The sequence below is a fragment of the Ambystoma mexicanum genome, chromosome 4p (genome assembly GCF_040938575.1).
Source record: "Ambystoma mexicanum isolate Mex_15411 chromosome 4p, UKY_AmexF1_1, whole genome shotgun sequence".
NCBI classification, from domain to species: domain Eukaryota; kingdom Metazoa; phylum Chordata; class Amphibia; order Caudata; family Ambystomatidae; genus Ambystoma; species Ambystoma mexicanum.
The window spans coordinates 1,005,465,466-1,006,618,898 of NC_090927.1; the positions used below are offsets into that span (position 1 = coordinate 1,005,465,466).

The 1,153,433-nt window shown below is 45.9% G+C and overlaps 1 protein-coding gene across 4 annotated transcripts; it reads left to right on the plus strand.

Annotated features, from left to right (window-relative positions):
- The first annotated feature begins 47,336 nt into the window (after positions 1-47,336).
- LOC138453590 (blood vessel epicardial substance-like) lies at positions 47,337-952,003 on the plus strand. Of its 4 annotated transcripts, XM_069606590.1 has the most exons (14): positions 47,337-47,506; positions 61,792-62,614; positions 286,462-286,570; positions 308,614-308,766; positions 444,247-444,268; positions 583,411-583,423; positions 652,654-652,673; positions 772,839-773,039; positions 785,959-786,083; positions 872,447-872,634; positions 875,990-876,098; positions 911,959-912,126; positions 920,988-921,129; positions 951,464-952,003. In XM_069606590.1, exons 2-14 carry the CDS (start codon positions 62,124-62,126, stop codon positions 951,547-951,549), a joined length of 1,827 nt encoding a protein of 608 aa, XP_069462691.1. In that variant the 5' UTR covers positions 47,337-47,506; positions 61,792-62,123; the 3' UTR covers positions 951,550-952,003. The 4 variants fall into 4 exon arrangements, with proteins under 4 accessions (XP_069462691.1, XP_069462690.1, XP_069462688.1 ...); XM_069606589.1 differs by lacking the exons at positions 47,337-47,506; positions 61,792-62,614; positions 286,462-286,570; ... (2 more) ...; positions 583,411-583,423; positions 652,654-652,673 and adding exons at positions 533,737-533,907; positions 769,737-769,827; positions 936,208-936,313 and having other exon boundaries at positions 772,796-773,039; XM_069606587.1 differs by lacking the exons at positions 47,337-47,506; positions 61,792-62,614; positions 286,462-286,570; ... (2 more) ...; positions 583,411-583,423; positions 652,654-652,673 and adding exons at positions 533,743-533,907; positions 769,737-769,827 and having other exon boundaries at positions 772,796-773,039.
- The last annotated feature ends 201,430 nt before the right edge of the window (positions 952,004-1,153,433 follow it).

Consider the following 1,153,433-nt stretch of genomic DNA (forward strand, 5'->3'; position numbering starts at 1 on the left):
ATCATGCAGATCTTCCCATGCATATTCTGCACAACTTAATGTAACAAACCAAGTGGGTGGGCCAAGGTTTGTTATCATACAACATACATCTCTGTGACGCCGGAACCAGTACTCTTTCGTACCACGCATGTTTGCTAACAGATTTGTAATGCTTGATTGTAAAACTTCATCTTTTTCTTGCACTTTTGGTAGTAATTGCGTAGCTGACATATTTTGAAAGTTGGCTCCTGATTTTCATGTGTGGTCAACTCTGTAACATAGAGTTGCTAGTTCACTTTCAAAGAGTAGGTGGAATATGTATTCCACATTTTGTCAAAATCTGGGATCTTCAGAATACATTCATAATGAGCGGTATTTTGATGCTGTTATCTGAGTGGGTCTATCATCGTACCTTCCTCCTTTGCCAGTATGAAAGAGTAGAGGAAAACCACATGCTTCTATACTTTTTTCCCATTTGCTGATTGGTGATCCTTTCGTTTGTCGCATTTGGTACATTTCTAGTGCATCTTCGATGGTGTCATTAGAGTGTATTGAATGAATTGTATAATGGTATAAAATATTGGATACTGTAGCAGGATCTAGAAGTTCAAATTGACCAGTTTCTGGTGACCCTTGAATTATTTCAGTTGTTTTCCTTAAGTTTTCTGCAATATTTATTTCTTTGTAGTATTAATTATTGTGTTTTAGATATTGCAAGGCTTGTCTAACTTTATGTAAGTTTACCAGTTGTTGCCAAAAAATGTTGTCTTTTGTAGGTACACCATTTTCTAAGACAATTAAAGATTGTTCTATTGGACGTTGCACTCCCAGAGTGTGCACATTTTCTTTTAGATCTAATGGTAAATATACTACTTTGCCGCAAATGCCTTTCACCAATTCAGAGGGAGGTAATTTTGCTATTTTTGGCTGAAGGCGTATTATTGCTTGAAATGGGTGCACTGTTGAAGAGCCTTTTTTGGGGGATTTTTGTTGTTTTATATTTTGTTTGGTTTTTTTACACATGACATACTAGGAGAGGAGGGGAAAGGAGGCTAAGTGGGGGACACCAACCATGGGGATAAGAAAGGGCAGGTGGAGAGAGGAAGATGTAGGGTGGGCTTTACTTAGGTAGTGGGCAGGTCTTCTCGTGCTCTGAGACCATAGTCTCGAAACCACTTCGAAGTCTCTCCCCCCTGCAGAGTACTGCGTCGCACTACATACACAAAACTGTGACGCTCGAAAGGTAAGGGTCATCAGCATTGTGATTGGCCTGTGAGGCAGCTGGAGGGATGCGCTCTCCCACAGGAGTGTCTCTTGTGGTGAGAGGAGCGGAAACGATGGATGTAGTAGAGGAACTCAACCTACTACGCTCCTCACTAGGTACAACCTTGCGAACGGCCCCACCGTGGAACGACCTTAGGTGTCGCTTCATAGTTGTCGTACCAAAGCTGTACGAACCAGGCCTCCCGCGACTCAGCACCATATTGCACTGGTTGCATGTGACCTTGTTCGCATGCGCCTTGGGTACGTTACCATGAATGGTAAATAACCGCCACACCCAAGACTCACGGCGAGTGCTGATAGTAGGGACTTCCACTATCTCATCCTCGTCATCCTCTTCATCCTCCTCTACATCCTCACGCCTGTTCCCCTCTTAAGGCCCTTGGGGAGGTGGTGTTGGTGGAGGGGGTGGGGGTGATCCTGAGGCAGATGTAGCACCAGGTGGAAGTAGAGGAACCATGGATGCCATCAGGTTTCAGCAAAATCTGGAAGATTGGCAGCCAAATCTTCAGTGATGACATCATCATTGATGTCATCAATGACATTTGTGATGTCATCTTTGATGTCCTGGGTGTTAGTCTTAGCAGTGCACGGTGGTGGCGTGAGTTATGGTTGCTTAGCTTACCATAACTGGCGAATTTCAGGGGTTTTCCGGTTTTACTTGGAACCATAACGTCCCTTTCTGAATTTCATAGGTTTTTGGTAGCGCAACTTAACCATAACGTCCCTTTAACAAAGTTTTTTTACTGAATATATATATATATCTATATTATATATAGATATATATATATAGGTACATTATTTTATATAATATGATATATTAGTAGAATAGCTCAGAATATTGTAGTAGTATTTAAGTATCTCCTATATGTAATGTTCTAATGTTATTATTCTAGTATGTGTATTTCATTGTAAAGATTGAAAATTGTATTTCGTTAAAATCATTTTATTTATTTATCTATTGTAATAGGGTTTTCAATAAAATAAAAGTTCACAATTACAATCAACTACAATCGGTGCTAAAAATCAGATAATATACACAAAGTACAAAATATTTCAAAAAGAAGAAGACAATACATATGCACATATACAAAGTTCTCAATTATTCACAACAATCCAGCAGCTAAAATTAATGCAATTTGATTACCGGCAAAGATTCTACACCAAAATTCTTTAATTGTTAAAGCACTTGTGTCATATACAAAACCTGAAAAATAATAGTCTTACAGTATATCCATGTTTACATTAAAAAATATGTTCCAATATTTCATCCTGAGTTCAAATCCTGCACAACCGGGCATGTTTAGATATTTTCAATCTAGCTCTGATCAAATCAACGGTAGGAAAATTATTAAAACAAAGTCTCAAACATTACTGTCACCATTCAAAACATAGCAATTTCATGAGATAAAGAGGAAGACAATGTAATGGTTTTTCAATAGACTAAACATATTCAAAAAGCTTATATTTTAAAACCTTATTTTGAGTTCTACACTAATCTAGCCATCCAAGTTTCTTTTTCACTTTGCAAGGGCAAGAGTTAATTATCTCAAAAGAGAAGCTGAAGGACAATAAAAAAATCCCTGGAAAATGTACACCAAAGAGTCAACTCTGGGTAGGAGCAGTCTTCCTCAGACAGAGCAAGGTTGCAAAATAAAGAGTGTTTAGGAGGATTTCAAGTTTTGTTCTAAAGGCTTAAGGTGTTTCAACAAACAAAGACTTCTAACGATGGTACACCCAGAACATAACAATAGCAGGGGTTGGGATGTCCTTATGTAGTTTTAAAATACATCTCCTAAAAAGACTGTCACGTTTGTGCCAAGGAAATTAAGTTGAGGGATCAAAATGTTCAACCCCATAGGTTAACAAAGGAACTATCTTAGCTGTGTAAAATCTTAAAATTCATGTCAAAGAGAGATGTTCACATTTTGTATTCATCTTTTTCAGCTGAACGGTCAAAACTAGCGTTTTTGGTCATAGATTTATGTAAATACATTTCACAGATGTTCTCCTATTTATAGAAATGCCAAGATATGTCAAATGGTTCACTGCTTGTAGTTTGACCTCAAAAAATACCAAGCAAGGCTATTAAAGTTCTTATTTTTAGAGTTAGTCAGTATTAATACATTAGATTTAGTAGGATTAATTTCGAGATCATGCTGTCATGGTCATGAAGTCAGGGACACAGGCATGCAGGGGTTGCATGCACAGGAGACCTGGGTGGACACTGTCCTGGCGCCTTCGGTGCCAGGCTCATGAACAAAAGTAAACAAGAACATCCATTTAACATCAAAAAGCTTTTATTATGGACATAGCACTTCAGATGCATTAACCTTGAACATTCCATCCATTAAGCACTTCAGATACATTAACCTTGAACATTCCATCCATTATGCAGCTACAAGTGTATTCTTGGGATTGGCTGCTAATGGATTCACAGCTATATACGCTGCCCTGATACTTAAGACAGACGCTTTGCGTTATTCTGCACTTACCAGCAGCATAACGCTCACCGTCGCCTGAGGTCAGACCTGCTTACCTTTGAAGACCCTGCTTCCTGGACATCCTGCCTCCTGCCAGCATACTTACCAACTGGGGGAAGCTGTTCTTACCTGTACATCTCTTTGGTGAACCAAGCATTCATCTTTACACTTTCCGGAACGCCAAAGTCTTCATCTTGGCACCGCAGTACGACACGCTCCATTGACGACAGCAGCGCCTGCAAGGAAAAACAGAAGACAAGGTTAGACATCGAAAAAACAGTCCGTTTAAGGTCGCGCTTCACCATACTTTGCGCTTTTCCTTAAACCATCACTTACCTGCTGTCGAACATTGCGGTAGCATCAATCTTCCACCCGGCCGTGTCTCGAATCTCACAGCTGCATTGAGGCCATCTAAGGGAAGAAAACAGAAGGGAGACATTATTGAGGGCATAAGGAGCAACCTATAAAGACCTATAAAGACATTAAACAGAACGAACAGAATCACAAGAGCTCAAGAAACACTTACCAATCATAAGGAGAAGCACAGTCGCAGTTGGACTGGGCTAATCCCTATTAGGGATCAGTGAAGGAACTAGATCCCATTCAAAGCGCCCCTGCCAGAAGTAGCAGGACGGAGAGTTTACCTTCCATAATTCACAGGTGAGCTTTATGGGCCGGCGTATGCTCACAGAAACCGTACTTTGGGTAGAAGGGTTTGAGAGGTACAACAATCACAGATTGGCGCACTCACACACTCTTATCTCCAAGCAGGATCAGTATCACCACATACCACCACTCACAGCTTTTGTACCGAGGGAGAGGACTGAAGGGGGGGATTCAAGTTCAGGGTGGGCTGCAACCATGCCCCAATGCCTCGGCAGAGACCAGGTGAGCATAACAGAACGCAAAGCCTCAAAAACTCTCTGCCTGGGCGTTATGGAAACTTCAGAAACAGATCAGTTAGCCCTATTACTAGGGGAATTACGGGCTGAAGTACATGCTTCAAGACAGGAAACCAATGCATTACGGAGGGATCTTATTGTAACCCGAGAAAGTACTGACGAATTGGCAAGACAAATGCTACAAGCACAAGCAGGACAGGTTCCACTGCCTGGAGTAACCCATTCTTCTCATTCTTCCACACCACAGCAATCAACACCGGTTCAAGTGGTTCTTCTTGGAGCAGTACCTCTAGACCCTCCCGAACGCTTCATCACCGACCAAAACAAATTAGCTATATTTATGAACCAATGTCGCCTTCATTTCTTGTGCAGACCAGGAGCCTTTCCTAATGACCAAGCCAAAGTGGCGGTGGACTCTCGTATTTAGGAGGTAGTGCGGCGGACTGGTCTATACCTTTGGTAAACCAAGATAACTCTTTACTCCGGAACTTTGGGAATTTCCAACATGAGATGGAGAAATTGTTTGCCTGTCATACTCAAGGACAAGCTCTGGATAACGAGTTGTTGTCACTCAGACAAGGGAGTCAAGATGTATTAACCTATATAGCAACCTTCAATCGCCTCGTAGCCCTGACCAACTGGCCAGAGGAGAAGAGGACTGCACTCTTTTACCAAGGGTTACGTGGAGAACTTAAGGGTGTGCTGGCGCAAGTGGTGAATCCCCCTGAGAGGTGTGCGGACTACATAGACCTGACTGTGCAACTCAATCATAGGTTGTAGAATCGGAAAATGGATTGAGCTAGATCCAAGGGACGGTCAGTTTACGTACGACCTTGTGAGAATCGGACTAATCCACATGAACAGTCTGAGCCAATGCAAATTGGTGGATTACGAAGTCCCCTTACCAAAGCAGAAAGGGAACAAAGAAGACAACAACAGCTTTGCTTATATTGTGGACATGCAGGTCACTTCCTCCGTGACTGCCCGGTAAAACCACCCAACAAAATGGTTGGGGCAACAGACAAAACTGATGAAGAGGAAGAACAGAACAATGCCTGGCAAGTGTAGGGGTCTGCTTGTCGAGCATGAAAAAGGTATCAGTGCAGACCTCACATGTAGTCCTTCCAGTGCTTTTGGTGAATCACAAGCAACCATCACAAATACATGTCTAGGAGGCATATATTGATTGTGGAGGTGTGGGTATCTACATTGACCAAGATCTGGCTGTCCGAATAGGCCTTCCTCTGCGACAGAAGCAGAAATCGGAAAATTGCACTGCTGTGGATGGTTCTCAGCTATCATCCGGCCCGGTGACACAATACACCGAGAAAGTCAAGCTTCTGTGTCAAGACGGGCATCAAGAGGACGATTTCATTGGTGCTCCTCAGTTCCAGATGATATTGGGAACGCCCTGGCTGGAGACCCACAATCCTAGGATTGACTGGCGGAAATGAGTTCTGACATTTCCTCATGATTGTGCCGACACATGTTACAAAAAAGATGACAGCAATCTGAAACCGAAGAAAGGAATAATGTTGGGCCTCATCAGCTACTTACCGCTTCAATACCAAGATTACCAGGATGTCTTCAAAAAAGAGCAAGCCAACGTTCTGCCCCTGCATAGATCCCATGATTGTCATATAGATCTTATACCCGGAGCCCAGATCCCTTGCAGCCGAATTTACACTCTAACAGAACAGGAAAACCAGCATCTTAGAACTTATCTGGATCAGTACCTGGTGAACGGTTTCATTCGCCCGTCCAAGTCACTTGCCTCCTCACCCTTATTCTTCATGCCTAAAAAGGAGGGGGACTTAAGAACTTGCATCGACTATAGAGCCATCAATCAGATCACAGTAAAAAATTGGTATCCCTTATCACTTATACTAGAGCTCCTAGATCAAGTGAAACATGCTCAAATCTACACAAAACTGGATTTAAGAGGAGCGTACCATCTTGTAGAAGTAAGAGAAGTAGATGAGTGGAAAACGGCCTTCCACACAAAGTAAGGCCTCTTTGAAGGCCAGGTCATGCCCTTCGGGCTATGTAATGCCCCCGCGGCATTCCAATTCTCTATGAATGATGTACTCGTTGAACTATTGGACATTTGCACTTTTGTTTACATTGACGGCATTCTTATCTACTCAAATTCCATGGAAGAACATGTAGGCCATGTCCGGCCAGTCTTAGAGAAGCTTCAACAACACCAATTGTATGCAAAGTTGGCAACGTTTTTTTTCCATGTAACCGAGGTTGAGTTTCTCGGTTTCATGCTCACACCACAAGGCATACATATGGACACACAAAAGGTGGATGCAATCCACAATGGCCCTCACCAACTTCCACAAAAGGAGTTCAAAGCATACTCGTATTAACCAACTTTTACCGTTGGTTTATACCTGGGTTTTCACAAATTGTACATCCAATTACCTCCTTGTTAAAGAAAAAGAAAAAGTTCCATTGGTCGACAGAAGCTGAAGAAGCCTTCCAGAGGTTGAAACTAGCATTCACTACAGCACCAGTCCTTCGACACCCACGACCAGACCTACCTTACATAGTTGAGACAGATGCTTCAAAAATAGCCATGTGAGCAGTATTGTCACAACGAGACCCTGAAACAGGACAATTACACCCCGTTGCATTCTGGTCCGGCAAATTTTCAGCCCGAGTTCAACTATGCAATCACAGGTAAGGAATTACTGGCGATTAAAGCAGCATTCAAGGCCTGGAGACATTACCTTTTTGGGGCGAGACATACGGTCACTGTCATCACGGACCACCGTAACTTGCAATACTTGAAAACCGTCAAAGCACAATCCTCGCGTTAACTTCGTTGGGCCCTCTTTTTTGTAGAATGCGATTACATTATCACTTATAGACCTGGAGTACGCAATGGGAAGGCAGACGCTCTATCACGTATGAGTGAAGAAAAAGAGTCTTTTACAGCATCCGACCCCGTGTCCATAATTCCTGAGGAAAGGATTCAAACCAGAATAGCTGCAACCACGTGTGTGGATGACCAAAGAACCAGTTTGCAATCCCCGATGGATCAATCAACACAACAGGAATGGCTGTTAAAAGGTGACCAGTATACCATCTGAGACAATCTACCGTATTTCCAAGGACGATTATATGTCCAAGACCAAGAACTGCAAAAGCAAATCATCACAAATTACCACGATTCGTTAGTGGAAGGACACCCAGGAATAGCCAAAACTCAGACTAAGGTAAAACAAAAATACTGGTGGCCAACCTGGCGAAAAGACATCGCCCAAATTATTGAAACCTGTAGAGTCTGTGCACAACACAAGTCTCGGAAACAGAACCCCGCTGGCTTACTACATTCCCTAACAGTACCACCACCACCTTGGCATTCCTTATCAAAGCTAAAGAAAACTGGAAGGAAATCAGGTATAACTGTAGGTTTCAAGGGAGCAAACCTGACATTTTATATCAAAAACACAACAAAAACGGGGCTCCCGTTCCTTGGGACGGTGTGGACACACAATTCACTGGATCATTTGGATAATCAGACTTAAAGGTAATTCTGAAACAGTGGAGAATGGATGTCCAAGGAGAATACAACCTGACTTCATAGTTCAATACAGTTAATAATTAAATTTTAATAAAAAAGACATTCAGTATTAAAACCAACTACATAAAAACTAACATGTAAAATCTAACATATAAAAGCTAACAAAGTGGCTAGTTCTTCCAAGTCAAAGTGCAGTGCTAAGTGCTAGTTGCTAAATGGCTAATAAAGAGCAAGGTGCACAATTAATTTATACAGTTTTGAACAAATACAATCTTCAGCTTCAGACGAACAAAAACCACACAAAGGGCATAAATTGAGACCTTCTTTGTTAGGTGTCTCTAGTCATGATGCTCTAGTCGGGGAGTACCTAAAGTGCATCAAAGGAGTACTATTCCTAAAGCAAACACTTCATATTAATATCTGTGAAAAGCCCAACATGTTTCATTCCTGTAGGCCTTTAGGTTAGTGATAGGAACTTCTTCAGGGGAAAGTGTGTGGGGGTCGGGGCGAGAAACGCTCCCAGCCCGAGTTGAAATGGTCGCTGTCGGCGCTTGAAAAAAAAGACTGTTGTTGATAGTGTCGAGTCTTAATCAATAATTCCCAATGGACAATTCAGGGAGATATATGTCCATACCATCTTGGTCTTAATACAAGAGAGCAGATCCAGGCCACACCTGTTTATGCAAAACACTAAAAAAACACATCTTAATTAGTGTGGTTGCTCGATAGGTACATCAGTAATCGAATGTAATTAGAAGATGTACTTAGAGTAGGTGCTTACCGCCTCTTAGTGTCGGTAAGCAGTCCTTAGGTACTGCATAGAATCATAGTGTTGCAGTCTCCAGTGAAATCCCTACAGGTATACAGAGACATAACACATTGGGCCTCATTACGAGTCCGGCGGTAACCGAGGCGGTAAAACCGCCTGGTTACCGCCGGACTCGTATTACCATTCCGCCTCCGTGATTCCTGGAATTACCGGGGCATTACAACCCCGGTTTTCCAGGAATCACGGAGGCGGGATGGTGTTAATCCCCATTCCCATTGAGTCCCATGCGACTCAATGGGAATGGGGATCATGGAAACACCAGCAGCATCTCGTAATGCTGCCGGTGTTTCCTAGTCCGCCTGCAGGCGGGCGGTGTTAAACCCGCCAGGTCAAACCTGGCCGGAACATAGCCTCTCGCCTGCAGGAGTCGGGATCAGGCGGTCCGGACACAACGGTGGCGGCGGGTTTACCGCCACCGTTATTTCCGGACCGCCTGATTTGTAATGAGGCTCATAGTCCTGTCAATCATCAATGTAAAGTGCTAACTATAATTATTGTGATAAATACTGTATATTAGTAGTCAAAGACTTGTTTAAGATCCCAAAATTAAGTTAAATACTTACTTAAAGCTTTCATCGCAATCCGGATGTCGCTTTGTGAGTTGGAATGCCAGTTTTAGTGTTGTAAAAAAGGCGGTCTGGACTTTTAACAAGCTCTGTGGAGTAAACCATGGAATATCGTGTCAGCATACAGACGATAATGGTGAGCTAAGCTGATGGTCGCTCATTAATTGTCAAGAACACAGCGGTCAATGGAAAAAAGATCTGTGTGATCGAGTAGGGGAAATTAAACATTGGAATAGGAACAGGCAGTAGTTAAGTGAACCTATGTGCCTGAAAGTTACAGAAAACTGGCAGGGGTGCGGGTTCCTAGAAGGCAGAATCAAAATCTCAACCGCGTGCTAGCAACAATTAACATAACTAAAGAGTGGGCTTGGTTGTTGCATGCCGGGTAAGTAATGGTAATGAGGTGACAGAGTACCGCGTTACACATTACCTTCAGTATTCAATACTCGAGAGCGCCATCGCGATGTGGCCGTGGCCGTGTATTCCGATGAGAGAAAGAGGCTGCTGTTGTTATGGTGGCCTTCTAAACAAAGAGACGTCCGCGGAGTGTGACTGTGCATGCATCAAAAAGACTAGTGTCTGGACTGTAACATGTGCTGGAAATGGAGATGCTGGCTCAAATCGAATTAATATATTTAGAGCCCTGTGAGTGGCATCTTCCAACATTAATAATGGTGCTTCTCTAATGTTTGATTCCGACGCGCTTGTGCTCGAAATCTGTTTAGACCAGCTCATATTCTTAGTATCTGTGTATAGTAAGGTGCCGCACATGCACGGTCAAGCAGATACTAATCTCCACTGTGACGCTTCTCTAAGGAGGCAGACTGCGGTATCACTAGTGTACTGCTTGTGGAGAAGATTCCGAGAAAAGTGTAGAGACACTAGATCCTTGTGGAAGAAATATAAGACATGTTTGACAATTCAGCGTGAGGTCAGGATCAGGTGTCACGATCACCTCATCCATTAAGGGGCCAGCATTCAAGGTAAAGCGCATGAGTGAAGAAAGATATGTTAAAACCAAGAGCAACGTCCGTAACAGCGAGGTTGCATATATACTGTGTTTAATGCCTTCAAGATATTTATGTTCTACGGTCCTCGGTATAAAAGTTGTTGAGTCTTCCTCTTGACGTTTTACCCGAAGGTAAAAAGTCAAAAAGTCATATAATTTGTGCAAGGCAATAAGATGAAAAACAGCTATATACGTAAATGTTTAAGAATTAAAACTCTACTCAAATAGCTGAAAGGTGACAATAGGTCTGAATGCAGGTAAAGGAATAACGACTCTCTGGAGGTAGTAAAAACCTCTTTATGAGAGTGTGTATTAAACCAAATAGAGTTAAAAAGAGGTATGTCCACAGATAAGATATAATAATTTCAGCTAGTGGATAATTTATTTTATAAATACACTCCAATCAATGTTTTCATTAAGCCCTTGTGGATAACTTTTGGTCAAGAAAATAGTTTTTTGTTCTTGTACACTCAGAGAGTGTTTGGCCCTCATCCCGAGGTTGGTGCTAGTCATGGCGCTATTAGCGCCATGACTAGCACCAATACCGGTACTGCCACCGTCGTGGTGCTATGGGGACTTACCGGTCCATTCCGCCCTTTGCGGGACCGGTAAGTCCCCATTTGTAAAGCCATTCCCCATTCCCATTTGAGACCCCATAGGGCTCAATGGGAAGGCAGCAATAACGGTACCGCAAATTGCGGTACCGTTATTGACCCCGTATCCCTTAACGGGTCCTGTCCATAACGCCTGGTAAAACCAGGCGTTAAGGAAGGGACCCGGTAAGGGAACTCGTAGTAGGGCAGTAAGGGATTACCGGCACCGGTCTCGTTAACGGTGCCCGGTATCCCTTACCGCCCTACTCACAATGAGCCCCTTTGTCTTTATTAGGGTCTTGTGTTTGTCCAATTTTCATAACTACTGTCCATCTTAATTCTTCTGGTTTGTGTACTAGGCTTACAAAATGGCCTACCAGGGGTGCATTAATGGTGTTGTTCCTAATGCAGCTTTTGTGCTCACCTATCCTGACTTTAACTTTTCTTTCAGTCTTGCCAATGTAAAGTCTGTTGCACGGGCACCAGATTGCATAAACTACCATCATATAGTTACAGTTTATCAACACTCTTGGTTCCCATCTTTGGTCAAGCCCTAAGTCGATGTCTTTAGAACGGATAGTTGGTGCCCAGCAATTACAGTGGCCACAAGGGCTGTGTCCTCTGGTTCTGGGTAGACCCCAACTCTCAGTTAGGGTTTGTTGAGCACTTGTCTTTAAGGATACATCATTTCTTGTTATTAGTTCTTTAAGGTTTTTACTCCTCCGGAACGCACACTTGGGTATAGATAACGGGCAATCGCCCTTTTCTAGTATATGCCAGTTGTGTCTCACTATCTTCGGAATGGCATTTGAAAGTGGATTGAATGTGCTAACAAACACAATATTGTCATTATTTGTCTTTTTCTGCCTATATTCCAGGATGGCCTCTCTGTTGTTATTAGACGCTCTTTTGTAAGCTGTTTTTACAAATTTTTTTCGGGTAATCCCTCTGGATCAGATTTTGTTTCAGATTTTGTTTCAAATTGTCCGCTTCTTTCACAAAATCTCTTCTAGTACTGCTGTTGCGTTTCATACGCAGGAATTGACCAAAAGGTAAATTTTGTCTTGTGTGTTTGGGATGGAAACTTGAATAAAGTAGCATTGAATCTTATCTGTTTCTTTATGAAAAGGTCTCACTTGGAGCATAGATGATTCTTTGTCTACAAAGATAGTCAAGTCTAAAAAATTAATCATCTCTGCGCTCACAGTTTTGGTAAATTGTAAAAAGGGATTTTGTGAGTTCAGCCATAGTACAAATAAAACAAAGTTTGACAAATCTACCGTCCAAATTAAAGAAATATCATCAATAAACCTTTTCCATAATTTGATATGTTTCCTGTATGGATTAAGGTTATTCATGATAGTATGAACTTCAATGGTTTCTACATACAAATTGGCAAGTGTTGGTGCTACTGCAGACCCCATGGCGGTACCATGTATTTGTTTGTAAAATGAATTGTTGAAGGAGAAGACATTTTCACATAATGCCATCTCTGTGCACCAAAGAATAAAGGAATTTGGTGTTTTACCTGTGGTTCTGGAGGAAAGCAGTTTTTCTTCTACCATATTCAGTGTTGCTGCTTGGGGGATTTTAGTGTATAGTGAAACCACATCTAATGTCACTAATAGGTTGTTGGTGTTGACCTTCAGGCCTTCTACCAGTCTGATTACCTCTGTAGTGTCCTGGATATAGGATGCCATTAGTTTTACATAGGGGCTGAGAAACCGATCTGCAAATTTAGAGAGTGGTTCCAGAAGTGAATCATGACCCGAAACTTTTGGTCTCCCTGGAGTATTATGTAGGGTTTTGTGTATCTTGGGCAGAGTATAGAATTTAGGGACACTGGGGTGCAAAGGTGTCAAATACTCTGCCTCTTGCTTGGAGATACAACCTCTTTTTTCCGCTTTCGAGACTTTTTGGTTAATCAGACATTGCAGTCTCTTTGTAGGATCTGTTTTCAGTGGTTCATAAAACTGGGTGTCACTCAATTGTCGCTTGCATTCGGTGATATAATCTTGTCTGTTTAGGATCAGTATAGCTCCTCCTTTATCTGCTTTCCTGATAACTATATCTGGATTGGATTTCAAAGTCTGGATGGCCTCTCTCTCTCTTCTACTGATATTCTGGAAAGTATGTGTGGCAGTTTCTTTTTCAAGTTTTTCCAGGTTCTCTAGGTCGCTCATCACTCTTCTTTTGAATACTATAGATTCTGGAGTATGACTCACAGTCGGTGGATTGAAATTAGAGGGTCGGCGTAGTCCTGTTTCATTTGTTTCGCCCGTGTAGGGATTCATAGAAAAGAATTGTTTCAGGTGAATCTTCTTGAATAACATTTCTAAATCTGTTCTGTTGCCAAATGGGTCATAGCGATTAGTAGGAATAAAGCTCAGGCCTTTTTCCAAAATGTATTTTTCTGCCTCATTAGGTTTGTTGTTAGAGAGGTTCACTAGTAGGGTATCTTGCTCCTCGTGTGTCTTGGCTCGAAGTCCCAGTTCATCTGTTCCTGGTCTAAAAAACTAGAGTTGGATCTTGAATTTCCTCTGCCTCTCCGGGGTCGTTGTGGTTGTCCACGTCGCATACCATTAGGTCTTCTGCCTCTTAGTGTGCCTCTAGTGTTGAGGTAGTCGTCTTCACCCTCTTCTGTGTTATCATCACTGGAGCCATACGAGCTATAGGAAGTATTACCAAATCGTAATCGGCGTCCTCTAGAGTTTGATTGATCTCGTTGTTGGTTCAGTTTGTAGTTTTCCTGGGTGTATGTAAAGGCTTTTTCATGAGAAGTTCAATAAGTCTTTTTTCATCCTTCTAACCCTGTCGCGGGTGGTGTAGTCTTTAAAGTCATCTATTTCTTTATTTCTTCCAATCTTTTTTTATAGATGTCTATGGATACAGGTTTCTTAATTTCGTCTTCTAATACCAACAATTCAGCCACAAACTTGGCGGTCATTTCTTTCGCTGTGTCGATGATCAAGATGATCCAATCTCTTCCACGCTTGTTAGCAATTTAGCTCCATTGTTGTATGAATTGTTTGTTTTCTAGAAATAACCTAGGTTCATTACGAACCACAAGGCCTTGGGGTAGAGTACCATTTCTCAGGTATTCTATCATGATTACACCGTGCAGTTCCGTTCTAATAAATCTTTTCTTGAGTTGGGCTAGCTCATCCCAATTGCTAACATTGCTAATGGGAGAGCTGCCGTTATCTGGGTCCAGAGCTGTTGCTCGTGCGAGCAGTTCCAACACATACTTGTCATCACAACTTTTAACTTTGTCTGCCGCCATTCTGAGGGATAGGTAATTCTTAAGATTGATGAGAGAGGGCTAAGTGTAGAGTGTGTCTCTGTAATCTAATTGGGTTACTGGGAGAAGAGGAAGGATAATTCCCACGGCCGATGGCCGTACTGGAAAGCTAAAGAAAACTGGAGGGGAATCAGGTATAACTGTAGGTTTCAAGGGAGCAAACCTGACATTTTATATCAAAAACACAACAAAAACGGGGATCCCGTACCTGGGGACGGCGTGGACACACAATTCACTAGATCATTTGGAAAATCACACTTAAAGGTAATTCTGAGACAGTGGAGAATGGAAGTCCAAGGAGAATACAACCTGACTTCATAGTTCAATACAGTTAATAATGAAATTTTAATAAAAAAGACATTCAGTATTAAAACCAACTACATAAAAACTAACATGTAAAATCTAACATATAAAAGCTAGCAAAGTGTCTAGTGCTTCCAAGTCAAAGTGCTAAGTGCTAGTTGCCAAATGGCTAATAAAGAGCAAGGTGCACAATTAATTTATACAGTTTTGAACATGTACAATCTACAGCTTCAAACGAACAAAAACCACACAAAATGAATAAATTGAGACCTTCTTTGTTAGGTGTCTCTAGTCATGATGCCCTTGTCGGGGAGTACCTAAAGTGCATCAAAGGAGTACCATTCCTAAAGCAAACACTTCATCTGTGAAAAGCCCAACATGTTTCATTCCTGTAGTCCTTTAGGTTAGTGATAGGAGCTTCTTCAGGGGAAAGTGTGTGGGGGTCGGGGTGACAAACGCTCCCAGCCTGAGTTTAAATGGTCACTGTCGGCGCTTGAAAAAATTATGAAGACTGTTGTTGATAGTGTGGAGTCTTAATCAATCATTCTCAATGGACAATTCAGGGAGATATATGTCCATACTATCTTGGTGTACAAGAGAGCAGATCCAGGCCACACCTGTTCATGCAAAACACAAAAAAAACACATCTTAATTAGTGTGGTTGCTCGATAGGTACATCAGTAATCGAATGTAATTAGAAGATGTACTTAGAGTAGGTGCTTACCGTCTCTTAGTGTCGGTAAGCAGTCCTTAGGTACTGCATAGAATCGTAGTGTTGCAGTCTCCAGTGAAATCCCTATAGATATACAGAGACATAACACATAGTCCTGTCAATCATCAGTGTAAAGGGCTAACTATAATTATTGCGATAAATACTGTATGTTAGTAGTCAAAGACTTGTTTAAGATCCCACAATTAAGTTAAAGACTTACTTAAAGCTTTCATCGCAATCCGGATGTCGCTTCATGAGTTGGAATGCCAGTTCTAGTGTTGTAAAAAAGGCGGTCTGGACTTTTAACAAGCTCTGTGGAGTAAACCATGGAATATCGTGTCAGCATACAGACGGTAATGGTGAGCTAAACTGATGGTCGCTCATTAATTGTCAAGAACACAGCGGTCAACGGAATAAAGATCTGTGTGATCGAGTAGGGGAAATGAAACATTGGAATAGGAACAGGCAGTAGTTAAGTGAACCTATGTGCCTGAAAGTTACAGAAAACTGGCAGGGTGCGGGTTCCTAGAAGGCAGAATCAAAATCTCAACCGCGTGCTAGCAACAATTAACATAACTAAAGAGTGGGCTCGGTTGTTGCAAGCAGGGTAAGTAATGGTAATGAGGTGACAGAGCACCGCGTTACACGTTACCGTCAGTATTCAATACTCGAGAGCGCCATCGTAATGTGTCCGTGGCCGTGTATTCCGATGAGAGAAAGAGGCTGCTGTTGTCATGGTGGCCTTCTAAACAAAGAGACGTCCGCGAAGTGTGACTGCACATGTGTCAAAGAGACTAGTGTCTGGACTGTAACGTGTGCTGGAAATGGAGATACCTTATCAATGGACTTCATCACAGATCTTCCACCCTGCAATGGATACAATAACGTATTAGTCGTTGTGGATTTATTCTCCAAAATGGCCCATTTCATCCCTCTGAAGGGACTCCCAACTGTGTCAACTCTCGCTTCTGTGTTCCTAGAGCAAATTGTTCAATTGCATTGATTTCCATCAATATTAGTATCTGATCACGGAACTCAATTCATTTCTGCCTTTTGGAGAAAGTGTTGTACGATTGCCAAAATCGACCTCCGGTTGTCCACAAGCCATCACCCTCAAACTGATGGGAAAACTGAACGAACCTACCAAACTTTAGAGCAATATCTCTGGTGTATGTTGCAACAGTCTGAGGATTCTTGGAAAAATATTCTCTGGATAGCTGAGAATGCATACAACAACTCAGTTCACACAAGCACAGGGCAAATTCCATTCTACACAGTGCACGGAAGACATCAGAGGATATCAGTATTTGATCTACCTGATACCCTGGAAATGGCAGCCATAAAAAACTTGCATAAAACCATCACTCAGGTTCTTAAGGAGGTGACAGAGCATCTGACCAAGGCTAAGGAAAGACAAAAACTGTTTGCTTTTCGGCATCGGAAAGAAGCTCCCGCCTACCAGATTAGAGAAAAGGTGTGGTTCGCATCCAAATATATTCCCCTGAAGGGGCCAAGAGATTTCCGCCCCAGGATACCTGGGCCCATATACTATAAAGTCCATAATCAATCCTGTGGCCATGAAATTGGAGTTAACATCTCACATGAAACTTCAACCCGTATTTCATGTCTCTCTCCTCAAACCAATGAAATCCAATTCACGGCTTAGTACTCCGCCAGAGCCCAAAATAATAGATGGAGAACCAGAATATGAAGTTAAATCCATCCTGGACTCCAAGGTGGTTCGATCAAAATTATATTACCTAATTGACTGGAAAGGTTACGGACCTCTAGACTGAACATGGGAACCCAGTGAACATGTCCATGCTCCGCGTTTAATCAGACAGTTCCATCGCAATAATCGCTCCAAATCGGGACCGGGAGGAGAACCACCCTTGAGAGGGGCCTTGAGGGGGAGTGCTGTCATGGTCATGAAGTCAGGGGCACAGGCATGCAGGGGTCCCATGCACAGGAGACCTGGGTGGACACTGTCCTGGCGCCTTTGGTGCCAGGCTCATGAACAAAAGTAAACAAGAACATCCTTTTAACACCAAAAAGTTTTTATTATGGACATAGCACTTCAGAGCCATTAACCTTGAACATTCCATCCATTAAGCACTTCAGATGCATTAACCTTGAACATTCCATCCATTAAGCAGCCCCAAGTGTATTCTTGGGTGTGGCTGCTAATGGATTCACAGCTATATAAGCTGCCCTGATCCTCATGACAGACGTTTCGCGTTATTCTGCACTTACCAGCAGTGTAACGCTCACCGTCACCTGAGGTCAGACCTGCTTACCTTTGAAAACCCTGCTTCCTGGACATCCTGCTTCCTGCCAGCATACTTACCAACCGGGGGAAGCTGTTCTTACCTGTACATCTCTTTGGCGAACCAAGCATTCATCTTTACACTTTCCGGAACGCCGAAATCTTCATCTTGGCACCACAGCACGACACGCTCCATTGACAACAGCAGCGCCTGCAAGGAAAAACAGAAGACAAGGTTGGACATCGAAAAAACTGTCAGTTTAAGGTCGCGCTTCGCCATACTTCGCGCTTTTCTTTAAACCATCCCTTACCTGCTGTCGAACGTTGCGGTAGCATCAATCTTCCATCCGGCCGCGTCTCGAGTCTCACAGCTGCATTGAGGCCACATTTCCATCTAAGGGAAGAAAACAGAAGAGAGACATTATTGTGGGCATAAGGAGCAACATATAAAGACATTAAACAGAACGAACAGAATCACAAGTGCTCAAGAGACACTTACCAATCTTAAAGGAGAAGCATAGTCACAGCTGGACTGGACTAATCCTTATCAGGGATCAGTGAAGGAACTAGATCCCATTCAACGCGCCCCTGTCAGAAGTAGCAGGATGGAGAGCTTATCTTCCATCATTCACAGGTGAGCTTTATGGGCCGACGTATGCTCACAGAAACCGTACTTTGGGGAGAAGGGTTCGAGAGGCACAACAATCACAGACTGGCGCACTGACACACTCTTATCTCCACGCAGGAGCAGTATCACTACATACCACCGCTCACAGCTTTTCTACCGAGGGAGAGGCCTGAAGGGGGGGATTCAAGTTCAGGGAGGGCTGCAACGGTTCCCCAACGCCTCCACAGAGACCCGGTGAGCGTAATACATTATTGTGCATGTAGAGTTGGCGAGCGGCAAACGAATGTTGAAGTCAATGGAACTGTGGTCAATCAAGACTAGATCATCAGCATAAGCTAAATGATAAACAATAGAAGAACATAAGCAAGGAGAAAGTTATCTAGCTACTTGAAAAGAGTCCTTGATATCAGTAATAGAAAGATTAAATAAAGACAGTGCAAGGATGCACCTTTGGCAAAGTCACCTAAATGTCTCAATTAACTTAGTCATAAGACCACTATTGTTTAATCTCACTTGGATTGCTCTATCAGTGTCCATATAACGCAACATGTCAATCAAAGAATACAAACACCTAATCTCAGAAGTTTATCATATAATAAGTTCTGAATGATGCTGTCAAAAGTGCTTGTCAAATCAATGAAGGCAAGAAAGAACAGTTGTTTCTTTAGTTTGGTTTAGTTTAGTATTTATACTGTGCCAGCGGCCCATGGGCAAAAAGGTGCACACATAAACAAGACAAGCCCAGTGGGTATTATGGTAATAACCCAAAAGGCGATACGCTCTATAGCAGGAAGCCAGTGAAGAGCAATACAAGCCTCATTAACATGGTCCCTGCGCTTTAGTTGGTTAACAATTCACACTGCACTGTAGTTTGGTCATATTGCCCTTTGATAAATCATACAAAAGACTACTACAGTAATCTATTTTTGCACTGATGACATCACGCGCCAGATGAGTACAGTTGTTTTTTGATAGAAATGGGCGAATGTAGCAGAGGCGCTTTAGGTAATAGGATGTTGTTGAAACAATATGATTTGTCTGGGCTTTCATATTCAAATAAGCATCCAGATAAACCCCTAATGCTTTAACTTTGGGTAAGACTGGAATGGTACATCATGCGATTATAAACACCTTGTATTCAGCGGGAAGCCTGCTTAACCTAAACTAAGTACCAACAATCATAATTTTAGTCTTTAAATAATTGAGGGTCAATTTATTACAAGCCATCCAATTCGGGACAATATTATATATGTTATTGATATAGTCAGCATCATGTCTATAGACCCAGATAGCTGCAATAACACCTGCGTACTGTCTGCATAGTTAGTGTAACAAGTACCTACGTCATTCCGAATTTCAAAAAGTGGCTTAGTAAATATATTGTAAAGTGTGGGGAACAAGCAGGAGCCCTGAGGGACTCCGCGCTCAAGTATTATGTAAGTAGCTGCTGCAGAGTCCCTAAAACATCTGGAGGAACGCTCAGATAAAAAAGAGAGGATCCAGCTGGCTGCACTTGCTGAGAAATTGGTTTGGCTAATGAAATAAGCCTGTTCACTCGTATCCTATTGTCTACCAAATCAAAGGCAGCTGACAGACTGAGGATCATTAGTAATGCTAGACCACCTTTGTCCATAATTTGCAGCATACTGGACGTAAGATCAAGAAGGGCAGTCTATGTATCGTGTGCTGCTGTAAATCCTGATTGTCTTTGACCAAAAAGATTATGTTTTTCTAGATAGGGATATAGCTGCATGTAGGCAGTTAAATCAATATTTTTTTGTAGAAAAAGGCACTTTTGTTATGGGCCGGTAGTTAGTGGCCACAGAGGGGTCAAGGGACATTTTTTTCAGCAGAGGAGTAATCCAGGCTTGTTTGATTGATAATGAGATTGTGGCCGACCTAAAGGAAGCATTAATAAACTTAGTGATAGGGCTTACCAGGACAGTAGGACAATGTTTAATGGTAGCTGCAGGTCAAGGGTCCCCTTTACAGGCCGTAGGTTTAAGAGATCTAATCATATCTGTAATTTCCTGTTCTGAAACCTCTGAAATCCAAAAGATCGTTAAACTTTGTTGCTGACATTGGATTACATGAAATTATATTTAGACCTTTATTAATGTCTAAAGATGGGGTACAAAACAACTTAGAGTTATCAGCTCCCAGTTAAGATGAAGGGCCGAATGGTCACTTTTATCGGTATGATACATGTTAAGGGAGTGGCACTTCACAAACATGCTGTTTAATGCAAACATATAGTCTATCACAGATCTAGAAGCGCCATTATGCCAAGTATATTGTGATGGTATATCTCTTTTTATGCTACCATTAATTTGCTGCAAGCTCTATAACGTCATCAATTTAACCCATTTGTCACCCCTCACATGAGATTGGATCATATAGAAAGACAGAGCAAAGTAAGTTGCATAGATCAAACAAAAGGGTAAGTATAAAATAACCATGTGAAGCCTGTCTTTTGTAAATTCGACTTGGTCTATATCGGCTGAGTTAAGGTAATGCTGGAATCTCAAAGAATAAAGATAAAACATTAACCCTATTTAAAAATATTTTTAGTAGTGGAAACATGTTCTAAACCCAAACAATGCTGAATTGGTACATTAGTCAATTAGATTTAATATATTGAAGGCAGTGACAACGAGTCTGTTCAATGAACACTGCAGATATCAGAGCCTTTTGTCACCAAGGTACGAAATACCCTCTGACTTCCATGGAGAGGATTATAAATAGGTAAAACAGAATCTTGTATAGATAAGTATGGTTAGGAGAGGGGCTGTTCCTCTATAGAATTAGTAGAAAGATTATGAAGGAGTTCAGAGTTATTTGCAGATAACTCTTCGACATTGGGATTACAAGGGACCACTTTGGACATCAAAGCGAATGGACTTAAAGATACAACTTCCTTTATTGTGTCAAGAACGTCCAGATTTATGTGTTTCTACTTTTCCTAATTTTTTCCTTTATATGGCGAGACTTCCTCTGAGGGTATTACAGTGTCCGAGTTAACTGTCTTCTGTTTTATGTTCCGAAGAAATTTTCTAGAACTGCGATTTATGCATCATTATCATCAATCGAGTTGTTTTTCAAGTCTTGAGGTCATTTTTCGTCTGGAAAATGGCCAGGCAGGTTAAGACAACCATCTTTTTGAAAAATAATATAGCTCGGTTTTTCAGAGGATACAGAAGGATTGTCCGTTGTTGTGTGATTTTCTTCAACCAATATTATCTTGTCGCCCTTGTCTGAATTTTCAGGACACAATTAATTTGTAATTTCCTCAGAAGCCAGTTCTATATCAGTCATATTAATTAGACTAGAACATATAGAAGTAGTCATAGGACCAAATGGAAGCAGGCTCCAGATTGGATTGATGTTGAGGAGAGTTAATCAGCTCTGGTGAGGAAAGAGGACTAGTGGTAGATCTTTGTGAATCGTTAGATTGTTCTACAAAAGAGTTGTCATGATTGGCCTCAGGAGATTCTTGAAATACAGTGGAAGGACTCTTAGAAGAGTTCATCAAATTGTGAGATGGAGAAATGGGTATAGGCAGCTGAGGATATTTTTGATTATTGTCCACATCTTTGGGTAGTAATTCTATTATTTCCACATCAGTTATCTCAGAGGTGATAAGATGTTTCAGATCTTGCAGGCCCATAGGTCTCATCAGACCCCCACACTCAGAAGTTTTTGATGACACATCACGTCTATCACGGCAAAGTTAGCTAAAGAAGCTGACATGGCGACTTTGTTTTAAAAGTTGTGATTTTAGCAGGCAGGGTCAGAAGAGACAAAGTACTCGCTGAGCGTAGCTGGATCACACGAGACATAATGGATTGTTCTACGGAATTAATTGTAGCTTGTCTTGATGTTGGGGAATCTGAAGTAGAGATTCCTGCTTTGCTGCGCAGGTGGTACATCATGTAAGTTGTACTCAATAAGGGAACAGAAAACAGAATGTAGAAACCAACCTCTTGTGGTATTGCATTACCGGCCTCACCAGCCGATCCAACTGCACCCTACTCGCTGCACTCCGCACGACGGCTTCGTATGAGGCTGCGTTTTTAAAGACTCCACCCAAGGGAAGTAGAGTGAAGAGCAAAAATAGACTCCTGAAACTTGTAAGTCCAACTATGCTCAAAGTGTACATCCAGCCGGAGAATAACACAACTTTCTCAGCTGCTCCAACTGCAACCCTGCTTGCGCACACAGTGCGCGCTTTACAAGTGGCTGTGGATTTAAAGGCTCCACCGAAGAGAAGCAGACTGAAGAGCAAAAACCGACTCTTGAAACTATGTCCAACGGACCTCAAAGTGTATACCCAGCAGGAGAAACACGCAACTGTCTCGGCTGCTCCAATTGCACTCTGCTTATTGCATTATGCAAGATACAATATTGTATTGGAGTTATTATGTAATTTTACAAATGAATTTGCATATTTTCATACCAAATTAATTTAGAATTAAAATAATGTAATTTTAGTTTTGCTGTTTAGTTCTTCAAACTCACTATATTCTGTTTTATCTATATATATATTTTATATATCTATATATTTTATATACTCATGTATGTTTATATATTTATGTATACGGTTCAATGTCATAACAATGATATTCTGAACTTATTTTTGATACGTTTTCATGTTGTATGTGATACATAAATTATATAATCAGAGGTCAAAGTGGGAGGGAACTAAAGGGTATGACGTCCCCTTACTTCTCTGGGAAATCGGCCATAGTTCCCTTACTTTATGTGACCTGGAGTACCGTTCCTGGACGGTAGGAAAGGCCACTTTAAATAAAGAAGAAAACAAAAATAACAGTTCCCCTACTGGGGATTTGAACCTATGTTCTGGTTTAACAATCATGTGTTAAACGACATTGTAGTATCTCACAAGTGCTTCCTTAGCTTTGTTTATTTAAATGGTCTGCTTGTGAATTAAACCTATTCCCATTCAGTCACGCAGCAATTTGTGAATTGCTGTGGGCCCAAGTGGCTTGTTTAGCAGGTATGTCAGGGCGGGCGTATCACTATTTTTTTTTACACTTCGACCACTGCATATAATAAGCCAAAAACAATTAACACAAAAAGTAGGCTATCAGTGCGAACATGATTGTGATTTGTTAAATGGGGATGTTGCGTAGCTCTTAGGTGAGGTTCATGGCATTCTCTTCGCCCTTTGCTTTGTGTTGTACTGACTTCCTTAGTCTTCTTCAGAACAAAAGAAGTGTGTTCTGTATTTAGAACTAGGATCCACTGTTTTAAACAGAATGCACTCTGTGAATACGCACGTATTATATCAGTAGGCTCTGAGTATTCGCTTTTCATTCTGAGGGAATGCCGCAGCACTTCTCAGAAGGAAGCCGCTCTTCGGGGGAACGTGACGTGTCTGTACTCCCTGTTTACAATTCCACGCGCCAATTAAAATAATATAAATTCTAGCATTGTACAACGAATAGCTTAACTTCGGCAGGTAGGTAGATCTGACTATTTAGAATGAAAGAAATACGAGTACAGATGTGAACACTGTTGTATGTGCGGTCACCGCCCGCCTTGGCAACAGCTCCCAGGACGGCTCTTACCCTGACTCCCCAGTGAATGCTGCTGGAGGATCCCTGCGTCCTTACTAGAAGCCTTGTCCGCAGAGCGCGCGCATGCGCGTACCTTCCTCCTCTGCCAGAGGGCGCGCTGCTCGCGCTGCAGAGCGAGTCAGTGAGCCCCGTTCTGAAAGCACGCGCATCACTGTCCCGGTGTTGTATGGTATCCTGCATCCCCATGGCAGCAAACGGAAGCAGTGTTCGTAAATCTTCGTGACCACGCCCACTTAAAATAAAATGAAAAGTTATTTGATGCTGAGCAGATTCATTTTGTGCATGTCCCAAAAGCAGCCACTAGACCACTTTGGCAAGTAAATGTCAGTTAACTTGCTCAGGAATGCACCATAAGTAACTATAAAGTAATATACAAAAAAAACATGTTGGTGTGTCAAAGACATGAAAATAAAGAACATAGTTAAAAACTTTTTCTGTGTGGCATATTAATTCTCTTGAAAGAATGTGTAAATTTGGTGAGCTAACTGATGCTTTGTTCTGGCCTTGAGAATAAAAATGCCCCATGTTAATTTCTTATCACTGGTGTAAAAACAATGGCTTGTTAAATGAGCCATCCCTTTTAAACTTCCCCCACTTTAAAGGGTCTGCCAACACAAAGCCACATTTCCGACTTTGCAGCAATTATTTGGGAGATCAGGAGGTCTGCTCAGACTGCCGACAGGCTTCTGTGATCTTCAGCAGAACCGACGCTGCTGACAGTGGCATACCACCCTTCTGTGATCGCCTTACCAAGCAGCAATTTAGGGCACAACTGCTAACGAAAAAAGGGCCTCTAAAAGTTCAATTTTATTTTAATTATTTATTTATTGCATTTGTTTTACGCCCAAACCCGGAGGTACCACGGCGTAGTTTACAGAGTACTTAGTCTTAAGGTTTACATAATGGGTAGAGTACTGTTTTACAGATACATGAGGAGTTAGCTATATACATGCATATATACAATTCTTAGCACATCATCAGCAGTAAGATTCACACATGTTGGTCTTGGGCAAGTTGAACAGTGGAAAGCTAGATGCAGACATGTGACTAGTAGGTGGTACAGTTCTCAATGAGAGGACAATGGCAGGTAGGGGTCATTTTGGATCGGATGGTGGAGGCGGTAATAAAGGTATGTCGTGGGGTTAGAATTTGTTAAAGAGCCATGTTTTCAATAATTTCTTACATGTATTGAGTGTGGCTCATTATTAATGTTTGGGGGGAGTGCGTTCCAAATTCTAGGGGCCGCTGTTGGGAAGTTGGATTTACCTGTTCTAGTGCTCTTAAAGCGGGGCATGAACAGGTGGAGATGGGCATTAGATCTGAGTGTGCAATTGGTTGTTTTCTGACTTAAGCAGTGGTTGAGGTAACTCAGTGCCTTACCAGCGATACATTTGTGGGCCAGGGTGAGCGTTTTATGTAATCTTCGATAGGGAGCCAGTGGGCTTCTCTTCTGTGGTGAGATATGTGTTCTCTTTTGTTTTCATGCCTAAGGCTGCTCTTAGTGCTTTGCTTTGGATGAGCTGCATTTTGTTTATGTTGTGTTTGGAGGTGCCTAATAGCAGTATGCTACAGTAATCAATCTTGGCTAATATGAGGGCTCTGGCAAGAGTAATACAATTGTGTTGTGTAAGGAAAGGTCTGCTTAATGAGATAAGTTTAGCTGTGTATGAAGTGGATGATGCAAGGGCATTAACGTGTTTATTCATGGTGAGGCTGGAGTCTAGGTAGACTCAAAAGGTTTTTACTTGTTTGGAAATGGTAATAGGGGTGCCGTCAGTGTTTATTGTTGTGTATTGTGGGGGAAGTTTAGCTAATTGAGAGGGAGAGCCTATAATAAGGATCTCAGTTTTTTTCTCCATTTAGACAAAGACTATTTACTGCCATCCAATTCTGGATGATGGAGTAGATTTTGTTTATCTGGATGGTGTCTTGTTTTAAATACCCTGATATGGGGATAAGTATTTGGGTGTCGTCGGCAAAGTTAGTGTAAATTACTCCCATTGCATCTAGTGCTGCAAAGAGTAATTTAGTATAAGCATTGTGTAGCGTAGGGGAGAGACACGAGCCTTGGGGAACTCAAAGGGGGACTGGGATGGGGTCTGCTGCTACATCTCCTCTGGCTACTCTGGAGGTGCGGACTGAGAGGAATTAATTTATCCAGGAAGTGGCGTCCTTGGATAATCTGAAGTTGTTAGACAGCATTTGACAAAGATTTTGATGATATACTAGATCAAATGCTGCAGACAGGTCGAGTAATAGTAGTAGGCATAATTGACCTGATACTCTGATCGCTTCCATCTGGTTTTTTAGGTCTAGCAGAGCTGTCTCTGTGCTATGGCCTGAATGGAATCCGGACTGTCTTACTCCTAGCAGGTGGTTATTTCCGAGGTGGGATTGAACTTGGGTATAAGCGATTTTATCTATAACTTTGAGAAGGAAGGGGACGGTGGTGATAGGGCGGTAATTAGTCAGGATGGTGGGGTCTAAAGTGGGTTTTTTGAGGAGTGGGGTAACCCAAGCTTCTTTGATATTGGTGCAGGATAGTATTAGTGCTGAAGGAGGCATTGACAAAATTGGTAATGGTTGTTGCTAGTATGGGAGCGCAGTCCATGACTAATTTTGCAGGAAAAGAATCTCCTTTACAATTTGATGGTTTTAGTGACGCTATGGTTTTTAGTACTTGTTCAGTGGTTACTGTGGAGAAGTGGAATTTCGGCATATCCGTGACATGCTGTACTGTTGGTAAGACCACAGAGTTTGATGGGGTAGCTAATATTTCTTTTTGTAATTGAATTTTGTTTTGCAGGGTAGTTATTTTAGAGGCTAGAGCATCCTGAATGGTAGTGCACCATGCTTTATTTGCTGTGACTATACTTGGGGGGTGGACTGGGGTTTCTAATTCTTTTATGATAGCAAATAATTCTTTGCTACTTGAGGAGGCATTAGTGATGCGCAAGTTGAGGGAATTGGCTTTCTGGGTGAACACTTCTTGTTTATATAATTTAGAAAGTCGCTGCATTTCCTTTTTGTTATTGCTGGTAGGGTTTTTTCTATAGAGATGTTCTTGTGCTCTTTTGCTTCTTCTAAGTTCTCTAAGGTCGTCATTAAACCATGTTTTGCTTCTTTTAGGCTTAGGTTGTTTGGGTTTGAGCGGGGCTATTTCATCAATAGCTGTTTTTAGGCATTCATGGTAATGCATGGCAATGGATTCTGGTTCATGGTCTATTGGTTGAGTAGTGTTCATTAATTTGTTTAAGATTGGTGTTAGATTTTCGTGGGTAAGTTTCCTAAACTTGTGCATAAGAGTGGGTGGTGTGATGGCTGCCGGAAGGGGGGGGTCCATTGTTATGATGATATTGAATTTAAGGAGCCGGTGGTCGGTCCAGGTAATTTCTAAAGAGTCTTCTATCTGGATTGTGGTGTTCAACGTTAGAATCCAATCTAGGATACAACCTTTGGAATGTGTTGGAGTATGGACCATTTGTTTAAATTGCATTTCTAGGAAGGCATTATGGAATGCTGTGGCTTTAGGGTCTGATTGGTCATTAAAACCGAGGTTGAAATCTCCTAGAAGTATGAATTTAGTATTGGGTTTGAGTATGGGAGCGATGAGCAGTGGTGAGTACAAGAGCTGGGGGCTCTGTACACTAGAAACATGTTAAATGTGGTTTTAGGATCGGTAGTTGGCTTGAGAGTGAGGAGTTCGTAACCTGCTAGTCTTTCGGTGTTGCATTCTCTGAGCTGGAGGGAGGATTTTGCTATGACTGCGACTCCATCTCCGCTGGCCTCTTGACGATCAGATCTGAACAGAGTGTAATCTGGAGGTAGTGCTAATGAAATAAATGGGCCTGAAGCCGTGTGAAGCCAGGTGTCATGCACACAAGCGCATGGAAGAAGTGGCAGCGGTTTCGATGGAGCGGCCATTGAGTTCCGGCATGTTTCTTCCCTATGGCACGGGTGATGGTCTAGTCTTTTTATGTTGTGTACGTTGCGGCCGCGGATAGCCGGGAAGTATTTACTTCTGGTCTTCCCGGCTGTCGGTGTGTTGCAACGTCTAAGCTACTGCTTTCGCTTGCCTTTGCTGCCATAACGCTGTTATCTTTTCCCTGTTCTCAGTGCTGTTTTCTGTCTCTCTCTTCCTCTCTCTGTTCCCCCTTCCTCTCTCCTCTCCCGTTCGCATCGGGGGTTTCGCTTCCTCTCCCTTGGAGCTTGCGGATCTCCGCCGCTGTGCGGCTGCCCACGGACCATCTTTGCTCTCCTCCCTGCTCTTCCTACCTTTCTTTTCTCTGGATTTTCTCACCTATCAGTGAGCTAATACTACGCTGCTGCTTCCGGCAACTCTGGGTATTCGTTCCAAGGCTAACCCTGAGACCCTGACTCCACGGACTTACCTGCGATCTGGTCTCCATCTGGAAAGAGGTTTTTTTATGCCTGTGGCTTTTTCCCCTGTTTGCCTGTCTTCGGTGATGGGGCCGCAGTGGCCACAGTTTACAGGTGGCTGCTGTGGCTTCACACCGAGGAGGGATTTCAGCATCAACCACTTGCCAATACCGGGAGATCACAAAATACGCCACAGATTCTAGTTCTACAGGTGAGGAGACGGAGGAGGAGGGAAGTGGGTCGGATGGATCTGAAACGTATTGGGACACCAGGTTTCTGTTAGTGCTATGAAGTCCAGATTATGTTCCAAAATGAGGTCATGTATGTCGATGGCATGTCCGCCTAGAAATCTAACATTAAGTAAAGCTCCTTTGAGAGGTTTTGTGTCTGGCTGGAGAAGGCTGTTGTGGGTGGTTGGCTGGGGTGTCAGGACTGGAGTTTTCTACTGGTTACGTTTAGTTTTGTTTTGTGATTGGGGTATTGTAAATTGGGATGATGGTGTGGTATAAAGGGTGGGCCCAGAGGAAGGTTGGGTTTTTGGTGTCTCAATGGAATTATGTGGGAGAGGGTTTTGGTGGTGTTTTTTGTGGTACGGGATGAGAGTCTTATTTTTCTAGCCTTGCCTAATATGGGTCTCGTGGCTGAGGTTGCAGCATCGGTTCTGGAAGGAGATCTGTGGAGACCAGCTACACCTATAGGGGGCAATGTGATTGGGGTTTTGTGTGCAGTTGGTTGAGTTATGTTGAAGGCTGGAGTGTTGGGTAGGAACAGTGTAGGGCATGGTAGTGGGTGGTGCCTAGGACAATAAATACGAGCCAAGCCTGATCCTAGCTGTATGAATGTTCCTCTTGTGCAATGGGAGATGCCTGGATTGGTGAGAGGGAGAGAGGAATGCAAGGCATTCTGCTGTTGCTGTAGTGTCTCTGAGATGCTGTTATCAATGGTGGTTTGTTGATGAGTGAACATTAGGCACGGGAGTACGTAAAGTAGCGTTACACTTAGTAGTATGGCTAGTGATTTAGGGGAACTGAGCTGTATGGACGATTTGTTTACTTTTGGTATCTGCCATTTGGGTATGGCTTGTGCGAGGGTGCAAGCAGAGTGTTGCATATACTGTAGGAGCATAGTCAGACCTGGTTAGTAGGCAAATCTGTTTGCTGAAATGGTCAGGCGTAGGGCATTCTAAGGTGTGGCTTGATTTCTTCGTGGGAGTAGGCAATAATAATGTGAAGAATGTGGCAGTTGGAATGGGATAGCAATAGTTGGTGTCTGTGTCAAGGCACAATATTGTGCGGGGGTGCTCTGATGGGTTCAGCCTATACGTGAGCAAGTCTAGATAGTGGTTCTACAATTCCATGGTTGCTAACAAATGGCAGTGCACTATGAGAAGCGGTGCTTAGATACTTAAATGTTGCGTGCATACCTATTAGGCGGTGAGCCTAGGGTGGTGCAATAATGAGAACGCTGGGTTTATGTCCTATATGAAAGTGGGGTTATGCCCATTGGGTGGTGCACAGTGGCGGAAGGGATCTCTCTATAGGGCGTTAGATTGGCTATCTGGTACATACAACATTTGAAGCATAGTCAATATAAAAATATAAGCAGCGCAGTACATATGTGTATATAATAATATCAGCCTGGAGCCTAGGAACCAGAACTTTTCGTACTGCAATCGAGCAGTCATTTTCGTCTGTTTCGCAACAATGCAAATTATTTGTTGTCTGATGTAATTGGCACATCCATATCTCAACTTATAATACACAGGCTCATCCGCAACGACATGTCTGTTCATCATGTGCACATAAGATGCTTGCAGCACAAACATTAAAAAGCAGGTGCATAAGAACTTCTGTTCAACACAGAAATACAACCCAAGCTAACGCCTTATACCTTGTGAATGGAACCTTATTTCAATCGACTTACTTACCTGCCCGAATTTATCAGTTGCATGTTAGGACTTTAGTCATTCAACCATTTATACGCCCTGAAGACGATCCAAGAGGGTTGAAACACGTGTTGGCGTTTTCCAGTTTCTCAGTGACTTTATTGATTGGCTTTTTCCAAAATAGATGTTTTTTGGATTTCACAAAACTGACTAGGCGTATTTCACTTTCACAAAATGGTTTGAGAACAATATTTGTGTTTTTTTATATGCAATACACCTTCCTATAGATTAACTCAGATGTTGTTTGTGTAGTATTTCTTTGCTTCACAATATGTTCATCTGAACATTGGTTCCTTACGTGGCTATCAAAAATATCCGCAATGCACAGCTGACTGATTGAATCAGCATCCTAACTAAAATCAGGAGTCAGCGCAGTTAGTGAGGATACAATTCCCAGTGTTGTCAATATAATAATATCCGTTGGGTCTAGCTTATATAGTAGCCGCATTAGGCAAGATTAGTCTATGTTACATGTTATCATGGCATTCTAGGACAGTATGAGACAGATTGTCTAACATTACGAGGAAAACAGTTTGCGAGGAGTCTGTGCAATGAATCAAGTAGTGCGCTCTCATGGACAGTCTCTATGTCTTTTGTTCATATATAGGAGTTAAATGCATTCTTGGTTCCCACTTCTGATTTTACTTCATGGTTTAATTTTGTATGTATTGTATCTTTAATGTATCTTGTTCAATAGAACTTTTAACATTCAAATCAATCAATAAAACATTATGCAGTCATGTAAGATCTTAGAATTAATACCAAAATTACAAAAAGAATATATATATATATATATATATATACCAACTATTCTTAAAATACCTAATATTTGATAAAACACTTAGAATAAAATACATTTACAAAATGTCATACGTATGTCTGAGAAGCTACACAGTATTTGAATTTAACAATATAAAAACCTGTAGCCATCCATGACACCGTGCAATATACAAAGTAGTGATCCCAGAATGTAGGCAATACTTCCAAACCTCTGGGCTCTTTATCGTATCATAGTCATTGACCAAAGAACCCAAATTGCACATATGTTGGCTACCCAGACGACTGCGCTCAGTAAGAACGCGTTAAGCTGCTTCAAGTAGGTGTTTTAATTTACAAGTGTGGAAGTATCTATTGTTCAATGGAAGCTTCAGCCTGGGGCGAGTTACAGACGAGAGAGGGAGTTGATTAATGTGCAAGCATTAACATCAATTTCCTAACAGCTGGATCAGGGCATTGGAGCAGATATGGCTGCTGCATGCTCCTGTATTCATGAACCACCTGGGAAACAGACTGATAAGTCTTCAATTTAGATAGATAGGAATAATTCCGATTCCAATCCCATATGTCTACTTTCTTATCGAAAGGAACTTTAAGCCAGAAGTAGTCATCGCCACTGTCAGTGTCTGGCATCCACCCAATTTGCTCAAAGAACCAATTATTCAATTTCTCAAAATTAATAGACTTATTAATGGCCTCAGTACCAAAATCTTCCCTTATCTTTTAGTCAATAAAGGGCACCTGGGAGTGTGTGTTGCCTTTAAATACAATTCACCTCTCCTTCTTAAGGCCAGTGCCCGAAGAGATATCAGTCCGAGTTCAAGTCTGAAAAATTCCATGGGGACCGTTTGAGGGAAATTCAAGATGTTTCTCCAGAATTTTCCTTCCAGAATATTTAATCATCTCAGGTCCCTCAGTGTCAAAGCTTCGATACGGTGAAGGATTGCAGGACAAAACTTTGTTTCTAAAGTACAAGCAATCCTTTAAGGCAATAACCAGCGGTTTGTTTTGCAAAACGATTGACCAACGCACCAAGATGTGCAGCTTTCCTGCATTTTGGCAGTACCATTTCAGTATAGTCCAGAGACTTTCCGATCTCAAAGCCCAGGTATGTGTAGCTATCCACATACTTGATAATACTGTGTGGTGTCGACAATGCCGGCTTCTTTGATGGCCTATTAGCATACTGCATAATTTTTGTTTTATCCTAATTGATCACGTGATCATTTTCATCTGCATATAAAAATAGTTCTCTAATTGTTATTTACAAACACATATATGTGTGTACAATGACTCCAAGATCATCTGCGTACCACAGACCTACTATGTGCTCGTGTCAATTCTGGGGGGACAGTTAGCTACGGCATGGAGTCTAGCAAGGAGGTCCACTATAGTCCACCCATTCTTCCCCCACTCCCCAAGAACCCTTCACCCAGGTGATCCTCTGCACTTGTCTACTACCTCTCAAGGAATGTTATCAGTTGTGCCAGCCAGACTCGCAGACTTCTCACATATAAATCTCTCAAGTTCCATCACTGACCCACCATACAGTTTCAGATCCTCATGAAGTCTACTGCAAAGTTGAAGTAGACTTTGAACTGCAAATTGAAGCATAGCCATGCCCGAGGCAGCGCCTGAGGACTCCTCGCTATCCACACTCAAGCTTTCTGCATCCTCAGAATCTGCACATAGCTCCGGGTTGGTAGATAAGCAATGGATGTTGTTCTGACAGGTTACTGACGGTATCACAACTTCAGGGGTCGGTACGATGGTATTCACAACTGAAGCAGCATTAGTAGCAATGGCTGCTGCATTATTTTGCATAGAATAGAATAGAAAAGCTTGAATAGCAAGTTGTTATCTATAACAGAGCCATTACAGCCCTTCTGAACGTCTGATGTTTCAACAGTGCTGGTCGTAGGCGCTTCCTGCCCTGCCCTTGAGATCTCTGCAGCTGGATTACCAACTTCATGCTGGAAGAAATACGTTATTTTCCCTCTTATCATTGTGGTTATTACCGGCAGGCATTCACCTCATTGGTGGCAGTGGGAGTTCTTTGGGTATTTTAAAACCTTTTTAGTCAATAGCTGGTTTGCCATGTCTTTCCTTTGGCAAAGAGAAATGGAACACTGTCACCACCTCAGTAGAACCAGAACTCACCCAGAAGTAGAGTGCACACTCAACATGTTCAGTCAGCATATGTGGCCCGGCTGCGTAAAGGGCGACTGCTAAAACTCTGCTGTTTGGCTGTGCTGCGCCAAGCAACTTTACTTTTCATTTCTACCTCATCAGACCTGAATCCATCTCAGTGAGTTCCCCCCTCGCACCCCCCGCCTTGTGAGAGGTGAGAGGCTGGTTACGAGCGTGTGAGAGAACCGCTGCAACGCTGTGACGCGGGCTGAAGCCCCGCCCACTTTTCGGTACCGCCCACTCCAGGAAGTGAGGATTGAAAAAGGAATCCCAGCGACCCTTGCGGCGTGAAGCCCGGCTGCGTAAAGGGCGACTGCTAAAACTCTGCTGTTTGGCTGTGCTGCGCCAAGCAACTTTACTTTTCATTTCTACCTCATCAGACCTGAATCCATCTCAGTGAGTTCCCCCCTCGCACCCCCCGCCTTGTGAGAGGTGAGAGGCTGGTTACGAGCGTGTGAGAGAACCGCTGCAACGCTGTGACGCGGGCTGAAGCCCCGCCCACTTTTCAGTACCGCCCACTCCAGGAAGTGAGGATTGAAAAAGGAATCCCAGCGACCCTTGCGGCGTGAAGCCCGGCTGCGTAAAGGGCGACTGCTAAAACTCTGCTGTTTGGCTGTTTGCTGCTTTACTGCTGCCTCTGTTGGAGTGACACAAACAATGACTCTACGAGCAGAAGGTCCGCAAACTCGAAAGAAAACTACACTACAACGCCGTTCGACAAATCCTTGGTCGATGATGAAAAGTGCTGTTGGGACCAAGGTAAGCAAATCAACAGGACGTGTGCTACTGTCTATAAACAAATCACAAACACTAGCAAGTCCAATAATGACTGGGGCCAGTAAATCATCATTAGCCTCTACATTTTCGTGCTCTGACGAGCCATTCACATCTGAAGATGCGCCAAATTTGTTAGGGCAGTCTGATATTCAATTAGATGCCCTTCAATCCTCACAAGTTAATCAAGTGTTAACCTGCTCCTATGCTTCTAAACCCACTGGCAATCCACTTCCTATTGATGTCTCATGTGACTGTGAGCATGCTAGCACCCCTGCCGCTTTTGTATCCAAAATAACAAAAGCTAATCAATCACAATCAGCTCATACTGCATCTACTATTTCGGTCTCTCTGTCAGACACAAGTTCTACACCTTCTTCTCAACCGATGACAAGGGTTTCGGCGACCCTCTCATCACTCAAGTATGGCAAATCAATGAACGACGCTGACCCTTGGAATGATAAAGAACCCCTTTCGAATCTGGTGTCTGATGAGGAACTGCTAAAAATATCTAATCTAGACTTGGAACATCCATCAACAAAAATGTTGCTTTCAAATCATGCTGTGGGCAATAAATCATCACAAACACCCATAAAGGCACAAACTTTAAATGTATCTGTCACAACTCCTCCACATCAGGAAAATATCCTTAGCGGTCTGAAAGTTAAGTCAATTTATCCTCAGTCTTCAGGAATCACTCTTGATTGTCCAGATTTTGAGAACATCAGTGGTTTAGCCTGCCAAGCACCGGAGGCCAGCCTTTCTTCCACGCTAATTACTAAAGATCAACAACATGGAAAAACCGTTGAAAATACCTTTCATCCTTCAGAACCGCCTCTCAACCCACTATCTACACATTTAGAGCGGAGTGCAGTTGCGCGTGCCAGTCGCTTACAAAGAGTAGCTGAACTAAAGAAGAAAAGCACTCACATCAAACTTCCTCTACCGGGACACTCCACTCAGAATGTAAGTACTCCGCATTCAACGAATATCCACCCTTGCGAGGAAGCCCACTCTTTGAACCCTGTGAAAAAATGTGGATTAACCAAACCACAATACAACCTTGATAACTCAAACTGTTCTTCGTCTTTTCATGAATTCGAACCACAAGCACCTGGGATATCATCTGAAGCCCTTACCCAGATTCACAACAATGTACTGGCTGCCTCAGCCATTGCTCTAGCTCCATTCACAAAAATCTTCGAATCCCTCATTGGAACAATTTGCGACCAAGGTACTGCTATATCCAACCTTATGTCTAAAATTGACAAGCTAGAACACTTTTCGAGTTTTCTTCAAGACCAAATGACAATTAATGCCGAAACTGCCACGAGATGGAAGGATAGGCTGAGTGATCTTGCTGCTAGGCATCATTGCCAAAACGACGCTCTAATGGAGGGCCTTTTAGATTCAGTGAAGTGGATGCGGAAGATTGCACCCACCCAAGTTCCTGATCCCTCAGTGACTCGACACATGTCACCCGAAACTGTTTATTCTATTCCAACCAGAGCTTCAGTGACAGCTTCAATTGAACCTATCCAATCAGGCCCTGTATCGACCTTGCCAGCATCCACTTACGATGCTCTAAAGTCAACTTCGACTATTCAGGACCCAGGTCTGAATGTGAATAACATCGCACCACCAGTAATTTCAACAGGCAAAATAGACTCAGCTCAAACTGCTATCGCAGTAAACTCATTTAACATCTTTAAGGGTTCAACAAAAACTATTACCACTACGACAGAAAGTAAACTGAAAAAGCCAATCAGAAAACAAGTACAGCCACCAAATAAAATCAAAAGTACTCTATCAAAACAATCACAACAAAAGACGAATAAGTTTGTAAGAAATCTTACTACTCCAAAGAAGTTAAGCCTGTTTTCAAGACCATCTTCAACTGTACCTGCCAAAAGCACTGGTGACAACAATCAACAAACTTCATCAGGTACTAAACTTAGCCAGCCAAAGTTCGCGGTAAAACGTAGGCGGCTTGACTTGAGTCTTTCGTCCTCTGAAACTGGCTCCTCAACCTCCTTAATTGACCTATGTAACTTATCAACTTACTCAGAAGATCTTGTAAATTCTATCTTCACTTCTGAAGAAGACCTAATTGCCAAATCATCTGAAGACCTCTTAAGGAAAGTTAAAGAGGTAGACAAATGCTCAAAACCACCACAAGCAAATTCAGTTGTTAATCATCTTACCTCTGCTCCAAAAAAGGCCCAGCAACAATCGTTAAGTGCAAGGCTAAATCCCAAACAAACATCAAATCAATTAAAACTGCACTTACTTCCAACTAAACGAAGCTCAGGCCCTGGAAACTCTGAATCCGGAAAATATAAGTGGAAACTCCGTCTCCAAAATGTTCACTCAGATGGAAACGAAGTCAATTTAAACCGAAGAAACATTTTAAAACTGCTTGCATGCATTCCACCGTTGCGTGCCATTTCATCTGATGACATCAAAATTGTGGAATATGTATCCGAAACAGCTTCTGATCAAGTTCTACTGCACATTGCTTCTGCAGCAGTAAACAATATGTTACTTCAAGCAAATGAAGACCTTTTGGTGTACGGCTTTGACCTCACTCTTGAACCATCTGCCCTGGATACAACTTCGTCATCTGCTACTAAGTTGGCCCATGAGGTAAAACGCGGAGCTGCTGCGTGTGCAGCCCTACGTCAGTCTTTAGTCTCCTCTCCGGACATCTTAGACGCTGCCATGCATCAGTCTTTTGAAAGAAGAGCTACCAACTCCAAAAGATACCCACAAGGCCCACGTAAATAACAACGACAACAAACTACCAAGCAGGAGCTAATCTTACTGTCATGGAATACCAGAGGATTTAAACATCTATTTAACACATTCCAGGAATCCCTGGAAAAAGTCTTTATTATATGCTTACAAGAAACGTGGCTACGCGATCCACCTACCTGCGACGGCTTTGTCACCCTAATAAACCCAGCTAAAAAGAATTCTAAAGGAAGACCATTTGCAGGTTTAATAACTCTTTTGAAAATCGGGAATCAGTGGACGCTGGTCAAATCCACGAACCCCAACCCGTTTGTGCAAAGCACCCTAATCAAATTCTCATTAAAAACCACGATCCCTAATCTTTTGATCATAAATGGATATTGGAATCCCGCTATGATTTCATCGACAGCCTTCATTCAGTCTGTTCTGAACAAAATTGATCATACTTTTTTAAAGTATGAAAATGTTTCAGTTATAATATGTGGGGATCTAAACTGCAGCTGGTTTAAATTTGATCCATCTTCTAAACTAAATGTTCGGCTGCCAGATTCTGATGTCATTTCAAGGGGACAACAATGGGCGAAAGATCTTCTAGATCGTAACTGTTACATGTTAAATGGATCAATTCGGGGCGACTCTCCTGCAAACCCCACATGGCACAGTACGAATCGGAAAAACACGTTGGATTACATCTGGGCCTCGTTTGATGTACTCGAAAAAGTAAACTACCTAAATGTGCTGCCAACGACATTAAGTGATCACGACTTGTTGCGACTAGCCTGGTGGGAGGACCTGGGCAACTCTCTAGAAAAACATCCTGTTCCACTTCAATTAAATGCTGCAGGAAATAGATTGAGAGTAAGTGGTCCAAAGATCAGCCACTTAAGCCTGAATTTGCATACACTTCAGACAGTAGAATATACTCCACTCATGACAGACTTTATCCAGATAAATCTTAACTCAAGAGTTGTCGGAACAACCCCGAAACATCTATATAGTCCAGAAATAGCAGAGGCAAAAAAATTACTGAGAAGAGACGTCAAGTTGATTAAAAGAACACAATGTGATCAAACCTCCAAGGTTATAGAGGTAAAGAGGCGACGGCAAGTCTACCGCAATTGGCTAAGATCACACCTTATAATAATCGATCAAGGACGAGCGGAAACCATGTTAAAACTACTGGCTCAGAAAAACATCCGTGACATCTGGGCTATCTTAAATAAAGGTCGCTCGAAATCTAACTCAGCAATTTTCAATGAAATATCAAGCAAAAAATGGCAGGACCATTTTACTACAATATATGTAGACTCTGTATCAGAATTCTCTATACCTTCTACTACACCTATCTCCAGTTGGAATATTATACCGTCATGCGATGAGATTGAGCTCGCAATTTCTAAGCTCAATAACTCCAGAGCTGCTGGCCCAGATCAAATCTCAAACTTGACGCTTAAAAAGCACAGAAAACACTGGGCCGTATTCATTCATGAACTCTTTTCTCAGATTGCACTCTGTAAGAAGATCCCTTCTTCATGGACCAAGGCCATAGTGGTCCCAATTTACAAGAAGGGCTGTCGGGCTGATCCGGTGAACTATCGCCCGATCGCCCTTCTGGACACAATTGGCAAGATCTTCGGATCCTTTCTGCGCCAACACCTGGTAAATTGGGCTATCTTATCTGGCAAATTTGACCTTCGTCAAACAGGTTTCACCAAAAACGTGGGAACTGACGTAAATCTCACACTTCTGTCGCTCCTGAAACTGTCAGCAATGGAGGCGAAAAAAAAAATCTTTTTCGCATTTATCGATCTCCGTCAAGCCTTTGACGTTATCAATCGGGCTAAATTGTGGGAAAAATTACATCTGTGGGAGTGCCCGAACCATCTGCTAGAACCCATCATTGCCCTGCACTCGAACACTTCAATTCAAATCAGAATCAACTCCCAAGGGGACCTCACAGAGTCAATAAGAACGTTTAGAGGCGTCAAGCAAGGATGCCCACTTGCAGCAGACCTCTTTAAACTCTTTATTGCTGATCTTCCTGATTGGTTAAAATCTGCCCACTGCTTTCCCCCGAAACTCAATGGTCAGATCATAAACCATCTGGTGTACGCTGATGATATAGTGCTGGTAGACCAGACACAAATTGGCCTTCAACATCTTCTTTCTCGCCTGAAAGAGTATCTATCTGCAAATGAGTTGACTATAAATACTGAGAAAACAAAAATCTTGTGTATTGGTCGATCCATGACGAAAAAAGACAAAGCATTCCGATGGCACATAGATGGAAAAGTACTTGAGGTCGTTCAGTCGATCCGTTACTTAGGCGTCATGGTCAATGACTCACTTTCAGAGACTGCTTGGATTGAAGACCTGATAGCCAAAATAAAGATCTTAAGCCTTCAAGCGGCCAAAATCAATGCCGACTACGGGAAATTCTCCATCATCCCGGTCATAATGTTTTATTTACAAAAAGTCGTCCCAACAATCACCTTTGGGAGTGAAGCTGCGTTGAACATTAACTATGAGGTCTGGAGTCGACTGGAAGGAAAGTTTTGGAGACGGGCATTGAATCTTCCAAACTATATTCCAATATCAGCATTAAGATATGAACTAGCTTTAAACTCTATCTACATGTCAATAGTTTGGAAATCCTTAACACTTTTGCGTAAGATACATCTTGGCGCCTCTACTTCTACTTCTGCCTATAATATACTTCAATCAAGCAAAGATGCGACAGAAAATGTGCTAATTAATGCATGGAGGAGCAAGTTAAATCGAATCATAATTGAAGTAGGCACATCTGAGGAAGAGCTAATTCAACGTCCCCAACATGCCAAAAAGAAACTAGCAATTTGGGATTGGATTATAACCTGCAATAACCGTTCTGCTCTTAAATCCACGCTACCCCCTTCGAGAAGCATAGTCAAGCTTCATTGTCAACCAAAATTTCTCACGCACTGCCCATCGCGTCATCATAGGGCACAATTTCTGAAGCTCCGTCTAAATGCTCTACATACCAATGAGATGCTCTGGATGCGTAGGAACAAAGACTCACTCGATAATAAATGCCGCTTCTGTAATACATCAGCAATCGAGTCCTTAAAACATTTAGCAGTAGTATGTCCCTCGCTAACCAACCTACGCGAAATACATCTAAAGGATTTCAAATCACTAACTAACGATGAAGACGACTGGTGGGACTATGCTGTGGCAGGACACAACACCAAGTTGTCCTGTAATTTAATTAATTTTTTCGATGAAATTTTAAACTCAGCGCCCACATGTCAGATGACCTAGGCAACCGGATAATCGTTTGACTTTAAAGTGGAATTATTAACCATAGTATTGGCAAAGTCTAAGATAAAATGAAACGTGCAAAAGAAATGATCATTTTATTCTTTCGTCTGTCTTAACGAAATGTAACAAAAACATGATATATTATATCAGGTTGAAGTTTTACAATAAAAAAAAATGTGGCTGGCTCTGGCAGATTGAAAATAAATAAGAAACTACAAAAAAATCTTCCACAGACACAAAGTGAAATGCAAGCTTGCAACGTGTTTTTTGCCCTCATAATTTCTAACAATCCAACTATCACACTTAAATTGCTTATTAAAGCTTTGTATAAGTCTAAGTAAAAAGCGCCACCGCAATGGTCACTGCCAGTTACCTATTCCCATCATTAATCACTTCCCGTTGTAAATGGTCTGTGTGACGAATCAAATTCCGGAGTACCAGTGGTGAATATCGGTTTCAAAACCATCAATCAGCCGCACACCTCTAATACACCAGAATGGATCTTAACAAATTGGATTAAACAAGCATACAATTAAAATGATAAAGCTCTTTGTTTGATTTTGGTAACGTGGATGGAACGGCAGACTTATCTCCTCTAAAGGTTGTGGATCGCTGGTTAGTTGCAACACAACGAAAATACAACTATTATCCAATGATAAAAGGAGTGTCCAGTGAAGGTTGTATACAAATATCTACTTTATTAATCATTAATCCTCGCAGTCATGGGTCATGTCATCCTTTAAGGTGGACGGCCCCCACTTGTGGAGTGTGTTGCAGGTAGCTGCCTTGTCCTTAGTTGTATATTCAGAGACCTTCTGGCACTCCCTATCCAGGAAGCTTGCTGCAAAGCCTAGCAGGGCATGCTGTGTGCTGACTTGGTACCAGTTCTGGGGGGGCTGGAGGGTCCTCTGAGTTATTTTCTCCCTCTGTTCCCTGGGAGAAGTTTAGGGGAGGGATATTGCTTCCCTCTTTGGATATACTGGTCTTCCTTCACTGGCGGAAGATGTAAGGCAGACTGTATCTTCAGCTAGGGTCCAAGGTGGAGTCTTAAAATGATCTGCCAAAAGAGGAGCTCAGCCCTCTTTTAAAGCCATGTGTGCAGTGATTGGTGTAGGCTAAGCCTACCTTAGTGAATCAAACCTGGGGTCTCTGCCAACAATCGTCTGTATGCGTGAGGTCATAACAAAAGTGCTTTGCAACAGGAAAGGTAAAGGGGTGAAAACAGGAAGGTGTGCCCCAGAACTAAATTGGCAGAACCCTTCCCTCAACATAAAAAGAACCAGGCTCACTCCCTTGTGCTACTAAGTCCCACCCATCTTCCTGTCTTTTGAGTTCAAAGATTCACTTGTCTTAACTGTCCTCCCTGTGTGGTCCCTGTCCCTGTTAAAGCGACAGGTCGCCCTTGAAGCTGCGATGAGACCAGACTCTCTGGCTCCTGCAAACCACATTCTTGTACCTTATCAATGAGGTCCACATTGTGGGGTGGCCTACTGTAAACAACCAGATTAGGTCCAGGTCTGAGGACCAGATTAAACATAAAACAGGATGACCACTTGTCACATTGTGAGTTAACCCCAGGGAGACAGGGGGTGCAAATTACCATAGGTGCATTCAGGCCATGATATCTTGCACCCCCCACAATCAAAAGGTATGGAGTGTCCCTGGAGGGGCTAGATTGTGCCTCTACATTGGTTGGGAGCAGATTAAACACAAAACAGGATGACCACATGTATCAGTGTAAATTAAACACAGGAAGGCAGGGAATGCGAATTACCATAGGTGTATTCAGACCATGATATCTTGCACCCACCACAATCAAAAGGTATGGAGGTGGCCAGGGAGGGGTTATATGGTGCCTATACATTGGTTGGGACCAGATTAAACATAAAACAGGATGACCACTTGTGTTAGTGTGAGTTAATACCAGGGACGCAGGGGATGCGAATTACCATAGGTGTGTTGTTCACGCCATGATATCTTGCACCCCCCACAATCAAACGCTATTGGGGTATTCCGGGGGGGAGGGGCTAGATGGTGCCTCTACATTAGTTAGGACCTGAGTAAACACAGAACAGGATGACCACATGTGTCAGTGTAAATTAACCACAGGAAGGCAGGGGATGCGAATTACCATAGGTGTGTTCCGACCATGATATCTTGCACCCCCACAATCAAAAGGTGTTGGGATGTCCAGGGAAGGGCTAGATGGTGCCCTTACATCGGTTGGGACCAGAGTAAACATAAAACAGAATTACCACTTGTGTCAGTTTGGCTAACCCCAGAAAAACAGGGTATGTGAATAACCATATGTGCATCCAGGCTATGATATCATGCACCCCCACAATGAAAAGGTATGGTGGTGTCCAGGGAGGAGATAGATGGTGCTGATGCATTCGTTGGGACCTGAGAAAATATAAAACAGAATAACCACTTGTGTTAGTGTGAATTAACCCAAGAGAAATAGGGGATGCAAATTACCATAGGCGCAATCAGGCCATGATATCTTGCACCCACCACAATCAAAGGGTGTGGGGCTGTCCAGGAACCTCTACTTCGGTTGGGACAGGATTAAATATAAAACAGGATGACCACTTGTGTTAGTGTACGTTAACCACAGGGAAGCAAGGGATGCGAATTACCATAGGTGCGCTCAGTCCATGATATATTGCACCTCCCACAATCAAAAGGTATGGGGGTGTCCCGGGAGGGGCTAGATGGTGCCTCTACATTAGTTGGGACCAGATTAAACATAAAACAGGATGACCACTTGTGTCATTGTGAGTTAACCCCAGGGAGAAAGGGGATGCAAATTACTGTTGGTGTGTCCAGGCCATGATATCTTGCACCCCCCACAATCAAAAGGTATGGGGGTGTCCAGGGAGGGGCGAGATCGTGCCCTTACATCATTTGGGACCAGGGTAAACATAAAACAGGATGACCGCTTGTGTCATTGTGAGTTAACCCCAGGTAGAAAGGGGATGCAAATTACTGCAGGTCTGTCCAGGTCATGATATCTTGCACCCCCCTCAATCAAACGGTATGGGGGTGTCCAGGGAGGGGCTAGATGGAACCTCTACTTCGGTTGGGACTGGATTAAACATTAAAAAACAATGATCAATTGTGTTAGTGTGAGTTAACCCGAGGGAGGCAGGGGATGCGAATTACCATAGGTGCAATCAGGCTGTGATATCTTGCACCCCCCACAATCAAAAGGTATGCAGGTGTCCCTGGATGGTCTAGATATTGCCTCTACATTGGTTGGGACTAGATTAAACATAAAACAGTATGACCACTTGTGTTAGTGTGAGTTAACCACAGGGAGGTAGGGGATGCAAATTACCATAGGTGTGTTCAGACCATGCTATCTTGCACCCCCACAATCATCAAAAGGTATAGGGGTGTCCAGGGAGGGGCGAGATGGTGCCCTTACATCATTTGGGACCAGAGTATACATAATACAGGATGACCACCTGTGTCAGTGTGAGTTAACCTCAGAAAAACAGGGTATGTGAATTACCATAGGTGTGTTCAGGTCATGATATCATGCACCCCCACAATGAGGGCACTGCTGGGGTCTCTCCCTGCATATATATGGGGTGAAAATGGGGTTGAAATAAAAAAAGTCAACATTTAGGGGGTCACAGTAATTGGGGCACAGTAATCACATAGATCAGTCTTAGAAGCAGACACAGAATTGATCGTTGTAGCTGTAATGGGAAGGGGGGCTTTCAGTTGGAAAGGCCCCATTTCAGTGCTTGTTGGCTGACAATGCATGCCGAAGAACAGCACTTCTGAGGTCAAAAGGACAGTAATCAGGCAGACTCTCACTAGTCTGTATTTCATCCCCCATATGGATAGCCCATAATTTCAGGGAGTGGCCTGGAGCCTCATTAACCCAATGGTGTTGCATCCATGACATAGGACACCCCATGCCAGTCTCTTGCAGTAGTGTGTCATAGTGCACCAAGCCGGAGGTGACCAGGGATCTTAACAAACATTACCTAAAATACTGTTGACAGCCCTTCCCAATGGCACATGTTGAAGGGAGACCCTATGTTGCCCCCCCTGCATTATGACAGAGTTGTGTGACTAACTGAGCCCCATGACATATAACGATGCAACAGCCCACCACACCCTTTATCCTTAAGAGAGTCTGAAGCAGTGCTTGCTCATGTTTTGATGTTGGAATCAGATACAGACAGGTTAATTAAGCCATTAAAAATGTTATGATTGGCTGTTATGATATAAAGACGGTTAGGCCGTTGGTAAGACACAGTACAGCTGTGGCCTTATACAGATCCAGTTACTCACATAATATTTACAGTGGGACAAGTTTGGGGCTGATACAGTGACAAACCCACCAGCCATCCTCATACAACTACAGCTCAGGCCCAACTGTCACACATGGAACACTGGTGCATCAACATTCTCCCAAATTGTCAATAAACGCTTTCATCAGCATTCCATCAAGCATACAGATGACCAACAGGAAAAGAGAACAACAGGAATACAACACAACATTCAATTGGCACTTTATGAGTTGTAGTCAGGGTCGGATTGGCCCCTCGGCCTCTCGGCCCGTGGCAGGGCCGAAATCATCCCTGTGGGAGTGGGGGCCGGTTTCTGCCCACGCCTGGGCAGGTTTGAAAAAAGAAAAATCAAATCTGTGCCTGAAGCAAGCCAGCAGCCTGGGTTGGGGGAGCCAGTGTGAGGAGGGAGTAGGCGGGGTGGAGGGAGCAAGGCAGGCAGAGTAGTTCAATTGTCGGCCATGGGCCGGGTGGCTGACAGGGAAGAAGACACTGACTGAGAGGGCCTGCCCCGGCTGGAAGAGCGGTAAACCCGAAGTTGCAGTAATAGCATGGTTTTTTTTCTGCCGGTTTCTCTGTTACGATCATCACAAGACATTCCATCTCTTTGTCCTCGGTCACTTGACAAAATCCTTGTGCCTAAAAGCTTCTATACAGTGTACAAATATTTGACCATAGCACATCAAGTGGCCATTGACTTCATGTCACAATCTGGTTCCCCTTCCTCAATCCCCTCCTCACATGGATCTGATGAGGGACTGTCTGAAGAAACCTTCCTTGTCTTCGTCTATCCGCTTAACGCCTCTTTCTTCCTTTGCGGTCGTAGAGGTATGGGCGGACTCCCCCGGAGGCCACCTTGCCCAAGTGAGGAACACTGTGGGCAAAATGGGAACTCCAGGGAGCCAACCCCAAACAGGGAAAAAATCCCTCAGGCTAAAAAAAACCCTGATGTGGTGACGGGTCCTCACTCTGGGATAGTCGATGTGATGATTGTAAATTGTCGTCGACGTGATGATTGTAAATTGGTGCACTTTGAAGAGGATCCGGTAGTGGAAGTGTTTCCCCGCGGCAGCAATACCAAAGGTTGTCTTGTCTCCTGTGTGACAGGGAAAAAACAGACTTTGAGGCAATGAGGGGAAGAAAGGCAGGTAGTTAGGACCTCTGGAGGAGCGGAACAAACAGAAGTCATCCAGGAGAGCGAACAGGAGGAAATGCTACAGTACCCGCAAAACAGGAAGAATGGGAGAACAGTAACCGGCTCGGTAAGTGAGGAGAAGAAGAGATAGAACAGGAGGATCGAAGCGGAATGGAGGTGAGGGACAGCAGGATCCTGGAAGGGCGCTGGAGCCCTGGCAGGAAGACTACATGAGTGAGCGTACCGGTGGGACTGCACGGTTGCAATGCTCCGATCCAACTGCAATGGCAACTTTCATTGAGGCAGCGGCCATCTTGGTAATAGACTAGACCACTGTGGTGGACGCAGGAAGAAACATGACGGCACATTAATGGCGGCGCCATCGTGTCCATAGGCACCATGGGTGAATCCTGACACTTCATTGTGCTACAATGAATGCTTTTTTGGAATCTGTCTCTCTTTCCCATCTCCCTGGAATGCTGTTCAGGATGTTTGTTTGCATGTATGAGGTAACGAGTGCTCAGAGTATGGGATGTCCTGTGAGTGCGCTGACCTGCAGATTAACTTATTTGGTCTGCTCTTAAATATCAGTTACCAGTTTAATGGTATCCACCACAGAATAATTGCTCATTTTACTATTGCCGATATGATAGCTCAGTGGGTTGAGCACTCACTGCTGTGATGTGTGTGTGATCTGCCGGTTCGAATCTCAGCAAGGCCATCTCTGCCTTTCATCCTTCTTAGGTCGATAAATGAATACCAACACAGGTTGGGTGATATTGTATGCATATTTGTTCTCTAAAAAAGAGCTTAAGCGTAAGTGCTATACAATAACATATTATCATTTGGCCTTGGACGCCTGCTTGCATTCACAGTAATTTGACAATATGGATCTATGCACACAGATATTAATGATAAATACGATGATCCATTCTTGTATGAAATGTATATCACATTAGTGAAATCATAACCATATTTTTCGTAGTGTACTTAGGAACAATGCTATTTGATGGCACTTGCTGTTTTGTCAAAGGGTGAAAGGTTGTGGTTCATCACTTCCTGGGATGTCACTTTGGGGTGGGGTCAAATGACATCACTTCCGGTGATGTCATCAGAGGTCAAGGATCGTGAGGCGAAGAGTGGGCCACTTTTTTGAGGCGAGCGGTGGCCACTTTTTTTGTGGGTGTCTGGGAGTATTTTTTGTCCCAATCCGACCCTGGTTGTAGTGGGTTGTCATAATGCCCTACCAAAGACACAAGAGTGTACACAATTCCGTGATGAATGGTAACTAAGAACTTTATGGAATGACCACTATGGGAAGCATTGGTGGTTGAGTGGAAGAATTCATTGTATAATAAGCCCCCGTCTGCTTGCTGCATGGGCTTTTTAAAAGCCCTTAATGCACAGTACAACTTTCCTTATTTTGACTGTAGTCTGTATACCGTTTTAAATAATAACATACTGAGGAGTCTATGCGCAAATGTGCAACTGAGCGAATGCTAGGTTGTTCCCAGCTCCTGCTGTGGGGAAGCCGTGTTAGTGCTCACCCCATATTACTCTCCCACCGTATTAACGTTGTGTGCCCTTCTCTACAACATACGATGGGAACCCCCTAAAATGGGAAGCCGTAAAGTATACCAAGCGGTGTGATATTCGGCTTCCCATGACAGGGTGAAGGCCCTGAAGCCACGCCCACCTGGCAGCTCACGCCCACCTGGTAGCTCTGAGGGCGGGCTACTGGCTGAGCGTGGCTCCGAAGATTGCCAACACTGCTGCCTCATGCTGCCATGGGGATGCAGGACACCACACAACACCGGTCCTTCTCTTGCGTGCTCGTGTTTCGGAGCCCTCCCTGCCGGCCGACCGTCCCGTGCTGTGGGAGAAGCGGGGAGAATAAGGGCGCACAGTAGGACCCGCCGTCACCGGTGCAGGCACCGACCGAGCTACGGGGCAGAAGGTGAGACTAGAGTGAATTCTGTGATATACATATCTTCATAATACCGGGCTGGACTGTGATATTACTGCGAATAGCTGGAGACTGCGATATAAATACAGCAAACACAGGGGCGCTGCTTATAAAGTTGGCAGGAAACGTGACCAGCGTTCTGTATGGAAGCCGACCCCCACATGCAGAAAGTGGGGAGCGCTCGCTCTGCGTCGGGTTCTTATGCCTGCACTGCCAGCCCCGGCGCATCCTCCCCTGCTGGGTGGCTGTCCCGTGGTCGCCACCCTCCGGGTGTAATCCTACACCTGCGTGACTGCGGGGGCAGCACCTCAGCCTGAGGGTGCACGTGGGCCGGGAGGACAGCTGCGGTGCGGGCGCAGGCAGCTGTCACTGCTTTCCGACAGAGGGTTGCGGGGCTATGTCCAGGCTCGGGCTGGCATATAGGGCTATAGGGGAATGCCAAAGGGCAGGCCCAAAGTGCTATCATGGGCAAGGTTTTTTCGGGCAAAGTGGGGAATGTTACCAGAACCTCCCCCCACCTCCCTCTTTCTTGGGTACTACTGAAACACTGTTTAAAAACTAATGCATTGCCATTTGCGATTGTGGGCCAGTAAAGTTGATCCAATTTACTCGACAAATATTCTTTACAATGCACAATTTGCAACACATTTTACCAGCCCCTGGGTGGGGGTGCGGTGGGCGCTGGTGCAAGCCATGTGATCTGCTGGCTGCAGGCCTCAGGGCTAGCATACCCTCTTCCGCGTCTGCCAACGGGCTCTGCCTGGTCTTGCAGCCTCTGACCCTGGTGACACAGCGCGCAATGTGTTGCATTGCGCCCTTCCGTGCAATTTCCCTCGGGAACTGCTCTCTAGCACACCTGTAAATGGGAGGTTTGTTTCTAGACCCCTTCATTCCTCGTATCACACTCGATAGCTGGCACCCAGCTTTTGTGTTCCTGCCTCTTTCTTGCCAGTCCATGTTCCCTGTCTCCCGTTTGCGCTCCCTGCTTTCGCCGAGTGGAGGTGCATAGCCCCCCAGACCACACACTCACTGTCCTAGATCCGCCAGCATCGGGCGCACTTCTAGGATTTGATAGTTCCTGCGTGTCGATTTCACGACAGGAAAGCGATAGAAACAGCCACACCAGGTGCCTGCTTGTTTTTTCTTTTTTTTGTTGAGCTCACTAATGAACACGCGTTTTCGTTCTTAATCACCGATAGCCGTCAGCGCTTTTACATCGACCTGCTGGGTTCAGTGTACTATTGTGTACCACTGAACTTGGTACGGGCGACGACCGAAGGCGGAAGTGAGAACCAGAGCTAGCGGTACTCTGGGTGGAGTGGTGGGAAGCGCAGGGCAGGGTAGAGTTTGCCCTTTGGTTTTTAATCCTTTTAGGCTCTTGTTGCAGTGTGGCTCATCTAGACAATGCATGGAATAATACACCAAAACAAGCATTGGCAAAGCCAAAGTGTTATTAACTGGCCATCAATGGTAGCAGGTGCAAAATGTGAGCACCTGGTCATATAATAGCAGTGCCTGCAAATGCCTACATACGCCAAAACGGTTGGTTTTCCAATGCTTGTTTTTAAAGGGACTTCAGTGAAGGAGACGCATTGTGCATATACATCGATTGGCTCAGGGCAGAACTGGTTAAGATATTTTTATTACACCAGTAGAATGTTTACAGCGGCCATTAAGTCATTAACTCTCAGCAAACCGCTTTAAAAAAAAAAAAGCAGCAAAAGCAGCAGGAGACTCGAGGACTCCCCGTTTCATTTTATGTTTGCAAGAACCTTAATTAGATGTATTACGAGAGTTGTATTGGTAAATTGTGTATTAAGTGCATATATGTACATATATACACATATTTTAAGTTTAAAATGGGCTTACCTAAATACATTCACATTAAAACACCAAATACCATCTACATGACAAATCAACATTTTTCATCTGAGCAGGGGATTCACTTCAGAGTCCTTCCCTCTTCTCTAAAAAGAGGCAGCATTTTTCAAGTGCCGTTGCCATGAGTGAACCAAGAAGCAAATTACTCTGGGAGAGCAATCGATGCTCATTAAAGTAATTTATGAAGCAATGCTACAGCCAGTTAACCTAAGAGTTAGGTGCGTTTGCAGAGCTTACCCTGAGAACTAAATCACGTTAAGTGGCTGACTGAAATGTTGAAGTATTTAAGGACTGAAATTCATGACAGGTAAGACACAGAGGCTACACATGTTGCCCAGGCAGCATCAGACACTTGTTTTAAGCAGTGAAGCTGGCATTTGAGCCCAGTCTACAGTTTGTCCCTTGACTATTTTATTTCCCAGTTCTTGTCATACATCAAAATTCAGTTATGTGGGAATGTTTGACCTCCATAAACTAAAATAATAAATGTGTTATAGACCTGCCATGGAAAGTACACAAAACAGATACTAAACCAGCATGACAATCTTTGCAAAAAATAATTTTAGAAGTGATATGCCAAAAAAGAGCATGAGTGTAGGCTTATTTGTCGATCAAACATGGCAGCGTATATGGGCGAGTCCTAATTGCTGCAAATGTGAAGATTTGAATGCAACCACCATAAAAAAAATGTGTGAAAAAGCACAGGTCCACAGTAATTGTTTGGCACAGACTTACAGATTGCTTGCTATTCATGACATCAAGAGTTGAGAGACCTTTGCCACTTAGCTGGCTTGGTCATCACTAGGACCACTTCTACTTAATGGTCTAGCTGAAGTTAAAGATCAGCAAAGGGCTAAGGAATGCAAACCGAATGTGAAGAGCCAAACCTTTTCACTGAAGAAAGACTAGTACAATAGAAGATCTGCCCAGAATTATTAGTGAGGAATCACAGGCATTCACTAATTCCTCCTCAAGGTGAAGCCCCCTCCAGTCCTCCGGGAGGCTAGGGAGGTGAGTCCGCTCTGCATAACCCCCCTTGGGTTGAGGCAAGTGGGACCTCACCGGAAGAGACTCCCGCTTTGGGCACAAAGACTCCCATTCCTGCGAGGAACTCCGTACAGCAACTAAAGTAATTGCATGCATGGGACTACGTGATAAACTGAGGAATGTGGCATCCTTATCTTTGGCTGAAGGCAATGCAAGATGAAACCTAATGGCACCGGAAAAGGAAGATGTCTCTTTCATGAGAGACGCATATATAACTGTGCCGCGATGGAAGAGGATGGAGGAGAAGCCTGAGGCGCTGGGAAAACCCCCTGCCATCATTACGCTGCGTGGAGGCTGAGCTGAATTTAGTAGCACAGCCTGTGACTTCTGAAGAGAGCGAGAGAGAGAGAGAATGCAAGGAGGAGATGCCGGAGAACCGGCGCATGGAGAGTCAAGAAGAGTCTTGCGTCTAACAAGAGATGAGCAAGCAACCCAGTGGTGCTATGACCACAAGCTGGACGTGGTGGGCAGGACACCACAGAAACAACACTGATACCACCTGTATAGAAAGCGAGGGTTGCTTCACACCGTTATCAATAGTACAAAGCAGGAGTCTGACGTGGCCCCAAGAAGCCGAACAGCAGAAAGAGATCAGTCCCCAGCTAGAGCGGAGCCCAACCTTTACGCTCAAGACAAGTAATTAAATACACAACAATCTTATTTAATAACTTGAGGAGAACCATCTCCGGTTCCGGAAGCACCTCAAGACCTTCCTCTTTTCTTCTGCCTTCGCTCCCCCTCTCCCCTGCTGATCTGTTTTCTCTTGGCACCGTGCACCTGGCCACCCTCTGTCCTTCGGGCCCAGGTACCTGCTCATCCTGCCACGCTCCCGCACTGCCTCCGGGCCACCCCTTGCACTGGGGTCTGTATCTGTACCCACACAGCCCCCCCTTTTTCTTCCTGCACTTATCAGACCTACCCTGTCTGCTGCCTTAAATCTAGCACTTGCAAATTTCTGGCTGCATTACCACTGTTTGTTGCCTTTATTATCTGTTTCTCCTCTGCTTCGCACTTTCCACTCCTCCCCCTTCCATGCACTTTTCCCCTCCCCCACTCCCATGCACTTGCGCTTTCTCAATGTCACTGGGCCTAGTAAGATCACTGTTTTGTTCTCCCCTGTTCCCCTCCCTTGCCTTGTCGCGCTCTGAAACACTTTTGTGCGAGCGCAATAGAAATAAAATATCAATCAATCAAACCTCTGGCCCCTGCCAAGTAAGAGGTACCTGGGGGACCGGGAGGAGCGGGAAGACCACAGGATATCGTTATTTAGCAGAAGAAACTCGTCACAAGAACGAGAAAGAATGGCTAAAATTATGTGATGAGAGTTGGATACAAATAAGGAGTGACCAAGAAAGGGAATATAATTATTATTTGAAGCTGTCTCCTCGTCCCAGTACTCAAGACAAGTAATTAAATACACAACAATCTTATTTAATAAGCAAAAGCCTCGAAGAGAGAGGATGAGCACATACAGTTGTTGTATGAGCAAAACGTGGAGCGATATCCAAGCCAGAGGGGAAAAACTTGGCAGAGAGATACTGCATCAATACATCTGGGAGTTAACCAGTAAAGAAAGAGACACTCAAAAGTGTAGAAAGGGACAGAGAACTCCCCCCTCCCCCAATCAGGTGTTCAAGAGGAGAAGGCCTGGAAAGAGATTGCAAATAACTATCTGAATAATAAGAACAGTTATTGTAAAAGATATTTGGAAAAGGGACCAGAGAAAGCTGGAGAAAGGAATGTGCTCTGGCGGAGCTACAAGAGTTGATCACAGAGACTATCTGATTTGCTTAAAGGTGGCATAAGACTCAAGACTATTGAATGAACTGGAGGGGAGACCAGGTGAAGACAAATCATTCCTGTGGTTTATTTACTTTAGTTAGCATTAGTGGCAGCATCAGATAGGGTAGTTTGGTCAGAAGACATTTTCTTTTGACTTTAAGACAGCGGACAAGCACCTTTAGTTTCTTTAGATAGGTAGGGTATTCCCTTTGGTGATAGGGAAAGTTAGGTCTTCTACTCATTTCATTAAAAAAGCAGAACCATGTCTTCCGAGTGTCCGACTCCTTCTTCCGACCTGCCACACATTGTACTGTCTGGCGGTGAAGAGACTCTCGAGTTTGATGTCAGCCTCTGTCTAATTTGGACACCTAACTAGCTCTTCTGACTAGGGCATCATGCTATTTATTGGGGACTAGCTGGGGTACCCGGTGTTGCCCCTGTCCTGATCGAGTGGTTTCTCATCTGCCCTGGAGGATGTTGCTCTTGTCCTCTTCTCAAAGTCTTTCTTCAGTTTGCTCTGGTGTCTCATCTGCCCTGGAGAAAGTTGTTCTCGTCCTCTGGTTGGCAAATCATGGTGCTGTTTGTTGTGTTTCAGAAGCTCTCGATATTGATTTTCGCTTTGCATCAGATGGAGCTTTTCCAAGTGATGTTCGTTTTTTGTGCAGCATGTTTCATTCACGTTTGAGAAAATGTCCAAGAAAGATTGATTGATTGTGCTCTCTTCTCTTGAATGAACTTTAGTAAACTGTAACCTTGCCATTTTCCATATTTGGAGTGGTGTGATAAAAAAAATTACACACATCCACATTTTTTTTGTTGCATATAAGGTTTTTGCATCCAAACATAGACTACGATCTTGCCCGAGGCAAAAGAGGAATCCATGCAAAATTTGGTAGACGTGGGTTCAACGGTGTGGATTTGTATAGCCGGACAAACATACACATATACATACATTCTGCTTTATATATAAAGATAGTAAATAAGTCTGCACCAGAAAGAGTATTTTAGTATTTAAAACGATTGGTTTTTTTTGCATGTGTGTGGTTTCATAGCCTAGTAAGTGTTACTTTTAACTGTATTTATTTTCACAATCACCTCAGCGAGAGGAACAGCTGAACTGGCCTTGCCAGTATTGGGTACCGTAGCACCGCATAAATGAACACCCCTCAACAAGGGCCTAACTCACTGAGCTACCTTCTTAACCATGGTGGCACGCAAACCCGTACAAATGCACTTAAACATTGATTATTGTATGTGATCATTGCTATTACATGGATGTAATACAGTGAACACGGAATGCATCACAGGTTAGTTTGAGGCGTTTGCTTCATGACCGAACAATGCATTATCCTGTTTAAGTCTTGTAAAAAAATAAAGAATCGACTTCTTTGCATGGGCCACAGACATCAAGTGCTTAAAACAGCAGAGGGCCTGATTTACAAAACGTGTTTTTCAATGGGAAGAACCCACTGAAAAACGCGTTTGTAAACCAGGCCGAGTCTCGCAGTGGTGGAGCTGTGATGTCAGCGCGTAGAGCGCAGCTGAGAGTGTCACCATGGGAGCTGCCTCTGATTACGCTCCTTTTGTTGTCAGCCGCGTTTTTGATGCGCTAATGGATGCTGACCTTCCCCCTCAAGCACCCTTTAACTTGTGTGCTGCAAAACCGCACGCACAAAGAAGAATGGAAGTGTTTCCCTTGTGTATTTCATATGCGAATCACTGGAGTGGCAGGAAGGCAGTGCACCTGCCACACCCCACAAGGACCGGGGCAGTTTGCCCATCTGCCACCCCCCTCGTGGCCTCCCTGGGGGGCAGGGAGTGTGGTGGGGTTAACAATCATGGTCTTCCTGTGTTGTTTTCGATTTTGTCCTCTATGGGCACAACACATTTCAGCTTAGATGCAACTGCTATGAGGGCTTTGGGAAGTTGCCCTCTTCCAAATTCTAGATTTGGGTAAGAGAGGTTGGCATTCGGATTATTATTTTTCTGTTCACGTGGATAGGACATGGCTTATTCTTTCACAGCGTTCTCCTCTGTTTCAATTTGTAACATTTTAAGTGTAAATATGACCTGAGTGTTTTCAACAAGAGCACATTTCAGTGTTTGGTGGTAAAGTCACGGCATTTTAATGTAACATAATACATTTGAGCATCTTCCTTTGTACAGGGTCTGGAAAATCCTTTTGTAGATGCCAGCGATAATCATCCAAAGTGGTCTAGGAGTAGCTGTGTTTATGTATACAATGAATCTGCTCTGAGGCAGCAAATAATTAAAAGGGGGGACACATTAATTCCCAGATCCAAGGGAAAAGCTCTTTGTTTCTCCCTCACCCGGTCTCATACCTCCCTTAGCCCCCTCGCCCCTTCCCACCTACTCTCCTCTTTCTCACCCATATCGCCGAATGAGGTCTTTAGACAAGTTCTCTCTATGAAAGCCTCCTCCAAAGAGGTGTGGTCCACATCTGCTCCAGAACTATCAAGGACAAGTTGGACAACATTGCCTCCCTTACTCCAGGCTTGGCTGATGTCTGCAATCACTCCTTTGCCACTGGCTCCTTCCCGCCTCTCCTCAAGCACTCCCTTGTGCACCCTGTCCGTATCTCCATTACCTCCTTCCTGGGCAAACTCCTGGAAAAGCTGGCCATCTCCGTGCTTACTATCCACACTGAATCTGTTGGTTGTTTCCATGACTACCAGTCTGGCTTCAGAGCAGCCAGAGGCATGGAAACTGCTCTGCTGAACAGCCATGAAGACTTGCTCTCAATTCCAACTCTCCTTCCATTCCCATCCTACTTGACCTTTCCTCTGCCTTTGATACAGTCAATCATGCCACCTTTATAAACCAGCTCTATGATACCATTGGCAACACAGAACTGTCACAGGATTGGTTGACCTCCCTCCTCTCTGATCAACCATTCCAGGTTCACCTGGGCCCTTTTCTCTCTTCCATCACACTCTGCACCTGTGGCATCCCTCTGGGCTCTATCCTCCCGCTGTGGATTGTAAACATCTACCTTGCCCCTCTAGCCCATTTGATTTCTGACTTCTCTCCTCCTTCAAGCTTCCCCCCACTTCCCCCTCATTCCCAAATCTATAACTGCTATTCAGGCATGGTGTGCTGCTAACGATCTCTGCCGTAATGCCAGTAAGACTGAGATCCTTCTCATTGGTACCCCAGCTCCCTCCTTCCCTCCTACTCTCTGGCCGCTCTCCGTGGCCCCCCTCCCCTCACCCTCTTGTGAGTCAAAAAACCTTGGTGTCATATTTGACTCCTCTCTCTCTTTCTCTCCTCACATCACAGACCTTGCCAAGAAGGCCCACTTCCAGCTGCACCTTCTCAGAGGCATTCTCCCTTTCCTCGCCTTCCGCCAGAAACTCAGTCTCCAGAGCTCTGGTCCTCTCTAGGCTGGACTACTGCAACAGCCTCTTCCTCAATCTGCCTTAATTCTCCCTTCATCCCCTTCAACTAATCCAGAATAGGACTGCAAGAGTTATCCTTGGCCTCAGGCCAAGGGACAGTATCTCTCCAGCCCTTAAATCTCTCCACTGGCTCCCGGTTGCTGCGAGGATCAAGTTCAAGATCCTCTGCATCATCCACAAGGCTTTTTGGGACCTGGTGCCCCGCTACATCCAAGCCTCTCTCCCTAAATACCTCCCTGCTAGAGATCTTTGGTTTTCTAGCTCCAACTCTCTGCAGATCAGATGCTTTTCCAAGCAGAGAGTGGGAAGGGGGGGGATCTCTCTCTTCCATAGGTGTCTCCCTCTGGAATGGCCTCCCTGCACCTCTCAGACTTGAGCCGTATCTCCTTAAGTTCCAGAAGCTTCTCAAGACCCTCCCTGTCTCTTCCTCCTTCCCTCTCTCCCTCCCCTGTTAATGCCCTCTCTGCCTCATTTTGACTGGCTGCCTGGTTCCTTCTGATTCTTAAAGGGCAATAGGCCCTCCTCAACCAGTCCACCCCTACACTTGGTCTCCACCCTGCCCCTCCCCCCCTAACCTGCACTTGCCCTCCTGGGTTCCCTTCCCCTGCACGATCCTGGCTGGGCCTGCACCCATATTGAGCCAATCCTTGCACTTAGCAGTGGACATTATTTCCCCTGCACTCTCATCATTCCCCTGGTACTTGTCCACCTGGTCTCCTCTTAGCACATGCCTAACCCATGGGCCCTCTTCCTCAGCAACCCCCCTCCCCGCCTCCCAGCAACTGCGCGCTTGCACCTTCTACCTTCACTTCCTTTCCCTCCTTAGCATTAAGTGCATTCTGCTCTGACCGGCACCCCTTCCCCACTCGCCTGATCATCTTGTTACTGCACTTGCAGAATCCGAATGACACAAGGCATACTAGGACAGTTTTTGTTTTTCTTCATCCCTGTTCCCTCACCCCCTCTTTTGTCTTATAGCGCCTTGAAACACCATTTGCTGTATAGGCGCAGTATAAATACCCCATAAATAAATAAAAAACACATTTTGGCATTCAAAGTTCTGTCAGGCCATGTAAGAAAAAAACAGATGCATAATGGGGTTAATGAGTGCTTTTCTGCTTGTTCAGCATTCTTCCCAAAGCGTGCCTCTTTAAACAGGGCATGCTCTGCCGGCATCCCCCTCCACATCCACAAATAAGCTAGAAAGATGCAATTGTTTTTTGTACATGTTGTTTTACTGTACACAAACTCGACAGAAGCCTAAGTGGAGTCATTAGATACAACCAGTGCTTCAGATAAGATTTTGAAATGGGAGTATTTTACTCCGTTTTTTAAAGTTGGGAGTAAAATGATTTTTTAGGGAGTAAAAAAGTGAGTCACATTCCCAATGGGAGTATTTTATAAGCAAGTAAAATATTGTCAACTGTAAAACTGAAATGATTTTCTAATAAATATTTATTTGCATGTAGGTATTCATGCACATTAAAAGATTTTGCCTCTTCAGATTAGGAAGTATTAATAGTAGTTTCTTGCAGCAGAGGGGGTCATTCCGAGTAGGGCGCAAAGGGATACCGGGCACCGTTAAGGACATCGGTGCCGGTAAACCCTTTGCGCCCTACTACGAGGTTCCTTTGCGGCCCCGTACTTAACGCCTGCTTTTACCAGGCGTTATGGATGGGATCCGCAAAGGGACTTCAGAGCTAATAACGGTACCTTAATTTACGGTACCGTTATTAGCACCCTCCCCATTCCCATTGAGCCCTATAGGGGCTCAATGGGAATGGGGATTGGCATTTTCAATGGGGACTTACTGGTCCCGCAAAGGTCGGACTAGACCGGTAAATCCCCATTGAACGAGGGCGGACACAGTACCGGTAATGGTGCTAGTCATGGCGCTGTGACTAGCACCAACCTCCGAATGAGGCCTTATGTGTACTACTGGCCTAAACATATCCATGGAGCTCTGTGGCTGAAAGCAGGATGAAAAGCTTCTATGTGTTGGTTTCCTATTTTTTGATGGGAGTATTTTTTACTCCCTCTTTATTGTTTGGTAGTATTTACCTATTTTTAGGGAGTAAAAGTGCCCGATACACCCCTTATTTGTTGGGCTGACTACAACACCTATCAAGTAAAATGAAGCAGCTTGCTATAACAGTAAAAAGAACAGTCACAGAGCTGTGTACATGGTTGTAAAAAGTAGCAAAACTACTAAAAGTACAAAACAAACGTAGTGCACATCAGTTCCTGGTAGTACTGCTTCACTTCAACATCTGAAAGCGGCATTTTGAACTCTGCTCTGAGAAACTATGGGCCTCATTCTGAGTTGGACGGTAAGGGTTTACCGGCACCAGTAAGGATGCCGGTGTTGGTAAACCCTTACCGCCCTATTCCGAGGTCCCTTCGCTTCTGACCACACGTCCTTTGCGGGTCCCGCTAAGGGACCAGGGCACTGATAACGGGCCCACTATTTGCGGGCCTGTAATTAGCGCCTTCCCCATTCCCATTGAGCCCTATGGGGCTCAAATGGGAATGGGGAATGATTTACTGAATGGGGACTTACCGGGTCCTCCAAGGTCAGAATGACCCAGTAAGTCCCCATTCAGCCAGACCAGACCCGGGTTTGGAGGCAGCCAGAGTGCTAATAGCACCATGGCTACCTCCAAACTCGGAATGACCCCCTATGTCTCTGTGTCGTCTGGCCTGGCCAGACCGACACTAGCTCCCACACGGCCTCTCTCATGCATTGCACACAGAAACGAGGCGGACCACAGGAGTTACAGAAACACGTCTTTATTTACCCAACTCAAACTGTTACTACCTTCCCCCGCCGCCCGCCCTTTCCCTTCCCGTTACTCCTACTCACCCTCCACGTGACATGGGAGCTCAGAACTGTTAAAGCAACAACACCACCCCCCCCCAGTACCCTTGAATAGTACCGGGAATAGTTGCTCGATCTTTGCAGCCGGATCAAGGCATGTGAGCTGCGGTGGCTCCGGGAGATCTACCGACCTTGAGCGCTGTGGGATCTCAGCGGGCCAATATGTACTCAAGCACCCACCAGCGTCAACAACTTCCTTGCCTTGCCTTGAGCGCCGTGGGATCTCAGCGGGCCAAAATGTACTCGAGCACCCACCAGCGTCAACGACTTCCTTGCCTTACCTCGCGCACACATGAGGGGCGCCAGCACCGCAGGTTTTTCCTGCTTCTTCGTCACCAAATGTGACGTCTGGCCTGCCCAGACCGACACTAGCTCCCACACGACCTCGCTCATGCGTGGCACACAGAAACGAGGCAGACCACAGGAGTTGCAGAAACACGTCTTTATTTGTCCAACTCAAACTGTTACTAACTACCCCCGCCGGCCGCCCCTCATTCCCACTCCCTCTCCACGTGACATGGGAGCTCAGAACTGTTAAAGCAACAACACCACAGTCTCCACTCCCAAATGGGATACATTTTGGACAGTTTTGCATTAATTTACAGTAAAATGCAATGAAAGCTTTCTGTTGTTTCCAGTATGAAGTAAAATATGTGATTTTTTTTTAATTGCTTAAACGGAATTACACACGCATCTATGGTTGTTTTTGGCCACATAAGAAAAATATAGCCCTCTGTTGGTCGAAAAGGAAGTACTAGCTTAAATAGTGCACATTTGCCATTGGATGGTACACTGAACACTGCACATGATTTTGTCGCCGTTTTATTTTACGCTCAGTCCAAACTGCGCCTAGCAAATAAGAGCTTAAGACAACTGGAAGCCCTTTCTTTTTTCCAAGCATTCAACACAACGTTTCTTCTGCAAGATAGAGATAAACTGCAGAGAGCCCACCTCCACTACCTGGGCTGCCTTCTCTCCCAGCATCTGATCTGTCTAGCATCCTTAAACCGGAAGTAGAATATTGCCCTCGCAGTTCATGGAGGTTTCAGGAAGATCCATGTCAACAGAAAAACATCCACGGTGTTATATCTGGCGCAACAACATCTTGCTTTCTTGCTCAGAATACATATTCCAGAAGAGACAGAAAGGCTCAGTTTACAGATGCAGCAGGACCACGTGGAATTACATCCTTTTAGCTGGTGATGTTTTCCCATATGGTTGACGATGACGTCTAATAATGCATCCACTGATTGATGTACGATTTTGTCAATACATATTGGCGTTTCCAAATGCAATCCAGCCCATGCAGCATTTTACATCTACTGCACTGCCGTTTTGCCTGTGACTCTTTTTTACTATTGGTAGTTTAGTTGTCAGAACACTGGTGTGAGTTCCCACATACAAGAAATCTCCAAACGCGTCAGCTTCGTCCCCTGGTATCAATCTTGCAACAACAAAAGGTCTTCCTGGAAAGCACGGCCATGGAAGCATGTCATCCAGGGAGTGGAATCAAGTTCATGAGCAGTAGCTAAAAGCGGTTCCTGGATGTTGGCATTACCCATGAGGCAGGAGCTGCCTCTGGGAAACAAGGAGGTAGTACAAAGTGCACTACAAACAGAGGTGTCTAGCCTCTAGAACAGATCAGGGGCTAAGCTAATGTCGGGACTGTCGGACTTGGGCTAGCTAACCTTTTGGTTGTAGCCCCTGAGCATCTATCTGGGGCAGCAAACAAAAGACCCGGGGTTATAGCCCTCTCAGCACCCACCAACCCCTAGCAACGCCTCTGATACAAATGTAACTTCATTAAGGGCTGCAAGCTTTAACTTTCTGGCCAATATATACGATCCATTATGCATGAAATGTCCTATAGATGTGTCCCTTTATTCGACTTTATACTCATTCCCCAAGCATAGAGAGTTAATATCACACATGCATGTTTGTATGGCACCAATTGGCCTGGGGAGTCAAAAGTAGCTCCTAGTAGATGTATTTTTTGTATTTCATTTATTTTGTATTACTTAAACCGCACCCAATGCGTGGCCTCAGACCACACGTTAATGTTGGTATGGCGCTAGCCAGAGTCATTTATGCTAAAGGTAGGAGCTAAAGAGCTCCCAGCACCCAATCGTTTGAACCAGGGTCATCGGCTACTAATGAAATTATATTTTATTTATATTGCGCTTATACACCAGTGTTTCAGAGCGCGACCACGACCAGGCAAAGGGAGGGGACCAGGGGAGAGCAAAAACAACGATCTTAGGAGGCCCAGTGACATTAAGAGAGCACAGGTGCATGGGAAAGGGAAAAGGGGGAAAGTGCATGGAAGGGGGGGAGGAATGGAAAGCGCCGAACAGGGGAGAGAAACAGAATAAATATTATTAAGTAAGATAAAAAAAATAAATAAAGGCGATAAACAGTGGCAGTGCAGCCAGCAAGTGGTAAGTGCTAGGTTAGTTAGATAGGGTGTATCTGATAAGTGCAGAAAAAAAAGTGGGTGGGGGACTGTATTGGTACAGATACAGAACCCCAGTGCAGGGAGTGGCCTGGAGGCAGTGCAGGAGGGTGGCAGGGTGAGCAGGTACCGGGGCCCGAGGCACAGATGGTGGCCAGGTGCACGGTGCACAGAGAAGAATGGATCAGCAGGGAAGAAGAGGGGGAAAAGGCAGAGCCAAAGAGGGAATTCTTGAGGTGCTTCCGGAACCGTAGACGTGGAATTGATTCCATCGCAATGTAGCATTGACTCTCTAAAGGCCTCACACTGCTTCACTGTCATAGGTTTAGTGGGATAGTCCAGCTTCCTCGCTAGGGCTAGATGTGTGTATAGTAAGTATCCGGTGGCCAAATAGCTAACAATTGTACTGACCCTCACCCCTTATCAGACCACCTTCATTGAAAACCTTAATGCTTCCTAGATAAGAGTATGAGTGAACAACTGTAACGTTCAATGTGTAACAACTGTAACCTAGCAAATGTATCCAAGTGAATGTATCTAAGCATACTTTCTTGGGCCGCTTATTGTAACCCGCGAGCAAGCCTCCTTAAACTTCCTTAAAGCGCCTCGTGCTTGTGGGCTGTAGTGCGCTCTACAAATACAAAACAAAAATAAATAAATAAACTATTAAATGTTTGAGGCTGAAAGCAAGATTAGAGAACCATTCTGACAGCTATGTGTTTCTGTGAGTACGAGAAGTTCAGAATTGTCAATCAAATAATTGTACACAGTTAGCAATGCATCGGCACTTCTAATCCTGTTTTCCTCTCCTATGCAGGTTCACCAAACATATGCTTGTCGAAGATTGGAACTGGGTATCAGAGCACCTGATTTCAAGTCGCCATGTTGCCAGCACCACAGAAATCAACATTCCTTGGTTGAAGACATGCTTAAGTTTGTTAGAAGTTTATGATGCAATCAATGGTCGCATGGAATCCATGCTGGTCCATTACGCGCACCACAGCAAATGAAATCCTTTATAACATCTAGGTGCGTACCGTTCCGTTCTACAAAGCAATATCCAGGGCCACAACAGCCACGTGGATAGGAACATGGCGGTGCCCACTGGAAGTATGCCGAGGACAAGTACTGCCCACTAAAGGCCCAGCCATGGGAGACAATATCACTTTTTGGGAGAGCTTGATCCTTGGACACCCTGTGTGCGGGAAGTGGAAGCCGGAAGCAGAAGGATCCATCTTCCATCTTGCTAGCGTTATGTTCATTTTGGGCTACATGGGAGGAAGCGGATACTCGGGACTCCTCTATGTCTTTATTTTCCTGAGCCTGGGGTTCCTCTGCTCTTCTTTCTGGGCGTGGCTTGACGCCTGCGCGGCGGATGTTTTCTCCTGGAACTTTGCCCTCTTTGTGATCTGCATCATACAGATTATCCACGTTGCCTACCAGCTGCGGAACGTCACGTTTGATAAGGAATTCCAGGAGGTATACAATTCCCTTTTTCAACCCCTGGGGATCTCCTTGAGCGTTTTTGGGAAGATCATGTCCTATTGCAATGCAGAAGTGGTCACTCTGGAGAAGGATCACTGTTATGCTATGCAGGGGAAAACGCCAATCGACAAACTCTCCTTACTTGTGTCAGGAAGGTTTGTGAACATTTCCTGTCTATTTTAATTTACAAATTTGTATTTTTCACATGCATCTATCTGTTTTCATCTCCCACAACAATGACTCGTTCATTGGTGATTTGTTTAGCATCAGGTGGTCGATACATAAAGATAATAACTAGCATGCATAATTTACACCATGCATAAGTTGCACTTGTAAATTACAACTGCATATGGTAGTCACAAAGACTCATGTGCAACGTATGTAAAATGTACACATTCTGCAAATGGCAAATGTAATAGGCGCGAATTTACAAAGCATGTGCACTTACACCGGAATACATAACCAAATGTGTGCATTCTTTTGCTCTGCCTGAAATATTTTCCCGGAATGCTGCCCCTCTTGCATATGGTGCTAACATCATACCAGTTGGTGCACGTTGCCAAAGCTTATGCACCACTTGCTCCATTTGCAGGCAAGATTTATAAATGCATTGACAAATGTTTGTGAATATCAATGCAAATCATGACTGTGTGCATGTCTATAAACATAGCCGCTGATTATGGAAAGTCCACTTATGCCGATCTGATTGTACTTTGAGTATGTAAATGTGTGTACTGGTGCATGCATTAAGCAGTCATAATTTACTCTTATGCAAATGCGAGTTACTTTTTATCTACACACGTGTGAATTACAACGTGTTCTTAGCAGAGGTAACACGTACGTGAAGGAAAAAAGCTTTGTGAATCGGCCACTATGTGCACACGCATAGCTAGCTATCAGTAACGCAAGGCGCTAGACTCAGACGTTTTCCACTGGGTAACATTTACACATTTAATTATTTAATTAACTCAAGCATAATTATAAATGGCCTTCCAAAAAGTGCATTCATCAAAGTGTTTATCAATTCATTTATTTCTGATTGTAAAGTACCTATAGACAGTGGTTTTGGCTGGTGACCGTTTTAAATAGAGTGGTATAAATATTTTCCATGGTTTATATAGCAAGTGCACAATGACCTTAAACCTTCTAAGTCAGATAATGGGCTGAAAGGGTACATTTAGCAGCTCAAATTCCACAAAAAATGATTGCACAACGTCATACAATGTACAGTTCTTAGTGAAGCACATACACCACGCCAAATAGAGAGCAGGTCATCAACAGTGCACAGAAGCATGTTGCAATATATTTACATGAAGGCTGTGCTCAAAGAAAGCACAAGGCCTATTTAAACACTGTATCCTAGCATAACATTCCCAATAAAAAATATATTTTCCTTCTGTGAGTTCACAATATATGCCAGGATTAGCATTATAAGAACCCATTTTCGTGCTGGCTGTGCCTAACAACATATGCCAACTTGCCACTGTAAAAACATGTTCATGCTGTCTTTGTCCAAAATATGTCAACATGCTACTTTAAGAACCTATCTTCATGCTGGCTGAGCTACATGTCTTAAAGCCTCTTCTAAAAGCTATTTTCATGCTGGATGTGCCAAATATATGTCAGCATGCTGTAAGGACACACATTCATGCTGGCTGTGCCCAATATATGGCACCATTGCCACTGTAACAACACATGTTAAAGCTGGTTATGTCCAATATATGCTACCGTGCCACTGTAATAACCCATTTCCATGCTGGATGTGTCCATTATGTGTCGGCATGCTACTGTCTGAACACATTTTTATGCTGGTTGTGCTACATTTATGCCAGGACTGCCACCATAAGAAACCATGTATATTTCATGCTGGCTGTGCCCAAAGTGTGCTATCTTTACCTCTTCATGCTGGCTGTGCCAAATATAAACCAGAATGCTACTCTAAGAATGCATGTTCATGCAACCTGTACCCATATATGGCAATATTGCCACTGTAAGAATTCAACTTCATGCTGGCTGTGCCCAAAATATGCCATTATGCCACCGGCATAGCCAGTCTTCATGCTGCCTGTGCCCAAAAGTATATTCCAGCATTTCCCACAAAAAAATCACATTTGCACAACTCCTTCTTTTCTTGTGCCTGCCCCTGCACATACATTTGCATACACATGCACACATAGCCACTTGACCTCATACATGCATACAAACACAACCACACACAGTTTATGAGAGGGGTCAATTAATGCCCCAGCCTGAGTCATGTCTCCTATGCATTCCCTGCTGCTGTGAAGCTGATGCCTAGGCTTGCACCAGCAGGGATGTGCTTTACCGTTATTAAAAAGGTGTTTGTAGTAGCCCAGTGTGCATGTCCAATGCACCATGCCTGGCTTGGGAAGCAGAAGACGGCTAGCTGAGCATGATACTTTAGGTATGCATGGACAGTAGTACTGCAGCATTCAGGATACCAGATGCTCTGCAATACCGGACACCTTAGTAGCACCTTAGGGTGCACTCAGATTTTACTATTTCTAGCTAGCTTGGCCTTGGCTCCTCCTAGTCGGTGGCTTAGCAGCACTCTGTCACTCATCATGGACAAGCCAGTACTGTATACAAAATATATACCAAGTATATTGACTTTGGGTTTTATATGGGCCAAGAGATGCAGGCCATACTAAAAGCTGTTGAAGGCCTAAGAACTATATGCACACTGGAGCTTACCCATACATTACAAAGCAACAGAGGCAGTATTCTGGTCTCTCAAGAATGCAGTTGGTGGTGGGTCACCCTCCACACCTGGACTGGGTTATCCACCCACCCAAGAGCTGCACATATAACCACTAATGATAATAATGCCAAACCCTTACCAGCAATCCCAAATGGTGAACCTACCATTATACCATTGCTAAAGGTAATTAGAATCCTTGAAACCTCCAGCTCATCCCTGACTCCATCTAGAGGTAGAATGGTCAATCAATCTATACGTATTAGGATGAAGGCCCCTTTCATACCCGAAAATTCTCAAACATCTTTGGAAGTCATACATCCACCATACCCCAGGCCTGATAGGCATTACCCTGAGAGAACTGTTTTGGCAAGGAAGGCAGAAGAAACCACTGCCAATTAGGCCAAATTTCTCTTAATGACCAATGTTCCAAAAATACCTAAAGGAACATACGAAGATAGAGACTCCACGACCAACAAGGTAATCCACTGGCTACGCCACAAATGTGGCTGCCTGTCGGTCATTAGGGATGAGGTGGTAGTCTGTAGATCTGAAGACCACAGAACACTAATTCTGATATAATCAAATTAATTCTCAGAAATATGGAGCTGGCAGAAGGTCTTCTGGCCGTGGATTTAAGATTGTTGCCCCGGGATGGACTTCAAGTGATCCTCAAATATGACTGCACTGATGACCTGTGTCAACCACAACAGGCCCTAATTCCATTAGAATTAGTCCTAACATAAGTGTAGCCCAAACTGTTGTTTCAATTTACCCACAAATGCCAGTCACCCATCTTTGCCAAACACAGCCACTAGAAGACTGACATCCTGCCTTACATGCTGATAACCCCTGCCAAGAAAAGACTGTCCATCGAGCCTCTACAGAACCACCGGATCTCTGCATTATATCACGGAACATTGCTTGGATCAAAAGTAAAATGGCAGACCAAGATTGGCATTAATTTCTGGACTGTCATCAGATTATCTGTTTCCAGGAGACCTGTGCAGTTGAATGCCACCACAATGTGGGATATGCTAGTTTCTTCATGCCGGCTCTGCAAAGCCACAGGGGCCATCCCAGTGGGGGGCTATTAGCACGGATCAATATTAGATTAAATACCATTGCAGAAATCATTGACTCTGGAACTAGTGATTTATTACATCTTAAGATATGATTCCCTACTGGGAATGTTGTTTATCTGTCCAATATCTGTGCCAGATACAATAGCCTTCCTGGGAGGAAGTTACCCATTTCAGACAAATTAAAAAAGCCTGTAATCCATCATATTAAGCAGGTTAACAATGAAGTATGTGTTCAGAATATTCCACAGAGGGATTTCAACAGGGATTTCAACAGACAAATTGAACCCATATACACAACAGTCTGACTGTTGAAGAAGAAGTTGTTCTGCGGAATACCAGACCTTGATTGCCCCCTGCAAGCGTTTGTACACCCACGCTTGCAACATTGCCTCCCTCCGTTACACAATAGGTTTCTGAGGATGTAATGGGCTACTCCTTAGAACCACCCATCTCTGGCTACTTTCAAAAAAGGTACCCAAATATGGTGCATAGATTACATCTTCCTGGAAACACTACACTGGCATTTGGCAAAATAGTTGAAGATCACCCCACGGCTGGAGAGTGATGACGACCCAGTCTGCCTCACATTAGAGTCCAAATTATCCATAAAAGTGGAACCCATAGTAAATCTACCAACCTCTGACATTGCTCTATCCAACAATTGGAAGGGGCTTAGATGGGTGGATTTTGATTATTCTTCAACGGCCCCTTGCTCTATTCTGCGCTACTACCTATGTTTTGGCTATACCACCTGCATAACGTTCATGATGCAACATCCTTAGAGTTCTTCCATCAAACCTAGGCGATACACTTCCTCCTTTTGCTCCTAACCCCACCAAACCAAATACATGCTCTACCAGGAAGCTCAACCCATGGCATAAGGAGTGTAGTCCGTAAAGCCTCCCTTTTAACCTAAATCAAATCAGATAAATGATAACCACAGAATTTCACGTCTTGAAGTACCTTAAAAATACATTATTTCGAAAAAACAGAAAGATGAGGAATTGGAGATGTGGGAAAGGCTCAATGGGGCTAGGAAATATACAGATTCCAAACGTTTCCGGCATCTAATTTCCAAACTATCCCCAGTGGCATTCATAGCCATCATCATATTGAAATCTTTATCCCTAAAAATAGCTGGTTTTCCCGCTTCAGTGAATTTCATAGCTCTACAATAGAAATTGAAACAACAGCTGCAGTAGCTCAGGACTGTTGCTGGTAGTCACACAACAGTTTGGGAATTGAGGTCATGACAGCACTCAAGTCTCAGAAATTAGGGTAGGCATCAGGCTTTGACAGAATCCCCATAGATTTAATAAAAGAGGAGCCCACCGTTTATGGTTCCCATCCTTACCTGTTTTTTTTAACTATCTGTTTATGGCTCATTACGTACCTACAAGTTGGCGAACAGCAGAAATTGTTCCCATTTTTAATAAAGGTGACTGTTTCTTTCATGGGAACTACAGACCAATCAGTCTTAACAGCTTGGCCAAGGTCTATGGGAAGATTCTTTTAAATCGTCTTGAAAACTGAGTCCAAGATAGCAGTTGTGCAAGTAGGATTCACGTGAGAAATGGGCACCATAGACCAAGCTGTTTTTCTTTTTCTTATCCTAACTAAATTTATAATTTTAAAATGGGAAGCTTTATGTTTGGTTTTTATTGATTTTAAAACAGCTGGAATGTATTGTGGGAAATGTTAGCCAATTTACAAATTCCCACAGATATACTTGCTCGATCCAAAGAATAAATGAACTTAATACGGCAGCAGTCAGATTTGGGCAGAGTGGGAAGGTCACTGATCCATTTCTAGTAGCTAGTGGGGTCCGTGAAGGTTGGGTACTTGCACCTTTGCTTTTTTTACTTTATGTTAATGATTTGGCACAAGAAATTGCTAACTCCAATGTTGATGCCCCCAAGACAGGTAGCAGAAAGGTTGTCATACTCTTGTATGCCGATGATGCTGTTCCTATCTCCAAGACGGGGGGGCTGCAAAAACAGGTCGATATTGTGGTGGGGTTTTGCAAAGAAAGAGGCCTTTCTATACATAAGCAAACAACAATGGTGATGCCCTGTCATCCTTCCTGGAAGACCAATGATAACATTACCCTGGATAGTGAACTTTTTCAGGAGGTCACATTTTATTCTAGAAATGGCAGTTGAGAAAGCAGCAGTTTAGGAACTTTTCTCCAGCCACCTCCGGTACCTTTGAAATATATATGGCTGAATCTGATTGTGTGGAAATGGGAGAGCCTCCCATCAGGAGAATTGGGGAACCAGAGGAAGAAGGACTAACTTCAGAAATACCTAACTGTGAGAAACAACCAAACAAAAGAGTCAGGGATGAGGCAAACCCAAAAGTCAGTGCAGAAAGTCAGTCTAATGAGGACTACTAAAAGGAGGTAATGGATGGTGTAGTTTTATCAATTGAAAGAATTAGCCAGACAGTTATGGAGGTGAAAAAGGAACCCAACTTGGTGAAAGAAAGAACATATCACCACGAGGAAAGAGTGACTAATTCAGATGAAAAAAACGGTTGTTTTATAGGAAAAGGTAGCCTCACTGCCACTACAATTGGATATGGCAACCAGAAAGATTGCTGACCAAGAACATTATATTAAGAGATCTAACATCAGAATAACTGGTGTTCCAGGGGAAGTAGAGAAAGGGAGACCAATTGAATTTCTGCAGAAAGTTGTGCCTCTACTTCTGGATTAATCCTTAGGGGAAACTCCTGGAGATTGAACAAGCTCATAGGGCCTTAGCACGCAAGCCACCCCTGGGCCAACTTTTCAGAGCATTTATAGTGTGTTTTCTGAGGTTTCCTGTCAATGGAAATGCAGAGGATCATCTGGGGTGACAACCATAGGATCATGTTCTTTAATGATTATGGAAAAGCTGTGGTGGGGCAAAGGAAAACGTTTAATGATATCAAACAAAGAGCTAGAGAAATACACTTAAGCTAGTAATTGATGGAGACCCTGATGCCTTTATGGACCATATAATCGCTGGAAAATTGATAGCTAAGATGAAATACTAACGTAGCTTTTTAGAATGACAGGTGTTTTACCTTAACTGTTAATAGGGTTGATGTGTTGTGCTGCCCATAGTATCACTTAGGTTACATTTGTTGTTCAATGTATGACAGTCCTAAAGTCATTGTTTTATCACATTTGTGAATTTCCATTGATTGTTGATAATTAATATATTGCTGGACACTGTTCCTTACTCCTATTGGTTGGTTTGTTTGGGTAATTCTTAGATTATCTTGTTGAATTGTCTTGCTCAAAATGGCGCTGCCAAACTAGATTGGTTATCGTTCCAATTGTGTGTGTTAGAATAATAATAAATGGGACAAGTACGTATGGCGGTGTGGTGTGTTTCATGAAGAATGTGTGTGTCTATGTCTGTACGCCGTGTGATATGTTAATTCAGTAACAGAGGAGAAGTCCGATAATGGTTCTTCTGCTCTGCCGCGTGACATGCATTGAGCGAACATCGGTAGATGCGGAATGCAGGCAAGGTGGAATTGAGTCCTCAACATAGGCTTCTTTCCCTTTCAACATAGAGTGGTGGAGAGCGATTCAGGGAACAATTGTTGTTGTAGCTGGGGCCGTGTGGAATAGATACAGTAAGTTGGCTTCTACGTTTCATATTGTTTTGCAAAGTGTTGAGAGACGTGTTTCATTGTACAGCATGTTGTTGACGCAATGACTAAATGCGCAGACTATTCCGTCCATTACTGTTTTTTTGCTGAGCATTTATATATTTCGATGTCATATGGAATGGTGAAGGTGAATTGGTGCACACGATCCCCCGATGCCATCTATACATATTCCAGTCTTCGTTTATTTTTTTTCCATTAACTTTTGTTTTGTAAAACCTGGTCTAAATGTTTTGTGTGTCTAACGCCTAGGTATTTAAAAAAAAGATATTGGGCCTCATTACAACCGACACGGTATGGAAACAACGGTGGCGGTAAACCCGCCGCCACCGTTGTTTCCATGCCGGGTGATCACAACTCCTTCAGGCGGAGGCGTCAAACCCGCCAGGTCTGACCTGGCGGGTTTAACACCGCCCGCCTGCAGGCGGACGAGGAAACACTGGCACCATCACGAGATGGTGCCCGGTGTTTCCATGATCCCCATTCCCATTGAGTCCTATCAGACTCAATGGGAATGGGGATTAACACCATTCCGCCTCCGGAATTCCCGGGTCACCGGAGTTGTAATACCCCGGTAATTCCGAGAATCACAGAGGCGGAATGGTAATAAGAGTCCGGCAGTAACCAGGCGGTTTTACCGCCTCAGTTACCGCCGGACTCGTAATGAGGCCCAATGTGTCTGCAATTGTTAATTGACAAAATAAATACGTAAAATTCTCTAATTTTCATCATTCATAGGTTGGATGCTAATGTACCAATGATGTTTCAATAAGGGTGGCAGGAATGAAATATAGAGATATTTTGAAGTATTAACACTGAGAATTGTTACTTAGGGGGGAGTAAGGTTATATTAAATATTTACTAGAGCAGAGGTGAGCAAGTAGAGACTTGAAGAAATGCTTGCTTGGACCTTCTAGCCTTGGTACTGCAATGCATCCAGTGAAATGATACAGGTGCAATGGTGCATTGCATATTCCATTGTGAATATCCTATAATTGCTGAACCAGTGAAATTAAGCGATTCATGATCCAAATAGTTGATGATGTTTAAAAAAAAAGTGTCCATTGTCATAGCTAATGTAGGAGTGGGCCTTTGATCACCGTAACCCAAAGTAGGACCACCATTTCAAGAGTAAGTGCATGTTTGTCCGTAAAGCAAGTTTATTGTACAAACAGCCAGTGGGACTAGATGACCTCCATCAAAGAGTCAAACTTACCAGAGTCTCCCTGAATCGCACAAAGAACATGCATTTTATGCAATTTGCAAAAGTTGAAACTCTCCAACAGTTGCTCTTACAAAGTCAAGCCCCACACATGATTGGTTAAACCTATACAATATAACCATAGTCCCTTCAGTTCCCACATTTTTCATTGGATACATTCATTTAAGCAACATCCTCTTTAAACCTATAATTGCATCTTTCATATTTACACTACTCCCCTCTCTGGGGTTCTTGCATATTTGGTCACAGCCCCATCTCGTAGTTACACAGTTTACACAATTGACAAACAGTATCAATTATTACAGGTTTCATCTGGGTGGAAAACCTTAACCCTACTTAGGACACACATGGGCATTCTATAGAAATGCCATTGATGTGAAGAGAAGGGAAACAAACAAACTTCCTTTTGATCTATTGTTGCTGGTTTTATCACTCAAACATATTGGTGTCCACATTTAATTCTTAACTATGCAATTTACCATTTCATACACACATGGTCCCAACCAACACTTTGACAACTCAATTTTTTTTTTTTTTTTTTTTATTGATTTGGTTGAATTTAATCAACCTTTCAAAAAGACAAAATAGAAATACAGCATTTAACATGATTTAGCATACATCAAACATGTCACAATAAATAAAAAAATTTAAAAAAAAAACTTATTTACATTATGTTACATTAATTATGACATGAATAAAACAAAGGAAGAAATAGAAGAAAAATTCACATACAACAATTAATTAAATGCTCCTTTCTGTTAAGTGTCTAATTTAAGACTGGTGAGAAAATTAACAGCTGCTATCTGGATTGCTAAGTTATTTGACCCCAACAGGACCGACCAGCATTCGACCTGTGTAATGTTTCCGAGGTATTGACAATGTCTTGCAAAGGCTATTTGTCTTTTGGAGGTAAGTGGGGCACATTCTGTAAATAGATGAACTAATGTCTCACCTCTAGGCGATTCTTGACAGAATCTGCAAACATTTTGTTCTGGGCTTACCAATCTGCGTTTTGCCCTTACTTCCAAAGTTGCCCATAGATTGAAACGAAAACGCACTATTCCTGATCTATATTTTAGGGCTGGTGAACGTATCAGATACAATGGTAATGTTCTGAGTTTTTTTGGTGGGAAACGTGCAATGTCGTTGTCTCGATACATTATACATAATTCGCATGTGTTGATCCAATCTGTTTGATAAATTTTAGATTTGGCTTTATCAGGATTCAACAACAACAGATCAATTGTAACTTCTGCTTTAGCCATTATCAAATACACACGATTTAGCCAATCTTTGATGTAACTAGATTTCTTTGCTGAGAAAATATAACACGAAAGTGTTTTAAGCAATACATTTGCGGTAGTCGACCGCAGGCATTTCCCAAAAAATGAACATAAACGCCAGTTGTAATGGGCTTCTAGAGAGGTTAGGCCAAGCTCATATCTCATCCATGAGGTAGGGACGCATTGCGGTAAATGAAGAATTGCGCGCCAATATTTTGCTTCCCACTGCTCGAACTTGAATGCAGAATCTGCGGGAAGAGTCTGCAAGCCATATAATAGCATGGGAATGACTTTCTTGGTCCAATAATGCCATGCTGGGAGGATGGAAAATTTGCCATATTTATACATGATGACACGGGCTTGTGAAATGGATGAAAGTAGCTTGGACTCAATCCTCTCTAGCTGCCCATGGGGTTTCAACTGACCCTCAAATATCATGCCTAGGTAGCAATAGCTTGGAATTACGCCGAGTGGGGTGCAGCCTATAGACCACACAAATGAGACTGGGCCTGAGCGCCTGGGCGAATATTGAATGATCTGAGTTTTAGACGTGTTGACAACTAGTTCATTAGATTGTACGTACTGATAGAACGTATCTAAAAGCCGTTGTAACCCCACCTGCATTCTAGAGATAAGCACTAGATCGTCTGCGTACATAAGCGATTGAACTTCCTGGGTCAACAGTCTGGGAGAATCGGAGATGACCGTTGAAAGGGCAAATTTAACATCGTGGATGTAATAATTGAACACCGCTGAGGCTAAGGAGCAGCCCTGTTTTAGACCACGATAGGTCGATATGTTGTCTGTTAGAAGACCATCTAGTGTAATGCGTATTCGTATAGACGTGTCATGGTGCAACGAGTGTATAATATCGTACAGGGACGCTGGGCAATCGTCTCTCAAGAGCTTTTTTAATAATAAAGGACGACTCACAGAGTCAAAGGCTGCATTTAGATCAATAAAAGCCAAGAACAACTGTTGTTTTGTCTCTTGGCACTGAGCTTTGATTGCATTCAAGGTCATGAGATTGATGTTGGTTCCCATTCCTGCCATGAAGCCAGTTTGGTTGGAATCCCTGAATTTATTATTTCCTGTCCAAGTATTGAAATCGGCTAGTACCAATTTGGTAAAGATTTTCCCTGGGGCATCTAGTAACGCAATCGGTCGATAGTTTGCAGGTTGTGACCGGTCGCCTTTTTTAAAGATTGGAATTATGATTGAGGACTTCCATGATGTAGGAATCAAACGGGTGCTTAATATGTCACTAAAGATTGTAAATAAGATCTTAGACCAAATGTCTGGATGATTTTTAAACATATGGTTTGACAACCCGTCTGGTCCTTCTGCTCTTGAAGAACTCAATTTTTTGATTAGGTCAAAAATTTGCTCAACCGAGACTTTTAAATTCCAACTGGATGTTGACACTGGCAAATATTTAGTGTGGTTATAACAAGGGTCAGCATATAGTGTTGAAAAATGCTTGATCCACATATGTTCAGAGACCCCATTCAGTTGGGCATCTGCTTGGTGATGGTATGAGTGACTATTCAGCAGCGACCACATGCCAGCCGAATTTTTATTACTCATAGCCCTACTCATGGCTTCACTATCTCGTTGGAATAACAAGGACTTGCGCCCACTGAGCCAGTTCTTATATTGGCATTTTGCAGATTTTAATGCCTGCCACTTGTCCGCACTAATTGAGAGTAAAATTTTTCTTTTAAGCATCCTAAATTCTGTCCTTCTTTTGGCAACTACCTGATCAAAGGTATGTGAATGTTTGATCGAGTCGGATTGCGGTATATTTATGGTCTGAGCAAATGAACGTAGCAAATCTATGTATTCGATGCTATTACAATGGAGGGCCCTATTCGTTATGAGATGTTCAAACTGGTTCAGGGAGTTTGCAGTCCATTTGAGACGTGTGCATGAGTTGTTTACTCCCACGTTGCCACAATAATAAGAATCTCTAGTTGGCATTGTATATTGGAACGTGCACTGTAAGGACAGGAGGCAATGATCACTTTTAAGATGGTCAATAATCTCAAAGTGGTCTATTTGTTGGAAAAGCCTGGTGTCGACATAAATATAATCTATGATACTATTTGATTGCCCTCTATGCCAAGTGTAATGCGGGGGGACATCATTATGTACTGAGCCATTGACCATATGATAGTTGCGTTCGGACATAATCAACTCCCATTTTCGAGCACCTTGAGTTTTGGCACCCAACTTCCAACAGTTGAGGTTCAAATCACCAAGTATGATGGTATACATAATTGATTTGTCAAGTGAGATTAGATCAAGCATGTCATGTAGTCCTGCAAAAAAGGTTTCATCAGGCATGCTGAGCGGATTACGGTAAATATTTACTACAGCAAAGACTAGGACTTTATTACGGATTTTTACAAGCTGTATGTGCGCACCTACAGATGCCCAGACAGTGACTGTAAACCCTAATTTAATGTTCACAGCCACCAGTAAGCCTGATGCCGGTCTGCCTGCAGTCAATACTGCAGGAATCAAGGCTATTTCATAGCTGTCCCATATCGGAGCTTTGGTGAGCCATACCTCTTGTAAGGCGATGAGGTGGTATAACATAGGCATTTCTTTAAAAGAGGAATGAAGATGTTTGTGCCCTCTTGTGTTCCAGCTGACAAATAACAATGTGTTTCTGATCTCTCCTTTTGGTGGTTAATGCCGAGAATTCTCAGATGTCCACGTTTCTCTGGATTCACCACGGGAGCCCTGATATATCTTGGGGATCATGACTGGAGTGTTCAAAGGCAAGCGAGCAAATTCTGGTTCCTCTGCCAGCAAAAACCCCATATTAAATAAGACCATTTTATTGCGCCATATTGATTGAAGCACTATGCTTGATGGAATCCAGAGTCTAACTATGGACAAGGTGTCCTCGGAGATAAATTCGACCTGGTCGATATCGCGTGAGGTGATATTACGTAATTCATCAATGTCACCAAAAATATTCAGGACACTTTGCCGATTAAGATCATACATTTGATTGCCACCCTCTCGACATTTGAGAATTAAAGTGTGGCATTGAGCTCGTCCCGAATTGGGTTGCCCTGAGGACCAGCGCTTGTTGTTACGCGGGGACCCTTTTATATTGGAGGGCCAACTTGGTCTGAGATTTCTTGCCACCTCGGGAGGTGCATTAATAGGGGTTTGATGCACATTAACTGGGTATGCTAGTGATCTTATAGAATCGCCCTGGGCTTGCGTAAACACCGATGCCACCTTGGCGGAAAGATATTCATCAACTTTCTTTTTAAGTTCATCTGTCAAAGATTGAATGCTATTGGCATTGATAGTATGTGTGTCACTGGGCATAGGCGCAAACGTGACCATCTTGGGGTGACTTACAATATCACAGGGAACTTGAGCAGGGGCGGGAAGTTGCGAGGACATAACTTCACAGGGAGCGAACCAGCACTGCTTTTAATTGATGATTTGAGTGATATCTGTGTTTGCACTGAACGTGGGGGGAGAAGAATTTGAACAGTGGTACTTTTGTCTGAAATTAGAAATGGTGTAGGTGTTTTCTGAAACTCACTTAAAGCTTGTACCAGTTGTGTTAAAGGGGACCGGGGCACAGACGGGGGATCCTGGGTCAAGCCAAAATTGGGAGAAACTAAAGGAGTACCTGCCGCATCAGGCCCTGCAGGATGTATAGGAGCAACAGTTTCCATATCACCCAACTCACAGTTAGCTATAGTTGTTTTCTTTTTACTAAGGGCTTTAAAAAAGGCAGACAAGGTGCTCTTTGGATGCTTAATTCCAATCATGTTTTTCGTTTTTTTTATTGGAATAAAGGTTTGTTTTTTATTATTTTTCTTTTTTGGTTTCTCAACTGTTGGACGTGTTAAATCGCTCAGTCCTTGTGTGTCCATCGAAACACCGCTAGATGGTACAATTATACCCTCTAAAGCCCCAGTTTTCATTTTTGGAATCAGGATTGGGATGGAATCATGATTCTCAGGCACCGGGTCTCGGCCAATAATGCCTTGAATTAAGGGCAAGGGACATGGTATCAGTGGGCGTGGAGGTGCTTCTTTCACTGGATCAGTGGAGGTTGGTAAAATGAGTGAAGTAACATCACAAAGAATCGACGGGCTGGGCAACATAACCACTGATTGGTCTAACTTGTCTTTGTGGACCTCAGTTTTGGTGAGCTGTTGCATCGAGAGCCACTGCATCAGATCTTCGAATTGGGTTGATTGGCGAGCCACTTTGGTATCCAGGGATTCGAAGAGTTTACACAGACTATACACTGCTGTGTTAATGGCTATTAATGTGGGTTGAATCATTGATATGGTTTGAGCAGCATTGTTGAGCAGCTGTGGTTTGAGAGGGCGCGGTGTTGGTAGAGCAAACGAGTTGAGAAAAGAAAGAGCAATGTCTGAGGGCGGAACAGTAGAGTCATCAGGGACACTGCTGATACGTTGCGCCTCGCTGTTCGTGTGAATAAACTCAGACGAACTTTCATGAATGGATATGACTTGAGGATCAGACAATAAGAGTGGGAAAGCAATGGGAGAAATAGACATGTTCGCATCGTATACTTTATGACAGGACTTGATAGATTCAATCATAGTTCGATCAGAAATTGGGCAAGGATTGGAGCACCTCAATGGTGTACGCTGCGAGGAACTGATTTTGCCAACTGTGAGAGGAGAAGGAGTAGAAGTCATACTTGAAGGGACAACGACAGAAGACTCTAAATGTGTGATACTTATACCACCATGTATCTCTTCAAATGGAAAGCGGGTTTGTTTAGGCAGGTTTGCAGGGGTGACAGACATAGCAGTAAAAAATGTTTGGGGTGCCACTATAGAATCCGCTGTCTTTGGTGAAGAAGATTGGGTCTGTGACATCAACACCAGTGGAGCAATAGTTGGCATGTTTGTGGTAAGCTTGTATGCTGTGTATGGAAGCATGGTGAAGAAAGATACACTTAAGGTGAGCTAAGGTGAGCAAGGGCCCCACCGAGCAACAGCTATACTTGAATATGTCACACCGCTCAACGCGAGAGCAAAAGTCAAAGTGCAATCAGCACTGAGCAATAGACAATTTTCAATTACTACCTTCGCATTTGATACTGTTGAAACCACAAACAATAAAAACCCAATTCACTTACTAATAGAATCAGAAAAGAATAATAACTGGCCCAACACCGCGGTGCGCGCACCGCGAACAGCAAACAGTACTTGAAGTACTTGCACCGGTGCGCAGCGCGGGTGCGCAGGCTCAGAGGCAGATAAAGGAAATGGAAAGGCGTGGTCACAAAAAAGGGGAGGAGTTGGTCAGTGTAGTGTAGTCCTAGTAAGTAAAAGAAAAAAAAAAGGTATAAACACGAAAAACTCGAAAGGTAAAAAAAAAAATACACTTTTTTTTTTTTTTAGATATGTTACGAGATTCAATGCAAAGACACTGTGCACAAAACGTGCTAGCGTGCTAGTGTGCTAGTGCGCACAATGCGTAGGTTCAACAGCACAAAGTGTGCGTAAGTTCACAAGCACAAACGTGCAAGTAATCCCTCCAGTTAGCAATAATAAAGTACAAAGCTCTGCCGCCACAATCACCTTTCTTCTTTTCTAAGGCAGGCACTAGAGAGTGTAACTCTCAAAGACGTCCTCCGGGCCGTTGTGGAGCCAAATCCAATGCAGGTCTCAGTCTCAGCAGTGAGCAGTGAGCAATACAGCGAGTGCTTCCAGCAAACAGTACTTGAAGTACTTGCACCGGTGCGCAGGCTCAGAGGCAGATAAAGGAAATGGAAAGGCGTGGTCACAAAAAAGGGGAGGAGTTGGTCAGTGTAGTGTAGTCCTTTCTTCTTTTCTAAGGCAGGCACTAGAGAGTGTAACTCTCAAAGACGTCCTCCGGGCCGTTGTGGAGCCGAATCCAATGCAGGTCTCAGTCTCAGCAGTGAGTAACTCAATTGAAAATACATGACCTGTTGGTGCACCTTCCACGCAAGCAACCCTTGCATCAGGTTAATTGTCCGGCCCTTAAACCCAGCCCTACCAGGTGTCTGAAATCCCTCCCTCATTCAATAACAGGCTCCTATGTACTTACAGAGATTACATCTCTCTTCTACAATAGCAGCAGCCCATAAAATAGTTTAGGTCGAAACTGACTGTGGTTCTCCCTCTAAGTCTTCAATTTTGTAAAACCAATTTCCTGGCCATACAAAGTTTCACCTGCATCAGATCCACGCTTTGGTGATTCACACAAACTCCCCACAAGGAGGGGGCACACGGCACACAGAATCATTTATTCATAATATCCGCCATATATGACATCTATCCCATAAGGCTTCCACTGTATGTATGTTCTTGCATGTGTGTGTTATAGATGTATGTGTCCCCTCATCACAATCTTCATTGACAACCTTCTATGTCGCATATCTTACACAAAAAACCCTAAAATTAACATTTATCCCATTCACATTAACTACACTATATTTGTGCCAATTTGAAACATCGCTGTCACCCCAGTCCCCAATAAGGCATGTGTAATTCAACCTTCTCTTTACCCGTGGCACCTTTAGTAACTATCCCAACATTATGTAGTAGGGAGCTGCCATGAGACAACGAATAAAAGGCAGCCTGCTGGGTTTGTTGACCTAAGAACTTAGGTTGTCACAGTGGTTTCGTTATACAATGACATAAGGCACAGTGAATCCTTGACGGGTTTGGGGACTAGTGCCACGTTGATTGGTAACTTCACTGGAATGGTTCTGGATACTTTTTTTTAGGTGTCGGTTTCCTGATGCTTGCACCGCAAGAGTTGATGGAACTGATGGATGGTGCTGTATGTTATGGAGACAGGTTTTGGGAAGGAGTTCTGTGAGTTTGGGTTCATGGAAGGAGACACAGACAAAGGATTCAAAGTTGAGCAATATTTTATTATAGAAAAGGTCTGGATGGATTAATGTCTAACTTGTCCTATCCTATGGAGGGGTTGCCCTTCCTAAAGGAACTAAGGGAAGTCTTTGTCAGTATTTGCGACTTAAAAGTCTGTGTCAAAATCCTATACTTGCCCTCCCAACTAATACTTACAATGTGCAGGGATATCAACCATAACCTAAATAGTGTTTTCGACATAAAGTTCTGAGCTGTCTTTAGCTCCAGCTTACTTCTTCAGACTCCTTTAAAAAATGTTCAAAAGTTCAGTATACAATGTTCAAAGGGTCAGTATAAAGTTCAATTTGTCTTCCATCAAACATCAGAAGAAATACAGTTTCATAAAGACCATGGTGGCCTTCTCCAAAACCCAACACAGTTTCAGGGCAACACATTATCAAGGCACCAACACCTAAGGTTTTCAGCACCCCAAGTTCAGTGTCACTACACAAATGAAGTATCTTGAGCACAACTCCAGGAGAACACAGTTTCCAAAAAAAGGCAAAGGCTTAGGGTTCCCTTCCCCATGCTCAATTGTTTAACTCAACAAAAGTATCTTACCACTTTGCTTTTCCAAATAGTCTCTCAGAGCTTGGGACTCCCTTCCCCAAGTTTCATGGCATTTGGTTTCTTGTTTTCACCACAACACACTTCCTGGATTAATATCAAGAAGTTCTGTGGTCAAGGCACAGTTTTATTTCATTTATTTGTATTTAAATTTTTTTTTATAACACGCCTAATACCGTACCTGAGTTTGGTTTCCAAGCACGGATCTGGTATTTGAACCTCTTTTACTCTGTGTGGTCTTGCTTCCAAGACCAGCGCGTTGCCCCTATGCTATTCTCCTATGCTCCGTTCACCTGGCGGGCAGAAGTTTAGGAGGCCACCCTAGTTTAGTGGAACAAGGGAACCTTCTGGACAAACCAGACCAATCTACGGTAGCTTGGCTGGAGGTCAAGAGTAAGGGCCTGAGTCACAGAATGTTTTCCTATGGGATTGCACCATTATATAAAGCTTCTGTGAATCGGGCCCTAAGTCTCAGGAGGAGTGAGAGTGATCGGAATCCCATAATGAGCCCACACAGTAAAACTCCACAGATTACCCTTAGACAGATGTATATCAAAAATACATTTATTATAATAGGCCTTTAGACCAAAACATGATTAAACCACAGTTATTTTAGACCACCGGCCCACCCATTACGGCTCACACCACCAGGAACATAATATTAACTTTTCCGTTCCACGAGGAACAGCTCTCTGGTCAAGGCACAGTTTCAGACCACAGGTCCACCCAATACAGGTCATCCAACCAGGAGCTTTCAGGCTTCCTTCAGAGTTCAAGATAATATATGGTAAACCATCCGTTGAATGCAACTTCACACTTTTACCATATTGAATTCAGCACTTGGTTATAACTGTGGTTCTTATTTCATAGTGGCTTTAGCATGGTAAATTCAATCTGATGTTCAGAATAAATTCTCTTTACTGGCTTCTTTGATTTCAATGTTCTTTAAGTTTGAATTATTTTCTTTTACTTTCTTTAGTTCAATATTCAATATTAATAGAACAATTATAAGTGAAAATCCAGTTTTGTTTCACTTGTTTCATTTCCTGTTAGCAATCTTTCCTGGGGATTTTTTCATGATTTCAAACTTTGCTCCCACTTTGTTTCCACGCACACCTCCCTTTTTGTTTTGAGGTTTACAGTTCAATACAGGATCTTTCAAGAATGGATTTTCATGCGTGTGAATGCAGGGAAACTTGTTAGGCATAGTTCAAGAGTTCCAACCAAACATGCCTTTCTTCGTTACACCTGTGTCTGGTTACTTCGTTTTCACTCACGTAAGACATACACCAGGCTATGCTTTCTTAATCTCCCCTTCTATCGTCTTCTCGTCTTCTTCTGTGGCCAGGGTCTCACCACCTGCCCCTCAGACACTCCTGTGCTCTCTTCTCAGCCCAGGGGAATGAGCACCTTTGGAACCTTGCTGCAAACTGAAAAGACACACCTCCTGGTCCCCTTCCATGGACTCTCTCCTTCTCCTTGGGGGCACAGCTCCCTCGCCATGCTTCCTTCAGCTGCTTCAACTTGCAGACCCTCAGCGTCTCGGTGCCAACTCTCCTCCAGCTGGCCTGGGCACCTGGAGCCACTCCATTTTTCTTCCAACTTTTCTGTTGATCTCGAATTCCACCTTCTCCTTCTCTTTCCCCTTCTCTCCGACCTCCCTGCAGCCCATCCTTTTATACACTTGTGTGGGCTATGGATTGGCCTTACCTGAAAGTGCAATGAAAGCCAGTAGTTGCTATATCCAATCAGCAAAGTCAGTGCCTTAAGTGCCCTTGATCAGCCCTTTCAGACGCAGATTATCCATCCTAAACCCGTTTTCCCTAACCACAATTAAGCCCTTCAGCCCTGCTCGGGATCATCTCCTTTGTCTTGTTAGTCTCTTCCAGTGTTGTCACGTTATTTATTTATTTATTTATTTATAGCATTTTCGGAACGCCCAATACCTGAGGTATCATGCTGTTTGTACAGGAAAGATATAAGAGAGAAACAGTACAGTACATGAGTACACATTAGTGAAAGGTCAGGCGCCAAAAGATGCAGTCTGGTGTTAGGTTGTGCATCCAAAAGTAGGGACTGAACAACAGCATCCCGGCGTGAGCAGTTAGACATATCAGTCAAATAACCAGGTTTTTTAGCAGTCTCTTGAATGTTGCATAGGAGGGTTTATTCCTGATGGTCGGTGGTAATGAATTCCAAAGGGTGAGCGCAGTAACACTGAAGCTCCCGCCACCTCCTGCTCTAACAAGTTTGAAGCGTGCAGTGGACAACGGAATTCTGTTGGAGCATCAAAGGAGTTGCTTCTGTTGTTTCCTTGTGATGGTGTCATTCAGGTAGAGTAGGGCTTTGTTTAGATGCACCAGTGGGCAATCGATAGGGTCTTAAAGACAATTCGAGCTTTGATGGGGAGCCAGTGCACTCATCCTTGACACTTCGGTGCGGGGCTTGAATCGTGGTTTCAAATCTTGCTGTGATCACCTAAAGTTTGTTTTTATCTCTGTCGTAGAAGAGGTGATTGTGTGGGCTGTCGTTTGCAGCTCTTCTGTGAACCACTTTATTTTCTCATACTTCAAGGCCCTCATACAGCTCAACAGATCTTATCTGGTCAGGCCTTGAGATGATCAGATAATTGGGGGGGAGAATTAGCAGTACCATTTAAAGCCCTCATTATCCACTCAGAGATTCTTAAGAGGTGGGGGAAACCTATTCAGATAATTTTGTATGAAAGTAGGAGGGAACAAGAAGAAAGGAGGACTTTGTGACAGATGTGGAAAAAGAAGGGCATTGTGAGGATAGTCAGAGACAGCTCTTTTTCCAACTACCCACTAGGCTACCTTCTGGAATTGGACAACCATGGGCACAGCACTGCAACCTATATGGAAACCACCAGAAATCGGCACATTTTGTCTACTGAGAGAAAGCGATGGTGGCAGTAACAGTCACCAATGGAAACAGAAGAAAAACAGTTGAACAATACCCACAAATGCAGTCAGAAAGTATGCCTTTAGCAGAATCCTTGAAGAAAAGAGTTAGCAAGTCTACAGTAGCAATTCAAGTGCTTAGCGAGTAAGGGTTTCACAACAAGGAATGTAAGACCCATATCTACAACAAGGCGCTGCACCTAGACATAACTATCACCATGCAAACATAAACCTGCAATGAGGAACCCATCTGCACCTTTCAGCCAACATCAATTTAAGAATGTGGACATTGTCCTAAGCATCAAAACATCACATCTACAAAGATTCTCATCTCTGATGTCAATACCATTCTGGAAGGATATATTGGAAGACCACACCTAACATAGGATGTCCCCCCCCCCAATTAACTTGGCCCACAATAAATAATTTAGTTTGATTCAGCTAGCCATATCTATGAGTCATATTGAGCCACTCCCCCTGTGCCAAGAATGAACCAAGAACCAGGCTGGAGTAAATCTTGCACTAAAAGGTTACACATGCCACCTTCTCTGTGGCACAAAACACAGCTTCAATGCAAAACACACTTTTTCCTTTTGGTAATAAACAGGTAAATATTACTTGATAAGGTTTAGATTTAAAACAAAACACAGTTTTGTTTTCAAACAATTTCATAGGATGTCCTTTGTACGTGTCAATTCCCTGCACACTTGAAAAGGCTAGCAGTTTGAAATCACATAGACTTTTAAGAATACTTTTGATGGATAGAACACTTCTTCCTCTTTCACCCAAAAGCAATACAAAATTGTTCTGCTATCAGGGAACTCTCAGTTAAGAGTTTATATTTTTCAATGGAGAATTACACTTGGTTTGACTTTGCATAGCACTTCTCTCCCCAGCAACAAAGCCCAGGCAACAGTTATATGCACCACCCTATGTTTAAAGGCAAGGTCTGGGGAGGGGGGACAGTTAAGACTTTTGGTTTGCAACCAGGGCAGCCCTTTGTGCAAAGGCCAGGTCTGGGGAGTGAGGACAGTTCGGAATTCTGTTTTTGGCCAAGGGCATCGCTTTGCACAGTTGGGAATTTCATTTTGGTACAAACACATCCCGGTTCCTTAGTGAAGTCTGGGGTTGACAGGAAAAATAATTGCACTCCAATTACTTTAAGTAACTATACCTTAAGTTCCCGTTAGGAAAGAGGGTTCGAACTCCTCAGAGCCCCCCTGCGTCAATCTATTTGGGAGTCAATTACATTCATATTCAGTAAAATATGCTAAGGGTCTACACAATTTGCCCTCCCACCCACTGTTAAGGGAAAATATTAAGGCAGGCAGGTCCCTTACTTACTCAGTTTCAGATGGATCAATCTGCTTACATTGACACACAGGGAAGATGGCAGGGCTCCTCTTTGGACAGCACAGGGGTCTGGTCAAACACCTTAATCAAAGATAGTCACCAGCATCCATCCCTCATTTGGATCTCCTTAACCATCGGGCCCAGTCAGTCTTTTAGGCTTCCCCAGTTTCTGTCTCCCATGCAACGTTGTCTCCATCAATTTGAAGCCTTTTCACCCAGGTAATATCAAATTGCTGTGTCAGGATTCACCCAGATGTATTATTATGCCACGTCTCCTTCCAGATGTTTTGGCAGCTCTCCCTTAAATGTTTTTTTTTAGGCAAGTTATGTCCCTCTCTCCATAGATCAATGGATTTTTAACCCATAAGCCATACCAAATCTTTAAATTAGCAGGTGCCCATTTATTGTTTCTAAACTTTCATTGGAGGTCTATCCCCTCTTCTTCCCCTAAGGTCCAACCCCTCTCTGCCGATAGGCCATTGGAGTTATATGTTGGAAGTGATGGGAAGAGGAATTGTTTTGTGTCTGCTTGGCCACGCGAGGGGAGCACTTACACTTGTGTCTCCCCGGACCCCTGGCAAAACTAAGTTATTAGACTCAGACAAGCAAAAGACCACACATAAACTACTTATCATAAAGCAAATGGCTCGTTACAGGCCTTTCTATTCGCATGTTATATATATATATATATATATATATATATATATATATATATATATATATATATATATATATATATATATGAAATGGGCATACATATACTAACATACATTTAGATATATATAGATATAAGGAACGTCACTTTTAGACAGGAAGAGGAAGTCACCTTCATCTTGGCCACGACAACACTGCTTAGTGCCTCAGCATGTAGCCAAAGAGATCACTCGTTCTAACGGGGTTTGAGGCGGAGCGTCCTCCATCTCAGCAGGACTGCATCACCCGGGTGTCCAAATTCCAACAAACTCTTGCCACGCAATACACTCTCCTTTTTGGGGGCATTTCCCCGCCCCCCTCAGTTGTGTCTGCCCTCGGCTGAAGAGCAGATCATAAGTCGAAAGGGACAGAGGGTGGAAAAAAAACAGCTAGAACTGGAAAAACCCAGCACCCCTCTCCTCGCATTCATTCCCAGAACCCCTTATCATGCACCTGTAGGACGCTCCGAGTCCCTGTCCATATTAGTCCTCCAGTGGACAATACAATAACTATTCCCTATAGCAAGTCCACCCGGCAACAATATTTATGTCGCTATGTGACCTTGCTCTGTTTTTGCTACTGAAATGCTTGTTTATTCTGTGAAGCCTGTGGAAACGCAGGCTTTATTACTGTGATGGTAGATGAGTGTCCAAAATGGCTGCACATCGACGCTGTGTTGTTCTAGCTCACATTTCGCCAAGCATTACAGGATTCCACCCACCCACCAGAGTTAGCATTTATACTTTATGTTCACCCCAAAATGTCACAACATGACAAAAATGTGCAATTTGCCAACTAACATTATAATATCTATATATTTATTTTCCTCTAATCATAACGGGTCTGTAGAACTGATTTTCGTTTTGGCAGGGTATTGCATGTGCAAGCTCTAGTTTTTCACCTTTTGCGCAAACATTATCATAGTTATGAATGTGACATTTTCTACCATGATATCTAATTTAATAAGTCACCATTACCCCAAATTTCATATTGTGGACATTTTCTGAAAGCTTGAAACACATTTTTGGTTATCACTTAAGTTCTGAAACTTGAATTTGGATGAAAGATATATCAACACCACTGCCTGGAAATCAGGTTTAAAATAACATATGTCCAAACCCTGTAAGTATCACGGTTCAATGGTTACTTAGTAACAGGACATGTCTAATGTAAGTCTATGGCCCATATTAACATAGATCATTTGCAGTTTAATTTCTTCAATTTAAGTTGCAGGGAGGCCACAGCATCTGTTCTAGCCTCTGGGCCTAATGTTGTCTTAGCTTGCAATACAATGATCAACATGGCATAAAATAACCAGAAATCATGTCACACTATCTGCTATGTAATTTCAGAGAAGATGAGCATGTATATTATTATTTGCACCACGCTCCAGGACGGTACAGGGCCTATACAAAGGAAATCAGAGATCTAGACTGCAGGCTGACCCCAATGTTTACTTTTAATGAGCACATTGGCTGATGGAAATGGCAGATAAGGGTGATTGTGTGGGAGATTGTCCCTGTCTTCCACTGTAAATATTCGGAGGGAGTCAGGATGAAACTAAATGAGGTAGCCCTTCTCTCTGATCTGTCATTTCTTCCACCTCTGTTCCCAAGCTTTTTTTCTATTTCATTATTTTTATGCTCACTTTTTCACCCTTTATTGCTGGCCTACCCCTTTTACTTTGTTCACTTTTCTCTCATGTATCCACCAGACCCTATAAGATTCTTTCTTGCCTATCTCCCCTCATCTCTTCTGAGAGGGTCTTCTTTCATCTATTTCTTGCTTCCTAAATCAATCATCTTCTAATTCCCTTCTCTTTGCTGCCCACCTTTGATGAGCTCTATATTCCACTCTGACTATAATGGCCTTATCTGCGCGTGCAAAGGGCTATTGTGTGCATGCATCAGAAGGATGTGAAAGGCTGAGTGTGCAAATGTGCATTTTTGGCATGCATGCAAGTATGTGAAAGACTATGGTTTGTGTGCCTGAAAAGCTAAACTGCATATAAAAGGTTAGGTGTGCGCTTGTAAGGTTGAGGTCTGTCTACATGTGAAAGTCTGCATTGCTCATGCAAAGCTGCGGTGCCATGGCATGTGTTCCTGTGGGTTTTGTACGTGTTACCATTTGGACACCATCTTGATTCAATGACCGCACCAAAAGCTACGATTATAGTTAACCCATCTATTGCCAGGTTCTATAATCTGGACCAGGCGAGTGAGGCATAGGCTAGTTTTTTAAAATTAATGCACATCCCATGCTGACATTCAACTTTCTTGACAAACGTGAACTTTGCTTTCCATTGACAGTTGGCAGGTTTATAATTTGCGTGGCTTTGTGGAAAAATACATGAAGCCTCCCCTAATCTCCATATGAATTGACATCACGGGAAGTGAAACCACAGAAAATTAGCTCACATGTATCCTTAGTAAATACTCAATGTGATGATGATAAGTTACATTAAAAAACATTTTTATAAGTAAGCCTAGAGACACTTAACTTTGATGTGAAAATTAACAAGTGGCATTATCATTATTATATATGAAGCAGTACCTTGAGTGAGCTTTTTTGTGTAGTGTATAAACTGAATGGCCTGTGGGCACTTCTAAGTCTGGCAGATAACACAGTGAGATAAAATGATTTGCTGTCAAGGCTCACACACTTAAGTTCTTTGTTAAGCCAGGATTTGAGACCAGTCTGCAACATAAGGCCTTTAAGAAATAGTTATTTGGTTTTAAAGAATACTCTGTATTGAAGAGATGTTTTGAAATGTATTTAAAAAAACATCATCCAACCTGAAAAATATATAAATCCATATAGAAATATGCTGAGAACAAATAATATATTCGTAGTTTTATGTAGCCATCCATTCATGAATGGAAAACTACAAGAATACAAAGTAATGTGAAGCTAAAAAACATCCTATGAGTTTGGGAAATGTACGTTTAAGACTTAGATAAACAGTAAAAGGCATTGTATGATAAGATCACCTTCTTGTAGTCATTGTTTGACAGAATCATGCTTGCTATTGCATATCATGTGAAAGAAAAGTGAACACATATCAGAACAATGGTTCATCAATCAACTACCACTACTAACGAGCTTGCCATTTAAATGCTCTGCCGATAGATAAGTGTGTGTTAACTATTTTCAAGGCACTAGTGGGAAGCCCTGCTGAATTTATTAAGAAAGGCGATGTCTGGTCAAATGACCAACGAGAGGCTTCCTCATTATAGCATCAGTGGTGAAACTAGCCTGCGAGGTCCAATGCCGTCTGCTGTCATACAGGTGGCACATGTTTAGCATTGAAACTAAGGATATACACATTTGCTAATCATATATGTTGAATTGCTAATCAAAATATTTTTATTTGGCAGTCTCGACTATTGAATTTTGCAAGATTAATTTATGCCTTGGATCAATCACACTTGGGGAGTCAAAAGCTGTGCTAATGGACACTGCAGAGATTCTTATCTTTCAGGCCGCATGGCTTCACCTCTGCCCTCTGAACATCATGAAGCAGTCCTGTCATTTGTCCTTCCAATCTGGAGTCCACCCTATTTCAGATCTAAAGTTTGTATTTTTAAGAGCTGCACCCACCCATGCTGGCCCTGTCATTGATCTATTGATCATAAATATCTATTAGGCATGAGCCAAAATCCCTCTAGGCAGGTCTCAAAGATATCTGACCTCCAGATAAAGAGCTAAGAAGATTTGGCACTTGAGTATTCTGCCCAGCAATCTACAGTCATGTCTTTCTTTGCTCAATAAGTGTTTGACAAGTTGCATCTGAAAGAAAATAGTCTTTTCAATTTGTGGCATATATTTTCCTTATAAAGCCTTTTTTTTTTTTTTTTAATAAATTGCACCTCGCCATCATTCTATTGCACATGTTTTGTATGTAAATTGCGGTGAGCATGTTTTGTGTAACTTAGTGCCTAATAAGCTAGCATGTTTGGGTGCAGAGCACTGAACATTATGCAATCTCAGTCTGCATTGCCCTTGCCTTATTCGCCAAACTGAAAAAGTTCATGGCACATTGTCCCTAATCTGTGACACCATTCCACAGTAGTGACAGTATAGTGAATGCCATATTTGTGTATCTGTTATGGAAAATAGAAAAGCCCTGTATAGCCACAGTCTCAAAGCTAGTGCTTACGAATGGTACCTGGCATGTCCATCTCTCATTCAAATTACTTGAATCATTTTATTTTCTATTTTTATTTATTTACTTATAACACGCCGCTGACCTGCAGGCATCTGGATGCACAGAAATACAAGGATACATACAAATGAGATGGGACAAACTCAGCAGGGGCCTAGATAGGAGGCCGGTAGGATTGTAAGATGAAAAACAGAATCCTGGAAAGGAGGTCTAGTCTTCAAGAACTAATTGAAACATCTAGTTTTTAAAGCTAGGCAAAAAGTCCTAGCATTTTGGTCCAAGTGTAAGGTACTTTGCAGTGAGTTCCAAAACTGTGCTGGCAGTACTGGAAAAGATCTTCCTAAGCCATTGGTCCGTTTGAACATGACAGTGTTAATAAAGCCCAAGATTGGTGGAACGCAGGGCACGATTAGCTTCAGACAATGAGATATGCGCTCTCAAATAAACTGGTGCATTGCCATAAAGGCATTTGTGTACCATAGAGGCTATCAGTATCTTGAAGTGAATTTGGGCAGAAATGATAAGCCAGTGAAGTGATGGTCTACTGTAAGAGATGTGCTCACATCTAGGTATACCCTTTACCACTCGCACAGCATCATTCTGGAGAATCTGCAGTTGTTTCATGCATTTTTTGCATGCTTCAACTAGTAAAGCATTGCAATAATCAAGGTGCAAGAAAATAATGGCTCAAGCGATTGAAGAGCAATTGGCTTCGGAAATGAAATGCCTAATGTTCCTCAAGAGTTTCTGGTAACGGTGGCAGTTCTTTGATAGATAGTTGGTCTGACTCTCAACAATGAGGGATGAATCAAAGAAAAACCCTGAGGTCTAAACTTTACCCACTATGTGGATGGAGCATTCCTTAATCCTGAACCATAAATATTCATTCCCTAGTTTAGCTCTTGCCGAGGAGCTGGCAAAATGCCAAAGTTAGTTTTTTGCTCCATTCAAGCAAAGCCAATTCTCTGTCATCCAGTGCTTATGACCCCATAGATGGAATTCAGATTCAATGAGTCGACGTCAGGATCCCCACTGATTTCCATGATCAGTTGGGTGTTGTCTGCGTAATTTGTAAAAGAGATCCATAAGGTCTCGAGCAGAATACAGAGTGGTCTGACATATAAGTTGAAAAGGATGGGCAAGATGCAGGCCCCCTGTGGGACACAACAGATAATGGGAGCTGGTTTGGAAGAAGCATTTTCCCTACATACTGAAGATTGTCTATCAGAGAGAAAGGATTTGATCCAATTGGTTGATTGAGTGATGCAGTTCCCTAGATCGGATAAAGTGTGAATCAAGCAGAGGCATAGGAAGGGTAGGGCCTGAGCGGGAAAGGCCCACCCAAAATCTGTAAATGCCCACTCAGCAGCGCTGTGTGGGCATTTATAAATGTAATGTCACTGCAGTGGGCCCAACTACCTTAGCTTCAGGCCCCATTTGTTAGACAATCCTGGCTAGGCCTCTGGAATCAAGCGTCGTGATCCAGCAGATCAAAAGCTGCAGATAGATCGAGGAGGACCAGGAGACCTGTTTCTCCTGGTGCACCATCTCCAGCAGGTTAGTTTGTAAATCAATCAAGGTGGTTGCTGTACTATGATCAGCTCTAAAACCAGATTGTTTACAATGAAAAGTGGAAGAAGATTCTAGGTGGGCCTGTAATTGGTTGTTGGAAACCTTGTCTAGAATTTCTAAACAAGAAATTGGAATTTGTCAAGGGCCTGAGATTTTTTGCATCTTTGGGATCTAGGCCAGCTTTCTTCACCAAAGAGGTAATGATGACTACTTTAATGACTTCATTAACTGAGCTTTAGTCGAAAGAGGCATTCACCAATCTAGTGAATAATGGTGTAAAGATACTTTTATTATCCAGGATTAGTTTTGCTGGGATGATGTACTCTTGGCAGGAGGTAGGGTGCATGGAGTACAGATATCTTTCCATCTCGAGATTCGTGACATGCTTAAATGAGAATTGTGTTTTTCCTTCTCTCTCTGCCCAAGGGTACTTGTGTACGTTGAGGAGCTGAACTAATGCTTATTTCATATTCAATTTTGTCACGGATGGCCTTGGGTTTGTTCGCAGAACCTTGCTGAACATCTACACAGTCCTGATCTGATGCACAGATAGGGAGGGGGGTTAACACTTTTGGGCTTTCGAGAGTTTTCAAAATTTCAAAACGCTTTTTGGTGTTATTATTGGCCCCAAGTATTTCTTCATTAAAGACATTTTTCTTAGCAATGATGATTTTGATTTTAATTCAGACTCAAGCACCTTCCATTTGGTTTTATTGGACGCTGTAGGGAATTTTAACCAACCTTGTTCTATACCCAGTTTCTGTTTTCACAATAAAGAAAGTTCTGGGGTATATCACTTTTTGTGGTTAGTATTTTCCCTCTCCAGATTCCTCTTGATAGGGGTGGTTTTATACTGCAATTTAGACATGGCATTGTTAAAAGTCTCAAAAATAGTTTCAGGGATATGCGTGTCCGCTGTAGTGGACATAATGTCTTGGAGACAGCTTTGTAGGTTGGAGGGTTTGATGTTTTTATAGTTATGGTTGTATACCACCTGAATAGGGTTTGTTGTTTTTTTTGTAATGCCTTTGAGGCAAATGGAAAAATGTATTTTAGAATGGTCTGGCCATATGCAGGGAGTGGTATCCTTTTCACATTCAGATTTCTAGATATTCAAATCAAAATGAAGTTTATTCGGATAAAATCCATAAACCAGTGCAAAGCAATACAGATGTACATAATTCAAAAATGTACATCATCGCAGGAAAAACAGTAATTGGTTAGGAACAATACTATTCAATTGAAACCTATTCCAATTGAGCATCCTCCAAGCGTTTTCCTCTGTTCTATGCCTTTCTCAGAAATTATAAACAAGACCAGGCATCAACTATAGATTCAGCTCGTAACAGAAAAATAAGTGTGGGACGACATTGATTAAAATTAGCTTCTCTCAACAAAGGGGCGATGGTCCTTTTCCTAATGTCCTCATAAAGGGGGCAACATAGGACAAAGTGTAACAAGTCTTCTTTTACAGCATTCAGCCAGGCAAGACCACAAACTGCTCATGGACAGGCCAGTTCCTCATGTTATCCCTCAGGCACAGGAGGTTAAAGCAGGAAACTGGTCATTGCCAAGCAGATGTGTTGTTGTACCTTAATATATAAAGCTGAATGTATGTATCTGTGTATTTTTGTCCGGCTATACAAATCCACACCGTTGAACCCACGCCTACCAACTTTTGCATGGATTCCTCTTTTGTGTTAGGCAAGAAAGTAGGCTATGTTTGGAAGCAAAACATTCACTTCGTAGACACCCTGAATTACTGATGCTCACCCAGATTCACTAGAGTAGGTACTAGAAGGAGGCAACATTTGGAAAAGTGTTGGAAACAAAATGTTTGATGTGTTGGTTATTTTTTTTAAATGTATTACTACTGTATACAGTTCGAACATGTTTCTTAAAGCATTTTTAAAGGGAATTAAAACAAATTAAAAAATCTTTTATCAAGCCACTGCAAATAAGGGAAACGGCAAGGTTACAGTTTACTTAAGTTCATTCACGAAAAGAGAGCACAATCAGTCAATCTTTCTTGGACATTTTCTCAAATGTGCTGAAGCCATTAAGTGACTGAAACATGGCACAAAAAAACAGACATCACTTGGAAAAGCTCCATCTGATGTAAAGCGAAAATCAATATCAAGAGCTTCTGAAACACAACAAACAGCAGCACGACTTGCCGACCAGCGGACAAGAGCACAACTTTCTCCAAGTCACATGAGACACCAGAGCAAACTGAAGCAAGACTTGCAAACAAGAGGACAAGAGCAACATCCTTCAGGGAACATGAGGCACCACTCGCTCAGGACACGGGCAACGCTGGGTACCCCAGCTATCTAATATACAAAGCTGAATGTATGTATGTGTGTGTGTATGTTTGTCCGGCTATACAAATACACACCGTTGAACCCACTGCTACCCACTTTTGCATAGATTCCTCATTTGTCTGGGGAAAGATTGTAGTCTATGTTTGGATGCACAGAATTCACTCTCTAGACACCCTAATTTACTGAGGCTCACCGGGATTCACTGCAGTAGGTACTAGAAAGAGGCACATTTGGAAAAGTGTCTGAGACAAAATGTTGAATGTGTTGGTTATTCCTGTGACATTTATTACTACTGTATATATTTCGAAAGTGTTTATTAAAGCATTTGTAAAGGGAATTAAAATAAAAAAAATGTAAATGTCACGCCACTCCAAATATGGGAAATTGCAAGGTTACAGTTTACTTAAGTTCATTCACGAGAAGAGAACACAATCAATTAATCTTTCTTGGACATACACTCAAATCTGCCGAAGTCATTGAGGGACTGAAACATGCCGCACAAAGAACGAACATCACTTGCAAAAGCACCATGTGATGCAAAGCGGAAATCAATATCAAGAGCTTCTGAAACACAACAACAAACAGCAGCATGATTTGCCGACCAGAGGACAAGAGCAACTTTCTCCGGGGCAAATGAGATGCCAGAGCAAACTCAAGCAAGACTTGCTGACATGAGCACACAAGCAACATCCTCCAGAGCACATGAGACACCAGAACAAACTGAAGCAAAACTTGTCGACATGAGGATATAGCACCACTAAATATGGTTTAAATTGCTGAAATTGTTAAAATTCTTATGGGAGCCACTTTGGATAGTTGCACACAAACACTAGCAACAATTTGATACTAAGAAACAATGTGAAATCTTAAAATTAAGGTCGGAAGCAATCAAAAGCTGTTTTACACGTGTCAGAATTTCCCTAAAACGAAATTCGTGGCAAAATTTTCAGTGCGCTGTAATAGCGATCACAGGAGAACTTCTTGCAGAAATACATTTGGTGTAAAATCATATTTTCTGCCATTTCCTTCCACAATATGTCACACGATCTTGCCGCCTCTTGAAATGTGCAGCCAAAAATTAGATTTACAATTCTGTGATTTTTGCGTTTTTGACAATTTTCAGTGGCAAGTTATATATCTTTAAACAAAATGTTCTTTGTGAATGTTTTAGCCACAGATGGCTGTTGGGGTCTGCCTCTATCTGTCTCCCTGCAGTTCAAAAGCAGTCTTGTCCCTGTTGTCCCTGGCAGAAGACATTTACGACCCTCCACACTTAGCCTTTCCTTTAGCTGGAGGAGGTCCATTGTTTAGTCCTGGGCTTACCAGCAATTCACACCTCCCCGTGAGTTTCAGCTGGGGGCAAGTGTCCTCCTTTTGTGAGGAAAGCTGCTATTCCAGTTTGGGTGGCTTTAGCCAAGCTTACATTTAAATGTTATTTCTGTTGCATTTTTCCTTAGTTTAAAACAAACTTGTGATTTCAAAATATCAGCTAGAATACTTATTCAAGATTTTAAACCATGGGATAAAAACAGTTACACATAGGTTACTCTCAATAACAGGCCTCTTAGCTTGTAACATTTGATTTCAGTTTATACATGTTTTAAAGTTTAATCCTGCAGGCTTCTGACAGCTGTCATTCGGGCGGCTGAGGGTATTGCGCCCAGATTTTTGACAGATTCCACAGACAGGCAACTTTTGCTGTGTATGTTTCTTTGATACTTTTAGCTTTTCAGGACATTGTGAGTTCACAATAATTTCTTATACTAAGTGAATTGTAGCACCCAGCAAGAATTCTGGATGTTTGAGGGTGTTTTGTACCAGCATTCTGCCGTTTCAGCAACAAAGAAAAAAGATTTAAAGCAAGATTTTGGGGTTTCCTTTAGCAGAGCACTGCTTTTCCCTCTGTACTCCATTTTCACTTGTTGTGGAGCCCATGTTTCAGGAGTGAGATCTATGTTCTACCACTGACAACATGCGTGGACGATTGGGCAGCCATCTTTTTGTGCTCTGCACAGTGCGATTTACAGAGGTTTCGGCACGTACAAGGGTTTTGCAGCCATTTTGATGTTTCTGGCACCATCAGCACACAGTGATGCTGCATCGCAGAGCAACAAGTGGGTTAAGACATCCCACACAGTCATCCCCTATATGGGGTGTGCCGAATTATGTATGTACAGCGTAGTTAGGGGCAGAGCTAGGGAGCCACAGTAACTTTTTCAAAAAGTTATTCTCAATTATCTCAATAGAGGCTACATTTTGATTGCCCTGCAATGCTGCCCCGTAATGAGTTGCTGCTTTAGCTTGTACTTGATACACTTCTAGCATCAAGCACTTTCACCTGCTACTTGCCGGCTGCACCACCATGGTTTAAAGCCCTTATTTATTATTTATTATTTATAATATTTATTTATGTTTTCTCTCCTCTGCTTCGTACTTTCCACTCCCCCCCTTCCTTGAACTTTTCCCCCATTTTCCTTTCCCATGCACTTGCGCTTTCTTAAATGTCACTGGGCCTAGTAAGATCGCTGTTTTTTTTCTCTGTTTTTTCTCTCCCTTGTGCCCCTCCCTTTTTGCCTGGTCGCGCTCTGAAACACTTGTGTACGAGCGCGATATAAATAAAATATCATTTCATTTCATTAAATTAGGTGGTTGGCCTTGACACATGTTCCAAAAGCGAGAAATGTCCCCAATGTTTGTTTCATTTTCATACTCTGTTTCTGCACATGGGCCAACCCCTGCCAAATTTCGGAGAAACATATACCCAAATAATCAAATTTTGAAACCCGTGGAATAATGGCACCATTGCTTAGCATATTGCGCATTTTTATCTTTTTGCACCTCCCATGACTGCATGCCATCACTGCTGACTTGCTAGTGGTACCTGTTAACTTCAAGTTAGACATAAAATCAGTGTAGACATCTATTAGCAGCTGAAGGGATTTCGGGGTACGGGCAATCAAAAACATGTCATCAGCGTATGCCAATACTGGGAGTGCTTTCGCACCTACCCGGGGATAATGATAATGACGTGTTATTTATATAGTGCCTTAATCCAAAGCTCTTTACAGAGCACATATTTACATACAATATCACCCAACCGAAATTGTTACTCATTTATTAACCTCCGAAGGATGAAAGGCTGTGCTGGGCTTGCCGGGATTCGAACCGTCAATCTGCAGATCACACTCAGATTGCAGCAGCGAGCACTGAACCCGCTGAGCTATCTTACCGGCACTGGAAAGATCTCATAATCTGCTTGGAGTCCACCAGAGCCCTGTACAGGCCATTAATATAAAAAGTAAACAATACTGGAGCCAGAACACAGCCCAGGCGCACTCACGATGTTACCCCGAAATAACCCGTGCATTGCCCCTGTTCCCTGAAGCGAACACAGGCTCTGGTGTCCTCATGAATCAATTGCAACACTTTTAGAAACTCAATCGGGCAACCCATGGACCTGAGCATCTGCCATAACAGCGCCCTATCCACCTTATCAAATTCAATGCTCAGGTCCATGAAGGCCAAATAAATAATTTCACCCTTTACAAAGACAAAGGATGCCCCTACCAGGTACAGATTGAGTGATTGATGTCTCGGGAGGATAGCTCAGGGGGCAACGTGCTCGCCTAGGAAGTAAGACAACACGGAGCAACACATGTTCGATCCCCAGGTCCGTGCTTAGAAACCTCTGGGTATTAAGCGCATTATAAATAACCTATCATATCATATCATTGATCACGTGCACCCAAGCCTGGCCTAAAGCCATATGGGATGTCCAAAAGGACTTGGCTCCAATCCTCTAAATGTTGCAGCATAACACATTGAAGGAGGTGTCCAACAAAGAAATTGGCCAGAGGGCTTCCTGGATCATCCTTTTTTAAATAAGGGGTGAACAATTGTGCTTTTCCAAGATTGAGGGTATACTTCTGTTTCAAAATACGAGTTAAAACATATTGTCAAAAGTGGAACCCATAATTTTAATTTGCACTTATACAAGTCTGCAGGGACTGCGTCTGGACCTGGGGCATGATTGTGCGATTGCTGCTTAACCTCTGTCTCCACCTTCTTCAAGGTCAGCTGCATTGAAGAACACCAATCTCCACCCTCATCCCTAGATACCTGACCCTGGAATAGGGATGTGTAGAGATCAGACCAAGATTTTGCTCCCACATAGTTTTACCTGGAAGTTTTCACCCTCTTATACGGCAACCAAGTCCCAGAACTTCGTGGAATCTTTGTTGAAGATGGCTAGGAGAAGTTCTTCCCATGCTTCATTCTCCAATAAATCTTTCCTAAATTCCACGGACCTTTTATAATTTGTCCTAGCGCTAATGACTTCTCCCCAGGTGCTATCCTTATTTCTTAAAATCCCCTTTAAATTGTTCTCCACAGTCCTGCACAGTCATCAAACCAAATAGTCAGCGTCCTTTTACTATGTTTAAAATCATGCTGAAATTGTTCTGTCAGAGACCTCCACAGTTCCTCTGACCAGAGAATGATCTGATTTGAATGAACATACTGGACAATAATGCACTGGATGTACTTCAAATTAGTAAACACCACTTTATTTTGGATCGCTATCGGGTCGCACTTTGCCCATTTTACCCTATGTTTACAATGTGGGTTAATTTCACATAAATCCAACTGTGGGAGGACGACAACAGACAAGTTAGGGCGATCCTGTCTTAACACCTGCCTCAGAGGGAAATGGTTACTGACAATTTCCTGTACAACCATGAAATCCACAATTAGATGCCAGTGTTGGATGTGCATGCAAGAATAATCGATAGTTGAGGACCCCCTGGCGCACACAAATGTTCTCACCAGGGACATCAGAGTGCGTGCATCCTCATTCCATAATTCACATGTTCCCTTGTAAACCCCTGGCACACACCCGGTCATCGGACATTTGCGGGCGGGCGATCCCGTATGCAAGGTCTTCACCCACATCAACAAGTTCAGTTGGAATCCCATTGCCCAGTTTCACATTGAAGTCTCCCCCCAAGACCAAAATTGTACGCAAGTTCAATAGATTTAAGACGGTGGACTCAAGCAAATATTTTATTGCCCAGAGCCGATTGACTTCTGAGGCATGTCGGCTATTACATGAATTGACCAGCAACAGGTTATCCCCCACTCAGGAGTCACAATGACATATTGAATAATAGAGCGTTTCACTTCCCTCACACCAATGTGATAGATTAAGGATGATTTCATCAACATTGCCATCCCCCCATAACAGCGGCCTCTTTTGTTCTTGCATGCTGGGGTCGAGAGTGACACTAATCCATCCAGGCATACAGGTTCCACAGCCCAATTTTCCTGTAAAAAAAAAATGTCATATGACATCATATGTGACACTACGTCCATCCTCTCAAATTTAGATGCAGCCACTATTTTCTAACTGAGGATGGTGACCACATTCTTTAAGAAGTGGGCAGACATTTCCCGAGCGGGATGAGGGGCCTCCTCTAACTGTGAGGGGTTTTGAGTTCCTACCTCAGGGGCCCCCAAGTCAGTCCAATACTTCAATACTTGACAGGGTCTCAAAGCGGATTGATGTAATAACTGTCCCGCTCTCATTCCGGGCACCACTTACACCTATACAAGGTGGGTGACGTACCCCTACCCTCCCTCTTACCCCCTCCCACTCGACCCGCTGTGAACTTGGGAAACTACTGTGCGGGGGATAGAAGGCAGCAAGAGGAAGTAATTTGCTTGCATTATTATTGCTCTTCATGTTGTATCAAGTAGGGCCGAGCGCACAGACTAAATAGTCCAGCATAGCTGGGGTTACTACTGTAACTATCACACAGTTGCCCTCTCCCTGTTTAGCAGTGTTACCTATCCAAAAGGCCCTTCTTGCCATCAAGATGCCCCAGGAATTGATCTTCATACCAGGTAAGTGGGTGTTAATCCAGTGTGAAGTTTTATTCATTAGTGAAATGGTTGTCTCCTCCACCCCTTCCACCTAAATTGGGACATCCATAATAACTCCCACCAGTGGTGCAGTTTCAAGCGGAAGATCAATTGCAGCTTGTTCTACCCTCGGTATCGTTGTACTTAAGTGTGCAACCAATTTAGGGATGGTATATTGCTTTTGTTCTTTGGACCCTATTACCTCGTTCATCCGTGTTCCAACCCTATTCTGGAGAGTATGCGTGGGGTCTGCTATGCTTATAGGCTTTGTGCTACCCTGGGGTGTAGTCTGGAGTTCAGACTGTGTCTCAGTAACCACTCCCGATGCCACGCCCCTGCCAATGGCCACACTCCAGGTAGAAACTGTGTGTTTGAGATCCAGGACATCATTCTTCATCCCTCTAATAAGATCATTTAGGATGCTCAGAGAAATATTGAGGGAGTTTTTTAGTGATGAAATACCATTCAGTACAGGGGCCAGTTTCTTGTCCAATACTTCTTCCAGGATTTTAAAATCACTGGATACTGAGTCCATGCTATTATCTCCCTGTAATGACAATGAATGGAATGACCCTCTACTCTCAATTCCCCTCTCTAGGTTACTGTCTCTGTCTAAGACAGGACCTAACAATGGGAAATTTGACAGATGATCTGCTGCACCCCTCAAGGACGGGTCCCTCAAATGTATGCAGGGGGGTCCCCCTTGGGGGCTGAATTTGGGGCGGGATGAAACTAATAATATATCCCCCAGGTCACTTGTATGGGCTGTTGCTACTTCAGTCACCCTCTCGGTATTCAGAATTTGCTCCTCAATTTTCCCTGCCATTTGTTTTAAATATTCAGGGTCGTTAGGTGGGAAGTAAGAGCCGTCTTGGAGCCAATTTGGCTCTGTTTGCTCTTTTTGGTTTTGCTCTCAGTCGGGAGAAGATCCCTTGTCTTGCGTTTAGTCATAATATGTCCCGTACTCAATGCACACCCACCAGGCAATGGCGTAACACAAAATGTGGGGCCCCCCCTGCAAGCCATGCTGAGGGGGTACCCCCTTACTCGGCAACAAATCATGTGTTGTGCCACACTCTGGGCCGATCTAGATTATCACGCTTGCACAATACTCACGAACGTGCTGCTGAAGGGGTATTGTGCACACTGTACTAGGAGAAAGATATAAACTTTCTGAGAAAAATTGGCTAAAAAGCCAGAGTGTTTGCAATTGTTTTGTAGGCTAACACGAATCCAGTACATGCAAGTTACCAACAGTGCAGAGGAACATAAATGTTTTGCTATTAAAAATGCCATGTCACATTGAAAACATTTCCCACTGGCTGTTCAATGTAGACCAGTGTAGACACGTAATAACAATTCAGTAAAGCATGCCAGGCCACATTTAGACATACCTAGACTGGTTGCACCAAAATTCCAGTCGAAGCAATAACACTCATCAAGAAGCAAGCACACATTCAAACCCGGGTCTCTGTGGCTTCTAACAACACGGCCAAACTCTTTAAAATCTGCAAGGAACTGGTCAATACTGTTGCGGCCTCTACCAATCCTGTACCCTCCCAGTTCCTCTGTATTGCTCTAGTCTCTCACTTCTCTGCTAAAACTCAGGACATCATGTCCTCTATCTCCTCGTCCTCTCCCTCTTCCTCTCTTGGCCCCCCTTTGGCCATCTCCACCTCTTCTCCTCCGTTCTCCTCTTTCTCTCTGACAACACCTGACAAGTTTTCTAGACAAGTCTGATCTATGAAAGTGCCATCCAAACAGGTGCTACCCTGCTCCTCCAGAACAATCATGGACCATAATGACACCCCTGGCCCTGCTTTCCCACTCCCACTCTGGCCGCCCACCTTGGGCCCTCTTCCTTCGCATTCCTGCGAGGCAAAAAACCTTGGTGTCACCTTCGACTCCACTCTCTTTCTCTCCTCACATCTCGAACATCGCCAAGAAGTCCCACTACCAGCTGCACCTCCTCAGAGATATCCTTCCTTTTCTCACTTTCCCCCAGAATCTCACTGTCTCCATAGCCCTGTTTCTCTCTAGGCTGGACTATTGCAACAGCCACTTTCTCAATCTGCCTTCCTCTACTCTACGCCCTCTTCAACTAATCCACAACAGAACTGCGAGAAGTATCCTTTGCCTCAAGCCCAGGGATCGTATCTCTCCAGCCCTGAAATCTCTCCATTGGCTCCCGTTGGCTGCAAGGATCAAGTTCAAGACCCTTTGCATTGTCCACAAGGATTTCTGGGGTTGGGGCCCACCCTACTTGCAATGCTCTCTTCCAAAATACCTTCCTTCTCGGGCTCTTGCCCCAGCTACCTTAAACTCTCTAAGGGTTAGATGCTTCTCCAGGCAGAGATTGGGGGGTCGATCTCTTTCCTCTGCAAGTGCCTCCCTCTGAAATGGCCTCCTTGCCACTCTCAAACTTGAGCGTGCCGCCTGAAGTTCCGGAAGCAGCTAAAAATATTGGGGCTGTAACTGTAACTCTACAGTCCCTTGTTCTCCCTGCACTACCCAGAGCTGCACTGCCCTGGCTGCACTTACTCAGAGCATTACTGCCCTGTTTTCCCCTCCCCTCTTCCTTGCACTTCCCCACCTCCCTTTCCTCTTGCATTTCTCGTTCACGCATTTGCACAATCTGAATGACACAAGGCCTAGTAAGATCGTTTGTCTTGTCCTCCCTCTATCTTCCATCCCTTGTCTTATCACACCTAGCAACAATTGTGTACGGGCGTGTTATTAATGACTTATATCACATCATATATCAATTTATCACAGATGCCCCAAAGAAATATACAATGCTGCAGTAAGTAACGGCTAGACTGACAGTACTCAAATGCCAGTCTAGCCAGGTAATTACACTTAGCAGGACTGCTTTATCAGAAACGCGCAGTTAAAAAAAAAAATCATACCAAACTGAGGAATGACTAGACTGGCTGGACCAAAATGCCACTAATACCACATATCATGCCTGCTTAGCCTGGATATGGACAACCATTATGAATTATCACACAATCCACGACCCCACAAATCCCCTCTCCCTCCCAACCCCTACCCCAACCTCCAAAATCAACTCATTGGCCCAGAATTACCTTCACAACCCTCTTCCTTGTCCCAGAGCGTACATATGAGGCTCCTTGCCTCATAGGTAAGTACTGGGATCAGGAAGAGGGGGACTAGGAGTAATGAAGATTACAGGTAACTAAGTCAGGCATTACCTCCATATACCTCTACTTCATCCCAGTACTTGTGTATGAGGCAGTTTGCCTCATACACAAGTACAGAGACGAGAAACAATAGAGCTAGGAGGAATGCAGATTATCAATAAGTAATCAAGGAATTAAACACAACTAGTGGCGTAACACCATTGATTTGACTGGGCACAGGACCCACCCCCTGAAATTTTGGACTCAACCTGGCTGACCTTCAGAGCAGTTGCCGGACAGAACAGCACACAGATGTTAAACGGCACCTGGGTTTCGCTGTTAACAAGGGCCCAGCAATTACTAAGGCAAAGCATTTCACTATTAGTACCTGCATTCAAATGCTTGCCACATTTTGTAGACAATTGAAATCGTGATGTGGGTAGATGGGCAACACGAGAGCGCTCATTCTCACAGTAGTCCATAAGTGGGTGCTTTCAGACTTAAAGGAGAGTGTTAACTGCTTGTAACATTGACGCTGCACTAGAATAGTCTCATTAAAATGCGTAAAGAAGTTAAATGCACCCACACAAATAAATGTACCCCTCCCCCACCACCTGTGAAGTTAGCGCCTCTCCCAACATTTGAAGGGTTAGCCCCCGAAATGTAGGTTTCGTTACGCCCCTGAACACAAGCACACACACCATTCACCATATACACACATGCACACCCAGCCATCCATACATTTAAGTGTGCACCCTTTCACCATAGAGGCACACACCCAGGCACCCACCCATAGTGCGCACCCTTTCACCATACTCAAACACAGGCTCCAAACGAGTATAACAAATGTAAAGAAAATTCATGAAAGATAATAGTCCATGGTAAGGATTAATAAAAGTTCATTAAAATTCATAAAAGCTTTGCATACTGAAAAGAGTGATCAGTGTGGCATTCCCTGCAGTAAAGTTCATTATATTAAAATTATATTAAATCAAAGCAGTGAAATGCAATCCAATATTGATCAACCAGCCACATCTGTGGTTAATGCAATGTTTAAGTTACATGGGTGTTCGTAGGAGTTCATACAAGTTTCAAAAGTGTGGGTCCCGGTGCCATACCAGGCTGTGCAGTGGCAAATGACAAAAGGCAAAGAATGGGAAAAAGAATTATGTGAAGGGCTCAGGGCATGCCCGAATGGCTTGAGGAACTGCCCTATTCCATCTCTCCTCTGAACCCCCCCCCCCCCCAATCCCCTGGGCCGCCTGACAATCAAACGGGGAACAGGTGCTGCGGTCTAAATAGCAAAAAGGACCAGTTGCCAATTAAATGCACGACCAGTCCCCTCTGGCCGTTCTCTCTCACTCGCACCAGTCAGATTATTGATTTTCCCTTTAAATATTGCTCTCAATGAGGGACAAACCAACGGGTGAAAAAGGCTGCTCAGTTGTGTTGTTTTAGCTCCGTAGCAACCAACGTTCAGAGTTTTTTTAGTTGACCAAATTAACGTGTTGCCGCATTATTGCACATCACAAGCAAAAATAAACCGGTAAACGGTAAGTTGGTAGCACAGCTATTTAAGGTGTTTAGCAGTGTGTAGAGGAGCAGAGAAACAGTTTGGCTGCAAATCACTGTCCTCCTCCAACGAGTCTTTGAAGGCGCTCGAATCTTTCGCGGCTCGCTCACTTTACCCTTGATCAGAGTTCATTGTCAATATTCAAGCAATTGGCATACCCGAGCTTTGCCGTGTCAAGAAGCGGTCATGCGGAGCCGGACTCCAGTGGACCACGGCAGACCACGTTCCTCTGCGCTCCGCGCTGGGAAGGGGAACTTACAGTGAGTGACAGCAGGCTCCACCTCCCCTTTCTATACATTACCCATTCCAGGATGTTACCTGATTTAGCAGTGGGTTCATTGTTCTCTACTTTAAAGTTGATTCCCAGAAGTACTTCCTCTTGAATAGCTGCTTCTTTATCCCTTGGATCATGAATCCATCTATTGAAGTCTCCTACTACTAGTGTAATGCAATTTGGGCCATTTGTTGTGTTAAGCAGCTGAGTCAGGTTCCCATTGAAATTAGCCATTTCCCCTGGTGGGCGGTAGACTATGACGAGATTAAACTAGCTGCACGCTGTTGGGGATAATGTTAGGTGTAGCACCTCACAGTTTTCTCAGATACTTGTTCTTTCAAAGAACTGGTAATGTTTCTTGATAATGGCAGCCACTCCCCCCCCCCCCCATGGCTCTGGGTTCGGACCCTACTCATAATAAAGTATCCCTCTATAGCCATATTAATCATAGGGCCACTTAAATTAAGTGAGCCATGTTTCTGTGAGGCAAAGAATGTCGAGGTTGTGGGTGATCAGACAATCATGCGTATCAAGCACATTTTTATTTAATGACCTCGTGTTTAGAAGTACAATCTTTAAATCCATACCATTGATCAGATTAGTTGGGGGGCTGAAGTGTGTGGGCTGTCAGGTGGCAATTGAGTTTGGTTATTACTGATGTTAGGTTGTGGATTCCGGTTCACCTGTGTCAAGGCTTCTATAGGGCATCCAGTTTTATTAGCAAAGTTGCTTAACTTAATTAATGTATCCGTGACTGGCATTGGTACATTTTGGGGAGTACTGTAGGACAAGGAGACATTGGGGATGTACCATAGCATTGCTAGCAAACGTGTCAATTTCCCCTGCTGTTTCATGTTTGTTACTTATCGTGTCTTCAAGTCTGTTTGAGGCATACTGCAAAACAATTTTCTCCTGATGCAATTTCTGGGCTGCGAGAAGCAGGGAGAGCTCTGGATGGACCCCATTGCACCGAAAGGTAAGACTCATGGGTTAACTAATAAACTATTTCCTAACGGTTGTATGTACACCAGCCGCTGAAAGAAGAAAGAGAGGTGTAATGTAGTTGGTAGTGCTTACAGGAGCCTGTAGGCCAGACGTTTTAGCCGAGCGGGACAAGTAAAGGGTTCATTTCCAATAAGGATTTACCCTCCGAGCAATAAGTATTCCAGACCGGATAGCATCTAATGGCAGTCGTAGCGCATACCGGTGAAGACCGGCTTGGCTTTGAAGCGCCTGACATTTCACTAAATGTGGCCCAGGGGGCGCTGAGAGTTGTAGTTCATAGCTGAGCTCTTGCTCGAAAACACTAGTTCAATACTGTGAGTGCTTTTTCTCTCTGCCCCTCACAAGTAACAAGTATGTATAATGGGAAGCGGTAGGCAGGCACAATTCTCAACAATAGCATAATATGAGGGTTGCTGGAAATGCGCTAACAAGTGAAGACCCAATACAATATGCACGCATAAATCAATGTTTTAGATTCTATCGATTCTATCCCTGCTCCCAGCATCCCCACCTCCCCCCCATTCCCTGTACTCCTCTGAACCCACCCCCTGGGCCCCTTCTAAAACCAACACACACTCTTTTCTATCCCTTGTCTTCATTTTTCTCTGGTCGTTTGTGTGAGATGGTAAGATTTTCCATGCTTTTCTCTGCACTTTGTAATGTAATTTTGAGTTGGTGTTTGGCTAATATGTGCAATAGAATCATGCAATGATCATAACATAGAGATTAGTTAGCACCTAAAGATACTAGTCAGGCTTTCTGGAATAATTAGGAGTGTCTTGGGAACGTACTGGAGCACATTGCAGTGTGTGAAATGCTTGCAGTTCTAAAGACATGCACATTCTAATAAGTACAATTACCAATAATGTTTAAGAAACTGGAATCTGGTTAAATAATCCATATCCAATCACTCTGAGGCATGAATCAATTGCCACATTCAGGAGCTTTGCAACCTCACTAATGGCCACTCACACTACTGAAATATGTATGTTGATCATAGACTAATGCTTGAAGCGTATTTCACTGCCAGTGCTTCCCTTCAACATTATGCAGCATCAGCCTCTCCTTTAGGTAAAGTGATGGTGTGTGTCACTTCATGGTGCACTTTGAGGAATCCACAGTCCACCATCTTTCACGCTCCTCATTTCACCAAACTATCAGTGAAGAAACTCCTACAGGGTTTCAGCAAAATGTTGTAGAGGTGCTGCAACACCAGGTACGTGGTAATGTAATGTAATATAGGTGGTCTTGTACAGTGCCCTGCTGCTACTGTTGGTAGACTCGCTGCCTGTGGATCTGTAAGAAAGAAGGGGTGGGGCTCATTAGAGGCCTGTGGTGTTGATGGATACAGGTCGGAAGTCCCTGGTTCCTGTGTGCCGATCTGCTTTCTATGGGTTTGGTGGAGAAACTTGGGAGTATGTTATTCATAGGGAAGATCCCAAGATTAGATAGATTACAGTGCTTTGGGTCTGATGAGCCGCTGATGTGGGAGAGTGTGTCAGGGCTAAAGAGGAGAGCTTAGTTGTAGTTTGGTTAGAGTTGATATGCCAGGCATCTGGTGGCCATCTCTGGAGGGTTTGGCTGTAGTTTAAAGTGGTAAATCTCCAAGGGGAGTCGGATAATCAGGGGGTGGGTTAGTAGGCCTTACAAGGCAAAACAACCTGCAACCCTGAACACCTAATGCTGGCCATTTTCAGACCAGTCCCATTTCTCTAGCTCACAATGCCACCTGTCAATCCTCTCTCTCTCTCCTGCTCTCGCTCTGTTTGTCTCGAAAAGATATGTTGGGGGTGATTTACAAATGGAATTGCGCCATTGTAAAACGCTTTTACAAATCAGGCCCACTGTATCTCATGAGGAGCAAAGGAAACATCTGCAAGTTGGCAGATGGGGGGAAAGGGGCAGTCTGGAAACCCCAGACATGACCATGAGCTACCTGCTAAGTGTTTTGGGGGGCAAGAACATTTGGTTCAGAGGAAGGGATGCTTGACATGTGTGGGCCGCAGTCACCCAATTCACCTTCCTTTGTATGTTGGTTGGCAGGATGAGAGACACTTCAAACCTCACTCTAACATGCTCAGGTGCTGTGCTCAATGACTTGCTGGAATGTATGTCCATCGAGGGCAGTGCCAGTCGAGACAAGGGGTTAGTCAGGTGTTTATCAGGGCATTGTCCCTGCTTTTTTTCTCCCAGAGGCTTACCCTCCTGTCTCCCACAAGCCCCAAACTCTTCTCACACAGTCCAAAATGAACCCCCGCAATACTTTTGGGTACACTCATGCAGACTTCTGGGACAAATGACCAGGGATTCTAGCCCCTGCCCTGATCGCCTGTTGAACACATTAAAAACACGGTTCTTTGATAGAGAGGAGTTGCATTGATGGGTAAAGGTCCCAACAGACCCCACTGTAAGCAACATCTAAGCAAGATAAGGTGAGGTTTGAGACAGCTCACAGCCTGCCAACCAACATATTACAGAAGGCGAAGCAAGCACCTGCCATTTCCATATCACAGCAGATCTTCTTCTGAACCATGCGGTTATTTCTTCTCCGCAGCCGGATTAAGGCCCCGATACTTGTTGCACACAGTACACAATGTATTTATTTGTGAAAGAGCGTGAAAAAGAGATTGAGTGTGAGCTAGAGAGAGAAAGAGACATAGTAGGATATAAAGAGGGAGAGAGACATGATTTGATAGTGGCAATGTGAAAAAGTGAAAATGGAAATTGCCTACCGATGCCAGTGTTAATAGGAGTGTCAGAAGCCCACAAGGTGCCTTATTATGCATTTTCATGCCTTGCTATGCATTTCAACTCTTTGTTTAGCCCTTTATGCCTTGCCGTTCATGCCCGGTTATGCCTCGCTGTAGGTGGCGACTTGATTGACTGCGACCCTCACTAACCTGCCTAACATATAACTTTGCACCTTTTACTACATACCTTGATTAGTCGCCCACACATTGCAGGTGAACACCAGACATTTCTACATCCCCTTCATACAATGGCACCATTCAAACCCTACACATCTCCCCCTAGGTTGTCTCACACAGCCCTCTAGCAAAGCTCGACTCATTCTTGATCTCAGCGCAGACCTCATTAGTAGCAAACCTACACCTGGGGCTCCTTTCTAGACACACACACCTCAAGTGCCCTCACCAGAATTCACCTAAGAACCTACAAGCCCCCAGACCACAGGTTATTCAGGTCTGCACGAATCAACACTTTAGGCTTCACATTGCCCCTCCCCCGCTCCACCCAATAAGGTCCCTCGCCCTTTTTACTTTATTTTATTTATGTATTTATATAGCGCTGTAACCCACGGGCATCAGAGCGCTTACGAAGAGACATGTGACTGCGTGACAGGACAACAAAAATTAAGGTTAGAGTTTGAGGCCTACACTGGGGATTTGGGTTTTATTTGAAGAGCTCTGTTTTAAGTTTCTTTCGAAAGGCTAGGTAATTTGTTTCAGTTTTTAGGTTCAGGGGCAGTTTATTCCATTTGGTGATAGCCTTAGTAGCAAAGGATCTACCTAAGTCATTTGTTCTTTTTGTGGGATGTACACATAGATGCCCTTTGTTACTGGATCTCAGGTTACGGTTTGGCTCATACCAGGAGAATTGCTTCTTTATGTATTCAGGTGCCTTTCCGTACAGACAGCGGAGGACTAGTGTTAAGGATTTGAATAATATTCGGTCCTCTATGGCCTGCCAATGGAGATCCCTCCTCTCTCCTGAAATGTATTCTCTTTTGGCTTTGCCCGTTATTGTCCATATGGCATTGTTTCGCATTTTCTGGCATTTTTTTATGTTCTTGGTGCTGGCTCCGAGAAGGAGGGTGTTACCGTAGTCGAGTCTCGATAGGATAGTGGTCCTAGTAATTGTTGTGCTATTTTATTTGTTCAGCAATGGTCTGATGTTTCGGAGTAGTCTTTGATGGTACTGACAGTTTCTTTTGAGGTAGGCAACTTGGGCATCTGCCCCCATTGATGCTTTTAGGTAGATGCCCAATGTCTTTACCTTTTCGGAAACTTTAATTACCATCTCTTTGATTTAAATGAGGAATAGGAGGTATGAAGCTTTTTTTGGCACTGGTGGACCCGAAGATCATTAGCTCGGTCTTGGAGCCGTTTAGGCACATCCAATTTGCCTTCATCCATGTTTCTATGAAGTTGTATAGGGTAGATAGTTTTTTGCTGTCTTGGCAATAGTTCCCGCTAAGTTCCAATATCAGTTGCGTGTCGTCAGCGAAATTGGTGAAAAAAACACCTAGTTGTGTTAATGTGCATAGACAACGCAAGTATCGGTTGAAGAGTAGCGGGGAGAAGCTTGACCCCTGTGGGACGCCGCAATTTACAGGCCTAGTACAGGATGCATGTTCACCCCATATTATCTTGGAATGTCTTTCTTGGAGAAAGAAAGACACCCAGTAAATAGCCTTGTGGGAGAAATTTCCTGATATTTCCAGGGCCTCCCGGAGCTTCTGATGGTCTAACAAATCGAAAGCTGCCGAGAGGTCCAGGAGTATCAGTAGGCCCGATTTGCCTTTGTCCAGTATGGCCAGCACTTCAGTTTGGAGATCCAACAGAGCGGATTCTGTACTGTGGGCTCCTCTGAAGCTGGACTGTTGTGGGTGTAGAAGATTGTTTCTATCTACATAGTTTTGCAATTGCTCAGTTGCGACCTTATCAAGAACTTTTAAAAGAAAGTTGCAGTTCGTGATTGACCTTAGATTAGAAGGGTCATGTTGGTTTAATTCTGTTTTTTTGGAAATGGTGTTACTGTAACAATCCTTATGATTGCTGGTACACTACGATTCATGAAGGAGGTATTAACCATCCTTCTGAGAAAGGCAATGAATACCTGCATGTTGTTGAATATTAATTTAGGAGGTAACACATTTTCTGGGCAAGATGTACAGTTCATGTTAGTCAATGTTTTTTCCATCTCTTCTATGGATATTAGGGTGAACTGAAATTTTGGGTTAGATGGTTTTGTGGATTCCTCTTGTTGGGGGGCTGGGATGTGAGCACTAATATTTTTACAGTTTGTTATGTTTTCTCGAGCTTTAGCAATTTTATTAAAAAAGGCTGTTTGGACTTTTTCACAATCTTCGACTGAGGGGTGGAATGGTGGAGAAAGGGATTTCGGTTTTTCGATAGATTTAAGAATTTGGAATAATTTCCCTGTGGAGTTTGCTGCTGTGGCAATTTGTTCATTGTAGTGGTTCTTTTTAGGTTCTGTGATTTTTGGTTTGTAGAGAATTTCAGTGTCCTTCCAATTCCTTTTGTTAATTTCCGATGGGTCTTTTAACCATTTTCTTTCTAATTTTCTTTTCAATCTGTTGAGTGGTAAAGATTCTTCATTAAACCAATGTTGATGGTTTATATTTGGTCTAATTTGTTTCTTTTTTTTTTTTGGGGCGTGGAGATCAAGTATTTCCTGGAAGCATATTGTAAGTCTGCACAATTTTTTCACATGTGTCTTCTTCAGTTGTGGTGTTCATTATGAGGTTGATTCCCGGTGATAGTATTAGGGGTGTGATTTTTTTTATTTTTATTTCTGCTTTGTACAGAGATTTGGCCATGTTATTTGGTTTATCCATTTTTGTTTTTAGGAGAAGTTTACTTGCGATTTTATGATGATCTGACCAGATACATGGGGATTACGGGATCTGGTGCTGAAAATGGCAGAATTTGAGCTGTGCAAGATTACTTCAAATTATATTGAAGCTTAGATTGAAGTTTAAGTATGGTCACTAATTATATTCAATGTTAACACTATTTGTTTAAGGTCATGCATTTTGATGGAATGTAAACTCCATATCTTTGTAATTAAATTATTATATGTGTGTAGTTATGATTCGAGTGCCCAGGCATTTGTTGCTAATACGTGGCATATGATGGAGTGTCTGGCCAAATAATGACAATAGCAGCTTGTGCCCGTGTAGTGGATGGCAATACATTACGTATGATGTGAGTACACAAGCAAATGACAGCAATGCCTGGCATATGGTTTGAGTGCCTGGGCATTTGATGGAAAAACGTGTCGTATGGTGTGAGTTCGTAGGCACACAATGACAATACATAGCAAACAGTGTAAAAACATATGCACATTTTTTTGAATAGTGGCCAATTTATGTGAGTCTCTGGCAGAATGTTGAAAGTACTAGGCAAATAGAGTAAGGCTCGGGAGTCAGGCTCTGTGGTGCTGCCCCTTTAAGGGTTCAGCATGCGGCAGAGTGACGTTGCACTCCGCCGCGTGCCTATAAATAAACGTGGCATTCAGAGCAACCGGGGAGCCCGAACTGCATACAGCGAGCTCCGTTTGAGTCTGTAGCGGGAGGGAGCTCACGGCATCCTGCATGGGCATGATTGACCCACAACAGTGGCGACGAAGTCGCATCCATACCCGGGCACGGTGGTGATAGAAGAAGTGAAAGTTTCCTCATCCGAGGTCATTTTTCACTATTTCCATGCCGCGGAAAGGGAAAGGAACATGCGGCTCGGCAGCCATTTTGATCATCAGGCCTGGGATGGTCGCTGACATTTAAAAGAGTTCCTGTGCACCATCCAGACCACATTTTGGGATATTTCAGCAGCAGGCAGCTGTCTCTGTGCGCACTGAACGTCGTGAGTTCAATTGTTGAATTTTGGAGTGCAAAATTTCGTCGAGTTGAGGTGAGGTGCTGGGGGAGGCCTGATGTTTTCTTTGTTGGTCCCCTAGGCCCACCCAGTTCAATCTTTGGAGCCACTGGGGTATCTCAATCATCTCCTGTGGTTCTCCTGCCATACCCTGCATATGTGTTTGGACTGACATGCTGCCTATGCCCCAAGGGTTTGTTTTTCTTGGCTTTGGTGGGGGCGAAGAACAAAGGAGCCTGCAGTTCCATCCATTTCATCTGGAAGATGACTGGGTGAGTTGGGGCCCCATCTGTAATTTTGGTGGGGTGCCTGTGCGCTCACAACCATGAATGATCAGGCTGACCAAGCTGCGCTTGTGCCTCCGCCCCCTGTGCCCCAAATGTTGGCCCTGATGAGACCACCAGGGGCGCTACAACCAATCCCTGAGTTTGACATCTCGGGTGCCCCATCCAGCTTGGGGCCCCGATGGAAAATATGGATAGATCGGCTGGATATGTACTTTTGAGCTACCATGGAAACAAATGAGGACAGTACGCTGGCAACACTTTTGTATTCTGCTGGACCTGCGGTACACAAAGTGTTTGAATCCCTTCAACCTGCGGACGCCTCATACGCTGCAGCAAAGGCTGCTCTTCACAATGACTTCTTGTCCCTGGCAAATGTGGACTATGAGCGCTTTGTGATGAGGTCTACCAGTCATAAGGACGATGAAACACTGGACAACTTCTATGGCCGACTGCGCAGGCTATCAGTGACATTCGCCTGGGACAACCCTGTCAGAGACCAGCTGATCCAGGGGTGGGCATCTGGCAAACTGCACAGGCAGGTACTGCAGGAGCCAGGCATCACCTTGCCCTGTACTCTTGAGCTGGGTCGGTGCCAGGAAGTTTCTGAGGTGAGGGCATCCAGGATGGAGGCCGGGGTGCATCCTGGCAAAACAGAAGAGGTGTGTGCTGTAGGCCGTGGCAGAGATGCGAGGAGGTCCGGGGGCAACTTCTGTGACCATGGTGTGGCCGGTGTGGTCTGGCCGATCACTATGCCTGCATGTGTAGAGCTCCTCTACCAGAGGTCCAGTCCCGTCTGGGTTTTTCATCAATCACGCCTGCCCAATGTTGCCCAGGTGGACCAGGGAGAAGAGGGCGTTCAACTCAAAGAAGATGAAGATGAAGAGGAAGAAGAGGAGAACATTTTCTTTGTGTCCAGCGTGGGTGTCCTGCGCTCTAAGAACAGGCGACAGCCGAGGTGTCTGGTCAGGGTGAATGACTCATCTGTCCCGGTGCTGGTAGACACTTGGGCCTCCGTAAACATCATGGCGAGAGAACATTATGACGCTATGGAGTGTCCCCGGCAGTTGGCCGCCCCCAAGGCACGAATATTCACATTCGGGGGGGTCGCAACCGATTCCACTCGACGGGGCCTTTGTGGCTGATGTGGGACATGGGGACTATCGAATAAGAGGTTGCTTCTACGTCACAACCGTGAGCAGCAATACTCTGCTGAGCTGCGTGGCGGCAGAGGCCCTGGGAATTGTCAGTTTCGCATACTCAGTGTATGTAGAAGACATTCAAATGTTAATGGACAAGTACTCCCAGCTGTTTGAGGGCATTAGGCGGATGGCAGGGTACCTTGTAAGACTGCACATTGATTAGTTGATTCAACCCATCGCTCTGAAACATTGACGTGTGCCTTTCCATTTGCGGGAATTGGTCGATCGGGAGCTGGACAATCTTGTCAGCCTCAACCTCATCGAGAAGGTTGAGGGTCCAACCCCGTGGGTGTCCCCCATCGTCATTACCAGGAAGCCAAAGCAGCCGGACTCAGTGAGGATTTGCGTCGACATGCGACTCCCCAATAAGGCCATCAAGAGAGAGCGGCATCTGAAGCCCACCATCGATTATATCATCACAGAACTGCAGGGTGCCCGTTTATTTTCCAAATTGGACCTAGGAGCGGGGTACCACCAGGTGGTGTTGCACCCTGACTCACGGTACATCAACACATTCACCACCCATCGGGGGTTGTACCGATACATAAGACTGAGTTTTGGGGTGTCCTACGCAGCGGAAGTGTTTTAAAATATCATGTGCAGCGCCCTTGCAGACCTGTATGGCGTCCTCAGCATGAGTGATGACATTCTAGTCTTTGCCAAGTCAGAAACGGAACACCTACAGAAGTTGGCCAAGATGTTTGAGCGGCTCCAGTCGCTTGGCCTGACTCTGCACCACGACAAGTGCGAGTTCCTCAAGACAACCAAGTTTTTTGGGTTTGTGTTTAAGGAGGGAGGCGTGTCACCGGACCCTTGCAAGGTTAAAGACATTATGGAGGCACGACCACCAGAGAATGTGCTGGAGGTGCAGAGCTTTCTCGGCATGGTCATGTACTGTGGCTGTTTCATTAAGAACTTGGCCTCTCAGTCTGAGCCGTTGCGAACCCTCACAAAGAAGGACATCACGTGGCAGTGGGGGCCGCGGGACTAGGCGGCATTTGAAGACATCAAAAGTGCCCTTACAACCAAAAACACCATGGCCTTCTTCGACCCAGCCCTGCAGTCAGAGATTGTGGTGGACGCCAGCCCATTTGGCCTGGGGCGGTCTTAACCCTCAGTAGATGCCAATTTGGGTGTCCGGCCAGTGGTGTATGCCACCAAGACCCTCTCGGAGACCAAGCAACAGTACTCCCAGATTGAGCAGGAGGCCCTGGCTGTCCTGTGGGGCTGTCGGCACTTCAGGCTATACGTCCTAGGGCAGCCAGTGACAGTAGTCAACGACCATAATCCCTTGCTGCACATCTTGGCGGGCTCATCCTCAAAGCCCCCTGCGAGGATTGAGCAGTGGATGTCAGCGTTACTGGAGTATGGGTTCTCGCTTGTCTACCGGCCCGGGAGCAACAATGCGGCTGATTATCTATCTCGCCACCCAAGAGGGTGCCCGGAAGACTGAGCGGACACCTGTGCCGAGGAGGCGGATGCGCACGTTCGACTGTTGGTGGAGCCAGCAACTCCCAACTCAGTGCTGCTGGACAACCTGGAGCTGGCGGCAGCCCAGGATGAATGCTTCCTTGTCCTGAAGTCAGCAGTGCAGCAAGGATCGTGGAAGACTGTGCTGGACAATCTTTCACAGCAGACGCAGGAGGCCAAAGTCACCCTCGAACAGCTGTGGAAAGTGAGAGATGAGCTGACAGGTCATTAAGTTGGCCCACCAGGGACAACAAGGCGCGGCCAAAACAAAAGCCTGGTTGCACCAGAAGGTCTGGTTTCCTGAGTTGGAGAGGCGTGTGGAAGAGTTTGTCACGTCATGTGTATGTGTCAGGCGACGTGACCAGCCCAAAGGGAGCCTGTCATTGAAACCATGCCTCGCGGCACGAAACCGTGGGAGGTGGTTCATGCAGACTTTGGCTCCACGACCCGGGGCACACATTTCCTGGTCGTGGTCGATGAGTGGTCCAGGTACCCTTTGTTGAGTCTGTCGCTTTTGAAAATGTGGTGGTGGCGATAGAGAAGAACTTTGCCGCTCACGGGCTCCCCAGGGTACTGTGTTCAGACAACAAAGCACCCTTCCAAGGTGAGAGCTTTGCCAGGCTGATGGAGGGCTATGGAATCCACCACAGGAAGGTCACCCCACTATGGCCCAGGGCGAATGGCGAGGCCGAGAGAATTATGAGGACTCTCAATAAGGTGTTCCGCATCACACAGGTACAAGGCCAGTGTTTGCAGAGGGCGTTATACCAGTTTCTGCGAGTGTTCAGGGCCACCCCACACACATCTATGGGGGTGGCACCTGCGGAAGCTCTGTTCAGACGGTGCACGAGAGCGCTGTTGCCCGATGTGGGGGAGAAGGATCCCGCTGTGATCGATGACCAACAAGTGGAACACGACCGGAGGCTAAGGACGGAACAGGAGAACCTTCGGAGGGACTCAGGCCTCAGCAGTTTGCTCCCGGGGATGAGGTGCTTATAAAGAACCGGCACCCACACGGGAAGCTGTCACTGACATACGAGAAGAGCTGATGGACGTGCTCGTGAAGGGGGCCATGGTGACAGCCTCGGATGGCACAGCGTCCGTCACTCGTAATTCCAGCTTCTTTAAAAAACTGGGGGAGCCTCGGGCGGAGATGACCCAAAGCTGGGACATGATGGAGGTTCCAGATGAGGGTGGGGCTGTGGCCCCTTCCCCCGGCTCTCCAGCCAGAGAGACTACCGATGAGGGAGCCCCTATCTGGGAGGCTGGCAGGAGGTACCCCCTCATGAAAGGGCGAGGGAAACCTGTTCACCTCAGGGACTATGTACTGGAGTCGTGATTCCGGATGAACCTGCCGGGAGGCTGCAGTTAGTACTGGGGTCTGGGTGGCTGTCATTAAAGGGGTCTTTTGTGGGTTTTGGTTTGCAGTGAGTATTGGTTGTTATTGAAAACAGTGTTATGTTGTTTGTTGTTATCCTCATGAAAAAGGAGGAGTGTGGTGCTGCCCCTTTAAGGGTTCAGCACGCAGCGGAGTGACGTTGCACTCCGCTGCGTGCCTATAAATAAACAGGGTGTTCCCAGCCGCATCAGAGTGACCGGGGAACCCGAACTGCATGGTTAGTTTGTTTTAGTGGGTGCATGGCTTGGACGGTGTCTTCGTTTGCGAGGGCCAGAGATGTGTTTCGATTGTGGCGCATTCATTGTCAGTCATGCGACGCGGTAGAGAATGAACATAGAGAGAGGCAAACAAACTAATTCTTTAGGAGGGCTGGGGGAGGGGAGAGGCGGATGCACCAGTCGTGGTGTTCACAGACCTGCATTGCGATTTCTTTTAGTTTTATGTTCAGTGATAGAAGCATAGCTTGCCTCGATATTTAGATCGCACTGTGTATGATCATTTATTCTACAATTGTTTTCAAATTTACCAGACACACATATGAGAGAGGGAGCACGCTAGTGTATGAACACATTGTGGAATTAATTTACAATCTTGAATTTAACAATATCCAAAATCAAAGTAACATGACATACATGATGAGAATCAAATATATGAATAGCAATTACCACTTTACAATAATTCACTTTTATGGAGCATATAAGCTTACAAAGCACTTACATAGGGGGATAACTAATATGTCTTCAATTCATGGTCGGACTGGGACAAGAATAGGCCCGGTCACCCAAAAAAAAGTGTCCCACCCCTCGCCTCAAAAAAGTGTCCCACCCCTCGCCTCACGACCCTTGGCCTCTGATGACGACACCAGAAGTGATGTCATATGACCCCCACCCCAAAGTGACATCCCGGGAAGGGATGAAACACGACCTTTCACCCCTTGACAAAACAGGAAGTGGCATCAAATAGCATTGTTACTAAGTACACTAAATTACTGTGAATCCAAGCAGACGTCCAAGGCCAAATGATAATATGTTATTGTATAGCACTTACGCTTAAGCTCTTTTTTATAGAACAAATATGCATACAATATCACCCAACCTGTACTTTGTACTCATTTATCGACCTAAGAAGGATGAAAGGCTTTTTGAAAAAAAATAAAAAGTTGGAAAAAAATATATATATTTTTTCAACATTCTTTTTACCAAACTGGCCCAGGCATGGCCAGAAACCTTCCCCCACTTCCCAGGGACGATTTCGTCCCGGCCACGGGCCGAAAGGCCGAGGAGCCAATCCGACCCTGCTTCAATACGTGTCATTAGGAAGTTTATTAATTCATTCACATCGCTCACTTAGGTCATTGGGAGATCAGCTAATAATGACCAAATGTGGCCTTACTAGTGACACAGTCCTTTCCTTAACCATGCCATTTCAAACACTGGCTTGTTTTGATAAGGACAGCAAGTGCAGGGCACCATGTCCCTCACAGGGAGTCATTTGTGACTGGCAGCTGCCACCTGTTGTTGAAGAATGAATGCAATGTATTACACTTCCCACCTGTATACATTCCATGGGGTGGGGCTGGTTCTTTTGTGCTCAATTAGAAGGGTTTTTACCGAGGCACGGATTCGTGTGTGGTAAGTGTGGGATAGCAATGTGCACTGTACGCAGATCCATTCGGAAATAGGGAACACACGGCCGAACCGTGGCGCAAACTCCTCTTTTTCAGAAATGCACTTGCTGTTGTCATTGCACTTGTGCATTCACATATCCAGGTATCGATAGATGCGCGATCACTGTTTGTGAATATTCACCACTTGCACGTTTCGGAAAGTCACATTTACAAAATCTGGCTCCAATCGTCTGCCAGGTGTGTACCCCGCAGAGAACAGCCAAGGGACGTGTCATATCCAGAGAAATGGCAATGTATTATAGATGGCAGCGTCAGCAGGGGGGTCGCTTGTTAAGTACTGTATGCAAGGTATCTTAGCGAATGAAGCGCCTGCCTTAAGACATTTGTGTCTAGCCTGTTGGGTGCAGGTTTGATTCCATGCAGGGCCTACACAGCCCTTTGTCCTGCAAAGTTCATAGTGTTCCACCAACCTGGGTAATAACAGCTACCATTACAGCACTTAGAAGCTAGAGGAATCCAGTATTATTGTTATTATTATTATTATTATTATTATTATTATTATTTATTGCCATACTTCAATACCCGAATAAATCCTCTAAATGATCTTCTTGTTACAGGCTAGGGGTGACATCATTACTGACCTGTAATAAGAAAATGATATCACTACTGTACTGTAATCAATTATTACGCTTCGGTTGTGATGTAACAATGCCTGCTGTTTGTGCCAGGACAGATCAGGAATTCCAGCTTTCATCACAGCACTTCATAAAGCTGTGACAAGCTTTTCAATTTCCTACATTGGAAATCAGCTTTCTGTGACACTTTACAGTCCCTCTTCATGTATTATAAGGAATAAAATATCCAATAACGTACGTACCTCTGCGTTCCGTGACCTTATAAAGAATCTCAGCCTTTGGCGTTGTTCCTTTATTTGGCCTTGAAACTTCTCGGTGAACTCCAATATCCTTGTAAGCTATGGTAGAGGGTAATTGATCGAGTATTTGTATTATTGCCATTATATTTATGATCATCATACTCTTTGAAGCACACATATTTCACTTCTCCCAGTGTTGGACACTTTATTGCTGCCATTGCCTGGATGACCCTGGAAGGAACAACATCTCACTTCTTCACTACCATTCTCACTTACTGTACCGCAAAAGAACGTCTCCAAACCTCATCAGTAGCTTGCAGGCCACTTCAATGTTTCCTTATTTTTGTTCACACCACAAGATTGATTTCAAAAGGGAAAGGCATAGGTGGATTCCTTCTCTTGCCGTAATTGTCCATTGTGTATTGTTGTCTTGCAAAGAAAAGTGCAGTCATCAATGTTGGTTTTCAGATCTTCACTTTAGTCTGGTGACAAGCACCTGAATTGCTGTTTATAATGACGTGTGAATCTTTGATTCTCTTCCCATTTCGTAAAGAATTTCAAAGCCTATGCTCTCATGCTGTCACAATATTCCATTGATTTTGTAGATGGCAGGCTCATTCAGCTTCATTTTCCTTTCAAGAGTAATCTGCAATGTCTGTATGCTTCTTTGTGTCTCAACCTTTAATGCAGTGCTTGAAAGAGCCTTCACTTTGTCTTGATGGCGGTTTCACAGAGCATGCTTATTAAGTGCTTGTTTGCGCCTTTGTATTGTGTGCTCACATTTTTATGTTAGACTCGCCTATAGCAGCAGAATGGTTCCTATAAATGTCAGTTCTCAAACAAGGCCGTGTCAAACCACAGAAAGTGACCAGTCTTCACTTTAATACGCAATAAGCACAAATGCTTCCTACATTAACTGACTTATGAAACATGCTTCAAGTGCCAGATGTATATATTGTATTCACTGAAAAAACATTGTTAAAGGGACGTTATGGTTAAGTTGCACTAACAAAAAGCCATGAAATTCTGTTAAAGGGACGTTAGGGTTACAAGTAAAACTGAAAAACCCTTAAAATCCGACAGTTATGGTACGCTAAACAACCATAACTCGCGCCACCACCGTGCACTGCTAAGACTAACACCCAGGACATCAAAGATGACATCACAAATGTCATTTACCATTAGATCTAAAAGAAAATGTGCAAACTCTAGGAGTACAACAGCCAATAGATCAATCTTTGATTGTACTAGTTAATGGTATCCCAACATAAGACAAAAATATTTGGCAACAACTAGTAGACTTAAATAAAGTTAGACAACCCCTATAACATCTAAAAGAAAACAATTAATACTACAAAGATATAAACATAGAGGAAAACTTAAGAGAAACCACCCAAATTATTTAAGACTCACCGGCAACTGGCTGATTTGAACGTTTAAATCCTGTTACTGCAGCAAACATTTTAGACCAGTATTCAATTCACCCACTACACTTCAAAGACACAATTGACGATGCATTACAAACATATCAAATGTATCAAGCCGAAGGATCCCCAAGAGCATATGAGAAAAAAGTGTAGAAGCACGTTTTTTTCCTCTACTCTTTCCTACAGGAAGAGGAGGAAGATATGATGAAAGGTCTGTGCAAATGAGTGCATCAGAATATACCTCTTTAAACATGTATTCTGAAGACCCTAGATTCAGACAAAGGGCCTAATTACGACCCAGGTGTTAAGGGGTTAACGGCGCCGTAAAAGGCTGCGGTGCCGTTAACCCCTTAACACCTTACTACGAGGTCCCTTTGCGGGTCCCGACCTTAACGGATGGTCTGGACCAGCCGTTAAAGTAGGGACCAGCAAAGGGACCTTGATGGCAATTACGGTACCGCAATTTGCGGTACCGTAATTGCCAACTTCCCCATTCCCAGTGAGCCCTATGGGGCAAAAATGGGAATGGGGAAGGGCCATGGAGAAAGGGGGAATTACTGCCCCACCAGCCTTGGAATGGGGTGGTAATTCCCCCTTTCTCCATGACAGACTCCGGCATGGACCATGGTGCTAATAGCACCATGGTTTAGCGCCGGAGTCCTAATGAGGGCCAAAATGTCGAATACATTTTTCCACCTCCTCTTCGAAAGTGAACTATCAACTCTATCTTATGGAGTTGCAGACGCATTAAAAAGAGGCTCTAACTTTTTAAACATATCCGCTACCCAAATGCTTCAAAAAATTAAAGACAAAGATGAAGTTTTGCAGTCAAGTATCACAAATCTCTTGGCAAACATATGAGGTATAAAGGAATACTGGTTCCGGCATCACACTGAGGTATGTTGTATGCTAAGGAATCTAGGCCCACCCACCTGCTTTGTTACTTTAAGTTGTGCAGAGTACGCATGGGATGACTTGCACGACTTCTTACGTACTGCAAAAACAAAATAAAGACGGAACAGATAAAACAAACACCAGGAGATCTCTGTTATCTTGACTCTGTCAATGCATCAATGTACTTACACCATCGCTTTATTTCCATGCTGCATTTTATCTGCAATAAAACGACCCCTCCGCTCGGATAAGTGCAACACTTCTTTTGGAGAATAGAATATCAATGCTTTTGTGTATAAAAGATGCTCCTAAATTTGGCCATGATAGTGACGCCACTGTGTTACAGTTTATTGAAAAATACATTACCTGTGACATCCCTTCAGAAACCACAGCTAGTGACCTACATACACAACTGTTACGCTTCCAAAAACAAAAATGTGGCAAATATTGCTGACGTAGATATAAAAACAAAGGCAAATACTATACCAAATTTCGCTTTTGCTTCCCTAGACCAGCTTTCAAAAATGGACAAGTAAATAGCTTACTTAATGTCTTCTGTTAGACACAGCGTGAAAGGCAAATCCCATAAGAATACATACAACATTAAAAGGGACGAAGCATCCAAGCACATCAATGATTACAATGCTATCATTGCCCTCTTGCGGCATGCAAACATAGACATACAATACTTTGCAGACAATTCCACTTCAGTTGCAAGATATGTCACAGCCTATCTCATGAAAGCTGAGAAAACAGAGCTTTTGCAGTCTTCAAGACCATCAATCTGGATTCCGAGCATGCAGAGGCACAGAAACTGCTCTTCTGAACACCTGTGAAGAACTGCATCCCTTGATTCCAACTCCCCTGCTGTCCTCATCCTCCTTGATCTCTCTTCTGCATTTGACACAGTGAACCACTCCATACTCATAAAAAGGCTCCATGACAGCCTTGGGATCTCGGAGCGGGCACTGGACTGGCTGACCTCCTTCCTAACTGACCGGTCTTCCAAAGTCGTACTGGGCACCTTCTCCTCCCCTACTTCCTTCTCCACCTGTGGTGTCCCCCAGGGCTCCATTCTTTTGCCATTGCTCTTTAACATCTACCTTACTCTGCTGGCACGCCTCATTTCCTACTTCTCCCCAGTGCTATGCTGATGACACACAACTCTTCTTCAAACTTCCTGCAGATGTTATTGCACCCTCCATCATCCCTGACTGCCTCTCAGCCACCCAGGCCTGGCGTACGTCTAATGATCTCTGCCTCAATGCCAGTAAAACAGAGCTGCTTCCTATTGGGACCCTGGCACCCGACTTCTTCCCTTCACTCTGGCCTTCTTCCATGGGCTCTCCCCCTGCTCCCTCCTCGGAAGCCAGAAACCTCAGAGTCATCTTCGACTTCTCTCTCTCCTTCCTCCCTCATACTCAGGACATTGCCAAGAAGTCCCATTTTCAGCTTTTCCTTCTGAAAGGAATTTACCTTTCCTCACCTTCCACCTGAGACTCAATGTTACCCAGGCTATGGTACTCTCTAGGCTTGACTATTGCAATAGCGTCCTCCTTAATCTACCTTCATCCACTCTGCAACCCCTCGAGCTAAACCAGAATAGCGCAGCATAACTTATCCTAGGCCTCAAGCCCAGGGACCACATCTCTACTGCCTTACAAAGTCTTCACTGGCTCCCAGTCACAGCACGGATTAAATTCAAATCCCTCTGCATCATCCACAAGGCTGTCTGGGGCCAGGGACCACCTATCTGCATGTCTTTCTGACTAAATATTCCCTCTAGACACCTGTGTTCCTCTGGCACCAGCTCCTTGTGTGCAAAGCAGTTTTCTAAATAGAGGGCAGGTGGTTGATCGCTTTCTACAGCAGGCTCCCTACTTTGGAACAGCCCCCCCTCCCTCTTTGTCTTTAACAGGACCTCCTTAATTTCCAGAAAACCCTCAAGACCTTCCTCTTTACCTCTTCCTTCCCTCCCTCTCCTCCCTGCTAATCGCACAGTAGCTTGATTGGTGTGACTGGCCCTTATGCATCCTCGGGCCCTGACCTCCCCCATCTTATCATCACAGCTGCTGTCTATCCTCTGCACTTGCTTCGGGTCACCCTCCACCACTGGAGATTTCACTTACCTTCTTCATAGCACTTCACCTTCTGTTCTCCATGAGCACCACAGCACCTATCCCATGCACCTCTTCTCTCTGCACTTGCAAGTTCTGAACACTCACAAGGCATAGTAGGTTCATCTTCCCCTCCCCATTGTCTCTTCTTATATTGTTGTATTTAATCATTTAGCACTGTTGTAATTACATAGTCTATCATCACCTGTCCCCTCCCTGTTGCCCTGTGGGTGCTTTGAAACAGTAATTGCTTCCTGTATAAGCACCTAACAAGTGAACAATAAATACATAAATAAACAAATAAATAAAAGACCTCTGGGATGACATATCATCTGCGAAAACACTATCACAAGAATTGTGCAGCTGCGGTATAAAAATGCTCTCCCATACAGAATGCCAGTGCTATGAAGCTGCAGACCATTTAACATGTACAGCCTTATATGGCAAATCTGAACATAGTGTCTAGCTGAACCTTGGATCAGCTTCGTCCCAAAAAAGAGTGCTAAAATCTTACCAAGAGATAGAAAACATAACCACAAATGATCCCAACAGCCAAGACATTTTAAAAACCAATTTAACTGACAAATACTACCCAAACAGAAGTACTGCTTTGGAAAACATGTGTCTGTATGACATTCCCCAAAACTTCTGATGGAAGCCTAGTGAAACTCACAAAATCCACTCTAATTAATCATATAAAGTTATCATTTACATCTCCACAACATAGAGAACTGTATTACATGGCCCAACTCCAACTTTTTAAACCTTGGAGAAAAGACAAATAATTATTAGGTGACTATGACTCATTTGAAGCTGCATTCAAAGCAAATGAAAGCAGTATAACAAATGACAATTTCAAACAATACAAACAAATGTTGGACAATGAACGCCAACATGAGGAAGAAATTGAAGCTTAACTAGACAAAGACACTCCTGAGGGCAGTCAACCTTCCCTTACAGGAAGCCAAGAACCACTTGAAGTACCACTCATTCTAAATGAAGCAGAAATAGCCATGACTGAGGTAGAAAATACCATGTACATATATAAACAATCTGAAGAAGACTTGTCAGTGCTGGAATTACAGCTAAATGATGAACAACTCACCATTTATCTAGAAGTCACTCAAGAAATTGAAAATGGTTTTAAGCATGACACTAAAACCTGTAGCTGTAAACATTATAAACCTCTGTTCCTGTATGTAAGTGGTGAAGCTGGTTCTGGTAAAACATTCTTAATTAAAATAATCAGTACATTTCAACAAAACGTAGTAACAACTTTTCCGCTGTAGAAACAGACCCCACTGGTTTAGCTGCATACAAAATAGGATGTGTAACTTTACACCAACTACTACTCTTGCCCATAGAACACCAAAACAAATTACAATACTACAAATGTCAGCAGAAGCTGCTACCTAACTACGCAGAATTCTAAAACAAATGAACATGCTCCTGAAAGATGAAATAAGCATGGTTTCCAAACTCATGTTGGCTTTAATTCATCTCAGAATGCAAGAAGTCCTAAAAACCAACTACAAAGAACTGTTTGGAGGAAAACACTTTATTGTTTTCAGAGACCTGTGAAAAGGTCAACCTATTTTCAAAACATTAGGACACAAACAATGCTGCAATACCCTCGGCAGCATTGGAAATGTAAATCTCTGGCAACATTTTCACTACAGAGAACTAACTCAAAACATGTGCCAGTCTGCATACCTCACATATGCTAACATTTTAAAAAGCGTTATAACTGGTCTGCTTCTTAAAGATGCAAAATCTATCTTAAATAGTAGATTAATCAATGAGATATATGGACCAAACACACCTGCTCCTGATGTCATGGAATAATTTACTCAGCAAAATCTAAAATGTATGTCTTTAATGCCAACCCTTGCAAGCTGTAGTAATTCAATGAAACAATGTTGAAAAAAGAAATGCAACCCATATTGCATATCAGCTCCACAGACAAACTAGAAATGCACAGCATGACACTTCCTATGCAACAATAAGCAACAACATGACTAAATAGCTTAGAAAAATGTATCTCCAACATAGCTGGATTGGAGAAAATATTGACTTTGTGTCTAAACTCCAGAGTCATTCTAAAATGTAACCTTGATGTAGAACAAGGTTTAGTCAATAGAGCAATTGGCACAGTTGTTGGCTTCCAAACCTATCCACATGACAACAACATTCAGTTTGCCAACATCCAAAATTGGCCAGACAATAGCACATTTCCTTCTTTTCTTCAAAGACATGTACGTACGCAGAGAGCAATTTTCTCTACCTCTTGCATATGCTGTCACTATTCACAAATTACAAAGTCTAACCCTAGATCAAGCATTGATTGACATTGGGAGCACAGTCGTTAAAGAAGATATGAGTTACGTAGAACGTTCAAGTCTGTGTACATGCATTGGTCTATTTCTAGTTAACTTTAATGCAAACAAAGTCAACGCTGACATTCCTTGCATCCTGGAATACAACAGGCTATGGGCACTATGCACCCCCCATCTCGACATGTACCCTGTACCTTAAAAAAAGAAACCTTTTGAAAGACAAGCAATACAAACAGAAGTTATAGCAGATCTTTCAACAATACAGCTAAAAAAATAACAACCAACATATTCTGCATCAAACAATACAACCACAAAACTGTCTAGTACAAAGTCAACTGCACATCCATCAGAAAAGAAAGACACACATGTGTCTTATCCAGAAAGATCTGCAGGCCCATCAAACAATACACAAACAGAACTCTCTGGTCCATTTAAATTCAGCAACACAACTGGAGTAAATTGTTTAAAGAAAAAGGTTTTTATTGCATTTTTCAACCACAACAAACAGAAACAAACCACTCAATGTTTTACATCATACTGTCTTTAGCATATCTATTTATCCACTTTATCTAATTCAACCACACCCCCACAACTCAGCCTACGCATGCCCTGCCTGAATATCTACTGTTCATGATTCTGCATCTACCTCCCCTTGTGCGGCCTTCGTGGCCTCTTCCTTCCAGTGAGATGCAAACAAAGTCACAGTCAATGCTATCCATCGTTGTATGTCCATACCAAGCTCGGCTTTCTACTCGCTAAGTGCCTTTTCCCATGCTCCAGTTTCTGGTGTGACCCACTTTTCTAATTCCCTCCACCATCTAGCTATGCTCGGTTCTCTAGCATCTTTCCATCTCATTGCTATACTCCGTTTAGCCATCACGTACATCAGATATTTAATTTTATTCAATGGTTTCTCTTTTACATTTCTCTTGTATCTGCCCAGCATGCAAGCCTACGGGGTCTGAATATCCAGCTCTATGTCTCCTTGGGATGCTTTGTGTGCCACCCCCCTCCAGAACCGTTGTGCTGTTGGGCATCCCCAAAACGTATGTACAGATCCAGCATCTGCCACCCTGCATCTGGGATATTCTTGCCTTTTCCCACCCCTAAAAGTCACAACAATGGCAGGCGTAAGATATGCTCTTTGTGTAATGTACAATTGTATCAGTTGTAACCTGGCATTCCTAGAGATCTTCTTATGGTACAACTTCACTTCTTTCCATTCTTTCTCCTCAAGCGTCTTCCCCAATTCTATTTCCCACCTCTCCCTGCATTTTAATTCCGTTCTCGAATTCCAGTCTATCAATACTTCATAGATCCTAGATATGACATGTCCATCCTCTGCCACCTCTAGCAGCATCTCAATTTCTTCATTCTCTATGGTCTCATGATTGCTGTTTGGCCATCTATCTCGCAACGCTTTCATCACTGTGTTATGCAACAGAAACTGGCCATCGTGTATACCTGTGGCTTCTTGTAACAACTGGAGTAAATTGTTATGCTAATGTGACAATGAATCTTCTTTTTCAATTGCCACCAATTGTTCACAACATTTACTTAAACAGCTCGGACCAGTTGTGTTTGCAAATGCTCTTCCTTCACAGAAATGCCACAAATCATCCTGACAATACTTACAATGTCTCAGGGTAAGGCAAGAATTGGACTACTGTGCAGGAATGAGAACATATACCACAAACACACGGGAAGATCCACAAGAATTCCTAATGTACTTACTACAAGTACATGAAACCATAAACATTCTTATAAATGAAATCTTCCAGATGTCATACATGTGGAAACATACATGCACTCTCTGAAACCATGTTTCACCAGGCCACATCTCTAATGAACAATTTGTATATGTATTAATACCAAATTCTGAATCCATTCCATTTCACCAGCTTCTGTAGAATGCAAATCATGGCATATTATGCCCTTTTTGCAATTCAACCAATTTTTCCACCATACAAATATACTCACATAGCCAATATGTAATACTAATGCTTCTGATGTACAATACAGATGGTACCAAAAATAACTGTAAGCTTCACACATGGCCAAGTATCTCTTGGAAATAAAACCTTCACAGCAGTAGGTATAGTATACAACACTGGTGCCACAACAACTTCAGGGTACTACACTGCATATGTAAAAAAAAAGAAGTTGTTGGTTTAAATGCAACAATACCTCTGTTACTCCAAAACATAGATTACCAGCAAATTTAACTAATGCCTACTTAATATTCCTTCACCCCAACTAAACTATATCACAATTAACAGTAAAAATACACCAGGAGGTATCTAACTACATCCATAATACTACCATAATACTTTTAAAAGTCAATGTAGATAGAATAAGCCAACAGGTATCTAACTACTTGAAAAACATCCTTCATTCCAAAACACTTCAAATACGCCATCTCAATTAATATATACGACAAAACATCTTCTAACCTCTAATGAAGTTAGAATAGGCCAACAGGTATCGAACTACTTCATGCACTCCCTTATTCACAACACACTTCAAACAAACATACTACACCCTTACACTCACGTAACTGTAACTGATTTTTTAAATCCAGTACAGATTTTATTTTCCAATTACCCAATGATTATTTAATGTCAAAACAACAGCAGTGTGGCATACACTAATGTTGTACTAAACATGTACTTAGAATGTACTGTTTATGGGGGTCTAAAAACATATATATGTAAAATTGTATAAACTAGTGTTTAAACTATCCTGCTTAACAAATAGTACAGTTTTTTCCCACAGAAAATAAACCAGAGATTCCAGCTTCATAATGCTATAAAACTAAGTAACCACAGCAATTGTAATCAAATACATACTCTATGAGCACTATCCCCAATTGTACTACTATCGTAAGTACCATATTCAATTACATGAATCCTCCATATTAGAAACACTTTGTACTCCCACTAGATTACCTATAAATACTATATGCATATTACTACTATGGTGATTTTGGCCATACTCCTACTACATTACCTATAATTACTATACACACATTACTACTGTGGTGGCTGGCCACTGGTCTTAACCACCACAAAACAATTAACTATATAAAAAGTACATACCATACACCGTCAACTAATAAAAATCACCCTGAACCCCTCCAATCGAAATGATGATTACCTTCATTCCACTCTCCTTCCATTTATATGCCCTCTTCCAGCCATCAAATAACCCCAAATGTCTTTTCCAAGCTGATTGCGGTGCTGTCTGCGAACTATAGTGGTATCCGCAGACAGCTACGGCACATGCCCAACCTTTTTCAACCTACAAAATAGCCCCATATCATATTTTTCCACTCCCCCATCCTACCCAGTCCTTCTTTCCACCACCAAATAATCCAAAATATGTTTTCCAGACTTTTCCCCCACTTCGCTGTCCGTGGACAGCGGCTGCTGTCCGTGGGTCCAACATGGCGGGCATTTCCAAAAATATGCCACGCCTCATGCTCTTCACCATCCAATCAGCTGGCACGTCCCATGTGCGCGGACCTCACGTCGGCCCCTGGACCAATCGGTGGCCCATCCACTGACTGAATGGGGAAGTGAGTCAGCGGACGGAACCCAGATATGTTTTTGTACCTACTTTTTGGTCCTTTAAAAAAAACTACTGGACGGATTTACACCAAACTTACAAAAGCACGCTTTCAGGACCAAGCCGCAGCTCCTGTTGCAAATTTGGTGAAAATCCGTCCAGCGGTTTGGGCTGTAGGGATGAGCAACATTTTTTTTTCTATTGTGTCTATGGCAAACTCACACATTTAGGGACCCCCCCATCACGTAGTCCCTCCTTAAACCTCACCAATCTTTGCAGAAACAATCTGACAGGGCCATACACTTAAGTTTAGTGAGGATTTGTCCAGGGACAGCAAAGTTATAAGCCGCACAAAAAGTGCTCTTTCTATGAGTTGAGCAACTTAACCATAACTACAGGGCAGGTACAGCAGACCCTGTATACCTAATTGTTTTTTTATAACACATTTAATATCGAAGAGGTTTCTAAGTGTGGACCCGTGATTCAAACCTGTGTTGCTCTGCATCGTCTTGCTTCCAAGACAACCACATTGTCAGTGAGCTATACTACCTGTGCAATTGTCAGTCTCAGTCTATATTGTTTGGTAACATAGGTAACATAGGAGCAGTCAGGTCAAGGTTTGATTAGAATTACTTTAAGTAGCTCCAGCTGATTACCCATTTCGATTCATCTGGCATACTTCCCTTGTTTCAGACATTACAGCCACTGCACCTCAACACATTTATAAAGATGCACAAGTGTAAAATATATGCTATGCTCCCTACAACTGTCAGTGGCAGCACTTGCACTTGCTGAGAGCACAACCCACTATTCCCATGCTCAAGCAGACCAGGCACTGTTTTCTCTTGTCGAGTTATTTTTCATTTCTGGAAAGAGACAATTGCATGTAGGCCTCTCTGGCCTAATCTCTTTTGTAACATGCAGCATTTCCTGTCAGAATGTAGCCCTTTTATGGGAAAAGCGTGTCTTTTTGGACTCCCTAAATGAGTAAATTTCACCGTAAGAAAATGTGGGACCCTAATATAGAAGGCTCTGTGCCCAAGGCTGGCATAAGATATGCCAGGGCTCTTAAGGGGCCATCCCAACATGATGTTTGTGTGACCCCTTTCCTTCAGCCAGGAAAACAAATTAGAGGCACCTGTGGGGTGCTTAGATTATAAAGGAGACATGCAGCAAGGGGGCTAATAGCTGCATATCATCAAAGGCCAGAAAGCTAGCAAGCAGCTGAAACACTAAATATCCACTGGAGCAATTATTCGCTTTTGCAAGCAAGGTGCTAATAAAGTCAAAACTGGTGTAAAAAGGCAAAGTGGTGAGAACACTGCTGGATACTGCAAGAGGCCTCAGGGAAGTGAAGGGTGTCTGTAACATGTGCACAGCAATGCATGCATTTAATGTTCTGAATTGTATGAAGTATTTGACTTTGTCATAAGTCTGCCAACACGGGGGCAGGTGCTCAGTGGCCCACATGGAGCTTGGTATCTTTTCAACTGAAACTATTGAAAAGCCCTGACGTGGTCCCTGTCTGTTCAATATGAACAGGGAGTTAAAAGCGACCTGCTGTCTCACAGAAGCCAGTGAAGTTTTATCAGTGCTGCAGTTGTGGAATCCCTTTACTATTATTGATCCAGGCCACAGAATTCTGAAGCTGCCAAGTATGCTGGTAGTGATAGATGCATGCTATTAGTATAATACACACGCTATATTGTTAGGGATAATGTAGCCTGTACATTTTGACGGAAGGTTAGAAATGGAACATTATCAGGAAGTAGAAACACATTTTTGGCATTGCTCAAATCTGGGTCCCCAGTGAAAGTCTGCAGTCAATCCATATGTCCAGGTTTCTCACCTGAGAAACTGGTGTTTGGCAGAATCCAAATGCATGTGGCCAAAGATCTTTTGACTGGCTGTTGCTAGGTGCACCAATGAACATGATTTCGGTATTTGTGGCATTCAACTTCGGCTTATTTTCCGCTATCCAGTAATCGATTAGAGTCAATAAGAAGCACAAATTAATCCCAAGAATCCATGGTGGCCAGCCCTAGGATTGGATGGTAAAAACCATGTTTGAAGATCCACAGTTTGTACCAGGAAGGAAGGGTACAAAGAAGTGCCACAAGGGAAAATGATATTGTAAGCCCCCCAAGAACCCTTATTGCACATCTTAATTGACTTCATGACTTATCTTCTCAAGACCAGCAAATATCACTGTGCTCTAGCACCTTGAAGCGTCTCATGTGCTAGATGGAATTACCAATAACGATCTCGGACCCAAATAACCGGACAGACTCAAAGAATATGGCAAAGTACTACTTTATTATTAGCATAACAATAAAGTAGGGCAATCTGGTGAACAACGGGCAATAATTCACACACTCACACCCAAGTGTGATTATACAAAGGTTTTATTCCTCAATATGCATCATCTATGACATCATCCTATGTGGCAAACTAAAACCTATTGAAGGGAGGGATTGGTTAAGAGAACATATGTACCTATAGTATGTATAAGTGTTAATAACTTCCTTGACTGCCCATTGTCTGGTGGGCACCCCCTGAACCACCTCTAAATATGTATAATATTGATTATAGCTGGGAAAATGGCAGCGTGTTGGTCTTTACAACATTGTATAGCATGCTGATATATAGACCCTTTGTGATTATTTGGCATGCTTTCCCAACCTTGTACTTTCTTCTCAGCACGTAAGCAAAACGAAACTCAGGTGCCCCAAGCCAAGGGTTCTCCTTTGTAGTTGACCTCAAAGCCTATTCTCTGTTCTGGGACATTCATGGGAGTGTAGGCACACCATTATCTTTGTTTGGGCTTAATGAATAGCCCTTGTTTTCAACTTCTGAATCACGTTTGAGGAGATCACAAATTTGTCCAGCTCGACCTTCTATTTACTGCTATTTGATTCAATTGAGCTGGGTGTCATTACCCTTCTTGGCCTCTGGACACTTCCTCACTCCATCTTACATAGGTTTTCTGCATCCTTAATTGTCTAATAGTGCTCTTGCAGATGTGTTCCCCATTGCATAATCTAAGAGAAATATATCTTACGTACATGGCTTATCCTTTTGACTCCCCTTGTGCCTTGCAATTATTCCTTAAGGGAACATTCTTGATCCCAGGCCAATACACTCCTCTTTACTCCTCACACAAAGCTTGTTTGTCCATCATCGAGTTCGACGTCCATCTTTCCATCATGGCCGCTCTAGCCATGTTATATTTTCCTCTGCAGAAAGCTTCTATATGTCTCATCTACCTTGCGTTTCTGCATACACTTATTAGTCAGCAGGTTACTTCTTTGCATATACGATTTCTTCATATTTGATTACATATTTCTCTTGTTACTTCAGTTACAGCTTTATTCTTTGAGTATTTACATATCGTTTCAGTGACTCTCAGTATCTTTCCTCCATGGCATCACTCTGCTCTTGTCAAATTTCATGTACAGCTCTATGATGTCCAATGGTGTGTGCAGACATCCTTCCACTCTCTCAGTGCAAGGGTAAATTCGATATGGCTTTCTGAGTATATATTGTCTCTCATACACTCAATGCAGTATTTCGATGATACCTGGTGTCCCACATAGGGCTCTTATTCTACTGTTCCAGTATGATGGAGATCAGGGGGTGGGATCTTGGGATTACATGTCCACCTGCTCCTCTACACTACATCAGATTAGATTAGACTACTGCACCAAAATGGCTAATTCAAGTCCTAATCACCATACTTCATTTGCGGTTGAATTGGGCCATATATTCCTTTCTCACATAGACAAATACCATGGGCTCCCTGACCGAATAATATGCGCTAGAGAATGCCAATTTACAGGTAAATTCTGTAAGTCCTTCTTGCACACTCGTGCATATGGATGTTGCTTGTACATCATCCTCAAACTGTTGGACAGACCGAGAGAGTAAATCAAGGATTAGAACAATAACTGCACTGCTTCATACAATGCAAACAAGAACACTGGGCTCTTGGACTACTTTTGGCAGAATTGTGCTATAACAACAACTTACATTCCTCTTTTGGCATGTCAGATTTCTGCTGTCAGTATGCCTATGACCCACATACCTACCCTTCTGACAAGTATCTCACCCGTGGCCAGCCCAACAGCCAAAGATCGTATCCATCAGATAAAAGAATTACTGAAGGAAGCATAAGACCATCTGTGCAAGGCTCAAAAACTGTATACGGAACAAGATGATTAAAAAACGCAGACCTACACGAGACTATCAGATTGGCCAAAGGGTATGGCTTAATACCCAGAATCTTGCACTTCTTCCATTTAATCACATGTTTGCACCATGGTTTATAGGTCCTATTGAAATCAGGTTATTGATAGGATATCAGGAGTCACTTACAAACTTGATCTGCACCACGCCTCCTTACAAAAGCCTGCCATCCAGGAGAACACTATCCCCCTGGTACTACCATACAACACATCTCGAAAGAAAGAATATGAGGTACAGAAATCTGTGATTTCCGATTTTGAGGAAAGCAACTGGAGTACCTGCTCAATTGGAAAGGATATGGACTTGTGGAAAGGTCTTTGGAGCCACTCAGAACATTCATGCCCACATATTTTTAGCTTTGTTCCACTGAAAGAATACATCCAAACCAGGCCATGCCTAATAGATTGGCTTAGAGGAACAGGCTGGAGGGAGGAGTGATGTCACACTTGGAATGAGCCTGAAGTCCTTAACAGTCCCAGGGAGAAAAGACTGGATCAGCTTAGTCACCTGTCGACCACCCCCCATCGCTCAGCACTTACCAATCACATGCAAAAGGTATTACTCTAGTTCTCAGGCATAGATCAATAGCACGTTGCCAGCCAAGATGAGTCGGTGTGGGGAAGGACTCGAAGAGCATTAATAGGGGAGGAGTGACCTTGAGGACGAGCTCTGTGCATTCCCAATAGGACTTCTGTACACTACTTCAGAGATCTCCATAAGAGACAGAAGTCGGGGCATATCCTTTAGTGTTCAAATTGCTGTGCTCCTGGTTCTATGCAGTCTTCTCCCAGCAACTCCAGTTACAGCCTCCAGGGCTCACCTGTAGACTTCACCATACGGCCTAAATGGGGAATCTTGCCTACGGTTACTGGTACATCACTTCCTGCTCCCTGTGGTACAAACCATATACTTTGTTAGCTATCGTTCTTCCTTTTCAGGTTTTAAACTGCCATACAAATACATGCACTTTTGCGGTAGCTCATCTCTTGTGCAGTGTGTGATCTGGGTTTTAAGGCCATTTGGTCCTAATCAACACAGTGAACGGCCTGTCCTGTCACTGGGTAGGTGGTGATGGCAGACTATCCACAAAGGACAGCCTCGACCATTTTGAATGTTGCAGGTGCCTTCTATATATGGTTAGGTCCCAGTGCATAGAGAGGACCTGGAGCTATTCAAGATAGACAACAAGAGCCAAGCAAGCATCTGAAACCAAAGTCACCAGTGACCTGAATGAGAACTGCTGTAACCAGCATTGGCAAGACGTTTGACCTCAGCCTTCAGTGCAGAAAGGCATTCAGTAGAGGTTATCCCACCTCAGTTGAACTTGTGGGACCAACCAGTCTGAAATCCATGCACTACATAGATAACTGTTCCAAAGATAGTCATTGCTGGTCAGCAGTTGGCCTGCACCTGCTACGAACTGTGCAGCATCTGTGTATTGGCTACTTCCTGCTTCGTTGCTGTAAACTTTGCTTCCAATCAGAGGTGTGACCTTGCCCATCTGCTGCCGTTTCTAACCATGAGGGCCTGCTGGAAAATCTCAAGTCTGATCACGCGTCTTGCTAAGTGCCCAAGGGGTGTCACATGGTGTAAAGGTATATGTGGATACCCCTGAATAGTCTGGGTGATTTTATGGAGGTAGGAGTAACATTTGCATAGTACTCTACCCTGCTGCAGAGTACATTTCAAGTTGACATTTACTGCAAACAAAACCAACTGTTTGCACTAAAATGGTAAATCAGTTTAACTGGGTGGTTGGCTGCATTGCAACAAATAGAAAGTGTGCTTATGACATGCACCATTTTACAGAATGCAGTTGACAATGGAGCAAGTGAATTTCCTTTAGCTAGAGTATGTAAACTAAGAACGACTTGTAGGACTAGTGGGATCAAGAATGTGTGAGGCCTGGCTAGACTATCCCCTGCATAGCTGGAGGACCAACAGGATCCTTTATGGCAGCTTTACGGGAACCCACTTCATAATATCACCTGCCTGTAACAGACAACCCAACATACAATCTTATTCTCTGCCTCCCAATTTAGCCCATTTATGTATACTCCCATGGATACCGTGGTAGGTGACCCATTTGGTGCTACCAAACATGTTTGCTAAATCTAGACTTAGTAGCTCATGCAGTAGAAGAGGACTGCGCCAGAGTTCCCATCTGCATACCATTTTAAGGGGCCAGCATGATGGGCTGGTTTCCAAAACCTGTTTTTAGGTGTGAGACTCCCCTTCCGCCTTTGCTTTCCAGAGATATGTACCTGGTTATTTGAAAGACTGTTGAGCAGCTACTGTGTCATCACATCATGGAGAGGGACTATAATTTGGATTTCAATTCAACTATTTTCCAAAGTTCCACCCATTAAGGGCTGTCTTTTGTTTTAACAGGGCTATCTGTTGACCTCATAAATTCCTTCCTGGTCACTGCTGTGCCTTCAAAGAGATGGACTTTCAAATGGAGAGCTGAGCAGAGCTTTTAGCCTTGCCTCTGATGGGGGCTGAGGGGTGATCAGTACTGGGCCTACGAATCTCCTGAGAAAAATGTCTTATGGCTAAACCCAGTGTTTCTTTATGGATAGAAAACAGGTGTTTTTGAAAGTTGCACTTCTTTTTAAACATGAGGCTTGCTTCAATACTTGACGTCAAAGCATATGCAGATTTGTCCTGCGCCATGCTATCAATGTTCATCTTTAAATTATACTTTATATTAAACTGGCACAGGCGCTGGAGTTTCACTGGTAAACAGTTCCTTTCAATCCCACATGCAATTTTATTTATTCTTCCATGCTGCACTCTTTTTTGCGACAAGTGTCTATTAGTTTTCCTAATGTAGTGAAAGGTAGGCCTCTGATTTTAGTTGTCATTTACACACATGCCACACTTCATTTTAGTCTTCCTGTTTCTGACAACACTGTTGGTGGATTTAGTAGTGTTGACCTTTCCATGCTGGCCTTTCAGTCTGCCAGTTAAATGTGTGCTTTCAGATTCCAGGACAGTATTTCTGCATTTTTAGGCCCCAGTCAGCCGAACACAGTTTCCTTTTGTGTTGGGGCTACCTTTAAACCCCACACCGCTATTGTTAATGTGTCCTATACCTATGCTAGAACACAAGTACCCTCATTATGAACTGCTAATGTTTGCCCTTAAAGTGACCTTTTTTTAATTTGTCTGATTCGAGCGAGGATGAAGGGCACAAGGGACCTCGAAGGTAGTGCCCAGAGTAGCAAATATAGCTTTGGGCTTTGAGTGTGATGGGGGAGGGGTATATGAAGGTAACTTGAGATTCCAAATTCCTTAATTTCTTTGGTCCATGTGAGGCCCCAGATGAGTCAGTGACCCCGTTCCCAAAATTCCTTAAAATTCCCTGGTTTAGCCCCAGATTGAGGACTGGTTTGGCTGGCTCTCCTGGAACCCCCTCTTTTCACTCTGAGCATTCCATCTGAACATTCCATAGGTTTCATGCAACCTAGGCTGTGATTTGGGATGATTTAGTGTATTTTTGAAGAAAGCTTTAACTTTGTTACATGGTCCCCTAACAGCACCGATAGCTATTAGGAGCTTCAAGGGCTTGCATGGAGAAATAATGCCCTGACTGTTAAAATAAGTGGGTCCATGCTCTGGCTGTACAGCACAAGCAAGTAATTGCTAGGGTTCTTAATGGTGTATTTCATTGAGTCCTTTATCCTGTATGTCTTTGTCATTATTTTACGTTGTATTGCACTGTTTCCTTCTAGGAAATCTTTGTTTTTACAAAAAGCTAATTGAAGCACTTCCGTGTCATCTTAGACACTTAATCACATATAAATATAAACAAAGGGATCCGCCTTAACTTCTGGCCTGTGAGAGAATGTGCCAAGCACTTTGCATCTTATTGTGTGCACTTTACAAGCACTTTATATCTTACTGATTGAATTTGATCATTCCACTAGATGTTTCAGCACTTCAACCCGTTCTTTGTCAATTAACTGTTTGTTAATGCTTTTCCAGTTTCTTATGCCTGAATCAGCCCTGCAATTATGCAACATATCAGTCACTTTTGCTCTCTGAAAACAAGTTACTACTCTCACCAAAAAATCAGGGAGTAAAAAAACGACAATAAAAAAACAATAGACAGAAGCCTTCCCTCTCTAAATTCCATCTCCCCAAACCCACGGATATATTCAGCTCAGTCCTGGGGAAACAGCTCTAGTATTATCGCTGCCTGATCTCAGTGGTAACTGTGAGGTAAACATTCGTCTTTTCGCTTGAACCAATTACTTGGTGCAAAGACTCAAGGATTGCAAAAGGTTATCTGTTTTAGAGTTAAAATACAGTTTTTTGCTAACATTGGGAACAGGAGTTTTACTCCCCATAAAAACATTGTACTCCCACCTTCAAAAATATTCAAATACTCACACTTCAATCGTACCTGTGTCCCTGACCTGAATTAGGAAAAAGGTGTCAAAGGGGACTCTCCACAGTTATCTCGTTTTTAATGATGACCTTGTTCCTTCACTAAAAAGAAAACAATCCGGTGTTGTCCAGGATAAATCTTCCATTTAATCTCCCATTGAAGAGCCTAACTTGGCGCAGTATTGGTAACTAACCTGTTCTTGCATGTATTGAGAATATTTTCCCCAAAATGAGTTGCTGATTCAAATCAACTCTTTCATTCTCTCGCTATAATTCTAATGATTGAGACAAGGCCTTTTGCGTCATGGCATGTCAGAGTGGATAGCTGGCCGGCAGGTGCTTGCTCTCCCACGAGGTCAGCCTCCATTACGCAAGTTGCAATCCGACCGACGCAGTAATGGTGGGCTGGCTCCACAAAGAGACCCGGGGAAAAAGTGTTGTCAGCAGGCCCAGGTGGGTGTTGCTAGGTCTGGAAAAGACCCGGGGCTACACTGATGTCAGAACTGTCAGGACTGGGGGGTAGCTAGCCGTTTGGTTGTAGCTCCTGAAATTCTATCCAAGGCTACAACCAAAAGATCAGGGGCTATAGCCCCCTTATCCCCCCCCCCCTAGCGACGCCTGTGCGTGTCACAGGCATTTCTTTCTGCATGACCCCAAACAGTTCAGCCTAGCCATAAAATAATCTTTTATACATCTTATAATTCAAAAGTAAATATAATTTTAGACTGAAAATATGCATTAAAATTGTGTCTTCTATGAATTCAGTATGTACAGTCAATGCTAACACGCCAGTGCAAGGGAATGAACACAGGGGCAAAACAATGCCCTGGTGCAAAAAAACATGATTTTTGGCAGAATAAGGGAATGCCATTACGGAACAGTCTGACCCAGCACAGTTGAGGCAGAACTAACCAATTTGCTACTGGTCACTAGGATGTGCTGCAGCTGCAAAGGCAATAACATCTGCAGTGATAATATTCTGCTGTCAGAAGATCAGCAGCCGCGCCCCTTCCTTGAGTCAAACCGTTAGTCCTGTCCATAGCTGCTGACTTTCTATTATCAGCATCACTGCTTTCCTAGATTCCATCTCTATTCGAAAGGTAAGATGATTAGGTTGCTAGTTGATCAAACATTTACAGTGTACGCTTTGATGATAACATTGTTTAAATGTATAATTGTGGGCTTGCAGGATGCTGGCTTGTGGCGCACTTTATCCGTGATAGCAGCTATGCCGTTTGATTTGAAAGTGTTCAACAACGTGACCTTGTTTGTCATGTTATGTTATGTTAATGTTAATGTTAAAGGATATTTGTACCGCGCACTATCACCACCGGAGTGTTCCCCTGGCGCTCTGGCGGCTCTGAAAGAGGAGGGGAGGTTGAGTTAGTGGGAGGAAGCTAGAAAAGTGCAAGAGAGCAGTGATGTGCTGTTGGCGGCCTCAGCCCGGTGGGTCCGTTGGCTAGGCCTGGGGTGTTTGGGGCCGGTAGTCGTCGTGTACTGTTGTGCGAGTCTGTATTTTTTTTGTTTTGTTGTTGCAGTGTAGTGAAGTTTGTGCGGTTTGTTGTGCTGTTGGTTTGTGGTTGTGTTTGGTTTGGAGTTTGAGAGGTTTATGCAGAGGGGGAAATTGTTAGTGGAATTGTTTGGTTGGCATCCCTATCCTGAATTGATGTGTTGGGCTTGTTCCCTAAAGGTTCATCGACGTGATTTAAGATGGCGATTTATGCAATGGGTTTGGTTCATGAATGAGTTGCTTGGAGTTATGTACACATTCCTCATCCCTTGGTGAAGGGCTACCAGAAGTAGGCACACGGGCTTAGCTAACCTCCAGTGCACATGCCTGCTTTTGCCTTAACGCCACTTTGGGACAGCAGTCTTTGCTGCTGCTCCCAGGACGTTTGGCAGAAGCCCACCTATGCTGCTCCCAGGACGTTTGGCAGAAGCCCAGCTATACTTTTATGATATGAATGGGGTATAGGTTCTTGGAAAGGGCATAGCAGTCAGGATGCTGCTCTAAGCATCTTTAGTGCACAGTTCAAGGTTTCCGTTTGGCATAGGTTCATAGGGCCCTCATGCCTGCCTTCAATTGTCCACCACATGGATCACATGTTATTGACAACCTCTTCTATGATCTACAAAGTACTCTTTCTGAAGAACGGGCATGTACACTAACCCATCCCCTGTAACTCGGTTGGTATACAAATGTATTCTCTGACGGTAACTCTGGCAGGATCTAGCAAATAACTCTGGACACTCCCGTCAACCCCCAAAGGCTCCTTGAAATCAAGTTCTGCACTGCCCAGTGTAACTATGACACCACTCCCCCTTCACAAAAACCTTAGGTGTGCAACCACAAATGCATACATCCGCTGCAGGCATGAATGTTGGGTACCAATGGGTTGTCCATGGACAAACCCCACATCTCAGGGCTGGGCTGTTGTCACTCTGCCATCTTGGCGGGGGCCCCATGGAGGGTCCATGTGATCCAGGGTCCAGGTTTCCCGATCCCCTGCCAAAACTTCCCCAGTGAATGCAATTTGTAGACCAAACGAGTGGCAGACTAAAAGGTATGATCGTCTGGGGAGCAGCAGAGATACAAGCATATTATATTTTAATGGGGAATATGTCTGGAGCCACGGGATTTGTCTGATTTGCATTGACATGGTTCATGCAAATCAGGGAATTCCTGCATGCATTCAGATGAGGCAGTAATGTCCCATCTGGATGCATTGGTTGTACCTGATATTGTCGTGACATGTTGGCACTTTGGATCCTAAAAGAAACATTGAGGATGGGGTGGTTAGAGTGAAAATATGAGGGAAACAAGGCTGGATTGCTTTGCTAAGAGTCGATGTGATATAGATTGGGCAAGTGTCTTCGTGTTTAGAAGATATGTGGTGCTGAACTTGCGGAGTGTGGGCTGCAGAGGGATGCACCCGGCTTGCCAGGAATCTTGATGCTGGTAGGCTTGTGGGAACACCATCAACGTTTGCCTGGGTGTAAGCATGAATACGATTTGGTGTTGTGGTCAGTGCATGGTGTGAAGATCAATAACAGGATGGGTGGTGCTTGGTGTGTGTTGGAATGTGATATATTTATGGGGATGAGTGGCATGAGGCGTGTGACCTGAAGATAGAGTAGAATCATGGGTTTGTTAGGTTGCAAGGTTTGATGGGCAGTTGTAGATCACAGATTTCTTTTTCAAACATGGCACAAACCCAGTTGCAAACATCACGGCATAGTATGGCAAACATAGCACATCACTTCATAAGTAGGCAATAGGATTCATGCATTGCCACGCTCATGTGTTAGGGGAGAGTCTGAACGTTTCAAGGGTATTGTCTGAGTTTCTGGCTTGGGGCATCACTTGATCATCCATCCAGCTTCATTTCAGGCTGGCTAGCCCTCTGTTCATCCAGGCCCCTACAATTCTGAACAGCTGAGCACCCCTGCCAAAGGTCTCAGACTGTGGTAGGACCACAGCCAGTGATTTGTGTGGTCTTACATGCCATGTGTTCAGGGTGTAGGCCAATCGCCCCACTTTACAGGTGATGTGAAGGAGATAAAGCCAGGCAGTATGTAGCAAAGCAACCATGGGAAGGGTATGATGTCAATGTTGGTGATGCTAATTCTGAAGGTGATGCTGGTTGTAGGGATTGTAATGTGATTTTGGTGGTGGGTTTTGTGGTGTTCATGTAGGGGTATTGGTATTCATGGTAGTGGGAATGTCGTTGTGGTGGTGGTGATGCTTATGATGTGAGTGTAGTTGTGAGGATTGTAGTGTGACTGTGTGGTAGTGGTGGTTATTGTGATTATCATGTGAACATGGAAATGATGATTATAGTGAAGTGGAGTATTGGTATTTATGATAGTGTGTAAGTGGAGGTGGTGCTTGTAATGTGAATATGGCAGCAAATACGGTAACAGTAGTGGGAATATGGTAGCATGGATTGTGGCATGAATATGGTGGCTGCGCTTATGTGAATGTAGTGGTGGAGATCATATTGTAAATGTCATGGTTGTGAGTCATGCCAAGGTGGTGGTGACTGTAATACGGCACCGTTCTATTGTGTTATGTTGTGGAGTGTCAATTTGTGGGCTTTACGTGGTTGTGTGGGTGTGCATTCTGTCCATTTGTGGGTTTGTGTTGTGTGTTTTTCTGGCATCATTGTGCATTGAGGTTGAAGTGTGTATTTGTGGCTTCACTTTGTGGAGGTGGTGTATTAGTGTGTGTATGTGTGTGTGTTTTATGTGTGCTTGGTGTTTGGTTCTTCGATGGCATGTTGTTTTTGAAGAAGACTGATCCAGCATGCTCAGTTTGCCCTATTTCAATGATATACCTTTAATAATAGTTGAGCTTGAAACATGAACAAAGCTCGTATTAGGTTTGAGGTGCCTTTCTAAATTGTTACCAGAATTACCACCTCACTGCGTTTTTTAACTCAATATGTAAATGTAGTAAAAGGTGAACTTGCTAGCACTTGTCTAATTGTGCTACCCTTTGTCTAATACACGTCCTTAAATTAAGTGTCTCTGTATGAACAGAACTGCTATTCTCTCAAATGAGAAAAACATCATATGTCCGGAGACATAGTTAAAATACAAAACAGTTTATTTCCAATCAAGAAGTCGTTTAGAGATAAGTAGACAGGGGGCTGATTTACAAACACATTTTCAATAGGAAAGCCACATTGAAAAACGCTTTGTAGATCAGGCCCCACAAGTTGAAATCGTGAAGAAACAAACTCAGTAGATACAAAAAAACCTGCGGCTAATGTGATTCATTTGAGCACTTCGGAGGAAAAATCATTCTCCTTATTCATTCATTCTTAAAACCATGTTATGTCCTTCTCCCTTTCAAACAACAACAAACCACAAAGGCTTGCCACAACTCTGGAATATGCCCAAACTAAAGGGCAACTACAAGTGTGGATCTTGTTCGGTTTGCAATCATTCAGTAAATTCCCCCCAAAAAATGACCCTGCCTAATGGACCAGAATACCACCTGAAAGATTTTATTAACTGCAACTCAAACTATGTGGTATACGGCATAATATGCACATGCCAGAAAATGTACATCGGCAGTACAATAAGACATTTGAAAACACGCTTTTCGGAACACTTAAGAACACCGAGAAACAAAGATCTAAAATACTCACTTGCCAACCACTTTAGGTCATGCTCAAGATGACCCAAAGGGAATTTCGTTCTTTGGCATCGAAAGAATTGCCAAACCGGCCAGAGGAGGAAACGGAGAAATGAAATTGTTGGTTTAAACACGGAAAATGAATTGTCTCATTACATCTAAACATTCCAACCTATACTTCATTATAGCACGGAACATAATGTTTTCACATTATCTCTTGCACTATATTATCTTTTGCTCAATATACCCATTGCGATTATCAATGTTAATCTGTTATAATTTTACCAAATGTGTAATGTCAGCATCATGAAAACTTGTGTACATACATTCCTTTTATTTTCTTTATCATTTTGCTTAACATTCCAGGTTGTATGCTCTTTGTGTCCATTAGAACATTGCATTGAACATTGGTGCTGATTTTGATTATAGTAAAATATTCACCACTACTATACTCTAAAGGTCCTCTCTGAGATCCCTTTGCTTTCTGTCTTTCTCTCACCGCTAATCTCTAACACCTAAATTTGAAATATATTGTAGTGCACTTACCCAGCACTATTAATCAGAGTGACTCAAGGATTAAAACACTTAAAATACACACACAACACATAAACAGACAATTTTGAGTTTCCAAGAAAACGCATAACGTTAGAATATCGGCCCCGTTTCGAAATGGCCCCTAGCATGATGATGTCACCGCGTTACACAAAAAAACGCCTGACATCATCGCGCCAGTATATATCGCGGCCATTTTGACTGGGATAGACAACATAGCGTCGGTTATCAGGCCATTTGAGATCCTAATTCGTCCATTTTGGAAACATCCAGCAAGGAGTGAGCCCAACTTTACAACTACAAGTAAGACTCATTAATGTGAATAGCCTTTAGATCTCAAGGTAACTATCTATAAATACCAAATGGACTTTACCAGTATCATTATACTTAACTAAAAGGATATTCCTTTTTGCCTCACTACAGCACCACTAAAGGGATCATAAGAGAACAAGCATTGATTATACCTCCTAATATATTTCCTAAATTGTAAGAAATTTAAAAACGATGAAGCACTGTTAACATGTGAAAACAATAATTTTTGAAATTACTATTTCCTGACCACAAAACGTGAGTACAATCTCTGTCTATCCTTTAGACACTCGCCCATTTGATATGATAAATGAGCCCCTTCCATCACACCTATTTCTTTAACTCTATCCTTTTTCCCTTGATTTTTATATTGACTGTGGCGCTGGCCCTTTAAGGGCGCTCACGTGACGGAGTGCCTCAGACCCACCGGGGAGCCCACACGAACAGCACAGATGTCTTGTGTCTGGGGAAGTGGGGGGGGCTCACGGTGCGGTGGTCATTGAAGACTGCCAACAGTGGCGACGAGCGTCATAATACACACAGGCGGTGATCTTTGAAAGGTGCGCGATGATCAGATGTGAGGTGCACCTTCCGAAATATGCAGCGGAGAGGGGAGTGACACACGCGGTCGGCGGCCATTTTGCACAATAGGCCCTGGGAGGTCACGGCTTCATAACGAAGCGACAGTGAGCCATCCAAGCCTTATTTTTGGACAGTCCAGTGGCGGATAACTACTAGAAGCAGCACATGCCATTTTTATAGTGATTTCTTTGCTGTTTCACTGTTTTTCACCGAGTGTTTGGGTGTGGAACCAAGGAAGGCCTGCTGTGTTTATACACTGGGGCCCACCTTGCTCAATTTTTGGATCCTCTACTTTGCCTGGCTACCTGATCTGCTACATTGTAGAACTGCTCATGCCTTACTGCACCTGGGGAACTTTGTCATCTGTGGGTTTTCCAGTGGCCACATCTAGGACCATTTACTAAAGGGGAATACTGATTGGTGTGGTGGTGAGTTGCGGCCCCATTTTCTTTACATCCCTGGGGTGCCTGTGCGCCACCATGAGCCAAGGACAAGCTGCGGTCGCTGCCCAACAGCCATCCACTCCTGCAGCAGCCCAACAGCAGCCACCCATCCTACCACCAAGACCGTTACCCAAGCCACCTGACACCCTACAGACAATGCCTGAGTTTGATGTCTCGGGCACTCCATTGAGCCTGGGGCCGAGGTGGAAGATGTGGATGGACAGAATAGAGATGTACTTCAGGGCCACAATGGAGACTAGTGATGACATTAAGTTGGCCACCCTCCTATATTGTGCAGGCCCTGTGGTACATGAAATATTCCTGTCCCTGCAACCAGCGGATGGGTCATATACGGCAGCCAAGGATGCGCTCCACAATCATTTTTTGCCCATGGCGAATGCAGATTATATATGTTTCCTGATGGGGGCTGCACGCCAAAAGGATGATGAGACTCTGGAAGTGTTAGCAATTGCTGACCTGAAGGTGGCCTGGGAGACGAAGCTGGGCCTGGCCATGAAAGAGTTGCAAGAGGGCCTAAACCTCAAGATAGGAGCGGTCCGAGAAGAAGTGAACCTGTTGCGCCAGGATGTGAGAACGATTGCGGAGCGCACTGGGGAACTGGAGAAAGGAGTTGACCCCGACTGTGGAGGCATGCAATACACACGCCAAGGAACTTCATGCCCTCGTGCAGCGAGTGGGCAATTTGGAGGACAGAGCAGAGCAGGCGGAGGGGCGCGCCAGGCGCAATAACATTCGCATAGTGGGGGTACCGGAGGGAATGGAAGGATCGAACCCCACGGATTTCCTTCAAACCATGCTTTTGCAGGAGATTACAGGCGGAGAGCTGACCCAGGGGTTCGCGGTCGAAAGGGCGCACAGGGCCCTGACCAGGAGACCCGCCCCAGGAGCCCCCCCGCGGCCGTTGATTGCAAAGATCTTGAACTATCGTGACCGCGAGAAGATTCTCGAATTTTTCCGGAAAGGGGGCACGATAGAAAGGAGGTCAGCGAATATAACAGCGTATCCGGATTACACGCTGCTTGTACAACGGAGTCGAATGAACTTTGGAACGGTGAAAAGGAGGCTCAGAGAGGCAGGCCACCGCTACATGTTGCTTTACCCCGCTAGGTTAAAGGTGATTCATAAGAACAGATCCCTCTTCTTTGAGACGCCGAGCGACGCGATGGAATGGCTGGATATGCAAGGTCGACCACAGGAATCGGATGCCCAGACAGAAGCGGATGGAGATAAGTAGCACGCTGCAGAGGCACCCGTGAGGCCATAGCTATGATATTGGGACTAGAATATAGTTTGATATTGTGCTTGTGTGGGGGAAGTCATGGCATCTGCCGGCGGGTCCCGTTGACTTCACTTCTCCTAAATAGATGACTGAGAGCTCCTGGGGAGCAACCTCTGCACCCGATAGTAGTACACTTAGTTAGGTCACTGTTAGATTGGTGACACCCCGCGGGGTCCTTGTTCTTGGTCACGAGACGGGTCCAGACGTGGGTAGGCCTGAGATCCAGGGATGGAGCTGGGCTATTGTTGGGGGTTGGTGGGGAGGGGGGGGAGTTGTGTGCAGTGGTGTGAGGTTGGGGAAGGGGGAGGGGGGCACGGTTCGTTAACAGAAGGGAAAGAGCCAGGAAACGACCATACATGGGGAACCTTATGGGGAGGGATGGGATGGAGATAGACCGACTAGATGGCATCGGGTAATCTCAGAATTGTGACCTGGAATGTACGGGGCCTCAACAGCTACCTTAAACGCAACAAAGTGATGATGTATTTAAAGAGGATGCACGTAGACATAGCCCTGCTGCAAGAGACCCACCTCACTAGGGAAAGGCTGGAGGTGGTCGGGAGGAAATAGAAGGGCACCGTTGTGGGGGCGGCGTACTCAGCGTATGCCAGAGGGGTTGTCACTTGGGTGGCGCCCCACGTGCCGTTTCGAGTGCTTGATTCTACGGTGGACCCGGAGGGTAGAATGGTGGTGGTAACGGGTGTCTTGGAAAACATAGAAATACACATCATAAATTTGTACGGCCCCAATAACGATACAGCAGCTTACTTTAGGACCCTCTACGGTAAACTTGGCCCCCTGGCGGGGGGTACGGTAGTGTGGGGGGGGACTTTAACAGTACCATAGACCCAGTATGGATAGGTCCAAGGACAGGGCAGGAAAAACGGCACCGGCGGCTAAAGCGCTGAGTACCCTACTGAAAGACCTAGGCCTAGAGGATGCGTGGAGAAGGCTGCATCCCACGGATAGACAGTACTCACACTACACAGCGCCACGTGATTTGTACACAAGGTTAGACTACATGTTTGTAACAGCTGGGATAGTGAGAGAAATAGAAGGAGCAGAATACAAAGCCCGAGTGCTGTCGGACCACTCACCCTTGGTGGTAGACTGGAGACACCAGCCCCCACGCCCGCAGATCCCTACATGGAGACTTAGGACCGAGGCTCTGCAGGATGAGGGGTTTCGGGAGGGCCTGAGGGACGCCATTGAAGAATATTTTGATACAAACACGGGAAGCGTAAGCTCTGTGGGCACACTGTGGGAAGCGTTTAAGGTGGTGGTGCGTGGGGTAGCTATTTCCCAAGTTAAGGGGGTACAGGGGGGGTCGAAAGGGAGCTCCGGGAGGCGGAAAGGGAGCTAGAGGAGCTCACGCCTTGCGCGAGACCTGCTCATGATAACAGAACCAAAGTAGAGGAGCTACAGTTGTCCTGCAGTGCACTCTGGGATAGACTGTGCAGACTCAGCTACAGGAAATATACGGAGAGGATACACGCAGGGGGCGATAAGCCGGGCAGATTGCTGGCTTGGCTGTACAAGAGTGAGACCCCCCGCTCGGTGATTAGTGAGATTCAGGGCGAAGGAGGTAGCATATGCAACACCCAGAAAGAGGTAAATGAGGAATTCCTTAAGTTTTACAGACACTTGTATGAGGACACGGGGGAGGATATGGGCCAAGACATACCAGACACATTGGGGGACATTGAGCTGCCCACCTTAGATGATCTAGAACGTTCTGAGTTGGACGCACCCGTCACCTCGGATGAGCTGGAGGTAGTGATTCGGAACTTGCCCACTTGCAAGGCGCCGGGTTCGGATGGGCTGCCCAGCAAGTTCTACAAAACATACCAGCAAGAGTTGCTCCAGCCACTGCTTGCCACTTTCAACAAGGCCTATGAGAAGGGAGAACTCCCGTTGTCCCTCCGTGAGGCTGTAATCATCCCACTCCTGGAACCAGGCAAGCCGGCCGTGGAGCGCGGGTCTTACAGACCGTTGTCCATGCTCAACCAGGACAGCAAAATACTCACGGCAGTGCTGGCTAATAGACTGAAGAGGGTGATTAAGAAACTGATACACCCAGATCAGACGGGATATGTTCCGGGCAGGAACAACACCGATAACTACCGGAGGCTACACCATGTCATAGACCAAACTGAGGAGGACACAGGCGAGCTGGCTATAGTATCGTTAGACGCGGTCAAGGCCTTCGACTCGGTACGATGGCCCTGGCTGAAAGCGGTCCTGAAGGGGTATGGAGTGGGACCCGGATACCTCAGATGGGTACAGTTGTTTTACAGCACCCCGATGGCGAGGGTCAAGACAGGGTCCACGGTCTCAGATTCTTGGCAACTGGGCAGAGGGACCAGACAGGGATGTCCCTGGTCACCTATGCTATATATACTGGCATTGGAGCCGCTAGCAATATGCCTGTGTCAACAATATGGGGAGGTGGGCATAAACACGGCCAGTGGAGAGCATCTGATATCATTATATGCGGATGATATGCTCCTTTATTTACGCTACCCAGAAGAAAACCTACAGTACGTCCTAGAGGTGATAGAACAGTACGCCATCCTCTCCGGTAGATCGGTGAACCCTGGAAAGTCCAGCCTGTTCCCTTTGGGTAGATATAGGAATGTCCCGGTGCAGAGGCTGCCTGTTCTGCCAATACCATGGCAGCCCGTAACATTTAGGTATTTTGGAATAAACATTTACCACAAGATCGAGACAGAACACAAGCACAACACGGAAAAGGCGATAGAGGGGATTAAGAACAGTATGGTATTTTGGTCCAGACTGCCCCTGACCATGATGGGGAGGGCGGCCTTGCTCAAGATGGTGGTCCTGCCTAGACTCTTGCACTTTTTTATAAACGTCCCGTTTCTGATACCCAGGAGCCTATTCGCGAAACTTCACAGCGTGTGTAGGGGTTTTGTGTGGGGCAGCTCTAGGAATAGGGTGGCTCTGTGGAAGCTCCAGAACCCGTGCGACAGGGGGGGGATAGGCCTGCCTAACTTCGAACTCTATTACCTGGCGGGGCAGTTGCAGTACGTGGCCAGGTGGCTCTCGACTGAAGATTCGGCGGAAGCCAGGCTCCTGCGTGAAGATACAGGCCCATACTTTCTGATGGAAGTGGTGTGGTTGGGCAGAGATAAACTGGTGGGCAAGGGGCGGTTACTGAGGTTGGGCTGGGAGATCTGGCACAGGACATGGAAGTTTGGGGGGGACTCGGAACCATACTCCCAGCAGGCCCCTTTTGCGGCTCTGTGTGGGAGCGACTCTCAACTACTTGAATCGGTCCGCAGATACTGGGAACAGGTAGGCCTAGCCACCCTCGGGGGCATATGGCAGGAAGGGTAGGCTTTGGACTTTCAGCGGCTGCAGGAAGAGACGGGAGTACATGGTGGCCAATATATAACCTACACTAGGCTGGTGAAAAAGACTAGAGAAAGATGGCCGGAGACAGTGCTCGCAGAGGATCCAGATGCCTCCCTGGAAACCATGTATGATGTATCGGAGGGCGGGCACGAAATATCGAGGATATATGAGCTCCTGCGAGCAAGGGCAGGGAAGGAGTTGCTCCAATTGAGACAAGATTGGGAGGAGGAGGTGGGAGGACCCATGACGGATGGGCAGTGGGAACGGGCCCAGAGGTACCATAAAAAGGTGTCCCGTAACGCGAGATTCCAACAGCTTCAATTGTATGTTACCCACAGGGCTTATTTAACCCCCGGGAAGATTGCAAAGTTTGGGGGATCAGCTATACAGCAATGCCCCAGGTGTGGGGAGGTGAACGCGGGACTGCTACACATGTTTTGGGCTTGCCCGGAGGTGCATATATTTTGGAACGAGGTCAAGACGAAACTGGCTGGTGGGGGGTTGTTGCTGAATGTGGAATCGGCCTGGTCATGCTTGCTTGGACTATTCCCTAGACCCCGGCATTTGAAACACATAAGCAAGATGAAGGACCTGGCCTATGTCTTGGCCAAACGTAGGATCGCCATGGGCTGGAAGGCGGCCCACAGACCTAGGGTGGAGTCATGGTGGACAGACCTCTTCTGGTGGGCGGAAGCTGAATCCGTAGTCTGGTTTGAAGCAGTCACCAGGGGGGGCGAAGAAGAAGTAGGGCCATTGCTGGCCTGGCGGCAATTGGTGGCCTCGTTGGCAAACCCTCACCAGGGTGACAACGAAACAGAGGACCCGGTTGATGGCTGTCTAGGTAGTGTGCCACCCAATGATGTTCCCGTAAACGATATGTGAGAACCGGCTCTAGTTTAAAGGGGAAGGGGGGAGTTGGGGAGTTTGAAAATGTGTTGAAATATGATGCTTTCTATGTTTTGAAACAGTTGTAAGTGTGTTTGTTTGACCTTAAAAAATAAAATAAAAATATATTAAAAAAAAAAGAGACTCTGGACGTGTTCTATGAGAGGCTGCGCAGACTTGCAGTGCCATGGGCATGGAATGACCCAGACACCATGATTCGAAACCAACTCATCCAAGGGTGTGTGTCTGGCAAACTGCGTCGTCAAATCCTGCGAGAGCCGGGCATCACCCTTTCCCGCATTCTAGAACTAGGGAGGTGCCATGAGGTCGCTGAACTGCGTGCAACCAGAATGGAGGCCGGAGTGCGCCCCAACAAAGCGGATGACATCTGCGCAGTCGGCAGAGGCCGTAGGTCTAGACGCCCGCCGGGTGTCCAAGGACCAAGAGGACAAGTAGTGACCAGTTCATGCCTGAAATGCGGATACGATCTCCCGCACCCAGCAGAATGCCCGGCTATTGGAAAAACGTGTGGCCGGTGTGGGGGTGCTGACCACTATGCCCAGATTTGTAGGGCCGTGACTCCCACAGTGGTCCCCAGAGGGCCCATCCGGGCTAGCTTCTTCCGCCCCCAAAAGGTCATTAAACGTGGCACAAGTGGACCAAGGGATGATGGCGCCCCTCCTGAGGGTGACGAAGAAGATGAAGAAAATGTGTTCTTCGTGTCCAGTGTGGGTGTCCTAAGAGCCAACTCCAAGTGACAGCCCAGGTGTAACGTGCTGGTGAATGGGGACTCAATACCGATGCTAGTGGACACTGGTGCGTCAGTTAATGTAATGGCCAGGGAACACTATGACACCAGGCAATCCCCGCCGGCCCTGGCTGCACCGAAGGCACGCATCTTCACTTTTGGGGGCGAAAAGCCTATTCCCCACGATGGTGCGTTTGTGGCAAGCGTGAAGTATGGGAACACATCAGTCCGGGCCAGGTTCTACTTTACACCAGTGAGCAACAACACCCTGCTGTGCTGTGCTGAGGCAGAGGCCCTTGGCATTGTGACATTTGCATACTCGGTATACCTGGACGACATACAGGTATTACTGGGCAAGCACGTTCCTCTATTTGAAGGCATTGGGCAGATGGCGGGTGAACCTGTACGGCTACATATAGATGAGTCCATTCAACCGGTGGCACTCAAACATCGGCAAGTGCCCTTCCACCTCAGAGACCTGGTGGATCAGGAACTGGACAACCTTGTGGGGTTAGACATCATCGAAAAGGTGCAGGGCCCGACCCTCTGGGTGTCTCCCATTGTAATAGCCAGCAAGGCCAAGCAACCCGATGCAGTGAGAATTTGCGTGGATATGCGCCTCCCCAATAAGCCAATAAAGCAGGAACGGCACTTAACCCCCACCATTGACGATATCATAACGGAACTACAGGGGGCGAGGTTCTTCTCCAAGCTGGACCTCAGAGCTGGGTACCATCAGGTGGTCCTGCACCCTGAATCGCGCTATATAACAATGTTCACCACGCACGTGGGGCTGTACAGATATAAAAGACTGAGTTTTGGGGTCTCCTCAGCGGCTGAAGTGTTCCAGAACATCATCAGTGGGGCACTGGCGGACCTGGAGGGAGTCCTCAACATCAGCGATGATATCCTGGTGTTTGTGAGGTCGGAGGCTGAAACCTGGCACGCCTGGCTAAGACATTCGAGCGCCTACGCTCACTGGGACTCACTTTGCACAGGGACAAGTGTGAGTTTCTCAAAACAACAATTGAGTTCTTCGGATTTGTCTTTAAGGCGGATGGCATGTCACCTGATCCACGCAAGGTGAGAGACATAAAGGAGGCAAGGCCACCAAAGAATGTAGCCGAGATGAGAAGCTTTCTGGGCATGGTCACGTATTGTGGCCACTTCATCCGGAACCTGGCATCCCGCTCTGAGCCGTTGAGGACCCTGACGAAGAAGGACACTACATGGCAGTGGGGGCCGCTCGAGCAGGCGGCCTTCGACGACATCAAGGGCACCCTTGCTGCTGATGATACCATGGCGTTTTTCCACCCAGGGCTACAGACTGAGATCATTGTGGATGCCAGCCCCTACGACCTGAGGGCAGTACTCACGCAAGTCGGGAATGACCCGGAGGTCCGCCCGATAGCCTACGCCAGTAAGGCGCTCTCCGAGACTGAGCAGCGATACTTGCAAATCGAGCGTGAGGCACTGGCTGTGCTGTGGGGTTGCAGACACTTCCGCCTGTACATCTTGGGAAGACCAGTCACTGTAATCATGGACCACAAGCCCCTGCTTCCCATAATGGCTGGATCCTCATCAAAACCACCGGTGAGGATAGAGCGCTGGATGCTGGCGCTCCTCAAGTATGGAGTGTCGCTGATCTACCGCCCTGGGAGCAACAACGCAGCCAACTACCTCTCTGGGCACCCGAGAGGGGTTCCCAACCGTCCACAGGCGCAGAGGAGCACGTCCGGCTGGTGATAGAAATGGCCACCCTGAACTCGATGCAGGTGGAGGAACTAGGCAAAAGGTCTGGTTCCCGGAACTGGAAAGAGGAGTGGAAGAGTTTGTGGCGTCCTCTGTGTGGTGCCAGGCAGCCTCGCCAGCACAACGTGATCCATCCATCGAGACCATGCCCCGGGGGACAAGGCTGTGGGAAGTGGTCCATGCAGCCTTTGGATCCACAACGAGAGGCACACCCTTCCTAGTAGTAGTGGACGAATGGTCCCGATACCCAGAGGTAGAGTTTGTGGAGTCGGTGGCCTTTGACAAGGTTGAGGTGGCACTGGAGAAGATTTTTGCTACCCATGGACTGCCCACGATCTTGTGCTCCGACAATGGTGCCCCTTTTCAAGGAGACAGCATCGCGGACCTCATGAATGACTATGGCATCCATCATAGGAAGGTCATCCCGTTATGGCCTCGTGCAAATGGGGAGGCAGAACGAATGTTGCGCACGCTGAATAAGGTGTTCAGGATCGCACAAGGAAAGGGAGAGTGTCTGCAAAGGGCACTGTATGTGTTCCTACGAGGATATCGGACCACACCACGCTCATCCACGGGGGTGGCACCAGCGGAGGCACTGTTTCAGCGATGCCTGAGGGACATAATACCAGAGGTGGGCGAGCGAGAGCCGGCTGTCATCAATAAAGACCAGGTGGAGGAAGAAAGAAGGGCGAGGACAGAAATGGAAAACAGAAGAGGTTTAAGACCGCCAAGGATTGCCCCGGTGGATGAAGTACTAGTGAGGAATCGTCATCCGCAGGGCAAGCTGTCTCTCACATATGAACCGTCTCCGTTGGACGTGGCATTCAAGGGATCGATGGTGACTTCGTCCGACGGAACAGCATCTGTCACCAGAAACAGCAGCTTCTTTAAGAGACTGGGTGAGCCAAGAGCGGACTCTACGGAGGACATGGACCCAGAGGAAGCACCGGATGAAGGGGGGGTCATCCCTCCCAAGTGGAGTCTTCGGCCCGCGGTGGGCCAGGCAAAGAGACACCGGCCAGAGAGACAGGCAGGAGGTACCCCTTGAGAACAGGGCGTGGGAAACCTGCACGTCTTACGGACTATGTGACGGACTAAGAAGGTGGTGCTGCGTGGTAAAGACTGTAATACTGTTTATGTGGGGTGCCACCTGGGGATCCGGGGTGGGCACCAATAAACGGGGGACAATTGGGTTTTGTTAATGTGTGCTGTTAATGTGTGTGCCATGACCCTTGCCCCTGGCCTTCACTGGCAAGTCAGCCTTCCAGTTAGGGCCAGGTCAAAGGCCTTAAAACCTCATCCAAGACTCTCCTGGAGTCAGTCCTGGCACCTTTGGCGCCAGGCTCATAACCATCATGAAGACCAAAATTAGAATGGTACTATTTACTTGGGACTATTTAACTTGGGGGGGTTCAATCAACATGGAGGCACACACATAGCTCAGTTAGAAGGAACTGAGCTATGCGGTCTAGTCTTTTTGGTGTGGCAGGCCTGGGACTACTTTACCTGGACTACTTTGGGTGTGGCAGGCCTGGGACTATTTTACCTGGACTACTTTAACTGAGAATATTTAAACCGCACCCAAACAGCAGAACATGCTTTGCGTTATTCTGCTGTGGGCAGCGTAACACTCACCGTGTCCAGTTCTTTGATTCCAGCTTACCTGAAACCAAGGACCTGCAGAGAGAGAAAGAACACTACGAAACTTACCTGGAACAGTATCCTGTCTTCAATCCATCGCCGACTTCAGTTCCACTCACCTTAAGGTACGTACTCCATCATCCAGCACCGTATGCATCCTGGAATACCAAAACCTGGAAAGAGGAGAAAGAAAGACCGCATTAGTAAGCGTTTACTCGCGTTTCCTCCCGAATGAAGAAAGCCACATAATTCTTTATTGGGTAGTCATCTCCTGGTCAATATCATTGTTGGAACATTATGGCGCTCGGCGAGGAACATCACAACCTGCAAGGAGAGAAAAGCCACAGGTTAGCAATATAAAAGGCGAAACAGCGTCGCGCATCGCGCGTTACTCACCGGACAGCATTGCGCACACCGCGCTTTCGCCTACCGGCCCATGATCATCTTCAAACTGCATGATAACACCAAAATACCTTTCCACACCTAAAAGGAAAGAAGCAAGGCATTATCATTCGAACTAAGAGGAACATAAGAACTGCATATAAAGACTGTAAAGCAGCAAACCTACGGAGTCGCAGCAGGCCTGGATTCCCACAGGCGGGGCTTACACGAGTGAAGTAACTTGGTCGCTGCTCGCCCCCCACATCTATGCGCCTCTGCCATGAGGAGCAGGACGGAGAATCCACCTTTTACAATATTAAGGTAAGGTCCAAGGGGGAGGAAGGAGTTGAGGCCAAGGGAGGTGGGAAAACATAAAGACAATCTAGTATTGAATCCAGCTCTCCTATATTGCAGACCCATCTTTAACCAGAGGGCTTACCAAGGGACCGGGAGAGGGTTCGAGAGTGCAAATCATCCGACCAGGGCTGGGTGGCATCCCCATGGATACCAGGTGAGCGTAACAATGTGTTAGTTTAGATCCTCTCTTTTCAGTTTGATGTTATGGAAAAGGAGGAGTGTGGCGCTGGCCCTTTAAGGGCGCGCACGCGACGGAGTGACGTTCACTCCGTCGCGTGCAGGTATAAATAAACAGGGCGTTCCCGGCGGCCTCAGAGCCACAGGGGGCCCACACGAACAGCACAGAGTCTCCTTGTCTTGTGTCTGGGGGGGGTGGGGCTCACGGTGCGATGGTCATTGAAGACTGCCAACAGTGACCATCAAGCACACACAACTTATATGGTGTATTTTTACAGCTTCTTTCACCCAAAAAATCCCTCCTGAAGAACCAGATCATCCTATCTGGAGAAACACGTGTCGTGGGCACTAGCAAACATTTCTATCAGTCAAATTTCGAAGAAACCTTCTCATTAGGATAATACATGTGAAGTAACATGTATTAAAAACTTTAAAAGAGAAAAGGCAAATTGCAACAATTTTGAAAACGCCATCAGTTGTGTTAAGGATCTGTACACATCGCAAATTTCTAATCTTTTTTTTTTTCATAACAAGTGGAGCAACATGATATTGATAAGTGTTATGTTTTGAACTTGCACAAATATAAACTTCAAACACTAAGAGGTTTCTACTTGATTTCTTTCTTTCCTCATAAGTAAAGGGCGCAGGGAATTATAAGGTGTTCTTATTTAACTAAGTACTTCATTAACACTGGGCAGCCTCAGTGATAACCCCACATACCGCAGCCCTTTACCCCTACAAATATAAGAAGAACTAAAAACATTCAATCTTCTCAACTCGCCAAAGGTTGCCTTTAAGGCTGCATCGTTGCATTCTCATTTTCTTATTCATTTTTGATTCTCATCAAATGTACAAAAACATGGACATTTTACACGATTATCTTAAAGGTTGGAAACAGAATGACCACCATCCCTTTGCTATAGGACGGGAGGGCAATTCTGCGTTTAAAAGAGGACCCTGCAGGGTTGTAAGTTTTCTATGGATCTTTTACATGACCACATTTCAGTGGCCGAATAACGCACATTCTGTGAGTTTTTCTGCCACACTGGCGAACTGGCATGCTGGCCGATATTCCATCATGAATGCCATGTTCTTCAGCTTTGCTGATGGCTTTACAGAATTAACAAAACCCAATGATTTCTAGTCGGACAATTATGCAAATACAGAAAGAGAATATAAATAACTTTCGACATTGAGTGAACAGATTTTACAGGTTGTTATTTTTACTTTGAGAAATATATCCTCTTTATTACGTCATTCAATTAATGTATCAGAAACATTTACAGCCAGCAATAAAATCAAACAAATACATATTACATACAAGTGGTAATAAAGCTACAGCACATTGAACATGGAACATTTAACACAACATACTCTATATAATACAAAAGTACAACAAACCCTAACATGTACTTCATAAACATTGAGCGTTACAACTGGACACAAGTGTGGCCAAGAATCATGGTTAAGGCCTGGTTAAGGCCTGTTTTGCTCATATTCTCTTGTTCCAGTTTTTCCATCTGAACTGGGAGACTTCAAACATCCCTGTGGGTTCATCTGTTGCTCCCCTTATCACCATGTGGATACCGTCCAGGACGTAAACGAGGGCAGCTACTGTCTAGTTCAGAGGTATGATATGATATGGCATTTGTAACGCGCCTATACACAAGGTGTGGATGAAGCGGTCAAAGCAGGAATACGTTAGTATTTTGCGCCTTGATGGCTCGGCGCTTATTGCGCTTTATACATGGAAAAATAAATAAATGCATAGAATACTGTATTGCTCCTGCATACACAAATGCACTCCTCCACACTCTCATTTGCTGACTAGAAAGTAGAGCGAAAACAGGCAAAATCGAATCATTGTGAATAAGGGTCACACCCATTTACCATATGCAAAATAACAATTCCTTACACTGATTCGACTCGTAACCTTGGTGTCACCTTCGACCCATGACACAACTTCCTGCTCTTCGTCTCCAAATCGACCACTGCAGCCATACTCGCCTCCTCAATAGCAGACAAATCTGTCATCTTCTTCCTTTCAATAATGCTAAACAGCTAATCTCCTCCTTAGCCCTTTGAAGATCTAACTACTGTGCCAGTCTCCTCTATGGCCTTCCCAACTATGCTTTTTTTGCCTCTGGACAAAGTCCTCAGCTTTGCGGCCTGCACACTTTTCAACCTTTCTCACTTTACCTCTACCTCATCATCCACGCATGGATGGCCTCCCATAGTCTATGTCTGAATGATGACAAGACCAAACTCATCATCCTGAGATCAAGCACGAACCTAAACAAATTGGACCCCAACTACTCCAGCTTCACCATAGATGGCAACTCTATAAAGGTTGCCAAGGAAGTGAAAACCCCTGGCATCTACTTAGACTCCACCCTCTCCTTCCATAAACAGGCCAGCTCCATGGCCTCCACCACAGCCTACACATGTAAGCTTATACGCTCAGCCAAACCCTTCCTCTCCATCCAAAGCTGCATCACCCTAGCCAGAGTCCTCATACTATCCAAACTGGACTATTGTAACTCCCTCTACGTAGGTGCTAACGAAACAAGTTATCAACAAAATCCAGATCCTACAGAACAATGCTCTCAGAGCAGCGGTTAGCTTCCCGAAAAGAGAACACATCTCGAATATTAGGAGAACCCACAACTGGCTCACCACCGCGGACAAAATCCTGCTTAAGGTAGCCTCCATCACTCACAAATGCCTTAACAATGCAGCTCCCCGTTACCTAGCCGACAGAATAACTAGATACACGGCCAACAGACACACCAGAAATAGCAACGCTAACCTGCTTACTGTTCCCAGATTCAAACGAACGAAAATGGGCGGTAATAGCTTCCATGTGAAGGCCGCCCAACACTGCAACACACTACCACCCTCCGTTAGAGCACCACAAACCTATCACCAATTTAGAAGCATCTAAATCTAGTGGCTAAAGAACAATGACCAGTAACCGACACCTTTATTGTAACTAGTGCAAATATGATCAACTTGTAACTCTTTTGATCTGTCTCTCGTATTTGTACCTGACTGTCTCCTGCCTGTAACTGCATTACTTCACTGTGTCCTTCGCAATCGCAATACCAATGCTGACAATGTAAAATAATGTACAGTAATGTAACTAAGCTGTGAATATACTTGTAATGCCTGCGCCCTCATACCTTCTGGTCCGGTGCGCCATATAAATAAATAAACAAACAAACTAACCTCCTCCGATCGTTTCCAGATTGGCTGGCTATCTTTGAAACAAAGTGTAAACTTCTCATCCTCTTTGAAACTATCCATTGACTCGCCCCACTCTACCTATCTGCTCATCTCACTCCCTACTCTCCTCCTCGTTTGTTAAGATCATGCTCAGCTCACCTCCTTGCCACCACTCGAACCCCCGGTGCTCCCTCTCGTTTCCGCTCTCTCTCTGTCCCTCTCCTTGCTCCCTTACTCTGGAATGCTCTTCCTCTCCCTCTCTGGACTACTCCTAGAACCTGTTTCCTAGCACTCTATGCCACTGCATCACCCTGGTTTCCTCTCTCCCTACCCTTCATGGACACCCTTGCCGCACTTTTCCATCACCCTGCTATCATTAATTCAGGGCTTCCTCCACCATCTCTTCCCTATTTCATGCCGTCCTGTCCCGGTCCCTGGTTTATGTTTCCATCTTCCTTGCAACATCCGGTCTTCAAGTCACATTTTCCCACCCCATTGTAAAGGACACATGTCTACCGCTCTGTTATTGATGGTAAATGCTGTGCGTGTTTTTGTGCAAAAAATGCATTGCTTTCCCTGTGATTTTTTATTAATAAATACATACATTATTACGACATTGGCCACATGTAAAAGGCATTTTTTTCAGTCCATGTTTGTGACAGCCAGTGAATATCAAAATGCATGTTCTGATACTCTTTGAAATATGTATATGCATAGGGAACATGTTGGTGCTGTACATTCCTACTTCATACTATATATTGTAGAGGAGGTTAGTAATAGTTTTCCTACAAGCTAATTTCATGCTATTCCAACGTGCTTGTAAATTGTGTTTGTGTGTAGTTCTGTAATAAGGAATGAAAGTTGCCCAGCAAGAACAGAAATTAATGTCTAATGTGACAAATTATGATATCATTGAAAACAAAAGTTGTTAAGTGGACAGGAGAAACATAGTGAGACTGCATACCATTTCTGGTGAACCTTGCTCCAAAAAATTATTTTTACCAGATATATTCTCGTGTGCCCACCTGACACATTTGACTTTATCGTGAACGATAGCCAACGGACTCATTAGCAATATGATTTTAACATTTGTTGCCAGAGGGTGATGAATTCAGAATTTAGTTGGTTGTGTAAGGGTTTGCATGAAGGATGGCACAATGTTAATCAACTGCAAGAAAATAAGGGGTTTTGGATAAATTGGCTTTGGGGAACTTGGGCATGGCCATGGGATGTCAGGTTCATCATACCCCCGGTCTCCCTGAGAGGACAGCTAATATCCTTGGCACAGAAAGGGCACCCAGGAATCTCATTAAAGAAAAGAGGCTTACGGGAGTCCTATTCCTCGCCGGCAATGGACAGAGACGTGGGAGTAGTTGTCATGATCTCTGCTTCCAAAAGGTCAGGGTTTTCCCAACTCCCTTGGAAGCAGATCCATAACCCAGGTTCCGAGTGCCAACCAGTCCCAATTGGGACCTTTTGGACCCAGTCCTGGCGCCAGTGGCACCAGGCTCATAAATATGCCCAGTCCCAGCGCTGGAAGCGCCGGGCTCATAATGCTTGGGTGGACTTACCTTCAGCAGACCATGCTGCTTACTTGCCTGCCAGTTGAGCCTCTGATCCTCTTCTGTTTGGAACTACTTTTCCTGTTGGGTGGGGCTGGGCCACTCCCTAGATTCAGAACACTGGAACTCTTCTGGAAGGCAGGAACTCTTTTCTTACTTAGGCGTGGCTGTGGAAGGAGACACCTAAGCACTACAGGAGGCTATTTAAACCACACCCGGTGGATGAATCTTGCTTTGCGTTATTCTGCAACCTCTGCAGCAGAACGCTCATCGTGTCTTCTGCATCCGGTCCTGGGCCTAAGGAAAAAGGCTTACCATCCTGAATCCAGTCTTCAGCAACACCTATAAAGACAAGAAAGAACAGGTTAGCATTCCGGCATCTGAAAGGCAAAGGCTTACCTACTCTTCGTGCGCTCCGGGGGTCTTCACACTGCATTCCGGCATCTGAAAGACAAAAGTTTACCAACTCTTCGCACGCTCCGGAGGCCTTCGGCGCTGCATCCCGCATCTGAAAGACAAAACAAGGTGCGTTTAAAGACATTGGGGAACTTTAATACTCACGTGCCATTACTCCTTTCCACATCTAATCCAGTGGGTATTCCGGCACCCTGCAGCCGCTCCGAACTCGTACCTGCAAAATAAAAAGACAGTTAGAGCGCATAGTGAAGCAGGCAACAAGCGCTTACTTACGTGCTTCCAGGCGCTTCTATTCATCACACGGGCTCCATCTTCAACTCACTTCAGCCCGTCATCCGCCATCGCCGGAACCCTGCAAAACAAGAGACATCATTACTAAAGACTTTAAAGACATTTGAATGACTCGAAACTTACCGTTCGTGCAGTAAACGACGGACAGCAGTCCTCTGAAGTCAAGAGGCCTGCGCTATCTATCCAGTGAAGAAACTGGTTACAACACCCTGCCCCGAGGGAGATGGAGAGCTCGGCATTCACTTACCTAAGGTGAGAGCGTTAACCTTTAGGGGTCTACAGGAGAGGAGAAGAGGAAAGAGATAGGGACACCCCAATAACCCCAGTTCATTAACCCCATCTTTTCTATCTGCAGACATCTTACTCTACACGTCAGGCATACAGTGCACAGGGGTCCAGCCCAAAGAGCCAACCGGGTGCTACACATCACCTTTGAAGATACGGTAGTCGCCCAGTCAAGACCGGCGCCTCTGCGAGAATCAGGTGAGCGTTACAGAACGCAAAGCCTACCGCAAAACTCTCGCCCAGGCGCTATGGAAACCTCGGATACTGACCCCCTAGCCCGGTTACTTGGGGAACTAAGGGCAGAAGTGCATGCAGCTCGTCAGGAAATGAATGCTCTAAGAAGGGAACTAATTATTTCCAAGGAGAGAACAGACAATCTTGCTAGACAAGTGCTACAGTCACAAGCCGGACAGACCCCGTTACCCGCATCAGGGGCAAATCTTCCTTCAACATCCTCTATGAATCCAGTGCAGATCAACCTACCTGGGAATGTACCTCTGGCTCCGCCCGAACGATTTTCTGGTGACCCAAAGAGGTTTGCAGTATTTATCAATCAGTGCCGGTTGCACTTCTTATGCCGGCCAGCAGCCTTTCCAACTGATCAAGCAAAAGTAGCTTTTGTACTTTCGTACCTTAGTGGCAATGCGGCAGACTGGTCGATCCCTCTAGTTAATCAAGATGATCCGGTTCTCCATGATTTTCAAGCCTTTCAGCTTAGTATGGAAAAACTGTTCGCAAGACATTCACAGGGGCAGGCCTTGGACAATGAGCTTCTTTCGTTGCGACAGGGTAATCAAGACCTTTTGGCTTATATTGCATCTTTCAATAGACTAATAGTGGAAACTCAATGGCCTGAGGACAAAAGGATTACGCTGTTTTATAGAGGTCTACGTGGAGAGCTCAAAGACGTTTTAGCCCAAGTAGTGAATCCCCCACAAGACTGTTCGGATTATATAGACTTGGTCGTTCAAATAGATCACAGGCTGCAGAACAGGAAGGCCGATCGTTCCAAGTTTGATGCTCGAGTATTTTCCAAACCGCCAACTCCTTCCAAAGGAGTAGACTCCGGGGAACCCATGCAAATAGGGGGTCTGAAAGGTCCTCTAACACATAGGGCGCGGGAAAGGAGGAAACAGTTGCAATTATGCCTATATTGCGGAAACTCAGGGCACTTTCTTCGAGACTGTCCGGTGAAACCTGCCAAGAAGGCAGTAGGAGCTGCAGTTACCAAAGTTACAAACTCTGAGCAGGGAAACGACCTCGCCCGACAAGAATAGAGGTCCTCTTGCCGAGCGTGAAAACCAGTTCCGTGACCTCGCATTTCGTGATACCTATGGTCCTCATTAGCCCTGATAATCCGGATCGATTACATGCAATTGAAGCTTACGTCGACAGCGGTGCCATCGGCAATTATGTGGATCATGAAATGGTTTTGAGGATGAATCTAACTCTTTGTCCCAAGGCTGTAAAGGACGTCATTACTACGGTGGATGGTACGGAGATAGCCTCCGGGCCAGTAACGCATACCACTCAAGAGGTGACGCTAGTAAGTCAAGATGGACACCATGAGAAGATCGTGTTCGATGTGATCAAGGCCCCTCAGTTTCAGATTATTCTAGGAATACCTTGGTTAGAGAAACACAATCCTCTGATCGATTGGCGAGCAAGAACGGTCCAGTTTCCAGAATGTGTCTCTACTTGTCACCCTCCACCTGGCGTTGCACTGGCCGCAATTTCTTCAGAGACTCCCCAGTTACCTCCCGAATACCTAGAATACCAAGATGTTTTCCGGAAGGATCAGGCTAACTCTCTACCTCCTCATAGGTCTTATGACTGCCAGATAGACCTGATACCTGGATCTACTCCTCCTTGTAGTAGAATTTATGCCCTCACCGAGCCTGAGAACCTTCACCTTCGACAATACCTGGATCAATACCTGGCAAATGGGTTTATTCGTCCTTCCAAGTCCCCTGCTTCTTCAGCTTTGTTCTTCGTTCCAAAAAAGGAAGGAGACCTTAGAACTTGTATCGATTATCGCTCCCTGAACCAGATCACCGTTAAGAATAGATATCCGTTACCTTTGATCCCTGAACTCCTGGACCAAGTCAGAAAAGCATGCATATATACAAAGCTGGATCTTAGAGGAGCTTACCACTTGGTACGAGTAAAAGAGGGCGATGAATGGAAGACGGCCTTCCGCACCAAGTATGGGCTATTTGAATATCAGGTCATGCCCTTCGGACTTTGCAATGCCCCGGCCGCCTTTCAATATTTTATGAACGATGTCCTCAGAGAGCTCATAGATGTATGTGTTGTTGTTTACATTGACGACATCCTCGTTTATTCTTCATCGGAATCTGAACATCGGAAACACGTGAAAATGGTCCTCGAAAGATTGCGTCAACACAAACTTTTCGCTAAATTGGAAAAATGTGTTTTCAACGTGACTGAAGTTGAATTCTTGGGATTCATATTATCACCTGGCGGAGTGCGTATGGATTCAAAGAAGGTCGATGCAGTTCTCAAATGGCCATCACCATCCTCCGTAAAAGGTGTGCAAAGCATGTTAGGCTTCGCTAACTTTTACCGCAGGTTTATCCCCGAATTCTCTCGAATAGTCCAGCCCATCACTGCCTTGTTAAAGAAAAACAAACGTTTTGAATGGTCTACCGAGGCGGAACAAGCTTTCCAGGATTTGAAGACTACATTTATCTCTGCACCAATCTTAAAACACCCTCGCCCCGAACTCCCCTACATCGTGGAAACTGATGCTTCAAGCCTTGCCATGGGGGCAGTTCTATCACAAAAGGACCCGGTAACCAATCAGTTGCATCCCGTGGCATTTTGGTCCCGCAAATTCTCGCCTCCTGAAATCAATTACACGATTACTGACAAGGAACTTCTGGCTATCAAGTCTGCCTTTAAGGCTTGGCGGCATTATCTGCTGGGGGCCCGACACACCGTTACTGTGATTACGGATCACCGAAACCTGCAATATTTGAAGACCGCAAAAGCCCATTCCTCTAGACAACTCCGTTGGGCATTATTCTTTGCCGAGTTTGACTTCATAATTACCTATCGACCTGGTACAAAGAACGGTAAAGCCGATGCCCTTTCTCGGATGGGAGTGGAAGAACACTTGGTCAACCCTAAACCTGTACCAATCATTCCCGAACAAAGAATTCTGGGTGTAATCGCCACAGAATCCATAGAGGAAGTTAAGGATAAAGCCAGGCAACTTGTAACTCCAGCAGACATACAGAATTGGCATCTGCAGGGAAAGGACTTTGCAGTAAAGGACAACTTATTGTATTTCCAAGAACGATTATACCTACCCAGCACAGATTTACAGAAAAAAGTAATCTCTTGTTATCACGACTCTTTAATGGAAGGTCATCCCGGTATAGCCAAGACCTCAGAAAAGATCAAGCGCTACTTCTGGTGGCCGTCTTGGAAAAAAGATATCAGAGACTTTATAATGTCCTGTGGAGTATGCGCCCAAAACAAGAGTCAAAAGGAAAGACCAGCAGGCCTCTTACGCCCTATTGACATCCCACCTCGCCCTTGGCATACGCTTTCTATGGACTTCATCACCGATCTACCTCCATGCTCCGGATACAATACGATTCTAGTAATCGTGGACTTATTCTCCAAGATGGCGCATTTCATTCCGCTCAAAGGCTTGCCAACAGCAGCAACTCTGGCCCGAGAATTTCTCGAAAACATCGTCCGACTGCACGGTTTTCCTTCGGTTCTAATTTCGGATCGAGGTAGTCAATTTATTTCTCATTTTTGGCGAAGTTGCTGTCGGTCGGCTCAAATTGATGTGAGACTATCGACCAGTCACCACCCTCAGACCGACAGACAAACCGAGAGGACCAATCAAACTCTGGAACAGTATTTACGCTGCATGCTGCAACAAACTGAAAAAACTTGGAAAGATATCCTTTGGATAGCCGAGTATGCCTACAATAACTCTGTCCATTCGGGAACTGGGAAAACCCCGTTTTTTCTTTTGTACGGCAGTCACCCTCGAACCTCGGAGTTGGATCCCCTCCAAGATCTTGAAACACCAGCAGTAGACTACCTGCATTCTACAATCACCCAAGCCTTTAAGGAAGCTGTTTCTCACCTTCAAAGGGCTAAAGAACAATACAAGAAAGGAGCAGATCAACATCGGAAGGAAGCCCCTCACTATCAAGTAGGGGATCAAGTCTGGTTATCCACCAAATATCTATCTCTAAAAGGGCCACGCACATTCAACCCAAGATACCTTGGTCCTATTCCATCACTACCATAGTAAACCCAGTAGCGGTCAAGTTGGACTTGCCCCCGCACATGAAGATACATCCGGTCTTCCACGTCTCTCTATTAAAACCCATGCAACCTCAAACCCGACTAACCAAATCTCCAAAACCTATCCTAGTGGATGGAGAACTCGAGTTTGAAGTCAAAAGCATTCTGGACTCCAAGATCTCCAAATCTAAACTATTCTACCTAATTGACTGGAAAGGCTACGGCCCCCAAGAGAGATCCTGGGAACCTGCTGAATATGTCCACGCTCCTCGCCTAATCAAAAGATTTCACCGAACATTTCCTGACAAGCCAAAACCCCTGGAGAAGCCCGGTTTGGGAGGGGCCTTGAGGGGGGGTACTGTCATGATCTCTGCTTCCAAAAGGTCAGGGTTTTCCCAACTCCCTTGGAAGCAGATCCATAACCCAGGTTCCGAGTGCCAACCAGTCCCAATTGGGACCTTTTGGACCCAGTCCTGGCGCCAGTGGCACCAGGCTCATAAATATGCCCAGTCCCAGCGCTGGAAGCGCCGGGCTCATAATGCTTGGGTGGACTTACCTTCAGCAGACCATGCTGCTTACTTGCCTGCCAGTTGAGCCTCTGATCCTCTTCTGTTTGGAACTACTTTTCCTGTTGGGTGGGGCTGGAGCCACTCCCTAGATTCAGAACACTGGAACTCTTCTGGAAGGCAGGAACTCTTTTCTTACCAGGAACTCTTTTCTTACTTAGGCGTGGCTGTGGAAGGAGACACCTAAGCACTACAGGAGGCTATTTAAACCACACCCGGTGGATGAATCTTGCTTTGCGTTATTCTGCAACCTCTGCAGCAGAACGCTCATCGTGTCTTCTGCATCCGGTCCTGGGCCTAAGGAAAAAGGCTTACCATCCTGAATCCAGTCTTCAGCAACACCTATAAAGACAAGAAAGAACAGGTTAGCATTCCGGCATCTGAAAGGCAAAGGCTTACCTACTCTTTGTGCGCTCCGGGGGTCTTCACACTGCATTCCGGCATCTGAAAGACAAAAGTTTACCAACTCTTCGCACGCTCCGGAGGCCTTCGGCGCTGCATCCCGCATCTGAAAGACAAAACAAGGTGCGTTTAAAGACATTGGGGAACTTTAATACTCACGTGCCATTACTCCTTTCCACATCTAATCCAGTGGGTATTCCGGCACCCTGCAGCCGCTCCGAACTCGTACCTGCAAAATAAAAAGACAGTTAGAGCGCATAGTGAAGCAGGCAACAAGCGCTTACTTACGTGCTTCCAGGCGCTTCTATTCATCACACGGGCTCCATCTTCAACTCACTTCAGCCCGTCATCCGCCATCGCCGGAACCCTGCAAAACAAGAGACATCATTACTAAAGACTTTAAAGACATTTGAATGACTCGAAACTTACCGTTCGTGCAGTAAACGACGGACAGCAGTCCTCTGAAGTCAAGAGGCCTGCGCTACCTATCCAGTGAAGAAACTGGTTACAACACCCTGCCCCGAGGCAGATGGAGAGCTCGGCATTCACTTACCTAAGGTGAGAGCGTTAACCTTTAGGGGTCTACAGGAGAGGAGAAGAGGAAAGAGATAGGGACACCCCAATAACCCCAGTTCATTAACCCCATCTTTTCTATCTGCAGACATCTTACTCTACACGTCAGGCATAGAGTGCACAGGGGTCCAGCCCAAAGAGCCAACCGGGTGCTACACATCACCTTTGAAGATACGGTAGTCGCCCAGTCAAGACCGGCGCCTCTGCGAGAATCAGGTGAGCGTTACAGTAGTTGACAAGGAAAGCATGGCATATTGAATGAGTGGCAAAATTCAGGCGGTGCATGCCCAGACTGGTCACCTCTGCACTGGTACCAGATAGAGCAGGGTTCTGTGACCTTTGGCTCTCCAGATGTTTATTTTTATTTTTTTAGTATAATTTAGCCTGTTGTGGCTTTTTATACAACAGCATACAAAGTTATCACTGCAACAAAAATAAAACTATTAAACAAAATACACATATATTAAAATCACAATTTGTTCAATGAACATATCACCTATAAACATGTAAACTATGGTTAGTTGGGGAAAAATAGTTCAACTACATAATAATTCAATAATTAGTTCAATGGACCGCCACTTTTTTGTCAAATGATAAATTAAATTATCATTACCTTCGTAAAAATAAATTTCATAATTTCATTAGATCAGTTTGAGTCAAGTCTACTCCAAAAGCCAATAATGTTCTTCTGAATTCTTGCAAACTTACATTGTAATATTAGATGTTTTGAACATTCAATGATCGGCTCCCTGCATAGTCATTGCTCTCTAGCAACACCTGTCTGCCCCCCCTTAATCTCAAATTAAGTAACATTGTTGAATTTCAATCTAATGTAGTTAATGCCTCTCCAGGTATGTGGGTACTCAGCTAAGTAACTACCTGGCATTGCATAACATAAATACTGGGTAATATACTCATGACTAAGCGATTTGACTGATAGGTCACTGAATATGTTCCATATTAACGTCATAGATCAATTTCTTATGATGTGCTTTGAACTTAGCAAGGGGTACAGTTTGGGTTCAAGTGAGAGAGGGTGCACTATTTGTGAGCTTCCTTATCCAGAATGCTTAGACCGATACTCGTGTATCCCGGAATCAGCAAGCTTCCAGTATATATTTTGCTTACTTACCATTAGTATACTGTTAATACTGTACATGCCTAGTTCCAAGAATAAATTCTCAATTGGAGTGTGTTCAGATAATTTAAGTATGGTTCTAAGGTATCTATTTTCCAGTAGTTACATTTTGTGTTGGTATTTAATACTCCAGATTGCGCTCCATAGAAAATAATTGGATGAATTTTAGCCATATACAAATTGATATTAGGAGTTATGAGATCTGGCAAAGCTCATAATCGTGCCTAGGTGTTTCCTTACTTCGGCGCCCAGATCCAAGCTGGATCCAGATCCAAGCTGGATCCAAGTTAAAGCTGATGTGGGTAGGAGGTGAGGATCCAATGTCGTTTGACGTGAAAGTGGTGGCTCAAAAAGTAAGGCAGAAACAGATAAGAGAAGATCCGTCTTCTGACACCAGATGTGGCATCAAGCAATCCGGGTACAGGTGGGTGATATATTCATGGTGTGCAGACTAGCTACATTTGTTTGTATGATGGTTATTGGTCCAGGATGTCCGGGATGGGTGGTGGGCTAATGAGGATCAAGAACCTGTCTGTTATGCTGAGGTGGCGGATGCCTATGGGCAGAAGGTTTCTCCCCATAGTTTAGTTAGACAGGAGAGAGGGATGGGTGTGCCCTGCAAAGATGTTGGTGCACAGATAGTTGAGGATGCCGGGTGTGTTCAGATTTGGCGGGTATGAAGGTGCATGCAGTGGTGTCATCCAGCACCGTTCCAGCAGGAACTGCACAACCCTCGACCAGATTCAATGATTTAGTGTAATATGGTACTTTGTAAGGATGATATTGGTACTAAGTGTGGTGCAATTCTATTGTATTTTCCTGGGCGTGTTTCTGTTCCAGCTGCATATGCCTTTTTGTTGTTATAGCAGTGCCTTCACTGAGAGACGTCAAATAGTTGTTTGCCTGTACCATTCTATTTCATCCTTGATGATTTCTTACAGATTCCACTTGCATATGTGTATGTGGTATGTGACTGATATTTTGCTGCACCCTGTCATTGGAATGTCCCTATTTCAACACCTTACAAGGCCTAGTGTGGTTGGAACCCTGTGAGGTTGTCACATTTGGCAGTTGGATCATGTGGTGGTGGCCCTGGGACGCCACAAATAACCTTCTGCCTAAACAACCACAATAATTCTTGCTCATCGTAGTTACTACAGTGTTGCTGTTCAAATGTTATATCTATGCTCTTGGGCCGTCTATGTATTTGTCCCGCCAGTTGCATCTTGTTTGTATTCTATATAAAGGAATTTGAGTCCAATTCACAAAGAAGTTACACTGAGTGGCTCTTACCGACCCTTGATCAATGCCTGGAGAGGGCTGTGCTATTCACCAATGTAGTTGAATAACTCAGACTTGCACATGGCGCACATATGTCTTACTAGTAGGCACTCACAGTAAGCTTTTCACAGTAACTTCTTTTGCGTACAGCATAACCTTCCCAAGGGGTAAATCAGGGGCATGCCCAAGTTATTCAGTTTAACAGTTGTGTAAACCGGTGTGAATGTCTTTGACCATGAATACATTTAGTTTATCATTTGATCATAATTGTTAATGTTTTTGCCTGTGTTCAGATGCGCCGAAATAGACTTTTCTTCTTATGTCATCATTCTTCCAAGATTATTTCCCTTCTTTTGGGACGATGTGGGGATGATTCACAAAGCTTTTTCCATAAGTACATATAATTTACCGCTGGAAAAATGTTAACTGTCCCATGACTAAGTTTCTCCTAATGGAGCAAACATTGGCAATGCCAACTGCTTGGGCTTTTGTGTAGGCATGGGAAAGGCACTTGCCAGGCACAGCTGTAGTGGTAATAACTTGGCATTGATGGTAGCAGGTGCAAAATGGTGTGAGTACCTGGGCATCTAATAGCAGTGCCTGGAAAAGCTTAACACTTATACACAAGCAAAAAACGGTTGGCTTTGCCAATGCTTGTTTTTAACAGGACTTCCCTGAAGCACACGCTGAGTGCTTATACATTGAGTGACTGAAGGCAGGCCCAGTAAGACATTTTTATTGCACCAGTAGCAGTTTTACAGCTTTAATTAAGTCATAAACTACCAGAAGACTGCATTGAAAAAACATCAGTAGGCACTTCAAGTGCAGTATTTGATGGTAAGGCTTGATTAAAGCGAGCTCAAAGAGTTCCCATGAGGAGGTGTTTTGTGCGGGGAAATGCGGGAATGGGTGGTAATTGCCATAGGGATTAGCATGGCCATGGGCAGTCAATGGGTGGGCACATAACCGAACAACACCTACAAGCTGTGTCCCTCCTCATATGCATTTCTCCCTAACTGTAGTCTAATGGCCCAAACTAAAAATGTGCTTGCCAGTGATTCACAAAAGTATTTGACATTTATTTTGGCATCTGTTTTGGTGGAAGTCATGGACAGTAGCACACTTATAAATGCATAATTTCCCCCAAAAGCAGCAACATTGGGCTTTCCCATAAGAAGGTGTACATTAATTTTTTATAAAAATCTGTATGTGTTCTCTCACATGGAGTATGTTGTTCTGAAGAAGCTATTTCACATCATATTGGGTGTAAATGGCCCTTTTTTGTCAATCAATTGAAACCTACACACATATTTTTCAACAGTAGTACGTTACACCCGGTGACCCTTTGACGTGTAAATTCCATACAGACAAGGGAAAAATATAGGCCAAAAAGGAGATTCTTTTTGAATCAGACTACTAGTCTGTCCCAGGTTTAAAGAATGCGTTTATTATTCTCTGAAATGTATTCTGTTCTGGTGCCAAGCAGACGCCAAGTAATTCCCAGTAGGTCTGGGTTCGTCGAAACACTGAATATGAAATGCATGTCAGCATTTCTGGAGACTCATATGGAACAGGTGTGAGGAACATTTAAATATCATGAATCATAAGTGGGCTTATTTTCGCATTGTTATGGTTATTCGGAAATCAGGTTGGATGTTACAGTACAGTGGGCCGGTGAGCACAGCCTTAATTTCTATAAGGTCATTTACTGGTTCATCTATTGAGAGTAGATTTGTAAGGCGACGTTTGCAAACACAGCCTCTTCGTTATCATCACTTTCAGCACTAAGGTGAAAATAAATATTAAAATGTATGGTTGAATTCTAGGCAAACATATAGCATGTACTGGTTATCCCTTTGAGAACTATAAATGATTTTTACTTCATTTGTTTAAAAATAATTGTAACGTGATTCGTTTCAGATCTAAAATATTATAAGTGTGGATAGCAAGGTTTGACTATCTGATGTGCAAGTCTGTTTTCACACAGTGTTGGAGCAGAACATCATTGTTGGGGGTCCCTTTTCTAACTCTGTCAGTCCCCTGTATACAGTGGAGTAACTTTGCTGAAAATGTTGGGGGGACATGATAACTGAAAGAAAGGGGCAGGGTGGACAAATGGCTGAATGTGGCTCTGAGGGATAACACTAAATTACTACACCACAAGAGTCCATTGCCAACGCTCTGTTATAACTTTCATAAGGCTGGTGGAGTATCTTTAAAATTCAATTCTAAAGACACGCCAGTCTTCTGAAATGTATAACACCACAGTTGCTCTTTAGAATTCACTGCATTGACAACAGTAGAAAAGCCTGCGCCTCCTCTACCTAACGAGGGCATGCAAGCAGGCTGATGGGAGCTGGTGTTTGATTATTGCCACCAGTGCACTGACTCACACAAGCACGTAATACAAAATGGAAGCCTGCAAGATTTTAAAACAGCATGCATTAGGTTGATTATTCTGATTTCATTAATTACTTGCAACATTCGGACTCATTAAAATTAAGGTATATTTTCCTGTGTTCAAATGACCCCAAGCACTAGCATATCGGGTGGGAGGCCAGACCGGGACATTTGTCAGTGGGACGCCACTCACATTCAACACCTCGAAGAGGGTGCCCAACGGCAAAGGTGTCCCACTGGCAGGACAATGTGTGCCGAGCAATTCCTGCTCAGCACGCTTACTGTCCTGGCAGCAGGACACCTACCCTTCCCGAATGGTAGAGGTGTCCCACTGCCAGGGCAATGTCCCAAGGAGCTCTGGGCAGCAGAGGGTCCTCGCGTTGCTATGTGTCAACAGAGCATTACACTGTGAGACATTAGGCACTGAAGGGAGGAAGGGGCGACTATTAGCAGGGACTTTTGTCCCTTTAGAAATGTATATGGGAGGGAGTGATCAGAAGTCAGAAGGGTGCATAATGTTGCATGCTTTATGAAATAATGACTATGGCTTTAAAACCCATGGGGGATTTGTTAGGCTTGCGTTAATCTGCATGATACTATTGTGAGTTTGCATGCAGGATGGGGAGAATAAAACTAAAGCCATACTCAAATTCCTCAACATATTTTATGACAATGTATGTAGTGTACAATCAGTTTACTATGAAGGGCTAGTTTATTATGTAATGTGGTTTGCTTCCAAGGCACTGCTATAAATAGTTATTTCGGCACATGAAATATAAAGCAAAACCTTAATACATATCTATATCAACTAAACCTGGGAAGATGTGCACAGTTGCTTAAATTGTCCACATCCCAGTTTCACCATTTAACCAAAGTGTGTGATCCTGAGCAATTCATTTTATCACATTGTGTCTTATCTGATGCTCTGTACGTGATTCTGATTCACTTCATAGTGTATGTTAATATATCATGCTATTATAATAATAAAGCCTAATGACTATAGAGTTGCTCCATATATAACAATAGTGCATTTTAGGTATTTTGCACCATAAACATATTTGCCACTTGGCTTACTTATGGCATTATTCTAAAGTCACTACCATGGTTCCTCCACGTATTAAAATACTGGTGCTGCTCCTTGCAATGTCCTTTTTTGTGAAGTCACTTCTGTTGGTGCAATCCAAATTAGGAGGTTTCCATGTATTTTGCCCCAGTGCGCCTGGACAGAGCTCTAATAGATGAGTTTGCTGCATCTGCAATGATCCTGCAGTTTTTCCTATGTGTAAAAATGCCATCTGCCACTAATGTTACCAAAAAAGTAGATAGGGCAAGGGGTGACTGCATTTTGTGGCTCACCTCACCCCCCACTCTTGCAGTGCTGGATACTCCCCTGATCCCAAATGTGATTGTCCAAAAGTGACCCTTACTAGGTTCAGCCCACAGCCCAGCCCTCCAACAAACATACATGCAGCTGAGCTCAGTTCGGCATTATGTAATGAGACAGCGCAAGCCTGGCTGAGCACCTCAGCCAGGCTTGCGCTGTCCAATTACATGATCAATGAATGCATGGCCACAATGCGACCCCCCCACCCGGCCCTCCCACCAAAAGATGTGGGGGACAAAAAGGCATGCCACCAAAGTTGGGGGGGGACTTGTCTCCCTGCCCCCCCTATAATTACGCCCATGCCTATATATGTTGCTAGAGATCTTGTGATGAGGTGGGTGGGGGGGGGGCTTCTAACTTTTGGACACTCTGCCTTTAGTAGCCCGTGCGGCTAGTACAGCAGGGGCCACCTTTCCAGCCGCTGAATGTTGTCCCTGTGTGATTTCTATCACCCAGAAAATGTGCTGGTGGGTAGACTGGTGGCAGCTGGGTGCACTGAAACTGTTCACAATACCTTGTTGATAGAGTCTGTGTGCTTTATTAGGTTTTTACCAGAAATACCACCTCCCTGCTTTTTTCAACACAGTAAAATATTTGATTAAAAAGTGAACTCGCACACTCTGCCTAATTTGGCCACCCTTTACTGGATGTCTTTAAATAGAATATTTATGTATGAACATACCTGGTGTCCAAACAATGGCAAAAAACACATGTTCACGACAGAATGTAAAAAAAAACAAAATGGTTTCATTCCAATGGACACGTTTTTCAGACGTGCAGTCACAGGTAAATAGGCAACATCATGAAGAAATGCACTCAGCTGGTGGCAGCTGTGTACGTTACTTTCGGCTACACCATGACAGAAGTCCTTCACCTCGTTAGTAGCCAAATGGCTATGTATGGTGGCCTTTTGAGTGTTAAGGCATTATCCCTTTCGTTTTGTGGCCTGTTTTACATTCTTGTGCTGCAAGGGATGGCCCACGTGGATGTTCTGCCTGTGTTGGCTATTTCAGAGCCCCAAAAGCTTCTCTGGTAAATGCCCTTTCCAGCCCGAAACATATTGTGATCTTCCAGACTTCCCAGAGCACATCTTCCTGGGCGTGCCTGAGTGTGAGGAAGTTCGGCTTGCCACCCCTGATTGGCTGGCATCCCATAATGTGAATGCCGGATGCCTTCGGAATGGCGGGGAGGCTTGGCTGTCCCCTGTGTGCATTTGTATATCTAGGGAGACTCTGCACCATACTCGCGTCCGCTTTGTAACTCACATGGAGGCTCTCCTGGCAAGATGGCGTGAATCCTGATGCTTTTGTGACTGGCTGGGCACTGTGATGCCCTGGCATTACCCTGCCTCTACCTTGCTTAAATATGCCCTGCTGTACTATCCTGCGGATTGCCTTCCTTGCTGGAGCCTCTGGCCTGTATTGCTGCATGCGCCATGCCTGCAGCCTTGGTGCCCCCTGGGAGCTCTCCTGCCCTTGTTGGGAGCCCCTGCTGCCTCGTTGGACTCCTGGCTGGATTGTTCTGCTTCTCTGCCTGAACCTGGTCATTGCAGGGCATACCGCTTTGCCTTCTGCTGCCACCCTATATCATGGATATACTGTCTGGCTGCACCTTTTGTTTTCCCCAAAGCTGCCAGCGACCTGGGCCCACTTTGGCTGTGCCTTTACTGCTATGGCTGTGTTGGGTGCCCTTCTTCATCGTGGGTTGCTAATCAGGTCCTTCTTCATTTGGGCTCCGGGGTCCTGGTTCTGACACTTTCTGGGCTAAATTCGTATTATATGCTATGATATGATATGATAGGTTATTTATAACACGCTTAATACCCAGAGGTTTCAAAGCGCGGACCTGGGGTATCGAACCTGTGTTGCTCCATGTCGGTGAGCACGTTGCCCCTGAGCTATCCTCCCGAGACAAGGGTATTCAACACCAGAGTCCCAAACCAGCTGCTAGCCAGACTTAATCCCCAAACCTTAAATCCACCTCTGAATTTGCGATTCCTGAGCCAGGAACAGTTTCCACTGTTCCAGCTCCATGGATAGGTCTCCCTGTGTCCTTGGTCCCTGACCCAGTTACTTCCTCCGTCCCCCAAGGTGTTCTGGCTATGAGTGGAGAGTGTTTTCTGTACCCCCCAGACCGCGTCTATATTACATAAATGACTTGAAGTCACAGACGCGAACTATCCTTATCCTGGTTTTGATTTCTGGAACCGTGGTCTGGAATGTTTCTGTGGTGCTCTCCAAGGCTCCTTTACTGGGTGGGTGAGGTGTGGTTCACACCATTCGCTTTCTATGGGCGACGTTTTGGGACTTGGAAAAGGTGGCTTGTACTTGCCTTTAAGTGAGAAGCGTCATTTCCTACTGGCTCCACTTGGGGCCCTTGAGTTTTCAGGGTGGTCTGTGTATCTTTAGGAGGTACTCGTGATTTCCTAATGACCCTAAAGTGGGAAATCACTGCAGGTCCCTTACAGCGTGTCTCTTGCAACAAAAGTGCGGTCACCTGCATCTGAGGGCCTCATTTGGAGTTTGGCGGTCTGGCATTAAAAAGCAGCAGTAATTGGGTTAGTGCTGGACTCATCCATATTTTACTTTCCTGATTGCTGCCCTTTTGGGCTTTACACATTGTGTGTTTATGTTTATATTTTATTTATTTATATAGCGCACCTGACCCAAGGGCATCGGGCACATCACTTAAGTTACATGGCAGATTGACATAAACATAATATGCAGGTTACATGACAGATTAACATGAGCAACATAAGCATAGTATGCAGGGTAAAATACAGTATAGGGAAAAACAAACATCATATAGGATTCTATGATCTAACGAGCAAAACGGTGGTGATAAGCAGGGCCAATCACCAAACAACAGGAATGTACAAGTAAATAAGTAGACAGTAAATGTGCAGAATATATACAAGCAGCTTTATACAATGAGGCAGAGAGCACAAGTGGAGACTCGGGGCATGTTAGTGCCGGGATATGTCTTGGGCCGACAGCCATACTTTGGCCTTGCTCTTGAAGGCAAGGAATGAAGGTTCAGCTCTAAGAGGGTTTGGGAGTGAGTTCCATAGTTTCGCAGCAAGGATGGGAAGCTGATCGCACCTGATCTTTGTAGCTTAAAGCGAGGTATGGAGACGCAGTTGGCCTGGGCAGATCTGAGAGGTCAGTTAGAGGTGTGGTAGGCAAATCTGCAGACCAGGTAGTTGGGCGCTTGGTTGGCAAGGCATTTGTGTGTCAGGGCAAGTGTTGTGAGTGACACTCTTTGTGATACTGGAAGGCAGTGAAGGCTCCGCCTGTTGTCAGAAATGTGATGGTTCCTGGGAATTTTTAACGCAGCTGTGATGGCATTATTTTGGATAATCTGTAATTTGTTGAGATTGCATTGGTTTGTGCCTAAATAGAGGGTGTTACAGTAATCGATTTTGGACATAACCAGGGTCCTGGATAATGTAGTACAGTTGGCTGGTGTGAGGAAGGGTCGGCAAGCTGTGATGAGCTTACAGGTGTAGGCTGCAGCTGAGGATACTTTGTTAGTTTGTCTCGAGAGGGATAGTGTGGAGTCAAGATATATACCTAATGTTTTGGTGTTGTTCGTAACTTTGATGATGTTACCATCAATGACAAATGATTTGAAAGAGGGGTCTAGTCTGTTGAGTCTCTGATGGGAGCACAAGATGAGACGCTCTGTCTTTTTGTCATTGAGAAAGAGTTCATGTTGAGCCATCCAGGCTTGAATGACTTGGTAGATAGTATTTACAGCTAGTGTGTCGTCTGTATGGTCACCGGTAATGGGGATGAGTATCTGGTTGTCATCCGTGTAATTCGTGTAGGTGACACCCAGATAATCCAAGATTTCGAACAGTGGTTTTCGTAAACACATTGTAGAGTGTAGGGGAAACGCACAATCCTTGTGGTACCCCGCAAGGTACTGGTGATGGTTCAGCAGTAGCAGTGGGGGAGAAGACCCTCTTGGATCTGTGATCCAAGAATGAACTAATCCACGCAGAAGCTTTATCTGAGAAGTGGGCAGCTAATTTGAGGTGACGACAGAGGATTTGGTGGTTTACCAGGTCGAACGCTGCTGATAAATCAAGAAGTAGTAGAAAGGCCAGCTTGCCTTTGTCTTTTAGGTCTTCAATCTGGGTTTTGAGGTCAATAAGGGCGGTTTCAGTATCGTGACGGGGACGGAAGCCAGATTGTCTAAGGCCCAAAGGTTTGTTATTTTCCAGGTAGTCTTGGATCTGCAGGTAGGCTGCCCGATTCAAGATTATTTGCAGGAAAGACACAGTAGTGATAGGCCTGTAATTTGTACATATGCTAGCATCTAATGTAGGTTTTTTAAGAAGTGGGATGACCCACGCATCCTTCAAGTTATCTGGGACAATACCTGTGTTAATGATGTGTTTATAAAGGCAGTGATGAAGGGGGCTACGTTATGTGAAGCCTCCTTGATAATATGGGCTGGACATAAATCACCCTGGCAGTTGGAGGGTATGAGATTGTTGATCGTATTTTCAACTTGAGTAGTAGAGAGGTGCGAGAAGCTGAATGGTTTGAGTGCGACTGCTAGGTTTAGATCTATCATGCTGGGGCTTGTATTGCGAGTCAATCTGAAGGGATATTTTTTTTGTCGTTGATTTTGGAGTGTAGCTATTTCACCAAGGAGCGCCTTCTGAATATTGGCACACCAGGTGCTATTTTTAGTACACGCATCGGGCGGGGTGACGGGGATTCCAATTCTTTTAGGATCTTAAACAACTCTTTAGTGTTAGATTTGGCTTGTAGTATTCGCCTGTTATATGTATCTTTTTTGGACTGGAGGATGGCCTCTTTGTAGTTCAAGGTGGCTAAGGCGAGACTAGCTTTGTTCATTTCAGAGGGATTGCTTTTCCAGCAAGCTTCTAGGTTACATTTTTCTTTACAAAGAACTCTCAACTGCGGTGTGAACCAAGAGTTGAGGTGAGGACGTGGTTTGGGTTTCCGAGATTTAATAGGTGCAATGAGGTCAAGGGCTTTCAGCATGATCTGATTGAACGTGTCTACCAGGACAGTGGGATCGGTGCAGGAGGAGGAATGTTGGTTGAGGGTTGGAAGGAGAAGTGGGAGCAGTTTTTCACATGTTATAGCTCTCTTATTCTTATTTCTTTTGCACATAGTGGCCACGATGTCCTGCGTGACACAAATGCTTTTTACTGGGATACTGAAGGTGATTAAGTGGTGGTCGGTCCAAGCACAAGGTTGGTTAGACTCAATATTGATTTTGCAGTTAAAGTCTGCTAACCAGTCAAGGGTTCTGCACTTAATGTGCGTTGGTTCGCTGATGCATTGTGTAAAGCCTAGGTTTGATAGTACGTTAGTAATATTAAGTGCTGTGGCATCATTAGGATCTTGGAAACCAAGTTTGAAGTCACCTAATAAGATCATTTGTGATTTAGTTTTGGTGTTGTCAGCAAGAATGTGGGATATATCTTCTGCAAATGTAGATATAGGACCGGGAGACCTGTAAACAAGGTGAAGTGTGATAGTTTGGTTAGTTGATGTGGCTAGTTTCACTGAAAGTAGCCCTGCTGAAGGAGTCTGTTGTGTGGGGGAGATACGAAGGCTAATCGAAGTTTTGTGTATGAAGACAATACCACCTTCTTTAGTTTGGTTGGTGTTGCGATCGCTTCTGGTGATGTATATCCTATGGGGATGGCCAATGAAAGAAGTTGTCCTGAGGCGGCATGGAGCCATGTTTCTGTAATAGCGATGAAGTCAAGGTCGTGTGTTGTGATCAGGTCAGCCATGTCAAGCGCGTGAGCAGTAAGGGACCTGGCATTAATCAGTGCCCCCTTGATCACGGTTTTCTGTGGGGAGGGGGTACTTGTGTTAAGTTTGGTGTTCTTGGTTATGGTGGGTAATAGAGTGGTGAGGGCTCTTGCAGAATGTATTGCAAGGTTAGAGTGTTTGGGGGTGCAGGTGTGGCGGTGAGAAGCATGCAGAAATCTGGGGCAGATTCTAAGGTTTCTTATATGTACCGTGCAGGGTTGGTTGGGAGTAGGTTTAGTAGCAAAGTGATCAAGCCAGAGGACTGGCGAATTGAGGTAGGCATTGGCAGTGGGTGGTGATGAGGCCAATACTGAGTTGGGGTAATTCTGCATGATAATGGGCATGGCAGAGATGTGCAGTTGTTCATTCAGGATGGAAGGCATGATGTACCTAAGGTGGGTAGTGCATGGGAGTATTAGGTGGGTGTGGGGTTTGGTAAGTGTTGATTCTGAAGGTAGGGCACTAAGGTATAAGGTAAGTGACCAAGTCAGGGATACTAACTTGAGAATGAGGCAGGGTGTGAGGTAGTTAGCATTGTAGGGTGTGTGTTGCCAATGCATGATGGCACACGCTAACGAAATAAGGTGTTGAAGTATTTGGATATTAGATGATGTTTGGTGGTAGTTCCCCTTTCTTTCTATTATGTTAGGATAGGTCTTTTTTAACTAAAATTTGGAGTTACTAGGGATCATTTTAGCCCATTACTGTTTACATACTGTGTTGTGTTGCTTACTTATCTAAAGAACTTATTTGGCAGTGTTTGTTTTACCATTTGCAATTATTAATAAATAGTATATATATTTAATGTGGATATGTGTATATTGTATATATATTTAGAGTGGATTTGCCCTACCTACGTTTCAGAAAAAATGTTATTCAGCTCCTAACCTCTACTGACCTCAGCTGAATTGTCATCTACATCCCACTGTAATCATTTGCATCTATCTCCACTGTATATTTTATGCAATTCCAATTTGACCATTCCTTGTACATTGTATATTATGTAATTATTTGTGATTTCAGGCCATTATTGTAACCTTATTGTAACCATGTAAGCTTCGCATTTTCTTAGCGCTGCGCCCTGCTACCCCAGGGTCTGGCGCGCATAAAAAGTGAATAAAACAAACAAACAAACAATGTTACAGCATGTCATGAGTTCTGTATGTGTTGTCAATGTGTATGACCACATGGGTCCTGCCCCCAGCCCGCCCCCTCCTAAGAGGGAAGCCACACTCATCTCCTACGTTACCATTGAGCGTGCATTGCGACTAACTCGACTGTCAACCTGCGCACACACCCCTTACACCTCTCATCAAAGAGCTGTAAAAAACTCCCTAACAGAGAAATGCCAACATTTAGGAAAATCCGAATGTATATTTAGTGAGAGGTGTTCTGTGATATATGCAATAAAATACTCCATCTCTTCAAATTGTGCTGTACCCTTTAGCTGGGCCGCTCGCTTCACATCGAGGTGACTTGTGTGGCAGGTACTGCATGCACTGACATTCCCCACTGTGTTCTTTGTCTGTGCAGCCGTGGCAGCAGCGCCCCAAGATGCGCGCGCATCTATGTCCCCTTGATGCATGGTGACCCCTTCGCATTCAGCTGGGACTAGGAAACCGTGCCTGCGTATGTGAGCAGCAACGATGCGTTGATGGGGCACTCCTCTGATTACACAATCAATATATTATCAGCAATGTGCAAATTCTAGGAAACTTATCTGTCTTATGCCTTCCTTTCTGGGACTACAGGAATCCCATATCAACATAATGCAAGTGGTCTGGGTGGCTGGAAGGATAGCTCAGGGGCAATGTGCTTGTTTTGGCAGCAAGACAACTCCAAGCAACCTGGGTTCGAAAACCTTTCCCCCGCTTAGAGGCTGGGTTCTGGCATGAAGCGGGATATAAATACGCAATTATATATTTCACTTCTTTCGAGAATATGTGCATTGCCCACAGCTTCAGCATGTACCTGGATTCTGTAACAGAATCATAAGTGCAGCCATACATGGGAGGTGCAGATTATCACAAGACATGTTTATTGGCCTCTGTTCAGCAGAACACAGAAGGGCAACTCAGGAAGGGCGCAGGATCCCAAATGACCTGTTAAGCTTTCGGTGTCATAGTTACTGCCCCTCCCCAAGGTGAAACGGATCCCGTTTCAGTTGAAAAGGTTGAAATGACATGGTGCCAGCACTGAAAACGTGGCAAAATGAAGTTTCCTGTTGACGAGGTATGCCCAATCCGAAAAAGCCCTGGTATGTCCCACTTTTGTGCAGACTGAGGCTTTATGTTTCAGAGTACCTGCTGTTCTAGTTGTTGTGCCCCTGCGCGTTAGGCACTTCTACCCCCAATGATTGCTGTGGTTCTCCGGTTTGCTGCAAACTGATGCTTCCTATTTTAAGTTACCAGCCTTCCCTTCATTTCAATCTGCACTAGGATATTTTGTTGCAACAGTCGCAGTGCTGGGCTTCCTATTTCTATGGTACTGTGTTGCTATGTCTGCACATGGGTTTGTGTCTGTGCAGTCTAATGTGCAGTCTCGGGAGGATAGCTGTGGGGCAATGCGCTCGCCTTAGAAACAAGATGACACAGAGCACCAAAGGTTCGATCCCCGGGTCAGCGCTTAGAAACCTCTGGGTATTAAGCGCGTTATACATAACCTATAATAGTAATAGTAATGTGATGGGTGCGGTCTGTACTCTCCCTGGAGGCAATGGTGTCTTTTCCACAGCTGCCACTTCCAAGGATGCGTCAAGCAGAGCACATTAGTCTATGGCAGAGACATATATGAATCTAATGGCTCGTCTGCACGGCGGCAGTCTCTATGCCTGTCATGGAAGGAAAGGAAAGGTGGCCCAAACCTATAATTTGAGAACCTGGGGCAGTAAAAGTGAACCTGCCTCATTGCATCGTAGAAGGGGCCTTTATTTCTGTGTATTTGATCCTACAAAACATCAGTGTGGTGTGTGACCCTCCCAAGTGTCTTGCCCCTTTAAGGGGATGTGTCCCTCCCATGTGTATTGCCCTTTTAAGGTGGCCATGACAGATTCATGGCGCAAGCTAATAAAAGGAGCCCCTGCAGGCACGTGCAGCAGAACGGCTGCAGACTCCCAAAGAGGAGCGACTGGTCTGTCTCTCATTTAGGCCTGCAGGCCCACACCATGGTAGCATGGGCCATGATGCCGTAGGACCCTTGTGCCAGTACGGTGGCAGAGGTCCGCATGTTCCTGGGTATGGCTCGCCCTGCCCCCACTCAACACTGTGCTGTTGCCCCATAGTACCCTGGGGCCTGCTGGATGTCTATAGCAGGCCCCCCTATGCAACAATCAGTATTAAACAAACTAAACTCTTAAACTCAACAGTACACGCCTCTTACACCCATCAGCAACAACGACCGTCCTCCTTCTCTGACTTGCACTGTAAAAGCATGCAAGTACAAAAGTGGACTCTGAGTTAGATTTTATTTTTAGGGTGCCAGAACACTCCTGGGCCACATGGATCTGGTAACCCCAACAGCCTACGTCCCCGGTCGCCAAATCCACCTTTGCTGACTCTGACCAGCCCATGGGGGGTCATTGAGTTCATTTATGATAAAATGTATCCAGGGGACAACAATACGCACCTGAGCCTCAGTCTCATAAATAGAGTGCTTTTGTATCTGAACGAGTGAAGCTCCTTTCTGGTCAGGATAGACAGGGCCTGATTCACAACCACTGCAGAATGTGAGGCCGCTCCCCGCTGGCAAACCACGCCTTCATTACAGTAATGTGCATGAATGAGGAGAGACTGGCTGCCGGCGCAAGTACCTCTAGCTACCCCCTTCCTGCATATTTAAGCATCAGGCATGCACACTGGCCTCCCTCCACACGGTCGAGGCCTGAGATCAGCACCCTACACACATGGGCTCCGTGACAGCATTTGCAATGCCTGGGCCTTTAGTTGGCCATCATTGTATTTGCAGTCTCTTCATTTCTCTCTGTTTGAGGGGCTGGAATGTAAACACGTGATAGATGCAGGGGCGTTGACACTGTGGGGAGACCTATGTTGCCAGGGGCCTAAAAGACACCTGTCATCATTACAATGTTCCCGGCGCCTGGCCTATGACGAGGGAAAGCATGTGACAGGGAAAGAGCCACAGGTCTGCTATGGAACAAGGGACAGCCCATTGCAGATCGGGATGTGCACGCATCTGTAGCAGCAACTCCCACGGCACTCTAGCAGTCCTCATTGTGTGGACTGGCTGATGCACAACATTGCATATTGGGGGGCAAAGCATTTTGCCCAGGCACATTCAAGCAGACAGAAGTTCTTTTGTGAATCATGCCCATTTAGTGAAAGGAAAATTAAAATCAATAGACGAAAGTGTATATATTTCATAAAATGGGCTACACGGACATAAGTGATTCTCCCTACGTAGTGGATCTTTGCTACTGAGTCCCACTCATGAATTTCAGGTCCCCAATTTTCACTTTTTATTAGGCAGCCTGATAAATGAGAAGTTTACTTTGCTTAATCGGCTGCCAGATAGATATCTGAAAAGGGAGACTTAGGGCGCCGTGTAGTTTGTCTTGTCGTGTGCTAACATTGTAATGTGGATTTGAGGTTGAGTCTAGGTGGATTAGGTTCTCTTTTTCGAGCTGAGTGGGATCGAGCGGTCGCCTGCAGCCCTGTGCGGCCATTGTGAGACTGCCCTTCCAGGCCCCGTTGGGCTTACAGTGAGTGTGTCTTTTTCATAATTTAACTCGGGCACTGTTGATTCCCACGCTCCGTGCGTGTTGTGCTGCCCCCTGCCCCTTCCCTCCCCCTCACTTCCTGGTCCTCCTCTGCCCTCTCCCTTCCCGCCTCCCTGCCCGCCCACACCCCCTCCCCTCCCCTTCCTCTCCTCCTCCTGCCTTAAATCTAACCCCCCCTGGGCAGCGACCCTTGCCCGGCAGCCCCCCTTCCCGGCAGCCCCCGGGCTAAGGGCCCCTTTAGGCAAAGGGCGGCTCCTACGGCTGCGGCTCCCAGTGTGTCTGCAGGTGTCCGCAGGGGACGCCAGGCACCGTTTCGCCGCTCTTTCTGGTTAGCTCCACCTGCTCTCCCAGCCCACCCACACCTGTTCACTTCATTCGCATGGTGTCTCCACTTCACTGTGTTCTGCAATTTGTGGTTAATTAGGGCTTTTTTCTCCCCTCGCAGGACTCTCAAACTTAGGTGGCCTCTCCACTGGGTTCCTAATACGCATTTACTGTGTTACTGTTGCTCTGAAATGTGGTAAATTTGGGCTTGCCGCCCATTCCTGTCCGCTTGCTCTCATCTGTCTCCCCCCCCATTCCCTCCTATTCCATGGTGCTCTCTATCTCGCCTATCTTCTCTAACTGCTTCTCCATTAACTATCCTGCTCTCCTCACTAAATCTGGTAGGAAAAAGTTTAAAAAGGACATCCTGGTCTCCAACCCAGGCCTCCCTATCGCTGACACCTACACTAGTGCCTCCTCCAAGGAAACTCTTACTGACCTCCTCTTTTCCGTGCCTTCTCCTGACCTATGAACCCTTCATATGGTCTCTGTGCTTTCTCCCTTCTCCTCTTCTCCCATTAATGGTGGCACCTGGTGGGATGTCCTCTTGGCCCCCTTCCACTCCTCTAAGGCCATCATTAATGTCTACGCTAATGGGACCGTCCTAGTCCAAGGCCCTCAGGCCAAAATCCACCTCTTTGATAGACGCTTCCCGCGCCTCATCAACTTCCTTTCCTCCCCTGCTGTCCCCTCTCCTCTGTCCTCGGCTACCTTGCCTCCACCCTCCCACCCTGCCCCCTCTCGGGCTCCTTCCTCACCTCCGCTGGGCGTACCTCTGATCTGTACCCCTCCCCGGAAGTCCTACAAGGATGGCAACCTTCTCCACATTGCCACTCTTAACTCTCGCTCTGCTGTCAAACATTCCTCTGATATCTGTCGCCTTCTTGAGGATCTGGACCTTGACATCCTCGGTCTCACTGAGACATGGTTCACGGCCAGCTCTGTCACCAGCTTTGACACACTCCTACCTGACGGTTACAAGATCCTCTCCGTGCCCAGGCCCAACCGTGCTGGGGGGGGGTGTGGCCCTTATCTTCCCTGAGTGGATTCCTGCCACTGTCACTCCTACGCAGACCTACTCCTCTTTTGAATGCCTTGTCTGCCGGCTCTCTCTCTCTCCTAGCCATTCCCTTACTGTGGCTACTATCTATCGGCCACCTGATCAAATTTCCTCCTTCCTCTCTGAGTGGGCGGACCTCACCTCCTCACTCCTGTCCTCAACCACTCAACTCCTCTTTCTTGGAGACTACAACATCCACCTGGATGCCTCCTGTCCTCCCTCTGGACTCTTTCGTGACCTCTGCGACTCTCTCTCACTCTCTATTCTCCCGTCTGGGCCGACTCATTCTGCAGGGCACACTCTTGATACCCTGATCTCTTCTGACCTTCCCCTCTCTGTCCCTCTCTCCACCCCTCTCTCCTGTAGTGATCACTTTCTCGTATCCTCCCACCTCACCTTCCCTACCCCACGGGCAAAGCCACCCTCATCACTGCCACCCTCCTTCTCGGTCATCCGACCCATGAAGCGCGTGTCAGTTGAGGCTTTCGCTGCCACCTTCTCGCCCCCGTCCCACTTCGGCTGACTCCCACCCTGACACAGCCCTCTCCACTCTCCACTCTGCTATATCTGATACTCTTGATATCCTTGCCCCTGTCATGAGAATCCGCCTGAAGCCCAAAGCCTAATGTAACTCCTGGTATGACTCGGATCTCGTCACCCTTAAACGCAAGTGCAGGGTGGCAGAGAGGAAATGGCGTGCTTCATGTTCATCCTCTGACAAACTGGCCTACCGCCTGCTCCAAAGGTAATACCGGCTCTCTGTTCTCACCAAGAAGAGAGCCCTTATCCAAGCCCGCATCTCTGCGGCATCTAACAATTTGGCCGAACTCTTTAAAATCTGTAAGGAGCTGGCCAACCCTGCTGCAGTCTCTACCTCCCCTTTCCGCTCCCAGGCCCTCTGCACGGCACTGGCCTCTCACTTCATCTCAAAAACTCAGAACATCCTGTCCTCACTCTCCTCCTATCACCTCCCCACCTCTATTCTCTGCTCTTCCTCTGGCCCTTCTGCAGCCACCCCTCCTCCCTCCTTCTCTGCCTTTCCCCTTTTTTCTGCTGACAAGGTTTCGAGACAAGTCCGATCTATGAAAGTCTCGTCAAAACGGGTCCACCCCTGTTCCTCCAAAACTATCAAGGACCACATAGACTCCTTGGCTCCTGCCCTGGCTGACTTCTGCAATCACTCCTTTGTCTCTGGAGTCTTCCCATCCCCCCTCAAGCACTCCCTTGTGCACCCCCTTCTTAAGAAACCCTCTTCCGACCCCTCCTGCCCGGCTAACTATTGCCCAATCTTTATCACTCCCTTCCTGGGCAAGCTCCTGGAGAAACTGGCCATCTCCCAGCTTAATCTCCATGCTGAATCTGTTGGTAGTCTTCATGACCATCGGTCTGGCTTCAGAGCTGCCAGAAGCACGGAAACTGCTCTCCTGAACATCCGTGAGGACCTGCTCTCGAACCTTGACTCTAACACCCCATGTGTTCTCATTTTGCTCAATCTCTCTTCTGCCTTTGATACTGTCAACCACAGCATCCTGCTCAACCGTCTCCGTGATAACCTGGGTATCACTGGTCAGGCTCTGGCGTGGCTGACCTCTTTCCTCTCCAATCGACCCTCCCAGGTCCAACTGGGGTCTTTCCTCTCTGACATCTTTTTCTCTACCTGTGGTGTCCCCCAGGGATCTAACCTCTCTCCCTGGCTGTTCAACCAGTATCTGGCACTTCTTGCCCACCGCATCGCCGCTCTCTGTCCCAACTTTCAGTGCTATGCGGATGATACCCAGCTCATTTTCAGGCTACCCTCGGCCTCCTCTTCCCCTTCCCTCCTCTCTGACTGTCTTTCTGCTATCCATGAATGGTGTGCCGCCAACGACCTCTGCCTTAATGCCAGTAAGACTGAGATTCTACTCATCGGCACACCCACTCCCTCCTTCCCTGCAGCTCTCTGGCCGGCCTCTATTGGCCCTCTTCCTGCTCCTACCTGCAAGGCAAAAAACCTTGGGGTTATCTTCGACTCCACACTCTTTCTCTCCTCACATATCTGACATCTCTAAGAAGTCACACTACCAGCTACTCCTCCTCAGACGTATCCTTCCTTTCCTCACCTTCTCCCAGAAGCTCACTGTCTCTAGAGCCCTGGTTCTCTCGAAGCTGGACTACTGTAACAGCCTCTACCTAAATCTGCCTGCATCTACTCTCCGTCCTTTGCAACTCATACAGAACAGGACTGCGAGGCTTGTCCTTGGCCTCAAGCCCAGGGACCGTATCTCTCCAGGATTGAATTCACTACACTGGCTCCCAGTGGCTGCGAGGATTAAGTTCAAAACCCTCTGCATTGTCCACAAGGCCTTCTGGTACCTTGGGCCAAAATACCTTCAACTCTCTCTTCCTAAATATCTTCCTTCTCGAGCTCTTCGCTCATCCGCCTCCAACTCCCTCAGGGTCAGCCGCTTCTCCAAGCAACGAGTTATGGGTAGATCTCTCTCCGCAGCAGGGGCCTCCCTCTGGAACAGCCTTCCTGCCTCCCTGAAACTTGAGGAGAACCATCTCCGGTTCCGGAAGCACCTCAAAAACGTCCTCTTTGCCTCCGCTTTCTCTCCCCCCTCTCCCCTGCTAAAATCACTTAACCTGCACTGAATCTGCAACTGGGCCACTCACCGATCTCGGTCCTTGGCCCAGCCACTCTTCCCTGCACTGCCTCCCTGGCAACCCCTGCACTGCGGGACTGTCTCTGTATCCCTACAGCCCCTCCTCCCTGCACTTACCTTGCACTTGCCACCAGCTTGCCCTTATTATTTATCTTGTATTCTACTAACCATGTACTGCACTTTCCCCTCGCCCTTTCCCCTTGCACTTTTCCCTTCCCCTCTACCCTTGCACTTGCGCGATTTGAATGACACCTGGCCTAGTAGGATCGTTGTCTGTCTCCCCTTGTTCCCCCCCTGCCTCATCGCGCCTTGAAACACTTGTGTATAGTCGCGTTACAAATGCCATATCATATCATATGTTCATAGGGAAGCTGCGATGTGGTTTCTTGGGGGCTGATTTTGTTGGTTGGTGGAAAAGAATAGGTACTGTGAAATTCTTTGTCCCACATAGGCATTGTGGCGTTATGAAAATGGTATCAGGGGATGCTATGAAAATTATTTTAAGTCAGCCTCCTTTGATACAATAGAGCTGTGGTGAGTACCTTAATGTTGAGTGATTCAAGATGTCGAGGATATCTTTTCCTGGTGTTTGGTTCAAGGTTTGTTGCTAGTGGGTTGAAGTTCCTCAGTAGGTGTTTTTTGAGTGGTTGATGGATTCTGTATAGAAGTTGTCTATGAATTGAAGGCAGCTTTGTTGGATTGGGGTGGATGCAAGCTGTTAATCTTGGAATGTGTGTTTAGAAAGTGACACGTGAGGATTCCCACAGAGGAAATGTGAGGGGGATCGTGTGGAGACAGGTCCAAAAGGATTTGTGAATAAAGTAATGGTTTATTGAGAGGCCACTCTCAACAAAGGGAGTTCCTTCCCTCCCCACTCAGGGTGTGACACAATAAACTGTTTAAAAGATGAAGTAATGGAAATCGCACAACTGCACACGCCACCTTCTTTGTGGTTCGCCATTAACTTCTTGTTACACAAATCAATTATACAAATACGTTAAGCAAAAAAAAAACACAAATCACAATTCTTTACTTTCTACAAATGTCACTTCAAAAAATAATTAAACTGATCAATAACCAAAACAATTATAAATGTAGTGCTGTGCAATTTTGATTTTCCAGTGGGCTTAAAAGGCTGGCAGTGGGGTTTCAAGATTGGTACAGATACATTTGGTAATTATTATTTCACTCACTTTTTTGGTTTAAAATAAATGCAGGGTGATTTAGGGGTTTGTTTTTCAGACCCCCCGCCCACCTACTTTGGTCTGTGTTGGGGAAGTCGGACAGAACAATTGGAATTATTTGGGGAATTTGAGATTTCAGACCACCCCCCCCCCTGCCACTGAAAAGCCTGTGTTATTGGAAACTGGACAAAAAAATTGGACTGATTTTAAGAAAAAAGACACCCTTCTTCCTTAAAGAAGTTGGGGTCAACAGGACAAAAAGGATTACCCAGTTAAATTATGGGCTATAGTTTTTTTTTCAGCACACACTAGGAAGTGAGTTTTGTTAATTTCGAATTTTAACAAAAATCACGCGTAGTGTTCCACCAAATGAGAAAATAATTAAATTAATCTTTTAGTTAAGTAGGCTAAGGATCTACACAGTTTTGCCCCCTGCCCACTATGAAGGGAAAGGATTTAAGGCAAGCAGATTCTCCCACCTTTTGGTTTCACAAGGCTCAGTTCTACTTACATTGAAAGCCTCTGTTTAAAGTTCAGGAAAGCCAGCTGCATTTCAGGACACTCTGGAAAGATATAGGGTAGAGGTCTGGTCACTCCACTCTTACTGATGGCCTCCCGCTCTCCAACATTGGACCCAGTCACCTTTCGGCCTTCCTAGCTATAGACGGCTCCACCCAGATGTGCTCTCAATAATCTTCTCTGGTGTTCCCTTGCAGCTATCAGATGGTAAGATGCAGCAGCACTCTTTTGATGGTAAATTTCGGAATCTCTGTCCCCTCCTCGTAGTGCAGTCCCCCTTGTATAGCAGTGCTATCACCACCAATTTTACAATCTTGGCGAGGTACCCTGCCAGAGTTCTTGCAATTTGGATTGGACAATTACCCTTCTCTCTCCTCCCCACCCCAGCCCCTCTCTATGGATTTGTTTAAGAGTCTGGAGTAGGCATATGGCAGTTTAATTTACAAGCCCCATTTGTTCTGTCAAGTTTTTGGCACAAACTAGTTATGTGGCAAAACTTCATAATGTTACTAATAACTGCCATTATATACATATTTTCTGATTCAGCTAATCCTGGGGAATTAAATAAGATGACAGCCAGGTCCACCATGTTGCACGGCCATGTGGCAATTTTCTGCCATTTCTGTAAAAAGCATAACAGTTATGAATATGTAATTCATTACCCATTTTCCTAATGTTATCATCCACCTGTTTACCAGCTCTCACATTTGGAACATTTTCAGATCAGCTAGAAACCAAGTTTTACTGGCCATTACAGTTCCCTAACTCATAGGTACATGGATTTTATATCTCCAAAATTGCCTGGAAATTACCTAAAGAAAATGGCCTAAATGTTAATCGTCCTTTTAAATTAATAGTAAATCTTCACGTGGGACACATGGCAATTCTCCTGCCTTCAGGCAATATGATCTCACTGGGTCAGCCTGTAACCAGCGTTTTTATTATTCTTTGTGTTTGCAGCTTGTTCTTTGAAGTTGGTTGCCTGTTTGAGGTTGTAGCCCCCAACCTTCACAACTTTTAGTCATGCTTCAGCCAAGGGGAACTTGTCCTGCAGTAACTGAATTCAGAGCCAGCAAGTCTGGGGAACACTGGGTTTTCCACGCCTTCAGCAGGACACTACATTGCAGTTTGTAATTAGCTGGGGGATGTAAAATCCAGACTGGTAGTGGGGGATTTCTTTGTGAAGTTACCCACAGCCAACAAAAAGGGTTTGCCTTGAGCTGACATTTGTCCATGCAAAACAAAGTGGCTCTTAAAATGTCACTCATATTTTGTATGCAAAACATAATACACATTACTTTTTGTCCACACACACCATGTCTTTTTCTCAGACAATTTTCTGCTAGCATTGTTACACTTTCACATTTAAACTGCAAAGCCGTTTTTGTGTCAATATTGAAAAATCTTGCTTTTCATGTGAAAGGGACTTCAGTTCGGGGCCTTTGAATGCACCCCACAATAACCACCAATTCTCCTCCAGTCATCTGAGTGCAGTCATTTGGTGAAACCTATACCATGTAGGAATGGTCAGGGATGTGGGGTGAGGATGCGGAGAACAAGGTCTTTGTGATAAAGATGGTGTTATTGGAATGGCAGATGAGGTTGGTGAGCTATCCTTTATGGAGAACTGCAGGGAGTGCGCTCAAGAGCATGAGCTTGCTCTATGTATGGAGGGTGGTGTGTGTGCAGTGATGTATGAGGTTGTCGGTCTTGTAGATGTCTGAGTTTTGTGTGCTTGCTCTTATGGGAGGGGAAATTGTGAGCTGGCTGCAAGAGGTGATCAGCGATTGTGCAGCTTACCTGGGTGGATCGGCAGGGCTACTGGGCCTTGGCCGTAGGCAGGCCCTGGCAAGCTAACAGCATTTAATATTATCTTTTGCCTACCTTTGAACACCCAATAGAGGACTCCCTGGGACTGGACGTATGGCTTTAATGACACATGACTAACAGCTATATCACATGATCGCCCAGTCCTACTGTGTGCTGGTTTGGGGTCTCTGTTCAGGCTGTGTCACTGGGTCGCATTGCTACAAGGAACTGAGTCACATGATTGCAGCGGATGATTTGCAGGCTCCCTGGAAATTGGGAGTGGAACCGAGTGATGATGCGATTGGGTCCTCTTGAGACATCTTATCAGTTTGCTGTAGAATGGTTCATGGGGACCAAAGTCTCCAGCACGGTGTTGTCCTGTGGGTGCAACCAGGGAGGAACAATGACCCAGTGGGAGACCAGTCACTGGTTGTCACATGAGGTTAGCAATGTTATGTGAGCACCCAGGCCTTCGGGTGTGCCAGTGAAGGGGTGCTGGTCAGGCTGTGGCTCTGAGTCACGTGTCTGCAAGGAATTGTGTCATGTGATTGCAACTGTTGTTGTATGGTCTGCTGATGATTTGCAGCAGAGCAAAGCAAAGCTAGGGTGAGTTTGGCTCCTCCTCAGACAGCTGATCAGTTACTGCAGACCAGTCTTGAGACTGAAGTCTCAACAAAAATAGCAGACAATAGATGATGTGTACCATGCTGCTGACTAAAAGCAAAATCTGTGGTTTACGTGTGAGATTCCTGGTTGTATTATAGAACCTCTACTATTAGCCTGCCATAATTGTTTTTTATAATGCGCTTGATATTGGGGAAGGTGTCTAAGCGTGAGGCCAAGATTCGAACCTGTGTTGCTATGGTTGTTTTGCTTCCAAGACAAATATGTTGCCCCTGAGCTATTCTCCTGGCCTAGAAGGAGGTAATAGTAGTTGGTCAGCAGTCACACTGATAATAGCGATTCTTCTCTGGTTATAAATATGCCAGGTAGATGACAGAGCATGTGCGCCATTTGTCAGGCTGTTGCTTGCACAGTGCAACACACTATTGACCAGCAGTGAGATACATACACGATACACTATCGGATACATAGAGTTTTGACTCACTAGCCTGCTCGCAATTCTACTTTTGTCCTTATACTACACATATCAACTAGCCACAGACAAGCTGCAGATGACACCTGCTAGAACCCCTATCTAGGGTGGCCAACTTTTTGATGTCCTTTTGCAGGACACTTGCCTACAAGGCGGTGATGACGTCACAGCGTCATTCACGTTTGGCCCACCCCATTTTTTTATTTAAATTTGTTAATTGCTCTTAACACCTTGCTTAATTGAAATGCAAATGGTTTGTTCCTGGGAGGTGATGGTCACGTTTTTTTAACTGCAAACATGACCATCAGGACCCCAGGAACAAAGCATTAGCATTTGAATAAAGCCAGGTGTCAGAGCGTTAGCAGCTCGACCTGCAGGCTCAAAAGGAGCCGGGCCACAGAGCCGCCCAGAGAAAGAAAGCAGCAGGTGGCAGCGCTGTGGTGTGTAGATGACCACTTCAGTTTGCAGAGTGGCTGTGCTGGACACAGGTTGTCCCAACTTGCTGTCTCCCAAGAGTCACACTCCAGGGAACAAAGCAAGTCGAGACAACCTGCGTCCCGCACAGCCACTCTGCAAACTGCGGGACAGAGTCCCCAATTACGGCACAATCCCACAAAATACAGACCAGTTGGCCACCCTACCCCTATCCCGTGCACACAGTAATGCCATCCACATTCTACACCCCCGCCCCACCAGCTTCTAGTACTGAGCCCTCCAGCAACCCTCGCCCCATCCTCGCTTGCAATTTAAGACCTCGCTAGTAGAAAACCGTGCAGGATACTGACTCCAGGATCTCCTTTCTGGCCAAACATTCAATACGTGCCCTACCACACACAGAGCCCAGGCTCTTCCAATGTTCACACATTAGCCCCATAGCAACGCAATCTTGCACTGTTCTTCCTGCTTCTACTAACCAAACCTAGCCATACCTGCCTAACCTCCTGATTTAGCCCGAAGTCTCAGGTTTTTAACTCTCTTTGGGTCTCCGGGGAAGAGAGTGGAGTCTCTGGGTTTTCCGGCGTAGGACCAGAGCTGCTGCGACTCTGCCCATGCCCCCATCCATTGGCTACAAAAGACTGCTGCTGGTAGCCATTCGGGTGGAGGCATGGGCGGGACACTTAGTGCAGCGAAGCACTGCTCTTCAACAGCAGTAGCAGAGCGGCCAGGTGGAGAGGCACTGCAGCAGCTGCCGTCCGCCTGGAGACTGAAGAATGGTCCGGACCCGGCATGCCCACGTTTGTTTGTACCCCACACCCAAATCTCCACCCACCATGTTAGTGTTCGGTAGCACAGGGCCTCCCTCCTTATACTTCGGATTGCAGGAGCAGCGGGCTTCGTGCAACGTGACGTCACGCACCGTTTGTAGAGCTGAAAAGTGAGCGTTGTATCAAAACACGAATAAGGCACAGTATTTGGTCGTCAAGCAGTCTCCATTACATCGTTTTACTTCCCTTTTTGTGGCCAGTAATGGACTCTTCTGTATGTAGGGTCACCGATGGTATGTGCATATTGGCGGAGCAGTGTTCGCAAGGTTGTGACTACCTCCTCCCAGTAAACAACGTGTTGTGCCAATGAATAAACACGTTTTTACTTAAAACCCTATGCACAGCAAATACCACATTTATATTTCATTTTGGAACAACCACGCACGTTTTGTAGTGATAGAGATGATATCATTGACTAATTAAAGGCTGTGATGTTGAGTGTTTGCAATGCCGGAAATGGGCAACATTTACTGTTGAAACCAACTCAACCTCCACTTTTGTGGGATGGTGGAGAGCAGAACCTATACCCAGGTAGAATCAAAACCTTTTAGAGCACATTTAGTAGCAGGAATTGTAAAAAAAAAAAACATAGGGCCTGATTCATGGAATTTTTTTGCACGGTTCAAGGCGACTTTGCAATACTGAAAAGTGACTTTGCAGTGCCGACACAAACCCTGATTCATTGGAACAGTGCAAAGTGTATGTTTGCCGTGAAAAGTCAGTGCATAGTCATTTTTGCACTACAGTTCCATGAATCGGGGTTTGTGTCGGTCACTTTTCAGCAGTGCAAAGTCACTTTGAACCGAGCAAAATATTCCACGTAGGTCTAAACACAGGCAGGTCTAAACATATTACATCTCAGCCACAGTCGTCTAACCTGCTCAGCTGTCTTTGCAACATTCTACTTTAGGAACCCCTACTTCTCCCATGCCTGCAAACAGACGTGGACTGCTGCCCTCCTTTTTCTCCCCTCAGCCCCAAAGATGCTACATTTTGACATGACAGCGTTTGCAACCGAGTTTACCTTTTTGACATGTGGGCGGGGCGTGCAGGGGGACTCTTGTATGTCTATGGGCGGGGCATACGTTTTAGGGTTTTTGATTTTCAAATGTAGGCAGGTATGAACCCAACCTAAGGTGACCAGACATCCGGGTTGGGAAATCATCCTCCATCTCGGGGTCCGGGAGTTTTTTCATTTTAGAAAACCCGCCCAGGGTTTGCATGGTTGGGTGGTTACGGTAATTAATATTGTAAGTATTTTTCACAACACTTTTAACATTTTGAAGTTGGAGGATTGGCTCGAACACCCAATCTTTCAGGTACAAGTCACAACACTTACTAAACGCACGTTATTTTGCTTCACCTGCATTCTTTTTACCAGTGTGCTGGAAGCATTACAGTCCTTGCTGCAGAGACAAAGCCACACTCAGGCAGGGAGTCGAGGCGGAGCAGTCCTGCAAGCATAACAAAAACAAAAAAACAATCATTGAAAGCTGTCCCCCACCAAAATTCCTGAGATTCCAGGATCTTTCCTGGAGACAGAGAAATGGTTAAAATTCCTGAGTCTCCGGAAAAAATTCGGAGGTTGGGCAGGTATCCTTTCACGCACTGTAAATAACTAGTTTTCCTTCATTGTCCTATGAATTTGCATCTCCTATCGTCACGAAAGGTCAAAATACCTAAGCACATTTTTTCTGGAAGAATATCTCTCTGCTAAATGTGGCGTCCATTTTGTTTGTGTGCTGCCAACTCTCTCATCGTCGTCCTTTTCGTACCTGGACAAACAATTCCTTTCAAATATGGCTGTTGTGCATGAGAACGGTAGCTCTTTCCCTCCAAATGCTGCTGGCATCCAGGATCTCCGCTCGACCTGACTTGTTCCTTTTGTTTCCCACGGGGAAATGATACCATTGATCATTTTAATTCCTCCGTCTCTTGTCTACGTCCCGACGCATCGCTCTGGCAGATCTCCCGCGTAGCAGCAGCACGCGGCCTCCGAGTCTTTTCACGAGACGGCGCCTTTCTCTTTCCCGAGCACCCAATTAGCCCAACGCAGCGGCCACTTCAACGATTTCCGAACCTGGCGCGACTTCTTTTGTGTAGGCCCTTTTCGCACTCGCTTTAATGTGGTCGTTAGTCACTAAGAGCCTGATTCATGGAATGTTTAGTGCGTTTGCCCTGCCAACAAACACCCTGATCCACAGGAGCGGTGCAAAGTGTATTTTTGCAGTGCAAAGTCACTTTACACTGGTGCAAAAGTGGTGCAGTCACTTTCCCCGAATCACATATCCCCGATTCTATCTTTTATCAGATTGGGCAGTGGGGAAAACGTATGGTGGCTTCCTTGTATCACTATTTGCTTTAGCCTTTGACTTCCCCCACTTTGTCCTACCACTTGGCACTGATTTGCAGCATTTTCAGGTGACTTTCCTCTGAGCCACTTCCCTGCTTAGGAAATGTTCTGGTCTTTTCTAAATAGGAATAGTTCTGAGGTGCTTTGCTGCCTGTTCAAATAGTCCAAAGTTTGCATATAATGCTTTGTGAATCACCGTGTGTGTGCAATTTGCACATGCACTTGGGTGTAAATAATGCAAGCCACAATTTCCCCGTTCTCATAACATTTCTTAAGATTTCACCCTTTGTATGACATTGATCTGTGCCAATCCCTCTGGAAAGACATTTTCCCCCATACCCATCGTCCTAGCGCCCGCATCCACCTCAATCTACATAGTGCCCTTTTCACTACCCACGTACAAATACTGCGGTAAGTATGGTGAACTGTGCAGCGGGGGAAGGGCTGCAGTGGTTTGGGGAACACCATCCAGATCTGCTGGCAGCTGGCATTCAGCTCATAGGGACTAAAAAAGACACATTAGCAGCAAACATTGATGGTCAGATTAAGGATGTGCACAACTGGGCACAGAGTTTGAATTAGATATGAGCACGTTACCAGTAGAGATATGCAATACATGTTTGCGGACATTTACCTTACATGTAAACACCTGGAACACAAGCTCTTTTGGCTAGATTTTGATCTGGCCTTTAAACTCTGCTGAGGGGTGCGGAGGAGTGCCAGAGGGTTCCGTAACAGCATATTTTCATGGTGCCATTACCTGTCTCCTAGAACAGAGGTGGAGATGGGGAATAATAGCGTACTGCACCTGTTTAAGGATACAGCCCCCTTAGATCCGTGTAGTGCATATCAGCCGGAGATATTGCCATGCTTAGCAGTTCAACATCAAATACATAGAGGCATGTACATACATATATTACAAATATATACACATGTGACACGTTTATAATGTAAATATATGCACATGACATACACGTGACATGTTTGAAATCTAAATATATACACCTGTTTGTAGTCTGTGTGTGGGTGTACACGACATGTATTTTAACATTTGATGTATATGACATATATGATGGATATGAGAGGTGTATCATCTTTACGCTGTATATATGCACTGGCAGCACGTGTATGTAAACCTAAAGTCATAACTTGTACTGCAACTAGCAAGTGTTGTATCTTTAGAGGTCCTGCCCTTTCTGTGACACAGATGTGTGAGGTGTTTTGTGATGAAGGTCTGTAAAAACATATGGCGCTGTCAAGTTTTACCTTTTGACCCGTGCCGTTCACGAATACTAAGGATACCGCAAGCCATTATTATAAGATGGCAATTGCCCGTGCCGCTTTCATGCCCCGTCAATATACAGGCCTCACATGAAAGTGGTGGAGACAAAGGCTGGGCCCATCAAAATCGGGCCCTCGGTCTTCCCATTGTCCTCTGTCTCACCCTCCTCTGCCGCTGCGGTTGCATTTTCTCACCAATCTTACCGACCGACCCCCATATCGACCTGTCAGCTCCATTGATCTGCCTGTAAATGATATCACCGAGGCCTCCTGGTCTGTGCTAGACCATCTCATGCACTCATCTCTGTTCATGACGTTTCCAGTGCTACATCATAACCAGTCCCTCTCCAAGGTGCCATTGTTTTCTAGCATTATTGACGGTGTGATTTCTACTACACGGAGATGTGATAGATTGCACCATTGTACAGCCTTTGTAGTATTACAATGTCTGAATTTAACATAAATGTGTACAACTCTTTCCACCTATGTGAAATACATTCCAATTATGTATGAGCTGGTTGATAGTATTGTAGTAGAGCATATACCCATCCTGATTAACACACGGTTATTTATACTACAATGTCTGTCCTCGGATACCTTATAATGTACATCTTTTTATATAGCACTTTCTAAACAAGATTTGTACATGGGGTTCCAGGATCAAAGTGTTTTTTTTTTTTTTACCGAGCATGAGTCACATTAAAGCATACATATTTTGATAATGAGTAGTTATTTATGCAACCAACATGGCACACTCACAAAGACACACTCACACGTAAGAAGTGTACCCACTTATGTGACACTCTCAGTCTCTCTCGCTCTGCCTCTCAAACACACCACACCACACCACACAAACACGCGTGCGTGCACACACCTGCACTCGCACACCCACCTGGTGTCCAAGTCCAGTGTTGTACACACCAGCACTCCCCACCTTCCAACTGATGTTACTGTTTCGGTATGGGCAACCGAGTAAGGTTTAAATGTGTGACTTGGTCACAGCCATCCAACCGTACCTCCAACACTAGATACACGGTGCAAGGACACCACCTCAAATGTTGTTTTTCTGCATTTTGTGCCTGTGTAGTTGATCTGTTTGCATGTCTCAGAGGTACACATTAACAGGTGATACACAAAGACCTATCCCTCACAACTCCGATAAAAAAAGCTCTGCATGCACACCCAAACATACACCTCAGTGCATGCCCATGCACAGGTGCACGCACAGACACTGACACACACAAATTCACACATCCATATAGGACATCTACCCAACAATGCATATACAGTTTCCCATGCTTATGCATAGAGATTTAATCAGCCAAAAATCACTGCACGCTGATATTCAGCCACAGGTGGAACCATCTATATGGCTAGGGTGACCGGACGTCTGGGTTTTCCTGGGACAATCACCCTCTGTCCTGGGGTCCTGGGAGTTTTTTCATTTTAGAAACCCCATCCTGGGGTTTGCATGGTTGGGTGGCTACGTATTTAATATTGTAATTATTTTTCACAAAACTTTTAGAATTTTGAAGTTGGAGGATTGGCTCGAACCCCCAATCTTTCAGGTACAAGTCACGACACTTACTGACTGTGCCAGAGATTGGCTGGGAAATGATTGTACAGCAAGCCATGTAATATCAATTAGAGCAAAAGCTTGTTTTGAAGTAACATGCCAAGATTCACAGACCAAACTGTATACATGAGATAATATACAGTTTATAGAAAGGAGAAGTGCTGGAAATATGATTGGGTAGTGGTTGTGGGGGTGTGTTGGGGAACGGGCGGTAATTGTTGGGCTGCGATGGGGTAGTCCCTCTTTTATGTTGTTGGTCGTCCCGGTATTCCGTTTGGAAATCTGGTCTCCCTATATATGGCAGATACAAATTTACAAAAACAAACAGGTGTATGTGCTCATCCACAGACACAACTATCACACTACTAAAAGATATGCACAAACAGATTATAATTCCAATAGGCACACAGTGATGCACACTGTCACACAAAACGTGTCCTCCTTGCTGTACATCAGCATAGACATTAATGTGATTGCTGGGGCTTAAGCATACATAAGCTGATGGCGCTCCTAAAAGCCTGGTTTGGAGACTCAAGTGTTGCAGCAGGCTGAGAGTGCTGCTTCCTGTAAATCTCTTGCAGTTCAGGCACTCTTTACGGCATTTCCTGGAAAGCAAGATGGCCGACACATGTTTAACCGCAATCACATGAAGTATTTATGTTGCACAAACATTAAAGTAGAGTACCTTTGGTCTTTCCAGGAAGAGCATTAAACCTGACTTCAAATTCAGATTTTCAACACATTCGTTACTGAAAGTCATAATTCTTTTAAAGACACAGAGGCGAAGGGTTATGCTGTGTGGCTCCTCTTTTGGTGACAGTAAAGATGAAGAGAAAGCATAATCCGAGCCTCCAGTCTTGACATAGAATTGTTCCCACCAGGCATCCCTTGGTGTCCGAGCATTCAGGGAGGCACTGACGTCATGAGCGAGGGAGCTCGGCATTGAGCCCTTTCAATCGGAGCCAGAAAACAAGAAGTAGTTATGCAAAATGCCGACCAGTGATTCCGGACATCCGCAGCCCAGAGCAGCTTAACAGAGGGTGGTGCTTCCTCAAGAGTTCACTACGAAGTTACGAGTAACCGACTTACTCCTAATGTACTCCCAACGTACTTCTGATTTACTAGAGTGCAGTTCTATTGCGATCTTAAAATCTTGCACCTTAATTGTGAGGTCAAGATAGTTAACTGTGTGCTGTCCTCAGAAGCAGATTCCAAACTAACCTCGTAGGAGTTAAGACGTTTTACTTACTGTTTAAGAAAAGGAACGCCAGCCTCCAACAAAAGAAAGACAGCGTCGACATTGCAAAGCTCAAGCATAACATGTTCTGTATTCTTTATTATAACGTCGTCGTCCCTCCCTGTCCCCCGCCCGCCGCCACCCCACCCCTCCCAGGCCCATGTCTGCACCCATCAGCCAAAAATAAAATTGAGATAACGCAGAGCTTTACATGAGCCCATGGGCAAACCCTGTTTCTAATTGTATATTTGACTATCAAACATAACAAAATATTAAGACAAATGTCCATCCATTCAAGCAGTAACTCACAAGATATGATGTAACTAGCCGAACGCATGTCCAAGTAAGATTTTAATGCTAAAACCCTATCCTGTTGTTTAATGAAGGTATACAGCGATTGAATCAGATCACCCAATCAACGCTCTGTGAGGGCCAAGTAGGAAAGGTAAAAAATGCAAACAGCATACATCAACTCAATTTGGCTCATCATGAAAGTCTCTTATAATTGGATAAATTGCGTTGGTTTCCGTTAAACCAACAGTTCCTGGTATGATCTCCATTCGGAGCACCATTGTACAACCAAGTCGCTGTACACAACGAATCGAACATCAGTCTGGGGCTCTCTCTCTCTCTCTCTCTCTCTCTCTCTCTCTCTCCTGTGTTTCGCTCTCTCTCTCTTTCTCTCTCTCTCTCTCCTGTGTTTCGCTCTCCATCTCATTCGATAGCTCAGTCTCTCTCTCTGTGGATGAAGAGTGACTTTGTCAGGTGCACGTTTGCCAGAGCCACCCCAGCCGTTGCTGAGAGCACTGCGACCAGACATAAAACACAGATACCATGAAGGAGACGGGATTTCAGGGGATCCTGCATTTTGTGGCGATTAAAAGTAACAAAAAAGCAGCGGTGACACATGCATCCCATCAGGTGGGGATAGGCTTAGTATTGGGAGACCCACTTTGTCAGCATGTGTTTCTGCAGTGTGTAGCCATCACACTATTGGCACGTTGTGCATGAGGTGGAAGGTGCTGGGACGAGGATAGGCTGTCTGGGGCTTGTAGGGGTTCTAACAGACAAGGGGCCATAGGACCAGGCTGTAGGGTCTACAACTGAGTTTGTTATTTTACATTTTTTGTTGTTTGTGTTTGTGCAAACAGTCACTTGCATGCAAATGTAAACCTTGCCTTGGTGTTTCCAGAAGGAACAGATCATTGGTTTTCATCTGAGCATGACCCCTTCCAAGAAGGAAGAACATTATGAGAAACAAATGGGGGTGTATTTTCAGCAAAGTAAGCTCTTAAAAAAGGAAATTCAGTTGTTCTAATCTTGTAAAGTGGCTTTTTGTTAAATTGTACAATGTTAATTTCTAATTATCACTTACAGTGAATGTTGTAGTCCTAATAGGAATGCTAGACTTGTCTTTCTGAGCAAAATACTATTAAAACCCAGTATAAGCATATACATTATTTTCTGATAGAAGTGTATCATTCTTACAGTCTGGCACACTCATGCACTCTTTCAAAATACTCCTTCCTGTGACAAAGGATAATGGTAAAAACATCACCAAGGAGGGCTCCTGGCTGCTTTGCATAAAATCAAAGGGCATTTTGTGAGCATCGGAATGACCACAAATCTTTATATTTGGCAAACATGTCTGTGCTATAAGGGTTATATGCTTGTATCACCAAGTACATAATGTGCACGCTGGTCTTGATGCTCAGTTGGATAGCTCAGCGGCAACGTGCTCGCCCTGCAAAGACCACACAGAGCAACACAGGTTCGATCCCCGGGTCCGTGCTTAGAAACCTCTGGGTATTAAGCACGTGATAAATAACCTATCATATCATTGCATTTTTCCCAAATGTCACCCTAACAATAAAGTGTTGGTAAGCTTGAATCATATGTGCTAATATGAACAGCAAAGGATTCAGATGTGAGAGTGAATTAATGTTATTAATGAGTCACATACGTTTGGGCCTGCAATTGTCCACTCCTTTCAGGCAGGGTCCCTCCGCAAGAGGGCCAAAAAGCATCTCATGCTAATGCTATCTAATCGGCTTTCCATAGTTTCTCTGCCTGCTGCCTATCCCCTCCACATGCTGACAACGAAAACAATGTCACTTGCCTGAGGATATAATTTATTGTGAGACACTTACATGAAATGTCACATTGTGGAACAGTGCAGACTAGCTGTCTCCGAGATCCAAAACAATTAATTATCTTTAATTTAAAAATGTCATATATTGAATGAAATGTAAATAAGCATGCCTCTCCAATCACAATTTGCTGTTCCATGCAACAGCCTAATTGGTTTAACTTGAAATACGCCACTGCTCTATATAAATTATCTTGCTCACTCATTCATAACATGTTCCAGGGCATAGAAGAAGGAGATTAAGTACACAGCGAGAAGCCACTGCAAGATTGCTCAGAACTTGGATTCATTCTGAAAGATATAATAAGGAATCGGCCTTTCTTTTCAGAATCCCTCCCTTAAACCTCATGCGAATACGCAGCCATTTTGAAATACTGAGTATTGGATTTATCCAATTATAAAACATTTCAGAAATACTCCCCCTTGACAGTGTGCCTAATCGAACTCCAGTAGTCTGAATATTTGCAGTTAGGATATTTGGTTATCTTTCCAACATGCCCCCTATAGAGGGTTGATCGAGTGACTTGATCAACTATGTATACTGAAATTGGGGTTACTAATATATTATACTTTATTATGTAGAGAGGTCGTTCACTTCTCCCTTTTCAGTCTTTTACCACGTGGATCATCTTAGACAGATTGCTTCCTCCTGTATCTTTCTTTTTTGTTTGCCCAAGGGAGAAACTTCACTCTAAGATGGCCGCCATCCTATGGTCAACCATTTGCCCGACCATTCGGGAAATCCCATGTCCTAAGGAGGAAGCTTAGTCTCAACATCATCTCTCACAAAACCCTGTAGAGGGCGAATCGCGTCAGGTGTGTTCCATGGGTCCACCCCCACCCTCCTCATTTGTCTTGCCGCATTTTAAATTAGAATTGATTGAAGAAAGGACAATATTTGTATCACTTTTTAGCCCTGGAGTGCCTCGCTATGCTGTTTTGTTGTTTTGCTGAATTGTATCTTTAGCTGCATCTATGTCAACATAGAAACATGCTCATTATAATATGTCTGTTACAAGATTGTGCATCTGTTCTGTGTTGTCCGCTGGCTCACTGTGCGCTAATACTTATCCTTGTGGTGTCCATGTACTCGTTAGCTAGCCCCAGCTTCACACTGTGCCCGTTGACTACTAGCACTCTACTTTAAACATTCCATAAAGGTACACTTACTCCTTCCCCTCATAGCACTCTGTTTCATTCTGTCTTTGGATTCAGATAACTGAGTTGAAAAACTCCCAGAAGGGGTGCCAGGTCTCCGTAAATAAGCCCTCTCCTGATTGCATGATGTTCTCAGCCACACATCTCTGGGGTGGGCCAGTTGAGGCACTGGCACCCCTTTCATGATGCCTGGCCACCCTGCAGACCCCCCTTGCAGTAAGCAGCAGGGGCCCTGTGCTAGGCCCATGTAGCCTACAGAAAATGTAATAAGCATCCCATTGTAATGAGTTCCTTTCTTGGCGACTGGAGTCGGATGAAATGTGCACACCTTTGGCCTGATTCATGGAAATATCTGTGTGGAAAATAGGGACTTTGCACGCTAAACCGCACAGGAAATCTTGTTTGCCGATGAATGCAATCGACTACGCTGTACTTATTCGTACATTGCGGGGACTTCACGCAGGCTCGACATGTCACTGGGAGAGGCTGAGTGCCTTGCGCAATACACCATACAGAGCGTGTGCGTGGCTTGCGCAGAGGGCAGAGTAGGGGGTGGAACATGGAAAAGGAGGAAGAAAAAGGGAAAATGTGGGCATTATGAGGTACGGCCCGCAGACAGTCCATCACACACCCACTGTTGCGTGGAATGATACGTATTCATGGATTCGAGCGTGCAACCTCTGGGCGGGAAAATGGGCGCACAAAGCTCATACTATCCGCCACCCGAAGGCAGGCGGTCAGAGCATTGCACAGAGGATGCACCCTACAGAGGTAAGATCAGGTGCCGAAATGTAGGGGTGCGTGTACGCAGCCGGGGTTCCGATCTGATTTAGGGGTGCACGTACACAGCGTAGCGGAGTGCAGGAATGGTTTACGGGGCTCGCATGCAGATTTTCCAAGTTTTACCTGAGTTACGATGATTCGTACCCATGTTGTCGGGGTGCTGGTAACCATTATGGGGGACCCCGCGCAGGGTCACCGAGATGCAGGCATGCTTGCGGGGGACCCCACGCACTGTTTAAAGTGCGTGTATTCGCATCTGGGGGAGTACGCAAAGGTAGCTCTTCTGGCTGTTTTTGCTTTGCATGGGTGCGTGTTGGGGGCTTTCCCGCCGTGACTTGCATATACGGTTACTTTGCGGGAACAATTCCAAAATTACTTCTGTGCCCAGGCTCGCGCAGAGTCCTTCTCGGTCAGGGGCTTAGCGGGATCTCTGCACACTTTTCCATAAATGGGGCCCATTGTCTTTAATGTGGACTGCACTATGTGACTTCTACCGTGCTACCCATGCCAAACCTTGAATCCTTCCTCATTTTATGTGTATTTTGGATTTGGTTCAGTGGATAATATGCTAGATATGCAGGGGAGCTGGTAGAGAGTAGGGTTTATCTTTGTAGAACAGGAACACTGCCTGCCCCTGCAACGGAGCTTCTTATCCAGAGTCAACTAACTTGTTTCGTGTTTCTCTGGCCTATCATTTTGTGCAAGCCAAAATACTCCGCGCTTTGATGTTCTTGTGGGCGACATTTTCCAGTGTTCAGCTGCAATAGTTGATATGACATCTCATTTTTATGTATAGCACTTCATGCCTGATTCCGCCTGCTTCTAAGCGCTGCAATCACAGGTGCTATTGCTACCAAATGTAATGGTATGTAATGTTTTCAACCTCAGAACGATGAAGTGCTGATTTGGTCCTGTCGAGATTTGTACTTGGGGGAAATACGGGTTGGCACATTGTGGAATCAGAAAATACAATATTGAGGCTTTTACACCATGCAAAGAGAAATACACCGACACAGGCTTGTAAAGATTCTCAGAATCTTTATTGCAATACTGTACAGTTTACAAAACAAAGTCCACAAATAGCTATTTGGCCATCAATACATCACAGAGACCACCAGCAGGGTTCAATGTGATCAGTGAACAGGAATTGCTAGCTGGACATCAGCGTATTTATACAGTTTCTTCATAACGATGTCCAGCCGCCTACAAGTTAATCATGTACTGGGCTAGGGTCGCGCCAGGTTCATTCCTAATTTACATATCTCGTGCATGAGGTTTACCTTTTAATACATTTGCTAACAAAAACTATTATTCTCTGGGTTTAACTTTACACTCTTTACACATTGCTTTATTGCAGGTCAAACAGATTTTTCGCATAACATGTTTAAATAGCGTTATTGTTCTTGTATACTTGTAGGTTAACATCGCCAATTCAAGTAATCCCCTGCTTCCGAGGTCAACAAAGGACAAGGTCTACATGACCCTAACATGTAGCCTGCAGGCATGTTGTACATTAACTCTCCTACAGAGGTTGAAGAGGTTAAAGTAAGAACAAGAGAACACACTTCGGCCATTTTAGGCCACAGGGTGACTTTGCACGATAAACTAAAATGGCGGCTTTAACCTAAAATGGAGGCTTTATTCACTTAAGGTCGCGACCATGCAATACGGATTTCCTCGCAAAGCGACTGGGCATAGGCCAACATATACAATGAGGACGAAACAATATTATATCAGTTTTAACAAACCCTCCTTTTGGCCTATGCAAAGCGCTAAACTACCTTCAATCACTTTGCAACTAACTCCACATTTCAAGGTCTATACACCCTGAATCATTGTCAGACATATCTATTGCCATTAGATCAGACACTAGAGTTTCTTTCAACACATACTCCTTGGAAACCTTCTCTGGGGTGTATATTTTATGCCCTAATACACTTGTTGCTTGCTCGCAACACCCCCCTAATACTGAACATATACCAGGGAGACACTGTATACAACAACAAAGGAACAGAAAACTACCCAAGATGATCAGCAGGGCCGAAAACAGCTTCCATCCCCACGACCGTAGGAGGTCCCAAAACCATGCACTAAGTTCCCAATTTCCCTCAGGAACATGTAATTCCCAACTAAGGACACGTAGATTTTGGATCGACCTAAAGTTTGTTGGAGAGGAGTCTGGTACGTAAACGCAGCAAGCGGACCACACTAATTTACATACTCCCCCGCGCTCTGCCAAAATGACATCTAATGCCATCCAGTTCTGAAGAGCTACTAATCTTCTCGCTTTCTGTTCTAACGTCATTTTATAGAGTATGTCAGTGGTCCGGTTGATGGTTCTCTCCAGTACTCTCGCTAGTCCCCTGATATCTTCTGAATTCGTAATTTGCCCAAAAAATGGCACAAAGGATTTCATGATGTCTCCTAGAGTTTGCGCTGGAGTATCCCCCTTCACACCTCGTTGTGGACGAGTCTTTGAAAATTTCTGCAGCACTGGCAATAAATACACCAGGTAATAGAATTCCTAAATAGCAGGTTCCTTGCCAATCCCTGGGCAACCATGGAAATGTCACATTACCGCAAACGAAATAGACAGGTTCACCTACTGTCATGATGCCTACCCCCAGGCATACGGACCAAGCCCATCAGCCCCGGTGTTAAGAAAGGAAGAAGGCAATAATTATATGGCAAGGGAAATGTGCACGGAATCACACAGTGAACAACTTTGAATCTAACAACGTGCATACAATACCCAAGACTCGTGTATACTAAAACCCAGGAGTGCAAATAGAATGAAACAATAATACCAATATATGAAAAAAAGGGATGTGGGGTAAGCACTTAGAACCTCCTTATGACTGAAAGGAAAGTTGGCAAACTCCTTACCCACTATGCTATTACAGATACTGACAGCGCTAAGCCCACGTAGAGGGCAAGCAAGGACAGGATCTGTGAGCTGACACTCTGGATGATACTGAATAAGGAACTTAGAAACAGTACTCACGAGGACCGGAAAGACCACTTGAATGTCAGTAAACTCACGAACCCAGATGATCAAACAGGGACCCTGAAGGCTATAACAGCAATGGGTGGAGGAAAACTAAATACATAAGACCCTAGTCAAGGGGCAAGTAGGAATAGTGATTATAAAATAGAGAGGAAAACAAAAGGCATTCACACTGGGACTAGTTACAACAGCACCCCACACCTAATAATCAATGAGAAATAAATGCAGAAGTGCAATGGAAAATATGGAATGGATCCCAATAGAAAGTAAGGATCAGGAGCAGGGAAAATGAAATCACAAAAGGAAACCTTTCCCACCCATCCAAGGAGAAAAGGCAGGAAGCTGAATCTATAAAGGGAAAGACTAATGCATCAAGTTTTTCAGTAGCAAAGGACAGCTTCAAAGAAACCGAGAACACAGGCAAATTGGGCAGCATCAAAGGGCAAAGCACAGAGAAAGGCTGCCTGCAGACAGAGGAAGACAGAAAGGGAAATCCAGAAAGCAGAAATCAATTAAGCACATAAATTCGAAATCCAGGGCAGAGGAACAAGAAACAGGAACTAGGAACTAGGCACAAAAGCTAGGAACCAGGAACAAGGGACCAGTCACAACAGGAACACTGCAACAATGACCAGCGCTGGACTGAAGTAAACTGAGGCTTTTAAAGCTGCTTAACGAGCACACCCCTCAGGTGTGCCGCCTGCTGCACCTGCAGCCACAGGTGTTGCCTTTCCTCCACCCAACCTTGTCCTGCATGGGAGGAGGTGAGGCAGTGAGCCAGGCATTCTGGGAAGCATAGTCATTAGATTAAAGTAGCATGCTGGCTGCCAAAAACCAGGAATGGATCCGGAAGGGAAGTAACTTGGAAAATAAGGTTTTACCGTTCCCAATTCATCACAGCACTGTAGCATAAGGTTCGGAGGAAATGTCCAGTAGGGAAAAAACCCTAAAACATGCCCCCAAGTGACGGGAACGGGAGCGAAGGGAGCGAGCCGTGACACTATACCCCCTCCCACGGCCGACTCCAGGCGGCCATCACCCGCACAAAACATCTTCCTTCCATGACAGGAGCGCTTTGTCCTCGGAGGTGGCACTGACGGAAACGATGATCCGCGGGCAAAAGCAGAGGGACTGGAATGAATAGAATCAGGCCGCAGTCTAGAAGAGCCATAGGCAGGTTTTCGGTGAGGAAGAGACTCATGGGTCGAAGAAAGGCATGAAGGACTTGCAGGACCCGAAGCAGAGTTGGAAGGTCCAGGAAGCTCAGTCTCTGGGAGCGAACACTCATACATCATTGAGGAGGAAGGCAGGCTGGTGCAACATGCTTTAGACAATGGTAGATGCTCTGGTAGCCTCCCTGCCGAGAGCGGACACACAGGAGGTGAGAAAATAGCAGGTTTCAGGAAATGTTCATGTTCAGAAAAAGAAGGTGGCGGCCGAGGTAGAGGTTCGGATCTTCTCCCATCATCCATCTGGTTAAAGGCCTGTGGTTGAGGGTGACCAAGGTTCGACTGCATCTGTTCCACACCTTGGGGGCCTGGAAGTCCAATGGGTTGTACAAGGCTGGCACTCCTGGTGTCAGTCATGTAGCCACCTTGTTGCACGTGGGATACAACCGCAGGGACGTTTGGCATACCGATAGGAGTGATAGACGCAGTACTTGGTACATCAGGCACACTCGCAGCAGGAGCAATAACAGGCACATCTTGAACTGCAGCAGTCATACCCTTCCTTTGGCTACTAGCACCCGGATGGTGCAGCAGCTGGGGGGCCGTGCCCGTCCCCTCCCTCAGGCTCATGTGGGATCCGGCAACAAAAAAGCTGTCAAGCGGCTGATCCAAACCGGCCCCCAAATGCGAACCGTCCAGCCCGTTATCCTTTTCGGCTACTTGTTCGGTGACTGGGCCATGGCAGATGGTATCCGTCTCCCTCTCGTAACACTCCAGGCAAGTCCAACGGCCTTGCATGTAAGGCCCTCCCGAGTCGTGATCCAGCTTGATGTTTCTGAAGAGAGAGCTGGCAGAAGTCTCAGACTCACATGTTGCATATTCGGGAGGCGCTGATTCTACAGTCAAGCAGTTGGGAGAATCAACTTGTGTAAAAGGCAGGCCTTCTGGTGATCCTCCTGAAGCATAAGAAGGGCAGGCTGGACGTTCATCCGTAATAAATGGTTGCGATTCAGGAGGTAACTCTGAAGTAGAAGAATATGCAACATGATCAGACAGAGTAGACAGGTGCACCTCCGATATTGGCAGTGAGGCTGAGCAGGATACAGGTCTCTCATGAACTGAAGCCAAACTAGCAGTAGGCTCTGGGACCGAAGACAGGCACTCAGGATGTGCTACCAGAGGCTCCATGCCTGAAGGATAATCCGCTGGATGAGTCACTGTAGCCTAAAACAGGCATGCCAGAGGAAATTCTGAGGCTGAGGGCATGCAAGCTGGAGCCGTCTCATTAGCTGAAGACAAACTTGTCAAGGTCTTTGGCTCTGACCACGTACATGGTGAAGGCTCTTGAGTGACTGGCAGACATAGCAATTGTTCATAGATTGTAGACAAGTTTGACAACAATGACTGCAGAGCCGTGGACTGGATAATCGAAGAGTCAATGGTTGTAGGAGGACAGACTGAAGTCCCAGAAGTCGACAGACACATTTGTGGCTCAGGAATGGAAAGCACCTTTAGGGCGGTTGACTCCTTGGCACCAGTAACCAAAGACTGAGCTGTACCCCTGCCGTCCCTCTCCTTAGTGGATGACAGAGAGTCTCTTCCTTTGTAGAAGTCAAAATCAACCAGAGGAATCACCATAGTAAAGTCTCTGTTAATCAGGATTTCGTCAAATGTCCATTCCTCTGTCTTAGCTTCTGATAGTGGCATATTAACAATCAACAGTTCAGGAATTGCCTGCCAGGTCTTTGGTTCAGTATACTGTGGAATGAATCCATCAAAACATGAATTCTGTACTGTCTTTGACTGTTTGTTGTGACAAGAATTGGCAGAAGGAGGAGCGAACACAGAGGTAGCATCGTTTTCCACATCAGCTTGAATGTCTTCTTCAGTCTCAGCAGCTAGATCAAGGGCAGAACCTAAGCCTACAGTAGTGACTGATTCTGTGTATGCCACCATTGTGGATTGTGTTTGGTAATCAGAAGCATGTATGTGTTCAAGCTCAGAATTATGACAAACTGCTACACAGGAAATCTTAGGTAAAGGAGTGGCTTGTAAATCTTCAGCTAACGGCAATTCCTGACAAACGGTAGGACAATTGTCAGAACCTGTGCCCTGAATAAGTGCTGTGCTAGAAAAAAGACTTTCACTCCCAATAGATTTTACATATTGACAAGTATCATGACCTACAAAAACCTCCGCACTCAGGGACTGAACAGTATTCACTTCATCAACGGATAAAGTTTGAGGTGTATTCAGAAAAGACTGTAAGGTTTTATTCTCCTCTTGTAAAGTAATGTATTCTTGTTTTAACTCCTCAAGTTCAGCTTTTAGCATGCCCCGCCTTAACTGTACATCCCTATCAGTAGGCACAGGGGAAGGCATGGTGGCATCATGGCTGGATCCTGCCCTAGCCATCCGGATGTGCACTGATTGTACATTGTCATTTACTGCTTGCAGGTTTTGTGATCTATACTCTCTCTTACCGACTTGGTCTGTGTTTCCCTTAAGCAGACTACTGACATCAGACCTCTTGGCATTTGGGACTACAGTAAGTACTTGTGCAGAGGAGTAAGCAGTAGACAGAGGGCTGAAAACAGAAGATATGCAAGGAACCCCTCCATTCTTTTTGTTTGAATCATGAAACTGTTCAATCTGAGCTAAAGCACAACCGGAATCATGGGGTTCAACAACAGACGTGCTCGTGTGTAGTAAATCTAGCAGTGTCTTGTTTTCCGCTGCTAAGGCTTGTGCGGACATAGAATCTGGATCAAAATTAAAGACAGAACTAGGATCTGGCAATGTACGACGGGCCATCCTGTGGGAAAAATACTTTGCACATAAATACCCATTTGTAACAAGGAGTTCATTTAAGTCAGGATCAGTGATTTGATTGTCACAGGTAAACTTAAGGGAAGCTTTCTGTACAAACTTGTTAGTGGCCTTGCTGCCTTTCTTTCTTAAACTGGCCATATTCAAACGGGAATAACGGCTGGTCATTCTGTTAAGAAAGAAAGAAGGCAATGAATATGGCAAGGGAAATGTGCACGGAATCACACAGTGAACAACTTTGAATCTAACAACGTGCATACAATACCCAAGACTCGTGTATACTAAAACCCAGGAGTGCAAATAGAATGAAACAATAATACCAATATATGAAAAAAAGGGATGTGGGGTAAGCACTTAGAACCTCCTTATGACTGAAAGGAAAGTTGGCAAACTCCTTACCCACTATGCTATTACAGATACTGACAGCGCTAAGCCCACGTAGAGGGCAAGCAAGGACAGGATCTGTGAGCTGACACTCTGGATGATACTGAATAAGGAACTTAGAAACAGTACTCACGAGGACCGGAAAGACCACTTGAATGTCAGTAAACCCACGAACCCAGATGATCAAACAGGGACCCTGAAGGCTATAACAGCAATGGGTGGAGGAAACCTAAATACATAAGACCCTAGTCAAGGGGCAAGTAGTAATAGTGATTATAAAATAGAGAGGAAAACAAAAGGCATTCACACTGGGACTAGTTACAACAGCACCCCACTCCTAATAATCAATGAGAAATAAATGCAGAAGTGCAATGGAAAACATGGAATGGATCCCAATAGAAAGTAAGGATCAGGAGCAGGGAAAATAAAGTCACAAAAGGAAAACTTTCCCACCCATCTAAGGAGAAAAGGCAGGAAGCTGAATCTATAAAGGGAAAGACTAATGCATCAAGTTTTTCAGTAGCAAAGGACAGCTTCAAAGAAACCGAGAACACAGGCAAATTGGGCAGCATCAAAGGGTAAAGCACAGAGAAAGGCTGCCTGCAGACAGAGGAAGACAGAAAGGGAAATCCAGAAAGCAGAAATCAATTAAGCACATAAATTCGAAATCCAGGGCAGAGGAACAAGAAACAGGAACTAGGAACTAGGCACAAAAGCTAGGAACCAGGAACAAGGGACCAGTCACAACAGGAACACTGCAACAATGACCAGCGCTGGACTGAAGTAAACTGAGGCTTTTAAAGCTGCTTAACGAGCACACCCCTCAGGTGTGCCGCCTGCTGCACCTGCAGCCACAGGTGTTGCCTATCCTCCACCCAACCTTGTCCTGCAAGGGTGGAGGTGAGGCAGTGAGCCAGGCATTCTGAGAAGCATAGTCATTAGATTAAAGTAGCATGCTGGCTGCCAAAAACCAGGAATTGATCCGGAAGGGAAGTACCTTGGAAAATAAGGTTTTAGCGTTCCCAATTCATCACAGCACTGTAGCATAAGGTTCGGAGGAAATGTCCAGTAGAGAAAAAACCCTAAAACATGCCCCCAAGTGACGGGAGCGAAGGGAGCGAGCCGTGACACCCGGGAGCAGGCATCTAGACATTTAGTAAAACCTCAGCAGCCCCGGCTAGTGGCTATCTGGGTTCAGTCCTGGCGCCTTAGGCGCCAGGCTCATAGTAGGAATCAGTCCTGGCGCCTAAGGCGCCAGGCTCATAGTCATTACTTACCTCAGGGAGACCATGCTGCAAATGACTCCAATCCAACATGAAGCCTGAAAGGGACTATTTTTCTACAGGGACTATTTTTTACTCGGGTGTGGTTCTAGGGACTTCTTACCTGGGACTACTTTTGAGGCTATTTAAACCACACCCGACCAGCCACACACGCTTCGCGTTATTCTGCATCCAGCAGCGTAACACCCACTGTGCCTGCAGCCTGCATCCAGTCTTCTGCCACGCCCGCCTCGAATCCGGAGCTCCTAAAACAAAGAGGAAAGAAAGGGACAAGGTTAGAAAATGAACTTATTTCTATTCCACACCTTATTCTAGATCCATCTTGTCTCCGGACCTGTAAAGAACATCATTTCTGCACGCGCCGCACCTCCAGCTGCAGCGCCGCGCCATACTCTCCAGTCTTCACAGCATCCTTCCCGTCGGCGCTGCCTCCATCATTTCTTCGCCGAACTTCAGCACCTAGGAGACAAAAGAAAACCACAAGGTGAGCCGAGGGAACCAACAAATATAATTCTTACCACCATAGACTTACCTGATTTTACCACCGGAGGCATCCTTTTGTGACTCTCCATATTTTCACGTGCCGCATCTGTAAAGAGAGACAAAACAACACGTTTTCCTCGTGCAACATTTACCGGACAGCGCCGGGTGACACAGACTCTTACCTGAGCGCCACCAGCTGCCACAAGAGCATCTTTTCACGAGCCAGCTGCAAGACAAGAAAGGAAGGGGGGAACAAGAGTGAACATAGGACATATTGAACGCTATGAACTTAATACTTACTGGTCCTCACCAGGAACCTCAGAGTCAATACTCTCTGGAACTCTCCCGAGCCTTCAAACCAGTGAAGTAACTGGAATCGACGTGCCCCTGCAAATCCACGCAGGATGGAGAGCTCATCTTTCAAGAATATAAGGTGAGATTGCTGTGAGGGCATTTCGGAGGTGATTAGTTGGGGAGGACTGTGGGGGTGCCATCACTTGAATCCACAAGTGGCTAAATCCATCTCTCCACTTGCAGGAGAATATTTCTATGGGTTAAGCAGACAAGATTAGGAGGGCAGATCCAGTCAGTCATCACTGGACTACGCATCACGTGGGTGGAGACCGCAGCTGTCCAGGTCCGACCGACGCCCCTGTGGGAGCCAGGTGAGCGTAACACCTACGTACAGAGGTCTGTTCTCACTAGTCAAATTCGCAACGTTGGCGCATTTTCTAAAATTACCCATTGACCGTGTTCCATTCCTCTGTATGCAGAAGGATACTGAATCGGGGCTATGGTTAACAGAATAAGATGGAGGCCTGGCATCCTTATTGCCTATAGGAGCCATTTTGAAAGAGATCAAAGACTGAAAAGGACGAGACAATCTATCAGAGGGCCTAACAGAAGCAACGTTTGGCTTACTCCTATTTGCAAAAAGCGAGCATCCCAGGGGCATCAAAACACGTTTTTCGAAACTATTCAAATTTGTACCATCAAAGTTCCCTGAGATGCTGTCATTCCATCGGCCAAAGAATAGTGCTCTAAGAGAAGCATAACAAGCAGTTGTCAGAGGTAAAGGATGAATGTACCAACCTAGCCCCTTATCCCCATGTTGCGGTAAATGTGAGCAGATCCAGCAGTTGGTCCTATTCAAAATTGCATGAGTGGCATTCATTATTAACAAAAGAGTATTATTCTGATAGTTCTGTCTATGCGAAGAATCTCTAGGTGACAAGGTATGCAATTGCACGGAAGGAGTGGGGAAAACAGATACATTTTCAACAGGTAAAAAGTCCTCTAGCGGATATGCTTCCTCCAGATACCATAACCCAAAACCAATAGTTACTAAAAACCCAGTAATTATTACAAAAACACAACAATACACTTTCGGGGTCCCATTACATGCTTGATCATTGTCTCTGCTAGTCACATATTTATCTAAAAGTTCGGTACGAGCGGTAGCGGGTGCAGGCATTGTAGTCTTCAATCGAAAAAACACCAATTGTTCGTTTGCTGGTGACTCCAGTCGCGTGTCTTCTTAATGTCTGTCCCACAACCCTTAGCCATCAGAATCCTTTCGTACAGTCGGGCCAAAAGGCAGGCCCTCAAATGATTTCCTCAATCGCACAGTCAAACTGTGCCGTACGTCTATTTTCTTGGACGTAAATTATATTTCACAATTTCTGGTGCTGAAGGATCGGATTACAGTATGTCGTCACTTCCCACTGGAGGTGGCGAGTGAACGGAAATGGGGTCAGAAAATGATTGATCCGGAAGTACCACTGTTGGAGAGTGCGGAGACAAGATGGCCGTTTTGTCTGGCCTTACGAATTCTGGAATGGTCTCCGAAACTCTCTTATCGGTTGTTGCTGTTTCGGGCATTCTGTGTCTTCTGTATCGTATGGCACGGGCTGCGGGATCCGTTTGGTGTGTGTCGCCTGGATCCAGTTCTGTCGCCCTGCTACCCGCACAGCAGTCTGGGTGACTAGCAGGACCTGGTAGGGACCCCTCCACTGAGGTGCAAGGCAAGACAACCTCTCAAAATCTTTCGTGAGGATCCAGTCCCCTGGTCGTAGACTGTGACCAGGACCCTCGTACCGTACAGGTAATGCCTCTCGCACCTGGTGATGAATTGAAAATAGATTTTTAGTCAACTGGTTACAGTAATCTGAAAGAAGCACATTCTCTATATCCCGCAACGAGCGACTTTTTGGCATACCCCAAATATTAGCAGGCCTCCCCATTACCACCTCAAAGGGAGAGAGCCCAGTCTTAGTTTGAGGGGTTGTTCTCATCGACACCAACACGATCGGTAAGGTGTCCGGCCATTTTAACTTGATGCCAGCACACGTCTTAGCGAGCCTGTTCTTTATAATGCCGTTATGCCTTTCTGCTTATCCGGCACTTTGGGCATGTCTGGCCGAATGGAATCGTTTATCAATCTGTAATCCTTCACATATTTGTAGGATTACAGCAGCGGTAAAGTGTGGCCCATTATCCGACCAGATGACTCTCGGCAGCCCGAACCTAGGAAAAAACTCTTTCAACAGAGTTTTTGCCGTGTTTATGGCTGTTGCATCTCTAACAGGGAAGGCCTCAACCCACTTACTAAATGCACAAATGACAACCAACACATATTTAAGATTGTTGCAACGTTCCATTTCAATAAAATCAAAGTGGATAACCTCAAACGGAACAGAAGGTGGAGCGAAACTTCCTCTAGGAGTCGAGGTACCTTTTCCTACATTGTGCTGCAAGCAGACCATGCACCCTTGGGCAAAGCGCTCTGCAATTTTGAAATTTTTTATCATTGGCCCATACACTGTGTAACATTTTAGTCAATTTACGCGCGCAGACATGGGTCGGACCATGAGCCATAATGACCATCATTGTTATATAGGCATCAGGGAGTAACCATTTTCCTTCAACATTGTCCACCCAACACCCATCATCATCCAATCTTCCTGCACCCTCGACCCATTTCTTGGCCTCCTCTATAGTAGCATCTGCTTGAATGTCTTTTACAGAATCGATACTTTCACCAAAAGTGCAAACATTTACAGTTTCTCTTACAGCATACATTTCTGAACTAAAATCCGTGGCAGTTTGCTTAGCTATCTGATCAGCGAAAGCATTCCCTTTTCCTATATCATCTGTAACCTTTTGATGTGCTGTACATTTTATAATAGCTAACTGAACAGGGAGTGCGAGAGCTGAAAGTAATTGCACTATTAAAGTGCCATGCTGTATTTTTGTGCCATGTGAGGTCAAGAAACCTCGTTCGGTAGGCTTTGGAAAGAAGTTGTGAACTACCCCAAAGGCATACTGACTGTCGTTATATATATTTACTGTAAGCCCTTCAGAAAGTTCACAAGCCCGAGTTAATGCTATAATTTCTGCGGCCTGCGCGGAATTATGCATAATTCTTTTGGTTTCTACAATCGTACTTAAAGTAGTGATGGCATAAGCAGCCGTGGATGTACCATTCGGAAGTTTAAAACAAGAGCCATCACAAAATAGCTCTCCTTGTGGGCTATTCAAAGGCGTGTCTTTCAAATCGATTCTACCTTTAGTCTCTTGTTCTGTCGTATAAAGGCAATCGTGTGACGTTTCATCACCATCAAGAGTATCTTGCGGGACAGGTAAAAGTTCAGCCGGATTGAATACACAACACCTCTGAATTTGAATGTGGGGGGCAAACAAGATCCATTTGTATCTTGTCAATCGTGCGGAAGTAAAGTATTGCGTTTGAGTTCTATTCAATAAAATATCTACAGAGTGAGGTACCATTAGGGTTAACGCATGACCCAGGACCATTCCCTCGCTCTGTTTTACAGACGCAGCAGCAGCGACAGTTCTCAAACATCTCGGCAAAGCGCATGCAAATGGATCAAGGGCGGATGAGAAATAGCCCCACAGCCTATTCTTCCCTCCATGTTCCTGCGTTAACACAGCCAAAGCACATCCATCACGTTCATGCACATACAACACGAAGGCCTTTTCATAATTTGGAGTTTCTAAAACCGGCGCCGAACACAGCGCGGTTTTGAGCAAGTCAAATGCTGTCTGGTGTTCCAAAGTCCATGGCAATGGCAAAGAAATGCCCTTTTTTGTCAAAGCCAGCATTGGTTTAATTGTTAACGAATAGTTAGGAATCCACAATCTACAGTAAGAAGCCATACCTATCAGGGCTCTAACTTCCTTCTGCGTATTTGGGACAGACATGCCAGAAATAGTTTTTATTCGTTCAGGTGTCAACTGTCTTCCCTCCTTTGACAGGAGATAGCCTAAATAGGCGACCTCCTGACAACAATATTGGAATTTTTTGAGTGGAGCTTTGTGGCCATGTTTTACAAGATGACAAAGCAACAACATGGTGCCTTCTTTACAGGCACTCTCAGAATCAGCAGCCAAAAGGAGTTCATCTACATACTGTAGTAACGTGCAAGTAGTGGGCAACTCGAGAGTATCGAGCTGCTCTTTCAATGCCCTACTATAAATACTTGGACTCTCAGTGTACCCGTGTGGTGCACAAGTGAATGTGAACGAGCGTCCACCTAGGGTAAACGCAAACAAATACCTACTATCCTTGTGTATGGGAATACTGAAAAACGCATTTTTGAGGTCAACAACGCTAAAGTGAGTGGCAGAAGCCAGAATCATAGTATCGTTGTAAACTCAGGTACAATGGGAAATTGAGGAGCCACAATTTTGTTAATAGCACGTAAATCAATTATAAACCGAAAGGGAATCACATTATCACCTTTTTTGTATACTGGCAAAATCGGGCTGTTACACAAACTACCTGTAATTTCCCCAATTACTCCACGAAGTACAAAATCAGAGACTATACATTTCAAAGCCTGCTCGCCTTCAACTGAGATCTTATATTGTGGAATGCGAGGCAATTTTACTCCATGTTTCAGAATAATTTTAACAGGTTCAATTTGAAGAATGCCCACATCATTATCATCAATTGCCCATAAGCATTCCGGAATATTACTGAATTCTGGCGGTAAACGTCGAGTCAAAAATTGAGAGGCGAGTGATTGCTGAGGTGAAATTGTTAACCGAACTCCGTCCGAGGAGCAATGTATTACTGCATTCAATTCCTTCAACAAATTCAACCCCAGCAAATTCTCCCCACAGTTTGTGGTAAGTAGAAATGGACACTGCTCCGTGAAGGGACCCAGTGTTATCGTTACCGGCAAAGAGACCGGACAAACTACAGGTGTGCCTGAAATCCCTACTGCAACGTTAGACTGCCCTGACAGGGGAATATTTGGAACCCGTGAATGGTCAATGGAACATTTCTGTGCTCCCGTATCTACTAAAAATAGATGCTTCCTATTTCCCACCGCCATCTCAACGCAGGGACCTTTCTGATGAACGGGAATAGGCGTCAGTTCCAAATCCTGCTTCAGGCAATCCTAACGAAACAGAATGTCGTCAAAAGGAAGCTCTTCAGAGAGGTACGCGGCAGAAGGGTGATCAAAAATGTTTCTATTATCCACATTCGAAACTTGCTTATCCTGTGAAGGAGGTTGCTGTGATTCTGGTGCAAACTGACCTCTGCCAGGGCCCCCTGCACCTGGGCGACCTCTGGATCATCTACCCATGTTCCTAAATGACCTTTGCTGCAAGGTCAGACATTATGCGCGCCAGTGACCTTCCTGTCGACAATAGGCACACTGGTTAATGGTTACCGGAGCCAGGGGCGTACTACCCTGTGGAACGTACAGACCTCTAAATTGATTACCCCCTCTAGGGTTTCTAACAATCTGTTGTAATAGCACTTTTGTTTTCAGGTCACCCTTTTTTTTCTCAAGTTTTTCCTTTTCATTATTTACACGATTTTCATAAAACTGAGCCATGTGCAGTACATCTGATTGAGACTTTGCCTGCCAAGCGCTTTCGGAAGACATAATCTGTAACTGGATGTCAGGCAGCAATCCACGTACAAATTTGTCGACAAACAGCCTTTTCCCTGACTCTGTGCCTAAGTCTTGTACACTGAAATCTGAAAATACCTGTTCAAACCGATTGAAGAACTCGGTAGCACCCTCAGACTTTCCTTGGACACAGGCCGTAAGCTTGTCCCAAATGATTCTTTTTTCAGGAACTATAGTTTTTAATTTTACAATAATCCTATCAGGCAAAGTTAATATAACTTGAGGCGGTCTCTCGCCAGCTGGTCTTTCTCTGTCGAGCCTAACCATGTTATCCCATGTATCTCCTAACTCAGGTACATCATCTACAGTCCTAATCTGTTTCCACAAATCAACTGGCAGGAGCACGTGAAATAATAAATCAATATCCTTTAAGGTGAATACCGATGATTGTAAGACCAACTCTATTTCTTTATAGAACCCCATCGGATTCTTTCTTATATCAGGAATAGATTGCTTTATGGCTTTCACTTCCTGTCTTGAGAACGGGACGTGAACAAACTGCGATACGTAATGTGCAGGAATGTCCCCTGCGAGTATTCCTCGTGCAGCATCGGCCGCAATCTCAACTTTTGGGACAAATGTCAGCGGGACCTCTCTCATAGGCAACTGAGAAGTAGGTAGCTCCGAACGCTTACTAAGCAACAGAGCCAAATCGAGCGCTAAGGCAGTCGAAGAAGTATCAATCGAAAAGGCTCTCTTATAAACACTCAACAATTCTGCGGGACAACAAATGTTTCTTTTTACACACTCATTCTGCAGGTATTCTACCATAACCTGTATCACTCTCTTTTGCATTTCTAACGTATACTGACCATATGTGTCATATACGTCCTCTGGAGTCATCGACATATCCGAAATCCATCTTATCGCATCCTTTGTACAAATTCGCGCTTCCTCACCTTTTAATTCACGGCGAGGAGAAACCATTTCTGTAAGAACATAATACCTAAACTATCACCATCCGCTTCTTCATTCTGTAACTCTTCCAACTCCTTCCTATACACAAAAATCGTCTTGACATGCTCATATACTTTCTCCGCAGTATCTCTGGTCAACGCTAAGGCGTTCAAATCCTGTAACCCTTGTGGGAGATCTACATCGTTTAATCTATTCCACATTATACTCAAATGAATCCCTAACCCTTCAATAAAAACATTCTTCTCAGGAATACTTTTTACATTTTCGAGTGTGGAAAAAACATCAGCTTGTTCACCCTTCTCCATACAATGTTTAGCCCAAGCAATCAATTCATTCTTTTCATCTGGGGGCACAGTATTACGAGTCACAACCCTTGATCCCGCGCCCTGGTCTACTACAAGCGATGCGGAATCACTTGGAAGAGGAAGAGTAGGCACATTCTGAATATCAACAGGTGGAGGCAAGGGGGCAGGCAAAGGAGTGACGGCTGGAAGAACAACAGGAAGAACAACAGGGAGGACCGGAGGAACTATAGGAGGAGGAATAACAACAGGAAGGGGCAAAGCACCAGGAGGAGGGACGTACTGGGGTGGCGCAGAGGCATCGGGCCTTCGTTCATGCAAAAGTTTATTAATCAATTCATCTGACGTATGAAAATCTTTTGAAGGGTACATTTTTTGAATGCCTAATTGAAACGCTCTGTCTGTGTTCCTAACTGACTCCAATTGTTTATTTTGATCACATAACCATGACTTTTCGACACTTGTCATATGTCGACGCATATGTTTCTCTCTACTCTTCTGTTGCTGCAAAGCTTCTGTTTTCCAACTGTGCAATGCGTCAAATGCTGCAGGTCTAGCCTTTTTCTTTACCAATACAGACTCTAGATATTCTATACGAGGGATTTCAAAGCTACCATTGGTTGGCCACCGAAGATTAGAGTTATGTCTTTTCTGTCTGTGCCAAATGTCATTAAATGCTATACCACCAAAGCCTTTCTTACAGTACATAGTACATGCCGGCGACCCCTCCTGTGGTGCGGGACAGCTATCTTCAAAAGATTATCTGTCGCTGCGGAATAATGCCCTGAAGCAGGCAAAAAATTTCCCAGGCATATCAGAGTTCTGGTGTTACCTGGTCAAATAATTGTGCTAGCGAGTACAATGCGCCAAATTCAAATTGTCAGGGTTGAATTAAGAATCGGGTCACGATTCACCGGACCAAAGGACTGGGAGGCCCGATCTGGTTACTAAGGACAATTCTAAGGACCCACGTGTCTGGTGATTTCGGCAAATTTACCCACCTCGATATATGGACCCTCGTCAAGACGTCGTCTCGGGCTACAGCTCACCGTTCAGGGATCGGATCGTGCTGTTCTGTCGTGGAATTCACTTCTCGTCCAGAGGGGCCGTTTCTGTTGGCACCGTCCGATCCCGGTCCGATAGCCGAGCCAACTTTCAACGAGACGAAGTCGATCTTGAGGGTCCCTATTCGGGCGCCATCTGTGGAATCAGAAAATACAATATTAAGGCTTTTACACCATGCAAAGAGAAATACACCGAAACGGGCTTGTAAAGATTCTCAGAATCTTTATTGCAATACTGTACAGTTTACAAAACAAAGTCCACAAATAGCTATTTGGCCGTCAATACATCACAGAGACCACCAACAGGGTTCAATGTGATCAGTGAACAGGAATTGCTAGCTGGACATCAGCGTATTTATACAGTTTCTTCATAACGATGTCCAGCCTCCTACAAGTTAATCATGTACTGGGCTAGGGTCGCGCCAGGTTCATTCCTAATTTACATATCTCGTGCATGCGGTTTACCTTTTAATACATTTGCTAACAAACACTATTATTCTCTGGGTTTAACTTTACACTCTTTACACATTGCTTTATTGCAGGTCAAACAGATTTTTCGCATAACATGTTTAAATATCGTTATTGTTCTTGTATACTTGTAGGTTAACATCGCCAATTCAAGTAATCCCCTGATCCCGAGGTCAACAAAGGACACGGTCTACATGACCCTAACATGTAGCCTGCAGGCAGGTTGGACATTAACTCTCCTTCAGAGGTTGAAGAGGTTAAAGTAAGAACAAGAGAACACAGGTCGGCCATTTTAGGCCACAGGGTGACTTTGCGCGATAAACTAAAATGGCGGCTTTAGCCTAAAATGGAGGCTTGATTCACTTAAGGTCGCAACCTTGCAATACGGATTTCCTCGCAAAGTGACTGGGCATAGGCCAACATATACAATGAGGACGAAACAATATTATATCACTTTTAACAACATGTCAGAGGTGAGCGCTGAACTTGCTGCGAGCTATTCACTCGGGCTACAGTATGTTGCTTGGTCTCACGTGGAGTTAAAAATAAACATTTATTATGCTATTTACCCACCACCCTCGCGTGTCCCTGGTCCCTCCATTTATTTTACAATGCAAAATAAAACATTAATATTCTCACATTTAAAAAGAACTGTGCCAAGACGCAAGCCTCCTGCTTTTAAGCACTTTAATAATGGGCATTGTATTAGTAAGAAATATAACTGCAGAGACAAAGCAGCAACAGGAGCTGTGGATAAGCACAATAAGGTGAAATGCCTAAACGTTAGCATGAATCATTCCAAACAAAGACTCAGAATAATTTCATAGCCTTAAATTGGTGTTTCTTTAGGTGTAACTACTGTGGCTTTTATTCAATTTCCGACATGACCTTATATAAATTCTATGCGATATGTACGAATCTCATTTGTAGGCTGGCAAGTTTTAAGCCGAATGCAACTAGGTAAATGATCATGACTTGTTACTTATATAGCCCTTTCGCCAAAGCCCTTTACAAAGAACATATTTACAAACAATACGATCCAACCGAAGTTGGTACTCATTTATCGACCTTGGAAGGATGAAAGGCTGAGTTGGCTTTTGCCAGGATTCAAACCTGCAGAACGGGCACAGTTTGTAGCAGCGAGCGCTCAACCCGCTGAGCCATATTACCACCATTAGGTTACAGAAGGGCAGTCAGATTACATACATTTATTGCGCACACAAATGTGCAGGTGTGTGTTCATTACTTATGATATAGGACTTTATTATCGTCAATTAAAGGTGCATCCTGCGCCTCATTTGCCTGTTAATCCCTGTGTGTCTCGCCACCCCCAAATCATATTCCTGGAGACGCCACTGTTGATACCCCATTCCAGCTGTCTACAACCTTTAACTCTCTAGATATTTTGGATTACAACTCCCATCAGCCCTAGCAAGCATAGTTAATACTGAGGGATCATGGGAGTTGTAGTCCAAAACGTCTGGAGAGCCACAGGTTGCAGATGCCTGCCCTACTGTCCGCCTAAACCTTTGCATTACAGCAAAAGCATATCCCGATGCAGCACTGGCATAGCTGGGGCCCGGCCCAATCCTCACTCTGACTAATGTCATGGTGAGGGTTAGGCCACAGTCAACTGTAGCTGGTGGTGCAGAAAGGAGACGCTGTGCCTCGGCTCCCCTGCACCATGTGTCATGCCCGCGCCGCTGGTGCAAGCATTGGCAACCATCATGGACTACTTGGTACTCATTTATCCTCCTAATACTCCATGAACAACTCCTTTTCACGCCTTGGTCTTTTATTTCCATTTGCTCAACTTTGGTTCTTTCTTATTTTATTCAATTAACTACATTTACCATAATGCACCTGGCTACAGTCCTCAATTCCTGGCTATTCTCATTCATCGTTATTGGGACCACAAACCCCAGAAGCCCTAGCGGCCAGTGCTGCTTCCACCTGCTCAGGACCAGAGAGGGAGGAGGCAGATTGTCTTCAGGTGTGCTACTCCAGGTGCTGTCAATTAGCCTGCCTCAGAACAGGGCAGGGCTGTATATAAGCAGCTGCCTGCAGGAGCACAGTGTCTTGCATCTTGAGAGCTCCCCGCTCCTGTTTGCCTTGACCCGCTACTTTGTATGCTGATCCTGTTGCTACATTATCCTGTTTTGATCCAGCGCCCTTTCCGGGCTCCCTGCCTTGCAGCCGATCTCGCTCTGCTGCCTTCTACCTACAGCCCTTGTCCTCTGGGCTCCCTGCTCTGCAGCCTGCCTCACTCCGGCTGCCTACAGTCCTTGTCCTCTGGGCTCCCAGCCCTGCAGCCTGCCTCACTCCGGCTGCCTACAGTCCTTGTCCTCTGGGCTCCCTGCCCTGCAGCCTGCCTCACTCCGGCTGCCTACAGTATTTGTCCTCTGGGCTCCCTGCCTACAGCCTGCCTCACTCCGGCTGCCTACAGCCCTTGTCCTCTGGGCTCCCTACCTTGCAGCTTGCAACCCTCTGCTGTCTCCAAGCCCTTGTCCTCTGGGCTCCCTACCTTGCAGCCTGCACCTCTTCTCTGCCTCCAGCCCTTGTCCTCTGGGCTCCTTCCTTGCAGCCTGTCTCCCTCCACTGCCTACAGCCCTTGTCCTCTGGACTCCCTGCCTTGCGGCTTGCTACACTCCTCTGCCTTACAGCCTGTTTTACACTTAGCTACCTACGGCCCTGCTCCTCTGGGCTCCCTACATTGCGGCCCTATTCTTTTGGGCTCTCTGTCTGTCGCATACTACTAATTTCTCTCTGTCCTGTTCTTCTGGACTCCCTGCCTTGCAGCCTACTACAGTCCTCCGCAGTCCACTACAGTTTGCCTGCACCTAGTGCCACTCTTGACTGCAAACCTGCTTCCTACTTTGCAGCCCTTCTGTTTTCCTGACTGCTGCTCACTTGTTCTCTTCCTTGAGTCCTCTGTACTCCACCTTAGGTTATCTACTTCAGTCTAACTGCCTTTCCTTCATTTCCTTCTGCTAGATTGCTCATTGACTTCCTTTTCGCTGGATATACCTGTTCTTGTCTTCTCATGTGTCTTATGTAATCCCTTTGTACAGAGCTTGCCTGTTGGTTTCCGGCAGGCAACCTCTGCCCCTTCCCTTGTCCCGTTTTCAGTGTTACAGACACCCACTGCTGTTGTTCCCAGCCATGAGCATACAGCGTGGGCCTCTGTTATAGCAATCTTTGCAGAAGTCTGGAGTTTCCTAAGGTTCGTGGAACACTCTTTCCCATTTCAGCATACACCCCAAGAAGGAATCTAGTTTGTTTGTATCTTTGTATCTTTTGCCCCTTTTGGCTCACAGCTACAGTTTCCTACTCTTCTTTCTTGTTGAACTTCCTGCTGTGTGTGCTTATCTGCTACCTTACTTCAGCACAGCCACCCAAAACCTACCTGGGTACCCTGTGCCACTCTTGACAGAGTGCCATTCCTGACACCATGTCATCCAGGAACCAGGAAGCTCTCCCTGCTTTCTGGTTCCTGTCGCCGTGGCACGGGAGCCACAGGCCTGGGGTGAAACAGACCAGTGGACCGAAGCTGCAGGAGGAAACAGGTGGGATGATATTTTGTACTCAGCATCTATGATAAAGCCAGCATGATAAGTGTTCTTACATGTCTACCTACATTGGAATACGTTTGGGCATGTTTTCCTATTGTGGCAAGGCAATTTTAATGGCAAAGTCAACAGGAGTATGTTCTTATGTGGGTGTACTGGCATCTATTGGCAGAGCCAGCATGAATTTCTTATAATATCATTACTGGCATAATGCGCAAAACAAACGTGAGTATATTCTTATATGGCAATAGTGGCATACATTGGTGCAGCCAACATGTAGATTTATAGGCATGGCCAGAGCATTTATTGTGGGGAAAGGCATGAAAAATTGGGAAATGCTCATGTGCAGTTTGTGACTTGCCTCTATTTGCTTTTTTCATGAGTTACCCTACAAAACCGATTGCAAACTGTCTGACCTTTGATCTATGTTTACCATGGAAGGTGTGATATATAATGCACCATTTTAACCCAATTTTCAAACAAATTATCAGGGAGAGACCCCTCCACCCCGGAACCTCTTTTCATTGGTTTGGGTTGCCTCACTACGCTTGGGTCTCTTGCATACATGTGGCAAATATTTACACTCTCTACACCTCTTATACTCTTGCCCTCTACTGTGCATGCTGGAACATGCAGTTTGCTACAAGCGAGAGAAACTGACCGGCATCATGCGAGATAGCCATGAGGTTGTTGACAGTGGTACTCTGCACAAGCCTACTGGCACTATAAGAAGGGACAGGGACTGGGTCCCTCCCAACCGACACCTTCCCCCTCTGGGGTAGAACTGGCTCTTGCTTCCACCCTGCTAGGCCTCCCATCCCAGGCTGAGATGGGTCCCCATCCTCTCTTGACAGGGTCAGGTTTTTGACCCTGTCATACCAAGTATTAGTACAAAATACGGTTATTTTCACTAATACCGTTTATTTAACTGTTGACCCTGTCCAAATTCTTGAAGTGATAGCACACTCAACATCTGGATGAAGCTCTCTCATTTGCATCTTTCCAACTTTCCTAATAATATAGCTTATTGTTACCCATTGAATATGTCAAAAAATGGGGATAGCTTTTTGGAAATTAGGACAAGGTAAATGTCTTTAAGGTTCTATGATTATTTCCCATACGCTATTTTCGTCTAAGTCCAGCTTCCCGGATCCAGCTTTGGCGATGTGGGAAAACACTTTGCATTGATATACCGCTCCCCTCTCTCCTCTCTCAAGTGGCGGACACCGCTGCAATCCACAGATGTGCCCCACCCCACTTCCCCACCCAATTTCCCTTTCTCGTGTGGGGGAACCACCTCAGCCCTGGTCTCCCACTGGAGCCTGCTCCTCTGGCCCTCCTTTCTATCAGGAATGGTTGGGGAACTGCACTCAAACGAGGTGCTGGATCCATCGGTGCATGGGCTCTTGTAAATAATGAGAGCAGAGTCTTGCGTAATGGGTATATTCCAGGTGATTTACACACATGTGCCTTATATTCAAGGTGATTTGATTAAACACTTATGTCGACCCGTGTTTCGACCCAACAAGGGTGTTTTTCGAGGCAATGGTGGAAGTGCAGTGGTTGGAATGCATATTTAAAGTGCATCATGGTCCATTTGGTGGGGCCCAAGTAACCATGTTTAAAGTCAAGTTGTTCTGAGACAATTGTGAGTGAGTCCCCATAAAGTGATTAGAACAGTGGTGTACGAATTGGATGGCATAAATGATGTTAATCGTGACCACATGAGTTAAGGATTGTTACATAATCAGTGTGTGTTAGCTATCAGGAGTAGAATGTAAGGATAATGAGCTCTGGATCAAGGGCTCTGTTGTTAACCTGTCAGGTAGACACGGAGACATGTTGGGGGGGAACCCACATGTGCTGGTGCTAGTTGACGGCGCAATTGTAGCGGAGCATGGTGACCACGGTGCACCAGAGCGGGTCAGCAGGGTACAAGCGTGTCCATGGTGAATGGAGGCTGGGCTGGGTGAGCATGGTGGAGGTATGTTCTGGCTAAGGTAGCAGATGATGTGTGATTAGTCGTGCAGGGGCTCCCCATGTAGGTAGGTCAGAGTTAGCGGAGAGGCTGGGCCAGGCGACTGGTGGTGGCTGATGTTGGCACACAAGGGGAAGAGTGTGGGGCCTCTGTGACACTTGGGTGGAGGGTCCATGTGTATGGTGCAGCAATGTATGAGCCCAGATTATGTTGACTGGCCTGGTGAGCGGCCTGGGCAGTGGTGGGGGAAGTGGGTAGATGGTACATTGTGTATGGGGTTGCTGTTTGGATGCACCGAGCAGTCAGCGTTCACAGGTGTTAGGTTGCGCTGAAGGAGTGGTACGTTCGAGGCGGAACAGGGCATGATGATTGATGGTGAGGTCTGGCGAGGTGCTGTATGCAGTGATAATGTTGGTGCCCGTGCTGTGTCTGCAGCGTGAGGTGGGTTCCATGGCCTTGTTGGTGAAGATGCATGTAAGGTGTGAGCGTAGGGTATATGTCAGTGGTGTCTAGAGCAAGGTTGCTAATCCAGCCTGGGAAGGTGGAGGAGGGTGGGGGTGCATGAGCGAAAGACCTGTGTGAGCGAGTTAAAGGAGACGAGGGCGGTGGTGGCATGAGAAAATTAATGTGGAAAGTTAAGGAGGGAATGGTTTGTGCGCTGGAGACAGGAGAGGAAAGTCTCACAGCTTCAGTTACTCTGAACTCACATTCTGGGCCACAGGGGTCACTGCAACTAGATGGGTGGTCACGGCAATCTTTCGATCCCGTCCGCCATCTTAGTTTGCATTTTGAGTAGTCAGTAATGTGCAATGTGATTGGTTGCTCTTATGGGGAATTCTGATTGGAGGATTAAATGCAGTATCCATTAAAGTTCAGACGGCTCATGCAAATGGTGTATGTTATGTCAAATGTCAATTTATAGACAAATTTGTTCAAGATCATATATGGGTAAGCACTTTGTTATGAACTGTGGGTCATCGGTCATGGGGGTGGATGTTCCTGTGGATTCTAGAGGTGGATGTGACTGTGGCAAGGGATTCTATGTGTAAGTGCAGCTGAGGTGAGCAGTGGCAAAAGTAACAGACACAAAGTGGGAGTGTCATGGTATAGCCATATGTATTCCAGACCATCGATGGGTAAGCACTTGATATGAGGTGCGTTTTAATAGGTGAGAGTGGTGAGAGTTCCTTTGTATTTTGATGGCGGAAGCACCTAGGGCAAAGGGTTCTAGGTCTGGTCCTGTGGTAACGTTGGAGTGCTGGACCCAATTGGATTAGATGCGGGCGCTTCGGACACGTGGCCTCACAGGATGCAGCATTGCTGCAACCAATGCTGAAGCAACACTTTCTGAAAGAAATCCTATGGGCAGAGGACAGGTATATAACCTAACCCTCCGGGCTTCTGAAACTGGGAATGGAGATATGGCTCAGGGCATAGAGACTCCTGGCAGCACTGGACCCATGCTCCGTGCACGTCCCCCTGATAGGAGTAATTGGAGAGCAGCAGAAGGCGGTAGCCCAGTACAGAAGGCAGTGGGGTAGCTACAGTGGGAGACTTAATGCGAGATGACGGAATGATCGATTTTCACACCCTGGTCAGCGAACACCGCATTCACGAAGGTCAATTCCTACTATACTTGGGAATGGTCCAAAGGATCAGGAGGAAATGGGAGAGTCCCCAGGCAAAGATCATAACAAATGAAACACGAGACACTACGTATGATGTATCGGAAGGAGAGCACATGGTCTCCAGACTATATGACTTGTTCCTAGAACGCTTCAGTGCGACAGGGTCGAAAGTACAAGGAAAATGGGAAGTAGATATGGAGAGGGTGTTCACTGGCATACACCAAACAAGTCTCAAGAAATGTCAGATTTAGAACAACTCAACTGTATGTAGCACACCGGGCGTACATGACACCACATAGGCTATCACACATAATGGGAAACAGAGGACAAGTCTGCCCGAGATGTACACAAGACGTGCCTGCAGATCCAGAAATTCTGGGGGGGAAGTGAGGAAAGGGTAGAGAAAGAGGGAATCCAGGTGCATTCATGGCCACCCGATTACTGCTTGTTGGGGTTGTTTCCAAGAGGCAGGGTCCAAAATGCGCACACCGCCAAAATGAAAGATTTGATCTGCATACTTGCGAAATGCAGGATTGCAAAGGCTTGGAAAAAGGTGGAAGACCCGAGACTTGAGGCCTGGTGGGTAAAACTGAAGAGATGGTCACTAGCGGAAACTACAGTATGGCACAGTGCGCTTAAGAGAGGAATGCATGGGAGAAGTGCAGGGGTGGAAGGTAGGAATGCACTGATACAGAGCATGGTTGCCCCTGACACAGGCTCGCCCAGTGAGAATGGACACAGCGAAATAGGGAGTATTCAATGAGGCCGATCCCTTGGGAACTAAACAAAGAGCACGTGACCGCACATGCGAGAACTGCAAGGTCATTGGGGGGCAGCTGAACTGGATGAAAGGAGAGAACCGAGGCCATTAAGAACAATAATGCTGAGATGAGCTTGTATTTGAAATATGCCCACATACCTGCATTGACAAAACTGAACCTGTCATTAACAATTGAACCTGTCTTATATATGCAGTGCCTCCTTTCAGTGCAGTTCCCCCACTATACCTAATCTAAACTTTAACAAGACGGTAGTAGACTGTCTTTCAGGAAGTACTCACCGCCTGCAGGACACAGTACCAACTACACTGGACAAGCGCAGTGATCTACATATTATAGTGGTCTTCCCTATCCCTCCTCTCTATCACCCACAGCCTCCACCCCCCTGAGCCTTCCTCTGCCCACCTCCTGTTCTCGCCCCCGACTGACCCCACTCCGGCCACACACCCGCCCACTCCCTCCTTACCTTATCAGACTGCCACTGTCATGCACAATTCTAGGCATGCCAAACGGGAAGGCTCCCGTTTGGGAAAGGTGGCCTGTTAAGAAGCGGGTGTCAGTGAAAATGGGCCATTGTGCCTTTGATAGATTACTGCTTAATGAAAATGATTATATTTATTATTTGAACGCTGTGTCAGCCTCTATCAGGCTATGCTCACTGTGACATGGGCACAAGACGTTAAGTACGCAGCGCACGCTGAGGAACAGAGGCCCATACAGATAGGTCTGGTTTGAACTCCAACTTTAATTTAACATGATTCCACCCCAAAGGCTTCCTGCTTTTTTGCATCACTTCCCCACAATCTGCTCCCACCATAGCCCCGCCCACACATAACGAAGAGGATGTCCAACAACGTGACACCTTCCCCCTTTTTAAACAAATAGATTAATGTTAACCCATTTCCTTAATAAGTCTTGCGGTTTGGTCTTGGCCCTGATGGGCTGTCCTTCACATGGTGGCGCTGGCCTGCATCTCGGAGTGCTGAGCTCCATGTCCCTCCATTCTTCCTCAGATGCCTTCCCATCTCCCAAGTAAGAATCATCAGACTCTCCCTGGGACCAAACCCCTGCAGGTTCAACCCACGGCTCATCTCACTCTTCCAGGGTTCCTCAGTACTCATTAAAATGCGATATGTTTCGAGTGATCGCGCGCCCCTTTTTGTCTGCAGCCGCAATCATGGTGCCTTTCACTTGTGTGATAGTGAGGGGTCCTGGTGCACCCTGGAATCTTCTTTCTGATGTTGTTTCTGGCGTACCACCACACTGTCTCCTACTTCAACTGTACTCTCTCAAGCTCCACTTTCATCTTCATTTTCTCTTTTGAGTCCCTCTCTTGGATCTCTTGGTCGCAGGGTGTGGACCCCTCAGCAAGGGGGCCTTTAAGTAACCAAGTCCTCAATTTCCATCTGAACATAAGATTGTTTGGGTATTTGCCTGTGGTGCTGTGAGGCATGTGTTGGTAGTCTCTCAGGAGTTGTTAAAAAGTTTGTTCAAAATGTTTGTTAGACACATGGGCGACCTGCACCACACTCTTGACATTTCCCATGAACTGCTCGACCATGCCGTTGGCCTGGGGCCAAAGGATTCTGAACTTTCGTTGTTTGAAACCCATATATTGTGCATAATTGGCAAAGTCTAGGCTGGTAAATGGTGGGCCGTTGTGAGACTTGATGACATTTGGAATGCCGGATGCTGTCAATATGCAATGCAGGGCTGGTATGACAGCCTCGGCTGCCATGGAGGAAATGATTGGTACCTCTGGGAATATTGAATACTCGTCTATCACCACCAGAGCATACATGCCATCTCAGAGTGGTCCAAAGAAGCCGATTGCCAGCTCTTCCCATACTACCTCTGGCAGTAGGGACATTGGTAATGGATTAAGCCGTGGAAGTGGAGCTACCACACAGCAGATGGCACAATACTTCAGGGTCTCTTCAACCTGCTTGTCTAGCCCAGGAAACCATATCTTTTAACAGAGCTGCTTCTTTGTGGACAACACCCTGCAATGCCCCTTATGTGCCACATCCATGACCTGTTGGCACAGTGACTTGGGAAGAACAAACTTGCACCCCTTCATGACAACGTGGTCTTCAGTTATGGTGAGCTCATCCTGCACCAAAGTCATGTGTTTGGCGTCGTCTTGAGACGCAGCGTCGAGATGTTTGGCCATATCTTTGGTGTGCGTCATTCTTCCTTGGTCGATGCACTGTGCAATGATGTCAAGGGCCTCGTCAGCTGCCGATTCATGTTGGAGCATTCTCCATGCTACAGGGAACCGCTTCATCGGGTGGATGACGTAATGTGGATAGGCGCCTGCAATGGAGTGTTTGGGTTGGTGGGTCCCTGCTGGATGGCATGAGAGGTAATCAGCTGGATACTTGTCCTTTCCCGGTCTGTGGAAGATGGTGAACTTGTAGTCCTGTACTCGGAGGCCACATATTGCAATGCATGGGGGCATACAGGCTTTTGGGTTTCCATTGATGGGAAGGATGGCCTGGTGGTCTGTGGCGACAGTGAAAGCCTTACCGAAAAATAAATATGAAAGTGCTTGCAGGCCCAGACGACCTCCAGGCTCTCCTTCTCAGCCTGCAAGTATTTCTGTTCCGTGGTTATCAGGCTGCGGCTGGCATAGGACTCGACTCTCATCTTGGGGTCATATTGAGCCAACGTTGCACCAAGGCCCACAGGACTGGCGTTGACACTCACCTCGGTCTCTTTAGATTAACTGACGTATGCCATATCAGTGGCAGATGCAATATTCTCTTGAATTGTCTCAAAGCTGGCTTGGCACTCAGGGGACCAGATGCAGTACTGGCTGTCTATGGTCATCTTAGAGTGGGGCGCTCACTGTAGCATAGTTCTCGAAATAACAGGAGAAATAACTTGCAAGGCCTAGGCATGATCTCAGATCCAATAAGTTTGTCGGACCCCTTTTAGGGCCGCAACCTTTTTAGGGTCGAAGCGCATACCTTGATTGGAAAATATGTGCCCAAAGACTTTCAAGTGTGTTTCCTAAACTCGCACTTGTCTTTATTCAGGGTCCCGCAGGCAGATTCCAGCGCCAAGCAGACCTGGGATATGTTTGATGACCTGGTGGATCTCCTCCTGGAGGATTTCTTCTGCCGAGGATATCCCGAGGTTTAGTAATTTCTAGTGATAGAGCCCCATGTGAGTAACAAATGTGGTTCTATAGCATGATTTAGGAGCTAGTTCCAGCTGGTGGTGTCCCTTGTTGAGGTCCAGCTTTGAGAACACGGTCGCCCCATTGAGGTGGTGGATCATGTCCATTATTCTGGGGGCCTGGTGGCATTCTCGCTGTATGGCTATATTCAAACGGCACATGTCCACACAGAGTAAAATGCACCCTCTGGCTGATTTCTTCAGGACAGGTGCAATTGGTGAGACCCACATGGTGGGCCCAACCTCCGGCTCGATGATTTTAAGGTCCAGTAAGCGCATGATCTCCTCCTCCACCTGCTTCTGGATGTTTATGAGGATTTCACGATCGTGTTATGCAACTGGTTTGACCATTGGGTCAATGTGGGGATGCACTTTGCAGTTCTGTACCTTGTTAGGCCTTTGAAGAGGTCGTGAAATGCCTTCATGAATGCCTTCATGACGCCCCTGTCTGCGGTCTGATATTTGTGGGCTAACATACTGTATAAGATGTGAACAACCCATGTCGATGGCTGTTGGTAAACTGGAGATGCACCCACTGTTGGCTTTGGTGGAGAGTATGTGTAACTGGATGCAAGCTGTGTGGGACTTGTGGGTGCAGACTGTAGTGAACATCCCTTTGCTTGGCAGTGGGGTGTTAGAACCGTATGGGTATATATCCAACATGGATGGTATCAGCTTTGACGGGTGTGGGTGTCCGTTGTATGCATCCTCACTCATGACATTTACTGTTGTGCGGTTTTTAATCGGGAATTCAGTCGGGGAGTCAGTGACTTGAAGGGCCACCAACATGGGACTGTGTTGCTCGGTGATCGCGTTGCCCAGTGCCCACACACAGCCCTTCTTCTGCTGATCATCCGGAGAAGAGGATGATTCACTTCCGGAGTGGGATCTTATTTCCACGTATTGCACATTCTGTATTGTTCTGTAGGGTTCCCTCCTGTCAGGGGACCTGTGGGACCGTCAAGACTGCTGCCTGTCACCTTCTCCTTCAGCTGAGCAATATTTCGGGTACTCATGGCCAGGCTTCCGGTCATCAGGGTGATGCTTTGGGTGTCACCGGCTGTTACTCAGTGAGTTTCCTTGTGGTGCCGGCTTGGGGGCGTTCCTACATACAGCCCAGAAGTGGTCATCGTCTCCACATGTAGCACATTTTTTACCAGGGCAGTGCAAGTGCCCTCATCGGGGAACTCGTACGTGTACCGGAAGCATGTTTTTTTGGTGCTCTTGGTTTTGTCATGAGCCACCAGTGATAATTTCTTCACAGTCTCCCTGTCTCTTGGCGATGTGGATACTTTCACTCTGCCTAAATTGACAACTTGCTGAGAAATGGCAGAGTCAGTCTGTGCTATGGCCAGGACCTCGTCTAAAGACTGTTGTTTTTGGACCCATTTTTGTTTTTTGTTCAGGAGTTTCGCATCCCGCTATGACCTGAGAGCGCAGTGCTTCATCGTTCAAGTATCGATGAAATGTGCTGTGTTTGATGCAGATGCAGAGTCACATAACAAAATTGTCAAGAGTTTCACCACTCTCCTGCATGGTAGTATGACAAATATGCCTCTCATAGTGTACATTTGTGTGGGGGGCAAAGTATGTGGCAAGCGCATCCTGGATCTCCTGGAACGTGGCTTTTTCCTCATCAACCAGTTCGAATAGGATGTCTTACACTGATACCCCTACTGCCAGGGTCAATATATTCTTTTTGTGCTCGTCGTCCATGGGGTCCATTACCCCTACATATACTTTGAGTATTTAGCCCAGCAGATCCAACGTGGGCCGAGGTTGCTGGTATCAGTCAAATGCTGTGGGCAGTTGCCTCGGAGGGATATCCACTGGCGCAATTTAAAACACCTTTGATGGGCTGGAAGGCACTGTGTCTGGTATTTCCCCATCCGGCATTATAGCAGCAGTGTGCTTTTTTCTACTGTTCCTGTTAATTGTATCTCTAGGATGTGATGGACGTCCTTAAGGGTGTTTTCTCTCCAAATGAGTGTGGCTACCAGTGGCACCCCCATACATCTTTCATAGGGGAGGCCTGATGAAGTCACTGCAGTGGCACACCAATTTGAGGGGCCAGCGTTATTATAAGGGTGGCCTTGGAAACACCTTGGATTGTCCCTACAGCCCTTCATGAAAATGGCAAGAGGCCTTGGATTCCCTTGATCAGTGTGGGGCCCCCTTCCTTGCGTCTATGCAACTTGGCCAGTTGAGCTCTTCATGGCCCCAATTAGTAGCAGTACCGTAGTCCCTCTGCCTTGCTGGTTGCATGTGAGGAGACACTTGTGCTGGGGCTCCCCGCTGAACAGCCAAGCTGTTGATGGCGCTCCATGCCGGGCATGCACCCGTTATCCCTTGGGTCTTCACAATGTCACGATGTTCGAAACAGCTAACCGCCGCTGCCTGGGAAAGGAAACAAAGTGCTTCTATCAAAACCGCCTCCCGGGTTGAAAGTGGGTGTGTGCATTCCACATTGTGGGAGGCGCTGCCTTTCACTGCTGTCGCCTTGTGGAAGAACGCTGTATCTGAAACGTTCACCGCCGCTGCCAAGACGCAGGGCTCTCCTGCGGCGAGCGACTGGGATATCACCTGCAGTTTACGGGCCAGCCAGGATGTTGGGCTCTGACACTCTTTTCGCCAAGGTCAGCCTCTGTCTGTCTGGATAGCAGCATGCAACTTGTACTCTATGCATATGTACAGAACTGGAAATGCAACTAAGCGAACAGGCAGACCATTCTCCGTGTGCAACTGAAGAGTCAAGAGCATCTAAGGCTAAACCTTCTGTTACTGAACATTAGGTCGAGTTTTTTATTTGTTTTATCGTGTTTGCACTGGTAAACTGTCCTAGTTTACAGAGCCTGTGACCCCTAATACTTTACTAGATTGTGAAGCTAAATAGTAAAGTAGATCACATTGACAATACAATTATTAATGTATTATTATTATTATTAGGGTATTTATTGAGCACAGACCTAACTTCTGGAAACAACAGAGCACTTTACAATCATAAGGGAAAGAACAGGGTTAGGGAGCAGAGAAACAGGGGTGTGGGGATCTAACCACAGGGAGGGAGGGAGGGCAGTTGTCAACAATGGATCTACAAGTAACCAGGGGTGGAAACAGTGTGGATCAGATCACCTGGTCTCAGGTATGGAGGGGAGTGGAGTACAAAAAAAATCAATACAAGTATTGGGGCCAATTGACAAAGCCCCGTTGATGTAGAATGAGAGATGAAATGTGTGCAACAGATTTTGCATCCGTGTTTCCATTCACCCAAATCCCTCGTTCATTACAACAATTTGTGTGGATGCCTAGGGTCTGGCAGTGGGTACAGTGAATATGCGCTTCAGCAACCAATATTTCTTTATATGCTATAGATGTTTTATGATGACCAACTTATGGTGATATGGACAGACGATATGTAAATCCATCAGCTGCATATATTGGAGATCTCATTATTTCCACTTCAGTACATTGGATGCCACTCTATTTCTCCCTACACTGCAAACAGCTGAAGGAAAATGTACCTTCTCAAGTTCTATTTCCAACCATACCCCCACTGTTATTTTCACCCATCTTAGCAAAAGGGGTGCCCATATGTTAGGATGTCCTCTTGCATTGCCAAATGTATTCCTTTACTTATTAGTACCCGGCTATACAAACCATGTCTATTATTTTTTGTCTTCATACCCATACCACTACTTCTGTCTTGTCCACTCAAGATGTGCCTTTCTATTGTAGGAAAAAAGAGAATGCACATACTGGTTAAATGTATATTATGAAGAGGCATTTCGAGATGGCATGCATCTGGGTCAAACCCTTCATCTAGCCTAGAAGATACTAATTGGGCTTTTACAATTCTTATTTTTTTTTTTACTATAATGAGTCATGTGATGGAAGGATAGCTGCTCTGTAGGAGTGCAGGGATGAGTAGTGGATAAAAGACCTACTGCTACTAAACCAACAGTGATCCTAATCATGAAGGTGAACAAGGTACAACCTCATCGTATACCTTCTTCGCCTCTTCGGATGGCGCAGGCGAGGGCAGGCTATACTCTCAGAAGGGTCTAAGCTGGGGCTGTAGCGACCAAAACAGCACTACTACAATGACCCAAAATAAACAGAATGTTTAATCAAAGTTCTAGAATAATAGACGCCTTTAATTTAACTAATAAAATGCATGCAACTAATAGAAACAGTAACACCCCACTCCTGTAGGAAAGAGCACAGAGAATGGAGACTTTTGTAGTGAAAGGGCACTCATGGTCTTGAAGACAGGGGGTAGACAGGCGATCATTTCAGCATCAATTTTTAAATGAAGAATATGTCTTTGGAAAAGGTATAAAGTGGGGTTGTACAAGTCACTAGGGCCCTCAAATGCGTGCCGAGGATAGGAACACTTCAAATGTCTTCATCTTGTTCCCTGTGGCTCAAAAGCATCAAGCCAGACTTTAAGGCACCTTCTGAGGTAGAAGGTCAGCGTCACGTTGGTGACCTGGGCTCCAGGATCCCACAACAGTCAAGTTCCCAAGCAGCAATAGCACATGGCACGAAGAAGCTTGGGACAGGCAGACAATGCTCATTTTGTTGTAGCTCACAGGACATTCGAGATGGAAATCGGGGTCCAGTGCAGTTCCTTGAATTCTGGGTTGCTGGGTTGCCCTGCCAAAGGTCTCCAGGGAGAAGTTAAGTCTTTTTCTCTCAACTACTGGAAGGTTAGCTAAGAGCGTCTCCAGTGAACAGGATCCTGGTTCCAGCAACCAGGCAGCAGAGAGGCCCTGGTCCAAAGCCAGCAGATTACCCCATATGGCCCATTGGAATGGATAGGGAGAAGACCGTGGGCCTCATTACAAGTCGGGTGGTCTGGAAATAATAGTGGCGGTAAACCTGCCGCCACTGTTAATTCCGGTCCGCCCGATCCAGAGTCCTGCAGACGGGAGGTGGCGTTCCCGCCGGGTCTGACCTGGCGGGTTTACCACTGCCCGCCTGCAGGCGGATGAGGAAACACCGGCACCATCGCGCGATGGTGCCGGTGTTTTTTCCCTGTGATGTCATACTCAGCGGAGGCAATCCGAGAAGCCCCAGCAAGATCCAAGATATTGAAACCCTTTAGTAGACTGTACCTCTCCCCAGGGTACTCCCAACTCTGCCCCTTCCTCTGTCTGCCTCCTCTGAGGGGTCTCTGATAATTAGCACCCTGATGAGGACTATCCCTCGCATTCTGGCCGGCTGCCTTTAAAGTCAGCACAGAAAGATTGAAGTCAACTAGCCTCAATGTCACATGCTCACAAAATAAATACTAATAAAATACCAATAATCATACAGAGGAGAAAAGAAAACATGGCCAATGCACATGCTCCCTGAAATGCTAGAGGTGCTGCTTTCTCCATGCACACGCATACCGGAATGGTTGCTTGCCTGCATTATTTTTTACTGTGCTGTCATGCACGGCAGGCTCTTGCTTACCTTGCAGCCCTTCTAGAATTTCAGTGAGCATGTGCCTTCATCTTAAGTGGATGGTTATCTAAACAGAGAGACAGACGTGCCCTAAAGAAGGATAGGCTTCTGCCGAAATGCATTGGCCATGTTTTCTGTTCTCCTCAGTTTGACTGTTGTTTTTATTTGTATGCACTAATACAAATACTAATATTCTATCTATGACTGTCGAGTCTTCTTATATTATTTCCTAATTTCTGTACAAGATTTATGGTGTTGCTGTTATGACACTCATTTTGTGAGCATGTGGCATTGCGGCTAGGTAGCTTCAATCTTTCTGTGCTGGCTTTTATTCACCCAATAGTGCTAGTTGTGTTGCTTCAGTGCTCCTCACGCCATGCATATAAGAATCTACCAGACCATACCCTGTTCTAACTGTACTAGGCTGTGCCCACTCACTCACGTTGGTAGGCTGCATTTGAAGCCCAGTACCCACCTAACCATGCAGGGAGAGATCATATTCTCTAGAGGAAGTGAACAACCCTTGTTGGGGGCATTAAAGGGAATGCTTACTGCTTCAAATGGTTTATAATGGGTCAAATGTAGCCCAGACCATCTGAATCTACACAAGAGCCATGCCATGGATGGGTCACTGGTCACCAGGTTAAAATTACATTAAAGGCTTAATGTTTGTATAATTGTGTAATCTCAGGATCCACCATATCAAACCAGAAAGGGCTTATATTTAGAGATTAATGTGCCAGCAGGCCCAGGACACACAGTTATGGCTCGGGGAAAGGGGTGCCTTTGATTACAAAGTCAACCTTCCACAAGTTGGAACTTTTAACTCCATCAGACTGCATTCAGGAGTTCACATGTGACCTTTGGCCTGCCCTGTTGCCACTTCAAAACAGCGGGGTTGTCAGTAGACGGTCCCTAGCTAGATCACACGTGTACACTTTGCTTTTTAGCAGGGAGCATTTATGAAAGGGAGTTTGGGCAGCAAAGCACCCTTTCAGAGGCAGAATTACCAGTATAATTGTATTAAATCAAAATCAAAACTTCTCGGGCTGTACCGCTTTCACAGATCGCATTCTGTCACAGAAACACTTATGTATGTAAATTCACAAGACCCCCTCCTTACATTGGTCTTCTTATGAGAAATACATTTTGCACTACTCATCACTTTCTCGACATGTAAAGAGCCTACCTAAGTTAAGAACCAAAATGTGGGCAAGCGCTGTCAGCTCAGTATTTTTCAGTTCTACAATTCCTAATCTATTAAGGCCAGAGACTGCAACCTTTGGCTCTCCAGATGTGCTCGACTATAACTTCCATCATAGTTAATGGTCAGGCATCATGGGAGTTGTATTCCAAAACATCTGGAGAGCCACAGGTTGCAGACCCATTTTTAAGGCGATTATTTGGTTTAATTATTTACATTTTGTCAGTCCTAAAAACCAGACTGACAATGTCTCATATCACTGATCTTGTGCAGAAATATGCATAATACATTTAAGACAGCTAAGGAATGTAACCTTTGGCCATTTTATAGGCAGGATGTAACCTTTGACCGTTTCATAGGCAGGTTTCTGACAAGCATGTCTTCACTCCATGTAGAATTTGCTCATGTACTTCAGCTATTAGTATTACAGAAAAGTGAGAACTGCAGACAGCACCTTTATGAAATGTGCTCAAGTGATCACTCTACCCATGTTTATTCAGCATGTGCCCCCCTAGTAATCTTTCTTTAGCAAGGAGGGTGATAGGAATGCAAGAAACATAGCTCAACTGGGGGTAACAAAGGGCTGGAGAGATGGAGAGTATGAGGCTGGAACTGAAGAGCTATGATCTATTTGGCTTGGTCGGTGATGCACAACAACTCTTGGAACATGTCGTTATTCCTCTGCTTGCTACCAATGTCTGGTGGCAGGGTGGGTGGACATGTTTTGATGGCTCTTGCTGTTCATACATTTGACAGAAATATTGGTAGATGGCAGAAAGAAGCCACGTACCATTTCTTGTTTATATGTTACTACCTTCTGCCTACATGCTTTACTCACCATGCCCGTGTGAAAACCCAATTTTGTGACATAATGTTTAATGGATAATCATGATTATTAGAAATGGTGAATGTAGATGTTTGAGTGGTTTTGGATTAATCAAAACTAGTTGCAATGTTCGAGACCATTATGTTTTAGCCCGCTATGCCAGTAGAGACCACAAGCCAAAACATGTCTGGAGAAGGGATGTGACGTAGCAGTTCGGGCTCAACTGCCCCTTTTTGGGATGGTACCAAGCCTGATTTGCATATGGTCTTTTCCCTTCTGTAATGCCATGTCAGCTTGGCGATGGTGTTAAGGGTTGTCCAGAGTGTTTGATTCATTTGGAACCTTTCAGCCATCACTCTTTAGTGTTACCGCACACATTAATCTTACCATCTTGTTAAGATGTTGGTAGTCGCCCCTTTTAATTTCTATATTTCCTGAACAGTTCAGGGTGTCTTTAATCTTCCAAAGCATATCACTTTGGTCTTCTTTGGTTAGTGTGTTTCTGATAGTGAATGGAATAAATGCCCAATGACCCATTTGAATGCTGGTGGATCAGCTTTCCGAACTCATTAACAATCCAGCTGGATATAGTCCGCCACTCCACATTTAGACGAGGAGGGAGGGATGCCACTTAACAAACTGTAAAAGGTCAATAACCACAAACTACATAAATGGTGCCTTGTTAACCAATAATGTAAAAGTTAGATGTATTTATTCCCCCTGTTTTGAGAAATTTCACTGTGCCATCACACAGGAATCTGGATACAGAATTACTGAAAGGGTGGAGGGAACTATGTGATGAGAGCGCTATGTAAATCACATAGGCCAAGTCTGATGAAAATACAGAGACAAATGCAAGTGCTAATAGAGATGAACGTGCAATTACATCTGAAGTGGAATCCTTTGACAATGGTAGGCTAGCAGGGCCCTAAAATTACCCTTTTGTTTTTTTTTAGAAGAAATCAAATTGTTTTGGATGGACAATCAAAGGAACAGGAGATCTCGAAGAAGAAAGAACACTGAAAATGCACTAAGAGGGTCAAATGTGGCGAAAAGAGTAAACCTATACAAAGTAGAAAGACAGGGAATGACCACTTAATAAGGGAAGTGAGTGGCCTATACTAAAGGGGAACAAAATACCAGGAAATGATTTTCAACATATCAGACTAAGTACTATTAGTATCAACTAAAGATAAAATAGATGCCCTTTCCTTTGGTCGGGGCTTCTTGCTGTTGAGGACAATTGACTGAGACACTCATTGACCTTTTCTGGTTTATCAGAAATATTCAATATAATAGACCTTTTTCTAACCAATGTCAACAATTGCAACAAAAGGAGGTTGACTCATTTAGAGTCTGTCCAATGACCACTATGTATTTGGATGTCCTGGATACATTGTCGAGTCTAGCGACCAACAAGACCAAACAGGCATTCGTTGTTAACACAATACCTATGTCTGAGAGTGCAAGAGAATGGTCAATACATTTAGGCATCACTGTGGAAACTGGAGTCCATTGCAAGTCAAACTTCATCCCCATGGATGATTAAGATAAGAACAAAGTGGAGTCCCTTAATTATTTGTTGATTGTTTCACCTGTCCTCAGGTGACCATCACCTATATCCATTAAAATTAATGAGCGTTGCAAACACATTTGATAAGCTTTCCTGTTAACCATCACAAATTGCCTATTATTGTGATGCATATTTTAAAATCATAAAGATGTTCAGAAACGTTTCTTATCTGTTCAGCAAATCCTGAAATCGATGTGAGCGAAAGGGTCAAGTCAAACAAGCAGGGTTTTGGTAATGCTGTGATAGTGTTTACAAATAGAAATATGATATTGCTACCAATCGATTCTGTAGTATATGAATTTCAAAATATTTTGTGCAGAGAAAGGGTTTGGCGCAGTGTTAGTCCAGTTTCATAATCAAACAACATCCAGGTGTGTATGCCTTTTATTGGACCACCTGAACATATCATGCAGAGATTCCATTGTCTTTCCAGGTCCCAGAGACTTCTTAGTCAGATGATTGGCTCACGATAAATGAGCTATAAAGAGAAACACACGCAGAGCTGGAAATCAATTTTACATTGAAAAGAACCACAAGGTATTCTCCCACTTTAAAACCTATTGTATGCAGGAAGAAGTATGCAAGGAATTCAGACCTGCATGGTCCCTTTATATAAAGGACCATAATATAGAACGAAAAAGACAAATACTCAAGCACTATGAAGAAGTTGTCATCTGTGTTAAAATAAATTTCAAGCAGTGCCATGTTATTCACCCAATGGTTTGCATGTAATGAGTAATCTGTCCAAAAACGTAAGCATGACGAGTTTAAAAAGTGGAACCCAGTATGAAAAAAACAGTAATACTATTGTTGAGAAATTACAAAATGTTAGTTTGAAAGGTACACAGTTTGAGGTTTTTAACATGTACAGTGGTCTTCAATGTACAATGTTTCAACCAGCCTCACTTTTTGCCATCTACAATGTGTATTATCATCTTCCTGGCGTCCACAGCCAAATAATTGCTTGCAGTGATTGTAATGCCCAACCGGACTAAGAAAAACACCCTGCACCAGTATATGGCAACTTAAATATTGTCGGAGGTCGGTGCGTGTTGTTGTAGCCTCGATGCTGTACTATGTACTAGGGTCATACAGTATGGCAACCAGAGTTACTTAGGCCTACTTGTATGCATATGGTGGAACCAATACAGACATATTCTCCAAACCTCCAAGGAGCCATGCCCAAATGTATGCTCATTGTGCCTCATGTTTGACAGTGCCTTTCGATCTCATATAGAAAGTGGCAAATACAAAAATATTTCACCACTATTAAAATGCAAAATTTGCATGCCTTTTGTCCAACAATGGATACCAATATTTTCTGCTCAGACATCCAAAATCTGGTTTCTAAACATTTTGGGCCTCATTACCACCCAGGCGGTAAGGGGTTTACGGCAGCGTTAACAGCGCCGACCCTTACCGCCTGAGTACGAGGTCCCTTAGCGCCATGGCGCTTTTAACACCTGCTTTTAGCAGGTGTTAAAATCCATGGCGCTAAGGGACCATGGAGTTAATTACGCCACCGTAATTTACGGTGGCGTAATTAACGCCTTCCCCACTCCCATTATGCCCTATGGGGCAAAAATGGGAATGGGGAAGGGTAAATGGGGATTGGGGACTTACCTCCCCGCCAAGGTCGGAATGGGGCGGTAAGTCCGCCAACCACCATGGCGTAAACGTAGTTTACGCCATGGTGGTAAAGTCACGGCCCAGGCGGTAACTTACCGCCTGGGTCGTAATGAGGCCCTTTGTCTAACAGTTGTATGTGAGTGGTAGTAATGGCAGTTTTCTGCTACTGTCGATGTGGTTGCCTTGAAGGCCCCAGGCTCAAAGTTGGCTAAGGTGTGTCTTAAATCCTGTGTCTATGATTAGACCAGCATTTAATAAGATGGGCATCTTCAAGTACTTCAGCTCCAATGCATAGAAACAACTGAACAATCTAGCATGGTACCCCACCAAAAGCACATTTCTACCAGATCATTAACAAATAAGACTAGGAACATCCCTAAGCAATGTTAGGACATTCAAAACATAGCAAAACATCTGCAATGAACCAGCTGTAAAAACTCTACAGGACCAAACATTACAGATACAAGGAACATACATTTGCAAATCGCTCTATGTCGTCTATCTCATCCAGTGCAAGTAATGTCCACAAGGAAAGTATGCTGTCGAGACTTGCAAGGAACTACGTGAAAGAGTGAACCAGCATTGATACACCACCTTGAATCACAAAAACGAAACACCAGTTGGTCAACACTTGGCACAGGATGGGCACACACTGCAGGACCTGTCAGTGATGGTACTGAAAGGTGGTCTCCCGAAAACCACGCAAAGAAGAACATGGAAGCACAAGGAATTAAACATTCTTAACTTGAAAAATGCTTCAACCTTATATCCTTTCCTCTTGAATGGTGTAGGGACCACAGAGATTCCAGAAGAGCAGATTCAAAAACAGGGAGTGATGATAGAACTGACTTCGGTAAAACGATAGTAGCAGATATTCCAATAGATTTTATATGTCTATATTTTGGAGCCTGAATTGCTGTTTTACAAAACATTTTTATTTTCAGTGTTCTTAGGACTTAAGAGAGGAGACAGTGTATCTTTTTCATGTTTAGCCCATGACTTTTCACTAATGTTTGGGGATATAATGAGCTGAGATCAGGTACAAGTCTGGGTGTAGTGCATTTCAAAACCTTTGCTCCTCCTTTCTCTTCTATCCAGGATAAGTGGACCCATACATTCATTAATGGATTGAAGAGAGGAATAGTATGAATGGCTTTCGATTGCTTGTACGGCATTGCCTCTAGTAGTCAGGGCTTTGATAGGGTTTAACCCCTTCCATTTAATGGGTCTACAGTGGATGAAGTAGCATCAGATGACAACTGGCTAACCTTTTATGACAGCACTACTGTGAGTGTAACATTAGTTTTACTGTGACATACTTTAGATGGCTGTACACATTGTTGATTGACTGTTGGCTTTAGATTCCTAGAAGTAAATATGAGAAGAGTAGAACGCTAGTACTCTGTCATCCCTACAGATAAGGGGTGTATCAGCCACTTTAACTACCTAAAAATATTACAATACTCCAAAAAATGAAATCTAGGGAGTAAAGATACTCCCAAAAAAAAGGATACACTTACATAAGGAGTCAACCCTCCTACTTGCTCACACAGCTCCATAAACACAATTGGAACAGAAGTGCATGTAATGCAACAGGCAGAAACGCTACTATTATTACTGCCTGATCTGAAGATGTGAAAATTCATCTTTTAATGTGCATCAAATAACAAGGTGCAAAGAAATATATATTATAAAACACATTTCTGTTTTACAGTTAAAACATATTTTTACTCACTTCTAAAACACTGCCAATGGGAATAGGGCTTGCTTTTGCACTCCCTAAAAACATCATTGTACTCCCAACTTGAAAAAATAGGAGTAAAACAATCCCATTCCAAACCCTTAGCAGGAGCACTGCTGATAAGGTATTCACATCCACCCAAGAGTGCATTATATGGATTTGGGTTGTTTGACCGAAGTGCAGTTATTCGCAGTGGAATTGACTGTAGTCAATTTTGCCGTGAATCGCTTTGCACTTCTGCCAAACAAACCCAAACGTTCCTTAAGCCACCCACACCCTTCTCCCTTACTTATCTGCTTGCTCGCCTCTGTTGCTGCAGGGTCCTTTTTTCCTTGTTTACCTTTTCTTTTCTTCAGTCCCCCGCCTCCAATGGTGAGGAAGCAGGGGACACCCCCACAACCACCCAAGGCCAAAAACCGAACATGGGGAGCGAAGGACACCCCTGCTACCCCCACTACACATGTTTGGTATTTTTTATAATCCATCAAATGGTTCTGGCCAAATTCGGTCAAATGTACCATTTGATCGATTATAAACGATCAAATTGGCTAATGCCCATTATAAAGGGCTGAATCACCTGACGACTAGCAACCTGTCCTTGCTTTCTCTTTTTTATGCAACAATAAGCATCCAGTGAATGTCATGTATTTACTTTTAGCCAAGGAGGCAAGTATACACATTGAGTGTAAACAGTTGTCAAGGATGTAAGTATGTACATTGAGCATTTGCATTTGGTTAAAGTATACTGTTACGAACATCGTGAGTTGTTTATTTTTTTACAATACTATATTTAATGCCCATGTATTATCTCTACGAGAGACAAAATATGGATAAATGATAAACAAACATGTGAGGGTACTCTTAAGTATAAATAGACACTTTTACATGGTTTAAAAGTACGATTGGATGAGCAGGAGCTAAAACCAGCTCCTGGGTATTGGGAATCTCCCAGTAGGCAGGAGCTACCGCTGGGGAACTAGAAGCAAATACCCAGCGCACCTCAAATGTAACTTCCACATGAGATGCACATTTTAACTTTTTGTCCATTAGGTATGATTCATTATGTTTAAATATGTACTAGATGTGTCCTAATTCTTCTTTATCAGCATTCTCAAATACACAAAGTTAATAAGGCACCTATTGCCTGGGGAGCCAAATGTAGCTCCTGGTAGCTGGTGGTTTCAAGCTAACCAGGCTCTCCTGGGCTCAGATCAAGAGCTAAATAGTTCCAGCTCCCCTCAATTTCGAACACTCCTATATAGCAAGTGTAAATGCTTGTTGCTTTGATGACAAAACAGCTTAGAGCATCTGATCATATATATACACATTTGCACAAGGCTAATAAGAATTGGTTTCTAGATGGTCTGCAGGTAGGCGCACACAGATTTAGTGGTCCTAATGGTGAATCTGGAAGGTCCTTTGCATGGTGTACAGCGCTATTCTCTACTGCAAAACCTACCACAAGCCAAGTAGGGTATACTATCTGCCTGTGGGTGCAGGTTAAGCTCTGGTATTGGAAGCACTGGCACTATTGTTGTACCAGAGGAAGATTTTTTGTAGTCAAATCTAAGACTCTGTTATGATTAAAGTCTTTCACTTGTAATAAAACCAGTAAGGAAAGGTAATTGATGCCATATTTAAAAATTAATTTAGCTTTATTTACATTATTGATGAGGACCCTGTCAAAGGCTAAAAAAGATCTGTGACAACATTGTAAAACCTGCTGCTCCAAGAGACTTTCCTAATCGTAGGCTTCAAAACTCAATTGGCAGACATAAATCAAGAATTTGAAATCTAAGCCAAGCACTCTTGTGTTCCTGGATGGAGCTAAACCAGTCAGTCTCTGTTAGTCAGGGGGTGTGGCATCTTTATCAGTGGATGTGTGCATTGTAACTCTTCAATGAACATTTGTCAACCATTGATAGGCTTACATTACCCAAGATGTGTGAGTTCCATACATTTTAATCTTCTTTTCTCTATCCAGATGATTTGCAATCTCTTGTTTTAAAGAGTGCCTCTGCCGGAAGTGTCATATATGCTGGGAGTGGGAGCAAAGATGCTCAGCGCAATCCAATGGCCAGAGTTTTTACTCATGCTTTTCACCATTGCAAAACACAGTAGAGTTGAAATCAATGCTTCGATCTTTCCAGACTCAGATACCCGTTAACCTTCAAAATTGAGGCCCTGTTATGAATTGCTGCATTGGGACAATCTGGGCCAAGCAATGCTACCTAATTCCCATATGCAAAGACCACATATGTAAAGCTCTAAAGTTCATTTGGATTATTTGGTGGACCAATAGCCTTTGCCAATTGCAGAAGTTTGGCTGATGATTGACTGATAACTAATTCATTGATTCAGTTTGCACTACCAAGTAAGTCTCCCCTTAAGGCATGTTACTCAAGCAAGAACATGTGATCATCTAGTTGTATTCCCCTGAACAGACCTTGTAGTGCCTGGGGTTAGTTGAGGTCTTCCTAGATAACATCTGCATTTGTTGCCTATCGTCTTGTACAGAGGGCAATTGCATTCATGCAAATGAGTTTCCATAAAAAGAGCCATCAGACTACTTGATAACATGTTTTTGCTGTAGGCATTCACTGCTGCTTGGTAGGTAATAATAACAATAATAATCAGGGTGCAAAATGTGCACTCACCACTAGCCACAGGCTAGTGATATTTGACTCTTGGTAAGTAAGAAATGGTGTGCTGTGTGGATGTATAGAATTGAGATGGTGAGTGGCTTTTTTATGACTGGCTAGGAGCTTGCAACTTGGATTATTTCCCCAAGATAATAATAGGTACTATTATTAAATAGTTTGATGGTATCTAAGTTACCTAAGAATCCCTAAAGATTTCAAGTTTGCTCTGGTTTGGTGAGCTCTTCTCTTATGAGATCGTCAGCAGTCCATGAAGCTGGAACATGTGCTCTAGCACATAAGTACAGGCCATATTTTAACAAAAGCAGCCACGAGGAGAGTCTACAGTCTTTGGCATAGATGCAGGTCACAAATCTTTAGCTGTATTAAAAAGGTACACATCACCTAGCACACTTATAGAACTCAGAGTGGCAGCCACTGTGCAGAATGTAAAGTGTTTAAGCTTGGATACACGAATGCTACACATATTGTATCCCTTCTGGCTATAAGTTAAATACAGATACATCAGACATGTTAGCCCTTAACTTACATTGCACCAAGTATCACACTCAAACATCGGGTGTGAGATGGTGTCCTAATGGCATTACATATCTAGGCATTCACATTTCTGCTTCCATCAAAGACACTTGGGCTCTAGCATCAAGAATAAAAGAGTTAACTAATTCATGGGTCTTTATTTATCCTGGTGGGTTTGATTAGAATCTAACAAAACAAAGATCTCCCCAATTATTCAGTATTCTCATTATATGTTGACAATAATTATTTCCTCTTCCTTCTTAAAATCTATAGAATTCCTGTTTACTTAAATTCCTGTGGGGAACAAAGAGACATAAAATATCCTTATGCAAACTTGAAAAATGATGGTTTATTCATAATGAATATAATAATGTACTTCAATGATTGTGTCTGGAGAGACTCCCTTTAGGCACTAATATCTTGATCAGGTATTTGTACAGGTATTTGTACGAGGCGCTCCAGTCGCCTTCAATGATTTTGCTTCTAAATTCCATGTTCCGGTTTCATTTATGCAGCAATATATAACCATCTTTGATGCAATTATGGAAATTATGATCTCTTGATACGCAAATCTTTTGCTCCCAATGTTGATAGGTTGTAACGTATGCAAAATCCCAACATTACGTCCTCATTGTTATACAAAACTCTTTCAGAAGTTTCTTCTTCGGAAACTGTGTGGGATTGTTTTCACCCTTGGCAGCAGGATTGCTCTCTACTGGATCGCCAACTACACTGGCCTCATAAATGGAATCACATCTCCAAAGTTACCATGTCAGCCAGTCTACTGCAAACTTTATACTTCTTTCATCATAGAGCTTTTGTCACCCCTCTCTTATTCTTCTAATGTGGTGCTGATCAGAATGATAGTTGTTGGAGTTGCCTACATGCTCAGGTTACCTTTAAACCTATGTTTATTGAATGTCATTATGTTAAATCATTTTGGGAAAGTGTGTGGAAGACAATTGAGATTTCTGTCTTAAATTTCTCTTTTTAGGCGGTCTAATGCTATTGGATGTCTTGGATCGGAATGCATCATACCTGTTTGATCTTCTGATTTTAGTGGCCATTCAAACCACAACGTCTAATTGGAAGAATTTAGATCGACTTCCTTATAAAGTGTGGTGGAACTCAATGTGTAACATCCATAGAATGGATAGATGTAAAGCTTCCACTCCTCTTTTATTATTAAAGCATGAGCTGAAATGCCAGCCTTTTCTAGGATTCTTAGCTCGTGTAGCCCCTACCTAAAAAACAATCAAACTAAAATCTGCGGATCATATTTCTGCAACTCTCTCCGCTCCCTTCACTCCCTTTTGTACATGTTTTGTTTTTTGTTTTGTTTCAGTATGTGTCATGCTTTTCACTTACTCAAAATTCTAAGTTTCATATATAAAGATCCCCTATCCATACTTGGCCTTCATATGATCTAATGTTCAGTCCTAACTGCAGATTTGTTGCGTCATAAATGTACTTAATAATATTCCTTGTAGTTAATACATGCGTTGTATGCTTTTTGCCTTTAATAATAAAACATTTGAACAGAAAAAAGAAGCAACCATGAAGGACCAGACAGAAACTCAGATGAGAAAAGGGCAATTCTTTCAAGCACTGATACCATTAGTGAGCAGAGAAGCAAATGGCGCATTGCTGTGCAGTGGTCCCTAGTATATGTGAAGTAACACGATAGCCAGTGATTCAGGCTTTTTAGAAGAACGCACCCTGAAAACTAAATCACTCATTGGAGCTGACAATTCTGAAATATTTGGGGACTGGCAATTTTGACAGGGTGGGCATTGAGATATTAAATATGTTGTCCAGCATCACACACTTTAGTTAAGAGATGAAGTGGTATTTCTGCTCAGACTGCAATTGTGTCCCTTAACTCGCTGTTTTCCAGTTCTTGTGCTGCAAAAAGAATTATCCTTCAGAAATGTTTGACTTTCATGAACTAAAATACTTACTTGGAAAGTACACACGTTGATAACCCAACATGACAATATTTAAAAATAAAAATGTTAGAGAAACATGTTATGCAAAAAGAGAAATATTGTAGTTTCATTTTCCCCAGCATCAAGGGAAGTATTGTAGTCTCATTTTCCCCAGCATCAAAGGAAGTTCCAGTATTCTAAACAATGTCAGCCTAAAAACCTCATCTGTTTTTCCATACTGTATTTTAAAGTTTTAAAAATGCCCAACTCACAGATTTGATGAGTGCTAGTCATGATGTGCAGAAGGCCGTTTGCAATTGTACATAAAAGCAAACAGTTTTTTGTGTCAATAAGCAGACATGAAAATAAGCCTGGCCGAGGCCTTTGACATTTGGCTGGCTCTCTTCTGTCTACAACCCTTTCCACTCAAATGAGCTACATGAAAAGAAGGAGCAAGCAATGGGCTAAGTTCCAGGGTTGTCCAACTCCAGGCGTCAATGGCCGGAATGTGTTTTCAGGATCCCGCTCATTAATATTCATGAGAACAAAATTGCATACATTTAGAATCATTGTATGCAAATTTCTCTCATCCAATATTAATGATGGATATCCTGAAAATCCTAAATGTTTCCGGCCCTTGATCCCTGGACTTGAACAACCCTGGCATCATGAATGCGACAAGGCAAACCGCTTCACAGAAGGCAGCCAAGTCCTGGACAGTGTGATAAGATGTTTTGCCCAGGATAACTGTATCATCCAGGGTCGAAGCCAGGATGTGAGACTAAGCATTTTGGTTCCGCAGTTGCAAATTTGGCTACCTAATCACCTCAACCAACTAACACCCAACTAACACATAGGCCCTCATTATAAGTTTGCCAGACCGGTAACAACGGTACCGGTAAGCTTGCCGATACCGTTGTTACCAGTCCGGCAAACTACGAGTTCTGCTCGCGGGTGCCTTCCCGCCCTCCAGGTCTGACCTGGCGGGAGTACCGGCACCCGCGAGCAGAGCATGTCCGATTGACCGGCACCATTCACGGATGGTGCCGGTGCATCCGACCTCCCCATTCCCATTGAGCCACATGGGGCTCAAATGGGAATGGAGAGCATTGTTTTCCGGCACCCGCGAATGGGCAATTACCGGGTTCAATTACCGGGTCCATCGGCTACCGCCAGTATTGTAATGTGGCCGATTATGTTATTTATTTGGGCTGGCTGTCAGTTTTTACAATCCTTGTTTGCAGGAACGAGCACTAGACTGCCAGCAAACTGATCTGGTCCAGGTTGGTTATTTTGTAGCAGATTAGGTGTTACTATCAGCAAAGCATATATACTCTGAAGTTTATCAGCCTCAGGGAGAGGAAAGGCTTAGTCGTCCAATTAGGGATATGGTAATGTGATATACACAGGTTCTGTGGAATTGGCACTGAACTAACGGTAAGTGGAATTACCATTACCTCCACTTGGTCCTGTGGGTTTACCACGGGGATTACAAGTGATGGTAGGTGGGGTAAATCCCCATTTTTACGAGTCAATGAGACTCTATGGGATTTTGGCAGAATTACCACTGGCAGTAATTCCCCCTGGCGGTAATTCCAGGGAATTTGCTGAGGTTTTTGGCAGTAAAGTGGAAGATTTACCTCAAGCAAGATGCTGGAGGTATATCCTGCACTTTAAGGACAAATTCGGGATTTGGCACAGCAGTGAAATTCCATCACCACCACTTTTTTACCGCTCCGCCAAACTCTGAGTGAGACCCACTACCTTTTGGTAGTCTGCAATTTGGTTGATTAATTTCATCAACCTTAATTCAACTTTATTTTTTATTAAGGGGTGCCCTTTCTAATTTCCCCCTCTCTACCCCACAACTCCTCTGAGCCCCACCACAAAGCCATTCTCCCCTATCAAACAACAGCATACCATATACACAGATCTCTGCATGAAGTGTTCAACACACTGAGTTATCTCCTGAATTATAGTGGCGCTCAACTTTATACATTTAGCTATAGCACATGATCAATATATTCCCCACAGAAAGGTGAAAATGTTGTACAACTTGTGCCATAGTGAATGCACAAACTGTATGTGCTACATTGAAAATGGAACACATTACAGAACTAATGATCAGGTTGTAATGTTCTTGTCAACAACAATCATGCAGAGGATTCACTCAGCACTGAATTATAAAATACCATTAGATATATTATTTATGTTTTGTAAAAAATTAGCACTGCCTTATTTGAATCAGGGACCTCTATTAAGGTGGGGGCCAGCACGCCGTCCACACATGTCTGTTCCAAAATAGCAGATACGCTATTTGAGAGCTTGGTCTGTGTTCTGACACATTTTTATCAGGTGTTCCTACACAGAAAAGCCAAATGAGGCAATCACACCATAATATACCAAAATGTCAAAATAAATATGCATTGTTTGTACTCTGTCAGAAGACATCCCAAGCACCCACAGGACGAGCACCCCTACAACCATTACCATTCAAAGAAGTCCCATTCTCGTGGTTGGGCATGGGCAACATGGTACTTCCACGCCCCACTGAAGATGAGAACAGATATATCCTGGTGATAATAGAGCTTGCCACTCAATACCCAGAGGCATTTCCAATGAGGAATAAAATCACTCAAGATATGATTAAACCTTTTGTTCTCTATTTTACCCAGCTGGGGTTTCCAAAAGAGATATTCACGGATCAAGAGCTGACATTTATATCAAACTTTATGAAAGCGCTTAAGAAATGCTGGCACTGAGAATCTTCATTTATGGACGACAAAAGAATGGCTTATACACCTCAATTGCACTATCCCTGCCTCCACACTCTTCCGTGATATTTGTAGCTCTCTCTCCCTCACTATTCTCCCTTCCGGCCCTACCTACTCTGCTGGACACACTCTTGATGCTTTCATCCATGCTGATCTCCCGCTCTCCAGCCCTCTCTCTACCCCTCTCTACTGGTCTGACCATTCCCTCCTCTCTTCCTACTTGGGACCCCTCGGCCCTCTGAATGAGCCTCCACCAGCACTGCTGGCTTCCTACACGTCCTTGGCATTCTTCATCTTGCTATTACTAAGTCTTGACATTCGTGCCCCTGTCATGAGGATCCGCGTGAAACCTGCCTCCAAGCATAACACCTGGCACAACTCTGATCTAGCCGCTCTGAAACGTAGGTGTAGAGCCGCTGAATGGAAGTGGCAGACCACAGGCTCATCCTCTGACAGACTGGCATGCCGCCTGCTCCAAAGGCAATACCGTCTATCCATCCGCTCCAAAAAGAGGGTCCACATCCAGGCCCATATCTCTGGAGTTACCAACAACACAGCTGAACTTTTAAAAATCTGCTAGGAACTAGCCAATCCTTCTGCACTCTCTACCTCGCCTCTTCCTTCCCAGGCCCTCTGCACTGAACTGGCCACCCACTTCAACTCTAAAGCTCAGGACATTCGGACCTCTGTCTCTCCTTCTCTCTCCTCCGCTCCTCTCTCTGTACCATTCCTCGCTTGGCTGCACCCCGCCCCCTCTCTTCTCCTTCTCACCTATCACAACGGATGAGGTCACTAGAGTTATCTGCTCTATGAAGGTCTCATCCAAACAGGTGCCGCCCTGTTCCTGCAGAACCATTAAGGATAATATCCCTCCCCTCGGTCCAGCTCTTGCCGACTTCTCCAACCACTCCTTAGCCTCTGGCTCTTTTCCCTCCTCTCTCAAGCACTCCCTTGTACACCCCCTCCTCAAAAAGCCTTCTGCCGACCCCTCATGTCCGGCCAACTACTGCCCGATCTCTACTACACCCTTCCTTGTGAAACTCCTGGAGAAGTTGGTCTCCCCCCAACTGATCCAACACAATGAGCTCGTTGGTTGTCTACAAGACCATCAATCAGGATTCCGAGCATCCAGAGGCACAGAAACTGCTCTCCTGAACACCTGTGAAGAATTGCTCGCAAATCTCGACTCTAATTCTCCTGCTGTTCTCATTCTCCTTGACCTCTCTTCCTCTTTTGCCACAGTCAACCACTCTATCCTCATAAAGCGGCTCCGTGATACTCTAGGTATTTCAGACCAGGCACTGGATTGTCTGACCTCCTTCCTCACTGACCGCCCCTCCGAGGGGCTTCTGGGCTCTTTATCCTCCACCACCACTCTCTCTACTTCTGGTGTTCCCGAGGGCTCTATCCTCTCGCCTTGGCTTCTCAACATCTACCTTGCTCCTCTTGCTCACCTGATCGCTGCCTTATCCCCCCAATTCCAGTGCTATGCAGATGATACACAACTTTTCTTCAAACTCCGTCCTCCTCCTTTTCCTCCTCCTCTATCATCCCTGACTGCCTATCCGCTATCCAGTCATGGTGTACCTCCAACGATCTCTGACTTAATGCCAGTAAGACTGAGATTATTCCTATCGGAAACCTGTTCCCGGCTTCCCCATACACTCTGGTCGCCCTCTATGGGCTCTCTTCCTTCTCCTTCCACTGAAGCCAGAAATCTGAGTCATCTTCGACTCCCCTCTCTCCTTCATTCCTCACATCTTGAGCCTTGCCAAGAAGGCCCAATTTCAACTACACCTCCTTGGGGGCTTTCTCCATTTCCTCATCTTCCCCCAGAAGCTTGATGTCTCTGGAGCTCTGGTCCGCTCCAGGCTGGATTACTATAACAGCCTCTTCCTAAACCTGCCTCTTTCTCCCCTAAGCCCAGTCTCTCTTCTAAGTGTAGGGGTGAATCCTATACCCCCAACTCCAAACACCAGGGTGACTATTGCACTGTTTCCACATATCTGGTTGCCTCTTGCAGCACCTCAACCGAATATCTAGGTGATTCCTGCACCCCTTCAAGTAAACCTATGGGTTGCTCTTGCACTCCCTAGTCTAAGTCGCTAAGTGAGTACTGCACAGCATCCCATGATTCCCTTATTGCCTTCTACCATCCACACTCCTCAAATCTCATCTCGTTCATTCTTCATCTCTCACCAACCACCTTCAAACTTCTCTCGCAAACTCTTCTACAATTCCCTCTAATCCCAGACTGAATTTACTGGGTTTTATATTGTGATTGCACATCCCCCTTAATGGAACTTTGGATGAGGGTTTGCACCTGTACTGATCTGTTTCTGTTTGCAACATGTGGTCTAGGTTATATGGGCTGGCAGGGGGCTTGGCTAAGTCTACAATTGGTTTGTCTACAATTTTGGAATTTATTATGGCATCTAGGCCCTCTCCAGTGCCCCCTTCAGTAATTAAAGTCCCTTGTTCCTTGGAAGGTGTTTTAAATTATATCTTTCAATGGAAAGCATGTCTGTACAGGAAACTGCAATTTTGCATCCACTGAGCACATTCAAAATGTTGGGGTAAATCCACTATCTGTGTGATGTAACAGTCATTTATATTCCCAGCATACTGGGACCATTGAATCAAATTCTTTGACTTGTGGCCTCTCCACAATATGCAGTGCAATGTTTTGACCACAACAGTGGTAGTGGATTCAATTATTAGCACATTATTTTGCATATTCGTTTACAATTAATTTAATTAATCTTTTTTAATATTAAACCTATGGGACAACATTGGGTATGCGTTCAGTGATAATACTTGGCATTTGAAATTGTATTTAAAACATGTGGTATTTACAATCTGACTGTAATTGTGGCATATGCAAATTAATCCAATGTAATTACATTTAGATCAATTTAGGCTCATTGTATTTTTATTTTAAAAATATGCATACTGTTTGTCTATTGTTTATGCACTGTTTACATGGTTTAGCCCTTTGTGCAAAGGTATTGCAATTAAATGTTATTAATGTATTACTAAGAAACATGTATTCTTTGCTTTGTGCTGTAAAAACCGATGCTAGACACTTGCATGACTTACAATGAATTGCCTTGTTATACAAAATAAAACCAGTTTACAAGCCACATGTAAAACGTTCAGTTGGTGCATGCATTCATTCGAATAGCTGCCATTGCCCTTTGGCAATATTCCTAATAGCATCTCAAGTGCAGTTACCCATGTGTGGCTTGTATTTCGTTCTTCACGTGCATTGCGACATGGGGTTGCCGCGCTGCGGGCCTCTCTGCAGGTGTCCTGTATGCTTTTATGTGGGCTCCTATCTATGGACCTCCGTTCTATACGTAGTTAGGCTTGGCTACATGCCAAATCTGTCCAAGCAGGTATGCCTGACCATTGTCCTTTTATATAAGTAAAAAGGGGGAGTCCAGCCCTTTTGCCAGTGGCTGGCAAATATTCAGCACTTTCAATTCCTACTCCTTATTCAAAGCCACCTGAGTGGCAGATGTTTGCTTTGACCAGCCCATGATCGAACCCCCAGGCCTAGGTTTTATTGGCAAAGCAACGGTTTAAACAGAGCCTTTTTCATTTTGGCCATTTCCAGTGTCTAAAGTTTCCTAGCTACTAGGACACGAGTTGCGTTGGAGATTAAGGATGAGGCTAATTTATGACTGACTGCTGTCCAGTCTTACCAGTGGAGTTGTTTTTAAATTATCCCAAGATGTTTTAATGTCCACCTACAGTTTTACCTGGCTTTCTGGAAGTAAGTTAGAAAGCATGTACGCTCTTCTACAAGCTTATCAAAAGCATGCAGCATTAGTTACATTCAAATATACATGAAAATATCTTTATGTAATGTGTGCGCAGAATTATCATTTATATAGTTTTGCTGTGTTACTTCTCGGATTTGTTCTAAATTGCACAGGACAGTTTGGACTATGTCATGTGTCTTGATTGACATCTGACATGAGTGTTTCCTGTTCTGCAGGACTAGCCAAACAACTCAGCGAGTGCTTGAAACCTTCGGAGTCATTCTGAACAATTTGTCAGGCTGAAATGTAGAACAATCTTGCTGGATGCAGCTGTGTTGTGGGGTCTGACCCCAGTAGCTGAGAATCAAATCCTACAGCCCAGCAATGGCGCTATGATTTAATTGAAACAGTTATCGTTTGCCATTTGTAACTCAGAAAACGATTGAATTAAACCACATTTCTCGTGACTGACCTCTTCCCTGAGTATGTATAGAGAACTGGTATGAGTGATCAAGCAGGGACACTGTATATAATCAACAAAAACAAGGAGTCTATGTCACATGCAGCAAACAGCCAAGAACATAGAGGAGGGAGTGCGATTGGGAGGAAAGGGTGCATGGGTCCCCCAGAGACTTGGAGGAGAAGGATGTTTAGGAGCCAACCAGATATGTAGAAGAGAGTGGCAGAAGTCACCCAGATATTAAGAGTTGAGGTTGCAGAAGGTACCCAGAAATAGGGTGGCGGTTGTGTGCAGGGAATACCCAAGACTTGGTGGAAGTGACACAGGTGACACCCCAGGTTTTGGAGGAGGAAGGAGTTTGGGAGGTATCTGAACAGTTGGTAACTGGAGGCCCTGGCAGGGGTGGATGGTGAAGTTGATAGAGAGAGAGAGAGGGAGAGAGAGATAGAGAGAGAGAAGGAGAGAGAAAGAGAGAGAGTACTTGACTACGGAATGAGAGGGACTGATTGGACGAGTCTTGGGATGCACTTCTGGAGCAGGGGAACCAAGTGGACCTCCCCAGAAGAAAAAAGGGCAAGGAGAGGAAACCAACCCAATATTGTTCTTTTCTTAGGCCAAGCATATCTGGCTGGACCTGTTCCACTTGCTTAGAAGATTTATCCCTGTAAACGTGAATACTAAGAGACATTTTTCCTCACTGAGAAGTGTGGACGGTGGGTGAGATTGTGAAGTAGGGTCACTCTAGGAGAAAGGAATGGGATAGCTCAGGAGGGAGAAGTTCTAAACGGCTAAAGAAACATGAAGTGGTTCAGCCCAAACCCAGATGCCCTATTTGTTGTATTTTCCTTAGCCCTATTTGAGTAATTACCTTTAAAAGTTCATTTATGCCATCCTGTACACTTTAATTTCTAAAAATAAATCACATGAAACAGAACATTTGGCCTTAGTCTCATTCTCTTCACAGGCCCACTTTGTAACAGCCCTAACAAGCAGCAACTCCTTTCACTCAAGGAAGTTCAGAAGAAACATAAGGTCTAAGACTATCCAGTGGATTGTCAGAAAACGTGGTCTCCCAAAGATGTACATTTAGGCTCAAACTAAGACCCACTTGTATGCATTGCAGGGTGCCAGGGTGCCCTTCTTCAGATCTAGTTCAGTAAAATCATCCAGGCATGTATTCCTTATCTTGCAATCCACTAATCAATTAAGAGTTTAACCATAGAAAAGATCCTCATGGCTCATGTATACCACTTGAGGGAATTACCACTATTCCTGCTGGTTTTCCTGAAAACATTTACCTATTCAGAGTTAACTACTGGTACAGTGGCAAAAGTATTGATATTGCTGGGATGCTGTCTGCCATATTCCAGCAACGCCATTTTTTATATGTTTGTGTAGTCATTTCCATGCCCTGCTGGCCATCATGATTGCGAGATGGAATGTTGTCGTACCGTGTGCCTGAGCAGCTCAGAGAATGTTGGATGCATGATTTGAATGAAGGTTCTATGTGCATGTCAGTTGGGGTGCTGAGGGTGGTCCGGGGGTGTCTCCTGCCTCGATATATAACTGAATTTGTGATGCAAGCAATCAAAACATAAAGACATATTTTTGTAATATGGCCTCCTACGTCATGTTATGTTAATGTTAAAGGACATTTGTACCGCGCACTACCACCACCGGAGTGGTCCCCTGGTGCGATGGCGGCTCTGAAAAAGGGGAAAGGGAGAGTGAGTTAGTGGGAGGAAGCTGGAAAAGTGCAAGAAAGCAGTGACCAGCTGGGTCCGTTGGCTTGGCCTGGGGTGTTTCTCTCAGAAACCTGGTCGACGCATCACAACATTTTGGCAACAACCTTTGAACGTTTCCTAGAGCATGTTGAAGACCCTGAAATGAAGGGAAGCAGAGAAGGGGGGGAGGAGACACCCGCATGTGCCTCGACATGTGAGCTGTGCCGTCGTGATTAAGTCTGCCTGCAGGGAATCCCAATTGGCTAGTTTTTTAGGGAGCACGATTGTACGTGAGACTTCAGTGCAGCCGAACTAGCCAGAGGCCAGCTTGCTATATTCCCTCAGGCACCGTGCGCTGACTGCGTTTGTATTCCGAGCGGCTGCAAGTCGAACAGTAGTCCCTGTTGCGTAGTGAATACGCCAATGTACGCATGCGCTGGCGGGATCGAGGCTCGCGCATGCGCAGTTAATAATAAAGACGGTCCGCTGGCAGTTGCTGCCGGGGACCCGAGCAAGTCACACGTCTCTGGCGTGGCTCCTTGTGCGAGTGTGTGAGCACACGTGTGAATGACGGCGGGGGCCCCCTGGCACACCCCTGCTAACATAACATTGGCGACGAGGATGACTCCGAAGAAATTCTCCACTCCAACGGCATTGGAGGGAAAATCGTCGCTCCGTGTCGGCACGGATCCATGCGCACGGCCGGCCGCCATTTTGCTTCACACGCAGATCACAGTGGTTGCGGCCCGCGAGGGTGCTCGTGCGCCAGCTGCATTTTTTTGAGACCAAGTTGTGGAATTTACACAGCCTGTGCGGCCATAGGGCTGTGGCATTGAAGAAAAGTGAACCTGTCAGAAAGGTGTGTCGGAGAAGGATACTGTGTCGCAAGTAGGCCCACCTGGCCATAACCAACTCGACACCCACGAAGGACTACATTCCCCTGTGAGTACCATACATCACAATGGGTGAGGAGGGAGAGCAAGAGGGTGCCATGGCCCCGGTCCCACGCAGGATGCACAGTACTTTGGCGCCCATGCCCAAATTCGATACCACGGGCCCTCCATCCAAACTAGGACCGAAATGGCTCCTGTGGGTCAAAAAATTAGACATGTTCTTCAGAGCCTCGGGGGAAACGGAGGATGAGGCGAAGATAGCCATCATGGTATACTCGGCAAGGACGGATGTCCACAGAATATATGACCTGCTCACCATCCCAGTACTCACATATGACGCAGTAAAACAAGCGCTCAGAGACCATTTCCTTCCCATGGCAAACGTAGACTTTGACAGGTTTGTCATGAGTGTCGAAAAGCACCTGGAAGAAGAGTCGCTAGACCAGTTTTGTGCAAGGCTAAGGCACCTAGCAAGCTCCTGCCGGTGGGCGAATGAAGAAGAAATGATTCGTAACCAGCTGCTGCAAGGTTGCAGTTCCGGGAAGCCGAGGAGACAAGTCCTGAGAGAACCTGGGCTGACGCTGTTGCAGATTCTGGACACGGGGAGAGCCTACGAACTTGCTGAGGCCAGGGGGGCGAAGATGGACGCAGCCACGCACTCAGGAAAGGAGGAAGAGGCATTTGCGATCAGACGTTCTGGTCCGGGGAGTGCGAGGTGGACACCAAGGAGTGGGGAAGGCTCCACGACTCCAAGCACTGCTCCGTCGTGCTCCTACTGCGGGTATGACCTGCCGCACGTGGGTGAGTGCCCAGCCAAATCGAGTATGTGCCCGGCGTGGCACACCAGGACACTATTCTAGGGTGTGCAGGGCAGCGACACCAGTAGCGGCCTCGAGGGGGCCAGAGAGAGCTGGCAGAAGCCACGCTCGGAGAGTGAGGGGTGTATCGGCTGTCGAACAGGGTATGCAAGACCTCAACATCGCAGAAGAGGAAGAAGAGGACATTTTCTTCATCTCCAGCATTGCCAAGGGCCCTGGCGAAAGTCGACAACCAAAATGTACAGTACTCATCGGAGAAGTCCCTACTCCGGTCCTCATAGACACCGGGGCATCTGTCTGTGTGTTAGCTACCGAAAACTACAATGCGCTCCCAGGCCCGCCAAGTTTGACTGAGTCCACAGCACGGATATATGCATTTGGAGGAGATGCACCCCTTCCCATCCAAGGAGTGTTCGTGGCTCCAGTATCTCATGGACAGAACAGAATTAAAGCAAGGTTCTTCATCACCAGCGTAAGCCCACATTCCCTTTTAAGTTGTGCTGCGTCAGAAGCGCTGAACATTGTGCACTTCACTTTGGCGGTATATCATGCCGATCTGGAACGTCTGCTGCAACGCTTTGAGAGGATTTTCGATGGCATAGGGAAACTAAAGGCCGACCCCACACGTTTGCAGATCGATGGATCAGTGAGACCGACAGCGCTCAAGCATCGCCGCATCCCATTCCATCTACGGGCTCGGGTAGAAAAAGAGCTACAGTCACTGGTTGACTTAGACATTATTGAAAGAGTGGAAGGACCTACCCTGTGGGTCTCCCCAATTGTGGTGGCCCCAAAGAACAAACAGCTGGGCGCTGTACGCATATGTGTGGATATGAGGCTACCCAATGTAGCAATCAAGAGAGAACGCCACCTTACGCCCACCCTAGACGACATTGTTGGCGAACTTCAGGGAGAAAAGGTCTTCTCGAAACTGGACTTGAGATCTGGTTATCACCAGTTGGATCTCCACCCCGAGTCGAGGTATATTACCACTTTTACAACTCACGAGGCTGTACCAGTACGAAAGGCTCAGTTTTGGGGTCTCGCCCGCAGCAGAGGTCTTCCAAAATGCCATCAGGGGGGCCCTGTCAGGACTCAAGGGGTCATAAACATGTCGGACGATATCCTGGTCTTTGCATGCTCGGAGCCAGAGCATTTAAAGCGCCTGGAAAACACCCTCGAGAGACTTCGCAGCCTCGGTCTGACTCTGCACAAAGAAAAGTGCGAATTCCTGAAGGACAGGCTGGAATTCTTTGGATTAATATTCCACGCTGGGGGCATCTCCCCAGATCCCAAAAAGGTGAAAGACATTCGAGAAGCAGCACAGCCAGCGTCCCCAGCAGAAATCAGAAGCTTCCTGGGGATGGTCAACTATTGCAGACAATTCATTCGTGAACTAGCCTCCTTGTCGGAACCCCTGAGGGCTCTGACCAGAAACAACGTAGCGTGGACCTGAACCGAAATGTACAGAGGGCGTTCACGGCCATCAAGAATGCCCTGTCCAGGGGCGTGGCCAGCGGGCGGACGATGCAGACGTGATCTCGCATCGCTCCGGGGCCGCCAGCAAGATCCTGCTGAAATCCTGCCATAATCACCACCTGTGAGGACCAAAATCGCTCTGATGAGGCAAGAACCACTGCGGAGCAAAACCGCCTGATCCCGGACCAAAACCGGTGCGAGAAACCCTGGCTGAGACGCATAGAAGAAACGAGGCCCGCAGCGCGCGGGACCGACAAAATGGCCGCCGTACGCGGCAACTGACCTGGGGCGCCGTGCAGCGAAGTCATCCTGAGACAGCGTGAGAGAGACTGCAACCGCGGGCGCTGGATTACCGTGCACTGGGGGACAGTGTGAGCGTGGTCGAAGTCGCTGCCTGCCTCCCACCGGCGAGTGGGGTAAATGGGGAAATAACAACCCTCTGCGGGCCGGACTGCTCGACTGTCGCTGTTGCCGACGCATCGCACGGAGGGCTGCCTACCATAGCCCACCCCCGAAACCGCCCAAACCCGGACTGAAACCGCAGGCTCGCCGTGATACGAGGGGCACCTTCTAGATCCACAGCACGGAGACTGCAACCCACACACCTGTGAGAGATCCAGTGTGAACCGAAGCAGAGGGGGACGAGGGATCGATACGCATGCTGCTGCCGAGAGACGCGAAGCAGAACTGAGCCCGCCGAACCCGCATCAACACAGCGGTAAGGAGAGGGCGATCGGTTGGAGTGGGCGACCCGTAATTCTCCCCCCCACCCCCTCGAGACAGTACAATCCCTGGGGTCACTCCACCTGTACCCCAGAGTGCGGGAGGGAAGCACCCCCAAAACATATTGCTGGAAGAGAGTGGTGGGGGACATGAGGACCAATTAAGACAACACAATTAAGGTGGCGCATAACACTCCCAGACGAGGCGTACTGGCTAACCCTCTCACCAGCGACGATCACACACATAAACGCAGAACTGCCCTTAGAATCGTGCTGGTACTACCAAGACTGTGAAAGCAACAGGGGAAGCCGATGTACCAGCCTGTGGCCGACACATAAAGGAGAAAGGGTGAAACCAAGAACCAACCCACCAGCCGATGAAGTCCACTGGTGGAATGATGCAATAACGCAAATTAGTGGAGGCATCCACGTAAAGATCAGTGAACCACTTGCCCGAGAAGGTAACCTCCTGACCAAATAAGGCCAGACGAACTACCCCGTAAACGACCCAGAAACTGCGCACTACATAACGACAGCAAACCAGACAGCTGATACAATGGGTAAGGGTAAGGCACTAACCACTAAAAAAGGGGCCAATCAGAGCACCATGGAACAATTCACGACCACCAATCTGCCCCCACCAACGGACTCAGATCCACAAAACCCTGGAGAACCTCTATCCCTAAGGGACGTGATGAATGCCATTGCCAACTCACGATCCTCAATGGAAGTCAAAATGGATAGCATCACCACAGAAGTCTCTCTGTTGCGACATGATCTCCAAAAACTCTCCTCCCGCACTGGTGAGGCCGAGACCCATATATCTGTTGCAGAGGATGACTTAAGAAGTATGGGCCAGCAAATGAACAGAGCGCTAGAACGCATCAAAGTACTAGAGTCCAGGGTGGAGGAGGGAGAGGGCAGATCAAGGAGGAATAATATACGCATACTTGGGCTGCCGGAAAAGACTGAAGGGGACTCCATGGAGCTCTTCCTGGAGAAATGGCTGACCGACCTATTCGCTCCCAAGACCCTGTCGACACTCTTCTCAATAGAGAGAGCGCACCGAGTCCCAACGGGCACACCAATACCTGGGAAGCAACCGAGAACGGTGGTAGCGAAGATCCTTAATTACAGAGATCGTGATGCTATATTGCAAATGGCCAGACAAAAAGGAGAGATAACATACAACGGCTCCAGAATAGGCCTCTTTCCAGACTTCACTAGGGAGGTGCAGAAAATGAGACAATCCTTTGACCCCCTCAAGAAGCGCCTACAGGCGCTAAATGTAAAGTATGGCCTCCTATTCCCTGCGCAATTGAAGATATACCACAATGGCACCACAGTACACTTCACTGACCCCAGAGAGGCATGGACCTGGGCTGAGGGGCATCTGAAGGGGGAATGGAACCCACGCAAGCGACTAGAACCAAGGAGAAATAGACCACATCTGAATGAGCCCCCAAATGAGACACCCCAAGAAATGGAGGCGAGACCCCAGAGAGGAAGTGATTCAGTACAAACATGACTGTGAGATGAAAGAACTCATGACACCTGAGACCCAGGCAAAAGCAGTGAATCAAAGAGAAATGGACCAAAGCTAAACGAACCCCTGCAAACACTACCCTATCAAGATATGGAAGCGATACCACGAAACTAAGACGAATAGATGAAAGAACGGACGAAGGATAAAATTACCATAATGCGAAACTAATGAAGGACCACCTAACGAACATAACAATTGGTGAAATGTATGCTGGCGGCCCCAAAACCTGGCGCGGCACTACCCCCCCGGACAAGTACGAAGAACGCATTGAGGTATTCCTAATACCAAAGAGACTATAAGTAGATAGATGTTTTGTTTAATGGGCGACAGATGCTTCAGTTGGGGAAGGAGTATAGGGCGGGGGGATCGGGAGTTACACAGGTATCCAAAGGACAACTGGCTCATCAGGACCTCATCGAATAAAAGAAGCTTGCAAATGGCAAGAACCAAACATCTACATATGGCCACGAACTCAGTGAGTAATGACTACGGCTGGACTTGAGGGAAAAAAGCTTGCCCTCATGACATGGAATGTGAATGGCCTGGGGAACAGCATAAAGAGAAGACTAGTAATGCAATATATTACTCGACATGATCCGGATATAGTGATGCTAACCGAAACGCACCTGGCGGGCACGAACTGTCAATTCTTCAAAAAAACCAAATACAAAACAGCAATCCATGCAGGCTTCTCCATGGGTTCGAGAGGTGTGCTGATACTAATAAACAAAAGAACCCCGATAGACGTAACACAAATAATCCAAGATCCGGGAGGCAGATTTGTGTTTATGCATGGCACACTATGGAACCAAACCATAGCTACAATGGTGATCTACTCGCCCCCAGCATTGTTGGCCCCCCTATTAGAAGAAATCACACCGATAATAGTAAATAACCCAGTGGATACGCTAGTGATGGGCGGAGACTTCAATGAGGTGATGAGCACCGTGGAGGACCGCACACATCAGAGAGGGGGAAATCCGGCAAGACCAACCAAACTGGCCAACTTCGCATCAGCACTGGGCCTTGCAGACGCATGGAGAGACCTCCACCCAGGCGAGAAACAATTCTCTTTCCACTCCGGTGCACACGGATCGATGTCCAGGATAGACTATTTCTTCCTCCCTGGGGTAAATATGCACAAAGTGATCGAGTCAACCCTGCAACCCCGAGGAATTTCAGATCACTCCCCACTCACGATGACGCTTGAGACACAAAGACCTCAGCCCCCACTGAAGTGGCGACTAAATACATACTACCTGGGATTCCCAGAACTAACGGAGAAAATCCAAGAAACAACCGAAATGTACTTTGAACTAAACCAGAACTCCGTGGAAGAGGCTGGAATAGTATGGGAAGCATATAAAGCAACTTTAAGGGGTGAAATATTAAGCTGGACCTCAGCACACAAAAAACTACACCAGCAGGAAGTAAAAGAAGCAGAAGCAGACGTGAGAAGAGCTGAAGAGAACCTCATAAGGTCAGGAATGACAGATGACAATACACCCCTAAAGGTGGCACAAAAGAAACTACACAATGTGGCACTGACATGCGCAAAACAAGCGCACAGAACTACACGAGCAAGAATATATGAAACGGGAGACAAAGCCAGCAGAATGCTGGCATGGTTGGAAAGAAGGGAGGATAGACACCTCTTGGTGCGACGAATAGGCATCACAGATATGGAATGGGCCTCAACAGACTCAGACATAGCGGAGGCCTTTGCAACCTATTACGAAAAGCTGTATGCTCCACCGACAACTCCGCTGGACGCCACCACATTGGACTCAGTGACCATCCCAATACTAAACGAAACCCAGAAGCTGAATCTTGAGGCTCCAATAACGGAAGAAGAACTGACGACAGCCATCTCCCAGCTACAGAACGGAAAAACCCCAGGACCGAATGGTCTTCCAGTGGAAATATGGAAGAAAATTGGCACCCGAGAAGTGGCACCGCACATGCTCAAAATGTTCCTGCAGGCGAAAGAGAAAGGCATCCTACCACCGGACCTAAGACAAGCCAGCATAGTGGTAATACACAAAGAAGGCAAACCTCCAGACGCATGTAGCTCGTACCGTCCAATCTCTCTCATTAACACGGAAGCTAAAATATTGGCCAAAATACTAGCCAACAGGCTACAAACAGTGATAACCTCCCTAATCCATCCAGACCAATGCGGCTTCATGCCACAAAGATCCACACGAATGAACATACGCAGGCTTTACTCTGCCATTGAAAGATCGGCCACTCTACAGGACCCTCTGGCACTGCTCACTATTGACTTCGAGAAGGCCTTCGACTCGATCCACTGGGAGGCCCTGTGGTACATTATGGGTAGAATGGGATTTGGACAGCAATTTACAGACTGGGTTAAGCTCCTATATAATGCCCCGATGGCTGAAGTTAGGGTCAATGGCTGGTCCTCACGAACCATTAAACTCGGGAAGGGTACTAGGCAGGGATGTCCCCTCTCGGCGATGTTGTTTGCACTTGCGATAGAACCACTGGTGATAATGCTGAGGGAATCCATGGATTGGAGGGGATTCCGCTGGGCACAGGATTGGGAGGACAGGGTGTCCCTATACGCAGATGACCTACTAATCTACCTTAGTGACCCAACGATCTCCAGTCCCATTGTAACTAACATACTAACTACATATGGAGCCTTTAGTGGGTTGAAGGTAAACTATGACAAATCCCTTATTTTTCCAATAAAAGGACTAGATGCAGCGACCCTAGCAAATAACCCATTTAAGATCGAGAAAGAGCAATTCCGATACCTGGGGATACAAATCTCAAAAGACCTAAGTCAGTATATTAGGAGGAACCTACACCCAGTAAGGGATAGATTCGTAAATGACGTTAAATACTGGATAGCCCTTCCGCTCACCCTACTGGGAAGAGCTGCTTTGTTCAAGATGTTGGCCCTCCCCCGGTTCCTATATGCCCTGCAGAACGCACCGTTATACATACCCCGAACAGAATTTCATAAAATAGATGAATCGCTCAGGAAATTGCTTTGGGGAGGGGGCCACCCACGAATTGCTCTCAGAACCCTTCAGCGCTCAGTGTGGGACGGAGGAATCGGGCTGCCACACCTGCAGACGTATTATTGGGCTGCCCAAATGTCAGTAGTGGATGATAGCCTGCATGCTGATCCAATGATACCACACAACAGAGCAGATGCCCAAGCGAATCATGGAGTCACCCCGCTAGAAAGCCTGTATCAAAAGAAAACCCGACAAACTACACCCACAATGGTGGCTCAGAGAACACAGATCTGGACGGATGCGCATAAATACCTAGGATGGGAAGGAAGAGTCACGCTGAAACAACCCCTGTGGTGGAATAAACACCTCCCGGAACTTAAAGACATTCCCAAATGGGCGGTCTGGGAGGAAGCGGGGATACAGACACTAGAAGACCTGGTACAGGATGGCGAAATCAAGACATTCCAAGTCCTGGAGGACGAATTCGACCTCCCCACCACGGAGCACTTCCACTACTTACAAATAAGGCATGCACTTACCGCAAGCGAAATAGATCTTCCAAATATACCGGAATGCACCCCGATTGAGAGGAATATAGTGATGGAACGGATTGGGCATAAAGTAACCTCCACAATGTACAATGCCATCAATTCATTTGCCACGAAAGAACTCACAGGACTTAAAGAGAAGTGGGAAAGAGATGTGGGTCAAATACAAGCGGAAGACTGGACAATGGCACTCATGCACCCCCGGGAATCAGCAATTTCAGCCAGGATCCGGCTAGTACAGTTGAAAATCCTACATAGGGTTTACTATCCCAGGGAGGCGCTGCACCAGTGGGGAAGAGCGACAGACCCCAATTGCTTGAGATGTCACCAGATGAGGGGTACCTTTTTCCACATTCTATGGGAATGCCCGCAGATACAAGACTTTTGGCAACAATGCTGCGATAAGCTTTCAGCAGTACTTGACCGCGAAATCCCGATGGACCCCAAACTCCTGATACTAGGAATAGTTGCGGATATAGAGCTATCCAGATTTGAAAAACTCATGTTTACAACGACTACGAGTCTTGCCAAAAGAAACATAGCCCAACTATGGGGCTCGCCCACACCGCCACAATACACCAAATGGGTATCAGACGTGGACATGTGTATCCCAATGGAGGTGAGAGTGTACACTACAAGAGGATGCCCAGAGAAAGCGGCCAAGATATGGCAAAAATGGGAGGATAGCTGAAGGCAAGCAAAGAACAGACATGGAGACACTGAGCGCTGATCTGTGAATTGATATAAGCCATCGGAACGACTTTGAGAATCTCTAGATGTAACAAGTTTACAATATATGCAAACAGAAACCTGAAGCCGGAAAGAAATGTATACCTGAGTGTTTAAATGTTATAAATGTTTAAAGGGTTATGTGTGGTGACCAAATGTCGACTACATATTGTTGTTGTGTTTGATGATGTCAAAAAACAATAAAAAATGTTATATCAAAAAAAAAAGAATGCCCTGTCCGGACAGGAGACCATGGCCTATTTCAATCCGGACCGCGAGTCGGATATCGTGGTCGATGCCAGCCCGGTGGGGCTGGGCGCAGTCCTCATGCAGGCAGACCATCAGGGGAGCATGCGATCGATCGCCTACGCGAGCAAGGCACTCACCGAGACAGAGAGGAGATATTCTCAGATTGAACGTGAGGCCTTGGCCATATTGTGGGGGTGCAAACACTTCCGGATCTACATCCTATGGAAGCCAGTTGTCATGGTGACAGATCACAAACCTCTCATCCCGATTCTGTCAGGTACAGCGTCCAAACCTCCACCTCGCATAGAAAGATGAATGCTCTCGCTCATGGAATATGGGGTCAGGCTACTCTACCGCCCAGGGACACACAACCCAGCAGACTATTTGTCCCGCCATCCGGGTACCGGACGACCCAGAGACTCGCAGGAAGTGGCTGACTGCATAGAGGCCATACACCTGGTGGTGGAGCCGGCACTGCCTGTTGCCCTAGCGCACCACGAGATCGCATACGAATCCAACACATCATCGTAATAAAAGAAGCCGTAGCAAGTGGGGAGTGGCGGGAAGTCCTACAGAACAACTCCCGGAGGAATGTAGGAGCGCAGAAGGACCTACAAGCGCTCTGGAAGGCGCGCCATGAGCTGTCGGTTGCAGATGACGGTCTCCTGCTGAGAGGCCACCAGATTGTGATACCAAGAACACTGGTGAACAAAGTCCTGCAGCTCGCCCACAAAGGCCCCCAGGGGATGGCTAAGACGAAAGCACGGCTCAGGTTGAAGGTCTGGTTTCCTGATCAGGAAAGCAGGGTTGAAGAATTTGTGAGGGCCTGCATTCCCTGCCAGGCAGCGAGTCCCGTGGAGAGGGGGCCACCTATTCAGACAATGGAACGGAGTGACCGCCCATGGGGGACGGTGCATGCCGATTTCAGATCCACGGGCAAGGGAACACACTTCCTGGTGGTGACAGACCAGTGGTCGCGATATCCAGAGGTGGAGCTGATTGAATCCACGGCCAGTGACCACACCATTTTAGCCATGGAGAAGATGTTCGCCACCCATGGTTTTCCCCTGGAGATATGCTCGGACAACGGAGCACCGTTCAAAGGACAGCAATTTGCTCGCTACTGTGAGGAAAGGGGGATAAAACATCGCAAAGTCACCCCCCTTTGGCCAAGAGCGAACGGTGAAGTCAAACGCTTCATGCCAACGCTCAACAAAGTGTTCCGCATATCGATGAACGGGGGGAAGAGCTCCGACGCAACCTGTTTGACTTTCTCCGAGAATACCGCACGACACCGCACCAGTCCACGGGAGTTGCTCCTGCGGAGGCCCTTTTCAGCCGGGTACCAAGAGAACTGTTACTCGAAGTGGAAGGGTGATGTCCGGGAGAGATCGACAACAACCACGTGCGAACGGAGAGGGCCGCTCAGAACGAGAGAGAGACAATGTGGCGAGGATTACCAGAGAAAGAGATTGTGGTGGGAGACATCGTGCTGGTGCGGAACCGGAGACCTGAAGGAAAGCTGTCACTGCCCTACGAAACACAAACCCTGGGAGTAACACACGTCAAGGGGTCTATGGTCACAACCGCCAATACACGAGGGATAGTCACCCGGAACGTATCGTTCTTCAAGCGAATAGGATCGTGAACACGGAAGAAATTGTCACACAAGGCCCAGGTCCGGATGCAGAAGTGCCACAAGGAAACGGTGGACCGCCAGAGACTCCTGGGACACCACAGACACCCAATGTCGAGGCACGCAGGTACCCGAGCCGGGCGGGGCGCAAGCCGCCGCAGAGGTTCCAAGACTTTATCATGGACCCTGCCTCGTAACTTGTGACACACTGTCAGTTGCAGTTTGAATAGAACACTGTTAATTCTAATGTTTGATAATGTTTGTTGTTGAAGGGAAAAGGGAGGGATGTTGCGTAGTGAATACGCCAATGTACGCATGCCCGGGCGGGATCGAGGCTCGCGCATACGCAGTTAATAATAAAGACGGTCCGCTGGCAGTTGCTGCCGGGGACCCGAGCAAGTCACACGTCTCCGGCATGGCTCCTTGTGCGAGTGTGTGAGCGCACGTGTGAATGACGGCGGGGGCCCCTGGCACACCCCTGCTAACATAACAGTTCCCCTCAGATGTCACTCTGCTGCGTGTTAATACTTCTTTCATGGAAAGGGCAGATCATAATGTGGGCCGGCGTTATAGTCAGGGCAGAGACATGCAGTCTCCAAAATCTGCTTCCAAGCTTGAACCACATCTTTGCACACGCCCTCACTTCAAAAGTGATGCTACCTGCGCCAGCTCCACTGGCTAGGCACGCTCAATGCTCGCCATCCGAGCTCCTCTAGCTCTCTGCCCTGAGTGTCTGACGTGAATTTATTTATTTTCTGGGATTGACCGAGCTTGACACTTTTCGTTGCTCGAGAGACAATATTGCAGATCCATTTAACTTTTTCAGACACACAAAAGTCATTTTTTGCCAAATTCTGACTTCAGGGCTGCTGTCCTTGTGTTAGTTTTGCCTGAATTGTTGGCAAAATGTCGCTACCGTTTCCCCAGGCTGCGCATGTTAGCACTTGCAAGAACACCTCTGGCATACCCTGCTGTCTCCTAATGAGTTTTCGCGGAGGACATCTCGCGGCACTGGATGGCGCACGGTGCCCCAGGGGTCTTGCATGCATAACAAATGATGCGACTTTCATCAATCCCTTGGCATGGACAGCCACAGCCAGTCCTCTTTTTTTCCACACCCACAAATAAATAATTGTGCGGCATGTTTGGCTCTGCCTAGATTTCTCATCCCAATTAAGGCCAGGTCACATAACATAACAAACATCTCATAAAACTCAACAAGATTACATTTTAGATGTTGAAATGTAGTCCCTAGATTTCAACAAATTATATTGATGAACAATGCCACCTTTAAAGTTTGATTTGGGGAAGTTTGTAATTTGCATAACGAGTAACATAAATGAATAGTACATATACCTCTTTTAGATGACATTGTAGAGGTCCAAATGTGGTCCCTTACTATCAGCAAAGTATACGGATGAGGACTCACAACTTTAAAGTTTGATTGTAAGAAGTTTCAAATTCACGTAAAGCAGAGCAAACCTAACATGACTTAACAAACATAGTGCATAAAACTCTGTAAAATGACATTTCAGATGCTCAAATGAAATCCCTCACTATCAATGAAGTATACTGATGAGGAATGCCACCTTAACGTTGGATGCAAGGAAGTTTGAAATTCGCATAAGAGCCAAGTAACATAACATAACATAACATAACATAACATAGATAACACATAAGACTCTACATGATGACATTTAGAGGTCCGATAAGTAGTCACTTACTATCAGCAAAGTATACTGATGAGGAATGGTACCTTACAAGTTCATTCAGCAAAGTTTGAAATTTGCATAATTCACAACGAGGCAGTTATAAAAATATCAACTTCCTCCCAATCTGGCAAATAAACAATATTATTGTAGGGCATTTGATGCTGAGTCTGAAAACACAAACCTTATTCACATCTGTCCTGTCTCTGGAGCATAGCTCAGGGACAAGGGCTCGCCTTGGAAGCAAGATGACACGGAGCAACACAGGTTCGATCCCCGAGTCTGTGCTTCAAATCCTATGGGTATTAAGCGCATTATAAATGATCTATCCTATCACATTGTGCCGGCACACCTGAGACAAGCCCAGTCTTCCCTAGTGATCGCCGGAATCGACGTGTTGGCGTTTTCCTCCCGTAAACCCTGACCTTCATGTATTCTGTGCTTTGTACACGTTCTTGAAACCTTGTAAGGGATAACATACTGCACGCTTATTGTGTGCCTGGCCTCTGCTCCGTGTTAATAGAAATACAGTAAATATAGTAAATACATTTCACTGTATTTCATCCTATGACGGAAGGTGTTTCATACCGTCGGTAGCCTGGTACTCCTTGGAAGGGTGTGGAAGACATTATACTTCGATCTAACCCGCTATTTTTGCTCATAGGGGTCATCCAATAGCACTGTTGTGTTCTGTACTCTGTGAGCAACAGGCGACCTACCATTGGTACCAAACTGGGTTACCCAGATAGCCTCAATCTGCTGCTTGCTGCTCAAAAGGCACACCACCTTGCCACTGTGGATAAATATCTCTCTTTGAGACTAGACCCCCCCCCAGCTGACCCGCCTTTACCCAATCGTGCACCCATACGTAAGGATGATTGCCCACAAGGCTTTTGCTCCAAAAAAACCAATAAGAACCTATGCACAGAAACGCCACCTCCTTTATATAATCATAGATCCCCTCTGGGCCTCTCGACTCTGGTTCTGCTGCCCAGTGGAATTACCCCTGCCAAGACTGCAAACATCAATAAGGTCAACACAAATGTGAAATGTGCCCTGCCTCTGGCTATGCCTCTGAGCAGGCTTCCCCCTACTCTGAATAATGACCAGCCACCAAATATAGTTAAAGCCTCTAGTGCTCTGCCTTGTAGATTACCTCTTAATGTGAATGATGAGACCATCTCCGTTGACCAGTTGGTGATTACTCCACAGGCTATTCCTGCCGAGACTGCAACAACTAACAAGGCCATCGCTAATCGTAACTGCGCCTTACTTAATACCCGTTCACTCCTTAAACATGATACTAACATCCATGATTATATCATGGAAAAAGACCTTAACATACTGTGCCTCACAGAAACATGGTTAAACGAAGCTAGTGGTCCAACCCCTGATGGTTATAGCACCTTCTGTCAGAACCGCCTTTCAGGCCAAGGGGGTGGGGGGAAACTATTATAGAAAGAAGCCAGCTTAACCTTTTCCAATCTCTTAGCTTACTTAATGATTGTGACATTCTTCACCTCAAATTGACTCCGTCAATGAATAGCTGCTTTTAATCTGGTTTTCTTTTACTGCCCTCCGGCTGAAACACCAAACTTTGACTAAGACCTGTTCCACCTTCTTGATAAATTACAAAGACCCAAGTGCTCCATATTGCTGGTGTGGGACTTTAATCGCTGGCGTAATGCACTAAATAACGCCACTTTTCACGTCATCAACAGTGCTCCCACTCACATCAAAGGTTGCACCGTTGATTGGGTTGTGGCAAACAGTCTCCTCATAAATACGGTGGTCACCTCTCCATTTATTTGGTCTGACCACTTTCATATCTATCTTTTCAGTCTCTACTCCTAGCCCACTTCCTAAACTACCCAACCCGCAGAAAACTGTAAAAAAACAGAACTTTACGAAAGTTACGCAGCTAGATTTGAAAGACTGTTTGGAGTGCATTATGTCAGTCACTTCTGACTCAGATTCTCTTTCTACTCTTACGGACACCTTCAATACATTTATGCTCTCTATGCTGAATAGTTAGGAATAAGTGGTTAGAGACAATCCTTCAATCAGAATTGGTTTACACATGATATGTGCCAAATGAATATTGGAAAACGTCAGGCCGAGACTAAATGGCTTAAATGCCTTTCCACTCAAAATACAGATCAATGGAAGACCCTGGAGAAAGCCTATGGGACAGCTATCCACAAAGCTAAAAAAAAACTTTTACAACAAACAAATTGAGGAAGCTAATAGCTGCTTTAAAAAGCTCTTTCAGATTGCTAAATCTTTAGAAAAGCCTAGTGCCATTTCCATAGCTAAAGCCCCCACGGACTGAGTAGGTTCTGACATAAAGTGCGCCTTTAATGCTAAGGTAGATAAGGCGAGGGACAAAATCAGGGCTAAACTCCTGGTTGAGAAAAACCCTCTCCTCTGTCCCCTGCTGGCCCCCCAATTAATATGTCAGAATGTATGTTTAGCTTTGCTCCTGTCTCTCTCACTGATATGATGGCTACCTCTTCACCATGCGTCCATCCCAGTGTTCAAAGGAACTCCTCTTTTTCTAACTATCAAGTCCCTGATTCTATAAAAAAAAAAGCCATTATCATCCCTCTGATTAAAAAGCCAGGACTTGACCCTAAGGACCCAGGTAACCTTCATCCCATTACCAACTGCCACTTCCTCCTTAAGGTACTTGATAAAAGTGCCAGCAATCAAATGCAAGCATCTGTTGAGAAATGTAATATCTTGCACCTGAGACAGTATGGTTTAAGACCTCATCACGGTACAGAGACTGCTTTGCTAGAATTACAGACACTTATGATGGAAATCTCGGATATTGGTCACTCTGGCTTGTTGGTTCTTTTGGGCTTATCGGCGGCTTTCGATCTCCTCGATCATGATCAACTCTTGCTTGTTTTAGAGAAACAGGGCAGTTGCAACCCTGATTCAATTCTATGGGTGAAATCATTCCCTCTGAATCGCACATCCCGGGTGTGTTGGGGCGAGGCCACCTCTCCCTTCTCCCCCATTTCTCATTTTTGCATGAGCCAAATTAAGCTGAGCGCAATGGTACATGGTTCACGTTGCTATGATTTTCCTAGATATAGTCAATTTTAAGCTTGTGGCCATAGCAGCACGGCACTCTGAGGGCTGATCCACTCTTCCTGGTACTTTTAGCCTTTTGTGCCCACTGAAGTCACCCTGCACACAGGCCCCGATGGGCAGTGGTCAAAGTGTACAAAAAGAAGAAGTGGAACTATGTTCCCTGCAGGCCTGCCCCCGCTCCGCACAAACCCCATCGCCAGACCACCTCCCACACTAAATCCAACCCCCAAACAAACACAGCTGCTGTTTAAGGGATTGTTCAGTGCAGTGCACTGAAGTGCAAGTTTCAACTTCTTCTTGCACTTTTATTTTAAAACTAAATCATTCTGGAATGGTTTATTTTGAAAATAAAAGCATACGGACACTAAAAGTATTTTTAAAAAGTAGAGGAGCACCGCTCCCAACTGCTCTCGGCCACTTTGACCAATGCCTCAGGGCGTTATCACTATTGACAGCTGGCTTGGCAACCACAGATTTCTCCATATGGGTTATGACAGGTCACTGCAACACCTTAACAGACAATCCTCCATAATTCAAGGGTATGCTGGAACCCAACTCAAGCCTATGCAACCACTTACTGATGAATTTCAGTACAACCCTCACAATTTATAGGCCTGTTCTTCAGAACATTGTGTTATCCCTTTTCCCGATCAGCGGTATACTCTGATCGCTCTTCACTGACAATATAGGCATATAAAGTATGTTATGTTGATTTATACCGCACACCACCACCACCCAGGGGCAGTCTCCAGGCACTCGCATGGCTCTGCAAGAGATGGGGTGGGCAGCTTAGTGAGGATAGGGTGAGAGGATAGGTTCAGAACCAGGAGGAACAGGCGTCTGTTAGTGTTTTACAAGTGGGAGTTTGTGCGGGGGGCCTCATCTGTTGTAACGGTATGGGTAAGATTCAGTGCCTCCGGTATGTGGTAGTGTTTTGTGTTGGTGTTAGTGTGTTGAGTGGGATTTTGGTGGGTTTGGTTGTGTGCACTGGTTAGATAGTGCCCATAAGGGATCCAGAGTCATGGGTGGCCGTAGCTGTAAGATTATCAGATGTCTTGGTGTTATTGAGTTGTTAATGGTTTTGTGGACTATGTGGGTGGTTCACTCCAGGTGTGCTTCTGCATCTAGATACGCTTGGTGTGAATATAGAATTGGTTCTTGGTTTGTTTATGTGTAGTGTGGCTAGCCCAAGGTCTGGTATGGAGTCAGTTATGTTGGAGTAGCAGCAAGGGGGAATGGGTTAGTAAGTTGGTCAGTTTGTTGGAGCCTCTGGCACGGCTCTTTGGTTGCCGCTTGACGGCATCTAGCCCAGTGCTTGAATGTGGTGCTTTGACTCATCTGGTCTCCCCTCCAGTTGTTTGTCTGTGGAGTTATTGTTGCTGTTGTCCTTCAAGGTTGTCATTGTCTGTTGAATAGCCGTTTCCTGAAGGTGATGTGGTCTTCTGTGGTTGTAATTTCTTTGGGCATAGTGTTCTAGATGTTAGCAATTAGACATGAGAATGCTGTTCCGCCAAATTCTCTTTTTTCATAGTGTTTTGCCTCTATTTGTAGGTTGTTGCTAGATCTTAGGTCCCTTCCTAGGTGATACTGACTAATCTTGTCTTGGAGGAATTGAGCTCCTTGTCTGTGCAAAGCTTTGTGGGTGATGCAGAGTGCTTTGAATTTGATGCACTTTTTTACTGGTAACCAGTGTAGGCTTTTCAGTGCTGGATTGATGTGGTCTCTTCTGTTTACTCTTAAGAGGATCCTGGCTGCATTATTTTGCAGCCTTTGGAGTTTCTTGGTGAGTCTTTCTGGCATTCCTAGGTAGAGGCTTTTTGTTTAGTAAATTCTTTTGAGTATTGGGGATATGATTTGAGGGTTCTGTGAGGGGAGGAACTATAGGGTGTAAACCTCTGAGCAGTGGTAGGAGGAAGGAGCATTTTTTGGTGATTGTGTTGACTTGCAGTTTCAGGGATAGTCCGTTGTCCATGAGTATTCCTAGGTTATTTATTACGTCATATTATTTTGTTCCTGGTTATGTTTGATTTGACAATCAGTTGTATGTCGTCAGCGTAGTTTTAGGTGGTAAATCCGTATGTATGAATGATTTTCATCAGTGGGCACAGGTAGATGTTGAAGAGCAGAGGAAAGAGGCTGGATCCCTGTGGGACTTCCATAGGATATACTTTTGGTGTTTGAGATGAAGGGCCATAGGTATGTTCTTCAGGGACATCATTTGGGGGTGGCCAGGGGTCACACTTGCGACCTCTGAGGTCTCCCTTGCTACGCATGTGGTCTCCCCTGCTACCCCATGTGGCTCATTGTTTCTGGAGTGGGCGGATTTCTTGTTCAGTCCTCTTAAAAAACACAAGGGGTTTCACAACTGTAACCCTTTGAGCAGTGATCCTAAATAAGAAAGTATAGAAATAACAAATACTTTGTCTTTCTGGAATTCTATCCAATTGATGGACTCGTTAAAGGTTTATTTCAGGCACACTTCAGGGGGTGAGTAACCGATTTAGTCTGTTCTTAAGCACCTCTAATTCACAATGCAGTCAAAACTTCCAAAAAGCATTTAGAGTAGAATAAGCATCCATTTTCGGAACATGTATTTTGCTTTTCCCAAGTTGCTGTTTTAGCATGTTTATTTCTGCCGTTCTCTTACGATCATCACAAGATATTCCATCTTGGTGTCCTCGGTCTCTTGACAAAATCCTTGTGCCTAAAAGCTTGTGTACAGTATAGAAATGTTTGGCCATAGCACATAAAGTGGCCATTGATTTCATTGTACCACAATTCATGCTTTGTTGTAATGTGTCTATCTTTCCTATCTGCATGGCATGCTGTTCAGGATGTTTGTTTGCATGTGTGAGGTAACGAGTGCCCAGAGTACAGGACGCCATTTGAGTGCGCTGCTTTCCCTGCGCGACTCTAAATTCTTTAATGCACAGTTATGAACCCTCTCAATGGTATGTATTTTGCCAGCCTCTGAAGCCTGAAAAGTAGATCCACGCAGGCTTGACATGTGGCCAACTTTGCACCAGACCTGCAGATGAACTGGCCCGCTGTTAAATCTCATTTACCAGTTTAATGGTATCCACTACAGAGTGTAATTTGCTTTCTGACTTTGAAAACATTCAGACACGTAATTGCTCATTTTACTATAGCCGGTAAGATAGTTCCGTGGGTTGAGCACTTGCTGCTGCAATGCGTGATCTGCAGATTGCAGGTTCGAATCCTGGAATGGCCAACTCAGCCTTTCAACCTTCTGAGATTGATAAATAAGTACCAACACAGGTTGGGTGATACTTTATGTATATTGGGTTCTACATAAAGCGCTTTAAGTGTAAGTGCCAAATAACACCACATCATTATCATTTGGCCTTCGACGTCTGCTTGCATTCACAGTAGTTTTGTAATATGGGCCTGTGCACACTGATATTAACAATACATATGGTGATCCATTCTTGTTCAAAATGTATATCACATTACAGTGATATTGTAACCATATTTTTCGTAGTGTGCTTAGGAACAATGCTATGTGATGCCACTTCCTGTCCTGTGAAGGGGTGAAAGGTTGTGTTCCATCGCTTCCCGTGATGTCACTTTGGGGTGGCGTCAAATGGCTTGACTTCCTGTGATGTCATTAGAGGTCAAGGGTCATGTGATGTCACATCTGCTTCCACAGGCATTTTGGTGAAATGATGTCCCTGATGTTCTTTCTGTTCTGTTTAAGAATGAGGTTGTTCTGTTTCTTTAGAATGAGGTAAGCCACTTTAGTGCAGATTCCTGTATGCCACATTCCATTAATCTTTTTATTAGTGATGCGTGGCTGATTGTGTCCAACGCCGCTGAAGTATCATAGTTTCCATCCCTACCTTCCATCCCCTTTCTTAACCTGTACAGGGCTTTCATATTTGGAGATCTGGCCTCTGCCAGATGAACGCCTGAACATTTTTATTCTTTTCCCTGACAACATACTAGTCCCAGCAGGTCTGTACAGCAAAGCAACTAAGAAAGGTAGTGGGTGGCTTTAGAGATCTCTCCGCCTGCCAACTAAAATGTTATGGAAGAGGAAATGAGCACCTTGGGATTTCCTACCCATAACCCTCAGCACTTGGCTTATGGTAATGAATGGGGTCTCCAGATGTACCTTTCCCCTTATCTATCGTGTGTGTGTGTGTGTGTGGGGAGAGAGTGAGACAGTGGCAAAGTGTGATATGCAGTGGCACATAACCGACCATTGAAACACTGCATGTGGACAAAATGTACATGCAAATCTCACCAAGGGTGCATGTAGTGTGCACGTAAGGTGCATGGAAAGTATTGCATAGCCCTCAACTGCAGTCAGGTATTCTAGGGTTTGAGGGACGTATTTATGGAGGTCGCTTATTTCACCTGTTAGTTCAGCACGCCCATAGTAGTTGGCTGAGTGCCAGGCCAGATTTGGTCCATGCCAGCAACTGCACATTTACTGAGATAACAAATCACACAGCACCCTATACCCAACACATAAAACTGCTAAATATAACATTCCCGTAGTATTAATGTCTCCCTGAAATTGCCACTTGCATGCAATAGCAAGTGTATAGTATACTATAGTAATGTCCTTATTCTGTAATGTACTGTTCATCATGTATGTTGAGACAGAACTTGCAGACAACCTTAAGTATTTCAAAGCCATGGTAATATCACACAAACTGTTTGTCTATAACTTTGCTCCCCCTTCATCCTTCCTCTCCTTTGATGCCCTTTTCCATTCCTCCATTCCTTTGCAGACCGAGGCCTAGCTATGCCTGGCAGGGGCACAATACACTACTTTCTGGACAAGTCTTGGTGCTGTCACTGTGATACCACTACGGTGGTGACTGACAAAGTATAAAACAATCTTAACGATACCGGTGAAATGCCTGAGCATAAGTGCTCTTCACGTTCACCTCCTGCAACCAATCAAGGTGATTTCCAAGTATAAGCAGCATAGTGTCCCTAGATTCTGGGATTCTAAATCCGCCCTCCTGAACATCTTTGTACAGGACTCGCCACAGGACCCCATGCCTTTTCCATATACCTCACAGCATATATTTGAAGGTACTTACCATGTTGTAGCACCCCTTTGTCAGCAAGGTAAGCAATGTGGACTAAAGAAATGTACATATGTTTTGGCAGAGTTCACATTTAAGCCACATTCACCTTCCCACACTCATTGATGTTCAATTATATCCATCTCTGTGACTCTTGCTTGCTCCCTCCCAACACAGCTTTCATGCTGTTCTCCATGATTTGGGCAACCTCTTGCTGGAGCTGTATAGCAGATAGTTTGCACCTTCCTTTATGCATTGACTGTCCCAATAAGGGAAATCATCGTTTTGTAAGTCCTATAAGACTCTATCAGACCCATAAAATCACCTAAACACACATTATCACTTTGTATTCATTTGGTCAGTGTTCTGTCCCTTGGATCCTTTCATTTTAACCTACTAGCAAGGCTAAAAGTTCAATAGCCAGGTCAAATAAACAAGGAGGCATAGAGCAACCCTACATAGCTGATTTACACAGCTCTAACACCACACACATCACAGTTAGCCAACGCCTTAGCAGAAGCTTTTGGTGAAAGTGCTGTAAATGCTTTAATACACCCTTCACCAAATCCATTGTTTTAAGGTAGGTCTTGAATAAGTCCAATTAACCCTTTGGAATGCTTTTTTGTATAAAGTTTCATTTGGTTTTCAGGGAAAATATAATAGTGGATCTGCCATGAATGAATATATTAGAAACTGTTCCTTTCTTGTTTATTTCTGTTGGTTGTGGTGCTTGTTTTTGGCTTCTACGCTTCAAAGCAACACATATCTACTGGAGTGTCAGATGTGCCAGTGACAACAACCAAATTAGGAATTTGGCGCATTGAGGCTGCTACATCCACTGTCTATGAATCCCATGAAAGCAGGGGGAAGACATTTGAGAATTACATTTCCAAATGATTCTTCCTAACTCAAATTCTATAGATCACATACAATTACGAGCTACATAGAACTGGCAGGCTTCTTATGACCTTTGAAATGAGTCCATAATAAACCCATCACGATGTACAGTTCTCCTGTTATGAATGAAACAGCTTCCTATGTTATTTAAATGGCAATACATCCATATGGAAAGATGTAGTTTCATATTCCAAGCAAATCCACACAGTTCTGTTTTCCTCAGAAACATGTGACCTGAACATCTGCTTATCTGTAGTGCCTGTTTCTACACAGTCTTTGAAGACCCATAAGTGGCTCTGAGAGGCAATTTATTGGGGTCAAGACAGCCCTGGAAGGTCATTTCTGTTGGCTGCCTTATCTGAATCTTCCACAATTGATCTCTTTGTATTCCTTTGCATTTTAACCTGAAACCCAGACCTGTTTTCCTGGTGGGCCCAGAAGGTTTTGAGGTCAAAGTTTCAGAGGCACAGACCTTTCAGTTCACTGGGGAAAACAAGCTGCATCCATAATTCTGAAAGAATAGCGTTTTAAATCAACACAGTGTGCTTAACATGTAACATGTATTGCATCTGCGCCTGCTATCCATGAATAAAGACTTTCTTTAATACAATAGTTGAAAAGATATGAATGAGTCTCACTTTCAGTATCATTCACACATGGGCCACAGTTAACATAAGAAACCAGTTTTCACTTCTACAACAAGCAGGCCTCTCCTTTTAAATTATGGCATTTTGAATGTTGAAAAGTAGGTGTTTTTAATCATGACAAATGCAAAGCGCTTGGCTTCACTTTAGATTTCTGGATGCATTGAAGTCAATGTAACATGCAGGTATCTGTCTTTTTAAATGAAATTGTAGCTTTTCATATTTTATGAAAACAGCATTTTCAGCCGACACATGTATTTTGCAATGCATTGGGCCCATGCAGCACTTTTAAGTTCTCAGGCACACTTTGCTTCACTTGAACGCCTGCCCATTTTGGCAAAGTTGAAAGAGGCCAATTTTTCATTTCACTAGGCCTTATATTGGAAAACAATGTTTGGAACTGTCCTGCATATTCCAATGGGTCTCAACATCAGCCAGCTTCATTCTCACAATAGGGCCTTGCATGTCCTCTCAGTCTGTCACTCCGGGGCTGAATTTGCACCCCACAAGGTACTAAGAGCACCTGTTAATACAGTGCTTAAAAATGGGAAGAATCTGTCATAATAACGGAAATTATTATTCATTATTCATATGCCGTTAATCCCCCGTTCTAAGGGCTGGAATGGGGGTAAGAGCCTGGCAGCTCAAGTTATCTGCCAGAGCGTAGCGAGGGTGGATGACCGTTCCAACCCTTGAAACGGGGGATTAAGGCTGTTAGCACCCCAGGTTGCCAAATCGGTAACCCGGGGGGCTAAAAAAAAAGGATTTTCCTTGGTACAAAGGGACATGCAATGCGTCCCGTTGTACGAAGGAAAATCCTTTTCCAAGATGGCTGCAATGGAAAGGGAAGTGGGGCACCGTGAGGAGACCCACTTCCTTTTTCATGGCAGCCTGCAGGAACAGTGAGGAATGAGCGGCGGCGGTGGCGAGTGCTGCCCCTGCAGAGATACGGTAAGTTGTTTGGAGGGAGGGGGAGAAGAAAAGAAATAACAGGACGCAGTGTAGTGGAAGATGGCGGCAGGGGAGCCGGCCGGCAGTTGGAATGGAATACAGGCTTTCACCTGTTGTTTGAGCCTGCATTCCTAGCCACCTGGTTTGCTGTCTCCCCCCGCCAGGGTGCTAATTGTTATTATTACATTAGCGAATCTGTACTATGCACAATCTCTATAAACCTCCCATACCATTATTCATGTTTTCTTCTGATCTAGCTGCGAAAGACAGTTGCAGAGAAAAAATCCTCCAAGCTAGTTTCACTTGGGTACAATTCTCTAAATCAAATCACTAATAGCAATAAAAAATCCTGGATTATGCCATTATCAGACTGCATTAAATACTTCTTGACCAAGATATGATATTTCGAGGCCTCTGCACAACAATCAACCTATATAGTAGGTCAAGAAGTAAGTAGCTTACTCAAATCAATTGAAAAAGGATTGTCAAGAATGATATCTGTGGTATGTGTTAGATATCTGAGAGCAAGATTTGTGTGGCAAGCTCGGAGGATTTCCATAAGCATATTTTATCAGAAAGATTGTTTCTCTGGGGGGCTGGGACAAACTGCATTAAGAATGGTCCATGGATTTAGGTGTGGATATTGCTAAAGCTCAGAGTGTATCAGAAGGTTATTAGCAACAAACTGAATCTCAGTCTGATATGCTGATAGCAAATAATATGTTTCAGAATATACTGGACCAAAATACGTCTGTGTGAGTTGGCCCTTTGTGGTTGTTTGTTTGTTGGGCCTTTGGTAAGGAATCAGGCTGCTTGGCCATATCTGTTATGCTTGGCACCCAGAACAACCAAAAAACACTAACCTGAATGCGGGGTCACTAGATTGTTTGTGGTAATGAGAGTTCTCTTGTAACCCCTTGATCTCTGAAAGACCATAGTCACAGAGAAACAAGACTCTCCAGGGAAACCCCCTGGGGAAGAAAACCCTGTCTGGATCAGAGCTGGGGATGCATGTTAGGCAGTCTTCAGAATGCTGTTGCTGAGTATGATTATGGATTCAGTAGACTAAGATGGAACGTAGAGAAGAGAAGAACAGGAGCAGACCATCAAGGGAGCAGAGGACGGGCATGGGAGAACTGAGAGGTTAAGAATAACACAAGGGGGTAATGCAGGCATTCTTAAAGTGCAACAAAGTAAAACCATTTATACACAGGCACACGGGAATGGAGGATAGTACTCTCAAGCACCATGCTAAGGAACTAGCGATGCACTGTCCTCATCTGTTGGCATCTCCTTTATAGGTTGCAGTGTGCCTGATTCTCCAGACCATACGTCACACACTTCCTGGAAACGTGCATAGAGTAGAACGCCAGTGCACGATGCAGGCACAATCTTGGGGGACTCCTGACATAAAGAAACAGAGGCGCCTGGACGACAACACCAACGTTGCCATAGAGACTACTGTGCATGTCATCCTTTTGGGATGATATATTTGATAGAAGTGACCTAGTCACGTGTACTATGATATTTCTTAACGTTTTAATTTGAATTTTATTGGTGATTTGTAAGGTGCCAGGCATGCAAAACAACTCCCTTTCAAGTGTGCATAGGTATAAGAGAAATACGGATGAGGAGGGAAGGTGGAATGATTCAGCAGTCATCTGTGTAAATCATAGTATAAATTCTCTCAGGTGGATGCAACTACCCTCAGAAGCTACGCCTATAGATCTATGGATCATATGTCAGCTGAGAAAAAGTTTTTGAAAATATGTAAATTGTCCAAGGAAATGACTTTGTAAGATGGGATGCATGGATTTTCCAGAAACAACAAAAAAGGAATTTGGTGGAAGTCTGTGATATCAATGAGGATAACTTACCTGTATTTAAGTAACTCTATGGTGACTTCTAATGTCTTATTTTTCTTTTTCTGTTTTGTGTGTGACCCTTGTTTGATAACTCTTAATTTGTCCTCTGTGTCTCTTTAGAAATGTTTACAAGGACAGGACTTATTGTCTTTGCACATTTTATCGAATTAATTATTTAATTGTGTGCATTACACAGTGTATGCCATGGACTTACTTTATACTTGCTTACAGATCTTATTGGTTTCTACTGCCTGCATCAATACAACAAATTCTTGGTAGATGTTTAATTTGAAAAAAAGATTTCAGATTTTAGTTAGTAAAGAGGAGTATAAAAAGTGTAGTTAGTGATGGAGAGACCACCCGCTGTGTGCTGCAAGATGGGTCAGTTAAGGTCTAGCCTGAGACAAGCCGTTTAGTGGTTTCCAGATTCTCTCCACTGCTGAGCTATACACTGTTTCCCATTGAAGGAATGTGGTCTTCAGTACCATTCCTTCAATTCGAGAGGTCCTTCTGATTTCCAAATCAACCAGGAGAGGATTCCTCCAACAGCTTGATGCTTCTTCCTACATATCACTCCTGAGTGACATGGGAAATCCTGTATAATAAAATGTTAAAAGGCTTCCATGTCATTTCATTGCGGAATGTTTTTTTGCAGGGTTTATTTACTGCAGATTTTTTTATGAAAAAACTCATCGAATTTTTATTTTTGGGGTTTCCCCCACCAAACCCCCATCCCCTTAAATTGTTCATATATTCCCAAACACCCACACCCAATTTATATATTTTTCTAACCCCCCCAAATTAATTCGATGAGTTTTTTACAGCAACAAATTTGCAGTAAAAAACTCAGCGAAAATACATCCCGCGATGAAAGGACGACGTAAAGTCTTCGTTTTCCTTACAAAAAGGCCCATATATATTCTGTTCCTCTTGGTAAAAATTTGAAATCTTCTGGGAATCAACAGAATCTAGCTTCTACCACCCAGTGGGGCATTCTTGACAATGTTGCTATTACAAAAACAATGCAGGTCCCCTTGTTACAGAACATGGGGTCCAGATTAATTAACCAGAGCTGCCAGCTATTCATTCACAAAATAGCTCCTGGTGTAAAGGTGTACACATAACTTGTAACTTATGGTCGATACTAAGGGTGAGGTGTAAATGGGCATTTGAAGGGGAAAAGATCGGGTATCAAGGCAATATGCGCAAGCTGCCTCCAGGCTCTATCCCATTTTATGTTTATTCATAAAGCTCTTTAGAGCGTATGCGATCCTATTCCCCATTTCCACCATTGGAGCAAAGAGCTATTGAGAAGGAGGCTATGGCGTAAAACTACTGGACTTCACATTGGTAAGTAACATTTCCATTCCTATAGCACTTTCCGCAAGTGTAGTCTGTTTTTGTTCACCTGCTCTTTTTTAGAAGAATTGAATTTCAATTGTAACGCTACATTTTGTTGTCAAAACGTTGCCAGTGTTCTACTGAAGGGTGTTGCATGTGATGTTAGGCTCTGAAAATGTATTATTTCACTTACCATATACGTACCAAATATGTGTTGCTAACCTCAGATGTTGTACTTTGTTAGGATCAGAGTGACTGTCGATGGAGAGTTTCTACATTATATTTTCCCTCTACAATTTCTGGATTCTCCTGAATGGGATTCACTTAGACCTTCAGAAGAAGGCATTTTTCAGGTAAATGATGGCTAGTTTTGCCACTGTCTGATCACTTTCTTGGATGAAGTTCTATTACAAGGAACTTATTTGTAGCACACTTGTGCTGAATGGTCAGCATTATCAAGGAACGTGTGATTGAAATGATATTCCTATCTTTTCTTTTCTTGTTCATATGTCCACATTGTTATTTTCCTTCTGTCATGTCTTTAGAATGTATTGATGCTATGCAATGTTGAGCTATACCTTTGTCGGGTTTTCCAAGCATGTTGCTTGCTGTTGCATTGATATTGCTTTCCAGGTAAAGATTGGGAAAATAACAACATTAACAAATATATATGTTTAGTTATTTGCTAGTGTAACATCAGTGTAAGGGCCTCATTACGAGGTTGGAGGTAGCCATGGTGCTATTAGCGCCATGGCTGCCTCCAAACTCGTTCCGACTCCGCCCTGGTGAATGGAGCAATTACCGGTTCATTCCAAGGTTGGCGGGACCAGTAATTCCCCATTCACCAGGGCCATTCTCCATTCCCATTTGAGCCGCCATAGGGCTCAATGGGAATGGGGAAGGCGCTAATAACGGTACCGCAAATTGCGGTACCGTTATTAGCTCCAGAGTCCCTTTGCGGGTCCCGTCCTTAACGCCTGGAAAAACCAGGCATTAAGGGAGGACCCGCAAAGGGAACTCGTAGTAGGGCGGTAAGGGGTTACCGGCACCGGTGCCTTTACTGGTGCCGGTAATCTCTTACCGCCCACCTCGTAATGAGGCCCCAAGTGTTTATCAGGGATTGTTAGAGATATGATGCTCGAGAATTCAATACAACAGTCAAAACTTTTTATAAACGATATGTCAACCACTTTCAAAGTAAAGTAGGTGGAGTGACATGTGTCTGTGCACTCATTTTTGTGGCTACACAGCTCAGAATACTTTGCATATATGAAGTTTTTCCTGCCCTTTTCTTAGCCACCGCGTTCCATTCCCAAAACCTCAGACAATATTTATCGACGAAAATGTCCAAAATCCATATAAATTACATGTTTGGTTAAAACTTTTGTAATTGGTCATGTATCAGCACAGTTTGTAATATGTTCGATAACCGTGACAACAGTATGAAGATAATTAATTAAAAGCAATATACATTTGCTAAACAGTGGGGCTTTTCTGAAGTTTCTGAAACCTTGCTGTATGAGTAATGCCAACTCAAACTCTGTTGGAGCAAACACCATGCAAATCTCCCTTTCCAAATATTCCTCTTACAGATGTGAGAGTTTTATCAATTGTACTGATTTCATCTGCTAATTCGCACTGAGTTCTTAAATGTTCTTCTAGCTCGGGATGAGTGGGAAGCGTTTATGGAGAGAAGACAAATGTGGCTGTCTTCCTTTCTATTTTTTCTTGTGTTCTGTGTGATTATTAAGTGTTCAAAAGGAACATCAAGGCCAGAAGTAATGGACTCAGTTATCGACGTGGGAGATGATTACACCCTGAATGGAAAAATAGACATTTTAAAGATAGAAATTCATTAAGTGTATTATTTTCATAAAGGCTTTGAATAAATAAGTTAAATATTACAAATGTGTAAAAAATTCAAAATAAATAAATGAATGCCATTTCTCCAGCATGGGGTCTGGCATGGATTCACATGCTCATGAATATTCCCCGTCGTCAGGCTGGGAATCCTCGGTAAAGAAAAAACCAGTATCAGTTTCGTTTCTGATCTGTCTTTCGTAGTAATAACCAATCACTGGTCTCTGCGTCATACTGACCACAGCCAATGACTGCCCTCTACCTAAGCACCGCCTCTGGCAGCCATCTTCAGATTTTTACCGCACGTTCATGTGTTGGGATCCTCGTGCTATTGCTCTCGAGCGTTAGTGCTATTTTTTCGCGCTTTTTCACAAAAACTTCGATTCTTTCGGTCAAAAGAGCCTCAAGCTCCACCGATCCTACATCCGATCAACGGGGACCCGTGTCGGATTCATCTGTGCCCCTCAAGGGTGAAGATTTCGTCGAGCTACACTTCGGAGGACTCCAGAAGCTTCTCAGGCCCGGTCTCGGAGATGGCCCAGGAGAAGGGAAGCTCGACACCCGGAAAGCTGTTCAGGGCCTGCCCTGGATGCCAGCTGCAGAACGTCTTCAAGGAGGACGAACACTCTTTCTGCCTTTACTGCCTTCATGGGGACAAGACGCACGTGGAGAAGGACTGTGCGTTTTGCGGCAACATGTCGGAACGGACCATGAAGGACCGCCATCAACGTCTCGCCAGCTGGCTGGAGGGTAAGAGCCCGTCTGGCGAGAAGAAGAAGAAATCTGAGCGGTCTTCTAAGACCTTTGAGGGCGCCCCGGCGACGGGGGCCCAACATAAGGCCAAGCACCGCGAGTCCGCTGGCACCAGGAGCGCCGAACGGTCGGGCTCTACGGGCGCCAGGCAGGGCGCACCCTCCCCGGCACCATCAACCACGAGCCAACGCTCTGGGTCGGGTAAGAGGAAGGCCGAGCACCCGGCGAAGCTCCTGGAGAGGCCCCGGTAGAGCTCTAAGGCAGAGGAGGAGCGTGGCAGTGCCCCCTCCCTCAAGGATAAGGCGGTGAGCGCACCTAAGGTGGTGAAGGCCTTGATCCATTCGACCAAGCCCTCTATCGAAACGGTCGCGGCGGCCCTGGCCCAGCCTGTGGAGGCTGCACCAGTGGTGGCGGCCTCGGGGCCCAGAATCTCCCTGCCTCCTCGGAGGGAGTCTTCTTTTGTGCCCATCGATAGGACCCCCGTGAAACCCTCCGTGGGGAAGAAGAAGGGGGGGCAGGGCGTCGTCGTAGAGTCGGCCTCAACCTCAGAAGAGGAGCTGATCGAGGTCTTAAGCCACGGCCTAGGCGTGGAACAAGACCAGCCCGTCGGAATGGGCCCCGACGCAGGTGACGACGACGACATGATACCGACGGGGCCCCTGCTCGCCCGTCGGATTCCCCTCTGCCAGCGCCGCAAGACAACTCAGCGGCCATTTTGTTGGCTATACAGTCCTTATGCTCCGAGATAAGGACGAGACTACCGTTACCGACGGAGGAACCTCTCCCGTCGGGGGATCCAGAACCGGGACCTTCTGGTGTTCCCCCTAGCAAGAAAAGAAGGATCCATCCACCGCCTCCTTTTCAACCGTCGCGCCCCGTCCAGCCCTCCTCCCCGTCCACCCGAGGGGATGATACGGGGACTGACACGGCAGCGACGGGTACGGACGACGAGGCATACGACGAGGATTTTCCGTCGTCGCCTCCCACCAGGGCTTCTCCGCCCGACGAGATTGGATCGTTCCACTCAATGATCGCCAGGGCATCCGAGCTTTTCCAACTCTGCCCTGAGGAGAAGAAAAAGGAAGGCTTCCTTTACCAACGGCGCGAGGCCAAGAGGAAGACGGTCCTCGCTGTGCCTCTGTTGGACGACATTTGGGATGAGGGCCTTTCCCTCCTCAAGAACCCTTCCGGCGGCGGTTTCGCTTCCTACCGTCAAGCGGCCCGCTCGTCGTCGCAAGAGGCCTACAGAGGACGAGGCAAGTCTGGCGGACCCCGCCGTCGTCGCCAAGGAGGCCAAGGCGGCAAGGCCGCGTCCAAGCAGGATTGAACCGGCCGTGGCGTCGGGCCCCCACCGAAGCACCCCGGTGGGAGGCCGGCTGGCGGGCTTCGTCAGCGTGTGGGAGTCCATCTCCACCGACCGTTGGGTGCTGGACGCCCTGGCCCGGGGCCACGCGCTCGAGTTTCAAAGAAGGTGCCCGCGCGTCCCCCCCGTGGCCAGGAAAGAACTTCACGTCCCTCAACTTCTCCTGGAGGTAAAGGCGATGCTCAGAAAGGGCGCCATCGAACTCGTCCCAAAGAGGCTTCGGGGCTCCGGAGTCTACTCGCGATACTTCCTCGTGAAGAAGAAGACGGGAGGATGGCGCCCCATCCTGGACCTGCGACGCCTGAACAAGTTCATCAAGGCGCAGAAGTTCCGGATGGTCACCCTCCAGCACGTCCTGGGTCAGCTGGAGGAAGGAGACTTCCTATCGTTGTTGGATTTGGAGGATGCCTACTTCCACATTCCCATCCTAAAGGGGCACCGAAAATTCCTCAGATTCGTGGTCCAAGGGCGTCATTACCAGTTCAAAGCCCTTCCCTTCGGACTACGGTCGGCACCCAGGGTTTTCACCAAGTGCCTCGCACCGGTGGCGGCGCAGCTGCGCCGCGAGGGGATTCACGTCTACCCCTACCTGGACGACTGGCTCATCCGCGCCAAGACGAGGGAGCTCGCCGTGGTCCACACGGCAGGACCGTCCAACTCCTCACGGACCTGGGATTCTCCGTGAACTACGCCAAATCCCACCTGGTGCCCGCGCAAGTCGCACTGTTTCTGGGAGCGAGGCTCGACACAGTGTCCCTTCTGGCCTCCCCGTCGGAGGAGAGGACCAGGACCATCTTGGGCAAGGTGCAACGGATGTTGGTGGCCGACGCGGCCAAGGTGAGGTCCATCAAGTCCCTCCTCGGGATGATGTCTTCCTGCATCTACCTCATTCCCATGTGCAGGCTCCGGATGCGCCCGTTGCAAGAATTCCTGGATGCGCGCTGGATCCAGACGACGGGCAGCTTCGAGGAAAGGATCAAGCTCGACGAGAGTTTCCGACGAGCGATACGGTGGTGGGGCACCCGCGTGCATCTGACGGCGGGCATGGACTTCCAGACCCCAGCCCACCAGGTGACTGTGACCACGGATGCCTCCCTAGAAGGGTGGGGAGCGCACACCGAAAATCTGCACGCAAGGGGACTCTGGCTCCCGACGGAGAAGTCCCTGCATATCAACGTCCTGGAGCTCCGTGCAGTGTTTTGGGCCCTCAGGTCCTTCCTTCCGTCCCTCAAGGGCAAGGTGGTGAGGATCTTCACCGACAACACCACCACCATGTTTTACATCAGGAAACAGGGCGGAACCAGGTCCCCAGCGCTGTCCAAGGAGGCGCAGGACCTGTGGCATTGGGCCGTCGCCCAAGGGATTCTTCTGGTGCCGTTTCATCTGGCAGGGATAAAAAACACCATCGCCGACTCACTCAGCAGGGAGCTGCGCTCGTGCCACGAGTGGGAACTACGGCAGGATCTGGTGGATCGCCTCTTCCGACGGTGGGGCACACCCCAGATCGACCTGTTCGCGACGGCGACGAACACCAAGTGCCGGAGGTTCGCCAGCAGGTTTCCCCAGACGAGGAGCATGGGCGATGCTTTCTCGTTCCCCTGGGAGGGCCTGTTCCTCTACGCGTTCCCTCCCTTGCCTCTGCTAATCCGGCTCGTCAACCAGCTCAAGAGGTCACGGTGCAGGATGATCCTCGTCGCACCTGCGTGGCCGAGGCAGATATGGTTCCCGGACCTTCTGGACTTGTCGGCGTCCCCGCCAATCAAGCTGCCGGCGGACGCGGATCTACTCTCCAGGGAAGGAGGCGCCATCCTCCACCACGACCCGAAGTCGCTGAACTTGCAGGCCTGGCTCCTGCAGCGCTAGAGTTTGGAGGATACGACATACCGGCCGATTGCAGAGAGGTTCTTGCAAAGGCCAGGGCGTCCTCGACTCTTAAATGCTACGGACACAAATGGAAGAGGTTCTCTGTCTGGTGCCACGCACAGAAGATTAACCCTCTACGGATTACGGCTCCCCAAGTACTGCCGTACCTGCTGACGCTGGCCAAAGCTGGTCTGGCACACGCGTCCATCAAGATTCATCTTGCTGCGATCTCCCGATACACCAGAACCACGGGCCGGACGTCCTTGTGGTCTCATCGTCTGGTGAAAGAGTTCATGAAGGGACTGTTCAGATCGTTCCCGCCGGTGAAGGCTCCGGCCCCGGCGTGGGAGCTCAACGTGGTGCTGACCAAGCTCATGGGACCTCCGTTCGAGCCTCTGCACTCGGCCCCGTTGAAGTTTCTATCGTGGAAAACAGCTTTTCTCGTGGCCATCACCTCCGCACGACGAGTGGGAGAGATCCAGGCCCTTTCCTGCAAGGCCCCGTACTTGACTTTCCACGACACGAGGGTAGTGCTCAGGACGCACCCCTCCTTCATGCCCAAGGTACCGTCGGACTTTCATCTCAACGAACCCTTGGTGTTACCTGTGTTCTTCCCGTCGCCTTCGTCGCCGGCTGAGAGGACTTTGCACTCGCTGGATGTGGCTAGAGCGCTGAAGTTCTACGTGGACCGCACGAAAGGTTTTCGGAAGACGTCACAACTCTTTGTGAACTTTGGACCTGTCAATCAGGGGAAGGCTCTCTCGAAGGCTTCCATCTCCAGATGGCTCTCCGGCTGTATCATGTACTGTCACCGGTTGGCAAACCGACCGCTGCCTGGCCGTCCGAGAGCCCATTCCACCAGAGCGATCGCAGCTACCACGGCGTTTCTATCTGGTGTGCCCCTGCTGGACATATGCAGGGCTGCTACGTGGAGGTCGACGCACACCTTCACGAAATTCTACTGCGTCGACCGGGATTCCAGGGAGGAGTCCAGGGTCGGCCAAGCAGTGCTGCGCAACCTGTTCGCCTGAGGTGAGCCTGGTGAGGAGGTAAGATGCTTAATGTTGAGTTGATGTGATGCTTAATGTTGAGCCTTTGCCACCTCCCGTGGTTGTGCATGTGTGTACTGCTATGTATTCTTTATTCATGAGCATGTGAATCCATGCCAGACCCCATGCTGGAGAAGGAACAAGTTACTTACCTGTAACTGTTGTTCTCCAGCATGGGTCTGGCATGGATTCACATGCGAACCCTCCCGCCTACCCCTCTGCGGCTCTTCACTTGGTCATACTGCCACTTCACGTGCTTCCAAATCTGAAGATGGCTGCCAGAGGCGGTGCTTAGGTAGAGGGCAGTCATTGGCTGTGGTCAGTATGACGCAGAGACCAGTGATTGGTTATTACTACGAAAGACAGATCAGAAACGAAACTGATACTGGTTTTTTCTTTACCGAGGATTCCCAGCCTGACGACGGGGAATATTCATGAGCATGTGAATCCATGCCAGACCCATGCTGGAGAACAACAGTTACAGGTAAGTAACTTGTTCCTTCTTCATCAAAAAAACAACAGTGCCCACCAAACGAACACTATCATATTATTTAAACTATGCGCTCAAAAGCATAAAATGCAGAAAGTAACTTCATCCTCCAAGTTCTCAGACAGTATGCCTCACAGGAAAACGAAAACATAGAAAGCAAAAAGATATTATAGTACGTTACAAAACAAATGTTCGACAAATTAAGAAACTACATTTAAACACCCCCAAAAAATCGGGAAAAAAGAGTACATCAACAGAATTTAAACACAAAACGTTCACCTGTATTACATCTAAGGAACTTGAGACAAGCAACGGCCTACCAAAAGAAAACCGCATACAACGAGGAATAAGCAGGACAAATATCTCTGCCAAATCCCTGCCCACAGTGTTGCTGAAACAATAAGTTTTCAATTTCTCTCGGAAATAATGAATGAGGCGTCAATTCAAAATGGGAGCAAATGAGAATTATAGAATAACTGAGCTGCTGGTGGAAGTACTGATCCATGCTCTGGGCCTTTCTAACTTGTGGGATGTCTAAGCGAGCCAGAACCATATGGCAAAGATGGTGTAGTAGCAAGGACGGATGGACGCTTTACAGCATCTGCTTTTTAAGCTAAGGACCTCAGAGTGAGTCTGTGGCCGGCTTGTTGATCCGACCTATTCAATGAAACCATGAGTGAAGTCATGTCCTCAAACTTTCTAGCTGCTGTAATTGAATTGTCAATAGAATGGAATACAGATTTGAAAGAAGGTGGACCTCCATGAAGAATGGTATTTATTGCATCCATGTGTGATAACGCAAGGGCTTGCAGTTTTGAACGAGATATATCTGCTGGAATGAAAAGCTTGATGCATTTGAGAAGGGAAACACGGTTTTACATTGTCTTGGTTATAATCTGTACATATTGATGAAGTGAATGTTTGTTATCCAAAGAAACCCAACAGAATGAGTTTATGACAATAAATTAGGGATTTGTGCATTGGACAGGAAAGGAGACATTGAATTGTGCAGTCTGCTTCTCTATAGCAAAAAACTAAATTATGTTTCATTAAGACTTAGTGTAGGACTGGTAGCTTCCATCCGAGCCTCAATCACGAAAAGTCAGCACCTTACGTTGTCAGTCTTCTCTCGGTTGGCACCATGGGGCATAATTGAGATGTGGCAGTATACTGATTAGTGGAGATGCCCCAAACATCACTAGATCTCCTAACTACGCTTTAAAACATTGAAATAATGGATGGAAAGATGGATTCACTTGTTGCCTCAAATGAATGGGGTTAGGGCTATCGTGGATGGGTCCATGTGAGCTCACTGAGTGGCGCTAAGGAGATCATATGCAAGCCACTCCAAACCATAACCTCAAGCCCATGCTTGAAAATATATTCGCACCTGAGGTGGGTGCCTGTGCCAATCATCTCACTCCAAAAGTGAGCTGAATCTCATGATTTTATCCCGTGCTCGAAGCAAGCTGAGCTCTTGACACACCACTGCTGCCATTTCTCCTCCCTCTCAGCTACGCTCCAACTCTCCCGCTCTTCCCAGGCCCACACCAGGCAGTTAGGCCCTTCAGAGTTCACCCTCTTCACCCTTCGACACCCCTGCTAACTTCCACCACACTGACCTTTCACCCGCTGCTGCTTTCCTGCCGCTGCTTGATTGCCTGTTACATGTCTACCAAGGAAATTGAGAATGAACAATTTGTAGTTCCCTCCTCCTTTTTTCCCCAATGTGCATTTTATTTGATAATCATGTTTTTACAATGTGCCAATCGACTACTATACGAATTAAAGTTAAAACAATAATATTAGCACACAAGTGGTTAGCCCCTGTGTGTTATTGGCAGTAAAACTCCTTCCTGCATACTTCACGGGTGGAAAATGCACCGGGGCTAAACATTAAAGCATTCAGCTTCGCTTTGGCCTATAATTTGAGCCCTGGGCCATGACTGACCAGTGAAGCCCACTGGAAGGCCTAGTATTACTTAAATACATTAGAAAAGAGTGACCCTGGAGAACAGTATCAAGAGCCACTGACAGATCCATTAGAACCAGCAGTTAAATGCTCCAAGCATGACATTCCTGGAAGACATCAACCACCAGATGTTGATTCACCGTTTCAGTCCAACCTCGTGGTCGAAAGGTAGACAGACCAATGAGACTAGAAAAGGACATACTGATCGATATAATATGATGCTTCAACCGAAGTACAACCACCTTTTACATATTGCGGCCTTGCCTGTAACGCAAGTGGAACATATTTTTAAGTAATCTTGTTTGCGAAAGACTGGTTAGTAATAGGTCAAAAATCACTTAGCACCTATATATCTAAGTCCACTTTGTCATTGCAGGCGGCTGAGGTGAGAGGGAAGCTGATGTTATGATGAAGGATTAAGTTCACAGTACTATTTCTGGAAAGTTTTGCTGATGAAGAAAAACTGTTGGGGAGGATATCCTCAAGTGCAGAGTGCAAACTCAGAAAATAGCCTTTCCTTTAAGACAAAGCTTCCTCCTGAGTAGAACTGGAGGTCTCTTCAACTACTGAACAGCAGTACTGAAGCCTGAAACTTCATGGTGAAAAGAGAGTTTGACATGATTCATGCATTGAACATGAAGATGCTACAAGAGCACTTAGAAACAAGAAAAGGGGAAGGCAGAGACAGGGTGCTCAATCCTGAAAAGAAGCTTACCAAAACAACTAGCGTTTGTGAGCAACAATAACCTCCTCACTCAGCGACCCATCCCAATGACATGCGCACATATCTTACCAAGTCATCTGGGTCGGCACAGGTCCTACAACATACATCACCACCAATTAAGACAACATTGCTGAACATTAGCACAACTTCACAACTTGCTGTGGATTATGACCTCCAACTCTTAGATGAATTGTAACTTCTGTTTAAACACTTACCTACAGAACCATCTCTAATGGAGCCATGTGAAACATCGCTTAGTGCTAGAACAGTTGCCTCAAAATCTTGTCAAGTGTCTCCAGTTTGCAAGTCCTTCTGCCTTATCCCCTCAACATCTAACATCAATCATCTACGCAAAGTGCTACAATTAAAATCTCTCTTCCTATCAAGGTCTACCCTGCCACTTAACCGTACGGTTATACTACAACTTTTTCAAAGCACAATTCTCTTACAGGTCATTAGAACTGAAGATATCCTAATAGTGGACCAACTGGAAGAAGAATCTTTCACCACATCGAACATTCACTTTAGTATGAACTCCACATTGGACTTTGTCCTGTCATTTGACGTTGAACTTTATAAAAAGAGGTTACTCATGTAAAATTGTCAAGGGCCCTACAAACACTTAGCTAACAACTGGTCTACCCCTGCATCTAGGCCTTTTTCGGCAGACTCATGCATGGTCAGACCACGTAAGGACACCACTCCTATGGGTACCCTACCTTCTGTGAACACAATTTCTGTGCCATCTATAAGAAGGACCACTGATGCTAGGAGCATCCGAAATGTGCAAAGCTGTCTAGAACAGTTAACCGAATCGCATGAAGATCAAACAATGGCTGCTGATGGTGTTGCAACCACACATTGTGTAGAGGCCCTAACAACATATTTTCCCAATGCTCATGGAACACTAGGGGATCTGATTACTACACAGCTGAGGATGGGCTCTTGGGAATATTAGGAATTTGACTCTAGTAGCACTTCAGGAAACATGGATGGTAAATAGATGGAAGACAATCTATTCACTCACAAGCAACAAAAGGTCCTACGGGTAGAAAGGAAAGGATGTTTACTCATATCTGTTAAAAATGTGTTTGCTGTAATGAAACTTGATATAAGCTCTGACAATGTACTCAGTGGCCTTTTAAGGTGTAGTGAATTTACCATGTTTATGATCCTCCAGATAATTAATTTCATAGTTGGATCCTGGCAACGATTGTCCTCCTACTGGGAAAATATACTGACTTCAACCTATGTTATATGTGGGGACTTTAACTCTAAAATCCCTTAACACTCCTGACTCTCTTCTTACTGATTTTTCTTCCTCTTCTATTCCTTTAAATACATACGACTCTAAAGATCTCTCATGGGTGCATCTTCTATATAGCTACAACCTCTGTATGTTAAATGGGCTATGCTCAAGCGACCTTCCCAGCAGATTTACCAGGGTGAGTGGGAAAAGTGCTAGTGTCATTGACTACATTTTCATCAATCAATAACTATTCCCACTTGTCCTTGATATGTCTGTTATGTCCAGGGAAGAGAGTGACCATGTTCCCCTGTATGCTTTATTCATGATCAACCTTCCTCACATGCTGTAAGACTCCACAGGAAACATAACCCTTAATGCAGGATTAAATTGTATTAATTGGAATCTAGCTAATCTTGACAAGGCTAACAATGTAGCTAAGAAAGTCATAGGGCATCTCATTACTCAAAATACTCTTAGTCCACATAATTCTTCCACCCTTGATTGTTGGCCTACCATCATCTCTTATTATGAGACAGCTTTACTCCAGATAACGGCTCAAATTAAACTGATTAGAAAAACCAAAGTCACAAACTAAATTTATAATCAGCATAGACACCAAGGTCGAAGACATGATAAAGCTATACAGTAGCTATACAGCTATACAGTAGGCCAAACATCAATTGCCAACATGATAGGATTCTGTCCAGTGGAAGGTTGCCCTCTGTATCCTCCTGATAATGAATGGCGTTTTTCACTTTTGGTCCCACAGCTTGAAAAGGTCATAAAAAGCATTAAAACTTCCAGAGCACTAGGCCCGGATGGATCTTGTAATGCATTATTTAAAATGAATTCACATCTTTGGGCTGAAGCATTACACCTCTTGTTCCTCGCTAGTCATACTAATTCATGTTTGTCTTCTTGGGCCAGCAGCATCATCATACCAGTACATAAAAATGGTAATCAGACCGATCCAGGAAATTAGAGAATTATTGCAATTCTTGACACACCGGATACAATCTTTGCCAAAGTACAGCTTAACAAACTTAGTTCTTGGACTGACACTAATAACATCATCCCGTTCAATCAAACTCTTCACAACATCTTAGCCTTAGTTACAACAGTTGAAGCTCCCTGGAAGGTACGAAAGCAAGTCTTGTATGTAGCTTTTATTGACTCTAGTGCTGCTTTTGACACCATTCTTAGAGAGACTTTATGGCATAAACATAGTGCCTGGAACATTCCTCTCGGGTTGTTATCCATGATTATACATCTGCACATCAATATTTGAGTCAAGGTATGCCTAGAACGCACTGGATGAGTCACAAATTGGATCCCTACATATAATGGAGTTAAGCAGGGCTTTATGTTGGCCCCCACCTGGCTGATCTGCAACCCTGACCTTTCCTCCTAAACCTGGGATTATCATCATATCCTAGTTGGGGTACGCAGATGATTTAGTCTTTATGGACTAAACACCCAAGGGACTCCAAGCTCAATTAAACTCTCTGGGCTCTTATGCTGCTTACAACGGTTTAAAGATCAATACTGACAAAACAATAATCCTGGCCTTCACCCCTGGTCATACCAAACTCAAACCATATAATTGGTATCTGAATAATCTAAAACGTGAAAAAGTTCACAAATACAAATACTTAGATAATATGGAACACATTAAATTTTCATGGGCACCACACAGATGGACTCGGTTCGGTTAAAAATCACTCAACAACTATGTGTCCTTAATCATTTCTCACGCACACCTGGTCGGCATACTATAATCACACTCCTCAAGATCTACTGAGCAAATATATTCCCAAGCATTACATATGGAGCGGAAATTTGGGCAAATAAGCATAGCTCTTACCTTGCACTATTAGAAAGAGAATGTCTGAAATTGCTATTGAATCTACCATGCTCTATAGCAGTTGACTATATATTTCTGGAACTTGGGGTCTGTAGCCTAGAATCTGTACTAATAAAAAACACTGGAAGCGTCGGCATACAATCCCTGAAACCTTGTTGTTCCTGTTGGCACTTGCCTACCACTACCTAAATCCATTCTTAAGTAAGTCCTGTCTAGACAACATCTACAAATCTGTGGCCTAGTGGCCAGCTCAACTACCTAATGAGCAGCCTTACAGATACGGGGTGTATCAGCCGCTTTTACTCTCTACAAATGGGTAAATACCACCAGAAAATAAAAATAAGAAGTAAACAATACTCCCAACAAAAAATATGAAGCAGACACATCAGATTCCTGTCCCTCTGCTCTCAGCCACACAGTTGCATAGATATGTTTGGACAGGTAGTACATGTAGTGCCACCGGGAGAAACTACTATTTCCGCCTGGTCTGAAGAGGTACAAATGTATCTTTTAATGTGCATGAATAACTAGGTGCAAAGAAGTATTTATTACAAAACCATTTCTATTTTACAGTTAACATTTGTATTCTTGCTCATGAAATACTCCCATTTGGAATTAGACTTACCTTTTACTCCCTAACAAATAATTTTACTCCCAGCTTTAAAAAATAGGCAGTATCATACTGCAACTTCAAAATCTTATCTGCAGCAGTGCTAATGAGGCTTTTAGTTTTCTCTTTCCTCGATTTAAAAAGCCAGTTAAAGGAGTTATGGAAGCCTATGACCATGAGCGAGCAATTGTCAACTTGATGTGTAACGCAAACAGTGGTCTTAAATTGTAGACATCCAGCGTGGCACCAATCTACCAGCAGAGCTATACTTTTCCGAACTCATTACACGGCTCGGAAATATCTTGAAATAAAATGTCATTTAGCAGAATCCTAAGAGATTGTAGGTGCCTGGCTTACAATTTGTCTAGAGGAAAGACTGTAGGACACCATTGAGTCGACTAAACACTTACTGGTGGAATGGACACGTTTAGACACTATACGCACATCAGTACTTGAAAGATACTCTAACAATAGCCCTTTTTTTAACCTCAACGTTACTTTGGTAGCGCTATATGTATGGAAATGACACTAACTTAATGTACTATTTAACTAATTGTATGACCAAATGATAGCGATCTTGGACAGCCTTGTAGATGATGCAACAGGATTTGAAGATGATACAGGCTTGCAGTGGGAGCCAGTGCAGTTTGATGACGGTTGGGGTGGCGTGGTCGAATTTGCAGAGTCCTTCAATGAGTCTTGCTGCAGCACGCAGGACACATTTCTGGGGTGCCACAGTAGTCGCCGGAAGGCCTTCCAAAAGGGCATTGCCACCATCCAGGTGGGAGAGGACCAAGGTTTGGAAAGCGGATTTGAAGTTGTTTTCTAGAATGAAGGGCTTGATTTTCCGTAGGAGAGAAAGTTGCTACCAGGCTGTGTCTTCGTTGCTATGTGCTGTTTGAACACGAGGTGTCTATCACTTTTGAACCCAAGAGACTTGGCACAGAAAGTCAGCTGCTGTGCAAATCCCTAGCGGTTCATAGCAGAGAGCCAGGTCTGGATATCAGGGTGTTTGGTGTTGTTGGTCAGCAGTAGGAGTTCAGTCTTGGAGGGTCTGAGCTTCAGGTAAACAATGGACATCCAGGACTGGACCAATGTAAGGCAGGCCATGCATTTATTTATTTATTTTCATTTATAAAGCGCATATCTGCCCAGGGGCATTGTGGCGCTGTTACAGCTTCTTCACTTGTCAGTCAGTCAGTCATATCATAAACTTTTTGCGTTACAGAACAGTAGCATGTCTTAGTGAGGACAGTAAAATACAGAGCAGGCATGCTGAGCTGTCATTAAGGTTACAGATGATCAGCGTATCTATACATGTTGGTTAGTTCTGATGCTAGCGGAACAGTGTGGTTTTCAGGATTTTGCGGAAGGCGGTGTAGGATCTTTAGTTCCTGGGTGTGGTGGGGAGGGCGTTCCAATTTTTGGGAGCCAGGTGTTGGAGACTGGACCCTCCCGCTTTAGTTCTTTTAAATGCTGGTACGTAGATCCGATTGGTCAGGTGTGATCTAATGGGTCTGTTAGATGTGTTGATGGTGATTCTTTCTGATAGGTAGGGTGGGGCATTGGTGGAGAGACATCTATGTGTGATGGCAAGTGTTTTAAAGAGGATGCACGGAGGATATGTTGAGGTAGATCTGTGTGTCATCTGTGTATTGATGAACGTGGGTATTGATTGGAGCGAGGAGGGTTCCCTGCGGTTCCATGTAAAGATTGTTCTTAGTGCTGTTAATTGGATTCTGTGAATTTGTTTTTTTATTGTCGTTTAAATATGTTCATAAAGTCGTAGTTGTGAGTAATGTATACAAATAAAATAAAACAATAAAAATAAAAGGGGAAATGGAGAGTTAACACCCCTGAGTTATAGGTATGAATGTTTAAGTGATGCTAGAGGAGGAAAAGAAAGCCAACCTTCAAGCTCTATCAGAATGACTTTAAATGCAGTGTTGGAAGACAGGTCGACTGATAGGAGTTACTTTACTGTACATTTAAAAATACTGCTTAATGCCAGACTTTTAAGTGCTGTAATAACAGGTGTGATTAGTTCCCAAATTGACGGTTCTGAATGTATCAATCTGCAAAGGAAGAAAGCGCTCAAACGCAGGAAGTGTACTCTATTCCACTTCTTAAATCCTTTCTAGAAAAAGCACCAGTGAGAGTGTTTTTGAATAAGGGTGGGCTTCAGAGTTTGCTTTTTGTATTGCAAATCTGAAATGTAGAAATTCTTATATTTTTGTTTTCTTTACTTGCAAAAATCATTCCAGCCCCAACCAGCGTAAGCTTTTTCCAACTGGGATGCTGTATCAGGGCCATTGATTCAGTAAAGTATGACTAAGTTGAAGAGACGTGCTATCGTCCTGTAGTGGCCTAGCACAGATAGTGGTGCTTTTGTCGACCCATGTGTATGTTTTGAACCATTTAATAGCCAACCCAGCAGAGGCGCATCCTTAAATATTTTGATAATCATGAATTCAGTGTCCAAAGGGGAGTTCGGCTTTTGGGCTTGGGTGAACTGCACGTCACATGGGAAGGCAGCAGGAAAATTAACAGTAAGCATTCTACATGAGAAGGGCTCCTATCCTATGATAGGCTCTCCCGAGAAAGAATTAAAAAAAAGTAAAACAAAAAACAGAGTGAAAACGTAATAAGGAAATGAGAGACAATCAAAAGGAATGCCCACGTACTCCCCCTCAACCATAATGGTTTCTTCTTTTGCTCCTTTATAATTAAATAAATGCATGTTAATCGAAAACTTATATGTTTAAACCACACATGTAGCCATTATCGGCCATTGGTCTTTTGATCAGCTAACATAGGCTTGGTGATGTGTAAATCTTACTCCCAAATGGGGTCCTGGGCAAGATACCATTGAAAATAAGAATGTTGCACTGCCTCTATTATGAATTTGAATGTAGACCACTGGGAAAATCTTGCAAACACTAGCAAGAAACACATTAAAATAACAGCATAAAAACAAGAGAAATATAGCAAATATTTAGGATAACTGCTATTGGTTTGAGTCAGCATTATTTTCTAACATCCTCCCTAGTGGCCTTTTATCAAGATGGGAGTTAGAAAGCACCACTTTTCCCCTCGTATTTCGTTATAAGTATGATGCTTTTTCATCCTGAGATTTTTCGAGGGGCCATTTTCTATTTTTACAATGCTTGGTTTGGAGTTCACTACAAATCACATACAATGTAGCCAAACTATTTGGATGCTTCTGCATCCCAGTTCTGCTTGACCAAACTGTCTAGGCAGGCCACCCGCTAAGCACTGCCTCCTCGAGGAGGTCCTAGGCCGAGATCCAGGTGCATCCAAACACAAGCAAGCCTCGTGTGGCCATTACTCACCTGTTCACATCCAGACAAGAGGCCCTCTTCGGGCAGCCTCAGAGAAGATAACAGAAAGCAGTTTCCCATTTTCAGGGTGATTCTGCTGGTTCATACCACCCCAATACTTTATAACTTAATTATTATACCTTAACTTTCCAGCCAAGACATTCTAAATAATTAAACTGTTCTACCAATGAATTCTATTTAAGAAGGCCTACAAAATACAGAAGAAAAACACAATATCTCTCTCTCTCTTTCTCTTTCTCTCTGTCTCTCGTTCTCTCTATGTGCTTAAGCTCCATCCTCTACCCATCACCCATCCTACAGCACCGCCTCTTAACGGGCACTCCTAACCTCATGCACTCAACAGGATTCCCTCGCCCGTGCAATGCCACAGACCTTAACATTCAAACTGCAGAAAAACTACTACACGCGCAAAACCTTCTCAGGAGCTTTTCAAATCTGCTGCCCATCACTGCTGCTAGACATGGGCGTAATTTTAGGGGGGACAGGGGTGTTTGTCCCCCCCAACTTTCATTTTGTCGCCATTCATTTGGCTGGGGCACCTTTTCTTCTGATGTCATGCCCCCCCAACATTTTCACCAAAGTTCCTCCACTGCCGCTAGACGTACCCTTCCTTCTGGCATCCATACATTACACAGACTCTCCTTGTTGGTCCAGATGTGCACACTGCAAATAATAGATGATAAGTTAACCAACTCTTCTAGCATGGCCTTCCTGCTCAAAACATGGCTGAACTCCACCTCCCCCAAAGTGAACTTAAATATGCATTTCACCACTAGCAGCAGCATATTGTGCATAGCGGGGGATAACAGATCAAGTGGGGGAGTTTTCCTTTTTTAACTATCTGCTTACTACCGCCATCTCTTCGGTGGGTCCTTTCACCTAAGCTTTGCATTAGTGACCTGAACCTGGACGATTAGCAACACCACGGTCTGCCTGGGGTTTAATGAGCGTTGTCTGGCCTCCTGTCCACCTACCTTCATTTTCAGTTGTGAAGGCGATCCACCAAGTGTTCACTTTCGCTTCTGACTCCTGCATTAACACTGGGTATTTCCACAAAAGGGGGGCGACTCCAAATCTCTACCAATCTTCCTTTGGGCAAGGTTTATGGCATTTTGATGGCATTTTCCTAACATTCCCTTTCCTTGACTGCAGTCACCTTTGACTTGATGGGAATCAAGAATCTGCCTCTCTTCTGCAAAGGCTCCGTCGGGTACATTGTACAGGTCTTTCTAATGTCACACTGCAAATGGAAGAACACAACTAAATTAAACCCACAGACTCCAAAATACTGCATCGCCCAACCTGTCAGAGTTCATTGGCTCATCTAAAGCAGGCCTCCATCCTTTTCTAGGTTCTCCACATTAATGGTTACTGTTCTTGTTAGGGAGTTTAGGTCAGGTTAGGAGACCTCAGTACTGTGGGAGTAACATGATAAAATAAGTGCTTGCAGTGGAGGTGGAAGGAGGGTTCCCTCCCTTGATAGTAACATGGTTGTTGGGTGTGTCCACTTAATTTGGATTTTGCTTACACTGGGGCTAAAGGGATATGTGAGCAATGCACAGATGGGAAAACTAGGAGGAGGCAAAAACAAATCCGGCCTTTTACTGAACACAGCCTACAAATCAATACCCTATACCCTATACCCAAGACAATAACAGAATCACACACCTGAAAAACAATCACAAACTAAGAAACTATTTCTGCAGCAACCACAAAAGAAATAATATTTTAGGCTCATGCGCATAGGCAAACGGTATGTAACCTACACTGACAATGATGTCAATGGCAAGGTTCTCGCCCCACACCAGAGCGTGTGAATCCTGTACACTACTGAATTACACCTGCAACTGTGAATGCCGTTCTATGATTCACATCCATCATGGTAAAAACTGAAATGCATACATGGGGGTTTATTCCAAGCGCAGGAAAAAGCCTTGTCAAATGCACGCTTCCTACACAATTGTTACTCGTCTTTAACAAGTGACATGTTTGAAGTTAGTGGGCTTGGGAGAAAGGCGCTCAAGGAAGTCTAGCAGCACTGCATATTTTTTGAAAGTAGGCGTGTCACATTTATTGTGACATGCATCTATCTATCTATATTTATTTTTATATAGCGCTGTTCGCCCACTGGCCTCTCCCTGAGTAGAAACAGTCTATTAGCACACAAGTTTGTTGTGTAGTCTTCCAAGATCAGGCCACAATAAAATGCTTCTGATTGAAGACCAGCCTTGCTCTTGACCTCCAGGATTGTCCCATTCTGCTGGAACTCTTTAATCTCCACTCAATGGTGTCCTCCCCAGATGCTGAACATTGTGAAGATACACAAAATGAAACTGTTACTAAACAAACTCTTCACCATTTAGACTTGCATAGTTCTCTACAAAAAAAACATTGATTGTATCCTGGGTTATTTCCTCAAGTATCGTGTCCTGCACACGGAAACGTGTGCTCATATGCAGCTTAACTTGCAGAAAGCGCCCAACACTCCATGAGATGAGTTGTTCATGGCACAAGCAACTGCATAATACATTGGCCAATAGACTCTCAATAACACATATTTTGATATGAACTCATGAACGTTGACAGTGACAGTGACTGCTGCGCCGAGTTACACAATTCAATGTATGATACTAAGTATCGTCTCCATCCTCATTAAGCCTGTTACCAATGTATGCCCAGTATATTTAAAAGGAAAATTCAGATTTTCTCCTGGCACGGGTGTAACATTCTTAGAAAGTAAAACATAGTGTAACGCTATTATTATTATTATTTCAGAATAGGACAACTATTTTATAACTCGTTTTGTTTTTCCTTAGAAGTGTGAAAATAAATTATTGTATAACACAATGTGTGGGCAGTGTGTGGTCCCAGAGGCGGAGACATCCCAGAGTGAGTGGTTGCTCGACCTGGAGGTGGTATACATGGGATTCCCAGTTGACCCCCACTAATGCAAGAGGCAGTCACAGAAGCACACGCAACAACACCAATGACCACAATGGAAGGAAGGTCGGGTCCAAACCCCTTGAGAACCCATCTTATCCCAGTATTGTTGTTCCCAGAGGGCCCTTCCAACTCCATAGCCAGACCCAAAAAACCAGCAAATGAATGTATGCCTTTCCCTTTTTAGGGAACAGAGTTGCAACATTCTGAATTCACCAGTGATTGTGGAAATACATTTCTTTCTGCTGCACCACTGGCAAAAGAAAGATTTGTGTGCATGAATAAGTCTAGCTCAGACCGCAGGAGCGCCACTGATCTAAATTTACACCAGATAGACAAACAGAATGAAAGGAAACTTGTCTGCATTGTCTGTGCCAGGGACAAAACAAACACTGTTTTCCTGCTAGCATCATAGGGATTACATTTACCATTTCACACGACAAAATGTTACATTCATACTGAACAGCTTGCTTTGCGTACCAAAGCTTTTTCTGACTTTTGATTTATATGCTAGGGAGGCAGAGGGATGCAGGTCGAAGCAGGCAGCATCAACAGGATTCCTAAAGGGAGAGGAGACCTCACACATATCTAGGGAACATTTGAAATCCAAGATTGCAACAGACCTTCATATGAGCTCAAGCCAACTCCCACTTCGGCTAACCTGACCAAAGGCACGTGGCCCCAACACTGCACAGGTTCAATGTGCGTCCCCAGAAAACGCCCAAAGGGAGGAGAGATCAAACTGTAAAAGACAGCCTGTTCAGTAAAACAGTGTGTGGTGTTCAAGAAGAGATGGTGGAAGGTGTTTAGAGGAGATTTGCAAGTTAGAGGTCCTTTGAGAGCAGAGCTTGGGGGAGAGTGCTGGGGGTTGGAGGGAGAGTATTGAGGAGGCTGGAAGGAGAATATTAAGGATGTTAGAAGTATTATCAGGCTAAAGTTAATGAACAGATTGTATGGGTAGTATTGAGGAGGTTGGATGGAGGAAATATTACCATATGGAGAGAGTTAATTATGTTGGAGGTAGAGTATTGAGAAGGTTGGAAGAAGAAGTATTACCACCTGGAGGCGGTTATTCAGGAAGGCATTTTATGGGGTAGTAGTGAGGTGGATGAAAAGAAAATATTACATTCTGGAGGGAAATATTGAGGATGGAGAAGGGAATGTTTTGATGGGGCTAGAATAAGGAGTACAACCATTAGGAGAGAGGATTATTGAGGGAACTGGAGAAAGAGATATTGAGGAAGTCAAAAGGGACAGGTTATCTGAAGAGGAGGTGTCTAGGAGGTGGAAGAAGGGAACTGGTACCTTCTTGGGAGGGGAACCGAAAGAAACTAGAACAGCAGGTAGTTTCCAAGATCCGAGGAGGAGCATGAAGTGAAGGCCCCCCTCACTAAGCAGAGTGGCCAGTTAGGTTCCAGTCATCCAGGTTGGTTCCGGAAAGACTTCGGAGGTGGTATGAGTCTATGCAATCTCACCGAGGACCAGGAGGGCTACAATAGGAGTAGTAAAGTGGGGTGTGTCCCAAGGACCAGGACCCTACAAGAGGTAGATGGTCATCTGACAGTTAACACCTCAACCCTGTCCCTGAACCCTTGAGAGAGTGGAGAAGCATTGAGAGGTCCACCTCTTTCTCAGACTTCTGGAATAGAAATTAAGACTCAATTGTCTACTGGATGGGGGACATGGAAAGTACTGGCATACTTACCATGTACCCTATGCAGCAAACAACACCTGATATCCCAACTCATAATTAGGTGGTATTTTAAAACTAGGTTGTTTTTTGATATACCACGCAATTTTACCGTTATCACCATACACATAATAAGCACCCTAGTTTCCAAGGTCCTTCTGATTTCTGGGTCTACCTGATTTCTAAGCACACAGTAAAGAAAGGGAGGAAGAGTGCAAACAATTGAGCTATGGAAAGAAAGGGTGAAACTAAGGAAGAAAGAGGCACAGAAGGAAGGAAAGTAGGAGTAGAAATATTAACTTAAACTAAGCAATAGAGCAGATCCTTTAAGGTAATTGAGGCCACAATTATGACAAAATATGGCATTTAATTTAAACTTGTGAATAGGTAAGCAGTCTAGTGGAAATTGTGTCCAACACTTTGTGTGCAAACTGTTACAGGTCTGCAGCAAAAGTGACAGAACAAAGCAAATTAAATACACATTTTCAATTTTTAATTCTTCTGAACTTGCATGTTGCCGAGCCATCCGTGAACTTCAAAAATGCCCTGCTTATGTGTGCGACACTGTGTCCGAAATAATTCCACATTGTTATGTCCTGTTTTGCAGGTGACCCTCATCGCAGAGACAGACTGTCGCTATGTGGCGTGGAGGAGGAAGAAGCTGTACCTGCTCTTTGCAAAGCACCGCTACATTTCACGACTCTTTTCCATCCTGATTAGGAGCGACATTGCCGATAAACTCTATGCCTTGAATGACAAGGTTCACGTGGGGAAGGGACTTCGATTCGACATCAGGCTACCGAACTTCTACCATGTAGCAGTACCGGATTCGTCTGAACCTCACTTGACGGAACAGTTGTACAACAGTTCATCCAGGCAGAGCACAGCCAAAAAACTCTGACTCAATGCTTTTCAGATCAACCCTTTTTTTACCAGCTTTTTTTGGGACACCTGAGGATCACCAACAGAGGATACCAATTCAGGGTGGCATAAACACTGAATGACAGTACCATTTAGATATCTTCATAAGTGGACGCGGCCTCAGGTGTTTTTTTTTAAGCCATTGTATTCTCTTTGAAATTTCTCCCAACATATGAACGAAATTTGCACTCTGATTAATTTCAAATGGCTTGCTTTGAAATTCGTATTATTGTGATATTGAGTAGATAGAAGCTTTAATTTAATGAAGAACATTCAGTGTTTCCCACAGCAATGTGAAATAATGATGGGTGCATTCCAACAGATGTGATCTTCCTAAGGAGGAGTTGCTGAACATTCGTGCACACTTCCTTTGGGGAAGGACTAAAGACTGATCACGAACATGTCCTATAATTCAGTATCCTAAGGCTTGGCTGGTGACTTTATCATGGCAAATTTACAAGTACCATTTTTTACACTTTCATCTTCCTCTCTAGCTTGTACAGCCTCCTTAAAGTAACGTCAGATTTAGTTTTCGCACCAATCAAAGTTGAGTAATCTACAGACAAGTAATACCACCTGGTTGGATGCTGCTCACTGGATGATATTCATCTTTTAGACCACTCTGTGCTAATAGAGCATCCTGGAGGAATGTATCCACTGTGTACATATCCTGCACAACATTTTTTCAAAACACCTAATTGCTGATAATGATAAGTTGCAGAGAGTTCATTGTGTGTGTGTAAGCAGAATTCATACAATTGGGCGGACTAACAACTCAAAACATTGTCACACCAGTCTTAATCATTACTATAACTTCGGCATGATCAGTTGATGACAGGAGCCTATACGCTTGATAACAGACGTTGACAAATGAAAAGTGAATAGACAAGCCCAATGCTTGGGCTTGCCCCATGCAGACAACTCATAGAGATAGACTTGACCAATCTCTACCCATATTTTTCAGAAGATTAGAAACTGAGGTCTGTGAAGTTCCAATGTCTTAAATAAGCTTCTGCCTTCATCGTCATGTCATTTTATATGTAACCCCTGAAAATTGAAGGCAGCGTGCCGTGCCAGGAACGTATGTCTCTCATGCTGCTAATGCCTTGCCCTGTAGAGATGTGCATTAACAGAAAGTGACAGACCCACTTGCAATATTCTATATTCGCAAAGCTCCTCAAAAAGGAAAGGGTGGCAGTAAACCAATGTCATCCATTGCATTGAGGAAAACAACGTTTTGAATTGTCTCCAGGTAGTGCATGTGAATTGCACAATGATGTTGATCAAGTGAAAATGACGGTCCTGATCTTTTTGGAACCCATTGTTGCCTTCAATATGGCCGACCATACCACTATTGTGTGTGGGCTGGTTTTCTCAAATTGGTATTAGACACAAAGGATTGCTACGTTGTAGCTTCTTTCAAACACCCAGATCTCAAGTATCCCCCTTTAGATTACCTTTACTCCTTTACTCTGTTGGGTGCCTCACTGCACTGCCCTGTCACCCATATTCTTTCAAATTGACTAGACCCCTCTGATAACCTTTGTACAATCATTGAATCTTATGATATATTACTTACTACGCTGATGACATTTAACTTTTGCCAGGCCTCACACGTAAGTGTTATCCAAGACAAATTAGAGGTTATATTAGTGTCACTGATTCTGTGGAAACATGCAGAGGCCAGCGTTATGACAATTATCATCAAATTAATAGGTAACATGAACAAAGCATCGCCTGCTTATAAGCTGCTCCTCAGCAGATCGGTATTGTGCTGTGTGACTCCTGAGTTTGCATTTTGGCTTTGCTTCATGCTGCAATTGTGCTTGGTGCCTCTGTTTCCCCACTTTGTAATTATATTTAGGGTCTCTGTGCTTTTTGCACACAAAACCGCTCTTCAATGTTGTATCCCCTTGCACTCTGTTTGATTTTCCCAGCAGTGCGATGTGGGAGATGCCTACCATGTGCAGGTTTCTCCTGCCCTGTTTGCTTTAATTTACTGGGCACCACTAGTTGACTAGCCTGCACCGGTTTCTTCCACTCGCTCAATCTGTTTTTTTGCTGATAAGAGCTATATTTCCCATCGTGGGCAAGCACTCCCACGCTCAGGCAGTAGGGGAGTCAGGCACCATCTGACAGACTGAAATTCTTGACACTTGCAGGACTCCAGCGAGTGGAGGCTGCACACCCAACAGTCACCACGTTGAGCATGAGGTGGACCTATTTAGCTGAAGCCTCTTGTACCAGGTTCCCCAGTTTTGTGGCTGGGACCCAAACCCACTAGCATAGCCCTGACAACTTTCTGCAGAATTGCAGTTTAAGTGGTCTCTATGGCCTTCCCATTTCTTGTTGATTGCCTTGGCGATAATCTGGATTCACTTCTTCAGGGCTCTTCTGGTCTTATTGATGGCCTTCTGGACCCCTCAGTTGTGGTATGCGTCCCTCCTGGAGCAGGCGTTGATGATGCTTCTCCAGTTCCCTTCTCTGCAGTATATCCTGGTGGGCCCCAGGGAAGAGACCCACATGTTGGTGGAGCCTGGTAATATGGCCTCTTTTTGCTTTAAGGATTTCTAGCATACCAAGATGGCAGGGAAGCCTTTTGGGGAATTCTATGGCCTTCCATCTTGACTCCTAGGTGCAAAGCAGCAGTAAGCACTAGTGCTCAGACTGGTGGGGTCTGGGTCTACTGGTGCTTGGAATAGCCTCTGTATCCCATTCCAGCCACTCTGGAATATGTGTCTAAATTTGTATAGTCCCTGTTCCAATCAGGGATGCAGCAAAGGATTATTAACTGCTACCAGTTGTCAAATACAGCTGGACACAATATAGTGATGGTCCTGTCTTTTGGGCGGGGTCGCCTATTGTTTTGACTTTGCGGGGTATGAGCAGTGGCGCCCCCAACATTTTTCATAGTTGTGGCCCGATGAGGTCACTCCGGTGGCACACCAAAACAAACACATAACCGGCATGCGGGCTAGTGGGGGGGGGCAGCTTTTTTATGAGGGTGGTCATGGCCCCCCTTGGGCACCCTTTGGTGGCGCCTCTGGGTATGATAGTCTCACATCCTCTAATTTGACGTATACTTATCTAAGGGATTTATGTAACCTCTGGTCCTCCTCCGGTTCGGGGACTGGCCGGATAATATGATCTATGCCACCTTTGTTTGACGTCAGAACTTTGGAAATGTCCCTTGTTACAGATGACCTCAGAAATCCACAGACAACGAGAGGGTCGTTTTACAGTGATTTATTAAACTTTGAAACAACTGGTCTTGAAAGGCTGGAATGGTTGAAACGAAAGGGGTCCCTATAGCTCTCTCTGCCTCCTTGTAGCCTCCCTCCACCCCAGCCCAGGCATCCCTAGCCCCCAGAATGCCCCCCAACATATTCTGAAGCACGGTAACCTATACTGTCAAGGTCTTTTTTGATCTGAAAGGGAAACAAAACTGTTTTGGCTGCTTGTTTTCCTTGTGGCGTTCTCCACGCACTGGCAAGTTCTGTCTCCAGTTGGGTTTGAGGAGGATTTCGGTGACTCCCCTGCAGTCCCTTCTCACTCTCGGTTCGTTTTCTGCTGCCCAACCAATCTCCTGGGGTCAGTTTGGGTTTGGTAGGTCAGGTGTTGGGTGTCTCCTCTCTATTTGGCAGGAAAAAGCCCATACCATTCCAATTCTGTTCTTGATTCCATTTTTCTGGTAACAGTCCAGTGTTTTCTTGGTTCCGCCCAGGTGCATTTTGGGAGGTGCGGTTCTGAAAAAGACAAAAGAGAACCCTGACCAGAAGAGAGGCTGACAGACATTGTGAAAGAGACAGCGTACCAACAGTCATATAAAAAACATATTCGGGCCGCCAATTCCCTCACCCATCTTCTAGGATAGGTCCCTGTCACCCTTTGACAGGGACAAGACCCTGACCTCGCCTCACCCTGCAGTACTTCATACTAGAAGGCGGCCTGTCAGGTTTATCCAAAGGACTCTGACTTCTTCCTCATCTTTGGTGCAGTTTGCCTTTGACTCTTAAACACAGCTAGTGGTGTCCACTATCTGAGCATGTACAAGGCCAGGATGGCTTCAGTGCACCCGATCACAGCAGATCAACTACTCCTTTTGCATGCTGTTCTTTTGAACCAGTGGCTTTAGTTATGTTGGCATGGTGGCTATGCTTTGTTATGCAGGAGGGGGACTTGCACCACTTTGTCGTTGAAGCTCATTTGACAAGAGGCACAATGACTTCCAGCATTCTCTCTGCAGATGCCAGTCTGGAAGACTAAAGGTCATAAGACTGGACATGCACATACACCTTTGTGACCTTTTATCTTTGTTCACTACCACACCCATAGCTTGTGTTGTTCTCTTGGAACTTACACTAATGCAGGCCTGCGTGTCTAGCATTAAAATGCAGATCTGCCTAATTTCAAATAGAAGAAACATAATTATATTCAAGACACTTAGGCTAGTATTATCCCTTCCATTTGCGCCACCATTTTGCTGGTTGGGTGCACGCGCACCATGTGCATAGCTGACGGTCTCACATTTGTCTTTTCACTCTTGCACCCGTGCCAATGCCTGCCTTTTCTCTGGAGTCCCGCCTGTCTATCTGTGAGCTGGTGAAGTCTCTGCAGGTGGAAGGTGTGTGACTCCATTTGGTTTATGTGCATCATTTGAAAGAGGCTTTCTATAAGGCCTTGTTATGCTTTGTTCGTATTACCTGTTCTGTTGATTATGTAGCGATAAGCTGCTGGGCCCATTTTATCACAAAAAAATTGGATAATACTAGGATCATATATTATATAGAATTCTGATTTCCCCATGTAAAAGTGTGAATATTTCCATTCTTGTATGTGCAATAACAGGATAAAACTCAATCACTTGAAAATCATGATCGCTGATCATGATCGCTGTTGTGTGCCTATTCCGCCTCCTTAGTTCTAATTCTGTGTGGCACCTTCCCTGCGCAAATAAAATATCTAGAGCATAATAAATTCAAATCTATGTATGGGACCTTAAATTACATTCGCAGCAAAAGTAGGATTCTGTCATTTAAGACCTTCCAAAATGGCGTTTTGCTTCTTGGCCTTCCCCCAGCGGATGAGTGCAGTTGTGACCCGCCTGCTCTGCGGATTATGTTACGCTAAGCAAGTCTGCCTTTGGTTACCTGATTGCTTCAGCATCTGCAGCAACTGCTTAACGTAGCGGCACATTTGCTGTTGTGTCTACAGCGCGGCACTCGCGTTACACATGCTGCATGGCAAATGAATGGACTTCCGGTCAAATTGTGCATTGAATTTAAGATTATGTTTCCATGTGTTCAGTGAGATCCTTACATTAACATATGACTGAACTTCATCCAGTCAGAGGCCAACATAGACATAACAACACAAGTAGGTTTTTGTTTGGTTTGAACATAGCACTTAAACTACGTATGGTATGTTATCTTGCATTTATGTAGCTCCTACTGCCATAGTTCAGAGCATCAAATCACTTTTGTCTATGGGTTAGATCGAAAAGAAAATAGGCGCCAGTCTCATTGCCAATTCTCCAAGCTTGTGTCACTTAGAAAATGTGTTTTTTCTAATTGCGTCATTTGAGAGCTGTCATTTTCTTTCTTCTGGGGAGCAAGTGACATTTAGTAAAGCAATCAAATATAAAGGATTAAAAAGCCTTACAGTATTTCCTTTAATGATGATTCACACTTTCAGTGTGGATGTAAATACGTAAGCAGAAAGAGCGTAGAGGGTTTCTTTTATGTCCACTTGTCCGCCTGTGGTAACTGTGAAATGCACGTCCTAATGAGATCGTTAAAAAATAGTACCAAATGCAAACACAGTTCTCATGCACTGGTAAATAAATAATGGAATGTATTTTGGGAAATTTCACAAAATGTTTTTCAGCCATGTCTAAAAGACAGAAGGTTCTGTTTTCCAAAGCATTTACATTAATAATTATATGTTGAAACACTTTAGCAAAGTGGAGGAACTATGATTAATTTATGAGTCAGATGGCTAGTTTGGATTTTATTCATGGATCTGTAGCAAATACATCTCCCCTAGTGGAGTAATGAGAATATTAAATTGCATTAGGAGCAGGTACGCTGCTTGTGTCAATAAAGAGAATTCAACTTGATATTCTGTTCCCTTTCAATTGTATGCAAAAATATGGGAGCACATCACCTCAGAACAAACAATACCTGATGCTCTTTGAGAAGGTTCCCTTTGAGGAGGGTCTACAACCACGTTTGATCTCACTGTACTTTTCACAGAGGAGAACTATCTGTTTGCATATCAGTTTGGTCCCGCCCCCAATAACAGTCCAGCACGAAATGTTTAGCAATTCTCCTTCAAAATATGCAAAAATGAGTACGAACATGGCCAAATAAACTGTGCTATAGGTAGGTTCTGACTCAGGAGGGTTTACAAGCACATTTTGCTCAATCTGCTTAGAGAGGCACAGCTTCACCTGGCTGATGATGCACAACAAGCAAGAAACATGTGTCTGGGGTTGCTGTTGCTACTCCCGTTCAGAGGAGAAATGACTAGCATATCAGTGCTGGACTGCCCTTGTAGGTCAGGCCAGGCTGATATGCAAATGGGAATTTCTCCTCTGTAAAAGGTACAGTGAGCTTAAAGGTTGTTTGTCAATTCTCCTGAGTGAGAACCATCGTAGAGATCCGGTTATTTGTCTGTGTTTATTCTCAGTAGAGGGGCTCCCACATTTCTGTAAATCATTTCAATTGTATTTCGTGGCTGGCTCTCTTGTGATACACTATTTCTGCACCATGCAACCTACACGACCACAGCCCAGCTTCTTGTGGTGCTAAGAGTTCTACATCACAGCAGCACAACCAAGCTGCTATGTCTGGTGAGAAATAGGCATCAATGTATCTGTGTGTGGTCTTCACATACTAAAAGATCCTAAAAGGCTAGGCTCTAGCATTGTTGATAATAGCTTGGGTGTACTGTCGATGTCCATAAAAAAGGACTGCATTAGAGGTTAGTACAATCTGTTCAAGAGGAGTACGGCATGGCTTGAAAAAAATGCAATCATTTTGATTTGTAGAATTTGCTCTCAGGATAAAAAATGTGGTAGAGAAGCCGGAGAATTTAAAAGATAGACAGGCAGGAGGAGGAGGGTGGATCTGAGCCTATGAGGACAATGAAAGAGGAGGACTTGTGCTGTGAAGAATCATGGAGCAACCAACATGCTGACGGCCCATGGCAATGCTGCCTGTGACACATTGCCTACACTTTCTTTTAGTTTTCCAATTTACCGCTTTTGATACCTTGCAGACTCATCCTCCAAGTAGTATTCAGCCACCAGCAAGGCTTACTGAGAAAATGTATGTTTTAATGTTGCGTTTTGCCTTCTACAGGTCTAATTTCTTCAACACTGTTAAAATTGCTTTGCTGTGGTTGAGAAGAGCTGTCTTTGTGTTTATTAGAATTGTATTGCACATGTGCACTATGATGGTTCACCATATTTATTTTTGGAAGTCTTGTGAACAATTCAGAGGTTGTTTATTGATATGTGAGGCAAAAGTAGAATCCAACAAACCCTGATGGACATGTCAAGGGCCCACTGTTGTTAATACTTCCCTTTGGCACTGTGCTCCAAGAACATGGAAGATCGTATGCACTCTTGCATATGGCCACCACTGACGCGCCCTAGTGTTCCTGATCTCCCATACCCGCTTCCGCGCACCGTTATTACAGTCACCCAGAATTTATTCTCTGCATCGCAAAGCTGCAAAATGGCAATTCTTCCTTTCTGCCTCCTCCTTGTTTCTGTTGCCATTATTTCACCTGCATTCGATTACTTGTCTATCCTAATCTTCCTATCGTTTCCTGAAAACATTTTGTAACTTCTTTTTTCAACTCCCAGCTTTTCAATATTTGAACCATGAAAGGCACTCCAAGACCCTGTGGATAAGGCCAGTCTTGAACAAAAATTTTGAATAAATACATTCTCCCTCATTCTAGTTCTGTGGTCCCCTGGATTCCTTTCTATTACCTTGACTTCTTCCCAAGCCACTTGCCTTCCGTAGAATTGTGTGGATTCATGTTCTGGAACCCTGATGCTTTGAAGACTCCGGCAATGCATGAGGTAGCCACAGTATCTCGTTCCTGCCGCTCCAGCACTAGGAGGATTTTTACCCAGGCTTGGGGGTTTTCCTCAGTTGGGATGGCTCTCCCACAGCCATTGGGTTATCTTATTAATTCTCCAGATTAGAGGGCACGGTAGCTTCTGATAGGGGTAGGCCTTACCTCTTTGCGTCACATCTCACGAGTCCACCATCTTCTTTGCAGCAATCATCCTCCAGCCCCCTCTTGTAGCCCCTGCATCCCACCTGCCATCTCCACCCCAAGTGTGTGACCCACCATTTCCCACCTGCGCTCATGCCCGCCTCACTTACTTGCCTCCGATTCCCATGGTGCCTCACCGGTGCTGTCATGGCCACCATGGGAATAGTAAAGGGGCTTATTACCTTCACTTTTTTTCCATGGCTGTTTCTTTCTTTGAAATACACCATGGTGCTAATAGCTATCACCCCATTGTTTGCGGTCAGACGGGGCCTGCATTGGCCCTGAGCCCTCGCTAGGTCTGTTGCTTCATTCGGGCCTACCTTAGGCTTAGACTGGCAGGTCGTTACTAGACCCTATCCACCACCGACCATGGGCGTGATAATACAAATCTGTACCACATTTACCCTATGGCAGGACAAGTGTCATTAAGCAGAGCTGAGCCACTTAAACATGCATCATTGGTTTACAATAAAATCCAATCACAGTAGAATCCAGTCATTGTTCTGGGTGATATCTTCATGCCCATCCCCAATCCAGAAAGCCTTTGCCTCTAATGCCATTCCAGAATGTTCTGAAGTGGTGACACCCACTCATCTCATAAGCCATTCAATCCAAATGCCTAACATAGAAATGAAAGCATGGCATTGAGGCATCTCCCAGGAGAATTGAACAGCAGAAGTGAAGATATTTTCTGTGCATTGTTCATGCTCAATATTATTTCAAATACTTGCGTGACCTCGAGTAAAAAGGAACACACGGGTATACAATGCGTATAGAGCCTTATGTTGCCTCTCTGGGCAGAAAGAACCAAGCCAGTCCCACTGACACTAGCATAGAGAGCACTGGAATCTCTATTAGATGAAGTAAGAAATACCTGGGTTGTTATCTTAACTAGCAGGACCTTCGATCAAAAGGTTTCATTTTTGGATTCGTCCTATAATGGCTGGCGGGCTGTTATAATACCAATGACAGATGTACATTGTAATGCCCCTTTGCACCTTCTTATCATTACCCGCTGCTAATGCTAATTTGTATTCGGAGACAGCGCAGTACGACCTATCCTGGGCAAGAACTCTCAGAAAAGGCTACTGCTTCCACAACATCCATAGCAGAGAGATGGACGTCTGCCCCCTCCCACACACACACTAGTTAAAGCATAGAAGTGAAGCCTGTTCTTAATTCTCTTTGCCCAGGAATTAGAAATGAGTCCAAACATTCTGCTGACGAGGGGAGACACCAGGCAGAGAATACTGGTGGGGTAAAGGTTTCCAAGATCGAGCTGTGAGTCAACACTCACCAATACCATGCATTCAGAAATCAATGGAGCATGCGTAAATCCAAGTTGAGTAAAGTCAGATGGTTATCATATAAAAATACTAAAACAGATTTGGGTTAGCACTCAGAAGCTCCTTATGATTACTGTCAGGGTCCTACTTCATGAGGACCTTGGCAGGCTCTGTTTGCATCGGGAATACTGTTTGAGAACCTATAAGCCATCTGTGTTCATTTGCCTGCTTACCAACTACAATGTGAGACTGAGCTCATTCCATACCCCATTCAGGTTCCGATATTCTATATCACTATTAAAGTGATGTACTGGCATCAACCCCCAGGGTTTCACTTCTCTCTCATGAGACCCCTTATAATGTCCCAGTACAGCCCTTATCTTTCTCTCTGTGTCTCTTTGCTTACAACAAGCTCCTGCGCTTCCTGTGGAAAGTGAAAATGGGTTAACCTCCTGAATAAACCATAGACCTTTTTAAGCACAAGTCTACCTCTTCACAGTGGGGAGTGCTGAGTTTGTCAAGAGCAGCCAGGTGGTTGCAGTGTGTGCAGCAACCCCCTTAGTCCACGTGGCACCGGCCTGATGAAAATAAGTCCCAAGCCGCAAAGGTGATAGGTGCACAGCGCCCGCCCTGACAATGGGGGCAAGGGATAATGGCAGGACCCATTATGATGGTTTTAACAGTGCTAAAACATCGCTTCACTCCTGCGGCTCACCAACGGTCCTTATGTTACAAGGGTACCTTGCGCGGCACACGCACTGAGGGACCCTTCACTCCAGTTTCACCCCTGGGGAATCCCAGGATGTACCAACTCATTTCTTTTAACAAAAACAACCGCTTTACAGAACCCCTATTTCTAGGAGTGACAATGGAGAGGGTAGTTACATGGAGAGCACAGCCAGCTGTGCTAATTTAGGCACAAGAGAACAGTGAAGCAGGAGCTGGTTCACGAACAAAAGGGTGCTAAAGAATGTATGGAAGAAAGCACTGCACTGCAAGGAATCAGGAACCAACATCTAGGAAGAGGGGTATCATGTAATAATATCCCCACCAATAATATAGCCATATATATGGTTGTGGCGTAATGCCATAAGCGATATAATTAATGGGCATAATTTATGGGGTTATTGGGACCGGGGGATGCAGGGTTGTCCCCCGCTCCATTAAAAACATTATAGGGGTTGCAAGGGTGTCCCACGCAGGTTCCATGACTTAATATTCCTGCAAAAATATGCCAATATTTTTGTATGGTGATATTTTTGCAGGGATATTAACACATGGACCCGGAAGAGGAGGATCGGCTATAACAGGAACACTGCATCAACGACGAACACTGGACTGAAGCAACTTTAGGGTTTTAAATCTGCCTAATGATCGCCTGCCTTACTTGTGAGCAAATGCTAGAACATGCCTACCACAGGTTTTTTAACTTTCTGCAACCATCGTTGGCCTTGAAGCATGAAGATGAAGGTATGCTTATAAGATTCTGGGAAATATAGCAGGGAATATATTCAGAAAGGAGATGACACTAAGAGGAATCAATTCCTTTTTCAATACATTTTCTCTGCGTCTGCTACCATCAGAAGGAGGCAGAAAGTGGTAGACCTAACGGGGTTACCCCAAAATACTGAATATAATTAACTGAATGGGAGATTTGGGTGAATTTCAGCCATATGAACATTTCAAACGGCTGAAAATTTTGCTCAAATGCCCCATTCAGTGGCATTATAGTGAAGTAGGGAGAAGGGGGTGGGGGGGGTGTCCCCTGCACCCTTTTTCACTATAATGTCAGTGGGTGTGTCCCCCACACCCGATCATATAAAGTTAAAAAGAAAAGGACCCTGCAGCGCCAGTACCTGACCACGGAAGTGAATAGAAACAGATGTTGCAGGGACACAGCAAGTCGGCGGCACACAGCGGAGTGTGTTGCCGATGGGTAAGTGAAGGCAAGCCCCTGAACGCTCACACCAGAGAAAATACAACCTGCTAGGGAAGAATGGCCCAAGTTGATCTTGTAAGGATAACAAGTTTTAATTTCATGCCCAGATGAGACCAACAGCAAGAACTCTACAGCCAAGAACGTTCTGCCGAAAAAAGGTACAAGCAGAAAGATTTAAGGCAAAAACATCATCATAATGACACAATACATGTAATACATGTAGTACACACCAGCGTGGCTGATTGGATGGACCCTATAGAGGTGCTGCCTTTATCCATATTGGATGGGAGTTTATTGGTCCCAGCCCAGTCCATCCATCTTCCATCATGTGGGCAGGGCTCATCTTGTTCTCATGTCGAAGGTCGGAAAACAGATTAACTGTACTCCTACTACAGCTTGTTTATCACTCATGCCATGCACTTGGCAAGCTTCGAAAACAGAGGCTTCCAGGGCACTCTAACCTTCACCCGCACATCTCACTCACTTATCCCTCCCAGCACCTTGCAATGCAAATCACACGATTGTCACTGCAACGATACATCCTTTTGAACATTTCATGACTTGTTACTTTGGGTTGATGGTCAAAGGGCACCTGCTGTAATTGAATTTGGAGGTCGTAGTATTTAGTCAGTTATATGGGCTATAACTCGTGGTCACTCAGGAATGGGCCAGTTCGTGCTTTGGCCAAAGTGAGATAACATGCCCACCAAGAGCTGGCCTGTAATCGCGCCCCTATTGGGCACATTCCTTTTGGGTGAACAACATATCTTCGCAACACTGTCACAAACAATGAACAAACAGTGTGGCGTTTGGAGGTGCGAACTGCACTCATGGGAGCTCGGGCATGACTGGAGATTTTTGTTGCCTCGTGGATTTGTGCCTAGTGCATGCAATGCCGCCTTTACCATGCTTACTGCACAAGCCTTCTCTTCTACCTAGGAATATTAATACGTGCACAAAATAGCGATGCCGCCTGCACCTTGGGCCACACCATATGAATATGCTATAATTGATGATGTTAGCATGGGGTCTTACTGAATGGGAAAGCACCCCTTTCACTACCCCCTGGTTCATTACAGTGCGGTGAATGCATGTTGCCTTTCTTTACCATGTGTTCCTAGGGGGGCAGATGGGGCTGTTGCCTTCCCAACATTCCCCCCTTTCGTTATTTCTACAGTAACAAATTCTGGAATTGCTCTGCGCTCCCACGCCCCAGTTTCTACATCCACATATGGCTTATTCCATTTTTCTGGCACCCAGGCCCTACACACTAATCACAAACTCTCCCCCTACACGTGTACTCCTCAGGTGAACAAGTAATGTAAATGCATTCCCCTCCCCCGCCAGGTCCACCCAAACCCTTGTGTAGTTTCTGGATCATTGTGTTGGGAAATGACAGCGTGGTATAAAGGATAAACCTCATCTCCATACAGGATGGGACACATTTCATACTTTGAGTCACTTAGTGAATCATCTGTTTGAACTTCAATGTTTTTTGTTTCGCAAGGTGCTTTTGAACCCCCAATTGATACCATAATTCTTGCGCTATCGGGTGGCACAGCATCGAAGAACCAGCTGACACATGCAGAAAATAACCAGGATAAACACCAGTTGAAAGTCATGCTTAGCCAGTCATTGTCCTATATTCCTCCCTCCTCCTTCATGCGAATACCTAGGCCATGCACAGCTGCAATGATGTGGGATAGTGATGCATTTTCCGTGCCTTCTGGAGGTACGAACATGCAACAGGAATCGCCAAATGTTTGCCAAACCCCACCCTCTATTGCTGTCAACATATCAAGCACATATCTATTTTGCATTGTCATATGTCTTAATGCTCGTAACTCAACCTTGATCACGTTGAACTCATTTTCTGTGTCGTTTGCGAGCTTGACCAGTTCTCACCGCATGATCTGTAGCCATTTGGCATTGGCTACCGTCTGTACCCCTGGCAAGAATAGGGAGCCGAAGAAGGATTCTGCTGAGCTGAACAGTTGATACTCTTCTGGTCTCGGCAAGCAAAGTGGAAGAGTCTTTAGATGTGTCATTCGATCTTTTCATCCTCTGCGCTTGTTGGAACTGTCCTTTTCCAAACCGGATGTTGGGCTCTTGCGTGGACACCCAGCTCTTATCTTCTGTTTTGATTGTGGGGAAACTTGTTGGCCCTTCTGCAAGCAGTATTCCCCCCTTCAGGTGTTCTTCTGCGATTACTAATAACACTGAATGCAATGTGGTGAGGGAACAATAGCCCCTCCATGATGCTGGGAGGTTCAAGTAAGCTTGACGACCACAGATCAAGTAGTAATCCATCAATGCCGCCATTCCTCTCTTCATGTCTGTGATCAAGAGAGTCTTATTACAATATTCGCGTATGCCAATAGAGACTGTACCCCTGCTGTGGAAACAGAGCTTGTATTCTTCTTCCTTGTGCACCTGCAACAGCTTTGTGATATGCTCTGTCCTGATTTGTGCACAGAAGTTGACCACTCGTGTTATTCTGTCCTTGCTGTATGTTACCAGTCCATCTGCCAAGAAAGGTAGTGTACTGTCCTGCCAGTTATTATTGACATATTTCTGCCCCGTCACCATCAGATAAGGTAACTCCACACACTTGATGTTCCTTTGGTCGTCAGGACACTTTAAGAAATCTGGGCCCACCATTTGCAATTCCACACTATGTGCCTGGAACATTCCTTTTATTCTGCATAGCGCAAGATGAACTAAGCATTGTGCCTCTATGATTGGGACTGCTTGTGGTACTAACACCATGGGAGCCCCTGTTGGTTGCACAATGAGTGAACAAACATAACAACTTCCATTTACAGCATTTCTCCCCACACCATTCATATTGGAGTACAGGAATTAGAGAATTTGGGGTGGTGAATATCAATAGTACAGGCAGAATAACATTGTGTGCTTCCCTAGTGGTAGACAATCCCCTATTTATTGTAACCAACGTGTTCTCTACTTCTTTCCCAGACAGAGCTTGCATATTGGAGTCATTGGGCCTCATTACGACCCTGGCGGTACGGTGTGAACGGCGCCGTAAAAGGTGCCGGCGCCGTTCACTCCGTACCGCCGCATTACGAGTTCCCCTCGCCGGACACAGTAAGCAAGCTTGGGAAAATCAGGCGTGCTTACCGGGTCCCTCGAGGGGAAGAGGGAGCAAACAACGGGACATCTCGTAATAGCCCGTTGTTTGCTCCCTCTCCCATTCCCATTCAGCCCTATGGGGGCTGAAATGAGAATGGGGAAGGACCGTGTTCGGGTCCTTGGAGGGAGGAATTACCGGGCCTTCTGAACTCGAAAATGGCCCGGTAAGTCCTCATTCTGAGGACCCGGACCCCGACGCGATTTCGGCGGCAGCCATGCCGCCAATAGCGGCATGGTTACCGCCAAACTCGTAATGAGGGCCATTGACTCTATTACCATTGTTATTATTCGTATTCACATTAGTGTTAATATATGTAATTCCACTTGCGTTATTGACACTTATATGTATCGTTCCATTTCAATAATATGTAAACCTATTTCCCCCACACACACCCTTTATAGGACCTCCCCCTATATTACCATACCCCAATACACCCCCAGTAATATTAGCAATATCACACACAATCCTCCGGCAAGTCCTAACCAACAATAATCAATATAGTTCCATAGTCTTTCATTTGCATCTCTATGCCTCAGGTTCCTTCTTAACAATTTATGTACATGAGCTGCGTCTATCTTCTTTCCACCTGTAAAAGAAGCAGAAGACAACAAAAGGGAGGGACGTATGAGATGTACACTGTGCAAGACAAAAAGAAACAAGAGGAAACACAGGGGAAGAGGGTGAGAGAGAGAGAAAGAAAGAAAGACAGATAAATAGTGAGAAAAAGAGGAAAAGAAAGGGCATCTAAAAGGAAAAAAGTGTGGAGCTAGCCACTGAACGTTGGCCTGCCACTTCAGCATGCCACCACACCTGTGTCCCCTTCGGGTAGGCCGATAAGCATCACTGGGTACATGTACTGTCACCCATGTTGTAAAGACAACTGGTGCACCACTGCACTTTCTGGAGGTGCCCTACGAACATCAGAGAGGAGCATCCAGTACCTCAGCTTCTTCACTTTATCCGCGAGTGGAGTGCAAAACACAACCTCATATGGGGCCTGGAACCGGGGATTGTTCCAGCGGCGCACAAAGCTGCGGATGTAGACGTAATTCCCTGGCAACAGTGGTCTAGCCATTATATACTCAGGATCTGTTTCTGTTGTTTATACAGCATCGGGTGTCTCCGTAGTCACGGTTCTGGGAGGTGCAATCTGTGGCGGGACATATTTAATGGCCCGAGTTAGTGTCATCAAATAATCCCTGAATTTCTCTCCTAACACTGCTGCAGTCCTATGCGCATCAGAAACCCTTCTCACAGGGGACACCAAAGGGGACACATGAATATGCATGCGCCGATCAGTAACCACCTCGGGAGGTGACAGGTGATAGTCTTTGCTTGGCTGCATGTGCACAATTTAAAAAGGGCCAGGGGTAGACAGCACACCCAGTTTTTCTTCAATGTGGTGCACAATTTAGATAACTTACTCTTAAGGAGTGTATTTATCCTCTCCACAATGCCATTGGCCTGTGAGTGATAAATCTAACACATCCGATGCCTGATACCCAGTAGTCCTGTGGCATGCTGGAATAACGCATTGAAGAAATGTGTGCCATTGTCTGATCTCAAAATCTCGCACACACCCTACCGTGGGAACACCTCCCACACCAGAAACCTTGCAGCACACTTGGCATCTGGGTGCACACATGGCCCTGCTTCCACCCACTTTGAGAAGTGAGGTGGAAGATAAACTTTTGGTGGATGTTCCACTGACAAAATGCACCTCGCAAGGTGATAGGAGGTTCTCTGTATCTAGCCCAAAAAATTATGGAACAAGCTACCCGTTGCCATACGATCATGCAAGTCTCTAGGGGGCTTCAGAAAAGAATTGAAAACCTACCTATTTAAGTGAACACAACTATAGGGCAAGTACAGCCCCTCACAGCTAAATGTCGACTCTTAGTCAATAACTGCACCTGACTGCAGTTTGGTCTACCTGGTGCGGATTTAGCAATAACCAAAATCAAAATAACCAAAACCACAATGAGGTACCTCGTGTCACGACCCTTAACCAAAATCCCCTCTGGCAAACTCATTGGCCATGTGGAGTCAGGACTCGGGCCTCTAGAGCCTGGCATCCTCTTCAAAAGCCCTCATGGGGCCAGTCCTGGCGCCTATGGCTCCAGGCTCATACACCATGAAAAACAATGTGCTTGGGAACTACTTTATTGTATTGTCAGCCAACATGGAGGCATCCACATAGCTTGGTTCCTAAGAACCAAGCTATGCGGTCTAGTGTTTTGGGTGTGGTAGCCTAGGGAATACTTTACCTGGACTATTTTTTTGGGGCTATTTAAACCACACTCGAGCAAAACAACACGCTTCGCGTTACTTTGCAGCTTGTAACGTGACGCTCACTGTGTCCAGCTATTCCCTCGAACCTCGGAGAAGCAGAACCTGCAAGGAGATAAAAGGAACATCATTACCAGCACCATCTTACCTGCAGTCTTCATCTTTAAACACTCGCAGCTTCTGAGAACAGCTTCCTCGAATCTGCACGCCTCCTGGACAGAACGACCTGAAAGAGGAAGATAGAGGCAACATTAAAGAAAGCAGTAGAGACATTTCCAAATTACGAACTGCTCAAAAGGCATACCTGGCTGGTCACCTCTCGGCTGGCACCACTCCGGACATTCCACTCGCGCTGAAGAACACCGCGACCTACAAGAAAGGAAAACACAGGTTAGCAAAGGCAAGACTTCGCAGCGCTGCGCATAGCGCTTACTTACCGCATCATTGCGCTCTTAATGCGCCATCATTTACCAGCGGGGCTCAACCAAGTCAGTTCACCGTGCTGAAGCTCTGCATACCTATAGGAGAAAAAAGAGACATTTTAAACAAAGAAAGGCATGCAGGATAGCAACAAAACTAAAGAACAGCAATAAGACCTACCTGAACAATATCAAACGGGCCGGCGTCAGTGAAGTAACTGGACCGCACTCTCCCATGAAAGACAACGCGCCCCTGTGAAGAAGGCAGGACGGAGAGCACGCCTAATTCTACCACAAGGTGAGGAGAGGGCGCCAGAGTGACTGAAATCATACGGGGGTAGAGGAAGGATACTTGCCCCACTCGGTCAGTCTTGAACACAGTCCTCCTGTATTTTCCAGCAGAACCTTCCCCGCAGACCACATCAGGGCAAAGCTAAGAAGCATACCAGCGAGTAACCCGGCTGGGTGGCGTCCCTGTGGATACCAGGTGAGCGTAACACCTCGATCCATTACAATGTTCCCCCATATTGGCATAGTCTATGTGTAACTCACGGAACGGCCCAATCGGGTGGGGCAATGTGCCCCATAATGTCCCTAGTGTCATCCCTGTACTAGAACGTTGACATTTGGTACAACAAACAACCATATCAGTGATGCTCTCCTGGATATTTGGTGGGAACCAATCCTCCTGCATGTCTGCAGCTATGTGTTGTTTCGAACGATGAGATGGGTAGTGCAATTGTTCAAATGCTACTATTTGCAATTCCCAGGGCATCACTGTCTTCCCAGAGCTCTCCTGACTGCACAATAGATCTGTCGGAGACTGCTTACATCCTCTCTGTAACCACAACTCCTTTTCCCATTCAGGTGCTCTCCCTTGAAGCTCAATAATCTGGTTAATAGGTAATGCAGTATAAGGAACTGGATGCTCGTGTGGCGGTGGGACAGTCATAACATACTCAGTGGACGGTTCGCTTAACTGATATGCTGCCATTTTGGCTGCCGCATCGGCGGCTGTATTCCCCCTTGAAATTTCATCAGTTCTGTGAGTATCGGCGGCACACTTGATGACCGCCACAACAGATGGCTATGATAACACTTCTATCAGTATTTCTAACAGAACTGCATGCTGTACCGGAGATCCATCCACCCTCCTGAACCCCCCCCTCTTCCAACCGGAGAGACCCACATGTACTGTTGTTGTAATGTACGCTGAGTTGGAATAAATTGTAACATGACACCCTTGCACACTCTCAGTGCTTCGATGAGCACCCCGAAATCCGCTGCATGTGCGGAATAGTCTATCGGCAACCTCCTCATAACCACCGTCTTGTATTCCCCTCCCTCCAGTCGTAGCACTGCTGCCCCTGTCCGCCTCTGCCCATCCTCCTGATCAATTGTGGACAACCCATCAACGAAAAGTACTATATTCTCTGCTAATGCGCAATCCCCTGCTTTGGGAGCATCATCCTCCTCCCCCTCATATGTGGCACAGTCGTGTACTGTCAAGTCCTTTGTTGTCAGCATGTCTGTTAAAAAGGTGGCAGGATTCACCGTCTTACACCTAACCACGTGAATGTGAGGTTTCGAGATGATAATCTCATATGCTGATGAGCTTTGCAAATTAGGGTAGACTTCGACCTCTCCAAAATAGCGACCGATGAGTGTTCCACATACAAGGTTACGGGACACCCCATCACAATTGTGGCACTTTTCTCTATAGCAAAGTCAGCAGCTGGTAATCCTTGTTCGCACGCAAACTGTCCTTGCATCACTGCATCTATAGTACCACTATAATAGGCGAATGGCTTATGGCCCATAGTGCTGTTCTGTGTCAACACTGCAGTCATAAACTGACCATCGGAATGTGAAAACAAATAAAATTCCTGTGTATAATCCGGAGTGGCCAGCATCGGTGCCAAGCTGATCACTTCTTTTAAATCATCAAATTGTCTAATAATTTTTGCAGTCCACAATAACTTGTCCTTTTTCTTCTGTGCTTCCTGGAGGGCCTGCAACAGTGGCCTGGTGTATGCCACGTAGTCGAGGATCCAGGCCCTCCAGTAATTGCACAGACCGAGGAACTTCTGCATCTTCTTAACTGAGGCAGGTTTGGGGGTGGCGCATACCGATGCTGCCCTGTTAGGTAGTATCCTCATCCCATTCACTGATTTAAATTGCTTCCTGCTGGCAATATTGCAATTTGGCCTTGTCAACCTTGTACCCTTTACAAGCTAGTAATTGTGCAGTGCAACCGAGTCTCTTCAGCAAGGCTGTTCATTGTCACTACACACTAGCAGATCGTCTACGTACTGGAGAATCGTACTGGGCATCTGAATATTGTTGAAAGGCCCAGGCCCTTGCTGATTTTTTCAACCACTCCTTTGCCTCGGGATCCTTCCCCTCCCCTCTGAAGCACTCCTTTGTGCATCCTCTTCTCAAGAAACCTACAGCTGATCATTCTTGTACAGCTAACTATTGCCCAATTTCCATTACTCCCTTTCTTGGCAAACTCCTGGAAAAGTTGGCCATCTCTCAGCTTTACCTTCATTCCAATTCTGTTGGCTGTCTCCATGACCACCAGTCTGGCGTCAGAGCTACCAGAAGCACAGAAACTGCTCTCCTGAACATCCGTGAAGATCTGCTCTCCAACCTTGACTCTAACATTCCCTCTGTCCTCATTCTCCTCGATCTCTTTTCTGCCTTCGACACGGTCAACCATACCATCCTGCTCAACTGTCTCCGTGAAAACCTGGGTATCACTGATAAGGCTCTGGCTGACCTCTTTCCTCTCAGATCGACCCTCCCAGGTCCAACTTGGGTCCTTCCTTTCATCTATCTTCCTCTCTACCTGTGGTGTTCCCCAGGGGTCTAACCTCTCGCCCCCTTGGTTTTCAACCAATATCTGGCAACTCTTGCCCACTGCATTGCCACTTTCTGCTCAAATTTCCAGTGCTACGCTGATGACGCTCAACTCATTTCCAGGCTGCCCTCTGCCACCTACTCTCCCTCTCTCATCTCTGATTGCCTAACTGCCATTCAATATTGGTGTGCTGCCAATGATCTTTGTCTGAATGCCAGCAAGACGGAGATTCTCCTCATCGGCACACCTTCACCATCCTTTCCCATCACTCTCTGGCCGGCCTCCCATGGCCCTCCTCCTACCCCCACCTGCAAGGCTAAGAACCTCGAGGTCATCTTTGACTCCACCCTTTCCTTCTCCGCCCACATCTCTGAGGTCTCTACAAAGTCAAATTTCCTACTGCACCTCCTCAGAGGTACTCTGCCTTTCCTCTCCTTCCCCCAGAAGCTCATGGTATCCCAAGCTCTGGTTCTCTCTAACTTGGACTATTGTAACAGTCTCTTTCTAAATCTACCTGCCTCTACTCTCCGCCCTCTGAAACTAATCCAGAACAGGACTGCGAGACTTGTCCTTGGCCTCAAGCCCTGGGATCGTATCTCTCCAGCTCTGAAATCTCTCCATTGGCTCCCAGTGGATGCAAGGATTAAATTCAAAACCCTCTGCATTGTCCACAAGGCTTTCTGGGGCCTGGGTCCAAAATACCTTCAGCTATCCATCCGCAAATACCTCCTCTCTCGAGCGCTTCCTCCTCTACCTCCAACTCCCTCAGGGTCAGTCATTTTTCTAAGAAACGAGGTGGGGGTAGATCTCTGTCTTTGGCTGGGGCCTTCCTCTGGAACAGCCTCCCTGCCACTCTAAAACTTGAGGAGAACCATCTCCGGTTCCGGAAGCACCTCAAGACTTTCCTCTTTTCTTCTGCCTTTGCTCCCCCTCTCCCCTGCTGATCTGTTCTCTCCTGGCACCGTGCACCTGGCCACCCTCTGTCCTCCGGGCCCAGGTACCTGCTCACCCTGCCAACCTCCCGCACTGCCTCATGGCCACCCCTTGCACTGGGGTCTGTATCTGTACCCATACAGCCCCCCCTTTTTCTTCCTGCACTTATCAGACCTACCCTGTCTGCTGCCTTAAACCTAGCACTTGCAAATTGCTGGCTGCACTAAAACTGTTTGTTGCCTTTATTATTTATTTATTGTTATTTATCTGTTTCTCCTCTGCTTCGCACTTTCCACTTCTCCCCCTTCCATGCACTTTTCCCCTCCCCATATCCCATGCACTTGCGCATACTCATGTCACTGGGCCTTTTAAGATCGCTGTTTTGTTCTCCCCTGTTCCCCTCCCTTGCATTGTCGTACTCTGAAACACTTGTGTACGAGCACAATAGAAATAAAATATCAATATAAATATTCCCCAAATCAGCGTGCAGCATTCTGTTAAATATGCTCGGGGTCTCACAGTACCCTTAAGGTAATCTAGGATGCTCGAATCTCATCTGACCCTGCGTAAATGCTGCGAGGTTCCTCGACTCTGGATCATGTGGAATTGAGAAAAATGAATTTTTCAAATCGACCACAGTGACATATGTAGCCTCCTTGGGAATGCTGCATAAAATCGTTGCAGGATTTGGGACCACTGGAAACTCTTTCTGTGCCGCATCATTTAGGGGACGCAAGTCTTGGATCATTCTCCAATTGCCCCAAGTTGATTTTTTGACCAGATATATCACTGTATTACATGGGGACGTAGATTGCATGATAATCCACTGGTCCAGGAGAACCTGTATATTCTTTCTGATGCCTTCCTCTGCTTCGCTTGACAGTGGATATTGTCTTGCCCAGGGCAGTACCGCATCTGGTTTTAGGATTATACGCACAGGTGTTACATCTTTCAACAACCCTACATCATGTGGATTCGTAGTCCACAACTGCGGGGGCACATGCCGTAAATCTTCTTTGAAAAATAGAGATGAAGTTATTACTGCCATTAAGGGACACTGCACCATTGTGTCCAATGGATACACATTTCTAGAATTAATTCCCCCTCATTGGCGTTATTCTATAACAATTCATCATCTGTCACCTCCTTTAGCTGCACTGTTGGGTCTATACAGAGCACTGAGCGTCACTCACATCCGTCCCTATCCACCCCAAATAGGACAATAATTCTGTCTGACAGAGTCAACCCCTGCAGGTCCAGCAATAGTATCGTTTCTGCCACCACCTCGGGCTACACAGTTGCATGAATAATGAAATCAGTGGGCACTCGCCAGCACTGCTTAGAAATCTGGGGCACCACCTTCACAAGCACTGTGATACCATAAATAAACATGTCTTGGTCTATGGGAATCCCGTAAACCACCACCTCCCTTGCCGTCATGTGATTATCAACATCGCCCTCACAGCACACATCCCAGGCACAGAACATACTACTCCATGGTCTGTAAAGGATATAGTTATATTTAGCTTACTGAGCAGGTCCCTACCCAGTAAATTGATTGGGGAACTCTCAGAATATAGTAGGGGCACCCGTACTATCTTTCCTCCCACATTTACATCCAACTCCTCAGTGTATGGAACCTTGAAAATTGCCCCAGATAACCCCTGCATGTCAAGATATTATTCCAGATAGTGGAAAGTTGCCTTCCATGATGCACAATTTAGTTGCACCAGAATCCAGCATAAATATGAATTGTTTGTTTCCTATCTTTGCCTCCACCAATGGTTGCTCTTCAGGGTGGATAGTCGTAGACAGGACCGGACACATGAGTGCTCTATGTGGGCTGTCCTAATCAGGATACACGCTCGTTCCAGGTAACGAGAAAAGGTTACCTCCTAATACGGTTGTTCCCCCACAGGGAGCAGTTCTCCCACCTGGTGCCCTGATAACTGGGCCAACACCACCCTGCTGTTGCTGCAGCGGATGTCGTGCATGTCTGTCCGGCACTTGGGGCTGCTGATTAAAAGTTTGGTATTGCCCCAGAGGATACTCCTAGTTTAGATACCCTTGGCCCTGTTGCTGGTGCCCTAATACATGAGGTCTCTGGGGCCTTTGGCCCTATTTCTGCAGCAGATAATTATACCCCACCATGGACCTGCTCCTTCATTCCCTTGCAAAATGCCCCCACCTTAAACAATTCCAACATTGGAACTGTCCGAACCCACCTCCCCAGGGTGCAAACCCTCCACCTCTTGCTCCTCAAAATCCCCCTCCCCCTCGCTGCTCCCTCCTTGCTGCCACTGTGGGCTGCAATACTGTTGCCCCCTCCCGACTGTCCTTGCCCTCCGTCCACCCAGAGCACGACAATAGTGGCATTCACAGCTTGCTGTGTGCTCTCTGCTCCCTCTACCTGTACGGGCGTTGGCACGGGCACCTGGACTGCCAGATTTGCAAATGTTTTCTCTACCAACTTTGTTTCATCCCCCTGACACCATTGCACCATTTCCCTCTCCTGCTCCTTAATCCTCTTTCAATGATGCACTATTATGCTCTTTATCTCCGGCCACCCCTTTGCCACACCCACAATTTTATCCAATGCTTTCTGCACTTCCTTCGGCAAACCCCACTTTACGACAAAATAGAAAAGTGGTATTGATTGATGCCACGGCCCTCCTGTTTCCGCTCTCCATTTCTCCTGCATTTTAAGAATGAATCGAGCTGGTTGCTCATCATCACCCATTGTACATTGCATCAAAGACTGTAGATTGGGGGTGTAAGGAAAGGCCCATCGTAATGCGTCCCACACCAATGCTCTAACTACATTGGATGATGCCCCATCATGCGCATTGTCCCCCAAGGTTATCCGCGGGTATCCAGCCTTATCCCATGTATCTCCAGCTTGATCCCCAACTACGGCAACCAGTAAGCTTTTCATGTCTTCTATTGCCAGAGCCACCCCTGCTGTTTGTTTTTTGAATTTGTATATCCACTTGCTCACCACTGCTGTAAGCTATTGGAGGACCTTAATCAAATTGTTCTTATACATTTGGGGCCAAGGCACATACTGTGCCCTCCCTTCCCCCTTATGTATAAGAGGTATCTGCATATTTGCTCTACTTCCCATTGCCTTCTTCACAACACCTCTTCTCTTCACCATTGCCATCCGGCCAGCTCCCCTTCCTTCGTCTTCTCTTGGGTCCTCTGTGAACATGCCATCCCCCCCACCTTTTCTCCCAGTAACATAGTCTCCTCTCCCAATTCAATCCACCCACTCTGTAGCTTGTAATGTTGCTGACACTGCGGGCAATCCCTATCTTATCGGGTACATAGCTTGGATTAGTGTACCCTTCTGCCGGATATGGTGTCAAGGGATTTAATGCCCTTAGTCCCTACCTGCATCTCACCTTCCCCTTCTCTCTTCCCGCCCCTCTGACTTTTCTGTCTCTGCACCTCTGCTCCATCCCCTTGATCCTCGGTATCTACGAATATAGGCGAATGATTGAGAATCTCTTTTCTCTTTTGTAATTGCATCCCCTTGTATTTCACTACTAAGAATGCAAACATGTATTCCAAAATACTCTTATTATGTGAGCCCTGCCCTGAGGGCATCCCCCCTCCTCCTGTCTCTGCAATCCAATGCTTATGATATTTTTCCATCCTGTCACGATACAGTGGTAGGGCCTTATACATGTGCTCTATTGGTGATCCTCCCCCCCCCCAAGCCGCTCTAATGTGCAGCGCACGCTGCCACTTACTTATAGCAACAAAAACAAGAGAATCAAACCCCAACCCTTCTCTTTCACCCTTCCATACGCACACACACCGCTCCTAGAGATCAAGAAAACACCACACCACACAGTGACTCTCACAATTACCACCCCTTCTAGGGCCTGCTTCTTCACACACACAACACTACTACCACAAACTGAACCAATGCACTACACTAACAACTGCTACCTGTTCCAGGCCTACTACTTATATGAGACCACCACTTTGTATTTTCAAGAACCTCCTTTAAATATTATTCTGCCTCATGGTACCACCTTCCCTGCCCTTCCGAGGAGGGGATCCCTTGTCTGCCCTTTGCCTTACCTTATAATGCCTTACCGACTCGATCAACTAATAATATAATTCTTTACCCGCAATAACCCGAACCTCACCACATCACATCAATTACCTCTCTCCAAGTTCTCACACCGTTTACACTTCCCCACGCATCGGTCCCCTACTTGTTATCTCGCACATGAGTCTACTCACCTGTATGTGTTCACCCGAACTCCTCCGTCATGGGGTTCCAACACCAGCTTGCACTCTCATCAAAGCCACGCCCTGCTTTTCTTAAAATGGCGCCTACTAGACCACTCGGAACACATGTTTTGTCAAGGACGGTAACTGTAGGTGGGCACGGCTCCTTCTGGAGAAGCGGCAAGGAAAGCCTCTGTAGGTACGGGGGACGCTGGGATCACATCAGGGTCACCAATTGAAGGCAAGCCCCTGAACGCTCACACCAGAGAAAATGCAACCCGCTAGGAAAGAAAAGCCCAAATCAATCTTGTAAGGATAACACTTTTTAATCTCATGTGCAGATGAGAGCCACACCAAAGAACTCTGCTGCCAAGAACCTTCTGCTGAAAAAAATACAAGAAACATTTAAGGCAAAAATATCATCATAATGGTGCAATACATGTAGTACACACCCGTGCCTCTTATTGGATGGACCCTATACAGGTGCTGCCTTTATCCATATGGGATGGCAGTTTATTGGTCCCAGCCCAGTCCGTCCAGCACGTGGGCACTGCAGGGCGCATCTTCTTCTCACATTGAAGGTCAGAAAACAAATTAACTAAAGAGTTTGTTTAACGCTCATAACATGCACTTAGCAGGCTTCAAAAACAGATACACAAGAGTTCCAGGGCACTCTTAACTTCACCCGCACACCTCACTCAATCCCTCTGCATCATTCGACTCCACCCTCATTTGAACTATAAGTTATCCCTCCCAGCACCCGCAATACAAATCACACAATTGTCGCTTCAACAATAATACATCCTGTCCACCCTCTTTGAACATTTCAGGACTTGTTACTTTGGAGCTGATGGTGAAAGGGCACCTGGTGTCATGAAATTTGGGGGTCGTGCTTTGGCCAAAGTGACATAACATGACCACCAGGCCTTGGCCTCTAATCGCAGCCTTGTAGGGCACATTCCTTTTGGGTGAACGGCACATCTTCGCAACACTTTCACGAACAATGGACAAAAAGTGTGACAGGTGGGGGTGCGAACTGTCCTCATGAGAGCTCGGCATGACTGGAGATTTCCGTTGCCTCGTTGATTTAGGCCTAGTGCATGCAATGCCACCTTTACCATGCTTACCGCACAAGTCTTCTCTTCTACCTGGGAATATTAATATCTACGTAAAACAGCGATGCTGCCCGCACCTTGGCACACACCATATGAATATGCTATAATTGATGATGTAAGCATGGGGTCCTACTGAATGGGAAAGCGCCCCTTTCCCTGACCCCTCCCCCCCGGTTAATTGCACTGCCTCAGATGCACCTTGCCTTACTTTAAAGCGACTAGGAGTGTGCATGGGCTGTCCGCTTCCCAACGTAAGTAAGAGGGTGGGTGGGATTGGGTTATCCAAAATGGCCACAGGAGGAAAAACTGAATGTTATTTTTGAACAAATATCATATGGTTCTTTCTTCTTCAGTCATTTCGGATACTAACAAATCAGAGTAATCCGATTTAACTGAGCTAGAGGTGATATCTGCGCTGATAGGAAGTTCCTACCTTGGAACAACATTTTCTGTTAGCCACAATGTATTGCAATTAGACATTTCCATTGGGGAGGAAGTCGGACATTAGATATGGGTCTTCTAGTAGAGGTCTGCCTCAAAAATAAGTGTTGTAAAGTTGGAGGGTCAATGAGACCCACAAAGCCTGCTATTGATTGTGTTAATGGCTTGAAGTTTCACCATTTAGGCTTAGGGATTTCCGTGATCAATGTCAGTCTGTGCACCATTAACTTAAAACATGTTTGAGGTCACAAGCTTGATTCCAAAGCTAAGTGACTATGTATTTACTTCAGCAGCTTGGGTAAGTAAGGTGTCCTTTAGAACTTGGCTAGAGAAAGTGACCAGGGAAGAACGAGCTGTTGCCTTGCGCCAGTCCATGGACAAGAAAGACCTGGTACAGGAGCTCGAGTTTCTTGACGCCTGAAAAGCAGGGCTTGGAAGTTGTGGTGCCGCAGGCCCCTAAAACGGAGGGAAAGATGATTTTGCCAGTTAATAATAATGACAACCACTTACCTTTATGTAATTTTCCTATTGCAGCACGTTTTTCAGGGTCATTGTAGCAGTCCACTTTAGTTCATCTCAGCTGCAAGGCTAAGGACTAATTCGAATTGTTTCCTTTCCAGAAGCATTCATGTCTCGTATTTATAGACAAGTTTTAAACAAAGTTGATTTCAGAGTGGCAATCATGGGCTAAGAAGTTATCATTCCAGTTAAGGTAAGAAGGAGTTCTGGGTGCGTTATGAACTTAATATTGATACCTGAGAATGCTTTTGGGAGTAAACCACTACCTGGTACAAGACTCTTTAGGTTCACCAGTATGGGACACAGATGAGAGGGTTTGTTGCGAGTGACAAGAAATCCTTAGAAAAAATATGCATCTACAATATATGAAATAACAATATGCATGTTATCAGAATATCTGTATCGACATAATCAGAAATATAAAAAAAGAACATACATGAACAACAAAAACATCATCCACCCAGTGTTCACCCCTCCCTCGCCACCCTTCAACCCCTATCCTAGATCTCAAGTCCTTTCCCCTGTCTAGCTCACTAGCTTCGTCAGCAGTCATTTCTTTGGTACAAACAGGCCACATTCCCAGAATGCATTGTGAACATTGTTACAGTCACCTGTTTTCACTTATGCACTGTTCAGCAAACGCATTGCTCCCAGCCTCACTGGCCAGGGATAGTCCTCATTAGAACATTTAATGAATTCCAAGAAGGCCCCCTGAGATTGCAAAACATCTTTAACTTATAAATCATCTATTGTGAGACTATACTTAGGCAGTGTGACCTGATGAGTGGGGCCATTTCCCCATAGTCAGAAGCCTGAGTGAAGTGAAGGCTTTAACAGAGCCCCAGGGGCATTGCCCGATCAGTCATATTGCCATTAGTACCCCGGCACATCGTACCAGAGTACTAATTGTAATTTTTCTTGAGTCGAAAAACAGCGCAGCAACCGTTTCTCAAATCGAAAAAAAAAGCAAAAGAAATGGCCGTCAGGGGATTGGGGAGAAGGGACTACATGCAGTCATGCCGTCCCTTCTCCCTTTCCATGTCCGCCATTAAAACCAATGCAAAAAACAGTAAACTAAAAAAGGCAGTCATGGAAAGGGCAAAGGGACTACATGTCGCCCCTCCTCTGCCTTTGCATGGCGGCCAGTCGCGGGAAAGCACTTCGGATGCTGCAGAGGCTCAGAGCCTTCTCGGGCAGTTAAGGCCCGGGTGAGTGCCAATGAGCTTGCATTTTACAAGCTCATTGACCCTCGCCGGGTACTAATGGGATTTCTAGTGTGCTGCAATTTTAGATCTAGCCACCAACAATACTTTGGTGACAAATGTGGGATTCCTGGGGACAGCAGGATACACTATTCCGTCATTGCTGCATCTGAGACCCCCAACTGGAGAATATGGCAGTTGGAGCTCAGCTAAGTCCCTAAGTATTGAGATCACTCCCTCCCAGTATAATCACAATTTGGGGTAGGACCACTAAATATGTAAGTATGTCCCTGCATCCGTGGATCCTTTATAGCACAGGACAGAGTTACAGTGTTGAACATGTTTGATTCTGACTTACATAAGGTACCATTGTGATATAATTGTGTAAGAGTAGGGCATAGAATTTAAAGACTGCTGCGCTTATCACTAAATGATTGTAAAGGACCCTGCTGCATGTGAGAGGGTTCAAGAGAGACAGTGTCCTTCCTTTAATGGAATTACTTCTACTTGGGAACCCATTCCAGGATATTATCATGCCTTGACCCCTCTTACCCCCCACGGCTGAATCAACATTATTCCGGCCTAACCAGGAGACCTGATATTCTTGCACCTTTTTACTGCACATCGCTTCGGGATCCTACAAAACCTTGTCAAGCTTATTAGCATTTTCATTCACCTATGAGACACATTAACAGACACATTAACAGACGTTCTGCCTTGATAAAAACCCAGGAGGGTTGAAACACGCGTCGGCTGGAAATAGAATCAAATAACTTTGACATTTGCACAACTAGTTATGGTTGACTTCCTTGATACTAATTTAACCTTACATGTAAAACTAAATGTTTACCCAGCACCATTGTGACAAGGGTTCTCCCCCGACCATTGTTATATATGTTTATACAGTTGTTCCGCATACTGCAAATTGACAGTGGATTTAGCTCTTCCCTCAATATCCCCACTCTTGTCTCCTCTCCCAAACCTTTGTGTAACTTTTTATGCCATCTCGAAGATTATGTGGGTAGCCCCCTTCAGAATATGAGTTCAAGCACTTGTAAATATCTAAAATGTGTCCCCCAGTAGATGATGGATTTTTCCATTATTGTTATTAGGTTATTTATTGAGGGCAGACCTAGCTTCAAGTATCAACGGAATGCTTTACAAACATAGGGGGAACCACATGGAGAGGGGAGCAGAGAAACAATGGAGTGGAGAGATAACAACAGGTGAGGGGGAATGTGGGCAAATCGTCAGTTAGCGGTCTACAAGCAACCAGGGGAGGAATCAGTGGGGATCAAATCACCTAGTCTCAGGTAGGGTGGGAAGTGAACGGTGGACCAATAAGTTAGGGATGAGCCATTCTTTGAGGTGGAGGGTCTTGAGATCCTTCCTGAACTGTAGAAGCAAGGGACGGAGTCTGATGATGACTGGGAGAAAGTTCCAGCGCCTTGGTGTGTAGACAGAGAAGGCCTGTCTCCTGGTCCTTTCCTGCTTTGCACCGATAGAGTTCAAGTTTACACATATCCTTACTTCTGGTGGATTGGAGTGCTCCAGAGATGCTGAGTTTCTCAGTGAGGTAGCTTTAAGACTCCATGGTGACATCCATGTAGATGATGCAGCAGGATTTGAAGATGATACAGGCATGCAGCAAGACCCGGTGAAGTATGATATGGGTCGGGTGATGTGGTTTTATTTGGCGAAGTCCTTTGATAAGTCATGCTGCAGCATGCAGGACACAGCTCAGTTGTGCCGGGGTAGTTGCCGAAAGGCCTTCCCAATAGGCATTGCGACAATACAGGTGGGATAGAACCAAGACTTGAGCAACGGATCTGATGTTGTTTTCTGTGATGAAGGGTTTGATTTTCCGCAGGAGTCAAAGTTGGTGCCAAGATGTTTTTGTCTTCCTTGTGATGTGCTGTGCGAAGGAGAGGTGTTTGTCTATGTCGAACCCAAGGGACTTGGCAGAGGTGGCTGTTAGGGAGAATTCTCATAAATGCGCCAATTCCTCCCACCTTAGAGCCCTCCAGCTCTTTTGCTAAACTTTGGGACTTTGAGCTTTTTGATTCTGTTTGTTTTCTGTGTTTATTTTATTTGGTTATGGAGTTTTAGACAACTCCATAGGCATCCTCTTGTCATGTGTGTCACACAGCACCCTCAGTGCAGTGGCACAGGGAAACCTTTTCAGGCTTTCCCAAGGTTTAAATACCTTCTCTTGGATAAACTACTGTTTCGCAGAGAAAGTAAAGTGAAATTGACTTTACTAGTCTTTTCAAATTCCTAGACCCAGCACACCCTATCTTACAATAGAGTGCTGGAGGGGTTACCTAGTATCTCCTATGTCTAGAAACTCATGTAGCAGTCAAATGCTACCCTTTCCTCTCGAAATGGCTGGTGGCAGTGGTTTTACAACAAACTACCATGTTTTTCCCGACCACGAACACCAGTAGCGTTAAATCACGGGAGCCATGTTTTTCAAGATGGCATCTGAACCCCCTTTGTTTAAACAGGTCCCGGTCTTCTTTTTTCGCCATTTCATTTTGGAAAGGTCCTTCTAGAGTTTGTCTCGGTGTGCCAAACCAGGGTTATGTTATGTTATGTTATCTGTATTTGTAGAGCGCACGGTCGCCCAAGGGCATCATGCCGCTAGAGAGGAGAGCTGCTCACGGCGGAGGAGAGCCGAAAAAGTAGAGAGCTAAAACAGAATGGTCTTAAGTGCTCTTCTAAAACCAAGGTGGTTAGGAACATTCCTTAGTACTGAGGGAAGATTGTTCCAGAGTTTAGCAGCTGTGATGGAAAAGGCCCTACCGCCAACCCTTTCACGATTGAATTTTGGGACAACAAGATATGATGTCGTCCAATTGATAAATAATCTGACATTACACACTGAATCCTCCTAGTTGCAGAACCAGGGCATGAGTTAACAGAATGAGTTCTGCCTGGAAGTCAACAGGACTAATGTGCATGCCTTTAGTAATTGGATGACTAAAATGGTTTGGAACACACCATTGGTGGCCATTGTAATGCCACAACATTATGCAACTGGTAATGGTTACATGAGGAAAAGAGGGCACAATCCTGCATTAATGCTGTACCATAATGCATTATTGCAAAACAATACTCTTACATTATATGGGTTGGCTGACCCACTATGGAGCATAACATTGGTCTTTAAAAGGACTGAGATATAGAAAATGTTAAAAATAAGTGACCCTAACTCTGTCTACTGTGCACGAGCGCACAAATTCATTGGGTTCTGACTACCTGATCACAGAAGCACAGACAGCATGACATGATTTGTACAGTATTAGTGAGCCCTTAAAAAGAGTCTGCTAATAGTCAATAAGGCCCTCCCAGCAATGGCTTATCTCCAGGTATTGCGTCAGCAAATTATTAGAATGTTGTTACTTAACACAACAAAAAGAACCACCAGTCATGGAGGGCCTGCAAACCCGAGCACTCCGACACCATATCGTGCACATTTCAACAAACAACCCCTTTTTAATTCTGTAGTTCTGTCCCACTTGTCAATGGCTAAACTAAGCAGAAAAGTATTAAAATAAACAAGAAAGGCCAATGAAAAAAGACTTTAAAGGAAGCAGATTCAGAACCCAGCTCCCACAACTGCTCCAAATTCAGAGGTCGAGAGTTCAAACCCACTTTCCTACCAACGCTGTGCTCATGAAGCCTTGTGCCTAAGCTTGAGCACAGTGCATTATGCCAGCAAGCCAAAACCGTTCACATGACCAGTGCTGCTTACTTCTCGAGCCACACCCTAGCGAGAGAGTGAGAAGCTACCATTACTCTCGTCCTCAGTGTATTGCCAATGGGAAAAACTAAATACATTAACTAGAGGTCTCTCCGCCAGACAATGAGTTTGTATCGGGAAGCGACTGAAGTCTAATATAAATCGTTGGTACGCCGTACTGCTGGTTCGTTTGCTTTCTACAGAGTGTATCTTTAGGTCGAAGGCTCAAGAAACACGTCCTGGACGCTTTTTCTTTCTCCTGAGCCAAATATAGAATCGGCTTAGGCCAGACATTCAGGCATTGACAGTTTCCCAAGTCATAGCTAAGCAGGCACCGCGTTTGTAGGGTGCTCAGGCTGCAAACACGTTTCTTTTATCAGTGGAAGCCAAGGGCATAGGCTTTTGGTTTTCCTGGCAGGGGCCAAGGGGCAGGGGGGCAGAAGCAAAAAAAAAAGGCTTATTGTAAGTATAGGGACTTCAACAAAATTGGGGGAGGGGGATCTGGGGCACTGGAGCATGATGTCTACAATCTTGACATGCAAAAATATTAAAGTTGCTTTAAGTCACTAATCAAATGTTTTCAACATCATGAATAACAACGAGCTGGAAATGTGTGACAAAGGATCTGCATATCTTTGTTTATTACACAACTTATTTTATTACCTGTCTTAAATCACAAAGTACAGTGGGGTTAAGTACATTTTTCAGGTTGGCATTATATTGCCTTCTGGGACTTACAGTTTACCATTCAGAATGTGAAATGTAAAGCCAGAATGATTTTCTGTTGGCTTAGCATGTTGCTATAAGGATTTACATGTTGTCATGTTGTCATGTTGCTTTATTATGCAATATAATAATAATAATAATTTTGCATTTATATAGCGCTATAAACCCTCAGGTATCTGAGCGCTGCTTATTATTACCCACAGTGTGTGGTGCTCATTTATCGACCTCGGAAGGATGAAAGGCTGAGTTTGCACCCTGCCGGACCTGCTTTAGCAAGCTCTGCACGGATGTCAAAGCGAGTGCCCTACTCGCTGTGCCACTTGACCGGCTATATAATACATTAATTACTAGTAATAATACAAGACATTATTACTGTAGACCTTGAAATCCAACAATTTGAGCCAAAGTTTGTTATCCTGGTCGCCCCACCCACTGGAACCTGGTCCTCCCCCGCCATCTGTCCGGCCATCCCACTCCCTCCTTTTTGGATGCAGCCAGAGTACCACCAGTTCCTTTTTTCTACTTCCACCACTAGTATCGGGGCATAGGGTTACACAGGATGATGGCAAGTACACTGCTCCCCTTCTTACAGGTGTGTGCGGCACAAGTGCGCGGGGGTCATCCGAGGGAGTAGTTCCGTGCTGATGGGCCAGGCATGGGCACTTGCGCTGGACAGACATGTTGATAAATAAGGAACTAGCATTTGGTCTAATTGGTCTAAGTACATGCTCCGTCCCCTCCTTAAGGCTGAAAGAAAGATGTGCAAACGCATCCTCCCTGGCTTCTAGGCGCTATTCGGTGATACAGAACTGACCTATGTCACATACTCTACTGGGCTGGGGATGACATACAGTACACGTAGTTTTGAATGTTTACATCTTTGAAATCGGGAAAGCAGCATGATATCACATATGAACAGAGGCGTTGCTGGGGGCGAGGGGGTTAAGGGGCTGTAGGCCCAGGTCTTTTGGTTGTACCCCTGGATAAAATCTCAGGGGCTACAACCAAAAGGCTACCTAGCCCTGAGTCCCGACATTCCTGACATTAGCATAGCCCCGGATCTTTTCCAGACCTAGCAACACCCCTACATATGAAACATTACATTGTTTACAACTTCATAAAGGAAAAGACACGGCCAACTCACTGGTCTGCACGGACCTGTAAAGTCAGGATTTACATTATTTATTTTGCTGTAACTTTACAGGTAAAGACGAGCTTCGACGTGCAATCTGGAATTCCTATTTGAAAAATCAAGGCTGAGGTGTAAGCGGTAAAACTTTTTGACACAAGCAATTTACTGTAACCCTTCGATGTTAAAGGGCGCCCAATGCCTGATGGTGACACTCGAGCAACTGTGTCAACTCGAGCGAAGATTGCGTGCACGTCTTCTCGCGATAGGAGGCCATTTCGGGATAAAGATAAGCGTGTATCTGCGGCTCCGCAAAAGGGCATGCCGAGGTCACTTCGTTTCCCGCCAGGCCAATGTGCAGAGTTAGGCCCCCTGAGCTGCTCTTCTTGCATTCTTGAGGCAGCCAGGCGATAGCCATGTAGGGTAATGGAGTTGGGTATTTGTCACAGTGCTGGAAGATGCGGCATAGCTAAGCCCCTATGGACACATGTTTCTCCTAACAGTGATGCTGAAAAAAGTCCAGTGGTCGATTCCTGTAAACGCTGTGTCGGTAAAACTATACACCTTTTCAAATGCCATTGAGATATTCGAGCTAAAAGGAGGATTTGTTATTATTTGTTTTAAAAAAAAAGATGTAACGGTTTGGTCCACAAACCAAATATTAAATTCAAACAGAATGCATTCAGATGCTTTTATATGCATTTGCAATAATTAATATACTTATCACTGTGGGAAGCTCATTTTCAGTGTTAATATTTGAAGTCATACTTGTAACAAGAATCAGAAAAACAAATACCGGAAAAAGGACGTGATCTTGGTGGCAGCATCTCAGAATTGCATTGTTTTAATTTCTTCAGAACACATCCAAGCACAGGAGCAATGAGGAGGCATTATTAATCAATCATGTGTGGGAGCGGGCCATTGTCGATCCCATTCATAAAGGCCCAGGCGATGATGATCCTGAGTGTATTAATATACATGACAAAAGCAGTCGGGGCGCAGTGGATTTGCAATCCCCAGCTGTGTGCTTTACTACTTAGCCAAGCTGCATAATGTCTGTTTTATTATCCTGTTGTGTACATCTAAAGGGACTGCTAGTTAATTCGGCCCTAATAAACACTGTGGGCCTCATTACGAGTTTGGAGGCAGCCATGCCCTTGAGAAGGCTGCCTCCAAACTCGGGTCCGGGTCCGTGGTCCCTGAATGGGGAAATACCGGGCAATTCCGACTTTGGAGGGCCTGGTATTTCCCCATTCAGGGAACCCGGATCCGGACCATCCCCATTCCCATTCCCATTCGAGCCCCCATAGGGCTCAATGGTAATGGGCAGGGAACTAACAATGGGCCCGTCAATAACGGGCCCGTTGTTAGCTCCCTGGTCCCCTCGCGGGACCCGCTAAGGACGTCTGGTAAAACCAGACGTCTAGAGCGGGTCTCGCAAGGGGACCTCGTAATAGGGTGGTATGGGTTTAACGGCGCCGGCACCTTTACCGGCGCTGTTAAACACATACCGCCTGGTTCTTAATGAGGCCCTGTGTGTATTGCTGATGGTGGCTGTTCGGTTGCACATGCACTGCGTATCAATGCATGCACTGCCATTGAAATAATCCCCACAGGAGGCCGGGTTTGAGATGTCTGTCTTTGGGGGTATCAACTTGTCCAAAAGGAGAATCAGAAGCCGACTATAGGGGGACTTGATTATTCATAGACATGAGGGATAACACACTTAGATCAAACCTAACAGCTGCATGGCTAGGATGAGATGTAAAGTCTAATAACTATTTGAGGAAGTTTGGGTTCACTCTCAATTCATAGCTGAGAATTGGAGGGACATTGGCCTGCTCGGGATCATGCGCCAAACAGACCAGGAAGTGAACTCTGCTCACCTCGGTCTTAAAGTCCATGCCTAAGGAGCAGCAACATCCACTCTATAATTTGAGGAAGTCTACACAAAATAGTTTTCTTTACATAGTCAGGGATTACCCTGGCTTCCCTGGACCAGACCTGGTGACACTTAATTTTCTTCAAACTAATTACATTTAGACAGCAGTGCCTCTGCTCATACCAGTGATCGATGAAGCTGAAAATAAGCAGTTTGTGTGTAATGTGTGTATGGGATCTAGCAAGCATGAACCGAGCTGGGAAGTGATGTACATAGGAGAGGGACCAAGATGGCGGAAGGTCAGGGATGGTGTTAGCAGGGGCTACAGGGGGAGATAGGGGAGCAAGGGAGCAGAGGACTTCGTGTCTGGAGACAAGTGGGGTTGAGTGAACAGTCATTAGCTAGAAGTTGTTTGAAGAGTGGGACCTCAAGGTCTTTCCTGAGGGGTAGGGTGGTGGGGACCAGTCAGATATGTGCTGACAACTTATTCCAAGACCTGGTGGTTAGCAGGGAAGGCCTCTTTCCCAGTGTTTTAAGTCTTGCAGTTCTTTGTTTTTAGACTGACAATGTTGTGGCTTCTGATGGTGCCTGGCTTGTGGAGATGTTGAGTTTTGTTTCTCAGCCAACCAGAGCAGTGTTTTGGTTGTGACTTCTTTGCAGGCGATGCACATCTTCATGGTCACAGATCACTCACTTGTTGACTTTCCTTGATCAGAGCTCATAGTTTTATTTAATAGTAGACTAAGCTTCCTCTGCACTGGCTTGCAATGAACGTCTCTCTCTCTCTCTCTCTCTCTCTCTCTCTCTCTCTCTCTCTCTCTCATAGGAGACATGAACATGTGGTACTGAAAAAGGGCTGCAACAGACATTAAAACCACAGGCACCCATTTCACCATCAAATGTATTTTAGTTCGAAGGCAGAGAGGGGTCACTCTAACTTGCTCAGGTGCTGCGTTCAGTTGCTTGCTGGGAATTGTGCCTATCAAGTCATCAAAGAGAGCATTAGGCGATTGGGGGAGAGGGCAAAATCCATGGTAAATTCTAACCGAAGTCTACACAAGTATATCCCACAAGACATAAACTCCTCTCACAAGGTGAGCACAACAGGCCAAAATTAAATTCCCCACCCCTCCATACATGATGTTGAGGAAGGGCCATAATGTAATGTTCAGAGTGTTGCTCAAACCATGCTGGCGGTTCTTACTCAATGATATTAGGAACAGAAAAAACTAAAAGGTGAAGGGTGGAATACTGAACGTGCCCTGCAAAGTAGGCTGCACTCTCTCTGGGCCCAAGGTGGGTGCCAAAGCTGCAGGAAGTTGATGTGAATTGAAGGTGATAAAAAGGGAGTTGGGGCATCAGGGATCACCTGGGCAGACCACTAACACTGCATTCTCGAGTGTACAGCATCTCTGACCCCCTACTAGCTACAGATATCTCCCAGAGCTCCTCATAAAGCATCCTGTGAAAGTCTAGTATTAAGTAGTTATCTACCAGTTTCCAAATATTGTCATGTAAATGGCAAGGAGCTGAGGAGATTGACTGGACTAACTACAGCATCTCACACATTCTCTGCTGTTTGTATCCGTCCACCTGCAAGTAGAATTTCACTAAAAAATACTCTCTGCATCGAATGCTATGGGGTGCATGCTCCTTGGGCCAGGGGAGGGCGGGTTGCACACTTGCAGCTTAAACTGTTGGGGTGTGGTACTGCCAGGAGGGTATTTGTTCATATCCCACTCCAGTGTCACAACACCTGAACAATGATGTGGGTGCCTGGGCATTGGACGGGAATCCCTGGTAATGGGATGAGAATCCAGAATTTGAAGGAAAAGCTCAGCCATGGTATGAGCACCTGGGCTGCTGATGGCAGTAGTTAGTACGTGATAACAATACATGTCTTATGATGTGAAGACCTGAGCTCATGTAGTCCATGGAAAGATGTTGGCAACTGTTGAATGCCCAGTAAATGACTTACAGCCAATGTTAAATGCATGCAAGGACCTTCATCATTAGTATGTATGGGCTTTGGGGTCCCACTGTGGGGTCCCCTGCGTTTAATTGTAAACATTCACAAGGTAGAGGGGCAAAGGAAAGAGTAATGTTTTGTCTTACGAAAAAGCCAATGTCACTTGACAATTACGCTTTGCACACAGCATTTACAAAAGGAATGCTATGCAATGGACCCGATTTTGAATAGGAGGAAATCCAAGGGGGATTTCATGGGGATCCATTCGTTTTACACTTGCATGAAAATGTCATGCAGCGATAAATCCAAAGGCACTCTCAAGATGGATGACGACTGCACGGTGGGGATCTTATCTCCGCTCTCTGGACCGCCTCCATCTTGTCATTGCTTCAAAATGGAGCAGGGCATTATAGGGAGGTGAAAAAGCATTAAGCTTCACTTTTATGGCCTCATTTAACTCCCAGCCCTATATAAAATGAGGGCCTTTATGTGTACGCAAAAGCTCAAACTATTTTTATGATTTGTCAATGCTGATTCAGTGACGACATACTGGCGCAGTGGGAGGATAACCTCCCTTTCAGAGGTCTGCGCCTTTCAATTATACAGCTTCCTGTTTATCCTTTTCGTGCGAGGCAATGCGAGGATACACACCTTGGTTGTAATGAACACTACCTTGAGATGTCAGTATAATGTTGTGCTAGCCTACACATTGCTTTCTTCCAGAAACATCACTTTGTTTGGGTCCTGTTCTGGCTCTAGAGTTGCAAATTGCATTGGAAAGAAAAATCATTTTGTTCTTTCTATACATATTTATAAGAAACAGCAATTCTGTGCAATGCCACGTTTCTGTAGAGAACTAATGGAGCCTTCTGTGTTCCATGGTTCTGCCGAATAACAATGGGTGATACACATCGCCATGCATACGTTTTGTCTGCACCACTTGATTTAGATAACTAATGCATGACTTCAATTTAATACAAGCATAGGGATCGGGTTGGGCCTGGACTTCCTTTCTGAGAAATAGCCCAAACTCTTTCTCATTTGATGGATTTTGATTACAAACTTCTAAGCACCCTTAATGCTTTGACATGAGGAAACTGCATATATACGGCCTCATTACAAGTACAGCGGTGCAGGAAAAAAAGTTGTAACTTTGTTACCACTGCGTTGACGCCACATTACTGCACCGCCATAGTACAACTTTGGTGGTAAATCTTCCACCTTACCGCCAAAAAATTTCAAAATCGGTTGAATGACTAACGCCGGAATTACCGCTGGCGTTAATTCCACTGTAATCCTTATGGAGTGATATGGACGCAAAAAAATGGGGAATTACCCAAGCTACCGACACTTGTATCTTGCAGTAAATCTGCGGGATCAAGTGGCGGTAACAGTAACTCTGTTTAGTGGTATTTTGGTAGCTTTACCTCCGAAATACCGCCAAACTTGTAATGAGTCCCATACTCACAAAATCCTGTAAAATATTTGTTTATTTGCAGTGGCGTGACGTGGCATCATGCATCTTATTTGCCTATTGAATGAATCATCAAGCGTAGGTAGGCACCACAGTCAGCAGGTGTGCCTATGTAGAAGTAAAACAATTTAAAACATAATACAGAATTTGAGGGTGATAGGAGATGCAAAGGAGCTCCAGGGAGATATATCTATGGTCAAGTTGCACTAATAAAAACCTATGAAATTCAATGAAAAAACATTGTTAAAGGAATGTTATGGTTACAAGTAAAACCGAAAAACCTCTGAAATTCACCAGTTATGGTAAGCTAAGCAACCATAACTCGCGCCACCACCGTGTACTGCTAAGACTAACACCCAGGACATCAAAGATGACATCAGAAATGTCTTTGAATTTCATAGGTCTTTATTAGTGCAACCTAACCATAATGTCCCTTTAACAAAGTTTTTTCAGTGAATTTCAAAGGTTTTTATTAGTGCAACTTAACCATAACGTCCTTTTAACAAGTATTTCTCATTGAATTTCATAGATTTTTATTAGTGCAATTTAACCATGAAGTCCCTTTAAAAAACTTTTTTCAATGAATTGTATAGGTTTTCATTGGCGCAACTTAACCATAACGTCTCTTTAACAAAGTTTGTTTTTATCAGAGAATTCCATGGGTTTTTACCAGTCCATGCTATTTTCCTACAACTTACTAATATCATACTTACCCCAATATAGCAACGTGTTTGTCCATTTTACGTTTCACTTTAAAACTCTGCCATTTCCCACATTCTCGCATCATTTTTAACACTTCTATACTTTTTCCACTGATTTTGCTTCTGTCGATGTCCACATACGTCTGACATCATTGTGGAATCTCCGGACAGTGCCACGTGACCATGCGCTTGCGCGCGGCATGATGATGTGTCCTTGAACGCGTTTGCACTTTGCGTTCGGGTCCTTGCTACAAGGACAGTTCGGAACAGCATTTTCTGCTGATTTAGGAACTTTCCAGCTTAAAATCTACCCTTGCACATCTTCTACACCAATTCTGACTTATTATCCATTAACAATCTAGTACAAAGCACATACTTGGAAGAATAGTAGCAAAACTGCTATTTATCTTAAAAATGGCATCAGCTATTGCCATCCCTCCTCCCCAAGAGCCACCGCCATCACCAGCTGTAGGACCCACACAACAAAAAAGCACAGTATTTCCAAAGACAATGAAGAGGACCAAGAAGGTGAGGTAGAGGAAGTGCCAACCTCAAGCACCCAGAGAGAATCAAGGGCGTGATAGTTCTTTACCACTGTTTGGAATGTACCAAAAGCTAAAGTTACAAAAGTGAAATGCACTGATTGCAACTTCGTACTCAGTCTCGGACTACCTGGACATTACTCCTCTGGACCACCTCCATGCGCGATCATACCAAATCCAACTACCGCAATGTTCTCAGAAAGTTCCTTTCTTAGCAAATAGTAGGCTGTCTTCCTCCACGTCATCTTCCTCAATCAATACTGTAACCACATAGCCTTCTTCTGTGGGACACACAGTCCCACCAGCTACCTTGCAAGCAATAAAAGAGGCTGTTGATATATATCTTTGGAAGACAACAGTCCTCTGTATTTACTTCAACACACCACTCTGCAGGGGGAAGCAATTTTGACTTGCGTTTGAAGCTGTAATCAAGGAGCATGAGAAACACTGCCCACTACCTTAGAAGTAACACACGTGCAACATCTTCCCCTGTCTACCTGCCCCTCCATATTAGTGCTTGGTACCTCTTCCCTCATTTCCCTCCTCACCTTACGTTCTAACCTCTCCTGCATTTTTTTTTTAAAACAACAAAGGAAAGTTTCCTCTTGGAACCACCTCTCACAGTTTAAAAATAGAACAATAAAAGGTCATATAGACTCCATCTACTTACATTTCTCAGTAAAGTACATAGACTCAATCCGTTTTTCCATCATTTCCATTAGCAATTTGTGTTATGCTAATTGGAATAATGTGACGTTCATCCCCAGTTACAGGGACCAGAACGGGGATAACGGCCCGGCAGCCCAAGTTATCGGCTGAAGCGAAGTGTGTCTGTGTGCTCCCTGATGCTGGCAGGCTTTGGCACGTTATAAATAAATAAAAAAATAAATGAATAATGAGGGCTCCGGGCCATTATCCTCCATTGCAGACCCTGCCATGGAGGATAAAGGTCATTAGCACTCCTGGTTCCCAAAGCGGGAACCCACGGTGCTAAAAAATAGATTTTTCTTCCTACAGCGGGATGCCTTTTCCAAGATGGCCACCATGGAAAGAGAAGGCAGGGCTCTCGTACAGAGTCCCTATTCCCTTTTCATGGCAGCCTGCAGAAGGCAAAGTCGGAACCCTATGACCAAATTACCGCAAGCAGATTTTTTTCCCTTTCAAACTTATCCTACTTTCGAGTAACTTTACCACATAGCCGGTCCCAGGTGGACATGGCCACTTTAACACAATTTTTCGTCCTTCACGGTCATGGCCAGTAACTAGATCGTCCGGGTCATGACCTTATACCATGACCTGAACAATCTGGCCACTGCCCATGGCCACAGGCAATACCTCTATGACACCATGTAAACAACAATGTTGCCATGACTACGGCACCCGTTCACACTAATCCTCCCACACATACGCACTCATGAGATTGAGATGCAGCCTTAAGCAGTCCTACACAGTGGACGCTCGTTGGCACGTACAACATCCTTTGCGCATGCGCAGTGCTCCGCAGTGGACGCCTGTCGGGATTTATACTGATCCCTCGCGCATGCGCATTGCAAACTGTCCCCCACTCCCAAGATGGTACGCGGACCATTTGCAGCAACACACGGGCTTGGTCAACGCAGCACAGATCATGTGCATTTTGCCCTGCGTTCTTGCAGCTGCAGGTATGCCTTTTTCATTATGTGTCCCTTACAGGTGCACTTATAGATTACATCTTGGTGCACTCGTTCCCATTTTAATTAACACAACCCCTTACCTGTGTTGTTCCTCCTTTTTGTATCCTTTACCACCAGGGGTACCCACATGTCTAGGTGAGGCCATTGCTCACTGCTACTTGCACTAGCCGTGCAGTTACAACCAGACCACTACGGCTCAACCTACTAGAACACTTTTGCCAGCAGCCAGATCAGAAGTTGGTAAGAACTATTTTATCCACAATGGTTCACTCTTCATTCAGTCTTTTACATGCTAACAGACAATTCTTATTGTCTCTGTTCCCAGCTGACATTGCGGCCCACCTGCACCAAGACTTTCCATGGACTCCATCGACAAAACTGTTTATTAAGAACACCTACTGGATTGCAACTGGGGTGTCTAAACTTACACAATTGCAGCACGTCTTCCCCTCCTCCACCCACAGCCTGGATCCACAAACACAAGGTCAGAGGAACTCCCTTTCTTTATCAAAACACACATCCTGTGGTTTTGTCTTTGAAATTTTTTACATCTCTGACCCAACATATTTTGCTGTACTACCCTACAAGCAAGACCCAAACTAAGTAGACTTTGCTCTACTTTTTTGTTCACATGATGCAGGGTGTTACAATCCAACTGGCCCAGAAGAAGGCTCTACATCTGAAAGCCGAAACGTCCCTGTAGCAGGCTCTACCATCAACCTACCGACAGTTGAATACCTGGGTAGTTTCTTCCAGACGTAGACCAAGGATTGCCATTACCAAACTAGTGTGCAACATCTTTCTTCAACCACCCCCTCTCCCCCGGTCAACCTTTTATAATAATAAGGTTTTTTCCTTCTAGCAATCAATCCAGTTGATGTTTATTTTGGACAGTGGACTTTAAGTACCTCCTATATTCAGTACCTCTTTCACATGCTCTAGAATTACTACTAGACAGCAACTGTTCACTTTCTAACTTACACATTTTTCATTTGTTGCTTTGTTCGCTCTATCTTTTCCTATTTTACTTTTGAAATACAGTTTTCATTGAAGTCCATCAATGCACTGCAAGAATTGTATTGCAATGATTCTTTTCCGTTTTTTTTTTAATGTAAGGATTAGTTCCTCTCATGGCAAGGGTAATGTCCTTTCTATGTAAATAATGTACGCCACTTAACTCTAAGACCATTGTTTAGTTGTGTTGTGGGTCCTTATGTATGTGCATACTGTCTTTATTTTTTGTTTGCATACTTAAACTGATATGTACTACCTTAATTGTTAAAACATTATTTTATTTTATCTCTACAACATGTAAATAAACACATGAACCTTTTTTGAGATTTATGGGACCTGAAATAGATTTGTGTTTCATTCCAAATTAGCCTCATAATCTCACTGCATGTGAGCACTATTCAAAAGACTTGCATGTTGGGTCCTTGGTGATTGTCACAAACACCAATTCAGCCACATCGGAATATTATAACATACTACACTCAAGATATGTTCCAATTCTAAACCGGCGGCTACCACACCCACAGTTATACACAGGCTATACCTCAGTCACCAAAGGTATATCACTATTTTTTGTACTTACATTATGACACTTGTCAAAAAATAAAACACAGGCACATTTGCAAAGCCATGCTTTAAGGTCCTTGTCAATGCTCCTTACATGAGTTTGCTTGAAATCCGCCCATGTTTTATTTTTTCAAAAGTGTCAGAATGTGTGTACATACAATAGTCATATAACCTAGCCCCCACTTGATAAAATCCATTCAGTCTTTACACAAGCATTGAAGGTTCGGTCTATAATCTTTCTGAAATGTTTTGCCCACATTCGTCAAATGGCAACAAAGTTATAAGTCATCTAAAAATGTTGAGAACCCCCTCTAATTCAGCCCCCTCTTGAGAAAATACCACCCAACTTTACATAAAACATTTATATCTAGATTTTAAATTGTTTTGCAAACTGTTGTGCAGATTTGTCAAATGGCAGCACATTTATAAGCCTTTACAATATTTTGGGACCCTGCCTCTAAATGTGTTCCCTCTTAACAAAACAGCTCCACACTTTCCAAAACCATTCGGAATCAAGTCTAGAATAGGTATAAGCCATCCAAGAACTGCCTTTCACCAACCCTGTAATGCAGAAATAGGCATAGATGTGTTTCAGTGACACATCATTCTTTTGAAAGCCTATCATCTAATAGAAGGCATTACACCATACTTAGACTATGCTACATGCTTTACAGGATGTATAATGCACCCAGAAAGAAAACCTATAAGAAGGCATAAGAGTGGCAAAGCATAGTAAGCTCAGTGGTGGCAAGGAATTAGGAGCAATTATGAGTCACCAACTAAGAGGGCAATATGAAATGGCTATACTATAGAGAAAATGTGAGTTTACAAGTGATCCATTATTTCAATAGATCATGGCAGGCTACTATTATGCCTGTAATCCTGTATAATAGGATTTAACACTGGTACATTCAACCATTATATGAACAAACCATGGAAAGGACTAGACTGGTCCACTGATCAGTGACCATCCAAAGATGATAAACCCCAAGCAGCAGCCCTATCGGAAGGTGAAGAAGGGGCCACCACCCACATGAAACACTTCCAGACATGAGCGCCAAAGCTAGCAGGGCTGATTCTAAGGGAAGGCAAGGTTAAGCATCCGCTTATGGTGCTACCAGCGGCTGGGTGCCATATTGGTGCTACAAGCAGCAATATTTTGAAATGTTTAGGGAAAGAGGCTGCAAAATGGCACTTGATCTAATGTGACAAATAACCTTCTAAGACCCTAAATGCTAGTGCCCCATGCTGGGGTGTGGCCTGCACTATAGTAGAAAGGGCAGGTGAGACATCTACAGCAATAACCACTTTCAGAGTGTATGAGAAGCCCTCTCCTAGCACTTTGGATTTTGTAAGATTCAGTTGGGCCATTGAATAGCACCACAAACTCCAGGACCTAACTATAACGGTCACTTGCAGAAACATGCAATTTGTCACCATCATGGCCAGCTGCTGTTAATATCACATTTTATATGTAGGCTGAATTCCTCTTGCTTCTAAGTGCTGTAATATTAACTGTTATTAGTACCCATTCTAATCATATTCAATGTATTGTGGTCAACAAGATAAAAGTCTGAGTGTGCCAATACGTGTTTGTGGAAGTATTGGGAAGGGTCCCCAAGAGTCAGAGTTACCGTGTTCCTTAAGTTAGTCTCTATTTTGGAGTCTCATTGGACTCAATGGGCAATGCTGCATGCAGTGAAGCTTTTGTACGGAGTTAACTGCCTTCACACAAAAGCTGTGGAAATTGATGAGTTTCGCAACAAAACTCTTAATTAGGCAGAGTGGTAAAACTTACAGTATTTTCAAACAATACATGTTTCAATATTACCAGGCGCTTCTGGCATTCGAACTTGAGAAGTGTGGACTTGCCCCATGTTGCAGGAGTACTTCAACCCGTGAGATAGCCCCACAATTGACTTTAAGGCTCCTCAACAAATGGTCAGTAATAGAAAATATTAACAATAGTAAAAAAAACATCACCTTTGCTTTTCTGGTTCTATGAATATCACACCTGTGAATGCACATTGTTTCCCTCCTTAATTATACATTGTTGTCTTTTCCTGCTTTTTCTTTTCTTTCAACATGCTACGCTATTGCAGTATTCATTTTGTTCTGCATACGTCGGTCGAGCTTAAACATTCATTTCGTAGAATGCTTGCAAACATAGTGCAGTGATTTCTAATTTTGAGCGTTTTTTTTTTTAATTAAACCGTGCAGCCGAGTGTGGAACATTCACCTTAGCTGCTCGGCATGTCCTCCTTTTTATACATTCCTAAATGAGAACCACCACGCAGCTTCAAATGAGTTTGTGTGACTGATACCCTCATTAAATAGAAGCAACAAATAAATATTAAATGTACATGGCAGCAAGTCAGAGAAGCCTTGAAGCGATGTTCATAACAGATAGCACTACATCATACATATATATGGTAGCTGCCGTGCAGTTATGGTTAAGTTGCTCGACTCATAGGAAGAGCACTTATTGGGCGGCTTATAACTTCGCTCCCCCGGACGAATTACCAAACTTTGCAATAAAAGTATACGGCCCGCTCTGAATTTATTTGGCAAGTTTGGGGAGGTTTCATCAAGGGGGGCAAAGTTATAGGGGGGTCCCCAATTTTTTTTTTTTCTCCATAGACATAATGGATAAAATGTTTGCTCACGCCTAAAGCCCAAACCGCTGCATGGATTTTTGCCAAATTTATGTCAGGAGCAGCGGCTAAATCCCAAAAGTGTGCTTTTGTAAATTTGGTGTAAATCCATCCAGTAGTTTTTTTTAAATGACCAAAAAGTAGTCCCAAAAAATGTGTGATATTTGGCTCCCTTTGCTGACCCATTTCCCTGATCGGTCCACGGACAGGCATCTGATTGGCCTAGCGGGTGCCGTGATGTCTGCGGACATCAGACGAGTCCACTGATTGGATGGTGAAAAGCGTGAAGTGCGTCAGATTTTTGGAAACGGTCGCCATGTTGGATTCGCGGACATCCGCTGGTGTCTGCGGACACCGCGGCAGAAACATATAAAAAAAAACAACATTGCACTTGTCAAATTTATCAAACAATCTCTGGGGAGATGATGCCTTCTTATGCCTTCTTATAGGTTTTCTTTGTGGGTGCATTATACATCCTGTAAAGCATGTAGCATATTATAAGTACGGTTGTAATGCCGTCTATTAGATCATAGACTTTCAAAAGAATGATGTGTCACTGAAACAGCAAGCAGTTAGTATTAACAGGAAAAACAAACTAAAAACAAAACGAATCAGTTACTTTTCTCCAAGAAAAATATGCTGTTTAAGGTGAATACAGCTGAAGAAAAGAAGGCCTGCTGGAAGATATTTATTCCAATACTTGAGTTCTGTACATGCAAGCAAAGTAACTGCTCGCATCTCTGAACTCCAACTCCCCAGCTGTCCTTATCCTTCTTGATCTCTCCTCTGCATTTGACACAGTTAACCATTCCATCCTCATACAAAGGCTCCATGATACACTTCTCGGAGCGGGCACTGGATTGGCTGTCCTCATTCCTCACTAACCGCTCTTCCCAAGTCATCCTGGGCCCCTTTTCCTCTCCTACTTTCATCTCCGCCTGTGGTGTCCCGTAGGGCTCTATTCTCTCCCCCTGGCTCTTTAACTTCTACTTTGCTCTCCTTGCACGCCTCATCTCCCACTTCTCCTCCAACTTCCGGTGTTACAGAGATGACACACAGATCTTCTTCAGACTCCCTGCTGACCCTCTTGCACCCTCCATCATCTCTGACTGCCTCTCTGCCATCCAGTCCTGGTGCGCCTCCAATGATCTCTGCCTCAATGCCTGTATTACTCAGATCCTTCCCATTGGGACCCTTGCTCCCTCTTTCTTCACCTCACTCTGGCCTTCCTCCTACGGCTCTCCCCTGATCCTTCAACTGAAGCCAGAATCCTTGGAGTCATCTTCGACTCCTCTCTCTCATTCCTTCCTCCCTCACATTCAGGACATTGCCAAGAAGTCCAACTATCAGCTCTTCCTTCTCAAAGGAATTCTAACTTTTTTCACTTTCCCGCAGAGGCTCAATGTGACTCAAGCCCTAGTTCTCTCTCTAGACTTGACTACTGTAATAGCCTTCTACTGAATCTTCCTTCTTCCACTCTGCAACCCCTTCAGCTTATCCAGAATAGGGAAGCAAGACTTATCCTTGGCCTTAAGACCAGGGACTGCATCTCTCCTTCACTAAAAAGTCTTCACTGGCTCCCGGTTGCTGCACAGATTAAATTCAAATTCCTCTGCATCATCCACAAGGCTGTCTGGCCTGGGGAACATGCTATCTTCAACATTATCTCATTAAATACTCTCCCACTATACCACTACAATCCTGTGGTGCCAAGGACTGTGGACGTGCTGCGCTATATAAGAAATTAACTAAACTAAACTAAACTAAACTCTTTGCTTGTAAAGTGTTTTGCTAAGAAGATGGTAAGGGGGTCGCTCGCTTTCATCTGCCGGCTCCCTCCTTTGCAGTAGCCTCCAACTCTCACTGCGTCTTGAGCAGGGTCTTCTCAAATTCTGGAAGCTCCCTAAGACTTTCCTCTTTTCCTCCTTCTTCCCTTCCTTTCTCCTCTGCTAGTCTCACAGTTGCTGAATCAGTGTCCTTGGCCCTTATGCATCTTCAGGGGTTTGACCTCCCACACCAATTCTTCCCAGCTCCTGTCTATCCATAGCACTTTGCATCCGCACACTCTCCGCTCTGGAGACTCGCACTTAAACCTCCTGCGGCCCAGGCCTTGTAGCACTCAACATTCCTAGCACCTCGTACATGGCTTACCCACAAGCTCAGACTCTGCCAGCACTTACCCCCTCTTCCCTCTTCCTTTCTGCACTTGAACGTTCTGAATACTCACAAGGCATAGTAGGTTCGCCCCTCTTCCTCTTCCATCTCTGCTCTTAATATTTTGTTGTAATGTATTTAACACCCTCCCTCCCTCCCTGCCCTGTGGGTGCTTTGAAACAGTATATTCTTATTGTATAAGCGCCTAACAAGCAAACAAATAACTAAATGTGTGCTATTTATTTTGTATATGTATTAAGTGATAGCAGAAACAGATCTTCCTTATTTTACTTTTGATAGAAAAACTCAATTGTTAATAAGGAGCTTTGCGTGAAGCCTTGGTGTATATTATTTGCAAATGACAAAACAGCCATTCCAAACAAAACATTATTGACCACAGAACAAATCTTGTAATTTTAGCCAGGCACTTAGTTTGAAAAACCTCAAAGATATTTTGGGTCCTTGAAGATATTGTGCGAAGACTGAATTGGGGATTCCACTAAGAAGATTAGCTGTATTCATGCTATCCAGGTGTGAGGTTCAAGCTGCAAAACTCCTCTAAAACAGCTAGTACACAAGATATCTTTAAAGAGATATACAACAATACGCAGAAAGCTCAAATGAATGGTCCCTCCTGTGACAAGGATCTCAAATGTGTTCTCCTTTACTAAGCCATTAATTAAAAGTTCCCATTTTTCAACATGCCACACTTGACCAAGAATGTAAAGTGCATATTATCTCTTTTCACGAGACACAGAAGACACAATGCTGTGTATTACAGTTCCTTCACAGGTGCTTGGAAACATACAATGTAAGTATTCTGAAGGCTCACAAGGGAGTTGTATTATTAAAGAATGTATGAATCTTATCTTCATATCTTGTGGTTTGTGTTTGGGATAATGCAACGAAAGTGGGACAAGCAAAAAACAGAAATGAAACCGAAAAACCTTTTGAAATCAGTCTTAAAATCTGATGTTTTCAAGAGTTACCATCCTGCATAACTACTCAACTATGTTTGCTAGACAAATAAACAGAAATGGAAAATATGACTGATATCTGCAGTGAAAGGACTTTCACAAAATATTAGTTTTATAATGATATAATGATATTTTAGCATGACAAGATATTTTAGTTACCTTTGCTTTAATTTATCCAAGATGAATCTAAGACACCTCTTGGGAAGCAGCTTGTTTTGGAAAGATTGGTACTGTTAGGTTTAAGAAGATGGAATTATTATAAAATGTAATTCTAATAACTTTATACTTACTTGGCCCAATTGGCCTCCTGCGGGTGGCTTTTTGCTCAGAGGGACAAAAGGGGATATGTGATCACTTTTCCAGAAAAGGGTAGGCAGAAATGCGAAGAATCCTCCCATCCCCAACATATTCTCTTGCTCTTACCCAATCAGGCAAAGGGGTTTAATTTGGTGAACCGTCATGCAGTCTGAGTATCCAATCAAAATAGAGAAAGAATAGAACATATTTTCCTCATGAATACCTCAGAAACTGAGGTGTAATTCTCTTTAAAAGGCCACCCTCCATATAGAGAAGAGAGTGATTTGTGTGAACATCAAGAGCAGAAGGACAGAGGGTCCAAGACGTATACCAGGGATCCTATATGCACACAAACTGATTTGTAACAGAAGAAAGAAATAAGCATTCTTTGAGAATGGCTTCAAAGCTATTTTTGGGATGCCCACTGCAGTCTGGGAATGGAGCAGAAAGGAGTCCAATGATTAGGAGCAGGACCACATTGCATGCAGCTGGATCCTGGGAGTATCAGAAGGCCATTTGCTGACGTCCAGGCAGTGAGAAGAGAGTTGCCAGAGAGACTAGCCTGCAAAATTTCCTTCTACCTCGTGTCCACTAGGAACCCTTGAAAGTGAGTACACTGATGTTAAGTACAAGTGTGCCTCCATGTCACCTACCCAATTTATCTATTATGATTCTCCCACTATCTCCCATTTAATTAATTCACCAGAAGGCAAGGGCGAACAGATGAGGCCACACCAACACCTCCCAAGATACTATTCATACAAAGCCATTCCCAGAAACACCTGACTCCTTTTAGGTTTGGCTGCCACCTTTTCCCTTGGGAAGAACCCAAAAATATGAATCTTTGTGCTATGTAAGTGAGTTCAACCACTAATCTTCCCCAAATAATCAAGCACTTCTTTCCACTGTTCATGGACCACCGAGCAGAATCACAACAAATGTAGAAACACAGCATCCTCACCCCAACATCCATTGCAAGTCAGCGGATGATATGGAGAGAAATACTAAATCTGCTTTGTGGTTAGGTCATTTTTATGCAAAATATGGCAGTGGATCTGTCTGAAACTGGAATTAGAAGGGACTGGTTTGGTGTCTGTACATGCCTTAGCCTACTCCCCTTTAGACAGCTCATAACCCTAGATGGCTTTTCCATTTTTCTTATTTTGTACGCTATAATAACTCAAGATAATATCCCTGTTATGATCATCATGGTTTCTGCCATGGTACAAGTTACTGGTGAGACTTTCTTGAGACACACAGCATTTTGCTGGGAAGTTCCTCCCCGGCCCAGTATTCGGACAGCCATTTCCCAAGTCAGATCAGTTGGTAGAGCAGTATTCCACCTAACACAATGTTCTGCTCAACCGTGTTCTCGAGCAGAGTAGTCTGATGACTGGTATATCCATATACCAAGACCCTAGGTCATGAAATGTCTACCTGGATCAGTGTTGTTTATAAGGATATTGCTTCCTGTTATGTAACCAGGGTCAAAGAATATATAATGTAATTTTCTGCAAGGTAACATTTATAGTAAAACCACATTCAGAGGGGGACTTAAAGCTGGAACAAAATAGTCATCTCTCCATTCCTTGCACATTTCAGAGGTCACAGTACCCTAATGATATACCCGTAACCCTACACTTTTGAATGTGGACTCTCGAGTAAGTGCATGTTAGGGTAACCACACCGATCAGGGATGAGACACCCCAACACGAAAAGAAGGAAATATTGCATTACAAATATGTCCTAACCTCTGAGGCATGCATTCACAGGGATGAGCAGAAGGTTGGCTGCTCTTTTAATGCATTCAAATATGATGCTGGGAGAAGGATAGATACTTCCATATTTGCTGATAATGCAGAAATGGCCAGGGAATTTAATATGAAAGAAATGCTATCTGTAGTCCCTCAGGCCGTGAGCAGAATGTGTTCATACTGAGTATGGAATGGTGTGGAATGTCACCTGCAATTGTGTGTGGGCAAATGACATGTTACGTTGAGTGATGCTCGGCAGTAAAGGTGTGTGAGGTTCTGATTTATAAAAACCTAAATAAGAGTGTTCAATGTCACACAATTGCATTCGAAACCCCGTAAGGCTGAAGGACAGTGAAGTGCTTTGTGAGATACATAAAAAAATCCTCACTCAACATTGTATCTTTCCTTTTCCCTATCTCATCAACCTTCCTGTGAAGAACCAGCTTCCTGGGTTCAAATTTTGAAACTGAAGTTGTGGAGCTGCTATTACCCCGTGAGAGATGGGGTCCTTTTGGCCCAATGTCTGTGTAGATCCTATGGGGGAACAGTACAAGAGACTGGGGCATATTTCTGAGACAAATTATCAAGAATTCTGACCCCTTCCCTGACCATCTGGGCTTTCATAAGTCCAGGGAGGCCACACCCGGAACAGAACCTCTGCAAAGTCCTGTGAGGTAGGTGATGGCTCTCAACTGTCAACTTAGAAAAGAGCAATGAAGGCCTATGTTTTTCATTTCTTGGGGCACTCATGCTCTCAAACCAACAGGTCATAAGGATGGGACTTACGTAAGTCCTGTATAAAATGCCATGAACCCCCTTTTGCTTTCTTAACTGTGTACACAGCTGTGTTGCATGGGGACTCTGATGGTACTAGAATGATTCACTCGATCAGTGCTGCAATTGTCTCAAATGCCCTCGTCAGCCTCCTTTGAGTGTGGGTATTGTTTTACTCGGGGTAAAATTGCTCCTGGTTTCAGTTTTATTTTCACTCACCCCCCCCCCACTCCTTTCAGAAGCCCCACAGTTTTGTACAAGTGTGGCGTCATCACCTGGGCCCTACCCCTAAAATACCTATCATCACAGAGGATTGGGTATCGAGAGTAGTATTACTTACAGAGGTCTCCTATAGAGGTTATTCTACTGGTCCTTGCATGTCCGGTGGCTGGCCTGTCCTGTCCCCAAGAAACTATCTATTACATTATTGCAGAGTAATGGGCTTACAATTGATTTGTACCCTTTGTCATCCACCCCTGTCTTTCTAAGCTGTGATTGGTTAGGGCAGATCTCCCCAGGCTTGGGACTTGATTTGGTTCTCGGTCCTCTGTGCGCCTCTTCAAGGAGATGTGAACTATTATGTGTCTACATTTTAGCTTGTGTGTACCACCTTTGCCTATGAGAATGTGCTCCGACGTTGCACCACTTGTTGCCGTCTGCGTCTGACTTGCTGGGATCGTCTCTGCTTTCCCACCACGGGTGAATGTTCATTGTCTATCTCAGCTGTACCACATGCTTGGAGACCACGAAATCGAGCTCTTAGGCTTGCATTTATGAGGATTTATTCAGTTTCTCTGCAGCTCGTCCCCTTGTCGTCTGACGATTGCAATGTGTCCGGGTATCTCTGACCTTGGCTGTAAGCCAGCTTCGTGCAGCCTGAATCAACTCCTCATCTCATTCTCTGTGGCTTAAAGTCTTCTGTAGTTTTCCACAGACTTCATAATGTGGCTTCTACATACTCTTGTTCTACTAGATTACCTGTAAGTTAATCACATATGTTCCTACCAGGCTCCATTTATACTCCTGTAGACCCATAGGGTAATTTGTGTTAAGCATCAGCAAGCGGGTATCTCTTGCACCTTGCAGTTCTGCATTGCTGCATTTGGCTAATGACAAAAATAATAAAGCTTTCACAGTATGTATATATCTGTGTCTTGGCTATTGAACTGTGTAAGCATGTTCTTCGTGTATCCAAATGTGTGTTTGTGCAAAACAGTGCAGGTCTGTGGGTGTGCTTCATGTTTAACGTTACTACATCGTGGTGTCACAAATGACGTCAGCACAATGGTTGCTTCATGGTTAATCAAGACTGTCTATATAGGTATTTCCGTCCACAATCTCCATTTCTTCTCTTATACCTGTAAAGACATGCATTGGATTTGGTCTGTAAGGCTGGCTGAGAGGATACCTGTGAGTGTATTTGTCAATCATTGGTGCACTCAGGATTTGTCCGAAATAAGATGGGTGGCTGCAAGCGTTTCTGTCTCTTCATTGTGTCATGAATCTGGGGGTGTGGAGGGGCATTCTCTGGACCCTCTCCTCACCGGGAACTCCACTAACGTGAAATTGCACTTTTTAGGTGTAATATTATTTCTTATGATAGGCCCATTTATGGTTCTGGCCCTTCTGGATTCAGGGGCTGTCGGAGATTTTATTGACAAACATTTCGTGGAAAAATATGGTATATATCAACTTTCACTAAGCCCACAGCAGAACCTGACAGGGCAGTGATCAGGTCACCATTATCTACCGCAAATGTTTATTCAGAAACTCAATCCATAAAAGTGGTCACACAAAATGGCCATTGAACATATTTCCCTTGATGTCATCAGCTTACCAAATTTCCCACTCACACTAGGAAGGAACTTCATGACAAGACGACACAATCCAAGGATTTATTGGAGAAATACATTATCACATTGGATTCTGAATGGTGCGCGAAACACTGATGGAACATCAAACCAGTTTTATTTTTACAAGCAGCATGATTGTTACTCTGTACCAATGAGTGGAAGGATAACCAGACTCGTGGATTATTATCCTGAATTTTGAGATGTTTTTCAGAAACAGAAGCCAAACTACTTCCTTGGCATCGAATATGTGACTGTCCTATTGTTTCTAACCTGAGACAATAGTTCTGTATAGCAAAATCTATAGCCTACTGGTGAAAGAAAATATCTTCAAAATATCATCAGGAAAGTCTTGTCAAAGTTTTCATAAAACATTCTAAGTCCCCAACAGTAGCACTTATCTTTTTTGTTTCTAATACATGGGGTGATATCCTCATCACAAGTCGGGCGGTAATCCGGCGGATTTCCTGTCGAGCGGTATTAGCGCTAATGCCAAGCCCCCCCGGCGGATAGCCCGCCAGATCATGAGTTGGGGTGCACGCGCACAGGAACATGGCGTTAACGCAAATAATGCTTGATGTAGAAATTGTCCAAGAACCCATAAATCCAGTGCACCGTGCGCTACTGCCGTGTCAATAGCGCGCTAATAGCACGTGGGAAACGTGCCAACGCCGGAACGGGAAATAAAGCGGCAGCGATTTTGGAAATCACAATCCATCGAATATCACAGCCCCTACAAGCCAGCCACCTCCGGGAATAGTGAAAACTGTCACAGGAGTGCACTAGGGGCACGTCAGCCCTGGACAGGGTCAGGAAACCCAAATTCAGTAACCAGGAGCTGGCCGTACTTGTGGAGGAGGCAGTGACCCATCATGAAGAATTACATGGTGCACAGCAGCGCAAGACAAGCGGGCAGCTTCCTGCACACATCTGGCGGGACATCAACCAGAGGGTGTCTGCCGTCGGGCGCGTGCCCCGGGATGGGGAGGACTGTCGCAAGTGCCTCAATGACTTGCGTGTCAGAGTATGTGGCATACTCTCCCAGCACAGGAGTGCAGGCATGGGCACTGGAGGAGGGCCACCACCACCACCACCGAGCTCACACCCTGGGAGGAGAAGATGACAGCGCTCATCGACATGGGCACCATAGAGGGAGTTGGCGGAGCAGGCTGCAGGTGACCCCCCCCAAATGCATGAATCTGAAAGGACCACACATGCAGACCCTGAGTGAATGAATCTGCATGCAATGTGTGTGAGGCACTGCAGACACCCATAACTGAGCCTTTGTACCACCGTACCGTAGCACCCCCTAGACTCCCCTGTACGTGCACTGCATCAATACAAGGGCCAGGGGACAAACATCCATTGGCATGGCACAGCTACGTAGAGTGTGAGTGTGCATGAATAAACCCCCAGCACCATGTGCACGGTGCATCCCCATCAGGCATGTGATGATGACACACAAACATATCCGTGCAGTGTCCCTCCACGCTGACACATTCCACCAATCACAACATGGGGATTGAACACAATACAAGTGCAATGCATTATTGCTACTGCCTACAATCCCACTTGATGCCATGAAACGCATGATACTAATTCAGGCTGCCCTGAACTCAATCCACACCCTATATACCCCACATGCACACAGCGATCACCACAGGATGTCTATGACGTTGAGGAGGCCACTGCATCACAGCGCCCGAGGCAGCGCTCCTCGACCAGCACCACAACCCCGCAAAGGGGCCACCTGGAAGCAAACCAACGCCGGACCCATCCCACATCACCACACCACAGCCCAACCAGACAGCTGCAGCACCCACATGGCCGCAGGGGAACAGGTCCACCTCACCCCAACCCATCATGCAGACACTTGATGCAGAGGGAGTCACCTGTGGGTCAGAGCCCAATGAGGGACAAACACCTCCAGCTGCACCTCAGCCAGGACTGTTGCATTCACCCAGATGCAGAAACACCAAAGGAATGGCCACACCTCAGGGGAGCCCAGAGCCAGCCAGTGACACAGGTAGCACACACCCCACGTGTGCATGTGCATCGTGTCCGCACATCAGAGCCTGACGTTGACACACCATCATATGGCACCCCAGATGATAGGCACTCGGACCACACCAGTCCCATCCAAGCTGCCAACATGTCCCCATGCAGCCCCCCACCCCCCCCAGGCAGCGCACAGCTGCCAGCCCGGTACCCGCCGCACCCAGGGTACCTTTCGTCACGGGAGCTGCTGTGATGGGACGTCTGGACATAATTGAGGCCAAACAGGCAAAAGTGGAGTCCATGGCCAAAGTGCACAGCCGGCACATCAAGACCATCAGCAGAGGCATACGGCATGGCTGCAAGTACATGGCACGAGACAACGCGCGCACCCGGAAAGTGGTGACGAAATGCACCGCGGCCCTGACAGGTTTCGGCTAAAGGGTACGGGAGTTGTGCGAGGCAGTATCTGCACATGCAGAGCAGACAAGGGAATCCAACAATCTTCTCCGCCAGCAGCTGCAGGTCACCGGCTTAGTCCCATCGACCTCCATTACACCCACAGAGGAATCCCTGGAGCCTTCACCTAGGCGCCGTTCATTGCGCCACCTGAGATACCACACACCAGAGGGGCCAGGACATGGAAAGCGCCCGCGACCATCATAGATGGACATGCCATTGTTGTGGGTGCCCTGAGAACATACACCTACCTGCACTGTTGTGGGGAGTTAACTGGGGGGAGGGGGTATAGTGTGCTGAGTGTTCACTGGGGGGAGGGAGATTGTGTGCTGGGTGTTCACTGGGGGGAGAGGGGATTGTGTGCTGGGTGTTCACTGGGGGCAGGGGGGATTGTGTGCTGGGTGTTCACTGGGGGAGGGGGGAGTGTGTGCTGGGTATTCACTGGGGGAGAGGGGATTGTGTGCTGGGTGTTCACTGGGGGCAGGAGGGATTGTGTGCTGGGTGTTTCCTGGGGGGAGGGGGGATTGTGTGCTGGGTTTTCACTGGGGGGAGGGGGGTTTGTCAATCATTTAATAAATCACATTCAAAATTCATACAAAGCATGGACAGTCATGATTGTGATAAAGTGCTCTTTAATGTTCAAGTGATATGTGTCAAATGTAGCCATCACCTATATCAAAAATAATTCTCAATCAAGCCCTGTCTGGCCAACCGCCTCGCCCTCACCCCATTACTGTGTACACGTGCAACACCTTCTGGCACATCATCATCTTCACTCCCATCCTCAGGTGGCTGCACATCAGCATCGGGGGGCAGTGGCACATTCCTGCAACAGCAAATGTTACAAAAAGTACAGTTTTGCCAACTTTTTCAGGTGCATACATCAATGCCCCTCCCTTACGGTCTAGGCACCGGAAGCGTGCCTTCAGCAGTCCAAATGCCCTCTCCACACAGATGCGTGTACGTCCATGGGCAATGTTGTATGCCCGCTCAGCTGCAGTGTGTGGATGACGCACAGGGGTCATGAGCCATGTGTACTGGGGATATCCAGAGTCACCTGCAGGAGAGAGAATGCAGTTATGAGGACAAGGTTGGTGGTTCAGTGAGTGCACAAGGCTCAGTCATCAGTGAAATTGGCAGCAGGATCAAGTTTGTAGTGAAGAGGTCATGCTATCTCATTGCAATGTTGGCATCCATCCTTTGCCTTTCAGAACATGCATGGTGTGAGGTTGCCATTCAGCTGTGTATCTATGTATATGTGAGTTTTTATGTACATCACACTCATGTATTACATGTGGGCTAGTTATCATATGGTCACTTACATTGTGGTGTGTGCTGTGCTAGGGGCAGCATTGATTCAATGGAGTACTTACTACTTTCAACACCCGTGTTACTAAATGTAACAGTACTCTGTCCCGTGTCACTGGAGAAGGGGACCCTTCAATCTGCTTGTGCATGCAACATGTTGTTAGCCCCTGTGTCATTGGCAATCCCTTTGGCTGCTGTTGAGTTTGCTAATTGGCACAATTATGTACATTTCTCCAGGCATCTGATTGGCCAATCAGGGGTCAGTGTTTCAGGGATGTACATTGTCGTGAATCAAACTAGTTGTGTGTAGTGCTTTTGTGGATGTGCCTACTTTCGTGCACCTTTGGCATGACAGTCGGTTGGCCAGGGTGGGATGTCTCTACTGTGTCAGGGTGAGAAGCAACACAGCGACACACAGGAGGCTTTGTGGTAGTTGGCCTTCCATATGTGACTGTGCTGCCACATGTCTTTGCCATTCAGAGTGGGTGTGTTCTGCCGTGTTGAACATGTCCAAGGGTTCTCGTGCGAGGTACATGCATGGGAATGTTGCAGTGCTGCCTATGTCTCCTGCTGGCATGCAGGGATTTCACTGTGTATGTCCAGCGCCATCAGATATCATTTAACATGCATTTCGGACTACATTTGTACTCACCCAGCATCCATGTGTTTTGGCCTCGATGCCTTTCCATGCACGCTGGCAGGGTACTGTTGCGCAGGACCATGGAGTCGTGGGTGGATCCTGGATAGCGGGCACAGCACTGGCTGAAGGTGAGGTCAAGGCTACATGTCATCTGCATATTCATGGAATCGTAATTGTTACGGTTTCTGTAGGCTGCCTCATGTGCCTGGGGTGGTACTAATGCTACATGTGTGCAGTCCAGGGCTGCTATGACTTTTGGGACTTAGGGAATGGCATGGAATTGACCCTTCAGCTGGTTCACCTGTGCTTGTGTGGCTGGCAATGCAATGTGCTCATTCACATGGAGCAGCAGTGCATCCAGCACCTGTCCCAGCATGGCACTGAAGGTGGACTGGGCCATGCCATGCATCATGGCAACGGTGTGTTGGTAGCTGCCAGTCCCGAGATATGGTAGCACGGACACAAGCTTCACGAGAGGGGGCACTGCAGTCCTGATAGCTATACGACTGCCGATGTCAGCCTCGATTGTGTCCAGCAACTTGGTGATGGTTTCCCTGTCCAGCCTATACTCAGTCACCAACTGCTCATCAGTCAGGACCCAGGGTGTTGGCCTGATCCTGGGGATGGCTGGCCGCCTTGCTGCTGCTGCTCTACTCGTCCTTCTCCTCATCCCCACCACCACCTGTGCTCCCGGGGCCCTGGCCTGGTTAGCTGGCCTCTGTAGCTCCAGGCGCAGCAGGTAGATGTCCACATCAAGGCTCCCGGCTCCAAATGGCATCATGGTGTTGGGGATGGTGTGTTGGGTATTTGTGTGTCTTTTGTAGGCCTCTGATTTGCATTGGTTTCACCTGGGCCCTTCTTGCTGTCTCCTCCCTGCTCCTGCTGGTGTAATGGTGTTGGGGAGGGTGTGTTGTGCATGGGTGGGTCCTTTGTAGGCCTCTGATTTGCATTGGTTTCACCTGGGCACTTTTTGCTGTGTCCTGTGTTCTTTTACCGCCAGCATTTGGCTAGGGGTATTTTCGACGCTTTTCTGGCACTAATAGCACCTACGCCGGACTCGTGATTGCTCTGTAATAGCACGAATGGATACTGGCGCTATTACAGACCCTTAAATGCAGTGGTAATAGCGTTACCACCAGATTTAAGGGTTACCGCCCAACTCGTGATGTGTGGATTCCAGTCAACTGCATGCAATTAACATCAGCAACCAATATTCCTTAGCATTCATGTTAGTATTAATTGACCAACTAAAAAATCCCCCTATGTTTTCCAAGTTGGATTTATGGGGTGTGTATTACTTAGTCAGAATACATTCAGGAGTTAAAAAGAATGCAGCCCTCAAAGCCAAGTACGTGCCCCTTGTATACATCTTAATGCCCTTCAGGCTTGGCAATTGCCCCGGCCATGGTCCAACACCTCATCAATGAGGTTGTCAGAGATGTCCAAGATAACGACTATTGCATGCCTGCACAGCACATCATTTTTTATTGAAATCCTTGATTTGAATCTGCAACGTTCTGACAAGGCTACACACGTATCACCAATTTGCGAAACTAGAAAAATGAATGTTTGAGACAACAAAGGTGAATTTTGTTGTGATTTACATTCTCGAATATATGGGTATGCCTGGATGTAGAGAAAGTGAATGTGCTCCTGCTATGGCCATCACCTAGTGTGATCAAGGAAATCAAGGCTTTTATGCATCACAAAATTGTATTGGCTATTTATTAATTAATGTTTTTGAAAATGTGTTGCCCCATTTTATCTTTGTCAAAAAAGGGGCTATTTATTTAATTTGGAGAAGGAATAAGAAGAAGCTTTCAGGATTTTAAAAGAAGCCTTTGACTCAGACCCTATATTACGTCATCTGGATTTACAAAAGTAATTTAGAGAAGAAATAGTTGGCTAATTTTTCACAAAAGAACTTGGATGCTGAAGTCCTATGCCCAGTAGCACTTTCTTCTAAAAACCTATCCTGTACTGAACAGCTTTACATAATTTCTGATACATAGCTACTGGCAATCAATGAAGCCTTGGACCAGTGGAGGCATTATTTAAAGGGATCTATTGAACCAGTGAACATACGGACTGATCATAGGTTTTTAAATGTTCTCTCGTACAGACTAGGTCACAGACATAGAAAGACAGATGCCATATTAAAAGTAGCTGACCCAACCTGCAATGAAAAGGATCAGGAACTTATTTATATAAATATTGGTGATTTTGCGACCTCCTCGTAATTGATTCAATAGGTCTGGGTATGCTTACAAGGGTTCAAAGTAAAATTATGGACTGCAGAGATTCCAAATATAGGATGTAACAAAAGGGATTACTATTTTATGGTACCGGTTTAGTCATACCCTTGTTGCAGGCATTATATTGGTGCCGCACTGGTGACATGTGGCACCGTTGGCTATCCACTCAGAGACAAACAGATCTGGTTTCAGGTTCCCTTAAATATCCAAATGTAGGGTCATGTAGGGTGTGTGCCATGGCCAAACACTTCCGGTCACCACCAATCGGGCTATTATGTCCATTACTGATTCTGAAGTGGACATGCCAGAGGGTCTCAATGGATTTTATTGTAGAACTATCTACTTCCTTTGGTTGCAACACATTGTTGATGGCGGCAGATTCCCTCATAATATATGCCCATTTTTTTTAGGTCACCCACGTGATTGGTGGTAGAAGTGGTGGTTATGGTAAGCGGCTTTCAATTTTACTTGAAATGTTGGCAATAAATTTGTAAAACAAGTAAGGCTTAAAGCCAGTATGTCCTCTAGTTAACACCCACAGTCCCATAGACAGACAGTTAGGGTGAACCAGACTCTAGAACAATTTTTATGTTTTTGTCTCCCAATATCAGTACGCTAACTGGTTGTCCTTTGTGGGAGTCTCAAATAATAACATCTTAAATGCTTCTATATGGTATTCTCAGTTCTTTGCTACATTTGGCCACCACTCTCTGTTTCCAAACCTATTTCCTGAACCTGAGGCTCCAGCAGTATCCTCGCACCTCTCTAAAGTTAAGGGAGTCTGACAAAAAGGTATGAGTTACCTAGAAAAAGGTATTCAGATTCTAATCGAGGTGATGCACTCAGTTACAATGTGGGGCAAATAGTGTGGTTATCCACAAGATATTTACTATTTTTGATATCACGTTTGTGCCATGCTTTGTGAGCCCTTTTTTGTGATTAAAAAAGGTTTTAATCCTGTGGCCATAAAACTTCAATTGGCTGATCATTGTCACATAAAGTCACATGCCATGTCTCTTTGCTAATCCATCTAATCCAACATTGACAGACAATGGGGCATTGCAACCAATCATAGAAGAAAGGGGAGCAGGAATTTGAAGTAACAGACAATTTGGATTCTCGCATTACAGAGATCAAATACAATATTTGATGGATTGTCTTTGATATGGTCCTCTGGAATCATTTATTCAGGTGGCCAGGACATGGCCATCTCTGTTTGATTCAGTTCCTGGGGGTGGACCAGTGGGGGAGGATCACCTGGATAGGGGAACCCAGGGTTATGCCCAGACAAATACCCCAGGTGAGACGCGGTATGGCACAAGCTAGGGAAAAGGAGAGCAGGGCGAACTCCCTCAAACCTTTATAGGCTATCATACATCTGCCTCGCTTCCTTCCATTCATTCCCTCCTGCCCATTCCATCCAATGATCCCTCTGTACCAAACCAACAACCCATTATATCCAAAAACTATCCCCCCCAGAATCCCTGTTTAATACGTTCAACCCGAACATTCCCGGACACTCTTCTGCACATTCCCATGAGCACTCCCAACATGCTCAGGTAAAGTACTACAATTCCTCTTGTTTATTTTTGCCCCACAAACCTCACCAATCCCGTAACTCGGAGTATCATTTTCTGAAATCCCAGGGTGTTTTGACAACTCACTACCGTTCCCACAATTCCCTCTGTTCTGTTCTACATCCCGGTAATTCTTGTACATTTAGCAAACCTTCCCCATCATATCCCGTCGGACAATCTGACAATACCCTTGGTGTGCCAGCATTGTGTTTTGTGAGGACTGGGAGAAGGTCCTGTTTGGTGCTCGCTTGGATCTGTTGATTTGTGGACTTTTGCCATCAGAGTCCTGTTTCTCTTTCCATTACCGGAGTCCCTGCCTACATACACAACGCGCATGCGCTGAGTGCCAGCAGTGTGTTATGTGTTCTGCGGACTGCGGGGTAGCGGTCACGGCGGAACACTGCTGAAATCTTGAGGATTAGTAGCAGTAAGCAACCCATCCTAAAATCAAGTGACCTTGTGGTGTTGCACGGCCTTGCTACGTAACTATCCTACTGAAATCCAGGTCCCTGTTTTTCATTTTTCCCTTATACTGTCGGTTCAGTTCTTGGATGTTGGTGAAGAGCGTCTGATAAAGAGGAGAAAGTATTGATACTAAATCATACGTGTTCACATGTTCGCGTGCGTGAAGTGGGGGCTTGGTGATCTAAGCCATTGGTCACCATAACGTGCTGAACCCTCAAATCACTGGAGGATGCATCAATTTGAACTCTATTGCTATTGAACTCACATTACTCTGAAGTCTCACCTTACGTTATAACGGTTAGTGCAGGGACTGGTACAACGTCGGCGCCGGGGGACCGAAATTGAAGAAAAAAATAAAAAATAAAAGAGTATATCGAAGAAGGGTTTGCACGTGGAATAACGTAACTCCTCTCACATTATTGTGGAATAGTGGCTAAATTATATAAATGTGATGCGGTCAGGACTTGCTTATTGTTTATGCAGTCCCTTATATCGAATGGGGAGTTAACATTTGGCACGATATTGTTTGCAAAATACTGTTTATCCACACTTTAAATTTCCATACATTATTTTACAGAAGGGGTAAGTGCGGGCCTTAGAGCTTTTGAGCCCTGAGGTATTGTGGTATGGGATACATTACTCACCATAATGGTATTTCTGATGCTTGTATCTGCTTAGATTCACATGCTGTGCATAGGCCGACATCTAGTGGAAGCTGCAGAGTATTACAGTTTGTTTTTCGAAACTCGAAAATGGGCGTCGACACAGGGCGTGCCAGTAATACTATCCCTAGTGTGACGTCCACCAGATATACGAATACGGTGAGTAATGTATCCCTTCTGAGGCTTGTGGAATCTGCTTAGATCACATGCTGTGCATAGATTAGCGAGCAGTACCTGAAGAAGGAGGAGGGATGTGAGAAGGGTCATGAGCAAATAAATGTCTTAGAACCGCTTGTCCCACTTGTGTATCTGTCTTGGAATGGGTGTCAATGCAGTAGTGCTGAGTAAAAGTGTGAATAGAGCTCCAAGTAGCTGCTTTGTAAATGGTGTCAAGGGGTACATTTGCAATGAAAGCCAGAGTGGCCCCAATGCCTCTTGTAGAGTGGGCCCTCGGCGTGAAAGGCAGAGTTTTTTCAGAAAGTGAGTAACACAGCTGGATACAGTTAATAATCCACTTAGAGATGGCACCTTTAGAGACGTGATCCCCCTCTCTGCCTGTAGCTACGGAGACAAACAGCTGATCTGTTTTCCTTAGCGGTCTGGTGTTGTTTACATAGTAGAGGACCGCCCTACGCACATCTAGTGTGTGTAGTTTTACCTCAGCCGAGCTGTGTGGGTCTTGGAAGAAAGCCAGAAGCTCGATGGACTGGTTCACGTGGAATTTTGAAATAAACTTAAGTGAGAACCTAGGGTGTGTGCGTAAAACCAGTTTATCTTTATGGACAGTAAAGAAAGGATCTTGCACTGACAGAGCCTGGATTTCATTGACCCTTCTTATAGATGTAATAGCAACTAAGAAGGCTGTTTTATAAGTCAGGTGTTTGAGACTGCTTTTATGCATGGGCTCGAATGGGGGGCCCATGAGCTTAGATAGCACCAGTGTTAAGGTCCCATCCTGGTGGTGGGTTTGAAATAGGAGGGTGAAGTCTCTTTACTCCTTCCATGAAGGATTTAACTACTGGTACTTTCCACCACGACACCTTGTTATGGGAAGTGGTGTATGCTGACAGGACTGCCAGGTGTACTTTCAGTGAGTTAAAAACCAGTCCTGCATCCAGCAGGTGCAGCATGTATGTAACAATAGTGGAAGGAGTGCAATCAACTGGGTTGATTTGTTTATTCTGGCACCAGACAACAAATCTCTTCCATTTGTCAAAGTAGCAGTGCCTCGTGTTAGGTTTCCTAGATTATTTTAGGATGTCCATACACCTCTGTGGTAAATTGAGATGTCTGAACTCTATGACCTCAGGAGCCATGCTGCTAGGTTCATTGAGTTGGGTTGAGGATGCACTGTTTGACCTGTTGCTGGGACAGTAGGTTGTGCCAGCCCGGAAGTTTGATGGGTTCGCACACTGCCAATCTGCGTAAGTGTGGGAACCATGATTGTCTTGCCCACATGGGAGAAACTAGGACGAGCGTCATCGATTCTCTGTTCATCTTGTTGACCACCCTCTTGATTAGAGGAGTTGGTGGAAAAGCGTACGCAAACATCCCTGACCAGTTCATCCACAGGGCGTTCCCCTGGGAGTCTGGTTGGGGGAACCTGGATGTAAATCCTGGGCATTGTCTGTTTTCGCTTGTGGCAAATAGGTCTATAGTGGGGAAACCACACTGAGAGAAGATATCTTCTACGACTTCTCTGTGTAGACACCATTCGTGTTCCTCTGGGAGGGGGTCTCTGCTTAAAGCATCGCTAGGGAATTGAGATCCCCTGGAACATGTTGCGATGACAGGAAGATGTTCCGTCTGAGTGCCCATATCCAGATTTTCTGGGCAAGCTTGGACAGATTTGGCGAATGAGTCCCTCCTTGCTCGTTCAGGTAGAACATGGCTGTAGTGCTGTCCGTCCGGATTTGCACTGACAGATTTAGCAGGTAGGGCTCGAACGCTTGAAGCGCTCTGAATACTGCCAGAAGCTCTAGCAGGTTGATGTGATTCTTGGCCACTGAGTGAGACCAGAGACCCTGAGCTGTGTGGTGGAGATGGTGAGCTCCCCACCCTGTCAGGCATGCATCGGTTGTGACTACCGCCTGTATCTCGGGATCGTAAAAGGGTTTCCCCTTGAACAGATTCTCTCTTGTCCACCAGTGAAGGCTTTGTGCAAGTGTTGGCGAAACGACCACTAGATCGTCCCACTGACCACTTGCCTGAGACCACTGTTTTGCCAACCATTCCTGCATGGGACGCATGCGCAGGCGCGCGTCGGGGACCAGGTAAATACATGACGGCATCATGCCCAGCAAACGCATTGCTTTGCGTACCGTTATCTGGCGACCGGACTGATATTACGGAATTTGCAGCAGTATATTCTGAATTCTTTCCTCGGAAGGAAAGGTCAACCCCTCTTGAGTGTCTAGGATAGCTCCTAGGAACTGTATGGATGTGCTTGGCACCAGACTTGGCTTTTTCTCGTTTATTGAGAAGCCCAATTCGAAGAGGAGGTCGATTGTCCTTTGAATGTTCGTTCTGCAAATTACTGGGGTCTCCCCCGTGATGAGCCAGTCGTCCAGGTAAGGGTACACCGGGATTGCCTCCCTGGGTAGGTGTGCTGCCGCCACCGCCAGTACCTTGGTGAATACCCTTGGAGCCGAAGCTTTCCCGAAGGGCAGTACCTTGAACTGGTAGTGCCGACTGTTCACCTTGAAGCGCAAGTACTTTCTGTGTGCTGGGAACATGGAAATATGAAAATAGGCATCTTTCATGTCCAATGTTGCCATGTAATCCCCCTTTTTTAGGAGGGGGATTATCTCTTAGAGAGTTGTCATGCGAAACTTTTGGGGCTTGACATACTTGTTGGCAGGCCGTAAGTCCAATACTGGGCGCATTGTCAGATTTTTTTTTGGCACAAGGAAGTAAGTTGAATAAATACCCTTGTTTACCTGGTGTCCCGGAACGAGTTCTATCGCATCCTTTGCTAGCAGATTGACGATCTCCTCGAGGAGGATCTTCTGGTGTTCCAAAGAATGTATTCTTTGTCGCGGAGGATGGTTTTGGGGACGCTCTAGCAGTTCTATGCAGTACCCAGCAGATACTGTGGACAGCACCCATCTGTCTGATGTGATCCCTTCACAGGCTTGGGTGAAGTTGGAAATGCGTCCCCCTACTGGGGTTGCGTGAGAAGGGACCCTGAACGGAGCGTCACTGTTTTGGTGGAGGCGTGCCGCCTCCTCGACTGGGGCTGCCTCTACCCTTTCCACGTCTTCTCTTATGACCCCTGCCGTAACTCTGGGTAGACTGTTGGTTATTATTGTTCCACTGTGTACCCTGCCCCTGGGAATAGTTTGATCCTCTCAGGAAATTTTGGCCGCGTGGGCGACGAAAATTGCCATTCCCTCTCTGATTCGGGGGTTTATTGGTTAGCTGGCCTAGAGATTTGAGTGTTTCATACTCGTCCTTGGCATTTTTCAGCACGTCCTCGACCGCCTTACCAAACAACAGATCCGGCTCCACCGGTTTATCCAACAATGATGCTTGTGTTGCAGCCTTGAATCCAGACTGGCATAACCAACCGTGTCTCTTGATAACAGTTCCTTCTGCTATTAATCTGCCACCGTTATCCGCGGCATCAACGGTTGCCTTTAAAATGCAACCGGACACGGCTCTTCCCTCCGCCGAAACTCGTGCCAATTGGCTCTTTAAGGGTTCTGGTGCGGAGTCTATGAGTGCCGCGACTTCTTCCCACTGATGGCAGTTGTAGCTGGCCAACAGGGTGGTGGAGTTGGCAATCCTTGCCTGGTAGGCGGAAGTGGAGGCCACTTTCCTGCCCAAACCATACAGTTTCTTGCTCTCCTTGTCGGAAGGAGCTTCGGACGATGACAAGGGTGTTCCAGCCCTCTTACGGGTGTTTGTAACAACCAGGAAGTCTGGCTTCAGATGCCCCCTTATATACAGTGGAGAAGCCCGAGTGGTGAAAAGGGCGAGCTGTTGTCTGCTGTGGTGCTGCTACCTTTGGAAAAGACTTTGTTCGTGTAAAGAACTGGGAAACACTTGCCTTTTGGACAGGAGGAGGATTGATTTGAAAACACCCGCTCCAAATCGCGTAAGACTCCCAGCTCAGCTGCGAGCAGTTTGAAGTGAGCGGCATCCCCCTGCAACACGTGACCCGCGTCACGTGACTTTCGGAAGCCACTCCCCCTGCTTCAGCCTCATAAGCAGAACAGCTCGACCCTTGCGGCGAGAAGCCCAAGTGGTGAAAAGGGCGAGCTGTTGTCTGCTGTGCTGCTGCTACCTTTGGAAAAGACTTTGTTCGTGTAAAGAACTGGGAAACACTTGCCTTGTGGACAGGAGGAGGATTGATTTGAAAACACCCGCTCCAAATCGCGTAAGACTCCCAGCTCAGCTGCGAGCAGTCTGAAGTGAGCGGCATCCCCCCGCAACACGTGACCCACGTAACGTGACTTTCGGAAGCCACTCCCCCTGCTTCAGCCTCATAAGCAGAACAGCTCGACCCTTGCGGCGAGAAGCCCAAGTGGTGAAAAGGGCGAGCTGTTGTCTGCTGTTTGCGGCTGGAGGCGGCTAAAAGGCTAGGTAAGATACTAATTTCATATAACGCTTGGTACTTTAAAGTGACTGCTTGTTCATAAACTTAATTCAAAAAAGATGGATAATGCAAAACCTCGTACAAGACTCCAAGAAAAACTGGAAGAAACGTTAGCATTGAATGACAAAGGCAGAGTACAGTACAGTATTAAACCTCAACTAATTAGCACGCATATAGAGGAGAAACCAAGACCAACTAAAATCAAAGCAAATACTGTATTGAAACACGACCTAAAACACACCAGCAGTGACTTAACACAAAAAAACCTGCTTACTATAGAGGACACTGTAAATACTGAAACACATTATCCAAACAGAACCTTGACAGATCCGGTATACCCTTTAACAGTTGAAATTGTAAATCAACAGAAGTCAACAGAAGCCATTCTGGCTCAAGTCCAAGAGACACCAACCCAAGGTGATGCGGAGCCCAATCAACTACCAAAAATAAGATCAGATGATTCTTGCTTTACACCATCCTTAAAAGAGAGAGCATGAATTGCTAAACAACAGTGGCAGACAACATATCGTCCGACTCACTCTCTTTGTGATAATAATATACAGGCTCTCCCCCTTAGGATAGCACGATTGTCACTGGATATAAAAGAGATAGATGCTCTAATGGATTGTCAAGACAAAAGACAAGAGGTATTTAATGGAAAAGGTTCAACTGTCCTTACGAAACAAATAAATACCTCTACGCCAAATAACCACAAAGACAGTAAAACAACAGTAAAAACATGTACGAATGAAGTAAACGGCTATGTGAAAAATCAAAAATCTGAGACTGAGGAATCCACATCGATAAGTATGCACTCAGACGGCACAAGGGACTTGATTAATTCTCCATTGAGAATACCTACCACAATGTTGGACTTGCAAAACACTTTAACTGCAGTTTTGTGAAATGCAATGATTCCATTTTTGAAAATACAGGAGTCAATGGTCGATGCCACAAAAGATCAAGCAACGCTATTAGCGATGATCATGACAAAACAATCCCACTTTGAATCTCTAACAAATAGCTTACAAGAAAGAATGAAATACGAGGCAGAAACGTCGAGGACATGGCAATCACGCTTAGCAGACATGGCAAGAGTGGAGCATATTGAAAAACAGAATCTAATGGAAACAGTGTCAACTATAACAAAAAGACTAATAGACGAAAAAGCAAAAAAACATTCACAAATAACACCTCATCTTAACATATTAACACAAGAAACTCAAACTGAAGAAAAAGGTTGCCCAAATAAAAATAACATCGATCAAACAACACAGTATGAGTTGCAACCATTGATGATCGAAATAAACTCACAGCTAAAACCAATTACAATAGATACTAATGAATCTCCAACGTGCACACCCTTTGACATATTTGATCTTACAAAACGTGAATCAGTAGGACAGGATAACCTGACAAAACCAACTCACAAAAAAGCAACTAAAAAAATCGCAAACGGGTTCCCGTGCATTTATGAGAAAAGGGTGCAAAAATCAATAAATGACAAAATACCACAAACTAAGCAGACTAGTGCAACGAAACATACAGAGCTCAAAGCTCCAACTCTGGCTTTGGCTAATACACCCAACTCAAAACCAATTTCCCAAATAGCTAAACAAGCATCAAAGGAACCATTGGACGACCTATTAATTGAGATCAACCGTCATAACAACAAGCAGACAACAAGCCAGGGCTCAGCTACAATTGGACACGATAAGAACTTGAAAATAAGTTCAGTAATAGCAATAGAGCCTCCAATAATTGGGGATTCATCAGAAGATGCCTCTATCATTGTCAATGATCAAGAGGAGGAGTTGATTGTTATCGACGAGTATAATGACTCAATATTGTCCTCAACGACAAACTTGCAGGAATCGACAATCCAAGGGGGAAATTAATCCTTCAATTACTCTGCGGTTTCGAGCGATGAAACATGGTCCTCTACGGGAACATCACAGAATTTAAAAAACGACGATAAGCAGAGCCCTACCCGAGATTCTCTCATTATGAGACCTAAGTTTCAGAATCCTTTGAGTAGTACGTGGCCCTCTTTCAACTATCGCCAAATTCAGAAGATCTGGTGTCTTTAAACAGATCCAACATTCTCTGACTGTTGAAAGCAATCCCACAACTGGGAGATATAAAAACGAACAACATCGAAGTTATCATCTTTCCAAATAAGAAATACATGGAGGAAGCCCACATTGACTTCTACTCAGAAGAAATCATGCACCGTGTCTTAGCAGCAAACAATCTATTTAAAAAACTTGGCTTCAAGACAGAAGAAATATACGTAACCAGACTGATGGCTAGCAAAAAATCTACGAATATTACACTTCTCGACCAAAGGCTGAAAAATAACAAAAAGAATGAGCCAAATCAAAATAACGCCCAAAGTAATCATTCGAATACTCCAACGCAAGCAAATGTAGCGGAAAAAGTCAACAATTCCAGACAACCAAGGAAAACATACCTATAACAACCAAAGGACACATTAAACGAGGCACATAAAATAACCCTAATGTCCTGGAACACAAGGGGTTACAAACATCTCTTGAGAAACCAATCCACAATGTTAGTAAAACCAAAAATAATCTGCCTACAAGAGACCTGGTTAACCGAGGAGATCCTATGTGAAGGTTATATAACCTAGTTGAACCCCGCAATACCATCGAAGACAAGCAGACCGTCTTCAGGAATGTTAATTCTGATGCAAATAAATGTGACATGGTCTATAACCGCTAGAATGAACATTAATCCTTGGTGTCAATATATTACCATTAGCATGCCAGCATACAATCCCGAACACAATGATAAGAACAAGACCCGCAGAATGGAACATAGGAGTATCTCAATCTTTAACATTTATTGGAACCCGCTTGCAATCAATGACAATAAGTTAATCGATGCTGTATGTGAAGAAATTGATTCCATCATACAAGCTAACAATCGAAATGAATTTATCATAGCTGGTGATTTCAATATGCATCTGTTTGATAAAGAGGGTAATAAATACATGTTACAAGAAATGTCACCACGGGCAAGGAAATGGATGAAAGAGCTAAGAATTGCAATATTTTCTTAACCAAACAACCAATGAATGCAAAGGGGATACCATGCCCGACTTGGACACGACAAACTTCCACCTCAGTTATCGACTACATATTTGCATCTGACACTTTACAACAATTTATAACCGGAACCAATAACTTCCCAAACGAAGAAAGTGATCACCATCAAATCTCAATCTCATGGCTTGCTCACAAAACTACCAATGACCAAATACATTTACCTGAACTAGAAGTATACAACGGGCTGAATAAACTAAGAATAGGAAACCATCACGCTAGGGAAATACTCTCAACTTTTCAAGTGGCCTCTCGGGAAGATCAAGAAAAACTGGACTATGGATGGATATTAGAAAAATATAAGTATCCACAAACAAAATCAAAGAGTACTCCCAAAATCTCTCACAGCCATCAATACAATCAAAGAATCAAACAAGAAAAACAAGAACACCAAAAGAGAATACGGCACTTGAAAGCAAAGAAGGATCCAGACCTCAAAAAACAGATACAAAAAGAAAAACAAAGATACTCTAATTTTCTTTATGATCACAAAGACAATAAAATATCTGGGCGCTCTCATAAATCCTTCAAACAATGAAAAAGAATGGTACGAAAACATCGAAGAAAAGGCTAGATCCTTGGCCAGACAAGGTAGATTCTTTCATTTAAAGTATGGTACATACTCAGCGAAGGCCACAATGTTACTATACAGGCAAAAAGTTGTCCCAATCATAACCTATGCTAGTGAATCCTTAATCAATGAGAAGGTCATTAACTGGTCCGTCCTAGAAGGTCTATATTGGCGGAAAACGTTAGCTCTCCCCAAATCATTTCCGATTGCTAGGATCCGTTTTGAATTAGGTTTACAATCAATTGAATCTATAGTCACATGGAAACAGATGGACCTTTATAGAAAAATCATTTCGGATGATCTGATTCCATCACTGGAAATATTAAAAAGAAAAGAACAAGCATTTCAAACGACAGCTCTTTCGAAATGGACAACAACAATAAAACGAAAAATGCAAGTGGAAGAAATCACAGAAGGAATGTTGACAAAGAGACCCCAGCAAGCGAAAAGAAAACTAAAAACGAATGACTGGATAAAAACAATAGACAAACAAAAAATCTATAAGCGATTTCTTAAATGTGACACAGAAGTCAGAGCCTTAAATGAACTACCAGAATACCTAAGTCATTTTCCGGATAGGACGATTTGTGATTTATTTTTAAGATTTCGACTGAATATACTACCAACCAGGGACTATCTAGCTACATTTGATAAAACGGGGTCTACCTCTGTGAACTGTAGATTTTGTAAAGAACTGCAAACACCAGAAACTTTATTCCATCTAATTATGGTGTGTCCGATGTTGAAAGAAAAAAGAGAACTATTCAGAAGCTTCTTTAGAATTTCGAATAAAGCAATGACGATAGAAGAAAGATGGGCTAATCTTCTAAGAGGAAATGATCAGTGGCTAATAATTACAATAATCAAATTCTGGACTGAGATTATAAAATGAGTAGAAATGCACAGAGCAAATGAAATTTTTTTTTCCTTTTGTTTTTTATTCTTTTTTAAAAAAAATGAAAGTGAAAAAGAATTTAATGTAAAGTTTGTAAAATCAAACCAAACATTTTACTAAAAAAATATATATATATACAGTGGGTCTGATTGGGCTGCCTTGAAAAGTTTCTCAATCCTAGGGTTCACTGCTCTGGTGAGATTAGGATTAATGCGTGAAGGGTCTATTCTTCTCTGAATAGACTTCAGGATAGGGATAGCCTGAGCAACAGGCCTCCTTTCTCCCACTAACTCTTCGGCGAAGTCCCTCTCCTCTTGAGCACCTTGGGTGTCAATGTGGAAATGTTCAGCTGCTCGAGACAGCACTTCATTCAGGAGCGGCTGGTTGTCGACAGGGGCGTCGGTAACCGGGGGTTCTCTCTCTGCCGGGGAGTCTACTCTGTAGGTTTCCGGGTCTTCCTCCTCCTCTTCTTGGTCCTCATCATCCCCATAGTAGCCTGTACCAGTTTGTTCCTCCACCATGCCCAAATCTGGATCCTCACAAATGGATGTCTCTCCTTGATACTGAGAGTAGGGCTGAACATAGAAGGGGTCCGAAGACCGTGTTGGTGTTTCAAACCGGGACTTATTACTTGGAGGTATAGGATCCTTAGAGCCTGAGGGTGCTGACCCGTCAGGAGTGTAAGAGAGAAAATGCTCTGGGTTTTTTGCGTAAAAATCAGCAAATGATGACATCCTTGACATGACCCTGTCTATGTCATCACTAGACCATTCTCTAGAACTGGGAATGACTCTTTCTGGAAGTTTCTCAAACTTATCCTGACTAGACTTGGTGGTCTGAGCAGGGGTCTTAGTGATATCAGAAGACTTGGATTTGTCTGTCTGTTTATGAGGAGTGGAGTCTTTTAAGGGCGTGGAAGTAGGTTGAGGCTGCTTCCTTTGTTGTTTCCCTCCCTCCCCGTGACTGGAAGAGTGTTTTACCTGTTTTTTAGGCCCTCGGAGCCTTTCGATGCCTGGCGTCGAGGTTCGGGGGGATTGTCCCTATCCTTCGAGCGTGGAGGTAGGGGTTCGGGAACCGGCGAAACCCAGTCTGCGGGCGCCGACTCCTGGAGTGCGGCTTGGGGATGGAAGTCGGCTTCGTCTTCCGACAATCGAACTTCTGTTACCTTAGGGAGCGAGGCACTCTTGGCAATAGTGGATGGTTGCCTGGAGTCATGCGGCGATCTAGATCGAGAACGCCCAGAGGACGCCGATTTGGACCGTTCTCTATGTGCCTCTTTCCGAGAGCTCGACGTGCGCGTCGAGTCCCGGTTGGACTTCATGTGCTTTGTGGAAGTGTTGTGGGAAGCGCTCGTGTCGCCGGGGGTCTTCCCCATAGCCGCCGTGCCGGACGACCTTCCGAGGTCGGGGACTTGCGCTCGGCTGTCTTTCGACGCCATAATGCCCTCGCCGTCCGAAAGCACGGCAACGCTGCCATTGCTGAAGGCGCCCTCCGCTGCCACGGCCTCTTGACGCCTGGCGTGGTGGGCCCAACGCTTGATTGAACGGTCCTTAAGTGTTTTAGGTTTAAACCTACTACACGCTCTGCAATTTGCCTCGGGATGGTCCCTCGGTAAGCAGAGGTTGCACGTGTCGTGCCTGTCGACCAAAGGGTACTTGTGGTTGCACTTGGGGCAGAATTGGAAAGGGGTACCCTCCATACGCACCTTGTGGCAGCGGGCTGGTAAGTGTAGGAATATATAAGAGTGTATCTATATATCATAAGAGTGTAGAGTATGACCACCCCCACTCTCCCTACTTGCAGGGCCGAGGCCAGCGGCCTTCCAAGGCCCGGGCCGAGGCCAGAGGCCTTCCGAGGCCCAAATCCGTTGTGCAGCTGGCGACGGTCGATTTCTTCTCCGAGCCGGCGTCAAGTTTTGAAGTTCGGTATCTCGACGTTGGGGTGGAGAAAGGGTTAAATTTAACAATATTTGGCAAAAGTATGGCTAAGGCCAAGGAACTCCGCGAAATGCTTCCGACCAGTATGGCGGAAAAAAACAATCTGAGGGTCCTAGACGCGTGAGGGATCATGGGTACAGTGGACGTCACACTAGGGATAGTATTACTGGCACGCCCTGTGTCAACGCCCATTTTCGAGTTTCGAAAAACAAACTGTAATACTCTGCAGCTTCCACTAGATTTCGGCCTATGCAAAGCATGTGATCTAAGCAGATTCCACAAGCCTCAGAAAAATTGTTAACGAGGTTGCGTGTATTACTCCCCGAAGGTTAAGCAGACCAGTGAGGTGACTGTGGGCCGGAAAGCCCTTGACCCACTGGGGTTTAACAGCATAAAGGGGAAATAAGGTGCAAGCACTGTTTGCTTAAGAATAAGTTTATTAGAGGGGTAACTGCTGGCCTGAGAGCCTTTGAGCACCTTGGTCTTTCAAATTGACTGGTGTTGAGTATGTACGTTCTACTACCATAGCTTGGTGGTGTTATCAATAACTTATTGAGGTGACTGTGGGCATTTTGGCCTTTGAACCTCTTGCCAACCCTCCAATAGGGGAATCGTGATCTTTCTGCAGACTTTGAAAACTTGTCTTCTTGAACAGTGGGGCGACTGTGGGATTGAATCCTTTGAACCCTGCTGTCACATATTATTCGTCTTTGTGGCGAACTGGTGTGAACAAACCTTAGCCTTTCGCTGGGAGGCTATATTGGGAATTGTTGCCAAGTATAACTTACGTATAAAAATTGAAACTTCTCTTAGAAGCTGAAAATTTCGCAAATGTCCTGTTGTGAAAATGGAAAAGGTATACTTGAAATCCCCTCCGGTGAGTGGGAGGGAGGAGATGGTTCTCCAAAAGGACCAAGAAAGTGAACTTCAAAGAGAGAATTCTATCTGTACATTTGTGCCTTCACTTCTCAATTTGTCTAAATTGCCTTATAATGCTTCCATAACACACTTAGAGGAGCACGTTTTTGAGGCGGTCCTACCTGTTATGACACAGTCCTCAACAAATGAGGATACGGTGCTTTACCTAAGTGAAATGAATGGTATGCATAACAATGAGGGTGACCGCACACAAGCCTGTAATGCACAATTGGATCCATCTAGGGCCCTAGATGCACTAAAAACATTGAGATATCGCTGATGTCTCTATGTTAGCTCCGGCCATTATGGCGGAGCTTGATAAATGTGTATGTATGTCTTTGGGGCCATCCACTCCTGTATCTACACCCCGAAGACATAGAGACCATGTACATCTACATAGTAATGTTGAGATTGATATGTGTACTAATGCACCTGAGCAGTACATGGTAGATGAATGGGGACATGAGAACGTAACCAAATCTCCTGACTTGCCACTATTGGGTGATATGGCTAACGAATGTAAATTTCAGGATTTATGAGAGTTTGACCCATTCCCTATGGCCGCGAACGTGCAGGAAAAACTGACTCCACGCAAATACTCTATGAATAAACAAGAAAATAATCTCATTGATGAAACGATGTTACATCTAAATGAGCAGAATTGTTACACGTTTCACTTCTAACGCGGATTCTGAACTTGCCAGACAAGGGACACAAATTCGCTCACTTTGCTATAAGGGAGATGAAAGGGTCTATAGCTGAAATGATGGGTAAACTTAATAGGTTGGAAGGATTCATGCTAGCTCATGAGTCGTTTCGACCTAAACAAGTAGTACACATAAACATCATGACTCACACCAGCCACGAACCATCTGACCTATTCCACCCAAGTGTGATGAAGTCGTCTCAAGCATCTCAAACTATCTTGATAGAGGATAAAGCTGAGATGTATTACTATATACTATATACCCTCCCCGAAAGAAATTGAGACGATTGAATTTATTAAAGTAGCCATGCTTCACCATGAAAGAATACTGATGTTAGAAAACTTGATGATGAAAGCCAACTTGATTCCATCTAATGAAAGTGGCATACATGGTGAGCAGTCTAATGAGGAATGTAGACATAGTTATATTGACACAAAGCTCATCTGCAGATAGAAGGGCAACACTCACGTATGCCCACTCACGCCCAAAAGAAATCATCACAAGTGCTCCCTAAAACAGTCCCCAATAAAAGCCTTCAGACTCAAATTAAATCTATAGGGACCATCAAAGGGGATGTCATTGTGAGCACTTTGGGCATGAACACTCACCTGGAGTACTTATGAAACAATCTAATTTTGCATCCTTTTATCAAACAACGAAAAATAAAAGAACTTATAGAAAAGATAGTTGCGATGGAGAACATGCAAAGAGATTACTTTGGTAGGTCCTACAAGGGAAACTGAAACTAAACCCTCATATATATGCTTGAAGCATAGTAATCCAAGTAAAAGTAACCCCGCAAATTCCCAGAACTCGCTGTGTGAGCAGCCACTGAATATAAATGAAGAGACACAGTGTATTTCCAATAAATGTGAAAATCCTTGTGCCAGGGAGGTGACACAGGAGCAACTGCCCAACATTGGCGAGGATTTGAGGATAGAAGGGTCACAGACAGCATGCGGGAGTCTTTCAGTTAAGGCTAGGACCTATGAAGAAATACCTAAAGAGATGCAATTGTTTATTGGCTGGAACAGTGATGTAGTTGCACATGGTAGTGATAGAATTAATCGTAATTATTATATATGTTCCAACAAATTCCAACTTTGCGCAGCCTAAACTCCCAAGACATTGAATGGATTAAACTCTCTCTTAGTAACAACAATAGGATGCTTTGCAAAATTAAATCTCTGGTAATCACTAAAATGTTGTGGGAACAAAGAGAAAACTTCAATTTGTTGGGATACGAATTGTACGCATTTGAAAACTTACAGGATTCTACTAGGTTTATTGAATACCGAATGGAGAAGATTAAGTGTAATGTGATAATAGACACACAAGAGGTAGCGAATTTAGCTTTAAATCAAGAAATGCTTACACAATTAGTCTCAGTTGTGAATGCTCTTAAACGATTAGCATGTCTAGAACCTCTCTTAAAAAATGTGAGTTCCTCTGACACCACACAAAATCACTCATAACTCACACACTTCTCCATTTTAAGTTGGAATTGTTGTGGGTTTACCAACCTAATGAAATGTCATGCGGGTGATCCAATATTTAACACTTCTAGCATTATCCTAATACAGGAAACGATGGCTGTGAAACAACTTAATTTGGATGGTTTTACCTCCCACAGCCATCCTGCTAGACGGGGCACACAGGGCCGACCTTCAGGAGGCCTTTTGACGTTAGTTCATAACAGTATGAAGACTTCCTCCTCCTTTATATCTTCTACTAATGAATTGCTTGTTATTGATGTGCTAGTCCATCATCACCACATACTAATTATAAATCTGTACTGGAATTCTAAGAACTGTACCACAGAAAAGATAATAACTGACCTTGATGTAATTGTACAAAAAGCCTTCCTCCGTTATGAGGAGATTTCAACACAATTCTAAATGACTTCTTCTGCTACAAATTAGGTCAATTTCATCATTCTTCTAATGCTTTATCATATGAACATGGGAGATGTTGGATGCATTTTCTAACATATTGGAACTTTCATCTAGTCTCTCATGCACAGGATCAAAGTGATTTTACTTGGAGGAGAGGGAACTCAAGGTCATTGATTGATTATATTGCTGTTTTGAAAAATCTATTAGATCTACAGATGTACAGATCTTAATAAGTGATTTAAGTTTGGGCGGTCATATGATGTTAAATCTTTGAGTAAACATCTCTGTTAAATCATACATGCATACAACCAAGCTGTCTTTGATAGAAGTGGATAGACAGGCCCTATCAATTTGAGGGAATCCGAAAATGTGTAGAAACTTGACATATTTATTAAATCAAGACATGTGGAAAATAGATATGAGGGCAAATATTGAATCCCACAATTTATTTATGGTAGGGTACAATATCTCTGCGATAAAATACCATCTTCATCTTCTAGCAAAACAACACCTTACAAGTATCACTAGCTCACATCCTAACAGTTATAATATTGAAATTGCTGCATTAAAAAGTATACGCAATAGGAAGATTAGAATAGCAAAAAGATTGAGAGTTGAGGCTGAAGTAGTCTGTAAGATAAAAAGGCAAATACAAAGTAGATTTGAAAGGGACTGTAAAAGGTTGAAGATGGCAAAACAATTGGCCGAGAATAAAAAAATGATTGGGCTATTGTGCAAACGGGAACCAAAAGACATATGGGCCATACTCCGGAATCCGAGCAGAACGCAACACTCTGAGTTTAGTTCCTCGATTACTGGGGAGGAGTTGAGTACACATATTAGAGAAAGACATACTCTACTCAAAAGTTTTTCTTCTGTTCACATCAATCTGTACATCAGTAAGATCCCCAGTAAATGTCTGTGGCAACTGGATGATGTGTTCTGGGCCATTAACAAACTAACTTACTCAAAGGCCGCAGGGCCAGACGGGCTACCGCCGTGTCTTCTAAAAGATGATCCATGTTTTTGGGAAAAAATGATTAAACCAACATTTGATCTAGTTTTGTTATCAAAAGCATACCCTCTTTATGGCTTACTGCCATCAATGTACCGATCCACAAAAAAGGGCCTATTAATGATCTGACTAATTATCACCCAATCTCATTGATCGATGTACCGGCAACCCTTCTTTTAAAGGAACTGGAAAAGTGGGTAGCCACGAAACAGCTTCTATCCCGATTTTAAGTTGGATTTAGGAAAGCGATAGGCACTACCTTAAATGCCACAATCCTAGCACACCTTCTTGAAACCTCACATTAAACTTCCTCAGGGGCAATTTACATGGCATCGCTGGACTTGTCTGCAGTGTTTGATAGTGTCATTCGATCACTGCTTTGGAGTAAAATGATCCAATGTGGGATACCCGAACATCTGGTGGGACTGATAGCCTTACTCCATGATCACACCTCCTACTGGGCACGCATTAATCGCTCTGGGCTGTTGACAGACCCAATTGAGACTGAAATTGGAGTCAAACAAGGCTGTCAATTAGCAGCAATACTTTTTAATCTTAATATCGCTGATATTGATAATATATGGGAAAATCTGGACACATATCCAGTCAAATGGGGAGATGCCAGAATTAACTGGTTAGCCTTTGCAGATGACATTATTCTGTTTGATAGGACACCCTATGGCCTTCAAACCAAGCTGAATTTGTTTTCTGCATATGCTACGAAGCATAATCTTTCGACCAATCCTTCTAAATCTACAATAAGTGTATTTGCTAACAAAAAAAGGTTTGTAGGTTTAATTGGAAGTTGGATGGGGCAATATTACAACGGGCCCTTGTGACGAGGTATTTGGGATATACTCGGAGCGATGCAAACTCATTGGCTATGTGGAGTAAGACTCTAAATCTAAAAATAGTCCACCTGATTTCTCAAATGAAAATCATACAACACAGGTAGGCAAAATTTTATTTAATACCCATTATAGGCTGCTATACTTTGAAGATAGAACCCATTTCTGTATGGATTGGACCTCTGTGTACTCGACCTGACTAAAGTGTTAAACAAAATACAAGGCAGAATTTGGAAAGCAGTTTTGGGTTTACCTAAATCATTACCAAATATGATGATTCTACATGAATTAGGGCTTAACTCTTTGGCGGCAAAATTTTCCAGGAGAATGTTGGTGAATTATGGGAAAATGTCATGCCCTCCAGCAAACTCATTATATGAAGATCTTGCAAAAATGGTTGCGAATGCATATCCAGCCTCGATCAATAGATATGCCAATAAGATGAAAACACTCTTGAATCTTATTGCCACTGAGCAGAAAGATTTGTATGAACGAACAAATATTGTAAAAAAAGAGATTGTTTCAACTAGACTGGGCAAAAAGCATTGATCAGAATGCTTCTTATAAATCATACATCCTTCAGTCATAAACAATATCCACGGTTGCAATATTTGTTATTTTTTTCCATGCAATAACGCAAGAAATCTATATTTGAAATTCAAACTATCGGGATAATTCATGGAATAATTGTGCGCCGAAATTTGTGGCGTAAACTGGCGCAAGTGTGAAAAAGCTAGCGCACGTGTGCAATTCATGCAAGGCCCTGCGTGTGTTTTTCCAGGGATGTGCGCCAAATCCACGCTTACCTTACACATCACTGCGACTTTCCAAATGCGTGTGCGACAGGAACGGGGAACACGCACAACTTCTCCTAAATACACCTAAAAAGGGGGCGGAACCCAGGGAATGGGGAACAACGTGTGAAAATGAAGGTGTAACGTGGGAAGTACCGCTGGGAAACACATGCAACGTCCACACGCTAATGAACAACACGTATTCATGGAATCGAAAAAGGAAAACAAGCGCACGTCAAAACACACGCACACGCACAAATATGTTCGCCACGCGAAAGCAGGCAGAAGCGCCCCCACGCAGCATAAAAGTGCGCGCAAACAACAAACAAGCAAACAACAAACAACACACCTCCTCTGGTCCCCCTGTGATGTTCCCTTGTGCCCCCCACCCCATCTCGCACACAGGTGTTGCCTGTTTTGCTTGATTCTTCTACCCTGCTCCCCCTCAACCTCCTCCAGCCTACTTCTGCAGGAGTCTCTCCTGATACATTCTGGTTTCACCATCACAGTCTTGCGGCCAATGCTGGATTTGACTTTTATGGATTTCATTAATTCACGGTGCATCACCCTTTTTCAACTCTCATGCTTGACTTCCTTTGCATCTTGTACTTATGGTGTCCCTGAATCATGCTGCTCCCATCTTCATCTTATATCCTGGCTTGCAACATTATGTGTTACTACTGACTTATGCAATTGTATTCGCTCTCCACTCTTGATTCTCCACTCTTTTTGAATGCTTACTCTCTGTTCTCTCCTCCTTTCCCTTCTCCCTTTTCCTATCTCCTCCCCTTACTTCTTCTATGCACTTACTCTATCAGAATTGTCCCTGGACCTAATATGATAGCAACCTTATCTGTTTCCTCCACCCTCCCGTTACTGTTTTTTCCTACCCACACCCCTCCAGCACCATCCGAAATGTCGTCAGGCCTAGTATGATAGTCGCTTGTTTTGTTCCTCCCCTCCCTTTCTGCACACCTCTCCCTCACCTTTTGTTTTCTCCGGCTCTACCAGAAATGTCGTCAGGCCTAGTACGGTAGTCGCCTGTCTGTTTCCATTTCCTTCCCACTCTCCCCCTCCCTTCCTTATCTATGCCTTAGCTCTTGCACTAAATGTCGTCAGGCCGAGTACAATAGTTAATTTCACATCCTTACTGTTCATGGCCTGTAAGAATGTCATTGTATTTTGCCTTGTTCCCTCCCTTGCCTTGAAGTACTTTGAAACACATTGTGTATAGGCGCTATATAAATAAACTATCATATCATATCATATACAGCTTTAATTTTATTTTACATTTTTAAAGCACTCACACAGCCCGCGGGCATCGAGGCGCTGTTACAGGAATTGCTTTTGTTTATTTAGTTGCGTAATTGTTTTTGTCTTAGTTGTGTATTTATAACGCGCTTAAACACCCAGAGGTTTCTAAGTGCGGACCCGGGGATTGAACCTGTGTTGCTTCGTGTCGTCTTGCTTCCAAGGCGCGCACGTTGCCGCTGAGCTATCCTCCCGGGACAATCAATGTCCCATGCCCCGCAGGCTGTCCACACCACAGGGGGGACTTATTCGGCGCAAGTGGGGTACGCGTTTTCCGAGGGGTGCGCAGGCAGTTTTACACGCGATTGGCCTAGCGCGAGCGGGCTACGCGTATTCCGAGTTGTGCGCGTGCATTTTACACACGATTGGCCTGGCGCGAGCAGGGTACGTGTATTCCGAGAGGTGCGCGGGGAATGTTACACGAGATTGGGTTGTCGCTTGACGGCTGCGTGACGTTTTATGCGCGTTTTCATAGTTGGGGGGGCTGTATTCTGGTTCACAGCCCTTTGCGCCATGTAGGGGATTTGTGCGATGTTTTTGGCGTGCGGGGTTGGGGGCGTAAATGGCGCTGCTGCAGGGTCGCTGCGCCACGCTGCACCTCAGCTGGATATGGATGTTTGAATCCATGAATACGCAGTGCGTGAAAATGGGTTTGGGTACACGCGGCTGGCGCAAACTTGTGCACGCTCCCTCTGTGCGGCAGCCGAGTGCGCCACGTCTGAGCTTGAATCCATGAATTATCCCCTAAATCTTTTTCACACAAATGAAAAGATTAATTATTGGACTAAGAATAATAACGTTTTTCGAATTGATAGATGCAGATTCTGTGAAAAGTGGGTGAATCAAGAAACACTGAAACATCTTGTGATTTATTATGTATTTTTTTAAGTCCTGCGTATAACACACTTGGGGACTTTCTTTAATGTAGATCTTCCACCGTCAAGTGAATTGTTATGGACACAGTGTATGTGGAGTACAAGAAGGTCGCTGGTTCTAGCCTTAACTCGGTTCCTAAACATAATGCAGGTTCACTTAAGTGAAATGGAACAAAAGGGAGATTGACGAAAATTAAAAGATGCACTATCCTTTTTCTGTATTAACACATGTGAATCTAAGATGACATTTGTATGTTCCAATGAATGATTATTGATAATGTAACAATCTGTGAATCAGATCTATTGTTTTTAACTATATGTAAATATGTCTGTTGTTGTAGTTGCTATGTTTTATTGGAACAATCTGATTTTTTGTTTTGTATTTTATACATTATGAAGGAATATTTGTAAAGGTACCTGTGCCAAATACAAAAAAATTAAAAACATTTTTTACAAATACCCTTTTTCCATCCTACCCCATAGAACACTCGAAACCTCTAACACCATCTTTTTCCAATTCAAATACTTTTTGTTACTTTGATAGAAAATGGGCTAATGTTAAACCTGTGTACCTGACATGTCCTTACCCGAGGGTTAGGCAAAGTTAGGCAATTGACTCAAATCAAGCACACCTGACGGCCTTTCCCTTTCCCCACGGGGATACAAGGTGAAGCAGGAAAGCACAAGATGAGCAAGGAGAGGACGAAAAGTACGAAAGATTGCACAACGAGACGGCTAATCCAAGGCGCCAGTTCAAGCAAAGGAGAAAGGCGACTGGAAATGAGAGGGTGGCGAGGGGAGAAGTGACCTTGCCCTTTTCGTCCAGGCCCACGGAACCTTTGCGGATGAGAATCTAAGACCGCGGACAACAGCACAAGTGTCCTGCTGCAAATGTCAACGGTACACAGGACAAGCCTATGCCGATAAGGTGGAGCAGAGAAGACTCCTGCGCCCATGGTACCGGCCTTCACTCCAAAGAAGCCGAATGCCAAGCGGTTCATCACAGACGGTGAGTCGAGGGGAGAATCGATAAGCACTGGGGTGTGTTGAGTGAGAATCGCAAAGTGCCAACCAAGGCTAATAAACTTTAAAGGAACTGTTAGGAGTGTGAGGGGGATGCCAGCTGCAGAGGGGAAAGCGGCACATGTGGGTGCTAACTCGAGAGACTCTGTGCGAGCCCTATATTGAGAAACTACTGAAACCAGAAAGCCATATGAAGACCGCCAAAGAATGCAAAGTGGTCATACACGAGGGTCAAGCAAAAGCCCTGCATCTTCGAAAGACTTTGATTCGTGAATTGGCGTGAAAGCAAGGGAAGTGAATCCCGAAACCTTAGTTCCTGGTCGCATTAGAGGAGTTGGTTTAATGGGGTAGGGACCGGCAGAATTAGCTTCATTGTGGGAGCTCTTGTGGGACTTGACAGCAGCAGTTGCCCTTTGTGTTTGGCTATTTGAAAGGGAGGCTTGTGGAACTCTGCCTTCTGTGGCACGGTCAGAGATCTTACCCTGTCTCAGTCTGGGTGGGAGGCTTGACGGGGTTGTTGCCAGAGCCAGTCCTGCCCCAGAGGTGGGTTGGGGTAGTTGGGAGGGCCCCATTCCATGTTCCTTATACCTCCACCTCTGTCAAAAATATTGTCTGAGTGGAAATGAAAAATCATATTATTTACACAATTAATTACACAGAATTGTCTACTTAAACCATTCATGAAATAGAAGGTAACAATGACAATCTTGAATTTCAATAGAAGACTTATGTGTGCTTCACAGAAAAGAGTTAATCATGGTGTAATACAATACGACACATACAACCGTCTGGTGCTTGATTCCCAAAGGAAATTGCACCATATTGCAAAGAGCTAATAACTATCAAAGTGCTAGTGCTTAATACAAAAGCACCAGGCTACATCACTATACTACAATGAACACATGAAATCTAAAGTGCTAGTGCTTAATACAAAAGCACCAGGCTACATCACTATACTACAATGAACACATGAAATCTAAAGTGCTAGTGCTTAATACAAAATCACTATACTACAATGAACACATGAAATCTAAAGTGCTGGTGCTTAATACAAAAGCACCAGGCTACATCACTATACTACAATGAACACATGAAATCTAAAGTGCTGGTGCTTAATACAAAAGCACAGGCTACATCACTATACTACAATGAACACATGAAGTCTAAAGTGTGCTAGTGCTGATTTTGAAACGACACAACAAATACATGACATTTAAAGAAAATCCATTAAACACTTTTCCAATCAAGTCACGAGTGAAAATGGCGTAATCTATTTGGCGTTTAAATACACTTTGCTTTGCAAGTACCACATATTGAAATCCATTGAGCTCATTCAAACAATACTTGATTTAGCTGAACTTATCATGTTGCATATAAAAACACTATTAATCATTTGGCGTTTACGTGAATTTTTCTTTACAAATCCTACACTCTTTCATCAATTAAGCTTCTTAGCCGAGCCATGAACTTTTCTTCGCAAATCCTACATGTTTTCATCAATAAAGCTTCTTCGAGCATTTAAACTTAACATTCTTAGCCAAGCCTTACACTTTTCTTTGCAAATTCTACTTGCTTTAATCAATAAAGCCTCTTCAAGCCAATTAGTAATAACTAGTTTGAACGAATGAACTCCATATCAGAAACGTCTGTTGAGGTCTCGTCTTCCTCAGGACGATACCCTTTCAAATAAATACACAATAGTTTAAAGTTAAACCTCCAAACTCTTTACTCAATGAATAAAATTGATGGAAAAACATACCTATGTATGCTTTTTGTGGATCAACTTTTCGCAAGAGATTAAACCTCTTCTCCGTTGAGGCCCTTGCCAGAAAGTCATAATAAAGTGGCTTCAGAAAGCTACTATTTTTAATCCAAAGCTCACCTCACACATCCAACAATTAATACAGTGACTATTGGTAATGCAAAGGAAGATCGCTTTCCCTACCTTGCATTATACAGGGAGCATGTCCAGGCAGATGTACGCTGTCTGTAGAGAATTCTACTTGCGCCTGCGTGTTTGAATTGAGTACAACTTCTCCTCATCCCATGCCTGTACTGCACAATGCGGGCCAGCTTCTTTCTTGGCCAGTAAGACTTCCAGGTCCAGCATGCGCAGCATTGGAGGAAGAAGTGAGCAGCGTGCCTTAGAGCGAGAGAGCGCGGAGAGAGTGTGGGATGCCACAGAGCCTCTGAGGAATCCAGAACACAGAAATCAGAAACTGTAAGCAACATGGGGCGTCGCAAGGGAGGCTGCTCCAGCAACAGCGAGGGTACAGAGTGCTCACCTCAAAACTAGCATCAATCCCACAATGCTCCACCCGACCCACAAGGACAATGTTCTTACTAGCACTGGGACTGCAGCGTGGTCCCCCTGCCAAACTGGCATCCGCATCTGCTGGGAATTCCTTACATGAACTGAACAAGGAGGGTTGTGGCTTAAGACCCCTTTTTTGGCTTTTACTCACCTGTATGACTTCCTCTGGGAACAGGAAAGCCAGCGGTTAGCCCAGGCAACCAGATGAGGGAGACTGCCAATGGATGGGGAAAGCAGAGGTTAAAAGGAGGGACAGGAAACACAAAGCCATGGGTTATTTCAGTGAAGTCTAGGGAGGAGAAGGAGGACCAAGAGACCAAGTGGAGGTAGGACGGTGTAAAAGAGCATGGATGAGGATTGCTGAAGGAGTGTGCAAGGTGAGGTATTGGTCGGTGAGAGAAAGTGGTACTTTGGTTTTTGAGTGTGCGTGCAAGGTGTGTGAGTGAAGTTACTAGGGGGTAGTGGAGAGTGAATGAGAAGGTGATTGGAAGAGTGAAAGGAGGGTGGCTGTGGGAGAAGTTGTGGAGAGAGTTTCAGTGTGGATATGGGAGTGTAGTGGTAATGTGGAGAGTAGTAGTAGTGAGGAGAGAGGAGTAAGGTAGCAGTGTGGAGAGGAGAGAGTAGAAAAGGGTAAGATTGGTGGGTGGTGGTAGTTAGTAGAGAGATTGGAATATCAAAGGGAGAGAATAGCGTTTCTAAGGGAGAGAGAGGAGAGATGGTGGGTGGAGTAACAGGGAGACGAGTAGGAGGAGCAGGAAAGAGAGAGAGACCGAGGGAAATAGGGAGAGGAATACCAGGGCATGAGAGGATTAAGTGTGGTCTGAGGGTCAGCAGACATTGAGAGCAGAACTCACCTGGGACTTTCATAGAGCGTGCTACTTATGTGATGTCCCTTGGGAGTATGGGTGCTAGTTCATAGAGGAATGCAGTACAGCGATTTACGTTATATGTCAAGTGCACATTACCGGCCTATTTTATATTACGTTTGACTTTAAGTTCTTCATAGTTATTGCTGATTTTTAATTTCTATTGATGTTTTTACTGTTGTGTACTGGAAGAAATTCGGGTAATGTATCAACAAATGTTCACATATTTGTCTGTAGATTTCGAATGTCTCTACTGATCAGGGGGCCAGATAGCCATTCGTGATTTCGAGATATATATGCAGACATATTCTAGTAGAAAAACTAGATTTGCTTTCCAGATCTTTAAACACTCTGGTCATTGTTTGAGATCTATATGTTCTGTACAGCAAGCTCTGGTACTTTGATGCCTTATTTGAAAATGTCTAAAACATGTTCTATTGCTTTACTTTGAGATAATTAAGAGTCAGAAACAAGTAAATTGACTATTGCAGATTTCATTGAGGAAAATGTGAAAACTGCAATACACTACCCGTTTTGTCGCTTGAAGATGATTTTTCAAACACCAACATTCAGCCAACTAGCTGACCTTTCCCTTGTACTTCCCGTGCGCCTCCTGTCTCAATCACTCAAGGTGCAAACTCAGGTCTGGTGCCCTCCCCTCGTTGGAGGACTATTGATAGAGCTGGCATTGCTCATCTGCTGTGGGTGTGATGTCTATAGAAGATTTAGGCAGTACTTTAAGTAGAATAAGAAATCGAGGGGTGCCCTAATGAGTAGTCAAGAAATACTTGCAACACATCCAAGAAGGGTCTGAGATAGCATAAAAAAATCGAAAGTGGCTAAGGAACCTTTAATGGATGTGTGATCTATGTAAATAAAGAAATGGTCTAGCTTTTGCATCTGGCATACAAGTGAGAAACATCTGTTTAAGTTAAATATAATATAATTAACCAGTCATCAAAAAATAACTCAACTAATACTATTCAAATGCAAAAACAAAATAAAATAAAAAATAGTTCAATGTAGGCTTCAAATCCCTCAGTTCTTGGAACGAAGCCCATATTTATTGTATATTAAATAACTGTGTTCAATCATTCTAATGACAGTACTCTAATATAACAATATGTTGCAATAAATAAACAGTGCAACCTCTGTATATTATTTGCCCTGCAGCTTGTTATAAAACAAAACATCTAATTCCAAATGTTTGAACTAATGATATGCTTCTAAACATGGGGTGCTCATGACATCTAGTGGGGGAAAAAAGTATTGTCACTCATCATCTTTTCATTTACTTTTAACATGCAGCTAGAGACCATACGGGACAGGAATCATCCAGGTGGATGTTGAGGTCTCCGAGGAGGAGTTGAGTGGTCGAGGCCAGAAAGGAGGAGGAGAGGTCCACCCACTAAGAGAAGAAGGAGCCACAGTGAGAAAGCGGCCAGGAGAGAGAGAGCCTACAGACCAGGCATTCAAAGGAGGAGTAGGCCTACCTAGGAATGATGGAGGCAGGGATCCACTCTGGTAAGATCAAGGCTACACCCCCACCGGGACATTAGAACTGGGTGCAGAGAGGATCTTGTAGCCATCAAGGAGGAGGGTGTCAAAACTCATGACAGAACTGGCCGTGAACCACGACTCAGTAAGTCTCATGACTATCAAGGTCGAGTTCTTCCAGGAGACGGCAGATGTCAGAGGAGTGTTTGACAGCTGATCGAGTGTTAAGAGTGGTAATGTTGAGAAGGTAGCCCCCCTTGAAAGACTTCCGGGGAGGGGTACGGATGAGACGTATTCCATGTGGAAGTGTAGAAGGAGCCCGAGGGTGGGCAGAGGAGGAAGGAGGAGAGGGCAAGGTAGCCAAGGAGGAAGGAGGCAAGGAAGCCAGAGAAGGGAAAGAAGGGACAGCAGGAGAGGAAAGGAAGTTGATGAGGCACAGGAAGTGTCTATAAAAGAGGTGGAGGTTGGCCCGAGGGCATTGGACCAAGACAGTGCCATTTAGGTAAAGATTAATGATGATCTTAGTGGAGTGGACACGGGGGCCAAGAGGGCCATCCACCTGGTGCCACCATTAATGGGAGAGGAGGAAAAAGGAGAGAGCACAGAAACCATATGTGGAGTCCATAGATCTGGTGAAGGAACGACAAAGAGGATGTCGGTGAGGGTCTGTCTGGAGGAAGCGCTTCCTATCAGCGATAGGGAGGCCTGGGTTGGAGACCAGGATGTCCTTTTTGAATTTCTTCCTACCAGACTTAGTGAGGACAGGACAGTCAATAGAGAAGCATTTAGAGAAGATAGGAGAGACAGAGAGCACCATAGAGGATGCAGAGTTAGAGGAAAGGGGAGAAAGAGGCGTAGGGGGAGGTGAGAGGTGGGGGAAGACAGTAGGTGGGGAGTAGACACTAGGAGCAGGCACAAGAGGAGGGGTGCAAGCAGTCGAGACACAAAGAAAACAGGAACATTTTAGTAGAAATCACAATGGGCTTGAAGAGACAAATAAGAGCAGTCATATAGATGTGAAAGAAAACAAAACCAGTCAACAGAGTAAGAATGAGGGAAACTGAAAGAAAAAGGACACAGCAGGGAGCAACCAGGCAGAGCGGGGGCAAGTAACAGAACAGAGATCACAGGAACCTAAGGAGAAGAGTGAAGAACATACAGAAGAATATACAGAAGTAGGCAGTTACAAGTAAACGGCAAGAACGAGGGAACCTGAAAGAAAGAAAAAAGGGTACAACAGGGAACAGCAAGGGCTAAGTAAATGAACAATGATCAAAGGGAACCTATGAAGAGAGTGAAAAAAACAAATGGAGGTAGGAAGTACAATAACAGCAGTCAAAGATAGCAGATAGAGGAACAGTGTATCAGTCAAAGAAAGCAGATACAGGAACAGTGTAGTCAAGCAAAGGGGGCCTATATGAAGAACACAAAGCAGTTGAAGGGGCCTGCAAGGGAACAGGGGATGCGCAGGGATCCATAGGTGCTAGCGAACCAAGGATGGAAGGGGTGTGAAGCACAAGCGATCAAGGATGGCAAGGGAAACGCACGGTCGAAACACGCAAAGGTGCAAGCGTGGGCACGGATGGAAAGGGAGCACATGCGATCAAGGATTGTGATTGAACCACACGGGCAAGGGCGCAAGCTGCGAGCGTAGCAATGGATGTAATGGTGCAGAGCACATGCAATCAAGGATTGCGAGGGACCACGCGGGGTGAGGACGCAGAGGTGTGAGTGTAGCCAAGGATGGCAGGGTCACGGAGCACCCGCGATCAAGGGATTGCGAGGGACCATGCGGACTGAGGACGCGCAAGTGCAAACTTAGCCAAGGATGGAAGGTGTGCGGGGCAGACGCGATCAAGGATTGCGAGGGACCATGCGGGCTGTGGATGCGCAGGTGCGAGCGTAACCAGAATGGAAGGGGCATGGGGCACACGCGATCAGGGATTGCGAGAGACCACGTGGGCTGAGGACACAGAGGAGAAGACAAGGAAGTAAGGGGCGAAGATGGGGAGCTCAAGAGGGGCGTGAAGGAACCATGCAGGTAGGAATCAGCAGAGAAGGGGGTACACCCAGCCAAGGGGCAAGGGCAGAGGGACAGGTCGCAGGGGCAGGGGGATGCAGTCAGGGGAGAAAGGCCAGTCGGTGCAGCTAAGAAGCGCAGAGCAAGCTAATGCCCCACAACTTCTTACTTGGCAGCTGCAGACAGGAGGGTGAGTCGTCCGCACTCACTGTCTGTGCCGCAGACCCCTTTTCTGCAAAACCCCTGTGTAGCTCAACACCGCAGTCGTGTCCTGCGAGGGCTTTGCCGCAAAGGGTCCGTACCTCAGATTTTATATGCTCGTAGCGTGGATGTAGAAAATGTGCTATGTTTCATCAGGCAGCATATCCTGCGCACCTGCGCTGCTTAACACCATGGTTTTGTCCTGCGAGGGCATTGCCACAGAGGGTCTGAACCTCTAATTTTATAGGCTCGGCAGCGTGGACGTAGCAAATATGCTATATTTTGTCAGGCAGCATCTCCTGCGCACCTGCATTGCTCAACACTGCGGTCTTGTCCTGCAAGGGCATCGCCACAGAGGGTCTGAACCTAAGATTTTATAGGCTTGGTAGCATGGACGTAGCAAACGTGTTACATTGGGCAGCGTTTCCTGAGCACCTGCGTCGCTCAAAACCGGTGCTTTGTCCTGTGAGGGATGGTACACAGAAGTTTGCAAGGTGGTAATATGGTGTAGCTCTTTGACTTCGGCCATAAGCTTACTCATGTGAACCCTGACCTGTCAGTATTTCCTTGGGAAAGCCAACCCTCGAGAAATACGGTAGAAGATGTTTCCTAATTTAGATGTTTCCAGAGGTCCTATATGTCCATGCCAATTTCGGAAGAAGGGCACTTCTATAATTGGCAATGGGTTCAGAGGGGCAGGTAATGGAATGTGCGGGTTGGTCTTTTAGCATATCTCGCATGTTTGTATGAGAGTTTTGATGTCAGAGTAGATACCTGGCCAATAAAAATTCCCACTAATATGCGCCTGGTTTTTAGCTTGGCCGAAATGTCCTCCCCTAACATGGGAATGTGCAATCTCTAGCACAACCTTTCGGTGACTTTTAGGTATTTTCAGTTGAGTTTTTATTAACATTTTTGGGGAGGTTTATTTTCTGTAAAGTAAACTTAGTTCTTCTCTCTGCCTTCTTCTTCAGGAATGGCTTGTAAAAAAGCTTCAGAAAGGGCTGGATCATTTTGCTGGGCAAAGGCTAGGTTGGGATAGATGGTGGGTTCCTCTACTTTCCGTTGTTTAATGGTAGGGGATTCATCAGCTTCTCTAAAGCCTAAGTTACCACTGTCTGTTTCTTCTGGTTCATTTTCTTGGAATTGAGGGAACAGAGCTCTCTCCAAAATTCCTTGTGCAGTTTGGTCTCTCCGACTGTAAGGAAGCGTCACGTTATACACCATGGGAAGCTTTCTCCAGTAATGTGGAGATGATGGCAGGTTCCTTGGCGTCTTTACCAGAGACGTTCTCCATTTAGGACTACATTTCCCAGCAATCCTCTTTACAAACCACGTCATCACGCCTCCTGCGTGATGCGGAAGCATTGGTTCAAAGCTTCCTTGTTGTTGCCGGGCGACGCTCCTTAACCGTTGTGTTTCCCCAGCAAGGTTGCTGTGTTTGTATTTTTCTGCTTTTTCAACTTCGGAATAATTCGATTTCCAGAACTCCTGCCTCGTTTTCCTGGACCTGCTTTTGCTTCTTATCCCTTCTTGTGACGCCTGGTTCCCTTCCCCTTTTTGCTGACCTCCCGGAATTCGAACTTTGGCTCCCGCTTATTGGATTGCTTTCTCTCTGCCTTTCCATGTCAGGCACTTGGTTCCTTATAACCTTCCACACATCATCCCACGGAGCTCTTAGCGCTTGCTCTCACTGACAATTCAGAGGTACCTTGTTCAAGTCAATATTTGGACCCCGAATTACAGCCTTAGGAGTGTTCTGACACACCTCTCATACAACTCTGGGTGTTCCTTATGTGTGTTACCCTTCCCCGTGCCTTATCCTCCAATTCCATTATTTTCCTGGCTAGGATCACTGCACCGCTGTTCCCCGATCTACCTCAACCCTATAATTCACTCACCTGATATTCGCCTTCCTATATCTGCTTATTGGGATTTTTTGGTGCAGCTTTTGGGACACTTCAAGTACTGGATTGCATCGTGGTTCTTTTCTATGGATTTGTTTGGATTTTGTGATTTTTTTCTTTCAATGGATTTCACTGGGAACTTGCTTCACTGGGACTATTCATGGATTGACATTGACTCTGGTTCTATTAGTTGCACCCTTAATCCGCCCGGGTCAGGTCATCAACATTTTTCAGCATCCAAGCAGATTTCTGCACATCATCAGGTGCGTCTCCCGCACTACTACAGGCCCCCACAGCATACATAGGTTTCTGGCCCACCATTACAGAATACAGGTAAGAGTTGGGAAGTGTGTTGTGGAAAGAACAATATTTACTGTTATTCCATAACTTGACCAGTGTACCTATGTGTTTTTTCCCTTCTTTAGCTCTGTTGCTGCCCGGCCTTTTCACCTGAACCCTGGTCTAACAGGTTGTTTTTATTCTGCGACCACGCTCTCTGGGGGAAAGTCTCTCCCTGAAGGAGCCCCCTGACGTTCTTGGACGTCAGGGGATACGTCGTGGACATAACCTCCGACAGATTAAGGAGCCCAAAACAAAACAAATAAAACCACGCTGGGGAACAATGGAAGCAGGGGCCAATCCGATTACTGCGGTTATGCAGGCCCTTGCCACCCTTTGTACAGATATGGCCATGGCACATGCATTGCTCCATCAACGTATGGATGTGATGCAGAGCTTGGTACACCCACTTCCCACTGACGAGGAGTTCAGGGATGGGGCAGCTGCGGCCCCTCCTCTTCAGCCCACGGCTCCAAACCCTGCTCAGGCCCCGATTGTTTTACCTGGTCCTTTTCCGTTAGCTCCACCTGAACGGTTCATGGGGGATCCCAAGAATTTCCGGACATTTGTAAATCAGTGCAAGTTGCATTTTCTTTGCCGTCCCGCAGCATTTCCAGACGCCACCACCAAAGCTGCATTTGTGTTGTCTCACCTGGGTGGTACGGCAGCTGGTTGGACTAATCCGCTACTGGAAAACAATGATCCGGCATTGTATGATTTCAATGCCTTAGTGTCCACCATGACATTGGTCTTTGATGCTCGGTACAAGGCCCATGCCTCCGATTTAGAATTGTTGTCGCTAACTCAAGGGAAACAATCATTGTTAGTGTATTTGGCCCGTTTCAAACAGCTGGCAGCCAAAACTTCCTGGCCTGAACAGAAGAAGGCTTCAGTATTTTATAGGAGTCTTTCAGATGATCTGAAGGACACCTTGGCTACCGTCCCTTCTATACCCTCTGGTTTTCCGGCCTTCTTGGAGCTGGTTTTACAGCTGGACACATGCCTTAATCAAAGAAAAGGCGAGCGCCGGGTCCCTGATATGCACATAAGCAGATCTGAAATATCTTCAAACAATGCTTCTGGCAAACCTGAACCGATACAAATCGGAGCCATATGTGGTCGCTTTCTAAGGAAAAGAGAGAGAGGCGGATGCAGAATAACCTATGTTTCTATTGCGGTCAAACAGGACATTTCATAGGGGTTTGCCCGAAATGCCCAGTTAAACGTTCGGGAAACTCCAAAGCCCGTTCCTAGACAGGGCCCCTGGAATGGGTGTATCTGACAAGGGCCCTGAAGTCATTCCGTTTGTCTCTCATATCCATCTTCCTATGACTTTTGAGTTTTCCGGATCAGATCCGGTGACCATTCCTGTTATGATCGATTCTGGGGCCACTGGGAATTATATTGATTCTACTCTGGCCAAGAAAATGGGGGATCCAATACAAATGAAAACATACCCTGACGTTGTCCGAGCAGTGGACGGAACATGTTTGATGTCAGTTCTAGTCACAGAACAAACAGACTTTATTCGCTTAAGCACACAGGAAGGGCACACCGAAGAGCTTGTTTTTGACGTCATCATGGCGCCCGAATTTGGGGTTATACTTGGATGACCCTGGCTTCAATTGCACAATCCTTTGATCATATGGATGGATAAATCAGTATCCTTCTCATCTTCATATTGTCAGAATGCGTGCAGGATAACCGGTACTGTGGCAGTTCCCACTCCCTGTGTGGTTCTCTTGTCTGGGGTTTCTTCAATAAGCGCCATGCAGCAGGGGCCTGTTACAGTCTTACCTGGTGACTATCATGATTTGGCCGACGTATTCGACCAAACACTATCGGAACAGTTACCCTCACATCGGGAGTACAATTGCCCCATAGACCTTGTTCCTGGTGCCACGATTCCTCATGGTCGTCTATATTCATTGTCTCATCAGGAGGAGGCGGTCTTAAAGGAATACCTTGAGAAGTCACTCCGTTTGGGGCAGATCTGTCCTTCTCGTTCTCCGGCAGACTCGCCCATCTTTTTTGTGCCCAAGAAGGGTGGGGAATAGAGCCCCTATGTGGACTACAGAGCCCTAAACGAGATCACCATAAAAAATCAGTACCCGCTACCCTTGTTCTCGAAACTGCTTGACCGGCTGTCTTCATCCTCTGTATTCACCAAGTTGGATCTCCGGGGGGCGTACAATTTGGTACGCATCAAGAAGGGAAATGAATGGAAGACCGCTTTTAAATCCAGATACAGTCTGTACGAGTGCTGTCATGATTCCTGCCCCTCATGTCCCCAGCCCTCCAAGATGTCAGGCTGGAGCCAGGCCACAATCACCTACATGGCCCTCAAGGGCCTCTCCATCCCTCCAGAGACCCACTTGGAGTCAGACTTGGCGCTTCTGGCACCAGACTCACTCACTCCCGTAGGATAACATTGGGGATTGGACTTGTAGTGCATTGATGGGGACAAGATGGATGCCCCCACATATTTCGGTTGCCTGAACTGCATGTGTGGTCTAGTCTTTTGGGTGTGGTTAACCCAGAGACACCTGGGATACCCAGAGACTATTTAAGCCACACCCAGGCTGAGAAACATGCTTTGCGTTTTCTGCACCTGCAGCGTGACACTCACTGTGTTTGTATCGGTCTCCAGTAGGCCTGCATTTTTCTTCTGCGCTCAGCTCCTGCAAGAACAAGAACACCGTTAGGAACAGCCTTACCTTGCAGCACTTCTGCCCATCATTCATCGCTCCTTCTGTTCTGCAGGCATCTTCGGCGGTGTCATTCCCATCCCGGCACGCCGCTTCCTAAGGAAAAGGGAAAAGAACAGAAAAAAGGCATTAGTAAGCATTCTGCAAATCTTCGCTTATTTTTAAATACTGTACGATCTTCAAACGCTTACCTGAATCCCAGCCGCTCTGGGGGAACTTCTCATCCATCTGCAAGAGGGAAAAGACACTCCAGGTTAGCGTGGAAACATCTAGAGGCACTGTATACCGCGCTTACCCACCGCATTTGTTCTTCATAACCGGCATCCACGCTGAAAACGTCACGGCACCTAAAAGACACAGAAAAAGAACTCAGTTCAATGCAAATACAAAAGGGGTACATCGCGCATCGCGCTCTCACTCACCTTCAGCGCTACTCATCTCAGCAGCACGCCGGCCATCATCTAAGGAAGGAAACTGTTCAAAAGACTCAATATACTTACCTGTCGGACTCTTGCCAGTGAAGTAACTTGATTAGCAACGAGCCCGCATCAATCAATGCGCTCCTGCGCTGAAAGCAGGACAGAGAGCACACTATCCAAGAAAACAAGGTGAGCTGTGGATCAAAGGGAAGGGTTGGACCCCGGGGAAGAAGGGGTTCAAGCACACAGAGACAATAGGGAGTTAAACTCTACCAATTCTGTGTTTCAGGCCCAGTCTCCAGTCGAATAGCCTCCAGGGAAGTGTTCGGGGTTGTAAGAGGTCAGAACAGTGTACTTGGTGATGCCGTTTGGGCTTTGCAATGTCCCGGTAACCTTCCAACATTTCATCAATGACGTTTTTATGGATCTCTTGGATTGCTTTGTAGTCATCTATTTAGATGACATTCTCATATGCTCCAATAACCTGGAAGAACATATACAACATGTTCGTACCGTATTGGGTACACTCTGAGAAAATGCCCTCTACGCCAAATTGGAGAACTGCACCTTCCACGCCTCCACTGTGGAGTTTCCCGGTTTCGTTCTGTCTGCCCAGGGTGTTCATATGAGCAATTCTAAGATTCAAGCCATATTGGATTGGCCAGTGCCTACGTCGGTAAAAACTTTGCAGTCATTTCTTAGATTCGCAAACTTTTATCAGCGCTTCATAGCATCTTTCTCAAATATTGTGAAACCACTCATCCGGCTCACGAGTTCTTCAGTCCCCTTTGTATGGGGAATGGACGCGCAGACAGCTTTTCAGACGCTAAAAAATGCCTTCACTTCGGCACCAGTGCTGCAGCCTCCTAATCCTTCCCAACCATATATAGTGAATAGGTGATATACTGTCACAGTGATGCCCCACAACACAGTGTTTCCATCCTGTCGCCTACTTTTCAAGGACCTTGACGCCTGCAGAAAAAAACAATACCATCACTCTTCTGCTGGAAATGCATTGGAGGGACAGGGCCTCCGTATCCTTGTCCTTTACTGCTTTTTATCGTGTGTTCTGTCGTGTTTTCCGCGCAGGAGTCCATGTGAGACTCCTGGCGGTGCAGCTCTCTCTCTTTTGGTTTGGTGAACGGACCCGTGGGATACCCTTATGGCACCCGTGGGTGGGGGTGCAACCCTGTGCCCCTAGTGTATGTTGTTGGGCACCTGTGGGTGGCACGCAGAGCAGGGTATGGGCTGGTGGCAGCTCCAGGCTGAATTTCACAGGTGCACGGAGTATCCTCCATTTTGGGATACCCCGGCCCTGCCATTGGGATTCCGGATGAAAAACAAAATGGCCCCTGCGGCCTCTTGCTTTCTATTACCCATTACCTTGTTTTCCCAAAGTCCTGGGAAGCCCTGACTCTGTCCCTTCCCCCTGACTGGCTGTTGGATGGAAGTGCCGTATATGGTGTTGTTGTGAAGGCCCGGCCAGACTAGCTGGAGCCTTCGGTGATGTATGTTGTGGGTACCTCCTGTGGGTGTGACCTGGGTGAATAGATTGTGTGACGAATATGCATTCTGTGTTGTGGATGTCTAGTATCTGGTGGTTGACACAATGACTAAGACAGCCCTGCCCGAAACTGGTATGAATGCAGCTTGGAGTGTTGAATGGCTCGGTACTTGTCCCAATACACATAACTTGTTGTGAGTGTCTGGAGAGAAGTGAATGGCCTGAATACCTCGTGTGCCTGATTGGCTGCCTGCCTGCATGAATGCCCTTAGTCGTGATTGGATGCTTGAGTGTGACCCAGCGGAATGAATGGGAGATCAACAGTATATCTGGGGACCTCTCACTGCTAGGAATCGTGTTCAGAAGCTGAAGTCCACTACGACGAGTAACTTGAGTAACTGAAGCTTGACCTTGAAGCCCTGTGTCATGAGCCGCCTCACCTGGCGCATTTGGCCACGCAGACGAGTGTATTCCCGTTAGCACTTTCCCTTTCTTCCGGGTGCAGGTATGGGTCTAGTCTTTCTTTGTTTACTTCTGCTCTTAAGCCCCACCTTTCCGGGCTGACACTGCGTTGCAACTCACTGCTTTCTTCGTGAGTCTGACGCTAGTTACTTTCCTCTTACCTTCCGTTTTTCCTTGCTTTACGTTCCTTCTGTGGTTCTGTCTTTCTCCCTTCGGCCCCCCCTGGCGCCGCTTCCCGTCCTTTTCTCTGGCTTCTCCTTTCTCCCGGTTGTCTACCGTTCACACGGCCCTTGTTACCTGCTTGCGGGAACTTCGGCTGCTTACTGTCCGGAGCCTATTCCCCTTTTGGCTCCCACCTTAGGTCTTCCCATTTGTTTAGCCATTCCTCTGGACATTTTGCAAGCTTCCACGATCAGCCGTCTCTCTTGGTCCATACTATCTTCTGCTGCTGCTGCATTCTGGGAGTCAAAGTCCTTTACCGCCAATCCACAGCAAAGTCCTTACCTGCCATCTTCAAGAGGTTTTTTGCCGGCTGGCTTTTTTTCCTCGTGTTGGACTTCGTCGGAAGGGAGCCCCTCCTGCTTGCCATCACAGAAAGGCAGCAGAGTGGCTTCCGACCGAGGGAGACCCTTTCTCTTCGATCGAAGGTCTAGGAGCAAGAAGAAGAAAGAAGGACAAAGTCCGGACAACACTGTTACCTCAGGTGAGAAGGAGGAGGAGGAAGGGGATATTGATTTCTGTTGTGGCTCAGAGCATAGCACTGACTCAACTCCTGAGACCAGTTCCGAGCATTTTGAGAGATTGCAACGCCCACGAAACATCATCATGGCTATTGCCGAACAGATGCAGGAGGTTGTGGCTGCCCTACAGAGCCTTACCCAGGAGGTGCAGACTCTGAAAAAAGAAAATGCTGATCTTCGACAATCTATTGCTACTCGTGAATTACTACGTACTGAATTACCTCCATTACCACTCACATCCGGTAAATTTGATGGATCCCCCCGGAGATACAAAGACTTTATGGAAGCCTGTGTAATTCACTTTACCTTTCGCCCTCAAACTTATGTGTCCGACAAGGCTCGTATAGGTTTTCTAATATCGAACCTAACGGGCAACGCTCTGGCATGGGCAGCACCGCTAGTAACCAGTGGTAGCCCATTGCTCCAGGATTATGGTGCCTTCACCTGCCTATTCGAAACTACCTTCGAAAGACAGAAGACAGCCCAGGTAGCCGGTGAGGAATTGCTGGATATCCGACAGGGTACGGCAGATCTACTGTCCTACATCTCGGTGTTTAAACGAACGGCTGCAGAGACTGGATGGCCGGATACGGCGCAATACACTATTTTCCGCAGGGGCCTCAGGGAAGAACTCAAGGATGAGTTGGCCCGGTCCCCAAGGCCAGCTACTCTTTCCGATTTGATCTCCACGGTTCTCCAGATCGATTTTCGACTAAGTGAACGACAAGGTGAACGGCGCAAGAATCGTGGTCTGCCTTCTCGGCTAGAATCTCCTACCCCTATTTCCTCCTCACCTTCCACAGTACCCGACGAAGCAATGCAGATTGAAACCATGAGAGGTCCTTTGACTGCAGAAGAAAGAAAGAAGAGAAAGGACAACAACCTTTGTATGTATTGTGGTTCCGACAAACACATACTACGAGATTGCCCTCTTGTTCCTCCACGGCGCCAGGGAAACGAGAAACCTCGGAACTAGAAGGGGCAAGGCTCTGAGGTGTACCAACAAGTCCCTACGTAACATTATCAGTTACTTCTACCTTACCGTCCGATGACAATCAGCTTATGGTTATGGGAATACAGCTATTATCCAACAAAGAAAGGCTAGAGGTGTTAGCTCTAGTGGATTGTGGAGCGGGTGGTTGTTTCATGGACATATCCTGGGCCAAACGGATGGGTATAGAAACACAAGAAAAGGAAGAGAACCAAAAGGTGGAGGGTGTGGATGGAAAGCCGTTATGTTCTGGCCTCATCACCCATTCCACCATCCCGATCATTATGGCAGTAAACCAGCACCAAGAAACCATCCAATTTGATCTCATCAAGGCTGCACATTTTCCTGTCATACTGGGAATCACGTGGTTACGCAGACACAATCCGGTAATAGACTGGATGAAGAACCAAATGGCATTTTCTTCTGACTATTGTTGCCAGACTTGTCTACAGAAAAGGCGCTATACCAAAGTTGACACAACTACTGCGGACCCTGTGGTCAGGACGGCTTCCGAGATTCTCCCCATTCCTGTTTACCTGGAAGATCTCAAAGAAGTTTTCAACAGCGAAGGTCCACAAGCTCTTCCTCCTCACCGACCAGAAGATTGTTCTATTGATCTTATCCCGGATGCTCTAGTTCCCTTCGGAAGAATGTTCTCCCTCTCTCTTAAGGAAAAGGAAGTCCTGCGGTCATACCTCGATGAAAACCTTGAAAACGGCTTGATACAAACTTCCCGTTCTCCAGCTGGAGCCTCGCTATTTTTTGTCCCTAAAAAAGATACCCATGAACTTCGTCCCTGCATAGATTTTCGCGGTCTCAACAGTGTTACCATACGGGACCGCTACCCTATGCCACTGATAAAGGATGTACTAGAAGCGGTACAAGGCGCAGTCGTCTTTTCTAAACTGGATCTCCGAAGAGCATATCATCTTTTGCGAGTCCGTGCTGGAGACGAATGGAAGACTGCGTTCCGTACTCCTTACGGACTTTTTGAATACCGGGTCATGCCTTTTGGTTTGGTGAACGCCCCTGCAGCATTCCAAAGATTCATGGACCGCATATTTTCAGACCTTCTTTTTCTCAATACCATTATATATCTGGATGACATTTTAGTATTTTCCGCCACCGAGACAGAACACAAGACCCATCTCCGACAAGTGATCCAAAGATTGCAAGAACATCATCTGTTAGTTAATCCACACAAATGCATCTTTCAAGCCTCCGTGGTTCCTTACTTGGGCTTTCTCTTGTCCCATGAGGGAGTCCAAATGGACCCCAGAAAGGTTACCGCTATCCTGGAATGGCCAGTTCCCACCTCAGTGAAAGAAGTGCAGAGATTCTTGGGTCTATGCAATTTCTACCGAAAGTTCATTTCAGGGTTTTCAAGGACGGTTCTACCCATTACCTCTCTTCTCAAGAAAGACATTCATCCATTTATGTGGACGGAACAAGCCAATCAAGCCTTCGTCCAGTTAAAATCAGCCTTTTGCTCGGCTCCCATTCTTCAACAGCCCGACCAGACCCTACCTTTCATTGTGGAGACTGATGCATCAGCGGCAGCTTTAGGCGCTGTTCTTTTGCAAGAACATAATGGCTTGGAACACCCGGTGGCCTATCTTTCCAAGACACTGACACCCAGCCAAAGGAACTATTCTGTTCTTGAAAAGGAACTATTAGCCATCAAAATGGCATGTGAAGAATGGCGTCACCTACTCCAAGGCTCAATTTGTCCATTCACTATAAGAACGGATCACAAAAATTTAAAAGTCCTGCAACAGATGGAGTGTGTCAACTCCAAACAAGCCAGGTGGGCACATTATTTTTCCCAATTTGACTTCATCATTATGTACTTACCTGGAACCAGGAATATCACGGCAGATGCTCTCTCACGAATACCTATAGCAGGTAATCTTCCACATAACATGCCAGAATACATGTTCTCCCCCAAACAAGTGATTTGTGCGGTCTCGTCGTTTCTTCAAAGGGTTAAGCAAAATATCGCCTCCTGTACCTCTTTGCCTCCCAATGTCACCATCAGAGATGGTTTGGTGTTTCAGAAACAAAGATTGTACTTGCCTGACTCGTCTACCAGGCTACAGGCTTTGAGATGGTGCCATGACAATCCGGTGGCTGGACACCGGGGTGTCGTTGGAACCATCGATCTACTCCAACGACATTTTTGGTGGCCCGGTATGTCTAAGGAGGTCCAGAGTTATGTACAGTCTTGCTCCATCTGCAGCAGATCTAAATATGATACCAGGAGACCGATCGGTCTGTTACAACACGATCCCATTTCCGAAAGACCTTGGAACACAATAGCAACAGACTTTATAGTCGAACTACCACCTTCAGAAGGGTGTACATGTATCATGGTCACAGTCGATACTTTCACCAAAATGGCACATTTCACCCCACTTCCCGGTATACCCACTGCATCCGAGATGGCTACCGTCTTCATCCGTGATATCTTCCGTCTGCATGGACTTCCGGCCAAGATAATATCAGACCGGGGAAGTCAGTACACCTCACATTTCTGGAAGACACTTTGCAACAAATTGGGAGTACAAAGAGCGTTATCTTCAGGTTTCCACCCCCAGACTAACGGCCAAACTGAGAGAACTAATGCCACGTTAGAACAATACCTCCGATGCTACATCAATTCCCAGCAGGACAATTGGGTGGCATTGCTACCTTTGACAGAATTCTCATACAACAACAGCAGTCATAGTGCCACCTCCCTTAGCCCTTTTTTCTGTTCTTATGGGATTCACCCCCAAGCTATTAATCCTGATAATTTACAAGCCACTGCCATTCCTTCTGTGGACGATTTACTCGCCAAAATCGCTGACGCGCACAAGACAGCCTTTCAAAGTCTTGTTAACGCCCGTCGCCGATACTGCGAGCAAACCAACCCCCATCGACTCTAGTCTCCCTTATGGCAGGCAGGAACCAAGGTATGGCTCTCTACTAGGTACTTACCCCGCTGGCTGAAGAGATCTAAACTATCTCCCCGATATCTGGGTCCTTTTTCTATCTCCAAACAGATAAACCCTGTTGCATACAAATTACACTTACCTGATCACATGAAACATATTTATCCTGTATTCCATTCCTCTTTACTCAAGGAATGTAGGTCGGATCCCTTCGCTCGGTCTATTCCGACCATCGCGCCTTCCAAAGACGCCAACCCTGAAGAATATGAAGTGGCCTCCGTGCAAGATTCCAGATATAAAACGGGCAGGTTGGAATATCTCATTCATTGGAAGGGTTTCCCCCATTCAGAGGATTCCTGGGAACCGGCATCACATGTCCATGCCCCTGTTTTGGTCCGAAAATTCCATCGATCCCACCCTGGCAAACCGGGTGGTATCTCTTCGGGAGGGGGGCATACTGTCATGCGCCGCCTCACCTGACGCATTTGGCCATGCAGACGAGTGTATTTCTGTTAGCACTTTCCCTTTCTTCCGGGTGCGGGTATGGGTCTTTCTTCCGGGTGCGGGTATGGGTCTAGTCTTTCTTTGTTTACTTCTGCTCTTAAGCCCCGCCTTTCCAGGCTGACACTGCATTGCAACTCACTGCTTTCTTCGTGAGTCTGACGCTAGTTGCTTTCCTCTTACCTTCCGTTTTTCCTTGCTTTCCGTTCCTTCTGTGGTTCCCCCTCTCTTTCTCCCTTCGCCCCCCCCCCCTGGCGCCGCTTCCCGTCCTTTTCTCTGGCTTCTCCTTTCTCCCGGTTGTCTACCGTTCACAGGGCCCTTGTTACCTGCTGCGGGAACTTCGGCTGCTTACTGTCCGGAGCCTATTCCCCTTTTGGCTCCCACCTTGGGTCTTCCCATTTGTTTAGCCATTCCTCTGGACATTTTGCAAGCTTCCACGATCAGCCTTCTCTCTTGGTCCATACTATCTTCTGCTGCTGCTGCATGCTGGGAGTCAAAGTCCTTTACCGCCAATCCACAGTGAAGTCCTTACCTGCCATCTTCAAGAGGTTTTTTGCCGGCTGACTTTTTTTCCTCGTGTTGGACTTCGTCGGGAGGGAGCCCCTCCTGCTTGCCATCACAGAAAGGCAGCAGAGTGGCTTCCGACCGAGGGAGACCCTTTCTCTTCGATCGAAGGTCTAGGAGCAAGAAGAAGAAAGAAGGACAAAGTCCGGACACCACTGTTACCTCAGGTGAGAAGGAGGAGGAGGAAGGGGATATTGATTTCTGTTGTGGCTCAGAGCATAGCACTGACTCAACTCCTGAGACCAGTTCCAAGCATTTTGAGACCCTGCTGGACGAGAAGAATTGCTGTTGCTCTCCTTCACAATCTGAAAGCTTCTGTGTCTCCAAGGACTGACCCAGAGAGGACCTAGTAAGGCGCCCTCTTCCCGAGCTACGAGGGACCATCGTGCACCAGCTGATCTTTGCCAAAGCGCCCTGGTAGACAGACCTTCGACAGGCTGCCGACCCGAGACGGGGACTGCTGCGGAATCTCAAAGAGAAGCACTCGGACTGTTGTCTGCCACTGTCGACGACCGCCGTTGCCGACCGGAGCCGCCGTGCTCCTGTTTGCCTAAGAACTTCCTTTGATCATCGGACGCTCTCGTATGCATCGTCCTCCGCTTTATCCCGCTGGAGAAGACCTGACCGTCGACGCGCCGAGGAGCATCCGCCGGTGGGTTTCCTGCCACCTAAAGACCACAGAGACGCCGACGACTCGACGCCCTTGCTGGGCCACAGTTCTTCATCATCTCTTTGCGGTCCAGAACTATCGTCACCGAAGTGCCCCGCACGCCTCTTCCTTGCAGGATGCCAACGCTCTGTCGTCGACGAGCACCGCTGGGAACGAAGCTGCCACTTCACTGCCATAGTTCAACCTGTTCACCGTCGAACGTTCGACGACCCGTGACTCCTGCCTTAAAGGGAGGGCACTCAATAAGGGCCGTCGATTCCCCGACACCGAACGCCGAGTTCCTTGACGCCTCTCGACGATCCGTGGCTCCTGCTTTAAAGGGAGTCACTCAAGAAGGATCGGTCGATCCATCTTCGGAGAACTCTACTCCACCAGGTACATTGGGGGGTAAAACCTTAATAGGAGGAAATAAGACTATTGAACAATGTATGGACTGGGCTTGTGCTATATATCTTTATTTTACCAGTTGCCCAGGTGGGGTATCTCCACACAGAACTGTGTCTAGGTAACGGGGCCAGCATTCTGCCTATTGTTTCAACCATCTTACGTTCCTTCCTATCTCTATTGCTGGTATCCTTGTTATTGATCTGTGTGACATTTTAACCGTACAGTTGATGCACTTTAATGAGATTCGATAACATTGGTGGTACCACTTTCGAATTGTATATATTTATCATTGTTGATTTCCGAGTACAAAGTACGTTATTGTGATCGTGTACATACCTTTGAATATTAATTATATAAAGACTGTGTTTTCAGTAATACAGTGTGTGGACATTCTTTTGTGGGGGTTCGGGGACTACACTGTACTTAAGAACCAGCCCGCATCACCTCCTGAGAAGCTAGGCCTTGATTGCTCGTCCATTGCTACCGTAATAGAGAATCTTGGCTGGGGTCTTCTGTGCCTCTCCTCTACCATATAGAGAGAAGAAGTACAGACACCCCCTACCAGCCTTTACACTGGTGGCAGCGGTGGGATGCTTATGGTTTTAAGAATCAGTGTATAACCGTGCCACTTACAAAATATCCACACTTTATTAAATTAAGGTTTGGTTGTGTACAAAATAACTGCATTACAAGCAATGGAGTCTATTGCAAATGGTAAATTGACTCGGATGAGCTTAGAGGCTCTCCAGAGTGCTTGTGAAGCCAGGGAGTTAGACTTTGTGGATAAGTCTAGGGCTGAGCTGATAGCTGCCCTGGTGGACTACCAGACCGATGGTGAAACTCTTGATGAGGGGGGAATGCAACCAATGAGGACTCTGCCCCTGGGGTTTCTACTGAATCTGTTTCTGGGAATGCCACCATTCCTGCTGCCTCTATTCCGAACCCCAGCAATTGCTTGGAGCTTGAGTTATTAAGGATGAAATTGGCCTTTGAATATCGCAAGTTGGAAATAGATGCTGAGCTTAAGAAGGAGGAGCTGGCTCAACAAGTTGAACTCAAGAATAGGGATCTTGAACTCAAAGACAAGGACACTGAATGTCAGAGAATCCAGCTAGAGAAAGTTAGAGTGGAGACTTCAGCGAAACCCATTGAGAGTGTCAGGTCCCGAGCAACTAAATTCATGAAAGATTTGGTTGCCATGTTTGTGGATGGTTCAGATATCCTCCAATGGATTGAAGCATTTGAAATGGCTTGTGCAATTCATGATGTTGACAAAAGAGATTGGGCTAAGTGTTTGCTAAGCAGAGTGCCTCAGGCTGGGTATGACTGTATTCTGAAGCTGAGTGTGGAAGAAAGGGGTCAGTATGAGTGTATGAAATCTGCTTTGATTGCAAGTTTGGCAACACACCTACCCAATACCTTTAAAGGTTCAGGGATTTTAAGAAAAGAGAGAATGTGTCTTGGGTTGACTGGATGAGTGCTGCGCACATGGATATGATGGGGTGGATTGATGGTTACAAGGTGAAAACTTTTGTTGAAATGTCCCACCTGTTGTTTTTTGAGCATTTTTCTGAAGCCTGTTCACCGGAGCTGCGTCAGTATGTTGCTGACCAGAACATTTTGGATCCCTTTAAACTGGCTAGGTTGGCTGACAAGTGGGTCTCCCACCGGGTGTCCCCTAAGGACTCCAGTGGGAAGGACAAGGACAAAGAAAAGGGGGCCTCTCAGAAAGCTGAGGAGTCCCAAAAGCAGTCACAGTCGGGTAAACCTAAACCCTCCTCTCCGAAGACCCAAAAATCTAGTGGGGATAAGTCATCTGTGGGTGGGAATAAGAGTAGTGGTCCAGCTGCTGCAAAGCAGGCTCCCGGTGGTTCCAGTACCATACCCCACACTCCCGGCACTTGTTGGGAATGTGGGGCTCTGGATCACAGAAGGGGTGACTCCAAGTGTAAAGGTAAGGCACTTGGAGTACAGGCTGTCAGCCTGACCTACCCTTACCCCATGTCTGAGGTGGAGGCCACTGTCCTCCCCTCCTCTACAGGAATCACATTTGGTGCTCCTGTAGAGATTTCCTTAGTGTCCCTTGGGGCCTGGGACCAGTACGCAGAAATACTGGCGACTATCCCACAGAACACCCGTAGATTTTTGAGAAGTGCCCTCCAGAATAGCCAGCCTTCTACTGGTTTGAGAGACACAGCGGCAAGCATGACAGTGGTGGACAGGACCCTGCTCAAGCCAGAGGACTATGTAGGTGCTCCTCTGAGAACCACCAGGTTAGCTGGTGGGCCTCCCAAATTATCGCCTGTAGCCCGAGTCACACTCATAATTGGAGACAAGACAGCAAAACTTCCTGTCCTGGTTCAGGACAATGTCCCTGCTAACATTCTGTTAGGTAATGATCTAGTGGAGTTGGGATTGATCGCGGATGGTCTTCCCCTGACTGCTGCTGCGGTCACTAGATCATAGGTGACACCGGGTCTGGCTATGAGTCAGGTACCCGAGCCGAAGGCGCGGCCTAAGGCAAGACGAAGGAAGAGCAAGAAGGCCACCTCTGTGGAGGGAGCTCCTTCTCTTCCTGCTGTTCCTACAGCACCCATTGGGATCCATGCTCCGGACGGGCTGGGTCCAGTGGTAAAACCCGTCTCAACTCCTGTGGGAGAAGAGCCAGAAGACTCTCCTGTGGGAGAGGTTCTCAACCCAGAGGATCATCCCGATCTTCAATGCTTGTTAGCTGAGGGGGGACCCTCCCGGGCAGACTTCTGTAAAGGACAGAGAGAGTGTCACTCTCTCGAGGGTCTGAGGAAACAGGCCCTGTCCCAGGCACAAGGAGAAGTGCCTAGGACATTCCGGATTTATTGGGAGGGTGAGCTCCTTGTTAGTGAGCCCACTAAGCCTGAACCTGGTGCCCTCAAGAGGTTGGTGGTACCCCAGATTTACAGGACCTTCCTACTGCAGTTGGCGCATGAGGTGCCCTTGGCTGGTCATCTTGGTACCAAGAAGACTAAGCAGAGGCTCTCTGCCCATTTCTACTGGCCTCGGATGGGAGTAGAAGTTGAGTCCCACTGCAGGACCTGCCCAACTTGTCAGTTGTCTGGCAAGACTGGAGGCAGTGTCCTTGCCCCACTGGAACCATTGCCAGTGGTTGGCACACCATTTGAGAGAGTGGGCATCGACATTGTCGGTCCCCTTGACCCTCCCACATCAGGTGGACATCGGTTCATCCTGGTTTTGGTACATCATGCCACCAGGTACCCTGAGGCTATACCCCTTCGGACCGTTACTGCCAAGGTGGTTGCCAGGGCTCTCCTGAGCATTTTCACCCGTGTTGGATTCCCCAAGGAGGTTGTCTCTGACAGAGGATCCAACTTCATGTCTAGTTACAAGAAAACCATGTGGAAAGAGTGCGGAGTAACCTACAAGTTCTACACCTCTTACCACCCTCAGACCAATGGTCTGGTTGAGAGATTTAATAAAACTCTCAAGGGCATGATAGGTGCTTTGGAAGAGCCCCTAAGGAGGAAATGGGATCTCCTCCTGCCATGCCTGCTGTTTGCTTACAGGGAGGTACCTCAAGAGGGTGTTGGTTTCAGCCCGTTTGAGTTACTCTTTGGACATCCCGTGATGGGGCCCCTCGCCTTGATCAGAGAAGGCTGGGAAGCCACCCCTCCAGGTCCCGCCAAGCAAGTGGGGGACTATGTGTTAGGCCTCAGACGGAGGATGACACAGATGATGGGTCAAGCAACAGCGAATCTCAAGGCCAGCCAGGAATTGAACAAATACTGGCATGACCTTAAAGCATCGCAAGTGGATTGGACTCTGGGACAGGAGGTCCTCATTATGAATCCTACCAAGTCTCGGGCATTGGCAGATAAATGGACTGGACCCTTCAGGATAATCTCCAAGATGGGCGAGGTCAATTATCTGGTTGACATGGGAATCCCAGGGGTAGCCCCTCAGGTATTCCATGTTAACAGGCTCAAGCCTTTCCACAGGCGAGCCGAAGTCTCATATCTCTTGCTGGCTTCAGAGCAAGAAGAGGATGAGAGTTAGCCCCTTCCTGATTTGCTGCATAGCAACCCTCAGGATGGCTCAGTGGAGGGAGTGCATCTCTCTCCAGATTTGTCAACCGAGCAGCAGAGGGCCTAGGACTTTGCTCCAGCAGTATGCCTCTCTGTTTTCGCTGACACCAGGCCTTACACCATGGTGTAAGCACGAGATTGACACTGGTGACAACGTGCCTGTCAAGAGCAGGAGCTACCAAATGTCAGATACGGTTAAGAACCACATCCAGGCTGTGGTCGCCAAGATGTTGGATCTGGGTGTTATTGAACCCTCAACCAGTCCCTGATCCAGTCCCGTGGTCCTTGTCCCCAAGGCAACTTCCCAGGCAGGTACCAAGGATTGGAGGTTCTGTGTGGACTACCGAGGAGTCAATGCCGTCACCAAAACTGACGCGCACCCATTGCCCAGGGCTGATGAGCTCGTGGACACAAAGGTGCTGCCAAATTTGTGAGCACCTTTGACCTCACCTCAGGCTATTGGCAAATAGCTCTGACGGACCATGCCAAGGAAAAGACGGCGTTCTCAACACCAGAGGGACACTACCAGTTTAGGGTCATGCCTTTTGGGTTGAAGAATGCCCCTGCCACCTTCCAGAGATTGGTCAATCATGCTCTCAGTGGGCTGGAAGCCTTTTGTGTGGCTTATTTAGACGACATTGCCGTCTACAGTTCCACTTGGGAAGAGCACTTGACACATCTGGGTAGGGTGTTGCAGGCCTTGAAAAGGGCTAACCTCACTATCAAGGCCATCAAGTGCCAGATAGCTCAGGGGAAAGTCACGTATCTTGGTCATGAGGTAGGAGGGGGTCAAATCCAACCTCTCCCCAGTAAGGTACAGGATGTACATGACTGGGAGACTCCCACTACTCAAACCCAGGTGAGAGCCTTTTTGGGCCTCACAGGGTATTATCGCAATTTCATGGTGGACTATGGAACCATAGCCGCACCACTGACAGCTCTGACTTCACCCAAGCAGCCTAGGAAGGTTAATTGGACTGAAGACTGTCAGAGGGCCTTTGATGGCTTGAAAGAAAGTCTGTGTAGGGCACCCGTGTTGTGTGCGCCTGACCACAGCAGACCCTTTATCGTCCAGACGGATGCCTGCAACACCGGAATTGGAGCTGTCTTGTCCCAGTTAGATGACAAAAGGAGAGAACATCCTATCATATTCATCAGTAGACAACTCAAGGGTAGAGAACTTAGGTGGGCTACTGTTGAAAAGGAGTGTTTTAGTATAGTTTGGAGCCTTAGGCATTTTAGGCCCTACCTTACGGGGTCTACCTTCAAGGTCCAAACAGATAATAAGCCCCTGAAGTGGCTTATGCAGATGAAGGGTGAGAACCCAAAACTGCTCAGGTGGTCCATTAGCCTGCAAGGGCTAGACTTCACCATAGAGCACAGACCAGGGAAGAATCACGATAATGCAGATGGCCTTTCCAGAAGGTATGTTGACCGTCTGGATGAGGGTGTCTATCCTGTGGGAGATTAGGCACCCTCCACCTCAGTCTGGGGGGGGGGGGGCGACTGTGATGCTGGAAATGCATCAGAGGGACAGGGCCTCCGTATCCTTGTCCTTTACTGCTTTTTATTGTGTGTTCTGTCGTGTTTTCCGCGCCTGAGTCCATGTGGGACTCCTGGCGGTTCAGCTCTCTCTCTTTTGGTTTGGTGAACGGACCCGTGGGATACCCGTATGGCACTCATGGGTGGGGGTGCAACCCTGTGCCCCTAGTTTATGTTGTTGGGCACCTGTGGGTGACCCGCAGAGCAGGGTATGGGCTGGTGGCAGCTCCATGCTGAATTTGACAGGTGCGCGGAGTATCCTCCATTTTGGGATACCCCGGCCCTGCCATTGGGATCAGTTGATTCCGGATGAAAAACAAAATGGCGCCTGCGGCCTCTTGCTTTCTATTACCCATTACCTTGTTTTCCCAAAGTCCTGGGAAGCCCTGACTCTGTCCCTTCCGCCTGACCGGCTGTTGGATGGAAGTACCATATATGGTGTTGTTGTGAAGGCCCGGCCAGACTAGCTGGAGCCTTCCCAGTGATGTATGTTGTGGGTACCTCCTGTAGGTGGGACCTGGGTGAATAGAGTGTGTGACAAATATGCATTCTGTGTTGTGGATGTCTAGTATCTGGTGGTTGACACAATGACTGAGACAGCCCTGCCCGAAACCGGTATGAATGCAGCTTGGAGTGTTGAATGGCTCGGTACATGTCCCAATACGCATAACTTGTTGTGAGTGTCTGGAGAGAAGTGAATGGCCTGAATACCTCGTGTGCCTGATTGGCTGCCTGCCTGCATGAATGCCCTTAGTCGTGATTGGATGCTTGAGTGTGACCCAGCGGAATTAATGGGAGATCAACAGTATATCTGGGGACCTCTCACTGCTAGGAATCGTGTTCAGAAGCTGAAGTCCACTACGACGAGTAACTGGAGTAACTGAAGCTTGACCTTGAAGCCCTGCTGGACGAGAAGAATTGCTGTTGCTGTCCTTCACAATCTGAAAGCTGCTGTGTCTCCAAGGACTGACCCAGAGAGGACCTGGTAAGGCGCCCTCTTCCCGAGCTACGAGGGACCATCGTGCACCAGCTGATCTTTGCCAAAGCGCCCTGGTAGACATTCCTTCGACAGGCTGCCGACCCAAGACGGGGACTGCCGCGGAATCTAAAAGAGAAGCACTCGGACTATTGTCCGCCACTGTCAACGACCGCCGTCGCCGACCGGAGCCGCCGTGCTCCCGTTTGCCTAAGAACTTCCTTTGATCATCGGACGCTCTCGTCTGCATCGTCCCCGGCTTTATCGCGCTAGAGAATAGGAAGTGTCTCGCGGCGGTCGCGCGTGCTCTCGTGTTTTCTTTTAGAACGGGAGTCGCGTGACCGCAGCGAGATACGGCGGTTAGGAGGAGAAAGGTTGAGCTGCTGATGAGAGGGGCGACCGGCGAGCTCCGTAAATAAAAACTAACTTACAAGTTTCTCCGGTGTGGCCTCCTTCCTTCAAGTGGCGACGAGGATGGCACACGGAGCTTGCCGTGGAGCCCAGTGACGGTTCCATGTACTAGGAACACGTCGTTGGCAGTAGGGGGAGCAGGTCCGGAGACGTGAAGAGGCCTGTGAAGAGGTGGGGCCCTGAAGAGGGTCTGTCTCCGCGGCGCCTGCGAGTGTGGCGCTGCAGGGGGACGCTCTCCCCACGTACGATCGAGCTGCCATAAGAAGAAGGACTGTTTCTCCTGGTGGGTGCCGCCCATTTCCCCTTCTCATTGGATAAGGAGGTGAGGAGCAGGGAGAAGGGGGAGGTTGGGGGCACAACCAGGGAGGAGATACAGCCGAGTGAAACAAAAGCCAACTTAGGAAGAAAGTGGCATGAATAGTGAAGCCGTACAACGGTGACCCCTACTGGACATTTAAGAAATTGCAGTGTCTCAAGAAGAATTATGACAGAAGTGAAGTAACTGCATAGACATTACACAGTACTGTATGGGAAAGGAATACGGAGATGCAGTGAACCTGTCACATTCATATTGAAAATTGCATAAGAGGGCAAGCAAGTGAAGCTAGCAAATATAATAAAAGTGAGAAAACTTTGGAGATAAGGGCACAGTGACACAAAAGGAAAATTGGTGAAATCAACACTGTTACAAGAAAATGGCTGCGGCTAGTATGTCACCTCCACCACCGTTCCTGTCAGAACCTGGTGCCCCACCCATAAGGTGGGATAGGTGGAAGAAGCTGTTTGACACGTACCTGATTGCAATTGGAGGGGATAAGTTTGCAGCAGCGAGAAAAGAGGCGATCTTGTTGCACAATCTAGGAACCGAAGGCAGAAGTGTTTATGATGGATTACCTGACCTTCCACAACAAGGCCAGGGAGAAGTGGACCAATATTCCAAGGCAGAAAAGAAGTTAGAGGTTCATTTTGAGGCCAAGAAAAATATAACATTTGAAAGGCACAAGTTTTTCCAAAGAGTACAAGATCCGCAAGAGCCGGTGGAGAATTTCATAGCAGCATTGAGATCTCTTAGTCATACATGTGAATTTGGGCTGCTCACTGACTCTCTTATAAGGGACCAACTAGTTCGTTGCACAAATAACATAAAGATACAAGAGAGGTTACTATCTAAGGATGCATCACTGGAGTTGGCCATAGACATGGCAAGGAGTATGGAACAGACCCATAAATATATGACCACTATGAAGGGAGATAAGTCGGAAGGAGAAGTAGCTGCGGTGAAAGGAATTCGCAAGGCTGGCTTCAATAGAGAAATTAAATGCTACAAGTGCGGAAGTAATCGTCATATTTCCACAAGCATGTTTTGCCCAGCCAGAAATATCTCGTGTTTAAAATGCAAAAAGAAAGGGCATTTCGCGAGAGTATGTCGTGAATCTGGGATGGTGCAGAACATAGAAGTAGGAAGAAGATGGTCGGAACAAAGTGAAGAGTTGGAAATGGAAAAGTGCAACCAAACAAAGCATGTACTGGAAGTAACAGAAGTCTCGTGTAAGGGAGGTGCACCGACAGATGTATTCATGGTGGATGGAAGGGTGGTGACAATGAAGGTGGACAGTTGCTCACCATGGACATTGATGTCGAAAGCGACATTCTTGAGTTGTATGCAAGGAGATGTAACAAAATTGAAGAAGCACAATATAGAGCCATATGCATATGGAAATGTTAGAATTGGAATTATAGGGATGTTCCACGCTTCCATCAAGTATAAAGGGAGGAGCTGTGAAGCAGAAGTATATGTTACCCAAGAAGGTTCTTCACTCCTAGGATGGGAGGAACAGTGGAAATTGGGGATTAGAATACAGGCAAACGCGGAGAGACCAGTTGATGTAGCTGAAGTGAAGGACAAATGGGAAAAGGAGTATCCCATGGTGTTTCGGGAGGAACTAGGAATGTTGAAGGATTTTGAACATGAAATTAAATTAAGGGCAGGTGCCAGTCCGAAAGTGCACAGGGTGAGGCCTGTACCACAAGTACTGAATGAGAAACTCAAGGATGAAGTGGAGTCGTTACTCCAAAGAGGGATAATAGAGAAGAGCGAAAGTTCGGAATGGCTATCCCCGGTAGTAGTAGCAGCTAAGGCCAATGGAGACATTAGGTTATGTGTGGATTTAAGAGATCTGAACAGAAATATATTAGTGGATAGGCATCCTCTACCAATAATAGGAGACCAGCTATCAGTACTGAACAATGCCAAAGTGTTTTCGGTTATCGATCTCTCACAAGCTTATCATCAGATTCCGTTAAAGGAGGATTGTCAACACCTGACAGCATTTATCACGGTGTTTGGCTCATTTAAATACTGCAGGATGCCATTTGGGCTGGCGTCTGCGGCAGTCGTATTTCAAAGGGTCATGGAGACGGTGTTGAGTGGAGTAAAGAACATTATTGTGTTCCAGGACGATGTGTTGATCTATGCCAATTCTACTGAAGAACATGATGAAGTGTTAAGAAAAGTGTTAAGTAGATTGAGTGAGGCAGGATTGACGGTGAAGAGAAGCAAGTGTAAGATTGCGGTACATAGTGTGGAATATTTGGGGCATGAGATAGATGAGCAAGGGGTAAGGCCTTAAAAGAACTTGGTGGAAGCAGTGAGATGTGCACCTGTACCAAAAGATAAGGAGCAGGTGAAATCTTTCCTAGGTTTGGCTGAATATTATCATAGGTTTGTACAGGATTTTGCTAAAGTATCAGTGCCTCTCAGAATGTTACTAAAAAAGGGAGTGAGATTTGAATGGTCTACGGAGTGCAATGTGGCTTTTGAGTGCATTAAGCAAGCGGTGGGTGAAGCACCATCCATAGGTAGGTTTGACCCTAAAGACAAAACGGTCCTGGTAGTAGATGCAAGCATGTTGGGACTGGGTGCGACGTTAGTACAGTACAACAAGGACAACAATGAGAGAGTGATAGCATTTGCGTCTAGGACACTGAGAGGGGCAGAGAGCAAATATTCAGTCATTGAAAGAGAAACGTTGGCCATGTTTTGGGCAGTAAATCATTTTAAGTTCTTCCTGTGGGGTAGAAAATTTGTAGTCAGGTCGGACCACAAGCCCATGGTTCAGATGTTTGAGAGTGGGAGGTGGGCCATGGGTTCTCCAAGAATAAGCAGGTGGGGTCTGGGGCTCCAAAATTTTAACTTTGAGGTGAGTTATTTACCGGGGAAGCGAAATGTTGTGGCAGACTGTCTTTCAAGACTACCTCTTAGTGGTGAATCTAGGGAGGATAGAGAGATGGAGGAGGAGTCAGTAGTAGCAGAGGTGAAAAGTGCGGTCAGTAAAGAGGAATGGGAGAAAGAAGAGAACTCTGATGCTGACCTCAAACTAGTCAAAAGTTGGACGGTGACGGGGTGGCCAGAAAAGAAAAATTTAGATGATAAATTCAATATTTGGTGGGAAGTAAAAAATGAGTTAAACCTATGTGAGGATAGGTTAAGGAGGGGAAGGTGCATTGTTCCTCCTCATTCTCTTAGGTCGGTACTAGTTGAATTGGCTCATCAGGGGCATCCTGGAGAAGCGGCTATGAAGAGAAAATTGAGGCAAAATTATTGGTGGCCGGGAATTGACAGGTGTGCAGAAAGGTGTGTCAAGGATTGTATAATTTGTCAAACAAGTGACAAGTGCAGAGTGGTGAGAGAGGCTCCGATGATTCCAAATGTGGTGCCGGACCAGCCGTGGAGTAAGTTAGCAGTGGACATAATGGGCCCTGTGGCGGGCCTGGGAGATGGTTTGAAGTTTGTGTTTGTTGTAGTAGATTTTCATTCCAAATGGTTTGAGTGGGAAGCGGTAAGGGAAGTCACGGCAAAAGAATTGATTGGATTCTTGGAAAAAGTATTTCTTAAGGAGGGGGTGCCGGTGGAAATTGTGTCTGATAATGGGGTGCAATTTGTGTCTGGAGCAATGAAGAAGTTCCTTGCAGGATACAGTATAAAACACACAATAACTGCTTTGTATAATCCCAAAGCCAATGGGCTGGTTGAAAGAGTAAACAGGTACATAAAGGGGGGCCTGCAGATGGCAATGAAATCGAGGCAACCATGGAGGGAGGTATTGAGGATGCTGACATGGAATTATGTTACTACACCACATTCTGTGACGGGAGTATCTCCTTTTGTTTCAATGAAGGGGAGGGAGCCTGGGACAAGACTTTGTCCAGGATGGCTAGGAATGGCCAAAGTGGTAAATGTTGACCGGAACCAGATTATGAAACTTATTGCAGTGAGTCAGGAAAGGAACAAGGAACTGTTTGATGACAGGATGAGGGTGAAAGTACGGGAATGGAAGGTGGGAGAAAAGGTGTATATCAGAAATCCTAGACTAGTGAACAAGTGTGTAGAAAGTAGATTTCTGGGTCCTAAGAAGATATGTGCAGTAAAAGGTAATGTGGTAGTCCTGGAAGGTGGTGAAGTTTGGTCGAAAGGAAGTTTGGCAAAGGTGGGTGAAGGGGAAAAGAGTGAAGGTGAGAAACAGTTGAGGAAGGTGGAAGATGATAATCTAAGATTGAATGAGAAGAAGGAGAGAGGGGTGCAAGATGAGAACATGGGAAAGACAGGTGTGAAGTTTGGTAAAGATGACCTTCAAGGTTCTAAGGTCAATGTGGATTTTTCTTTTTCACATAGGGCAAGGTCGAAGCCAGTGTGGATGAAGGATTATGAAACTTGAAGGATTATGAAACTTGATACTGTAGTGCTCACTTAGTGGTTAAGAAATCCATGAGGGAAATGGATATTGAGAGTACTTAGGTCATGCACATACAGTGTATTACTGTCGTTCTTCTATTATATGATAGTTCAGATAAAATTTCTGATTGATTTTAATTGTTACTGTTAAGTTTACATTTCAGCTATTATAATTATATAAAGTATATTTGTCCTGTTTGAGGGGGAAGATATGTAGAGAATAGGAAGTGTCTCGCGGCGGTCGCGCGTGCTCTCGTGTTTTCTTTTAGAACGGGAGTCGCGTGACCGCAGCGAGATACGGCGGTTAGGAGGAGAAAGGTTGAGCTGCTGATGAGAGGGGCGACCGGCGAGCTCCGTAAATAAAAACTAACTTACAAGTTTCTCCGGTGTGGCCTCCTTCCTTCACTGTCCTTCACAATCTGAAAGCTGCTGTGTCTCCAAGGACTGACCCAGAGAGGGCCTGGTAAGGCGCCCTCTTCCCGAGCTACGAGGGACCATCGTGCACCAGCTGATCTTTGCCAAAGCGCCCTGGTAGACATTCCTTCGACAGGCTGCCGACCCAAGACGGGGACTGCCGCGGAATCTAAAAGAGAAGCACTCGGACTATTGTCCGCCACTGTCAACGACCGCCGTCGCCGACCGGAGCCGCCGTGCTCCCGTTTGCCTAAGAACTTCCTTTGATCATCGGACGCTCTCGTCTGCATCGTCCCCGGCTTTATCGCGCTGGAGAAGGCCCGACCGTCGATGCTCCGAGGAGCATCCGCCGGTGGGTTTCCCGCCACCTAAAGACCACAGAGATGCCGACGACTCGACGCCCTTGCTGGGCCACAGTTCTTCATCATCTCTTTGCGGTCCAGAACTATTGTCACCGAGGTGCCCCGCACGCCTCTTCCTTGCAGGACGCCAACGCTCTGTCGTCGACGAGCACCGCTAGGAACGAAGCTGCCACTTCACTGCCGTAGTTCAACCTGTTCACCGTCGGACGTTCGACGACCCGTGACTCCTGCCGTAAAGGGAGGGCACTCAAGAAGGGCCATCGATTCCCCGACACTGAACGCTGAGTTCCTCGACGCCTCTCAACGATCCGTGGCTCCTGCTTTAAAGGGAGTCACTCAAGAAGGATCGGTCGATGCATCTTCGGAGAATTCTACTCCACCAGGTACATTGGGGTGGTAAAACCTTAATAGGAGGAAATAAGACTATTGAACAATATATGGACTGGGCTTGTGCTATATATCTTTATTTCACCGGTTGTCCAGGTGGGGGGATCTCCACACAGAACTGTGTCTAGGTAACGGGGCCAGCATTCTGCCTATTGTTTCAACCATCTTACGTTCCTTCCTATCTCTATTGCTGGTATCCTCGTTATTGATCTGTGTGACATTTTAACCGTACATTTGATGCACTTTAATGAGATCCGATAACATTGGTGGTACCACTTTCGAATTGTATATATTTATCATTGTTGATTTCCGAGTACAAAGTGCGTTATTGTGATCGTGTACATACCTTTGAATGTTAATTATATAAAGACTGTGTTTTCAGTAATACAGTGTGTGGACATTCCTTTGTGGGGGCTCGGGACTACACTTTACTTAAGAACCAGCCCGCATCACCTCCAGAGAAGCTAGGCCTTGCTTGCTTGTCCATTGCTACCGTGATAGAGAATCTTGGCTGGGGTCTTCTGTGCCTCTCCTCTACCATATAGAGAGCAGAAGTACAGACACCCCCTACCAGTCTTTACAATCACTGAGCGGGAACTCCTGGCAATCAAGGCTGCATTCAAAGAATACCGCCATCATCTCCTTGGGCTGACCATCCTGTCACGGTCTTTACCAACCATCGAAACTTGCAGGCATTGACACGCGCCCAATGTACTAATGGCTGGCAAGTTCAGTGGCATTTATTTTTTGCTTTGTTCCGTTTAATTGTGACATATCGTCCGGGGCCTCTCCATGGGAAGGCTGATGCCCTATTAAGGTTGGGTGAAGAAGGAGGTTCTAACCCACCTGTACTGTCTCTTCTACCGAAGTGTTCAGTTATTTGTGTTTGTACAGTGTCGTCCCCTCTGGTGAACGGGATTCGGCAATGGGTGATAGACCATCCTCTGGAAGTCCAACGGGTGCAAGCACAAATTGTCCAGGGTTTGCCATATTTGAATGACCGATTGTACATGCCCGATACCAGGTCCCATGTTCTTGCACTAGAATGGACCCACGAAGCCCGGGCTGGCAGGGCACCCAGGTCAACGCAAAACATACGACCTGCTGAAGAGATGGTGCTGGTGGCTATGCATGAGAAAGGATGTTACTGATTATGTCATGAGGTGTGCCGTATGTGCCCAGTACAAATACCAGACCGGTAAACCATTGGGGCTCCTGCAAAAGATGCCCATTCCTCAAAGGCCTTGAACCATCGTAACCATGGATTTCGTGGTTGAAATTCCTCCCATTAGAGGAATGACCACGATATGTGTGGTTGTTGACACCTTCACTAGGATGACACGATTTATACCATGTCGTGGGGTGCCTACTGCCGTTTCTCTGGCTTCTTTGTTCTTTGACAATATTGTTCGGTTCTTTGGATTACCCACGGTTATCATTTCTGATCGGGGTCCCAATTTACCTCACATTTCTGGGTGGCACTCACGCAGTCCTTGGTATTGATGCACATCTATACTCCGCATATCATCCACAGATGGATGGGCAAACAGAACGAACAGATGCCACAATGCAGCAGTTTCTACAGTGTCTCTGTTTTCAGTATCAATCAAATTGGTTGGAAATATTGGGTGCTGAATTTGCATATAACAACTCGCTCCATACCTCTGTGGGATGTTTACCTTTCTATGCATTATATGGCCAACACCCACATACTTTGCCCATCCCTTACTCTGCTTCTCCTGATATCCCTGCTGCTTGCAGTGTTGCGGAATCCCTCGTCTCAATTCGTACTGCGGTCTTACGTCACCTACAGGTGGCTCAGGAGAACAATAAGCTGCAAGCAGATAGACATCGTTCTCCAGTTCCTTCATGGCAACCAGGTGACTACCAAGCATCTTCGAATCCCTGGCAAAAAGAAGTTGCACCCGCGATTCATAGGACCATATGATATTTTGTCATGCATTAACCCGGTGACCATCCGCCTTGCCATCCCATCACATTGGAAGGTGCACCCTGTTTTCCATGCATCTTTGTTGCACCTTTTCATTCATGGTACCCGGCTTCCGGTTAAACCCGCTCTGGTTACTGTACAAGGGGAAGAGGAGTATGAGGTCCAAGCTATCTTGGATACCCGAATCCGGGGCGGGGATCACTACTACCTTGGCAACTGGAAGGGTTATGGCCCTGAGGACTGGACTTGGGAACATGTGTCCAACTTTCATGCTCCTCAGCTTCTGCGTGCTTTCCATCTGTCACAGAAGCCTTTCCATGAGGGTAGGGGTGTGTCTTTGCGGGAGGGTACTGTCAGGAAGTGTCACGTTATACGCCCTGGAACGCTTTCTCCAGTAATGTGGAGACGATGGCAGGTTCCTTGGTGTCTTTACCAGAGACGTTCCCCTTTGAGGACTACATTTCCAAGCTATCCTCTTTACAAACCACGTCATCATGCCTCCTGCGCAATGCTCAAGCATTAGTTCAAAGCTTCCTTGTTGTTGCCGGGCGACGCTCCTTAACCGTCGCGTTCGCCCGGCAAGGTTGATGTGTTCATGTTTTTCTGCTTTTTCGACTTTTGGAATAATTTGATTTCCAGAACTCCTACCTTGTTTTCCTGGACCTGCTTTGCTTCTTATCCCTTTTTGTGAGACCTGGTCCCCTTCCCCTTTTTGCTGACCTCCCGGAATTCGAACTTTGGCTCCCGCCTATTGGATTGCTTTCTCTCTGCTCTTCCATGTCAGGCGCTTGGTTTTTTATAACCTTCCATGCACACACATCATCCTGCGGAGCTCTTAGCGCTTGCTCTCACTGACAATTCAGAGGCACCTTGTTCAAGTCAATATTTGGACCCTGAATTACAGAGTTAGGAGTGTTCTGACACACCTCTCATACAACTCTGGGTGTTCCTTATGTGTGTTACCCTTCCCCGTGCCTTATCCTCCAATTCCATTATTTTCCTGGCTAGGATCACCGCACCGCTGTTCCCCGCACTACCTCAACCCTATAATTCACTCACCTGATATTCGCCTTCCTATAACTGCTTATTGAACTTTTTTGTTGCAGGTTTTGGGACACTTCAAGTAGTGGATTGCATCGTGCTTAGTTTCTACAGATTTGTTTGGATTTTGTGATTTTTTCTTTCAACGAATTTCACTGGGAACTTGCTTCACTGGGACTATTCATGGATTGACATTGACTCTGGTTCTATTAGTTGCGCACTCGTTCCGCCCGGGTCAGGTCATCAACATTTTTCAGAATCCAAGAAGATTTCTGCACATCATCAGGTGCGTCTCCCGCACCACTCCAGGCCCCCGCAGCATACATAGGTTTCTGGCCCACCATTATGCAATACAAGTAAGAGTTGGGAAGTGTGTTTTGGAAAGAACAATATTTACTGTTATTCCATAACCTGACCAGTGTGCCTATGTGTTTTTTCCCTTCTTTAGCTCTGTTGCTGCCTGGCCTTTCCACCTGAGCCCTGGTCTGACAGGTTGTTTTTATTCTGCAGACCACGCTCTCTGGGGGAAAGTCTCTCCCTGAAGGAGCCCCTTGACGTTCTTGGACGTCAGGGGATACGCCGTGGGACATAATTCCCGACACTGACGCAGCTCAAAAGGGATTTCAGCAGATTGTGTCTACCCGGAATTCCAGGTCAATAAAGATGTCTATCCCGAACTTCCATGCTAAGCCAGATTTTGGGCTTAGGCGGATATAACACCCTGCAGGGGGAATCAAAACTAAATCCATAGGAATCTTTCCTCTTTTCCAAGGGGGAATAATAGCTTCCCTACTGCTACATATAGCAAACCCTATTGATTCCTTGGTGGCAATGGAAGAATTGGAGGCTCTCTGTCTAAGCTTTTGAAATTGTAGGATTCCCCAATTTGTTTCAATCAAGTCACATCCCACCTGTGACACCATATGTGAGGAACTCATGGTGACAACAAGTAAGACAGGCACAAGTGATCACAGTTCAAGGGTGTTTATTGAACAATGAATGCTGTGTGCAGGTTGGAAAAATGCCTAATCTAAACCTAAATCTGAGATGGGAGCAAGCGACGACCATCAAATGAAAAATAAGGCAGTCCTACTGTTGTGTCAAAACAAAAGGGCCTATACCTATTGCCAAATACAAAAAAGGGTGTGGGATAGTTCTCAAGAAAAGAAAGAAGTGTTCTCAAATAATAGGTCAGATTGCGTTAGCCCGGGTCTCACTTCCCCACATTCTCGACACGGGGTAAGATGGGAGCTTAGAGCACAGTACAGTCTCGGGCTTCTCCAGCACGAGACAACAGTGCCGATGGCAGGTCTCAGGACCTTCGATGGCCAAGTTTCGTCTCCTTAGAAAGTCTCTTGGCTTTGGGCCCTGATGTGTTCAAATAACAAAAACTAAAATTCCTTTAACAAATGAAAGTTCGTTTCCAAAGTTTGCTGGGTGATGGGGTCACCCCTGGGTCTCCCTCTTCTGGGCGCTGACCCTTCTCGATTGTTTATCACAGTTTTAAGTAGGGTGATCACTTCACCCCTGGTTTCCCCTCTACTGGGCGCTAATCCTTCTTTACTTTAGTTCTCAGGTGTGACTCTACCCCTGGATCTCCCTCCGTCAGGTTCGGATCCCTCTTGACTTTTAGAGGGATTTAATTCCCTTGGTTTCTCAATGTTTACTCTCACTGTGGGATTCACTCCCCTTTCTCTCACACTGCTTGTAGATCAAATTCTTTCGATTATAGGGGGATTTTGCTGGACCGTCTGTATGACCACTTTGACCTTTTTCACTGGCCTTTCTACGGCCTTCTGGTACTTGTAGTTTCTCTCATATGGGGCTCAAACAGAGTCTCTCGAGTTAGCACCCACGTGGTGCTGCTTTCCCTCTGCAGCTGGTCTTCCCTTCACACTTTTTACAGTTCATTCAAAGTTCATCAGTTTAAGTTCAAAACATGCTTCTTTGCGATTCTCACTCATCACAGCCCGGTCCTTATCGGTCCCCCCCCGACTCACCGGCTGTGTCGAACTGCATGGCTTTTGGCTCCTCTGGAGTCAAGGCAGTACCATGGGCGCGAGAGCTTCCCTCGCACCTACTTATCGGCATAGGCGTGCCCCATATACCGTTGACATCTGCTGCAGGAAACTTGTGCTATTGTTTGTGTTCTTAGGCTCTCTTCCACAAAGTTTCTGCGGGCCTGGGATGAAAAGGGCAAGGTCATCTCTCCTTGCCACGCTCTCGATTGCTGCTGCCTTTCTCCTTCTCTTGAACTGCTGCGTGGTAGCCGTCTCGTCGTGCTATCTGCCATGCACGTCTTGCTCATCCTGTGCTCATTGGCTCCACCTTTTATCCCTGTGGGGAAGGGAAAGGACTGCCAGGTGTGTGTGATTCCGATCAATTGCCTGACTTTGCCTGACCCTTGTATTGTAACATGTCAGGTAAATGGCTCTGGTGTTAGTCCGTTGTCCTTTGTGTTGTGCAAAAGTGTTAGAGTTAGAAAGGGGGGCAGTGGTTTAGAATATCCACCATGAGAGGATGGGGAAAAGGTGTAAAAGGGTAAAAGGAAGGAGTTACCACGTCTCATCCATGGGTGTCCCACTCCCACTCCCCCAGGACCCTCCATCCAGGTGATCCTCCCTCCCTCCATGGTCCACCCCCAGGAACAGGATCCAATAGCAATGGCTGTGTCGTGGCCACCTAGATGACAGATCCCCGGGGCATAGCTAGGGAGCCACCTTCAGGTTTCTCACAGCTCCCGCCATGGGTGTGTGATACCCGTCGCAATGCCTGGCTCTTTCGGTGCTGTTTACGCCGGGAACAATTAGCGTTTCTGCCAGCCCACGATGCGCGTGCTCGCGTACTTGTGATACAGCGCTATTTGTGCCACGAGTCCCAACGGTAACGCTATTTCTGCTTGGTAGAAATAGCACCCGCTTTGTGCCCAACTCGTGATGAGGCTCAAAGTGATAGGAGTGCCTTGTTCTGATTTTTCATGCCTTGCTAGGACTTTTAATTCTTTGTTATGTCTTCTATGCCTAAGCATGCCCTTTTGATGCCTAGTTGTGCCAAGTTATGCCTTAATATATGTAGCTCCTTGCTTGTTTGCACCCCTCCCTAGCCTCACACAAGTCTACACTCATCTTTACCAATGTGTTTTAAGACCGGGCACTGAACGCTGTCATCTGCTAGGAAAACCAGTCAATTTCAGGGTGCCATAGGACTTCTCCCCAACATTCCCCTAACCAAGGTGCAACAATACCAAGGTGTCAGCACATCCACGCACCAAATGGATGTTCCCAAGTCCTCTTTACTGACTGCGCCCCACACTAGCAAGCTAAAATTCCACAATCCAGCACACAGCACTTACACCAACTGTGTCCTTTGTGTTGTGCGAAAGTGTTAGAGTTAGAAAGGGGTGGCAGTGGTTTGGAATGTCCTCCGTAAGAGGATGGGGAAAAGGTGTAAAAGGAAGGAGTTACCACATCTCATCCATGGGTGTCCCACTGATATTCCCCGGGTACCCCCCATCCAGGTGATCCTTCCTCCCTCTCTGATCCACCCCCAGGAACTGGATCCAATAGCAATGGCTGTGTCCTGGCCACCTAGATGACAGATCCCCGGGGCATGGCTAGGGAGACACCTTCTGGTTTCTCACAGCTCCCGCCATGGGTGTGTGGTACACTGGCACATGGATGCTACAGTGGGTGGCTGATGTGGCACCCACTCACAGCCCTCGTCGCAATGCCTGGCTCATGGGTCTGTCCACTGGGGCATACTGTGCTGGGCTGACATTGTTGCATGAACATGAATGGGGGAGCGGTTTACTCTCCTTCTGCCTCTTGGTTGCCAGCTCCTGCCTGGGCACCTACGACACCCTCGATGCCCTCCATATCAAGCAGTGAGCTGCACTCCTCCTCCCACTGCATCACTGCAAGTGGTGACACAGTCATTCCACCATCGGTCATGATATCCTGCCTGTGCTGTGCCATCAGTCCCCGGACCTACAGGATGTTCCACCTCTTCCTGCAGTCTTTCCCGTCCCGGGTCACCTCAGTTGCCCGCATACCCGGGCAACTGCAGTGACCTTCTGGCTCACCATCTGCCAGATTTTGGTGAGGCGCTGGTCAGAGCTTTTATGCTGCCTCACACCATACAGCTCCTCATGGTGGGCCACAACCTCATCCATCAGCCACACCACTCCCCGCTGTACATTTTGGCTTTCTGAGCCGATCTTGTGCAGCCCTGCACCTGACGCTCTCCTGGGACATTGTAGCCGTTCAGATAGAGTGGATGGCTGCTGGGGGCTCTGATATTTGATGGATTGTGATTTTCAAAATGGCTGGCACAGTGCTTCCTGTTCCGCCGGTGAAGCATTTCTCGCTGGCGCTAATTGTACAGCCAAAGGACGGTACCGCTAATTGCGCTGCATTTTTCGTCAGTTGGTGGTCTTTCGGTGCTGTTAACGCGGGGCACAATTATCGTTTCCGCCAGCCCAGGATGCGCATGCTCGCGTACTTGTGATACAGCGCAATTTTTGTGCCACGGGTCCCGACAATAACGCTATTTCCGCTTGGCAGAAATAGCGCCCCCTTAGTGCCCAACTCGTGATGAGGCTCAAAGTGATAGGAGTGCCTTGTTCTAATTTTTCATGCCTTGCTAGGACTTTTAATGCTTTGTTTTGTCTTCTATGACTATGCATGCCCTTTTGATGCCTAGCTGTGCCAAGTTATGCCTTGATATATGTAGCTCCTTGCTTGTTTGCACCCCTCCCTAGCCTCACACAAGTCTACACTCATCTTTACCAATGTGTTTTAAGACCAGGCACTTAACGCTGTCATCTGCTAGGAAAACCAGTCCATTCCAGGGTGCCATAGGACTTCTCCCCAAAATTCCCCTAACCAAGGTGCACCAATACCAAGGTGTCAGCACATCCACGCACCAAATGGATGCTCCCAAGTCCTCTTCACTGACTGCTTCCCACACTAGCAAGTTAAAATTTCACAATCCAGCACACAGCACTTACATCAACTGAGCCCCCACACATAGCAACTGAACACCCTTCCCAAAAGATGTCAAACATCAGAGTTCTACACCTATCCCACCAACTTAGATATCCTAGCCTGACTGCATCCTCAAGCTACACGTGCACAAAGCTGCCCTCTGGACACAAACATCTCAATTGCTTTTGACACAAATCACATGATAACAGACCCACACGCCATACTCGGGTATATCCGAATTGCGCACAGTAACACAACTACAAAGCTGTCTTGCATGTTCCCGCTTTCCCACAGACCAAGCCCCTATCTATTTCAGATCCACCAGTGCACCAAGAGACCGTACAAATGGCAGCCGGGTGCTTTATAAGATCCAGTAACATTACATAACATAAAATGCACTGATTGTAGTAAAGGTGGCCAGTCACCCAGGATGTCAGATAGTACCACAACACTTCAAAGAGAAGAAAACACTGCAGTTTATTTTATGGTTTACATCAATTGATTAAAAAGCATGAACTTTGATCTCTGCTGTTTGTGATTGAGTGTTTCTGTTTGAACTGAATACAGGGGCCTTTACACCTGATCAATAATCAATAGCAATTTCCTAATTGTGACCTGCTGTCTGAATGCGCGGTCGACTGGTGTGGCTATATTCGAGTTCATGTGCGCATATTTATTTCCCATAATTGTATTGAATAGCTGTCATGAAACGCCCAGGCCAGCGTTTTTGGTTTCCTTGCGATCCTAAAGTGGCTGAATAGGGTGAAAAAAAGTTCTGGGGGAGTGTGATGAAGCTACCATGGAATGTCCTGTGCGTGGAGAGAGAGAGAGCCCGCCCCTGCTCCATCTCAGTGTCACTGCCTAGCAACAAACAATCAGTGTCTGAAGTGGGCGGGAGCGGTTTGGAGCGGTTCTTTAAGTTGTACTGTTCCTATGCTTTTATTTTATAAAGAAACCGTTCTGGAATGGTTTCGTTTTAAAATAAAAGTGTAGGAAGAAGTTGAAATTAGAACTTCAGTGCACTGCACTGAACATTCACTTAAACAGCATGTGTGTTTGGGGGTTTAGACTGTGCATGGGAGGGGGCATGGCGATTGGGTCTGGGGAAGCGGGGTGTTGGGGTGGCACTAAACACTCGTCATCATCCATGCACCTCATAGAAACACAGAGCCATTTTCCTTTCAACCTTCCTTTATTCTCTCTACATCATAACTGCCGTTTTCCTTCCCTTGCTCCTCCCCTTCCTCCTGCCTCCCGCTCCCTCCCATAGTCATGGGCTTCCCTCTTAAAGGGGCTCTGTCCTTTTTCCACTTACACCACCTCCCCCTCTCTTAACATGATACTTCCCGGGTCACATTTGTTCGATGAGACGTTGGGGCCTCTTTGTGGCCCGGTGGGGCCTGCCTGGTTGCTCGTGGGTCTCTTCCACGCTCTCTTGTTGTAGTGTTTCATAAGTCTTTGCTCTCTCCTCTTCCTTTCTCTCGATCTCTTCTCCTTTCATTGGTTCCTGCTCTTCAAAGTATAGCTCATGGAGGAGGGAGTCCTTTGGCGTCATTTTGCCGTAGTTCTCTGTCATAGTGGTCACCTGCTCATCGGGCACGTAGTCCTTCTTGTGGGTTACTTTGAATGACCTGTAGTGGACACTGATGAGTGCGTGCTGTAGTGCTGTCCGTTGACTGAGACGGCTGTGTCCTCTGGCGGGACTCGGTATCATGCGGATGGTGTCCGGCATTCTGCGGTCTCCTTGGTTTGGGTCACGTCGTGACTGTCCTTTGGGCTGTTCTGTCTGTGCTGCCCTCCATTGGGCGGCATGGTCTTGGGGTTTGTCTAGTGGGTATTCTTCCACCCTTGTCTGTTACGATTGCCTTGTGCTGCAGTTTTCTGTGAGTTCTATTTCCCCTCCCCCGTACGATATTTCCAAGGGCACTGGGCGGTTGTGAAGCTCATAGTCCTCTCGCAGAACGGGTGGTGTTCGTGTGTCACGTGCTGGTCCGTAAGGGTCGAGGGGGTGTGCATGCCTGAGACTTGTGGGTGGGCTGGTGTTCACGACCTTGATGTCTTTCCTGATCTCTAACCGTGCCCTAGGTGTACTCGGGTCTCTTGCCTGGGGTGTGGGTTGGCATGTCGAGCTTGTGGGTGGTCTTGTCCTGCACATTCTCTGAAGGTGACCTTCCTGGCCACAGCACCAGCATGATCGTCCACAGGCTGGGTATGGTTGTCTGTGGGTGTGTTTCCACCCTCGCCCGTGCCATTGCTCTGTGTCCGGGCCTTCTGGCCAGTGTCTTCCCGGTTTCCTCCTTCTCCAGTGTCGAGTGGGCTCAGAGTAATGCGGTCGCTCTTCCGTGAGGGCTGCGATGGCGTCGCTTTCCACTTTCCTTTCAATGGTGTCTGCCTGTGCATTAACTCTCTCGTACGTTTTTGCCAGATTGAGTATTTTCACTAGGCGTAGGGGTTTTATGAGAAGGTGTTTTCTCAATGCTGACGAGGTGCACCCTTCTATGATCTTTAGTCTTATAGCTTCTTCATCATTGAAGTTGGCGAAGTCGCAGTCACCTATTTTCTGCTGGAGACGTATGACGAACTTTCCCATGGATTCGTGGGGGCGCTGCCTGTGTTGGTTGAATGCAAGGCGTTCATAGTCTTTGTTGGATCCTACTATGAGTTTGTCGTTTACTGCGTCGAGGAGACGTTGGTATGTGGATTTGTCTGTAGCTGGGATTGTCTTGATGATGTCCTTTACCTCTTTTCCTACCAAGTTCCTAAATATGCTGAGTTTGTTTGGCGGGTCTTTGTTCCCAATCGCTCCTAGAAAGTCCTCAAATTCTTCGACCCATTCTTCCCATCTTGTTCCTTGGTTGTGGTGCGGGTTCAAGGCGAATGGGTCGGGTCTTCTCATGGCCACGGCATATGATGTGGGGGCCAGGTTTGCTAGGGTTTGTACGCCTGCATCGGCGTCTACTTGTGTTTGGTCACTCATGGTGCGGGCTCGTTGTGGTGCTCCACGTGGCAGTAGGGCCTTGGTTGTCGCTCCTGCCTTTCTGGATGGTCATGGGCCGTTGATTGGCCTGTGGCGTGGTTACTGGTATCCTCGGGTTGAGCAGCGGCAGCTCAGGCGCCACTTTACTTCTTGTGGGCTGCTGGTAGTATCCAAATGTGTTCCCTTGGTTCTCTGCAGTCTGCAGGGGTGTGAGAGGCGTGATGGTTCTCCACCTTGTGGTTGTCCTCGTGGTGATGCACAAATTGTGCTGGTATTGTCCTTCTGTGGGCCTGCCACTTTTCCTGCACCGGTGGCCTGCGTGGTGGCAGGTAACTCTGGTGGGGTGTTGGCCGTGTTCAATGTGAGGTGGCACTCTATCCACTTGATCCGCGTAGTGGGCTGCTGAGGTAGCGTTGGCAACACGTGTGGCCTGCGAGGCGTGGTCTGCGCACGTGTGCTGCTGTCCCTTTTTTTTTTGTGTGAGGCCTATTAGTGGGCTCGTGGGCTAGCGTCCCGCGGCCAGTAGGGTGTCCTGTGACACTGTTGGGCTTGTTTCCTTGCTTCCCAATTTTGTCCCTTCTATATTTTATTATATATTTTGTTGGCGCTCGCGCGAGCATTACCCTTTTCCTCGCGGCTGCACGAGAGTTATGGCACGCTTTGTGGGCTGTTCATTGCTACCACCCTTTATTCGGCATGATCGTGTGTGGTTACTGGGCTCTCGGGTTTGCCTTTAATTTTCGCTGGTGCACTTATACTTGTCGTAATGTCACTTAGCAGGAGACGCGGTGTTACTGCCACTAGGTCATGCGTTTCAGGATACATGTGTTATTTTCTTTCTATTTTACTGTCACTATGTGGGAGACACAGGGATTCCCTTTCCCCTTTTTTTTTCGACCCCCGACAGAACACCTTACTTGTTGGGGTTGCAGTTGCCGCGGTCCGTTTATTCTCCTACTCTTGTTGCCGCCGACGGATGAAGCGGACAAACAGCCAGGCCTGCTGCGCTGTTACGGTGGCTGCAGGCGTGGTCTTCTCCTCGCTGTTCGGCGGCTCCGTAGTCCTGGTGGCAGCTCCTCTTCCTGCTGGGGTCCCCTTTTGCGTTGGCCTCCACCTGCCGTTGGATTCGTTACGACGGCTCTGCTGGACGACCCTTGGCGGCTCCTCCTTCAGCTGGTCTTCCGTCGGCGGTCCTCTCTGCTGTCGGGGTGGGCTCCCGCGACGTCTTCCTTCTGCTGGGCTGCATCCGGCGGTCCTCTCTGCTGTCGGGGTGGGCTCCCGCGATGTCTTCCCTCTGCTGGGCTGCGTCCGGCGGTCCTCTCTGCTGTTGGGGTGGGCTCCCACGACGTCTTCCTTCTGCTGGGCTCACGGACCCTCCTCCGGAGCTCCTCACGGGTCTTCTTCTGCTGCGGGTGCAAGGGTCCACCGTCTCCTCCGCTGCTGGGCGCACGGGCCCCTGTTCATAGCGGGCACACGGGCCCCAGGTGCTGCTGGGCGCACCGGCCTCCACCTCCTCTGCCTCCACCTCCTCTGCTGCTGGGCGCGCAGGCCCTACCACACTTTGGGCGCACGGGCCCTGCCGCTCGCCCGGGCTCGCAGGCCTGATGATGCCGGGCACGCAGGCCCACTGCGGGCACTCAGGCCCACTTGTAATTGCAGGGCGCTCTGGCCCACCACTGTTCCTGGGCGCACAGGCCCACTGCAGGACACACGGGTCCACCACGAGGGCACACAGGCCCGTTACTCTTGAGCGTGCAGGCCCGCTGCAGGGCTCACGGGCCCCCCTCCTACTGCCGGGCACACAGGCCTCGTCGCCGCTGGGCACACGGGCCCCCGTTACTGCTGGGCACACGGGCCCTCCACTGTTCCTGGGCGCACAGGCCCACTGCAGGACACACGGGTCCACCACGAGGGCACACAGGCCCGTTACTCTTGAGCGTGCAGGCCCGCTGCAGGGCTCACGGGCCCCCCTCCTACTGCCGGGCACACAGGCCTCGTCGCCGCTGGGCACACGGGCCCCCGTTACTGCTGGGCACACGGGCCCTCCATTGTTGCTGGGTGCACGGGCCCTTCACTGCTGGGCACACGGGCCCCCGTCGCTGCTGGGCACACGGGCCCCCGTTATTGCTGGGCACACGGGCCCTCCATTGTTGCTGGGTGCACGGGCCCTTCACTGCTGGGCACACGGGCCCCCGTCGCTGCTGGGCACACGGGCCCCCGTTACTGCTGGGCACACGGGCCCTCCATTGTTGCTGGGCGCCCGGGCCCTTCACTGCTGGGCACACGGGCCCCTGTTACTGCTGGGCACACGGGCCCTTCACCATTTTCTCCACGGCGTGGGACGTTTCCCTTCGTCGCCAGTTGTTGGGGTGGCACTAAACACTCGTCATCATCCATGCACCTCATAGAAACACAGAGCCATTTTCCTTTCAACCTTCCTTTATTCTCTCTACATCATAACTGCCGTTTTCCTTCCCTTGCTCCTCCCCTTCCTCCTGCCTCCCGCTCCCTCCCATAGTCATGGGCTTCCCTCTTAAAGGGGCTCTGTCCTTTTTCCACTTACAACACGGGGGCAGCCCACACTTCAACCACTGCAGCCCGGGTGCATGTGCCGTCCCGGGGTACGAGGCAGCACCCTTACCGCGCATGACTCAGCTCCTGCTGCCGTTTACGCTCTCCCTCCCTCGCTACCTATTTGAGCCCTGTCCGCTGCACTTCCGGTCTGTGGAGAGCGGAGGAGGGAGCAGAGGCGTAGCAAGGATTGTCTAACAAGTGGAGCCTGAAACTAATGTAGTTGGGCCAACCGCATTCACATTCAAATCTGTAAATGGCCACACAGAACTGCTGAGTGGGCATTTACAGATTTTGGATGGGCCTTGCCCGCTCAGGCTCGATCCTATCTACGCCTCTGGGAGGGAGACATGCAGCCCTACACCCACCATCACCGGTGCAGACTCAGACCCAGCAACAGGCGCTGTTGAGACCGGGACACGAGAAGAGGTGGGAAAAGAGTAAAAAGGTAAAAAGCATTTAGAGGGACTGATCTGTGCTTGTTAATAGCAATAACAGCAGCGAGGAGGTGGAGGTTGCCACTTCTGAAGTTAGTCGAGGTGGAGTGCCTTGTCATAAATAGCTTGCTGATGTCTAGTTATTTTTCCATGTGCAGCTCCCGAGACACTTTTGCCAGTCTTGTCTTAAATTGATGGATTACTAATGAATTCTGTTCTACCCTCTCTCACAAAGTCTAGAATGAAGACATTTAAAAAGACACTCCTGAGTTCCATCCCCTGTCTGCCCATTGCAGACACCTACATCAACGGTTCCTCCTGACAGACTATCAATGACATTCTTTTTGCTGTTCCTTTCTGCGACCTATGGACTCCCCATATGGTTTCAATCCTCTCACTTCTCTTCCTCACCCCTTACCGGTGGCATGAGATGGGAAGTGCTCTTGGCTCACTTGGCATCTTCCAAATGCACCATTAATGTCTATCAAAATAGCAATTACATGGTTAGGGATCCCAGCCCAACTTCCTCCTTCTTGACGTGCATCTTCCACCTCTCCTCAACTTTCCCCCCTCTCTGGCCACCCCTCCCTCCCTCATACTCCCTTCCCCCAGACCCCAGTGGTGGCACCCCACACTGTGCCCTCCGCAAATCATTTAAAGGGGTCAACCAGCTTCAATTAGCTACCCTAAACTCTCGCTCTGCTATAAAACACTCCTCTGACTTCTGTCTCCTCCTTGAAGACCTTGCCATTGACGTCCTTGCTCTCATTAAGACGGGTTTCAAGGCCAGCTCCTCCTCTGCTTTTGACACTCTTCTCCATGTCGGATACTAAAACCTGTGTAGAGGATTGGCTGTGTACATCTGCAGGAGACCCCGCGCCCCTACCTCCCCTGTATTGGAGACATGAGATCGTGCCTTGCCTAACACCAACTATTGTACCAATACCTCAGCTCGTATTTGAAAGAAGATACCCATTGAGACAACCCTATCGAATGTACCCTCGAAGTGATGATAACCTGCAGGAGGAACTCCCTGCAGGAATATGAGAAAGAATTGAGCATGTGAACTAATGACTTCGTAAGAAAGTGCACACGACATCCCCAGATATTGACTGAAGATAATGTATAGATCCTGAAGAAACTAATGACGAAGTAAAGAATCGAGTGAACTCTGAAGTGTAAAAGAAGAGGATTACACGTTAACAAAATGTTGCAGAAAACAAAAGTTCAATGAATGTACAGACGCTGAAACGCAAGGTAGATCAAGTTGTAGGATCTCTAAGTAAGGAGACCTGAAAATATAGAATCAGGACAGATCAAAATAACAGATTCTTTCCTCCAAACTCATTGCCCTCTTGTGCAGCGAATGTAGGGGTACACCTATTTTGTTGACACGCCTATATATTGGGAACCAGAGTGTGAAATATGTGCAATACCAGTGAAGATACCAATACCAAGGAGAATCCTGGAAGCAAGGTTCCCATTGAGAAAACCATACCTGCATACACGACAATATGATGGCCATTTGAATGAAATCCCAGAAGAAGTGGGAAAAGTGAGCAAAAGGGAAGATTGGTGATGTCATACAAAGCAGGGCTGATGCACCCAGAAGAGATGAAGAGGCAAGAGAACATAAACATTCTATAGGTGTTAAGAAAGTGTCAAAGACAAGCAACATATCGAGATGATGTTTATGCTACAGAAACAATGAAGATATCAAGTCCTTTTACACGTGCACAGATTCAAGAAACGCAAGCAGAAAAAGTATTTTTAAGGGTAGATTGCAGCATGCAGCAAATATATATATATATGCATAGGAGTGAATAAACTATGGACGATTCCACTGCGCATTTTAGCAGAGCTTGACCCAGAGAAAGAAAGGCTTTTCTAGTGTGTCGCAGTTGAAAAACAATTGAATTACAGAGGTGAATCAAAGAAAGGCAAGGCTGGACCAGCACCAAGAAGCAAAAGCCGCTCTGGGCCTGAATGATCAGACACTGGTTACAAGCATGTGAAAAGAATAAACTCCTGTTCAGAAGACGGGCACGAGAACAATGAAGACGTCATTAAATAAGAATATTTTAAATGCAGCAGAACTCTAAAACATGGTCTTCAGTCACGTGGATGAGTGAAAATAGATAATCATGACGTGCTACGCCAACTCCAGGAGACAGAGTATGCTATACTCCCTCTTATTCCCAGGCACGAAGAACAAACTCAAGGCCAATCTTCAAAGGGTTAATTGACTGGCAGACAGCAGAGTGATGATGGATAGTAGGCTGATTGGTGGGAAGCTATGGTCTAGACCAACCCACGAGCACCTGGATGCCAGCCTGCCTGCTGCTGGCGTATGTGCCAACCAATTATAGAGGGCCACGTTGTAAAGAGCTCTATAGTTTGTGTAACCAATGGGACGTTGTGTATTTGTTGACGTTTGTAGTGACCTGCACTAGAGGAGGGCTTAGTTGCCCCACCTGATGTTAGAGACCCAATCACTTTCCCAACAAGTATGGAACGTATACCTAGATTTTCCCTCTAATCCTATCACTTTCTCAAATCGGTTTTTGTAGTTTGCTACGTAGGATGACGTTAGTAGTGACAAGTTTTTACTATATAACCTGATTTTTCGTTAAACTTGCTGAGCGAGAAGATCGAGAGAATTTTCAATGTTCTTTATAACTCCCTGTTTTAGACAATTGCAAATAAAACAGATGTGATTTGCCAACTTCCTGAGTTAGTTTGATTATTGATGCTTGAGTATCTTCTGCATTCTCATCCATCTCAAAGTATTGCTACCTCGTCTTAAAGGGCTAGGTCGATAACCCCAGTTCACATGGTAGCGGAGAGGATGGTAAAAAATCAGTCGACCTAGTAAGCTTTGGGGTACCAGAAATATCGGACATCCTCTGCCATTTAGCTGGAAGGACGTGAAGCTTCCTGTAGATAGCGGCAGTTAGTTTAAAAATATTGCAAGTGCAGGTGGGACAGGCCCCTTGGTTTCAAACTGAAATCCCTTCCCGATTTCTACAGGAAGCTGAGCGGCCCAAAGGCTGAAGCGGCTGGTTAAGGAGGCAGCGATCCCGAGAGTCGGAAGTCGAAAACGCGAATGATGAGTAGACTGAGTGAGGTTACAAAATACAAATGGGTGTTGAAGTAGGGGAAAGTGATAGGGGAAAGTAACAGAGGGATGGTTGGGGTAAAAAACTCGAGATGATGAGCGTTGAGTTATCAAGTAATTGACTTGAGACGAGGAGCGTCAAGCAATTAAGGTACATAGATAAAGGAAGATCTATATGAAAAGCCCGAGACCTACATCAATGGATGTTTAGAAGGAGCTGTTTCAAAGTCCCAAGGTGGATGGTGTAGACTAAAAACAGGTTGATCTGTTAAAGGGAACAGCTCACACTCCATAGGTGTAATTTAAGGGGCAAGAACAGTGACAAGGAGGGTGGACTGAGAGATATATGTGGGCCGGCCAAGTCTGTCAGTATTGTCTGTCTGTTTGTATGTTGTATAATATGTATATGGTGAAGAAATATTGAAAATTGAAAAAACAGGAAAAAAAGCATGGAGATTTGAAATGTTATTATTTATTTATTTTGTTGACTGACAGTGTTTAGTGAATAAAATAGATTGAAATAGAACGTGATATAAAAGGCTTGGAGCTGCGACGATTGGTCATACTCATATTGTATTATTTTTCTGAAAAGTATTTATAAAGTGTAAAACAATGGTGAGTATTGACAGTCAAGAGTGACTAGTCAAAATGGAGGATATTACTCTGCTTATACATCTGTCCGAACAGTTGCCAAAACACGCACCCAAGCTTAAGCAGTACAGTGCGGAATGGGTTAAGGGAATGGCAGATAAGAAGTTCATTAAATGGCCACAAGGAGGCTCACTAGCAAAAGCTGTTTTGCAACACATGACGACATACTTGCACGCAGCACACACAGGAAAAAAGTTAGAAAAAAGGCTAGCGAGCTTAGAGCTCTGAAAAATGTACCAGGAGGAAAGGGAAAACCCACCTCCTGAAGACTGGATGCTTAACCAGTGCTCCCCCGGCGCGACTGAAGTAAATGGCGATAGTACGAAGGATGATGGAGTGTACCCATTGAGAGAGCTTAAGGAGGGATTAGGGTACAGCAACCCAGCATATGAGTCACCTACGCATAGCAGCGACGAAAGTCCAGAAAAGACTACAGAAAGAGATGTGATTCCTAAAGTCCCTCGAGACAAGGAGAGAAGTGAACGACCAAGTACATCCTTAGACATAGGCCAAGAGATAAAAAGATAGAAAGGAGAGAAAGATAAGACTGATGAGGTAGTGCTCATACAGAACGAATGGATGGGCGTCAGATTTTTCTCAAACTTGACGGAAAGAGCATTGAGGAAGTAAGGCAAAAAGGAAGATCAGAAAGAAGATAAAAAAGACACGTAACGAGAGGAACAATTGAAAGAAGACGAGGCCAAAATAAAGAATAGACAAAGATGGGAACAGTATCAAGATGAGCAGCTGAGAAAGCAAGAAAGAGCAGAGGATCAATGGAAATATGATAACAGGCTTAGAGCAATCGAAGAACAAGATAAGCTTGAATGAAAGAGAGAAGAAGAGGAAGAACAGAAATTAAGAGATAAAAGAATACAAAGATGAAGGGATGAAGATATATGTAGGGCAAATGAGAGAAGAGAGGTGAAAAGACAGAAAGAGGAAAGAGTAAGAGAAGAAGCAAGGAAATGAAGAGAGCTTGACGAAGAGATAGAACAAAGGCAAAGGGCACGTTCCATTGATTGCACAGAGAAAGAGTTAAAGCAACCGAATCCAGTAGTAGCATGGGAAGACATAGAAGAATTCTTCCCGACACATGAACCAAGGCCAGGTACATCTAGACAAAAGAAGATCATTTTGACATAAGAAGCAATGGGGACAAAATCGATAAGGTCTATCATGATATGAGGACCAAAAAAGAATCAAACGGAAAGGGAAAAAATGATCGATTTGAAAATACGCAGTCACAAGGCAAAGAGGGAAGTTTGTATAATCTTGAACACAGAGCTTTGTCTTTGGACAGGCTAACTTTGAACAGAGACAAGAAAGAGGGAAGTCACACAAGTTGGGGACAGGATATGTCAGATGAGAACAGAGAAACCTTCCATGGGAAGGAGAGAGCTAATGCATGTAACCTTGAGGGATGTTCTCTGACGGACAGAGAAGTAAGATGGTCAGACTTGGACTTACCCAAAATACGGACGTCAGAGTCTTTGACGCGTCAGGTCGACCCAAAGGGCGATCCCATAGTGAGAGGGGGGACTCGCCACCTTACGTGAGTAGGCTTAGGAGACTACCGGGAAGAAGACAGTGTGGAACCATTGTCCCTGCTATGGACAGGCAGACGATGGGGGATGAATGTGATTTTTGGATCCCGTAGTTTCCTTTGTTAGTGAAAGGAGGGGCCTGACCGCAGTATAAACCTTGTCCACAGATGGAGAAGGATAATTTAAAGTGTAAACTCCCCAGTTTGACTTCCAGTGCTGGGAAATGGATACATGAATTAGATAAAATGACAGGAGGAAACATGTTAGCCATAGGAGACATTAAAGGTCTTCTAGCCGCTATCCTGGGGGAGAGAGCTGACAACATTTGGTCGAGACCCAGATACACGAGTGTCACTGCGCATAACACGGCTCACGATGGGGCGCTGTTTACCAATTGTAGCGGCAGTCTGGAAAGCACTTAGAGTGCAATATCCAGATACCTCAGTTATGGAAGCTATAATGGCACGAAAGATGCAGGGAGGGGAGGATCCTCCTGTTTACATTCAGAATTTTCAGGAGGAATGGAGTTTGGAAATGCGGGAACTGTGGGGGAAATCAATACCTGTATTTTACCATACATTATGTCAATTGCTGCCAGATCAAGTGCAAAGACAGCTCAAGAAATTGGTGGGTATGGAGGCAAAACAGTGGTCAGAAATACAACTGACCAATATGCATTATTGCTGATTGTTGCAAGAGAAAAGTTGAAGGAAAGATGACGTTAGGAAAGGTGAAGAAGCAAGGTTAGTGCAAAAGAAATTGTCAAAATATGTCATAGGAGGGGCGATGTTGACTAGTGGAGAAGGGCCAGGATCGCAACAAGCAGCAGCATGCCCCAAGTGAATAACCAAAGGCAGTTTGACCAAAGTAATAATGGATTCGTACCTAGGACTAGGGGAGGTTTTCGAGGCAGAGGCTTCCAGAATAAACAGGGAAATTTCCAGAATTACCAAGATGGGTTTCAAGATATGCAGAATGACAATCAAGGCATGCAGGGAGGGCAAATTAGGAGACTCCCTCTTGCATGTTGGACATGTGGAATGACAGGGCACCTAGCGTGAACATGTAGGAGCCAAGGGTCTACGCAGAATGGGCAGTTCTCAAGAGGGGGGACCGCTTATCCGCCTGCATATAGCCAACGAAGTAGGGACGGGTTTGCTCAAAATTAGACAGTGCAGCAAGCATAAGTGCTGATAATGTAACAGGCTTTGCAACCACAGCAAGCACCATTGAATCCGCTGCAAGGGCAGTCACAGCACACACCCATGCAGATACAGTAGGGCCCAAACAAGGGGCAGTTAGTGACTCCTAGGATAGGGGGTGTTACCGTTGAGGGAGGGAAACCTTTCACTGCAACGGGAATAAGCATGGACCCACAAAAGGACAGCTCACGGGGTGATGATGTGTTCAGTGCTATCTGTGACTGCCAATCCTCAAGAGGAACCGAGGGTTGACATCACTATAGGGGGCAAATCTTTTTCTTTTTTGGTAGACACGGGTGCAACACGCTCATGTATACGGGAGGGGAAATGTACATTATCGATAAATGCCATGAATGCTCAAGGTTGCACAGGAGCTACAGGTAGAGTTCCTTTTACTGAAAGATTGCCAGTCTCTCTAGGAGAATGTGATATGTCTGTGCCATTATTGTATTCAATGCAGACACCAGTTAATATTCTGGGCCGAGACTTAATGAAAAAGTTGAATATGATGAAGGTATAGTGTGTTCAATGCCAGGAATGCATTAGTTAAACGTGAGTGAATTTATCGTGGCATTTACAGGGCGAATGGCCATACGAGGTGTACCGTTAGAACCAGAGGTCTTTCTCTATGGGGTAGGAATTTTGTTAACATGGCTACCTGGTTTAGTGGGCAAGACTGTGAGAATACATGATGAATTTCTGCTCAGACGGAGGATACCTATAGATGAAGAGGGGGGATGAGTCTTTCCCTTAGAATTACAAGCAGCTACACTGTGAGGAGAGTTAGCTATGCTTGAAGGAGTTGATATTGATGGCAGGGCATGGAGCACAGTGATTACCATTGGAGAGGGTTACAGGTTGACTGACGTCACTCACAAGGATATGTTTGGAGACCACCCGTCAGATGACGAAGTAGTATTTGAAGTATCACTTATTGGATTAAGACAATAAGACGTGAAGTTCCCCAGAAAATGGTGATAGCACGGCAGTGTCCCGCATTTTTTGATGAAGACATGGCGAAAGTGCCAGTTTTATTATGGACTACAGGCCCTTATGACATAGGCCTATTAAAGGGGGTTGTAGAAGTTAAGATTAAACTGAAGCCAGGAGCAATTTTGCCTCGAGCACGTCAGTATCCCATGACTTGAGAGGCAGACAAGGGTATTTTTAAGACAATGGGCCTCATTCAGAGCCATGCCGGTAAGTATCGGTACTTTCCGGATTGGCGTAAAGTACAACACCGGGCTGGTGCAAGACTGCAAATTTCGAACCCATTCCGAGCTCGCGGACACGCGCTTTACGCCATGCCGGAAAAGTACCGAGCGGCCTGCCGCAAAATGCCCCGAAAAACCCCTACCGGCATGCTGCGACACGTAAACAACAACACCGCCCTGTAAGCATTAGCGTCAGTGCATAACGGTGACCGTAATTTACGGAGACCGTAGATTACGGTCACCGCAATAAAAAAAAGGAACCGGAAATTACGACATCGCACAGGAACGGAAAGGAGAGCAGCGGCCATCTTTAAAAACACAATCCATTGCCATCCTCAGCCACCAGCACCCTCGTGAGGGAACTAAAGTCGGGAACAGGACCAGGCACTTCACAACATGCCCAAAGCACCCAAAAGGGTGGCGGATCGCATTCGCAAGCAGAGATTCTGCCCCGAGGAACTCCAGGCCATGGTCGACTTCCTGGCAGAGCATGTCGATGTTGTTTTCAGCAGCGACATGCGGAGGGAGTCCACCCTCCGCAAGAAGAACATCTGGACGGAACTTGCACAGAGGGTGAGCGCTGTAGGCAACACCCCCGGCACCTCCAGGGACTGCCGCAAGCGGTGGGATGACCTGCGGGTGCGGGTGCAGGGCCTCCTCTCCAGCAACCGCAGACAGGCCCTGCAGACGGGAGGTGGACCAAGTACCGCAGTCCAACTTGAGCCGTGGGAGGAGACCTGTGCGGCTCTCATTGGCACTGAATCCATTGAGGGCGTGGGGACCATGGAGTGCGGGGGAACGACTTCTGCAGAAGGAGGTGAGTGTCCACAGTGTACACTGGCAATGTACATTGCATGATGAAAACTGACCCAGGGGCCATCGAAGGCACACTCTCGTGTTGCCCTCCCTCCATCCAACGCATCCCCCCATCCAACAAATGCTGAGGCAAGTGCCGCCTAATGATGGTCCAAGTGCGAGTGCATAACGCACTTCAACCATAGTGCATAGACTTGCACAGCCCATCATGTACACTGTCCAGCGTGATAGGCATATTACTAGCTAAAATGTACATAACCAGGGCACAATGAGTCACTCCCAAACATGCTTATATGTCATTACCATGCACATGTATCACTGCCATAGCTACCCCCAAAACAGAACAAACCTAAAATGACCGAAATGTCCATGCAGCCATGTATGCAAATAGGACATTGCACATTCACTAATGTTGTCCCTCTTTTCTACCCCCACAGGCACTGACCATGACAGCACAGAGCCCCAATCAAGCCGGCCAAGCACCTCCACGGGTAGTGGCAGGGTCAGGCCAAAGCCAACACCAAAAACAACCACCCCCTGCCTATGGAAAGGCCACTGGAAGCTGCCGGACCACCATCCCACACAGCATCGGCGGCAGCAACTATGCCAACCCCTAGCTTGGCACAGTCGAGCGTCTCAGGGGAGGCGGCTGCTACCGCGCCTGATGAGTGTGAGCACAGCCCGTCACCCATCTGGGGGGCCTTGTTGGAGGACGGCCAAGACACAGTGCACAGCCTGGAGCCATGCATCATAACTGGCCTCATGCAGTGACTCTGGGGATGCCCCTTCACCTGTGCATAGTCCGGAACTCGACCCGCAGGGGTATGAAGCCGATCTCCCCAGTCCATCCATACCGCCCCCTGCAGAGCATGCTGGACCAAGTGGATCTTCCGATGGTTTCCCATCTTTTGGCGGGCAGCGAGTGCATCAGTTGACGGACCTCATACAAAACTACATTGAGGACAACCGCCAGGCCAGGGCAGAATTGCATGAAGAACTCAGTCAAATGCGGCAGTCCCTCACCGACTGCACCACCAAATTGTGTAACTCTTTGACAGACAGCACGACCCGGCTATGTCATGTCCTTGGCCGCATAGCGAATGCCCTTGAGGCAGGCCATTCAAATTCCGTGCCACAGCAGGAGGACACGGCCACAACCAGTGAGGCCACGCAAGGCAGCCCGGAGAGACGCACTCGGCGTTCCATGCGTCAGCGGGATATGCCTCCCCCAGGCAAGGGGAGCAAGAAACATTAGGCATTCCTGCCACATGTGGGCTTCACATCCTACATGGGACGACTGCTCTGGAGTTGGGGGGAGGGGGAGAGGGGTGATGGTTTGTTCTGGAGTTGGGGGCAGGGGGGAGGGGTGTGATGGTTTGTTCTGGTGTTGGGGGTGAGGGGGAAGGGGTGATGGTTTGTTCTGGAGTTGGGGGGAGGGGCTGCTGCTGATGTATGCACTATTTTGTTTTTCTCCCAATACACAATTGGTGTCGCAAACTTCAACCGTTGTGGACATTCATCATTGCACATGTGTTCATTGACTACTGCCAGTGCATGGTGTACAAGTATACACAAGTCCAGTGCCCTGTGTGCCTATGTCATGACACCCTCTACTGACTTGTGTCCTGGAGATCTTGTCCACTGTAAGTACAGAGCATTACATGTCCCTCAAGTGCACTGCCTCAATGAACCTTTGTTGCCACTTCAGCCTCCGCCTTCACCGCATCGTCCTGTGGTTGTAGCAGTGCCATGTCAGGGGTGATAGCCGCTCATGTAGGGATGCACTTTTGGTCCATCTGCACATATGACATGGGCTCATTCGACACCAGATATCAGTGGATGGGTCAACCACCAGTCCTGCTTCGCCGGCACATATGTGCTTCACGCAAGCCAGGTGACTGCTTCATCTACACACATGCACGGGTATGGCCATTGTCTGGTTGCCCCATGGGCCTGTTCAGGGGGTTAATGACAGGGGTCATGTGGCTTGTTGTCAAGGGACAGCCAACAACAGATGCATTGGTAGCCAAATGAGGTGAGTGTGTGGACTGTCATGTTGGAGAACAGTACTTGGCTGTCATGGCAGGGTTTCAATGATGGCCATCTGCACATGTCCATAGATGTATTGCGCACGTTCATGGACACAAATATGTGTCCGATGCAATGGAATGCAGTGGGGGGTTGCGTCTACATGATGGTCCGTGAACGATGGTGTGGACATCTTGGGGTACATGTTCCTTTGTTGCATGCTGCTGTCCTGATGTCGGATCAATGTGGTGCTGTGTACTGTGTAGAATCGTATTTGGGTGTGATGGCTGTAGTCTGTGGATCATGGTCATCATCCTGCTCTGATCCATTCTATGGTGATTCCCAACACTCCTATGGGTGTGCCATGCCGGTGACGTGATGTCGTACCCCTGCTGCCCTCCGTTAATTCCACTCCGAGGGATGGGTCTCCAATGTGGTGCCAAGCTGGGGGATGCCACATTGTGCATGTGCAGTGTGTCTTCCAATATGCGCTTACGGTTGTGGTGTCCAACATATGAGTGGTGCTGGTGTAGTGTGATTAGCCCTTGTCAGTTGGTGGAGATGTAGTGTGTTGTGAGTGCCTTATTCTAGCAAAGTGGGAATCTGTTCGTATGTGCCATTGCACTGGTTCTGTGGCAGGTTTGTTGTCGGGGTGAACACCATACGGTGGCTTCATTGTTTCAACACAGTTGGTTCATGCAGGCACCCACCCCATGGCACCAGTGCACTTGCATGACACAGTCAGACGACTCAACCGCCAGCCAGGCAGGTCATCCTGCATGTTGGATCATGTGGCGCGGTAGCGTGGTGAAATGCTGGGCCTTTGAGTCATGTGTAGTTGTTTGGTGTCAGGCCCACCCATGTGTCGGTTCTTGGTAGCGTTGGATTCCATCTGGATTCTGTCCGCCACCTGCATGCCATGCTGGTCCACATACGACCTGTGGGTGCTGTCAGGGGCACCATTGTCATTTGGCATGCCTCCATTTGCATTAGGTCCAGCTTTATTGTTGTGCATCTCATGGGTGGTCCATGTTGGGGATTGGTACGCCCTTGTGTGCTTGGGGAGGTGTAATGGCACTTGTATATGTGGCCGCCTAATGAACGGTTGTGACATGCCACTGTGTGCTGGTAGGTGCCTGTGACATGGGTGTGGGGCACAGGCAACACCGTCACTTGTGCCAGGTTGTCACTGTACATTTGTATGGTGCTCGCTTTTCTTGTGTCTGTGGCGCAATATGGTGGTGACGGTGTCACAGTCTAGGTGGTCAGGGCTGTCTATCTGGTAGGACTTCTCCTTGAGTGGCCGGACATGCTGCGTGTGCATGGGGGCTGCTGGGGTGGTAACGGAGGCTGCAGTGGTGCTGCATGCAGGGCCTGTCTCCCCCTCCTTCTACCCCTGTGTCTACTCTGTGGGGGGCGTGGTGTTGTTGCAGGGGTTTGTGTGGTTGTGGCCTTGCTTGTTCTATTGGTGTCATCTTGGTGTGGGAGGGGGGGTGTGGGTGTGTTCCTTTTCTGCTGTGGCAGACTCCTGGCCTCCATCTGTGTTGCATGTGTGCACCTGTGGCTCTGGGACCCACTGCTCAGGGTTCTTTACTCCTTCTCTGAGATGCCTGTATGTACTCCATGCCAGTAAGGTACTTTACGGCCTTGAGGAGGCCGTAATTTACATGTGCTCCTTACTTGTGATCAGCTCCGGTTCACGCCATGCCGTTAATTTCGGCATGGTGGGGCGCGCGCGCGACCCAAGACCGATAAGTACGGCATTGTAGTTTACGGTGCCGTAATTAACGGTCTGAGGGGTCAGAATAGCATGGAGCGGAAAACCATGCCGGTAAATCATTACCGGCATGGTTTTTACCTTACCTCCATGCTCGGAATGACCCCCAATATCTGCCATGATGGATCAAGGCATTTTAGTGACGTCAGAGTCAGCATACAATTCCGCAGTGTACCCTGTGAAATAATTGAAGGGGGGGTTGTGGCGTTTAGTGCAAGACATGCACCCAATTAAACAGATTGTAGAGGCTGAGTTCCCTCTAGTCCTAATCCAGCAACAATCTTATGTAGTATGCCTGTTGAGGTGTGATATTTCACTGTGATTGACTAGAAAAATGCATTTTTCTCAATCCCATTGCATGAGGATTCTCAAGATCTGACGTCATTTATGTTCAAACAGACTATGTTAAAAAGCACAAGATTACCCCAGGGGTGTTGTGAGGGCCTATCAATTTTCAATGGAGTCCTGCAGATGGATTTGAGCAATATTGATTTGCAAAGTGTTGTGTTGCAATACGTGGATGGCATTTTAGTCTGTAGCACATCAGAAGAAGAGTGCAGACGTGACTCAGTTCAGGTAATGATTATTCTAGCAGAGAAGGGATATAAAGTGGAGAAGGAGAAATTTCAGTATTGTCAAGAAAGGTGTTATATCTGGGCAGTTAATTTCGTATGAAGGAAAGAAAGTTACACCTGAAAGGGCTGAGGCTATTTTGAAAACAGCAAAACCACACAGGATAAAGCACATGCAAAGGTTTTTGGGACTATGCAATTATGTTAGACCATGGGTATTCGATTATAGTCCATATATAAGACCCTTGTTACAGGCTCTGAAAAAGGCACAGGCAACACAGGAAAAGATTGCCTGGACTGAGGAAATGGAGAAAGGGTTTGATGAGTTGAAAAAGGCAATTTGCACAGCTCCAGTCTTAGGGACTCCCAATCCTGCTGAGGAAATCTTTTTGTTTTTCGCACACGAACGGCACAGTCATGACTGCAGTCATCACACAGAGAACCACGTTGGGGTATAAGCCTCTAGCATACGACAGTGGGATTCTCCACTCAGTAATGAGGGGTCACTTTCCTTGTGAACAATCTTTGCAAGCCGCCGCGTTCGCCATAGTGAAAGCTGCGAGCAAAGTGATGGGGTGTTCCATGACGTTATTTGTCAAGCATGCTTTATTTGCTATTTTGGAGAAACCCAAAGGTACTTTGACATCTCAAAGGGCTTCTGCCTATGAGATGCTCATATCGAATCCAGCGATAAAAAAAGTCAGATGCAAAATAGTGAACCCTGCCATGTTTATAGCAGAACCACTGGCAGAAGACGAGCATGCACATGATTGCTCAAATTATGAGGAATTTTATGATGAGATCCTGAGGTTGAAGGAAAATTCTTTAGCAGCTGGGGAAATTCTCTTTATTGATGGTTCTTCAAAAATCGATCAAAATGATGGGCAGAGATATACAGGTGTCGCTGTGGTAAAACAGAGGGCTAATGGGGAATTCGAAGTATTGATAAGTGCACGACTACCGTCTCACTTTTCAGCACAGGCTGCAGAATTAGTGGCACTGATTGTTGCGCTTGAGAAACACGCAGACCAGGAAGTAACGGTGTACAATGACTCCACCTATGTGACGTCGACAGTACACGCAGGACTAGCACGTTGGAAAAGGAGGGGCTACCTCAGTGCGGATTGCACTCCAGTGCAACACGCTACATTTTTGGACAGACTTATTAGAGCACTAGAGCTCCCAATAAGCATTGCGGTCGTCAAGTGCGCAGCGCACACTAAAGGAGAAGACTTTATTTCACGCAGAAACCAAGCCGCAGACATATTCAGTGGAAATAATGAGCTTTGACACGCCTGATGTGAATGAAAGAATGGTGGTGATGATGACTGTGAACAAAAGTTTTAATAACTTGTCTAAAACCCAATTAATGAAAGTTCAAGGGGAAGCACCACAGGATGAGAAAGATCTGTGGACACGGAGGGGGTGTTCTTTAACCCCTTCCGAAGCATTGTTGCGACAGGAAAGCACTGGTAAACCGGTGATGCCTGGAACCTTATTAAGGGTGGCGTTGGAACAGCTGCACTACCCTGCGCATATCACTAGAGAAAACCTTGCAGCTACTGTTGCGGATGACTGGTTCGTACTGAACCTGCTAGAACATGTTGCATTTTATGTAGTAAATTGCATTTTATGTCAAAGGTTTACTGCTGACACACTCTGCGAACAGTCAGCGGAGTTATCCCACGACCTAATGGTCCCTTCAAGAATTTACACATTGATTATCTCGATATGCTGCAGATCTGTAATGGATATAGATATGATAGTGGTAGTATGTCCATTTTCAAGGTGGATTGAAACAGGCCCTTGCACACACCCTGACGCCACTTGCACTGCAAACATTTTAGTATAAGAAGTATTTCCCAGATGGGGATTATGTGAAGTATTTATATCAGATAATGGCCAACATTTTTTAAATGAAGTATTCAATCAAATCAGCTTGTTGCTTAGTATCAAGCATAAGTTGTATTGTATTGTATTTTTAATTGTATTGCACTCCAAACCCATAGGCATATGGGCGTATTTCTTACAAGGTTACACAAAGCATGTTAGGAAATATGTAATTTACAGTCAGCAAGTCTGTGGGTTAGGTCATTTACAGTATTGGTTTGACTAGACAAGGTCTATAAATTTGATATAGATTTGAGAATTTACAAAGTGCAGTATGTACAGGAGTTTACAGAATACAGTATGTACAAGGAGATCAGGAATACAAGAGTACAAAGGCATACATTTATAATTGAGCGAGGGAAGCTCCAGGGTACCCGCTTAGCTAGTATATAGCTAACATGGAGCTCGGTTTGCCAGTTGGTTAGCAGAGGCTAGGAAGTGAGTAGCTGAGATTCTTGGGCCTGGAGCCAAGATTGTGTGGTCTTTCTGAATGGGTAGTAGTTCTGTTCAGTTCTTATTAGTAGTGGTAGGGAGTTCCATAATTTGGCCGCTAGAACCGGGAAGCTACTGCCTCCTGATTTTAGTAACTTGAAGTTAGGGATTTTGAGGCAATGTGCTTGCACTGATCTCATGGGATGGTCAGAGGTATTACATACAAAGTTTTTGGTTAGGTAGCTTAGTGCTAGATTGGCAAGAGCTTTGTGGGTAATAGAAAGAGTTTTGAAGGTGATCCTTTGTTTGACCGAGAGCCTATTTAAATTGCGTCTCTTCGGCTTATCACCCACAAGCTAATGGGATATTCAAGAGACTCAATGACCTGCTTAAGGAAATGATAGCTAAATTGAAGCTTACATTGAAGAAAGATGGGTTACATTGCTTGCCTCTTGATTATGGGCCTCATTACACGGATGGCGGCAACCATGGCGCTATTAGCGCCTTGGTTGCCGCCGGTATTTTACCGATTCCGCCTTGGTGAATGGGGGAATTACCACCCCATTCCAAGGTTGGCAGGGAGGTAATTCCCTATTCACCAAGGCCCTTCCCCATTCCCATTTGAGCCCCCATAGAGCTCAATGGGAATGGGGCAGGACCAAATAACGGTACCGCTATTAGCGGTACCATTATTTGCCCTGAAGTCCCTCAGCGGGTCCCTCAGCGGGTCCCTTCCTTAACATGTGGTCTGGCCACACGTTAAGGATGGGACCCGCTGAGGGACATCGTAGTATGGCGCTAAGGGATTACCGGCACCGGTGCCCTTACCGGTGCCAGTAATCCCTTAGCGCCATCCGTGTAATGAGGCACTATATGTGTTGAGGAATCAGCCAGGCTCTGACCACCATTTTATGCCCCATGAGATAGTGACAGGGAGACAAATGAGGACTCCCCTCACTCCTCCATCAAGAACTAGAAGTGATGCCCAGACAACAGCAGAATTGTTAGGTAATGAGTTACATGCCTACTTAACATGTATGACTACAAGTGTCTCTGTCATTTGAGAACAGCTCAAGGTATGGGGTGTCGGCCTCAGAACACAGATGAAGACCAAACAGCAACCAGACAAAAGGAACTATTATTACCACAGATTTTCCCAGGAGATCAAGTATTGATCAGGAACTTCATCCGCAAGTGGCATTTGCCACGGTTTAACAGTCCTTTCATTGTGGAAGACGTCACACCATCAGCAGTAAAAGTCTTGGGAAGACGACCTTGGATATTACTCGGCGACGTGAAGGTGTACACCGGAGAGTCCCCCTCACCCCTACCCCAGTCGGAAGCAAGCATCGAAGAAGCAGTTCAGCAGGTGCAGACTAGATCAATGACGAGGAAGATGGACACAGAGACTGTCCAACAGACAGATAAAGAGTACATTGGACTGTGGTTCTTCCGGGACACTCTTTGTAGCTGCTAAACAGGAAGGGAAATAAAATGCTATTGTTCTTGAACCACAGGAGCTTGTTAACATTGGACTGAGACATACTGAGGTCTTGAAAAGAAAAGGAAATGCAAGACCTGGAGTTCCTCTTTGATAATTGTAAGAGGGAGCAGTTCTCCAATTCCTTTCTCACTGAGTTTCTTTTTGAAGGCACCCATGGTAGTGCCTGATGTCCATGTTCACTTTCTTACTGTTTTTCTCTTCATTCTTCGTGCATACCCTGCGCTTGTGGGGGGAATTGTTAGAATTCATCTGTTCCTACAAGATCCTAAAAATGGTCCAATCATAAGGAGATTGCTTGCAGCCATAATAGAGCAAGTTCTCCAGCTTCCTGAGTACTGTTTGGAAAACACAAATGCCCCTATCTGAGGAAAACACTAAGAGACTAGTTGGAATGGTCTTTTACTTCTTGATTGAAGAACGCCCTCATCTTGTTGGAAGATAAACTGATGTTCATACTTTCCTGAGCGATCCTAGGAATCTAATGGCAATCAATCAATTGCTACGTGACATCATAGAGCAAGTACATTTATTTTCTGAGAGAACACAGAGAACATCCTGAATTAGGCTTTCGAAAGAGAAGACATTCAGAACTTGCTGTCCTTGGTCTTCTATTATTTACTGGAAACACATCCTCATTTCGTTTGGAGAAAGTACCACTCCTTTGTGTTCATCAGGAATCCTGTTAATCGTCCTGCAATCAGCCAGCTGCTTGTGGAGCTTGTGGAGCAGATCCAGCTACTTCCAGAGTATTTTATGATGTTGCCCAATTAAAGTTTGTTTTTTTCTTCCTTAAAAAAGATTGAGAATGGGCAACATAGACAGTAATAACAATCTGGCCAACAACGAGAGACCACCACGCAGAGCAAGAAGCTATTGCTGTGTGAAGTGGGCATACTGGTATATCATTTACACATGTATCCTATTCATTGTGATTCTTGCTCTCACTCACAGTACATACTGTTTATTATGTAGTTCCAAATAAAGCAAGGATCCCTTTGTATCTACCTATGCAGCAGGAGGGTACCGATGTGGCAACTTCTAGACAACCAAGACCTTATGTAATTATCCCTACACCAGTAGCACATGTGAAGACACCAAGTTCACTGACAAATGTTTCTATGATTCCCAGTAAGAAGGAATTATGCTGATATACTTCATGAGATGATTAAAAAAGCTCATGAGACAAGAGGGAGACCTAAGAGAAGTACTAGGGAGGATGATCATGAACTGAACGATAATCTGGATAGTACAGCACATTTGGGAAAGATGTGTTATCAGCACATGAAAGAAGTGGGAAGGAGCACCTCAAAGGAGGAAGGCTATGTATGTGCACTCCTGCCTTATAGTATGGGAAAGTCTAAGATTTTCAAAGCTATTGAAATAGATGTCCAGACAGAACATTGTCTATCTCATATTGCACTCTGTCGAACAAGAGGTCACTTAATGGGCCGAATAGCCTACCTAAAATGGGCAACTGAATGGATGGATCCAGAAGAAGACAACAATGTTCAAGACACAAAGACAAGATTAAGAGCACACACTAAAAATCACGTGATAAGATATGAACAGCCTGGAGTGAAAGGAGCTGGAATCAGATGGGAAGTAAATGGACGACTTGAGAGTCCAGGAAAAAAATGCAGAAGACGTTCGAAGATGGAAGAATAGAGGCCAGATGCAGATTTGGGGATCAGCACTTTCACCAGATGGATGGGAGGAAGATGTGATCAACTGCAGAGCATGGGTAGTCATTGATTTCTACAAACCAACCATTGACATTGTACAAAATGGATGCAAAACTTTATGGCCGAGACTTGCTAAACTATTGACTTGGATCGAAGACAAAGGAGGGTCTTTACAGATAGTGCCTCTAGAAAGTGCAAAGCTGTGTTTCAGAAACTATGGTATAAGAAAAGTTGGAGAGAACCAAAATTGTGGTCGAATTTTTGATGTGCCAGAAATGAGCATTGGAACAGCAGTGATAATGGATCGCTACTGGGCTTGTGGATCCAGAGTTTACATGAACCTGGCGAAAGACTGGGGAGGACGATGTTCTATAGTGAACGTTCATGTTGCAGCATTGGTGATTCCAAAAAGCGACTTAAACATTGGTGACTTTCTAAAAAGCAGATGCTCATCTGAGGAAGAAGAGATCTGTGGAGCTGATAAATTGAATGAAGAGAGAGAACTATTTCTCAGCTAAATCAATAGAAGCTTTTGACTCCATTCCATATGAGCACAGATTATTCAGTCAGACCTCAGCGATATTCACAATAATATTCATGTCCAGGATACAGACATATGCAAATACTAGGTAGTTACAAATAACCAGATGGGAGTTGTTGCAGACAATCACCACTACCATAAAGGGATTCAATGCTATCAAGGAAGAGCTGAGAGCCATACGACTGATGACTCTTCAGAACAGATACATCTTGGAAATGATCACAACCATGCATGGAGGTGTTTGTGCCAAAATTGGAGAATCGTGTTGCACGTTCATATCATCTCATGATGACGAAAATGGCACTTTGACAGAGGCCATAGAGAAGCTGACAAAGCTACGGGTCCAAATGCTACACAAAGTGGAAGACATTGTTGATGATAGTTGGTTTAGATCACTCTTGTCATGGGTTCCACAATGGATGGCAGATATGTTCAAGTTCCTTGGAGCCCTGATAGTGATGCTTTTGCTTGGATTCTGTGTAATCAGATTGGCTATCTCGCAATGTAAGAAGACTGCAGAGAAAGCAATAGGAATTAAACCATCCCCAGTTTTCTGCAGAGTGCCACAGGGCTCATGTGTATCACCTACCATTTACAACGCATTCACTAAACCTCTCTTCGATAAATTAGACCATTTGGGTGTCACATATACAAACTATGCGGAAGACACCCAAATACTAATTCCCATCACTGGGGACTACATCACCGATACAAATGCCCTAAACACAATCTATCACATGATCCAAGCCGGGATGGCTTAGAATGAGTTATGTCTAAATGACGATAAAACCAAGATTCTTATCATGGGCAGCCAATCTAAACTGTAAAACCTGTCCCCATTGTACCAATCTTTCAGCATCGATGGAAACCACATCACAAATGCCAAAGATGTCAAAACCTTAGTAGTCTATCTTGACTCCTCACTCACCCTCTCACGGCAAGTCAATGCCATCACCTCAGCATCATACAGCTAAACTCATCATGGCCTGCAGACCGTTAATCACAGAACAGAACAGTATCACCCTGGCTAGAGCGCTAATCCCCTCCAGGATTGATTACTGTAATGCCATTTTTTCAGGGTCTTCATCAAAAAACATAATGAAACTCCAAACTGTGCAGAACAATGCTATAAGAGCAGCATTAAACATTCCCAAATCAGACCACATCGCCTCGGTCAGAAGAAACATCCACTGGCTACCAGTGAAGGACCGGATTCAATTTAAAGTACTCACGCTCAGACATAAATGCCTCTCTAACACTGTCCCTCTCTATCTCGCCTGCTTGATAACAAAAAAAACAGTCTGACAGACCTTCCCGAGCTGCATATCTGGGGCAACTGACCAAGACTAGATACAAAAGATAAAGAGCAGGTGGCTCAAGTTTCCCCGTCATGGCGGCCAACTACTGGAATGCTTTGCCACTGGCTATAAGGATGGACCCTGCCTTACTGTCATTTCGCAAAAAACTAAAAACTTGGCTTTTCACACAGGACATCTAGTTATACTGTCCCACCTGCCAGCATCAAGGCACAACCTACCCCCATCCTCATAGGCCTCTACCAGCCATGTAATTACACCCTGGAGGGGACACAATGAGCAACAAAAGCCTGCCCATGTATCTCCTGAAACCAAATACTTAAGCATGCCTTGTTTATGTTCTGCATAACCTGTAACCAAATTCTTAAGTTTGTTGAATATGTAACCAAATTCTTACGCTCGCTGATCATGTAAGCATTATTGTATGCCTGACTGTCATGTAACCAATTCCTTAAGCTTATTTTTACTTGTAACCACATTCTTATGCCAATGCACCCAGATGCATGAGGGTTAGGTGCGAAACACAAATGTAATAATAAATAAATAAATAAATGATTGATCTCGAACCAGGATGAAAAACTAAAGAGCTAACAGGTGAAGAAATCAGAGGCCAGCATGCATGCACCTGAGGGAACGAAGTTCCTGTACCCAAAGAATCACAAGAAACATTTGGGGATGTGGATCTACTGCAGTCCAAGTGGACAGTGCATGCTTATGACTTGGAACAAGGATGAGCATGTGAAATCAGCTTGATGCCTAAAAGGAGTGATAAAAATATGGGTCCCAAAGAAGCATTTTTTCAGACAAGGATGTCTAGATGTGAAAATACACAAAGGGTACCTGGTGTGAATCTATGGTTCTCCAGGTGAGTATACACATTAATATCAAGAAATCGACCAATAGATAAATGATGACAGGATTCCGTATGTATATAGTCAAAAAACGTATAAATACATTTCCAATAATTCATCAAATAGATCACAGCCCCAACTCACACACTTTTTTCCATTCGACCTTCATTCATAACTCATACGTACCATACTCATACCAACAACTATATATTAGCATAGGTGTCTCTTATAACCATAGTCAAAATACACAACACATTTCCTAAATTACACTCATATGTTTCACAGATGTGTCCTTCTATACACATATAAGGGATGATTGTTTGTCGACACGTGTTTTGGTTGTATTTTAGAGGGTGCAGAACATCTTGCCCCGATTGTTCAGTCAACCTTCCTCAGGACGGAGGATAACAAAAAAGTTTTGTTTCCTCTGTGATGAATGGGGTGAGCCCCGTGATCTACAAATGCAATGATAATCTAATTACAATGTATTTAGCTATCCTAGTCATGTCAATTATTATACAATCAATGTAAAGTAAGGTAATTAATCAAGTTATTACCCAGTCAGGCTCACCTAGGACGAAATTTCCAGTGGTGATGCCATTAAGATGGGTACACTCTCCACCCAGTTCTATCTCGTGGATGTGGTACACTGTACCCTATCCTACAGAGTAAGAAACAAACACACACAATGGCCTGTTCTTAGATATATGATTTTTTTAAATTGTTGCAGCCTATATTGTATTTGTACTCATAACAAGAAGGCTACTTACTAATTCAGGGTTTTCAATGTATTGAATCTTGAGTGTTAGATCTCAGCTCACAAAGGTCTGGGTCTCCATGTATTCACAGCCACAGCCACACCGTAATTTCGAATGGTGTAGTCATGCAGGTTCTGATGTACACTGTCCCCTATCCTGTGGGATAGGAACAACCCGCAAACGTATGCAGTTAAGACTATGTTCATAAGTCCGGAATGGTCCATGCGTAAGTCATGTATCTCGTAATCAACAAGCAAACTTACTTAATAGGAGTTTGCGTGGTGTCTATACTTCTATATGGTGATAAAAATCCCGACCGGGTATGTATTGATGACCTGTGTCTTCTCACTGACACTCACAGGTGTCTATTAATTTCATGTGGAAATACTGCTCGTCGCGTAGTATTACTGTAATGACATGAAAGCCAAAAACGCTTTGTTATTAAATGTATCTATCGATGTTCCATGCCAATGTCAGCAAATGGCAAATGGCATCTTCAAATGGTAGATTATTTAACCACCAGCGCCTAATTGCATACTTGCATATCGGGCCATCGTCGCTACTATCCCCCTTCTAGGGTCTCGTGTCTATACTCATGTGTGTCCACTTTGCAGACATGTACATGTGTCAAGCATTCAGTTACAGCGTCCCCACTCACTGCTTTCACAGAGAACCCCATTCATATTGCCAGTTTAGTCCCACTTACCTTATTCTTCTACGCGTCTTTCACCTCAGACGATTTCAATTTCCTACCAAACACCATCACGGTGGAATCACGCATGCGCGCCTCTAGTTCTCCTATATAGAGGAGTGCCGCGCATATTCTGCTATGGTCATAGAAAGAGGACAATGTCCTTGTGTTGTATTCTTACTGCCGTTGTGATTATTTTCAAGAGACATATCATAACCGCTATTTGATATATAGACACACCTCAACAGTACGTGATACAGCGAATCTCCATGTTTTATCTCACCTGGTGTAGGATTGTCTCAATTTTCAGTGTCCGGTAAGCCAAGAGCATTATGGGAGATGTAGTCCGGTATGTGTGGATGGTTGCACTAGTCCCTGGTTTAGTGTGGTGTATACTGAGCACCCCCTGTCCATCAATTGCCATAGGGAGTGTGAACCTTAGTCCTCTAATTATTGTCTTTTTTCTCTCTTTTTTTCTTTTTCTCGATACAGTTCCTCAAAACGGTCATGGTGATGTTGATGTGTGTATTAGTCATCTTATTTGGTCACTAGAGCACTCCACTCTACGGAAATATTCAGGCCGTGGCGGACCGTATTTAGAGAATAAATCGAGCACTGCTTCAACATATGCAATGCTGTAGCCATGTCCCCACCTCTGCTTCTGTGTTTAATGGTTTGAAAAGAAACCATTTCAGATCTGCGTCTTTGTGATCTTTTTTCTTGAAGTGTTCGACAAAAGGCTTGTCACTCACGTTATTTCGTATACACGATCAGTGTTCACCTATCCTCATTCTGATCTCTCGCATCGTCTTGCCAAGTTACAATAAATTGCAGGGACATGAAATGATATATATAAAAAAATTTGTCAGGCAATTTGTGTGATTTTTAAATTCCCATTTTATGTTTCCATGTTCGAAAACATATTTGGTCTCCGTGAGCGGGCATGCAACACAGTTACCGCGTCTATGGTGTTCAATTATAGGCGTTAGACCCCACTGGCTGAAGATCGTTGTTCTTTTGGTCTATCTCGGTTGGTGTGTACCAACCTTTCACGCAAATTACTGTTTCGTTTAAATGCAAACATAGGCCTTTTGGCTAAACTGCCTGGATTCTGCACCAAACTCCAGTTCCGATGAATGATTTTTTAAATATCATTACTGATTGGGTTGTAGGTAGTCACACAGACCAATCTATCATTGGGGCATTTTTCTTTGGTGGTTAAGGATGTCTCTTTGTTGGTATTTGCTGCCCTTTTCAGATTTTCTTTTATCATTTTCCTCGTGTAACCTCGTGTCTGTCGTTGTGATTGTATTTCATAATCTTCTATAGACATACAGTTACGGCGTATATGCAAAAACTAGCCATACAGTAAATTATACTTGAGTCCCTTCGATGGAAACTGGAGTAGTGTAATAGAGTATTTTTGTCAGTTTTCTTTCTATAAAGTGATGTCTCCAGAATTCTGCCTGCTTTTTTGATCATCAAGTCTAGAAAACGTGCTTGATCCCTGCTCCACTCGATGGTGAAGTTTATATTTTCGTCACAGGTGTTTAGCCATTTATGAAATTCGAGAACAGATACGCTAGATCCTTTCCAGACGATGAACACGCAGTCTTTATAATGCTTCCAAGTATGTAGTTGTTTCTCGAATTCCGGATGGCAGTGAGATGTAGACTGTCGTATACCTGGCACATATCGTGTCTCGAAATTGGCCATGTAAAGGTTTGCTACATGGGGCGCAAATGTTGCCCCATGCTTACACCTTTTTGTTGTTTGAAAAGCTGCTTTTTAAACAAAAAGAAATGTTCTTTCGTTGCGAGTCTTGAGCACTCGAGAATGAACCCTGTTGGTGGTTTATGGGGTAAATCTCGTGTGTCTAAATAGTCTCCCAGTATATTTAAACATTCCATCTGAGGTATAGAAGTGTAGAGGGCCTCTACATCCATCATCACCAAGAGATCTTCTTCTTTGATGGCCAAACCCTGAATTATTTTGATCATATCAGTCGTATCCTTTATGTATGAAGGCATCTTGAGTACAAATGGTTTAAGAAAGTGCTCACTATATACAGACAGTGGTTCCAAGAGAGAGTCGATCACAGACACTATAGATCTGCCTGGGGTATGATCTTGATTTTTGTGCATTTTTGGCAGTATATAAAATGCTGCTTTCTTTGGGTGTTGTTTATTAAAAAAGCACCCTTCATCTGTACAGATCCATTCTTCCCCCAAGGAGTGAAATGGGTCCGCGGACCGAACCCAGATATCACTAATTTTTTTGGACCTACTTTATGGTCATTTAAAAAAAACTACTGGACGGATTTCCACCAAATTTACAAAAGCACGCTTCCGGGACCAAGCCGCCGCTCCTGACGCAAATTTGGTGAAAATCCGTCCAGCGGTTTGGGCTGTAGGTGTGAGCAAAGTTTTTTCCCATTATGTCTATGGAAAAAAAACATTTGGGACCCCCCTTAAAACTTTGCCCTCCCTTTACGAAACCTCACCAACCTTGGCAAAAGAATTCAGAGTGGGCCATATACTTTTTTTGCAAAGTTTGGTGAGGATTTGTCCACGGGGAGCAAAGTTATAAGCCACCCAAAAAGTGCTATTCCTATGGGTTTAGCAACTTAACCATAACTACTGGGCCGCTACCCCAGGCCCAGTAATGTAGCAGCCGTGTAGTTATGGTTAAGTTGCTCAACCCAGAGTGAGAGCACTTTTTGGCCAGCCTATAACTTTTTCCCCCCCTTGATGAATCCTCACAAAATGTTGCAAATTGAGGCCGATTCATGGAATTAATGTGCGCTAAAAATTCCCGCGCAAGCGTGTGAAAGCATGCGAATCGCAGCGCAAGTGCGAAAATCGCAGCAAAACCCACGCACAGCGATTCATGGAAGTCCGTGCATGTGTAAATCCATGGATGTGCGCTAAAATCCTGCGTGGCGCACGCTGGCGCACACGTCTTCAAACAGCGTGCACTACACGCACAGCAAAAGCGCACATAGCGAAGCGCACACAACAAAAGTATGCGTAACACGGGGCATAACACGAGGAATGGGGAACAACGCGTGAAAATGTGGGCGTCACGGGGGAAGTACAGGAGGCAAATGCGCGGAACGCCCACACGCACGCCTACAACACGTATTCATGGAAACGAACGGGGCTAATGCATGCGCCAAAAAAGATGCGCTAATCCGGAAACACGTACGCCAGCAGGAAGCAGGCGTACGTGAACCCGCGCAGCATAAAAGTACACGCAAACAACAAACAAGCTCAGACGCCAAGATGAATATACCGTTCCTCGCAGCAGTGGTCGTGGGATACCGCAGGAGGAGGAGGAGGATAGTCAGGCCCAGAATTTGTACACCCAAAACCAGCCTTTTTGGGATGCCTGATGACCAGGTGTATGGGAGGTACAGGTTTCCACCTCACATAATACTCGACCTGGTGAGTGAGTGGGAGGATGACCTCACATCACTCACACTGTGCTCCCAAGCACTGAGCCCCTTGGAAAAGGTGCTCAATGTACTGCACTTCTTGGCCACTGGTTCATTTCAGCGGACAACTGCCATAGTGGGGGGGTCTCACAGGCTATGCGGTCACGCTGCCTGCACCAGGTGTTGGCCATCATGACTGCATGCCCATCAGTCCGCAGGCACATATACCTGCCCAGAACACCTGCAGAAAGGCAGGCTGTTGTCCAGGATTTTTACGGAGTGGCACACTTCCCCAAAGTGCTAGGTGCCATTGACTGCACCCATGTGGCTCTACGTCCTCCCAGGGCAACTGAGCACATCTACAGAAACCGCAAGCAGCACTGGCATTCCATCAACATGCAGGTAGTATGTGATGCCAAGGGAATCATCACCTCAGTATATGCCAACTATCCAGGGTCCACCATGACAGTTTCATTTACAGAATGTCAACCCTAAACCGGGACCTAGAAGCTGGGCGGCATGGCGAAACATGGCTGCTTGGTGAGTATAAATGCCCCTGCACATGCATGCATGTCAGATACAGAGTAATGTCACAACCCCACTAATGAAACCCATCATCACCTCCCCAGGGGACAGTGCCTACCCACTGAGCACCCACATGATGACGCCAATTCGGAACCCCACCACACCACCCGAGGTAAGATACAACACAGCCCATATTGCAACCCGGGGCATACATTCGGAGTGCTCAAGTCACGCTTTCGCTCCCTTGACCGCTCTGGTGGGCAGCTGCTATACGCGCCCCCAGTAGTGTGCAGGATCATAGTGGCAGCATGTGTCCTGCACAATGTTGCAAAACGCTGGGGCCTGCCGGTGGACATGGTGGTGCCCTCACATCCCCAACCACAAGAACGGCCGCTGCCCATGGGAGGGGAAAGGGCACGCGGTGAGGCAGCCCGTATGCAGCTGGTGGCTAATTACTTCACCTAAAATCACACCCCTGTGGAGTGCACACAGCCCTGGCACATACCAGCTGACAATCAATGATGATAACATAAGGGACAGTCAACTGTCACAACCATACCAGCCTGAGATTGGTCACCTGGAATTGTTACATTGTGTGCATCCCTACTTGCCGAAAGACAACCAATGCTGTGTCACAAAAAAAACACACATTTATGCTGCTTGAATGACTACCCCCTTGCAAAATACAACATGAAAATAGCGCCATGTCACCCAACCTCTCCCCAGCTCCGCCACCCAACACACCATGGCATGTCATGCAATGTGAAAGCAAACAAAGCAATGCACAAGACCTGACACAAGTGTCACAAAGTGCTCTGTCCCAAATGGAAACTGCCCACAGACAATATGCTCCCAGTAATCAATAACAAACAGCACACATGAAAAAATACTTACCACCAACACAACACAGAAACACACCATGAAACATTTCAAAAACATGACAGTACTAAGTCAAAGTAGTGGTAGTCTTACAACCTGAATAAGCCAGCACATCGACCTCTTCCAACTGTAGAGTGTTGCTGCCACGCAAATGTGTCAGTGTACTGCATACAACATGAACTCCAACTGCAAAGGAGATGGCCTTGTGAAGACATGAGGAAGGAACCTGTAAATTAGGAGGAAGACATGGATGCACAAGCACATATCAATATACCATGCAGTGTACAATACAACAACAATACCCACTAGGGATGTACACACAGTATTGACTACAGACTGCCCACACAGCTCATGGGAGCCCAATGTCACTGTGTAAGTCACTGTCAGTTGGTCACATCCTTTGCAAGCCCATGGAAACGGGAAGCAGGAGGGGTGTGTGTGTCACAAACCCAAGCATCTAAACCAAAACTCAGGACAAGCCTGCATGTTCCCAGCTGGAATACAGTGGATGCCCACGGGAGCCACACAAGCCAACACACTGTAAAAAAAAAAAAATCTAAAATGGCCATGTGGGGGCCAGGGAGGGGAGGCCACCCAGGAGGTTCGAGGACAGGGTGCACACCAACACCCACCTGCGTGGATGTTGCAAAATAAAAAATACCTCCATGGGCTCGTGGCCTGCACAGCTATGCCATTATGGGAGAACTGCTGTCGCTCTCTTCACCATCTGCTGCTGCATCAGGAGGTGGTGGCACTATGGGAGGCAGCCCACGCAAAGCCCTGGTATGGTCCTCCATGGCAGCAAGCATGTGGTCTGGAAGGTCTGATTCTGGAGGATTAAAGTGCAGAGATCCCCATGCAGCACATCATGGGTTGCCTGCACTTCTGCACGCATGGCCTCGCGGGATTCCTGGATCTCCTCACGTGTTGCCTGCAGCTCAGCTGAGAGCGAATGTGTGAGATGCTCCAGCTGCTGTTCTGCCCTAACATTTCAGGAAGCCTCAAGTTCAAGCAGACTCTGCCTGAGGTTATGGAGTTCCACCCTCAGGGCTTCCCTGTGGCCCTGTGACTCTATTGATATGGATTTGCGCAGAGTCTCCAGTGCCGCCCGTTGGTCCCTGTTGGACGCCAACATGTCTTCCCTGTGTGATTGGCAAATGGAGTCTATTGCCTGCTGTTGTTGCTCCATCTGCCTTTCAGGGGGGATAATGGAAGTGGCCACCCTCTCCATTGCCTGAGCCGTCATTTCTACTGATGCTGCCTGTTGGGTTGCCATACCGTACATGGAGTTTTCCCATACAGTATTGCCTGGTGGCGCACGGCCACCGCGTCGGCGGGCACCACACCTGTTCGGGGCAAGGCGATCTGCACCTTGCTGTGCTGGCACTGCCTGAGGCTGCAGGACTGCATTCCCCCTTAATCTGCTGGCCCAGGAACAGGATCAGATGCTGTGGAGTGGACCCTGCATCCATAAACGCCAAAGGCGGACCTACCAACACTGACATCCCCATAGAGGGTTCTACCCCTGGTGCAGGTGAGTTGGACAGAACAGAATCCCTGCCAGAAGCACTGACCTGCGACAGCACATAAGTCTCATCATCTGACTCAGCACCTGAATAGAGGTCTGGGGAGCTGCACCCAGAGGCACCCCTCGACAGTATGGTCTGCAGTAAAAGAGTGTTTTCACCCACCACCACACCACGTCCCCCACTGGTGCCTGGTCGTGGCTGAGAATCCTCCTGGGTCTGCACCATCTCCTGAAACTCACCAGCATCAAGTGCATTGTCACCTGCGAAAACATGAAACACAAGAAATGGAAACATGCATGAGCACCATAGCACACACATAGGCCTGACAAGACAGAGATCCTGTACATGGTTTACGCATGTCCCACATGACTATAACCCTGGCATGCATGCACTGTCAATGATTTTGAAGGGGAGTCAAAAAGGCAGACAATGAGGACACCAAGATGGAAAAGCAACACATTCGCAGCATGTCGTGTAGCACTGGCATCACACATCAGCCTGTGAGTGGCATGTCCAATACACATACATGACACATGCCAGCAAACAGATGTCATGTAGCATAGCCATGGTAAATTAGACAACTACAGCGATGTGTCAGTGAATGAGTACTGTCACACATCCATGTCACATGGACATGATGAGAAGATTAATGCAGAATAGTGTTGCAAAATATGCATGTGCCGCACACTGCAACACATCCAGTGTACAATTAGACAGTGATTGTAGGCAGATGTACACATCAATGGTTGGTCACTTCAACATGACAGGAAACAACTATCCTGTTCCACATGCAAACAGGCCCTAAAAATAGATTTCAGCAGGCCAATACTCCCTCGCCCTGAATGGTTTAATTATTCACATAACCAGGTAACTAAAGTGGCACAATGTGGGGTGTAAACAATGACAGAAGCATGTCATGTATGTGGCATTAGGGATGAAAAAAGCATATGAGAAATGGGATAATCTAAACAATCATCCTGAATGAACACAGAAAAAATCAGAACATTGTTGTTGCAAGATGATAGTTCAAGTGCAACAGCAGTAATGCAGGGCTAATTGGCTACTGTGGGCAGAAGGGATACTGTCATACCCAAATCAAAGGCACGTGAATGTATTGGAGGAAGCACATGGGTGACCCATAACACTCAGGAGTACACACCCTCATCTGGCACTCAATCAGAACCTGTCACCCAAACAACATACACATGGATTACACACACATGCATGGGCACTCACCGGACAATGCCTCGTAATCAGGTAGCTCTCCCACGCCTTGGATCTGTTCCTCTGTGATGAAGGTCCAAGCAACAGACTCATGTTCAGTGAGTTTGTTGTCCTCTGGTGGAGACCCACCGCCAGTCACCAGAGTAGCGGCATGATTTGAGGTCAGCTTGTTCTTTGCTCTGCGTTTCAAGTCATTCCACCGCTTGTAGCAATCATCAGCTGTGTGCCTCACAAATCCAAGGGAACTTATGCGGTCTGCGATGGTCTGCCAGTGTGCCCTACGTTGACCAGGTGTGGTCTTGCACCCTGCAGTCACCACCATTTTGCGGCTATGTGCTGACACAAAGGTCACAAGTGCATTAAGTTCGGGGTCATTAAAGCTAGGCTTCCTTGACGTGCCAGACTCTGTAGCCGTGTCTGGGGTCTCAGCCTGTATTGCCAGAGCACCCTTCTTCCTCTTTTTCAAAGGTGGAGCAGAGCCTGAGTGGCTTGTGCCGCTCTGGTCAGTAGGGGCAGAAGCGCAGGTGGACTGGGTACTGGGAGTGTGCGAAGGCACAATGACCATAGGTCTTGGTGCAGGCATTGGCTGAAGTGTGATGTTGGCAGGGGCAACGTCAGTTTGATGGACCAGGACCGACACTGTCCCAGCTGGGAGACTCAGTTCTGGGGTGGATAGAGCTGCAGCTGCCCCTGCAGCCTCCCCACCCTGCCTACTTGGGGCAGCAGATGACATCGCTGCCCCAGATCCACGTGGCCTGGTGACACCAACTTGCACCGGCACACGTGGCTCACACTTGCTGACCTGGAAGTCAGCCTGAGAGTCATCCTGTGCGGGACAGGTGCCTCAATGGGCTGGTCCAACAAGGGCTGAGCTGGGATGGTGTCAGCGACGTTTCCCTCAACCGTGGGGGGGGAGCATGGGTGTCCCTGATTGGTCCTCCACACATGGGGGTCTAGGGGCCCCCTGCAAATCCTGGCCATGTCCCCTACCGCGCCCACCACGTCCACCTTTTGGAGGTCAGCCACCTTTGACTCCCTTACTGCTTGGTTGCCTCCCAACCATGGCACTGATGTTGTTGTGCGTATGGGAGTTGCAGTAAACAATTGTCCTGGGCAATTGGGGATGAAAGGGGTAGGGTACTAGATGGAATTCGTACCCTGGCGCTCTAACAAGGCTGTCTGTGACCCCTGGGGGAAGATGACGGGTCACGCAACGCACAGGCATCCCGAAAACAAATAGTAATGTGCACGCAACCCCTCGTAGACCATGTGCATGGAAAAATTAACCTGCACTACGCTGTGGCACCCAGAAACACAAAAATAAGCGTACGCGTGTTGCACACAGCCTACAATGACCTCTGAAGGTGTACGCGACACACAGGGCAAGCACAGGTGGTAAATGCGTGCGCAACTCACCGTCTGCCTGGAAAAAGAACATGAAAAAAACACGCGTGTGCGCGTTGGCAACACCCCTGCCAAAAGAAGAATTGTACGCTGTCTGAGGAGACAGGACAAAAGAAGAAGTGAACGCTGTTTGAGGAAACAGGCCCAAAAAAAAATGAACGCTGTCAGAGGTAACAGGGAGTACGAACTTGAAATGATGTGAAGTAATCTTGTGTGAACCGACAACAAGTACAGAATTCACCCACTTGTTCTCCACGAAAAGCACGTACAAGGAAATGGGGTCCTACACGTACCTTTTAAAGTGGCCCACACGTACAGTGTCACTTACGCATGTACGCGCTAAGGCCCTTTCCTCCAATTACATGAGCTGACACTCGGAGTGCAGTTTTTGGACGTGTACGATGAACATGCACCTGTGTTGATGGAAACGCCCGTGCGTGTCACGTCATTTACGCGCGTCGGCCCTTTCCTCGGATTACACGCATTCACATGTGGACGTGCAGTTTTTTCACGCGCGCTGAACCACTATGCCCACGTGAGGGAAAAGCCAGCGCGAGTCACGTCACAGAAGCGCTTACGCGCTAAGGGCCTTTGGTCCAATGAAACCGCGTACGTGTGCTGACGGGCTTACACACGATGGGCCTTTCCTCGAATTACACGCTGACGTGCAAGATTTTCACGTGCCAAATCACTCTGTATCAAGCTGGCCACGCAACAACACACGGAAGACCACGCTCCTGCCCAGAAGGGCGAATTACTGCCCCCCAGATCCCCAAGCACGCTCCAACCTGCCATCTGCTGCTGCCTGCTTGCCTGCTGCCCACGTGCCCTGGTATTTGGTGCCTGCACATCAGCCAGGGTTCCAGTTGCTGTGTCCACCCCTGCTGGAACAGAAGACTCCCGACTGGGATACCACCGCTCCACAGCCCAGCCCCAGGACCCAGTGGCCCACCCACACCTGCCTCAGGGGTCGCCATGTCGGGGCAAACACCATCTGAGACCACTGGCGACCCCCAGCCAGAGAGGCAGAGGGCCACCAGCTTCAGTGTGAAGGAAGTTGGTGTCCTGGTGGAGCATGTCCTGGGGCAGTATGATGCCCTCTTCGGAACATCACGTGCCAACAAGGAAGGATGGGAGAGGATCTGGGACAACATAGTGGTTGCCATCAATGCGGAGGGGGTGGCAACCCGCGACATCAAGCACGTCAAGAAGCGCTGGGAGGACTTCAGGTCCAGGACCCTCCACAAGGCCCAGCGCCTCGCGGAGGGGGGCCGGGTCAGCATGAGTGACATCCAGATGTGGGTCCTGGAACACGTATGCCCAGCGCTCCACACCCAGATCCTTCGGAGGAAGACCTGTCTGGAGTTGAGCGGTAAGTGGCCAAGCATTTTTGTGTGAGACAGGGCATGTTGCAGTGTGCTGGTAGTCTGATACATGCCTGTATGTGTGACATGGGCCATGTATGGATGTGTGTGTGCAGGGACATCATGTTCATGCATGTGAGACCAGTAATGTGCGAACCACATGGTTGGTGCATGAGTTCCAATGCAACATGGGGAGCTGTATGGCAAATGCACACATGAAAGCATGCCAGTGTCTGTTCTTGCACATGGTGGGGGTGTGAGGGATGGGTGCTGCTGTCATGTACATGTATTGTGCACATGTGTGTGTGTCTGAGAATTGTGTCTGTGACTTTGATACGCCATGGATTCATGACACATGTCCATGATGATGTGTACATTCACTCATGCAGTGCGGTCACCGTTGTATGCACTGTGTCTATCCAATGTGTCTGTGGTGTACAAGGCATGATGCATGACCCTCCGGTGATGTGTGTGCATGGGATCAGTGTGAGCCATGATGCATGTGAGTTTGAAGACAACATTTGGATTAATAGAGGCCCTTGTACATGGATGCTGATGTTGATTGCAGGCACCGTGCCTGTTTATGCAAGTGTGTTGCGTGCATTCACCCATGTGTTGTGGAGAGACAGGATGGAAGTGACGTTAGACACTGCCACTCATGTGTTATTGCTTTCTGTCTAGGCGAATATTGTACTGTACCCTGATGCTTGTGTTCTATGTCTCCCTCTACGCAGCTTCAAATGAAGAAGAGGGCGGAGACGGCGCTGTGGAGCCAAGCGGCGGGGATGCCTCTACTGGGCGGCGGCGCAAGGCCCAGCCACCCTCCCAGGACTTGCCATCATCCGGGAGCGAAGGGGCTGGTGCCGCGTCTGCCACTACATGCTGTGGCGGAAGGGCCAGGTGAGCCCCCACAGCGGCTTGCAATGGCAGAAGACGGTACAGAGATATCCAGGTTGGTGGTCTCCACAGAGGAGGAGGAGCCCGCTACTGAGCTGCACATGGGGCCTGATGGGGGTAGTACCACTGGTGCAAGTGGTGCAGTCCAGGGCCAGGGTCAGGAGGCAACACAGGTCACAGCGGAGGGGCCTGTGCATGTCCCTGTGTTTGACCCTGTAACTGCACCACCATGCACCAGCAGGGATGCCCCATCCCAGGCCCGTCCCAGGTAGGGGAGAGTGCCATGTCATCTGCCTGCCTCTCCACTACCTGCGGACGAGGGGTCCAATGAATGTATGGGCTCCGTCCTGATTGGTGTCGCGTTGTGCATGTGTGACATTCATAATGACGTGTGTTCTTCCTGGGCGGAGAACGCACGCCATCACGACCAGCAGCGTTGCGACGTGGCACTGTTGGGAGGGGCCCTGGTTGGTGGGTTCCTACATGTGACACGTACTCTGGAGGACCTCTCCTCCTCCGTGGAGACTATGCGCCAGTCGTTCTCCCTGCCGTCTTCCGGCCCAGATTCCACCAGGGCCCCCTGTGGACCTGGCCTGACCAAGACAGCCAGCTTGGTGGAGATCCCATCCCTGCCACAGTCGGGAGTCGGCGGTCCAGCAGGGGTGGACACCACAACTGGAGACCAGCTGATGGAGGATGTGCAGGCATCATCGGACAGGGCACATGGACAGCAGCAGCAGGAGCAGGCTCTAGGTGGGAGCAATGATGGCTTGGGGCCATCGACATCAGGGGGCAGGCATCGGCCAGAGGGCAGGAGAACCCTGGAATGAATGTGTCTTCCGTGTGGCTGCGGTTGGGCCAACATATAGGTGCGGAGCGGCAGCGGACAGAAGAGGCGTGGCTCACCATGGTCAGGGCGGAGTTCTCCATGCGTCGGGAGTCGAGGCGGGCAGAGTGCCTCGAGGCGACTAGCAGGGAGTTGGAACAGGCCATGCATGCCTCCCTGCGATACCTCGGTGCCAGGACAGAGGCCCGCCTCCAGCAAATAGACATGGAGTTCGATGATGCCCTGGCTGAAAACATCACTGAGTGAGCTGCAGGACTTGCCCGTCGCCATTGTAAATAGTTTATAGTGTTAGGTTTCTTTATTTTGGGGCTTTTGGACTATGCCACACACTTTTGTAAATAGTTTTTTTGTTAGGTAGGTTATTACATAGGTTTCATTTGTTTTGTTGGGCTCATGGACCCTTGGAAATTTGATTGTATATAGTTGGACGTTGGATTGATTGTTATTTTGTACATGGATTAATGGATTTTTCTTTTGGACAATGGATTGTACATAGTTGGACAATGGATTATTTTGAACTTTTTCTTTTGATTTCACCATGGATCAATGGATTTTTTTACGTTTCCTTTGGATTTACGTTGGTGAAGGGAGAGTTTGGACTATTTTTCTTTTGGATTTCTTTGTATTGGTTATACTTTTCATTTACTCTTTTTTTGCACATGCTTTTCATTTCATGTTTGCTATTTTGTTATGCTTTCATTTTATTGATTTATTTTTGTACATAATACATTTTCATATTTTAGTTCCATGTGTGGGATTTGCTCATTGGGTTAATGCATGTGAAAATGTGGGTTTACACAATCAATGCCAACAAGTGTGTGTGTGTGACGGACATGTGTTGATGTACATAGTTGACTTTTGGTTTGTGTCTTGAGATGGGCATGTCAGTGTGGGTTTGATTGGGAAATCATTGCATCTCAGTAATGGGGTGGCGTGCTGTGGTATTATGGTGTAGAAGTGGGCCATAATTGTGCATCTTTATTTCATGTAGGGGGGCATGAGTGGGGGCCTGCTAGCAGGTGCCCCTCACTGATGAGGGGTGGGGGTGCAGGGGGACATGATTGGGGGCCTGCTGGCAGGTGCCCCTCACTGCTGGGGGGTGGGGGTGCTGGAGGACATGAGTGGGGGCCTGCTGGCAGGTGCCCCTCACTGCTGGGGGGTGGGGGTGCTGGGGGACATGGTTGGGGGCCTGCTGGCAGGTGCCCCTCACTGCTGGGGGGTGGGGGTGCTGGGGGACATGAGTGGGGGCCTGCTGGCAGGTGCCCCTCACTGCTGGGGGGTGGGGGTGCTGGGGGACATGACTGGGACATGAGTGGGGGCCTGCTGGCAGGTGCCCCTCACTGCTGGGGGGTGGGGGTTCTGGGGGACATGAGTGGGACATGAATGGGGGCCTGCTGGCAGGTGCCCCTCACTGCTGGGGGGTGGGGGTGCTGGGGAACATGGTGGGACATGAGTGGGGGCCTGCTGGCAGGTGCCCCTCACTGCTGGGGGGTGGGGGTGCTGGGGGACATGAGTGGGGGCCTGCTGGCAGGTGCCCCTCACTGATGGGGGTTGGGGGTGCTGGGGGACATGAGTGGGGGCCTGCTGGCGGGACCCCCTCACTGCTGGGGGGTGGGGGTGCTGGGGGACATGAGTGGGGGCCTGCTGGCAGGTGCCCCTCACTGCTGGGTGGTGGGGGTGCTGGGGGACATGAGTGGGACATGAGTGGGGGCCTGCTGGCAGGTGCCCCTCACTGTTGGGGGGTGGGGGTGCTGGGGGACATGAGTGGGACATGAGTGGGGGCCTGCTGGCAGGTGCCTCTCACTGCTGGGGGGTGGGGTGCTGGGGGACATGAGCGGGGGCCTGCTGGCAGGCGCCCCTCACTGATGGGGGATGGGGATGCTGGGGGACATGAGTGGGGGCCTGCTGGCAGGTGCCCCTCACTGATGGGGGTGGGTGTGCAGGGGGACATGTGTGGGGGACTGCTGGCAGGTGCCCCTTCTGATGTGGGGTGGGGTGCAGGGGGACATGAGTGGGGGCCTGCTGGCAGGTGCCCCTCACTGCTGGGGGGTGGGGGTGCTGGGGGACATGAGTGGGACATGAGTGGGGGCCTGCTGGCAGGTGCCCCTCACTGCTGGGGGTGGGGGTGCTGGGGGACTTGAGTGGGGGCCTGCTGGCAGTTGCCCCTCACTGATGGGGGGTGGGGGTGCTGGGGGACATGAGTGGGGGCCTGCTGGCAGGTGTCCCTCACTGCTGGGGGGTGGGGGTGCTAGGGGACATGAGTGGGGGCGTGCTGGGGGACATGAGTGGGGGCCTGCTGGCAGGTGACCCTCACTGATGGGGGTGGGGGTGCTGGGGGGCATGAGTGGGGGCCTGCTGGCAGGTGCCCCTCAGTGATGGGGGCTGGGGGTGCTGGGGGCATGAGTGGGGGCTTACTGGCAGGTGCCCCTCACTGATGGGGGTGCTGGGGGACATGAGTGGGACATGAGTGGGGGCCTGCTGGCAGGTGCCCCTCACTGCTGGGGGTGGGGGTGCTGCGGGACATAGTGGGACACGAGTGGGGGCCTGCTGGCAGGTGCCCCTCACTGCTGGGGGTGGAGGTGCTGGGGGACATAGTGGGACATGAGTGGGAGCCTGCTGGCAGGTGCCCCTCACTGCTGGGGGGTGGGGGTGCTGGGGGACATGAGTGGGGGCCTGCTGGCAGGTGCCCCTCACTGATGGGGGTGGGGGTGCCGGGGGGCATGAGTGGGGGCCTGCTGGCAGGTGTCCCTCACTGCTGGGGGGTGGGGGTGCTAGGGGACATGAGTGGGGGCATGGTGGGGGACATGAGTGGGGGCCTGCTGGCAGGTGACCCTCACTGATGGGGGTGGGGGTGCTGGGGGGCATGAGTGGGGGCCTGCTGGCAGGTGCCCCTCACTGATGGGGGCTGGGGGTGCTGGGGGGCATGAGTGGGGTACTTCTTACAAGGAGAGGAAACCCGGTATACTACTATTCTAAAGAAAATTGGCAGTGTATACTCTGTCTATGTCCGGGAGGATAATGATAAGGGTATCAGGAGACAGAGTTATCTAGCAGGTACTAGAAGTGTGTGGTGTAAACATTTTTAGTAAAAACATTAACAAGGACCCAAAAATGGTTAAAAAAGACAGTATCAAATTTTAATAATAAACATATCATTAAGATTAAAACCTCAATTAAATAAATAGGTAAGTAATACAGGCATAGTCAAATCCCATGTGCAAAGGCAAAAATAGGGAATACATAACAGGCTCAGGGGCCAGTTAAAAAGATGTTGTAACAATCATGAGTGGGGGCCTGCTGGCAGGTGTCCCTCACTGCTGGGGGGTGGGGGTGCTAGGAGACATGAGTGGGGGCATGGTGGGGGGCATGAGTGGGGGCCTGCTGGCAGGTGCCCCTCACTGATGGGGGTGCTGGGGGACATGAGAGGGGGCGTGCTGGGGGACATGAGTGGGGGCCTGCTGGCAGGTGCTCCTCACTGATGGGGGGGTGGGGGTGCAGGGGGACATGTGTGGGGGCCTGCTGGTAGGTGCCCCTCACTGATGTGGGGTGGGGTGCAGGGGGACATGAGTGGGGGCCTGCTGGCAGGTGCCCCTCACTGCTGGGGGGTGGGGTGCTGGGGGACAAGAGTGGGACATGAGTGGGGGCCTGCTGGCAGGTGCCCCTCACTGCTGTGGGGTGGGGGTGCTGGGGGACATGAGTGGGGGCCTGCTGGCAGGTGCCCCTCACTGATGGGGGTTGGGGGTGCTGGGGGACATGAGTGGGGGCCTGCTGACAGGTCCCCCTCACTGCTGGGGGGTGGGGGTGCTGGGGGACATGAGTGGGGGCCTGCTGGCAGGTGCCCCTCACTGCTGGGTGGTGGGGGTGCTGGGGGACATGAGTGGGACATGAGTGGGGGCCTGCTGGCAGGTGCCCCTCACTGTTGGGGGTGGGGGTGCTGGGGGACATGAGTGGGACATGAGTGGGGGCCTGCTGGCAGGGGCCTCTCACTGCTGGGGGGTGGGGTGCTGGGGGACATGAGCGGGGGCCTGCTGGCAGGCGCCCCTCACTGATGGGGGATGGGGATGCTGGGGGACATGAGTGGGGGCCTGCTGGCAGGTGCCCCTCACTGATGGGGGTGGGGGTGCAGGGGGACATGTGTGGGGGACTGCTGGCAGGTGCCCCTTCTGATGTGGGGTGCAGGGGGACATGAGTGGGGGCCTGCTGGCAGGTGCCCCTCACTGCTGGGGGGTGGGGGTGCTGGGGGACATGAGTGGGACATGAGTGGGGGCCTGCTGGCAGGTGCCCCTCACTGCTGGGGGTGGGGGTGCTGGGGGACTTGAGTGGGGGCCTGCTGGCAGGTGCCCCTCACTGATGGGGGGTGGGGGTGCTGGGTGGCATGAGTGGGGGCCTGCTGGCAGGTGCCCCTCACTGCTGGGGGGTGGGGGTGCTGGGGGACATGAGTGGGGGCCTGCTGGCAGGTGTCCCTCACTGCTGAGGGGTGGGGGTGCTAGGGGACATGAGTGGGGGCGTACTGGGGGACATGAGTGGGGGCCTGCTGGCAGGTGCCCCTCACTGATGGGGTCTGGGGGGCATGAGTGGGGGCCTGCTGGCAGGTGCCCCTCACTGATGGGGGTGCTGGGGGACATGAGTGGGACATGAGTGGGGGCCTGCTGGCAGGTGCCCCTCACTGCTGGGGGTGGGGGTGCTGCGGGACATAGTGGGACATGAGTGGGGGCCTGCTGGCAGGTGCCCCTCACTGCTGGGGGTGGGGGTGCTGGGGGACATAGTGGGACATGAGTGGGAGCCTGCTGGCAGGTGCCCCTCACTGCTGGGGGGTGGGGGTGCTGGGGGACATGAGTGGGGGCCTGCTGGCAGGTGCCCCTCACTGATGGGGGGTGGGGGTGCTGGGGGGCATGAGTGGGGGCCTGCTGGCAGGTGTCCCTCACTGCTGGGGGGTGGGGGTGCTGCGGGACATAGTGGGACATGAGTGGGGGCCTGCTGGCAGGTGCCCCTCACTGCTGGGGGTGGGGGTGCTGGGGGACATAGTGGGACATGAGTGGGAGCCTGCTGGCAGGTGCCCCTCACTGCTGGGGGGTGGGGGTGCTGGGGGACATGAGTGGGGGCCTGCTGGCAGGTGACCCTCACTGATGGGGGTGGGGGTGCTGGGGGGCATGAGTGGGGGCCTGCTGGCAGGTGCCCCTCACTGATGGGGGCTGGGGGTGCTGGGGGGCATGAGTGGGGGCCTGCTGGCAGGTGCCCCTCACTGATGGGGGTGCTGGGGGACATGAGTGGGGGCGTGCTGGGGGGCATGAGTGGGGGCCTGCTGGCAGGTGCTCCTCACTGATGGGGGGGTGGGGGTGCAGGGGGACATGTGTGGGGGCCTGCTGGCAGGTGCCCCTCACTGATGTGGGGTGGGGTGCTGGGGCACATGAGTGGGGGCCTGCTGGCAGGTGCCTCTCACTGATGGGGGTGGGGGTGCAGGGGGACATGTGTGGGGGACTGCTGGCAGGTGCCCCTTCTGATGTGGGGTGGGGTGCAGGGGGACATGAGTGGGGGCCTGCTGGCAGGTGCCCCTCACTGCTGGGGGGTGGGGGTGCTGGGGGACATGAGTGGGACATGAGTGGGGGCCTGCTGGCAGGTGCCCCTCACTGCTGGGGGTGGGGGTGCTGGGGGACTTGAGTGGGGGCCTGCTGGCAGTTGCCCCTCACTGATGGGGGGTGGGGGTGCTGGGGGACATGAGTGGGGGCCTGCTGGCAGGTGTCCCTCACTGCTGGGGGGTGGGGGTGCTAGGGGACATGAGTGGGGGCGTGCTGGGGGACATGAGTGGGGGCCTGCTGGCAGGTGACCCTCACTGATGGGGGGTGGGGGTGCTGGGGGGCATGAGTGGGGGCCTGCTGGCAGGTGCCCCTCAGTGATGGGGGCTGGGGGTGCTGGGGGCATGAGTGGGGGCCTGCTGGCAGGTGCCCCTCACTGCTGGGGGTGGGGGTGCTGCGGGACATAGTGGGACATGAGTGGGGGCCTGCTGGCAGGTGCCCCTCACTGCTGGGGGTGGAGGTGCTGGGGGACATAGTGGGACATGAGTGGGAGCCTGCTGGCAGGTGCCCCTCACTGCTGGGGGGTGGGGGTGCTGGGGGACATGAGTGGGGGCCTGCTGGCAGGTGCCCCTCACTGATGGGGGGTGGGGGTGCCGGGGGGCATGAGTGGGGGCCTGCTGGCAGGTGTCCCTCACTGCTGGGGGGTGGGGGTGCTAGGGGACATGAGTGGGGGCATGCTGGGGGACATGAGTGGGGGCCTGCTGGCAGGTGACCCTCACTGATGGGGGTGGGGGTGCTGGGGGGCATGAGTGGGGGCCTGCTGGCAGGTGCCCCTCACTGATGGGGGCTGGGGGTGCTGGGGGGCATGAGTGGGGGCCTGCTGGCAGGTGCCCCTCACTGATGGGGGTGCTGGGGGACATGAGTGGGGGCGTGCTGGGGGACATGAGTGGGGGCCTGCTGGCAGGTGCTCCTCACTGATGGGGGGGTGGGGGTGCAGGGGGACATGTGTGGGGGCCTGCTGGCAGGTGCCCCTCACTGATGTGGGGTGGGGTGCAGGGGGACATGAGTGGGGACCTGCTGGCAGGTGCCCCTCACTGCTGGGGGGTGGGGTGCTGGGGGACATGAGTGGGACATGTGTGGGGGCCTGCTGGCAGGTGCCCCTCACTGCTGTGGGGTGGGGGTGCTGGGGGACATGAGTGGGGGCCTGCTGGCAGGTGCCCCTCACTGATGGGGGTTGGGGGTGCTGGGGGACATGAGTGGGGGCCTGCTGGCAGGTCCCCCTCACTGCTGGGGGGTGGGGGTGCTGGGGGACATGAGTGGGGGCCTGCTGGCAGGTGCCCCTCACTGCTGGGTGGTGGGGGTGCTGGGGGACATGAGTGGGACATGAGTGGGGGCCTGCTGGCAGGTGCCCCTCACTGTTGGGGGGTGGGGGTGCTGGGGGACATGAGTGGGACATGAGTGGGGGCCTGCTGGCAGGGGCCTCTCACTGCTGGGGGGTGGGGTGCTGGGGGACATGAGCGGGGGCCTGCTGGCAGGCGCCCCTCACTGATGGGGGATGGGGATGCTGGGGGACATGAGTGGGGGCCTGCTGGCAGGTGCCCCTCACTGATGGGGGTGGGGGTGCAGGGGGACATGTGTGGGGGACTGCTGGCAGGTGCCCCTTCTGATGTGGGGTGGGGTGCAGGGGGACATGAGTGGGGGCCTGCTGGCAGGTGCCCCTCACTGCTGGGGGGTGGGGGTGCTGGGGGACATGAGTGGGACATGAGTGGGGGCCTGCTGGCAGGTGCCCCTCACTGCTGGGGGTGGGGGTGCTGGGGGACTTGAGTGGGGGCCTGCTGGCAGGTGCCCCTCACTGATGGGGGGTGGGGGTGCTGGGTGGCATGAGTGGGGGCCTGCTGGCAGGTGCCCCTCAATGCTGGGGGGTGGGGGTGCTGGGGGACATGAGTGGGGGCCTGCTGGCAGGTGTCCCTCACTGCTGGGGGGTGGGGGTGCTAGGGGACATGAGTGGGGGCGTACTGGGGGACATGAGTGGGGGCCTGCTGGCAGGTGACCCTCACTGATGGGGGGTGGGGGTGCTGGGGGGCATGAGTGGGGGCCTGCTGGCAGGTGCCCCTCACTGATGGGGGCTGGGGGGCATGAGTGGGGGCCTGCTGGCAGGTGCCCCTCACTGATGGGGGTGCTGGGGGACATGAGTGGGACATGAGTGGGGGCCTGCTGGCAGGTGCCCCTCACTGCTGGGGGTGGGGGTGCTGCGGGACATAGTGGGACATGAGTGGGGGCCTGCTGGCAGGTGCCCCTCACTGCTGGGGGTGGGGGTGCTGGGGGACATAGTGGGACATGAGTGGGAGCCTGCTGGCAGGTGCCCCTCACTGCTGGGGGGTGGGGGTGCTGGGGGACATGAGTGGGGGCCTGCTGGCAGGTGCCCCTCACTGATGGGGGGTGGGGGTGCTGGGGGGCATGAGTGGGGGCCTGCTGGCAGGTGTCCCTCACTGCTGGGGGGTGGGGGTGCTAGGGGACATGAGTGGGGGCATGCTGGGGGACATGAGTGGGGGCCTGCTGGCAGGTGACCCTCACTGATGGGGGTGGGGGTGCTGGGGGGCATGAGTGGGGGCCTGCTGGCAGGTGCCCCTCACTGATGGGGGCTGGGGGTGCTGGGGGGCATGAGTGGGGGCCTGCTGGCAGGTGCCCCTCACTGATGGGGGTGCTGGGGGACATGAGTGGGGGCGTGCTGGGGGACATGAGTGGGGGCCTGCTGGCAGGTGCTCCTCACTGATGGGGGGGTGGGGGTGCAGGGGGACATGTGTGGGGGCCTGCTGGCAGGTGCCCCTCACTGATGTGGGGTGGGGTGCAGGGGGACATGAGTGGGGGCTGCTGGCAGGTGCCCCTCACTGCTGGGGGGTGGGGTGCTGGGGGACATGAGTGGGACATGAGTGGGGGCCTGCTGGCAGGTGCCCCTCACTGCTGGGGGTGGGGGTGCTGGGGGACTTGAGTGGGGGCCTGCTGGCAGGTGCCCCTCACTGATGGGGGGTGGGGGTGCTGGGGCATGAGTGGGGGCCTACTGGCAGGTGCCCCTCACTGCTGGGGGGTGGGGGTGCTGGGGGACATGAGTGGGACATGAGTGCGGGCCTGCTGGCAGGTGCCCCTCACTGCTGGGGGTGGGGGTGCTGGGGGACATAGTGGGACATGAGTGGGGGCCTGCTGGCAGGTGCCCCTCAATGCTGGGGGGTGGGGGTGCTGGGGGACATGAGTGGGGGCCTGCTGGCAGGTACCCCTCACTGATGGGGGGTGGGGGTGCTGGGGGGCATGATTGGGGGCCTGCTGGCAGGTGCCCCTCACTGCTGGGGGGTGGGGGTGCTGGGGGACATGAGTGGGGGCGTGCTGGGGCACATGAGTGGGGGCCTGCTGGCAGGTGCCTCTCACTGATGGGGGTGGGGGTGCTGGGGGACATGAGTGGGACATGAGTGGGGGACTGCTGGCAGGTGCCCCTTCTGATGTGGGGTGGGGTGCAGGGGGACATGAGTGGGGGCCTGCTGGCAGGTGCCCCTCACTGCTGGGGGGTGGGGGTGCTGGGGGACATGAGTGGGGGCCTGCTGGCAGTTGCCCCTCACTGATGGGGGGTGGGGGTGCTGGGGGACATGAGTGGGGGCCTGCTGGCAGGTGTCCCTCACTGCTGGGGGTGGGGGTGCTGGGGGACTTGAGTGGGGGCCTGCTGGCAGTTGCCCCTCACTGATGGGGGGTGGGGGTGCTGGGGGACATGAGTGGGGGCCTGCTGGCAGGTGTCCCTCACTGCTGGGGGGTGGGGGTGCTAGGGGACATGAGTGGGGGCGTGCTGGGGGACATGAGTGGGGGCCTGCTGGCAGGTGACCCTCACTGATGGGGGGTGGGGGTGCTGGGGGGCATGAGTGGGGGCCTGCTGGCAGGTGCCCCTCAGTGATGGGGGCTGGGGGTGCTGGGGGCATGAGTGGGGGCCTGCTGGCAGGTGCCCCTCACTGATGGGGGTGCTGGGGGACATGAGTGGGACATGAGTGGGGGCCTGCTGGCAGGTGCCCCTCACTGCTGGGGGTGGGGGTGCTGCGGGACATAGTGGGACATGAGTGGGGGCCTGCTGGCAGGTGCCCCTCACTGCTGGGGGTGGAGGTGCTGGGGGACATAGTGGGACATGAGTGGGAGCCTGCTGGCAGGTGCCCCTCACTGCTGGGGGGTGGGGGTGCTGGGGGACATGAGTGGGGGCCTGCTGGCAGGTGCCCCTCACTGATGGGGGGTGGGGGTGCCGGGGGGCATGAGTGGGGGCCTGCTGGCAGGTGTCCCTCACTGCTGGGGGGTGGGGGTGCTAGGGGACATGAGTGGGGGCATGCTGGGGGACATGAGTGGGGGCCTGCTGGCAGGTGACCCTCACTGATGGGGGTGGGGGTGCTGGGGGGCATGAGTGGGGGCCTGCTGGCAGGTGCCCCTCACTGATGGGGGCTGGGGGTGCTGGGGGGCATGAGTGGGGGCCTGCTGGCAGGTGCCCCTCACTGATGGGGGTGCTGGGGGACATGAGTGGGGGCGTGCTGGGGGACATGAGTGGGGGCCTGCTGGCAGGTGCTCCTCACTGATGGGGGGGTGGGGGTGCAGGGGGACATGTGTGGGGGCCTGCTGGCAGGTGCCCCTCACTGATGTGGGGTGGGGTGCAGGGGGACATGAGTGGGGGCCTGCTGGCAGGTGCCCCTCACTGCTGGGGGGTGGGGTGCTGGGGGACATGAGTGGGACATGAGTGGGGGCCTGCTGGCAGGTGCCCCTCACTGCTGTGGGGTGGGGGTGCTGGGGGACATGAGTGGGGGCCTGCTGGCAGGTGCCCCTCACTGATGGGGGTTGGGGGTGCTGGGGGACATGAGTGGGGGCCTGCTGGCAGGTCCCCCTCACTGCTGGGGGGTGGGGGTGCTGGGGGACATGAGTGGGGGCCTGCTGGCAGGTGCCCCTCACTGCTGGGTGGTGGGGGTGCTGGGGGACATGAGTGGGACATGAGTGGGGGCCTGCTGGCAGGTGCCCCTCACTGTTGGGGGGTGGGGGTGCTGGGGGACATGAGTGGGACATGAGTGGGGGCCTGCTGGCAGGGGCCTCTCACTGCTGGGGGGTGGGGTGCTGGGGGACATGAGCGGGGGCCTGCTGGCAGGCGCCCCTCACTGATGGGGGATGGGGATGCTGGGGGACATGAGTGGGGGCCTGCTGGCAGGTGCCCCTCACTGATGGGGGTGGGGGTGCAGGGGGACATGTGTGGGGGACTGCTGGCAGGTGCCCCTTCTGATGTGGGGTGGGGTGCAGGGGGACATGAGTGGGGGCCTGCTGGCAGGTGCCCCTCACTGCTGGGGGGTGGGGGTGCTGGGGGACATGAGTGGGACATGAGTGGGGGCCTGCTGGCAGGTGCCCCTCACTGCTGGGGGTGGGGGTGCTGGGGGACTTGAGTGGGGGCCTGCTGGCAGGTGCCCCTCACTGATGGGGGGTGGGGGTGCTGGGTGGCATGAGTGGGGGCCTGCTGGCAGGTGCCCCTCACTGCTGGGGGGTGGGGGTGCTGGGGGACATGAGTGGGGGCCTGCTGGCAGGTGTCCCTCACTGCTGGGGGGTGGGGGTGCTAGGGGACATGAGTGGGGGCGTACTGGGGGACATGAGTGGGGGCCTGCTGGCAGGTGACCCTCACTGATGGGGGGTGGGGGTGCTGGGGGGCATGAGTGGGGGCCTGCTGGCAGGTGCCCCTCACTGATGGGGGCTGGGGGGCATGAGTGGGGGCCTGCTGGCAGGTGCCCCTCACTGATGGGGGTGCTGGGGGACATGAGTGGGACATGAGTGGGGGCCTGCTGGCAAGTGCCCCTCACTGCTGGGGGTGGGGGTGCTGCGGGACATAGTGGGACATGAGTGGGGGCCTGCTGGCAGGTGCCCCTCACTGCTGGGGGTGGGGGTGCTGGGGGACATAGTGGGACATGAGTGGGAGCCTGCTGGCAGGTGCCCCTCACTGCTGGGGGGTGGGGGTGCTGGGGGACATGAGTGGGGGCCTGCTGGCAGGTGCCCCTCACTGATGGGGGGTGGGGGTGCTGGGGGGCATGAGTGGGGGCCTGCTGGCAGGTGTCCCTCACTGCTGGGGGGTGGGGGTGCTAGGGGACATGAGTGGGGGCATGCTGGGGGACATGAGTGGGGGCCTGCTGGCAGGTGACCCTCACTGATGGGGGTGGGGGTGCTGGGGGCATGAGTGGGGGCCTGCTGGCAGGTGCCCCTCACTGATGGGGGCTGGGGGTGCTGGGGGGCATGAGTGGGGGCCTGCTGGCAGGTGCCCCTCACTGATGGGGGTGCTGGGGGACATGAGTGGGGGCGTGCTGGGGGACATGAGTGGGGACCTGCTGGCAGGTGCTCCTCACTGATGGGGGGGTGGGGGTGCAGGGGGACATGTGTGGGGGCCTGCTGGCAGGTGCCCCTCACTGATGTGGGGTGGGGTGCAGGGGGACATGAGTGGGGGCTGCTGGCAGGTGCCCCTCACTGCTGGGGGGTGGGGTGCTGGGGGACATGAGTGGGACATGAGTGGGGGCCTGCTGGCAGGTGCCCCTCACTGCTGGGGGTGGGGGTGCTGGGGGACTTGAGTGGGGGCCTGCTGGCAGGTGCCCCTCACTGATGGGGGGTGGGGGTGCTGGGGCATGAGTGGGGGCCTACTGGCAGGTGCCCCTCACTGCTGGGGGGTGGGGGTGCCGGGGGACATGAGTGGGACATGAGTGGGACATGAGTGCGGGCCTGCTGGCAGGTGCCCCTCACTGCTGGGGGTGGGGGTGCTGGGGGACATAGTGGGACATGAGTGGGGGCCTGCTGGCAGGTGCCCCTCAATGCTGGGGGGTGGGGGTGCTGGGGGACATGAGTGGGGGCCTGCTGGCAGGTACCCCTCACTGATGGGGGTCGGGGTGCTGGGGGGCATGATTGGGGGCCTGCTGGCAGGTGCCCCTCACTGCTGGGGGGTGGGGGTGCTGGGGGACATGAGTGGGGGCGTGCTGGGGCACATGAGTGGGGGCCTGCTGGCAGGTGCCTCTCACTGATGGGGGTGGGGTGCTGGGGGGCATGAGTGGGGGCCTGCTGGCAGGTGCCCCTCACTGATGGGGGGGTGGGGGTGCAGGGGGACATGTGTGGGGGCCTGCTGGCAGGTGCCCCTCACTGATGTGGGGTGGGGTGCAGTGGGACATGAGTGGGGGCCTGCTGGCAGGTGCCCCTCACTGCTGGGGGGTGGGGTGCTGGGGGACATGAGTGGGACATGAGTGCGGGCCTGCTGGCAGGTGCCCCGCACTGCTGGGCGTGGGGGTGCTGGGGGACTTGAGTGGGGGCCTGCTGGCAGGTGCCCCTCACTGATGGGGGGTGGGGGTGCTGGGGGGCATGAGTGGGGGCCTACTGGCAGGTGCCCCTCACTGCTGGGGGGTGGGGGTGCTGGGGGACATGAGTGGGACATGAGTGGGACATGAGTGGGGGCCTGCTGGCAGGTGCCCCTCACTGCTGGGGGACATAGTGGGACATGAGTGGGGGCCTGCTGACAGGTGCCCCTCAATGCTGGGGGGTGGGGGTGCTGGGGGACATGAGTGGGGGCCTGCTGGCAGGTACCCCTCACTGATGGGGGGTGGGGGTGCTGGGGGGCATGATTGGGGGCCTGCTGGCAGGTGCCCCTCACTGCTGGGGGGTGGGGGTGCTGGGGGACATGAGTGGGGGCGTGCTGGGGGACATGAGTGGGGGCCTGCTGGCAGGTGCCCCTCACTGATGGGGGGTGGGGTGCTGGGGGACATGAGTGGGGGCCTGCTGGCAGGTGCCCCTCACTGATGGGGGCTGGGGGTGCTGGGGGGCATGAGTGGGGGCCTGCTGGCAGGTGCCCCTCACTGATGGGGGCTGGCGGTGCTGGGGGACATGAGTGGGGGGGGGTGCTGGGGGGCATGAGTGGGGGCCTGCTGACAGGTGCCCCTCAATGCTGGGGGGTGGGGGTGCTGGGGGACATGAGTGGGGGCCTGCTGGCAGGTACCCCTCACTGATGGGGGGTGGGGGTGCTGGGGGGCATGATTGGGGGCCTGCTGGCAGGTGCCCCTCACTGCTGGGGGGTGGGGGTGCTGGGGGACATGAGTGGGGGCGTGCTGGGGGACATGAGTGGGGGCCTGCTGGCAGGTGCCCCTCACTGATGGGGGGTGGGGGTGCAGGAGGACATGTGTGGGGGCCTGCTGGCAGGTGCCCCTCACTGATGGGGGGTGGGGGTGCAGGGGGACATGAGTGGGGGCCTGCTGGCAGGTGCCCCTCACTGCTGGTGGGTGGGGGTGCAGGGGGACATGAGTTGGTGATCACTAGTGCAACGTGACACGTGGCCTGGCTGGGGGGCATGGCCATGGTGCACAGGCTGCCTGCGGGACATGTCCAGGGGTGCAGGATAGTCCCCTGTGGTGTGGGCTGCCTGCAGGGGCCATGGAGGGGGTAGAGGGGACACTTGCGAGGACCCACACTGCTAATTCACATGTAGGACTCCCCGCGCACCACACTGGATACACGTAACCAGCTCTGACAGCAAATTTGCGTGTGAAAGTTCCCGCGCACCCCAGTTACAGACATACCCCGCTCGCACAGGGCCAATCACGTGTGAAAGTTCCCGCGCACCCCAGTAACACACGTACCCCGCTCGCACAGGACCAATCGCGTGTGAAAGTTCCCGCGCACCCCAGTAACACACTTACCCTGCTCACACAGGGCCAATCATGTGTGAAAGTTCCCACGCACCCCAGTAACACACGTACCCCGCTCGCACAGGGACAATCGCGTGTGAAAAATCCTGCGCACCCCAGTAACACACGTACCCCGCTCACACAGTGCCAATCGCGTGTGAAAGTTCCCGCGCACCCCAGTAACACACGTACCCCGCTCGCAAAGGGCCAATCGCGTGTGAAAGTTCCCACGCACCCCAGTAACACACGTACCCCGCTCGCACAGGGCCAATCTCGTGTGAAAGTTCCCGCGCACCCCAGTAACACACGTACCCCGCTCGCACAGGGCCAATCGTGTGTGAAAGTTCCCGCGCACCCCAGTAACACACATACCCCGCTCACACAGGGCCAATCGCGTGTGAAAGTTCCCGCGCACCCCAGTAACACACGTACCCCGCTCGCACAGGGCCAATCGCGTGTGAAAGTTCCCGCGCACCCCAGTAACACACGTACCCCGCTCGCACAGGGCCAATCGAGTGTGAAAGTTCCTGCGCACCCCAGTAATACACGTACCCCGCTCGCACAGCGCCAATCTCGTGTGAAAGTCCTGTGCACTCCAGTAACACACGTACCCCGCTCGCACAGGGCCAATCGCGTGTGAAAGTTCCCACGCACCCCAGTAATACACGTACCCCGCTCACACAGGGCCAATTGCGTGTGAAAGTACCTGCATACCCCAGTAACACACGTACCCCGCTCGCACAGGGCCAATCGTGTGTGAAAGTTCCCGCGCACCCCAGTAACACACATACCCCGCTCGCACAGGGCCAATCGCATGTGAAAGTTCCCGCGCACCCCAGTAACACACGTACCCCGCTCGCACAGGGCCAATCGGGTGTGAAAGTTCCTGCGGACCCCAGTAATACATGTACCCTGCTCGCACAGGGCCAATCGCGTGTGAAAGTTCCTGTGCACCCCAGTAACACATGTACCCCGCTCGCACAGGCCCAATCGCGTGTGAAAGTTCCTGCGCACCCCAGTAATACACGTACCCCGCTCACACAGGGCCAATCGTGTGTGAAAGTATCCGCGCACCCCAGTAACACACGTACCCCGCTCGCACAGGGCCAATCGTGTGGGAAACTGCCCGCGCCGGGGTGTACATGTATTCGGAGAGGTGCGTGGGAAGTTTTACTGGTGTTTTCGTGGTTCGGGGCCTGTGCGCCATGTACGGAATTTGTGCGCTGTGCATGGCGCATGGGGAGGGGTTGGGGGCATAACTGGCACTGCTGCAGGGTTGCTGCGCCACTCTGTGCCACGGCTGGTTTTGGAGGCTAAAATCCATGAATACACTGTGCGCAGAAATGGATTTTAGCGTACGCGGCTGGCGCAGAAAGTCACACGTGCACACTGTGTGCCAGCCGCGTGCGCCACTTGTGCGCTGAATTCTATGAATTACCCTGCAAGTATATAGCCCTGTCAGATTGATTCTGCAAGGTTTGGTGAGGTTTCGTGCAGAGGGGGAAAAGTTATAGGTGGGTCAAAAAATGTGTGGTTTTTCCCATAAATGCAATGGAGGAAAAAAATGTGCTCATGTCTACAGCCCCATCGCTGGACAGATTTCCACCAACTTTGCGGCAGGAGCAGCAGCTTGGTGCCGAAAGCATGCTTTTGTAAATTTTGTGTAAATCCGTCCACTATTTTTTTTTTTAAATGGCCAAAAAGTAGGTAAAACGAATTAGTGATATCTGGGTTCCATCCACGGACTCACTTCCCTGATCGCTACGTGGACAGGCTTCCGATTGGTCCAGAGGGCAGCGTGATATCCGCAGACATCGGACGTGCCCGCTGTTTCGATGGTGAAAAGCATGAGCTGCGTCAGATTTCTGGAAACGTCCACCATGTTGGATTCACGAACAGCCGCCGGTGTACACGAACATGGAGGCAAAAATATATTAAAAAACACAACATTGGACTTGTCAAACTAATGAAACAATCTCTGGACAGGTGAGGGGTGATGAGGATGGGATGGGACATGCCCTTCAAAATCCCCAAAAATAGGTGGCTTTTCAACTCCGACATCCGCGAACAGTCCTAATGTCCGGGGCAGTCATGTGATGTCCGCAAACTTGTCAGATGTTCAGGGACACATATGTCTATTTCTGAATTACAGGGTTGGTGAAAATCAGTTTTTGGATGGCTTATAACTTTGGCACCAATCAATGAAACTGCATGAAATTCTGGAATTATATTCTAGACCTGACTCTGAATGGTTCTGCAAAGTGTGGTGCTGTTTTTTGCAACACAATTTTAGACCTAAATATGCATGTTTTAGCAAGGTTTGGTGGGATTCTGTCAAGAGGGTGTAAAATTAGAGGGAGGTCTCAACATTTTTAGATGGCTTATTACTTTGTTGCAGTTTGATGAATGTGGACAAATGTTTTTAGAAAGATCATAGACTCAACATACAATGTTTGGGCAAAGTCAGAATGGATTTTGTCAAGTGGGGATTATGTTATATGACTTTTTTGTATAGTATATTTTGATACTTTTAAAAAAAATAAAACATGGCAGATTTGCAGCAAACTCGTGTAAGGAGCATTGGGAAGGACCTGAAAGCATGGTTTTGCAAATGTGTGCGTGTTTTATTTTTTGAAAAGTGTCATAATGCAGGTACAAAAAATAGTGATATAGCTTTGGTGACTGAGGTATAGCCTGTGGACATGGGCAGTGGCGAGATTGTCAACAATCTGGCTAATGCCCATGAGCATGAGAGACCAGCAATGGGGTTAAAGTGGGCATGGCCACCAGGGACCGGATATGTGGTAAAGATTTATCAAATTGGGATAGGTTTGAATGTGAAAGAAAATTCTGCTCGTGGGTGCAGGTTGAAATGCAGCATGAGATTGCAGCAAATAAGCACGAGGAGGGTCAGCAAGAACATCAAAGCATGGTTTTGCAAATATGTCCTGTGTGAAAAGTACACAACACAGTGATATAACATTTGTGTCTGGGCAATGGGCCTGGCTATCAGCAAGGAGAAATATGTACTGTTATTTGCTTTGCATGGCCGAAGTTGTAGGTTTGAATGGGGAAAAAATATTCTTCTTGAGGTTATAGCCTGAAGTGGTGGACTAGATTACAACAAACTTGAGCGATGAGCATTAGCAAGGACCTGAAAGCATGTTTTCGGAAATATGTCTTGTGTTTTATTTTTCTAAAGTGTAAGAATGTAAGTAGAAAAACGAGTTATATACATTTGGTGTTTTTGATAGTGTGCATAGCCCTCTGCAAACACAAATGTGTACTCTGTTTTGCTTATTGGGGAATGCTGCATGGCCGAAGCCCATGCCCTGTGGATTTGGGGACTGGCCATGCGTGCAAGCCATGAGCACTGGCCATTGCTTACATTATTAGGGTATAGTGGACACTGAACTAAGATGCAGGGTAGATGCAGTGAATAATTTGGGTGAGTTGGTTGTGCTGGGGTCATGGTTGAGCCTTATGCCGGAAATTGAACAATGATTTGCATTCCCAGCATGCACTGTTGATAAAGACAGACATAAGTATGTGTTGCAAAAAATATTTGTTTCTTAAAAGGAGGTTTATAGTTCTTCAATATATATGAAAAGCTGAATTATTAATATCTTACATACGTTGATGTAACACCATGAAACATTTTCATTTACAAAAACCCATCAAATTGACAGTAAACACTTTGTTAAAGAAATGTTACGGTTAAGATGCATCCCACCCTTCGGACTCCTCTGTTGCAGTAGTTCGCCAGTGGCATCCCACTTGACATCTCTTGGCATTTCCCTCCTGGGTTCTCATGAGCACTTGCCCATTCTTACTGCCCCTTCTATTTATGCACTTCTCTCACTGCACAATGCATATGTGCATTTATAGGAGCACTGTGCACAATTCTTTTGTATAAGGGAAATGCAGATGCAAAATATTTGTAGAAGATTGGTCATAGGATTATATGTACAGTTTTTGAAAGTGATTGGTGGATGGATGTGTGACAGTTTGAAAGCAGGCATTGAGGGAGTGTTGCAAATATAAAATTAAAAAGAGCAAAAGGGCTGCCCTGTGCGATCGTGTGTATGTGCCATCTGGGTCTTTTAATGATCCATGGCCTGGAAATGGGACTGTGGAGACCTGGATAGTTATAAAGGTCCATCAATTATGGTCCATATTGTATGCTAGAGAAAAGTATTTGGGGCAGAAAATAGTTTCTATCCTTCTGTATTTTTCTCTAGCATACAATTGCCCATTAGTACCTGGTGCACTGTAAAGATTGTGTGTTCTATTCACTGATTGGTCCTTTTCTGAGCCTTACTGTATGGCATTCCCACTCACGTCGCGATGGTGAACACGCACCGGTCCCCTTCATTCTTTCGCCTCCCCCACGAATGTGCTTGGTCCACCATTGAAAGGGAAAAAGGACTACATGCAGTCCCTTCTCCCTGTTTCATGACGGGCATTTTGTTGTTTACCTTTTTCCCCAATCCTTATAATGGCTGACATGAAAAGGGAGAAGGGACTACATGTAGTCCTTTCTACTGTTCCATGGCAGCCATTTTCTTTGTTTACTATGGGCACCACAGAAAGAGAAAAATGACTATGTTTGCCTGCCCGCGTGGCCATTAATAAAAAAAAAAACATTTCGGCTGCAAAACACAATGCGTCTTGCAGCCAAGAAAGAAACACCATTAGTACCCTGGTCTAATGGGCCGGGGTACTAATGGATATAAGCCCCCCGACTGTGGGCCATTACAGCATAAGGTAATGCCCCCGGGGCCTGTAATTATGGGCCCTGGGGGCATTAACTCATGCGGTCATGGCCTGCAGTTTCGGGGCTTATTGCCTTATTATTCCCATTAGCATAACAAAAATTGCTAAGGGAAATGTGGAAGAATCTTATTGAGTCTAACTACTTTACTGAGAAACGTAAGGTAGATGGACTCTATAAGATTATTCTTTTAGTTCTATATTTTTATCTGCGAAAGGTGGTTCCTAAAGGAACCTTTTTTGGGTGTTTTTTTTTTTTTTTTTTTTTGCAGGAGAGGTCAGAAAGTAAGATGGGGAGGGAAATGAGAGTTGAGGCACCAACCAAAAATATGGAGGGGCAGGTGGACAGGGGAAGATGTTGCAAGTGTTTTACATCTAAGGTAGGGGCAGTGTTTCTCATGCTCCTTGATTACAGCTTCAAAAGCACTTTCAAACTGATTTCCCTTGCAGAGTTGTGTGTTGCAGTATATACAGAGAACTATTGTTTTCGAATGATATGGATTAACAACCTCTTTTATCGCTTGCAAGGAAGCTGGTGGGATTTTGTGTCCCCCAGAAGTAGGCTGTGTGGTTACAGTATTTGTTAAGGAAGATGAGGTGGAGGAAGACAGCCTACTACTTCCTAGGAAAGGAACTATTTTTCTGAGAGCATTGCAGTCGTTGGATTTGGTGTGGCTGCGCATGGAGGTGGTTCCATAGGAGTACTTTCCAGGTGGTCTGCGACTGAGTACAACATTGCATTCAGTGCACTTCACTTTGGTAGCTTTAGCCTTTGGTGCACTCCCAGCAGTGGTAAAGAACTGCCACACCCATGAGTCTCTCTGGGTGCTAGAGGTAGGCACTTCCTTTGCCTCATCTTCTTGATCCTCTTCATTATCTTTGGAAGTACTGTGCTTTTTTTGTTGTGTAGGTCCTCCTGCTGGTGGTGGCTCTTGGGGAGGAGGGATGGTAATAGGTGATGTCATTTTAAAGATAAATAGCAGTTTTGCTAATATTCTTCCAAGTATGTGCTCTGTGCTAGATTGTTAATGGATATGAGTAAGAATAGGTGTAAGAGCTGTGCAGGGGTACATTGTGAGCTTGAAAGTTCCTAGATGAGCAGAAAATGCAATTCTGAACGGTTCACAAAGCAGAGACCCGGTCACAAAGTGCAGACGTGTTCGTGGACACGTCATAATCCTGCACACTAGGGCGTGGTCACGTGACACAGTCCAGAAAATCTGCGATGACATCAGAAGTTTGTGAACGTCGACTAACACAAAAACAGTGGAAAAAGTTGCAAAACGAGTATAGAAGTGTTAGAAAATGATGCTAGAAGGTGGGGAATGGCAGAGTTTTAAGGTGAAACTTTGTAAATTGGACATAAATGTTGCTATATTGGGATAAGTATGATATTAGTAAGTTGTAGGAAATTAAGGGTGCACTGGTAAAAAACCCATTAAATTCACTGAAAAAACTTTGTTAAAGGGACGTTATGGTTAAGTTGCACTAATTAAAACCAATGAAATTCAATGAGAAAGCGTTGTTAAAGGGACGTTATGGTTAAAAGTAAAACAAACAAAAAACAGAAAGTCACCAGTTATGGTTACCTAAGCAACCATAACTCGTGCCACCACCATGCACTGCTAAGACTAAAACCCAGGACATAAAAGATGACATCACAAATGTCAATGATGACATCACTGATGACATCAATATTACATTAATTTTAATAAACAGTCGCTACACAGGGTTGAGTTTATAATGTTGGAAACAAGATGTTAGGGGTGATTGGGAGGCCTATCATGAACTACTTAATGTATTAAAGAATGTACTCATGTAAACAAATCATTATATTCTAGTGTTGTTGTTAATAGAGGAACCCAATCATACATAAATATAGGCAATGGTTGCAGCATGCACCAGAGAAGTGCAATATTTTTAATCTGGTAATTTCCAATAGTAAAATAATAAATGCTACCTAATGTGAGTTTTTAATAATGTTAAACATGAAATAAATAGTTAACAATTGAAAATTTACCACACACGTGTGTTACTAGAATAAATACATATAAAAACGGACAATGCAGACAAATTAGAGCCACATTCAAGTAAAGTAAAATAATGAAGAAAGAAACAACAGTACCAAAAAAACCATCATGTACACAAATTAATTGTGTGTTTGGGGCGTGCTTATTACCCCATTTATGTGCACTATGAGCTCAGATTAAACTCTAAGGAAAGTACTTTAAGAATAGATAAAAAGGTTAATGTGTAGATATAAAGCACTTTTACATTTTGGAAATTCCCATTGTCAATAAAAACAAAAAACTAGCCTTATCATGTCAGTATACAAAAACAAGTGGCAAAGAAGTGTGATGTCATCAGTGATGTCATCAATGACATTTGTGATGTCATCTTTCATGTCATGGGTGTTAGTCTTAGCAGTGCACGGTGGTTGCTCGAGTTGTGGTTGCTTAGCTTACCATAACTGGTGAATTTCTGGGGGGGGTTGGTTTTACTTGTAAACATAACGTCCCTTCAACACCGTTTTTTCATTGAATTTCATAGGTTTTTATTAGTGCAACTTAACCATAAGGTCCCTTTAAAAAAGTATTTTCAGTGAATTTCATAGTTTTTTATTAGTGCAACTTAACCATAACGTCCCTTTAACAAGGTGTTTGCAGTGAATATATATATATATGTACATATATAAGAGAAAGGGGGAGGGTGATTTGGTCTGACAACATCAACCATATAATTCATTAAAAGCAACCAAAATCACTCCATAGTTTTACTAGAATAAATACATATAAAAACGGACAATGCAGACAAATTAGAGCCACATACAAGTAAAGTAAAATGATGAAGAAAGAAACAACAGTACCAAAAAAACCATCATGTACACAAATTAATTGTGTGTTTGGGGCGTGCTTATTACTCCATTTATGTGCACTATGAGCTCAGATTAAACTCTAAGGAAAGTACTTTAAGAATAGATAAAAAGGTTAATGTGTAGATATAAAGCACTTTTACATTTTGGAAATTCCCATTGTCAATAAAAACAAAAAACTAGCCTTATCATGTCAGTATACAAAAACAAGTGGCAAAGAAGTGTGATGTCATCAGTGATGTCATCAATGACATTTGTGATGTCATCTTTCATGTCATGGGTGTTAGTCTTAGCAGTGCACGGTGGTTGCTCGAGTTGTGGTTGCTTAGCTTACCATAACTGGTGAATTTCTGGGGGGGGGGGTTGGTTTTACTTGTAAACATAACGTCCCTTCAACACCGTTTTTTCATTGAATTTCATAGGTTTTTATTAGTGCAACTTAACCATAAGGTCCCTTTAAAAAAGTATTTTCAGTGAATTTCATAGTTTTTTATTAGTGCAACTTAACCATAACGTCCCTTTAACAAGGTGTTTGCAGTGAATATATATATATATATGTACATATATAAGAGAAAGGGGGAGGGTGATTTGGTCTGACAACATCAACCATATAATTCATTAAAAGCAACCAAAATCACTCCATAGTTTTCTAATGTATCCTTCCTTTGAAAAGATATCTTCTTCCTTGTAGAAAAAGTAATCACGCTTTTAATCAAGTCTTCATAAGATTGGACACTTAAGTGCCTTATTGGACGCTTCCTCACTCTTAAAATCAGATTTTTGCCACAATGAGGGCTCTGAACACCCATTTATTTTTTGACAAACATTCAAACCCAGGATTTGTGGCATCAGACCAAATACACAATAAATAGTGGTTCTTGGTAAGGAAATGACCAATAGTATATCTATGTGCTGCAAAACTTAATTCCAAAAAGTTTCACCTTTACTACAAGACGTACACATAAGATGAGTTGTTCCACTGTCACTCCTGCAGGGCCAACAGTTATAGGTATCCAGCCAGTTACAATGCCCCATCTTCCAAGGTGACCAACATAGGTAATGTATTATCCTGTGTTCAGTGTATCTCAAGTCAAGATCTATTTTCCAGCAGGATGGTCTTGTACAAATTTGAGTCCAATATTTATCTGATCATATTCTCCTTAACTCAGCTTCCCATTTGTTTTTCCCTCCTCCAACGGGCGCTTTGATTCGGGAGATGTAAGAAAACTGTTTATCAGGGAAGCAGATGAGGGTACAGATTAGTAAATCTATCCAATTCCGGCGGGTCATGTATATTATGTATAGCAGTATTCAGTGTCGTAAACAGAGTAGTAAAGACATTTTGTAATTTACCATACTGTTGAATTTCTCAAATGCTTAGTTTGTATTTAAATCTCAAGAAACGAAATAGTCATTTATTACCATCTAGAATTTGACTTAAAGTCCATGCAGCAGCATTCCCCCATGAATTCCAAAAGATCATTTGATTAGTATATTAGTAAAGCTGGATTTTTCCAAAGACGAAAATCCTTGGATAGAAGATACTTTTCTCCCCAACTAATAACACTCTGCTTCCATTCTTTTATGATATGACTAATTGAGGGAGGTGTAACTGCAACTCACCATTTATTATCCATAAAAAACAGCATTTTAAAGGGATTGGATGTATACAGGAGCAAAGTGTATATGCGCTATTATGTTCTTTTAACTTAGGACATCCAAAACCACCAACTGCAACAGGAATTTGTAATATTTTTAGAGGGATGTGTATCTTTTTTTGCCTCCCCTCATAAAAAGTTACTTAAGACTTTATACATTTTAGATAGTATCTGATTAGGTAATGTAGTGGAAGTGTGCTAAAGAGATGTAGTCATTTAGGCAATAGAGTCATCTTAATTACCCCTACCTTCCACCAAAGAGTAACTTTGAGCCTCTCCCATATTTTGCCTGGTGGCACATTAATATCTAAATATAAACCATATCTGGTTTTGCCTTGGTGGTTACTGGGATCACACAATCATGAATCCACATGCATTTGGCTGTCATACTAGTGTTAGCTTGATGAGGTGACTCGTTCATGACAGGGATGCTGTTTGTTAGCCGTCTGGCCTGGCCCACAACAGCCATGTAGCACCCTGCCCTAGAAGCATTCCTTTGACTCTCCTGAGGAGGGTCTACACCTTCCTCCCACAGACAGGAAACATGTCCAGGAGGTACCCTGGGAACCGGTGCTTCAAAGACAATCTTGACACCACTTAAGCCCTTTCACACTAGGGTGCTGATTACTGGAGTCTTTTTCAAGTAGACAGATGGTGTAGCGCAGAGGAGAGGTTTAGCCCAAAGAAAGGTTCCACCATCTTTGACTCCAGGACAGCTCCCAAAACTCCTGTCCACTCCCCACTTCCTGCTGACAAAGCACTCTTGTGACAGCAGCCTGGGTTGGACACCTGTCAAAAGGCCTGCTTTTGACCATTCCACTGTATCATTTCTGCCTTTATAAAGTGGGAGGGCACCCCCTCCTTAGATAATTCAACTATTGTCTCTGTTGGGGATATAGTCTATTACAATATCCTCTGCCACAGAGGTGAAGATAGAAACTTCCAACAAAGAATACCTATCCATCTTCTTACCATCCCAAGGGCACATTTGGAGTTAACCCATTGTGTGAACAAATCCTATTTCAACTGAGGCACTAGTACCCAGCACCAGCCACTAGGGATGACAGATTCCCTGCTAGTGCCCTCTACACATCTTCCTGGCTGGGAAGGTCAGAAGAGAGCCCTACCCTTGTCCCTGAGACCCTGGACTGGGTGTCCAAGCAACCAGAGAACCAAGCAAGTGAACTTTACCTCTCTCTGCATATCTGAGCCACCTTGGCTCTGGTTTGGGCACATTTAATGCCATACAAGCTGCTTCTTCTTTGAATTGCTTTGTGTAAAACAAAACAACGTATCGCCCATATATTGCTCTATGAATATGGATTGAATTTCTATTATCATTATGTAGCAACATGCCATGGACCTTGTAGGGTAATTATTGCCTTAGGCTCTTGATGGACTATTTTTTACCCTTTGTGTGACACTGCTGTAATGGTTACTTAATGACATGATCATGTAAACATCCAGAAATGAGGGGTGTAGTAGACCTAGGATTGGTTGATTAATGATTAATGTTCCACCACTGCCATGACATATTATTTAACATGTGCTATTGCCTGGTTAGGAACAGTTGCTAATATTGAAGTGTGGATTCCTAACTGGCTTAGGTGTTATTCTTTAAACACATTTGTGTGGTTTCACTATGTAGTCAACATTGTTACAGTATCTGAGTATTGTAAACCACATGACTATAGAAGATGGCACAACTATGGTTACAATGTTGATTGAGTATACAAGTATATTCTGTTATAGATACAGACTGTAAATATGACGACTTCAATCAAGATGACTAATAGATTGAGACATGATGTTTAGTAAACACTGTTATGATAGCAAGTGGTGTTTAGTAACATACGTGTGAGCCACTTGGATGTTGACGCCTGGCTTGTCCATGGTAGTCCACCCTTTTGACTTATATTGATAGATATTGGTTACATGTTGGAATAGTGTTCAGGGATCAGTGTCCCTTCAAAATGGATGCACGGTTAGATGAGCTTGTGAGGGTAGCCCTTCCTCTATGTTACACTGGACCGGATTATCTGGCTGATCCAAGATGGCGGACAACGCTGTTCGACAGCAAGAGCAGTTGCCTTGACGATAAATAAGTGTCTTTGATACTAAATTACCTTGGAGAGTGCACAATATTGATTTGGTTTTATTTGTTATTTTCCTTTCTAGTCCTCATTGCTCATGAAGAAGGGGTCTTTACCTCGAAACGCGTCAGCCAACACTGCACTTTAAAATTGCATTTGTAAAATTTGATGTTATTAAACCTTTTTGTTCCTGTTATAATATAATATATACGCTCCTTGTTTATTTAAACTTTGTACTGATTTGCTTAGATATTGTTCACAGATTACATTAATAATTGGCTGTTTCTGCAGTATATGAGAGTGTGCAGGGGACGGGAGGGTCCCAATATTGGATCTTCTTTGTTTTTTGCATTGCTGTATACAGATGATATTCTTTTATACATGAGGAATCCTCAAAAGCTGTTTACAGAAATTATAGAAAAGTTTGAGAAATTGGGTCTAATGTCCAGCATGAATATCAAATGGTCTGAGTGTTAACTGCTCCCTGTGAAGCATTTTGGATGTGGCGAGACCTAGATAGTAGGCCCTGTGGTCACCCTTTAGAGTACAATATTTAGGAATGAAGGTTTGGCAGAAGAGCGAAAACCTTCTGCAGCACAATCTGGACAAAATAGTGTTTGGGATTAAAATTTTTCTGGCATTTTGGAATGAGCCCCCAGTAGCCATGATATCTAGGGTGATACTACTGTAGTCCCATATTCTGTATGTGTGCCAATCCCTCCTGGTATTAATATCATTGAACCATTTCAGGAAAATAGAACAAATACAATCCATGCTGTTATGGAGGGAACACAATCTCTAGATTAGGTGTAGCCACTGTGAAATTACCTTACGAGAAAGAGGGCCTTGGATTTCCAGATTTTGAGGATTATTATGCAGCATCACAGCTGCAACATGTATTGATTGGGTGCAAGGAAGGGGGCCATCTGGAGATGATGTAATGGTTCAAAGATGGGCACAATCTACAATGCCTGTTGCTGGGAGGTAATAAAATAGTGAAGCAAGATAGCCAAAGTGATTTCAACTACGTTGATACTATGAGTATGTACAGGAAAATACAGGACAAGTGGATCTCTAGGGATACATTCCTTATTCTTATACTCCAAAACTCTATTCAAATATCTGAAGATATTAGCTAGTTTCAAACAGTGGATTGGGTTCACAAGAAGGCACTGCGATTTTATTACAAATAATATTGTAAACAAATAAATAAAATACTCCATCATTTCTTTGTATAATGATCTCTTCACCAAAATACAATAACCTTCTTTTAAAAGAAAGTGTATGCTAAACTTGCCTACATTTGTTCACATTCACTTTTAATCGTAAGTATAATGAGAAATAAATGATGTCAATCCCACAGGGTAAATTCTGTAAAGTTAAACAAAAAATGATCACACAAAATGAGAGAAAAGCAGAATACTAGGATGTTTCCTACCGTAGGTAATTTTCCACCTTCTAATGAAATTAGTCCATCCAACTATAATAAGATTTCCATCGGATATCTTCGTTTATAAAAAATATATTTCTAATGTATTCCTTTTTGAAAACTTGAGCATTTGAATGTAATGCATTGTTTTTTTAAATAAAGTTTTAGAATAAGTCATTTTGGATTTCATTTAGTTGTTTAAGTTTTTCAGTCCTTTTTTATTATTGCCCCTGTTTTGTTTGATTTATATGAGGATGTTTGATACTTAAAGTTTTCCTGTTAATTCCCATCTGGCTGAGCCGCAGCATTGCGTTGGTGTTTCAAAGTTTACTCATACTTAAGTGAAGGGAGATGTTTTGTTTGAGCAACATTTTTACAATTAAGTAAATTAGAAAGTAATCTCCAAACGTTCATTAGAATAATGTTTGTAAATGATTTGACTGATATTCAAATGAAACATACTCAAATCCAACACACAACATGTCATTGCAACATGTTTTTCATTCCATTAAATGTGACATTTATCCTTTCTTTGACTTACGGTTAAAGACACTGAGTGCAATCAATTGTATCAGTTTGAAATATGCAGATGCACAGTATTTACTGGTGAACAAGCTGTAGGGTAAAATATCCAGATGAAGGGCTGCCTGAATCTGACATCGTGTATGGATCTATAATTCAACTACATCTGCTCTACTAAATTATTGGATGAATGAGCCAAAATAATTGCAATGTATTTTAAAAAAATACCTTCTACGTTTATGGCAAAGAATTTGATTTCAATGTTTATTTTATTCAATATATTTACAAATTGTGACCTATGTGCTACACAACAAATAGCATTGTGCCTTTCTATGTGCAGTGTAAAACAGAAAGCATTTACCAGTGCTGAAGGTTCAGCACTTTGTAAATTATAGTCAAATAAACTGAATCCTGTGGTTTTCACAGGTATAGTCAACAAATGAGTCATGACCCGGCATGCTCAGTACATAGCCCAACAGTGAATGTATAAATCAACACCTGTGAAAGTCAAAAATATTAAAAAAGACAGATTGTGTTGAAAGGGAGTTTGTTATTTGCATTTCCACAGAAAAGATGCACCTCCAAATGAACAGTAACATTTCGCCAACGATCTTTTGTGAAAGTTGAGAGGATCCCGAATTAGATTCACCCAAATCACCCAAGAGAATTGGGGGGATTGTGTTTGAACTTTTTAGAAAATTATAAAAATTATAATCTCGGGTGTATAAACATAGTAGATAAAACAATATTCTGTGCATTCTAAATTGATAGCACAGCCTCCCCAAACTCAAGCATGTAGATTTTGGTGCAATCCGCTAGAGCTTATATTTCTGTTACATGCACATGCTTGAAACCCACATCACCACTTCTACACATAGGGGGGATTCATTTCTAATGTGTTTCATATTAATGTTGCATTCTATGCAGCTTTTCTCTGATATCAATACTTGTTTTTGATATTGGGAAAATGGAATGTTTTGCATTGCCATGGATAAAAAGAACATTTAAACATAATGGTTGATAAAAGCAATGTAATTTATTAAAATTAGGGACTTAAGGGGCTCACTATGAGTTTGCCGGTACGGCGGGATACCAACAAACTGTAATACTATTTCTGCCACTTGGTCTGACGGAATTACCGGCTGATTCCACATAGCGGAAACGCCGGTAAATCCCCATTCCATGGAGTCCTATAGCACTCCATGGGAGGATGTGCCAGTAATATCACCAGTTGTTTCCCGGTAGGGTGGTGGATATATCTCCAGCTCAAAGCTGGAGGTAAATCCTCCACCCTACTGGCAAACTTATAGTGGCCAGTCCAGAAAAATGCTGATATACCTTATTACTGGCACTTTATTTCCAGACCGCCAACTTGTAATGATGCCCTTTACATTGTGTTGTTTAAAAATTAGACTGGGCCTCATTACAAGTATGTCAGTAAGGCAACAAAGGCGCCGGTATTGCTACCGGCACCGCTGCTACCGTACCACCATACTAGTTCTGCTCGCGGGTGCCCTTGCAGCCACCAGGTCTGACCTGGTGGCCGTACCGGGACCCGCGAGCAGAACATGATGGTAGCACTGGTACCGTTATTAACTGTACCGATGCTACCATCCTCCCCATTCCCATGGAGCCCTATGGGGCTCCATGGGAAAGGGGATGTACCGGGCCCGACCCGCGAAAGGGCAATTACCGGGTCCGGATGGGCCGGAATAGCCTGATAATTGCCCATTCGCTGGTGCCGGACCCGGATGCGAGTTTGGAGGTAGCCTCGCCGGCAAAACCGACAAGGCTACCTCCAACCTCGCAATGAGGCCCACTGTCCTATTAAAGCTATTTAGACATTTCATACTCTGGTTGACTGACTGCATATATGCACTATTCTTTAGTGAGACTTGTACAGGCAGCCAATTATTATTTCTGTAAACCATCTATCAATGTTTATATATTTTATTTTGGTGACTTCCACAGCATAAAGTTAGGGGACCGCCTCTCACGTGATTATATTTCAATAAAACAAATATTTGATTCCTAATACAGCTTGTTTCCTGTTCCAGAATTATGGGATGTGATGGTGTATCAGGGGGTGTTAAACTAGACATGCCCACTTATGTAGATCGATCCATAGCTCTGATTGTCACGACCCCCATCCAGAAGACCCCCTGGCAAGCCCATGGGCCAGGAAGGGTCTCCACTAAAACCAGGCATCCTTTGCCTAGGCCTTTTTGGGGCCAGTCCTGGCGCCTTTGGCGCCAGGCTCATACTTGATAAAGGATTTGTATTGGGAACTACTTTATTTCAGTGTCAATCAACATGGAGGCATCCACATAGCTTGGCTCCTTGGAACCAAGCTATGCGGTATAGTATTTTTGGGTGTAGTACCATAGGAACTATTTTTCCTGGACTACTTTCTTGAAGCTATTTAAACGACACCCGACTGGGATAACACGCTTCGCGTTACTTTGCAATTCTGCAACGTGACGCTCACCGTGTTCAGCTGCACCCGCGAACCTCAGAAGAACAGCATCTGTTAAGGAGAAAAAGGACATTGTTAGCAGCAGCAGCAGCTTACCTGCAATTTCATCGCTAGCTGTCCACGGCTCTTGAGATCAGCATCTTGGAACCAGCGCTCCTCCCGAACCGACGGATCTGCAAAAAAGGAACAAACAAGGCATTAGACATTTTTACAATTTAATGAACGGTGCCGAAAAGCTTACCTCGCAAGCCGCTCCTCGACCAGCATCGCCTCAGGAATTCCATGCACCGGGTGAGCACCGCGACCTGTGGGAAGACAAGACAACAGGTTAGCAAGAGGCAAGGCATCATAGCGCTGCGCCTAGCGCCTACTCACCGCATCAAGGTGCTCTAAAAACGCCATTACTTACCAGCGAGACCCAATTCAGTCTATGCCACATATTGGACTTCCGCGCACCTAAGGAAGAGAAAAGACATTAGTTAAACTAAAAAGGCATGCAAGGACAATAATATAGCACAGCAATATGACCTACCTGAAAGACTCAAAGCGGGCCGGCATCAGTGAAATAACTCGATCGCAAACGCCCACCAAGCACAAAGCGCCCCTGCCAAGAAGGCAGGACGGAGAATACACCTGCATTAAAAACAAGGTGAGGAGAGGTCCAGTGAGGCCGCGGGTATAAAGGGTGGTGGGGGACTGTTTACCCCAGTTGTCCAGTCTTGAACATTGCCAACCTGTATTCCAGGCAGAAACCTCCCGCTGGTCACACCTGGGAACCGCAGAGAAGGATACCTGAGTCCCAACTGCTGGGTGGCGTCCCTGTAGAACCAGGTGAGCATAACAGAATGCGAAGCCAGCCAAACCAATCCACCTGGGCGCCATGGAGACCTCGGAATTAGACCAAGTGGCCCAATTAATAGGAGAACTGCACGCTGCGGTTCATTCTGCCCGACAGGAGACTAACGCTCTCCGAAGAGATTTAATAGTGACTAAGGAGCGCACAGAAGACATTAGCAGACAATACTTGCAATCACAAGCAGGACAGACACCTCTCCCTGGAAGCAGCCCGACGATGCAGAATCCTACCCTGCCATCCACTTCCTCTACTCCGGTACAAATTATGCTTCCAGGAACAGTTCCTTTGGCACCGCCGGAGCGGTTTACAGGTGATCCATGGAAATACGCAGCTTTCATGAATCAGTGTCGCCTTCACTTTCTTTGCAGGCCAGGAGCATTCCGAAACGACTAAGCTCGGGTAGCCTTTGTTTTATCATACCTGAGCGGTAGCGCAGCAGAGTGGTCTGTACCATTGGTGACCCATGATGATCCTTTATTACATGACTTTGGGGGATTTCAGAGGGAAATGGAGAAACTTTTTGCTCGCCATACCCGAGAGCAAGCAGTGGACAATGAACTCCTTTCCCGCCGACAGGGGAATCAGGACTTGTTAACGTACATTGCTACTTTCAACAGATTGGTTGCCGAAGCAAGGTGGCCTGAAAACAAAAGAACCACGTTGTTTCATCGGGGTTTACAAGGCAAATTTAAAGACGTTCTAGCTCAAGTAGTTGATCCTCTTCGAGACTGTTCTGAGTTCATAAATCTGGTCGTACAACTAGACCACCGGTTGCAAGACCGAAAAGCAGATTGTTCCAAAATGGATCCTCGGGCTGTGTATGTTCGGTCTAGAGACAATGGGCCTCATTACACGGACGGCGGTAAGGGTTAATGGTCACCGTTAATGGTACCGGTGACCGTTAACCCTTACCGCCTGATTACGAGGTCCCTTTGCGGGTTGGAGACTTTAACGCCTGCTTTTTGCAGGCGTTAAAAACCAACCCGCAAAGGGACCTGGGAGCTAATTACGGTACCGCAATTTGCGGTGCCGTAATTAGCACCTTCCCCATTCCCATTATGCCCCATGGGGCAAAAATGGGAATGGGGAAGGGCAATGGGGGAAGGGGGAATTACCACCCCACCAACCTTGGAATAGGGCAGTAATTCCCCTTTCCTCCAAGGCGGTGCCGATATTTTACTGGCATGGACCAAGGTGCTAATAGCACCTTGGTCCACTGCCGTCCGTGTAATGAGGCCCAATGTAACCCGAGCACAAGAAAGCACTGTGGAGCCCATGCAAATTGGGGGGGTGCGACCTCCATTAAGAAAACAAGAGCGAGATAAAAGAAGGCAACAACAGTTATGACTGTATTGCGGAAAACCTGATATAGATCAAGACCTGGCTGCAGAGATGGGGCTTCCCATATGTTCTAAGCCGACTACAGACAAGGTGACTAGGGTAGATGGGACAGAAATCGCTTCCGGACCCGTAACCCAATGCACAGCCAAGATAACTTTGCTGTGCCAGGACGGGCATCGGGAATTCATTTCAGTCGATCTCATCAAGGCACCTCAATTCTGGCTTATACTAGGGATGCCACGGCTAGTCGCTCACAACCCTTTGATCAACTGGCGGGACAGGAAATTAACCTTCCCCAATGACTGCTCTCCAGCCTGTTATTATCAATAATAGAAACCAGCTTTCAGTATTTCTGCAACTCCCGGAGCGACAACATCAACCCTGGGTGTAACTAATATCTTGCCAGAGGAATACCGCGATTTCCAGGATGTATTCCAGAAGGACCAAGCAAACACCCAGCCACCACACAGGCCTAATGACTGTCAAATCGACCTTGTTCCTGGTGCTCAAGTCCCTTGTGGTAGAATCTATGCTCTTACGGAACCTGAAAATCTGAAGTCTTACTTAGACCAATACCTTGCAAACGGATTCATCCGTCCATCGAAGTCCCCTGCAGCCAGTCCTTTGTTCTTCGTGCCGAAAAAAGAAGGGGATTTAAGGACCTGTATTGACTAATGCGCAATAAACCAGATCACTGTAAAGAACCGTTATCCTTGCCACTTATCCCAGAAATGCTGGTCCAGGTCAAAGATGCTCAGATTTACACCAAATTGGATCTTCGGGGAGCGTACCACCTCTTCCGGGTCAGAAGCGGAGACGAATGGAAAACTGCTTTCCATACCAAATATGGTTTATTTGAATATCAAGTCATGCCCTTTGGGTTATGCAATGCTCCGGCAGCATTCCAATATTTCATGAATGACGTCTTGAGAGAGTTAATGATGTCTGCGCCCTAGTGTACATAGATGATATCCTAGTGTACTCAACCTCAAAACAGGATCATATCAAGCACGTCCGTTCAGTCCTCGCCAAGCTCTGTGAACATCGTTTATATGCAAAGCTTGAAAAGTGTTTCTTTCATGTAACCGAAGTAGAGTTTCTAGGCTTTATCCTTACTCCCGGAAGCATCAGGATGGACCTGCACAAAGTTGATGCCGTTCTGAAGTGGCCATCACCAACGTCAGTAAAAGGAGTGCAAAGTATATTGGGCTTTGCGAACTTCTATCGCCGGTTGATACCAGACTTCTTCCAAGTTGTACACCCGATCACTGCATTTCTACAAAAAAATAACAAAACATTTGCCTGGACCGAAGAAGCAGAAAAAGCTTTTCATGAACTTAAGAAAAGTTTCACCTCAGCGCCAATCCTGCGACATCCACGTCCAGATCTTCCTTATATCGTGGAAACGGACGCTTCCAGTATAGCAATGGGAGCTGTCCTCTCACAAAGAGATCCTGACACCGGCCAGTTTCATCCAGTGGCCTTCTGGTCGAAGAGGTTCTCACCTCCAGAAGTAAATTACACCATTAGGGACAAAGAACTCTTGGCAATCAAATCTGCCTTTAAAGCTTGGCGACACTGCCTTCTGGGGCCAGACACACCATTACAGTTATCACGGACCACCGAAATCTGCAATATCTTAAAACAGCTAAAGCCCAGTCTTCACGCCAGTTGCGGTGGGCTCTTTTCTTCGCCGAATATAATTATGTTATTACATTTCAACCAGGGGTCAAGATTGGAAAAGCTGACGGACTCTCTCGTACTGGCACTGATGACATAGTTTATACAGCCCCAGACCCAGTCCCCATCATACCCGAAGACAAATTCTTAGGCCTCACTACGGCCTTAACCCAAATGGAACTGGGAAAAGAAATTCAACAAACCATGAATCCGGATGCCCTCCTTGTATGGCAAGCGCAGGGGGAACAATATTCCATCAAAGATCACTTACCCTTTTTTAAGGGTCGTCTGTACATACCCACCAAGGACTTACAGCAACAAATCATTTCAGGTTATCACGATTCTTTGATCGAAGGACACCCTGGAATTACCAAGACCTTAGGCAAGGTAAAACAGAACTTCTGGTGGCCTACCTGGCGTAGAGATGTCATCCAATACATTCAGTCTTGTGGAGTCTGCGCACAAAACAAGTCGCAAAAACAAAAACCATCTGGCCTTCTAAAACCTTTGGACATTCCTCCTGCACCATGGCACACTCTTTCCCTCGACTTCATCACTGACCTACCTTCCAGTCAAGGGTTTAACACCATTAGCCGGTCAAGTGGCACAGCGAGTAGAGCGCTCGCTTTGACATCCGTGTAGAGCTTGCTAATGCAGGTTCGAATCCCGGCGGGGCCAAACTCAGCCTTTCATCCTTCCGAGGTCGGTAAATGAGCACCACACACCGTGGGTAATAATAAGCAGCGCTCAGATACCCGAGGGTTCATAGCGCTATATAAATGCCAAATTATTATTATTATTATTATTATTATTATTCTTGTAGTCGTAGACCTATTTTCAAAGATGGCGCACTTTATTCCGCTCAAAGGAACACCCTGACGCATCTACTCTAGCCAAGGTATTTCTGGACGGTATTGTTAAACTACATGGCTTCCCATCAGTCCTGATCTCTGATCGAGGTAGCCAGTTCGTCTCTAACTTTTGGAGAAAGGGTTGTGCAATGGCGCAAATTGACGTCCGGCTGTCCACTAGCCATCACCCCCAAACGGACGGTCATACCGAGAGAACCGACCAGACCCTTGAGCAATACCTACGATGCATGTTGCACCATGAATTAAGAGACTGGAAGGACTTACTATGGATAGCCAAGTACGCATATGACAACTCCTTGCATTCCAGTACCGGACAAACACCCTTTTACACCCTATATGGTAGACACCCACGTACTTCAGAACTGGATCTTCCAACCAGCTTGGAAATGCCAGCAGTAAACACCCTTCGCACCCACATCAGTCAGGCTTTCAAAAAGGCCCAAGAACATCTAATTTGCGCCAAAGACAAGCAAAAACAATTTGCCGACCAACACAGGAAAAAGGCCCCAGACTATCAATTAGGGGACAAGGTTTGGCTGGCTGCCAGGTTTATACCCATCAAAGGAACCCAAACCTTCCAACCCAGGTACTTAGGACCTTACACCATCAAGGCGATTATTAATCCAGCGGCCGTCAAATTAGATTTACCATCCAACCTACACATCCACCCGGTATTTCATGTGTCCCTTTTAAAACCAATGCAGCCTGGTACACGGATTGGAACACCACCAAAACCCATTCTTGTTGACGGAGAACCAGAATTCGAAGCTAAAGGCATACTGGACTCTAAGTATTCAAGGGGGAAGCTATACTATCTAATTGATTGGAAAGGATTTGGACCCCAAGATAGATCCTGGGAACCCTGTGAAAACATTAATGCGCCACGTCTGATCAAAAACTATCATCGAAACTTCCCAACTAAACCAGGGCCGGACAAGAGGAACACCTTGAGAGGGGCCTTGGGGGGGGGGGGGTGTGGAGTGCTGTCACAACCCCCATCCAGAAGACCCCCTGGCAAGCCCATGGGCCAGGAAGGGTCTCCACTAAAACCAGGCATCCTTGGCCTAGGCCTTCTTGGGGCCAGTCCTGGCGCCTTTGGCGCCAGGCTCATACTTGATAAAGGACTTGTATTGGGAACTACTTTATTTCAGTGTCAATCAACATGGAGGCATCCACATAGCTTGGCTCCTTGGAACCAAGCTATGCGGTATAGTACTTTTGGGTGTGGTACCATAGGAACTATTTTACCTGGACTACTTTCTTGAAGCTATTTAAACCACACCCGACTGGGATAACACGCTTCGTGTTACTTTGCAATTCTGCAACGTAACGCTCACCGTGTTCAGCTGCACCCGCGAACCTCGGAAGAACAGCATCTGTTAAGGAGAAAAAGGACATTGTTAGCAGCAGCAGCTTACCTGTAATTTCATCGTTAGCTGTCCACGGCTCTTGAGATCAGCATCCTGGAACCAGCGCTCCTCCCGAACCGACGGATCTGCAAAAAAGGATGAAACAAGGCATTAGACATTTTTACAATTTAATGAACAGTGCCGAAAAGCTTACCTCGCAAGCCGCTCCTCGACCAGAATCGCCTCAGGAATTCCATGCACCGGGTGAGCACCGCGACCTGTGGGAAGACAAGGCAACAGGTTAGCAAGAGGCAAGGCATCATAGCGCTGTGCTTAGTGCCTACTCACCGCATCAAGGTGCTCTAAAAACGCCATTACTTACCGGCAAGACCCAATTCAGTCTATGCCACATATTGGACTTCCGCGCACCTAAGGAAGAGAAAAGACATTAGTTAAACCAAAAAGGCATGCAAGGACAATAATATAGCACAGCAATAAGACCTACCTGAAAGACTCAAAGCGGACCGGCATCAGTGAAGTAACTTGATCGCAAATGCCCACCAAGCACAACGCGCCCCTGCCAAGAAGGCAGGATGGAGAACACACCTGCATTAAAAACAAGGTGAGGAGAGGTCCAGTGAGGCCGCGGGTATACGGGGTGGTGGGGGACTGTTTACCCCAGTTGCCCAGTCTTGAACATTGCCCACCTGTATTCCAGGCAGAACCCTCCCGCTGGTCACACCTGGGAACCGCAGAGAAGGATACCTGAGTCCCAACTGCTGGGTGGAGTCCCCGTGGAACCAGGTGAGCGTAACACTGATCTAATATACAATCTACAGGGCACAAAATGTACACTCGCAACAAGCAATTAACTAGTGATATCTGACTCTTGGCGACTAGGAAATGGTTTGCTATGTGCATGTTTAGAATTAAGGTGGCAAGTGGCTTTTTATGGCTGGCTAGTAGCTTGCAACTTGCATTTTTGCCCCCTGCAATCTAGTCATGCTGTCACAGGGCATCAGGACCATGGTAGAGGTGGGTCTTGATCATGCATTGACTAGATATTTCCTGCATGGACACTGGTCATAACAGGACATTGGGCCTCATTACAAGCTTGCCGGTCCAGATACAACTACCAGTAAGTTTCCCGGTACCGTTATATCCGGACCGGCAAACTCCGAGTTGTGCTCGCGGGTGCCTTTCGTTCCAACAGGTCTTACCTGGCGGAATGAAAGGCACCCGTGCACACAGCAAGTCGGATGCACCGGCACTGTTATAAACAGTGCCGGTGCATCCGACCTCCTCATTCCCATTGAGCTCTATGGGACTCACATCGGAATGGGGAAGAATATTTTCTGGGGCCCAGGATTGGGCAAATATTGGTTCCGGCAAGGCCGTAATGACCCGGTAATTGGCCATTTCTGGGCACCGGAAAAAAATGAATACCGGCGGCAGCCGTGCCTGTACTACAGGCCCGGCTACCGCTAGCCTTGTAATGAGGCCCATTGAGTCATAGAAAGACTAAATAAAAGAAATTGTGAAAATAATAGGGCCAGACTTTGAACACCAGAAAGCCCATTAGATGATGCATTGCAAACATTATACATGATACATGACCGCCATAGCGAGGGAAGAAAAGCAGATGCTTGTGAACTTTTCTGCCCATCTCTTCTTCCAACTTAAGCTGGCGGAAGATAGATTGGCTTGGACCAATTTATGGAAACTGCCCAAAATACTCCATCTGAATTAACACTCATGCAGCATGCTAGTGATCAGTGAAAGCAAGAAATGAAACAGTTGAATAAGTCACTGAGTGACAAGCAGGTACATGCTGGATATTATTGAACAAGGCAAGACAGGCCTGCTGATCCTGCTCGACCTCAGAGCTGCCTTTGATCTATTAGATCACAAGCTTCTCCAGCAGGCTCTTGAAAAAGTAGCCAACTGCCAAGAGAAAATCGAGAGTACACTGGGAGATAAATTCTCACAAGAAACCAACATCTTCTGTGGGGTCCCTCAGGGAGCGAGCCTGTCTCCGCTTTTATTTATTTTGTACTTACAGTTTCTTTGTGAGGTACTAGATAAGATAAAGACTTAGTTCACAAACTACGCTGACGATACATAGCTAGCAGTAGAACTAAGTGGTGACTTTGAAAAAGACAGCCAGAGAGTTACTGATCTAACACCATAGAATCTTGGATGGATCGCAACTGGATGTGCCTAAACAGCAAAAAGACCGAGCTAATGATATTTGGTTCTGAATCAGGCTAGGGGCAAGCTATCTTTGAAATACAACTGCTTCAAAATCAAAGACACCCAGATACAGTTAAGACCCTGGCCATGACACTAGAGCCCTCCTTAAGCTCCGAAGCTCAAGCATCCTATCTGCGTAAAAACTATGCATACTCTCTTAGACTACTCAGTTCAATCAAGCCCCTGCTCAATGAAGCAAACTGCACTACTATTGCTAGAGCAACCATTCTGTCCCGTTTAGACTATGGTAATGCACTACTACAAGCAAAGTATGAAGAGATATCAGCTAGTACAAAACAACGTGGTTAGAATAATCAAACAGAAACAGAGAACGGAACATATCAGTGAAGATCGGAAAGAGCTACATTGGTTGAAGATTGAAGATCGAGTGCTGTTTAAATCCATGACACTAGTTCACAAGTGCCTACATGGGAAAGCTCCAGCATATCTGGAATCAAAGATTACCCAATACATGCCAGCACGTTCACTCAGCTCAGAAGCACTAGGACTCATCATAGTAAAACCACACAAGAAAGCAAAGGGCCTAGTCAGAGCCTTCCTGATCCGTGCAGTCACAATCTGGAATGGCCTGCCCATAAACCTAAAATTAGAGACAAATGCTCACATGATAAGATAAAGGGTAAAATAAGTGATCACTCCATTTATACCAATGCATTATTAAATGATGAATATAAAAATACAATTCAAAGTGAGTAAAGAGACAGCTACAAAGCTTATCTTAAAGGATGCAGATTCAACGGCTGCATTTGAACAGATGTATAATGATATAAAAATCATTATAAAGCAACAGACTCGGCACAGAAAAAAGATACTGTTATTTAGGAAATAAGTGATCAGAGTAAGGTTAATTTACAAGAGCTAGTGCAAAAAATAAAAGAAAATGCCATTGAGAGAGAATGCGGAAGAAGTAAGGAAGGATCCTGATGCTGCAGATTGAGCACCTGAGTAAAGGATTTCCAGCAGAACAAATAAATATTCTTCAATAAGAAAAAGATTCCTTGCAGGAGGAGTTACATAAAATGAAAGAATTTGGCTTCCAAAACTAGAGCATTTGATCTAGTCAGGCTAGTCTCAATGAATCTTTGGAGAAATCGCTACATCGTAATTGAAACAGATGATAATGCTTGATTGAGACAAGAAAATAAAGATGTTCAGTTAAATTCAGAATCACAATCTAAAGCTCACAGACAGATACGTTTTATGGAATAAGGGAGACTTTCTGTAATTCCTTGAGACTACTTCACCACTTGCCAGACCTTTCCAGAGACATGCTGGTGTTGGCACACCTAGCCATTGTCAGGATATAGCTGGCGCCAAACACACCAAATCCCCTTCCCAAAATCACCAGATTCACAGGAAGACTTGAGTACCCTGTCAGATACAGAGGAATATCGAAAATTTCAGTAGAGAGGAGAGGGGAATTGTACACTTAGTATGTGAGGAGTGGACACGAGAGGAAATGAGAGTATTCCCAAACAGAGAATAATTGAACCTATAAATGAAAATTACTTAAGGTAAGAAGAATTACAGCGCAATTGCGTGACAGAAAATGCGACCCAAAAGGGTATTTCCAAGTCCCCCATCTCTGCCAAGGAGTATGAGGATATTCCAAAACCCCTAGGTAGAGGGGGAAACACTGATTACGGGCGACAATATGAAGAGATGTCATATTATCCAGCCCCTCAGAAAAGATTTGAGGCCCATAACACAGAAGACCAATGGGAAAGAGTGCTGTACTGTGATGAATCCTGCATATCCCTCACTAAAACCCTGCCTTAAGTCTCCTCTGAGGTAGCCAGAGAAAGGCAGATTCTTCCTGATCCTGACTTTGGGGTGGTGTAGTGTGGGTGGATCACCTGGGAGGAGACAAGGCCCAGGGTAGTGAGGAGATTCCGTGGGATGAGATGCAGTATTTATCTTTAAAAGGGAAGAACCTTTTTAAGGTACCCAGACACGTAATGGCATATTGTCATTATGATGTGTCTGAAACCGCACATTAAGGGCCCGATTCATGGAATCTGGCACAGATATGGTGCAAGCGCCGAGAAGGATCCTGCGCAAGCCGTGGCACAGATAAAAACGTGTGCGGCACACCTATTCATGGATTTCAAGAGGCATCAGTAGCCATCGCACAAGTAATAGCAAGCTGCGTGAGGAATGCCCCAACACGCCTCGATGCATACCAAAAAGCTAGTGAAAGGCCTAAGACTGCACAAGCCACCACACTATCCCAGGCCCAGCAGCCTACTGAAATTGCACGTCAACACCTCGCAATCCCCTGCCGCACCCCAGCGTAATCGGGCGTAATCACCTCTCAATCCCCGGCAACACCCCAGAGAAAATGAGTGCCTCCCACACAAGCTCAAGCCATAAACCAGCAAAATCACACGACAACACCTCGCAATCCCCGGACGCACCCCAGTGTAATCACGCGGCAGCACCTCGCTATCCCCTGCCACACCCAAGAGAAAACGTATGCCTTCCCACGCAAGCCCAAGCTGTACACCAGCAAAATCGTGCCTCCCCTCCTAAGTGTAGGCTACACACGTTTAAAATACATTAATCCCCACACACCCTCTGAACCCAGCCTGCCCACATAACCACCCACAGCACATTAACCACTGTAGTGCACACACCATCCCCGGGCACCCTCACCTGTGACACACCTGGCAGGCAGCCCCGCCAGATGGGAAACCACCCCGCAGCCCCATCACCTGTGACAGACCCCTGCAGGCAGCCCCCTCCACAAGGGACTCCACACCCAAAGCCCCCTCCCCTGTGACACCCCCTGTAGGCAGCCACCTCCACAAGGGACTCCACCCGCCAGCCCCCATCACCTCTGACACCTCCCTGCAGGCAGCCACCTCAACAAGGGACTCCACCACCCCAGCCCCTTTCACGTGTGACACCCCCCTGCAGGCAGCCATCTCCATAAGGGACTCCACCCCCAGCCCCTTTCACCTGTGACACTCCCCTGCTGGCAGCCCCCTCCACAAGTGACACCCCCGAGCTCTTCTCAACTTTTTGGTAGATCCTTTTACATAACGTGCCATACCGTGACACAGTGTGATGTGAATTTTACATGACATATGGGATGGGTTGAGTGACACACAGGTGAGTTAATGGAAGGTTTGGCATGTTGGTAGTGGTGGCATTGTGTTAATTGTGGTGGTGAGAGAGGAATGGCTTATAAGTTGTAGGGGATGCACACAATTTAGCACTTCCAGGGGCACATTCTCAGGGTTGTTTTGTGGGCACTGTTGATTGGCCCACTGTCATCATTGAATGGCACATAAACTGTGGCATGCTCATGTGCACTCCGCAGGGGATGGGTTTTAGGTGAAAAAAGTAGCCACAAGGTGGGTACGGCAGCCTCTCCACTATTTGTCTGTGTCTGACATGCATGCATGTGCATGGCCATTTATACTCACCAATGAGCCATGTGTTGTCATGCCTCCCAGCTGCAGGGCCCGGTGTAGGGGTGACATTCTGAATATATAACTATCATGGGTGGACCCTTGATAGTTAGAATATACAGAAGTAATGATGCCCTTGGCATCACATACAGCCTGCACGTTGATGGAGTGTCAATGTTTCTGATTGGGATAAATGTGCTCTGTTGCCCTAGGGGGACGTAGAGCAACATGGGGGCAATCAATGGCACCAAGCATGTTGGGGAAGTGCGCCACCCCATAAAAAACCTGGACCACGGCCTGCCTTTCTGCCGGTGTTCTGGGCATGTAGATGTGCCTGCGGACTGAGGGGCGCGCAGTCATAATTGCCAACACCTGGTGTAGGCAGCGTGACTGCGTGGGCTGTGAAATGCCCCCAACTATGGCAGTGGTCTGCTGAAATGACCCAGCGGCCAAAAAATGCTGAACAGTGAGCATCTTTTGCAAGGGGTTCAGTGCCTGGGAGCACAGGGTGGGTAATGTAAGGGTATCCTCCCACTCTGTGACCAGGTCTAAGATGATATGAGGTGGAAACCTATACCTGCCATAGACCTGGTCGTCAGGCATCCCAAAAAGGCTGGTCTTTGGTAGAAAAATCTGGCCATGGCCATCCTCCTCCTCCTGCGTTGTCCCACGATCACTGCTGTGAGAGGGTTCCATGTGTTTTCATCGCGGGATGTTTTTTCGCTGGTTTTTTACCAGGATTTTTTTAATGAAAAAACCCATCGAATTCTTTTAAAATTATTTTAGTGGGGTTTCCTCCCAACCCCCCGATTATCTTTAATGTGTATGTATTTCCAAACACCTACACCCCATTTATATATTATTTACTAACCCCCCTAAAAATGTAATGGGATTTTTCTAAAAGAAATTTGTGGCAAAAGAAAACGCAAAAAAACATCCCGCAATGAAAGGGCGTTGTACCTGTGAGAGATGGTACATTCATTGTAGGTGTATGCGTGCATGTGTTGATCGCACGGGAATTGTATGCATTTGTTTTTGTGCGCGTTGACGTTTACGCCAGGTATCGCGTGGTGTACGTGTTTCCGGATTTGCACATATTTTTCAGCACGCCGGCGAGCCCTGTTCAATTCCAGAATCTGTTTTTCTTTTACCTTGCCATACGTGATGTTTCTTTGAATGTAACAAGCTTCTGTATTTCTTCTTTCACATTTATAAGTCGTGGCAAAGCATTGTGACCGAGAATGTCATTGGTGCAATTTATGAAGTGGAACTTAAGAGGAAGAAGAAATCTTTCTGTTGGTTGAACATTGTTTAAACAGAATTTTCCTTTTGACAAAGTGAAGGAGCCAACAATTAAGTTAGAACTTGCTTGTAAACCGGGATTTCATTGTTTCTTTATGTTGAACATTGGAGTTGAATGTAACTTGAAACCTGGCTAAGAAGAGCTCACCCAGGTTAGAACCAGAGACTGTGAACATATGAGAAATGCCATTGTTAATATTTGTTGTGTATTGCCATATATTTTCTTGGGTATTTTATGCCTAAGTTTGAGGGCCAGATATCCTTTGTTAGGGTGTTTCCTTTAGATTTGATAGGCAGGGAAATCCTCATCAGAGTAGGGATAGTGAGTCGTTAGATAAAATGTATAATTTAATAAAATGGCACATCTTGAAAAATCCTACAAAAGTGGTCTGCCTCCCATTTCTGGCCCCTCACAGGACTCATAGGAAACTTCCATTCACACATTTATACCAGGAGTGGTAAACATGCAAGCAGAAGTGGGTTCATGAAGAGGCTCTGACTTTGATGAGGGAAGTTGGACCTAGAAAAAGAAAATCACAATCACAGACTGTGAAGCAAAACAAGCAAAACAGATTAAGGCCATGAAAAGCTTTTCGACCCCTCACCATAAAAATGCGAAATATTCTGTATTGGAACATTTAGAACTGTACAAATTGATGATGGCATCATATGGAGTGAAAAATTACCAACATTGAATTGACATTCTCTCTTGAGTTTGTTGGTTTCTTTGCTGGTCTGGAAGACTAAAATCATAACAAATGGACTTACAAGGTGGCAATTCTTAAATATGTTTCCACTCGTAGAAAACCCCAACAAGCCTGCAATGAACTCGAGCACGCATTTGCCCAAATTGCTCGATGTATCAATACAAAGAGTCCAGATTTCAAAACTACATTCTTCCATGCCCTTCCAAAATACCTAGTCACTCAGTCAGTTTGTGACTCTGATGATACGAGGTCCCTCGAGTGGATAGTCACCCATGCTAGGAGGATCTATGAAGTAGAGAACCCAACAACCTCCAAAACAAAGACAAAAAAAAACCTTGCTCCAGCCACAAAAAAGATAGCTCTGCTGATGAGAACTCCTCAATTTGACTTAGAGACAGGGGCCCACAGACCTATTCCTCTGCTGTTAAAGATACTAACAGACAGAGAAGACCCTCTGCTTATCCCACAAAACCGGAGACTAACAACAGTCCTCAATGTTTAGGTTTTAGGCATATGCTGGGTTGCACATATGTTTCTCCCTCAGGGATAAATAGTCAGAACCTAGGAACAGATCCCAGGGAAATCAAAACCAACCTTTGCTGAGAGAGAGAGAGAGAGAGAGAGAAGCCAATCATCAGTCCCTAGGAACAATTACCAAGAAAATGATCCTACTCCTACTCTGGTCCAGGATAACAGATCCCAGTACCAGAGTGAGTGGAGACCAAGCAACAAACACAACATCAGTTACCAGAGTTACCAAAACTGCTCTCCTACAAGAGATAGTTCCCCTTCTAGGGAAGAAGAGGGATATGACCAAATACAACCCCACAGTCTGCAGAGTGAAGAAACATTTTCACAATTTAAGAGACATGCCAAACAATTTACAGAGATTATTGGCCAAATCATGAGATCCCATCAGGGAAATCCTGATTCTAATACTCACAGAAACCTTGTCCAGAATGAGTCGACAGGTCAGGGTGGATAATGGCAAGAGGAAAGAATCAAGCATTTCCTCCTTTCCAAATGTAGTGCCTCCTACCAAAGAACAGAGAGTCTAATTTAAGTGGAATATGACAAAGAACCTGAAAGAGAAACAAAAAATTGGCCAAGCACCCCTGAAACAAATAAGATACTACAACAAAAGGATTTTCCTTCCTCTCCAGATTTTCCTACAGATTGCACTCTGAACAGAAGCAGTAGCCTGGAACTCACAGAAGGGGGGAAGACACTGTACTATTTTAATCTCTTAATGTATTTTCATTTCTACAGATTCCCTGACCAACCCACATAGGTTTGGCCCTGAGAAAAATGCCCCTAAGGGGGTTGCCCAGCCCTACAGATAAGGGGTGCATTGGCCACTTTTAATCCCCAAAAATAGGCTAATATGCCAAAATTATTTTAATAGGGATTAAAAATACTCCCAACAAAAAATAAGAAACAGACATATAAAACTGTATGCCCCTGCTTTCACCTACACAGCTCAATGGATAAATGTGGACCAGTAGTGCACAGGAAGAAATTATCATTATTACTGACTGGTCGAAAGAAGTAAACTTGTATCTTTTAATGTGTATGAATAACTAGAAGCAAAAAAATAATTGCAAAAACATTTCAGCTTTCCAGTTAAAACTTGTTTTACCTGCTTATAAAATACTCACATTGGGAATTGAACTTACATGTTTACAGCCTAAAAAATCATTTTACTCCCAAATTTTAAAAATAGGCGTTAACATACACCCACTTCCAAATCTTATCTGGAGCACTGGGGTTGCCCAACGTCAAACTCATGAAACCCAAGAAATCAACAAAATACAATCTTAAGAAATCCACTAACTCTCAGTTTCTCTGTGAATTTGAGATGAAAGATAAAGGGTCTTTTGTGCCTATCCTAGTTCAGGGTCAGTGTGACTTTTTGGCTTTCATCGATACAGCATATCATGCAACCTTGATATCTAGAGAATTACATTATCCTCTGAACCAACAAAGAGGTGAAAATCACTGTCCTACTCTCAAACTACTGCTTTGGGAAATAGATCATATTGATGATAAGGAAATTCCAAGAGATGGGATTAATGAAGTTGAAATCAAAACAGGGCCACATAGACTCTACTATCCGGTGATAGTTGTGGCTCCTCAGAGCACACCTATTTTACTGGGAAAAAATGTACTTGAAAGGCTTTCTTCTCTGATAGATAAACTTGTCACCCGATCAAATGAAAAAAGTGGCAACTATATAATTTTGAATGCCGCCTGCCAGTTGGTTGAGAAACATCTGAGTGGGGATTCATTTCCAGAATGCTCAAGTTCCAGGCATGACTATCATATTGGTGAAAGAACAAGATGACAGCGAAGAGGCTTCACCAGAACCTTTAACAATAAATCTCCCTGTAAATAATGAGTGATTCTCCAATCTGTAAGGTAAAACACTGAAGTTCTATCCGCGTCAGACCTCCAGTGAGGATTAAGATCAACCAATGGATAATTTCAGAGATAAAATCATCAGTTTAGCAGGGACGTCATTTGGGGGCATCCAGGGGTTACAGCTGCGACCCCTGAGGTCTCCCTTGCTACCCCTAAAAAAAGATGTTTTTCTTTTTTCTTTTAAATGTAATCTCCTGGGCTGTGGCCAGCGCCATGGGGCTCTTTGTTTCTGGAGTGGTTAGCTTCCTTGTTAAGGCCTCTTAAAAAAAACAGACGGTTCCACAAGTGTAACACTTTGGGCAGTGACCCTAAATAAGAAAGAATAGGAATAATAAATAATTTGTCTTTCTGGAATTCTATACAATTGCTAGACTTATTAAAGGTTTATTTCAGGCACACTTCAGGGGCTGAGTCACCGATTTAGTCTGTTCTTAACACCTACCTGGTAGGATGGGGTAAAGGTGTTACAGGGAAGGGGATGCCACGTCTCTCCATCCGGTGTCCCACTCCCACTCCCAGAAGACCCCTCACCCAGGTGATCCTCCCGTATTGGTCCACCCCCAGGAACTGGATCCAAAAGCGATGGCCATGTCCTGGCCACCTGGATGAAAGATCCCCCGAGACTAGCAGATGAGACACCTTCAGGTTTCTTACAGCATGCAAGAGTTCTCTGTGGGCTGTCCTAGTCAGGGTAGTGTATTGATACCAGGGAATGGGTTGTTCCCCACCATGCTCACCCCTAGGTAGGGTACGACAGTTCTAGGCACTGTGTCCGTTTTTGGCATGTTACTCCAATACATGGTATTCTGCTGGGGCATTAATGGTTGTGTCATTTGCTGATGTGGCACTTGTGCACCCAGGGGTCATGGTGTTAATTGCGTGTAAGCCTGGTGTATTTTGTAGGGTATGGATGTTGGCCTCATGCGCTGTACCTGTGATTGGGGCTGGGGCGGTGGGCAATAATTGCTATAGGGGTTGTATCCCACCCCCTGCCTGCTCGCACATTCCCTTGTGAAATTTCTCCATTTCCCACATCTCCAACATTGCGAGAGTCCCATTCCTGCTCCCCCGGGGTCCCATCCCTCCAAATCCCCCTGCCCCCCCTGAAACCCACATCTCCTGCGCTGCTTGTCTTCTTGATGCCACTCAGGGTAGGGGTCCTGTGGCTCACCTCCTCACTGTCCTTGTCCTCCTCCTGGCCACAATGCTGCTATCCTGACATCTGGAGGGGCTAGGGTCTGCTCTGCCACCTTCGTTCGAGCACCCGATGGTGCCGCCTCCTCAACTGTGATCTTCACCAATTTCTTTTGCACTAGTTTCACTTCCCCTGACTGCAGCCATTGAGCTGTTTCCTTTTCTCTTTCCTTTATTCTTTTCTATCTCCACCCACCCTTTCGCTTCAAGGCCTACCATTTTCTCCAGTGCCTTCTGAACTTCCTTGGGCAAACCCCTTTTAATAATGAAATAGAAAAGAGGAACTGAACGGTCCCACTGGTCCCCTGCCACCACCCTCTGCATCTCCTAAACCTTAATAATGTACTGTGTGAGGTCTTTGTCATCTCCCATGGTAAACTGAATGATAGACTACAGATCTGGTATATCGAGTACGCTTGTTGCAGCTCGTCCCACACCTGCGCTCATCTCATCGTCTAGTTTTACTCTAGTATATCCTGCTTTAACTCACACGTCTCCTGCTTGGTCCCCCACTATGGCAACAAGCAATAGTTTCATATCCCCCAAAGCCATGGTAAGTCCTGCTGTCTGTTTTTCTAAAGCATATATCCACTTCTCAGCCCCTGAAGTGAGGGGCGGGAGCTGCTTGATCAAATTGTTCTCATCCATCTGTGTCCATGGGGCATAATGTGTCCTGCCTATCCCTGTGTGCAGCAACGGCATCTGGGTGCCTGGGTTCCTTTTGTCCTTCCTTCCGTCCAACACTTCCCTTTTACCTTGCGACCGCAAATCAACCAAACCTGTTTCTTAACCGCAGTCCCCACAAACTTTCTACCCACGGTGTAATATCCAGCATTTGCTCATTCCTTTCCTCGTCCTCAAACTCATCTGTTGTGTTCCATTCCTCTTCCCTTAGCTCTCTATCTTTACCTCTGTCCGACCTTACAGTCCCATACCCTGTGCTTCCTGCTGGCCCGCCGCCTACCCCTCCCTTTTCAATATGCACATAATTGATCGCCGAACTGTCCAATCTGTACAATATGTTTTCCGCTCGCCATTTGTCTAGCCCAGTCCCCTTTTTCCCCCTCCATCCTGCGCTGTCCTCAATCATGCCCCTTCCACCCTTGTAGCTTGCAATGATTCTTCTAGCTCTTTCTGAATTTAGCTGTGCTGGGGCGGGATAGTACTAGGTGGTGGAATGTAGGGAGGTGGGGCTGTCGCTGAGGTGGGCATGTATGTTGGGTGGGTATACCCTGTGGCTGGGCAGGTAGTGAGTGGGTAAAGTCCTCCTGTGTGCGGGGACCCAGTCGCATTCCCCTGTGTTGTCACAGATGTTGTATCTGGAGCAACCCCTTTGGTGCTCTGAGTCTCACTCCATCCGTATCCTCCCCATCCTCAACCAGCTTCCACAGTTTCAACATTTATTTTCTCTTTTGGAGTTGTTTACTTTTATAATTAGCAGCTAAAAATGTGCTAATGTAGTCCAGTATCCCTTTATTATGGGTGCCTTGCTCTGGCCAGGAGCGAGGCACCCCCCTTGTGTCTCCACCACCCATTCTTTGTGATATTTCTCGACCTTGTCCTTATACAATGGGAAAATACTACACATGTACTCTAATGGCATTCCCCCTCCCATTTTCGCAAGCTGCGTGCCCCCAAAAGCCCACCCTTTACAAATATGCGCTGCTCTTCTCTTTAATGATACTACGTCTCTATCAGTCCACTATCCCCACCTCCATGTCACCCCTTGTGAACACCCTCTTTTATCCCCCCTTTTCACATGCACACACACACACACACAATTACACCTCATACTCTTAAACCAACTTATCAATGCTGGCCCGCCTCTGGCCTCCTCCTTGTACACAAAAATCGTAATACACTAAAACAACAAGCTAAAGTTACAAACTAAAACAACAACCACTACTTCCACCGAGCCCACTAACTATACAGAGCTCCTAATTGTGTCCTTTTATCTCCTTGTTACACATTAAATTACATCATCATCTTCGCTCACTCAGAAAGGTTCCCTACGCTCCTGGTTTTCCTCTGTGAAATCCTCCTTAATATCCAAAAAATAATAATAATAAAAAGAACCTAACTCTCACCATGTGGCCTCACCACACGCTACCCTCCCTCATGCATATATCAGTCCCCCACACACACTGTACCCTTGTTGTTATCCCTCACAAGGGGTGTACTCACGTCTGTGTGTTCACCCCGAGCTCCTCTATCGCGGGGTCTCAATAAAGGCCTGCACTCTCCTAGGAGCTGATCCCGCTCCAAAGAGCAGAAAGGAATTCTGTGAAAATGGCTCATGCATAGCTCTGCAGGTTGCATGCTTTGGACTGGCCGCTGCAGGTGGCGAGGCCCCTTCAGAGAAGTTACCTGAAAGCCTCTGATGTCGCGGGGGTCACTGGTATCTCATCGGGGTCACCAAATGTAGGAAAGCCCCTCACATGCTCACACCAGGAAAAAATACAACCCACTAGGGAAAAAGGCCCTGCACACCTCTTGCAAGGATAACAAGTTGTATTCCCATAGAAAAGGAAAAAGCGCCAACTAAGAACTTGCCTGCCGCGGAACGTTCTGGCAACATCGGCATGTGCAGTACATTATAACAGTAAGCTTTGTCACTGGTGACCTCATTACATACAGTAGCAACCTGCGCCACTGATTGGAGAAACACTACACATCAGTCACCTGCTCCATAGGGGATGACAGGCCATTGGTCTCAGCCTCGTCTGTCCATCTTCGTCCACACGGGTGATGTTGTAGTCGTCACTGGTCCTCCGATGTTCATGTAACAATTATAATGCTAAGAAAACCACATCTAACTCTGTGTACCAGGGCACCTCTCAAAGGATCCACCCTGTCTCCACTACCAGGCCAACCAGATCACCGTACACCAACATGCTCTCTGTGCCACTAGTAAAAAGAGTAAAAGCGGGTGGATCCAGCTTCCACTACCTCGCGCCCACTCACTGGAATGCCCTACCTCCCACTATCCGTGGTGAGGACTCCCTCACCACCTTCCGCAAAACACTGAAAACTACCCTCTTCACATAAGGACCGACACATCAGCACGAATACTTATCATATATGTTGTAATATATGACCAAATGCAATATTTGTAACAACAGTATGATTTCTTGTACTATTCATAATGTATCAACAATCGCTATCATGTGTACCATGTAACTAAGTTATTGCAAGTAACAGCGCCTCAATGCCCCTAGGCTGCTTGCGTGCTATATAAATATAAATAAATAAATAAATAAATGAAGCGGACAGGGGAACTGGGGGGAAAACGGGTGAGGTCACACTAACTCACACACACTTCACTTGCTCCCCGAGGGGCCGGCATTCCTCCAAAGTCTCCCACCCTCATTCTGGTTTATAATTTCATCCCACCCTGCACCTCGCAGCACAAATCACGTGACCTAAGAGGGAAGGCAAAAGGGTCCTGCTTTCTGATCTTTTGATCGATCGGGTGTCCAGCAGATTTTATGGTCAAGTGTCTGGGGTTATCTGGTACACTGGAATTCAGGGGTCCGGAAACCAAAGCAGTTAGGGCTATAATTTAGGATTAGGGCTAGTGGGAGTTGAAGGCCCATGCCCACCTTCTCATGGGATCACACTGTTCAAAGGCCCCCAGACCGCCTCCCATGGCTTTGCAGGGCACATTCTTCCCAGGGCGCGAAGGTTGTCAATATTTTAGGACAATGAAGGGTTTTACGAATCTGTGTAGCTCTTGGATTTCTCATCAGTGTTTGGGATACAACCTATTCCTGCACTCATGTTCGTGGCCTAGGACTGAGGTGTTGACTGCCACACCATGTTTAGGCTGTGTGCCACAACATGGCTGCTAATATCTAAGATGGCTACAATTCCCACATGCATACTACACCTACAAGAGATACAATATTATAATCATGTAGAAGCTGATAAGGGCACCCCCCACATCCCTATTCTCTTAAATTACTGATAGTGGTATTTGCCTTATTGTGAGGCGTTTGGGGGGGTGGGAAGAATATGTCCCCTTCCCAACATTACTTAAACTGATTATGACGAGCAGGGGTTCCATGTGAATATGTTGCCTGAAAAATGTCATCAAAGAGGTGAATTTCTTTTCCTGGCCCCTAAAAAACGTTCCCCAAATATTCTAGGAGGGGTGTAATTTAAAATAATAAACCCCAATCCTAGAATATTTACAGAAAAGTGTTTGATTTTACTGAGGGTGCATATGTGAGGAAATGTCACCCCCTGGTAGTATTTTACTTGACAGGATGATCACTGGATACCTGAGCAGGACGAAAGCGCTTTGAAGAAATTATAAAAACCGACCTGCAAGCAACAGAGTCTGGCAGTCATGGCTGCTATGACCCGCTCGTTTTACACTCTGCATCTAGATCACCGAAATGACAGCGGTGAATCTGAGTAGGTATGCTTCAATCCATTGTTTGTACTGTTCTAGGCAGTGTATATATGCCGCACCTCTGGTACATGTGCATAATATTCATCGCTGTGACGTGCGGTTTGGGCCGCGATTTGTCAGAGCACCATTGTTTCGATGTATTGGTGCATATAGGCCTGACAAAATGTCCCCTCTAAACATAATGGAATATTCTCTGCAGGGCCAGTTTAAGATGTGTGGGTGCCCATTTCAACATGATGGTTGGGTGCTCCCCTTGCTTAGAATGTAAAGCAGTCTGAGGCAGCTGTGGGGAGCGGGGCATACATTATAATGGAGATAAAGATATGGTCAATAGCTGCCAATTATCTCAAGCCTACACAGAGCTGAAACACTGAATGCCTGCTGAATAGCTGTGAATGATCCTTCTTTATAAGAAAGTGGCTGACGTGGAGGAATATTTGTTGAAAGTCAGTGAAAATACTTCTGTTTTCCTCAATGGAAGTGACGGCAGGACGGGCTCCAGCGGCAGCTTGTAAGGCGAGCACTGCAAAGTGCACAGCATAAGCCCCAGAAAGTAAGCAATATATAAAGGAATATAATGCTGTGTTATTACACTGCTGAGTGGCAATATGGGGGCTGGTGCTGGAGGGCCCACTGAGGATCGAGGCCCCTTTTATTTGAAAAAGTTGAAAGGCCCTGACGCTGTCCCTGATTCTCTGCCAATGTGCTGTCCTTTTTGCTTACTAGCAAAGTATACAGCAAACATGGCTGGGAAGACGTGTAGCAACTAAGCATCTGGGCTATACAGCCATGGAGTCCTGTTAAAATAATGAACAAAAGAAGTGTTCCTATTGGTAATAGGAACTCCCGTCCCCTGCACACCATAAAAATGGAAAAAATTCCAATCAAAATTCAATTGATGTTTTCATTGGTTTGATGATTTCAGTATTCAAGTTTTGAAAACATATGAAGGTATGTATGTAAACCAGTACATTTGTCAGTACACCAAAACTTAATGTATTGTAATTAATCTATTCTTTTTTGCAAACTCTTTTTTTGTAAACAAATTTACCACACAATTTTTGTGTATCAATGAATTCAATTTACTCAAAGTTAATATAATTGAAAAATAGGGATTTTCTATATACAAAGCATGTTGAAACAAACCACATAATTAAATGAAGACCTCTACGCGTTTCGAGAGTTAATTACTCTCTTCTTCAGGAGCAATATTCTTTCCAAATAGTCAAAAAAATAATTTCGTCTAATAACTTGATGCAAATACATTTCTGAAAGTCACTCTCGGTGAGACATGTGATATCATTGTGAGTTCATGGGAACGTCATCTGTTGATGTCAGAGTTCATTCGGGATTAATCTGTGAATTATATTATGTATATGTTAGTGTTTAGAGTAAAGGTAAAAGTACTGCATACTATAGTAAATGAATCATTGTAAAGTCCTAAAACCATACCGTCTGTACCTGAATGTTGAAAAGTCTTCTCACAGATGTGAGAGAGGATCTTCTTGCTTTCACGTTATAAGAGAGGTGAAAAATGTCACCTTCGAGTCCTGCATCCGTGTGACCTAAAATTACAAGGGTAGCTATGCTCAGTGTGCGTGGTTTACAATTTCCTTTCTGTAATATGTTAACCAAAGAGGCGAGTGTACTCACCATTCAGGTATCTTTCCTGATTCCCAACGATAATTTAGTTCGGGAATCTGATACGTGCACCAATCCATCTGTAAAGATCGGAATGGTATTAGTGTGGTAAGGTATGTTTCTATCAGAAAGAAATTTCAAAAGGCTTACCTTAATAAGTCACAGTGTTCTTAGAAGTCTAGCGGCATTTCCTTGTGTCGATACCAACAGAACCTGTTGCTAAGTGACTGTTTCCTTACATAATCACATGACTCAGAAACCACTGTCATGTGATCTATGGTGCTCTTGGGAATCGTAGTTCCCGTTCATGGGAATGTCTTATATTAAGTGCACAATCTATACGAATCAATAGCTCTAGTTTTGCCGAGCTTCTGAAATAGAAGGATCAGGCTCCTGGAGCCAAATTGTTCACTAAAGTGACTAAATAAGGCTAGTTGTAAAGTCGCCGTTCCCTTAGACCATAGCGTGATTACCACAGGCTGCTGGGAATCGTAGTTAATAGTCAAAAAATGCTTCATGTTCAGTATTAATTGCACATTGATCGATAATACTGGTATTACCGAGCTTCTGTTGTCAATGAATCGAGCTCCTAAGGCCCAAATAGTAGCTTAAGCGTGAATAGTAGCTTAAGCGCTGAATGCAATTAATACCTGCCGTGTTCTTGGTTTGATATTCGCTAGGAATTCTGGGGGTTGTAGTTCACGTGTGGACCTAGAGGTGCAGACATTTTGGATCACGTGTTGGAGTCATGATATACCAAGAAATGAATCTCTCAATATAAATGAAATTATGTGACTCATTCTGAATTACTTAATGGGAGCAAGGGGACTAGTTAGGTTCCGAAAGGGTGATGTGTAAATTAAGGTTGGATGCACAACTTGTGATGTTTAGTTGGATTCAGATGGTTATTCCATTAATTCACATCGTTATTTTTAGATCACAACAGTGTAGTATTATATCTACGATCTTGTACATCAAGTGAACAATGCATTTGCTTCAATGATTTCTAAGGTCGATTAAGCAGTTACCATGTCATAGTAGTACAACATGTGTAATCATCTATACAATAGTCGTTTGTGAGAACATGATCCTAGTTCTTCAAACTTATTCTTCCCAATTCGACAGTCTTTAGGATCAATGTTTACCAGGTTACATTTTCAACCTCAAAGGTTTGCTATTGACTCACGCATTTGGGTCCTTTGGTTATTCCATTAAATCACACGATTATTTTCAGATCACAGCAATGTAGTATTATATCTACGACCTTGTGCATCCAGTTAACAATGCATTTGCATCAATCATTTCTAAGGTGGATCAAGTAGTTACCTTGTCATAGTGGTATAATATACATAATAATCTATGCAATAGTTGTTTGCGAAAACATGATCATACTTCTTCATACATGTTCTACAAGATTCAACAGTCTTTAGAGACAATATTTGCTAGATTACAGTTTCAACCTCAAAGGTTTGCTATTGACTCACGCATTTACAGAAAAACATTCCATTAGAACTCTTCATTCATTCCTTTGGGTTCTAAAGTTTCTAGTTTGTGTATCCAAACCATCTCCCTTCTTGACAATATTTGCTGTAAGTTACCTCCCCTTGGTGGTCTTGTCACTGTTTCAAGGACTACAAATCTTAATTGTGAGATAGTGTGACGTTCTTTGAAATGTCTGGTAACTGGTGATTTGATATTTGAAGTTCTTATGTTTGATTTGTGTTCTGTAACCCGATCTTTCACTCGTCTAATCGCCTGGCCAATGTAATATTTTCCGCATCGGCAAATTAGGCCATATATTACACATTTGCTTTCGCATGTAGCGTAGTCTCGTAAGTTTATCTTTTGTCCTGGGTATGGATGTCTAATCAAAGAGCCTTTCTGTAGATTATTGCAATGGCAGCAATTCAGGCAGGGGAAGGTCCCCTTCTTTGGCTTTGAGAGGAATTTTTGTTTGACTGTATTCGTTCTTTCCGCTTTCACTAAAGCATCCCGTAGATGTCTCCCTCTGTTGTAGGCCATCGGTGGTGGTTTCGGAAAAAGTGTGCATAACTGTGGGTCTAATAGTGTAATTTTCCAATTCATGTGCAATATTCTTTTTATTTTAGCACTCTTTGTAGGGTATTGAGATAAGTATATTAGTGGGGGATTGTCTTTGTCCCCTCTTTTTTGTTGACATAGAAGTTGGGTCCTTTTTTTGTTTGGCATTTTTCTATTGCTTCTCTTAGGATAGGTCCTGGAAAACCTGTCTCTTGGAATCGTGGGATTTGTTCTTTTTCAGCTTCTTTGTATGTTTCCTCCTTAGATACAATCCGTTTAATTCTTTGAAGTTGACTGAGGGGAGGGTTGTTTTTCAATTGTTGTGGATGATGGCTTGTATAGAATAAACTGTTGTTTACATCTGTCGGTTTCCTGAAGATAGTTGTTTGCAATTTTCCATTCTCTGGATAGATCTTGACGTCAACGAAGTTGATTGCTGGTGTTTCAATCTCTAAGGTAAACTTACTCTTTGTGTTGCATTCAGTAAGGTATCTGAAAAATGATTCAAGTTCATGTTTGGGACCTTTCCAAATTGCAAAAATATCATCAATATATCGTCTCCACATGGCCAGTTTGTCTGACCATGTGGGATTTTCCAGTATGAATGTTGACTGAAAGTGAAACATAAATGTTTTAGCATAGGCAGGTCACACGGCTGCAGGACTCGAAGGTGACATTTTTCACCTCTCTTATAACGTGAAAGCAAGAAGATCCTCTCTCACATCTGTGAGAAGACTTTTCAACATTCAGGTACAGACGGTATGGTCTTAGGACTTTACAATGATTCATGTACTATAGTATGCAGTACTTTTACCTTTACTCTAAACATTAACATATACATAATATAAGTAACAGATTAATCCCGAATGAACTCTGAAATTAACAGATGACGTTCCCATGAACTCACAACGATATCACATGTCTCACCGAGAGTGACATTCAGAAATGTATTTGTATCAAGTTATTAGATGAAATTATTTTTGTTGACTATTTGGAAAGAATTTTGCTCCTGAAGAAGAGAGTAATTAACTCTTGAAATACGTAGAGCTCTTCATTTAATTATGTGGTTTGTTTCAACATGCTTTGTATATAGAAAATCACTATTTTTCAATTATAATAACTGAGTAAATTGAACTCATTCATACACAAAAATTGTGTGGTAAATTTGTTTACAAAAAAAGAGTGTACAAAAAAGAATAGATTAATTACAATACATTGAGTTTTGATGTACTGACAAATGTACTGGCTGTACCTACCTTCATATGTTTTCAAAACTTGAATACTGAAATCATCAAACCAAGGAAAACATCAATAGAATTTTTATTGGAATCTTTTCCATTTTTATGGTGTGCAGGGGACGGGAGTTCCTATTACCAATAGGAACTCTTCTTTTGTTCATTAATATGTTGACTTAGGATACCAGAGTCATTTGTTTTCTCCCCCGCACCCTTTAAAATCATAATAAGTCTATGAGTCTTAGGAGCTCTACATTTACAAAGAATATACCTTGTGTTTCTTTACATATACAGAACTAATAGGGTGTGCTTTTCTCGTGTATGTGTTGGTGCAGTCCTGTTAAAATGAAACAATAAGTTCATAACTGGTTTCTAAATTCACACATACAAACTGAGCTAAATACAATTCTTCCATTGACCCGGATGTGGACGTTTGGCAGTAGATTGTGCTGTGGCAGAGGCACCTCCATTTTCCCTCCAAGACTGAGTTTAAATAAAAGGTATGGCGTGCAGACACAAAGTTCCAGTGGGTGAACACTGGTTTTGGAAGGGCTATTCCTGACACCTTTGCTCCCCATCTCTGAACCAACTCCTAAAGACAATTCTTGATTTAAACAGTTGCATAGTGCAGTTCAAGGTTCACAGAGGCTCCGTTTGCAGAGCAACTGGCATGCAGTTCAGAACATGTTTGTGCCAGAAGGTCAAACGTAATGCAGCCGTCTCCATGTAGACCCTCCTCCAAAGGTTCTGGGACAAGAACCGCACACACGCCCACATTGGATTTGTGACAGTGCAACATACAACGGCCGATGCATAGAAAACGCACTGAAAGAAGGAAACGCCGCCAGTTTGAACAGTTCCACGCTCTAACATAGGAATCCGTATCTCACGCAGTATAGTATGATATTCGGCTTCCCATGGCAGAGAATGCCCTGAAGCCACGCCCACCTGATAGCGCCGAGGTGGGGCTGCCCGGTGGGCGTGGCCCCGGAGATTGCCGAAGGCCTCGCCATTATTCTGCCATGGGGAGGCAGAATATCATACAACACCGGCAGGAGCCAGCAGCAAGGAGCGCGGTTCCCTGTCCCCGTCGCTTCCCCGCTAGGAGCTGAGAGCAGGACTCGCTGCCTCTGGGACCGTGCCTGCTGGCGGGCTACTGCCAGGTAAGTCGCTCCTCCGCTCCTCACTCACCTACTTACTCACATGTCAAGTTTGGCAAGTTTCCTGGGCTCCCGCTCGCCGGCGGAATCCTGGCAATGATGAAGACTCCGCCCGCAATTCTATATTAATGGACTCGGAGAACCCGAGTTCATTAATATAGAAATGAGGAGGAGTCTTTGTAATTGCCAGTATTTTCGCTTTAAGTTTCCTGGCGGAGCCCAGGGAATTTAAAAGGAAATTCACAGCTATTATGAACACTCCGCCGCAATTCTATATTAATGAGCTCGGGTTCTCGGAGCTCATTAATATGGCATGGCGGCGGAGTACATATATGATGCGGGTCTCTGCCACAGCGGACAGCGTGGGCAGCAACTGGCAGGAGCAACTGGCGCAGCTCTGCACGGGGGCTGTGGGGGACTACCCTCCTAAACACAACAGCAGAAACTTTAACATGTCTGCGGGAGCTTCCGTGTACTGCTCGTGTGCATTCTTTCTGCCGACGGTTATGTGTACGATCAGCAGGGCTGGGTCTGTAATGCAGTGATTTTAAGTACATTACGGGACCCAGATCCACGCTCTAAAGTAGAATGTTACCAGGGTAGCTCAGCAGGTTGAGAGACGGTTGCTGAGATTTTATATATTAAAACCTGGTTAATAATCAAATGACTTTTAGCCAGGGGAGTTGCTAGGTCTGGAAAAGACCCGTGGCTAAGCTGATGTCATAACTGTTGGGACTGGGGGCTACCTAGCCTTTTGGCTGTAGCTCCTGAGATTCTATCCGGGACTACAACCAAAAGATCAGGGGCTATAGCCCCCTTAGCCCCCCCCCTAGCAACGCCCCTGCTTTTAGCAATTCCTTATAAAAAAAAAACAAGTGCTATAAATGTGCTTGGCCAGGGCATAGGTTGGGCTGGTCACTTGCTTATATTCAGGGCAAAGGCAGGAGTATTTCTGCCCCTGTAGTGAAAATAAAAAGTTGGTACCCATCAACCCATAGTTCAATCTCTTAATAACATTACGGGACCCAGATCCACGCTCTAAAGTAGAAAGTTACCAGGGTAGCTCAGCAGTTTGAGAGACGATTGCTGAGATTTTATGTATTAAAACCTGGTTAATAATCAAATGACTTTTTGCAATTCCTTATGAATGTGCTTGGCCAGGGCATAGGGTGGGCTGATCGCCGGTTTATATTCAGGGCAAAGGCTGGCGTATTCTGCCCCTGTAGTGAAAATCAAAAGTTGGCACCCATCAACCCATAGTTCAATCTCTTAATAACTGCTGTCAGCACAACAGAATCATGTATTTGTAATTAAGCAGTTTGACAAGCATATAACATCTCTCTCTATATATAACATGTGATAACACACAGAAGAAGGGGCACACACATTACAGGGTATGTGTGTGGTAGTCCGACAAAAAAAAAGAAAACTAGTGAATGCAAGTTTAAGCAGCACTTTTGAGCTTGGAAATTACTTTTTCTTTTTTTCTATGAAAGTGTAAGATGCACATTTGGAAAGCAATAGTGTGACCAGCATGTAGAAGGCCTGCTTTTAAAAGTGATGACCCCGGTGCTCTTCCCCTATAGGAGGTATCGGGCGGGGGGGGGGGGGGCACGTTGTCTGCGAGGGGTGCCTGTGGACTGTCTGGGGAGACAGGCCTGTGGAATCAGTGCGCTGACCACGGGGGCCAGCATGAGCTCTATGGCGCGTCTGTGTCGCCCTATGAGTGGGGGAGGCTGCTGCCCTGCCTCGGGGGTAGGAGCATGTTCTGTGTGTGGGAGGGCAGCACTAGTCCTGCAGGGGTGGTCTCCTCTCTATGGGCACTGTGCACCCGGCGGCGTGGGTCTGGATGCTGTCCGAGCACCGGCGCAATGTGGGCGGCGCAGTGTGTGCAGTGTGTGCCGTGCCTGCGAGGCATCTGTGCAATATTTGGCGAGGCCTCGTTTGGAGCCATCACAATCTCTACCAGAAGCGCACACTGTCTTTTTGGGGGAGCGGACCCGGGCAAGCTTTGCAGTGTTGTGGGGTCTGTCGGCACTCCATCTCTGGGAGAAGTTTACGTGGTGTCTGGGTAGGTCTGTTGCTTTACACGTTCTTGAATGTTTGAACGTCATCTCTTTAATTTGAAAGGAAACTCCTAATTTTGCTTTTTTTTCAACTGCCCCCTCCTCAAATAGTAATCAAATCAATGTGCAATACCATTTTCACTGCTCCTATATCTGTTACTATCCTTACACACTTTAGAAACTTGGGACTGCATAGGATTATGACCAGGGGTGAACTGGGAACCAAAAGAGGCCCTGGAAATAATGTTCAAAGTGGCCCCATAGTACACATTTTCAGCAAGCCCAACCTTTTTCCTATGAGACAATTTAGATATAAAATAGGTTGCCACACAGAAGAGGCCCAGGGTGCAGAGGCCTACTGGGAAATCTCCAGAGTTCCCTATCGGCCAGTCCTGCCCTGAGGATAACTCATACCGCTTTGACAGACCCCGCGACACTTGCCTGTCCTTTCCCAGCTATCCCGGGGAATTGTGACAGCCAGGCACTGTTCACTCTCCGAGGTCTGCAGGAGGCCTGTCAGTTCGTGTGGAAGTTGAATAGCTAATTCTTTGAGACCAGGGAGCTCTACATCCGTGCCGTCAACCTCACCGCCTTACTAATATTAGGGGTCAAATGAAAAGAAGGTTTATGGGGATGTCACTTCATGACGTTTATCGGAATCTTTGAGTAAAGTCCCAGCACACAGGGTTTGTTTTACCTCTTTGTTTAACTTTGAGAAAGACAACTGAAATCCGGGCGCTGCCGCAGCTGGCTCCCTTGGGTTCTTTCTCCTGAAACAGATACCTACCTCAGCAAACTGTCTGAAGCTCACGGGGCACGTGTTTGATATGTTCTTTTCAGTGTCTGATAAGGCGCGCGGCCAGCGTTAGGACAGCTTGACAGAGAATATGTGTTGCACGCAGACAGGAGCAGCTCAGCTAAGCGGGATGTGTTTGTCATGGACCGTGGAGTGTGGCGTGTGCTTAAGAGTGCATTACAGAAAGCAGGAAGTGATGGGAAATGGTGTAATTGGGACAGTACTCGAGGCCACAGTTTGTCTTTCATATGTTCATTTCATTTCACAGATTCAAACTCAGAGGCACAACTAGCTAAAGTGATTTGATTTTCCGTTAATCACACAGTTTAAAACAAGTGACGTCCTGAAGCCAGGCTTCGTCGGATGCCTCCCTGTTGTTCCTTTCCTCCTGGCTTCAGCCAGTGCCTCAACTCACTTTCCTGTGAGGTAGCATCGCTTGTTCCTTGTCCACGCTGCCTCAGCACGTCACCAACACGCCATGCCATTCCTCCAGTGCCTTCACGCCACCCCAAATGCGGCTAGCATTTTTGTCTGTACTAGGTATTTTCCTGCCTATGGCATATTTCATCCAATGAAATCCCTCCCCACGCCACCGATAGAGCAATCTTCATTACACTTACACAACAGTTTTGTTTGGTTGTGAAAATTGTGTGAATTGCAACAGAACCTGGAGTATTCTTCTTAAGAACTGCCTGTAGAACCAATACATTTCTCGTCTTTTTGTTTGAAAACGATATTGTAAAATGCATACTTTTAACCCTTTCTTTCAAAATGTTCTTGGGGGGAGACCCAAACCCAGTGATGGAAATGGAAAAAATGTGGTGAGGGAACCCACAACACAAGGGTCGGGGTGGGGGAGGAGATTAGTGGGGGCGGTGTCCGAGGGGGCGTGGTCTAGATGGGCGGGGCTCGTAGTGGACATCCAGCAATGCTGGAATACGTTAAGAAAAACGCCAGCAACGGCAGCATTGCCTTTTACCACGGCTTTGGCACTGGTGTGTAATGCACAATGCTCGCTTTTGGCACTGGTGGGTGTGTAATGCACAATGCTCAGTACATGTACAATCAGTTGTACATGTATAGCGAGCATTGTGGATTACTCACCAGTGCCAAAGCTACGCTTTTTAAAATGTTTTATTTATTTATTTAGTTTAATATTCCAGCGCGTTTCCTGGTCTTGGGCAGCTGACTCTGGCCGGATCCCGAGATCCGGCTCCATATCTGGTGCCGGATCTCGGATCCGCCGAGAGCCGCCCCAATGACCAGCACTGCCCAAACCTTGCTAGTGTGGTTTCAGCTCGCTCGCTGGGCTCGCTGGAATGCGCCCACTCGCGGCATGCTCACCGCCCCACCACTTGACACTTCCATGAGCAGCCACTGGCTTATGTCCGTGTGGACGAGCCCCGTCTGTAAGGCACTCCCTCCTGTGCACATTAGGGCGATGCGCGCATCGTGATTCTCTTGGATGGTAGAGAGCCGAGAGCCCGTTTGGATGGGTTGCCTGCCGTGTCATGGCGTTCCCGCTACATGGATACACATACTGTCACTCGGCATCCTATTCCTCATGGGTTAGTGCCCATACAGACCACTGATGCAAGCCTTTAAACTCCCCCTTCGAAAGTAACATAGTACGGATCCCCTGAGAACATTTACATTGCTGTGCCAATAAACACCGCAATGGGAGGGTGGCATTACGGTAATACCTGCCAGTCCGAGCCAGGTAGACCCGAGTGGCCAGGGATGTTACTGGGCCGGTCAGCCCCCCACTGCAGGATCTATCGCAATTACCACCCCATTGGCTCCTCCTGGGGTGCCCATCGTGTTATTTATTTTGAGCGACTGATTGGCGCAGCTTGTGCCTGAGCAATGTGCCAGAGATGACACCGCTCCATCATCTCCCATGTCAGACATGGGGGGGCTGTAGAGTGGTGGTAAATTTGTTACCGACATTTGAATGGCATTTTTTCCCTCACCACTGAACACGGGATCAGGCACATTATGGTTAAATGTTAACACTGAAAATGCACTGAAGTGGACTTATTCCTGTTTAGCTGTAATGCTTAAACTGTAGTTGAATTAGAATAACAAATATCTAGTTCTAAACACACTTTAAAGTGTCCAGCTCAGGACAAACATCTACAGCTGAGTTTGCCTAAAACAGTGTGTGTTGGTTTCTGGGAAGAAAATATCCAAAATGCATCAATACATTTGGAAATAATGGTGCATTTTACGATCCCTCATTTAAACTGTTGACATGAACTGATCTATGTTGTTTATGAATGGTGATCTTACTATCAGATAACTGGGCCCTACAGCAGTTAACACAAGAGTGTACCTTAACCTTGGCCATGGAAACCAATAGCTAAAAACCACTTAGGCCTGATAGTGGATACATTAAACCATCAATTGCCAAGTTAAGTGGAGTATTTTTAATATTCTACACTCTGGGGAGAGGCACTGGCCAATCGGGAGGCCTGGAACATGGCCAGAATCTGCCAGTGACTGCCTCCATTCTCCCCTGGCAGCTGGCACCTTACCCCCATGTCTGCTATTTTTTAGCCATTGCACCAAATCCTGCTGTCCCCACTCTCACACCAACACCCACCACGGGAGTCCCTCTGCCCCCCATGGAGTTCCACACACTCCAACCCACTTACATGCTCGAGTTGCAGGCAGCATTTGGTCCCGCGTCATCCCAGCCGCCTGTCTCCCAGCCCTGAAAATAGTAAAGGGGTAACATCTCTTTACTATTTTCCAGTGAGCCATCTTGTTTTGTAGGTTTGGTTTATAGAAATTGGGCACATAGAGTATGCACAGAGCCCATACTCTGGGGGTGTGAATAGAGATCACCTACCATGTTCGAGGGTGGAAAGGGCTAGGAACTGGTCTGACCGCATCCTGAGGCCCTTGCTCCACTTTGCCCTAATTAGGCTCGGGCTTGTGGGCTGTTGTCCCTGTCCACCCACACACATTGGGTGACTTTATCTTAAGAACTTGGTTCAAAAGTGTGATACTAATACATATAGGAAGAAATTGCTAGATGGAATTACCTATATATTCACAAATATCTTCATAACTTTGGAATCATTTGTTATAAAATCATTAAATATACGATCTAAATGGGCACGATGAGCTTGAGCAGATGGCTATGAAAAATGTACATGGATATATATATATATATATATATATATATATATATATATATATATATATATATATATGGTTTCATGATTGAAACATATTAATGAAACCACTTTGCTTGAAGCCATAATAATGAAAGATGCAGCACAAGATCTGGAATGTTACCACAAACAAGAATGTCATTTTGTCCATTCTCACATGTTTAACAAAAGGCTTATGTCCAAAATGATTATTCTAACCCAGCTAGACCGTTTACTCCAAAAAGGTGGTGGCCAGTTTGAGGCTGGGAAGCTCACTCTTTTGACACTCCAAGTGAATGGACCAATATAAGTTAGGACAGCTTTCTTGGGTGTGCATTAGAAAAATAAACTAATCGCAGGACCATTCCAATCAGCATTGTAGTGTCGAATGATGCTACGGGGAGTGGACTTTGGCCGACTACTTAACCTCATAACCTTTATGGCAAAGGAGATAAATGGCCCTGCATCATTTTCTTGCTACCTGCAACCACAGACAATTTGGCCACAGAATGTATACTAAATTGCTGAGAAAAGGCTAAGTCATAGGACAAACCATTTAAGCCATAAAGAGTCCAGGTGACTGGGATTGCAAAGCCTTACAATCCAGAGTATACCTGCCAGACAGAGGGTTCCTAATCATCCTAGAGGCGTATTCCTGTCCAGAAGATATATTCAACAGCGTACAATGTAAGTGAACCCAGCCCCCAGTGTGTATTTTAATGTGAAACCCCTTAGCAATACAATCCTGGAGAGGCAGGCCATTTCTCTCCCCATACAAAATAAAATATGAATTTCCTGGGTTAGTTTCAGAAAGTAACAGGTCTCCTAAAATGGGTGGCCTGTGGTACATACAGAGTCACAGATTTGGCAAAGGGATTACAATACTCACTGTTCTGTGGAAGCCCAACTCACATTTCCAAAAGCAGAATATTTTGCAAAGTGTGTAAGACATTGCGGACAGGTGGGTATGGGGGCACTCTGGGAAGTCTGCTATTTAAAGTGATCATTTTTCTACTAGCCCCAGCTCCAAAGTAAAATCGAAGCTATTTAGAATTTACCTTTAATTTATTACCAACTTGAAAGCCAAAATCATGTTTGAAAGCTGTGCATATGCTCTAAACAGAATCCCTTCCTATTTCAATGCTAATATAATTTGATGTCCTTTTTCATTTGTGCAGTTTAGTAGAATATTTAATTCACTTTTCTGAATTGTTTGTGCTGAGTTAGATATAATTTTAAATGGAAAATCAAAATGTGTGTGTCTGAATGTACACATTACAATAAAGTTGCCATTGATCCATTGATTAGGGCCCCCTTTAAATCAGAATTATACAGCAATATACAGTCCATACTTTGAATATCATATATTTTGCTGATACTCTTCTCAATTTGATTACATTTTGCATCAACTAAGTTTTGAATTGGATTTCATTTGATGTTGACAAATGTTAGTGTTTATTTGTGAACGGTTAAATAAATACATTAGCATATTGTATAAAAAGCCATTCACGTTTGCTTTTTCTACTTATGGAGGACTGTGCAAACATGCAGAGTTAAACTTGACAATGTATGGTTTGATATAACTGATTAGTGAGACAAGAGTAGGCAGGCTGCACAGTTGAGACAAACGGTTCATTGTTGTACGAATTGTAGTGCTGTGTGTGACTTTCCCAGCATTGTACGCTATGGGCCCCCTGCATTTTGACAAATTCATATTTTGAAATAAAAACAAAAGGATTTGGATTACAATAGCCTCTTTCATGTCCCAGATTGTAGACTGCGATATTTATTGCAGGAACATTACATTGAGGTTATTCTCATCCATAAAATGACTGAAATTCATGTTATCGATCGAGGTTTCAACAGCACAATGGTCACTGTTTTGGAATGCTTGCTGGACATGAACTGGTCCATGCCGTGGTTGGTATGCAATTCTTGGATAATGGGACGAGGATTGCACAGTTCGTGGCTGATTCTGCTGATTCCTGCACAAGTGATTAATTCACAATTAAGTGTATATTGCATATCTGGGTGATACATGTGCAGCACTACCTGATGTGCAGGCAGTGCTCGACAGTGCACCGTGGTGCTCCTTACTGCATAGTGCCTGTATCCTGGAGCTAATTACAGAGCAGTATTCACTGCTTATTGTGATAACTCCATAATAGAGGCTGATCAGTGTTATCGCCTATTCAAATGAGGTTGTATGTTTGTATGACTGATTGGCCCAGTTCCTGGCTAGTGTGGTGATTGCCTGTAGATGCTCATTAATACCATGTGCTAGCAGTAACAGGATTTGTACTTTGCAGAAGTGATGGCATTCTATATTCGCCCCACTCCAATGTTTGGATCACTGAGTGCACGGTGCCGGAAGCACTGTTTTTCCACCTCCCCTTCACCGGGGGGATGGGGATGGGGGGGACAGTATCTTATTTTATTTTAATTTATTACATTTGTTATATGCCCAGACCCGGAGGTATCATGGTGTAGTTACAGACAAGGGGTAAGTACAATTGTTATCTTATAGCAGAAAAACATAATAAAACAATGATCGTTTTACTTACCGTTTATATACAGTGAGGGTGAAGGGCTGGTCAGGATAGGTAGGTCATCTTAGCTAAGTTCTTAAGCTTTGGTAAAGTGAATGGGAAGCTCGATACACTCGTTTGCTCTTTTTCAAATGCTAACAAAGGCAAGCATGCCTTAACACTTAAGTTTCTAATGTCTGGACTGTGCCACTGTTGGGTATACCACTGTGCTGGCTGATGGAGGGGTGGGAGCATGTTTACTCGCCTGATTTGTCGATGAATGCACAGGGATGACTGCTTTGTCAATACTTTGCTGAGGTAATGAGTACAGTGTAAACCCCGACTGGTGGCACTGATTAATGGGCAATGAAGGTTGATGTGGGCAACTACAGTACAGCATTGGCTGGCATTGTAAGAATGAGACAAATGCAAAACTAACACAAGGTGCTCATCACAAGACAGTAGTGCCTGATATGGGTGAGCACAGGTCACTACTAACTAATGGACTCACTTCTACTGTGCAACACCTGGCTAACCAGGCGGAAAGCTGCCCCTTATTACACAGTTCTTTCTTTACTGCACGCTATCTGTTATTTAGAGTGATTAGTGCACAGCCAAGGAGCTATCATTTCACAACCCTGACTGGTGGGGTGCTGGTGGCAGACACTGAACTATGGGAGAATAAATGCTCAAACGTTGATTATAAAAACATATTACTTGGCAATGTTGATGAATGGTCTGTGGGTGTGATGATTACTGAAAAGAAAACGGCTGTCTGGAGAGATCCCGACAGGACTCTGGTTCATGCTGTGCTCACTAATAGGGCTAGTTAGTACACCAGGTATGTGGATTGTTTTAAAAAAAAAAACTAGTTGTGCAAGGATAACTCTTTCCAGAAATCTACTTTTCTTGAATACAGGTCTACTTGTCAAACGTTGCTGGGTAAGATTTTGTAACACTAAAACAGAGAAACACGATGTGGGTGCCTGACGCTGAACCTTTCCAGGGGCACGTGGTGCTTTTTCAGTGAAAAATTAACACATGTACACAGTAGAATTATGCTTGAATTACTAGTGGGAATTGGTGAGCGCTCCTCATTTAAACAAGAGTTAATTAACATGTTGAACGTGAATTGGTCTTGAATTATCACTAACTGCGAATCCAGGGCATGCCATTGTCACTTCAGGTCATGCATGGTATGTAGCCGCCTGCGCTCTTAAATCAATCAATCACAAATGTCAGCATCCAGGAATCAAAACGTTTCCCCATTAAAAAACAACACGCTGAGTATAGCAGCTCAGGCGGGGTTGCAGTGTGCTTGCTGGTAGCACAGGCCCGAGGGGCACACCCAATCATGTTTAACAATCAAGTGGGTGTGTTTAGCAAAGCATATCTCTGAGCCTCAAAGAAAGGGTGCCATTTAAGAGCAGGTGGGTTCCTCCAAATGCCAAATGGCCCCTTTACTGAATAAAGTCCAGTTAAGGTGTATTATTTGGTCAAGTAGGTGTAACACCCAAAAGCTCTTTTACTCTGTAATTATGATAACTCATCAAAAATGGGGGTAATGGGCGAACACCCACAACTTTCAACTGACTCATTTGGAGAGTCTGGCTAGCATTTATTCACAGTCAAGAAACAACCATTGTTTTGCTGCCATTTCCAAATACTCCTCCACACCAACGGAAAGTTCACGTTGGACTACTGGCTTCTTATCAGAGGACCTTAAAAAAAACGGAAGGTTCAACGTTTAGAAAACACCCCTCCCTGACACCTTTTCAGTGTCCAACCTCTGCCTTCCTGTTTATTTCCCAAATCGCTGTCCAGGTCAGGGCTCCTCTAGTCCTCGCCAGCATCTACCGCAGAACAGGGGCGCGGCCGGAGAATACGGCGTAGCAAAGTATAGCTTCCATTTGCACCCACCTTCTTTTCGAGGTCCATGGCCGCCTATGTGAACTCGAGGCAACACCAGACAACTCCAGTGACGCCTTGCTTAGCCAGTCACAGGGTTACAGACAGACCCAGTGTTATTCAGTCCATTACTGGCCGCCATCTTGAAATACGTGATGAGGAAAACATTCCCTTCTTCCTAGCCACAGTGTTTTCTTCTGACTGCATTGGCTTGGTCTTCAAGTTCACACACTATTCCTCTGCCCTGCATGGGAATGCATTGCGAACAGGTGAAATGTGTTTAATCATCAACAGAAGCGAAAAGGTCGTTGTTTATGGAAATCAAGCAAAATAACAAATGGATCAGTGTTAATAAAATATATGCAGATATATTGAACTCAGCAGAAACATTTTAGTTGTAGCGACTAATATAGTCAAACATGTATGTTTTTTTAACATTGCCATTTTGCCGGTGTCAGACTTATTCCCGTGCCAATAATGACACCGTAGGGGCAGCACACAGACAGGTCTCAGAACACGAGAGATATTAGACTGCAACCGCAGGTTGTGAACTGGGAACAGGACCACGGACCAGCAGAGACTTCTTTATGGGAGGGCAAAAGGGGCACTTCCCCAGGGCCCCCACCTTGGAGGGGGGCCCAGCAAGGCTGCCTAATCTAAAGAAGTCAGTGACCATTGTTTACAAAACCTGAATAGCACACATCAGTATACGTTATGTACAGTATTCTCACCTTTCTATGGGAATTATACTGATTATGTGCAATAGCCAAAGTCGAAATGCATACTGATAAATGTGAGTGCCGCGCTGGTTCAGGAGATAGCTCAGTGTTATTGTAATACTAAATTCCAGCAAGGCCAACGCAGCCTTTCCTATGTTTGAAGTTGATAAATATGCATGTATGTTTACCTTGTTTTGTAGCGCAACAGGTGCTATTATCAGCAGTGTACCAGTACGAGATAGTGTTTGCTATAAAAAACAAACATAGCCTCAGTGTGGTGAAAGGTCTTGAAATTGGTTTCTTCAGATGGAAACCACAAATGAAAACTATAAAGTGTTAGTCTGAGAGATGATTAGGTATGCAAATTCAAGACTGCAACCAAAGCGTTTAGGCTTCTATCCTTTCTTTGCCAGCAGACGATACAGTGATCCTGGACAAATCATCTTATTTCACTGACATTACTGTACTCTCTTCCTTGAAAAGGTCTGCTTCTCACATGCTGGGGGTATTGTCTAGCCCATTAATTACCTGATCTGACCTTTTATGTAGGCCATTTCAGGGAAGGGGTCCTAGACAGAAGAGAGCGGATCAGGTATTGCAGGCCTCTGGATAGCATATTTTAAGGTCTGCTTTTTTGGCACAAAAAATGGTTTGCTCCGTTCGTCTGGCACCAACTTCCTGCGTGTTAAGTGCTTTGCTAAACAGAGTGCTGCTATGCAATCACTTTCCTCGGCTGGCTCCCTCCCGTGGAACAGCCTCCCTCTCCCTCTGTGTCTTGAGCATGACCTTAAGTTCTGAAAAATCCTCAAGACCTTTCACTTTAACTCTTTTTTCTCCTCCTGCCTTCCCTGCTAATCTTACAGCAGCGTGACTGATGTGCAGTGCCCATATGTGTCCTCTGGGCCTTGACCTCCCACATCTCTCATCCCAGCTGCTGTCTTTCTGCTGCACTTACTTGGGCTCACCCTACCTATGGGTGGTTGCACTTACATTCTTCTCCTCTTAGCACTTACCCTGAGCACTTCTCCATGAGCATCAAAGCACCTTTCCCTCACCCCTACCCCCTCTGCACTTGCAAGTTCTGAACACTCACATGGCGTAGTAGGTTCGTCTCCACTTCCCTTTATTCTCATTATTGTTTGTACTATTAACTTAATCATTTATCCTTGCTGTAATTCATTATCATCCTTCCCCTTTGGCCACCCTGTTTGCCCTGTGGACACTTCAAAACAGTTTTGCTAATTGTATAAGCGCTAAACAAGTGACCAATAAATAAATAAATAATCGGAAAGGTTTTTGTGCATGTTTTTAAAGAACAGTTTCAAAGACCTCTGTTTTGGGCCGATTTAAAGCTTTAAAATACAAAGCAGAAACCCAGATGTAATTGCTTAGGTTCACATCCATTAGTATGTTGGTACATATATACTTTCCTTGATGATGTAGATAATTAAGCTAGAATCTTTCCCATTTTGCATAATAAACTTCTATGACATTTTGTTTTAAAATGGTCATGTTAGGTTATGTGATTTGTCCACTTTCCAAGTGAGATCCATAAAATGGGATTATTTTACTTCATGGTACATACTAGTAAAGCAAGTGGTAAAGTGCAGAAATTGCAGAGTGGGCGCAAATCCCAGCGTCTCCTTTTAACTAATGTGTAATCCTGACCATTTAATTCAATCTTGCATTGCCTAATCTGTCAACATTGCCAGTCCCTAAATCATTCACAATTGTCACCCTTCGGAGTGATTTTGTTCTCAGTGTATGATCTTCAAAACAGCTTCACTCATGGTTTCACTGAATATAGTGTTGCTTCCTCTATAATAATAGGCAGCATTGACATAATGCACACCACAGCCACTTGCACCTTCCTGGTAGCTTCTAACATTCTTCCGCTATCTATGCTATGGTAGGTGCACCTTTCTCTTTGCTTCCCACTGGTCTCCTGTATCCACACTAGAGCACTTTTGCATTCTCTGAGGGAGCTAATCTGAGTCGTCTGTCTATTCTGGATTATGTGCACCTTTTAAATACGACCTGTGTCCTGAATTTATACTATGACTGGTGTACCTTCCTCGTGGCTGCTAATGGTGAAGAGTGTCCTGTACCTTCCTCATGGCTGCTAATGATGAAGAGTGTCCTGTACCTTCCTCATGGCTGCTAATGATGAAGAGTGTCCTGTACCTTCCTGGTGGCTGCCAATGATTAAGAGTGTCCTGTACCTTCCTCATGGCTGCTAATGATTAAGAGTGTCCTGTACCTTGCACGTGGCTGCTAAAGATGAAGAGTGCCCTGTCCTTGCATGTGGCTGCTAATGATGAAGAGTGCCCTGTACCTTCCTGGTGGCTGCTAATGATAAAGAGTGCCCTGTCCTTGCACGTGGCTGCTAATGATGAAGAGTGCCATGTACCTTTCTGGTGACTGCTAAAGATGAAGAGTGCCCTGTACCTTCCTGGTGGCTGCTAATGATGAAGAGTGCCCTGTACCTTCCTGGTGGCTGCTAATGATGAAGAATGTCTTGTACCTTCCTGGTGGCTGCTAATGATGAAGAGTGTCCTGTGCCTTCCTGGTGGCTGCTAATGATGAAGAATGTCTTGTACCTTCCTGGTGGCTGCTAATGATGAAGAGTGTCCTGTGCCTTCCTGGTGGCTGCTAAAGATGAAGAGTGCCCTGTACCTTCCTGGTGGCTGCTAATGATGAAGAGTGTCTTGTACCTTCCTGGTGGCTGCTAATGATGAAGAGTGCCCTGTACCTTCCTGGTGGCTGCTAATGATGAAGAGTGTCTTGTACCTTCCTGGTGGCTGCCAATGATGAAGCGTGTCCTGTACCTATGCTAGAATGCAAGTTGCGTTGTCGTGGACTGCTGATGTTGGCCTTGAAATGCTACTTATATATCATTTTTATTACAGCAAGAATAAAGAGGGTAAGGAGACTGAAAGGGAGTACCATTGGCTATTTTAATCGATGCGAGTTAACATGCCAATCTCAATCTCTCTCTTTCTCTCTCTCTCTCACTTTTATCATATCTTTTTAGTTCTTTCACTGCAACAGGTTTTCAGAGATGTCTTTTAAGGGTCACCAGAGGTCGCAACTCTGACCTCTGAGGTCTCCCTTGCGACCTCTGTGTTCTTTTTTTTGTAATGCAAGCTTCCTGGGCTGTGGCCAGCACCATGTGGCTCTTTACTTCTGGAGTGGCTGGCTTTCTTGATCAGGCCCCTTTAAAAAAGAAAAATAAGAACAGGAGTGCCACAAGTCTAACACTTTCAGCACTGATCCTAAATAAGAAAGAATAGGAATACCAAATAATGTGTCTTTCTGGAATTCTATACAATAATTGCTAGACTCATTAAAGGTTTATTTCAGGCACACTTCAGGGGTTGAGTCACTGATTTAGTCTGTTCTTAAATACCTCAACTCAGCCTTTCATCCTTACTGAGGTCAATAAATGAGTACCCACACAGGTTGGGTGATATTGGGTGTATATTTTTTCTATATAAAGCGCTTAAGTGCAAGTGCTATATAATAACACCTCATTATCATTTGGTCATGGAGGTCTGCTTGCATTCACAGTAATTTGGTAATATGGGCCTATACACACTGATCTTAACAATACATATGGCGATCCATTCTTGTATGAAATGTACATCACGTTATAGTGATATTGTAACCATATTTTTCGTAGTGTAAAATGCTATGTGATGCCACTTCCTGTTTTGTCAACGGGGAAAGGTCGTGTTCCATCGCTTTCCGCGATATCACTTCGGGGTGGGGTCAAATGACATCACTTCCTGTGATGTCATCAGGGGAGTCAAGTGTTGTGTGATGTCACTTCCGCTACCCCTGGCATTTTGGTGAAATGACGTCCCTGCAGATTTTGTTATAACTTTTACACGTCGAGAATGCACTGACATTGACATTTGTCAAACCATGACTTCCTCGCTCTTGTAATACTTACATAGCCAGACAAGAAAAAAACCTATAGGAACAGCTGACATTCAAGAGGTTTATGTTCGAAATGCATACACATAGACCTGTTAGGACTTCAATATAAATGAATCCTGCCGCAGTCGAAGGGCTAAACTGCATCGAGTACTGCGAGGCAAGCTGAGTCAAGGCTTCTCGCCATGTGCTAACGTAGTGCACACATTGTGATTCAATGTGATTGCACATTCCACTATGGGTGAAGTTTCCTCGGCGTATAGCTCTGCCCCCTCTGATGTGTATGTTTGTGCCTGCACCGAGCAGTGCCGCAAGAACATGTGACTGGGCAGGGTTACAGCGGGCAGCCCCACTCATCTGTGACAGCAGGAACATGTTCGTCATGGTTATCAAGTTTAAAGTGAGTGTGATGTTGAACAGAATTGTAATTGCCACTGCCACCTAGTGGACACCTCAACAGAGAGCATGAACTGACGCCAGAGCATGCTTCTTCAGAGGACAGTTGTTCCTGACAAGTGACAACAAACTTGTCTCCGAGGTAGAGCGGTTGGATTTCCACACCCCTGTGCACAACACCTGGTCAGAGGAGTCATTTATGCCCTGATTAACTAATATCTGTTTAAACAATTACTGCTCACTATCTGAGTGTGCATTCCGCACGTTGACAGGGTGTTTATTGAACAATGCATGATTGATGTTGTTAATTACGCACAATATCTGGACTGACTGAGAATATTATTGCAAAGTACCACGGGTGTAGCTGATTACTGCACACTCATGGCGAATGAGGTGACTATTGAACTCTGGCTATTTGATGTAGATGCGCACTTCCTGTTACTGGTAAATGGCGTCGATGACTGCACACGACTACTTAATGGAGTGTTACATTTGGAATGTTGGAGGCGTTTTGTGTAATGTGAAGTTGGGCTATTTTATATTTCTCGGTCTTAATAAAGCATGTTTTTTTTCCCATTTGAATGGCCTCTTTTCGCATTGGGCGCTGCAAGGAAAAGTCGCATGTTAGCCAAGCAGTCTGCGCGCCATACTTCCATTGTTGTCCTACTTCTAGCAGGGTTTATTTTCTTCCTTGTGCTACTTGCACATGGAACACCACCCATGTTAACGCCTGCATGTTAGCAGACCTCCCCATGCAATGGTGTTAGTTTGCACTTCGAAGTGCAAAACAAACAGTAGAGGACACCGTTGTAAATGCTTCTTGCCATTGGCGTGCGGGGCGGGGGCATTAGACTGCTTCCTATGGAATCTGCCAGCCTGTAGCAGCTGCATAATAACGATAGCAATGCAATGTAGAGCTGCAAGCATAAGCTACTAGTGGCAAGGCATTCATATTTGGCAGGTGGTCCATATACGTGTGGCGGTAACATCCATTTCTTTCTGTGGCTCTCTGCTGCACCTGCCAAATATTAGAAAATCTGCTTGTGTGTTAAGTGAGGTGTAACACAACGTGTACACCTTTTTCTGTGTGCGGTGTGCCCCTCATGTAACACTCATGGAAATTGGAAAATGGGGCGTCGGTGTGGCTGTTAAAAACATATGAGCATAAGTTGAGAATCATGTGTTCCTATTTACAGTATGAGGCTGGCATAACTAGGAGCGTGCTGTGGCAATATTCACATATTGATTATGTGCAGTGATCAAATAGGCCCGGATTTGCCCAGATGTGGAACCCGGTGCAAAATGTCTCCTTGGATTTGCAATTCAGCCATGGTTGTCCAGCTCCAGGCCTCGAGGGACGGATCCAGGCTAGGTTTTTAGGACAGCCCTCATTACTATTCATGAGATAAATCAGCAAATAATGATTCTAAATGTATGCAAATATTTCCTCATGAATATTAATGAGGGATATCCTGAAAACCTGTCAGGTTTACGGCCCTCGAGGCCTGGAGTTGGACAACTCTGGACGAGCTGCCGGGATACTCTGCACTGGCAGTGACCAGCTGTTCACAGCACTCAGAGACATACCAAAATCAGAAAAACGCTGCTCCCACTTGTCCCTTTTTAGTTTCATTTTGAATGAAAGCACATTATAAAGTGTAATTAATGTTAGACTGCTGCAGACCCAGCAATGAGCGGATAACCCGGGTGGCTATTGTATTTTAAGTGGCAGGAATGATGGTTGATTACAAATGGGAGGGATGCATAAACATTTTGAAGAAATAGTGCAGTGGCTGACATGTGCATTATTTATCGTGCTGTGCCTTTCAATGCACACATCAAACATTGCAGTGTCTCACATTCACCAAATCGATTATTAGTGTGCTCCACATTAAAGAATGTATCTTTGCAGTTCCTCACTGTAACTAAGACTTCACAGTTGCAACACTCATTATTTCAATGCATTACATTCATAGAATTGATTATTGCAGACCTTCAAATTATTTTCACCAGAATCAATTGTTCGATAAAGCTAAGCTCCAGTTAAATAAAGCATTGAGCAATTCCTTCTTCTCTCTGGGATGTTGGTCATTCATGTCCATATCCAGTTGGTAACTCATTGATATATACCGCTAGGCACCCTAACTCATGTGCTGTTGGTCCCTGTGGCCTTTGTTCTATTTGCCAGTCTTGTTACCAGGCCACACAACTTTCACTCACAGCTACCCATTAATGAGTACAAATTGACTCATAGTGAGTAAGAAATGGTGTCCTGTGTGCAGGTGGACAATGCAAGGGACAAGTGACTTTTTATGCCTGGCTAGTAGCTTGCAACTTGAATTTGTTATGCTTGCTGTAGAGCACAAGGTGCTATCTGCTGTTGCTCAATCTTCCCCATGTGCTGCTAATCACTCTTCTGGATTGGTTCGTCTCCACCTGCCACTGACCGCATGTGCGAAGTTGCTTTGATATTAAGGGCCCGATTCATGGAAAAGTGTGCATTTATCCCGCAAAGGTAGCTCACCGAGAACGACATCGCGCGGCCCGTCGTGCAGAAGAAAATCTGTGCACTTCGCATATTCATGGAAGTAACCGCGCAGAACAACCCAATGCACAGGCTGCGAAAGGAACACCCACGGCAAGCCCACACGCAAAGATATATAAGCCATGGAGAGGGAGCTTTGCGCACTCCTGCGATGCAAAATCAGTGCACCCCGCCAAGACTGCCTGCGAACCCCCACAACCAAGCCAGCACCCCGGCAGGGTTGTATAGGGTCCTCCACAACCACGTGCAGCACCCCATCAACATGCAGAGCACTTAACGTAAAAGTCAACATTTGCCAGTAAATATGCGTGTGAACCCTTGCTAAAGGCTCCTACACCCCAATACACAATTTACGCACAAACCTAAGTTCTATCGAAACCCTGATTGCGTGCTCACACCTCTATGTCAGACATGCAATCAGATCTTTGCAAGGCGAATCCCACACGCAAGTGCCTTTACGCCTGCCTTCGGGTGGCAGATAGAATGAGGGCTTTGCGTGACATGTTCCCTGCCGAGGTTGGACGGTTGGATCCATGAATACATATAATTCCGCACAATTGTGGGCATGCAATGGACGGCCTATGGGCGCACCTCTCCTCTCATCTGGGGGGAACCACAATGCCCAACAGTGGCACCAGGGACGATCTGGGTCCCCTCCAGCCCCCGCTCTGCTTTTTTTTATGTGCCTGTTTGGTGCCGGCACACAGGACAAGCACCGGCAGCCGCAGTGAAGCTCCTGTCTCCTGGGCTCCCCAGACAGGGTAACGCTGCACCTCACCGGATGAAGTTTGAAATCCCACGTGGGAGGTGGAGCGGAGCCCACCTCTTCTCTCACCTCAGGGGGGAACCGCAGTCCCCATCAGCAGAGCCAGGGGCACTCCGGGCGCCCGCCGGCCCCCGCTCTGCTTTCTTTTATGTGCCTACTCAAGCTCCCCAGGACTCCCAGGTGGTGTAACTCTGCGCTGACACTGCAGCTCCCCACAAGCTCCACTCTTCTCCTCTTGGTCAGCTGCCCCGAGGTGAAACCACTGCCCAGGGCCCGTCACCTCCACCACACAGTGCAGGAACACCATGTCCATTACCGCTCTTCATCCAACCAGGAGACACTGCTGGGCCCGACATTTCCTGCTGATTTCTCTGGAACCCTTGGGTACCAGGTTCTGAGATTTCACCTAGGGGGTCCCGACGTCAACACCTCACAGATATACAACCATTCACCCGCTGGGGGGATTCAGAAATGGGGGCTCAGTCCGCTCTTAGCCCACTGTGAACGGAGCGTGACATTTAGGCAGCTGCCATACACGCACCCCCTGGTGGCCTCCGAAGATCCTCTTTAACAGTATAATCTGACTCTGTTCGAGGAAAACTCCCAGGATCTTCAATGTGTTGATAGAATTTTCCAATGATCAGGTCCTCTTTCTGTGCAGTGATAAAATCTGCATGTGGGGTATCTTTACTCCACTGGGCAGTCGAGAGTTCACTATTCACACGAGTTTGTGACCTGGTGACAGCAGCAATTTGGATGTCCCCCCAGCAGGGATTCTGTTTCTATGAAATTCCCCTATAGAGCTCCGGTTTTAGCCAGCTGGTCAGCCATGTTATTCCCAGTCTTATCTCGCTCCTCTATTTTGGAATGACCTCTTATCTTCTTCCAATAGATGGTCATCTCATTGGAGGATACCAGATTGCCAATTGACTGGATCAGTTTGGCATGCTTTAGGGGTTTATTGTTGGCACAAAGCATAACTCGATTATTCCATTTAATCAGGTGCTCCACAAACCATTCCTGACATAATCAGAGTCAGTGATTATGATCTGTTCATTGAGTTGGTGGTGCACTGCAGTGAGCATGGCTTGATGAATGGCCATCAACCCTGCAACCTGACTACTTCAGGGTCCTATTTTATAATCAGCAGAGGGTTCATTCCCAAAGCCAGCCCCAGGTCTTTTTCCCTGTTGTTGTCAACATGGTACGAACTCCCATCCACATAAACTGTGGGTATCCCCTGATACATGTCTTCTTCATAGACCTTGTGTGGGTAAGTTAAGTACGCCTCCATGTTGTTGTTGGCCATTAGACTTTCATCCTCGAGACAGTTTTCTTGAACACAATCATGCAAATTCACCTACCCTTGCGCTAGGGGACTCTTCTTGTTTTGGCCATATCCAATCTCCACAGGAAAGCCTTGCATGGACAGAATCCAGGAAGTAATTCTGGAATTACTAATGTTTCCTGCTTGGATTGAGTCACTTTGGAGATATTGCAAGGGTTGGCGAGGAGTCTCGACAATGATGGGCTCCCCCTAGATGAATGGGCGGTAATGTTTCAACACCCACAACGTTGCCAGGAGTGCCTTCTCGCAGTCAATTTTCCCTCCACAGAGGACAACGTCTTGCTCACGTACAAGATGACTTTGTTGACCTTGTCATGCTTTTGATACAACATCGCTGTTAGGCAAGTATCTGAGAACCCTGTCTCCAAGAAGAACTCCTTGTTCTTTATGGGGTAAGCCAAACAAGGAGCCTGGGAAAGGCTTCTTTTCAGTTGTTTAACTGCCTCATCAGCTTCCGGACCCGACCTCTGCTTGGCTCCAGCCTTTAATAAATGGATTAAGAGTTGCGTTAACCTCTGCGTAGTCTTCAATGAACCTCCGACTATAAAATTAGTGAGTCCAAGAAAGCTTCTTAATTCTCGCAGAGTAATAGGGTCTTTTAATTTCAATAAGGCTTCCACCTTCTTTGTCTGGGGATTAAGACCCTCGGGGGTGATTTTGTACCCTAACAAATTCAGTCGGGTCTTGCACCACTGTGCCTTCTGAAAGGACAGTTTCACACTGGAATTCTGCTGTTAGAACCTAGCGGATTTCTGCTATATGTTCCTCCACAGTTAAGCCCTTGCTCAGAACATCATCTACATAGGTCAGGTTTCTCTTTTTGCCCAAGTTGGGCATGGCCTTACGAAGAAAGATGTTGAACTCATTGCTGCAGTTGATGTATCCAAAGGGGGTACGGTCCACATTGTCTGCTGCCCCCCAAGTAAAGGCAATCTTGTACTGGTCTTCCCTACTCACGGGTTCTGTCCAGTAGCCATTGGTCAGGTCAATGACAGTGTACACCTTTGACCCTTGGATCTGTGCCAGTGCTTGATCGATGTAGGGAAGTGGCCATCTTGGCACGTGGACCACAGGGTTCTAAGTTCTTAATAATCACTGTGAGTGAATCCATCAATGCGAGAGGTAACTAGTCTAGTTTCATACATACTGGAACCATCTCGGGGTCCATGGGAATAGTGTTTGAATGAATGGATGTGCTTCCACAGTCATATGAGTCCACTGAAAATATATCTTGGAATACCAGGAAGACGTGCTTCAGCCTTTGTCTTTGTTCCTCAGTCTCACAGTCATTAGCAAGATTGATCCTTTCCTCGACCATCTGGTTGAATCCTGGAAATACCTCAGGCTTGGCCAGTTGTGTGGAGGGATCTCTTTTGATAATTTTGACCGGGCCAGTAGGTTCCAAGATTACGAGCTAGTGAGCCTTGACTCTGAACACTACCTCCTCCCTCCTTATGTGACAGGTCCCCTCTGTCACCCCATAGGGGCAGGAAGATTACACCATGAAATTCCCCCCATGCCTAGTAACAATCATTTCTGAAGGAATACTGTCGCTGATGTCAAAACAGTTGTTTGGGATTGGTCCCATGATTTAATTATCTAAACCAATAGAAACATTTTAGGCATCAAACACCATTCCAATAAAGGTGTCTGCTCCGAAAGTGATACTTTGAGGGTCGCTGTTATCCACCAATATTAGAATGATGTCGTATTCTAGATCTAATAGAGGTGTTGGATTTAAATACAAACCTTGTTGTTGGAGATTGATATGTAAATTTATATAGGCGTCTTGATGTGTGATGTTTGAGGTTCTGCCCTCGCTTAATTTTGAGGGGAATAGTGAATTGTCACACCTATCCTGGGATGGTAACCTCTTCTCGCTCTTGAACTTCAACTGCATAAGGCAGCAATTGAGCTGACCAAAATGCTTTTTCCGTGTTGTCAAAGCCCATGGGGTTACCCCCCAGCCGGGACCAGGCTTTATTATTAATTAGGTCCAAATTGATTGTGAATCAATTGAGAATGTCACCGCCCAAATCAAAGGCAGAAGGGACATGTCTCATGATCCAACAATTATGTTCTATGCTTTTGTTGTATGACCTGCTAGGCAGGCGATGTTTGGAATTTGTGGTTTCAGACCTACATCCCATTTGTCAATCAATTTAAATATGGGAATGGTCTGATCTTTTTGGAGTCTCCTGAATAATTCTTTGCTGATGAAGCTCCTTACATTTTCACTCATAATCTGGCAAGCACCGGCTCCTCCCCCTCATTTAATTGAATGGGCAAAAACAATTGTTCGCCCTTTTTTCTGAATGCCTGTGAGACTTTGAGCAGGTTCTTCCTTGTTTCGTTTCACGGTGTCATGATCTCTGCTTCCAAAAGGTCAGGGTTTTCCCAACTCCCTTGGAAGCAGATCCATAACCCAGGTTCCGAGTGCCAACCAGTCCCAATTGGGACCTTTTGGACCCAGTCCTGGCGCCAGTGGCACCAGGCTCATAAATATGCCCAGTCCCAGCGCTGGAAGCGCCGGGCTCATAATGCTTGGGTGGACTTACCTTCAGCAGACCATGCTGCTTACTTGCCTGCCAGTTGAGCCTCTGATCCTCTTCTGTTTGGAACTACTTTTCCTGTTGGGCGGGGCTGGAGCCACTCCCTAGATTCAGAACACTGGAACTCTTCTGGAAGGCAGGAACTCTTTTCTTACCAGGAACTCTTTTCTTACTTAGGCGTGGCTGTGGAAGGAGATACCTAAGCACTACAGGAGGCTATTTAAACCACACCCGGTGGATGAATCTTGCTTTGCGTTATTCTGAAACCTCTGCAGCAGAACGCTCATCGTGTCTTCTGCATCCGGTCCTGGGCCTAAGGAAAAAGGCTTACCATCCTGAATCCAGTCTTCAGCAACACCTATAAAGACAAGAAAGAACAGGTTAGCATTCCGGCATCTGAAAGGCAAAGGCTTACCATCCTGAATCCAGTCTTCAGCAACACCTATAAAGACAAGAAAGAACAGGTTAGCATTCCGGCATCTGAAAGGCAAAGGCTTACCTACTCTTCGTGCGCTCCGGAGGTCTTCACACTGCATTCCGGCATCTGAAAGACAAAAGTTTACCAACTCTTCGCACGCTCCGGAGGCCTTCGGCGCTGCATCCCGCATCTGAAAGACAAAACAAGGTGCGTTTAAAGACATTGGGGAACTTTAATACTCACGTGCCATTACTCCTTTCCACATCTAATCCAGTGGGTATTCCGGCACCCTGCAGGCGCTCCGAACTCGTACCTGCAAAATAAAAAGACAGTTAGAGCGCATAGCGAAGCAGGCAACAAGCGCTTACTTACGTGCTTCCAGGCGCTTCTATTCATCACACGGGCTCCATCTTCAACTCACTTCAGCCCGTCATCCGCCATCGCCGGAACCCTGCAAAACAAGAGACATCATTACTAAAGACTTTAAAGACATTTGAATGACTCGAAACTTACCGTTCGTGCAGTAAACGACGGACAGCAGTCCTCTGAAGTCAAGAGGCCTGCGCTACCTATCCAGTGAAGAAACTGGTTACAGCACCCTGCCCCGAGGCAGATGGAGAGCTCGGCATTCACTTACCTGAGGTGAGAGCGTTAACCTTTGGGGGTCTACAGGAGAGGAGAAGAGGAAAGAGATAGGGACACCCCAATAACCCCAGTTCATTAACCCCATATTTTCTATCTGCAGACATCTTACTCTACACGTCAGGCATACAGTGCACAGAGGTCCAGCCCAAAGAGCCAACCGGGTGCTACACATCACCTTTGAAGATACGGTAGTCGCCCAGTCAAGACCGGCGCCTCTGCGAGAATCAGGTGAGCGTTACACACGGGACTTAATGTCTGATTTTGGACTGCTGTAAAATGTTAGGGTGTCCTCTTCCAGTGAAGATAGCCACTTAAAACTAGAAGGAAGGTTGATTTTCAAGAATGGAGAAAGGTTCCCATCACCAGTTTGTTCTCCTCCAGAGATGACTGTGATGTATGGGACTTTGTTATTCTTTAAGTGGAATTCTACTTTCTCAGAAAGGCGATCAATTAAAGGAGAGGTACAATTCAAGCTTAATAACTGGTACTCTTTTTTAGTTTTATGGGCCAGTTAGTCTGGGTCCAGAGGAGCTTGTTCACACAGTCGATCAGAGGTGATAGCCTCCTTAGGTGATCTTTCTCTAGTAAACAAGGTGTGCCCTCTAGAGTCACTGCTATCACTGGAAGTTTCAGTCGCTGTCACCCAATTTTTATTTCCAGATCTACCATCCCTTCTATGCAAATGTCATTCCCAGTCTAAATTTTGGAGTTTTCTGGAAGTGGTGTGAGGGAAATCTGGTGCCCCCACCCCCAGTCCTGAGTTTAGTTAGTCAAAGGCCTTTTTGGACTGGAGGGTGGCATGGGATGCAGTACTGACACTGACCTTTCATCTTGACTGGTGCATAAAATTGGCCTTCTTTCTCCTCCAAAGTGCAAAGAAAGTGTGAGTTATTTGACAGCACGGTGGTCATTTTCTTAATATTTAACTTAGACACAGTGTGATCTTGGGCAATTTTCTGTGTCGCAGTTCGGGAATCTATAAAGAAAACTTTGCAACTCGTAATAGGAGTCATTCAGGAATCCTCCTTTCCCCCGACTCCTTGGCTGTCCACCTTTATCTGGTGACAGTTCCCAGAACCTGTTTGGAGAAAGTACACCCCCCAAGTTTCAATTCGGTCTAGCTCACCTTTTTGGGTTTGAAGAGTTTCTTGTTCTGTGTCGGGCTCCATAGTTACCCTGTCCCACTCAGGGTCTTTTGGGACCTATTTGTCTTTTGGAGGGATCTCCCCATTTTTGAAAGAAAAATTCTGCTTGCCTGAATCCTCCAGGGATCGTTCTGTTTCCTGAGCACCTCCACAAAGTGGGCTCTTCTTTGGCCTCCCCTACTTACCCTTTGCTCTTTGGGTTCTAACAGTTTGAGGGTAGAAGAGTCACTTTCACGCTCAGAGGTTTCTAGGGGTTCTGCCTGTGTGAGAAAGGAAGCTTCCTATAGGACTTGGCATCTCCCTTCCACCCTGCCCCCCCTCCAAAGGAACCTGTGGTGTGTCGGACGTTTCCCCCCATCATTTCCCCCTTGGGGCATCAGACCTGGGTGTTGGGGAATTCTGGGAAGCAGGTTTGGGTCTAGGGTTGGACTGAGCCCTCAGCATGTGCCCCAGGTCATCGGTCAGTTGCTGGACCTGTCGATCCAGCGGCATACCTTTTCTGGGCAATAGGGAGGTCTCGAGTCATATCTTTGCTGCTCCCGGGGCAGTACTTACCTGATTGCCCCCCCCCCTTGATTGGGGAGTGTATACACACCCCGGGATTGGTTTGTTTCCCTTATACCTAGGGTTTACATAGGTGTCAATGTCTGAGGGATCATTGTTCTGGGCCCCTGCCTGACTACCACTCGATTGAGCCAGGTTGGGGGGATCCCTTCTGCCTGCCATTTTGCTTGTTGGCAGGAGGGTTACTTTTAGTCCCCCCCTGTTTCCAGATCCAATGGAGGGGTAGTTTTTACATGTGTCACCTTCGCAGCAGCAGGGTGTTAGATGGTTTGTGAGTTGTGGCGGTGTTTATACTCTCAGCAGGCTTCTGGACCTCATAGATGCTGGTGGCCTGTTCAATCACCTAATACAGTGTCCTGTGTGCATGAAAATCATGCACCAACTGAGTAATTATGTATTTGGGGAGCGCTTTGAAATATGTAGTAATGAACTCCGTACTATATTTGTGTTCACCCGCCTGGAAGTCTGAGCAAATGCCCACTTTAACTCCTGCACAAACTCCCTAGGTGCCTGATACTCCCCACATTGCAAAGTTTATGCAGCCTTACGGGCCTCCCGTGGGCATCTGTGTTGAGGAGAAATGTTTTAAAATGGCTCACTTATAGGTGGACCATTTATAATGAACCTGGTCCTTCAGTCTTGCAAAGAAACTGGAGTACTCAGGTGCGAAAGTCCATTTAGCAAATGCCCTACAATTCACATAATTTCTGATATGGAATGATGCCATCATCTGCTCATCAATTTTCAGGTGCTAATTTATTTAAGTCCATATCCCTCATTTTCTCTTCAAGGGAGTTTTAGTGGTCTGAAGTACTCACTGGATTATTCCTTACTTCCCAGGACACACTGGTCTGACCACTTCCCCTTATGTGTGCTAGAGGTGCGTACTCCTCAATCTCAGATGAAGACTGGCCTTCTAGATCAGTTTGGCTAGGCCTGGGTAAGTCTAGGTGACTCATGTTTCCTTGGGCTTGGTAGGTGGAAAGCATGAGGTCAGTCACAGTCGGCTCATAGGAAGTTGTGGTTAACTGGCATGAGGTTCCTGATGAGGAGGGCATCACCCCTGGATCACAGGGCCCTTTCCCATATACTTATTGGTCAGGGTACCTTGGTGCCTGTTTGTGTTTTTCAATTTAATTTGCCAAACTCTCACACCTGCTTCTTTTTGTCCTTATTTCCTGACGGTGTTCAGAGAGCTGGCTTTTTACCTCTGAGACTAGGGCTGATTGGCTTCGGGCACTTTACCCTGGGCCATTAATCAATCTTTCAGTTCCCTGATTTCATTCAAACTTGACTTATTTACGTTTTGTGCGGCCTGCATTGTGTGCGCATATTTAGTGGTTTGCTTTCAAAACACCAATCTCTCTCTTTCTTGCACGTTTTAACACTGCGCTGTCTGTAAAAAGGTCAGCTTCTGCTTGCCTCACACGCTTCATGAGCTCTACATTTTCTTGCCAATTTCCAGTCAGTTCCTGAGAACCTGACTGACTCTTTTGTGCATTCATTTTCAACTGATGCACCTCCTGTGCAAGGACACTATTCTCCTGGTTCAAGAGGTATTTTCACTTCACCAGATGAATTTTCTGTTGTTTTAAAGTATGTAGCTGCTGATATATCTGATAGAAGTCATTTTGGGAATCAACGCCTTTTATAATTAACAGACTGTTTTCATTTTTCAACTCCTTTATTTGAATTGAAAGGGCATAATGTCATCTAACAGCCCTCTATTATAAATCGTCTGATCATTTACCTTATATTGCAGTGCGCTCACATTTTTCACTCACTTTTTATGTGCGTTTTGAAGTGCAGAAAACTGTGCTTCTCACTCTGCGTTATTCCATGAGGTTTTCTTGTTTTTACTCGAAAATATGGTTCTACTGTGCTTGATCTTCTGATTGATTAAGTTCTTTCTGCTGCTCATTTGGAGTCTCGGTCTGACTCAGTGCACAGGCCTCACTCTTCTGCACTCTCTCTTCCACTAGCTGCATTGTGGAAGTCTAGATAAACTGTGGGCTGAGCCATTTGACTCAGTTCTTCTTGAGCATTTCAGGTCATATAAAATGCCTCTAATGCTTTGTGTCATATCCCATCTTGACACCAAAGGTCAATTCCTTCTGATGTGACATCTTGCATCATTTTAGCTTGCCAGCTCCCGTCATCTGCCTCCGTCCAACCACAACAAATGAACAGCTTAGTAAGGATGTGTCATCATCTAATTCAATTGTATTTATTTATTTTATTTATTTATTTCATTTATAGAGCATACAACAACCCGTAGGCATTGAGGCACTGTTACAGAGAAAACCCAGTAACTTCCAAGAGATACATATATGAGCATAGCCAACAAACAGATGGTATAGGTGAGATCATGCTGTGGAGCGTAGCGAGAGGGGGGATCTTTAGGCAAACTGCCATGTTTTCAGTGATTTCCGGAAGGTCCAGTAGGAGGGCTCCGCTCTCAGGGCCAGGTGGGAGGGAGTTCCATTGTTTGGCTGAGATGGGGGAAAAGTTGGAGCCTCTGGCTTTTGTGAGTTTTACTTTGGGATGCTAGAGTTGATTTGCATACAGAGATCTGGTGGGTCATGACGACTGTGCTTTTGTGAATTTCCATGAGAGGTAGGTGGGAACTGTGTTTGACAAGCATGTATGAGTGATGGGCATGTTTGTGAAGATGATCCGTTCGCTGACATGCAGCCAGTGTTTTTCTGGCTGCCGAAATGTGAGCCCGTTTGGGAATGAAGAGGGCTGCTTGGAGATCGTTGTTTTGCATTTTTTGAAGTTTTATAATGTTTTGAGCCGAGATTCCTGCCACATTGCAGTAGTCCAACATGGCACCAATGACAGCCCGTGCTATGGTAAGGCAGATGTTTGGGTACAGGGAGGGTCTGGAAGAATTTATAAGCTTAGATGTGTAGGCCACGGAGGAGGCGATTACATTCAATTGGCAGTTCATGGAAAGGGTGGCGTCTAGGTGTACCCCTAGTGCCTTAACTGATGTAGAGATGGACATCATGGCACCTTCAATTTTGAAGGCAGTGTATTGGTGGTCGAGCTTGTTGAGCACTGTGGGAAGTCCATTTTATTCCCGTTTTATCCCCGTTAAAGAACAGGAGATTGGCTGCCATTGGATGGTATTGTAGGCATGGTCAATGGTGTTTGCGTCATCTGTGTAATTGCCAGAAAGGGCTAGGAGGATTTGTGTATCATTGACATAGTTGGTGTTTGCCATGCTGAGGGAGTTAATGAGTCAAGGATGTCAGAGAGGGGCCTGGTGAAGATGTTGTATAATGTGGGTGATATGCAGAATCCTTGGGGGACCCCACAAAGGGTATGTGCTGTGGGGTATTGACATTGTCGGTGAACACTTTCATGATGCTTCCCTCTAGTAAGGAGCTGATCCATGTTGTGGTATCTTTGGAAAAGTTTGCTGAGGTGGTGGGAGAGGATTTTGTGATCTACCAGGTCAAACGCTGCTGACAAATCGAGGAGGAGGTAGGAGAGCTGGCTTCCACAAGTCTCTGGGTTCATCTATCTGATTCTTTAAGTCAAGGAGTGTGGATTCAGTACCATGGCCTGGACAGAATCCGGGATTGGCGCAGTCCTGGGATGTGATTGGTTTCCAGGTAGTTCTGGATCTGAAGATAGGCTGTTCTGTCTATGATTTTGAGAAGGAATGGGACGGTAGTAATAGGCTGGTAGTTATTGGGGGCTGTGAGGTCCAGTGATAGCTTTTTCTGGTAGTGGGAGAACCAAGGCTTCTTTGAGACTACTGGGCACTACACCTGTGTCAAAGGAGGCGTTGATGAAGGTGGTGATTAGGGGTGCTAGGGCTTCAGCGCAGTCCTTGATGGTAGTGGCTGGGCATACATCACCTTTGCACTTGGATGGTTTGAGGCTTTTTAAGATGGCCAGGACATGTGGCTCTGTGGGTGGTTGGAAGTGAAATTGCAGAACTGTAGGGATAGGGGCAGAGAGAGCCACATGGGGTTGCGGTGTGACTGGCTTAGTGCAGAGTTTATTTTGTATGGTGGCCAGTTTATGGCGTTTTGTATATTTAGGCACCAGGTTTTGTCCTTGATGAAGGGGGTGGGTGTCTATGGTGGTTCGAGCTCTCTGAGGATGGTGAAGATTTCCCTGGAGTCTGATTTAGCATTGGCAATTCTGTGGTTGAATGTGGTGGATTTTGGCCGTTCAGAGGATTTTGTTGCGTCTGAGGGTTTTTCGTTCTAGCAAGATTCTGCTGCTCTCTTTTTGTCTTGGAGATCTTCTAGGTCAGGGGTGTACCATGAGTTCAGTTGTCTCACAGGTTTGGCCTTTCGTTGGGTGAGGGGCACATCAGTTTCAACTGCTGATGTAACAATGGTAACGTAGAGATTTGTCAACAGAATTGGGTCCTTCATCTGGGTAGCTTCTAATGTTAGAGTGGGCAGCCGTGGCATGATGTGGTCTTTAGTGAGCTTACGTGAGCTGCGGGTTAGGGATGGGCGTAGAATATGAGTAGTGGTTTTAGTTTTTATGAGGTAGGAGATGGTAAAGATAATGATGTGGTGGTCTGTCCAAGGGCATGGGAGTTGGATTCAACGGCGTTCTGGCAGTTAAGGGCTGTGATCGAGTCCAGGGTTCGGTCCTTTGAGTGGGTTGGATCAGTAATGAGTTGTTGGAAGTTCATTGCTATCAGGAAATTGGCTGAGGAGGTGGCTGGCCGTCAAATGGGTATTTGAAGCCTAGTTTGAGGTTGCCATGGATGATGATTTGAGAGATGGTTTTAATATTGTTACCCAATATGTGGAGAAGGTTTTCTTCAAAGGTGAGCATAAGGCCTGGTGGTCGGTAGATGATGTGGATTGTGATGGTGCTGGTCAGAGAAGCAGTGAGTTTGAGTGAGAGGATGTCTCAATCAATTTTCCTCTAGGGAGGTGTCGAACAGCCTTATGGAAAGGGAGTCTTTGGCCACTAGGGCTACTCCACCTCCTCTGGCATCTGGTCTGTCTTTGCGAAATATCGTGTAAACTGGGGGCATGGCTCGGTGTACTGCTGGGCCTGAGCCTTCGTGCAGCCATGTTTCAGAGATGGCAAAGGGGTCTAAGTTGTGAGAGGGGTAAGGAGGGCATGGATGTCTAGGGCGTGGGCGGTCAGAGTGTGCGTTGATTCAGTTATTGGTTTTTAGCATTGGAGTGGATGTGGGGGGTGTTAGTTCTGTGGTTGGCATGTGTTGGTGTTTTCACTGGCGGTAGATTGGGGGGAGTATTGTTAGGAGGGGCATGTTGGGCGATTGAGCATTCGTTTTCTGGCATGGTGGTGTGATTTGTCTGGGCTGAGGTTTTGGAAAGCTTTTTCTGAGTGGTCAGCCTAGGTCAGCCTAGGTTGTAAGGGGAGAGGCTGGGTTTTACATTTCGGGGCACAAGCACAATCAGGGTGCACAGCATCAATACATGTGGGGGTGAAATCGGGGTGCACAGCATCAATAGATGTGGGGGAATGGGCACAATTAGGGTGCGCAGAATCAATACACGTGGGTGCATATTCAGGGTGCACAGCATCAATACATATGGGGCACGGGCACAATCTGGGTGCATAGCTGCAATACATGTGGGAGCACAGGCACAATCAGGGTGCGCATTATCAGTACATGTGAGGACACAATCAGGGTGCACAGCATAAAAACATGTGGGGGCTTGGGCACAATCAGGGTGCGTAGCATCAATACATGTGGGGGCACAATCAGGGTGTGCAGCATCAATACATTTGGAGGCACAGGCACAATCAGGGTGTGCAGCACCAATACATTTGGGGGCAAAACCAAGGTTCACAGCATAAATACTTATGGGGGTACAACCAGGGATGTTTGCAATGGTCATAGGCCGGGCTGGTTGACTGTTGAGAGGCATGTACAGAAGTTTCTTTTCGCTGGCATGAAAATGATGCACTAGTACTATGCAATCGCATCTGGTAGAGTCTTTGCAGGTGCTGGCAGCTGTTGTCAATGATTCTTGCAGCTTTGCGTGGGCAATGAAGGAGGTAGGCGCAGGTAAATGCAGGTGCTCCAATTATTTCCTAGCATTGTTTATTGCTATTGTTGCTAGGGGGTCATGTATCCCCGCAATGCATAGGTGTAGGAGAAGGATCCTCGCTGCAAACTGGCATGGGAGGTCATAGTTCGACCGCAGTATGATCGTATGCCTTCAGAGGGTGGTGTTTCTCTGGGGAACAGAGCAGGGCATAGCCAGCGATGGGAGGAGGACTGCTCCCACATGGGTCGTGTAGACTGTGTTCGGCTTCTGGAGAGCATTGTGTTGTTGGCGGAGGGCAACCGACGAGAAGGCATAGGAAGCAGCGAACTCTCAAGCGTGATGGACTTTATGCATTGGAGATATGGTGAGTGAACGTTCCCTATCTACACTTTGCGATAGCTGCCATGAGAGGCTAATGTAGCTGCAAGGCGAGCTCGGCAGCACCACAGCCTGTGTTTGTTTGTGGGTGCGCAAGCTTCATCACGGCTTTGCAGCTTCTACCTGAATATTGGGATTACGATGGTGCCGAGTCAGGCGATCTGTATCCTCAGGCGGTTATAGGTCAAAGGATCGAATCAAAAGGATCAAAATGCAATAGGGTCGAATCAAAAGGACCAAAAACAAAAAGGTTTAATTTTTTTCCCGGTCCTATTGACTCGAACCTTTTGTCATTCAATTCTTTTCACTCGATCCTTTGACTGGCCACGTCCTCAGGCATCTTGTTACTGATGGAATAAGCTGGCATAAGGAATCTAGTCGGCACAGGCATGGGGATGATTTTAGCACATTTTAGGCAGCTATACATTGTAGGATTGTGCATTGGGTTTGGGCATTCATTTTTAAAAATGGCCTTTTTGCAATTTTTGTAGCAGTTGCTTTGCATAGGGCAAAAATAACCCTGTTACTGCTTAATTTCCACTCACAATGCCAAATCAAAAATCAATTCTTAATCAATCTTAATTTATCACCTATACACCTCCCTGGAACTCAGGGGTCAAGTCTGCATGACACTTTAACAAGGCAAAAATGACTTTCCCTCCACCTTAATGCAATTACATCAAAATGAATGGTCTGTCACAATGCACTTATCATGAGTCAGAAATAGCCTGCCAAATCCCGGCCACGAGCCCCCAATTTGTAACAGTTATTGAGAGGCCACCCTCAACACAGGGAGTTCCTTCCTTCCCCAAGCTAAGTGTCACACAATAAATTGTTAATGTCCGTTCTTTTATTCAGCCTTGTCTCAGATTCATATCATGCCTCTTGGATCCCTCCCACTGAGCTACCAATGAGCCAAGAACCAGGCCGGTGTACAAGAAATATATTTGTATTTATTTGAATTGTCGGTAATAGAAATAACGACACACGCCACCTTCTTTGTGGCTCACAATTAACTTCTTGTTACACAAATAAATCACTTCAATGGGTTGGGAAAAACACAAATTACAATACTTTTCTTTCTACAGAAATCACTTCAAGAAATAATTAGCACTGGTCAATGACCCAATTCCATTTACATATGCAATGTTGTGCAATTTCGATTTTCCTGCGTGCTTAAAAGGCTACCAATTTAGTTTTACAAATTTGTGCAAATGCATATGGCAATTATTATTTCACCCACACTTTTGGTTTAAAATTTAACACAGTGTGATTTAGCTGTTTGTTTTTCAGACCCCCGCCCCCTACTTTAGTCTGTGTTGGGGAAGTCAGACAGACAAATTGGAATGATTTGGGAATTTTGGATTTCAGACCCTCGTCCACTTAAAGGCCTCTGTTGGGGGAAGCTGGACAGCAAAAATTGGGATGATTCAATTTGGGATTTCAGACCCTCCCCTACTAAAGGTCTGTGTTGGGGAAGCTGGACACATAGGATTACCCAATTAAATAACATAGTTGTCAGTGCACACCGGGAAATGAGCTTTGTTAATTTCGAATTTCAACAGAAATCACTCTGTTTTCTGCCAAGGAGAATTAATTAAATTAATATTTCTAGTTAAATGGGCTAAGGATCTACACAGTTTTGCCCTCCCCCCACCCACTATAAAGGGAAGGGATTTAAGGCCAGAAGATTCCCCCGCATTTTGGTCTGAAAGGGCTCAAGTCTACTTACATTGAAAACCTCTGTTTAAAGTTCAGGAAATCCAGCTGCGTTTCAGGACCCTCTGGAAAGATGGGGCAGGGGTCTGGTCACTCAGCTCTCAAGGAGGGCCCCAGCACTTAGGGACCATAGGACCCAGTCAGATTTTAGGCCTTCCCACCAATAGACAGCTCCACCCAGAGGAAATCTCTAGAAAATCTCCCTTTGGTGTTTCCTTGTGGCTGTCAGATGGTCAGTTTTAGCAGCTCTGTTCCCGATGGTAAATTTAGGAGCTCTCCCCCTTCCTCATAGCGCATTCACTTTATATACAAGTGATGACACCATCCATCTTCGGGAGTACCCTGCAAGAGTTCTCGCAAATAGGATGGACAGTTACCCATCTCTATCCTCCCAATCCAGCATCTCTCTAAGGATTGATTTAAGAGTCTGGAACAGACATATGGCAACTTCCTTTTGAAATCCCCTTTTGTTTTCAAGTCAACGTTTTGGCAAAAATTAGTTATGTGCCAAAACTTCAGAATTTACTAATAATTGCCACAGTATATATTTATATTCTGCTTCAGCTAATCATGGGGAATTTAATAAAACAACATCCGGGTCAACACCATGTTGTATGGCCGTTTGGAAGTTTTCTGCCATTTTTACAAAAAACTAATTGTTAGGAACATGCAATTTATTCCCCACATTCCTGATATTAGCCCCCACCAGTCTGCCAACTCTAAAATCTGGGACATGTTCAGAGCAGCCAGGAACACCTTTAAGCACGCCATTACAATCCCAAGTGGCAGATGGAGGAATTGTATATAAACAATCACCTAAAAATTATCTACAAAATTAAACATGCATGTAATCAGTGCAACTTGTGGTTTCCGGAAAAAGCAACGATTGTGACAGTCACATTTAAACAAAAGGAATCTTCATATATGCAAATATGAGCTTCCCTTCCCGCAAGCCATTTGTCTTTCTCGGCCACTCTGTGACAATAGTTTTTATTAGTCTCTTTTGTTGTTTAAAGTTGGTTGTTTGAAGTTGAAGGCTGCCAGTCGTAAAACCTGGGGCCTTTGCAACACAGAGATCTACCTCACCACATTCCTGTCATACACTGGCTAAAACATTTGCCTGCTCAGAACTGCCTTCAGAGACAGCAGGTCTAGGGAAACTTGGTTTTTGACACCCTTCGGGCCACATTTTATTGCAGTTGTAAACAGTTGGGATGAACAAATCAGGCTGGCAGTGGGGGGAGTCCTTTGTGAAGTTTGCTCAGAGGCCCACCATTTGTCCTTGGCTGAAAGGAACTCACATATTGGAATTTCTAACATCAGCTTTTATTCTTGGACATTTGGTGTGTTTTACTGATCAGAGTTCATTCTGTGTTTGCGCTGAAAGTGCAGGGCTGTTTCTTTCAGTCATTAACAAAATATACTTTTAATTGTATGGTGTTCGTTGTTCTGCTGAAAAGTGAGCCTGAATTGTCACAGTGCACAATCTTTTGATGGGTGGCAGTGTTCAGAAGGGGAGACGAACTTCCCACACCCCCTAGCAGTTCAGGAAAAGGCAAAGACTGCACGACATAATCTAAGAGATCAGGGGGGAGGTGGGTGCCTGTAAAGGCTTCTACACAATCACATTATTGCATGCTTCATAGAGGTAGTGCACATGCAGAAATAAAAGCCCTCTTAGATATTAGCAACCATATTGAAACATAAGGCTTAAACGCTGCACAGCAGCCACCATCACATGTCTAGGCCGCGAACATGAGGAAAGGAATAGGTTGTATCCTGGGCACTAATGAGAAAGGCCAGAGCCACAGAGATCCATAAACCCTTAATTGTCTTAAAAGTTGTCAGCCTTCAGGCTTTGAGAAGAATGTGCTCTTCACGGCCACGGGAGGAGGACTGAGCATCTTTGTACAATACGTTCCCACGAGAAGGATGGCACGGGCCTCCGACCCCCACCAGTCCAAATTCTAAGTTATAGCACCCAAATGCCCTTGCCTTAAGACCTCTGAAATCCAAGGTACCAACCAGCCCCAGACCACTGATCATAAATGTGCTGAACTCCTGATCGAGGCTTTCTTGCCTTCATTTCTGGGTCGTGTAATTTGTGCTTGCAAGGAGCAGGGAGGGATAAAATGATAGCCCAGAACAAGGGTGGAAAATCTTGGAGAGGTGCCAGTCTGTTGGGGATTGAGTGAAGTGTGTGAATTAGTATGATCTCAGCTTTTCCCTCCGGCCCCTGTCTGCTTGTACCATGTGCACTGCTACATAGATAGAAAAGTATTGTATTTTCTTGTACATAATTGCCAATTAGGGACCACCTCATGACTGATAACAAATGCAGCCTCACCCACGTGGAAGAAGACGGGCAAAAGCGGCTGGCACCAATGGCCTGGCATCCCCTATGGGGCAGGCGACCTACATATAGGATTTCACCAGTTGCTCGGTTTCTACTGTATGTGATGATGTCACTGATGATGCTGAATGCTTTCATAAAGTGTTGCTCATACTGATTTTGGCAGAACATTCTGCGGCAGCAGAGTTCTTCGTTGGCACTTCCCATTTTTGGGTGGAAATAAACCTGGTTATCCTTGCAAGAGGTGTATTGCGCTTATTTCCCTAGCGGGTTGTATTTTTTCTGGTGTGAGCATTTAGGGGCTTTCCTACAGCAGTTTCAGTGACAATGCTGCATTTATTTTTCAGCCAGTAATGTGATGTGCTTTTCCAATCTCCACTTGGATTACAATTTTGTTTTAGCTTTCTCTGGATTTCCACTGTAGAAAGACACCCACATAGTCTGCCCTGGGCCTTCAAACAAGTTTCATGGCAGCGAAGTGGGATTTTCTTTTCAAATGTGTTTTGGTATTTTGCATGTGAAGCATAATATACATTACTTTTTGTCAACACACACACCATATATTCTCCCTGACATATTTATGTTGGCAGGGGAACATTTTTCTCATGTCTTGCTTTAACTTGCAAACACACATGCAATGCCGTTTTGGTGTCAGTGTTTAAAAATCCTGTTGTTCATGTGAAAGGGACCTTTGAATTTCTTCTGCCTTTGTGAATTAAAATGCTGCTTTCTATTGGTAATGACGTGTAGGCCTTTTTCACATGGCCCTTCAGTTCTGTTGGTTTGGGGCCTTAGATTACACCCCACAGAAAACATCTAAAAACCTGGCTCTTCAGCTCCGAACAGGATGAAAATGATTGAAAAACACCCACACACCATGAAATGAACACACGACTGAGAAGGAGTGGGAAGTAGGCCGGAATGGACTGGATTGCAGGGAAGAAGAGAGGTGTCTGAATGGGAGGGGTTGTTTTTGAGGGTGTTCTTCCCTATAGAGGGTCAAACAGAAAAACAGCAGAGAGAGATTGGTCCGACTTAATTGGTCTTAGGATAGAGGGCCTAAGATGGAAACGGGAGAGGGGGAGGTATTCCGATCTCGGAACATATGTACCACTGGGCACAGGGAACACCTTCCCCCCTGGAGGAACCTGTGGGGGTGGTAATTGCTGCACTCCAAAATGTACTAAACGGGAAGGGATTTGGGCGGAATTTAGTCTGAACACTGGGGGAAGAAAAGGTACTGCCAATAAATAACCATACTAAAAACCCACACTTCTGCATACACCATAGTGGTGGTAATTGCAGCACACCAGAATGTACGACAGAGGAAGGCATATGAGCCACAGTAAGTCAGAATAGTGGGGGTAGGAAAGGGTACTGTCACTAACCAACCCAACTAAAAAACTCACCCTTCTGCATACACCTCTCAAACTCTGAACTAAACACAATCATGCCTCTACAGCACAACAAACCACACACACTTCACTACACCACAACAATGAAACAGGGCACACATAGCCTCGCCCAACAGCACATGGTGGCTACCAACCAGAAAACACACCTAAACTCAGTGAACGGTGGACACCGAACTGATGCTGCCAACAGCACATCACAGCTCTCCTGCTCTTTTTTACTGCTCAGTCCTAATAACCTACTCGCCCACCCCCCCTTGCTTTACAGATCGGCCAGAGCGCCAAGATAACACAGAGGTGGCAACAGTGCGCGGTATAACAACATTTGACATAAGATTACATTTTACCCAGTTTCAGCAACTGCTGGCAGAGGCACAATGGACAAATAAATCAGCTACTGAAGCCTTTATCTGCGACTGGCCCTTCATGATTTTCTCAAAGAGGCGCTTTCTCTAGTAGGTGCACGCCCTGCAAGTTGCACAACTAGGTTGTGGGTACTAGGGAACTGTGCCTTCAAAAACTAATAAGAATAGTAAACAATGTAGGTCAGAATTAGTAGGCTATGCTGATAACCCCCCAGCACACAACCTAATGCTGGTTCAAACAAATCAAAGAAAAAGTGGCCAGCACAGCAGCAAAAGCACATACTCTGAAATAAAATTCTCATTGAAATCACATTTCTGGTTCAGTATTTTTAATTACTCCAAAAACATTAATGTCCTGATATTTGTCTGACAATTCTTGAATATACGAGTCCAACACTTCTTAAATATATAATTGCGCCTTATACTCAGTTACTAACTTCCCTTATCATGCACTGATAGTATTGAAAGATTGTTGGTGAGGAGAGTCAGGATAACCATTTAAGCATCAAATTAAGCCAACGTCTAATTGAACCTTAACAGGAATTCAGAGCCAACTTCAATTTGAGCCACAACATGGAATTTGAACCAACATCAAATGTAGCCGACTCTATGCAAGAGTTTCGCCCAAACAGGCTTTTTCAAGGCTAAAGTTCATACAACATCGGACATTATAAGTGCAATATAAAATACCGTTTTCTTTTTTTATAAGAAAAATAAGATTAAGAATGTATATTTCAACAATTTAATGTCAGGGGAGAAAGCAAAAGAAAAGAGATGCTAGAATGAGGAATTCCTAGATCAATGTCCACAAATTGTTGTCTTTTAATCAGGAATCTGATTCTAAGCATGGAGGAACATAAAAGAATAATTCAATTGCCCGGTTATGCACTTAATACCTAGTCAATCCTAGTGTACGCTTTTTATTCTGTACAAGGGGTAGCCCAACCTTTAGAGGAAATATTAATGAGTCCATTGTTTGTCACGTGATATTATATAATAAACTGAGGAAAGGACATATCTTTAAAGACTCTTAATTATTCACAAGGGTTAGACAAAAAGGATAACAATTATCCAAGTGTATAAGTGAAGACTTGCATGTGATCTGCATGGAAACAAGATCATTTACACTGTATATTGAGACTCAGTTTCCTAGGTACTCCTCAGTAACTGAAACCGAAAAAAATATCTATCTATATGAAGAAAGAGGTTTTTGTATACAATATCTGTATATAGAACCTTTCATCAAAAGTAAGTATCATTTAAATGTAATGAAGAGAGAGCCCATTTTAATTTTACCCAAACTGTTTGCAAGAATAAATGTAAGTGTTGCGCTGTAGTCAACATCCTAATGACATTATTACTATTTCAGGCGAATTCCTGCTTCCTAGAAATACGAGAAATATTGTCAATCAATATCCGGGTATGTATTCGACCATTAGGTGGTGCTGTGATGTAAAAAAAAGTGGAAGAGAAAAGCAGATATTACTTACATAGAAACATGATCGAAATGAAGAGAAATCCTGCGCCGTGTTCGGCAGCATTATTGTCGCGCGTGTGGCGTTTAGTCGCCATTGATATAGTGCGTATAACTGATGTCATCACGTATGAGCATGAAACGTAATTGATTCTGACTGCATATGGGCTTGAAAAAATATTTGCACTGCTAGAGAAATACGCAGTCTAGCTACAGGAATCTGTGTGCAGTAGCAAACTTACAAACCTTGTCAAAGTGGGAAAGAGTAATTTACCGTTTCAACGTCATGGTACGTGCAGGCAGCGTATAGCCACCCTAGGCATCATAATATTATAGAATGATGTAATTACTTGTGAACATAAGAAGTGTTCCATTCTGACCGGGAATGCTCTTAAAGAGATAGCAGTACGACTGTTAATTCTGTAAAGGTATTATTCAAAATGGGTCCTTCAAACATCGTTGTCTAATGAAGACAGATTAAGAAACATGCTTTAATTACAAGCGGCTTATGATTTTTTCAATACCTGGGGCCACCATGTCTCAGTTCCCAAAATCACAATGTTGACTGGGGCAGGGGTAGTATTTTTTCATCTCCTATGTGAAATGTGCTACCAGATCTGCTGTCGGCGATGCGTTTAAGCGACAGCAGTTCAGACAGTTAATTTCTCCCACCTATAAATAGGCTGACAAACATGAGCCTAGCAAACCCTGCTCAAGAAGAGCTTAGTGAATGAAAGAAAAGTCAATGACCCTGAAAAGGTGTGAGAGAAAGCACAAACCACATGCTCCCCTGCATAAATCTCCATTGTCCCATGTATCCTATTTGACCCCTTATAACTTGTGATAGGTATGAAAGACGGTCAACTCAAAATTAAAATGACTCGTTTACAGATTCTACATGCTTTATTGCACTGCTGCAGCAGATTATCATTACCTTTTATGCAAAGCAGTAATAATTCAAGCAACAATTAAGCTTGTGCTCTGCTAACCACAAGTACTGGACAATTGCCTGATGGCCTTCAATTATATGAAGATAAAGGACGATAAAAATTTGGCAACGAATTTAGAGATGTAACCCTCTACAGACTACAGCAAACTAAACACTATAACAATATAAGTAGGGATACCTTTCCCCTCATGTATGCCTTTTTGACCAATTAATGTCAATCACATTTTTTTAATGGATTTTAGAAGACATACCGGATTAGTGGATGACTGCATTTAACAGATGCCATGGGCACAATGAGTATCGGGTCCTGGTCGGCAGGCTATGTACTGCTCCAGTTACCTCCTAGCAGCAAATTAGCGAAATCTTTGGTGGTAATTCTAATTATCTTAGTATTGAGATGATGTATTGTTTCTACTTCATTCGAAAGAACATTCAAATCATACACATTACGTTTTGACACGATTACACAAACTTTGCTTATATGCAAAGTTACATTTGTTTTTATACCGCATCATTCACCTTTTTGGGATTTTTGATATCGCTACAGGGTATTAAGATGGACACTGGTACAGGTCCAGCAGAATTTTCATATGGAAAACCCTAAATCGGGAGAAATGCAGACATTTTGGGGGGTTTTGTGGTACACTATGTTATCAGGGTTTGGACGTTGCACTGATGTCATTTCCATGGTGTTTCCGGGCTATAGGAGCAGCAATAAATGAAAAGGGTCTTTTGGTTACTAGGGCAGAGGGAAAATGCAAGATAGCTTTGCTGTTATGTTGGTATGTGCAGTTCGAAAGCACCCGGGCTCAGCAAGCAAGAATTTCTATTTCTATAGGTGATATGTAATATGTGTAAAGGGCACGTCCGGTGTCTGTATCCAGGAGGAAGCTTAATGTGCCATAGTGAGTGGAAGCATGTGTTGGAACTATGTTACACAAGTTAGTACGAGAGGAGAGTGTTGATGGTTTTAGTACATATTGGGATGGGTTGTTCAATTGCTTTGTGAGTGGCTTACTCGAAGTGCATATTACATATTACGAAGGAGAAAGAAGGAATTTGAGTGTGTTAGTAAGGGGTGCAGCAGTTGAAGTCCAAACAGGGAGTCAAATTATCATAGCCATGTGCATCCATCTTAGTGGTGGGGAGTAGCTAAGAGCAAAATTACAGCGGGGACACCTAAGTGCAAATTACAGTAGGGAAAACCTAAGACAAAAATATAGGATAGCCCATCTAGGTGTACAATTACAGTGTGGATTACATAGGAGAGCAATTAAAATGGGGACACACTAGGGTAACATTACAATGCATAAAAACCTAAGAGCAATATTACAGTGGGGAACACCTTAGGGAAAATAACAGTAGGGAACATGCAGGATCAACATTCAGGTAGAGAACACCGTGGAGCAAATTGCAGAGGGGAATAGCATTGGAAAACATCTATGAACAAAATTACAGTGGGGAACCCCTAGCGACAATGTACATGGTAGAAAACATAGAAGTAGAATTACAATTGCTAACAACTAGGGGCAACGTACAGTGGGGAGCATAACTGCTGAACCCATATGCATGCATAATTATTTGCCGGCCCCATACCCTCACCCGGAATAATTTGGCTCACACATTGTTCTCAAGTGTTGGCAATAAAAGGCTGTATGTTTTTATTGTACAGATACGGTTATGGAGATAACATTAATCACATATCATCTTAGTAACATACTTTTGGGCACCAGGTCTTGGGGTTACCCCCTCTGGCCCGTGCCCGCCTTCTCATGTCACACGACTTGTTGTGGGCACCGTACAATGCCTTGTACTTCTTTTCCTTTGCTCTTCTCCCTTATTTGTAGGGTGGGAGGGTTTTGTGGTAAAGAAGCAAAGGTTTGGAAGGCACTGAGTAAACAGTGCACCTCCGGTGTGTTTGGGTCCCCGTTCAGGGTCCACAAACTGTTTGTGTTTTCTCACAGCATGCCGCTCTGTATTTATAAGACCCAGGGGAGCCCTGTGTCTTTGATATGTATAATAGTGTGGGCTGGTGTGTTCCAGCCCCCGGCCGGATAGCCGACTGTCTGGCCCCCTGGGGGGGCAGGTCTTTGAACCTGATCGCTGCCTGACTGTTGGTTTCCTTAGGTGCTTAGCACCTTGCTGTATGGAGGAAGGGTGAGGTGATTGTTCACACCTCACCCTTCCTCAGCTTTGTGTTGCACAGACTGCGTGTCTCTTTGGCTTGGGGGAAGGAGAGGAGCAGAGAGTGGGAGAGGTTGGGCTGCCCCTCTCCAGGCCTGCTAATGGTAACAGCAGTTACCTTGCCTCGCTTTGGGCGGCCCTGCAGCATTGCCCATAACTGCTGAACCCATATGCATGCATAATTATTTGCCGACCCCAGACCCTCACCCGGAATCATTTGGCTCACACATTGTTGTCAAGTGTTGGCAATAAAAGGCCTTAGGTTTTTATTGTACAGATATGGTTATGGAGATAACAATGATCACATATCATCTTAGTAACATACTTTTGGGCACAGGGTCTTGGGTTACCCCCTCTGGCCCGTACCACCACACGTGGGCAGGTTGGCGGCTGACCACGTTCCCCCGAAAGAATCTCCTAGTGGCAACCCCTGGAGGCTAGAGTTGCTGTAATTTCTCTAAAGAAATGTTCCATGCCCTGGTTTGATAAATGGGTGCCGTCTTTGTGGAAAAGGTCCGGGTCACCCAGTGTAATGGCCGGGTGCTTTATGAAGCCCAGTCCTCTTGCTGTACAGAATTTCTCTAGCCCCCTGTTGAGTTTTCTTCTAGAAATGTCTATCGATTTGTAGCAGTTGGCCCCTTGCCATTTCTTTCTGAGTAGGATGGCCGAGAAATATATTTATGTTCCCCTCCAATTATGTGAAATGCCTGCTAGGGAGGAGCACATGTCCTCGAATACATTTCTCCTTCCAATGGCTACCAGGTCATTGCCCCCTAGGTGTATGACCAAAAATTCTGGCGGGTCTCTGTATGCGACCAGTTCTGCTAGGGTTTCGTGGATCTCGGCCCATCGTAGGCCTCTGTATACCCACCATGAAGAAATGGTGTTTCTGAAAGGTGGCCTTTCTTTGGTCTCTGCCCATCGGCCCGTCCTGAAGATAAATGAGTGGCCAACTATCCATGCTGATTGGAGAGCGGTCCTCTCTTCGCCTGTTGTTTCTGTAGGAAGGGGGAGAAAGCAAAATGAGGGAGGATGTCTATATTAGCTGTGGCCTGATGTATCTTTTGTAGCAATCTGACTTCCATCCCCCTATGTTTTTTAGTTGTTGGAGAGCTAGGCCTCCTTGCCATGCTGAGGTGGCGGCACCTATTCTGAATGAATGGGTGCCAAAACCCTTGGGGTCCCACCCTGCTTTGCTGATTGCTTTCATTAGCACCCCTTTGAATGGGTAGCGGCTTAGTGCCGAGGCGTCCTTGTGGATTAGAAACCTCCCCCCTTTGCGTGTGATAAAGGTTGTTGATACATACCGGGCAGTTTGCTGCAACAAATGTTGATGGTTCTTTTGGCCCCAGTTTTTGATTGTTGGATTTCTATGCTGACGCTCTTTTGTCTAACCCTGACCTCCATGACACCCAGGCCATTGGTAGCCTTGGTGCTGGAGGCAATGAGCTCTCCAACACGGAAAGCCCCAAAGTATTCCAGGAAAAAAAGCTGTTTTGAATAATAAGATCTCATATGGATGCCAGCATATGGCATCCAGCTGGTTTGCAATTTGTACCAGTTTGTTGAAATACAGGGGGCAGCGGGTGTCCACCTGGGGGCCCTCTATTCTATCCCATCCTTTCATTGCGTAGGAAATAAGAGCGCTCTGCGTGGGGTCTGAATCACCCTGTATTTTTGAAAAATACGAGATTGCAAATAGGTGTCTTTTTGCCCAATCTCTCTTAAAGCCTTGTTCATGCGCCCATTTTAAAAATATTTCTATGTCTTTAATCGTTATTAACTCTACATGGTTTACGCCTGTGGCTTTAAATACTGTTTATAAGCACTTACTGTTAGGAAGCCTACAGAGTTGTTGGCACCCATTTATTGAGAGGTGCCTGCTTCTTGTTGGGCATCCCGGCCATGGCTCTCTGGCACTGGCGTTGATGCCGTTATTTTTGATTTTCCATTATTGCCCAGCATTCCGCTGGTATTGGCGTCATCTGTTCCTGGGCGTGAGGCGCTAGCTCCTGGAATCTTGGCCACTGAAAGCGAGATAAAGCATCTGCAATGTTATTATCCGCCCCAGCGATGTGCTTTGCTTTGACCACAATGTTTTCTTGTAGTGTGACTGCTGTGATGGCTCATAGGACTTTTGGCACTAGAGGGCATTTGGTAGACCTTCTGTTTATGGAGCCTATTACGGCCATGTTGTCGCACGAGACCAAGAGTTCCGTGTTAGCTAGCTGCCTGCCCCAGATGTGTAATGTTAGCCAAATGGGAAATAATTCTATGAGGGTGATGTTCTTAGTCCACCCCACCTGTTGCCATGAGTTGGGCCAGTGTCCTGCCACCCACACTGAGTCTAGTATGGCTCCAAACCCCTTAATCCCGGGTGCATCGATGAAAAGGACCCTTTTTGTCCATGTGTTCAAAGGCATACGCCAAAGTGAGGTCCCGTTGAAATCTTTTAGGAAATTACCCCAAATTTCCAGGTCTTGTTTCACCTCTGTGCCTAGCCGGATGGGTAGGTGGGGTTTGGTGTATGATTTTATTTTTATTTCCAGACTTCTGGAAAATACCCTCCCTTGGGGGATTATTCTAGCAGCGAAGTTGAGACTCCCTGCTAATGATTGAATTTCTCTAACTGTGCCCTTGTTTTTTGTTGTCTGGCCTTGTATTTTCTCCAGGGGTTCTGCAATTTTTGTCTTTGGGATCTTGCATAGGCTCTGTACAGAGTCAATTTCAATGGCCAGGAAAATTATGTTGGTGGCATGTTTGGTTGTTTTATCCTTTGCTAAAGGTATGCCCCACTGTGCGGCCATTCCTTCTAATTTTGCCAGGGCCTTGTTGCATTCATCAGAATTTGCTGGGCCCATTACCATGAAATCATCGAGGTAGTGTACTACTTTGGTCCTTGGTCTCTGTTTTTGGAAAGCCCATTGAAAAAAGGAGCTGAATTGCTTGAATAGGGCGCAGGATACTGCGCACCCCATGGGGAGGCATCTGTCTACATAGAATTTGTTGTTAAAAGTAAAACTTAACCATTGCTGGGAATCTGGGTGGACTGGCAATAGTCTGAAAGCGGATTCAATGTCTAGTGTGGCCATCAGGGCGTTCCTGCCACATTCCTGTATGAGTCTTACTGCCTCTTGGAATTGTGTGTAGGATACTGCGGATTCCGTGTGTGGAATGCCATCATTTAGTGATTGGCCTTTGGGATAGGATAAGTGGTGAATTAGCCTCATTTTACCAGGTTCATTTTTTGGGGACCAGCCCTAGTGGTGATATTATGTAATCTTTGAGGGGCATGTGGTCCCAGGGTCCTGCAATCCACCCTAACAGCAATTCCTTCTTGATTTTGCTCTCCACTATTTGGGGGTTGTCCCTGGCCGACTTCAGGTTAATTGGGATGTTCTGTGACCCTCTGCCCTTAAAGGGATGGTAAACCCCTTGGTGAAACCCTGCCAGATTGCCTCGCTGGATTCCCTGTCTGGGTGATTCATGAGTGCTTCTCTAAAATTGTTTGGGTTGATGGGAGTTCTGCCTGGTGCCAAACCTGGGGTTGAAAGGCAGTGGATGGTGCTAATCCTTTGCATTTTTGGCTGGCAGTCTGGTGCAGTTGCTTGCTGCGTGGTCACCGTTGCAGTTTGTGCAAGTGTGTTTGTACCAGCAGTCCTTACCCCAGGTGCACTGGTTTTTTTCCAAAATTCCTGCATGGAATGTTGGCTTTTGGAGAGTGGTTTTTGTTCTGCCTGTGGGTATTAGACTTAGCCACCCATGGCTGGTTCTTCCGAAAGGGCTGTTCCCCCTTTTTATTTTTCTCGTTATCGTTATTTCTGGGACCCTGTGCATTTTTTCTATTTTTGGAGATGTTCTGTGAGGCCTCTTCCTCCAATGTGGGCTCAGCGTTTAACGTGTATAAGTCATTTTGGACCTCGTCCCATTCTATGGCTGGCCTCTCTGACATGCTTCTCCTAAATCTGATATCATATGCTAGCCAGGTCTTCCCTTTTGGAGTGATTTTTACTTCTCTTATTTTATCCATGTTAGCCCATAGTTTTCTGCCATCATTGGGGAATTTCTCTTCGTACATTGTTGCCAAGATGATGTAGCCAGTTGTCCCAATTCTGTTCTACCTGGGCATTTCTGGCTATGGCTTTCTCTTCTATCTTTTTGGGATCCCTAAAAGCATCTTTCCCTTTGCGTTGGGCTTTTATAAGTGAAAGGATTTCTATGAACTCTTTGGCCCATATGGCCTCTTTGATTGTGGTGTCAATATTCCATGCTAGGCATCTTTTATATCTATTCAGTATTTCAGTCTGGATGGATTTCAATTTTAATTTTAATTGGGCATTGCATATCATTGCTATGTCTGTTGGGTTGCTGTTTCTTTGCCCTGTCTGTCCCAGTGGTTCTGTACTGGGAATTTGCCCATGCTTTTAAAGCACCTGTTGGGTCTGCGGTGGCTGCATTTGGCGCAATTGTGCTGGCAGCTGTTTGCATTGCTGGCACCTGTGGCAGTGGTGTAGCTGGGGCTGCTGTTGTTGGGATCGTTGCTGGTGGGGGGGTCACCATTATGGTAGGTTCTAGGGGTATTTTGGGGTTTGTGGGTCCCTGCTCCCCTGTTTGAGGTAATTGTTTCCCCCTTATTTCGCGCAATAATTGTTGCATTTCCGACATGTTCTCGCACAATTTCACCAGTTTTATGTTACCTTTTTTAAGGCCATCTGTCACTTTCTGTCTCTTTGGTGGTGTTGTGATGTCATCTTGATTGGGTGGTATGGCTGTCCTTACCTTGGTAGGCCGTACATATTCTCCCTGACCCATGCCCAACCATAGTGTTCCGCTGCCACGATGGCTGCCATAAGGTGGGGTGATTTGGGTTTCTGTGCCGGTGTTGTGGGTTCCTGTGATTTTCATTTGGGACCCATGTTTCCTTTCAGCCTGTTTGATTAAAAGAAATTTGAAAAAGGCTGTGTTTGGCCCTGCAGGGATCTGAACCCGTGTCAGCAGTCTCTGCACAGATGTCAAAATGAGCTCTCTACTCGTCGCGCAATACATACCTCTCAACTATTTGTCTCGCAAAGGCAGGTGAAATCACCCGATTTTGTTTTTTCGCGGGTGAGACGCCCATTGGAATGAATGGGCATGCAGGAGGCTTGGCGGGTGAGTCAGCCATTTGCAAGGCGGGTGACACCCGCCAAAAGCGGGTGAGTTGAGAGCTATGGCAATAGCACCGTCTATCATGCACATTATAATGCTTGTTGTATTATTTGTGGATTCTTGTGGGCTTGCAAAAAATGCTGTTTCCCATGCTGGGTAACTGTAGAGTGTTGCCCCAAAAAATATTTTGGTTTATGTTCAGACAAACTGCAGCAGTGGTCTTTGGTGAGCTGAAATTATTTCTTGTGCCCAGGTTCGAGTTATGCGTATAAACTATGCCTTTGTTGTTCACTGCAATTAATTGCGTGTGCCCTGTTGGCCTGTGCCTTAAAAAATGCCCCAAATGCTGTATGAAACAATAGTTGTCTGCCTACTGCCTCAATTACAATGTTCGTTGTACTTTTGCGATAAGGTTTCCCCGGAACGGGGTTTCCCCGCAGCCTCTGTGTTTAAACTTTCTATATTTCTATTGAAATTGATGCGCAGCGCGCGTTCTGGGTCCGCCGGTGAGCGGCTGCCCGCGGATGTTTATCTTTGTTGCACGCGGTTAGAAAAAACAGTGTTCTATTTCATGCTCGCAGCCCAGCGTGGCGGCTTACCTGAAATTGGCGCTTGACTGAAGCCACTGCCTACGCCGGGCTGCTCTGCAGGTTCCTCCCTCCTTCCTTCGCGCTGGTAAGTGGAGTCCTGCTTCCCTTCGGTACGTCCCGGGAGACTTTCTTTGTTTGTTCAGTGTTCCCCGCTCGCTGCCGTGCAGCGGTTCATGAACAGTTCAATGTTCAAAGGGAAACAAAGACGCTGCGAATGCAACGAACTTCAGAGTTTGCTAAAGAAGCAAAGGTTTGGAAGGCACTGAGTAAACAGTGCACCTCCTGTGTGTTTGGGTCCCCGTTCAGGGTCCACAAACTGTTTGTGTTTTCTCAGAGCATGCCGCTCTGTATTTATAAGACCCAGGGGAGCCCTTAGTCTTTGATATGTATAGTAGTGGGGGCTGTTGTGTTCCAGTCCCCGGACTGTTGGTTTCCTTAGGTGCTTAGCACCTTGCTGTATGGAGGAAGGGTGAGGTGATTGTTCACACCTCACCCTTCCTCAGCTTTGTGTTGCACAGACTGCGTGTCTCTCTGGCTTGGGGGAAGGAGAGGAGCAGAGAGGGGGAGAGGTTGGGCTGCCCCTCTCCAGGCCTGCTGATGGTAACAGCAGTTACCCTGCCTCGCTTTGGGCGGCCCTGCAGCATTGCCCACAAGTGGGCAACACCCAGGAGCATAATTGCTGTGGTGAAAACCTAGGAGCACAATTGCAGTGGGTAACATACAAGAGCATAATTATAGTGGGAACACGTAAACAGTGGGGAATAACCAGGAGCATAATTATGATAAATACGTGTGATAGCGATGATATCTGGATTGAAAGAACTTTAAGGTGATCTCCCTTACCTGGCTGATGATTGGTCTATGGTATTGACAAGAGAACAGAAAAAACGGGTGTCACCCTTTAACATTGCTCTTTGCTGGCTACCCAGGCTATGCTTCCCTGAGGGTCTCGGGTAAATAGAGAGCTCTGGTTCACATGTCTTCCTCCGGATCCAGTGGAGGGAAGGGAGCCTGTGTTTTGTTGTGAGTTGGAAAAGGGACATGTGGTCGGAATTTTGAAAACAAACATATATTCAGGCTGAGTAGCATGCTGCTCAAGCTCCCTGCAAACGGGGACACATCAAAACTTCACCAAAATGCAATCCTGATAAACTCTTTTGCTTGATTTGACTAAACTAAAGTAGTAGCCAGAATTTCCCAATGAAATGCTCACCTGCCATTTAGAGCAATGTGATAATGTACAGGAGTCCTTAATCTCCCTAATTTAGCCCAAAAAGTAGAACGCTTCACAGTGTTGAATGCTGTTCGGTAGTCTAGAAAGCAGAAATAAATCTGAATAAGTTTGACCTTCCTGAGATGCTAAACGGTCCAAAATGCTTCAATTAGTTGAGGCAGAGTTGTCGTGGTGAAATCCAGTCTGACTAAAGGTATGTTCAAGTTGTCTGAAAGTTGTGGGCAGTTAAATTAATATTTTTTACAACTATCGTGATGGGTATGAGTCACTAACAAATGCACTCAGTGCAGGGCAAGCAACAGTAAGCAGCATTTAACATTCTTTTCTATTTATTTAACAGTTTATATTGGCAGTTGTTACTTCACAAATTCATTTCTGTTATCTATTGCATCCCTGTCTAATACTTGACAAGATCAGGCTCGTCCTTAGCTCATTTATAGTTCATGCATACGCATTGTATCCATACAAGGGCCCTCCCCCACCCCTTTGATATGTACAGCTGTTGTTTTTTCTGGGTTCATAAGAACCAATGGGACCAATAAAAGGGAGCACCCCTCTCACGTTCCGTCCATTGTTCTCTATAATCTCACACATTCATTTTCATAACGTAAGTCCATATACCTCCTTAGGTTTTATATTCACCACTCAATCTAAAATGAAGTATTGTCTAATGCAGCCATGTCGTTAATTTCTTCAATCCTCATTTCCACTTAAGGCTTTTGTCTTGATTTCCAATTCCTGATCAGCACCCTCTTTAGAATCCTCACTGTTCATAGTTTCTGGTACCTATCTTCTCTTTATGAGCACAGTAAAGGACCGAATAGTACCAACTGTATGCATCTACCTCCATAGAGGTCCCCAAAACCATGTTCATTATCTCTCACACCTCTGCCTATAAATCCTGCAGATCAGCTTACTCCCAGAACAAGTGTACCATCGTAACCTTCACCGTTTCACAGTTCCAGCATGTATCACCTTCCAGCAGGGCCCTCATGTACATTTTCTATGGTGTCCAATACGACATAAGAACAGATCTTTGCATCATCCACCTCACTTGCACGTCCTTTTGAGCACTGCCAAATATTGATGTACAACATAGACCATTCCTCTCTATGGATGATTTCACAGACCTCCCCATGCCATTTTTATCCAAGCTTCAACTCCCCCATATTGTGCCCACTCTTTCCATTCCAATACCCAACTGGACTTGTGATTCTGAGAATTTAGCATTTTGCACTATGGAAATTGCCTCCTTGAGATTCCCACTGCCCACTTTCCCCACACCTTTCACTAGGCATTCGTACATAGACTCACTTAGATTTGGTAGGTGAATACACATGCCCGCTGGCCTCACGGCTCACATAAAACAACACAAATGGATACACAAGCAGCCAGGGGGGGGGGAGGGGTCATCGGCTACACTCATACGTAACCAGGATTAAGGGTTAAAGTTAAAAAGAAGAGTCTTGATGGCTTCGTATTGGCAGGGGGAGGGAATTCCATTCCCTTGGAGCTTGCACATTGAAGCTTGCCCCACCAAATCTGACCAACTTGAAATGCGGTTGCAGGAGTTTGCAGGAGTTGCTCGAGTGAAGGAATCTGGTGGAGTGGGCCGCTGTTAAGGGAGGGGCAGTGGCTGACTGAAATGTGTACGTCAGTGTGAGCACCTTATGATTGATCCTGTACTCAACTGGTAGCCAGTGAAGGGTTGTTTTGCAGGTGTGACATGATCATGCTTAGCTAGGCCCTGAACGCCCCTAAGAGCACTCTTTTGGGCAATCTGAAGGCATAGTAGATTAGCTCAGGAAGTCCCTATCAGGAGGCTGTTACAATAATCTAGTCTTGTATTAACAAGGGCAGAAGCAAGAAAAGATTGGTTTTCAATGGACAAATAAGGTTTTATTTGATACAGAAGTTTGGTCACAAAGAGGAGCAGAGGTGAGAAACCTGAGCTTTCATGGAAAGTTCCACATCCAGATAGACTCATAGGGCCTCATTACGACCCAGGCGGTAAGGGGTTTACGGCAGCGTAAACAGCGCCGACCCTTACCGCCTGATTCCGAGGTCCCTTAGCGCCATGGAGGATTTAACACCTGCTTTTAGCAGGTGTTAAAATCCATGGCGCTAAGGGACCTTGTTGTTAATTACGCCACCGTAATTTACGGTGGCGTAATTAACGCCTTCCCCACTCCCATTATGCCCTATGGGGCAAAAATGGGAATGGGGAAGGGTAAATGGGGATTGGGGACTTACCGCCCCGCCTACCTCGGAATGGGGCGGTAAGTCCGCCAACCACCATGGCGTAAACATAGTTTACGCCATGGTGGTAAAGGTATGACCCAGGCGGTAACTTACCGCCTGGGTCGTAATGAGGCCCATAATGTCTAAACCTGTTTGGCAAAAGGTATCATGCAACCCATGATCTTGAGGTGGGTGTAAAGAGTGTCGAGGTTTTTCAACCAAGGGCAAGATGCGAAGATAAGGAGTTCTGTTTTCTCCTCATTGAGGGCCAGAGAGTTAAGGACCATCCATGATGGAATAGCAGTGAAAACTCTGTTTACGACTTCAGTGTCTTGGCTGTGATTACCCAATAGCTTGAACAGAATCTGGGTGTCATCAGTGTAGTAGGCGTATTGAACACCCAGACTGTCAAGGAGGTCGATAAAAGGCGTGATGTAAATGTTGAATAAGGTGCGTGACAAACACAAGCCTTGGGCTACCCCACAGGAGGTGACAATGTGGAGGCCTGTTCACCATCAACAGTACTCTGAAAGATCTTGGGCCCAGGAAAGTTCCACTGGGCAGCTGTCTCTGACCAGCAGGCAATGTCCACAAGAAGATTGTGATCAACAAGATCAAACACTGCTGAGAGATCTAATAATATCAGCAGCGCCAGACAACCCCTGTCCACAATACTAGAAATATTGGACTTTAGATCTAATTATGCTGTTTCAGTCGGTGTCTAGTCAAATTGTTGACAGACAAATGGTCAACACAATTTGGTCGACAGGACAAATGATCAAATTTTTTTTTTAGTTATCTATATTTTTTAGGTTTTCATTTAGGGAAAAAATGGGGTTTTTAGCAAAAAAAAGGGTTGGGGGGTTACCCCCCCCAAAAAAATAAAAAATGTGAAAAAAAATAAAAAAATTCGACCATTTGACCTGTCGACCTTTTGGTGTCGACCATTTGTCCTGTCGATCATTTAGATTCGACCAGTTGACCTACAACCGTTTCAGTCCAGTGTTTAGATCTAAAGCCAGACTGATGAGTACCTAGGATGTTGTTTTCCGCAACAAAGTCCTAAAACTGAAGATAGGCAAAACGGTCCAGGATCTTCAGGAGGTATGGAACATTAGTAATAGGTGCTAATTATTAGCCATGCAGGGGTCCAAGTAACTTTTTTTCAATAGACGGGTGATCCAAGCATCTTTGAGACATGCTCTAAAAACCCTCTTGTTCTGATTCTTGGTCTGCTTGCTGCTCCTTTTCTGTCCGGCTCCTGGGCTCCTTCTCTCTAGCGCCATAATGCCTCTGGGCGACTGTGCGCTTTACAAAACCACGTAACATAACAGACATAAAGGCACACAGCTGTCTCTAAAGGAAGTGTTCACAATCTTTGTGAGCCACAGGACCAAGAAATCAAGAGAGAACTTAAAGATGTTGGCGGGGCATAAATCACCAATGCATGAAGGTAGGTTTCTGATTGGATACAATCTTAAGAATGTCCAGCTCAGTACATTGTCGGATTACAAACTAGCTTAAATTGAACTCACTGGATGACCCAGGTGGAATCAGTGGGGGCCCTATGGCAATAGGACAGTCTTTCAGATGCAGTTGGCGCAAGGTAATAACTTGTTGGTGGACAGCAATTTTCCTCAAACTCATCTTGTATCCCCTGACACGAAGTAGAGTTATTTTCCACTGTGGAATTTTAAAGAGTTTTCTGGAGCTGGACTGGGCGTTAGTGATTCTGGTGTTAAGGTTGTTAGATTTGGCTTTGATGGTAGCTCTTTTAACCAGCATACAGACTCCTTATGTGCTGCCAATGTAAGGGGGCAGGGATTCTTTCTCCAATCCCGGTCAAGGACTCTCTTCTGTTTTCTAACCTCAATAATGTCATTATTGAACCAAGAATTCTCCATGGTCTCAGGCTTCGTTATTTCGGCCTTCTCAGGGGCTAAGTGGTTAATCGTGGTTTGTACAGATTGCAGGAAGTGTGATGCCAAGAGAAAAGGGTCGTCGAGGTGTTCTAGCGCTTTTAGTTTGGAAGCTAAGGAGCCTGCAAAAATAGGAGGAGTAATACGCTTAAGGTTCCTGATATTTCTTTGTACACTCGGTCAGTGCTCCAGATAAGATTTGGAACTGCCAGTATTTTACTCCCTATTTTTTAAAGTTGGGAGTAAGATTATTTTTTAGAGAGTAAACTGGAAATGGAAATGTTTTTGTAATAATTATTTCTTTGAAGCTAGTTATTCATGCACATTAAAAGATACTTTTTTACTTCTTCTGATCAGGCAGTTATAAGAATAGTTTCTTCCTCTGGTACTATGTGCACTACTGGTCCAAGCATATCCCTGGAGATGCGTGATATAAGCAGCGGCACATGGTCCTACATGTCTGTTTCCTATTTTTTGGGAGTATTTGCCTATTTTTAGGGATCAAAAGTGGCCAATACACCCCTTATCAGCAGGGCGCTCTCGGTAGCTTGTCTAATCGCAAGGGTTGGGTTGTAAGGTAGCATTATTGAGAGCATGACTATTGCGTGGTCAGATGATGGGCATGAATGAGTGCTAATGGGTGAGCTGGAGATATTATGCTTCAGTACCCGGTCTAATATGTGACCATCTCTGTGGGTCTGTTCTTCTACCACCTGAGAGTAATCTATAGTTTTGAAGGACGCAAGTGAGGCTGATACTTGAGCATCCTCCCTCTTCTCTGCCCACAGGTTGAAATTACCCATCACAACTACAGGAGATTGAGGACTAGGGGTGTAACGGTACATGTAATTTACAAATAATAGCCGTTCTCTGATCTACACCGGTTTACCATGAGGCCTGCTGTGAAGCCTTCCCCTGATTTTGCAGTTGGGTGCACATGTGACTGTGCACAGAGTAAACTCTGAAACATGTGCAGTGTGATTTCTGGCACGCAAGCTGGGAGGCTGTGTGCCTGCGCTGCTTCAGTAGCGCGACGTGCACTGAAGACAGTGGTGGTGGCAAGCAGCGCTCCTCATTGGGCTTCACAAAAAAACAGCCCACTTTGCTGCTGTTTAATCGATGCCCAACTGTCCGAGATACCAGCTACCGGTCCGGACCACCAGTCAGCGCTGTGAGAGGCTCACTGAGCAGAGCAAGTATGCAATGCTGGTGTTGTGTCTCTGAGCTTCAACTTCAACAGAGGTCCGTTTTAGAGCCGTGTGCCTCCCTTGTGAACTGGATGATTTCCAAACAGCCCTTTAAGCTGAGTAGCAGTACCCTCGAGATAGATGGGGATGCAGATTCATACTCATGCATCAAATAATTAAGACAACTCAATAGTTTGGCAAAGTGAGTCAGTTTAATGGCAAGTTCATAAAACGGGGAGTACAACGAACATCAGCAATTGCTCGATCTTCTAGCTCTCTTTACTTTTAGAAAAAACACAATATTTATAGCAAAAATTCATAATTTCTGACATACAACCTGCGCACATACTAAAGTAATTCTACATGGCAATCTTAAAAACCTAACATGCAATGTGATTGGTTATTGGAAGGTAACTTAACATAGCTACTATAACTGTTTATGGTAACGGGGAGAGGGGATTGGATAATCAATGTCAGGTGGGGCACTCTTTGTAGTTTGGCCTTGAGTCTGCTCTGTGCTCTGAGAACTTTTAAGGAGTATGGGCATGGCGGGGATCCATGCATAGGTGTGAAAATAATAAGAAAAATAAGAACAGGAGTGCCACAAGTCTAACACTTTCAGCACTGACCCTAAATAAGAAAGAATAGGAATACCAAATAATATGTCTTTCTGGAATTCTATACAATAATTGCTAGACTCATTAAAGGTTTATTTCAGGCACACTTCAGGGGGTTAGTCACTGATTTAGTCTGTTCTTAAATGCCTCAACTCAGCCTTTCATCATTCTGAGGTCGATAAATGAGTACCAACACAGGTTGGGTGATATTGGGTGTATATTTTTTCTATATAAAGCACTTAAGCGTAAGTGCTATATAATACCACATCATTATCATTTGGTCATGGACGTCTGCTTGCATTCACAGTAATTTGGTAATATGGGCCTATACACACTGATCTTAACGATACATATGGCGATCCATTCTTGTATGAAATGTACATCACATTATAGTGATATCATAACCATATTTTTCGTAGTGTACAATGCTATGTGATGCCATTTCCTGTCTTGTCAACGGGTGAAAGGCCGTGTTCCATCGCTTCCCGCGATATCACTTCGGGGTGGGGTCAAATGACATCACATCAGGGAGTCAAGGGTCGTGTGATGTCCCTTCCGTTACCCCTGGCATTTTGGTGAAATGACGTCCCTGCTTCAGTGCCTGTTGATAAGAAGAGTAAAAGTTTGTGAGAGCAGCGTACTAGACAGTTTACAAATGCGCAAATAAAAAAAACGCAGCATTTGCAAAAGAAGTGGGATAGAGTTTCTGATAACTTTATTTTTGTAGCTTTAAACGTGATGGGCCCAAACGAACACCTTTGAGAGCATGTACAAATTGTGACTCCCAAAAACATTTAAGAAGGGTTGGTTAAGTCAAATAAACTCCCTTATGAATGACTGAACGGGCTTGTAATCCCATTGAGGGCTCTCACTGCACAGCATTGTGAGAAAATATGCCATTTATTATGTGTTAACCTTTGTTGAAAGCACCACATCAATCACTGCACAAGCACTGAAGAGGGCACATACAACGAAGGTGCATCAGTAATGGGTACTAGTGCATGCTGCATTGTTCTGCACAGCCTCGTCCTTCTGTTTTAAGTATATAGACTTGTGCAAAGGTTGTATTTTATATGACAAAGTTAAACTGGATCACCAGACTACATTTGGTTCAGCGTAAACTAAAACGAGTGCATGTAAAAAAGACAACGTGTTGATGCTTCTGTGTCTGTAGTGTGAGTCTTGGTGACTTTTCCTAGCAAAATAAAATGTAAGTCAATGTTGAAGCATGTGTGTGCTATACCGCGATAACCACGGTGTACCGTATTTTCATTGGAAGGTTATCATTTCATCAAAATATCAAAGCTGTGACACCCTTATTGAGGTCCAGTGATTTCATTAAGAAGGGCCAGGAAGAGTTCATCAAACTGCAGTATTGTATTCAGTGGTTTATATAAAACGACAAAACTTACTGAAATGTTCTGGTTGACTTTGATTTTAAGGAATAAAGTTTCACAGTCTTCAATATTTGTGATGTTCACAGAGTGGCAATCAAAATGGCCTCTTACAATCACAGCCATGGCAGCCCCTTACTGTCCCAGTCTGTCTGATCTGAATACTTGATATCCAAGTGGGAGTGCCTGATAGGCCGCAGGACAGGCCGCCTCATGAAGCCAGGTCTCCATAGTGACAAATATATCAGGGTTGGCTGTAGAAATGTGATCCACAAACTCCAGTCCTTGTTTAACAAGGGACCATGGCCCTCATTACAACACCGGCGGTAACCAATGGCGCTATTAGAACAATGGTTGCTGCCGGTATTGTAAAGAGTCCGCCAATGGCAAATGGGTAAATACCGCCCCATTCCAAGGCTGGCGGGGCGGTAATTCCCCATTTACCATTGGCCCTTCCCCATTCCCATTTTTGCCCCATAGGGCTCAATGGGGCCGGGGAAGGCGGTAATTACGGTACCGCAAATTGAGGTACCGTAATTACCTCGGAAGTCCCTTTGCGGGTCCCTACTTTAACGGCCGGTCCGGACCAGCCGTTAAGGTCGGGAGCCGCAAAGAGACCTCGTAATCAGGCGTTAAGGGTTTAACCATGCCGACACCTTTTACGGCACCGTTAAACCCTTAACGCCAGGGTCGTAATGACTTCCCATGTGTTAAGTAGGGCAATGTTGAGGTGCGGTCCCTGAAAGATGTTCTTAAAAATAGAGTTTGGTTCAATCAATGATGGTTCTGACAAAACAGAGTTACAGTCCACATTCTTATCAAAATGTTCCATAACGCAATTGGGTGCAGTTGCCTCCAATTGGTTAGTGTTATTGTGTTGCAATATTTCAACCAGACCTGTGTGGGTCGTCATGCCGTAATCAAGGGCAGTTGTTTCAAGATATTTTTTTCTGGATACAGAGGCCAAAATGTGGGGGATATACACCCTGACTGAATTTAGGGGACTGAAAAAGATATACCCGCAGTACCCAGGGTCACTATTAATAGTTGTAGAGGACTAGCTGATTTCACTAATAGCCCTGGCGTGTCTGGTGCTCACTTACTGGGTCTCTATTCACTATGCGTGTCTACCGGGATGTGAAAAATCACTTTAGAATTAGGTGTGGAGGTGAGTGTGGCAAGATCCATTGGCAATAGCGGGACCGATTTTCTGCACGCTCTGCTCACGATCAGGTGGCGTGCTGGAAAAGAGTAGATCCTTCAGGGTTGTGTCGCATATTTTGTAGCGCGTTCTGACATGAAGCCAGAGGCTTCCTGGAGCAAAAGGGAATCCATAAAATCTACAATTCTACATCGTCAAATGCTTTTTCTGCATCAACCGGAATAACTTGTCAGGATCCCATGGTACATTTCCAGATTTTCAAAGAAACATTACTCTAGAAAAATTCCATTCAGGAGATTTCATCATCACATATATATGTAGGAGTAATGTTTAAGTGATGTTTGAGTGTTGGTTCTGAATTAAACATGTTACAATCTATATAAGTTTCCTTAATGATAAACTATTCAGGAAGTGCCTATTTCCCCAAGCCAAGATGGAGGTTCAGTTCAACAACAGTGATTGGAGGAGAAGTGTTGTGAGGTAGTTTGGAACTTTCACTAAGATTGTAAACTGCCTTTCATTCCAGTTTCCATTGAGGAAGGTTGCAGTTTTCATAGCTCTATGAAATTTTAGTATAAGAATATTTAGTAATCTTTAATGTGAAGAAAATCTAGAGAGAAGAGTTACTACAGTAAATTAATTTAAGAAGAAGTCATCATTGTTTCCTCAAGGACTACATACAGATGAAGCAAGCTAAGTTTCAATGTGAAATGCTAATACTTTTGATTTAAACTCAAGAAGAAGTTAATTTCTAAAGAACCAAGAAACTGTATTTATTCTGCAATTTAACAAGAACTTTATTTGTGTTAACCTGCGCGTGTATTTGAGATAGAAGAAACTGTATCCGTTTTATTTTTCACTCGCGGATGTTTTTGTGTGAAATAATATTGAAAGATTCCGGTTTGGTATCTAGTTATTTAATATAGTTATTGTGAATAAGATTCGCTTTAGATTTTAGTTTAATATTATAGAATTCGTTTCGATTGCAGGCTCTCCTTTTCTTTCGTTTTAGTAATACGTTATTATTAGAGTAAAGGACCTGCTTGCGTGAGTTGCATGCGTTCCAATTCTGGAGTTATTCATTTCCTGGTTAGGTGTACTGCGTACTAGTGTTTTCCGGTGGCGTTGTGCCGGAGTGTTGGCATCTTTTGTGTGCGCTTATCTTTGAGCTGAGTTTAAAAGTCTAGTATATCGATTTCCGAAGGCGCGGTTATTATTTTTGCTTCGCGTCTTTATTTTTTCAACTTCGTCCTGGTTGCGCGTAGCGTCGGGTTCATCTGGTCAGCTGATATTTGTTTTCAGAGCGTCAAGTCATCGTCAAGTCATCAAACTAATACTTAGAGCTTCGGAATTCTTCTGAATTAAACAAGGACATATTTATAAACATTTCTTGTTTCAAATGAGAATCACAAGCAAGAAAGTGGAAGCAATATATCAGTTGAGTTTAAATATTTTTGTGACTTACGGAACATACTAGACCGAATATTTATTCTATATTTTTTTGTTCATCTGAAAATAAAAGAAAAGTGAAAAGACTACAAGTGACTTCAATTGTAAGCAAAACATATTCTTCAGAAGGTTTAATGAATTAATAGCTACAAGCAAGTTCTATTCAGATTTTCTGCTACTTATTAAGCTAAAGAAATAACCAAGTTTTCAAGAATATAAGAATTTGGAATTACATATTACTTAGAAGAAATAAAGAAGAATATTTCAATATTGATGCCTATCAGCAATCGAGCATAGGCAGCAGGTATAAGATTATAGGTTATAATAATAGAAATAGAAATAGAAAATATATAGAAAAGAGTTATATTAATTTATGTACTTATGTGTTTAGATTTTCACAGACACTTCATACTGATGAAACTTCCATCCATCCAGTTCCAGAGAAGTAAAACACCTAGCAGTGTCTAACTATTTGAAAGCCAGTTTCTAAGAACCAGTGAAGATCTGCAGTTGTTATTTTCTCCTCCATTCCCCTTTCCCCTGGGGTTTGCCAGCTTGGTAGTTTTATCTATTATGAGATTATTGAGCAGGCATACTTTGGGGGTCTGGTGGGCCAGCATCACTCCTGCAAGAAGATTCAAAGACAGGACCTGACAGAATGAAAGGCCCACGTATTTAAATCTTGCCTGAGTGATGATGGACCCAGAGTCAGAAGTGAGTTTGGGGGCCATAGGAAAAATGTTAATGGAGATTAAAGAGGATTTGAAGTTAGCGAAAAAGGAGACAATAAATTTGGGAGTACGAATGGAAGAATTAAATAGTTATGTCCATAGATCAGATTCTCCTGGAACTTCTATGGTAAAGACATTTTTTGAACAAGAACCACCAGTTTTGCATCCAGAGTCAGATTTTAAATGGCCAACACCTGAGATAGAAGAGAAAAAAGATAAGAAGAACATACATTTAACACCAGGAATTTCTTTGGTATCAACTCCATTAGCGCCACCAGAAAGATTTAGTGGAGACCATAGAAAACTAAAGACATTTTTAATGCAATGCGAATTACATTATTTGTGTAGGCCTGAAGCATTTCCTACAGGAACGGCAAGAGTGGCATTTTTAATCTCTTATTTTACAGGAGAGGCATCAGCATAGTCAGTTCCATTAGTAGAAAGAGATGCAAGAGAACTTAGGGATTGGAACCTGTTTAAAGAAGAATTCCGTAAGATGTTTGACAAAAGAACTTCATCTTTAAGTGTAGATGGAGAATTATTAGAGTTACGACAAGGAAATAGAGAGTTAGTAGCTTATATTACACAATTTAGATCACTTGTGCAAGAGAGTGAGTGGCCAGAGGAGAAGAGAACTTCCATCTTTTATAGAGGTTCAAGAGAAGAATTAAAAGATGCACTAGCAACAATTGTAGAGAGACCCACAGTTTGTCAAGATTTAATTTCTTTAGTAATTCAGTTAGATTTAAGATTATTGGAGAGAAGGTCAGAAAAGAGGAGACATTTTTCTGAAAATAGAACTTGGAGTAGGAGTGAACAACCTAAAATAGAACAAAATTCTGGAAAAGAAGTTAAAGTACAAATAAGTGAGAATCAAATCAGAGGTCCTTTAACTAAGGAAGAGAAAGAGAGAAGACAGAAGGAGAAGTTATGTTTGTATTGTAGAGATGGAACACATTTTGTAGGAAGATGCCCACGTGCTCCTAAAAGATGTCCTTCTTTTCCTGGAAAGGGACAAGTTGTAGCAAATACCATTCAGACAGCTATACCACATATCACTCTAAATGTATCCTTATATTGGGAAGGTAGATTAAGGTGTGGAGGTCCATGTGTGATTGATTGTGGAGCAACTGGAAATTTTATGGATTTGGCTTTAGCAGAAAGATTGAGAGTGCCTGTGGTAACTAAGGAAGTACCAGAACAAGTGAGAGCTGTTGATGGTACACAATTAACATCTGGTTTGATTACTAAGATGACATGTGTTTTGAGAATGAGGATTGGTGAAAAACATTGTGAGGAAATTGTATTTGAGTTAATTGATGCACCACAGTTGCAAATAATATTGGGAATGCCATGGTTGACTTTACATAATCCATACATTGATTGGGGTAGGAGAACGGTTGAGTTTAAGTCAGAGTTTTGTAAGGAACAATGTTCTTTGTTTTCTCAGGAATGGAATCAAGAAAATATTTCAGAAGTTCAAGGAGTGTGTTTAGCTGCTGGAGTGGTTAAGGAACATATTATAGGAGCTGTGTCTGGAATATTGCCAGATTGTTATCAAGAGTTTAAGGATGTTTTTGATAAACAAGTAGCTAATGAATTACCCCCACATCGTTCCTTTGATTGTAAAATTGATCTTTAAGATGGAGCACCTATACCTTGTGGAAGGGTTTATGCATTAATAGAAAAGGAAAACGAACATTTAAAGGAATATCTTGATGAAAATTTAGCCAAAGGGTTCATTAGACATTCACAGTCCCCGGCAGCATCACCATTATTTTTCGTGCCCAAAAAAAAATAAGACCTTGAAAACATGTATTGATTATAGGGCCTTGAATAAAATCACAATAAAAAACAGATATCCTTTACCTTTAATATCAGTTATGTTGGACAGAATTCAAGGAGCTAAAATATTCTCTAAATTGGATCTTAGGGGAGCTTATCATTTAGTGAGAATAAGAGAGGGAGACAATGGAAAACAGCATTTAAGACCCGTTATGGATTGTTTGAGTACCAGGTCATGCCATTCCGCCTTTGTAATGCTCCTGCTGCATTTCAATTTTTCATCAATCAAGTTGTTCGAGAATATTTGGATGTATTTGTTGTTATATATATAGATGACATCTTAATATTCTCTAAAGAATTGAATGAACACAGAGAGCATGTTCGGAAGGTGTTGATTAAGTTAAGAGAAAATCAGTTGTTTGCAAAGCTTGGGAAAAGTCAATTTCACACTGATAAAGTGGAATTTTTAGGTTTTGCTTTATCCCCAGAAGGGTTGGAAATGGATTCCGCTAAGGTGAAAGCTGTACGAGATTGGCCACAACCAACTACAGTAAAAGATTTGCAAAGTTTTATTGGTTTTGCTAATTTCTATTGTAGATTCATACAACATTTTTCACAGATTATTTCCCCTATAACAAAATTGTTAAGAAAAGAAGTAAAATTTGAATGGAGTGAAGAAGCTGAGAAAGCTTTTAAATCTCTGAAAGAGAAGTTTATTACTGGACCTATTTTATTACATCCAGATGTTGAACAACCTTTTTTCTTAGAAGCTGATGCTTCGGATTGTGCAATGGGTGCTGTCTTATCACAACGTCATCGTGTTACTGGACAGCTTCATCCGGTAGCCTTCTTTTCTAAAAAGTTTTCACCAGCTGAAAGAAATTATACAATTTCTGATCGTGAACTGTTAGCAATTAAGGCAGCTTTTATTGAATGGAGACACTATCTTTTAGGTGCCAGGCATCGAGTCACTGTTTTGACTGATCATAGGAATCTGACTTTTCTTCGATCTGCAAGAACTTTAACACCAAGACAATTGCGTTGGTCATTATTCTTTGCGGAATATGACTTTGTTATTTTATTTAAACCAGGGCGTCAGAATGGAAAAGCAGATGCTTTGTCTAGGTGCATTCCTGGAAGTTTAAAGAATGATCTTTGTACACCTATGCCTTTGCTTGCGGAAAAGAATTTTGTAATTGCTGGAGTTGGAAAGGTTCAGGATTTTCGTGAGTCAATTTTACCGTTTTTTTCTGAAGAAGATCTTTTGGTTTGGGCAGCAGAAGATTCTGAACGTTACATTAAAGATGGGTTACCTGTTGTTGGAAAACAGTTGTATTTACCTTCTGAAGAGTTGAGAATAGAGGCATTAAAGAACTGTCATGATTCACCTTTGGCTGGTCATCCTGGAATTAAGAAAACCTTTGATTTACTTCAGAGAGAGTTTTGGTGGAAGGAAATGAAAGAAGATTCAGAAGATTATGTTAGAACTTGTGATGTTTGTATTCGTTCTAAGTCAGATCATCAAAAAGCAGCAGGATTGTTAGTTCCACTTCCGATTCCACCTCGTCCGTGGCATACCGTGTCAATGGATTATATTGTGGATTTACCGCCTGACAAGGGTTGTACAACTATTCTTGTAGTAGTGGGTGGGTTTTCTAAGGCTGGTCACTTTATTCCTATCGAAGGAGCGGCAACAGCAACTTCTTTAGCTCAGGCCGTCTTGCAAAATGTTGTTAAATTACATGGTTTACCTTGTCAAGTAATTTCAGATCGAGGGTCTCAATTTGTCTCTAGATTTTGGAAGGCGTTTTGCAAAGAGTTGAAAATAGAGATTAATTTAACAACAAGTTATCATCCTGAGGGTAACGGTCAAACCGAGGGAGTGAATCAAGAATTAGAGAAGTATATACAATGTTATCTTGGGGCTGGTCAGGTGTGGTTGGAATTACTTTGGTTGGCAGAGTTCTGCTATAATAACTCTACAAAGAATTCTACTTCTATGTCTCCATTTTTCTTAAATCAAGGTTTCCATCCACGTTTCTTGAGAGGGGTGGTGTTGAATGAAATTAAGGTCCCAGATGTTGAAAGTAGGTTGGTAGCTATGGAACAAAATTTGAGAAGAGCAGTTCAGGCTTTGGAAAAGAGTAAATTAATTTACAAAAGATTTGCAGACAGAAAGCGTCGGAAAGAACCTAATTATCAGGTTGGTGATAGAGTATGGTTATCCACAAAAAATGTACCTTTAAAGGGTAAGAATAAATTTAGTCCACGATATATTGGACCCTTTGAAATTGAACAGATTTATTCTCCTGTATCTGTGAAATTGAAGTTACCATTAGGATTAAAGATCCATCCAACCTTTCATGTGAATTTATTGAAACCCTTTAGGAATGATACCAGATTGAATGATGTTCCTGGTCCTGTGTTTTCTGAAGATGAGAATGCATTTGAGGTACAAGCTATTTTAGATTCAAGAATAGTTCATGGTCAACTTCAATATTTAGTTGATTGGAAGGGATACGGTCCGGAAGAGCATTCATGGGAGAAAGTTGGAAATATACATGCCCCTAGATCGATTAAAAGGTTTCATCATTTACATCCTGATAAGGTTGGCCCTGGGTCAGGGCATTACGGAGGGGGTACTGTCAGGATCCCATGGTACATTTCCAGATTTTCAAAGAAACATTAATCTAGAAAAATTCCATTTAGGAGATTTCATCATCACATATATATGTAGGAGTAATGTTTGAGTGATGTTTGAGTGTTGGTTCTGAATTAAACATGTTACAATCTATATAAGTTTCCTTAATGATAAACTATTCAAGAAGTGCCTATTTCCCCAAGCCAAGATGGAGGTTCAGTTCAACAACAGTGATTAAAGGAGAAGTGTTGTGAGGTAGTTTGGAACTTTCACTAAGATTCTAAACTGCCTTTCATTCCAGTTTCCATTGAGGAAGGTTGCAGTTTTCTTAGCTCTATGAAATTTTAGTATAAGAATATTTAGTAATCTTTAATGTGAAGAAAATCTAGAGAGAAGAGTTACTACAGTAAATTCATTTAAGAAGAAGTCATCATTGTTTCCTCAAGGACTACATACAGATGAAGCAAGCTAAGTTTCAATGTGAAATGCTAATACTTTTGATTTAAACTCAAGAAGAAGTTAATTTCTAAAGAACCAAGAAACTGTATTTATTCTGCAATTTAACAAGAACTTTATTTGTGTTAACCTGCGCGTGTATTTGAGATAGAAGAAACTATATCAGTTTTATTTTTCACTTGCGGATGTTTTTGTGTGAAATAATATTGAAAGATTCCGTTTTTGGTATCTAGTTATTTAATATAGTTATTGTGAATGAGATTCACTTTAGATTTTACTTTAATATTATAGAATTTGTTTCGATTGCAGGCTCTCATTTTCTTTCGTTTTAGTAATGTCATGATGCCTGCCCCCGGAAGACCAGACCAGGCCCAGCAGCCCCGGAAGCAGGCATCATGCCACTTGGAGCATGCCCAAAAGCCCCAGTTAGGGGCTGTTTGGGTACAGTCCTGGCGCCTATGGCGCCAGGCTCATAAAGATAAAGTCAGTCCTGGCGCCATGGGCGCCAGGCTCATTATGGATAACTTACCTGAAGCAGACCATGCTGCATACTCACCTGAGGCAGACCATGCTGCATGAAGACTCAAGCCAAATGAGGCTTAGGAGGGACTATTTTACTGAAGGGACTATTTTGTTACTTGGGTGGGGCTGTGGAAGAATACTTACCTGGATCTTCTTACATGGCTATTTAAACCACGCCCCGACAGCCACACGTGCTTCGCGTTATTCTGCTTGCTGCAGCGTAACGCTCACCGTGTTTTCAGCAGCTCCAGTCTTCAGCCACGCCCGCTTCAGTCCTGGGACTCCTGAAACAAGAAGACAAAAAGGATAAAGGTTAGAACAGGAGTTTTAACTTAAATCTTTACCTGAATCCTGATCCATTTCTCCACGGAACTGAAAGACAGAAGTCTTTGAAGCATTGCTTCGCATTCCTACGGCGCCGCGCTGAACTCACCTGCTTGGCGGTACTTCAACATTCCATCACGCTCTCTCCATCTCGCGGCCACCCTCCGACACCTAAGGAGACAAAGACAGCAAGGTGAGCAAGGGGACTCTCTAAGGCCATACAAGCTACCCCCAAGGACTTACCTGATTTACCACGGGAGGTACTCACCTCATCTCGGGTCAGCACAGTCAACTCTGCTTCATCGCCGTACCCCGACCCCTAAGGGGAAAAAACACAATAGACTTACCTGAATCTTACCGAGTGCCATTTGGAAATCTTCGAGTGGATAATCGGCAACTTGCAAGGAATCGGACAGAGTGAAGAGCAGACATTTGAACTCTTATGAACAATTGGACTTTAGAGTCAATACTGGAACTCACCAATTCCTCTACGCCAGTGAAGTAACTGGTCATCAACGCGCCCCTGCGGTCGACGCAGGATGGAGAGCTCATCCTTCCAAACCATCAGGTGAGACTAAGGAGGGGACATCAAGAGTGATCAGTGGGAAGACAACGGGAGTGGGGAAGGTGGGTTGACACTCAATTCCACGGGTGGTTAATTCCTCTTCTCCTTTACAGAAGAATATTCTTGCGAGCCAGACAAACTAGGCTGAGCGGGCCAGTCCAGTCAGTCATCTCGGCGCCACAAGTCACGCTGGTGGAAATAACAGCGGCCCAGTTCCGGTCGACGCCCCCGTGGGAACCAGGTGAGCGTAACAAGTAATACGTTATTATTAGAGTAAAGGACCTGCTTGTGTGAGTTGCGTGCGTTCCAATTCTGGAGTTATTCATTTCCTGGTTAGGTGTACTGCGTACTAGTGTTTTCCGGTGGCGTTGTGCTGGAGTGTTGGCATCTTTTGCATGCGCTTATCTTTGAGCTGAGTTTAAAAGTCTAGTATATCGATTTCCGAAGGCGCGGTTATTATTTTTGCTTCGCGTCTTTATTTTTTCAACTTCGTCCTGGTTGCGCGTAGCGTCGGGTTCATCTGGTCAGCTGATATTTGTTTTCAGAGCGTCAAGTCATCAAACTAATACTTAGAGCTTTGGAATTCTTCCGAATTAAACAAGGACATATTTATAAACATTTCTTGTTTCAAATGAGAATCACAAGCAAGAAAGTGGAAGCAATATATCAGTTGAGTTTAAATATTTTTGTGGCTTACGGAACATACTAGATCGAATATTTATTCTATATTTTTTTGTTCATCTGAAAAGAAAAGAAAAGTGAAAAGACTACATGTGACTTCAATTATAAGCAAAACATATTCTTCAGAAGGGTTAATGAATTAATAGCTACAAGCAAGTTCTATTCAGATTTTCTGCTACTTATTAAGCTAAAGAAGTAACCAAGTTTTCAAGAATAAAAGAATTTGGAATTACATATTACTTAGAAGAAATAAAGAAGAATATCTCAATATTGATGCCTATCAGCAATCGAACATAGGCAGCAGGTATAAGATTATAGGTTATAATAATAGAAATAGAAATAGAAAATATATAGAAAAGAGTTATATTAATTTATGTACTTATGTGTTTATATTTTCCCAGACACTTCATACTAATGAAACTTCCATCCATCCAGTTCCAGAGAAGTAAAACACCTAGCAGTGTCTAACTATTTGGAAGCCAGTGTCTAAGAACCAGTGAAGATCTGCAGTTATTATTTTCTCCTCCATTCCCCTTTCCCCTGGGGTTTGCCAGCTTGGCAGTTTTATCTATTAAGAGATTATTGAGCAGGCATACTTTGGGGGTCTGGTGGGCCAGCATCACTCCTGCAAGAAGATTCAAAGACAGGACCTGACAGAATGAAAGGCCCATGTATTTAAATCTTGCCTGAGTGATGATGGACCCAGAGTCAGAGTTGAGTTTGGGGGCCATAGGAAAAATGTTAATGGAGATTAAAGAGGATTTGAAGTTAGCGAAAAAGGAGACAATAAATTTGGGAGTACGAATGGAAGAATTAAATAGTTATGTCCATAGATCAGAGACTCCTGGAACTTCTATGGCAAAGACATTTTGTGAACAAGAACCACCAGTTTTGCTTCCAGAGTCAGATTTTAAATGGCCAACACCTGAGATAGAAGAGAAAAAAGATAAGAAGAACATGCATTTAACACCAGGAATTTCTTTGGTATCAACTCCATTAGCGCCACCAGAAAGATTTAGTGGAGACCATAGAAAGCTAAAGACATTTTTAATGCAATGCGAATTACATTATTTGTGTAGGCCTGAAGCATTTCCTACAGGAACGGCAAGAGCGGCATTTTTAATCTCTTATTTTACAGGAGAGGCATCAGCATGGTCAGTTCCATTAGTAGAAAGAGATGCAAGAGAACTTAGGGATTGGAACCTGTTTAAAGAAGAATTCCGTAAGATGTTTGACAAAAGAACTTCATCTTTAAGTGTAGATGGAGAATTATTAGAGTTACGACAAGGAAATAGAGAGTTAGTAGCTTATATTACACACTTTAGATCACTTGTGCAAGAGAGTGAGTGGCCAGAGGAGAAGAGAACTTCCATCTTTTATAGAGGTTCAAGAGAAGAATTAAAAGATGCACTAGCAACAATTGTAGAGAGACCCACAGTTTGTGAAGATTTAATTTCTTTAGTAATTCAGTTAGATTTAAGATTATTGGAGAGAAGGTCAGAAAAGAGGAGACATTTTTCTGAAAATAGAACTTGGAGTAGGAGTGAATGACCTAAAATAGAACAAAATTATGGAAAAGAAGTTAAAGTACAAATAAGTGAGAATCAAATCAGAGATCCTTTAACTAAGGAAGAGAAAGAGAGAAGACGGAAGGAGAAGTTATGTTTGTATTGTAGAGATGGAACACATTTTGTAGGAAGATGCCCACGTGCTCCTAAAAGATGTCCTTCTTTTCCTGGAAAGGGACAAGTTGTAGCAAATACCATTCAGACAGCTATACCACATATCACTCTAAATGTATCCTTATATTGGGAAGGTAGATTAAGGTGTGGAGGTCCATGTGTGATTGATTGTGGAGCAACTGGAAATTTTATGGATTTGGCTTTAGCAGAAAGATTGAGAGTGCCTGTGGTAACTAAGGAAGTACCAGAACAAGTGAGAGCTGTTGATGGTACACAATTAACATCTGGTTTGATTACTAAGATGACATGTGTTTTGAGAATGAGGATTGGTGAAAAACATTGTGAGGAAATTGTATTTGAGTTAATGTATGCACCACAGTTGCAAATAATATTGGGAATGCCATGGTTGACTTTACATAATCCATACATTGATTGGGGTAGGAGAACGGTTGAGTTTAAGTCAGAGTTTTGTAAGGAACAATGTTCTTTGTTTTCTCAGGAATGGAATCAAGAAAATATTTCAGAAGTTCAAGGAGTGTGTTTAGCTGCTGGAGTGGTTAAGGAACATATTATAGGAGCTGTGTCTGGAATATTGCCAGATTGTTATCAAGAGTTTAAGGATGTTTTTGATAAACAAGTAGCTAATGAATTACCCCCACATCGTTCGTTTGATTGTAAAATTGATCTTGAAGATGGAGCACCTATACCTTGTGGAAGGGTTTATGCATTAACAGAAAAGGAAAATGAACATTTAAAGGAATATCTTGATGAAAATTTAGCCAAAGGGTTCATTAGACATTCACAGACCCCGGCAGCATCACCATTATTTTTCGTGCCCAAAAAAGATAAGACCTTGAAAACATGTATTGATTGTAGTGCCTTGAATAAAATCACAATAAAAAACAGATATCCTTTACCTTTAATATCAGTTATGTTGGACAGAATTCAAGGAGCTAAAATATTCTCTAAATTGGATCTTAGGGGAGCTTATCATTTAGTGAGAATTAGAGAGGGAGACGAATGGAAAACAGCATTTAGGACCCGTTATGGATTGTTGTTACATTAAAGATGGGTTACCTTTTGTTGGAAAACAGTTGTATTTACCTTCTGAAGAGTTGAGAACAGAGGCATTAAAGAACTGTCATGATTCACCTTTGGCTGGTCATCCTGAAATTAAGAAAACCTTTGATTTACTTCAGAGAGAGTTTTGGTGGAAGGAAATGAAAGAAGATTCAGAAGATTATATTAGAACTTGTGATGTTTGTATTCGTTCTAAGTCAGATCATCAAAAAGCAGCAGGATTGTTAGTTCCACTTCCGATTCCACCTCGTCCGTGGAATACCGTGTCAATGGATTATATTGTGGATTTACCGCCTGACAAGGGTTGTACAACTATTCTTGTAGTAGTGGGTGGGTTTTCTAAGGCTGGTCACTTTATTCCTATCGAAGGAGCGGCTACAGCAACTTCTTTAGCTCAGGCCTTCTTGCAAAATGTTGTTAAAGTACATGGTTTACCTTGTCAAGTAATTTCAGATCGAGGGTCTCAATTTGTCTCTAGATTTTGGAAGGCATTTTGCAAAGAGTTGAAAATAGAGATTAATTTAACAACAAGTTATCATCCTGGGGGTAACGGTCAAACCGAGAGAGTGAATCAAGAATTAGAGAAGTATATACAATGTTATCTTGGGGCTGGTCAGGGGTGGTTGGAATTACTTTGGTTGGCAGAGTTCTGCTATAATAACTCTACAAAGAATTCTACTTCTATGTCTCCATTTTTCTTAAATCAAGGTTTCCATCCACATTTCTTGAGAGGGGTGGTGTTGAATGAAATTAAGGGCCCAGATGTTGAAAGTAGGTTGGTAGCTATGGAACAAAATTTGAGAAGAGCAGTTCAGGCTTTGGAAAAGAGTAAATTAATTTACAAAAGATTTGCAGACAGAAAGCGTTGGAAAGAACCTAATTATCAGGTTGGTGATTGTAACGCTCACCTGATTCTCGCAGAGGCGCCGGTCTTGACTGGGCGACTACCGTATCTTCAAAGGTGATGTGTTGCACCCGGTTGGCTCTTTGGGCTGGACCTCTGTGCACTGTATGCCTGACGTGTAGAGTAAGATGTCTGCAGATAGAAAATATGGAGTTAATGAACTGGGGTTATTGGGGTGTCCCTAGCTCTTTCCTCTTCTCCTCTCCTGTAGAGCCCCAAAGGTTAACGCTCTCACCTTAGGTAAGTGAATGCCGAGCTCTCCATCTGCCTCGGGGCAGGGTGCTGTAACCAGTTTCTTCACTGGATAGGTAGCGCAGGCCTCTTGACTTCAGAGGACTGCTGTCCGTCGTTTACTGCACGAACGGTAAGTTTCGAGTCATTCAAATGTCTTTAAAGTCTTTAGTAATGATGTCTCTTGTTTTGCAGGGTTCCGGCGATGGCGGATGACAGGCTGAAGTGAGTTGAAGATGGAGCCCGTGTGATGAATAGAAGCGCCTGGAAGCACGTAAGTAAGCGCTTGTTGCCTGCTTCACGATGCGCTCTAACTGTCTTTTTATTTTGCAGGTACGAGTTCGGAGCGGCTGCAGGGTGCCGGAATACCCACTGGATTAGATGTGGAAAGGAGTAATGGCACGTGAGTATTAAAGTTCCCCAATGTCTTTAAACGCACCTTGTTTTGTCTTTCAGATGCGGGATGCAGCGCCGAAGGCCTCCGGAGCGTGCGAAGAGTTGGTAAGCTTTTGTCTTTCAGATGCCGGAATGCAGTGTGAAGACCTCCGGAGCGCACGAAGAGTAGGTAAGATTTTGCCTTTCAGATGCCGGAATGCTAACCTGTTCTTTCTTGTCTTTATAGGTGTTGCTGAAGACTGGATTCAGGATGGTAAGCCTTTGCCTTTCAGATGCCGGAATGCTAACCTGTTCTTTCTTGTCTTTATAGGTGTTGCTGAAGACTGGATTCAGGATGGTAAGCCTTTTTCCTTAGGCCCAGGACCGGATGCAGAAGACACGATGAGCGTTCTGCTGCAGAGGTTGCAGAATAACGCAAAGCAAGATTCATCCACCGGGTGTGGTTTAAATAGCCTCCTGTAGTGCTTAGGTGTCTCCTTCCACAGCCACGCCTAAGTAAGAAAAGAGTTCCTGGTAAGAAAAGAGTTCCTGCCTTCCAGAAGAGTTCCAGTGTTCTGAATCTAGGGAGTGGCTCCAGCCCCACCCAACAGGAAAAGTAGTTCCAAACAGAAGAGGATCAGAGGCTCAACTGGCAGGCAAGTAAGCAGCATGGTCTGCTGAAGGTAAGTCCACCCAAGCATTATGAGCCCGGCGCTTCCAGCGCTGGGACTGGGCATATTTATGAGCCTGGTGCCACTGGCGCCAGGACTGGGTCCAAAAGGTCCCAATTGGGACTGGTTGGCACTCGGAACCTGGGTTATGGATCTGCTTCCAAGGGAGTTGGGAAAACCCTGACCTTTTGGAAGCAGAGATCATGACAGTACCCCCCCTCAAGGCCCCTCCCAAACCGGGCTTCTCCGGGGGTTTTGGCTTGTCAGGAAATGTTCGGTGAAATCTTTTGATTAGGCGAGGAGCGTGGACATATTCAGCAGGTTCCCAGGATCTCTCTTGGGGGCCGTAGCCTTTCCAGTCAATTAGGTAGAATAGTTTAGATTTGGAGATCTTGGAGTCCAGAATGCTTTTGACTTCAAACTCGAGTTCTCCATCCACTAGGATAGGTTTTGGAGATTTGGTTAGTCGGGTTTGAGGTTGCACGGGTTTTAATAGAGAGACGTGGAAGACCGGATGTATCTTCATGTGCGGGGGCAAGTCCAACTTGACCGCTACTGGGTTTACTATGGTAGTGATGGAATAGGGACCAAGGTATCTTGGGTTGAATGTGCGTGGCCCTTTTAGAGATAGATATTTGGTGGATAACCAGACTTGATCCCCTACTTGATAGTGAGGGGCTTCCTTCCGATGTTGATCTGCTCCTTTCTTGTATTGTTCTTTAGCCCTTTGAAGGTGAAAAACAGCTTCCTTAAAGGCTTGGGTGATTGTAGAATGCAGGTAGTCTACTGCTGGTGTTTCAAGATCTTGGAGGGGATCCAACTCCGAGGTTCGAGGGTAACTGCCGTACAAAAGAAAAAACGGGGTTTTCCCAGTTCCCGAATGGACAGAGTTATTGTAGGCATACTCGGCTATCCAAAGGATATCTTTCCAAGTTTTTTCAGTTTGTTGCAGCATGCAGCGTAAATACTGTTCCAGAGTTTGATTGGTCCTCTCGGTTTGTCTGTCGGTCTGAGGGTGGTGACTGGTCGATAGTCTCACATCAATTTGAGCCGACCGACAGCAACTTCGCCAAAAATGAGAAATAAATTGACTACCTCGATCCGAAATTAGAACCGAAGGAAAACCGTGCAGTCGGACGATGTTTTCGAGAAATTCTCGGGCCAGAGTTGCTGCTGTTGGCAAGCCTTTGAGCGGAATGAAATGCGCCATCTTGGAGAATAAGTCCACGATTACTAGAATCGTATTGTATCCGGAGCATGGAGGTAGATCGGTGATGAAGTCCATAGAAAGCGTATGCCAAGGGCGAGGTGGGATGTCAATAGGGCGTAAGAGGCCTGCTGGTCTTTCCTTTTGACTCTTGTTTTGGGCGCATACTCCACAGGACATTATAAAGTCTCTGATATCTTTTTTCCAAGACGGCCACCAGAAGTAGCGCTTGATCTTTTCTGAGGTCTTGGCTATACCGGGATGACCTTCCATTAAAGAGTCGTGATAACAAGAGATTACTTTTTTCTGTAAATCTGTGCTGGGTAGGTATAATCGTTCTTGGAAATACAATAAGTTGTCCTTTACTGCAAAGTCCTTTCCCTGCAGATGCCAATTCTGTATGTCTGCTGGAGTTACAAGTTGCCTGGCTTTATCCTTAACTTCCTCTATGGATTCTGTGGCGATTACACCCAGAATTCTTTGTTCGGGAATGATTGGTACAGGTTTAGGGTTGACCAAGTGTTCTTCCACTCCCATCCGAGAAAGGGCATCGGCTTTACCGTTCTTTGTACCAGGTCGATAGGTAATTATGAAGTCAAATTCGGCAAAGAATAATGCCCAACGGAGTTGTCTAGAGGATTGGGCTTTTGCGGTCTTCAAATATTGCAGGTTTCGGTGATCCGTAATCACAGTAACGGTGTGTCGGGCCCCCAGCAGATAATGCCGCCAAGCCTTAAAGGCAGACTTGATAGCCAGAAGTTCCTTGTCAGTAATCGTGTAATTGATTTCAGGAGGCGAGAATTTGCGGGACCAAAATGCCACGGGATGCAACTGATTGGTTACCGGGTCCTTTTGTGATAGAACTGCCCCCATGGCAAGGCTTGAAGCATCAGTTTCCACGATGTAGGGGAGTTCGGGGCGAGGGTGTTTTAAGATTGGTGCAGAGATAAATTTAGTCTTCAAATCCTGGAAAGCTTGTTCCGCCTCGGTAGACCATTCAAAACGTTTGTTTTTCTTTAACAAGGCAGTGATGGGCTGGACTATTCGAGAGAATTCGGGGATAAACCTGCGGTAAAAGTTAGCGAAGCCTAACATGCTTTGCACACCTTTTACGGAGGATGGTGATGGCCATTTGAGAACTGCATCGACCTTCTTTGAATCCATACGCACTCCGCCAGGTGATAATATGAATCCCAAGAATTCAACTTCAGTCACGTTGAAAACACATTTTTCCAACTTAGCGAAAAGTTTGTGTTGACGCAATCTTTCGAGGACCATTTTCACGTGTTTCCGATGTTCAGATTCCGATGAAGAATAAACGAGGATGTCGTCGATGTAAACAACAACACATACATCTATGAGCTCTCTGAGGACATTGTTCATAAAATATTGAAAGGCGGCCGGGGCATTGCAAAGTCCGAAGGGCATGACCTGATATTCAAATAGCCCATACTTGGTGCGGAAGGCCGTCTTCCATTCATCGCCCTCTTTTACTCGTACCAAGTGGTAAGCTCCTCTAAGATCCAGCTTTGTATATATGCATGCTTTTCTGACTTGGTCCAGGAGTTCAGGTATCAAAGGTAACGGATATCTATTCTTAACGGTGATCTGGTTCAGGGAGCGATAATCGATACAAGTTCTAAGGTCTCCTTCCTTTTTTGGAACGAAGAACAAAGCTGAAGAAGCAGGGGACTTGGAAGGACGAATAAACCCATTTGCCAGGTATTGATCCAGGTATTGTCGAAGGTGAAGGTTCTCAGGCTCGGTGAGGGCATAAATTCTACTACAAGGAGGAGTAGATCCAGGTATCAGGTCTATCTGGCAGTCATAAGACCTATGAGGAGGTAGAGAGTTAGCCTGATCCTTCCGGAAAACATCTTGGTATTCTAGGTATTCGGGAGGTAACTGGGGAGTCTCTGAAGAAATTGCGGCCAGTGCAACACCAGGTGGAGGGTGACAAGTAGAGACACATTCTGGAAACTGGACCGTTCTTGCTCGCCAATCGATCAGAGGATTGTGTTTCTCTAACCAAGGTATTCCTAGAATAATCTGAAACTGAGGGGCCTTGATCACATCGAACACGATCTTCTCATGGTGTCCATCTTGACTTACTAGCGTCACCTCTTGAGTGGTATGCGTTACTGGCCCGGAGGCTATCTCCGTACCATCCACCGTAGTAATGACGTCCTTTACAGCCTTGGGACAAAGAGTTAGATTCATCCTCAAAACCATTTCATGATCCACATAATTGCCAATGGCACCGCTGTCGACGTAAGCTTCAATTGCATGTAATCGATCCGGATTATCAGGGCTAATGAGGACCAGAGGTATCACGAAATGCGAGGTCACGGAACTGGTTTTCACGCTCGGCAAGAGGACCTCTATTCTTGTCGGGCGAGGTCGTTTCCCTGCTCAGAGTTTGTAACTTTGGTAACTGCAGCTCCTACTGCCTTCTTGGCAGGTTTCACCGGACAGTCTCGAAGAAAGTGCCCTGAGTTTCCGCAATATAGGCATAATTGCAACTGTTTCCTCCTTTCCCGCTCCCTTTGAGTTAGAGGACCTTTCTGACCCCCTATTTGCATGGGTTCCCCGGAGTCTACTCCTTTGGAAGGAGTTGGCGGTTTGGAAAATACTCGAGCATCAAACTTGGAACGATCGGCCTTCCTGTTCTGCAGCCTGTGATCTATTTGAACGACCAAGTCTATATAATCCGAACAGTCTTGTGGGGGATTCACTACTTGGGCTAAAACGTCTTTGAGCTCTCCACGTAGACCTCTATAAAACAGCGTAATCCTTTTGTCCTCAGGCCATTGAGTTTCCACTATTAGTCTATTGAAAGATGCAATATAAGCCAAAAGGTCTTGATTACCCTGTCGCAACGAAAAAAGCTCATTGTCCAAGGCCTGCCCCTGTGAATGTCTTGCGAACAGTTTTTCCATACTAAGCTGAAAGGCTTGAAAATCATGGAGAACCGGATCATCTTGATTAACTAGAGGGATCGACCAGTCTGCCGCATTGCCACTAAGGTACGAAAGTACAAAAGCTACTTTTGCTTGATCAGTTGGAAAGGCTGCTGGCCGGCATAAGAAGTGCAACCGGCACTGATTGATGAATACTGCAAACCTCTTTGGGTCACCAGAAAATCGTTCGGGCGGAGCCAGAGGTACATTCCCAGGTAGGTTGATCTGCACTGGATTCATAGAGGATGTTGAAGGAAGATTTGCCCCTGATGCGGGTAACGGGGTCTGTCCGGCTTGTGACTGTAGCACTTGTCTAGCAAGATTGTCTGTTCTCTCCTTGGAAATAATTAATTCCCTTCTTAGAGCATTCGTTTCCTGACGAGCTGCATGCACTTCTGCCCTTAATTCCCCAAGTAACCGGGCTAGGGGGTCAGTATCCGAGGTTTCCATAGCGCCTGGGCGAGAGTTTTGCGGTAGGCTTTGCGTTCTGTAACGCTCACCTGATTCTCGCAGAGGCGCCGGTCTTGACTGGGCGACTACCGTATCTTCAAAGGTGATGTGTTGCACCCGGTTGGCTCTTTGGGCTGGACCTCTGTGCACTGTATGCCTGACGTGTAGAGTAAGATGTCTGCAGATAGAAAATATGGGGTTAATGAACTGAGGTTATTGGGGTGTCCCTAGCTCTTTCCTCTTCTCCTCTCCTGTAGAGCCCCAAAGGTTAACGCTCTCACCTTAGGTAAGTGAATGCCGAGCTCTCCATCTGCCTCGGGGCAGGGTGCTGTAACCAGTTTCTTCACTGGATAGGTAGCGCAGGCCTCTTGACTTCAGAGGACTGCTGTCCGTCGTTTACTGCACGAACGGTAAGTTTCGAGTCATTCAAATGACTTTAAAGTCTTTAGTAATGATGTCTCTTGTTTTGCAGGGTTCCGGCGATGGCGGATGACAGGCTGAAGTGAGTTGAAGATGGAGCCCGTGTGATGAATAGAAGCGCCTGGAAGCACGTAAGTAAGCGCTTGTTGCCTGCTTCACGATGCGCTCTAACTGTCTTTTTATTTTGCAGGTACGAGTTCGGAGCGGCTGCAGGGTGCCGGAATACCCACTGGATTAGATGTGGAAAGGAGTAATGGCACGTGAGTATTAAAGTTCCCCAATGTCTTTAAACGCACCTTGTTTTGTCTTTCAGATGCGGGATGCAGCGCCGAAGGCCTCCGGAGCGTGCGAAGAGTTGGTAAGCTTTTGTCTTTCAGATGCCGGAATGCAGTGTGAAGACCTCCGGAGCGCACGAAGAGTAGGTAAGATTTTGCCTTTCAGATGCCGGAATGCTAACCTGTTCTTTCTTGTCTTTATAGGTGTTGCTGAAGACTGGATTCAGGATGGTAAGCCTTTGCCTTTCAGATGCCGGAATGCTAACCTGTTCTTTCTTGTCTTTATAGGTGTTGCTGAAGACTGGATTCAGGATGGTAAGCCTTTTTCCTTAGGCCCAGGACCGGATGCAGAAGACACGATGAGCGTTCTGCTGCAGAGGTTGCAGAATAACGCAAAGCAAGATTCATCCACCGGGTGTGGTTTAAATAGCCTCCTGTAGTGCTTAGTTGTCTCCTTCCACAGCCACGCCTAAGTAAGAAAAGAGTTCCTGGTAAGAAAAGAGTTCCTGCCTTCCAGAAGAGTTCCAGTGTTCTGAATCTAGGGAGTGGCTCCAGCCCCACCCAACAGGAAAAGTAGTTCCAAACAGAAGAGGATCAGAGGCTCAACTGGCAGGCAAGTAAGCAGCATGGTCTGCTGAAGGTAAGTCCACCCAAGCATTATGAGCCCGGCGCTTCCAGCGCTGGGACTGGGCATATTTATGAGCCTGGTGCCACTGGCGCCAGGACTGGGTCCAAAAGGTCCCAATTGGGACTGGTTGGCACTCGGAACCTGGGTTATGGATCTGCTTCCAAGGGAGTTGGGAAAACCCTGACCTTTTGGAAGCAGAGATCATGACAGTGATAGAGTATGGTTATCCACAAAAAATGTACCTTTGAAGGGTAAGAATACATTTAGTCCACGATATATTGGACCCTTTGAAATTGAACAGATTTATTCTCCTGTATCTGTGAAATTGAAGTTACCATTAGGATTAAAGATCCATCCAACCTTTCATGTGAATTTATTGAAACCCTTTAGGAATGATACCAGATTGAATGATGTTCCTGGTCCTGTGTTTACTGAAGATGAGAATGCATTTGAGGTACAAGCTATTTTAGATTCAAGAATAGTTCATGGTCAACTTCAATATTTAGTTGATTGGAAGGGATACAGTCCGGAAGAGCATTCATGGGAGAAAGTTGGAAATATACATGCCCCTAGATTGATTAAAAGGTTTCATCATTTAGATCCTGATAAGGTTGGCCCTGGGTCAGGGCATTACGGAGGGGGTACTGTCAGGATCCCATGGTACATTTCCAGATTTTCAAAGAAACATTACTCTAGAAAAATTCCATTTAGGAGATTTCATCATCACATATATATGTAGGAGTAATGTTTGAGTGATGTTTGAGTGTTGGTTCTGAATTAAACATGTTACAATCTATATAAGTTTCCGTAATGATAAACTATTCAGGAAGTGCCTATTTCCCCAAGCCAAGATGGAGGTTCAGTTCAACAACAGTGATTGGAGGAGAAGTGTTGTGAGGTAGTTTGGAACTTTCACTAAGATTCTAAACTGCCTTTCATTCCAGTTTCCATTGAGGAAGGTTGCAGTTTTCATAGCTCTATGAAATTTTAGTATAAGAATATTTAGTAATCTTTAATGTGAAGAAAATCTAGAGAGAAGAGTTACTACAGTAAATTCCTTTAAGAAGAAGTCATCATTGTTTCCTCAAGGACTACATACAGATGAAGCAAGCTAAGTTTCAATGTGAAATGCTAATACTTTTGATTTAAACTCAAGAAGAAGTTAATTTCTAAAGAACCAAGAAACTGTATTTATTCTGCAATTTAACAAGAACTTTATTTGTGTTAACCTGCGCGTGTATTTGAGATAGAAGAAACTATATCCGTTTTATTTTTCACTCGCGGATGTTTTTGTGTGAAATAATATTGAAACATTCCGTTTTTGGTATCTAGTTATTTAATATAGTTATTGTGAATAAGATTCACTTTAGATTTTACTTTAATATTATAGAATTTGTTTCGATTGCAGGCTCTCCTTTTCTTTCGTTTAGTAATGTCATGATGCCTGCCCCCGGAAGACCAGACCAGGCCCAGCAGCCCCGGAAGCAGGCATCATGCCACTTGGAGCATGCCCAAAAGCCCCAGTTAGGGGCGCCAGGCTCATAAAGATAAAGTCAGTCCTGGCACCATGGGCGCCAGGCTCATTATGGATAACTTACCTGAAGCAGACCATCCTGCATACTCACCTGAGGCAGACCATGCTGCATGAAGACTCAAGCCAAATGAGGCTTAGGAGGGACTATTTTACTGAAGGGACTATTTTGTTACTTGGGTGGGGCTGTGGAAGAATACTTACCTGGATCTTCTTCCAAGGCTATTTAAACCACGCCCGGACAGCCACACATGCTTTGCGTAATTCTGCTTGCTGCAGCGTACCGCTCACCGTGTTTTCAGCAGCTCCAGTCTTCAGCCACACCCGCTTCAGTCCTGGGACTCCTGAAACAAGAAGACAAAAAGGATAAAGGTTAGAACAGGAGTTTTAACTTAAATCCTTACCTGAATCCTGATCCATTTCGCCACGGAACTGAAAGACAGAAGTCTTTGAAGCATCGTTTCGCATTCCTACGGCGCCGCGCTGAACTCACCTGCTTGGCGGTACTTCAGCATTCCATCACGCTCTCTCCATCTAGCGGCCGCCCTCCGACACCTAAGGAGACAAAGACAGCAAGGTGAGCAAGGGGACTCTCTAAGGGCATACAAGCTACCCCCAAGGACTTACCTGATTCACCACGGGAGGTACTCACCTCATCTCGGGTCGGCACAGTCAACTCTGCTTCATCGCCGTACCCCGGCCCCTAAGGGGAAAAAACACAATAGACTTACCTGAATCTTACCGAGTGCCATTTGGAAATCTTCGAGTGGATAATCGGCAACTTGCAAGGAATCGGACAGAGTGAAGAGCAGACATTTGAACTCTTATGAAAAATTGGACTTTAGAGTCAATACTGGAACTCACCAATTCCTCTACGCCAGTGAAGTAACTGGTCATCAACGCGCCCCTGCGGTCGACGCAGGATGGAGAGCTCATCCTTTCAAACCATCAGGTGAGACTACGGAGGGGACATCAAGAGTGATCAGTGGGAAGACAACGGGAGTGGGGAAGGTGGGTTGACACTCAATTCCACGGGTGGTTAATTCCTCTTCTCCTTTGCATAAGAATATTCTTGCAAGCCAGACAAACTAGGCTGAGCGGGCCAGTCCAGTCAGTCATCTCGGCGCCACAAGTCACGCTGGTGGAAATAACAGCGGCCCAGTTCCGGTCGACACCCCCGTGGGAACCAGGTGAGCGTAACAAGTAATACGTTATTATTAGAGTAAAGGACCTGCTTGTGTGAGTTGCGTGCGTTCCAATTCTGGAGTTATTCATTTCCTGGTTAGGTGTACTGCGTACTAGTGTTTTCCGGTGGCGTTGTGCCGGAGTGTTGGCATCTTTTGTGTGCGCTTATCTTTGAGCTGATTTTAAAATTCTAGTATATCGATTTCCGAAGGCGCGGTTATTATTTTTGCTTTGCGTCTTTATTTTTTCAACTTCGTCCTGGTTGCGCGTAGCGTCGGGTTCATCTGGTCAGCTGATATTTGTTTTCAGAGCGTCAAGTCATCAAACTAATACTTAGAGCTTCGGAATTCTTCCGAATTAAACAAGGACATATTTATAAACATTTCTTGTTTCAAATGAGAATCACAAGCAAGAAAGTGGAAGCAATATATCAGTTGAGTTTAAATATTTTTGTGACTTACGGAACATACTAGACCGAATATTTATTCTATATTTTTTTGTTCATCTGAAAAGAAAAGAAAAGTGAAAAGACTACAAGTGACTTCAATTATAAGCAAAACATATTCTTCAGAAGGTTTAATGAATTAATAGCTACAAGCAAGTTCTATTCATATTTTCTGCTACTTATTAAGCTAAAGAAATAACCAAGTTTTCAAGAATAAAAGAATTTGGAATTACATATTACTTAGAAGAAATAAAGAAGAATATCTCAATATTGATGCCTATCAGCAATCGGGCATAGGCAGCAGGTATAAGATTATAGGTTATAATAATAGAAATAGAAATAGAAAATATGTACTTATGTGTTTAGATTTTCACAGACACTTCATACTGATGAAACTTCCATCCATCCAGTTCCAGTGAAGTAAAACACCTAGCAGTGTCTAACTATTTGGAAGCCAGTGTCTAAGAACCAGTGAAGATCTGCAGTTGTTATTTTCTCCTCCATTCCCCTTTCCCCAGCTTGGTAGTTTTATCTATTAAGAGATTATTGAGCAGGCATACTTTGGGGGTCTGGTGGGCCAGCATCACTCCTGCAAGAAGATTCAAAGACAGGACCTGACAGAAGGAAAGGCCCACGTATTTAAATCTTGCCTGAGTGATGATGGACCCAGAGTCAGAGTTGAGTTTGGGGGCCATAGGAAAAATGTTAATGGAGATTAAAGAGGATTTGAAGTTAGCGAAAAAGGAGACAATAAATTTGGGAGTACGAATGGAAGAATTAAATAGTTATGTCCATAGATCAGAGACTCCTGGAACTTCTATGGCAAAGACATTTTCTGAACAAGAACCACCAGTTTTGCATCCAGAGTCAGATTTTAAATGGCCAACACCTGAGATAGAATAGAAAAAAGATAAGAAGAACATACATTTAACACCAGGAATTTCTTTGATATCAACTCCATTAGCGCCACCAGAAAGATTTAGTGGAGACCATAGAAAACTAAAGACATTTTTAATGCAATGCGAATTACATTATTTGTGTAGGCCTGAAGCATTTCCTACAGGAACGGCAAGAGTGGCATTTTTAATCTCTTATTTTACAGGAGAGGCATCAGGATGGTCAGTTCCATTAGTAGAAAGAGATGCAAGACAACTTAGGGATTGGAACCTGTTTAAAGAAGAATTCCGTAAGATGTTTGACAAAAGAACTTCATCTTTAAGTGTAGATGGAGAATTATTAGAGTTACGACAAGGAAATAGAGAGTTAGTAGCTTATATTACACACTTTAGATCACTTGTGCAAGAGAGTGAGTGGCCAGAGGAGAAGAGAACTTCCATCATTTATAGAGGTTCAAGAAAAGAATTAAAAGATGCACTAGCAACAATTGTAGAGAGACCCACAGTTTGTGAAGATTTAATTTCTTTAGTAATTCAGTTAGATTTAAGATTATTGGAGAGAAGGTCAGAAAAGAGGAGACATTTTTCTGAAAATAGAACTTGGAGTAGGAGTGAACGACCTAAAATAGAACAAAATTCTGGAAAAGAAGTTAAAGTACAAATAAGTGAGAATCAAATCATAGGTCCTTTAACTAAGGAAGAGAAAGAGAGAAGACGGAAGGAGAAGTTATGTTTGTATTGTAGAGATGGAACACATTTTGTAGGAAGATGCCCACGTGCTCCTAAAAGATGTCCTTCTTTTCCTGGAAAGGGACACGTTGTAGCAAATACCATTCAGACAGCTATACCACATATCACTCTAAATGTATCCTTATATTGGGAAGGTAGATTAAGGTGTGGAGGTCCATGTGTGATTGATTGTGGAGCAACTGGAAATGTTATGGATTTGGCTTTAGCAGAAAGATTGAGAGTGCCTCTGGTAACTAAGGAAGTACCAGAACAAGTGAGAGCTGTTGATGGTACACAATTAACATCTGGTTTGATTACTAATATGACATGTGTTTTGAGAATGAGGATTGGTGAAAAACATTGTGAGGAAATTGTATTTGAGTTAATTGATGCACCACAGTTGCAAATAATATTGGGAATGCCATGGTTGACTATACATAATCCATACATTGATTGGGGTAGGAGAACGGTTGAGTTTAAGTCAGAGTTTTGTAAGGAACAATGTTCTTTGTTTTCTCAGGAATGGAATCAAGAAAATATTTCAGAAGTTCAAGGAGTGTGTTTAGCTGCTGGAGTGGTTAAGGAACATATTATAGGAGCTGTGTCTGGAATATTGCCAGATTGTTATCAAGAGTTTAAGGATGTTTTTGATAAACAAGTAGCTAATGAATTACCCCCACATCGTTCGTTTGATTGTAAAATTGATCTTGAAGATGGAGGACCTATACCTTGTGGAAGGGTTTATGCATTAACAGAAAAGGAAAACCAACATTTAAAGGAATATCTTGATGAAAATTTAGCCAAAGGGTTCATTAGACATTCACAGTCCCCGGCAGCATCACCATTATTTTTCGTGCCCAAAAAAGATAAGACCTTGAAAACATGTATTGATTATAGTGCCTTGAATAAAATCACAATAAAAAACAGATATCCTTTACCTTTAATATCAGTTATGTTGGACAGAATTCAAGGAGCTAAAATATTCTCTAAATTGGATCTTAGGGGAGCTTATCATTTAGTGAGAATAAGAGAGGGAGACGAATGGAAAACAGTATTTAGGACCCGTTATGGATTGTTTGAGTACCAGGTCATGCCATTCGGCCTTTGTAATGCTCCTGCTGCATTTCAATTTTTCATCAATCAAGTTGTTCGAGAATATTTGGATGTATTTGTTGTTGTATATATAGATGACATCTTAATATTCTCTAAAGAATTGAATGAACACAGAGAGCATGTTCGGAAGGTGTTGATTAAGTTAAGAGAAAATCAGTTGTTTGCAAAGCTTGAGAAAAGTCAATTTCGCACTGATAAAGTGGAATTTTTAGGTTTTGCTTTATCCCCAGAAGGGTTGGAAATGGATTCCGCTAAGGTGAAAGCTGTACGAGATTGGCCACAACCAACTACAGTAAAAGATTTGCAAAGTTTTATTGGTTTTGCTAATTTCTATCATAGATTCATACAACATTTTTCACAGATTATTTCCCCTATAACAAAATTGTTAAGAAAAGAAGTAAATTTTGAATGGAGTGAAGAAGCTGAGAAAGCTTTTAATTCTCTGAAAGAGACGTTTATTACTGGACCTATTTTATTACATCCAGATGTTGAACAACCTTTTTTCTTAGAAGCTGATGCTTCGGATTGTGCAATGGGTGCTGTCTTATCACAACGTCATCGTGTTACTGGACAGCTTCATCCGGTAGCCTTCTTTTCTAAAACGTTTTCACCAGCTGAAAGAAATTATACAATTTCTGATCGTGAACTGTTAGCAATTAAGGCAGCTTTTATTGAATGGAGACACTATCTTTTAGGTGCCAGGCATCGAGTCACTGTTTTGACTGATCATAGGAATCTGACTTTTCTTCGATCTGCAAGAACTTTAACACAAAGACAATTGCGTTGGTCATTATTCTTTGCGGAATATGACTTTGTTATTTTATTTAAACCAGGGCGTCACAATGGAAAAGCAGATGCTTTGTCTAGGTGCATTCCTGGAAGTTTAAAGAATGATCTTTGTACACATATGCCTTTGCTTGCGGAAAAGAATTTTGTAATTGCTGGAGTTGGAAAGGTTCAGGATTTTCGTGAGTCAATTTTACCGTTTTTTTCTGAAGAAGATCTTTTGGTTTGGGCAGCAGAAGATTCTGAACGTTACATTAAAGATGGGTTACCTTTTGTTGGAAAACAGTTGTATTTACCTTCTGAAGAGTTGAGAATAGAGGCATTAAAGAACGGTCATGATTCACCTTTGGCTGGTCATCCTGGAATTAAGAAAACCTTTGATTTACTTCAGAGAGAGTTTTGGTGGAAGGAAATGAAAGAAGATTCAGAAGATTATATTAGAACTTGTGATGTTTGTATTCGTTCTAAGTCAGATCATCAAAAAGCAGCAGGATTGTTAGTTCCACTTCCGATTCCACCTCGTCCGTGGCATACCGTGTCAATGGAATATATTGTGGATTTACCGCCTGACAAGGGTTGTACAACTATTCTTGTAGTAGTGGGTGGGTTTTCTAAGGCTGGTCACTTTATTCCTATCGAAGGAGCGGCTACAGCAACTTCTTTAGCTCAGGCCTTCTTGCAAAATGTTGTTAAAGTACATGGTTTACCTTGTCAAGTAATTTCAGATCGAGGGTCTCAATTTGTCTCTAGATTTTGGAAGGCGTTTTGCAAAGAGTTGAAAATAGAGATTAATTTAACAACAAGTTATCATCCTGAGGGTAACGGTCAAACCGAGAGAGTGAATCAAGAATTAGAGAAGTATATACAATGTTATCTTGGGGCTGGTCAGGGGTGGTTGGAATTACTTTGGTTGGCAGAGTTCTGCTATAATAACTCTACAAAGAATTCTACTTCTATGTCTCCATTTTTCTTAAATCAAGGTTTCCATCCACGTTTCTTGAGAGGGGTGGTGTTGAATGAAATTAAGGTCCCAGATGTTGAAAGTAGGTTGGTAGCTATGGAACAAAATTTGAGAAGAGCAGTTCAGGCTTTGGAAAAGAGTAAATTAATTTACAAAAGATTTGCAGACAGAAAGCGTTGGAAAGAACCTAATTATCAGGTTGGTGATAGAGTATGGTTATCCACAAAAAATTTACCTTTGAAGGGTAAGAATAAATTTAGTCCACGATATATTGGACCCTTTGAAATTGAACAGATTTATTCTCCTGTATCTGTGAAATTGAAGTTACCATTAGGATTAAAGATCCATCCAACCTTTCATGTGAATTTATTGAAACCCTTTAGGAATGATACCAGATTGAATGATGTTCCTGGTCCTGTGTTTACTGAAGATGAGAATGCATTTGAGGTACAAGCTATTTTAGATTCAAGAATAGTTCATGGTCAACTTCAATATTTAGTTGATTCGAAGTGATACGGTCCGGAAGAGCATTCATGGGAGAAAGTTGGAAATATACATGCCCCTAGATTGATTAAAAGGTTTCATCATTTACATCCTGATAAGGTTGGCCCTGGGTCAGGGCATTACGGAGGGGGTACTGTCAGGATCCCATGGTACATATACAGATTTTCAAAGAAACATTACTCTAGAAAAATTCCATTTAGGAGGTTTCATCATCACATATATATGTAGGAGTAATGTTTGAGTGATGTTTGAGTGTTGGTTCTGAATTAAACATGTTACAATCTATATAAGTTTCCTTAATGATAAACTATTCAGGAAGTGCCTATTTCCCCAAGCCAAGATGGAGGTTCAGTTCAACAACAGTGATTGGAGGAGAAGTGTTGTGAGGTAGTTTGGAACTTTCACTAAGATTCTAAACTGCCTTTCATTCCAGTTTCCATTGAGGAAGGTTGCAGTTTTCATAGCTCTATGAAATTTTAGTATAAGAATATTTAGTAATCTTTAATGTGAAGAAAATCTAGAGAGGAGTTACTACAGTAAATTCCTTTAAGAAGAAGTCATCATTGTTTCCTCAAGGACTACATACAGATGAAGCAAGCTAAGTTTCAATGTGAAATGCTAATACTTTTGATTTAAACTCAAGAAGAAGTTAATTTCTAAAGAACCGAGAAACTGTATTTATTCTGCAATTTAACAAGAACTTTATTTGTGTTAACCTGCGCGTGTATTTGAGATAGAAGAAACTATATCCGTTTTATTTTTCACTCGCAGATGTTTTTGTGTGAAATAATATTGAAACATTCCGTTTTTGGTATCTAGTTATTTAATATAGTTATTGTGAATAAGATTCACTTTAGATTTTACTTTAATATTATAAAATTTGTTTCGATTGCAGGCTCTCCTTTTCTTTCGTTTTAGTAATGTCATGATGCCTGCCCCCGGAAGACCAGACCAGGCCCAGCAGCCCCGGAAGCAGGCATCATGCCACTTGGAGCATGCCCAAAAGCCCCAGTTAGGGGCTGTTTGGGTACAGTCCTGGCGCCTATGGCGCCAGGCTCATACAGATAAAGTCAGTCCTGGCGCCATGGGCGCCAGGCTCATTATGGATAACTTACCTGAAGCAGACCATCCTGCATACTCACCTGAGACAGACCATGCTGCATGAAGACTCAAGCCAAATGAGGCTTAGGAGGGACTATTTTACTGAAGGGACTATTTTGTTACTTGGGTGGGGCTGTGGAAGAATACTTACCTGGATCTTCTTCCAAGGCTATTTAAACCACGCCCGGACAGCCACACGTGCTTCGCGTTATTCTGCTTGCTGCAGCGTAACGCTCACCGTGTTTTCAGCAGCTCCAGTCTTCAGCCACGCCCGCTTCAGTCCTGGGACTCCTGAAACAAGAAGACAAAAAGGATAAAGGTTAGAACAGGAGTTTTAACTTAAATCCTTACCTGAATCCTGATCCATTTCGCCACAGAACTGAAAGACAGAAGTCTTTGAAGCATCGCTTCGCATTCCTACGGCGCCGCTCTGAACTCACCTGCTTGGCGGTACTTCAGCATTCCATCACGCTCTCTCCATCTCGCGGCCGCCCTCCGACACCTAAGGAGACAAAGACAGCAAGGTGAGCAAGGGGACTCTCTAAGGCCATACAAGCTACCCCCAAGGACTTACCTGATTTACCACGGGAGGTACTCACCTCATCTCGGGTCGGCACAGTCAACTCTGCTTCATCGCCGTACCCCGGCCCCTAAGGGGAAAAAACACAATAGACTTACCTGAATCTTACCGAGTGCCATTTGGAAATCTTCGAGTGGATAATCGGCAACTTGCAAGGAATCGGACAGAGTGAAGAGCAGACATTTGAACTCTTATGAAAAATTGGACTTTAGAGTCAATACTGGAACTCACCAATTCCTCTACGCCAGTGAAGTAACTGGTCATCAACGCGCCCCTGCGCTCGACGCAGGATGGAGAGCTCATCCTTTCAAACCATCAGGTGAGACTAAGGAGGGGACATCAAGAGTGATCAGTGGGAAGACAACGGGAGTGGGGAAGGTGGGTTGACACTCAATTCCACGGGTGGTTAATTCCTCTTCTCCTTTGCAGAAGAATATTCTTGCGAGCCAGACAAACTAGGCTGAGCGGGCCAGTCCAGTCAGTCATCTCGGCGCCACAAGTCACGCTGGTGGAAATAACAGCGGCCCAGTTCCGGTCGACGCCCCCGTGGGAACCAGGTGAGCGTAACAGAACGCAAAGCCTACCCACAAATACCCACCTGGGCGTCATGGAGACCTCGGAAACTGATCAGTTGGCCCAATTATTAGGGGAATTAAGGGCCGAAGGGCATTCCGCCCGCCAAGAAACCAATGCCGTCAGGAGGGAACTGATAGTGTCAAAAGAATGAACTGATGAGTTGGCCAGACAACTATTACAGAGCCAGGCTGGACAAACCCCTCTACCAGGACTTGGGGCAAGTCCAGCTCCTGTACCATCGAGTAACCCAGTGCAGATAAATTTACCTGGAGCCGTTCCTTTGGCTCCGCCTGAACGCTTTTCCGGGGACCCAAAAGGGTTTGCAACATTCATGAATCAATGCCGCTTGCACTTTTTATGTAGACCTGGAGCTTTCCCAAACGATCAGGCAAAGGTAGCCTTTTTACTGTCATATCTCAGCGGCAGTGCGGCGGATTGGTCCATTCCACTAGTTAACAAGGATGACCCGATTCTTTGAGATTTCCAGGGTTTTCGAACAAGCATGGAAAGACTATTCGCCCGACACTCCCGAGGACAGGCTTTGGACAACAAACTTTTATCCCTACGTCAAGGTAACCAGGATCTTTTATCTTACATTGCAACTTTCAATAGATTAGTAGTGAAACCGAATGGCCTGAAGCCAAGCGAATCACATTATTCCATCGAGGACTTCGAGGAGAACTCAAAGATGTTTTGGCCCAAATCGTGAATCTGCCTCAAGACTGTGCTGAATATATAGATCTAGTGGTCCAGCTCGATCACAGATTTCAAACCAGGAAGGCTGACCGAACCAAGTTTGAGAACAGGGTGTTGCTTAAAACCCACGTAAGCTCCAAGGGAGTAGATGTCTCAGAACCAATGCAAATCGGGGGGTTAAAGGACCCCTAACCCAAAAGGAGAGAGATAGAAGACGGCAACTACAATTATGTTTATATTGCGGAACTGCTGGTCATTTTCTTCGGAACTGCCCTGTAAAACCACCCAAGAAAGTTATAGGAGCAGCAGATAAAACCATGTGAAATCTGACTCGGGAAACGACCACGCCCGGCAAGCGTAGAGGTCCGCTTGCCGAGCTTAAAGAAGGACACTCTGACCTCGCATTTCACCAAACCCATGGTCCTTGTAGATCCAGAGCAGCCATCACGCATGCACGCGGTAAAGGCGTACGTAGACAGTGGAGCCATAGGAAATTACTTGGACTGGGAATTGGCTACAAGGATGAATCTATCTCTCACCCGCAAGACCACGGCCGATGTTGTCACCACTGTAGATGGAACGGAAATCGTCTCTGGACCCGTAACTCATTCCACTGCAGAGATGACATTGCTGAGTCAACATGGGCATCGAGAGGCTATGATGTTTGACTTAATCAAGGCCCCACAGTTTCAGCTGATACTGGGGATACCTTGGTTGGAAAAACATAATCCCTGTATTGATTGGCGAGAGAAGAGACTAACCTTCCCAGAATGTGCTCACACCTGCTACCCAAGGAAAACTCAAAACTCAGTCCTGGCCCCAGTAATTCCAGTAGCCATGCAATTACCTGTTGAATACCAAGACTTTCAGGATGTCTTCCAAAAGGAACAGGCAAACACCTTACCACCTCAAAGATCGTATGATTGTCAAATAGATCTTGTACCTGGAGCACAACCACCTTGCAGCAGAATCTATGCCCTTACGGAACCCGAAAATCTTCATTTGCGCCAGTACCTAGACCAGTACCTTGCTAATGGCTTCATTCGCCCGTCCAAATCCCCTGCATCTTCAGCTTTGTTCTTCGTACCGAAAAAGGAAGGCGACCTTAGAACATGTATAGACTACCGCGCACTGAATCAGATAACCATCAAGAACCGATACCCACTACCTTTGATTCCAGAACTACTAGACCCGGTTGAAGGACGCTTGTAAATACACTAAACTAGACCTTCGGGGGGCATATCATCTGGTACGTGTCAAAGAGGGTGAAGAATGGAAGACTGCTTTTCGCACCAAGTACGGACTATTTGAGTACCAGGTGATGCCCTTCGGACTATGCAATGCACCAGCAGCCTTCCAGTTCTTCATGAACGATGTCCTCCGAGAGCTTATCGACGTTTGTGTGGTCGTTTACATCGACGACATCTTAGTATACTCTTTATCAGAATCTGAGCATGTAAAACACGTCCGAGCAGTCCTAGAGAAGTTACGCCAGCATAAATTATATGCTAAACTGGAAAAATGCATCTTCCACACTACGGAAGTGGAATTCCTTGGATTTATTCTGACCCCGAGAGGAATCCGGATGGATACACGAAAAGTGGATGCCATTCTTAATTGGCCTTCGCCAAGTTCAATCAAAGGAGTTCAAAACATGCTTGGCTTTGCCAATTTCTACCGCAGGTTTATCCCGGACTTCTCGCACATTGTACATCCCATCACAACACTATTGCAAAAAAACAAACGCTTTGTGTGGACAGAGGAAGCCGAGAACGCCTTCCAAGAGTTAAAAGCTAAATTCACATCTGCTCCCATATTAAGACACCCGCGCCCCGAGCTTCCCTACATAGTGGAAACAGATGCATCCAGTTCAGCCATGAGAGCAGTCCTTTCCCAAAAGGATCCCGAAACTAACCAGCTTCACCCAGTGGCGTTTTGGTCAAGAAAATTTTCAGCCCCCGAATGAAACTATGCCATAACCGACAAGGAGCTGCTGGCCATCAAGTCCGCCTTCAAGGCTTGGCAGCACTATCTACTGGGTGCCAGACATACCATCACGGTCATCACCGATCACCGCAACTTACAATACCTAAATACAGCCAAAGCCCAATCTTCGCGCCATCTCCGTTGGGCATTGTTCTTCGCCGAGTTTGATTTTGTAATAACCTATCGACCAGGTTGTAAGAATGGTAAAGCAGACGCCTTGTCCCGGATTGGAATGGGAGAAGCAGAAATAACTTTAGAACCCGTACCCATAATTCCGGAACAGAGAATCCTTGGCCTGACTTCCATACAGACACTGGAGAACATTCAAAACAAGATCCACCAACTCTTTGATTCCGTTGCCCTACAGGACTGGGCAAAGAAAGGTCCAGAGTACTCTGTCATCGATGATTTACCTTATTACCAAGGTCGGCTATTTTTACTGCAAAAGGAACTACAGGAACTTGTCATTTCCCATTACCATGACACCTTAATAGAAGGGCATCTGGGTATTGCAAAAACCGAAGCTAAAATTAGGAAGCAATTTTGGTGGCCTACCTGGCGAAAGGATGTCAAGTCATTTGTCATGTCTTGTTGCATTTGCGCACAAAATAAAGGGCAAAAGAAAAAACCTGCTGGATTATTGCAACCATTAGACATACCACCTACCCCTTGGCATACCTTGTCATTAGACTTCATCACGGATTTACCCCCGTACCAAGGTTACAATACCATTCTAGTTATTGTAGATCTTCTTTCTAAAATGGCCCACTTCATTCCTTTAAAAGGGATACCTTCAGCTTCAATCCTGGCCAAGGAATTCCTTGAAAATGTTGTCCGCCTGCATGGCTTTCCTTCAGTGTTAATTTCAGATCGGGGCAGTCAATTCATTTCACATTTTTGGAGGAAATGCTGCCAACTGGCACAAATTGATGTTAGGCTTTCGACCAGTCACCACCCTCAGACCGACGGTCAAACGGAGAGGACCAACCAGACTCTTGAACAGTATCTCCGTTGTACGCTACATCAGTCTGAGGGGAATTGGAAAGACATTCTGTGGATCGCAGAGTATGCGTACAATAATTCCGTACACTCAGGAACTGGACAAAGTCCTTTTTTTACCAATTATGGGCACCATCCTCGAACCTCGGATTTGGACTCACCCCAGCATTTAGAGATGCCCGCAGTGGACCATCTCCATGCTGTTATTACACAAGCCTTTAAAGAAGCAACCATCCATTTGCAAAAGGCTAAGGAAAAATACAAAAAGGATGCGGATCAGCACAGAAGTGAAGCTCCTCAATACCAAATAGGGGACCAAGTATGGTTAGCCACTAAGCACTTACCACTCAAGGGGAATCGGACCTTTAACCCCAGGTATTTGGGACCTTTTTCTGTCAAGGCAATTATTAACCCAGTGGCCGTCAAGTTGGACCTACCTGGTCATATGCAAATTCATCCCGTTTTCCACGTGTCTCTTTTGAAGCCAGTGCAACCAGGAACAAGGCTAACCACTCCACCTGAACCTATCCTCATAGACGGGGAGCCCGAGTTCGAAGTCAAGAATATTTTGGACTCAAAAAGAGTGAGATCAAAACTCTTTTACCTAATTGACTGAAAAGGTTATGGTCCACAGGAAAGGTCTTGGGGAACCTAGTGACCACGTGCATGCACCTCGTTTAGTGAAGAGGTTCCCTCGGGAATTTCCAGACAAACCACGGCCAAGGGGGAGAACGACTTTAGGAGGGGCCTTGAGGGGGAGTGCTGTCATGATGCCTGCCCCCGGAAGACCAGACAAGGACCAGCAGCCCCAGCCCCGGAAGCAGGCATCAAGCCACTTGGAGCATGCCCAAAAGCCCCAGTTAGGGGCTGTTTGGGTACAGTCCTGGCGCCTATGGCGCCAGGCTCATAAAGATAAAGTCAGTCCTGGCGCTCATTATGGATAACTTACCTGAAGCAGACCATGCTGCATACTCACCTGAGGCAGACCATGCTGCATGAAGACTCAAGCCAAATGAGGCTTAGGAGGGACTATTTTACTGAAGGGACTATTTTGTTACTTGGATGGGGCTGTGGAAGAATACTTACCTGGATCTTCTTCCAAGGCTATTTAAACCACGCCCGGATAGCCACACGTGCTTCGCGTTATTCTGCTTGCTGCAGCGTAACGCTCACTGTGTTTTCAGCAGCTCCAGTCTTCAGCCACGCCCGCTTCAGTCCTGGGACTCCTGAAACAAGAAGACAAAAAGGATAAAGGTTAGAACAGGAGTTTTAACTTAAATCCTTACCTGAATCCTGATCCATTTTGCCACGGAACTGAAAGACAGAAGTCTTTGAAGCATCGCTTCGCATTCCTACGGCGCCACGCTGAACTCACCTGCTTGGCGGTACTTCAGCATTCCATCACGCTCTCTCCATCTCGCGGCCACCCTCCGACACCTAAGGAGACAAAGACAGCAAGGTGAGCAAGGGGACTCTCTAAGGCCATACAAGCTACCCCCAAGGACTTACCTGATTTACCACGGGAGGTACTCACCTCATCTCGGGTTGGCACAGTCAACTCTGCTTCATCGCCGTACCCCGGCCCCTAAGGGGAAAAAACACAATAGACTTACCTGAATCTTACCGAGTGCCATTTGGAAATCTTCGAGTGGATAATCGGCAACTTGCAAGGAATCAGACAGAGTGAAGAGCAGACATTTGAACTCTTATGAACAATTGGACTTTAGAGTCAATACTGGAACTCACCAATTCCTCTACGCCAGTGAAGTAACTGGTGATCAACGCGCCCCTGCGGTCGACGCAGGATGGAGAGCTCATCCTTCCAAACCATCAGGTGAGACTAAGGAGGGGACATCAAGAGTGATCAGTGGGAAGACAACGGGAGTGGGGAAGGTGGGTTGACACTCAATTCCACGGGTGGTTAATTCCTCTTCTCCTTTGCAGAAGAATATTCTTGCGAGCCAGACAAACTAGGCTGAGCGGGCCAGTCCAGTCAGTCATCTCGGTGCCACAAGTTACGCTGGTGGAAATAACAGCGGCCCAGTTCCGGTCGACGCCCCCGTGGGAACCAGGTGAGCGTAACAAGTAATATGTTATTATTAGAGTAAAGGACCTGCTTGTGTGAGTTGCGTGCGTTCCAATTCTAGAGTTATTCATTTCCTGGTTAGGTGTACTGCGTACTAGTGTTTTCCGGTGCCGTTGTGCCGGAGTGTTGGCATCTTTTGTGTGCGCTTATCTTTGAGCTGAGTTTAAAAGTCTAGTATATCGATTTCCGAAGGCGCGGTTATTATTTTTGCTTCGCGTCTTTATTTTTTCAACTTCGTCCTGGTTGCGCGTAGCGTCGGGTTCATCTGGTCAGCTGATATTTGTTTTCAGAGCGTCAAGTCATCGTCAAGTCATCAAACTAATACTTAGAGCTTCGGAATTCTTCCGAATTAAACAAGGACATATTTATAAACATTTCTTGTTTCAAATGAGAATCACAAGCAAGAAAGTGGAAGCAATATATCAGTAGAGTTTACGGAACATACTAGACCGAATATTTATTCTATATTTTTTTGTTCATCTGAAAATAAAAGAAAAGTGAAAAGACTACAAGTGACTTCAATTATAAGCAAAACATATTCTTCAGAAGGTTTAATGAATTCATAGCTACAAGCAAGTTCTTTCCAGATTTTCTGCTACTTATTAAGCTAAAGAAATAACCAAGTTTTCAAGAATAAAAGAATTTGGAATTACATATTACTTAGAAGAAATAAAGAAGAATATCTCAATATTGATGCCTATCAGCAATCGAGCATAGGCAGCAGGTATAAGATTATAGGTTATAATAATAATAATATAATATAATAATAGAAAAAAAAATAAAAAATATGTACTTATGTGTTTAGATTTTCACAGACACTTCATACTGATGAAACTTCCATCCATCCAGTTCCAGAGAAGTAAAACACCTAGCAGTGTCTAACTATTTCGAAGCCAGTGTCTAAGAACCAGTGAAGATCTGCAGTTGTTATTTTCTCCTCCATTCCCCTTTCCCCTGGGGTTTGAGAGCTTGGTAGTTTTATCTATTAAGAGATTATTGAGCAGGCATACTTTGGGGGTCTGGTGGGCCAGCATCACTCCTGCAAGAAGATTCAAAGACAGGACCTGACAGAATGAAAGGCCCACGTATTTAAATCTTGCCTGAGTGATGATGGACCCAGAGTCAGAGTTGAGTTTGGGGGCCATAGGAAAAATGTTAATGGAGATTAAAGAGGATTTTAAGTTAGCGAAAAAGGAGACAATACATTTGGGAGTACGAATGGAAGAATTAAATAGTTATGTCCATAGATCAGAGACTCCTGGAACTTCTATGGCAAAGACATTTTTTGAACAAGAACCACCAGTTTTGCATCCAGAGTCAGATTTTAAATGGCCAACACCTGAGATAGAAGAGAAAAAAGATAAGAAGAACATACATTTAACACCACGAATTTCTTTGGTATCAACTCCATTAGCGCCACCAGAAAGATTTAGTGGAGACCATAGAAAACTAAAGACATTTTTAATGCAATGCGAATTACATTATTTGTGTAGGCCTGAAGCATTTCCTACAGGAACGGCAAGAGTGGAATTTTTAATCTCTTATTTTACAGGAGAGGCATCAGGATGGTCAGTTCCATTAGTAGAAAGAGATGCAAGAGAACTTAGGGATTGGAACCTGTTTAAAGAAGACTTCCGTAAGATGTTTGACAAAAGAACTTCATCTTTAAGTGTAGATGGAGAATTATTAGAGTTACAACAAGGAAATAGAGAGTTAGTAGCTTATATTACACACTTTAGATCACTTGTGCAAGAGAGTGAGTGGCCAGAGGAGAAGAGAACTTCCATCTTTTATAGAGGTTCAAGAGAAGAAATAAAAGATGCACTAGCAACAATTGTAGAGAGACCCACAGTTTGTGAAGATTTAATTTCTTTAGTAATTCAGTTAGATTTAAGATTATTGGAGAGAAGGTCAGAAAAGAGGAGACATTTTTCTGAAAATAGAACTTGGAGTAGGAGTGAACGACCTTAAATAGAACAAAATTCTGGAAAAGAAGTTAAAGTACAAATAAGTGAGAATCAAATCATAGATCCTTTAACTAAGGAAGAGAAAGAGAGAAGACGGAAGGAGAAGTTATGTTTGTATTGTAGAGATGGAACACATTTTGTAGGAAGATGCCCACGTGCTCCTAAAAGATGTCCTTCTTTTCCTGGAAAGGGACAAGTTGTAGCAAATACCATCCAGACAGCTATACCACATATCACTCTAAATGTATCCTTATATTGGGAAGGTAGATTAAGGTGTGGAGGTCCATGTGTGATTGATTGTGGAGCAACTGGAAATGTTATGGATTTGGCTTTAGCAGAAAGATTGAGAGTGCCTCTGGTAACTAAGGAAGTACCAGAACAAGTGAGAGCTGTTGATGGTACACAATTAACATCTGGTTTGATTACTAAGATGACATGTATTTTGAGAATGAGGATTGGTGAAAAACATTGTGAGGAAATTGTATTTGAGTTAATTGATGCACCACAGTTGCAAATAATATTGGGAATGCCATGGTTGACTTTACATAATCCATACATTGATTGGGGTAGGAGAACGGTTGAGTTTAAGTCAGAGTTTTGTAAGGAACAATGTTCTTTGTTTTCTCAGGAATGGAATCAAGAAAATATTTCAGAAGTTCAAGGAGTGTGTTTAGCTGCTGGAGTGGTTAAGGAACATATTATAGGAGCTGTGTCTGGAATATTGCCAGATTGTTATCAAGAGTTTAAGGATGTTTTTGATAAACAAGTAGCTAATGAATTACCCCCACATCGTTCCTTTGATTGTAAAATTGATCTTGAAGATGGAGGACCTATACCTTGTGGAAGGGTTTATGCATTAACAGAAAAGGAAAACGAACATTTAAAGGAATATCTTGATGAAAATTTAGCCAAAGGGTTCATTAGACATTCACAGTCCCCGGCAGCATCACCATTATTTTTCGTGCCCAAAAAAGATAAGACCTTGAAAACATGTATTGATTATAGGGCCTTGCATAAAATCACAATAAAAAACAGATATCCTTTACCTTTAATATCAGTTATGTTGGACAGAATTCAAGGAGCTAAAATATTCTCTAAATTGGATCTTAGGGGAGCTTATCATTTAGTGAGAATAAGAGAGGCAGACGAATGGAAAACAGCATTTAGGACCCGTTATGGATTGTTTGAGTACCAGGTCATGCCATTCGGCCTTTGTAATGCTCCTGCTGCATTTCAATTTTTCATCAATCAAGTTGTTCGAGAATATTTGGATGTATTTGTTGTTGTATATATAGATGACAATTTAATATTCTCTAAAGAATTGAATGAACACAGAGAGCATGTTCGGAAGGTGTTGATTAAGTTAAGAGAAAATCAGTTGTTTGCAAAGCTTGAGAAAAGTCAATTTCACACTGATAAAGTGGAATTTTTAGGTTTTGTTTTATCCCCAGAAGGGTTGGAAATGGATTCCGCTAAGGTGAAAGCTGTACGAGATTGGCCACAACCAACTACAGTAAAAGATTTGCAAAGTTTTATTGGTTTTGCTAATTTCTATCGTAGATTCGTATAACATTTTTCACAGATTATTTCCCCTATAACAAAATTGTTAAGAAAAGAAGTAAAATTTGAAAGGAGTGAAGAAGCTGAGAAAGCTTTTAATTCTCTGAAAGAGAAGTTTATTACTGGACCTATTTTATTACATCCAGATGTTGAACATCCTTTTTTCTTAGAAGCTGATGCTTCGGATTGTGCAATGGGTGCTGTCTTATCACAACATCATCGTGTTACTGGACAGCTTCATCCGGTAGCCTTCTTTTCTAAAAAGTTTTCACCAGCTGAAAGAAATTATACAATTTCTGATCGTGAACTGTTAGCAATTAAGGCAGCTTTTATTGAATGGAGACACTATCTTTTAGGTGCCAGGCATCGAGTCACTGTTTTGACTGATCATAGGAATCTGACTTTTCTTCGATCTGCAAGAACTTTAACACCAAGACAATTGCGTTGGTCATTATTCTTTGCGGAATATGACTTTGTTATTTTATTTAAACCAGGGCGTCAGAATGGAAAAGCAGATGCTTTGTCTAGGTGCATTCCTGGAAGTTTAAAGAATGATCTTTGTACACCTATGCCTTTGCTTGCGGAAAAGAATTTTGTAATTGCTGGAGTTGGAAAGGCTCAGGATTTTCGTGAGTCAATTTTACTGTTTTTTTCTGAAGAAGATCTTTTGGTTTGGGCAGCAGAAGATTCTGAACGTTACATTAAAGATGGGTTACCTTTTGTTGGAAAACAGTTGTATTTACCTTCTGAAGAGTTGAGAATAGAGGCATTAAAGAACTGTCATGATTCACCTTTGGCTGGTCATCCTGGAATTAAGAAAACCTTTGATTTGCTTCAGAGAGAGTTTTGGTGGAAGGAAATGAAAGAAGATTCAGAAGATTATGTTAGAACTTGTGATGTTTGTATTCGTTCTATGTCAGATCATCAAAAAGCAGCAGGATTGTTAGTTCCACTTCCGATTCCACCTCCTCCGTGGCATACCGTGTCAATGGATTATATTGTGGATTTACCCCCTGACAAGGGTTGTACAACTATTCTTGTAGTAGTGGATGGGTTTTCTAAGGCTGGTCATTTTATTCCTATCGAAGGAGCGGCTACAGCAACTTCTTTAGCTCAGGCCTTCTTGCAAAATGTTGTTAAATTACATGGTTTACCTTGTCAAGTAATTTCAGATCGAGGGTCTCAATTTGTCTCTAGATTTTGGAAGGCGTTTTGCAAAGAGTTGAAAATAGAGATTAATTTAACAACAAGTTATCATCCTGAGGGTAACGGTCAAACCGAGAGAGTGAATCAAGAATGAGAGAAGTATATACGATGTTATCTTGGGGCTGGTCAGGGATGGTTGGAATTACTTTGGCTGGCAGAGTTCTGCTATAATAACTCTACAAAGAATTCTACTTCTATGTCTCCATTTTTCTTAAATCAAGGTTTCCATCCACGTTTCTTGAGAGGGGTGGTGTTGAATGAAATTAAGGCCCCAGATGTTGAAAGTAGGTTGGTAGCAATGGAACAAAATTTGAGAAGAGCAGTTCAGGCTTTGGAAAAGAGTAAATTAATTTACAAAAGATTTGCAGACAGAAAGCGTCGGAAAGAACCTAATTATCAGGTTGGTGATAGAGTATGGTTATCCACAAAAAATGTACCTTTGAAGGGTAGGAATAAATTTAGTCCACAATATATTGGACCTTTTGAAATTGAACAGATTTATTCTCCTGTATCTGTGAAATTGAAGTTACCATTAGGATTAAAGATCCATCCAACCTTTCATGTGAATTTATTGAAACCCTTAAGGAATGATACCAGATTGAATGATGTTCCTGGTCCTGTGTTTTCTGAAGATGAGAATGCATTTGAGGTACAAGCTATTTTAGATTCAAGAATAGTTCATGGTCAACTTCAATATTTAGTTGATTGGAAGGGATACGGTCCGGAAGAGCATTCATGGGAGAAAGTTGGAAATATACATGCCCCTAGATTGATTAAAAGGTTTCATCATTTACATCCTGATAAGGTTGGCCCTGGGTCAGGGCATTACGGAGGGGGTACTGTCAGGATCCCATGGTACATTTCCAGATTTTCAAAGAAACATTACTCTAGAAAAATTCCATTTAGGAGATTTCATCATCACATATATATGTAGGAGTAATGTTTGAGTGATGTTTGAGTGTTGGTTCTGAATTAAACATGTTACAATCTATATAAGTTTCCTTAATGATAAACTATTCAGGAAGTGCCTATTTCCCCAAGCCAAGATGGAGGTTCAGTTCAACAACAGTGATTGGAGGGGAAGTGTTGTGAGGTAGTTTGGAACTTTCACTAAGATTCTAAACTGCCTTTCATTCCAGTTTCCATTGAGGAAGGTTGCAGTTTTCATAGCTCTATGAAATTTTAGTATAAGAATATTTAGTAATCTTTAATGTGAAGAAAATCTAGAGAGAAGAGTTACTACAGTAAATTCATTTAAGAAGAAGTCATCATTGTTTCTTCAAGGACTACATACAGATGAAGCAAGCTAAGTTTCAATGTGAAATGCTAATACTTTTGATTTAAACTCAAGAAGAAGTTAATTTCTAAAGAACCAAGAAACTGTATTTATTCTGCAATTTAACAAGAACTTTATTTGTGTTAACCTGCGTGTGTATTTGAGATAGAAGAAACTATATCCGTTTTATTTTTCACTCGCGGATGTTTTTGTGTGAAATAATATTGAAAGATTCCGTTTTTGGTATCTAGTTATTCAATATAGTTATTGTGAATAAGATTCACTTTAGATTTTACTTTAATATTATAGAATTCATTTCGATTGCAGGCTCTCCTTTTCTTTCGTTTTAGTAATACGTTATTATTAGAGTAAAGGACCTGCTTGCGTGAGTTGCGTGCGTTCCAATTCTGGAGTTCTTCATTTCCTGGTTAGGTGTACTGCGTACTAGTGTTTTCCGGTGGCGTTGTGCCGGAGTGTTGGCATCTTTTGGGTGTGCTTATCTTTGAGCTGAGTTTAAAAGTCTAGTATATCGATTTCCGAAGGCGCGGTTATTATTTTTGCTTCGCGTCTTTATTTTTTCAACTTCGTCCTGGTTGCGCGTAGCGTCGGGTTCATCTGGTCAGCTGATATTTGTTTTCAGAGCGTCAAGTCATCGTCAAGTCATCAAACTAATACTTAGAGCTTCGGAATTCTTCCGAATTAAACAAGGACATATTTATAAACATTTCTTGTTTCAAATGAGAATCACAAGCAAGAAAGTGGAAGCAATATATCAGTTGAGTTTAAATATTTTTGTGACTTACGGAACATACTAGACCGAATATTTATTCTATATTTTTTTGTTCATCTGAAAAGAAAAGAAAAGTGAAAAGACTACAAGTGACTTCAATTATAAGCAAAACATATTCTTCAGAAGGTTTAATGAATTAATAGCTACAAGCAAGTTCTATTCAGATTTTCTGCTACTTATTAAGCTAAAGAAATAACCAAGTTTTCAAGAATAAAGAATTTGGAATTGCATGTTACTTAGAAGAAATAAAGAAGAATATCTCAATATTGATGCCTATCAGCAATCGAGCATAGGCAGCAGGGATAAGATTATAGGTTATAATAATAGAAATAGAAATAGAAAATATATAGAAAAGAGTTATATTAATTTATGTACTTATGTGTTTAGATTTTCAAATACACTTCATACTGATGAAACTTCCATCCATCCAGTTCCAGAGAAGTAAAACACCTAGCAGTGTCTAACTATTTGGAAGCCAGTGTCTAAGAACCAGTGAAGATCTGCAGTTGTTATTTTCTCCTCCATTCCCCTTTCCCCTGGGGTTTGCCAGCTTGGTAGTTTTATCTATTAAGAGATTATTGAGCAAGAATACTTTGGGGGTCTGGTGGGCCAGCATCACTCCTGCAAGAAGATTCAAAGACAGGACCTGACAGAACTGCAATTGGTTTGCTTGCATCGCTATATAAATCCAGCAACAATCCGGTGCTACTTGCCACCAATCGCCCTATAATAAACCACTCTGTTCTTTCCCACCACCTCTTTCATCACTGTTGCTAGTCTGATGGCCAATAGTTTAGACAGCATCTTCCCATCCTCACTGATAGGCGATATCTGTCTGTAATTTGAAAAACGCTCTTGATCACTGTCTGTTTTAGATATCACACCGGCTATCTGAAAGGTCCCCTTATTCACTTTGCCTCAAGCATAAATTGATTTTCCCTCTTTTTTCAATTTGATGCAAGTTTATTATATTACTGTTCACGGATGCCCGGATCGAATCCCACGGCACCTAAATATCATCCCTATATTGATATTTGCAAAATCTTCCAACACCTGCAATCACCATTTTGCTAAAAATCTTCATTATGCAGAAAAGTACATTTCATGGCACCAGCAAGTGTTTTTTGCACTCAGTTTTCTTGGACAATGGTCTAGTGCAACCATTGTTAGTCTGTTAGAACATGGAATTTATTTCAGCTGTTTTTATCATGTTTGACATAATCCATGACATCAGTGTAGTATTCTTTAATAGAATGTTTACCCCTCGCAATGCATCTGACTCGGAATGTTTAGGTTGGAATGAGATCGGGGTTCTTAACAGTTAGTATAGAGTGAGAGTTGAAGGAGGCAGACGCAGTGCGGGGCGCCGGACAACTTGTAACTGAAATAAATATTGACCTTCATACACTTACATTCGCCTCCTGCCAGATCCTTCATTTGGCGACGAGGATGCCGGCGCTCTGAGAACCCACAGAGCACATGAATGGGAGAGCAGCTGCTCTGAGCCAAAGCGAAACGCTGCGCAGGCTTGTGCTGGTGTTTTGCATAAACAGGGCACAGGAGATACGGAGAGCGGATGCTCCGAACCAACACGCATTGTGTCGGTTTGTGCTGCTATTTCTGGTTTCTGGAGAGACCGGAGTGAAGAGCGGATGCTCCGAACCGACGCGTTAATATATGCGTTGGTTTGTGCAGTATTTGATTTAGCTCCCTGCTGGACCGGGAAAAAGTGACGCTTTGGGACTCTTAGGAGGACACACATCAAGGGAGAGCGGTCCCTCTACACAAACTTTCAACGCCAGAGATCATCGGGGATCGCGGCCAGCCAAGACTACCCGCGTATCATCACATTGCATCATCGTGTGTATGAAAGGAAAGGACCTATTGCGGTCACGTGATCTTACACGATCGGGACCAGGAAGTCTGGGGAGAGGGAGGATTGAGTGTCTTCGTCCTCGTCCCAGTATTTAAAAAAAAATTTAAAAAAATGTTTTTTTCTCTTTGTCTTCTTGTTTTCTCTTAAACAAACAAATGTTGAAGAAAACTAACATACCCCAACGTTAATTTTGCAATCCGACAGTTGCAGTTGTGGTTGACTGTTTATATACAGAAATGCAGGGCATCAGTATCCAGCCCCCTGCAAGTTTTTTACCAGCTCCTGGACAACCAGCAGTTGTCTGGTCAGAATGGAAGGAATTGTGGCTGAATTATATTCAAGCCGTAGAACAAGAAGAACTCACATCCCGGAAGAAGAAACTATTATTTTTGCATGCACTTGGATTAGAAGGTCAAAGGAAGTTTAGGGAACTCCCAGAATTGACAAGAGATGAAGGTGGAGATGCTGACGAACATGACAGAGCCATAAGACAATTAGACAAATACTATGCACCGGAAACTAATGTGGCTATAAATAGATATACATTTTACACCAGAGTACAAAAAGAAAATGAGACTATAGCGGAATATATTTCGGCACTAAGAGTATTATCGTGAACCTGTCAATTTGGCAATGGCATCACCCTGGATGAATTAATACGAGATCAAATAATTATCCATTCGAAGGATAAAATAGTTCAAGAGAGGCTGTGGATGATTGGCAATCCATCACTACCTGAAACTATAGCCATTGCTAAGAGGGTGGAGCATAGTCAATTATGTTCCAAGGAGATGAAAGACAAGAAGGAAGAGGCTGTGCAGAGCATGCAACGAAACACTACTAAGGTGGTACAGGAACAAGAAGAACAAAGCCAAGTTAATGCCCTGCGAACGAAAGATAAGGCGGAAGCTACTCCAGGAAAGAGCAATAAAGCAAAGAATCCTGAATACAGAGGAAATTCAAGCAAAGGCCATGGAAGGAGTTGGACGAAGAATGAACCTCGTACACAATATGATCAAAGATTTCAGAATTACCTGCGAAGGGATGGTAACAGGTGTTATAACTGTGGCAGATTTGGTCATTACGCTAATGCAAAACAATGTCCTGCATTAGGGCAGAAATGTGGAAATTGTGGCATAAAAGGTCATTTTGCAGTTGTATGTAAGAAAAAGAAAAGAGTTTCTGCCATTGTAGAAGAAGAGGAAGAGTCAGAGGAAGAAAGGGTGTTTTTTATACAGGAGCCTCCAGAGGGAGAATTCAAGTGCCCGAGTTGCGAGGTGGTTATGGATATTTGGAAACTTAGGATGAAGGTGGATAGTTGTTCGCCCTGGACAATAATCACCAAGAAAACATGGCAGAACCTTGTCACACGTGGCCTAAGAAGCGAATTAAATTCTCCAGACATTAGAAATCCAGGTGGATTTGAAGGGTCAAGGATATAAATGATTGGGTGGTTTCCATGTATCATTCAATTTAAAGACAGACGAGCCCAAGTCAAAGAAAGTTTATGTGGCAGAAAAAGGCATAAACATCATAGTATGGAGAGATCAAGCTGGTTTGAGAATCAGGTTAGACCCATGTACGGAGGAACAGATTCTGTTGGTCAATTGTAGTCAACAACAAAGAAATGATATGTCAGAAAAAAGGAATGGAGCCAAGTCAGAGTTGGGTTTATTAAAGGACTTTGCGCACAGAATTCGTCTCAAGAAGGGAGCTATACCGGTTAGGCACACAAAGTCGAGACTGGTTCCATTTGCCATTGCTGAAAAAGTTGAACAGGAGTTGACACTGTTGGAATCTGAGGGTGTCATAGAAAAAATTGAATCTTCGGAATGGGTGAGCCCCATCGTTGTAGCACTAAAGCAGAATGGCAAACCCAGGATTTGTGTGGACTTGAGGGACGTCAACAAGAACATAATAACTGATATATTTCCCCTTCCTATTATTTCTGAAATGTTGAATTGTATTGGTGATGCGGATGTGTTTTCAACGTTAGATCTCTCAAAAGCTTATCAGATTTCACTCATTGAAGATTGCAGAGACATTACAGCTTTTATTACACCACATGGTTTGTTTAGATACAAACGCATGCCGTTCGGTTTAGCTTCCGCAGCAGCGGTATTTCAAAGGGTGATGATGCATATTCTTAAAGGAGTAAGTGGGGTTTTTGTATATCAAGATGATATAATTGTATTCAGAAAAGGAATTGAAGAACATTATAACAGGTTGAAAAAGGTATTAAAAAGATTAGAAGATGTTGGATTGAAAATTGAAAAGAGCAAGTGTAAATTTGGAGTAAATGAGGTAGAATATTTAGGACATGCAGTAAATGGGAAAGGATGTAAACCTAAAAGGGATGCCATGGAGGCAATCAAGGAAGCACCTAATCCTAAAAACAAAGATGAGTTGAGATCATTTTTGGGATTGTGTGAATATTACAATAGGTTTGTTAGGAATTTTGCAAGTGTCACAGAACCTTTAAGAAAATTGTTGAGAAAAGATGCCAAATATGTATGGAATGATGAATGCAACAAGGCAGTAGAGTGCGTAAAAAGTGAGATCTGCAATTCTTTGGAGTTAGGAGGGTTTGAGTGTGGTAGAATGACAAAAATCACAGTAGATGCCAGTGGCGTTGGTTTGGGAGCAGTGCTATCACAGGTCGACGAAGATGTTAATGAGAGGATAATCAGTCATGCCTCCAGAGCCATTTCAGACACAGAAAGTAGATACCCAGTGATTGAAAAAGAGTTATTGGCTTGTTCATGGGCGGTAAACTATTTCAGGAAATATTTGTGGGGAACGAAATTTGTGGATCAGACAGACCATAAACCACTTATTGAAGTTCTGACGGTCAAAGGAATGTGCAGGGCTTCACCGAGGTTAGCAAGACTCAGTCTTAAACTGCAGGATTATCATTTTTAAGTGAAATATGTGCCTGGAAAAAGGAATGTTGTGGCTGATTTTCTATCGAGATTACCATTGGGGAATAAGCAGTTGGATTTGGAGTTTGATGATGAAATGGTAGCTGTTGTGTTTGAGGTTACATCCAAAGAGGCTTGGATTGAAGAGTTGAACAAGAACGATGAGTTGCAACAAATTGGCGAATACACGAAATCAGGATGGCCTGAAAGGAAGGCAGTACTGGAAACGTGTTTGAGATTCTGGGAAGTAAGGGATGAATTGTCAATGGAGGATGGATTTTTGGTGAGGGGAGACAAATGAATTCCCCCATGCAAGTTGTATGATGAGCTTATTGAGAAAGCACACCAGGGTCATCCTGGTATTACAGGCACGAAGAATAATTTAAGATTGAAATATTGGTGGCCAGGTATGGATCTGATGGTAGAAAGAATGGTTAGGAATTGTTGGCCGTGTCAGAACAGTGATAATAGGTGTAAGGTTGTTAAGTCAAAGCCCATCGACATTTACAAAGGTGATACACCATGGGAAATGGTAGGTATTGATATTGTTGGGCCATATGAGAAATTGATTGGTGAGAAGAGGTTTTTAATAGTCCTAGTTGACTACTATTCGGGTTGGCTTGAAGTTAAGGCAGTACATAGGATTGATAGTCAGGAGATTATGAAATTTATAATGCAAATCTGCAGGAGGGAAGGATTCCCCAAAGTGATAATGAGTGACAATGGAGTTTAATTTAAAAGCAGAGAGATAAGAGAGTTCGCAAAGAGGTCAGGAATTGAATGGAGGTTTTCAGCGTTATATCATCCCCAAACTAATGGGTTGGTGGAGAGATGCAATTGCGTAATAGTAGAAGCAGTAGAATTAGCATTGAGTCATAATTTGTCGGTAGATGAAGTTCTCAAGGAGAGGGTGTGGTGTAGTAGGATGTCTGTTAAGAGAGGGATGAATATTTCACCTTTTGAATTAATGAGGGGAAGAGCTCCCAATACTTTGCTTAACCCAGAGTGGGTTAATGGTAGGAAAGTTGTGCATGATGAAAAACATAGTGTGGTTAAAGGTCTAACTAAAAATAGTATGTCCAATGAAGAACACAAGTTGAGAGTCTCGCCAGGAGATTATGTGCGGATTAAGATTGGTCGAAATGTGAGGAAGGGTGACTCTAAATACAGCAGTCCAATTAAGGTTGTACAGGTGTTCAGGAGAGCGGTTAGAGTTACTGGGGGAGCAGTATGGAATTTGCATAGGGTAAGTAAATGGAGATGGGGAGGTAAACATGAAGCATGTCGCCAATTTGGTAATAAGAGAAGAGCGACTGGAGTGTTTGGAGATGATACTCTCTTTGGAATGGAGAATGCTAGGGTAATGGGGAATGTGCACAGGGATTCAGCTAGACGAGAGGAGGAAAGGAATGTACTACAAGGTGATGATATTTCTGGATGAAATGTTCTACGCAGTTCAAGAGAAAGGAGATTACCATATTGGTCCAGAGATTATGTTATGCGAAGTTAAAATGTATAGCCATAGTGAGAGTGCCAGGTTGTTCCACGGATTGTCTCATGTGGAGTTAGAGTTATGTGTGTTTCAGAGGAATCTAACTTCACATGTTCATAAGTGTTATATATTTGTAAATGTCTAAGTGCTGTTATATAATTGTATTGCAAGGTTAGAATCTTGCAACCTAAATTGTTATTGAAAGGGGGGGGTGGTGTAGTATTCTTTAATAGAATGTTTACCCCTCGATCTGCATCTGACTCGGAATGTTTAGGTTGGAATGTGATCAGGGTTCTTAACAGTTAGTATAGAGTGAGAGTTGAAGGAGGCAGACGCAGTGCGCGGCGCCGGACAACTTGGAACTGAAATAAATATTGACCTTCATACACTTATCTTCGCCTCCTGTCAGATACTTCAATCAGAAAATACATTATGCTAGAAAATGTCTGGTGGGCTGCTGAATAAAAACAATAACCTCTTTCCTTTGGATTCTCCTTACTCCAAACACCCTCCAGCCTCCAGACCTAAATCTTCCATCATGAAGTTAATTGGATCCCATGTTGGGAAATGTCTTGACCTTTTCAGCACATTTCTGTCCAATAAAGAGTCCAGACATACATTAAGTCCCCTATAAGTACTATGTTTACCCGCTGAAAGTCACTGAATACCTTTGACCTAGTGTTGAAAAAGGGTTCAGTGCATAGACGCTGCCCAGCAAATACATAGGACCCCATCTGATCTTGTTCCCTCCGCTTGGGGGCATGATTTGGGGTCCATGTCCCTACTGGAATTTCCTTCCGTGCAATACAGCAGAGTTCTATGGTGATTTGGTTCCTCTAAACCATATTTTCCATTTCACTTCCCTCACAGATGCATTTCGGATTTTATGGCAGCCAGTATGCTTTTTAAAAAAACTATTCCCCCACCCCATAATTCCTTGTCCCCTGATTCATCTCCACCCGAGCATCACAAGGTTAGGTGGAGGAAGGGAAACATCTGTAGCTAGCAGGTGCTAGCAACAATCACACCTGAGGCATGTGACAATTAGCCATCTTTAAACGCCTCAGTTTGCTTCAGTCCAGTGCTGTTATTGTTGCAGTGTTCCTGTTTGTGGCCGGTCCCTTGTTCCTAGCTCTTTATTCTTAGTTGAAAGTTCTGTGTTTCTTGTTCCTGGATTTCTGGATTTCGAATTTAGTGAGCGTATTTGTGTGTTCTGCTTCCTGTATTCCCTTTTTCCTTCTGCAGTTAGCACTTTCCTTTTCCTGCACAGCCCAGTTTGTTTTATATACTTCTTTGATCATGCTCTGTTCTGTAGTGGAAAAGTCATTTTTTAGACACCCCTCTTTGAGAAAAATTTGAGTTTTGTACCCTTTTCCTTTCTTTCTCTGGGTGGAATTATGACTTTTTGGGCTTGACATTTCATTTTCCTGGCTCCTGTTTCAAGTTTTAAAACGTTTGATTTTATAGCTTTTCAGGGTCCCTGTTTGATCTGCAGTGTGTTTGGATTTTGCATACATTCCAGGCGGTGTTTCATGTCTGTGTGAGTATTGTCTTTAAGTTACCTTATATAATACCAGCAAGAGTGTCAGTTCATAGAACCCGTCATTACTTGTCCTATATGTGACCCTTGTGCATACAGTACCTGTAACAGCAATTGTGGGTGAGGAGCTTGCTTATTTTCTTGAAATCACAAGGAGCTTCTAAGTGATTACCCCATGTCCCCTTTCATATATTTCAGTGGTATTCAAACTGTGGGTCGCGACCCCTTAGGGGTCCGCGGGTGCATCCCAGGGGGGCCCTGAGAGCTCAGCATGAAAAAAGATTTTTTTTTTTTTTTTTTTTTTTTTTTTTTTAGATTGGAAGAAATGGGCAGGGGTGGCCCACATGGGCGGGCTGAAGCATGAAACTGTCTCAGGCAACAATGAAAAAGTGGCCCACAGTTGTAAATGGATATTCATTCCTTTAGTCACAGACTGGGCCTCATTACTACTATGGCGGACCAGTAACAACGGTGCTGGTAAGCTACCGGCACCGTTGCTACCGTTCCGCCATAGTAAGAGTTGTGCTCGTGGGTGCTTGACAGCCCCCGCCAGGTCTGACCTCAGCTCGTCGGATGCACCAGCACCGTTATTAACGGTGCCGGTGCATCCGAGCTCCCCATTCCCATTTGAGCCATATGGGGCTCAAATGGGAATGGGGATCTACCGGCACCTTCGAAAGGGCAATTATCATGTCCGCCTAACTCGGCATGACCTAGTAATTGCCCATTCGCGGGTGCCAGACCCGGATGCAACTCCAGTGGCAGCCGTGCCGGTTTTACCGGCACAGCTACCGCCAGAGTAGTTATGAAGCCCACTGTTTCAATAGTACCCAAAGGGGTGCTTTGTGTTAAAATGTAAGTAAATTGTGATATATTCAGCAACAATGGTCAACATTACTAACTGCATAGTTAAGTAACTCATCAAAATGGTCCACATTGGCCAAAATGGTGGCCCATTTTGATTGGCCCAAACTAGCATTTTACATTTTTGGTACAGGCATTGCCCTATAGGCCTGTCCGAGCCTGGCGGCTCATCCATTATGGCAAGAGGCGCCCACCCAGTGGCCCCTCACCCAGTATGGAGGAGCTAAGGAGCCAGCCCAATGAAACAGTGAGCACTCCCTCAGCTGCTTTATCCAGCTAATGGAGTGCTCCTGGGCTGGCTGAACTGTCAAAGGGAAACACTGTTTCCCTTTGACAGTTCAGTTTAGTTCCCCAGCCGCACATGCTCACTGAGCCATGCAAGTGCTGGGGCGTTTTGCTTCGCCAGCATTGCATAGCTCATTGGAAATGCTGGCTGGGGCACTGCATGTCTGTGCATCCGAGCTCCCCATTCCCATTTGAGCCATATGGGGCTCAAATGGGAATGGGGATCTACCGGCACCTTCGAAAGGGCAATTATCATGTCCGCCTAACTCGGCATGACCTAGTAATTGCCCATTCGCGGGTGCCAGACCCGGATGCAACTCCAGTGGCAGCCGTGCCGGTTTTACCGGCACAGCTACCGCCAGAGTAGTTATGAAGCCCACTGTTTCAATAGTACCCAAAGGGGTGCTTTGTGTTAAAATGTAAGTAAATTGTGATATATTCAGCAACAATGGTCAACATTACTAACTGCATAGTTAAGTAACTCATCAAAATGGTCCACATTGGCCAAAATGGTGGCCCATTTTGATTGGCCCAAACTAGCATTTTACATTTTTGGTACAGGCATTGCCCTATAGGCCTGTCCGAGCCTGGCGGCTCATCCATAATGGCAAGAGGCGCCCACCCAGTGGCCCCTCACCCAGTATGGAGGAGCTAAGGAGCCAGCCCAGTGAAACAGTGAGCACTCCCTCAGCTGCTTTATCCAGCTAATGGAGTGCTCCTGGGCTGGCTGAACTGTCAAAGGGAAACACTGTTTCCCTTTGACAGTTCAGTTTAGTTCCCCAGCCGCACATGCTCACTGAGCCATGCAAGTGCTGGGGCGTTTTGCTTCGCCAGCATTGCATAGCTCATTGGAAATGCTGGCTGGGGCACTGCATGTCTGTATATCCGAGGGGGAGCTCCTGCGCCTCCTCGCACATACGGACAGAGCAGCTGGAGCAGGCCGTTTCAGCACCCACACACAGGCCAATGCAGAAGGTACGTTTATGTTCATTGTTTTTATTTAAACATGTGTATGGATGCGTTATGAGTGAGTGTATGGTGATGGATGCTCATGTGAATGATAGAGTGGTGGGATGGGGGAACCGAGGGACTATTGTGGGAGCACAATGGGCAGGAACCATGGGATAGTGATGGGAGCAGAGTGGGGAGAGCCCTGGGTGTGTGATGGGGTGGGGAGAGACCAGCGACTGGGTAGGAGTGGGATGAGGGAGCCCAGCGACTTTGATGGGAGCAGGTGACGGCGCGCAATATATACTGTCCATTTGGCATTTCTGGGGGGTCCCGACCTGCCCAAATTTTGCTCAGGGGGGCCCTGGCCAAAAAAGTTTGAAGACCACTGATATATTTGTATTCATATCATGTTCTACTTGCACATCCTGGGTGTTAATGTGCATGTACCTTGGTTCCTGAGTGCATTATTTAGTAAATTTCACTCACTGTGTGATTTTATGCACATTTCCCTTGCCATATTGTCAGTCTAGAAATACGGATACCTCTACTTTGAGACCGCAAACGCATTTTGGTGGCCGTGGGCCAACCGTCTCATACACGCTATGACAAAAGATAGGTTTTCGAGTTTGCCAATGAACGGCCATTTTGATGTAACAAGAATCGCCATTTTGTTTTCTAAACCATTGCTCATTGCTTTCTGTTCCTATTGCTTTGCAGTATATTTTCCGCTTACACTGCTTGACTGTGAAACATTGTTGTCTGTATGTGAAAAGGACAAGGCCGCAGGGCCGTGAGGATAACAAGAGTTCGCTGAAACACAAACGTAGGCAGCGCCAGGAAGAATGCCCAGCTCCCTCCCGAATGTAGCCTTGAAGCAGAGCTGCAGGGCATTTAATCATTTCACAGCTGCCAGCCTTTCTCGTTATATGGTATAATATGTTAGAATAATACCGCTAAAGGCTTGAATTATGCTTTTCTTATGGCCCCCCCTTTGCTTAGCCTGCTAGAGCATGTCGGCTCCCAGGACGCGAATAGCACCTGCGAGATAGCAAGGTCCGGAATGCATCTCCTCCCCTCGTATGTAGTTCACTTCCAAGAACAGAAGCGCTGTGTTCTATTCAATAACCGAAAGATGCCTTCGTACTCACAAATTGCAAATTGTTACTAGAATAGATGTTTGATGGTGTCATAGTGGTCGGAGATGTCCATCATCACACCAAGTTCAAAGAAACCCAATAAAGGGGGTTTGTTAAACATGTCATAGCTGATTGTTTGATATGCATTTTGTATATATGTAACTGATGTACGTAATTCGCTCTCTTGCGTCCCTCGAGGTCTAGAGATACACGTTGCGGGGCGTGAGACCGAGTTGGCCAACTGAGACTTTTGCTTTGCAATAAAACCCTAGCTTTGGGAATACAACCTCGTGTCTGGCGTCTCTATCGTGTGTGATGACTCGCCTTGTTTCCATAGACCTCGGGGTCCCCTAGGGGCCCCTTTCAAGATGGCGCCCGAATAGGGACCCTCCCCCACTTGTTCCATCGCGTAACGTTGTAATTGAGAAAGGCAGAGAACGGCGAGGACGGGACGATCGAGCCAGGATCAAGAGGTGTTCGGGGCGCCCTGTAAAAGTGATGAGAGACTCCTTTGCAGATCTGCACACATCTGATCCCTGATCGACGTGCCTGGCTAGAGAACAAGGAGGCAAGGGTCCCGAAACGAGGCAGAAGCCAAGAAACGCAGACACGACGTCCTTTGGTGCGTCAGTATACAGACGACTTGATTTATCAGGTGAGTCATTCCCTGATTCAAAGCATCCTGATATTGGTTGAGAGTTGACTTTGCAAAATCAAACGCCCTAGGTAAGGTTGATTAACCAGGGGGAAGGTTAAAACATGCCTGGGGTATTGTCCACTCTAGCAAGGTTTTTCCGTTGTGGTAGACAATCTTTGGAAGATGGCCAAATTGTACCACCTGGGGGAACGCCGGCGTATGAGATGTATGTTAAGTATGGAGTGGGTGCGATAATATTCTGTGAGACTTGGCATAGGCAAACCACAAAGCAACAGGACCATCAGTGGCCGATTAATGGTAGTTTTGAGATAGCGAGGATAGATAACCTGGAAAGGGTTTTGATAAGAAAGAAAGCGCATCCTGCAGCATTTGAGACTATTAAAGACTGGAGAAAGGAAGCAATGCTCCGATTTTTTTTAAAAGCAGAGCAAAGCATGCGCGCAGGCATAAATCAAAAGGTGAGGTAGCGGAAGAAAAATAAGAGGAGGAGTGGACTGAGAGTCTAAGAAGGGCAGGCAGGCGTGACCAGTTGAATATAGAAAAGATATACCCACAACGAGAATTACACATAGCAGATGAATTGATAGAAAATATATTGACCCATACAAAACAAGGCCCAAGAAAAGAAGTAAGACCAGACACGTCAGTAGCTATTGCCCAGACCCCGCCCGTAGCTCAAGCTCCCCCTCCGGTAGCTCAAGCCCTCCCACAACCACAGACCGCTGACGTAATACTTCCTATTAGCCAACCAGGCTTACAACAGACACTCCCTGTTCCCATTGTCCCATTCGCACCTCCCGCCTTAGACACAGACTCGGTACCGTCCGTTCCTCCCGGGGTTGAAGTTGAAACCGCGGGGGCAAGAGGCGTGACTGACCAACGGGGTGCACGAGGGTAACCCGCAGCACAATCAGCAAAGAAAGGAAGGTGGAATTGCAGCAACAGGCAGAGATGTATATAGACGGGAATGATGGGACGGCAACATTGGCTTCGATATATGACTTCCATAGAAGCAACGAAAGACAGGTAGTGTTGGAATGCACGGGTGAATATCTGGTGGAGAAATGGAAACAGCTAATTGGGAAATTACCACCGCAGCGATTGTTAGATTTGAATGCATTAGCACGCTGTAGGGAGAGGGATGAAAAAGTGAGAGACCATGAGGGTAATTCATAGAATTTCGCAGAAAAGTGTCGCAAGCGGCTGGCGCAGAGTGTCCGCGTGCGATTGTCTGCGCCAGGCACGTGCGCTAAAACCGATTTCCGCGCACAGCGTATTCATGGATTTTAGGCTCCCAAACCAGCCGTGGCGCAGAGTATCGCAGCGACCCTGCAGCAGCGCCAGTAACGCCCCCAAGAACGCCCTCGCGCAAGGAAAAGCCATCAAAATCGCTAAATCATCGCAAAGGGCAGCGCTAACCCTGGACCAGTCCACAGGGCTGCCAAACAAGGAACGCAAAGCGGGTAACGTGCATATCAGGGGTACGCGTGAAGTTATACACGCGAATAGCCAGGGTACGTGTATTACAGGGGTATGTGGGAATTATCACACGCGATTTGGCTGTGTACGTGTTTTACAGGGGTACACGGGAAGTTCTACACGCGATTCGGCTGGGTACGTGTATTACAGGGGTGCGCGGGAATTCTCACATGAGATTTGGCCAGGTACGTGTATTACAGGGGTGTGCAGGAATTATCAGACGCGATTTGGCTTGGTACGTGTATTACAGGGGTGCGTGGGAAGTTCTACACGCGATTGGCCAGGGTACGTGTATTACAGGGGTACGTGGGAATTATCACACGCGATTTGGCTGGGTACGTGTATTACAGGGGTACACGGGAAGTTCTACACGCGATTCGGCTGGGTACGTGTATTACAGGGGTGCGCGGTAATTCTCACATGCGATTTGGCCAGGTACGTGTATTACAGGGGTGCGCGGGAATTATCAGACGCGATTTGGCTTGGTACGTGTATTACAGGGGTGCGTGGGAATTATCAGACGCGATTTGGCTTGGTACGTGTATTACAGGGGTGCGTGGGAAGTTCTACACGCGATTGGCCAGGGTACGTGTATTACAGGGGTACGTGGGAATTATCACACGCGATTTGGCTGGGTACGTGTATTACAGGGGTACACGGGAAGTTCTACACGCGATTCGGCTGGGTACGTGTATTACAGGGGTGCGCGGGAATTCTCACATGCGATTTGGGCAGGTACGTGTATTACAGGGGTGTGCGGGAATTATCACACGCAATTAGGCTGGGTGGGTCCTCACAGGTGTTCCCTGTACACCCCCCACGGCCCCTGCAGGCAGCCCACAAAACAGGGGACTACCCTGCACACCTGCTCATGTCCCCCTGCCCCCCCACCCCCCAGCAGTGCAGGGGCAGCCCCCACCAGGCCCCCACTCATGTCTCCCACCATCCCCACCCCCCAGCAGTGCAGGGCACCCTCCACCAGGCACCCACCCATGTCTCCCACCACCCCCACCCCCCAGCAGTGCAGGGGCACCCTCCACCAGGCCCCCACCCATGTCTCCCACCACCCCCACCCCCCAGCAGTGCAGGGGCAGCCTCCACCAGGCCCCCACTCATGTCTCTTACCACCCCCACCCCCCTGCCACCATGGGCAGCCCCCACCAGGCCCCCACTCATGTCCCCCTGCACCCCCACCCCCCGGCAGTGCAGGGGCAGCCTCCACCAGGCCCCCACTCATGTCTCCCACCACCCCCACCCCCCTGCCACCATGGGCAGCCCCCACCAGGCCCCCACTCATGTCTCCCACCACCCCCACCCCCCAGCAGTGCAGGGTCAACCTCCACCAGGCCCCCACTCATGTCCCCCTGCACCCCCACCCCCCGGCAGTGCAGGGGCAGCCTCCACCAGGCCCCCACTCATGTCCCCCTGCACCCCCACCCCCCGGCAGTGCAGGGGCATCCTCCACCAGGCCCCCACTCATGTCTCCCACCACCCCCACCCCCCAGCAGTGCAGGGGCAGCCTCCACCAGGCCCCCACTCATGTCTCTTACCACCCCCACCCCCCTGCCACCATGGGCAGCCCCCACCAGGCCCCCACTCATGTCCCCCTGCACCCCCACCCCCCGGCAGTGCAGGGGCAGCCTCCACCAGGCCCCCACCCATGTCTCCCACCACCTCCACCCCCCAGCAGTGCAGGGGCAGCCTCCACCAGGCCCCCACTCATGTCTCTTACCACCCCCACCCCCCTGCCACCATGGGCAGCCCCCACCAGGCCCCCACTCATGTCTCCCACCACCCCCACCCCCCAGCAGTGCAGGGTCAACCTCCACCAGGCCCCCACTCATGTCCCCCTGCACCCCCACCCCCCAGCAGTGCAGGGTCAACCTCCACCAGGCCCCCACTCATGTCCCCCTGCACCCCCACCCCCCGGCAGTGCAGGGGCAGCCTCCACCAGGGACCCACTCATGTCCCCCTGCACCCCCACCCCCCGGCAGTGCAGGGGCAGCCTCCACCAGGCCCCCACTCATGTCTCCCACCACCCCCACCCCCCAGCAGTGCAGGGGCAGCCTCCACCAGGCCCCCACTCATGTCTCCCACCACCCCCACCCCCCAGCCACCAGGGTCACCCTCCACCAGGCCCCCACTCATGTCACCCACCCCCCCCACCCCCCAGCCACCAGGGTCACCCTCCACCAGGCCCCCACTCATGTCACCCACCACCCCCAGCCACCAGGGTCACCCTCCACCAGGCCCCCACTCATGTCACCCACCACCCCCACCCCCCTGCCACCATGGGTAGCCCCCACCAGGCCCCCACTCATGTCTCCCACCACCCCCACCCCCCCAGCAGTGCAGGGTCACCCTCCACCAGGCCCCCACTCATGTCTCCCACCACCCCCACCCCCCAGCAGTGCAGGGTCACCCTCCACCAGGCCCCCACTCATGTCTCCCACCACCCCCACCCCCCTGCCACCATGGGCAGCCCCCACCAGGCCCCCACTCATGTCTCCCACCACCCCCACCCCCCCAGCAGTGCAGGGTCACCCTCCACCAGGCCCCCACTCATGTCTCCCACCACCCCCACCCCCCCAGCAGTGCAGGGTCACCCTCCACCAGGCCCCCACTCATGTCTCCTACCACCCCCACCCCCCTGCCACCATGTGCAGCCCCCACCAGGTCCTCACAATCCCCAATCATGTGCGTAATGGTCAGCCTCCACAGCCAAAAAGCCCTACCAAGTAACCCATTCACCCACATGGAAATGAAAACACATGTTACACCCCCAATGTTCATGAAGCAAATGAACCCATGTCCGTCACACACATATTTTCCAATTGAATGGGAAAACACACAACATGACATGCATGAAACCAATGAGATGAAACCACACAGTGAACAATGGAAAAAAAAATGTATTGGACAAAAATACGAATGGTAAAGAAAGAAAAATAACTACAATGTAAATGTGAAAAAATAAGCTGCATGTCCGCATAAAAACACAAAAGTAGAAAATCAAATCCAAAAAATTTTGTCCAAAGTGAAATGTAAAAACTCTCCATGCAACAAAGAACTATGTACAAAAATAACAAGGGTCCATCATCACAACTGAACTAAGGAAACCTCCTAAAAAACCTACCTAAATATCAACTATATACAAAAAGTGGAGCAGTGTCCGTCGACTCCAAATCATAAGAAAAAACAAAGGAAACCTAAAACTAAAGAACTATATACAAAGGCGGCGGGCAAGTCCAGCGGCTCACTCCGTGGTGTTCCGGGCCAGGGCATCATCGAACTCCTGTTCGATGTCCCGGAGGCGGTCCAGTTCCATGGCCCCGAGGGTCATCAGGGACGACGCTGTGTCCTCCTCCAACCCCCTGTGGATTGCCTCGAGGCACTCGGCCCGCCTCAGGGCCCTCCGCATGGAGTTCTCCGCCCTGACCATTGTGAGCTGCGCCTCTTCCGCCCGCCGCCGCTCCGCACCTATGGCGTGGCCCAACCGCTGCCACACGGAAGACACTCTCTGTCCTGGGTCCTCCTGCCCTCCGGCCGATGCCTGCCCCTCCGATGTCGAAGGCCCCGAGCCTTCATGGCTCCCACCATGTTGCTGCTGCTGCTCTGCCTCTGCCCGTGCACTGCCTCCTGCTGCCTGCACATCCTCCGCCGGCTGGGGTGCAGCTGTTGATGTGGCCACCCCTGCTGGACGTCCGACTCCCGACTGTGGCAGGGATGCCTCCTCCACCAGCCTGGCCGCACTGTCAGAGGCAGCTCCACAGGGCACCCAGGTGACTGATGGGTGGGAAGATGGCACAGAGGACGACTGGCGCGTAGGGGGTCCAGTTGAGGAGGGGGTCGGAACAAGCCCCATCAGACGGAGGAATCCGGTCTGGGTGACCTGTCCCAGCAGGCTGACGTGGTCAACGAGCCATTCGAGATGACGTGCAGTCTCTCCATGAAAAGACTGCAGGTCACCTCGCATGGCCCGTTGACGCAACGCCACACCAGCCAGGACAGGCTCCACCCGGACCTGGATAGCCACGTCCGCAGGCAGAGGAAGGCCAGTTGACGTCAGCTCATCCCCTGCCTGGAAACGGGTCTGGACGTAGGCATCCCTGCTGGTGCAAGATGATGCAGGGACAGGATCGGGGACAGGATTGCACACAGGCACCTCCGCGGCGGCCTGTGCTGCCTCCTGTCCCTGGTCCTGGACTGCCCCACTAGCACCAGTGGGATCCCCACCTCCAGACCCCGTCTCTGGTGCTTGCACGGCCTCCTCCTCCACCAGACCCCCCACCAACCTGGATGACTCCGTGCCATCTTCCCCTGTTGGGCCCTGTGGGGTCCCAGCTGCCCCTCCTGCTGCCGAGGAGTCCAACTCCAACCTCCGCCTCTTGGACCTCCCCCCGGCAGCTGCGGCCTGGGACGCGGCACCGGACTCCTCACTCCCCGACGAGATGACAACACGGGAGGGGAGCCGGGCCTTGCGTCTCCGGCTGGCGGTCGGATCCCCGCCGCTGTGCTCCACAGCACCTTCTCCGCCCTCTTCATCAGTTGACGCTGCAGACAGGGAGAAACAAAACACAGGCATCAGGGCACTGTACAATGGACACATACACACATGACAGTTGCACATGAGTGGCATTGGCAAACCTCAGACATGTCATCACAATCCCCAACACACATGTCATTGCAACTCGCACACATGAGCCATACCACAGCCATATCGCAACTGCCACCACCATCCATACACATACAACAGCATGAGCAGCCAAAGGTGACCCAGACATCACATGCAACACAGGAAGTGCACCACACATGTACACACACCACCACACTTGCATGCATGTGTACACCTCTGCCAAGTGTCGCACTGTTCAGACGGGCATCCATGTCACATCTGCCAATCAGGCTTACACATACCGCAGTCACATGCATCCATGTTGCATCACTGTTGCACCCTTGTCAAATACACACACATGCACATGTACACAGTGCTCATACATGCAGCCCAAAACAACATACATGCGTGACATCACGGACATGTCTACTTACATACACATACATACAAACATGTGTGCACGCACACTGCATTTGCCATGCAAGCCTACACACACAAGCACCATCCATGTCTCACACATTACAGCCCTCGCATGTGTCAGCCCCACGGCCATGTACACCCCCACCCATACTCGACCCCATACAAACAGATGTGCAACCTGCACAATACCGAATAATCACCACACGCACTGCTCACAATCAGGATGCATGTACACTCACCGCTCGACTCCAGGCGGGTCTGCTTCTCCAGGACCTGGACGTGGAGCGCTGGGGATATGCGTTCCAGGACCCCCATCTGTTCTTCCGACAAGTGGCCCCGGCGCCCCTTGGCATCCGCTGCCTTCAAGAGGCGCCGGGCCTTGTTCAGGGTCCTGGACCTGAAGTCCTCCCAGCGCTTCCTGACATGTTGTAAGTCCCGGACTGCCACCCCCTCCGCGTTGATGGCAGTCACGATGTCAGTCCAGATCCGAGTCCGTCCTTCCTTGTCGGCGCGGGAACTTCCGAAGAGGGCATCATACTGCCCCAGGACTTGCTCCACCAGGACACCAACTTCGGTGGCACTGAAGCTGGTGCCCCTCTGCCTCTCTGGCCGGGGGTTGTCAGTGGTCCCAGATGGTGTTTGCCCCGACATGATAACCCCAGAGGCAGGAGTGGGTGGGCAACTGGGTCCTCGGGCTGGGCTGTGGAGCGATGGAATTCCAGTCGGGAGTCTTCGGTTCCAGCAGGGGTGGTCACAGCAACAGCACCCCTGGCTGATGTGCAGGCAGCAAATGGCAGTGCACGTGGGCAGCAGGCAGTCAGGCAGCAGCAGATGGTAGGTGGGAGCGTGCTCAGGGCTCTGGGGGGCAGTAGTTCGGCCTTCTGGGCAGGAGCGTGGTCTTCCGTGTGCTTACGCGTGGCCAGCTTGGTACGGAGTGATTTGGCACGTGAAAATCCTGCACGTCAGCGTGAAAATCGAGGAAAGGCCCTTAGCGCGTAAGCGCGTCAGCACGCATACGCGATTCTATTGGACCAAAGGCCCTCAGCGCGTAAGCGCGTCTGTGACGTGACCCGCATGGGTGTTTCCCACACAGCACGTGATGACAGAGCACACGTGGAAAGACTGCACGTCAGAGTCTCATCGCGTGTGATTGGTGGAAATGGCCCTACACGCAGAAGTGACAAAGCGTGTAATTGGTGGAAATGGCCCTACACGCACAAGTGACAAAGCGTGTAATTGGAGGAAATGGCCCTACACGCACAAGTGACAAAGCGTGTAATTGGAGGAAATGTCCCTACACGCAGAAGTGACAAAGCGTGTAATTGGTGGAAATGGCCCTAGCGCGTACACGCCGCGTAAGTGACGCTGGACGTGTGGCCCTGTATAAAAGGTACGTGTAGAACACGTTTTCCTTGTACGTGCTTTTCGTGGAGAGCGAGTGGGTGAATTCTGTACTTCTTGTCGTTTTACACGCGATTTACTTCACGGCGTTTCAAGTTCGTATTCCCTGTTACCTCTGACAGCTTTTTCTGTTTTTTCGCTTTTACTGGTTTACCTGGGCCTGTTCCCTCAAACAGTGTTCCCTTCTACTGTTGTCCTGTCTCCTCAGACAGCGTACAAATCTTCTTTTGGCGGGGGTGTTGCCAACCAAACATGCTCCTTTTACACGCTCGTTTACCAGGCAGACGGTGAGTCACGCACGTATCTAACATCTGTGCTTGCCCCGTGTGTAGCCTACCCCTTCAGAGGTCATTCTAGGCTGCGTGTGACACGCATACGTTCATTCTTGTGTTACTGGGTGCCACAGCGTAGTGCAGGTTTTTCTTTCTGCACACGTGGTCTAGGAGGGGTTGCGTGCACGTCATCTCCCTTTTTTGGGGCTCCTGTGCGTAGCGTGACCCGTCATCTTTCCCCAGGGGTTACAATCAGCCTTGCAAGAGCACTAGGGTACAATTACCATCTGGTACCCAACCCCTTTGACCCCCTATTGCCCAGGACAATAGTTTCCAGCCACTCCCATACGCACATTTACATCAGTGCCATGGCTGGGAGGCGAGGATTCCGTAAGGGTGGCAAAGGTGGAAGAGCCACAAGTGGTGGCCGTGGTGGATCCGGTAGGGGACGTGGTCGTTACTTGCAGGGTGAGCCTGTCCCCCCATGTGTGGAGGACCAGTCAAGGGCACCCATAATCCCCCCCCCCTCCCGTTGAGGCTGATGTGGCTGACACCATCCATGCTCAGCCCTTGTTGGACCAGCCCATTGTGGCACCAGATCTGGCTGACTCCATGGCTGACTTCCAGGTCAGCAGGCCTATGACACGTGCGCTGGTGCACGTTGATGTCACCATGCCACGTGCATCTGGGCCAGCAAGGTCATCTGCTGCACCAAGGAGGCAGGGCAGAGAGGCTGCAGGGGCAGCTGCGGATCCATCCACCCCAGCCCTCACACACCCAGCCAGGACAGTGTCGGTCCTAGTCCATGCTGCTGACATTCCCCCTGACACCATCACACTAGAGCCAATGCCTGCACCAACTCCCATGCTGAGTGTGCAATCCCACACTCCTGATACAGAGTCCACCAGGGCTCCTGCCCCCAGTGTCCAGAGCGGCGCAGGACACTCAGGATCACCACCACCTTCCAAGCGGAAGAGGAAGAGTGCTCGTCCGGCACTGGCTGATGCCCCAGACACGGCTACACAGTCCGGCCCATCCAGGAAGCCCAGCTTCACGGATGACGAACTGAATGCACTTGTCGAGTATGTGTCCGGACATGACAACGAGATGGTCATTGTTGCAGGATCCAAGACCACACCTGCACAACGCCAGGCACACTGGCAGACCGTTGCGGACATCGTAAGTGCCCTTGGAATCGTGAGGCGCACAGCCAATGATTGCTATAAGCGCTGGAATGACCTAAAGCGCAGGGCAAAGAGTAAGCTGGCCTCAAGTCATGCCGCAACTCTAGTGACTGGAGGTGGGTCTCCAGTAGTAGACATGGAACTCACTCCACATGAGTCAGTCGCTGGGACCTACGTCACGGAGGAACAGATCCAAGGCGTGGGAGATCTGGCTGATTACGAGGCATTGTCCGGTGAGTGCACATGCATGTGTGTGTCATCCATGTGCATGGTGTGTGTGTGAGGGCTTCTGTTTATGTGCCAGGTGAGAGTGTGTGCGCCTGAGTCGTATGGGTCAGCCATGTGCTTCATGCAATCCTTCCTGCGCAGCTGCATTTGGCCATAGCAGTATCCCTTCTGCCAACAGTAGACATTTAGCCCAACTGCACGCCAGTTGCCCTTGAAGTGTCACCTTGCCACAACATAGTTGCTTATTTTTCACTGTTCATTCAGTCAGTTTGTTTGCATTCCACCACTTTCACTAGGCATGTCGCTGTCCACTAGTCACATGTCTGACATGGGTATGGTAAAGTGGAGTGACTTTGTTACCTGGATATCATTTGTACACACATGTCCCTGTGCAATTGGACCATTTCAGACTGGCAGCTCCAGGTGAAAAATCTGACCTGTTAGAATTAGAAAAGCGATTACATGCGGGAACTGGACTGAATGAATAGGTGCTGCCCTCCTCTCCATCTTCACTCAATAGCAATGGTACATGCCATCTGTGTGATGGCATGTGTGTTTCACCTGGCAATCACAGGCCAATGTGTGATGCCACTACCAGGCAGCATGCAGAAAATGTGTTCATCTTCCATCTTGGTGTCATCAGTGTGTGCCATTTGCCTGCACTTCATACGCTGTGAGGGTGCATGCATGGGAGGGTTTTAGTCATGTGGGACATGTGTCAATCAAGTACTGGTTCTCTTGCTTCTCAGCCCTCATTGTGTGCCATGGTGCTAATGCCTGTTTCCATTTCTTTGTTTTCATGTCTTTGCAGGGGAAGACGCACCTGATACTGCTGGGGTTGTGGAGATGGTGCAGACCCAGGAGGGGTCCGAGGGCCGACCAACCACCAGTGAGGGACGTGGTGTGGTGGTGGGGGAGAACCCACAAGTGTTGCAGGTCGTGCTCTCAAGGGGTGTCTCTGGCTGCACCTCCCCCGAGCTGTACTCAGGTGTTGATTCGGATGAGACCTACGTGCCGTCGCAGGTGAGTGTTCCAGGGAGGGATTCTGTTCTGTCTCACCCACCTGCACCAGGGTCAGAACCCTCCATGGGGATGTCAGTGTTGGCAGCTACGCCTTCGGTGGTTACGGGTGCAGGGTCACACTCCGCGACATCTGATCCTGTTCCTGGGCCAGCAGATCAGAGGGGGGATGCAGTCCTGCAGCCTCAGGCAGTGCCGGCACAGCAAGGCGCAGTTCGCCTTGCCCCAGACAGGTGTGGTGCCTGCCGACGTGGTGGCCGTACGCCACCCGGCAATACCGCATGGGAGCAATCCATTTACGGTATGGCAACCCAACAGGCTGCATCATCCGAGATGATGGCTCAGGCCATGGATAGGGTGGCCACTTCCATTGTCCCCCCAGAAAGGCTGATGGAGCGACTAGAGCAGGCAACCGACTCCATCTGCCAGTCACACAGGGAGGACATGTTGGGGTCCAACAGGGACAGGCGGGCGGCACTGGCGACTCTGCAGGAGGCCATCTCCATTGAGTCCCAGGGCCACAGGGAAGCCCTGAGGCAGGAGCTCCTTCACCTCAGGACGACTCTTGTTGAGCTTGAGGCTTCAAAACACCAAAGGACAGAACAGCAGCTGGAGCGTCTCACCCGTACGCTCTCAGCTGAGATGCAGGCAACGAGGGCGGAGGTCCGGGCATCCCGTGAGTTGTTGCATGGGGACCTCCGCACACTCATCCTCCAGAACCAGACCTACCACACCTGCATGCTTGCAGCCATGGAGGAGCAGACTAGGGCCTTGCGTGGGCTGCCTCCCATAGTGCAACCACCTCCGGATGCAGTTGCACAGGGTGATAATAGCGACAGCAGTGATACTCCCACAATAGGGTAGCCGTGTGGGCCATGAGCCCATGGAGGTGTTTTATCTTCCCAGGATCCACGCAGGTGGGTTCTGGTGTGCATCCTGTCCTCGGACCTCCTGGGTGGCCTCCCCAACCCCCCCGGGCCCATCAATGGCCATTTTTGATTGTTTCTTATTTTTATTTTTATTTTGATTTCTTTTATTCCCAATTTTTTTGGGACGATTTGTTGGCTTCCGTGGTTCCTGTGGGCATACGCTGCATTGTGGCTGGGCACATGCAGGCTTGTAATGTATTTGGTTCAGATGCTTGGGTTTGAGTCACACACACCCCTCCTGCTTCCCGTTTCTATGGGCTTGCAAAGGGTGTGCCCAAGTGACAGTGAATTACACAGTGACGTTGGACTCCCATGAGCTGTGTGGGCAGTCTGTAGTCAATACTGTGTATACATTCCTAGTGCATATTGCTGTTGTGTTGTACACTGCATGTTGCATTGATGTGTAACTCTTCTTCTGTGTCTACCTCCCAATTCGCAGGTCCCTTCCTCATGTCTACACAAGGACCTCTAGTCTGGAGATGGGGTCCATGTTGGCAGCAGTGCACCTACAACTCTACATGGCGCCAACACTGCACAGTTGGTAGTGGTGGGAGTGCAGGCATTTCCAGGTGGTGAGACTACTAATATGTAACATTTGTGATGTCATGTTAATGGTAGTACGTGCTCAAGTATGTTGTTGGTCCGGCATTGCTGTGAGCATTTCAGGTGTTGCAGGTTTCTAATAGGGACACTGTACATAGTGAGACTGATGTCATGTTGTGGGGATTACTTTGTTTACCTGCAATTAGCATGACATGGCACGGTGTGTCGTGTGGCGGTGCTGGGGTTGGGTTGGCTGACATGGCACTGTCCTCTTGTTGCATTTTGCAAGTGGGTATTCATTTTAGCTGCTTCAATGTGTAACTTCACACAACTGCATTGGTGGTGTCTGTGTGGGTAGGGATGCACACATTGTGACACTTCCAGGTGAACAATCTCAGGCTGATATGGTATTCACGGTTCATTCTCCAGACATTCAGGATCAGTGTCAGGTTGAGTCATCATTGATTGTCAGATGGAATGTGCCAGGGCAGTGTGCACTCCACAGGGGTGTGATTTCTATGTGAAGTAATTAGCCACTAGCTGTGTACGGGCTGCCTCCCCCCGTGCCCTTTCCCCTCCCATGCGCAGCGGCTGTGCATGTGGTTGGGGATGTGGGGCCACCACCATGTCCACGGCCAGGCCCCGGCGTGTTGCAACGTTGTGCAGGACACATGCTGCCACTATGATCCTGCACACTACTGGGGGAGCGTATAACAGCTGCCCGCCAGAACGGTCAAGGGAGCGAAAGCGTGACTTTAGCACTCCGAATGTGCGCTCCACTATGCCCCTGGTTGTAATGTGGGCTGTGTTATATCTTACCTCGGGTGGCGTGGTGGGGTTCCGAATTGGCGTCATCATGTGGGGGCTGAGAGGGTAGGCACTGTCCCCTGTGGAGGTGGTGATTGGTATCATTGGTGGGGTTGTGACCTTGCTCAGTATCCAACATGCATGCATGTGCAGTGGCATACATACTCACCAAGCAGCCATGTATCGCCATGCCGCCCAGCTTCTAGGTCCCGGCTTAGGGTGGACATTCGGTAAATGAAGCTGTCGTGGGTGGAGCCGGGATAGTTGGCATATACTGAGGTGATGATTCCCTTGGCATTACATGCTACCTGCACGTTGATGGAATGCCAGTGCTTGCGGTTCCTATAGATGTGCTCAGATGCCCTGGGGGGACGTAGAGCCACATGGGTGCAGTCGATGGCACCTAGCACTTTGGGGAATCGTGCCACAGCGTAAAAATCCAGGGCGGCAGCATGCCTTTCTGCAGGTGTTCTGGGCAGGTATATGTGCCTGCGGACTGATGGGCGTGCAGTGATGATGTTCAAGACCTGGTGTAGGCAGCGTGACTGGGTGGCCTGTGACACCCCACCCACTATGGCACTTGTCCGCTGAAATGATCCAGTGGCTAAGAAGTGCAGTACATTGAGGACCTTCTCCAGGGGGCTGAGTGCTTGGGAGCACAGGGTGGGTGATGTGAGGTCATCCTCCCACTCACTCACCAGGTCCAGTATAATGTGTGGTGGAAACCTGTACCTCCCATACACCTGGTCATCAGGCATCCCGAAAAGGCTGGTTCTGGGTGTGAATATTCTGGCCCTGACTATCCTCCTCCTCCTCCTTTGGTAGCCCACTGCCACTGCTGCAGCCATAACGTTCCTGTTTTGCTAAAGTCACCCCGAGTGGGATGGGTATGCCCAGACGTGGGTCCCGAGTCTGCCGGGCCTAGAGACCCAAGCTACTCCTCACTGATGACGCCCAACAAGGCTGAAACATGTCTGGGGATGCTTGTGGTCTCATGCAGAAGGGATGTGACCTAGCAGTTCGGGCTGGACTGCTCCTTTTGGGGTAGGACCAAGCCTGATTTGCATATGGATTTTCCACTTCTGTAATGGCTTGGCAGGCTGAAAAACGATGGTCTGGAGAGTTGCCCAGAGCTTTGCCCGCGGTTATGATTCATTCAAAACCTTCCAGCCATAACGTTCCTGTTTTGCTAAAGGAACGGTATGTTCATCCTGGCGTCTGAGCTTGTTATTGTTAAAGTCCGCAAATTTATGCTTTGCGCGTGTTCTAGGCGAGCGTGTGACCCGCGCACCCCTGGAATCCAGTTCACAGTCCAATAGCGTGTGGAAATTCACACGCACCACGGGATACAGGTTCGCTGACGTACTTGCGTGTGTAAGTGGCCGCGCACCCATGAAATACACGTACATAGGCCAATCGCGTGTACGCGCACTTTTGTCCAATTACACGCGATGACACTCTGACGTGCAGTATTTCCACGTGTGCTCCGTCATCACGTGCTGAGTGGGGAACACCCGTGCGGGTCACGTCACAGACGCGCTTACGCGCTGAGGGACTCTGGTCCAATAGAATCGCGTATGCGTGCTGACGCGCTTACGCGCTAAGGGCCTTTCCTCGGATTTCACGCTGACGTGCAGGATTTTCACGTGCCAAATCACTCCGTATCAAGCTGGCCACGCGAAAACACACGGAAGACCACGCTCCTGCCCAGAAGGCCGAGTTACTGCCCCCCCAGTGCCCCGAGCAGCCTCCCACGTGCCATCTGCTGCTGCCTGCCTGCCTGCCTGCTGCCACCGTGCCCTGCCATTTGGTGCCTGCACATCAGCCATCTGCAGGGGTCCAGTTGCTGTGTCCACCCCTGCTGGAACTGAAGACTCCCGACTGGGATTACATCGCTCCACAGCCCAGCCCCAGGACCCAGTTGCCCACCCACACCTGCCTCTGGGGTTGCCATGTCGGGCACTTCCACATCTGGCACCAGTGGCAACCCCAGGCCAGAGGGGCAGAGGGGCACCAGCTTCACTGACACCGAAGTTGGTGTCCTGGTGGAGCATGTCCTGGGGCAGTATGATGCCCTCTTTGGATCGTCCCGCGCCAGCAAGGAAGGACGGGAGAGAATCTGGGCCGACTGTGTGGTTGCCATCAACGCGGAGGGGGTGGCAACCCGCAACGTCCTGAAGATCAAGAAGCGCTGGGAGGACTTGAGGTCCAGGACCCTTGTGAAGGCCCGGCGCCTCGTGGAGGGGGGCCGGGGCCGCATGAGTTCCATCCAGATGAGGGTCCTGGAACGCGTACGCCCAGCGCTCCACGCCCAGATCCTTGAGAGGGAGGCCCGTCTGGAGTTGAGCGGTAAGTGTCCAAGCATTACTGTGTGAGACAGGGCATGTTGCGGTGTGCTGGTTCTATGATACTTGCCTGTATGTGTGCCATAGGCCATGTATGCATGTATGTGTGCAGGGACATCATGGTAATGCATGTGCGACCAGTGATGTGTGACCCACATGGTTGTTGCATGTGTTCAAATGCCGCATGGGGAGCCCTATGCAGATTTTGAACATGAGAGCATGCCAGTCTCTGTACCTGGACATGGGTGGGGGTGAGGGAGGGGTGCTGATGCCAGGTACATATATGGTAGCCATGTCTGTGTGCCTGACCTGCGTGTCTGTGACTTGTGCATGCCATGGATGCATGACACATGTGTGTGACAATGCACAGATTCAGTGAAGCAGCCAAATTACCCTTGTATCCGCTGTGTTTGGTGTGTTTGGGGCCAGATGGATGTGACTGAGGTGAAGTGTGTGCATGTGATAGGCATGAGCCATGATGCATGTGAGTTACATATCATTGAATGTTTCAAGAGTCCATTGGACATGCAGGGAAATGTCCATGGCATGCACCATGCCTGTTACTGTGTGTGTTTTGCCTGGACTGACCCATGTGTTGTGGAGGGACATGATGGAAGTGTACTTTGACAGTGGTGCTCATCTGCTATTGCTTCCTGTCTAGGGGACCATTGTACAGTGCCTTGATGCTTGTGTTCTTTGTCTCCCTCTACGCAGCGACTAGTGAAGAAGAGGGCGGAGACGGCGCTGTGGAGCAAGGCGGCGGGGATGCCCCCACGGCTGCAGCGGAAGGGGTGGGTGAGCCCCCACAGGGGCCTGCTACGGTGGGAGACGGTGAGGAGCCATCCAGGTTGGTGGTTTGCACAGAGGAGGAGGAGGCCGCCACTGGGGCACACATGGGGCCTGGTGGGGGCATCCCTGCTGGTGCAAGTGGTGCAGTCCAGGGCCAGGGGCAGGAGGCAGCACAGGTCACCGTGGAGGGGCCTGTGCATGTCGCTGTCCCTGACCCTGTGAGTGCACCACCATGCACCAGCAGGGATGCCCCGTCCCAGGCCCGTCCGCAGGTATAGGGGATGTCCATGTCACCTGACTCCACTCCACCTGCGGACGTGGGAACCCCTGGCCGTGTGGAGAAGGTCCTGATTGGGGTCGCGATGCGCACGGCTGTGATTCGTGATGCCGTGCGTGCTTCCCGGGAGGAGGACGCACGTCATCACGAAGTGCACCGTGCCGACGTGGCCCAATTAGGATCGGCCATGTTCGGGGGTTTCCTGCATGTGTTGTCCAATCTGGCGGCCCTCTCCTCCTCTGTGCAGGCTATACACCAGTCGTTCTCCTTGCCGTCTTCCGGCCCAGATGCCACCAGGGCCCCCTGTAGACCTGCCCCGACCAATGCAGCCAGCTCGGTGGGGATCCCATCCCTGCCACAGTTGGGAGTCGGAGGTCCAGCAGGGGTGGACAACACAGCAACTGGACCCCAGCAGATGGAAGATGTGACAGCATGATCGGGCAGGGCACGTGCACGACGGTGTCGGTGGTTTCCATCAGCCTGGATGCCGTCGTGCTGGCAGAGGCAGTGGCGTCGGAGGCAGCAGCAGGCTCGACGTGGGAGGCATCATGGCTCGGGGCCTTCAAGATCAGAGGGGCAGGCATCGGCCGGAGGGCAGGGCAACCCTGGGATGGTGGTGTCTTCCGTGTGGGAGCAGTTGGTCCAGCGGATAGGTGCGGAGCGGCAGCGGGCGGAAGAGGAGCGGCTCACCATGGTCAGGGCGGAGTTCTCCATGCGTCGGGCGTTGAGGCGGGCTGAGTGCCTCGAGGAAGCTCGCAGGGAGTTTGAGCTGGACATGGGGTTATCCCTGCGAGACCTCGGGGCCAGGACAGAGTCCCGCCTCCAGGACATCGACATGGAGTTCGATGATGCCCTTGCCAGCAACATCACCGAGTGAGCCGCAGGACTTGCCCGCTGCCTTTGTATATAGTTATTTAGTTAGTTAGTGTTAGGTTTCCTTTATTAATTTTTGTATTTTTGGACCGCTCGGACAATGGCCACTTTTTTGTATATATTATTTTCATTAGGTAGTATAGGTTTCATTTATGGTGTTGGGCTCATGGACCCTGGAATTTTCGTGTATATAGTTAGCTTTTTGAAGAAACATTTTTTTTTATTAATTATTGTGTTCAGCATGAGGAAATGGTTTTTCTTTATTTTACTTCCACATGATTTTGCTTTGGACAACATTTGTTTTTGGATTACTTTGTATTTTTTATTTTTACATTTGTTCTCGGACATGGAACATTTATTTTGTTATCCCCATTGTTGTATGCTTGATTTTTTTACTTATTTTTCATCTTTAATGCATGTTTTTTTAACTTTCACTTGTGGTATTTTCTCATTGGTTTCATACATGTCATGATATGGGTTTTGACATTCACTTGCACCCATTGTGTATGTGTGTGTGACGGACATGTGTTCATTTACAGACTTGCCATTGGGGTTGTATCATGTAATTGCATTCACTATGTGGGTGGATGCAATCCTTGCCTGGGTGTTTGTGCTGGGTATGCTGGCCATTACTGCCATGATTGAGTATCGTCAGGACCTGGGGGCAGGGGGACATGTGTGGGTGCCTGGTGGAGGGTGCCCCTGCACTGCTGGGGTGTGGGGGGTGGTGGGAGACATGAGTGGGGGCCTGGTGGAGGGTGACCCTGGTGGCTGGGGGGTGGGGGTGGTGGGTGACATGTGTGGGTGCCTGGTGGAGGGTGCCCCTGCACTGCTGGAGGGTGGGGGGGTGGGCACATGAGTTGGACATGGGTGGGGGCCTGCTGGCAGGTGCCCCACAGTGCTGGGGGGTGGGGGTGGTGGGAGACATGGGTGGTGGCCTGGTGGAGGGTGCCCCTGCACTGCTGGGGGGTGGGGGGGTGGGCACATGAGTTGGACATGGGTGGGGGCCTGCTGGCAGGTGCCCCACAGTGCTGGGGGGTGGGGGTGGTGGGGAACATGAGTTGGACATGGGTGGGGGCCTGCTGGCAGGTGCCCCACAGTGCTGGGGGGTGGGGGTGGTGGGAGACATGGGTGGTGGCCTGGTGGAGGCTGTCCCTGCACTGCTGGGGGTGGGGGTGGTGGGGACATGAGTTGGACATGGGTGGGGGCCTGCTGGCAGGTGCCCCACAGTGCTGGGGTGTGGGGGGTGGTGGGAGACATGAGTGGGGGCCTGGTGGAGGGTGCCCCTGGTGGCTGGGGGGTGGGGGTGGTGGGTGACATGAGTGGGGGCCTGGTGGAGGGTGCCCCTGCACTGCTGGGGGGTGGGGGTGGTGGGCACATGAGTTGGACATGGGTGGGGGCCTGCTGGCAGGTGCCCCACAGTGCTGGGGGGTGGGGGTGGTGGGAGACATGGGTGGTGGCCTGGTGGAGGGTGCCCCTGCACTGCTGGGGGGTGGGGGTGGTGGGCACATGAGTTGGACATGGGTGGGGGCCTGCTGGCAGGTGCCCCACAGTGCTGGGGGGTGGGGGTGGTGGGGAACATGAGTTGGACATGGGTGGGGGCCTGCTGGCAGGTGCCCCACAGTGCTGGGGGATGGGGTGGTGGGAGACATGGGTGGTGGCCTGCTGGAGGCTGTCCCTGCACTGCTGGGGGGTGGGGGTGGTGGGGACATGAGTTGGACATGGGTGGGGACCTGCTGGCAGGTGCCCCACAGTGCTGGGGGGTGGGGGTGGTGGGGGACATGAGTGGGGGCCTGGTGGAGGGTGCCCCTGGTGGCTGGGGGGTGGGGGTGGTGGGTGACATGAGTGGGGGCCTGGTGGAGGGTGACCCTGGTGGCTGGTGGGTGGGGGTGGTGGGTGACATGAGTGGGGGCCTGGTGGAGGGTGCCCCTGCACTGCTGGTGGGTGGGGGTGGTGGGAGACATGAGTTGGACATGGGTGGGGGCCTGCTGGCAGGTGCCCCACAGTGCTGGGGGGTGGGGGTGGTGGGGGACATGAGTGGGGGCCTGGTGGAGGGTGCCCCTGCACTGCTGGGGGGTGGGGGTGGTGGGAGACATGGGTGGGGGCCTGGTGGAGGGTGACCCTGGTGGCTGGGGGGTGGGGGTGGTGGGTGACATGAGTGGGGGCCTGGTGGAGGGTGCCCCTGCACTGCTGGGGGGTGGGGGGTGGTGGGAGACATGAGTGGGGGCCTGGTGGAGGGTGCCCCTGCACTGCTGGGGTGTGGGGGTGGTGGGAGACATGAGTGGGGGCCTGGTGGAGGGTGACTCTGGTGGCTGGGGGGTGGGGTTGGTGGGTGACATGAGTGGGGGCCTGGTGGAGGGTGACCCTGGTGGCTGGGGGGTGGGGGTGGTGGGTGACATGAGTGGGGGCCTGGTGGAGGGGTCCCCCGCGCACTGCTGGGGGGTGGGGGGTGGTGGGAGACATGAGTGGGTGCCTGGTGGAGGGTGCCCCTGCACTGCTGGGGGGTGGGGGTGGTGGGCACATGAGTTGGACATGGGTGGGGGCCTGCTGGCAGGTGCCCCACAGTGCTGGGGGCTGGGGGTGGTGGGAGACATGGGTGGTGGCCTGGTGGAGGGTGCCCCTGCACTGCTGGGGGGTGGGGGTGGTGGGCACATGAGTTGGACATGGGTGGGGGCCTGCTGGCAGGTGCCCCACAGTGCTGGGGGGTGGGGGTGGTGGGAGACATGGGTGGGTGCCTGGTGGAGGCTGTCCCTGCACTGCTGGGGGGTGGGGGTGGTGGGTGACATGAGTGGGGGCCTGGTGGAGGGTGACCCTGGTGGCTGGGGGGTGGGGGTGGTGGGTGACATGAGTGGGGGCCTGGTGGAGGGTGACCCTGGTGGCTGGGGGGTGGGGGTGGTGGGTGACATGAGTGGGGGCCTGGTGGAGGCTGCCCCTGCACTGCTGGTGGGTGGGGGTGGTGGGAGACATGAGTTGGACATGGGTGGGGGCCTGCTGGCAGGTGCCCCACAGTGCTGGGGGGTGGGGGTGGTGGGGGACATGAGTTGGACATGGGTGGGGGCCTGCTGGCAGGTGCCCCACAGTGCTGGGGGGTGGGGGTGCAAGGGGACATGAGTTGGTGTTCATTAGTTCAAGGAGACATGTGCCTTTGCTGGGGGGCATGCCCATGTTGGGTGGGCTGCCTGCGGGACATGACCAGGGATGCAGGGTAGTCCCCTGTGGTGTGGGCTGCCTGCAGGGGCCGTGGAGGGTGTACCGGGTACACCTGGGAGGACCCACACTGTCAAATCACATGTGGGACTCCCCGGCACCCCTGAAATACACGTACCGTGCAGAAATCGCGTGTAAAACTTCCCGCGCACCCCTGAAATACACGCGCACAGGCTATTCGCGTGTGGAACTTCCCGCGCACCCCTGAAATACACGCGCCCAGGCTATTCGCGTGTAAAACTTCCCGCGCACCCCTGAAATACACGCGCACAGGCTATTCGCGTGTGGAACTTCCCGCGCACCCCTGAAATACACGCGCCCAGGCTATTCGCGTGTAAAACTTCCCGCGCACCCCTGAAATATACGCGCACAGGCTATTCGCGTGTGGAACTTCCCGCGCAGCCCTGAAATACACGTAGCCCACTCCCCCAGGCCCGATCGCGTGTGAAAGTTCACGCGAACCCCTCAAATACACGTAGCACGCTCACCCAGGCCCGATCGCGTGAGAAACTTCACACGAACCCCTGAAATACACGTAGCCCGCTCCCCCAGGCCCGATCGCGTGAATGACTTCACGCGCACCACTGAAATACACGCGCCCAGGCTATTCGCGTGTGGAACTTCCCGCGCACCCCTGAAATACACGCGCCCAGGCTATTTGCGTGTGGAACTTCCCGCGCACCCCTCAAATACAGGCGCCCAGGCTATTCGCGTGTGGAACTTCCCGCGCACCCCTGAAATACACGCGCCCAGGCTATTCGCGTGTGGAACTTCCCGCGCACCCCTGAAATACACGCGCCCAGGCTATTTGCGTGTGGAACTTCCCGCGCACCCCTCAAATACAGGCGCCCAGGCTATTCGCGTGTGGAACTTCCCGCGCACCCCTGAAATACACGCGCCCAGGCTATTCACGTGTAAAACTTCCCGCGCACCCCTGAAATACACGCGCACAGGCTATTCGCGTGTGGAACTTCCCGCGCACCCCTGAAATGCACGTAGCCCGCTCCCCCAGGCCCGATCGCGTGTGAAAGTTCACGCGAACCCCTGAAATACACGTAGCACGCTCACCCAGGCCCGATCGCGTGAGAAACTTCACGCGAACCCCTGAAATACACGTAGCCCGCTCCCCCAGGCCCGATCGCGTGAATGACTTCACGCGAACCCCTGTGATGCACGTACCCTGCTGAAATCGCGTGTGAGACTTCCCACGCACCCCGGTATACACGCACACGTATTTTTTGTCAGCAGGTGTCCGTGTTTGTGGGTACCCCTTTGCACGTCATTTTTGCTGCAGGGCCACAGTATGGGACATTCATCATGGCAGTATATAGGTGCTATTTGTTGGCGCACCTTTTGGCGCACATTTCTTACAGCCGCAGAGACGCTACCGCCTGCTTTCTTGTGGCGGTCGTGTTTGTGCCTGTGCGCTGGTTTGAGCGTGCGCTTTTTTCCCCTATTCTATTCCATGAATACGTGTTGTAGGCGAGCGTGTGGGCGTTCCGCGCACTTGTGCCCTGTACTTCCCCCGTGACGCCCACGTTTTGGCAAGTTGTTCCCCATTCCGAGTGTTACGCCCGTGTTCCGCCTACTTTTGTTGCGTGCGCCGCGCTATGTGCGAATTTCGCTGTGGCCTGTGCGATTTTCGCTGTGACCTGGCGCACGCTGTTCGATGGCCTGTGCGCCAACGTGGGCCGCGCACTTTTTTATCGCACATCCGCTGGTTTTCTCGCGCACGGCCTTCCATGAATCGACGTGCGCTGCTTTTCGTGCGATTTTCGCACTTGCACTGCGATTTTCGCTATTCCACTGCGAATCGCACGTTTTTGCCCACTTGCGCCGCGCTAATTATTCCATGAATCGGCCTGCATGTGTATAGACTTTTTGAGCTTAGAGATGAATTAGATAATGATTATGTCGAAATGTTTACTGCACCTGTCAAAGTGTTTGCTACACCTGCATACAGGAGGAGGGATATCGGGAGACTTGGGAAGGGGGAAAAGGGGTTGCATAATAAACGGCAGCAATTACCATCGCCGGTGAACGAATTATCGTTGCTAAAACAGGTGGGGGCAGACTTGAAAGAATGTCTAATAAGAACACAGGTACTATTGCAGCAAGTAACAGGACATAATATAGGGTGAGGGAACGCACAAGGAAGGAGTAGTTCGAATATGCATGGGGGAACAGTGGGACCGAATCAGTGTGCATATTGTAAAGAGGAAGGACATTGGCGAGCGCAATGCCCGCATCTACAGAATAGAAATGGGTCTGGTCAGAGGAGACAGCATAGAGGACACCCAGGAGCGAATGGACCAAATAGGAATAGTATGCAGCAGCATCATAATAACGGAGGTAATCAAAACAAAGGCCAAAACCAAAATGCCCCAAACCAGAGTCAGGGACAGCAAAATCAACAATATGGAAATCAGAGTGGGGGAAATAGAGGGAAGAGTGGAAATGTTTTCGATACACAGCCAAACACGTATTACAGTAATAGTAATGATTACACATCGGACGATGTGTTATTTCCCCAATAGGACAGCCCAGGACAGGGGTCGGAACCAGTGTCTATTCCCGTGAATCAGAGAGGACCCTACATAGAAATGAGAGTCAGGAATGAGGAGAACCGCTTTCTTGTAGATACAGGAGCACAGAAGTGTTCAATAGACCATCACTTGGTTCCGGATATACCACTGTCAGGGCAAAAGAATATTTCCGTAGGGTTCGCAGGTACACCAGTCATAAACCCAGTGTCCAAACCAGTCCCAGTTACCATAGGACCATTCACTGAACATTGTCCTTTCCTTCTAACAGAAAATTGTGGAGAAAATTTGTTGGGATTACATTTGTTGAAAAAACTAGGTTCTGTTATACATTGCACGGAAGACAGAGTGGTTCTAACGATATGGCCACACGATGCCCCTGTGTCAGAATTCATGTCTGAAGCGTTACCAGGGGAACTAAGTAAAGTACCAACCTGTATATGGGCAATGCATGACAACAATGTGGGATGTTTAAAGATAGAGCCAGTAAAGATTATTTTGAAAGAATGTGTTACCCTACCGCGAATACCCCAATACAACATTTCGGTTGAAGGTGAGAAAGGATTGAAGAGTATTGTTACTGATTTGGTGAAATTAGGGGTAATCGAGGAAATCACAGGCAGTACATGCAACAGCCCGATTTTTCCGTTTTATAAAAAAGGAGGTAATGAGGTACCATACCGTTTCATAATTGATCTACGCGCATTGAATAAGGTAGTAGATCCGCAATTTCCTCTAGTGCCAGACAATGATACCTGTTTCAGCAGAATATTTTAGTGTAGTAGATTTGTAAAATGCATTCTTTAGTATTCCAATGGACAAGGACAGTAGATATTTGTTCGCGTTCACATTAGGAGGACGATCATTTACATTTACGCGGATTCCGCAAGGTTACACGGAAAGTCCAAGTATTTACAGTAGAGCATTAAAAGAACAGCTAGACATGCTGGAATTATCCATGGGTTGTGTACTTTTGCAATACATAGACAATCTATTGCTAGCTGCAGACACAGAGGAGATTTGTAAAGAAAGCACTGTATTACTACTGTCACACCTAGCGGCACATGGCCATAAAGCTAGTTTGAAGAAATTTCAGTATAATCGAAAGGAGGTGGCTTATTTGGGCTACCTACTTTCAAAAGGAGGGAGAAGACTAACGCCAGAACGCATAGAAAGTATTTCTTGTATGTCTATTCCAAAGACACAAAAAGGAGTCAGAGCCATAATAGGCATGGCTTCATATTGCCAACAATGGATTGGTAATTTTGCGTTAATTGTGAAACCATAAGTGAATTGAACTAGAAAGAATGCGGTTATGCTTTTGCAGTGGGATGAGGAATGTCAGAGAGCATTTGATGGACTGAAAACTGCATTATGCTCGGCTCCAGTTTTGGGTACGCCGAACTATGAGAACATTTTAGACTATTTGTGTGTGAAAGTGAAGGATGTGCATTGGCGGTTTTGACACAGGAACAAGGTGGAAGAAATAGGTCGTGTGGCTATTTTTCTTCTGCACTTGACCCTGTAGCGCGCGCACTACCACGATGTTTGCGATCTGTCGCGGCGGCTGCTGCGTCAGTGAAACAAACGGAAGAGATGGTATTGGGGCACACTTTAATTCTGATGGTGCCACATGCCATAGATGTTCTATTAAATAGGACACAGACGCAACGCCTCACCTCTGCTAGATTGACAAGATATGAAATTATCTTGTTCGCGCCCCATATCCAAATTATGAGGTGTAGCGCTTTGAATCCTGCAGAATTAATGCCACTGACCTTAAAAGAAATTGGGAAGAATGAATCACCCCCCCACGATTGCTTAATGGTCACTGAGAAAGAAACCAAGGGAAGAGTTGATTTAAGTGATATTCCACGGAAAGAGCCGGATGGAGAGTTATTTTGTAACGGCTCATGGTTTAAATGACCAGATGGCACGACAACTGCCGCATGCGCTATCACTACCCTAGAGAGTATTGTAGAAAGTAAAAGAATCCCCTATAATTCAGCATAAGCTGCAGAAATAATAGCATTGACCATAGCCTGCGAGATTTCTGAAAATTTGAATGTGAATATATATACTGATAGTCAGTATGCTTTTGGAGTGGTTCATAACTTTGGTCGACTCTGGGCTGAGAGAGGGTTTCTGACATCACATGGTGCCAGAATTCAACATGACCCTTTGATTGTACGATTGCTGTCTGCACTCACGTTTCCAAAGCGCCTAGCAATAGTGAAATGCGAGGCACATAAAAAAGTAACATGCAAAGTAGGAGAGGGAAACGCGTTTGCAGACAGAATTGGCGAAACAAACTGCCACTGATTTGAATACCAAGATGATGATGGTTCAGACAGAGGAAGTACCCTGTACGATAGAAGATGGAGTTGGGACTGTTAAAGAAATGCAGGCCGAGGCTACGGCCGATGAAATACAGGGATGGGCAGAGGGATCTGCTGAGTTGGATCTGGAGGGTTGTTGGGTGGACAAGGGAACTAGAAACTGGATGTTGTATGTGACTGCAATGGTCACAATGTCCCACAGCCCTACGCACATCTGTGCCAAAAAAATAATACAGCACCTTTCTACAGTATGGCAGAATGTAAACATAAAAAAGAATGCAGAGAGGTTGGTGCAGAACTGTATCACGTGTTTACAACACAATGTAGGCAAGGGAACAGTGACTCCAACAGGCAGTTTTGGCCCGCCCTCCATGCCATTTGAGGTAATGCATTTTGATTTCATAGAGATGGAGAGGTGTCAAAACTTAAAATACGTCTTGGTGGTGATCTGTGCATTCAGTAAGTGGGTGGAGGCATATCCTTTGAAAGATTGCACAGCAATGAGTACGGCAAAAGTAATGTTGAAGGAGTACTTTTCCAGATTTGGCTTGCCCCGGGTCCTATGGTCTGATAATGGACCGCATTTTGTGGGTACAGTGGTATTACAGATATGTGCTGGTCTCCAGATTGATAAGAGATTCCATAGTTCAAGGCATCCGAGTTCTGCTGGTCTTGTGGAGAGGCACAACGGGATTCTTAAATCAAAGATTAGCAAGATTTGTGCGGGAAGCAAGTTGAGTTGGGTGGATGCATTACCAATAGCACTATTATGCATGCGTACGTCTGTACAGGCTAAAACTGGGCTCTCCCCGTACGAAATCGTAATGGGGAGGCCGGCAAATGTTTGGTGCGCACCACAGCCAAAACGACTTAGTGAGATAGAACATCCTGTGCTGAGTACTTGTGGTGGCCTTTTAATGCAGAAATTGCGTTTGACTCATCAGCAGGTGCAGGAGGCATTACCAGTGAGATACACCGGTCCGGGGCACGCGCTGGAGCCAGGAGACTCGGTGCTGCTAAAAAACTTTGAAAGAAAGTCATCATTAGCACCCAGGTGGCGCAGGCCCCATCAAGTACTTTTGGCGACGCAGACGGCAATACGGGTGGATGGAAGGAAGTTGTGGATCCATGCCACCCATGCCAAGAAGATTCCAACTGCACTGAAAGACTTGCCTGACACTGATGACCAGAAAGAGACAGCGGTCCCAGAAACGAAAGAAACTGTTGCCAGTAAGCAGCCACCTAATCTGCCAAAACGAGAAGTGAAACTCGAAACAAAGCCTGAGACGATTGCCAAAGAGGGGGAAGGGCAAAGAGTGCCCCAACGTTGCCCAGCAAAATCGACATCACTTCTGACCGACGCAAAATTTGCCTTGCAGATACCAGCAAAACCAAATCGTGTACCCCTTTGGCACCCACCAGCACTTGCCAGCACGCCAAAGAACGGATCTGCATCACTGGTGCGGCGCACACCAGCACCTGCAGTAGCGCCACAGGCTGACTTCAAGCCTGAATCTGAAAGTGCACTGGCACTGTTCACGGATCATATGATACCAGGAGCAAGGCGATACAACCTGCGGCATCGGGAGACAAAGTGATCCGCAGTCTTTTTGGTGTTTATGTCGACCTCTGGTTCAGCTCATGGACGGAGAAGGAACCAGAGGTGCAGAGGAGAGAAGCGTGAGAATTGTGCAAATCGGACAATTCAAGACTCGCAGCTCCTCGGTGTGATCATAAAAAGTACATGTGTCCGGAATCAGAGTAGACATGTTGGGCGCACATGGTACTATGGCAAGTGAGATAACCGATTAACAGTACATGTGTCCGGAACCAGAGCGGACAAGCTGGGCGCACATGATACTAAGGCGATAAAATAACTAATCAAAGGTCCTCTGAGCAGTGAAAGAGGGGACAAGTCTCGCCTAAAAACGAATAATCGGATCCAGGCTAAAAAGGACAGGCAGAACTAAACTGTGACAATTCCATTGAACCTATTAACATCAGAGCAAGCGCGACAAAGAAAGATATCCACAACGAACTGTGATAAAAAAAGAAGGACGATGAGAAACATGCCAGGACCGGTTCCAGCCTCCTCCTGCACCACCACCGCTGAGAATGAGTCAGTTATAAAGACTATAAGTTTAAGAAAAACGCATGGTAAAACAAATTGTATGCTGGTACTAACGATAATAATGTGCTTTATGAGCGTGGTAGCACCAATATCGACAACCCTAATATTATGGTGGGTAGAAACAATACACCCACTAGAAATGTTTTTACCAATAATTAATATATCCACTACTGAAAGCCCGGTTCAGGTGATCACTTATACCCTACCCCCAATGGAAGAAAAACACAGGGAAGGTTTTGGAAATAACACCTTACTGCTGATAATGAACATGACACATGCAATCCTGAAGAAAACAAACTGCTGGGTATGTGCCCATTTACCATAGCATCCCAGAAAAGGAATAGGGTGGTATGTACAGCCATTACCATTAAGTTCTGTATGTAGTGCCTCTTTAGGTGCAATGGAATGAGAGTAACACGGGTCAATTAGACAGAACCAACATGAATGAGTTTGAGGAGATAATAATGAAGCCTGTGGGTTGTTCCATTTTCCATAAAGCACAAGTAATAGTCCCAGAGCCCACGAGAAAAGTACACGGAAGATAACACGACAAAATAGAGGAGATAGATTGTCCCCGCCAGAAAAAACATCTGTAATGACGTTTCGTGTAAGAACAGAAGGGGACAAAGATGCAATTCCCCCATTTTACACGGTGAATTATAGCCCAAGAACTGTCCCTTTTTGTCTTAGAAAGAAAGGCTCTTTTTCAGTCGGAACATATACTGGTTGTATGAATACAGTGGTACTAAGATGGGAAATAGAACCAGTATACGTAGGTGATCCAGTTTATTTTATATGTGGAGAGAAAGCATACCCTTGGTTGCCCAGAAACTGGGGAGGTACATGTTACCTAGGGCTACTGTTCCCAGGAGTATTCCTCTTAGAAACAGCAGCCATGGCCAGATTATCCAATACTAGAGTCAAAAGGACTGACGAAGGTGTTTTAATAGCAACTGATGTAGCAAAATCATTCATTCCATTCTTAGGACAGATAGTGAACTCCTATAATATAAGGCAACTGTCCAGAATCCTAAAGAATACAATAAACACAACAACAGATATATTATTTAACATGAGGTTGGAAGAAAGAGGAATCAGGTTAGTGACGCTGCAAAATAGAATGGCTCTCGATGTGATCCTGGTTGATCGTGGGGGAATTTGCAAAATAGTGGGATCAGCATGTTGCTGATGACTATTCCCCCACGATCTTTGAAGCAATAAAGAAAATGCACGTTCTAAGCTCTGAACTCCCTACTGGAGAAGGGAGCTGGGGAATAGGATCTTGGTTTTGGGGAATACTACGATCTTGGGGATGGAAGTTGATCTCAATATTAGTAGTGGTGTTCGGAATATTCCTAACGTGCTGTTGTGGTATACATTGTTTACCCATAGTTTGCACTGAGGTAACTGAGGGATGTACGGAAGGATGCATGCATATGATAACAAAGAAAAAACAACCTCATGATTGAACTAGCCCAGACCCAAATGAGATGAGAGCAGTAAAAGAGTTGATGGCAATAGATATTGATGAAGACAATGATGTCCATGATAGCATGCAAGACTCAGACATAAGTACTTCAGATTCATCATCACTAGAGGAGGTTTCAATAAATAGATGAGACGTTTGGCATACGGCCAAAGGAGGGTTTGTCAGTCTAGAAATACGGATACCTCTACTTTGAGACCGCAAACGCATTTTGGTGGCCGTGGGCCAACCGTCTCATGCACGATATGACAAAATATAGGTTTTCGAGTTTGCCAATGAACGGCCATTTTGATGTAACAAGAATCGCCATTTTGTTTTCTAAACCATTGCTCATTGCTTTCTGTTCCTATTGCTTTGCAGTATATTTTCCGCTTACACTGCTCGACTGTGAAACATTGTTGTCTGTATGTGAAAAGGACAAGGCTGCAGGGCCGTGAGGATAACAAGAGTTCGCTGATACACAAACGTAGGCAGCGCCAGGAAGAATGCCCGGCTCCCTCCCGAATGTAGCCTTGAAGCAGAGCTGCAGGGCATTTAATCATTTCACAGCTGCCAGCCAGTCTCGTTATATGGTAGAATATGTTAGAATAATACCGCTAAAGGCTTGAATTATGCTTTTCTTACGGCCCCCCTTTGCTTAGCCCGCTAGAGCATGTCGGCTCCCAGGACGCGAATAGCACCTGCTAGATAGCAAGGTCCGGAATGCAACTCCCCCCGTATGTAGTTCGCTTCCAAGAACAGAAGCGCCTATTCAATAACCAAAAGATGCCTTTGCACTCACAAATCGCAAATTATTACTAGAATAGATGTTTGAAGGTGTCATAGTGGTCGGAGATGTCCATCATCACACCAAGTTCAAAGAAACCCAATAAAGGGGGGTGTTAAACATGTCATAGCTGATTGTTTGATATGCATTTTGTATATATGTAACTGATGTACGTAATTTGCTCTCTTGCGTCCCTCGAGGTCTAGAGATACACGTCGTGTGAGACCGAGTTGGCCAACTGAGACTTTTGCTTTGCAATAAAACCCTAGCTTTGGGAATACAACCTTGTGTCTAGCATCTCTATCGTGTGTGGTGACTCGCCTTGTTTCCGTAGACGTCAGGGTCCACTAGGTCCACTAGGGGCCCCTTTCAATATCCTCTGTCCTTTAGTCTCCTCATGACAATAACCCTCCCTTCCATATCCTCGTATCTGTCCAATATTGTGTCGTAAAGATGTTTGGAAAAGAGAATCCTTAGTTCTCGAGAGATTGTCGTATATTGTTTGTGTATTACATTACCAACCCGGCCCTTTATAACTGTAAGCCTTCCTTCTCCACCAAAGTGGGCACTTGTGAAAAAGCATCATCTATGTTTTGTTTTTTCATGTATGTTTGAGGGTTCTTACATAATTCAATTACTCATATCGTTCACATTCCACATATATATTCGAACCAATGGAGGCATCCACCTCTACATGGCACCTCCCAATAATGTATTCCTTAATAATGGCTGTCAACACTCCCCTGAGGTACATAGGAGGTCATCCCACCTGCTGGGATGTCCTTTCACCAACATGTCAGGGGTAGCGGAAATGAAATCACATGACCTTTGACCTCAGATGACATCACAGTAAGTGATGTCATTTGACCCCCACCCTGAAGTGATATCACGGGAAGCAATGGAACACTACCTTTCACCCCTTGGCAAAACAGTAAGTGGCATCAAATAGCAAGTACACTACAAATAATATGGTTACGATATCACTATAATGTGATATTTCATATAAGAATGAATAACAATATATATATTGTTAATATCGGGGTGTATAGGCCCATATTGCCAAATTACTTTGAATGCAAGCAGACATCCCAGACCAAATGATAATGATGTGTTATTATATAGCACTTGCACGTAAGCGCTTTATATAGAACATATATATCACCCAACCTGTGTTGATACTCATTTATCGACCTCAGAAGGATGAAAGGCTGAGTTTAGGCGTTTCTGAACAGACTAAATCAGTGACTCACCCCCTCAAGTGTGCCTGAAATAAACCTTTAATTGGTCTATCAATTATTGCATAGAATTCCAGAAAGACACATAATTTGTTTTTCCTATTCTTTCTTATTTTGGATCACTGCTCAGAGTGTTACACTTGTGGAACCTCCTGTTTTTTTAAGAGGTCTGAACAAGAATGTCAACCACTCCAATAATAAAGAGCCAAATTTGTTACTTAGTTTTTTGTTTAGGGGCCACAAGGAAGACCACAGGAGCATCAAGGGAGACCTCAGGGGTCGCAAATGCAACCCCTGGTAACCTCCAAATGACGTCCCTGCCCACCTGGTAGAATTGAGTGATGAGAAAAGGGTAAGAAAACAAGGGCTTTAAACCAATAACCAGGTACGTAATTTCACCAAAATGCCAGGGGTAGCGGAAGTGACATTACACAAACCTTGACCACTGTTGACATCACAGGAAGTGATGTCATTTGACCCCACCCCTAAGTGATATCACGGAAAGTGATGGAACACGACTGTTCACCCCTTGACAAAACAGGAAGTGGCATTGCATAGCATTGTTCCTAAATTATCTACGAAAAATATGGTTATGATATCACTATAATGTGATATACGTTTCATACAAGAATGGATTGCCATATGTATCATTAAGATCAGTGTGTATAGGCCCATATTGCCAAATTACTGTGAATGCAAGCAGACGTCCATGGCCGAAACATAATGATGTGTTATTATATAACACTTATGCTTAAGAGCTTTATATAAAACAAATATACATACAATATCACCCAACTTGTGTTGGTACTCATTTATTGACCTCAGAAGTATGAAAGGCTGAGTTGAGGTGTTTAAGAACAGACAAAATCAGAAAATCACCCCCTGAAGTGTGCCTGAAATAAACCTTTATTGAGTCTAGCAATTATTGTATAGAATTCCAGAAAGACAAATTATTTGGTATTCCTTTTCTTTCTTATTTAGGGTCACTCCTGAAAGTGTTAGACTTGTGGAACCCCTTTTCTTTATTTTATTTTTAAGAGGCCCAGACAAGTAAGCCAGCCACTCCAGAAGCAAAGAGTCACATGGCGCTGGCCACAGCCCAGGACCTTGCATTAAAAAAAACATTACTATGCCTGACGACAATTGATGTAGTGCATGAAGTATACAAGAGGAGGGGACAGTGGGGGAGGGAGGGCTTGGAGTGAGGGAGAAGGAGATGAACAAAACAAGCTACTGTCAAAATAGGTCAGAGACAAATTTAATAGAGCAGGGGTGGGGGTGGTCGGAGAAGACAAGGAGGGAAGGAGGGGAGACAGACAAGCTGCTATCAAAAGTCACAGGACAAATGATAAGAGTAAGTGCTAAGTGGGGGGAAGTAGGAGAGGAGGGAGAATATAGTGGGGTGAAGAGTAGGAAGGAGGCAAAAGAAGGGGGATTCATGGAGGAGGGAGGGGGCAGACAGGCAGTTCATGGGGGCAAAGGGGGCACACAGACCCTCATGGGGGGGCAAGGGGGGACACAGACACTTAATGGGGTATGGGGGGCACACAGACACTCATGTGGGGCACACACATACTCACTGGGGGCATGGGGTGCACACAGACATTCACGAGGGTGTGGGGGGACACAGACACTCTTGGGGCCATGGGGGGCACACAGACATGGGGGGCAAGGGGGGCAAACAGACACTCATGGGGGGATGGGGGGCACACAGACACTCACAGGGGGGATGGGGGCACACAGACACTCACAGGGGGATGGGGGGCAAACAGACACTCACAAGGGGGATGGGGGCACACAGACACTCACAGGGGGTATGGGGGCACACAGATACTCTCGGGGGGCATGGGGGCACACAGACACTCACAGGGGGATGGGGCAAACAGACACTCACAGGGGGTATGGGGGCACACAGACACTCTCAGGGGCATGGGGGCACACAGGGTTGCCAGGGGTCGCATTTGCAACCCCTGGCGACCCCTAAATGATGTCCCTGGAAATTTCCATTATCTTATCCATTTTACAACACAGAGAACTATAGACGATGCCATGCTCTTTGCTGAAAGGCAGCTAACACAGAAATCTGCCTTCCGCCCAGCACTTTTTTTTGTATTTGTGTTTTTGCTTAAACATATCTTGCACAACTTTAAACACATAAAACGTATCTCATGATTTAAAATATTACAATTAAAATCTATTAATTCATACAAATCCTTCAGTCATCGTTTGAACAAGGGACAGTTGTGTGCTTATCATTAGTCTATTCCATAGGAAATTACCTGTGACACTCGAAATAGAATTAACACGAAAAGCAAAGAACAAGATTCTATATTTAGACAAAGCAGTGCAATCAATTACCAAATGATAAAGTGAGTCTGTGCATTGTTCTGTGCAAAGTCTGCAGGTTCTTAACTCTTTAGGAATATATAATTGAGGACCTAGAATTTCTAATGTAGGGAGACAATTAAATCTAAATTTAAGATACAATTGGCAAGCTGAAGATGAAGGAAACTTCTTCAAGTATTGTCTCATTTCCAAACAGGGAGCATCCATCAAGCCTTGGGTGTTATAACGTTTCAGTCTTTGCAGATCTTCAATATCCCAAATTTTGTTCCATTTTTTTATTGTATTTTTAAGAGACACCTCAGAAACTGTCAAATCAAAATACATAGATGTCATGAAATTCGAACAACTCTTTCTGAAGCGATTAACAAAGGCATTTGTGTCAGTGCTCTTCATTTGCTTCAGCTGCTTAACTATTCCAGACTCATCACTCTCACACATTTTCAGGTACAGTGCAATTCTCTTATAGATGTACATAGATAACTAAGATTGAAGACCAAGCTCCCATCTGATAACTCTAATAGAAAATGCAATAAATAGCTCCAACTGTTATGTCCTTAATAGAGCCCCCAGTCACATTAAAGGTCATACCCTCGATTGGGTTGTGGCAAATAATCTTGTGGTTAACACGGAGGTCACCTCAGCATGTATTTGGTCTGACCACTTTCATATCTCTTTTTCGATCTCTACTCCAATCCCACTCCCTAAACTACTCAACCTGCAGAAAACTGTAAAAAATCAGAACTTCAAGAAAGTTACACAGCTTTATTTGAAAGATTGCCTGGACTGTATCATGTCGGCCACATCGGACTTGGATTCTCCCTCTATTCCTATTGCCACTTTTAATACACTTATGCTCTCTATGCTGACTTGAGTGGCCCCGGTTAGGAATAAGTTGCTCAGAAACAACCCTTCTCATCAGAAAGTCCAGAGGAAAGAAGTTTATGCTCTTCCCTCGCTCACCTTTCAGCCTTCCCGAGTAATATGCCGGAAGGTATGTTTAGCTTTGCTTCCATCTCTCTAGATGATATAATGCTACTCTCTCCACCATGCGTCCATCTCAGTGCCCAGAGAATACTATCCCAGCCAACCTCATCCTAGAGCTTAAGGATATCATTGTACCTTTCTTGACAAGATTTGTCAATTCCTCCTTCTCCACTAATCAAGTCCCTGTGTTATGATTAAGTACAATACTTCACTGTTTTGCAATCAATGATGTCCCAAGTAAGGAAAACATCGAAACAAAGGTCTCTCCCTGAGGGTTGGAACAAGGATGGCGGGTGATACTGCAAAATAAAATACTCAGATGGAAGCTGACGTCTAGTATCTTCCTTCAAATGAAAAATAGAATCCCCCTGAGAAGCCCCAAGTGACCCGGCACAGAGGCCAGATCACCGCAAGATTCCCAGGGAAACCCTCTTGGGGAATAAAACCTTGAGGAGCTGCTAGTGAACGTAGACTCCTTGAGACGTCCCAGAAATGTAGGTTACACTATCCCAGGGGTTTGGTGATGGATCAGTGTGTCTTTGAAGGATCTGATCCAGGGCAGAAGTGTCGGGTTGGCTAATGAGAGATAGTGCGACAAAACAATCAGTATAGAGTCTGCCTTGTAGGAGAAAAGACAACTCTGGAGCAGAATTCTCACCACAGGATCTGATGGTAATGAGATCTTGAAATGAATGCAATGGAAGACCACGTACAAACAAGAAAGCTGGGTATACTGGATAAAGTAAAGTCAGAAGATAATAGTAAACAGAAAGTGTGCTGTGTTAATGGGGGCAACCTGAATTCGAGAGGAAAGATGGGAGCAATATCTACCTAGAATAGACAGAGATCCGCTCTACCTCGAGGGATGACAGGTGTTCAGAGTTTATGGACAAAAAGGGCGTCGGATCTATTGCACAAAATAAAGAGCAGACAATGAACCCGCAAGAAAGGAAAAATACCTTCTATCAATAAATCAGGCAGAGCAAATGCCTACCGAAAGAGACCCTATGAAACAGCACCGGCTGAAGGCGGATGCAGGAAGCACAATCCTTTAATGCTAGCTGCTTCTGCAGCTTCGGTCGGAAAGCGGAACTAGATAGCACTGAGGCGACCTAGATCAACAAAATACGAAAAACAACACTCTTCTATAAGGTCCCAATGAGTAAATAATAAACAACAGAAAACAAGTCAAAGGCAAGCCTGGGTAGAAAGAAGGAAGGTTCCCTAACACAGACTCACATAGCGTTCGCCAACTCCTTGGAGAGTAGCAACGCGTCTTCGTCCTGGAATCTGCAGGCTGATAAGCTGCCGGCAAATCAATCCAGAAACGTTGCAATGCATTCTGGGGTGCAACGACTAGACTGCTGCAGCGGTCTGCGAGAACCGCCATGTTGGAATCAGGCATCACTTCACAAATAATGCGGATAGCCGCTACACCCTGATTCTATAAAAAAAAAAGCTACTATCAACCCTCTGATTAAAAAGCCAGGACTTGACCCTAATGACCCAGGCAACCTGCACCCCATTACCTATTGCCACTTCCTTCTTAAGGTACTTGATAAAAGTGCCACCAATTAAATGCAAGCATTTGTCGAGAAATCTAATATCCTGCATCCGAGACAGTCTGGTTTCAGACCGTGTCACAGTGCCGAGACTGCTCTGCTAGAACTACAGAAGCAAATGCTGAATATTTTGGATATTGGCCACTCTGGCATGTTGGTCCTTTTGGACTTATCAGCGGCATTCGATCTCCTCGATCATGATCAACTCCTGCTTGTATAGGAGAAACAGGGCCGCTGCAACCTTGACTCTATCCTATGGGTGAAATCATTCCTTCAGAATCTCACTTCCCGGGTATGTTGGGGTGAGGATACCTCTCTCCTCTCCCCCATTTCCCATGAGGTCTCTCAGGGATCATGTATGTCCCCTCTTTTATTCAACCACTATATCCAACCCTTCTGCTATATGTTGGATGAGCTCGAAGAGTATTTCACAAACTAGGCTAATGATACCCAGCTAGTTCTTGAGCTATCTGGGGACTATGCCAAGGAAGTCTTCTTCAGACCACCTGTCTTCATATTGAGACCTGGATGAGTAAGAATTGGATGTGTCTAAATGGGGATAAGACAGAGATGCTGTTCTTTGGTACCAAACATGCTCGAGCAAAGCTACACTAAAGCTATCAATCATTCTCCATTCATGGCTGTCCAGTCCCGGTCTGAATCAGTGTTAAGATTTTGGACTTCTATCTCGACCCGCTGCTCAGTGCATATGCTCACATGTCAGACTGTAAAGAATGGGTAATACTATCTTCGGCTGCTGAGAAACCTGCGCCCTTTCCTGTCTGCGCCCAATTGTTCCTCTGTTGCCCGTGCAGTGGTCTTGTCGAGGTTAGACTACGGCAATGCTTTGTTAGGCGGAGCCAATAAGAAGAACATTCAGACCCTGCACACCCTTCAAAATGATGCAGTTTGCATTTTTGCGAAGAAATCTAGAAGAGAGCAAATCTCGGATAGCCGGAGAGATTTTCATTGGCTCCCGGTTTCTGCTCGGCTAGAATTTAAGGCTGCGGCACTAACTCACTGAGCGTTATATGGCATCGATCCAGTCTATGTTAAGGATTTGGTCTCTGTTTACGAGCCTCTGTAGAAACTGCGTTCAGCCACTTTGGTGTTAATAAAAATTCCTAAATTCTCTCTCGCCAATTGCTTGGGAAGAACCTTCCGCACCAGGGCTGCTAATATCTGGAATGCCCTGCCCCTTGAGCTTAGGCTGACAAAGGAATACAATATTTTACGTTGGAAACTGAAGACTGCTCTATTCATCTAATCAAAGCTCGATCTTGATTTAATTCTTTCCCTACCTTGCTGGCCTTTCATGCGCTCCTGTCCAGTTCCTGTGTTTGTCCTTTGTGTTTGTGTTTGCGCACCCTGATGCCTGCTGGCTTTGGCGCCATATAAATCAATAAACAAATAAAAATAAATAAACATACTTTTGCAGGCCAAGAGCCTCGTTGAAGACACAACCCTCCAACATGTCATTTTCTGCTATTGTGGGAAACTAGTTATATACAGTACCGAACCATCGGGGTAACCTTTAATCTAAAGAATTCTATAAAGGGTATAAGTGAGTAAGCACACAGACGCCTATATATTATTTTGACATGGAAGTGCACATTCTTGTTTTTCCCACTGGTCTCTTTTTTTCTGCAGTTCGAATAATCTCTTATTGGAGATTAGGAACCCCAAATACCAGAACCCATCAGTCTATTGAACTCTGATGTTATTGACAGACCACATATAGCTTTTCTTAGTATAGTTTGAGATTACCATAATCTTGGACTTAACAGGATTTAGTATTTGTTTATTCTTCTTTAAATACTCTGAGATACCATCAAGAGATCATTGTAGACCTGCTGGCACGAAGTCCAAGAGAACAAGGTCATCTGCATACGCGATACAGTTAATTCTTACTGATCCGCATGTCAGAGGGTAGGTATTCACTCTTTACTGCTCTTCCAAAGTTCAGACATACATAAATTAAAAAGCGTTGTGGCTAAAACACTTGACGTACACTTTTATTAAACAAGACAGTCGTGTTCATCCCTTTTCTATATGCCATTTGTTGAGGACTTAAAATTTCCTCTGTGTCTGTCCAATTGGTCACTTCGTTCAATAACAACTTGGCACACATTTTCAAAGATACGTCGATTAGAGAAATGGGTCGGAAACACAGTGGGTGCTCACGAGCCCCTCTTTTATAGATCGGTTCAATTGCTGTCCTCCATGAGGATGAAATACACCTGCTTTTAGTAATCTGAGAAAACATTTGTAGAATGATGTTGGACCAGAGCAAAGGATTCCTCTTGAACAAACTATTCATCATGCCAGCAGGCCCACATGCCCTAGAATTCTTTAGATTTGCAATGACATTTGTTATTTGCTCTTTATCAAAATCATGATCATGCCGATTCTAGAGTAGATTCTCCACTACTAGTACAATTTGTGGTGGTATGCTGATCCCAGAACTTGGCTTTAAAGTATTCTGGCCAAACACTTTCATCTATACAAGCACTTTGTTTGCTAACCTGATTGTCCAGTTTGGAATATAGTTTCCACCATATTGCTCTTGAGTTACACTTAATGATGTCGCCTATTAGTACATGATTGGCTTGAATGTAGCTCAACAGCTTGTGATTTCTTAACCATGACTTAAATGTATTCCTAAGCAAACATTTATTTTTATTTTTCAACTGCCAGTCCCCACTTGATTTATAAACTTGCCTCTCGTTCGTTCTTAATAAAACTTTCTGAGCACTAATTTCTTTATCAAACACAGAAAATGTATTGCCAACAGAATGATGTTTCTTCCAGAAGGGTAAAGTATGCGTTATTTGTTTAAGCATTAATAATGTATTTGAAAATTTGTTTGGTGTACACCGCAGCTCCTTTTCTGATAAGTCTAAGGAATCCCACCAAGTCCTAATTGTGTTGTTGACTTGTTCACAATTTTTTGCAAATTGAGAAACTTTGCTCCCGGCTGAATTAATGATCAAGTTGACACACTTAGGCTTTTCAGTTGGTATTTCAGTACTTTTTTGTAAACATGTTTTTATTTATGAACAAACAAATGAACAAGTACAAGACAAGTTTCACCGTGTCATTACATCATTGTCAGTAGATACCAATTCAATCATCTCCCAGGGTTGTCAACATTCCTCCCTATGTTGATTCCCCATCAGGTCACCGTTTCCCGCAACTCCCTGCCGACCAATCCATGTGGCCCCCCCCTCCCTTTTGTTCCTTCCTGTGCTGTGACTAACCGTCCTCCAAACATATACCTTCAATGAGACTCGTCTGCTTCAGGGGAAAACATTCTCTGTGTCAGAGTGTTCCATGCTGTGATTCCCTCATTCCGTTCATGCATTCTCCTCTGCAACACTCTGTGCCACACTGCTGTCTCCGCTAATGACCACTGTCTTAGGTCCGCCGACTAGGCTTTTATTCTAGCACCATCAGCCGATTTCCATGCCATGGCGATCCTACAGTTCGCTAATACATAGACCAGATCCTTCATCTTGTTAAGGTGTGCATTCTGCCTCCCACCCCTGCGGAACAAACCTAGTAAACAATATTCTAGTGGCCATATCTGCATTTGCATTCCTCCCTACTTCACCCTTTCCACTATGTCTCCTCAGAATTTCTGATTTACAGTGCACCCCCTAAACATGTGCATCAACTCCGCTACTTCTCGTGTGCATCTTGGGCAAGTCCGGTCTCCCTGTCCCGCTATGAGAGACAACCTATGTGGAGTCATCTATGCTCTATGTGTTACGTACAGTTGGGTGGGTTTAATTCTGGTGTTCCTTGATACTTTTTTGATGTAAAGTAGTGCTCTCTCCCATTCTGCGTCTCTAAAGGGTCTCCCTATGTCTGTCTCCCATTTACCATGCACCTTTAGCTCTGTTGTTCCCAAGCCGCACAGAAACAGGTCATATCTTCTGGAGTCCATATTTCCTCCTTTTGCCATATCATACATGATATCTAATTTCTCATTGGTTCCCTCCTCATTCTGTCGACCCAACCATCTCCTCTCAATTCTCTTCACCATACCTAAATACAATAGAAACTGACCTTCGGGGAGGTCATATTTGCTAACCAGGGACTGAAAAGATACTATTTTAACATCTTTTCCCAAATACCCTATCATGGCTACTCCTTTTTCTGCCCAATGTCTTCTATACTGTCCTAGTGCACCTCACTGTTCACCGATGATCCCTGCCAAGGGGACATGTACCAAGTAGGGATCTGGGTTGGTCAGAAATCTCCAGGTTCTGCGCCATATATCTTTGCCCATCTGCAATAGTTGGGAAGGACTCTCTAAGGCCAGCTGCTTCACCCACAGTATTTCCTTCAGAAATGATCGCTTCAGCAATGGCTGTAGCAACAAGGTGTCCTGTGCGACTTCGTCTCCTAACCAGCACACCATGTGTTGCTACTTCCCCACTAGGTAGTAGCCCTCGAAGTGGGGCACTTTCATCCCTCCCGCATCACAGTTCCTTTGCAGAGTGCTCAGGGCAATTTTATTTCTTCCCCCCTCCCACAGATATTCCCTCATCAGCACGTCCAGCTTTCTGAAGGTCACTGGTATGCTATATGGCACATTGGTAAAGCAATACAGAAGACGGGGGAGTACGACCATCTTCATGAGAGCTGCTCTCTCTGGCACTCCAAGGGGTAGCCTCTTCCAGAGCCTCATAGAGCTGGCTACACCCTCCATGGCTTTCTGTGTATTATTCCTGTGCGAGGCCTACGGTTTTTGCCACACATTAATGCCTAGATAGCGGAAGGTTTTTGTCTCCCATCGGAGGCCCAACCGGGGCAGGCGTTCCCTGCCGAGGTCTCTAAATCATGCGAGCGGGAACAGACAGGATTTCTCCCAGTTTACTCTCATCCTTGATAACCTGGCGTACAGTTCAATGACATCTAACAAGAGTGGCAAGTTGTAGTCTGGCCTGTTCAACAGCATGTCATCCGTGTACAGGGAGATCAGGAGTACCACCCCATCTAAGGTTATTCCTGCTTCAGAATACTCCTTTCTAAGGATCTCAGCCAGTTGCTCCAATGCTAGGATGTACAGCATCGGCGATAACGGACAGCCCTGTTTGCTGCCTTTCCGCACTTCCCATGCTTCAGAAATCTGTTCCCAGTCTTCACACGAGCCCTGGGCACTGTGTAGATGAATTTCACCCATCTCAGGAAGACTTTGCCAATTCCAAAGTGCACTAGGGTGGCCATCATCCAATCCCACCGGACTGAGTCAAAGGCCTTGACTGCATCTAATGAAGCCACAGCACTTTCCTCCGACCGTTGGTTCTTACTGTGTATGACATGGTGTAGCCTCCGCAGATTCCATGTGGTATTCCGCTCTGGGACATATCCTGTTAGGTCTGCATGTATGAGGTCCCCTATTACTCTCTTTCACCTGTTGGCCAGGGCTGCCGTCAGGCTTATGCAGTCCTGGTTCATCATTAAAGGGGCCTATATGATCCGCAGTGCTGTGGCAGTTTGCCCGGTTTGAGGATTGGTATGATAGTCGCCTCCCTCAGGCTGCTGGGTAGCACTCCCATTTCGTATGCCTCTGTGAAGACACACAGCAATCTGGGCGCCAGTATGTCTGTGTATGCTTTATAGAACTCCCTGGGGAGTCCAACTGGTCCCGGGCTCTTGGAGGTCCGGAGGTCTCTTATTACTTTGTTGATTTACTCTAACATCAGTGGGGCGTCCAGTGCCTCTACCTGGTCTTCTTGATAGCGTTAATCCCATCTCTCGGTTGTTCGCGCTTGCATAGCCACGGCAACAGTCGCCCTGGTTTGTCCCCCTGTGCATGGAATTTTTGGGTACATTTTGCAAAGTCAAGGCGTCCTAGCTTTTCCCATTCCCCCATACATTTATGCCTCAGTTCTACCAGCCGCCCTTATTCCACAAGTGCTCCGTATTGCCTTCCCTTGCATCACCACTTTGAATGCATCCCATACAGTACTCATCTGTGCTACGCTGCCCCTATTAATGCTAAAGTACTCCTCTATCTGGGTTCCAAAGTAGCCATGGAACAGCTCATCTTGTAGGGCGCCAGGTGGGTATTCAGGGTCTCTGGGCCATGCTTTGCCATGTTGCTATTTCTGTGGAATGATCTGAGAGTATCCTAGCTTCATAATCTATGTACACAAAGTCACTAAATGTTACTTCCCCCGTGAACATGTAGTCTATCTGCGTGTGTACCGTGTTGGGGGCTGAGAAGTGCGAGTAGCCTCTCTCTTCCCCGTGTCTTTCCCTCCATATGTCCGCCAATGTTAAATCTCGCAACAAGCCATTGAGGGTTTTGGCCAGCGGCCCAGGCTTCCTGAGTTTAGTGTCTGATCTATCCAGCAGGGGGTTAAGTGTGCAGTTAAAGTCTCCTCCCCACACCCATGTCCCCTGTCTATATATGGACCACCTACAGTACATTGTTCTGAAGAACCCTCTGGCATCGTGATTCGGGGCATAGGTGTTTACAAAACAGACCTCCCTACCTTCCTCAATCTGTGTATAACAACCATTCTCCCTTTGTTGTCTTTTTTGAACTCCAACAGCTCAAAGGGGGCTGTTGGGGCGATCCAAACGAGGACCCCTCGTGCATACGCTGAGAAAGGCAATTCATATAGTTTACCCCCCCATTTCCACTCTAGCTTGGCCTGGCGGTCTGCTGTTAGGTGCGTTTCCTGCAACATCGCTACATATACACCCTTCCTAGACAGATAGGGACGTGTTTGTAATCTCTTGAGATAATTATTAAGGCCTCTTACATTCCAGGTGAGTATATTCACTCTTCTAGGTCTTTTGATCGCTGTTTACATCCGGGCTTCTTGATTCCCACCACCCCATTGGCCTGTATAGTAGCCCTTCATGTCTCATCATCTCGCCCTGGTGATTCAATTCACTGTTTTATCTCATTGTTATACATTTCTCACCTAACACCCGATGTTCATGGTTCCACTTGTCTATTAACATAACGGTTCCCCCCAACATTTCCTACTGTTTGCCTCCTCCCCCTCTTCCCTTTGTCCTATTGGTTCATCAACAACCCAAAGAAACTTTACCAAGCCAAACAATGACTAATTAGTAATGTTCTCGCTCAGGCCCAGCTGCTTTTCACACTCTCGGCTCTCCCACATCAGGCAACGTGCGGCAGTTGACATCTATAGTTTCAACTGGGGCATGAGGCTGCGACCAGGGCACCCTTCTTGTGGGCACCTAGTTGGTGTTGTGATGTCTCAGGTCCTTGTGCCCCCGCATACCTTCTCACTATGTTCTTCCACCCTCATATTCCACCCTAATGTTGTGCAGAAGCACCCAGAATCGGTTCCATGTTGCGCTAGGTGACCTTTCGTTATGGTGCATCATTATTTCTGCACACAAGTTGCGGTGTCCCCTGTGCATCCATCCAGGATTGCGCTTCCCGTGTACTGTCGAAAAATGCGATCTCCCGTTGTGCAATATCTTCAGTTTAGCCGGGTATATCAACATGTAACGTAAGTTCGCTCTCCTCAGCCGTTCTTTGGTCGGGCCAAGCAGCACCCTCCGCTTCTGGAAAAGAGCAGTGTAGTCAGGATATATTGCTAGTTTTGAGGATCTTCTCATGATAGTTCCTCCTTCTCTATAGAAGGCAAGCACTGTTTTTCTGTCTTTATAGTTCAAGATCCTGGCTATAATTTGTCTTGGGGGAGCGCCTGGAGGTGGTCTCCTCATCAACGATCTGTGCTCCCTTTCGTCCGTGAATCCCTGCGTTAACGTGCCTGGGCCCACCTCCTGCAGTAGCATATTCGTATTCTGTAGGGTTTCTACCTTCTTCCCCTTCCAAGTATTCTACTATTATTTCAGCGGGCTCTCTCTTCTGCATCTTCCACATGGTGTTCCACACGTTCCAGAACCTTCACCTTGTTTATCAGGTCCGCCACTAGGATCTGGGCGGTAGCTATGTCTGCTGTGTTTGCTGTGTTGTCTTGTACCTGTTGTTCCGCTGTTCCCAGGTGGTCCACCAGCGCCCTGACATCCTGTTGGAGTGGGCCCACATCCACTATGACTGCATCGATTTTGTATTCCAGTGCTGTTTTCAACGTTGCTATGGCCACCAAAATGGGACGTTCTTCTTGAGCAGTCACCTGTTGTACTGTGGATGTAACCGCTTGTTCCCCTTGTTGTTTCAGGTTACCATCCTCTTTCTGTGGATAGGCCTCCATAACGGTTTGTCAACCTTTTCCTTTCCGGCCTTTCTCTGGCATTGAAAAGCAATTTTCATGCCCAACTTATTGGCTATCATGCGTCTCTCTGCTCTTTCCGTGGGGGTCTTGATCTGCACTCCCCCTCAGGCCAGCGGCCACCTATTGTGCTCCACACTCTAGGAGCAGGGTTTTCACGTCTTCTTGCATCTGCCGACACTTTATTTCCACTCCTGCAGCTCTTCTCACTGACCGATACTGTATGTTGCCTATGTCAGCACTCCTGCACACCTGTTGCGCCGCTATGTCTGTTCTGGAACCCAGTGTCTGTGTGCCGCCACCTGTGGTGGCAGTGGCTATTCTGCGGGGTCAGTGGCATGTCTGATGAGCTCTGGGAAGGCAGGTTCAATGTAGGTTGTATTTGACCGCCCCACCCACTTGATTGATTGATATTTGATTTCTATCACGCTCGTACACAAGTGTTTCTAGTGCACTTGTGCTTAGGGCAGGTGTTGGCCCCAGGTCCAGCCAGGCCACTCTCCGGCATGTGTCTTGCTGTCTCTCTGGTGTCTGCCTGGAGCTTATGGGCCACAGTCCGACCGGGCGTCAAACAGGCCGCCGGCCCTTGCACATCTGCCCAGCCCGCCCAGTGTTTATGTTCCTCACTTGTCTCCCAATGGTACTCGTTCTCCCTCTCCTCGTTCGTGTGCTCCAGTCGGCACAGTAACGCACTGAGGAAGACAAAAAGGGGCGTGGGGTCCACAGGCGTCTCACCTTCCCAGACATGTCCGGTTTGGGTCCCGCTGTTGCATGTGCACCAACTGCTGTTCTCAGCAGTAGCCTGTGCGGTTCGCGGTCCGTGGTCCTCTCTCCCTCTGGCGCCTGTCTCTGCTATGTGTCTGCTCAGTACTGCTGACAGGGTGTGCTCAGTGATGCGGCCGTCATCAACTCTCATTCTCCTTCTATTTGCAAGCCCGGGTTATGCCATTAATTCACCTTCAATTCTTGTCATTTTCGGCTCCTGCCGACTCCCGCTGTGCTCCGGTATCAGTGGTTGTGGTTTTCTGGGGAGAGCGCTTCCCACAGCGCCAGGATTACTGTATTCTGCAGGATCATGCAGGAGCTTCCAAGAAGAGTGGCTTTACACCATGGCCACTAGCCACCCCCCGGTATTTCAGTACATAAGACTGAAATTGAAGCAGATAGAATGGTGGGGTCGCTCTTGTTAGACTTTCTTATTGAAAACAGTCTGATTTGTGATGGAGTTATATTTGCTATATAAATATAATCAAATGGTGGATTCACGTCTGTGATGCTGGAAATACATTGAAGGGACAGGGCCGTCCATGTCTTTGTCCTGTACTCCCTTATCATGTGTGTTCTGTGTTGTTTTCTGCACAGTCCAGTTGGGACTCCTGGCAGTGCAGCTCTTCCTCTTTTCTTTTATTTTTTTTATTTTTTTTATTTTATTTTTTTATTTTGTGTTTATCAAATTTCTTTGATTTTACAAAAAGCTGCTCGGTCTGTGCAGGAAAGATCTTCGGCTTTTGTGTTTGGAGTGAGTTACTCTGCGAGTAAAAATGTTTGATTTACAGATGCTTGGAGGTTATCTTCTTTGAGGCATTTTGCCAAGGATAAGTCTATGATCTTTGCTGCTGCAATCGTCCAAGATGTTTTGTTACCACTTATGAGTCGGTTCTACCAGACTTCTTCTTCTCGTAAAACAGAGGGCTTTAGTAGCTGGAGTAAAAAGGCTTGCCTTAGGTCGATTGTATTTGTGCAGGATATTAAAAGATGGCGTATTGTTTCGGTTTGTGTGTGATCTTTGCACAGTCTGCAAGTACTCACGTTGGACAGACCTCTCAATGCTCTAATTTCGTTTGTTGGTAAGAGGTTTAGTCGTGCCCTTAAAACAGATGTCTTGTTGTTTTGTCAGGAAATCTTCTCACGATTAGTGGGTGATCGTTTAGTTTTTTTGTGTGTTGCGGCAAATGGGCGAGAAGTTTATTTGTTGTTGCTTTTTCTTGCGTGAGTATCCAGTCTTGTAGATCCATTTTCTTTTTGATTTTGTTGGGGGTGAGGAAAAGTTCTTCTTTGGTTCTATCAGAGTATTTTCCTTTTTTTTCGCCCAGGCGGATAACGATTTGCAGTTTCCTCTTTGAATTTCTTGATTGATTAGTTTGTACTGACTTGGAGCGTCTGGCATGATTATTTTCCTGTATAGCAACATTTCATTTGCATCCACTGTCGCTTTCAATGAAGTCAGTCCTAGTTCTCTTCGTATTGCCGCTATCGCTGTTGATTTTGGGAATTGCATTACTTCTCGCCAAAAGTAGCCCTCCAACTTGTCCCAGATGGTTTTTTGGATTGTCAGGAAGGCTTCCCCACCATATGTCAGCGCTGGAACCACTTTGCCCTTGAAAAACTTTATGATTGGGAGCAAAGAGAAGCGGCCAAATTTCCTGTCCATTGCGCGACCCTGAGCTGTTAGTTTTCTGGTTTTTCCCCAAAGATTGTGTTGCATTCTTACTTCGTTGCCTGAGCTGTCAATTAGTACTCCAAGATATTTGAACTCTTTTACCACTTCAATTTTGGTGTTCTCGATTGACCAGTGGAATGTTTTTTTTCTAGCAGTTGATTTCTCGAGGATCAGAATTTTTGTTTTCTCCTTGTTTATTTCGAGGTTGTTTTCTGAAATATAGTTTGCTAAGTTGTTTAGTTGGCGTTGCAGCCCAACAGGGGTTTGATCAAGGAGTATAATATCATCTGCGTAGAGAAGCCTTGGAGTTAGGATATCACCCAGTTTTGGTGCGAAGGTTCTGAGATCTTTACCGGAGTCTTTGTAATCCCCAATGAAAGCCGTAAAAAGTGCTGAAGCCAACGGGCATCCTTGCTTTACGCCTCTGCTGATTGTGATTTCTTTTGATAGAGTTCCAGCGTGGTTTAGTTTTACCCTCATTGATGTGTCTTGATGCAGTGCCTTTATAGGCTCTAGTAATTGGGGTGGGCATTTCCATTGTTCCAGTTTGGCCCATAGCCTGCTTCGGTCGATTTTGTCAAAGGCCTGTGTTAAGTCCACAAAGGCTATGAAGACCTTACGTTGCTGTGCTCGAGTTTTGTTCTTTATGATATTGAGTATCTTGATGTTTACTTGTGTCCCAGTGTTCTTCGTAAAGCCTGATTGGAGGGGATCCCAGCTGGGTGAGGTTGAAGCCCACCTTTGGAAGCCTTTTAGCAACAGTGAGCCAAAGATTTTCCCGATGGTATCTAATAGTGCTATTGGGCGGTAGTTAGTGGGATCAGTTCTGTCGCCCTTTTTGAAGATCGGGACTACCGTGGCCTTTGTCCATGAGCGAGGTATCAATTTTGAGGTTGTTACCATTTCAAAAACAAGGCTTATAAACTCGGCCCATTCTTTTGGGTTGTTTTTTAAGTCTACATTTGTTATTCCATCTGGTCCGGGCGCACGACTAGGCTTTAGTTTGCGGATTGCATCTTCTATATCTTCAATGTCGGAGATGTCTTCCCAATTTGAATTGTCGTTAGCGGTGTTTAGGGTTTGTAGTCCGTTGGGGTTTTGGAATAGGGTGGAAAAGTGGGTCGTCCATCTTTCTTCACTCACTGTGTTGGCTAGGTTGTTGGCCTGGTTGCTGTCTATCTTTTTTATGAGTGACCAGAAATCTCGGGAGTTTCTTCCCATTACCTTTTTGAGCATTTCTTCTGAGTCATGGGTCTGCAACCTTTGGCTCCCAGATGTGTTTGGACTACCATTCCCATGATCTCCTGACATTGACTATGCTGTACAGGCCGGATGGGAATGGTAGTCCAAACACATCTGGGAGCCAAAGGTTGCAGACCCCTGTGCGGTAAGATTTTAACCAAGCTTTATATTTTGCTGTTTCTTCTCTTCGTTTTTTTCCATAAGTATCGATCTTGATTTTGCTGCAAGGCGTTTTAGTTTCCTTAGTGCACGGCGCTTGAGTACCAATAGTTTATCGTACTTATGATGTCTTTGGGGGTTGTCTTTTTTCTGACCCGTTGTGGGGTTTGTCTGGTTTTGAATTAACAGGGGTTGGTAGTCTGGTTCAGTTTTACACCGATTAGGCTCTTTGGCAATTTTCTTTTTGTAGTTTTGTACCAGATCTTTTATCCTTTCAGCGTTCAGTCTTAGGCGATTGCCTTGGGTTGTTACTTCCACTTCTTCCGACATTACGTGTTTGACTGGGCGTTGTGTGGTCCATGATATTAGAAGGATGTTATGATCGCTTTCCTGTGTGCGTAGGACCTCAAATGAGGTTAAGAGTTCTAACACAATTGTTCCCGCTTGAGATGCTCTTTCCCAAGTTGGAATTAGGGGTTTTGTTGTTGACAGCAATGCCGTGTTGTGGAGGTTTCTGGAGTCCATTAATTTTAGCCATTTTTTGCCTCTTGAGTCTCCTCTTGTCTCGCTGTTGGGTGCTGTTGGGTAAGAGCTTTTATGGGGACATTTAGCGTTCAGGTCTCCGCAGATAATTAATTTGGTGGTTTCGGAGTTTATTTGGGTCTCGTCTATTTCTGTTTCAATTATACGAAGAAAATCGTCATCTGAGATTTTGTCCGGGTTCCAGTACGTTGTTATTATTACGATCGGGGTTTCCCAGCTTTTGTTCGTGATCGTGTTTTGTCGGGTCCACTTCACCTTAATTGATAGATGGTTCTGTGAGGAAGATAGCTCTTTGTCTATTTCCAGACCGCTTCCTGTTCGAACTGCAATCAGGAGGCCTCCAGATGGACGGCCCGTTTTTCCTCTTACGGCTTTTGAAGTTGTCAGTTCGTAGCCGTCTAAAGCTGGTGAGGTTGTAAGCCAGGTTTCTTGTAGTGCTAGAATGTCGAAGTCTCCTAGATTAGTTTTTCCTGTTTTCATCAGGTGTTTGAATCTTCGTGTGTTCCACGATGCCATTTTCAAAGTTGTTGTCGTTGAGAACAGGTTTGTTGTTTTTCCTAAGGGTGAATCTTTCTCTGCTCTCGTTGGTCGTTGCTATTTAGTAGGCCTGTTTGGGGTTGTTTTAGGAAACCAGGACCATAGCTGTTTTATTGGTCCAAGGGAGAGTCCGGTTGTCCTTTTCTGTTCTTTGTCTTTAAGGTTGATTCTTGGTGTTGGGAGCTTTTCTGCTGTTGTTTCGTTGCCAGCGTCGTTGTTTATCTTTCTGGGTTCTCTCTGTTTCAGTTGATGGGGTATTTCTTTCTCGCCTTCTCGACTGGTTTTCAGCTCTTCCTCTTTTTGGTTGTGGTGAACAGAGACCCTTGGGATACCCTTATGGCACCCATGGGTGGAGGTACAACCCTGTACCCCTAGTGTATGTTATTGGGCACGTGAGTGTGGCCCATAGAGCAGGGTATGGGCTGGTGGCACCTCCATGCTGAATTTGACAGGTGTTCTGAATATCTTCCATTTTGGGATACCCAGGACCTGCCATTGGAATCAGTGGATTCCTGATAGGAGACAAGATGGCCCCTGAGGCCTCCTGCTTTCTATTGCCTGTTACCTTGTTTTCCCAAAGTCCTGGGAAACCCTGACTCTGTCCCTTCCCCTGACTGGCTGTTGGGTGGAAGAACCATATATGGTATTGTGGGGAAGTCCAGGCCAGACTGGCTCGAGCCTTCCCAGTGACTGTATGTTGTGGGTATACCCTTGGGGTGGGACCTGTGTGAATAGAGTGTGTGACCAATATGCATTCTATGTTATGGTGTCTGGGCTCTGGGTGAGTGACACAAAGAACGAGCCAGACTTGCCTGAAACCGACATGAATGCAGTGTGGTGTGCTGAAAGGTTGGGTGCTTTCCGCAACCCACATTCCTGTTTATGGGTGTCTGGGTGGAAATGAATAGCCTGAATGCCTGTGAGCCTGATTGGCTGCCTGCCTGCATGAATGCCTTTCTGTCTGATTGGCTGACTGAGCTAGGCTTAGCAGAGTAAATGAGGGACAGGTGTGTATATCTGGGGACCTCTCACTTCCCAAGCTTCAGAAGCTGAAGTCGAAACTTGAAGCTACGAAGCCTAGCTGGAAGAAGAAGAATTGCTGCTGCTTTCCTTCGACCCAATCTGATAGCTGCCGAGTCTGTTGAGGACAGATCCAAGAGAGGACCTGGCTAGGGGACTTCTCCCTGAGCTATGAGAAAACATTGTGCAAAAGCTGATCTTCATCAAGGTTCCCTGGAAGCCGGTCCCGAAAGGCTGTTGACCGGAGAAGGGGTACGCCGAGATTCTTGAAGTAAAGCACTTGTACATCGAGGCCATCAAAGTCCATCGCCGTCGGCCACGGTTCGGAGGATTGCCGTAACCGCTCGAAGCCTGTCGAGTCGTGTTGGCCAGAAACTGGGACACCTTGACGCCGTGCTGTTTCCCATTAGGCACACCACACTGACGACCAAAGAGCAACCCACAACCTGGAATGCTCCAGCAGACAGCACGGGCAGAGACACCTAACACAGATATCCGAAGGAACGAGGTAACCCTACTAAGCCATCCGCTAAAACCTCAACTCTCTGCATACATCTCTCAAGCACTAAACAAACACAACCACATCCTTGGACAGCAAACCGCATGCACTTCACTACACTGCAACAACAAAACAAACCGCACATAGTCTTGCAGAAGAGCATATGGGAGTCTACCGATCCGTAAACCACACCTGTGCTCAGCGAACAGTGTTAACCGAAATGAAGCTGTCAGCAGAACTTCACAACTTTCGCTCTACCTTTTTCCGCTATGCCCTACTAACACATCCCACCCTCTTACCTTTCAGATCCGCCAGAGCACCAGGGGACCACTCCAGTGGTGATAGTGCACAGTATAAATGTCCTTTAACATTAACATTAATATTAACCTACACCAGGTGTTTCTTCTCCCTGGTCTTTGATAATATTGTTTCTGATGCTTGTGAATTTGCTTAGAATCATATGCTGTGCATATAGTCTGACATCTAGTGGTAATGGAGTATTGCATCTTTTTTTCAAAGATCGAAAAGGGACGTAGAGATGGGCATAACTGTAACACTATCCCTAACTGACGTGTAGTGTACCCAAAATCCCTCATGTGTTGAGGTCCCACCAGATTGTTTTTTTCCGCCTACCTACTTGGTCACATATAACCAACTCTATAACCAGCTAGTCCGATAGCACAGCGAGTAGTGCGCTCGGTTTGACATCTGTGCAGAGCCTGCTGACACAGGTTTGAATCCCAGCAGGGCCAAACTCAGCCTTTCATCCTTCCGTGGGTAATAATAAGCAGCGCTCAGATACCTGAGGATTCGTAGCGCTGTATAAATGCAAAATTATTATTATTATTATTATTATATAAAGCAGAGCTCATAAAAGAGTTTATATTGCTACTTCGTTGATCTTCGGCAGTTTCGATTGCCTTCGACGACTACGTGACGGCTGTTCGACGACTGGTCCTTTCCGCTGACTTTCTATCGTGAGCTGATAGGCGACCGTTTTCCACTTGGCATAGGCCCTCCGGCCCGCCTTTACAGTAGGGACAGTGGGGCCCTGTTTCATTGTCTTCTCTTGAGAATGCCTTTCTTACCCCATCTCTGCCCTTTCTCTTGGTCTGGCTCCCGCTTCCCTCTGCTATGGGGAGGACTCCTTTTAAATTGTGCCCGTCTTCCAACGAAAAATTGAAGAAGGATGGGGAAATGTACCCCTCCTCCCCCTCCTATAAAATACATGACACAGAAGCAGGCCAGAAGACATTGCGATCGCCCATACTATTTTGGACCAATTCCCAGTGCTCCAATGATTGACAAGTATGTCGAGAGGCCTCAGCCAGCCCTATAGGCCAGGTGCAGTACAAATCCACCCCAGAGTGGATGAGGAGCCCCAGGATGCAACCAAAGACACCTCAATTGACAGCATTGATTAAAGCACCAAGAAGCCATGTTGCTGACGTCGATAGAGACACCACGACTTTGCAGCGTTAGACATGAAGCACACATGTCATCCGCACTTTGGGACACAAACAGACACTCAAATACCCAAAGAACACGAGTGTACAGGACTATAGTTGGAGGACAGATACATATTCATACTGTCATTGCTTTTATTATTTTGCCATTAGCTAAACGCAGCAACGCAGAAACCGCAAGAGCAAGATTTTCCTGAACAGAGCTTGCAGATGCTTATATGCAAATAACCTTATGGAACTACAGGAGCACCTATGGGACCTGACAGAACCAAACCTATGGAGAATGTAGAATAGCATGAACACTATAGAAGCCGCATAATGGTTTAGGAAAAATACAGCAGGCCACAGGCCTCTCAACAATAGCTGAGCTGTGCCTAATTCAGGCTGAACAGAGAGCAAATGTTTGGGACAGGACCCGCTGCCAAGGCCACCAGATACGGGTGATTTTCATTCCCTGAATGACAGTAGCTGCAGTAAATGTGAATAATTGCTCATAATTCAGAGCTGCACAGCTCCAAATCATGATCTCGCAACATGTGACCCGGCCGACGCAGACAATGGAGAGCAACCAGCGCTGAGAAACGGAGCCGACCTCAAGCTACCAGACAGAAGCTTGCAAGAAAGATGATACATTATGAGACAAGTGTTGCACTGAGCAAAGGAGCACTCTCATAGACTAAGGTGGTACACACTAGTTACAATGCAGACACATAGTCATTCTTGTTACCTTGAAAAGGTACACCAAGGGCTGAGAACCTTTGCGGATCCCAGGTCTGGGGATGTCAGCTCTAGCCAATCACAGTTTAGTATCCTTGGGGTGGGTAGCAACGGGCAGGAACCATGGCAAGACCCTCACACTGCAACATTGTTATAGATAGTGACTTGTGGATGGACCAGGCCAGCCACCTGACATGGGAGAGCCAGTAGAATAACACGTAAAGGCGACCATATAGGTTACTAGGCTCCTGATGGCCAATCCCGGATGTCAATAGGTTTTCTGGAGAAGGGTCCAGGTTGTAGCGTAACTCTGACATCATTCTGGTACAAAACTGGCCTGCGAACCAGGAGAAGTTGAGATGTCCATGGATTTCTTCTGTCCCTGTACTGATCCCTGTTGGTTTTTGCTGTAATAAACCGCAGTTTGAACTTGCCATTTGAATGAGTCCTCCATTTGTCCTATGGAATGTGTTGGGCCTTCTGAGAGTCTGCAAACTCCTAGTGGCCCTCTGGCACACCTGGGAGTTTGTCCCAACAAGTTGGTAGCAGAGGAAGTTTGGCTGCCCCAATCTGGCACAAGGTTGTCTCCTTTGCTGCCGAACCTGAGAGGCTGCGGCTCCCTCGCATATATCGAGAAGACAGGAAAACGTGTGCCTGTTTACAGGTCGTCAGGAGCCCCTTGTGAATAATCCTGCGGGAAGTCAGCGAGTTGTCCAGGCAGACCATGACGGGGAGGCAAGCACCTTAATGGGGAGCTGGCAGCTGTGAGGCACCAGCACACCATGAAACGTAAGTATTGACCCAGTCTAACGGGAACTGTGGGGGTGGGGAAGTGTACTGTGTATTGTGGAGTATTGTCAAAGTTTTGTGTAGTATTGTTATAGTGAATAGGGACAGGAGTGGGGGTACGAGTCCCTTTTCTATGTTTAGGGCACATTCAGTCTTAGAGTTAAAAGGTTCTGGTGACTAACCTAGACTATTGATTTGAGGGCTTGGATGACAAAAGTTATGTAAATAAGGTATTCCTGTGGGTTGGCCGTTTTAGCTCGGGTCATAGATGATGGTATCCCTGTGAGCAAGTGAGCTGGTCTAGATTGCGGAAAGTGAGTCGACTGATTATGTCTCCGGAAGTGGGGCGTTTCACACACAAGGCGACGCAGTGGGTGCAGTTCGATCACACCTGCGAGCTCTCGATTCGCCCGCATGGCCCATACTGTGTACCTACAAGGGGAAGAAATGATGAAACGCATGGCCATATTTGAGTTGTGGCATGTTCCAGGAGGGTGAGGGGGTTGGCAGATGCTAAGCCCGCAGGAGGTGAAGGACCAAGGGACCCATCCCTCCACACCTCCCCCTGCCCCTCCAAGTGTAGCATCCGATGATACAGACGATAAACAGGGAATGTATCCGATGAGGGAACTAAGGGCAGCAGAGGGGTATTCAAATCCAACATATAAACCACCACCATATACAAAGGAGGATAAGCAGAAAGACGCAGGGCAGCCAGCAAGTGATTTAGAGGCAAGCAGTGAGGCGCAGCCACGCGCGAAGGAGGAGCTTGAGGACATAAGCCCGAATGAATGGATAGCAGCGCAAGTACTTTTGAAGTCTCAAGGGAAGACAAATGGAGAGGCAGAAGGGGCGACCAAGGCGATAGAAAGCCTGAAAAGGGATCCATTACATATGCAATCAGTGTCTCCCTCGTGACCACGACAAGCGCTCGTGTAAAGCATGTAAACTCTTTTGGCCCAAGACTCTGAAAGACAGTGCCCCGACAGTCACATCCCAGCGACAGGGACATTCACGCACAACATCGAAGTCATCCCTCATCTCCAGGTAAACAAGGGTATTTATTCAGTGTACTTCCTTGTACCCAAAAAGGATCTAACTATGCGCCCTGTTTTAGATCTGCGTCCTGCGAACAAGTATGTCAAGCCACAAAAGTTCAAGATAACAACTCTTCAGGAAGTAATCCCACTGCTGCGGCAGGGGGACTACATGGCCACATTGGACATGAAAGATGCATACTTTCATATTTCAATGTTGCCAGCGCACAGAAAGCACTATCAGCTCAAAGTTCTCCCCTTCGGCATTGCCTCAGCCCCTAGGGTTTTTTCAAAGGTGCTGGTGGTAACGGCATTTCTTCTGTGTAGCAGTCCATCCCCGTGTATCCCTACCTCGACGACTGACTCATAACAGGGGACTCATATGGAACGTGCTTAGTGAATCTCCTATTCAGCCTCGTATACTCTATCGACGAGAAGACAATCAAGGCTGGTACCCAGCCAAGTCAAACAGTTTCTGGGGGCCATGATTCAGGCAGAAGATGAGAGGGTTCAAAACCTGCTGTTTCAGATCCCTCACTATCTAGCCAGTCACTGTGTAACCGTTCCAAAGCCATGCTGCTGCTGGGGATGATGGCTTCCTGTGTCTTCCTAGTTCCTCATGCTCGTTTGCGCATGCGCCCCATGCATGAGTGGCTCTCGAGCCAATGGTGTCAGGCCAGCGACCGGGGGGCCGATCTAGTGATTGTCTCGACAGCCCTCGTTCAGGGTCTGCAGTGGTGGTCAAGGGAAAACCTTCTGCAGGGGAAAGCGTTCACCACCCCTGCAGTAGAGGCCACTCTCACCACAGATCTCTGTCGGGTGGGGGGCTCACCTTCTTCAACAGACAGCACACGGCGTGTGGTCCCCATCAGTAACATCCAATCACATCAATCTGTTGGAACCTCTTGCAGTGTTCAAAGGCCTGATAGGCTTCATGGGAAGACAGTTCTGGTCCTTACAGACAGTGCCACGGCCATGTATGCCCTGGACAAACAGGAGGGCACTCACTCTCCAGGGCTATCCAGACTGTTTCAGAACATTTGGAAGTGGGCGCTCAAACATGACATGTTCCTCCTCTCACAACGTGTTCCAAGGGAACACAATCTTCTGGCAGACTTTCTCAGCAGAGACTTCCCCTTACCTGTCGAGCACAAGTGGCAGTTACAAGAGCACATTCTACTCAACATCTTTACAGAATGGGGTTTCCCGGAGATCGACTTGTTCGCAACTCTGGAGAACGCCCAATGCCCAGATTACAGCCTCCAGGTACCCACAGAAATGCTCCAAAGGGAACGGTCTTTGGATAACATGGTCTGGGAGATTTGCCTACGCTTTTCCCCCTATTCCCCTTCTCAACAGGATAGTGCATAAGATGCACCAAGAAAAGTCACAACGATCCTGATGGCACCAATTTGGGCCCCCCAACAGCCTTGGTTCTGCCATCTCATGGAAATGTCAGTCTCCCCTCCCAGGAAGCTGCCATGCCTGTACAACATGCTGTCTCAAGAACAGGGAGGGACCCTACATCCTTGCCCCCAAATACTCAATTTAGCAGCTTGGCTCCTGAACTCATAGAGTTTGGGCACCTTCAACTCCCTCAGAGATGCATGAACATACTCAGGGAAGCACGAAAACCCAACACCAGACATTACTATTCCAACAAGTGGTAGCACTTTGTGATCTGGTGCAATACTAAGAACGTAAATCCCATTGACTAGTCCCCTAAGGCTATTGACCTTTATCTAACACACCTATTAGACTCAGGACTTGTTTTCAATTCCCTAAAGGTCCAACTGGCCACGCTCTCTGCGTATACCACGTCCCAGAGCAAGGTTTCATGGTGGAAAATTCCTGTCATTAAGGCCTTCATGGAAGGGGTGAAAAGACTTAATCCCCTATTTCGAACCCAACTCCCAAATGGGACTTGAATGTTGTCCTTAACAGATTAAAGGGGCTTCCCTTTGAGCCCATTCACAAGGCTAGCCTTAAGGCCCACACCTATAAGACTGCTTTTCTAGTGGCCATTACCTCAATAAGGAGGGTTAGTGAATGGCAGACCCTTTCCGTTTAGGATCCCTTTGTAACTATTCACAAAGACAAGGTGGTTTTGCACACACACCCATGTTTTGCGCCTAAATTCATCTAAAAGTTCCATGTAAATCGATCAATCGAAAATCCCACTTTCTTCCAAAACCCCACTAACTTGACAGAAAGAAGCCTCCATACACAGGATGTGACGAGGGCAGTAATCTACTACCTTGAAAAAACGAAGCCACTGAGAAAGATGGGCCAGTTCTTTGCATCTGTGGCAGAGAAGGCGACCCTGTCTCTAAATCAGCGATTTCCAAATAGATTGTAAATTGCATCACACTTGCCAAGAGAGATCTATCGTTTACGCCTAGAGCTCACTCTACTCAGGGAACAGGTGCTACCATAGCATTCATTGCAAATGTTCCTCTAGATTCCATTAGCAAAGCGGCAACCTGGAGCTCTGTTCACACTTTCTCCCAACACTCTAAGTCTGATTCTCAGGTGGGACAAGCGGTGCTAAGACATTTCTTTGCTACTGTTCCTTCACACATCCCACCACCATCTCCAGGTACTGCTCGCTAGTCTATGCACAGCATGTGATTCTAAGCAGATTTCCAAGCATCAGAAGACAAACATTACATACCATAATCGTATTTCTGAAAATTGTATCTGCTTGGATTCACATGCGCCCACCCTTCCTCCCCTCTTGGAGTAGAAGAAACATAAACATCTTACACCTTCTGTCTTCGTACTCACTCACACACTCTGCAAGACTCCCTCACGGCAGAAGAAAAGGAATCAGTGGGACCTTGATGCGTGAGGGATTTTGGGTACACTACGCGTCACGTTAGGGATAGTGTTACAGTCATGCCCATGTCAATGTCCCTTTTTTCGAAAAAAAGATGCAATACTCTGCGATTACCACGATATGTCAGACTACATGCACAGCATGTGAATCTAAGCAGATACAATCATCTGAAATACGATTTCAGTGAGTAATGCATGTCTTCTTTCACCGGCTATTTGAGGATCTTTGCAATTCGAGGTCTTAGTGCATCACTCCCATTTGGATCTATGAACATCTCTATTTCGATCGACTCCTCTTGTATACCCAACAGTTTGGGCAAGTCAATATGTAAAAAAGGGGAGCATTATCACCTTCACTGTTTCCTAGGAGGATATTTAGTTGTATCTTGTTTCTTTTTATGGTGTTTATGACTACTGATAGTCTTCTTTGTACCATGGTCATATGCTTCTGAATACCTGTGCATACCCTTGGGGTAGATATAACAGGTGGTCCATGAGTCTTTATCATGTTGATATAGGCCCAAAATAGTCTAAATGGCGAAACCTTGACCTGAAACAGGACTTGAAGAATGGAATCCAGCAATTAACATTCCTAATGAAGTGTTCACATCATCCCCCTTCCTATCACATCCTGATTTCTGATAGCATTATTTGTGGTAAATAGTGCTCCTGCTTCTGTCCGAAGTGGGACAGGTATGCCCAGACGTGGGTCCTGTGCCTGCTGGGCCTAGAGACCCAAGCTACTCCTCACTGATGACGCCCAATGAGGCTGAAATATATCTAGGGATGCTTGTGGTCTCGAGCAGAAGGGATGCAACCTGGCCGTTCAGACTGGACTGCCCCTTTTGGTCTTTCCCCTCCACGTAATGGCTCGGCAAGTGAAGAACAATGGTCTGGAGGGTTGCACAGAGTGATGTGTGATGAATCCTATGGATCCCTCATCAAATCCCTGCCTAAAGTCTCCTCCCAGATGGCAATGGAAAGAAGACGGTTCCTGATCCCGACCTTGGGGGTGGTGCTCTGCGGGCGGATCACCTAGGAGGAGAAAAGGTTCAGGGAGGTGAGAGGAATCAATGGGGTGATACACAGTATATTCCTTCTAAGGAAGAGATGTTACGAATGTCCAAATAAAAAATTGCTTGTTGCCACAACAATATAACTGTTCCACTTGTGTGGATGAAATAAGCCAAAGCTCCTATTGTATAAAAATGAATTACATCCATTCTAGAACCATTAGAGCTAAATGTGTCACTAGCTCAAAAGGGGGTAATGGAAGGAAGTCTGTAAATAATTATCACCAAAAACATTATTCCTCTTTTCAAAACAAACTGGTGACTGATTTGTATAATATTCCTTTAATGAATGTATAGAAAGCAAAAGCAAAACAACTGAACAGAAAGATTAAGAAAAACTAACTTTAATGTCAAGGACTACAAATCCCATAAATCCTTCAGTACTGGTATGAGGAAAAGGGAGCAGGACGAACAAAGATGCAGGTGTCGTCAGCCAGTTAGGCAATATGGCCCACAGCTGAGGGAGACTGAGGAACTTAAAAGGCCCACTCAGTTGCAGGTAAGAAGGAGGAGCGGTAGGAGGAAAAGAAAGAAGCAGAACTGGAGAAAGCAGTGCAGGGTATGTGTGCTGTGGAATGCAAGATTAGAGGAGTCAGGGGATGCAGAACCAGCTCAGGTCCTGAGAGGGCATTTGCCTCTAATACAGCTACCTGCAGAGGTAGCACAGCGGGAAGCATGGAAGGGAAAAGCTTACCCATTCAAATGGCGTTGTGTAGAGATTGCGCAGCAGGAAGCTGAAGAAGTGGAAGCAGCCGAGTGGTTTGAGATTTCAGAACTCTCGAGAGCCAAGGCGGCTCCAATCCAACACGGCAGACGCAAAGGCGAAACAGAGGAAAGAGTTTTCCTGAATGGGAGAAGTCACAGGTGCAACGATCCTGCGAACACCGAACAGAGCACAAGAGAGCGACTTACCCGGTGAGTCTGCAGCGCATGAATGACTACGGGGTGCTCTGATGCTGGCCGTGTGTGCCATGCATATGAATGTTATGAATATCAAAGCCAACACAAATAGTATTTGGTGAAACAAAAAGACTCTACAACTGAGTACACCAGTTGTGAGAAACACATACAACCCGGAGCAAAGACTTATTACAATCCCAGGTGTGCAACCAATACCCAAACCAAAAGGGGTTAAAAATCAGGTGAAATAATTCCATTAAACATTGCCAAAGACCAGAGTGGGATTTTGAAAAGCTCAAGGGTTGTAAAGACTACTGGTCATATTCTGGGAGACCAATACCTGTAGTTGATACAAACATACATTGCCAAGACAGAAGAAATGTAACACTGTCTTTTAATCACTCTTTCGTTGTTGGTGAAAAGGGTAAAGAAAGGTGGTGTCACGCCACTTACCCGGAGACCAGTGTTTTCCACTCCCTTCCGACTGGCACCTTCTTGGCGGGTCTAGTTGTGCTTTCGCACTCCGGGGTGCTCCAGGAGTCCGGAATCGTACTACTCTGCGCATGCGCGGGCGACCGTGTCCTCGCTTCCTTGCATGCGCGGTGGGTTGGGCACTCGGAGTTACGAGAGCTTGCTCCTCAAGCCTTGTTCTGGGCTCACCAGCACCTGGGAACGATGCGGCTTGCGTTCCAAGCCTCTCAGGTGCTGGTGGCCCTATAAGAGGAGCGAAGATCATTCACTGATCGCGTCTCAACGCGGTTAGTTTCTGATCGTGTTTTCGCTCCGTATTCCTCATTTCCTGCCCTCTGCCTTGCTCTGCGCCTTGCTCTGCTCCCTGCTCCTTGGGTTCCTGCTGGCTCCTTGTCCTGTTCCCAGGGTAGCCTCCAGCCTGTGCCTGCCTTTGGATTCCTTCCTGCCTGCTCCCTCATGTTCCTTCCTGCCCCCCTAGTTAGTGAGCCCTTGTCTGACCTGCCTCCTCTTCTGCCTACCCTTGGTGCATGTTGCTTTTCTCATTGCCTGTCGCAAGTTTTCTTCTACCGTGGACAAGACCCTCCAGCATACTTTCTCTTTCGGATTTACACCTGAAATATCCACTGCTACTGGAGGACTGACACTCTACGCTCCCCCTGCCAGTGCTTGCACTGTCCTGACGTCATGAAAATCAGGGGTGAGCACATCGTGACGTTGGGAGTTGGCTCACCCTCCGCCCAGTATATAGCTTGGGTTGAGGTCAGGGCTGGTTCCCCGCGTCACACTTACCTCGTTGTACAACAGACAGTCTTGCTGCCAATCCAACACCCTCGGCAAGACAAACAGGTACGCAGCACTCCCGTGATACTCACCTTAACAGGTGGCAAACAGGCTGCCCTTCCAGAGGGAGAGGGGCATAATTGCCAAGGAGTATTGAAGAGCACTAGTGTGTTTCCTTGGTTCCCCATAACGTGTTTTGATGCTTAAGAAGGCTGATGAAGTTGTTTTCGCAAGATGGAAATTACCACTGAAGCACTTTTCTGTTTGTGTTGTTGAAGAAGTAGAGGGGCAGGGGCGTATACCGTTATGGTAAGAAGTTGTTGCCTCATCAAGTCTGGCAAAGGAAAAAGCCAGATAGTAGATGGTACAAGTGCCGAACTGTGGTTAGTACAACAACTCATGTTGACTCATAAAACTCGATGAAGAATTGTTAAAGCTTGTTGAAGAGAAATTACTATTTTCTTTTAAACTAAGACTGTAGTAAATCATCCCCAGAAATAACCAATTACAAGCCTGTTCTTGATCCAGTTGGAACATGTTATTTCTTTTTTAAACTAGAAGTTGTAACAGCCATCCTGATAAAGACATTTGTTATTTCTAAAAAGGTGAAACCTGTTCTTACTGCAGGAATAGTGGGAATGGTTTATTTCTTTCAGAAGCCAGAACATTTGTTGTTTCTACAAAGGTGAAACCTTTTCTTACTCCAGGAAGAGTGGGAATAGTTTATTTATTTCAGAAACAAGACCATTGTGACAAGTATCCTAACAAACCTTAGTGTTGTTCCTTGCTTGGGACAAGACAAACGTGAGACAGTTATTACTCCAGGAGGAGTGGGAAATTGTGATTCCTTGAGATATTTTAATGAAGCAACAGAACTTTGTGTAACTAAATACCTTAAGAACTGTGTTGGAAATGTGTGCTAAGCTAGATTACCTTGTTTTCTATGAACTGTGGCGAAAACCCCTTGGTTCAGATCTGGGGAAGGGAAACTCACAGACATTGAGAACAGACATTGGTCCTATTGTGAATCAGGTCATATGTTATACACTGCTACTCAATTGATTTGCCATATATTTTCTTTTAGCTTTATTGGTTGTGTAAGTGTGAGGGTCAGATATCCATTTGTTAGAGTGCTAACTTTACTTTATTTTAGGCATAGAAATCCTTGTCAGGGTTTGGATAGTGAGGCGTTCAACCAAACTGTTTATTTAATAAAATGGCTAAAGTTGAAAACGCTTTACAAAGTTGTCCGCCTCACATTTCTGACCCGTCATCTATGGTGTCAGTAGTGGGATGTAACTAAGTGGATACAAACTATGAATCCACTTGAAGAAAAAAGAGCCCTCCTGTCGTGCTTCTCAAATAAGGGTATATGTTGGCACAAGTAGTAAGTTTTGCAGCAAGTAATTTATTTATACATTTCAAGTCTCAAAGTATGAACACGTATGTGGCAAACAGGTCTTGAATAGGGAAGAAAAAGAAAAAGTGGACAGTTGAACACAAATGAAAAAATAGTCTTATTTAGATTTGAGTCTTATCAGGATTAAGTATTTTGTCCATGCAGGAATGTATTGTCCTTAGTTGGATTGCACTAAGCCAATGATGAATTCCTGATTGATTTGTATTCACTTGTACTGCGATGAAAGTCCAATCAATTTCCAGATTTTTATGTCCTTAGTTTAGAGGCTTGAGATAACCTTGGTTGCTTTCACTCGGTTAGAATGAAGGTTGTGGATTAGTTGAGACTTTGAATATGCTTAGTTGCTGTCACTAAGCAGGATTGCAGAAATGGATTCATAAATTTGGCTGTGGCCTGAATGGTTGATTGATCTTAATTTCCGGTATGAGTACAATTGGTTTTCTTAGGTTGAAATATTGCTGTTGAAAGAAGGGTCCATTGTTGGACTCAGTGTGGAAGGTATAGAGCAGAACTAAATGATATAATTCCTCAACACGTGTTTCCCCGTCGTGTAATTATGGCGGTTCTTCAGGAGGATTGTTGGATGAGTTGGTACTGTTATAGCCTAAGAGGAAGAAGTAAGTAGTGGAGGTCAAATGAGGGGGAGCATTAAGTCTAGTGCTTCATACAAACAATGTAACCCAATGCGATGACAAGTGTATAACATTAGGTACTTACATGTTTGTGAAATAAATATTGTCAATATGGTGAATTCTGTTTGATCAAAAGTACTCTGTCATGGCCTTTAGCTCAAAATATGGTCTGTAAAAAACGTAAGTTTTATATATCAAAATGCTAACAGTCCTAAGTGCAGAGCTGGACAAATATGTTTGTTTTGTGCATAGAATCTATAGACCAGTTGCTTGTAAAGAAGCATTTATAATGCTTGAAAATAATGGCAGAGAAAGGTTGGACTTAGATCAAAGGAGAAGATGAGTTCTTACCGCTATGTCAGAATGAATGTCCTTCACGTTCGGATTTCTGCTGCCCTAGTGAAGAGGTGCAGTGTTTTTATAGTAGAAATTTCGCTGTAAAACGCATGCGCGACGATGCCACGTGCACGCGCGCTAAAGCGCGATGACGTCACGCGCACGCACGCGTCCGTGTGATGACGTCACCGCGCAAACGCACCGCCGCACTGTTGTGGTCTTACTAATGAATAGAATGTTATGTTGCTAGACGTATGTATATTTGAAATACATTAGTGGATGTGGATGACACATCCACGGATTTTCCAACTATTAGGTAAGTTGAGGTAAGTAACAGTATTTTGCATGCAACCAGCAGCCATCCCAAACACATCATCAGAAACATACCATTTGGTGAAATCTTGAGGGTGAAAAGGAACTGCACAAAAGAAGATGACTTTACCATCAAAGCCAAAACAACAGCAGAGAAATTAATCATGAGAGGATACCCAACTAAACTTGTCAAAAACAGTTACAAGAAATCTCTATCAAGGACAAGGCAATCACTGCTACAAGTTAAACCTAAAACCGACCCCACTACTAACAACATCAACAGGAAAATCCGCTTCATTACAAACTTCAGTGCAAATAATTCAATCATTCGGAAAATTCTCACTAAATATTGGAACATTCTCAAATCAGATCCTGATCTCACGACCTTATTGGAAGCCAAACCCACCATCACATTCAAGAAAGCCAAAAATCTCAAGGATGAACTTAGTCCTTCACACTTTGAAATCAACACTACGGCCCAAAACCCCAATCCACCGACTATGTGGCTACAAAAACCACTACAAGGAAATTACAAATGCGGCCAATGCTCAATCTGCAAATATTCAGACAACGCAAGAACAATTGTCACCAAACCCAATGTCACCGTCTAGGCAGAAACCTGTGCAGTTCCCTTAGGGAACACTGCAAAAGATTTAAGACTACAGGTATAGCAGTAAACCCACTTGGTAGCAGTCTGCACCACCCAGATTTACCTGGTAGCTGTGGCTGAGCAGTCAGACTTCCCTCAAGAAGAGTTAGGCAGTATGCAAAGTATACACAATAGGTACTCAAACACAATAGTACAAGCAAACACTGACCAGAGCTTGGTTTCAAAAGTATATAGTTATTTATTTTAAGAACACATAAGTTGAAAACACTCTAGCAATATATAGTAAAACACTTCAAACACAGTTATATGGAAAGCAGTCCCAACCCTTATTCCTAACTAGACAACTCTTGGTTAACACCACATAATTCAAACAGAGGTGAGTGCTTAACGTTAGATGACACTCTAGTGGTTCAAAGAAGGGAGGGAAAAAGAGCAGAATTAGGATAAACACACCACTCTAAGGTCAAGAACACTTTCAGTAGGCTCAAAGAAGCACAAAGTCACAGGTGAGCAAAAGTCACTAGGCAGGGCCCACTCTTAGAGCAGACAGAGCGAAAATGTGCCCAAGATCACACAGTTATTAGGGATTCAGAGTCTTGCAAAAGAGTTCAGACAGAGTTTAGAGAGGCTTAGAAAGTTTAGCCAGAGTGTCCCAGGCACTCCCAGGTTCGAAAGCCGGGGGCTAAAACTACCCCGTACAGTCGGTGGCAAGGGAAGCCAGGCGGAACACGGTACCTTAAACGGGAAGGATCCTCCAGCGGTGGCAGTTGTTCCAGGCAGTGGCAGCAAGGTTCGACGTCGGTCAGGGAAGAAGAAGTTCTCGCTGAAGAGCAGAAGACGAAGGTCGTTGCACTGCCCGGGAAGAAACCAGCCGCGGAGTCCTCCGGTTAAAGGGTTGTACCGACTTTCGCGGTTGTGGTAAAAGTGTGGTATTCCGGTTGCCGGGGTGCTTGGCACGGGCAAGGCGGCCACAAGATACCTCGAAGAAGCGGAAAGAAGGTGAAAACTGGTTGTCCCCACCAGTCAAGGGAAGGAGCCACTCCGTTAAGAGTTCTCCTCGGTCGTTGGGAAAAGTGGTGAGACGGTTCAGCAGGGCTCCACCGGGTGGTGTCGTCGTAGCAGGTCGGCTCAGCTCTTCCCTCGTCGGATTCTTGGTCCTGTGGCGACTTCTAAAGTTCCAGTCCCCAAAGCCCTGCTTTTATGCAGCAAACCCCCATTCACCCAGCCTAGCTGTCACTCAAACAATCAGGACAGAGTGCGACTTGAGTTACCAAGGTAACTCAGTCCAGGGTGCCTAAATCCCCCTCCACCCCTCCGAAGTACCCCAGACAGAGTGGCACCACTTTGGAGGGCTTCTGTGGAGAAGCCCACCAAAAGTGGAACAAAGGGCTCCACTTTGGGTCAGAGTTACAGAGGCGAACGCCAACGCCATTTTAGAATCAAGTTTTGGCAAAAAATCCCAACCGGAGTTATAATAATAAATATATAAACCGGCGGTATGTTTGAGGCTACCGTAAATAAATAATTAAATGTGTTAGCCTAAAACAATGGGAAATCCCATAGGAAAATATTCGCGGTTGAATATAAAAAGTAGTTTCCACTGCCACCAGCCAAAACTCGATCAGGGGGGACGGAGACGTGCCCCTTCGACTAACAGACCCTGGGGCAATCGAATTGCCCCAGCCAGTACGTCCACAATATGATGGTTTGTACTGGTTCTGTTCAGGATTTAAGACTAGTAAAGTCTTTGGTGACTTTACATGCCCTGGGAGACAGTAGTCAGTCCCAGGGTATGGAGTCTATGTTGGGGAGTCCCTAGGACACCCCTGGGTTACTGCACAGAGGGTGCTGTGTAACCCACATCACAAAAATACATGAGGCCCTATGGAGTAAAAGACCCCATAGCCCATTCAACACAAGGTTTAACCAAGAAAACACACTTCAAACATGCCCAAGAGTGAGGGTAAAAGAGTCTCACTCTTGGCAAGAGAAAAAAGAAACCCCAGAAATCCAGCAAAGCTGCTGGGGGACTCACTAGGTAGGGAAATTCAGCCTAAACAGAGAATTCTCCCTAACACTCGCCCCCCCCAGACTAAGGGACAGGAGGATTTAATCCAGTCCTGGATGAACCTCATACCTCTAGTCGATGATATACATCCTAGAGAGTCCATCAGCATTTTGATGGTGACACCCTGACCTGTGCTCAATGGTGAAATCAAACCCTTGCAGGCAGATTGACCATCTCAATAGTTTTGGATTTTCCCCTTTCATTGGCATTAACCATCTCAAGGGTTGGTGGTCAGTCTGAATAACAAAAGTAGAGCCATACAAGTATGGCCTAAACTTCTTCAGTGCCCACACAATAGCAAAGCATTCTCTTTCGATTGTTGCCCACCTTGTCTCAGGATCCTTCAGTTTTCTACTGATGAAGCAAATGGGGTGCTCCCTACCCTTCTCATCCAGTTGGCTTAGAACTGCACCTATACCTACATTGGAAGCATCAGTTTGTACAATGAAAGTTTGGTGGTAGTCAGGAGCTCTTAATACTGGAGCTTGGCAAAGAGCTCTCTTCAGTTTTTCAAAGGCCTGATTGCACTCCTCATTCCATTTTACCTTTTTAGGGAATTTAGGAGAGGAGATTACATTCAGTGGAGAAGCTATGGTCCCATAGTTCTCAATGAAATTCCTGTAATACCCAGTGAGGCCTAGGAAGGCTCTCACTTGGGTTTGAGTAGTTGGTGTTGTCCAATTTTGCACAGCTTCAATCTTGCTGAGCAAGGGCCTTATTTCTCCACCTCCTACCTCATGTCCAAGGTAGACCACTTTACGTTGACCAATCTGGCACTTACTGGCTTTGATTGTCAAATGGGCCTGTTCAAGAGCCTGCAACACATGTCCTAGGTGGTTCACATGTTCCTCCCAGGAGTGTCTGAAAACTGCGATGTCATCCAAGTATGCCATGCAGAAATCTTCCATCCCAGCCAGAACTTGGTTCACCATCCTTTGGAATGTGGCAGGTGCATTTTTTAATCCAAAAGGCATGACCTTAAACTGGTACAAGCCAACTGGGGTTGAAAATGCAGTTTTCTCCTTGGCATGGTCTGTCAGGGCTATTTGCCAATAGCCTGACGTAAGGTCAAATGTGCTGAGGTACTTGGCTGCACCAAGTTTATCCACCAACTCATCTGTCCTGGGCAAAGGGTGGGCATCAGTCTTGGTGACTGCATTTAGAGCTCTATAGTCCACACAGAATCTCAAGTCTTTGGATCCTGCCTTTGGTACTAACACAACTGGGCTAGACCATGGACTAGTAGAGGGCTCTATTACCCCGAGATCAAGCATCTTCTTGACCTCTCCTTTGATGTGGGTTCTGATGTGTTCTGACATCCTGTACCCTCTGCTTTTGACTGGCAGACAGTCACCAGTGAGTATATCATGCTGGCCCCAAGGGGTCAAACTGGTGACAGTGAGAACAGGGAGGCAAACTGATTTAACATAGATTTTCACTCCTCCTGTTGCTCAGGTGTCAGGTCTGAAGAGAGTTTGACTCCTTCAACTTTTTCGTCTAAAGGCACACCTCTGAGGAGATCAGGGAGAGATTCACTCTCTTCTTCCTCTGCAGCTGAAGCTATTAGCAAGGCTCCTACGTCAGGTCTGGAGATGTATGCTTTTAGTCTGTTGGTGTGGAAGACTCTAGGAGCTTCCCTGGGTCTGCCCAGATCCACCAGATAGTTGACTTCTCCAAGTTTTCCCACAATCTTGAAGGGTCCCATCCATTTGTCTTGCAAGGCCCTCTGCCTTGTTGGGAGCATGACTAGAACTAGCTGGTCTTGAGTAAACTCAACCATGTTAGCCTTCTGGTCATGCCAGTGTTTGACCAGAGCTTGACCAGCTTTCAAGTTGTCACTTGCTTCTGCCATCATGTGTGACATTCTCCTCCGGAGACCTATCACATAGTCAGTCACTCTGACTGGCTTGAGGGGAGGAGCACCTTCCAATCCCTCCTTAATCAGGGCCAAGGACCTCTGACCGGATGGCCATAGAGAAGCTCAAAGGGAGAATAACCTACTCCCTCCTGAGGGACTTCTCTATAAGCAAAGAGAAGGCATGGCAGTAGAAGGTCCCACTTCTTTTTAAGGGGTTCCTCTAAAGCACCTATCATGCTCTTCATGGTTCTGTTAAACCTTTCAACCAACCCGTTTGTTTGGGGTGGTATGCTGTTGAGAACTTGTAAGTAACTCCACAGGTTTTCCACATGGCTTTCATGTAGTGGGACATAAAGTTTGACCCCCTGTCAGAGATTACTTCCTTAGGAAACCCAACCCTGGTAAAAATACCAAGGAGGGCCTTAGCCACAGCCGGAGCCGTAACAGTCCTCATAGGAATTGCCTCAGGGTACCTAGTAGCATGGTCTACTACAACAAGTATAAACCTGTTGCCTGAGGAGGTTGGGGGATCAAGGGGACCAACAATGTCAATCCCTACCCTCTCAAATGGGACTCCCACAACTGGGAGAGGCACTAAAGGTGCCACATTCTTGGAACCAACCTTACCAGAAGTCTGGCAGGTATGGCAGCTCTTACAATATCTATCTACTTCAGCCCCCATTTTTGGCCAATAAAAGTAGAGAGAGAGCCTTTCCTTGGTCTTCTTGAAACTTAAGTGACCAGCCAAAGGTATCTCATGGGCTAGTTGTAAGAACTGTTGTCTGTTCTCTTGGGGGACTACAAGGCGCTTGTAGTCTCCAGGTTCAGACTCAGTTGGTTCACTGTAGAAGAGGCCATCTTCCCAGTGTAACCTATACTTCCCAGGCTCTCGCCCATCAGCCTGAGAAGCTGCCTGGTGGCGGAGACCTTCCAGAGTTGGACATTCTCTTTGCCCCTTACGAAAAGCTGCCCTGCTAGGTCCACCTTCTGCCAGTAAAGACTGCAGCTCAGGATGGTCCTCAGGGTCCAAATCTCCAATAAGGTTTGGGCCTCCTTCTAGCTCTTCCTCAGAGTCTAGCTCAACCACACAGGGTTGTACCTCCCTCTCAGCCTCAGCTGGAGGTGGAGTTACAGGTGTAACTTTGGACAACCTAGGGGAAGTCCTTGTTGGAAGCACTGGAGTGCTTGCTGCTGGCTTTTTCCTAGGAGTCTTGGGTTGCCCCTTTGCTCCTGATCTGGTTGTTACTGCAGTAAGTTGCTCCAGTGGGAGAGGAGTGATTTCTGTCATCATCTCCTGAGATAACCCTCTCAGGGTTTTCTCTCTTGCAGGTTTTGTGAGCTCCTGTAACCTTTTGCTAGGTGGTCTGGGGGTATGGGACCCAACTCCAAGAGCTTTGAGGTCATTACCCAACAGAACCCTACCTGGCACTTCACATTGTACACTGACAGGTATTTTCACAGCCATATCATTACATTGGATGAGAACTGGTAACTGGGGACACATCTGCACAGGCCCACCAGCTAACTTGGTGAGGCATTTGGGTGCCTTAGCAACATCCTCTGCCTTGAAAAATGATTCATCCACCACAGTTATGCTGGCTCCAGTGTCCCTAATGGCAGGAGTCTCCTGACCATTCACCTGGACACTGTCCTTATAATACTCTTTAGTATTATCTGGGATAGAGTTATAGACATCTAAGTTCTGTTGTTCCCACAACCCCAGAGAGACTAAAGAAACACTAGCTGAGACTCCAGTGGGTTCATCAGCCAGTAATAGAAAGTTTCCACTTGCCATATGTACTTCCTCTTCTGGAGCGAAGGCTAAGGAGGCAAGCTGGACCCCTGAAGGTTTACCCTTACATCTGGGATCTCCTTTCACATGGTCAGTAGCCTTACAAACAAAGCATGAGCCAAAGGCTCGCTGGAATGGAGGCTTGTTCTGACCTCCTTCTGGTCTGGGACCAGAAGGTACACTAGCCTGATTTGGTTTCCCTTGTGGCTTACCCTTATAGTTTTGTTTGGGGCCCTCTTTGGAATTTGTAGTATTAGAATTCTCTTTGGAGTCCTTTTTAGGCTGTTTCTCCCCATCCTTTTTCTGAGTTACCCCAGAGTCCTTGTGAGTGGCCCGGTTGGCAACCCACAAGTCAGCAGCCTTAGCTAGTTTCCGGGAATCTAATTCCTTGGAATCAGCCAAGTGTTGTCTGAGCTCAGGAGAGCAGGCATCATAAATAGTCTCCAACATAAACAAATTCTTCATACCTTCATAAGTGTTCACCTTGTAACCCTTAATCCATCCCTCTAAGTTTTTCAACCCTTCACTCACCCAGGTAGCCCAAGGGGTACCATCATGCTTTTTGAGGCTCCTAAACCTCTTAAGATACTGGGAAGGGGTCTTCCCAAACCTAGCTATCAAAGCTAGTTTCACACATTCATAGTCCTTCTTATCCTCCTCCCCCATCTCCATTACCACATCAGTTGCAACAGGGGGAAGCCTAGAGAACAACCAGGTGAGTAAGTCATTTCCTGTGATGTTCTGGAGCCCATGATTATATTCAAACAGAGACAACCAATCCAACACATCCAACTTAGGCTCATACATACCAACCAATTCTTTAGGCATCCGGGGTCTTTTAGGACTGGAACTTCTAGAGGAGCCAGAGAGAGAAGCATTCTCAACAGACAATTTCTTCATTTCTAGCTCATGCTTGAGCTCCATTTCCCTTAGCCTTAGTTCCTTTTCAGTTTGAGCATTAAGTTTTTTATACTCCAATTCTAGTTTCATTTTCTCTAGTTCATAGTACTGAGGACTAAATGTGGGACCTGGTAAAGGCCCAGTAGGCACAGCAGGTAGAGCAGGCAGAGGCCTAGGGGGGATAGTCACAACAGCCTCACCCTCCTCTTCTGACTCTTCCTCAAAATCATCAACATTTTGTTCTATGTCAATTTCAATACTGTCATCTACATTTGCTGGGGTGGTAGGTTCCTCTGAACCATCACCCAGACTTTGGTTAGCTAACAATCTTTCAATCAGCTCCATTTTCTTGTCCTTAGTCATGAGATCCTTATGTTTACAGAGTACTCTTAAACAATCAGCAGTTTTGGCTGCAAGGGACTCTTGACTATAGCTTTCTATAACTGACATGTTAGAGGATTACTTTTACAGTGCTAAGCTTTGTGGTTAGTTGCACTAAGGTATCTAAAGCACACCAAAATGTATACTCAATACAAATCCCACCGCTGTACACCAGTGTTAGGCAGAAACCTGTGCAGTTCCCTTAGGGAACACTGCAAAAGATTTAAGACTACAGGTATAGCAGTAAACCCACTTGGTAGCAGTCTGCACCACCCAGATTTACCTGGTAGCTGTGGCTGAGCAGTCAGACTTCCCTCAAGAAGAGTTAGGCAGTATGCAAAGTATACACAATAGGTACTCAAACACAATAGTACAAGCAAACACTGACCAGAGCTTGGTTTCAAAAGTATATAGTTATTTATTTTAAGAACACATAAGTTGAAAACACTCTAGCAATATATAGTAAAACACTTCAAACACAGTTATATGGAAAGCAGTCCCAACCCTTATTCCTAACTAGACAACTCTTGGTTAACACCACATAATTCAAACAGAGGTGAGTGCTTAACGTTAGATGACACTCTAGTGGTTCAAAGAAGGGAGGGAAAAAGAGCAGAATTAGGATAAACACACCACTCTAAGGTCAAGAACACTTTCAGTAGGCTCAAAGAAGCACAAAGTCACAGGTGAGCAAAAGTCACTAGGCAGGGCCCACTCTTAGAGCAGACAGAGCGAAAATGTGCCCAAGATCACACAGTTATTAGGGATTCAGAGTCTTGCAAAAGAGTTCAGACAGAGTTTAGAGAGGCTTAGAAAGTTTAGCCAGAGTGTCCCAGGCACTCCCAGGTTCGAAAGCCGGGGGCTAAAACTACCCCGTACAGTCGGTGGCAAGGGAAGCCAGGCGGAACACGGTACCTTAAACGGGAAGGATCCTCCAGCGGTGGCAGTTGTTCCAGGCAGTGGCAGCAAGGTTCGACGTCGGTCAGGGAAGAAGAAGTTCTCGCTGAAGAGCAGAAGACGAAGGTCGTTGCACTGCCCGGGAAGAAACCAGCCGCGGAGTCCTCCGGTTAAAGGGTTGTACCGACTTTCGCGGTTGTGGTAAAAGTGTGGTATTCCGGTTGCCGGGGTGCTTGGCACGGGCAAGGCGGCCACGAGATACCTCGAAGAAGCGGAAAGAAGGTGAAAACTGGTTGTCCCCACCAGTCAAGGGAAGGAGCCACTCTGTTAAGAGTTCTCCTCGGTCGTTGGGAAAAGTGGTGAGACGGTTCAGCAGGGCTCCACCGGGTGGTGTCGTCATAGCAGGTCGGCTCAGCTCTTCCCTCGTCGGATTCTTGGTCCTGTGGCGACTTCTAAAGTTCCAGTCCCCAAAGCCCTGCTTTTATGCAGCAAACCCCCATTCACCCAGCCTAGCTGTCACTCAAACATGCTAAGTGGTGAGCCGGCCGGCTCACCACTTGGGCCAATCAGGACGGAGTGCGACTTGAGTTACCAAGGTAACTCAGTCCAGGGTGCCTAAATCCCCCTCCACCCCTCCTAAGTACCCCAGACAGAGTGGCACCACTTTGGAGGGCTTCTGTGGAGAAGCCCGCCAAAAGTGGAACAAAGGGCTCCACTTTGGGTCAGAGTTACAGAGGCGAACGCCAACGCCATTTTAGAATCAAGTTTTGGCAAAAAATCCCAACCGGAGTTATAATAATAAATATATAAACCGGCGGTATGTTTGAGGCTACCGTAAATAAATAATTAAATGTGTTAGCCTAAAACAATGGGAAATCCCATAGGAAAATATTTGCGGTTGAATATAAAAAGTAGTTTCCACTGCCACCAGCCAAAACTCGATCAGGGGGGACGGAGACGCGCCCCTTCGACTAACAGACCCTGGGGCAATCGAATTGCCCCAGCCAGTACGTCCACAATATGATGGTTTGTACTGGTTCTGTTCAGGATTTAAGACTAGTAAAGTCTTTGGTGACTTTACATGCCCTGGGAGACAGTAGTCAGTCCCAGGGTATGGAGTCTATGTTGGGGAGTCCCTAGGACACCCCTGGGTTACTGCACAGAGGGTGCTGTGTAACCCACATCACAAAAATACATGAGGCCCTATGGAGTAAAAGACCCCATAGCCCATTCAACACAAGGTTTAACCAAGAAAACACACTTCAAACATGCCCAAGAGTGAGGGTAAAAGAGTCTCACTCTTGGCAGGAGAAAAAAGAAACCCCAGAAAATCAGCCTAAACAGAGAATTCTCCCTAACACTCGCCCCCCCCAGACTAAGGGACAGGAGGATTTAATCCACTCCTGGATGAACCTCATACCTCTAGTCGATGATATACATCCTAGAGAGTCCATCAGCATTTTGATGGTGACACCCTGACCTGTGCTCAATGGTGAAATCAAACCCTTGCAGGCAGATTGACCATCTCAATAGTTTTGGATTTTCCCCTTTCATTGGCATTAACCATCTCAAGGGTTGGTGGTCAGTCTGAATAACAAAAGTAGAGCCATACAAGTATGGCCTAAACTTCTTCAGTGCCCACACAATAGCAAAGCATTCTCTTTCGATTGTTGCCCACCTTGTCTCAGGATCCTTCAGTTTTCTACTGATGAAGCAAATGGGGTGCTCCCTACCCTTCTCATCCAGTTGGCTTAGAACTGCACCTATACCTACATTGGAAGCATCCGTTTGTACAATGAAAGTTTGGTGGTAGTCAGGAGCTCTTAATACTGGAGCTTGGCAAAGAGCTCTCTTCAGTTTTTCAAAGGCCTGATTGCACTCCTCATTCCATTTTACCTTTTTAGGGAATTTAGGAGAGGAGATTACATTCAGTGGAGAAGCTATGGTCCCATAGTTCTCAATGAAATTCCTGTAATACCCAGTGAGGCCTAGGAAGGCTCTCACTTGGGTTTGAGTAGTTGGTGTTGTCCAATTTTGCACAGCTTCAATCTTGCTGAGCAAGGGCCTTATTTCTCCACCTCCTACCTCATGTCCAAGGTAGACCACTTTACGTTGACCAATCTGGCACTTACTGGCTTTGATTGTCAAATGGGCCTGTTCAAGAGCCTGCAACACATGTCCTAGGTGGTTCACATGTTCCTCCCAGGAGTGGCTGAAAACTGCAATGTCATCCAAGTATGCCATGCAGAAATCTTCCATCCCAGCCAGAACTTGGTTCACCATCCTTTGGAATGTGGCAGGTGCATTTTTTAATCCAAAAGGCATGACCTTAAACTGGTACAAGCCAACTGGGGTTGAAAATGCAGTTTTCTCCTTGGCATGGTCTGTCAGGGCTATTTGCCAATAGCCTGACGTAAGGTCAAATGTGCTGAGGTACTTGGCTGCACCAAGTTTATCCACCAACTCATCTGTCCTGGGCAAAGGGTGGGCATCAGTCTTGGTGACTGCATTTAGAGCTCTATAGTCCACACAGAAACTCGAGTCTTTGGATCCTGCCTTTGGTACTAACACAACTGGGCTAGACCATGGACTAGTAGAGGGCTCTATTACCCCGAGATCAAGCATCTTCTTGACCTCTCCTTTGATGTGGGTTCTGATGTGTTCTGACATCCTGTACCCTCTGCTTTTGACTGGCAGACAGTCACCAGTGAGTATATCATGCTGGCACCAAGGGGTCAAGCCTGGTGACAGTGAGAACAGGGAGGCAAACTGATTTAACATAGATTTGCACTCCTCCTGTTGCTCAGGTGTCAGGTCTGAAGAGAGTTTGACTCCTTCAACTTTTTCGTCTAAAGGCACACCTCTGAGGAGATCAGGGAGAGATTCACTCTCTTCTTCCTCTGCAGCTGAAGCTAGAAGCAAGGCTCCTACGTCAGGTCTGGAGATGTATGCTTTTAGTCTGTTGGTGTGGAAGACTCTAGGAGCTTCCCTGGGTCTGCCCAGATCCACCAGATAGTTGACTTCTCCAAGTTTTCCCACAATCTTGAAGGGTCCCATCCATTTGTCTTGCAAGGCCCTCTGCCTTGTTGGGAGCATGACTAGAACTAGCTGGTCTTGAGTAAACTCAACCATGTTAGCCTTCTGGTCATGCCAATGTTTGACCAGAGCTTGACCAGCTTTCAAGTTGTCACTTGCTTCTGCCATCATGTGTGACATTCTCCTTCGGAGACCTATCACATAGTCAGTCACTCTGACTGGCTTGAGGGGAGGAGCACCTTCCAATCCCACCTTAATCAGGGCCAATGGACCTCTGACCGGATGGCCATAGAGAAGCTCAAAGGGAGAATAACCTACTCCCTCCTGAGGGACTTCTCTATAAGCAAAGAGAAGGCATGGCAGTAGAAGGTCCCACTTCATTTTAAGGGGTTCCTCTAAAGCACCTATCATGCTCTTCATGGTTCTGTTAAACCTTTCAACCAACCCGTTTGTTTGAGGGTGGTATGCTGTTGAGAACTTGTAAGTAACTCCACAGGTTTTCCACATGGCTTTCATGTAGTGGGACATAAAGTTTGACCCCCTATCAGAGATTACTTCCTTAGGAAACCCAACCCTGGTAAAAATACCAAGGAGGGCCTTAGCCACAGCCGGAGCCATAACAGTCCTCATAGGAATTGCCTCAGGGTACCTAGTAGCATGGTCTACTACAACAAGTATAAACCTGTTGCCTGAGGAGGTTGGGGGATCAAGGGGACCAACAATGTCAATCCCTACCCTCTCAAATGGGACTCCCACAACTGGGAGAGGCACTAAAGGTGCCACATTCTTGGAACCAACCTTACCAGAAGTCTGGCAGGTATGGCAGCTCTTACAATATCTATCTACTTCAGCCCCCATTTTTGGCCAATAAAAGTAGAGAGAGAGCCTTTCCTTGGTCTTCTTGAAACTTAAGTGACCCGCCAAAGGTATCTCATGGGCTAGTTGTAAGAACTGTTGTCTGTTCTCTTGGGGGACTACAAGGCGCTTGTAGTCTCCAGGTTCAGACTCAGTTGGTTCACTGTAGAAGAGGCCATCTTCCCAGTGTAACCTATACTTCCCAGGCTCTCGCCCATCAGCCTGAGAAGCTGCCTGGTGGCGGAGACCTTCCAGAGTTGGACATTCTCTTTGCCCCTTACGAAAAGCTGCCCTGCTAGGTCCACCTTCTGCCAGTAAAGACTGCAGCTCAGGATGGTCCTCAGGGTCCAAATCTCCAATAAGGTTTGGGCCTCCTTCTAGCTCTTCCTCAGAGTCTAGCTCAACCACACAGGGTTGTACCTCCCTCTCAGCCTCAGCTGGAGGTGGAGTTACAGGTGTAACTTTGGACAACCTAGGGGAAGTCCTTGTTGGAAGCACTGGAGTGCTTGCTGCTGGCTTTTTCCTAGGAGTCTTGGGTTGCCCCTTTGCTCCTGATCTGGTTGTTACTGCAGTAAGTTGCTCCAGTGGGAGAGGAGTGATTTCTGTCATCATCTCCTGAGATAACCCTCTCAGGGTTTTCTCTCTTGCAGGTTTTGTGAGCTCCTGTAACCTTTTGCTAGGTGGTCTGGGGGTATGGGACCCAACTCCAAGAGCTTTGAGGTCATTACCCAACAGAACCCTACCTGGCACTTCACATTGTACACTGACAGGTATTTTCACAGCCATATCATTACATTGGATGAGAACTGGTAACTGGGGACACATCTGCACAGGCCCACCAGCTAACTTGGTGAGGCATTTGGGTGCCTTAGCAACATCCTCTGCCTTGAAAAATGATTCATCCACCACAGTTATGCTGGCTCCCGTGTCCCTAATGGCAGGAGTCTCCTGACCATTCACCTGGACACTGTCCTTATAATACTCTTTAGTATTATCTGGGATAGAGTTATAGACATCTAAGTTCTGTTGTTCCCACAACCCCAGAGAGACTAAAGAAACACTAGCTGAGACTCCAGTGGGTTCATCAGCCAGTAATAGAAAGTTTCCACTTGCCATATGTACTTCCTCTTCTGGAGCGAAGGCTAAGGAGGCAAGCTGGACCCCTGAAGGTTTACCCTTACATCTGGGATCTCCTTTCACATGGTCAGTAGCCTTACAAACAAAGCATGAGCCAAAGGCTCGCTGGAATGGAGGCTTGTTCTGACCTCCTTCTGGTCTGGGACCAGAAGGTACACTAGCCTGATTTGGTTTCCCTTGTGGCTTACCCTTATAGTTTTGTTTGGGGCCCTCTTTGGAATTTGTAGTATTAGAATTCTCTTTGGAGTCCTTTTTAGGCTGTTTCTCCCCATCCTTTTTCTGAGTTACCCCAGAGTCCTTGTGAGTGGCCCGGTTGGCAACCCACAAGTCAGCAGCCTTAGCTAGTTTCCGGGAATCTAATTCCTTGGAATCAGCCAAGTGTTGTCTGAGCTCAGGAGAGCAGGCATCATAAATAGTCTCCAACATAAACAAATTCTTCATACCTTCATAAGTGTTCACCTTGTAACCCTTAATCCATCCCTCTAAGTTTTTCAACCCTTCACTCACCCAGGTAGCCCAAGGGGTACCATCATGCTTTTTGAGGCTCCTAAACCTCTTAAGATACTGGGAAGGGGTCTTCCCAAACCTAGCTATCAAAGCTAGTTTCACACATTCATAGTCCTTCTTATCCTCCTCCCCCATCTCCATTACCACATCAGTTGCAACAGGGGGAAGCCTAGAGAACAACCAGGTGAGTAAGTCATTTCCTGTGATGTTCTGGAGCCCATGATTATATTCATACAGAGACAACCAATCCAACACATCCAACTTAGGCTCATACATACCAACCAATTCTTTAGGCATCCGGGGTCTTTTAGGACTGGAACTTCTAGAGGAGCCAGAGAGAGAAGCATTCTCAACAGACAATTTCTTCATTTCTAGCTCATGCTTGAGCTCCATTTCCCTTAGCCTTAGTTCCTTTTCAGTTTGAGCATTAAGTTTTTTATACTCCAATTCTAGTTTCATTTTCTCTAGTTCATAGTACTGAGGACTAAATGTGGGACCTGGTAAAGGCCCAGTAGGCACAGCAGGTAGAGCAGGCAGAGGCCTAGGGGGGACAGTCACAACAACCTCACCCTCCTCTTCTGACTCTTCCTCAAAATCATCAACATTTTGTTCTATGTCAATTTCAATACTGTCATCTACATTTGCTGGGGTGGTAGGTTCCTCTGAACCATCACCCAGACTTTGGTTAGCTAACAATCTTTCAATCAGCTCCATTTTCTTGCCCTTAGTCATGAGATCCTTATGTTTACAGAGCACTCTTAAACAATCAGCAGTTTTGGCTGCAAGGGACTCTTGACTATAGCTTTCTATAACTGACATGTTAGAGGATTACTTTTACAGTGCTAAGCTTTGTGGTTAGTTGCACTAAGGTATCTAAAGCACACCAAAATGTATACTCAATACAAATCCCACCGCTGTACACCAGTGTTAGGCAGAAACCTGTGCAGTTCCCTTAGGGAACACTGCAAAAGATTTAAGACTACAGGTATAGCAGTAAACCCACTTGGTAGCAGTCTGCACCACCCAGATTTACCTGGTAGCTGTGGCTGAGCAGTCAGACTTCCCTCAAGAAGAGTTAGGCAGTATGCAAAGTATACACAATAGGTACTCAAACACAATAGTACAAGCAAACACTGACCAGAGCTTGGTTTCAAAAGTATATAGTTATTTATTTTAAGAACACATAAGTTGAAAACACTCTAGCAATATATAGTAAAACACTTCAAACACAGTTATATGGAAAGCAGTCCCAACCCTTATTCCTAACTAGACAACTCTTGGTTAACACCACATAATTCAAACAGAGGTGAGTGCTTAACGTTAGATGACACTCTAGTGGTTCAAAGAAGGGAGGGAAAAAGAGCAGAATTAGGATAAACACACCACTCTAAGGTCAAGAACACTTTCAGTAGGCTCAAAGAAGCACAAAGTCACAGGTGAGCAAAAGTCACTAGGCAGGGCCCACTCTTAGAGCAGACAGAGCGAAAATGTCCCCAAGATCACACAGTTATTAGGGATTCAGAGTCTTGCAAAAGAGTTCAGACAGAGTTTAGAGAGGCTTAGAAAGTTTAGCCAGAGTGTCCCAGGCACTCCCAGGTTCGAAAGCCGGGGGCTAAAACTACCCCGTACAGTCGGTGGCAAGGGAAGCCAGGCGGAACACGGTACCTTAAACGGGAAGGATCCTCCAGCGGTGGCAGTTGTTCCAGGCAGTGGCAGCAAGGTTCGACGTCGGTCAGGGAAGAAGAAGTTCTCGCTGAAGAGCAGAAGACGAAGGTCGTTGCACTGCCCGGGAAGAAACCAGCCGCGGAGTCCTCCGGTTAAAGGGTTGTACCGACTTTCGCGGTTGTGGTAAAAGTGTGGTATTCCGGTTGCCGGGGTGCTTGGCACGGGCAAGGCGGCCACGAGATACCTCGAAGAAGCGGAAAGAAGGTGAAAACTGGTTGTCCCCACCAGTCAAGGGAAGGAGCCACTCCGTTAAGAGTTCTCCTCGGTCGTTGGGAAAAGTGGTGAGACGGTTCAGCAGGGCTCCACCGGGTGGTGTCGTCATAGCAGGTCGGCTCAGCTCTTCCCTCGTCGGATTCTTGGTCCTGTGGCGACTTCTAAAGTTCCAGTCCCCAAAGCCCTGCTTTTATGCAGCAAACCCCCATTCACCCAGCCTAGCTGTCACTCAAACATGCTAAGTGGTGAGCCGGCCGGCTCACCACTTGGGCCAATCAGGACGGAGTGCGACTTGAGTTACCAAGGTAACTCAGTCCAGGGTGCCTAAATCCCCCTCCACCCCTCCTAAGTACCCCAGACAGAGTGGCACCACTTTGGAGGGCTTCTGTGGAGAAGCCCGCCAAAAGTGGAACAAAGGGCTCCACTTTGGGTCAGAGTTACAGAGGCGAACGCCAACGCCATTTTAGAATCAAGTTTTGGCAAAAAATCCCAACCGGAGTTATAATAATAAATATATAAACCGGCGGTATGTTTGAGGCTACCGTAAATAAATAATTAAATGTGTTAGCCTAAAACAATGGGAAATCCCATAGGAAAATATTCGCGGTTGAATATAAAAAGTAGTTTCCACTGCCACCAGCCAAAACTCGATCAGGGGGGACGGAGACGTGCCCCTTCGACTAACAGACCCTGGGGCAATCGAATTGCCCCAGCCAGTACGTCCACAATATGATGGTTTGTACTGGTTCTGTTCAGGATTTAAGACTAGTAAAGTCTTTGGTGACTTTACATGCCCTGGGAGACATTAGTCAGTCCCAGGGTATGGAGTCTATGTTGGGGAGTCCCTAGGACACCCCTGGGTTACTGCACAGAGGGTGCTGTGTAACCCACATCACAAAAATACATGAGGCCCTATGGAGTAAAAGACCCCATAGCCCATTCAACACAAGGTTTAACCAAGAAAACACACTTCAAACATGCCCAAGAGTGAGGGTAAAAGAGTCTCACTCTTGGCAGGAGAAAAAAGAAACCCCAGAAATCCAGCAAAGCTGCTGGGGGACTCACTAGGTAGGGAAATTCAGCCTAAACAGAGAATTCTCCCTAACACTCGCCCCCCCCAGACTAAGGGACAGGAGGATTTAATCCACTCCTGGATGAACCTCATACCTCTAGTCGATGATATACATCCTAGAGAGTCCATCAGCATTTTGATGGTGACACCCTGACCTGTGCTCAATGGTGAAATCAAACCCTTGCAGGCAGATTGACCATCTCAATAGTTTTGGATTTTCCCCTTTCATTGGCATTAACCATCTCAAGGGTTGGTGGTCAGTCTGAATAACAAAAGTAGAGCCATACAAGTATGGCCTAAACTTCTTCAGTGCCCACACAATAGCAAAGCATTCTCTTTCGATTGTTGCCCACCTTGTCTCAGGATCCTTCAGTTTTCTACTGATGAAGCAAATGGGGTGCTCCCTACCCTTCTCATCCAGTTGGCTTAGAACTGCACCTATACCTACATTGGAAGCATCAGTTTGTACAATGAAAGTTTGGTGGTAGTCAGGAGCTCTTAATACTGGAGCTTGGCAAAGAGCTCTCTTCAGTTTTTCAAAGGCCTGATTGCACTCCTCATTCCATTTTACCTTTTTAGGGAATTTAGGAGAGGAGATTACATTCAGTGGAGAAGCTATGGTCCCATAGTTCTCAATGAAATTCCTGTAATACCCAGTGAGGCCTAGGAAGGCTCTCACTTGGGTTTGAGTAGTTGGTGTTGTCCAATTTTGCACAGCTTCAATCTTGCTGAGCAAGGGCCTTATTTCTCCACCTCCTACCTCATGTCCAAGGTAGACCACTTTACTTTGACCAATCTGGCACTTACTGGCTTTGATTGTCAAATGGGCCTGTTCAAGAGCCTGCAACACATGTCCTAGGTGGTTCACATGTTCCTCCCAGGAGTGGCTGAAAACTGCAATGTCATCCAAGTATGCCATGCAGAAATCTTCCATCCCAGCCAGAACTTGGTTCACCATCCTTTGGAATGTGGCAGGTGCATTTTTTAATCCAAAAGGCATGACCTTAAACTGGTACAAGCCAACAGGGGTTGAAAATGCAGTTTTCTCCTTGGCATGGTCTGTCAGGGCTATTTGCCAATAGCCTGACGTAAGGTCAAATGTGCTGAGGTACTTGGCTGCACCAAGTTTATCCACCAACTCATCTGTCCTGGGCAAAGGGTGGGCATCAGTCTTGGTGACTGCATTTAGACCTCTATAGTCCACACAGAAACTCGAGTCTTTGGATCCTGCCTTTGGTACTAACACAACTGGGCTAGACCATGGACTAGTAGAGGGCTCTATTACCCCGAGATCAAGCATCTTCTTGACCTCTCCTTTGATGTGGATTCTGATGTGTTCTGACATCCTGTACCCTCTGCTTTTGACTGGCAGACAGTCACCAGTGAGTATATCATGCTGGCACCAAGGGGTCAAGCCTGGTGACAGTGAGAACAGGGAGGCAAACTGATTTAACATAGATTTGCACTCCTCCTGTTGCTCAGGTGTCAGGTCTGAAGAGAGTTTGACTCCTTCAACTTTTTCGTCTAAAGGCACACCTCTGAGGAGATCAGGGAGAGATTCACTCTCTTCTTCCTCTGCAGCTGAAGCTAGAAGCAAGGCTCCTACGTCAGGTCTGGAGATGTATGCTTTTAGTCTGTTGGTGTGGAAGACTCTAGGAGCTTCCCTGGGTCTGCCCAGATCCACCAGATAGTTGACTTCTCCAAGTTTTCCCACAATCTTGAAGGGTCCCATCCATTTGTCTTGCAAGGCCCTCTGCCTTGTTGGGAGCATGACTAGAACTAGCTGGTCTTGAGTAAACTCAACCATGTTAGCCTTCTGGTCATGCCAATGTTTGACCAGAGCTTGACCAGCTTTCAAGTTGTCACTTGCTTCTGCCATCATGTGTGACATTCTCCTTCGGAGACCTATCACATAGTCAGTCACTCTGACTGGCTTGAGGGGAGGAGCACCTTCCAATCCCACCTTAATCAGGGCCAATGGACCTCTGACCGGATGGCCATAGAGAAGCTCAAAGGGAGAATAACCTACTCCCTCCTGAGGGACTTCTCTATAAGCAAAGAGAAGGCATGGCAGTAGAAGGTCCCACTTCTTTTTAAGGGGTTCCTCTAAAGCACCTATCATGCTCTTCATGGTTCTGTTAAACCTTTCAACCAACCCGTTTGTTTGAGGGTGGTATGCTGTTGAGAACTTGTAAGTAACTCCACAGGTTTTCCACATGGCTTTCATGTAGTGGGACATAAAGTTTGACCCCCTGTCAGAGATTACTTCCTTAGGAAACCCAACCCTGGTAAAAATACCAAGGAGGGCCTTAGCCACAGCCGGAGCCGTAACAGTCCTCATAGGAATTGCCTCAGGGTACCTAGTAGCATGGTCTACTACAACAAGTATAAACCTGCTGCCTGAGGAGGTTGGGGGATCAAGGGGACCAACAATGTCAATCCCTACCCTCTCAAATGGGACTCCCACAACTGGGAGAGGCACTAAAGGTGCCACATTCTTGGAACCAACCTTACCAGAAGTCTGGCAGGTATGGCAGCTCTTACAATATCTATCTACTTCAGCCCCCATTTTTGGCCAATAAAAGTAGAGAGAGAGCCTTTCCTTGGTCTTCTTGAAACTTAAGTGACCAGCCAAAGGTATCTCATGGGCTAGTTGTAAGAACTGTTGTCTGTTCTCTTGGGGGACTACAAGGCGCTTGTAGTCTCCAGGTTCAGACTCAGTTGGTTCACTGTAGAAGAGGCCATCTTCCCAGTGTAACCTATACTTCCCAGGCTCTCGCCCATCAGCCTGAGAAGCTGCCTGGTGGCGGAGACCTTCCAGAGTTGGACATTCTCTTTGCCCCTTACGAAAAGCTGCCCTGCTAGGTCCACCTTCTGCCAGTAAAGACTGCAGCTCAGGATGGTCCTCAGGGTCCAAATCTACAATAAGGTTTGGGCCTCCTTCTAGCTCTTCCTCAGAGTCTAGCTCAACCACACAGGGTTGTACCTCCCTCTCAGCCTCAGCTGGAGGTGGAGTTACAGGTGTAACTTTGGACAACCTAGGGGAAGTCCTTGTTGGAAGCACTGGAGTGCTTGCTGCTGGCTTTTTCCTAGGAGTCTTGGGTTGCCCCTTTGCTCCTGATCTGGTTGTTACTGCAGTAAGTTGCTCCAGTGGGAGAGGAGTGATTTCTGTCATCATCTCCTGAGATAACCCTCTCAGGGTTTTCTCTCTTGCAGGTTTTGTGAGCTCCTGTAACCTTTTGCTAGGTGGTCTGGGGGTATGGGACCCAACTCCAAGAGCTTTGAGGTCATTACCCAACAGAACCCTACCTGGCACTTCACATTGTACACTGACAGGTATTTTCACAGCCATATCATTACATTGGATGAGAACTGGTAACTGGGGACACATCTGCACAGGCCCACCAGCTAACTTGGTGAGGCATTTGGGTGCCTTAGCAACATCCTCTGCCTTGAAAAATGATTCATCCACCACAGTTATGCTGGCTCCAGTGTCCCTAATGGCAGGAGTCTCCTGACCATTCACCTGGACACTGTCCTTATAATACTCTTTAGTATTATCTGGGATAGAGTTATAGACATCTAAGTTCTGTTGTTCCCACAACCCCAGAGAGACTAAAGAAACACTAGCTGAGACTCCAGTGGGTTCATCAGCCAGTAATAGAAAGTTTCCACTTGCCATATGTACTTCCTCTTCTGGAGCGAAGGCTAAGGAGGCAAGCTGGACCCCTGAAGGTTTACCCTTACATCTGGGATCTCCTTTCACATGGTCAGTAGCCTTACAAACAAAGCATGAGCCAAAGGCTCGCTGGAATGGAGGCTTGTTCTGACCTCCTTCTGGTCTGGGACCAGAAGGTACACTAGCCTGATTTGGTTTCCCTTGTGGCTTACCCCTATAGTTTTGTTTGGGGCCCTCTTTGGAATTTGTAGTATTAGAATTCTCTTTGGAGTCCTTTTTAGGCTGTTTCTCCCCATCCTTTTTCTGAGTTACCCCAGAGACCTTGTGAGTGGCCCGGTTGGCAACCCACAAGTCAGCAGCCTTAGCTAGTTTCCGGGAATCTAATTCCTTGGAATCAGCCAAGTGTTGTCTGAGCTCAGGAGAGCAGGCATCATAAATAGTCTCCAACATAAACAAATTCTTCATACCTTCATAAGTGTTCACCTTGTAACCCTTAATCCATCCCTCTAAGTTTTTCAACCCTTCACTCACCCAGGTAGCCCAAGGGGTACCATCATGCTTTTTGAGGCTCCTAAACCTCTTAAGATACTGGGAAGGGGTCTTCCCAAACCTAGCTATCAAAGCTAGTTTCACACATTCATAGTCCTTCTTATCCTCCTCCCCCATCTCCATTACCACATCAGTTGCAACAGGGGGAAGCCTAGAGAACAACCAGGTGAGTAAGTCATTTCCTGTGATGTTCTGGAGCCCATGATTATATTCAAACAGAGACAACCAATCCAACACATCCAACTTAGGCTCATACATACCAACCAATTCTTTAGGCATCCGGGGTCTTTTAGGACTGGAACTTCTAGAGGAGCCAGAGAGAGAAGCATTCTCAACAGACAATTTCTTCATTTCTAGCTCATGCTTGAGCTCCATTTCCCTTAGCCTTAGTTCCTTTTCAGTTTGAGCATTAAGTTTTTTATACTCCAATTCTAGTTTCATTTTCTCTAGTTCATAGTACTGAGGACTAAATGTGGGACCTGGTAAAGGCCCAGTAGGCACAGCAGGTAGAGCAGGCAGAGGCCTAGGGGGGACAGTCACAACAGCCTCACCCTCCTCTTCTGACTCTTCCTCAAAATCATCAACATTTTGTTCTATGTCAATTTCAATACTGTCATCTACATTTGCTGGGGTGGTAGGTTCCTCTGAACCATCACCCAGACTTTGGTTAGCTAACAATCTTTCAATCAGCTCCATTTTCTTGCCCTTAGTCATGAGATCCTTATGTTTACAGAGCACTCTTAAACAATCAGCAGTTTTGGCTGCAAGGGACTCTTGACTATAGCTTTCTATAACTGACATGTTAGAGGATTACTTTTACAGTGCTAAGCTTTGTGGTTAGTTGCACTAAGGTATCTAAAGCACACCAAAATGTATACTCAATACAAATCCCACCGCTGTACACCAGTGTTAGGCAGAAACCTGTGCAGTTCCCTTAGGGAACACTGCAAAAGATTTAAGACTACAGGTATAGCAGTAAACCCACTTGGTAGCAGTCTGCACCACCCAGATTTACCTGGTAGCTGTGGCTGAGCAGTCAGACTTCCCTCAAGAAGAGTTAGGCAGTATGCAAAGTATACACAATAGGTACTCAAACACAATAGTACAAGCAAACACTGACCAGAGCTTGGTTTCAAAAGTATATAGTTATTTATTTTAAGAACACATAAGTTGAAAACACTCTAGCAATATATAGTAAAACACTTCAAACACAGTTATATGGAAAGCAGTCCCAACCCTTATTCCTAACTAGACAACTCTTGGTTAACACCACATACTTCAAACAGAGGTGAGTGCTTAACGTTAGATGACACTCTAGTGGTTCAAAGAAGGGAGGGAAAAAGAGCAGAATTAGGATAAACACACCACTCTAAGGTCAAGAACACTTTCAGTAGGCTCAAAGAAGCACAAAGTCACAGGTGAGCAAAAGTCACTAGGCAGGGCCCACTCTTAGAGCAGACAGAGCGAAAATGTGCCCAAGATCACACAGTTATTAGGGATTCAGAGTCTTGCAAAAGAGTTCAGACAGAGTTTAGAGAGGCTTAGAAAGTTTAGCCAGAGTGTCCCAGGCACTCCCAGGTTCGAAAGCCGGGGGCTAAAACTACCCCGTACAGTCGGTGGCAAGGGAAGCCAGGCGGAACACGGTACCTTAAACGGGAAGGATCCTCCAGCGGTGGCAGTTGTTCCAGGCAGTGGCAGCAAGGTTCGACGTCGGTCAGGGAAGAAGAAGTTCTCGCTGAAGAGCAGAAGACGAAGGTCGTTGCACTGCCCGGGAAGAAACCAGCCGCGGAGTCCTCCGGTTAAAGGGTTGTACCGACTTTCGCGGTTGTGGTAAAAGTGTGGTATTCCGGTTGCCGGGGTGCTTGGCACGGGCAAGGCGGCCACGAGATACCTCGAAGAAGCGGAAAGAAGGTGAAAACTGGTTGTCCCCACCAGTCAAGGGAAGGAGCCATTCCGTTAAGAGTTCTCCTCGGTCGTTGGGAAAAGTGGTGAGACGGTTCAGCAGGGCTCCACCGGGTGGTGTCGTCGTAGCAGGTCGGCTCAGCTCTTCCCTCGTCGGATTCTTGGTCCTGTGGCGACTTCTAAAGTTCCAGTCCCCAAAGCCCTGCTTTTATGCAGCAAACCCCCATTCACCCAGCCTAGCTGTCACTCAAACATGCTAAGTGGTGAGCCGGCCGGCTCACCACTTGGGCCAATCAGGACGGAGTGCGACTTGAGTTACCAAGGTAACTCAGTCCAGGGTGCCTAAATCCCCCTCCACCCCTCCTAAGTACCCCAGACAGAGTGGCACCACTTTGGAGGGCTTCTGTGGAGAAGCCCGCCAAAAGTGGAACAAAGGGCTCCACTTTGGGTCAGAGTTACAGAGGCGAACGCCAACGCCATTTTAGAATCAAGTTTTGGCAAAAAATCCCAACCGGAGTTATAATAATAAATATATAAACCGTCGGTATGTTTGAGGCTACCGTAAATAAATAATTAAATGTGTTAGCCTAAAACAATGGGAAATCCCATAGGAAAATATTCGCGGTTGAATATAAAAAGTAGTTTCCACTGCCACCAGCCAAAACTCGATCAGGGGGGACGGAGACGTGCCCCTTCGACTAACAGACCCTGGGGCAATCGAATTGCCCCAGCCAGTACGTCCACAATATGATGGTTTGTACTGGTTCTGTTCAGGATTTAAGACTAGTAAAGTCTTTGGTGACTTTACATGCCCTGGGAGACAGTAGTCAGTCCCAGGGTATGGAGTCTATGTTGGGGAGTCCCTAGGACACCCCTGGGTTACTGCACAGAGGGTGCTGTGTAACCCACATCACAAAAATACATGAGGCCCTATGGAGTAAAAGACCCCATAGCCCATTCAACACAAGGTTTAACCAAGAAAACACACTTCAAACATGCCCAAGAGTGAGGGTAAAAGAGTCTCACTCTTGGCAGGAGAAAAAAGAAACCCCAGAAATCCAGCAAAGCTGCTGGGGGACTCACTAGGTAGGGAAATTCAGCCTAAACAGAGAATTCTCCCTAACACTCGCCCCCCCCCAGACTAAGGGACAGGAGGATTTAATCCACTCCTGGATGAACCTCATACCTCTAGTCGATGATATACATCCTAGAGAGTCCATCAGCATTTTGATGGTGACACCCTGACCTGTGCTCAATGGTGAAATCAAACCCTTGCAGGCAGATTGACCATCTCAATAGTTTTGGATTTTCCCCTTTCATTGGCATTAACCATCTCAAGGGTTGGTGGTCAGTCTGAATAACAAAAGTAGAGCCATACAAGTATGGCCTAAACTTCTTCAGTGCCCACACAATAGCAAAGCATTCTCTTTCGATTGTTGCCCACCTTGTCTCAGGATCCTTCAGTTTTCTACTGATGAAGCAAATGCGGTGCTCCCTACCCTTCTCATCCAGTTGGCTTAGAACTGCACCTATACTTACATTGGAAGCATCAGTTTGTACAATGAAAGTTTGGTGGTAGTCAGGAGCTCTTAATACTGGAGCTTGGCAAAGAGCTCTCTTCAGTTTTTCAAAGGCCTGATTGCACTCCTCATTCCATTTTACCTTTTTAGGGAATTTAGGAGAGGAGATTACATTCAGTGGAGAAGCTATGGTCCCATAGTTCTCAATGAAATTCCTGTAATACCCAGTGAGGCCTAGGAAGGCTCTCACTTGGGTTTGAGTAGTTGGTGTTGTCCAATTTTGCACAGCTTCAATCTTGCTGAGCAAGGGCCTTATTTCTCCACCTCCTACCTCATGTCCAAGGTAGACCACTTTACTTTGACCAATCTGGCACTTACTGGCTTTGATTGTCAAATGGGCCTGTTCAAGAGCCTGCAACACATGTCCTAGGTGGTTCACATGTTCCTCCCAGGAGTGGCTGAAAACTGCAATGTCATCCAAGTATGCCATGCAGAAATCTTCCATCCCAGCCAGAACTTGGTTCACCATCCTTTGGAATGTGGCAGGTGCATTTTTTAATCCAAAAGGCATGACCTTAAACTGGTACAAGCCAACTGGGGTTGAAAATGCAGTTTTCTCCTTGGCATGGTCTGTCAGGGCTATTTGCCAATAGCCTGACGTAAGGTCAAATGTGCTGAGGTACTTGGCTGCACCAAGTTTATCCACCAACTCATCTGTCCTGGGCAAAGGGTGGGCATCAGTCTTGGTGACTGCATTTAGAGCTCTATAGTCCACACAGAATCTCAAGTCTTTGGATCCTGCCTTTGGTACTAACACAACTGGGCTAGACCATGGACTAGTAGAGGGCTCTATTACCCCGAGATCAAGCATCTTCTTGACCTCTCCTTTGATGTGGGTTCTGATGTGTTCTGACATCCTGTACCCTCTGCTTTTGACTGGCAGACAGTCACCAGTGAGTATATCATGCTGGCCCCAAGGGGTCAAGCCTGGTGACAGTGAGAACAGGGAGGCAAACTGATTTAACATAGATTTGCACTCCTCCTGTTGCTCAGGTGTCAGGTCTGAAGATAGTTTGACTCCTTCAACTTTTTCGTCTAAAGGCACACCTCTGAGGAGATCAGGGAGAGATTCACTCTCTTCTTCCTCTGCAGCTGAAGCTAGAAGCAAGGCTCCTACGTCAGGTCTGGAGATGTATGCTTTTAGTCTGTTGGTGTGGAAGACTCTAGGAGCTTTCCTGGGTCTGCCCAGATCCACCAGATAGTTGACTTCTCCAAGTTTTCCCACAATCTTGAAGGGTCCCATCCATTTGTCTTGCAAGGCCCTCTGCCTTGTTGGGAGCATGACTAGAACTAGCTGGTCTTGAGTAAACTCAACCATGTTAGCCTTCTGGTCATGCCAATGTTTGACCAGAGCTTGACCAGCTTTCAAGTTGTCACTTGCTTCTGCCATCATGTGTGACATTCTCCTCCGGAGACCTATCACATAGTCAGTCACTCTGACTGGCTTGAGGGGAGGAGCACCTTCCAATCCCTCCTTAATCAGGGCCAATGGACCTCTGACCGGATGGCCATAGAGAAGCTCAAAGGGAGAATAACCTACTCCCTCCTGAGGGATTTCTCTATAAGCAAAGAGAAGGCATGGCAGTAGAAGGTCCCACTTCTTTTTAAGGGGTTCCTCTAAAGCACCTATCATGCTCTTCATGGTTCTGTTAAACCTTTCAACCAACCCGTTTGTTTGAGGGTGGTATGCTGTTGAGAACTTGTAAGTAACTCCACAGGTTTTCCACATGGCTTTCATGTAGTGGGACATAAAGTTTGACCCCCTGTCAGAGATTACTTCCTTAGGAAACCCAACCCTGGTAAAAATACCAAGGAGGGCCTTAGCCACAGCCGGAGCCGTAACAGTCCTCATAGGAATTGCCTCAGGGTACCTAGTAGCATGGTCTACTACAACAAGTATAAACCTGTTGCCTGAGGAGGTTGGGGGATCAAGGGGACCAACAATGTCAATCCCTACCCTCTCAAATGGGACTCCCACAACTGGGAGAGGCACTAAAGGTGCCACATTCTTGGAACCAACCTTACCAGAAGTCTGGCAGGTATGGCAGCTCTTACAATATCTATCTACTTCAGCCCCCATTTTTGGCCAATAAAAGTAGAGAGAGAGCCTTTCCTTGGTCTTCTTGAAACTTAAGTGACCAGCCAAAGGTATCTCATGGGCTAGTTGTAAGAACTGTAGTCTGTTCTCTTGGGGGACTACAAGGCGCTTGTAGTCTCCAGGTTCAGACTCAGTTGGTTCACTGTAGAAGAGGCCATCTTCCCAGTGTAACCTATACTTCCCAGGCTCTCACCCATCAGCCTGAGAAGCTGCCTGGTGGCAGAGACCTTCCAGAGTTGGACATTCTCTTTGCCCCTTACGAAAAGCTGCCCTGCTAGGTCCACCTTCTGCCAGTAAAGACTGCAGCTCAGGATGGTCCTCAGGGTCCAAATCTACAATAAGGTTTGGGCCACCTTCTAGCTCTTCCTCAGAGTCTAGCTCAACCACACAGGGTTGTACCTCCCTCTCAGCCTCAGCTGGAGGTGGAGTTACAGGTGTAACTTTGGACAACCTAGGGGAAGTCCTTGTTGGAAGCACTGGAGTGCTTGCTGCTGGCTTTTTCCTAGGAGTCTTGGGTTGCCCCTTTGCTCCTGATCTGGTTGTTACTGCAGTAAGTTGCTCCAGTGGGAGAGGAGTGATTTCTGTCATCATCTCCTGAGATAACCCTCTCAGGGTTTTCTCTCTTGCATGTTTTGTGAGCTCCTGTAACCTTTTGCTAGGTGGTCTGGGGGTATGGGACCCAACTCCAAGAGCTTTGAGGTCATTACCCAACAGAACCCTACCTGGCACTTCACATTGTACACTGACAGGTATTTTCACAGCCATATCATTACATTGGATGAGAACTGGTAACTGGGGACACATCTGCACAGGCCCACCAGCTAACTTGGTGAGGCATTTGGGTGCCTTAGCAACATCCTCTGCCTTGAAAAATGATTCATCCACCACAGTTATGCTGGCTCCAGTGTCCCTAATGGCAGGAGTCTCCTGACCATTCACCTGGACACTGTCCTTATAATACTCTTTAGTATTATCTGGGATAGAGTTATAGACATCTAAGTTCTGTTGTTCCCACAACCCCAGAGAGACTAAAGAAACACTAGCTGAGACTCCAGTGGGTTCATCAGCCAGTAATAGAAAGTTTCCACTTGCCATATGTACTTCCTCTTCTGGAGCGAAGGCTAAGGAGGCAAGCTGGACCCCTGAAGGTTTACCCTTACATCTGGGATCTCCTTTCACATGGTCAGTAGCCTTACAAACAAAGCATGAGCCAAAGGCTCACTGGAATGGAGGCTTGTTCTGACCTCCTTCTGGTCTGGGACCAGAAGGTACACTAGCCTGATTTGGTTTCCCTTGTGGCTTACCCCTATAGTTTTGTTTGGGGCCCTCTTTGGAATTTGTAGTATTAGAATTCTCTTTGGAGTCCTTTTTAGGCTGTTTCTCCCCATCCTTTTTCTGAGTTACCCCAGAGTCCTTGTGAGTGGCCCGGTTGGCAACCCACAAGTCAGCAGCCTTAGCTAGTTTCCGGGAATCTAATTCCTTGGAATCAGCCAAGTGTTGTCTGAGCTCAGGAGAGCAGGCATCATAAATAGTCTCCAACATAAACAAATTCTTCATACCTTCATAAGTGTTCACCTTGTAACCCTTAATCCATCCCTCTAAGTTTTTCAACCCTTCACTCACCCAGGTAGCCCAAAGGGTACCATCATGCTTTTTGAGGCTCCTAAACCTCTTAAGATACTGGGAAGGGGTCTTCCCAAACCTAGCTATCAAAGCTAGTTTCACACATTCATAGTCCTTCTTATCCTCCTCCCCCATCTCCATTACCACATCAGTTGCAACAGGGGGAAGCCTAAAGAACAACCAGGTGAGTAAGTCATTTCCTGTGATGTTCTGGAGCCCATGATTATATTCAAACAGAGACAACCAATCCAACACATCCAACTTAGGCTCATACATACCAACCAATTCTTTAGGCATCCGGGGTCTTTTAGGACTGGAACTTCTAGAGGAGCCAGAGAGAGAAGCATTCTCAACAGACAATTTCTTCATTTCTAGCTCATGCTTGAGCTCCATTTCCCTTAGCCTTAGTTCCTTTTCAGTTTGAGCATTAAGTTTTTTATACTCCAATTCTAGTTTCATTTTCTCTAGTTCATAGTACTGAGGACTAAATGTGGGACCTGGTAAAGGCCCAGTAGGCACAGCAGGTAGAGCAGGCAGAGGCCTAGGGGGGACAGTCACAACAGCCTCACCCTCCTCTTCTGACTCTTCCTCAAAATCATCAACATTTTGTTCTATGTCAATTTCAATACTGTCATCTACATTTGCTGGGGTGGTAGGTTCCTCTGAACCATCACCCAGACTTTGGTTAGCTAACAATCTTTCAATCAGCTCCATTTTCTTGCCCTTAGTCATGAGATCCTTATGTTTACAGAGCACTCTTAAACAATCAGCAGTTTTGGCTGCAAGGGACTCTTGACTATAGCTTTCTATAACTGACATGTTAGAGGATTACTTTTACAGTGCTAAGCTTTGTGGTTAGTTGCACTAAGGTATCTAAAGCACACCAAAATGTATACTCAATACAAATCCCACCGCTGTACACCAGTGTTAGGCAGAAACCTGTGCAGTTCCCTTAGGGAACACTGCAAAAGATTTAAGACTACAGGTATAGCAGTAAACCCACTTGGTAGCAGTCTGCACCACCCAGATTTACCTGGTAGCTGTGGCTGAGCAGTCAGACTTCCCTCAAGAAGAGTTAGGCAGTATGCAAAGTATACACAATAGGTACTCAAACACAATAGTACAAGCAAACACTGACCAGAGCTTGGTTTCAAAAGTATATAGTTATTTATTTTAAGAACACATACGTTGAAAACACTCTAGCAATATATAGTAAAACACTTCAAACACAGTTATATGGAAAGCAGTCCCAACCCTTATTCCTAACTAGACAACTCTTGGTTAACACCACATAATTCAAACAGAGGTGAGTGCTTAACGTTAGATGACACTCTAGTGGTTCAAAGAAGGGAGGGAAAAAGAGCAGAATTAGGATAAACACACCACTCTAAGGTCAAGAACACTTTCAGTAGGCTCAAAGAAGCACAAAGTCACAGGTGAGCAAAAGTCACTAGGCAGGGCCCACTCTTAGAGCAGACAGAGCGAAAATGTGCCCAAGATCACACAGTTATTAGGGATTCAGAGTCTTGCAAAAGAGTTCAGACAGAGTTTAGAGAGGCTTAGAAAGTTTAGCCAGAGTGTCCCAGGCACTCCCAGGTTCGAAAGCCGGGGGCTAAAACTACCCCGTACAGTCGGTGGCAAGGGAAGCCAGGCGGAACACGGTACCTTAAACGGGAAGGATCCTCCAGCGGTGGCAGTTGTTCCAGGCAGTGGCAGCAAGGTTCGACGTCGGTCAGGGAAGAAGAAGTTCTCGCTGAAGAGCAGAAGACGAAGGTCGTTGCACTGCCCGGGAAGAAACCAGCCGCGGAGTCCTCCGGTTAAAGGGTTGTACCGACTTTCGCGGTTGTGGTAAAAGTGTGGTATTCCGGTTGCCGGGGTGCTTGGCACGGGCAAGGCGGCCACGAGATACCTCGAAGAAGCGGAAAGAAGGTGAAAACTGGTTGTCCCCACCAGTCAAGGGAAGGAGCCACTCCGTTAAGAGTTCTCCTCGGTCGTTGGGAAAAGTGGTGAGACGGTTCAGCAGGGCTCCACCGGGTGGTGTCGTCGTAGCAGGTCGGCTCAGCTCTTCCCTCGTCGGATTCTTGGTCCTGTGGCGACTTCTAAAGTTCCTGTCCCCAAAGCCCTGCTTTTATGCAGCAAACCCCCATTCACCCAGCCTAGCTGTCACTCAAACATGCTAAGTGGTGAGCCGGCCGGCTCACCACTTGGGCCAATCAGGACGGAGTGCGACTTGAGTTACCAAGGTAACTCAGTCCAGGGTGCCTAAATCCCCCTCCACCCCTCCTAAGTACCCCAGACAGAGTGGCACCACTTTGGAGGGCTTCTGTGGAGAAGCCCACCAAAAGTGGAACAAAGGGCTCCACTTTGGGTCAGAGTTACAGAGGCGAACGCCAACGCCATTTTAGAATCAAGTTTTGGCAAAAAATCCCAACCGGAGTTATAATAATAAATATATAAACCGGCGGTATGTTTGAGGCTACCGTAAATAAATAATTAAATGTGTTAGCCTAAAACAATGGGAAATCCCATAGGAAAATATTCGCGGTTGAATATAAAAAGTAGTTTCCACTGCCACCAGCCAAAACTCGATCAGGGGGGACGGAGACGTGCCCCTTCGACTAACAGACCCTGGGGCAATCGAATTGCCCCAGCCAGTACGTCCACAATATGATGGTTTGTACTGGTTCTGTTCAGGATTTAAGACTAGTAAAGTCTTTGGTGACTTTACATGCCCTGGGAGACAGTAGTCAGTCCCAGGGTATGGAGTCTATGTTGGGGAGTCCCTAGGACACCCCTGGGTTACTGCACAGAGGGTGCTGTGTAACCCACATCACAAAAATACATGAGGCTCTATGGAGTAAAAGACCCCATAGCCCATTCAACACAAGGTTTAACCAAGAAAACACACTTCAAACATGCCCAAGAGTGAGGGTAAAAGAGTCTCACTCTTGGCAGGAGAAAAAAGAAACCCCAGAAATCCAGCAAAGCTGCTGGGGGACTCACTAGGTAGGGAAATTCAGCCTAAACAGAGAATTCTCCCTAACACTCGCCCCCCCCAGACTAAGGGACAGGAGGATTTAATCCACTCCTGGATGAACCTCATACCTCTAGTCGATGATATACATCCTAGAGAGTCCATCAGCATTTTGATGGTGACACCCTGACCTGTGCTCAATGGTGAAATCAAACCCTTGCAGGCAGATTGACCATCTCAATAGTTTTGGATTTTCCCCTTTCATTGGCATTAACCATCTCAAGGGTTGGTGGTCAGTCTGAATAACAAAAGTAGAGCCATACAAGTATGGCCTAAACTTCTTCAGTGCCCACACAATAGCAAAGCATTCTCTTTCGATTGTTGCCCACCTTGTCTCAGGATCCTTCAGTTTTCTACTGATGAAGCAAATGGGGTGCTCCCTACCCTTCTCATCCAGTTGGCTTAGAACTGCACCTATACCTACATTGGAAGCATCAGTTTGTACAATGAAAGTTTGGTGGTAGTCAGGAGCTCTTAATACTGGAGCTTGGCAAAGAGCTCTCTTCAGTTTTTCAAAGGCCTGATTGCACTCCTCATTCCATTTTACCTTTTTAGGGAATTTAGGAGAGGAGATTACATTCAGTGGAGAAGCTATGGTCCCATAGTTCTCAATGAAATTCCTGTAATACCCAGTGAGGCCTAGGAAGGCTCTCACTTGGGTTTGAGTAGTTGGTGTTGTCCAATTTTGCACAGCTTCAATCTTGCTGAGCAAGGGCCTTATTTCTCCACCTCCTACCTCATGTCCAAGGTAGACCACTTTACTTTGACCAATCTGGCACTTACTGGCTTTGATTGTCAAATGGGCCTGTTCAAGAGCCTGCAACACATGTCCTAGGTGGTTCACATGTTCCTCCCAGGAGTGGCTGAAAACTGCAATGTCATCCAAGTATGCCATGCAGAAATCTTCCATCCCAGCCAGAACTTGGTTCACCATCCTTTGGAATGTGGCAGGTGCATTTTTTAATCCAAAAGGCATGACCTTAAACTGGTACAAGCCAACTGGGGTTGAAAATGCAGTTTTCTCCTTGGCATGGTCTGTCAGGGCTATTTGCCAATAGCCTGACGTAAGGTCAAATGTGCTGAGGTACTTGGCTGCACCAAGTTTATCCACCAACTCATCTGTCCTGGGCAAAGGGTGGGCATCAGTCTTGGTGACTGCATTTAGAGCTCTATAGTCCACACAGAATCTCAAGTCTTTGGATCCTGCCTTTGGTACTAACACAACTGGGCTAGACCATGGACTAGTAGAGGGCTCTATTACCCCGAGATCAAGCATCTTCTTGACCTCTCCTTTGATGTGGGTTCTGATGTGTTCTGACATCCTGTACCCTCTGCTTTTGACTGGCAGACAGTCACCAGTGAGTATATCATGCTGGCCCCAAGGGGTCAAGCCTGGTGACAGTGAGAACAGGGAGGCAAACTGATTTAACATAGATTTGCACTCCTCCTGTTGCTCAGGTGTCAGGTCTGAAGAGAGTTTGACTCCTTCAACTTTTTCGTCTAAAGGCACACCTCTGAGGAGATCAGGGAGAGATTCACTCTCTTCTTCCTCTGCAGCTGAAGCTAGAAGAAAGGCTCCTACGTCAGGTCTGGAGATGTATGCTTTTAGTCTGTTGGTGTGGAAGACTCTAGGAGCTTCCCTGGGTCTGCCCAGATCCACCAGATAGTTGACTTCTCCAAGTTTTCCCACAATCTTGAAGGGTCCCATCCATTTGTCTTGCAAGGCCCTCTGCCTTGTTGGGAGCATGACTAGAACTAGCTGGTCTTGAGTAAACTCAACCATGTTAGCCTTCTGGTCATGCCAATGTTTGACCAGAGCTTGACCAGCTTTCAAGTTGTCACTTGCTTCTGCCATCATGTGTGACATTCTCCTCCGGAGACCTATCACATAGTCAGTCACTCTGACTGGCTTGAGGGGAGGAGCACCTTCCAATCCCTCCTTAATCAGGGCCAATGGACCTCTGACCGGATGGCCATAGAGAAGCTCAAAGGGAGAATAACCTACTCCCTCCTGAGGGACTTCTCTATAAGCAAAGAGAAGGCATGGCAGTAGAAGGTCCCACTTCTTTTTAAGGGGTTCCTCTAAAGCACCTATCATGCTCTTCATGGTTCTGTTAAACCTTTCAACCAACCCGTTTGTTTGAGGGTGGTATGCTGTTGAGAACTTGTAAGTAACTCCACAGGTTTTCCACATGGCTTTCATGTAGTGGGACATAAAGTTTGACCCCCTGTCAGAGATGACTTCCTTAGGAAACCCAACCCTGGTAAAAATACCAAGGAGGGCCTTAGCCACAGCCGGAGCCGTAACAGTCCTCATAGGAATTGCCTCAGGGTACCTAGTAGCATGGTCTACTACAACAAGTATAAACCTGTTGCCTGAGGAGGTTGGGGGATCAAGGGGACCAACAATGTCAATCCCTACCCTCTCAAATGGGACTCCCACAACTGGGAGAGGCACTAAAGGTGCCACATTCTTGGAACCAACCTTACCAGAAGTCTGGCAGGTATGGCAGCTCTTACAATATCTATCTACTTCAGCCCCCATTTTTGGCCAATAAAAGTAGAGAGAGAGCCTTTCCTTGGTCTTCTTGAAACTTAAGTGACCAGCCAAAGGTATCTCATGGGCTAGTTGTAAGAACTGTTGTCTGTTCTCTTGGGGGACTACAAGGCGCTTGTAGTCTCCAGGTTCAGACTCAGTTGGTTCACTGTAGAAGAGGCCATCTTCCCAGTGTAACCTATACTTCCCAGGCTCTCGCCCATCAGCCTGAGAAGCTGCCTGGTGGCAGAGACCTTCCAGAGTTGGACATTCTCTTTGCCCCTTACGAAAAGCTGCCCTGCTAGGTCCACCTTCTGCCAGTAAAGACTGCAGCTCAGGATGGTCCTCAGGGTCCAAATCTCCAATAAGGTTTGGGCCTCCTTCTAGCTCTTCCTCAGAGTCTAGCTCAACCACACAGGGTTGTACCTCCCTCTCAGCCTCAGCTGGAGGTGGAGTTACAGGTGTAACTTTGGACAACCTAGGGGAAGTCCTTGTTGGAAGCACTGGAGTGCTTGCTGCTGGCTTTTTCCTAGGAGTCTTGGGTTGCCCCTTTGCTCCTGATCTGGTTGTTACTGCAGTAAGTTGCTCCAGTGGGAGAGGAGTGATTTCTGTCATCATCTCCTGAGATAACCCTCTCAGGGTTTTCTCTCTTGCAGGTTTTGTGAGCTCCTGTAACCTTTTGCTAGGTGGTCTGGGGGTATGGGACCCAACTCCAAGAGCTTTGAGGTCATTACCCAACAGAACCCTACCTGGCACTTCACATTGTACACTGACAGGTATTTTCACAGCCATATCATTACATTGGATGAGAACTGGTAACTGGGGACACATCTGCACAGGCCCACCAGCTAACTTGGTGAGGCATTTGGGTGCCTTAGCAACATCCTCTGCCTTGAAAAATGATTCATCTACCACAGTTATGCTGGCTCCAGTGTCCCTAATGGCAGGAGTCTCCTGACCATTCACCTGGACACTGTCCTTATAATACTCTTTAGTATTATCTGGGATAGAGTTATAGACACCTAAGTTCTGTTGTTCCCACAACCCCAGAGAGACTAAAGAAACACTAGCTGAGACTCCAGTGGGTTCATCAGCCAGTAATAGAAAGTTTCCACTTGCCATATGTACTTCCTCTTCTGGAGCGAAGGCTAAGGAGGCAAGCTGGACCCCTGAAGGTGTACCCTTACATCTGGGATCTCCTTTCACATGGTCAGTAGCCTTACAAACAAAGCATGAGCCAAAGGCTCGCTGGAATGGGGGCTTGTTCTGACCTCCTTCTGGTCTGGGACCAGAAGGTACACTAGCCTGATTTGGTTTCCCTTGTGGCTTACCCTTATAGTTTTGTTTGGGGCCCTCTTTGGAATTTGTAGTATTAGAATTCTCTTTGGAGTCCTTTTTAGGCTGTTTCTCCCCATCCTTTTTCTGAGTTACCCCAGAGTCCTTGTGAGTGGCCCGGTTGGCAACCCACAAGTCAGCAGCCTTAGCTAGTTTCCGGGAATCTAATTCCTTGGAATCAGCCAAGTGTTGTCTGAGCTCAGGAGAGCAGGCATCATAAATAGTCTCCAACATAAACAAATTCTTCATACCTTCATAAGTGTTCACCTTGTAACCCTTAATCCATCCCTCTAAGTTTTTCAACCCTTCACTCACCCAGGTAGCCCAAGGGGTACCATCATGCTTTTTGAGGCTCCTAAACCTCTTAAGATACTGGGAAGGAGTCTTCCCAATCCTAGCTATCAAAGCTAGTTTCACACATTCATAGTCCTTCTTATCCTCCTCCCCCATCTCCATTACCACATCAGTTGCAACAGGGGGAAGCCTAAAGAACAACCAGGTGAGTAAGTCATTTCCTGTGATGTTCTGGAGCCCATGATTATATTCAAACAGAGACAACCAATCCAACACATCCAACTTAGGCTCATACATACCAACCAATTCTTTAGGCATCCGGGGTCTTTTAGGACTGGAACTTCTAGAGGAGCCAGAGAGAGAAGCATTCTCAACAGACAATTTCTTCATTTCTAGCTCATGCTTGAGCTCCATTTCCCTTAGCCTTAGTTCCTTTTCAGTTTGAGCATTAAGTTTTTTATACTCCAATTCTAGTTTCATTTTCTCTAGTTCATAGTACTGAGGACTAAATGTGGGACCTGGTAAAGGCCCAGTAGGCACAGCAGGTAGAGCAGGCAGAGGCCTAGGGGGGACAGTCACAACAGCCTCACCCTCCTCTTCTGACTCTTCCTCAAAATCATCAACATTTTGTTCTATGTCAATTTCAATACTGTCATCTACATTTGCTGGGGTGGTAGGTTCCTCTGAACCATCACCCAGACTTTGGTTAGCTAACAATCTTTCAATCAGCTCCATTTTCTTGCCCTTAGTCATGAGATCCTTATGTTTACAGAGCACTCTTAAACAATCAGCAGTTTTGGCTGCAAGGGACTCTTGACTATAGCTTTCTATAACTGACATGTTAGAGGATTACTTTTACAGTGCTAAGCTTTGTGGTTAGTTGCACTAAGGTATCTAAAGCACACCAAAATGTATACTCAATACAAATCCCACCGCTGTACACCAGTGTTAGGCAGAAACCTGTGCAGTTCCCTTAGGGAACACTGCAAAAGATTTAAGACTACAGGTATAGCAGTAAACCCACTTGGTAGCAGTCTGCACCACCCAGATTTACCTGGTAGCTGTGGCTGAGCAGTCAGACTTCCCTCAAGAAGAGTTAGGCAGTATGCAAAGTATACACAATAGGTACTCAAACACAATAGTACAAGCAAACACTGACCAGAGCTTGGTTTCAAAAGTATATAGTTATTTATTTTAAGAACACATAAGTTGAAAACACTCTAGCAATATATAGTAAAACACTTCAAACACAGTTATATGGAAAGCAGTCCCAACCCTTATTCCTAACTAGACAACTCTTGGTTAACACCACATAATTCAAACAGAGGTGAGTGCTTAACGTTAGATGACACTCTAGTGGTTCAAAGAAGGGAGGGAAAAAGAGCAGAATTAGGATAAACACACCACTCTAAGGTCAAGAACACTTTCAGTAGGCTCAAAGAAGCACAAAGTCACAGGTGAGCAAAAGTCACTAGGCAGGGCCCACTCTTAGAGCAGACAGAGCGAAAATGTGCCCAAGATCACACAGTTATTAGGGATTCAGAGTCTTGCAAAAGAGTTCAGACAGAGTTTAGAGAGGCTTAGAAAGTTTAGCCAGAGTGTCCCAGGCACTCCCAGGTTCGAAAGCCGGGGGCTAAAACTACCCCGTACAGTCGGTGGCAAGGGAAGCCAGGCGGAACACGGTACCTTAAACGGGAAGGATCCTCCAGCGGTGGCAGTTGTTCCAGGCAGTGGCAGCAAGGTTCGACGTCGGTCAGGGAAGAAGAAGTTCTCGCTGAAGAGCAGAAGACGAAGGTCGTTGCACTGCCCGGGAAGAAACCAGCCGCGGAGTCCTCCGGTTAAAGGGTTGTACCGACTTTCGCGGTTGTGGTAAAAGTGTGGTATTCCGGTTGCCGGGGTGCTTGGCACGGGCAAGGCGGCCACGAGATACCTCGAAGAAGCGGAAAGAAGGTGAAAACTGGTTGTCCCCACCAGTCAAGGGAAGGAGCCACTCCGTTAAGAGTTCTCCTCGGTCGTTGGGAAAAGTGGTGAGACGGTTCAGCAGGGCTCCACCGGGTGGTGTCGTCGTAGCAGGTCGGCTCAGCTCTTCCCTCATCGGATTCTTGGTCCTGTGGCGACTTCTAAAGTTCCAGTCCCCAAAGCCCTGCTTTTATGCAGCAAACCCCCATTCACCCAGCCTAGCTGTCACTCAAACATGCTAAGTGGTGAGCCGGCCGGCTCACCACTTGGGCCAATCAGGACGGAGTGCGACTTGAGTTACCAAGGTAACTCAGTCCAGGGTGCCTAAATCCCCCTCCACCCCTCCTAAGTACCCCAGACAGAGTGGCACCACTTTGGAGGGCTTCTGTGGAGAAGCCCACCAAAAGTGAAACAAAGGGCTCCACTTTGGGTCAGAGTTACAGAGGCGAACGCCAACGCCATTTTAGAATCAAGTTTTGGCAAAAAATCCCAACCGGAGTTATAATAATAAATATATAAACCAGCGGTATGTTTGAGGCTACCGTAAATAAATAATTAAATGTTTTAGCCTAAAACAATGGGAAATCCCATAGGAAAATATTCGCGGTTGAATATAAAAAGTAGTTTCCACTGCCACCAGCCAAAACTCGATCAGGGGGGACGGAGACGTGCCCCTTCGACTAACAGACCCTGGGGAAATCGAATTGCCCCAGCCAGTACGTCCACAATATGATGGTTTGTACTGGTTCTGTTCAGGATTTAAGACTAGTAAAGTCTTTGGTGACTTTACATGCCCTGGGAGACAGTAGTCAGTCCCAGGGTATGGAGTCTATGTTGGGGAGTCCCTAGGACACCCCTGGGTTACTGCACAGAGGGTGCTGTGTAACCCACATCACAAAAATACATGAGGCCCTATGGAGTAAAAGACCCCATAGCCCATTCAACACAAGGTTTAACCAAGAAAACACACTTCAAACATGCCCAAGAGTGAGGGTAAAAGAGTCTCACTCTTGGCAGGAGAAAAAAGAAACCCCAGAAATCCAGCAAAGCTGCTGGGGGACTCACTAGGTAGGGAAATTCAGCCTAAACAGAGAATTCTCCCTAACACTGGTCTATACCATCAAACAATTCATCAACTGTAACAGCAAATTTGTTATATACATCATCAAGTGCCTGTGCAACAAACAATACATTGGAAACATGATCAGAAAACTTAAAATCAGGATTAGCGAACATATTCGAGCAATTATCAATCAGGATTTAAGATCTCCATTGGCCACCCATTTTCTACAAACACATCAACCAACCCAGATCAACCAAATCAAATTCTTTGGAATTGTTAAAATGAAACCTACCCCCCGCGAAGGCAATTTGGAACAAAAACTTAGACAACAAGAAGCCCGCTGGATTTGTTTGATGGACACCTGCAACACTGGTTTAAACAGCGACCAGGAACTATGTCACTTTCTGTAGACCCACTTAAACAATATAAGGAGCATGTCACTCCATTCATACCTATTCAACTTGTTCCCCATTACCCTCTCCGTTTCACCTACGCTCTCCCTCAAACACATGACCTTTTTTCATATATGTAGCAAAGCTAAGATGCTATGAATCACCTTCAAAGTCAACCCTATCTTATCCCACATGCACTTTTATGTAACAGTCCTAGCTCACTCATATCGAGCATGTCTCATGCCTTCAGTTATTAATCACAATTTATCAGCGTCCTATCATTACATCCACCGTGATTCCAATACAATTTTCTCCCCTTTTCTTTTGGACTCCTTGTTTATACCTATTGCCATCATCTATCTTTAAGTATATTCACAGCTATCACAGCCATCACCAGGTCGTACATCTTGTGTGCCTCAAATTCAACTGACTCATCCCTTTAGCTCAACTGACCTAATAGTTGGAAAATTCGTGGATGTGTCATCCACATCCACTAATTTATTCAAATATACATACGTCTAGCAACATAACATTATATTCATTAGTAAGACCACAACAGTGCGGCGGTGCGTGTGCGCGGTGACGTCATCACGCGGACACGTGCGTGCGTGTGACATCATCGCGCATTAGGGCGCGTGCGCGTGGCGTCTTCGCGCATGCGTTTTACGGCCAAATTTCTACTATAAAAACACTGCACCTCTTCAGTAGGGCAGCAGAAATCCGAACGTGAAGGACATTCATTCTGACATAGCGGTAAGAACTCATCTTCTCCTTTGATCTAAATCCAACCTCTCTGCCATGATTTTCAAGCATTATAAATGCTTCTTTACCAGCAACTGGTCTATAGATTCTATGCACAAAACGAACATATTTGTCCAGCTCTGCACTTAGGACTGTTAGCATTTTGATATATAAAAAATGTTCTATCAACAAGTATCCTTAAACACTTATGTTTTTTGCAGACCATATTTTGAGCTAAAGACCATGACAGACTACTTTTGATCAAACAGAATTCACCATATTGACAACATTTATTCCACAAACATGTAAGTACCTAATGTTATACACTTGTCATCGCATTGGGTTACATTGTTCGTATGAAGCATTAGACTTAATGCTCCCCCTCATTTGACCTCCACTTATTCCTTCTTCCTCTTAGGCTATAACAGTACCAACTCATCCAACAATCCTCCTGAAGAACCTCTGTAATTACACGACGGGGAAACACGTGTTGAGGAATTATATCATTTAGTTCTGCTCTATACCTTCCACACTGAGTCCAACAATGGACCCTTCTTTCAACAGCAATATTTCAACCTAGGAAATCCAATTGTACTCATACCGGAAATTAAGATCAATCAACCATTCAGGCCACAGCCAAATTTATGAATCCATTTCTGCAACCCTGACTTAGTGACAGCAACTAAGCATATTCCAAGTCTCAGCTAATCCACAACCTTCATTCTAACCTAGTGAAAGCAACTAAGGTTATCTCAAGCCTCGACCAATCTGCAACCTTTCTTTTTTGTAACTTGTACCATATTTTCAATGCCTAGTGCAAACAACTAAGGACATCAAAATCTGGAAATTGATTGCACTTTCATCGCAGTACAAGTGAATACAAATCAATCAGGAATTCATCATTGGCTTAGTGCAATCCAACTAAGGACAAGACATTCCTGCATGGACAAAATACTTAATCCTGATAAGACTCAAATCGGAATAAGACTATTTTTTCATTTGTGTTCAACTGTTCACTTTTTCTTTTTCTTCCCTATTCAAGACCTGTTTGCCACATACGTGTTCATACTTTGAGACTTGAAATTTACAAATAAATTACTTCCTGCAAAACTTACTACTTGTGCCAACATATACCCTTATTTTAGAAGGGCGACAGGAGGGCTCTTTTTTCTTTTAGTTTTTCCTAGCCCAGGTCAGCCTCTGTGGCATCCCTCAGTTGCAGCATCTCTAGTTTGTACGTTTATAATTCTGCCTAATATCTTCCACTTAGAGCGCGATCACTGCCTCCAAGGCTGACCCTTCTTTTTTTTCTCTATTAGGAATCCACTTGGAATCATAAGATGTCCTTACGGAATTAATAATACAACCTACAGAGACAGAGGAGTTGGTTTTACATGTCAAACCTCAAGATACTATCTTCCAAATAAAACAGAGAATAGTGACCAAAACCGCTTTTCCCACTGACCAGCAAAAAACTTTTTTTTACCAAAGTCCATTAAAAAATACTAAAAGAGTATCAGACTATAATTTTATATTTTATAGTAAACTTACACTACCCCCTCATACCTGACATAGAATTTCCTTTTTTGCCTCACCAAAATGTTCTGGCAACGTTGAGCCTGAATAAAGCGAAACTGAAGTTGAAACACCTATAAAGATGGATACTAGATCATAGTCAGATACCAGTGAAGAATATCTTACACCTCTTGACAATTCAGAAGGATATTAGGCATGAGGAGAAACGATCAGAAGGAGCTATCATGGCTACCCTAGACGCTCTTTTAATTAAACTAACAGAACTCCAGATACAGGCTGAGGCTAAGTTCCAGGAAGAACTCGAAAGAATCTCTGCATCCTCTCAGAGATCAGTAATTCCACAAGGAATATTGCAATCATATAAAGAAGGGAAGGATCTAGGCACATTTCTTTCTAAATTTTGAAAGAGTAGCCCGCCAATTGAATTGGAGCCCAGAGTTAAAAACATTTTATTTAGCTACTCTTTTAAAGGGGGAACTCCAGAATTCCAATCATCTTTTAAATCTGAAAGGTACCACTCCCTTTGCAGTAATTAAAGATGGATTGTTAAAGAAGGTAGGACAAACAGAGAATTTTCATAAACAGAAACTAAAAAATATTAAACTAAATCCAGATGAAACACTGATAGAACTAGCTGCTAGAATTCCAAATACTTTGGGGGTCATTACGACCCTGGCTGTAGGGGGTTAATGGGGCCAGTAGAGCTGCCGGCCCCGTTAACCCCCTACTGCCTCATTACGAGGTCTCCTCACGGGACCCGCTAAGGACGCCTGGTTTTACCAGGCGTCCTTAGCGGGTCCCGCAAGCAGACCAGGATGCAAACAATGGGCCCGTCATTAACGGGCCCGTTGTTTGCATCCTCCCCATTCCCATTGAGCCCTATGGGGGCTCGAATGAGAATGGGGATGTACAGGGTCTGGGTTCTTGGAATGGGGAAATACCGGACCCTCCAAGGTCAGAATGGCCCGGTATTTCCCCATTCCAGGAACCCGGACCCGGTACCCGGAATGGGGGTAGCCATGCTGCTAATAGCGGCATGGCTACCTCCAGGGTCGTAATGACCCCTTCTATCTTTATGGCTGGGGAAAAAGCCACTAGAGGATGTAATAGAAATTCTAATCATAGAACAATTTGTCAATTCTGTACCTCCTTTTCTACAAAAAGCTATATTACAGCTTAACAGACCTAACTTAGCTTTTGTCGTTGAAACTGCCCACACTTTTTTGAAAGCCAATAAACATATAAGAAATGTACATAAAAATTAGGAGGTTAGGATAGAACCAAAAGGTGTCCATCATTCTTTTCAGGCTCTAGCCAAATCCAGGTGTCAGGGGCATTTTCTAGATCGATATGTAAAGATATAATTTCTTGACCAATAGGAAAAGATATCATGGTTGGGGATAGAAGAGTTAACTTGTCAAAGAAAGAGGGGAACCTGAATCAGTAGACATCAGGATTCTGAAATCCCCTCAGGTATTATGCTTCTCATGTGGTCAAGCCGGACCCCTAGCATGCCATTGCCAAGGATGGACTGGCCTATGGGGAATTCTGGAGATATCCGAGTAGGCCTCTGCACCCTGGGCCTCTTTTGTGTGGTAACCTATTTTATTTCCAAATTTTCTCATAGGAAAAGGGTTGGGCTTGTTGAAAATGTATAATATGTGACCACTTTTAAAATAATTTCCCGGGCCTATTTTGGTTTCCAGTCCACCCCTGGCCATTATCCTTTTAATAAGAAAGAAGAACTGATGGAAATCGGATATATGAGAGGGGATGATGGAGAGGATGAAGAAGAGGAGGAGGAAGGGGAAGATTATTAAAGTCTAGAAAACCTGAACAACTTTTATTTATTTTATTTTATTGTTCATTTATAACACCTTAATACCAGCAAGTGGTTTCCAAGCGCGGGATCAGGATTCGAACCTGTGTTGCACCACATTGCCTTGCTCGACTCTGGTAATAAGCAAACAGCTATTAGACGAAATTTAATTTCCCTGAAAAGTCTTAAGAAGGCCCAATCAATTAAAGTCATGTGTCCATGGGGGCAAAGACATTTATTATTGAACCCTGGTTGATATTGGGATGCAAGAAAATGTTGCTAGAATGAATGCTGCTATTATTCCAGGGTTACCCAAAGAGGTCATCATTGGTACTGATTACCCAACTTTTGAAATGCTACATCAAAATGTAAATAAACCCATATATCCATCCCCCTTATTCTCCTCAACACTCTTGTATTCAAGAATAATTATGTATAGATGACCCATAAGGGGGAGGCTAAAGGTGGACAAGAAGAAGAGGAACCTGGACCAGGAGGTCAGATCTTTAGGAGAAGGCTATGTAAGGAATCCTATAGATCGCTCACCAAATCCCTGCCTTAAGTCTCCTCCCAAATGGCCAGGGAAAGGCAGATGCTTGGGGGTTAAGAGGAATTCATGGGGTGAGACACAGTATTTTCCTTCTTCTAAGGAAGAGATGTTACGAATGCCAGAATACCTAATCGCTTGTTGCCATAATAATATAACTGTTCCACTTGTTAAACACCTAAATGGGGATGAAATAAGCCAACACTTCTATAGTATAAAAATAAATAACATCAATTCTAGAACCTCTAGAGCTAAATGTGTCCCTAACTGAAAGGGCGTAATGGAAAGAAGTCTGTATGTAATTATCACCCAAAAAACATATTCCTCTTTTCAAAACAAACTGGTGACTGATTTGTATAATATTCCTTTAATGAATGTTATAGAAAGCAAAAGGTAAAACAACCAAACAGAAAGAGTTAGAAAAACTAACTTTAATGTCAAGGACTACAAGTCCTATAAATCCCTAAGTACTGGGATGAGGAAGAGGGAGCACGATGAACAAAGATGCAGCAGTGGTCAGCCAATTAGGCAATATGACCTACACCTGAGGAAGGCGGAGGAACTTAAAAGGCCCCCTCAGGTGCAGGTCAGAAGGAGGAGCAGTAGAAGAAGGAGAAAGAAGCAGAACTGGAGACAGCAGTGCAGGCCTTGTGTGCTGTGGGGAGCAAGTTTAGAGGAGTCAGATGACGCTGGAACCAGTGCAGGTCCTTAGAGGGTCTATGCCTCTAATACAGCAACCTGCAGAGCCCGCATAGCGGGAAGTGTTGAAGGAAAATGCTTACACATTCAAATCGCGTTGTGCCGAGATTGTGCACCAGGAAGCAGAAGTAGTGGAAGCAGCCGAGAGGTTCCAGGTGGCAGGGTTGCACCAAGAACTCCCGGGAGCGAAGGAGTCTCAAATTCAACATAGCTGACACAAAAGCGATTCAGAGCAGAGTTTGCCTGACCAGGAGAAGCCACGGGTACAATGATCCTATAAACACCAAATGGAGCACAAGAGAGCAATTTACTCTGTGAATCTGCAGCACATGATTGACTCTGTTGTGCTCCGATGCTTGTCACTTGTGCTGTGCAGATGAATGTTATGAATATCAAAGCCAACACAAATGGTATTCAGTGAAACCAAAAGACTCTAGAACTGTGTACACCATTAGCAAGAAACTCATACAACCCGGTGGGTAAGCCTTAATGAAGTCCCAGGTGTGCAACCAATACCCAGTTAAAAGGGGTTAAAAATCAGGCAAAATAATTCATCAAACATTGTCAATGACAACAGGGTGACTTGGAAAATTCCAAGGGTTGTAAAGACTACTGCTCATATTCTGGGTGAACAATACCTGTAGTTGATACAAACATGTATTGCCAAGACAGAAGAACAGTAAGACTGTCTTTTAATCACTCTTTGGTTGTTGGTGAAAAGGGGTAGGAAAGGTGACAAACAGGCTGCCATTCTGGAGAAGGTTATCCAGAGGGAGAGGAGAGTAATTGCCAAGGAGTTTTGAAGAGCACTAGCGTGTTTCCTTGTTTCCCCATTACTTGTTTGGATGCTTTAGAAGGCTGATGAAGTTGTTCTTTTCTAAGTTTGGAAATGACCACTGAAGCACTTTTCTGTTTGTGTTGTTGAAGAAGTAGACAGGCAGGCTAGTATACCTGTAGGGCAAGAAGTTATTGCCTTACCAAGTCTGGCAAAGGAAGAAGCCAGATAGTAGTTGGTACAAGTGCCGAACTGTGGTTAGTACAACAACTCATGAATTGTTAAAGCTTGTTGAAGAAAAATTACAATTCTTTTTGAGACTAAAAACCATCCTGACATTTGGTGTTTCTACAAAGGTGAAGTCTGTTCTTGATCCAGGAAGAGTTGGAACAGTTTATTTATTTTTGAAACTAGAAGTTGTAACAGTCATCCTGACAAAGACATTTGTTATTTCTACAAAGGTGAAACCTATTCTTACTCATGGAAGAGTGGGAATAGTTTATTTCTTTCAGAATCCAGTCCATTGTGACAATTATCCTAACAAACCTTAGTGTTGTTGCTGGCTTGGGAGTAGACAAACGTGAGCCAGTTCTTACTCCAGGAGGAGCGGGAACTTTCGATTCCTTGAGATACTTTAATGAAGCAGCAGAACTTTGTGTGACTGAATATCAAACCTGAAGATCTGTGTTAGAACTTTGTGCTAAACCGGATTTTCTTGTTTTTTGTGAACTGTGGGGAAACCCCCTTGGTTCAGATCTGGGGAAGGGAAACTCACCCATATTATAAGAAGAGACATTGCCCTGTTGTGAATCAGATCATATGTTACCTATTACCAAAAACTAAGTTGGTTTCTCCTTTGGTGCTGCATTGGGTGACATGACCATGATTTCTGTTTTGTCATGGTTGGGTTTAACATTTTTTGAGGTCATCCATGTGCTCACCTCTGAAAGGTAGTTGGTGAGGTTGATGTTGGTCTCATTGTTGCTGGTCACTATGAAGATGACATGTACATCATCCTTATAGTTGTACCAGGTGAGCCATAAGTGAGGCTATGCAGATGTGGAAAAGGAAGAGTGATAGACTTGTTCTGTGCGGGACTCCACAGTTTATGTTCTGAGAGTTGGAACTGGAAGTCAGGTGATTTATTTTCTGTCCGTTAGGAACAGCTTCATCTATTATACTGTTGTGTTGTTGGTTATATGTCTTTTGCATCAAAAGATTCCCATGTCAAAAGATAGACAGTAAAATGTTGACCTACTCCAAAGGTTGACTTGCTACCTTAAAATGAAAAATGTGTTCAATTTCAACAATGAAACACAGGGCCTCATTATGAGTATGCCGGTTCTGTAACAACAGTGCCGGAAAGCTACCGGCACCGTTGTCACCGGACTGGCACACTCCAAGTTCTGCGGGCGGGTGCCTTTCCGCCCGCTAGGTCTTTCCTTTGCCAGACTTCGACGGATGCACCGGCATTGTTGCACACAGTGCCGGTGCATCCGTCCTCCCCATTCCCATTTGAGTCCTATGCGACTCAAATGGGAATGGGAAGTAATTTTTCCTGGAGCCTGGCTATGGGGAATTACCGGGTACGCCAGGGCTGTAATGCCCCGGTAATTCCCCATTACCATGCACCGGAAAAATACAACCCTGGCGGCTGCCGTGCCGTTTTTACTGGCACGGCTACCACCAGGGTCGTAATGAGACCCACAGTCAGGTTAAAAGATTTACATGTTTAAATGCGGGGCTTTTCACCCACATACCCAACTTTCCTGCCTCTTGAATCTCATTCTCATGCAACCGTATATAAACTGAAAAAATGCAATACACACATATTCCATTTTCCCTTTCATTCAGATTTTTTAAATGGGGGTTTCATTCCCCATGGCACGCTTCCATGCCCATTGACACTGGTTCCCACTCCTTATTTCACATCTCTCTAAGGAAGATATACATGTCGTCCTTAAAACATCTCTAATTTGATCCTGTCTGTCTTTTGTACACCACCATCTTAAAATGGCTGTATTTTGAGCCTGTATATCTTTTGTATAGTCTACCTTTTGACAAATACCATGTTGTGTAGTCCTACTTCTTCTCATCTCCTGAATGAGGATCTGTGGTTCATGGTGTAAAAAGCCCCTGAGATGTCCAAGAGAATGAGGGCTAAGATGGTTTTAACAGAGCTAACAATGCCCAGTTGCAAGCTACTTACCAGGCATCAAACGTCACTCACCCTCTAGTTCTCCACATCCACAAATCACACCACTTCTTACTCATCAAGGGTGTATTATCACTCATTAACGTCTATTGGCAAGTGCACATTTATGAAGCATGGTTTTAGTATCTGCACTCATTATGAGGTCGTCCCAGATAGAGACCACTACTAACTCCATTACGCCAGTAGGTCTGAATCCTATTTGTGTGTGATATAAGATGCTGTTATCCACTGCTCTTTCCTGGATTTGACTGTATACATAGATTTCTAGGATTGTAGATGGGAAGGCTAATTTTGAGGTAGGTTGGTAGTTAGTGGGGTTGTCGGAGTGTCCTTGGTATTTTGAGGAATGTAATCTTGTAGCATCTTGGTACAATTCTGGTATCCAGTGAACAGTTCATCAGTTTGCCAAAATAGAGCAGAGAGGTTTCTTTGGCAAGGATCTCTAAGCACACCCCTCTATTTTCCATTTACATGTTGTTTCAATGCATGAATATTTGACCGATAATGGCCCTAAAACTTGCTTTCATCATGAAATATTTTGGCAACGTCTGTGAAGTCCATATGAGTATAGCTTTCAGGAACTTTTGGAAACTATGTTTGGCTCCTTTCTTTGGTTTATCACCTACACAGTTGTAGTGACAACCTGCAATGGAAACTGAAATTCCAAATACAGTAGGGTGCTGTGATGTGCTGGTGCTTTTGAAAGAGCAAGTATTGCATGTACTACCTTAGCAGGTATAGAAGAGCTATCAAAATGATTGAACAGGACAGGTAACACTAGAAAATATCAGCACAGCAATTTACACACACTGGCGAAAACCTATAGAGGGAGTATGAAAGTGATTAATACATTCAAGTAAACAACAAAGGCAAAACCCTGATTACAGTCTTCTAGGAGTGATTAGCATTTTGAAGTGTTTGTGTGAAGTCCTGGAATATGGTAGGCTCACAACCAGTTATTTCTGATCTTGGTGTATCAAGGTTCCTCTGAATGCGCCTCTCCACAATCAGGCTGCATAAACTGCCTGTGCTTCACCAAGAATATTATCTACATTCTTGGAATTCTATTAGGTCACAATGCACCAGCTTCGGCAGGAGGCCCAGCCTAAATACAAACATCTGGTTTGGTTACTGCAGTGCCTGATGTTAAATACAAGTTTGAATGTCTACATCACATGCAATGCAGATGTACGCAATATAACACATCTCCCCCTTTTTACCAACAGAATAGAAGGAGATTCATTTTCTGTACACAATCCTACATTTGTTGAACATCCTTCCATCCTCAAGAACAACAGCCCCACATAAATCTTTCTTGACTAGAAAGGGGCCTTCATACCTTCTTTCCCTCTTTTGCACAAAACCAGGGTTGCGAATCCAGACCATACCCCCTTCAGAAACTCTTACCAGTCTGGTCCTCTCTTGGGCATCATATCTACTTTTCATGAGCTTAATTTTGCTTTCCACCCTTTCTCTCAAAGCTTCTTCGTCCCAGTCTATGAATCTGGATCTCGCTAGCCATGGTGCACATACTGCAGTAGACGCGTTTCTCCTCCTTAGTACTTCAAACGGTACCATACTGGAAGTTGCATGGTGAGACAACCTATATGCATTTACACTTTTGTTAATTTCATCTTCCCAGATCTTCCCTTCATTCAATGCCATGCAGATTCCCTGCATTATAGTACCATTAAATCTCTCAACCATCTCATTGGTCTCGGGATGCAAGAGAGATGATTTGATATGCGTCACACCAATATTTGTCAAAAATTGCTTAATCATACGGGACGTGAATCGTACTCCATTGTCTGACAACATCCTGCTAGGAAAGCCCTCTCTCTGGAATACACTGTCCAGAAATGACACAACGGCATGTGTATCAGCCTCTTGTACAATACAAGTCTCCACCCATTTGGAGAATAAATCCATCAGAACTATGATATATTTTCTCGCACCATTAGAACCCATTAGTGGTCCCAATATATCAATGGCTACATACTCCCATGGCATTTCAGGAAATTCAATCGGTCTCAATGGTTGGGTAGAACACTTAAATATCTTGTCAGATTCCTTGTATAATTCACAGTTTTTTATCATGCTTTCCACTAGACTGTCCAATTCTGACCACCGGTAATCCGCCCTTAAGCGCCCTTTGGTCTTGGACATCCCTAAGTGTCCCTAATGACCGATTTCTACTAACTTGAGTCTGATGCCTTGTGGAGGGATCACTCTAATAGATCTGAAAAGAAAACCACCTTCCACACGTAATTCATCCCTCACTTATGAAAGGCACACAATCCATCTTCCAATTTCCAATTAGTGCAATTATTGTGTACAAATTCTATTAATTTACTCAATTGTGTATCTGCTTTCTATGTCTCTTTCCACAAAGCTTCCAAAATAGAGGGTCCACAGGTCCAATACACCTCTCCATCCAATTCCTCATCATTACAGTTCTCTTCATCAATTTGACAACTATTATATCGAGATAAGAAATCAGCTAAAACATCTTTCCCTGAGATGTGTTGTACTTCAAATAGGTGTCTTGCAAAGCAGTAACTCACTTTAGTATTCTCCCAGAAACACTGTCAAAACCCTTGGAGTTGAATATGCCTACTAGGGGCTTGTGATCTGTATATACTGTAAACGTCCTACCCCATAAAAATGCTTTAGATTTTTTGGTACACCATGAAACACATATGGCCTCTTTCTCAATAACAGAGTATTTCAGTTCTGCACCCTTCAAACATCTGGATGCATAAGCTATCACTTTTCCTTTGCCCTCCTGTATTTGCAGTAGAACAGCCCCTAGTCCTGTAGTACTGGCATCAGTATGCGCTAATGTTTCACACATGTTGTCAAAATTGCCAAGAACTGAGGTATTTAATATGCATCTTTGTATGTTCTCAAATTCTCTTTGAATTCCATTCAAAGTGTGTATCTTTTTTACACAACCCCCTTATAAATATGGGCATGTCAGCAAAACCACTAACTAATTTTGCATAGTACTCTACTAAACCAAGAATTGATCATTATCAATTATCACTAGGAGCTTTCATGTTCACTATAGCCTTTACTAAATTTTCTTTAGGAGAAACGCCTTGTTCCTTGAGTTTGTGTCCTAAATAGCCAATCTCTATTACTCAAAACTTACATTTGTTCTTTTGATGCGCCAGGCCCACTCTATCTAGTGTACCTAAGACTTGCATTAACCTCTGAGCATGTTCTCTCAGAGAAGGTCATGTGATCAGAGTATCATCTTGGAAGTACCACACTCCTTGAACCTCACTAAATAACTTGTGCATTAACCTTTGGAAATACGCCGCAGCTGACACCAGGCCAAAGGGCATTCTCTTTCACCTAAAAGTGCCCTCCTGTATAACAAACGTGGTAATGTTGCGGGTCATGGGTTGTAAATAAACCTGGTAGTATGCTGAGGAGAGATCTAATGTGCTGAAATATTTGGCACCTGTCATCCTACCTACCATTTCTCCTATATTAGGTAGTGGAAATGTATCAACAATTACACATTTATTCAATGCTCTAAGGTTGACACACAATCTGACATTTCTATTTCCCTTTTGTACTACTACTACTGGGGAAACCCATTCTGAGGCTTCTACTAATTCAATTATTCCTTGTTTAAGTCGTTTTTTAATTTCCTTGGACACTTCCCTAAGTGCTATGGGAACACACCTAGCTCTGGCTATGTCCGGTACCGAGTTCTGCCTAAATACAATTTTTAGAGAAAATCCTTTCAAACTCCTTATTTTTTCTTTAAACAAACTGGCAAACTTATCTTCTGGTCTGGAGGCTTCCATGGAAACAGGAGCTATATACCCTGGTACCCTTCGGTTAATGATAATCCCCAATTTGGCCTGTTCAAACCAACCTAACAGATTTCCCCCCTTCACTCGAGACATACACATCAGCATTTATTCTTTGGTCACACCACTGTAACACAGTTTTGAAATAACCTTGTGGGGTTAGTAGCGACTTTCTCTTGAATAACTCTTTCCACATTTTGTGATCAATAATGGAATAGACAGACCCAGAGTCCACCAGCATTTCTACTGAGTTATTACCTACTAAAATATTAGCATAGGTTTTTCATCCTTTCTTGTGTTATGCACCAACCTCACTCACTGACCATGTAATGCCCTCTTCACGCATGTCATCACACTCAACACTATTTTCACCTTCTTGTCCAGCAGAAATGTTTTTAACGCTACTTTTATTGAAGTTTCTGCAACATCTGGCAAAGTGGCCCTTCTTGTTGCTTTTTGAACATACTACTGACAGGGCTGGGCAATCTGCAGAATTGGCATAGTGTGTAAAACCTCCACACCTAATGCATGTCCTCCCTCTAGGGAAGATGTGTGTACTCTCCTTGGACGTGTCATGTTCTCCACCCTTGTTGGTTTTACTCTTAACTATGCTGGTTTTCTTACCAGACGTATTCTGCCGACCTGTGGACACAGAATTAATATCATTGGCAGGTGACTTCATTTCAAGTTCTTTAACAAATGCAGTAGTGTGTTCTATTTGCTTGGCAATATTAAGGGCTTCCTCCAGTGTGGGGGTCACCTTTGGTCCATATCTCCTCCCTAGTCCTATTCTCTTTAACTTTAAGCATGAATTGATCTCTCACTCTTTCATCATAAATCGTGCCAAACAAACTATTGGCTAGTTCAAGTAATGCAGTGATGAAACATTCTATAGACTCACCCTGTAATTGGTCCCTTTGTAAAGAATGGTATCTTTGTAACACAATGCTAACCTTTTTTACGTAATGTTTGTCTATTTTTTTGATGATGGAACCGTAGGCATTTCGAACAACATCTATTCCCCATAGCCACCAGCTGGTGTACTGAGATCTGGAAGGCCCTTTAAGATGTCTCTCCCTTCAAATCCCAAACTATGCATGAGCAGTCGTCTGTGTCTTTCAGTGCTGAAGTTGGAATCATGGACGTCCATCACATAGTCCAGAAAGTCCTCTTTCCAGACATCCCACTTAACAAGAGGTTCTCCTGGGTTTGGCAACAACTGGACGGGGAGAGCACTAATTTCTACTGATGTGCAGAACAAAGCCACTAACTTACTAGTGTAAGGTTAAAATGCAAACACAGATTAGAAAGATGCTGCGCCCCTTGCATATGTTATGCAGTAATAAAATAGGAAAGTTGTCAGTGCTAAATCTCTTTGTGCTTGTGCGGGTCATTGTAGTGACTGGCTGTAGCTGCCCGAGCCTTCCCTGGTCATTCCATCCTGGAATTGGAACCAGGGTGCAGGAATCAGTAGTTGGAGCTTAGTGGGAGGGTTGCTGGACGTTGTGCTGGCTCTGGGGCTGCGAGGTCCATCTCAATAAAGACTTACCTGACAGTTGGCCTTTGCCTGAATCACTTAATTTTCGCGATGAGGATGGGATTCCTAGACCTCTTCCTCAGCGACCTGTGTTGATGGCCTGCTGCGCGTGACTGCTCCGGACAAGGGGCGACCGCCGGCTTCTTGGAGTGGAGGAGTCCCAGAGGAGGCAGGCGCCGTTTTGTACCCTATGGTTGCCCATCACTGACAGGGGGATAGGCATCAGGCCCCACTGTGAAGGCGCGCAAGCTCAGGAGGATCTCGCGCTGCAAAGCAGGATCGAGGAAAAGACGTGCACGCGTGATCCAATGTGGGGCCCATTTTGGTTGCCTTGGCAACCACATAAACAGACTGCAGGCTAATCATCATTGCTCCACACAACTCTTCCTCGTCTCACTGGTGGAAGGCAAGAATTCCTGCAGCAGTGACAATTACATTGAGTGACAGGAACTTAAGCAGCAAGGCCATTAGTAGTAGGTATTTAGCAAACAAGAAGAGACATGCCACGGTTGAGGCATTCCGTAATAATGTCAGTGACAGTACTCCCTCCTGAAGCTTTCTTGCCTAACCCTGGAATGAATGGAAGCAGTTTTGGGGCAACTAATTGGGAGAAGTTGAATATGAAGGAATTTCACCCATGAAAAAGAAGATGTTGTTGCTGCACTCTCTAGAGTCGGAAGTCCAGAAGAAATACATAGAATTAGCACATTGCACTGATGCTCAAGGTACCGGTGACCTAGATGTATACCAAGAAGCTCTCCTCTAGTTGGAAGCCCGCTAGGTGCCCAAGAAGAAATTAGCGATCAATCGTTACATGGAAGAGTATGTCAGCGCCTTAAGCAATCTGGCGAGATCGTGTGAATTCATGGGCAGGATGGGGACAGATGAGCTTATTAAAGATCAGATCATCATACACACAAATAATCCGATTGTGTAAGAGAGGCAATGGATGTGTGGAAATCCGACCCTCAAAGAGGTCGTAGTATTTGTGAAAAAAGTGGAACACATGCAATTGTGCTCCCGGACAATAATAGAAAAGAAAAAGAACAATGCGGCTGATTACTGCTCTGAGAATCCAAATAAGGAACAGGTTCAAGTGAATCTGGTTACCAAAAGAAGTAAGAAGGGAGGCATGACCAAGGATGAACCGCAGAAGGACTCTGATGCTTGCGGTGATAGGAAAAAGGTTGTAGCAGACTCAGAGAGGGAGAGAGGAAAGTGCTACAGGTGTCATTGTGTGGACCATTTTGCCAGCTGTAAGCTCTGCCCAGCCATCAACCAAAATTGTTTGAACTGTGGACTCCAAGGCCATTTCGCGGCCACGTGCCGCAGGAAAAAACAAGTGTTGTGTGTCCAAGATTAAGAGAATGATGTAAGTGAGCTCGGATGATGAGGACCGCGTAGTAATGGTGCGGGAGAGCACAGAGGACTATTCTAGAATGAAGCGTCCCAGCTGCAAAGTCAGGGTTGAGGGTTTCACTGTGAAAGTAATGGTGGACAGTTGTTCACCTTACTCAATTTTAACTGAAAGCAGGTGAAGGAAACTGCAGGAGGCTGGGCTGAATGTTGAATATCTTCCGGGGATCCCGGGGGATATGAAGGCTCCAGGATCGTATTCTTTGTAATGTTTCAATGCATTGTCGAATACAAAGATGTGGTAGAGCAGGCAGTGAGAAATTGTGTTGGTGTGGTGGACGCAATCAGGAAACTGCTTTGGAATGTGCGGGTGTCTCCTAATGTCTCCTAATGTCACTGGAGTATTGCCTTTTAGAGTCATGAAAGGTAGGGAGGCCAACACAGGACTGAATGGTGTGGGTGGTGCTGATAAAGGTAATGAGGAGGTAGAAGAGAGCCTTAGAAGGAAGACTGTAGCTCACGGCACAATATACCCTCAGCAACCTGTCTCTAGATAACGCACGATCAGCCCACCAACTAGTCCAGAGCCAAATTTATGAACGATGCGACAAAGCAAATAAGACCCTGGCCTGGTTGGAGAGACGGGAACAAAGCAGGGGACATATACGGGCCATTAAATCTCTGAATGGAACATTGTTGACTGAAGGCTCTGACATTGTTGAAGCATTTGTCGCCTACAACAGGAATCTTTATACCCCACCCATCGAGAGCTCGCCATACGAACCTTCACGCTACCTCGACCGGATTGAGATCCCGAAACTCTCACAGCGCCAATCAGATCTCCTGAACGCTGAAATCACTGACACTGAAGTGCAGGAGGCGCTTGCATAGCTCCAACCCGGGAAAACTTCGGGTCCCAATGGGTTCCCTACAGAGACATGGAAATGCCTCGGTGGTACACTATCTACCCTATGCCCCGTATGTTCCTACGCAGCAAAGAACTAGGAGCTCTCCCCCCGGACCTCAGGAAGGCATGCATAGTAGTCATACACAAACCTGGGAAACCTCCGGAGGAATGTGCCTCCTATCGCCCCAGATACCTGATTAATGGCGAAGCCAAGGTCCTCGCCAAAACACTCACTAACAGATTATTGCAGGTAATAGAGACTCTCGTCCACCCAGACCAATGTGGATTTATGCCCAACAAATTCACTCGCATGAACCTACGCAGAGTCCAACTGGCGTTGAGCAGAGCTAAAGAAATACCAGCCCCACTAGCCCTTCTGGCGGTGGACTTTGAAATGGCATTCGACTCTGTAGGGTGGGATGCACTGTGGGCGATCATGGCTCGGATGAACCTGGGGCAAACATTTATATCATGGGTTAAACTCCTCTATGCATCCCCGGAGGCCACAGTAAGGGTGAACGGCAGGTCCTCTAAATCATTTCCCTTGGGTCGAGGTACAAGGCAGGGATGCCCGTTGTCCCCACTTCTTTTCCTCCTGGCCATTGAACCACTCGCAATTGAACTTAGAGCTAACACCAACTGGACCGGTTTTGCTTGGCCGGGAGGGGGGGAGGACCGCCTATCACTCTATGCGGATGACCTCCTCATATACCTCAGTAACCCGAGCACTTAATGCCCGGCTGTCTCCCTCATCTTTAGGGAGTATCAGCGATTTGCGGGCCTGAAGGTGAATGAAGCCAAAACCATTTACTTCCCGTACCAGGGTGGTGAGTCTGCGATCCCTGAAACCTGCCCATACCATGTCTCTATTAGGGAATTCAAATACCTTGGCATACGGCTCGATCCGACACTTGAAGGGTTCCTCCAACTTAGCCTACAACCAGTAATTGAGCGATTCAATAGAGATACCTCCCACTGGCAATCACTCCCCTTATCGCTAATGGGTAGAGCCGCTTTATTCAAGATGATGACCCTCCCCAGAATGCTGTACATTCTCCAAAATGCCCCGTTTATTATCCCCCGAGAAACCTTCGCACTTATTGACAGAAACCTCTGCATGCTGCTATGGGGTGGGAAACAATCCAGAATTGCCCTCTATACGCTCCAGAGGCATCGGTTTACCCTGCATATGCACCTATTACCTTGCGACACAGATCGGGGTAGTAAACGACTGGATGCACACAGACCCCACACTACCACACATTCGTATTGAACTAGAGATCATGGCACGTTAACCCCACTGCAGATCCTGTACGCCACCCATAACCAACTCCCGATGTTGCCCAAAATGACGCACCATGTCCGTCGGGCCTGGCGGGATGCACACAAACTAATCGGCTGGAAAGGAAAGCCGACACTATCCCACCCCATATGGCACAACGCACTCCTCCCGGAAATAGTGGAAATGGGCTCTTTTGGTCACTGGCTCGCAAGAGGAATACACACAGTAGCACATGTGATACAAGGGGGTCACCTCCTGGACTTTGAGACCATGCAAGAGCAATTTGAGCTGGCACCCATGGACCGGTTTTGACATGCGCAGCTTGCCCACGCCATCCGCACCCAATTCCCTGATACGACAAACATACCCCCCTGCTCTCCCATTGAGACCAATATACTCCCGCAACGCATCTCCTCTAAGGTTACCTCCACTCTTTATCTGGCCCTTAACTCCTTCAGGTCCACGCAGCTTGATGGGCTCAAAGCAAAGTGGGAAAGAGATGTAGGCCAACTGGAACCAGAGGACTGGGTGGATGTGTTAATATCCCCTAGAGAAATTGGTATAGAATCGAAACTGAAACTAATACAATTGAGAATCCTTCACCGCTCATATCACTCACATACCGCAATGGCCAGATGGGGGGGAGTAGAGGACGGGACATGCATTAGATGCAACACTGAACCTGCTACCTTCTACCATATGATATGGGACTGCCGGGTATTACAGGCCTTCTGGGAGAACTATATTAACATGATCTCTGTTGCCCTGGCGACACCAATCCCTAGGGATTCCAAAATGGTACTCTTAAGCATCTGGGGGGAAGTAGACCTGTCTAAATATGGGAAAATGTTTCTGACAATTGCGTTGGGGGCAGGCAAAAGACTCATTGCGGCTAAATGGGGCTCTGCCGATCCACTGTGCCTGAACCGCTGGAGTAACGAACTAGACAGATGCGCAGCCTCAGAACGCCGGATCTATAACGCCCGGGGCTGCCCCCGCAAATTCGAAAAAATATGAGGCAAATGGCTGGATGCTCATTGAAATCTGCTGGTGGAAGCTGATCAGTACCACTATTAACATTGGTCACCTGCCTTGTCTCACAACTGTCTCATGGTCCGCTTTTGATACTGCCATACTGCCTGCATCTGTTAAATGCCTATGATTCATGTTTGATTTTTACGATTGTTTTCTCCAAAACTTAATAAACAGAGTTATAAAAAAAAAAAAAGAAGGAAGACTTTAAAGGCACAGGAAAGGTATAAAAGGGACTATGATGCCAGGTTAGGTAAGAGGACCAAGCCAAGTGTTGAGGTGGTGGTAGGGTCGTGGGTGAGAGTCAGGCGTGGTGTACATGTGACCAAAGGGAAATCAACATTTTCTAAGCCCAAGAGAGTCATTGAATTGCTTGCTAGTCAATGCAGTGAGTGTGGAGAATGGGTGGAGCCATTGCTGGTTGGTGGTACACATAGTGACACCACCCACTGTAAATATAAACATAACTTGTAGGACCTGTAGTCCACTAGGAGTGCAACAGGGTCACCCGTTGGCGACAACAGGCTAGTTGTGTATCCATTTGGAATTTGGACAGGGTGGTTGCTGTTGATGGAGCAAGTGTGGATAGCTCAGTTTACCCTGAGTTGAGGGAATTTTATGGTGAGTTTGATAGTTGCTGGGCACTGTGTGGGGGAAGCTTAGCACAAGGTAACAGTGCAGGGGTTGGGATGAATGGTGCTGCAAGGGGCACGAGTCTTATCGCAAGTTCAGGTAGCGGCGTCAAGGGGAGAAAGAGTGGTGTGGATGAGGGATTATGTCACGTAGTGCACCTGTCATTCAGAGCTTCTGTTCTGGCTCTGGATTTTGAGTCGGCTCTGTTTAACTTTGTTTTTCTTACATCATGGGCCTCATTACGAGCATGGCAGTAGCCGTTGCATATATGGCAGGCACGGCTACCGCCATGCTCGCTACCGGAACTGCCTCCTGCGATTTGGCAATAACCGGCCCATTATGAAATGAATGGGCCAGTAATTGGCCATTTGCGGGTGGCGGTATTGCCGGGCTCCCGATCCCATTCTGCCCCACAGGGCAAAATGGGGGTGGGGAGCATGGTGGCACGGTTGATAACAGTGCCGGTGCAATCACGAGTTCTGCTTGCGTGTGCCGCACAGCAGAGCCAGGTAAGACCTGGTGGGCTGTCAGGAACCCACGAGCAGAACTCATAATGCGGCGGGACGGTTTGAATGGTGCCGGTGCCTTACCGGCACCGTTCATACCGTCACCGCCACCCTTATGCATTGCTCTGATGTTATTTCATTGCCGGTTATTTCTGGTTGAATTGTTCATGTTCTTATTCTTATTTTTCCTAGTTCTTCTCCCTTTCCCCTTCTTTTGTTTTTCTGATTCACTCAGCCTTGGGAATTGTTCTTTTTTCTGTTCTTGTTGTGAGGAAGGGGGTGTGTATTGACTGGCTATAGCTGCCTGAGCCTTCCCTGGGCATTCCATCTCTAGCTGTGGGTTCCATCTCAATAAAGACTTACCTGATAGTTGGCCTCTGCCTGAAACACTTCAGTTATGCAGACAAGAAGTACAATATATTGAATCCAGAACCAGACAGCATGCAGGAAAGTAATACACAATATGAAATTAAGTAGTCAAAAAGGATTGCCCCAAGAGCAAATTAATGTATAGTACTACCTAGGAAATCGGGAACTGCCAGCAAACGTTGCTTAGCTTGATTCTGGTTGACTTCCTTAATCCTAAAGCACAGAACAACGCAAATAGCCCAGTGCACGGCTGCAGGCCAACTGTTCCTTGGCATCAAGATCCTCAAGTATTGCTGGTAAAAATGGGAGTGCAGAAAAGACTCTGCCAAGGTGCTGCGAGGAGAATGGATCCCTCCAGCGAAGCGGGAGCACAAGTGACAGCCCGGAAAGGAGGGGCAGCACGAGTGCGGGTTGTGTAGATCCGGAAGGTGCCACAGAGGCACAGGCCTTAATCCTTCTCTGGGGCAGGCAAAATGTGTGAGCCACAGCACAATCCACAGGAGTAGGGCAACCACAAGCAACTACATTCACAGGGCAGCCAATGAAGAAAATAGACAGCAGCAGATTTCCAGATTAGAAATTTAAGATGGGGGGAGAGGGGCGAGATCCAGCTCGTCACCACATGTGATGCCCTGGAATAAGGTAGGCTCGCAACCAGTTATTTCTGATCTTGTTGTATTAAGGTTCCTCTGAATGCCCCTCTCCACAATCGGGCTGCATAAACTGCCTGTGCTTCACCAAGGAGCTTCTTATCTACATTATTGGAATTCTATTAGGTCAAAATGCAGCAACTTCGGCAGGAGGCCCAGTCTCAATACAAACAAACAACTTTAAATAAATGCATGTGTACATCTGGTTTGGTTACTGCACTGGCTTATGTTAAATACAAGTTTGAATGTCTACATTAAATGCTATGCAGATGTACACAATATAATAGTTTGTTATTAAATGTACCCAAACGATATCATATGGGCAGGTGTGATTATTTTTGGACAGACAAGCCTGCTTGCACCTACTAGTCTACAGACACCCTTTCCCTCTCCCTTAGACATGCCTGGGGTGCACTGAATCGCCCGTTTGAACTTGTTCTGTTGGTGAACACATGATTTAGTCACAATGTCTGCAATGATGTAGCTTTTTGAACTTTTAATTCTTGTATTTCAGAAGTGCAGGAATACAGCCCTGCAATAGAGACGCAGCCAGACAGGAGGTTGCGTGGCTGAACTGAAGAAGCAGTTCCTGGATCCCCACGAAAGTATGCATTTCCTGTGTGTTATTGAATTGATCGGCCACACCTTTTGCTTTTCATCATTCTTTGAATGTTGTAGCGATCAATTGGTATGTGGAACATCAATGTTTCCAGTGATATTAGTGGTCACTATAAAAAATGGTAAACATTCAAACATGTTAAATAAAGTTGCTAAATGGGACATTTTAGTTGGGAACTTCCTGGATTCTAATAGTAGGGTCAATAAAAACATGGCGTGTTGTGCCTGTAACTCCAGTACAGCATCCCGGAGTTGCCTCTTGGATTCACTGTGGTGAGCATTTAGGAAAACTCAATGTGTTGGCCTGCCAAAAATTAAAATCCTGCCCATTTTTCAGGATATCCACAATGAGTCCAAAAGAGAAAGGTTTATGCGTGTGTATAATGACTCCTGATCAATATTATTTGCATATTGTTTGATCATCCTAAATACCCGACCGGATTTTGCTGTTTATAGAGCAGTTGAGTGGAGCCCTATGGACACCTATTGTCATTGTTCAGTCGGTGGAATAGTAAAGCTTAGGCACCGCTAAGTGCTATCATTCAGATTTGCTGCACAAATATATGTCCACTACTGTAATTGTCTTTTCTTTCTTAAAGAAAACTTAGAAGATACGCTATGAAGCAAGCATGACTGTACTAATAACTTAGGAATTCTAAAGTCTTTCCACTCCCCCAGAGATTATGATGCTGTATGTATCATGAAAAGGTGAAGTGACCAGAAGATTAAGTATCGAATACAGGACTTGCAAATTCTTAAAACGTTCACTTAACCTGCAGGACGAGTTCCTTAGTTACATACTCAACCTAAAAGAAATTAACTCACCCAATGAGGACGGGAGACAAAATACTGACCAGTGTTTTCTGTAAAGTGGTGCAATTTACAATAAACATGCTTCATGTTTGGTGCAATTGTTCACCTAAAGGCCAGACGTGCAGAGTGAAACTTTTATTTGCCCCTCACTGCAAACAATGTTTGTTTGCAGTAAATGCCAAATAAAAGTTTCTTAAATCCCCATAATCTCCAGTAAGGTCTAGTATCATGCAAGTGTTACTCGCCCTTCATTGAATCTCCTCGCAATGCAAATGGGCTACTAGATTTTGGGAACCCTAGTTTTTGCCGAAATCTGCATGTTAGACCTTATTACCAGATTTAATGTCCACAAATGTTCAATTAATGATGCACTTATGGCCAGAATGTGAGTTGAATTTACAGCAAAAAAGGGTGTGAAACAAATTCTCTCAGCCCAAAAAGCTATAAACGGCCTCGTAACTGAGCCATTGTCCCGAAAGACATGTAACCAGTCTCTAAGGTCCACTTTTGTAACCAGTCTAAATACATTGGTGACTTAAATAATTTCTTTCGGTTTCACTTTCATTGTTTATTTGAGTTTTCTAATGTTTTCTGTTTTAAAAAAAACACGATAAACATTACTTACTGTTATTTTCCTCCCACTGTACTTTGCCACTTCAATCTTTCTGCGTCATTGTGTGACATCTCTCTTCTATAACCCATGATGGTATTGCTTTTGCACGGACACCTCACGGTTACCATACAAACCAGTCTACATCAAGCCGCATGCCAGCTCTCCTCTACCCACTGTTTATTTTATTGGCTCATTTGCATCAAATGATTAACATGTGTATGGAGGTAATTATGTCTTGCAAGGAATTGGGAACTTTAGTGGAGAGCAGGGGCTACCACAACATAGTTTGGGGCATTCTGATTCTCAAGATGGCGGCATGCTGCTCTTGCAGTCCATCAACACGAGTCATGCCACACATTGCATTATGTGGCACTGTCTGGCTTACTCTTGTACCCATTACCATATCACACCTATATATGGCAGAACTCGGTTCATAGTGATAATCTCGAATGGCAAAATCTCGAAAGTCAAAATGTCGATAAGAAAATGTCGAAAAAGAAAATGTCAATTTTTTTTATGTTTTTTTTACCTATTTTTTATATATATAAAAGAGCCAAAAAAAATATAGAAAAAAAAATCATTCGAAATTTTTTTTTTCGACATTTTTTTTCAACATTTTTGTCTTTCGACATTTTATTTTCGAGATATGACTGACCACCACAGAACTCATCTGAGTATCCTGAATCCATGTTTACTGCATTGGGGAATCAATACTTCTGGACGCAAGATGGTAAACAGAGGGTTCTGCAATAGAGTTTACGGGTAATCTTCCCTCTGAAGCAATGTTTATAGCTTTTCCTTTATTTCTAGATATCACCTGTGCATCTTGTGGGGGACACTGTATCACCCTTAGCCAAGATGATTTTCCAAAGTTTCCTTTGTGTCCTGGATGCCTCTGGGAAGTTTATGGCCCACGTACTTTCTTAATGTTTTCCAGTTATTTGGCATTAGAAATGGCCAGCCTATTACAGGGCTCCATATTGCTTGCATGCAAGGGGTTCTGGGAGCCACCATTCTCTTGCGACTCCTCTCTAGCTTTGCGCTGTCGTTTGGATTTTTCCAATGCAGCTTGTGTTAGTAAAAATGCTTTGGCTGCAATTTCATGAAGTGTGCATGTGACACTTGGCAAATTTGTAATGCATGGCGCGGCATGGCCACGATGCCCCATTAGTATATTTGCTTTATTCATGGAAGTATTACAATAAATACTCTTAACAGAAAACCATTGCATGTTTAATGCTACACCAACCTTAATTAGACCACTGTGTATAATTCTGCATGTTTTCTAATTCAATGTTTCCATAGAGAGATGAGTTGAATTAAGCAGCACATTGTGTGTTATTACGCACACTTTATTTTGTACTCGGTTGATCTGTGCTTATTAGTATGACCTATTTAAATATTTCAGACAATGCATCTAGGAAAAGGAATAGGGAATTGTGTGGAAATAGAGCACAGTCGTCTCTTAGTTCCCCTACTTCTTGCCCTATGGCACCTCTAACTATGTTTCTTTTATTGTTGCTCCACAGCGTGTGTCCACGATGAATAACTACACTGGAAATGGATTGGTTGCAATAATGCCGCTGGGCCTCCTGACCACGATGGGAAACGCCACCCACGCGCCCCACAATGAGAGTGAAATCATTTGTGAAAATTGGAGGGAGATCCATCATTTGGTTTTTCATCTGGCAAACATGTGCTTTGCTGCTGGTTTGGTTATACCCACCACCCTGAAGTTTCATATGATCTTCCTTCGAGGCATGCTGTGCTTAGGTGAGGCTCTCCCCATGAGCACATTACCTGGAATTTGGCTATTCTTGCATCAGACTTTTGCATTTGCATAGTACATTCCTGAATTCATGTGTCCTTGTTTTCTTTTGTTCTGGCACCTGTCACCAATAATTCAAGATTGATGTATATTGTTGCTAGAATAGAGACCCGTTTTCTCTGTTTTGTATTGTGTGTTTTGAACTAAGCTGAAACTGTAGCTCCTCCACAACAAATAGACAACGTAAAGAGTGTTTGAACATGCATTGAGCAGTCCATAGTGAAGTGTTAGTGATTGTGCTAGTGGCTTTTATCGTGGGGTAATTGAACACTACTCAAGTTAGAGGTCCCTGCCAAGGATCAAAGCACATTCACGGGATCAAGCGCGGTGGAATGGGCACTAATGCTATTAAAACATTCTACCAGCAAATGTAAACCCTGTCCCAAGGGCCTCAAACAGCCCACATCTTTGCTTCCCTTCATCCGCCCTCAACAATGAGTGTATTTGTCATTCAGTCACAGCAGGAGGGGCAGGTGAGTTGAAGTGTGTGTGTAACTTACCTGGGCACCACCCAGCTCTGGCCAAACCCTGCGGCAAGGGCTAATGAAATGATGGGTTGGAAGTGCAGTCAAAGCAGAGGATGAAACCCTTGTCCCCTGCAGACCTTGCTGCCTGTAAAACATTCAACATCAGCCCCCACTCTCAGTAACTATCCATTGGCATCATTCATAAATAGGTTCCCAAATAGAGGGCACACATGCAACCATGCCTAATCCTCTTCCATATAGGTTAGTCTTCAGTGGTCACTTCATGTAGAGCCTGTTATACCCACAACACATTCTTCTTCTAATTCTTCTTTGCATGAAGGGCCTCCCACAGGAAAGTCTACTGTCAACTGAGACAAATGTAGCTGCCCAAAATATGCACCTCAAAAAACATCTTCACAACTGAAAGCAATTCATACCCAAAAAAGAAATTCCTTTCATGTATGGCCATTCCTGCAATCCTAGCCAACACGATTTCACCAAGGACCTCACATGCCCTTTAGATCAAGGAGATCAGACTGTACATTTCAGGCTTTTCCTGATATTCATTCTTCTATATACATTCTGTCTATTTCAGTTATCTTCCAGAATGTTCGAATGAAATCGTATCAGATAATTGCAAACATAGTTACACAAAATTGATACCCATATCCCTGCACTAGACAGAATCTGGTCTATTCAGACTCAATCAATTGCCTGTGCCCCCACCCTGTCTTTTTAGCTCTAACAACAACTGCCACCTCGTATAGGGAGAATAAGGACATTCAAAACCCCGTTGGTTTATGGTGCTCGAACCCGTTTGGTGCTCTCCATATATCTGACACTAGTTTATTAATTGGGCTCGCCAACATGTTTCCCTTAAGTTTCTCTCGATTGTGGGGAATGTATTCTTCAAGCCTCAGGTAACCAAAATGTTCTTAGAATATTTTTGCTTGATCGCAGTTAAAATCTGTTTGGAATTAATCCTTAGCTCTGGCATTACTCTGGGCAACCCTCCAGACCATCGTTCTTCACCTGCCAAGCCATTACAAAAGGGGAAAGACATATGCAAATTTGGTCCCTCCCCAAAAGGGGCAGTCCAGCCTGAACTGCTTGGTCACATCCCTTCTGCACGAGATCATAAGCATTCCCAAACATGTTTAAGCCTTGCTGGGACTCATTAGTGAGGAGTAGCTTGGGTTTCTAGGCCCAGCAAGCATGGAGCCACGTTTGGGCATACCCATCCTGCTCAGAGTGACTTACACAAAACAAAAGAGGTGAAGGCTGGAAGGTTTTGAATTAATACTAACCTCTGGCATTGCTCTGGGCAACCCTCCAGACCATTGTTCTTCACCTGCCACACCATTAGAAAAGGGGAAAGACCATATGCAAATCAGGCTTGCTCCCAACCCAAAAGGGGCAGTCCATCCCAAACTGCTTTGTCACATCCCTTCTGCACAAGACCACAAGCATCCCCAGGCATGTTCCAGCCTTGTTGCGCCTCATTAGTGAGGAGTAGCTTGGAAGGAAGGATTGGCTACTTACCCCTGGTAACGTTCTTTCGACTAGATGTTCCTCCCACGTATTCCTCATCGCCCTCCTAACCTACCCCACTGTAGAATTTCGGAGTTTTGGACTTTGCGCTCTTTTAAGGTCTGATAATTTAAAGAGGCATTTATCGAGGTGGGCAATTCTGCATATGGTGGCGAAAAAACAGAACTGAAGCCAGCGGGCGCTGTGTGTGGTATATGTAACAATGTCTGGGCATACCCGTCCAACATGACATACTTCACTGAGTCCTGGCTGCATTAATTTTTTTTTTAGTAAGAAACCTGTGCATTCCTAACTGTCCTTAATATCCTTTTCCTGTAGACAACGATCATTTAACCGTTGAACGCTACCAACCTGCTTAACCCCACCATCTCTCCCAATTAGTGAAGGTGTGTGAGCACTGTCCAATGTAACTGACATCCTTTACAAAAGCAAAGTTTTAGGCCCTCACTTCATGTGGTTTCCGCAATTTGCAGGATTAAAAAGAGTACCCATGGGAGTAACTGCTCCATTTTGAGCTTGGCTCATCTCAGAGGCTGATAGTTCATCAACAACCAATCTCAAACCACTGCCAGATGAGGAATAGCTTTAGATAAAAGGGGTTTCCTAAAGAAACTACAAGGGGGTCATGGTCGAGCCGCAGTCTTATATCCCTCACAACATATTTAAGCACAGGTACTAGTGAGAGGAGTTAATAAAGCAGTAACCAATCATGAGGTTGCCTGCACAGGCTGAACATTGTAGCAGGTGGGTCAATGTGCTTTAATGCACTCACTTACAGCTCTAATGTCCTGTCCTAAGGCTAGTCGTACATGCAGTCACCCACTCCATTAGTAATTAACAACACATCTGTTGTTATTCATCTTTTACCAGAAGGCAAGATGTGGAATGATTAGATTCTCCCCCTGCGACTACCACTATTTTTTTTTAAACTTCCTATGGAACATTTTGAGCTATTCAAGCTCAAAATTTGCAAAAGCAAGCACATGGGCGCATCCATTTTGTGAAATGGATGCCCGCCTGTGCTGGCTTTTGCTTTTGCGGCACTAATGAAGGAAAAGCCAGCCAGCTGTAGTAAACAAAAGCTACCGCTGGGTGGCTTTTCCTTCATTGGTGCCGGGACTCGGTGGACGCGGACCGGAGACCAGAGCAGGAAAGCTGCTGCTGAATCTCGGTAAGTGCTATTTATTTATTTTTTTAAAATAAACACTAGCTGTGTTTTTTTTCTAAGTTTTCCGGGCTGGAGGAGCCCGGAAAACTTAGAAATAAAACCTCAGCTTTAAAAAGGTTGTGCCTTGGCTTTCACTTTGGGTCTCCGGTGCTCCCCTGGGGGAGCACCGGAGACCCAAAGTGATAGCCACACCAGACATAAACACAATGCGGTTGTGTTTGAAAACACTGCGGTTTTTCTTTCCGAATATCTCCTGAGAAACTTGGAAAGAAAAACCGCAGCGTTTTCAAACACAACGTTGTATTTATGTTTGCGGTGGCTTCAAAAGCGACCGCAAACATAAATACAACGTTTTTAAAGCTGCGGTTTTATTTCTACGTTTTCCAGGCTCCTCCAGCCGGAAAACTTAGAAAAAAAAACGCAGCTAGTGCTTATTTTTTTTTTTTTAAATAAATAGCACTTACCGAGATTCAGCTGCAGCTTTCCTGCTCTGGTGTCCGGTCCGCGTCCTCCGAGTCCCGGCACCAATGAAGGAAAAGCCACCTAGCGGTAGCTTTTGTTTACTACAGCTGGCTGGCTTTTCCTTCATTAGTACCGCAAAAGCCAGCACAGGCACGCATCCATTTCACAAAATGGATGCGCCCATGTGCTTGCTTTTGCGAATTTTGAGCTTGAATAGCTAAAAATTTTCCATAGGAAGTTTAAAAAAAATAGTGCTAGTATTATTTTTTTTATATTGCCTATCAATATTTTAAATAACATTTTTTACTGGACTATCCCTTTAAAATAGCCTTGATCTAAATGTACCCTACAGCGGTCAGGGAGAGATGAAAATTCAATCTAGCTCAATTGCATGTGTATGCAGTCTAAAGGCAAAGGCCCACTTCTCTAAACATGGGTGATATGTCAAATGTTACATCTAATGACGCCAACCTGGCAGCCTAAGAGAGTGGAACTTCTCTGAGCAAATGGCAGATTATGTGAACTCCAAATGACCAGACCTTCATTGTGGCAATCCTCGATGATACAGCAACTGAGATAGAGAGCTTCACATTCTATTTTAAAATATAAATTGGTGCCACCATCAGAAATGTAAAAAACTGAATACAAAAACAGGTCAAAACCATCAAAAATTATGATTTAACATAACCCTTTGCACAACATTTGCATGAAACTTCACCAAGGACAGTCAAGAACATTTAAACATGTTTGCTGTGGATCATGCTCCAAAGCCACCAGGAGAGGGTGATTGTACTGTTATCTCAAGACAAAACACACACAAAAATCACTCTAGAGGTTACAGAAGTAGGATTAAATGAAGACACAGAACTACACGTATTTTAGGAATGTAATTATACCACAATGTAGTTTATTATAATCACAGCAGTAACCTCAAATTGTTCTGATTCACAACTGATCACCCCTAATACAAGGGCAAGATGGCTTTGAGCCTAGCCTTCCAGTAGTCCAGGAATACAGAGCTCCCATTTGTTTATCTAAGAATGCTATCCCTTACTTGTGTATACAGTTTCAATATGAAACCACCTTGCCTACTATGTGACTCCTTCAATGTGACACTTCCCTGGATACATCTTGTTGCTGTAGTAAATGGGGCCTCATTCATGAACTAAGAATGTTTTCCCCTCAACTGTGCAGACATTTCTCTCTGTGTTCAAGCTACATTACTGCAAGAGTACTTTTTCAAATGGACAGATCCTTCCAGAGTGAAAAGATTTTTTTAATTGATGGCCACAAGCGTGTTTTCGGTCATATCAGGTGAACACTCCTTTTATTTCTACAGTGGATAAACTCTAATCTGATTTCCAGGTACTCTTGCTAAGACCATTTAAGAAAAGATTTGGTTACACGTTTGCCAGTAAATTGGCTGCACATATAAGGGCATTGTTTCTCAAGTGAAGGCCATTTCTTCCTTACAAATGGCCACTTGCCGTTCAGACAGTGTTTCGGTCTAGACTTTTATTAGGCTTCATGACTCTCTAGCCCATATTTATTGAGTGCTGTCACAAGATGGCGGCCCTGCTTTGTTTACCAGGAGGACGCTCGTGGGTACCATCCCATAAACTATGTACTCATTTAAGCCTGGCAGGGCTGAATAGCTAATTTTGGTAAGAACTTCTTTTTTTTCTCCTGCACTCTTGTTTTAGAGAAACCGAAACTGTTAAGGTTTTAAAACGTTCAATTATTGCCCATTTTGTGTACCCAGTTTGATGCAGATACGCCTATTTTCTTTTATAACCTTACCTTCGTCATACATCACTCCACCATTGAGAGGTATGTTTATCGTGATATCCTTATTAATTAAAAAGTAAAATTAATTAGAGTTAATGGGATTTTGGGATATTTTAAAGTTAGATCAGCCACGCATTATGTATGCATTTCAATTACATTGTGGCAAAAGACTGTTGAATTCATTTTACTAGCCCTGAAGATCACATGTGTGGGCTACAGTGACAAAATGTTCTAAGGATTAACACAGATGGAACTGTTATCTGAAGATATCTTAAGTTATATCCAGGTGCAAAGGCCTGTGTTTCCTGCAGTGTAATCAGATCAACCCCTCAAGGTAGGCATGTCAGTCGCCGCCGCCTAACTTCTGCTAGAAACCAACAATCGTCCAACTAGTCAATATTAGAGTGCCAGAACCTGTTAGAAAACGATCACTTTTCACTTGGGACAAGGGGCTATGCAACAGGGAAGGGGATAAGTATTAATCAAGTCTACAGACAGGGAAAACCCAAAGCCAGATTGATCTGACAAGGGAAACGCTGAGAACATTGTTTAATGGGCCAACCTTAGGGATCAGAATTAACAAGAGGGGCAGTTCAGTGATGGCTGAGGACTGAGGTCACTTCAAGCAGGGCAAACGTTAACTGGAGACTAAGTTCATATAGGCTTGCCGCTGAGTAAACCTGCTACAAGGATTAGGACCAAGAGCCTCACGTGAAAATAATTCTGACACTTTTATCCAGAAGAATGCCCCAAGTTTAATAGAATACAAAAACACTTGTGGACTTGTCTGAAATCCAATCTGCACTTCAAGGACGGCTTATTCCATTGTACCCTCTGAAGGGGTTCCCCTCTCAATACTTCCCTTCAAGTATTGATAACAATTCAAGTGCCAGGAATTGGAGAGCATTCACATCGAGCATAACAATCCAGGAGAGTTGGCCTAACCAGGAATCTGTGCTGAGTTCCAATTGGCAGGCAGGATCTGTTGTTCTTCTCGCCAGTGATCAGAGGCAGAGGGGTCAGAGTCAAAACTGACAACATGATGGCAGTTGCCTCTATAAAGCAACAAAGGGGCATTTGCTCCATAAGATCATTTGCAGAGGTGAACCTGTTCTCGCTGGAGGCTTATCACATCAGGAGGGTTGAGAGTACTCTGGAGGACTCCCTCAGTAGTTTATTTTGGACCTTGTTGACCTTGTGGAAGACAACCCCTCCTCCCCCTGACAGCCTTCATGTACATCACACTTCTCTTTAGTCTTAAAAAATCAACTTAGTAGTTGACTTGAGAACCAGTTCCAGACACCTCCTCTTCTGGTCGAAGTTCCCAGACAAGGGAACATGAGGACCAATGCTTGGTCCAACCGTTGACCGGACATAAACCTGCATGCCCTCCCTTCCATTCCCCTGGTCCTCAGGGTCCTGAGATGGATTGAGGTCAGCAGAGTACAGCTCTCCTTGTTTGCGCCTTACAGGGCCTGGCAGTCCTGGTACTCCTTGCTGCTGCTGTTTGGGCTCCCCCACGGCCCCCCCCCCCACCAACCAGGTCTCCATCAATGATCCTGCTCTTGGGGACATCAAGCCCGTTGACTGCTGTTGTTGGCTGGCCTGGACATTTTGAGGGAGGGTCTTCAGCATCAGAGTATTTTGGGTTCCCCTCCCTAGTTGTCCGTGTCTCTTGCTGGACTTCCACCCTTTGCTCCTATTCCTGACATTGGGAAGCATTTGTCTCTTAGTGCTGCAAGGACTCAATGTTTCTTCTGGATTGTTGTTCCCCTAACACTGTTTGCCTTCAGCTAGAGCATTAAATGGGGATCTGGTACATACCTTGTTCAGAGCTCAGTGGATGCTACCCAGACTTGCAGGGGGCCTTTGGTTTGGTGGGATCAAGCCAATAAAATAATTTGCAGACTTCTGCAAACCTACCCCATCTCTCACCTCATGATTAAGTCCCTCGCTCTACCTTGTGGTCGAGTCTCTACACATCCACCCTTCAAGTGCCTTCTCCTGGTGAATTTAGTGGTTGACCTGGGCTGGTGAACAGCAATTGGCTGCAGTATGTTTGCCTTGTCCTTTCCGCATGTGGGGATTATATCCCCCCTCATTTAATACAGTAAGATAGACACATGATGTGTGTTTCAACTTGGCACAGAAGAGCCAAATGTCCATTTGTAAACAGCCTTTTTGGTGGATGTAATATGGGTTTTTGTCCAGTACATGCTTTCCTTTTAAGATGGCTGCTGGGTTGTCTCGGACTCAATTGCACATATGATTGGTAACGACTTTGATGTTTTCATTTGTACATTTATCGGAGGGGTTTGATTTTGCATACAGCCAGTGATGTGTTGGGTGCCACAATTGAGCACAAGAGAGGCCACTATTACCTTGTGCATAACTTAGTCTGTTGCTTGGAATAAAATAGTATGCAGACGTTGACCACCTTCAAAGTTGCTCGCTGGGTTACTTCGATCTCGGCCATGCACTTTGCATTAGCCTGAGATTGCCTTACATCGGAATCTGCGGTAAGCAGTATAGTGCTGTTACAACATGCAAATTAGCATAAGCATCCAGCTGAGTGGGGAACCATAGATGCATTGTGTAATGTGTCGGCAGAAGTGCTTGGTTTACAGATAGGCCCCAGTCCATAAACTATCGAGTTTGGGATACCGGGATGCTGTGGCTGGAGGCATATGCACAGAGGTGAATTCTAGCGCTGGTAGAGTAGTAACTACACGAGAATTGAGCACATATGCAACTCTCTCTGCTCTTGCACAATACATTAAAGGGTCTATTTTTTTTAGTGGCTCTATTAGAAATCATGTAAATAACCGACATGTGGTAGAGGTAGCTAACCCCATAGTTGTTGGTTCACCTTGCAGATATGTCAGCATATCGAAGTTTGATGAAACATCTTTGCTCTGAAGAAGGCTGGGTTGCGTGTAAACAACTTCAACCCTATAGCCGAAACTCGAGTTGGCATTTTTATTATTAATTTGGAGTCATTTTGACATTTTTCCCTATCGCCCTAAACCACAAACAACCTTTTTGTCATCTTCAGAGGGGTTAGCAAGGGTCACAAGGCTTAGTTCCTTTCTAACAGTCATTGACTCAGATAAACCGTCTCCCACACTAATTCCTTAGAGGACTCGCCCCCTCACAGGAGTATTCTGGGCATGTGAACCAGAGGAATAGCCACTTTCTGGGCTTAGCCAAGGGCGCTTCCCTTTTTAACATTTGCAGGGCCACCAGGCGGGCTACTCCCAGCATGTTCACACTCACTACTGACTTCACTTAAGGTTCAGACCAATCATGACTTTGCCACGGCGGTCCTCCAGGCTGCTATCCTGTGCAGGCCTCTGTCTGCTTCTCCTGGTAAATAAAGGTTTGCTAGGCATTACCACATATATAGATCATTATTATTATTATTATTATGATGAGGGTATTTATTAAGTGCAGGTCTTACTTCGGGAAGCAACAAAGCACTTTTACAATCATAGGAGGAAGAACACAGTGAGGGAATCTGTTTCTCTTTACCAGAGTACTGTGGCCATTTCAGCAATACCTGCTGGACGAATAAAAAAACCCTCCTTCCTGTCACCAATAGTACTGCGCTGCTGTATAAAATGCCAAGCCCTATCCTGACACCCTCCTGTTGTAAAACGCTACGCTGCTCTCGAACTAGGTTTGCGCTATAAGCAATAAAAATAAATAAGTAAATCTGGTTTCTTTCATGATTGAAAAGGAGTGTGGGAGCTCCTTTACTGAGTGCCATTAGCAACCCCATACACATGGTTCGACCTTGTTGGGCCTCCTCAGTGCGGTGAAGCTGAGCCTCTCTAAGGCACAGTGAGTATGGGGTCCACGTCTGGATTACCCTTGGTTACTTAGGGTGAAACTGCAAGTTTTTAAAAAATGAAAAAGATTGTGGGAGCCCCTCCACTGAGAAGGAACGTGGGTCAAATACCGTGTTCTGTGGAATTTCTTCCACTCACAAGGGCCTACAACGGTTGAATGTGATTTTATCGAATGATAAAACAAAGAATGAATTTTGAATGAAGAAAAAAACATCTAAAAAAAAAAGAATTTCTGGAGTTTTTGGGGGGTTCCTCTCCAAACAAACCCTTTTTTATTTGTATACTTTTGCCCGCCCCTAACACTACTGTTCCCTTTTCCAACCACATATATATAGTTTTCTAAAATGTGCAACTTTTTTTCGATGTTTTGGGTACGTTTAAAAATGCATTCTTTGTTTTGTATTCGATAACATCACTGCATACCTTTACAGCCACGCTTTAGCTCACTGCACTCTTCACGGAGGAGAAAATTCCATTTGCATATCAGTCTTTGTCCCACCCACAAGGGCAGTCCAGCACCGAAATGCTAGGTAATTCTCCTCTGTTTTCTTTCCTGGGTGAGTGGAATGATAGGTGACATTTGGTACACTTCTTGAGTAAGCGCTGTAATTAGGTAGAAATGATGGGGGGTCAATGTTATGATTACTAATGGTAATCTTCATTAGACCTTTTTCTTCTCTTCCTCATCACAGTCCTCACTCTCGCCCCTCCTTTCCTGGTTTGCCAGATGACCCAACTCCTTTTTTGGGTAAGCTGCCATCTTTATACCCTTTACGGTTGGGTGGGCAGGCGTAAGAAAAAAGGGGGGAGAAAAGCTTACATTGTAGAATACATTCTGGGGAAAGGTGGGCTGCCTTCATGATCATGGAATGTCATGAGGAAGCGCATGACTAGGTGTGATGAAGGTTACCGGTGAGTATTCAGAACATTTGTACTGCACACAGTTGACCCCTTTGCCAATCTCCTAGTTGCCAACGACACCCTGGAAGGTCATAGAAATATAAAATGACTCAACTCTATCATATGGAGACTAAGAAGCTCCAAAACACCATGGGCCTCATTACACGGAATGCAGTAAGGATTTACCGGTACCGGTAAGGGCACCGGTACCGGTAAACCCTTACCGCCTTACTACGAGGTCCCTTTGCAGGACCCGAACTCGACGGCTGGTTTTACCAGCCGTTAAGGAACGGGCCCGCAAAGGGACCTTGGTGCTAATTACGGTACCACAATTTGCGGTACCGTTATTAGCTCCTTCCCCATTCCCATTGCGCCCTATGGGGGCAAAAATGGGAATGGTGAATGGGGAATTACTGCTCCCGCTCACCTTGGAGTAGGGCGGTAATTCCACCATCCACCGAGGCGGACACGGTAAAATGGTTCCCCCATACCGTGTAATGAGGCCCCATGTATGGGTTAGGCGACCATGCCCGGAACTTATTTTCACAGACAATATGATTATTGTCATCCACTGTCGGGATGATCATACCAAGCTCACCTCCCGCGCCAAGTCCCTCGGGTTCCACATCGACAAACACCTCTCCTTCAAGACACGCATAGCTAAGAATTCTCAGACAGCGGTATTACTACACATTATCCACACCAAAAATATCACTGTATATATGGTCGTCTGGAACGGCCATAGGCGATATTTTGGTGGGGGATAATTTTTGGGGTTTTTGGGAGCAGGGGTTGCGCGGGTGTCCCCTGCTCCTTTAAAAATAATGCGGGGTTTATTGGCGATAATTTTGTATGGTGATATTTTTGCGCGGATATTAACACATGGAACCCAGACAGCTTGGTATCAGCTCTTCCTCCTGCGGAAAGTCAAGCCCTTCCTCCCTCAGAACAGCTTCAGATCCACTGTTCAAGCCCTGGTCCTATCCCACCTGGATGGGGGCGCAATGCCCTCCTCGAAGCCCTCCCGACATCCTCCCTTGTGCCCTTGAGAACTGTCCTACACATGGCTGCACGCCTCATCAAGGCTCTATGCAGATACGACCACATCACCCCGGCCCTCGTCGACCTTCACTGGCTCCCACTGCACGCACAAATCACCTTCAAGTCTTGCTGCATCATCTGCAAGACAGTCGCCCTCAAGTCACCCAGATACCTTGCTGAGAAACTCAGCATCTCCAGTGAACAGCGCACCACCAGAAGCCAGGACACATGCAAACTTGCAATCTGCTGCTGCAAAAGGGAAAGGACCAGAAAACAAGCCTTCTCTGCCTACGCCCCAAGACTATGGAACCTCCTCCCCATCAGCATCAGACTCGCCCCCCGCTGCTGCAATTCAGAAAAGAACTCCAGACCCACCTCTTCAAGGATTCTCTCCTCCTCAACACCTAGGCCTCCACGTTGCTCCCCGTGCTTCCTGACTCGCTAGACGCTGTCTGCCCTGCTCCTCCCCACCACCCTGTACAGCTGTACCCCTCCTCTGTGCCCCTCTGTTTCCGACCCCCGCTGTATATCTGTTCTGCTGTTACCTCTGAAAAGCACTCTGTTATGCATCCGTATTGTTGTCTACCTCTGTAAAACACTCCGTTGTGTATCCATATTGTTATATACCTCTGTAAAGTGCTATGTTGCTTCTCGAAGCCAGGTCCGCACTCAATAAATACCATAATAATAATAATAATAACAATAATAATAATAATAATGATTGAATGGCCTTTTGCATGTCTTCTGAATGGCATTTTGCAAGAGCTTTGGGTATTCATGCCGCCAAAACTGGGATGGTGACAACGGGGTCAACCAATGGCACACACAGAAGATTGCTTTGCAATCTGGTATCTGGAGGTAGCCTGTTAGTTTGAGTAGTTTTGGGTACAGGCAGCGTTGGCGGCCCCCTGTACCCACCAGGTAGCTTCTTTTGAAGCAAGCCCCTGGAGAGGCCTGCTATCAGAGCACGAAAGGTGGGCATCTACTGTTGCCCCATTTCAGGCTTATTGGTCAAAAGCAGTGGCCTCTCCAGATCTGCTCCAGTTTGAGGCTGTGTGGCTCAGGTGGGAGGGGCACATCTAAGGTGGTCGCGGGAATCGCCACATTTGCTCCAGTTTAATCGCTCCCACATTCTTCCGATTCCAGGCTTCGATGTCAAGATGGCTGTCGGCGCACTTGTCATCCTTTGCGTTTCGTGGGGACCAGATGACATTGGTGTAGGTCAGAGACATGTCTCGACGTCTCGACCCCATCATGAGTTTGTTGGTGATTTTATGTGGAGAACGTGGAAGTTTAGAAACAGCTTGTTCTGGCCTGACCATAGCGTTGCCACGAGGGGAATGCGGGGAGTGCGCTTATGGCAGATGAAAGTCATGCATGCTGTTTTGTGCATAGAGAGTGCACGTAATACTACACAGATTTTAGGCGCGCTTTGTATGTATCAATGCATTATTTATACGTTGTTGTTCATGATTTCGGATGGTTTATAAATGTTTCTATGTATCCATATAAAGTATGATAGTACTAGACGGGAGCAAACGTATCGGTGGGAATTGTATACTAGACAGAAAACAGCGCAAGCGGGAAGCCGAGAACAAGGTGGATGTTTCTAACTATTTCTTTTTCTTTTAAATAGGGTGTGCGTTTTTTATCATTTGGGCGAGTCTGTTTCGATGCGCCATTGACATAATGATATGGAATGCTGTGTTTCTAAGCATTAACTTAATGCATTTTGTATATCTGCTGTACAAGAAAAGACCGGTGAGTACATTTCAGCACTTGCCTTTTTCTTCAGAGCAGTGACAAGTCATTCATTTACAGCTCTCTACTGCCCTCTCTCGGTTCAGCATGCACATGATAAATCCATTGTGGGATCTGGTCAACACTGAGTATGTATGTTTCTCATGTCACCTGTGACGTATGTTATATTCAGCGGCAACAGATGCGCAAATAGGACATTTTCTTGCCTTATTCTAAGCAGCAGCTCTACATATTGTGATGTCCTCTGTATATGTCCACGGGGACAAGCATCATCCTGTCCCATTTCATTGTTCAAGAGTTTTAGGGGCGGGGGCAATGAGAAGGTGGGGTTACCGCCAAAGAAAGGAAGATATGCAGTTGAAGAACGGAGAGTGAAGAAATTGCATCGTTTCTGTGTTTATTGTGGCGCGTCAATATTGCATGTCAAAATTCAACAATGGCGATGAGGATACTTGGACACCCGCTCCTGCCGAGCATTGTCTTATTGCCTTTTCATCAGGTGTCACTCATTCGGGGCCTGCTGGGTGCCCCGTAATAAAGCCTGCGGACGGCGCTGCAACGCACACACGTGGCACTCACCCCTCCGCCCCCTAGCAACCTACAGCGGCCACTGTCCTCCTGTGTTCATTTAGTTTGGGATACACGCTGCGCTCCCCCACACCACGCCTTTATCGTCATCCCGGCAGTCCAGGGCCTGAGGAAAATACCGGCTTGCTGTGTCCACGGCGCTCGTGTCCTACCAGCAGGAGGCCCCGCACCTTCATTATCAGCATGTGCTGCACTCTGAAGGCCCAGCACTGCTGACACACAAGAAGTGAGAGCATAAGCACACCCACATCCTCTCCTGCACCTCTGCGCTACACGTGCCGGCAACATGTCTGACAATGAGGCAGATAGCAGCTCCTCGAGCCAGGCCTCCACCTTCCCTTTGTGCCTGGTCACTCTTCCAAAGAGGAGAGGAGCCACGAGTCCTTACAATTGCTGGCGGTTCCGCCTTTTGACTTATCTGACACAAGCAGCCTGGCACCACACTGGAATAGATGGCTTAAAGTGCTAAACATCCACGCTGATGCATCGGGGGTGAAGGAAGAACGCCGACTTAGAGGCATATTGATGCATTCATTACGACCATTGGCGGTCATTCCAAGATTGGAGGTAGTCATGGCGCTATTTGCGCCATGACTGCCTCCAATAAAGGGACCAAGTCCGGTGTGGTGCAATGGGGACTTACCGGTCTAGCCCGACCCTGGCGGGACCGGTAAGTCCTCATTGCACCAGCCATTCCCCATTCCTATTTGAGCCACATAGGGCTCAATGGGAATGGGCAGGGCGCAAATTACGGGCTCTCGAATGACAAGCCCGTTATTTGCACCCTGGTCCCTTAGCGGGACCCGTAAAGGACGTGTGGTCCGACCACACGTCCCTTACGGTTCCCGCTAAGGGACCTCGGAATTGGGCGGTAGGGGATTACCGGCACCGGTCTCCTTACCGGTGCCCGGTATCCCCTACCGCCCACCTTGGAATGACCCCCATTATGTTTGAGATGCCAGAAAGCACAACTAACACATTCCGGGGCATCATTGCCTCACAAAAATAATTATTTTCCCCACTAAGGAACGTAGATTACGAACACAACATATTTCACACGTCCAATCAAGAGAAAGAAGAAATACTTGATCATTTCATTTTGAGATTGCGCAAGAGAGTGAAATACACTGACTTTTAACATTACTCCACAGAAGAAGCATTGAAATCTCAAACAAAAGCCAGCTGTGAATCAGCTGAATTTCGCAAGAAATTATTACAAAAGACCAGATCATTGGAAGAACATCTGCAGCTCGCAAGGGTGGACATGGCGCTCTCACTGCAAACAGAATCTCTGGACAATATCAAAATGACACAGACAGCACCAGCTGCTCCTCTGTGCCAAATGCAGTCATCTGAGAAGGCGCAAATGCAAGAACAAAAAAAGAGTTAGCGCTGCAGATACAACTTACTTCATGTTGGCCCATATCCAGCTGTAGGACAAACCTGTGACTCCACAAATGTGGAGGTGACAACCGTTTTCAATCATTATGCAAAAATGTCAAATATTTCCAGAAGCCCTCTATCCATGGGGACCAAAGTAGGAGACAAGAAAACTCCTGCTGCAGACAACGGAGGTCTCCCACCAGCAGAAGACATCGATCCAGCAGCAGAAGGTGAGAATCTCTCCACAGATATAGACAACGAGACAGGAAGGACGACACTCATCGAAAGCGCTCACCAGATGACTCAAGGAGAAGATCGACTCACCATAAACTAAGACACATAGAGGCCTCGCCTGGACGTCACAATGACTCAGACTCAGCATCGTCCAGTGGTGCCTGTAAAAGGGGCTACGTGCACGCTATAGGCAACAAGACTGCAACCGAGTACAGCCCGACATTACTGCTGCAAATAAATGGAAGCCCTTGTGAATTTTTAATCGGCACAGGAGCCACGGTCAATGTGGTGAATGAAGAAACCTACCAAGGACTCAAAGACAAGCGGGCACTACAGCCACCTGACATCGACATTTATCCCTATGGTACGAATAAATCATTGAAATGCAAGGGCATGTTTAAAGCCACGTGCACATACAAAGACAAAACAGCGAAGGTGACAATATATGTAGTGAAAGGCGAAGTGCCTGGAGGCAGCATTCTCAGTTTTAAATCTGCCATTCAGATGGGACTGATGCACACCATGTAGCAAATCATGACAGCGCACACCGTAAATCCAAAGGACATGATGGTGAAGATGTTCCCGACACTATTCAAAGGCCTAGGCAAGTTGAAAGGAAAACAGATAAAATGGCACATCAACCCAGGGAGCAAACCAGTGGATCAAGATTACAGAGGAATCCCATTGAACATCCAAAGGCAAGTAGAAGATGAGATACGATCCCTCCTCATCCAGGACATCAAATAACACACAACTGGACCCACGCCCTGGGTACCGCCCATTTTTTTCCGGTTTCCAAGAAGGAAAATGGCAACACCATTCGCATTTGTGTGGACACAAGGGCACCGAACATAGCTATTGAGAGGGAAATGCATTTGGCTCAGAGAATGACGGATATGATGCACCTGTTGCATGGAGCAAAAATCTTCTCTAAGTTAGACCTCAACAAGGGGTATCATCAACTTGAACTGCATCCAGAATCCTGCTATGTAACTACATTTTCCACTCACCTAGCACTCTTTCGCTATAGGCGACTTAGCTTTGGCGTGTCCTCTGTGGTTGAACATTTTCAAAATGAAATAAACCAAGTCATTAAACACATTCCCCAATGTCTAAATTACAGCAACAAAATTTGTAGTGTTTGATGTGATGCAAGAAGCTCATGATGCATTATGCCGGGTATGCGTGGCACTAGAAGAGGCCCATCTGACTCTGAACGCTTCCAAATGTGAACTAAGTAAAACAAAACATTTTGGGACATATCTCCTCGCAGTACGGGATGCAACCCGATCCACACAAGTTTTGAGCACTGGTCAAAGCACCCACACCCATGTTAACAGCAGTCAGATCGTTTCGAGGCATGGCCAGCTATTGTACCAGGTACATTCAAGATATTGCCTCTATAAGCACAACCCTACATCTTCTCACGTGAAAAGGGCAGGACTTTGTGTGGTCTACGGACTGCTAAGACGGGTTCCAGGAAATCAAGAAACGCATTGCCTCTACTTCATGCATAGCATATTATGACCCTGAACTGGAAACAGAATTGACCATAGATGCAAGTCCCATGGGACTGGGGGCCATTCTGGCTCAAGTCAAACCAAATTCTTCTTCAGCCTCTTCTCCATCCGCCCACCACATTTTAGCCTATGCAAGCCGCAATTTGTCTCCTACAGAGGGTGCCTACTCACAACCCGAAAAGGAAAGCCTGGCGTTGGTTTGGGCATGTGAACATTATCATCTATTCCTATATGGGCAGAAATTCACCATTATCACCGACCATCAGGAACTTACCACTATCTATGGCAAGTGACCAGCCAAGGTGCCACCTCGCATTGCACGATGGGGGCTATGACTGCAAGAGTATTAATTTACGAGGTTGTTCAGTGCCCCGGGAAGGCCAACAATCCGGCCGATTTCCTAGCAAGATATCCACTGCCCGCGAAAGAAGAAGCACAATCCATCAAATCTGACCAATACATAAAATACATAGTTAGCAATGCACTTCCCAAATCACTCACAATCCCTGAGCTACTTCACGGCATGCAACAAGACCCTGTGCTCATGACAGTGAAGGACAGCGTGTCCTCAAGGAGATGGCATGAATGGAAGAAAAGGAGAATGCCCCTCCCTGAAACAGAACAAAAACTGTTCTGAACATTTCACCTAATGAAGCAATCTCTATCCATATCCCTGGAGGGTCTACTACTGAAAGAAGACCGAATTGTCATCCCAGAGGGATTGCAGGACAGAGTCATTGCCATGGCCCATACGGGACACCGAGGAATTGTGTCCACCAAGAGGCAACTTCAGACAAAAGTGTGGTTTCTCCATATTGACATGAAGATTGAGAAGATACTTGGAACCTGCATCCCCTGTAAAGCCGTTGCACCACCTATCTTCCCACAACCACTCAAGATGACCTCAATGCTGCTACAGATCTGGGACGAAGTAGCTGTTGACATATTCGGAACAATGCTAAATGGCAAGTACGTTCTGGTCGTCATAGATGAAATGTCGAGATTCCCAGAAGTGCACCTGATACATTTGACTGCAGCACATGCAGTCATTCCAGCTTTGGATAAAACATTCGCAGACTATGGTATCCCAACCATCGTAAAGTCGGACAATGGCCCACCGTTCAGTGGGCATGACTTCACAATGTTTGCCTAGCATCTGGGTTTTCAACCCCGGAAGGTCACCCATATATGGCCTCAGGAAAATGGCACTGTTGAGTGGTGTATGGCCAACCTGAAGTGCACACTACAAGTCTGCTCCATCACGAAAGGGTCATTCATGCAAGCCATTTGCACCCTTCTCTGAGACTATCGCAACACTCCTCACAGTTCCGCACGGGTGTGCCCATCAGAACTGATATTTGGTAGAGTGGTAAAAACGACTCTCCCTCAAACCACCAACAGGGAGGTGGTGGTGGATGTAAACTTGAAAGTCATAGACAAAAACAAAGAATGCAAGGAGAAAATGAAGAGATATCCTGATGCCAGGAGGAAGGCAAAATACACTGAGATCCACATAGGGGACCAAGTGTTGGTGCGACAGTCTCAATGATCCAAGAGGATGCCACCATTCAGCCATGATCCTTTGACCATGACACATGTTAAAGGATCCATAGTGACATCAGCAAACCCAGCTGGCACAGTCACCAGAAACTCATCCTTTTTCAAGCAGATTGATAGTGATGCAACTCAAAGAATTGAGACCCCAACTGTCACAGCGAACTCATCGGATATTTGTTTGTATTTGGCAGATGGCGATGTGGACACTGATGATAGTGTCAGTGGCAGAGAAAATTACACCCCAGTAGTTAGAAGTCCATCCAGAAGAACAATTTGCAAACCCACCAGATGGATTGAAGAAATGGGGTAAAGGAGGACATGTTGGTTTAAGCAGGGGGGGAGATGTAATGTCCTCTGTCTATGTCCACAGGGACAAGCAGCATTCTGTGTCCCTTTTCATTGTTCAAGAGTTTTAGGGGAGGAGCAATGAGAAGGCAGGGTTACCGCCAAAGAAAGGAAGATACGCAGTTGAAAAAAGGAGAGCGAAGTGATCGCATCGTTTCTGTGGTTGTTGTTTCACATCAGTATGTCTTGTGAGAATTCAACATATATTAGCTAATAATTTAAGGCAAATCAACCTATTTTTGTTTTCTAAATATAGCACTCATTTTAATTGACAGTCACACGTATACAAAAACACACACACGCTCACTCGCCCCGTCCATTCCACCTAAGAAACACTCTTCCTCAACCCCCAAACAAGCACATTTACATTTGCCCCTTCCCTTCCACACTACAAACATTCCTCTCAACATACACACAGATACACACACACAAACACACACACACACACACACACACACGTGGCTTCAACACCCACAACCTCCGTCTTCCCGCACGGCACGTCTGCTCCTGTCGGCCCCTGCATGCACTCGTGTGCGTCCAGGGGCGTGACAGTTTGATTTAGAAAGACCGATTGGAGCGGTCTCAGAGTGGAATTTGTAAATAAATCTTTTTATTTTCACCTTTTAAAAAAAGGTTATTTCACCCTACACCGTGAAATTACAAATAGCGTGCTAAGGTTACATTCATCTTTAGCCGCACTGGGTTGATCCTTTCAAAAGTGCCCCCACCGATTTGTTAACTTACAAAGTGTAAATTATTTTTTTGTTGCCAAATATACTATCAAAGTGTTAGCATTCTACACATTGGAGGAAACTTTCAGGTCTACTTTAGGAAGATGCCCTCCACATTTTTGTTGCTGGCATGTCTGAAACCAAAGTTATTCGAAATTTTGCTTTGGCCTTTATTGGAACAGAAATGTGAATCCCTTTGAAAGTAAACAAGGAGGGTAGGTATCAATGATTAACTCTATATCGCCAAGGAGTGGTGGCAGTTTCGTGAAATATGAAAATAAAGCTATATCTGGTTTGATATATTGGCCTATAGGGAGATTGTTTAAATTGCTGAACCCCATTTGATGTAATTTTATTGTCAAGCTGGTTTTTAGAGACTCATACAACTGTTAGAGTTTGTGTGTTTCACTGTCTGGGGCTGAGTTTCACCCAGAACAAACTGTTGGGTCCGGACCTAGAAACGACCTTTATTCTCTATTGGCAATGTTTGAGATCTTCCCAAGAGAACCGACTATTTCCCTTACTCTTCAAAGAAACGCATACTGGGACAATGGGGAAATCACCCCATACAGGTAGGGACTGAAGTCTCTTTGATGTAAGACAGACAGGTAGAGGGGGATGTTTAGAGTAGCATTAAACATTTTTTTTACAACCAATGGAGGATTTCCGCCATCTTGGAAATTCCTGAGCCACACACACTTCCTGTGCCCCTCCTCCACTTCTTGCAGACCAGGCACTCTGGGAGCTGACTTCATAAGGCACAGTTCTTGTTACAACAGCTGAGATTAGTCCTTTAAGACTTGAAATGGAACACTCTGCCGTGGCAAAATGAGTATATAAGGGGGGCCTCTCCCCCATGGTTGAAAAATCTTTGGATTCAGGAAAAATAAGGTTTTGCTGGAAATGTATTTGGGTACAGTCTGCCCAATGTCCTCATCCAAAGGGATGATGGTAAATCATTCCAAGGACGAAGTCAGACCTTCACTTCAACCACTTCAAAAAAACCTTTGAAGTGAACAGCTGTAGAAAAAGGCCTGCCTGCTTGGACACAGGTACCCAGGATTCTGCCTGCTGAAGTAGCAAACTTTGCAATTGTCCCTGGTACCCTTCATGTCTGGGAAGGGCAGAAGAAGGGCTCACTGTTTCTCATCGGAGACCACAGCAACCCAAGAACAAAGAAAGTAGACTCTTATAAATCAAGTAGCATTACTGCTTGTTGAATTACACCATGTTCCTGAATCCCATCGCACCAGCTTGACCACTTCAAACCAGTTTGGATGCACCAGAAATCACACAGAAGCCCTGTTTAATGCTGTCCAACCCCAGAAAAAGATATTAAGGTACCTACAGCATTCCTGTCATCCTGGCACTGTTCTGTTCTATGGACTCTAGTAACAATCAAGACCCCAACCTATACCTTTTTTAAAAGGCATATACTAAAACGTGCACCTTGCTGCAAAGTCAATTGCCTGCATGCCCCTGGCCTCATACCCAGAGTGCCCCTTTGAACTGAAGGTCTGCATATTCTGTGCATTTCATTACAGGGATGGGTTCTTACAGTTTTTATTAGTTTGCCTCTCCTTTAAGTTGAATTAAAGTCTTGTATGTTTATTGAACCTTGAGAGGGCATTTCTTTTATTTTGGTACCACAGTCCTATTGTTCTGGGTGTTTCCCTGCTGGCTTACACCCCGCTTGAAGTCTATAGCCTCCTCCCAACCCATGCTGCCATAAAGAGATGAAGCAGATGTACCATTCAGGTTGGTCCAGTCTTCCCTTTATGACTGAAGTCACTGCTGGTTTTGTAGTAGTGTCGGTCTGAGTAGGAGTTTAGAAATCACTACTCATCCCTCTACTCCTGCAGAGCAGTAGTCATTTAATCACAGTAATTTTGTAAGATTCAGTGTAATTGTATAACAAAGAGGCCCTTGCAACCCATGGCTTGTTTGAGCCTCATATTTTGGGGTTACATGCAACGTTCCTTGTAAGCGGTGTGCATGTGCGCTTACCCAGCTTCCTTCTGGGTGCCACACAGATGAGTTTTAGCAGCGCACAGACAATTCACGCCTTCTCAAGAATTAATAAGGCATAAACCACAGCAGTTACCTGAAATGTGCTTTCTCTCTCAATGAAGCTAAATCATACTAACTAGTCTTGATATTCTGGCCTAGTCTGTTTACTGTATCCTACTATACAAACGTGACCTTAAAAACCTAAAAACAGAATATACCCTCAAGAGGTTAAAAACTAATATGAAACATTGGCACTGTGAACAGAAGATCTAACTAAGATAAGCCTGCATACATCAACCAAATAACATTTACTCCCTAACCATGGCTTCTATACTTGACTCTACAACATTTATACTTCATGTGCTAACTTCCTCCTGAGGCAACATTTAGCTATCACCAGACAATCTTGACTCTCAAAAGGTTACCAGATTTGTACCTACATCCACTTCTTTTATGTTTGTTGTAATATGAATAACGTTCAAGCACCAGAAGTTCTTTTCCTCATGGTGCCTAAGCAAAACGGTCACTCACACTACGTAACCCAACTGTCATCACAAATATTGGATACTAAGTTTTAGTAAAGAGGCTGCTTGGACACGTAATCCCATCCCATGCTTCCTATTCATTGTACATGTGTCACTCAAGCACTTTGAAGCAGTACCCTTGCAAGTTAATGCATCATTAACTCAAATATGAATTGGCCCTCTAAGGATTTTGAGTAGGAAAATGGCATGCTCACCCTCAGCATTGCTAACATTACCGTAAACAGAGAACAACATTGTAATATCATTTACTTGGCCTGCAAGGGGTAGGGTTGTCCAACTCCAGGCCTCGAGGGCCAGTTCCATGCTGGGTTTTCAGGACACCCCTCATTAATATTCATGAGTTAAATTTGCATACAATGATTCTAAATGTATGCACATTTTTCCTCATGAATATTAATGAGGGATATCCTGAAAACCTGTCAGGATTCCACACCTTGTGGCCCAGAGTTGGACAACCTTGGTATGCCTGGCATGTATTTGTATAGTCCTACCCAACAATATTAGGGTGGGAGATATTGCAAACCATCTTCTATGCACTGCAAAATAATTGTGTATTTTCAGACTCATTACATTTTCTTAGAATACCTATAATTGTATTGTGAGGCTTTAAATATGTTTTATTTGCAAAGTATTGTGGCTATGCAAATATCCCATTGAGCGTTTTACTGTTACAGTGCCTCACTTTTTACAGAACCCTGTCGAGTAGTATTGGAGGCTAACACAGGAGCCAGGGAAAGGTACAGCGGTGAAGGGCACAGGAGAACACTCTTTGGGGTGAAGAACAAATCAAAAATGTTCAAAAACCAAGTCAGATGTTTCTGCAGTACAGTAAAGAAAATGGGCCTCATTTTAAATTTGCCGGTCTGGGAATTATGGTACCTGTAAGCATGCCGGTACCGTAGTTCCCGTACCAGCAAACTACGAGTTGTGCTTGCGGGTGCCTTTCTGCCCGCCAGGTCGGACCTGGCAGACAGAAAGGCACCCGCGAGCACAGCATGTCGGATGCCCCGGCACCGTTATAAACAGTGCCGGGGCATCCGACTTCCCCATTTCCATTCTGCCCTATGGTGCCGAATGGGAATGGGGAGCATCTTTTTGCCGATGCCCGCAAATGGGCAAGTACCGGGTCCGGCAGGGCCATAATGACCCAGTAATTGCCCATTCGCGGATGTCAGGAAATATTGGAAGTTTGGCGGCAGCCTACCGGTTTTACCGGCAAGGCTACCACCAAACTTCTAATGAGGCCCAGTGTGTTGTTTGTCTGGTAAAGGATAGGAAACTCTAGTAACTGTCTAGAAAGCTGCACCTTCTGTTCCTTTGTATACTTAGTTGCTGAAGGCGTTTCAACATAATCATCTGTTCTGTGTTTATTGCCTATAGCATCCCCATGCATTTTGTTAAACTGATAACAGTCATTTGCAGAAGAGGGGTACCTAGTTACAGAAGAAGGCACCCCATTGGTTGTACCTATAATCATTGCTGATATTAACTTAAAATCTATGTGATTTTCTTCAACAGGGCTCCACAAGAAACCTCAGTGAGGCTCTTTTTGAGTTTTGACTAGGCTTTTCTGAGGATGGGTGGGCAAAACTATGGGATGTATAATGCTACAGGCATGGCTCTGACAAGATTGTACTCCCAACTTGGAATCAGATGATTTTTCAATGAGTAAAAAAGTATTTAGCTTTGCCAATAGCAATATGTTTTGCTTATTAAAATATGCTATTTCTCCTTAGAGTTCCTCTTGCGATCGGGGAGTAATATTTTTGTTAGAGTACTTTCCCATCTCACTCCTGAGTAAGTGTTGTCACAGCTCTATTCACAGGACAATATAAAGTGGATGAAAGCGGAGGCACAGGGATTTTGATCATCATAATGAAGCCGAGCAGGGAAGGCCGTGAGGAAAGGCCTCCCATGCTCTTATCAGCTCTGCTGCAAGGACCAACGCGATCGCATCAGCTGGGAGCCGAACAAATGGAAGTCGGAACAACCATGTGTTCCACACACACAGCGCTATTCGCCGCGTGTCTCACGGCTCCACAATCACTCGAAATGGCGTCCATGGTTGCCATGGACGCCATCCCAACAAAGAAGCCAGCCGACATCACCGCCGCGGGCCCGAGCGCCCATTTGCTGCCTCTCTCTGCCTGCCCCTCCCCTCCTGCTTTAAACGGAGGGGGAGAGGGCCGAGAGGCGAAGCCGAGCAGGGAAGGCCGTGAGGAAAGGCCTCCCATGCTCTTATCAGCTCTGCTGCGAGGACCAACGCGATCGCATCAGCTGGGAGCCGAACGAATGGAAGTCGGAACAACCATGTGTTCCACACACACAGCGCCATTCGCCGCATGTCTCACGGCTCCACAATCACTCGAAATGGCGTCCATGGTTGCCATGGACGCCATCCCAACAAAGAAGCCAGCCGACATCACTGCCGCGGGCCCGAGCGCCCATTTGCTGCCTCTCTCTGCCTGCCCCTCCCCTCCTGCTTTAAACGGAGGGGGAGAGGGCCGAGAGACGAAGCCGAGCAGCAAAGGCCGTGAGGAAAGGCCTCCCATGCTCTTAACAGCTCTTTGCTGCTCGTCTGCCGTCTGCCAGAAATCTATGCCGCACTCCGGAGGTAAGAGCCAGAACCACAATTCACCTCGCTCATACCCATGCCTGCATGTTAGATTAATCAGATTACGCACCCGCACGCTGCAGGCCACTCTCTACTCCCATCTCCTACCCACGAACACCCGCAATGCCTGGCTAAGCTCGCGCACCTCACCGCCCTCGCCATATTTGATCACTGCAAGACTCATCCGCCCAAAGCCTACAGCGTCGATGAATACAGACAATAAAGCAGATAATAAAGTACTGTACCACATCCACAGGTGTGCCACAACCGTACAAAACTTGTCACCACTTGTGTCCACTTCTACTGAAAGTGAGCCCCCAGTGTAAAATCTGTGGTTAGCAATTCTACCACCATTTTGAATGCTACTGTGCCAAATGTTTTACCACCTGTGTCCACCACTTCTGAAACTAGGCCCCCCAGTGTAAAATCTGTGGTTAGCAATTCTTCTACCACCATTTTGAATGCTACTGTGCCAAATGTGTTACCACCTGTGTCCACCACCTCTGAAAATAGGCCCCCAAGTGTAAAATCTGTGGTTAACAATTCTTCTACCACCATTTTGAATGCTACTGTGCCAAATGTTTTACCACCTGTGTCCACCACTTCTGAAACTAGGCCCCCCAGTGTAAAATCTGTGGTTAGCAATTCTTCTACCACCATTTTTAATGCTACTGTGCCAAATGTGTTACCACCTGTGTCCACCACTTCTGAAAATAGTCCCCCAGTGTAAAATCTGTGGTTTGCAATTCTTCTACCACCATTTTGAATGCTACTGTGCCAAATGTTTTACCACCTATGTCCACCCACACCCCAGCAACTACCGAACCCCATCTTAAATGCGCCATGATTAACGCTAGATCCATCAATGCCCGCGCTTTAGACATCCACAACCTCCTAACCACCCATGACCTCGATCTACTCATGATTTCTGAAACATGGCTACACGATGCATCTGGCTCGGCACTCACCCTCGCACTACCACCTGGATATTCCATCACCAGGCAAGATCATCTATCCAAAGGGGGAGGTGTAGCAATTATTGCCAAAGACTGCCTTTCTATCAGGAAGGTAGAGAAATCCCTGCACAACAGTGACTACCTCCAAGTCAAAATTAACCTATCTCCCCAATGTACCATTGCTGTCCACATTGTCTACCGCCCCCCAGGCCCAACAGGTGACTTCCAAGCTTCTCTCATCCACCTCCTCTCTGACAACCTCAAGAAACAATCTCAAGCCATTCTCCTGGGGGGTGTTAACCTAGGTCTCCTGGACAGGAAGGACCCAGCAGCCAAATTTCTTGACTCAGCCCTCAAGGCTCTGGGCTACAACAACACCATCTTTAGCCCAACCCACGCCCAGGGCAGAACCCTTCACTGTATTGCGCAACATAACTGCCCACTCATCATCACTGGAAACCTTCCCACCCCATGGTCAGACCACCACATCATCACTTTCAGCATCCTCACCACCTGCTCCACCACCCCCCCACCCCAACCACTGCCACCCTGCCTCGCCAGAAGCTCCCGCCAACTCACTAAGGAAAGGCTACTGCCTTTCCTCCAAGGCCCAGCCTTCAGACCCCCTTTCTCCACAGACCCAGAACACTCGCAACAGCCTACGAAGCTGCCATCAAAGCAGCCATTAACTCCATTGCCCCCCTTAAACCCTGTAAATCCAAACTCACCACCCATTCCAACTCCTGGTTCACCCCAGACCTCCTCGCACTCCGCACTGAAAAAAAGGATGCTCTCACTCAGTGGCAAATATCTCATTCTGACAAAGACAAGATGACTTTTAAATCATGCTCCACTAGATATAAAAAAGCAATCACCCTAGCTAAGGCCAAATCCTTTGAATCCAGAATCTCTGAAGCCCAATCCAGCACTAAAGAAATCTTTGCCATTTTCAGGGAGCTAGAGACACCCGCGCCTGCCCCCCAGAACTTCACCAAAGACAAGGCCTGGTGTGATGATATACAAGCAGCCATGAAAAATAAACTGAGTCTGCTCCAAAACAAAATACTAGCCACCAAGCAAGCCCTACCCAACACACACACCCCTGTCCCACCACCAGCCCCGGACCCCCCCCAACCCTTTTCATTCAAACCCATTCTAGAAAAAGACATCACCAACATAATGAGGAACATCAAACCCTCCAATTGCAAAGCTGATGTATGCCCAGCCACCGTTATCAAAGACTGCGCCGAAGCATTAGCTTCCTTCCTTACAGCCTTTGTAAACGCCTCCTTTGCTACAGGGAAAGTCCCTGCCTCCCTCAAGGAAGCCTGGGTCCGCCCTCTCCTAAAAAAACCTACCCTCGACCCCACCTCCCCCAACAACTATAGACCCATCACCACTGTCCCCTTCCTCCTCAAAATACTGGACAAAGCAGCCTACCTGCAGGTTCAACACTTCATTGAAAAGAACAAACTCCTAGGACTCCGACAATCAGGCTTCCGCCCCAGACACAGGACCGAAACCGCCCTACTTGACCTGAAAAACCAAATGGACGATGCCAGAGACATGGGCAAACCAGCACTTCTCCTACTTCTTGACCTATCCGCGGCTTTCGACCTCGTGGATCATGATGTCCTATGCCACCACCTCTCCTCTACGGCCAAATTTTCCCCTAAAGCCACAGCATGGATCACTTCCTTCTTACAAGACAGAACCATGCAAGTATTCTCGGACCTAGCATCCGCCTCACCTACTATCATACTCTGCGGTGTGCCCCAAGGCTCCTGCCTCTCACCCACCCTCTACAACATCTTCACACGACTCCTTTTTCTCATCCTTGACGCCATGGGCATTTCATACACCAACTACGCTGATGACACACAGATCCTCCTCACCCTCACTGGCAACTACGACACTGACTCCATGACCCTCAACAACCTCTACAACACCATCCAAGCCTGGATGGCAGACAATGGACTATGCCTCAACTCAGACAAGACTGAACTCCTCCTGGTAGGCTCACCCGACACGCTGAAAAATCTAGACTCCCAGTTCAGTCATTTCACCATAGACTCCATCAAAATACCTGTCTCAGAATCAGTCAAAACCCTTGGAGTCTACTTAGATTCCAACCTATCCATGGATAAACAAGTCAACGCTATAGCCTCTGCAGCTGCATATCATGCCAAACTAATCAACGCAGTCAGGCCCTTTCTCTCCAAAGAGAACTGCACTAACATAGCCAGAGCCATCACTGGATCTAGGCTTGACTATTGTAATGTACTCTTTCTAGGTACATCCAACAAAAACCTAGAGAGGTTACAAATCATGCAGAATAGCGCTCTCCGGGCAGCCCAAGGCATTGCCAAAAGAGAACACATCTCGGAAGCCAGAAAACGAGCACACTGGCTCCCAATAAAAGAAAGGATCATCTTCAAAACGCTGACACTGACTCACAAGTGCTTTCACCTTACTGCCCCTGACTACCTCTCCCAAAGGATCCACCCCGTCTCTTCTACAAGGCCAACCAGATCACCATATACTAACATGCTTTCTGTGCCATCAGTAAAAAAAGCCAGAGCTGGCGGTTCCAGCTTCCCATATCTCGCACCCACTCACTGGAACGTCCTACCTCCTATAATCCGAGGTGAGGCCTCCCTTTGCACCTTCCGAAAATCCATAAAAACCATCTTATTCACATAAGATTCCTCGCACCAGTTGAATACATCTCTTATGTTCCAATGCATAAACTGTTTTTAATGACCAACTGTACCAACCAAAATAGCAGCTCCATGCCTGTTGAATACATAATGTACTGCTGAATGCCTCTTTGCCTGTAACTAAGCTCTTGCAAGTAACAGCGCCTCAATGCCCATGGGTTACTTGCGCGCTATATAAATTTAAATAAATAAATAAATATTCTGTGGTGCAGTTATCTGGATGCAATAATCATCCTTACCCAAATTTATGGGAGGCATGCTCTCTGGCCCTTGAATTATAGTGGCCCATGAACTCCTATTGGAATATTTTCTGGCACATTCTGTTTCGCTGGCATATTCCATCTGAAATTAATCTATCATTTCAGAATGTGTTGTCAGCCACATCAAATATGATAAGCAATATTTATTTGTTGTGATAAACATGAGTGTTTTTTTTTCCAATGGCAGCATTGTCTCTAAGCAGTGTTGACGAATGAATAGTCACAATTAAACCTATTGTTTATACTGAGCATACAAAGATTTTTAGTACATAGATGTATTTTTCTCTGAACAGAAGTCCTTTTGTTTGGTTACTGTGGAAGATCTTGAGGTCTTGGATTGGTAGATGAGCTCTCTTTATAGTTACATATGAAATATTCGTTTTTTTAGGCTATGTCTTTAGAAACATTGGTGTACCATGCACTGTTTACACTGAATTGTAAAGAATTGCAGTAGATGGAGAAGGAGAACCTCCCTTCCAAGCTCTCGATAGAGATTATAGCTAACCAACTCTGCATGTCCCCAAAGTAGCTTTCCTCGTTACTTAGCTGCGCACATGGAAAATAACGTGTACCCGAAAGCCAATGATTTCTGCACTTAGAGAAAAATATTTAGAGGGAACTTTGTTCACAGGTTATACCGCTTGTAATATTTAACATACACACCTATTTTCATTTTTAAAATATCCATTTTATTTTGTCATGTCATTGTTCATGCTATGTTAATAGTTGGGCACACAAAGACAGTGTGTCCAGTAGCCATACTAGTCAATTAGATTCAGACAAAGAAAATACCACATAAATTTATTCTAAATTGAAATGTATTCTAAAGTACAAATTTGTTAAAAAAGCATAATAACCAAAACTAATGTATTTACCTCACAATCATACTAACAACCCCATATATTCTTATCCTGGAGCGCAATTGTTGCTCCCACACACTGATCAATCTCCTCTGCATTCCTAACCACATATATACCACACACATACCATATTATCAAACATATTGAAAAACCACAATTAAGTGAACAACACTTAAGACGAGAGGACAAAAAGAAGGAAGGGAAACAAAAATTGTCTACAATTTCCAAAGTTCGTGGTTTGGACCACGTGTCTGGTGTTGCTGTTGGTACTCTTGTCCAAAGGAGGATTGCCATAGCATTTCGGTGCTGGACTGCTCAAGTGGGAGAGACAAAGACTGATATGCAAAAGGATATTCCTCCTTTGTGAAAGGTACAGTGAGCTAAAACATGTTACTGCAGGCTCTGAGTGGGAAGATTCCCACAGAACAGGTTATCATGCCGTGTTTTTTTTCTGCAGAGGGTTGGCCTGACCTCTTTTTGCAGTGATTTATTTGTTCTGGAATTCCTTCAAGCTTATATAAAATATACAGCACAATTCCAATAATATACATTTTCCATGTTTAAAAACATAAGAAAATAAAAAATGTAAAAACCAACTATAACATCAGATACCAGGATCACTAATACATATGTCATTGATTTATCGTCTACCTTAACTCTACAGTATATAAAAATACTAATTACGATCCCCCTGTCTTGTGCTAGAAATTATTGTTATTGCATTTTTATTGAGTAATTATGTTATGCTTATATTACACACACCTCACATCTCAGAACTTTAGCACAGACATTTAACGAGCGTATTAAATTTGGCAATAATGTTTCAATGAAGGTGCTGTGAGAAACCTGAAGGTATTCAACCTACTCCCCCGGGATCTTCCATTCCGGTGACCAGGCAAGGGCCATCGCTTTTGGATCCTGACCATGGGGGTGGACACGCGAGGAAGGATCACCTGAGGGTAGGGTCACAGGGGATTCGGTGGAGAATGCCTAAATGTGAGACATGTTATTCCCCCTTTCCCAATTGTACATCCACACACTCTCCCTAAGCCTTTAGGGGGGTATTTTCAGTCTCATCCCATCTCCCCCTCCCCATTTCCAACATGTACTGGGACGAGGAAGAGGCAACTGGGAGTTGGAAAGATTACCCATAGGAACAGTACTATGCAGAGGAAGATTACTGGAGAGGCCTACACTACACCCCTAGGCTGTCCCTTTAATAGACTCAGCCAGGGTCAGGCATTTGTCACAAACCATACACACCTGACTCCAATTGACCCTCAGTTACAATATAAAAGGTGGACTTCTGCCAGAGTGAATGAGCGAGCTCGGGTTGTTGGATGGATTGTGGAAGCCAGGAAACGGGAGGCTGCAGCAGGAGGAGCGTGGAGGATCCAGAGGAGAATGGGATGCCAAGATGCTGGCCCGGTGTGTCAGGTGGGTTGCAGCATGGCGAGGGAGCTGTGTCTCCATGGAGCCAGATTGGGAAAAGCTGTGACCTGTTGGCTGTAACCAGGCAAGTGTTCATTCCCCTGGGATCTGAGCAGGTGCCAGGTGGGTGTGAGGGGCTAGTGGTATGACCTCGGCACACACATCTCGTGGACAGTTCCGATAGCACTGTGTAAGTGTGTAAGAGGCACAGAGGGGAAACGTGCCAGAGGGAAGACAAAGAGTGTAAGGAGAGGGGTCAGGTATCAAAGTGATTGCGCATGGGGAGGAGCAAAAGCCCTGCATTCACGAAAGTCTCTGATACTGCCCGATGTTGACCAAAGGAGTTGTACACCACCACTTGATAGAAGGTGAAAAAGGAGGAGCTACACTGAATGCAAAGTGGGAGCGAAATCCTCCTAAGTGACGGAAAGGCTGTTCAGCCCTCACAAGAAAGAACTGTGTTTTGAAAGTGCATCCTGACAAGGTGAAAATTTGGTGTTTTGTGTTTGTGAACTTTTAAGTAAACCTTCTGAGGCAAGAGGGGCCTAGACTTGGGGAAGGGAACCCTGAGAGGCCCAAATGAAACTACGAGGGACATTGTTGAAAAGAGAGAGGCCTGAAAGGAACTGTGACTCTTCCTTTTGTGAGCCAGAGGGATCAGAGCTTGGAAAGGGAATCCCAAGAGACCCAGAGACATTGTAAACTGTATTGTCCTGCTGCAAGAGCCCTACCTGGAAGATCCCTAGGGCACATCTTTTTCATGGAACTATTTTTAAACTGGAAGAACTAAACCTGACGGTAAGGTTACCTGAAACCATCCTTGGTTTGCATTTCCTTGTTGAACCACCATTTTTCTTTAAGGAGACCGAAAATCTCATTTGTTTTAATTGTGAGGGCAATCATAGGTTTTGACACAGACAGACTTTGGTTTTGGACTTACAGACATCGACAGTCCTTAGAAGCATCTGTTGAGGGAACAACCCCATTAGAGTTAGGGACATTTAGGCATTACATCAGCCGTACAAAAAGTTTTATAATAAAGGTTTTCAAACTGTTACTTTTAAGTCTGTGTCTCTCTGATACCATGCCTGCCTCACATATGATGTCAGCAGTGGGATGCAGCTCAACCGAAACAGGTTGGGGGACCCTGAAATAGAAAAGCTAAGCAGTAGAACCTCCAACCCTAGTCTGGCTGCTAAAGGCTCTCTTGGGTTTGCACTTTGTAGGAGCTGGTCAGACACCACCCAGCCGAAAGAAAGACGTCTAATCCCTACTGACCTTGCCCTTACCACCTCCAGGAACTTACATCATGTTGGCACCTAAGTCAGGACTCGCATGGAAATTTGGTATTGACTTCCTGGCAGAGGTTATCGACCCTGATTTTAGAGGGTACGTGAAGGTATTACTCCACAATCATGGCAAAGAGGCCTTTCAGATCCAGGCAGGAGATCAAAGAGCCCAGGGGATACTTCAGAGGATAAGGCTACCTAGCCCCAAAGAAGAAGCTGAGAAAGATACCACTGAGAGAGGTGCCTTAGACTTCGGTGAAGCTGATGCACAACCTAGATCTTCCCAACCTCCACCGATCAGTGATGAAAATTCAGACATACTTCCCGATTTGGCCTTTGCTCAGCGAAATGATCCTTTACTGGCCCAAAGCCCTCATACAAGTTGTACCTGAGTCTGAGAGTCGGAAGGGATGGGGGCCATTTTTCTTTCTAACAAAAGGACTCCTGTACAGCAGGGACACTACTTCAGAGGGGCTACAAATAACACAACTAGTGGTTCCCGAAGTCACACACAGGTAGTGCTCAAGATCGCCCATGCACACCTTACAGGGGGACATCTGGGCCAGGCCAAAACTCAGGCTCACCTAGCCAGAAAATTATACTGGCCAGGGATACATGTCAACACTAAAAATGTCATTCAGACCTGTGAAATATGTCAGCATACCAGCACTCACTTACCACCACCTGCCCCTTTAAGTCAATTACCCATCATCAAAGTACCATTCTCAAGGATCAGGATGGATATTATTGGGCCACTTGAAAAATCTAAATTTGGCAATAAATAAGTGCTAGTAATACTTGATTATTTCACCCGATAGCCTGAGGCATGTCACCTGCACAATAATACCTGCCAGCAGATACTAAAACATTTGCTCCCCTTCTTTTCTCAGATGGGCTTTCCTAAAGAAATTTTATCTGACCAGGTCTAAAAGAGCTACTTCATATAACTACCTTGAGGACGTCCATATATAATTCCCAAACGGAAAGATTAGTTGAAACGCTTAACAAGACCCTTAAGAGCATTCTTATGAAATGAGTCGATGAAGTCGGGACCAACTGGGATCAGATGATTCTGCGGCCTTGTTTGCCATAAGAAAAACTCTTCAGGCCTCAACTGATTCATGGGCGAGAAGCCTGAGATGTTTTGGATATGCTGTGAGAAACATGGGAGGAAATAGAAGAAGCCCCATATGACTCTCCCAGACAGCCTCCAGGTCAAAAGAACATATGACAGCTGTCCGATCCCCGGTACAAGACCACTTTGGTAGAGCCCAAACTCAACAAAAGGTGTCTTATGACAAAAAGGTCTCTCTTAGATAATTTTTCATCTGGCAAAAAGTCCTTGTGCTTCTCGCTACCTCAGACAACAAACTTATTTCTAAATGGCATGGGCCATATGAAGTCTTGGAAAAGAGAGGGCCATATAATTATAAAATCGCCCAACCAGACCATTGCCAGAAGATGCAGGTCTACCATGTAAACTTGGAGAACATCTCTCAGTCTAATGCCACTGTGTTATCTTGTTTAATACCTGAAGAGGTCAATAATAACACTCTAATTCCCACTGATATTACTAACACTCAACAACAAGATCTCCTTGAGTTGATAGATCAATTCCGAGATGTTTTTCGTGAATATCTGTGACTTGTAAAGTACCCTTGGCTTTTCTTCCCCTGTGCACACACTCTCCTCACCTGAGTCTTCCGAGTCGATGGTCTCGTGAAGGCCTCGACGTGCCAGGTAGTCTCTCTCCTTTTTAAGGTGCGTGTGCTTGTCACGGAGTGAAGCCACAGTGACCGCTGGGTAAGAAACAGCGGCACCGGGACCTTCCTTCCGGAATCAAGCCAGAAATGCAGGGAAAAAAAACCCTGATCCGAGGTGCCAAGACTCTTGACAGGTGGCCAGTGGTACAATAGGTGGTAAAGCAATAGGGGATCTCCAACACTGAGGCAGTAGCCCTCAACGTCCAAGTCCAATGGTAACACCAGGCCGTACGAGCTGACGGAGAAGGCAGCAACAGGAGGCTGCGGAAGTAGCAAACTCTTCCGAAAGGGTCTTCAGGGAAGCACGTAAGTATGTCCACAAACTGCCTGGCCCAGTAGAACGAGGAAAAATGAAGGTAAGTGGAAGAGAGTGAGAGAATATGAGTGAAGGAGCAAGAGGGAGAAGGAGAGAGAGAGAGAGAGAGAGAGAGAGAGACTGCTGGAGGAAAAAGGCACAGCAAGCGCCGCTCAGGTAAGCGGCAGAGAAAATGAATAGACGAAAAGAGCCGTGTTCCGAGGATGGGAACACCAAAAGTAAAACATGAAGAAAAACTCCTCTGGAAATCCAAGGCGGGGAGCAGAAGACTAGCGAGAGACCCAAAGTCGAGAGATAAACAAACAATGGGGGTTGCAACGCAACATCCTGCCGGGTGGCGGGGTCTTAAATACTCACGGCAGCGTTGCGTACCGTGATTGGAGCAGGCGGCAGTGAACACAGAGAAGGGACTAAAGCACCCTTCCTCTGTGGCTCCTCAAACTCCAACACGGAAGTAATCGCCAGTCACGGCGATGTGCGTGACTGCGAATGACAGTATGCCCCCTCCTAGAGTGCAACCAACCAGGCTTACCCGGGTGCAGGCGATGGAACCTGGCCAACAGCTGAGGGGCATGTACTTGAGAAGCCGGCTCCCAGGAATCCTCTGATTCCGGGTAACCCTTCCATGACAGGAGGTATTCCAACCGTCCATGAAGAAACCTAGAATCACGGACGGCGGAAACCTCGTATTCCTCTTGGTCGGTTGCAGTGACAGGAAGATCCCGGTTGAGAGACCGGCGATGTGGACCGGGTAAGTAGGGTTTAAGAAGAGAGGCATGAAAGACAGGGTGTATTCGTCTAAGAGATGGAGAGAGTTGTAGACGGAAGGCAACAGGATTGACCTTGGTGAGAATGGGGAAAGGGCCCAAGAAACGTGGAGACAGTTTAGAAGGTCTTGTCCATCTGGGAAGGAATCTGGTGGACAACCACACCTTGTCTCCAGGTTTCTATGAAGGTGCTTCTCTACGATGCTTGTCAGCTTCAGCCTTGTTCCGCCGTCTGCTATTCTCCAAACTTAGCAACGCGTTGTTTCTGGCCTCCCGAATATTCCTTAACACCTCTTCGGCGGTTGGAGAGTTGGAAAAACTGGGCAACTTGGGCATTAGGTATCGCGGGTGAACTCCGTAGGTACAGAAAAAAGGGGAAAAACCTATGGCAGTGTGCCTGGAATTGTTGTGAACAAATTCCGCAGTAGGGAGTAGAGAGACCCAATTCTCTTGATGCTGAGATATGAAGCATCGTAAGTATTGCTCCAGAGTCGCGTTAAGTCGTTCTGTTTGGCCATTAGTTTGCGGGTGGAAGCCAGAGGAAAGAGCCTTTTCTATTCCCAATCGAGTACATAAAGCTGTCCAGAATTTAGAAATGTACTGACTTCCTCGATCAGATATGATCTTGTCGGGGAGGCCATGAAGTTTGAAAACATCTCGAGCAAATGTCTCTGCCATCTTAGTGGCAGAAGGGAGTCCAGGAAGAGGAGAGAAATGAGCTAATTTGGATAGAGTGTCCACCGTGACCATGATACATGTGCATGACTCGGATTCAGGAAGCTCCACTATGAAGTCCGTGGAGATGAGTCCCCACGGGCGAGTCGGCATCTCTGCTTGGGTGAGAAGCCCTAGGGGCTTACCAGAGGCATATTTGGCTCTGGCACAAGTCGGGCAGGTCTTCGCATAATTTAACACTTCTCTCCTGATGTTGGGCCAAAGAAACGACCTCGAGATAAGTTCCAACGTGCCGTCTCCACTTCTGTGTCCGCCTAGGCGTGAGTCAAGACACCATTTTAGGACTTTCCGGCGTAGCAGCCCTTCAGGGATATACCACCTTTTCTTGTAGAAGACCCAACCGTCCTTGATTTAGAAGGGGGAGTCAGAGGAAAAAGAGATATGAGGTGCCTCTTGTGCGACAGCAGCCTTGACTTCCTGAATGAAAGAACCCACCGTGGCTAGGATCTGATTTCTGTGAAACAATAGTTCAGTCTTGACCACTACTGATTCCGAGTGAGAGTCCTTGCGAGACAAAGCGTCAGCTAGACGATTGAGTGACCCAGGGATGTACGTGATCTGAAAGTTGTACTGAGAAAATAGGTAGGCCCATCTACCCTGCCTGGAGTTCGAACATTCCATGTCCTGTAAGGCCTTCAGATTCTTGTGGTCGGTGCGAATGAGGAACCGATGACGGGCACCCATGAGAAGGTGCCTCAATTCCTCAGAAGCCAACTTCATTGCCAATAATTCTTTCTCCAGAACAGAGTAGTTGAGTTGGCTGGGAGAAAGAGTCTTAGAGAGATAGGCGACAGGATGTTCCACCTCCTTGATAGTCTGAAGTAAGACAGCCCCAACCGCTATAGCGGAGGCGTCTGTTTCCAGAATAAAAGGAAGTGTTTAGTCGGGATGTTGCAGAATCGGGGCGTAACAGAAGAGGGTTTTCAAGTGACAGAAACTTTCTTCCGCCTCAATGGACCAAGAGAAAGGATAGGCCGTTTTCTTCAGGAGACGAGTGATGGGAAACACCACCTCCGAAAAGTTGGGAATGAATCTCCGGTAGTAATTTGAAAGACCCAAGAACCTCTGGACTTCCCGGACGGATGTCAGGGCTGGCCAGTCGAGAATGAGTTGCACCTTGTCGGGATCCATAGTGATCCCTCCTTCTGACAATACATAGCCCAGATAGTGTACTGAAGATACGGCGAATCTGCACTTCTCCTCTTTGACCATTAGATTGTTTTCCTTGAGCCGCTCCAGAACTTGTCGTACTTGTTCGATGTGATCTCTCATGTTAGGGGAATACACCAAGATGTCATCCAAATAGATGATGACAGAGATGGAGAGCATGTCGGAGAACATTCGGTCCATGAACCTCTGAAATATCGCTGGGGCGTTCACCGAACCGAACGGCATTACCTTGTATTCAAATAAGCCCAGGGGAGTACGAAATGCGGTTTTCCACTCATCGCCCTTGGCAACCCGCAACAGATGGTATGCGTGGCGAAGATCCAGTTTAGTAAAGACTCGAGCACCTTGCACAGCCTCGATAATGTCCGTGATAAGGGGCATAGGATACCGGTCACGGACAGTCACCTTATTTAGGCCCCTGTAGTCAATGCAGGGTCTAAGGTCGGCGGAATCTCTCTTCTTAATGAAAAACAAAGGGGCTCCTGCTGGAGACTTTGAAGGTTGGATGAGACCATTCTCCATGTTGGTATCTAAGTATCTCCGAAGAACCTGTCTCTCGGTCTGGGTGAGAGCGAACATCCGTCCGAAAGGTACCAAGGCATTGGGTTCCAGATCGATGGTACAGTACTCTGGCCAATGAGGTGGAAGTCTGGCATGGAGGCATTCTTGAAAAACTTCGGAAAACCCAGAGCAGAAGTTGGGTAAAGCATGGACACCCACATGGCTGTTGGAAAACACTTTGACTGGCTGCATATCAGCTCGACCTTCCAGTGAAAAACAGTTGGATGCGCAATATGGGGAACTGAAGCTTATCTGATTCTCGGTCCAGTTAATCAAAGGATTGTGTCGACGGAGCCATGTGATGCCCAAGATGATAGGGAAATGGGCGCCCCTTATTATATCAAAGCACAAAACTTCCTTATGTTGGTTGACAGTCAAGGATAGATCCTCAGTGGTATGGGTGATGGGACCTGAAGACAAAGGCGAACCGTCCACACCTTCCACCTTCTGACCTTCTGCCCGTGGGATCCTCCGGAGACCCACCCTGGCTGCCCCCAGGGTGTCAACAAAGTTCCCTGCTGCGCCACAGTCCAATAGAGCCAGTGTTTCCACCTGATGGTTTCCGAGGTTGAGTTGTACGGGAATCACCATCAGTCTGGAGTCCTCTTTGGATTCGGGTGAGGTCACTGACAGAGAGACATAGGGACGATGAAGATTTCCTGAAGAGCCCCGGTCGCTTGTCCCTACTGACGCCGAGGGTAGTCGTTTCCCGACCTCTTGTTTGCAGTTCCGTACAGTCTTTGGGGAAATGTTGATCTGATCCGCAGTAGGCACATAGTCCCTTCTCTCTTCTGCGACGTCTTTCTGCTGTGGACAAAGGCGCCCTGGTAGAACCAATCTGCATTGGTTCTTCGGAAGAAATGTTAGTAGAGCGACCAGGGAGAACGTGTGCAGAGGTGTCTGGGGTATAGCCAGGGTTTCTTTGCTTGTGACGTTCAGCCCTTCTCTCTTGTAGTCGGTATTCAATATGAAGGGCAGCAGAAAGCAGATCTGAGAAAGTAGGAGAAAGAGGGGATCTGGCCAACTCGTCTTTAATTTCATCCTTCAGTCCTCTTCTGAAAATGGCATAATGCGCTGTTTCGGGCCATCCTGCTCCGGCTGCTAATGTCTTGAAAGAGGAGATGTATGACAAAACATCTAGCGAGCCTTGTCTGACATCCAACAGGTCTTCGCAGGCTGTAAAAGAGAGCTCTAGTCGCTCGAAGGTCTGTTTGAGAAGATTCTGAAATCCGGAAAAATCCTGCAGAATGATGTTTCCGCTAGTCACCAATGGTGTGGCCCAGGACAGAGCGTTTCCTGTCATATTAGAGATTAGGAAACCCACTCGGGCCTGGTCTGTAGCAAAGGTACGGGGTCTGAATGTGAAATACACCAAGCATGCTTCTAGAAACTCCTTCACCTTCTTGGGGGAGCCATTGAATTTCCCAGAGGACAGTGCCATGGGTGGCAATTCCGAGGGAGTCGGTTCCCTAGCCGTTACCATCTGTTTGAGCAGAGCGTTCTCAGTCTTGACTCCTTGTAGCTCCTGGGACATGGCCTGGAAAGCCTTCCATAGCTCTTGGACCTGTTCCTCAGCTGACATCGTAACACTCTTTGGCGTTGCAATCTGTGACTTGTAAAGTACCCTTGGCTTTTCTTCCCCTGTGCACACACTCTCCTCACCTGAGTCTTCCGAGTCGATGGTCTCTTGAAGGCCTCGACGTGCCAGGTAGTCTCTCTCCTTTTTCAGGTGCGCGTGCTTGTCACGGAGTGAAGCCACAGTGACCGCTGGGTAAGAAACAGCGGCACCGGGACCTTCCTTCCGGAATCAAGCCAGAAATGCAGGGAAAAAAAACCCTGATCCGAGGTGCCAAGACTCTTGACAGGTGGCCAGTGGTACAATAGGTGGTAAAGCAATAGGGGATCTCCAACACTGAGGCAGTAGCCCTCAACGTCCAAGTCCAATGGTAACACCAGGCCGTACGAGCTGACGGAGAAGGCAGCAACAGGAGGCTGCGGAAGTAGCAAACTCTTCCGAAAGAGTCTTCAGGGAAGCACGGAAGTATGTCCACAAACTGCCTGGCCCAGTAGAACGAGGAAAAATGAAGGTAAGTGGAAGAGAGCGAGAGAATATGAGTGAAGGAGCAAGAGGAAGAAGGAGAGAGAGAGAGAGAGAGACCGCTGGAGGAAAAAGGCACAGCAAGCGCCGCTCAGGTAAGCGGAGGAGAAAATGAATAGACAAAAAGAGCCGTGTTCCGAGGATGGGAACACCAAAAGTAAAACACGAAGAAAAACTCCTCTGGAAATCCAAGGCAGGGAGCAGAGGACTAGCGAGGGACCCAAAGTCGAGAGATAAACAAACAATGGGGGTTGCAACGCAACGTCCTGCCGGGAGGCGGGGTCTTAAATACTCCCGGCAGCGTTGCATACCGTGCTTGGAGCAGGCGGCAGTGAACACAGAGAAGAGACTAAAGCACCCTTCCTCTGTGGCTCCTCAAACTCCAACGCGGAAGTAATCGCCAGTCACGGCGATGAGCGTGACTGCGAATGACAATAGCCTGGCAGGGTGAAAGGAATATACCATCATATCCGCACCCCTGCAGGCAAGGTAGTACTTCTTAAATCATATCGACAACCTGAGTCAATGGAAGAAAGTACCAAGAAGGATGTCAGTTGCCTAAATGCAAGAAGCGGCTATAAGTATTATGGATGAATGCTAAACAAAAGTCTGACGATATGAGGTCATACAGAAGACATATAAGCCTAAGTCGAAATGATATGAAAATACTTATAACTGACGATGTAACAGAAGAACTGAGAGAAACATTTACCAAAGATGAAGTTATTGTGAAAACAAGAAGATGAAGTAACGTGCTGACCCCTAACTGTAAATACGCAAGGAAGAAGAAGCATATTTAGGACGGCCATTGGAAGAAAATGGACAACGGCTCATGTTGAAGAATAAACCCAGCTAATCATGAACAAGCCTAGGATTGCAAATTGATGAAGAAGCTGTTTTCATGTGTAGAATAAGGGAGTAAGTTGGCCTAAAGTCAAGGAGGTTATTTTGAGAGATGGGCCCAAGACACACACAACGGTGAATGAATAGACCTTGTGCATGAGACATATTTCTACAATATTAGGAGGGCAAGGACATTTGCTGATTCCAAATATTGAATAACTATGAAGGGAAAATCCTATGTGAGGTGGAGTGAGCAAGTCTCTAAAGGCCAGAAAGGGTTTAGACACCTTTGCTAATGAAATAAAATAGCATAAATTGAGAGACAGAGCTTCGAGTTAAGATAGTGGCATGCTCACACTCCCTCGAATGTCCCAGAACAGTGAGCAGACTACGAGGTCAACTACAAACGTTACACCTTGGCTAAGGAACTGGTCAATGACATACAATGGACTAATTGGGAAAACGAGGAGATATTGTGACGCAGCTTGAGCACCTAGGTTTTACTTTGCTCTTGTGCTGCTAAACAAGCCAAAATTCCAAGGTTGGAAATGGTTTTCAACCAATCAAAAGGGCCTGCCATGCACTTTCATATACAATGTTGCAGTTATAAGCTTGCTGCCATATTCTCTGCTATAATCAGTATGTGACATGAGTAGAAGTAGCTCAGGGCGTGTCCTACAGACAATGAGCGGACAATGTGGTATTAACACTTATGTTATTCTAACGGTAGATATATCCTCTTAATCCAATCCCTCCCGGTGTTAGGTTTTAGTGAAATGCCACGTACGATGGCGTCACGAATGGCGTACACAAAACTATATAAACTCTGTGCAGGCAAGCCTTGGTGTGAAAAAAACAGGCATCTACTTTGATAGCTGTATTTCTCCCTGCTTCCTTTCATTGACATTAAAGCAGTGTTTTACCATCTTCCTTTGGTCTGTCCGATTATTTGGTCTGTGATCATTATTGGTAATCCCATCTAGCACAAAGAAGACACTTCAAGGTGCTATAGCTCATTTGGTAGCCGTGCGGATGGTTCAGGTTTAATGACCTATATCTAGGCCCAGATCCAGACCCCAGACAATCGTCGGCTTCTACCATTAGCCAGACGATCGCAGAGGTTCCAGCAGAGAGCGCAGCGTAAAAAAGAAAGTCACGTGATCAAGATTCGGTTTTGCAGGTTCCCCTTTGATGAAATTCCTGTCCGTTCCCTGCAGGCGCCCCACGGACTGAAGACTAACTGGTCGATTGTGGGAGAGCCAATGCCAAGGGACTCAAGCTGAATAACGGATGTGAGTAGACCATCGAGTATGGTACAAAAGTAAAGGGGGGAGGAATTGTGTTGTGATGTGTTAAGTATATACATATAGAAAAGTAACTGGATTTTTGGGGATTATAAATAAGAGACGGATACCTCGATTTCACGGGCCCATAAGGGATGGAAAGAATACATGCCATAACTCCATCTATGAGTGTTAAGGGATTCCTGAGGCGTAAAGCCAATAAGAAGGCTGTGTATTAAGCTCTGAGGCAGAGCCAATACGAGATGAGATACATTTACTAAGCATAGTAAAGGAAGACGTACGTAGGAGAAGAAACTTAAGTGCACATGTGTATGCACATGTGTATGGGGATTAATATATTTTTATAAAGTTTTTTGTATATTTAAACCAATAGCAATAAAACGACAAACAAAAAGAAAGAAATAAAAGTGATTTTTGGTACACTTGTTAAACAAAGGATTGACGTCAATAAGAAGGTTAAAATCAAATGACATATATAAATAAAGAAAATAACCTTGAGATACTAAAAAACCAAGAACGATATAAAAATAATTGATAGAAAGTGTAAACGAACGAGAAGAATAGTGGTGTAAAACATTTTTTAAATATTTTTGTTTTCATATTATGAGCGGCGACTGATGGCGCCTACTCAAAAGATTTAAATAATATATTTAGTAAACCTAGGAAGGAGAATAATAAACTGGCTAAGTATTGACAGTCTGAATTGACTTGTCACCATGGAAGACACACCACTTTCACACTTATGCAGAACATTACTTAGACATACAGCCAAAATTAGAAAGTACCCTTCCGAATGGGTCCAGGGCACAACTAATAAAGCACTTATTTGCTGGCCTAAGTGGGCTCATTATCAAAATCGATATTGCATCATATGGCGACATACTTAAATGCCACTCAGAAAGGAAAAAAGTTAGAGAAAAGGTTGGCAGTTTTAGCTCTCTGGAAAATGTATCAGAGTGCGAAAGTAGATCCAACTGAGAGAGAGTGAATGCTCAATCAGAATAAAGGAGAAGATGTAAGACCATTGGCTCCTATTTTACTTCCTCAAAAGCAAGATGAAAAGGTTGAAGAACAGGGATTTTATCCTTTAAAAGAATTAAAGGCAGCAGCAGGGTACGTTAATCCAATATATGATCCCCCTGCTTACAATAGTGAAGAGAGAGTAAATAGAGAACGACAAAGTATACTAACACAAAATGAAAATAAACAGTGTGATGAGAGAAAAGAAAGGCAAGATAAACAAGTAGAGATAGAGAATAAAGCAGAAAGACAGAAGGGAACAAAGGATACAGTTAAGGGCATGACAATAGTACAGAACGAATGGATGGGAGGACAAATATTCCTTAAATTAGATGACAAGGGCGTTGATGGAGTACGGGAAAGAGGAATGCATGGTGGCAATAATAAGACAGAAACAAGCGACCATATTTCAAGGGTGTTTATTGAATTTTCGCAAGGGTGTGATAAATGCCTATCTAAACCTAAGTCTACAGATGGGAGCAGGCTACGACCATCAAATAATAATAAAGCACGCCTAGTGGAGTCTTGTCAAATAAAAAGGGCCTGTAGTAAAAACCCTATCGCCAATCATTACCACTAATTTACAAATAATGTGGGGTAATGTATATGAAAAAGAAAGAAGTGTTTACAAAATTATATGTCAGAAGGCTTGGCCTCCCTTTCCCGTGTTTTCAGCACAGGGCAAGGCGGGTCACTCGAGCAAAGCACACACTCTGGCTTATGCGGCACGAGGATACAGTTTAGTTTTCAAAGTTCAAGACATTCTGTGTTTAAGCCTCTTTACTTATTGCAAGTCTCTTGACTCAGAGGGTCTACTGCACAAAACGAAAAGGAAATGTTCTTTCCCCTTCAGTATTTCGCATGTACAGAGTTTGGGTGTTGACCCTGGATTCCCCCTCAGCCGGGCTCAGATCCCTTCAAAGCAGAAGTTTAACTAAAAAGTTCCAGGTCCGATCCCCCTCTGCCGGGCTCAGATCCTTTCAAAGCATAAGTTTAACTAAAAAGTTACAGGTTAGATACCGCCTCTGCCGGGGTCAGATCCTGCTCAATCAGTCTCCCTCAGCCGGGCTCAGACTTTCAAATGTGCACAGGGTTTAGCTTGACCTGCTGCATGACCACTTAGATCTCAATCTTCCTTTTCTAACACTCAGCATCAGTTGGATTCCAAACAGAGACTTTTGAATGTGCACGCACGTGGTGCCGGACCACTCTGTATATGGTATCTTGGCTTGACCTCCCAAAATCCAATTACCCTTGTTAGTTTCCAGTTATACTTGCGTCGCTCATCGCCAATGCCTTTCACACTGTTCTCTTTATACAAAGTTGCTGGTTGCAACCTTGATTCAAAACAAAAGCTGGTTCGGTATCAGTCTCTCCGACTCACCTGCTGTGTTGTCTTTTCTGATGCGGCTTTGTTGTAGGAGCCAAGGAGAGTACCACAGCAGCAATCGCTCCTCCCACCCTTGGTTATCGATGCGAGAAAGCCTCAAGTGCCTCCGACACACTGCACAGGTTTGCTCAGCCTTCGTTCATGGTCTTCGATTTCTTACATTCCAAGGTTCACAAAAGTAACAGTCGTTAGAGTCCCATGGTACTTCCCTCCTTGTGACCCTCTCTGGTCTCGCCATCTTTCTCCTTGTATTAAACTGCCATCTTGGAACTGCTGTCTCCTCGTGTGTTTTTTCTCACTCAGGGTGTGCTTGCGTGCTCCACCTTTTATCCGTATGTAGGAAGTGTGATAGAAGTCAGGTGTGTGTAATGATCCATAATTGCCTGACCTTGCCCGACAATGGTGTTTGTACATGTCAGGTATACGGCTCTGGTGTTAGTCCATTGTCGCTCATGGTGGGCTGTCCATGAGAAAGTGTTTGTGTCGGGAAAGGGGGTTGGTGGGTTGAGATCTTAGGTATCCTACCTGGTAGCATGGTGAAAAGGTGTTACAGGGAAGGGGTTACCATATCTTACCGTCTGATGTCCCACTCCCACTCCCGAAAACCCCTCATCCAGGTGATCCTCCCACACTGTCCACCCCCAGGAACCAGATCCAAAAGCGATGGCCCTGTCCTGGCCACCTGGATGACAGATTCCCGGCACTAGCGGGTGAGACACCTTGAGGTGTCTCAGAGTACGTAGGTTGCAACGAAGTGGAGAGGAAGGGGAATTAAGTGATTTGAGGAGAATAAGGGAAGAAATGGACCGGAGTGGGGGATTAAGAGATCACGAAGTAGAGTATTTATACCACAGAAGTATATAGTGCCAATAGAAGCACAAGAACAATTGGAAGAAGAAAGAGCGTCACAACAGCCCCAAAGGGATTTATAAGGAATGCCACGATTAGCATGGGCTGGTGGGCAGCACAAAGAAGACATAGAGCAGAGGCTTGGGAAATTATATAGCAGATGAGGGTTAGAGAAAGGTATAAGACTCAAGAGAACATTGGAAGTTCCCTGCTAAAGGGAACTGAAAGTAAATCAATGGGCGCTCTAGCAGACGAGCATAGAATGATGTCCCTAAGTAGGTTAGACCTTGACGATATAGAAGAAGATAACAGCCACACGAGCTGTATCATAATGATGTCAGATTAAGAAAGAAAGGAGAATGAGAGGGCGTAGAAAAAGGGTGCATGCAGATTTTCAAGGCCGTCGAGCATATATGAAGGGGTCAAATAGTCAGACTTAGAAGACCCATACAGAAAACACCAGAATCAACACCATATGTTGAACGACGGCAAGCACGGTCACGTAGTGCAGGGGATATATCTCCACCTTATATAAGCAGATTAAGGGCATTGCCAGGACAGAGACAAACCGGCATGGACAAGGCTCCATGGAAAAGAGCGTGGTGGGTATGATCACGAATCAAGATTGTCGCAATTCCCACTATTAGATAAAGGGGGGTCAACCTCAATACATAGCGTGGCCCAGATGGATAAAGAGAAAGTGTATGCTCACAAGTTTAACTTTGGGTGCGGGAAAATGGATTTCTGAACTAGAGAAAAGAACGTCAGGAGTGACTTTAGCTATAGGTGATATTAAAGGTCTAGCCATCCTAGGGGCGAGAGCTGATGACTTGTGGAAAAGAGCAGGGTATCCTAAAGTCACTGCACAAAACACAGTGCACGTTGGATTGCCATTTAATAATTGTAGAGCAGATGTGTGGCGATCACTTAGAGTACAATATCCTGATACATCGGATATTGGGACAATAATGACTAGGAAACTGGGAGAGGCTGAAGACCCCATTGCCTTTATTCAGGAGATTCAGGACAGATGGAATTTGGAGACGCATGAATCATGGGATAAGACAGTAGCATTATTTTAACATATCTTGTGTCAAGGGCTGCCAGAGCCGGTGCCACGCCTACTAAAGAAACAGGTGGGAAGGGAGGCGAACCCATGGCCAGAGATACAATTGGCGATTCTGCACTATTCTAGAATTCTAAGGGAGAAAGACAGAATAAAGCAGAGTGAAGAAAACAGGAAGTGGTGACTTGTGCAGAAGAAATTATCAAAATATACCATCGAAGGAGCGGTATTGACAAATATTCATAGAGAAATGGCATAAACAGTACAGGTGCCACAACAGAATAATGTGGCATACGTGACGGATCAGAGTGCGTATCATTTTATGCCGAGAGTCTCGCACTCGGGTGCTAGCCCTATTTGCTTTTCCTACATCCATGCATTCCTCTCACCTAGTCCCGCCTCTATTTCCCTGACCTCACAAGGGGACTGGTCACTCCTGAGTTTATAGGGATACTTCTGCTATACTTCGCTGGATACGCATGGTAAGGCTCCGGCCCCCGGAGTCTATGAGTTTTTGTTTTTAACAGTTTTAACTATTTTTAGCTGCTACACCAATTTCATTTCCTTTTAGGTTTGCCTGTTTGCCCAAAACGGCACTTGACTGGTCGTCGCATTCCCTGCATGCACACCACTCACTGGTGTTGTTATTTTATGTATTTGTTTTTACTGAGTTTTGTTTATTTCATTTCTTTGTACCACTGCATTGCATTGATTCCAATGCAGATAGAGGGTGCATGGCCTCGATAGGACTCCGAGGCTCGCATTCCTATCACTAGTCCCCCCTCTGTTTACCTGACCTCACAAGGGGACTGGTCTAATAATACTATGTGTGTATATGAGGCATTCCCTCTACGAAAGCACAGCGGTCAGGTGCAGTGCGAAAGTGCTTGCCACACTAAAGTCGCGCTCAAGTTAAGCCCGTCTGTGCCTGTCCCGGCTACGGACGGCCTGGATGTGCTGCTCACCTCCCCTCTGGTAAATTACACTCACCAGGCTCTGTTGGAGCTTGCTCCAATTAATAGTGTACTTCCCCCTAAATTGCTCTCTCAACATGTATCTATTAGTACTGACTGCAATATGGGGAAATGTACGTATAGCGCTTACTTGATAAACACACACTCTCTAGTGGCACATGCCACTTCCGTAGATGAGTTTTTGCAAAATCAATCGCCCAATAACTTCGGCCTCACGGAAACCTGGCTGTCTGACAGTTCCACACCTACCTTCTCTGAGGCCCTTCCAGAAGGCTATGAATTGTTCCACCTACACTGGGTCGCTTCTCATCCATGTGAGGGAATTGTGTTTGTATTTAAATCACATTTGGCTATTACTATCATTCCCCTGCCACACAATCTAAAGATGGAAGCCTTACTAGCGAGCCTAGCGGTCGATGCTTCATATTCTATTTATTTTTTACTCGTTTACCAGCCTCCTGGCCCATATGCCGCCTTCTTTAATCCATTTATGGAACTAGTTGCCTCACTTCAAGTTAGGTTTTCTAATCTGTTTTTATTAGGCGATTATAACATCAGATATAATGCCCCCCAAGCTCCTACATTGCTGCATTTCTTTGAGTATTTTGATGATCTTCGTCTCCAACAAACTGTGCTGGAAGCCACTCATAGACTTGGTGGTATTTTAGATCTTATTTTTGCGACAGAGGCTTCCATTGCGGTGGCGCCAGTCAGGCCAGTATCATGGTCTGATCATTATGTCATTCCTTTTTAGATTTTTTGTCCGGGCCCAGCTCCTAAAGTTAGCCCACCTATTGCCATGAAACACAATTGGCAGAACGCTGACTTAGCCCATATGGTTTCATACATTATTGATGCCTGTCATAACATACCTGCTTTTGACCTAGGTGTACTCTCTACGATCCTGTGTGAGGCTGCAGATCTGGTAGCCCCTTTAAAGGTTAGCCAGATGAGGAAATGCCCTTCTGCCTCATGGTTCTCAAACGAGTTGCAGCTCGCCTGTCTGAGTGTAAATGGCACGTGGCCTATACTTCAGAGGAGAGCGTGACGTTCCAACACCTTACCGGTAATAACGACGCAGCCATCCCGACTGCCAAACAGGCCTTTTTAATTCAGAAGGTTGAATCAGCACTCAATCAGTCTAAAGACCTATTCTCAGTCTTTAATTCTTTCTCCTCGGCAACTCGCTTCATACCTGGTGGTAAACCTACTCAAAGCCTTTGTGACTCTCTTGCAGAGTTCTTTGAGACTAAGGGCCTCATTACACGGATGGCGGTAAGGGTTTACCGGTATTTTACCGGTACCGGTAAATCCTTACCGCCTTACTACGAGGTCCCTTTGCGGATTGGGGAATTTAACACCTGCTTCTTGCAGGCGTTAAAAACCAACCCGCAAAGGGACCAGTGGAGCTAATTATGGTACCCCAATTTGCGGTACCGTAATTAGCGCCTTCTCCATTCCCATAGAGCCCTATGGGGCAATAATGGGAATTGGGAAGGGCAATGGTGGAAGGGGGAATTACCGCCCCACCAACCTCATTACATGGATGGCGGTAAGGGTTTACCGGTACCGGTATTTTACCGGTACCGGTAAACCCTTACCGCCTTACTACGAGGTCCCTTTGCGGGTTGGGGAATTTAACGGCTGCTTTTGCAGGCGTTAAAAACCAACCCGCAAAGGGACCAGTGGAGCTAATTATGGTACCGCAATTTGCGGTACCGTAATTAGCGCCTTCTCCATTCCCATAGAGCCCTATGGGGCAATAATGGGAATTGGGAAGGGCAATGGTGGAAGGGGGAATTACCTGTAACGCTCACCTGGTTCCCTCGGAGGCGCGGGTCTTGACTGGGCGGTGAAACCGTCTTCAACGTTAGGCGTAGGATTCGTTTGGCTCCCGGATTTGGCCCCTTTCTCACCGAAAGTTTGACCTGAAGGGTGAGGTGTCTGCAAGTGGAAAATCAAGGTATTAGTGGCTGGAAGGTTGGGAGAAGTTCCAAGCCCCTCTCTCCCTCTCTCCCCGTGGTACTTGGTCGATTTTTGTGCTCACCTTAAATAGGTGAATGCTGGGCTCTCCATCCTGTGTCTTGTGCAGGGGCGCTGGGTCCAGTTACTTCACTGGATATGAGTTCAGCCTCTTGATTGCAGAGGGTAAGTTGAGAGCGATGCCGCCGTGTGCTGCACGAGCGTGACTTGTAAGTATTAAAGTTCCCTTTAGATTGCTCTCTTCAAATGTCTTATCTCCTTAATGTCTATGTCTTTTCCTTTTCAGAAGCTGTCGGTGCCAAAGAAGATGCTCCCCCAGGTTCGTGGCAGAGAGCGTAACAAGAAGATGGTGAATACGAAAGCACGTAAGTAGAAAGGCTGCTTTAGGGCTGTAGAATGCACCTTAATGTCTCTTTTGTCTTTACAGGTGCCGGGATGCAGCGCGAGCAGAGTTGGAGCGAGCGTAACACAGGTAAGCAGTTTTGTAACTAAGCGTTACTAACCAATGTTCTTTGTCTTTGCAGGCCCGATGCCGGACGAGAAATGCAGAAAAAACGCCTTGAATGCTGCCGATGGATCGGGTAAGTTGAACCGCTAACTTTGCCTTTGCCTAACCTGTGCCTTTTGTTTTGCAGGAGCTGCTGAAGACTGAAGATTGGTTCCCAGCAGGTAATTTTCATTTTCACAGGATCCGGAACTGAAGATTCGCTGGAGCTGACATGGTGAGCGTCCTGCTGCAGATGCAGAATAACGCGAAGCACGTTGCACCAATCGGGTGTGGTTTAAATAGTCCATAGGAGTGCTTAGGTGTCTTCTTCCACAGCCTCGCCCAGGCAAAAGAGTTCCTGCTTCCAGAAGGGGTCCAGCATCAATGATCCAGGGAGTGGTGCCTGCCCCACCCAGAAGGAAAAGTAGTCCCTGCCAGAAGAGAGTGAAACATCATCTTGCTGGTAAGTAAGCAGCATGGTCTGCTGCAGGTAGGTCCACCCAAGCACTTTCACACTTGTTATGAGCCCGGCGCTTCCTGTGCCGGGACGGGTCCATGCTATGAGCCTGACAAGGTCCAAAAGGTCCCTATTGGGACTTGCTGGTGCCGATAGTATATGTTATGAGCCTGCTTCCAAGGATGTTGGGTAGGTCCTGACTCTTTGGAAGCAGTGGTCATGACATTACCGCCCCACCAACCTTGGAATAGGGCGGTAATTCCCCTTTCCACCAAGGCGGTGCCGGTATTTTACCAGCATGAACCATGGCGCTAATAGCGCCATGGTTCACCGCCATCCGTGTAATGAGGCCCTAAGATTGTCAATATTCACAATTACTTTAGAACAACTGCCTCCAACATGGATCCAGTGTAGTGACTGATTCACTCATTAGCCCCCTAGGTATGGTCGCACTTCCCTGTTTTTCTCCAGGCGAAGTCTCTGGAGCAGTTAGCAAATTGAAGTCGGGCTTCTCCCTCTGATCCAATCCCCTTTGCTGTACTTAAGGATATCCTGCCGGACATTACTCCCTGGCTTACGACTGTGGTCAATCTCTCCTGGTTTATGGGCGTCTAGCAACCAGAAATGGATGGAAAGATGGACTAATATCATGCACCGCACACCTACTGAAGAAAGACTCTGTCCACAGAGTGCAAAAGGTGAACGATGAATGCCTGAAATCATGGGCTAAGTATGCAAAACTACTAATTTGGGTTGACAACGAATCAGTACCAGTGCATATATTACAATTGAAGAACGCAACAACCTGCTTCAAGAATGATGGCACAGTCTATATTGGAAGGAACAAAGGTTGCGGAGAAACAATTGAAGTACCGGGAATCAATGGAAGCACTGCAGTTCTGATGGATCGATATAGGGCCTGCGGATCCAGAGCTTACATACAGTTGGCTAAAGATTGGGGAGGAGTGTGCTCCATTGTAAATGTACACGTCCCAGCACGAGTGATTCCCCAAAGTGACCTCCACATCGAAGGGTTCCCAAAAATGAATGAATACAACAGAAGCAAGAGATCATTTCATCTTCGCCGACTGAAAAGAGAAAGTTATTTCTCATCAAAATCAATAAAGGCTTATGGAGGCATTCCTAGTGAGCACAAGCTATTTAGCAAGACTGCCATGATAATGACATCTATTTTCACACCAGAACTGCAGTAAACACCCAAGTGGTTGAGGATCACTATATGGGAATTGCTGCAGATGATCAATGCAACAATTGAAGGATTCAATGCAATAAAAGAAGAATTGAGAGCCATCAGGCTGATGACTCTCCAGCACAGGTACATTCTGGATCTGATAACAGCAATGGAAGGAGGCGTTAGCGCCAAGTTCGGGCCTTCTTGCTGTACATTTATACCATCTCATGATGGAGAAAATGAAACCCTGACAGAGGCAATAATAATGTTAACAACCCTGCAAAAAATGGAAGGCGAAGCTGATGAAACATCAGCAGACGATTGGTTCGCATCCCTGTTTTCATGGATTTCATCTTGCTTGGCAGATGCTTTCAAACTACTTGGAACAATACTAGTGCTCATGTTGCTAGGATTGTGTATATTAAGGATCATCTTGGGACAATGTAAAAAACAACCAAGAAAGCTATTGGGATAAAGGTAATGATTGACGTTAACAGTGGCAGTGAATAGAAAACACAGACTGAAGAAAGTACTCGAGAAAAGTTCTCTTGCACCTCCAGGAACCAGGTTCTACTATACCCAAGATCGAAAGAGGTGTATGGGATGATGGATATTCTGTTCACCAGTAGGGGATTGTCACCACATAACCTGGAGTGTAAATAAACACATAAAGAATGTGGGTCACCTGAGGGGGGTGACAAAAAATATGGGTCCCAAAGAAGAGAAAATATGATGAGATGGTGGAAGAAGATAAAGCAGGAATTGCAGAAGAAGAAGAAAAGAAGAGTATGGTCGAATTTTCGACCAGAGAGGAGAATGTAGAGGAGCAGGTGGAGACCTCTTCTCTAGTCCCCCCCCTTTTACCATGGTCCTATTGGAGTAGCAGACTACCCTTGGGAGTTAATGCGTGAGTTTGTGACATGTCCATACCAAGTTGAATATATGAAAGACGATATGCACTCAGACAGCCATTCAGAAGATATCCTCACATTGAGTCAATGGAAGGAAGTACCAAGAAGGATGTTAGTTGCCTAAATGCAAGAAGCGGCTCTATGAATTATGGATGAATGATAAACAAAAGTCAAATTATATGATGTCATACAGAAGACATATAAGCCTAAGTCGAAATTATATGAAAATACTTAAAACTGACGATGTAACAGAAGAACTGAGAGAAACATGTACCAATATCTGAAAATACACTGTAACACAAGGTAGAAGAAGAATATAAAAGCTTGCTAAAAAGAGACAGACTACGGGGTCCACTACAAACGACAGACCTTGGCTAAGGAACTGGTTGATGACATACTAATTGGACTAATTGGGAACACAAGGAGATCATGTGACGTGCTGCTAAACGGCCCAAAAGTCCAAGGTTGGATAGGATTGCCAATCAATCAAAAGGGCCAGCCATGCACTTTCATATACAATGTTGCAATTATTTGCCCGCTGCCATATTCTCTGTTATAATAAGTATGTGGCATGTGTAGAAGTAGCTCAGGGCGTGTCCTACAGACAAGGGGCATCCCATGAGATATTAACACGTATGTTATTCTATAAATAGCTACGTGTCCTTAATCCAATCCCTCTCGCCGTTAGGTTTTTGTGAAATGCTACGTAGGATGACATCACGAATGATGTATGCAACTATATAAATTCTGTGCAAGCAAATTTTGGTGTGAAAAACGAGCATCTACTTTGATAGCTGTATTGCTCCCTGCTTTCTTTCATTGAGATTAAAGCAGTGTTTTACCATCTTCCTTTGGTCTGTCCGATTATTTGGTCTGTGCTCATTTTTGGGAATCCCATCTAGCAAAAAGAAGATGCTTCAAGGTGCTAGAGCACAGTGCCATCTATTTGTCAACCCTAGATCTCGCCAATGGTTATTGGCAAGTGCCACTTCATGGACCAGATGAAGAAAAGACAACCTTTGCGACTCTGATATGTCTGTATCAATGTAAAGTCTTACCCTTCGGGTTACATGGTGCCCCAGCAACCTTCCAAAAGCTGATGAATAAGATTCTCCAACTTACTCAGAATTTTTGGGGCATATATTGATGGCATCGTAATCCACAGTAAAACTTGGGAAGACCATCTGTACCATCTGTATACTGTAGTAAGCACCTTAAGAAAAGCAGAAATAACAATCAACCCCAAGAAATGCAAGTTGGCCCAATCTGCCGTTAAATATCATTTTGCTTTGTCGGAAATGGCAGTGTTCAATCTCAACAGTAAAAGGTTAGAACTGTACTTGAATCACCTACACCCAAGACCAAAAACGATTTACGATCTTTCCTATCTATCTATCTATCTATCTATCTATCTATCTATCTATCTATCTATCTATCTATCTATCTAAAACATTTGTTTACCTCCACTCGCCCAAAGGTGCCCTGTGGGTGCTCACAGATGGACAGAAACAACAGATAGAACAGAAAGTTTTGCACAAAGCAACAGAATGCTGGAAAAGGAAGTGGTCCATCCCGGCTTAAGTTTAGCGAATCACAAAATGCTGCGTGGAAACGCAGCCCTTAATGTCCAAAGGAAGCGAGTTCCAAAGAGACGGGGCACAGGCATTGAAACTTGCTCCACCCAGCTTTTTCAGGACAACGCAAGGTTGTTCCAGTAGCATCTTGTTGTTTGAACGTAATGTCCGAAGGTAGAGAGATCGTTTCACTCTGGAGGAGAAGTAACTCAGTGCTTCCCCCTTCAGGCATATATACATATGACGGCAACTTTAAATTGAATGTGTTGTTCAATTGGGAGCCAATGTAATTTCCTGCACTAGTCTGAGACGTGAGAACGGTGGTTAAGACCACAGGCAGCTCAAACGGCTTGCCTTGGAGGTCCCCAAGAGAAGGCTGTTGCAATAATACAATTTTGTGTTAACTATGCCCGCCGCAATCAGAGCACTATTGGATTCAGATAAATAGGGGCGGATCTGCCACAGTAGGTGTACATGATATGAACACGAGGATTTAAGGTGGGAAACATGCTTTTGAAATGAGAGTTGAGAGTCAGAATAGTCCCCCAATGTCTTTACTGAGTCTGACACTGGAATAGAATTCCCATTTATCACAAAGCTTTTGTATTTCGAGTCCAGATTTTTCAGTCTGTGGGGTGTTCTCGGGATAAGTAACTCTGTCTTCGAGTCATTTAGTGCCAAGGAGTTAAGGGCCATCCATTTCTGGATTGCCCTGAAGACTTTGTTTACCTTTTCTACGTCCTCCTTGTAGACCCCAGATAGCTTAAATAATATCTGGGTGTCATCAGCGTAATTAGCAAATTTCACTCCCAGGGACTGTAGAAGATTGCACAAACATTTAACATATATGTTAAATAACGCAGGGGTCAAACAAGACCCCTGGGGGACACCACATGTTAAAGGTGTCATCTCTGACCGGGCGTCTCCACTAGCTACACATGACATTCTAGGACCCAAGAAAGATTTGAGCCAGGATATCGCCATGGGGGACCATTTCCCCACATGTTCTAGTCTGTCTGCTAGCAGGTCATGGTCGCCCAAATCGAATGCACATGATAAGTCTAAAAGGAGAAACAAAGCATGTCTCCATCCTCAATGATTTCAGAGGTATTGTTTTTCAGATCTAAGAGAGCTGTTTTAATTCTGTGATTTACCCGGAAACCCGATTGCTCATTTGCCAAGATATTTTTAGTTTCTACAAAGGCCTGGTACTGGGAGCATGCCACTTTATCAATTATTTTCTAAATGAAATGAAAAGTACATTTGTTATTGGTCGGTAATTACCAGCGTGTCAAGACTTTCCTTTTTCAAAAGAGGTGTGATCCATCCCTATTTAATAGCTTCTGGCACATAGGCTTCTGAGAAGGTGCGATTGATAAACTTTGTAATCCAAGGGTTTAATATCGGCACAAAGTCTTTGAAAAATGTTGCTGGGAAGATGTTGCGTTTAAGTGACGTGGGTTTCATTTTGTCAATAGTTACTAAGACTTTGTGTTCTGAGACAGAAAGGAAAAACGCTTGTTATCATGAGTGCGTTCTCTAGGAATTTGAATAATGGGATCTTTAACAAATTGCTGGGCCTTGATCTGGTTCTGGATATGTACCTGGTGGTGTAGTGTCTTTTGTCAAAAGCCATCAAGGATAATTTGGCACCAAGAACCGTCTATAGTATGTGGGGGGTTCAATAGTTGAGCCTTTCAATTCTTGGGGAACCAAGAACAGTTCTTTGGACTTTGAAGACGCCCCTTCTATCCTAGAAATTAAGTTTAATAGCTGTGATTGTAGTATTAGATGGGTGGCTTCTCCAGTGGCGTTCTGCTTTCCTTTTGTTCCCTCTAGATAATAAAATCTCAGTAGTAAACCGTAGGTTACGTCCAGTTTGTTTCTTGTATTTGGTTGGTCAGAGGGGGCAAGGAGAGCAAAAGCTTGATTGGTGGCTGTTCTAAAGGAGAATTTAAAATCCTCTAATGATGAATTTCCGACTAGTGAAGGCAGAAGTGGTGCCACTGTTAATTAAAAGGGTTTTGTGGTAATATTCTTATGGTTACGGACAGTAGTGAGTGGTCCTATTTGTTTTGTAGTATTCCCAGATGAAGAAAGAACTCCAAAGTGAAGCAGATAGTGATCCGACCAAATACATTTCTGAATTTGGTTTAAAGATACTGCCTGGTTTTTTGATAACACCCAGTCCAGGGTATTTCCTCCACTATGTGGGGGTCATTTACAAACTGGTCAGAGCCCAGGGATTTAAGGGTTTGTAGAAGCAACATTGCTTTGGCATCCTGAGGTTATTAGCCCATAAGTTAAAATCCCCTAGCAAAATAAGAGCCGTAGAGGCTTTTGAAATACCTCCAATAAATGCCAACAGTTGCTCCTCAAAAAGAGGGTTATTCCTAGGTGGCCTATAGAGAATCAGAACACTGAGTAAATGAGCTAGGTCAGTGTTTAGTTTAATTTCAAAAAAGGTAGCAGGCGCTCCTCTCCAGAAAGAACATGACATGATAACCTGTTCTGAGATAAGAGTTTGCAGCACACGCTTTTTGCTCACTGTGTTTAGTTTAAGTAACATTGCCTCACACGACTCAAAAAAGGGGGAGTGGAGACATAGAAATTCAGATTTTGTCTGAATAGCATGGCAACTCCACCACCTCTACCATTTTTCCGATCGGCATGGAGGCACTTGTACCCAGCCGGCGTGGCCAGCGTCACAGCATGCTGAGCTACATCATGCAGCCAAGTCTCAGTGAGCACCAGTAGGTCAAAATCATTTGTCACAATGCAGTCTGAAATTTCCACTGTATGCAGTACTAAAGAACGTGTATTCAGCAGCCCACATTTGAGTAAAATGTTGGCTGCAGGATTAACAACGGGCAAGCTAACTGGACTATTAGTCTTTGATAAATTAATTAAGGTACTTTGTGTGCAGGGGTCCCTTGCAGCGTTTTCATCATTGTACTTTAAAAGCAAGGAACCAGGAACGTACGAGGAGGACAGAGGGATAATTGCCTGTGGTTCTAATGGACCTGGTGTTATTATATCACTTTTGGATATGTTTTCGGCAGCTAACAATCTTAGACGCGCTTTGCGGTTCTTTTCAATTTCTGCCACCAAGCTACAGTGGTCCATGACGCAAACGCGGGACTTATCAATTATCCTAGGGTTAATTGGATATACCTGACGATTCATACTTAACTTTTCCAGTAAAACTGACAGTTTGACCAACAAACTACGAAACGCAGAACCCCAGAAACCTAAATGGGTTGAAGGGGACGAAGTATGCTATCATGCCCTCAAACAAACATTATGTCAAAGTCCTATTTTAAAGATGTGCGACTTTTCTAAGGACTTCATATTACAGACTGACGCCTGCTTGACCGGGTTGGGTGCAGTGTTGAACCATGACGGGCTGGAGCATCCCATTATTTATGCTAGTCGACAACCTGTTTCCTAGAGAAAATAACTATTTTGTGATCAAATTGGAAGCCTTAGCAATAAAGTGGGCCATTTTACATCTTAGGTACTACTTATTAGGCCAAACATTTTAATTGATCACCGACCACTCCCCCTAGTATGGATCAGTCAAAGGAAGGAGTCTAACCCAAGGGTTATGCAGTGGTTCTTGGACTTGCTAACCTTCTGCTTCTCCGTAGAACATTGAAAGGGCCGAGAACAGGGAAACGTAGATTTCCTTTCGAAGTTCACCTGTGAAGCAATTCAGTCCAAACCGCATAGGGGAAGGTTATGTGAGATATCTGAAGGTATTTGCCTACCTACTCGCCCGGGATCTTCCATTCAGGTAGCCAGGGAAGGGCCATTGCTTTTGGATCCCCGACCATGGGGGTGGACAAGCGAGGTAGGATCACATGATTGAAGCGTTGCAGGATATTGGGAGGAGAATGCCTAAAGGTGAGACATGATATCCCCCCTTTCCCAATTGTATATCAGAACACTCTCCCTCAGCCTTTATGGTATACTTTCAGTCTCATCCAATTTCACCCGCCCCATTTCCAACATGTACTGGGACGAGGAAGAGGCAACAGGGAGTTAGAAAGATTATCCATAGGAACAGTATTGTGGAGAGGAAGACGACTGGAAAGGCCTACACTACACCACTAGGCTGCCCCTTTAATAGAGTCAGGCAGGCTCAGGCACTTGATACTAACCATACCCACCTGACTCCAATTGACCCTCAGTTACAGTATAAAAGGTGGGTCCGAGGGGCAGGTGGTGAAATTCTGACCTCGACACCCACACATCCCAAGGAAACTGCCCGCCAGCACTGCACTACTCGGTGAGTGTCATGAGAGAGAGAAACTCAATAGCATGCGGATGGCTGGAGTGGGAGCAGTAACAGTGAAGGTGCAAGCGGCACGATAATTAAAAAGCAAGAGAAAAAAGGTGCGCAAACAGCACGATAGAAGAAACAGTGAGTTGGGAAGAACAGAAAGAAAAGAGAGGGTACGAGCGACCCGAAAGAAAGAAAGAAAAGGTGAGAAATTGCGGGCAGCACAAAGGAAACATAAAAGTGTGCAATAGACACAGCAAGGTACATAAAGAGTGCAAGAGGCACAGTAAGGTAAAGAAAGTGTGCATTAGACCCGGAAAGACAAAAGGTGAAAAAGAAAAATGTGCAAGACGTACGGAAAAGACAAAAAGTGGAAAAGGAAAGTGTGTAAGGGAACGGAAGGGCAAAGGTGCCAGTTGCAAGACAAAGAGTATAAGGAAAGGGGTCAGGTATCAGAGTGGTCGCGCGTGGGTTGGAGCATAAGCCCTGCATTCTCGAAAGTCTCTGATACTGCCCCGATGTTAACCAAAGGAGGTGTACAGCGCCACTTGATAAAAGGTGGAAAAACGGGGAGCTACATAGAGCGAAGTGGGAGTGAAATCCTCCTAAGTGAAGGAAAGACTGTTGAACTCTCACAAGAAAGAACTGTGCTTTGGAAGGTGCATCCTGACGAGGTGAACTTTTGGTGTTTTGTGATTGTGAACTTTTAAGTAAACCTTTTGAAGCAAGGGGGGCCTAGGCTTGGGGAAGGGAACCCTAAGAGACCTAAAAGGAACTGTGAGTCTTTGTTTTGGGAACCAGAGGGCTCAGAGCTTGGGGAAGGGAACCCCAAAAGTCCCAGCAACATTGTAAACTGTATTGTCCTGCTACAAGAGCCCTACCTGGAAGATCCCGAGGGCACCCCTTTTTCATTGAACTATTTTTAAACTGACAGAGCTAAACCTGACGGTAAGGCTACCGGAAACCAGCCTTGGTTTGCATTTCTTTTTGAACCACCATTTTTCTTTAAGAAGACCTAACATCACATTTGTTTTAAGTGTGAGGGCATGCATAGGTTTTGACACAGGCAGACTTTGGTTTTGGATTTACGTACATCGATGGCCCTTAGAAGCATCAGTTGAGGGAACAACCCCCTTAGAGTTAGGGGCAGTTAGGCATTACACTAACCCTACAAACATTTATAATAAAGGTTTTCAAACGGTTACTTTTGTGTCTGTGTCTCTCGTGTACCATGCCTTCCTCACAGTACCTATTTCAATTCGTTTTGATTTTAAATAGTAAATCTATTTTTTTATTTACCATGTCGGAGAGGAGGTGTTCTAAACATAACCTTTTCAGAAGAAAGCCTCTTCGTGGTTTGTCTATTTCATGGCAATCCATGCAATTAAAACAATGTAAATGATGTTTTGACAGGATTTGTGTTGTTTGTGTAGTTTTCTTTCTCTTTAAATGTATAATGGCAAAGACAACGAAAATCATCTCAGAAATACGGTACCATTATTTTCCAAGTGGTTGGCAGAGCTAATGCGTGATAGCCCTTTTATTTAGCTGTTTACCTTGGAAAGGTCTCATGAAATAGAATCATTGCAGCTTCCATAATGACATTTCTGGGTGACTTATTTTAGTTGACAGACCTCCTGCTTTCCGCGACATGACATGGCTTGTATGTTAGTGTTTCTCCTGCATGATTTAGTCATGTATTCATCTTCCCCAGATGACTATCATTTTGATTTGTTTGCTCACATGCTTTTGGCATTTCTAAACATATTAATACTTTGACTGCCAACCAGATGGCCCTAGTTTGCAGGGGTCAGTGTCTGTTCCAAGGTTGTGTCACAAACATGGGGTCTGCTTTCCTATCCCTAATGGTGACTAACAATGATTTTCCTCAATTACAATTTACAATGCATGTTGGCTCTACATGTCCAATCAGGATGCTCGGAACGCTGGCTGTATTCTATAGTACAAGCCTGCGTTTCGATTAGCCTTGGTGGGCAGCGCTCCCGCCCTTCACTTCCCCGCTTCCCCTTCACCACTTAGCACCCTTGTAGTTTCCTACATGGGTGCTAATGGTGACTTTATTTTGTGGAAAAAAAACAATAATAATAATTGTACCTTTCTTGCACAGCCCGGCACCGCAGCAGTGCTGCTCTCATGAAGGCCTTTTCCATGTCAATGACATCACAGTCATCACCATGGAAAACAGACTTTCTGTCAGCACCAGTGCTGCAGTGCCAGGCAGCGGAAGAAAGGTATTTTTTTTTAAAAAATAAAGACACCATTAGCACCTGTGTAGGGATCTGCACTGGTGGGAATGTCGATATGCCCCTCGGTGGCGGACCAACCCTTTTGGTAACAGCACCAACACCCTCGTTAAGGGACCCTCTATGCACTCAGGCCCTTAACTTCGACACTGGGCCGTTACCTACAGGGTCATCACCCCACCTCGGGGCATATCACCCCTGTATTGACTGGCTTCACAAAGTGGGCACTTTCTGTCCAGGACTCCTCAATCCCATCCGCTTGTCTCTGTTTTCAAAGTGTGGCTCAGGAACTCTGGTATATTATTTTTTGTTTGCTGTATTCTGCACCCTGTCAAATCTATGTGTCCTATTTAGAGAATTCCCATATAGGTTCTCCTTGCATGTGTTCAGCACTACACTGGGGCTCCAGATTGAAAGGGTGTTGCAGTATCTGATGCTAGGGTTCAGGACTACGCAAATAATAGTTGACTATTCTGATGTTGGTGAATAAATTTGTTATATGGTCTGAGATATCCAGTGAGAGAACTGTCCCCACTCCCTATTATCAAACAATTCTTTAAAGAAGACAATTCTGGGTATTGCATCTTCTTATGAATCGGAATTCTTCGGTCAAAATAAGACCTTTCCCAGTTTCCTTACAAACCGTGGTTTTACTTAGTTCTTCAGTGACATTTGTGTTTCAATTTTCTCAGCCTATCCAGATCCCATCCTATATAAATAATTCTTATAGGATGCCTTTGCATTGGGGACTAGGCATGCTCAATTAAAATAGCACCAAGCACAGTGAGCGTTATGTACTTGGTGATTCAATCATGCAAATCTTTTATCATGACATATTCATCAAATATAAAAGATCTGTGGTCTTTCTTATGTTCCCAAAATGTAAATGCTCTGATTTCATGAAAAGCCTCCAGGAACCCTCATTGGTGCTGTTTTTTTGCTTTCCCTTTCTCATAAGGGTATTTTTTTGAAATCGGGTCAAAAAGCCTATGCGAGAGTATAACCTCCTTTCCAAAAAATAATGTATATGGATATTCCAGGTTTTGATAATGTGCTTTGCTCAGTAAGACAAGAGTAGTGCTCCTATTTTGAAGCATCTCTCACCCTTAGAGAGATACAAAGAGACATAGAGTGAGACAGAGAGTGAGTTACAATGATATATGATATGCCAGGTACATCTAATTACAGTTATACTCTTTGTGGATTTCACAGATTTACTAATTCTAGTACATTTGGAGCTTGTCCAAATCAGCAACTAATTTTGATTGTTGTCAATTGCAATGCGATTCAGCTTCATCATGACTTCCTGTAGCCACTTTCTTCTCTTCTCATCGGGTTTTACTATTTATGTTTTAACTGTCTCTGTCCACTATGAAATTGTTTTCCACTAAGGAAATCCTTTACCTGGTCTGTTTTGGAAGCTGAGTTCATGCCTTCTGGTTGGATCACTGCATCCATTATTTTTTCAGTATTTAATGGTCAGTTTTTTTGTCTGCAATTTGAGGAATGTTTATCAAAGTTCTTACAACATAGACTCCATGGTAGGATTTACTTCTGAGGTTGTTGAGACCTGGGAGTCTCCTTCCCCAATGGGCATACAGCATACAGGCTTCGCCTGCCCTCATTACATCCTCTAAGGGCTGAAGTATCCTTTGGAAAGATTGAGTTAGCTTACATTCTATCTGTTATCTCCCTTTTTTGCCCCCTCCATTACTCTTTTGACTGCAAATGTAACTGCTCTGGTGTGACTGTTAGAGAGCCCAGTGTGAGTGTTGTGACCTCTGAGCAGCTTCAAAAAGTAATGGAGCATAACTGTATAACTACTGATGAATGTAAGTATATGCTGCATAGGGGCCAACGTTTAGACGAATAAATATTAAACCACTGTTAACCCTGATCAAATTGAGTGGCACGTATGATCAGCCACTTTGGAGGGAGTGGCAGGAGGTGTTAAAGACTGTTGGGATACCATCATAAATTCAAATACTGATGTTCTCCTCATCGGCAAAGCCCAGAATCTCAACCTGCACATGCAGCAGAGATATCTCTCAATTGAATAATGTTGAATCTTGTAGGTAGTAGGACATATATATGTGTGTGTACGTGTATATATATTTATATAATATATGTATGTATGTGCAGTGGGCCTACGAGGTGGAGGGGATGGTGGTGGAGTAGGGTTGTAGGAGGTGGGAGGGCAGTTCTAGGGGGGAACCCCCTTTAAAAAAATAGAAATGTCTGCAACCTACAAGATTCAACCAAACTGTAGTTGAAGTAAATGTGGTCAAAGTGACCACTTAGAATCTTAATCTAGCATGGAATGTTAGATGCCGGGTGATCATGTTATACCACAGATTGATCAAGATGTACATGTATTAGCATCATTGTGAAAGTGGACTATTGGAATCCTTGTGATGTCTACTGAAATAGGCAACTCTGCCTTAGATACAGCACTAAAGTCAATGCTACCCGTTGAGGTGAAACCAGGCCTATCTCCAAAGATTACTTAAAAGGCCAATGGCTTCTTACCTCTAGCTAGGGCCATAAGAACAAAGCTGGTTAGGGGGGTTTGAGGTTGGCTGTTGAATCACAACAGAGAATAAGGTCATAAGCTCTGTGAGAAACCTGAAGGTGTCTCCCTAGCTAGTCCCCTGGGATCTGTCATCCAGGTGGCCAGGCCACAGCCATCGCTATTGGATCCAGTTCCTGGGGGTGGACCAGTGAGGGAGGATCACCTGGATGGGGGTGTCCTCTGTGAGTGGGAGTGGGACACCGACGGATGAGACGTGGTACTCCACTTCCTTTTACACCTTTTCCCCATCCTCTCACGGAGGACATTCCAAACCACTGCCCCCCCTTTTCTAACTCTTAACACTTTCGCACAACACAAAGGACAACGGACTAACACCAGAGCCATTTACCTGACATGTCCCAATACAAGGGTCAGCCAAAGTCAGGCAATTGATCAGAATCACACACACCTGACAGCCCTTTCCCTTCCCCACAGAGATGAAAAGTGGAGCAAGAGAGCACAGAATGAACAAGGCGAGCACGACAGACAGCACAACGAGACGGCCACCATATGGCAGTCCAAGAGAAGATTAAAGGTGGCAGGAATCGAGAGGGTGGCGGGGAGAGAAGTGACTTTGCCCTTTTTGGCCCACATCCACAGTACCTTTGTGGAAGAGAGCTTAAAACCGTGAACACTAGCACAAGTGTCCTGCAGCAGATGTCAACGGTACATGGGGAAAGCCTTTGATGAACATTTTCGTTATAATGTCCACGTTAAATGCCAGGTGTTGAAATTACCGGTGATGAAAGAACATAAAACCGTTTTTCCAACTTGCATACAGCATTTCATTGTTCAATAAACACCCTTGAGCTATGATCACCTGTGTCTGTCTTACTTGTTGCCACCATGAGTTCCTTACAGGTCATTGTGGGTCCTTTGAGCATGTTTCCTTTATGTATCCCTTTGTCATTATTTTATGGCAAATAGCACTGTTGAAGACAGACATCCACCAGTTGTGAGGATATGTTGTTGCCGAAACCCAAAGACAAAGAGTTTAAATGTTGATCAATATTTTTTGAAGTCTGGATTGTGGTTTGAAATAAAATCATATTGGAGTAAGGTTCATTACTTAATAATTATTATATCTCTCTGCCTGTAGTTCTTTTTAAATGATTTGACAATTTCTTTAAATTCTTTAAATTGGTTTTTAAAAAACTTAGTTGGATAAGTAGGGCCTGAATGAGGTACGGAAATGTGTGTGAAAAAAAAGACTATTGCCATACATTTTTGTGACAAGATTTATGCTGCATGTCCTTAATCTATTTATGCACGCTATTATTGTATAGATTGCCATTTGTATTGCAGTAAGAGAAACATCTCTTTCTTTATTTTTTTGTTCTATGTATTGTTTTTTGATGTATAGTGAGCGAGTTTACATAATGTTAGGGTCCATTTTGGACTCTTGATTTTTGTAAGCAACTTCTCTGTTATATTCAAAACGTCACAGACCTATACTGTGTACATACAGTGCTACAATGTTGTGCCCTAAACATCGAAAAGTCTTTAGGATATAGTAAGGAGGGGGAACAGATGCATACGAGAGTCCTGCAGCCGTGAAACAAGAGCTGAGCTACACTCTGTATACCTAAGGCTGGTTTGTTCTAAACTATGGTCATCCGAAAGAAAAACATGATCTATTCTTCCAGTTGCAAAGATGTGGAATTTAGTAAAGATATATTTTTAAAGTAATGTCTTGGTAACTAACTGCTGGCCTTTGGTTTGACTGGAAGAACCTATGCATCCTGTGAGGAAACTGAATCTGGGTCAGGATGCCCACCATCTTGGATCTGGAAGGATCATGGAAAGCGCATATTCTAGAGCCTTGTTACCACTTTCAGACCCTTGCTATTCTTCCCATAATTCTGAACCCCAGGAAATGACACCTTTGGTGAAAGGTATACTGAATAGCAACAGAGCAATGTTCCCTCACAAGCATACCATTTTCAGGTACTAGATGGACAGAACCAGTGCATCCTTTCCTCACAAATAGCACAGATACAGACACAGCATGGGCGGGGCCAGCATAAGCTTCGCTCAAATACATGTGTAGCATTTTCAGGGTCAGTGAACATCTTCACCAGAACTAGGTGCAGCATGGCCAAGTCTAGAGGAATGTTCTCACAAAACAAGCAGCAACAGTATGGGCAAGCTACCAAAAGCTTCCCTCGCCAATAGGAACAGCGTGGCATGGGTACCTGCAAGCTTCCCTCACAAACGGGTGTATCATGAACATAGCCAGGGTAAGCTTGACTCTCAAACAGGTACAGTACACTCTGGGCTAGTGCAGCATCTCTCACAACCAGGCATACATAACTCCAGTCTTCCACTAAAAGCAGGTACAGTATGGGCAGCACGAGTGCAAGCGGCCCTCACAAAAAAGTAAAAGTACAACATATTGGGACCAGTCCGGGGTTCCCTCACAAATGGGGACAGGTATAGCATGGTGTTCGGGCCACTGCAGGTTTCCCTCACAAACAGGTCATCAGTAGAGCCTCGACAAGGTTAAGTGCAAGCTTCCCCTTCAAATAGGTACAGCAGTGCAAGCTTCCTCACAAAAAGGTACAGCATGGACAGAGGTAGTTTCCTCAGAAACTAGTACCAAATACAACATGGGAAGAACCAGTGCAAACTTCACTCATAAATGGGTACATGTACAGCACAAACAAGAACAATGCAAATGTAGCATGGTCGTTTCATTACAAACGTCTTTCACAAAAAGATGATACATACAGCATGGGAAGGGTCATTGCAAGTTTCCCTCACACATGCAACTGGCACAGCATGGACAGGGCCAGTGCAAGTGTCCTTTGCAAGAACTTGCACAGAATGGGCCCTGTTCAGATGCCCCCTGTTGGGGGTCGGTCGGGGCCCCCATGCGGTCCCGTAAGCCCCCGCTCCCGACAGACACACACACACACACGTCTTGCCGGTTCGGCTTCCCGGTCGCTCTCCCGCGGCCAGGAACGCCCCGTTTATTTATACAGCACACGGCGGCGTGCAACGTCAAGCCGCTGCGTGTGAGTCACATCATGGGGCAGCGTCACACTCCTCCTTTTTCCAGGAGAACACAAAACTACGTTAAACACACTATAATCCACACAAACACAAACCGCTTCACTCAATAACACAACTTGCCCAAAACCCCTTTATTGTCACCCACCCAGATCCCCTTACTCAGGTTGGTTAACCAACAGTCCCAAAATATAATCGCTGAGGTAAGCGGGTTTCCCTCGCCCAGCCCTCTGGGGGTACCTCCCGTTCCGGCATGTGAAGTCTTTCAGCAGGCGTCTCCCTGACAGGGGATGCAGGGATGCCGGAGGGACCTCCTCCATCCTCTGGTATCTCCCCCACGTCCGGTTCCAGCGGCGGTTCAGTTCTTGAGTCACCCAGTTTCTTGAAGAAGCTGACGTTGCGGGCGACAGCAGACCTTCCGTCGGATGCCGTTACTATGGACCCCTTTACGGCCACCACATCCAACGGCTCCGGCTCATAGGGGAGCGACAGCTTTCCATGGGGGTATCGATTATGGATGAGGACTTCGTCCCCCGGTTCCAGCGCTGGGGGCGGAGCCCTCTTCGCAGATTTTCCTGCTCAGTCCTCACCCGCCGGTCTGCCTCGACCTGTTGATTGTCAATTACCCCTGGTTCCTTCTCTCCGACCTCGGGTAATAGTCCCCGGGGGCACCGCCTGAACAGGGCCTCTGCTGGAACGACCCCCGTGGATGCATGGGGGGTGTTGCGGTACACCCTAAGAAACTGATACAGGGCTCACTGTAGTGACTGTCCTTGTCCCTGGGCAATTCTGAAAGTCTTGTTGAGCGTCCGCATCAGTCTCTCAGCATCTCCGTTTGCCCTGGGCCACAACGGGGATACCTTCCGGTGCTGGACTCTGCAGCTCTCCATGAGTTCCGCAAAACGCTCACTTTAGAACGGCGATCCATTGTCCGAGCACAAGGTGTGGGGAAACCCATGAGCCGCAAACACTTTCTCCACAGCCACGACCACATGCTCGAAGGCCACCGACTCGACAAACTCCACCTCCGGATATCGGGAATATTCGTCCACGATTGCCAGAAAGTGGGTGCCCACAGACGTCGACCCGAAGTCCGCATGGACGACCTCCCACGGCCGCCCCGGGGCATTGCTTCAATTGCTGGCTCTCGCTGTAAAGGAGACGCCGCCTGACACCATATGCAGGCCGCCACAAAGCCGTCAACCTTGCGCTCCAGTTCAGGAAACCAGACCTTCAGACGCAGTCTGGCCTTGGTCTTGGCGGCGCCCTGGTTCCCCTGGTGAGCCAGATCGATCACGTCTTGCACCTTTGCCTGGGGGACCACGATCCGGTCGCCTCGCAGCAGCAGGCCAGATGCCGAGAACGAGAGCTCCTCCTTAACTTTTCACAGCTGCTCGAGTGCTGTCTTGGCCTCCTGGGTCCGCCCCGCTAGGGATTCTAGGACAGACTTCCAGGAGCCGTGCTGCATGGAGGATCTTGAAACACTCGTCTTCAGCAGCTGCCCCTTCCAGCTCTGAGAGAGGCATTGCGTTAGGCATGGCTGCCTCCACCACCATCCTGACGTGATCGTCGGCTTCCACCTCGCAGGTGTCGTACTCCTCTCCCCCACGCACTCCCGGATGTCGTGAGAGATAATCTGCTGCATTGTTGGCGCCTGGCCGGTACACCAGTGTCACTCCGTATTTGAGAAGGGCGAGCATCCACCTCTCGATTCTGGCCGGTGGCTTGGAGGATGACCCTGCCAGAATGGGCAGCAGGGGCTTGTAGTCCGTCACCACCGTCACTGGACGCCCCAAGACGTAGAGGCAAAAGTGTCTGCAGCCCCAGAGGACCGCCAGAGCCTCACGCTCGATCTGCGAGTATCTTTGTTCAGTTTTGGAGAGCACTTTGCTGGCATAGGCCACTGGCCGGATGCTCCCGTCCTGGTCCACCTGAGTTAAGACAGCCCCTAGACCAAATGGACTGGCGTCCGCAACGATTTCCGGTGTTAGCGCCGGATCGAAAAACGCCATGGTGTCCTCCGCTGTCAGGGCGCTTTTGATGTCTTCAAAGGCCGCTTGCTGAAGCGGGCCCCAGTGCCAGGCTGACTCTTTTTTCGTCAGGGCCCTGAGCGGTTCTGATCTCGAGGCAAGGTTCTGGATGAAGCGCCCACAGTATGTCACCATGCCAAGGAAACTCCTAATGTCCACGCTGACTCTGGAGGCTGCGCCTTCTTAATGTCCTGGACCTTTCTCGGGTCTGGTGACATACCCCCTTCTTTAAAGACAAAACCGAAGAATTCGATGGAAGGGCGCAGGAACTCACACTTGTCCCTGTGAAGGGTGAGACCTAGCGATTGCAGTCTTTCAAAAGTCTTCCCCAGCTTCCTCAGATGGCCCACCTCGGTCTTTGCGAACAACAGAATATCATTGCTGATGTTTAAGACGCCCTCCAGGTCTGCGAGGGCACCTCGAATAATATTCTAAAAGACCTCCGCAGCCGATGATACTCCGAAGCTGAGTCTCTTGTATCGGTAGAGCCCCCGGTGAGTGGTGGAGGTGGTGATATACCGAGACTCCGGATGGAGAACGACCTGGTGATATCCCGCTCGGAGATCTAATTTGGAGAAGAAACGAGCCCCTTGCACCTCTGCAATAATGTCATCGATGGTAGGGGTGAGATGCCGCTCCCTCTTGATGGCCTTGTTGGGGAGCCTCATATCTACACAAATGCGGACAGAGTCAGGTTGCTTGGGCTTCCTAGCCACAACGATCGGGGATACCCAAGGAGTGGGGCCCTCCACCTTTTCAATAATATCCAAATTCACCAGGTTGTCCAGCTCCTTATCCACCTGCTCAAAATGTTCTCTTCATCCTCCTCTGCCTCCTCCTCCTGGGCATCCGCCCCACCCTGGTCCACCTCGGCCACATTCGGTGGGCGGTTCTGGCGCGGGACCCAAACCCGAGCCTTTCCTCTCGGTACCAACACGGGCAGGGCAGCCCTGCATACCCTCGAAAAATGGTCAGGCAGGCCACACTTACCACATGTCTTTCCAGCTGCCGGACACTCTGTCGGGTGAGGGAGGTTGTATCCGCACTTCTGGCACGATTCCCCCGCTCTCCCTGTTCTGTCCCGGGGTCCCACCCAGGTCTTCACACTCTTCTTCCACCACACCACATGGCACACACCTCCTCAGACTTTACTGAGCGGGATCCCGCCTCCATCTTAGTTGCTCGAGCTTCTGCCACCTCATGGCAGCGGCCCAGTTCCAGTATGCGGGGCAGAGTGATACCCGGCTCTCTCAGGACCTGCCTCCTGGGTTTGCCTGAGGAGCATGCTTGAATTAGCATCGTGCGAATCATGTCCTCCGCGTCTCCCCACGCACAGCCCTGGGAGAGGCGATGCAGGCGTCCATAAAAAGTGTCCAATGTTTCATCGTCCTTTTGCTTGGCCGAGAGCATGACAAACCTTTCATACTCCACTTTGGCAAGGGGCAGGAAATGGGCCAGGAGTGCCGCCTTGGCTGCATCATAGCTGGCATCCCTCGCAGGAAGCGACTCGAAAATTTCCTGGACCGTCGGCCCAGCGGAGTACAGCATCGTGGCCACCCTGCTGTCATCATCCTTCACCTGGGCAGCCCCGAAATACATGTCGAGACGACCAACCCATCTCCTCCATCTAGGCCCCATGCTGGACAGCGGGCCTGACGCATCAAATTCTGGGATGGGGTGCAGGGCTGCATGGGCTCGCGCTTGGGCCATGATGGGAGGTCCTGGCTGGGCAACTGGCTGCACGATCAGTGGCCCTTGAGGCGCAGCAGCTTGACCGCCTACTTGAGGTTGAGGGGGTGGCTGTGGAGCGTCCACTGGCTGTATAGCTGGAATCACTGGAGCCTGAGGAGCTTGTTGTTGACCTCCCGCTTGGCCACCGTCCTGGGGAGGTGGTGCGGCTGCAAGGTGCCCACCGTCTTGCCCACCAGCGCCACTCATGGGCCTGAGCGCACAGGCACCCCCACACTGGGACCTGGGGGCCGCAACTCAGTCACCCACCACCACCATGCACCTGGATGCCCATTCCACAGGCACAGCGACAGTCCAACCTGGGAAAGGTATGGTGGAATCTTGCCTTCGGCTTTGATGAATAGAAGAGATGACTGCCCACTGCAGTACTCCGCCCTGATGATGAAGAGGACGAAGAAGAGGCCACAGCAGCCTGATGATGAAGAGGATGAAGAAGCACAGTGCCCCTCCACTGCAGCAACCCCAGTGGTGTAAATGTTCCATAAATTGTCTGAAGGACAGAAGAAGAAAAACTGGGCTAGGCAGGCCCTGCCATGTTAGCCCTTCTCCTTGCTCTCACTCGACATAGGAGGCCCAAATGTGAAGTAAAAATCAAAAATTGGGCATGTATATGCAGGTTAGACTGACTGCACACAGTTTGTCCAAAAATTAGACCTGGATCACCTTCCCCATCCAAACCGGAGCTTGGAGAAGTTCCACGATCGTTTTGACAAAATGGCCGCCAGCCGCGTGTGCGATCCGCAGCCACGGCGTGAAACGAAATGTCATTCGTTCCGTTTTGTTTTAGAAAAATTCTGACATCGATCACCACCAGGCCTGGGCATCCGCATCCACCTGTCGCCACTGTTGGGGGTCGGTCGGGGCCCCCATGCAGTCCCGCGTAAGCCCCCGCTCCCGACAGACACACACACACACACGCTTTGCCGGTTCGGGCTTCCCGGTCGCTCTCCCGCGGCCGGGAACGCCCCATTTATTTATACAGCACACGGCGGCGTGCAACGTCAGGCCACCGCGTGCGAGTCACATCAAGGGGCAGCGCCACACACCCTGCCTGCTTCCACCCACACAAAGCACCCTGCTTGAAAAGGCCACTCTCTGGCAGCTTTTATCTGTGACCATGCAATGTCTATACAGATAAGTGTTGCTTGGAAAATGATAGCACAGAATAGCTGCACAATTAACAAAACAGTGGGACAGATTTTATTTTTTAACTTTCGGCCAATGCTTGCACCTTTTCAGTTGCCCAAGATATTTATTTGAAAACATTACAACATGTAAGTAGCGTGTGTGCCCAAAAGAATATCTCTTTATTCCTGTAGTGGATTCAAAGTTACATGAATTAATACATTATAGATTGAGAGAAAACACTGCAAGAAATCAGTTACATGGTCAGTGCTTCAAAGTGAGTACAGTCCAGCATTGCTTGAAAGTTATGCCGTCCATTTATCTCAGCTCTTTCCTCATTGCAAAGCTATAAGCACAGATCTCGTGGTTATATTCTCAACGTGTTTGCAGTAGACGAAGCCGCTGGACTCACAGTTGCTAAATCTGCAGGAGAATCCTGCCTCCTCCTCAGTTTCTCCTCCCTGCTCCTACCTGTGACGCTGCTCTTACCTGTGGCGTATCTGCTTCCGCTGACCCTTGCTCTGCCTCCAGAAGCTCCAGTACAAAGAAGAAGCTAGCCTGAGCTTCTGACCTGCCTGGGTTGAGCGACCTGGTCCTGATCTTATTGATTTATTCAGACTTCCTTCTGCCAGGTATTTGTGTGTTCACTTTACAACCAGACCACGGGGGCACTGCACCCCAAAAACAGGTGCCAGAAGGAAGGAGCCTCACTTTAATTACTAAGTCCGATGGGAAAGAAAAACCTCTACATCTGCGAGCTCTGTGCTTTGCTGGAGAGCACACTCTGTTTGCTGGAGGCCTTAATCAAGCAACTCTAATTAGGTTCCTTCTTCTTTTTATTTCATGACAGCAGAGGGAAAATCTTGCAATCTTGCCGCACCCTGCTGGTTAATGCCGTAGGGAGGGGCCTAGTTTGCATAGTGCTTGCAATGGGCCTAGTGCCTGGTTTACAGGCAAGGCGCCCCAGTAACCCTTTCCTGGGGCTCACTGTTTATGTGAATTGACATTCTACTCTGCAAGTGAGAAGGGAAATGGCCTGTGATGGTATATAAACATGGCAGTGGACCCATAGGCCTGACACTACACAGGTGCAAGCCAATAAAGGGTATGCTTAAATCGTCTGAGGCATTTCCTTATAATACAAAAGCATTAAGAACACAAGATTAAAGGTGATTGTGTTTGAGGCCGCTAGGGGCGTGGACCAAGATGGCTGTGTTTTAATCTGCTTTGTGTCACCCCTCCCGATATGGAGAGAAATGGTATGCTCATTAGCTGACTTTCAAACCCCAGTCTTGGAGGTGAGGCTGTGAAGGCCGCCCGGTGGAAATCGCGTGAACGGCGTGGCTTGTGACGCGACAGAACCAGAATAGGAGGTGGCTAGAGCCCAAGGTGAGCTTCTGCGTGTTGTGGAGGGGAGAGATGGAATGGCCTAACGAGTGGAGGCCAGGGCAGTGGAAGAGACTCACGGGAGCAGCCCGTCAGAGTACAGGGGAGTAGGCCAGGTGACAGTTGTGGAGGTGCTGTCCAGTTGAGAAGAGTGGCAACAAAGGGAAGACAAAACTAGCCTGTACATACACAGGAAAATTGGAGGAGCGGTGCATGCTCTAGGACGTGCTGTGGAAGAGTTTAAGTGGGAAGCCGGAGCCTCAGAGAATCGGAGAAGAGCAGTGCCCCAGACTGTTAAGGGGATGAAATGGAGGAGTGTGAGGGTGAGAAGAGGTAGCTGGAGCAGACCCGCAGAGAGGAACAACTAGGGTCCAGATCGCTTGGGTAAGCCGCGTAATCGGCCCGGAGTGAGAGAATTGCAGAGAGGTGGCAAGGGGAAGGCGAGGACGCACCGCAAGGCCACTGGACTAAGGGAGGAGAAGAGGGGCTTTCCCGGATGCTGAGCTGAATAGTCAGGTGGCAGGTGGAAGACAGCTGGTCAACGGTGGAGCAGCGGCAGCATGAGCCAGCTATGTGGGTCGCTGCATGACCCGAGTGCAGGTGATATGTGAGGCACTGGAAGAAAATAGAGGACATGATGGCCCTGAAGAGACCACAAGGGCATTAGGAGTTATGTGTGTACTGAGCTTTGGCAAAGTACACTGGAGGACTGAATGTACAAGGAAGGGCAGGGCATCCAGGCAATACAACAATTCCAATGCAAGGGCAGCATGTAAGGAGAGGGACAAATCTTTCCACAAAGTGGAATGGACTGCAACGAGTATAATCATCAGGACACTAAAGAAGATGTAAAGGGTGTACTGGCAGAAATAAAGGCTATGAGGGGAGGTATACAGGCCTCAATAGCAGACTTGAGAGGGAGGGTAGAGGTATTGGAGGACCAATTTGAAGGACTGGAGAACAACCAACTTAATGAGGATATGTTGGCCATGAGATACAATGCCATGCTACTGAAGCTGGAAGTGAAGGAGGCGGACATGCTTTTAAAAATAGATGATTTAGAGAAAGGAGGAACAACCTACGGATAATAGGCTTGAAAGAATTGAAGGGAGAGTCACCCAAGGGCATGGCAAAGAAGGTGGAGGAGATTGTGAATGCCCTGCACCAGGAAAAGGGGGGAAAGTAGTCAAAATTGACAGAGCGCACAGGGCAGGAGGTCCCAGGTCTATTGTAGTGAAATTCCATCACTAAGGAGACAAGGTTGAGGTCCTGTTGAAGGCTTAGCAGTTGAAAGACTTCCTTTTCAATGGCAACCAAGTGAAGATCTACTAGGACCTATCAAATCTCGCACTCCCCAGAAGAAGTGGATGTTGCCAGCTACCAATATGGCTCACGGCCAAGGGGGTCAGATACAGATGGGCCTGTCCCTTCACGTTAATATTCTAATATGGACAGGCGGACTTCCGTGTAGCGACGGGTGAAGAGGCGGCATCAGTGCTGCAACAGTTCTCTTCGAATACACAGGGAGAGGAGAGAAGGAGAAGTGAGGTTACCTCTCACAGAGAACAAGAGTTTTTATGGAGTCATGGAGAAGAAGAGTGTGAATGGTACATGGTGGATTGGTGACGGTCATGTGTTTGAGGGGAGTACTTGCTATGTGTGGATTCTTTTGAAAAATACAGTTGGTCTACAATGGCGGGGGGTCGGGGGGGTTAGTCACTTCCTTGTGGCAATATTGAATGTAAAAGGTTTGAATTCACCCACCAAGCAGGCTCTTGTGGCCGGGGAATTTCAGAGGTTGGGGCTGGACATTTTGATGTTGCAGGAAACAAGGTTTATAGCTGCAGAAGAATGGCGTATTAATTGGGCAGTTCTTTTGGACCTCAGGAGACTCGAAAAAGGGGGGGTATCATGTTTCACAAGAGATTGCGGGTTACTGACCCCCAGGTGATGAGGGCTATGGAGGGATGTGTCCTGGTGGTGAAAGGCTATAAAGGGGATGTTATTATGGAGGTGGCTACGGTATACTGCCCAAACAAGGGACCGGCAGCCTTTTGCAGTGGCACCTTGGACCTGATTCTGAAGGAGGCACAGGGTCCACTGATGGTAGGTGAGGATTTCATGTGAGCTGACCGTAGGGGCAGAGGCTATACTTTCTTCTCCCCTCCACATGGCCCTTACACCAGGATAGACTATGTGTACCTAAATAGGTAAATGATGGTAGGGTTGAATCCTGCCAGGTAGTCATGATTGGATGGCCAGACCATGGTTTGGTATTCATGGACGTTGTGGTGGGGGGATTTAACTCAGGTGACACCCTGTGGAGATGCAGCGACACCTTCTGGAGGGACGTGGTTTTCGCAGAGTAGCTGCAGAGAGAAATTGAGGAATATTTTTAAGGTCAACGACACTGCAGAGGTGGATATTTGTACAGTGTGGGAAGCAGCGACGGTGACGTGGAGGGGACTATTGATAATAGAAGGGTCGAATAAGAAGAGGGAGAGGTCACTGAGGGGAGACACCTTACATAGGGAGATTGGCTCTTGGAAGGGAGTTTACAAGGCTCATGTGTTGTGCAAGAAGACTTTCTCGTGGAAGTTAGTGAAAAGAGACTGCAGCTCAATCGGTTGGGGGCCGTAGATGTGGTCTGGAAACTAGTTCCTGAAACAAATGTTTGACGAAAAAGGCAATACGGCTGACTCAATGCTGACAGATAGACCTGGGGCACAGAGGGCAGAGAGGTTGGTGGAGGAAATAGTGGGGCCCAAAAGGGTTGAGTTCCACACCGGAGGAAATAACGTGGAGTTGTGCTGCTTTTTATGAGGTTCTCTATGGTAGTGGGATGGAGGTGGTGTCATGATGCCTACCCCCGGGGAACCAGACCAGGTCCAGCAAGCCCTGGAAGCAGGCATCAAGTTATTTTGAGCAAGCCCAAAAACCCCTGCTAGGGGCTGTTTGGGTGCAGTCCTGGCGCCTATGGCGCCAGGCTCATATGGAGAGTCAGTCCTGGCACCATAGACGCCAGGCTCATAGAGTAGAACTTACCTGATGCAGACCATGCTGCAAGCTTACCTGATGCAGACCATGCTGCAGAGCTCCAAGCCAAATGAGGCTTGGAAGGGACTATTTTACCTAGGGACTATTTTTTACTCGGGTGGGGCTGGGGAGGACTACTTTGGAGGCTATTTAAACCACGCCCGAAGAGCAGCACACGCTTCGCGTTATTCTGCATCCAGCAGCGTAACGCTCACTGTGTCTGCAAGCCTGCATCCAGTCTTCTGCCATGCCCGCTTCGAGTCAGCAGCTCCTAGAAAAATGGAGGAACAGAAGGAGAAGAGGTTAGAATAAGAGCAAAACCTTCGATCCTTACCTGAATTCCGGATCCACCGCACCTTCGAGCTGGAAGAAAGAAGCATTTTACGTGCGCTGTCTTGCCTGCTACAGCGCCGTGCTGAACTCACCGGCCTTCGCAGCATCCTCACGATCCACTGCATCCTTCTGTACGTTCCCACCGCATTCTGGCACCTAAGGGGAACACAAGAACAGCAAAGGTGAGCCAAGGGAATAAATAGAGGCAATAGTAACTACCCCCATAGACTTACCTGATTGCCGCCGGGGGTACTATTCCTCTTCACGGGTCGGCACAGCCTCCATTGCATCCTCGCCGTACCCCGGCCCCTAAGGGGAACAAAAGGACAACAAGGTGAGACGAAGGGACTAACAAGGGGAACTCTTCTCACCACAATAGACTTACCTAATTTTACCGCCGGAGGCATTATTCCCCGAACTTCATATTTTCTCTCCACACCTGAATAAGGGAGCAAGCCACAGGTTACATTCTGGCCTTATTTTATTGAACTGTGTAGGATAAGCCAAATCCTTACCTGATCTTCGTCAGCTACCACGAGGAACTCTTCGCTGGGGTCAAGCTGCAAACTGCAAGGAATTGGACAAGAGTGAAAGTCAGACATGTGAACTCTTACGAACTACATACTTTTCGGAGTCAATATTGTTCTGGAACTCACCAATTCCTTCGAGCCAGTGAAGCAACTGGTTATCAACCCGCCCCTGCGCTCAATGCAGGATGGAGAGCTCATCTTTTCAAACCATCAGGTGAGACTATAAGAGGGGACATCAAAGGTGATCTGTGGGGAGAACAGCGGAGGTGGGGGGTTTACGCTCAACCCCACGGGTGGTTAATTCCCTTTCTCCATTTACAGAAGAATATTCCTATGGGCCAAGCAAACAAAGCTAGGTGGGCCAGTCCAGTCCGTCATATCGGGCCCTACGCGTCACACTGGTGGAGACCGCAGCTGTCCAGTTCAGATCGACGCCTCTGTGGGAGCTAGGTGAGCGTAACAGAACGCAAAGCCAACCCACAAATTCCCACCTCAGCGTTATGGATACCTCAGAGACTGACCAATTGGCCCAATTCCTAGGGGAACTCTGGGCTGAAGTGCATTCCGCCAGTCAAGAAACCAATGCTCTTAGGAGAGAACTGATTTTGTCAAAGGAGCGCACTGATGACCTTGCTAGGCAACTATTGCAAAGCCAGGCTGGACAAGCACCCCTACCTGGTTCCGGGGGAAATCCAGCTCCAGTGTTATCGAGTAACCCTGTGCAAATAAACCTACCAGGACATATTCCATTAGCCCCACCCGAACGCTTTGCCAGAGATCCCAAAAAGTTTGCTGTGTTTATGAACCAATGGCGCTTGCACTTTTTATGCAGACCTGGAGCCTTCCCAAACGATCAAGCCAAGGTAGCCTTTGTATTGTCATATCTCAGCGCCAGTGCAGCTGATTGGTCAATTCCACTAGTTACTCAGGATGACCCAATTCTTCGGGATTTTCAGGGCTTTCAAATGAGCATGGAAAGACTATTTGCCCGGCATTCCCAAGGACAGGCCCTGGATAACGAACTTTTGTCCCTACGACAGGGTAACCAGGACCTTCTATCCTACATCGCGACCTTTAATAGGTTAATAGTGGAAACTGGATGGCCTGAGGTAAAACGAATCACGTTATTTCATCGAGGGCTTCGAGGAGAACTCAAAGATGTCTTTGCTCAAGTCGTGAACCCACCTCAAGAGTGCGCTGAATATATATACTTAGTGGTCCAGTTAGATCACAGACTTCAGAACAGAAAGGCTTATCGAGCCAAGTTTGAGAATCAGGTGTTGGTCAAAACCCACGCTAACCCCAAAGGAGCAGATGCTTCAGAACCCATGCAAATCGGAGGGGTTAAAGGACCCTTAACCCAAAAGGAAAGAGAAAGGAGATGCAAATGCAATTGTGTCTATATTGTGGAACTTCTGGACATTTTCTACAGGATTGCCCTGTAAAACCACCCAGGAAGGTGGTGGGAGCTGCTGATAAAGGCCATATGGAGTCAGACTCGGGAAACGACCACGCCCGACAAGCATAGAGGTCCGCTTGCCGAGCTTGAAGAAGGATACTCAGACCTCGCATTTCATCATACCAATGGTCCTTGTAGATCCAGGGCAGCCATTGCGTATGCACGCAGTAATGGCATACATTGATAGCGATAGGAAACTCATATCATATCATATCATTACAAATGCCAAACGCCATATCATATGTGGACTATGAATTGGCTTCCAGGATGAAACTACCTATCTGCCGAAAAACCACCTCAGATGTCATCACCACAGTCGATAGAACTGAAATTGCCTCTGGGCCTGTAACTCATTCCACCGCAGAGATGACACTATTGGGTCAGGATGGGCATCGAGAGACTATTGTGTTTGATCTAATCAAAGCCCCACAGTTCCAAATAATACTGGGGATACCTTGGTTGGAAACACATAATCCTTGTATTGATTGGCGAGAGAAGCAAATAACATTCCCGGATTGTGCACAAACCTGTTACCCAAAAAAAAATCAGAACGTAGGCCTGGCCATAGTAAACACAGCAGTCATGCAATTACCTCCAGAATGCCAAGAATTCCAGGATGTCTTCCAAAAGGAACAGGCAAACACCTTACCTCCTCACCGATCGCACGATTGTCAAATCGATCTCATACCCGGTGCACAACCCCCTTGTAGCAAGATCTATGCCCTTACGGAACCTGAGAACCTTCACCTACGACAATACTTAGACCAGTACTTTGCTAATGGCTTTACTCGCCCATCCAAGTCCCCTGCATCTTCAGCTTTGTTCTTCGTACCCAAAAAGGAAGGTGACCTCAGAACGTGCATAGACTACCGCGCATTGAACCAGATAACTGTTAAGAACCGATACCCATTGCCTCTGATCCCTGAACTACTAGACCAAGTGAAGGACGCTTGTATATACACTAAATTAGATCTCCGGGGGGCATACCATCTGGTACGTGTAAAAGAGGGCGACGAATGGAAGACTGCTTTCCGCACTAAGTATGGGTTATTCGAATACCAGGTAATGCCTTTCGGGTTGTGCAATGCACCAGCAGCCTTCCAATACTTCATGAACGATGTCCTTCGTGAACTCATTGACGTTTGTGTTGTCGTGTATATCGATGATATTCTAGTATACTCCTCTTCAGAATCTGACCATGTGAAGCACGTCCGAGCAGTCCTTGAGATATTGCGCCAGCACAAACTATATGCAAAACTAGAAAAATGCGTTTTTCATGCCACAGAAGTTGAATTCCTTGGGTTTATCCTGACCTCAAAGGGAGTCCGAATGGATTTACGAAAGGTGGACGCAATCCTTAAGTGGCCATCACCAAGTTCAGTTAAAGGAGTACAAAGCATGCTCGGCTTTGGCAATTTCTACCGCAGATTCATCCCAGATTTTTCACATGTCGTACATCCCATCACAGCACTCTTGCGAAAGAATAAATGCTTTATGTGGACTGAAGAAGCTGAAAATGCCTTCCAAGAGCTGAAAGCGAAATTCACGTTTGCACCTGTGTTAAAGCACCCGTGCCCTGAACTTCCATACATAGTGGAAACTGATGCATGCAGTCTAGCAATGGGAGCTGTCCTGTCTCAAAAGGACCCTGCAACTGGCCAGCTTCACCCAGTAGCATCTTGGTCCAGAAAGTTCTCGGCACCCGAGTTAAACTATGCGGTTACCGACAAGGAGTTATTAGCCATTAATCCGCCTTCAAGGCTTGGCGGCACTATCTTCTCGTTGCCAGGCATACCATTACTGTGATCACCAATTTCCGGAATTTACAGTATTTAAAAACAGCCAAGGCCCAATCAACTCTGATGGGCATTGTTCTTTGCCGAGTTCGATTTCGTGATAACCTATCGACCAGGTTGTAGGAATGGTAAAGCAGACCCCTTATCCCGAATAGGGATGGGAGAGGCAGAAGTGAACCCAGAACCAGTACCTATAATTTCCGAACAAAGGATTCTTGGCATGACTACTCTACAGACACTAGAGGACATTCAGGTAAAGATCCAGCAACTATTTGATCCTACAGCCCTGCAGGACTGGGTAAAGAAAGGCCCGGACTACTCTGTCACCAATGATCTGCCTTATTACCAAGGGCGGATATTTCTGCCACACAAGGAACTACAAGAGCTAGTCATTTCCCGTTATCATGATACCCTAATGGAGGGGCACCCAGGTATTGCAAAAACTGAAGCTAAAATTAAAAGACAATTCTGGTGACCCAGTTGGAGAAAGGATATTAAATCATTTGTGATGTTGTGTGGCATTTGCGCCCAAAACAAAAGTCAAAAGAAAAAACCAGCTGGACTCTTACAACCTTTAGACATTCCGCCTACACCATGGCACACCTTATCGTTAGACTTTATTACCGATCTACCTCCTTGTAATGGGTTTAACACCATTCTAGTTATTGTAGATCTTTTTTCCAAGATGGCCCACTTTATTCCTTTAAAAGTACTACCTTCAGCCTCAATCCTGGCCAAAGAATTCCTCGAAAACATTGTTTGCATACATGGATTTCCGTCCGTGTTGGTCTCTGACCGGGGCAGTCAATTCATTTCACATTTCTGGAAGAAATGTTGTCAATTGGCGCAAATCGACGTGAGATTATCGACCAGTCACCACCCCCAGACCGATGGTCAAACGGAGAGGACCAACCAGACTCTTGAACAATACCTGCGTTGCATGTTACATCAGACTGAGAGTAATTGGAAGGACATTCTTTGGATCGCCGAATATGCATACAACAATTCAGTACATTCTGGAACTGGACAAAGCCCCTTTTTCACCCTATATGGGCACCACCCTCGAACCTCAGACCTTGACTCACCCCAACACTTAGAAATGCCCGCAGTGGACCATCTACACGCTACGATTACACAAGCCTTTAAGGAGGCAACTGCACATTTAAAACAGGCGAAGGAGAAATATAAGAAAGATGCTGATCGGCATAGAAGTTATACTCCACAGTACCAGATAGGGGTCCAAGTATGGTGGGCCACAAAACACATGCCTCTCAAGGGAACGCAGACCTTTAACCCTAGATATTTGGGACCTTACTTTATTAAGGCCATTATCAACCCAGTGGCCGTCAAGTTGGACTTACCTGCTAATATGCGAATTCTCCCTTTCTTTCATGTGTCACTTTTGAAGCCAGTGCAACCAGGGACAAGACTAACCAAGCCACCAGACCCCATCCTTATAGACGGGGAACCCGAATTTGAAGTTAATAACATCCTGGACTCCAAGATGGTGAAGTCAAAACTTTTTTATTTAATCGACTGGAAGGGTTAGGGACCACAGGAAAGGTCTTGGGAACCTAGGGACCATGTGCATGCACCTCGATTGGTGAAAAGATTCCACCGAAATTTCCCAGACAAACCAAAACCACGGGGAAGAACGACTTTAAGAAGTGCCTTGGGGGGGGGAGTGCTGTCATGATGCCTACCCCCGGGGAACCAGACCAGGTCCAGCAACCCCGGAAGCAGGCATCAAGTTATTTTGAGCAAGCCCAAAAACCCCTGCTAGGGGCTATTTTGGTGCAGTCCTGGTGCCTATGGCGCCAGGCTCATATGGAGAGTCAGTCCTGGTGCCATAGGCGCCAGGCTCATAGAGTAGAACTTACCTGATGCAGACCATGCTGCAAGCTTACCTGATGCAGACCATGCTGCAGAGCTCCAAGCCAAATGAGGCTTGGAAGGGACTATTTTACCTAGGGACTATTTTTTACTCGGGTGGGGCTGGAGAGGAATACTTACCTGGGACTACTTTGGAGGCTATTTAAACCACGCCCGAAGAGCAGCACACGCTTCGCGTTATTCTGCATCCAGCAACGTAACGCTCACCGTGTCTGCAAGCCTGCATCCAGTCTTCTGCCACGCCCGACTCGAGTCTGCAGCTCCTAGAAAAATGGAGGAACAGAAGGAGAAGAGGTTAGAATAAGAGCAAAACCTTTGATCCTTACCTGAATTCCGGATCCACCGCGCCTTCGAGCTGGAAGAAAGAAGCATTTTACGCACGCCACCTCGCCTGCTACAGCGCCACGCTGAACTCACCGGCCTTCGCATCCTCACGATCAACCGCATCCTTCTGCACGTTCCCGCTGCATTCTGGAACACAAGAACAGCAAAGGTGAGCCAAGGGAATAAACAGAGGCAATAGTAACTACCCCCAAAGACTTACCTGATTACCGCCGGGGGTACTATTCCTCTTCACGGGTCGGCGCAGTCTCCATTGCATCCTCGCCGTACCCCGGCCCCTAAGGGGAACCAAAGGACAACAAGGTGAGACAAAGGGACTAACAAGGGGAATTCTTCTCACCACAATAGACTTACCTAATTTTACCGCCGGAGGCATTATTCCCCGAACTTCATTAAGGGAGCAAGCCACAGGTTGCATTCTGGCCTTATTTTATTGAACTGTGTAGGATAAGCCAAATCCTTACCTGAACTTCGTCAGCTACCACGAGGAACTCTTCGCTGGGGTCAAGCTGCAAACTGCAAGGAATCGGACAAGAGTGAATGTCAGACATGTGAACTCTTACGAACTACATACTTTTCGGAGTCAATATTGTTCTGGAACTCACCAATTCCTTCGAGCCAGTGAAGCAACTGGTTATCAACGCGCCCCTGCGCTCAATGCAGGATGGAGAGCTCATCTTTTCAAACCATCAGGTGAGACTATAAGAGGGGACATCAAGGGTGATCTGTGGGGAGAACAGTGGGGGTGGGGGATTTACGCTCAACCCCACGGGTGATTAATTCCCTTTCTCCATTTACAGAAGAATATTCCTACAGGCTAAGCAAACAAAGCTAGGTGGGCCAGTCCAGTCCGTCATCTCGGGCCCTACGCGTCACACTGGTGGAGACCGCAGCTGTCCAGTTCAGATCGACGCCTCTGTGAGAGCCAGGTGAGCTTAACAGGTGGATATTGACATGGTGGAACAATACTTAAGTGAAATACCCCTTCCGATGTTAAGTCGGGAGATGGATGACTCGATTGATGGGCCATTCACACCGGAGGAGTTTCAGAAGGCCATAGCAAGTTTGCCATGTTTCTGGGCCCATTTTTTATCAAATGATTTAACTCCTTTCTGGATACTGGAAGGGCCCCAGCGACGTTCTGCCAGGCGTTGATTGCAGTCATTCTTAAGGAATGTAAGCATCCCAAATTGTGCAATATCATAAAGGTCTATTTCACTGCTTCGTGTGGATGTGAAGATTTTCACTAGGATCCTTGCTTCAGGGTTTGAGCATATGCCCCAATTGGTCCACCCGGATCAGGTTGGTTTCATCCTAGGCAGACAGGGAGTGGACACAATGTGGAAAATGTTGAATTTGATGGATTTGGCGAGGCGGAACGGAGGCAACCAGAGAAGGCGTTCAACATCGTGTGGTGTACGCAGCCCTGGGAACATTTGGTTTTGGTAGTAGGGTTCTCAATGGGATACGGGCAATACACAGGGAACTGTGTTTGAGAGTTGCAGTAAATGGGAAGATCTCGAGACAGTTTGGGTTGCAGAGGGGGACGAGGCAGAGCTGTCCATTGTCTCCTATGTTGTTTGCCCTATCTGTGGAAGCGCTTGCAGAAAAGATGAGGGCCTCACCCCAGATAGAGGGTTTGTGTAGGTGATAAGGCATTTGAAATAGTGATGTACGCAGACGATATCTTACTCCACTTGAAGAATCCCGGTATATCTGTCCCAGCTGTGTTTGAGACCAAAGGGGAATATGAGCCCCTGTCTGGGTTCAAAATAAAAATAAAAAGGAACACATTGATTCTTTGGCCATTTGATAGGGACTCAGAGAGGGACGTTGCCGCCTTGGAGCCCCTGTCTCTGGAGATCCGCGTGGATAGCCTTAAAATACTTGGGGGTTGTGGTAACTCGGCCGCTTCAGGGACTCTTTGGTGTGAATTTTTCCAACTTGCTTGCGACATTGTATGAAGATATGGACTCTTAGGGTAGGCTCACTCTCTCATGAATGGGACGGCTTAAAATGAACTTTCTTCCCAGGGTCCTTTATTTATTTCAGATGTTGCCTACCAGGGATGTGTAGTCGACAATAGGAGAGGTGAAGGGGCAGATGATGCATTTCCTCTGGCAGGGCAAGAAGCAGAGAGTTGTTTATGATACGTTGGTACTGCCTAATAGAATGGAAGGAGTTGTATTCCTGAATCTGGGCACTTATTACAGAGATGTGCAGTTGAGGGTGTTGATTCCTCACCTACGGATGGAACATCAAAAACAGTTGGTGTATTTGGAGAACTTCTGGTTGCAACCAGTTATGGTGGGTGAATGGCTATGGGCTCCGATAATAAAGATTGCGAGGAAGGTCAGGAATCATAGCATCTTGGGACATTTAGAGATGGCATCCGCGGATGAAAGGGGTTACCACGTGGCCATCCCGTTGAGTCACTTATGGGCTCCCCAGTGCAGGACCAACTGCCGGACCAGTTGCAATTTCAGGACTGGTACAAGGCGGGTCTAGAAAGGATTGGTCGTTTATGAGTTAGGGGGAAGTATATTTCTATACAGAAGTTGGAAACTTCTCTAGGTATGGGTAAGCTTTCCATGTTTTTGTATTTACAGCCAAAAGGTGTTCTGATCGCAGATACATTGAAGTCCGAGGCCCAGCTTGACCTCATTCCGACAGAGAACATTTTGGACACACACAGAGAATAAGGGGTTGATTTTGTGCTTTTGCGTCGTCTTGTTAACTGCAATGGGGAAGAGTATGGAAGGCCTAAAAGGTAAATGGGAGAGGGATCTGGGCTGGGAAGTGGACGAGACACTATGTGCTGCAATGTGCAGGAGAGCTTATAAAATGTCTATAGCGTGTCAATATGAAATGCATGGGGTCAAACTGTTACATAGGTGGCAGTATGATCTGAGACAGCGCTCCAAAATATTCCCTACAGTGAACCCGAGGTCTTGGTGGGGATGCGGTCAAAGGGCTACCTATTGGCATATGTGGTGGTTCTGTATAAAGGTGCAAGCTTTTTGGAAGGAAGTCCTGGGATGGACTAAGGGGGTGGAAGGGACTGATAGACAGCAGGACTCTATATTGGGATTATTCTGATTGGAAGAAAATGAGGGGGGGTTGGAAGACTGCCACACACATGGTCTCCAGCAACGCTCCTCCCCTTCTTGGGATTTAATTGTAGACATCCAGGTACAGTGGGATTTTGGAGAAGATTCCTGACTAGGTTGGGATATTGGGATTGTTGGTCGTTTGGCCATTATATTATGTTACTAAGTTTCTGCACCCAGGGTGGGGGGAAGTGTGCTTGTGGGAATGAGCTTGTGAAATCGAAAATAGGGGTTGTGACTATGTTCGTACATTTAATTGTATTTTTTGTTATGCTGTGAATTGAAAATGTGAGAAAAAAAAGTTGAAGGAAAGAAAGTGATTGTGTTGACAGATGCTATCCTACTTTTTTTTTATCATAAAATGAGAATATGGGAAGAAGTAGCTGGTGAGGAGTTTATGTAAATAGCTAAGGACATTTGACTTATCCCTCAGCAGATTTATTTTTACGTGGACCTCCATATCAATTATCCCTCAACATATGGGGCTGATAGAGGAGCTCAGGCAACCGTGGGTGTGCTCATTTTAAAAGGATCGAGCACTATTTTCAGGAGCGTTCAAGCTTGGAAAATCAGGTCCAAATATTGACATTAATACATACAAGCAAAGCTTTCTCCTGGGCAGATATGTTTTCTGATGGATTGTGATTACAGTTGGATTTTCTGCATTTGGCTTCACCTTTCTGATAAATCTTAGTGAGCGCCCTCAAAGAGGTGTGGGCACTGAGAATAGAAGCAGTCATGTGAGCCAAATCTTGAAGAACTCCAGCGGGAGGATCTGACTGTTCCTCACAAGAGTTAGTTATCAGCTGCTAAGATTTCATTAAGCCTTTAGGTGGAATGCTGAGGGCCATACCTGGTGGTAATAATCTGTGGGCCAGGCTAATAGGCCCAAGAGAAGCAAATGCCCTTCTTGAGAAATGTGGGCCATTACCACTCGATAAGCTCAAGGGAGGGCCAACTGTTGCCGTTAGCACCCCGATGATGGGAATGTGGAGGCAATTGATTTATTTAAGGAAAAACGGCTTTGTGTTAACCGAACCTGTGAAATTCCCTTTAAAAAACTCCAAACCAGGATGGCCACTGGGAAAATAGCAAACAGAGCTCCCATGATTGCCTTCCCTATTTGCATTGTGGCTGGCAGAGAGAGACGGGGCCCCTGGGGCAGGGATGGCAGTGTTTTGCATGTAATTGGTGAAAGCTGTGAGATGGTGGTGGGAGATGAGGGAGATCAGAGGGCAGGAGACTGGGGCGCACGTAATAGCAGCTCAACAGTGGATGTGCTCTGACACTGCACCTCCATTTTTTGAAACCCTTACGGTCCCAAAAAGTGACGTGGAGAAAAACGTTTTTTTTTCCATTTGTATAATGGGCAGCAGGCCTTTCATTTGTACCATCAGACCTGGGGTGAGCAAGAGTAATGACCCTGCCTGATTCCTGAGCAGGGAAGAGGGAGAGTTGCAGCAAGTCTCCTGACCCACTGACCTGTTGTGCACTGCTGGCATTCAAGAAGGAGTTCTGGAAGAGAAAAAGAGAGGATACTGCCGTGGCCAGTTCTGGGGTTGTGTGTTTCTGTGTGTGTGCCAGCATAAGGCTCTTACAGTGGCAAATATTGGCATTAGTGGACAAAACCTAAATGAGTATTCAACCAGGGGAAAACAGTGGTCGAACTCAGCACAGCCAGCACACATGTCCTCACAGTGGCACATACGAGCATTACCTGACACAGCCAACACAAGTGTTATTACATTGGCAAATACTGGAATTACTAGGCACTCACCACATGAGTGTTCGTACAGTGACAAATTCTGGCCTTAATGTGCACAGCCAGCATAAGTACATATAGTAGCAAATGCTGACACTTAAGTGTTGTGTGTTTGTGTAAACGACAGTTTGACAGAATGAGGGCTAGCCCATTTGTTAGTGAGAGGGTGTCTGTGTAGTGTAAGGAACTCATGGTGGCAACAGTAAAGACAGAGACAAGTTATCACAGTTCAAGGGTGTCTATTAAACTGTATAGGTAGGTTGGAAAAATGCCTAATCTAAACCTAAATCTAAGATTTGAGCAAGTTTCGACCATCAAACAATAATAAGGCAGTCTGAGTGCCGTCTTGTCAAAATAAAAGGGCATATACTAAAAAAAACTATTGCCATTACTTACGCTGAATACAAAAAGAAGTGTGGTATAATGTTCAAAAGAAAGAAAGAAGTGTTCACAAATAATAAATTGGGATGCGGTAGTTGGGGTCTCCCTTCCCCACGTTTTTAGAACGGGATAAAGTAGGACTTTGGAGCAAAGCACACGCTTGAGCTTTCCCAGAACGAGCTGACAGTTCTGCTCTCAGCAATCAGGGCCTTCAGTGGTTATGTCCCTTTTCTAGAAAATGTCTCTTGCCGCCATGGGCTTGATGTATTCGGAATTATAAACAAAATGTTCTTCTCTGCTTTCACGTTGGGTGATGCTTTTCACCCTTGGATCCCCTCTTCCGGGCACAGCTCCCTATAAAGTTTCTTAATGATACCAGGACCACTGATAGCTATATCTTCCTACTTTCGAGGGCCTCGCAGGTTCAAAGTAAAATATTCAACAAAAAGTTCTAGGGTTCTTCTCGTGGCTTTATTTGGGTGGCAGTTCTTCACCCCTGTGTTCCCCCACTTGCTGGCTCAGATCCCTCTCGAATAATAGCCTTTCTTTGTCTGGTTTCATTCTCGCATGGCATGTATTCAAAAGGCGTTCCCTCTTGCACTTTGCTTTGTTGCATTCACGTGTTGCTGAGAGTTGGCTTATCACCCTCGGATCCCCCACTTTGGGGTTCAGATTCGACTCAACTATTTGCCTCCCTCGATTGGGTTCACTATGGCTTTCAATGCAACTTTGCTGTGACCTTTGCAAATCTTAATGTCTTATTGAACAGTTCACTGTGGACATCCCTCGGTCGGGTTCACTATTGTCAACGCACCGTATTTCAGGACTTTAGACTTCACCCCCTCTTTATCTGCATCCCTCTTACGGGTTCACTCTTGCCAATCTAGTAATTTGAGCTTTTCTCATTCCACTTTTACGATGCGGGATTCACTTCCCTTAGTTTCACAATCCTCTGTCAAAGACTTTCGACTGTACAGAGGGTTTTACAAGACCCTTGTATGACCACTTTGACCCTCTTTTCAAATTTTCCAAGGCCTTCTGGTTATGTTAGTTTCAACAATCGGGTAATCGCCCAGAGTTTTCTGAGTGAGCACCCACATGGTGCCGGACTCCCCTGTTGCTGGTTTTCCCCCTTTTTGCATCAATAGCTCTTTTACCGTTTCACAGTTCAATTAGCCGTTTACTACTTATCGTTCAACATAGTTTGGTTTCTTATCGACTCTTCCCCCGACTCACCGGCTGTGATGAACCGCTTGTCTTTCTTTCTCTTTGGAGTCAAGGTTGGTACCACGGAGAACAGCGTCTCTCCCCGGCTTGGTTATCAGTGGAGGAGGGTCTTGTGTATCGCTGACGGTGGTCGGTCAAAATACTGAAAATAAAATCTCGAACTGCAAAAATCTTGAATACAAAATCCCGAAAAAAAAAATATCGAATTATTTATTTATTTATTTATGTGTTTTTGGGGTCAGGTAAGTAAAAAAAAAAGGGTTAAAATAAAAAAGAAATAGAAAAAAAGGGCGGTTGGGAGGAAACCCCCCCATTTCGAGAAAAAAACGTCATAAAAAGAATTCGATATTTTTTTTTTTCGGCCTTTTGTTTTCGAGATTTTTGTTTTCGAGATTTTTGTTTTCGGTATTATCACTATAAACCATCGCTGACATCTGCTGCAACACACGCTGGATATTGTTTGCAGTCTTAATATTCCTTCTGCAGAGGTTTCACGGGCCTTGGTCGGAATGGGCAAGGTCGCTTCTCTCCTTGTCACCCTCTCGGTATGCGTTGTCTTTCTCCTCCTCTTGAACTGCAGTGCTGAGTTAGCTCTCACATCTTGCCGTCTGCCTTGCTTGTATTGCGCTCTTGGACTCCACCTTTTATCCCTGTTGGGAAGAGAAAGGGCCATCAGGTGTGTGCGGTCCTGGTCAATTGCCTGACTTTGCCTGACCCTGGTGTTGGACATGTCAGGTAAATGGCTTGAGCGTTAGTCCGTCGTAAAATGCGAAAGTGTTCACATCAGAAATGGGGGGTAAAATGTTTGTGTATCCTATGTGGAAGGTTGGGGAAAAGTTGTCATAAGAAGGGGATACTGTGTCTCACCCGTTGGTGTCACACTCCACTACAACGTAACCTCGCCAAGGCATCATCCCAATACAATACAAGAATACAAGAAAGACATCCTACTAGCCAAACAGGAAACATATAATATTAGAATATCTCAATCTAAATCTAGTGTCAGAGAACTATTCAGCATTCTGAAAGAATTGGAAACACCTATTGCTCCCCAAGAAAACTGCACCAAGGATAAAAAATGGTGTTCTAGCATACAGTCTGCCCTAACCAACAAAGTAGCCAACCTACAAACTAAAATTGCCATCAAAAAAGCATCCCTAACGCCTCATATCCCGCAGATTATAGCAACTCCACCAAATCCCAAACAAGAATCGCGTTTCTGCTTCTCCAAGGTATCGACCATTGAGGTAGAAAAGGTTATTCTTGGACTTAAACCGTCCAACTCTAAAGGTGACCAATGTCCTGCCCAACTGATTAAGGATGCTGCGAGAGAATTATTGCCATTCATAACTAAACTCATCAACTCATCCTTTACCACAGGCACTGTACCGAATAACTTAAAAGAGTCCTGGGTACTGCCACTTTTAAAGAAGCAAACCCTTGACCCGGCCATTCCCACTAACTTCAGGCCCATCACGACCGTGCCCTTTCTCTTAAAAATTCTCGACAAAGTGGCATACATGCAAATACAAAACTTCCCTGAAACCAACCACCTACTCGGAACCCGACAATCCGGATTCCGTCCACAACACGGGACTGAGACAGCCCTAATCGATCTTAAGGCCCAAATAGATCAATGCAGAGACAACGGCCAAGCAGCCCTAATTCTCCTGCTAGACTGTCATGATGCCTGCCCCCGGAAGACCAGACCAGGCCCAGCAGCCCCGGAAGCAGGCATCATGCCACTTGGAGCATGCCCAAAAGCCCCAGTTAGGGGCTGTTTGGGGACAGTCCTGGCGCCTACGGCGCCAGGCTCATAAAGGTAAAGTCAGTCCTGGCGCCATGGGCGCCAGGCTCATTATTGATAATTTACCTGAAGCAGACCATGCTGCATACTCACCTGAGGCAGACCATGCTGAATGAAGACTCAAGCCAAATGAGGCTTAGGAGGAACTATTTTACTGAAGGGACTATTTTGTTACTTGGGTGGGGCTGTGGAAGAATACTTACCTGGATCTTCTTCCAAGGCTATTTAAACCACGCCCGGACAGCCACACGTGCTTTGCGTTATTCTGCTTGCTGCAGCGTAACGCTCACCGTGTTTTCAGCAGCTCCAGGCTTCAGCCACGCCCGCTTCAGTCCTGGGACTCCTGAAACAAGAAGACAAAAAGGATAAAGGTTAGAACAGGAGTTTTAACTTTAATCCTTACCTGAATCCTGATCCTTTTCGCCAATGAACTGAAAGACAGAAGTCTTTGAAGCATCGCTTCGCATTCCTATGGCGCCGCGCTGAACTCACCTGCTTGGCGGTACTTCAGCATTCCATCACGCTCTCTCCATCTCGCGGCCGCCCTCCGACACCTAAGGAGACAAAGACAGCAAGGTGAGCAAGGGGACTCTCTAAGGCCATACAAGCTACCCCAAAGGACTTACCTGATTTACCACGGAGGTACTCACCTCATTTCGGGTCAGCGCAGTCAACTCTGCTTCATCGCCGTACCCCGGCCCCTAAGGGGAGAAAGCAAGGACAATACCAGTTACCCCTCACAAAACTTACCTGATTTACCACGGGGGTCGCACCTCATCTAGGGTCGGCACAGTCAACTCTGCTTCATCGCCGTACCCCGGCCCCTATGGGGAAAAACACAATAGACTTACCTGAATCTTACCGAGCGCCATTTGGAAATCTTCGAGTGGATTAATCGGCAACCTGCAAGGAATCGGACAGAGTGAAGAGCAGACATTTGAACTCTTATGAACAATTGGACTTTAGAGTCAATACTGGAACTCACCAATTCCTCTAGGCCAGTGAAGTAACTGGTCATAAACGCGCCCCTGCGGTCGACGCAGGATGGAGAGCTCATCCTTCCAAACCATCAGGTGAGACTAAGGAGGGGACATTAAGAGTGATCAGTGGGAAGACAACGGGAGTGGGGAAGGTGGGTTGACACTCAATTCCACGGGTGGTTAATTCCTCTTCTCCTTTGCAGAAGAATATTCTTGCGAGCCAGACAAACTAGGCTGAGCGGGCCAGTCCAGTCAGTCTTCTTGGCGCTACACGTCACGCTGGTGGAAATAACAGCGTCCCAGCTCCGGTCGATGCCCCCGTGGGAACCAGGTGAGCGTAACATAGACCTCTCAGTTGCATTTGATTTAGTTGACCATACAGTCCAATGCAGCCACCTAGACTCTGCAGCCCACTTTTCTAAAGAGGCCATAATATGGATCAAATCCTTCTTGAGTAACCGAACTATGAGAGTCTTCTCTCCATCAGCCTCGGCAGACCCGATTCCCATAACCTGCGGTGTACCTCAAGGATCTTGTGTGTCACCTACCCTTTACAATGTATTCACAAAGCCACTCTTCGACGAAATGGATCATCTGGGTATCGCCTACAGCAATTATGCAGACGATACCCAGATCCTCCTTCCGCTTTCAGGAGACTACGTCGAGGATCTAGCCCTAGCGAATGAAATCTACAGCATCATTCAGGCATGGATGGCCACACACGGCTTATGCCTGGACGATGACAAAACTGAGCTTATTATCCTAGGCACCCCGACATACATATCCAAACTCAGCCGGGATTATGCCAATTTCATTATCGATGAGAATAACATAATAGTAGCAAAGGAAGTGGAGACCCTAGGCTTTTACCTAGATGCCACCTTGAACTTTGCTAAACAAGTTAACTCTCTAGCCTCAACTACTGCATACACATGCAAACTTATCAGAGCCAGCAAACAATTCCTCTCTACAGACAGCTGCATAACGCTCGCCAGAGCCCTTATACTCTCCAAATTGGATTATTGTAATGACTATACACTGGGGCTTACAAACAGACCATACATAAAATCCAGGTCCTCCAGAATAATGCCTTGAGAGCAGCTCTCAAGATTAACAGAAATGAGCATATATCCTCAGTAAGAAGAGAATACAAATGGCTATCCACCTCTGATAAAATTCAACTCAAAATTGCCTCCCTTACCCACAAATGCCTCAACAACAAAGCACCACTCTACCTCAAGGATAGGCTACATCGAAGAACCTCAACCAGACCCACAAGAACAGCAAACGCAAACTGCCTACTAGTCCCGCGATTCAAACTCGCTACCATAGGAGGACACAGCTTCCCAGTCAAGGCTGCACAGTTGTGGAACTCACTACCCCATGGCATTAGAGAACCCCAGCCCTTTGTGAAATTCAGACAGAACCTGACCAATTGGTTGAGAACTAATGACACCTAACTACCCTGACTTGCTTGTATCCGCTGACGAACTTACCTGAAGTTCGACTTGCACCCCTTCACCAGGCTATTTGTATCCGACTCTTTCTTCATGCACTGGAATGCTCCAGGTGCCTGTATATTATTACTATGAATATTATTATTTTATATTCCTCTCAAGAATACCTGCACATGTAAAACTTTGTTCTGAACCTATATCCTGCCTTGTATATATCTGCCTAATGTAAATTGTCTGATGACCATGTACTGTCCTATTTACCATGTACCTGTAACTAAGCTGAGCATATTCTTGTTGTGTGCGCCCTGATGCCACAGGGTCTGGCGCGCTCTATAAATAATAAACTAAACTAAACTCCCCAAGGACCCCCCCCCCATCCAAGTGTTCATCCCTCACTGGTCCACCCCCAGGAACTGGATCCAATAGCAATGGCCGTGTCCTGGCCACCTGGATGACAGACCCCCGGGGACTAGTAAGGGAGACATCTTCAGGTTTCTCACAGTAGTTGTGTGAAGGGGTCTCTGGACTTTGCATAGAATACCTTTCCATCGAATGCATTTACATTGAGGGAATTGCATCGAAATAAATATGCATCGAATGCATGTTTTTGGGGGGTACAGTGTTACATTTTCCTGTGGTGGGTTTTAAAGGGTTACAAACGGGAGGTTGCCCCCCCCAAAAAAGAAAATGCATTTGATGCATATTTGTTCTATGCAAAAAAATAGATGGAAATGTCATTCGATGTAAAAAATTCGATGCAAAGTCCATAAACCATATGAAGGTCTTGGAATAAGTGTGTGAAAGAGTCTGACAGTGTGTCAGAGATTTTAATGGTGCTCGAAAGGCCTTCCTCTCATGGCATGGTTTTTGGCCTGGGAGGGCGGCTGCCTCGCACCATGGAAATGTGTTTTGCTTAGTGTGGGGTATTTTGACCAATTCCAATGTGCCCCACTACATCACTTTACTGCAATGGTGAAGGAAACAGCCCAAAATGACCGCGCTCACTCCTCTGCACGCCAGAATCTTCAAAACTGCATTTCTGTCACAACCAGGAAAAGGCTGCACACCCTGCCACACACAGTTCAGGGGGGGTGAAAACAGAGTCCTCACTGCAGGAGCATGACAGTGGGCTCTGCCACAGTCCACATGGAGCAAAGTGAATGAAACAGCATAATTGTGCTGAAAACCCGAACATGCCTTTTAAATTGACATTTTCCTAACCTTAAAAAGTGCTGTTTTGGTGCCAGATCCATTCATTTCTACTAAATCATTGAGATTAAAGGGCCCTGCAATGCCCAGAATCATCCAGTGTGGCTCAGAGGAACCGGGCCTCGTTGGAATGACAGCTCCTACAAAATGTATCTATGAAAAAGCAACCCAGGAACAGTTGTTTTCATTTTCCACTGGAAAAACGCGGCTATTTCTTTGCAAGCAAGTATCAGGAAACAGCTGTCAAGAGAAACTCTAAACAAAGGCATGACACATGTACCCATGCTGCAAACAATCCCAGCACTCAAGGGAAGAACTAGTGCTGACTAAAATGCGTATTTGCTGCAGATGTAAACCGGATTTAAAGAAATAAGTTGAATATGCTTTTTCATGAATGAAGAGCAAAATCGCCTGTTGTGAAAGTATATTCTTGTGTAAAGGCTTAATTCTTTAAGAATGTCAAAGGATTTGCTAATGTTAAAAATCCACCTATAAACTATTTAATATTATATGTTTAAAGGAAAGCTTTAAAAGGTGAAACTTAGAGCTAAACCCAGTCTGAGTTAATCAACTATATAAAGAAAAACCTGCTAAGACAGTTCTTAGCCGTGAGAAAGGTTGACACCTCCACGTCTGGCACAGGAAAGGCTAATTGCTGCTGGGAGGCCTCGCATACTCATGACAAAGGGACTTCATTAGACATTCGTCTTTGCCCCAGGCGAAGACAAAAGCAGGCTTGGACACTCACCATTCCAGGGGAGGGGCAGGAAGCTCCACTCTCCAGGGAGAGACCCCGCATTCAACTCCAAAGGATTTTACATTTGCTTATACTTGGGAAGAAAGATAAAAAACGGACATGTGACTTTTGGGTTTAAAATGCTTATTTTGCCACTGAACTTCAAGACATTTAACTTGGCAGAAAGAATGAGAAATTATATGAAAAGCGCATACATATAAATCTGAATTTATACTATTCTTTTCAAAACTTGGTAGAATTTCTTACTGCATAAGGAACAGAAGTTATAAAGAATGACCAATTGCGCAGAAACTATTAATGTTGCAAACATAACATTGTGTACACATGTACTAGGGGTAATTGCACATATATGTACAGAATTAGGAAATGTTAGGCCGACCCTTTAATGGTTAAAATTGCCAAAATTCAACAGAAAGACTAAATCAGGTCCCACCGACTTGGGAGTTGGATTGGAATGTGACCCACGAAATATGTAACTTATGTATCTGATTTTCTTAGAGGGCAGAACAGAATATGTATTTGTGGGAAAGTTAGATTTTGGTCCCAATAACTATGGGAGGTTTCCAGATCATCTCATAAAACATGACATCCTTTTCTGTCATCCAATCAGCAACAAGCAAGGCGGAAACTGTGCCTTTGACCAATCACTGCATTGTGGGTATGGGTTGTAAGTCTGCCCCTACCATAAACCTTAGTGATGTCATTTGGCATGATAAATAAGGGAACCTCGCAGCACACAAAGACACTGATTCCTGGCTTCATCCTGATTTTCTGCGTGGCGCCCTGTTCCTGAATTCTGCATCGTGTTCCTGATTCCAGATTTCTTTGCAAAGCCAAGGCATCTGCATTGCTGAACTCCTTTTCAGCTAGGCCCAAATTCTGAAACCATCCCAAAACTTAAGGGAAGCATTTTGATCCAGTTTGGCTTGCTACCATTAATGCTTGCCTGCTCCAAACTCGCCATCCCACTGATTTCCAGTCTCCAGCCCGAGGTGCCAGTGCAGGTGACCAGAACCGCCCAGCTGATCCGATTCCGTAAGTATTAATAGGAATCATAGTAAACCATAGCATATCTTGCCTTACCTTGTCCTATCCCAATCTATAAACCATCCTATCTTTAATTAAAGAACCTATAATATTGTCAGAACCATTCTTGCAACCCTGTCTGTGATTCCTAGTGTTAGCGCCGATGTCCTCTTCATTTTTGTTTTACTAGACCATAAGCCATTAGTGATTTTGATTAAAGTAATTTCCATAAAGAAAATGGGGTATCCGCCACGTGAAGGGTTACAAGCGGCCGTGTAACTGTGGAGATTCATGGGTGGCATTCTCTTTTTCTAAGCCATTAAGTCTAGTTTAAGTAAAATGAATCTGTCATTTTAAAACTGATTTTCTGTCTTTCTCTGCTCTATTTTTCTAAAAACACCTCTCATTCAACATTGCATATCTTCCTCAATTTAATAACTAGAGACTTCATTTGAACGCTGACTTAAACATAAGACCTGTAGCTACATCACAACACATAAACCGCATCCAAAAATCTTAGAAACGGTTTAATGAATTTTAGGCGGGAATTCGCATTTCTGCAAAGTTTTCCACGTGTGAGTTCCAATTTAAAGAATTTCCAAAATTCCATTAAGATTCAAAGTGTTTAATCTTGCTCATACTATAGCTCATGTTTGTTACGATCTTTCCAATGTTGCTCCCATAGAGATTTATATTGATTTAATGATTTTTGCACACTTTTCCTTGTTTGCTAGGTCATTTTCGAATGTCATTTTAAAAGTGTAAGATTTCCAAACTGTTTTTCTCTCTTGTTTGGGGAGGGAAGGTTGTTTTCAAATCCGTACATTGTTCTTTATTCCTGAACACCCGCTGCTTACTCACATCCGTTTAGAATTGCTTATTTGTGGGTTAAGGAATATTGCAGGGGAAAATCTTAACTCAAGTGCTATCTTCCAAACGAGCCAAAACTGTTCTTTTCTCTGTGTTTTATATTCTGTGTTGCTAAATGTGAATTCAACTGCATTACCTACTTTCTTATTTGTAGTATCACCACATTGGTGATTGCTGCCCCATATATTAAAACATGTTTGATTTGAATTTTAAATAATAAATACATATTACCTTTACCAACCAGCCTGATTCCTGGTCCATTGTGACCTGAGGGTATTTTGAGAAGGTGTGTGATGTGAGTGGTATATCCCTCAGAATATTGAACCTATAGACACAATACAATAAGTATTTCATTTGCGGACTGCATACTAGGCTGAGACCAGGGTGTATTGCCTGATTGAAATCCTTAGCAATAGTGAAATTATTGGGCACAGCTAGAAAGAGAGTTCTTATAGTGTCAAATGCTGGAATTACATGGCACAACCAACATGAATGTTCTTACAGTGGCAAATACTGGCCATACTGGGAATAGATACCACAAGTGTTCTTACAGTGGCAAATGCTGGCAATACTGGGCAAAGCCGACAGGAGCGTTCTGACTGGTGCACATACTAGCCTTACTGGGCTCAGCCAGCACATTTGTTCTTACAGTGGTAAATACTGCCATCACTGGCAAAGCTAGCATGCATGTTCTTACAGTGGCAAGTACTGCCATTACTTGTCTCAGCCAGCACAGGCATTATCACACTGGCAAATAAGGTCTTTGGGGGCACAGCCAGCACAAGTGTTTTGAATGTGGCACAAAACTGGCCTTACTTGGCACATCAGGGCCAAGTGTTCTTATAGTGCAAATAATGACCTTATTGGACATAACCTGCATGAGTGTTCTTACAATGGCAAAACTGGCCTTATTGGGCACATGCAGCACAGGTGTGTTCCTGGTATCAATAATGAAATATATTGAACAGCCAGCAATTAAAATGGCTGATTACAGTGATAAAATACTTGCTCATATTCTGGGTACTTGCATAATGGAATGTGTTTTGCAGTGGCAATTCTGGCATACATTGTGAGCAAAGGCATTATAAAATGTGTTGGAAAAATGCTTCTATATTCTGTTGGTGTCCTTGAATCTATTGGATTATTTAATGTGTCACAATACAGTACTGGTTGTAGGTCTTTTTACCCACATTTTCACAAACATTTTATTGTAAATGCTCTCTGCAATGGGAAATATTTAGGTGTCGGGCAGGTGTGGATGCAAGCTGCCCATGGCTTGCTCACAACACAGGCTCTGAACATAAGATAAAGTCTGTTCTGAGCAAACTGATTGGCTGGCACACTCGCCCACTGTGTTGATGTTTCAATACTGAATGTATAACAGTCTTAACACTAAGCCTATAAGTCTCTGTCCCTCCAGGGATCCCCCTAGTCTCTTAACCAAAGTCCAAATGTACTGGCCAATATAAAGGTTCGAACCTACTCTTAACATGTCCTTTAACCTCTCTGTGTCTTACAACACAAATGTTCTGTAAATTAGGCCAACAAAAGTATTCCCAATCCTAAACTTTCAAAGTCCAGTCCTAATCCATATACAACCATCTCCCAGGGGCTACATTACGCCCATGGGAGTACTTGTGGTTCTAACCTCTTTAAGGTCCATTGTCTGCACAGATTTATTTAGGCCGCTACAGGAATTTTTCTTCTTCTCAACATGTAATTATTCTCAGGCCTTTCCATGACCTCTCAACAATCGATTCTCTTGGGTCTCTCCCCAAACTCTGATCTTCAGCACAACTCTTAAATCCCTCTGAGACCGCTGGTGCTCAGAAGAACTCCTAGCGGTAACATGTATTTCTCCCCCCTGCCCCTCATTTAGCTGCCTTCTCAGGCAAACAATATTCTATCCCTCCTGCCTGGGATTTTCCTTTTTTAAGCTTCTCCGGGAAGTGCACAATCCCCTGGCCTTCCATCTAGTATCAGGCCTTAGACGTAGAACCTGGCTCTGGATCCCACCTTCAGGGCACCACTAATGCAGGTGGCCTGGTCTCAGTCATATGTCTGCCATAGAATCTGCTGCACAGAGGACAGCATGTAAACTACCTAATTCCAGGGAGCAGTCTCCTAAAATGTCCAGGAAACTGTGTCCCCCCCAACGTTCACCCTCCTTCAGTTTCCCCCAGCCCTTTTTATACTCCAGGGCCGGGTGCTTTTTCTGTTATCCGGTCCGGGACTGATGCTTTTCCTGAATGTCCCCTCTCAGGTCTCTGCATTGCTTGGTCTCCAGTGAGGTTTGGATTGAAGGGTTGCTTCCTTGTTGTTACCCTTCTGGTACTGGAAAAGAGTTCATTTGTGAGCATATTGTTTAAGGGCCAGCTCAAAGGGCTTCAGAGCCATCTTTAAATTACCTGAGTGGACCATCATGGCTTAGCAGTGTTCTGCGACTGTCTGCATCTTCCTAGTGGGCAGCACTTGTGTTCCCACTGGACAGCGTGGTTCATGAGTGGTCAGAACTGGGTGTTTGATCCGGACCTGAAGGTACGTTTCTTTCCCTGTACTGCTGCGGTTTAAATCTCTTCTGCATTTTGAGTCCATTAAACGCTTGTGGTTCACTTATTTTCTGCATCTTGCATTTGGGGTAAGCCTGCTGTTCACATCTACTCCACAACTTATGCTCGCTGCTACTCCACAGCGGCATTTGTTGACCATTTATGGGTTCATTCTATCCCCTTGTTGGATTTCTCAGAGCATTTGGAGTCTAATTGTTCTCTGGGGTTTGGCTCTGGTAATCCCAAGTTTAGCTGGAACTTGTCTCCTTCTATCATTTGAGGTCCTGGTGTTATCAAAGGGGATATCTGAGTGCTTCGGCTTGAAGGGAAGGATGAGCCCAGGGAATCCAGCTCCATCCACATGATGATGGAGACCAGACCAAGGCAGCCTCCAGGAGTTTAGCCCCTTCATAATAAAGTAGGAGTTCTTGAAACTCACCACACTGGACATATAGATTTCGATTGATTTGTTGATTACATGCTCTTATCATATGTACCTTTGAGCAGTGACTTCACTGTGTGCTTTGCTACACAAAGGACAGTGTTCTTCTGCTGCATCTTGTGAGGCTGGACTTCTCAACCACCGAATATTAAAATCCAATCAAACTCTCAGAATAGGTGTAATAAATATTTGAATTTGGTCATCTGTAAAACTCAATTGGATTGTACTATTCAGTGTTACTAACCTCCACCTTATGTTATTAACCTAAATGACAAATACATACTTCCTTTCCAAACACCCATAGCGATGAGCTTGCTCTTGATGTGCGTAAAACATTGGAAGCCAGTGTTGAGTGTGACTTCAGTTCAATTTGTATTTCTTTGGTTGCACATGGCCAACGTGAACAATATTGTGATGACCAACAAACACTAATGTAGTAAACTTTACTAACACCACGCTCTTTCTTTATAGATCAAGATTGAGAAGGAGCTGAAGGGAATCTACAAGCGCCTCTTTGAACCACTTCACGTACCTCCGGAGCTCTTTCAGAGGCTGACTGGCCAGTTCTGCAATATTCAGACTTTGCAAAAAGGGCAGGCCTACGCCGTGGAGGACAAGACTACTGTGGATGATCGCCTGAGCATCCTATTGAAGGGAAAGTATGTTCCAGATGAGAAATAGGCAGAATCCTGCTGTTACACAGAACGGCTTCTGAATATCCTCCCTAGATTTACTGTTGTTTTCTTGCCTTAAATCGCTACTTGTGCCGTTATGTATTACAACTAGAACATCTAATGTGAGCTTTTTGTCACCTTGATACAGCACTTAATTTTAAGGAAGTATTTCATTTGTGTTACTGTAATTTTCATATTTCTTGGAAACAGTTCAGTTTCTTGCAAAATTGTGTGTAGTAAACTATCAACACAAGGAATGTCCCCAGTCCCAAGACCCATCAAACCTCCGTTCCCTAAATTAATAGTTTTAGAAAAGCACATTGGGCCTCATTCTAAGTCGGCTGGTCTGGTAAAAAAGTGTCAGTATTCATGAATACCGGCACTTTACCGGACCAGCCGTCTATGGGTTGGCCGGTGGGGCACCTGTCCTACCTTCAGGTGAGGTAAGGCAGGCGCCCGACTGGCAAAAAAAGCCGTCATTACTGTCACTGGTATTGCCGGTTCCGGTAATGACGGCAAATCCATGAATGGGGATATACATCGGCACTCGGAATCGGAAATGGTATCTACATTTGCCGGTCTCCTGGCGGCTCTATCGCCAGGATACTGGCAGGGTCAGAATGAGGCCCATTATTTTCACAGCTTTATTTGGGTATGACTCCTTTACTGCGAGTGCAAAAATACAGACTACAAAAACTCGATTTATAAAGCAATTTTATGTGCGGGGTGGGTAAGGGTAATTAATTATGTAACGGGTTAAGGGGGCAGTGGGGGCTACCCCTGCATATAATTGCTTGAATAAAACACAGTAATCACATATATCCCTTTATTTGTGCCCAGTTTGCAAAGTCCCTAAAACAGCAGGTCACAGAACACATCAAATATACCGCGCAGGGCAAGCATTTTCACTTTATCAAATGCGACACCAGAAAAGCTTATACCTCCTAACAAACAGACTGTAAATCGCAAACGAGTTTAGCTGGGTTTTTGTGGGGCTTCTACAGTACACATGCAGTAATCCTGTACTTAATCTCAAATTAAAGATCTCTGTACAGATGAGGAAAACTACTCAGGAGCAGTGTTTTATCTACTCAAAAGAATGGCAAAATTGCCAGTCCAATATTTATGAACACACTTTTACTTGTTAGTGGCCAATTAGATATTGATGTACAGGTGTACCTGTGGCACCGGCAAGACAATGAAAAGGTTTCCTCTGTGTTGCGATCTAGAAATATTCTGGTAGCAAACACTTCATATATTCACAAAATCACAATGTGCTACTATTGATCTTTCAGATCAGGTCCTTGTGCTCTACTTAAGGTGGAAAAGTGTCAATTTTCCTGAGCACTTGGGGGGTGCAAAGTTAGTCCCATTCTTCCCAATGTCTCCATGCAGCCTGGCCTCTCCTCTCACCACCTCCATTTCTCCTTTTCCAAAGAACTAAGGGGAATGGCATGTGGCATGTGGTATTGCATGTTCTGTGGCAGTGCTATTGCAGGTCACCTTCTCTCTAAATTTGGCGATGTCTACCTTTTTCGTCTGCACAAATCCTCTTTTTCTCGGTTTCATTCCACCATCAAATAATGTTGTTCATGCAAGCCCTCCTCATCCTGCTCATCTATGATACCTGCGTCAAAGATAGATGTAAAATATTCTCCTTAGCTGGCACAAGCAGCTCTGAGCATTGTTTACATGCTGTTTCTTAAAAGGTTGTTTGGGGCACATGAAAAATAGGATGGGAGCGTCCTCATCCAGACAAAGGAAGGATTAATGTGTTTTATTTTAACTTTTGATGAAGGATTTACATGCCAGCATATTCCTGTTAAGCATGCCTAGTAGACATTGGTTCCCACAGAATTTACTTTTTTTGCTATTCTTAGACCAATGGCCCCTTAAAGAGCACTTCCCTGAGGGGGATGTAACAACTTTCCATTTGAAGATGGCAACCTCTTCTTTCTTCACCGTGGTGACTCCAGTGTGCTTTTATTTATACCTGAGTGCCTCTTTCCTGTAGTTGTAGATTCCATATAAAAAGTTAGAGACAGTTAAAAATGACGTTCTTCAGGATCATACCATCTATTTCACAACTGAAAGGGTCTCTTCTACGCTGCCAGGTCTCGCGGTTGTCTGGCAGTAATGGTAGTGGCAAGCACAGCTCAGATACCAACATCACTGGGAGTTTCACCCTCCCTCTGATTCAGGGACTTCCTCTCCTTGCCTCGTCTCTACTTCCCTCACCCCTTCTGCTGCTTTTCCTTAGGTTGGCATACTTCTGTTATAGGGCCCTAGCCATGGTCCCTGCCCTTTGACTGCTGCATAGCACCTAGTTGACTAATGGGCAGATTGCATTCTACACAGGTCAACAGAGGTCTAATGCCCTTTGTAAATAATGCTCAACTATTCGTTGTAAAAACCTATTGGGCCTCATTACGACTTTGGAGGCAGCCATGCCCTTAATAAGGGCATGGCTGCCTCCAAAACCGTGTCTGGGTCCTGGTTCCCTGAATGGGGAATTACCGGGCCATTCCGAGTTTGGAGGGCCCGGTAATTCCTCCTTCAGGGAACCCAGGCCCGGACCTTCCCCATTCCCATTGAGCCCCCATAGGGCTCAATGGGAATGTGTACGGGAGCTAACAACGGGCCGATTACGACCGGCCCATTGTTAGCTCCCTGGTACCCTCGCGGGACCCGCTCTGGACATCTGATAAAACCAGACGTCCAGAGCGGGTCCCACCAGGGAACCTCGTAATATTGCAGAATGCGTTTAACGGCGCCGGCACCATTACCGGCGCCGTTAAACGCATTCTGCAATTGTTGTAATGAGGCCCATTGTCTCTAACTCAAATGATCTGAAACTCCCATTTAGTTGCTCCAGTAAAGTGTTCTCAGACTGCGCACGTATACAAACAAATCACATTATGTTTGCCTTTTCTTTAACAGGAGTTCATGGTGAAACCCATAAACCTTGCTTTCCAAGTTAAAATTTAAAAGTATTACCCGCAGATTGTGAATGCATGAGTGATACACTTCGTTTTATATTCGTCTGCAGCATTTCTTAATTTTGCTTTGTATTGTGAGGTAGCTTTCATTGTTGTTTGCTACTTAAAAAAGGTTGTAAAGTTTATAATTTAAAACTGAGCTTAGTTTTCCTCTCGTGTCTGGAAAAAACACATTTTATTGAAGACTACTGATTTGGCTCCATTCCATTTACTATCTATCTGTAGCAGATGTTTGGGCATGCTGGCACAACGTCTTCTATCCTGACCAATGTTAGTAGTTAGCAGTTGAATTGTTTTTAAATCAAATATGTACTTTTTTCAATAATCTATCTTTTTATTAGAATGAAGGTCTCTTACCGAGGACATTTTCTGCATAATATTTATCCCAATGCCTACATAGATTCGCCTGAATTCCGATCGACACAGATGAACCGCGGTGAGAAGTTCCAGGTAAGTCCTGATGCAGTATTAGAAAATGCAGTTCGATAGGTGTGTGGGGGACATTGCTGTAGAAAGCTGGGCCTGATGTTATCTGATTGGGTTCCCAAGCCCTAATGAGGAATTGGGAGGAAATGTTGCCTGGGTGTGTCTCAGCAAATGGTCATCAGTGTCCAAGGTGATTTTCTATGCCTATGTTGTCACTTAGCAGTGGATAAGTCGTACATTTAGGATCCACTCTCTGTTGCCTCCCCTTTGTACTTTTGCCTCTATCTTATTTAGCTTAGAAACCTCTGGGTATTAAGCACGTTATAAATAACCAATTACTATTACTACTATTATACCATGCCCTAAAATGAATACTATTTTAAAAATGACTTGCTTGTTTTGCGTTTGTTACCATTGATTATCAAACTTCTACTCTTTGATTCCAGATCACTGCCTACATTTGGGGACTTTTAGGAGGGTAGTTTCATGGGCCGGGTGCCGTCCCAAGCTTGAGGATGTTGGCCCTTTAAGAGTTACTCAGTGGATCCCAAGACCACCCGCACTGAGTCCCCACTCGAAGGCAGAGGACACATACTATAAAAACTGTCTCGCCATTAACCAAATGTCTATTGAAAACCGCTTGCAACCAATTGCTTGATGGAATAGATACATTTCTCTTTCTGTGAAATCAAGGAGTTGATACAGTTGCAAGTTCAACAGCACTAGTTCAAAAAAGCCATTTTCTATGAACAGAAACAGGCTTCCCCCGTTCAGGCCATATGCTTTCCCAGGGTGTCCTTGACTTCTGTTTCACACGTTGAGGCAACCAAGGACTACATCTTAGGGCAGGCAGTTTAGGCAGCACTAGGAGCATCACATTTAAGATGCCGGCAGGCCCTGACATAGATGAGGCCCAGCCCTCTTTCTGTGCACTTTATACAGGTCACATTAGGCAATTAGGGACAGCTCATCCTAGTATCACACAGGTGTAGACAATCACCAAGAGTGTTAGATTGTAACAGAAGTTGCAGGGCAGGTGGTGGGATTAAGCTCCCTCCAAGAACCCAGAAAAAGAGAGAGAGAGGGGAGGGTGGGGGTGGAGGGTTCAAGAGGAAGGTACAGGCCCAGCTCCTATGTCTACCTAACACAAACTTGCATGGGCCTAGCTGACAAGTATATAGAATGGTCTGTTCGACTAGGGAAGCCAACGCCTCGTTGCACTGAGAGGTCTGAGGTGGACATTGTTGTTGTGGAATTTTAGTTGTGGGTTACAGGACCCCAGAAAGCCTGCAAAAACGTATTTTGGACAAAGGTCTGCGCTATTAAGGACACCAAAGACAGACTTGACCATATTGCCCCTCTGACTCTAGAAAAGGGAAGTTGGTGGACTGTAGGAACAGTGGCCAGCCTTTACTTCTTGTAATTCCAGGAAGGATTGTATATATATATATATATATATATATGTATTTGTACAGGGTGGAACAATGCTCATTTGATCATAAAAGTACAAACGATAGATGAGAAATAAGAGTTGATGGGAAGCAATGAGCTTCTTACAATGGGGCGAGTTTGAGTGACATTCTGACCAGGTTGTGGCTGGAAGAGTCATGGGGGACAATGCATGGGAGAACATACTTTGATTAAAGACAACCAACATTAGACATTTGTAAATGCAGGTAGGCGGTATGGCCTGCTGTGTTAGGGATGTGACCATGATGGATGAAGTGCTAGAGGCTGTAGAAAGTGAGGGACAGAGTAGAGGTAAAGGCAATTTTTTATGAAGAAGACAGATGAGCGGTAGATTAAGAAGGTAGCTCATAGACAGGGAGGTAGGCTTTTAGTTTGGATTTGAACAAATTGTTGTGAACTGTTTCTCGGATATCTGGGGGAAGACAATTTTATGCAAGTTGAGCAAGAAGCGAGACAGAGCGGAAGCGAGAGGTAGCACAACGAGGCAAGGTGCCACAAGGTGAGTCAAGGAGGCAGAGAAGAGATTATGAGAAGGCTTGTAGAGTTGGATAGATGAGGGTCGATACAGTAGTGCCTTTCTGTGGATATTTTTGTGAGCCAGGAGCAGAAATTTAAATCTGGCACTGTTTTGCGTCATTAGCCATCCAGCCTGGTGGTGATACGAGGAAGGAGTTGTGAACTGAGACAGTTCAAAGAGAGTCCTGGTCAAAGTACCCTCTAATTATTTTTCTCTAAGTGCGGAAATCATTTGCTTTTGTGTGCACGTTATTTTCCATGTGCGCAACTGACTAACGAGCAAAACCACTTTGGGGGCATGTGTAGTTAGCTATCGTCTATAAGCTTGGAAGGGTGATTCTCCTTCCCCAACTAATGCAATTCTTTACAATTCATTTTAAACAATGCATGGTACAACACTTTTTCTAAAGACAGCCTAAAAATCTAATATTTTATATGTAATTATAAAGAGAGCTCATCTACCAATCCAAGACCTCAAGATCTTCCACAGTACCCAAAAAAAGGTCTGCTATACAGAGAAAAATATGTCTATGCACCTAAAACATTGTATGATCAGTATAAACAATAGGTTTAATTGTGGCTATTCATTTGTCAACACTGCTCAGAGACAATACATAAAGTATGTTATGCCACTGGAAACAAACACTCATGTTATTCACCAAAAATAATATTGATTGATTGATTGATTGATTTATAGAGCACTTTACACCAAGGCGCTGTACATTGGAACAACAAAATACAGAGTAATAACAATAACTTTATGAGCAAATTACAACTTGAATGATTCAGCAAAACAGTGCAAAGAGCAATTGACTGAGAGGGGGCGGAGTGGAGTGGGAACAGTAGTGTTGGGGGAGGGGGAGGGGAAGGATTGAATAAATGTAATAGGAGGGGAGGAAGAAAGTAAAGGTAGAAGGGAGAGGGATTAAAAGAGGGGAAAAAGAACAGGGGGGAGTAAAGAGGGCAGGGGGGTGCATCAAGGTGGAGAGTGGAGGAGGAGGGATTTAAGGGAAGTGCGAAATGAGGTGAGGGAAGTGGAAGAGCGGATTGAGAGGGGGAGAGAGTTCCAATGCAGAGGAGCAAGAAGTTGGAAGGAGCGGAACCGGGAGGAAGCACAGGGGGAAGGGGGAACAGTGAGAAGGAAGTGGTCAGCAGAACGAAGGGGGCAAGAGGGGGAGTAGAAGGAGAGAAGGGAGGAGAGATATGGAGGTGCAAGACCATGGAGGGTTTTGAAAACAAGGCAGAGAAAGTGGAATTTAAGTTGTAGGTGGAAAGGTAGCCAGCCAAGGTGAGAGAGCGAAGCGGAGATGGAGTCACGGGAGGTAAGGAGACAGAGGGTACGAATAGCAGAGTAGTAAATAGATTTGAGAGGGGTAAGCTGAGATGAGGGAAGACCGAAGATTAGAGAGGAACAATAGAAGAGGCGGGAAAAGATGAGAGAGGAGATTAGGAGTTTAGTAGCATGGAATGTGAGGGAGGGACGGATTTTGCGAATATTGTAGAGGTGGTATCTGCAGGAGCGGGAGGTGAGTGAAATGTGTTGCGAGAAGGTGAGAGAGGAGCCAAAGAGAACACCTAGGTTGCGAGCATATTGCTTATCATATTTGATGTGGCTGCCAAAAAATTCAGAAATTATAGATTATTTGTAGATGCAATAATGACAGCGACAAGGAATGTGCCAGAAAACATAACAACAGGAGTTCATGTGCCAATTTAATTCAAGGCCTGAGAACATGCCTCTCATAAATCTGTTTAAGGATGATAATTGCATCCAAATAACTGCACCACAGAATATGATGACCATAATTCCTGTGCCTCTGCTTTCATTGTCCTGTGAAAAGAGTTGTGACAACACTTACTCAAGAGTGACATAGGAAAGTACTCTCCCCGATCTCAAAAGGAACTTTAAGGAGAAATAGCATATTTTAATAAGCATAACGTATTGCTATTGGCAAAGCTAAATAATGTTTTACTCCTTGCAAAATCATCTGATTCCAAGTTGGGAGTACATTCTTATCAGAGCCATGTCTGTAACGTAATACATCCTATAGTTTTGCTCACCCTTCCTTAGAACAGCCTAGTCAAAACTCAAAAATAGCCTCACTGAGGTTTCTTATGGATCCCTGTTGTAGAAAATCACATACATTTGCCTTTTAAGTTAATACCAGCAATGCTTATATGTACAACAAAAGGGGTGCCTTCTTCTGTAACTAGGTACCCCTCTTCTACAATTAACTGTTAACTATACTTAAGTTATAGTGCCCATTGAAGGGCTTCTCTACATTTTTGGTGACCTCGAAAGGATCCCAATTGAGGAGACGTGCAAAAATGGGCCGGGGGGGTCCGCCTGGCTTAGGCTTAGGTGTTAAGCCCCGATAAGCTATCTCAATTGCAAACTGCAGTGACAGTGCCGGGGAGTCCAGTAGAGTCATCAACATTCGCTCTATATGATCTTCCATTGATCCTTTGATGTTATCCTTGAGAACCCCTATAATACGTAGATTGTTACGTTTAGAACAGGATTCTAAGTCATCATTCTTTTTGCCTATAGTCGCAACTTGTTTAGTCAAAGTGGAAGCATACTTTCCTAATGATATAATCTCAACCTCGGCTGTTCCAACTCTCTTTTCCGTTTGTTACCCAATGGTCACTTCTTTCCATCCTACATTTTATAGACCTGATAATGCCATTCATGTAATCCAATTTCGTGTGAATGGCGGAGAATCCTTCCTGCATATAATCCATCATGTGGTTTAAACTATTACTTCCTGTTGCATCTTCGTCCGTTAGCCTTTCCCACCTCCTCCACGGGGTTCGGCGTTGCTTTAACAAACATATTGATTGAACTCTGTTGTTTACTGGCACCTTTTGGCATGGTATAAGAGCCCCAAATCTCACAGCGCTGGCAGGTTGTCTGTTAGAGTAGGATGGTGTAGTTACATATTGTGACTGCCGTTGTGGTATTTCGGTGTGCAATCAATCTATGGCTGGGCCAATCTCCACACTCCACAATCACTGCACTTCTGCGTGTGCAGCTGCTTGGTGTATTCCCTCCGGCGGACCGAATATATCCCTTCACTCCCCAGGGCATGATCTGGTGCACTCATCCACTCGCAACTGCCAATAGCATGTATACGGTGCAGAAGGTCTAAAGTCGCAGCAACTGCGTATGGCGTCGTTGTCGGAACAATCATGGGGGAAATATAATATTGCCAGCAGACATGAATGTGCCAACACTCGTAAAGCAACTGTATGGGCCATTACTTTATTGTTTCATATGGTGGTCACCCCACGTTCTGCTTTTTGTGTCGACAGTAATGGTTCAGTGACGTTATTCCTGGCACTTACTTCCCTCCAGTATCGATGATGTGTTTCTCTCAATAGCAGGCACCTTCATACAAAGCGCTCGACGTACCCACAGTTTAGGATACCGTTCTGCCCTTCCCGTTGCAGACCCTCAAGCAAGACACAGCTTTCCAGTCACCAACACCAGAGGGACGATGGTTCTCTCCACCGGTCGCATCTCACTTCGATGGGCCTTTAGGAAAGAGCAGTGTTGCCGCGGCCTTACTGAAGGAGGAGGAGTTTCCTGCCTTCGCCAGCTCCAGTGGCCTGCACCGCGTGGTGGCGGCGTCAACAGGTCTGATTGATGCACCGCTCTCACTGCATCTCAGCCCCAGCTAATATCGCCAACCAAGATGGCAGATGTGCCTGGATGCATCAATGTCACTTCCGGTTAACACTTGGCGATATAGCCCTTCGCAGACAGTGTCAGATGTTTCACAATGTTTACTGATACTGTGGTGCCTGCTGACAGTTTTCTCTTCATGTGTTTTCTTCTTTTTTGCTTCTTGTTGTTTTTCCCTCGTTGTGGTCCCGTATTCCTTTCCTGACTCCTTTGTTTTCTCTGCTTGCCTGCCACCTTCATACACCTGTTGCTCTCCTTTCCTGCCTTATCCTCCTCCTTCATGCAGTCAGTTCGCTTATTGGCCGAACCTATGGATTTCTGTGCTGCTGTTTCCTCCAGCATCCTTTTCTACAACATCTTCACACATCTACACACTTTCCGGTCCCCTATATCAGAGTCGCCAAGTAAAGGGCACCCTTGAGTTTGTTATGGTACGCTGAAGTCACACAGGCTGCGGTGCTCCTGAGTTAGGTGGCCATCTTGTGCTGTGTGCAACAGCGCCCCCCCCCAGTATATTTTAAAGGTACAGGAGATGTGGAGGGCCGGGATGGGGGACCAGTTAGACCGATCAGTTCCACTTTTCTACTTTGTTATTAAAAGGGGATTACTCAAGGAAGTGCAGAAGGATCTTGATAAGATAGTAGGCGGAGAAGCGAAAGGGTGGCCCGAAATACAGACTATAATAATACACCATTGTAAATGAATAAAAGAGAGGGAGAAGGAAATGGCACAAAGGGTGCATGCTGGGGAAGTGAAAATGGTACAGAAAATATTAGCAAAAATAGCAGTTGAAGGGGCAGTAGCAGCAGTGACACAAATAGATCCCGCAGAACAGACCACAGTGCAAACGGGCACGCGAATAGCAGAAATTTGGCCCAGCAGAGGACCAGGGCAATGGACCGCTGGACCTCAGCTGCAGTACCTAGAGTGGTACCAAGGAGGTCAGCAAAGTGGAAGAGGAGGACTTCAAGGAAGTAGAGGGGGCAAGGGTGGATTTGGAGCGGTGGGGCCAGGGGGGAGCAGGACCAGTTCAGTGTTGGGGATACGGGAAATAGGGTCTTTTTGCAAGAGAATGTAGAAGCAGGATGGGAGTGGGATACGATCTCTGCCCTCTGAATGACATTGTATAGGCAGAATATCCTGTAGTTCCCAACCCCGCAACCATTTTGTGCAGCATCCCAAAACAAGCAACACATTTCACCGTGGTGGATTTGAAGAATGACTTTCTTTCCATAGCCCTGCATCCAGACTCCCGATCTCTCACTGCGTTTACACATGCCGGAATGCAGTTAGAGCACATGAGATTGCCACAAGGGTACTGCAAATCCCCTAGTATTTTTAATAGAATACTACATGCTGATTTAGGGAATATCCAAGTGCCCAGTATTATCATTCAATATTTGGACAATCTGCTTGAGTGCAGTGACAGTGAGCAGCAGTGCCGGAGTGACTCTGTCACCCTCTTGCAGCTGTTGGCATACCAAGGGTACAAGGTAGACAAAGCAAAGGTACAATATTGCCAATTGATATTCGTCCACAGAAAGAAAATAATACCAGAATGTGCTGCACCAGTGTGCAGTGCTCCCCAGCCCAAGACTGTCAAGGAAATGCAGAAGTTCCTCAGGTTGTGTAATCACTGTAGGGCATGGATTCTAGATTATGCAGCATACACCAGGCCTTGGTTGCAGGGCCTTACAGAGGCACAGAAAACTGACAAGATTGCGTGGACAGAGGACATGATCACTAGCTTTATTGAGTTGAAAGAGGTCATCTCGAACTGCCCCAGTGTTAGCAACCCCTGACTATACCCAAAAGTTGTACTTATTCTCCCATTCCAATGTTCAGATGATGACAGCTGCACTCGCTCAAAAAAGCACAATGGGCCACAAGCCACTGGCCTATTACAGTGGGGTGTTAGACTCAGTGATTCAGGGACAATTCCCTTGCAAGCAAGTGCTTGCCACTGCTACATTTGCAATTGAAATAAGCTCCACTATTACCATGCGGTGCTCCGTGACATTGTATGTGGAGCATGCAGTATTCCCCATTCTGGAGCGGTCTAAATCAACATTGACCACTCAGTGAGCATCCGTGTATAAAATCATCCTATCCAGTTCAAACATTCCCATAGTGAGGTGCAAGACAGTAGGCATGCTACCTTTTTAACAGAATTGTTTACTGGGGAAGACCTTGCGAGGCATGACTGCATAACATTTGAAGGAGAGGAAAGGAGGACATATCAAAGCCAAAAGACAGCCCGCTTGAAGGGGGGTGGGGAGTCCTCTTTGTTGATGGGTCAGCAACTATTGAACACAGGACAGGCCTAAAACATAGTGGTGTGGCAGCGGTCCGCCTAATGGATGGAGAATATGAAGTGGTGGTGAAAAAAGGCTGCCAATGCATTATTCAGCACAAACAGCAGCGTGTCCTAAGGGTGCCCTATCCAACATGCTGCCTTATTGGACAAATTGATCGAAGCACTTTCCCAGCCCTCTGGGACGGCAGTGGTAAAATGCGCTGCCCATACCAATGACACAGACGCAGTTTCCATCGGCAATGCTGCTGCAGATGCCGCGGGCAGCCAAACTAGCTGCATATCTCCCCATGTCTTTCATTTTGGAGTATCCGGTGACAGAAAGACAGGAACAGTTGCCAGCCCTGTACACTTCCCTCCCAATAGCTCAGATCATTGAGTTACAAATGCAGGCACCCCAAGAGAAGAAATAGTTGTGGAGCCAGAGACGGTGTACACAGTCTCCTACAGATTTGTTATGGTGGCAAGATAGCACAGGCAAAGTTGTTATGCCACACGGACTACTGTTAATTGCTTTCGACCAGTTGCGCCATCCCGCACATTTGTCAAAACAACACATTGCTGCAGACATACAGGAAGCCTGGTTTGGTCCCAATCTCCAGGAGGGTCTTTCTACTATGATGATCATTTTCATAACCTGCCAAACATACAGCACAGGTCACACTCTAAGAACTATACAAGGTACTTTGCCCCGCTCTACTGGGCCATTCAGAGAGCTCCACATCGAATACACAGATATGGAGGAGCGGTGCAATGGGTCAAGATATTTCACATCCGATGCTAAAAGTTCCACCAAATCTTTAGTGAGGGAGGTGTTGCCTCATTGGAGTGCTAGTGATGTCTTTCGGGCAGATATTGGCACCCATTTCTTTAACAAGCTTGTTAAGCTAGTGACCACATTATTGGGCATAAAGCATCTAAGATGCACAATTTACCAGCCCCAGGCCAATGGGGTTGTAGAACGGATCAACTGACTGCTAAAGAGTAGACTATCGAAGTTGCACACAATGCTGAAGAAGAGCTGGGTGCATTGTTTGCCACTGGCGTTGTTCAGTATGCGCATGCAGCCCTGCAAGGATCACCGTTTATCACCCCATGAAGTGGTAACAGGACAGCGAATGCACATGCCCCTATCTACCATAAGAAATGCTTCAGATGCTCACAGGGCTGCGTCCGCTCTAGGGGATGAGTTCAGTGATTATCTTTCTGCCTTAACAAAAGCCATAAAATGTCTCTCAACAGATATCGCCACTGCGGTCTGAAGGCGCAGCCAGTGCTGCACCTACTTCAGTGACATCGCCACCACTACAGCCTTTCCCAGGGGATCAAAGGGATTAAGTTTTCATCAAAAATGTTGTCTGAATATTGAGTGAGCCTAGATACAATGTTCCTTTCACTGTTGTCTATGCCACTCTTCTTGCGGTAAAGGTTAATGAGCTGCAGTATTGGATACACCTTTTAGGATGTCCAGAAGGCACCCCATACTGCACCCCCTGCACAAGAAGTAGAGGTGTGAAAACTGTGACAAAATATTGATACGTCAAAACAACAGATTTACCTGTGTGTAAACCAGTAGTATTACGAAACTGTTTATAACAGCATGTTTTTACTGTATTATTCTTGTTGTGTATATACTATTCATATATACCATTGTTGTTTCAATGCTGCTATACACGGTTTGCACTTCATTTCTTTATTCCTTTTCCCCTCCCCTCCACTCTTTCATCTCTATCTATTCCTGCCTCTTGTCTTTCTCCAACTGTTTATCATGATGAAAATACAGATATCTGTGTATGCGCCTAAGGCACACTCTCAGCATTCTCTTTGTGAGCATTATGTTGCCATTGCATTTTCTTCCTCTTATACTTGTGTGATGCACTGTGTAGCTGGATTGTTTAGTTTATCTATGTTTGCATTAGGGATATATTTGGGATATAGTTGTATATGGGGAGAACATATAAACGGGGGAAACAGAAAAATGTCAACATTTCATCAACATATCTGGATTTCAATAGCAAAAACAAGAGTGTCACCTCTATTTCATTGCGCAGCCCAAACAAAAGTTAATGGGTACAAAGATAAACCAGATCAATGTCGATAAGCAGTTTTGAGGTAACTGCTAGTCCCTCGTATGTGCAGCAACCTGAGGTTCTCTTTGATCATCTTACCAATTGATTGTAAAATTGCATTTCCTTTTCAACCACTTTTTAGTCCCAGCGCCTCCTACATACGGCATACCTCAATCCAGTCTCTAGATTTCAAGTCTTCATTTTTCAGGGTCAATCTTTCATCATCATTGAAGGCTAATATGTTATCATTGAATGTCAATATATCATCATACAATGGGGGGACAGCGAAAAATAATGCAACTGTTATTGCTGTGAATGCTGCTCAAAAGGAGATGACAAATTTTACTAAACTTGCCATGTCATTATTATTCCCTAATATATTTTGTGTAATAATTGCGAATTCAAGTACATTTAAACGTTTTAAGAGACAAGTGAAGAGAAATAAGTACGATGAGTATCGAGGATTAGGTTTGGATGTAATTGAGGATGTCCACCATACAGAATTGAGTAATACCTGGTACGCAGACATGAACTGAGTGGAGAAAAAGAGGGTTAATGGGAGCTGTTACATTTGTTTCTGTATATAACATGCACCAGGGGCCCCCAAGGTATTAATGCCACAAGAGGTTCCACTCTTGGAGGCCCAATGTTTGGTCCATCTTACATTATGCAGACTGTGAAATTCTTTCCAGGCACAGAGCATACAACCTGCCCTGATGGATCCTGATGAGCAACAATGTGCCCAGAATCCTAAAGACCCACAGTGTTTACAACATCCATACATGAAGCTGGAAGGTGTAAGATATGTGGCAAATAGATGGCAAGAGACTACAATGAGCTGCATGGCGGGAAGCCTCGTAGGATTCAGAGAAGAAGTAACTCAAGGAGTGAAAGCTGTATGCAGAGACTATTGGAATGAGCATGTGGCAAAACTCACGTGGATTGAGGCGATGGAAGAACCAGTGAAAGTGCAGAAGTAAGAAGAATATGAACTGTGTTTTTACAATGAAGGTAGCATAGGGGCTAACAACAAATGCAACAAGACATTATACATCCTACACCTCAAAAAAAGGGACAGCTGCAGTAATGGACAATTATTGGGTCTGTGGCCAGCAGGTGTTTCTGCACCTCCCACCACTATGGAGGGGCATCTGCTTGCTGGCCTCACTGAACTCCGCTCTCTGCGTGGTCCCTGAAGAGCACTTGATAGTGGGTCCAGGCATGCAGTCTGCCCCAACAACAGCACACGTGGCCATTGTCATTACCACAATCCCACCACAGTAGCTCATATTCCGTATTCTGCCAGAGAAGGTAAAGAAAGAAAAATTGCAGAGAAAGAGGAGATCCAACTATTTGTCTCAATATTCATCACAGTTGCTCAAAGAAATACCGGACCATTATAGATTGTGTAGCAAAGAAAAGACTTTTTTTGCATCACTGTTACTGTCAGGAGTACAAGCAGTTGTCAATGGCAAATGTCTTCAAATCGTATGCTGGGAAGTGATACGGTTGAGGAATGACACTGAACAGGGACTCAATGCTATAAAGATGTTAGACTTCCTTACGGCGATGGAAGGTGGGGTTTGCAAAAAAATCATGGCTTCGTTCTGTATGTACGTACTCCCAACCGATGCTGACAATAAGTCACTTACACCCATAATAGTGGCCCTGCACACCCTCAGCGTGAACATGCAAACAGGCCAACATTCAGAAAAGTGACTGGTTTTATTACCTTTTTTCATGGGCACAATCGTGGATGGGGAGAATTGGTTGAAGCTACTGGTACCAGTAATGGTGGTTGTGTTGGTGATCTTCTGTACATGCGAGATGGGGCTTCGATGCTGTGCCAAAGCAATGCCTAGCAGTGCCATGTTGATGGTTTCAATGAGGACACACAGCACACCTCACGGTACAAAAGACAGCCAGGTATAAACAGATGACCCTAACATACCTCACATGGTTAGGTTAGAGCAGCATCTCCACCCCCCAGGCACTGTCACTATTCCCCACCAGACCCTGAAAACTATGACAAGCACTGGGTAGACCTTGCAGGAGATGACAGATGCATCTATATAACGTGTACCCCGGAACAGTATGCACAAGCAGGAGAATGTTTGCGAGTAGTATGTAAGTTACGGGTGCTAAAGAAGGTAACACGGGCGTATGAGGAAGCTGAGAGACTGGCGAGGGACAAAAAGGGAGGAGGAGGATTAGAGGAGGTTGGCATGGGAGTTTGTTAATTTAGATTTAACAAAGGAGGGGATTGTTGGGAAGCAGGGATGATCATTCCAGGCCTCCAAGAGGTTTCGTATGAGGCAGAGGCATAAGAGTTTGATGTAAGGGTTTGTGGAGCCCGTAGGGAGGAAGCTGGTGTCAGAGGAAGCTCCCCCGAGGTCAGATTACTATATGCTTTAGTGCAGATTGTGCCGGGAATGAAACACCATCTTAGAAAACAGTAGCCATTTTCGAATCAAGGCCTAGCGCTGTGCTGCAGCCAGGATGGTAGGCCTGGGCCCAGAACAGAGAGATACGTGTGTGCCAGCAGGGTTGGTTTGTAACATAGGTAGCAGTGAGAAAGACCAAACAGGTGGAGATCCATAAACCTCTCATTGTTTCACACTGTTAGCATCTGTATCTCAGAAGGAATGGGCCCTGCAAGGCCATGAGGGGGCCGAGAGCGGCCTGCAAAGAGTAATCCCATGACAAGGAGGGCACAAGCCTCCAACCTTCACCCATCCAAACCTTACGTTATTGTGCCCAGATGCCCACATCCCAAGACCCTAGCATTCCAGTGTGCCATTCACCCCAATCCACTGACCATAAAACTGTTAGTGTGCTAAGCCAGTACAAAGATCACAATAGATAGAAGAGTTCACCCCACCCCTGGTCACTTTCATTTGTGCTCCGAGGTGTCAGGGAGGGAAAGTAAGAAATGTATGCCTGGGGTGGGAAGAACTTGAACAGTTCTAACTCATCTGTGATCGAGCAGTGGTTTAGAGTTATGGTGACCTTGAAAGTAGCCTCTCTGCGCACGCGTCTGCACTAGCAGGTGCACATTAGGCCACAGGTAGAAGATGTACTGAATTGGTTTTAATTAGGAGCTCGGCACTTGGATGGCGTATGCAGAAGGATCCGACGTGGAAGAAGACAAGCAGATGAAGCTGAGACCAATGGCCTGGCATCCCCTATGGAGCAGGCCACCTATGTATAGGGTCTCACCAACCAGTTATGTGGATTTGTAACCTAAGTGATGTACGTCAGTCATGACGTATTTTATCTTTAAAAGCTGGTGTTTATGCTGAATTTGCCAGAGCGCTCCATGGAAGCAAAGTTCTTTGCTATCACATACTTGCTTTTAGAAGGATAAACCTTGTTCTCCTTGCAAGATGTCTGCTTGGCTTTTTTCCCAGGTGAGTTGTCTTTTTTCTGGTTTGAGCATTGAGGAGCTTCTCTACATCCTTCACCACTAGAGATAATACTTCTTCGGTATTAGTGTGATTAAAGTGGCAGAAAGAGGCAGAGGATGATGGTAGAGTAGGTGCAATGTAGAATGTAGGAGGAAGGAGTGTGAAGAAGGTCAAGAGAGAGTCTCCAATTTTGGGAGTCTTTGCAGCAAAGTATTCAGCTAGGTCATTAGCTGTGAGAGTGGAGTTGATAGGCATAGGTTTAGGAGGAGTGAATAGTGAGTTTCAGGTGCCCTGTAGCCGACGAGGATAGTTGCAGTGAGACACAATAAGGATACAGTACAAATCAGTTTTTGCTCTATGAAGAGAGGACTTGTGAGAGTTCAGGGCAGAGAAGTAAAGTTTTAGGTCCTCCTACGAGTCGGTACGCCTCCATTTGCTGAGCAGCTGACGCATGTCTGGCGGAGAGAGCGTATGAATGGGATGGCCCATGGTTGAGGATGCTGAGACTTAAGGGTGAAAGTTAGCAGTGGGATGTGAGAAGAGAATGAGTCATATAGTAGTGATGGAAAGCTGAAGAAGGCAGTATTAGTGGAAAACGCATCAGGTGTGAAGGAGGGGAGTGAGAACTGTAGGTCTGAAAGAAAGCGAGGCATGGCAGAAGGTTTACAATTCAAAAGAGGTAAGAGAGGATGTGGCATTGGAGATTTGTGAGGCATTGAGGCGTGAAGAGAGTTGGTGGCCAACGCCTCTACCTCTGCTAGTCAGATGAGGAGAGTGAATGAAGGATAGTTTGGAGTCATGTAGGCATGCCAGGGTGGCAGTGTCAGATGGAGAAATCCAGGTTATATTGACAGGAAGGAGGTCTAAGGGAGGAGAGCTGGTGTGAAAGTAGTCAGCGATAAAGGGCATTTTGTTGCATACGGACGGAGCATTCCAGAGTGCAATGTTCAGTTGATGCAGTAAGGAAAAATAGAGAAGTTGAGTCTGAGAGGAATTGAGGCGAGGTGGATAGGTGTTAGGGGAGGTATGCTTAGCTTGTCAGCTTTGTTGGAAATATGAGGTGCAAGAGAGATGGCACAGTGGGAGTTTTGAGATGTGAGTTTTATCATAGGGATATGAAAGGAGGAGGTTTTTGTAGCATGATTGGAGAAAGCATTATGAGAGGTGAGTAGGAAAAGCAGCAAGAGCCACAGGAGTGAATGCATTGAGGTTGAGTAGTGCACTGTGGAGAGACCTCACAGTAATTAGCAAGCATGGGGTACTCACAAGTGCAGCGGGGAGAAAGGCAAAGCAAAAGCTCACAGGCAAAGAGGCCAAGAGGCTGGTCAATGGCTGGTCTTCACCCTTCACTGTTACACCCATAACTGTAACACCCATAGGGAGTCCTCAAGTGATGACATAAGCTCTTGTCACATGACCGCCTAGTCCATCAGTGGTTGGAATCTGATTTTGTCTCTAGTGTTGGGATGAGGCGATTTCTTCTTAATTGGTGTTCCCAGAGGAGTGTGGCCCGACTCAAGATGGTCGCAGAAAGTGCTGTCAGCGATCCAAGATGGCTGCAGGAAGTGATGTCACTGATCAAAGATGGCCACCGGCATGGATGTTACATGCAGAAAGTAAAGCCGCAACCCTCAGGCAGGATCTATAAAGATTAAATCAACAAGCCCACCTTTAGTCACGTTGCATTTCTGAGGTTGTAATATGGCATTTGACCCAAGCATGGCTCTTCTGCCATGCAGATTGGATGGAATTAAATGGATTGCTATCTTGTCCTCAAACTGTGTGAAAGGGGCATATTTTATCATAAGAGGAGTCATAGAATTAAACATAGTTGACAGAACTTGATTTACCGTTCCACTGTTCTCAGTAGATGGGTTCCTTGTTCTCCTTGCAAGCTGTCTGCTTGGCTTTTTTCCCAGGTGGGTTGTCTTTTTTCTGGTTTGAGCATTGAAGAGCTTCTCTACATCCTTCATCACTAGAGATAATACTTCTTCGGTATTAGTGTGATTAAAGTGGCAGAAAGAGGCAGAGGATGATGGTAGATGATGGTAGAGTAGGCACAATGTAGAATGTAGGAGGAAGGAGTGTGAAGAAGGTCAAGAGAGAGTCTCCAATTTTGGGAGTCTTTGCAGCAAAGTATTCAGCTAGGTCATTAGCTGTGAGAGTGGAGTTGATAGGCATAGGTTTAGGAGGAGTGAATAGTGAGTTTCAGGTGCCCTGTAGCCGACAAGGATAGTTGCAGTGAGACACAATAAGGATACAGTACAAATCAGTTTTTGCTCTATGAAGAGAGGACTTGGGAGAGTTCAGGGCAGAGAAGTAAAGTTTTAGGTCCTCCTACGAGTCGGTACGCCTCCATTTGCTGAGCAGCCGACGCATGTCTGGCGGAGAGAGCGTATGAATGGGATGGCCCATGGTTGAAGATGCTGAGACTTAAGGGTGAAAGTTAGCAGTGGGAAGTGAGAAGAGAATGAGTCATATAGTAGTGATGGAAAGCTGAAGAAGGCAGTATTAGTGGAAAACGCATCAGGTGTGAAGGAGGGGAGTGAGAACTGTAGGTCTGAAAGAATGCGAGGCATGGCATAAGGTTTACAATTCAAAAGAGGTAAGAGAGGATGTGGCATTGGAGATTTGTGAGGCATTGAGGCGTGAAGAGAGTTGGTGGCCAACGCCTCTACCTCTGCCAGTCAGATGAGGAGAGTGAATGAAGGATAGTTTGGAGTCATGTAGGCATGCCAGGGTGGCAGTGTCAGATGGAGAAATCCAGGTTATATTGACAGGAAGGAGGTCTAAGGGAGGAGAGCTGGTGTGAAAGTAGTCAGCGATAAAGGACATTTTGTTGCATACGGACGGAGCATTCCAGAGTGCAATGTTCAGTTGATGCAGTAAGGAAAAATAGAGAAGTTGAGTCTGAGAGGAATTGAGGCGAGGTGGATAGGTGTTAGGGGAGGTATGCTTAGCTTGTCAGCTTTGTTGGAAATATGAGGTGCAAGAGAGATGGCACAGTGGGAGTTTTGAGATGTGAGTTTTATCATAGGGATATGAAAGGAGGAGGTTTTTGTAGCATGATTGGAGAAAGCATTATGAGAGGTGAGTAGGAAAAGCAGCAAGAGCCACATTGACCAGCCTCTTGGCCTCTTTGCCTGTGAGCTTTTGCTTTGCCTTTCTCCCTGCTGCACTTGTGAGTACCCCATGCTTGCTAATTACTGTGAGGTCTCTCCACAGTGCACTACTCAACCTCAATGCATTTTGTCTTTAATAGGGAGCCAATGGTTCAGTTGGGAATGCACTGTAATATGCTCTCTTTTGGAGATGCCTAATGCTGCTCTAAGGGCATTGTTTTGGAGAGTTTGTAGTTTGCTAGTGGTGGCTTTGGAAGATCCAAGATAAAGAGCGTTACAATAATCCAGGCGGGACAGTATAAGGGCTCTGGCAAGGGTCAAGCAACTAGTGTCGGATAGGAAGTGTTTAGCTCCACAAATCAATTTGCACTTGTAGGCCGGAGAGGAAGCTAGAGAGTTCACTTGTCTGTTGAAGGAGAGGGTAGAGTCCAGGTAAAGGCCTAGTGTTTAACCTCCTGTCCTACAATGATGTTGTGGCCATCGATCGTGAACGAACAATAGGCGGGGCCTAGTTTCTTTAAACTGGTAGTAGTGCCTAGAATGATGAATTCAGTTTTATCATCATTCAGGCATAGTCCGTGCGTGGCCACCCATGCCTGGATGATGATGTACACCCTATTCACCAAGGCCAAATCCTTCCCGTAATCTCTTGAAAGCGGAAGGAGGATCTGGGTATCATCTGCATAGTTTATGTAGGTGATACCAAGATGATCCAGATCATCGAAAAGGGGCTTGGTAAATATGTTGTACAGTGTGGGGGAGACACAAGAGCCCTGTGGCACACCGCAGGTGATGGGTATACGGTCTGCTGCAGCTGTAGGTGAAAAGACCCTCATGCTTCTGTCATTGAGGAATGATCTGATCCATGTGATGGCCTCAGCCGAAAAGTAGGCTGATGTGTGTAGGTGCGTGCACAGGACAGAGTGATTGACCAGGTCAAATGCTGCAGAGAGGTCTAGGTGGAGGAGTAAGGCAGCTTGGCCGTTGTCTCTAAGCTTGTCAATCTGTGCTTTGAGATCGATGAGAGCCGTCTCAGTCCCATGTTGCGGTCGGAAGCCTGATTGTCTGGCTCCTAGTAGGTGGTGTTCTTCCAAATACTTCTGTATTTGAACATAGGCAACCTTATCCAGTATTTTTAGAAGGAATGGTACAGTCGTTATGGGTCTATAGTTTGTGGCCGTGGCTGGGTCAAGTGTGGGTTTTTTTAGTAGTGGGAGTACCCAGGATTGTTTTCTTTAATGGGCTGTGCAGGGCACTGATCGCCCTGACAATTGAAAGGTTTCAGGGACAGGATCATTTTTTCTACTTCTAATGTAGTGACTTTGGAGAAGTTGAAACGGGTAGTATCCTTAACGGTGAGCTTCTCTGGCAGTTTGGAAGGGATAGGGTCATTCAGGGAAGCTTTTTTGCTAGAGATTTTGTTTTGTAGGGTAGCAATCTTATTAGCTAAGGCATTTTGTATTTCTGAGCACCAGTTTTTATCTTTGGAACAGGTGTCTAGTGGTGCTATAGGGGTTTTTACTTCTTTAAGGATGGAGAATAGTTCCTTCATGTTTGATTTCGCTGGGGAAATGCGGGAGTCAAAGGAGGTTCGTTTGGCAAGGTAGATTTCTTTTTTATAAAGGGCATTTAGTTTGGTGAGTTTGAGTTTGTTGGCTGCTGAGGGGAGTTTTTTCCACACGGCTTCACAATTTCTTTTTTGCTGTCTTAAACTTTTGAGGAAAGGTGTATACCATTTGTTCAGACGGGCTTTGGGCTTGCTTGGTCTGAGTTTAAGTGGAGCAATTAGATCCAGCGAGGTAGACATGATTTTGTTGTATTCATCTACCAAGGTCTCTGGGTTCATGTTATCAGGGAGTGCGTTGAGTGTAGGGAGTACGTTCGGGATGAGTCTCTCCACAGTAATACTCTTTTTGTTTCTTGTGAGAGTGGGTGGTGCCCTACTGATTGGCAAGGGTGGGGGTCGGATAGTCGAGAGCGTGAACGATACCAAGTGGTGGTCGGTCCAGGCTAGTGGTGAGATGTCAGTAATGTTGGCTAGGCAGTTATGGTCTGCCACCCAATCAAGGATTCTGCCCTTGGCGTGTGTGGGTTCCATACATCTTTGGGTGAATCCTATATTGGAGAGGGTATTGAGGGTAATATTGGCCATTAGGTCTTTTGGGTCATTAAATCCCAGGTTATAGTCCCCCAAGGTGAGTACTTCTAACTTGTACTTGTCAGTAACATCTGCAAAGGATTCTTGATATATTATGATGTTGTGTAGTGCTAATGGTAGGGTCAACCTCTACTACTACAAAAAACCATGTCCAAAGTTAGAACCAAGAAAAACAGGTGGCAGAGCATCTGAGACACACATACATTACGCTCAAAGATGGTTTTGTCTACATTCAAAAATCTAGGTCTTCAACATGGCCCGTTTATGTGCCACTCAAGTGGAGGGGCATTATCTTATGTAATCTTACTCCATCTGGAATTCTCAGTCCAGCAGACGATAATTCTAATGTAATTTTTCATTTTTTTATGGCAAATGGTGGCTCTACAGCTGTCAGAATAGCCGCCAAATATGCATTATATTTGATTGAATCCTGATGAACCAATTGCTATAATGTATTTGAAAGGGAGCTGTGCTCTATTGCTCCCAAAAATATGTGTGCCAAAAAATATCAGAGTGAAGAAATGTGTCCCTCAAAGAATGTGTGGCAGGTGGGCGGAACACTGCCACCAAATAAGTCCGAAGCTGACCCAACGCATTTGATAACCTGACAGAGAAAATCATGAGTTTGAAGTTGAGCTGAGACCGTGCATGATCCAGACCAATGAATTTGCAGAGAAATGCCAACGCGTGAGAGGGGAGGCCATTTTGAGACCTAGGGGCCAAAGCCTAAATGGAAGGGCCCAGAAGTGATGTCAAAGGTCAACACTTCAATGTCACAAAGGATCCTTCAACGGCTTCCATAGAGCATGCATTGGAAGAAAGGAGGAGTTGGGGGGCAAGAAGAACATTGGTGGTATCCGCCGGTGGTCCATTATGTGGTTGTTGAGCAGAAGAAAATGGGGGCACGCTAGACCCAGAGCTGGAGTCGAAGTAAAAACGAGATCCGGTCAAATCTGAGCAATAACGCCATAGAGCAATGAGTGTGAGATAGAAAATGGCAAGGAGGATAGCTCAGGGGCAGCACGCTCGTCTTGGAAGCAAGACGACACTGAGCAACATAGGTTCGATCCCCGGGTCCGTGCTTAGAAACCTCTAGGTATTAAGCGCATTATAAATAACCCATTACCATTACCACGGGTGTATGCTGGCAAATGTATTGTGTATTTGGCAGTGGAAAGGAGTTAAAGAAAATTGATAATAAAGTGTAATGAAGTGATTGAAGATGACTGTTTCAAGTTTAAATGCCTTTTTTTAAAGCATACAGATGCAAAACTGCTAAACATCACTAAAGTTCAAGCGTGGAAAGTATGTATTGCAAGTTCTAAAGTACACAGATGTGAGACACTGCTAAAGGGAACTGAAGTGAAGAGAATGAAGATCGCAATTACTAATGAGACTGTTAAATGAGTATTTAAGGCAATAGCATGAAGGGAATTGTTGCATGTTCAAATACCCAGTTAAGAGACATAAGGATGTTAGACTGCTAAAGCGTTGAAGGCAATTAACTGGGAATCATTGTTACAAGTAACCAGGAGTGAAGTAAAAGACTTGAAATTCTTGATGAATAGAAACTGGGAGGAAGCTGTTAAAAGTACTCTTGCTCTGTGATATGAGTTTCTGGCTACTACAGATGAACAACCAAAGAAAAGAAACCATGTTCAAAAAACACAATTCCTTGATCATACCTGAGAAAGAGTTATTTAAGAAACTGTGACTCTAAAACCATGAATTCTGGGAAATGGAGTGCCAAAGAACAGCGCAGCAATTGAACCTTAAACTGTGCATTCTGGGGAACATAATGCCAAAGCTCTATGTAAGGCCTATGAATGTAAACCTGTACTTTTGGGGGAACCTAATGACAAAAAAATTACTTAGAAAATGTTTCCATAAATGTTAACTCCTGCCGTAGACAGAACAGAGTGGGATGCACTGCAATGTACAGTGTTCCATCCAACATCAAAGGATAACTAGAGACGACACAGGCTCCCCAACCTAATATCCAGTTTGTGCATATGTCAGACAAGCCTATATGCTAGCTCTGGTATCAGTTCATGCACCAGTCTAGACATGTGTAGCGGTTATGTTTACATAATTCTAACTACAGGTCAGTCTTTGTTAAACACAGACATACAAATGGTAATTACAGAGGGCTATTATGGATGAATTGCCCTAATGCCTGGCTTAGCCTTTAATCATTGTATTTATTTGGGTTCAGGAGTGATTAAGCCTGACTATTGAGGAAACAAAGCAATAGTACTCTTTGCTCTTGGATATCCATACTTCCAAGTTCAAACAGGTGACAATGTCTCCCAGATAATATGTGAACAAGAGGAATACCAAATGTTCAAAGAGGTGAATCTGCTACCCTCTACATAACCAGAGGAGAAAGGATGTATCGGTAATGCAGGTGTACAAACCCCTGAAAGCGAACAGGTAAAGGGGATAGTGAAGAACAAATGTATGGGTCTCACCAGTACAACAGAGCAGCCCTTTCACCAGCCATAGCTCAACGAGATGAACCGCCTTTAAAGAAATGCTTTTGAAGAAGGGCTAAACAGTTAGTCTTTTCTTTCACACACCAGTAGGGCGTGTTGTAGTCAGGTCATCCCAGACCTCAGGGGAGGAGGTCAACCTCGTTGGCAGCTATTTGTACTAGGATCTGTGTGGAAAACCATGGCGGTATTTGCTCGTTCCCATCTTACTTCCACTTACATTGTTATCAGCAAAACTCAAGTACATTTTATGAGACAATTTGTTTGTCCAGGCGTATACACTTGCATCAAAAGGTACTACCAAGTGTGTGAGGACCAGACACAAGAATATGGCGAAGGTTCTGCTTCAACCACTTCCCATTATCGGCAGGCTATTTGACAAAATGTACATGAACATAATAGAACCACTGACCCATTGAAAAGTGGGATTAGGTATATCCTAGTCATGATAGGTTATGCAACTAGGTACCCCCAAGGCAGTACCATGATAAACCGCTACCACCCAAAAGAACCCAAAGGTGTTAATATACTCCTCCTCAGCAGCCTTCCAAAAGGAATTTTGACTGACCAAGGTGCTCCCTTCATGTCTAAAATGAAGAAGCTGCTATGATTCCAGACCCTACTAACATTCAAATTCCACCACCATTCTGATGGGGCGGTGGAATGTTAGAAAGTCATCGATAAAGGTGCAAGAAACTGGGAGACCTGGGTTCTGTGTGTCTTGTTTGCACAGATTAGACTCCACGGTAATATGTCTTAGATAATTTGAAGGACAAATTGGAAGAACAAGAAGATACAAGTACCAATTTAACAGAGTTCATGCAAAATGCACATGAAAGGGTGAGGATAGTTTGACCCTTAGTGCAAGTGAACTTGGAAAAATCCTACTCGAAACAAAAACAAATGTACGACTGTAGCTCCAGGCATGACACTTTCAAAATAGGAGCCCAAGTTCTTGTATTTCTACCTACACGTGGGAACATTCTGAACACTTTATAGCAAGACTGCTAGAGAAGGTGGCAACTTAAATGATAAAATCGATCAACATGCTAGGGTGAAGAAAGAACAAATGTACAATGTAATCTGATTAAATGGTTGCACCATGTAGAGGAGGATTCGTCCCCAATGGTCCTAATCTCAATACAAGCAGAGGACCCAGAACACTTTGGGATGCCCTTCAGAAAGGTTGGCTTGAGTGATCCTGGATGACCTGCCTTGCAATAGAAAATGGATGCCCAACCCTCTTGCTAGCTCAGGAAAGGCCTGGTGTTAGCAAAAAGGTGTTGTGAGGCGCATTATCGTAGTGGTCTGACATCGTGATCCCCTCCCTTTTCTGCTTACTGCACAAAAACCCAGTCTCATTTAAAAGTGGAAACGGTCGCTTTAATGTGACAGGCCAAAGCTTACAATTAAACGCTTACCTGGCTCCATAGCCTTACAAACTAAAGACATATTTTAAACAACCAATTAAATAATTAAACATTCTCATTTTTTATCCAACAATTAAATAAATAAATAACGACATTTCCTCCCTAACTATCCCTTGGACCCTACCGTCTCCTTACCCCTTTTCCAGGCGTCCCGCTTTCTCCCCGGGGCCATGCCCCTCCAGGCTCAATACCTGTTCCCCCGTGGTGGCCCGCTTGTGCAAACAGCGCCACCCCATCCTTTCCCGTGTCATTCCCCCATTGTGCTTCCCTCCCCCCACATCAAAAGGGGCCATGCCCCCGGCACCAGAAAAACCCTCCCCCGAGGTGTTCTTTCTGCCCCTCCCCCCCCACCAATTCTCCTACCTCCAACTCCTCAACCAATCTCCCAGCCAAGAGCTCAAGTCCGCCAGATAATGATTGTTCCCCAAACCAGAAAGTTTACCCATCCTCTCTAACTCTCATCAATCCTTTCTAAACCATCTCCTTACGTTCCAAAACCTGTACTGACACCGATGTACAAAATTCTACCATCTCTCTGTTTATCCCCTTCCTTGCCCGCTCTATCGGACCCTCATTTCTCGCTCCCCTCCCAACTCTCTGTGGCAAACACTTAGTCCCCCCTACAGTTGCTTGACGCCACACTTGTCGGACCCATAACAAAAACCCTTTTTATTTTCCTGAAAAGAGCCACACCCGTATCCCGTACCAGATCATTTTCCCCACCAAGACTAATCCCCCCCCCCAACTGGAGGCCCATAGTTTTCCCTCAACCCAGCCCACCTAGGAAGCAACTGATCCCAGCCAGCCCCTCAAACCCGGACCATCTTACCACCACATCTTTATAGTTGCAACCCAGTTGCCTGCCAACCACCCTTTCCTCAGCTTCTTTCCCCGCCCACTTAACCCTAGAATGTCCCAAAAACCAGATTTTTGACATCTGACCGTACCTCCTGGCAGCATCTGAAAAAGAAATTACAAAATCACTTGCAAATCAACAACATCCTAATAAACGCAACACTCCTGCTACCTACTGAAAAAAATATTATAACGACCTTCCGTTTGACCCGGTCCCTGGCATACCCTTTGTATCTCCCTTACTCCCAGCGTCCCAACCTATTCACCTACTCCTCTGAATAGTCCAGCTTGCTACCTTCAGATGCTGCACCCCTCCCAAGTGAATGAGTTCCAACCTCCTAACCCTTCCCACACCACTAGTAACACCTTCCTCCGTACCCTATCCTTTCTGGCCATCTCCTTAACCCTCTCCGGAAACACCCAAGGTCCTCTCCTATCTGTCCCCCTATATTCCGCCCCTTTCACCTAACCTTTAAACAATACACCTAAACCCACTTGGCCCCCCACTTTTTCCCCCAAACTATTACCCTCCTGCTCACCCTTGCCCCCCCACCTTCCATCACCTTATTAATTTGACCCTGCGTTGCCCCCCCCTGCACCGGGGGCCCACGTGCACCCCCGTCCATGCAGGCCCCTTACTTTATTACTCCTCTCGCCACTGCACCAGGGGCCAAAACTGCACCCCCGCCCATGCAGTCCCTTCCATATAACCATCTTCAAGCTGCTTGTGTCCATTACCACCTGTTTCCCACCTGCACCAAGGGCCCTAGTGCACCCCCGTCCATGCAGGCCCCTTTTCTGCCTTACTCCTCTCCACCGCTGCACCAGGGGCCAAACCTGCGCCCCCGTCCATGCAGACCATTCCCTATCAATTCCTCTTCCGGCACCTTGCTTCGTTGCTCCACTTTTTTCCCCCAGCTGCACCAGGGGCCCTAGTGCACCCCCGTCCATGCAGACCCATCTCCTCACTTCCCCCTGCTGCACCAGAGGCGCTCCCGCACCTCCGTCCATGCAGCCTGAAGCTTACTCACCCTGTCGTGCGGCAAGCGTGAGGGCTTCGCCACCGTCAACCCTGCCCTCCAAACAACGGCCACCACCCCTTAACAATTTCCACAGTTACACCCCCCCTGCGGCCCTCCACTACCTACGATTCTTCCTCCTCACCTCTCTCCTACCCCCTTTAAATCGCCCCCAAAACCTTTCATCAAACCCTGTGCCTCCCCACCTTTTACGCTAAACTGAGCCCGACCTACCAGCACACCCCAATGTACCTGGCATGCGGTCCTTCCCCCCCACCTCCTTGCCCCGCTCCTCGCCCTGACCCACTGTCCCCTGCCTGAAAACAATCCGTAACCGGATGCCGACCCGCACACCTGCTGCACTCGTGTTTAAATTTGCACATCCACCTCGTGCAGCCTTTTTTATTGAACGCCCAACATGCTGTCGAGGGCTGTCCTCCGCCTCCTCCCCCCCCTCATGGGCGGGGCGACCAAGAAAGGGCCGGTAAGGCACAGGCAGCCCACTTGGTGTGTGCAATGTCGGGGCAGGCCTCGTTGGAGCCATCCATTGCAGCCAAAGATCCATGTCTATCTCCCCCCAGACCGCCTGACTGTCCTCCGCCATTCTCGCTCTGAATTCCTCATCATAGCGTACCCAGGCAAAACCCCCAAAACTTGTGAACGCCCTCCTAATTACATCCATATATTTAAGCAGGGCCACGCAACGCTCTGGGAATTTTTCATAATATACACTGGCATAAATGATAAATGCCGACGTCAAATTCTCAATAGTCACCGGTACCCTTGGGCGCTCAGCCAGTTCCCTCTCCTCTTCTTTAGACCCCTCCTTAGCTCTCACTTCCCTATGGAGCAATTTAAAAATGTCTACAAATTCCCCCGCCTGAATCTTCTCCCTGGTCGCTGCCATCAAGTGCGCCCCCAACGGTTTTGTTATCCCCATGTATGGCAGTTTTTTCTCCTTGCCTTTCACTTCAACCTCCTTTTCTTTTCCCACTTGCACCTCGAGCACTAATGGCTCCACTACCTTGTCCGTTTGAATCTCCACTGAGCAGATGCCCTTCTCAACCCCCGAGTCTCCAATGGCTTGTACCCCCACTTCTTTCCTTACCCCTTGCAGTCCAGACCCTTCATTTCCCATCCCCCTTGTTGTGTCCCCTCTCTGCCATGCAGATGACCATTCCCTTTCCCGCTCACCTCTTTCCACGCCGGCCGTCTGCGGTCTGGCGTCCACACCGATGCTCCTCATCTCCTTTCTTAGAGGGCTCTTACTGCGGGGACAAAACATGTCAGCAGACTCACCAAGCCAATAGTTCCCCCGACCTCTTGCCCCCCAAGCACTCTGCACCTGCCTTTCCCGATCCCACCTCAAATTTCTTCTCTCCTCCCCCCTTTCCCTTACAGCCCTGTAACCTTCTACCTCCCACTGCCCCACATAATCCTCCAATCCAACTTCATCACCCCTTAAATACCATTGTGGATGCGAGCTCATGCCCGAGTTGAGTTGTTCTTCTAGATGCGAGCCCGGGGCATCCGCCCCGCCACTCCTTTGACATCTTCTCGGCGGGGCCGTGGAAACCCCTGCCTGGTCCTCTTCTCTCGGGCGAGGTGTTCCGTCCTCCACCCTGGAATCCTCATTGCTAGGGGCCGTGCTGCACCCTCTAGGCTCTCCTTGCGCTGACCGAGGAGGGGCCGTTCTTAAACCCTCTACCTCCACCTGATCAGCGGGGGCTGCGCAGCGCCCTCCGCCCTCACTCCTCCTACATCGGGGGGCCGTTCCACGCCCCACTCTAACCTCCTCAATTGATGGGGACCTCTCCCTCTTTCTCCCACCTGCACTCTTCCGCAGGTATTTGCCCCTCTGTCCAGTTGCCCCACTCTGCGCCCCACCACCCCCACTGACATGACTCTCCTGAGCTGCCCCTCTTTGGACACTCCTGATATCCCCAACCTCCTCCTGGTCATTATTGACCCCAACCCTAACTTGTTCCCCACCCAAATGCATTTCTCCCCTGTATGCTCTCCTGTCAATCTCCCTCCTCAACTTCCTGCCCCTGGATTCCCATGCCTCCCCTCTACCAGCCGCAGGGGTGCAAGCCACCACTGCCGCGAGAGCCCCATCCGCCGCTGCTCTACGCTGCGGCCTGCCCCCCCCTACCTCCCCTTCTCCCGTAACCTCCACTACCGCCCCTTCAAGCTGGGCCTTAGATGCCCTGTTAATAATTTCTAGGGCCTCCCTCAGCACCCTGGCATCCACCAAGCCCTTCTTACTAGCTCCCTGTCCCACCATAGTGCCCAGATAATATGACAGTGCACTGAATATGCCCTTTAATCTTTCACCTAGCCACTAAAACCCCCGAGCCAGCACCTACCCGTGGACAGCTACCCAGTGCAAAGGAAAGCCCAGAAAGGGGAACTGAGCTAAGAAAATAAGGTATCCCTGAATGTTAATTAAAAACCTAATTTCACTGAATAATACCCCAAAGATACAATTGTATGTTCAATTTTGCTATTATTATTCTTATTATTTATTTCTTTATTTATTTATTTTTAAACCCTTTAAAATAACCTTTGCCCAAACAAAACTTCTTCCTTATGTTCTGAAAAATGCCCCCAAAAAGAAACAACCCCAAAACCAGGAGCCACAGCACAGCCTTGAAACACTTGTGTATAGGAGCGTTACAAAGGCCATATCATATCATATCATCTCAATTGGGGCCAAAAAAAAAATTGGGGCCAAAAAATTAAAAAAAATAAAAACAGCCGTGCACACTGCCCCCTTTGTGGCGCAAGCAGTACCTAACAGAGCACCTAAAACAAAACGGTCCTTTTAAGGAAACCGCACTGCCCCCTTGCGGCGCTCAAGCAGTACTTCACAGAGCACATAAAAACAAACGGTCCCTTTAAGGAAGCCGCACTGCCCCCCTGCGGCCCGCTGCTGCTACCGTGCCGAATGCACCCTCATAAGCAGGGAAAACAACACGGGACCACAGAGGGGGACCCCCCAAGGAAGCGGCCCAGCAAACCACCCACGAAAAAACCCCTAGCGACCCCAACACAAAACGCGCACCCCGCCTGACCCAACCGCCTCCCTCCGAAAATGGAAGGAACCGCTCCGCCCCCACAGAGAAAACCGCAGAACCGTCACAAGCAAACCCCCGGGCCACGCAGATGCCCCAGCAAGCTGACAGCCAACGGCGCCCGGACCCAGGTAAAAATGGAGGTACCTTATTTACGGTACCTCCGCTAAAGTTTTCACCAACTTATAAACACTTTTTTTTTTTTTTTTTTTTACTAAACTGCCTGCCCAAAACTCTAATGCTGCTCTACCCAGCTCCTCACCTCCACTCAAAAAACCCCCTCACAGGCCTAAGTCAGGGAAGGCTCGGGAGCAGGCGACAGGACTCTCAATCACCAAGTCCAACTGTCGCCTGCCTCCCGAACCTTCCCTGGCCCCTTAAATACCCTGGGGAGGCGCTCTGCCCCCCACAGCCACTCGCTGGCCGTGTGCAGCGCCAAAAATTTCCCCGAGGGGAAACGCTTCACGTTCCCCCCGGAGCCCCCCTTGCAATGACTCTCTGGAGTGAGCAATTCTGCCTGTGATTTTAACGGTTTTGAGTTCTACTTTTTGAATGGAAACACAACTGTGAGGGCACATCCAATATGGTTGGGGCCTGTCCTGGGATGTGAGGGTATGTTCCATTTCCTGCCCCAGTGGAGAGATTCAACCATCCTTCAACAAGCCTCCTGAAATATTCACCCTGATCCCTACACACACAAACACCTGTAATGGCCTTCTTACTTTTGGGCCTTATCAAGCAGCTAGTTACCATTTTAGCATAACAACCAGGCACCAATTTATTTATTCAGTGGACTCCCCGGCCCCCACCCAATACAATAAGTACTCTTTCTGTGGATATTTTCTCTGGATTACATCCAGCCAAAAGTAAATTTGAAATCGAGTAAGGGGCGTTCTTCGGAAACGTGGAATCCTCAAGAGAAACGCAGAACATACGAATTCAGAGCAACATCCTAACGCTGATAAACACTGACATAGAAAAAGGCCTAGCAAATGTGGGTTGAGTTACTTGCCGGCATTGGAGTCTTCTGTGGGGATTATATGGGACACACTTGGCTTCCTCTCTCAAAACAGAAGGCGGCAAGGGAGGGAATCGCAGATGCAGACCCGGGGACTCAACAGTGAAGTTGTGAAGATCCTGTGTGTTTAAACACAACCAGAAGATAGCTTCAATGGGAACTCGGCTTCATATTCACTAGCACATTCATCAAGAGTAGGCCTACCTTTCCTCCCATAACCTTTATTACCTGCGCATTCATAAAAAAAATACTGACTGGACTCTTCCTATTTTAGAGGCGTGCCATTTGAATACGATTATTTTTGGTATAGCCACATTCCACACCAGCAGATATTGAAGTTGTTCTTCATTGGGTAAATATCCCAACTGGGGCACAATTCGTGTCACAGAGCACAGCCGCTGCGGGGGTTCATCGCATAGTGGAGGAGTGTCACAGTGATATTTCTTCTCAGTAGAAGGCCTGCCATCAGGGACTCTTGCAGCAGGACTGTACCGCGGCTGTGTTCTTTAGATTGATGCAGAAGTGCGGTTACAGCGGCTCTTTGTATCGTCCCATTATCACATTGGCCAATAGCGGTCTTATTCAGACCAAAGAGACCTTCTACAGGAGGGGGCCCTCATACTCTTGAGAGGTGCCACTGAAATGGTCCTTCCTTCGTAGAGAAGTGTCACTCTCAACATGTCGCACAGTTGAGTTGTCACTCTAGTGGTTCTGGAACTCCCAGAATTAAGAATAAGGAAATGGTTCATTATAGGCGTGCCTTTCTATTATCAGGTATCGAGTGAAGGTATGCAAAGGTGTGGGAGCCCCTCTGCTGAGAACAAACACGGTTCAAATAACCTGTTTTATGGAAGGTGTCCCACTCAGGAGGGTCTACAACCACATTTGAGCTCACTGCACCCTTCACAGAGGAGAAATATCCATTTACAAATCAGTCTGGTCCCACCTATCAGGCAGTCCAGCGGTGAAATGCTTGCCAATTCTCCTCTAAACAATAGTACCCACTGCATCCCCAGACACGTGTTTTGGCCATGTTGGCCCTCCTCATTGAGGTGAAGCTGTGCCTCTCTAAGCACAATGAGCCAGGGGTCCACGTCTGGATTACTCTGGGCAATTTAGGCTTAAACCCCAAGCGTTACTACATTATACAAAGTTGTGGTAGCCCCTCTACTGAGAATTAACACGGCCAAATAACCTGTTCTATGGGAAGGTGCCCACTCGGGAGGGTCTACAACCATGTTTTAGCTCACTGCACCCTTCAAAGAGGAGAAATATCTATTGCATATCTGTCTGGTCCCACCAACTTAGGCAGTCCAGCACCCAAATGCTAGGGAATTGTCCTCTGAACAAGAGAACGACCAGCAACCCTAGACACTTGTTTCGGCCTTGTTGGGCCGCCTATGTGAGGTGAAGTTGTGCATCTTTAAGCACAGTGAGCAAGGGGTCCACATCTGGATTACCCAGGCTAACTTCCCATAGAACAGGTTATTTGGACATGTTCATTCTCGGTTCAGGGGCTCGAAGACCTTTTTGTGCAATTGTAGGAACTTGGGGTTTAACCCTAAGTTACCCAGGGTAACCCAGACGTGGACCCCTTGCTCACTGTGCTTAGAGAGGCACAGCTTCACCTCACTGATGAGTACAGACTAGGCCGAAACACGTGTCTGCGGTTGCTGTACTCTTGTTCTGAGGAGAATTGCCAAGCATTTTGGTGCTGGACCTCCTAAGTGGGTGCAACCAGACTGATATGCAAATTCATATTTTGCCTCTGTGAAAGGTACAGTGAGCCAAAACGTTGTTATAGACCCTCCTGAGTGGGCACCTTCCCATAGAGGAGATAATTTGTACGTGTTTGTTCTCTGTAGAGGGGCTTTCGGACCTTTTTATAAAATCTAGTGAAGGTATGCAGTACAGTTTCTCACTATAGTAAATGTGCGCCATCATGGCAACTGAGTGATTAGGCATACTATGATTTTTTAATATGTTTCTTTTCGGTCGATTTTCTAGATGACATAAGCACCACATTGATAAAGGGCCTGAGCCCAAAACGTTTGCCCGAGTTGAAATTGGTTATTGATTCAAAATGGTTACATAAATTGCAAAAAGACATTGAAATATAATATCTTGAAATCTGCACAGTAATTATTATTGGCCAGTAATGAAAGGTAAACCATGCAAGCATTATTGTAAAATCACATTGAGCACATTAAACACCTTATTCTGAGTATAGTGGTAAGGGGTTTTTTAAAATGCCACCTTATGAGTTCTGATCGCATTTAATATTTGCCACAATCCCAACACCTAATTAGGCAGCCTCCTATTGCCAAACATGCTTCTCTATGCCATGGAAGGGAAGAATTTAATTTCCATGGTGGCCATTTTCCAATCACTATTAGCACCTGGTAGCCAATTTTATTCCAGTCCCTGTGGTGCTAATTGCATTGTATTGTAATTGTAGCCATGTATATAGCGCTTTTTACCATTACTATAGTCTCAACACGCTTGTGGTGGAAACGCCCTCGGGGACCGCAGTCCAGAGTATGGAAAATTTTCCTAGAGGTTTAGAATGCCTGTGTGCATTTTGGCCAAGATAAGGAATTAGGTGGGGTGGCCGGGCTCCTGTATGCAACCCAGAGATCAGTCAGGTGGACGGGTGCTGAGGGAGGTCAGGAGAGTGTGTGAATGCAGGAGACTTGTTATGTGTGCAGCTGGACTGAATTTTGTCATAGGTCGTCCCTGTTTTTTAATGGCAGAGGTCTTGAGGCTTAGTCTGGTGTAAGGAGGCAAAACTTTACGTGCCCAGCTAAACCGAATTTGTTGTAGATCGTCACTGCATTCTGGTACATTAGTTCGGATTTCCATGCATGTGGTCGATGTCCACCAAAGTCGTGCGTTTACACATACCATGAGGCTCGAATGGCAGTTTGTTGTTTGTGCTGTGTACCATGTGAGGGAGTCCTCTAGGCCCAATAACCAGATCGCTGTAATAGGTCTTCTAAGCGTCATGGACAAGCTATCATATTGCATCTTCTAGGCGTGATAGACCGGTTGTCTTATTATCTTTTAGATGTGATATCGAGGCTCCCCACTTTTCTTTATTTGTCATTTGCTGGCAATGCTCATACATAGCTGTGCATTAGCCAGATAAATTCATATGATATTATAAGTCATTTATAACGCGTCTGTACACAAGTGTTTCTAGGTGCGATAAGACAAGGAAGGGTAGACAGATGGAGGACCAAACAAACGATTTTACTAGGCCTTGTGTCATTCAGATTGTGCAAGTGTTCATGGTCTTCTAGGTATACTGAGAGAGATGAGTCCAGAGGATAAGGTAACCTAATAGCAGGTTTGAGTATGAAAGGAAATCTTAAGACTTGGAGTGCATGTGGTAGTTTATAGACTGGACTGTTGATGCGCACTGCGTATTCAGAGGGATGCGGGTGTCCCTAGGCGGGGGTTGCCATGATTACAGCCGGCTTCCTCCTAGTGGAGCATGACCATGTTCCTCATTGCCCAGGGATCATATCTCTCCAGGACTGAAATCTCTGCAATGGCTCTCAGTGGCAGCGAGGATTAAGTTCAAGGCCTTCTGGGACCTGGGACCTCAATATCTTCAACTCTCTCTTCCTAAATATCTTCCCTCTCAAGCTCTTCGCTCATCCGCCTCCAACTCCCTCAGGGTCAGTCGCTTCTCCAAGCAGCAAGTTGGTGGTAGATCTCTTTCTTCTGCTGGGTCCTCCCTCTGGAACAGCCTCTCTTCCTCTCTGAAACTTGAGGAGATCCATCTCCGGTTCCGGAAACACCTCAAGACCTTCCTCTTTGCTTCTGCTTTCTCTCCTGCGGATCTCCTGGCTGAATCTGAAACTGCACTGGTTATCTGGTTACCCTCTGATCTCAGACCCAGGTCCCCTCCCCGCCAGTTGCACATCTGCACTGCCCCTACTAGCACTTGTCACCTGATGTCTGCACTTACCCTTGCACGTGCCACCAGCTGGCCGCATTTTTATTTATTGTCTTATTCATTTTACTGTTATCCTATGTACCTCACTGCCCCCTCCCGTTCCCCTCTTACCTTTTCCCTTTCACCCCTTCCCCTGCACTTGCTCGACCTCAATGTCACCTGGCCTAGTAGGATCATTGTGTCTGTCCTCCCTCTGTTCCCACTTCCTTGCCTCGTCGCGCCTTGAAACATTTGTGTATAGGCGCGTTATAAATGCCATATCATATCATACCATTGGGCATTGCATTAGAATGAGGGAAGGAATCAAAACAGAGGGACAGTAGAGAAGTGAAGAAATATGAAGGAAGCGAACAAAAGGCGGAACGAAAGCAGAGAGAAGAAAGGGCCTAAGAATGGAGTGATGAACTGAAAGGAGAAGTGTGAACAACAAAGGAAGAGGGAGGAACAGAGAAGAGCAAAATAGTTGTAAAGATAAAAGAGGGCAAATGAAATAAATTGTAAAGGTGACAGAGGGAAACGGGAGTGTGAGGACGAGACAAAGTAGAATGCAACATCACCCTCATTACGACCCTGGTGGATTTTTTCCGCCATCGACGGACTTTCCGGCCATGGCGTAAAGTCCGTTTACGCCATGGCGGATGGTGGACTTACCGCCCCATTCCGAGGTCGGCGGGGCGGTAAGTCCCCATTGACCCATTTACCCTTCCCCATTCCCATTTCGGCCCCATAGGGTATAATGGGAGTGGGGAAGGAGTTAATTACGCCACCGTAAATTACGGTGGCGTAATTAACACCAAGGTCCCATAGCGCCATGGATTTATACGCCCGCAAAAAGCGGGCGGAAAAATGACCATGGCGCTATGGGAACTCGTAGTTGGCGGTAAGGGGTCGGCGCAGCTAACGCTGGCGCAAACCCCTTACCGCCAGGGTCCTAATGAGGCCCAAAATGTCTTAGGGAAAAACATGACGGGGTGCTCTTACTAAAATTCATGTCAAACTCTACTCGCTGTTCCGCGATCTGCTCAGAATGGGGAGATGCGATCATGCCCAGGTTTTTTTAGGATATAGGGGACCTTACCCTTTAGGTTTGATCACGTTTCCTGGGCTTTGCCAAAACCTTGGCTCTGCCCCATCACTGTAAGGACAGACGTATGACTCAATGCCATTTAGGTGTTATTGCTGGGCTTTCCCTATACAAAACATTACAATCTTGTTCTGTAGCCCATTTAGGTTCAATGAAAGAAAACAAGAACTAAGACTCCCAGAATATCGTTTTTGTTAAACCAAAGACCTGGACTGGAAAACGTGTTAAGGTGGCATGGAGTCATCTGCTCAACAATACCTTCTGCTGTGGGCTGTACTGGGTGGTAATGGCCCTGGGACCATTGTTAAAGCCCCTCGTGCCCTGGCCGATGCATCGCATCGTGGCATCGCATATTATTGCTTGAGTAACTTTGGATTGGCTTATTAAGGCAGTTCCTCCCCTGGGAAATCCACAGGCCAGGGCTGCCAAGATCAGATCTGTGGGTAGCTCAGCCGGTGTTGCAGGCACAGCACAACACAAAATGGCACACTACTTTGCTAAAGAATAATGAAGTTCAAGTTCACTGGGGATTAGCACACTTTCTCGGACAGAAGGTTATGAGAGAGGTACACATTAGGGGCGGGGCACAACAAGCACAGTGGACCTGCCATTCAAAACAGGAGGGGAGGCAAATCTTAAACACATAGTGCAGTGTAGGGAAAGGAAGCACTGGACGAAAACACTGTAGCAACATGAATCAGGAAGGTAACTATCTAATCCTCTACTTGAGCGCACTCCCTAAACTCTGACTAAAGAAAGAGGGAGAGAGAGAAAGGCAGGCATTCATTTGCGAGGAGCCACCCGCAAAAGAAAGGGCAGCAAGGCACATGCCAGAAACTATTCGTTTTTATTCATGCAGAACAAACAAGGCTCAAGTGCATCAGAGCGCTGTGCAAATAACGCATACAATGTTCACAGAAATCAGCAAATAAAAAACACAAAACAATCTAAGTACTAATAAACCATAACCAAGCAAGACTGAAATTGCAGAGCTAGGCAAGGGAACAAAAGGCATAGAAGACACAACAGTGGTGTATCGGGCCCAGCAATGGCCAGGGTTCGCCTCTTGTCAACTGGACCCAAACCGGATTAACTGAAGGATGCCTTTTTTATTCAGAGCAGCCACGCAAACACCCTTACGTGCATTCATCCTGCCTTTCCATCTCCCCGCACTCAGTCTGAAGTGGGGTTTTCTGGGACATGTAGTTTGTGGAAGCAGGCTCCCCGTAGAGGCCTACGGTCCAGGTGTAATGCAAACGTTTGCACATCGTTGCAATAACTTTTCCACGAGTACACATGCAAGGAGCAGCCTGGCAGCAGGGACTCCTAACACGGGCTTAGGGACTCCCAACACAGGCTTAGGGACCCGTAACACGAGCTAAGCATGCTCTACACATAAGTACACATGCAGAGAGCAGCCTGGCAGCAGGGACTCCTAACACGAGCTTAGCATGCTCTACACATAAGTACACCTGCAGAGGCCAGCCTGGCAGCAGGGACTCCTAACACGGGCTTAGGGACTCGTAACACAGGCTTAGAGACTCCTAACACAAGCTAAGCATGCTCTACACATAAGTACACATGCAGAAACCAGCCTGGCAGCAGGGACTCCTAACACGGGTTTAGGGTCTCCTAACACGGGCTTAGGGACTCTTAACACGAGCTTAGCATGCTCTACTATTAAGTACACATGCAAAGACCAGCCTGGCAGCAGGGACTCCTAACACGAGCTTAGCATGGTCTACACATATGTACACCTGCAAAGGCCAGCCTGGCAGCAGGGACTCCTAACACGAGCTTAGCATGTTCTACACATAAGTACACATGCAAAGAGCAGGCTGGCAGCAGGGACTCCTAACACGATCTTAGCATGTTCTACACATAAGTACACCTGCAGAGGCCAGCCTGACAGCAGGGACTCCTAACACGGGCTTAGCATGTGCTACACATGATATAGCATGCTCTACACCTGATATAGCATGCTCTACACATGATATAGCATGCTCCACACATGCTCTACACCTGATATAGTTGACGGGTATTCCAGTTCCTTGAAAATGAACCATTTGTCACCAACCCAGATCCCTTTGAAGAGAATGATTGTAAAACTTACAAATATCTGTGCTAAAACCTATTTTATCTTCCAATTTCAAGGAGGAACTGAAAAATAATGGGGCTGCTTTTCATCCTTTCCCCCTTAGGTCACCATCACTGCGGACGATACCTGCAAGTTCCTATGCTGGTCGCGGGAAAGGCTCACCTACTTTCTGGAGTCTGAGCCTTTCCTCTTTGAGATATTTAAGTATCTTATTGGAAAGGATATTACAAACAAGCTGTACTCCCTGAACGACCCAACACTAAGTGACAAGGTAAGGCTGTTGTATTGTATTTACCAGTCTGGAGATAATTGAAGACGTTAGAACATAAGAAAAAACAATGAATACATTCCATAATAAATCATGCCGTTGAAACTGTCCCTTAAAACAATATTTAAAAAAACGGAATAAAATCAACGATATCACTTCATTACTGTCACCTATATTACACCTATATTACAAAGTTGTGCTGTGTTATGGTGCTTTACATTGCATTCTAATACATAGCCTTACATTTTCACTTATCTGATTTTTTGGTGTAAGCTGGTTTGAAGTGTGCTTCTCTGGTCATTGTTCATGTTGTCTCTTCCGCGTTGTGTTTTCTTTGCCTTCTTCCCAGATAAAAAGATGTACAATTTTTGTAACTTTTTGGTAACTCAAGGCGAAGGAGCAATGTGTGGCTACAAGATGCTTAGAATTATTGATAGTTATTATGTAGAGGTGTTTTAAAATCCTATCTCTGACTTTCCCTCCAGTAGCGTCTGTATTTGCACATATGCACTGTACATGTGAGTTATGTACAACCTGGATAGTGAATGTATTTGGTTCCTAATAAGAGGCTGGCATACTTCCACAGGGTGTGGGCATACTACAATACCAGAAACACTACCAGCGTGTGGAGAATGGGGTCCGCAGTGTGTGTGGGGTTTGACATTTAGAGGACCCAGCCGCGCGGAGCCAAACAGAAACAAAGTGGGAGAGTTAGAGGTGGGTGAGCCAGGCACGGCTCAGGCTAGCCCTGGCTAAGTGGCAGGCTAAACCACGACACTGGCTGTCCACCACTACCTGGCCACACTCAAGCGCTCCGTGTGAGCGCTGCAACCCCCACTGTGCATGACCCACATGTTGTGTATTTTCACGTGTTGGGGGTTCGTCATAAAGAAAGTTGGTCTTGCTTTAGGAAACAAGCCTAAATTCCCTTAGAAGCAGAACTGAAACATGTGTAAACACAACAATATGAAATGGCCATGATGCAGACGTGCAAGGTGCTTTTCTTTTTTTTTATTGTTCAGCGTGTAGGGGACTCTGCAGTGGGGGTTGTGGTTTGGGGAGACAGCACTCTAGTTAAAGGTCTCCTGATGTGGTAGAGTGTGCAGCAGCGGGCTGGATTGCCAGGCATGGCAGGGTTCTTGTGTGGTTGGGTAAGGAGGTGGGCCAGCAGGATGCCAGGTTAGAGGGTTCTGTTTTTGTGAGTTGACAGGATCGTAGGCAGGAGGCTCTGTTGTTGGGGCGGGGTAAAGTCAGGACACCAGGTACTCTATATTAGGGATGCTAGGGCAGTCCAAAGATCGTGAAATTGTTCGACCACCCTTAAATGTGAGGCTTCTTCGTGTGGACTCATGCCGGACTCAGCGATGATGTCCCATTGAAATTTTGTTGGCAAAGTACTGTTTCATTAACATTTTTCTAAAACAGGGAGGTTACAATGAACATCAACGGATGTATGCTCAGTCTCTCAATGATCTCCACACAAAATAAAGTCTTTATACTAGATAATGCGTCAGAGTGACGTCATACCCCGTGGCAATAGTGAAAAACCTATCAAGGGTCAGGAACGGCTAAGGGAAACTTGTAGGTATACATTTCTATAGGAGCTAGGATTCTTACTGGCTGCCCGTTATCAGGTGGACAACTTATGCCTACCTCCAAAAACATGTCATTTCAGAAACATTAGCTATACCATTTCTCATTGGTTTTCAAACTATAAGGTCCTTCGTTATATGGACTGATATGATGGGTTGGCACACTTGTGCCATGTCTGGAACATTTGGTTCATCTAGCAGCACTTAAGCACCGACCCAGGTGCAGGAAGATAGGGCATGAAAACTACCTCACCACTCAATTAGCCCAGTATCTCTCATCGCCCATGCCTTCCGCCATGAAATTGTTTTTGTACTTGGCCTTGCAGAGTATCCTTGTCTTTGAGAATGCATGGGAGTGAGGGCACTCGCTATCGTGTCTGGAACTTCAAGCTCTATTTCTATCCTTGGCTCACGTGACAGAAGACCACGATTTGGTCCAATTTGCAGCTTTTAAATGCTCTAAATGAATAAAAGTTTGGCATCCTTTCTGTTCTGTCTTACTCGTTCTTCTTCATGAACAGATAGCTGACCTTGCTTCTTGAATCTTGACTCCGGGCCAGGCAACCTCGCCATGCAGTTTCATGAGCCTATTATTCTTGCTGCGACACAGATTTCCATTCCAGCTTCATGGGTTCGGGCCTACTAAATCCGTGATACCAATGTCCAGGTTCTATATAATGGCGGCTTTGCCTACATTCTATTCACTGCTCATAGCTAGCTTCTATGGTGACTAAATCTGCCTTGTGTTTCAGCGATCTGTACATTCATTGAACAGTTGTTTTCTGTAGCACTTTGTGCATGTGTAATCTTGTTCTTTTATACTTGAGAGTTCACTTGATCCTTTACTTCACCATTAGCCCTCTAGGGTCCATACATCATCTTCATCTAGTGTCTCGAGACGTTGTGCATACTTTTTCATGACATCATCAGTTCACCCGTTTAGCTTCTTTTTCATACTCCTTCTGAGTTTTCCTCCTTTAAGTGGTCATCATGTTGAGGGTACATTCGGTAGGGTTCTCTCAAAGGATATCTTCTTTCAAACATGTGCCGCGGTATTGGTGTTATGGCTGGTGTTAGGCACGGCACGATCTCATGTCTCCAATAAACGGGAGGTAAGGGGCGGGATCACCTGCAGATGCACACAGTTGCTCCTCTACACCTCCGTCATGTAGATCAGTGCCTTCACAGATCAAAAGTGAGCATGATGCAGGCACATTTGAGACCACACAATTACCAGAAACATTACCTGACATTCACATGAGAACGCATGTATTACATGTGTTATTTCAAATAACAAATTATGAGATCTTTTCCCGTTGATTGAGCAGAATAAAATGCTAAACACATATAACATGTAAGTATTAACCCTCAAAGTATCATAGGACACACGTTAGGAATTTCATACACCACCAAAATATTGTCTGAACAATATTTAATTGTGTTTACACACAAGCAGGACTGGAAAGTCAACTTGAAAATTTGGAGTGTAGAAACAAGCTCCTCAGTCATACAATGCCCACACTCCCGCGGTAGCTATGTTCCCCCACTCGACTTGCATTAGTAAAGAAACAACACACTATGTACCCCGTGTTCCATACTGCCAGAAATACAGGATTGTGCCGTTATTGAGCTCTAGCAATTGACACTCAATAAGGACACCAAAGGATGATAGAAAAGACTTTGCATATAATGAATATCCATGAGAGGTGACATGTAGGTCTCTATTGTGAGGTACCGAGCCAAAAACATGTTGTATACATTAGGAATTAAACACTCATTTCTAAATAGACTGCAGTTGATCAATATTTTATTATTGAAGTAGATGAAATGAAATATGCAGGCTCTCCCTATTTCCAGGATGTAAAATAAAGTTTTACTAGCAGAAGCCCACATTTTTAGCTGTTCCTCAAAACTGTTGAATGGCATCAAAATATTAATGATGCTGAATTTGAATCTGTAAATTTCAGAGGATGTTAAGTGTGCTGTTTGTAGTGATATTTTCGGATGTTTTAAGGTTTCCGTGCACGATTGGGCCTTCGTACATTTTAGAAGGGTTTCCCTGATTTCAGATAGTGTTGTTATGCATTAGTACATGCTGAGGGACAATCAGATTGTTTCGATGGACAAGGACAAGTCTCGCAGTCCTGTTCTGGATAAGTTGTAAATGTCGGAGTTGGGTGCTTTGTGAAACAACTGCACAAAGGCAGCAAGACAGCCTTCCAGGCCTTCACCTGTGTGCTGGGTAGACAGTCTTGAAGGTAATTCTCCACCATCACCGAACCAGCTGCAGCAACTGCAACCAGGGAACTTAATGGGTGATGAGTTCTCACAGCTTATTTTCTTGACAAATCCTGGATTTGCGGGCTCCATCTTCTATAGATTAGTCAGAAAGGCACTTGAAGGCCAAAGTTAGGGGAGTTGATAAAACATAGTCTTGATTTCAGTAGACTCCATGCTACAGCATAGGGACTTGCAGCTCTCCAGATGATTTGAACTATAGCTTCCATGATCCATCACCATTGACTATGCTGGGTAGCGCTGGCATGAGTTGTCCAGAATACCTGGAGAGCCAATGGTTGCTGGCCTGAGCCAAAATGGTCAGGTTTGCGACTCACCTGATACCACCCGGTGCGACTGTTTGATATGGAGAGAAGCTCCATGCTGCACGTCACCAAAAAGAAACCAGTCTCTTGACCTTTTGCACGTAGTTAATTTTGGAGCCTTGGAATAGTGGGTGAATTTCTAAGCAAGGTTGATTCTTTAGAGAATTAAGTCTTTCAATGTTGTTTGTCGTGCTGGTTGTTTGTATCGAGATTTCACCTCTTGTGACCACTACATAACGCTGATGATGTAGGGGGGAAGTAGGGAGACAGGTGCAAGAGGGGAAGAGCAGAAGGAAGCAGGAAGGATAATGTTATGTCGGATTGGTGGCTTCTGTAGAGCTTTCACCATCCTTGGCTATTGCACAAAGGGGCTAATGGTGAAGATGAGACGGGTTTGGTAGTTGTAGTGTATCCGTTCACCAAAGGGTCTCAGCAGGGTCCAGGCACACAAATGCCCTTTTAAAGCTGGGATAATTGACTAATTGCCCAGTACGTGAAAACAGCTCCACCTGTGGGCCCAACACCTCCTTCAAGCTGTGTTTCAAGACAGGTATGTGAGGTACGCATATATAATGGATGAACATCTTGAGAAAATGTGGGGTATGAAGGGAGAAAATAGGTAGAAAGCTAGCAGTGCCCTCTCGTGCCTCCCCTGCCCATTCCACAGAGGTATACACAAATAAGCGATGGAAAGATTGAGTTCACCCAGCAGTGAGTGAGTGCTGCAAGCAACCTTTTGAGCTGACTGTGGCTTATTGGGAACTGGGCTGTTTCTAGGCTCCTCTGCAGAACTCTGCACAAACACACCCCTATTTCAAGCTCCTCCCTGTGCTGCCCTTTCATACTTGTGCTGAGGATAGCAAGGTGAGCACCGACCAGGCTTAGACTGGCCCATACCGCAACAGGGCAATGCCTAAAGTGCTAGCCCATGATTCTAGTACGGGCCCGTTCCTTTGTCTGAAAATTGACCCCTTTTTTTGGCCACAGTGGGCCAGTTGCATAAGTTACTAAACTAGTTTTAACCAATGGTTCTAAACAAATAGTTTTTAAATACATTATTTGCAACATATTTTACCAAAACACCCCTGGGGTAGTACTCTGTTCTGGATAGTATTGAATTGTAATTTGTGATTGTGGACCACTTTTGCATTGGTGCCTGGACTGATTTTATGCCCACTCCGACCTTGGCCCAGACTATGGAAATGTCTCTGTCCTCTAGGAAATCGGCTCTTTACATAGCCTTTTTGCTGGGGCATTGAAGTTACTGGGCTGGTAGTAAGAGTACACTTTTAGAATTAGTTAAATGTTTACCTCTTGATGTATATGTGTGTGTGTGTGTGTGCGCAGATGGGTGGTGGGAGAAGCTTTTTTTTTTATATTAAACTGAACTGCTAGAGAGAAAATGCATGATCTAGGTATGCAAACATAGAAGAGGAACTGCATAGCATTTGCTAAAAATGGAAGAGGAACTGCATAGCAGTTGCTAGAAATGGTAGATGAACTGCTTAATATTTCGACCCAAACATCGATATGAAAACACAGGAAGCATTCTTCCCCCAGTGCAGCTGGGCGAACCTATATTACAAAGCAGAATGATTCAGTTTCCAGTGAGACATGCTCTTTACACATCATTGATTGGTCGACAGATTTGCAGGGATTTTGGGGGGTGCGGCAGGGTATACAATGTAGAATTAGGCGACCGAGCACACCTATACCAAAACTAAATTGGGGATGAGTTAATGTGATCGAGGGTTGTATATTGTACCATGAAACGTCTCCACCTTTGAAAAAGGTCCAAGGATGCTGGACCTTGAAAGGAACTACCAAAATTATCAGGCCCAAATGAGGAGAGAAAGAAAACAGAAAACCTTACCGCTAACACCCTAACCTAACCCATTCCTTTTTCCCTCTAACTTGTCTAATACACACCCGTTCTAGATTAGTGGTCTACTCCACAGAAGACCAAGACAAACTGTGTGAACATTCTAGTTAACAAAATAATCATGGATTTGAACACGCCATTCCAGGCTACCCCCTTGCACTCATCCACTCGAACACTTCCCTTCAGCCCCCAGAAGTTGATCAAACCTTTTCATCTGAAAGTGTGTCGCACTCTCCTTTAGAAGAACATTTGTGAGGCCATTTAATTTAAGGGGCGGACAACCTACCTGATGATGGAAAGTTGGCTCAACACGCTGAGGTGAATGAGGACCGGATGGGGGGGAAGGAAGATATCGGGAAGGGGCCAGCATAATCCAGCTGTGTTGTTTGCTGGTGTTTCACTTTCACCAAGCTTATCCATTTTAAGGCAATGAGGGTAATGAGGAGAAATGAGGGAGAGGCAGGAACTTTGGGAGAGCAATGGAGAGGGGCAGCATAATGTCATCTTCCGCTGGTTGTTTGTACCGTTGCCACCACTCCCGGCCATCTTAATGTGCTGGGATCTGGGTGAAAATGTCACCTGGGAAGAAGTCACCAGGTAGGTGATTCTATTTTCCTGCACCCCTAAAAGCCTCCCTCCACATATTGTCGGACAGGTATTCTTTGCCATGATAGACTCTAGTCCTAGAATATTTGGGGAAAGTGCTTGACTTTCTTGAGATTGCAAACTTGGGGAAATGTCGCCCCATGTGAACTTTTCCCAGGTGGCTTTATCACTGGATACCATGAGCTGGATCCGACAGAGAAGTCCAAGTAGCAGCACAGGAGCAACACGCTGAGGGAGGTGAGAGGGAGCAGCACAGAGGAGGTAGACAATCGAATGGGATGTTAGTTGCTTGCTGCCTCTAACACACTCCGTATCAAGGGCGAGCATTGTCCTGCTGCTCCCATCATGGCATAGTAGTGAGCAGCAGGGATGCACATGTTTTTGATTGAACATTTACTTATTTTGCTATAATGACAGGCCCGGGCAAGGAAACATGCCATTCCAGTGGGACTGCCATTTTGATGCTGCCTTCTCCCTTACAATAGGGCCATATTTGATGATTTAGAGCCTATACGGTGTGCATTGGTGCCCCTCTGCTGATAAACTCGCTTTAGTCCTCTCCCCTGGCTGCTGTCACCAGTGCCTTCTTAGCATGAACATGATTTCATGTTTTTCTCTTCATAATCACCTGCTGTTCGCAGTTTATCAATTATGAGGGTGATTCTCATACTCTTCTGAGAATCTCTTTGTGCAAAAATGATTTTTATTTGGACAAACTAAGAATAATGTTCTGAGATGTACACTACGTTAGCTTTCCAATGAAAGCACTGGTTGCAAGGCATATTTATGTCCCTTCAAAGACATTGCAAAAAATGTGCTTGAAATGGAGTCTTGAGACGACCAATTTATCCTACCGCAGTGAATCTGCAAACAGAAATAGTTTGAAGAAAGGCTATAAGAATGGAAGTTGAAGAAAGACACACTTTGGGATAAAAGGGGAAATAGTTTATGTAAAGGAAATGTCCCATTCTATTCCTCCTTCTAATTACTAGGAAGTGCTAGAAGCAGCTGGATTCTTGCAGGGAAGTGATGCGCGGAAATGCTTGAGCCAATGTTTCTTAACCACTATGAATTCCTCAGGGCAGCATTCAATTTCAGCTGTTCATGTCGAAGGACTTTAAGTGAGGGGTCTGCAACCTTTGGCCCTGCAGATGTTATGGCCTACACCTCGCATCAGCCACAGCCAGCATAGTTCTTGGTGAGGGATTGTGGGGGCCGTAGTCCCAAACATCTGGAGAGGCGCCGATCGCAGAGTCCTGACTCTCCCTGCAAGTGCTTGCTCCATATGCGTAGGCAATCTAATCTGCCAAACCCTTAAAATAATATCATTCCCTGACCCTCATTTATGCCTCCCTTCCTGGTTACATTCTGTAACTTTAAACCCCCAAATCAGCTTTAAAGAAATACATTGGGATTCGCAAGCCCTCTTAAACTAGCCCCATATTTTTAACATGGGAAGCTACATTAAAATGTCAGGGTTGTATTACTGTAATGTGTGCTTATTCGGATGTGTAACTCTCAATGATTAAAAATAAAGGAGGAATCCAGACCTCTTTGTTGTGTAGCTATTGTAACGTATATAATAATAAGAATATTGTCTCTGAGTCCTATGGGTGTGTATCGCTACATAAGAAATACATTATTATTATTATTAAGTTCATGGAGGTCCTAATGTATGTAGTACTAGCTGAATCCATCTTAGACATTACTGTTTCAGTCTCTAGGCTGATGTTTATCCTGTAGTTCTGCAAAGCATGGACAAGCTGGTCTTGTGGCGTCATTGTTTCTATTTTGCTTACAACATATTTTTGTGTTTTCTTTTTTAACTGCAGAATTTCTACCTGATTATGATTTCTAATCTACACGTACCTAATCAAATTATGACCTTTGATACTGGGCAGGTCAATGGGGTTTTATTTGAAAGAGATACGTTATAATCAATGGTTTGAGGTTTGCTTTGCATGGGTCACCTTGAGAATACAGGCCTCGGAAGTGAGGTAGTTCTGCTAAGGGAGTGCTGCAGTGCACAGTATTTAAAGTAATGGGCCACTCCTTCTTCCCCTACATCCCGGTCACGCCCCCATTGTTGACGTCAGTTATTTTCGGGTGCTTTGGGCGACCATGCAAATGCTTGCTTTGACATTTAATGAAACCTGGGCCCGTTTGTTCATGTCTTTGCAGGTAGCCAAGACGATGGATCGCCAGCCTAGCCTTTGCTCTCAGCTCTCAGTCATGCAAATGAGGAACAGCATGGCTAGCTCCAGCGACAGCGAAGACGGGTTGCACAACTTCCTCAGAGGGACCTCGACCGCTTCCTCCCTTCGTAAGTTGCCCAACGAACACCGCTCAGTGGGATATGTGGCCCTTATATGTCCAAATCGATACCTTTGAAGACCTGTAAGACAGAGAAGACTTTATGTGCAGCTATCTTGAACTTCTTTTACACCTAGGACATCATTTTGGGGCTGGCGAGGCATCCATCGGGAAGATCCTGACAGTTGCTGCTTCGACTCTGTAGGCTGTTGCTGAAGGAATTTTACACACTAGCGGTACGATGCAGAAAGCGGGGCATGACCTTGGTTTGCCATTTCGGGCAGTGCGTCATGATGGTGAAGCTCTTGTCAGTTCGGTACAGCTAGCCCAACGAAAAGGTCAGCGATGCAGGAAAACCTGCGGAAAGCTGGTGTCTGTGGGGTTTCAGGCATCTGTGTCATTCTTGAACCTCAGGGAACCGAGGCCTTTAATCGTGGCTATTTGCACAACTATATATGGTGGGATGCATTAATATGGCCATGAGCACTTATGCTTCTTCTTGGTATGTGTAAGTGGATCTGTAACGGCGCCCCAATGCACCCGGACTTAGTGCGCTTTATAAATAAATAAATAAATACATAAATAAATAGGCCTACATTAAAGCCAAAATTGTTGGATTGGTCCATGCTTGCTTGTTGTTAATGTAGTAGGCTCAGTGCTTTAAATGGGCCGGGGCCAGCCGGGACTGGGCCCCGGCAGTCTCCAAACAGTGGGGCCCTGCTGGGGACCCTTGTCCCACCACAACATTGGCAAGACACATTATCCCGGCGCGGCCGCGACAGGCGATGTGCCCGCCATTAAGTCAGGCAAGCTGGCATAAGTGCTAGCCAGCCACAGCCTTGGTGTGGCTGGCTGGCATTTCTGTCATTCACTGTAAATTCCTCTGGTGATCCCTTAAGCAAAGGATCACCAGAGGAAGTTATTGTCCCTTTTTTTCCCCCGGTCGCCAGGGCATCTTTAACCCTCTGCGAACCTGGGGACTCTGTGCTGATTTCTGTGTTTATGAAAGATGGCTTGAATTGTGTACTTTCAAGCCATCTTTTATAAACATAAAAATGTTTAAACAGGATGGCTTGTCCTTACTATGGTTTGTGTACTTTTCAAGCCATTTTGAAGTACACAAACCACAGTAAGGCACGCAAACAAGTATATAAAGGTAAGCATTTATATATTTATGTGCGTCCCTCACTATGGTTTGTGTAGTTTTCACGCCATCTTTTATAAACATAAAATTGTTTGTGTACTTTTTGGGCCACGCTCATCCCGCAAGCCACGCCCCCACATGATCCCCCTTCCCCCTCGTATTCTTACCCTGAGGCTGAAGTATTTTTTGTCCTCCATCCTTGTCTGGCAATAATCTACCAGGCAAACATATGTTTACCACAAATATTAGCTCTGACTAGGTTTTCAAGGTGCGCCCTTCATTGTGCTTCAGGGCACGGCTATCCAAACGTGTTCAGTGTGAGGCCGGCGCATGAACTTTCTGTCACCCACTGAGCAAGCAAGCGATATTCAAAAGCCTCGCAGGAAGCAATGGCAGATCACCCAGGGGCACTGCCTGTGTGCCGTTTGGCACCGCGGCTGTCACAGGGCGCTGCCATCCCTTTCCACGCGCAGCATCACATTCTGCAGTAACGCTACCTGAGGCCGGTGAATGCCTCGCATGCGTGCATACTCGCCATACATAATGCGCATGTGCAGACGCTGCCATCTCATGCCAAGCCCTAGCTGCCTTTGTGCCGTTAGATGCATTCCACTCACTTCACTGAAAAGAGATGGTTTGTTCTTCCCTGCCCATTCTCCCCAATCTTTTCTTTCATCTCAGCACACTCTTTCACCCTCCCTTGTTTTCTAATTCTGATTGTAATGCTCGTGCTACTTTCGATCCTTCCCTATCTTTTTCTTCTCATATTTCGTCTCTGATTCATGCTTAGCGGGTTAAAATCTATAAAATTAAAAAAAAATGTACCATTGTCTTACTTTCAGGCTACCAAGATGTTTATTCTGTCTTTAAAATGTTCTCGTCTTGACTTCTGCATCTCTCTTCTGTTTGGCCTCCGTGCCGCTGCCCTTTCCTCCTTATAGTCCGGCTTGAGCTCTGCTATTCAACCTCTCCTTTGTATCCCGTTATGCGCTCACACTTTTCCTTTTCCTGCCTCTCACCACTGTCTTTCCTTCTCGTCTGCGCTTAGTTGTCTTGCTCCTGCCTACATAACTTCACGTTTCATCTTCCAGCAATCCACCCCGCTCTCATCGCTCGTTTTCTCATTCCTCGTTCCCCCCATATGCGTTATCAGGTAATAATGTCACCAGGAAAAAAGTCATCAGTTTGGCGACTTTCAAAAAAAAAATGCATTAATGATGCCTCTTCCAGGCTATCAAACATTTTCCCCAAATATTGTAGGACTGGAGGTAATAATATATAATTACACCCCTCCTAAAATATTTGTGGAAATAATTTTGGTAGCCAGATAAACGTTGCAGAACCTGACGATTTTTTCACGGAAACATTATTACAAGGAGCCCTATATGCACAATTGCTCTTTTCTTCCCCCCTAGCCTTAAGCTTTGGAATTCTCACCCACTTTCAATGCACCCGGCTCGCACTCTTCAAATGTTTGCTCTTTACTGAAGACCTGCTTACTTTCTCCCTCTCGTTCTTGTTTTCGGACATTTGTCTGGACGTTTACTTGTAACCAATTGTCTACCTATGTGCAGTCTGTAGGTGAACACGCTTTATGAATTCAAATGATGTCCATAGATCAATTGCTTGACCTCATGTGTGCAAGCCTCATGGTCCCACTAAACAGGGCTCAATCTGGTTTGCTATCCCTAGATTCCATATGAATCCATCTTTGAAAGAAAGGCTATCCCCACTCTTGATTTCGGTCCCAGATTTGTCACCCCCAGATTCCTGCTATGTTCCTGATGGTGAATGAGGACTTTTGTTGGCCTTGACTGTGACCAATGGAGATGTTTCCCCCTATATCGTCCTTGTGACTTGTGTCTTGGTGACCAATTCATAGAGTCTGCATTCCGATTGTCCCCGTAACATTCTGCACCATTGTCTTTCTCCATGCCCAGTTTGTCTAGAATGACATTCTCAGTGCCTAGATCTACCCACGCGTCACCCTCTGTCCCCAGTTCTGCACCAACATTGCTATCACTGCCCCAGTTTTAACCCATGTCGCTCAGACAGCTAATTGTCAGTGCCATGAAGCTCTCACTTTGTCGTTGTGCCCCAAGATAGCTCTCGCTGCCCCGTTTCTGCCCCTTGTGGTCGGCACTGCCGCATATCTTCCCCATGTCGCCCAGTGTCCAGTTTTACGTCATTTTCGCTCATAGTGCCAATTTCTACACCAATGTCACTTTCAATAACAAGTTCTGCCCTGTCATTATCAGTGCCCAGTATACCCCATCACTCCCAGTGCCCTGCATTGTTATTAATGTTACTCTGAAATGCAAATTCTGACCCAATATCGCTCCGCACTGCCCTAATGTCATTCCAGGGGCTCCCCAACACAGCCCTTTGCCCCCTTGCATATGCCCAACCGCATCTGCATATACACAGGCACATACACAACCCCACTTAAGTACATACACATGCGCGCGCACACACACACACACACACACACACACACACTGCACGCATTCATTCACACATACTTTTGCACAAACATATTTTTAACACTTGCCTTTATTTCACTTCCCTTTGGCTCTGCACGCAGAAGCAGGAAGCAGAGGAAGGACATAAGTGATTTAAACCTTTCTTTTTTCTGAGACATCCTTCTGCGGGACCCATAGGGGCCAATGAGATCTCTTACTGACCAACTCTACTCCAATATCACCCAAAGTGCCTTGTTCTACCCCCCCCCAGCCTCCTATGGACCGTGGTGCTTGGCCACCACCTCATGCCTGCAGGGCCATAGGCCCTGTAGCCCCCAGGCGGCAGGACTACCTATATATGGGCTTGCAGGGTCTCTGCCCATGCAGGCTGGTGTTTACACTGTCATGAAGAGTGCTCCCCATCATGTTTACTTTTGGGCACTACTCTTCATCCAAGCAATGGCAGCATCTCTGCAATGGGCGGGCACACGTCATCACCTATTTTATGAGAAAACAGCAGGAGTCCACACACTTGTGGGACTCTCCCGTCCCCTGCACACCCAATTTGTATTGTATATACAACCAAATGTTTAGTTATTCACACATCACATTTATCAACAATATTCACACAAGACATGTTTATATAAAAGCTTTTCTTGAGAAATCAATTATTTTGCTCCAAAATGTAAATTCCTCACAATATGATTCTATCACAATCGTCTCAATTTATACTGACATTGAGTTTGTAGCTTAAATAATACAAATTTGGTGTGCAGGGGACGGGAGAGTCCCACAAGTGTGTGGACTCCTGCTGATTTCTCATTGGTTAGTACAACCCAGGGTCAGGGTTGGTCATCTCCCCGCCACCCCACTACCTATCGGAAAATATTTAACTATTATAAAGAGAAGGTGTGCTCTAGGCCAAATAGAACTATCGTCTATTTTATGGACAGCTGTCACTAGAGCTACCAGTGCCCTGAAGAAACATCTCACTTTTCTACTAGCAACCCTGGCTGTGAATACTTCCTCTACCAGAACAGATCTGCAGATATGTATGATTTAGGGATTGTGTACTTAAGTTGCCCCATGTTAACCACTCCGTACTGTCTGCAGGCACTGGATTTTTTTAAATTACGTTTCTGATTCGAAATGGGGGGTTTCCCCCCCTAACCCCCCCTTTTTTTGTTTTACCCTTTTTTTTATTCCCGGACCCCAAACAAAAATATATAAATAAAAAAATAAAAAATGCAACTTTTTTTTTTCGACATTATTGTTTTCGAGATTATGACTTTCAATATTATTGATTCGATATTTTGTCTGCACACCGTGAGAAAGGTGTAGGCATTCATGAGATCAAAATAGTGTATGCAGAACAGAAACACTCCAAAGGTTAGAGAAGGTCAGACCCTGATTATTTTCGCATGAAGTGTTAAGGTGTGCACAGCTTGCTTTAACTGCATGGTATTCACTGAATATATTTGTCTTCCATGTATCAAATGCTATCCATTGGCTGAGTAGATGACTCGAGAATTTGGCTATAAAAGTGTATAATAAATTCATCAAGGTGCTGCCCCAAAACTGTAAAATCTCGCCTTCACTACTTTTCTTTGTAATTATTATGGCAGACACATGTTTTCCATATGGCTCTTTATTTCTCTGTACTTTACACAGCTCTTGTGCCGTGCTTAATCTGGCGTGCTTCTGCAGCGTGTGTATATTTGTTTGTTGTCTGTTATAACGCCCACCATGTCGGTCCAGTGGTTTTTACAATTGTAATGGTAGAGTACTTCAATTGACAATGTGTGATCAAGTTTTTAATACGTTTCTTTAACAGCAGAGGAGCAGTAATATTGTCACTTTGCCTATGGTCCTCCCAGTGGTTCCAGTGCTCCAGCAGACCGCTCTCTCCAGGATGCCAAGAACAAATACTCCTCTCTTTCCACAAAGAGAGCACTGGGAATCGGACACCAGGAAATGCCCCCTACCGCCACAATTACAATCCCTTTTTACAATTACGATCCCTTTTGACTTGGGAGGATAGCTCATGGGCAATGCGCTTCCCTTGGAAGCCAGATGACGCAGTGCATCACAGGTTCGATCCCCAGGTCCGCGCTTAGGAACCTCTGGGTATTAAGCACGTTATAAATAACCAATTACAATGCGTACTTAGGCAGTTCTCGTGCCTTCTAGTCCTCTCACTTTTAATTGTGCTCATAGAGCACCCTAATTCATTGGTTCGGGTTCAGTCTCATTGTTTCCCAACGGGGAAGGCAGAGCCACTGGAGGGTGAATGGTCGGCCACGCTGTGTTGAGTCAGTTCTGCCTTATGTTCAGTTAACTGATGATCAATGCGCAAGCCAAGGCATTAGCAGAATGAATCTGAGGTATGTAAGAGATGTTGGCCTTTTCACTAATGAAATGAATCGGTTGGATTAAGAACGGACTCTTCCAATGATGACAAAACGCAGTTAAACTGGGCGGGACCCCATCAAATTTTAAGGACCGTGCATGTGGCAGTTTTTGCTCAATATGTGGTACCGGGACATTGCCAGCGTGTCTTTTAGAATAAGATTTTCTTGTGATTCCTCCCAACAGGTTTTTGGTTTTTCCAGCAAGCAAGGGGCAGCTAGGGGCGGCTCGGCCAACAGAGACCAACGGAAAACTGAGTGCGAGACAAAGAACAGACAGAAAGCAGGCAGGAATGAGAGAATCATACAACAACAGAAGGTGTTGAGATCTCCAGCGCCTCAGGACTTGCTCGTATTTACGTGCCACCAGTCTTCTGTAGAAGGTGGAGCACGAGGATGTCCGCACCATGACACTGGAGCAATGCTTGGAGCATGGCGCATGCTCCTAGTGTCACCAGTAGTCCACCGTGACTGTGTAATCCACCAAGCATGGTGGCGCCCAGAGAGGAACAGGACTGTTGGGCTGAGGTTGCTGTCTCCAAAGACAGCTTAGTAGAACAGTGCTTCTAACGGGGCTACTGGTGACACCCCTGGTTCTAATGAGCCAGATAGCAGGAAGAACATGACACCCCGGGAATTTTTCATAGATGCCTTTTCCCATTTTTATTAGCGCATATATTGGTGTGTATTTAGCTTATTATAGTGTGAGCACATGTACTTTATCGACTGGTGCTGGTGGTAATTGCTGTGGGTCCATAAAGCATGAAGTTAATTATAATTGTTCTTTTATTGCGCCAATAATACCGGAGACCAGTTTCTAAGCGTGAGACCCTGAGACCGGGATTCAAATCTGTGTTGCTATGTGTTGTATTGCTTCCAAGACAAACGCGCTGCCCCTGAGCTATCCTCCCAGCCCATCAAGTTTAATGGCATCCAAGGCATAATTGATTGCACACAATAGCTTTCATCCTTGAAAGTTTTAATTAGGTTTGAGATGGGGAAGCCTGCTTCTCCTGAATGGCTGTGGGAATCGAATTTGAGAATCTAATTCTCTGAAAGAGTAATTCTTAGCCCACAGGCCGGTCCGTATGAGGTAAATAGAAATGTGGCAAACAAAATGAAAGGAAGTTTCTTATTCAATGTCTTTAATACCAGGGACGTCATTTCACCAAAATGCAAAAGGTAGCGAAAGTGACATCGCACGACCCTTGACCTCTGATGACATCACTAGAAGTGATGTAATTTAACCCCACCCCAAAGTGACATCACAGGAAGCGATGGAACACGACCTTTCGCCCTCGACAAAACAGAGAGCGGCATCACTAGCATTGTTCCTAAGTACACTGTTATGTCTTGAAGTATTCTAGACCCACTGTTGTTTCTAGAACACGTTGGGGGCAGTTGAAGTGGAGCTTGGCCTGAGGTGCCTGCTGCTCTCTGCGCTTGTATTGAATAAACCTGCTTCTGCCGACTTACTGTGTCTGTGTCAGTATTTGATAGCAGGGAACACATCAGTGGCAACGAGGAGGCGAGCCCCGGTCCCCACAAGGGGGCGGAAAGGAAGCGCAGAGGCCCCTCCATATGGCAGCAGACTCTGTGCACAAGGCCCAAACATTGCTTCATGAAGGAGGTGAGAGGGGGCAAGGAGGCACATACAAAGGTGCGCGCAGAGGTCCCCCACCCTCTGTATAACAAAATCTCAAAGCTGGGGGAAGAGGATGTCGTCCGAGCAACGCTCATCTGCAATTTTAATTGGCAAGCCCCGCCCCCTCCCCTCAAGCATAAGGCACATGATGTACGCTTGCGACTGTCGATCTCTCCTGCCGAGCATTGTGATGTGCTGCCAGGCAACGCGTCACTGAACAAGCTCAATACGGAAGAAAAGGAAGATACGCCCAGAGGGCAGGAGAGTAGGAAAGAATAATAGAATGTGGATTATTCAATATAGACATTAAGGAACCTGCAAAGTATTTATTTTCCTGCAAAGCCATTAAGGAACCTGCAACGCATTTATTATATTGCAAAGCATTTATAGGGTTGCAGAGAACAGCCCAGGATTATTCAATATAGATATTAAAGAACCTACAAAGTAGTTATAATACTGAAAAGCATTTATAGAGTTGCAGAGAACAGCCGGGAACACTGAAGACAAGTAAACAACACAACAAAACAAACAAAAAGGGAGGAACGTTCATCAACCTTGGAGCATCACAGCATCACAGCAATCTATAGAATCAGTGTCTGCAAAAGAAAGTACATTTGAGGACACCAAGGAAGTGCAAGCATGGCCACAGCTTCAATTCCTCCTCTACCTGTGTTCCTAGCTGAACCAGGGACGCCACCATAAGATGAGAAAGGTGGAAGAAATCTTTTGAGACCTACGTGGTGGCTATCGGTGGGGACAATTTTAACCCCTCCAGGAAACAAACATTGTTGCTGCATAATCTGGGCCCGAAGGGGTGCAGCGTATATGATGGGCTCCCAGAACCACAAGGTGAGCGAGTCGGAGACTTGGGTGAATTCTCATTGGCGGTGAAGAAGATTGAGGAACATTTCAAACCAAAGAAAAATGTGACATTTGAAAGGTACAATTTTTTCCAAAGGACACAAGACCCAATGGAGCCAGTAGAAGGATATGTGGCTGTTCTGAGAAAACTGAGCCATACATGTGAATTTGGTGCCTTAACAAATTTGCTAATTCAAGATCAACTGGACAGGTTCAAGAGAAATTATTAGCAAAGGACATGACTCTAGAACAAGTGGTGGAATTGACCAGGGGAATTGAGCAGACGACGCAGTATATTAAAGAAATGAGAATAGAAAAAAAGTCGAGAAGTGTGCGCAGTGAGCCAAAGGAAAACCTATGGAACAAGGAAGGAATGCGCTTCAAATGCGGGAATCATAGACATTCAGCAACCAGCGTGTTCTGTCCAGCGAAGAATGCAGAGTGCATCAAGTGTAGACGCACGGGCCATTTTGTGCGCATGTGCAAGGAAAGTTCCATCAATGTTGTGGAGTACAAGCAGAATCATTGTGAACAGGAAAGTGCTCCATCTTCTCACAGTGGAGAAATCAAGCCACAACACATATTCGAGATATCAACAGTAGCTGGTGTAATGGAAGGTCCTGTGGACACCTTTCATATTGATGGCTCAAAGCTACCAATGAAGGTTGACAGTGCTTCCCCATGGACTATTATTTCAGAGGAGACCTTCACAGGAAGTTTATCGAAAGAACTACAGAAATTATCACCATCTCATGTCCAGCCATGTGGCTATAGGGAGAGTGAAATAGAGCTGATAGGGAAATGTCAAGGTCTTGTTGGCTATAAAGGTAGAGCATGTGTGGTGAACATTTTGGTAGCAAAGAAAGGATCATCCTTGCTGGGATGGGAGGAACAACAGAGTCTAGGGCTTTGAATCCAGGCAAATGCCCCGTTCCAGTGACAATAGTGGAAGTGGATGACAAATGGGTCTCAGAATTTCCAAAGGTCTTCACAGAGAGTTTTGGCAAGCTAAAGGACTTTGAGCATTGTATTAAGGTGAAAGCAAGGGTGCAGCCAATGGTGCACAAGGTGCGGCCAGATCCCCATAATGGCACAGAATGGCTTTCGCCAGTGGTGCTGGTAGCAAAAAGAAATAGGAAGATCCGTTTATGTGTTGACTTAACTACATGTGTTGGCTTAATAAGAACATCAAGACACCCTCTAGTGGTTATTTCAGAAGTTTTAGCTGTATTGGGCGAATCAAGTTGGTTCAGAGTGATGGATCGATCAGCAGCTTACAACCATGTTCATTTGTCACAAGATTGCCAATATGTCACAACGTTCATTACGCCAGAGGGAACTTTTAAATACCAAAGGATGCCTTTTGGTTTGCCATCAGCTGCAGCTGTTATTCAGCGAGTGATGGAAAAGGTGCTAGAGGGTGTCAGCAATGCGATTGTGTTTCAAGATTACATTGTTTTTTTTGCTAATTGTAGGGAGAAACATCTAAAGGATTGAGAATTGTGTTGGAGAAATTGTGTAAGGCTCGGTTAACAGTACAGCGCAGTAAGTGTAAGATTGGAGTGCGTGAGGTGGAATATTTAGGGCAAAACATTCCTCTAGACGGGTTTGTCCTAAGCATAGGTTGGTAGAAAGTATAAGTAAGGCCCCAGCACCACAGGACAAGGATCAGTTGAAGTCATTTATCTGGATGGCAGAATTCTATCACAAGTTTGTCAATAACGTTGCTTTTATTTTGGCACCCTTGAGGGCATTACTAAAGAAAGGGGTCATCTTCCTGTTGTCAGATGAGTGATAATAATCATTATTATTATTTTTAGTGCATGGAAGCTTTCAAGGAGATAAAGAAAGGGATTTCTAATGCACCTTCGTTAGGAGGGCTTGTGAGTGGACGCAGGACATTTTTAACGGTAGATTCCAGTGTGTTAGGTTTGGGGGCGTCTTTGTCACAGTTGGACTGTGGGAAGGAGGAGCATGTAATAGCATTTGCTTCTAGACCATTAATGGGTGCAGAAAAAAACATTCAGTTGTAGAGAGGAAAACCCTAGCTGTGTTTTGGGCTGTCATGCATCTTACATTTTATTTGTGGGACCAACGATTCACAGTAAAAACGGACCATATGCCATAAGTGCAGATGCCAGCTGGTGAAAACTGGTCCAAAGGGTCATGCAGAATTTTTAAATGGGTGTTAGGATTACAAAATTATAATTCTCAAATGTGCTATGTTCCTGGCAAAGAGAATGTGGTGGCATATTGTCTCTCTTGGCTTCCAGTGGATTGTGATAATAAGGTTGTGGGGAAAGAGCAGGAAGAAGAGATGATCGTTGCCAGCATTGAATAAGAAGGATTGAATTAAGAGGTATGGATGGCAGCAGAGAGGGGTGATGGAGTACTTAGCAAAGTGAAGGAGTGGACGGTGGATGGTGGGCCTGGTAGGAATGAAGTGGACCGGATGTTTGATCGATTTTATGAAGTGAGAAATTAGTTGTTTGTCCATGTCCGGAAAAAGGCTCAGCAGGGGGAATAAGGTGAATCCTCCAGAGGGTATCAGGGACAAGTTAACAGATATTGCCATTCAAGGGCATTGTGGAATGAACAGTACTAAAAGGATCCTAAAACAGAGTTACTGGTGCCCGACAATGGACAGCAGAGGAGATAGGAAAATAAGAGAATGTGTTATTTGTTTGGCAAGTGACAAAAGCAAAGTGATGTGGGAGATACCACTGTGTCCTGTGTGGGTACCTAAGGAACTGTGGCAAAACGTGGTGGTGGACTTAATGGGTCCCATCCAGGGACTGGGTGAGGGTCTTACATCTATTGTGGTTTTGGTGCATTATCACTTGAAGTGGATAGAGTGGAAGGGTCTGAAGGAGACAACCACAGTAGAATTGGTGACATTTCTTGAGGAGGTTTTGTATCGTGAAGGGTTTCCCACGGAAATTGTGACTGATAATGGGGTACAGTTCTGTTTAGAGACAATGAAGGCTTTTTTGTTGCAATTTGGTATTCTACACACGCGCAGAGTGTTGTATCATCCATGTGCTAATGGGCTGGTAGAACGGGCTAACTGATTTCTCAATGGTGGTGTTCAGTTAGCCATGAGGTCAGGGTTGAGATGGTGTGATGTTTTGAGAGAAATGGTGTGGATCTATTGTATTACACCCCACTCAGTCACAAAAGTGTACCCTTTCGTCTTATTAAAGGAACGCCAACCGGGTACGAAATTGTGTCCGGGATGGATTGGGTTGGCTTGCAGTGTGAATGTCAATAGGGAGGAAGTGTTGAGGTTGGTGCAAGAGGCTCAAACAGCATAACTTAAATTGAACTCGAATTTGAACAAAATGGCGGGGATGTTATCATACTTTCAGGGAGCCACTACCAAGTGAGCTTCAGTATAAAGATGTTCTGAGCTCTTTGAAATCTAGAAATATCTAGACCTTCAACAGTGTAACATAAGCCATAAAAAGGGAGTGTCAGCTTAAGGCTTTTCAAGACAGACAGTTGGCGATGGCACACCTGAGTGGCCTAGAGTCTGATATTGGAAATTAAGAGAACTCCTAGAACTGGGCAGAAAAGACCAGAACTGTGGTAATTGCAAGAGAGGGTAGCCAATTGTGAACATAAAATGATGCGGTAACAAAGTGAACAACACAACTTCTGAAGTGGAAAGGTTCAGTTTGAGTGAGTGTTAGGACATCTATTTGGACTTGGGAACATTCTGACATGCCATAAAAGTCACTTGGTGGTGCTGTTTTCCCTCCTCTCCTGCCTCCCACACCCAAATCCAGCCTCTAGGCACTCCCACCCCCGCTCATTGCCTGAAAAGGGCTACCCTGCCCGGGCAGCACGGTCGGCTTGGCTTCCTGTTCAAGCCATGGAAATGGCAGAGGGGCTCCGAGCGGAGCCCCGCCTTCCATTCCCATGGCAATCCTGACTCTCCCGAGCCACTGCTGCGAACGAAGTAGCGCGGGCAGGTTATTTTTTTTCTCAATTGCTATTAGCACCTCCAGGGTTTTGCCTATGCAGGCTTCACCAGTTATTATTGCTTAACTAATGCCCAGGTCACAATTCATAACCATTTAAGATTCATCACAGAATGACACGTGTCAGGATGTCATTTGTAAACAATCAAAAAATCCAGCTTTCTGCTTTTTACACTGAATTGCACCAGGCTTAGCCATGCACATACTCCACTGTGTGCACAGCACCGCACCTGCCTCACAGCAACCTCTGCACTTCAATAGGAGAAGTGCTGTCGACCACTAGCATGCTTTAATTTCCAGCATGTGTCATGAGTAGTGCTTTCAATGCTACTGTGCTTGCACTACTCAGAAGGAAGAAGTTGCTACGAAGAAGCAAGTACCTGCATCTTTTATTTGCACCATAGTGCAAAAACAATATTGATATGCGGATGGCCGTTGCTGAATGGATGCAGGATGCAACTGCTACTCCTATCAAACGCAAACCAGAAACACTTGTGTATTCTGTAAACCTGACGCTACAACATCAATGTTGCATGAAGCTGTATTTTTTAATCATACTAACCATTATATCAAATACCAGGATGGGCAGCATATATTTTATACCTTTGAAGGAAGTAGGATGGTCATAAATATCCATTGTACACTTTTCTCTTTTCCTTGGGGTGTTAAACAAGAATTCGCCTCGGCCATAAATTGGGGAAGGGTCATTATTCCAAGGGGATAAGACCTCTCCCCAGGCTAATAAGGCTATTAGCACATAGTACTAATAGCAATAACGATATTAGACTTGTTGTGGTCCAAGAAAAACGTACGAACTTAGAACACACGTTAGTAAATTAAAATTGGTTTCATTTTGTAAAATATAAATAACTAGATTGACTTTGACGTAAGCATTTCAATTGTGAACTTGGTTGAACTGGGACATTTTTAGCACGAGCTTGCTTTAGGTGTAATGTTAAAGTGTACTTTTTTGTCAAAAAAGTGCACGCTTTTTTCATGTTTCTGCTTTCTCTTTATTGTGTTAAATTAGGCTTATGTGTCTTGTTGAAAGAAATGTTGCTGGAAATTGCATTGCTGTTTCTTGAATGCAGAGAAATGCTTTCTATTGTTCACTAACTGCTTCTGAAGTCAAAATAGCTGACGTGCAGTCAATACCAGCGGTTATTGACTGCATTCCGAACATTCTGATTTGCTGAGTGGAGGTCAATAATGACTTCCATGTGTTAATTGTTTAAACTGTTTAGTTACAAATGGAGACGTTCCTTGGTTGTATGTTTAGCAACCAATTATCCTAGATGAACCATCTAGGATTATTAAGTAATATACCTTGACAAGTTTGTTTAAAATATACTTCAATGTCATGTTTCATTTCAATAATTCGTTTTTCCCCTGCTATGTTCTATTGGGGGTTCCCACCTTCTTTTCTACATCCACCATTTCCTTTCTTTTCCTTCTTTTTCCTGTGCTTCCCTTTCTCTTTTTACACAGACCTCGCCCAACCCTTTCCTTTTTATTTTCTCTGTTTTCTCCCCTAACCCTAAACATAAACCTCCCCTCCCATTCTTGCGTTTTTGTTTAAAATGTGCCTTTCATATTTGTCAAAATGCTATTTATCAACATTAAAGGATATTACTTGATTAACCTTGTGTGCCGCCAAAGCGGCTATGGCAGTCGTTCAAGGCCCGAAGAAAGCGAGGGGCTTTAATTAGGTATCTGGGTCCTTTCAGTGCGGGCACAGCCTGCTATGGAGAGCTATAAAGCTATTAGCCCCTGGGTAAGACGCCTAGTTGTTTTTTTCTTGCAAAATGAGAAAGCACTGTGAGCACTAAAGGGAATGTGCCCAGAGAACACACAGATTTCCAATTTTAAAAGATTTCCCAAGCAATGATGGCCGCTATTGATATGAGGAACAGAGAAACAGAGTACGTTTTGAAATTAAAAAGTCCTCTTTCCATTTTCATGGTAAACATTCTGAGGAAGAAGCTGGCCCGGAGAAAGCAACCAAAGGAAGCTGCTAGTTACAAACAACAAAACAAAAGGGGAGCTTTGCGGTGACCATCAGTTGACTAAAAAATGCAGCCCAATGCCAGTAGTTTATGTACACATACTGAACAATGTGATTGGCTAATATGAACCTCGCAAATGCTAAGTACTCATATGTGATTGGCTAATATGAACCTCCCAAGCGCTAAGTACTCCTACTGGCATTAAAATCATGAAGAGTAAAAGACCACTGCTCCATGAAAATGTTGCCAAAAGAGGCGTCTGAGCTTTTACTGTATCATGACAGAAATCCAAGCTGCTGAGATCGGTCAATCATTAGAAATTCCAGGAAAATGAATTCATTCAAAAATGGAATCTGCATAGAGGCGAAGATCCTACTGTGCTTACGCTGCTTGCATTTTTTAATTATCCCTCTAATGCTTGGATTTGTAATCATTCTTTCTTATCAGATATTTACTGTGTTCATGTGTTCTACAAAATGGCTGCCAAGAGTAGACATTGTGAGCAGGGCTGCGGCTCTTTATGACATTGTGTGTCTTGCAGTGGCTAACTAAGTACTAACTGTCTGCTTTTATGTTAAGGAAATAACCAACAGGAGTTCTATAATGCTTACGGAGTTGGTCGTTTGCAGCATCATGTTTTCTGTTCATAACATCACATTCTAACCAAGCATCCTCCCTGAAGCAGGTATACAAAGGTCCTTCTCAAACGTGTTCATCCATTCTGATTTGTGGCTCACCTGATGATGTAACTGTGCCTAATGTGTGACTAATTGTGGATCTCTTTGAGTAAATGTGTGGGATGTATTTAACATGTGTAAGTAAACACCTGAGTGTCAGGTAAGAATGGTGTTATGCTGGAGCTGATAACACACCCTGCTCCTTCCTCTCACCTGCCTGCTCGTCTTTGTGTCCTCTCTCGCCTCTCTGTTGGTTGTGCTACTTCTCACCCCTCCCTTTCCTGCTCTGCTCTACTCATATGTCCCCACTCCTCTCTCGATTCTTCTCACCTTCCGTCCCACTCTCCTGTCCTGCATGTTCACTCCAACTCTCCTAGCGCCTTTACTCTCCCGCTTTCCCTCCCCACATCACTGCTCTCCATCCTCCTCATGCTACTACTCTGACCACTCCTTACGCTACTACTCTCACACCTCATTCCCCTATGACTTTCATCCCTCGTCAAGCTACTACTCTTACCTGTCCTCACTCTGCTACTCTCAGCCCCTCCTAACCGACACACTCTCACTACTCTCACCTCCTCATGCCCCTTCTCCTTGCACCACCGCCCCACACCCCTATCTACTAACCTTACTCTCTAACAGCACCCGCTCACTCTACATACTACTCTCACTCCCCGACTTCTGTCCCCCACTCTTCCCTCATTGCTACCCTCCCTGTCACAAACACTCGCTCACTCACTGCTTCACTCTCGCAAACCAGTATCACTCTCTCTCACTACCAATACCTCACCTGCACTCTTACAAATCTGCCAGAAACTCCTCAGCACTCTGCTTGGCCGGCCGTCCTTCCTCTGGTCTCTCGCTCGACCTTCACTCCTCCTGACCTCCCCACTACAACACACACACTGTACCTTTCACTTGCTTCCCTCATATACAGTGTGCTTTCTGCTTGTAACCTCCTCTCCCTCCCATTGTGCATCTGACTGTGGGCCATTCTGTGCCTGCCATTCCTCCAGATGCTGGTTTACTCGCGAGAAAGGCTTTAAAGGCTCTAAGCCCCTCCCACTTTTCCAGCACCGTTTTTTTGTAACAGTCTCAGAAGGCTTCTCTGCTGTTTCTCAGAGTTCATGTTTTGAACGGCTTACTTTTTAAAGTTTTCATTTTGACTGCGCACTTTTGTTCGACCAGAATTCAACCGGTTTTAATTTTATTATGGGGGATCCGCCATTACCTCCCCAATATGACCTACGCCCTCACTATAGTATAACTATTCAAAAACTGTTTAATTCTGGTCAAACAAAGGTGCATGCCGAAAATAAAAAACAAGGTGTACTGTGCCTCAGGCATGCAGAGGGCCTGAAAGTTCCCCTTTCTTTCTCTGAGGTGCGTTGTTTGTATTTCTGAAGCTCTGGGCGATGTCTATGCATGATGGCTGCTCCAAGTTTATCTAGGTGGCCATACCTCAGGTTTCTCGCTCATTCGTCTCCAGTGCAGGTTTTCTTTGTTGCTCACAGGAGCATTCTGGGAGTTGATGCTCTGCAAGACGAGAACCAAAACACTGGCCAGAAATAACACTGGAAGGGATTGGGTGACAGAAAGTGGTACTGGTAATCACATGTATGACACCAATAAGGGGTAAAGGGTTCCCGCCTGCCTTGATAGATTCAATTTCCTAACCCTTTTACATACCTCCACCCCTTCTTCTAAGCACCCCCGCCGCCCTCCCCCTGGACTCTCTAGCTGGCTTAGGGTGTTTTGTAGTTTGTGGTCTTCTCCTCCTTCCAACTCCGTAGCATTGTCAGACATTGGTCGAGTAGGGGGACATCTGTACCTAGAAGCACCACCACATCTGGTCACCAGGGCACCAATATCACACAGGAACAATAACCAAGACAACGCTCATGGCACGCATAGCGGGGGGGGGGGGGTTAGGGAATGCCCTCCCCCCTCCTGACAGGGTCAGGGTCATGTCCCTGACCCTGTCACAATAACCACACCCCTTTTGCAGAACAGTTTTGGGAATCTCAAGTTGAGAGTAGCATTAGCACAATCTTTTCGAATGGCCTCGTTACTGGGCAACAGGCATCCTGCAAATCCCATTAGGAATACCTGGACACAGTTGTCTGGAAGAATGCTGATGAAAACACTTTTCTCAAATTTAAATAACAATGTGTAAACAAGTCGTCCATACTGTAATGTCTCCACCGCGGTCCTTTTCCCTAAAAAGATGATAATGCTACCTGTATTGGTAAATACCAAATACTGCCAGAGGTAAACTGCATCCAATTACAGACGGTAAAATGACCAGTTGACTCCAAAATCCACACTGCTGATTTACCGGCACTGCTAAGGATACCACCAGCATAATCCATCACAGTAAAAATCAGACGTCTTAAAACAGAGGTAATGACTTCCCAAAATAATATCAGCTCTGCACTGGTTATAAATTATTATCCCTATGCAATTGCTGAAATGGGATGCGAAACACTCAAGTAATTAAGCAGGTGTGCTTTTCCACTATAGAGATACCCCTAACCCAGAAATGATCACTTCTTATGAACGGCAGTACTCTCTAATGTCAATGGTACATACTTCCACAGATGGTTGTCCTTGTGCTGTGAAAAATTGCTGACAGTGGTGTTTTTACCTCCTGCGATACTTATTTGCATGTTATTAACCTCTGCCAGCAAAGCCACCCCTGCTGTTATACGAATACTATTTACCGATAACATTTACTTCTTGGTGGAGCGGGAGTCTCACAAGAACGTAGTTTGTCCCTGATTGCATTTCTTACAGAGTGTGTTAATTATCCTACAAGGAGTTGGGAAACATTACAGAGTTAGAGAAATTACCAGAGTCCGCAAATACTGTGTGAAACAAAGCACATGGCCAGCATTTGCTTTTGTTCACATGGGCATTCGTGCATGCGTTGATGCACGTTTCCTCAAGGGTGCTGTGATTTGATTAGCTGAGCTGTGCTGTACATCATTCATGAAGGTATGTTGGCAGAATATGTTTAGACCTTCCTAGTGCAGCTGGACCAGGACCATCAGACAGTCCACACCAGTGTAGGTTGGATTTAACATATGTATTTCCTGTTTAAATCGAGTGTTAAACGAGAATCTGCAGAGGAGGGGGCTTGGGGGGTGCCATCATGTTGCCATGCTCACTGTCACGCTTGCATTGTCTGGGATTCATGACCTCTTCCTTCCGGTTTGCCTGCGCCGTGACGCGGGGGTTCAAACCTTGGTAAAGGGCCGCATGTAGCGAGAGGTCGCTGGGTTCATGTATGTCGAATGTTCCCTGCTGTAAAAAGGCAGACAACCATCAGTGATGTGGCTGCCCTGTCACTTCAATGGTATCCAGGCTAGTACTGGACATTGTGGCCCCACAGTGCTGGCCTAACATGCTAGTGTGGTGGGCTAGTTTTTTGGACGAAAATGTAACTCTGACCAATGTTACTGAACACATGTGCATTAAAATGCATTCAAAAGCAGTATTTGCAAAACATTTGACCAAGCACTCAAAACAGCCTCTTATGAAAAGTAACAAACTGACATTTACCTTTACAGGGCATTTATGATTGGGTGCCACTTTCGTCTGGGTGACCCACACTATTGTATGTCCCAGTCTGACCCTGAAGCTTACAAAATAAATTGGCTACATGCAAATCCCTGTTTGAGCTTAGCTATGGAATCTTGGGCCTCCCTGCAAGAATTGCATGTGCTAAACAATCAACATTTGCAGGGTTTTTGGCAATGTTGTACGATCTGAGCGGTGGTTGTTGGTTAATCTACCTCTGGGTGAATTACTGGCATGTTCTCTGCACCTGCATGTTGATATGTCAAAAGGTGCATGGAAGGACATCATTACTCCTACTCCCTCCAAAGCAGCAATGTTGCTTAACTAGTTCAGTTACTTGGTCTGCATTAAGAACACAATAAATCGCTCAGACATTGCCATGTTTCTCAGTCCTTTGGCTGCAAGTGGCAACCCCGTATTTCATTCTGTTGCTTTGCCGCAGCCCGCTGTTACAAGTAGGGTCATGCTTCTAATGTGGTGCCATCCAGAGGCGTCGCTAGCGGAATGCTGGGGGGAAAGCCGCTATAGCCCTGGGTCTTTTGGTTGTATCCCTGGATAGAAGCTCGGGGACTACAAGCAAAAGGCTAGCTAGCCCCCAGCCCCGACAGTCGCAACATTAACGCAGCCCCAGATCTTTTCCAGACCTAGCAACACCCCATGTGCCATCAAACCTCATCAGAAATGGATACCAACAGTGGTATCTTAGGACAATAGGAGTATTTGATTCTGTTGCATGTTCATACCAATGATGCTGGAAGACCTAAAGCAATTGTAGAAGGTGCACTCTCTTAGAAGTTCTAACAGATGAAATAATCATCCCTGCCCACTAGATGATAGGACGACTATGTAGTCTTTACTATAGTTTTAGCAAGAGTGTGCATTTTGATATTCATAGAAATTAATCTTTGCAAATTTATGAGGGTCTAAGTTTTAGTCTCAAACATATGGTGAGCATCTCCATGTGCAGGGGAGGACTGGGAACCAAAAGAGGCCCTGGAAATAATGTTCAGAGTGGCCCCACAGTGCAACATTTTCAGCAAGCCCATCCTTTTTCCTATGAGAAAATGTGGCAATACAATAGGTTACCACACAAAAAAGGCCCAGGGTCCGGAGACCTACTGGGAAATATCCAGAGTTTCCCATAGGCCAGTCCACCCCTGACCATGTGGACCCGACGTGAACGGACACACTTATGCACCACGTGCACATTGGAAATGTTCACAAGTGTGGGGTAAAAATGGCAGAATAGATTGTGTCGAAATCACTATTTTCTCTGTTTGGGGGGCGGGGATATAAGCAGCAATCACAGGGAAGTTATTTTTATTTGTGCCCCGATCGCAACATTTATTCCGCCACTGGAGTCTTCCCCTTACCACCTAAAGCACTCCCTTGTGCAGCTTCTTCTTAAGAAACCCTCTGCCGACCCTTCCTGCCCAGCTAACTATCATCCAATCTCCATCACTCCCTTACTGGGCAAACTCCTGGAAAAGCTGGCAATCTCTCAGCTTAACATTCACGCTGAATCTGTTGGTTCTCTCCATGACCATCAGTCTGGCTTCAGAACTGCCAGAAGCACGGAAACTGCTCTCCTGAACATCCGTGAAGACCTGCTCTCCAACCTTGACTCCAACACCCCGTGTCCTCATCTTACTTGATCTCTCTTCTGCCTTTGACACGGTCAACCATGCCATCCTGCTGAACCGTCTCCGTGATAACCTGGGTATCACTGATCAGGCCCTGGCTTGGCTGACCACCTTCGTCGCCGATCGACCCTCCCAGATCCAACTTGGCTCCTTCCTCTCCTCTATCTCTATCTCTACCTGTGGTGTTCCCCAAGGGTCTAACCTCTCTCCCTTGCTGTTCAACCAATACCTGGCACTTCTTGCCCACCGCATTGCCGTTCTCTGCCCCAACTTTCAGTGCTATGCGGATGACACCCAACTCATTTTCAGGCTCCCTTCCGCCACTTCTTATCCTTCTCTCACCTCTGACTGTCTGTCTGCTATCCAGGAGTGGTGTGCTGCCAATGATCTCTGCCTTAATGCCAGTAAGACCAAGATTCTCCTCATCGGCACACCTGCTCCCTCCTTTCCTGTTTACTCTCTGGCCAGCGTCCCTTGGCCCTCTTCTTGCACCCACCTATGAGGCTAAAAACCTCGGGGTCATCTTCGACTCCACACTTTCCTTCTCTCCTCACATCTCTGACATCTCCAAGAAGTCACACTGCAAGCTCCACCTCCTCAGAGGTATTCTTCCTTTGCTCTCCTTCCCCCAGAAGCTCACTGTCTCCAGAGCTCTGGTTCTCTCTAGGCTGGACTACTGCAACAGCCTCTTTCTAAATCTGCTTGCTTCTACTCTTAGCGCACTGCAACTCACCCAGAAGAGGACTGCAAGACTTGTCCTTGGCCTCAAGCCCAGGGATCGTATCTCTCCAGGATTAAAATTTCTGCACTGGCTCCCAGTGGCAGCGAGGATTAAGTTCAAAACCCTCTGCATTGTCCAAAACGCCTTCTGGGGCCTGGGACCTCCATACCTTCAACTCTCTCTTCCTAAATATCTTCCCTCTTGAGCTCTTCGCTCATCCACCTCCAACTCCCTCAGCGTCAGTCACTTCTCCAAGCAGCGAGTTGGTGCTAGGTCTCTCTCTTCTGCTGGGGCCTCCCTCTGGAACAGCCTCCGGGCCCCTCTGAAACTTGAGGAGAACCATCTCCGGTTCCGGAAGCACCTCAAGACCTTCCTCTTTGCTACTGCTTTCTCTCCTCCTCTCCCCTGCTGATCTCCTGACTAAATCTGAAACTGCACTGGTTACCTGGCTACCCTCTGATCTCGGTCCCAGGTCCCCTCCCCGCCAGTTGCACACCTGCACTGCCCCCCTGGCATCCCTTGCACATGGGGATTGTTCTGTATCCATACAGCCCCGACTAGCAATTGACACCTGATGGCTGCACCTACCCTTGCACTTGCCACCTGCTGGCCACACTTTAATTTATTTATTTATTGCCTTTATTTATCTTACTGTTATCCTGTGTACTGCACTGCACCCTCCCCTTCCCCCTGCACTTCTCTCCTTCCCCCCTCCCCTGCAGTTGCGCGATCTCAATGTCACTTGGCCTAGTAGGATCGTTGTCTGTCTTCCCTCTGTTTCCCCTCCCAGGCCTCGTCGTGCCTTGAAACACTTGTGTATAGGCACGTTACAAATGCCATATCATATCATATCAAAAAACATAATAACATTATTTGTGCCTTAAGAACAAATGAACAATTGGAAGTCATTTTGACTATTGCAGAATTTGAAGTGAAAGTGCTGCTTAGCTTCTCTGGACACTGTTGGAGGTTAGTTGGCTCCAAAGCACACACATTCTTTCCAGATATTAAAAAGAGGTATAGAATAAATTATGATTTTTCACATAGATTGAACCAGTGAGTAAATCGGGGTTAAAGGTCAGATGGCATGGCGCCAGTTCTTTTAAACTATTAGACATTATTTCAACATTGTTAATATGATCACATTGTTCATTACTAAAGTACAGAAAGATGGAAAGAGAACGAAATGAAAAAGCAGCTCAAAGAATTTCACCTTTGGCACTTTCCAAACGTAAAATGGATGCATGTAAAAAAAATACCAACGTGTACAATGAAGAGCGAGGGTAAATTAGCTGTAAAAGTTGTATTGCTCCTTCAAATGTATAACAGTCAGAAATCAGCAAACGCCCATCCAGTATGTATGCTTCACTTGCTTTGGCTAAATGTAGTCGCTGATTTCCCTTTGCAGATTTGCAAACAAATAAGAAAAACATATGTTACAACTGAATCCAGGCAAAATAGATCGTAACAATCAATTTGCAATTTTTTGTCCAGTGTGAAATGTTCAGAGAAAATGGCAATTTTCAAACATGCAAACAACAGTATCCAACGTGTTTATTATGCCTTTTCAATGTGTTCATTCATAAACATTTCAAATGTAAATTCCAACACTCAATTCTAAAGTAAAGGTAAAACGCAAAAAAAGACTACTGTCATTAAATGCGCTGTCAGTGCACTAGTCAAGTGTAGGTTATTTTTTTAAAGTTTGCCCAACATTACAGCCTCAATCAACTCTAGTAAAAACGATATCCTTTGAGAACATGTTACAGAGATTGTCCTATTTAAGCCATTAGCCTTTGGTAGTTATCCCGGTTGCATGTGAAGAGAATTCTTTTGGAGCAAGGTTTCGAAAGAGGTAGAATCTACACAGATTTCCTCTGGCTTCCAAATGCAGTGTTTCAGTGGCTTAGAAAGAACTATTAATATTTTAAAGGTTTGAATTTAAACCAATAAAATAAAAAAATAAAGAATTTTAAAAAAGAAAGAACTATTACTTGCATGTAACAGCAAGCCCTTATTTTGGGTACCCGGTTGGAGTATCCTCCCCCTTTCATCAAGAGAAGATCCCGGAATGCTTACTTTTGGGAACTATTGTTGACCTATGGCGACTAGTTGGGCTTCAACTGCTTGTTCGGCCGAGTGTAAAAATGAAGTAGACCATCTGGTCCCCCACTGCCTATATGTTGGCTTCTTTACTAATAACATAATGCACAAGACCTAATTCTTATGAGGCGAGCAAGGAAGGGTCAGACGCGCCTTTGCAACGGATATATATATTTAGAGGCACCAATTGTATTGCTAAGTAAATACTTCAAGGTTGGATCTTCTAAAGTCATTTGGCATTAATCTGCAATACACAACTGTGAAAAAAAACGAGGAGAGACTGGCTGAGGATTTGTCATTTGCCTGAATTGGAGATTGAACACACATCAGTGAAATTGGGTATCTGTTTTGGAATGGCAATCTGGTTGCAAAAAGCATGTACTAACCTCCAGTAGGTTTCACATTTCACCAATGAAGGCATGGCCCAAGACTTCCCCTTGATGAATACATTATTTTGTACCTGTCCCTATTTATATATTATCATGTTTGATTTTTATTTTTTTATTTTATTGTTCATTTATAACGCGCTTAATACCTGCGAGTGGTTTTTAAGCAAGGGATTGTGATTCGAAACTGTGTTGTGCTGTGTTATCTTGCTTCAAAGACAAACGTGTTGCCCCTGAGCTATCCTTCCTCCCCACTAAGAAGGGTATTGTGTTTCTCATGCATGAAAGGCTTTAATGAATGGGATTCTTCTTAAATCGCTTATGTCAAAGCGGCTTTCCACATAACAGACCCATGAAACCACAAAGTTTCTTTGGCATGGCAGGACCCTACCAAAAAAACACCTCATCTCTTTGCATCAAAGTGGACAAGATTTGTTTCCTAAGAGCATTCTGTAGTCTTAGTAACACTCAAGAGTGGTAGTGGCTGATTAACATGAACACCGTAAACAGGGTTTATCAGAAAGGTCAACTTTGTAATTTAGATCTCATTTGTCTCAAAGTGGGATACTCTCAACAGTTGATAGGGCACCAACCTCTGTAACTTTTAACAGAGATTAATAATAGCTCCACTTAAAGATCGTTTTTGGTTGACTTATTTAAAGGCACACTACTGCATCGGCTTCAAAGTAGCCCAAATGAACTCAGGAAGACTAAGGGTTAGCTCCCCCACAGAAGCAGAGTGTCGCGTAGGGGGCACTCCCCTGTTGGTCCCCATAGGAAATTATAGACAATGAGGACATTCAGAAAGGAGCCCAATGTGTCCCTTTCTGGCACACAGCAGAGTTGTGACTGCAATTTACATAAGACATGCATTTGCTTGCTCGATATGGTAGTAAAGTATCACTTCAACACTACTGCACAACGCACAGTGGAGCTTGGATGTATACTAAATGTTTGAGAGTCTAACATGTTATGGTTGAGGGTCTTCTTTTCATAATTTGCATGTCCAGGGAGAAGCACCTCTTGTTGTGGCGGAGATGTAAGCCCTGAACACTCAAATACCATGTGGAGGTAGATGTGCATTTTCTGGTTTCATGGCTCATATATAAAGCACTCCAAGTATTGAACAATAACAGGCACAAGGAGGTAAAGTAATTTTCCTTGCTTCACACACTGCTCACATTGTAAAGCGGGGATGGAGAATGAGCATGCACAGGGCCAGCATACGCAACCAGGCCACTTAAGAGAGAATCCCACACAGGAGCTATTTACCCAAACACTGACCCCATTACAAAGACACCCAGCATGCACAGAAGCACCATAAGGCCCTGATCGATGGATTAGTTACCGGTGTGACCTGCAAGGGCCTGACTCCTTACGTTAAACGCTCTCTGCCACTTTTTCTAGCGAGGCAGCAGGTAAGTGTTTCTTTTATGTGGTGGGGCACAGCTGTTTAAAATTGGCTTCTGGTGCCCCATAGCCATTTGTTCCACCTGCCTACCCAGCGTGGCGACCCTCACGGCATCCCCAGCACCCTTTCCTCACTTCCCTTCCCCAGTCCCGCCCCCCTAGCCCATCCCAGGCCCTGATCGGTAGATTAGTTACCGGTGTGAACGGCAAGGGCCTAACTCCTTACGTTAAACGCTCTCTGCCACTTTCTCTAGCGAGGCAGCAGGTAAGTGTTTCTTTTATGTGGTGGGGCACTGCTGTTTAAAATTGGCTTCTGGTGCTCCATAGCCATTTGTTCCACCTGCCTACACAGTGCGGCGACCCTCGTAGCATCCCCGGGACCCTTTCCCCGCTTCCCTCCCCCAGTCCCACCTCCCTATCTCTACCCCAGGCCCTGATTGGTTCCTCCCCCCCTTATCCCAAACCCTACCAGGGCAGCCCCCTGCCCATGCAGCCCCAGTGGCTAAGGGCCCCAAGGCAAAGGGCAGCTCCTACATTGGCGGCTCCAGATTGTGTCTGCAGATGTCAGCAGGGGAAGCCAGTGGCCAGCCATCAACAATCAGCAACTACCAAGGTAGGTGTGGCTTGGGTGTGGAATAGAGCAATCACGGTACTCCGGAAGCCCAGCCACTCTACCTACCCTCTGAACATATCTGGCCAGGCTACTAATGCTAACCGGCCTCACAACTGATGAGATTCGTGACTATTACCGAGCCACTTTAAAACGGTACTGTGAATTATTAGCCTGGGTCGCACATGTTGAGAATTGTTGATATTGCATTGATTCACACCTAGAAAGTGCCACTCTGAGATAGTACTGTGAATTATTAGCCTGCGTCACACTCTTTGCGTATTGTTAGTATTGCATTGATTCACACCTAGAAAGCACCACATTGAGATACTACTGTGAATTATTAGCCTGCGTCACACTCTTTGAGAATTGTTAATATTGCATTGATTCACACCTAGAAAGCACCACATTGAGATACTACTGTGAATTATTAGCCTGCGTCACACTCTTTGAGAACTGTTAATATTGCATTGATTCACACCTAGAAAGCACCACACTGAGATAGTGCTGTGAATTATTGGCCTGGGTTGCACTCCTTGAGAATTGTTAATATTGCATTGATTCACACCTAGAAAGCGCCACTCTGAGATGGTGCTGTGAATTATTGGCCTGGGTCGCACTTCTTGAGAATTGTTAATATTGCATTGATTCACACCTAGAAAGCGCCACATTGAGATAGTGCTGTGAATTATTGGCCTGGGTTGCACTCCTTGAGAATTGTTAATATTGCATTGATTCACACCTAGAAAGCCCCACTCTGAGATGGTGCTGTGAATTATTGGCCTGGGTCGCACTCCTTGAGAATTGTTAATATTGCATTGATTCACACCTAGAAAGCGCCACTCTGAGATGGTGCTGTGAATTATTGGCCTGGGTCACACTCCTTGAGAATTGTTAATATTGCATTGATTCACACCTAGAAAGCGCCACTCTGAGATAGTGTTGTGAATTATTGGCAATGCTGCGGCCAACTCGGCCACTATGTGGGCGAGTGTCCAAGCTGGTGGGAAACACTAAACCCCAGCCATGAAGATTGTGCAGTCATGGGTAAAAGGATATAAGATTTCCGCCTCTAGTAAATCCCGCTTTCGCGTAAGCATTTCTATTTCACTCATGGCACACACAGCTGCACTGGCGCTTTCAGATTCAGGATCGTCAGGCGAACTTGTCGATGAACAATGCCTGCAGAAGCATAGAATTACCAGGATGGTGAACAGGGTCGGCCTTATGGCGCCATAGTCCGTCAATAGCCCCCGCCGCCAGCTCAGGCAAGTCTTTTAAGGGTTCCTCTGAGGTGGCGTAGTGGGAGAAGGGACGGCAGGTGCCCTATTGTTATTAAATGTGCCCACTGCGGCATGGCACATTTAACCCTATTGAGATGATTACCTCCCCGCTCCGATGCGGGAGCGAGGCGGTTTTCATTCGAATAGGGCGCTAATGCATTAGCATGAGCGCTCTATTCCAGTGATTAGCTCACTGCTCAGGAGCAGAGTTAAAAAAAGAAATTGGCGCCCTCGACCGCATTGACATGTGGAGGTGGGGGGGCACCACATTTTTCTTACATCGCCCGAGCCGCTGCCGCCGCTACGGCCAGCACTGATGCTGAAACAACCACCGGAAGTATTCAGGTGGTTGATGGATCCCTGTTAACCTCCAATGACATCCAATTGTTAACGGTCACACAGAGCTGGCACGCTGAGACAAGGACATTTGATGTCACAGGCTCACCAGCTGTCTCCACCGTCCTTGGTACTTCCTGGTTGTAAACTCATAATCCAAAAGTATGTAGAACATAGAGTTAAGTAGAAATGCAGGATCAATGCTCTACAGTCCTGCTCTCAACCATTGATCCGTCTCACCATGCATGCTTCCAATAAGATGAAGGTCCTATAAATTTTTCCCCCTCAATATCAAGATTTTGCAGATGTCTTTTTTTTTAAAGCAACTCATTTGCCTTCATACCGCATTTATGAATGCCTCATTGACCTTACTTGAAGACCTAGAACTGCGTAAATACTTAAAAGAAAACCGCAAAAAGGTTTGTTTAGGACACTGAGTCTCGGGAGGATAGCTCGGGGGCAACAGTCTCGGGAGGATAGCTCAGGGGCAACCGTCTCGGGAGGATAGCTCAGGGGCAACGTGCTCGCCTTGGAAGCAAGACGACACGGAGCAACGCAGGCCCGATCCGTGGGTCCATGCTTAGAAACCTCTGGGTATTAAGCGTGTTATAAATAACCAATTATATTTTTTTTAAATCAGCAGGGCCCAACCTCTTTGTACCCAAAGTGGAATCACTGAGGGGCGGGCGGTAATTGAGACCGTTTGCATACTAATAGGTTCCAGCACAACCAATCCCCCCTAACATTAATATCCATAGTGATCTCATAATGCCATCTCACACAACAGCACAATTATTTCAGATTGTTTGTGGCTCAGTTAGAATGGGTTGCTGCGTGTACGCGCAGTCCATGTGTCGCTAGATCTTGTTCTTCTGTTGCAATATCAGTCCCCGAGCATGCCGCCTTGCTGAAGAGAAACGTATACCCAGCCTCCTCCTACTTTAGAGAAATCTGCAACACGTGTGTTTACTGTGGCCGTTCACGTTTTTAGCACTTTCACCCATATTCTAACTCACCCTCAATGGTGCCTTAGGTTGCCATTCGCACGCAGGCCTTTATTGTCGGTTTCGTGCCCCTCAGGGTTCTGTGGCCTGGCATCACCATCACTGGGCATCAGCCTATTGGCCCATACGCCATGCAACCTTTGCTTTCAGCAGTGGCACTCATGTTGCTTTACTAACATGTCCTATTCATTCAATGACTTAGCCTGGGGTATGTGGTAAGCTCTTCTCTGCTGCATTGATGTTGACGAGAGTAATTCTGGCACTATTGCATTTATAATGCTTCGCAGCCCCTCTCCTTGGCCACCATTTCCATGGTTACATCTGATCTCATTGCAAAGGTTTTCAAAGCCCATATCATCCCTCTAGATATTCTTCAACACTTGCTCTTTCTAACATCTCTAAAATCTCATTACTGCACTCAGCTACCACTGACGGCAGGATTCTCAACCCGGGCCAAGACCAAAATCATTTACTTTCCACCAGCAACCACTGCCAGAACAATGATGGCACTCTTCTCGCCCGCGTCCCTACCCCCCTCGACTCAAGGCTCAAGTTCCCTTGCACCCGGCTTCTACTGCGAAGTGCCCTTGATAACTTCTTTTACCCCTTCCACTATCTACTCGACATCCCTAGAAGGCCGCCCGCCTCAATAGCCATGCAGCCAAAACAAGCGCTCTCTAAAAGACATCACTGCTCATCAGTATTCTTCCCATACTCATACCCCACACGAAAAACCGCCCTAGCTCCTGCATGCTTTACAGCACTTTAAGCTCCAATGCCTGCTGAAAAGTGTTATTTATTTCATTTAATTAGACATTTATATGGTGCCTACACAGGTGTTTCGAGGCACCACAAGACAAAAAAGCGGGGGAACATGGGAAAACATAAGAATACAACAACATTGAAACGGTTATATTGGTCTCCTGACAATCCTACCGTGCAAGTGCATGAACGAGGTGGAAGTGCAAGGGGGTGGGGAGTAGAGGGAGAAGTGCCAAGTGGGGTGCCCCGGTAGGTAGGGGGCGGGTAAGGGCTGGTTGGGCCAAGGCGGCAAGTGCCATGGGAAAGAGGGGGAAAAGGAATGGAGGAGTGCAGTGGACAGGAGGACCACGTTGGGGTATTCCGAGAAAGGGAGCCCAAGGGCAAGGGCTGGCAGAGAACCCTGGGGGGATGTTGTGAGGGGTGGTCTGCCCCTTGTTGACTCGAAGGGAACAGGCCCCAGTCCAGTGGCAGATTGAGAGTTCAGCACGGGAGGGGGAGAGGGAAGGAAGAGGAGAAAAGGAAGGTCTTGAGAAGTTTCTGGAATTTAAAGAGGATCCGGTTCAAGTTTGCGGGGGAGCGGGGCTGTTCCAGAGGGAAACACCAGCTGAGGAGAGGGATCTACCTCTGACTCTCTAATAAGATGCAAGAGGCATCTCCATCATAGATCCATGTGCAAATTGACGACCCTAGAGCTCATACCCATCCACGCCATCTAGAACAATCCTGCTCCCTCTATACACATCACCCACTCACTCACAAAATCTTCCCCACCTCTCTGACGCTAAAGCCCCATGCGTCCTTTTTGATTTCTGATAATTTTCCCTCTATGCACCCTTGCACTGCAATGCTCTTGTCTGGACATCAAGAGGCAACCACACTCAATCAAGATCTACATAAGGCACCGCTTTATCATGTTGGAAGAAACCTCAGAAGCGGCCCATCGATGCATATCATGACGCAGATTCCGCAGCGGACAAAATGGACGCAAGATACAAGCTGCCCATTTTGTCATGGCATACTGCCTGACTTCTCTCCCACCACTTCATCCCCTGATTCATGCGCCGCTGCGCAATCACTGTGACGTTATGTGCCTCCATATACTGCTGTGGTTACTCTTTCTCATATAGTAGATACATTCATATTTTCGTTACATCATTTCTGAGTGACACGTTAATTAACTCAAATGTGCAAATGTGAACCCACATCTGCAATGCAAGTGGTCACGTTCTTAGCCAATCCAGATCTCTGTTTTGTTCAGCTGCACACGCCTCTCTTTGCCTTGCTTTTCACATGCTCTTCTTTGTGGACATTTCGACAGGTCACTCTCCATACCTGAGGACTTCAACCAAGATGAAACCCATAGAAGAGGGCTCTGAGGATGACGTCTTTGAACCCACGTGCTGAGGTGCACCGCAAAGTCGATGGATGAACTGAGCCTCCATGGACTGTATTCAGGGGTGGGATAAGGGGGATTTACCTCAGTAGAGTGATTAACGCTATTACTTCTACTTTATTATAATGTTCAAAGAGTCCCGATGCACTGCACAGATGCCCTTGGTTCTTGTTTGATCCAAACTGCCCTTGTACACTTTTTTTCACACATGTAAAAATTATAGAAGTTATGGCACTGGAATGATAATTGAAATCCTATAATGATACTTTTCATGTCTCATTTTGAGAAAGAAATAGCTAGAAGCGGAGCAGTCGCACATTAATTTATTTAACATGCTCACAGTAAATGTTATTAAAATCCCAAGCCAGGAGCACCTGAGAAGTCCCAGAATTGGTGTTATCCCCTGCATATATGTTTTGCACTTTGAAGTTTTTCTTTCACAATAAAGACTAATGTTCTACAGTACGCAGGTGACTTAGAGTGCGCTGGATCCCTTCCCACACGCTTCCAAATAAACCCACACAGGTGAATGTGTGCGTCTCACGAACGTGCATCATTGCTGGGGCGCAAACCATAACGCAAAAGGGAGTGCTCAAACAAATGAAGAGCTCAATTCGTTCCGTTTCTATGCATTTTGCCGAGGGTCACATTGCCGGGTCGTGAAGCAAGCGCTGCAAGATTACTCCTTCATTGGGACATTTTGCTCACAATTTCCCATTACAACAATGACATCTTTTTTCTACAGCGCTTAGAGGTCGGAGGAACCCGCCCAATGTGATGGATACCGGTTGAGGAAGGGAAAGCTGAGGTTCTAGGGCACCATGTCCTATCTCCCCCTTGCTGCTCCCGGGATTGACAGAGTTGCCTGATTCATCCAAGTGTGATGCACAACACATCGTGTGCCTCCTCCCTGTCTACAAGCAGCACACCCCAAACTATGATGAGCGCAAATGTATGGCATGGAATGATAATTATTAGCTTTCAAGCGATTGGTGTGCTCCATGTGTTGTTGGAGTTATAACATTGCACCTGTCGCCAAACATTTTCGAGATCCAAGTGAGGCTAGCCATCTGTGATGGCTGGGCAGGCTGAAAAACGATGGTCTTCGGGGGTTGCCCAGAGCTATGCCCGTGGTTATGATTAATTCAAAACCTTTCAGCCATCACATTTTGGGTTTGCCTAATGTGCATTAGTTGGCAGTGTGATGGGAAGTGTAACAATAGAATTGTTTGGGTGGGGAATGAAGGATATGTTGTTTCTGTTTTTTTTCGACGGGTGCCAGAGAGGAAATCCATACAGTCTTCAGTGTGAACGTCTAGGAAGGTTTTGTCCCAACCAAAGAGTTTTTTTTTTTACTTATGCACAATGAGCACAAATAAGAACTGGTTTGAATAAAGGTTGACTGGTCTGATGGGGTGTGGGGTGGGTTGAGTAGACTTTAGAGACAGCGTCACTGCACTTTGTGTATCTTAGATTAGTAGTGCAAAGCGTAACAGTATTTCAAAGCGAAAGGACCAGATTTCAATTTACAGCAAGTGAATACAGGTTGGCAATAATGCTGTTTGTGTTTGGTGAGGTTGGGTAGTAAGTATGTGGGTCATTGTTCTTCTCCTGGATGCTACCATAACTGCTTCCCTAGGGAGCAGGTTGGTGAGAATGGAGGTATCGTCCTATGTTGTCCGGAGTGGGGATTTCTAACAGGGAATTTGAAAGTTGCCAGGGGATAAGACTCAGAGTGATCTGAGGCGATGTGTGAATCGGTGGTTTGAGCAACAGTGGGGTGGGACAAGGTTGGTCATTGAAGGACAAGGAAGTGTGTCAAGCGACTCAAGATTGAGGTATCTGTATATACTAGACCTCACAGTAGGGAAGAGTAAGAATAGGGGGCCGACAAAAGAAGCACACATTTATCGGGGGAGGAGGTGGGCAATCCAGGCTTGAGGAAGACCATTTTCTTCTGAATTTCCTGAGGGCAAAAAGTAGCGCCCCAGTGGCGGACCCCTGAAAGAAAGAAGGAGCAAAGTTAATATCAGAGCGCGTTCTACAGAGGAAAGTGAAGCGAAGAAGAAGGGGAGGAAAGAAGACTGGCCGGTCATTTTCCAGTAACTGACAGGAGGCTAAGAGACTTGATTCCGGACCAAGATTTTGGTTCATGTTTATTACCAGAAAAGCAAAGTGTCTAATGTCAGCAGCCATGTGATTGTTAGTATATATTTTGATTTTTAAGTGTTTGTGTGAAGTAAATTCACATTTTCTATTATCACAGCAGCCTCTTTAACACAGAAACCTCTTTAACAATGTACTGTTTGGGATTCTGAAATTCAGCATTTCATCAGCATTCGCGTTTCCTGAGGGACACAATTATGCAGATTCCTCCAGGTTCAGTTTTTTTCTAGACACATTGATTTGGAAACTTTTAAGATCTTTTGATAAAATGTTTAGTTGCTTGTATGTTAAAGACAATGCATTATTGCAGGCACAACCCATGGTTGTCGTAGGCAGTCATGAGCTGAATCTGCTTTTGGATTTTAGTGGATTGATGTGTTGTTTTATGTATAAAAGGCATTCAGGAACACAATTATATTAGAAAATTGTTCAGAAACGAGGATGGAAAAATAACATCAGACAATAAACAGGCACAAAATGGCCATGCATGACCGAGTACAATAAGTGAACACTTACGAGAAGAGCAAAATGGCAGACTGAAGAGGCAGCGTGACGAGAAAGTGGTGCAACATTTCAGAACTTGAGAGGCTTAAGCCTAAAGACGGGAAAACAAGAGAAAGACCAATTGTTATTGGAATTGTTTATTTGTAGAGTGCTTATACACAAGTGAAGTGCTTAAAAAGTGATTCAAGGCGAGAGGGGAACAAGGGAATAAAGTAGTCATTCTTAGGCCTTGAAGTTTCGGAATGATCTAACAAGACTAGCATACTAGGCCTGGCGGCATTTCAACTAGTGCAGGCGCATGACAAGAAGGAGGGAGGGAGGGGGTGTGTCGGGGGGAGGGAAAGGAACATACAGACACAAAATCTACCGTATTAGGTCTGACGCCAATTCAGATTATTGATTGACTGGTCATTTTTGATGCACCAAGCACAGGTGTTACAGGCGCAACCAGATTATGTAGGGGAGACAAAGGCAGGACAGGACACTCAGACTTAAAAGGCGTGGTACCTTCAGGTCATGCAAGTGCGCAGAAAGCAAGTGCAAGGGAGGGAGAAGGCAGATCAAATGCACCCAGTCCAGCAGGACCTTGGGTTAATTTCAGAGAACGTATAACGAAAGTACAGTAGTGCTGAGCACAGTGCATAGGCCTGAAGGCAAGTGCAAAGACTGGCGGGGGAGCCTGGGACCTGTGTGGCTCTGGAGGAACACCAGGCGACCAGTCAGCAAAACTGAAGCAGAGTTAGGAAAGACAGGAGGAAAAGAAACTTTATCTTTAAGTAAAACACAGTTTAAAATATTTCCCTAGGCATTGAGTACACACATCTAAAACGTAAACCATAAGCTATGAAATAATTTAAAATACATTGACCAAAAATATTTACTAGAGTAAAAGCTGTATAAAAAGCCACATCACATATTGAGTTTGAGCCAGGAGAATAAGGTAACCCCAATGAATTACTCAAATCATATGATAGCTGACGGGTGTTACTGTCTACGAAGCAGGACAGAACCGCTATATTTGGTAGTTCCAAAATCTCTCTTGCAAGGAGAGCCATGCTCGCAGCCTCGCAGTTTTACACCCAAGTTGCACAGCAAGTCTCATCGGCTACATTGTGATTAACTGTTACCAAGATTTTATTTTCAACTATGGCTATACTCATCCGACTCTTCTAAATTACCAGGTTCCTTATCCATGATTTTTAAAAGGACCGCATTTGTTACCTCCAGATAACAGATAAGGTTTCCACATAGCCAAACGGGAATAGCTATGACAAATATGAATTTAAAAATACACCAAGTTGTTATTTTAATTCCCGTAGTGGAATTTTTCAGGGTCTTTGATTGTTGGAGTCACACTCTATGCATATACCCTGCTGTTGCAAAGATAACATGTGGTGCAATTGACTGTCTTAAGACATCATGGCTTCATCTACATGGTGAACCCCCACTTCCTTCAGTACAGGTTTCAGGTAGGAGTGCCTCAATTTCATTGTATTGGGGCAAATCAGCATTTAGTGAGTGATGGTTTTGTTAGCCAACCTGCATGTAGGACACAAACCCGAGCCATTATCAGTCCATGATTTTGTGATAAAATCTGTTTTTTCAAGATCCCCAATCTCATGCGGACAAACATTGATCGTTCATATGGATGATTTATTAAATCAAGGTGGATGTAATTACCAACCGTCATCTGCAAGGATAGAAATTCCAGACCTTGCTTCAGAGACACAGCCTTGCTCTCAAGCTTTTGCCTTACGTTTATTCTTAATGCTTTCTCGAGGCTGGGCAAGTTTACACTGTATCGAACTGTCGGGTGTTCCCATAAACCAATAGCTCTCAATTCAAAAAGGACAGACTTTATGTAAATGACCCATTTGATGCTTTTACCTTTGTTCAGTTATAACAGGTGCTTTATAGCATCTCAGTCTGTTTTCCATAGCCGTTCCCAATGTAGGGCTGGCTTGGATGCAAGCTGGTCACCAAGTGGAGTAATATTAAGCTATAATTATACTAATGAAGAAGGGGTGTATTTGAGAAGAACTCATTTTTTCAAGAATGTATTCTCTATTGTGGCCAATTTTCCTGTATTGGCATAGCCCCAGAGTTGAGAGCCATAAGTAGCTGCCAGTAGAGCCTGTATGAATATATGGCTTGCATCTTGGGAATCATTATCTCATGTTCTCTTCTGAGACATTCAAACCCTCCCTAATTGCTCAGTAACCATGGCTTGGTCTGCTTAGCTATTGTCTGAGCTCTGCACGGATCTGTATTTCTGTAAATTCAGCATTTTGAGTTCTTGTGAATCCTTGAGGCCTTTTTGTTTAATTAGAAGCATGTTGCGGCTGCCATTTTGGAAAAGATGGCTGCCCAATACTGTTGTGTTTCTATGTTAGTGAGCTATATTTGTGTGTCATTCATGTTGCATTCAGCCTATATATTGCTTATCTTCGTGTTCTTCATGTTTTATGGATGCCATGTTAATATTCTTCATCCATAAATGCATCTATTACCCAGTTTTCCTTTTCTTCATGTTGAGTGCCCATTTGCTTTGTGTCTAATGCATGCACATGTAATGTCGTAAAGTTAGTTTGGTTTTACTCGTGCCATCTTTAGTTAAAATTATGTTACCCTCCTTCTGCACCTGCCTGGAATAAGGGCGGTACGGTTGCCTTAGTGAGTAACGTTTCTCACCTGTGCGTTATTGGGTCAGGGTAGGGGCAGTAGCTATCGATGACATAACCATCTGCCTCTCCACAATTACGTTTTGCATTAATAACGCATGTGATAACACTTGTCAAGCTCAGCGTTCTGCCACTGATTCATACCTGTTAGTAGTTGAGGCAGTTAGAGGTCGAAGGCTGGTTTCTGTGTTCCGAGACGCAAGATTCTACTGTGTTGGAGCCGTCAGAATGTGAATGTAAGGAGCCATCCCCCAAGCACCCTTGCAATGGTAAGCGGGAGCACTGTAAAGTTGCCTCCCCACACCACGTGGGTGGCTTCCCTGATCATTGCGCTGCGAGGACAGCGCGAACACTGACAGGGAAGCCAGTAGATGTCTTCAAGAAGATAGTGGCATTGTATCTAGTAATAAGGTGACGAGTCCCTTAGGTAGGAAATGGGCTATGCAGGAGAACAGCATGACCAGGCACTGATCAATGCAGGCAGGTGGAAGGCAGGAGGCAGGCAGAGGAAGAGAATACAAGACAGAAGGCACTAGGTAAGCGCAGGGCAATGCAACTCAAAGGGATGGCATAAAAAGGTAGCAGGGTCAAGAAAGGGGTTGGCGAGCAGCACAAATTGCGCCAGATTGGCAAAGTACTCTGGGAGCATTGAGACTCCCTGAGCTTTCATGCCGGTGGTTCAAATAACCTGCCGGCATTCAATCTAGGCTTCGGATCCCTGCACCACTAGCTGTGCAAGCAGGGAACGTGTTTCATAAGGTGCATGTGTGGAACTAGAAAACCGGTCCACTGCACATGTGGAGCCTTTCCAAGTTGGCGGTGCCCATGGGGGCTGCTGCCAATCCCTGCATGCCATGCCCTGTAACTGCAAACCACACTGGCAGCACTCCTGGAGTGCCCTGCTGACCATCGCAAGTGCGGATCGACCCGCCATGATGCTAATTGGCATGCAGGGTGCACAACAACACTTTGTTGTGTGGGAAATTACCAGTGAAAAAAAAGATGGTTTTGTTATTTTCATTTATGAAACTCACAATTTGGCTGAGTGTTAAAACATGTGGTATGCGGAAATAACCACACCCAAGAACAAGAGGAAAAATACTTCACGAACTGATGAAACATTTAGAGATCAGTCCATCAATCTCTCCACTAGCTTCTTTAAAGATTAGAATGTATTAATGTTACCGGTATAATTAAAAAAAATAGATGATGTATCACAAAATACAAAAAACACAATAAATATTCATGCAAATATTCACGCCACAGAATTGGGTGTTTCCTGCCGATATAGGTTATTGCCACTAGATACACATACCAATAAGGATTCTATTTGTTAAATAACACTCAAGTGTAAACAATAAAATGTCAAAGAATACAATTGATTCCTGTTTGTGTGTGTGTCCCGACATTAACCTGGTCTAATGGGCTATTTCAATTGTAAAGCAAATTTACTTACCACCCTATTGTGCATGCTCATCACAGCTGTGGCAGTTCTGTCCATTCAGCGCTCATATGACGGACCTTCTTCAGGGGATGGATTCACTAGAGGTTTTCGCAACAACTCTCAGCCAACAATTCTGAAATAAAGCATGCTTGGCAACTACCGCCAAGCCCAATGAGCCATTCAGTATTAAAGGAAGATCTCATATTTATTCCCACTCCAAGTGAAAACAAATGTCCAACTATCTTGGAAATTCAACGTTTATTCAAAACCCTAAATGTCAAGGTGGTTTTCTTTCATCAGAACCCTTCCCAAATGAGTGAATCCACACAATCTAGGGAAGTCAAATCCAAACATAATTTCTTACACAGTGGCCAAAATGTATCGCTTGAAGCTTTCACAAACACGGTTTCTCAGCAAATTAGGCCACTTACTTTTCCAAGGATGAAGCAACTCCATTTTTGGCTCCAGACATAATTATAAAACGTGCTGATCAGTGCAGGGCCACAGTGATCCTTAATCGTCTGGATTGCATCAAGGAAGTGCACTAACATCTGCAGAATTTGGATACCTCATTAAGGTTGGATGCAGATCCCACTAAAGGTATCACTAAAACCAAGAATGCATTCATTCAAACAGGTCGGGATTTAGGACTTATTCAAGATAATACTGCAGACTCGTTAAAAGGAAAATATCCAAGAACTCAGATGTTCTGCTGTTTGCTGAAAGTATTAAAAACAAACTTAAAATTCCACTGAATATGGGATTTCATTTTTGACACTCTTATCAGTTTATGTTGATCACCCATGACTTTAAGGACTTTGATCTAGCAGTTTGGGCTGGACTGCCCCCTTTGGAGTGGGACCAATGCTGATTTGCATATAGTCTTTCCCCATCTGTAGTGCCTTGGCAGACTGCAGAACGATGGTCTGGAGGGTTGTCCAGAGCAATTCCAGTGGTTAGGATTAGTTCCAAACCCTTACAGCCATCACCTCTTTTGTTTTGCGTAAGTCACCCTGAGTGGGACGGGGATGCCCAGACGTGGGTCCTGAGCCTGCTGTGCCTAGCTGCTCCTCACTGATATCACCCAATTAGGCCGAAACATGTCTGTGGATACTGTGGTCTTGTGCAGAAGGATTGTGACCTAGCAATTTGGACTGGACGGCCCCCTTTGGGGTGGGACCAAGCCTAATTTGCATATAGTCTTTCCCCTTATGTTATGGCATGGCAGGCTAAAGAGCAATGGCCTGGAGGGTTGCCCAGAGCAATGCCAGAGGACTCCCCTCTCAGAGCAGGATCAGAGTGGCATTTTCCCAACCCCCTTTATTTTGAAATAAAACTCTTTGATCCAAAACATGACTCACTTGTGTCCGAGTTTCATTACTGACTCCTCACACCTCTGTAAGAACACAATTATTTTTACATTAAATTATTTTTTCCACCAGGATAATGGGATTTCAGTGGGTGCAGATTTTGCAATTTAAACATATATCAATCCTCAAACATATTGAGTTTTACAGTTGGTGAATGGTCAGTTAATCAAATCCAATTTTGGGACATTCATTTTTACGAACAACAAACAGCTTGTTGACTTTATGGTAAGCCCACTGACAGAAATGCTACTCCAGGAGCAACATCATTTCATCCACTCAATAAACGTATATCTTTTTCTTATTCACAATTTTTAAGAATTGAAAGTAATTGCACTGAAGAACAATATTGATGGCAGATGTGCAAGATATTGAGCAAGAAACAGAACTATGTATCGCTACATAGTGGGCCCAAATTCACTCTTAGGGCGACCGTAGTCCCAATTATGATTAAGTAAAGGTAAGAGAAAAATACCTCACTAACAGTGAGGAAAATCCTTCACGTTAATAATAATGTATTTTCAATTGTAAACAGGATTAAACTTCAATACACAATTCTCTAAAACCATTCAAAAACAAGTCACTGTCAGCATTACAGTGTTGACAACAGTATTTATTATTGATCACACAAAGTTTTAAATGTCCATAACCCCAACTTATCCATTCAATTGGAGTCAACAACAATAAGGAAATCATACCATATATAGAGTTATCACAAAATTGCTTGTGCGTGTACAGTGCTATCACAAATTTCCTCATTCGTGATAGGATACAATCTGGAGAAACAATACCATCAAAATCTATGCAGGTTCAGGTGTGTCTAGGTATTCACACATCAATTTTCCACATTATATCATACAGTCAATGTATCTTGTAGCTCCAAAATAGCTCAATTGGTGTTATCTTTCACCAACGCGTTTCTGATCATAGATCCATCCTCAGGGTGTGAGCTAACTGTTCCTGGTCATGATGAATTTCATTGAAGTGGCCCTACAGGGTAATACAAAATAAACACTCAGTCTCGAAAAAGAGTAAGGTCAAATAGAGAACTTCTACCTAACCGAAGGAAGGTAACACTAACTTCTACAATTCTTTACACAGAACCAACTTCAGAACCTGTAAGGGTAAATAAATATAGTCAAGCCGTGTTAGCACTCAAAAACTCACTGACATTTACTTATAGCCGAGGGCAAAGAGAGACTCAGCCAGTCCTCAGAGCGAATCAAGTGGGGATACCGGGCAAAGTCGAGGTGCAATCTCAAGGTACTCTACAAAGACAATGGAGAGGAAGCGTAGGTCAAGAGAAGATGCATAATAGTCAAGTGTCTCTGAAGTAAAGTGAGCTAGGAATTCCTGACTCCAGTCCTGGCTGAGCAAGGAATTCAAACGCTTATCTGCGATAAAACAAGTGTGCTACTAAACATGAGAATACAGCAAACATTATCATGACTTATCGATGTCATCTCAGCAACTGAGTCAAACCAGCCCGAAATCAGGATGAGAAAGATGTCTCTACGACTCAACGTGATCCAAATCCACAAAGTATCAGCAGTATGTAATTAAGATGTGTGCATATGCATTACACGTGCACCCAACAATTGCACTCCATGTATCAGCCTACCGCTTGTGTCCAGCATATCCTAAAATACAATACAAAACATATAGGTGCTGAGGTGTGCCAAACCGGTCCTACCTGTGTAACAGAGGTCCCTGTGGATCTGACCGCACAAAAGCGGGCGGCTCAACTGACTAAATGTTTATAGCGTTGCTGTGGTGACCGTGCGCATGCGCGCATTGCACCGCGGCCACGTCCTCCATCTTGCTGTGAGCTTCGACAAATCGTTGCCAAGGCAACCGCCCTACAGTCACGAACAGCCTGGGGAAAGGCCAATGTAACTGTAAGGGGGTGGTGGGGAGAAGTAATGAAATTAAATGCCACAGCTATGGAGCATGACTGGGGCACAACCGCAGTCGAAAATGTGGCCGCAGTGTGCCCCCATATCAACGCTCTCAAGCTGTGTGTAATGCCGTAAATAGTGATATGAACCAGATGGCCGGTCCGGCTGTCCGGTCAACCGGAGGGAAGACCTCAGTGTTCACTCTGCACCCCCCTGCAGGGTAAATTAACCGCTCAATGGACTGCAATTATGCCACAAACAGGGGTCATCGCAATCGGTATAATAAACCTCATATATGATAAAACATTTTTAACACTACTGAAAGGATACCGAGAGGTCTACGAGTCAATCTCGAACCAACACTTTGTAAACAGAACCCAACCTTTGTGAAAAGATGGCGTTTAATTCTGAATAAGTGTTCTCTTGACCTTATACTTTTAACGATCGAGGAATTGGCCCATAGTTTGACAACTCTGAATGAGGATATTGAGGGGATCAAGACATCACTCAGTAAAGGGTTTACCCAAGACCAGCTAAAACAAATCTTAGAGGAAACGAATCAGAAACTACCCAGCTATAAACAGGAGCTGGAAGTGAAAAAAATCAGAAACCTCAGACGCGATACCCAAGATTATAAACTGGACATGGTGTATAGCTGGCAGGAATATTACGGACACCGCCCTCATAAACCCTATCAGGGCCACACGCAGAAACCAGGACCGACAGCAGCCGATAGTGCATCCTCAGACGCATCGAGTACTGAACTTAAAGTGATTCCAGGCCCGAGCGCAGAGAGCATCCGTACCAGAAGCCAGTGACCAAACAGCAGCCAAAGTGTATTTTTTAGACAAAATCCCATCCGAAGAGGAAAGAAGAGAAAATCCTCAGAGGAAGAAAGCGACAAAGAAAGCTTATAGTGAATATCTCATCCTACCGCCTATCTAAGATGGAACCATAAGTATTGAGGAAAGGCTTGTCCTTTGTCCCATGTAACAACAGCACACTTCTCCGTGAGAAAATTGACTTCTTCAGACTCATGAGGAAACTGCGACTCAAGATCTTTTTTGATTCCCTTGATGAAGACTTGTCCTTGGCCTCAAGCCCTGGGATCGTATCTCTCCAGCTTTGAAATCTTTCCATTGGCTCCCAGTGGATGCAAGGATTACATTCAAAACCCTCTGCATTGTCCACAAGGCTTTGTGGGGCCTGGGTCCAAAATACCTTCAGCTATCCCTCCGCAAATACTTCCCCTCTCGAGCTCTTCGCTCCTCTACCTCTAACTCCCTCAGGGTCAGTCGTTTTTCAAAGAAACGAGCTGGGGGTAGATCTCTATCTTCGGCTGGGACCTCCCTCTGGAACAGCCTCCCTGCCACTCTAAACAAACTTGAGGAGAACCATTTCCGGTTCCGGAAGCACCTCAAAACCTTCCTCTTTGCTTCTGCCTTCGCACCCCTTCTCCCCTGCTGATCTGCTCTCTTGGCACTGTGCACCTGGCCACCCTCTTTCCCCTGGGCCCAGGTACCTGCTCACCCTGCCACCTTCCTGCACTGCCTCCAGGCCACCCCTCGCACTGGGCACTGTATCTGTACCCATACAGCAGCCCCCCCATTTTTCTTCTTTTTCTGCACTTATTTTGACTTACCCAGTCTGCTGCCTTAAATACAGCACTTGCCACTTGCTGGCTGCACTACCACAGTTTACCTCAATTTTCTATTTATTTTATTTATCTGCGCTCCTCGGCTTCCGCACTTTCCATTCTCCCCCTTCCATGCACTTTTTCCCTTTTCCCTTTCCCATGCACTTGTGCGTTCTCAATGTCACTGGGTCTAGCAAGAACGTTTTTATGTTGTGCTGTGTTCTCACTTGTTCCCCTCCCTTGCATAGTTGCGCTCTGAAACACTTGTGTACGAGCGCGATACAAATAAAATATCATATCATATCATATCATAAGAGACAATGACGAATTAACCCCATAGGTTCCTTGAGCTGAATCCAAAGAGTATGTTCAATCCACCAGTCCAAAATCATGTACTTGCTGGACAACACTGGAAACATTTTCAAACCAGCTGATAAGGGTGGTGCACTAGTCCTAATGGACAAACAAGACTACTTGGAAGAAATTGAACACAAGCTAGAAGATAGGGAAACCTACAGGGACGTATCCTTTAATCTGACAGAAAAGATACAAGCACTCATCAAAGTAGTGTTGGATGAGGCAGAGGAGAATGAAGTCATATCGGAAAAAACTCGTAGATTCCTAGAGAACAGACATCCAATCATGCCAGTGATGTACATATTGCCCAAAATACACAAACGGCTATTGAAACCACCAGGACGCCCGATCATCGTGGCCACTGAGAGTCTTCTTGAACCCGTTGCTCAATACCTTGGTAAGATTTTACAGCCTTTGATTTCAGAGACGTCAACATACATCAGAGACACGATGCACTTCCTACAAACAGTGTGCAATTTGTGAAAGGAAGGGACCAACTTTTTACTATGGATGTGACATCGCTTTACACTAACATCGTGCATGAAGCTGGCATTGATGCAGTTGAATGGCTCCTACTAAGATTAGAGAACTGCCAAGGGGATAGACTCTTTGTACTTACTCTTTTGAAGTTAGTCCTCATGAATAACTTCTTCAAGTTTCAAGACTGATTTTTTCTCCAGATATCGGGGACAAGCATGGGGGCCACAATGGCACCATGCTATGCAAATACCTACATGTACTACCTGGAACATGAACATGCACTATCATCTCCTAAATGGATGCAACACCTCTCCATCTATTTCAAATTGTAGAGGAGGTGTCATTTCCCCTCTTCCATTCTGTCAGGGCCCCCTGGACAATCTGAGGCCCTTTGTTGCTCTCTGGAACCCTCTCAGAAGCTTTCTGGAGCTCTCCAATGTTTCAGCAAAGGTGACCAGACAGCAGGCAAGGAGACAGAGTCAAGTTCATCAGGTTTTATTTCATGCCAAGCTCACACACAGCATCGTTGTCAAGTACACAAACTCTACTCTCCCGCTCACAAACAGAGCTCTCTCTTATATCTTGTCAGAGAGAGCAAATTCAGCCCCACCTTCTCTCAACATGTCCAGGCAAAACTCTTCGTTGAGCATTCGCGCATTGGGCAATTATTTGTTCTCTATTTAAACCTTCAAAAAATGAAATACATTCTGGCACACATCCTGGCTTTTTCCCGGTGCTCTGCCCCAAATATGGTTTATGCAGCTGGCTCCATTAGCTAAGTTTCCAGACACGGCCCAATTAACTGTCTGGTTTCAGTGCATTTGTCTGATTTCTGAAGGCACGGTAGCGTTGAATGTTTCAACTTCAGCATTAGGTCATACTATACACTCTGCAGCATTACTTCATTTCACTCATTTTAGCAGCATTGTCAGTTACAGACATTTCCAGTAAAAGGCCTTGTCAGAGTGTATAGGAAAAACTTAATATGCATTCTGTACCTTGCCTACTTACTGAGCCATGATAAATACATTTTCGACTCTATAAACATGACACCTTTTTGCATTGGCTCTCATACCCTATTCCCTAAAAAAAATCGCAAGACATTCCCTCTTATTGCATAGCTCTGCTTCCTAGACAAAGCTACAAAACATTTTCGCTTAACCATTCACTTTTTATAGGTCATTCTGCACAAAATACCCCCAATCCCTAGCTCTGTGTCAGCTGGCTAGAACAGGAGAATTGTTTTCAATAACATATAAAACATATTGTCCATCATGTGAAACATTTTTTCCCTTACGGGTGCCACATGCAACCCTAAGGAGACAACAAAAAACTATTAAGGAAAGACGTCTTCTTCTTTTCTGGTCTTCTAAGCAAGTCTGTAGCAGATGATAGAAACGTCCTTGGGGATCCCCGCCGTCTGTAGAAAGTCAAAATAGGGACAAAAGTCATTCGGTCACTGGCAAGGGGTCAGGTTTTCTTCCCAACTTCCACCCTTTCCTCCTTTTCTGCTATCAAAATACTTTCTGGATCATTCTCCCCTATTCGTTGGTGCACATAAACAACTATTTTCCAACCACCCTGCAGGATACTTGGTTGAGGCTTGGTTCTTTGCTCAGCTCAGCTGCACGTGCTTCGTGGTTAGCAGTAAATACTTGCTGGTTAGCTGCACATGCTTCCTCAGCTTAGCAGCCATTCTTCCTTTTTTCTTCTTGTCATTGGTTGGACCATGGTCTTTGCTTGTGCTTTGCGTTCATCCTATGGAGACAAAACAGAGGCGTTGTGCTGCACACCGTCCCAGCCTAACTTAATCTAGCCTACCCCTGTTTTCCAAGACTAGGGCACCACTTCTTACTACGTGCCTCAATTTTTTATCATACCCAACAATGTTTGCCTCTTCTAATGATTGCATACTCCTATCACATCAATCTTTTTTGGCATTATGAACACGAAAATAATTACTCACCTTCAATTTTACTTCTGTTTTCTGTGGTTGTCTGAAATGGCCATGTTGTCATCTATTTCCTACTCTTTCTACACCTGATTGCACCTATCTTGGGAAAAACAGCTAAACACTTGAAGACATTGGGTCTCATTACGAGTAGCACGGTAAAAACGGGGTCATTACCGGCATGGAGGAATGAGCGGATTCATGCTCGTATGACGCCGCTAATAGCGGGTGATTACGAGTGCGCGAGCACGCGCGAACCCCTATGCCGTTAATGGCCATACTGGCATGCCGCTAAAAGCCCTCCAACCCCCCCGATAGCGCCATCACGGGACCCGCCGATACCGCCACCGCCTAGGAGGAACCCCTAAATACCGACCCGGTAATACCAACATGCTAATACCGGGCTCGTAATACCGGACCCGGAAATAACGTCATCGCGTCGGAACGGGAAATGGGCCGGTGGCCATCTTTAAAAACACAATCCATTGCAATTCTCCCAAACCACCAGTTGTTTCCAGGAGAGCTCTGTGGCAATACTTCAAGAATGTCTAAGGCAACCCGGAAGACCACCCCCTGGCTGCGGAAACAGCACTTTTCAGATGCTGAATTAAATATGCTAGCGGACACCCTTGCTGCACACGCTGATGTCATCAAATCCCAGAACCTGAAGCGTGAGGTGCAGCAGCAGAAGAAGGACATCTGGCAGGAGGTAGCCCGCAAGATGTCCGCTGTGGGAACCACCCCACGTAGTGTCAAGGATTGCAGGAAGAGGTGGAACGAACTACGCCTGAGGGTTCGTAACATCATTGCAAGCAACAGGAGGGAGGCCATGGCCACAGACGGGGGTTCCCACTCTCCTGCCAAAATGACCACCTGGGAGGAAGCCGCAAGCACCTTCATAAGTCCAGAGTCCATCGAGGGATTTGGGGAGATGGAGACGGGTACGGCATCATCACCAGAAGGAGGTGAGTGACCCTGTAGATCCCTGTAGGGGAAACCATGACATAGCACAAGTGATGTGGAAGAGAGTTTAGGCAAGGCAATGCATGTCCCAACACCCACATGAACATATCCAAGACCAGATGGCGGGCCAAACCCTGCCAGACAGAAATGCATGCTGAGTGCCAATCCCATAACCAACACACAGACAACACACATGGACCGTGCCCATGTAATACATCACACAAACCCCAATTCAACGGCATGCCACCTGCCATGCAGCAAATTCCAAAATGCCCCCTCAGACTACCCTGTGTGACACACATGTAAGACATAAATGCATAATTAAATGAATAATGAACAGCACCATAGTATGCTTCTGGCATGTAACACCATCACTGATGCCCTGCATCTCTTCTACCCCCCAGGCACTGATGGAGAAGATGGCAGCCAAGATACCACCACAAGGGCATCCACGTCCCACCCAAAGAAAAGGACTACCGGCACGACCACCTCCGGGGCAGCCACGCAGCCCACACCCACAACCAGTGTGCCGGACACAGTCGAGTCCCAGCTGCCCACACCCACACCAGTGGAAGGGGAGTGCCTACAAGCACTGGCCACCACTGAAGATGACTTGGAGGAGAATGTGGACCAGGAGGGAGTCACGTAAGTGACATGTCCACCCACCCCAAACCGCGTGTCCACCCCCCCGCCCCAAACTCAGCCGTCACCCACGTACAGCAGTGCTGATCCCTGCCTCCATGATTCGGACCTGAGCCCCTTCCTGGAGGACAGCACTGAAAATGCAGGCTCAGTGAGTGCATCACCCACCACTCCTGCTCCCACCAACACCCTCGAGTCACGTCTGGCGAGGGTGGAGGGCCGACAGGAGTCCATGTTGGAGCTCCTGCGGCAATACATAGCAGATGGCGAGGACACCAGGTGGGAAATAGCCACTGCCATAGCGGGGACCACTGCCACTATTACAGCCAACACAGCCACAGTGAAAGCGTCAGCATTGCTGATCAGGGGCTGTCTGGGGGCAAGAAACATCATGGCTGGACATTGGTGATTTGGTGTGTATCCATTTATTGTATGACGGTGTTCATTGCCCAAATCCCAACATTCCCTGTGTGCATGTCCACATGGACCCCGTGTGTCACTGACACATGTCTGTCAAAGTCCCTGTGGTTCAGAAGTAGTTGTGAATCAGTGATTGGCGTACTGCATGGCCATCCTGTGCATCACATACTCGTACTGGCAGGGGTGCTGCTTCACCTCCGTCTCCATCCTCTTCATCCTCACCCGGTGCATGCATTTCAATGTCAGGTGGCAGTGGTACATTTCTCCGGACACACATGTTGTGCAGCATGACACAGGCCATGGTGATCTTTGCCACCTTCTCAGGCCTATAAAGGAGTGCTCCACCAGACCTGATTAGGCAGCGGTACCGCGCCTTCAACAGGCCAAAGGTCTGCTCAATCACAACACGGGTACGGGTGTGTACCCGATTGTACTCCTCTTCATGGCTGTTCTGTGGGTTCCGCACACGGGTAAGTAGCCACGGCTTCAAGGGGTATCCTCCATCACCTGCAAGCAAATACAAATGGGGGTGTGTCACTCTGAGCTGTCACCTTCAGGAATCACAGTCATGGCCGCAGCTATTTGGTGTGGACATGCACATGTCCCTGTACGTATGCACAAATGTCAACTAGATGCATACTATACTGCTATGAGGTATGGTAGTCTGGATAACGTTCAATAGATGATGCAGGGTGAAATGATGCATGCTGAGGGGGATGTACTGTGGTTGTACGACAATGTTTAGCCTCCCATTTATGCTGTGTATACTACACTGTGCATGGACACAGTAGCCACATTGGCACAGTTGCAATCCTGTTTAGTCATGCATTGCTTGACATACACATGGTGGTCCGGTTGTGCGTCTTACATGTGGTCATTGATATGCGTTAATGGTCAGATGTGTGCCAATGATGTGTCCTGTTGGGGTTGGGGGGTTCAGGTCAGGTGTCATTAGTTCTGCGTGCATTCTCCACTCACCGTCCATTCCCACCCACGTGGGGTATGCATTCCCCCCACCATTCCCACCCAGGTAGGGTATGCATTCCCCCCCATTCCCACCCAGGTGGGGTATTCATTCCCCCCCATTCCCACCCAGGTGGGGTATGCATCGCAACACATCCCTACCCCAATGCACTGACATGGCCCACTCACGCAACTCACCAAGCAGCCAGGCACGTGGTCCAGCATGTCGCTCCATGTGACGGGGTAGCGTGGAGTCGCGCAGCACCATGGCTTCATGTGTTGATCCGGGAAATCGGGTGCAGCAATGTGTGATGATCTTGCTGGAGTTACATACCATCTGCACATTGATAGAGTGGTATTGCTTGCGATTGCGGTACACCGCCTCTATGGCATGGTGGACAACCAATTCGACATGATTGCAGTCCAGGGCACCAACCCAATTGGGCATGCTTGCCAGTGCATGGAAGCCTACATTGGTGTCGGCTATCTCCTGGGCAGTCCGTGGTAGGGATATGTGTGTGCTAGCGTGCTTCAGGAGGGCCTCCAGCACTTGGGTCAGCAAGCGTGAAAATATTGGTTGTGAAATGCCATGCAGCTGGCCCACTGTGTGCTGGTAGGTGCCTGTGGCCAGAAAGTGGAGCACAGACACCACCTTTAATAGCGGGGAGATGGCAGTGCGTACTTCTATGAGGCTGGCAATGTTGTTGCCTATCATGTCCACTATGGTGGTGATGGTGTCCCGGTCCATCCGGTACAGGGTGTGGATCTGCTCAGAGGTTAGATTGAATGGACTGGGTCTGATGCGAGGGATTGGCGGCTGCCTACGAGGGACTACTGGCTGCACTGGTGGTAATTGCTGGGCCTGTCTCACCCTCCTTCTCCTCCTGCGTCTCCTCTGTGCTGCCTGTTGTTGCTGCTGTTGTTGTTGTTGTTGTAGTTGCTGTTGTTGCCGTAGTTGTAGCAGTATAGGCATGTCCTCCAGTGCCATGATTGCAACAGCTAGTGGTAGCATTTTGGTTTAGGAAGGGGTGTGGTGTGTGGGTGTACTCCTTTTTTACTGGGCCAGACTCCATTGAGTCCACCTGTGGTGATTGTGTGCACCTGTGGCAGTTGGCTTGATTGCTGATTGCTGTTTGCGGGTGGTCTGCAATGCCTGTATGGCCGGCATCAAGCAGCCCCTGATTACCGCCTTCGGGATGCCGGTATTTGCATGTCCGCGTGGGTTGTGATGTCCTCCTATTACCGGCATGCCAGTATTTGCTCCCCGAAGGGGCACGTGTACGTGCACATGCCGGTATGAGGGGCACGATACGGGCGGTGCCGGTATTGGCAGGTTGTCGGGTCCGAATGCCCCAGACCCGTTAACGATGCCGCTATTACCATTCCGCCTTCCTTTTTTCATTACCTCCATTCTCGTAATGAGGCCCATTGTGTCTCTTACTACCTCTTTCCTGTTACTCACCTGGATCCTCTTACTTTTAGTGCTGATCAAGTGTGTGTCCACACCCTTTTAGCGTGAACTAGTACTTACCTTTTTCTTTTTCTCCCTAATTTTAAGGCCATGCAGACATTTCTCGTGCTTCCACACAAAAGGTCCATAATGGCATGTGCGATTTTCCTATATTAAATTGATCCAATTTTTTCAATCTACAAAACAAACGTGTCTACACTTTAAAATTCATTTTCTAACGATGCGCTTAGTTTCAAACACACACAGACTGAAATTCCACAATACCGCCCTTCTTATCTAAACCTCATCAAATCCTTCCTTCACATCTGCACCGTTCCTTTTCCATCAATCACTGTAAAACCAATGAGATTCTCTGTTCTTTCAACTCTGCGCAGTTTCAGTGCCCACATACAACAGCCCCTTTAAATCACTATAACTTTGTCATTTAAATGTGAAACTCTACCGTACTTAGCGCGATTCATCCGTTATCTTGTCTAGAACTAGAAAATCACAATTTTAACTCCTCAGTTGCTGGTTTGAATATTTGTGATGGCTTACAAGTGCAACAGTTTTTACACTTATCTCAGAACTGTTTGACTCTTTTCAGATGAAATCACCCCGAATTTCTGTGCCTTAAGTCATAGCATCTGATCATCTACGTTATTGTTATTTTTGGCTTTTTCAAAACCTTGGCTGAATGCCACTTTTTTGATTTCGCTTGAAAATATCATTTATATATTAGTTCCAAGGTTTTTACAGTGCACACGGAAAGTTATGCCATAAAATGAAACAAATGAACAGCCATAACATATAACAATTAGACGCACAACATAACATGACATGTGACAAAAATCAGACAAGACTCCCGGCCGGCTGCATGCATTTCTGCCCCTAAATATATGTGTGTTTCATTACAAAACGCGAGTTCACCCCTTTCAAGGGATCTTTAAATTTTCTTGGTCTCCTAATCACCCCATTTAACTGGGCTCCAGGTGCAAACTCCATCCAGCCGTCTTTAAACGCTAGGCAAATGGGCGTATCCTCTCTCTCCTCAGGTATCCTCCTGGTATCTCTCTCTTCTCAGGTATCCTCCTGGTATCTCTCTATTGCTCAGGTATCCTCCTGGTATCTCTCTTTATTGCTCAGGTATCCTGAATCAATATTTTATATATTTCTTTTTTCCTCTTATGTATACATACTATATTCTTATTCTGATGTTATTTTTGTTCATATCCCACCTCTTTCAGTTACCTTTTGCTGGGGTCCCCCATGAATATTTCACTCTTGTGATTGATTCTTTAAATGCCATTAATGTTTTGGTTTTCTCCCAAATCTGGACTGCCATTGTTATTTTTCCCTGAAAAAATTACCACATATATATATATATAGGGCAGCTGCAGTCTTCCCCATCCCTATCTTATTCTCTATCCCCTGTACTCCATTCTTATCTTGGGTAGAACAGTATGGCTCACCTTAGTCTCTTAGTCTTGGTCATCCTGTCCTGGCTCTTTTTGGCTTGAAGAGATGTACTCTGTTCAGTAATTTGATCAGTTTGTCCATCCTCTTATCTGTCCTGGATTGGCTCGCCACGTGTAGAGGAGGTGTCATGACCTCGATCGTGCTCTTTTTCACCTCTTCCATTCGGTCAGGCCCCTCTGGACAGTCTGAGGCCCTTTGTTGCTCTCTGGAACCCTCTCGAAAGCTTTCTGGGGCTCTCTGATGTTTCAGCAAAGGTGACCAGACAGCAGGCAAGGAGACAGAGTCAAGTTCATCAAGTTTTATTTCATGCCAAGCTGACACACAGCATCGTTGTCAAGTACACAAACTCCACTCTCCCACTCACAAACGGAGCTCTCTCTTATATCTTGTCAGAGAGAGCGAATTCAGCCCCACCTTCTCTCAACATGTCCAGGCAAAACTCTTTGTTGAGCATTCGCACTTCGGGCCATTATTTGTTATCTATTTAAACCTTCAAAAAATGAAATACATTCTGGCACACATCCTGGCTTTTTCACAGTGATCTGCCCCAAATATGGTTTATGCAGCTGGCTCCTTTAGCTAAGTTTCCAGACACGGCCCAATTAACTGTCTGGTTTCAGCGCATTTGTCTGATTTCTGAAGGCACGGTAGCCTTGAATGTTTCAACTTCAGGATTACCTCATACTACATGCTCTGCAGCATTACTTAATTTCACTCATTTTAGCAGCATTGTCAGTTACAGGCATTTCCAGTAAAAGGCATTGTCAGAGTTCTTTTCTTTCTGTGGATAGGAAAAACTTAATATGCATTCTGTACCTTGCCTACTTACTGAGCCATGATAAATACATTTTCAACTTTATAAACATGACCCCTTTTAGAATACTAATATCCCATACCATTATGAATACTATTTTCATATAATTACAATACTAAACCAGTCTATACGAATTTCTCTGCTTAGCTTTAAGAGGGAGGTGGCTGCCCCCTACTGCATTCAGTTGTTCGTACCTTATCTTCATATCAGCTTCTCCGTTACAAGATACATAGATGATATCTTTGGGATCTGGACAGGTCCACCGGACGAGTTGCAGGACTTCTTCACCATGATGAATGGGATGCCTCCTAAGCTCCAATTCACGACACAGACAAACAGTTCTACCATCCATTTTCTGGATGTGGTGATATACGCAGGGGAGAATTCATTGGAAACAAGAATTTACACTAAACAAAATGAATGGAATAGCTTACTATTGGCGACCAGTTTCCACCCACAAAGAACAATTGATAGTGTCCCACTCAGTCAGTTCTTAAACTACAGAAGGAATATTTCTGACAATTCTGAGTATGAACGTCAATCATCCTTACTACAGACCAAATTCACATCCAGAGGCTACAATCCGACCCTCATCTCAGAGGTAGCGGAGAAAGTAAGACATGTCGACCATGAGACACTTCTTGTACCGAAACCACCTAAACCTAGTGAATCCCTGATGTATGTCACAACGCACACAGTATAGAGCATGAGGATCAAGAAGGTCATACAAAAGAATTGGCCGATGCTGGGAATGGACCCGCAATTACAACAATTATTTCCAAAGCTCCCGACTTTTGCGTATCGAAACAGCAGATCACTGCGCAAGAGCCTAGTTAAGGCTGAAGTGTTATCACCACCAGCCTCGATTCAATATAAAGGTACAATACCATGTCATAACTGTCAACACTGTGGTAATGTCATCATGGGGAATAGTATCACCCACCCCCACTCAGGGAAACCAATTCAATTGAGGCATTCATTCAAATGTGATGCACAGAATGTTGTCTATGCATTGAAGTGCCCATGCGTGTACTATTATGTAGGGATCACCACCAGGAAGGCCAAGATAAGATGGACAGAACACAAGTCCAACATACGTACCAAAAACCAAAAATCACCTGTGGCTATGCACTTCCTTGAAGCACGACATACCATCGCACAATTAAAGTGTGTTATTCTTGAACAGGTATCAATAGGCAGCAGGGCTGGTGACATACAACGGAAGTTACTGCAAGGAGAAATCTTGTGCGTAGACTTGTTGGACTCCTTAAACCCGATGGGTATGAATACTGATTTTGATCTAATGTGCTTTGTTTAAACTTGAGGCTTTGTGATACACCATCTATCCTAATTACATCTAACTGTGATCCATTCTTTTGTCTCCACTGCATTCATCTTGGAATTATGGCTAAAATGCTTTGTACTTTGTCATGAATGTGTCCAAATTACATCCAACTGCGATCCATTCTTTTGTCTCCACTGTAGTCACCTCGTGACTGTTGGTAAAAATGTGTTGTCATGAATGAGGTTTATTGTTCCGATTGTGATATCCCCCTTTTGTAACATCATTGTACTTCTAACTGTGATACATTCTTTGTCTCCACTGTATTCATTTGGTAATTGTGGTAAGAAATGTTTTATCATATATGAGGTTTATTATACCGATTGCGATGACCCCTGTTTGCGGCATCATTGCAGTCCATTGAGCGGTTAATTTACCCTGCAGGGGGGTGTAGAGTGAACACTCAGGTCTTCCCTCCGGTTGACCGGACAGCCAGACCGGCCATCTGGTTCATATCACTATTTACGGCATTATGCGCAGCTTGAGATCGTTGCTATGGGGGCACACCGTGGCAAAATTTTTGACTGCGGTTGTGCCCCCAGTCATGTAGGGAGGTTGCCTTGGCAACGATTTGTCGAGGTCCACACCAAGATGGAGGACGCGGCCGCGGTGCAGTGCGCGCATGCACACGGTCACCACAGAAATGCTATAAACATTTCACCAGTCCAGCTGCTCACTTTCGTGCGGTCGGATCCACAGGGACCTCTGTTACACAGGTAGGACCGGTTCGGCACACATCATGACCTATATGTTTTGTAGTGTATTTTAGTATATGCTGGACACAAGCGGTAGGCTGCTACATGGAGTGCAATTGTTGTCTGCACGTGTAATGCATATGCACACATCTTAATTACATACTGCTGATACTTTGTAGATTTGACTCACGTTGAGTCGTAGAGACATCTTTCTCATCCTGATTTCGGGCTGGTTTGACTCAGTTGCTGAGATGATATCTATAAGTCATGATAATGTTTGCTGTATTCTCGTGTTTAGCAGCACACTTGTTTTAACACAGATATACGTTTGAATTCCTTGCTCAGCCAGGACTTGAGTCAGCAATTCCTAGCTCACTTTACTTCAGAGACACTTGACTATTCTGTATCTTCTCTTGACCCACGCTGCCTCTCCATTGTCTTTGTAGAGTACCTTGAGACCACACCTCAACTTTGCCCGGTATCCCCACTTGATTCGCTCTGAGGACTGGGTGAGTCTCTCTTTGCCATTGGCTATTAGTAAATGTCAGGGGGTTTTTGAGTGTTAACACGGCTTGACTATATTTATTTACCCTTACAGGTTCTGAAGTTGGTTCTGTGTAAAGAATTGTAGAGGTTAGTGTTACCTTCCTTCGGTTTAGGTAGAAGTTCTCTATTATGACCTTACCCTTTTTGAGACTGAGTGTTTATTCTGTATTACCCTGTAGGGCCACTTCAATGAAATTCATGATGACCAGGAACTGTTAGCTCACACCCTGAGGATGGATCTATGATCCGAAATGCATTGGTGAAAGATAACACCAATTGAGCTATTTTGGAGCTACAAGATACTTTGACTGTGTGATATAATGTGGAATATTGATGTGTGAATACCTAGACACACCTGAACCTGCATAGATGTTGATGGTATTGTTTCTCCAGATTGTATCCTGTCATGAATGAGGAAATTCGTGATAGAACTGTACACGCACAAGCAATTTTGTGATAACTCTATATATGGTATGATTACCTTATTGTAGTTGACTCCAATTGAATGGATCAGTTGGGGTTATGGACATTTAAAACTTTGTGTGATCAACAATAAATACTGTTCTCAACACTCTAATCCTGACAGTGATTTGTTTTTTAATGGTTTTAGACAATTGTGCATTGAAGTTTAATCCTGTTTACAATTGAAACTACATTATTATTAACGTGAAGGATTTTCCTCACTGTTAGTGAGGTATTTTTCTCTTACCTTTACTTAATCATAATTGGGACTACGATCCCCCTAACAGTGCATTTGGGCCCACTATGTAGCGATACATAGTTCTGTTTCTGTCTCATACGTTGTCTCAAGTGGCCTTGCAACTATAGCCCGTTTGCACCTGAAGAGGATTCTGTACACAGTACACATGCTGAGTTAAATGTAACGCCAGCATCCTTAATTTTTACAGAAGTTAAACAAGTTTCCCAATTTTTTAATTTAATTAGCCAGGGCACCTCTACATTTCCTTCTCAAGATATTGAGCAAGACTTGCAGCAAAAGAATATTCTAAGCAGATGAATGTATCTGCTGAAGATAAATCTCTAAGCATAGCTTGTCTTAACAGGTAAAGCATCAAATAAAAAGCTGACTCTACTTGCATAATGTGCCCATAAACGTTCAGTCCACTCAGTGGGAGAGTCAAGAAAATGATTCCAATAAAATGGCAAATTCTGCAACAAGATCCTGAAATGGAAATGATCACCAAAGAAGGACATTGCCTTGCTCATAAACATGCTCTGAATTTGCCTGACAAATTGATTAGGCAAGACATCATTCGTCCGATGATCATTCTAAATGTATTCGCAAAATAAACCACCAGCACATTTCCATGTTTCAACTATTCCGATTATCATAATATTCTCCAAAGCTCAGATCTTTTCTACCCTTTAAATGGCAAAATCCTCACATTAATCCACTACGATGTGGCAATGCACATTTGCTGTATATTTAAATCAATGACTTTGTTGTTAGTGTTATATAAGTGAAACAATGAGAACTATCAAACAACAACGCGTTATTGCGCCCAAATCAAACATCAGAACAAAGATATCCAATAGTACAGCACTTTACAGCCAAGAATCACAATTACAATTCAAAGCAGCAGGTCTTTGGTCAGTGGCCGGCACCACTAGTATGTACGATCTGATGATCATTAAGATCTACTCAGCAGAGACGACGTGTACACTTGGCAGAATTACTGGGTTTCTGCCACAGAGTGTGTAACTCTACACATGCTTGTGGCTGCATACATGAACAATCTGAATCATGGTTGGTAAGTGTTACTCAACTGAATTTGTGTTGACGTATTATTTGGGCTGAAATCGTGCTGTATGCATTGCAAGAAGTCCTCGATCATTCATTTAATTGTGTGGTTCATTCAAACAATGAAAAGAAGTTCCAACATATATTAATAATCCATTGCAATAACAGGATGTTTTCCCATTACATATGAGTGCTTGCAGGGAATCTCTCATGTTCTACGTATCAGGGGAATGTAGAATTATGCTCGTGTACGCTACTAAGTGGAGTTACAGAGTTTCACTCTGTGCTTCTTCGTCCATGTTTTAGAGCATCAGGAATGTAAGTTGGGACTGTGTCTGAGTCAGTACTGGATGCAACGTCAACATCAGTAATGTGTTTAGGGTGTAGCTATGGAATGATACACCTACCAATGTAAGGTATTTCAGGAGTTTAGGATATGATAGGTAGGCTATTTATAACGCGCTTAATAGGATCGAACTTATGGTGCTCCATGTCGTCTTGCTTCCAAGGCGAGCACGTTGCCTCTGAGCTATCTTCCTGAGACGAATTTCAAATGTTGAAGAATGTAGTCATCAAAGACAGACACCACATTCAATCGAACACGTATAGAACGACTAATGGGTCATGGTAGGCTTCGAGAGTAGATCTGAATGAGAATTAAGCTGGGGGTCACAGCATCATGCCACCTCGAATAATCAATACAACAGGACGGAGTGGGTGACTTGAAAAATCACTGTAAGGTCGAGGAACACCAGAAATGCAACATCCCTGATGACAATGAAAGTAATAAGGTTTCTGGTCAGAACGAGTGCTGTTCCCCGTGTCCTGCTCTGGTGAAAGTTCGGTACTCTTCCAGTTGACAGAAACTCACTTTGGTAACTATAGAGGGAATTGATGTGGTTGCTGGATCTGAAGATGGCATCAGAGTAGTGGAGTCATGTGACAGTTTAAAATGTCTAAGCCTACTACTTCAAAGCCAAGCAAAGGTTTTGCAAAATCAGTAATAAATGAGGTGGATGAACAGATCTTCCAAGCAAACGTTAGGGCTCAAGCGCTTGTTGCATTACAAAAATGATCTAATGAACTCTCAGGCTGCTGCAGAGATTGACAGACTGTAAATGCCCATCAAAGAAACCTGCTCATTTTGTTTGAGACACACAAGGGTTTATATTAGGAATTAAGCATAATTGCGGCACGAGTCTGGTTTATTTCAGAATTAGAGTGCTTGAGCTGTTCAAAAGTGGCTTGCCTTACATCGGCTGCTTCAGTTATTTTGGAAGGTGGTTGGAGTAGTTTTGAAATTCTCTTTGAATGAATGAATGACAAATTTAGTTTGGCAGTTGAAGCATGCTCGTCAAATGTGGTCCTGTTTACGTGGAAGTCTTTGCAAATGATGAAGAAGATGGTGTTCTGATCAATGAAAGCTTTTTCTTTGAAACATCTTTTTCACTTCCATTTTATCGTCTTAGTCCACTCTCATGGGCTGCAAATTAAATTCTCTGGAGGGGTAAAAAAAACATGCAAAAGTAAATGTGTTACACCTTCAATGCTCATGGGCGTAATTTTAGGGGGGGCACGGGTGTTTGTGCCCCCCAATCTTTGTGGCACACCATTTTGTCCCACTCATTTGCCAGAGGCCCCTTTCATTTAGATGTCATGTCCCCCCAACATTTTCAGCAAAGTTACTCCACTGTCAATGCTTCATTGGGTTTTCCTTGCTTTTGCATGAAAAGTGGGGGCATGGAACACACGTAATGTGCCTGCCTTGCATTGTACCTCCACGCGCTCGAACTATAGGTTTACGCCAGCATGGCATGGAGGGTGCATGGGGGTTCCTATGGGTCTGTTTTCACTGAAAATGTGGGCACGAATTTGGCATAGTACTCACTAGTTCCAGGAATGATTTAAGTTCTTCCTTATTGTGTGGTGTTGATGCATTAGAAATGGCACTTTGGGCTTTTTGGTGCAGTGCTTTGTGCCGATATGGAGTAGTCGAGGCACTACACTGAGTCTGTTTAAAAGGCAAATTTTTCCTTGCACAGTGTGACCCCTGGCTCAGTGTGGAGGGAGCAGCGCTTTGAACCTGAGAACCTGCAAGGCAGTGCATGAAGCAAAAGGCCAGAAGGGTTGTGAGTACTTTCAACTGGAATTACACACTAAAGCAGTGTCAAGCGCTGTGTCAATTGTTTTAAGAGCCCCCTCTGCAGCTGGTACATGTCTGCTTTTAGTTCTGCTGGGAGCGGACCGGTTCACTGATACAGATATCCCATGCAGATATCCCATGAGGCAATTCATTTGAAACAGCTTTGCATGTTAGGAGCATATTCTTTTTTGTAAATGTTCTATTTGAAACCAAAGTCATACAAGGCATTTAATAACTATAGAGAATATACTAAAACAATATTACGATAAAGGATTTCAAACTAATGCAACCATTAGAATGTAAATTCATGAAGGCAAAGTATACTTATGAACTGGATACACAGAACTGTCAGATTTAAAATGTGAAACAGGGCAAGACATGCAATGACAGGAAGCCGACAATCACAGATGGTGGGGAGAGGGGAGGGGGAGAAGCAGGAAATTATAACTAATCCTCTACATCATCATCAGTTAGGCGTTACATTAGATAAGAACCTAATGAATAATTGCCACACCAATTCGTATTTAAGTAAAAGTAAAAGGGGGGGGGCATTATATCTTTCCAGCCTATAAATGATACATAAGAGTTCCACTACATTTTATAATTAATAGGACCAAGGTTTTTCCACTTGTATGATATAGTTTGAATTGCAACTAGGATAAGAAGGTCAAATAAATGGCAAGCATTACTTTCCAAAACTCCTCCCAGTAGTGCACTGCCCAATAAAAGAAATGTAAAACATAAGACTTGTTGTAGATTGAAGATACATTTGAGTGTGCTCCATACATTTTTCATATATGTTTTAACATGTTTGCAGTCAACAAACATATGCTTGAAGGACCCCTGTGCAAGTAGACAGCTGCAGCATCTGTCCTTTTGTGCAGCATTGCATTTGAAGAGCTTTATAGGGGTGGTGAAGACTCTATGATGAAAGAAACATAGCGTGTGGAGTGATGTGGTGACATTGGAGATGCTGTTTCAAGCAGGGAGCCATTCTGTTTCACAATCCAATAAAGAGCAATTTTGCTGCCAGGCCAGCTGAGATTTCCACTTAGATTCTGAAGACGTTTCCCTAGAAAGAGTCTCGTAGAACATGGAGGAGCTAAGACTAAAATTATGCATATGCTGTATTCTATCTTTATTAGTAGCGCAAGATTTGCACATTAATGAATCATAATTTTCCATTACTGCATTAATAATAGTCGCATGTTGATGCATATACAAAACCAGGGTACAAAATCTTTCAGCAAATTGATCAAAGGTCACAGGAATTCCCAGTGAGAAAAGTTGGCTAATATACTTAATGCCCCGAAAGAGCCATGGTTTCCAAAAAATACACCTGCCATTAACTCATATTAATGCATTGAACCAGAGAATTTGTGTGATAAATTGTGAGGGTTTTGCAATAGAGGGATACAAATAAGTTTTGAGGTAGCGGGCAGATAGGATAATACTAGTACCTTTCATGAATCTAATTTTCCCCTTGAAGATGCAGGAATCAGCAAGAGCTAAAGGGAAAACCATAGCTCTCTCCATGAGCAGCCATATAGGCACACTATTGTAACGTTGCGGGGGCATACCACATCTGCGTCTGCTTCAAGACGAAGGCTAAATTATCTTTTTTTTAAATCAGGCAACCCTACTACACCATAAGAAGTGGGATTTTTAAGTTTGCTTATTGATATGCTATGCCACTTCTTTTCCCATAAAAATCTGGTTAAACATGAATCAATGGCTTTAAAGAAAGAAGAAGGAAAAGGGATTGGTAACATATAGAGAAGATACAAAATATCATTTTAATAGTTTCAATGCAACCCCACCAAGATAGATATAGGGGAACCAACAACTTGTTAAATCTTTGATTCTTGATAACAGGACAGCAGTAGTTTGCTTGATTATATCTTTCATGGATGAAGAAACCTTTTCGACACCATTTCATACCAAAGGTTTTAATATGATCTCTAGCGCAATGTAGGTTAACAGGTAACATTTCAGATGTATTTGTGTTTAATTTATAACCAGAAGCTAGTAGAAATCGTGAAATAATGTCTAATAGATATTGTACACTAATATCAGGGTTTTTCAGAAACAGTATAACATCATCAGCATTCACCGCTATTTTTACTTGTATTCCACCCGCATCAATACCTTGTATATTACTATCTTGTCTAATTGCTTCTAGAAAGGTTTCCATTGCCAGGATAAAAAAAGAAGTGGTGATAGAGGGCATCCTATGAGGACATTTGTCCATTGATAAAAATAGCTGTGTTAGGGGGGCGCTGGCAAGCAGCCAAGTGTAATGGCCGCCTGATTGCGAGTCTTCCGGTCTCCTTAACAATCCTTTTACAAAAGAATCTGCTTCCATGCATAAGTAAACAATTTTGAGCGGACGGAAGGAGTGAGGATGCTATCGGGCGCCCGAGGTCCAGTTGTGAGCTCTCTCGGTCTCGTAACACAGAGGATATCGACTCTGGATGAGAGGAGTTGCGGCCAGTTGGCTCCGATGTGATTAAGGGCCCTATGAGGGGGTGGAGCCATCTCCCACTGAAGCTGGTGTGCGGAGCCTCAGAGAAGTGAGAACCACGGTGGCCTCTGCTACAGAAACCCACCCATATAATAACCGAGATGGAGGAGCTGAGTGCGGCCGTGAGAGCCGCAGCCCTAGGCAGACGCTACAGGTCCTGTCAGGGTAGAAGGAATCCCCTGCAGGGCTGGCCTGAAAAGCAGCGGAGGTGGAGGTTCGTAGCTTGCATCCACTGTGGACATACCACATAATGGTGAGGAGAGGTGCTGGGAGGGACGGTTTCCGCACAGAGCCTAGGACAGACGATTGTGTTGTTTGTGTCCGTTCCCTTGCCGAGGGAAGCCAGCAGATAGAACGAGGGGAGCAGGGCCAGTAATCATGTCCCCCCCTTGAAGAAAAGCGCTGTTGGTACTAACCGGACAGAAGTGCTATCGGAGTCCACAGCAGCGCCATTAGCTGAACTATTGATCTTCTGCACACAGAGACCATTGCACTCTTAAATTGAGGACACGGAAACTGGAGGAGGCCCTGACCAGTTCTCTGGCCTAGACCTCGCCGCACCACTATACTGCCTGACTTCCTCGCACCGGGGGTTAATCCGGCTTGGGTCTTGATCCTGTATCTGAATAATGTGCAGTGTGGAAAACACTGCGCTGGCTGAGAGGTGCACACTTGCAGTCAACAATTGGAACTGGCTATAATGTTAACACCATGCTACTGGGGGAGCCCCGCCGGAGCTATCAGAATCCGTACAATGTGACACGTGTGTGATGCTGGAAATGCATTGGAGGGACAGGGCCTCCTTGTCCTGTTGTCCTTTTATCATGTGTGTTCTGTGTTATGTTCTCCACAGGAGACCATGTGGGACTCCTGGCAGTGCAGCTCTTCCTCTTTTTGGTTTGGTGTGCAGACCCTTGGGATACCCTTATCGCATCCATGGGAGGGGGTACAACCCTGTACCCCTAGTGCATGTTTTTGGGCACTTGTGTGTGGCCCACAGAGCAGGATATAGGCTGGTGGCAGCTCCATGCTGAATTTGACAGCTGTTCTGAGTATCCTCTGTTTTGGGATACCCAGGCCCGATATTGGAATCAGTTGATTCCTGATTAAAGACAAGATGGCTCCTATGGCCTCTTGGTTTCTAGTGCCTGTTACCTTATTTTCCAAAGTCCTGGGAAGCCCTGACTCAGTCCCTTCCCCTGACTGGCTGTTGGGTGGAAGTTCCATATATGGTATTGTGGGGAAGTCCAGGCCAGACTGGCTGGAGCCTTCCCAGTGACTGTATGTTGTGGGTACGCCCTTGGGGTGGGACCTGGGTGAATGGAGTGTGTGACCAATATGCACTTCATGTTATGGGTGTCTAGTTTCTGGTATGTAACACAATGAATGAGATAGCCCTGCCCGAAACTGGTATGAATGCAGTGTGGAGTGCTGAATGGCTGGGTACTTGTCCCAATACACATTCCTTGTTGTGAGTGTCTGGATGAGGAGAATGGCCTGAATGCACTGTGAGCTGATTGGCTGCCTGGCTGCATGAATGCCCTTCTGAATGATTGGTTGCCTGAGTGTGACCCAGCAGAGTGAATGAGAGACCAAACAGTACATCTGGGGACCTCTCACTGCTGGAAATCTTTCAGATGCTGAAGTCAAAACTTGATGCTTACTCTCGAAGTCGAGCCGGAAAAAGAAGGTGAACCGCTGTTGCCTTAGACGCAATCTGAAAGTTGCTGTGCCTTCAATAACCTGATCCAAGAGAGGACCTGGCTAGGAGACCCCTTCTCGAGCTACGAGGGACCATCGTGCACCAGCTAACCTTCGCCGATGCGCCCTGGAAGCCAGCCTTCGAAAGACTGTCGACTGGAGACGGCGACCTCCGAGGAATCTGAAGAGAAGCGGCCGGACATCCGTCCACCATCGTCACCCAGGGTTCAGAGGACCGCCGTAACCACTGGAGGCCCATCTAAACCGTGTTGCCCAGAAGCAGGGACAGCTTGATGCCATGCTGCTGACAACCAGAGCTGCTACACTCCCCCTTTTCATAAGAACACTTTGAGACAAGGACTCCCTCGCTCATCACTGGCGACCGCTTTATACCGCTGGAGAAAGTCAAGGCCACCGACGAACCGAGGAGATTCCGCTGGTGGGTTTCCTGCCATTCGAAGTCCTCAAAGACACTGACGAAGATACGGAAGCCAGTCCTGATCGCTGATGCCAGCCGCTGCTGACCCGACGCCCTTGCTGGGCCAAAGTTCTTCATTGACTCTTTGCGGCAACTAACTATCGTCGCTGAGGTGCACCACATGCCTCATCTTCACAGGACATCCACGACCGATCATCGATGAGCACCGCAAGGACCAATGCTGCTGCCTCTACAACGTTGTTCACCCCTTTTTCTTTGTGAAATCTCGACGATCCGTGGCTCCTGTCTTAAACGGAGTTCACTCAAGAAGGATCCGTCGACGACCCGTCGTCGAAATCTACAAAACCAGGTACATTGGGGTAGTAGAACATTTGTAGAAGGAAATAAGACTCAGCTAAATAATATATGGACTGGGCTTGTCATGATTCGACAGATGATGCTTCGGAACGCCCCATGGAACTTACAACTCAAGCTACTCAAGGGGATTTCTTCTTATGGTGAATGTTCCCATCTCAAGAGTTCAAAATTTTCCTGGTTTGCTGGAAAATGAACATTTAGCCAAAAAGTCCCTGAACTGACAAATATCTGAACAAATCCTTGACCTGGTATTTTAGGAGGATTCAAATTGTTATGGATTCACTGGCATCCATATTTCCTGGCCCGGCCATTTTGCCTTTATGTTTAGAAGGATCATTAGTCAACTAAACTAACGCATTACTTTAAATCAGAACAGAATATAAAATGGCAATGGAATAAACTGTTCACTTACAAACTTTTATATATACTCTCAATAGTCAAGTTTATTTGGGTCAATATTGTGACGTGGAAGAAACCACCTAAAACTTAGTAATTGACATAATCGATATTTAGATTAAATAAAAAATGAAATAAACAAAATAAAAATCCCACATAAATACTATTCACAATTTGGATTCAAATCAGAACTCAAACAAACACAAAAAAGAGAAGAGACTTCTGAAATAGAATTACATTCCACATGTGTAAATGCCGATAAAATCTGACCAATCAGTGCCTCAGTACCACCATCTCCCCTCAAAAAGAATAATATCATATGATTACAGATTTAAGCAACCGTTACTACGAAAACTGCCATGTTATCTACTCCAAACCTCTGTGATGGCAAAGTGATTAATTTTGGATGAAGATTGGGAAATCCACTCCAAAATTAATACAAATATCACACAATGTGATGATCCAATGAACCCTGAATCTGAAGAAAGAGAGCTGGGCATCCATACTCAGATGGCTGGGTGAGCGATACTTCACTTTGCAATAAAATCCAGAAGAATGATGTCTATCTCACATTTTATAAGAGCCTGTAAATCTCTTGATTGTTGCTGATGAACTGATAATGATGCTTAACTGTCTCTTTCCTTGAAGATTTTCAAAGTGAGTTCCAAATTGCTTCTGCCAAAGCTTTATTATAAAAGCATAAGTCAGACACATCAGAGTTTGTTTTCTCCTAGCCAATTTAGAAGCTACCCTACTTTGCAAAGCTATTGGTGAAAACTGGGGCAGCGCAATTAAAGTATTTTTTGGAGTCCGATAGCTTTTGAATCAGGCAAATATGGGGATCCAGCCTCTCAACGGAACAAAATCAGTGGTAACTTTCATTTGTGATGATCTAAGGTGGGAGATAAATGCTGGTGGTGTGGGGGATACCCGGTCCAACTGGACTTGTCAGCAGTATTCACACCATACATCTATCCTGACTCTTATTAAATCGGTATTAGATGAGATAGCTTAAGATGAATTCAGTCATTTTCATCCAACAGGCAAAAGACATTTCCCACTCTGAGTTTCAACAGAAGTGTTCGATGGAATGAATCCCTTATAACCTCCAGGGTGACCAGAAACCAGATGCACACGCCTGCTGAAAGCCTTTTGTAGATGTTTTTCAGAGAGACAGAGGTTAGCCCATAGCATCATCCATTGAATGGAAACACCACCAACTAAGTTGGTTTGGATCCAACCCTATTGCCTTCCTAGCGCACTTCTGAAGGCGATAGAGGAAGAGGTGAAGAAGATGTTTTAACTCTGAGTGGTGGAGTCCTCCAAAAGTCACTGGCCATCACCCACTGTTCTATGTCTTAAATCCAAAGTTGCACACTTTGAATGGATTTCAAGAAAATGAATGAGATCTTGAAATTTGATGATTTCCCAATGTCAGGAATCAACAAGATGATCAAGCTGGTTGGGCAAAACCAAGAGGTGATGGCTGGAAGGTTTAGAGTTAATCTTAAACTTCTGGCAATTGCTCTCGGCAGCCGTCCAGACCATCGTTCTTCGCCTGCCAAGTCATTACAGAAACGTGAAAGACCGTATGCAAATCACGCTTGGTCCCAGCCCCGAAGTGGCAGTCCAGCCCAAACAGCTAGGGCACATTCCTTCTGCACGAGACCACAAGCTTCTCCAGACATGTTTTGGCAACATTGGTGAGGGATAGCTTGGGTCTCTAAGCAATGCAAGCACTCAACCAACGTCTGGACATACGTGTCCCACTCAGGGTGACAAAGCAAAACAAAGAGGTGATGGCTGGAAGGTTTAGAAATAATCAAGCTTATTGGACCCACTTAGTATATGTCCACCCTCAATCTTCCAAAGGGCTATAGGTATATCCCAATCACCCCCGAGGAGCAAGAAAAGGAATGTCCTTTCTTACACTCATTTGTCTTTTTCACTTCGCAATGTTGTGTTTCAGCCTTCTTAGCACACCATCTACTTCCCAGTGTGATTGATATGGTGTTCTAGCCACATCAGACTTTCTCATGAGCATACTTAGAGGACATTGTTATCTACAGAAAGAGTTGGGCAGTACATGCAAAGCCCCTATATTTAGTGGGCAGAACTCTCTGAAAGGTTGGATACACAGCCAATCACATTGAATGCCTTCTGGTATTGTCATTGATTAATTGCTTGGGCTTTCAAGTCGGGAAAGGAACAGTATGGCTTCAAGTGACCAAGGTGAACAGCTTTCAAGACATTCCCATTTCCAAGAGCGAGCTGCAAGGTTTTCTGAGCATTGCCTGTTGTTATCAGCAATTTATACAGATCTATTCAACCATAGCTGTCCCATTATCCAACCAACTCAAAGGATAAACATGCCAAAGGTTTTAATTGTTTGAGGCAGTCCCTATTCTGCCCACTCCTCCTGTTTAATACACACTTCACAGAATCATCTATTCTTCAAATGGATTCCTTGCATGTTAGTCTGGGGGGCAGTACTTTCATAAACATGGAATGGTGTTGAACAACCCATACTGATAATGAGTAGGAAGTTCCAACCCATAGAAAAGTTATTTAACCATTGAGTTGGTGTGCCTGGCTATTCAGTGACCTATGAGGGCTTGCAAGTATTACCTTACCAAGAGACAGTTAACCCTGCTCACAACAATTCCCCTCTTAAGTAGTTGTCCAGGGTGAAATAAACCAATCAGAAGGTGATGAATTGGGTTCTCACCGTATACATTTTCTGTGATCCACCAGAGGGTCAAGAGGAAGAGAAGGAGATATGCAATGAGGTCCCATGCCTGGGCTGAGTCAGGAAGGTGCCTCACAGAACCAGTGGATAATGGTCCAGGGGATTTATGGGGAGGATCTCTGGGTCACCCTCCCTTTGCATGGCAGGGGACAGTCACAGAACCCTCTACTATGGACCCTCTCCCCATCTGAAAGAGAATAAACCTCTCTTTGGACAGACCCAAATCACTAGCAAGAGAAAGGAAATGCTTTGCTTTCACATTTGTCAGTTTTATCCACACAGTACTATTAGAGTTCCTGCTGTTATTGTTGCAAGTGAATCCACAGAAACCGAGAGCTTAATTCGAAGGCCCAGGCAGATGCTCTGTGAGCTTCCAGGGCCTGTGCAAGATACAATGTTGCAAGTTTGCAACATTTTGACAGTGGATTTAACCGTAAATTATCACATAGTCAGGGAGAGACTCGAAAAGCTCCTGAAGCATTGGCTTGCTACAATGTTGGAAGTTTGCACTTTTCCAATCATGAAGCTAAGCACGTATGAAACAAAAGGGCCAGTTCTTTGTCTACTGGCAGAGGATTCCCGTGCCGGAGATGCCAAGTTTCATATTCACAGCAATGAACTTCCTTTGTACATTCGGAGGGTTTGGAAAGCTTACGACAAGCTATTTCAGCATGTGATTTGTACAATGAGAGAGTGTCAGAAAGGAGACTCTAAGATGACCAACAGGCCAGATGAAGACTTTGTACAGCCCATAAGACCTAAGTGAAGGCAGGACAAGCAACTAATCCCGGCCCTGCCCAGATTGCGGGACACTGGTACACACACTCCCCAAATGGCCAACCGAAGGGGAGAAGGGAGAAAATGATCAAACCCAGAGGCCCCAGTCAGTGAGTATTGGTTGGTTGGATGGTTGTGGCAGGTAGTTTGGGAGCATCGGGGAACAGTACGCGGAGCATTAAGGAGATGCTGGAGAACAGCACTTCATCACCAGGGCAGGAGCCCCTGCACCCTTGCTCTGCTACTGCTGCCGTACTTCACAAGGAGACAAATAGTGCCTGCGTGCCTCGTTCGATCTACTACTACATCTCTGAATGCTTTGTGCGCTCTCCAGCTACGGAACAAAGAATACTCGCCTGACCAACATAGGCTAACATCACCTGCATATCCACATGCTTTGCCTTCTAATTCTGGTGCAGATATGAGCTCAGGCTGCGAGCACCACGCTGTGCGCCGGCCTTGGCATTTTCCAGCTGACCCTAAAATGGCTGCCGACACGCAGATTTAATTTTGTTTATATGGTTGCTAGGTAACCTGAGGCGTCTTTGTGTTCTTAAGCCAATAGGCTCTGCCGGCAGGTGGAAGCCGGCCCCAATGCCAAAGGCCCCCTGCATAAGGCCCTGTCCGGAGCCTGTCATAGCCGGGAGGACCGGAGAACTGCCCTAAACACTTCTGACTTTACGAACTCTATCGCCTCAAAACCCTTTTCACAGGCTTGCACGTAAAGCACCCGCTGCGACCTCTCTAATACAACGGATGGACATTGCTGCTCCTTTTACCTACTCAAATCATCATGTGCTCACTTTACCCTGCGGTAAGATTGCTCACACTTCATTGGATCTAGTTGTCCTGAAATTGTCTGCGCGCCCTTCCCCAAGCATCCATTGCCTCCCTATATCCAAAACCTACTTCCTCTGCTAAAGCGCTAGTTAGTGCCACTCGCTGTGCAAGTGCGCATCCCCCCCACCTTTCCCTACGGCTCCTACACCACCATTACTATTGTTACTTACTGGCAACTGCTACCACTCTAACATATCCTTACCGCTGCCCTAAGGGTGCAGGTGCCCTAATTCGATCACGCTTATGTGCATTCCTACCACCTGCCCCTCATATCATATGTCACTACCAGCAACTAACTCACCTCTGCCATTGCGGCGAGAATCACAGTGTGGCCGCGCTCTACGGCTGTAAGCGTACCGCTACTTTTGTCGGAACACCGCGCCTCGTTGTTCCATGGTATTGCCTTGTGTGCACCATTTCCATGCCATTGTATGAGTTAACGTTCTTTGTCACTGCCGCAAGTTTTACATTGACTGTCATTTTTAAATGCACCTTGTATCACATCTGACACTATTATGGTGTCTCACTTCATGCGAATTTCACTAAAACTGTTTTTGCTGTTTATTTTGCGCCTGATGGCCTGATCTCGATTGTCTGTAAATACTACCTGGGAACAATGTTAGAAATATGTCTGAAGGGACTTCTTCATTTTACTACACAAGCTAACATCTGATCAAGCTGAACCATCCACTGAGTATCTATACTTTTGGTATATGTCAATTAGGCAACTCATAACAGACTTTAAAGCTGTTGCTCACGTAATTATCGTGTTGCCCCATTGCCTGCACTGACACCTAGATTGTGCACCTAGCTCCCCCAGCCCACTCTCATTTATATTTTCATTCAATCACCAAGCCTCTGCTGCAAGCAACCCTCCTACCTTTGGTCTTCATGGCTAATTTACGGACTGTCACGTTCAACATGGCCACTTTATTATCACTTTTCAACACCATTACACCCACCAGATTCCTCCCCCATTTGCTCCTAGCCAATTGCCTAGACTTAATATTGCAGACTCATTGAGCAGCGACTACCCTCTCACTCTCAGCCAGTGGATACTGCGTTATGCTACAAGCCCTACGCCGAATATACCATGTCCTACCTCTGTCAGAAATGCTAGACTTGGCTCTCGCACCAAATCCAAGGACACCCATCGCTACAAGACTCCATAAACTAAACCTATTTCTGTCAACTCAGATTTCCTTAGTTCTAACCACTAAAGTCCCTTCACAGGCTTCTAAGCCTATCCTCCCAATGCTTCCCCCGGCACTGGAGACGCTCACTTCAAAAGGAGCTCTCATCAACACTAGATCCCTGATCGCTCATGTGCTAGATATAGCAGACCTCATCTCATCCAATAAACTTGATTATTTAGCTGTCACAACCAGCAGCAGGACCCTCCCTTACACTAGCACTTCCTGAAAACTACACACTTACTAGAGCTGACAGAACAACCAGTAAAGGTGGTGGGGTTGCATTAATTGCCAAAAATCAACTTGGCCTCAGAGAATTTGTCAGCCAGCCGATCTCATCAGGAGAACTCCTCTCCGTCAAACTACCCTTTTCAACTGCTCATACACTACTCATCCACCTTATATGTAGACAACCTGGCCCCTTGTCCTCCTTTGAAGAAGACATTTCACATCTGCTCACCCAGAACACCAAACCTAGCTAACAAATCATGTTTCTGGGTGATCTGAAGCTAGGCTTACACGACACACAATATGTCAATGCCACAGCCCTAGAAATCTCTCCCACAGAACTAGGCTTCTCACAGTGTATCTCCGAACCAATACACAGCAAAGGCAGAGCCCTTGATTGGGTAGCTGATCTAAACTGTAACACATAAATCCTCTCAAACTCCCCATGTGCATGGTCAGACCACCAGGTCATATCCTTCGAGATCCATGACAATAGTCGCCCAGTACTCAGTGATCAACAAGTCCCCCCTGCCTTAACCAGAAACAACCGCTGGATGACTTTGGAGAACATACTCCCTCTACTCCACTCTATTACCAACCCCCACAAGGACCTAGACAAGGACCCTGCCAACCTGGTGGACCTCTACAACCAGAATTTACTCCAAGCCCTTGACCAAATAGCTCTGCTCAAATTGAGAAAAGCCAAGTCCCCAGCACATTCAAACAAATGGTTTTCACTAGACTTGAAAGCCCTTTGTAAATCTAAAAGATGCTAGCTGGAAAACAAAAACTCAGTTCAGAATAAGGAAAACTTCAACAATGTTTCCAACATCTACAAAGCCGCTATCTTGAAAACTAAAAGTGACACTTTCAAATATAGAATTCAAAATGACAAGTCCAGGTCCAAAGAGCTCTTCTCCATCCTCAAAGAGCTTGAGACACCCATCTCTCTACCAGACACGTGCAATAAAGATGCCCTATAGTGTGCCAAAATCCAGAAGGCACTTCTAGAAAAAATCGTACTATTACAAACGTAAATTGAAGCCAAAAAACTCAGCCTCACACCAAGGGCCAAATCAAGTGAACTCCAGTCATCTCCCTCTAACTCCTGCAGCCTATTTGAATTCTCCCCAGTCACGACCAAAGAGGTAGAAGCTATAATTGCTAGCCTTAAACCTTCCAGATGCCAGGGAGACATCTGCCCAGCTACAATTATAATATAACGTGCCAAGGAATGTTCTTCCTTTATCACATCCTTCATTAATTCCTCTTTCGCCTCATGTTCGGTCCCAAAAAATCTTAAAGATGCCTGGATCATGCCTCTCATTAAAAAACGCCATCTCGACCCTAGCATTCCAACCAATTACAGACCAATAACAACCGTCCCTTTGCTCTTGAAGATACTAGATAAAGCAGCCTATATCCAAATACAGAACCACCTCGAAACTAACAACCTTCTTGGCCTCCGGCAATCCAGATTTAGACCAAGATGTGGTACAGAGACAGCCATCTTGGACTTAAAAATCCAGGTGGATGAAGCTAAAGATAATGGAAATCCTGCCTTACTTCTCTTACATGACCTATCAGCAGCTTTTGATTTAGTTGATCATAACATCCTAACCACACATTTGACTACAGCTGCCTCTTTCTCCCCTGAAGCCATTGCTTGGGTCCATTCCTTCCCCTCAGACAGAACAATGAGGGTCTTTTCTCCATTAGCCTGAGCAGAACCCTTGCCAATCACATGTGGAGTCCCGTCGGGCTCTTGCATCTCCACAACCCTATATAACATCTTTACAAAGCTTCTAGATGACATGGGCGTCCCCTACACAAACTACGCGGACGATACACAAATTCTCCTCACTCTCTCAGGTTCATATGACAAAGACTCTACACTCCTGAATGAAATCTACCTCAGAATTCAAGCATGGATGGCCGAGCATGGTCTTTGCCCAATGACGACAAGTCCGAGCTACTGCTTATCGGCTTTAAGTACTGCCTCAACAAAATAGATCCACAATACCCTTCATTCAACATTGATTGGAATAATATCAAAGTGTCAAAGAATGCCAAAACACTTGGAGTCTACTTAGACTCCACCCTCTCCCTTTCCAAACAAGTCAACGCAACAGCGTCAGCAACTGCCTATACTTCCAAATAAATAAACGTATGCAGAACCTTCCTGTCCACTATCAGTTGTATCATGCCTGCAAGAGCACTTATACTCTCTAAATCGGACTAATGTGACACTCTATACTTAGGCACCAGCAAACGAAACCTAAACAAGTTACAAGTGCTGCAAAACAATGCCCTCCGATCGGCTCGAAACATTCCTTGCTCCAACCAAATCTCACAAGCAAGACGCAATACTAACTGGCTTCCAATACAAGACAGGATTACTTTCAGAACTTTAATAATCACTCAGAAATGTCTATCAAACCCGGCCCCCAAATACTTGATCGACAAATACTCTAGAAAGGAATCCTCTAGACCTACTAGAGCTAACTACTTTCATTGCCTTAATATCCCAAAATTCAAATTGCTGAAAGCCGACGGGTCTAGCTTCACAGTGCTGGCAGCTAAAACATGGAACTCTCTGCCCCCTGCTTTAAGAGTCAAGCCATACGTCCTGTCCTTCAGAAACAAGGTGAAATCTTGGCTCTTCTCCCAGCTGAACTAAGGACTTGTCACCACTACTGACTCCACACCTATGTGCACAATGTGTATCTATGTATACATTACGTAAAAAGGACCTGTGCCTAGATCATTAGGCATTTCCCTCATTGTCCTCGTCCTAGAACCACGTCCATATTTGTATAAAACTCTGTATATAATTGTATATTACTTTCTAAGCCACATTATTTAACCTGTAACACAATTCAAGTGCCTAAGCTGCATTTTACTGTATCTTGTCATGTTATGAGATTACTGCATGTTCATCGAATAACAGTACCAATTGTTGTATATGTAAGCAAAATCACCTAGATACCTTTAGGTTTGCTGCGCTATACAATCAAAACTAAACTAAACAGAGTGATAGAACAGTCAGGAGGAGGTGGAAACACCAGGAGGGGAAGTAGGTAATGCATGATGGTAAAGGTTGAAGTCTAGTGGTAGTATCAGGAGTTGAAGGGTGCAGAGTAAGAGGGAAATGTAACATCAGGAGAAGAGTGTTGAAAAGTGCCTTTTTTCGCAGATTACTCTGAGCCTCAGGTACAAAAGGACACTTCTTTACTTCGGTTACATGGCAGATAAGTACAGACCCAGGTTATAAAACACAGGTTACATATTTTATTTATTGTGCATCTGAAAGGCACTTATGCATCAAGTAAATTGTGTTTCAAAGTACCCACAGAGCAACCGTGGGAACATAGGAAAGAAGAGCATTCACGCATATCATCCACCCTCTCTGTAATCCAGCCTCTCATCTACTCTAATTCAGAGAATACCCAGCAGAGAACACTCACACAACATTCCACTTCCAGGCAGTGGCGTCGCTAGGAATCAAATTTAGGAGGGGCACAGAGGGGGCCAAAGACAAACACATTCTGAGCAGAGTAGTTAGGGAAAGGTCAATCACAACACCCATCCTGATTTCACTTCCCCCATTGCTGGAAATGCTCTCATTCTGCCAGAAACCTTCCCTACACACACTGCACTTTCCCAGCAGACTCACCAGACACCCTTTCCCCCCACTGCCAGACATTCTCCCAGCTGTCACTCCACACTTCCAGGTATTCTCTCACTTGACCAGCTACCTTACTGGCCCAACATCAGCCCCCCTCTGCTAGACAACTTCCTCACCAGTCAACTTCAGCCACATTTCATTCTCCCAACCCATCACTGCTACCTGTCCACTTTCACAGAAGATGGCCCACTTACATTACCCAACTGTGACCCAACTCTGTCTGCAATGCATTTACCTCCCACTAACTCACACCACTGGATAGACACTGCCACTTAGCCACCTACCTCTCAGGCTCTCACCAACACCATCCACACTCGCCTCTTCTGGCAACCTACTTTACAATTGTCAATTATTCATATACAGTTATGAATTGTGTTTTATTCTACTACTTTACAAGTAGTAATTGTCAATTATTTATTTAATTGTATGAAATATGCGTTATCATCAATTACACATTACGTTTTCAGAAGTCACGAATCCTAGAAGCGGATTCGAACCTGGCTGTCAAGCTCCAAAGCCTTTAATGTACCCACTGTACTACACGTGGAGCCCTTCGCAGTGATGATTGTTTCAGGCTAAGGGGCTAAAGACTGCATCTGCACACGTCACATATTCAACAGTGCGCATGCCACAGCTAGTAGTATCCAGACAAGCCATGTCACTGTAGTATAGTGGTTAAGTCAGAGCCTTTCAAACTTAACAACCAGGGTTTGATTCCTACTTCTGGACTACCACTTTTGATATAAAATTACAATTCAATGCCTCATTCCTAATTGTGCTATACATTGTGTGGTGGTCACCTCTAGTGGAATTGGGATATTGGGAGAAAGGAGAGGGGATAGTGATGGGGGGGATTCTGGGAACTCACTGTCTGTCATGCTGAGTGTGAGAGGGCACTATGGAGGGGGCTGTGGTGAGCCTGGTGGCAGGAAAGCAAGTGGGAGAGGTCTCATCGCAGAAATGTGGGGGGAAGGTGTATGGACAAGGAAGTATTGTGGAGAGTTAAATATAAGATGGGGTGAGCCTGGTGGGAGGAGGTCTTAGCAGAAATAAGGGGATGAAGGTAAAAGGGGATGTGAGTGTTCTTGGTGATAGGGATATGACTGGGAAGGGGGTTGCATAGTGGGGGCAAGACATGTGTGAGTGGGATGTAGGGTGAGGGGTTGATCCTGGTGGGAGGGTGTCTCATTGCAGAAATATAGGGGCGAATGGAAAGGCAACAGCGTGAGTGGGAGGTATTGGGTAGGGTGGGGTGGTCCTGAAATTTGAAAGGAGGGGGAAATCTTGGTGGATGGATTAGTTAGGGCAAGTATGAGTGAAGAGCGCTCCTGGCTGCATTACAGATGTTTGGGGGAATGTGGGGCAGTATGGTAAGGGACATGAATTTATTGGGATGCAGAGCAAGTGGCCACAGGTGCAATCAATTTAATGTAAAGAGTCCCAGATGTACCCTGGCTTGACAGAACAGTGTTTTTGCTCTACCTTTTCTGTTTGGCGTGCATGTCTATTTTTAATTTGTAGTATGAACTTAATTTAAGCATGATCACTTATAATGGTGTAAATATTCTCCTCCTGTGTTCTCCTAAACCCCAATCACCCACACCCTGTCACAGTCAGCAACACCACTCACAGTCAGCAACACCACTCACACTCACCAACTCTCCATCACAATTTACGACCAGTCATGTACATACTAACTAGTAATGTCACACTGCCAAATCACAACTCATAGTCCCTCCCACACTCCCAACCAGGCTCCCAACTAACACCTTACGCTCTCCAGTCGTAAGGTTACGTTCATCTTGCACTCTCCAGTCCTTTGTTTTTTCTCAGTACTTTGTTGCCCCAATCTCCTCTTTGCTCCACCAATCACTCGCTCCTCCTACACCACATGCCCTTTCTTCCAGTCATGCTCCCTTCCAACCTCTCTCCGAATCTGCTACTCGCTCCCTCTTTCCCTAAGTCACCACCTCTCTGGCCCTTCACTCCATCTCTGGGCTCTGATCCAATGCTGATCGCTATGTCTCTGGCCTTTAGCCCAACGCTGACCGCTACAGCTCTGGCTCCCTCACTGGCCTTTTGCCCATCACTCCCTCTTTGGCCCACTGCTCCCTAGCTCCATACATCCTTTCCCTTAGCATGACTATTTATTTTAAAAGAACTGCAGGCATTGTGTATTTTAATACCTGTTTTTGAAAAACAGACAGGTTTGCAGTTTTACACATCAGCAATTTTTGCTGCCTTTTTCAGCAGAAGGTGTCTGAATAGTGCTCCCATAGATGTACTCCAGTTGGCCCCACACCCCCGAATGGACAGTTCTATAGTAAGGATAAGTGAGCGACCCTGAGGACACTGCCATGTTAGGGTGCCATTCAGTATGGAAGTTCCCTGCTGAGAAAACAGCCCTGAGTCTTCTGCCTGAGCAGTCATTGGGCCACTTCTAGCAAACCTATGAGGATTTATGGGGACTTGTTGAGACTGTGATCCTCTTAGGAAGTTTCTGGCTCCCTCTGGGAATAATCTGCCTATATACTGCCCCTTTCCAAGCACTTCCCCGAGCTTCAGTTGCTTAGTTCGATTAACAGGTGATATTATAAAGAACCTAGAGGGCTTTGTGAAAGCAGCTCACTGTACTAGACAACCTGCATTTGCTAAAGCTCTGAACAGGACCATCAAAATTGTGGGAGCGTAAGGGAGGAAGAGGGAAAGATAAGTCCCGGAAGTGGAGGGTGTGCTGGTGGAAATGCATCGGATGAACAGGGCCTCCGCATTCTTGTCCTTTACTGCTTTTTATTGTGTGTTCTGTCGTGTTTTCCGCGCAGGAGATCATGTGGGACTCCTGGAGGTGCAGCTCTCTCTTTTGGTTTGGTGTACAGACCTTATGACACCCATGGGTGAGCGTACAACCCTTTGCTCCTAGTGTATGTTTTTGGGCACCTATGTGTGGCCCACAGAGCAGGGTATGGGCTGGTGGCAGCTCCATACTGAATTTACCAGGTGCTCTGAGTATCCTCCATTTTGGGATGCCCAGGCCCTGTCATTGGAATCAGTAGATTCCTGATGGAAACAAGATGGCCCCCGTGGCCTCTTGCCTTCCATCGCCTGTTACCTTGGTTTTCCCGAAGTCACTGGAAGCCCTGACTCTGTCCCTTCCCCATGACTGGCTGTTGGGTGGAAGTTCCACATACGTAGTGTGCGCCGACCAGACTGGCTGGAGCCTTCCTAACGACCGTATGTTGTGGATACGCCTGTGGGTGGGACCGGGTGAATGGAGTGTGTGACAAAAACGCATTCTATGTTGTGGATGTCTAGTATCTCGTGTTTGACACAATGACTGAATGCAGTGTGTAGTGTTGAATGGCAAAGTACTTGTCTGAATCCACATTCTGTGTTGTGAGTGTCTAGATGGAGAAGAATGGCCTGAATGCACCGTGCGCCTGATTGACTGACTGCCTGAATGCCCTTCTGAATGATTGGTTGCCAGAGGGTGATGCATCAGAATGAAGGGGAGATCAACTAGTATATCTGGGGGCCTCTCACTGCTAGAAATTGTTCAGAAGCTGAAGTTGATACTTGATGCTTACTCTCGAAGCCGAGCCGGATGAAGAAGGTGAACTGCTATTCCCTTCATCACAATCTGAAAGCTGCTGTGCCTTTAAGAACTGACCCAGAGAGGACCTGGTTAGGCGCCCTTTTCCCAATCTACGAGGGACCATTGTGCACTGCTAACCTTCGCCGAAGCGCCCTGTAAGTCAGCCTATGAAAGACAGTCAGCCGGAGACGGGGACCCCCACCGAGAAACGAAGAGAAGCACCGGACAGCCGTCCCCCGCCATCGACCAGGCTTCGCAGGTTTGCTATAATCGCTGGAGGCCCGTCGAAGCTAGCTGCCCAGAAGCCGGGACTGTTTGACGCTGTGCCGTCGCTGACTGGAGCCGCAACACTCCTTTGCCTAAGACATTTCATTCCCGGACGCGCTCGTCCGCACCGCTGACTCCCTTATCCTGCCAGAGAAGGCCAGGCCATCGACGCACAGAGGAGCATCCGCTGGTGGGTTTCCTGCCACACAAAGACCGTAGAGACGCCGGACAACTCTATGCCCTTGCTGGCCCACAGTTCTTCACAAACCGTTTGCTGTCCTGATCTATCGACATGGAGGTGCCCCGCACGCCTCATCCTTGCAGACGTCTTCGACTCTTCGTCGACAAGCACAGTCAGGATCGAAGCTGCTGCCTCGATGCCACCGAACTTTCCATCGTCGATCATCAACGCCAAGTTCACTTCCTTCAAGGCCCGTCGACGATCCGTGGGTCCTGCTTTAAAGGGAGTCAATCAAGAAGGATCCATCAACGCCTCCTCGAGGAACTCTGCTATTCTAGGTACATTGGGGTGGTAGAAACACTTTAGAAGGAAATAAGACGACTAATTGAACAATATATGGACTGGGCTTGTGGTATATCTTTATTTTACAGGTTGCCCAGGTGGGGGAATCTCCACACAGAACTGTGTCTAGTGGTAGGGGCCAGTATTCTGCCAATTGTTCTAACCAACGGCTTTCCTCCTATATCTATATCAGAGTATAGTTGATGCACTTTAATGAAATCTGTTAATAATTGTGGTACCACTTAGAACTGTATATATTTGCCATTGTGGATTAACTGAGCACAAAGTGAATTATTGTGAATGTGTATATAACCTTGAACCTTAATTATATAAAGACTGTGTTTTCACTAATGCAGTGTGCGGACATTCCTTTGTGGGTGCTTGGGGACTACACTGCACTTAAGAACCAGCCTGCATCACCTCCTGAGAAGCTAGGCCTTGATTGCTCGTCCATTGCTACCGTAATAGAGAATCTTGGCTGAGGTCCTCTGTGCCTCTTCTCTACCATATAGAGAGCAGGAGTACAGCCACCCCCCTCCGGTCTTCACACTGGTGGCAGCAGTGGGATGCTTATGGTTCTAAGAATCAGTGTATAACCGTGCCACTTACAAAATATCTGCACTTTGTTAAATTGAGGTTTAGTTGTGTGCTAGATAACTGCATTACAAGCAATGGAATCTATTGCGAATGGTAAACTGACTTGGATGAGCTTAGAGGCTCTCCAAGGTGCTTGTGAAGCCAGGGAATTAGACTTTGAGGATAAGTCTAGGGCTGAGCTGATAGCTGCCCTGGTGGACTACCAGACTGATTGTGAAACTCTTGAAGGGGAGGAGGTAACCGTTGAGGCCCCAACCCCTGGGGTTGTTGTTGAATCTGATTCTGGGAATGTGTTAGACTCACCACCGTGCAGACAGGCCGGGGCATTGGCTCTGGACCACACGAGAGCTGTTCAATGAGTCCAGAATCTTCAGTCACTGCTGGTGTAATTCCCAATGGGGAAATGCCCAGACCAGAAACCCTCTCACTGAGGGAACTCTTTTTGGCAATGAACCTTCCTGCTGTTTTAGATAACAGCCAAGATGGTAAATTACCCAAAAGAGCGGGGATACCCACACCGCTTTCACCAGATGTAAAGAAAGGACAAGTGATTAGAACTGAATTGATAAGAAAGAAATACAACAAAATTCTGCTGCTAGGGTCATTACCTGAAATACAGGTGATAGTTAGTTGGTAGTATCTATGGAAAAAATGGAGGTTTATATTACCCAGGGTAAGAGAGAAAAGCCTGCAGAGAAACAACAGAGGAAATACCAACTCTTACTCTTTGTAGCCTAAAGAAGTGTCTAAGTATTGGTAACAATGGTAGGATAAAATAAGAAAGAGGAAGGTTAGTACAGGGAACACCCCGGATGGAACGAGGGCCGTTACTAGGTACGGATTGGTGCAATATCTACAGCAGAGCATTCAAACTATTGCATTGTTGATCCTGGGGTGAGGCCCCAAGTTAGAGATAAATGAGTACAGTATGTATTGTCCAGGTATGCTGATGATGAACAATTGCTGAGTATGGTATTTTGGGTAAAATGGATACAGAGGACAAAAGTGTGGAGGACAATCCCCAGATGACAAAGATACAGTTTCAGTCTTACCAGGTGCAGAGGAGTCGTGGACGGCCTCAATAGATCAGGATCACCGATCGAGGCTGCCGGTGACTTCCGCGATAGCAGCGTTTGTGCCTTGGGTCCCGTGCGTATGCTGGATACACGGGAGGCGAGCTGCTCAGCTCAAAGACGGGATTTGTGCTGGGCGGGGAATCTTGCGGGCGGGAGTAAGCCTTGAAGAGCTCCAGGAAGGAACGGAGCGTTGGGTCAAAGTCGGACGGCCCGGGTCAGAAACCAGCGAGTCAAAACCAAGTAACAAGGGTGAGGCGAGAAGAATAGTTAAGGAGGGATATCCGAGGTCGGTTTAACAAAAGTTCTGCAGTAAATGATTTGGAATAGTAACGCTAAACAGAAGCGCCAAGTCTGGCATCACGGACAACTTTATGGATATGTGAACGGGAATTGAGGAGGCGTGTGGAGCTACTGGCTGGCAACGTAGCGGTCAGCTGATCAGTCACGTGACCACGTGACAACAACTTCTGTTTCCCTAGCAACCTCCAGCATTGCCAGAAAGGAGCCGTTCTCCGCAGTCTTCGTTCCTGCAGAAAGGGGTAACGCAAGAGGCGCAGTGCGGATCGTACCGCAGGTGTGACAGAATGCCACCATTCCTGATGCCTCTATTCCGACCTCCAGCAATCCTGTGGAACTTGAGTTATTAAGGATGAAGTTAGCCTTTGAATACAAACTTAAGAAAGAGGAGTTGGCACAACAAGTGATCCTTAAAGCCAGGGATCTGGAACTAAAGGATAAGGACCTGGAATTTAAGAACAGGGACACTGAATGTCAGAAAATCCAGCTAGAGAAAGCTAGAGTTGAGACTTCCGCTAAACCAGTTGAGAGTGTCAGGTCCCCAGCCACCAAGTTTATGAAAGATTTGGTTGGTGTGTATGTGGAGGGTTCTGATATCCTCCAGTGGATTAAAGCGTTTGAAATGGCTTGTGCAATTCATGATGTTGATAAGAGAGATTGTTAAACAGAGTGCCTCAGACTGGATTTGACTGTATTCTGAAACTGAGTGTGGAAGAAAGGGCTCAATATGAGTGCAAGAAGTCTGCTTTGATTGCCAAGTTTGGCAAGACACCTACCCAAAACCTTAAAAGGTTCAGGGATTTTAAGAAAAGAGAGAATGTGTCTTGGGTTGACTGAGTGCTGCACGTATGAACATGATGGGATGGATTGATGGATACAAGGTGAAATCGTTTGTTGAATTGTCCCACCTTTTGTTTTTTGAGCATTTTTCTGAAGCCTGTTCACCAGAGCTGCGTCAGTATGTTGCTGACCTGAACATTTTGGATCCCTTTAGGCTGGCTGACAAGTGGGTCTCTCACCGGGTGTCCCCGAAGGACTCCAGTGGGAAGGACAAGAACAAAGAAAAGGGGACCTCTCAGAAAGCTGAGGTGTCCCAAATGCAATCACAGTCGGTTAAACCAAAACCTTCCTCTCATAAGACTCAAAAATCTAGTGGGGATAAGTCCTCTGTGGGTGGGAATAAGAGTAGTGGTCCACCTGTTGCAAAGCAGGCTCCCAGTGGTTCCAGTACCGTACCCCGCACTCCTGGCACTTGTTGGGAATGTGGGGCTCTGGATCACAAAAAGGGTGACCCCAAGTGTAAAGGTAAGGCACTTGGAGTCCAGGCTGTCAGCCTGAGCTACCCTTACCCCATGTCTGAGATGGAGGCCACTGTCCTCCCCTCCTCTACAGGAATCACATTCAGTTCTCCGGTAGAGATTTCCCTAGTGTTCCTTGGGGCCTGGGACCAGAATGCAGAAGTACTGGCAACAATCCCACAGAACACCCATAGGTTTTTGAGAAGTGTCCTCTTGAATGGCCAGCCTTCTACTGGTTTGAGAGACACTGGGGCAAGCATGACAGTGGTGGACAGGCCCTGCTCAAGCCAGAGGACTATGTAGGTGGTCCTCTGAGAACCACCAGCTTAGCTGGTGGGCCTCCCAAATTATCACCTGTAGCCTTAGTCACACTCATGATTGGAGACAAGACAGCAACGCTTCCTGTCCTGGTTCAGGACAATGTCCCTCCTAACATTCTGTTAGGAAATGATCTAGTAGAGTTGGGGTTGATTTCGGATGGTCTACCCATGACTGCTGCTGCAGTCACTAGGTCACAGGTGACACAGGGTCTGGCTGTGAGTCAGGTACCCCAGCCAAAGGCGAGGCCTAAGGCAAGAAGACGGAAGAACAAGAAGGCCTCCACTGTGACGGGGGCTCCTTCTCTTCCTGCTGTTCCTACAGCACCCATTGGCATCCATGCTCCGGGCAGGCTAGGTCCAGTGGAAAACCCAAACTCAACTCCTGAGGGAGAAGAGGCAGAAGACCCTCCTGCGGGAGAGGTGCTCAACCCCGAGGACCACCCCGACCTTCAATGCCTGTTGGCTGAAGGGGGACCGTCCAGGGCGGACTTCTGTAAGGGTCAGAGAGATTGCCACTCTCTCGAGGGTCTGAGGAAACAGGCCCTGTTCCAGGTACAAGGAGAAGTGCCTAGGACATTCCGGATCTATTAGGAGGGTGAGCTCCTTGTTAGTGAGCCCACTCAGCCTGAACCTGGTTCTCTCAAGATGTTGGTGGTACCCCAGGTTTACAGGCCCTTCCTGCTGCAGTTGGCGCATGAGGTGCCCTTAGCTGGTCATCTTGGTACCAAGAAGTCTAATCAGAGGCTCTCTACCCATTTCTACCGGCTCCGGATGGGAGTAGAAGTGGAGTCCCACTGCAGGACCTGCCCAACTTGTCAGTTGTCTGGCAAGACTGGAGGCAGTGTCATTGCCCACTGCAGCCATTGCCAGTGGTTGGCACACCATTTGAGAGGGTGGGCATCAATATTGTCGGTCCCCTTGACCCTCCTACTTCAAGTGTACATCGGTTCATCCTGGTCTTGGTTGATCATGCCACCAGGTACACTGAGGCTATACCCCTTCGGACTGTTACTGCCAAGGTGGTTTCCAGGGCTTTCCTGGGCATTTTCACCCGGGTTGGATTCCCTAAGGAGGTTGTCTCTGACAGAGGATCCAACTTCATGTCTAGTTACATGAAAACCATGTGGAAAGAGTGCGGAGTAACCTACAAGTTCTCCACCTCTTACCATCCCCAGACCAATGGTCTGTTCGAGAGAATTAATAAAACTCTCAAGGGTATGCTAGGCGCTTTGGAAGAGCCCCTAAGGAGGAAATGGGATCTCCTCCTGCAATGCCTGCTGTTTGCTTAGAGAGAGGTACCTCAAGAGGGTGTTGGTTTCAGACTCTTTGGACATCCTGTGAGGGGGCCCCTTGCCTTGATCAGAGAAGGTTTGGAAGCCACCCCTCCAGGTCCTGCCAAGCAAGTGGGGGACTATGTGTTAGGCCTCAGACGGAGGATGACACAGATGATGGGTCAGGCGACAGTGAATCTCAAAGCCAGCCAGGAATTGAATAAGTACTGGCATGACCTTAAAGCCTCGCAAGTGGATTGGACTCCAGGCCTGGAGATCCTTGTGATGGAGCCTACCAAGCCTCGAGCTTTGGAAGACAAATGGACTCGACCCTTCAGGATAATCTCCCAGATGGGCAAAGTCAATTATCTGGTTGACATGGCGGCCTCTGTGGTAGCCCCTCAAGTATTCCACGTCAACAGGCTCAAGCCTTTCCATAGGCGAGTGGATGTCTCATGTCTCTTGCTAGCTTCAGAGCAAGAAGAGGATGAGAGTGAGCCCCTTCCTGATTTGCTGTATAGCAACCCTCAGGATGGCTCAGTGGAGGGAGTACATCTCTCACCAGATTTGACGACAGAGCAGCAGAGGGCCTGCAGGGCTTTGCTCCGGCAATATGCCTCTCTGTTCTCACTGACACCAGGCCTTACACTGTGGTGTAGGCACGAAATTGACTCTGGTGACAGTGTGCCTGTCAAAAGCAGGTGCTACCATATGTCAGATACCGTTAAGGACCACATCCAGGCTGAGGTCGCCAAGATGTTGGATCTGGGTGTTATTGAACCCTCAACCAGTCCCAGGTCTAGTCCAGTGGTCCTTGTCCCCAAGGCAAGGTCCCAGGCAGGCACCAAGGATTGGAGGTTCTGTGTGGACTACCGAGGAGTTAATGCCGTCACCAAAACTGACACGCACCCATTACCCAGGGCTGATGAGCTTGTGGACACCACAGGTGCTGCCAAATTTGTGAGCACCTTTGACCTTACCTCAGGCTATTGGCATATAGCTCTGATGGACCATGCCAAGGAAAAGACGGCGTTCACAACACCTGAGGGATTCTACCAGTTTAGGGACATGCCTTTTGGGTTGAAGAATGCCTCTGCCACCTTCCAGAGATTGGTCAATCCTGCGCTCAGTGGGCTGGAGGCCTTTTGTGTGGCCTACTTAGATGACATTGCCGTCTACAGTTCTACCTAGGAAGAGCACTTGACACATCTGGATAGGGTGTTGCAGGCCTTGAAAAGGGCTAACCTCACTATCAAGGCCACCAAGTGCCAGATAGCTCAGGGGAAAGTCACATATCTTGGTCATGAGGTAGGAGGGGGTCAAATCCAACCTCCCCCGAGTAAATTACAGGATGTACATGACTACTCAAACCTAGGTGAGAGCCTTTTTGTGCCTCACTGGGTATTATCACAATTTCATGGCAGACTATGGAACCATAGCTGCCCCTCTGACAGCTCTGACTTCACCCAAAAAACCTAGGAAGGTTAATTGGACTGAAGACTGTCAGAGGGCCTTTGATGGCTTGAAAGAAAGTCTGTGTAGGGCACCTGTGCTGTGTGCACCTGACTACAGCAGACCCTTTATCATCTAGACGGATGCCTGCAACACTGGAATTGGAGCTGTCTTGTCCCAGTTAGATGACAAAGGGAGGGAACATCCGATCATATTCATCAGTAGACAACTCAAGTGTAGAGAACTTAGGTGGGCTACTGTTGAAAAGGAATGTTTTAGCATAGTTTGGAGCCTTAGGCGTTTTAGGCCCCACCTTACGGGGTCTACCGTCAAGGTCCAAACAGATCATAATCCTCTGAAGTGGCTTATGCAGATGAAGGGTGAGAACCCGAAACTGCTCAGGTGGTCCATTAGCCTGCAAGGGCTAGACTTCACCATAGAGCATAGACCAGGGAAGAGTCACGATAATGAAGATGGCCTTTCCAGAAAGTATGTACACCGTCTGGATGAGGGTGTCTATCTCATGGGAGATTAGGCACCCTAACCTCAGTCTGTGGGGGGGTACTGTGATGCTGGAAATGCATTGGAGGGACAGGGCCTCTGTATCCTTGTCGTTTACTGCTTTTTATCATGTGTTCTGTCATGTTTTCCACACAGGAGTTCATGTGGGACTCCTGGCGGTGCAGCTTTCTCTTTTGGTTTGGTGTACAGACCCATGGGATACCCTTATGGTACCCATGGGTGGGGGTACAACCCTGTGCCCCTAGTGTGTGTTTTCGGGCACCTATGTGTGGCCCACAGAGCAGGGTCTGGACTGGTGGCAGCTCCATGCTGAATTTGCCAGATGCTCCGAGTATCCTCCATTTTGGGATGCCCATGCCCTGTCATTGGAATCAGTAGATTCCTGATGGAAACAAGATGGCCCCCGTGGCCTCTTGCCTTCCATCGCCTGTTACCTTGGTTTTCCTTAAGTCCCAGGAAGCCCTGACTCTGTCCCTTCCCCCTGACTGGTTGTTGGGTGGAAGTTCCTTATATGGTGGTGTGGGGATGTGCCAACCAGACTGGCTGGAGCCTTCGCAAAGACCATATGTTGTGGGTACGCCTGTGGGTGGGACCTGGGTGAATGAAGTGTGCGATGAATACACATTCTATTTTGTGGATGTCTAGTATCTGGTGTTTGACACAATGACTGAGACAGGCCTGCCCGAACCTGGCATGAATGCATTGTGTAGTATTGAATGGCAAAGTAGTTGTCTGAATCCACATTCTGTGCTGTGAGTGTCTGGATGGAGAAGAATGGCCTGAATGCACTGTGCACCTGATTGGTTGACTGACTGCCTGAATGCCCTTCTGAATGATTGATTGCCTGAGGGTGACCCAGCAGAATGAATGGGAGATCAACTAGTATTTCTGGGGGCCTCTCACTGCTAGAAATCATTCAGAAGCTGACGTTGATACTTGATGCTTACTCTCGAAGCCGAGCCGGACGAAGAAGGTGAACCGCTGCTCCTTTCATCACAATCTGAAAGCTGCAGTGCCTTCAAGAACTGACGCAGAGAGGATCTGGTTAGGTACCCTCTTCCTGAGGTACGAGGGACCATCGTGCACTGCTAACCTTCGCCGAAGCACCCTGGAAGTCAGCCTACGAAAGACTGTCAGTCGGAGACGGGGAGCGCCATCGAGAAACGAAAAGAAGCACCGAACAGCCGTCCACCGTCATCGACCAGGGTTTGCAGGTTTGCTATAACCGTTGGAGGCCCGTTGAAGCTAGTTGCCCAGAAGCGGGGACTGTTTGACGCTGTGCCGTTGATGACTGGAGCCGCAATGCTCCTTTCCCTAAGACATTTGAATCCCGGACGCGCTCATCCGCACCACCGACCGCCTTATACTGCCGGAGAAGGACAGGCTGTCGACGTGCTGATGAGCATCCGCCGGTGGGTTTCCCACCACCCAAAGACCGTAGCGATGCCGGACGACTCAACGCCCTTGCTGGGCCACAGTTCTTCACAAAGTTTTTGCGGTCCTAAACTATCGACATCGAGGTGCCCCGCACGCCTCATCCTTGCAGGACGTCTTCGACTCATCGTCGACGAGCACAGTCAGGATCGAAGCTGCTGCCTCAACGCCAACAAACCTTCCATCGACGATCATCGACGCCAAGTTCACTTCCTTCAAGGCCCGTCGACGATCCGTGGCTCCTGCTTTAAAGGGAGTCACTTAAGAAGGATCCATCGACGCCTCCTCGAGGAACTCTGCTATTCCAGGTACATTGGGGTGGTAGAAACACTTTAGAAAGAAATAAGACTGAATGAACAATATATGGACTGGGCTTGTGGTATATCTTTATTTTACAGGTTGCCTAGGTGGGGGGATCGCCACACAGAACTGTGTCTAGTGGTAGCGGCCAGTATTCTGCCAATAGTTCTAACCAACTGCTTTCCTCCTATATCTGTTGTTGGTTACCTCTATTAATTGATTTGTGTGACATTTAACCAGAGTACAGTTGATGCACTTTAATGAAATCTGATAATAATTGTGGTACCACTTAGAACTGTATATATTTGCCATTGTAGATTAACTAAGCACAAAGTGAGTTATTGTGAATGTGTATATAACCTTGAACCTTAATTATATAAAGACTGTGTTTTCACTAATACAGTGTGTGGACATTCCTTTGTGGGTGCTTGGGGACTACACTGTACCAGCCCGCATCACCTCCTGAGAAGCTAGGCTTTGATTGCTCGTCCATTGCTAGAGAATCTTGGCTAGGGTCCACTGTGCCTCTCCTCTACCATATAGAGAGCAGGAGTACAGACACCCCCCTGCGGTCTTCACAGAGGGTGCCATGGCTGCAAGAAGGTCAAGAGAAGCATGTGGACAGTGAGTGGGAGGGGTTTGGGGATGGGGGTAGGATGGGCAGCCCAGTACTGAAATGCTGCAATTACAGTCTCTCCGCCCTCGTATTAAGTACTTCTCTTTGCTCAAGCTCCATGGAAAGCTTTGTGCCAGTGCTAACTAATAATACCTCGGAAAGAGTAGGCATACAGTACTTTTTATCTTATGAGCTGTCTCTCCAGTAATACTCAGGGTGTATTGCATATTAAAGTTGCACAGGGGGATCCTCCGGACCCAGGAAGGAAACATCTTGTTGTATCTTACCTTTTCCCTATCTGCTCTGCTCTGTATCTATTTGAAGTCACAAGTGCCTGGAATGCTAAGGAAATACAGTAGTACCACGACTTTTTAACTCATTTTATACTTTTGCAAACTAGACCTTAAGGACCCCATTTAGTCTCTCCACCATGATCCCGTTGGCCTGCAGGTGGTATACCGAGCACAGCCTGAAAAGTAATTTCTGTGAACAAGGCATTACAAAAGTGGGCTCCATTGTCAAATTTTAAAACCTGGCAAATTCCCTACCTTTGAAATACCTCGGTCACCAGAAATCTTGCTGCAGACTTAGCATCAGGATATACGCAGAGACTGACCTCAAGCCACTGGGAGAATGGACAAACAACACTGATGAGGTATCGATAATTGTTGCACCTCATGATCATGTCCACAAAGTCTATATGGAGCTCACTGAATGGCCTGAGGGCCTAGGCAAGACTCCCCTTACCAACCTCATGGTGTTTCCAGGATTGAAATCTTTACACACAGTTCCCTATGAATCTACGTACCTGTTCCTGAAGGTTCGGTATAAACCATTCCTTCTGGAGCTCTGCTGCAATTTGCCACTGAGAAGTGTGCAATAGGTAATTTAGTTGCTCTAGAGCCACAGGGAGCAGTTCTATAGGCATTACTATCTTCCCCGTCAACTCCTGTCTCCACAACAAATCTGTGGGTGAGAGGACATGTCTGTTCTTCACTAGGGGCTTTTCCTTGTATCTCTATTATTTGAAGCACCAGAACTGCATTGTATGGGGCTGGCAACTGTACCTGCTGGGACACGATTTCCATTTTCTGTGAATCTGTAAATGGTAAGTACCCTGTTTCCTTTGCTGCCTTGTCTGCAGCATTGTTCCCATGAGCTATTGGATTAGTACGGTTAGTATGCGCAGTCCTTTTAACTAAACCTACCTCTGCGGACAAAGTTAATGCTTCATTTAGTGTGGATAGCAGCACAGCATGCTGGACAGGGGTCCCGGCGGATCTCCTAAACCCTCTTCTCTACCACCTTGATAACCCGGAATGCACAGAGTAGGTGACATATGCAGAGTCAGAATAAATAGTGATTGCTTTACCCTTACTAATTTCTAGTGCCTCAATAAGTGCCACTAGTTCTACTGCTTTAGCAGAGTAATTTGAGGGAAACCATCTATTCAGCCTGACCTGATATTCTCCATCCACAAGGCCCACAACGGCTGCACCCTTATGCCTCTCCCCAGTGTCCTGATCAATTATTGAGGACTCATCACCAAAAAGTACCTCACCTCCCTCCAAGGCATCCTCCTTAACACCCGTCCTCTCTTCTTCTCCCCCCTCATAAGTTGCACATCATGTTTCACTGGCTCGGCTTCAAATGTCACAGAATTGACTAGGTGACACCGCAAGGGATGTATCGATGCATTTGATAAAATAACCTCATATCCTGAAACTCTTTGGGTCATCAAAGTCGACTCGGATTTTTCTAAGATCGCGAAGACCCCATGCTCCACGTATAGTGTCACTGGGCAACCCATGATAATGGTTGAAGACTTTTCAGTTGCAAAAGCAGCTGCCGCTAAACCTTGCTCAGAAGGGACCTGTCCCTCCACTACTGAGTCTAGAAGTCCATTGTAAGATGCTGAAGGTTTTTGGCCTAGTAATGGCTGCTGGGTCAAGACCGTTGTCATCACCTGCCCGTTCGAATGAGAAAACAAATTGAATGGTTTCTTGTAATTCAGGGTCACCAAGATTAGAGCATTACTGATCGCTGCCTTGAGTTCCCAAAAGCAAGTTGCCATTTCTTCAGACCACTCTATCAGACCATTCACCTTGTATGCTTCCTTAAACCCCTGCACTAAGGGTCTCACGTAACTAGAGTAGTCAAGGATCCATGATCCATAATAGTTACAGAGACCCAAAAACTGCTGCATTTGTTTCACTGTGACTGGGTGAGGCGTATTATGAACTGCAGTGGCTCTCTCTGGCATTACCTTCCTCCACTTTCCCCAAATATACTACCTATTTCTGTCAGTACTGCAATGTTTCTTTGTCCACTTTATACCCCTTCTCCAGAAGCAGGTTGAGGAGCGTTATCGAGTCTCCTCGACACTGCTCTTCTGAAGTGCTACAAACTAGCAAATCGCCCACATACTGAATTACTGTACAGGACACATGCAGATTCCCCAAATCCATTTGAACCACCCTGCTAAAAACACTTGGTATTCACAGTACCCCTGAGGCAACCTCATGTGCTTGAATCTCTGACCACGATACGTAAACGCTGTGAGGTACTGAGCATCAGGGTGTAAGGGGACCAAGAAAAAGGCATTTTTTAAATCAATCACAGTGAAGCGGGTTGACGCAGTAGGGATAGTACAAAGAATGGTGGCAGAATTTGGTACCACTGGAAACACAGGGTAGATGGCTGTTTTACATGGGGACACAGAATGTTGTATTATACCTTGCTTCAACAACGTCATAATGCTCTCGTAAATCCCTTTGTCCACCTCTCTAGACATAGGGTACTGCTGAACCCATGGTAATAATGCACCAGGTTTCAATTGTATCTGCACTGCTCCAACCCTCTTTAGCAGCCCCACATCATGAGGATTGCTGGTCCAAAATGGACCACCACTTTTTCCAAATTCTCTTTCCAATGTGGCGATCTATTTCTAATGATGAGCATGGTCTGTGGTACTTTCCTTTGCTCTATTGCTATCTAGAAAGGCACACCAATCTCAAAGACCCTCTCTCATGTGTCTTGGGTGTCTTTGAACAATTCCTTGTCGGACACGTTCCATAGCGATATGGTCAGATCTGTGCACCATTCCCTACCTTCCTCATATGTGCTTGAGAGAACCACCCTGTTCTTCTTGATCCCTCTAAACTGCCTCTAAATGAATCGTAACAATTGGGCCATGGTGTTACATCCTGCCACACAACACACAACAATTCAATTGCTACCCGCTATGTCTGATTTCTGATCCCTGGGACCCAACTCAACAAAACTATAAAGAAACAAGGCCCCTGAAAATCTAGAAAGGGTTGGAAGCCCAGAAAAGGGTTTTAAATGCATCCTAGACTCCATAAAGTTCTGAAAGGTTTGGCTGCCAAAAAAGGCCTTAAAATGCATACTAGGCCTAAAACAATCTCAAAACCTTTGGAGGCCCAAAAAAGGGCTTTAAATGTATCCTAGACCACTGAAAATCCAGACAGTTTGGCAACCCAAAAAAAGGCTTTAAAACCGAAAATCTAGAGAACTTTGGAATCCTGAAAAGGACTTTAAATGCAACCAAGACTCCTGAAAAAGTTTTTAGCCTGAAAAATGCACCCTAGACCCGAGAAAGTCCAGAAAACATTGGCGGCCCAAAAAAGGGCTTCAAACTATCATAGGCCCCTGAAAATCTAGAAAAATGTTGGAAGCCAAAAAAGGGCTTTAAATGCATCGTAGAACCCCCAAAGTCCAGAAAAATGTGGATGCCCAAAAATGGCCTTAAAACGCATCATAGGCCCCCGAAAATTTAAATAACTTCAGGAGCCAGACAAGGACTTTAAATGCATCCTAGACCCCCCGAAAAGTACAGAAAGATTTGGTGGCCAAAAAAGGCCTTAAAACGCATACTAGGCCCACGAAAATCTAGAAAACTTTGAAGGACAGAAAAAAGGCTTTAAATGAGTCTTAGACCCCCCAAATCCTGAAAGGTTTGGCTGCTTAAAAAAACATGTCAGAGAACTCAGAAAGTTGCAAAAACTCGAGCAGCCCAAAGAAAACCTTAAAAAGCATCCTAGTCCCTAAAAATCTAAAAATAAATTGGATGCCCAAAAAAGGGCTTAAATGCATCCTAGACCCTCCAAAGTTCAAAAACGTTTGGTGGCCCGAAAAAAGTGTCTGAGTGCTCTTAATGTCTCAAAATCTTTGGCAGCCTCAAAAAGGCCTTAACATGCATCCTATACCAATGAAAGTCTCTAAAACCTTTTCAACACGTACTAAACCCCCATAAATCCTGCAATTTTTAGTGGTCCAAGAAAGGCCATAAAGCGCTTCCCAGGCAACCGAAAATCTAGAAAACTTTGGAACCCTGAAAAGGGCTTCAAATGCATCCTAGACCCCACGCAAAGTCCAGAAAGACTTGGCAGCCAAAAAAGGCCTTAAAACGCATACTAGGCCCACGAAAATCTAGAAAACTTTGGAGGACAGAAAAGGGGCTTTAAATGAATCTTAGCCTCCCCCCACCAAAGTCCAGAAATGTTTGGCTGCCCACAAAAAGTGTCTGAGAACTTTGAATGTCCCAAAAACGATGGCAGCCTGAAAAAGGCCCTAACATGCATCCTAGACCACTAAAAGTCCCGAAAAAGGTTTTTGCCTGAAAAACATGTGCTAGAACCCCAAAACTCCAGACAACTTCAGTGGCCCAAAAAAAGTGTTTCAGAGATCACAATGTCCCAAACATGTTTGGCCATGAATAAAGACTAGACCCCTGAAAGTCCCCAAAAACTTTTCAGCTTGAAATACATGTCCTAGACCCCCGAGATTCCATAAACATTTGGCGGGCCAGAAAAGCCTTAAAATGCATCATAGCCCCCTGAAAATCTAGAAGGTGTTCAAAACCCAAAAAATGGCTTTAGATGCATCCCCCAAAGTGAAGGGAAGTTTGGCTGCCCAAAAAACATGCCAGGGAACTCAGAATGTCCCACAAATCTCAGCAGCCTGGAAAAGGCCATAACATGCATGCTAGACCCCTGAAAGTCCCGAAAACATTTTCAGCCTGAAAAATGGAAACTTGTCCCATGAAATTCTAGAAAGCTTTGGCTCCCCAAAAAAGATCTTCATATGCTAGAATGCATGTTAAGGCCTTATTCAGGTTGCCGAAGGTTTAGAGACATTCGGAGCTCTCAGTTTTAAGGCATTTTAAGGATGGCAATGTTTTCTAGGCCTTTTAGTCTACTAGGACGTGTTTTTCAGGCTGAAAATGTTTTCAGAACTTTCAGGGGCCTATAATGCATGTTAAGGCCTTATTCAGGCTGCTGAAGGTTTTGGGACATTCAGAGATCTCAGTCACTTTTCTGGAGCCACCAAACTTTTCTGAACTTTGGGGTGTCTAGGATGCATTTAAAGCCCCTTTTCAGGCCTCCAAAGTTTTACTAGATTTTCTGCAGCCTAGGATGTATCTTTTCTAGACTTTCGGGATTCTAGGATGCGTTTTTCAGGCTGAAACAGTTTGCAGGACTTTCAGGGGTATAGGATGCATGGTAGGGCCTTATTCAGGTAGCCAAATGTTTTGGGACATTCGCAGCTCTTAGTCACTTTTTTGTGGCCACCAAATCTTTCCTGGCATAAGGGGTGTCTAGGATGCATTTAAAGACCTTTTTTCGGGTTTCCAAAGTTTTCTAGACTTTCAGAGGCCCAGGAGGTTTTTTTTTTTTTAAATTGGTTTTATTGTTTTTCAAACCTACAGAATGCAGTTTTCATTACAAAGAATACAGAATAACTCAACTGCTTTACAGTTGCACATACTTAACGACTAACCACAACTTGACCCCCTCACGCCTCCCCCCACCCAGCAGCCCTTGGAGCGACAGCTGGTCAAAAGTAAATTTTACAGTCCGGCGAAGGAGTTCATAGGCAAAAAATCTTTGGGAAAAGTGGCATTTGCATAAGACATTTCAGAATTAACATTAGAGCAGTAAGCAGATCATTGCAATGGCGCTATAGCTTTATCATGTTGCACACTCAACTTTGTGCGATATACTTGGCTCGGAACTCGGACCATTCATTGTCAATGGAAGTGCGGTCACCATGAATGGCTGCTGTTAGCTTGTCCATATTGAAGATATTACGGGAGACGTTGATCCACTCAGCTTTAGTTGGTAAATTTATTTTTTTCCACACAGTTGTAAGGCAGGCCCTCTCAGCAAGCAAGAGCCCATGTGTCATTATGGGCAATTTGGTTGTTTGTTCTTCTGTTTCGACCAAACCAAATAGGATCAAGAGTGGGTGCTTCTCCCTTTCCTCTCCTTCAATCTCTTTTATCCAACTGAGCACTTCGTCCCAATATGCCTGGACTGCCCTACATCCCCACCACATGTGCCAGTAGTCCGCTTCCTGGCCACAGCCCCGCCAGCTGAAAGGACTCACATCCTGATACATCCTGGCTAGCCGGAGTGGGTCGTACTGCCACCTATACATAAGCTTGATCCCGTGCAATTTGTACTGGCAGGAGATAGAGGTTTTCGAGGTCCATCTACAAATCTTGAGCCATGTGTCTCTTCCCACTTATGTTTCAAAGTGATTGCGGGGGTTGTGTTGACTCCAACTAGTGCTGCATACATTGCACTGATGAGTCCCTTGGAGCCTATGTATGTCTCTAGAATTTTTTGGAACAGTGTGAGGTCTCTCTGTAGGGCCTCCCTCCAGACCTCCCGGGTCATAACACCTTTTAGTCTTAGGTATTGGAAAACTGAGAGCCGACCTATGCCGAGAGCTTCTTCCAGCTCTTTGATAGTGATGAAGGCGTTATTCCTTCGTAATTGGCCTGCCCTTTCAAGCCCTGCCTCGTACCATGATTCAAAACTGCCTGGATCGGGAATGTCATCCCGGATGCCCGGGGCCCATAAATGCGCCAGGGGGAGGGCCATGTTGTGACTCCTTTCATTCCTTTGTTTGGTTTCCATATGGCCCATATGGTCCCGAGGATGGGGTGGTTTTTGATGCTATTTCGTAATTGGGGCCCAGGTACCCATAACCATTCCCTCACAATAAAAGGACGGAGATAGTAGTTGTCTAAGCCTATCCATTGAGGGTCGTTTTGTTGTCTGACGTGTGGGATTAGTACTCGCAGTTGTGCTGCTCTATTGTACAGCTCTATGTCTGGGAGACCCACCCCACCATCGTCTTTCGGGAGGTGAAGTAAGGCAGCAGGGACCCTGGGTTTTTTGTTTTGCCATAGGAAGGTATGTAGGACTTTTTTGATGGTTATAAAGAAGTCTCTGGGGAGTTGTATAGGGAGCATCTGAAATAGTAACTTTGGCAGGATTACCATTTTAATGGTGTTCAGTCGGCCCATCCACGAGATGGTGAGCCTTGTCCACCGATCAATGTCTTTTTGTATTGTGCTTAGCATCGGGGGGAAGTTGGCTTCAAATAGGTCACCCAGGTTACGAGTCACATTGATGCCCAGATATCGCAATGTAGTGAGACTAACCTCCATCCCTAGGGGTGCAAATCGCTCAACCTCTGAGTCCCTACTCTTGTCTAGCGGGAGGAGGACCGATTTCTCTGTGTTGATTTTCAGGCCCGCCAATTGACCATATTCCCCAATTATTTCCATGGCCGCAGGTATCGAGTGCAGGGGGTTCGTTGTATGCAGGAGGATATCGTCAGCATATAGGCCTAGCTTGTATTCCTGATCCCCTACTTTAATTCCTCCCACCCTTTTGACAAGTCTAAGCTTCTGTGCCAGTGGTTCGAGAGACAACACAAACAGTATAGCAGATAATAGGCAGCCTTGCCTGGTGCCTCTCTCTAATGGGAACCACCTTGAGTAGCCACCGTTCACCGCTACAGAGGTCTGGGGAGCTGAATATATTGCCTTAATGGCACGGTGTAGTTTGGGGCCAAGGCCTATCCAGACTAGAACTCTTTCTAGGAACTCCCAATCGACTCTGTCGAAGGCCTTTTCGGCATCAAGCGACAGGAGGGTGGGGTCGTCATACCTCCCCTGTGCCGCGTGTATCAAGTGTAATGTCTTCCTCATCGTGTCAGCTCCCTGTCTCCACATAACAAAGCCGACCTGGTCCGTGTGTATTAATTTCGGTAAATGCATTTCTAATCTGGTCGCTATCACTCTCGCATATATCTTGGCATCTATGTTAAGGAGTGATATGGGGCGATATGACCCACAGTATTTGGGGTCTCTGCCTTCTTTTGGGATGACCGTTAGGAGGGCCTGAGCAAAGGACGGGGGTGCCTGCCCTGTTTCAAAGATGTGGTTGAATAGGGTCACCAGGAAGGGGGTAAGGAACGCAGTGAACGTTTTGTAGAAGCCAGGGGTGAAGCCATCGTCCCCGGCCACCTTTCCTGACTTAAGACTTTTAATGGCATCAGCCACCTTCTCCCCAGTGACCGGAGTGTCAAGAGCTTCCGCCTCCGGGCGTGTAAGCGCCGGGATAGCTGCCTCTTTGAGATAGGCATCTACACTCCCCGGTGGGGGAGGAGGGTCACAGGTATATAAGTCTTCATAAAAAAAGGCAAATGCCTCTCGTGTGCCCTCTGGGGAGGATTCTGTTGTATCCACGAGAGTGCCATCTGTCCTCTCTATCGCGTCTACCCATCTTTCTGCCCTTTGCGCACAGAGCCTTGCCGCAAGGAGGGCATCGGCCTTGTCTCCTTTTTCATAGTACTTTTGTTTCAGGTATTGTAAGGTCTGGGTCACCTTGCTCATCTCAAGGGCTTTTAGCTCCTCCCGTAATGCCTTAGCTTCTGCAAGGTGTGCAACTCTACGTTGAGGAGATGTCTGGGCTAGACTCTCTGCTTTGCCTAATTTCTTTCTAACGTTAGCCTCCAGCAAGGTGCGTTCCCTCTTTTTCCTCGCCCCCTCCCTGATTAGGATCCCACGCCACGTGGCCTTTGCCGCTTCCCAGACATTCACTTTTGCATTTCATTTCACATTCACTTTCGCGACTTCACCCGTATCATTGGTCATGAAGAATTGTTTGATTTCATTTTGCAATTCTTCCCTGAAAACCACATCCGACCACAGCGGTTCGTTGCACCTCCGCTTAGTGTTGCGATGGGCAAGGCCATCCCAGTCTAGTTCCGCCACAACCATGTCATGGTCAGACCATGCAATGGGATGTATGTCTGCGGTGTGGAGTATTCTCATTAGGTCTTCCCAGAGGAACAGATAGTCTATTCTTGTGAGCATGTCATGAGGGTGGATCGAAAGGTAAATCCTTTGTCCATTGGATGTAAGTGACGCCAACTGTCAGAGAGGCCGTCCAGGGCAAGCATCGTTTTAATTTCTGTTCCTGTGACCGGGGAGGTTGGGAGACATTGTGTGCGGTTTGCCTATCCATGGCACTGCTCATCCATGTGTTGAAGTCGCCCCCAAGAATAGTATGACCTTGCGATTTGTTAAACAGCCATTCGGTCGTTTTAAGGAGGAATCTTTTTTGGCCTTGGTTGGGTGCATAAATTGTGGCAAGGGTTACGACTGTGTTTTGAATGGATCCCACTATTAACATGGCCCTACCCTCCGTGTCAGACCAGGAATTTAGGATCTTCATGTGGAGATTCTTCCGGAAAAGGATCCCCACCCCAGCTTTTTTGAGGACACCGGAACTCCAATATGTATGCCCCACCAGACCACTGGGGATCCCCTTCTCGCTACCCTTCTGATATTTCGTCTCTTGTAAGAACATAATATCAATGTTCGACCTCTTAAATTCCCTCGCTACCAGCGAGCGTTTAGTGGGGGAATTCAAGCCTTTTACATTGAGTGTGCATATGCGTAGCTTGTGATGTCTAGGTGTTGCTGCCATTGCAATGTGTGAGGTAGCCCAATAAGTGCGCCTGCCTCAATATCTCTGCTCTAAGCGCCTGCCATATGCCTATTCCTGCACAAGTAAGCCGGTTCCTATGTGGCCTTATGGGGGCCGCTGAACATCCTTGTCGCTCAGCCTTCAACAGTATTAAGTGTGCCTTTCTCTTCTTCTCATTTTCGTATTCATCCGTTCCACCTGACCTGTCTAGTCGCACTAGACCCTAAACCATACGGCGTCCGAACCGGCTGGGTTATGTTCACCCAATCGTCTTCGGACCACCAACGGGAACCGCACCTCAAACGGTCCCAACCACATAATTATAAAACATGACCATGAGCCCCCAACTCCCCTCCTGCATATGTAAACATGTTAACGAACTGAACTGCATTTCAACAATAGAATCTCAGTCATATGCGCCCGATATTCGGCCCCCGGTAAAACTTTGTAAGGGTCCTCCTTCATTTTCATATCGATTCACACCACCTCCTACGTGCTACCCTTTCTCGGGCCTCACACAGACCTCGGCTTCCTCCATCTTCTATAGGGTCCACTTAAGCGCATCGAGTCACATCATCTAAGTGTACCCTCATCCCAGGTTGCTTTGGTGTGAGGACAACGATTCCACCCTCCCCCGTTGCTACCCAATGGGTGTTCATCCGACGTTCTACGGGGTCTCTAGTTAGCCTAATGTCCGTCGTCAGGCGCACCCATGAAGAGAGAAACAGGTAAAAGAACAAAGTGGGTTCAATGTTCGGTGTCCGGGGAGGTGTTCATCCGTCTATATTTCCTGGCGCCCTGCATCTTCTTTCTCCGTGGACCTTTGGTGTGCCATTCCTTTGCCTCCGGCCTGTTTCCGCTCTGTGATGGTTCCTCCTCTTGGGTACCCAGTAGGTCAAATATGCAGCACCTAATATCCTTTTCTGAGACTTGTTTGATGGCATTGCTTTCCCATTCAAAGGAAAGCGAGAAGGGATAACCCCAACGGTATCGGACTCCTTTTTCTTTCAGCATTTTAGTGAGTGGTTGGCACTTTCTCCGCATTGCTAGTGTGAAGGAGGATAGGTCTTGATATATGGAGACATGTACCGGGCCCAACGCGACTTGCGGAGTGTTTCTGGCCTTGTCCAAGACCCTGGCCTTGTCTGCGTAGTAATGGAATCGGGCAAGCACCGATCGCGGGCCTCCTGGTTTTCCCCCAGCCCTGTGCACACGTTCAATTTTGGGTTCATCAATTGAGTCATCATTGAAAAGCAACTTCATTATGCTATGCAATGCTCTTTTCAGGTCTGACTCGGTCTCGCCTTCATTCTCCGGGATTCCGAAGATGCGTATGTTATTGCACCGCTCTCTGTTTTCGAAATAATCGATTTTTAGGCGAAATTCCTCTTCCCTAGCTTCGAGTCCGACGAGTCGCACGTCCATTTGGGTCTCTTGGGTGTTCAGCGAGGTCTGGTTGTGCTCAACTTCTTCAAGCCTGTCCCCCATCTTGTCCATCCTTTGAGTTATTTTATCGATTTTGCTGCCAATGTCCGCTCTCATACTCCGCATTTCGTTGAGGATATCGGCGACGTCCGCTTTGGTGGAGGCTGCCTCGGGGCCCGGTGCTGACATAGTGGCGACTCCGGGTGCGCAATAGCTGTGTTGCGAGGGTGAGAACTGGTATGCCGCCAGTCTCTCCTTGGCGTTCATACGTTGGGTTTGGCGGTGTTAGGGCAGGAGATCCCACTAAGGGTACAGCCAAAGAGTGGAAATCGGGGCTTGTCCCTGGTTCCACAGCCACCCGACTGAATATGGTTCAAGGTTGGAGGGTGCCCTCTGGTAGAGGAGTCTGGGCAGTTGAGTGGGGGCAGGGTGCGTGCTGCTCCTTGGTTCATTGGAAGGCACCCGTTTAACCGTGTTGAGGTCCAGTGGAGGTGGGCATCGTTATGGACGTTGGCTCTGAGAAGGGCACGCGCTCCGCAGCACACGGGGGCCCAGCTCTCAGTGCCAGGGTGCCTTTCCAATGGGAGGGGTTCTCCGCTGTCGGCGAGGTCTTGGGTGTAGGCCCAGGCAAGATGGCGTGGGGGAGATCTCCTGACCAGTAGCTTTTAGATTGAGGTTCAGGCCCCAGAGGGGGCGAAAGACTGGTGGGTGTGCTGAGGAGGGCACACGCCCCATAGATGGGTGCCCAACCCTCTGCACTGTCCTCACTTCGGGCGCAAGTCCCTCGCCCCGATTTCCGTGGCTGGCTGTGGCGTCTAAGTCTCCCAGGGCACTGCGCTTGTCCTTCGGAGCAGCTGGGCCAAAGGCGTAGGCCGCGTTCAATATATACAGTGGCCCGCGTATCTGGCCTTGATGTGGGGGCCCTCTTGAGGCCACGTGCCGCCTATCGCAGGGGCCCGGTTATGGTGGGCGGTTCCTGTCTGCACCCCAAACGCTATCTTTGGCCCCGGGCCCTTGATGAGGAGAGTGCCGGGGGGGATAGGGAGGGCCCCAAGCCAGGCGAAGCACCGCTGCGTGCTCCGAGGGGGGGGGGTCACTTACCCTCTCCACAGTTTCCTTTTGCCCATGGCCCGGGGCTGCTCGGGTAGCTGCGTGGGTAGTGCGGACACACTCGCCTGCCCCAGATGGTCGCTCGCTACGCAGGTGAGGCGGGACAGGCGGAAGGGCTGGGGCCGCCAAGGGTTCGTAGCAGGGCCAGCGCCGTTCGCAGTCGGCTCGTGGAGGGAGCCGGGTTCCTCGATGTGGCGCGTAGTCCCGTCCCGCTTTCCGGCTGCTGCGTGTGCGGCGGGGAGGGGCCTTGCTGTCGGATGGACTTTACTCCGGGATGGGAAGTCCGTTTTTCACCCAGACTTCGCTCAGCGGGTGGGGGGCCACTTCGGGTGGCACGACCAGCAGTTGCTTCTCCACGTGGGGTCAAAAGTGGGGGCTCAAAGCGCTTTTGGGACCCGAGGGTGCGGAGCTCACACGGCGGTGCTCATCGTCCGTGCGACCCCTGGTGGCCAGTCCCCAGGAGGTTTTTTAAAGCCTCTTTTGGGTCAGCAACATTTTCTGGACTTTTGGGAGTCTAGGACATGTTTTTGAGGCTGAAATGTTTTCAGACTTTCAGGGGTCTAGGATGCATGTTAAGGCCCTATTCAGGCTGCCAAAGGTTTTGGGACATTCAGAGCTCTCAGTCCCATTTTTGGGCCACCAAACTTTTCTGAACTTTGTGGAGACTAGGATGCATCTAAAGTCCTTTTTCAGGCCCCTAAAGTTTCTAGATTTTCAGGTATTTTTGGGCCGCCAAAGTTTTCAGGAATATCAGGGGGTCATCTAGGATGTGTTTTTCAGGCTGATAAAGATTTTGGTACATTCAGGGGTCTAGAATGCATGTTACGGCCTTATTCAGGCTCCCAAAGGTTTTTGGACATTCAGAGCTCTCAGTCACTTTTTTCAAGCCACCAAACGATTCTGAACTTTGGGGATCTAGGATGCATTTAAAGCCTTTTTTTGGGCTTCCAAAGTATTTCTAGGTTTTCGGGGGCCTATGATGCATTACAAGATGTTTTTTGGGCCCCCATGTTTTCTGGACTTAAAGCGGTCTAGGGTGTGTTTTTCAGGCTGAGAACAATATGGGACTTTCAGGGGCCTAGGATGCATGTTACGGCTTATTCAGGCAGGTTTTTGCGCATTCAGAGCTCTCAATAACTTTTTTCAGCCAATGAACTTTTCAGAACATTGGGGGCTCTAGGATGCATTTAAAGCCTTTTTTCGGGCTTCCAAAGTTTTCTAGAATTTCGAGAGGCTATGATGCATTTTAAGGCCTTCTTTGGTCCAGCAAGGTTTTCGGTACTTTCTGGGGTTCTAAGATGTGCTTTTCAGGCAGAAAATGTTATTAGGACATTCAGGGGTCTAGGATGCATGTTAAGGCCTTATTCAAGCTGCTAAAGGTTTTAGGACATTCAGAGCTCTCATTCGCTTTACTTGGGCCACCAAACTCTTCGCAACTTTGGGGGAGGGGGGTCTAGCAAGCATTTAAAGCCCTTTTCCGGGCTTCCAAAGTTCTTTAGAATTTCAGGAGCCTGTGATGCATTTTAAGGCCTTTTTTGGTGCCAGCAATGTTTTCTGGACTTTTTGGGGTCTAGGATGTGTTTTTCAGGCTGAAAACGTTTTCAGGACTTTCAGGGGTCTAGGATGCATGTTAAAGCCCTATTCAGGCTGGCAAAGTTTTGGGGACATTTGGAGCTCTCAATCACCTTTTCAGGCCACCAAACTTTTATGAACTTTGGGGTATCTACAATGCATTTAAAGCCCTTTTTCCAGGCTTCAAGAGTTTTCTAGAATTTCAGGAGCCTATGATGCATTTTAAGGCATTTTTTGGGTAGCTAGCGTTTTATGGTCTTTTGGGGACCTGGGACATGTGACTTTCAGGGGTCTAGGGTGCATGTTAAGGCCTTATTCAGGCTGCCAGAGGTTTTGGGACATTCAGAGCCACCAAAACTTTCTGAATTTTGGGGGGCCTAGGATGCATTTAAAGCCCTTTTTCGGGTCTCCAAAGATTTCTAGATTTTCGTTGGCCTAGGATGGTTTTCAGGCCTTTTTTTGGCCGTCAACGTTGTCTGGACTTTTGGGGGTCTAGGAAGCATTTTATAGGCCGAACATGTTTTCGTGACTTTCAGGAATCTAGGATGCATGTTAAGGCCTTATTCAGGTTGCTGAAGATTTTGCACCATTTGGAGCCACCAAACTTTTCTGAATTGTGGGAGTTTTTCCAGATTTTTGGAGGCCTACGATGAGTTTTAAGGCCTTTTTTTGACTGCCAAAATTTCTGGACTTTCATAGTTGTAGGATGCATTTTTTGGGCCGAAAAAAAGTTTTGGGGAATTTCAGAGGTATAGGATGTGGGTTAAGGCCTTTTTCACGCTGCCAATGTTTTTGGGACATTTGAAGCTCTCTGGCCCATTTTTTGGGCCAAGTTCTGGACTTTAAGGGGTCTTGGATGCATGTAAACCCCTTTTTCAGGCCTCTAAAGTTTTCTAAAGTTTTGGAGGCCTAAGATGCATTTTAATGCCTTTTTTGCACTGCCAACATTTTCTGGACTTTCAGTGGTGTAGGACATGTTTTTTCGGGCTGAAAATGTTTTCGGGAATTTCAGGGGTTTAGGATGCGGGTTAAGGCATTTTTCAGGCTGCCAATGATTTTGGGACATTCAGTGCTCTCGGACCAATTTTTCGGGCCAACAAAATTTTCTGGAATGTAGTGGGTCTACGATGCATGTAAACCCCTTTTTCAGGCCTCCAAAGTTTTCTAAATTTTTGGAGGCCTAAAATGCATTTGAATGCCTTTTTTGCACTGCCAACATTTTCCGGATCTTCAGTGGTGTAGGACATGTTTTTTCGGGCTGAAAATGTTTTTGGGAATTTCAGGGGTCTAGGATGCGGATTAAGGCCTTTTTCAGACTGCCAATAATTTTGGGCTGCTCTAAGCATTGCAATATTCACCTGTTGGGGGTTCCGCAGAGGGAGGAAGAGCCCAGCGTGGAGCTATTTGTGGACACCTTATCCTGGAGACGCTACGTGTGAAGGGACTCTCGAAGTTCTTTACAGTTGAAAGGGCGCACAGGGTGCCAGGAAGATCTCCATCACCTGGGGGGCCACCAAGAGTGATAGTGGCCAAAGGTTTGAACTTTAGGGACATGGGCGCTATCCTGCAGTTGTCCAGGAAGGTTGGTTACTATGAAGTGGGCAATAGGAAATTACACATCTTTCAGACTTCACGTGGGAGGTACAGTAACAGCGGAAAACCCATGATGCAGTACCATGGCGCCATAGAGAACTAAACATTAAATACATTATGTTTTTCCCAGTCAAACTGAAGATCATTGCGGATGGTATATCCTGGTTCTTTACGTCACTGCAGGAAGTGTGGAACTGTTTTAACTCAACAACACTGCGCCCCGGTACACGGGAAGATGGTGTGGAGGATGTATCACAGTCTGGGGACAGATTTTAGTTGGGGGTGGGACAGAACTGTGGCTTTTTTGGGGTGGATTGCACGGGGCTATAACAGTCTGGTAGTGCTTACGGAGCTGTGGTAGCGAGAGATGATCATTGTATTAGGCGGACAGGGCGAGGAGGGCCAAACCTACGGTCGTTCCACCCGCCAGAGGGGGGAGCCACGTGGAGGTATTGACTATTGGGTCAAGAGTATTGGGGGAGGAGGACTAGTTTTGGGCAGACAGGAAGGTGGGAGAGGGGGTAAAATGGGGAGGGGAGTTGGTTGCCCGTTTATTTCGGGGAGAGTTGGGGGAAGGGGAGAAAGTGGGTGGAGGGGACGGGTTGGGGGGAGAGCTGGGAAGTCTAGATGGTTATTTTTGGCTGGGTTTGCACGCCAGGCAGTTGGGTTATGTTTGTTCAGTTGGGTGAGGTTCGCAGTTAGATTGACAGTGAAGACTAAGATGGTATTTCTGGTACAGTATAGATGCGGGACAGGGTGGGGATTTGCAGGGTTGGGCCCCTTGACGGATACAGCATGGGGGATGATTGCCTGCGAGTATGGGGCTTCCTGAGACTACTTGGGATTCAGCTGGCGATGCTTCAGGAGACCCATATGGTACAGAAGGATTTGGATTCTCTCAGGAAGTGGTCGGGGGTGGTGCTAGTGGGGACATTTTATTCAGCGTACGCTAGTGGTGTCTTTATTTTAGTGGTGTTGGGGGTTCCCATCCAGGTAGACAAAGTTTTGACAAATGAAGTTGGGAGGACGGTAGTGCTCCTTGGTACACTAGAGGGGAGGTACCTATGTGTGGTCAATTCCTATGCTCCCAATGTGGACGATAAAGACTACTTCGCTTCAGTATTGAGCATGGTGGGGGGACATAGGGAGGGACTGTTTATATGGGGGGATTTAAATTAATTGTCTCCTGAACCCAGATTTGGATAGTGCAGGGAAGGCAGGTTTGCTGAAACAGCAGGGGGTGGCATCATTAGCAGGTTAGCTGGGGACCTGGATTTGGTGGAGCTGTGGCGAGAGTTGCACGGACAGGAGAGGGGTTACTCATAAGTCTCGGGTGTACAACGTTCATACTCCTGGCTAGATTATGTATTTGTGGGGGCAGAGTATTTTCACTCCTTTGGCAACACGGAATACTTGGGGAAGTCCTCTCGGATCACTTGTCTTTAGTGACGCAATTGCAGGAATTGCAGCGGAGGTCGCTGATATGGCTATGGTGCTTACAAGCCATGGCACTGCAGGACGTGGCATTTGAAGAAAAACTGCAGGAGGACATTGTGAAGTTTTTCAACATTAAAGGAATGGTGCGGTCAGAAATACTATTGTCCCTATGGTTCGCTCATGTGTTTTTAACCATACGTTGATCGATTGTACAAACATTTCCAATGCACCTTACCAGAGTGTTCGTCTTTTGAACACAAGTGAAATCAGGCAGCAGGGCGCGGCCATCTTCTGATAATCTTATCACTTGCCGCTACGCCCTGGGTGAACTGCATTTGCGGCACTAAATCATATCCCCTGGCCCTGAGCCTGACATCACCAAATCATTGATATTCTCTGCCTCTCTTCGTGACGTTACTCGGCAGCGTAGCAAAATGCACCCAGTCGTCACCTGCGCGACTTGACGCAGAACCCGAAAAACAACACACATTGTCTCACAACACAGTGCGTCACAATTCGGAATATGAAACTGTACTTTAAAAGGAAACAGCAAGACTGTACAATTGGTAAAGTACATTTATTTCACATTAAATGCTTCGAGAACATTCGGCGATTGACATATTCAATCAAAATTGAACTTTTTTTCTTTTCTCTCGATCCGCAAATGTTTATCGTGAGTCACGCGCTGTTCCTTTTGGGTACACAGGGTGTTCGTTTGGGGAAATGAAGCACTTTGGTCGCACGGTGAATTGCAAGGCTGGTGCATCAACTTGGCACTAGACCACCGTAAAGGTTGTTATGTTGCTCCTAATCGCTGGTACAGTGTAAGGGCATATCGGCCCTTGGCGATCGTCCCAAAAAAGAGTGAAATAAATCCAGTGAATGACATGTAGCTGCAGCTGGCGGTTGAAGAAACCATCGGTTGAGGTCTGGAATAGATGACAATCACAGAATGGCAGGGTGTACCTGTTTGCAAAACATAAAAATAGAAATGTGTCTCATTAGCCGATCTTTATTACAATTAATCATTTTATTTATTAGCACAGAGGTGACACAATGTGAACCGAGAGAACACAACGTGGAATATCAAAGTACCCCACTATTTGCTTCTGAGGATAGTGCAATGGAGTATGTTCAGCTCTAAACGTAATGCGTAAACTGAGGCAACAATTAGAGGTGCACAATGTAATGATTTATTAGCGTTGAACCAGGGGGAAATGAGTGGTGGTCTACATGCGTGTCGACGCTGGACTGCCTGCGTGCACGGTAGAAAGACCAGCACACAAAGGTTGTACTTGCGCTTCATTGCAATATGCCACACAGAACGAACAAGTACAATGTAACCCAGCAATAACGGTCAGCTATTCGTATTTGGACTAGTTCTGGTATAAAATCATCTAAAGAGAAACTTACATTATGTTTGGCATTTCCATTCTCTTGGCGTAATGCAGACCGCAACGCAGACTCCGTTCGTGTCAACGATTTTTCATAAACTGAACTTACATGTAACTAGGTCCAGTTTCGGAATGGACAACCTTATCATATCTTACGTTATTACACCCCCTCTTTCAATTTAATCCCTTTCGGAATGGTCCCTGTCTCCGAGGTCAAGAAACAATAGAACCTTATACTGTGTGTGTGACGCGTGGGCCTCCCCAGCTCCCAAGCGAAAATTCAAAGCTGGTGACCTTCACTCACAATGAACATACATTCTTAGTTTGCAATATCCCGTGTCAACGCATCCATGAGAACTGGAATTTTGAAGCACGGGCCCTGGAGAAAAAAATTGGGGGCTGTCACTGCTCGCTGTTCGTGGTGCTGCTGAGGGCTAGGGGAAACTTGCCAATGACAGAATGCACCCTACTCCAAAATTGTAGTCGATGAAACACAAAAACTGAGTCAAAGTGTGTCTAGTAATAGCCCCACCTCTGCTTATCTCACTGCCTCCTACCTCATGGCATGTTTTCACAGTCAGTACTTCTTGCGTGCCTAGTATTTTATGTATCCTAGGTCTCATCCATTTTGTGTGATGAGAAGATATTCAGCTGTTTGGGGAACTTTATGGCAAGACAACTGCCGAAACCCAAAGATTCTTATACACTGTTATCCATCGGGCACTAACATGATAAATGAAGGTCCCACAGGAGCTCGACAAAACTGTGAAATGTGAAAGCAGTGTTACATTGTATGTCAATTGTAATAATTGTACTATTTTTTTTAAAAAGGACTAAGAGGATGGATTTCAAAAGAGAAATTGCATACTTTATTTGGACACTTTATAAAAATAATTTGGCAAAAATAAAAACAGATAGTAATCATTTGTACCGGGATTTGAACTGTTCAACGAGCTCTGCTTTGGGTGGACATGACATGTTGGCAATGTTTTGTGGCAATGTATTTGTGCTCTGAACAGATTCACGCGCGATTCCATGAGTATGCATCTCTACGACATTAATAATAAGATATTTAACTAAATTGAATTCCATTTCCTCATATACTGGTTTCACCACCCATTTTTTGCTTCTTTTCGTAAAGGCCATAGTGTAGCGAAGCATCCCTAAGTTTCCTGCAGTCCTAGATTGTTCACGGCCTACATTCTCGTTATGCGCTAATACCCCTAGTAATGTCCTATATTTCATCCCTCCGATGCCGAAATGCAATCTCTTTGGCCTGTACTTTAGGCACATATTGTGGAACACCTCCAAATCTCCTGTGTGAAAGAATTCTGTGAGTCCCTTCAGATCTCTTGATAGAGTTCTATCAAACACAATCTTCTCAAGGGCTTTGTGTGGAGATGAAGATGGATTCAACCACTTCTTCTTCCGTGCCTGCTCTGGGAACAAAGGGCCATGTTCACATTGGTGGAAATGTTGGTTTCCTGTCCAGTGGTGAAGGTTGGAACAGTGGTGCATTAGTGACCGCCATTTTTCCAGTAGAATTTCCACAGACCCATCACATGTTTTGGAGCTTCACCAAAGATGGTTGCTGAAAGACTGGGACCACTGTGAAATACTTTCCAAACCTTTTTTTCCCCTGCAGCCGAGATTTTTTTATTGATTGATTTGGCAACATGCCATACATCAAATTGATGTTTGATATTTGGAAACTGCTCTCTCATTGTCTTGGCTATTGAAACGTGTCTGTATGTGGCACAATTTTCTTACTTTCCATGTCCTGAAAGTGGTATGTGCAGTACTTAGCAGAAAATCCGGGGCGGTCACACTGTCCATCGTCGGCTAGCCTGAACCGTTTGTCGAAGAATGTACTTTGAATAGACAATTGTCCAATTTTCCAAGCTTCACTAATGGCAGGGAATAAATAATCACGTTGATATTTGTAGAACTGCGTTTTAGAAATGAAATGGAGTCCCACAAACTGACAGAAACTGGATAACTTCCTGAAACTAGAGCCACTGAAAAGTAAAGCTGCTGCACACAGTAGATTGCCAGCTGGCAGTTTCCCAGCATCGGTTGAGTGGACCATGAAAATGTTTTATGTAACATTTCACAGGTGGCATGTATTTTGAGGTTACTGCCTTTTGTTAGATGAGTCACATTCACCATTGGCTTCCCACATACTTCTCCTCTCACTGAATGCACGCATTTCACCATCTTTATAGTCTCAATCAAGCTGCTGTCGTATACTATGTATTTGGCCTCCTTTATTAGACTGTCATCCTGCATCAATGTTGTTTCGGGCTGAACAGTTGTGGCCATATCAGCCAAACTGGACATACTATAGTTTGGATCTTTGTCTAGTTCGTCAGTCAATTGTGTTGATGCTTCAGTCTCTGTCATTTCACCATCTGTTACTTGACCGTGGATAGGTGAAAACATCAATGTCGACTGCTTTTTGGGTGTCATTTTTTTGGCGGGTGTCGATTGTGTCAAGTGCTCTGAGACTAATGTAAAACTATCTTCTATACATTCAGTTTCATCTTCATCTGACGGAGCAGTCGCATTGTAGCAATGGTCCAAAAACACTTTGATGTATTCGCCGGTCACATTAAATTCATTTTCTGGCCATTGGACAAAGGCATCTCAAGAACACGCCGCGCCTCAATTAATAGTTCCTCCATGGTGAAAACAGTTTGGCAAGCAGCATCTCGCATTTGTGTCACTGTCTGCATAGTCCGTAGACCATCGGGTAACTAGAAGACAGGTTGGGAAAAGGATGTTCAATGTAAATTCAGCATACAGTATTGGACAATTTACATGCCAAAAAAGCATTTTATGAAGGCCTCAGCACAAAACAATTGCTAAAAATAGAAACTGTTTATTAATAACCTTAGTTTTCTTTCTTTTTGTTGAAACCTTCTTTACTCTAACATCACCAACAGCAAGCTGGTGCACCGACTCGGATCCACGTGCCTCCCATTCAATAAACGGATCTTGTATAGATCCCTAGAAAAGAGTATCCATTTAAAATAAGTCATTTGGATTACACATAAAATTAGACCGACTTTCTTTCACTAGAGGGTACTGTCAGTACGCATACCTCTGGCTCCGGATTGACTACAAAGTCTAGCTCCGGATCGACTACAAGGCCTGGCTCCGGATCGACTACAAGGGATGATGTAATTGTAGAGGACACTCCAGCAACTCCCTGAAAAACAGTACTTGCATTAGTATGGATTAAAATTTTGGAAACTGAACACACACTTTGGGACGACGACGACAAAGGTACATATCAATAGCAATCCACGAATGAAACATTGTGTAAAACAATTACACAATATGTAAATATGATCAGATTAGCTCATTCGATGGAACTGTCAGTACCCATACATCTGGATCAACTACAAGGGATGTTGTAATTGTAGAGGACGCTCCAGCATCTCCCTGAAACACAGTACTTGCATTAATAAGGATGAAAATATTGGAAATTGAACACACATTTTGGAAAGACGACAAAGGTACATATAAATAGCAAACCACAAATGAACCATTGTGTAAAAGAATTACACGATATGTAAATATGATCATATTATCTCATTTCATGAAACTGTCAGTACCCATACCTCTGGCTCCGGATCAACTACAAGGGATGTTGTAATTGTAGTGGATGCTTCAGCATCCCCCTGAAATACAGTACTTGCATTAATAAGGATGAAAATATTGGAAATGGAGCACACCCTTTGGAAGGACGACAAAGGTACATATCAATAGCAAACCACGAATGAAACATTCTGTAAAAGAATCACATGATACGTAAATATGATTACATTATCTCAAATTCCATGCATAAAACAAGTCTGGAACAGAATAGCTAAGTAAGATTACCTGATACACGCTCAAAGTGGTTGATGACTCCAGGCAAGACATGGATGTTGAATCTTGTTGCTTCATATTCGGTGGATAGTCATGGAGTTGTAAAGGGAAAGTATTATTTGATTTAGAAATGCTAATATTAAAAATTGGCATATAAGGAGACTGAATACGAGAAAATTATGCTTATGTAAATGCATAATATAGCATAGTTATCTGTGCCCATAAATCAATTTTCTATGAGGGTTCTAAAAACAAGGACTGATGTTTAGCAAAATGGTCATTACTTAAAAAGCTATAGAATCATATAAATATCTAAAGTATTCTAAGAGACATTTACACCTAAAATACCAAGCAATCCATATGGTTACCTGCACACTACTGCAAGGCCGGAAGCGTGACTCACCTGTGGCAGCATGTGAACGAATAAAGTCGGAATAGCGTTTGGGAGCAATTTTCGAGTCGTTCTCAGTTGATTCCTCTTTGTGTACAAGGATGTCTCGCACATATTCGGGGTAAAGTGCAGGCTGCAGATGCGGTATCGATCACCCCTCTTGTCCTCCAAGACTTTTTTTACTCTACTTTCAAGCTCTGCTGGTGCATATCCGCAATATCTGACCCATTCTCTAATTCGATCTAGAGTCTTAGGGAATACATGCATTGTAGTGCCTTCAGATTGTTTTGGGTCTTCAAAGGCAACCAAAAATCGAACATGCAGGCATTGTTGTAAATTCTGCAAAAAAAAGGTCAACATTATTCAAAATTTACTTTGCATAAAAATGTGAGAAAGAAGGAATTAGACCATACATTCTTCAATGCAAGCTTTGTTTTAGTCACCACAGCAAAACCAGTGCAGCGTGGGCGGCTGTCGTGGGCGGCTGTACTATTGGATAACTTTCACAAACAATTCATTGATGTGACGAAAATCAGAACTTTTACTCGTCCCTTGAATGTACTATCGTGCATGAAAAGGAAACATGCTTATATTATAGACACGGTCCACGAAGGATGCAATTCGATGGCAATTGACACTGATGAAAATTGATATATCGATAACATAAGAAATGAAACTCAAGTCAATAGCTATGAAACCAATGAACATAGCACTACTGAGTATGTTACTTCGAAATAGATAGAAATTTACAGATGAAGGAGATATGATTGGGATACATGCTCTTACCTTGACCAACAGGTAGATTCAGCAAGCAGAGTAGTTAGTGGCAGGAGAGCAGGGAGATGTTCACAGGTAACACACTGACGAGTTGACTCGCAGCGGTCACAGAAGTTCACAGATAGCACGATGACGTGCAGATTAGCATCAGTCACCAGGGTTCTCAGGTAGCACGTTCACGAGTTGACTTGCAGTGCTCAAAGATGTTCCCCTGATAAATATCAAGTGGTTTATAAAGAATTACAAACATGGGTGTGTATGTGAATGAATGACGTGTATATGTTGTGGTATTATGTGGATTTCAGGGGCACGGCCTGCTTCAAGGGGAGCCTGCCTGGAGACACGGGGTCTGAGGAGGGCATGTGAACAATGACCCCTGCGTGAAAGATAGCTCTGAAATGTACATTGTGTTTGGCACCTTGGCCATTTGCGCCCCTGACAGCACCCCTTGGCATCGCACATCCACTGGTGCAAACTGCCTTTGATAGTGGAGGGGAGATGGATGGGCCTGGGGCGTGCATACAAGGCACTGGAACACTGCTGAATGGAGACACACTTATGTGGATTGCAGGGGCGCGGCCTGCTTCAAGGGGAGCCTGTCTGGAGACACGGGGTCTGAGGAGGGCATGTGAACAATGACCCCTGCGTGAAAGATAGCTTTGAAGTGTACATGGTGTTTGGCACCTTGGCCATTCGCGCCCCTGACAGCACCCCTTGGCATCGCACATCCACTGGTGCAAACTGCCTTTGATAGTGGAGGGGAGATGGATGGGCCTGGGGCGTGCATACAAGGCACTGGAACACTGCTGAATGGAGACACACTTATGTGGATTGCAGGGGCGCGGCCTGCTTCAAGGGGAGCCTGTCTGGAGACACGGGGTCTGAGGAGGGCATGTGAACAATGACCCCTGCGTGAAAGATAGCTTTGAAGTGTACATGGTGTTTGGCACCTTGGCCATTCGCGCCCCTGACAGCACCCCTTGGCAGCGCAGATCACTGGTGCCAACTGCCTTTGATAGTGGTGGGGGAATGGATGGGCCTGGGGCGTGCAGACAAGGCACTGGAACACTGCTGAATGGAGACACACTTGATTCACTTAAAAACTGAAACAACCCTTGATAAAAAATATGTTGTGTTTTATTTTGTTTTTTATTTTGATGGCAGAAAACTACTACACATTGTAAAGGTCTGGTTGCAGCACAGCGAGGGGAAATCCCCTGTACTGACCGTTGTCACTGGGGAAAGTTTCTCTAATGGCACCAACGACACAAGCGGGTTTTACTCATCGAACGCGGTGTCCAAGCCTCCCATGAAGCTACCATGTAAAAGAACGATAGACCACCAGCCGGTACCACCTGTGAAAGAGAAAGATGCAAACTGTTTTTAAATGACCAAGATAAGTGTATTGAACCTTAGTTGTCAATGACAATTCTTGTATCCAATGGCATTTTTGCCATTGGATACTAGATACTGCACAATATTGAACGACGTTTATACAACTATTACTAGAGAATTGCAAGACTAAATTGATATGACAATGGTATATTGAGGTTACGAGAATATAGGAGACAACCATGAAATAGTAGTGGCCTAACTGACATCACACCAGAGTATATACTCGTTACTTGGATTACGAGGGCGAACTGTTGCACGAAGTTCGTGCATAAGCACCATCAAAATCCTCAACACGCACCGTGTGAAGCAGGCTGCCCTTAAGTCTGGCTGCTCGGTAACACATTGCTGCCGTGGCTCGCCTTGCGATATGTAGGACAAGCATCCAGAGTTTTCTCAGCAGCGGCAGTTCTCCTCCTCAGTTGGCATTAGCGCGCACCGATTGCAAGTACACCATGTGGAAACACCATATATGCGAATAGGCCCAGTCTCTTCATCTTTTGAATCGTCCTCCCAACTGTCATCCGAAGTCCCATCGTTTCCGCATCTTTCTCTTTCCAGTAATTCCTCCTCGGAATACTCGGGCTCGTACTGGTAGGGCATTATTGTTGCCATTGTGTGGTAAACAAACGAAAATAATTTATAGCGATGGTACTGGCATCTGTACACACGGGCTACAAGCAACGAAGGTAGCTGACCAGAGCACAGAAACAAGTCACAGAATACTCAAAGAAATACAGTGAGAGGAACGGAATAGAAAATCTGCTGTTGTGTGTTGTGAAACGGTCTGTTTATACTTATTGAGAAAAGAGACATCTTGCCATTTCCATGGTGACACGTCATTAGCTGAAGCGCAGAGAATGTTGACACGAGACGTGCTTTGGCGTTGTGAAATGGGCAGTACGCGTCTAGCCATGTCAGGCTCAGGGGTGGAGGATATGATTTAGTGCCGCAAAGGCAGTTCACCCAGGTCGATGCGTCAACTGATGAGATTATCACATGATGGCCGCGCCGTGCTGCCTGATTTCGCTTGTGTTCAAAAGACGAAAACTCTGGTAAGGTGCATAGGAGATGTTTGTACGGTCGATCAACGTATGGTTAAAAACACATGGGCGAACCATAGGGACAATAATATTTCTGACCACACCATTCCTTTAACGAGGGATCGGTGGCAGCAGCGGGGACCCTGTGGGAGACATTCAAGGTTACACTACTAGGGGTCTGCATATCCATGGCAACCGAGGTGAGAAGGACACTGCAGGAATCACTGCGGAAGATAGAGGTGACAGCGTCAGATCTGGAGAGGGATTTGGCAGTGGAGCGGCAGTCAGGGGAGGCTTCGGGAAAGGCACTGGTCTCTCATCATAAGGCACAGGACTCACTATCGAAATTCGACCAGAGCCGGCAGGATGTGCAGATTCATGGTGGGGAAGGGGAAAGGGCTGTGCAGTTGTTAGCCTGGTTGATCTGTCTGGTGCAATGTCGACATACAATCACGCAGATTAGACAGGAATCGGGGGACCAGGTGAGCACCCAGGAGAGTATCAATGAGACATTCAGGCTCTTCTATCAATCCCTGTACACAAGCGAGGGTATATACTCTGAAACAGATGTGGGCGAATTGTTAGACTTGATACGGCTGCCGGTCCTGGCCGGTAACCTTGGGGAAGGGTTGGAGGGGCCTGGTGAGCAGTGGGCTCCAGTCCATGCATAAAAGTAGGTCTCCCAGTAGTGATGGCTTCCCAGTAGAGTTTTATTGTAAGTGCGCTGATCTCCTGGTCCCTCCCTTAAGAAAGTGTATGATGAGACCTTTGAGTCTTGTGTTCTCCCAGCCTTGATGAGGGAGACAGTAATAGCAGTTATGTTAAAGGAATGTCAAGACACCCTGGAATTCATATACTATCACCCTAGTTCATTATTGAACGTTGATGGAATTATTCTAGGGAAGATTCTGGCTACCAGATTGTCCAGGGGGGCTCCAGTGTTAGTACACCCTGATCAGTGCGGATTCATAGGGGAGTGAAATACTACGATGAACTTGTGTCACCTACACCACGTTATGGATCAGGTTAAAGACTCAAAGGGAGAAAAGGCATTGGCATCCTTTAATGCGATGAAGGCCTTTGATTCTCTGGAGCGGCAATGGTTGTTTAGGATGTTGGGGTCCTTTGGGCTTGGTGACAACATGCGCCGATGGTTACGGTTATTAAAGAACAAGCCAATGGCGATGGTGAAGAAGAATGACTGAGTTTCACCTCAGTGGATGCTAAGTAGAGGGACAAGACAGGGGTGCCTGGTCTCGCTGATCTTATTTTCATTGGCATTGAAGCTACTGGCGTGGTATCTCAGGAAGGAGATGAGTGAGACAGGGGTATTAGCGGGGGTGAGACATAATGGGCCTTATTACGAGGTTGGAGGTAACCATGGAGCTTTTCGCTCCATGGCTGCCTACAAAACCCTACCAACTCCTCCCTGGTGAATGGAGCAATTACCAGTCCATTACAAGGTTGGCGGGACCGGTAATTCCCCATTCACCAGAGCCCTTCCCCATTCCCATTTGAGCCCCCATAGGGCTCAATGGGAATGGGGAAGGCACTAATAACGGTACTGTAAATTACGGTACCGTTATTAGCTCCAAAGTCCCTTTGTGGGTCCCGTCCTTAACGCCTGGTAAAACCAGGCGTTAAGGGAGGACCCGCAAAGGGTACTCGTAGTAGGGCGGTAAGGGATTATCGGCAACAGCGCTATTACCGGTGCCGGTAATCCCTTACCGCCCACCTTGTAATGAGGCCCAATGTCTCTTTATACACGGATGATTTGTTGCTGTATGTGGGAAATCTGCTGGACAACATGCCAATGGTGTTGGAGATACTGGATGATTTTCAGACGCTGTCTGGATTCTGCATTAATAAAGACAAATAATTGTTGTTTCCGCTGGGGGGCCTTCATAGCAACGATATAGCTACCCTCCTGGATTTGAGGATACAATGGGAAGCAAAATCATTCTGGTACCTGGGCATCCACATTTTTCACAATATCGAGGAAACGTTTGTGTACAATGCTGGTAGGGCATTGTCAGGAATCGGAGAATCGGTCCAATTTTGGAATAAGCTACTGATGCAATTGTTGAGGAGGGTCAGAGACGTCTTTATGGGAGGGCAAAAGGGGCACTTGCCGAGGGCCCACACCTTGGAGGGGGGCCCACAAGGCTGCCTGATCTAAAGAAGTAAGATTCCTTTGTTCACCAGACTTAAATAGCACACATCAGGATATTTTATTGCATGGGGCTGAGGCTCTAACCCTATTGCCTGTCTGTTTTGGCAAGCACATTCTGATTCGATCAATTCATCATGTAATCCATTCTGTGTTCACTGTGGTATATATAGTTTGAGTGTTCTTTGCAGCACAACTCCTGTAGCATGCTTTCCTTCCTGTGGGAATTATGTTGATCATGTGCAATAGCCAAATCTGAAATGCATACTGGTAAATTGAGTGCCACAATGGTTCAGAGGTTAGCTCAGTGTGTTAAGCACTCATTGCAGTGATATGTGTTCCTATGCAATATTAGAATAGCACATTCCTGAAAGGCTGGCTGAGCCTTTCCTATGACGGAGGTTTATAAACGTGCCTGCATATGCACTTGGTCTTGCAGCACAGCAGGTGCTATTATCAACAATATACCTGCACCAGATAGGGGTTGCTATAAAAACAAACATGTCATCCTTATGGTGAAGGTCTACAAATTGGTTTGTTCAGATGGGGTGCTGTAAAACCTAGGCAATCACCTCCATTGATGAGCATAAACTGTTAGTACAAGAGATGAATAAGTATCATAATTTGGAACCAAAGCATTCATGCTTGTATCCTGGCTTTGCCAGCAGACAATACAGTGATCCTGATCAATAATCTTATATTTCGTACATTACTGTACTGTCTTCTGTGAAGTTTGCCTCCTCGCATGCTGGTGGCATCGTTTAGCCCATTACTTGATCTTCCTTCTTATGTAGGCCATTTGAGTGCAAGGGGTGGTAGACAGAAGGGAGCGGCCCAGATTGTGAAGGACTCGGGCAAGCATATTTTATAGTCTGCTCATTTGACACAAAAATATGCTTTGCATTTTTGTAAAAGTCAAAGGTTTTTCTGCACATTTATAAATGACAATATAACATGCCAGTGTTTTGGAAGTATGTAAAGCTTTAAAATACCAACCCAGATTAAATCTGTTAAATCACACTGATTGGTATGCTGGTACTTATATACTTCTCTTGATGATGGAGAGAATGAAGCTTCAATCATTCTGTGTTACACCCTACTATAATATTTTGTTTAAAAAAAATGGTCATGTTTGTTAATGTGATTGGTGTAATTTCCAAGTCAGTTTTATAAAATTAGATTATTTTAGTTCATGGTAAGAACTGGTAATGAACGTGTTCAAATGCAGAAATTGCAGAGTTGGCACAAATCCCAGATTCACCCCTTAACCAGTTTGTGTAATGATGGGCATCTAAATTAATCTTGTATTCCCTAGCCTCTCGAAATTGCCAGCCCCTAAACCTTTCAAAATTGTCAGCCCTTCATAGAGATTTCCTTCTCAGGGTATGATCTTCAAAACAGCCTCTCTCATGGTTTCACTGGCTATAGTGTTGTTTCCACTATAATAGTGAGCATTGATATATTGCACACCACAAGGCCTTAACCCGAGGCCGGCAGTAAAGGCTTGGGTTAAGACCCCTGTCTTCTCCCTTTCTAGTCTTGTCTGTCCTCCTCCAGAGCACTCTCTCACAATCTTGTTATACCTGGTGTGTTGCATCCGATACTCCGCCTACGCACTGGGCTCATACCGAAGGTAGGAGTGTCCTCCTACGTCCATATCAATCCATTGAAGTTATCTACACACCTCTCATGCCTGTTCTCTCACCTTGCCTGCCTTCACACAGCCGCCCACTCGTACCCCCCCTTTTGTTATCTCCTGGACTGCTGTAATCATCACGGCGCTGTCGCACCTATGATTTGCACCAGAACAATGAATGATCTAAGTTCCCAGGCTATCCATTCCACTATGCGTCTTCATTTACTTTTTTCTCTGTATCGCTTTCTTTTCCTCGATGCATTTCTATTTTCCCGTTTCCTCCATCGATCCTTGTCTGTGCTGCCCTCAGGACATTAGAAGTCCCCACGAATTCAAAGCCCTGCCAATTACCTTGCCCTGATTGTGTGACCTCCGCCACACTAATGTTGCTGCCTGGCTTCAATTATTGTTTTCTGCGCACTGCCTGGATGGCCAGCAATGACCCTTGACTTTGCCTCATGCACACAACTTAACTTGCGTACTTGTGAACGCTTGATATTTCCATGACCTCAGCAGATTGTCTCTTCCTGACTATTAAGACCTTCCTTTGCACAGTTACTGAAATCATCCTTGGTATCCACCCCTAGCTACACCTGTAAACAACTACCTACAAGATAAGCATTTTAATCCGATATCAAAGTTGCTCTGATGTACAAGTCAAACTGGCCTTCATACATAGCACTGTCACACCATATTAACATTGAACTACTGTCTGTGTACATTCCATTTGTTCTGCAGGCACTGTGCACAACATATAGCTAGGCCCTTAGCATGCCAGCCTGATATAGTTATATGTAATTAAAGAAGCAGCCCATTAGTTTAGTATAATATTGCCTTTCATGTCCTATATGCATGTCTGATGTAGCTTCCTGCAACAAGAGGAGAGGCTCTCCAGTATGTATCTTTACCCCTATGATGCTCTATGTGCATGTCTGATATAGCTCCACGCAACAAGAGGAGAGGCTCTCCAGTATGTATCTTTACCCCTATGATGCTCTATGTGCATGTCTGATATAGCTCCACGCAACAAGAGCAGAGGCTCTCCAGTATGTATCTTTACCCCTATGATGCTCTATGTGCATGTCTGATATAGCTCCACGCAACAAGAGGAGAGGCTCTCCAGTATGTATCTTTACACCTATGATGTCCTATGTGCATGTCTGATGAAGCTCCCCGCAACAAGAGAGGCTTTACAGTATGCATTTTTATACCTATGATGTCCTATGTGCATGTCTGAGGTAGCTCCCCACAACAAAAGGAGAGGCTCTCCAGTATGTATCTTTACCCCTATGATGCTCTATGTGCATGTCTGATATAGCTCCACGCAACAAGAGGAGAGGCTCTCCAGTATGTATCTTTACACCTATGATGTCCTATGTGCATGTCTGATGAAGCTCCCCGCAACAAGAGAGGCTTTACAGTATGCATTTTTATACCTATGATGTCCTATGTGCATGTCTGAGGTAGCTCCCCACAACAAGAGGAGAGGCTTTGCAGTATGTATCTTCACGCCTATTGTATCTTATGTGCATGTCTAATATAGCTCCCCGTAACAAGAGGAGAGGCTTTGCAGTATGTATCTTGTACGCCTATTGTGTCCTATGTGCATGTCTGATAGAGCTCCTGTAACAAGAGAAGAGTCTCTACAGCATGCTATTAATTTCATGTTCTAAGCACTTCTGTAACTATCGCCTAGATACCTGAGGCTTTTTGTGTGCTGTAAATAAATACAAAATGAATAAATAAAAAAAATAAAAACAGGCACTTTATTCTTCTGATCTCTAATCGCAACACTATTTGAAAACCATGTCCCACTTATAATCTCAGTCTGTCTGCATACTGGCACTTTCCTGGTAGCTTCTAATCTGCATCCACTATCCATGCTATGGTATGTGTAGCTTTCTCCTTCCTTCCAGTTGTTCTGCTCTATCCATGCTTGAGCACGTTTGCATTCTGTGAGGCAGGAAATGTGAGTTCTCTTTCTATTCTGGGTTACATCAGTGGTGTAACACAAAATTCGGGCGACCCCCAGGGCAGGCTTAGATTATCACGCTTGCACAATACGCACGGACAACCCTGCCGGAGTTACCTGCGGGTTGCCGCCAGACCTGAAAAAAATTACTGCGCCCTGACTTCCTGGTAACACCGAGGTATAACAACGCCGGTGGCAGGGAAGTCAGGTGCTGGTAATGCTGTAAATCCCCATTTCCATAGAGTCACATAGGACTCCATGGGAATGGGAACACGGAAGCACCGGCACCCTTAATAACGGTGCCGGTGCCTCCATTACAGTCTGGTTACCATGGCCACTGTGTCCGGCAGGGTCAGACTTGCTGGGCACAGCAACTCCGGCAGGCAGACCCGTAGTTTGCCGGTCTGGTAACAACGATGCCGGATGGCTTACCGGCACCGTTGTTACCGGACCGGCACCCTTGTAATGAGGCCCTATATGTGTTTTAATGCAATATACAGCGCACTTGCTGAGAAAAAATGGCTAAAAAGCAAGAGTGTTTGCAATTGTTTTGTAGGGTAACACCAATCCAATACAAGCCAGTCACCAACAATGCACAGAAGCACAGAAACATTAATGCTTTGCTATTAAAAATGCCATGCCACATTGAAAACATGTCCCACTGGCTGCACAATGTAGACCAGTGTAGACACGTAATAATATTACAGTAAAGCATGCCAGGCCACATTTAGACATACCTAGACTGGTTGCAGCAAAATGCCAGTCGAAGCAATAACACTCATCAAGAAGAGAGCACACATTCAAGCTAGGGTCTCTGCTGCCTCTAATAACACGGTCAAACTCTTTCAAATCTGCAGGGAACTGGTCAATCCTGTTGCGGTCTCTACCTCTCCTGTTCCGTCCCAGGCCCTCTGTATGGCTCTGGCTAAAACTCAGAACATTCTGTCCTCTATCACCTCTTTGTCTCCCTCGTCCTCTCTCGGCCCCTCTTTGGCCATCTCTACCTCTCCTCCTCCTGTCTCCTCTTTCTCTCTGACAACACCTGACGAGGTTTCTAGACAAGTCCAATCTATGAAAGTGTCGTCCAAACAGGTGCTCCCCTGCTCCTCCAGAACCATCAAGGTCCATATTGACACCCTCACTCCAGCCTTAGCCATGTGCACCCACTCCTCAAGAAGCCGTCTGCCGATCCTACCTGCCCGGCAAACTATCACCAAATCTCCATCAGCCCTCTCCTGGGCAAACCCTTGGAAAAGCTGGTCATCTCCCAGCTTACTCTCCACACTCAATCTGTTGGTTGTCTTCATGGCCATCAGTCTGGCTGAAGAGCTGCGAGAGGCACGGAAACTGCTCTCCTAAACACCCGTGAAGATCTGCTCTCTAACCTTGATTCCAGCATTCCTTCTCTCCTAATCCTCCTTGATCTTTCCTCTACTTTCGACACAGTCAACCACGCCATCCTGATTAATCGACTACGTGAGAACCTGGGCATCACGGATCAGGCCCTGGAGTGGCTGACCTCCTTCCTCTTGGACTGCCCCTTCCAGATCCAACTTGGTCCCTTTCTCTCTGCCACCTCTCTCTCTGCTTTTCAACCTCTACTTGGCCCCTTTGGCCACCTGATCTCTACCTTCTCCTCTAACTTTCAGTGTTATGCGGATGACACTCAGCTTTCCTTCAGGCTTCTCTCCTCCCTTGCTCATTCCTGACTGTCTATCCGCGAATCAGGATTGGTGCGCCTCCAACAACCTCTGACTTAATGTCAGTAAGACAGAGATCCTTCTCACTGGGACCCCTGCCTGTGCTTTCCCTCTCTCACTCTCCCCACCCACCTTGGGCCCTCTTCCTTTGCCTTCCTGCAAGGCAAACAACCTTGGTGTCATCTTCGACTCCACTCTCTCTTTCTCTCCTTACATCTTGGACTTCACCAAGAAGTCCCACTAACAGTGGCTCCCCCTCAAAGGGACTCTTCCCTTTCATACTTTCCCCCAAAAGCTCACTGTCTCCAGAGCCCTGTTTCTCTCAAGGCTGGACTACTGCAACAACCTCTTTCTCAATCTGCCTTCCTCTTCTCTCCACCCTCTGCAACAAATCCAGAACTGGACTGCAAGACTTATCGTTGGCCTCAAGCCCAGGGATCGTATCTCTCCAGCCCTGAAATCTCTCCACTGGCTCCCAGTGGCTGCAAGGATCAAGTTCAAGACCCTTTGGTATGGTATGGTATGGTCATGTTTATTAATAAAGCGCCTATACACAGGCAAGTGTTTCAAAGCGATCAAAGAGGGAAGGAACATGGGGAAAAATAACAGTCGCTCAGAGCCCTTGAATTTCTGAGAGGATAACGGTCTGCTCAGGCAGATTAAGTGCAATATTATACATTTAACAGTTTAGATACAACAAATAGGCCTGCCAGCGATTCTGCAGTTTTTTCAAGTGCACATTAAGGGTGAAGACAAGAGAGAACAGACAGAACGATCTTCATGCAGGGCTGTATACAGATCGTGCAAGTGCTGGAGGGCAAGGGAAGGGCAGGGGACCAAGTGCGCCCAGTCAGTAGAGACTGGTGAAGTGTGGAGAGAGAAGCTCTCAAGGTTTTATTACAAACTTTGCAATGCCACAAGGCTTTCTGGGGTTGGGCTCCACACTACATCCAATGCTCTTATCCAAAATACCTTCCTTCTCTAGCCCTTCCACCGGCTACCTCCAACTCTCTAAGGGTTAGACGCTTCTCTAGGCAGAGAGTGGAGGGTAGAGCTCTCTCCTCTGCAGGTGCTTCCCTCTGGAATGGCCTCCCTGCCCCTCTCAAATTTGAGCGGACCACCTAAAGTGTGGGAAGCATCTCAAAATGTTCCTCTTCTCCTCTGCTTTCTCTCTCTCCCTCCCCTGCTGACCTACCTGACCTACCTGTCTGCTCTACCAACTGGTTGCTTGGCTACCCTCAGAGTCTCACTGAGTCCAGGCTCTTTCTTGATCAGTCACCTCTGCACTGCCTCTGGGCCTACCACGCCCTTAGGGGCTGTAACTGTAACCCTACAGTCCCTTGTTCTCCTTACACTATCCAGAGCCACGCTGCACTTACTCAGAGCATTACTGCCATGTTTTGCCCTTCCCTCTTCCTTGCACTTCCCCCTCCCTTTCTCCTTGCATTTCTCGTTCTCGCACTTGCATGATCTGAATGACACAAGGCTTAGTAAGATTGTTTGTCTTGTCCTCCCTCTGTCTTCCCTCCCTTGTGTTGTCGCACCTAGAAACACTTGTGTACAGGCGTGTTATAAATGACTTATATCATATCATTTTATCACAAATGCCCAAACAAATATACAATGCTGCAATAAGAAACGGCTAGACTGGCAGTACCCAAATGCCACTCTAGCCAGGTAATTAAACTTAGCACGACTGCTTTATCACAAATGTGCAGTAAAAAAAAAGTCACACTAAACTGAGGAATGACTACACTGACTGCACCAAAATGACTCTCGCCACTAATACCACATATCATGCCTGCTTAGCCTGGATATGGACAACCATTATGATTTATCGCAAAATCCTGCCCCAACACATCCCCTCTCCCTCCCACCCCACTACCCCAACCTCCAAAATCAACTCCTTGTCCCAGAATTACCTTCACATCCCTCTTCCTTGTGCCAGAGCTTACATATAGACTCCTTACCTCATAGGTAAGTACTGGGATGAGGAAGAGTGGGACTATGAGTAATGAAGATTACAGGTAGCGAGTCAGGCATTACCTTCATGCACCTCTACCTCATCCCAGTACTTGTGTATGAGGCAAAGTACCTCATACACAAGTACTGCCTCATACACAAGTACAGGGACGAGGAGGAATAGGGCTAGGAGTAATGACGATTACCAATAAGTAATCAAGGCATTAAACACAAGTAGTGGCGTAACACTATTGAGTTGACTGGGCTTCAGGACTCCCCCCCCTGAAATTTTGGGCTATGTTGACTCCACCTGCTGACCTTCAGAGCAGTTGACGGGCAGAACAGGACATAGATGTTAAACGGCACTTGGGTTTCGCTGTTAACAAGAGACAAACAATTACTAACGTAAAGCATTTCACTGTTAGTACCTGCATTTAAATCGTCATGTGGGTTTAGTACTTGCATGACAGGGGAGTAATTGGAAGGGTAGAGAGGGAACAGGAGACCGCTCATTCTCACAGCAGTCCATAAGTGGGTGCTTTCAGACTTAAAGGAGAGAGTTAACTGCTTATAACATTGAAGTGCACTAGAATAGTCTCATTAAAATGTGTAAAGAAGTTAAATGTGTCCACACAAATAAGTTTGCCCCTTCCCCACTGCCCGTGAAGTTAGTGCCTCTCCCAACACTTGAAGGTTCAGCCCCCTCAAAATGAAGGTTTTGTTGCGCCACTGAACGCAGGCACACACACCATTCACCATATACACGCAAGCACACCCAGCTATCCATACATTTAAGGGTGCACTCTTTCACCATACAGGTACACCCAGTGTGCACCCTTTCACCATACAGGCACACCCAAGCAGCCACCCTGTACATTTAAGTGTTCCCCCTTTCACCATAGAGGCACACATACCCAGGCACCCACCCATACATTTAAATGAGCACCCTTTCACCATACAATCACACAGGCAGCCACCTTTACATTTAAGTGTGCACCCTTTCACTGTACACGCACGCACACCGAGCCAACCATACATTTGTATGCACCCTTTCACCATACACTCATTTAAGTGTACACCCTTTCAAAATACACACACACACATCATGGGGTGGAGGGGAGCCCTATTACTTCAAAAAGAAATTGTTTCTTTTTGAAGTCACTCTGGAAATGATTTCCCTTAAGGACCGAACCATAACAGAAATAATTTCTTTATGAAGGCAGAGTGACTTCAAAAATAAACAATTCCTTTTTGAAGTCATGAGGCTCTCCCCACCCCATGACAAGGAGGCCTCCAGCCTGGGTCTTCCATGTCATGGGGTGAGGGGAGCCCTCAGACTTCAAAAAGAAAGTTTCTTCATGTAGACACTCTGCCTTCATAAAAAAAAATATTTCTGGTACAGAAATGATTTCTTTATGAACGCAGAGTGATTTCAAAAAGAAATATTAAGAAAGGAAATTGAAAAAAAATATTGTTTTAATTTTTTTTTCTCCAAGTGGGCCCGCCTCCCAGGACATGCGCAGGGGCTGCGGGGGGACCGTTACGCAAGTGGGTTACATGTATCACATATGGCCTCTATTACAGCCCCTTGCCAATATATCTCCTGATAAGGACCCCGCCTATCTAGTTGAAACGTATTATACCACCATGGAGCAAGCCATTAATAAGATTGCTCCGTTAAAACTTTGAAAGGCCAAACCCACTTCCCATCTAAATAAGTGGTTCACTGCTGACCTAAAATTGCTCCGCAATGTAAAAAGATCAGCTGAATCCACCTGGACAAAGACTCCACCCTCCCTGAACAAAGAAAATGTTGTCACTGCAGCCACCTCCTATAAAGTAGCCATTCTCAGAACTAAAAGAGAAATATACGAGAGAATACAGAATGCTAAGTCGAGTACAAAGGAACTTTTCACTATTCTAAGGGAACTAGAGTCCCCAGCCCACCAACTGAATCATGCCTGAAAGACGCTGCCTGGTGTGCTAATATCCAGAAGGCCCTCTCAGCTAAAGTAACACTTCTTCAAACTAAAATTGAAACAAAAAAAAACAACTTACTCCCCAGCGCTAACAATACTGAAACCAATGGACTCCATTCTCCACCATGCTTACCTTTCCACTTCTCTCCTGTCACCATTGAAGACGTGAAAAATATAATCTGTGGGATAAAACCTTCCAACTGCCAAGGTGACTTATGCCCAGCGTTGGTCATCAAGGATGGAGCAAAAGAACTAGCGCCTTTCATAGGAACCCTGATAAACTCCTCCTTCAAAAACTGTTCAGTTCCGAATAACCTCAAAGAAGCGTGGGTCATGCCGCTTCTGAAAAAACCTAACCTGGACCCTGACATTCCTACTAATTATAGGCCTATTACAACAGTTCCCTTTCTCTAAAAAATTCTAGACCTTGCTGCCTATATCCAAATGCAAAAACCCCTGGAAGACAACGAGCTATTAGGCCTCCGACTGTCTGGCTTCGGACCCAGAAACGATACTGAGACGGCTCTTTTAGACTTAAAAATACAGATGGACGAAGCGAAAGACAAAGGTTACTGGCCATTCTCCTTCTATTAGACCTCTCAGCAGCCTTCGACCTGGTCGACCATAAAATCTTAAATAAACACCTTACCACAGCTGTAGGCTTCTCAGAGAAAGCTGCCAGTTGGATCCAATCCTTCCTTGCTAACAGAACCACCAGGGTCTTTGCGCCATCAGCATCTGCACCACCAATCCCCATCCACTGTGGAGTGACGCAGGGCTCTTGCGTCTCGCCCACGCTCTATAATATATTTACGAAGCTTCTCTTTAACCATCTTGACAATCTGGGTATCACCTACACTAATTATGCGAATGACATCCAGATCCTCATCACTCTCACTGGCTGCTACACTAAAGACACCAATGCGATCAACAACATCTATCTTCAGAACCAAACCTGGATGGCTACTCATAGTCTATGTTTAAACGATGACAAGACTGAACTCTTGATCGTTGGCTCCCAACCCCTCCTGAACAAATTAGATAATCACTACTCAGCATTCATCATCGATGGGAACACCATAAAAGTCTCCAGTGAAGTCAAAACGCTTAGGGTTTACTTAGACTCCCCTCGATCACTAAAAAAACAAGTCAACACTACAGCCTCTTCCACGGCCTACACCAACAAACTCATGAATGCCTGTAAACCATTCTTATCCACTAACAGCTGTATTACATTTGCCAGAGCTTTGATCCTATCGAAGCTGGATTACTGTAACACCCTATTCCTTGGATCATCCTCTCGGAATTTAAATAAACTCCAAGTTCTCCAGAACAATGCTCTAAAATCAGCCTTAAACATCCCTCGCTACAACCATATCTCAACCCTTACAAAGGAGGCACTCTGGCTACCCGTGCACAGTAGAATCACCCTAAGATTGTTAGTCATCACACACAAATGCTTCTCTAACATGCCCCCTAAATACCTGACAGATAAATTCTGTAGATATCAGTCGAACAGACCGACCAGATCCAACTACCTCAATCAACTCACCATGCATAAATAAAACTTAAAAACAGCAGAAGGATCTAGTTCCCCAGCGTTGACGGCCAAATGCTGGAACTCCCTGTCCCCATATATAAGAGCAGAACCCTCTTTTTGGTCCTTCAGAGGCAAGACCAAATCTTGGCTTCTCGCCCAAACTACGATTTAGCAGAGCTCTCCCTCCAACACAACACTATGCACACAGTTGTATAGTTAATTTGCGTACTCCACTCCTGACTCCACTATTGTAAAAATTGTAAATCTATTGTAAATTTGTGAATATGCCTCAACTCTGTATCCATGTAAATATGTGCTGTCTATACCTGAATTTGTGACTTGTAAATATATTTCGTAACTGATTGTGTGGTGATCTGGAACCCACCATGTGTACCCAAGTATAAGCGCCCAGATACCCTTGGGTTAGGTGCGCTATATAAGAAAATAAACCAAACTAAACAAATGGGAAAGAGATATGGGCTCACAGATTTCAGAGGCAGAATGGGCAGGAATGTGGGAACATGTCAGGAACGTCTTGATAAATGCAAGGTTCCAACTTATTTAATTGAATGTCCTACACAGGATCTATGTGACAAGGGCCAAACTGCACGCAATGAACAATACCTTGAGCCAGGATTGTCGCAGATGTGGGTCTGGACCTCCAGGGATCTGGCACATGGTATGGGAATGCTCTGTTGTCACATGCTATTGGCAGGCAGTGATTTCAAGGGTCAACAAATTGCTGCACTGCAGTTTTCAATGTGTCCCGAGAGTGTGTTTGTGGGGTTTGATCAGTTAGTTGGCGGTGGTGATAAGAGCAAGAGCTCCTTATCTGCTGGCTGGGAAAAAGGAAGAGAAGAGAAAAGACTGTAGGAGGGCCCTTAGACGTGGGGAGAGCAGAAGGCTGGAGGAGAGACCCAGAAGGCTGGAATAAGGTGGGGGGAAGAGTCCCGGAGGGGTGAGTAAGGCGAGGAGAGTCATAAAGTAGGGAGCTATTAACTATTAGCTATTCCGTGTGCTAGCACAATAGCATAATACACACACACAATTTACATGGCCACAATGCTTTGCTCATGTGGCACTAAACTGGAGGTGAACGTCCAGTAATGGCTTCTCTGTGGTGCTGTGGCATGTTCGACTTTGCTCAAATGGCTAATTCTACTTTCCTACATATATTCATACATACATATAAATGTTTCAAAAGTAACTGTGGGTCTGAATATGTAGTTTTGTCCTAATAATGGGTTATGCTGGTGTTGAAAAGAATAATCTGCCAGTATATGTTTCCCTTAGAAAGTTGTCTAAAATCTCTCCATGAGGATTAGTGTGCCTCTGGAGCTGCCCAGCTGCAACAGGATGCAGAAGCCATGTATGAAAAAGTCCCGAATTCCATACAAGGCACTCAAGACCTGGCTGTTCCCTTCTGCACCTTGACTGACCTGGTCCACCTCCGGGTTGAACTATGACCCCCAGACAGGTATGTGGGGGCACCGATGAATCACTTGAGGAGACAACAAGAGAGTACCGAGCTTGCACGGAACTGATTCCAGACGACCCTTATAATACGATCTGCACACTCTCATCGTAACTAGATACCAGCCTTGATTCTCGGGTAGGGATAGTACTCCATCTCAATGGGACTTAGCTGTATCCCCCTGGGCAAGGCCACCCGCCCGCACACATCTGCAATGATTCACTACTCAAATTCCTAATGCTCGTCCCCTCTGCCATTAGAACTCAGCTGAGTCCCAAAAAGAATCGGCTCACCTGGGAACATAATCAATCTCCTTGACTTGCCTACTTGCCTGACAGTCCATCACAGCACCCATCCTAGCCAGATCTCCATGGGTGGCTAGCTGGGACTTAACCACCCCTTCCTACCTTCATGCTCGCTAAAATGCACACACACACACATTCGAAAATCCTCCTATCAATTCTCAAACCTCGGTCCTTCAAGGGTGTTCACCCCACAGCGTTTTGAGTCCATACTAATGGCATTAAGTGCTATTCAAATGCCATATTGCATTAGCTCGAGGATTTTTACAACAGCACTGATCTGACAAGCAAATGTCTCGAGCATGACTTCCAGTATTGGCTTCAGGAATCACACAGCCGAAGGACTTCCAAAAGCACTTTTTTTGTTTTGACTGGATCAACTCTCTGCACATCCCAGTATCAGTGGAGAGGATGATGGATATGGTCATTGTGCGCAAAAGGGGCATTTGAAGGGAATTCAAAGCGCCTGGAAATCAAATTAATATTGGCTCTTCATTCGTTGCACACCCTGACCTGAAGGGTCCATTGCACCTGTTGTTCTGAGGTTGATGTGATTTGTGTAATCACGGTAGCGTTGTGCAGTGCATAGAATAGTTGTACATAGCTGTACATTCGACAGAGATACACAAGATAACAGAAATAAGCTCGCAATTGTTAACCGTTCCATTCGATCCTTCTGTGATGGATCTTTTAATATGGCTCTAATTTTGAGGTACTTTTAATTTGATTCCACTGAATAGATTATTCTAGGGTCGTGGATACCATTTTACAATATTGGAAGTGATGGCCATCTACAACTAGCTCCTGCTTTCTTTTGTCGTCAATGGCCAGCAGATGGCGGCAGAGTCTTTTATTTGTGCTCGCCACTGTTTTTTGACAGAAGAATAAGAGACCCCCAAAGCACTTTTGTATTGTGCAATAATCGATTGTTCAGAATGAACTACCTCGGCTTCCTTTTCTGAAACGAGATTTCCCGGGAAATGTTCGCTAGTGACTCATGGCGCATTTAAAGTTTTGAATAAATGGATAACTAATATCTGAGTGATATATGTAGAGTACTAAAAACAGTAATTATTCAACGAAGTCTTAATAAGGTCTTGACTGTCAACAAAAGCGTATTAGTTATCCTTTCGGACATTATTTGTCTTGTTTGTAACTACGTCACAGAGAAACATTTTTGTGAAATTTCTTGGAGTTGGTGGATAGGCGTTGTCACTAACCACACTACTTGCCAGCGGCACTGCTAAGCCACTGTGTAACATCATGTCCCTTGTTACAGGGACAATGTTCTTTCTCAAAGAAATTCTAACACAAAAAGTACGATGATTGCTGCTCACAGAGGAATGAATAGGTATCGAGCAAGTGGCGGCTGGTGAATTTTTAATTGGTGGGGTGTAAATATTTGCCACAAATATGCAAGAGCAACCGAGCGTAGCGAGGAAGCCTCAACCATCCAAAAGGAATTCCGGGTGTATATGCCCTCCAGGAAAACCTTTTGAATAATGGGTTTAAATGGTGCCTTAGAAAGCACACTTTCTCTGAAAAATTGGGTAAAAAGGCATATAGTTTGTAATTGGTTTTATAGGGTAACTCATGGAAAAAGGCAATAGATGCAAGTCACCAAGAGTCCACAGAACACTTGTCATGCTTGCTTTCTCGTAGATGCTCAGTAAAAAAAATGCCATGTCACAGTAGGAAATGGCTAGCCACATAACACATATCATGTTGTTTTTAACCACAGATGCCCAGAACAAAATGGCATGCCACAGTAAGAAAAGGCTAGACTGGCTGTGCCAAAATGCCAGTCTAGTCGTGTAATAACACTGATCATGCTTACTTTATCATAGACGCCCAGTATAAAAAAGTCGTGCCACAGTAAGAAATGGCTAGACTAGCTGCACCAAAATGGCAGTCTAGCCACGTAATAAGACTTATCATGCTTGTTTTATCATAGATCCCCAGTAAACATATGCCACACAATTCAGCCACATCCAGAGACATTTTTATGGATGGGCAAAAGGGACACGTGCCCCGTGCCCCAACCTTTGGGGGGGCCCACCTGCTGACCAACTTGTGGGTTATAGGGTGGCACTGTTTGGGGGGGTCAGCACTTCATAGTGTGCGGCCAACTCACGAGGCCTGAAAACATTTTGTGTTCTTTATTTCTTTCTCTAGGTTACATCATCATTCAGATACTGAGAAGGATATATGTTTTGTGCCTGCAGGAACATTTGACACAACAAAAAACAAGCATTGGCAATGCCAACAGTTTGCACTTTTGTGTAAGCATGTAAAAGGCACTTGTCAAGCACATAGTGGTATTAACTGGCCATTGATGGTAGCAGGTACCCAATGGTGCGAGTACCTGTGCATCTAATAGCAGCGCCTGGCAAATACCTAATACTTATACACAAGCCAAAGCTGTTGGTTTTGCAAATGCTTGTTTTTAATAGGACTTCAGTGAAGGACACACGTAGTGCTTATAAATTGAGTGTCTGAAGGCAAACCTGGTTGACATTGTTATTACACCAGTAGCGTGTTTACAACTCCAATTAAGTAATTAACTCTCAGAAGACTGCTTTGAAAAAACGCTGGCAGGCATTTTGAGAGCAAAGTTTGATGGCAAGGCTTGATTAAGGCAAAAGAGTTCCCATGCAGAGTTTTTTGGGTTGGGAAGGGAAGGAACTGCGAGGGAATGGCCACAGGGATTAGCATAGCCATGCGCAGTCAATAGGTGGGCAAATAGCCAAACAACACCTTCAAGTTTTGTGTCCCTCCTCAGATGCCATTTCTCGCTATCTGTACTCTAATGCAATAATTGTAGCTTATAGGTGGCTCTGTGACAGTGAATTGGGATGTGTGACCTAGTGTCCACATTACTGAGCTTAGCACGCACTTTGATTTAAATCCTAGCTTCTGTATCTGATCAGCACTGTGTTATTCTGGCCATGTCTCTGCATCTATAGCCAGTCTGATAGCACAGCGAGTAGAGAGCTTGCTTTGACATCTGTGCAGAGCCTGCTGATGCAGGTTCGAATCCTGGCAGGGCCAAACTCAGCCTTTCATCCTTCCGAAGTCGATAAATGAGCACCACACACAGTGGGTAATAATAAGCAGCGCTCTGATACCTGAGAGTTTGTAGCGCTATATAAATGCTAAATTATTATTATTATTATCTCCCTGTGTCTAAAAGTGTGATTATGTGGAATGTGATGTGAAACTGTAGCCTCCAGCTGGTGTGCTGCTGTCTTCTAATATTGTCCCATCACTTCTAGGTTTCCCTAATTTGGCCTCCACAGCCGCAAGGCCAGATTGTTATGCCTGCCGTGGCACATTTTGAGGGGGCCCTGCTGGCTTTTATCTCAAATATCAGCTTTTATCCAGCAGCATACAAGAGACGGCATTAACAGTTCACCTTTCACATTACTTTGGATTTGTAAAAACCTGGTCAGAGTACAAAACAATATATACAAAATTAAAGGAAAAGGAAATAGGGTGCTGAGCTCTGTGACCTGCCGGACAACTTTTCTGAACACCATCAGGGTCGCCCTAGCCTTTCATCCTTTCAGAGGCCGATACAATGAGTACCGCTTAGCTGAACATTGAAACCCCCAATTACTTAAGCACCAGGTCAGTTTAAAATACCCAAAATACCATGGGCCTCATTACACGGACGGCGGTAAGGGTTAACGGTCACCGTTAATGGCAACGGTGACCGTTAACCCTTACCGCCGTACTACGAGGTCCCTTTGCGGGTTGGAGGAATTAACGCCTGCTTCTTGCAGGCGTTAAGTACCAACCCGCTAAGGGACCTCGGAGCTAATTACGGCACCGCAAAATTGCGGTGCCGTAATTAGCGCCTTCCCCATTCCCATAGAGCCCTATGGGGCAGAAATGGGAATGGGGAAGGGCAATGGCGGAAGGGGGATTTACCGCCCCTCCAACCTTGGAATGGGGCGGTAAATCCCCTTTCCGCCAAGGCGGTGCCGGTAATTTACCGGCATGGTCCAGGGTGCTAATAGCACCCTGGATTACCGCCTTCCGTGTAATGAGGCCCCATGACTCATAGATTTTATTTTTTTAACTTGTCTGAGGAACAAATGCGGTCATCACATTTGGGGGGGGCATGGAGAGGACATTGGTAGGTCCTCACTTTAGTGGAAAGTGTTTCTGGCATGGCAGCTCCCACTGAGCTCTCGATTCTGCAAAGCACACAGTGAGGGGGCTCCTCCATCCACAGGGTCCGTAAATAATTTTATGGTTTCAGAAAGCAGGGATGTGTAGGCCGAGAGGGCAACAATTCAGAAAGAAACTGAGTATAGTTTTGCACAGCATGCTGTAAGAGCTAAATCATGTTTTTTTACTTCTGATGGTCTGTATGGCACCTTGTACCTCACATAGGCCGGGAAAATGCTATCTCAGTCAGAAACTGGTCCAATTCCAAGCCATGGCACATTTGATTCACAGCCGTTATTGGCTGCGGTAACCTCCCGGACCCTTCGTCTCCAAGAGAAAACAAAAGCAGGTGACAGATAGGCCGCGTACACAGATGCAACAGGAAAGTAATAGTAATGGAAATGATGTTGACCCGATGCAAAATAAATATGTTTTGGTGTGTAAGGGCTTTCATTGAGAATATTTTCTCTGGCAATTATGCAAGTTTCAAACTGTTGTAGGAGGAGCTTTACAAATTAGAATAAACAGACATAGGTTGCAATCTCGCCTTAGTCCCTGCCGCTCAATGTTGGCAATCATTTTGAAAAACAAAAAACACTGCGATTGTGCGCTTTGCAGCATGCCTATTACAGTTCATCTTTCGTGCAGGGCTGGCATCCACAACCTGCCCTTAGCACCTTGTAAATCTCGATTAGTGCCTAGCTAATGTGATGGCTGACAACAAAAGGGGAGTGATGACATGCAGGACAAATGTGATCTATTTGTCTGCATACACTGAGCTGTTATATTGAGTGTTTAATTTGTGCCAGTGGTAGGCGGTGGGGGCCACCGGAACTCTTTTTTGGGGACCGGAACATCATTGGGCAGCTGGCTCAGTGTAATTCCTTTGTTTGTTCACACTTTAAGTTTTAACTAGTTTCATCATGATCAATAAATCATTCTGCTACTGCTCTCCTTGCAGAGGCATGACTGGCTCCTGGCTGGCTGGGCCTACAGAGTTCAACACAACAACCAACAGCCAATGAAAACCAACATTCTGTTGTTACTATGCAGTATCTGATACATTCTGTATAGTAACACAGAATGTACAGTTTTGATTGGCTGTGTTGTTAACTTGTTGACTCCAGGCTCCAGCCAGTGAAATTACATGATGACGTGAGTGTGTGGGGGTGTGTGAGTCACGTGGGTCTCCAGGCCGGTGATCAGACTCATGTTCCAACTTCCGTTCCTCTGTGTGCTCCGCGGCCCGACCTACTTGAGTGAGTTCCTCAGGGGCGGGCAGGCCGCGTTTGTTGAACAACGCGGGTCGGCGCCGTGAAGAAAAAACAGGTAAGTGAAGTAAAACGTTTGTCTTTTTTTTTTTACACTATCTATCTGTTGTTTGTTTCGTGTTCGGGCCTGCCTGCTGCGTCCACCCGCTGCCGTGAAATGTACCCGATTGCTCTGTCAATTCTTGAATTGACATCATGCCATCCACGGCGGAGCGGTGGGCGGCGTGCCGTGCGCGAAACAAATGCCACCATGCGCGCCGCGCGCCATCGGCCCCAGGCACCCCCAACTTTTACTACGATCCACGATGCGGTCGCATTGCATTTGCAGCAGTGCCACACCGACGGGCTGGGCTGGCTGGGCTGGCTGGCTCAGCAGCCGCCGCCCGAGGCCGACTCAGCAGCAGGCCGCGGGGCAGCGGCAATGCAAGTGGCGGCGGCACTGGCTAATGGGATAATCATCTGCATGCATGCATCAATGATGCAGATGAGATCCCATAGCCAGTGTGTGGCCGGCGGCCGCTGCCTGACCCCGTGGAGTGTGGAAAGCGCCCCGCCCCCGCGGCAGCCTTGGTCGGACTCGGACGACCAAAGCTGCCTACTACCTGCGGCGAATGCGGACACGGTCCATGGGCCATGGCACACTGCCAGTGTGCCATGGCCCATGGACCGTGTCCTCTGTCCTGACATTTTTACTCGCCCAATGGCCAGCAGCTCAGATATGTATCTAACCCAATTATAAAATAATGCATTTTTTGCCGTGTGGTAGTTTGGTTGCATTTGGCACATGACAGATTTTTATTAAAATGCGAGCAGCAAAGCTATCGATTTCCTCTCCTGTGTGTGTTCCTAAACTCTTGTTAAACTGTCAAAACAAAGCAAAGAAGCTAAGAAGCACCTTAAAAAGGCGGCCCCATCTTTGAATTATTCACGTTGATTTAAAAAGAAACATTTCCATTAGGAATATTAGTTTGCACGGTGAACATGGTGAGTTGCGCAAGCTAATACTCGCGCAGAGGTTTTGCTGCTGGGAGAAGGGGGCGGCGAACTGTCACGACTGCTCTTGAGAAGTTGGCCTGAAACAACCGCAGGCGAAAGGAGATTGGTGAAATTCACCTCCAATTTCGATTTACTAGCAGAGTGGCTTATTTCCCAATTTGCGATTTATAGGTGAATTTGGCTTTTCCCCTGAAAACACATTTTTTTCCTCATAAAATATAATTGTTTTGCACAAAAATGGAGCAATAATAGTGACATTTGGTGGGAAAAATGAACTTTGGGGCAAATTAGCAGAGAAGGCTCAAATTTGCCCAGAATTTGACAATTTCACAGCACAGTGAATTTCAGTCGTTCCACCACCCCTAGTGATGATCTCCAGTCTTGAGCCTAGAGGCTAAGTGCAGGAGTGCAGGAAACCCTGACCCCATGCATGCTTCATTCCATCCCGTTTTTGGATGTTGTACATCACTGTCTGGTCTCCAGCTCACTCTGCTTTGCATACGCATTGAGCTCAGCACTGCCACCTTGCAGACACCAACGTTGCTGTTTTGTGCATGTTGATGTCCTCGCGTGTCCATACGGACCTGTCTATGTATCTGTGTTGTGTTCTCCCACACGTGCTAACAACTTCCCTTTTATATTGGGCAGTAAACAACATAAGGGTCATTAGTTAATTGTGGGAGACAGAGGGAATCAGAGACCTTGCAGACCTTGCAGAAGGGCCATTGCTCTGCATTGGCTGTCCATACTCTAAGAATTGAGTCACATTGCGTTTGAGCAGTCTGGCTCACAGTACATATACAAACACCATTTTTGATTTCACAATGGAACCCAACTCTTGACATGTCACCATCACTTTTTTATCTGGAAAAAGTCTGTGATTTATTTCTTTATGTAGGTAGATGAGTGCATGGTCCTGAGCGGGGTTGTATATGGAAGAGTTCAATGTGTGGAGAAAGAGCCAGAAGCAGTTTGTACTTTACTATTTATCAGTGGACTAGCTTCCCTAATAAAGACACGACATTGCCATGTTGCATCATGTTGTTTAAAGCGTTGGCGTCAACTTTAAATGGCACCTTTATAGGTACAGAGTTTTTGCTGTGTAAATTGCACATGATTCTCTTCAAGAATCAGAACTAGGGCCCCGAGAGTTTACCTTGAATGTGTCTGCTTCCAGTCTCCTCTAGATGCCGGCTACTGCACTAGAGTGCAGTTACCGGGTAGAAAAGCTTTCCGGCTGACTTCCTGGTGCGACGCACAAAACAGACTGGGGTCTGTAACAATGCTATGCAGCTCAACGAGCTCTGCTGGCTAATTTTCTCACCAGCACTCTGTGAAGCCGCCGGGTAGAAAAAGGATGGGTAGGTGGACAGGGGTCAGAGAGGCAATGGTCATGGTGACATGGGCAGATGTTAGTATGGGAGTGTTGGGGGTGGAAGGGGGGCTTGCCATGATCTGCGGCAGCAGAACGGGGAGAAGGAGAGAGTGCGCACAGAGATTTGAGGCATGGGGAAGGAAGGGAGGGAGGGAAAATGGAGTCTTCAGTGTTTGGCTATTAAGGGATCTCGAAAGGCAGCAAGACCAGGGAGTAAACCCCTGATTGGTTGTGGCCCTGAATGACATCGGAGGCCTGGTGCTAACTGGGCATAATGCAATCAGACTTGTTTGCAGCGTGTGAGGAGTAAAAGCAAAGGGTAAAAGTGATTTTGCCTGTTTTTACTTTTGCCCTCTTCATTGTTTAGTTGAAATCTGCGTGCAGGGGACCCAGCAGCACATAAGGGCTACCATTGGAGGTCTGCTGCTGCTGCATCCAATTAACATCCTTTTTACAAAATGACCCCCGGAAGGCTGCACGGTTACAGCTGGAGTCCAGATCCCCACGCTACCTTCATCAAGATTGTTTCCCGTTTTCTCTGTTTCACCCCCTCCCCATCGCTCCAAACATATATGTCTTGCTGTCAGTCTCCCTCATTCTCTGTCTCTTTATGCTTTGTCCCAAATCTCCCTCCATCTCCCATTCTCACACTCAAACTCCACCTCTTTCTGTCTGCCCCCTTCTCTCACGCTTCAACTCCCCTCTCAAGCTCCGTACCTCTCTCCTGCTCTATCTATTCCATTATTCTTCCTTTTCAACTCTGTATGCCCCTGTCTCTGGTTCCTAATAGTCTTTCTTGATTTACTCCTAATCGTGTCTGCTTTTCCATTCTTTCTCCCTCTCTCTGCCCCCTCTGTGTGTCTCTCTCCCCCTCTCTCCCTCTCTCTCTCTCTCGCTCTCTCTCTCAATATATATATGTGTGTGTGTGTGTGTGTGTGTGTGTGTGTGTGTGTGTGTGTGTGTGTGTGTGTGTGTGTGTGTGTGTGTGTGTGTGTGTGTGTGTGTGTGTGTGTGTGTGTGTGTGTGTGTGTGTGTGTGTGTGTGTGTGTGTGTGTGTGTGTGTGTGTGTGTGTGTGTGTGTGTGTGTGTGTGTGTGTGTGTGTGTGTGTGTGTGTGTGTGTGTGTGTGTGTGTGTGTGTGTGTGTGTGTGTGTGTGACATAATTTCCTCTCTCCCAACTGGATCTCTAAGGATCTCTCCACAAGGGGAGAGATGCAATTATTTCGCTGTTTGCCATTTAAAGTCCATTTGTCATTTTCCCTGCTTGGCTGGCTCCATCTAACATTCAAAGCCCCACCCCCTCCTCCACGCTCCCCGCCAGCCCACTTCTCCCTCTATCTCTTCAAGCACCCCAGGGACATCAGCTTCTCTTCAAAAGCAAATGCAGCTCAAACTTTGCATCCGTACCTTCGCAAAGGTCAGATAAACCCAGGGATATACCAGCTCACCTTAATGAGCATGCTATAATTCCGGCTAGATAGCAGGCCTGTGGGAAGCCCTCACTGGCAGGTTGCAGATGAGATGAGGGCGCCCTGGGGAGGCAGATACACTTGTGATGCTGGTGACAAAGGGCCCCCCTAGTTACTTAGCAGCATGGCAGGAAGCTCACTTAGCCCCAGTAGAGATGTTGGCAGTTTTCTGTGAATCCTAAATGAGAACGTGCAAAGTTGGTGGAGAGTAAACACTCTTGGCTTCTAAGATATGCACATAGGCTGCATTATTGTTAATCCAGTGATTTTTTTTGAAGTATTCGGAGTCACATCCGGTATTGGTTTCTTTGAATGCTGACTGTGAGTGCTAAAGCAGAAAAGTACTATACCAGTACCGTGTTTACAACTCCAATTTAACTCTCAGAAGACTGCTTTAAACAAACACTTGCAGGCAATTCCAGTGCAAAGTTTAATGGTAATGAGAGCCCAAAGAGTTCCCATGAGGAAGTGTTTTGGGCGGGCAGAGGCAGGAATGGGTGGGAATGGCCATAGGGATTAGCATGGCCATGGGCAGGCAATGGGTGGGCACATAACTAAAAAATGTGTAAAGCTTTTAGGTATATTTATGAAGCATCAGCAGCACCCTGGGAGGTGCCTGCTGTTCAGCATAAGTGTGTAATCCTGGGCAAATAATGTAATCTCACCTGATTTCCACTGAAAAGGGTCACTCTACCCTCTTGTTCTCCTCTGCATTGTTGAAGGCAAGTCAAACATATGTCTGCGGGTGCTGTGATAGAGGTCAGTAAAATATTGTGTAGTGTAACATCCTGTCATGTTAAGTCCAACCTGCCATAGAAAGTTTGCCCTGTTAGTAAAATGTGTCACTTGCAACGTACAGATTTGGCCCACTGTGTCCAATGAGGCTTTCTTTTTCCCACCCTCGTGTTTGGTGCATACAGTTCAAGGGGTAATGGTCGTGCCTTTTGTGTGAACCCAAAATATCCCAATTCTGCCTCCAGCAGTTGAATTTCCTATTGAGCATACAGTTATCATGGCAGCGGTTTGCTATTTAATTGACTTAGTGCCTTTGCCCCCCTTTAGGTTTGCAGTGAGCGACCGGTGCATCAGAGGTTCGTTCATCGTGGTGGTACTGGTGGCAGTCAGTCTGAGAGTCGCAGGCTGCTGTGTGGTACCGTACGCTGCATCCTCGTCGTCCCTAAACACAAGGTAAGAAAGACGTACGTTACCAAGCATAAGTGGGGTGTAATTGTTTTACTGACTCAAAGAAAGTGGGTGTTTTTAAAAAATGTAGACGGGCATGGGTACTACACTACAGAGCGACATTTCAAAAGTCGCAAAATTGTATGGTTCAGTGTGGTGTGTTGGGGGATAAAAGGATGCAACTGGCACTTTGCAGCCATTTACAAACCACCCACATGGTATTTGTTGTTAGATTTCTTTTTTCAATGTTCTCTTCAGCCAAGACATGTCAAACGTGTGCACATTTGTATTTATTAGCCCGACTCTAATTGAAAGTGCATTCCATGTGTGCACAATCATTATATGTGTTTGTTCTTATACATTTGCTGTTCACCAGTCCTTGATTCCATTTGAAGCACTTAAGAGGTCTGTTGTCCTGCCCTGACCCCTGGCCTGATCATTGTGTGTAGTGAAACTTGGAAGAAATCCCATGATATTGATTATCCCTACTTCTCATTTCCTTCCCTAGAATGTCTGGAGCCCAGATGAAAATTTCTTCTTACTTTTCAAAACCTGGTAAAAAATGCAGCACAGATGAGCCTACAAGCAAGCGAAGTAAACAGGAATCTGGTTCCAAGTCAGATAGTGTTTGTGAATAACCAGAAAAAACACTAGATGAGACCACCAGCACTACTACTGTCAACATCCAGACAGCAAGCATTCCACTCGGAGAGGAACTGGGTGGCAGTGGCACTGGTACTTATGAAGATACTGAACTACCGAACGACAGTGACACGGAAATTCCAAGTACTAGCACGCCGGAATCTGGTCAATTATCACTTCTGCAACATTCAGTTCCCTTAATGAAAGGCCCGCTCCCTAAAGGCTGGAAGCTGGACCAGAAACAATATTTTCAAACCAAGTACCCATGGTTGATTGTTAGAGGACACACTCTTGGATGTACCACATGTCGTCAAGTCAATAGCTTGGGTGCAGAGAAAAGTCATGGGATCAAATTGTCTAAAGAATGGACTGAGTGTACTGTTAGCTCATATGGTACCAACAAAGACAAGCAACAATGATCCTTACGAAAGAAGATTACTGAACATTTCTCAACAAAGGCACATGTCACAGCATCAAAAATATTAGAGCAGGCAAAAAAAGATAAATTGATTAAAGTAACTTCTAGAGCCCAGGCAGGGAAAATAGCAACAACTGCCAGAATATTCCGAACGGCTTATAACGAAGCAAAGCGGAACAGGCCAGCCTATGGTTTTGAATCTGAGATAGACTGCCAGCAATTGAATGGGCTAGATATGGGACGTATTTTACATTCCAATGTGGCTTGCTCAAGTATACAGCAACACATTTCATTGGTAATGAAACAAAAGACATTTGCCAAAATACTTGTCTCTTCTCCTAAGGTGAGCCTTTTGCTGGATGAGGCAACTGCCTTAAATAAAAAAAAGTGCTTTAATTGTGTACCTACGTACTCAGCTACAGGATATGGAGTCTCCAGATAATATTTTTGTGGACCTTATCGATCTCGGTGATGTGTCTGCTGAAGGTATAGTGAACAGTTTGCTGTCTTCGCTCCAAAAGGACCCAATTAAAATTAGTGAGGACTTTCTCACCAAATGTCTGGTGTCAGTCGCTTGTGATGGAGCATCAGTAATGTTTGGCCGCAACAGCGGGGTTGTGAAAAAGTTACAAGAAAGAATTTCTCCCAATATTGTAGCCTGGCACTGCTCAGCATACCGATTAGAACTTGCAGTCAATGATGTCATGAAAGACATTGGAGCTACAAATCATTTCAAAGCACTGCTAGACAAACTGTATTCTCTTTTCAGCACATCTGTGAAAAATCGTTTGCAGCTAAAAGAATGGGCAGATGCTCTTGACATTCAGCTTTGTAAAATAGGAAGAGTGTTAGATACTCGCTGGGTTGCCTCAAGATACAGAACAGTAGAGGCTGTCTGGAATGCTTATCCTGCCCTTTACAAACACTTTACATTGGCATCTAGTGATGGTTCTCGTGATGGCACAACACGAAACATGTACACTGGACTATGTAGGCGCAAACTTTCGTCTGTGCAGTTTCTTGGTAATCTTGGCATTATGTTTGATGCACTTCAAGAGTTATCAGAATTGTCTCTTGACTTCCAAAAGCGTGATTACACGATCATTGATGTACATTGTGTTATTTGCTGACAAATATCGGTGTTTGAGGCAATGGTAGAAAGGGGAGGAAAACACTCTTCCCAGTGCCAGAAGGCCATAGAAGAAAATAGTTTCCAAGGAGTGACCCTGCATGAAGGAAAGGCGTGCGACAAAATAATTGAACATGGACAGTTTTTTCGCAGTCTTGCAGAACATTTACGGAGTCGTTTGTTGTCTACAGGAGGTTCTGCTGCTGCTGACAACAAAGTTGCGTACGAGAAACTAATAAGCAAACTCAAAGTTTTGTACAAGCCGTACTGGCCAGATGAGTTAACACCTACGTATGGAGAACGTGAGATAGAGTCTCTGTGTGAAAGATTTGACATTGGTGACACTCGTCAAACCATTCGGGCTTACAGGGAACATAGGGAGATGGGTGGAAAAGAAGCTAATAGACACTACAAGGAACTTTTGACAGCTGTGAACACTATTGCCATCTCCACTACTGAGTGTGAACGAGGGTTTTAACAAATGAATCTTGTCTGCACATCAACAAGAGCATCCCTGCATACTGACACTATTTCATCCCTATTATTTATTAATCTCGTTGGCCCACCATTGATGAAGTTCAACCCCATCCACCATGTCAACTCATGGATTGCAAAAGGACGAAGAGCTGCTAATGACCCTAGAAGTAAGGAACGAAAAGAGGACATGGCCAGGTCAGAATTAGACATTTTATGGGCTTTTATGAGCGAATAGACACAACTATGCACACTATTGCACGTGTAATTATTTAATATATTATTTATTTGTACTTTATTTAGTAACTGCTAATTGCATTTGTTTGTTTTGTTCATCTATTGCAATTTGAACTTTACTATAGCAGCTTTTAGCCATGGTGATCCCAACCAGCTTTTGGCAAAGTTCTAATAGAATTGGAGTTACCATGACATTTTGTCAAATGTTATACAGAATATTTTGCAATGTTAGACTAAATACTGTGGCTGGCAGAATGTTAATTACTTCAAACAAACACAACATTTAAATAACATCTGCCAGTCTATTTAATTGATATAGATTTCTAAGTTTAAAATGAAAGCCAAACATGGCGCCTTGTACTTTGTTTGGTTCTGTTCTATATATCCAATGTGTTTATGTATTCTTAGTGTGTTTATTTATTATTTATTCAGTGTGAGGTTAAATAAAAAAGTGTTTTTGAGGATCATCATGTCCCAGATTTGTAATTACTGCAACCTCTGTTAACTTTCATTCAATCAAACCTAATGTTTTAAATACAGTCTATTATTTTTCCTAGTGTACGCCAAAACAGAAAGATACTCTCACTGTGAGTCTCACAAGAGACCCCAGCTACACTCAGAGCCATTTGGGAAACAGGGCGGTGGGAGGGTGTGGGCAGTGGGGGGTTATTCTACAAAATTGACAAATAAGATAACATCCACAGGTTTGCAACAATTTTCAAATGCATTATCACTTCGAGGACAGCAAATATGGTCCAGATGTCTAACGAGTGTGGTCTAGAACTTAGAAGTGTGCCTCTGGGGTTGCCGGAATGCTGGAACCACTACACCTACCATCATAACAAGTAAGTGTTTTCCAACTTTAAAGCATTATACTTTCTCAACCCATGTCTGCCCTTCCCCATCCATCCCACTACTAGCATGTGCCAGCAGTTGCTGCAACGCCCAACATGTGACATGGAGCAGCAGCAGTGTGATGGGCTGCTGGTGGGCCGATCTAGGTAGGTCTAGCACTGAACTGGCGTGGGGCGCGTGTCCGCACTGCGGGGGGCCCGGCGCCCGGCATTATGGGGCCAATATTTTTTGGGCACTGGCACTTATTTTTTTACAAATTAAGCACTGGTTATACTGTTGGAGGGGCCTCCACCTGGCTACCGGAAAATAAGTTGTCACACTTTTTTAACGACTTAAACACATCATAATAATGCATAGAATGCTGATGAGATATTGCAACCAGATAAACTGAACCTCTAAACACCCAATTTGTGCATTCACTACAGCACACCTTTGTGGCAACTCCATCTTTCTTGGGGGAATATATTAATAAAATGCAATAATCAATGTTGAAATTAATATTGATAAGTTTTGAGTTCCCGCATGGTGAAGAAGATAGCTCAGTGAGTTAAGCCCTTGTAGCAGAGATCTGTGTTTGTGTGCTGGGGTTCATATTTGTGCATATACATGCTGTTCATAGGAGCCCTTACTGTGCTACTAAACAACATACCTACAATAAAATCAACTAGTTATATAAAGTAAAATAGTGTCATTATGGTGCTGGTCCAGTTAGTGGTGGTGTTTGTCTTTCCTTGCGCCAAGATGTTTTATAGTAAGAACAGCATTGCAAGATAAATGATAGATGCTACATTTCTCAGTGTCACCTATCTACTACTTTATGTAAAATGTGTAAAATGTGAAATGGGAAGTGATGTTAGCATTTCTCAAAGACCCATTATAATTGCCATATTCATCTCTTGTTTACTTTACTTCTTTACTTTAATAAGTGCTTTCTTTGAGACACATCTTTCATAGCAAGACATGTGTCACATTTTAGAATGCAAAGAGTGTGAAGAATTGACATATCTCAAGAGTGCAAAAACCTGGATTTTTCGATTTTTGTTAATACATAACATGATGTGGGTAATTCCTTCTCCAAAAGGGTAACTTGCCAATCAGATATTCCCTGGTTCATCATCTCCATGCCAAAGGCATAGTGCACTTGTGCCCTGTGATCCTAAGAAGGGGGGTACTAAGGGGAAAAGGAAATCGAGAAATAAACTTGTAAGAGAGAATGACTCAGATCAGAGCAAGAGTGGGGCTGGGCAAGCTCAACTGAGTAATACAAATACTCAGAAAGAGGTTACTTATAGAGGTCCAAGAAGAGAGGAACGTTTATGTTTTAGGTGTGGGAGTGCACGTCACTTATCAACTTCACCGATATGTCCTGGCAGACGGACAAATTGCTCTATATGCAAGAAGTGGGGGCATTTTGAAAACTGCTGTAAAAATTATCGTATAGCTGGGGCTAAAGGAACCATGTTGGTTGAGGAATGTGAGGTTGTATCATCATGAGAGGGTGAAGAGTCTGAGAGTGAGGTAGTCACTGTTAATATGGTGAAATGTTCTGAGAATGACGAGTGTGAACATCCTGCGGCGTGGGTTAAGGTGAATGGGCAAGAAGTAAGAATGTTAGCAGACTCGTGTTCAAAGATTACTCTGATGTCAAGGGGTACTTATGAAAACATAGTACATGGTCGGATGGAAGATCTAACACCATCTGATAAAAATCCTGGGGACTACAATGGCGGGAAAATAGAGCTATTGGGGTGCTGCATGGCTCACTTCAGTTTCAAAGGGAGAACGACATATGGCAAAATATATGTTACAAGGAAGGGGGAAACTTTACTCGGGTGGAGAGAACCAAGAGGTCTGGGCATCAAACTGGACCCTAATAGCGAAGAACAAGTCCTTAACATTGGAAATGTCAGAGGCCCTAATAGAGTGGGGGGTGTTAACAGTGATTTGATAACGAAATATCCCAAAGTCTTCAGTAATGGAGTAGGTTGTCTGAAGGGTATGGTGCACAAAATTACGCTAAGAGATGGGAGTAAGCCAGTGTGTAAGAAACTGAGACCATCACCTATGATGATGCGTGATGCTGTGAAGGATGAACTAATGAAACTGGAAAAGGGAGGTATCATTGAACCAGCCAAGGCCGTAGAGTGGATTTCCCCGGTTGTGGTCGTAAGGAAGCCAAGTGGTGAATTAAGAGTGTGTATAGATTTAAGAGAATTGAATAAGTGTGTCATAGCTGATCGACATCCACTACCCAATATGGGTGAATTATTGAGTCGAATTGGTAATGCTACGTTTTTTGCGAAGCTAGACATGGCAAGTGTATACCATCAAATAGATTTAGATACTGAATCGCAAAAACTTACTGCATTCATTACGTATGAAGGAGTTTATCAATTCCGATGTATGCCGTTTCTGGCTAATATCTGCTTCATCAGTATTTCAAAAAGTGATGGACAAATTACTAAAGGGAGTGAAAGATGTCTGGTGCTTCCAGGACGATGTGTTAGTTTGTGGGAAAACTGAAGAGGCATTGAGGGAAAAAGTGGAGGTGGTTCTAAAGATATTCAAAGAGCGGGGAATTACGTTACATGGTCAGAAGTGTGTCTTCTGCACTCGTACGGTGGAGTACTTGGGCCATGAAATATCAGAGGGAGGCCTTAGACCCAGGAAGGATTTGGTTGATGGGATAAGAAGAATGCAAGTTCCGAAAAACAAGGCAAAATTGAGGTCATTCTTAGGTACCATAGAATTTTACCATCGTTTTGTAGAATATTTTGCGGATAGAGTAATAAACTTGAGAGCTCTGCTAAAGAAAGGTGTTGAGTTTGACTGGGATAGAACTTGTCAAAAGGAGTTTGAAGAAATAAAATTGAAAATTGATATGGCGAAACTATTGGCTATGTACGACACCAAGAAGAAGACTATTTTATCGGTGGATGCTAGCGAAATGGGGATTGGAGTGGTTATGTCCCAAGCAGGAGCGGATGGTATGGAAGATGTAGTTTTACATGCTTCACGCATGTTGAAAGGGGCTAAATTGAATTACTCAGTTATAGAAAAGGAGGCCCTAACGTGCCATTGGGGAATTGAAAAACTGAAAAATGTTGTGTGGGGTCAGGAATTCACTTTGCGAACTGACCATAAACCATTAAAGGCAATCTTTGAAAGTAAAGGCCTGGATAAAGTCTCAAGAAGAGTTGCATGCTGGGTAACCAGGTTACAATGTCTTAAATTTAATATGGAAGCTGTCCCTGGGAAAAGCAATATACAAGCCGATTATGCTTCGAGGTTAAGGGTGGATAGTAGTGATGATGAAGAGAGTGAAAAATGTGGTGATGTTGGTAATATGGTATTTGCGACCACTCAAAGGGTGATACAGAGAGAAGAGTGGATTGAAGCTCTGCAGTCCGACAATATGTGGAGACACATCATGGGTTTCGTCAGAGAAGGTTGGCCGGAAAAGAGATTGTTGTCGGGAGAGGAGAGATCATTGTGGGAAGTAAGATTGGAATTGTCGGTGAGGGTTGGCGTATTATATCGGTGGGACAAGTTGGTTTTTCCTGGGAGTTTGAGAAAAAGGCTGGTGGAAATTGCCCATTGCGGTCACCTGGGTGTATCCAAGACTAAGGATGTTATAAAGGCTGATTATTGGTGGCCATGTTGCGATCGAGAAATCGAGAGAGTCGTTGGTGAGTGTGTAGTGTGCATTAAATCATGAAAGAGTCTTTTGGCTGTGGTCCAACCAGTAAGAAAGACGTTGGTACCGGAAGGTGTGTGGCAAGATCTTGCCATTGATATTCTGGGCCCTGTCGATATGGGTAGAGGACGAGGAAGGTTTATTATTGTCTTAATAGATATGTTTTGAAGGTGTACGGAGTTTAAAATATTGAGGAATGTTACATGTCAATCCATTGTGGAGTTTTTAGAGAGTGTTTTTGAGAGGGAGGGTTTGCCAAGGACCCTTCTCACAGACAATGGTCCACAATTCACGGGTAAGTTGTTCCAATAATATCTTTTCAAATGTGGAATACGGCACAAGAAGACTGCATTGTATTATCCACAAGGGAACGGAATGGTTGAGAGAATGAACCGTTGTATAATGGATGGTATTCGAGGAGCAAGCGCATGTGGTGGTGATCGTAAAGTAGCAGTCAAAGAGCATTTGTATGTTTTACGGATGGCCCCCAATGCTGAAACGAGAGTAAGTCCCTTCGAATTGATGAGAGGGCGAAGAGGTAACACTGTGTTGTCACTGGCATGGTTGGGAAGAGTGAGGGAAACCAATGAGGTTGTAGAGGAAGTAAAAAAAAAGAATGGAAGAACGAAAGGGTAAATGGGTCGAGAGGATGAATGTGAAGACCCCAAAGAGGAAAGTAACCATTGTTGAGGTGGGTGATTGGATCAGAATACGGAAGCCCGTAATAAACAGGAAAGGGGATCTGTTGTATTCGGATCCTGTCAAGGTTGTCCAAGTGTACAAAGGTGCCGTGAGGACAGAAAGCGGCCAAATTTGGAATTTGTCAAGAGTTGCGAAGATAAGAAAGTAGTTGTCTTAAATCATCCCTTTGATATGTCAAAAGTGCAATGTCTGCTGATGTTATATTTGATATTTCCATTTGTTTTATGTTAATACCCAGTAAAGTTGTGTTTCATTTGTTATTAATTTTAGGCTTTGTTCAGATAAGGGGGGGGGTGTGTTGTATATATGGGTTTACTGTGCTAGGGGAATGCCAAGTGTTGCCATGGGGATGATGGACATTCTTTATATGGAGTCATTGGGCTGTGCATGGTTGAGGTCACAATGCATTGCTATGGAACTTAGGATTTGTTATGTATTGTATTTCGGCCGTTGGCGATCTGATGCTGTCCTGGTTGGGGTCTCAACTATATGTCTGATACGTGTCCCAATAAATCTGCTTTTATCCTCACCTGGTGTGTCTTGCCTCACTACACAAAGTCCAATCCATTCAAGAACAGAGATTGGACCACTAAGTCGGGCTAGCTTTAATCCAATCAGCTGAGGGAATTTACCTTTAAAAGAAGGGGTCACCCGCCCCTTCTTTAGATTCTCTGAGATCCTCTCAAGACACGAAGATTCACCTGAGAAGAACTCACTGGACTTCCTCTGGGAATGTTTGGCTTTGAAAAGCCCTGAGCATGAGGTAAAGAAGCAGCAGTTCAAGGCCGATGGAAGGTCTGCCTGCTTCCCACTCGCAGGGCACATCAGGAGTGACCTTTGCAGTGGACCAAAACCTACCACTGTGCACCAGAATCTCCTTATGCTATGAGAGCAGACCCTGAACGGAACCATCCTGTCCTTGATTCCCCCTAAACAGGCTTCACAGCAGCTGGAGGGTCAGACCAGCCAAAGCTCTTGGTTCTACCAATCGGGTTGCTCTGTGTTTATTGCACTGTGAATGAGAGGGAAGGTGCCAACACTGGCTTTTGCACTCCTCCATCAAGTCAAACTATTGTTTGCACTTCAGACCAGCTTGATGCTGCCTCGTGCCCTATCTAAGCCAATCACCGGCTAGGCCCGACTCTGACCAGGGGTTACAACCATGGCTCAGCCCAGCGAGCCATTGAACGGCTGCCTCATCGACCTGAACATCAACGCCCACAATGTCACCACCTCGACGACAGTTGCCCCTGACTCCAACGACTGGAGCGTCACTCATCGACCCCTCCGAGCGATCAAGCCGGCTCAGCCTGGCTCAACTGTGAAGCAATCCTGGGACCGCTCTGACCTGCATCATTGGGAGCACCCCTTGTAATGCACAGAGTGACCACATTCGCCCCAAATACACTCCCACCAAGAACTGAATCCATGTGCTGTTGACCCTGAACGGACCCCTGAGAGCTTTATTTAAAACATGCCCTTTTCATCCATTTATATTGAAAAACTTGCTTCAGATGTACGCCAGTGAGCATTGTTTTCAAAATTTCCTTCAGAGGGCACACTTCCCTTTTACAAGTGTTGCATTCTCTCGCTGTGCTCGCTTGTTCAGTGAAATACGGGGTCACAGATGTTTTGAAAAAATGCCCCAAGGCCACTTAGGTTCCCAGTCCAGCTTTTTCTTGGAGCCAGGAACTCTCGCAGGAAGATGATGTGGAGAACCTTCACACACCCACACATCCTCTCTTAAGAGTTTACCCTCTATGGATGCCTTCATTTAGATAAAAACTGACTGTGACCAGCTGGCACAATAAGATTGTAGAGCAAGCCACATACAACTTTGCCTGATCTTCCATGTCATAGTAAAATAACTAGACACTGATAAAAACCGGGAATTTGTATTCACTGATTTACAAATAAAGAAAGCACTTGTTTTATGGAGCCATCAATTTTCACTGCTGCAAGTGCAATTAGTACTAGGACAAAAAGTGCAAAACAAATGTTTTCAATGCACTTCTGCACTATACCAATGTTTGGCATAAACCTTTGCCCTGGTTCAAAAATGCACCAAAAGAATATGTTTTTCGCACCATGGCAATTTTTCCCCTAGTGCTAATTGCCCTTGCACTGGTGAAAGGTTTCTGTAAGACCGCTCCTATTGCTTCAATGCCTTTTTGCACCTGGCAGTTAAGTGGCAAGCAAAATAGCACTGTACCAGTGTAATGTTTCTGTAATGCAAACCTGGTGTTTGAGCCATTTGATTGACCGTGAGTCTCTTTTCAGGTCATGCCATGTTTCTATGCAGTGCTGGCACTTGGCATGAGCAGTCTGTGCCATCCACCAGGGTCCTGCCCTCATGAGGGGCCCTCAAGCCTCACCTACCATGAGTATATAGTAAAACAAATTGTTTTCAAGAGAGGTGCGCTTCTTCTTAGTACAATGCACTTGTTTCTGCATGTCTCAGTGAGGGCGAGCTGTTACCTCCCAACCCTCTGTAATGCTTTTCTAGAAACATATAACTCATCCCACCCACCTCCACAGCGCCCCATCAGACGCTGCAGGGGCCTCACAATTACTTCTCACCACACTGGAGCCCATTTTTGTATAAGCCCTAAAGTCAATGGAAGATGTATATGTGTTCTGTACGGCTTTTACACCTTCCATTAACACCATGGGCCTCATTACACAGTAGGCGGTAAACCATGGTGCTATTAGCACCATGGTTGCCGCCGGTACCATACCGGTACCACCATGGAGGAAAGGGGAATTACCACCCCATTCCAAGGTTGGCGGGGCGGTAATTCCCCCTTTCTCCATGGCCCTTCCCCATTCCCATTTTTGCCCCATAGGCCCTAGGGCATAATGGGAATGGGGAAGGAGCTAATTACGATACCGCAAATTGCGGTACCGTAATTAGCACCAAGGTCCCTTTGCGGGTCCCAACTTTAACGGCTGGTCTACACCAGCTGTTAAGGTTGGGTCCCGCAAAGAGACCTCGTAGTAAGGCGGTAAGGGTTAACGGTCACCGGTACCCTTACCTGTGACTGCTAACCCTTACAGCTTTCCGTGTAATGAGTCCCCATGACTCATTTTCAATCATTTGTATGGCGGAGAGGAGAGGCGGAATGCATACTTGCTCTCTGCCGTGCAAATGATGAAAATCTGCCAGCAGGGAGCCCCCTACATATATGTGAACATGTAACAGCTCCCCACCGCCAAATTATTCATTTGACGAACATGAGCTCCACTATGTTTTGGCAGAATATTTTAACGAGAATCTCGTGATGGTCCATTTAAGTAACCATTTTTTTAGACAAGATGCCCTTATCCTTTTGGTGAGAAGAACTGGAAAACGCACATTTTAGTCTGAGAGCACACACAAAGCACCGGTTAACGGCTTCAGATCTAACAATTCAAAAATGTTCACTCCCAAAACAAGTTTGGAACTATCTTGCGAATGTTCATGTGTTCTTATTTGACACAAATACTTTTTTTTGTAGAATGCCACATTTTCCTCACATCACATATGAAGTCTGCCTTTGTAAAACGATACAAAACACCCAGGTTATTATTTCACAGTATCTTTTGTTATGATGCTTTAAGTCTTGAAAGAAACCCCCCAGGTTACTTTTGTTCAGTCTTCTGCTGAATTGCATTTTGGTATTTGCAGTCTTCCGTTCAAGATGGGAGCAAAGTAACGTCATTATTGCATTATTTATACGTAACATATTTTTATAAGGATTTATATATGGGTGGAGTACTTTATTATGATGTTTGTACTTTTCAAGTCATCTTTATAAAACAGAGTATTGTTGAAAGCCAAACATTGGGGCGAGGAGGGGGTAGGAGAGGGCAAAGGGGTCATGATGATTTATCATGTCCAGGAAAGTATACAGAGATGGTGCTGGACAGTTTGTTCTCCATGGTCAAGGCCTTAGGTTGATTTCTAAGGTACAAGTCGAGAATACGTGTGGGTTGATGGCACCCGCCCTCTTTTTTCAGAGGGCAGATGCCATCCACCAGGGGTGTTTCTGGGGCTGTCATGGAAAATAAACTCTTTTGTTCAGGTCTTTAGCTACCAGGGTGTTATGTATCCAGAGCAGGCACTTGCCCACAAGATCCTGTGAAAGTGGCATCAAAGCATACATCCCGTAATGGTATTTTGCACTGCAGGGAATATTTCACTATAGATTTTCAGGTTTGGAAGGTACACTACTTTCTATACTTCTCCAGCAAAGTTATAGGAGCATCTCCCTTGTCTGATAACGTTTTAGGTGTGGATTCTTTTGTTGAAAGGCCAGTACTCATTAGTCTTGTACAAGTTCTTCTATTAGGGAAGACCAATGTAGTTTACTCTGCATATTTCACTTTAAGATAGGTTCAGTTCCTATGTATACGTCAATGACTGTCACTGTTTCAGGACTTGAGCCCTCCTGATTTTGTTAACGCTTGAAGACTTGCAAAATGACGTCCTATCATTGCCTCAAAACCTTCCAATTAAATACTTTGCTTCAATCGCACCGTAAGGGAATCCTGCAGTAGAGGCAATTTGCCCTGTCTGCCCCCGGCCCGCCCCTGCCCTGACCTACTTGGAACCAGCAGTCACAGCAGAAGACACTCTTCATGCATGTAGCTCACCGTTTGCTTAAAAAATAATAAACCCATTACTTGTGAGTTATTTATTTTAACAGTCAAAATAATCCTCATCTGTAAGGCATATTGCCAGTTTGGACAATATGGCCAAACAATACACAATACAATAAAAGCAATCGTGACTTTACTGCAAAAACAGCAGTTTACTCCAGTTAACAAACAAAAGAATCATATTTTTGCCCTGCACTCCATAGACAGAGGGTGATTTCATACCTAACTTGCAAAAAGACCTGTCGCAAACAATATTTCTACCAACAATAGCTGGGAAGATATGTGTTCTAGCCCATGAGTTGCAGACTGGTCTCAAATCACATGTGCTCCTGGGCAAATCATTCTACCTCACTGTCTTTTATCTGACAACATTAGAAATCTTTACAAGTGATTCAGCACCCACTGCACACTGCTGAAAAACGCCCTGCTGCTGGCATTGCCACACGTGCATTAACAGTGAAAAGTCTTATACTGAACATCGCAGTTTGTGTCTTGGCAACTTGCTTTAATGTAACCTCCCATGGTAACCGCGAATATTAAAGACTGATGTTGTGACAAATTTTCTGCGATGTCACTGCATATGCAAACAGGGGGGAGGGGAGGGGTACACACACAGCGTTTGCTTGTGAATGGGGGCAATCGCGGCTACTCGCTTAGATACACTCTTCCGCGTCTGCTTCTTCGCAAGTAACCTACAAGACAGGAAGCACAAGGTTTAGTGGATCAAAGTTCACCTTCAATGCCTCGACTTCCATTAGACAGCGTGGGTGTCCATTACCGGTCCCAACGGACCAGTCCATCTTCAAACGCACCATCTATTTTTTTTGTTTTCTTCTTCCTGCGACTGAACACAGGAAAAGGTCTCTCTCCTGTGCATTGGGTGGCCTGCAAACATTAGTCCTCCCTCATGACCTGCCAGAGCTGACGCTTCCCGCGTCTATCGCAGCATAGAAGCACTTGAATGGGTCTTAATCTAAATATAGGCTCTGAGTGGAGAATTGCAACCGCCGCCGTGCGCCCCTGCAAGAGAATGGTAGGCGCCATTACGCACCTCGGGGACGAACTACTTTCACTCGACGGGTATAGCCGCGTCCTGTGGTTTTAAAACAGAAAATAAATGTTTAATTGCAGCTGATATGGTGGGGACATTTGCACGTTAATCTTACTAAATGTCTATGTATGAGTTATTCACGTGTGGCTCAGTCACAATTGGTTGAAGATTTTTTTTCTTTTTAGAAACGTATAAACTCTCCATCGTTTCTTTTTTATGTAACTATTGTGTTCTGCAAGTTAATCCTTTGGTTGATTTTTTTTTTAAAGTGTGCATTAGTGATTCTATAAATATATATTTTTTTTAAATCAGTTCCATACTATTCGTTTTTTTAACTAGAATCTATATAACAATGTAATATGTGTTTCCATCATGTAGGAGCTCATTTTCATTTTAGCCGTAACTTGCCCCATGTGAGGCTTTGACGCCTTCTATTGAGGCCAGGGGTGTCTCTAGGTCTGGAAAAGGGTACGACGCAGGATGTTTTTTTTGCTGGGTTTTTTGCCGCGATTTTTTTTTTTTGAAAAAACCATCGAATTTTTTAGGGGGGGGTTAGTAAATTATATATACGGGGTTTGGGTGTTTGGGAATAAATACAAATTAAAGAAAATGGGGGGGTTTGAGCGGGAACCCCCCCCCCAAATAATAAAAAAACATTTGATGGGTTTTTTCGTTGAAAAAAAAAAACACGGTAAAAAAAACCACGAAAAAACATCCCACGATGAAATGACACGGAACCCTGGAAAAGATCCAGGGCTATGCTAATATTGGCACTGTCGGGACTCAGGGCTAGCTAGCCTTTTCGTTGTGGCCCCTGAACTTCTATCCAGGGCTACAACCAAAAGACCCGGGGCTATATCCCCCCAAGTTACTCCCCCAGTAATGCCTCTGGTTGACACCATGGCTCATTTTCATTCATTTCTATGGCAGAGAGGAGGGCGGAACGCAACTGGGGGCTCATGTTCCATTGAAACGTAATTTGGCAGAGAGGACCCGTTATGTTACTGCACCAGAATATTTAAAGAGAAAGATCACACAATACCTCCCCAATCGATCACGGAGATCAGAGGCATTGTGCAGGATCATAGTGCCACCACACAGACGAGGTTGGGCAGGGCCTTCCCCGTACTGGCAGCCAGTGATTGGAATAACCTCCCTCTAGCTCTCAGACTTGAGCCTAGTTATCTGGCTTTCAGAAAGAGCCTAAAACATGTATCTTTAAGTAAGGATGTCCCACACTAGGATGGTGAGCCAGTTTCAGGTCAGGTTGTTCAATGTCTTTATGTAGTAACCCTGTTTTATGTCACGCGTCCCGATGCCTGCGGGCTTTCGGCACAAGTACATAAATAAATAAAATAAATAAAAATAAATGTTTACCCTGTAACGTTTACACTGTATAGTAAGTGGGTCCCCCACGGGTCGCAAGGTTAGATTATACGATTTACAAAACAAGCCGGGCAGAATGAACACTGATGATGATTGTCTCTCCTGGCTTCCACTAACCACCATGTGCACTGAACTAATGGAGGAAGTATCCATAATAGCAATTGTTGATGCCATCAGCAATGGGTTATTGTCAGAGTGGCTGGACGCAGACACAAAAGACCTAGCTCGAAACCAGCTCCAGCAACAAATTAACAAGTTTTGAATGAGCCATCAGGAGGCACGCTTCTGTTTGCTGCCTGAGCACACAGCCCCCGGTTTATTGGGAAAGAAAGGGGATAGAGCCTCCACTTTGGACCCCCATGAGCTGGAGATTTTAAGTGTGTAAGTTGCCAGAACATATGGGGAACGCGGGTGTGAAAGAGGAAGAGGATTGGGCAGTATAGTGCAGAGATACGTGGCAGGAAAGCCTTTGTAGGAAAAGTGCTTTCACTCGACCCAGTGATCCGTGACGGTGGCGAGCATCACAGCTCCAGGAGTGTACCCGAGTGTCAGACCCAGGACCAGGTTGGTGAGACTGAGGAGTGCAGGACAACACAGGAGGTCTGGTGATGGGGGCCCCAGCGGAGACGGACGGCCACAGAATAAGTTTGCCCCCAGAAAAGTGGAGCTGTTGCGAGCAAAAAGTGGAGAGGTGCCTGTTGTAATACGCACGGGCTCGTGCATAGGCATCTTGTGGAATGTTGATCTACGCTCAGAATCAACATTCCGCAGCAGCCGTTGAGCGAGGGGAGCCGTAGCTAGAGGCTGCGGGGTCTCGCCAATAAAGAAACATAAATACAATTACCTGTGTCGATGTAATTGTGTCATTGGCGACGAGGACCGGGATTGTGGACGAGACCCTGTTCCACGCGTGTGCTAGCCTGCTGTCTGGCTCCCCATCGTCTGTGGCGCAGTCGGTGTGGACGGGGGCCGACTGGCGCTGGACCTTCTGGAGCTGCTGCTGCGGGCTTGAAGGCCGGGCGGGTGGTTGCCCGTGAGGTGTGGAGGTCGAGGAACTGTTCGGCGGGGAGCCGTTGCCCCGGATCGGAGGCCGGTGAGCGCGCCTGCATTGGCTGTCCGCCGGCGGCTTGCCCCGCATTCGTTGTTTGCTGGTCCAGCCCCGGTGGAGGTTGAGGAGCTGCTCTAGCGCCCAGGCGGGGTGCGGCCGGGCTGCCGCCGGTTGCCTGGATCGGTGGGACTGGGCGGAGCGGGCGCTCACGCCGTCAGGTGCGGAGGACGAGGAACTGTTGCTGCCGGTTGGCCGGGGGCAGCTTGTGTGGTGCCCCGGATCGGAGGCCGGTGTGCGAGCGCACCTGCAGTCCGCCGGCAGCTGGCCCTGTATTCGCTGTCCGCCGGCAGCTGGTCCCGCCCCCGGGGGTGTTCCTGCGTTGGAGGCCCAGCGGGAGCACAGGCATTGGCGGGCACCAGCAGTTCTTCTGGCAGTGGGTGCCGCCCCGATAGTGTCCGCCGGCAGCTGGTCCCGCCCCCGGTGGCGTGCCTGAGTTGGTGGCCCGGTGGGAGCACAGGCACCAGTAGTTCTTCTGGCAGTGAGCTCCGCCCTGATAGTGTCTTCGTAGATAACGAGGAGGGGCTATGGTGACGTCTGCGTGCTCAGAGCTTCCTGCGGTCGCTCCAGGGAAGCAGGAGGGGCTGCAGGAGCAGGCGCAGTGTGCTTTATGAAGCAGCTGTCTGTGGGGTTGGTGGATTGGTGAGAAAAAATAAAAATAAATAATAAATAAACAGGAGGAGAACACCATCAGCTACGTGGCCTGGGGGGCTGGTAAGGTTGGGATATCCCACATCGTTGGATATATCTTTGGTTGTGACTCACCCTGTGCCAGGATTTTGGTTGTACTGCATATGCGTGGGGGTGCACGCTCACAAGGCCACAAGGGAAGACATCCGGGTGCCGTCATCTTGGTTGATGTGGTGCCTACTGACTCAAAGTGTCTCTGATTATAAGTTGACCATGTGGCATACAGCAGCTAGGCCTCCACCAGCATTTCTCCCTAACCCAGGAGAGCCAGTGGTGCCTTGGGAGCAGTGGGTAGATGCCTTTAAAGTATATTTGCGGGCTGCTGGTGGGGCAAAGTTTAACGATGATGAAAAGGAGGCTGCTTTGCTTAATTGTATTGGTACGGAGGGCTTGAGAGTTTTTCGTCACCTGCCTGGAGAGAATGTAATGATTCAAGGGGGAGGTGAAGGGGAAATGGTTGTAAGTGCCTATGAGACAGCTTTGAAGAAATTGCAAGTATGTTTTGGAAAAAGAGTAAATGTGGTTTTAGAGCGGTATAAGTTCTTTTCTAGGGCACAAGGTTCCACGGAAAGTATAGATTCATATGTTACTGCCTTACGTGCGCTCATGGCTACATGTGGGTTCCCGGGTAACGGTGAGGAACATATAAGGGATCAGATAATGATGAAAACGTCAAATCAAAAAATCAGAGAGAGATTGTGGATTGAGAGCGATCCGTCACTGGATAAGGTTTTGGAGATTGCTAGAGCAATTGAAGCCTCCAAGGCGAGTGTACAAATTGTTACTGAAAGGGATGGAAATAGGGAGACGGTGCATGCGGTGGTGTCAAAGTGCAAGAAGGCTCTGGACAAAGGGGTTGCACAAGGGAATAGAGCACCTAAAAGTAAAGAAGTGTGCAAAAATTGTGGTTTGGCAAGTCATACAGTGGATTCGAAATTCTGTCCGGCTAGCAATGTAGAGTGCAGGAAATGTAAAAGGATGGGCCATTTTGCACGAATGTGTAAAGGGCAGGTGGTCGCAAATGTAACTACAGAAGAGTTGACTATGGGCCTGGAGGGAGCTTCAGGTGGGGGTCCTAAACAGACTGTCATATTACATGTGGAAGGTGGTGGGCGGAAGGGTCCATGGGTGTCAGTATTGGTGGACCAGCACCCAGTGGATATGTTGGTGGATTCTGGGTTACCTTATACACTTGTGTCTCCGGAAGTGTATCAAGAGGTTTTGGGTAAGCCGATCTCTACTTTGTTGGCTCCAGATATCAGACCGTATGCATATGGGCAAAGTTCCATTGAGCTACTGGGTTATGATTGGTCAAATTTTTCATTCAAAGGAAGGCAAAATTTAGGTAAATTGTATGTGGCTAAAAAAGGGACAAGTGTGTTGGGTTGGGACGAGCAGGCTGCACTAAAAATACAAATTCATCCAGGTGAAAAAGAACCGGTTCTCAGTGTCAGGGAGAGAAGGGAAGAGAAGGATGTAAGAGTTACTCCTACAGTGCTTATGAGTGAGTTTCCGGAAGTATTTTCCGACATCCTGGGAAAGCTTAAGGGCTTTACGCATCGCATTGTGTTGAAGAAGGGTGCAGTGCCTAGAGTTCATAAGGTGAGGGGGGTGCCAGTTTCAGTGAGGGAGGCATTTAAGGCGGAATTGTCTAAGTTGCAGGCGGCAGGAATAATAGAACCCATTGAGGCTTCGGAGTGGTTGTTTCCTGTGGTTTTAGTGAAGAAGGGTGATGGCAGCATCAGAATGTGTGTGGATCTCCGGGAGTTGAATGCCAGCATATGGGTGGATCGGCATCCTTTGCCAAATATTAATGAGTTGCTCTTGACGTTGGGTGAGGCTAATTATTTTTCGACTTTTGATTTGTCAACGGCGTATCACCAAATTGACTTACATGTTGAGTCGAGACCTCTTACTTCATTTGTGACTCCATTCGGGGCGTTCAGATTTTGTCGTATGCCGTTTGGTTTGGCTTCGGCCTCGGCAGTATTTCAGAGGCTAATGCATCAGTTGTTTGAAGGGGTGGTGGGTGTCAGCTATTTTCAAGATGACATTTTGGTTTGGGGCAGCAGCAAGGAGCAACATGATGAAAGGGTAAGGAAGGTCATGCAAATTCTTAAAGAGAGTGGTCTAACAGTAAAATTAACAAAGTGTCAGGTGGGGGTGGAGGAGGTCACATATCTGGGACACACTTTGAGTTCACGAGGTGTAAGTCCAAAAAGGGAGTTGGTACAAGTGTTGAGGGATACGCCAGCTCCGGTTAATAAGGATCAGCTAAGGGCTTTCCTGGGTCTTGCAGAGTATTATGTTAAATTTGTGTCAAATTACGCGGAAAAAACTGTGGCTATGAGAGCTCTTATGAGGAAGTGCGTAAGATTTGTATGGTCTGCGGAGTGTGCGGCAGAATTTGAGCTGGTTAAGAGGGAGGTGGAGAAGGCTCCATGTCTGAAATCATTTGACCCAAAAAATAGAACTGCGTTGACGGTGGATGCAAGTGAGGTGGGCCTAGGGGCAGTGCTGGAGCAATGCATCAATGGGGAATGGGTCCCGGTGGCTTTTGCTTCGAGGACCTTGAGAGATGTGGAAACCAGGTACTCGGTAATAGAGAAAGAGACTTTGGCAGTGTTGTGGGCTTCAAAACATTTCAGGACATTTGTGTGGGGTATACCTTATGTAGTCAGAACGGACCATAAACCGTTGGTACAGGTATTTTCTTCCAAGGGAGTCATGGCAGTATCCCCGAGGATTGCGAGGTGGTCTGTACAGTTACAAGATGACAATTTTTCTTTGCAGTATGTTCCGGGGAAATTGAATGTTGTCGCGGATTGTTTGTCCCGGTTGCCAGTTGTAGAGCAGGATAGTGAGGGGGAAGTAGGGAAGGAGGATGATGTGCAGGAGTGTCAGGTTGCTTTGGTCACTTCGGCTGTGGAGAAGTCGGTGTGGGATCAGGAGTCTGAGGGTGACATTGAGTTAAAGTGGATTAAGGAAGGTTTGGTGAAGGGGTGGCACACTGTGAAGGAGAGGCCGGAAGGGAAAGGTTATGGTCAGGTTCTCCAGGAATTAGCAGAGGGTCCTTGGGGTGTCTCGAGGGGTAGTAGATTGATACCCCCGATAAGTTTGAGGGGGAGAATGGTGGAATTGGCACATGAAGGTCATTTGGGCCGATCATTGACTAAAAGGAGATTGAGAGAGGAGTATTGGTGGCCGTCAATGGACAGGGATGTGGAACAGGTGGTGAAAGAGTGTCAAGCGTGTTCTGTCAGTGATAAGAGTAAGGTACTGCATCCACAACCGGTGCATCCTGTTGAGGTTCCAGAGCAGGTATGGTCGAAATTTGCTTTGGACATTATGGGTCCATTCGACTGTTTAGAGCCTGAGTCCAGGTACATGTTGGTGTTGGTGGACTATACGTCCAGGTGGATTGAGGTGGCGGCGTGTTCAGATATTACGACCAGTACTGTAATTGATTTTCTGAGAAGAGTGTTTGACCGTGAGGGTTTACCGGCAAGTTTAGTTACGGATAATGGTGTGCAGTTCACTTCTAGTGCCATGAGAGAATTCTTGGAAAAGCATGCCATTTCGCATTATAGGACAGCTCTGTATAATCCGTCGGCAAATGGTCTGGTTGAAAGGGCCAATGGCACGATTAAGTCAGCCATACAATTGGCGTTGGCCAATGGTTGGAATTGGCAAGAAGTTGTGACACAATATTTGGCTGCATATAGGAGGACTCCGGCCGTGCTTACGGGAAGATCTCCATTTGAACTAATGAGGGGCAGGAAGGCAGGTACAAGGTTGAGGACATTGGCTATGGGGGGTGGTGGCCCATGCGAGATGGATTTGCAAGCAATACATCGTAGCATTTTAGAGCGCCAGCAGACTATGGAATCCTCACAAAGGAGTAGGAAGGAGTTGAATGTAAAGCCTGGGGATCAGGTGTACATAAAGAATCCTAGATTAGTTCATAAAGGGTACAGCACTTTTATGCCCTCGAGGAAGGTTGTTAAAGTGGGAAAAGGATATGTGCATTTGGAGGATGGCTCTGTTTGGAGTAAGAGGCGTGTGGCGGTGGATGGATGTGGACGTGTGGATAAGGATGGGGTGGAGTGGGAGGAGGAAACACAGGAAACAGCGATGGATTATAATCCTGTGGTGTCTCAATCCATTGGGAGTGAACAGCAAGAGGGGGTACCAATCTTAGGTCCTGTTGATCCACAGGTAAATGTGGAAGTTCAGAATGCTATGGGCCTCATTACAACTCAGGCGGTAAGGGGTTTACGGCAGCGTTAACAGCGCCGACCCTTACCGCCTGATTACGAGGTCCCCTAGCGCCATGGTGCTTTTAACACCTGCTTTTAGCAGGTGTTAAAATCCATGGCGCTAAGGGACCATGGAGTTAATTACGCCACCGTAATTTACGGTGGCGTAATTAACGCCTTCCCCACTCCCATTATGCCCTATGGGGCAAAAATGGGAATGGGGAAGGGTAAATGGGGATTGGGGACTTACCGCCCCGCCAAGGTCGGAATGGGGCGGTAAGTCCGCCACCCACCATGGCGTAAACGTAGTTTACGCCATGGTGGTAAAGTCACGGCCCAGGCGGTAACTTACCGCCTGGGTCGTAATGAGGCCCTATGTCTCAGGAACCTGATCCAGTTCTAAATAGGGATCGTGTGGGTAGGAGCTGTGGGCGTCCCATAAGATTTAGGGATTATGTTTGTTAAGAGTGGAGTACATTGAATATTATCTATGCTACTTGGATGGTTATATTTGTTAAAGTAAGTGGCATTTATGACATGTCATGTGATGTTGTTTCATTTTCCATTGTTAAGAAAATTTGTAAATATTTTTATCCAAGGGAAGAGGATATGTTGTAATACGCACGGGCTCGTGCATAGGCATCTTGTGGAATGTTGATCTACGCTCAGAATCAACATTCCGCAGCAGCCGTTGAGCGAGGGGAGCCGTAGCTAGAGGCTGCGGGGTCTCGCCAATAAAGAAACATAAATACAATTACCTGTGTCGATGTAATTGTGTCAGTGCCCCCTGTGGCTGAGCTGGTCCTGTGAGCAACAGGAGGCATCTGCTGCAAGACTGTGACAGGTGGCGCCTCTAGACCTGGCTGATGGAGTGAGATCCCAGCCCAGGGCCCGTGAGATAAGGTGTGGGCCCCCTGGCTATGGCTAGAGGCGTGTGCCCGCCTTATATGAGGAGATTCTATATTGCACAAAGTCAGTGGCTGTAAGGGGAGCCCGGCGGAGAGGGGTGCGGTCAAGTTGCACGTGGCACACCTGTGGACTGTTGAGGGACACTGATCCTGACCGCAGTTGGATTGTGTTGTGGCACACTGCCTAGGGAGAGGATAGCCTGTGCCGGGAACAGTAAGGAGCTGGCCGATGGAGCTGTCCATACAGAGAGCAGTGGCCTAGTGGAGAGCGAGCAGTGGACAAGGAGTGCTTAACAAGAGGCAGGGGGCCCGGGTGAACTGTGCAGGTTGGCGGCATGGGCAGAGATAGAGAAGAGAGAAGTGACATAAACCCCTTGGCACAAAAGAGAGCACATACGAGGTGATGGCCCGGGATGGTGCTGTGAAGGTGCCCTGGGAATACGGGGTGCCCCTCCGCGAAGGTGCAGCGGGTAGTCCCCGGTGAGAGAGGTCTGGATCAGGCCAGAATAGGGCCTTCCCCACCCCGCATATGGACTGGAAGGCTAAATTAGAGTGCTTTGGATATTTACAGACTAAGGACTCGGAGAAGGGAATTTTGGCACGAAACATGCAGGAAGGGGGAGAAGACCGGTGTCCGCAAGGAGGGACATCGCCTCATTATTTGAGGAAATACATGGGATGAGAGCGGATATTGGAGGCAAGGTTGACAAGATTAATATTAGGATTGACAAAATGGAGGAGAGATTACAACTAGTGGCAAAAAATCGGTCATCCCTCGACACATTGGAAATTCAGATGAACATGCAGATGGCGGAGCTAGAGAGAAGAGGAGGGAAAATGACCCTCAAGATGGATGATTTTGAGCACAGAGAAAGGAGGAATCACCTGAGATTTTTCGGGACCCCAGAGAAGGAGGGTGAAATGGAAAGGGACTTGTGAAGGATCCATTCATGGGGTTGCGAAAATTTTGTTTGGGATGACACCATTGACGAACCTAAGTTTGATAGGGTGCACAGAGCATGTGGGGGAACTAGAGGCCTGAGGTTGGTCCTAGCCAGCTTCCATAACTACCCAGACAAACTAAAGATCTTGGACAAGGCAAGGGTAGTAGGCGCAGTGACACAGGGCAGTGCAAAAATGATGGTCTTTCAAGACTTGTCATCACTTACATTGGAAAAGGGATGTCTATGTGCACCAGAAGATAGACAGTGGCATATAAAAGGGCCATACAGGTGAAAGGTTCCCGGCTCTAGGAAATTTAAAAATCTGACACTCTGTTAACAGGGGGCACCTGAGGGCCCACCCTTCTCTTCCCTTTTGGTTCTGGTTGAAGGATGGGTGATCACGTACTGTGTTGTCGTGTTACTGGAGATTACTGAAATGTGTGGGTGTTTTGGGGGGTGGTAGTTTGGTTTATCGTGTTAGTTGTGCTAGGTATTTGTGAAGGGGGGAGTTCGAAGAGAACTCGGTGAGCTATGGGAGGAGGGGGGAGTAGGTTGAGTAGTGAGGTGGGGGCTCTTTAATTGCGGAGAGTGGGGAGGTGGCCAGCGGACCGGGTCCTATTGGTGGGCCGGCACTCGGCTAGTGATGACAACTGGGAGAGACTGGGCGCTGCAGGGGGGGAAACAGGGGAGGGGTGGGGGTTTTGGATGGTAGGGGGTTAATGGAGTCTGGTATAAAATATAGACTGAGGACACTGGATATGTCCCGAGTTGTTCCTATTTGGAGTGAGGTGTGGAAAGGGCAACTTGGGATAGTGGTAGCAGGATGATGGCAGGCCCGAATAGAGGGGGAACAGGGGGACCACCTATGGATTTGTACATTAAATATGAAAGGCCTCAACTCACTGACGAAGAGATCTCTGGTGGCGAGAGAGTTTCAGAGGGTGGGGATGGACATTCTCTTTCTTCAGGAGGTAAAGGTTTCCTGAGTGGAGGAAAGACCTGTTCCTTGTGGTATTCATGGCCAGGTGTATTGGGGTTTGGGGGATGCTAGAAAGGGTGGGGTTGGTATCTTGCTACATAGGCATCTCCGGATGGAGGAGACAAGGGTGTGGTGGAGTGAAGATGGAAGGGCATTATTGGTGCATGGGCTTATAAGGGGTGTGAGATTCACCCTTGCAACAATGTATGCCCCCAATCAGGGGCAATTGAAATTTGTCGAATCAATCATGGGGAAGGTGTTGAGTGAGGGAGTGGGCCATTTAATTGTTGGGGGGACCCTAATATGTGGGCAGACTTGTTATGAGGGCATCAGGTGCAGCGGCCCGTATGATGGGTGGAGAGGGCTTGCCATGCACAACCTACGTGATGTTTGGCGATCCTTCCACCCCAGGAGAGGAGCTATACCTTTTATCCCCCCCCCATATCGGATTTATACACATATTGATTACCTTTGTCTCTCATGACATTTATGGGGGGCCGCCCGGAGCTCAGAAATACATCCAACTAGTTGGTTGGATCGTGACATGTTCTCCGTGGATTTATCATGGTCAGAGGTGAGCCCTGGTGCCTCGTTATGGAGATGCAACAAGTCCTTCTGGAGGCATGTAGTGTTCAGTGAGGAGGTTGAGGGGGCAATTGTAGAATATTGTCTTCTGAATGATACAGGGGAGGTGGAACAGGGCACGGGGTGGGATGCAGCGAAAGCAACTTGGAGGGGTATTGATTAGAGAAGGAGCAAACAAAATGAGGGTGAGGCACCTACTGGAAAATTGGCTAAGCAACGAGATTAGGGCCCTGGAGAGATGGATACAGACATCAGAGGAGGGAGTGGTAGATATGATGGGGGAGATCAGGGGTAAGAGGGAGGAACTGGGGTTGTTGTAGGAGTGTAGGACAACTGGGAAGTTTCAATTTCTGAAACAGAAATACTATGAAAAGGGAGATAAGGCTTACGCCCTCTTACTCAGCGGGCAGACCAGTGGATAACAGTGGGGCTGGGATCCGAGAGCAATTCGGAAACAAGGTTGAAGGGGAAAGTTTTGCCTCCTTTTAAGGGTGTTATATGAGGGAGGGGACAATCTGATGTGGAGGGTACAGAGGCATAATTAAGGGTGGTCTCGCTACAAACATGGATAGAAACTCCTATCGGTGGGGAGGAAGTGTTAAGTGTGATCCAACATTTTACAGTTGGGTTAGGCTTCAGGGAAGGGTGGATATACACCAGGCTTTTATAAGTCTTTTGCAGGTCTACTAGTCCTGCACTTCATCAACCTGTTTAAATATATCCTGGAGACTGGCTGAGTACCGACCTCCTTTGTGAAGGCTCTTATTTTACTTATACCTAAAGAAGGTCAGGACCACCAGGTGTGCGGGTCCTATCGGCCGATTTCGCTTCTCAAAGTGGATGTGAAGATATTCATCCAGGTCCTAGCATCAAGATTGGAGGTTCACATGCCGCAACTGGTCCACTCGGACCAGGTGGGATTTATAAAAGGGAGGCAAGGTGCAGACGCAATGAGGAACAACTTCCAATTGATTGAATGGGCCAGTGGGAAGGGAGGACACCCCACACTTTTGTCAGTTGATGCAGAGAAGGCCTTCAGCAGAGTGGACTGGCTCCATTTGAAGACAGTCCTACTCAATTATGGTGTGCGGATAGATTGTTGAGAGGAATAATGGCATTATACTCGGACGCAAAGCCGTGTGTGGCAGCGATTGGCGGCTTCTTTCGTTGGTTTGGGGCGGGGTACGAGGCAGAGCTGTCCTCTTTTGCCGATTCTGTTTGCGCTTTCCATGGAACTCTTGGCCCAGAGACTATGAGGTGATCCCCGGCGGATGGGTATAGAGGTGGCCTGGGAGGAATATAAGCTGGGACTTTATGCAGATGATATATTGCTACACCATAGGAACCCCAACATTTCGGTCCCAGCTGTGGTGGAATTGGTACAGCAATATGGCATCTTTTCAGGGTTCAAAATTAATCTGGGGAAGTCCATATTATTCCCTCTGGACCAGATGGGGGAGGAAAAGTGGAGGTGGGGTTTGGCTTTGTTGGGGATGAAGGTCTGTGAGGACAAACTGCGCTATCTGGGGATTAATGTTACGAGGGACATGCTATATGAGGCAAACTTCAATCTGTTATTGGGGTATTTATTTGCAAACCTTGAGAAATGCGGTAAGTTAACTATCTCGTGGTTGGGGCGGCTGGATACTATAAAGATGAACTTCTTTTCCAGGATGCCTTATTTATTGCAGATGGTTCCTATTATGATCCCCGTTTCTACTTTGAGGGAGGTGAAGGGACACATTCTGAGTTGCTTGTGGTAAGTAAGAAGGCTAGGGTGGCGTATGAGGTGTTGGTCCTCCCTAAGGAAAAAGGGAGAGTGAGCTTCCTAGATCTATACCTCTATTATAAGGCCGCCCCACTCAGGATCCTGATCACGCATCTGAGAGAACAAATGCCACAATGGGTGGGGCTGGATAACTTTTATCTCCGGCATGCGATGGTAGGTGTGCTGGAATGGGTTCCATGGGATAGGATCCAGAGAAGGATCAGAGAACATCCAATTCTGGGAGTGATATGTAGCATCTGGTGGAAGGGCCCAGAAATACAGGTAATAACACCTGAACCTCACTACTGAGTCATCTGTGGGTGCTGGGGGTGAGAGATCATATCCCAAACTTAGATAGGTTTCAGAGTTGGTTTGAGGCAGGTCTATTGAGGATTGGACAACTGTGGAGACAGGGACGGTTTCTCACTATGGGGGAACTGGAGGAGGCTTTGGGCATGGGGAGGTTGTCGGTCTCCCTATATTTGCAGTTGAAGGGGGTGTTTACATCGGAAGCCTGGAAGGGTGGGATTCAGAGGGATCTTATCCTAATGCAAAGGATTCTAGACTCTCATGCGGAGATGAAGCAGCTGATCTCAGTATTGTATGGTGCACTGGTAGAGGTGGGAAAGGGCAACACAGTGAGGCTGCATAATCGATGACAAGGGGACATGGGTGTGGTATTGGAGGAGCCGTTGTGGAATAGGATGTGCCGTAGAGTATATAACGTCTCAATTGCATGTCAATACAAACTCCATGCAATAAATGTTCTGCACAGGTGGCAGTATGACCTGGTGAGGCTTACCAAGATGTATCCGGGGGTGAGCATGCTTTGTTGGCATGAGTGTGGTGAGCAGGCTATTGCCACATGTGATGTGATTGTGAGAAGGTACAGATCTTCTGGGATGAAGTACTAGGGTGGATCAAGGAGCTGGATGGGATCTTGCAGACGAGAGGTCCATTATTGGTGTTGTTTGGTTTGGACGGCGAAGATGGGGAATATAATGACCGGCCACATTTGGCCCACTGTCTGCTGTTAGCGCAAGGGGCAGGTTTGGCGAGGCAATGGAAAAGGTTATTGTTGACAAGCAAAATGGAATGAATAAATATTGCAAAATACATTTAGGTGATACAGAGAATTACAGCAGTCATTTTTGGCAGGGATACATGCATCGAGAAAGAATGGGGTGTGTTTCGGGCACCATATATGTCGGAAACCAGACTTGAATAGGCTGTGGAGGTTTGTGGACTGATTCAGTTGAGATGTAGGTGATATATTATACCAGGGAAGGAGAGCGAGGGGGGTGGTGGTAGGGAGGTCAATTGGGGGTATTGTTCAGGTTGGTCTAGCTTTAACGTTTTCAGGGGGAATTGTATGGAGATGGTGGCCTTCTCTTTCAAGCTTGTAATGTTGAAAAATAATAAAGGTGAATTTAAAGGAAAAAAGATTTGAACATCTTAGGTGGCCCTGACCCAGGAACTCCTATCATACACAAAAATAATGGATGATTTAAGCCTCATGAATAACTTTGTGCTTTGGAAATAGCACATCGTACCTCCCACTGACTAGCGACAGAGACTCACACAGGAAGCTCAAAGTGGTCACCCACGAATCACACTTACAAACAGGCTGACACGTGAAGAATTCTGGCGGGCAGCAATGGGCAAGGAAATAGACTATTTGGAACAGGGTGCAAAGTGAATGATAGCATGTCATGGTTGTGTCCGAAAAGACAAAAAATATATCAACTACACATCACCATTGAACCCGGTACCACTTCCAGGGGCTATGGCAAAAGGTGGCCCTGGATCTGTTCTGACGGTTCAGCCGGCTGCCTGAAAGTGAGAGGTTTGCTATATTTTGATGGACTATTTGAGGAGTGTTTACCCAAGAAGGATATCCGGAGACCATAATCATGGACAATGGCGAGCAGCCGGTGTTTTGCAAAATGAACGTATTTCTAAGCAACATGAGAGTACGACACCAACTGTGATCCCTTTATCATCTCATGGAGTGATTCAACAGTGTGGTGAAGGACGGAGTATAGATGACCCTGATGAACGGTTGCACGGTGGACAAAATGATGAGCAATATCCTTGAAATGTTTTGGCATACATCTAACACACTAACAAGACGGTTACCAGTCAAATGGTCGAAAACATTTGGTCGACAGACAATTTGGTCGACACCATTTGGTCGAATGCCAAATGGTCGAATTTTTTTTTTTTTTTTGTTTTACCCATTTTTTGGTTTTTTTTGGGGGGGTCCCCCCCCAACCCCCTTTTTTTTCTTTTTTCTTTTTTTTCCCCACACGAAAACCCACAAAACACATATATATATATAAAAAAAAAAAATTCGACCATTTGGCATTCGACCAAATTGCGTCGACCAAATTGCAGTCGACCAAATTGCAGTCGACCAGTTGACTGGACACCTAACAAGACTACTAACATTTGAAGTCATACAGGGCTGGGAAGTGGCTAAACAAATCAGGCCTTGGTGGCTGATTAGGGAACCTGGGCAGACCTACAGCTTTCCCATGATCTCCATAGTATGGAGGGAAGAGTAGCCCAGAAGCAAGCCCTCGCCAAAGCATATTCTGATGACAGCCACAAAATGAAGGAGCCAGACTTGTGGGTAGGGCAATGGGTTACATTTACACTCCTAGGCAACACAGGCAAAAGGCTTCCCAAGTACGGCACACCCACCAGGATATAGAGAGTTTTGGGGAGTGCAGTCCGCACAGCAGATGACAGGGTATGGATGCAAGTTGCATAGGCAAGTGTAACCCAGGTGGCCCAGGAACCAACCCAGGGGGGATTAGGGAACCTTTTGATGCTGGTACAACATGGGCCTTACACTACCTACCGACTGATGCAAAGCCGCAGAGCTCACTGCCTTTGGCCAGACCAGAGCCTCCAATGCACGCAAACTGCGGCATTACCAGAAGTTCGATGAACAGTGATATTCATAAAGAAGGGGGATCTCCAGCTAAATATTTCTCCACTATGAAGCTAGTCCAAGAGACAGGAGAGAAAGGGCTGTCCTGCCTCTGGCACTCCTTTTCAGGAGCAGGCATCCTCCATGGTAGGGTCACGGAGAGAGGGTGCCCTCCCACATTCCAGTAAGGTCCACCAAGGAAGGAATGCAAAACCCATAGGAGAAGACCGAGCACCTCAGAGTGGCATGTCGTCCTGCAGTGCAAACATCATTTTGGACTAATGTGTTTGATGCCGGAACATCCTTAATGACCTCTCTTTGCCCCCTGTATACCGCACTATGCCACACCACTGTCTCAGCCTCTGCCCACATCTTTAAGTCCCCCATCATGCCTCTATTTGGGGCCCTCCGCTGACTTCCAAGTCATATACCCCCTGTGTTTAACCTGCAGTTGCGCCTGCTCGAATCTGATTTGTATTCTGTGGTCAGCGTTCCCAACAAAATCCTGTACCTCTTGCCTCCCCAGGATAATCCCCTTACCAGCGAATCGAGCCTACGGAAAAGCTGCCCTGGTATGCCATAGGGTAGGCTCACAAAATGGTATAGCAAACGCGGCAGTATCACGATCTTAAGAAGTGCTGCCCGGCCCATCATGGACAAACGTAACCTCTGCCAGAACACCATGGATCTCTCAACCCCCTGCAGCGCCCTCAGTGTATTCTTGTCATGCTCCTTCTTTGAGTTATGGTAAACGTCCACACCCAGATACCTGAAGGTATCCACCGCCCATTGCAACCCCAAGTTCAGCAGACACCTTCATTCCAGCCCCACTAGGCTCGCCAGTGGGAACAGCCTCGACTTTTCCCTGCTTATGGTTATGCCGGACAATCTAGCAAAACCGTCCAGGACCTCTGGGTTATGTATGTACAACAGTACATCATCCGTGTACAGTGAGACCACATGCGTGTTGCTGCCCACCGGGATGCCCGCATCTTTGAAATCTGCCCTGAGGAATGCCCCAAGGGTTCCAGCACCAAAATAAACAGCAGGGGGAGAGAGGCCAGCCCTGCTTGGCAGTGGTCGAAGTGGGCGGGATCGGTTGGGAGCGGTGCTCCTCTACTTTTCTAAATTAAGTTTTACTGTACCTATACTTTAATTTAAAAAATAAATCGTTCTGGAATTATTTTGTTTTCAAATAAAAGGGAAGGAAGAAGTTGAAACTTGCACATTCAGTGCACTGCAATGATGTTCCCTTAAACAGCAGGAGCATGTGTTTGGGGGTTTGTTTTGTGAGTGAGAAGGAGTGTGGTGATGGGGTTAGTGGGGAGCAGGGGCAGGCCAGTAGGGAACATAGTTCCACTATTTCTTTTTGTACACTTCGACCACTGCGGCTTGGTTCCACTTTGCAATTCCCACGCCTCTGAAATATATTTTCCCGTCCTCAACCGAGCCATCGGCTTCTTGTATAATAGGTGCATGTACCACGAAAACCACGGGGCCACCCCAAAGCCCCTCAAGACCGCGTGCAGCCACTCCCACCTCACCAAGTCAAACGCTTGTATTGCCTCTAGCGAAACCACTGCATACACTTCCACTGCCCCCTCGTCTTGTCTATTATGTTGTGCAGTCTGCACAAGTTCCAGGATGTGTTCCTGCCAGGAACGCAGCCCGTCTCGTCTGAGTACACCAGGGTGTTGACTACATTATGCAGCCTGTTCACTAGAAGGGCAGCCAGAATTGTACAGTCCTGGTTTATGTTAAATGTTAAATGTTAAAGATATTTGTACCGCGCACCGTCACCAACAGAATTGGTCCCCAGGCGCTCTGGCAGATCTGTAAACGATAAGGGGGGATGGGTTAGTACGGTGAAGAGGGAGTAGGATAGTGAGAGGAGTGGTGTTCTGTTGGCAGCTTCAACTCGATATACACTAGATGCTGAGCTTTGGTGCGGGTATTGGATTGGTGTCAGTCCGCGTGTGCTGTTGCTCCAGCTTATGTGTTGTTGCAGTGTTGTGAAGTGCGTACGGCTTGTGGTGCGAGAGATGGTTGTGTGAGTTTTTGAGTGAGATAAGTATGCAGAGTTTGAGGTTATATTGGTTAGTGGGTTACCTGACCTTTAGCATGCTAACATTCACAGTATTGTCTAAGTGTGGCACTTGTTGGCCTTCACAATCCTATCTAGATGCGGCGCAGGCCAATGTTCAGAATTCTATCTAGGTGTGGGCATGCCAACATTCACAGCCCTATCTAGATGCGGCTCAGGCTGTTGTTCATAGCTCTAAGTGTGGCACATGCTAACATTCAAGTTTCATCTAGGTGCGGGTATGCTATCCTTCAGTCAGTCAAAATCCTATCCAGATGTGACGCAGGCTAATGTTCACAATTCTATCCAAGCATGGACATGCCAACCTTCACAATTCTATCCAAGTGTGGACATGCTAGCATTCTCAATTCTATCCAGACGCGACGCAGGCTAATGTTCACAATCTATCTAAGTGTGGACATGTTAGTATTCACAATTCCATCTAGATGCGACGCAGGCTAATGTTCACAATTCTATCTAAGTGTGGACATGCTAATATTTGCAATTCTATCTAAGTGTGGACATGCTACTATTCACAATTCTATCTAAGTGTGTACATGCTAATATTCACAATTCCATCTAGATGCGACGCAGGCTAATGTTCACAATTCTACCTAAGTGTGGACATGCTAATATCCACAATTCTATCTAAGTGTGGACATGCTAATATTCACAATTCCATCTAGATGCGACGCAGGCTAATGTTCACAATTCTACCTAAGTGTGGACATGCTAATATTCACAATTCTATCTAAGTGTGGACATGCTAATATTCACAATTCTAAGTGTGTACACGCTAATATTCACAATTCCATCTAGCTGCGACGCAGGCTAATGTTCACAATTCTACCTAAGTGTGGACATGCTAATATCCACAATTCTATCTAAGTGTGGACATGCTACTATTCACAATTCTATCTAAGTGTGTACATGCTAATATTCACAATTCCATCTAGATGCGACACAGGCTAATGTTCACAATTCTACCTAAGAGTGGACATGCTAATATCCACAATTCTATCTAAGTGTGGACATGCTAATATTCACAATTCCATCTAGATGCGACGCAGGCTAATGTTCACAATTCTACCTAAGTGTGGATATGCTAATATTTGCAATTCTATCTAAGTGTGGACATGCTAATATTCACAATTCTATCTAAGTGTGTACATGCTAATATTCACAATTCCATCTAGATGCGACGCAGGCTAATGTTCACAATTCTACCTAAGTGTGGACATGCTAATATCCACAATTCTATCTAAGTGTAGACATGCTAATATTCACAATTCCATCTAGATGCGACGCAGGCTAATGTTCACAATTCTACCTAAGTGTGGACATGCTAATATTCACAATTCTATCTAAGTGTGGACATGCTAATATTCACAATTCTATCTAAGTGTGTACATGCTAATATTCACAATTCCATCTAGATGCGACGCAGGCTAATGTTCACAATTCGACCTAAGTGTGGACATGCTAATATCCACAATTCTATCTAAGTGTGGACATGCTACTATTCACAATTCTATCTAAGTGTGTACATGCTAATATTCACAATTCCATCTAGATGCGACGCAGGCTAATGTTCACAATTCTACCTAAGTGTGGACATGCTAATATCCACAATTCTATCTAAGTGTGGACATGCTAATATTCACAATTCCATCTAGATGCGACGCAGGCTAATGTTCACAATTCTACCTAAGTGTGGACATGCTAATATTCACAATTCTATCTAAGTTTGGACATGCTAATATTCACAATTCTATCTAAGTGTGGACATGCTAATATTCACAATTCTAACTAGATGCAACGCAGGCTAATGTTCACAATTCTATCTAAGTGTGGACATGCTAATAAGGGAGGTAAGATAGAGTGGCAGGAGTATTCTGGAGTAGAGCGAATTGCTCAACTCCCCACCCATGCCACACTCACAGTTTTTGTTGGTGTCTGTTAGCTGCTGGCTTCCTTGGCGTCCCCTGCGGAAACCTGCAGACACATCTTGGGGCAGTCCTTTGCCTCGGGGTCCTTCGCCGCCGGGCAGAGGGCTGCCCTTGGATGTCCTTGAAGTGGGGTATTGGGACCAATCCGGATGGAGTTGGCGTGTTGGGAGGCGGGCAGAGGGGAACCAGGAAGCGGGTGGCCTGGGGAGAGGGACCACGCGCCGAGTGCGCTATGGTGCCTTTAAGCACCTCTGCAATATTGAATTGCAGGATTTGGGGAGGTGGGGGTCAGGAGACTCCTTACCTTCGGCCTGGGTCACTGCAAATGGCGGAGAACGCCGGGTGCAGACCCTCGCCACAGCCTCTGTTTTTTTTTAATAAAAAAAGGACCAATCGGATGGTGGGGAGGCGGGCAGAGGGGAACCAGAAAGCGGGTGGGCTGGGGAGAGGGACCACGCGCTGACTGCGCTATGGTGCTTTTAAGGACCTTTGCAATATTGAATTGCAGGCTTTGGGGAGGTGGGGGTCAGGAGACTCTTTCCCTTTGGCCTAGGTCACTGCAAATGGCGGAGAACGCCGGCTGCAGACCCTCGCCACGGCCTCTGTTTTTTTTTTTTATATAAAAAAAAGGACCAATCGGGACGGTGGGGAGGCGGGCAGAGGGGAACCAGGAAGCGGGTGGGCCGGGAGAGGGACCACGCGCCGAGTGCGCTGTGGTGCTTTTAAGCACCTTTGCAATATTGAATTGCAGGGTTTGGGGAGGTGGGGGTCAGGAGACTCCTTACCTTTGCCCTGGGTCACTGGCGAATGTGGTGTCGTTGGAAAGGGGAGATACTCCCCTTTCCAACAACACCATGTATATGAGGCATTGCTGGTCATGGATCGGCGCAGAGTGCTCGATCCGTGACCAGCAACCCACTGGATCACCAGGGGTACGTTTCTTACATGGGGGGCAGGGGGGCTGCTTACAGTAAGCAGCCCTCTCCCCCCCTGGCCCCTAAAGCATGGGGGCACATATGTGCGCAACCCTTGGGGCAGATGGCTGATCATCTGCCCCCAGGGAAGGGGGCAAAACGATGTAATTAAAAAAAAAGAAATCGAACAGGGTGGGAGGGTGAGGGTGTGGGGGTGCCTGGGATTTTTTTGCCCCCCTGAAATGGTGGTGGTCCTCCCCCTCCCACACCAAGTGGAAAGAGGGGTGACCCCCTGTAACCCCCCTGAGGGCAGATTTATGCCCCCAGGCAGGAGTACATGAGGTGGCCCCCCATCCAATTGAGGGGTGGGGAGGAGGGCCACCAGGAATAAGTGTGCAGGCCCCCCAAAGGATGGGGCCTGCAGGTTAGGGCCCCCCCCGGGGGCAGATGGCTGATCATCTGCCCCTAGGGAAGGGGGCAAAATAAAAAAAGAGAATTTTGGGTGGGAGTGGGGGGCCACTAGCCACCAGGGATATATTTTACAGAAAAGGGGGGTGGCCCTCTCCCCCTCACCCCAAGGGGTGACTTCTCATTTAGAGAAGTCTGTAAGAGACACACTCGAGCAGCGATTTACACAGTTTAAGTATCAGCACTCTAATCGATCCTCGCAAACTTGCAGGCAGTAGCCCGACCTTGAACGCTTCTTGTAGCGTCTGCCAGAGTTTCGGTGCCAGTTTACCCACATACTCCCTGTAAAATTCTACCGGGAGGCTGTCGGCCCCCAGCGTTTTGCTGGTAGGTAACAAGAGTATAGTCGTCTTCAATTCCTACTCAGTAAGCAGGGCATCCAGTATCTTTGCCTGCTCTAGTTCTAGGCACAGCAGCGCTTTATCGGCCAGGGCCTCTCCTATTTCTCCAGTGTTCCCCTCTTATCTGCGCTATATAACTGATGATCAAATCTGCCAAGGATCGCATTAATCTCGCTTTAGGCCTGACACTTCTACCCACATACATCCCTGATGGAGCTGATCATTTCCCTCTTTTCCTCCGTATGACATAGCCAATCCAACACTTTCCCAGACTTGTCCCCACTTGCGTGGACTCTCTCCAAGTACTTGGTACAATCATATTTCCTCAACCGTTCCCAATCCGCAATGCACGTCTGTCTAAACTCAGTGAGTTCCCTCTCCCACCCCAATGATGGTTCTGTTTCCTCTGCCAAAGCTACCGTCTGCGCTTCCATACTTGCAATGCTGTGCAGGAGGTCTTTCCTTATGCCCACCATTTTGACAATTGCCTCTCCCCTCATCACTACCTTCAAAGTTTCCCACAGTGTCCTGTGCTTCCCATGCTCCTCGTGTTCTGGACAAAAACTCCTCTATCTTCTCCCGCATATGGGCCCAGAACTGCTCATCCGGCAGTGCCTCTGCTCTTAGTCTCCACATTGGGATTGGGGGTCTGCCCGTTGCTCTAAGCCATGTCACAACCAGTCCAGCAGTGCATGGTCGACAGGACCCCCGCCCCCGCCCTGTACTCAGCTGCAACAAATTCACCTAAGAACTCAGCGCCCGTGTGCACATTGAGTAGCCCTTATGATCCCCATGCAGCTGCCTCCAGATGTCTCTCAGCTGCAATTCCTGCAGCAGCATGCTCAGCGCTTTCGCTGGTGTTGCCTGTTTCCTGTGCTTTCTATATGATCTGTCCAGTGCAGGGTCAAGTGTGCAGTTAAAATCACCCCCATATCCACAGAGCACCCCTGCATGGTACCAGTCTGGGACCCAATGACCTAAGGAAAGTGGTAGCATTGTGGTTGGGGTATACGTATTGATAATGCAGATTTCCCGCTGCTCCAGGAACCCGTACAGTATAACCATCCAACCCTCATTGTCAAACTTACATTCCAGCAGCTTAGAAGGCACTGTGGGGGCCACCCATATAAGGGTGCCCCTAGCATGCGTCTGTCTCCCATTTCTTGATAATCGTGGCCTACCTGGCTACAGTGAGGTGTGCCTCCTCAAGAAGGGCTATGTGCACCCCTTTGCCCCCCCTCGAGTACGGGTGAACCCTGTTCCATTTGACAAAGCTGTTGAGCCCCTGACATTCCAGGAGACAACTTTAATGTTACTCATTGCAGTCACCTGCTTCCCATTCCCTCAGGCGTCCCACTCGCCCTTCTCTGACTGCCCCCTCTCCCGCCCGTAAACCAGGCTTGCCACCAACTCCTGTTCAACTCTGAGGTCTCCTTCCCATGAGCGTAGGACATGGGGGGAACAGGGGGGGACAAATCCCCCCTACAATTGTAAGTGGGGGGGTGTAATGTCATTTATCCCCCCCAGAATATGTTTGGTGTGTCGTGCAGGGATCTGTTTTTGAAGTGGGGGGAGGGTCTGCTTACTATGTAAGCAGCCCTCTCCCCCGACCCCCAAAGCATGGGGGCAATACCCCGGGGACAGATGGGTGATCATCTGCCCCCAGGGAAGGGGGCAAACAAAAAAAAAATATAATTCTTTTTTAAATGTACTTTTGGGCGGGGGTGGGTGTGGGTGGGTGGATTTTTTCAAGGGGGTGGCCCTCTCTCCCAACCTAAGTGGATGGGGGGCACGTTATGTAGCCCTCCCTGGGGGGCAGATTTCTGCCCCTAGGAAGTGGTACATGAGATGCCCCCCATCCATTTGGGGTGGGGGGGGAGGCCACTGCAAATATTGGCAGATCCACCCCCCCAAGCCTGGGGCAGTGCGTTTTGTCCCCCTGGGGGCAGATGGCCACACACATGTGCCCATCTGCCCCTAGGGAAGGGTCAAAACACTAGATCAGCAGGATTCTTTGTGTTTGAAAGGGGGGTGGCCCTCTCCCCCCACCCAGAGTGGATGGGGCACCTTATGTAGTCCTCCCTGGGTGCAGATTTCTGCCCCTAGGAAGGGGTACATGAGATGCCCCCCATCCATTTGGGGTGGGGGGAGAGGCCACTGTAAATATTGGCAGAACCACCCCCCTCCCCCCCCCAAGATTGGAGCAGTACGTTTTGACCCCCCGGGGGCAGATGGCCACACACATGTGCCCATTTGCCCCTAGAGAAGGGGAAAAACAAAAAAAAACATTATTATTTTGGGTGGGGGTGGGGGTTCCGGTGGGGCCCACTAGACCACCAGGATTGTTTTGTGTTTGAAAGGGATCCCTCTCCCCCCAACCTAAGTGGATGGGGGGCATGTTATATAGCCCTCTGTGGTGGCAGATTTTGGCCCCTAGGAAGTGGTGCATGAGATGCCCCCCATCCATTTGGGGTGGGGGGAGAGGCCATTGCAAATATTGGCAGAGCCACCCCCCCACCCCCAAGCCTGGGGCAGTACATTTTGTCCCCCCTGGGAGCAGATGGCCACACACATGTGACCATCTGCACCTAGGGAAGGGGCAAAACAAAACATATATTATAACTTGTTTTTGGTGGTGGTGGGTTGACCGGGGGGACCCACTAGACCAGCAGGATTTTTTGTCTTCCTCCCTGGGTGCAGATGAGGGGCAAAACTAAAATAAAATAAAACTAATTATAACTTGTTTTGGGTGGGTGTGGGGGGCCACTGAACCACCATGGATGTTATTAGTGGAAAGGGGGTAGACTTCTCCCCCCCTGCCCAAATGGATGGGGGCATCTCATGTAGCCCTCCCTGGGGGCAGATTGGGGTTATCAGTGGGTTAGCCCTTTCGCTTTGCGCCCAAGTAGGTGCACTCACACATATGAGGTACCGTTTTCGTTGGGACACCTGTGCGAACGTGGGAAGGTAGGACATCTGTTGATGGTGGCTTTTTTCGGTGGGTGGGCAGAGGGAAATGTCTCTGAAATTTGGTGGAAAAAACACAATTTTCAGACATTTCACTCTGAACACCCACCGAAACACGCTGCCAACAACACATGTCCTACCATCCTGTGTTCCCACAGGTGTCCCAACGAAAACAGTACCTCACATGTGTGGGTGCACCTACCTGGGCGCAAAGGGAAAAGGATAACCCACTGGTAACCTCAAGCCTTTCGGCAGAGCAGATTTTGCTCATGTGGACAACATACAGATTTGGGTCTATGTTGTCGAAGCCACCAAGGCAAACAGGGAACCTCATGCATTTCCGAAAAGAGGACACCCGTGGGAATCCACAGAGGTCTGACTAGCACGAATCGCCCCAGAATTTATTACCCACAATCCCTGGCAAAGTCAAAATGTTACAACTGCCTACATTTGGGGAAAAAAGGGGCCAAATTTGGCCGAGATATTTTATGTAACAAAAAAGTTACAAGGGATTGAATGGTGACATACCGAAATCACCAAAAAAGGCCGTGGCAGAAATACCAATGGCAGTTAAGGGGTTAAGACGGTAAAGCGCCAGAAGAGATATAATTTGTAAGGTAGCTCAGTGAGTTAATGCTCCAAATGCAGATTGTGCACAGGAATACGTAACACCTGTGTTCAGCACCTGGCTTAATCTTCAGGCGGGATAATATGCAGAGTGAATGCATTCAGCTTCCGATGCAACACGGCATTTTCCAGGTCAATTGGTTCGAAAAAGTGGTGGAAAACACTATTAGTGTCGCTTTTTCTAATTGGCCGGATTTTTGTGCATTTTCTGGTTGGAGTTTGGGAGCCGAGTGGACACACCAGGACCCCCTGTATTTCCTGCTCCACCAGACAAATGCAGCCTTACTGCTAGCATGGATTCTCATGCTGGAAATAAGGAAGGGGATTCCTCTGGGATCTCCTTGGAAATTAAACCTGGTAAAAGCGGGCGGAGTCCAGAGGAAGCCATTGCCAATTCCGCCAGCATTCGCTAATTGCGCGAGGTACTTACACTCTTCCAGAGTGGAAAAGCAATGTGATTTCACCTGCCTTTTACGCTAAAATCTTCCATTTTGTGGTGGAAAAGTAAAAACTTGTGCCAATGGAAGTGGTCCACTCCATGCAGTTTTCTTTGCGCCTTGATGCTTGTGGGTTTTGCGTGATGCTACACATGTAATAAATAGATAAATACATTTAACATGACCCCAGATAAATGGCAATATGTGATTAGAATGAGTGAGCATGGCATGTCGCTGGTAAGAGGGTGTCCTGTGCTTGTTGAGTGCGTTGGCAAATGTCCTTAATTGCCATCTCACATTAAACAGGTGCTTAAACCCATCAGTGTGGATTGCGCAATAATAAGTCGACAGAGGTATTTCAAATGGCCAATTTAGCTCTTTGGGTGACATTGTCAAAGTTGCAGAATGTTGCCCACTTTCTCTGCAGAGTGAATTGTGCCCGCCCCGAGAAAGAAGTGTGAAAAACCCACAAGGGCACTGTGCCCTGCTCTTTCTGTGTGTGTCTTCCCCACAGGGCGACAGATGCTGACTCAGACATGGGTAAGTTTCAGGGGGCAAGCCTGTACCCTAGTTGATGTGGCAAAGGATTCCAGACTTCCGAGGCTGATAACATTAGTAGCATTGAGTTACATGCCATCTGACAGGTATGCTTGATAAAGTTGCAAAGCAGAGCTTTTAGTGGGCTAAAGCAGGAGGCAATGTCTGCCCACCCTCAAAGGGTACGTACGACCAAAAGTAATAGGCCCCTCCCCCCATCATGGCTGTAAGGGGAAGGCTCCAAACCAGGGCAAGAATGCCCTCCAATCATCCATGCCCACGAGTAGGGTACCCCTCGTGCTCCAGGAACCCTGTTGAGCAACCTCTGTGCTTTCCAGGTGATACTAACATTATTTAAAGCCAGGGGTCTAAAAGGTAATCGCTTAATTGCAGCTGGAAATTAGCTCCTGCGTGATCAAAATGTCTTAACCAAGTGTGACATCATCCCCTTCATTTATAAGCAATATGTGTGTTCTCGCGTTTCTTCATCCACTGAATTACTGTTAGAAACAAAGGCAAGAGTTGTCTCTTGTATAGGCATTAGGAAGGCAGTTGCCAGCCTCTGGCATAATATGCCCATGTTCTTCCAATATTGGCTAGCTGTTGCCCTCTTATGGCCAGGTAGAACCATTATGACAGTGACTGGCAAATGCCTTTCCCCGGCAGACAGTAAAGCGGAAATAAGAAATTCGAGACATGGAACAAATAGCAGTTAAGACAGACTGCAGCTGCCATTGCTGTGTTAGGGAGAATATGTTGAGTGTTCAAGCAAGGAGGTATGTATTAAGCAGGCATGCAGTGAGACAAGGGGACGCAAAGAAAGGCCAGAGGGGCTCTTTGAATAGTGTAATAGGGCAGAGGACCAATGCTCTGCCATCCTAGTAACTTATGAGAGAATCAAATAGATCAGGCTTTGCAGCAAATGTTAAACGAGAAAGGAACAGTGTCCAGCTTTGCATTCAGAATAACAAAGGCAAAGAAAGGCTAGGCTCTAAAGCCAGCATGAGATGGAATAAGAGGGACCAGATTCATCGTGAGGGGCAGCCCACATAGCGGGCTACCCTTCTGGCCACCCCCCTGGGTCCACATACACCCCACCTACTAGGCATCACCCAGGTCCGATGCATCCGGCCACGAACCTGGGGAGTGCTTATAAGGGGGTGGGCTTGCGATCGCTCATCCTCCTTGTTTGCTGTACCCCCCACATCCTGGAGGACAGTCAAAGCAGCAACATCACACACCTGGTCCCTCTACTCCAATAACAGGGCTTACTCAGAGGTACAAGCAAGATTTCCTCTTTCTTTGAAACCCCCATCCTTCGATTCCAAGAGACACACGTCTCCTTGCCCCACACAAAAAAGTAGCAACTTGCAGTTGGTAGAAAAGGCTGCAACTCCTTTATTTGGCAGGAGTCCACTTACAGGTGATCTGCCTCTTCACGATATGGCGTCCTAGCTGTGGCCCACTGGAAGTAATTGTTATTTCCTCCCTCTTACCATGAGCTCAGAGTCAGATGACAAATACAGAAATGCAACATATAAAGACTTGTTCTTTGCTGCTGCATCCTTTACTTTTCTTCTGTTTTCTTTTCTCTTGTTTTATACAGTGAGGATATTTGTAATTTAATACGTACTGCTATTTTAATTTTAATGTTGTGAAAAGTCGAATTCTTTAACTAAAACACAATAAATAAATTTAAAAAAGCAAAGTCCCCAAGGTGTCTCCTGTCCCCCCCAGATTTTATGTGTCTCCTACGCCCCTTCCCCTTACTACCTAACCCCATCTCCCACCCCCCACCTCATGAAAATCCGAGGTTTGGGCTTATGAAGAGATATTATACTGCTGACCTTGCCTGGGACTGCGCCCCTTGGCCCACCCCCTTGGCCCCACTACTCTCCCGTACTCCCTAAGGAGCAGGAGGATCCGGATTCCAGAGTAAATGTTTTGCCAGAGCACCTGTAGACCAACTCCCTTGGTTACGGTGCGCGGTACAAATACCTTTAACATTTAACATTTCCAGCACTGCCACATACAACAATAATTGCAATGTCACTTGCATAAGAACGAGCAAGAGATCACGTATTAAATGAGGTAACGGTGCTATACGGAATAAAATAATGCCTACACACAGTATGTGAAAAGGAATTGCAAGTCTCCTCTTAGTTCCGAGAATGTCGAAATCAGCAATTTAGCCATCAGCCGTGTTCCTTTATTTGATCACGCAACTTCTCTCAGACCTGAAATATTATTTTAATGAATCGTTTGATATTTGTTTAAGTATACTATTTGACCGCTAGATGTCACTCGCCCTGCATTGAGCGGATTCTTCTTCCTGATGCAGGTAGCGCAGAGCACAAGTGCATGCAAGTCAGGCAGCATCGCTGTGACATTCCGGGTAAGTGGCTGGTACAACCAGTGGTCGAAGTGGGTGGGAGCGGACATTTTAGCGTTCCTATTCTTTTATTTCAAAAAGAAACCGTTCCGGAATGGTTCCGATTTAAAATAAAAGTGGAGGAAGAAGATGAAACGTGCACTACATTGAAGGTTCCTTCAAACAGCAGCTGCGTTTGTTTGGGGGTTTGTTTGGGCGTGGGAGGGGCAGTGGAATGGGGTTTGTGGGGAGCGGGGGCAGGCTTGCAGGGAAGATAGTTCCACTACTTCTTTTAGACCACTGTGCAATACCCGGAAATAACACGCACACACAAATTGCAGAATCCCTGTAAACCCTCCCCAGTCCATCGAGAGCCAAGAAACAGGCTAGCATCCCTGGAACACAACTATTTTATCTATGCCGCAACATTTTCAATTTCCTGCCGCAATATCCTGGCGGATCTGATTTAATACACCACCGTTATGTACATGTATTTATTATTTCTCGGGCATGTGGTTGTTCAGCGATAGTTATTTTGTATTTGTTTGCAACCCGTGTTTCATTGACCCCAAAGTCATGAACAAAACGTGAAATCAATCAGTCGAATGTATCGTTAGTGTAAGTTGCACCACAGCAGAGTCGCCATTATATAGTCAAATAATATCATTGTATACTTGTATACAGGGAATTGGACACGCTCAGATACCCATACAACGTAATGAATGCCAAGGCACACGAAATGGCTTTCAAAAGCAGAGGGGGAAAAATAACCAGTCTGACATTAACGGGAAAGGGGAATATTGATGAGTACAATAGGTCTAGTTTTATTCTGTCAATTTTCCAATATATCCCTTGGACACCCTCAAATGCGCATGCGCTGTCATGATAAGGCATGTAAAGCTCGACCCCGCAAGTTATCATATAATATGGCCAGCACGGTACAGCCTCACGCGTCAGGGTTCCCATCATATGTAGGTGGCCCCACCACGGGCCAGAATGCCAACGTCATCACACAGCGCAGCGGTGCCAGAGGGCTATTCTTCACAGAGCAGAAGCCCCTGTGAAATGACACATCCCGGAAGGAACCCCGCGCCGACGCCCCATCAGAAGTGCCCACTGCATCTCTACATCACTCAGTATGTGTGCCCCCTAAAGCTCGGCCCTCCCCCACACAAAGGGCACCAGAGTTCAATGTCCATTAATGCACGCTGCTTGCCCAGCATACTCTGCACCTGTCGGTGTTGAATCAGCGGCAGGGCTGCACTCCCGTCTCAGCACAGATGCGCACAATCCAGCAGATGGCCCAGGAAGCAGGGGCGTCGCTGTGGGGGGAGAGGGGTGGAGGAGCTATAGCCCCGAATCATTTGCTTGAAGATCACGGGGCTACAAGCAAAGGCTAGCCCCGGGCCTGAACTGGGATCCGAAAGTTGTGTGCAGTGCTGTGCTGTAAAGGCGGGTGGGCGGCAGTGGCAGTGTGTGCACATCGACCAGCAAATGAATCATGCAGGCAGGCCAGGAGGCAGCGCAGCAACGTTCGTTTGTGATTTATTGAATTAAAAAAAAATGTGAGTGACACACGATTCGAATATGATAGCTGCCTCCTGGCCCTGGGCTGCTACTCGTGCTGGTGCTGACAGTCTGCGCTTGCGCAGCAGCAGGGAGCAGCCGAGCCACCCCCAGGCACAAACGCACGTGCCCTGGATCTTCCCTGCATGCACACTTGCGCAGATCAAGGCAGTACCAGGTCACGCCCAGCCCCGAGCCTGCAGAGTCTGAAAGCGAGCTGCCACGGCAAGCGACAACGTCAGTCGCCAGCCACCCATCTACACCTGTGTCTGTGTGACCAACGAGTCATGTCACTGCGCCCCCCCACCCCTGTGAAGCTGCCGGCCGACTCCGGGGACCGAACCGAAGGTAGGTGTTGACGTGTCTTCGTCTTGGTTCAGTTGACTTGAGGGCCACAAACATCTGCTTGCATACCCACGCCTGGCACGGCGCCACCACCAGCAAACCCCGCTCTGCTCACAGCCAAGCGAACTGAACTGACCTGTGTGGGGTCGGGTGGTCTCAAGCTTTACCCTCGCAAACACCGATTAGATTAAACGTCCTTCACGCTCGAGAGCCAAACTGCTTTCCCACCTCCCCTTTTGCACCCCAAATGCCAGCCCCAGGTCTCCGGGGAACCCTTCAAGGGCTACGCCAGCTCTCTGCGATCCCTGAGTGTGTGTGTGTGGGCTCCCCAGCAGTATATTCCATAAGCCGGGCCCCCCTACAGGGCCACAGCCGCGCTGAGCATCAAAGCGCCTCCCCGAGGGAGGTACGGCATATTCATTCTCACCTCCAGGCAAGGAGATGAGGATGCCCAGGATAAATATTTGTGCCTCCGCCTTGGTGTGCAGCCTCTAAGGATTGCAGAGCCGCGCACCACTTTGAAGGCTCGTTACAAAGTTGGAGATCCCGCTGAAGCGCCTTCCACCCAGTCACTGCTCCTTTAAAACCCTCTAAGAGCACTTTGCCTAAACAAACTGGGCCGATTGCCCTCATTTCCAATGTTCATTCGCCCGCTAGATGCGCCGTGTGATGCTGCCCAAAACGCTTTATCTCCCAGCCTCCGTCATCTTTTAATTGGACATTTAGAGTATTTAGGCAGTTGTCAAACATAAAAGCCCTGTCTGTATTTGGAAATGCAATAACCTGAACATGCAGCCAACCCCTCCGTCCCCTGTCCCCCCACCACTCATTTTCATTACTAGTTTCCCGCCTTATGCATGACCATGACCTGGGCCAGCGGGGTCATCTGCTCCAACACCCGACCCCCTAGACATTCGCTTACCCAACACAGCATTCTGCCAGTAGCACGTGAGGCAGCTCAGCCGTCCCAGGATAGGCCTACTTCACAAAAGGTGTGCCCAATGCTGAAATTGACCAACACCATGTGTGGGATGGGCACAGGCAGTTATAGATTTCAACTAAACCTAGGCACGGGCCTTCAGAACAACTGAGCTGGAAGAGGAAAAACAGAGCTGGGGTCTGCAGTGTGTAGAGCCCGTGGTGTTTGGTATTTGTCAGACTGGATGAGCCTGGGGGTCATTTAAGGCAGTCGACTCATGCATGTAAATCCATGCATGCTTTCAGCAAGTGCCTCCTAATCCACACAGGGCCAGCAAAGGCTGCAACCCTCAAAAAGTCATGCAAATAGAAACACAGAGGATCATCTGCTTTATTTACTTGCGTGACTCTGAGGCCGGTCACCTGAGCATTTCTGGAGGTCTGGGTGCCAGTTGCTGCACTCACCAGCCCATTTACAACCATTAGTTTATGGGGCTCTCTGCCCCGGGTCCGCTGTGGGTAGTACTGAAAACAATTCTGGTCTCTTCCTTAAGCCCCTCACACAGCTTTGGGGCATTATTGAAAGGATCGTAATCGTATAATCTTAATAATGTTTAATTATCCTCAGTGTCAAAACATTAACTGACAGTAAAGTTCATTATGTGGCATTAATTGCACAGTAACTCAGTAGAGCTCAGAGGAGGGATGACAGAGAAGGAAGTCCAGGGGGTGGGTGGCGATGCCGCCTGCGCCCATCCCGGGCACTGCTCCTTGCCACAGTGTGCCCTTCCTGGTGGAGCTGACATCACACAGCGCATCGACCTCTCCCCTGAACCTGGAGTGCTTTCAGTGTGCCCTGCCTTGAGTGTACCGAGGTCGGAAGAGCCAAGCAGTGTCCCTCTTTAGGCTGGACCCACTGCCGGCGTGCACTGCCGCCATCTGATGTGTAGACGGCCAGCGTCCCTGCCATTTCTCCCTCAGGCCCTCCTCTCAATGCCCTGTTAGGCAGAATCTTATGCAGTTCCCTTAGGGAGCACTACAAAAGATTAGGACTAGAGGTATATGCAATAAATCCCCTTTGGTATCAGTCTGTACCACACATATTTAGTTGGTAGCTGTGGCTGAGCAGTCAGACTTATCTCAAGAGGGAGATGAGCAGTATTCAGGGTTTACACAATAGGACTACAGTACTAGGGGACAAGGAAACACTAACCAAAGCTTTGTATCAAAAATAATATATATTTATTTTACACATTCTTAATTCAACACACAAATCACTATCATTAAAGCAAGTTAAAACAGTCAAGGAAAGTATACAAAACTCACTATTTAAATTGTAGACAAGTTTGAGCAAGAGTGAAAACTGAGCAAAATGGCACAGTGTAAACCAAGCAGAAATGGCACTCTAACAATTTCTTCAGAGGGATGGAAAGGTCAAGTTATACAAGGTTAGACTCGTAAACATACCAGCAACACTCCAAATCGGATTGTGAACAAGTTAGGCAAGGTAGTACTTTAGCATCAGCAATACTTAGGTGAAAACCGAGCAAAATGGCACTTCAACAACATATAAAGGGGAAGGAAAGGTGGTTATAAGAGTTTAGGTGCACCAACACATTTCTTGATGAAAAGCAATCTAGAGAAGGCACTTGTAACAGAATTAGCCAGAGTCAATAGGCCTGTGCCAGTGTCAGTGGTACGAGGCAAAGTGCCCAGGTTCAAATGGTTCTAGTAGTTGCAGTCAAGTCTTTGTTTAATGGTTCAAAAGGAGGGTGCAGAAGGTAAAAAGACAATGTTGCTGGTGTTTGTTGCTCACTGAAGGACCGCTGCTGTAAACAAATGTTTACCTACCATCAATCTGCCTGACAGCACTGCGAGCCGACGGTAGCTCTTGCTGTGTTCTATTCGCTTTCTGGAGGAGGCGGAGCTGGCCGTGGCCACGTGACGGATCACGTGACCATTTTCCGACATTTATTGACGGTCCAGCCACCCTTGCAGCGTTAAGCCCGCAGCGGGGACAAGGGCGCAGCATTTATAATACTGTTTGTCTGCTGTTTGGCTCTGAAGGGCAAAGGAGGAGCGTGTATTGAAGGTAACTGTGCAGCAGCCTTTGCACATTGTATCTAGTGTTAACAGCTGCTAGCCGCTCTTCTTTATAGCTGCGGTTCCCCTGGTCCGACTTCAGGTAAAATACATTCTCGGATACAGGGCTCAGGGGTGATCCAGTGATAAGTGGGGTCCCCCAAAGGAGCAGAAGTTAGGGGTCTCAAAAAAGGTGCTAAGAAAAATAAAAACATGTTTTCATCTTTAAACTAAACTACATTACACCTTGGCAGTACCCCTTAGCTCGGTTCGGGACATTCTCATTTAATCTTATAGTAACTGGGGCAATAAATGAGACTTCATAGCACCCCCTTTTCAGAAGATATGTCTGATCAAGAAGGCTCATATCTGGGCGGAGGGGAGGAACCAGGATCAGCCGCTTCTAATACCCCCGTCCCAACTCCAATTCAGCCAGCTCCTATTACCGTCCATGCCCTCATTCACACACATGGACATCAAATAATGGGGGAAATTGCTCCTACCTCCATTATCCAGAAAGGATGGAAGCGGTGTCTGGAGTACACGATCACGATGAAGAAAATTCAGAGCAGAATGAATGATCATTTTTCAAGGAAAAGTAATAAAAGTGTGAATGATGTGGCAGATTTAACAGACTGTGCGTGGCAATCCCTTGACTGTGCTCAAGAGGGTTAAGTAAGGATACCCTGCCCAGAAAGGGTGCACAGGGAAACCATGGAACCAAATACTAACACACAAAATGAGGCGAGGCTGTCTACAACTCAGGACCACCTGGATGGATCCACCATAGTCTCTACAGGTCCCCTGCCCAAGCTAGTGATAGCACATTGGCAGCCCTAAGTTTTGTGTTAAACTCCTTGGTCTCGGTATTTGAACTCTTAAAATCGGAGGTGCAAACTCAAGCTGGCTTACTACTGGAACTGTCGAATGAGATGACTAAGAGTGAATCAGCAACGGTGGACTTAAGTAATATCATGAACACCATTCTAATCCCTATGCTCAAGGAGACACAAGTAGAAGGAGTGAGACAAGGGCTGGACATTACACACATTTTCAGCTTACTTAAAGAGGGAAAAAGGAAAATGCTGTTACACAGGAGCTCTTAAAAGATCTTCCAATGAAAGTCCTGAACATTCAAACCCCCGTACACTCCCCCATTGAAGAGGTCCTTGAAGAAAATCTAATATTCGATGATACTCCGTTATCCAAATCAACCTTAGAAGAATTCAGGAGACTAGCAAATGTAGTCATTGATGAGGCTGAGGGAGTCTTTGAAAACTCATCGATAACTAAGGACAAGGCTTCTCAAGGACTCTCTCCCAGTGAAGCAAACTGGACCCCAGCGGTTTGTCAAAACTACAAGGGAAGAAGGAGGCTAAAACGGAAAAAAGGGCGGATTGGTGAAGTCTAGAACTCCGCTGCCACAGTTGAGAAGAACTCAGAAAAAGTCAAAAAAACAGAAAAACCCTGGTACAAAGAACATAGGAACAAACTCGTTTTTGAAAAATTTGGCTTTATCGTCAGTTGAGAAACCATCAGAAACCACTGCACTTGTCAAATCAGCTCCTGAATCAGCGCAGAGTTCTAGTACAAACCGAAAATAGCCCAACTAAATTAGTCTCTGGAAAAAAGGGGAACAAAAAGAGCCTTCAGAATCAAAATATAGGTCCCAATGGTCCCAAGGCGCAAACATCAAGTATTGGCCTGCAAACAGATTCAGTAACCTCACCGAAAAAGACATTGAATAATCAACGTCATAAAATGGGCCAACCCAGTATCAAAATTGCCCCAATATTTTTAAAAAATTGTGCTTGAAGGGCTCAAAAAGTCAATGCAGCTACTGAGACCCCAAAAGTGGCTACAAAGACCTCTGTGAAACAGGCGCCAATTTTCTTGAAACCAAGTACAAAACCTGTGCCTCCCTTGGGCCCGAATATCCCCTGTCAACCCACTCTTACCCAGGAGGAAGTATCATTAAAGCCCATTCCAAATGAGAACGATTGCTGAAACGGCCTGAGGAAAAGCAGAAATCTGGAGTCACTCCCCCCTGGGAATGGTGTAGAGGGGCAAGATGAAAATCTGCTAATAATGTTAGCTGGAAAGAATAAACCTGGTGTGTCTGACTTTACAATTCCTAAGGCATGGCTTAGGCTAGTCAAACAAAATAAAAACAAACCACTCTGCAGATCAGTGTTATTGACCGAGATCAATAAAAATCATAATCTGTTTCTCTTTGCATCTGAGGATATTGAGTATGTGAAATTCCCGACCAAAGGGGATACGTTATTTGTGTAAATTGGACTTAACTCGCGGAGAGCCCAGCAAGCCTTATTTAACAACAAAAATGAGCTTGCTAGAGCTAGCCTGATGGTTTATAAGACCGGGGAGGAGGACAGACTGGAGGCGGAAGAAGGTGTTACTAATGACGGTGTCACTGGGAAAACAAGAGTGTTAGACAAGAACATGGCTGCACGTTCAAGTATAAATGGGAACCTAATAGCAAAACTCCCAGAAATCATCTCCCAAATATTCCTAAAATTAGGAGTGGAGGAAAATAGCCTTTAGACAAAGGGGCCTGAAACTAGTTTCTTGGAACACGCGAGGCCCAAGCTTCCTGAAAAAGAAAAAACTGAAAGAGGAACTTCTAGGGCAGAATTATATTCTGTTACTCCAGGAAACGTGGTTAGTCAATCCTATAGAGATAGAGGGTTTTACAATTCAAAACCTACGGGCTTCGCAAAAATTAAAAGGAAGACCAGCGGGAGGGTTGATAATTGCCCTAAAAAATTCCAGCATCAAAAAATCACGCCACTATGCAACAACAACGTGGGAATCCAAGCCTGTAATGTAGAACTGGAAATGGACACCCCACATCCTATTGTGGTAATCATCAACATTTACTGGAATCCTGCCAGCTCAAAACTCCAGTATCTCCTAGAAATATTGGATTCCCTCTTAACGGTGGTGAAGACAGAGTATGAGGGAGCAAACATCTTATTAGCAGGGGACTTCAATGCAGATCATATTATCCCCTATAGTGGAAAGTCTGGGCAAACAAAAAGGAAAATTGTGGAGGGACTTCCTGACACCCTAGGATCTCGAAATGCTCCACGAAAAGCTTGAGGAAGCGGAAAAAGCAGGAGCAACTTGGCTTCAAGGGACCCTAGAGTCCACCCTAGATTATATTTTTGTTTCTTTTTCTTCTGGTCTTTCTGGTCTCTGCTCCCGCCTCACTATAAACTGGGGGAGGAGGGGGTGGCGGTGGTAGCGGCCATGCAAGCCTGGAACTCTCGTTTCCTGATATGCCAAAGTATCGGCGTGTCAAAAATGTTCAAGAACTTGAGGGTTTTAAGGGAGAATTGAGAGTTGTAAAATATAAGCAAGGGGGAAAAAGGCTGAACAAACTACTTGAAGCAATTCCTCCCTCAACCTGGAGCGACGAATTCCATCCGGAGAAATTTGGGAACTTTATCTGGTCTATACATCCTCCAAGTGAAACAAAAGTCGTAGGTAAACAAGAACATCTTCATATCTTTGATGAAGAAACACAAAAGAAAAAGAGAATCCTGTGACAAACACTGCGCCACATAAAAAATAAGCATGATGATCCCATCACACGCAAGCATGAACTAAGAATGGTCAAACAGATCTACAGAAACTGGTCGAAAAATCAAAAATATCAAAAACTGCAAGAAGAGGGTGAGAAAATGCTCTATTTATTAAACGCAAATAACTCCAGAAACTTCTGGGCGGCGCTGGGACAACTAGAGACCGGGTTTAACAGCTTGCTTTGCAACCTAGTACCAGAGCATAGATGGGTAGCACATTTGTCAGAGAACTTCAGACCAACAGGGTCCACAGACTTCATCATGCCAGTAGACCCACTCTGGTCCCTCACATTTGATGAACAGGATATCGTGGAACTAATATCAACCTCCTTCTCATCTCATCGAAAGCTGCTGGGCCTAATGGCCTCACTTATCAGGTCCTAAAAAATAATCCGGAACTGTGGGCCAAGTTGCTAAATTGCCTCTTCCATGAAATCCTTTACACCAGGGTTTTTCCTCCATCATGGAAGAATGCATTAGTCATTCCATTCTTTAAGGGGGGCGATCGATTTAGTCCGGCAAACTATCGCCCAATCGCCCTCCTCGATATTGACAGTAAACATTTTATGCGGCTGTTGTTAAGAGAACTTACATACGGGGTGGATTCAAGGCAGATCCTCTCACAGCACCAAACAGGATTCAGAAAAGGGCTTTCTACCAGTCTTAATGGGCTCATCTTAAACCTACTAAGTGAAAAGTCAAACGAGAAAGAGGGTACCCCCCTTTATGGGGCCTGGGTTGATCTGTCCAAGGCATTTGATCTAGTGGACAGATCCCTCCTTTGGCAGAAACTCCACAGCTGGTGGATTCCAGCACCACGTCTAGCAATGCTTATTGAGCTCCATATGAACACCACCATAAGACTGAGGCTGGATGACCAGGGTCACCTGTCAGATCTCATACAGGTCTTTAAAGGGGTGAGGCAAGGGTGTCTAGGGGCTCCCCTATTTTTCAATCTATTCCTGTCAGATTTAGGAGACTTCCTGACTTCATCATCACTGGCTAGCCCTTCGATCAACGAAGGAGAATACATTGGCTTGCTTACGCGGATGACTTAGTCCTGTTGGATAGATCGGCGATTGGTCTTCAGCGGCTTTTGTCCAAACTGGGGGAATATGCTACCCTAAATGGGCTTTCAATCAATCCTTCGAAATCCAAGATCCTTATTTTTAAACATCCTAAGAAGAAACTAGGTTTTGGAAACTGGGTTCTGGATGGAAAAGCAGTCCCCCGCGTTGAAGAACTTACCTATCTTGTCTATGAAATCTTTGCCTTTCCCACCCAGAACAAAGTGAGTACAGACACCCTGGAAAAAGCCACTAAGATCATCCCTCATATGAAAAAACTGAATGGAAAATTTTGTAAATTCTCATTACTCCCGCTTATCAAGTATTACATGGGCAAAGCAGTTCCAGTCCTTCTGTATGGTTTGGAAGCGAAGCCTCTGCTTTGGCACTTTGATTGGAACAAACTAGAGGGTCTCCTGTGGAAATAATCTTTAGCTCTCCCAATGTGCACCCCTCTTGTGAGCCTTCGGTTTGAACTGGGTTTGACTTCCCTTGGTTGTCGAGCTGAGTGGAAACTCATATCATTATACCGTGAAATAATAACAGCAGGCCAGTCCTCCCTTTATTTTGATGTAAAAGAACATCTGAAAAATGCAAAGTCCAAACTACTCATTGGTCTGGAGAAGAAAGTGAGAGGCATCCTGCTCAGGCTCGACCTAACATCAGAAATCCTAGTTGGTAATCCCATGAAAGTAAAAAAGTCACTAGAAATAAGAGACTGGATTACTACTATTGATGGAGTAAGGAACCTTAATCCCCCAAACCTCTTTCTAAAGGTGGACAAAAAGCTTGGTTCTCTCCCTCGCTATCTCCAAAAGTTTCCTGAGAAGGGAGTAAGAAATAATTTCTTGAGACTGAGACTTAATTTAGCCCACACTGGGGAAATCTTGGCTAGAAGAAATCTGGGGGACCAAAACTGTGCAGACAATGTGTCTCTCCAAGCCAACAATCCCTAAGACACTTGTTAATGGAGTGCGAAGGTACTTGGGAAACAAGACTGTTGTTACTTAGGAGATTTGTGGCTAAAGAAGAGAGCCTAACGCATGACTTTTTTTGGGATAGGCTGATCGCTGGTCAAGAGATTATGCTCACGGCAACAACAGTAAACGTTTTGAAAAAATTCTCAATACTTTTATAAGTGTAAGACATTTGCCTCCTAGACGAGCGTAACAGGCCCTTGATCGGCCCCCCATTTAGCCCCTGGTTTTCTTGGCATCTTATGTTTTTTTTTTTTTAATGTATCATATTTAGTTACCTTTTTTATGTACTACTGTGGTTTGTAAAGGTTTTTCATTTAAAACCAAAACAAATAAAAATTAAAAAATAAAATAAAAAGGCAATGTTAGACGATAGGGACGGCCAGCCCAGAAGGTAAGTAAAGGATTTAAAACACCTTTAGCCGTACCCAACGAAACGGGAGGCCTGGCGGAACAATGTACCTTAAAAGTGGAAGAGGCTCCGGCAGTGGCGGTAGTTCCTGGCAGTTCCTACAGTTCGGGAGATCCAGCAGAGGAAGAGAGGCTCTCGTCGTGGAGGAAGGTCTGAGTCACTGCACTGCCCAGGGAAGAAGCCGGCCGTGGTGATGCCAAAACGGAATAAAAGGTATGCTCCTTTAAATCGCGGTCCTGGTGGACGGGTGCCTGGCTATCCAGTCTCCTAGTGCTTGCCAATGGCGATTCGACCAAGGCAGGTCCAGGAAGGCGATTGGCGAACTGGTTGGCCACACCGGTTCAAGGGAAGAAAGCTCTTCCAGGTGAAGATCTTCTCTTGTCGTTGGAGAAAAGTAGTGAGGATCTGCAGCAGGGATTCACTGGTGGTTCAGTCACTGCAGATGTCTTCGGCTTCTCTCCTATTTGGATTTCTCAGGTCCAGTGGCGACGTCTTGTCCTCCAGTCCTCAGATCCCTGCTTTTATGCAGAAAAAAACCCATTCATACAGCCTAGCTGTCACTCACACAGCGGGGTGGTTATCCTGGTGGGATAACCCCGCAGCCTATCAGGGCAGAGTGCGACTTGGGTTGCTTAGGCGACCCTGTCCAGGGTGCCTACTCCCCCTCCCACACATCCTGTCTACACCAGACTCACTGGCGCCTGAAGGAGGGCTTCTGTCCAGAAGCCCGCCAGAAGAAACAACACAGGGACCCGACCTCGGTTTGGATTACAGAGAGCAACACGAGAAAGAAACATTATCAAAGAACTGGCAAAAAAAAACACCGGAGTAAAGTTAATAAAAAGATAAACCGGCGGTATGTTAAAGGCTATCATAAAAAGTGGTAGCCTTCAACAATGGGAAATTCCCATAGGAAAATATTTGCGGTCGAATGTAAATGATAGTAACCACTGCCACCAGTCAGAAACTTTGGGGAGAGGGACTGGACAGTACCCTCTCGAAAATGAACACCAGGGAAAAACTATTAACCCTTCCCAGTACATCCATAGTAAGATGGGTTGTTCTGGTTTTGTTCATAACTATTGACTCGCAAAGTCAATGGTAACTTTGCATGCTCTGGGAGACAGTAGTCAGACCCAGGGTATGGAGTCTATGTTTGGGGGTCACTATGACACCCCTGTGTTACTGCTCGGAGGGTGCTGTGTGACACACATGAATAAGATGATACCTATGGGGGTGAGAAAAAAACCCATAGACCATAAGCACAAAAATAGCCTCAAACACACATCAAAAATATGCCTAAGAGTGGGAAAAAGAGTCTCACTCTTCCCAGGAGAAGAAATAAACCCTGCAAATCCAGCAAAGCTGCTGGGAGACTCTATAGGTAAGGGAAATTACCCTTTAAAGAGAATTCTCCCTAACACGCCCCCTCCATGGATTCCTTTCATCATTCTGCCACTCCTGGTAGTTACCATGAGGCCAGGACTGTGAGTCCACACGCACAAATATGGCACTCAGGACTGTCAAAGCTTCTCGTGTGCACACCCTCCTTCCTCTTCCAGGAGCCTTCTTCTCGCTGTCCCAACCCCCCACAGGTTCCTTTAATGTCTCTGCCATCATGGTAGTCACAGCCCAAGCCAACTCAACTGACCTGTGTGGGGTCGGGTGGTCTCAAGCTTTACCCTCGCCGCGGGTCCGCTGTGTGGGTAGTACTGAAAACAATTCTGGTCTCCTCCTTAAGACCGAACCTTTTCGCCCGACGGCCCCCAACACCCTTTCTTCTTCCGTATAACCTGACCTTTACTTTCAGCTGAAGCAGCTGAGTCTCGAAATAACCCTTGTGAAAATGTTTTGCTGCATTCCACTCCATTTCTGAAGAGCCGACGGGCCAAAAATGCGCCATTAGGACCCCTTGATCTGGCGGGCTGGGCGCGCTTGTCGTGCTGCAGTCCCCCATGGGGCCATTACAGAGAGGAGCGCACAACAAGCCATAAACAAGGGCCTGCCGAACAGATTACTTGCTGCTTCTGGTAGCACCAACACCTCCATTGAATACAAATGCATGTTTTCTCTCCATTCAAAATAATTACACTTTGCTGACAGTCTGGCCTCTTTGTTTGTGTACCGCTTTTTAAACTGTCTTATTCTGTCGGTCGGTCCAATGCTCTGTGCCTGCTTGGTTTTCATTTAATGACCCTGAGTTCTTGTTTCAGCTCTGCTGTGTCTGTGTGATATTGTGAATCATATAAAATACGCACCACCTTGCAATAAATCGGTTTCTATAATGCTATATAAGCCCTCACATCTCCAAGTCAATTAGCCAAGTCACTTCTTCTTAACGATGTGCTGAACCTACAAAGCCCTCAGATTACCGGCATATGCCACTTATTTTTTATCTACGACTACTGCTCAAATGTGAGAAGCCCAGGTGACAGAGGCAGATAAGATGTTCGAAAAATGTTCCGTTTGCGCACACCGATTGCCGCAGTGGAGTTATCCCACTGCTCGGTGCTCTGTTGATGCATGGGTGGACTTTGTACGTTCACGTGTCCATGTTTTCACCTGGGGGGCTGTTGGTGCTTGGAGAGTGGGGGCATACGTATTCATGTTTTATGTTATGTTGCTGGTATGTTGCCATGTGAATTGCAATGTTAAGTAAGGTGGGGTGTGGGCAGCGCTTGGCTATCGTCGGAATGGCCTTGAAGCGCCCATGTTTTAGGAGGCCTGGTCATCTACACAGTTAGATGCAGAGAGCAGATGATAATGAAGAGATCCACCTTTATTGGTCCAGGCTCACCTAGAGCACTATTACGATTTGTCCGATATCCCTGGCTGCTCCGTCTACTTATGCCTCCTGCAAATCTCAATCTTGGCATCCAGGACAAAGCAGTCCCATTGAAGATGGTTGCCTTGATACCAGCTAACCAGATTTCCCCAGCAGGCCTCATGTCCCTGGTCAGCAGAGCATGGCTCTACCTTTCCCCTTATTGCATTGGCACACCATGCTTTCCAGATTGGACCTTTCCCCTTACTGAGCGCCTCCCACAGGGCTTGTCTCCCCATCCCTGCCACCCAGACTGACCCTCATCATGAGTCAAACTGGAGTGGCAAATCTTCCAAATGAGCATGACTCGCACTTTGAGCAGTATAGTTTGCAATATTAAAGCTTGAAATCGCAACGTGGCACGGCGCGTACGTTCAGATCATGTAGTTATGTGAAATCCAAACTTGCAATGGGCTCTAGCCCCGGATCTTTTACAAACCTAGCAACGCCCCTGCCAGGAAGCCTCGTGCAGCATGAGTAAGGAACAGAAGGAGCGGCTCCCGTGGGGGTCAAAAAGAAGTGGGGATCTGGAAAGCAAAGCAAGGCAACAACAGAACGTGCTTTATTTACAAGGCATCTCACGATGGGGGCTCTTCCCATTGCAAAACACTTATGTAAATCAGCCCCAGTGTCTCTGAGGCCAGTGAATTAAACACGTGCGTACGTGCAGGAGTGGGCGGGGCGCACAATGATTTCCTATGCAATCCATGAGGAAACTACACCCCTTAAGCAGGGGAGGAGCTAGGAAGGGTGGCAAGGGGACAAATGCCCTCCAGAATGGGCGACATGTTGCTCCCTGACCCAGAGCTGTAATATGTAAAACAAAAAAAAAAAATAACTGAAAAAGAGGAAATTCTTCAGACTCTAGCCTGCCGTGATGGAACTGAGTGTTGCACACCTGCTCAGGTGCCCGGTGAGTGCGTGAGAGGGCAAGGGAGCCTAGGCCTCAGGTGCACGTTCAGCCTTTCCAGCAGCAATGGATGGTATTGTTGGCACCACTGTGGCCCATACACCATTGGCCTGTTACAATCCTCAGCATCCGTTCATGACTCCTACTTGCCAAGGAAGTAAGTGCCCATACGGATTACAGTTTGTCGTCAGTTTCATTCTCTAAGAATGCTCCCCCTATGCTCTGGGGAATTTCTTTTAGCTGGTGAGTTCATTAGCAAAAGAGTTTAATAGCACCCTGAATTGCAACCATGGCTGCTAGTAGATAGCAGTTAAAGAAATGACTGTTGGATTGTTTTGGGTAGTTGAACAACTCACACAGGGTGATGGAACATTCACATATTCATTATTACTAGACTTCAAACTAAACGGGTCATTCAAGTTGGCTGTATTTTATTAGTTAAATACCACTGGAGAAAGTTACCACTTGAGCCAGTAGTATTTCTGAAAATCCACCCAACTCAAATGTGATATTTCTGGAACAATCCAGAGTTATTTCAGAAATACCAGCTCTGATGGTGGTAACATGAAAAGGTTTAAAAAAAAAAACACTCAGCCATTTCCCCCTATAGCCTGAAAGTGGAAATGGATTGGTTCAGACCACTACTGTACATTTTCTAAGCGTGAACGGGTCAATTCTGACCCCTTTCAGGCATTACATGGGTAAAAGGATGTGTGGGAGGCATCAGAGAGGCCCTCCTTTTCACCCCTTTCCATAGTTCTTTGAAAAACCTTTATCGCTGTTTGTGCTTCTCTTCAATAGAGGTTTGAAAGTTAATTGTAAGGAAGGGGGTGACGGGCCATCAAAAATATGATGCAAGAGAAGGACAATAGAGGGTGATGGGTACGGACAATAGGGTAAAAGAAACAGAGGTACGCATCTGGAAAGGTAGGTCAGGCGATTGAGTGACTGTTGGTGAGATCTGTGCCTGACCTGCATGCCTGACCTGCATGCCACTGCACCCGAATGTGCGACTAGCTCACCCCCTTTCATTTTTCAGACAACGTGATATGAACACACGTTTCAATTAAGACGTCTCTTTCATTTTGTCACATGCTTTGTCATGTGACTCAGTGCTTTGAAAGCGAGATTTATTGATTGCTGTACTAATTTAGCCCTTGAAAAAAACAACCCTTTATAAAGCGTTTTGCTGGTTCTCATCTTGGAGCCGTAATAGGAGAAGTTGAAATCTTTCCGTCTGCCTAATTGCAAACTGTGGAACCGGGAAGCCAGGACTCATATCCCCGCCTTCAGCACTTCACCCAGTATGTGATCCTGAGCAAATCCCTTTCTATCACTATGTCTTATTTCTCTTAACTATCTGGAGGGAAAATCTCACATGGGTTTATAATATATAGTAATACTCCATAAATAATTGTTTGTTAACCCGTTATATAATGCATATTGTTCAGGAAGCAATGCGAGGGGCTCATGTTTTGGAGGGATGAGTACCCAGGCCACCAGATATGGGTTTTGTGTTGTGGGGAGGCAGGAAGCCAGGTCTTGTCTAAGTCCAGTATACGTCTTTGGCCATGCCGGCTCATGTTTTGCTCTTAGAGCAGAGCCAGACCATCTGGCTCAGCTATGGCTTGACTCTACCAACGCAATCTCTAGCTTCTCCACCGCTTTATATTGGTCTAAAATTAAAGATGGGATGGGATGGGAATACGTGTAGCCTGCTGTCAAATTGCAAACTGGGACAAGAGGAAACCGTGGTTGAAATCCCAGTTTTCAAATTTTACCTAATTATATCATCCTGGTGAAATGATTTCACTACATTTGGTATGTGGAGAAGCTTCCTTGGTGACCAGGTCTTTAAGAAACCATACCTACAAAATATGTTGCATAAAACGAAAGTGATGTCACTAATGTCTCCTATACATTATGGACTTGGGCTACTGTGCCATGGGCCAGAAAATGATACTTGCCCCCCAGGCCAAAGGTCGCCAGTCGTCATCTGCTTGGCAGTCTCAGCAGATAACTCAAGAAGTTAGGTTGATGCGTATCATGCCCAATCTAGCGTAGTGGATGTGGCGTCAGAACCGGCTGCTCGGTTGCCTCAGCAAGCGAGAACAATGCGGCTTGTTGATGACTCCCATGCGCTCATGGGTCCACTTCTGTAGTCTTTTCCGACTTCCCCAGCACAGCGTCGGAGGACGTCGGAGGATTGAACACAGCTCTGTGTGCCAAGGCCGCTGGAGCTGTTGTTTTTATGCTGTGGCTGCCGCGCTGCGCCAGAGGAAAAGTGCCATATCTGCAAGAAACTCTGAGCCCCAGAGTTCCTGAGCCCCTACAGCCCCTGCATTCTTCTATGAGCCTCTTAGGAGAATTGCTCCTGCAGGGGGCAGTAGGCTCTGAGCATGGCCCACCGAGACTGGCAGGTGCGGACAAGGTGAGCTGAGGGAACCTATTTGTGGGATAGAGTTAAGGCGATGATCAGGTAAATGGTGCCTTGATCGCTTGATGTGACCCATGCAGCGGACCTATCGTCCACCTCAATTGAAGACTTCCCTGCTGCCTTTTTTGTGACCTTACTTCTTGCCTCTAGTTCCCACTATTACACATTTGTGTACAGCCTCCCCCCCCTTTTTTTCCTTTTCCGAAATGTATGATAGCTTGGGTCTAGGAGAGGTCTGCGGAACCTCGGGGGTCGGGGTGACTGTGAGCAATTTGCTTTTGAGCCCATTGTGCACCTAGTTTCCTATCTTGATCTTTGTACCCCCCTGCAGCTAACAACTGGGGTGGTGTCTACAGATTGTTTTGCCTACTCTTCCGGAACTTCTGGAACTGTCACCTTCTATGCCATTTAAGTCGCCATTGTTACACGCTTTGCCCTCCGCTCGTGCCTGCCACGCGCACGCGACCACTACATCAGGAACTGACCTGCAGTTCATAGATCACAGTGAAAGTGCACTCTCTACCTGTCATCCTCGGCTGCCTCTGCGTGGACCTCTGCCTGGGTCTTAGGAGCTACCACCCTCCACTGTCTCCCCGTTACCACCTCCACAGGCTTTCCAACTTTGTTCCGTTTCTCTGGACTGGTATCGGGCCCCATCAGGAAGTGCCCCAGGAACAGTGAGATCACCCCTGTTACTCACTGATCGCAGCGTGTATATGCGCTGCCCACCTATTGTCATCTGTTGCTGATGCCTGTGCCTCTGTCCGGGACCTGCAAACTGTCTTCTTACATGACCATTACAATGCCACTGTAGCAGGCTCATTAATATTGCCCTGCTTCCCATGCTTAGTGACTGGCGCAGTCACATGATTCTGCATGACTGCTATACCATGAAGTGCCTTTTTGGGCATCTTTTGCCCTGGAAGCCCCACTCAAATGGTGACCTTCTAAAAGGCTCTGAATTTCGTCGTTCACTTCTGCTTGTTGCAGATCATGTTCCGACTAGACATTTCCTCACTTACTTATCTTTTCACTATTCTCCGCTCTGTCTTCATGCCCTGTCCTATCCCATCAAGGATAACTCATCGCACTCCTCCCGTGTTATCTTCCGCTCGCTTACACGGTGACTCACATTTTTCCTGTCCTTCCATTACTTCTGACGCTCTCCCCTTATTTCACTTTCGTCTTTTAAACGTTTGATCTGTCTGCAATAAATCACGCTCTTTCCTTGATTTATTTTTTCGGTCCAATTTTCACTTTCTCTGTCTAACTGAAACTGGGATCAGCGCTCACAACTCCTTTACCTAAGCCTCCCTTCATACTGCCTCCACTTCATTCCCTCATACTCCCCGTACACAAAGGCGTCAGGGGCATGGGAATTCTCTATAATTCCTTCTGGACTCTTCTACCTCCCCGTCCTAATCTCTCAAACATCCCTTCTTTTGAATATCGCTTTTCTTCTCTCTCTTTTCTTGTCGTCTATCGTCCCCATGGTCCACTTACTGACTTTCTTGAACATCTCGATCTTCTCTTATCCCACCTTCTCCTGTCCCCCCCATTATTTCTTCTTGGGGATTTTAATCTCCCACCGCAAACTCACCATTCCCCTTGCTGCTTTCACTCGCTGACTCTTACCACTTGCACATTCTTTCTTCTCCGCCTTCTCATCAGTCTGGTTTTTGCTTAGACTTAATTTCTACTTCACTTCCTCCTCCCTCTCTGTGTCCTCCTCCCCCTTTTATGCTTCTGATCACTTAATTATTTCCTTCTCTGATTCCCCTCCCACCCTTCCTGTTTCCTACTTGTCTACCTTTACTCGTCGTAATCTTTCTTCTTTCGATCCTCCATCTTTTCGCTCCTCTTTGCACTCTTCTCTTCCATCAATCTCACTTTTCTCTTCCTTTCCTCCTGATTCTTCTGCTAGCACTCTACATTTTTCTGTCCTATCCGTCCTTGATTCAACTTTTCCTTTGCACCCTTTTTCTCCGACTCATAAAACCTCACAGCCCTGGCTCTCTCCTGATCTACATGTAGCCGAATGGCTATGGACACATTCTCGTTCACCCCCTTCATATTGCTATGCTCTCTATGTTGCACTCTTCCTTTGACTCTGCTTTACTTATTGCTAAAAAATCCTATTTTTCAGAACTCACACTCTCTCTGTCCCGCCACCCTCATCTTCTCTATCAACTCCTTCCCAATATTATTTCTCCTAAAGTGCCTGATCCATCTGCTTTCTCATCTCTCTTTTTCTGATTTTGCAAACTATTTTACATATGAATTAGCAAATCACTGCTTAGTTTTCACATCTTCTGCTACTCCTTCCCCTTCCCTCTGCTGCTCTATTACTCCATTGTTTTTCATCATTCTCTCCCCTTGCTGACTCTGACACATCTACCCTCTTAGCTCGTGCTCCCCCCACTGCTGCTCCAGCTGATCCTCTCCCCTCTTCCCTTATCCCTCCAGTGTATCTTTATCTTCTTCCTCACCTTACCTCTCTTATTAACTCCTCTTTTGTGCATGCTTGCTTTCCAGCTACCTTTAATCATGCGCTTATTCATTGGGGGAGAGAATAGTGGCCATCGTCTTTCTCGGATTCAGGAAAGAGGGGTATCCTTGAACCAGACTGAAAGAACTGATCAAATATGGAACCCAGAAGTTGTTCTTGAACGCCGATATTCGAGGCACCAACATTCCTGCCTTCAGACCAATAAAACTCAGTCGCTCAATCAGAGGAATTATAACCCCTCGACATCATTCAAACTGATATTTTTCTCTGGATGCTGATTGCAAAGATAAACAGAGTCAGGCCTCTTCTCTCTGACTCTCTCTTCAAACTCCTTCCCCGACCAACCCAGATGGGATTGACTATTATTCAAAGAACCCAGTGAAAAATGCACAGATGGCCCCAATTGACTGTCTCTAGAGGCAGCCACTGCAGGTGAATTATGTCTGTCGGACCCCTCCAACTTTTCTAGGGTGTATTGCCTTGCTTTGAAAAAGGATATGGCATGCACACCTATGTTATCATACATTTGGTTAAAAGTTGGAATCAATTCTATGGCTTAAGGGTGCACAGGAGAAAAATGTGCCTCTGGCACAAGAAGTCATTCTAGTCAATAGCAAAACATAGTAGTGTCCAAAACTCTAGGACACTCCCGTCCCATGCTTACCTGTCAAACTGTGGATAACCTCAGTCAAAATTTCAGATAGAATAATATAATTTACAAAACAAAATCGATTCAATTACTTCAGGGAAAATATCTTGGCTGTACTGAGCTAAATCAGATTTCTATTGTATGACAACATGTCAATTCTACCGTAATTCATAAATATACAGGTCAGATCAAATAAACAAGGAACTCCTGGAGAGTTGAAGGCCTTCATTTTATTTTTTGCCACCCCCTCACCCCCAACAACCTGCAACCCACGATCTGAATGGGGCTGAGCAACCGGTCGATCGAATGGCATGTCCGTGGGAAATTCAGGAGATTCAGGAAGGGGTAAATCCATTGCATGGGGCAGTGCAGTAGAAGCATCCAATTCCATGGACAGTAGCGACAGAATGGTTTTAGCCTCGCTTCTCAGATCATTTAGAGAGCTTGAAACGTGGGTGAAAAAAAGGCAAAAAGAGCTCTTGAGAAAAAAATTCTAAGCGCCAAACCTACAGATTTCTTCCTATGGTATTGTAGGAGCTAGCGAAAAATAATTCCACTCTTTCACCGGGAGGTTCAAAGGCACGAAGCCCACAGTTGCCTCCCTGTATTATTCACGCAGACCTGGAAGATTGAAATAAAGTCAGGGTTAACCACCCCCAGAGCTCTAAGTTTTAATAAATGTACATTTTGACAAAACTCACTATGTTGGATTCACGATGGCGTCTTTCTGCTATCCCACTGTCCAACTTAAAAACTGTACAACACAGCACACACTGCGCACTCCGTGCCGGTGTGGGATTTTAAAGGCATGTTCCAAATGCAAATGATTGAAAGAGTAGACAGACTTCAATCCACTCCGCACATAGATGGATAGAAAATTCACCAAAGTTTCACTGCAACATCGCTGTAACACACAGCGCAAGGTTAATTGATTACTACTTTGAAACTCTTTCCTAAATCAAGCAGAGATGTTGACACAAAAACGAGATACATGGCTTCTTTAGTGTCACCAAGGCGCTGATTGATGGTAGTGGGTCTAATTTATTTCATGGATGTCGCATCTTCATCACTATGAAATTTCCTGGGAGTGTTGGGTTGCCGTCCAATCCTCTGTGTTTCATCACTATAACATTTCCTGGGAGTGTTGGGTTGTCGTCCATTCACTACACAGCTCCTCTTTACCACCAAACCATCTAAACACCAAAACACTTGTCGCCAGACACTTCGTACTCACGATCTGCACATGCTATTCCACCAGTGAGCAAGATTATGCTTCCTCCTGTAATGCTTCACCAAAACACTTGTCGCCAGACACTTCGTACTCACGATCTGCACATGCTATTCCACCAGTGAGCAAGATTATGCTTCCTCCTGTAATGCTTCACCAAAACACTTGTCGGTAACTTTTAGCATTGTACAATGCATTTTACAATGGGGTACTCTTTTTGTTTTGCCCTAGACTAACACTGAGGGGATTTTTGGTTACTCTACGTGTGCTAAAGAGACAAGCTGGTGACAGCAGTTATTTTGTGCAAATTTTTGGTGTCTTATGTTTTAGCCTTACCACGTTTACCATGTTTGGCTACCAACTGTGGCTAGTAGTCAAACATGGCCATGCCACAAGGTCTTTTCGCTTGTCCTTTGGCCATCTTGTCTTTTACCCTGTTTCCTGGCTTGTAAGGCCAGGAAAATCCTTACAAGGACTTCTAGTGCCCGGGTAAAGCAGAGGTTTTTGATGGGCTGCTGGAGGGCTATGGATATTTGCTTCCAGGAAGTGGGTTGGGATTGTGTGGTCCCAATCCACAAACTGGTTTCAGTGTGTCTGAGTGATATGCATGAGTTTTGCTGCCAGTGGTCCTGAGTGTACCATTGCTGGAGTGTGTGTGTGTGGGCCAGATCTGTCATTGGCTAGTGGGAGTTTCAACTCTTACCTGGATGCTTTGAGGATGAGAAGAGGACCTCTACACTCACTCTGGAGAGATCCTGGAAGAATCCATAGGAACCAAGAATTCTGTCCAGCTGGAAGACAAGCACGGAGACCGGAGACTCGTTGGAAGAAGGCCTGGCAACCAATTTCTGCAGCTGTCCTGGTAGAGCCCTTTCTTGTTGAAGATCTCCAGCAGTCCTCCGAAGGAGCTGCGATCCTTGGGGTTGAGGGAACATCCATTCTCGACGTCAGGTCGGAGTCCTATGAAGAAAAGCCTTTAGAAGTGCCCCTGGACCACCCAGTGGCTGACCAGCTCAGAATGTGGGCTACCGTGCTATAGATGTCGCTGTTCCGAATTGAGGCCTGGGACTTGAGAGATCCTCAGCTTGTGTGATAAGGCCGCCTCTGCAAACCTTTGTGGTCCTACCATCAAGGGGACCCGAGATAGGAAGCAAAGTCTCACCACGGCAAGTGAGTCCTCTTGCGTCACCGTGCATTGGTGACCGTCATCTGAAACTACTTATCTGCGTCCAATCCTATCCTGACAGGGGCCCTGTGTCAAGTTCTTTTGCATTTTCCAAACTGAAGACCTTGCACCAGCGTTAGTCGCCGGCCGGACTTGCAATGCCTAGCCATCAAGGGCTGAAGCTGACGGTGGGAAAAGTGACCTCTGACCATCTCCAGCTGACCTGCCAAGTTCTACAAAGAATCGGAGTATGGGGGTTGAGTTGTAGCGATACATACCTGACTCCCTAACTCTCTATTAAAAGTTTTGATCACTTTTGTAAACCTTTGAAATAGTTTGGCTTTGCCATTGCTTGTTCGCACAAGCACGCCGAACGTGGGGGACACTTTTGGTAGTTAGAACAACCTGTCCTCTACCACTTGAAACTGTTCATTGGACTCCAGCAACCCTATCTTCATTTTTTCCAGCCTCACAAAACTATATGGAACTTTGGTGAACATTTCGGCACAAGGCACCATACATCTTAGGGATGGACTTCTGAAGCTAGTACTATATCTCTGTGGACCTGGAGTGCTTATACTAATACTCACCTTCCTTAACAGGGGTTTGTATATGCATTTTGCCCTACGCCAGTAATTGTATATATGTATCTAGTATTAGTTTTGCGTGATAATATTACCTGTTAGTAGTCATTTTTCTCACTTCTGCGAAATGTTGTGGTAATAGCATCAAGGGGATCAGAGATAGGAGGCAAAGTCTGACCGCGGCAAGTTAATCCTCTTGCGTCACCGTGCATCGGTGGTTGTCATCTGAAAATGCTTCTTTGCATCCAGTACTCTCGTGAGAGGGGCTCTGGCATTGAGTGCTTTTGCAAACTGAAGACCTTGCATGAGTGTTAGTCACCGACTGGAGAAGTGCTCGAACCTGAAAACCCTGGGCATCAAGGGTTGAAACTGACAGTGGGAAAGGCGACCTTGGACCTTCTTCACACCTGACCTGCCAAGTCCAATGAAGAATCAGAGTACAGCGGTGAGTTGTAGGGATACTTATCTGACTCACTAACTCCCTCTTAAATTTTTTTATAACTTTTGTAAACATTTGAAATAGTTTGACTTTGTCATTGCTTGTTCGCACAAGCACTCCAAACGTGGGGGACACTTTTGTTAGTTAGAACCTGTCCTCTACCACTTGGAACTGTTCATTGGACCTCAGAGACCCTACCTTCATTTTTTCCAGCCTCAATAAACTGTGTGGAACTTTGGTGAACGTTTCGGCACAAGGCCCCATACATCTTGGGGATGGACTTCTGATGCTACTATTGTATCTCTGTGGACCTGGAGTGCTTATACCAATACTCATATTTCTTTACAGGGGTTTTAATATGTATTTTGCCCCACTTCTGTGATTGTATATATGTATCTATTATTAGGGTTGTGTGATATTATTACCTGTAAGCAGTAATTCTTCTCAGTGTTATGTGGCCATAAATAAATAAGTATTTTTATAACTGGTTGTCTAAGTGTAATCTCTAACTTTGTAGGGATTGTAGTAACTGTGTGTACTCATTGGTGACTCCTTACAAGAACACCATCTCTTGAAACGTAGCCTAGACCACACTTCTTGCTACCTTGAACTGGTTTGGGTACAGCTCTTAGAGTTGTCCCTGTCACATTACTTGGTTGGACTTCTATACATCTGTCCACCAGGCCAGAGTATTGAAAATCAGTCCTAACAATTGGCAATTTACCTACAATAATTATTGGCAAATGTTTGGATGGACCAGTCCCTTTTTCATCACAAAGAGGGAGAGCTACTCAGCTATTCCATCTGCCAGATATTAATGCCCCACTGTACGATAACATGCTCAATAGTCCTCTGGGATATGACTTTTCTTTTATGTATTCATTCTATTTCCAACTTCCCTCTTCTGATCCTCCTGCTTCTCTTACCTTTCTTCTCCTTGTCTTCGATGTAGGATCGATCTGGCATGGTCTCCTAATCTATTCGGCAGCAATACAACGGATATTAAAATCACATTTTAACCATCCAAGCTTACAACAGACATGTGTATGCTTGCACATCCTGGAAATATAAGTAAGCTATTTGATGGATGTATGTCTATCTCTCTTGAAGAAAACTGCTAGAAACTTTTTTTTGTAAATTTTTTCTCTCTGATTTATTTATAACAGAATGCAGGGAAGAACACCTCCCTCACCCCTACTACTCCTCCCCACCGCCCCACCAGCCCTCCCCATCCGCCCTACTCCACCCCCACCAATATTGCATGACCCCAACCCACCATCTACATATTGTTGGTAAAATTCTAGATAAAAATGAGCAAAATAAATTGGAACCGTTTTCTGGTTGAGCAATAGACCCAATACCCTATTTAATACGGCACGACAATCCAATATGTAGCATGCACCGGGCTGAAATATCATGGGGTACTCTGTGGGAGTAGATTGGTTAACAAACTCTTTAATAAAGAATTATGGGCGGCAAATCTTTCTTTTGCAGGTGTACTTTTTGACCCATGAATATGATAAATCTGTCCCGGTCACAGCCGCGATGATGTCACTCCATCATGATCCTTAAATTTGTGTCTTCCTATAGCAGACCTTTATTAGGCCATCTCCAACCCATATTGACTTTGGCAATACTTGTTCAATCAAGCATGCACAGTAATTAACTTATAGGGAATTCTATGCACAGCAGATGGATCCAATTTGGACTTGTAGATGGTGCTCATAAGCATCAGGAAGTCTTCACAGGGGGTAAAAAGACCAGAAGTGATTATGAGGGTCGGGGGCTCAACGGCCACGTGAAGGGCAATTGACCGAAGGTGTCATGTTGCATCATAACCGAAACGGAACATCGATGAGAAACTAGAAATTCATTCAGTGGTAGGAAGCCTAATTACAGTATCTTGTACTCTAAAAATGACATTTGAAATAGTGTCATGGAACGTCAAACGACTGAATACGCCAATAAAAACGCAAAGTATACTATCCATTTAAGGAAAATGAAAGCAGTTGTAGTTCTCCTACAAGAAATGTGTTTAATTGAAACTGAAGCTGCCAAGGTAAAATAGAAACCCTATGAACAATATTTCTTCCCGCAGGCTAACATCAAAATGGCGTTATCACACTCATTAAAGAACCAATTAAAGCAAATATAATAACGACAAAAATGATACAGAAGGAAGATGGCAGATCAGCTCTTTATCTGTCAATGGTAACACATGCCATATTATGAACTTCTATGCCCCGACACAAGATGCCTGCTTCTAGCATGCAATCAGCAAAAACATCAAAGTTTAAATGAATAGTAACCTAATTATTGGTCGAGATTGATATTTACCACTCGACCCAATTCTTGACAGGAAATCGACAGTAAGATTTTTCTGGTGGGTGTGGACACAAAACATTAAACAATTTGGTAAAACAAATCTCATATTCCGCATATGGAGATTATGGAGGACAAATATATTAGATTACAACTTTTATTCTAATGTCCGCCAGCCAGACTGAAAAATAGATTACTATGTTATTGGTTAGAAAGTAAGGAACCATATACTGTATGAAGATTGGCCCTATCGTTTTTTCGCCTCGTGTACATATCACATTGACACTTAATAATGGTCGTACATCAATACTAAACTAAAAGTGTAGACTCAACAGCGCCCTACTTAAAGACTCCAAATTTAAGGACAAGATGGTGGCTTTTTTCGCATGTTCTTTGATAACAATCATAATTCAGACATTATTATAGAAAAAAATGGGAGGGATTTAAAGCAACGATATGAGAAGAGATCATAAGAGTGGCTCAGAGGAAGAAGGAAAATGAGAAACAGCTCCATGATACATCAGTAAAAACAAGCATTGGCAACGCCAACAGTTTGGGCTTTTGTGCAGATCTGGGAAAGGAACTTGTCAAGCACTGCTGTGGTGGTATTAACTGGCCATTGATGCCAGTTGGTACAAAATGGTGCAAGTACCAGGGCAGTAATAGCAGTGCCTGGAAAATGCCTAATACGTATACACAAGCCAAAACTGTTGGCTTTGCCAATGCTTGTTTTTAATGGGACTTGATTGAAGGACATGCATAGTGCTTATATGTCATTTCTCCCTAGCTGTACTCTATTTCAATAGTTTCTGCTTATAGGTGGTTCTGCCACGTAATAGCCCAAACTAATTAAGCAGATGGAACAACAGTAACAGAAGAACAATTCTGATAACACTCTCAGGAACCTGAGTACGTACACATTTAAAATTAACAAACAAATCAACTATTGCTGCAATAATAACCATTGTGAATATCAAAGCAAAATATCATGGGTGCTTGAGCAAAGCCACCAAACTCCTTGCCAACGAGTTTAGGGGAAGAAAGGAAAAGTCAAAGATTTCGTCCATTAAAATAACTTGGGATAACCAAAACGTAACACTCTGGCATTGCCTAAGTATTTGCAGACTTTTACAAAGCCCTACGTTCAGCTGCAATCATAACTCCCTACACAAGAAGTTATCGAACTCGTTTTGAGATTAATACTTAGGAGTAAGGTTAATTAAATAGATCCAAGCCACATCCAAAATTAACCCTATCTCAGCTGATGAAATAGTCATGGCTTCGTCATCTCTCAAAAGTGGGAAAGCTCCTTATCGAGATGGCTACCCTTTACATTTCTACCAAGCCTTTCTTAAATTACATAATCCTAAATTACTAAACCTATACGATAATTTCATCAATAACTACCCCACCATCTGGTTCTTTTTTTGAAGTAAACATTATTGTGCTATGGTAAAGCAATGAGGACCTGAGAAATCCAAAACACTGTTGTCCAATTTCTCCAAGAAACGTGGTGTGGCAAGGCCTATATTCAGGCCTTATCGGGGGAGGGAGGGAGCCCGATGCCCAACACCAGCCGGGGTGCCCGAATGAAGCACAGACCCCCTTCTGACCCCTACTAACAGCACAGGTGACGGCGTCTGTGCTGCAGATAAATGCCGCAACAAGCGAGCAGCCCCAGGGAGCCATGTGGAGAGCAGATCCGGCGCTACAGCGGGACCCCTCAAGGAGGGCGTGCATGTTGTGTCCTGCTTGGGAGCACCCTGGTAGGACATGCAACTGCTGACAGGCACCTAGCAAGGTCAAACGTGTTGCGACCACGGAGCCGGGAACATGGCACGGGGCACCCTGTTGCGGTCAGGATCCCCCAACCGGACAAAGGCACTGGCATCACCCAGTGCACTTGCTTCTTGGCGCTGTGATCACACAGGTAAGCTTGCCACGCAGGCCATGGGCCCACGGCTGGCACACCATGCAATAAGGCACAGACACAGGGTTCACACTCTCTGGGTCTACTGCTGCACTGCCTGCAAGTGCGCACAGTGGCCCCTTTTTATTTACTTAAGTCATGACAAAGCCATGACTCGTGCTCTTAAGCAGACAACACACTACTGTTACAGCGGCCACACCACACTCCTCCTTTTCCATAACCAAATGATAATAATAGTGATAACACTTGTCCTGTAACTGAGTCCCCAACTTTGGTGCACTCCAGTCCACACACCAACACTATGAACCATGTAACTAAGCACAACATTTGGTTCATTCCAGTCCGCACACCCATTATGCACACTCGTCACCTGGCGGTCCTATATTCCTGGATCAAACTGTTTGTCCTGGGGAAACATTCTCCAGTCCTCCCACATTTTCTGGAGACGCCCCTGGTCCCTTGCCTGGGGCGGGACAAGAAGAACACGTCCCCATCATCATCATCATATTCATAGCCAGGGTGTCCTCTCTCTGGCCCTGCCAGCTGGGCCACGGATGGTCTGGGCAGTCTCTTTCTCATTGCTTGTGTAGTGTCTTCCCTTGAGGCACTCCCTGCTGCTGGCGCAACTGGGCTGTCCGGTGATGATGGCAGACCCTTGTGAAATGGTCTTCTTTCCCGCACCTCCCGCACCTGTGTCCTTTGGCTGGGCACTCATGTGTGTGTGGCAGGCCCCATATCCACTGCAGGTGTAGCGTTGAACCGTCTCTATCTGTGGCCACTCCCCATTTCACGCCGGCTTACTTCCTTGCTACATGACCACGGCACACACTCCATCTAGTTTTACCCACTGCATCGGAGCTTCCAACATGAACTGTTGCCTAGAGACATCCATTGCAGATGGTCGTACCTCTGCTAGCTACTGGGTCCGTTCCAATTCCAGGATCCTTTCCTAGGTTAACCGTGGCTCCCTGAGGATCTGCCGCCTCATCTTGACTGAGCTGCAGCCATAGATTATTTGAGCCCTAATCTCGTCGTCCTCGAAGTTGCCCAAAGCGCAGGAAAGCTTGATGTTCCGAAGTTTGCCATGAAATCCGTCTAAGCACTCCACTTCTTCCTGTCTTGCAGATCTCATCCTGAACCATTCGTAATCACGGTTGATCATGGGCATGAAGTAATCATTCAGTATTGCAATGGCTGCGGCATATTTTTTATCCATGGGCCGCAGAGTTTTGAACAACATTTGAACAGCTGGGCCTGCTGAATATAGCAAAGTTGGCTGTTTTGCCCTTTCATTAATCTCCACAGCCTCAAAATAAAGTTTGAGGTTTTCCACCCACGCTGTTCATCGGGGTCACAGACTGGCAGGTGCTCCCACTATATCAAAGACTCAGTGGCACTAGTTGTCCGTGTTGCCGGTAAACCCCACCAGCCACCAGGGTGCCCTCCCTCTCATCCCCCATGATGGGTATTGGATGTTACGTGCCAGTGGGTGTGCCACTGTAAATCAAAATGTATCTTGACAAAAGGGGCGCACGAGCACTCACGCTGCCAACTACCAGAACAAAGGTGCAAATCTGTCGTACCCATGCAGCAGCCTTCAGGACCTTTAAACTCTGCATGTGTCCAGACTCCCTCTGGCGCCCCTTAGGCACCTGAGAGCACAGCACCTGGATAGTGCACCAGGAAATAATATCCTGTCCCTCTTCCTGCAAAGGACACTGGCCACAGGTCCAGGAGGATATCCGACTGCACCTTCCTCTTTCACTCAGTGGCTACTGATAGCCCACCACATCACAGATGTGGTCATCAACACTTCCCTCACCTCTGACATTTTTCCAGCAGAACTCAAAACATCCTACACCAAGCCCCTCATCAAGAAACTCTCACTCGACCCCTTCATCCTGACCAATTACACACTGAAAAGACTGGAGGGGGGTATCTACACTTCTGCCCTGTATATGGTTAGGGTAGAGGCACACAGCACCCCAGCCAGTGTTCTCTACATGGTAGCAATGGACGAGCAACTAAGGCCTAAGCTCCCAGGAGGTGATGCAGGCTGGTTCTTAAGTACAGTGAATCCCCAAGCCCCCACAAAGGAATGTCCGCACACTATGTTAGGTGATAAGACAAAAGAAAGGAGACCAAACCAATCATCAAGGAGGGGGAAGAGGCATGAAACCACAGTATTAACATTGCAGTAGACCTGGCTGAGACAGGTTTCATACAAATCGGCAAAGGAGTGTTACAGTTGGCTAAGTTGCATGAATTTACGATAGGAAATTCATTACAAGGTGGTCGACATGCCTTTTGAAGGAGATAACCTCTTCTGGCCTGAAATAGACAAAGCCCTCAAGACCATAAAAAACCGACTCAGACACAGTACATTCCCTCATGTCATTACAGAACCAGTGGTCCTTTCGGCCATTCAGGGGAGCCTTTGGAAAAGCAGGATCTTTCGCCTCCAATAGAGGAGGTAGGACATACTACAAGAGTTTGTTCTGCTTCTCAGAAAGTTATAGGAGAGCCTACAAGGGATATCAAAAGATTGCAGGCAAACGTAGAGGCCTAAGCAAACTCCAGGTTCCCAGAGAGGTTGGAAAGGTAATCAGCAAAAAATGACTGTTACCCTAAACTAAAACAGATGTAGGGGGAAACGTGTCACAGTATGTCCAAAACTGGAAACACTTAACATATGGTAGGTGGGTACTGGAGGCACTAGACATTTACTGCACTTTACACAGCTTCCACCCGAAATCCACCCCCCACTCCTCACACACCTGCTCCGTTAAAAGTGTTATTACAGGAAGTACAATACATATCAAAAAGGGCCATAGAAAAGGTTACAAGGTGGTAATGAGGCCAAGGGGTTTACTCCCAATATTTTGTCATTCATAAACCAGATTGCAAATGGTGACCCATCTTAGATTAACGCAAGCTGAACAAGTTCATAAAGAGGCAAACATTCACCATTGTAGCACTGCAGCAGGTCATAAAGCAGTACAGCCCTCGACTATCTGGCGACCCTGGACCTCCAGGACGCATACTTCCACATACCAATTAATCCAAGATACAGGAAGTATTTCCGCTTCTTGGTACAAGATACCCATTACCAATTTCGAGTGGTACCCTTCGGCCTAAAGTCTGCCCCCATACATTCACAAAGTGTCTCACCAATTTCGAGTGGTACCCTTCGGCCTAAAGTCTGCCCCCATACATTCACCAAGTGTCTCGCTCCAATAGCCGTGAATATATGGGAATCACAGACTTCCTCCTACTCCTGCATACTCATGCTTCTTTATAGACAAGCCCAAGCCAGTATCCAAAAGTTAACAATTCTTTTTCCTCTTATCTATCACACTTCACACCTTTCTAGTTGTAACACAGAACCATATTTTATTAATTTGTATGTCAATGTTCCTGTCTTTTCAAACAATTTTTCTTACTTATCTTAAAAAACATATAACATAATACAAGTGGCAAATTCACATTTCACAAAAATGTAATTCTGGGTTATTATATCATAAAGCATCAATCATATGTCATGAAGGGGCGTGGCCAAGCAGCCATGGAATAGGCTGCACTACCTGAAAGCTCCATGATCCGACAAATTGATCCGGAGCAAGGCGCGAGTTGCAGCTGCATATTTCAACTTTAAAACATATCGACAAGCGTGTGAGCAGCCCAGGCATAAAGTGAGCGGATCAGTGGAATGCAGGTAACACAGTGGCAGGAGCTGCATGACATTGTATCCAGAGCCGGCATGTCGTTCTGAACAGCAAAATGGAGGCGTGGTAGAACAAAGGGCTCCTCGGCTGCATCGAAAACAAGGGGCAAGCGGGTGCCACTGCCAGAACTGCAATCGACTGGCAGCCCAGCGGCGGCCTGAGTACAGCTGATCGAGGTACCCAATGTGAAATGAGGAACGTGCGGCCCTGCAGTGGATGCGAGCGTCCGGAAACTAGCAGCACTGGGGTTCTGGGGAAGCGGTGAGCCTGGCTATGCACAGACCGGGCGCCCTGCCAAGGCGACCGGCCGTGAGAAATACCAGAGGGCTCCGTCCCCCGCGGTGAGGAGCAGGGGGCTCAGAAGCACAGAGAAACCGAGGACCAGCGTGCAGGACCGCCGCTGCTGAGATCGGGCAGATTCGCGCAATAAGCCTGAAGTTGGAACGAGTGTGTGAACGCTCCATGCTAAGTTGCACAACGGGCCGATCAGAAGGAATTGGACGCGCTGAGACCCCCCCATGGGACAGCGCGAATGTAAAGCGGGCAAAAAGCGGAAAGGAAACATAAACTGAGGAGTTGCTGTCAGCAGAAGCCTCATCATAAAACAGGATGGAAATAACTCCTTGTATTACAACGTGGGAGGGCGAACTGTACCACCAACGCACCACAGACACTGGCAGGTCCCACAGGCAAATAGCCCTCGGAAGCAAGAGCATCAGGTGCAAACTACGTGGTGTAACATACGAATGGCATGAGAATAAGCCATAACCATCACGCAAGAGAGTGGAATTAAGAGGCCTGCACAGTCTACACACCACAGAGCGCCCGGATCAGTGGGTGAGAAGGGCAGGAGGAGAGTGCCAAAGAGGCCCACATATCATGGAACACTTAGACATCAAAGGGCCCTGCTGAGAGCTAGTGAGGGCATACCAGGAGATTCCACAACCGCTGTAAAACGTGGGGGGCACAACCCATTCGGTGTGTGGCATAGCATAGGCTAACGTCCTCTGTACCCCACAGAGACAACACTTTTAAGCATCATCCACCCCATTGACGCCAAGTGGGACCTTGGAAATTGAACTTGGGTGCTACGGAACAACTGGAGCGTGGTGTCATGGCAGAGTTGCGCACTGTCGGCGAGAGGGGCCAAAGATAAGAGCAAACAACCCACAATGGACACCTTTGCCAAGACACAGCAGACCCTTACCGTCCAAGCACAAGGCGTGAGAATAGCGTCTGAGGAGGGTACACCAGTAAAGGAGGACCGCTTGGTCCTTGCAGCCATTTCGGAGCAGAGGGCCTCATGGGGGACAGCGATGGCGGATTTAAGAACGGCCCTAGAAACCAAAATAGACGCTGTGGGAATAGAAGTCGCTCTGCTGCGACAGGATGTTCGATTGCTAGCCGAAAGAATGAGTGGTCTGGAGAGTGCGGTGAAAACAAACACAGAAACCAGTGTGAGCAACGCAAAAGAGGTACATATACTAAAGCAACAAGTGGCTAATCTCGAGAGCCAAGCAGAGGAGGCGGAGGGGAGAGCGAGACGGAACAACATACGCGTGGTCGGCCTGCCGGAAGGAGAAGAAGGCCAGGACCCAACGGACTATGTGGAAAATATGATCCTGCAGGAGATAGAGACTGAGCAGCTCTCACAAGGATTTACAGTTGAGCGAGCGCACAGGGCCTTGGCGAGGAAACCACGACCTGGGGCCCCTCCGCACGCAATAATAGCAAAGATCTTGAATTACAAAGACCGAGAGAGGATCCTGGAGTACTTTCGTAACGGTGGAACGATTAAAAGGGTGGCTGCTACGATCACAGCATACCCAGATTATACCATGCAGGTGCAAAAACAGCGTTATACCTATGTGGCCATCAAGAGGAGGCTATGCACAGCTGGGATCAAGTATATCTGCAAAATGGAAAATCTTGCATAAAAATAGGGTGTTTTTTTTTAATACCCCAGAGCAGGGGTCCCCAACCTTTTGTGCGCAATGAGCAAAATTGGCATATCAAATGAAATGGTGAGCAACATCCATTTTTTGATGTAACATATCGGCGCACAGTTGGCAGAAAAATTATTGCAACACAAATTAGAAATGTAGCAAAGTTAAAACTGTGTATAGAACATTTCATTTGCAGTACTTAATAGTTATCTAGACCACGTGTTAGTGTAGTCAAGGATATGTGCAAGGCCTTTAACTTCATTTGATGTTAAGTGGTTGTCTACAAGAAATGTTGAGGGAATTGAGTGGTCAGTAGTACATTTTTAGACATATAGGACCAGTCCAGATCTTCAAAAATAGAGTAGGAGTAAACAAAAATTACCAAGGGTTTCAGGTTCCCGAGCAAAATATTAGTGCAAATGTATGGACAGTAAAAATGGCCACAAATGGACCACTGATTTTTCAGGTCTACTGAGATTCCGCCTAGGATTTTATGGGATCTTTAATGGCAAATGGTGCATTCCTAAGCATGCAAGATCGGTATTACTGTTACACAGTCATTGATGACTGTCTTGTGGATGTTTTTTTTTCTCCAGGAATGTTATGAAATGGTACATTTCTTATTGCTCAAAGAGTAAACACAATCCTCTTGAGTTCATTTTCCAATGGACAGGGTAGGCACCACGAAGAAGATATCTGACAGCCAGAGAGGCTGGTTGGCGATGCCTACGCTTGAAAAGGTGGCATTGGAAAGAATTACTAATTCACAAGAAATTAAGATATCCTCTTAAAACTGTTAACCAGTTCAGAGGCCACAACGGAAAGCGTCAGTTTGTTTGAGTCTTTAGGAGAAACTATCCAGGGCGGAGCTATTGGCAAACCTTGCCCCCAAGTTCAGGAGTTCCAGTTTATAGAAAGGGATGCACCATGGTTCGATTTAATGAGGGGTGTGTACACTGCTGGTCAGATTTATAGTTTCAAAATGGCAAAAAGAATTGCCTTAAGCCAAAAAAAGAATTTGAGAAACAATGGGAGCTTTTTTGAAGGACACCAAATCGTTTTATGTTTATTGCTGTTATTAAGACTGGCATTATGCCATCCCCTTAGATAAGTATTTCTTGGACCACCAGCCCTTCACGTTTATAGGCCAATTCCCTTACTGGACATTGGGGCTCATTACAAGTTTGGTGGCATCTGAATGATACTGTTACTGCCACTTGGTGCAGTGGTATCACTGCTAGATTCCAAGTGTGGTTTGGTGGTGTTAGTCCCCTATTATGGAGTCCGTAGAACTCCACAGTGGATTTTGTCAGTATTTGATTGATAGAAACATAATGTGGTGTAATTTACATTTTATTGGAGTCTGTGACAAATCTGTGGATGCTGTCCCTTTTCCCCTATGGGAGAGACCATTCCCATGGGGCCAGGACGGTACGTACTGGGTACAATAGTTCCTCTGAGGGTGGTGCACAGGGAGAGGATCACATGGGAGAGGAAACCCCTCATGGGACTAAGAACGACACTACCCTGAGAACGCAGCATCCTCACCAATCACCAGACCCTAGACCCCCTCCTTCCTATAACCCAAAAAACAACCCCTTCCCTAATAGGCTCATGAGCTATAGTCGCCCTGCCATTTGCCTAGATAAGTACTGGGGCTATGATGAGCACAACCGACCCAAGGGAGAGGAACGGTAGAAATACTGAGACAAGGAAGAATGGGGAAGAGTTGAAAGATATGCTATTGACAACGACTGAGACAAAGAAGATGCATGGAGGAATGTAGAGTGTTCCGCATAATCAACATTAGCATTCTGGACTACTTGAAATAAGTATTGGGATGAAAAGGAGGAGCAGAGGCATGAAGAGTTTTCCTAAGAACCACAATGAGCAGTCTAGTTGTTACTGGCTGCTCATTGGCCAATGCAGAGTAGAAAATGAAGAGGGACTCAGGAGGAAGTTGTCTAATCCTCCATGAAGGAGCTGCAGGAGCCAGCATGGTGCAGGAAGGTTCAAGGAAGCACACCAGGATGCCAAGAGGGGAGCTGGAAGGACAAGGGCCAGTCCACAGTGGAAGGACCAGAAGATGAACTGGAAGAGAGAAGCTCCCGATGTTCCTGCAGACAGGGAAGCGCAAAAGGGGAGCACTCAGACTGGCTGGTGGGAAACTAAGACGGTGTAGTCAGCATCTTAATAGTCACAGTACCTGGCAGGCATGTGAGCCATGTCTGTCCCCCAACAAGAGAAACTTAAGGGTCTGGTACCCACCAAAAGAAAGCAACATGAGTCCTCTTCCTTGTGGCGGTACTTGTGAGGAAAGGGCTCCAAGCACCCAAACACAAAGAAGAGGTGTCTGGGACCCACTACACGAGAACCACACAAGTCATCTTCCTCATGGTGGTACATGGGCTAAGAGAGCTCCAATACCCTCACGCAAAGAAGGGAGGTTTGGGACCCACTACACGAGAAACCCACAAGTCCTCTTCCTCGTGGTGGTACTTGGGAGAAGAAGGCTCCCAGTTCCCGAACATAAAGAGGGGTCTGGGGGCCAATCCCATGAGAAGAAGGGAAACCACAGAGTAATTTACTAAGGACCATACTTGGCAGGGAAGTGAACTAAGTTGGCCCAAGCGGAAAGAGAGAGAAGCAGAGATCTGGGACCTACAGGAGAAGGAACCAGGGCAAAGGAGTCATTGCCCCTGGTTGTGGTCCAATAAAAAGAGAGTTTCCAAGAGAAGGAACCAGGACAAGGGAGTCATTGCCCCTGGTTGTTGCAAAGTTTGTGCAATGGAGAAATATCTAAGAACTGTATGAAACTTTATTTTACATTTAAGAAATTTGGGTTTGGAACCTTTGTTACTTGGAACTCTTTGATTGGATCTACAACCTATTCTTCTGAATTAAGAAGACCTTTGGTTTTTTATAAGTTAGTCAAATAGTGTGAGAGATGGAAATAGGCTTTGGACTTGTGACAGTGGACTATTTACTTTAGACAAGACATCCTGACAGTTTCCTTAGTTTTTGTTGAGGAAGGGAAACCCTCTTAGCTTTAGGGAAATGGAGGCGTTTCCCCAGTCCCCCACCATTTTACTTTCAATAAAAGTATATGTCAATCAACATGAGCCCACTGTGTCTGAGTCCTACTCCTACATTCCTACAGGTCACTATTGTTTTTTTTAAAGTCTTTTCCAACGTGATATGCAGACATCTCAGCATCAGTCCAATATACAAGATTACTAATTATACATTGTTTTCCAACACCAATAAATGTGACAAGCAGGGATGTCAGTTGGTCCCAATGTATTCCTTTTGGATGTCAATTCTAGTACTTCTCTTAGGAAAGTTAATCCACCCTCCGCTTGAAGGGTTCATTTTGAAGCATGCTTCCTTATGCAGAAGACACAGCTATTTTGGACTTGCCCCCTGCAGGTCTCCAACATGGCCTGCTAAACACAAGTTACTATTTTGAGAATTACAGTTTGAAATGAAATATAATAAAAACTAAAATGATGGTATTCAGGCAAAGGATGAAACCTTGTAGCTAGTTTTTAAATGAATGTAGAGATGAGGGGGCAGTCTCATTTTTATTTGAGCCTACTCTTCTGAAAGAGCTGTGCTTGCGTCAGTCATTTAAAGAAGCTATCTGAAAAGGCATCATTAGTGATTAAATGGCTTTTTACGTTGTAATTTCAAGTTTGCGGCATTCTGATTGGAGAAGTGACTGGAGGTATATGAGACAAATGTCTGATCCATGATTTTAAGACTGCAAAATCTAGGGTGGTTAGAACTGTCATTTCCTGGAGGGGTTGCAAAATAAATTCCTGTGCCAAATAGCAGGTCTCCCCACAGATACACCTGCTAGTGTCTTGTGAGCTGAATTGGGGGTGTTCAATTTGAAAGTGCCAAGCCAGTTAAGAATGTTCCTTATTTTTTAATAGCACATCTGGGATTTTCTGCTAATCATAAAGTGAATTTCAGTGCAAGTGCGATTGTAGCCTCCCCTGGTGAAGAAAAATACTGTGGTTATGGGTGGTTGTAAGGCACTGTCCATTTGGATAGGGATGGGATATAACTGTATTTGGCGCCTTAAGTCACCTCAAAATAGCTCCAAAAGCAAGAGCTTGTCCGATGGAAAAAGAGTCAGATGTCCAAAACATACATAGGCTGCCCACTTTAGCCTTATATACAGACTTACATACACCTATAAGATGGCAAGGAGAAATCTGTGAAATAAGATACCCAGAATGCAGGAGGCTGGTGGTAATGGTAAATGTACCCACGCCTCAATAAATTAAGAAAGTGTGCAGGAGGAAGCACAAAGTGCGCTTTCAAAATAGGAGTCAAAGATTTGGTTCATTTTCTGTTCATTTGCCGTTGTTTCTCTGTTTTGCATAAGCGTGGACTACATCGGAGCTATGTTATATACAATTAATTGTAATGATCAGGCTTTTATATATAGCAGGTTTGAATATGTTAAAGTTGCTTTCTATTTTGGGCTTGTTCTGTGTGAATTGTATGAAAAATATGAAATATGTTTTTAAATGTTGCTGACTTAATGGAGAAATATCATTAAATATTAATTAGTACTTCATGTCATTACATGATAGGCTTTAAAGATCACCTCATTGGGCCTTTGGACGTTACCTCCTGAGAATTATATGGGAATGTTATGGCAAATGTGTTTTAAAGCTCCAGAAGGCTGTTGCATTGGTGAAAAATGATTAGGAATAAAAATAATGACTTTCTTAATTATTTGGAGCCGATTTTCTCTGCCCAAAAGAGATTTCACACAAGACTTAGTGGCAAACATTGGTCAGACCTTTGAACATTTGATGAGCACTTCATAGAGGGGTGTGGTGGTGTTAACAAAGTATTTGAATCAATTAATTGGCTTGTTAGTTTAAACCTATTAACAATAACTTAATTGGATTGGAATATAGGGCAAATTAATTATGAAAAATGTGGCATGCATTTACCGTTTCTGCCCATTAACCATGTGCCAGATGGGCAGAGTATCAATTGATGACCATTTTTCTGCTAGGACACTATATAATAATAAATAGAGATGGCACCAAAATGAATATTGTCGATAAATATGCATGGTGGCAACAGACACAAACCTCACTTGTACAGAAAGTGTTCATGGACATTATTTAATAAAGGAAAGTTGGGTGTGCATACCACCTCCTTGTCCATTGTGCTCATACTACCTGTACCAAGGAACAGAATATATCATTTTTCTCCATGACACAAACATGGTTCAAATATTGTACTCATTAATACATTTGTCAGTTGGGCAAAGTAACTGGAGAGGACAGGGTTTTAGCAATGTCACTACCATAACAAATAAGGGCATTTACTGAAAAATGATGTGCATGGCCGCACCAAACACAAATCTTGCATGTATAAAAATAAGCCAGCTGGAAACACAGCAGCTCATTGGCCAACATTCTTTCACAGTCCAGGACTCTGTCCTGACTACAGTGCTACTGAGGTCTCATCCATTCAGCACCTCCTTCTAGGCCTCCACATCATGGCCAAGAGCAACTGGCGAGCAACAATTTAGGGTGCCACGAGCAACATGTTGCTCCCGAGCAACACGTTGGGGATCCCTGGTGTAGTGGCTGCCAGCCCAAACCCTGTACTGTGGGCAACACACAGGTGCCCCAAAATACACACAAGGGGAAAAAGGGTATACCACCGCCCCTGGGTGCCATAAGGGTATTCCTTGGGTGTTGTTCACTAAGAGGAAAAATTAATAGCTGCACTGCCAGAGGTCCAGGCTGGACCGCAGTGGCAGAAAACATGTATAAAATACACATAGGGAAGTGGGAGGAAAAGGACTAGGAGGGCCTATCCCTCCAAAAGTAATTTCCAGCATCACACAGACCTATCTCAAATAACCGATTCAAAGCTAAACTATCAGACCGAGTGGCATACTCAGAACTATGCCAGTTCACAGAATTAAACTAGATCCTCAACCCGACCCAATCTGGCTTCAGACCCCTACGAGGCATGGAATCCTGCTTCATTTCCATTTAGGATGACCTCAAAAGACACTCAGACTCGGAAGGCTGCACCGCCCTAATACTACTCGACCTCTCAGCAGCTTTCAACACCATCGATAACCCCACCCTCACGGACAGACTTCACTCTCTTGGCATCAGGGACTTAGCTCTGAAGTGGATTTCCTCTTTCCTATGCAACAGATCCCAGGTAGCACACCTGCTGCTGATCTCCTCTACCCCCTGCCCAGTCACCCAGAGAGTCCTACAGGGGGCCTATCTCTCACCTCTGCTCTTTAACCTCTACCTAAGCCCCCTTCCCGCTCTTATTCACACCCACGGTGTAACCTACTACAATTATGCAGATGACAACCAAACCATCTACAAAATCCCAAAGGACTGTGGCGACAAGGAATGAAGGGACTGACCAAGTGGTAAACCAACTCTTCATCCGAGGCTGTAAATGGGAGATGGGACCTAAAATAAATTGAATGAAGGACAGTGCCAGAAAACTCTCTCACGGCTTCGCAATTGCGGTAATTTCAGCACAGCAGGAAAAGCCAAAGTGATGTGAAAGGAAGAGAGTTTTCTGGCACTGTCCTTCATTCAATTTATCTTAGGTCCCATCTCCCATTTACAGCCTCGGATGAAGAGTCGGTTTAGACTTCAAACACGTGTAAGGCTACTTTGCAAATAAATCCATCAGACTTATAACCACATCTCTCTTCAATTACTTGCAACACATGCCTAAATTGCACTCTGGGGCGCAGTGCGACTGAGAATTGCCCGTGCTCTAATTGTTTCCACAACAGTGGGTTGTACTTGGCAGTACTCCCACACCTCTCAGGCACCTGCAGCCTATGTGCACTCTTAATGTTTATTCATACAAGCGCTGTGGTTTTGTGACTTTTTCTGCCAAACCTGTGTTTTTCTGACCAAGTGGTGCCATAGTGGTTGCTATAGACGTTTATTAAATGAAAAGCCAAACCTATCTAACACTAACTCTAAGGGAATTGCTCCACTGTGATGAATCTGTTGATATCATCAATCCTTTCCCAGCTGTAGCCTCTCCCCATGTGGTCAGGGGTCATCCGGGGGACGGCAGTCGCTAACTGATCCTGACCCTGGGGCAGCTATATGAGGGAGGATCACATGGGAGGAGGCGACTCTCGTGTGGGGGGAGTTGACATCAATGAACAAGACATGGTATCCCTCTTTTTCCTTTTAGGGACACTCCTTCCATTCCCCATGCCCTGATGGCATATTGTCATGGCTCCCTCCAACCACCCATGGAAGCTACTGAGAATACCTTCCCGTATTCTATACATAGGTTACTAAGAACTGACTACCATTTCCATGCATTTGAAAGTACTGTGACGACCACAACTTTCGCAAACCCAAGCGCTTGCCTTCGGAACTTCCCTCTGTCTTCGGGTGGCTTTGAGGCTGCTCCCAGGTTCCTGTGTCCATGAGAAAGTCAACATTTAATGAAATCAAACAAGGGTTATAAGAAAGAGTTGGCCAAATGGACAACTTTCACAAGCAGATTTTGAGGGAAATCGAATTGAACCCAGAAGAAACACCTATAGAATTAGCGGTGCAAAACACCATTTCTTTTTGGATCGGGAAGAAAACTCTACCAGACGTAATAGAGACCTTGACATTAGAGCAGTATATTAGTTCCTTACCACCTTACATGCAGAAGGCCATCCTTCAGTTAAATAAACCTAGCCTAGCAATGGTTGTAGAGACTGCCCAAAATCACACAGAAGCCTATAGGCAATTAAGATCGATCCACCGGGGTGAAAAAGCTAAGAAAGTTCCAAAGGGTTCATATACCTCAGGAGAAAGAAAATCCACAAGGGACAGAAGTCAAGATAGCTTCTCTAAACCAGGGTTAAACGACTCTGGGCCTGGGAGGGAGGATTTAAACATTGTAAATGGCAAAGAAAGGGGGAAGAAAAAATAAGAAGGGCGAATCTAGGGGTAGATCTCTATCTTCGGCTGGGGCCTCCATCTGAAACAGCCTCCCTGCTCCTCTGAAGCTTGAGGCGAACCATCTTGGGTTCCGTAAGCACCTCAAGACCTTCCTCTTTGCTTCTGCCTTCACTCCTCCTCTCCCCTGCTGATCTGTTCTGCCTCTGCATCATGCACCTGGTTACCCTCTGACTTTTGGGCCCAGGTACCTGCTCACCCTGCCACCCACCTGCACTGCCTCCTGGCAATCCCTTGCACTTGGATCTGTATCTGTAACTCTACAGTCCCCCATTTTTCTGCACTTATCAGACACACCCTGCCTGTTGCTTTAAACCTATCACTTGCTAGTTGCTGGCTGCACTACCACTGTTTATTGTTATTCTCCCCCATGCCCTTTTCCCCCTTCCCTCTCCCCTGCACTTGCATGTTCTCAATGTCACTGGGCCTAGTAAGATCATTGTTTTGTTCCTCCTTTCTCCTCTCCCTTGCCTCGTCGCGCTCTGAAACACTTGTGTACGATCGCGATACAAGTAAAATATCAATATCAATATGAACCAACTTCAACCATGTGCTTCTCCTGTGGACAGTCTGGACATTTGGCTAGGCACAAAAGGACGAGCCCATGGAAATTGGGAATATGACCGGAAGAGAGTGGAAGGAATTAAACTTCCCTGAAGAGGAGTTTTTAGAAACCACAAGTAATTACTTCTGTGGGATTACTCTGTTTAAAACCCAATATTCCGCAACAGTAAATGGGGTGCCAGTCAAAGCCTTAATTGATTCCGGTAGTAAGCAGAAAGCATTGAGAGCTGACCTGATCTCAACTGGAGATCTGTGCAGGGGACATCCAATAAAAATCACCTGTGTTCATGGAGATGAAGAGATATATCACAAGACCCTCAGTCACCATCTGAGTTCAGGGGAAAACAACTCCGATAAAATGTGCTGTAATTCCCAGACTCCCGGGAAGAGTTTACAATAGTTACCGACTTTCCAAGGTTTGAGACCCTTCAAAAAAATGTGAACAACTCTGCCTTTCCTTATTCCGCTTTTAATTCCTGGCAAGAATAGTTTGTACTTGAAAACCATACATGGTGGTGGCAAACTAAGTTTGAGGAAGAAACTCCCTTCCAGAGGGAAAACTTAGATCAAAGCAAGGAAAATAGCCTTCAGGCAGGAAACCACAATGTTACGGGTAAGGTATGTGATGAATCTGTTGATGTCAACAGCCTAATATGGCACTCACCAATCTGGGCATTTAGCCCAGGATTATGAAACGTCAGTTTTCAGTGCAATTATTGTACTTGTCACTTACAGTCCTGAAGAAGATCAAAGCTCGAAAAACGTGTTGGCTGGCTACATGTTTTCTCTAATTATTGTATCAATTTGAATTCACTCAATATATTATGAAACACTTCCAGTAATGAGTACATGACTCAGGATTTCTTAAGTGTGAGGCGCATCTTGAGACTTTGTATGTTTTTGGTTTATTTCAAACAATTCGTGATAGATACACAATCAGGGTGTTCATTCTTGTGCGGTTCCCCACCCCCGGTGTGGGGAGCATGGATGCTGGATTAAGTGCTGAACCTCTGATCAGAATAACATTAAAGGAGTCTAAGAGAAGGATTTCATATTTACTAACACGGTCTATAGAAATATGCTGTGTCTTAGTTTTCAGTAGTAGTGAAACAACCTTATGGGGTACTGCAACCTCTAGCGGTGAACAGAGTACAGTGTTTTCATATTGCTTAACTGGTAATCTGTTGTCTCCGGTAAGTAATTGTGTTCACATTCGCCAATTCCTTTAGAAAGATATAGATACGTTATTCAGCCTCAATAATACTGTATAGAAGTTTATTTAGGTTGATGTGCTCCAAACTGGTATGTTTCTTTTTTTAGAAAAACACTTAAAGATTGGCCAACACGTGTTTTGACCTTCTCAGTCTTTATCAAGGTTTCGGTACAATTCGATTCTATGCTAACGCACAATTAGCCTTTGACGTATACTGATTGGTATTGGTTTGATTCAACCAAGCGTGCTTGGGTCTCATCTGTAGTACAGACCTGTATATCTGTCAATTATCTGTATTCATAGCGTGAACATTTCCTGAAATGTCATTTCTGTTTATTGGGACTTGTTAGTCTTTGCCGTGTCTCACCACAATATTTATCTGCCTTTACTGCTAATGCCACAGCAGCAACTGATCTTAAACAGTGTGGCATTCCGGCAGCAGCAGAATCTAGTTTGTTGCTATTATAAGTTATTGGTTTGGAGGGTATGCCATGCTTCCAGTTCAGGATGGCAAGGGCAAAGCTGTTTCTCTCATGACAGTATAGGGTAAATCCTTTTTTGTAATTGCGAAGTCCTAATGCAGGCACATTAGTCAAGATAGTCTTTATATTAACAAAGGTTTCCTCAGCCTCCGGAATCCTCTGTAGGGGTTCTATAGTGTTCACTCGGATGTATTGTTGTAGAGGTTTAACGATTTTGGAGTACCCTGAAATCTATTGTCGGCAATACCCAACAATACCCAAAAATGCCCTAGTTTACATAATAGTCTGAGATGTCGAGATCTTGTGTATTGTCCTGAAGCAGGGTATTAGTCGGAGGCTTTGGCTGATATCATGGCCTAAATAATGTATTGTCTGTTTATATAGCTGCAATTTAGTCTTAGATGCCTTATGTTCCTTCACATCAAGAGAAGTCAATAGGACATGTGTGTCCTGCTTGTACGATTCATAGGATGGTGAGGCGATTAACAAATTGTCCACTTACTAGACCAGAACTGACCCATCTGGAAATCATATGTCCTCTAAATCTTTCTTAAATTGTCAGGAAAAAAAGGTGGGGGATTCATGTGCTCCCCTGTAGTAAATGGGTCCAAGTGTCCTGTATTCATTCCTCTATGTGAAAGTACAAATGGATGTTGACTATCTTTATGTATGAGTCATAGAGAAATGCACACCATAAATCTACTACTGTGAAGAGCGTAGCATTACGTGGAATGCATGTCAATATCGTTGCCGGGTTTAGAACTACTGGAAATGAAGAGATGACCACAGCTATCAGATCTTGGACAAAGCAATAAGTGGTCTTCTCTGGCTTTTTAAACAACAGCATCAGAGAGTTGCATGGGCTAATTAATAGTGGGAATTATTCTACCTTGGTTCCATAGGCATCTATAACAGGAGTAATACCCTACTCTTTCTACAGTTTTAGGGTGCATGGAGGAATTAGGGGGAGCGTTTTAAAAGGATCAACCTTTATTCTAACTGGTTCTGCTGTATGAATGTATCCTACCTTGTTGTCATGGGTTAACCAAAAGGTGGTAGGTATGGGGTTAACCAAATCCTTTAAAGCGTCTGACCATTCTCCATCACACGGTAATTCTTCCTCTGTATCTGGAGTGTTGCTAAGACTGTTTCAGCATTAGCGTGAGGAACGCTTAAAAATACCTTATCCAGAGTGCAATATATGGTGCATCTTAATTTAAATAATACATGTCTGCCTACCAGATTAACTGGTGCTGGTGGAGCTGGCTAAAAAGGCATATGTATCAGTGATAGGTCCTAGTATAATGATGAGAGGTACTGTAACTGGATTGATGATTGGAGCGTTAGAGATGGTTAATGCTTTTACCGTTTCATCTGATACGGGTACATTTGAAAAATGGTTTATGTGCAGTGCTGATTTGCTTCCCCTGGTGTCAACCAGATAAGGTACTGATATTCCTTCTAAACTACACTGCATATATGGACCATACTGATCCATTGGAAGTAACTGATCCATTGGGATCTCACCATCCTGATATAGTCATAATAGATCTTGGTAATTCTGGGGAATGAGAGGTAGTCCGTGGGCAAAAAGGAGCTGGGGCTCCCTGGTTTGTGTCAGTGAAGGGGGCAGAGTTGTCAGCAGGAAACCGGAAGCATTACTTTTCCCCAGATTTCCCTGAAATATGTTCTATGGGGTCTACAGGGGCACTTATTCTTCCCATCCCCCGCCTGTGTACAGTAATTACAGACTAATGTAGGTGGTCTCAGCGGTCCTTGCAGACCACAGGGCCCCTGTTGTCCCTGCTGACCCCATTGCCCCTGTGGTCTCTGCTGACCCCATCATTGCGTGGCTTGGTCTTTCTGTCCTGAGGAGCCCTCCACACTCATCCCACTGAAACCACCTGTCCTGGGGCCGACCTCCCTCTTCCCCTACTAGCGTTCTACTTTCCTTTGAGCATCGTTTTATGCATTTTGCATCAATCCCTGCACCTGCCACTGTCCGCTTTGTATCTGTTCTGTGCATTTTGCATCTGTCCCTGTACTTGACCCTATAGTCTTTGTATCTGGAGGGTAATTAATTTACCCTCAAAGGGCCCCTTCTTTAGTTCTTGGCACGTTACCCAGTGATTCACAACCACCACTCACTTTGGTAGGGGTTTAGTTTATCACCCTTTGCACATGTTATTTAGCTGTGCTTGTACTTTGGGCAGCAGCCCAGCTGCGAAGAGTATGCTATTGCCTCCAGTGTGGTCTTGTCAGGCTTAGTGATACCAGAGTGCTGAATGGACACAACCTTCAGTCAGTCTAAGTAGTATGCTGGAGTTTCGCCTTTATCTTATTTACAATTCCCCATCTTAGTCCAGTCAGTGTTTCGAGGGCAGGGCTCAGGAATAGCAGTAAGTATTCCCTCTCAAGCGTGAACAGGCATCTCTGGTATTGGGATCACCCTCTGGAAATGTAGCCCGCTCAACCAGTTGCTGTCTCACCTTGGGTGGCATTAACATTCTCATGAGCTGATTCATAAAGGCTCACAAAGGGTTGTAGCACGGAATCGATGTGGTTCCTCTCAAATTTTGGGGAATTCTTTGCAGATCACCTGGGGTCCATGCACAGTAATGAGGTTGGGCTGCTGTTGCCCTCCCACATCCTTGTTACCTGCCGGCATTTGTCTTGGAGGACATGAGAATTTTTCCATACTATGTGCCTCCCCTCATCGTAGGGTACGATGTTAATTCATCGCCCGTTTTTTGTTTTTCGCAGCACTTTTTGCTGAAACAAATCTTCTAAAATATGGGGGGAGCATATAAGAGGTAGGGTCGGGTGGTGTATAGGGAATAAATAATAGGCGAGTGGGGGCTAGGGAGGGTGACCCCCCCAAATAAAAAAAAATGCAAAGATTGTCTGCAAAAAGTGCTGCGAAAATAAAACGGCAGATGAATGAACATAGAACCCATCATAGATGGGGTGCAGGAGGGAGGTGCTTCTGGCAACAGCCCTCCCCCACCCCTCGGGCTCTAAGTTGCTCAGTAAAGGCATAGCTGGTGCAATAGGTGTAGCAGGCTGATCCACTGCTGCTGCCTGCACCTACACTCCACCTACACCCCATCTGTCGCTGGCTTGCCCTTGATGAAGCGTGCACAGTAGTGAAAAAAACAACAATGTCCTTTGTTTGTTTCATTGTCTTGTTCATCCTGCTCAGTTTCTGTTTTCCCCCCTATTACTTGGAGACACAGGTGTGTCGATCTCTCTGATGCTCCCCTTGCCACCAAGTATTTTATTGGTCCTTTCAGTCTCATTAATTTCCCTGTGTCCCTTCACCTTACTGTCATTGCGTCTGGCTGTCTCACTTCTAACTCCCCCGTTCAGGGCTTATCTCATCCTTTTTTCCCTCTAACGCTCATCTGACCCACCCACATTGTCCAGATTAAAAGTCTCATCTATAAGGAACTGAGTATATTTCTTAAATCGTGTCAGGAAATGCCAGGAGTCTAAGAAATCACAATCAGTACTGTTAAAGTTAGTGAGCATATAATACACAGGCAAGCCACTTGGTGTTGCTTCTCCCTGTTTAGATTGCTCTTTCAACATTGTCTGTCCCTAGTTAGGTTTTCATGTGCCCCGTATTCGCTTGCCCCAGGAACATTCACTCCTTGGCTCCGCTCCTTTGCGGTCCAGAGAAGGGAAGGGGATTTACCAAAGACTCCTGGAGTTGTCCTGAAAAGGTTAAGAGCACTCAAACTGCAACCACCACTCTTTCCCTATTTTTTTTTTATATGTGTTTATTTATAGCTCAGCGCACAGGAAACAAAGCATTAACAATGATTATATTTCACATAGCTTATCAAATAGGGTATCCCATCTCCCACCCCACAGTTCTTGAGCAGGCCATGGTGCGTGCCTCAATCGGCCAGAGCAGGCAGCGAGCCCTCTCCCATCGTATAGAGGGCTCTCACGATCAGGCGGGGTTTGAAGGTCAGGGCCGGGTAGTTCTGGTCATAGTCCAGGACTGGAGTCCAAATGTAGGTGAACCGGTGGAGCAGTCCCGCTTTGGCTGCCGTGACCTTTTCTGCTATCAGAGTGTTCCATAATTTAAGCCACCAGAGAGTCATCAGGGGTCCGTCTGCGGATTTCCAGGTGCGAGCCACAGTAATTTTGGCCGCCAACAGGAGTTGGGAAATCAGTGTTGCTCTCCTCCCAGATCTCGGGTATACGTCCGGGAGCGGGATCCCTAGGAGGACCTGGTCGGGCGTCAGGGGGATTTCAACCTGGATGATGTCTCGTATGGTAGCCAAGCATTGGGTCTAAAACTCCCTTACCTTAGGGCATGTCCACCACATGTGAAAGTAGGAACCTGGGTGACCGCAGAGGCACCAGCAATGAGGATCCAGGGCCTGCTGACAGTGGTGGAGGCGTAAGGGGGGGTAGTACCAGCGCAATAGGAGTTTGTGGGCGCACTCCCGGTTGGTTATGCAGCGAGATGCTGTGCGCGTTCTAGTCCAGATGTCAACCCATGTGTGGTCCTCAATCGTGCGGCTGAGGTCCGACTCCCACTGAGCCAGGTAGGAGGGTTTGGAAAGGAGTGGATCCTCCTGCAGCAGTTTATAGAGAGTCGAGATCTTTCCCGGGCTGGCAAGTCCTTCATCGTGAGCTCCAGCGGGGCCAGGGGCCTCGCTGCGGCCACCCGAGTCTGGGTGTGGGAGCACCAGTTCCTCAATTGGGCATAGGTGAATCTGTCTGCCTTCGTTAGCTGGAAGATCTCTTTACAGCGTGCAAAGGTGAGGGGGCCATCCCCTTCAAAGAGCTGCCCCAGAGTTTCAAGGCCCCCTGCCATCCAGTTCCTAAATTTCTGGGGGGACGCTCCCGGGGTGAGGGCGGGATTGAGAAAAACTGGGGAAGATGCGCTGAAGCCACCTGGGATGCCTCCACGTCTGCGGGCCCAATCCCATGCCTTCATCGACTGCCTCCTGGCGGTCAGCACTCCTGGCCAGTTACGGCGTAGTGCGGTGGGAATGAACGGGAGAAAGCGAAGGGGGAGAGAAAGGCGAGATTGTTCTATCTCTACCCATTTCGGGCGACCGGTGGCGAGATCCCATGCTTGAAATTGGGCCAGCTGCGCTGCAATATGGTATTTCCGAAGGTCTGCGACCCCCAGGCCACCCAGTCTCGTGTTGGCCATCATCGTTCTTCGCGGGATCCGTGGTTTCTTGCCTTTCCAGATGAGCCAGTGATTTTCCGTTGGAGTCGTTGCAAGGGGGCAGGGGGATCGCAGTTGGGAGGGTCGCACAAGCGTAAAGAAAGCGGGGAAGGAGGTTCATTTTGCATGACGTTATACGCCCCAACAACGAGATCTCCTGTGTCTGCCATCGGGCAAGGTCCTTTTCCAGCTAAGTGAAGAGCGGGGGGAAGTTGGTCTGGTAGACCTTTGTTTGGTCGGTGGGGATCTGAACCCCCAAGTATGGGATCGCTTGGGTGCTCCATTGGAACGGGCTATGGTTCTCTAAGGATTCCCGAGGGCCGTAGATTTGTGAAAGTTGATAGCAAACCCCGAGACCCTTCCGAAGGCCCGGATTTCAGCTAGGGCCGCCTTCATGGAGTCTTCGATGTTTGTGATAGTCAGCAGCACATCGTCCGCATAGAGGGCAATTTTATGTTGGCTAGCGCCGATTCTTAGGCCCAAGATCAGGGGGTCCTGGCGGACCCGCTGGGCCAATGGTTCCATAGCCAAAGCGAAGAGCAGGGGGGAGAGCGGACATCCCTGGCGCGTTCCACATGTTAGAGGAATGGGATCTGATAGGTGGCCGTTGACTCTCAGTCAGGTTCTCGGGGCCTGGTAGTTCGCTAGGGTCATTCTCATGAAGGTCGGGCCAAAGCCAAAAGCCGCTAGGGCGAGGGATAGATAAGGCCAGTCCATCTTGTCGAAGGCTTTGGTTGCGTTGAGAGCGATCAGGGCTAGTTGCTGGGAGTCTTGGCTTGCGATCTCTATCAGGTCTAGTGCCCTGCGGATGTTGTCCTTCGTTGATCTACGGAAGATAAACCCTGTCTGGTCCCGGTCTATTATGCTTGGGAGAACAGGGGCAAGGCGGTTGGCCAGGACCTTGGAGTAGATGTTAGCGTCCAGGTTCAATAGGGAGATGGGTCTGTACGAGCTGTTATCCTGGGGGTCCTTTCCGGGTTTAAGAATCAAAACATTGATGGACTCCTGTATTGATGGGGTGACGGTGCCAGTGACTGCGAATGAGTTGAAGAGGCGGTTCAGCGGAGCCACTAGTTGAGGGCGGAAGAGTTTGTAGAAGCGTGTGGAGAACACATCTGGGCCCGGTGCTCTTGGTTTTAAGTTTTTAATGGCCTCCTCAACTTCCTCAGTGGAAATAGGAGTTTCTAGACCCTCTCTTACCTCAGGCTCGAGCAGCGGAAGCAAAGCCTCCTGAATGTAGGAGTGTCGCTTGTCTGGGTCCCGCGGGATTGCTGTCATTATTTCCGACTGGTGGGCGACCGCCAGCCGTAGTTTGTCACCCTCTGCATAGTGGATCTTGCCTTGTGTGTTGCACAGGCCCTGGATAAAGTTTCTGCTCTTCTCCTTAGCCAGCTTGCCGACCAGTAACCTATTAGCTTTGTTATTATGGGCGTAGCAGCATTGTTTGGTCCTGGTCAGCAGGTTTGCTGTAGCGTCGGTGTAGTGCTCCTCGAGCCTCTTCCTCACCATTTGCAGGGCCCTATAGGATTTCAGGGACCAGCCCTTCCGTTTATGGGTGGCTTTGGCCTCCCGGATCTCAGCTTCCAGGATGGTTCGGGCCTCCCGCCTCTGTTTGTGGTACGCGGCGCCCTGGGCGATCAGCTCCCCCCTGCACGCTGCTTTCATGGCGTCCCAGGTATTCACCGGGGAAGTGTCCTCATCGGGATTTTCCGCAAAGAATTTTTTAATTGTTCTGGCGATTGAGTCTCTCACTGCCATGTTCCCCAGGATGGAGTCGTATAGGCTCCATTGGCGGCAGGGAGGAGGGTTCAGATTGTGTGCCCGCAGGGCCAGCGAAACCGGAGCGTGGTCCGAGAGAATCCGGGAGCCAACCGTGACATCGTCCATGAAGGCCAGAATCCGGGGGGAGACTAGCAATAGGTCGATTCTGGAAAAGGTGCAGTGGATATACGAATAGAAGGTAAAGTCTTTCTCTTCCGGGGATAGTACTCTCCAGGAGTCAACAACATTTAGCGTGCGAAATAGGTGAAGCAGAGGTGTCGCCAACTTCAGGTCACTGGCTGTTGGGGGGTGGGATCTGAACTTGTGGGGGTCCGAGACCCTGTTAAAGTCCCCGCCAATAACTACCTGTCCTTCAATGAAAGGAAGGAGGGAGTCCTCCAGGTCTTGATAAAATCCCTCCTGGTGCTCATTCGGGGCGTAGGCCGAGACGAGGGTGTAGAGTTGGCCAAGGATAGAGCATTTGACCGCTACAAAGCGTCCCTCGCGGCAAGTCATCGAGTCCAGGATTAGGGGTCTTAAGTCCTTAGCGAAGAGGCTAGCGGTGCCTCCCTTCTTGGTTCCACCAGAGGCAAAGAATTGTATTGGGTAGAGTCTGCTTCGCAAGCGAGGAAAGTCTGCCGGGATTAGGTGCGTTTCTTGTAAAAAAACAATTGAGGACCCCTCATTGTGCAGTCTTTGAAGGGTGGATTTCCTGTTCGGGGGAGAATTCAAGCCTCTGACGTTTAAGGTGTTGAGCTTTAATTTTGTATGCGGGGGCTGGTGCTCCAAGTCCGTATTCTGCGGAGGGGGGAGTGGGAGCGGGTCAAGTCAGCCATAGTCGTGAGTGATCCGTTGCATAGGGGTGTCCTGTGGCTGAAGGGTTTTTAGAAATGGTCTCCAACGGGAGGTAAGAACTTCCAACAATGGCCTCCAATGGGAGGACCAACCTGTGACCGGGGGGACCGATATTGGTCTTTCGGGGACCCCCCAGCCACCCATGCTGTCACCGGGTGACAACACCAACATATTTGAGATTTTCTCCAGGGGTTATAAGGTGGCATCCACCCTGGAGAAGGGTATGGACCGCATGGGGTCCGCGGCGAGCTTAAGTGAGATTAAGTGCTCCCTGCACTGTGTGTGCCTCAGGTACATCAGCTCGTATTATCTGGGTTTACGGCTTCTCTGCACCCTTGACAAGGAGGCCTGCTTGGGCTTGGGAGAGGTGGCGTCCTGTACCAGGCTTGTCTGGCTTGGGGAGTGTGGCTCAGTGCCCCCAGGGGAGTCCGGGCGGAGGATTGATGCTGCATCATCAAGGTGGCTGATGTTGCCCTTGTACGAGAACTGGAGCCTGTAGGGAACAGCCATCGGTAGCGAATCTGTTGATCCCGCAAGAACAGCGAGAGTGGACGTAGCATCCTGCGCTTCTGGAGGGTCAAAGGGGAGAGGTCCTGAAAGATCCGCAGTGGAGAGCCTTGGAAAGAGAGTTCATCTTTTGAGTGGCCTATCGCTGAAATAGCCTCCTTGGTGGTGTAGAAGTGAACTCTTGTGATTACATCCAGGGGGGGTCTGTGTTGAATCCTCGACGGGAGCACAATCGGTGAGTGCGGTCCAAGAGGAGCTGTGTCTCATCTAAGTCTGGCAGCAGGGACTGAAAGAAGAGGCATATATATACAGGGAGCTCCTTGTCAGGGATCGCAGAGGGCACTCCGCGGATGCGGAGGTTGTTGTGCCGGGAGCGGTTTTCC

What these genes read in the sequence shown, in the direction of transcription:
- LOC138453590 (XM_069606590.1), top strand. Translation starts at nt 62,124, where the DNA reads ATGGGAGACAATATCACTTTTTGGGAGAGCTTGATCCTTGGACACCCT. An exon ending in CAGAAGAAGGCATTTTTCAG is followed by an intron (nt 286,571 to 308,613) that starts GTAAATGATGGC and finishes CCTGTTTTGCAG; the next exon opens with GTGACCCTCATCGCAGAGAC. An exon ending in TCTATGCCTTGAATGACAAG is followed by an intron (nt 308,767 to 444,246) that starts GTTCACGTGGGG and finishes AAATATTGCAAG; the next exon opens with TGCAGGTGGGACAGGCCCCT.